General features: G+C 41.5%; 4 protein-coding genes, 2 long non-coding RNA genes and 1 pseudogene across 32 annotated transcripts in view; 5 read left to right on the top strand and 2 right to left on the bottom strand.

Annotated features, from left to right (window-relative positions):
* Positions 1 to 123,127, top strand: part of LOC130290507 (translation initiation factor IF-2-like) — a 163,764-nt gene extending 40,637 nt beyond the window's left edge. The window contains exon 2 of the mRNA XM_056538239.1: positions 123,023 to 123,127. The gene's annotated coding sequence lies outside the window, so the exon portion shown is untranslated. The remainder of the gene's footprint in view (positions 1 to 123,022) is intronic.
* Positions 1 to 493,981, bottom strand: part of FAM172A (family with sequence similarity 172 member A) — a 525,562-nt gene extending 31,581 nt beyond the window's left edge. For 2 of the 9 annotated variants that reach the window (XM_056538163.1, XM_056538226.1), the window contains exons 1-10: positions 493,437 to 493,771; positions 456,498 to 456,624; positions 445,657 to 445,758; positions 440,859 to 440,959; positions 428,279 to 428,344; positions 420,026 to 420,217; positions 264,376 to 264,597; positions 211,764 to 211,883; positions 113,343 to 113,459; positions 98,938 to 99,022 (exon numbers count right to left, since the gene is read on the bottom strand). In XM_056538163.1, coding sequence (XP_056394138.1) covers positions 98,938 to 99,022; positions 113,343 to 113,459; positions 211,764 to 211,883; positions 264,376 to 264,597; positions 420,026 to 420,217; positions 428,279 to 428,344; positions 440,859 to 440,959; positions 445,657 to 445,758; positions 456,498 to 456,606 — 1,114 coding nt within the window. In that variant the 5' untranslated portion in view covers positions 456,607 to 456,624; positions 493,437 to 493,771. The other 7 variants (XR_008847615.1, XR_008847616.1, XM_056538208.1 and 4 more) reach the window with 7 other exon arrangements.
* Positions 432,743 to 451,600, top strand: LOC130290516 (uncharacterized). Of its 2 annotated transcripts, XR_008847621.1 has the most exons (5): positions 432,743 to 432,910; positions 435,239 to 435,300; positions 439,291 to 439,326; positions 451,032 to 451,156; positions 451,221 to 451,600. It is a non-coding gene; the product is annotated as an uncharacterized LOC130290516 (long non-coding RNA). The 2 variants fall into 2 exon arrangements; XR_008847622.1 differs by lacking the exons at positions 451,032 to 451,156; positions 451,221 to 451,600 and adding an exon at positions 440,044 to 440,164.
* An 82,168-nt stretch (positions 493,982 to 576,149) lies between the features above and the next one.
* Positions 576,150 to 982,252, bottom strand: KIAA0825 (KIAA0825 ortholog). Of its 12 annotated transcripts, none has more exons than XM_056538014.1 (21): positions 976,971 to 977,083; positions 969,156 to 969,219; positions 955,346 to 955,484; positions 944,802 to 944,946; positions 941,318 to 941,966; positions 898,156 to 898,332; positions 889,515 to 889,597; positions 887,933 to 888,157; positions 886,630 to 886,886; positions 885,039 to 885,189; positions 870,468 to 870,658; positions 857,567 to 857,746; positions 852,453 to 852,566; positions 839,055 to 839,194; positions 822,641 to 822,829; positions 810,582 to 810,803; positions 807,385 to 807,793; positions 798,638 to 798,797; positions 791,888 to 792,037; positions 785,908 to 786,005; positions 576,151 to 576,504 (listed from the first exon to the last, which is right to left on the bottom strand). In XM_056538014.1, the coding sequence occupies exons 3-21, from the start codon at positions 955,474 to 955,476 to the stop codon at positions 576,399 to 576,401; spliced, it is 3,777 nt and encodes a 1,258-aa protein (XP_056393989.1). In that variant the 5' UTR covers positions 955,477 to 955,484; positions 969,156 to 969,219; positions 976,971 to 977,083; the 3' UTR covers positions 576,151 to 576,398. The 12 variants fall into 12 exon arrangements, with proteins under 12 accessions (XP_056394018.1, XP_056393989.1, XP_056393999.1 ...); XM_056538024.1 differs by lacking the exon at positions 976,971 to 977,083 and adding an exon at positions 966,960 to 967,064 and having other exon boundaries at positions 969,156 to 969,177; XM_056538071.1 differs by lacking the exon at positions 969,156 to 969,219 and adding an exon at positions 605,673 to 605,755 and having other exon boundaries at positions 576,464 to 576,504; positions 976,971 to 977,110.
* Positions 740,365 to 756,911, top strand: LOC130290472 (uncharacterized). Of its 2 annotated transcripts, none has more exons than XR_008847611.1 (3): positions 740,365 to 740,455; positions 746,758 to 746,898; positions 756,361 to 756,911. It is a non-coding gene; the product is annotated as an uncharacterized LOC130290472 (long non-coding RNA). The 2 variants fall into 2 exon arrangements; XR_008847612.1 differs by lacking the exon at positions 740,365 to 740,455 and adding an exon at positions 744,305 to 744,463.
* On the top strand, positions 977,223 to 1,108,077 carry SLF1 (SMC5-SMC6 complex localization factor 1). 6 transcript variants are annotated; one of them, XM_056538130.1, is made up of 19 exons: positions 977,303 to 977,320; positions 991,677 to 991,743; positions 1,009,909 to 1,010,022; positions 1,011,257 to 1,011,332; positions 1,020,956 to 1,021,199; positions 1,040,195 to 1,040,357; positions 1,051,631 to 1,051,720; positions 1,052,513 to 1,052,566; positions 1,061,495 to 1,061,647; positions 1,066,380 to 1,066,546; positions 1,070,239 to 1,070,382; positions 1,072,576 to 1,072,738; positions 1,074,488 to 1,074,635; positions 1,075,240 to 1,075,385; positions 1,079,742 to 1,079,914; positions 1,090,124 to 1,090,215; positions 1,099,429 to 1,099,521; positions 1,099,829 to 1,100,011; positions 1,102,572 to 1,108,077. In XM_056538130.1, the coding sequence occupies exons 3-19, from the start codon at positions 1,009,909 to 1,009,911 to the stop codon at positions 1,103,099 to 1,103,101; spliced, it is 2,733 nt and encodes a 910-aa protein (XP_056394105.1). In that variant the 5' UTR covers positions 977,303 to 977,320; positions 991,677 to 991,743; the 3' UTR covers positions 1,103,102 to 1,108,077. The 6 variants fall into 6 exon arrangements, with proteins under 6 accessions (XP_056394073.1, XP_056394105.1, XP_056394114.1 ...); XM_056538098.1 differs by lacking the exon at positions 991,677 to 991,743 and having other exon boundaries at positions 977,223 to 977,320; XM_056538139.1 differs by lacking the exon at positions 991,677 to 991,743 and having other exon boundaries at positions 977,320 to 977,332.
* On the top strand, positions 1,007,002 to 1,008,956 carry LOC130299668 (RNA-binding protein with multiple splicing 2-like; annotated as a pseudogene).
* Positions 1,108,078 to 1,153,433: the final 45,356 nt, after the last annotated feature.

Genomic DNA, 1,153,433 nt, shown 5'->3' with positions numbered 1-1,153,433 from the left:
ATATATATATATATATATATATATATACACACAATATATATATATATATATATATATATATATATATATATATATACACAACTAGGTTTATCGGTAACAAATAGAACTTCAGTTTGTGTTCTTGGGATGATAACATAAGGTGACACCTCTGACACAGTGTATACTACATACTATAGTTTGTCTGTAATTTTCTGCATTACATTTACTCTTCTACATATTTCAATATAAGCAGATCCCTGCCTGTCAATAGAACACACACAGCATATTTTGGGCAATTTCTTATGTTTTGTTTCTCACCATGCATTAGAATGAAGAGACATCATAGCCTGGCTGATAATCTTTCACAACAATTCTACCACTGTCATTGTGGCCACTGGAGAAACATGCACACACTAAGCCCTGACCCACCAAGCTTTTTATCTCAATGTGTACTCTCAACAGGCCAAGCAAATAAAGGGCAACTGATCATTTACACATGAATCAACCCTCTGCGCAGAGCAGACACTGGAGACAGCTCCTTTTTTCTCTGTTACAGAGTAAAAGGAAGCGAGGTCTGAGCTTGTCTCACTAGAAATCATACAAGTGAAACAGTGATATGTAAAAATGGCAGATCAGCAAAAGCTGTTATGAATGCCTGATAAAAATGGCAGCCACAAAGGACTAGATGAATCTGTGGCTTCAAACAGTCTTGACAGTAGGAATAAGACTTGATCCTATTCAGAAGAGAGGGTGTCACATGCACTTAAAGTCAGATACAATTGTGATAGGAGATTGCTCTGGATACTTATACATGCCATACCATGGCACACAGTGACAAGAAATCCATATACAGAGTTGGTTGTACAAGCCGGGGCAGTCCACTATAACAAAGGATGAAGCACACATGGCTGGTGTGGTTAAAAACCTTTATGGTTGAGTCAATGATTGCTTTTGTTGAACTCTCCCAGCTCATCGACAAGTAGATTAGTTGTCCTTAATGTATTTGCCAATGGGGTCTACAGAACACATCCATGGCATGAGTAAATAGTGACAGTTGCCCACATTTCCCACAATATACAGAACGCATGATTTAGATCCTGTTCAAGCTCAAGTAATATCCCAAAACCTTGTAGGTGCCTGTGATCATTCCAATGACCATCTGAAGTAGAAGCATTATGGCTTGGTATATCAAATACATCTTAGTCTTTGAAGTGTACCTGTCATTTGCAAAAACTTGACGTATAATGTAGATAATTCATTATACGTATATTTGTAATATACAAAAAAAATATAATAATAATAAAATAAAAGGTTAGTACCCCTTTAACCAATGTATATCAACTGGTGCCAGAAAGTTAAATAGATTTGTAAATTATGTAAAGTAGAAAAAGATAGTGGCAGTGGCACCTAACGGTATATAAAAAAATGCAAAATGTCTACTATAGAGGTCCCACAAATAGCAGACTATAGTGGTAGTCCATGTACATTCTAAATGTCCTGCGTGACAGTGGTGCCAGGACAGAACCAATGCAAACGAAACGATAATAGTAATAAAGAAAGAGGGTCCGGCAACACAAGGTTTAGACGCTAGCTGCTAATAGGCTTGAAGTTGATTTAGTGCAAAAGCACTCTGTAGGGCTCTGTACACTGAGGACAAGCAGAGCTCTATGCACTGAGGACAAGCAAGACTGTGCACTGAGGATAAGCAGGGCTCTGTACACTGAGGACAAGCAGGGGTCTGTACACTGAGGACAAGCAGGGCTCTGTTCACTGAGGACAAGCAGGGCTCTGTGCACTGAGGACAAGCAGGGGTCTGTACACTGAGGACAAGCAGGGCTCTGTACACTGAGGACAAGCAGGGCTCTGTGCACTGAGGACAAGCAGGGCTCTGTGTACTGAGGACAAGCAGGCCTCTGTGCAGTGAGGACAAACAGTGATCTGTGCACTGAGGACAAGTAGGGCTCTGTACACTGAGGACAAGCAGAGCTCTATGCACTGAGGACAAGTAAGACTGTGCACTGAGGATAAGCAGGGCTCTGTACACTGAGGACAAGCAAGACTGTGCACTGAGGATAAGCAGGGGTCTGTACACTGAGGACAAGCAGGGGTCGGTACACTGAGGACAAGCAGGGCTCTGTGCACTGAGGACAAGCAGGGCTCTGTTCACTGAGGACAAGCAGGGCTCTGTGCATTGAGGACAAGCAGGGCTCTGTGCACTGAGGACAAGCAGGGCTCTGTGCACTGAGGACAAGCAGGGCTCTATACACTGAGGACAAGCAGGCCTCTGTGCAGTGAGGAAAAACAGTGATCTGTGCACTGAGGACAAGCAGGGTTCTGTACACTGAGGACAAGCATGGCTCTGTACACTGAGGACAAGCAGGGATCTGTGCAGTGAGGACAAGCAGGGCTCTGTGAACTGAGGACAAGCAGGGCTCTGTGCACTGAGGACAAGCAGGGCTCTGTGTACTGAGGACAAGCAGGCCTCTGTGCAGTGAGGACAAGCAAGACTGTGCACTGAGGATAAGCAGGGCTCTGTACACTGAGGACAAGCAAGACTGTGCACTGAGGATAAGCAGGGGTCTGTACACTGAGGACAAGCAGGGGTCTGTACACTGAGGACAAGCAGGGCTCTGTGCACTGTGGACAAGCAGGGCTCTATACACTGTGGACAAGCAGGCCTCTGTGCAGTGAGGACAAGCAGGCCTCTGTGCAGTGAGGACAAACAGTGATCTGTGCACTGAGGACAAGCAGGGATCTGTGCAGTGAGGACAAGCAGGGCTCTGTGAACTGAGGACAAGCAGGGCTCTGTGCAGTGAGATTCTGTGACATACTCGTGGCTCACACATCATGATGTCCTGCCCTCACTTCCTGTATCTTGTCTTTACACACAGGCAATAGCTGCAGGGAAAAGACAACATTTTATCACCCAAAAATATATACATTTTGTAACCAATGTATTTTACAAATATACATATAATGTTATCTACATTATATAAAAAGTTTGTGCAAATGACATTGCAAATTCTACAATGAAGTGGTCATCTCAGCTATATATAATCACAATATAAGCTATGTTTTTTTTGACCTGTTAGCAAATGGCTGAGTAATCTTACATGTTATATTAGATGACAAATTTATATTAACCATTATTGAATGCTTTTACTGAATGAAAACTAATTTCTTGGTCGGCTCCATTGGGGGACAGAGAGACTGTGGGTATATATATCTTTCTGCTACTAGGAGGCTGACACTAGGCAATACTACAGAAAGTCAGCCCCTCCTGGCAGGATATACCCCGCCTACTGACTCTGAGCTAATTTGTTTTAGCTTAGTGTCAGTAGGAGGCAGACACAGGTCTGGAGTTCTCCAGACCTGGTCTTTAACTTTTTTATTTTTTAGTTCAGGGACATGTATTTAGGTTTTTTCTCCCTTTTATTTCCTTTTTTTTAGGTGGAGGTTCAGAAGCATGGCGCTACCTGTTCCCCCATATGCGATGAAGGGGCACAAGAACAGAGTATGCACTGTTTACCCCTTCTCGCCACCGGCCAGCACCTGGGGTTGTGCCTTGGGTCCCTGCTCGTCCCGCTGTCTCAGCCCAATATGATGCAGGCGTTCAATGGCTGGCTGAATACTTCGCTAGGTAAGTTTTTTTTCCACGACAGGGCGAGTATTTTTACCCCCCTACCGACCCCCTCCCTAAAGATCACCTTTCCTTCTGGGCTCTCAACCTCTGGAGTCTCAGTATTTTGGGCCCACGCTTCTGAAATCTTGTCTCTAAACAGAAACCAGGTTCCCCTGCTCGGCCATCCTGAAGGTCCGGGGTGCACTGTCAGTTACCGGAGCCAGCTAATTTCTGCCGGCAGTCCTGCAGCTCCGCATTTCCCTGCTGGTACAGTGGGCGGTGCGCTGGCCACCGCTACCATTCGGGCGCTACCCCCAGCCCTCCCGATTCTTCCACCCAGGATGTTCCACCGGAACATGCGTGTACTGTTTCTCCCCCGAAATGGGTCTCCTCCCTTTCTCAGTTGACCTGGCGAGGGTTCCCTCTCTGTAATTACTACCTTGGAATGATCTTCCTTGTGCCCGTTCTCCAGGGAGGCTCTCTCCCTCTCCCCTGATCATCCTTTCAGGCAATGTCACAAGCCTAAGGTGTTGTCCTCTGGCTCTTCACCGGAGTCCCGAGCTTGGGACAGGCACTTTCCCCCTGGTCACCGTCCGAGGTCTCCAGCTCTACGTACCAGGTCCGCCTCGCCTTCACCTAAGGCTGCTTCCACCCGCTGCCATTCTCCTGGGGAGTTGGTGTAAGAGGCGTCGGGTTCTGCCTCTGATCCAAAGGACCATACCAGTGTGTCTGACATGATGGACAACTTGGTGTCAGCCATCAGGAAGACTTTTTGCCTAGAGGACCCCTGAACTTCGGACCCAGCTCCAGAAGTTTCCTTCCGCCGCTTCCGTCGATCTCCAAAGGTATTCAGTTCACAAGCTGAATTTGACACCTTACTAGAAGCGACAGGGAAGCATCCAGACAAACGCTTTCAAGGGACTAAGAAGATTCAGGCGCAGTTTTCATTTTGCTCGAACTTGATTGCGAAATAGATAACACCGCCTGCTGTGGATCCTCCGGTTTCCCGTCTATCAAAATCGACTACCCTACCATTGGCGGATGCAGCCTCCTTTAAGGATCCGGCGGACAAGAGGATTGAGAATCTGGCCAAGTTTACCTTTGAAGCAGCGGGTTCATCTTTGCTTCCTGCCTTCGCTTCTGCTCAGGTGTCCAAAGCCCTATCTGTTTGGGCTTCCCAACTCCACCAGCGCATTTTGTCTGGTGCACCTTTGGAAGATTGGGCGGATCTTGCATTTCAACTCTCCAATGATGGAGACTACCTGTGCTTCCTTGGAGTCCGCCCATTGTACGGCTTTTGCTACAGGTAACCTTGATCGCTCCATATGGCTGAAGACTTTGGACGCCGATGCCACTTCTAAGAAGTCTCTCACAGAACTTTCTTTCTCTGCGACCCGGCTCTTCGGAAAATTCCTGGACGAGATTATCTCAGAGTCTAATGGGGGTAAGAGCTCCCTACTGCCGCAGAACAGGTCCCGCCGTACCGATTCCGGACGGAAGTCAACTTCCTTTCGGTCCTTTACCTCGGGTTGGGCAGCCAGGTTGGCGTCCTCACAGGATACTAAGGCTCCTTCCTTCAAGGCGCGCCTTTCCTGGAAGTCGGATAACCGTTCCGGCTGCTTTGCAGCTAAGTCAAGCACCCCTAAGCCTCCCTCCGCCTGAAGGGATGCCCCCACCTGGGAATTCTTTTCGGGTGGGAGGTAATTTGTCCCTGTTCTGGGACGTTTGGGTAGCTCAGGTGCAGGACACTCTTGGGTCTGAGATGTCGTTTCCGACAGCTATCAGATCGAGTTTGCTTCTTTTCCCGGGGGACTGCTTTTTTCAATCCCACCCTCCTCGTTCTCCTTCCTTGGTGGCGGCCTTTTGGGTCGCACTTCAGACCCTTCTCACTCAGGAAGTGATCATCCTGGTTCCTCCTGAGGAGCGTTTTTCGGGATTCTACTCTAATCTTTTCATCGTCCCGAAGAAAAGGTGCTCTGTCCGCCCTATCCTGGATCTAAAGCTTCTCAATTGCCACCTACTCCTGTGACATTTCCGTATGGAGTATCTCCATTCTGTGATGGTATCCATGGATCAAGGAGAGTTTCTTTCATCATTGGAAATCCGGGACGCAAATCTTCACATCCCAATTTTTCCGGCTCATCAACGGTATTTCCGCTTCGCCATCCTGGAGGGCCATTTTCAGTTTGTGACCCTTCCCTTTGGCCCCAAGGGTCTTCACCAAGTGATTGCCATCCTTCGAGCCCTGGGGTGTGTCCGTGATACCTTACCTGGAAGATCTCCTGATCAAGGCTCCAACCAGGGACCAGAATCAGGAGAGTCTCCTTCTCACACTACAGACCTTGTCCCATTTCGGCTGGGTTATCAACAAGGAAAAGTCCAACCTGGCTCCCACCCAGTCCCTGATCTTCTTGGGAATCCAGTTCGACACGATGGCCACCTGGGTTCGGCTCCTGCCGGACAAGCACCGCTCTCAGTCAGCAGGCGTTTGTTTTCTCCATCGTCCTGTTCCAGTTTCCATTAGTTTCTGCATGGAAGTCCTGGGTCGGATGGTGGCGGCCATGGAAGCCATCCCCTTCGCCCAGTTTCATTGCGCCCTCTTCAACTGGCCCTTCTGTCCCGGTGGGACAACTCTCCGCTTTCCCTCCATCCATCCATTTAGTCTTCTGGTATCGGACGGTCCAGGGACGTTGGTTCTCTCAATCAACATCCTGGAACTCCGGGCAATTTACCTTTAGCTCCTCCATTGGGAGCAGTTTCTCCAGGACCGTCCTGTTCGTGTCCAGTCGGACAATGCCATGTCTGTGCCATGTCAATCGTCAGGGCGGCACTCGCAGCTCCGCCATGATGACAGAGGTCTCCAGGATCCTGCTCTGGGCAGAACTCCAAGTTCCCTCCATCTCTGCGATTCACATCACGGGGATGGACAATTGGGAGACGGACTTCCTCAGCCGCTCCTCTGCTGACCCCGATGAGTGGTCTCTTCATCCGGAGGTGTTTGCGGAAATCTGCAACCTCTGGGGGATTCCGGACATGGACTTCTTCGCGTCATGCCACAACCAAAAAGTTCCTTGCTTCATCGCAGGTGATCCGCACAATGATCAAGGGTCGTAAGCCTTACTCTGTGAAGATTTATCACCTTATTGGCAGTCTTACTTTCGATAGTGTGAGTCTCAATCTCTCTCACCAGTCGTCTTCTCCCTTCTGTGCCTTCTTTCCTTTTTACAGTCTGGACTGGAGCAACGCTTGGCCCACAGTTCTCTTAAGGGTCAGGTGTCGGCTCTCTCAACTCTCTTTCAACGCCCCCGGCATCCAATCCTCACATCCACACCTTTCTGCAGGGCATAGCTCATGCGGCTCTGCCGTACAAATCCCCCACTCCTCCGTGGGATCTGAATATGGTTCTCAGTGCATTACAAGGTGCTCCCTTTGAACCTCTCTGGGACGTTTCTTTTCACGTCCTTTCCTGGAAGGTGGCCTTCCTCTTTGCGGTCACTTTCATCTGGAGGGTTTCAGAGTTGGTGGCTCTATCCTGCCATTCCCCCTACCTGGTCCTGCACCAGGACAAAGTCATTTTCCGGCTGATCTCCACCTTTTTACCTAAAGTGGTCTCCTGCTTTCCCCTGAATGAGGATATCGTCCTCTTGTCCTTCTGCCCAGCTTCATCCCTTCCCAGGGAACGCTTGCTTCATTGTCTTGACGTGGTTCGGGCTGTTCCGATCTACTTTCTGGTCATTTTATCTTTCCGTCAGTGTGACTCTTTCTTTGTGCTTCCGGAGGGTCGTCGTAAGGTACTTCCTGCTTCGGAGGCGACCATTTCACGGTGGATCCGTACTGCCATCTAGGAAGCCTACCACAAAGCGAAGACTTAACCTTTCCAGGTCACAGCTTATTCCACACGTTCCGTCAGGGCCTCCTGGGCTCTCCACAACAGGGCTTCGGCCTTGCAAGTCTGTAAGGCGGCCACCTTTTACCAAATTTAATCAGGTGCACACTTTTGCATCTGCTTACGCTGGCTTGGATCGCAAGGTGTTGCAGGCGGCTTTGGCCAGCCTTCCACCTGAGTTGCTTGGGTTCTCTCCCACCCCGGGGACTGCTTTGGCACATCCCACGGTCTCTGTTTCCCCCAATGGAGCCAACCAAGAAAAGTTGATTTTTTATGCTTACCATAAAATCTCTTTCTCGGAGGATCCATTGGGGGACACAGCACCCACCCATTTGTTCTGGTGTCTTTGGTTTGGTTGTCTGTCCGGGGGTTGGTTCGGATATTTTTTGTCTGTGGTTTCCCTCAGACAGTTGCTGTTTTTTCTTTCTCTGTCGGTCCTCTCCTACTGCTTTGGGCCTAAACTGATTAGCTCAGAGTCAGTAGGCAGGGTATATCCTGCAAGGAGGACTTATGCAAAGTCCAAATCAGGTCAGCACTGCTTAATGTAGGTGCTCGTGGACCAAATGCAGACATAGGTAAAGAAAGAAGGGATCCCGGCACTCAAGATTTTTGCGAATCTTATCGATTTATTTAGGCAGTTAGCATAGCATACTTTACAGACAGTACGCGTTACGGCTCAGCAGCCTTTTTCAACTGGCAGTTGAAAAATGCTGCTGAGCCATAACGCGTACTGTCTGTAAAGTATGCTATGCTAACTGCATAAATAAATCGATAAGATTCGCAAAAATCTTGAGTGCCGGGACCCCTTCTTTCTTTACCTATATCCTGCCAGGAGGGGCAGACTTTCTTTTTGTATTGCCTAGTGGTACCCACGGTCTCTGTGTCTCCCAATGGATCCTCTGAGAAAGAGATTTTACGGTAATCATAAAAATCTACTTATTTCAATAGCAGAACATGTGTATGTAATATAACACATTTAACACTTTATACATATGAATAAAAATGCCCAGTATATAAAATTTATATTAGGGCTATATGCTGCACAATGTATCAAATGCATGTTTATTTTACCTATGGATAGTACCAGGGTTGGGTTATAGGAAGGGTATAGGAGGCAGATGTCTTCAGTCTATACATCCAGGGTTATGACCACCATTTTAAGGTCTACACCTTGTTCCATATAAATGACTCTCTTGAGATGGCTTGTCAGATCTCTATACCTTGGAAGACCATCACCTTACCAGTTAGCCTGCATGAACTTACCAGCATGATGGAGAATTTTCTCTAGCAGTAGTAGAGAGCCTAATACACCATACAACAGAATAACTGATAAAGATTAAACACTTTACACCAAACATCTGCAAAGTCCATCCCTATCATAAACAACAGGTCTGCATGTTCTTCTGAACACATGGGACATTTATGTCTGAATATAAACCCATTTTTTGTAAAGGAGTTGGAGATCTGCGGTGTGCCATGTTTAATGAGATTTTGCACATTTCTTAATATGTATATACAGTATTTTTTTTTCTGCAAAAGTAGGAGTGAATGCTGAATATTACAAAGTGAATGAGGAGAATGCTGGAAGGATTCCTACTGCTCCTGAGATAAAATCAAGAATACAGAAACAGCATCCCGATTGCACCATGTGAAGAAGGCCGTATTCCTACATGGAGGTGTTTTAATACAATACCACCTGTCATCTCAGATTTCATTTGAAATATGTAAAGGTTTTAAGGCAGGTCTGTATATCTTATTTTCTCTGCATTGTATACATTGGTTAAAACCCTGCATTCAAAGCACAATATCTTCAGAATATATTTGCTCTCTCCTGGGAGAATTGGGTTCCTTATTTATTTTTTCATTCATTCACTCACAGAGAGAATAAGAAATGTTCAGATAGGTCCTCATTAACTATTGAGGTGATGGACATGTACATATGAGCATACAATCCATGCTGTGAGTGCTGTTCCTGCTTATCTAAAAGCTTTAATGGCCAGCTATCCATAAGATGTTCTCCTTCCTACTATGTTCTACATTATGTTATTTCCTACCTGGCTTCTACAAAACAAAAATCATTAAACTGTGTTATTAAACAATGAAGGCTCAATAGATCTATACTTTGCACACTAACAGTTACTCAACATCATTGTTCTCAACAAGTGTGTCTGGATCCATATATAGCAGGTAAATCCAAGCTGTGAGGCACATAATAAGTATTGCCTTATCCACATATGCACTAGCTAAAATACAACATCCACAATGACAATATAGCAGACAGGTCCAATCCTAAGTAGTACACCTATCTGAATGGCATGATAGGAGTGTTAACTTTTACAATTTCTCATCTTGTAAAGTTATCCCCAACTATCTGATCATAGGAGGTATATCCCCAGCGGCCCAACGATCCTGAGAACAGGGAATGGAACCTCCAGGTAGAAATGGAGCAGTAGGTTGTGCATGTGCACCGTTGCTCCAATGTATTCACTGCGTTGTTCTTGTAACCACAATAGAGAATGGATGGAGTTATGGGGAAAACCTCTTTAATTCCTTGACGACGCAGGACGTATATTTATGTCCTGCGCCGGCTCCCGCGATAGAACGTGGGGTCTCATCAAGACCCCATGTCATATAGGGGCCGTCCTGGTGGCCATCAATGGCTGGGACCTGCGGCTAATCCTGGACATCACCGATCACAGTGATGCCCGGTATTAACTCTTCAGACAAGGCAATCAACTTTGAAGTAAAAGTGAAACCTTCCCAGCAGCTCAGTCATGCTGTTTGGGACCGCCGTGGTGAAATTGCAGCGTTCCGAACAGCTTGCAGGACGCGAGAAGGATCCCTACCTGCCTCTTCGCTGTCTGATTGCCGAATTACTGCTCTGTGCCTGAGATCCAGGCAGGAGCAGTCGAGCGGCGATAACACTGATCAACGCCATGCTATTGCATGGCAGTGATCAGTGTAGGACATATTTTTTGGTTTCGCCAAAGATTTTTGGGGAAATTGAATGATGTCATTACAAAGTGGAATTGGTGGTGCAAAAAATAAGCCATCGCTGGAATTTTAGGTGGAAAATTGAAAGGGTTATGATTTTTAAAAGGTAAGGAGGACAAAACGAAAATGCAAAAAAATGAAAAACGCTGAGTCTTTAAGAGGTTAAATGTATAAAATTTTAATCTGAGCTATGAGGTACAATAGTTTGGGGACTTCTGATATACAGTACAGCTCTGGACAAATATTACAATTAGTAGACAGGTTTCCTGCGATATTCAACGGTGAAGGACTTTTTTCTATACAGAGGACAGTGTGAAGACTGAAGGACCCTGGAGGTCTGGAGATTATGAATATATTTACCTGCAGTAGATTTCACTGCTGAAAATTTGCCTGCAGATTTCCACACCAAAAATGTGGCAAAGGTTTTTTTACATGCAGATTTTTTGATGCAGATCTGCCATGGATTTAACCCTAAAGGGAGGAAATAGTGCTGAAAGTACATGCAGGTTTAAAAGTAATAACATTCTTTTTCTTGTTTAGTTATTTAAAAATGTTAGTATTTTTTATGTAATACATGGGGCTTTATTCTTATTTTGCATTTTATTTATTTTCTGTTACCAGGGGAAAATGCAAACAGCAATCCAGGCTGTTTTTTTCAGGATATATTTATTTTATAGCAGCTTTATATAGACCATTTATAGTTTTAGATTACCAAGGGCAGGACTACATGTGATTGGTTGGCTAGCATTGCTTTAATGCAGTTTATTTCTTTTATTGTCTTTATTTCTACATTTTTACTCTTTAAATATTATCCCTATTGCAGGGAAAACAAAGGATCATGAGTTGGGCCGTACAAGTGATGAGTCTCCAAAGACTTAATGGCCTTTTTAACACGGGCCAATTATTGTCCAAATAAACATTCATAGGATCAGCGATAAGAAAACGCTTGTTTGCCGGCTGATCGTATTGTTTATGCAGGCCTATAACTCATTGACTCAGCGATGTGCAGCCGGCAATGATAAAAGTAAATGGCCACAAGAATGATCTAGTAATCATTTAGGTGGCCCTGTCTGCACGATTGAGCCACAAATGGGCACAACTGTGATCGACAGTTACAAGAAATCCATGCGATAAGAATGTACTGCGACCATCAGGTCGCAGCCACTTGTGGGTCACATCAATATGACAATATTCTCTGACCTTAGGTGGAAAGAAGTGCTATCACTGCAGTGCGACATGGTGAATTTTTTGTCGCACAATCCCTGCTGCGGTCAAAACCCTTGTATAGCCCTAGTCTGGGCTACATGTCAACTGGCATGAAGTTTAAAGAAAAATTTGTAGAAAAATCCACAAGCAGTTAACTTGCATTTCCTTTACAAACATATAAGTAGAAATTTCTTGCCACACCATATAAATGATCAGACTTTGTTGAAATGCTGAGCTCTCAGAAAGTAAAAACGTATAAAAGAAAATCACATAACAGCAAAACTGTAACGTCCGAGCTTAAATAACCTCTAAAATGTCTGTGTTCTATATAATGGTCCAGCAGCTGTGCTGTGTTCTCTAAGCAATCTCCATATGACCTTAAACTCTTGGCCATGAACCAAGGAAATGTCAGAAGGCATATACCTTAACACATCTGAAAGTACAACAATGTGGAGGTATGTATATGTACATTCCATTTCAACTTCAACTATTTTAATAAAAACCATGAAAAAAATCCCTGTCCAGAGACACATTATAATGGCAACCTGATGTAGTCAGTCAGCACCTTTCCAATGTTATTCTGAAGGGGTCAAAGTCAAGAATGTCAATTGAGTAATAGAAGAGCATGTGGTCAGTGACTTGGGTATACGCAGCGCAACAGAGCGAGTGTAGGTTATTTAATAAGTAAATAATATATATAGAAAGCAGCTTCTAAATCAGAATACATTGTCTCCCAGCCTTCCATTTGTGCTTTCTTATTAGGGTTTTATTACTGTCATACAACATTATTACACTGAAATAACACAGAATACCTTACAAATAGAAAGCAGCACTGTTATCTGCGAATAGCTGCTTTTAATCTATGCGTACCTTGTTATATATACAGGTATGGGTTCTATTATGGAAATTCTTATGTTAATTCTTGTTCTTGGAAGTTTCACATGAGCTTTTCTGTAACTGAGAATATAAAGAATAAAGTTGAGGAAAAGATATATATACATATATATATATATATATATATATATATATATATGTGTGTGTGTGTGTGTGTGTGTGTGTGTGTGTGTGTGTGTGTGAAATTCCCAGCTCCTTATGTCTTAGCAAAGATAAAAGTTTCTTTAATAGTAACAAGGCATTCCGATAAGTTCCCTATTTTCTCTATGGACAACTAGGTGAGTACCCAGCATTGCCCAGTCTTCTTACCTACACCTTGTGGTAGAGGAAAAGCAATAATGTTGCTCTCATCCTTAAAGTCCATCCCCTGCACTAAGGGCTCATTCACAATACTGAATCTCTGCCTGAAGATATTCTGGGCAGCAATTTCATCTGTAGCAGGCACCAGCAGGACAATACAACGCTAGGACCGCTCTGAAATGTGCAGTCTCCATAGATGGCAATGCATCACTGAGTCTAGGGTCTGGAACTTCTGCAGCAGATTCCCTATGGTGAAGAACCCTTGCATAATGGGGTGGGTTAGGGTAAATTAAGTGGACAGTTATACCAAAATTAAGGAACTCGCAGACCTATTCGCATATTGTATGTCCTTATGTTACAGAGCAGGTTCAATTGTAGGGGAGGCAGCAGAGGTAGCTGACCAGGGTCTCCACCACATAGGGGACACCAACTTTGTAGCCACTCCCCGAAGTAAGTAATAGAAATGAGATAAATTGTGTACCTCCAATTCGTATTTGAGTATGTGAGGTGAATATGCAGGTTGTTTTTAAATATATATCTTACCAAGTGTCTCTTTGTTTGGAGCGCTGGTGTGCCATCTGCCTCTATGCAGATAAAGGAACTCTAGCAGCTAAGCAGATGTTTATTGCCATAAGGAAAAAGGAACAAGTGGCTGCCAGATACTTGTAAATATGAAAAAGACAACATGATATGAATGCAATAGAGGCACCATATAGGAAAATACAGTATTTGACATACTTGAGTCCACCCCTCACATTTTTGTAAATATTTTATTATATATTTTCATGGAACAACATGAAGAAATGACCCTCTGCTACAATGTAAAGTAGTGAGTGCACAGTCTGTACAACAGGGTATAATGTTGTGCCCCCTCAAAATTACTCAACACACAGCCATTAATGTCTAAACCTTGGCAACAAAAGTGAGTACACCTCTAAGTGGAAATGTGAAATTTGGGCCCAAAGTGTCAATATTTTATGTGGCCACCCTTATTTTCCAGCACTGCCAGGTTGCACTTAAGGGTGCACTTACTTTTGTTGCCAAGGATTAGACATTAATGGCTGGTTGTTTAGTTATTTGGAGGGGACACAACATTATACACTGTTGTACAGGCTGTGGACTCAGTACTTTACATTGTAGAAGAGGGTCATTTCTTCAGTGTTGTCACATGAAAAGATATAGGGGGAGATTTATCAAAACCCTTACAGAGGAAGAGTGAGGCAGCTGCCAATAGCAACCAATCAGATCGCTTCTTTCATTTAAAAAAAGGCCTCTGATAAATGAATGGAGCAATCTGATTGGTTGCTATGGGCAAATGCCCCACTCTTCCTTTACACAGATTTTGATAAATCTCCTGCATAATATTCACTAAAATGTGAGGGGTGTACTCAAATAGGAACTATTGTTTTCTAACATTCCCAGAGACATTGGATTATATGTGTGATAACTAAAGTTAATGTATAAGAATCTTACATGTCCATACAAGCTTTGAAATGGCTAAAAACGTGTGATCGTCCCTTCTCCCCCACGTTTGCATCTATTTGACGTCTTTACCTGAATAAATGGCTAAGCATCCATTAGACTACATGAGAAGCATCAGCTTAATGCCAAAAGATTATGACCTCCCCAGCAGGACAATAAAGTAATCTGGGCCATTCATGCCTGTGTGCTTACAACTAGTGACAACATAAGTATATACTGTGTCTGAATTTAATAAGTTCAAATGAAATTCTGTGTCAAACAGCAAGCATTGTTGTTAGATGTTTCTGGGAGGCTTTTTCCTTAAACACTGCAATAAAGTGCTTGATTTACATGTCCAAATGCTAAAATCCCAATTTCCCATCCTTCATTTCCTTGTCACGAGTGATAACCATGCTTTTATCTAGGCATGAGAAGAATTTCTGGATTAAGGTGACACAGTGCAGAGCATGTAGTGTTGTCTGCGGCAACCAATTGGGGGTCAACATAGATTACTACAACTCCAGTAGCTTATATCCTTTGGATAGCCAAGGTATCCGACCTGCCACCACTGAATTTGTAGTAGGTTATGAAAATGCAATTTCATCTGGGATAATGCATACATTGCCATACCATGCAACGGCTGTCAACTGTAACAGGTTTTAGAGCATGTATTCATTTTCTGAGGTCTTCTCCATAGACCTGAAAAATTTACTTTGACATTTCTGGTAACATCACACCAATATACCAGTCCTCTTAAATGGGCACTGTCATTATCAAAAACATTTTATATAATCTAGATAACATTTTACGTATATTTGTAATATTCATTGGTTAAAAATTTGTATATTTTTGGCTGAAATAAATGTGTATATTTTTGTGCCAAATTTTTTTTCCATACTTCTTACCATTAGGGGTCCCTCCACTGTCCAAAAAGCTGTCCTACTCCTGCAGCTAGTGCCTGTGTGTTTTGGTTGGCAGCTGTGCCTAGACAAAGTACAGAAAGTGTTCATGGGACAAGCAGGTTTCCGTGCAGGCTCCTGGCTTGTTAATCAGCCTGCTGTGTGATCTGGAGGCGTGTCTCAGTGCACAGAGCAGCCAATTGTCAGCTTTGAGAAGTGAGGGAGGAAGTTCACATATGAGATGTGAGGGCAAGTGTTATTTTTGCCCAAGGAAATTCCCCTTCCTCCTCAGTGAGCTGCATGTCTTGTGAGTATACACGGGAATAAGGAGGCATAAAGTAATGAAAAACTGAATTTAAACACAAGGACAGGATCAGCACCAATAATAGTGTAAGCCTGGAGTATTTTTTTTTTAATCATTGGCTCAATAAAAGACCACAGGTTCAGTGAATAATCAAAAGAAATAAAACGTACACCAAGGAAAACTACTGAGAATTATTGTATGACAAATAAGTACATCATACACAAAACGAGTGGCATAAAACATCTTTGAAATATCACATCATACAAACAGTGAAAATTATTTACTGGGGGTGAAATCCCCTCGTAAGCATGCGTCAGCACCCTTGTGGAAGTCACATTTTAGTGATGTAACATGTGGGGATTCAGTGAGGCAATCGTCCCCTGGATTTTGCCTAATACCATCTGGCCTCTGTCCTTGCTTATCTTCTAGTTTTTTCTTCATATTTGTTAGATTGATGGGCTTGGGTCACTTGGCCATTATACCAGGATATCACCATTTGTTAATAACTATTTGTATGTTTGTACTACTATCTCCAGTTTTATAATTTCTTTATGTTGCCCGATATTATCCTGATATGCTGTAGGGAGGCTAGGTACATTATTGTATTTTGGGCCCCTCTGGCTGTAAATATATGTGTGGGTGTGTGTGTGTGTCGGGGGAAGGGGGGGGGGGGGTTATTTCTGGGGGATTTTCTCCTGACTCTCCATCCTGTGCTTGTATTTAAGTGATTTTAACAGTGTATATGCTATTTTGCATACTTGTGTATATAACATTATTTGATATCTTAATAAAGATTTTGTTACTTTTTCTATTTACTCTATATGGTGTGCTTTTTGTGGTGTTATATATTTTCTTTTTTTGGACTACATTCTATGAATTAACACTGGCAGCAACCAATTGTTGTATTTTGGGACAGAGCCCATGAATATAGTGTTTGGGTATGCTCACATGCAACACATAAAATGGGGGGGGTGGCAACAATACAAGAGGAGTATACATGACTTAGCATGTAGATGGTAATGTAAAGGTGAAATGTTACAGCAAACCCCACATTTAAAGTGCAATGTATACTGACGCCCAGGTGTTGCAGCAGTTTATGGAGTACATACAAGAGTGGGTATGACACCCCAGTTACCAACTAATCCTCAGACACATTCTTTTGGATAGGCTTTGTCTAGTATTTCTTTTCAGTGTTTCTTTGTTTTCTTTTATGTGGGTATGTTTAATCAAGATGTACTTATTTTTCATACACAGTTCTCCTTGCTAATATTTGAAACTTCTTAAAGGACATCTGCAGTACTGGGCATTTTTTTTTTAGTTTACCTCATTTAATAGGTACTTGAAAGACCTTTCCAACTAGGTCTCGCCCGTCAAAATTGGCCCAGCTGTTCTCCCGTTATCAGCACACGAATTCTTGAGGAGAAGTGAAAGTAAAACTACATCTCCCATCATGCCTTGTGCTTACTTCCGCCGGCCAATAGGAATGTCACGTGCCGCACGGGGGAAGATAAATCCTATTGACAGACGGAGAACATGGGTGATCACGTGTTTGGCCGGGGAATGCCGTGTGTGCCGGACCTTACAGATAGGAGGCGCGCATGGGGCTTACAGATGCCTATGGCATATGCATAAGTAGGGAGAACCCGGTGGAGGCTAGGGGGAGGAAAAGAAAAGCGCAAAGGCTGCTGGGAGGATGACATCTCCATCTCAAAGATGGCGGCTGCAATGAAAAGAATAGGGGACGGATGCAGGACAACTGGGCTATGCTGGCAAGTACAATATCTCAGAAACGGCTGCATATAGGTAAATATAACTAATAGACAGAATGGTATAACTTTTGTATGGGGAACATTTAGGCAGGAATTTTTTACCACTACAGTTGTCCTTTAAATGCTTCAACCCAGAATTATTTGCCATAAGAAGCAGATATATATTAGTTAGCGCTGAATTATAGTGATGTTATATATATTATAGGGAAAGTGGTTAAACTATGTTGAAAAGAGACGACCAATTTTTTAAAGTTGTTTTCAGAGCAGTTGTCACTGCTCATACTCTATTCCTCTACACAGTATATATACATATATATACACATATGCACTGCTCAAGAAGGGCCAGAAATAATCACTAGTGAGACTAAACAGTAAGAACTTTGTGGTCTGTTCTGAGGCAAAGAATGTCTCTAGAGGGGTTTTCTCGGACTTGATGTTGATGGCCAGCAGGTGCGAACTTCAGTACCAGAAGCAGCCAAAACTCTACATCTTCATGTCAGAGTATACAATTAAAGGACATGGCACTGACTAGAATGCATCAGTTCCTTCACCCAGCTGACTGTAGAGTTGGCAGAAGTTACTAGGCTATCCTACATATAGGTTATCAATATTAAAGTACACGTACACTAGGTTAACTCAACGTGTAAAGCAGACAAATGTACATACACACACACAATGTAAAAAGTTGTACAAAAAGTATTTTCTCATTTTTTCCCCATACGATGGCAGAAACACTTTTTATACAGCAATTAACAGTTTTTTTTCCAAGAGACCTCACAGAATCACAGCACACTACGCAAGCCTGAAATGTGCTAAGCAAAACAGAAGGAATAATGAGGACAACTGTGTAACTCAAGAGAATGAACACAACTTTACAGACCTCAATGTGCTCATTTCCATTTGGTATTGGTATAAAGAGACTAGATGCCAGAGATTATAGAACGATCTAATGTTCTGAAGAAGCCAAATTAGCCCTAAGAAATAAACGGATACCACAATCTCTAGTGTCATACCAACTGTTAATCCTTTTGTTGCTCGGAAAGATTTTGCTATGAGCTACAATCACTACAAAGACTGTGTTTTTTAATCAACCAACAAAATGTACATGAATAATCATTAATAGCAGCTCAAAGTTGCAAATTATTCCATCTGAGACCATTTCTAAAGTCATTAACAGGATTCGAAAGTAAAGATGAAAAAAAAAAAGTCGCATGAAGGAGTGGATTCCTTTGTATCACTATGAAGCAAGAGAGATGAAGTCACTTACACAAAGAAACAAATAAAAGCTACACTGAACACAGCACTCTTAAAATAAATCAGTCCAAAGAGATTGGTTTAGAGGTATACCGTACCTCAGCCTCCTCTACAACTCTTATAAGTTACTAAAGTTTTTGTTACTTTTCTTACATCATGAAGGAAACTTGCTTTACCCTTAGGCAATATTAATAGCGAGCAACAGTGGGCATCATATTTAATGTATCTCCCTGGATAAACTATGGTGCTTCTAATTTATTTCTAGTTTTATATTAACCTGTTAAGGAGGACCCAGGGCGGAAACTTACGCCCTGAGTCCCGGTCCTGCGATATAATGCGGGGTCACACAGTGACCCAGCATCATATCGCGGCGGGCCCGGCGTCATAGTGAAGCCGGGACCCGCCGCTAATAACACGCAGCACTGATCGCGGTTCGCGGCTAAAAACGGCACTGATCGGCACTGATCGCGGTTCGAGGCTAAAAACGATAGTAAAAGTGCCCGGCTTGCTCAGGGAGCTGTTCGGGATGCCGCGACACAGGAGGAAGGTCTCTTACCTTCCTTCCTGCAGGCTGAGCTCCAGGCTGGGCTCCAGGCTTGAGCATTCAATCGCCGAAAACACTGATTGATCCATTCCTATGGGGATCAATCAGTATTAAAGATCAGTAAATGCAATGTTATAGCCCCTCATGGGAGCTATAATATTGCATAAGAAAAGTGTAAAAAAAATCATTAACCCTTTCAATTATCCCTTCCCCTAATAAAAGTTTGAATCACCCGGCATTTCCAAGAATAAAAAAAACAGTGTAAATAAAAATAAACATATGTGGTATCGTCGGGTGCGGAAATGTCCGAATTATAAAAATATACCGCTTTCTAAACCGCACGTTCAATGGCGTACGCGCAAAAAATTCCAAAGTCCAAAATAGCGCATTTTTGATCACTTTTTATACCACAAAAAAGTGAATAAAAAGTGATCAAAAAGTCTGATCAGAACAAAAATGGTACCGCTAAAAACTTCAGATCACGGCGCAAAAAATGAGCCCTCATAGCGCCCTGAACACAGAAAAATAAAAAAGTTATAGGGCTCAGAAAATGACAATTTTAAACATATACATTTTCCTGCATGTATTCATTATTAAAGAATATACTATACTATAAAGGCGTGGGAAGCACATCAATATCAGTCATACAATTTTGGATCTAGTGGGGTCAATATATTTTATCATCTAGATCTTCAATACCTTCCATATTATTTTGGTAGGTCTCCACGGTTCCAAGTTTGCCTAGTCCAGGATATAGTTTATACTTTGTCAGAGTATTGTGCGAGAGCTTCAATATCCATATTCTTTGTAGCTGCTTTATTTTAGTATTATTAATTTATATTAGCTATTCGATATATTTATGGGGTAAATAAGGGTTTTGTGAGATTGTTATTGCAAAGAAACCTATCGTGGAACCAATGAGCAACATAGTGATTTCAAGAACATGGAAATATTGTACTGGTACTATTTCCATAATACTACAGAAAAACTCCCATGATGCCCAGACAGAAGTGTAGGCTGTCCATGCCTGCAGCACGCTGAAGCTGTAAGGATTAAATTGGCAATTATGTGTGAGGGTTTTTTAATTTAGGATAAGAGTGGCTGCATTCGTGAGTTAGCGGGTGATCTTAAAAGGAATTAGAGTATAGATGTAGAGACATACAATAAATTAGGAGTTTCAGAGTAGTTTTATAATTATTTAATTCCTATTGTCTCTTTTTATCTATTTGACTAATGATGACAGCATAATTATTCTGCAGAAAATAGGGAGAAAAAGTGTTGGATAATAAAGTGCCTGTGTATGAAAGATTACAAATAGTCTTATCACTAAAGGGATTAAGTAATGAGTGTAAAACCCCTTCAGAGCATGTGCTTACCATCGAAACATATACAGCTAATGGAAAAAAAATATACAAAATAATCAAAAAAAGATTAGTACTCTTCTATGGAGAACTGGGAAACTCTCCCGTAGGATTAAACCGAATTTATATTAGATGCATATGTAACACGATAGGAGTGGTATTTTAAATGGAAGAATACCAATATACTTCCAATAAGAAATTAAGGAAGTCCACACCTTTAGTATAGCTAACCTTTTGGAATAGTGACTGGCACAAATAACAGAAAAGTAAGTCTGGGCTCACACTGTAGTTACCCATAGACAAGTGCAGAAGTCTCATTGTCTAGAAATGAATGGAGGGGGCGTGGTGTTACATTACGGGGTGAGGGGGGGGGGGGTTGGCTAGACATCACGTCTCTGTCTCGGAAGCAGCGTCCGGCACAGAATACCGGGTGCTGCACGGAGATCACGGATAGGGGATAAAATGTCTAAAGGCGAAATACCCCTTTAATTTTCAGTAATTTTTTATTTATTATTGCTTTTGTCAGTTTCAAGTTATTTCAGGAGCATTGTATTTTTTTCTGGCTTCAACGGAAGAGGACCAACAATTTTGTCCATGTTTGCTAATATGTAAACATACATTGGCCCTTATTTACTAAGAGTGGAGTGTAGGTTTCTTTGTGGGTTTTAATTCCCTACAATTTATTTTCCACAGTATTTACTAAGCCTTCCCTACAGTTTCCACTTTCCCTACACTTTGCTTTTTTTACACACATCCACCACATTTTCTGTGGAAACTTTAGTAAATATGTTGTGATGTTGTGAAAATGTCGGGAACACGCCCCTTTTCTGTGACCACGCCCCCATTGCACCAGCGGTCACGCCCCTTTTCCGGGTTTTCCGAGCAAAATAGAGAGTTAGTTGGGGTTTTTTAAATTCAGGCGCAATTTCAGGCGCAAATTCAGGTGCAGACAGAATTTCAGGCGCAATGCGACAGAAACTGGCGCACAACCCGACAAAACATGTCGGGTTTGCAATAGTAAATGAGGGCCAATGTATATGATAAATATGACAGTTCATACTGGAGTAAGTTGGAAAAACATCAATTGTTCTAGATGACTTGGTATAACTGGACAGTATAGGAATTATGAAAACTGTGTGAGGCTAGGAACACATGTTGCAGTTGTGATGAAGATTTTTTTGTAGCCAAAAATATACCAAAGGCAGAAGTCTATCCAGCTGGGAGGACTAATATAAAGGAAGGTGTTATACGTCCCCTTTCTAGCTTGATTCACTTCTGCCTTTGCAGATATGCTGCATTTTTTTGTAGTAGAAAATATTCCAAAGTGTGTTCCTACCTAAATGTACTATGAATGCCCTTGTTCTAAAGGTTGTAGGTCTAAGCAGCCAGGCTCCCCACCACCATAATAACATCTATCATCTATTATGTACAGAAATCCTATGTGACTTGGTTAACCTAAAATGTGCTTTAAGGACTACCAAATGGTTCAACATGGGAAGCTAATAGATGAGTATTTAATTTCTTAAAGGGGTATTCCAGGCAAAAACTTTTTTTTATATATCAACTGGCTCCGGAAAGTTAAACAGATTTGTAAATTACTTCTATTAAAAAATCTTAATCCTTCCAATAGTTATTAGCTTCTGAAGTTTTCTGTCTAACTGCTCATTGATGATGTCACGTCCCGGGAGCTGTGCATGATGGGAAAATATCCCAATAGGAACTGCACAGCTCCTGGGATGTGAGTCATCAGAAAGCAGTTAGACAGAAAACAACAACTCAACTTCAGAAGCTAATAACTATTGGAAGGATTAAGATTTTTTAATCAAAGTAATTTACAAATCTGTTTAGCTTTCCGGAGCCAGTTGATATATATAAAAAAAAGTTTTGGCCTGGAATACCCCTTTAAGTAATGCACACAGACTTGTTGTAGCATGTAAATGCTTTCCCATATACAAAGGAAATAATCACCTGTGCAGTGTAATCTTTTGTCCATTTCTTTGTATTTCACTACTGAACAAGTCAATAAACACATACATGATAAGTATTTGGGTGTCTATCTATACACAGAACTTGAAATGATATAGTATTTTTCATCTTATTAGCAAATAAAAAATATATACCCAAGAAGGTTGTGTTGACCACAGCTGTATTTTTACATATTTATCCTTTGAAAAATCCTACAAACAGCAAATTAACAAAATAGCTGTTACTGGCCCTTTAATAATACATAACTATTTTAACTTTTGTTTTTAGAAAATCCTCTTCAACAACTCAAGATCACTAGCTAACTTAATACAGATTGCCTGAACCTCAAGTACCCGACTGATCACATAATATACCGTATTTTTTGCCCTATAGGACGCACTGGCGTATAAGACGCACCCAATTTATAGGTGCAAAATCTGAAAAAAATTAAGATTCTGAACCCAATAGTGGTCTTCAACCTGCGGACCTCCAGATGTTGCAAAACTACAACTCCCAGCATGCCCAGACAGCCAACGGCCAGTCACCGCTGCCCTGGATGTCGCTCCATCGCTGTCGCCGCGTCCCCGTCGCTCCGGAACGTCTCTGCTGCCGGCCGGGTATCCTCGCTCTCTGTCGCCGCCATCACGCCGTTACGCACGCCGACGCACGTATGCGACGACTTGATGACGAGGAAGGAGAGCGCCGGCCATATAGGGGATCCCGGCATGGAGCAGACACCGAGGAGGCAGGTAAGGTCCCTCCCGGTGTCCTGTAAGCACTAACCCGGCTGTTCAGTCGGGCTGTTCGGGACCGCCGCGGTGAAAGCCGGGTTAGTGTTATTTTTGCTTCAGACGCGGCGGTCAGCTTTGATCGCCCCGTCTGAAGGGTTAATACAGGGCATCACCGCGATCAGTGATGTCCTGTATTAGCCGCGGGTCCCGGCCGTTGATGGCCACAGGGACCGCCGCGATAGGGGTGTATTCACCGTATAAGACGCACCGACTTTTCCCCCCCAGCTTTGGGGAAGAAAAAGTGCGTCTTATACGGCGAAAAATAGGGTAAGTAGAATTTGTTGAACACTGGTCCGGAATCATAATTTTTATATCGTAGACAGTAAGACTTTTCGTTACACTTCTTTGCAATTTACATTGCATATATATATACTTTGAAATGCTTCTGATGCATACATGGAATGTGTTCATAGGGCATTCTTGCCTACGCTATTTAACCACTTTCCGCTTTGAAAGGTATGGGCAAGTCCTTGCAGCTGGCAAGTTCTTGTAACAGGATGTATCCATACTTCTTACCTATTTCTTCTTCTATGGGATGCGTCAAAGAAGATCAGCAGTGGGAGCCGGCAGTTAATAAGACCACGCCTCCCTCGTGACGTCATACCACGCCCCCTACATTCATGTCTATGGGAGGGGGCGTAACAGCCATTACGTCCCCTCCCATAGGCATGAATGGAGGGGGCGTGACGTGAAGTCCCCAGGGGGCGTGGTACTACATCACGTCTTCAGTCCCGGAAACCCCAAGGTTTCCGAAGCCGGAGATGCAGCTCCGCATAGAATGCGGGTTCTCAGGGAGATTGCTGGGGGTCCAAGTGGCGGGCCCCCGCAATCAGACATATTATCCTCTATCCTTTGGATAGTGGATAAAATATTTTATCCCAGAATACCCCTTTAACTCAATAGACGCAATGGTCAGTACAGATGGATAGGTAATCAATAGGAAAAAAAATTCTGGTCAACCCCTTTAAACAACATTGGAAATAAAGCATGATTGGAAGAAAGGTTTTTTGATGACCGCTTTTTCAAAGGGTCAACTGGGGATCCTCCTCTCAAAGTACAATAGAGAGTTGCTAATAATGAATAGCTGCCCCTATTAAACGGTCGGCTATTCATTTTAATGGGCTGACATTACGTTTCTCCAATAAGTTCCATGTATACGGCAGTAGCCTGTCAAAATGGGATGCCAACGTCAATGTGTGTGTACTGGCACAAGCCCCTTTGACTTTGATGGCCAAAATGTATTCAGTTGACTATGGTCAGGCCTGTAAAGTCAGATGGGCCCATGCCAGTATGTGGCATATACATCAGCATCCCACAGCATTGACAGGTTGTCGAAATATACATGGAACATATTGCAGAGTCATAACATGAACCAAGCCTAAAACTAAATGTATGGCTAAATGCAACTTACAACTTTTAAATTAAGAACTCAACTCTTTAACTTCCGTTACACTAACCAATATGTTAGCCTGTATCTACTAAGGAAAGATGAATAAAATAAGTGTTGTGTTTACCAGTCAGCATGTCATAGTCTTATATAACTAAAAGAAGCATGTGAAGAAAGATTGCACTGAACGTAAAATATTAAAGATGGCTCATTTTCATGAGATCTGGTGGGAGTTCTGCACGGATGTGTTTTTTTCAGGTGCATGATGTTGGTACCATCATAATAACTCATTACATGTGAGTAACGAAAGTGTAAGCTTTACTAAAGGAAGGCAAGGATTATGTTAGGATGATAGGACAACTTATAGGGGAGAAGATTTATTATGTCTTTTAGGTAGATAACAAGTGCACATAGTCTGCAGAGACTTTATTTATTTATGCACTACCATATGACACAGGGTTTTGCCTTTAGCACTACAAAACAGAGACAGATTTTCTGTGTTTTTTGTAGGTATTACTGTATACAGTCTTATTATTATTGCCTTCTGCTCCGACAACCTCCAGTGGGCTTGTCTCCGAGTCTCACACATATCACCTGCTTAAAGAATGAGATGATACTTGTAAAAATAAACCTTATCCTGTCATCACGTTCACAAATGTCAAAGTTTCTCTGTTCCAAAACTTAGAGATAATGGAGAAAATGCCTTTTTTTCCACACTCATTAGAAGTCATTGTATTACTCTTTTGCTAGGCATTGGGCTACTTGGGAAATTTGTGGAAGAGTTTGGGTGTACTGTTTATCCATCAAACCAGAAAATACTGGAGATAATGGCTATAATAGAAAACCTGTAGTAAAAAATATTCTCTATGTTATAATCCACAATGGCTGTTATGGATATTTTATAGCAATAATCCGGGTGATTCAGTCATCTACCTAAAGTCCTTATACCACATGCACCTCAGTGTGTAAATTAAAGTTTAGAATCTTAATCTCCCTAATAGAGTGCTCCAAATCCTTATCTCTCTAATCAAGTACTTTGAACCATAATCTCTCTAACACTGTGCTCCTAATCCTAATCTCTCTAACAGAGTGCTCCAAATCCTTATGTCTCTAATAGAGTGCTGGAACACTCATCTCTCTAATCGAGTGCTCTATGCAATTTAATAGCTTCATTTACTTGCAAGCTGCACACTCCATTCACTTCAATACAGGACAGAGTAGAAGGAGGCTTTACTTCCTCCTTGCTAAGAGAGAAATAATTATAGTTAAAGGGGATATCCACCATAAGGTGATTTTAGTACGTACCTGCCAGACAGTAATAGCCATGCTTAGGAAGGATCTGCACTTCTATTAGGGCTAAATGCTATTTTGTGAGACTACAATGATGCTGAGGCTATCTTTTTCCTGTTGGCTATTTCCTGTTGGAGATTCCTTCTTTAAACTACCCATTGTTTGTAAGTTTGAGGTCATTTTCCTCCCTCCCACACATCAGCCACCCCACCCACTGAAAAAAAATTAGCTGAATTCCATTCAAAAGACCAGTGTTTTCTAACCAGTGTGCCTTGCCTCCAGCTGTTGCAAAAATACAACTAGTTACAGAATGATCTCTCTCCCACCCAGCGGTCGCTCCACCCATTGAAGCAGACAGGCTCCCTGTCATCACCTAGCTAGCGATTAAATGTCTCGGCCGCACTGCAACCTAGAAAAACCTGAGACAACAGTAATTTTGAATGCTCTGTTCGTGTCAAGAACTGTCCAGAGTAGGAGCAAATCCCCATAGCAAACCTCTCCTGCTCTTGACAGTTCCTGACACGGACAGAGATGTCAGCAGAGAGCACTGTGGTCAGACTGAAAATCACTTCACAACTTCCTCTGGAGCATACAACAGTCGATAAGTACTGGATGGATTAAGGTTTTTTTAAATAAGTAATTTACAAATCTGTTTAACTTTCTAGCACCAGTTGTTTTGAAAAAAAAAAAAAAAAATCCAGAATTTTCCTCTGGAGTACTCCTTAAAATTACATAAATACATGCAACATATTATCCAAACAAGAAATTTACAAGTGTGTGTATGTAGAGCAGGGTTTTCTGCAGAGCCCCTAGAAAATAATCTTCTCAGGAAACCAATACCAATAATTATTTAAAAAAAATAATCTACTGTTCATAACCTACTAACTGCTTATCAGTCAGAATATTTTTTATTTATTTGTAAACAGATTAATGAATCAATAAGGAAGCATGCTACAAATCCTGAATTCTGTACCTCTGTCAAATAAAAAAAGTTTCAGGCTTGATGCTTAAAGGGGTACTCTGGTGGAAAACAATTATTTTTAAATCAACTGGTGCTACAAAGTTATACATATTTGTAAATTACTTCTATTTACCAATCTTCATCCTTCCAGTACTTATCAGCTTCTGTATGTTCCACAGGAAGTTCTTTTCTTTTTGAATTTCTTTTCTACCTGACCACAGTGCTCTCTGCTGACACCTCTGTCTATATCAGGAACTGTCCAAAGCAGGAGAGGTTTTCTATGGGGATTTGCTACTATTCTGGACAGTTCCTGACATGGACAGAGGTGTCAACAGAGAGCACTGTGGTCGGACAGAAAATAAATTCAAAAAGTAAAGAACTTCCTGTGTCTGTATCAGAAACTGTCCTAAGCAGGAGAGGTTTTCTATGGGGATTTGCTACTATTCTGGACAGTTCCTGACATGGACAGAGGTGTCAACAGAGAGCAACGTGGTCAGACAGAAAAGAAATTCAAAAAGTAAAGAACTTCATGTGGAGCATACAGCAGCTGATAAGTACTGAAAGGAGTAGAATTTTTAAATAGAAGTAATTTACAAATCAGTTGAAATTTCTGGCACCAGATGATTTAAAAAAAAAAGTAGTATACCACGGAGTACCCCTTTAAATTATATACTAGCATTAAGCTGAACACATTTATTTTAATTTTTTTTACTTAAAGGGAACCTATCCCCATGAGAAGCTGAGCAAACGGATACAGATTATTGTTGGAAAAAGATTGAATATAACTTGTAACTTTAATTGAATTCCCTCCTCTTTCTATTCTTAGGAGTTCAGTGGGTGGTCCTATGATTGAGTGACACTGTCCACAGGACTCCTAAGAATATAAAGAGCCGGAAATCAGTCAATGAGATACAAGTTATACTGAATATTTTACCACAAAGATATATCTATCTATCTATACATACATACAGAAGGTGGAGAAAGATCTACTGGAAATGGTGTATTCAACGGCGCTCTCCTCTGGATGCTCGGAAGCAGTTTAGCAAATAACTGTCAGGAAGTGGACTTGATATAAAAAATAAAAAATGATTTATTGGAGGCATAAAAATGAACCACGCATTTGACTTACTTTTAGAAGCACTAATTTTTATCATCATAAAAGAAGATTTTAGATCACCACAAAAACAGCAAGAGACTTTTTGAACATCATCTGCATGACTTATAACTGCTTTTACTGAATGTATTTCATGTTATGGGACACTTATGCATGATTTTCGCGGGCTTGGATGGATATAAAAGGAGCGTTACATCCAACCGCCAATCAGAGAACCCGACGAAGAGGTGATCCTTGCTTAGGAAGGACCTGTGCTTGTCTTGGAGCTAAATGGCTCAGTTGTGTGTCAACCATAACACTATGGCTTTCTTTTTTGAAAAATTTCATGTTGGAGTTCCTTCCCTTTAACTACAAGTCCCAGGATCCCTTGTTAGTGAGGTCACCTTTCTCCCTCCCACACATCAGCCACCCCACCCACTGAAGCACACCAGAGCTGCCTTTCATGTGGTGCTGTAAACATTAGATCAGTGTTTTCTAATCGGGATGCCTCCAGCTGTTGCATAACTACAATTTCCTATAGAATGATCTCCCTCCCACCAAGCCAATGCTCCACCTATTGAAGCAAAGAGGCTCCTTTTGAACACCTGACTAGTGATGTAATGTCTCGGACTGCACGGCAACCTGGGAAAACGTGAGACAACACGCATTTTGTATGCTGTTAAAAATAAACATTGGGGCAAAGATCACATAAGAATTTCGAGGCCACCATGAAACACAGGTACAGACACTATATTATGAACTACACTAACTTTACAGCCCCTGTAGTATAGTCAAATAAAAAAAATTCTTTAATGCATTGGAGTGCAACTACTTTGGGCTGCGAAGTTTCAAATATAAATTATTTCAAACCCCAAATTAATTTAGACAGTAGAGTAACAGAGTAATTAAGACTAGACTCCTAAATCAGGACTGCTTAAACAATATTCCAAAATTAATCACACAAAAATAAATTATTTATGAATAATTTTTTATAAATTATTTATAAATAAATATAACATTTATCTATCTCTCCTCACTCGGGGTTTCCCTTCTTTTCAAGGATTTGGCAGCCATTGCTGGGATGTTGTATGTTCTGATACCAGGCTTCTTTGCTGGTTTGAAACCACCAATTGCGGCACCGTACCCATGTTATGGTCCCAAAGAACATGCTAGTCAATAAAGTGCTGTAACTACTGTAGACTCTCTGCAGTGAGAGAGGGGTATGAAAAATATACAAACAGGGAGGAGTCATGAGTGGAAGCAGTAACCTGAACTAGCAGGCTTGTAAAAAAACAGTGACCAGCTGTAACTTTACAATTAGGAATGAGGTCAGGGCTGCAGTACAAATGACTGAGATTTCATGGAAAAGATTTCAAAATACCTACATAAATAAATGTGACATGTGTTCCCTTGAGTTACACTTCAAAGTGGATATTCCAGGACTTTTTTTCTTCAGCCTTTGAGCCCATGATGCCAAGTTCTAATACTGTGTAATAAGCTTCTATTACCTCTGTGCACTGCTTTGTCCAGTTTGCAGGAAAAGGGCCCCCACCCAGAAGTACTGTAGACCTTTCCAGCATTCCATGCATCAAAGAAAATACCCCATAAGTCATATGGTCTCCAGGGGGCTTGGCTTTGCTGCAGTGGATAGCAGGGTGGAAAGGATTTACTAAAGTAATGCTATCCACCCACCCACTGCAGCATAGCCACGCCCCCCTGAAGACCATGTGACTTATGACACACTGGCCCTCATTTACTTAGAAAATCGGGTTGTAAGTCTATCTTGCTTTCTTACCCGACTGCTTTTTTCCCCTGGTATTTATTATTATGTCGCATCCTGTTTGTCGCACGTGGGTTTTGTTGGTTTTGGTTTCCAACTCCTCTGAGTTGTCGGGAAAAAAATCCACAACAATACAACAAATTCGGGTTGGAAACCTTTATAAATACGTGGGAAAGCTCAGAAATGTCGGGTTACGCCCCTTTTTCGGGTTTGGGAGAATCCACATCGGGTCCGTCGGGAAAAAATGTTGCATAGTGTCGCAGACTGGTGCACGATGTCTGCGACATGGCGCAGACAAAGATGCGCCAAAAAAACCCGACAAAACAAGTCGGGTTTACAATAGTAAATGAGGGCCATTGTCTCTGGCCACATGGAATGCTGGGAAAGGTCAGAAAAAATAGTAAAACAAAGATTTGCACTACAGAACTTCCGGGTATGAGTCCTCTGCATAAATATGGGATAAAGCGGTGAAAGGAGGTCATAGAAGCATAATACACAGAATTAAAACTTGGCATTGTGGGTTCAAAGGCAGAAAAAATATATCATGGAATACTAAGTCTCACAATAACATAATGGTATTTTCTCCATTCTATTCTCTAACCGATAAAAGCACAGATGGTACTGCCCCTCCTCCAAACTATACTCTACAATTAAACCAGGGGCTGCTTCCTTATAGAGACAGCCAGTGAGCAAAAATGTGGCTTTTGGCCCTAAAATAAAGAAATTAATTTTGAGAAACAATTGTAATATATATCAACATGTGACTGCTAAGTAGTAGAATTGTGGTATGAATGTAAGCTCTCCTATATGCAGGTAATAACTACCAGGTATTGGGAATTTAGGGTACCATCATTTACACTATGTATATCAGTAATACTGCAGCAATTTGTGAGAAATGTAGCTTTAAGTTAGAGGGGAATTCCAGGAAAAAAAAATGTTTTTATTTTTTATATATCACCTGGCTCCAGAAAGTTAAACAGATTTGTAAATTACTTCTATTAAAACATCTTAATCCTTTCAGTACATATGAGCTGTTGAAGTTGAGTTGTTCTTTTCTGTCTAAGTGCTCTCTGATGACACCTGTCTCGGGAACTGTCCAAAGTAGAAGCAAATCTTCTACTCTGTGCAGTTCCCAAGACAAGCAGAGATGTCAGCAGAGAGCACTGTTGCCAGACAGAAAAGAACAACTCAACTTCAGCAGCTGATAATCATTGGAAGGATTAAGATTTTTTATTAAAATCATTTTTTTATTAAAGAATTTTTTAAATTTAAATCTGTTTAACTTTCTGGAGCCAGTTGATCTGAAAATTTTTTATTTCCTGGAATTCCTTTTTAAGTTATTTTCACTTTAGAATATTTTCTATTGGCAGTCCACAGTCAGTCTGTAAAAATCACTTTTATAACCAGTGTATTAAAACACAAGTTAATGTGTTCGTCCAATGCCTCCACTCAGAGACATTACCAGCGCTGCCTTCCGCTGACCCCTCCGCTCACCTCACTACTAGACATTCACATGGCATACACACTGTTTTCCTCTGAGTTCCATGTATTTGAAAATCAATAACACAATCTCTGCAGTAGTCCGACACATTCTACATTCCACAACAAAGAAAATACAAATTAATGAAGGTCAAATAGATGTGCGCTGGTAAAGCAGTGAGGGTTTCCAGAGGTTTAGTGGTAATTTCCCCATCATTACAACATGGCTGATACTTGTCTGGCAGATCCTACTGTTTTTGAGACTCTTATTCTAGACATGTTTATCATTCCTTGATAGTTATTTAGGAACTGAACACTTTACGTTTTTCCAGAAAACTACCTAAAAATGAGTAATGAGCTGAAAAACAAAATCCGCACATGTACTAATATACAGGTTATTTTGGGTAAAAAAACTAATTCAGTTTTTTTTGCGGCTTTTTTTTTCCAAAGGAAAATATTATGTGTTACAGGGGTACTCCGGTGGAAAAGATTTTTTTTTTTTTTTTTTTTTTTTTTTTTTTTTAAATCAACTGGTGCCATAAAGTTAAACAGATTTGTAAATTACTTCTATTAAAAAAACCTTAACCAGTACTTATTAGCTGCTGTATGCTCCAGAGGAGGTTGAGTAGTTATTTTCAGTCTGACCACAGTGCTCTCTGCTGACACCTCTTTCCATGTCAGGAACTGTCTAGAGCAGGAGAGGTTTGCTATGGGGATTTTCTCCTACTCTGGACAGTTCCTGACATGGACAGAGGTGTCAGCAGAGAGCACTGTAGTCAGACAGAACAACTCAACTTTCTGTGTAGTATACAACAGCTGATAAGTACTGGAAGGGTTAACATTTTTAATAGTAATAATAATAGTAATTTACAAATCTGTTTAACTTTCTGGAGCCAGTTGATATGAAAAAAAATGTTTTCCGCTGGAGTATCCCTTAAAGTATCTTCTGCAAGTTTCCCACTACAGGTTTAAGCCACACTAGATTTTTTGCTGTGGAAAATCTGCTGCAGCTTAAAGGGGTACTCTGCCCCTAGACATCTTATCAACTATCCAAAGGATAGGGGATAAGATGTCAGATCGCCGGGGGCCCGCTGCTGGGGACCCCCAGGATCGCTGCTGCGGCACCGCGCTATCATTACTGCACAGAGCGAGTTCGCTCTGTGCGTAATGACGGGCGATACAGGGGCCGGAGCATAGTTACCTCATGGCTCCGCCCCTCGTGATGTCACGGCCCTCCCCCCAAGACAAGTCTATGGGAGGGGGTGTGGCGGTCGTCACACCCCCTGCCATAGACTTGCATTAAGGGGGCGGGCCGTGACGTCATGAGGGGCGGAGCCATGACATCACGCTGCTCCGTCCCCTGTATCGCTCTGTGCAGTAATGATAGCGCGGTGCCGCAGTAGCGATCCCGGGGGTCCCCAGCAGTGGGACCCCGATGATCTGACATCTTATCCCCTATCCTTTGAATAGGGGATAAGATGTCTAGGGGCGCAGTACCCCTTTAAACCCACAGCGAGAAACTTGCAAAAGATTTGAATGTGTGAACGTACTATACAGGTGGTTTCTTGCAATCACAGCAGGCTTTAAAGTTACATAATAAATGTGAAAAGCTTTTTGGTGCTACATTTTGCTTCTTATTATAATTCTTACTTTACACTCCTTCACTGTATTTGCAGCGACCACTTCTGCAGGAAGGCTATTCCATGCATCCACTACTCTCTCAGTAAAGTAATACTTCCTGATATTACTTTTAAACCTTTGCCTCTCTAATTTAAAACTATGTCCTCTTGTCGTAGTTTTTCTTCTTTTAAATATGCTCTCCTCCTTTACCGTGTCGATTCCCTATATGTATTTAAAAGTCTCTATCATATCCCCTCTGTCTCTTCTTTCTTCCAAGCTATACAAGTTAAGGTCCTTTAATCTTTCCTGGTAAGTTTTGTCCTGCAATCCATGTACTAGTTTAGTAGCTCTTCTCTGAACTCTCTCTAGAGTATCTATATCCTTCTGGAGATACGGCCTCCAGTACTGCGCACAATACTCCAAATGAGGTCTCACCAGTGTTCTGTACAGCGGTATGAACACTTCCCTCTTTCTACTGCTTATACCTCTCCCTATATATCCAAGCATTCTGCTAGCATTTCCTGCTGCTCTATTACATTGTCTTCCTACCTTTAAGTCTTCTGAAATAATTACTCCTAAATCCCTCTCCTCAGACACTGAGGTCAGGACTGTGTCAAATATTCTATATTCTGCCCAAGGGTTTTTATACCCCAGGTGTATTATCTTGCACTTATCCACATTAAATTTCAGTTGCCAGAGTTCTGACCATTCTTCTAGTTTGCCTAAATCCTTTTCCATTTGGCGTATCCCTTAAGATCTTCTGGTGGAGAGTTCACTTTTTGCCTTTCAAGATTTTCGTGGTGGGCTCCACCATACTTACAGCTGGCCTGGATTTTCAGTTGTCAAAAGGTATTATATTAAGCCTGGATGTGATTGATATGGAGTGGATGTTATAAGCTCAGTAAGAATGTGTAGGTGGTGGAAAGGAAGCCAATGAAAAGGAAGCCAATGAAAAGAAGACACATGTATTTAAAGGGGTAGGCAAGGTCAGCTGTTTTGGCTCTCTCTCTTTCAATTTCACATGTAATGAATGATGTGCATTTTCTTTTAAAGCATGATAGAACAAAGCCTCCGCAGCATACATAGTAATGAGTATTGATTAATTATGCCAATAATGCTCTCATTTAAAAGGTTTAGATTAAAATGTGTAAACTTAATAACTTCTTACATCTTTGTGAAGACACAAGTGGCAAGGTCAGCCCTTTTGGTGTGGAACCTTTTAGTTGCCTCTAGCAGGGCTGTTATCTTCCTCAACAAGGAGAGACATTTGGCAAAGCCTGGAGCTGTGGCATGAACCCTGGCTGAGCTTAAGATATTTATCTGACAGCCTCAGCTGACACTCCACAAACACATTTGCTCTCTGTGACCCTAGGAGCATTTGTGATTAATCAAAATTGTATCTTGAGAGTGAACTACAAGACTGAATACAAAAAAAGGTATGCTCTTGATCTTGCTTATCGACTGGCGAGAAACAGAATAAAAATAGTAAATAGGCAAATCAATAGGTTCACACTTGTCAGTCGAGGCAAAAAATAAATAAAAAATCTCCTAAAGCAGCAGATATTGATCATGTAAATGTTTTAGACTTCTGGTCAAGCAAAGAAGTAAATAAGAGATGATCTTACGAAAGATATGGCACGATTTATCAGTGTTTTTTCACTTAAACTGAAATGTCTCCCGTATATATCATAGAGACTGTACACCACTTAAAGATAAGATCACGTTACCAAAAGGGTTACACCCATAACCTGTCCATTGATTCCCTATGTGGTCGGCAAACATTTTTGGAAATGTTCGGTGGCCCCATAGAGAATGAATGGAGCAGAAGCCATGCAGGCATGATACAGTAGGTTCATTCTGGGGACACTTATGTCCCTGTTCTCAGCATCAGAGAAAGGTCCCAGTGGTTGGACCCCTGCCGATCAGCTTCTTATCCCCTATCCTAGTGTTTCCCAAGTGAGTATTTAATTTACTAGTAACCTCCTTTCATTGAGGTGTATAAGAGAATGGCATTACTTAAAGGTCTACTCATGCCCTAAACATCTTATCCCCTATCCAAAGGATAGGAGACAAGATATCTGATTACAGGGGTCTGGCCGCTAGGACCCCCTGCGATCTTCGCTGCGACACCCCAGTCATCCGGTACACGGAGCAAACTCTACTCTGTGTCGGATGACGGGCGACCACAGCTGTCCCGCCCCCTCCATTCATATCTATGGGAGGAGGTGTGACAGCTATATACTATGCCCCTCCCATAGACATGAATTAAGGGTGTGTGGCATGATGCCAGGAACACAGAAGCTCCAAGCTTTCATGTTCAGAACGCCATGGTGCCAGCCCAGAGATCGCCGGAGGTCCCAGCGGCTGGACGCCCTGCGATAAGACATCTTATACCCTATCCTTTGGCAGAGTACCCCTTTAACTTGTGAATGAAAACTTTCATGTTTAATTCTGCCTTGTAATTCCTTTACAATTAGGGTTACAAATTAAATCCTAGCGCCACAGTAGACATTTTGTAATGCAACAGTTGGACAGTGAAACGGCACCTAGTACAATTGCAGATTACATTTTTCTTGTCCCTATGGAGGAGTTGTCAAGAGATTTTAATAAAACATTATAAAGGCGATTTTAAAACTTAATGAAGGCACATAATCTTTTCGAGGAGCAAAATCCCCAACTTAATTGAAATGAGGCTCAGTTATAACATATCCCCCACACACTGTTTACAATCTATAATTTATGTCAGTCACTTTAAATCCACTATTCTCCATTATCCACTCAGCGCTATCATTAGCATCTGTACTTCTGTATACTTATTCTCCTTTGTTCCAAATTACTTAAACTTCCTTTAAGAATGCGCTTCATTTAAAGAAGATTGCTAGAAAATTATTGTAAAAGAAAGACGTGTTTTTTCACAAGTGTAGAGACTTTTCTGTGTTCACAAATAGTATTATTGGTCTGGTTACGTTCCGTGCAGCTTTAACAAAGCTAAAGATAATTATGCATTACACACAGATGGATGGTTAGTTCTACGACAAGGAATATACCAGGGGCTAGGGGAATAAGGAGTTAAACAACTGATATAGAACTCTTGAACAACGTTCAGATCAGATTCATCTCTCTATAAAGCTGTCCATACAAGTTAGATTAAAATTGATTAAAACAGACAATTTCTACCAAAATGATTATTTGCTGAGTAAACGTTAATGCCAAATGACCATTTAAGGCGGCTGATAACATGTTCATTGTCTGGAAAAAAGACGGCTGTGTTTGCAATTTTCGGCTGATCACACAATCATTCATTAACGGATCAACCATGAGAACCAGATACTGTAACATTCTATTTTTATTTTCTGTACTGTATTATGAGAACAGTCATATTGCCTCAACTTACTACACAGCATTGTGAGATGCTTTACAACAAGCGCCGTGGACATTAGAATAAGCTGACCCGATTGACTTCTATAGGAGAGTTTTCTAGGCCTGCTCTATGATCTGTGTAGGGAGAGGGGAAGTTGAGCTGTGACCATTTCCCATTGTGAATGGTCCGATCCAGTCATATCTATATTGTAGTGTGATCATTTACTGTAATTCTGTATGTGAATATTGTGTCTCTTTACAACAAAAAATGCCGGTTTGCCATTAGGCTTAGTGGCCAGCTAACAAGATTTCAGGATTATTTGAAAATATAGACAGAAAATGGGAAACTTCTTAAAATTTGAGTTCTTAAATATGCTTAATATAAAAACTTGATTTAAGACATGCTCATAGACTTTCTATAGAATCCATCAGCCATTAGTAGGGGTCTCAGTACCAAGATCAATATAAACTTTTGACATGTCTTTTTTATTTTTTATTTAAATAACAGTTACACTTTCAATTGCTAAGTAGGCTAAAACTAAATACTGATCTGTTAAATAGCTTTGGATTCAGTGACAAAATTAGAGAAAAGGAAAAAGCACCACTCTTGTCCATAGGCTGTGTTTGGTATTGCAATCCCATTTCACTGAACAAACAGACCTGTAAAACCAGACACTCAGTTTGATTTTCGTATGATGACTACAGGTTTATGGTATCATTATTACAAGTAGCAAAGTCATTCTTAGTTTTTAAAGCTGGCAAAAGTTTACCTTCAACCACTCAACTAACCAAACCCCAAACTGTGAATAGAGATCTCTTAATGTTACAGCAAACAAACATTCCTGGTATGTTCTCTTGTAAGGAAGAGGATTCCGTAATTAGATGATAAAAAGTCACACTGAGATGTGATATGAGTTTGTTTACGATACCGACCACGCTCACAGCACTGCCGACTGCACACTATCCTACTGTCCCTATAGGCAGCTGATGGATAACTTTTTTCATTCATTTTATTCCTCTCATCACAACAGAACTAAATATATTTCAGTATAGGACAATATGAAGATATTAAAATATCAGAAAAAGATAAATCGTGGCACTCACCCACAGAGACTTTTCATTGTTCTACTTGGATACAGAAAATGATCCATTAGGTAACCATGAGTGTAATTGGTGTCAGTATTTAACTCCAGGGCTGTCCACTACAGTTAATGGGATATGCATTAATATTAGACATTTGGTGTTGTAGAATAAACTTTCTAGTTTGTGTGATGACCTGCCCCTGTGGGTGTTTTAAAGGGCAACTCGGGTGAAAAAAAAATGTTTTCAAATCAACTGGTGCAAGAAAGTTAAACAGATTTGTAAATCATAAGCCGCTAGAGGAGGAGAGAGCACACCGTATAGCTTAAGCATGCAAATATATGATACCACTGGTAAACACTGGCAGCGTCCGGGCCCGATGTATAACATATGCAGCACCTACGGGGTGCACACACTCGATAAAGTATCAAGCAATACAATGGAAAAGGGTAGCGTGCACTCACCGCGGGTAAACTGCTGCAAGCCCGAGGTCCGGGATCACCACGGCATAGACGAGGACGGTAAGGGGTGCTCAGAGGCTACGCCAGCAGTTTCGGACGTAGGAACGTCCTTCTTCCGGCCTTGAGGCCGGAAGAAGGACGTTCCTACGTCCGAAACTGCCGGCGTAGCCTCTGAGCGCCCCTTACCGTCCTCGTCTATGCCGTGGTGATCCCGGACCTCGGGCTTGCAGCAGTTTACCCGCGGTGAGTGCACGCTACCCTTTTCCATTAGATTTGTAAATCACTTCTATTTAAAAATCTTAACCCTTCTAGTACTTATCAGCTGCTGTATACTACAGATATACTACAGAGAAATTTGTGAAGTTCTTTCCAGCCTGACCACAGTGCTCTCTGCTGACACCTCTGTCTGTGTCAGGAACTGTACAGAGCAGGAGAGGTTTTCTATGAGGTTAGGATTCTAATCTGGACAGTTTCTTACACGGACAGAGGTGTCAGCAGAGAGCACTATTGTCAGACAGAAAAGAAAACAAATTTCTCTTTTTTATACAGCAGCTGATAAGTACTGGAAGGATTAAGATTTTTTTTTAATAGAAGTAATTTACAAATCTGTTTAACTTTCATGCACCAATTGATTTGAAAATATTTGTTTTCTGCTTGTTTCCACCGGAGTTCCCCTTTAATTTAAAGAAAACCATTTGTGCCCTTAATATCAGATTTAGAGAACATTTATTTTTCTATAAAAACAGGAATAGGAGCACAGAGAATGATACAACTCATACAAAGGGTTATAAAAAATGACCAAACAGTCCTATGGTTTGCTGGCATTTAGCTGGTTAACACTACAGAAGGAACTGATAAATTACTGCTGTCGAGGCAGATACTAAAAACTAATGCTCAGGGAGCCGGAAGCCTAAATGACAGAGTTGATCTTAGTGTTTTTCTCAAAATTTTTCAGATTCATTGTTTTTAAATTGATGTTTTTAATCTTTGTAGTGTGCTCCCTTATTGGATGTATTATAATATTGCTGAGGGTGTATTTATACAGGGTGTATTTATACAGAGTCCAGAAGTGGGTGGGGTCTAAAGAAACGCAGACGCTGCAAAATGGCTGTTACTATTGATCCCTTGTTGGTGTCTGCCCTTGCTTGTTCTGTTGAAATGTTGACTTTGAAAAACACAAAGAAATACAAAGGCATGAAAAACTTTCAGTAAAATCTTACACTGATAAAAATACATAGGCTTTGTAGGTGGGTGCCACAGTTTCTCTACTTCTGCCATTACGGACTTTAAAGGGGTTATCCAGGAAAAAACTTTTTATATATATATCAACTGGCTCCAGAAAACTAAACAGATTTGTAAATTACTTCTATTAAAAAATCTTAATCCTTTAAGTACTTATGAGATTCTGAAGTTACAGTTGTTCTGTTGTGTCTAAATCCTCTCTGATGACACCTGTCTCGGGAAACGCCCAGTTTAGAAGGGGTTTGCTATGGGGATTTGCTTCTAAACTGGGCGTTTCCCGAGACAGGTGTCATCAGTGAGGATTTAGACACAAAATAACAACCTAAACTTCAGAAGCTCATAAGTACTGAAAGGATTAAGATTTTTTAATAGAAGTAATTTACAAATCTGTTTAACTTTCTGGAGCCAGTTGATATTTAAAAAACAAGTTTTTTTCCTGGTATACCCCTTTAAATCTTGTCCATTTATGCGGAAAGTACAGTGCTGAATGCTACTATCTCTACTGAATATGTAAAGATATTTTAATATTAGCAAAGAACTTAGAGGTGAAACTACTTTTTCAACACTACAGGTCTTTGTTTTTTGCTGATATTGTGCTCACTCATTAGTCCTACAATGCCATTAGACCATTATTCCAGCACAGCTTTGTCTATGCGTTTCATTACTGTAATTTGGGCAAGTGATCACCAGTCTGACCAACAGAAAACCATAGTGCTTTATGTGCCAAAGGAAATGTTTTTTTTTTTTTCTGGGTCAATTGACTTCCTGTGAACTACAGAATCATCATCACCTACCAGATCCTTCTAGCAACTCACCTTCCCACCCAATGCTTTCTGTACACTGCTGCTGTTATCTCTATGGAATCAGGTGCATAGTAGTTTTACAACTCTCCCTAGGTTGTGTTCACACTTTGCATTTTTCTAAAAAATGAATTTTAAATTATTTTTTCCAAAATCACTGGAACATTGTCTAAATTGTGATTATAGGCCAAATCACTTTAATCTCATGGAAGTATAAAAAAAAATGAGCCTGAAATGAGATTTTTTGATTGCCTCTTGTTCATTTTTTTCATCCTTTTTTTTTTAATCCTGCAATGAACCATTAGATTGCTGCCCTATTGGTACAGTCTGCCATAGCACCTGGCAGCTTGCTATGAAAACAGATCAATACCACTAAGTTCCGCCATTGAGGTCAATACCTGACCATACACTTATATTATTTTTTTTTAAATCAACTGGTGCCAAAAAGTTAAACAGATTTGTAAATTACTTCTAAAAAAAAAATCTTCATCCTTCCAGTACTTATCAGCTGCTGTATACTACAGATGAAATTATTTTCTATTTGGATTTCTTTTCTGTCTGTCTACAGTGCTCTCTGCTGACACCTCAGTCCATTTTAGGAACTGTCCAGAGCAGCATATGTTTTTTTTTTCTCCTGCTCTGGACAGTTCCTGACATGGACAGAGGTGTCAGCAGAGAGCACTGTGGTCAGACAGAAAATAAATCCAAAATGAAAATAATTTCCTCTGTAGTATTCAGCAGCTAATAAGTACTGGAAGGATTAAGATCTTTTAATAGAAGTAGTTTACAAATCTGTTTGACTTTCTGGCACCAGTTGATTTAAAAAAAAGAAAAAAACGGAGTATCCCTTTAACATCCTATTTTCTCATTTTGCACAATCGGAATGTGAACAAGCTCTTAGGAGTCATGCATTTATGTGATTGGGGCAAAGTTTCAGCCTCTGAACCTAAACAATCAATGTTATCTAACAAACAAAACAACAAATGAGTATGTTGAAAACTGTGAGAGGCTAAAACACAAAGCATATTAGAAAGTTGTAGCTTTGTGTATATAAATCTGGAAACCCCTCCAATGATAATTTTGAAGTTGACTGTTCTTGACATCTCTGTGTGTTCTATAGAAGGATGTTGACTTTCGGCTGTCAATTCTGTCAACACAAGAGATGGCTGGAGAACTGAAACTCTAAACCTCCTGTCCATTGAGGATTTTAGGGGGGAAAAATAATAATATGTGGCTTAACATCCATTAAAGATAAACATAAGTGATAGGATATATATCTATATATCAGAAATATGGAACCATATAACTAGACTGAAATATAGGCAAAGGTCTATAGCAGTGTTTCATGGCTCCTGTTATAACAGAAACGAAGATGCCGATGTGAGGAGAGCCTTACTCTGTATTTGCCTTTGCCTATAGACCAATGTTTCCCAACCACGGTGCCTCCAACTGTTGCAAAACTACAACTCCCAACATGCCTGGACAGCCTTCGGCTGTCCAGGCATGCTGGGAGTTGTAGTTTTGCAATAACTCGTGGCACTCTGGTTGGGAAACATTGGTCTATAGGCAATAGGCAAATACAGAGTAAGGCTCTCCTCACATCGGCATCTTCGTTTCTGTTATAACAGGAGCCATGATCACAGTGCCGAACCTGTCAAACAATGTAAATCAACAGCTGCCAATTCACCCAATTGACTTATAATGGGGTCCGTTGGATCCTGCAGTGGTGTCTGTAGTTCATGCTGTACAATTTTTCCCACCAAATCTAAAAGAACTACCGATGGAAACTTCAAATGGAGCTTTTGATGATGATGTGAACCTAGCTCTAGTCTTCCCTAGAGTACAAAGAACTGTAATGTACTAGGCGTTAAGAGGACACAGAATGGAAATCTCTAGGACATGCTCCTGCAGACATTAAATACTGGGAGATCTGAGCTGTGAAGTCTGGTCCTTTCGCATGGGCAGAATAAGAGATGAGCGAACTTACAGTAAATTCGATTTGTCACGAACTTCTCGGCTCGGCAGTTGATGACTTATCCTGCGTAAATTAGTTCAGCCTTCAGGTGCTCCGGTGAGCTGGAAAAGGTGGATACATTCCTAGGAAAGAGTCTCCTAGGACTGTATCCACCTTTTCCAGCCCACCGGAGCACCTGAAAGCTGAACTAATTTATGCTGGAAAAGTCATCAACTGCCGAGTCGAGAAGTTCGTGACTAATCGAATTTACTGTAAATTCGCTCATCTCTAGGCAGAATGTTGGGAGTGAGCATTCCTAGTAACACTCATTTAGCCAATAAACTGGCCTCTGTAAATAGGCCTTTAGAGTCAATAAAACATAAGTAATGAGACGTGTTGTAATGTATGATGTGCAAAAGAACTGAAATGTTACATACAGTACAGACCAAAAGTTTGGACACCTTCTCATTCAGAGTTTTCTTTATTTTCATGACTATGTAAATTGTAGATTCACACTGAAGGCATCAAAACTATGAATTAACACACGTGGCATTATATACATAACAAAAAAGTGTGAAACAACTGAAAATATGTCATATTCTAGGTTCTTCAAAGTAGCCACCTTTTGCTTTGATTACAGCTTTGTACACTCTTGGCATTCTCCTGTTGAGCTTCAAGAGGTAGTCACCTGAAATGGTTTTCACTTCACGGGTGTGCTGGTGGAGGTGTGATGGTGTGGGGGTGCTTTGCTGGTGACACTGTTGGGGATTTATTCAAGAATTGAAGGCATACTGAACCAGCATGACTACCACAGCATCTTGCAGCGGCATGCTATTCCATCCAGTTTGCGTTTAGTTGGACCATCATTTATTTTTCAACAGGACAATGACCCCAAACATATCTCCAGGCTGTGTAAGGGCTATTTGACCAAGAAGGAGAGTGATGGGGTGCTGTGCCAGATGACCTGGCCTCCACAGTCACCAGACCTGAACCCAATCGAGATGGTTTGGGGTGAGCTGGACCACAGAGTGAAGGCAAAAGGACCAACAAGTGCTAAGCATCTCTGGGAACTCCTTCAAGACTGTTGGAAGACCATTTCAGGTGACTACCTCTTGAAGCTCATCAAGAGAATGAGTGTGTAAAGCAGTAATCAAAGCAAAAGGTGGCTACTTTGAAGAATCTAGAATATGACATATTTTAAGTTGTTTCACACTTTTTTGTTATGTCTATTATTCCACTACTAAATGTGTTAATTCATAGTTTTGATGCCTTCAGTGTGAATCTACAATTTTCATAGTCATGAAAATAAATAAAACTTTGAATGAGAAGGTGTGTCCAAACTTTTGGTCAGTACTGTATATCTATATGATCACAACTAACCTTCAAAGCATTACCACTTGCCAATATATACCACTTCACTAAACTATTCCTTATTAATCTGAAAAGATTATGGTTTAGATCAGTGAATCCTCAACCAGTGGCTTGGGAGTCAGATGGCGCTTGCAACCTCATGCTCTATGGTTTGCCTTAGGGGTCCTGGGTTACGACCATATGCACTGGCAAATTACACTGCTCAAAAAAATAAAATAAAGGGAACACTTAAACAACACAATGTAACTCCAAGTCAATCACACTTCTGTGAAATCACACTGTCCACTCAGGAAGCAACACTGATTGACAATCAATTTCACATCATGTTGTGCAAATGGAACAGACAACAGGTGGAAATGATAGGTAATTATCAAGACACCCCAATAAAGGAGTGGTTGTGCTGGTGGTTACCAAAGACCACTTCTCAGTTCCTATGCTTCCTGGCTGATGTTTTGGATACTTTTTAATGCTGGCGGTGCTTTCACTCTAGTGGTAGCATGAGACGGAGTCTACAACCAACACAAGTGGCTCAGGTAGTGCAGCTCATCCAGGATGGCACATCAATGCAAGCTGTGGCAAGAAGGTTTGCTGTGTCTGTCAGCGTAGTGTCCAGAGCAAGGAGGCGCTACCAGGAGACAGGCCAGTACATCAAGAGACGTGGAGGAGGCTGTAGAAGGGCAACATCCCAGCAGCAGGACCGCTACCTCCGCCGTTGTGCAAGGAGGAACACTGCCAGAGCCATGCAAAATGACCTCCAGCAGGCCACAAATGTGCAAATGTCCACTCAAACGGTCAGAAACAGACTCCATGAGGGTGGTATGGGGGCCCAACGTCCACAGATGGGGGTTTCGCTTACAGCCCAACACTGTGCAGGACATTTGGCATTTGCCAGAAAACACCAAGATCGGCAAATTTGCCACTGGCGCCCTATGATCTTCACAGATAAAAGCAGGTTCACACTGAGCACATGTGACAGACATGATAGAGTCTGGAGACATCGTGGAGAACGTTCTGCTGCCTGCAACATCCTCCAGCATGACCAATTTGGCGGTGGGTCAGTAATGGTGTGAGGTGGCATTTCTTTGAGGGGGGGGGGGGGGGGCACATAGCCCTCCATTTGCTTGCCAGAGGCAGCCTGACTGCCATTAGGTACTGAGATGAGATCCTCAGACCCCTTGTGAGACCATATGCTGGTGGGGTTGGCTCTGGGTTCCTCCTAATGCAAGACAATGCTAGACCTCATGTGGTTGGAGTGTGTCAGCAGTTCCTGCAAGAGGAAGGCATTGATGCTATGGACTGGCCCGCCTGTTCCCCAGACCTTAATCAGATTGAGCTCATCTGTGACATCATGTCTCGCTCCATCCACCAACGCCACGTTGCACCACAGATTGTCCAGCAGTCACCTCATCAGGAGCATGCCCAGGCGTTGTAGGGAGGTCATACGGGTACGTGGAGGCCACTCACACTACTGAGCCTCATTTTGACTTGTTTTAAGGACATTACATCAAAGTTGGATCAGCCTGTAGTGTGGTTTTCCACTTTGATTTTGAGTGTGACTCCATATCCAGACATATTGATAAATTTGATTTCCATTGATAATATTTGTGTGATTTTGTTGTCAGCACATTCAACTATGTAAACACGAAAGTATTTCATACGCTTAGTTCATTCATTCAGATCTAGGATGTGTTATCTTAGTGTTCCCTTTATAATTTTGAGCAGTGTACATAATTTCATACACATTCTATCTAAACATTGGCAATTTGGATAGTATAATCCTAGTGTTAATTTTCGACTAACAAATGTTTGCAAACTTAATTTCTTGTTTCTCTACATTTGTTACATATCTTTGTTTTTTAACTGTATGTGGCTCTGTCCTGACCATTAGTGTAAACTGAGGAGAGGATAACAAGGTACAAAAGGTTGGGGTCCTCTAGACTACTGCTGGACATAGTGGGGAGTCACACCTCCTGGTATTGATAAGGCACATTAAAGTATGTACAACATTTTTACCTTTTCCATTGACTTTGATCACTGATGAAGCTCCATAGGAAAAAGGTTGTGAAGCCCTGGTCTAGAGAAATTAAGACTTTAAAGGGGTATTCCACCCCTAGATATCTTATCCCCTATACAAAGGCTAGGGGATAAGATGTCTGATCAAGGGGTGATCCGGCCACTGGGGACCCCCACGATCTTGGCTGCGGCACAAGACATTAGGTGCACGGAGTGAACTTTGCTCTGTGTCGGATGACTGGCGATGCCAGCAGAGGCTCGTGATGTCATGGCTATGCCCCCTCAATGCAAGTCAATGGGAGGGGGCATGACGTCCGTCACGCCCCCTCCCATAGACTTGCATTGAGGGGACGTGGTCCTGATGTCATAAGCGCGGGGTGCAGCAGGGAGATTGCGGGGGTCCCCAGCCCCAGGACCCATGCAATCAGACATCTTATCCCCTATGCTTTGGATAGGGGATAAGATGTCTAGGGGAGGAGTACCCATGTAATATAATGGAATAAGAGCTTAGTAATATTTCAGCCAGCTATCTCCTACGCTCATGATTCCATGCTGAAATGTAAGTAATAAACAGACAGCGGGCAGAGCGTCTGGGCAAATTATGCCTGCTCACCGGATTCACCTTGGTCAATTTTGCTGAACAAGACTTGCACAGCCCTGACTAACCAACAGCTGTATGTTTTGACATCAGTAGTGAAAATGAGCAGAAAATCTAACTGTTCCATATCAAGAAGTATTTTTACTACTGCTAATGTGCCTTAAATACCTTGTTCCACAGATGAGTGGCCTGGCACCTGCTGCATGAGAAATAGCCAATTACTACTCAGTGTCTCTAATTTTCTGATTCAATTAGCATGCTTCAGAGCTTTCCAGTTTAATTGCAAACTACTTCACAGTTAGCTCTCTGATTAATCATTGCCCATCTGCAAGCCATCGCAAAACTTGGTGGAACAAATTTGTGTACTTTGGAATGCTGGGAGATTAGCAAATCAAACTTGTTTTGGTATATAAAGCCTTAATTTTGTTTGCCCTTTTCAGCTGCACTTGTAAGAAGCTCTGTACTGATTAAACAGGAAATCCGGACAATAATATGCTACATTATGCATATAATTACTGTAAATACAGCCGAGACTACAGAAACATACAGTCTGTGCACCAACATACATGGAGAAGGGGTCAGGGAAGCACATTTGGAATGGAGTTTACTATGTTACCACAGACGAGTGTGTCTAAAGCAGAGGTCTGCCTTTCTGTGATGTCACCAGAGCAGGATTTGGCATTTTCCCCTATTAGCTACGCAAATTACATGGGTGAAAATGCTTGTTTACACATGAGGTCATACACAACAACAAACATTTGTAATGCATTTTTCTAACTAGGGAATTACTGGTTACTATTAGATACTCAAACATGATTCCCTTTTCTGATTGTATCTTTTTCATTTCAGTTTGGTACATTATTATAGGGGCAGCCATCTTGCCTAAGCAATTTAAGGTGCATCTGTCACACAAATATCGTTTGTAAACGGCCACACAGTGTACAAGGTGTTAACTTGCTTATCCCAGTCTCCTTTTCTAGCAAAATTGTTTACTTTAAAGTGAATCTGGTTACCCACAATATAGTCATAAGACAGGGTTATAGTGCAGGTGAACCTGAGTAAGATGATGTATCACTCACTCTGATCCGTGGTCCCGTCGGAGACTTAGAGCCTCTGTTGCTAATATACAAATATGCTTCTTTGCGCAATGGACGCGGAAATAAAATTTCTAAGCTTCCCTGCCTTGTCCCCTCTGCTGCCATATGCCCACCCATCTCTGAATATGCATATCCTCTTCAAAGCACTCACGTGGGCATCAGCTCTCACATCATTAGGACGTGACAGACTTGAAGAGGATATGCATATTCAGAGATGGGTGGGCATAAGGCAGCAGAGGGGATGGAGGCTCAGAAAGCCATCTCCCGCCTCCATTGCACAAAGGAACATATTTGCATATTAGCAACAGAGGCTCTAAGGCTACAACGGGACCACGGATCAGATTACGTATTAGATCATTTTACTAGGGTTCACCCACACTATAACTCTGTGTATTGGGTTCAGTGCTGGTGAACCAGCTGTCTGCTTCCCTTCAAAAACAGTTTTTTCATTGTCCAGGACAGTCAGAGAGGTGTGCCCCGGGGTCCACTATGCCCTGGGGCTGCAACACCTCTCTCCATTTATATCTCAACTTCCCTTGCATGTGGCTGATACACAGGACGTGGGCGGATGTGCCATAAATGTGAAATATGGCACATGTGCAAGTGAATCTGTGAGCAATTCCAAAGATCTGTAACTCACTGCTGGTGTGTATAACACATGGACTGCCTAAGCCCCTGTCTGTCAGCTTCAATTAGGGGATGTTGTGACATAAGTAGATAGAGGCATTTTGGCCTCTTGGCATAGTGGATCCTGGGCCACTCCTCACCAACTGTCCTGGAAGATAGATATGGTTTTTTAAAGAAAATTAAGGAAGAAGTTGTACTAGGAAAGGTATGACTGGGAAATAATTGTTAACACCATGTACTCTGTATGGTCCGGTTACAAATTTCATGGGACAGATGCCCTTAAAGGGGTACTCCGGTGGAAAATTAAGGAAGCAGTTCTACTAGGAAAGGTATGACTGGGAAATACATGTTAACACCATCTACACTGTATGGTCTGTCCAGAGAAGGAGAGGTTTGCTATGGGGATTTGCTCCTGCTCTGGACAGTTCCTGACATGGACAGAGATGTCAGCAGAGAGCACTGTGGTCAGACAGAAAATAAATTCAAAAAGAAAAGAATACAGCAGCTGAAAAGTACTGGAAGGATTAAGATTTTTAAATAGAAGCAATTTATTAATCTGTTTAACTTTCTGGTACCAGTTGTTTTAAAAAAAATATATTTTTTTTCCCACCGGAGTACCCCTTTAAACAGCATTTAGAGATAGGCACAATAGTCTGGAGCATATCCTGTTCACTTCTATGGGAGAGTTTTCTAGGCATTTTCTGAGACCTATGAAGAGGTAAACCTGCCTGTGATGACACAAAGGTTCACTCTTTGTAGCTCTTAGAATGTCTGTGTCAATCAGTATAGACTATTAGCAGGGACTCTCAGCATGGGTGGGGGATATGAAGGGTTTATGAGTGAAGTTGTGCAGCCTTAGATATCGGAAGGCCTGTTGATCACATTTAATGTCTAGTTGACTCTTTCAACATATTCTGCATATACTGCACATTGATCAAAAAGTTTTCTACATTATGCTTTATCAGCTCAATTACACTAGAGCATCATTGTTAACCTTTTACCATGCTGGCATGGCAGTGCACAGGTCTATACTGTCATAACAGGTTACTTTTAAATGTTCCTATGCTTTTGGTTGAAAAAAAAAAAACACCACCGAGTGAACATACAAATAAAAATAAAAAGTAAATTATAAACAGTGGGGCAAAAAAGTATTTAGTCAGCCACCACTTGTGCAAGTTCTCCTACTTAAAAATATGAGAGAGGCCTGTAATTTTCATCATAGGTATACCTCAACTATGAGAGACATAATGAGAAAAAAAATCCATAAAATCACATTTTCTGTCTGATCTTTAAAGAATGTATTTGCAAATTATTGTGGAAAATAAGTATTTGGTCAATAACAAAAGTTCATCTCAATACTTTGTTATATACCCTTTGTTGGCAATGACAGAGGTCAAACATTTTCTGTAAGTCTTCACAAGGTTTTCACACACTGTTGCTGGTATTTTGGCCCATTCTTCCATGCAGATCTCCTCTAGAGCAGTTATGTTTTGGGGGCTGTCACCCGGCAACACAGACTTTCAACTCCCTCCAAAGGTTTTCTATGGGGTTGAGATCTGGAGACTGGCTAGGCCACTCCAGGACATTGAAATGCTTCTTACGAAGCCACTCCTTCGTTGCCCGGGCAGTGTGTTTGGGATCATTGTCATGCTGAAAGACCCAGCCACGTTTCATCTTCAATGCCCTTGCTGATGGAAGGAGGTTTTCACTCAAAATCTCATGATACATGGCCCCATTCATTCTTTCCTTTACATGGATCAGTCATCCTGGTCCCTTAGCAGAAAAACAGCCCCAAAGCATGATGTTTCCACCCCCATGCTTCACAGTAGGTATGGTGTTCTTTGGATGCAACTCAAATTCTTTCTCCTCCAAACACGACGAGTTGAGTTTTTACCAAAAAGTTCTACTTTGGTTTCATCTGACCATACGACATTCTCCCAATACACTTCTGGATCCTCCAAATGCTCTCTAGCAAACTTCAGATTGGCCAGGACATGTACTGGCTTAAGCAGGGGGACACGTCAGGCACTGCATGATTTGAGTCACTGGTAGCGTAGTGTGTTACTGATGGTAGCCTTTGTTGCTTTGGTCCCAGCTCTCTGCAGTCATTCACTAGGTCCCCAAGTGTGGTTCTGGGATTTTTGCTCACCGTTCTTTTTGACACCACGGGGTGAGATCTTGCGTGGAGCCCCAGATGGAGGGAGATTATCAGTGGTCTTGTATGTGTTGCTCCCACAGTTCATTACTTCACACCAAGATGCTTGCCTATTGCAGATTCAGCCTTCCCAGCCTTGCGCAGGTCTACAATTTTGTTTCTGGTGTCCTTTGACAGCTCTTTGGTCTTGGCCATAGTGAAGTTTGGAGTGTGACTGTTTGAGGTTGTCGACAGGTGTCTTTTATACTGATAACAAGTTCAAACAGGTGCCATTAATACAGGTAACAAGTGGAGGACAGAGGAGACTCTTAATGAAGAAGTTACAGGTCTGTGAGAGTCAGAAATCTTGCTTGTTTGTAGGTGACCAAATACTTATTTTCCACCATAATTTGCAAATAAATTCATAAAAAATCAGTCAATGTAATTTAATGGATTTTTTCTTATGTCTCTCATAGTTGAGGTATACCTATGATGAAAATTACAGGCCTCTCTCATCTTTTTTAAGTGGGAGAACTTGCACAACTGGAGGATGACTAAATATTTTTTTTCCCCATTGTAACTATAATGTGTTATTTATGGTTTTGTGCTAAACTAACTAAAAATAATAGTGAATAGTGCTATTTGTCATTCTCTATAAAATTGTAGTTTCCATAAAATATCCAGTTGGTTTAAGGTTTTAAACTTGTCAGTGTCTAGCAGTGTATTGGATTATACTGAAAAGTTTACTGACTAGATCATCTATTAGATGTCTGTAAGAGTGTCCAATAGATGCCGTTTCGGTCAACCTGCTAGATCTATTTACGCAGCATAGCTTTAGTAAAGTTCTATCAGAATCTGGGCCAATCAGCAGTGACTAAGGAATAATATTGAAGGATAGTAGACACCGATGACCAAGCAGATTCAATGAAAAAAAAAACCATGTCCAACACCAACTTCTCTGTTCAGATGATAAGACAAATGTGCGCTGGTGATGGGTCTATTCTCTCTGATGGAGCCAAGAAGCTTGGTTAATTCTATTTTCTGGGATATCTATTAAGCAGCAGGACAATGTGCACCATATCTTTAGATGTCATTACGAATATTTACATTTTCCTCTTATGGATCATGAATACACTGACAGAATAGGGATTTTCTGCTCCAGTGATCCAGCCTTAAGTCCCATTTATACATAATTTATACATCCAGCAGATGAATGCACAAGCAATGAGTCCTATCCATTTAAATTCCTTAATAAAAGAACACGGAAAGATTTTAACTTCTGGAAAAAGAGAAAAAGAAAAATTTAAGTCTTGTTTTTAAATGAAATGTAATCACAAAAAAAATAAATAAATAAATAAATAAAAACCACTTTGCACATCTTGTTAATTGTAAAGTAATGACTTTTGTTTATAATGGAGCCGTGACAACTATGCCAGATCTGTTTTCAAACATATACCGGCAAATCCTTATGGACTTTTGTCATTAAAGGGGTATTCCAGGAATAAAAAAACAGGCATTTTTTTTTTCTATCAAAGACAGTGCCCTCCTTGTCTCCACTTTCGGTGTGGTATTACAACTTGGCTCCATTTACTTAAATGGGACTGAGCTTCAGAACCCAAAGAAGATGCAAACAGCAAGAGGTCTTTGAAAGAAAAAAGGCCTGTTTTTTGATTCCTGGAATACCCCTTTTTGGCTGGGTTCACACCACGTTTTGTTAAATACGGCTCCCGTATACGGTTGGGAGGAGGGGGGGCGGGGCTTAATCGCGGCGCCCGCACTCAGCCGTATTGGGGAACCGTATTTAATGTATGTCTATGAGCCGACCGGAGTGAACCGCAGCCTCCGGTCGGCTTCGTTTTCGGCCGTATGCGGTTTCCCGACCTCAGGCAAAAACATGGTATACGGGAGCCGTATACGGGAGCCGTATTTAACAAAACGTGGTGTGAACCCAGCCTAACTGGGTTCGCCAAGGTCCTGGTATTTTCCATGGCAAAGAAAAGTGGAGCAGAGAGCAGGAACTGGAGTTTACAGCATACATGTGACAGTTCAGACCAGAAACCAAAGCCATACAGTTTTTAGTACACCGCAAGTAATAGTTGTACGAATTATCTGCTCTTAACTAGACATTGAAAGGAAGAATGGACAAGCCACTTATCACACTGGTTGAGATTCACACAGGAAGAGCAACACGTCAAATTTCAGGAGTTCGGTAGTGCACGCATTTCATATGGCCCTGGTCAGAGGCCCAAATGCAAATCCAAGAACAAAAGATAGGGGATAAGATGTCCAATCACAGGCTGCTGGGGCCCCCGCTGTCTCCCGCAGCACCTATTCTAAACAAATGTTGGGTTCTAGCAGCAGTGGTTGTGTCATCAAGGCCATGCCCCTTGTTACATCTTGCCACCCCTAGCAGTGGAGTACCCCTTTAAAGGGGTACTCTGGTGGAAAACAGAAAGTTAAACAGATTTGTAAATTACTTCTATTAAAAAATATTAATCCTTCCAGTACTTATTAGCTGCTGAATACTACAGAGGAAATTATTTTGTTTTTGGAACACAGTGCTCTTTGCTGACATCTCTGTCCATTTTAGGAACTGTCCAGAGTAGGAGAAAATGCACATAGCAAACATATGCTGCTCTGGACAGTTCCTAAAATGGACAGAGATGGTCAGCAGAGAGCACTGTGGTCATGATGTCAGCAGAGAGCACTGTGTTCCAAGAAGAAAATAATTTCCTATGCAGTATTCAGCAGCTAATAAGTACTGGAAGGATTAAGATTTTTTAATAGAAGTAATTTACAAATCTGTTTAACTTTCTTGCACCAGTTGATTTAAAAAAAAAAGTTTTCCACTGGAGTACCCCTTTAAGTTCAAACAGAGCATCCGAATGGGGATGAAAGGGTATTTAAGTGACTTTGAATGTGGCATGGTTGTTGGTGCCGGATGGGCTGGTATTTCAGAAACTGCTGATCTACTGGGATTTTAATGCACAACCATCTCTAGGGTTAACAAAGAATGGTCTGAAAAAGAGAAAGTATCCAATGAACGTCAATTGTGTAGACAAAAATGCCTTGTTGATTTTGGAGGAGAATAGGCAGACTAGATGGAGATGGCAGAAAGACAAGAGTGACTTGAATAACCACTCATTACAACCAAGGTAAAAAGAACGCCATCTCTGAATGCACAAGTCAAACATTGAAGCAGATGGGCTACAGTAGCAGAAGACCACATCAGGTGCCACTCTTGTCAGCTAAGAACAGGAAACTGAGGCTACAATGCACAGGCTCACCAAAATTGGACAATGGAAGATTGGAAGAACATCGCCTGGTCTGATGGGTCTCAATTCCAGCTGTGATATTTAAATGGTAGGGTCAGAATGTGGCATACACAACATGAAAACATGGATCCAACCTTCTGTTTCCAGGACCTTGTGGAAAGTATGCCAGAAAGAATGAAAGTATGAAGGTTGGTGTGTAGGCAAAAGGGGTCCGATCAGGTACTAGCAAGGTGTACCCAACGAAGTAGCCACTGACTGTGTATATACATATATATATATATATATATATATATATATATACACACAATCAGGCTGTCAACTCAAATAATGCACACTGTTTTTCATGTTCTTACTTATGATGAGAACTTGAGAAGCAAGCATTTTCCCCCTATTACACTATTACAGATAATTTCAACTTTTTTGTTCTCTCAACCACTCTGCAGTCATTTATCATTCACAGTCAGTGTGACATATCTGCCCAGCTAGGAAAGTATGAGAGAGGACAAAGTACATGATTTCTGTCCTTTCCACCAGCTGTTGACCTGCATTAAGTTATAAATGTAACCAGTCTATTGCTGATGTATTCCTGAAATGCTCTATATCTGTGCTGTGAAGGAGCATTGCACCTGGTGCTGCACTGTGACGGTGTTTGGCTGCTTTGCCATCTCAGTACAAGGACGACTTTCATGGAAATTGGAGGGTATTAAATCATTTCAAAAAATGATTTTGAAGAATATCCAGCCTTTTGCCAATACCTTACACCAAGACAGAGAAAATACTGTGACATGACCTAAAATTATTTTAGTTTATGCAAAAAAAAGGGTAAATAACAATGACAAATATTGATGCCGAATTATAGATTGCAGATTTCTACTGGGGACATTTCCGTACGCAGATTTTCTGCTGCAGAACTCAATGCAAACTAAATGGCTGAGCACAGCTACTAATCGGCAGTTACAAATCCTGCGCATCAAATCTGTGCAGGATCCTGCCACTGCAGTTTTTGAGCCAAAGCCAGAAGTGTATACATAAGGAATAGGACATATAAAGGAAGGACTGACACTTCTCCTCCCTTATGGATCCACTTCTGACTTTGGCTCAAAAACAGCAGTGGGAGTTTTCCAAAAACTGCCAGAAATAAAAACAAGTGGAAACTTAGCCCAACACAGGTATTATAGTTGCTCTTAACACATTACCTTCATTTATTTAAAACAGAAGAATAACATGTTGTGTCTTTCACGATCTTACCAAAGCTCCAGTCATGCTGAAAAAAAAAAAAAAAATCTACCTTTTTTACAGTACAGTGGTCCCTCAACATACGATGGTAATCCGTTCCAAATGGACCATCGTTTGTTGAAACCATCGTATGTTGAGGGATCCGTGCAATGTAAAGTATAGGAGAGTGATCTACAACCTGCGGACCTCCAGATGTTGCAAAACTACAACACCCAGCATGCCCGGACAGCCAACGGCTGTCCGGGCATGCTGGGAGTTGTAGTTTTGCAACATCTGGAGGTCCGCAGGTTGAAGACCACTGGCATTGGAGGTTATACTCACGTGTCCCCGCCGCTCCGGACCGTCACCGCTGCCTGGGATGTCGGCGTCCATTGCTGTCGCTGCGTCTCCGAGGTGTCCCCGACGCTGTGGCAAGGCCTCTGCTCCCCCGGCATCCTCACTCTCCGTCGCCGCCATTACGTCGCTACGCACGCCGCTCCTATTGGATGACGGGACGACGTGCAGAGCGACGTGATGACGACGATGAAGAGCGCCGACGATGCAGGGGATCCCGAAGAGGACGCTCCGGAGCCCCGAGGACAGGTGAGTGACCATCACCGGAGCTCACGGGGCACCATAAACGGCTATCCGGTGGGAGCTGAAGCAGTTTGCACTGCCGGATAGCCGTTTATGCAATGGCCCCGACATACAAAAGCATGGTATGTTGAAATGATCGTATGTCGGGGCCATTGTAGGTCGGGGGGGGGGGGGGTCACTGTATATGCTCATGGGCCCAAAGAAATATCAGAATATGGATATACATATGCCAGAAAAGAGTTTATTCTGCATTTATTCCTGGAGGATATATCTATATCCCGCAGCCCCAACTGTACTGGAAAGCAGAGTCAGCTGCATTTTTCAATTCAACTGTATTCCATTGCAAACATCGGTCCAGCAACTCAATGAGGCAGTTCCATTGCTCTAACCAAACGTAAACACTAAGGCTAGGTTCACACTATGGAATTTCCGCTTGCAATTCCGCGTTGAAATTGCAGGCAGAAATTCTTGTTACTAAAATGTATATTATAGTAAATGGGTTTTCATTCACAAATTCACACTTCGGAATTTGTGAAGCGGAATTTGTGAACGGAAAATCCGCTTGACGGAAATACTCGCGGAACACACTGCAGTCTATTGGAGACTGATTCAGTCGCCGCTGGCCGCACTCGGAATCTCTGTGCGGAAATTTTCTACCTGGAGATTCCGTAGTGTGAACCTAGCCTAAGGGGGAGATTATTAAAACCTGTGCAGAGAAAAAGTTGCCCATAGCAACAATCAGATCGCTTCTTTCATTTTTTAGAGGCCCTCTTAAAAATGAAAGAAGTGATCCGATTGGCCGATATGGGCAACTGGGCAACTTTTCCTCTGCACAGGTCTTGATGCATTTCCCCCTAAAAGTTGTATACATTTTGCCTATGTTACCATGTAAGGAGGGTAAGTACTTTTCGGGTAAGTACTTTTCCTACATATGCCATTCATATGTATGATAAAGGGGGCAGTTCCTTTATTATTTCACTTAAAGGATTAGTGATTATCACTGATCTTAAGCCCAATAGAAAATTAAGCATTAGCTGGGCATCTGTGGTGTACTCTGTTCATTAGGGAGCAAGGTTTACCTGGGTTTAACAATTGGCAGGAGTCCCAATGGTTAGACCCCCCACCCTGCTAACCTATGGATAGGGGATAACTTACAAAAATGAGAATACCCCTTTAAGGAGATATAGATAGTTATGTAACAGTAGTTGCATTACAGAACTGAAGGAATTAAGGAAAAAAAAAAAAGGTGTCCGTGTTCATGTAAATTTGCCCTCTAAAGCATCCAGGGGACTACCTAACATCCAACTCATTCTCTATTTTCCCAGATATCTATTTCTATGCACCATGTCATATGACCATTAGGCAAACCTGTCGTGTGGATACATACATGTAACCCTACACATATATGTATATATAATACTTTCGCACAGACACACAAAGCAGATGCTTTGTCTGTAGGGAAATAATGTTTGCAAAATGAAAAAGCAGCGTGGCCGTTTGGATACGCTTGCTATAGGGATTGCAGAAAGCACTTTCTGCTGTAAAGAAGTCGTTTAACAGCTTGCAATATTATGTGATTTCTATGGCGGATAGAATCATGTGACCCAGCCAGAGCCCGAGCCAGCGCAAAGAAGATGGCTTCATAAACAGCACTCAGAGGGAGACAATGACAAATAGATTTCGTCCATAGAGGAGTTTTAATGAGTCCATGCCGTTTTCAAACTGATAAATCAGACAAGCCGACATCCAGAAACATCAGACAAAGTAAGCTTTATCTAACCTATTAGGAGTTTTTCACCATAAGGGTAATTAGAAGGTAGAATTAGTTTCCTGCAGAGTCACTACTGGCAGCTCCAATTAGTACTTATACATACTCACTGAGCAATGGGATTAGTTTATAAACAGACTTGGGGAGGCTCAGACAAATTGGTGTGGAGTCAAGCACAGCCTCTATTAGAATTCTGCGAGGTTAAAGAAAGAATTTCTAGCAGGGGAAGAAAAAAGAAAGACTGGGGCTTTTTGATCAATGGCTTGAGAAGGTAGACGTTCAACGAGGCTTTACTTTCAACTATTTTGACAAATTTTATGTTTTACTAAGGGAGTAGCTATAATTTTGATGAAATTTGTTGGATTATATAAAGGGTAACATTTAACAACAATCGTTTTGCCGACCAATGACAGACTGTTAGTGTCTCAAAAGAAGTCTGAAGTGTTTGAAATTTTCAGGCGACAGTCAGACGAAAGATCGTTCGTGAAAAAGTTGAAGCTATTGGGAGGTATGCATCCAGGTTTATCTAGCGTAAAAGTAACACAGCATTTCAGAAAAAAAACTGTTAAATATGTTGGTGGTAGTGCGATGGCTTTCAGGACCTGGATGACTTACTGTGATTGATGGAACTATGAATCCTACTCTCTACCAAAAAATCCTGAAGGAGAATGCCAAGCCATCAGTTCATGACCTGAAGTGCAAACAAACAAAAGCAAGGTCTTGGAGGGGGGCCTAAATTTCCAGACTTGAATCAGATTAAGATGCCATGCCATGTCAAGGTGGTTCATGCTTGAAAATGTGTCTGAAATAAAACAATTCTTCAAAGAGTGGGCCACAATTCCTCCACAGCGAAGTTTTCACATAGGGCCATGAAGGTTCGGATAGCTTTTTCCCATAATAAATAAAATGGGTTATCTTTGTGCAATATTAAAATTTGATGATCTGAAACATTTAGATGGACTCATGTTAAAAAGCTCTTAAAGGGGTAGTACTGTGAAAAATCAACAGGACATGGAATATGTGTCTGATTACAGGGGGGTCTGATCACTGGGACCCCCGCGATCTGCTGCCTGGTGCCCAGACTCTCTGAATATAGGGCATGTATAATAAGGGCTCCTTCCCTTCCTCCAACTGATGATTTACTGAAACAGTAAAACACCTAGTTATAGCAAGCCAGACTGTAGAACCCCCCCCCCCCCCCCCCTTATTGGCATCACGGAGGGTCATTTATCAGGCACCCACTACTAAAAGATCTGAATAGAGGAAGGTTTATCAGGTTCTAGAATATGCGCCCAAAAATAAATAAAACAAAGAGCCCTTAAATGAAGTTCTCAATTTTAGATGACATGTTATGTAACTTCTATCACAATTTGTAGAATATGCTTTCATAGCTTCGGAATGGAATTGGTAGCATCAAGTGGAAAATAATAATAAACACCCAAATGCAAAGAGGAAATAAGTCTATTTTATGCTTTTGTTGTGCAGTACAAATATCACATGTAAATAGGCCGGAATCACTCCGGTATTGACAGCCTGTTCTTTTTTTATATGCACGGCATGGCATTTTCACCACAATTTGCATTGTTGTAATAGCTTATTGACTGTTTTAGGTTGAAGGGGCCGAGGTGCTACTCAGTATGAATCAGTTTACTGCATGTGACCAAAGTTCATTCACCCCAAGCAATTTAGTCAATAACCAATTTTTATACTTCTATCTTCTTTAAGATTCCACACCAATAATCTGTCCTTTTTTTTCTGTTTTAATTATTTTAGTACTAGTCTAACATTTCCCATGGAAATCAATATGGGTGCGATCTATTAGCCAAAAAATCTGCAGCACTGCAATGCACACATATTAAAAATATTGATCCTTTAGGCCACTGATGTTTTCATTGAATTTAATGTTATCAAGCAGCCATAACAGAATTTCAATGACTCATACACACTTTTGATTAAAATTATAGATTACGGATGGAAGGAAATTAGCCATTTTACTTTGGGATAACAAAGTGCATTGTTTCATTTTCTTAAATAAGGTCAGCATTCTATGGTTATTCACCGCTACACAATACTTGGCAAATGACAACGAAACACCATTTCACTCTCGTCATTGACATTTGAACCTGATTTCCCATCGAGTGATTTGCAGGAAGCTTACGGCTAGGCCTTTTTTTTTATCGAATTCATTTAACGGAAAAGAAGCCACCATGACCAGCACTTCAAACCGGGAAGTTATATACTGCCACCCAAAAATATTTACTATATCTATCAATTTAATTATAGCACATATGTATTTGCTACTTACTGCAACAGAATTTGCTATGATGTGCAATAGAAGCTCTCTAAATTTATGTATAATCTTTTTGCATTAGAAATAGCATAAAAAACTACATGTCTATGCAAATTTATAGCAAAAAGACATATAAAAGACAATGGCCCAGATTTATCAAACTGTGTGGGAGAATAAGTGGAGAGATTTTTCCACAGCAGCCAATCACAGCTAAGCTAACGAGCTCTGCTAAAGTGAAAGCTGAGCTGTGACTGGTTGTTATGGGAAAATCACTTCACTATTCCTCTAACACAGTTAAATCTGGTCCAATATGTAAAGATGCGACATCAATTATTACATTAAGAAAAAACAAACACAAGCAATAATGCACTACAGGGGTATTCAGGAGGAGTAAAAAAAAAAATTCTAATCAAATGGTGCCAGAAAATTTATACAGATTTGTAAATAGCTTCTGTTTAAAAATCGTAATCCTTCCAGTATCAGCTGCTGTTCCTGACACCAACAGAGGCGGCAGCAGGGAGCACTGTGTTCAGACTGGAAAGAACTACACAACTTCCTCTGCAGCACACAGCAGATGAAAGACTTAAAGGTGTTATCCACCATAAGGTGATTTTAGATGAGCTGCATCCATTCAAAAGACCTGTGGTTTTCAATCAGGGTGCCTACAGCTGTTGCATTAATTGCAGATTGATCTCTCTCCCACCAAGCGATCGCTCCACCCATTGAAGCAGACAGGCTCCCTGTCATCAGCTGACTAGTGAGGTCAGGTCTCTGCCGCATTGCAACCTGGGAAAAATCTGAGACAACAGTCATTTTGTATGCTGTTAAAAATAAATATTGGGGTGAAAATCACAGAAGAATTGTGAGAAAACCGTCACACACAGGTACAGACACTATATTATGAACTACACTAACTTTACAGCCCCTGTAGCATAGTCAAATAAAAAAAAAAATTTCCTCCAGTTACCCTTTAAAAGGTAAACACCAATAAGCATGGTATATTGCTGAAGAAACGGCTGAGAAGCCACCGGTAAAAATTTGCAACTATTACACACATATATACACACATATATATATATACACACATAGTATATATCTATTGCAACATATAAATAAGAAAAGTAAAAAATAAATAAATAATTGGAACAAGAAAGTAGTGAGAAAGAAGTAAGCAAGGGAAAAGAAGAAAGGGAGGACAACAGGGGAGGTGTCAGGAATGCAAACCAAGACGCTCTCTTTTCTTCTAAGAAAGTCATTAAAAATGCCCTTCACTTAAAAAAATAAATTATTATCCATATTAATTATAATAAATTCTTAGTTTGTCACAAGCTGTGCTATAAACTCACAAAGGCGATGTCAATAGTCTAACACTGTCAGAATTGGCAAGACCAGTGTTTTCAACCCAGGGTGCCTGCAACTGTTGCAAAACTACAACCCCCAGCATACCCAGACAGTAAGAACACATGTACATTTGACTGTTCCAGTTGTCCATGTAAAAAGGGAAACCAGGACAGAAGAAACAGCTGTTGGTTGAACAATTATTTGCCAACAGCTTTCTAATGTGTATGGTCCAATTTAGGCACTGCCAGAGGTGTCTAGCAGCAACTTTCCCCCCTTTTCCTATTGATAACACATACACTTGACTGATCCGATTGTGCTTGTGAATAAGGAAGTTGGGACAGGAGACACAGCTGTTGGCTGAAGGAATATTTGGCCAACATTTATTTAAGGTACACAGTCCGAGAAAGTTGTCTGGCTCTGCACCTCTCCACAACAGGTAAATGACAGATTATACAATTATAGTGCTTTGATCCTGCCAGAGCTGTTTAATCTGGAGGGGCAGTGAGTGCTATCTCCTATATTGCACAAGGCGCTTAAATTCCAATGCAGGTACTAAAAATTAATGGATAGCACTCACCAATCAGCTGGTGTGACAGCTGTTTCGTAGGACGTACTACTTCTTCTTGGTCTGAAGAAGTAGGTACGCCCTCCGAAACAGCTGTCACACCAGTCATGGGATTATCACAGCGTCCGCACCCGCTGCAGAAAACTCTACCTGCTGCATAATGTCATTTTAAGATGCATTAAGAAATAAAGAAGAAGAGAGCAGTGAGTGCATTCATTCATGTTTTGTACCTGCATTTATCTAAGGTGTATGGCCACATATAGGCTCTGTCAGGTGTCTAGCAGCAACTTTTCCCCCTTTCTTCCTATTGAGAACACATGTTCACTTGACTGATCGGAGTGTGCATGTGAGTAGGGATCAGGAGAAACAGATGTTGGCTGATCAAGTATTTGGCAAACAGCTATCTAAGGTGTATGGCCCCATTTAGGCTCTGCTTACTTTAACATCATGGTTTCTGTCCTTTATGGAGTCATGGCAGATATGGTTGAAATTAACATAAACTACTTGATGGGTCAGATCATTTCTGACAGGTTTCTATTTTTAGTTGCAAGAATAGCATGACACACTATAAGGGGCATTTATCATTGTCTTTAGAGTTGTTTTTGTGTGTAAATTTGTCGCACATTTGGCGCAGCGCTGCACCTCAGGCTATTTTATGCGACTTTTTGGTTCACACTTAAAAAAAAAAAAAAAAAAGAAAGTGTGTATAGATCACCTGTTAAGTTTAGTCTATGTGAATTTATCAACTGGGACTTTTTTTTTTTTTTTTTTAAAGTCTCAAAAAAGTTGCGAAAAAACACAAAAAAGTCGCAAAAGTACACAAGCCCAGACTTAGCTTAGCATTTTGGTGTATGTGAAGACTGGCATTTCAGAAAATGTGTACCTGCACAAAATTTATCAACAATTACTAGCACACACACAAAAAAAAAGGTGAAGAAAAATGCTTCACTTACATCTACAATGATGAATGCCCCCTTATGTTTCTCCTGTGGTCAGAAACACTGGAAAACTAAAGGAATGGAAGCCAGCACCATTGAGACTCCATAGTAGTATCCACATAGTGTTTTCTACAATGCCATTTCTTTTACACGCATACCTAAATATCTTCATGAAGTGGAGGGAGATAAAAAATTATAATATTACACTTTAAAGGACCTGGCAGCTCCTTTTTGATATAAAGTGAGCCTGGAGATCAGTTGCTGCCAGGATAAGCTAGGGCCAACCATACAGTTTTCAATGCAGTGACCACTACAGGAGAAATGTAGTATTGCATGCCATTAAATGGCAGGGCCATTCATGTAATACATGTACAGGCTACAGCCATCTAACTGTATGTTTCCCTGCTCAGACTCATAATACCAGGGATCCCTTTATAGGGCGTCCATAACAGGAAAATGGACAAGGCTTATGTTAGATTGAAGTTTTCTATTCACGCTGGATCAAGCTTTAATGGCAGTAGTTTTTCCACTGGGTCACACACAGAGACATTACTTTTACAAAGGCTACAGGTCTGTGCAAAACAATTAATTTGTTTCCAAAGAAGTTTATTTTAAGGGGCCTCTATGTGGCCTAAAAATGTGGAAATAGTTCATTACATGTAAGAGGAGATGAGATAAAAGTGGCTGTAATCCACTCTAGTAAGCTTGTTAAATTGTGTCACAACATGTGTTAGTTGCACACTCTTCCCTTTGCACTTTCTATATTTCGGGCAGCGTAATTAACCAGTTGTGAGGAGTGTTTACGTTACTTCTCAAAAGGTTAAGAAGCTGATTATCGTTAAAATCAGCTTTGCCGGAGGCTTCACTGGCTGTGGGTAATCACATTAGACAAGCAGGGCAGAGTGTCACCCTACACTAACCAGTGGCACTTTCTTATGTTATGACCTTTTCCATTAGATGAGACAGCTACCTAAACTTATTCACCGTGGTTTAAGATTATCTTCCAGTGACAAAAACAATGGGCAAGCAATTCAGCTACGGCATGTAATAAAAAATGTCAGACAACAGATCACGTACCTGCCAGTTTGCTGACCTTTTATCTAATGACAATGTACATGACTCTCACAGAGGAACGATAAAAACTTGTCTTCTCTGAACTCCTTTTAGGTCCCTAAAATGTCTTCTGAAGACTTAGCTTGCTGCATCAGTTGAAACTGTAAGCCAAATATGTAGTACAGACAATGGAAATATGGATGAATGGGATGCTACCAAAATTATTACATTTTTAATTGCACATATTGGTTTAACTGTGGTCCCACAAAGAAGTGCAAGTCCTGCAATAGTGGATAGTCAACAAGGGAGATTAGGTCGGCATATGATCTCATCGTGGTGGGGCTGGTATTAACTAGACACTAAATTTTATGGTCAATCATTTCTTAAGCTGGTCACAAACATTAGTCAAAGGGGCATTCTGGGCTAATATGAATAATGGATAGACCCTCAATTGCTGATCGGCATGGTGCCAATCAGCTGTTCAGCACTCGATCTACACAGTGAAGGGGCTGGAATGGTTGGCTCCATTTACTGTGTAGTGGTAGGCTTGGCTATTGCAGCTTAGCTCCAATTTATTAATAATATGGTTACTAATCACAACCTATACTCTTCTATTAGAATACAATTCCACTACTGAGGTAACTGAAATATAACCTAGATTTTGCCACCAATCTTTAAAGATTACACTACAATATCCAAATAAATAATTTAATTAAAATATCACAATATATCATAACATAAAAAACAAAATATCCAAACCCATAAAAACATATAAACTCAAAACTGAGAGTTGGGAGCAAATTGTAGGTTATATACATCAATAATATTGCCCTGGAAAGCCTCTTTAAAAGGGTACTCCACTGGAAATTTTTTTTTTTTTTTAAATCAACTGGTGCCAGAAAGTTAAACATATTTGTAAATTACTTCTATTAATAAATCTTAATCCTTCCAGTACTTATCAGCTGCTGTATGATCCACAGGAAGTTCTTTTCTTTTGAAATTTCCTTTCTGCTGACATCTCTGCCCATTTTAGGAATTGTCCAGAGCAGGAGAGGTTTTCTATGGGGATTTGCTCCTACTCTGGACAGTTCCTAATATGGACAGAGGTGTCAGCAGAGAGACCTGTGGTCAAACAGAAAGAACATTCAAAAAGAAAAGAACTTCCTGTGGATCATACAGCAGCTGATAAGTACTGGAAGGATTAAGATTTCTTAATAGAAGTAATTTACAAATCTGTTTAACTTTCTGGCATCAGTTCATTAAAAAAAAAAGTTTCCCAGTGGAGTACCCCTTTAACCCCTTAAGGATGCAGGGTTTTTCCGTTTTTGCATTTTCATTTTTTCCTCATCACCTTCTAAAAATCATACCGCTTTCAATTTTGCACATAAAATTCCATATTGTGGCTTATTTTTTGCGCCACCAATTCTACTTTGCAGTGACATTAGTCATTTTACCCAAAAATCCATGGCGAAATGGAAAAAAAAAATTCATTGTGCGACAAAATTGAAGAAAAAATTTAATTTTGTAACTTTTGGGGGCTTCCGTTTCTACGCAGTTCATTTTTCGGTAAAAATAACACATTATCTTCATTCTGTAGGTCTAAACAGTTAAAAGGATACCCTACTTATATAGGTTGGATATTGTCGTACTTCGGAAAAAAACTCATAACTACATGCAGGAAAATTTATATGTTAAAAATTCTCATCTTCTAACACCTATAACTTTTTTAATTTTCTGTGTACGGGCCGGTATGAGGACTCATTTTTTGCGCCGTGTTCTGAAGTTTTTATCGGTACCATATTTGTATTGATTGGACTTTTTGATAGCTTTTTATACATTTTTTCATGATATAAAAAGTGACCAAAAATATGCTATTTTGGACTTTGGAATTTTTTTGCGCGTACGCCATTGACCGTGCGATTTAATTAACAATATATTTTTATAGTTCGGACATTTCCGCACGTGGCGATACCCCATATGTTTATTTTTATTTACACAGTTGTTTTTTTTATGGGAAAAGGGGGGTGATTCAAACTTTTATTAGGGAAGGGGTTAAATGACCTTTGTTAACTTTTTATTCCACTTTTTTTTGCAGTGATATAGCTCCCATAGGGACCTATAACACTGCACACACTGATCTCTTATGCTGATCTCTGCAAAGCCATAGCTTTGCATGGATCAGCGAGATAGGGGCTCGATTGCTCAAGTCTGTAGCTCAGGCTTGGAGCAATCAAACCCAGATCGGACACGGCAGAGACAGGTAAGGGGACCTCCGCTCGCGTCTTAGCTGATCCGGACATCGCTATTTTATCGCGATGTCCCGATCAGCCTGACTGAGCTGCCGGGAAGCGTTTACTTTCACTTTCAAAGTTGACCGCAGCGTCTCAAGGGTTAATAGCGTGCGGCACAACGATCGCTGCCGCGTGCTGTTAGCCCAGGGTCCCGGCTAAGAATAGCAGCTGGGACCAACCCGGTGTGACCCCGTTTTAAACACCGGGACCGGGCATAGGGCGTACAGGTATGCCCTACATCCTTAAGAGGTTAACACCTTAAGGACCAGGCCCATTTTGGCCTTAAGGACTAGACCAATTTTATTTTTGCATTTTCGTTTTTTCCTCCTCGCCTTCAGTTTTTTGCGTCACCAATTGTACTTTGTAATTACATCACTTATTTTCCCATAAAATGTACGGCGCAACCAAACAAATATTATTTATGTGGAAAAATTGAAAAGAAAACCGCAATTTAGCAAATTTTTTAAGGTTTTGTTTACACGCTGTACACTTTCCGGTAAAAATGATATGTTTTCTTTATTCTGTGAGTCAATACGATTAACCCATGTTATATTCTTTTCTATAATTGTACCATTTTAACAAAATTAGTATGTTTGAAATTGCCCTATTTTAACCACCTATAACTTTCTCATTTTTCCGTGTATGTAGTGTTTTTTTTTAACACTTTTTATGTCCCCATAGGGGACTATTCATAGCAATTAGTTGATTGCTAATACTGTTCAGTGCTATGAACCAAATTTGTAAATGAGTACCAATCTCATAGATCTCTGTGTTGTTTGTACAGTGATTTATTTTTATTATTGTTGACTGGACATCCCCTGTTCACGCAAGGCGATGTGTGGCGACTAACAATGATACACTCAGGTGGAGTACAATCGCTATTACCTATTACCCAAGGTGATATTGACCTATATGGTCACTGATCATCCCGTGTGATAGTAGCAGTTGGATTTCAACTGCTCAATCTTTCTATTATTGGGGGCATAAGCATCCAAGAGAGGCATCTAAGAGCAGCTCATTCTCCGCCCGCTTGAAGACACATGTATAGTCAGGCATACACGTGTACGGTGGGAAATCGGGAGAGATAACTGATAACTGAATATTCGGCAGACATCTTATTTGCAGAGGCAGCTTAATTCCTTTTTTTTTTAAAGAACTATCCATTTTCTAAAGGTATGGGTCGGAGTATAAATATAAATATATATATATATATAGCAGCAGTAAATGAATAATGACATATAGTGTTAAATGTCAAGGATTGGAAACACTGTCCAAATGGTAAACTGTTAAAAAGTTAATGCAGAAGACTCAACTCTGTGGATCAGATGCATCAGGACACAAAATAATTCAAATACAGATGCATGTTTGATGGGTTTTCAGTAAGTTTACTTAACTTTTCTAGGGACATTTCAATCTATTGTTGTTTCTTTGTTTGTCATAGAACACTTATTACAACAGAGATTCCGAGACTCATGAAAGCTATAATGAAGGTGGAACAGAACATACAATCAGACTGACAATTTTATTAGAACACAACAAGAAAACATCCAGTATCCAAACTGGCACGACAACATAAAAGAAACAATGCAGGAACCTGTAAAAAGGCGAAAATAAATGACATAATAAACAATGAACATTTCACATAGAAAGACTTTTCCTTACAAAACACTTTCAGAATTGAAGTAGATTCTGAGATGTGACAGTAAAGAATTTGCAATAAATAAGCTGAAAATGTACATATATTTAAAGGGGTACTGGGATCTGAACAGCTTAATTTTGCCATTCACCAGGGATTTCAGGCAGCAGTTTCCTGAGTGCCTTGCCTTTACAGTTGGTCAGTGAAAGATGTTGTTCTGGATGACAATGCCATACGTTGGAGAAAAAAAACAACAACAAAAAACAATAAACCTCTGCTTTGATATTTGACCTTCTTTATTCATCACATAGTTGAAAAGTAATAATGAATATAATAATATAAATACACACACATATTTTTCTTGCCATTGGGAGTCTACTGGCAACGTATGTCACAACATGCACATACAGAGGGGAACACCTCTGCCTTACATAAGTCAGGAGCATTCTCCAGCGCATATGCCAAGAGGGCCATAACATAATTTGAAAAGGGACTTGCAATGACAGCAAGCTTAATAACACATCACCATATGATGCATGTTACATTTATTTAAAATCTATAGTGCTGCTTTTTTATTTGGGTCTGGCATCTGAGCACTCCCATATATGCCCAAACAAATATTTCACAGTCTAAAAAGTGCCAGCAGTGTCCATTAAAGTGTACCTGTCATCAACAAAAACGTTTTATATAATGTAGATAATACCATTATATGTATATTTGCAATATGTATATTTTTGTCCCTGCAGCTATTGCCTGTGTGTCACTATGAGGAGTCCAAATACAGTGGGGGTGGACAAGCAGGGCTCTGTGCACTGAGGACAAGCAGGGCTCTGTGCACTGAGGACAAGCAGGGCTCTGTACACTGAGGACAAGCAGGGCTCTATACACTGAGGACAAGCAGGGCTCAGTGCACTGAGGACAAGCAGGGCTCTGTACACTGAGGACAAGCAGGGCTCTGTACACTGAGGACAAGCAGGGCTCTGTACACTGAGGACAAGCAGGGCTCTGTGCATTGAGGACAAGCAGGGCTCTGTCCACTGAGGACAAGCAGGGCTCTGTCCACTGAGGACAAGCAGGGCTCTGTGCACTGAGGACAAGCAAGGCTCTGTCCACTGAGGACAAGCAGGGCTCTGTCCACTGAGGACAAGCAGGGCTCTGTGCACTGAGGACAATCAGGGCTCTGTACGTTGAGGACAAGCAGGGCTCTGTACGTTGAGGACAAGCAGGGCTCTGTACGTTGAGGACAAGCAGGGCTCTGTACATTGAGGACAAGCAGGGCTCTGTACAGTGAGGACAAGCAGGGATCTGTACAGAGAGGACAAGCAGGGATCTGTACAGTGAGGACAAGCAGGGCTCTGTACAGTGAGGACAAGCAGGGCTCTGTACAGTGAGGACAAGCAGGGCTCTGTACAGTGAGGACAAGCAGGGCTCTGTGCATTGAGGACAAGCAGGGCTCTGTCCACTGAGGACAACCAGGGCTCTGTGCACTGAGGACAAGCAGGGCTCTGTACAGTGAGGACAAGCAGGGCTCTGTACACTGAGGAAAAGCAAGGCTCTGTACACTGAGGACAAGCAGGGCTCTGTGCACTGAGGACAAGCAGGGCTCTGTACACTGAGGACAAGCAGGGCTCTGTACACTGAGGACAAGCAGGGCTCTATGCACTGAGGACAAGCAGGGCTTTATGCACTGAGGACAAGCAGGGCTCTGTACACTGAGGACAAGCAGGGCTCTGTACACTGAGGACAAGCAGGGCTCTGCACACTGAGGACAAGCAGGGCTCTGTACACTGAGGACAAGCAGGGCTCTGTACACTGAGGACAAGCAGGGCTCTGTACACTGAGGACAAGCAGGGCTCTGTACAGTGAGGACAAGCAGGGCTCTGTACACTGAGGACAAGCAGGGCTCTGTACACTGAGGACAAGCAGGGCTCAGTGCACTGAGGACAAGCAGGGCTCTGTGCATGGAGGACAAGCAGGGCTCTGTACAGTAAGGACAAGCAGGGCTCTCTACACTGAGCACAAGCAGAGCTCTGTACACTGAGGACAAGCAGGACTCTGTACACTGAGGACAAGCAGGACTCTGTACACTGAGGCTCTATAACATGCTACGGGCTCACACATGAGGATTATTGACAAGCCAGGAGCCTGCACAGAACCCTGCTTGTCCTGTCCTCACTTCCTGTATTTGGACACCTCATAGGCAATAGCTGCAGGGATAGCACCTTTTCACCCATAAATATACACATTTTTTAACCAATGTATATTACAAATATACATATAATTGTATTATCTACATTATATAAAAAGTGTTTCTTGACGACAGGTACAATTTAACTGGTTAACAACCATGGACGTGTATACACGTTCTTGTGCCATTAACTGGGTATGGCGCAGGCTCCCGACTCGAGCCCACGTCATACCGGCCGGCACTCAGCTAATTCTTGTAGCTGAGGGCTGGCGTTAATAGCAGACATGTGGCGATCACCGCGGGCGGCTATTAACCTTTCAGATCGCCGCTGTCAAAGCTGACAGTGGAATCGAAAGGTAGCTGTAATGTTTCCGTTAAACTGCCACTAAAGTTTTTGAGCTAAAACCAGGTGGATTCAAAAGAATATAGAAATATTAAGGAAAGACTAAGAGCCAGTTCACAATGAAAATTTCCGAGATTTCTACTTGAAAATTCCAGGCAGAATCTGCTTTGCAGCCTCTGTTGCATACCTTCTGCCAAAGAATGAACATGTTCATTCTTTCAGCAGAATTCCACGTTGACAACATTGCTGTCAATGTGGACGGTGCATGTCCACGAAGTCATAGCGCCGGTGGCATCTGCTGTATCAGAACCTCTACATTTGTCAGGGAGGAAAATGTCAGGGGGAACTTCTAATTCTTCCTGCTGGATCCACTTTTGTCTGGCTCCAAAAATAAAGTAAAAGTAAAAAAAAAAAAAAACTGTCGTGTGATGGCAGCCAAAATGTGTATGTTATCTTCTTGTTTCAGGAGTTTCTTCCAACACTCCAAAAACATACTGAAAGGTTAATCAGAAATTCAGACTATGATCCTCAGTGAGGAGGACTGGTATGAGTGGTGACCATTTCTCAGCACTGCAGCACTGTAGATTTATGTTGGTGCTATATAAACAAATAAAATAAATGTTTGCAAATGTCCACAACCTGTTGCCCAAGCATTATTTCTGGTTATGTGATAAGGTGTCTATGTGACTTGATAGGGACTTATAGTCCAATAGTAGAGTGCTTAACCCCTTGGGTACCGAGCCCATTTTGACCCTAAGGACCAGAGCATTTTTTGAAATTCTGACCACTGTAACTTTAAGCAATAATAACTCTGGGATGCTTGTACTTATGAATTTGATTCCGAGAATGTTTTTTCGTGACATATTCTACTTTATGTTAGTGGTAAATTTTCGTCGATACTTGCATCATTTCTTGGTGAAAAATTCAAAAATGTCATGAAAAATTTGAAAATTTTGCATTTTTATAACTTTTAAGCTCTCTGCTTCTAAGGAAAATAGACATACCAAATAATTTATATATTGATTCACAAATACAATATGTCTACTTTATGTTGACATTATAAAGTTGACATGTTTTTACTTTTTGAAGACATCAGAGGGCTTCAAATTTCAGCAGCAATTTTCCCAGTAAATTGCAAAATCTGAATTTTTCAGGGACCAGTTCAGTTTTGAATTGAATTTGAGGGTCTTTATTTAGAAATACCCCATAATGGACCCCATTATGAAAACAGCACCCCCCCCCCCCCCCCAAAGTATTCAAAATGACATTCAGAAAGTTTGTTAACCCTTTAGGTGTTTCACAGGGATAGCAGCAAAGTGGAGGCTAAAATTCAAAATCTTCATTTTTTACACTAACATATTCTTGTAGACCCATTTTTGTATTTTTACTAGGGGTAAAAGGAGAAAAAGCCCCCAAAATATATAACCCAATTTCTCTTGAGTAAGGAAAACTGTGGAATTACCAGCCATATCTGCTGAATGTTGGTTTTAAGCATCTACTACTCTTCAGTAAAATTATATCTTGTAACAATTCAATCATGCCCCCATGTTCTTGTGTTAAACTTCCATCCTGAACCTTAGTTAAGTCCGTAACATATTTAAAGGTTTTGATAATGTCCCCATATTGTGGGGATGTCTGGTATAACTGTACATATGTAACTATTTGTGAGTATGAAGGTCATAAGGAGAATTAATGTAAAGAAACGGAATGGAAATGTAAGTCGACTAGTCCCCATGAAAAATGCATTTTTTGGGAGGTATTTCTTCAGAGAGGGATCTAGTACTGGAGAGTGATTTGTCACATTACAACACTTTGAAACAACAACTTGCTTTTAGCTGTTCTGCCATATAAGCCTCCTCATATTTAAAGTGACAGTTTTATGGTATTTCTAGGAGTGTGGCGCTCTCCTTTAGCGATGTTTAAACTCTGAATATTACGGAAACACACCACAGGTGTCCCATTTGCTTTAGGAATTTATAACAAGTCTTATATATTTTCCCTAAACTTTGAAGTACTACAGGCAGCGCAAGGCCTTGTAAAGCTTCTGGCTAAGCCTTGTTGTTACATCAGGGTGAATATTTAAGTAGGTGCTGAAAAAAGAAATGTAATCGTGTTTTGGTAGAAATCGTAAAACTAGACTGACTGGATATGAAGTTGTGGATTATACCTAAAGTTATGCAATGAAGACTATTCCTCTTTCCTTCCTAAACACCATATTCACAATTGTGATGCAGTGCCATGGAATGTAATCCACTTGGTAGAAGCCATATGCTTACAGCTGGGATTAGCACATCTGATCTCGAAAACTGGCAACATATAACAATGAAAGCCCCTTATGAAATGACACTACAGCCATAAAACAGAATGTATGCATGGTGCAGCATGAAATATGCCAGGGCATTGCCATGCAAAAAACAGCTATTCTAGCCTGAGTTTAAGAAATATAGCAGAATATAGAAGGTATGATGCCCACACCCATGTGATATGGCTTTCAGACAATGAAGGACAATAGCCTAACAAAGCGTTATAGGGCTTTTGAACCCATTAAAAATTTAATTATTATTTTAATTTCCGTACCAGGGTCCCAAACCAAATCTTGTTGTCCTCACTGTTGGGGTGACATAAAAACATCACATAATCCCCTTAAACCAGTCAATGGCAGTAGTGGCTACATGTCGATTGATGAGAAACACTGATCAATAAAGCCTTGTGGCAAAAATGTACAGCAGAGCTGGTGGATCAGTCTCAAAAACCATCATAAATGTATAGGACTGGGATGGAGAGGCCTCAGGAGATAGGCATGTGCCATCAGCAGTAGGTATCAGCTGTAACATAAGGCTGGCATCTTGCTGCAACAGCAGGGACAGAGATAGCTCCATTCCTGGTCATTAAACTGCTTAGATTCCTTGGGCAAAAGTTGTTATCTATGATATCATGATATCTAAACAGTTAAAAAGAGCAACTGGGCTCCCACTCCTCTGGCACCCTCACAAGACTCTCTTTTGATTTAAAAATGCATCATTATGTAAAAAAACTAAAAGTAGCCATAATTGGTATCATAATTTCTGCACTATAAAACTAATGCTATGTTTATTGTGCAAAGTGAATTCTGCAAAAAATAAAAAAAAATAAAAAAACAGTGCTGTTTGTTCATTCCCACTTTCAAAAAAAAGTGGTATAAAAAATAGTAAGTTATATGAACGTCATAATGGTGCCAAAAGTAAACTGCCAAATGAAAAATTAAAATGGGTTTAAGGATGTGATGTAAGTAAAATCCGAAGTGTTTTCATTGTGCAAAAGTAGTAAAACAGTAGCAGCGTCCTTGATCCTGTCACAGGTTCACAGTTAGTAGGTACTTACAAAAAGTGGTCCAAGGATGGAATAACAACTGTAAACCAGGAACTGCCAAAAATCTGCCATTATAGACATAGTCTGGCCCAGTCGTCTAGTCTTTACATTTGGCCTTTGTAAAGGTCACCCATACCCTTGTCCATTTTTGCCAACTTCAAAAACATTAACATCAAGAACTGTGACCAGAAAGAATGTTATTCCCTTCACCTGTCAATGGTTTTAAAGTTATGGATGATTGGTGTAATTAATAAAAAAAAAAAAAACACACTTATTTTAATATGTGAACAGACTTCTATGTAAATAAAATGTATAGAATTGAGTTACTTAAAGAAACATTTAGACTGGAGACACCTAGAGATTTTTATGCCCTTACACATATTACTCCACAATTTTAGTATATTATCCCTTCTATTCATCTCCCCACCATCCACTACACGGATCCGTCTTTCAAAGTGTATACTGACAATTATCTCAATGCTTAAAAACCCAGCAATAACCGAGCGGAATGTGAATTTCACCATGTATTTATGAAGTCAAATGCTCAATTTAATGAGAGTCATCTAAAATGAACAGACACCTTGCTTGTGATACAGTGTTTAGCTCAGCTAACAAAGGAACGGCTCTCGATTTTTTGCTGCAATGATTCAATCTCTCTGGATTCTGATGGGGATGAAAACCTTGAGAATGAGGTGGGAGTGTCGCGGGCAATAGGTCAATAAAGAGCTAGGCCATTTTTGCCGTCTAGAGCCAGCCATGTGGAACTAAGTGTGGCCAAACAACCAGCAAGTTGGATTCTGGCCAAGAAGCTCAGAACCAAGGAGCATTGCCAAACTAACCCCCTATTTTAAGAAAAATAAAAAGGCTGACTTTAAGCCTTTGCAAATTCTTCTCACTTAACATTTAAAAGCCGAACAATGCTAGAGAGTGTAAATTCTCTACAACATCTGATAAATTCTTTAACTGGTAATTTTGGCTCTTTGCAGCTAGCAGCTGTAAATGGATTAATGGCACTTAACTGTAGAGTACATGTCACAGATCGGGTCTGAACATATAAACTGTTATGTAAGGAAAACATTCAGGAGATTTAGACTTGTTCCCGACTTTATATTAACGTGTCATTTCAGCGAGGCGTTTTAGGCTGTGATTAATATACCATTTCAACAGATCTTAGACTTAGAACTGCGATCGAGAACTAACAATCGAACATGCCGAGTAATAATAATATTACAGTAAATCTCGGCTAATTTTCAAGGGGGAAAATGAAGCATGAGGGGAAATGGCCCAGCTGCTTTCAGAGTGCTCATAAAGTTTATCAGTGCAGGTTTATGAAAGCAAAAAAAAAAAAGAAGAAAAAATTACTACTTTTTAATAAGTAGCCACTGATTTGTAAACCTGGAACTGCTGCTTTAAATTACCACTACATAGATTCTATTGATACCGATCAGGACCACAGTGAAATGGGGCCACAGGGGAGATTCTCTCAGCGCTTACTTCTACTGAGAACAACTCTGAGCTCCGTTCTGGCAAGTAAATCCTTGGTTATTTTTGTAAAAGCACCCATTCATGTACCTTAAAGGGGTACTCCGCCCCTAGACATCTTATCCCCTATACAAAGGATAGGGGATAAGAGGTCAGATCGCCGGGGTGCCGCTGTTGGGGACCCCGGGGATTGCTGCTGCTGCACCCCGCTATCATTACTGCGCAGAGCGAGTTCGCTCTGTGCGTAATGACGGGCCATACAGGGGCCAGAGCATCGTTATGTCACAGCTCCGCCCCTCGTGACGTCACGGCCCGCCCCCGTCAATACAAGTCTATGGGAGGGGGCGTGCCAGTCGTCACGCCCCCTGCCATAGACTTGCATTAAGGGGATGGGCTGTGATGTCATGAGGGGCGGAGCCATGACGTCACGCTGCTCCGGCCCCTGTATCGCCCGTCATTACGCACAGAGCGAACTCGCTCTGTGCAGTAATGATAGCGCGGTGCCGCAGCGGCGATCCCCGGGGTCCCCAGCAGCGGGACCATGGCGATCTAACATCTTATCCCCTATCCTTTGGATAGGGGATAAGATGCCAGGGGCAGAGTACCCCTTTAAGCTACAGAGTACCCCTTTAATGCCTCTCTTTTGGATCTATTGTCCATAATTTATAGTACTTACCTGTTATGTATTTTTGTGAAGTAAAATATCTCAAATCTACTAGATTATTTAGCCTTTATCACTTTTAGAAGAGATATGTGCCAGGTCACAGCACCCAAGAAGTACATCTGTACATTTGGCATAATGAATGAATCACATCAAAATAAAATATCTTTCCATTTTGGGTGGTTTCCCTCTCATTTTTTAACAAACAGTCCATGTAGATCCATATACAAATACATGAATGCCATATAAGCAGCTCCAGTAGGCTGCAGTGAAAAGGATTATCCCATCACTTCTATAAAAAAATCTATAGGGAATTACACGCTTTCTACAGACATCACAATATAAGCAAAAATGAGACGATGAAGTTGTGATACCCGTCACTCCCCCAAGGAAGAGGAAGAAGTATTACTGGCTGGCTGTAGGAAAGTTATGGTGTCATCATACATTGGGTAAAAGGCCCACTTGTCTAGGGTAACTCAGGGTATAACCCAGAGACAGCTAGACAATCAACACTACGCACCTAGACAACCTATAATAGACCAAACAGATTAGTATATAGAAAGATACCAACAATTAAAGTTGTCAGTATTGCTCCTAATAAAGCAAGTTTTAATAGTTTAAAGAGTTTTTGCAGGCAACATTTATTTTAGGATAGGCAATCAATATCAGATTGGTTCGACGACTGGCAACCCCCCCCCCCCCCCAACCATTCAGCTACTTGACAAAGCTCTGTTGTCACCATAGTGACTTAAACATAGAAGGAAGCAAACACCTTTATACAATCTGTGGTGGCCAAGCTGGGTTGCTGCAGCTCAACTCCCACCAATTTAATATTGAGGACCTAGCCTGGGGAAAGGTCACTAATACATTTTGCCAGAATGAAGTATTGATGTATTTATGTATATCTACTTACTACAGATTTGAGCCATCACACCTATAGTATTATGATGTAAATTCATGTAAAAGTTAAATTGTATTGAACCTTGAGTAAGACTATATGACTAGGCCACCAGGTGTCAACTAACCCATAAGTTCCTTAGGGGTGTATGTTGACTTTCAAAAACAGTGCCTATACGGAATCAGAACATACTGTAGCTCAAGATCATGTCTGAAGAATTAAATACAAGGTAGTTAACTGTGTTGCAATGGCTACTCTGGATCAAGAAAGTTAGAAAGTTATGAGTCAAAGATGTATTAGCATAGATATATAGAATGACACACTCCGAACGCAACATCATCTTTGTGAGTATAGAGATCAAAAGCAATTCCCTTTGGGGTGATTAGACTAAGCATCTATTGGATGGAGAATCTTTTTAATAAATAAACTGTATCATAAAACTGTGCAGGTATATACAAAAGCTACCCTATTTCCGTGCCCATAGTATGTAATGGGCAGGACAGCAGAACTGCCTGGAAGCTTCTGTGGAGGCTAGAAATGAAGTTTTACTCCAGCTAAGGGCAGCAAGAGATTTAAGTCAGACCATTTGTGCATGAACTCTAGCAAAGAAGCTGCTATTCCCAGAGTCCCAAGCACATCTAAACAGATGGGAATAAAGAACATGACATGTGACCGGTACACTCCGAGAGAGCAACACCTTAGGGTTGGAGGTCACTGAAGATTTCAACAAATCTCACCAGATATGGCAACAGATTAAGCAAGGGTAGAGATTGCCCTCCAACCCTAACCTGTTAAGACCTTTGAAGTCTTATGACGACCTTTACTCTACTCTTTCATATTAGCTGTTAGTTACACTAATTACTGCCTAATAGTAAGCTGGTGCCAGACACTGTTTCTAAAGACTTCCAGGGATGTAAAGACAGTAATACAGTCACTAGTATGCCAAAATCAGTGTGCATTAAAAAGACATTCCTGTCCTTAAGACATCTTGACGTTTCTAGTACACAGTCATGAACTTTGATGAAAAATGTACTCTGTTTCTACATGAGTACTTAACAATATTCATATAAGCCTCGACTTTGTGTCAAATGAAGACATAATCCCAGAAGGGCCAAATAATGATTAAAGCAGGTTACCTTTTTATGGAATATGCAGGTAATGTTTGCTAGTTGTTCAACTATAAGGCTATAGGAGTCAAAACAAAACAAAATGGGCTAAGAAACAAAACACTACACCAAGAGTGGCTAGACTGCGACTTGTGAGCCATTTGCTGCTTGCGGCTGACCTCCAGCCCCCAATCTGTTAGGCCACTGCTTGAATGAAGCAGCCCTCTGCTCTGGTCACATTAACAGAGCAGGGACTGCTGGTAACTGATGTGTTCTGCACAGGCAATTCTGTTTAAAGGGGTACTCCCGTGGAAACCTTTTTTTTTTTTTTTTTTCAACTAATGCCAGAAAGTTAAACAGATTTGTAAATCACTTCAGATCACCACAGTGATCTCTGCTGACCTCTGCTGTCCATTTTAGGAACTGTCCAGGGCAGCATATGTTTGCTATGGGTATTTTCTCCTGCTCTGGACAGTTCCTAAAATGGACAGCAGAGGTCAGCAGAGAGCACTGTGGTCATGACATCAGAGGAAATGCATTTCTTTTTTGGATTTCTCTTTAGTATACAGCCCCTAAAAAGTACTGGAAGGATTAAGATTTGTTTTTTATAGAAGTGACTTACAAATCTGTTTAACTTTCTGGCACCAGTTGATTAAAAAAAAAAAAAGGTTTCCACGGGAGTACCCCTTTAAAAGGTGCTAACGGCAATGACCCTCTCCCTACCTGCCAAAGAAGAGCAGCAGCAGAAGCTAGGTAACTCTGGTAGGAACTATACAGGAGGGCTAATACTAGTGCATTATTGTGGGGGAGGGAAATTAAGATGATGATAATACTTTAGGTGGGGCTGCTGCTACAACTACAGGGGGAGGGGAGCTGCTGCTACTAATAACACTACTACTACAGGGGGAATGATGTTACTACTACAGCGGGGGCTGCTGCTACATAAAGGTGATGTTGTTGCTACTAAAACATGGGGGCTGCTGTTACTAATACAGGGGGACTGCTGCTACTACTACAGGGGGCAGGCTGTTGCTACTACAGGGGGACTGCTACAACATACAGAGAGGTGGCTGCTACATGCATTTCATAATTTTTCTTGCATGTGTTGCAGCACTGAAGTCTATCAAATCTGTCTATCAAGTCTCTTATGTTGAGCAGTTTTGGCCACCCCTGCACTACAACATCATTACACATGTCAAGAGCATACCTAGCTACAACTAAAACATGAGGGTCAGCATGACCAGTCATAAGTTAACTGACCTGTACAGCACTATACAGTTTAAATTTGGTACCTAAATCCCTGCACAGGGGCACCTCGCTCCCTGTCACTCTTCTATGCAATAGGAGACGATTCCGAAGCTTTCTACTCTTTCTCCAGAGCACCCATCTCCAGCATGAGACCCAGTTTAATGTTAATCCATGGCACTGGGTATCAGGCTGGAGACAGAGCCGTAATCTTTGTCTCCTACTGGATAGAAATATACAGAGGAGTGGTGGGGAGCGAGGAGAATGGTGCCCTGTTCAGGAATGTGGGTGCAAAATTTGCTGTACAATAGTCATTTGTCTAAAGAGTATTAGAAGTATCACAATACATACACTACTGCTGATTATTCACTATCCACTGGTGCCCAATGTGACAGAAAATTAGCAAAGAAAATTCATATGGGGGAGGTCTGAATTTTAAAAAGTTAAATTGTAAAATAATTTTTTTTAGGAATCAGTCATTTCACCCATTTGGGACAGCACAGACATTATAATAGCAGCCAATGTCCACTCTATAGGAGTACAGAATAAAGTAGCGGCGGTAGCTAATAAGTGTCGTGCCACTTTGTTTGCTGTTGATGTCATTCAGCTTTCTTCGACTGAGTTGGATTTAAAATATTTTGTTTTTATTTTTTTACAGGGTATTCCACTTTTAGTCATACTAAGTATATGAACTTGGAAAGTATCACTTTTTAACTTTGCTGTATCGTATGGCATACCTATGGCAGTGTCTCCAAACCAGGGAGCCTCCGGCTGTCTTGTGGAATGCTGGGAGTTGTAGTTTTGCAACAGCTTAAAGCACCCTGTTGGGAAACACTGGTCTATGAAAAAAAGAATTGAAGATGTTATCTATCACAGCGCTGTACTTTTCTATGTTTGCTGGTTATATACTCAGTGTTGTCCTACACTGTCCCTTTGCGAACAAATATACCAGGAAAGCTGAAATTTTTGTTTCTATTTTAGAATCTTACAAACAACCCCTCCATATTGTTTTTGTGTGATATCCTGATATATCATGCTATAAATGCTAGGTTTCCCTGAACACTACTAGAACAGGTGTGATGAGTCCTATAGAGATCCATGATATGAACGTCACCATGCACACTAGATAATGCTGACATTCTGTTATAAACTATCTCCTGCAATACTTGTCAAACCTGACGTGGAGCTGAAATAGAGGCTATAGAACTGCTGGCCCACTCTATTATCACTGATTTATCAACATTAATATTAATACCAGGCTAGCACTGTCTAGAAATGGTTTGTATAGAGCATCTTTAATGGTAAAACACCATCTGCCATGATGCAGTAAATCAGACGCTAACACTTTGCTTTAAGACACCTATTAAATCAGGCACTGGAAGAAAAGAGGACAGATATTTAGAGCAAAGGAGTTATTTTGGAATAAATCTTTCTCATTCTTCTTCCACATACAGGCTGAGGATGACCTGTAGGCTTAAGCAGCAGATTCACCTTGGAAAGTTTTATCCACCTACTAAATAGACCTATCACTTTGGGGATTTCGTGAAAACTTAATTATGGTAAATTATTGTGAAAAATGAAAATACTTAAAGGGGTACTCCACCCTAGACATCTTATCCCCTATCCAAAGGATAGGGGATAAGATGTCAGATTGCCGCGGTCCCGCTGCTGGGGAGCCCGGGGATCGCCACTGCGGCACTGCGCTATCATTACAGCACAGAGCGAATTCGCTCTGCATGTAATGACGGGCAATACAGGGGCCGGAGCATCGTTACGTCACGGCTCCGCCCCTTGTGACGTCACAATCCGCCCCTTTCAATACAAGTCTATGGGAAAGGGCGTGGTGGTCGTCACGCCCCCTGCCATAGACTTGCATTAAGGGGACGGGCCGTGATGTCATGAGGGGCGGAGCCATGACGTCACGCTGCTCCGTCCTCTGTATTGCCAGTCATTACGCACAGAGCGAACTCGCTCTGTGCTGTAATGATAGCGCGGTGCCGCAGCGGGGATCCCCGGGCTCCCCAGCAGCGGGAGGGGATAAGATGTCTTGGGGCGGAGTACCCCTTTAAGATCACTAAAGTAGAAATGTATTGACTGAAGCTTCTATTTGTATAAGCATGTTGCTAAGTGAAGTAATGTAGCATATCATTTTCTTTGCATTGTGTATTAGATGATAATAAGGTCACTATCACAATCTATAGTCATCATATGTTGTTACTGATGAAAAATAAAGATCTTTTGTAATATAGTTGTTTACATTTTTTAAATATTTAATTAAAAAAAATGTTCTTGAAAATCCCACCCCTAGGGGTCCCCATACCTACTGGGACATGAACCAGTCTTGCATCAGGATCAGCTTGTCCATGAGCCATGGACAAGAGATAACACATGGACAAGTCTACATGAGCAGACATCAATCACCTCCCACAACAAGAGAGGGACATTCTCCTTCACCTGAGGGATTACCTAACATTGTGAGCTAATGAAAAGAGGGATTATTATAATAAATACAGATGATAGCGGCATAAAAATGCTGAGTAACATATTACCTATTTTTGGTGGGATCTGAGAGGTACATTTTAACAAAATTTTTCCATAACATATTTATAGCATTTCAGTTATAAATGCAATGGGGTCCCTCAGTTCCAGCCTGATTCTTTTAAGTAAAAGAAAGACCTCATGTACATGACCATATTAATAATTTGTGTGGTACAGGTCTACACTACAATATCTATAGAACTTTATGATAGATATTTGATACCTAAAATTTCTATATATTACAAACTATACAAATCTGCCAACCCTGACTGCAGAGAAAAGTTATGCCAGGTCAGCTCACGTGAATGGCAAAAGAAAATGAAAAAAAAAATGAAAATAAGTTTTCACTCACCTTCCTGCGTTCCCCCGAAGCGCTGCTACAGTTGATTGGTCCTCCAGTCCCTATCAATGGCTGAGGCGGGACATTGCTGCGGCCGGTGATAGGCTGAGCACCGTGTAACAATCCGTGCACATGGAAGAAGACGGGACTGGAGGACCGATCCGCTGTAGCAGCGCTCCGAGGGAGTGAAAGTTTATTTTCATTTTTTTTTCAGCCCGGGCACAACGGAGGAGTAATAGTCGGCACTAGAGTACTCCTTTAAAGGGGTACTCCACTGGAAAACATTTTCTTTTAAATCAACTGGTGCCAGAAAGTTACACAGATTTGTAAATTACTTCTACTTAAAAATCTTAATCCTTCTAGTACTTCTCAGCTGCTGTATGCACTACAGGAAGTTCTTTTATTTTTGGATTTCCTTTCAAGTCTGACCACCGTGCTCTCTGCTGACACCTCTGTCCATGTCAGGAACTGTCCAGAGCAGGAGAGGTTTGTTGTGGGGATTTGCTCCTACTATGGACAGTTCCTAAAATGGACAGAGGTGTCAGCAGAGAGCACTGTGGTCAGACAGTGGAGCATACAGCAGCTGTTAAGTACTGGATGGATTAAGATTTTTAAATAGAAGTAATTCACAAATCTGTTTAACTTTCTGGCAACAGGTGATTAAAAGAAAATTCTTATAAAATCTACAGAAAAGCTTAGCGTTAAATTCATTTGAACGTAAAACCAGTGGTACGGCCATTTCTTTAAAGTGTCCCAGGAGACTGTATTCAACACAACAAAGTTGCTTATGCAAGCAGTCTGTGTCGCCTAAATGTGCTAATATGGCCAGCTGCCTCAGGACTTCTCTCCCACTGAGCCCATCTGGGACCTCACAGGTCAACAACTGCAAAGTGTATTCAGTGTGGCAGAATATTCCTCCGACCACCATTAATAACCTCACTTATAGCATGCCAAGGTGTGCAAGTGCTTTTATATCTACAAATCACCACTCAATATTGAATAAATTGAGCAACCATGTCTATTAATCCTGTCACTTCCATAATTCCACAACTTTTTCTTCTTGGTGTTGTAATTTCAAAGTTTGGGAAGTGTATAGCCTAGTGCAACCTTTTTTTATTTTATTACCGTCTATGATGATAAGAAAGAGGCTGCAGAAAAGTTCTCTCTATAGAACAGGAAATGTCAACTTATCTTTAAGCTCTGTACTCAAAATGAAAAGTTGTAGGGTATGTTCCCACATGCGTATTTTCTGCTGCAGATCTGCTGCAGATTTGCTTTAGCTGATTTTGCTAATTATTGAAGTCAATGGGCAGCAAAATCTGCAGCAGCAAATCTGCAGCAAAAATACGCACGTGTGAACGCACCATAAGAATTCAGAAATAAAAAAAGAAGCAAACAAAAAATACAGCCACTGACATGAAAAAGAACACCGCCAAAAATTCTTTAAAAAAATATGTTTAAAGGGGTTATCCACCATAAGGTGATTTTAGTACGTACCTGGCAGACAGTAATGGACATGCTTAGGAAGGATCTGCGCTTGTCTTGGGGCTAAATGGCTATGTCATGAGATTACCATAATATTGTGGCTATCTTTTCAGGAACTTGTATTTCCTGTTTTACTTTTCTTTTTTTTTACTACAAATTCCATAATTCCATTTTCCTCCCTCCCACACATCAGCCACCCAACCCACTGAAACATAAATGAGCTGCGTCCATTCAAAAGACCTGTGGTTTTCAATCAGGGTGCCTAGAGCTGTTGCATTAGTTGCAGATTGATCTCTCTCCCACCAAGCGATCACTCCACCCATTGAAGCAGACAGGCTCCATGTCATCAGCTGACTAGTGATGTCAGGACTCGCAACCTGGGAAAAATCTGAGACAACAGTCATTTTGTATACTGGTAAAAATAAATATTGGGGTGAAAATCACATAAGAATTGTGAGAAAACCGTCACACACAGGTACAGACACAATATTATGAACCACACTAACTTTACAGCCCCTGTAGCATAGTCAAATAAAAAAAAATTCCTGAAATACCCCTTTAATATAAAAACTTGGCCTCAGCATTTATGGCTTGGAGGTATTCGCTCCTGGAAGAATTGCTGTGTTGATCATATAGTGAGAGGCAAACACACCGGGGTATATAAAGATCAGCTCCGGTATCTTCATAAAGCAGAGAAACACAGTAGACAGTGGCAGAAGACAGTACATCACAGATAATAGAATCCTTCCTGATGATTTATTTGTGGTAAACACTGTAAATGGATATTATCACAAGCAATTCTCCAAACCACTTATTACAATACTCTAACCTCAACTGCTGCCTCACATGCCATAGATCATTCATTTCTCTGACACAGAAGTGTAATGTAGGCAGCACAAGTGGTGAGTCGTCGAAATCTATAACGCTCAATAAAAAAAGTCTTGTGATGTTGATGGGATTTCATTTAAATGCGTTACGTGTATATGAAGCCCTTTAAAAAACAAAATATTCCCCCCCATTATATGCATTATTTTTATATCTGTGAGCTGCTACAGGATCCTATGCATTCATACTGCTATATAAGACAAAAGCCTAAAGCAGTCCAACACATGATAAATATAAACGCTCTGTGGTAGAAGAAACAAGGTCCAGACAGTATGGATCATAGCTGAGGGTGGAATAATCACCTTTAGGTTGCTGAAGGCCCAGCAGAAAAGTTTTCCTGGTAAGGCTATAAAAACATTCAGAAATATACAATGTGGGATTCACAGGTTATAGTAAGGGGTATGCAAATGTATTCTTTTTTTTTTTCTTTTTTTAGTTTTTCAGGTCCCAAAAAAGGTAATTAGATGCAACAGATGTCAATGAACTTGAAGTCAATGGGTGATGGGTGCAAATATATGTCCCAAAACATGCATGGTGCTAAGCTACAATACCATGCACAAATGCGGCGCTGTTTCTGGAATAAAGATGACCAGAAAAAACCCAGAAATCCCAGAAAAAACTTTTTAAACAGATTAAAGAAAACCTGCCCAGCAGAAGGACATGTCTTAAACTGCCGGCAATCTTGTAGCCCAAGACTTGACAGTAGCATTGAGATGAAGGGATCATGAGACTTGCATGGGAATTCCGAACATACATCTCCTAGTTGGGTCCTTTCAGGGCAAGTCTCAGGCTATGAGATTGACATATCCTGCCCCCCGAAATCATGACAGGTACTCTTCAAGGAATGGGAAAATCCTTAGAATTTTGTCTTTAAGTAGGAGCTTGGCATCATGGTACTGACATGACTTCTTAGACATTTCTGTTTTTAGATATTGTCATGTACCCTAAAAAATGAAGATGTAATGGTCATTAGTCCTGTGACAATTTAAAGGGGTATTCTTATATGGGACTTTTATAGCATTATGCAATAAATGTCGGATACATGAAGGTCCCACCTCTGGGACCTGTATCTATCTCAAAATCATGGGCCACAGTCCACTTTGGTTTTTTTGTGGCTGCTGAAGGTGAAAAACCTGAAAAATCCAAGTCAGCTGTTTTATGAAGTACGTGGAATTGAAGTTAATGGGACTTCTATAAAGTGGCCGCAAGTCACCCTGTTTCTGTAAGTCTAGAATTACGGGCACAATGCCGCATGCAGTATTTAACTATTTCACAACTCCCATTACCCTTAGAGAGTCACATATACTGTGTAAAATAGCCATTCGATTGTTTTTGGGTTCATTACCACTTTCAGTAGCCTCAACCAAGCCAGAGGGAGATCCTCAATCCCTAGGTCCCCTGCATATGCCATAATTGTTTCATATGGAAATACCCCTTCAATGAAAAGTATCCAACTACGTTCAATTTAAAGAGGTACTTCGGTAGAAAAACAAATGTTTTAAAATCAACTGGCTCCAGAAAGTCATTCAGATTTGTAAATTACTTCTATATAAAAATCGTAATCCTTCCACCTCTTATGAGTCTCTGTATGCTCCAGAGGAAGTTGTGTAGTTCTTTTCAATCTGACCACAGTGCTCTCTGCTGCCACCTCTGTCCATGTCAGGAACTGTTGAGAGTAGGAGAGGGTTGCTATGGGAATTTTCTTCTACTATGGTAATTTCCTGACATGGACAGAGGTGACAGCAGAGAGCCCCAAGGTCAGACTGAAAAGAACTACACAACTTCCTCTGTAGTATACAGCAGCTGATAAGTACTGTAAGCATTAAGATTTTTAAATAGAAATACTTTACAAATCTATCAAAATTTCTATCACCAGTTGATTTGAAAACATTTGTTTTCCACCGGAGTACCCCTTTGTTTCATAAAAACAGAATTGCTCCGCCAACAGTATTGATAAATCAGCTGCATGTTGCACAGTGGGGCAACAGATAATCTTGCAGACATAAAAACAGACTCCACACCAGTTACCAGCTCGGACCTGTTGATGCTCCAATTATGTAAGACAAAGTTCTGCCATTAGACTATAATAATTGTTCTATGGAGACTGGCAGGCTGCGCCTTCACCCAATAGTGGTCACAAACCTTCTAAAAGACCAAACAAAAGTGTCTCCGCTGAAGTGTCTCCGACAAATATATATAAAAAAAAGTATTTCAAAACCTGTTGTAGAATCAATCTGTACTTGTACATAGTGGGTTAATAAGAAATGAGTTTATGAATGATCACAGGCCATCTCTCATTCTAAGGAGATGAATTAAGACGAGGTAGCGCCATGAAACTTTTCTAGAGATTTCTTGGTCTCCAGAGCACTGGGATAATTGTTGCAACGCAGGGAGAGGTGCCACAGGCTGGAAATAGGACTGGCGCAGCACTTCTATTATTAGAGTTAGAAATTAGTAATCTACCTATTCCACATGGAAACATACCAGCCAATGGGCTGTAAACACCCCCCTCTACCACTTGGCCAAAGGAAAAATAAAGAGCATTAATTGTATTCTATTATTAAAGAAGAACTCCGCATGGAATCCATTTCCTCTGATCAAAGGTGAACTTGCATTATCTCATAAAGGAGCTGATGCTGCATATAGAGCAATGGGGGAGGAGGTCTTTTTTAAACGTTAGGTCCCATAAAACTTCACCATCCTTTGTAATTGTATCATTTCTTAGGTTGCTGAATGTTACAAGTAGCTTATCCAGTATGTAAAATTTTAGAGCAGAGTAAAAGATGTAATTTCATGTTACTAGACCATTAGGCTACATTATGTTTTTATCCGCATCTAGAAAACACAAACAGCGAGTACAAATATGGCCGCCTTTCCTGTTTTCACAACTGCAAAAATGTCACAACAAACATACCACCTGTTTGATCATTATTCAACCTTATTGTTTTAATATGTGGAATGAGATGCCTGGCTACCAACGACTGATTACGTCCAGAAGAAAATAATAAAGGATTAAAACGGTTAAGGTCCCCACAAGGCCTGTCAGACTGCCATGAATACATATGGGATATTTTTATATAGTTATTGGTAACAGCTGAGATTCTCGTTGACAGGCACACTCAGCTCATATAATTAGTCAAAAGGGAATGCTGGGAAATTTCCGCACTGAATTGTGAATGCTGCTCGGAAATAACAAGACACATTCCTATCACCATAAATATGTCTTCAAAGGCAATGTGACACGTTGAACAAGCATACTGACCATCTCAGAGTAGGAGGAGCTAAACAATATATGTATTGTGTTGTGGGAAATGATTTAGGAGATTGGGTGTTATTCATTCACATCTCAGTTTTTCATGGGTTTAGGAGTCCAGGGGGACAGACCCAATCAGTGATTTTTAGTAGTGTATGCTCCTTCAGAGATAGCTGTCAAGCATTGAGTAGGTCTGACCACCGGAATCCAAATGCCAAAGGGTTCACTCAGCGTTTTTGTTTTCTATGAAAAGCAGGGAGTGCCATTTATTACAATCACCTAGTTAGTCATTAAGGACCCCATAGGCTAATTTAACAGGACTCTATAGTGCTGCTGACCACACTATAAAGTCTGTGCGGGCCATTGATATGAATAGCACATGCTGCTCTCCGCCACTTGTTCTCTGCGGGATGCCAACAGATACCAGTGATGACAAGCATAAACGCAGTGTGAACCCACCGTAACCAATAAGGCACAAAACTTTATAAAAACTTGCTCTAAAATATGATGATGGTAGACTTAACTGTGTTTTCATGATGGCAAGTTCCCTTTTAACATATCCATGTGGACAATCCCTAAAGTCTAGTTCTCTCTTCACATCATGCTGTCTAAGAGAGATGCTCTGTGTGACCAGATCTGTGTGCGGCACCATCACAAACCAGATGTGATTATTAACTCTTTACTTGGGGCTTCCTAGGTAGGTTTCCAGGTTTGCTTATTAAATATTCGCAGAACTTACATGCTAGGCACACAGCTCAACCATAATATATTCAATGAAAAACTGACATAGAATCCAACACTAATGACACCTAAAGGCCAATTTAAATAGAGTGATACCTAATATTTGACCCATGTTAAATAATCATGATTATCGGCCAAACATCACTCTGTGTATTCATGATCCAGCGATGTGCATGAGGACCAGTCACACAATTGAGCGAGCCTTTTGAAGTTTTAGCAAACTATCCCCGATGACAAAGATCGGCGCTCATCTTCTGCAGCCTGTGGGCCTGTGTAAAAGGTCCCTAATAAGTCTACTTATCCAGCACTCTTAAATACCAGCCGATAAAATATTATTGAAATGAACGGAGAACACTGGAAACTAAATGGCAGTACAATTTAGGTATTTTTCTATATATCAGACAATCTATCACAATTATCTGTATAAAAGTATATTGCTTTGCTTACCTGTATTCAATTTGCACTTTTATTTTATTGTTTTTTCGTTACTGTCTTGTTTTGTTGTTGTAATGTTGTATGCATTATCTTACACTGAAACACCTCCAGATTTCAGAGACATGGAACTCCAGGATGTAACCAGTATCACAACACAAAGGCTGCCACTACTTATTTTTCTGATAGGTGCCAGAGTCATCCCCAGACTAGCAACCTCACAAAAACGATTTTGTGTATACTGACAGCGTGAACAAGTATCCAGATAACATATTCATGTCTGTAAGAAAACAAGCTCCCAACTGACTCAAAAGGGACTGGGGCTTTCCGAATGCACACATGTTGCCCTTTGGGACACAGAGAAAGGGGGGTTCTACATTCTATTATGCTTGTGCCACCGCAGTTTTTTTTATTGAGATTTCTACCATAAAAGAACATACTTATGATGTTGAGCCTTGCAATGGTTTTATGATAATGCTAAAAATATCTGTGTGATTGTAAGCCTTGCAAAAAAAAAACACCTGTACGTTATAGTGACAATCTTTGTACAATCTGTAGAAAGGAAAAAAAGTGAAGACCGGCAAAAGGAGCCTAGTGTGATACCGCAAAGGAAAAGAGGCAAAGTGAAACAATGCACTAGTGGGCATACAGAGCCCGTAGGTAGTGGATGCTCACCTTAGGTGAGCATAAAACTCGTATATCAACCCATAGCAGGGGTTATGAGCTGGACACCAGCAGCGCCGTCTACAAAGGTTTTTTTTTTTCTTCTATCTTCCAAATCTTTGTACAATTCTTCCAAGGTAAAAACTTATACCAAGGCACCTCATATTACATGTACTGATTTTTTAATACAATGCTAATTTAAAAATTATAATAATGTTTACAAATTTCTTAAAAAGTGAATTATATATAAAAAAAATAAAAAAAACAACAGATTTGATCTATTTCGATTTTTAGCTACTTGCATTTTCTAACCAAAGTAAAAATCCATAATCTGCTGTACAGATTCCAGGGCCACCTATATGGTCTCACCATGAGTAAAACTCATTTTGTGAGTCCAATACAAAGAAGTTACAATTAACAAATAATTAATTGGATAAATAAATCCCTCACAACATTTTAATTATTGAAGCTTAATGGACCACTTAGTGGAAACCCCATGCAGCCTGTGGCTGGGCTTCCCGTGATTGGCTTTCTGCTATTAGCCCAGGGACTCTACTAATATCCCTTGTAATTGAAGTACTAATATTTACTATCATTTTTCATGTATGCGTTTTATTTGATCACTCAGAACTGTGGCTGCTCTTTTTATCTGGGGTCTCTTAACATAGTTGTTGAAGCTAATTCATTTCCAGCCTGAATTTGATTGACTCTCCACTACTACCAGCTGCTTGTCTTATTATCTTCCCTTTCATAGAAGGATACAATGTACACCAGACTGGCGCAGCACATTATAATTATAGACTGCCTGCTATCTCTTGTGTACGTTTTTTTTTCTTCCCCCCGTAGTGCTTGCTGTGGCCATTATACCATTATTCATCTCAGTCACAGTGCTGGCCACATGTGGAGGGTTCAGGAACTTCTCCAACCCTTCTGAACAAGCCGAGAGGGCAATCTTAAAATAGACGTAATCCCACAGTGGAAAGGCCCCACTAAGAAAACATGCATCCCGTCACCGGGATGCATGTTAACGTACAAAGCATACTAGTGAAATGTTTCATTCACAGACACAACTCCTCCCCTAAAGAAAGATATAATTTCAGTTTAAATAACTTCCTTTTGTCTTTTACCCCCCCCCAAGCAACAGCAATCAACAAAATAACTACAATTTTACTCTGAACAAGCCTCACTCGTTCTGCAAGCCTTTACAACAGCTGGCGCCCCTTATTTATAGCAAGCTTCTCGCGGCTTTCTGCAAATATCACCAGCACGTCCTCACTGCGAAGACAGACTCTTCTTAATGGGAAGAGTACCCAAAAAGGTTACAGAACGTCACCCATCAATGGGTTATTAATTTGTTTGTAGGGCGAAGAGAACAAGAAAACGCTATTAAAATCAGCCTCACAGATCTGTGTCTAACATGCTGTGAGCTAGCTTTCCCTAGCCCATAGAGCTGAGCCTTAAGCATTGATGTACTGTGTATACTTTCCCTACTTTGATTCTGCCAAAGCGTTAACAGCATGCTACCTAGAGAGTGTTTACACGCAGGACTCGGCACCAGTATTATAGCTGGCTAGATGTATTTGCTTGCCTGTAATTTTGGATTTCTCCCTGCCTATTTTTACAGATTAACATCCTGGCAGTGTGATAATAAAAGAGCAATTTAATATAACTAAGGGAGGTTTTTAAAGTGTAGTTTTATTAATAAAGTGCTTGTATTTCACAAAGACACTGGCTACAGGTTTGAATGGCTTATTAGAGGGATGTGGCTGTGCCGTGACAGTCTTATTGTTATACGGCTTTTAAAGTCTTCCCTATCCTAAACCGCTGGTAATGAAATGATTAGATAGCTCAACTCAATGAACAAAACTATATTTTCAATGCTACTGTAAGGTAGGGGAGCCAAGCTGCACAATGCAATCGAGAGATGAAGGCACTTTACCGCCAAAAGACAAAGACAGCCTTGATTTTAATTAATATTATCCAAATGGTGGATGCCATTTACTAGGTGGACTGGATGACCTTTATCTGCATACTGGATGAGCAGGGGCCCCACTGTACCAAATCAAAATTGGGGAGGGTACAAAGCCCACAACTTCTCTAACTGGTTAGACCATATAGAGGAAGCTGAAAAAATTAAGAGTATTTAGAGGAACACTAGGATATAAATGTACACCTTCCAAAAAGCATTAAATCTCAAACACACATTCAGAACTGGAGATATGTAAGTGTAAGAACAATACAATATGTTCAACTGCACAGAAAATGACAATAAAATCAACTCTACTACAATACAATATTTACACACTATATATATTGTGAGAATGTGAAAGGCATCGTGGTGGATGGGCGATATGTGTCACCAAGGCTCCTGGCTTTGGTGAAGTAAGAGCCTGTATTTATTCAGTGCCTGTGCTGCGATGCAGACTGACACTATGGCCGTAGTATGGCTGGAAGGCCAATCCAGGACGGCTCTTACTGGGAATGATCAAGTGTAAGGTGGGGATCATTCCCCACAATCCAGGCCGCTTTTTGTTGGCCTTAAAGGCAGCCTGTTTCACCAACTGAAGGGGATTTGCTAGTTGCAGCTCACACTGCCAGAGAGAGCTGAAAGTGGAGTTCTCCCCTGCATTTGCTCTAAGGTTGCAAGCTGGTGAACAGCCTGCCTGGAAAAGACTTGCTTGGTGCCGCACGGCACAAACTCCGGTGTGAACAAACACCTAAGAAATAAATACAGGTGGACTTTTGTTAAGTTTTCCTTTGTTCTGTGTTTAAAGTCTGCTTGCTGTGTGCCTTGTGTGAATAAAACACTGAACTTTGATTTGAAAAGTACTGTTTCCTTGCCTCTATACTGCAAGAGTCATCACAATATATATATATATATATATATATATATATATATATGAATACATACAGTGGGCCAAAAAAGTATTTAGTCAGCCACTAATTGTGCAAGTTCTCCCACTTAAAAAGATGAGAGAGGCCTGTAATTTTCATCATAGGTATACCTCAACTATGAGAGACATAATGAGAAAAAAAATAAATCCATAAAATCACATTGTCTTATTTTTAAGAATTTATTAGCAAATTATGGTGGAAAATAAGTATTTGGTCAATAACAAAAGTCAATCTCAATACTTTGTTATATACCCTTTGTTAGCAATGACCGATGTCAAACTCACACACTGTTGCTGGTATTTTGGCCCATTCCTCCATGCAGATCTCCTCTAGAGCAGTGATGTTTTGGCGCTGTCGCTGGGCAACACGGACTTTCAACTCCCTCAAAAGGTTTTCTATGGGGTTGAGATCTGGAGACTGGCTAGGTCACTCCGGGACCTTGAAATGCTTCTTACGAAGCCACTCCTTCATTGCCCGGGCGGTGTGTTTGGGATCATTGTCATGCTGAAAGACCCTACCACATTTCATCTTCAATGCCCTTGCTGATGGAAGGAGGTTTTAACTCAAAATCTCACGATACATGGCCCCATTCATTCTTTCCTTTACACGGATCACTTGTCCTGGTCGCTTTGCAGAAAAACAGCCCCAAAGCATGATGTTTTCACCCCCATGCTTCACAGTAGGTATGGTGTTCTTTGGATGCAATTCAGCATTCTTTCTCCTCCAAACACGACAAGTTGCATTTTTACCAAAAAGTTCTACTTTCATCTGATCTAGGGCTGCAGCTGATGATTATTTTAATAATCGATTAGTTGTTGATTATTTAATTGATTAATCGGAAAAAAAGTCAAAATGCCAAAAAAAGGGGTTCAGCTCATTCTACTTGAAAAATGATGTACAATGGCCATATTAACAGTTTCTAGCATGTGATGTGACCAAACAGCAGCAGTTGTTTTTTTTTTACGTTTACGCCGGTTGCTGTACAGGATCGTTATTAATGATCCTGTACAGAAACCAGCGTAAATTTGATACTGCCGCATGGGTAACTGTCTGAACTATTAAAATTTAAAGTTAAAAGGGTTATCCACCATAAGGTGATTTTAGTACGTACCTGGCAGGCAGTAATGGACATGCTTAGGAAGGATATGTGCTTGTTTTGGGGCTAAATGGCTATGTTGTGAGATTACCATAACACTGTGGCTTTTTGTGAACTGGTATTTCCTCTTTGAGTTTATGCCTACAAATCCCATAATTCCATTTTCCTCCTTCCCACACATCAGCCACCCCACCCATTGAAACATAAATGAGCTGCATCCATTCAAAAGACCTGTGGTTTTCAATCAGGGTGCCTACAGCTGTTGCATTAGTTGCAGATTGATCTCTCTCCCACCAAGCGATTGATCCACACAGTGAAGCAGACAGGCTCCCTGTCATCTGCTGACTAGTGAGGTCAGGTCTCTGAAACATTGCAACCTGGGCAGACTGCAGAGCATTGCACCCGGCCCATGTCTGTAGTACCACAAATACTAGGGTGCAAATGCTCTGCACCCCCCCCCCCATGTGCATAGCAGTGTAAATGTACTACATGCACACTGCTATACCCATGGGGGTATGTGCAGAGCATTGCACCCTTGTCTATAGTACAGACACAAGGGTGCAATGCTCTGCACATACCCCATGGGTAAAGCGGAATGCACTGTACTACAGACACAAGGGTGCAATGCTCTGCATATACTGCTATACAGATAGGGGTATATGCAGAGCATTGCACCCTTGTGTCTGTAGTACAGACACTATGATGCAATGCTCTGCACATACCCCCATGTGTATAGCAGTGTGTATGTACTACATACACACTGCTATACAAATGGTAGTATGTGCAGAGCATTGCATCCTAGTGTCTGTACTACAGACACAAGGGTGCAATGCTCTGCATATACCCCCTACTTGTATAGCAGTGTGTGCAGAGCATTGCACCTTGTGTCTTTAGTACAGTGTGCAGTGCACACCGTTTTACCCATGGGGGTATGTGCAGAGCATTGAACCCTTGTGTCTGTAGTACAGAAACTAGGATGCAATGCTCTGCACATAACCCCCCATGTGTATAGCAGTGTGTGTGTGTACTACAAACACACTGCTATACAAATGTTTGTAGTACAGACATTAGGATGCAATGCTCTGCACATACTGACACAAGGGTGCAGTGCTCTGCATATACCCCTATGTGTATAGCAGTATGTGCAGAGCATTGCACCCTTGGGTCTGTAGGTGACACAAGGGTGTAATGCTCTGCAGATACATTGGTGTGTATACATATTTACACAATTAATTCCCCCTCCCCCCTTACATACAGGGCTGCTGATGCACTTACAGGGAGCTGTCTTGCCGAGTGCCTAGAGGAAGCCTTGGTGCGGAAACATAGTAGCGGGACAGAACTGTAGGGAGGCGGCGGGATGGAACTGTAGGGAGGCGGCGGGGCAGTGTTTAATGTGCGCCGCTAACACAGTGCATGGAGTGGGAAGGGGTTTGTATGGGGATTGTGCGCGCCGTTAAGACTGTAGACCGGGGGTGGGGTGGAAATGTTTACACGTCACTTACACTGTGGGACTGTGCAGGAGGGGGGATATTTGCTTACACTGTGGGCCACTGATGGAGTGCTCCGTGTCCAGGGGGGTGCTGCTGGCAGTGTGAGCGGTGGGCATGCCTGTGACTGCGCATCCGAGGGGGGCCATTCAGCAGTCGAGATTTCCGTCCCTATGAAAAGTGAAGAATCGACCCTGCATGTGTGATTGGTAAGCAGTGGGTCAGCGGAGGGTGGGACAGAGACTTGATGAACAGAGGATGCGGCGGTGCGGCCTAGCATCTGACCGCCCGCCCCACCCGCAGGAGCCTTATGACCGCCAGCGCCAATGAATTGGCCGATTACTCGATAACGGGATTTGTAGACAATGAATCCCGTTATCGAATTTTATTGATTTTATCGAATAATCGTTGCAGCACTAATCTGACCATATGACATTCTCCCAATCCTCTTCTGGATCATCCAAATGCTCTCTAGCAAACTTCAGACGGCCCGATCATGTACTGGCTGAAGCAGGGGGACACTCTGGTACTGCATGATTTGAGTCCCTATCAGTATAGTGTGTTACTAATGGTAGCCTTTGTTACTTTGTTCCCAGCTCTCTGCAGATCATTCACTAGGTCCCCTCGTGTTGTTCTGGGATTTTTGCTCACCGTTCTTGTGATCATTTTGACACAACAGGGTGAGATCTTGCATGGAGCCCCAGATCGAGGGAGATTATCAGTGGTCTTGTATGTCTTCCATTTTCTAATAATTGCTCCCACAGTTGATTTCTTCACACCAGGCTGCTTGCCTATTGCAGATTCAGTCTTCCCAGCCTGGTGCAGGTCTACAATTTTGTTTCTGGTGTCCTTCGACAGCTCTTTGGTCTTGGCCATAGTGGAGTTTGGAGTGTGACAGTTTGAGGTTGTGGACAGGTGTCTTTTATACAGATAACAAGTTCAAAAAGGTGCCAGTAATACAGGTAATGAGTGGAGGACAGAGGAGACTTTTAAAGAAGATGTTACTGGTCTGTGAGAGCCAGAAATGCTTGTTTGTAGGTGACCAAATACTTATTTTCCACCATTATTTGCAAATAAATTCTTTACGAAATCAGACAATGTGATTTTATAGATTTTCTTTCTCACTATGTCTCTCATAGTTGAGGTATACCTATGATGAAAATTATGTTTTTAAGAGGGAGAACTTGCACAATTGGTGGCTGACTAAATACTTTTTTGCCCCACTGTGTGTGTCTGTGTATACACACACACACACACACACACACAGACACAGACACAAAGATAGTAAAAAAAAAAAAAACATTTAGAACAACTTTTGAAATGTTTTCCAGACATGTCAAAAGTTTCAATGACATTGAGTCTCAATCCTGAGAAATGATGCAATTGTAATGTACAGCCAGGGGATGCATGTGCCTCATTCTCAAGCTGTCACTCAAATTTGGTTGGATTTACAGACAAGGGAGTGAAGCGCACTGTAGCTTATTTCTCAGGAGTGAGACCAGATGCAATCTAAACTTTTGATGTCTGGGTAACGTCAGAAGTTGTTCTAAATTACAGTAACGCTTTAGCATGTATAAAGGTTTCAATCATGCCCCTCGACACACACACACACACACACACACACACACACACACATCTTTTCAGTTATTTTCTCTAGGATACACAAATTAGTACCAAAACTTTAACAAAGGTAATGCCATATGTGCAGAAGACTGTACCCATCTCTGATGATACCTGGAAGGAGGATGAAGACTCCTTCTTTACGTTGATGATAAAGGCCTGGGACTTTTCACTCCAACTTAATTTTTACTTAAGACATATTACACCTAGGTTGAAATGTAAACTAGTGTCCTCCTTGGACCTTAAATGCCAATTTTATGGTGGACCCATTATCCATTTATTGTTGTCCTATCCCCAAAGTGGTTCCCTTCCGGTCAGATATCCCTCAGTTCCCACATGGACACTTTGAATTTCCCAGAATGTTTTCCCTGCAGCTGTATCTCTTTGTGATAATTGTAACATGGTATAGGAAATTTCTTACAGATTTGTTTTTTTATTTTATGTTCAACTGTGCCAGAAATTACAAATTCCTTAGTATATGTCCACTGGCTGCGACTATTAAATAACAATGTCCCACTTTACATGATTCTATAGGTTATTAATAGAAAATGTCTACGAAAATTGTAGACATATGGTCCAATCAGCTGATAGGTTGAAGCTCTGAAGAAGTGGTAGCTTGCGTGGTGGGGTAGGACATATCAGTGTGAGAGTGTATGGGTGTAGTTGACTACTAATTGTGTGGTATTTGCTTTGGCAATAAAACAGTGACAACGTTAACAATATACTCTACTTTTAACTATACTAATGTTTCTGATGCTTCTGCTGTGTTAATGGATTGCTTCTGGTCATTCTATGTTTTCTGATGAACATTATTTTTACATAGGGAGACCTTGCCTCTATGTCATGTTTATTGTTACTTAAATTTTTTTTTTTTTAATCTAAAAACCTGCATTTTGAAGGAGTTCTCTAGGAAAAATTTTTGTTTTTACACAGGCAAGGATAGGTAATAATAATAATAATACCATTATAATAATAATAATGAACAATGCATTATTCACCTACTAGATCCTCACACAGCTGTAGATCCCCACTGATCCCTACTACCAGCCAGATCCCTGCCACAGTCCCCACTGATCACTCTGCGTAACCAATCACTGGCCACAATTTGGGTGGCATTTCTTTTTGTTGGTTATGATCAGCAGAGACACAGAGAGAACGGAAACAGCTTTGGCGGGTGATCAGGCAGGTAAGTAATGTTTGTTTTTTAATCCAGCCTTGATAACTGTTATTATTATATGAATATTATAGCATATTGTTATCATATAGTATATTGTTATTTCAGTATTTATTATAATTACATATTTATGTGTCATTTGCTATAAGTGCCTTGGAGACTTAAAACAGTATTGAAATTATTTAACTGAAAAGTTTAATGCTATTGAATACTGGGGAAACCTCCACCTAAATTATTCAATTAATAAAATGAAAAGAAAACAGAATAGTTTATATATTTGCCTACAGTTACTTAAATATGTGAAATTGCTGTGAAATGTCAGTTCTCCACTAATATATTAAAATCACGATGCGTGACGTACACCGTTTGTTGTCAATTGTCTTGTATGCTATTCCAAGCATACCTCCCATATGCACCCTCCCGCCATACAGACCCCGTGCTGTTTCTGCCCCACACAATGAACATATGGTGAATATCTTATCATATAGCTCCCTCATTCATACATTAGAAGCTGTCAGAATGTCTCTGTATTTCTCTCGCTGGACTGCAGGGAGTAAAAGGCTTTTATTTACTCAAGCTAGCAATTCACAAGAGAGAATAACTGTACAATGATGAGTGAGGGGCAGCAACATCTCTTCTATACCCACCTGGGTTTGGACATTAAACAGTCATTTCTACCTTAGTAAAATAAATGAGCAGATTTCATACAATAAACACATAAAGACGAAGAATTACTGTTGAAATAAAAGAACTGTAAATGTAAAACAGAACAATACATTTCAGGAATAAGAGTAAACCTATAAAAGTTATTTCAGATGAGCGCTATCTTCCCACTGATGTAACAGAATTATTTTTCTAATTACATTTAACACATGCGTGAGATTGTTTTTACTTGATATCATTTCAAGATAATGCAAGCGACTAAACCATGAAAGATGTATTATCTTTCATCTATATTTTAATTAAACACATTGTCTGACATCTCCAGCAAATTACTCTGCATATTTCAATATTTTATGTACCAGTAGTGTGTTAACAAATGAGCCACATGCAAATATATATGGGAACACTGTATGTATGCACGTGTGTGTGGTCTATGCACATACAATTACATTGTTTTAATGGTTTTAAATGATGTGTTTAAGAAGCAGGAGATATGGAACAATATGCATTATTTGGGGGGTGTGGTAAAAAGAAAAAAGTGATACTCACTTACCCTGTTCCCCTGCTATGCCAGCAGACTTGGCCCACAGTCTTCTTGGCTACTTCCTAGTAGTAAATGATGCCTCGTTCCTACAGGAACTTCCTTGCTTAGTAAATCACTGAGTAAGACAGAACACTGCTGCTGTCAGTGATTGGCTGAGCAGGAATAGTACCTGCAGGAATTAGGCTTCATCAGCAACCAGGAAGTAGCAAGAGGATCAGAGACCTGGGCCATCAATGCAGCAGTAGTGAAGGATCAGTGTAGACAAGTACCACTTCTTTATGATTTCTACCACACTTCCAGCATATAAGAAACAAGTATGATTCAGCATTTGGCGTAAATTTCTGTAGGATTTATTTTGATATATAAAAACATTTGTGCACTATCACACACGTTCCAGGTGCATGCATGCATGATTTTTTTTTTTTTTTTTATCCCCAGATAACCCACAAGACTCGAACAGTGTAATATTTGTATTATGTGTTTTAGGTTACAAAGATGTATATATAAACATACAATGGATAATGTGCTTTGGCAAGTCATATTTACTGAAAAGCAGTACTTCAGTACTAAGGCACAGTATTTTCCAACCTGTGGCTTGCCAGCTGTTGCAAAACTACCATACCATCATGCCCTAAGGGAAGCTGCAGTTTTGCATCAGCTGGTGATACACAGGCTGGGGAACACAGCTATAGGACACTAGTCGATATAGCACCTAATGTATAAACTTTTATAAACTTTGCATTTTGCTCAAATATGTGTAACGGCCAACTAGTGTTGGCCTTCTGAGTCACCCAACCAGTTAGGCATTGGGTCACTCTCGAGGGTGTTGTCTAAGTAGCCCACCTAGTTTTGAGACTTTAACACCCATATGGGGATCTGTACTTCGCTGCTGATCGCTACTAGGTGACTTATTCTAAAAATTGTCCAGGACCAGTGTGAAGTGTTGATAGGTCATGAAGAGACAATGCTGGGTACTGGTCAAGGTGTTGGGTTGGCAGCAGAAATGTGCCATCAGGAACAGACAAACAGCTCAGGCAAGGTAGCACAGGGGGCAGGTTTCCATGGCAGCCTGAGGCCTTTTACAAGCCTTTGTACATGTCACTCATAGAGGCTGCCTCATGTAGACTGTACTAACAAAGTGACAATGTTGCATAGCAATGCTATGCAATAGCATAGCACTGTTCAGTATGTGATCTAATGATTAAAAAAAAATTTGAAGTAACAAAACTGTCCCTTGCTTTTTCCAAACTATGTTTGTGTGTGAACAAAAAGCACTGCGGTATCTTAAAAGCATCAGAATAATACCTGCAGAAACGCGGGGGCAGTCTGGCAGCATTGATTCCACCGAAGTGTCTAATGGTTCACTGCTGGATACCCAATTACAACAATTCTGCAAAGACACAGACAAAACATAAATAGTAGGGGGAAAAAAAAAATACATACCATTAAATTAAGTATACATATTATACACATGATAAAGCATGAGTTTTTTTTTATATATATAAATTAGCACTCTGAGGATATGGTGAAAGACAGAGATTCAAAGAATCCCAAAAAACAGATATTATCCTCCGCCCCTCAGGCCTTGCACTAGACCTGATACAGTCACGTATTCCTTATGTGTAATTCTGGGTGTAAGCTGCATTAACAGTGTCTGTCTGACGTATGCACTGGGGGGAGGGTCAACATATATGTCCTATGACGGATGCCAGATTGTTCGTGGCACCCAGCATACTGTACATAAGACCCTATATTAAAGAACAAAAATGAAAAAGTATACCACAGAGTATACTTTTTTTTATGGGATCCACCTTGATAGAATAGCCCAGAAGTCTGTGATATCAACATGGAACAGATCTGACATCCTGAAGGAAGACCAAAACTACACACTTTTCTCCTAAATTAGTGTTAGTCTCACTCAGCTTTGGTGGCAGAATAAAATAAAATTTCCCAGGCAATCTCCTAGCCCAAGAATTGCCCTCAGACTCACATAGTAAGACAGATTCCTGGAACTCCGATGCCAAAGTTCCCATAGTCTTGCATGGGACCTCCAGCATCAGAGTTCTTGGAATTTGTCTGATCACATGAGTCTTGAGGCAATTCTCACACTATGAGGTTACCTGAAAAGATTAAAGGGTAGGGGATAGGATGTCTGATCACAGGGTCCCGCCACTGGGGACCCCCGCAATCTCTCCTGCAGACACCCACCTGTTTCAGCGGCACAGAGCGATGTTCGCTCCATGTCTGAAGGGTCATGACTATGGGGCCGGAGTTTCATGACGACTCCCTCCCTTGCGACGTCACGTCCCGCCCCCTCAGTCTATAGAAGCGTTTTTTGAAAGAAAGTGGTTCTGTTTTTCTATTCCTGGATAACTCCTTTAAATTATATATATATATATATATATATATATATATATAAATAAACATAGTAGCGTATAGAATGGCCTTTCTGGTCTGATTTCCACAAAGCAGCTTTCAATTTACCAACAACAAGCAGAGCTGGGCATGAACTTTGAGCAAAGGCTGCCAAGAGTGGGCAGACCTTGGTTAAGATCTTGCGTGGAGACCCAGATCGAGGGAGATTATCAGTGGTCTTGTATGTCTTCCATTTTCTAATAATGCTCCCACAGTTGATTTCTTCCCACCAAGCTGCTTGCCTATTGCAGATTCAGTCTTTCCAGCCTGGTGCAGGTCTACAATTTTGTTTCTGGTGTCCTTCAACAGCTCTTTGGTCTTGGCCATGGTGGAGTTTGGAGTGTGACTGTTTGAGGTTGTGGACAGGTGTCTTTTATACTGATAAGTTCCAACAGGGGCCATTAAAAGAGGTAATGAGTGGAGGACAGAGGAGACTCATAAAGAAGTTACAGGTCTGTGAGAGCTAGAAATCTTACTTTGCAGGTGACCAAATACTTATTTTCCACATAATTTGCAAATAAATTCTTTAAAAATCAGACAATGTAATTTTATAGATTTTTTTTTCCTAATTATGTCTCTCATAGTTGAGGTATACCTATGATGAAAATTACAGGCCTCTCTTATCTTTTTAAGTGGGACAACTTGCACAATTGGTGGCTGACTAAATACTTTTTTGCCCCACTGTATACAATATCCAACTCAACAACTCAGCCAAATCTGTGCAAGACCAGACTTCTTGAATTTTCAGGACTCCTAAGCCTTCTTATGTAAGGACACTATATACACTATATATATATATATATATATATATATATATATATATATATATATATATATATATATAAAACATAGTAGCATATAGAATGGCCTTTCTGGTCTGATTTCCACAAAGCAGCGTTCAATTTACCAACAACAAGCAGAGCTGGGCATGAACTTTGAGCAAAGGCTGCCAAGAGTGGGCAGACCTTGGTTAAGATATTTAGGCAATATAAATATAGCCAAGATAAAATCTGTAACAAGTGGCCTGTTTTCTTTTTTATGTATTATACATGTTTGTTTCCACATGTTTTACACATCATTTTGACTAAGAATAAGAAATCTTTATTATTTTCCCTGTTTCTTTCTTCTATTCTCCCACTTGTGTAGCTAAAACTCTGCATACACTGTCAAGTTTATAAATGACACTTTACAAACAATGACAGAAATTGAACTTTAAATGTTGATGCATGTCAATAACACTCTATGCAAAGAAGAGGCCTGCAATGAATAATTCTTTTACTAACGTGAAAGGGATTCTAAGGCCATGTGAACGCGACATCCTTGATTGATTGCTAAACATCTATCATAAAGTCTTTACAACAGAAGAGTACATTCTACAAATGTCGCTGTCTATGACACCAGCACATTCAATTGCTTTGAAGCTGAAAGGTCTCCTAAAAAACAAACACAAAAAAATTTCTAAATATAAGACGTTGCCTCTGTACTTTCATTCTGGACATCCTTTTTTGTACTATCAGGATAGATTTCACCCATCAATCAGGTTTGCCAAAAAAGAGGGGAAAGAAGTTGATTGCTAGTCTGGTAAACAAGACGGTATTGTGTATTTTTAGATGCCTGCTACCCTGCTTGTGCACCATGGAATCTATCCGCGACATGGAAAGATCCTTTACTGGTAGATCAAGTGTCTTATTGTATTTCTTTAATTCATTCTGTCTGGAAGAAGATGTCAGCTGTATAGCAGTGAGGAGAAATGTGAAAGCCTTGAATCCCCACCAATAAAGGCCAAGGAAAAAGAGTTTTCAATAGATTTGTCAAGGCAACCTACTGTTTTGAGTCCAGAAAGTGCAGCAAGGAGATAAAGAGAAGGTTGCTATGTCAGATTAGGTAGGGGGTGAGGATCACCAAACTCTTTATTTTATTGTATTTATTTATTTAAAATAAATAAAAAATCCTGAAAAAAAATGAATAAAAAAAAAATATATATATATACCGGTATGTATATTTATATAAAAAGCTCTCAAAAATCATAGAAGGATTATGTGACTATTCCATCATTTTTTAAATACTTAAATTAGTATTGCCACTGACAGAATACTGTATCAGAGTCTTGTAAAACGCTATACATTAGCACACAATTAACACATCTTTTATGTGAACTGGGGCTGGGGAGGAAAATACTACGAGGAGTACTGTCAAGATATGCAAATCAGTGACTGCCTTTATCATTCATCTCAGCTCCGCATACATTGAAAATCCATGACTTGTATGCTTGCTAAAAATAGGCCGACAATGTTACAACAGAAAAGGTCTAAAATGGCTCCCTTCCCCCGTCTCTGTAATGACAGCAATTAGAGAGTCAGACAAGCCGCTATTAGTTATATATTTTAAATATCATTCAATCTTTTCACACACCCCACCCTGCTCACGGTAAGACTAAAGGAAGATCTGGCTGCTTGGCCTCACTTAAATAGAGTCAATTATAACTTTATTATTATATCGTTGTAATGTAGCCTTTACCAGGCATGCAACACCTTAATGTAAATGCAATTAGAAATATGCAGAAAGAATGGAATCTGGGGATAAAAGTGGTGCATAGAAAAATTTACATATGAAGGCTATCCCTGAAGACCTAAATAAGCTAAATAATGTGTTTAATGTGTTTGATTGCAGCATGATTTAGTCTTGTTCAACCTTTATTTCAGACTACTCCCCGGAATGGATTAACATATGAAAATCATTACTTTAGAGACTATCAGGGTCCTTAATATGAAAATATTTAATTGTAAAAATTATTCCTTGAGCACTTAATTGCTTGTGTACTCTCAAGTGACACTAGGAGGGAGCGGAAATTCCCAATAATTGGTATGGGTTATGACCCAACAGAGCCACTATGCAAAATGTAAGAGGCATTGGAGGCCAGGCCTAGCAAGACCTAACGCCATAACAATATAGACTTGGTGGAACATTATATAGTGTCCATTACTCATCATAATTGGGAAAGCAATTTATAATAATAACATGGGAAAAAGAAACGGTGACTGGTTCTATGAAGTAGGTCTTTAGAAAGAATAGTGTGGTATATGGATAAATATATAAAAGGGAATTGGACTATGTAGCTCAGGTATTGTGGCAATAAGATGTGTACAGGTGGTATGTCTTAGTAGGGGTTTATTGCCCATTTAAAAGGCCCAGATGACTTGAAGGATGAACATATGCTTGTTCATCAGCTGATTGCACAGATAAAGCAGGCCTTTAAATCACTTGTCTGTAGAATAAAATGCCTTCAAAAACAGCTGGATTCTTTCCACTGGATTCTATTGAATCCAATCAAAAAATTGGTTATCGTGCACACATTGTTCAAAATTAGTGCTGTAATTATTATGGCCAAAAAAATAAGCACCAGGGCCTTTATTCCCAGATGAGTGTGACCAGTAAATGTCCCAACTGAAAACAAAGCAAATGTTTTATAGGAAAAAATGAGCAAAAAAGAGACAACAATGGTCCAAATGAAAAAAATAAAAAGGCAAAAAAAAGTCAGAAATTTTCAAATGTTTTACCTGTATTTTTTGAGACTCAAAATGGGCCACTAAAACTGTGTGCAAACATAACCATAATGTTTATTCATATCCAATGATAAACAATACATATATAGATCCCGGTCATCCTAGAGATGACCTCTAGTCCAAACTCTAAAATAAAAATTATTCCATATTTAGAAAAGTGAGCATATCCTGTGATCTGGTACTGCAACATTGTGGGGGGGGGACTGTCCGTACACAGTGGGGCAAAAAATTATTTAGTCAGCCACCAATTGTGCAAGTTCTCCCACTTAAAAACATGAGAGAGGCCTGTAATTTTCACAATAGGTATACCTCAACTATGAGAGACATGATGAGGAAAAAAAAACCATGAAATCACACTGTCTGATTTTTAAATACTTTATTTGCAAATTATGGTGGAAAATAAGTATTTGGTCAATAAAGAACGTTCATCTAAATACTCTGTTATATACCCTTTGTTGGAAATGACAGAGGTCAAACGTTTTCTGTAAGTCTTCACAAGGTTTTCACACACTGTTGCTGGTATTTTGGCCCATTCCTCCATGCAGATCTCCTCTAGAGCAGTGATGTTTTGGGGATGTCGCGGGCAACACAGACTTTCAACTCCCTCCAAATGTTTTCTATGGGGTTGAGATCTGGAGACTGGCTATGCCACTCCAGGACCTTGAAATGATTCTTAAAAAGCCACTCCTGGGTTGCCAGGGTGGTGTGTTTGGGATCATTGCCATTCTGAAAGACCCAGCCACATTCATCTTCAATCCCCTTGCTGATGGAAAGAGGTTTTCACTCAAAAGCTCAAGATACATGACCCCATTCATTCTTTCCTTTACACGGATCAGTCGTCCTGGTCCCTTAGCAGAAAAACAGCCCCAAAGCATGATGTTTCCAACCCCATGCTTCACAGTAGGTATGGTGTTCTTTGGATGCAACTCGGCATTCTTTCTCCTCCAAATACGACAAGTTGAGTTTTTTTTACCAAAAAGTTCTACTTTGGTTTCATCTGACCATATAGTATTCTCCCAATACTCTTCTGGATCATCCAAATGCACTCTAGCAAACTTTAGACGGGCCTGGACATGTACTGGCTTAAGCAGGGGGACACGTCTGGCACTGCATGATTTGAGTCCCTGGTGGCAGTGTGTTACTAATGTTAGCCTTTGTTACTTTGGTCCTAGCCCTCTGCAGATCATTCACTAGGTCCCCCCGTGTGGTTTTGGTATTTTTGCTCATCGTTCTTGTGATCATTTTGACACCACGGGGCGAGATCTTGCGTGGAGACCCAGATCGAGGGAGATTATCAGTGGTCTTGTATGTCTTCCGTTTTCTAATAATGCTCCCACAGTTGATTTCTTCCCACCAAGCTGCTTGCCTATTGCAGATTCAGTCTTTCCAGCCTGGTGCAGGTCTATAATTTTGTTTCTGGTGTCCTTCGACAGCTCTTTGGTCTTGGCCATAGTGGAGTTTGGAGTGTGACTGTTTGAGGTTGTGGACATGTGTCTTTTATACTGATAACAAGTTCCAACAGGGGCCATTAATACAGGTAATGAGTGGAGGACAGAGGAGACTCATAAAGAAGTTACAGGTCTGTGAGAGCTAGAAATCTTACTTTGCAGGTGACCAAATACTTATTTTCCACATAATTTGCAAATAAATTCTTTAAAAATCAGACAATGTAATTTTATAGATTTTTTTTCCTCATTATGTCTCTCATAGTTGAGGTATACCTATGATGAAAATGACAGGCCTCTCTTATCTTTTTAAGTGGGACAACTTGCACAATTGGTGGCTAAATACTTTTTTGCCCCACTGTACAATATCCAACTCAACAACTCAGCCAAATCTGTGCAAGACCAGACTTCTTAAATTTTCAGGACTCCTAAGCCTTCTTATGTAAGGACACTAAAGAATTAAAAGGTAGGGATGGATATGTAGTTTTTTATTTGATTCAGTAATTTTTTTTGTAAAGAAGCTATTTAAATGTGAACAGGAAGCCTGCAAGTCTTGTACTCTTCCCTCAAAGAGTAAGAGAAACATTTTTTTAAATCCCTTAACACTCCTTCAACCTTCCCCTCAACTCATTATACTCTCAGAAAAGAGAGCATAACAGACCCCCCCGAATTGCTCAACCCCTTAAGGACTCAGCCCATTTGGGCCTTAAGGACGCAGACAATTTTATTTTTACGTTTTCATTTTTTCCTCCTCGCCTTCAAAAAATCATAACTCTTTTATATTTTCATCCACAGACTAGTATGAGGGATTGTTTTTTGCGCGACCAGTTTTCCGTTGTAATGCCATCACTCACTTTACCATAAAATGTATGGTGCAACCAACAAAATACTATTTGTGTGGGGAAATTAAAAAGAAAACCGCAATTTTGCTAATTTTGGAAGGTTTCGGTTTCACGCCGTACAATTTATGGTAAAAATGACATATGTTTCTTATTCTTTGGGTCAATACGATTAAAATGATACCCATGATAACATACTTTTCTATTACTGTTGCGCTTAAAAAAAAATCACAAACTTTTTAACCAAATTAGTGCGTTTAAAATCCCCCTATTTTGCAGACCTATAACTTTTTCATTTTTCCGTATTAGTGGCGGTATGAAGGCTAATTTTTTGCGCCATGATCTGTACTTTTTATTGATACCATATTTGCTTATATTAAACTTTGAATACATTTTTTATACATTTTTTGGGGAATAAAATGTTATAAAAAAGCAGCTTTTTTGGACTTTTTTTTTTTTTACGTTCACGCCGTTCACCGTACGGTACCATTAACATTTTATTTTAATAGTTCAGATATTTACGCACGCGGTGATACCAAATATGTATATAAAATATTTTTTTAACACTTTTTGGGGGGGGAAATAGGGAAAATGGGACAATTACGCTTTTATTGGGAGAGGGGTTTTTTCACATTTTTTTTACTTTATTTTTTTACCTTTATTTTTACACTTTACTAGTCCCCATAGGGGACTATTTATAGCAATCATTCGATTGCTAATCCTGTTCAGTCCTATGTATAGGACACAGCACTGATCAGGGTTATCGGTCATCTTTCGCTCTGGTCTGCGGGAAGGCAGATCAGAGCAGAAGACTCCCGGGAGACAGCGGAGGCAGGTGAGGGGACCTCCGATCATCCATTTTAGTGACCGCGATGCTGCAGATGCCATGATCTGTATTGATCACGTTATCTGAGGGGTTAATGGCGGACATCCGCGGGATCGCGGGTGTCCGCCATTACCGGCGGGTCCCTGGCTGCGATCAACAGCCGGGACCTGCCGGGCACGATCCGGGCATCGCTCCGATGCCCGCGGTTATGCTTACAACGTAAATATACGTCCTGGTGCGTTAAGTACCACGTCACCAGGACGTACATTTACGTCCTTCGTCGTTAAGGGGTTAAAGTGACAGAACCGACAAAGGCTAAAGATGTGTGTGCTAAAGCAATAAATTGGATTCCAGCACTGTACTACCAATGCCACAATTTAATAGCGTACAGAAGAAACAAGAAAAAAGAAGAAAAAGGTGCAAGCTATCGTAGTACAAATCTCAGCTGGCCCCAACATTGCACAGAAAGACTGTGGCCGACATTTATCAAATCAGTTTACACCTTTTTTTCTCTCTACAAAAGGCGCTATTTTGGCGCACTGTGTGTTATTTTGCGCCTTTTGGTGTTAGAATATTTTAGTGATTCCAGATGTTTTGGAGTAGCAGTACACGCTTTTCAATTCAGCGTATGCCGTGGACTGAAATTTATGAACTGCGCCTTTTTGTAAAAAGGCGAAAAAAAGGCGCAAAGCCACTGAAAAGTGTCTAAAACGACACCATCCCAGAGTGTAAAAAATAGTGTAAAAAATGCTTCATTTACACCTACAATGAGAAATGTGGGTCTATGTCTTTCACTATGGTCTTTGCCATAGTGGAGTTTGGAGTGTGACTGTTTGAGGTTGATCTGATATAGTGATATAGTTGATCTGATATAGTGAAAAGCCCTATGGCAGTATTTGTTTCTGTTATAGAGGCTGGGTAGGGATGTTGCCAAGGGGTAAAAAGGAGAATTCTGACAAGCATTAGGAAAAAAATATCCATACAAAACCATTATAGTTTTAGCATCACATCTCAGTTTGAGAATCCGGTTACTGGATACGGCAGGAGAATATTAAAACCGCCTCCTGTCATATCTCGGTTTGCGAATCTGGCAGCCGGATCCAGCAGTAGTATTTCAATACCGCCTCCTGCCGGATCCATGCAGTTAGTCTATTTTTTAACTGTATCTGGTTTCTGAAGCGGGACTGAAAATCGCTTCAGACCATGGTTTTTAGTCTGGTTTTAAAAACGATATGGTCAGAAAATGAGCCGACTGGAGACACTAGCTGACACTGGCCGGCTCATTGAAATCAATTGGGTACAGCATGGACCCAGCAGATGGCAGTTTTGAAATTCTCCCGCCGTATCTAGCAGACGGATTTGGAGGCTGGTGCACAGTATATTTTTTGGCAACAAATAAAGCCTAAAAACGGTTTTAGAGCTTTACTTATTGTTGAAAACTTTGGATACAAACTGTGCATCTGTGGTTTTATAATAATGAAGAAATTAAACAAATTGGATCAAAAAACCAATGACACTAAAACGATTTAGTTCAAAGACAAAATCATACTGGGAAACTCAACACTGGGCATTTCAGAGCAACTCAATATTGGTCCATGAAACAACTCACCATGACAATAACTCATGGGACAACTCGCCTCTATAGTATCACATGGAACATCTCAATTATACATGAAAAATTATTATGCATAAAAAAAATAAAAAAAAACAAGTTTCTTTATTGAAATTGACGGAGGGTGAAATTCAATGAACAAACATTTTAGACGACTGGAGATAGATTGGTATTGTCGGTCTATGTCTAACATCAGAGTTTAAAATTTTGGGACGGCAAAAGATCTTTCACCCACAAATGATCTTACTAGAAACAATATTCTTAGAATGTTCTCAGAACCATTGTCTGTCCTTCGCACAGTGTTGCCGATCATATATGGTCAGTAAGAGAGGACTAAAATGTGTGTGGCTGTGTCTTGCAAAACAATCGTTCTTTCAACAGTTCAACAATCAACCTACTTCTATGTAATGTGTATGGCCCCTTTAAAAATAATATCTATTGATAATGTATGCTTATCTACACTTAACTACCAGAGGTTAACCTAGCAACATAGAATATGAACCATCCGACCGATCTAGTCTTCCCAATATTCTGATTACTATGAATAGTCCCTGGCCCTATCTTATATGAAGGATAGCCTTATGTCTATCCCCTGCATGCTTACACTCCTTCACTGTATCTGCAGCTACCACTTCTGCAGGAAGGCTATTCCATGCATCCACTACTCTCTCAGTAAAGTAATACTTCCTCAAATTACTCTATAAACCTTTGTCCTTATAATATAAAACTATGTCCTCTTGTGGTAGTTTTTCCTCTTTTAATTATACTCTCCTCCTTTACGGTGTTGCTTTCGAACTTTATAAACAAACGTTTCTATCATATCCCCTCTGTCTAGATTTAGGTTGTTCAGTCATCAAGCAATCTAAACCAACAACCAACATTGTTTTAGAAGGTTCTTAAGAAAAATGAACCAATGATGACCAATTCTGAAAATTCTTTTTTTGAGTTCCTTGCAGGTTATAAGACTTAAAATTGAATAAATATGGTGCTTGCATGTGAAAATGGATCCAAAGTCACCAAACCCTGACAGAAAGCTCTAGGTTGACTGGAATTTTAACTTTATGTGGTTTAGGCAGACACAACTATCATATCAATGGAGTCTTACACCGAGCTAATTCACAGCACATGGCTGCAAACCCAAAACCCATGCATCTTCTTTCTTTTCAACAAAATAGAAAATCGAACACACATGCAAAATCAGAAACACATCTCACATTTGCATAAATGAATTAACTCTATATCAAAGAAAAGTTGTGGATTTTAGGTATATAAAAATGAAGGTATAATCCAAAGTTTTCATAAAATTTACCAACTGCTAAGGCATGGGTGGCCAGATGGCGCATATGACAAATACATTTAACATTTCCCAACAATATTAAAAGTCTCTGGTCTTTAATAAATGTGTCCAAAAACAATGACAAAAATAATGTTGTTATGCAAAGCTGTTTTATAAATGGCATTAGGGAGCTTTCACACTATAAAAATGCACCCGTTATGAATGCCCGTTATAAAAAGAGGGGAAATTGGCAGTTATACGGCCGGTACAAAATCAGTAACGGCTATTCGAAAATCCCAATTTAGTCTATGGGATTTTTCTAATAGTCGTTTTAACCCGTTATCGCCCGTTATTAATAACAGCCGTTATTTTGTGACGGGCGATAGTAACAAGAGAATTAGTGCATACATTATTTCTCCCGTTCATTCGCCCGTTACAAAATAACGGTCATTATTAATAACGAGCAATAACGGGTAAAAATGGCTATTAGAAAAATCCCATAGACTGGGATTTTCTAATAGCCGTTAGTGATTTTGTACCGGCCGTATAACTGCCAATTTCCCCTCTTTTTATAACGGGCATTCATAACGGGTGCATTTTTATAGTGTGAAAGCGCCCTTATAGACCGGTAAAGAAAACTGCATGAGCATATTGGGAAATGTAAGATGGTCAATGGTCTGTAATGGGAATATAGATAGTGGACTACCACAAAGTACGTATATACAACAATGTAATGTAACAGAGATGAACTTTTCATTTATGTTTTAAGCTTTGGATGTAATGTAACCAATTTTTTATCATTTTAAGCATGAAGTCACTGGAGGACATAATAAGAAATGCCCGCTCTAAAAATCTGGTGAAATCTCCACCCGAAAACTAGGTCACATGACTTTTCACTGAGTTTTTGAACAAGGGTCAGCGCCTAAAGTGGTCTACAGCTAGGCATGAGCAAATGAAACATAAGGACCCCTTATAGAGGACACTATTCACAGGTGCCCTGAGTCTGCATTTCAGTTATTTGCAGGTCTGCAGTGAATGTAAGGTACAATGGCAACAACAAGCTATACAACATTATCTATGTATACTAAGATAGTCGGCCAGGGGCAGAGCTGCTAATAAAAACTATTGGCAAGACATCAAAAAAGGTAAAACACTAATCAAAATCACAAAAGTACAAAATTAAATATAAGCTGCCAACAAACCTGGCATTCTTGCTTTTGAACTGAATTGATAACATGCAAATAACTTCTACTATGAGAAGGAATTACTTTAATTCTGTAAACTGTGTTTAATAAAAAAAAGGACGATCAGTATGTATCTCTGTAGCCAGAAGCTAGACTCCTTCAAGTGTACAACAATTCTTGAAGAAATCTCAAGAAATGACTGAATTATGTAGGAGACAAATAAAAAAAATGGAGTGTGTTTACAATCCACCCCAAGGAATGTATTACATGGGGGTTAGTGTTGCTTCAAAATACTGTAGGAATATTATGTGATGTACACTGATCAGCCATAAACGACAATGGCTCCTGTCAAGGATTGGCATATATTAGGCAGCAAGTTAACCAGTCAGTTCTTGAAGTTTTTGTGTGTCGGAAGCAGGAAAAAAAGTGTAAGAATTAAAGCAGCTTTGAAAAGAGCCAAACCAGCATAAACCAGACTAGTCAGAGTGCCCTATCCATTGTTGAAAGTTCTGACAATGGACATGTGAGCATTAAAGGGGTACTCCTGTGGAAAACTTTTTTTTAGATCAACTGGTGCCAGAAAATTAAACAGATTTGTAAATTACTTCTATTAGAAAATCTTAATCCTTACAGTACTTATCAGCTGCTGTATGCTCCACAGGAAGTTCTTTTCTTTAAAAAAAAAAAAATTCTGTCTGACCACAGTGCTCTCTGCTGACACCTCTGTCTGTCTCAGGAACTGTCAAGAGCAGGATAGGTTAGCTATTGGGATTTTCTCCTGCTCTTGACAGTTCCTGAGAAAGACAGATGTGTCAGCAGGGAGCACTGTGGTCAGACAGAAAATCATTTTTAAAAGAAAATAACTTTCTCTGTAGTATACAGCAGCTGATAAGTACTGGAAGGATTACGATTTTTTTTATAGAAGTAATTTACAAATATGTTAAACTTTCTGGCACCAGTTTAAAAAACACTTTTTCACCAGAGTTTCTCTTTAAAACCTGACAATAGAGCAACTGAAAAAGAAGACCTGGTCTGTTAAAGGGGTTATCCAGAAAAACAGAGCTGATATATTTTGCACCACATTTACCCCCAGGTTAGGTGTGGATTTGCAGCTCGGTTCCATTGAAATATAGGGAGCCAAGTTGTAATACCCCATACAACCTGAGGACAGGTGTGGTGTTGTATTTGGAAGGAATTAACACTGTTTTTCTGTTGCTGGATAACCTCTTAAAATCAACTTTCAACAAAAGGCACAAGGATAGTCTAAGGAAAGGATGATGTCAGCTGGAACAGGCATTGTGATATTTTAGGTAATGTTATGTTGGGAAACTGGCTTTCATGTGGATGTTGCCTTTACACATACTACCTATGTAACCACTATTACATGCTTTCATGATAGCTGGATTCCCTAAGGATCCATGAACACCGATCCTCTAATATTACAGGACCTGCTGTTAAAGTCCATGGGAGACCTATAGAGGTTTTGTGGAGTCCATGCCTCAATAGGTCAAAGCTGTTTTGACACTACAAGGTGAATCACACAATATTAGGATGATATTTTATAGGGGATTATCCACCATAAGATGATTTTAGTACGTAATGCCAGACAGTAATGGACATGCTTAGGGAGGGTCTGTGCTTGTCTTGGGGCTAAATGGCTATGTGGCTTTCTTTTTGTGAACTGGGTATTTCCTGTTGAAGTTTGTTCTCGCAAACTACGTGTCCCATAATTGTTTGTTTATAAGTGGGAGGACACTTTACTCCCTCCCACACATCAGTCACCTCACCCACTGAAACACAAATGAATTGCTTTCCATTCAAAAGACCAGTGTTTTTTAACCAGGAAGCCTACAGCTGTTGCAAAACAATAATTTGTTGCAGAAGGATCTCTCTCCCACCCAGCAGTCACTCCACGCATTGAAGCAGGGCAAGCTCCCTTTGCACACCTGACTAGTGATGTCATGTCTTGGCTGCAGTGCAACCTGGGAAAACCGGAGACCTGAATAATTTTGATGTTAAAAATAAATATTGGGGTGAAAATCACATAAGAATTGCGAGACTACCATCACACTCAGGTATAGACACTATATTACTAACTTTACAACCCCTGTAGCATTGTTAAAGAAAAAAATTCCTGGAATACCCTTTAATGTTAAGGCTAACTGATGTTCATAACGTTTAAAAAAAAAAAAAAAAAAAAAAACTTGCACCAAAAACCATAGCCAGCACTATAAGCTTTTTTCTTTAGCACTTGTAAATAGAGATTACACTCAGAGTTTCACACCATAAATATATTTGATAAATTCCCTAGTGCATCTTATAACAGGAAAAACAAGAGCCACCAATTGCGCTACAGTTTAGGATTAAGCTGCCAAAACAAAAAGAAGCATCATTTGTAAATACATTTAGTGCAATACAGTGTGGGAACACAGGATGAAAATTGAGGTTTCATTAGGAAAAACTGTTACTTTGTGCTTTAGAACATTGTATTATTTATTTCTTTTTATTTTGTTAGCTTTGCTCAACAAAAGACACAAAGAAAATTATTACCTCGCGCATCCACTCTCGAATCGTTTTATTGGCATCCTGATGCCACACATTGTGAACGGAATCTGTCAGTGCTACAGCGGTGACCTTACTTTTCACATCAGCTTCACGCTGAATCATCTGTTGGGGAAAGAACAAAAACAGGTCTGAGAAACATATGCAAAATGTAGGATTTTAATCCAGCTGTGTTATAGATTGAGCAATTACTCAAACGTAGACTTCCTGTGTTTGAGCCAACTTTGATGGGATGCCTTTAAAGCTTTTAAAAGTTTAGCAGTAAACTATTTATTACCACGTTGTTGTAGGCCTTTTCTACATTAACCACTCTCGAGTGCAGAACTCCCAATATGCAATGTTATTTAAAGTGGAACATTTGCAATGGGAAAGTTACAGGAGAAATCAACGATGCACAAGCTAGACAAGATGCAGAGTATGAGACATCATTCAAGGTGCATGAAAAGGAGGAAGCAAATAAATAAGAACATTGATGTTCACTAAAGGAAAAGCTCCCTGTTTGAGCTTTGTGGTCATTTTAAGGCTTGAAGATTAAAGGGGTTCTCCACTGCCTTAACCCACTTTTGGCAGTTAGTTAGCTCTGTGGCTATATGTTATTATGGCTTTTTTCATGTTGCTAACGGTTCTGTATGTGGTGTTTTACTTACCTTTTTTCCAGACCCGGAAGCTGGTTTCTTCATTTGCTTCCAGCCTAGCCTCGACCACTTTTTTTCTTTTCTTCCGCCGCCATCTTGCCACCGGGACATCACCGTAGTGGGTGGTGTGTTGGAGGCCGGCCTGCCCCTTGCTCCGTATGTGCCCGCCTCCTGCGCGACGGAATGCTCTGTCGTCATCAGCGCGCACCCTGCTTACTTTCAGCTTCTTCTAAGCTGAATGCGGATTGGGCTGCTTTCGGCGAATCGGATGCCATGATGGGCGCATGCGCAGTTGGTCCTCGCTCCGGAGGATCATCTGTGCATGTGCCATAGTGATGTCAGCATCGGGCCTGACGCGCTGGAGGATTGTTAACCCTAACCTGGCCATAGGTGAGTCCCGAAGCGCTGGACAGCTCCTGAAGGTTTGCTATGGCAGTGTTTCCCAACCAGGGTGCCTCCAGCGGTTGCGAAACTACAACTCCCAGCATGCCCAGACACCCGAAGGCTGTGGGGATACAACATGAAAAAGCTATAATAACATATAGCCACAGAGCTAACTAACTGCCAAAAGTAGGTTAAGGCAGGTTAAAGTAGGTTAAAGTAGGTTAAACCCCTTTAAGCTTATTGTTGTAACCAATTTGTATTGCTTCAATGTATCTAACAATCTAACAATAAATAAAATAAATAAAATATTCAGCCATACAGCTTAATTAAAAATGTTCAGCCATACTGTGTCTAAAGCTCCCTTACAGATCTATGCATCTCCATGGTAACAAGTAAAAAAAAAAAAAAAAAAGAACAAGTGTAGTGTGACCCGGCAGTCATACTCCCTGCCATCTATCACATATATTTCACCATTTATTAAGGGTTGCTTTTACCATTTTTTATTCCATTGTCTGTGTTTATAGGTTTCACTTTGTTACCAATAAAGTTCTATTATTCTTATATTAATAGGGTTTGCGCTATTTAGTTGATGTCCCTTGTTGCTGCTGTTTTCTCATTCCATAATATGTAATGACAATAAATGGACATTGTCATTTCAAACATCTTTTTGAGAGTCTATGTGATTCCTATTATATGACTCATACTCCAGTAACAAACAGCTCTATTGTCTTTGCCACTAGGTGTCTCCCTCTCCTGCAAACCTATGTCCACTGTTTGTTGTACGGGGAAATCCATCTCTACCAACAGCCTCAGCAAGACAGATTAAAGAAAGTAGGGTTGGGAGTTAGTTACAGCTATGTGTGGGAGAGATAAAGAGAAAGTATAGACTAGGTAGTTAATGTAAGCCTTTCCTTGCTTTGCTGTTAATTTTATTTCTGCTCACAGCTACTTGCAAAGCCCAAGCATCAGTAACCTCTTCTGCCTCCAATTATAAAAGATTGTAGTTTACTGTGTAATTCATCCCCCTGTTCAGTACTGGAACCTGTTTAGTACACTTTTACCAGCACAATGCCACGGCATAACAGAGGGAGTAAGTGATGCGTTGTGATTGGCCAGAGTAAGAAAATAGCTATGGAGGAGATTTACCAAGACATGTACTGAGGAAAAGTTGACCAGTTTCCCATATCAACCAATCAAATTGCCTCTCTAATTTTTCTGAGGCCTGGAAAACAGCCCTGCTTTGGCCCTGCCCCCTTAATTGGAGTTAATGAATAATAGCAGAGCACCGTTGGAGGAAGCTCTCATAAGCTCAATAGCAACAAGGAGAACACTAAAATCCCCTTCTCAGGACATTGAAGTTAAACCTAATAAAACCATTTATGTTTATTTTATTTTTTATTTTTTTTATAGGTACACCCTAAAGCCTTCCTCATCCAGGGTATTTGTCTGATGTATTAAACAACATATAAAAAACATCATGCATTTCTAAAGTATGACGTGTACTTTTATGTCATTTTCCATGTGTTTTTACGTACTGCATCTGTGTACATGCATTTTTTGTTTTGTTTCTCGAGTCCAAGAGGAAGGAAAAATGCCAGAAAAATGGCACACCTACAGCATGAAACATTTTGGGGAAAAAATGACAAAAACAAAACCCGTGGCAAACCAAATAGTTATGTATAAAACGAGCCTAACACTGAGTCAGGAGAACAACATAATCCTGTCGTTATAGCACATCCCTGGCATTATACTATTAGCTGCATATGTTTTTTGGCAGGATTTGGCACATATGCTAAACCATTTACAGCAAATGCTAATAATATTCCCTATAAAGCTAATTAATATAGCAAAACCCAAAAATAACTAAGTACACCGCACAGTACAGAAAAGAAGTGAAGCTGTAAGAAAATGAAAATGTAGATTTGCTAGAACAAAGATACTGAATAAAACACCTAAACTTTATTAGAAAGTCACATCAGCTATGACAGAAACAAAATGGCAGCCTGAACTGTGGTTTCATTATTAGCAGTCTGAAGAAACGTTCTGTGCTTGTTTACTACAGTTTACTACCACTACAATCTAGACACTGGTAGAGAACATGCAGTAAAAATTGCACGAAAGGGTAACATTACTTTTTTAAGACGTTTTTCATTTTTATGTACTGTGCATCAAACTCAAGGGGTAACGCCAACATCCAAAGTTAGAGCATAACTATTATAGGTTATAATTACTAGTGTCTGCAGAACGGTCATTGATCTAGGAAAGCTGAACTTAATAGATGGCTATATCTGTTAGACTAAGTTTCCAAAGAGGTTTTTTTTCTGGTGTTTTTTTTGTAAAACTGCCACTGCAGTTTTTGAGCCAAAATCAGAAGTGGATCCAGCAGGAAGGAGAAGTATAAGTCCTTCCTATAAATTTCCCATTCCTTTTTAATACACTTCTGGCTTTGGATCAAAAAGTTTTACAAAAAACGCCAGAAAAAAACCTGTGTGGAAACCTAGCCTTATTGTAGCAGATTTTGCAAGAGCAGGGACACCTGTCTTTAAAGGGGTTATCCAGGAAATAACTTTTTTATATATATCAACTGGCTCCAGAAAGTTAAACAGATTTGTAAATTACTTCTATTAAAAAAAACTTTCAGTACTTATGAGCTGCTGAAGTTGAGTTTTTCATTTCAGTCTAAGTGCTCTCTGATGACACTTGTCTTGGGAGCTGTCCAGAGTAGAAGCAAATTCCCATAGCAAACCTATTCTGCTCTGTGCAGTTCCTGAGACAAGCAGAGATGTCAGCAGAGAGCACTGTTTCCAGATAGATAAGAACAACTCAACTTCAGTAGCTGATAATTATTGGAAGGATTAAGATTTTTTTTATAGAAGTGATTTACAAATCTGTTTAACTTTCTGGAGCCAGTTGATCTAAAAAAAAAAAAAAAAGTTTTTTCCTGGAATAGGTTGTTGGCTTACTGAACATCTGAGTGGTAGCCCAGATTTTCTGGGGCAGAAGCAAAGCACCTGGTCCAGCGAATCCACTAATAATAAGTAAGGGATGCATAAAGCATTTCTGGCTTACTGTTCTGTAAGGGGACTTCTTTGAGATGTTTCCATTTCAAATAAGATGCCACACAAAAAATGCAAACCTGAATGTAGATATTAAAATTGATTTTTTACAAAAGGCCATATAAAAGTAATACCATTAAAAACCAAGAACTTGGGCTAAGGCTAATACCTGTAGCTCACCAATAGTAATTAACAACCGTAATATATTGCATAGCAAAAAGTGCATGCAAAAAGATGCATACAAAAAACACACCCAACACACCCAAAAAAAATTATGCAACGAGTCAGAATAAAAACACAAAAGTGGACAATGCCGAAGGGTTGGTTACCACTGTAAGGGGGTTATGTTTATCAGTCTAAGCCCAAGTACTTGAATTTTATTGTAGTTATATGGCCTTTGAAATTATATCATTTTTAAGAGCTATACACAGGTGTGCATTTTTTTTGTAATATATAATATATGTAAATTTTTTGCGTGATCTTAATACAAGTGGGGTTTTTTGTGTGAGCTATATACAGGTGTGCATTTTTGTGTGAGCTATATACAGGTGTACATTTTTGTGTGAGCTATATACAGGTGTCCATTTTTGTGTGAGCTATATACAGGTGTAGAAATTGGAAATATCCGCAGCACACTGAGTAGTAAAATTCAAAAAAGTTTTATTCCATCACAGTGGGGGTGTCCAGAACAACGTTTCAACCAGCTCCCTGGTCTTTTTCAAGCTCAGTATACAATGTGCACAACACAAAATTTATAGGGGTACTAATCAAGTACCAAGATAAGTGTCAATCAAAACATAACGTCAAATACAGTATAGAAAAGAATCACTCTCAAAATTATGATCAAATACATAATACAAAAATAGTGAAAATATGCAAATCAATCCATCATTATTTCAAAAGTGTACATAAATACTGTGCTATGTGCACCAATACCTTAATAGGTATCTGATTATATAAATCAGACACCTGTGTAAAAATTAAAAACAAAGCAGTTGCTAAGGGAAGCTCACTCACCCGGACAAACTCTGGCTTGTAAACAAAAAAACTGCGCGTGCGCGGCGGCCCAAGTCATCGCGCATGGCGCCACATTAAAAGTAACTTCCTGTTGTTGTCTATGGGCGGGTTCAGAACACGTCCACTTAACAACATCCGTTTACATGGGCGTAATCAGAGCCCGTTCGTTAGCATGGCAACATGTCACTGGTCCCCAGCGCATGCGCAACGGACACCAACCTCCGAGACCAAGTCCCGAAAGAAGGCATCAGCCACGCAGGCGCAAACGGTCCAGTCTATCACATGTGTGAACAGGTATGGGAACCTAATAGCCTTATTAAAATAACAGAATCCCTCATAGGGACTAGCACAAAAATAAAAAATTCGAAAAATAGAAAAAAAGAAGGAAAAAGTATGTATAGTATATAAAACAATAAAGGAAGTAAAATAAAAAATAAAGAATAAAAATAAAAAAATAAAAAATACACAAATAAATAATAAAAAGTAAAGATAATAAAAAATAAAATAATAAAAATAAAATAATGTGCAGACTGATAAATGGCATATTCAATAGTCCGAGGGTGTCATAGATACATTAAGAGTGGTGATACCACAGCCTGGCAAAAACCTGGGTTCGATATTGGCGTATGCCAAACAGCACATTGTGACGGATGGCATACACCATTGGGTTCGCGTCCCATCTCACCCAATTCCTTGGTTGATGATATGGACGCAACACCTCTATATCTCCCAGTGGACCCTCCAGTCACATTATGCCCAGGTACCCACACACTCAAGGTCCAATAGCAATGGACCAAAATAAGTAAAACCCTTCTGAGGACTGATAGCACCCAGTACTTCATAAAGAGTTATGGGAATAGAAATAAAATAAATAATTATAAAAATAAAAGAAAAAAGAAAAAAGTAAAAAATAATATTGAAAAATAATAAATTGAAAAAACAAATAAATAAAGGAAAAAAAGAAAATTTTAAAATTAAAAACAAATAAAAAATAGAAAATAAATGGAATGTTTAGATAAGGTGAGTAATACTTTAGGCTCCCCCCACAACACACTGTCCAACACGTAAATAGCTGCCCATGCTCAAATTGCGATCACAGATTACTCCATGATATAATTAAATAAAGGTTTATTGAATCCAAAAAAAAAGAAAAAAGAAAATATATAAACATCTTCTTCAATTCTTGAAATAGTCCGGTGAGTTGAGCATATCCTCCCAATCGCATACTGCAAAAGGAGCAAGAAATAAAATTCATTAATAAATCATTAAAGATATCTTAAACAATGTGTATACTGAGTATACAGATGCAGATAATACAAGGGCAGAGGGAGAAGACCCGTGTCAAGACCACCTACCTACCCACAACCCTTGATGACACTTTAAATTCAACATTAAGGCCACCTGGCTTGAGTGTGCCCAATGTGAAGATCCATTTTAACTCTCTTCTTTTAAGTAATCCCTGTCTGTCACCACCTCTTGTCAGAGGGGGGACATGGTCGATGACCATAAATCTCAGGTCACCCTCACCATGCCCCGCCTCCGAGAAGTGTTTTGGCACAGGTAAATCATCCTTATGTTTTCTGATGGTATATCTATGCTGATTTAGTCGCGTTTTCATGTCGCGACTAAATCAACATAGATATACATCAGAAAACATAAGGATGATTTACCTGTGCCAAAACACTTCTCGGAGGCGGGGCATGGTGAGGGTGACCTGAGATTTATGGTCATCGACCATGTCCCCCCTCTGACAAGAGGTGGTGACAGACAGGGATTACTTAAAAGAAGAGAGTTAAAATGGATCTTCACATTGGGCACACTCAAGCCAGGTGGCCTTAATGTTGAATTTAAAGTGTCATCAAGGGTTGTGGGTAGGTAGGTGGTCTTGACACGGGTCTTCTCCCTCTGCCCTTGTATTATCTGCATCTGTATACTCAGTATACACATTGTTTAAGATATCTTTAATGATTTATTAATGAATTTTATTTCTTGCTCCTTTTGCAGTATGCGATTGGGAGGATATGCTCAACTCACCGGACTATTTCAAGAATTGAAGAAGATGTTTATATATTTTCTTTTTTCTTTTTTTTGGATTCAATAAACCTTTATTTAATTATATCATGGAGTAATCTGTGATCGCAATTTGAGCATGGGCAGCTATTTACGTGTTGGACAGTGTGTTGTGGGGGGAGCCTAAAGTATTACTCACCTTATCTAAACATTCCATTTATTTTCTATTTTTTATTTGTTTTTAATTTTAAAATTTTCTTTTTTTCCTTTATTTATTTGTTTTTTCAATTTATTATTTTTCAATATTATTTTTTACTTTTTTCTTTTATTTTTATAATTATTTATTTTATTTCTATTCCCATAACTCTTTATGAAGTACTGGGTGCTATCAGTCCTCAGAAGGGTTTTACTTATTTTGGTCCATCTGATTACGCCCATGTAAACGGATGTTGTCGAGTGGACGTGTTCTGAACCCGCCCATAGACAACAACAGGAAGTTACTTTTAATGTGGCGCCATGCGCGATGACTTGGGCCGCCGCGCACGCGCAGTTTTTTTGTTTACAAGCCAGAGTTTGTCCGGGTGAGTGAGCTTCCCTTAGCAACTGCTTTGTTTTTAATTTTTACACAGGTGTCTGATTTATATAATCAGATACCTATTAAGGTATTGGTGCACATAGCACAGTATTTATGTACACTTTTGAAATAATGATGGATTGATTTGCATATTTTCACTATTTTTGTATTATGTATTTGATCATAATTTTGAGAGTGATTCTTTTCTATACTGTATTTGACGTTATGTTTTGATTGACACTTATCTTGGTACTTGATTAGTACCCCTATAAATTTTGTGTTGTGCACATTGTATACTGAGCTTGAAAAAGACCAGGGAGCTGGTTGAAACGTTGTTCTGGACACCCCCACTGTGATGGAATAAAACTTTTTTGAATTTTACTACTCAGTGTGCTGCGGATATTTCCAATTTCTGCTTATACATGGATCCCTGACCCGGGTCTGGACTCTGCGTGCACCGAATTTCTCCTTTTTTTTTTTTTTTGGGTGCTGCTCTCCTTCTACTATATATACAGGTGTACATTTTTGTGTGAGCTATATACAGGTGTCTATTCAAAGTAAGAAGAAAACGGATCCGGCACTATCAGAAATAAAGGCTACTGGCACTATTAGCATCCGAGGGGGCTGCGGGGCTAGCTAGAGGGTTGCCTGTAGTGGTGCGTCTCCATAAACAGGAGGAAGAAAGTTAATGCATAAACAAAGAAGAAGGATCGCACTCACCAGGAATTCAACTCTTTATTCCGTCACCAGTACCAAGGCAATGACATAAGTGGAGACGGGGGGGACAGGAGCTCCGGAACAAGTTGTTTCACGCCTGTTTGGCGCTTCCTCAAGCCAGCTTGAGGAAGCGCCAAACAGGCGTGAAACAACTTGTTCCGGAGCTCCTGTCCCCCCCGCCTCCACTTATGTCATTGCCTTGCGTACTGGTGACGAAATAAAGAGTTGAATTCCTGGTGAGTGCGATCCTTCTTCTATGTTTATGCTATATACAGGTGTGCATTTTTGTGTCAGCTATATACAGGTGTGCATTTTTGTGCGTTACCTTGTTCTTTAATATGGTCTATGTTCAGACACTTCTATTGCCCCCCGATTGTTATTTATGTTTTACTATTTAGTGGTGCCCTCCTCTTTTTTTTTATGTATTCTATCTGATTTTAACAGATGTCCCTACTCAGCTCACATATTCTCCATGGCACACTACAGTGTTTGCATGAGGCCCCACCGAAACACGTACACAGCTTCCTGTGAAGCAGATATGCTGCACCTACGCAATAGCATTTGCACTGGCTATATCTTTATGTCTTTTTTTAACCTTACAAACCAGGTTACTATGTAATAAGAGTGTGACTTCTGAGACCTATGCTGATCAGCACAACAAATTGGTTCCCAGTGATCCAAACAATGGTACAATCTGCAGTACTAGACATGATCGCCTGGACTATTCCCTGGAAACACCTTTAAATTAACTTGACAAAAAAAATTAAAATAAATGAAAACCAAAAAACACCTGTTTCAGCTGCACTGTCCGCCAAGCTAATAATGTGGTGCTATATACATGATATACCTATATAAGCCTGCGTTATGATTTCAGTAAAGAATCTGAAGGCATAAGGATTAATAAAAAATAAAGCATAGACGATAAATAATAGTGGGATGTTTATCCTCCCAGATTTATTTTCATTGCCAATAATCAATTTAAGTGGAAACATTTAAAACTCTCGGCACTGAAAGAAAAAAAAAAACTTCCTTTGCCAAAGGCTTTGAGGAAGCTTCAAGTAAAATGAAATGAAGCAGCAAAGACTGACAGCCGGACTCCTGGGGATAATGAAGGTTTTGCTGTCAAGTTACAAAGTTATTTTTTCTTATTTCAGTAGCAGAGTTAACAGCCTATTACCGGCTTTCCTATGCAGTAACATTTCTACACAATGTTATCAATGTCTCTGCCTATAAGACTGGATGACATGTGTGTGATTTGATAATTGTTATCCACAGGAAGTTCAGCCAATGACTTCCTGCAACTGAAAGACTTCTGCTCAGATAAGATACAAACATGAAATCTTTGGAAGAGGAGATAGATCATCAATCCCTGGATGGATACAGCTCTTAAAGAGGTTATAACTGTACATAGCCTACCCAATGCCCTCTCTAGGTCAAAGCCGCGAACTGCACATTCAGCAAGTCATCAATGAGGTATGGCACACACTTAAATTCCAAGTATGAATATAAAATAAGTCATAGACATATACCGTATTTTTCACCCTATAGGACGCACCGGCGTATAAGACGCACCCAATTTATAGGTGCAAAATCTAAAAAAATAAAGATTCTAAACCTGAACTGGTATAGGAGGTAGTACTCACGTGTCCCCGCCGCTCCGGATGCGTCACCGGTGCCCTGGATGTCGCTCGATCGCTGTCGCCGCATCCCTATGGTGTCCCTGACGCTCCGGACTTCTTCTTACCCGGGATCCATGCTCTCCGTCACTGTCATCACGCCGCTACGCACGCCGCTCCTATTGGAAGACGGCGTGCTCGACGACGTGATGACGTCGAAGGGGAGCGCAGGGGATCCCGGCACGGAGAAGACACCGAGGAGGCAGGTAAGGTCCCTCCCGGTGTCCTGTAAGCTGTTTGGGACACCGCGATTTCACCGCGGCGGTCCCGAACAGCACGACTGAGCAGCTGGGTTAGTGTTATTTTCGCTTCAGACGCGGCGGTCAGCTTTGATCGCCGCGTCTGAAGGGTTAATACAGGGCATCACCGCGATCGGGTGTTAGCGGCAGGTCCCGGCCATTGATGGCCGCAGGTATTCGCCGTATAAGACGCAGCAACTTTTCCCCCCCAGTTTTGGGGAAGAAAAAGTGCGTCTTATACGGCGAAAACTACGGTAATGCAAGTAAAATACTTTACACTGATGATCATCTTTAAAGATTTGGCACCTCTTGCCGTTTTCAAAACCTTAGAGATCTAGATGTGGTAGGTAAAGATTCAATGAAAGTTCTGTAAGCTTGCACCATACTACTCAAAGGTAAGATGGTGTATCATGAAAACTGAATACTCCAAACAAATATTAGGTCTCCCAGTAAATAATACAAAAAATATTGACCAATCGGAAACCTCTAAAAATTAACTTTTATCATACTTCAAAAAATAAATGTGAAAAAGTAGCAAAAACGATAAAATGTGTAACGCCAAAAGATCACAAAAATAGTCCAGAGCCGTATTCAAAAAGAGTCCATGAACCCAAACAAATTTTTTGTGATTCTTTGGCGTTACACATTTTACTATTTTTGCTACTTTTTCACATTTATTTTTTGAAGTACCATGTTTTTCGCCGTATAAGACGCACTTTTTCTTCCCCAAAACTGGGGGGGAAAAGTCAGTGTGTCTTATACGGCGAATACACCCCTATCGCGGCGGTCCCTGCGGCCATCAACGGCCGGGACCCGCGGCTAATACAGGACATCACCGATCACGGTGATGCCATGTATTAACCCTTCAGACGCGGCGATCAAAGCGGACCGCCGCATCTGAAGGGAAAGTGACACTAACCCGGCTGTTCAGTCGGGCTGTTCGGGACCGCTGCGATTTCACAGCGGCAGTCCCGAACAGCCCGACTGAATAGCCGGGTTAGTGCTTACAGGACACCGGGAGGGACCTTACCTGCCTCCTTGGTGTCTTCTCCGTTCAGGGATCCCCTGTATGGCCGGCGCTCTCCTTCCTCGTCATCACGTCATCGCATACGTGCGTCAGCGTGCGTAACAACGTGATGGTGGCGACGGAGAGCGAGGATACCCGGACGGCAGCAGAGACGTTCCGGAGTGACGGGGACACGGCGACAGCGATGGAGCGACATCCAGGGCAACGGTGACGGGTCCGGAGCGGCGGGGACACATGAGTATTACCTCCTATGCAGTGGTCTTCAATCTGCTGACCTCCAAATGTTGCAAAACTAAAACTCCCAGCATGCCCGGACAGCCAACGGCTGTACAGGCATGCTGGGAGTTGTAGTTTTGCAACATCTGGAGGTCCGCAGGTTGAAGACCACTATTGGGTTCAAAATCTTTATTTTTTTTAGATTTTGCACCTATAAATTGTGTGCTTCTTATACGCCAGTGCATCATATAGGGCGAAAAATACGGTATAATAAAAGTTACACTTTAGAGGTTCCCGATTGGTCAATATTTTTTGTGAGACGGTGTATCCCACATGAGTACCAGCATTAAAAAAAACTGAATATGGTGTGACAGGGGCCTCATATGACTGGCTATTGCTAAAACAAAGGCACCAGATTGTTCATAAGATGACTTTAGCAAGATATATGGAAATATAAAGGAAGATGTTAAAGAAAAACATTTTCAGAAAAGGTATCATCAGGCATTTTCACCCTTTTCTACTAGAAAAATTTTTGGAATTTTGAGAAAAAATCTGAAAAACACATATTTGGCGCCTGGACCAGTTGAGCATTTCAACTGACACACCAGATGCCAGGAACAATGGAATTGGTTCTGGCATCAGTTTCCCACTAGCGATTTACTACCACATCAGAAGGAAACTGAGCTTTATAATCAAATATATAGATAGGAGTCTTTAAAGGCGTTATCCAGTAGGAGTTTATTTTATCTTTTAGAACTATGTCTATACTTCAGTATATGAAAATATAAAAAAATAAATAAACAAAAAAATAAACCTCATCTTACCTCCAGCGCTCCCTCAGTGCCTCTGGTCTCCTGCTCCGGTCCCCAGCTATGATCCTCTTCCTGAGCTGCAGCTTGACGCTTGGGCCTGGAGCAACATCAGGGCCCAGTGTGCAATACTGTCTCTCAGGCAATCACTTGCCGCATTGATTTCCTATCATGGCCAGTGATTGGCTGAACGGCAGTAGGATACACTGGGCCCTGACATCATGCTGCAGCTCAGGAAGAGGATTGCAGCCGGTGATCGGACTAGGACATCTGAGGCACCGCGGGAGCACTGGAGGTGAGTAGAGAATTATTTTCTTTATATACTGTAGTATGGCCATTGTTCGAAAAAAATAAATAAACCCTCCCCCCTAATAACCCTTTTAACTTCTATTAAAACCATGCACATTAGGTTGGATGCAATTTATGTATTCCTGTTCTCTGTTTGTCCCCAACTGAGCTACATGATATCATGCTCTTTTGGGTTTGAGTATAGAAACTGCAGACTTCTGCAGTATAATTGCAAAGGAAAAAAATCTGCAGAAAAAAGATTTTTGAAAGCCCAATTCACCTGTATTGTATTGTGCCCAAAAAATTAAAAAAAAATGGCAACAAATTAATATGGCCTTATAAAAAACGTACTTTTTAAAACTGTTGTAATAATTTTTTTTCGCAATCTTACGCCACCCTGGACCAAACTTGGAAACTTGTCTACATCTAAGCTACTTTGATATTTATGAAGAATGTGTCCCTCTTTGATAAATGTGGGGGAAGTACACATGATGTACGCCCAGGAAAATGGGGGTAAATAGAACTTGATTTACAAGACAATGAGACATTCCCCCTCATTACCTGACCAGATACAGCTATACTACTATTAACTTTTAATGGAGAATCTGAATGATGGAACATACAAGGGAACAATATAAGTAACCCTTTTCTCTCATTTTAAGATACCTAAAAAAAAAAAAAAAAAAGAAAAAAAGTGTCCCGCAATGTGTAGATCAATATTACTGCTGCAGATTTCAAGACATATTATTTTCATTTTATCCCTGAGCTAAGTAAAGAAGACTTTTAGGCAGGGGCGTACCTAGAGCATTTGGCACCCGGGGTGGACCCTTTGTTTGGCACCCCCCCACCCGCACCTCCCCTAATTACACCCCCCTCCCTCCCCCCCCTTTATTTACCCCCTCCCACTGACAGTTCTCTCCCTGTAATGTCAGCACTCCGGCCAGACATGCTGGCTGTGAGCGCTCTCTTGTCATGTCCCCCGTTGCCGACGGGGCTGGGATTCGCATCACAGGACGCACCCGCATGCAGGTCCCAGCCAGCCATTCACCTCCCTGGGCTACCGTGTTCTCAGGCCGGTGTGCGTGCCCCCGCCTCCTAGGGCGTACCCGCGCGTGCTGGAGCTCTTACATTTAAAGGGCCAGTATGCCTTTAAATTGTGAATTAACCTGCATCTTCTCCTATAAGTATCAGTTCCTCCCATGACTCCCTGCCAGATCTTTGTTGCCCTAGTGCCTGAGAGAAAGCTCCTGTGTTCCACTGTTCATGTTATCTGTGTACCTGACCCTTGTTCCGTGTCCTTACCCTGCTACTGTGCCACCTGTCCTGTCCAGCAGTTATGCTGACCACATCTTGTCTGTATCCTTCTGTGCCATGCTTCATCCCAGCAACCTGTGTGGACGGGTCGTGCCAGGGGTGGCGATCTGGGTGGCGCCTGCCACAGCAAGACCATCCCGCTTTGTGGTGGGCTCTGGTAAAAACCAGAGGCCCAGGGGATCCACCACCTGCCGTGACCCTTACAGTAAGATCCGGCCATGGATCCTGCTGGGGTGCCTCTGCCAGATGTTTCGGATCTTTCCACCGCCGTGGCTCAACAGTCGCAGCAGTTAGCTCGTCAAGCGAAACAACTAAATCAACTTTCTGCCATGGTGCAACAGCTTCTTGCCGCTCAGCAGCAACAACAGCAACAGAAACTTCGCCTTCCAGTGACTCGTCTTGCCAAGCCCTTGTACATTTCCTCTGTTAATGGACAAAATCTGAACTGTAAGGAGCTATACCACACTGAACCTCTCATCCTGCAAGTAGGAGATTTGCATAAGGAAAAAATGTAGTTCTATGTGTTGCCACATTGTACTTTGGAGCTTCTTCTTGGTCTTGCTTGGCTTCAACATCAATCTCCTCAACTAGAATGGAATTCTGGTGAAATCACATGCTGGGGACAGTTTTGGCAAAATCATTGTCTTGTGCCGATCCAGTCTAAAACTCTTTCTTCACCTCCTCCTAGGCCTGCTAACAAAAACTTCAGAGCTGACACTCTTTCCTCCAATGTTGCAGGTTTGAATTCCACACCAAGGCATAATATTCCTCCAGAGCGACTGTTTCCTGTAGCTCCTGTCTATCTTCAACAAGTTCCACCTGGAAAATCTTTTGTGCCTGGTAAACTGAGACATAAAGTGGACAGTCTTCTTTGCTGCCTGGTCACCCTGGTAAATGGAATACTTTTTAACTTATCACCCGGCATTACTGGTGGCCGCACTTTGAATGCGATGTCACAGATTTTGTTCGTTCCTGCTTCACCTGTGACAAAATTCTTCTACAGAAACCTGCGGGCCTCTAACAGCCTTTGCCCACTCCAGAAACCCCTTGGTCTCATAGTGCTAAGAACTTTATTACCGATCTGTCACCCTCCTATACTCCGGAACCTTCTAAATTCCAAGAAGAGGGGGGGGGGGGGGGGGGACCATAGGGGGGGGGGGGGGTACTGTAATTTCAGCTCTCTGGCCAGACATACTGGCTATGAGCGCTCTCCTGTCATGTCCCCGCAGACGACGGGGCTGGGATTCGCATCGTGGGATGCGCCCGCTTGCGGGTCCCAGACCGTCACTCATCTCCCTGGTCTTCAGTGTTCTCAGCCCCGGCACGTGCCCCCACCTCCTAGGGCACGTGCACGCCGGAGCTCTTACATTTAAAGGGCCAGTACACCCTTAATTAGTGAATTCACCTGCCCCTTTTCCTATAAGTATCAGTTCCTCCCATGACTCCCTTCCGGATCTTTGTTGCCCTAGTGCCTGAGAGAAAGCTTCTGTGTTCCATTGTTCCTGTTATCCGTGTACCTGACCCTTGTTCCGTGTTCTTACCCTACTACTGTGCAACCTGTCCTGTCCATTAGTTATCCTGACCACATCTTGTCTGCATCCTTCTGTGCCACGTTTCATCCCAGCCACCTGTGTGGACGGGTTGTGCCAGGAGTAGTGATCTGGGTGCCGCCTGCCGCGGCAAGACCATCCCGCTTTGCGGTGGGCTCTTGGACTCCACTCCCTGGCATGGCTCACGTCATCATCCACAAAGGCCAGGGGATCCACCAACTGCCGTGACCCTTACACTCCCTAAGCACAATAATTAAGAGAAAACTGTCAGTGAGCAGCTGCAGGGTAGGAGAAGTATGCATATAATGAATATAATGGACTCCTTGCTTTCCATAAGAATACAGTTAAGACTATTGAGCTATCTTAACCAGAATGATGGGTCATCATAGTGCATTGAAGAATCAGTTAAAGAACAAATAAAATTTACATTTTTAGGTTTAAATGTTCTCTCCATTAAGAACAAATTTGAGTGGGTTTATTTTGACACATTACCTGTATTCCTCAGGTTGGTGTGATTACAACAATATCCAATTTGTATAGTTTCAATCATATTTTATTACTTAGAGAAAAAAGCACAAACAAAAAAGACAAGAAAATGTAAATATGACAAATTTCAGAATTACAAATAATTTTAAAATATCATTTTCTGGCCCTTTTCTATGAAGAGGTTCTAACCCCTGACAACTTTTTTTTTCTTTATATGATGCTATAGGAGTGCAATTTTTTTGCAGTATAATTTGTAGTTTCTATTGGTACAAATTTTGTATATACTCGAGTATAAGCCGAGTTTTTCAGCACGATTTTTCGTGCTGAAAACACCCCCCTCAGCTTATACTCGAGTGAACTCTCCACCCGCAGTGGTCTTCAACCTGCGGACCTCCAGAGGTTTCAAAACTACAACTCCCAGCAAGCCCGGGCAGCCATCGGCTGTCCGGGCTTGCTGGGAGTTGTAGTTTTGAAACCTCCGGAGGTCCGCAGGTTGAAGACCACTGCGGCCTTCGACATCATCCAGCCCCCTCTCACCCCCCTTTAGTTCTGTACAGTACTCACCTCTGCTCGGCGCTGGTCCGGTGCTGCAGGACTGTCCGGTGAGGAGGTCGTCGGGTGGGATAGTGGTTCCGGGCTGCTATCTTCACCGAGGAGGCCTCTTCTAAGCGCTTCGGGCCCGGCCCCAGAATAGTCACGTTGCCTTGACAACGACGCAGAGGTACGTTCATTGCCAACGTACTTCTGCGTCATTGTCAAGGCAACGCCTCTATTCCGGGCCGGAAGCGCGGAGAAGAGGCGCCCGCGGTGAAGATAGCAGCCCGGAACCACTATCCCACCGGACCACCTCCTCTCCGGACAGCCCTGCAGCACCGGACCAGTGCTGAGCGGAGGTGAGTACTGTACAGAACTAAAGGGGGTGAGAGGGGGCTGGATGATGTCGAAGTCCGCAGTGGTCTTCAACCTGCGGACCTCCGGAGGTTTCAAAACTACACCTCCCAGCAAGCCCGGACAGCCGATGGCTGCCCGGGCTTGCTGGAAGTTGTAGTTTTGAAACCTCTGGAGGTCCGCAGGTTGAAGACCACTGAGGGCGGATGATGAGAAGAGGATGATGAAGGGGGGGGTGTGGGATGATGACAAGAGGATGATGAAGGGGGGGGATGATGAAGGGGGGTGGGGACGATGACAAGGGGATGATGAAGGGGGGTGTGTGGGATGATTACAAGGGGATGATGAAGGGGGGTGTGTGGGATGATTACAAGGGGATGATGAAGGGGGGTGGGGATGATGACAAGGGGATGATGAAGGGGGGTGGGGATGATGACAAGGGGATGATGAAGGGGGGTGGGGATGATGACAAGGGGATGATGAAGGGGGGTGGGGATGATGGCAAGGGGATGATGAAGGGGGGATGTGTGGGATGATGACAAGGGGATGATGACAGGTGATGATGATGAGAGTCTGGATGATGACAGGCGGTGATGATGATGAGGATGTTAATGACGGGTCTGGATGATGACAGGGGGGGATGATGTATTTCCCACCCTAGGCTTATACTCGAGTCAATAACTTTTCCTGGGATTTTGGGTTGAAATTAGGGGTCTCGGCTTATACTCGGGTCGGCTTATACTCGAGTATATACGGTATCTAACTTTATGATCACTTTTTTATTCCATTATTGTGGGATGTGAGGTGACCAGAAAATGACAATGAAAGTGACAATTCTTGCATTTGGTGTTTTACTATGTGTATGTCATGGAGTTATTTAACTAAATACTGTAATAGCTTGAGCATTTTTCACACACAGCAATACCAAATGTTTTTTTTCTATTTACATTTTTACATTTCATGGATCTATCACGACAGCCTTTAGAAGACAATTCTACTACCAGCGTGCATGTGCAGCCTTAAGGTTTAAATGGAAATTGAAATACATTAAAATAACAGTTAAAATAACCCGCAGCGAAGTTTACTACATGTAGGCTATTATTGGCCGGGAGACGTCGAGTATGGAGTGGGCTTGAGTTTACTCATATTGGTTCTCCAATTAGTTAAAAGGTATCTGTCAACTCTGCCAAGTGTCAAGGAGATGCTCAAGTGCCGCAGCCTGGCATGCCTCCTCGCTTGCCTCATCTCCCAGCTCTTCCTTGACTCATGCACAAGACTAAGCTTACAATCTAGGAAGGTGGGAGGTGCAAGTGACCATGTTGATGTGTCAGGCTGTGGCACTTAACAGCTCAGTCCCCCCTCCTTGACACTTGGCTGAGAAATAAAAATGCGATTTCATAAATCTGGCAACAACAATCATCTCCAGGAAAGGCCCAGTTTACTTTTATATCCATACATCTATCTAACACTCATTAACCCTGCTACATGTCTATCAACAAAAATAAATAACCTGCTGCATCCAAGACATTCAACAGACTATTACGAAAAAGGCTGGTTTAGAAGTCACTCCTTTATTGAAAGACATATAGCTCATCAGTACTAGACAGTATCTTCTACACTTTACAAGCACAAGCTTAACTACAGTTGGGTTTAGTGTTTCTTCGGCATTTCAGGTGATCCACATATCAATATCCCAGCATCTTTTTTCCATGTCTATCAAACCTGATACTGTTCTGTAATATCACTTTATTTACTTTGCCTGAAGCAAGGTTGGAATAGATAATCAGACTTCCAGGTTAGATGACTGCACTAGGTAAGGCTCAAGCCACACAGTAATGTGCGAACATCAATCTTCCCGCTGCTCAAAAACAAAATCGGACTGAGAATTTTCAGGTCAGCAAGACTTAGAGTCATGTTTAACACCAACAAAAAAGGCAAGTGATGAGTAAAGATGACAAGGGAAGGTATGAGGGCTGCTCTCCGTGCATCACAGATGGATATGAGGCTTTACAGCGAGGTTATTTAAACAGAGCCAGCTGGATTTCCACTGCCTCAACAGGATAACACAACATTCACTTTCCTGCCCTTTGAAGATTCAACCTCAGTTCTTGAAACCTTTGTCAGAGCAGAGGAAGGAAAAGTCACAAAACAAGCAATTGTAAGGGATAAATGCAGTCAAAAGACACTTTCTGGCTTCTTTGTATTCCTGCCCCTTACAGTAGGGCAACAGGCCTTTATAGTTTTTGTTTTGTTTTTTGTTAGTTTTTTTATTAGATCAAATTACTCGAAAAAAGGGGCACAAACAAAAAATTACAGAAAAAAAAGGAATATGACAGTGACAATTTTAGAATAACAAATATGAAGATTGGGGAAAGGGTACTTTATGCTTCTATATATTTGATACTAGTTTTGAGTATTTTAGTAGATTTTATCAATAAGTAGGCAATGTTCATGTTGCTATTAATTAGTGGAACTATTTAATTTGATAACATACAGTACAGACCAAAAGTTTGGACACACCTTCTCATTCAGAGTTTTCTTTATTTTCATGACTATGAAAATTGTAGATTCACAGTAAAGGCATCAAAACTATGAATTAACACGTGGGATTATATACATAACAAAAAAGTGTAAAAATATGTCATATTCTAGGTTCTAGCCACCTTTTGCTTTGATTATTGCTTTGTACACTCTTGGCATTCTCTTGTTGAGCTTCAAGAGGTAGTCACCCGAAATGGTCTTCCAACAGTCTTGAAGGAGTTCCCAGAGATGCTTAGCCCTTGTTAGCCCTTTTTGCCTTCACTCTGTGGTCCAGCTCTCCCCAAACCATCTCGATTGGGTTCAGGTCCGGTGACTGTGGAGGCCAGGTCATCTGGCGCAGCACCCCATCACTCTCCTTCTTGGTCAAATAGCCCTTACACAGCCTGGAGGTGTGTTTGGGGTCATTGTCCTGTTGAAAAATAAATGATGGTCCAACTAAACGCAAACCGGATGGAATAGCATGCCGCTGCAAGATGCTGTGGTAGTCATGCTGGTTCAGTATGCCTTCAATTTTGAATAAATCCCCAACAGTGTCACCAGCAAAGCACCCCCACACCATCACACCTCCTCCTCCACACCAGAACACCCGTGAAGTGAAAACCATTTCAGGTGACTACATCTTGAATCTCAACAAGAGAATGCCAAGAGTGTGCAAAGCAGTAATCAAAGCAAAAGGTGGCTACTTTGAAGAACCTAGAATATGATATATTTTCAGTTGTTTCACACTTTTTTGTTATGTATATAATTCCACATGTGTTGATTCATAGTTTTAATGCCTTCAATGTGAATCTACAATTTTCATATCATATCATGAAAATAAAGAAAACTCTGAATGAGAAGGTGAGTCCAAACTTTTGGTCTGAACTGTATATAGCCTAAATTACAGAATTTGGACTAATAAGGCACCTTCAAGGTCATGTTTTGGGACAGCATTAAACTGAAAGAATACATAGTGTTTCTATTCACGGTGTTTTAGTAATTTAGTGGGAGTGAAAAAAAAATGATTGCTACTGGACTGGTCTATTCATAAGATATATCGTCACTGACGAAGGACTGATTTTTTATAATTTTTAAAATTATTGATTTTCCTCTAAAAAACTGGCATTCACACATGACATATTTGTTGCAGAAATGAGTGCACCAAAATATCAGATCCATTCATCTGAATTGGAGGTTGCTCTGTGAACATGCCCCTCGATTTCTACATTTCCCAATTATAAGTTTCTACAAATATGTGACTAGAGCTACAGTATATTACTGACTTTAAATTTCTCGATGTAACAGTATGGAGAGATGTTTGCTTTTCTGTTAAGTAAAAGTGGCAGGATGGTGTTCCTAAACCAATCTTCTTAATCCATGTGAATTTACAGAATGTATTTAGAAAACAACTGTAAAACATTTTTCTTGAAAATTTGAGAATTAAATAATTAAGTAGCAGATGTCCAAAAAGTATGTGGGTTAAGTTTTATGTAAAGCTTTGGGGTATTATTAACCTTTTCTCCTAATTCATCCACTGGCCTAAAGCTATATGCCGCATTTCTAGCTATATCTTTGTTCATAACCCATGACTACATCTCAGCACTGTTGCTTGTATTTACTATGGCTAAGGGCAATATTTTTGGAATACCATCAGTCATTTCAGTGTTTTTGACAGAAAGAATATGGTCATCTAGATATACCATGATGCTACTGTGAGCAAAACTTAAAGGGGTACTACGGTGGAAAACTTTTTTTTTTTTTTTTAATTAACTGGTGCCAGAAAGTTAAACAGATTAGTAAATTACTTCTATTAAAAAATCTTTACCCTTCCAGTACTTTTTAGCAGCTGTATGACACAGAGGAATTTCTTTTCTTTTTGAATTTCTTTATTGTCTTGTCCACAGTGCTTTGTGCTAACACCTCTGTCCGTGTCAGGAACTGTCCAGAGCAGCATATGTTTCATATGTGGATTTTCTCCTGCTCTAGACAGTTTATGATACGGGTATCAGGTGTCAGCAGAGAGCACTGTGGACAAGACAAAAAAGAAATTCAAAAAGAAAATAATTTCCTCTGTAGCATACAGCTGCTAAAAAGCACTGGAAGGGTAAAGATTTTTTATTAGAAGTCATTTACAAATCTGTTTAACTTTCTGGTACCAGTTGATTTAAAAAAAAAAAAAAAATCCACCTTTAACTCTGGTGAAAATTTTTTTTTTCAAATCGAGTGCCAGAAAGTTATACAACTTTTTAAATTACTTCTATTTAAAATCTTAACTATTCCAGTACTTATCAGATGCTGTATACTACAGATTAACTACAAAGGAAGTTGTATAGGTCTTTCTAGTCTGACCACAGTGCTCTCTGCTGACACCTCTGTCTGTGTCAGGAACTGTCCAGAGAAGGAGAGGTTTTCTATGGGTATTTTCTTCTAATCTGGACAGTTTCTGACACGGACAGAGGTGTCAGCAGAGAGCACTGTTGTCAGACTGGAAAGAACGACACAATGTTATCTATAGTATACAGCAGCTGCTAACTTTCTGACACCAACTGATTTAAAAACATTTGTTTCCCACTTGTTTTCCACTGGAGTTCCCCTTTAACCATTGGCATGTTGTGTGGCAAAGCGAACTCTGAAAAAAACATGGAGAACCTTTTTCCCGAAAGGTACAGAGCCCTTTCGTTCTGCACATCCTGGTACCATAGGCTAAACTTTAAATGACTGTCTGAATATAAATCCCATGATGTGGATATGCAGTTGGGAGATTTATCAGTATTGCTTTAGGAATCTGTTTGGTGCTGTGCCTGCAAAGTCTGCAGCACCTCTGCTTCTGAAATGCCCACACTATGTTACGTTTTAGAGACTTCCTTGAAGATATAATTATCGTCAGTGCATCAAGAATGACTACAGGTGTTCTCTCTATGGGATAGCTCTATATAATGACTTAGTAAGGGTACCTGAGGACTGGAGCGGAAAAACACTTTTTTTTTTTTTTTTAGGACACAGCACGGCTTATTATAAAATGTCTTCTGACCTGTCCTATATTACTGTGCTTCTGTGAGACACAATTCTGTCACAAGACATTGATAAAGATGTCACACAGTTGTGACTAACAAGCCACTCCGCTGCCAATGACTTGTCATCTTGGAAGCCAAAAATTTTCTCTAATATTGTAAAAACAAAACAAATAAAAAACTAAAAATGGCGTAGGTATTTGAAAATAATACACACACCTCTGTGCCCGTTTTTAGGACTTTTTTTTATTTAACTTCTTTGAACTTACAAATGGGAATATACATGTATCTACCTCCTATGGTTTCACACACTTTATAGACCACAGAGACAAAGGATAACCTCCTTATATAGGGGATCATCAGAATATGACCACTTGTTTAAATCAAGTTGAAAAACATTTGAAGAATTTTCCATTGGTTTGTTTTCTAATGTTCAATTTTTTTTTAAATCAGATAATTTTTATTGAAGTTTTTAAACACAAAAAGATATAACAAACATACAAACAACCCAGCCACCCCTCCCCCCACCCCATCAGCACCCTCCCACCAAACATACATTCTATCTCAACCCCCGCTCCGAAATCAGCAGGCATGTATAGAACAATGAAACAGTTAAAGTGTAGCTCCCACCATCCATTTTTTCTTTTTTTTCTGTCCCTGCCTATTGCCCATCTATCCCTAACCCCCTCCCTCCCTTTACATTTTTTTTTTACTATATTAAAATCCCTTTTTGTCTGCCTGGTAGCGTGCTCACTACCAGGCAGACTTCCCCAGCAGGCACCACGTCACTGATGCCTGCTGGGGCCGGCACTTCTGCCCTTAGCTCACTATACAGGGTGCCTCCAGCTGTTTCACCACTACAACTCCCAGCTTGCCCTGACATCTACTGGCTGTCAGGGCATTCTGGGAGTTGTAGTGGTGAAACAGCTGGAGGCACCCTGTGGTGAAAATAATATCTTTATTAGCGCAGCAGTGCTACTTCGGGAGCAGCAGCAGCGGCGGCGCTCTCCCGAAATCCGCTCCCCACCCCCATATCTCTAGTGCTGAGCAGCAGCGCTCCCCCCAACCCCGCTTCCCCCACCCCATTCCTCCAGTAGTGAAGACTTACCGGAGGATCAATGAGCTGCCTCCGGACAGGGTAACGGCCTCCGGACAGGGTAACGGGGGCGGGCGGGCAGGGCCGCGCGCGAGGCCAGTGGAGCTGGCCAATGCACGCAGCCCCAGCTATCAGCGTGCTCGCTCTCATCTGTCTGATTGACAGGCGGGAGCGAGCACCGCAGTGACTGGATTTCGACTCATTGCCAGGCTGAAATGAGTCGAAATCCAGTAGTGACATCACTGCAGAATGCATTCGGCCACTAGGAGGGCGACCCCTAGTGGCCGAATTTAAAAGTGATTTTAAACTTGTTTAAAATCACTTTTTTAAATTAAAGTATATTAGAGATATGTTGTAGTACTTAAGTACTACAACATATCAATTTTTAGATTTCATGACAGTGCCCATTTAAGTATAGGATCCTAACAAGGAAAATGGGCATGCAGGACATGGCCTCCAAGAGGTAGATCGCCGTGGAATATGACACACACACATAAGTACGGCAGGCACCACAGCAGAAATCATCCAGGAGAGAGACCAAATAGAGAGTACACACACAGACATGCCCCACCCCTTACAAAGCATCACCATTCACACATGATTTTAATCTTCCATTTTTGTATATAAATTATACAATAATTCTGAAATCCTGCCGTTTCAGTCTGGCCATTAAAATAAATAATAGCCTGACACTTTCTGTACTGACACTTTCTAATGTTTACGCTGTTTTCTCCTTAGCATCAAAAGCAGGATTGATAAAAGGTGGCACCAGTATATAGATAAGGTAGTAACAAGTTATTTACAATAAGTGATGGTCACAGCTCACCTCCTCCCCCTTCCTGCACTGATCACAAACCATGTCTAGAAAGAGTCTACCATAAAAGTAAATAGGGTCTGCTCCAGTCTTTTGTTTCTTATATCAATACAGCTAATATAAAGTATATCTGTAAAAACTGATAACAGAGCAGGAGCTCCAGCAATATGGCTTTCCCTATAGCAATGTAGAAAACATGCAATAAAGCAGAAAATAGAACAGGTGAGATAAAAGATTTTTTTCATTATCCGGCTATAAGCATAATAATAATAATAATAATAAAACCTTTAGGTGACACATTCCCTTTAAACCTTCCTAGCACCCTATAGATTTCATTATGTAATTTATGTATTATACTTAATTTATTAAGTATATGGCATACCGTATGTGACACATAATATTGAGGGCAATGTATAACTATAAAGATTCCGGCACAGTATAATATTAAAGCAGATTATTATTCTGACCAATACATATAAAATAGGTCTAAGCTCCCAGGTTGCTTATCGCCACTGATCCCATTGTAATGTTAATATAAAAATATATAGAATCATGACTCAATACATAAGCTGCAATAATATGATGGCAAACACCTGAATAGAGGGTTATCCTTTACTCAATGTCACCAGATACATAATATAGCTATTTACACGCTATTTGACAACTTTTTACAAAATTCCAGATGGAGAAACGTTGCTGGGTCCCTGCAGTGAATATAGTAATAACACTCTAAAGCGCTTAATAAGAATGCCTGGAAAAACCTGTCTACCTTTCACCAGTTCTCAGTGCGTTTCTTTCTATATGGTGACAGGCTGGAGAATATTCTGCTTTTTTTTGCGCTCATAACTCGTTCCATGAATGCTCCCAAATGTTAGTGACTTATCCGATGAATAGAAACTGCAGTGTCAGAAAAAGCCTGCAGACATTTCCAGTAAATGAGATACAAACGCTTGTGTATTTTTAGCTGCTCTTAATTCCAGTGTGATACGGCAATCAAACTTCTGGTTCAGACACAAAGGCAGACAATTTGGGATTGAAATGCAGGAAAACACATTTGTGGTGGTTATACACTCCATCAGCTTCCACAGATAAATCCCGAATTATTACCAGCTAAATTACAGCTTGATGCAAATTAAAGTGTACCTGTTACTTACAGACACTGGAGCCGGCCATACTAAGGGATTAAATAATAACACTCAGTTAACCGAGGTTTTCCAGGCATATCAGTGCTCATTTTATACACTAGATTCTTGCACATGACACACGATGGCTACATGCAGGACTATTATGTTCTAAATGCTAGACATTTCAGAAACGGTCAATAAAAATTTCAGTGTAAATACCTATACAGCATCTTGGGGGGAGACTGTGTTTACCAAAATTTTAAAAAATTGTTAAGATTTATTTTTTTTCTCTCTACATAACATAATGAAGTCTAGAAAAATATAGTTAAAAAAATGTAAATTGAATTCATTTTCTGGTCTGTTTATAACTTCAATGTTTAGTTTTTTTTTCCCAATAATTTTTGAAATCAGAAAAGCTCAAGGTCATTTATGTTGTGTTTAGGTTTGCACAATATCATTTCCCTACTATTTACTTCTACTATGTTTGAACTCACAACTTGGTTCACCAACATATTACCTAACTTAGCGAAAATCCTAAACATAAAAAAACAAACATATTTTATATAATGTTATCCACAAATAACCAAGTACCCAATAGAACAAAAAATAACCCTATAGAATAATTTGTACCCAAATAAAATAAAAAGTACCCATTTGAATAAAAAGTACCCAATAAAACAATACAACACAAAACAATTACAAAAATACAGTGTGTAACCAGCGTAAAGAACAAATACGATACACAAGCAACAAGGCCCGCACTTTATGATGTCAATTTGTAAGCGGTGTCCACATATTGCAACAAGGAGAGACAAGTACTTAGCATACTGTACTTTTTTAGCGCTCGCCCACTGTGTTCAGGGTTCACAGATTCTGAAGTGTAATACTGTTCTCACCACTAATGAAGAATCTCAATATTATTGTTCACATACTTTAAAGCTGCCCTCGGAGTCATCCTTTAAAGAACATAGTGGAAACTATCTGAGATACTACCCAAAGGAGTTCAGTACAGCCCAAAGATCACAGTTCATGGCAAGCAGATATGAGGATCACCACACACGTACTATAGCAGGAGACTGACAGATCACTTGCTATGAGCAGTGTGTGTACGAGATTACTCTGAAACACTGGAAATCAGCTCACACACCATTTATTTATTTTTTTCTTGCATTGTGATAAAATGGAAGAACTGACAGCCGTGTAAAACATACCAGAGACAGAAGAGTGCTGCAGGAATTTAGTTTACCACTGATTTATCAAGGGGCATGGAAATGGTTTATGACTTCTGCAAAGTTGTAAGTGACCCCCCAGAAAAAAGTTAAATGCAACACACACAAGTTATCTTATAGGGTCTTTTTTCATTCTACTGACTAGAAACAAAGTTTTGAGGACGTTTGCAGCGATACTTACTGTAAAACCCCTATGAAATATTTGCCAGCACTCGCTGAAACAGGTAAAAACCAGGTGATCAAAACAACCTAAAATGTATAAAAACTTATTTAAAGTTAATAACAATAGTTAATTCCTAATATTTTTATTCCAATATTTAGGAAAATAGACCTTTTTTTTTTAACTTGAAAAAATGTGAAAGATAATAATAATAAATAACAAAAACAATAAAAATAAATAATATCATTTCCTGGATCAATTCTAAATTCATTCAAACATTTAACAAATAAATTTAACTTTGCTGCTAAGCAGTTTTTCGGTGTAAAGATAAATGTACTGGCTAAATAAACACAAAGACACAGCAGCAGATAGAGAATCAACAAAATCCACGCCTAGGTGATTTTATCATCACATTTATAGTTCGATTCACTGTGGGAACCTTTATGAGAAAGAAAAGAATGCTTATGACAAAGTAACATATTGAAGAGTTGAAGCTATTACCCAAGTTGAGTCAATTACAAGAGGCCTAATATACGAGAGATAATTAAAAAATAGATAATGTATCGTCATAAAATGGGAAAAATTACATCCAGAACAATGCAGAAAATTAACATTTACTGCATTTAGATATAGAAAAAGATGACTATTTCCCCTTTTATATCTTTATGGAGATTCTAGTGATAACTGAATAATCAAGTAAGATGTGAATTAAAGAAAATAAATGTAACTCATGAAAATAATAAGGTAATTTTGGAGAAAGAAATTAACCTTAATAATGTGTCTTTTTCTTTGTTATAAAAAGATGATTAATGATTATATTTATCTACTGCTCAAAAATATGGAAAAACTTACAACACTTTAAATAAAAACTTTATAAAAAATACAAAACTTTAAATAAAAAATTAATAAAATAATAATTTTTTATTTAGCATTTTAGCCTTTTTACAGATTGTATGCTATATAAAATTCACTATACAACCACCAACGGAGACTAAAAGGACTTTGCTCTATCCCTACTAATAGTGGAAACCCAAATGGAGTCACTGAGAGTACAGGGAACGTATAGCATTATATTACAATTGCTATAGGCAGTGTGGAATGGAGGGGTAATTGTGGGCAGGCTTGATGAAATCCAGCTGTGTGCCATAGCTTATTAACCCTTACATGCGAAGACCACCATTTACTTATACAGTCTGTCTCCAGCCAAATTCTACATCGCATGGTTCATAAGCAGCCCAGATTTCTATTTCACATCTTACAGAAACATATTTACTATATTTTATTAGCTGTGATGGAAGTTTATACCTAATAAAGTAGTTTGCAGTATTACCAGGCAGTCAGTACACTTTATAATTACAAATTTACAGTCTCCCTATTAAGAAAAGCGTCCAATTATTCTTTACGCTGCATGAAGCGACCTTCTCCTATTCCTGGGCAAATCTGCCATTTCAAAGAATAAAATATTCCAAGCCTTAACTTTCCATAACTCCCCCTCCTCTCATCCTTGCAAACAGATGTTGTGTCCACTGACATTAGTACTATTCCCTTTAGCTGGAGGTAAAAAACGATTAGCTACAGAGCCGTGGTGTAAAGTTCATGTTATTCTTTTCTGTTCTACACCCAGAAAATGTCTCGAAAATTAATGCAACTATATCGGGATTTGAAATTAACTTTTGATAGCTAAGAGCAATAAACTGCTAGGGGGAGGAAAACCTATTATAACTGTGCTGCCATCTGACTGCTTGTAGACAGTTCGGGCCGCTACGTAACATTTCATGTGATGAAACGTAGGATATACTATAATCTGCCTCTGATTGATTAATCAGTAATTTGCTTATATAGTGATAAGGCATAACTGTAATAGATCTGTCATTTATTCACAGCTGGCAGTGCCTAAAAAGATACAAGAAAACCTAAACGGTCTTTGAATCAAAGCGATAATAGTCTACGCTCAAATTAACAAAAGAAAATACATATATATTTTATATTGCACTGGATACATTCCCAACACAATACATCACAAGTTTATCTAACATAAAAGTATACTGACATCTGAAGTCTTGGGAAAAAGGTAGAAGAATATAACCTATGGCTGCACATGGACGGCTCTTTGAGAATTACCAATTAAATCTATTTAGTGTGTAGAAGTAACAGCGAGGTATCCAGGCTTACCCCCAAAGGCTTTCTCAAGTAATACACATTTAGACTGGGATCACACTGAATGCTTTCAATATTGTAGCATTAGCTGTGTAATTTGTCCACTGCCAAGGACTCTGCACAACAAAGAGGAATTTCACATTGAAACAATTAAGAATTCCTCCTTGACCACTTCCTTGCTGGTGGAACTTGTGCTACTCTAATAAAGAATACCTTCCTGCTTCTCCAGCAGTGAAAAGGTCCATGAAATTTTCCAGGCTGAACACGCCACAACTGTACTGGGCATCAAGTACAGGCCTGACAGATTACGGTACTTTATGCTGAAAGCCTGTCTCTTTCAATCTACCGTTTTGCATAAATGTCTTAATCACGACTTAAAAAAACCCAATTATACATCTCAAAGCACTGCTTCTTCATCTCACACCAGCCTCCTCTCTGCTACTGTCTAAATGCACAATCATGGCCAGTACACTGGGTCTGTAACATATACACACATATATATATATATATATATATATATATATATATATATATATACTTATTATTTTTTTTTTCATCGCACATATATTCAAACTGACTAGCCATAACATTAAAACCACCTGCCTAATACTGTGTAGGACGGCCTTGTGCCTCCATGAGTCAGACTTGTTTTTCTAGCACATCCGGGAAGCTTAATCAGATTGAGATCTTAAGAATTTAAAGTCAACACCTTGAACTCAATGGGGGACATTTATCAAAGCATTTAGTAGATTTTTTTTGCTTAAAATTGTCGCAAAAAAGTCGCAAGTGCGACTACTCTCTTTTTTTGGCGACTTTTTGATGCAGTGCAGTGTCCTAAGCTAAAAATAAAAATCTTGCTTACCAAAGCAAAAAGTGATTTTTGACTTGCAGTGGTCAGAGATTTATCAAGTGCGAAAGTCTCAAAAAAGTCGCATGGCATGAAAAAACTTACTAAATTTACTCCAGCTCAGACATGGAGCAGAAAAAGCCACTACCAAAGCAAAAAAAATGCTTATGTGAAAGAAATTTATCAACAGGCTGAAATCAGTTGATAAATAAGTCGCATATAAGCAAAAAAATTGTAATAAAAAAATAACTAAAAAAAGGAATACATAAGCAAACATTGATAAATGTCCCCCCTATATCATGTTCCTCACACCATTTCTGCCCAATTTCTGCAATATTACAGGGTGTATTATCCTGCTGAAAAAGACCACTGCCATACTGCTGCCACGAAAGGGGTGTCCTTGGTCTGCAACACTTTTTTTTGGCTTGTCTCCTACCCAATGTGCATCCTGGTACCATCGCTTTCCCAGTGATGCAACATGCATCCAGCCATCCAGATGATAAAGAAAACATGATTCATTAGGCCAGGTCCAGTTCTGATGCTTTGGTGCTCTTAGCAAGTGCTTTTGGCAGTGGACAGGGGTCAGCATGGGCACTCTGATCAGTCTGCTGCCACACAACCCCATATGCTGCAAGCTGTGATGAACTATGTTCTGACAACCACCTAATATCAGAGCCAGCACTAACTTCTTCAGTATTTTTTGTATAGTAGCTCTCTCCTATGGGGCTGGACCAAAAAGACTAGCCTTTGGTCTCAAGTGACTCAAACATTGTGCGCCCATGACTCTCTCACTAGTTCACTGTTTGTCCTTCTTTGGGTCACTTTTGGCACTGCAAACCATAAAACACTCTACAAAACCTGCTGATTTGAGGATGTTCTAACCAAGTTGCAAAGCCAACCCCAAATTGATAATCCTGAGATATTTAAGAGAATTAAAAATATCCAAAAAATGGTATGGATCATGTGGCTGGTCCTTTGGAGATGTTCTACTATGTGTGCCTGTGTAAAATAAGATACATAATAATTCACTACAATTTGCAAACAGTTTGCTGGAAGTGTTATTGAGTGCTATCTGTTTACATGACTTCATATTAAATATAATACCACCCAAACACTTGATATGTCCACAGTGTTTCCATTTAACACTATGCATGCAAACATTGCTTTTACACAATGCTCTGAATGCCCACAGTGCTACATTACACTTACTCTCTATACCAACAGTCCAGCATCTAACATTTCATTTGCCTACAGCATAACTATACAATATTCTGTATACATATACTGCTAATATTAAACATTCTGTATTGAGTAAAATACTCTAAGTGCACCATCATACACTGTACCCAAAAAATTCTGCATATGCCCAAAAAAATGGACATAAAGCAAAAAATGGCTGATTTTATGGTGTATGAGTGAACCAGGCCTAAGTCAAATGACCAACCCAAAGAGCAGCCATTATAGGGGCTAAAGTCAATGGCAAAGTCTTAAAGGGGTGCTCTGCTGCTCAGCGTTCGGAACAAAATGTTCCAAACGCTTAGAGTCAGCTCTGGGGGCTCTTGACATCATGGCCCCACCCCATCATCCTGTGGGGGAGGGGCCGTGATGTCAGAAGCCCCCATCGCCAGATCTAAAGGTTTGGAACATTTCTCTGAGTACCCCTTTAACTATTTTCCTATATTTGATTATATATGTATATATATATATATATATATATATATATATATATATGAGAGAGAGAGAGAGAGATTTGTTTCTTCAAAGCCACATTGACCTATAACTGGAGCACCCCAATTAAAAAGGGAACACTTATTTTTAAGAATGCTTCATGTATCCTGTGGACATACAGTTAGAGATTCACACATATATACCTACATATAATGGGTGTCTCACACACACACGCCAGTAAGTATACATGTATAGAGTCATACTGGTAATTATCATATTGTGTGCAAATATGCAATAAAGCAATAATACTGTACTAATAATTTGTGGACCACGCCTCTGAATATAGAGAATAAATACTGAGATTTCCTATGTGTGCTGTAAATGACTGCAGCCAAGTATTCGCCAGTAAGTGTACATGGTAACTGTGCATGCACCTAGTTGGTGAGCTCTGAATATTCATGCACTTCTACGTTTCGCTTTTTTCCCACTACTTTTGAGGAGTTGGCTGATCTTCATGTGACCTGTGTTAAGTAAATCTCTATAACTCTTTAATTCCAGCTCCTACTTCCTCCCTAAAGATGTTCAGCCCACATGCTGGCTGGAAGTGCGGCTGGCAAGGAACACAAACCTCATGACAGGACAAACTTGGGCTCCTGGCTTTGATGGGGATGACATTTCTAGTGCATGCAGGAGGGCTCTGCTGCTCTGGTGCTCTAGTTACACTATCTTCTCTATGACAGTAACACTTGCCGGCTGCTCAGCTGAACATGTTGCTCTATGTTTTCCGTAAATTTTATGCACATATATATTTTAATAAAACAATGATAGAACAAGTCTGAGATTTTTTACTGAACATTCATGTGTAGAGCTAAAACAGAGGATCAGCAGTGCCCTCTAGTGTCAGATGGAGAAGTAGAAAGCGTGTAGCCACTGTGCAGAAATAACCCTTGTAATAACTCATCAAACCTACAGCACACAAGCCTTATTCAATGGAATGCCTATAAGAAAAAATTTAAATATACAGTCATGGCCATAAATGTTGGCACCCCTAAAACTTTTCTAGACAATGAAGTATTTCTCACAGAAAAGGATTGCAGTAACACATGTTTTGCTATACACGTTTATTCCCTTTGTGTGTATTGAAACTAAACCAAAAAAGGGAGGAAAAAAAGCTAATTGGACATAATGTCACACCAAACTCCAAAAATGGTCTGGACAAAGTTATTGGCACCCTTTCAAAATTGTGGATAAATAAGATTGTTTCAAGCATGTGATGCTCCTTTAAACTCACCTGAGGCAAGTAACAGGTGAGTGCAATATAAAAATCACACCTGAACGTAGGAAAAAAAGGAGAGAAGTTCACTTAGTATTTGCATTGTGTGTCTGTGTGTGCCCCACTAAGCATGGGCAACAGAAAGAGGAGAAGAGAACTGTCTGAGGACTTGAGAACCAAAATTGTGGAAAAATATCAACAATCTCAAGGATACAAGTTCATCTCCAGAGATCTAGATTTGCCTTTGTCCACAGTGCGCAACATTATCAAGAAGTTTGCAACCCATGGCACTGTAGCTAATCTCCCTGGGCGTGGACGGAAGAGAAAAATTGATGAAAGGTGTCAATGCAGGATAGTCCGGATGGTGGATAAGCAGCCCCAAACAAGTTCCAAAGATATTCAAACTGTCCAGCAGGCTCAGGGAGCATCAGTGTCAGCGCAAACTTTCCATTGACATTTAAATTAAATGAAACGCTATGTCAGGAGACCCAGGAGGACCCCACTGCTGACACAGACACAAAAAAACAAGACTACCTTTTGCCAAAATGAACTTGAGTAAGCCAAAATCCTTCTGGGAAATAGTCTTGTGGATAGATGAGACCAAGATAGAGCTTTTTGGTAAAGCACATCATTCTACTGTTTACCGAAAATGGAATGAGGCCTACAAAGAAAAGAACACAGTACCTACAGTGAAATATGGCGGAGGTTCAATGATGTTTTAGGGTTCTTTTGCTGCCTCTGGCACTGGGTGTCTTGAATGTGTGCAGGGCATCATGAAATCTGAGGATTACCAGCGGATTTTGGGTCGCACTGTACAGCCCAATGTCAGAAAGCTGGGTTTCCGTAGGACAATGACCCCAAACATATGTCAAAAAGCACAAATGACCCTAAATATACATCAAAAAGCACAAAGAAAAGGATGGCAACAAAGCGCTGGAGAGTTCTGAAGTGGCCAGCAATGAGTTCAGATCTAAATCCCATTGAACACCTGTGGAGAGATCTTAAAATTGCTGTTGGGAAAAGGCGCCCTTCCAATAAGAGACACCTGGAGCAGTTTGCAAAGGAAGAGTGGTCCAACATTCCGGCTGGTTATTGGAAGCGACTGATTTCAGTTGTTTTTTCCAAAGGGTGTGCAACTAAATATTAATTTTGTCCAGCCAATTTTTGGAGTTTGGTGTGACATTATGTCCAATTTGCTTTTTTCCTCCCTTTTTTGGTTTAATTCCAATACACACAAAGGGAATAAAAATGTGTTACTGCAATCATTTTCTGTGAGAGATACTTCATTTTCTGGGGTGCAAACATTTACAGCCATGACTGTAGAATGTGTGGTAGGCACCCCATAGTGTAAAGTAGTTATCATACCCGACCTATGACAAATGACTTCAACAAGTACTAGAAGTGCTCAATGATGATCTCACAACTTTTAATAAGTAGCATTAAGAAAGCTGGGGATTACAGTGGTTGTCATAGGAAGGCCACTTCTGTCCATGTGGACATCAGAATCCTCGTCTATGAGCAACTCCCTTTCTGGAGGTCTGGAACCATATTATATTACACACATCTGAAAGGCCACCATGTAATACTGTGGGAACCATTGCAAGGGATATGCCTGGCTGGCCACAGCTTCCCTCCACCTCTTTTTTATACAGGGTTCCTGCAATAGGACGCTGGGCAGGTGGCCAGCGGTTGTCTAACCCCTATCCCAGAGGTATGGTGTCTCTTATATAGGAGTTCTTCTTATATAAACTGTAGGCAGAAATATATAAATAATTGATAGGAAGATTGCTATCATACTGCATTTTAGACTTTAGACACATCTGAAAATAGCTGATGTCTGTGGTATATATTGGCAAACCACCAGAATGATATGCTGACGTATACTGCGGCATACCAAGACCAGATCTGTTCATTTCACCAGACTTAATGGAATTTAGTAGTTACCACATTTGTCCATTTCTGAGCATACATGGGACTAAAAAAATGGTCTTCTGCACTCTGGATTTCCCAAAATAGCTATACAGGTTGGAAAATGGACTGAAAGTAGTCACTAGGTTCAGTCCATTGTCAATGGGTCTGGCATGGGTACACTGTGCTATATTAGCATACCATTCTGCTGGTTTGCCAATGCATACCACTAAGGTGGGCTACTTTAGAGCGGTAAGGAATAGTGGTGCAACTAGGGTGCATGGCATAGCAACTGCTTAGGAACCAAGTGCCTTAAAGGAGAACTCCAGCCACAATTAACTTATCCCCTATCCACAGGATAGAGGATAAGTAGCTGAGCGCAGGAGCTCAGACCGCTGGGACCCCCTTCGATCTCGGAAACGGGACCCTGGATATCTTAGTGAGGACAGTGCTGTAATCCGGTCTTTTCAGCGCTCCCATAGAAATGAATTGAGCACATGCAATCTGCAGCACATGCTTCTCACTGACAGCTGGGATCCGCATGTGAACCTGCCCTTAAATGGTAAGTAGCCTCTTGAAGTGCAACCTGTGCATAAGGTAGTTTGATACGGATTAGCCCCATAAAGAAGGGGATATGTGTCTGTATCGGCGGCAACACAAATCTGCTGAAGAAAGTGCAATTAAAGTACATTGGGGGGGGGGGGGGAGATTTATCAATGGTGGGAAATAGTCGCAGAAATGTCTCTATTGCACAAAAGTTTGTGCAACCTTTTGTGTGATTTTGACTAAAATGACTTTGGTGCAGACTTTTGGTTTTCTACTTTGCAGTGGTTGCTGATTTATCAATTCTATCACAATAGCCCTCACTTTGTCGCAAATCTTCGGCTGTCCGGGCATGCTAGGAATTGTAGTTTTGCAATAGCTGGAGACACATTGGTTGGGAAGCAAGCACGGTCTTACACATTGAAGGCTCCCTAACTTCTTGAAATCCCTACTAAGCCTCGTTTTATCATACCCCTGCATAGACCTGTATTAAAGGCAAACACAGTTGCAAGCACAGTGTAGAAAAATTCCCAGAGTATTTGCTTGAACTAGCGGCTATGCATGACCACGGGAGCCAGCAGAACCCGTGGAGCCCCCGGCTGTGAAGATGTCTGATACAAGCTGGTGACTGCACAATATAGGCAGCATGGGCTGAATGACTAAATTGGAATTTCTGGAGAACAGTCAGGAGGACTGTGGATTATAATACTACGTAATAACAGGTTTTGAAGGGTAGGGGACCAAAAAATAAATAAATAAATAAAAAAAAAGCTTGTGGACTCATTACTTTTAACCCCTCCTTTGCTCAAAGTGGCGGTAATGGATTGTGACATGCTGCTTTGAAGCCCTGCTGAATGTCAAATAATACAGGTGCCGCCTTCCTAAGATTAAAGTCACCTTTTTTCTTGATTTGTTACTGTGTGGCTGGAAATGGTAGTTTGTGTAAATGTAGCAGAAGCCCCGTCCGCAAAACAGCAGTCGTCACAACTCAGGGGGCAAAGAGCAAAATGGACTTTTTTTTTAAAGAACTTGCTGTAAAGAAACAGATTAAAGGGTGGGGGGTGGGGTCATAAATAACAAACATATCTACTGCATATATATTGGGCAACAAAATACAGGCAGCTGATGTATTTCCATCAGATATAGTTAGTTATGAGGCACGCAACTATTACATATATGATCTATTTTATCACTTTGTTGGCTTGGTATAAGTAATTGGATTTATAGATATAACATACAACTAAACAAACTGGGTGGGGGGGCTAACAGTAAAAGAGGTAGAAGGAGGGGTGGTAAGCAACATTTTACTATTTTCATGTATATTCCATGGGGGAGATTTATCAAAACCTGTGCAGAGGAAGAGTGGTGCAGTTGCCCATAGCAACCAATCAGATTGCTTCTTTCATTTTCCACAGGCCTCTAAAGAGGCCTGTGGAAAATGAAAGAAGCAATCTGATTGGTTGCTATGGGCAACTGCACCACTCTTCCTCTGCACAGGTTTTGATAAATCTCCCCCCATGTGTATTGCACTGGGCGTAATGTGAATACAAAAAAATTACAAAAAACAGTGCCAGGAGTTTCAACCTGAACATACATACCCTAAAATAGAATGACAATATTTACCACCACAAACACTTTGTAGACAGCATTGAAATATATACAAGGGAATGTGTGTGTTTATGTGTGTATGTATGTGTATATATATATATATATATGTATATATATATATATATATATATATATATATATATATATATATATAAATTAAACAGTATATACACACATAGGGGGAGATTTATCAAAACCTGGCCAGAGGAAAAGTTGCTGAGTTGCCCGTAGCAACCAATCAGCTCGCTTCTTTCATTTTTAACAAGGGCTCTGGAAAATGAAAGAAGCAATCTGATTGGTTGCTATGGGCAACTTAGCAACTTTTCCTCTTAACAGGTTTTGATCAATCTCCCCCATAATGTATACAAAGCAAATAGAACTTGCAAACTGTGAGAATTCTGTTTTGTAGAATGAAGTAAAGTTGCAATTTTCATATCTTGTTCTCCCGAATCTCAATTTTGCATTAATATTTCTCAGAGAGTTCTACAATATTCAGGAATAGCTATTTGGTTGTGAAAATTAACCCTTAAGATCTGGGCAGAAAAAATGATGTTCTAATATGCTTATTGTTTCATAGTTATCGTTTTTTTTGTTGTCTGTGCAGTAAGACTTGTCTTTCTAAAAAGTCATCCATATCTTAAAGGAGCATTCCACATTTTGAAAAAGAGAATATGTTTCTGGGACCATGAAAAAAAAAAAAAAATAGAAAAAAAGAGCTATAGTTACCTATACCCGATCCCATGCTTTCGGCTATTTCAGGTACCTTCTTCTCCTCTCTTCTTCCTGCTTACGAGACGCGAGCTCGGTGCAGTAACCGCAGCGGTGTCCTGTCCAGTGATTGGCTAAGGGGGCAGGTCCTGCTCCAAAGCTTTTGTCTCGGAAGCAGGAAAAATGTGAAGAGATTGGGGTTGAGGGACCAAAAAGCACTGAATGAGGGATGTGGGAGGACTGTTGATAGGTAAGCTAGCTTTTTTTTTCAATTTTTTCAAGGTCGCAGCAACACATTCATTTTTTTTTTATTGATTTATTTATTTTAAATGCCAGGTATTTTCATATGGAGGTATTTTGGTGCTTAAATCAGTGTATTCCAAACAGTGTAACTCCAGCTGTTGTAAAACTACAAATCCCAGCATGCCCGGACAGCCTTTGGCTGTCCGGGCCTGCTGGGAGTTGTAGTTTTGCAACAGCTGGAGTCCCACAATTTGGAAAACGCTGGCCTAAAATGACTTGAATTAACAGCATCATAGGGATCTATAGTGATGTTTGTTCAGGTAATAGGACCTGCAGTCGAACTTAGATATTAATCTGTATTTACCGGCGCACAAATGCACTTATTATAATACTAGAACAAAATGAACCACTGGATGAGAACATTGAATGTTTCTATTCACAGATAGCAATCAAAACTCTAGAAAAGATAAGGAATTTCTACATAAAAAGTATATCACTGGGGCAGCACAACTTTCCATTATATACATAAAACTGCCACTTATTGCCGGCCCTAGTAAGAAATACCTCACCACCAGCAAATCTTCAAAAGCTTCAAAAAGCTTTATTTCTCACCAAACAATACAATGTTTCTAAAGGACCACACTGTCTTTGCACTGGGTGCACCAAGCTACATGTGGTAAGTACTTACATGTTAGGCTATGTGCAAATGTCCAAATGGAAAATCTGTGTGTGGACATCCTGCTGACAGCGGCACAACATGCCTCCGCTAGGACCGCTCGGGAATGCCCAGTCTCACAGACGACAATGTATTCCATGCAGATTCCTAAGAAAGATTTTGTAATTTTTTCTGCGGACGCTGGGATTTGAATTTCCACACCAGATCAATGGGACTCTGCTGCTATGGAATATCTGTGCGGAATTTCAATGCGGAATTCCGCACGGAAACTTTGGTGAGTGAACATAGCCTTAAGGTCTGGATGGGTGGTACTGCTTTTCACTACATTGGCCTTGATTTACTAAGAGTGGAGTGTAGGTTTCTTTGTGGGTTTTAATTTCCTACCAATTTTTTTTTCCACGATATTTCCTAAGGTTTTCGTACATTTTGCACTTTCCCTACATTCTGCTTTTTTACACCTGTTCTGATCTGTCGGGTTTTCCTCAGCTCAAATTCACCACATTTTCTATGAAAACCTAAGTAAATATGTTGTTTATTTGTGAAAATTTTGGGAACACGCCTTTTTTCTGTGACCATGCCCCCTTTTTTAACAAAAGGTCATGCCCCTTTTTGGGTTTTCTCAGTAAAATGGAGAGTTAATTGGGTATTTCTCAATTCTGGAGCAGACAGAATTTCTGGCGCCATGCACCAGAATCTGGCGAACAACCTGACAAAACATGTCGGGTTTGCAATAGTAAATTAGGGCCAATGTCTTTAATTGATTTTGGTTGCCTAACCCTTTGACCGTGCCGCGGTCATATCAAAAGGGCCTCCATGCTCTGATTTGGTCATCAGGATGCCCAGTGTCCCAACTGGACAATCTGTAAAAACTCTGCAGTCAGTCCTGGGGAACCAGAAAGAATTTGAGGCCTGTCTATTCATTGAGCCCCCAGATGTTTTTGGAAATATTACCATGTGCACTGTGCAGCAGAATCCTATTGAAAGAAATGGGACTCTGCTGCAATGTAATTTCTGTGCTGTATTCTTCTGCTGTATTCAGCTTGGAAATTCCTCCGTGTGAAAGAGGCCTAAATGTTGTCAAAACAGTAGCCAATGTCCAAGTGACACTGGATATAAACGTATTACCAAACAGGAGTATGCTCATCTGTTACTATAAAAAGTTATAACATAGAAAGCCCTTTTATTACAAAAAAATTATCTATAATACAAACATCTATAATCATAAAAATAAGAAACTACATATAAGCATCCATAACTTAAAATTTAAAGATTGCCAGATGTGAAACAAATGAAAAAGTAAACAAAATCCTTTTTTCCACATTTATGCTTTAAAAAACAAAACAAAAAAAAAAAAACATATTATATAAAAGACATATCAATTTATGTGTCCCAAACTGAGCCAAAAAAAGGAAATGTTTGCAAATAAAGCAAGGTCTCATCCATCCTTATCAATGAAAATAGATTTTTTTTTATTAACTGGTGCCAAAAGGTTTAACAGATTTGTAAATGACTTCTATATAAAAATCTTAATTCTTCCAGTACTTATCAGCTGCTGTGTGCTGCAGAGGGAGTTGTATGGTTATTTTCTGTCTGACCACTGTGTTCTCTGCAATATCAAGAGAAAGAGACTGCACTCACCATAGGCAACGGAGCTTTATTGCAGCATACCAGGTAACAAACACAGGTGGATGGAGGGAGGCAGGGGACGTACACCACTGTGTTCTCTGCTCTCACCTCTGTCCATGTCAGGAACTGTCCAGAGCAACATATGTTTGTTATGGAGATTTGTTCCACTCTGGACAGTTCCTGACATGGACAGAGGTGTCAGCAGAGAGCACTGTGGTCAGACTGGAAAGACCTATACAACTTTCTCTGGAACATACAGCATTTGGTAAGTACTGGAAGGATTAAGATTTTTAACTAGAAGTAATTTACAAAACTGTTTAACTTTTTGGCACCAGTTAATAAAAAAAAAAAAAATAATTCCACCGGAGTACCCCTTTAAAAACGGCAAACATTTTAATGTTTAGCTGGTCACTAAGGGGGTAAAAAACATCGAACTTATATATTATATCAAATGAAATCAAATTTATCAATCAAAATAAATGAATGCAAACAGAGTAAATCCAAAAAGGATAGCAAGATGTCCAATGAGATTCATGATAAGTATGTACCACCCGCCCTTCATCCTCTTTGACAGTTTTCTCCCCATGCACAGAAATAGGGAGAAAATTGTCATTGGGGACTGGAGGGTGGCAGGAAAAAGCATATCATAAATATCATTGGATGTTGCAAAAATAAATTCTCTTCTACATCATATTCGCACATAAGACAGGTTCCCTTTAAAGGGGTTATCCAGGAAAAAACTTATTTATATATATCAACTGGCTCCAGAAAGTTAAACAGATTTGTAAATTACTTCTATTAAAAAAAATCTTAATCCTTTCAGTACTTATGAGCTGCTGAAGTTGAGTTGTTCTTTTCTGTCTAAGTGCTCTCTGATGACACCTGTCTCGGGAACCGCCCAGTTTAGAAGCAAATCCCCATAGCAAACCTCTTCTACTCTGTGCAGTTCCCGAGACAAGCAGAGATGTCAGCAGAGAGCACTGTTGCCAGACAGAAAACAACAACTCAACCTCAGCAGCTGATAATTATTCAAAGGATTAAGATTATTTTAATAGACGTAATTTAGAAATCTGTTTAACTTTCTGGAGCCAGTTGATATATATATATATATATATATATATATATATATAAAAAAAAGTTTTTTCCTGGAATATCCCTTTAATTTTAAACATGTACAAGAATGATACCATAGAACAGCGATCTCTAAACTGTGGCAAAACTACAACTCTCAGCATGCCCGGACAGCCAACGGCTGTCCGGGTATGCTGGGAGTTGTAGTTTTGCCCCAGCTGGAGGTTTACCGCTTGGGGAATGCTAGCATAGAATTAATCATGCTTTTCAACAATAGTTTATATTATTTACAATATTTTATATAAATTAATTTATTTATTTATTTAAATCCTACCAACAAGTTACAATTACGTGCAGTAACAAAGCTATCAGACCAATGTTCTAAGAAGCCAGCAGTCAATAAGGACGGAGAGTATGAGAGACTGTAGCATAAAAGTACGTGAACACATTATAGCTGCCTGGTCAGAACCCCCCGGGAGTACAGAAGTATCTAACATGATGATATGATGTGAACAACAGGAACAAAGATTGCTAAATTTCGATAATGTAGTAAGGTTAGGCCGTTCACCAGCATCCAGCAGCATTATGGGATAGTGCTAAACATCTGATGAATGGAGAAAGCTCACAGATACAAAGAGAGCACGAGAGGAGTGAAGTGGGCAAGTTCCCAGGCCCTCCTTTTGTGAGCGCTGCGAATAAAGAGAGCGAGAAGTGTGTTCTGTGCACCATAATCAAGTAAACACCGACTAACAAGTGGATAGGACTCAGTGATACATATGAATAGAATTTCTTACACATTTTGTACAATGGGCTGCCACATGATCTTGAAATTGCAGCTTGTGAAACAGGTTAGAACCAAGACAAAAAAATAAAATTAAAATAAAAGGTTTTATATATATATATATATATATATATATATATATATATATATATATAAAACATCAAAAATGGTACGGCACTCCAAATATCCAAAAAAAAAAGAACTATTAATTCCACATGTCAAACAGTGCGACTTTTCAGCCCCTCAATGGAGCTTTTTTCAAGTATAGACAGGCATTTATCAAGCGAATTAGTAACATTTTTTTTAACTAAAAATGTCGCACCTGCGACTACGCGATTTTTCGTGCAACATTTTGACTGGAAAGCGAGAAAAGCAAGTTTTCCAAAACTTAACTAAGTAGTAATAATTTTAAAATGGACTACGGGTAGTCAGGTATTTATCAACTGCGACAGTCGCAACTGCGCAGAAAAAAGTCGCAACAAGGTTAAAAATTGACTAAATTTACTCCAGCTCAAACATGGAGCAGAAAAAGCTACTACCAAAGTAAAAAAGGAAAAATTGCTTACGTGAAAGAAAATTATCAACAGGCTGAAACCAGTTGATAAATAAGTCGCACGTAAGCAAAAAAAAAGTAAGGAAAAAATTACTAAAAAAAGAGAATACATAAGCAAACATTGATAAATGTCCCTCATAGTGTAGAAGTGTAATAATGAAAAAGAAAGCTGTCCAGCACCATCGATGTGTAGAAAAAACAATTCCGGCTTTATTGAAGGTTACAACAAAGGTTGAGAAATACAAGATAAAAGTCTCTAATGCGTTTCACGCCATCGGTGCTTGATCATGTACATGGAGTACAAACATGTGCACAAAAACTCTCTAAAATAAGCGAGATACGTGTAATAATGGTTTAAGACTAGTCATATGGTTGATCTTGAAAATGCAGCTTATGAAACAGGTTAAAGGGGTTATCCAGGAAAAAAAAAAAAAATTATATATCAGGTGGCTCCAGAAAGTTAAACAGATTTGTAAATTACTTCTAATATTTTTTTTTAATCCTTTCTGTACTTATGAGCTGCTGAAGTTGAGTTGTTCTTTTCTGTCTAAGTGCTCTCTGATGACACCTGTCTCGGGAACTGTCAAGAGTAGAAGCAAATCCCCATAGCAAACCTCTTCTACTATGTGCAGTTCCCGAGACAAGCAGAGATGCCAGCAAAGACCACTGTTGTCAGACAGAAAATAACAACTCAACTTCAGCAGCTGATAATTATTAGAAGGATTAAGATTTTTTAATAGAAGTAATTTATAAATCTGTTTAACTTTCTGGAGCCAGTTGATCTATAAAAAAAAGTTTTTTCCTGGAATACCCCTTTAAGTCCCTAAAACCATGGCATATTTATTTATTAATACATTTAACAAGAACAGTTAAAACAGAGAAGTTACTGCCTAGTAGGTGAATACAGAGAACCAAAATTAGGATCAGCCGGCAAGGATCATTTCAGAAGTGACATGTAGAAATTAATTCTTCAAACAATAAGTGCATGATAAGATGTGTTTATAAATATGCAACTGATCCAGTGTTTCTCAACCATTGTATCTACACATGTCGCCAAACTCTCAGCTACTGGGAGTTGCATGCTTGGAGTGGTAGTTTTGCAACAGCTGGTGGAAAGCACTAAAATAAAGAAAGCCAAGCTGCAAGATAACTACCAGTTAAAGTGTTTTGCATTTCGATTTTAGGCTATGTTTACAACACGGCGTAGCAGATTTTATTTCACGTGCACATTTTGGCCGTCATGTGGACCAATAATTTTTTTTTTTTGTGGGCGCATTTTTTTTGCAGAATAATGACAAAAGTGCCAATGTGACCGTAGCTTTAGGCCAAAGTCGGAGTGGATAAAATAAAATAAATTATATATATATATTTTGGTGACATATAAAGAGTGCATTTCTCTTTATAGATTTAATGCAGTTCTGTTTTTTAGCAGGGCCTTTTACAAATTGTGAATTATGTTTAGACATATTAGAAAGGAATCACCTTCATCCTTTCATTACCTTTCACTGTAATCCTGGCTGTAACAATAAGAAGGAGACTGCTGAGAAGTTTTCACTACAGAAGAGGACGTCTCAGCCGATTATTAGGCTCGGTGGCTGGAGTTATATGAAAATAGATAATGATGTTAAAAAAATTACCAAAAATTATTTTAGAACACCTGTAACAGAAAAATTAGATTCAAACAGTAGAAGATTTCTGATGACACATCCCCTTTAATGGGAGGTATAACACACTGCAGTTTTTTATATTTCGTTTTTGGAGTCAACACAAGTTGACTCAAGCAGAATAAGAAATATTAAAGAAGGGATTATACTTCTCCTTACCACTTGACCCATGTCAGGCTTTGGCTACATCAAAAACTAGGATATGCAGTTATGCCACCTCATCCTGATCTATGAAATTGCTGTGGGTCCCCCCCGATTTTCAGAATAAGGAGTCTGTAGTGCTAGGTAAGCACAGCAGCTCCTTCCCTGATTTCCTCTCCATAGAGGGGAGAAGCCCCATGTCACAAGCTGTGCAGGGAACTACAGCACAGTCCCATTCACATTAAACAAGTACTTTTAATGTTATACAGATCTGTAAAGGACTTCTATTTAAAAACCTTAAAGGAGTACTCCGCTGCTCAGCGATTGGAACAAACTGTTCCGAACGCTGGAGCCGGGAGCTCGTGATGTCAACGCCCCCTCCCATAGACTTGCATCGAGGGGGTGGGGCGTGAAGTATCGAGGGGCTATGACATCACAAGCTCCCGGTGCCAGCTCCAGCGTTCGGAACATTTAGCACCCCTTTAAGCCTTCCAGTACAGCTGCTGTATGCCCCAGAGGAAGTTATGTAGTTCTTTCCAGTCTGATCACAGTGCTCTATGCTGACACCTCTGTGTCAGGATGTGTCCAGAGCAGGAGCAAACCTTTCTTGCTTCAGCTTATAAATTCTAGAAGGATTAAGATTTTTAAATAGAAGTACTGTATTTCACAAATCTGTATAACTTTCTGGCACCAGTTGACTTGAATTTTTTTTTTATCATTCTACTTTCCGGATTGATCAGGACTGAAGGGGGCCACAGATCTCAGACCTTACTTGTTCAAAATGTTATGGCATATTCTAGAGAAGCTTAACACATGGTGGTTATTGAAAGTTTCAGTGTATTGTTTTTTGAGTGGATGGATTTTTTTTATTGGACAGGAGTGTACAGCATTTAAAAAAATGTAATGCTTTAGTTGCATTCTGCTGTCAGACATAACAACATAGCTTTTACATTGAAGCCTATATTCAAGTTCTTACTGTATTTGCGATCTGACAAGCAGCCGAAATCTGAATTTAGCTTTATGTCTAAACAAGTCATTGCATATGTAATAAAATGCAATTCAAACTGTATGACATCATATGTGTGGCTTTCATAAACTTTGAAAATCGTTTACAGGAAAACGATTACAGGAAAACAATCACCAATATCACCCGCACTAAGTAAAATAACAGAGTGATGGATCTGCTCGTGGTAGGCATCATTTTAATCAATGTCACCCACACTACCAGCCAGTACCACTGGTTAGTGCGGGTGACACTGGTGACAGTTTTCTTTTAGGCATTATGATATGACAACATCAGCAACTGTACCAGCCAGCATGCTACTATATTAATGTTTGATGTAGTGTGAAAATCTATATATATTGCCCTATTTACCATGCCAAGCTTGTTCACATGGTTTAACGGGCTCATTATTTAGCTGCATGTTGCCTTGTATAAACAGGGGACATGCGGCCATCATTGATTAAAGTGCACAATAACAGAACTGTGTTTATACCAGTGATGATCTAACAGATCGGCACTCATAATGTGCTGCAGTGGGCGGGTCTAAAAGGGTCCAAGTCATGCCTTCTCAGTCAACACCAGTGTCCAACATGTTAAAATCTTTCCGTTCTGTAGAAGCTTTTCAAAACAAAAGAATAAATGATTGCTATACAGGGCTTAACACCACTGATCTTCCACCTGTTGGGAAACTACAACTCCAAGCTTGGCCTGAGGTCTGCAAGACTGAGACTGTAGTTTACCTATAGCTGGTGAGTCCCTTTTAGACTACTGCTTTCCACCACCATTCATAGTGATATATGCACGACTTTACAAGCCTATTAAATCATTAAATTTTAAGACTCTTTTTATAACCACTTACCATGTACCACTTGCAGGTACAGTCTGTTGAAGAATTCTTTACTTTTATCAATGAAAAGAGCAATGAGTGCTTGTGACCCTAGCATTATAAGTAGCGCATATCAGGTGCTCAACAGCTCTCCATAGTCACATCGCATTATAAACCAACAAGGACAGCATTAATTATGAATAATAAACCTATTATAGTTATATTTGTGTAGATATAGATTTACGCTATTAAACAATGTGTATACCTAGTAACTGGCACTATGGTGCATCATAAGTAGTACCCACTAGCTAGAAGCTATATTGCTTGACTTCAGAGGTTCTGGACTAGTCATCCCATCCATTCCCTTATTATCATGTCAGAACTAAAAGTTGGGTGCAGAGTAACCACAGCCCCTTAAGGTGAAGGCATGTCTTTAGACATATGTGGATGCAATAGATGTGTTCCACCTTGATTATATATTAGAGCCATGCCAGTTTTGTCAGTAAAAAGGCATAAATAAAATCTGTTGCCTGTTTGATTTCTAACAATGCATGCCCCGCACAAATACACCATACCTCTGATTCAGCCGCACAGTGGTTAGGTATTGAGCACTGTTAAATATTATAAATTGTTTAAAGACAACACAAGTGTTGCCAAAGCCTGGGAACAAATATTTGGACAGCTATCAAAATCCTGTGTGAGCAGCTATGAGTGAGAAAATACATCAGGAATATTCATATGACTCGAACCTGAGCATTTCTCAACAGAAACAAGCTCCTATATATTAAACACATCACCCCAGAGGCTACATATGACCACAATAGACAACAATGACCACTGGCCCGGTATAGTGTCAAGAGTCCACCATTGTAGCCAACTGCCATGTAGATATTTAAAAAAAGAAGTGTGGCAGGATAGAGTCTATTCAGACAAGGTATCACTGGTACCAAAGTATTTCTAAGGAAGCTGCTATTGGGTTAAATTCCTATCCATTACAGCATGAACTAGATGGACTACTGGCACTAGTCAAGTAGCTTAAACACAGCTTTTGAAGCAGAGAAAAGTCAACTAACACACTAGGCAACAGTCACATCATTTACTCAAGGTAAAGTTTAGTTTAGTGAGGAGGTTATGGTTCTTAAAGTGGTACTCCACCCCTAGACATCTTATCCCCTACCCAAAGGAAAGGATAGGGGATATGATGTCTGATCGCAGGGGTCCCGTCGCTGGGTACCCCCACGATCTCAGCTGTGGCACCCCAGACATCTGGTGCATGGAGCAAACTTTGCTCCGTGCCGGATGACTGGTGATGAGGGCAGAGGCACATGACATCACTGTCACGCCCTGCTTGTGAAGTCATGGCCATGCCCCCTCAATGCAAGTAGGGAGCGTAGCTGTGACGTCACAAGCAGGGCATGACTGTGATGTCAAGAGCCCCCGGCTGCTCTGTGCACTGAGGCTCTGTTGCCAGGCTGATTGACAAGCCAGGCGTCTGCACAGAGCCCTGCTTGTCCTGCCCACACTTCTTGTATTTTGTTTTGGCACAGCTGCTGGCCATGACACACAGGCAATAGCTGCATGAACAGGACTGCTTTGGAGGGACCACTAGTGGTAAGAAGTATTTTTTTCACCCAAAATATACACCTATGTATAAAACAAATATACATATAACGTTATCTACATTGTGTAAAAAGTTTTTACAAACAACAGAGCCCATTTAAGGTGTCAGGCTGCTGTCTTTTTAAATAGATACCACACTTTTAATAGCAAATAGGATAACGTTTGTAACCTGCTGCTCATAGAGGTGTATGAAAAGGGAAGAGGAGAAAAAAGGTGCTGGAGAGAGAAAGAGTGAGAGACACAGAAGCGGCTAAGGGGAAAGTAGTAAAATAGCAATATAATGACCAAAGATAGTACAGTACTTTGTTATGTACACAAACATATTCTATTTTTAAAAGTTCCCTGAAAGTACAGGTACACTTTAAGAAATACAATTATATACAATAGGGCATGAAGGTAAAAAAAAAAAAGGGCGGTACTGTCAGTTATTTGAAGCAAGTACTTCACTTCATGTGGCACCTTTACCTCACAAGAGCCAACAGCCACTACAAAGAAGATAAAGAGGATCACTGGTGTTCATGTATTTAGACACCTCTTTGTTCTACTACGTGCTATATACAGCTTTACAATTTATCTAGATAAAAGAAATAAACGGGTTATCTCAAGATTCAACGTTATCCCCATCTACAGAATAGGGTATAACTAGTATGATAGGTAAGGGTTCAATCACTGGGACCAACAATTCTGAGATTAGGGGACAATTGTCCCCTTAATGAATGAAGCTGCAGTGCACATACATGGTCTGTGCTCCATTCATTCTCTATGGTGCCTTAGCACCTTGTTGAGCTTGAGCCAAGTGTTAAGCTAGGAAGACAGATGCAAAAATAACCCTTATTTCAGGCGCTCGGAGATACATCACATTGAGGAAGAGGTTTTAGCCCAAAAACCAGTCATTGCTTTACATGGAATAAAGTTCACTTGTTTCCATATATTAATGCTACCTGAAATCTTCTTTGGGATCTTGGAGTACCTGACAATAAGGGTAATTTTTGCATCCTACTTTCATTACTACTACAGGACATCCAGTGGTTGTTTCCGGGACCATTGGGCTTTAGCGGAATATTTTCTACATCTTTAGCTCTTAATGGGGTTGTTATGCATATGCTCCAGGTGAACGGGTTATTATTAGATTTCCATGGCAGAGAATGAAAAAAAACGGCACTCACCCATTTTGGCAATCTCTTTTAGACTTTATTTATCTTTGGTACATTACAAACTTGCAGCATAGTTCTGCATATGGACAGGGGATTAAACATCACCAACAGTTGTTTCCTCTGTAGGCACGTACTTACTCAAGCTGACTGACATCAGAGTCCTATTCAGGTAGTGCCAGGCGGAGTTTCTTTGCTATAGGGTTATTATTAGAGCCTGTACATAATATTAGCAAGGTGGGAGGTGCCCTATGTATAGGGTAAAGCATGACAGGTAAGACATGTGTATAGGGCAATTAAACAGGGCTGCACGCCAACTAAGCTTTACCGCAAAGGTGAGTTCACATTCATGACATAACTCACTGTTTATGTAGAAGTATTCTTCATGTTTCAGGGACGGACCCCCTTATTCATGCACAAGAAAAAGAAGGTCCGCTCCTGAAACCTTGTGCCATGACGGGGAAGCTACAGTGAATGTCTAACATCGTGCTGCTACATTGCTGCTATATCCACGTCCTGTGCGATGATTTCATGTAAAAAATGAAACAAAAGTGAATAAAAACATGAAAAATACTTCTACATAAACCGTGAGTTATGTCATGAATGTGAACTCACCTTTGCAGTAAAGCTTAGTTGGCGTGAAGCCATGTTTAATTGCCCTATACACGCGTCTTACCTATTGTGCACAGTGGAGTTTGGTGGAGCTCCGACAGTATGGGCACAGATCCATATCTGAAAGCCATAGGAACGCTATTGTATTTGTATCTAGGGTAAAGCATGAGCGATCCTTTGGTTTTTCTTTTCTCCTCTACAGAATTGTGTGCTAAGCTTGGCATTGTTCGGAAGCCCCATAAAGAATGATTATAGCGCTATTCTCTTTGGATAATAATAATAATAATATACTCCAAAAATAAAACTAAGTACCCAGAGGAGACTATAAATGGTGTATTCAGCATGCAAATATTCCCTGCAAAGGTTTACACTTGGTTCCACTTATTTTTGTTTAGTATATCTGTGTACAAAGAACATCATGAAGTATCCTGGAGGAACAGTTTGAAGCCGATACCGAGAGGCAACTACTAAACTGTCAATGTCCCTTTCTACAATGAATATTTACCTATATAGCAATATTATTTTTAGATGTATTATTTAAACAGGACACTATGACTCATTTCCCTTTAGAGAAAATGATAACACAGAATTATAGGTTTGGAACTCAAAACTAAAAGATATTACTAAAGAAAATGCATATTGGCCCTGAGTGAACAGCATGCAATATATTAGTGGTGAACACAGTTTCTAACTGTAAAAGTTTAGACTTCTTAGTAGTTACTAGCTTTTAATAGTTAAAGGAGTATTCTCATTTGAGCAACTTGATAACTTTCTGAACGGTGGAGGGTTCCACTTCTGGGACCCTGCTGATACCAGAAATGCTGAGAACTAACTATGAATGAATTGAGTCAGCAGTCAGACCCCAACCAATCCACAAGTTATTCCCTATGCTTTACATATGGGATAACTGGCTCAAATGAAAATACTCCTTTAACTAAAAAGATTAACACAAATAAATAAATATTTATGTACCTTAACTAATCCTATTTATAAACATAAGACAAAATATTAAAATGTTGTGGTTAACCCATTGAAGGGGTATTCTGGGCAAAAACATTTTATCCCCTATCCAAAGGATAGGGGATAAGATGTCTGATCGCGATGTCTGACCTGCGATCTCCCTGCAGCACCCGCATTCTATGCGGGTGCTGAATCTCCAGTTTACGAAACCTCCGGGTTTCCGGGACTGGGGACGTGACGTCACGCCCCGGCCCCTCCATTCATGTTTATGCCACGCCCCCTCCCACAGACATGAATGGAGGGGGCGTGGCGTGATGTCACGTCCCCAGTCCCGAAAACCTGGAGGTTTCCGAAACTGGAGATTCAGTACCTGTATAGAATGCGGGTGCTACAGGGAGATCGCGGGGGGTCTCAGCAGCGGCCCCCCCGCGATCAGACATCTTATCCCCTATCCTTTGTATAGGGGATAAAAAATTTTTTGCCCAGAATACCCCTTTAAAGGTGTCACCTACTGAGGGCTCTGACATGGTACAAAGCTATTTTACCTTTAACAACCATAGAAGCTTAAGTTCACCTAAATGTTAAAATAAAGTATTTACATAGACAAGGGGTATACAGCTCTGCAGAATATTCATAATATATCAACATATCTTGTTTTAGGCAATAGTTATTTTGTGCTTGCAGAGAATTTACTGGGGAGAGTGCAGGACACCTGAGAACATGCAGATGAGTGTATTACAGATAGCTTCTGCTACCGCCAAGAAGCCTGGCGATATTAAATCTCAGTCAAATCACATATTGTAACAAAGAAAAATTGCTACTTAATTTACAGAAATCTGTACATTTTACCACTAACAGCACATGTTCACTCTGGTTATGTTCCCGAAAAAAGAAAGTTCTAGTGCTGTTTATATAAAACACATGTCGTTTTTACACTACATGTTTACCCTTTTGTAAAACAAAAATACCTCAAAATGGCCTACAAAAGAGCATGCAGCAAGAAGAGAGCGGCCTATCACCACCAGAAGTCACTTCCCGGCTACGTTTTCCTGGGTACAGAGCATGACCACTGATTGGCTGCGGCGATCACCTGATGTCCGCTGCTCTTTAACAACAGAGCACTGACTGGAGGCAGAATTGGCTTGGGAATGAAGGCGGATTGGCTTGGGAATGAAGGCGTTAGTAAATAAAACAGTTTTTTGTTTCTTTTTTCCCCAACATAGAAAGGGCTGACAAGCTCCTAGGTGCCACCACGAAATTTTAAGTTTTAGGCGACCTGGAACCTGGGATTTTTTGTGCCCTGTGTTATCAAATAAAAAAAAACTAACAAAAAACTGTTGCATAGCTGCTAAACCCCCTGTCAGTCTATCATCAATGTACATTGGTCCCTGCTGGCCACCTCCATGATACTACCATGTGTGGCACGAGACCCCTGAGGCTAAAATTGGTTACAGAAATCACTTGGATGTACATCACATAATCGCTGCAGGAAATAAAAACAAAAACTGGCTCTGGGCCACCAGTGCATCGATGCTGGAGCGATGGGGGAATTTAACAAGTCAGTAATCTGTTTTATTTTAGAACATTTCTGCTGTAAGCTTAATTTGTAAAACTCTCAGACATTTAACCCCTTAACGAAGAGGTGGGAAATTATTTTTTCCATGGGGCCGCATTAGAAACTAAAAAATTGTGAAGGGCCAGGTAGTTTTCCCCAGATTAGGAGCATAGTTTCCCCCCAGATTAGGATCATAGTTTTCCCCCATATTAGGATCATAGTTTTCCCCCAGATTAGGCAGCAAAGTTGTCCCCCAGATTAGGCAGCATAGTTGTCCCCCAGATTAGGCAGCATAGTTGTCCCCCAGATTAGGCAGCAGTTGTCCCCCTGATTAGGCAGCATAGTTGTCCCCAGATTAGGCAGCATAGTTGTCCCCCTGATTAGGCAGCATAGTTGTCCCCCTGATTAGGCAGCATAGTTTTCCCCCTGATTAGGAGCATAGTTGTCCCCCAGATTAGGCAGCATAGTTGTTCCCCAGATTAGGCAGCATAGTTGTCCCCCAGATTAGGCAGCATAGTTGTCCCCCTGATTAGGCAGCATAGTTTTCCCCCTGATTAGGAGCATAGTGGTCCCCCAGATTAGGCAGCATAGTTGTCCCCCAGATTAGGAGCATAGTTGTCCCCCAGATTAGCAGCATAGTTGTCCCCCTGATTAGGCAGCATAGTTGTCCCCCTGATTAGGCAGCAGTTGTCCCCCAGATTAGGATCATAGTTTCCCCCAGATTAGCATAGTTGTCCCCCAGATTAGACAGCATAGTTGTCCCCCAGATTAGGCAGCATAGTTGTCCCCCAGATTAGGCAGCATAGTTGTCCCCCTGATTAGGCAGCAGTTGTCCCCCAGATTAGGCAGCAGTTGTCCCCCAGATTAGGCAGCAGTTGTCCCCCAGATTAGGCAGCATAGTTGTCCCCAGATTAGGCAGCATAGTTGTCCCCCTGATTAGGCAGCATAGTTGTCCCCCTGATTAGGCAGCATAGTTTTCCCCCTGATTAGGAACATAGTTGTCCCCCAGATTAGGCAGCATAGTTGTCCCCCAGATTAGGCAGCATAGTTGTCCCCCAGATTAGGCAGCATAGTTGTCCCCCTGATTAGGCAGCATAATTTTCCCCCTGATTAGGAGCATAGTGGTCCCCCAGATTAGGCAGCATAGTTGTCCCCCAGATTAGTAGCATAGTTGTCCCCCAGATTAGCAGCATAGTTGTCCCCCTGATTAGGCAGCATAGTTGTCCCCCTGATTAGGCAGCAGTTGTCCCCCACATTAGGATCATAGTTTCCCCCAGATTAGCATAGTTGTCCCCCAGATTAGGCAGCATAGTTGTCCCCCAGATTAGGCAGCATAGTTGTCCACCCAGATTAGGCAGCATAGTTGTCCCCCAGATTAGGCAGCATAGTTGTCCCCCTGATTAGGCAGCAGTTGTCCCCCAGATTAGGCAGCAGTTGTCCCCCAGATTAGGCAGCAGTTGTCCCCCAGATTAGGCAGCAGTTGTCCCCCAGATTAGGCAGCATAGTTGTCCCTCAGATTAGGCAGCATAGTTGTCCCTCAGATTAGGCAGCATAGTTGTCCCCCAGATTAGGCAGCATAGTGTTCCCCCAGATTAGGAGCATAGTTGTCCCCCAGATTAGCAGCATAGTTGTCCCCCAGATTAGGAGCATAGTTGTCCACCAGATTAGGCAGCATAGTTGTCCCCCAGATTAGGCAGCATAGTTGTCCCCCAGATTAGGCAGCATAGTTGTCCCCCAGATTAGGCAGCTCAACCCCCCTACACACACACCTCCCCCCCCCCCCACGCACGGGAGCTCAGTGCACAGGCTGGTGGAGACCTGGGCATTGTACGGCTGACAGTGAGTGCGGGCCAGTCAGAGCCAATCAAAGGGCCGTATGTGGCCCGCGGGCCGTACAATGCCCAGGTCTGCCTTAAGGACTCAGCCCATTTTGGCCTTAAGAACGATTTTATTTTTACGTTTTTGTTTTTTCCTCCTCGCCTTCAAAAAATCATAACTCTTTTATATTTTCATCCACAGACTAGTATGTTTCTTGCGTGACCAGTTGTCCGTTGTAATGCCATCACTCACTTTAACATAAAATGTATGGCGCAACCAATAAAATACTATTTCTGTGGGAAAATTAAAAAGAATACGGCAATTTAGCAAATTTTGGAAGGTTTCGTTTTCACGCCGTACAATTTATAGTAAAAATTACATATGTTCTTTATTCTTTGGGTCAATACGATTAAAATGATACCATGATTACATAATTCTCTATTACTATTGAGCTTAAGAAAAAATTGCAAACTTTTTAACCAAATTAGTACATTTAATATCCCTCTATTTTGAAGACCTATAACTTTTTCATTTTTCCGTACAAGCGTCGGTATGAGGGCTCATTTTTTGCGCCGTGATCTGTACTTTTTATTGATACCATATTTGCATATTTAAAACTTTTAATACAATTTTTATCAATTTTTTGGGGAATAAAATGTTATAAAACAAAACAGCAATTTTGGACTTTTTTCACGTTCTCGCCATTCACTGTACGATATCATTAACATTATATTTTAATAGTTCGGATATTTATGCACATGGCGATACCAATTATGTTTATTAAAAAAAAAATTCTTTACAATTTTTGGGGGTGAAATGGGGAAAATGGGACAGTTTATGTTTTTATTGGGGGAGGAGATTTTTCACATTTCTTTTCCTTTTTTTTTTTTTTTTTTTTACACTTTAATAGTCCCCATAGGGACTATTCGGTTGCTAATACTGTTCAGTGCTATGCATAGGGCATAGCACTGATCAGTGTTATCGGTCATCTTCTGCTCTGGTCTACTCGATCTCAGACCAGAGCAGAAGACCCAGGGAAGGCAGCGGAGGCAGGTGAGGGGTCCTCAGTCTGCCGTTCTTGATGATCAGATCAAGGTCTGTATTGATCACAGCATCTGAGGGGTTAATGGCTGACATACGCACGATCGCGGGTGTCCGCCATTACCGGCAGGTCCCTGGCTGCTATTAGCAGCCGGGACCTCCTTCACATGAGGCGTGCATCGCTCCGATGCTCGCGGTTATGTATAGGACGTAAATGTACGTCCTGGTGCGTTAAGTACCACCTCACCAGGAAGTACATTTACATCCTGCGTCGTTAAGGGGTTAAGGACCAAGTCCATTTTCACCTTAAGGACCAGAGCGTTTTTTGCAAATCTGACCCTCTGTCACTTTAAGCGTTAATAACTCTTAAATGCTTTTACTTTTTATTCTGATTCCGAGGTTGCTTTTCCATGACACATTCTACTTTATGTCAGGGGTAAATTTTTGTCGATACTTGCATAATTTCTTGGTGAAAAATTAGGAGTAGTAGTTTCACAACAGTTGGAGGCACCCTGCTAGAAAAACACTCAGCTAACGGTGCAGCCAGAAAAAAAAAAGAACCTTCTGCTCACGTATTCCCATTCCCTGCAGATTCTGCACCGTGCGGTCCGGAGTTTCCTCTCTTCTTAGGACCTTTCCCTTTTCAGCCAATCACTGGCCGCAGTGGTGTCACGTGTCAAGCCAGTGATTGGCTGATGGGGAAAGGTCTTGTACTGCAGCAATACACTAGGATTCCTGGGTCCTGCGGAAGATTTGAAATCCGCCCGGGAAACCCAGTGTAATGCTGCAGTACAAGAATACAAGAAAGTGACAGGAGGGGGGAAGGGGAATGTGACAGGGGGGATGTGATAGAAGGGGGGGGAGGTGAATGTGACAAGGGGGGGAATGTGACAAGGGGGAAATGTGACAAGGGGGAAATGCGACAAGGGGGGGGGAATGTGACAAGGGGGTGAAAATGTGACAAAGGGGGGAGAGAATGTGACAAGGGGGGAGAGAATGTGACAAGGGGGGGAGAGAATGTGACAAGGGGGAGGAGAATGTGACAAGGGGGAGGGGCAATGTGACAAGGGGGCGGAATGTGATGGGGGGATGTGACAAGGGGGGGGAGAATGTGACAAGGGGGAGGAAAATGTGACAAGGAGGAGAAAAATGTGACAAGGGGGGAATGTGACAAGGGGGGAATGTGACAGTGGGGGGAATGTGACAGTGGGGGGAATGTGACAGTGGGGGGAATGTGACAAGGAGGGATGTGACAAGAGGGGGATGTGACAAGGTGGGGGGAATGTAACAAAGTGGGGGGAATGTGACAATGTGAGGGGAATGTGACAAGTTGGGGGGAATGTTGCAAGGTGGGGGAATGTGGCAAGGTGGGGGGAATGTGACAAGGGGGAGGAGAATGTGACAAGGGGGAGGAGAATGTGACAAGGGGGGATGTGACAGGGAAGGAGAATGTGACAAGGGGGGGGGGGGGGGGAATGTGACAAGGGGGGGGGGGGGGAGACTGGTGCCAGAAATTTAAACAGATTTGTAAATCACTTCTATTAAAAAATCGTAATCCTTCCAGTACTTTTTAGGGGCTTTGTACTAAAGAGAAATCTAAAAAAAGAAATGCATTTCCTCTGATGTCATGACCACAGTGCTCTCTGCTGAACTCTGCAGTCCATTTGAGGAACTGTCCAGAGCAGCATATGTTTGCTATGGGGATTTTCTCCTAGTCTGGATAGTTCCTAAAATGGACAGCAGAGGTCAGCAGAGAGCACTGTGGTCATAGCATCAGAGGAAATGCATTTCTTTTATGTATTTCTCTTTATACTGGAAGGATTAAGATTTTTTTTATAGAAGAGATTTACAAATATGTTTAACTTTCTGGCACCAGCTGATTTAAAAAACAAAAAGTTTTCCACGGGAGTACCCCTTTAAAGTTGATGTGCAAATGATTTTTTTTTTGTTTCACTAAAATGCTGGTTTTCCCCCAAATTTGTAACCTCATCTCTTCTGAGTATGAAAATACCCCATGTGTGGATGTCAAGTGCACTGCAGGCGCACTACAATGCTCAGAAGAGAAGAAGTCACATTTGGCTTTTGGAGAGCAAATTTTGGTAAAATGGTTTTTGGTGGGCATGTTGCATTTAGGAAGCCCCTATGGTGCCAGAACAGCAAAAAAAAAAGGCCCCACATGGCACATGAATTTGGAAACTACACCCTTCAAGGAACGTAACAATGGGTACAGTGAGCCTTAACAACCCACAGTTTTTTTTTTTACAAATTTCCGCTAAAATTGGATGTGAACATGAAAAATTAGATTTTTTTCACTATAATGTTGGTGTGACCCCAAATTTTTCCTTTTCACAAGGAGTAATAGGAGATAAAGCCTCCCAAAATTTGTAACCCCATTTCTTCTGAGTATGGAAATACCCTATATATGGATGTAAAGTGCTCTGCGGACGAACTACAATGCTCAGAAGAGAAGGAGCGCCATTGAGCTTTTGGAAAGAGAATTTGGTTGGAAAAGAAGTCAGGGGCCATGTGCATATACAAAGCCCCCATGGTGCCAGAACAGTGGACCCCCCACGTGACCCCATTTTGGAAACTACACCCCTCACAGAATTTAATAAGTTGTGTAGTGAGCATGTACACTGCACTGGCGTTTGACAGATATTTGGAACTGTGCAAATGAAAAATGTATTTTTGCATTTTCACGGACCAATGTTCCAAAAATCTGTTAGACACCTGTGGGGTGTAAATGCTCACTGCACCCCTTAATACATTACGTGAGGGTGTAGTTTCCAAAATTGGGTCGCATGTGGGAGGGGTCCACTGTTCTGGCACTATGGGGGCTTTGTAAACACATTTCACAGCATGTACAGTCTCTCAGTGCATGATGAGAGTTGTAGTTTTGCAACAGCTGGAGGCACACTGCTACATCTCCCAGCATGCCCTTCAGCTGTCCGTGTATGCTGGGATTTGTAGTTATGCAACAGCTGGATGCACACTTTTTCATAGAAAAAATGTGCATCCAGCTGTTACATGACTACAAACCCCAGCATGCACAGACTTCCAAAGGGCATGCTGGGAGTTGTAGTTGGAACTCCAGCTGTTGCAAAACTACAACTCCCAGCATGCCCTTTGGCTGTGCATGCTGAGAGTTGTTGCTATGCAATTGCAGGAGGTGAACAGGCCTCACCTCCTGCTGTATCCTGCCGCCTGCACTGCCGAGACCGCTGGTCCTGTCTGCCACCTCTGCTCCTGAGTGGACCCCCTCAGGACCAGGGAAAGTTAGGTGACCCCCGATCTGATTGCTACCCCGATCACTGCCCAGCAGGGTAGTGATTGGTCGGTCTTTCCGACCGATCAATCACGTGATCGTGAGATGGCCTTGGACAGTCCCATTCACCCTTTTTTCCGGGTCACCAGAGACCAGATTGACCCGGAATCGCCATAAATCGCCGGACTAATTGACCTACGATTTGGGGCGATCGGCAACATTGGGGGGGGGGGGGGGGTTCCTTGACTGTAATTCCCACGATGGTACAGGTACATCCTGTTTCCTTAACTACCAGGACATCAGGGTGTACCCGTACGCCCTGTATCCTTAACGGGTTTATTCCAGCCTTAAAGGCCCCATGCATTTGTTTTTGTATTGAAAATGCTATTTGAAGGGGTACTCCACTGGAACAAAAATGTTTAAATCAACTGGGGCCAGAAAGTTAAACAGATTTGTAAATTACTTCTATTAAAAAATCTTAATCCTTCCAGTACTTATCAGCTGCTGTATGCTCCACAGGAAGTTCTTTTCCTTTTTAATTTATTTTCTGTCTCACCACAGTGCTCTCTACTGACACCTCTATCCATGTCAGGAACTGTTCAGAGCAGGATAGGTTTTCTATGGGGATTTGCTTCTACTCTGGACAGTTCCTAAAATGTACAGAGGTGTCAGCAGAGAGCACTGTGTAAGGCAGAAAGGAAATTCAAAAAGAAGAGAACTTCCTGTGGAGCATATAGCAACAGATAAATACTGGAAGGTGTCACGATGCCGGCTGGCAGGTAGTGGATCCTCTGTGCCAGAGAGGGATTGGCGTGGACCGTGCTAGTGGATCGGTTCTAAGTCACTACTGGTTTTCACCAGAGCCCGCCGCAAAGCGGGATGGACTTGCTGCGGCGGTAGTGACCAGGTCGTATCCACTAGCAACGGCTCAACCTCTCTGACTGCTGAAGATAGGCGCGGTACAAGGGAGTAGGCAGAAGCAAGGTCGGACGTAGCAGAAGGTCGGGGCAGGCAGCAAGGATCGTAGTCAGGGGCAACGGCAGGAGGTCTGGAACACAGGCTAGGAACACACAAGGAAACGCTTTCACTGGCACAATGGCAACAAGATCCGGCGAGGGAGTGAAGGGGAAGTGAAGTATAAATAGGGAGTGCACAGGTGAACACACTAATTGGAACCACTGCGCCAATCAGCGGCGCAGTGGCCCTTTAAATCGCAGAGACCCGGCGCGCGCGCGCCCTAGGGAGCGGGGCCGCGCGCGCCGGGACAGGACAGACGGAGAGCGAGTCAGGTACGGGAGCCGGGGTGCGCATCGCGAGCGGGCGCTACCCGCATCGCGAATCGCATCCCGGCTGGAGACGGTATCGCAGCGCACCGGGTCAGTGGAGCTGCCCGGAGCGCTGCGGTAGCGAGAGAGAAGCGAGCGCTCCGGGGAGGAGCGGGGACCCGGAGCGCTTGGCGTAACAGTACCCCCCCCCTTGGGTCTCCCCCTCTTCTTAGAGCCTGAGAACCTGAGGAGCAGACTTTTGTCTAGGATGTTGTCCTCAGGTTCCCAGGATCTCTCTTCAGGTCCACAGCCCTCCCAATCCACCAAAAATAACTTTTTTCCTCTGATCGTCTTGGAGGCCAGTATCTCTTTCACCGAGAAGACGTCAGAAGAACCGGAGACAGGAGTGGGAGAAACTAACTTGGGAGAGAAACGGTTGATGATGAGTGGTTTAAGAAGAGAGTCATGAAAGGCATTAGGAATACGGAGAGAAGGAGGAAGAAGAAGTTTGTAAGAGACAGGATTAATTTGGCACAAGACTTTGAAAGGACCAAGATAGCGTGGACCCAGTTTGTAACTGGGGACACGAAAGCGGACATATTTAGCGGAGAGCCATACCTTGTCTCCGGGAGCAAAAATGGGGGGAGCTCTTCTTTTCTTATCGGCAAACTTTTTCATGCGAGATGAAGCCTGTAAAAGAGAATCTTGGGTCTCTTTCCATATGATGGAAAGATCACGAGTCACTTCATCTACAGCGGGCAAACCAGAGGGCAAGGGAGTAGGGAGGGGGGGAAGAGGGTGACAGCCGTACACCACGAAAAATGGGGATTTGGAGGAAGATTCAGAGACTCTAAAGTTATACGAGAATTCGGCCCATGGTAGAAGATCTGCCCAATCATCCTGGCGGGAGGAAACAAAATGTCGTAAATAATCACCCAAGACCTGGTTAATTCTTTCCACTTGTCCATTGGATTGAGGATGATATGCAGAAGAAAAGTTTAATTTAATCTTGAGTTGTTTACAGAGAGCCCTCCAGAATTTTGACACGAATTGGACGCCTCTATCCGAGACTATCTGTGTGGGCAACCCGTGAAGACGAAAAATGTGTACAAAAAATTGTTTTGCCAACTGAGGCGCTGAAGGAAGACCAGGAAGAGGGATGAAATGTGCCATCTTGGAGAATCGATCAACGACCACCCAAACAACAGTGTTGCCACGGGATGGGGGTAGGTCTGTAATAAAATCCATACCAATCAGAGACCAAGGTTGTTCGGGGACAGGCAGAGGATGAAGAAAACCAGCGGGCTTCTGGCGAGGAGTCTTATCCCGGGCACAGACAGTGCAGGCTCGCACAAAGTCCACGACATCCGTCTCCAGAGTCGGCCACCAATAGAAGCGAGAGATGAGTTGCACAGATTTCTTGATGCCTACATGACCTGCGAGATGGGAGGAGTGACCCCATTTGAGGATTCCGAGGCGTTGGCGTGGAGAGACGAAGGTCTTTCCTGGAGGAGTTTGCCTGATGGAGGCTGGAGAAGTGGAAATCAGGCAGTCAGGAGGAATGATGTGTTGTGGAGAGAGTTCAACTTCCGAGGCATCCGAGGAACGAGAGAGAGCATCGGCCCTAATGTTCTTATCGGCAGGCCGAAAGTGAATTTCAAAATTAAATCGGGCAAAGAACAGAGACCACCTGGCCTGGCGAGGATTCAGCCGTTGGGCAGACTGGAGATAGGAGAGGTTCTTGTGATCGGTGTAAATAATAACTGGAAATCTTGATCCCTCCAGCAGATGCCTCCATTCCTCAAGTGCTAATTTAATGGCTAGAAGCTCTCGATCCCCGATGGAGTAGTTTCTCTCCGCCGGAGAGAAGGTCCTAGAAAAAAAAACACAAGTAACAGCATGCCCGGAAGAATTTTTTTGTAGAAGGACCGCTCCAGCTCCTACAGAGGAGGCATCAACCTCCAATAGGAAGGGTTTAGAAGGGTCAGGTCTGGAGAGCACGGGAGCCGAAGAAAAGGCAGACTTGAGCCGTTTAAAGGCGTCTTCCGCTTGAGGAGGCCAAGACTTGGGATTGGCATTTTTTTTGGTTAAAGCCACGATAGGGGCCACAACGGTAGAAAAATGTGGAATAAATTGCCTGTAATAATTGGCGAACCCCAAAAAACGTTGGATAGCACGGAGTTCGGAGGGGCGTGGCCAATCTAAGACGGCAGAGAGTTTGTCTGGATCCATTTGTAGTCCCTGGCCAGAGACCAAGTATCCTAGGAAAGGAAGAGATTGGCATTCAAACAGACATTTCTCTATCTTGGCATAAAGTTGATTGTCACGAAGTCTCTGAAGAACCATACGGACATGCTGGCGGTGTTCTTCTAGATTGGCAGAAAAAATCTGGATATCGTCCAGATATACAACAACACAGGAGTATAAGAGATCACGAAAAATTTCATTAACAAAGTCTTGGAAGACGGCAGGGGCGTTGCACAGGCCAAAGGGCATGACCAGATACTCAAAGTGTCCATCTCTAGTGTTAAATGCCGTTTTCCATTCATCCCCCTCTCTGATGCGGATGAGATTATAAGCACCTCTTAAGTCCAGTTTAGTAAAGATGTGGGCACCTTGGAGGCGATCAAAGAGTTCAGAGATGAGGGGTAGGGGGTAGCGGTTCTTTACCGTGATTTTATTAAGACCGCGGTAGTCAATGCAAGGACGTAGAGAGCCATCTTTTTTGGACACAAAGAAAAATCCGGCTCCGGCAGGAGAGGAGGATTTACGGATAAAGCCTTTTTTTAAATTTTCCTGGATGTACTCCGACATAGCAAGAGTCTCTGGGGCGGACAGAGGATAGATTCTGCCCCGGGGTGGAGTAGTGCCCGGGAGGAGGTCAATAGGACAATCATAAGGCCTGTGAGGAGGTAGAGTCTCAGCTTGTTTTTTGCAAAAAACATCCGCAAAGTCCATATAGGCCTTAGGGAGACCGGTTACAGGGGGAACCACAGAGTCACGGCAAGGGGTACTGGGAACCGGCTTTAGGCAGTCCTTGAAACAAGAGGGCCCCCAACTCTTGATCTCCCCAGTGGACCAATCCAGGGTTGGGGAATGGAGTTGAAGCCAGGGTAGTCCAAGGAGGATTTCGGAAGTGCAATTGGGGAGGACCAAAAATTCAATCTTCTCGTGATGAGGTCCGATGCACATTAGAAGGGGCTCCGTGCGGAAACGTATGGTACAGTCCAATCTTTCATTGTTTACACAATTGATGTAGAGGGGTCTGGCGAGACTGGTCACTGGGATGTTGAACCTGTTGACGAGAGAGGCCAAAATAAAATTTCCTGCAGATCCGGAATCCAAGAAGGCCATAGTAGAGAAGGATAAGGCAGAGGCAGATATCCGCACAGGCACAGTAAGACGTGGAGAAGCAGAGTAGACATCAAGGACTGTCTCACCTTTGTGCGGAGTCAGCGTACGTCTTTCCAGGCGGGGAGGACGGATAGGACAATCCTTCAGGAAGTGTTCGGTACTGGCACAGTACAGGCAGAGATTCTCCATGCGGCGTCGTGTCCTCTCTTGAGGTGTCAGGCGAGACCGGTCGACCTGCATAGCCTCCACGGCGGGAGGCACAGGAACGGATTGCAGGGGACCAGAGGAGAGAGGAGCCGGGGAGAAAAAACGCCTTGTGCGAACAAAGTCCATATCCTGGCGGAGCTCCTGACGCCTTTCGGAAAAACGCATGTCAATGCGAGTGGCAAGATGGATGAGTTCATGTAGGTTAGCAGGGATTTCTCGTGCGGCCAGAACATCTTTAATGTTGCTGGATAGGCCTTTTTTAAAGGTCGCGCAGAGGGCCTCATTATTCCAGGATAATTCTGAAGCAAGAGTACGGAATTGTACGGCGTACTCGCCAACGGAAGAATTACCCTGGACCAGGTTCAACAGGGCAGTCTCAGCAGAAGAGGCTCGGGCAGGTTCCTCAAAGACACTTCGAATTTCCGAGAAGAAGGAGTGTATAGAGGCAGTGACGGGGTCATTGCGGTCCCAGAGCGGTGTGGCCCATGACAGAGCTTTTCCAGACAGAAGGCTGACTACGAAAGCCACCTTAGACCTTTCAGTAGGAAACTGGTCCGACATCATCTCCAAGTGCAGGGAACATTGGGAAAGAAAGCCACGGCAGAATTTAGAGTCCCCATCAAATTTATCCGGCAAGGATAGTCGTAGACCAGAAGCGGCCACTCGCTGCGGAGGAGGTGCAGGAGCAGGCGGAGGAGATGATTGCTGAAGCTGTGGTAGTAGCTGCTGTAGCATCACGGTCAGTTGAGACAGCTGTTGGCCTTGTTGCGCTATCTGTTGTGACTGCTGGGCGACCACCGTGGTGAGGTCGGCGACAACTGGCAGAGGAACTTCAGCGGGATCCATGGCCGGATCTACTGTCACGATGCCGGCTGGCAGGTAGTGGATCCTCTGTGCCAGAGAGGGATTTGCGTGGACCGTGCTAGTGGATCGGTTCTAAGTCACTACTGGTTTTCACCAGAGCCCGCCGCAAAGCGGGATGGTCTTGCTGCGGCGGTAGTGACCAGGTCGTATCCACTAGCAACGGCTCAACCTCTCTGACTGCTGAAGATAGGCGCGGTACAAGGGAGTAGACAGAAGCAAGGTCGGACGTAGCAGAAGGTCGGGGCAGGCAGCAAGGATCGTAGTCGGGGGCAACGGCAGGAGGTCTGGAACACAGGCTAGGAACACACAAGGAAACGCTTTCACTGGCACAATGGCAACAAGATCCGGCGAGGGAGTGAAGGGGAAGTGAAGTATAAATAGGGAGTGCACAGGTGAACACACTAATTGGAACCACTGCGCCAATCAGCGGCGCAGTGGCCCTTTAAATCGCAGAGACCCGGCGCACGCGCGCCCTAGGGAGCGGGGCCGCGCGCGCCGGGACAGGACAGACGGAGAGCGAGTCAGGTACGGGAGCCGGGGTGCGCATCGCGAGCGGGCGCTACCCGCATCGCGAATCGCATCCCGGCTGGAGACGGTATCGCAGCGCACCGGGTCAGTGGAGCTGCCCGGAGCGCTGCGGTAGCGAGAGAGAAGCGAGCGCTCCGGGGAGGAGCGGGGACCCGGAGCGCTCGGCGTAACAGAAGGATTATGACTTTTCATTAGAATTAATTTACAAATCTGTTTAACTTTCTAGTACCAGTCGATTTAAAAGAAAAAAAAATCCAGTAGAGTACCCTATTGATGTGATGGTGACAATTGATGCTGGAAATCTGTGGGACCAACTCCAAATGTGTAATCTTCAGAAAACCAGTGAGAGCTGACAGGTCCGCCCCTCGTGATTCCAGACCATTCTATATTAAAAATATCCTGCTGAGAACTTTTCTTCAATTCATTTCCATATTGTAAACATAATGAGACCACTCATGTTTATTTGTGGGCAAAAGATCCCTCGGGGGCCCTCACAGCTGCATTCTGAGCGTAACGTATACCTACTCTATGCCACCTTCACTTCACATGACTGCTTCTTTAATCACAACTTCAGCAATGGCTCACAGCAGGAACACATGGATATCTGAGCAGGTACACTCTATTCATAAAGCACTTAAGTCAATTAAAATTCAGTACCCTGCAAGCTTCTTTTGGATTTTCTTTTCTAAATACATTATGTTTTCTGATGCTTCTGTTTTTTCACGCTTGGCAAATAAAGGAGAAAAATGTTTTTATTTTCATGATAATTGTCCAGGACTACATTTAATAAGACGTGAATCCCTCAATGCTCGGCAATGTTTGCATACCTTCCATGTTACATTTACCACCAGCATTTCTATCTACTATGCAGAAATCTTTTATTTCTTACATTACATTTATTTCTTAGATATTTTGGATAAGATACACTGCTCAAAAAAATTAAGGGAACACTAAGATAACACATCCTAGAGCTGAATGAATGAACTAATCGTATGAAATACTTTCATCTTTACAAAGTTGAATGTGGTGACAACAAAATCACACAAAAATTATCAATGGGAATCAAATTTATCAACCCATGGAGGTCTGGATATGGAGTCACACTCAAAATCGAAGTGGAAAACCACACTACAGGCTGATCCAACTTTGATGTAGTGTCCTTAAAGGGGTACTCTGGTGGAAAACTTTTTTTTAAATCAACTGGTGCCAGAAAGTTAAACAGATTTGTAATTTATTTTGATGCAGAAGAAAAAGTGAAAAAAAGTCGGCAGACTCACCATGGACTTCTTTTTCAGGGTTGTTTCTTTATTGCATACTCACATATAAAAACTGGTACAAAAAGAAGGGAGAGAGGGATCACAGTGTGGGGGGGGGTATTCACTGTCTGGCGACAGAATCTGTTTCGCTCGGTGCTCGAGCTTCTTCTGGCCAGAAGAAGCTCGAACAGCGAGCGAAACAGATTCTGTCGCCAGACAGTGAATACCCCCCACTGTGATCCCTCTCTCCCTCCTTTTGTACCAGTTTTTATATGTGAGTATGCAATAAAGAAACAACCCTGAAAAAGAAGTCAATGGTGAGTCTGCCGACTTTTTTTCACTTTTTCGTCTGCATCAAGATATGTTATTTGCTATCACTAGTCAGAGCACCACCATTACTTCGGGGAACACTCCTACACGTCCCATAGTCCAAGCCCGTGTGAATATAAGCAGCAGTGCCGGACATAACACTTTCCCTTTGAAGATTTGTAAATTACTTCTATTAAAAAAATCTTAATCCTTTCAGTACTTTTTAGCAGCTGTTTGCTACAGAGGAAAATCTTTTTTTTATTTTATTTCTTTTTTGTCTTGTTCACAGTGCTCTCTGCTGACACCTGATGCCCGTGTAAGAAACTGTCCAGAGCAGGAGAAAATCCCCATAGCAAACCTATGATACTCTGGACAGTTCCTGACACGGACAGAGGTGTCAGCAGAGAGCAATGTGAACAACACAAAAAAGAAATTCAAAAAGTAAAGAATTTCCTCTGTAGCATACAGCTGCTAAAAAGTAATAAAAGGATTAAGATTTTTTAATAGAAGTAATTTAAAAATCTGTTTAACTTTCTGGCACCAGTTCATTTAAAAAAAAGAAAAGTTTTCCACCGGAGTACCCCTTTAGAACAAGTCAAAATGAGGCTCAGTAGTGTGTGTGGCCTCCACGTGCCAGTATGACCTCCCTACAATGCCTGGGCATGCCTGAGGAGGTGGCAGATGGTCTCCTGAAGGATGTCCTCCCAGACCTGGACTAAAGCATCCGCCAACTCCTGGACAGTCTGTGGTGCAACGTGGCGTACGTGGATGGAGCGAGACATGTCCCAGATGTGCTCAATCGGATTCAGGTCTAGGGAACGGGCGGGCCAGTCTGTAGCACCAATGCCTTCCTCTTGCAGGAGCTGCTGACATACTCCAGCCACATGAGGTCTAGCATTGTCTTGCATTAGGAGGAACCCAGGGCCAAACACACCAGAATATGGTGTCAACAAGGGGTCTGAGGATCTCATCTCGGTACCTAATGGCAGTCAGGCTACCTCTGGCAAGCACATGGAGGTCTGTGCGGCCCCCAAAGAAAAGCCACCCCCCACCATTACTGACCCACCGCCAAACCGGTCATGCTGGAGGATGTTGTAGGCAGCAGAACGTTCTCCACTGTGTTTCCAGACCCTGTCACGTCTGTCACATGTGCTCAGTGTGAACCTGCTTTCATCTGTGAAGAGAAAAGAAAGCCAGTGGCGAATTTGCCAATCTTGGTGTTCTCTGTCAAATGCCAATTGTCCTGCACGGTGTTGGGCTGTAAGCACAACCCCAACCTGTGGACGTCGGGCCCTCATACCACCTTCATGGAGTCTGTTTCTGATCATCTGAGTGGACACATGCACATTTGTGGCCTGCTGGAGGTCATTTTGCAGGGCTCTGGCAGTGCTCCTCCTGCTTGCACAGAGGCGGAGGTAGCAGTCCTGCTGCTGGGTTACTGTCCTCCTATGGCCTCCTCCTCCACGTCTCCTGATGTACTGGCCTGTCTCCTGGTAGTGCCTCCATGCTCTGGACACTACGCTGACAGACACAGCAAACCTTCTTGCCACAGCTCGAATTGATGAGCCATCCTGGATGAGCTGCACTACCTGAGCCACTTATGTGGGTTGTAGACTCCGTCTCATGCTACCACTAGAGTGAAAGCACTGCCAGTATTCAAAAGTGACCAAAACATTAGCCAGGAAGCATAGGAACTGAGAAGTGGTCTGTTATCACCACTTGCAGAACCACTCCTTTATTGGGGGTGTCTTGCTAATTGCCTATAATTTCCATCCGTTGTCTGTTCCATTTGCACAACAGCATGTGAAACTGATTGTCAATCAGTGTTGATATGTTCCTGAGTAGACAGTGTGTCAATTGTGATTGACTTGGAGTTACATTGTGTTGTTTAAGTGTTCCCTTTATGTTTTTTTGAGCAGTGTATACTTAGAAAGTCTGCAGCAGAGCCTACTGAGGTCAATGTAATCGATTGTGGATTTTGCGCTGTGGAAACTCCACCACATAACATATGTACATTTGTATAAAGGGGTGTTGAAAAACCTTAAAAGGGTTATCCAGCAATAGAAAAACAGACCTAATTTCTTTCAAAGACCGTTCCCTGTCTGTCTCCCCTTTAGGTGTTGTATTACAACTTGGCTCCAATCACTTCAACAGAACTGAGCTGCAGAGCCACACCCAAACCGGAGACAGACAGGGAGCGGTCTTTGAAAGAAATTATCTGTGTCTTTCGATTCCTGGAAAACCCCTTTAAACTGCTGTGGAAGGACATAAAGAACTTTGATCACGGGATTTATTCTGATTGCCATATTTGAAGTCGGGAAGGAATATTTTCCCCTGGTGTGGGGCAATTAGCATCAGCCTCATAAGGGTTATATTTTGCCTTCCTCTGGATCAACACAGTAGGCACACAGTAAAGATATAGGTTGAACTTGATGGACTCCTTACAGAGGGGAGTGGAGGACTCTTTAACTCCAGGTAAAAGAGGAGGATGCTGTGCTGTGTTTCTTAAATGGCAGGGGATTTGGATTTTTCCACCAACCCCCTTTATCTCGGCTGCCTAAGACAGCTGCCTAAACTGCCTTATGGTAGCGCAAGCCCTGTCTGCAACAATGCTTAACAATAGTAGTATGTTCAGCACTATTAATCTTTAGTTTTTTTTAACATGGAATGGATATGAGATCCTTTTTATGGCACTCAATATTTCTGCATACATCAAATGACCCTGACGCTGCTTGCTGGTTGTCCTTCTTTGGAATACTTTCAGTTTTTAGTAACCAAAGCATACCATGCCTATACCTTTTCACACTGATTTATTTTTATTAATATTTCTTTATTAAACAATAATTCACAGATACATCAATACTTTTCTTCATATACGGTATGTATACAGTATGTAAATCTATGTTACATGCACATATGTTTAATCCAAGAGTGTACGCAAGTGGGTGGTTTAACAGTTTTAATCCTCAGGATGTTCATACAGTAAAATACTGTTGTAGATGTGGGTGAGTGGTACTTTTATCTGTAAGCACTAATGTTATAATAGGTAAAATAGCCATTAGTTTTATAGGCCATCAACAGATACGTAATACTATATGAGCACTGTTTAAGGAAAGGGTTATCGGTCTGTGTGTGATTTTTTTTGTTTTTTTTTTAAGTAACAGAATGGTGATATGTGGTCATGGCGTGGTGGAAAGATTTTTTTTTATAATCCCCAATATATCAATGTCTCAAAGATTATATCAGTGTTGGAGTGTTATAAGAGAAGCAGCTGATATTAATTATATATTATGTAAATGTTTCTAAAGGTTATAACAATGTTGGAGCATTATAAGAGGAGCCGCTGATTTCAGTCACAAATAATGTAATGTCTCTGGAAGTTAAGTTGTGTTGCCCACGAGGAGTATGGGAGTAGTAGTGAAGGTCCAGCTGTTGGTAGTAGCACAGCTAGCTAAGTCTATGATATCATGGTAGCCTTGTGGGTCTAAATATTCTTCTGCGGTTTCCGTAACTTTTGTAATAAGAGGTCTGCACAATAACGTTAGTTCTTGACCACAGGCAGGGGCCAACTGAGCGCTGAGGCACTTCAGACACGGTCCGAGTCTTACAGGGGGCCCTTGCTTTATTTGGTCTGAAGACCTTGAGCATTTTTAGTCTGCCCCTGCCCAGATAGAAATGTCAGACTGCTGCAAAATTCTGCATGCATTTTTATTTCAGGCAGATATGTAAATGGTTAAATGTGTGGTCTGTTAAGACACTGGGTCTTGCCACAAGAGGATGAGTACTTTCCATGCTGCCTTATAAAAAGGTTCTCCGATGTATACTTTGTGATGAAAAATCTCTTTTACTTCTAGACATGCCCCAACAACACACAATAAGAAAAATTGCCCAGTTGAAAGACTTTGAGAGGGGGCACCAAGCAATATGGTCATTTCTATGAATTGATAAACATATATGCTTTTTTGACCACGCCATTGGGAGATGTTGGGAATAGTATGTGATAGCATGCATATACATTAAACAGGCTCTGGATAGCCCAAATAGACCACCAGTAGAGAGAATTTTTTTTATCCATTGATAAGTATTAGCAGCTCCCAGAGTTTGCTTGTTCAAATCCAGACACAGGTGGCATCTTCACTAACATCCCTGTCTTAGTCTGAACCATTAGCAAAAGAAAATTTGGTGTCAGAGCGCCCGTTACGTGCCCCACCAATGAAAGCCAGTAACAGTCTGGACTGCTGCAGTCTCAACCATCTTAAGCGATAAATCTAGGTTCTAGCTGGAATCTGGCGACGGATGGGATTTGAGTACTTCAGACAGGTTCCGAGTCTTACAGGGGGCCCAGGGACCTTTTTATAGGGCAGCATAGAAATGTTTAAATTCTTCATTTGCTGTAAAGCAACATACAGACTCAACTGCTGGTGTAATTATCTGGGGAGACATCGCATATGACAGTTAGTCACCCTTAGAAGTGAACCACGAAACAATAACAGCTTAGTGATTTATCTTTCGTGGACAGACTTCAATCTGGCATTTTTCAGCAAGATAATGCTCACCCACACAAAGTAAGGGATTCCCAGAAATGTCTTTGACAGATTGCAAGACTTCCTTGGCCTGCCTGGTCGGCGATTTATTGTCAGTCAAGCATTTATTGGACAAGCTGGGATACCAGCTTCGGCAATGTATGAGCTGCAGCACCAATGTGCAGCACAAATGTGCTGAAGGTTGTGTGCTCAAGAACCTGTATGCATCCATGCCCAAATGTATCTCATCTTGTATCCAGGCAAAAGGCTACCCAACAGAGTACTAGAATTTCAATTTAACTGAACGGTTTTCCACAACAGATGTATCTTCTTGCGCTCCAGTATTGTAATCACTATTGTAATATTTCAATCGATTCCAACAATCGATTCTTGGTGTGTTTTCTCTTTTGCCAAATAGTGTATATCCCACTCCTACACTTGAGCCATTGTTATAAGAAAATGAATGATATTTTTTCTTTCCCAAGGAAGTGATAATAAAGGAAACCAACCCAGCATTGAAATGAAGAAAGTATGAAGTGGCAGGTTGTGATCTGGGAATGCATCATCCATAGTGCTCCAAAATCCAGCAAACACAAAAATAATAAAATAAACATAAATTGTTGCTGCTGTGGGAATATCACATACATAGATTCATCCTCAAGTGTTTTACTTTACAGTCACTGTGAGTTATACAGCTAAACGGTTTAATGACAAGGAAAAAGAGCGTGGCGGGGGAAAGCCACAGGCAAGGTATACAAGTTATTTATAACAATGTGGACATGGCGCTGACAAGAAAAAACAGAATCTACACTTCCGGTCTTTCAAGATAGTCAGGGCGTTTGTACCAGGAGAGATGGACTCAGATGTGATGGATCAAAGGATTATTTATATATATTTTATGGATAATATCCAACAAAGTTAAAACAAAAGACTGTTGGAATAATAGAAAATTGTCTGTTATGTCACATTCTAAGGGACTTTTTTTTTATACGATGGCTTTAAGGGAAGTACCATGGAGCTGAGAGATGCAACAAATGTATAAAGAGTTGCTGACTTAATACATGCATTATTTATGACTAGCTGTTTGTGTGTCACCAATAAAATCTACACCAGCAAGGAATCGCCATAGATTTCAGCCTCAATATATGTCAAACTATCAGACAGATGGAGGACATGCCCAATTTGCTAAGGTCCACCCACTTTTTTTAAAAGGTGTCAAAAAAGGAGTAAAACCAGCAAAAAAGGTTTGCACAAATAGTTCTATACAGGCAGTCCATGTGGCTGCTATGGGTCCCCTGGACATTTTAATAGGTAGTGAGAACCTGGGCCAAGAGTTCTATATGGGCCCGCTATATAAGCCAACAAGTATGTGGGGAATTAACCCATTGAGATAGGGGTGAAAACATGCAACAAGTCCTAGCAGCAAAGACCCCAATCTTTACTGGGCTGTCTTATAAATAGTTTAACACTTTTTGTCATTGAGGTGTGGCCGTAGGTACAATGATGAGCATTAAGCAACACAGTACTTGTAACCAAAGAGCCTCAGGCTGAAGACCACTGGTCTACACCATATACTCAACACCTACAACATGCTGGACGTACTTCTGTAGGTTAACAGAACCAAGTACAATATGTGACTCCTACATGAAATTGTAATGTATGATAAGATATTGATGATGAGGCCTACTTAAATGGGCACTGTCAGATACAGTGGGGATCAAACAGTTTGGGCACCCCGGGTAAAAATTTATATTAATGTGCATAAATAAGCCAAGGAAAGATGGAAAAATCTCCAAAAGGCATCAAATTACAGATTAGACATTCTTATAATATGTCAACAAAAGTTAGATTTTATTTCCATCATTTACACTTTCAAAATAACAGGAAAAAAAAATGGCATCTGCAAAAGTTTGGGCACCCCGCAGAGTTAATATCTTGTACTGCCCCCTTTGGCAAGTATCACAGCTTGTAAACACTTTTTGTAGCCAGCCAAGAGTCATTCAATTCTTGTTTGAGGTATCTTTGCCCAATCTTCCTTACAAAAGTCTTCCAGTTCTTTGAGATTTCTGGGCTGTCTGTCACGCACTGCTCTTTTAAGGTCTATCCATAGATTTTCAATTATGTTGAGGTCAGGAGATTTTGAAGGCCATGGCAAAACCTTCAGTTTATGCCTCATGGATTTTGAGATGTGTTTAGGATCATTATCCATTTGTAGAAGCCATCCTCTCTTTAACTTCAGCCTTTTCACAAATGGCATCAAGTTAGCATCCAAAATTTGCTGAAATTTTATTAAATCCATTTTTCCTTCTACTCGTGAGATGTTCCCTGTGCCACTGGCTGCACTACAACCCTAAAGCATGATTGATCCACCCCTATGCTTAACAGTTGGACAGAGATTCTTTACATTAAATTCTGTTCCCCTTCTTCTCTAAACGTACCTTTGCTCATTCTGGCCAAAAAGTTCAATTTTAACCTCATTGGTCCACAGAACTTGTTTCCAAAATGCATCAGGCTTGTCTATATGTTAATTTGCAAAGTTCATACGCTGATTTTTGTGGTGCGGATGTAGAAGAGGTTTTCTTCTGATGACTCTTCCATGATGACCATATTTGTACAAGTATCTCTTTATAGTAGAGTAGTGTACCACATTCTGGAGGGATTGTGCAGTCAAACGTGGGTTTTAAATTGTTTTTCTCACAATCCTGCGAGCTGTTCTGTTTGATATTTTTCTTAGTCTTCCAGATCTTGCTTTAACTTCCACTGTTCCTGATGACTGCCATTTCGTAATTACATTCCGAACAGAGGATATTGACATCTGAAAACGTTTTGCGATCATCTTATAGCCTTCTCCAGCTTTGTGAGCATCAACTATTTTTAGTTTCAGATTTCTAGACAACTGCTTAGAAGAACCCATGGTGCTGATTGTTGGGGCAAGGTCAGATAAGTCTGGGCATTTAAAACCTTTGAGATTGACATCACCTGGTCTTCCCAGATGATGATTAAGAACAATCCATGACACTGGCAGGTCTCAGCTTTGCAAAGGGGGCAGTGCATGCTATAAATTCAGCAGGGTGCCCAAACTTTTGTAGATGCCATTTTTTTGTTTTCTGTTATTTTGAAAGTGTAAATGATGGAAATAAAATCTAACTTTTGTTGACATATTATAAGAATGTCTAATCAGTAATTTGATGCCTTTTGGAGACTTTTCCATCTTTCCTTGGCTTCTTTATGCACATAAATACAAATTTTTACTTGGGGTGCCCAAACTTTTGATCCCCACTGTACAAAAACTTTTTATATGTTGTATATCTTGGCAAAACATTAACCTTTCTAATATACATCTTAAGAAAAATGTATTTACTTTTTATAGAAAGCATGGCTTATAAAATCATGGCTTTGTCAAAGCTGAAACACAGGCATGGACAAAGTCCAGTAAGTGAGGGTGGGCTAGCACTCCTCTGTGCTCTCTCCTGTCTGATAGTACTCCTCTGTGTTCTCTCCGGTCTGATAGCACCCGTCTGTGCTCTCTCCTGTCTGATAGCAATCCTCTGTGCTCTAGGAGAGAGGTCTGATAGGACTTCTCTGTGCTCTCTCCTGTTCTATTAGACACATAGGAGTGCTATCAGACAGGAGAGAGCACAGACGAGTATTATCAGGCAGGGGAGAGCACAGAGGACTATTATCAGACAGGAGAGAACACAGAGGAGTACTATCAGACAGGAGAGAGCACAGAGGAGTACTATCAGACAGGAGAGAGCACAGATGAATACTGGGTGGACCATTTATATGGATACACCTTAATAAAATGGGAATGGTTGGTGATATTAACTTCCTGTTTGTGGCACATTAGTATATGTGAGAGGGAAACTTTTCAAGATGGGTGGTGACCATGGCGGCCATTTTGAAGTCAGAAATTTTGAATCCAACTTTTGTTTTTTCAATAGGAAGAGGGTCATGTGACACATCAAACTTATAGGGAATTTCACAAGAAAAACAATGATGTGCTTGGTTTTAACGTAACTTTATTCTTTCATGAGCTATTTACAAGTTTCTGACCACTTATAAAATGTGTTCAATGTGCTGCCCATTGTGTTGGATTGTCAATGCAACCCTTTTCTCCCACTCTTCACACACTGATAGCAACATCGCAGGAGAAATGCTAGCACAGGCTTCCAGTATCCGTAGTTTCACGTGCTGCACATCTCGTATCTTCACAGCATAGACAATTGCCTTCAGATGACCCCAAAGATAAAAGTCTAAAGGGGTCAGATCGGGAGACCTTGGGGGCCATTCAACTGGCCAACCACGACCAATCCACTTTCCAGGAAACTGTTCATCTAGGAATGCTCGGACCTGACACCCATAATGTGGTGGTCCACCATCTTGCAGGAAAAACTCAGGGAACATGCCAGCTTCAGTGCATAAAAAGGGAAACATCATCATGTAGCAATTTTGCATATCCAGTGGCCTTGAGGTTTCCATTGATGAAGAATGGCCCCACTATCTTTGTACCGGATATACCACACCATACCATCAATTTTTGTGTTCCTATAGTCTTGGAGGGATCTATCCAATGTGGGTTAGTGTCAGACCAATAGCAGTGGTTTTGTTTGTTAACTTCACCATTCACATAAAAGTTTGCGTCATCACTGAACAAAATCTTCCAAGTAAACTGAGGGTCCTGTTCCAATTTTTGTTTTGCCCATTCTGCAGCACCTGAAACTACAGATACTGGTAGCCTGTGCTAGCATTTTTCCTGCGGTGTTGCTATCAGTGTGTGAAGAGTGGGAGAAGAGGGTTGCATTGACAATCCAACACAATGGTCAGCACATTGAACACATTTTGGTCAGAAACACACAAGTGGTCAGAAACTTGTAAATAACTCATGAAAGAATAAAGTTACGTTACAACCAACCACATCATTGTTTTTCTTGTGAAATTCCCAATAAGTTTCATGTGTTACATGACCCTCTTCCTATTGAAAAAACTAGAGTTGGATTCAAAATGTCAGACTTCAAAATTGCCGCCATGGTCACCACCCATCTTGAAAAGTTTCCCCCCTCACATATACTAATGTGCCACAAACAGGAAGTTAATATCACCAACCATTCCCATTTTATTAAGGTGTATCCATATAAATGGCCCACCCTGTACTATCAGACAGGAGAGAGCACAGAGGAGTCCTATCAGACAGGAGAGAGCACAGAGGAGTACTATCAGACAGGAGAGAGCACAGAGGAGTGCTATAAGACAGGAGAGAGCACAAAGGAGTACTATCAGACAGGAGAGAGCACAGAGGAGTACTATCAGACAGGAGAGAGCACAGAGGAGTACTATCAGACAGGAGAGAGCAAAGAGGAGTACTATCAGACAGGTGAGAGCACAGAGGAGTCCTATCAGACAGGAGAGAACACAGAGGAGTACTATCAGACAGGAGAGAGCACAGAGGAGTACTATCAGACAGGAGAGAGCACAGAGGAGTACTATCAGACAGGAGAGAGCACAGAGGAGTCCTATCAGACAGGAGAGAGCACAGAGGAGTACTATCAGACAGGAGAGAGAACAGAGGAGTACTAGCCGACCCTCACTTACTGGACTTTGTCAATGCCTATGCTTCAGCTTGGACAAAGCCATGATTTAATAAGCCATGATTTCTATAAAAAGGAAATAACATTTTCTTATGAAGTATATTAGAAAAGTTAGTGTTTTGCCAAGATATAAAACATATAAAAAGTTTCTGAATCTGACAATGCCCATTTAAAATCATAAGGCTCACAGTAGTTATGGGTTATTCCTAAAAAAAAAATTATTATGATGAATTAAATCAACAAATCATTTTTTTTCATCTGTTTTGCCTATTAGATACTTCTAATTGAATAAGCTCTAGATCTTAATTTTATGGGTAGTCATGCAATTCTGGTTCACAGAAATGATAAATATTGAAAACAGTTTTTCAATGGTATGATGATGGAAAGCTTTAATAACCCATGTACCATTATCATTAGATGGTTTCTAGTTGACCATACAGGGTATAAATTTGCAAAAAAAAAAAAAGTTTGTGACCCGAAATATACAAGATCAGAAGAAATAGCTGAGGACAAGAAAAAGACATCAGCTGTATTTTTTCTTACACCTGTTTCTACAGTAGAACTAACCATTGCACTGAGAGATAGAAACTTCATTGTGTGGTCTTGTTGAGACAAAGACTTGTGCATGGATATATTTCAACTCCCCAGAGAAATGGGGGAAACTTTGCTGCGTTTAGCTCTGTACTCCATAATTTCATTGTGAGAAGGGGACTAATTGGCTTGTACTCTGAAGACTTGTCTATTGTATTTTTAATGGATATGCCAGCAAGAGGTGGTAGATTTGGAGCAAATATATCCAAATTGCATAAATAAACAAAGCTAACTGTTCTGGGGAAAGAGAGTGTATTCTCCAAGGAGCATCTGACAAAATTGAGACATCTGCAGTAAAGTTTTACCTTCTCCCTGGAATGTTTGAGATGAACTCCCTGTAACACTGTCTTCCAAGAAAAGACAAAGTGATCAATGCGAGAACACATCAGGCTCCCTTGGACAGGCCAATCAATGCAAGAAAGAACCTTGCCCAGGGCCTTATGCAAATAGAAGCACGTTCTGCAACCTGGGGAGGGAACATGCGCAATAGATCAATGGGATCTGATAAAACCTTACAGCTATATCAGCCTCAGACAGTAAATATATAATGATGAATCCCTCATGTTTTCAGTGAACTCTTAAACTAGGTTATTTTCAGCAGCAGGAGGGTAAGGGAAGCTCACCAGCCGGAATACAGCGCGAGGAGAGATTAAAAAAAAACTCTGTGGCTGCAATTAATAGTTAATTAAGCTGAGCTCATTTTTCTTATGGTTAGGCTTGTTATTTCTTCTGTCTATGTAACACAGGTCAGAATACTGTTCATCCCTGCCATTTAGACACGCAAATGAAACAACTCACGTGTTGCTACATAAGGAACAGTAATGCACTACATGGAGTTCTATGCTATGAGTGACCTAATAGTAGTGTGTAATGCATGACATCAGGTTAAAGGGGTATTCCAATCTCAAACTTACTAATATAGAGTAATCACAAACTGTACTGGCTGTAGCAAGCTTTTCTGTAATTCACTCCTGACAGGAAGTTGTGTAGTTCTTTCATTTTCATTGTGGTCTTGTCTCCAGCTCCCTGACTCCTAGCTCTCTCTCAAAACCACACATCATCCTCTGCTGTTTCAGGAGGCTTGGCTGGATCTTATCTCTGAGCTCAAATCACTGCACCCCCTGAGTGATAGAATGTGGTGTGTTTACAGAATGCTGCCTTGTGCTTAAAAAATAATGGTCACAAAATAAACTTTTCTAAACTAACTCAGGCTTTGTTCCCTAACTAGTCCTAACACTCCTCCCACCCTTAAAAAAATTTCAGAGCTTTGAAAAGCTGTGTATTACACCTTTATTCTTGCTCAAAAGTGGGCATTTCCCAGTAGGCATGACATAACTGAAGCCTGCTGGGGGACCACTTCCGCTCTCTCATCTTTGCAGTGCTTTGATGAATAGAAGACCTCAGGCTCTTTACATTTTTCAATTAGGCTTTTTGCAGCTTTTAGTGAGGCTCTGTGCAGCTGTCAATCAAGCTCAGTGCAGAGATACACTTCCTGAGTTTGGTCTCCTGCCAGGCCAGGAGGAGACTAAACTCACTGTATTAATTGCAGTAGGGAACAGAACAGAGCTGCCTAGTGCTAATTTTTTCTATTACATTTTAAACATATTTATGTTGATAATTTTGAAAGCAAGTAAGTGACTGCTAATTACACAAGGAACACTATATTTAAAGTTTTATTTGGTGACAAGTACTCTTTAACAGGGTAGATAGGGAGTGAATGCAGCAGCCATTAATTGTATGATAGTAAATTGTGAAAAGAGATGTTTTGCAGCAACTCTAAGTGGGAACTAACAGGATTGCTGTGGGAAGGGTTGGAGGACTGTGAAGAGCTGAGAGAAAACAATGCATTCTGGGAATTGTAGTACTGATCAACCAGGAATGCCAACACCCAGCAAAGCCAACTATTACCAATGAAGGCTGGTATCTTCAGAACTAAACCGCGGATTTGGGTAAGTGATACCTCATTGTTATTAGTTTACCCGCACAATAACAAGGTGTATTTGCCGTCAGTTCCCTTTAATATAATTAACTGTAATAACATTACCCTTTAATGCAATTATTCGGTGGAACTCCTGAACAACATTTCTATAATTTCTTACTGAAATTATAAGTAGGCATATTTGCTGTTAACAGGAACATGTACTGTAGGAGCTTTGGTGGCAGCTATGCATTGCCAGAAACATATAAAAATAGTAAAAAGACTGTTTTACAAGCTAAAAAGAGCACTTCTCAATTTGGAGTAGATCTTTGCATGTCTGGAGCAAAGCGAGTGCAGCCTTCCCTGGTTAAGTATTGTCCAGCTCCACACTAAAAACCGCACTGAGCAGAGATCGAAACAGCCAACACACACTAGTGAAAGTGTGCAAAGGGATATATCTTGGCAAAAGTAGTAACAACACATCAGTGAACAATTTCACTTACTAGTAGTGAGGAAGGTCTAAAAACAATCACAATAGTTATATTCATGGGCATCATTATCAAATGAGCATTCCTTTACAGGAATAAACATTGTCCAGTCTAAAGTCTCATAAGCAGTGAAAGACTGGTGGCCATATTTGCCCGCTCACATATTGATCAAACAGGAGACTTAATAAACTGGAACAACTATTTACAAACCAAGTAAATGCTGTTACACAATAAATAGCAAGAACACATTGAGGAGAATAGACTTACAAGCCTAGAATACATACAAGGAGCTAAGTATGGCAAGTATAATAGGAAGACTTTTTTTTAAATGACAAAGCTCAGAATTACACAAACAATTCCCTTTTGATGAATACTGTAGGAAACTGTATTTCTATGGACATCATTATCAAACTGGCTGCCATTTTTTTTTTTTTTTTGCATCAGTTTCTTCTGTATAAAACTGTTAAAATAAATATCTTTTGTTGAACCATTTTCGATGGAATGCTTTTCAATGTTTTTGATTTCCCGCAACATGCATGATTTTTGCAACTGTATCTAAAGCTGATGCCATGTTTCCACAGGAATGAATAAAAAATGCAGGATTGTGCTTGTTGACAATAGGATCTTATAAAAGAAGTATTGCCCTCTTCATTCGCGAAATGACTATGGCAGTGGCAGAAACACATTATAGAGCTGATATACCAAGAGCCAAGTGCTGATCATTGAGCACGTTCATAATACACTGAACGGCCACTTTATTACAAACCCCTTATTTTACACAATTGGAGCTTTCCTAGACACACGTGACTGTGGACGTGCAGCATTAAATCAAGTGAGCAGGATTTCAGTGCATCTGTTTCAGTGTGAATCCCTTTTATTATAGGAATATCCAGAGACCTGAGTAGCTCTGAATAAGGTCTGGTCATTAGTGACTAAAACACGAGGGTGGATGTCAAGAATAGTTCCGATAAACAGGCAGCTAATTGTAGCCAAATGAACGGTGATGCTCCAACTAACGTGTCAAACATACAACTCTTCATTCATCAGCTGAAACAGCAGACGACCAGTTCAAATGCCATTGCTGTCTAAGGAAAAAAGAAAGGAAAAGACTCCAGTGGACAAAAAAGCACAAAAATTGGATGATTGAGCAGTGGAAAAGTATACCTGGACAGCTGAAGCCAGATTTCTGTTGGACCATGAAGACGGCAGTGGTCAGTGTCCTCAAACATGCAGCACATGCAATATGTCTGCCCAAGATTTAGGTCTATGTATGTTCACAAAAAGTACAACTATTTTCCCATCATCTTTTTCAATGGTTTCTAACTGTGCTTGAGAACCTCCATTGTTAACATCTTTATTTTAAGGAGGATCTGCTGAATCTTTTTAAAATGTCAGCTGTTTCACTCACTCTCTCTTTTTAGTGTATCAATTGAGTGGCCACCACTCGGTTCTCAATGAAAGTGGTCGGGTTCACATCCCAGTCACAACTGAGCAGTAGTGACAGACCGCCCTATTGATAGACTATGGAACTCAATGAATTATCAAGGGGGAGGTCAGCAATGCTCAGTTCTTAATGGTAGGGACAGTCTATATTAAATGGTAGGGACAGTCTATATACACCTCAGCGATTTCTGGCAAATATATTGGGTAGGTGGGGGGTCTAGATTACAAAAAATTATAGAAGCCATATAATTGACATGGCGAGTAAGCATGGATGATGAGAGCTGAGAAGTCACAAGTCTTTTAAATCTTTAATATTCAAAAATAATTGTCAGGTAAGATCTAGCACAGGACTTTTACTGAGGTAACAAGTCCTAAAGGTATTACTTACCGTATTTTTCACCCTATAGGACGCACCGGCATATAAGACGCACCCAATTTTAAAGGTGCAAAATCTAGAAAAAAAAGATTCTAAACCCAACAGTGATCTTCAACCTGCGGACCTCCAGATGTTGCAAAACTACAATTCCCAGCATGCCCGGACAGCGCATGCTGGGAGTTGTAGTTTTGCAACATCTGGAGGTCTGCAGGTTGAAGACCACTGGTATAGGAGGTAATACTCACGTGTCCCCGCCGCTCCGGACCTGTCACCACTGCCCTGGATGTCGCACCATCGCTGTCGCCGCATCCCCGTGGTGTCCCCGACGCTCCGGACGTCTTCTTCCCCGGGATCCACACTCTCCGTCGCCATCATCACGTCGCTACGCACGCCGCTCCTATTAGATGACGGGACGTAGTGCGCGTCGAAGTGATGACGTCGAAGGAGAGCGCCGACCATGCAGGGGATCCCGGCACGGAGCAGACCAAGAGGAGGCAGGTAAGGTCCCTCCCGGTGTCCTGTAAGCTGTTCGGGACGCCGCGATTTCACCGCGGCGGTCCCGAACAGCCCGACTGAGCAGCGGGGTTAGTGTCACTTTCCCTTCAGATGCGGCGGTCAGCTTTGATCGCTGAGTCTGAAGGGTTAATACAGGGCATCTGATCGGTGATGTCCTGTATTAGCCGCGGGTCCCGGCCGTTGATGGCCGCAGGGACCGCCGCGATAGGTGTGTGTATTCGCCATATAAGACGCACCAACTTTTCCCCCCCAGTTTTGGGGAAGAAAAAGTGCGTCTTATATGGCAAAAAATACGGTCATTTTGCATATATATATAGTCCACAACTCTAGTATCTCACTAGATCCACTAATGTCAGGGTAGTTACGCAAACGAGTTAACAAAACATTCAATAGTAAGATGTTGTTGACATTGTGAGGATTCAAATTGATGTGCAAGTAATGCAGCAATATTCAACACGAAGGTCTCAATCTGACATACATCTGTAGTGAACCCAGCACTTTTCAGCAATTTATTATCATCCAATAAAGTGATGTCACACAATCATTCCCATCAGTACATGGAGCTGTAATGAGGGTCAGCATTTTCCCAAGTGCAGGCTGATCGGAAAACCAAGATGCTGAGAATACTTGCCACATTAAAATGGATCTCTATTAACTTTATGAGTTCACTTCTACTGTTTCATGCACAAGGTGTTTGGGCAGTTTTAATTTACTCCCAAGGGTTTTACTTTATTCACATATTTACAAATGATTTTTAATGGCAGTAACTTTAGTAAGTCTCCAGTATATCCGTCTCAAATTCAATTATAACAAAACAAAATTAAATAAATACATAAAAAAACTGTCCCCATGCACTTAACTGAAATTACACAATGTAAACAGTTAACCCCTTTCCACCACAGCAAGTTTTAATTAAAGTATTTTCGTTTTACCCACTAAGAACCGATAAGTCATACTTTTAATTGCATTATTTTTTTTTACTATAAAATATGTTACAGAGGGAATCAAAATGATATGTTGGGTTTAATAGAAAAATAACACAATTCTGGCCTTTTTTTTCTGGAGGGGAGGAGTTCCTTTATGGCATTTAGTCTGTGGTACAAATGACACTAAGTTTATTCTGGAAGTCAGTGCATAGCAAATGTATACAGTTTTAATAATATTTTACTAAATTAAATAAAAACTTAAGTGCAGTAAATTGTGTTGTGCTAGGAGTATTAAGATGGCAGCCCTATGGCTACCAGTAGGGCATAATTAAACTTTTTAATAAAACTATAATATAATGTGACCAAGAAAGTTTCCTAATCTTTGATCTTAAAAATTAAGTACAGTGAAACCTCTTTGAGAAGACCACCAACTGCATTTAGAAAGTAGTTTTCTATGGAGGTGATCTTCTCAAAGAAAATGGCCACAATTCAAAATGTACGGCAAACTGAAAATGTGTTATACAAAATCTGGTCTAGATAAGGGGTAGTGCTATATTAGCCATTGGCTGAAAGTTAAGCTGATGTTTTCTCTAGTGTTTGCTGCTTTTTTAACTTAGCTTCCTTAGTGATGATAAAGATTAGAAAAACATGGCCACTGCCTCTATCACAAACAGGGTCACATTTGTCCACAGGTTTTACGTAGTATTGCTACATGGCCAGTAAACTACTGGCTCAGTTGGTAATTACTGTACATCAGGGGGCCTGTGCTGGATATGTTATTGCCGACAATAATAGTTATTGCTATTGAATGTACGCAGATATTGCTTGGACTGTCGCTGGTGGAAAGGATATTGCCCATCCATTTCCAAATACTATGTTCTCATATCCCTGTTTCTCAAAAGATTGAACACATATACAATACAAGTACCTGAATTAAACAACACACACTATGTGTTGCCAGCCTACCTGTTTGAATTCCGAGAAGTCTGCCAATGGTATTGCTTGTGGGCCAAGTGGAAGTGTTTCTAAGATACAGAATCAGGAACTGCTACATAGAGTCTCAGGTAAGAAGCTTGGCTGGTACGTATGGGCTCTGGGCTGCATGGGTAATGTAAAAAATATAACTGGACTTCTCAAAATTAGTGGGACCCTCTGAATGCCATAATTGTGCTATATGGCTCATGACCTGGCGATAGTGGTATTTGTAAATGAAAACCTTCATTGTTAGTTTCTTTCTTTCATGATGTCCAGTCATATTCCTCCTGATTCCCTTTAGATCCCATACACGAGGCATGGTATACCTTACATTTATGTGATGTTTTGCATACAAAACTCATAGGCAAGAAATGGTACAGGAATGTGATCTGTGGATCAACATACGATGCTTTTGTATGTCGGGGCCATCGCATAAACGGATATCCGGCAGCGCAGACTTCTTCAGCTGCCACCGGATAGCCGTTTACCGTGCCCTGTGTGGTCCGCTGACAATCACTTACCTGTCCTGGGGCTCCGGCACGTCCTCTTCGGGATCCCCTGCATCGTTGTCGCTCTCCATAGCTGTCATTACATTGCTGCGCACGCCATCCAGTCATCCAATAGGAGCAGCGTGCGTATCGACATGATGGCGGCAAAGGAGAGCGAGGATGCCGGGGAAGCAGAGGCCTTGCCGGAGCGTTGGGGACACCCCGGGGACGCGGCGACAGAGATGGAGGGCGACATCCCGGGCAGCGGTGACGAGTAGTGAAGGTCCGGAGCGGCGGGGACAGGCGAGTACAACTTCCTCTACCAGTGGTCTTCAACCTGCGGACCTCCAGGTGTTGCAAAACTACAACTCCCAGCATGCCAGGACAGCCGTTGGCTGTCCGGGCATGCTGGGAGTTGAAGTTTTGCAACATCTGGAGGTCCGCAGGTTGTAGACAACAGTCCCATACTTTACATTGCACGGATCCCTCAACATACGATGGTTTCAACAAACGATGGTCCGTTTGGAACGGATTACCATCGTATGTTGAGGGACCACTGTATGTGCAGGATACTGTATGTGGGAATAGACCCTAAGGGTAGGGTCACACGTGCCGTATTATCTGCAATTGAAATAGCTACTCACTGACTTCAATGGGTAGGAAAATATGCAGCAAAATATGACACGTGTGACCCTACCCTCAAAGGTATTTTAAGTTTACTGTAAATAAAGTCCAACTGCAAAATCAAAGTGTTTGGCACTAAAACATTATGGGCAGAGTTATTAAAGACTGGTGTTTTACTTGATGTTCTTTCGCTAATCTGTGGTGGAATAATCTGCTCCCTATTTACCAAGAGGAGTGGGTCTTTAATTGTATTGTTGACTAGGATTTTGAGGGGGTCTTATAACATGCAGATCACATCACTGCAGAGGTTCTGTCTTATCTTTATACTTTACACTGCAGCTCTATTTTTTTTCATTGACTGCTGTATATATATATATATATATATATATATATATATATGTGCAAGTCCATCACAAGCTAACCAGGAAGTCAATGACTAGCACTGATTTCTAATACAACAAGAAAAGGTGCTCCAAACAATTATCAAGCAAAGTGGAGAAGCAGCTAATAGATCTGAGCCTTCCCAGTTAAGAAGCCTGTGCTATCCGTAGCCTGGTGATTACTCTTTTACTTGGTCCCATTTTTCTGACAGCACTGTATATTCGTTTTCTCTCAATTGTCTGGAGATGAGCAGAATGCTGCCCTGTTCCATCTGCTCCTCGTCTAGACAGATAACGTACATTTAACTACTCAGAAACTAGTATTAATCCCAAGAGCATATTGATTTCTTGTTTAACATATTTAAGTGTTAAGAAAGGCTGTTCCTGCACACAATCCTTCACACTCCTCACTTCTGCAGCCCGTACCAGCAACACCATCTTAATATAATTAGCATTTACATATTTTAAAGCCGCTTAAAAAATAAAATAAAATAAAAGCACATGGGAAATAATATACATGGGAGCAGTCTGGTGTATCCACAGAATTAGCGCTTCTGCATATTAAAGTTAATTTGAAGAGTAATTGAAATAAAACTTACTGTGATAAAACATAACTAAATCAATTACCCCCACAATGTTGTTTAATGGTTCCATATTCAGGACCTAAGCTGCCATAGACATTCCCCATTTCCCCGACCCCTCCAATTTGATCTAAATGGACATGCTAGTTCTAGGGACAGAATGGGTTAAAAAAGACACACCTGGCACTGCTTATATTGGTCAGAAAACAAGATTGAAGGGGAGGGGGGTTCAGATGGAAATGCAACAAGTCTCACCTCTGTTCCCCTTCACATTAGACTTCAAGGGATGTTCTACCAGACACCACAGACATGACATTGTGTGTAGATATGAACGTATCCCATGGGTTGCGACCCTCATGTCTACGGCTAGCTTTACATGAATCCAAACTTGTCTCAACCATGCCTATATCCACTGGCAGTGTGTTATAGACCAAGATTTGAAGGGACTGACTGATGGATCAACCCCACTAACTTTACCCCTTAAAGACCACGGACGTATATTTACGTCCGTGGCCGGCACCCGTGATATAATGCGCGATCACGCGGTGACCCCGTGTCATATAGGGTCGGTCTCGGTATGTATCTGAAGCCGGGACTCGGGGCTAATAGCACGTGGCAGCGATCGCGGTGCCACGCGCTATGAACCCTTTAGACGCGGCGTCCAAAGTTGAACGCCGCATCTAAAACGGAAGTAAAACCTTCCCGGCTGCTCAGTGGGGCTGATCGGGACCACTGCAGTGAAAATATGGTGTCCCGATTAGCTAGGACACGAGCGGAGGGTCACGCACCTTCCTCTGGTGTGTCCGATCGGCGATTGATTGCTCGAAGCCAGAGATTCAGGCTTGAGCAATTGATCGCCGATAACACTGATCAATATGTAGAACAATCTTTTTTATTTCCATTTAAGACATGTTTCACATATCTAAAGGATATGCCATAAGTTGCTGATATGTTTGGGTCCCAGAGGTGGGACATGCATCTATATCCAGATTTAAGACCCTTCTGTCCACTCATTCATGGTCGAGGTGGCCAGGACAGTTTTTTGCTGTTTCCTTAAAGGGGTATTCCGGACTTAGACATCTTATCCCCTATCCAAAGGATAGGGGATAAGATGTCTGCCCGTGGGGGTCCCCAAGCAATCTCCGTGCAGCACCCGGCATTCTAAGCCGGGCGCTGCTCCAGAGACGGAGACGGAGACGAGACGTCACGCCATGCCCCATCCATTCATGTCTATGAATAGACACGTCGGGATAGGGGATACGATATCTAAGGCTGGAATACCCCTTTGACTCCAAAGTGTTTTTATTACTTCTTATGAATAGAGACATGTTTTATTGCAATATATATATATATATATATATATATATATATATATATATATTGTGTTGTTGCATTTCTACAAAATTATACATCAATGAGCTTTTGCCCACTTGCTTTATAGCATAGTGCATGCAATGAAATAGGTTCACATTAAATATCCATCGCCCTATAAGATAGCCATAAAAGTTGGGAACATGCTGTTCATGCTTTCAGTAATCCTTTACAAAATTACACGCAGACCTTGCATTCAAGTCTGGTGATTGAGAAAATTGCTTAACCTGTATCTGCACCGAGCTGTATATTTACAGTGCAGGTGGGACTCAATAAACTCAATGGTAGGAGGTAATGAACAATGTCATACATATAGACTGCTGTGCGATTACCAGGCACTGTCCTGATGGAACAGCAGGACTGCTGCTAGCCAAAGGTACTGTGTCATTATCAAAAAGGTTTCCCTTTCATCTGTAATCGGGTGTCTATACAGTCAAAGTAGGAATCCAAAAACTTTCTCTGATGCGCAAGAAAAAAATAATTCATATAAATTAAATGTTTATATACACAGGCCCTAAAACTTGTCATAAAAAAACACCAGTCCAAGTGTTCCAGTGGCTTTTTTGTTTGTCATGCTATTTGTCAGCAGCATTTAGATTGGCCATTTTTGAGATCCTAGAAAGAAGCCTATGAAAAAAACTGAAAAAATTCCATATCAAGTGCATGCTGCCTATGAAAATAATGCTGACACAACAGGACCTTATAGATGCCACCAGAATGTCACAAGTGAAAAGTAGTGAATTTAATAACTACATAAACAAACATGGAAGAGAGTCTTTAAAAGAAAAAAAATGTTTCTACTAGGTATCAGAGCAGTCATTATCAAAAAGGTTTCCCTTTCATCTGTAATCGGGTGTCTATACAGTCAAAGTAGGAATCCAAAAACTTTCTCTGATGCGCAAGAAAAAAATAATTCATATAAATTAAATGTTTATATACACAGGCCCTAAAACTTGTCATAAAAAAACACCAGTCCAAGTGTTCCAGTGGCTTTTTTGTTTGTCATGCTATTTGTCAGCAGCATTTAGATTGGCCATTTTTGAGATCCTAGAAAGAAGCCTATGAAAAAAACTGAAAAAATTCCATATCAAGTGCATGCTGCCTATGAAAATAATGCTGACACAACAGGACCTTATAGATGCCACCAGAATGTCACAAGTGAAAAGTAGTGAATTTAATAACTACATAAACAAACATGGAAGAGAGTCTTTAAAAGAAAAAAAATGTTTCTACTAGGTATCAGAGCAGTATACATTTGAAAGACCAATATAGGAAAACATCAGGAACCGTTTAGGTAAGTAACAAGTTGTATATTGTGAGTTTACTTTACTTACCTCTAATTTTTTTCTGTTCTTTATCTTAAGTAACTGGCCTGGCTGGTACATACAGATTTACATTTTTTCAACTTCCTGTATAGGATAGTGTATCGTGCTTATGCTACATTTAAGATATTTAGGTGTCCGCCATATAAAATATACTGTACAGATGGATGACAGGTTGGATGGGGACTTTCAGTGGAAGCCATTTTCAGGTTTTTCCAGAGAAGTTTGAGTGGGTTAAAGTCAGAGCTCTGGCTGGAAGACATCCAAAGAGTTGTCTCTAAGTTGCTCCCATGTTGTCTTGTTTATGTGCTTATAGTAATGTTTTTTTGTTAGAAGGTAAATATTTGGCCCAGTTTGAGGTCCAGAGCACTGTGGATCAGGTTTACATTAAAATGATATCTGTATCCTACCCTGACGACCCCAAGGTACTTCTCCTGTCTATACTCCCTGTGTCTAGGAGGTCCCCCTCGAGGATACTGGCTCACTTCCTCCTCATGGCAGCAAGGACAGTTATTCCCAGACGCTGAAGGGATTCGTCGCCTCCAACAGTTTCGGAGTGGTACAAGGAAGTCCTTTTTCTCTGCCATATGGAGGAACTGACGGCTGACTCGATGGGTCGCCTGGAGAGGTATCTGCGGATATGGCAACCCTGGTTAGCCTTTGTAGAGTCCCCGCTATACAGAACTGACTAAACTTTGTCGAGATGTGGGCCTTCTGTTCTCCGGTCTATTGGGTATCTGGACCTCCCGTGGTAATGTGTATGGGCTGGACGCGGTGGCTGCGGTTCGATCGGAGGGAGACTGACGGTGAGCGGGCTCAGAACGGTTCATGTTTCTTTTTTTACCTGTACTTGTTGCCTCTATCCTCTTTCCCCCTACTTTACCTTCTCTGCCCTGAATGCCTTTGTTGGGTGTTTTCTCTCTTCCCTTCTGCTCCCCGAGTTTCCCTCTTCCTTGCTCCTCACCTCCTCCCACCCCTTCTGATTTTTTTCCCTTCTTTGCTCTACCCCTTGGTTCTCTCTCAATTTTCTCCCTTTCTTCTAGTCTTTGACCCACCTATCTCCTTTCCCTTTGTTTTATTTTTTACTGGAATGGAAAATGGTAGAGATGTACAAATTATTCTATGCCCTTCGGCTATAGGTGTTCGCTGTTCATGTCTTGCCATTTGAGACCCAGATCCTTGCAGGGTGTGTTCAGATGTACTTTGCCACCTTGATGTTATGTGATGTCACTACAAATACAGTAATGTTTATTTTCTGCTTTTGTTTTGCAATAACAAATAAAAAAGTTCTTTGAAATAATTTCTGTAGCTTTCTTTAGATCTGTGTCTCCACACAATTCTGTGTCAGAGCTCTACAGACATTTATTTCCCCCTCATGGTTTGTTTTTTGTTCTGATATACATTGTCAGCTAAGAGACCTTATATATAGTGCTGTGTCTTTCCAGATCATGTCCAATCAACTGAATTTACCACAGGTGACTCCAATTAAGGTGTAGAGGCATCTCAGAGATGATTAAGAGAAATGGGAGGAGCCAGAGCTAAATTTCAAGTTTCATAGCAAAGGGTCTGAATACTTATGTTGATGTGAATATTTAGTTTTTCCTTTTTAATTTTTAAATTAGCAAGAATTTATGAAAATTCTGATTTTACTTTGTCATTATGGGGTATTGAGTCAAGAGTGATGTGGAAAAACTATAAACGGGCACTGTCAGATACAAAAACTTTTTATATGTTGTACATCTTTTTAATATACTTCATAAGCAAATGTATTTCCTTTTTAAAAAAAAGTCATGGCTTATAAAATCATGGCTTTGTCCAAGCTGAAGCACACGCACTGACAAAGTCCAGTAAGTGAGAGTGGGCTAGCACTCCACTGTGCTCTCTCCTGTCTGATAGTACTCCTCTTTGCTCTCTCATGTCTGATAGTACTCCTCTGTGTATGATAGGACAGGAGAGAGCACAGAGGAGTACTATCAGACATGAGAGAGCACAGAGAAGTACTATCAGACAGGAGAGAGCACAGGGGAGTACTATAAGACAGGAGAGAGAACAGAGGAGTACTATCAGACAGGAGAGAGCACAGATGAGTACTATCAGACAGGAGAGAGTACAGGGAAGTACTATCAGACAGGAGAGAGCACAGAGGAGTACTATCAGACAGGAGAGAGCACAGAGGAGTACTATCAGACAGGAGAGAGCACAGAGGAGTACTATCAGACAGGAGAGAGCACAGAGGAGTACTATCAGACAGGAGAGAGCACAGAGGAGTACTATCAGACAGGAGAAAGCACAGAGGAGTACTATCAGACAGGAGAGAGTACAGGGAAGTACTATCAGACAGGAGAGAGCACAGAGGAGTACTATCAGACAGGAGAAAGCACAGAGGAGTACTATCAGACAGGAGAGAGCACAGAGGAGTACTATCAGACAGGAGAGAGCACAGAGGAGTACTATCAGACAGGAGAGAGCACAGAGGAGTACTATCAGACAGGAGAGAGCACAGAGGAGTCCTATCAGACAGGAGAGAGCACAGAGAAGTACTATCAGACAGGAGAGAGCAAAGAGGAGTACTATCAGACAGGAGAGAGCAAAGAGGAGTACTATCAGACAGGAGAGAGCACAGATGAGTACTATCAGATAGAAGAGAGTATAGGGGAGTACTATCAGACAGGAGAGAGCACAGAGAAGTACTATCAGACAGGAGAAAGCACAGAGGAGTACTATCAGATAGGATAGAGCACAGAGGAGTACTATCAGACAGGAGAGAGTACAGGGGAGTACTATCAGACAGGAGAGAGCACGGTGGAGTACTATCAGACAGGAGAGCACGGTGGAGTACTATCAGACAGGAGAAAGCACAGTGGAGTACTATCAGACAGGAGAGAGCACCGTGGAGTTCTATCAGACAGGTGAGAGCACAGAGGAGTGCTAGCCCACCCTCACTTACTGGACTATACTCCATGCCTGTGCTTCAGCATTACATTGTTGTGAGTTGCATATTTTGTTTTCTCTTTTGACTGTTAAGAATAAAATCTTCCAAGTGCAATAAAAATGTTAAATCCAAAACTGACAAGGTATCTGGAAGGCATTAAGTGAGGCCTGTCCTACTGCTTTTACAATTACATACTGAGGACTGAATCAGGTATACATTCCCCAAAATGAGAATCTCTACTCAATGCTCATGAATGGATCATCATAACCGCTCTTCCGTGAAAAAAGGAGATGTTTCCCTGTGATAGGTTCTTCTCAGCCACTGACACTAGATCTAAAAACAACATATTTATAATCTGGCATCCCACACCGGACCAGCAGTGTGTGAAAAGTGAACAAGTTAACAAGAAACTCAAGTGTATAATAGAGGAGTCACACATGGCCAGTTCTAAGGGCAGATATTTACAAGGTGATTTTTAGCCCTGGAGCCCCATTTAAGAGTCTATATAAACACATACGTTCTACTCCTATTACATTCTGACAAAAGGCATATTAAGTAAATATACTACTCAGATCTTGGTTCGCATGACAGATATGTGATGTGCCTGTGGTTATATTATATTCTTCCTTCCAAGCATGCACCTCCTGCAGTGTATGCGCTCTACAGAAGCCAACCCTGACTGAGACCATCTTGTCTCCTTGACAAAGCTCCTTTTCTACTTCTTACTTACTGGCCACTTCATGCGATGGGGAAAAACTTTAACTCAGCTTGTGATAATTTCACAGGCCCTGAGCAGCATGACCTCCGCAACCTTAAGGTCAGAAGTCAAGGCTTGTTTTGAAACATCTGTGTGGCTTATTATGAAAGAGGAACAAAAGTGGAGACATGTCCACCAGTGTGATGAGAGAGACAAGCAAAGACGTGGTGACACTTTGGTCATCTGTTGTGCCTGTAAGTCCTGACTTTTAAATCTTTTAAGTGGTAGTTAGTTATTTGAGCTCTTTGTCTTGGCAAGCATTGGGTTAATAGAAAGTCTGAGGGAAAGGTCTACATGTGATCAATCAGTATACTTCAAGTGTGAGATTTCTTATGGGCCGGAAAAGATACATGACGTACTGTACAATACATTCACATGATCCAATGTGCAGTTATAACAAAAGAAAATTACTACTTTTACCAAGTAGTATATTCACGGAACATCAACTACTTTTTCATAGCTATTCTATACTAAATCTCACCACTCAATAAAATCTGCTGGCTTTCTATGCTGTGAGCTAAACCTAAAGACTAAAACTGAAAAAAATATTAGTGTTTTTAATCAAAATGTATTAATATCATATTGTTAACCGCTAGAGTACATTTTTTTTCCCACAATTTGATTGGAATGGCTTTAAAGAAGTACTTCAGTGAAAAAGTTCATACTTCTATAAGATCTGTTACAAAAATATATTTAGTGACATTAGTTTTACTTTAGCTTCCTATTGCTCTATGTCTGAACATTTAGTCCCTTCTCGTTGGGTTCCGTGAAAACATGGTGACCACTTGGTGAGTTCCTTAGTCTCCATCAATCAGGATAACTCCCTTCCTGCTGCCTAACACACACCACTCTCCATACACGATGTTCCAAAGATGGCTGCTTGGTCCCTGACAAACCCTATAATCAAAGTGCATATTTTTTTCACTATTCAAGTTCTAAGCTTTAAAGGGGTACTCCTCTACTTAGTGTTTGGAACAAACTGTTCCGAACTCTGGAGCCGCCGCCAGGAGCTCGTGAGCAGCGGAGTACCCCTTTAATATGACTGCTTCTTATGAGGCCTTAAGCTGCACTGTTACCACTTGCAACTTCACTGTCTGCTTTTTAACCGATGCTTTAAAGTTACATAAATGTTAAAATGTTAAGTAAAAGAAAGCTGCCATTGCAAAGAAAAATAAAAGACATACTTACCTAAGCCCAGTCCCTAGTTGGTCCCAGTGACTGGAGTGAATAGGTCCTGCACAGAGTGCTCATCTTAGAAACAAGAAGAAGGCAGAAGCTTTGAAGGACCAGAAGAAGAACAATGGAAGCTGCTGGGGATGGAGTTAGGCAAGTATGGCTTTATTATTATTTTTTATGTCCCCAGTAACATGATTTTATATGTAAATGCCGGAATACTCCTTTAAGATGCATCAGATTTATTAATAAGCGCAAGTCTAGTAATAAATTTGGTGCATCTCATGCACAGTCCATGCACCTGTCTTGAGCTGTAGTAGATTTCTGACATAACATATGCCAATATCTTGTGCAAGTTATGATAAATCTGCTAGGCTGTGAAAAAGCAGTGTTCCTGTCTACTAAGGCTCATCCACTTTTTCTAAAAAGTTGTGCGGAAATGCAAAAAGTCACAAACTGTGTGTAAAAATGAGGCCTCAGAACTTTTCAGTTAGGCCTTGAATGCACGTTCTGGGTTTCATGTGCATTTTGGCTTGTATCCTACAGTACAGTAGATTCTGAATGAGATCCACTGACCATCTACACTCCATGCATATGAATGGGCTTCCTGTAATCTTGTTTTAATGCAATGGACATTTTTTATGCAGATTTTCATTTCCACAGAAAATAATCCACTGCGTAAATAAGTAGAATGCTACAGATTTCACATGTAAAATCCTAAAATTTGTCCGCATTAAATGACAATGGGGATAATTTTCATGTGGATCAACGACACTTCAAACTGCATGTGCATGGCAGAAATCTGAGGAATAAATGTAGATCTCTGACAGAAAAATTCACGTCAGATTTTAATCCGACACGTGAACAGTCCATAATGCAGCCTATGATTTCAGAAAAATATTTTAACAAAAATTTGAAAATGCATTTGTTACACACTGCTCCAGCCTCAAGCACCAGTCGTGAGCGCAGTGTCCCTGCGGGGCCGGGATTCGCTTCGCGGTACGTGCCCACATGCGAATCCCGGCCCTTCTCTTACCTCACTCTGCTCCTCCTGTCTCTCAGCTCCGGCACGCACGTCTCCGTCCCTTAGGGCGCGTGCGTGCCGGAGCTCTGAAATTTGAAGGCCCAGAATGCCCATAATTAGTGAATACACCTGATAAGTCGTCTGCACCTCCCACATTTCCCTGCCAGATCTTCAGTGCCTATTGCCTGAGAGAAAGCATTCCTATTGCCTGTTTTGTCATACCCGTGTATCCAGACCTTCCTGCTATGTTTTTGACTACGAACCTTTGCCGCCTGCCTTGACCTTCTGCTACATTGACTACGTTACTGCTTCTTCCTTCGTTAACTCGCCTTGCCCAGTAACCTGTGTGGTCGAGCTGTGTCGGGGGTAGCGACCTGGGTGTTGCCTGCCGTGGCAAGCCCATCCTGCCTTGTGGCGGGCTCTGGTGAAGACCGGCGGCACCTTAGACTCCGCTCCCCGATACGGTCCGAGTCATCAGCTACACAGGTGGAGGATCCACATCCAGCTTTGTTACAGAATTACTTTATGTAGACAAAAGAGAGTGGTATTGTTTATGTAGATCTTACAAAAAACAGGCTCCCCCATCCCAACAACATCCTTCAGATCAAAGCTATTTCAGCGACCTGATGATGACCGCAGGTCAAAATGTAGCAAACATGGAGGTCAATGGATATAGGTGGCTAAACATTTTCCCTGTAGTACGGGTCTTGTTCTTTCCAGGATTTTTTTTTTTTTTTCATACTCCTTGAACAATAATAAAAGGCAAAAAGATTTTCTGTTTGACATCTTTCGCAAGCTTTTCTTTTTTATTATTCAGCATTTAACTGACAACACTTGACAGCCATGTGATGAAGTCATGTGGATGGTGGATGCCAGCATTCTTCTTTGCCCGCTGTTACGATTTCCTCCAACAAAAACCTAACTTTACACAGTTTTTAACATGATACAACAATTGAGTGCATCCTTATCCATTCCAGCATTCAAAGCCTCCAGCACATGTACTGTGCATTGTGGAAAGGATTATTAACAGCTGCCTTCAGTTCCCAAATGGCATTAATGTTTTTCTTGCACTCACCAGCTTTTTGCTGATATTAAGAAGTTTATCTCTTCCTTCTCGGAGAATTCCAAAGGGAATGGAACCATTAAATTACAAAACATAATAAAAAATAAAAATAAAAAAAACTTCTGTAACGCCCATGGAACCAACACTGTTTCTGTACTTCTAACCTCAAAAATGAGTGTTCTGAAAGGACAGCTTTATCTCACTACCCTAAGCACAATGTTGGGATGCTTGTGCAGCTCAGTCTGTGCAAGCACAGAAATATATCAATTATAAATAGCTCTATATAAATAAGTAATTCAGTCGTTCTCCATATATAAGCAGCACACAAACATCACCAATACATAGGCAATAGGAAGCAGGCTAATGATGAGATCATATTACTCGACTGCAGAGGAATAAGTAACCCCCTAAAAAAAATTTAAGTTTTATGTTTAGAAAAATACTTTTTTTTTGTTTTTTTTAAATAAAAGGCAGCACTACATAAGTTCACTTTTTGCCACAGGACTTTTAATCCCAGGTAGATCATAATAAATCCGGAATTTCCAGAGCAAAAGTTCTGGTGTAGAAATTCTGTAGTATGCACAGTACAGCAGAATCACAACAAAAACAATGGGAGGTTGTTGCACTGGAATATATGAGCAGAATTTCTCCAACTGGAAATTCTGTAGTGTGTCTGGGCCCTAACTTATATGTCTGTCATGTGAGAACCATCTTTAAGGGGTTGTCCAGAACTAGAGGGAGATACAGGTTGTATGTGGTATTGGTATTTGCTTCAAAAGATGCAATACCAGACATAACTCATCAACAGGTGTGGAGCAGTTTTGGGTGAAAAGCAACCTTGTTTGTTCTAATGCCAGGCAATTTCTTCAGTACAGACCACCTTAAAAATTGTGTATTTTGGAAACCCAGGTTACCAAATTTACCAAGGAAGCAGGAAAAATTTGGTGTTGTTGTACTGCACGCAAATACCCCCAGTTATAGTGACCACGTAACAGAAAGGACTGCATTCTCCAAAAGAAAGCCATGGGAGATTGCATCCTGGGATTTCTGTAAATTACACCACAGCACACATGATAGCATCCACTGGAGGATATGATCATGTAAAGCAGTGCAGCTGTGGTAGCAAAGATTACAAAATGACATGTTTTTTTCTGCCTGTAGCATCCTTGACTTATTCTGGTAACCATGAGGTCCGAGAGTGCCCCTTTGATGCCGAGCACTAACCTATTCCCTTGCATATTCATGTTCTGTACTCAGCTCTAATTCTAAGAGATGTTACAATCTATTTCATGTTCTTGTCCACAGTCTTTATAGAATGTCAGCTGGAGCATTGTTCCTCCATGGACAACTGTCCATTCTTTTTAATCATAAAGAAGATGAAAAAAAAAAATCGTAAACTGAAAGCAAGTTAAAAGAATTTTGTTTAGCGTTTTAGAACAATGAAGAGAAGAAACACTGTAAGCCTACGGTAATACTCTGCATCCCGCTAGCAACTAAGCAACAATTAAACAACATAATAAAGTTAGGTACAAAAAATAAAGTTGATTCAGCGAGAAGTATGGTTGAAAGAGATAAGATATTTATTTTCCCTGCAGTTTAAGGGAATAATACTTGCTGCAGGTTAAAGATAATTGCTTAGTGGCACCAAATACTCCAGGAGTCTCGCCTGTCCTGTCTCTTTGTTATCAGCTGTCCGTATCCAGAATACCATTATTACTAAAGATTTCATTGTCAGCGGCAATATCTTATGAACAGTCCCTTGTCTCAATCACATCACATAGGACATGCATAAAGGAGATATTAATAGCATCTTCTTTTTATATTTACTGTTGTCCTTGCTAATGTGGAGGTACTTTGACACCAGGTTACATTTTCAAATTTCTTGCTACTTTGGTGTTCCCAAAAGCTGAAGACCGTAATAACATTCATTGAATCTGATGTTTGCTCCTTACGTACCCAATAAGCTGAAAAAGTAACTATTCTATGCTGTAGGGGGTCTATTAGGTCAGTATTTAAAAACACTAATTTATATTGATATTGAACATTTAAAAGCAAAGATTAACAGTGAAATTACAGCATGTTTATGGTGTGAGCTATTGAATTAACAGTACATTTTTAGCTGATTCTCTAGAGCCGTCTTTCCTGATCAGCTGATCACCCTATCTATGTGTTCCTTCATAGATCGTGTCTTTAAACATCAGGTTTTTGTCCTATGCCTGAAACTGCAGCTGCATCCCCCTAGTCCCTGTCATCAATTGTAATTTGACTTTTGGTACTAGAGAAAGTTTTTAAATTTCTTATAGTCACAGGTATTACTAGACCTAATCACGATGTACTTTCATGTCATAAGAACTTAGAATTTTACAGGAGTTACCATAACAGTATGATATAGTAATATCATGGGAATAGCAGTTGCACCTTCACCATCAATTGCAGGCATGCTAAGCTCGATGGTCCCTGAGCTAAAGTGGATCTAGTCTTAAAGGAGAATGGTGGGATACAAAAACATATCCCCTCCCCTATGGATAGGGGCTAATTGTCAGATTGTGGGGTGTCCAGGTTCTGGAACCCCCCGCAATCTCCTGCCCTGCACGGGCCCCAGCTTTCCTTCTGAATGGGGCGTAACAACCACCACACAAAGTGCTGAAGCGCTGCACTTGGCAATCTCTGGCTCTCCATAGGGCTGCATTGCGGGGGCGTGATGGCCGCCGTTTTGTGTGGTGGTTGACACCCTTATTTTAGAAGGAGAGTCGTAGCACTGTATAGGAGATAGGCCTGACCAAGGATAGGGGATACGTTTTTGTATCCCTGAGTACCTCTTTAACAATGATACAGTCACTGTGTCTCTGTGGCTGGCTGTGTCAAGTCATCTTGCCACTTGCAGCCTGCGTTAGCATAGCGGTATGCCCATCTTCTAAACTTGCAGTGATTCCAGGCACGTCCTCCTCACCCTGTCAGCCTGCAGCTTCTTGCCGCAGGCATATTTTTCCATTTAAATATACCACAATACATTATATGGTAAAATGAAATATGACACTCAACATTACAACTGGTCCCGCAAAAAACAAGCTCCCATATGGCTCTGTTGACAGAAAAATAAAAGAGTACTGGCTCGGCTCTTAGAATGTGAAAAAAACTAAAACTGGCTGCAACTTTAAAGGGTTAGATAGTAGGTGCACCATGACTTACTTTTACTATGGTGATCGTATGGTTATTGCCACTGTGGCCACTGAATTGTCCTGCGTAACAGAACCAGCAATCAGCAAATAAACAGGAAAATGCTTGTTTATCGGCTAACCATATAATTTTGACATGTCAATAAAAACATTGCTCAACAGCTGTGTAATAGAGGATATGTGGCCAACGAATCATGGTAGCAAAGGGCCACCAAATTGTAAATATATCTTACCAGCTCCACAAAAGCGAGTCCCCCGTAGCTGTGTGCAACAAAAAACACATTTTCAGCAGGTGCTTTAGAAATGAAGTTGTCCCATACATATAATGCATGCTCCTCAGGGCTGCCATTCTCCTGCAAGAAAAGTACAAAAAAAAGTGGTAAACCCCAAACAATAAATAACTTTTTTTTTATTTTGCACTTTGACAGTTGCTTGACAGCCACAACACTACCTCGGAGCAGGGCCATGAACCCCCACTACCGAGGTATAACCCCGTCCTGCTATATGATGGTAAATGATACACAAGGCTCCCAATTGCTATGCTGCATAAATGTAAAACAGTGTTTATAATAAGGTTATGGATGCTCTACATATTGCTAATGTATTAAACAAGATATAAAAAATCAAATATATTCAAGGCTGTAATATGAATAAGATTATCAAAAGATAATATTAATTTACACATAGTCTAGCCCAGAATCAAAATGATGAACATAAGCATCCCATAATCTAATCATAGCAAACCAAGCAGGAGCCAGCGATAAGGATGATGGAGCAGGAACGGGGCCACAGGAATCCCACGCGTTCCGTTGCAAGCGACACTACTGAGGAAGTCGCTTGCGATGGAACGCGTTGGGGTTCCTGTGGCCTCGTTCCTGCTCCATCATCTGTATCGCTGGCTCCTGCTTGGTCTGTTATGCTTGTAGTATGGGATGCTTATGTTTATCCTTTTGAATCTGGGCTAGACTATGTGTAAATTGATATAATTTTTTGATAAGCTTATTCATATGCCTTGAATATATTTGATTTTTTATATCTTGTTTAATACATTAGCAATATGCAGAGCATCCATAACCTTATTATACACACTGTTTTACATGGCCCTGCTCCGAGGTAGTGTTGTGGCTCTTAGTGAGCAATTTTAATGTTTTTAATTGTCCTTGCGACCATTTATGTATGTCGTTTTTGATATGGAATAAAAATGTGTTCTAATTGTCAATTAAGTGGTGTGCACTTTATATTCAGTGGTTGCTTTTCTGGGATAGGTTGTACATACTTTCACTGAAAGTAGAACCCCATTTCCAATATTGTGGTTGAGCCCCTTTTTTCTTTGTAGGCAATTAATAATTAAATGACCACTGCATGTTGAAAAGGATAAATGGTGTAGTGCAAGACAACACTGTGAAGAATGTCTATTTGAGAATTAGCACAAAATGCGCAAAAAAATTAAAACAAAACAAAAGTGGCCATGTGCCAACTAGATAGATGTATGCAACAAACAGAAAAGAGATGCAGAAGTTCATCACAGGTGTATTATAACCAAAGGACTAAAACATTTCACAGCAACTTGCAGTGCCAACATGTAGGGGTCTGATCTGCATCAATTTCATATTAAGCCTATGGACATTAAACAAAACATTTTCTAAACCAGAAAAGTCCCTTTACTTATGCCACAGCAAAGGAGAACTTACAGAGATGTAATGTGCATAGTAATGAAGGTCTGAATACTGCTTATGGGGCCTACAAATTGAGAAGTATACACAAATGCAAGAACAATGCTCCTTTTTGTTGATAAGTTGGTTTGGGTTTTTATACTTCATGGGCTCTCTATTATATGGTGCTATTACTGTATGTGTACACTTATTGCTATCTGTGCTGCTGAATCCAGTTAGTAGGTGGCGATGGTCCATCTGATTTTGGTATGGGGCCTATGAATTCTAGTTATGCCCCTGAACCTGGATGAGTATAAACAAAGAAGACTATCTATACATAATGGAGGAATTCTGAGATGGGCTATGTACTGGGTATTGGGGTTAAACCTTATTTTGTTATGGGGCCCTATGAACTCTAGTTAAGCACCTAAACTTTGAGGAGAACTTCTGAAACATGCCATCTACTAGGTGGTGAGGGCCAATCTCATTTTGTTATGGGGCCCTACGAATTCTAGCTTAGACTCAGAACCAGAAGGAGAAATAATGAGACATGCCAGCAACTGGGCAGTGATGACCCATCTCATTTTGTTATGGGGTCCTATGAATTCTAGTTATGCCCATGAACCTGCATAAGTATAAACAAGGAAGACTATCTTTACATAAGAGAAGAATACTAAGATGTGCTACCCACTAGGTAGTGAGGGTAAAACCAATTTTGTTATGGGGCCCTGTGAATTCTAGTTAAGTCCCTGACCCTGCAGAATGAATTCAATAGAAGTAAGAAAAGCAACAGAAAAGCAACATCCAACAGAAAATGCTTTCCTCCACAGAAACGATAACAGAAACTCTTTCAGCCCCATGAATCATGTACAATCCCGCTTTACCAAACCAGTGTATCATCATGAAGATCCATTTATTAATGGATGTTTGGGGAGAGAAAAATAACATGGCTTTCTGCATAAATAACATATTTGGAATTAAATATTTGCAAGCCACAAGTCTACAGACGGCCACATTTTACACTAGAAAAATGAAGTTATTAAAGACATTGTTCGATAATTCTTAAATGTTTATATGTTTTTCTTTAAAGGCTGTAAAAAATGCAAGAAGTTATTACATTGCTGACATTACTGCACCTAGATTAGCAGGGAGAATATATTATTATGTTCTGCTGCCTCTAAAGGACAACCATTAGAATTTACTAACGCAATATTACAGTCATTAATTGTTAAATACCAAGTTAAAGTAATGCAATAGACAAAGCCTTATCGACCAGTGCAGCTTCTAACATCTAGGCACTCCAAGGTCTGCATTTATGATGGACTACCTGCGCTGATAACACATGGAATTATCTAAACAACATTTGCATATTTGTGTAATTATTTCCTAAGGTTAATTAGCTGCTGCAAAGCAGTCGCCCTTTGAGACTGCTTGCTGTGACAGGTTCACATACTTCCTGTACTATTGCCAAATGTGACCGATTCTCTTCTGCAGACCGGATGCACGAAACTTTGGGAAGGGATAATCCTTGTAATTGTACAAGTGTGATGCTAGGTAGTGGGAAGAAAGGAAGAAATCTGTACAGATGCCTCTCAATGTTTAAAAAACAGAAGACAAAGTTAATATTTTACCTTGCTCAGATTTTTCCTATTTTTTCCTGATTTTAAATATACATTGTGATTTTGTAAAAATTTGTCTTATTAGGTTTCAGTTATTGAAAGCTTTTCTTGAGACAATATGAATGTGTCTATGAAAGTGTTCAACAGATGGGGGTTAGCTGCAGTAACAGGCACAACCACGTTAGTATGGAGGTGGATGTGAATGGGCACTCTGACTGGTCTGTAGCTACACACTACACTGTTATGCATTGTGTGTTCTGATATTCTGTCATAGCCAGCATTAACTTTTTCAGCAGTTTATAGAAACCTTGAGCTGGGACTCTTCTCAGCTCTCCGGACAAAAACAAAACCATAAAGGCACTGGCAATGCCTACAGATAAACACATTGTTAGTGTCATCTAACAGTCTGGTCACCAATTACTCCACTGGTGAATATAAACACATACTGCTTGATTGGAATAAAACACATTTTGAAGGCAATTCTGATTTCTTCATTATGTATATCTGATGAAGAAGGCAGGTGCACCTTCGCAATGTATTACTAGAGTATAGCCTGGTGAGTGGAGTAACTGGTGACCAGATGGTTTAAGTCATACTACCATTGCAGCCATCTTTGTGGTCTAATTTTTGTCCAGTGGGCAGAGTAGAGTCCCAAGCTGATGTTCATATGTTGCTGTGAGCAGGACAGCTACGTCATGCTGAGAAGAAAAAAAAAAAAGACCTGGCTGCGTCTGGCTGGTTTTGCCACAAGGCTTCTACAGTGGTTGTGCTTCAGCTGTTTAAGTTATAGTCATACAGTGGGGCAAAAAAAAAGTATTTAGTCAGCCACCAATTGTGCAAGTTCTCCCACTTTAAAAGATTAGAAAGGCCTGTCATTTTCATCATAGGAATACCTCAACTATAAGAGACATAATGAGAAAAAAAATACATAAAATCACATTGTCTTATTTTTAAAGAATTTATTTGCAAATTATGGTGTAAAATAAGTATTCGGTCAATAACAGAAGTTCATCTCAATACCCTTTGTTGGCAATGACCGAGATCAAAAGTTTTCTGTAAGTCTTCACAAGGTTTTCCCACACTGTTGCTGGTATTTTGGCACATTACCCCATGCAGATCTCCTCTAGAGCAGCAATGTTTTGGGGCTGTTGGGGGGCAACACGGACTTTCAACTCCCTCCAAAGATTTTCTATGGGGTTGAGATCTGGAGACTGGCTAGGCCACTCCAGAACTTTGAAATGCTTCTGACAAAGCCACTCCTTCGTTGCCCGGGCGGTGCGTTTGGGAGCATTGTCATGTTGACAGACCCAGCAACATTTCATCTTCAATGCATTTGATGATGGAAGGAGGTTTTCACTTTTCCCTTAGAAAAACAGCCCCAAAGCATGATGTTTCCACCCCCATGCTTCACAGTAGGTATGATGTTCTTTGGATACAACTCAGCATTCTTTCTCCTCCAAACACGACGAGTTGAGTTTAAAAAAAAAAGTTCTACTTTGGTTTTATCTGACCATATGACGTTCTCCCAATACTCTTTGGATCATCCAAATGGTCTCTAGCAAACTTCAGACAGGCCCAGACATGTACTGGCTAAAGCAGGGGTACATGTCTGGCACTGTATGATTTGAGTCCCTGGCGGCATAGTGTGTTACTGATTGTAGCCTTTGGTCCCAGCTCTCTCTCTGCAGGTCATTGACTAGTCCCCCCCCCCCCCCTGTGTGGTTCTGGGATTTTTGCTCACCGTTCTTGTGATCATTTTGACACCATGGATTCCCAGACTGAGGGAGATTATCAGTGGTCTTGTATTTCTTCCATTTTCTAATAATTGCTCCCAAGCTGCTTGCCTATTACAGATTCAGTCTTTCCAGCCTGGTGCAGGTCTACAATTTTGTTTCTGGCATCGACAGCTCTTTGGTCTTGGCCATAGTGGAGTTTGGAGTGTGACTGATGAGGTTGTGGACAGGTGCCTTTTATATTGATAAGTTAAAATAGGTGCCATTAACACAGGTAATGAGTGGTGCGCAGAGGAGACTCAAAGGAAAACTGTCAGATATTTTCTCCCACACTATCCAAAGGTACTGATGGATAGTGCGGAAGACGCTAATTCCAATGAGCCCTACCTTGCCCGGATCCGCCCGGCCATTCACCAGAAATTGTAGTTTTATTCTATGTGGAAAACTTGCTGTAACTGGCACGGACGGGGCTTCTGCAGCTAACTGGCACTGACGTCAGTGCCGCTTATGAAAATTCATCCCGCTGACGTCCGCGCCAGTTAGCTGCAAGGTAGGGCTCATTGGAATCAGCGTCTCCCGCACTATCCATCAGTATCTTTAGATAGTGCAGGAGAAAATATCTGACAGTTTTCCTTTAAAGAAGAAGTTACAGGTCTGTGAGAGCCAGAAATCTTGCTTCCCTAGCGTCCCTCAGCAGCACAATGTGGGGTGTCTCCACCCCTGTGAACCAATAGGACCTGGGATTTTTTAATGAATTTAAATAAAAAGTATAAGGACCTCCCCTAAAAACTATATAAACACCCTGCTCAAATCAGGACAGTGAGTTTTTTGTCCTTATGTCAGCACGGATGCTCCTAAGCTCCCCTTTTCTCACTTTATTTTTCTTTTTCTTAGGTACATCTCTCTCTCGGTTCCGTTGCGCACCGCCATTGTTCTGAAGACCCGAAGCCGCGGGCCAGAGCTCTAGGGCCTCAGATTCGCTTCCGGTGAGGCACCATCTTGCCGGAGACCAGAGGCAGTGTTAGATGAAGCACGTTTCTCCTTCTATGTGGCCGTGGCGATGGGAATTGGGGGGCTATTTCTGCAGGCTATAGTTTTATAATTACCTGCATTCAGGAGCCTTACTTACCTACTCCTTACATTTCTAGTATGTTTTAGCTTTTTCATAGTTGGGTCCGTGACAGGAAATTTGCGCCTATTTTAACCCCCTCTTGGTTTGGCTCAGTATCTTGGAGCCATACTAGGTGGTATTGGGTCATTGTATTCTGTGTACTACTATTGCCTGAGAGTTTACTATTTCTTAATTGTAGGTGTTTTCTTCCAGGGGAGTTTTTCTTATAGTTTCTTTGTGCTTGATATTGATTTTTTTCTTTATATATGTTATTTGCCTTAGATGTCATCTATGGAATCTGGAGGGTCTGGAGGGCATAGAGAGCCTCGTGGGAAATCTTCCCATAAGCACAGACACCTGGAATGCAGTTCCTGTAAGGTTACTCTACCTGATGGGTATGATTACCCCATCTGTCCTTTTTGTCATCCCAGACTACCACCAAACCAGGAACCATCCATGCAGGATATGATTGTTTGGGTCAAAGAATTTGTCTTTGGTTCCATTAAGGAATTGAAAGACTCCCTAGCGGTTGCCCCTCCTGCAAGCAAGAGACCTAGAGGAAGCGATATTCCTATCATCATGCATTCTGATGAAGAAATCAGGATAGTGTATAAGACTAAATAATCCAGTTCTGAAGATGAGGAGTGCAGGGAAAGACGTATTTTCCTGATGAAAAATTCCCTAGGTTCATTAAGGCTGTGCAGACAGAAGGTGCACCGGCAGATCAAGGGGAGGCTCCTTCTACATCTAAAGGACCTAGAGTTTTTTCCGTGGACGATACAGTGTCGGAACTCATGAAGTCCAAATGGGTTAATCCATAGAAGGCGCCGGTTCTTAATAGCTGATTCAAGACTCTCTACCCTCTGGACCAGTCCAAATCCAAGGAGTGGATAAATCTGCCTAAAGTTGATTTTGCTATAGCAAAGATTTAAAAAAGAACCATCATTCCTTCAGACGACGGATCATGTCTAAAGGACCCTATGGATCGGCGCATGGAAGTAACCCATAGACGATCCTATACTGCATCCTCCAGTCAGTGTAATGCCTCCTTTGATGTAATCCGGGCCCTGAAGTCTTGCCTCTCCAAGGTCCAGGACGATATAGATTCTGGCGTTAGTAGAGAGGATATACTTAGATCCTTCAAGTACATCAACTTGGGGATGGATTACCTGTATGATGCCAACTGTTAACAGGTGAAGTTGGCGGCCCGTAATATGGCTTCATCTTCTGCTTCTAGAAGAGCCCTCTATTTAAGACCCTGGCCTGGACACAGCCACTCCAAATATATTCTTTGCAACTTGGAATTTAATCCGGGCAAGTTATTTGGTCCTGAATTGGATACCATCATGGAGGAGCTCTCCAACAAGAAGGGAAAGAACCTCCCGTTATCTAACAGATCCTTTCATGGTCGCTACAGTCAGTCAAGACGTGACCGTTCTCCACAGAGAGCTAGACAGAACAGGAACCCTGGACATGGCAGAGGATCTAGTTCAGCGAGAAGAGGTTCTTCTAGAGCCAGAAGCTCAAAGAAACCACAGTTCTGACTCAGACAGCATGCCAGTAGGTGGCCGTCTCCACCCATTTTGGCCCAAGAGATCCTGGTTCTCCCAACTCAATAAGATGAGCAGAGGTATTTATTGGAGACTTCCCCCAAAGCAGAACCTGGTGTCTCAGGGCACTCAGCTCTGCCACAACCTCAGAATGCTCAGACTGACTGCATGGAGATTGATAGGTCCTTGCTGAAAGCCAGAGAGTTTTCTTGAGACATTACCTCCCTCTAGGAGTGAGGCGACTAACAAGACCTATGCTAGAATTAGGAAGATCTTCCTTAGATGGTGTACTACCAAGAATATTGACTCATCTTCTGCTTCTATTCCATCAATTCTAGAATTTTTGCAAGATGGGTTTGATAAAGGACTATCTCCAATCTCAATTAAGGTACAGTTAGCAACCATATCTGTATCTCTACAAAGATAGCTCACTCAAGAGCCAGTAATAAAGTCTTTCATCAAGGCCATCACTAGGATCCGTTCTAGATACGTGAAACCAGAAGCTCCATGGGATCTGGCGTTGGTCTTGTAACAATTTTGTGCTCAACCCCAGTGAGCCCTTAGAGGAAGTGGAACTTCGGTTCCTCACTCTATTGTTGGCTGTTACTACCGCTAAAAGGGTTAGTAAACTCCAGGCTCTAGCTTCGGTCGAACCTTATACCATTTTCTTATCTGGAAAGGTCCTTTTGAGATTTCTTCCATCTTTTCTACCAAAAGTTGCCTCTTTTGCAAATATTAATCAGGTCATTTCTCTCCCACAGTTCTCTCTTGAGTCTGGATCTTCTCAAAAGGACCTTGTTACCCTAGATCTGGTAAGATGCTTAAGAATTTATCTAAAAAGAACCAAATCCTTCAGAAAGTCTGATAACCTTCTTGTCTTACATCAAGGGTCAAAGAAAGGTGCTAAGGCATCTAAACCTTCCATTTTTAGATGGATTTGCGAATGCATAAACTTATGCTACACTTCCAAAGGGTTGGCCGCACCAGAGTTTACTAGGGCACACTCCACAAGATCGATTTCTACCTCTTGGGCTGAATGTAATTCTGTTCCGCTGGAACACATACGCCAGTCTGCAACTTGGAGCTCTCCTTTAACTTTTTTAAAGCATTATAGAGTGGATACCTTTTTGTCTAGTGAAACCACTTTCGCTAAGACAATTCTAAGTTCTGCAAGGCAGGAGAGCCCTCCCTAGGGGTTATTCTTGCTAAATCCCCACATTGTGCTGCTGAGGGATGCTAGGGAAGACTAAATTTAGTAAGTTAATTTGTTTTTTCTTAGTCTCCTCAGCAGCACAAGCTTCCCTCCCTTATTAGTTTTATTTGTACTTTATAATTTACTCACTGTCCTGATGTGAGCAGGGCATTTACATAGTCTTTAGGGGAAGTCCTTATACTTTTTATGTAAATTCATAAAAAAAATCCCAGGTCCTATTGGCCCACAGGGGCGGAAACACCCCACATTGTGCTGCTGAGGAGACTAAGGGAAAACAAATTAACTTACTAAATTTAGTCTTGTTTGTAGGTGACCAAATACTTATTTTAAACCATAATTTGCTAATTCTTTAAAAATCAGACAATATGATTTTATGGATTTTTGTTTCTCTTAGCTGAGGTATACCTATGATGAAACTTAAAGGCATCTCTCATCTTTTTAAGTGGGAGAACTTGCACAATTGATGGCTGACTAAATACTTTTTTGCCCCACTGTATATAGTTTATGCCAATTTATTGGTTCCCCTCCCTTGGTAGGTACTAACTCCAGCATATAGGGAACACCATACAAGCCCTGCATTTTTAGAGATGTTATGACCTAGTCCTCCAACCATCACAATTTTGAATATGTCAACGTTGCTCAGAATCTTACACTTGCCCATTTTATCTGTTTGTTTCAGAACTGACTGTTCACTTGCTGCCTTATATATCCCACTCCTTAGGAGGTATCACTGTCACAAGGTATTGATATTCTCTTTACCTGTCAATGGTTTTAATGTTATGGTTGATTGTCCTGTATATAAAAATTATACCACTTGGACTCTGTTAGTTTCTGTTAGTACTTCCTGTTTAAATATGTTTCACATGTTCGATTGCTAGCTGGAAAAAACACATCATTTCTTTTTTATGATCTCACATAGAGAAAATTTGCAGACCAGAAATCAAACATAGATGGAAGTTGGCAGATGCTCATTTGAAGAAAAAAAAAAAAGACACTTACAAAACACAGTCCGCACTATTCCAGTAAGTGGGGATAACAGAATCAGAGAGGTGAAATGGCGACCATTGTGCCAACTTTTTTGATTTCATTGGCACTGGGAGCAAATGTTTACACATGCAGAATACTGTATCTACATCGGGTCTGTTGTGAATCAGTGGTTGCCCATCCAAACACAGGCATTTGATGGTAAACACATGTGTGTACACAGCTGCATCCACCTTTCCCCTTGTCCACATTTCAAGTAATTACATCAATGCAATAGTCATTGCTTCAAGATCAATGTGGTTAACCTAACGATTGCATTATACTATGGAACATTAGTCGGGATTGAGCCGTTTGTCATTAGATTTAATTACACATTCATGACACTGTTTTTTTTTTCTCTTACAATATCCCCTGAACCAATGAGTTTATCAAACGGGATTTTTACTGTTTTGTTTTCACTGTCCTTCCAAGAAATTATTAGAATTATAATTAAAAGGATACAAAAAGTCACAGGGAAAAAGTGCAGGATCAGATCTTATATTTATTAATAGCTAGAAATGCTACTTAAATGACCACCGCATGATGGGCAGTGCTCTGACTTACAACTTCTTCTCGTAGCCCTATAAATAGTTTATTATTTCTTTCACTTTTTTTTATACATTACTGACATATTCTAGTGCACCGTAAAAAAATCTAACCATATTTAACAGTAAATAAACAGAAAATAACTAGAGATTAGTGAATTTCTGAAAAATTTGATTTGGCCAAATTGATGAATTTTCACTATTAAAAACGGCTATTTCTGGCCTACAGAGAGGCCCAGTAGGGGTGAAGAACACTTTGCCTTGTCCTTACATGCATAGTGAGTGTGCTATATTAGTGAAATAATACTGTTATTCAGTATGACATGCAGATTACAGGCATCGCTATTAGAATAACTGCCGCAAAGCGTCTGGATGTGGCAGATTTTTTAATGTAATTTTTATTTAATTGAATTTGAATTTATTAAAAAATTTTGATTACCCATTTACCACCTGTTCCAGCCCCTGCCTCTCAGCACCCCCCCTGAATGTGAAAGTGCGAATGTTTCATTTAATCAGTTTTGGTTCATTGTTATCGCTCAAAGCTGTTTCATTGGATTCTTGTAATAATTCCACAGGTAATATGACGTTGACGACCATAGAGCCTCAGTCTTGAAAAGATTTTTTTTAATTTAAATTTAAGATTTATATTAGATTCTCAAGTTTAATGTCCCAGTGTTTACTTTGAACTAATACTGTATGACCACAAAACCCAATCTAACAAGGAGTCACATGGTGGCACAATGACAGAGCCTAGAGCTGGCAGCAGCATGAGGATACCATAATCTGGCAGAATGACACAGCCTGGAATTGGTGGTAGCAAGAGGAGACCATATAAAGGCTGGATGACACAGCCTGGAGTTGGAAACAGCATGAGGTGACCATAGGGCCTCACAATGCCTAAGATTAAAAGATGAATTTTCAAATTTAAATTGAAGATTTGTGGTAGCTAGTGCTACCATAAAAATGTTTAGGTAATGTCCCAGCAGCATGAGGAGACCATAGGGCTTCACAATCCCTAAGATTAAAAGATGAATTAAAATATAAAAAATTGAGCTCTCCTGGGTGCTGGTCTCCGGTAAGGCAGTAGGACACGTTTACAGGTCCAAAATGTATTTTATTGCACTAAAAACAACATGTTTCTGGTCCGAATAGGACCCTTCCTCAGGTAGGCACCTTACCTGAGGAAGGGTTCTTTTCGGACCAGAAACATGTTTTTAGTGCAATAAAATACATTTTGGACATGGAAACGTGTCCTACTGCCTTACCGGAGACCAGCGCCAAGGAGAGCTCCATTTTTTATATTTTAATTGTTCCTTTACCGGATCAGCGAACCTACACCCGGACGAGCTGAGGCTGCAGGCTCCAATTACTATATTGATGTCATCTCAGGTGTTGTGCTCTTAGCGCAACATCTTCTGGTAAGTGAGTTTCCACCTACCTTTTGCCAACCATTTCATACATACTTCACCAGGGGCGCATATCGCTCTTTTCTCTTTTTTCTTTGGTTAAGATTAAAAGATGAATTTTCTAATTTAAATTGAAGATTTATGGTAGCTAGTGCTACCATAATTTTTTTATGTAATGTCCCAGCAGCATGAGTAGACCATATAGTGGCTGAATGACACAACCTGGAGCTGGCGGGCGCATGAGGAGACCATACAGTGGCTGAATGGCACAGCCCGGAGTTGGTGGCAGCATGAGAACATATAGTGGCTGAATGACATAGCATAGAGGTGGCGGCTGCATGAAGAGACCATATAGTGGCTGAATGGCAGAGCCTGTAGTTGGTGGCAGCACGAGGAGAACATATATAGTGTCTGAATGACACAGCCTGGAGTTTGCTGCAGCAAGAGGAGACCATATAGTGGCTGAATGACTGAGCCTGGAGGTTGCGGAAGCATGAGGAGATGATACTGTGGCTAAATGGCACAGCCTGGAGTTGGCAGCAGCATGAGAACATATAGTGGCTGAATGACACAGTGTGGCGGTGGAGGCAGCATGAGGAGACCATATAGTGCTGAATGGCACAGCCTGGAGTTGGCGGCAGCATGAGGAGACCATATAGTGGCTGAATGACACAGCCTGGAGGTGGCGGAAAGATGAGGAGACCAAACAGTGGCTGAATAGCACAGCCTGGAGTTGGCGGCAGCATGAGAAGAACATATAGTGGCTGAATGACACAGCGTGGAGGTGGCGGCAGCATGAGGAGACCATATAGTGGATGAATGGCATAGCCTGGAGTTGGCAGCAGCATGAGAGAACATATAGTAGCTGAATGGCACAGCCTGAAGTTGGCGGCAGTAAGAAGAGACCATATAGTCGATGAATGACACAGTCTGAAGATGGCGGCAGCATGAGGAGACCATATAGTGGATGAATGGCACAGCCTGGAGGTAGCTGCAGAATGAGGAGAACATATGGTGGCAGATTGAGACAGCCTGGAGGTAGCAGCAGGCACTTCAGGAGTCATGAAAGTGGTGTGGTGGGTGGCAATACCAGTACCCGGTGATGAAGGTGGGTGAAAAAAGGTCTGATGCGGAGGAATGTTTCTAATTGGGGTGCAGCGCCTTAAATCTGTTTGGCACTATCCATATTTGTGAAGTGTTGGTGTGGCACCATGGTCCGAGCATTCCTAGATGAACAGTTTCCTGGAAAGTGGATTGGTCGTGGTGGGCCAGTTGAATGGCCCCCAAGGTCTCCCGATCTGACCCCCTTAGACTTTTATCTTTGGGGTCATCTGAAGGCATTTGTCTATGCTGTGAAGATACAAGATGTGCAGCACCTGATACTACGGATACTGGAAGCCTGTGCTAGCATTTCTCCTGCGGTGTTGCTATCAGTGTGTGAAGATTGGGAGAAGAGGGTTGCATTGGCAATCCAACACAATGGGCAGCACATTGAACACATTTTATAAGTGGTCAGAAACTTGTAAATAACTCATGAAATAATAAAATTACGTTAAAACCAAGCACATCATTGTTTTTCTTGTGAAATTCCCAATAAGTTTGTTGTGTCACATGACCCTCTTCCTATTGAAAAAAAACAAAAGTTGGATTCAAAATGGCCACCATGGTCACCACCCATCTTGAAAAGTTTCCCTTCTCACATATACTAATGTGCCACAAACAGGAAGTTAATATCACCAACCATTCCCATTTTATTAAGGTGTATCCATATAAATGGCCCACCGTGTACTCTGATGCATTAGGCATTGGTGGGTGGAAATTCTGGCTGATCCATGCATGATTCATCTTCACAAAGGTCAGTTTCTCCACATTTTTTGTGTACAGGCGAGTTCTAATCAGGGTTACTATGACCCCTGCCACACTAAACACCCGCTCTGATGGCACACTACTGGCCGGGCAGAACAGCTTTTCCAGGGCAAACTCTAGTTGCGGCCACAAATCAAGTTTTGCTTCCCAGAAGTCCAACGGAACTTCAAGGTGTGTTGGCATGGGCATGCCAAGGTATGCCATCCCCTGCTGCTCCAGGTCTACCTGCTGCTGATGAGTTGCTTCACTATGCGGGTGAAGAAAGGTACTTATCAGCAACTGTAGACTCAGGCTGCTGCTAGTGGAGCTAGTACTGTTCCTGCCACCCCCCCCCCAGCAGCAATGGCAGTGGAAAGTGAGAGCAGAGGGCCCCACAAGTCAGACCTGCGAGAGGATGGACGATGGTGCCGATAGGCAATGGCCAACTGACTATGTAGGATGTCTCTGTAGTAGGTCAGTTTGTCCTCCCTCTCAGTGGGTGTGAAATTTTGTGCCGGAAGCGAGGGTCCAATAAGGTGGAGAGCCAGAAGTCATCCCGCTGCAGAATGGTGACAATTCGGTGGTCACTACGCAAGCAACTGAGCATGCATCGTGCCATTTGTGCACGTGACTCGGAGGGACACCATGCCTCCATCTCTACTGCATACTGCCACGGCGTGTCTGTGTCCTCTGTCTCGCCTTCCTCATAACCCTCTAGCTCCTCTGGCTGCTCCTTCTCCTCCTCTCCTGTCAGATGACTAGAAAAAATGCCCATTTCGTGAAACCTAAACTGTGCCCCTCCCCCTCCTCCAATTCAGACCCCCCCACCCCCCCGATATGAGATGTAGGCGCCACGTCTCCAGTGCCCTGAACAGCCATCGTTTCCAACATGTGTTGTAGGAAATGAAGCAGTGGAATCACACCGTTCATCCCATAATCCTGGCGACTGACTAATAATGTAGCTTCCTCAAAGGGCCTGAGCAAACGGCAGGTGTCACGTATGAGCTGCCACTGGTTGACATTGAAGTTACACGGGGGAGTACCCCTATCAGCTTGGATCATCAACAAATCGGTGATGCCTTTCTCTGTTCGTATAGTCGGTCCAACATATGGAGGGTGGAATTCCAACGTGTGGCAACGTCGCAAATCAGACTATGTTGGGGGATACTGTTCTGATGCTGCAGCTCAAGGAGGGTGTATTTTGTGGTGTACCAGTGGCTGAAGTGCATGCAAAGTTTCCTTCCCATTGTTAGGATGTCTTGCAAATGGGGGTAACACTTCAGGAACCGCTTGACAAACAGATTGAACACGTTTGTCTGTGCAGTGGAGGCTGAGGACATGGTGGAGGATGAGGAGGCAGAGTCGCACACTGTCACAGGAGCAACGGCCTGAGAGCGTGGAGGAGGAAGCAGGGCGACCTGTCCAAGTTGCTGTTGTGGCTATGCAGGAACCACATTCACCCAGTGGGCCATAAAGGACATGTATTGTCGCTTACCATAGTTACAGCTCCAGACATCAGCACTGCCGCGCACTTTGGTACACACCGACAGGCTCAAGGACTAGTTCAACTTCTCTTCCACAAAATTGTGCAGGGCTGGTACTGCCTACTTCACAAAGAAATGACGGCTTGGGACTCTCCACCTCGGCTCGGCACAAGCCATCAGTTCTCTGAAAGGTGCAGAGTCCTCCACTTGAAAAGGGAGGGACTGCAGCACCAGTAACTTGGACAGGAGCACTTCTGCGCCATTGAATGAGTGGGCGCATACTGTTATCTCTTGGACATAGCTTTCCCGATGGATTGACTCAAAGTAGGAGGAGTAGGAGCATCTGGAGCGACAGAAGGAGGGTATGACACACAGCTCCCTTCGGCTGAGGTGGTGGAGCCTTGGCTGGCTAAAAGAGGGAGCAATGTTCCACTGGGTGATGCAGCAGGCTGGACAACCACATTGGAGCCACAGTTCTCCCAGGCCACTTTATGATGGCACAGCATATGCTAACGCAGGGCCGTGGAGCCACCATTGGGACCCTGGCAACGCTTCACCTTCTGCCGACAACTTCTACCACACAACGCCAAGTAGCCGATTTTCCCACCAACAGTCCGCACTAATTGACTGCTACTGCTGCCGTCTCAGGGAATTCCTGTTCCACTACCTCGCGGGAAGGTAGGCTGCCACGAAGCAGGTGGTCTCCACTGGACACGTTTGGGTCCAGAATTACTACTTCTTCCACCTTCCTGACTCCCAACATGCTACCACCGTGCTGGCTCAGCTGCTGCCTCACAGGCAACCTGCAACCCTCTTCTCCTGATGATGATAAAGCACCTTCTGCACCCAGCTCCCAATTGCGATCGGCTTCATCATTATCAACAAGTGTCTGCACATCACTGATGTTCTCCTCAGGTTCCTCAATAGTGTCTGCCTAAGGACCCTGAACACTGGCAAGACCACCTCCCACGTCACTCTCCTCATTACTACTTGCCCGCCTAGCAGAGGAAGCGGCGGATGTCTCCTCCAGTTCTTGGCTGCGCAGTAGCTGCTGACTCTCCTCTATTAGATTGTCCTCACTGAATAGTGGAGCTGAACCCACAGCATAAGATACTTCTGTAGGGAAGTGAACAGCATAGGACAGAGGCAATGGGAGGACAGGGACTGCTCCCGGGCCATGCCAACTGAGGCTTGTGTCTGAAGAACCCACTGACTGTTAACTGGGGCTATCAGATGTCACTTGTGATGAAGTGGATGACTGTGTTAACCAATCGATGACGGCAGATGGGTTGCTGGTCGAGACACGACAGCTAGCTGATACCTGGAGAGCAGGCCTCTCTCTGCGACTCCTGCTGCTACCTCTGCCTGCGCCTGATGAATTTAGGCATCTGCCACTCCTCTGTGCACGTCCTGGCACTTCTCTGCCTGACTTACTCAGTGCATATATGAGGGGAGTACAAAAGGCTTCACTACGCCTAAAACAGTATTCGTCTAGAACAGCAGCAGGTGTGTACTTTTGGCTGGCCTTTTCACAGCAATTAGGCCTTAAGACTTTATCAGGAACAAAATGATACATCACTTAAATGTTGTATGTGGCATGCAATTATAAGGGCCGAAAAATGCGCTACAGTACGCTTAAAAAAGTTTTTGTGTACAACACAAGCCAGTGAGTACTTTTGGCTGTCCTTTCACAGTATTTAGGCCCTTGAGAATTTATCAGGAACAAAATGGTACAAAACTTAGATGTACGTATGTGGTATGCACTTATGAGGGCAGAAAAATGCCCTACAGTACGCTTAAAAATTTTTTTGTACACAACACCAGCAGTAGACACCAGTGCTGCAGCACACTGTCGCTGTGTACTTAAGCCAAAATTGCACTCTCAATCTCACTCCCTTCCCTATCAGTGCTTCTAGGTAGGATTTGTGCTTGAGTTGAATCGCTGCTGTGCAACACACTGCTCTCTGATCCTCTCTATAATAGAACGCTGTAGACAGTGACTGAGAGGTTATTCGCTGCAGTAAGAATGCTTATCTGGGAAAAACAAACCGCTCTCTGTCCAAAAGGACGCTGACTTGACTAGGAGGTAAATCGCTGCTGGAAAAAAGCTTTTCTGTGTAACACACAGGGCTGTCTGTCCATATCTATCTCTGCAGTGAAAGGATGAAGTGACTGGCCGATTATATAGGGCTGTGACATCACAGGGGTGGCTGGCTGCTGACAGGCTGCATCCTGCATGTGTTTCAGGGTCATCCCGCCTACAAGTGCAGGTTCACCAGAGTTGGACTTATTAAGCTAAAGTTCCCTTCAGGTCTCCATACACATCTGCCATATTAGTTTATTAATATATTTACCCAATGGAGTTAATTTAGTTTTTCAGTTTTGGCGTTACACCGGATGGATGAATGTGGATCTCCGGTTATTATCCGTAGTATATGAGATATTCTAGAGAGCTATAACCTGAGATGTCACATCACTAGAAACATGCCACAACCGTTTCAAAGGCGAGCAGTACAAAAGACACATATCACAGAACAATGGGTTTGGGGAGAATGAATTCTTGTGCAGGAGAAAGATTATCGAGACCAGACTGTCACTGTGTGACCTTGCTGGCGTCTGGTTAATCTGACAATATTTTGTAGTGCATTGTTTCAAATCAATAACTAATTAACAAAAGTACAAAAGGAGTTGCACTCTTTTTCCGAGGTCCCTTGTTAAAATGGCTCCTGGACAAATTTGGGCAGAAAGGTCACACTTATGACATCTTCACAAGTCTTTCAGCATCTTTTCACTGTCAGATAACATTAACTTTAGAAATTAATTGTTATAACTTAAACCAAAAGCCTATTTGCTACAGCAGCCAGTCATAATGACATGGTGAATAGGTGTTTTGATAGAAGCCTCTACTTCCAGTACTCGATCATATCTTAATTTTTGCACTTGACCTAGCTGGAAGATTGGGAGCAGTCTTTGTGCTTTGGAAGCGCCGGTCAAACCTTGGGGACCCACACTAGGTTTAGCTACTGAGGTATAATTAAGGGGAATTCCACAGACACCCTTAGAAAATGAGCATTTTAAAATAAGTAGAACACTTAAATTTTTCTAGGTGTTAGACAAAATGGAATTTTGATATGAATCCGTCATTTGTAAAGACTGTCATTAAGAACATAAAAAATGACTTCCAGCATTGGGATATTTTATCCCAGGCTTCTTAAAACCACAATGATGACATTTAATAAATAGTGGATTCTTCTCCATGAATATACGCTGTGAAAAAAATACAATCATTGAGGTTCTCTGGTCTTTACTTATAGCGAGGAGAACTGCTAAGCAATATACTAAAGTGGTGAATGCTGAATGCTGTCGTAGTAAGCATTAAGCAATTTAACAAAAGTAACATAACTAAACATGTTGGTAAAAAAATATTATAACAAATACTAACAATAACTTATTAGAAAATTACAGTTCATTACAGAAAATGTTCCACGGCCTAAGCAATATTTTAAATACGCAAAGAAAGATACCAACAGAAGTAATGAAAACTGTAACACAAATATCAGCGTTAATAAAATATTTATGAATCCGTTATATTCGTGGAGAGTGGAAATTTCCATAAACCTTAGAAATGTTCTATATATTTTACATAACTTGTGTTAATAGGGTCTGGTGTTTTCAATGGCAAGAAAAGTGTAAACTGCAGAACTACTGCAGAACTACTGCAGAAAACAAGGGTGAATTCAGACGTCACTGATATTCTGTGTGGATTCCACACTGAACATATGCATACGCAACATATGCAATGCTGAAAACCCCAGACACGAGTAGTGATAGAAATCTGCATAAAACTCAGGGCATGTTACTTATTTATAGTTGGAAAAAATAAAATCCATTGCAAATTTTGTATGGAATCCACGCACATTCTGCTGCACATCTGTAGGGGAAAATCTTCCCTATATCTTCATATACCCCAAGACTGGAATGGAGTTTATCCAAAACATTACTCCACCACCGCCTTGCTCATGTCACAGCCTTGTTGGAACAGGGTGGCCTCCACCAAAGATCCAATACTCCATCAATCTGAACCATCCAGGGTTGCACGGCACTGATCAGTGAACAGGACTGTTTGAAAATTAGTCTTCATTTATTTTTCTGCACAATGCAGCCATTTCTGCTTGTGAGCATTGGTTAGTGCTGGACAAATAGAAGGTTTATGCACAGTTGCAAGACTCTGGAGGACTCTACACTTAGATGTCCATGGGACTCCAGAGGCACCAGCAGCTTCAAATATCTGTTTGCTGCTATGTAACAGTATTTTAGCAGCTGTTCTCCTGATCTGATCAGGCTGAAATCTTCCTCAATGTGCCTTTATCTGCACAAACCCTTCTGTGCTCTGAATCAGGCAAAAAACTCTTAATAGTGTGATGATCATGCTTAACCTCTTAAGGACGCAGGGCGTATGGATACGCCCTGCATCCCGAGTCCTTAAGGACGCAGGGCGTATCCATACGCCCGTGGGAATTCCGGTCCCCACCGCTAGCCGGTTGGGGACCGGAGCCGGATGCCTGCTGAAATCTTTCAGCAGGCATCCCGGCATATCGCCCAGGGGGGTCATTATGCCCCCCCATGTCGGCGATCGCCGCAGATCGCTGGACAATTCAGTCCAGCGATCTGCGGCGATTCCGGGTCAATCGGGTCTCCAGTGACCCGGTGACCCGGAATAACTGGCTGTTCGGGGCCGTCTCTGACGGCCCCGAACAGCCAGAGCCTGCAGGGGTGAGGTGGCACTGGTGCCACTTCACGATCGCCCTGATTCGTCGGCCGGATTACCGGCCGACCAATCAGGGCGCCTGCTGCGGGTGTCGCTCCCGCACCCGCTCCGCCCCTCTTCCGGAGGACGTGAGCGGGTGCGGGAAGACGACCCCGGGTGCTGGGGACCCCGATCCCCGGCGTCCATGTTGGGATCGGGGCCCCAGGAGCGATGGCCGCGGCGAGGGACTGACCTGTGATGAAGCAGCAGCAGGAGGTGAGTGACAGCCTCCTGTTGTTGCTTAGCAACAGCTCCCAGCATGCAAAAAGGGCATGCTGGGAGCTGTAGTTATGCAACAGCAGGAGGCAGACCACCACAACTCCCAGCATTCCCTTATGGGCATGCTGGGACTTATGGTTTTGCAACAGCTGGAGGCACATTTTTTCTATGGAAAAGTGTACCTTCAGCTGTTGTATAACTACAACTCCCAGCTTGCACAAACAGCTAAAGTGCATGCTGGGAGTTGTAGTGGTGCATCTGCTGGTTGCATAACTACAACTCCCAGCATGCCCGTTGGCTGTCGGTGACTGCTGAAGAGTTGTAGTTTTGCAACAGCTGAAGGCACACTGGTTGTGAAACTTAGTTTTTTTTTTACCTAACTCATTGTTTCACGGCCGGTGTGCCTCCAGCTGTTGCAAACTACAACTCCCAGCAGTCACCTTACACCATGCACCGTACATGCTGGGAGTTGTAGTTTTGCAACAGCTGGAGGCACACTGGTTTTGAAACACTGAGTAAGGTCACAAACTCCGTGATACACAACCAGTGTGCCTACAGCTGTTGCAAAACTAATACTCTCAGCATGTACAGTCTCTCAGCGCATGCTGGGAGTTGTAGTTTTGCAACAGCTGGATGTTCCCCCCCCCCCCAATGTGAACGTACAGGGTACACTCACATGGGCGGAGGATTACAGTAAGTATCGGGCTGCAAGTTTGAGCTGCAGCAAATTTTCTGCAACAGCTCAAACTGCCAGCGAGAAACTACTGTGAACCCCCGCCCGTGCGACTGTACCCTAAAAACACTACACTACACTAACACAAAATAAAATAAAAAGTAAAAAACACTACATATACACATACCCCTACACAGCCCCCCTCCCCTCCCCAATAAAAATGAAAAACGTCTGGTACGCCACGGTTTCCAAAACGGAGCCTCCAGCTGTTGCAAAACAACAACTCCCAGTATTGTCGGACAGCCGTTGACTGTCCAGGCATGCTGGGAGTTTTGCAACAGCTGGAGGCACCCTGTTTGGGAATCACTGGCGTAGAATACCCCTATGTCCACCCCTATGCAATCCCTAATTTAGGCCTCAAATGCGCATGGCGCTCTCACTTTGGAGCCCTGTCGTATTTCAAGGCAACAGTTAAGGGTCACATATGGGGTATCGCCGTACTCGGGAGAAATTGGGCTTCAAATTTTGGGGGGTATTTTCTGCTTTAACCCTTTGTATAAATGTAAATTTTTTGGGAAACCAAGCATTTTAGGTAAATTTTTTTATTTTTTTTTACATATGCAAAAGTCGTGAAACACCTGTAGGGTATTAAGGTTCACTTAACCCCTTGTTACATTCCCCGAGGGCTCTAGTTTCCAAAATGGTATGCCATGTGGGGGTTTTTTGCGGTCCTGGCACCATAGGGGCTTCCTAAATGCGGCATGCCCCCAGAGCAAAATTTGCTTTCAAAAAGCCAAATGTGACTCCTTCTCTTCTGAGACCTGTAGTGCGCCAACAGAGCACTTTTCACCCCCATATGGGGTGTTTTCTGAATCGGGAGAAATTGGGCTTCAAATTTTGGGGGGTATTTTCTGCTTTAACCCTTTGTATAAATGTAAATTTTTTGGGAAACCAAGCATTTTAGGTAAATTTTTTTTTTTTTTTTTACATATGCAAAAGTCGTGAAACACCTGTAGGGTATTAAGGTTCACTTTACCCCTTGTTACGTTCCCCGAGGGGTCTTGTTTCCAAAATGGTATGCCATGTGGTTTTTTTTTGCTGTCCTGGCACCATAGGGGCTTCCTAAATGCGGCATGCCCCCAGAGCAAAATTTCCTTCAAAAAAGCCAAATGTGACTCCTTCTCTTCTGAGACCTGTAGTGCGCCAGCAGAGCATTTTTCACCCCCATATGGGGTGTTTTCTGAATCGGGAGAAATTGGGCTTATAATTTTGGGGGGTATTTTCTGCTATTACCCTTTTTAAAAATGTAAAACTTTAGGGAAACCAAGCATTTTAGGTAAAAAAAATATATATATTTTTTACATATGCAAAAGTCGTGAATCACCTGTGGGGTATTAAGGTTCACATTACCCCTTGTTACATTCCCCGAGGGGTCTAGTTTCCAAAATGGTATGCCATGTGTTTTTTTTTTGCTGTTCTGGCACCATAGGGGCTTCCTAAAGGTGACATGCCCCCCAAAAACCATTTGACGCTCCTTCCCTTCTGAGCCCTCTTCTGCGCAAGCCGAACAATTAACATAGACATATGAGGTATGTGCTTACTCGAGAGAAATTGGGTTTCAAATACAAGTAAAAATTTTCTCCTTTTTACCCCTTGCAAAAATTCAAAAATTGGGTCTACAAGAACATGCGAGTGTAAAAAATGAAGATTGTGAATTTTCTCCTTCACTTTGCTGCTATTCCTGTGAAACCCGTAAAGGGTTAAAACGCTGACTGAATGTAATTTTGAATACTTTCGGGGGTGCAGTTTTTATAATGGGGTCATTTATGGGGTATTTCTAATATGAAGACCCTTCAAATCCACTTCAAACCTGAACTGGTCCCTGAAAAAAAGCGAGTTTCAAAATTTTGTGAAAAATTGGAAAATTGCTGCGGAACTTTGAAGCCCTCTGGTGTCTCCAAAAGTAAAAACTCATCAATTTTATGATGCAAATATAAAGTAGACATATTGTATATGTGAATTAAAAAAAAAATTATTTGGAATATCCATTTTCCTTACAAGCAGAGAGCTTCAAAGTTAGAAAAATGCAAAATTTTCAAATTTTTCATCAAATTTGGGGATTTTTCACCAAGAAAGGGTGCAAGTTACCAAAAAATTTTACCACTACGTTAAAGTAGAATATGTCACGAAAAAACAATCTCGGAATCAGAATGATAACTAAAAGCATTCCAGAGTTATTAATGTTTAAAGTGACAGTGGTCAGAATTGCAAAAAATGGCCGAGTCCTTAAGGTGAAAAAGGGCTCAGTCCTTAAGGGGTTAAAGGGGTATTCCAGGCCAAAACTTTTTTTTATATATCAACTGGCTCCGGAAAGTTAAACAGATTTGTAAATTACTTCTATTAAAAAATCTTAATCCTTCCAATAATTATTAGCTTCTGAAGTTGAGTTGTTGTTTTCTGTCTAACTGCTCTCTGATCACTCACGTCCCGGGAGCTGTGCAATTCCTATGGGGATATTCTCCCATCATGCACAGCTCCCAGGACATGACATCCTCATTGAGCAGTTAGACAAAAAACTTCAGAAGCTAATAACTATTGGAAGGATTAAGATTTTTTAATAGAAGTAAATTACAAATCTGTTTAACTTTCCGGAGCCAGTTGAAATATATAAAAAAAAGGTTTTGCCTGGAATACCACTTTAATTTTTCGTGAAATATCGAATGTTTTTGTTAGGAATCACGGCAGGTGGACAGCAGGTGGTGGATCCTCTGGGCCTGTGTGGATGGAGACTTGAGCCGTTCAAGGGAGTGGGGTCTAAGGTGCCACTGGTTTTCACCAGAGCCCGCCGCAAAGCGGGATGGTCTTGCTGTGGCAGGTGGCACCCAGGTCGCTACCCCTATACAGACCAATATATGGAGGGATCAATCAATATTTTCCCATAGATTCCTGATTGGAATCCAAAAATCCCTATGTTCCCATATATTAATATTGTCAGTGATCCCACAAGCTTTATTAAAAAGGTGCTCAAATGTAAGAAAATAAAGAAAAATGAAGAAAATTCACTCTCTTAAAAATACACTCAGCTCGGGCCAGTTATATAGATTTTCAAACTATGATTGTGGGGAGTTATACTCCTCTCTTGTTAATGTTTTTGAAGAAGCATGCCTGCAGTTACATGCTCTTTCATTTACTGGCCTCTGCTCTGTCCCCCTCGACATGTTTCGCTACAGATAGCTTTATCAAGAGGTAGCGGGCACGACTCGTCCACACAGGTAGCTGGGGGGGTGGCGTGACACAGACAGAGACTGGCAGGACGTGGCTGGCAGGACGTGGCGGGATGGCAGAAGGTCAGGCAGGTACACAGATACAGGGAAGGTAGGGCAACAAGCAACAAGACACAGTTTCAGAGATACAGGACTTCACTATGGCATAGACTACCAAAGATCTGGCAGGGAAGCAAGGGAGGAGCAGGAATATATGGACCAGGGGACAGGTGTAATCACTTTAATTAATTGGGCACTGGCCCTTTAAGAAACAGAGTTCCGGCACGCGCGTGCCCTAGAAGGCGGAGGCACGCGCACAGGAGCTGCGAATACAGGGACACAGTGAGGCAGTGGCTGAGGGAGGTGAGTGACTGGCTGGGATTTGCATGCGGGCGCATCCCGTGATGCAGATCCCAGCCCCGCCGGTAACAGAGACATGACACAGCGCACTCGGCCAGCGTGTCTGGCTGGAGCGCAGTTGTTACAGTTTTCATACCTCGTCCAAGGCATTGAACTATTTCCCTCTTTTCGGAAGCAGAGAGATTCTTTTTCTTCCGCATATTGCTTGAAAATGGTCCTCTGCTTAATAATGTGGAACACCCACCTTTAGTAGTTTTTCCTTAAATTGGGCTCACCTGGCAATCTAATTATCACAGGTGTCCGAGATTGTTTTCAGTGATCAAGAGTGCCCTGAGACACAATGCCATCCATGAGTTAAACTGAGGAACAAAATATTTAATCTTTGAGACACTTAAATAGAACTTGCATAATAATTTGGAACAGGTTGTAATATGATCTAGAAAAGAGGTCACAAAAAACTTTTTTATTTCACCATAAATTATGTTTCAGCTATGTTGCCTTTATTCAAGTATTCAAGCAATGTTTCATATGGGCTACGCAGCCAAAGCATTGCACTTTATGGTGGAATAAAAGAAGCACAGTTAAAAAAAAAAAAAAGAATTGGGCCTCCTGCCTCTGCTGTGAAGCTTTTCTATATTGTGTTTGTATATCTGGATTGGCAATCCAGTGAATCACCTGCATAACGTGGTGTCTACCTTCATGGTGGCTTCCTTCACCTTGACTGCAGAACCTAAACAGTTTTTAGATGCTTTGCTGGTGGTTAAGTGGCATGGTCGACACCCCAAATGGTAGGCTGTACTAGTAGAGCACCAATCAAAGAGTAAAACAGTTTAAAAACAAAACACGTTTTTAAATATATTTATTTTTTTCTAAATTTCTCCCCTAAAAATGTTCATATTAAAGGACTAGTAGAGTCCTGAAAAACATATCCCCTATCCTAAGGATAGGGGATACGTTTCAGATCACGGGGGGTCAGACTGCTGGGGCCCCCCGCAATCTCCTCTACGGGGCCCTGGCAGCCCATGGGAAGGGGGCATGTTGACCACCGCACGAAGCGGAGGCTGACATGCCCCCTCAATACAACTCTATGGCAGAGCCGGAGCACTGGCTTTGGCAATCTTGAGGGGGTTGTGTCGGCCGCCGCTTTGTGCGGTGGTCAACACGCCCCCTTCCCGCGGGCTGCCGGGACCCCGTACAGGAGATCGTAAGGGGCCCCAGCTTTCGGACCCCTTACGACCTGAAACTTATCCCCTATCCTTAGGATAGGGGATACGTTTTTCAGGACTGGACTACTCCTTTAACTCTAACAAACCGTAATTTTTGGTCACATTCCAGAAAAATATATATATATTAAAAAAGTTGAATCATTTAACAAAAAAAAGCATGGTGAGATGACTCACACAGGTTGACAACTAAAAAAGTTATAGAGGTCAGAACATGAAGATACACAGATTATTTTTTTTATAGTACAACAAAACAAAGTGTACAGCTTTCCTTCCTCCATCCCCTGCATGTATCTGCCCAGCTCTGAAGATGCATGCCATCTTCAGAGCGCTCGCATGGATATGCATATTCAAACATGGCAGGCCGCATGGCAGGAAAGTTCTGTGCAGTGAGTTTGATGCAGGTAAACAACATGACAGATTCCCTTTAAACAATTATGCCCTACAAAATCATTTTTTTAAACCCTCATATGTTAGTGGAAAAAAACATTATGAATGCACAAAGGTGAAGAGGAAGAAAATATAAGTGAAAAATCTAATTTTGGGGGTTTGGAAAGGGTTAACTGTAGCTCCAAGCTCCAGAGACTCCTTAGAGAACTTATCTACTGTTTTAAATCTGAACAGCAACAACAAAAATAAACTTCAACCTTTGGATTTCATTGTTTTCAAACTGAAGTTGACAGCAGAAATGCCAATTATTTGCAAAGGGCATTACATTCTCTACATAGTTTTAATTATTGATTATTCAACACTGCAACACTTGTTAAAATATGTTATAGATTTAGATAAAAAGAGAATATTTGTATATCTAAACATACACTGAAGGTTTTGAGAGAAGAAACCCCCTAAAAGAAATAACATATAAAAAGTATTATACAAAAAGTTGTGTGGACTTTTTGAACACTGTCTAGGCATTTATCATTGTGTACCTAGACAGTACTGTGACATGCGCTGAAGATGAATCCAATTTACAGGATGCACTCACTAAACCTATGAATGTGTCAGAAAAAGAAACATTTGCCTCGAAGAAATTTGTTATATTTATCCTATAAATGTCACAGTTGCCTCAAGAAAAGCAGGAACATTTTCCAAATATGGTGAAACAAACTTACAGTGTAAACAAGAATAAGCACACAAATGAGAGCAAGGCAAGGGTTGGGCACATGGAGGGCATCCTGTCAGATATTGAAAACTTCACCCGCTAATTTCAGGTGCAGAATAAAAACATCTTTTAATCACCTAACCACTTAAGTCAAAGAATAGACACAGAATAGACAAAAAGGGCTTCACAACAAGGGGACAGCCACACATTGCTTGACGTGGGACCACTGTTGTTACCCATCCACCAATGATTGACAGGATGCATCAGGTATAATAGTATAACCCATAAGTGGGCGGGGGTGGGGGGGGTGGGGGGGGGGCAGAGACAGCAGATTCACAGAGCAATAGAAACAGCCTGTCCGTATGTTATGCTGCCCTCAGCTTGGGCAGAATAGAATGCATGAAAGGTTTCCTTTCTAATCTCAGCTATTTGCATAAAATACTTTTTTAATGGAATTTATCTTAAAGGGGTACTCCAGCTCTAGACATCTTATCCCCTATCTAAAGAATAGGGGATAAGATGTATGTTTGTGGCTCCGACCGGTGGGACCCGCTGCGATCTATGTGAACAATATGCTCAAAATGCTGGGTTCGGGCGGCCGTGGTCGTGATGTCACCCCATTCCCACTTCATTCATGTCTATGGGAGGGGGTCACGCACAGCCACTCGAGACCAGCGTTTTAAACATAATGCTTAGAATGTGGTGCAGGGTGCAGGCACGGAGATCCCAGGAGTTTCAGCGGCCAGACCCTTGCGACATCTTATCCCCTTATCCACTGGATAAGATGACTAGGGGAGGAGTACCCCTTTAAGAAGGTTATGAGGGATTATATAAATATGGCTGCTTTCTTCCAAAAACAGTGTCACAGTGAATTCTATCCACAGGGTGTTGCATAGTCCTAACCACTTCAATTGAACCAAGCTACAATACCAGACCATGACCAGATTGGCGCTAATTTTGGAAGAAAGTAACCATGTTTTTCTAATCCTTGTACAATCCCGGTAAATCCCTGTACAATCCCTTGTGTCTTCTTTAATATGAGGCGGGAGCTGCAGGGAACACCGCAAACTATAACTTAACTTAAACTTAAAGTTTAACTTAAAGTACTCTGCCCAGACAACCCCTTTAACAGTTCTTTCTATCATTCTTTTATAAGCCAGTGTTAGAACAAAACCTAGTACCATAGAGTTTAAAAACAACAAACAGGCCTAGATAAACATGGTTCTAAATTTGACAATTTATAATAACACAATGTAAAGAAAACTAAATTATGTATTGCTCTCTCGCTCTTATTTAAGGGCAATATTAACTACCAGCCCTTCCACAACGACACTGTGAACCATAGCACCACGCTTAAAGGCGACAAGAAAAGAAGCATATTCAGAACAACACCCAAGAATATTTTTGCAAAAACAGAGATAAATTGTGTTACAAAAAGCATTAGGATGAGAGTGCCAACATTACAGGCTTGTACCTCTTAAAATCACATTTACATCTATTCTGAAAAATGAAGATTAGGACACCCATTATTTCAATTCTGAACCAGCTCAATACCTTTATTTGAAACAACTATTATAAATAGCACCCGTATTCCCAGGTGACAAACAGTTATCAAGTAAATAGGCTGTCATTGCATGAAAATAATTAACAGTGGCTCGCAAACCATGTTCTCTTAGGTATTTCCTTGTCTGCATCCAGCAGCAATTTAGTGAGCTTATTCCTGCCATTTCCAGAGCGTCCCTCACAATCTTATCTTACAATATCATTTAGTCTAATTAATTTTTTTTGTATCCTAAACAATTGTCCTGTTGATGAATACCACAGCTAGTGTTTAATTTTAAGGGAACGTCTTAGAAGCAAAAGAGGTCTTGTACATCTACTGTCTCAAAGGTGTCCAATGACGTGTGTATTTTATGTGTTTGATGGCCGTCAAGGCATGCAGGCTTTCATAATTTCAATACAATGAAGATGTGGTGGGACCACATGGATTAAAGACATTTCAGATTATACTTGACAATTTACAGGAATGATTTGATTTAACTCAAGTGATTCACCCAGGAGAAGGACAAATCTAAAATGCTAATACAAAAGGGACACTCAAATAGCTAAAAATAAGGTTTAATCCTGATAGTGCCTACCTATTCACTTAGCTCACATCAAGATGCATGATGACTCTTAGTTCAAAGTCCTAAAGGCTGGTTCACATATACCAGCTGTGTCTGGCCAAACATTTTATGCCTCTGCTGGGCACAACTGATGCAGAAAATTGTGCGCTTATATAACACTTATAGCTGCATAGAGCAACTTGAGTAAACTATATATGACGTGATAAACCACTTATTTAAATAAAGCTTCCACCTGGGATATCACTCACGAAGCATAATGGTGACAGGCTGATAACTGGGTCAGTTTTCTTTGGTAAAGAAGAAGTGCTATACTGGGGTTTTTGGGTTAAAGGGGTATTCCAGGATTTTTTTTTATTTGACTATGCTACAGGGGCTGTAAAGTTAGTGTAGTTCATAATATAGTGTCTGTACCGGTCTCTAATGGCTGGTCGCGCATTCTTATGTGATCTGTGCTCTGGATGTTCATTTTTAACATAATACTAAATGACTCCTGTCTCGGGTCCTTCCCAGGATGCAGTGCGGCCGAGACCTGACATCACTAATCAGGTGATGACAAGGAGCCTGTTCTGCTTCTGTGAGTGGAGTGACCACAGGGAATTTGCAACAGCTGGAGAAACCGTGGTTAGAAAGCACTGCTCTTTTACATGGACTTAAGCTTGTTTGTGGTTCAATGGGTGGGGTGGCTGATGTGTAGGAGGGAGAATAGTGGAATTATGGGTTTTGTAGTAAAAGAGAAAACTTCAACAGGAAATCGCCAGTTCACAAAAAGATAGCCACAGCTTTATGGTAATCTCACAACATAGCCATTTAACCCAAAGACAAGCGCGGATCCTTCCTAAGCATGTCCATTACTGTCTGGCAGGTATGTACTAAAATCACCTTATGGTGGATAACCCCTTTAAAGGGATCGTCTTGCAATTTATTGTAATAGTGGACAGGCTAAAATTTTCACTTTACCACATGGTTTGGAGTCGTCATTCAGAGAAGCACATAAGGGTCCCACATCTGGGAGACTCAACCCACAATTTCACAATATGGTATATAAAAATAAAGTTGTTAAACCAGACAACCCATTTATAGAAAGTTTTAAAGGGAAAACTTTGTTTCTTTATGTAAATCAGAATATATACTTACCAGCATCTCTACAGAGTTTCCAAATGGCCTCTAAAATGGCATACAGACAAGGACTGTGTGTACCAACCTCTATATGTATAAAAGTATAGGTTGACAATGATCTATAGTGGGATGATCTCCTGACATATACCTCTGACTGAATCCAATATTTCAAACCATATAGTAATATAAAGTGGAATAAGTCTCCCATCAGCACCCACTAGGAAAAAATATGCAGATGCACACTAGCCAAACTAATGTCTAAAAGACTGTTGTTTAAGCATAAATTGGGTTGGATGTATACATTGGGAAGTACTATTAAAGTATACCTCTGAGCCTTACACAATAATATATTAGTAAACTGCAAAAGCATTGCATAATATGTAGTTGGACTCCAATTGCTTTTGGAGTAGAATATTACAATTAACAAAGACATGAAATAGTTAAACAATATTCCATGCATTGATGAGTAACATAGCCAAAATATGACTATAAGTGATAAACAATAAATCTTTAATAATACAGGATTTAGACACTAATGTATTATGGCAGTAATGTAGGTGTGGAGATTTGGGTGCAAATTTTAGGATTACTAGGCCATCTGTATAAACAGAACACTTTAACAATTAATAGTAATCGAAAGCGGATTAAAAATATATATACGGAATATGGAATTATAACACATACAAGGGGATTTTGCATTTTGTTCTTTCACTTTAGATGAAAAGTAAAGTTTCCCAGCACACAATTGTTCTGGTATCACTTCTGGCACTTGACAGGGTATAGGGAGGAAAAAAAAAAAACGTAGGAGGAGCTGCTCAAGGTAGCTCACAGAACACACACACAGGCCAGCACAGGACAACAATAATTTTATTTCGGGAAATACGGACAACATGTTTCTGCACGCTTACGGCGCCTTCCTCAGGTCCAGCAATATGTAGCTACAAGAACAAGTAAAAGAATATTCAAATTGTCAGTAGTCAATTCAACCTCTTAAGGACGCAGGGCGTACCTGTACACTCTGCGCCCAGTCCCGGTATTTAAAACTGGGTCATGCTGTGACCCCGCATCATACCGGGTCGGTCCCGGTGGCTAATGATAGCCGGGACCCTGGGCTAATGCGGCACTGATCGTTGTGCCGTGCACTATTAATGCATCGTTGTGCTGTGCACTATTACCCTTCAGACGCAGCGATCAAAGTTGATAGCCGCGTCTAAAACGAAAGTAAAAGCTTCCCGGCAGCTCAGTCGGGCTGATCGGGACGATCGCGACTGTCCCAATCAGCTAGAATGCGAGCGGAGGTCCCCTTACCTTGCTCCGTCACATCCGATTGGCGTTTGATTGCTACAGGCTACAGGCTTGTGCAATCAACCCCCTATTACGCTGATCCATGCAAAGCTATGGCTTTGCAGGGATCAGTGTAAAAGATCAGTGTGTGCAGTGTTATAGCCCCGTATAAGAGCTATAACACTGCAAAAAAAGTGAAGTTAATAAAGGTCATTTAACCCCTTCCCTAATAAAAGTTTGAATCACCCCCCTTTTCCCATAAAAAAAAAACCTGTGTAAATAAAAATAAACATATGTGGTATCGCCACGTGCGGAAATGTCCGAACTATAAAAATATATCATTAATTAAACTGCACAGTCAATGGCGTATGCGCAAAAAAATTCCAAAGTCCAAAATAGCGTATTTTTGGTCACTTATTATATCATGAAAAAAATTAATTAAAAGTGATCAAAAAGCCTGATCAATACAAAAATGTTACCGATAAAAGCCTCATACCAGCCTGTACACAGAAAAATTAAAAAGTTATAGGGGTCAGAAGATGAGAATTTTTTTACAAATAAATTTTCCTGCATGTAGTTATGATTTTTTTCAGAAGTCAACAAATTCAAACCTATATAAGTAGGGTATCATTGTAACCGTATAGACCTACAGAATAAAGATAAGGTGTCATTTTTACCATAAAATGCACTGCCTAGAAATGGAAGCCCCCAGAAGTTACAAAATGAAATTTTTTCTTCAATTTTGTCGAACAATAAATTTTTTTCCCGTTTCGGCGTAGATTTGCTGGCAAAAATAACTAATGTCACTGCAAAGTAGAATTGGTAGCGCAAAAAATAAGCCATGATATTGAATTTTATGTGCAAAATTGAAAGAGTTATGATTTTTAGAAGGTGATGAGGAAAAAATGAAAATGCAAAAACCGAAAGACGCTTAGTCCTTAAGGGGTTAAGAACATATAGCTATAGACATAAAAAAAATGCATATACGTACATATAAAAATAAAGATAAAAGCAGCACTAAGAAGAATAAAATATGTTATAGAAGCATGATTGACATAAAAACATACAAATGTATATATCTGCGTACAATTGGATGCTAATGTGTATGTAGCAAATGTCAGAACAAAGTTGATCGTGTTGCACAAAATTAGTATTATATAAAATATATGATCACATGACCACAAGTTTTATATTTGGGTCCAAAAAAGTTAGTAAGTGCGATATGTAACTGTTTGTATACAGTTGGATAAGCGCAATTCAGGGTTAAGTATACATTTATGCAGCTATATTCATGTAGGTTAGGTAAAGTATACTTAAGTACAGGTATTGCGATTTAGGGTAAATATACAGTGGCAGATAAACAAAATTTAGCCCACTGTGTTAGTAGAAGGAAAGCAGATTTGTATATGCAGACAGAGTGCAGAGTTTGACACTTACCAATCCAATGTAGATCTTTAGAATAGGAGTGCTGAAATAAGAGGTTGTGGAAAGATGAAATTGCGAGAGGCAACACGGGGATAAAGACACTCCGAGGGTAAAAAGCATGAGGTGGATAGGAATACCTGGTAGGGAATCCTGTGAGAGCGGTGTTCTGGCAGCATGCGCATAAGTCATACAATATGCCGATACGACACTTGTGGTTGGGGGAGCGTTGCCAGGAAGTCGGGGATGCTGAGCTGCAATTGCGAAATGGGGCATAATAGAAGTGATGTGCACATAGAATGCGAAAGATAGCACATGTAGAACAGTAATGCGCACATGTAATGCGTATATACTAGAATTTATGTGATGTTAAGTAAGAAGGCTGGACCAAGTGATATGGTACAGTGCTCTAGTGTATGTTAAATCGAGCAAGTTGGGGCTAGGATAAAAGGGGTACTCTGGCTCTAAGACAGCTTATCCCCTATCCAAAGAATAGGGGATAAGATGTCTCACCGCGGGGGTCCCGCCGCTGGGGGCCCCGCAATCTTGTATTCGCCACCCACCTGTTTGAGCTGCACGCCGCGGTGCCAGCTCACAAACAGCCGGGCGGCGACCACGGGGCCGGAGTATCATGATGTCACGACTTCGCCCCCGTGTGACGTCGGCCAAACATCACTACCAGTAGCCTAGATAGATAGGGTCTCTAGTGTAGATACTCACCTGCACGCATTTTCCCTATCCCATAACAATTTTACTGTGTATATCACTGTATATTGATATTAATTGAGTCTTAATATATCTAGAGCCTAATTGGTGATTTTCTTAGATTATATACAGTACCTACACTGAAATATGGTAGAGGTTCAATGATGTTTTGGGGTTGTTTTGCTGCCTCTGGCACTGGGTACCTCGAATGTGTGCAAAGCATCATGAAATCTGAGGATTACCAACAAATTTTTGGTCACACTGTACAGCCCAGTGTCAGAAAGCTGGGTTTGCGTCCGAGATCTTGGGTCTTCCAGCAGAACAATGACCCCAAACATACGTCAAAAAGCACCCAGAAATGGATGGCAACAAAGCACTGGAGAGTTCTGAAGTGGCCAGCAATGAGTCCAGATCTAAATCCCATTGAACACCTGTGGAGAGATCTTAACTTTGCTGTTGGGAAAAGGCGCCCTTCCAATAAGAGAGACCTTGAGCATTTTGCAAAGTAAGAGTGGTCCAACATTCCGGCTGAGAGGTGTAAGAAGCTCATTGATGGTTATAGGAAGCGACTGATTTCAGTTATTTTTTCCAAAGGGTGTGCAACCAAATATTAAGTTAAGGGTGCCAATAACTTACAGTTATATGTACATATGTGCATTTTTTACATCTATAGCTATATGTTCTTAAATTGATTACTGGCAATTTGCATATTCTTTTATTTGTTCTTGTAGTTACATATTGTTGGACCTGAGGAAGGCACTGTAAGCGTGCCAAAACGCGTTGCCCGTATTTCCAGAAATAAAATTGTTGTCCTGTGCTGGCCTTTGTCTTCGTTTTGTGAGCTACCTTGAGCAGCGCCTCCTAGACCAGTTTTTTCCTTCCTATACCCTGTGCATTTCTACTGGTTCCCAAGGGAGTCCAGTACTGGCCTGAGTGCAGCAGCTCATTATCATTCCTACCTCATCCTACCACCAACTACCGGGCTATTTGGACTTACAAGAGCCGAATGTCAGGGTATCCGAGAAGTTAGTATATCACTTAGGTGTGAGGAGGGCTCACACCAGATAGATATACAATACAAACGAGAGCACCCCCTTGTTTTCTGCTTTTCTCTCCCTCACAAGATTTCTGGCACTTCAGTATTTCCATCACAATTCAATTCCTTACCCAACATAACAGAGAGAACAAGACAGAAGCCACCAGAGATCACAAACAACAAACCAGTGATTATCCACATGTTTATGACTATGGAAAATGACCACATCCCAAGAGCATATGACAGTAATAAGCCGAGGGGAGCAGGTGACCAGCAGACGATGGCATTACATCTAAAAGGAAGAGCGCAAGCCACATATCATACCAACAACACATACCATAAAAGAGTATAAACCACCAACTTAATTGGACATCAATAGTATGGCACTTATCAATTCATATATACACCTAGGTACAAACAAAAAAGAGTCCGGCATTTTTTTTTTTTTTAAATCAACTGGTGCCAGAAAGTTAAACAGATTTGTAAATTACTTCTATTAAAAAAATCTTAATACTTATTAGCTGCTGAATACTACAGAGGAATTTATTTTCTTTTTGGAACACAGAGCTCTCTGGTGAATCACGAGCACAGTGCTCTCTGGACAGTTCTTAAAATGGACAGAGATGTCAGCAGAGTAGGAGAAAATCCCCATAGCAAACATATGCTGCTCTGGACAGAGATGTCAGCAGAGAGCACTGTGCTCGTGATGTCAGCAGAGAGCACTTTGTTCCAAAAAGAAAATAATTTCTTCTGTAGTATTGTTACGCCGAGCGCTCCGGGTACCTGCTCATCCCCGGAGCGCTTGCGGCATTCTCCTCTCTGCAGCGCCCCGGTCGCAGATCGCATCCCAATCTACTTACCTGTCCCGGATCCCGGCTGTCACATCCTGGCGCACGCGGCTCCGCTCTCTAGGGCGCGCGCGCGCCAGCTCTCTAAGATTTAAAGGGCTAGTGCACCGCTAATTGGTGCCTGGCCCAATTAGTGTAATTAGCTCACCTGCTTCAGGCCTATATTACCTCACTTCCCTTTCCCTGCATTGCCGGATCTTGTTGCCTTGTGCCTAGTGAAAGCGTTCCTGTGATTGCCTTACCAGTGTTACCAGACCTTCTGCCGTTACCCTTGACTACGAACCTTGCCGCCTGCCTTGACCTTCTGCTACGTCTGACCTCGCCTCTGTCTAGTCCTCCTGTCCCACGCCACTCTCAGCAGTCAGCGAGGTTGAACCGTTACCGGTGGATACGACCTGGTTGCTACCGCTGCAGCAAGACCATCCCGCTTTGCGGTGCGGGCTCTGGTGAATGCCAGTAGCAACTTAGAACCGGTCCACCGGTGCGGTCCACGCCAATTCCTCGCTGACACAGAGGATCCACCTCCTGCCTGCCGAATCATAACAGTAGATCCGGCCCCTCCCAAGGCTTACCAGGATATTTTCAGCAAAAAGCAAGCTGAGATTTTGCCTCCTCATAGCCCCCTTCCTGGTAACACTCTGCCCCGTGGCAAGCTTCACCCTCTGCCCCCCCCTCCCCATTCCCAATTTTTCTGGATTGCCTGCCGTTGATGAAGTTATCCAGGACTTCTCTATCATCCAGAAGGAAACTCAAGAGTCGCTCCCAATGGCCTTGTCTCGTATGAAGGGACAAGCAGACAAAAAGAGGGGGAGACCTAAGGGGGGGGGGGGGTACTGTTACGCCGAGCACTCCGCTCCGGCTTTGCAGCGGGCTCTGGTGAATACCAGTAGCAACTTAGAACCGGTCCTCCGGTACGGTCCACGCCAATCCCTCGCTGACACAGAGGATCCACCTCCTGCCTGCCGAATCATAACAAGTATTCAGCAGCTAATAAGTACTGGAAGAATTAAGATTTTTTAATAGAAGTAATTTACAAATCTGTTTAACTTTCTGGCACCAGTTGATTTAAAAAAAAAAGAAAAAAAAAAGTTTTCCACCGGAGTACCCCTTTAATATAGAAAAAAAAAGACAAAAGGGACACACACACACACATATATGTATGTATATATACACACACACGTTTATATATTTAGTAAATGTTCTTGTCTACTGAGCGCACTCCTCCCATGGTTCACACATTATGCCCTATTACTACGTAAAGGTACATAAAGTTCCAGTAATATGCATGCTTTTAGTTTTAGCTGAGGACGTATCTCCAAAATTCTAACATCTTCAAAATTCATCCATTTATTAGTACTAAGGAGGTAAGGAAGGTTTCCTTTGTGTGTTCATTCTGTATGAAAGCAACCAGATGTTTTAACCATCTGCACTCTTTGTGAGAGGAGTTGGTGGTCTCCATCCAGTTTTCATTGGACAGGTGTGCACATAACAAAATCACCACCATAATGTGTACACAGTTTGGCAGTCAGCGGAGATGACAAAAAATGAGATCTGTGGGGAAATGAAACAGCTCCCTCGCCAACAGAGCGGCAGAATTCAGCGTATATTCCACAATGCAGGTACAATAAACTTTAATCATTGCTTTCATTCACTTTCTTACAAATATGTTTCAGAAAATAGAACTCTTTAAATAGTCTTGTAATTTTTAGAAAAGTGTTATTTTACATGAAAATACCACCTGGAGTTAATCTTTTGATCTTTCCAAGTGATATGTTAGATGATAACATTGACATGCATAAGCTCACGTAGCTGTAAGTTAAATTAAGGACTTGTACATCTGGGGTAATAATAAAAAAAAGGTACACTGCTCAAAAAAATTTAAGGGAACACTAACACATCCTAGATCTGAATTAATGAACTAAACGTATGAAATACTTTTGTTTTTACATAGCTGAATGTGCGGACAACAAAATCAAACAAAAATTATCAATGGAAATCAAATTTATCAACCCGTGGAGGTCTGGATATGGAGTCACACTCAAAATCAAAGTGGAAAACCACACTACAGGCTGATCCAATTTTGATGTAATGTCGTTAAGTCAAAATGAGGCTCAGTAGTGTGTGTGGCCTCCACGTGCCTGTATGACCTCCCTACAACACCTGGGCATGCACCTGATGAGGTGGCAGATGGTCTCCGGAGCCTCCCAGACCTGGATTAAAGCATCCGCCAACCCCTGGCCATTCTGGGGTGCAACATGGTGTTGGTGGCTGAAACGAGACATGATGTCCCAGAGGTGCATAATCGGATTCAGGTCTGGGGAACGGGCGGGCCAGTCCACAGCACCAATGCCTTCATCTTGCAGGAACTGCTGACACACTCCAGCCACATGAGGTCTAGCATTGTCATGCATTAGGAGGAACCCAGGGCCAACCGCACCAGCATATGGTCTCACAAGGGGTCTGAGGATGTCATCTTGGTACCTAATGGCAGTCAGGCTACCTCTGGCAAGCACATGGAGGGCTGTGCGGCCCCCCAAAGAAATGCTATCCCACACCATTACTGACCCACCACCAAACTGGTAATGCGGGAGGATGTTGCAGGCAGCCGAACGTTCTCCACAGCATCTCCAGACTCTGTCACGTTTGTCACATGTGCTCAGTGTGAATCTGCTTTCAACTGTGAAGAGCACAGGGCATCAGTTACGAATTTGCCAATCTTGGTGTTCTCTGGCAAATGCCAAACATACTGCACGGAGTTGGGCTGTAAGCACAACCCCCACCTGTGGATGTCGGGCCCTCATACCACCCTCATGGAGTCTGTTTCTGACTGTTTGAGTGGACACATGCACATTTTGTGGCATGCTGAAGGTCATTTTGCAGGGCTCTGGCAGTGCTCTTCCTACTTCTCCTTGCACAAAGGCGGAGGTAGCGTTCCTGCTTCCTACGGCCTCCTCCATGTCTCCTGATGTACTGGCCTGTCTCCTGGTAGCGCTTCCATGCTCTGGACAATATGCTGACAGATATAGCAAACCTTCTTGCCACAGCTCGCATTGATGTGCCATTCTGGATGGGCTGCACTACCTGAGCCACTTGTGTGGGATGTAGACTCAGTTTCATGCTACCACTAGAGTGAAAGCACCGCCAGCATTCAAAAGTGACCAAAACATTAGCCAGGAAGCATAGGAACTGAGAAGTGGTCTGTGGTCACCACCTGCAGAACCACTGCTTTATTGGTGGTGTCTTGCTAATTTCCACCTGTTGTCTGTTCCATTTGCACAACAGCATGTGAAATTGATTGCCAATCAGTGTTGCTTCCTGAGTGGACAGTGTGATTTCACAGAAGTGTGATTGACTTGGAGTTACATTGCGTTGTTTAAGTGTTCCCTTTATTTTTTTGAGCAGTGTAGTTTCTCATCTTTTGTCAGCCACAGATACAATTGTGCACTAGATATACAGTCATGGCCATAAATGTTGGCATCCCTGAAATTTTTCTATAAAATGAAGTATTTCTCACAGAAAAGGATTGCAGTAATACATGTTTTGCTATACACATGTTTATTCCCTTTGTGTGTATTGGAACTACACAAAAAATGGGAGGAAAAGAAGCAAATTGGACATAATGTCACACCAAACTCCAAAAATGGGCTGGACAAAATTATTGGCACCTCTCAGAAGGAATGTTGGGCCACTCTCCCTTTGCAAACTGCTCCAGGTCTCTCTTATTGGAAGGGCGCCTTTTCCCAACAGCAATTTTAAGATCTCTCCACAGGTGTTCAAAGGGATTTAGATCTGGACTCATTGTTGCCACTTCAGAACTCTCCAGCGCTTTGTTGCCCTCCATTTCTGGGTGCTTTTTGACATATGTTTGTCCTGCTGGAAGACCCAAGATCTCAGACACAAACCCAGCTTTCTGACACTGGGCTGTGCAGTGCAATCCAAAATCCGTTGGTAATCCTCAGATTTCATGATGCCTTGCACACATTCAAGGCACCCTGTTCCAGAGGCAGCAAAACAACCCCAAAACATCATTGAACCTCCACCATATTTCACTGTAGGTACTGTGTTCTTTTCTTTGTAGGCCTCATTCCATTTTCAGTAAACAGTAGAATGATGTGCTTAACCAAAAAGCCTTATCGCGGGTCTCTTCTGTCAACAAGACATCTTCCCAGAAGAACTGTGGCTAACTCAAGTTCATTTTGGCAAAATATAGTCTTGCTTTTTTTATGTCTCTTTGTCAGCAGTGGGGTCCTCCTGGGTCACCTGCTATAGTGTTTAATTTCATTTAAATGTAGATAGATAGTTCGCGCTGACACTGATACTCCCCGAGCCTGCAGGACAGCTTGAATATCTTTGGAACTTGTTTGGGGCTGCTTATCCCCCATCCGGATTATCCTGCTTTGAAACCTTTCATCAATTTTTCTCTTCTGTCCACGCCCAGGGAGATTTGCTACAGTGCCATGGGTTGCAAACGTCTTGATAATGTTGCGCACTGTGGACAAAGACAAATCTAGATCTCTGGATATGGACTTGTAACCTTGAGATTTTTGATATTTTTCGAAAATTTTGGTTCTCAAGTCCTCAGACAGTTCTCTTCTCCTCTTTCTGTTGTCCATGCTTAGTGTGGCACACAGGCACACAACGTAAAGAATATTTTTATATTGCCCACACCTGTTACTTGCCCCAGGTGAGTTCAAAGGAGCATCACATGCTTGAAACAATCTTATTTTTCCACAATTTTAAAAGGGTGCTGATAATTTTGTCCAGCCCATTTTTGGAGTTTGGTGTGACATTATGTCCAATTTGCTTTTTGTCCTCCTTTTTTGGTTTAGTTCCAATACACACAAAGGGAATGAACATATGTATCGCAAAACATGTTTTACTGCAATCCTTTTTTTTGAGAAACACTTCATTTTCTTGAAATATTTCAGGGGTGCCAAAATCTACGGCCATGACTGTAGCAGGGATGTCATAGAATGGTTAAAACCTGTATCACTGGCTAATAAAACAAGATAAGAAGATTTTATACCCTTCTTCACTTTAATAGTCAGTGTTCGTTCCATCAGTTAAATATGTAAGTAGCTTACAAGCTATAAATAGTTGGGGACCTCTACTCTGGAACATTTATCTCAATCTGAGATTGGGAAATAATTCACTCCTTTACAGACTAAGAGTCTGCTTTGCTTTTCAGGGCAATTTGGCTTGTTAAATAACAAAATATGTCTTTATAAGATTGTCAATGGCAAACAAACATTGACAGATATGACTAGGGCAGCAGTCATCTTGTTGGCCTTCCTCAATACTGCCCTCCCTGAAGAGTACTCTGTCTTGGAAGAATAGCCCGCTTTAGCAAAATGTAATGCTGTGCAATTTTAGCAAATGACTAAAGAACTGTCAAATACTTTTTGGCGAGTATTAGTGTGTTTTTTTCAGCTAAACCTGTCAGTATCGGGGGCACTTGTCGACTGTGTAACTCCATGGTGGCCTCCCGTCACGAAAAGAGAAATAGGTAGAGCATGCTGACTTAACTGCCTGATCTTTCTGTTCTTGAGAAGAACTTACTTATTAGCTGCTGAATACTATAGAGGAAATTCTTTTATTTTTATAACACAGTGCTGACATCTCTGTCCATTTTAGAAACTGTCCAGAGCAGCATATATTTTCTATAAGGATTTTCTCCTACTCTGGACAGTTCTTAAAATGGACAGAGATGTCAGCAGAGAGCTCTGTGTTCCAAAATGAAAATAATTCCCTCTGTAGTATTTAGCAGTTAATAAGTACTGGAAGGATTACGATTTTTTAATAGAAGTAATTTACAAATCTGTTTATTTTTCTGGCACCAGTTGATTTAAAAAAAAAAAAAGTTTTTCACCAGAGTAAAGACACTTTTATAATTTTATTTTTTACGTTTTCGTTTTTTCCTCATTGCTATCTAAAAATCATCTTTTATATTTCGTTTTCATGCTGTACACTTTATGGTAAAATAGACCTGTTTTCTTTATTCTGTGGGTCAATACGATGATACCCATGATTAATTAGTATTATTATACAGCTTAAAAAAATCACAAACTTTTTAACCAAATTAGTGCGTTTAAAATCCCTCTATTTTGCTGACCTAGAACTTTTTCATTTTTCTGTATAAGCAGAGCTATGAGGGCTCATTTTTTCCGCCTTGAACTGTAATTTTTTTATTCCCCATTTGCATATATTAAACTTTTAATACATTTTTATTAATTTTATTTGGAATAAAATGTTATAAAAAAAACAGCAATTTAAAATTTTTTCTTTTCTTATGTTCACGTCGTTCACCATATGGGATAATTAACATTATATTTTAATAATTCGGATATTTACACATGCGTCGATACCAAATATGTTCATAAAAAAAATACACTTTTTGGGGGTAAAATGGGGAAAAACTGACAATTTACGTTTTTATTGGGGGAGGAGATTTTTCACATTTCTCTTACTTTTTTTTTTTTTTTTTTTTACACTTTAATAGTCCCCTATGTGGACTATTTATAACAATCATTCGATTGCTAATACTGTTCAGTGCTATGTATAGGACATAGCACTGATCAGTATTATCGGTCATCTTCTTCTCTGGTCTGCTCGATCTCAGACCAGAGGAGACGACCCATAGAAGGCAGCAGAGCCAGGTGAGGGGAACTCAGTCTGCCGTTCTGGATGATCGGATCGCCAAGGCAGCGCTGCAGGCGATCCTACCATCCATTTTAGTGACCGCACTGCCGCAGCTGCCGTGATCTGTATTGATCATGGCATCTGAGGGGTTAATGGTGGACATCTGCCCAATCGCGGATGTCGGCCATTACCGGAGGGTCCCTGGCTGCTATCAGCAGCCGGGACCTGCCGTGCATGACCCAAGCATTGCTCCGATGCTTGCGGTTATGTATAGGACATAAATGTACGTCCTGGTGCCTTAAGTACCACCTACCCATTGTGTGCATTTACGTCCTGCGTCGTTAACATTACAAGGCACACGATTGTGTTGTGCCCAGAGCATGGCACCAAAAGGTGAGTGTGCTATCTGGCTGCTCACCTTTTCTTCATCACTGAAATAACGGTACATAGAGTGCTCCTGGTGTGTTTCTTTTTGCATATCACCCTATGTATACACATTCAGCTGACAGCTATCAGATATGTATAGACATCTTTATCTGTCCAGAAACAAGTGTATATTTTATTTAATCAAAAGAAAAACAATGGTGGGGATAATCAAAAACTGTGTAATAGTTGCACAATGTCAACTAGACAGTTGAAGAATGCACCAGATTTTTAACACTGACTCAGTCTCTTTGAAAATACTCTCTTTGAGTGTAAGATCACACCGTGCTCAGAGCTTATACAAATGTATACAACATTGCTATTTAGAGGGGGGGGGGGGGGGGGAAACATACTGCAGACAAATGCTACTGTATTATTTTTTCAGATGCTTAAACTGACCCATCACATAATGTATACTACTGTATAGCTATATCATTGCATAACATCATTTTAGATGTAGGTTTTCCCTTTGGCTCAATATTTCCTGCTTACATTTGGATACATTTGCCACTAGATTTCAATATAACAAATACACAAAAATATAAAACAGTACATTTTTTAGGTTTTTTTTTCACGTCATCTGTTCTTTAGGTAAACATAAGCTACTACAATTTATAAAACCAGATGGAATCCTTCCAGACGTATGCCAAAAGGACACACATGTCATACCTCTGCCCCATAAAAGACTTTGCATATACATTCACTGGCTACTTTATTAGTTACATCTGTTTGATTGCTTGTCTTTTTAAACACAAATAGCTAATCAGCCAATCACATGGCAGCAACTCAATGCATTTAGGCATGTAGATGGGGTCAGAACAACTTGCTGAACTTCAACAAAAGCATTACAATTTTAAAGAAAGGAGATTTAGAAACTGCAAATCAACTGAGATTTTCAGGCACAACTAGCTCTACAGAGATTAACAGAGAATGCCCCCCCCCCCCCCCCCCCCAAAAAAAAAAGGAAAGATTCAATAAGCAGCACAGGAAACTAAGGCTACAATTTACTCTTGGACAGTGAAAAACTGGAAGAACTTTGCCTGGTCTCATGAGTCTAAGTTTTACCTGTGGCATTAAGATGGCAGGGTCAAAATTTGGCTTAAAATATACCTGTCATACTGTAAAAAATAAAAAATCAGGTACATATAATTTGTAAGTGTCTAGGATCCACATTGCCTTATGGAGGAGGCGTGTCCATCTCTCTCCCTCACTGTGGTCATCTGCACTGAGTTTGGGAGCAGCCTGGCAGTCTGCAAATCACTGCACATTAGTTTTTATACATACATTTTCTATCTGTTCCTAGTAAAGCTGGATGCTTATCAACATAGCTCTCAGTATGTGTGTCATTAAGCTTTCACAGACTTCTGAATGTCTTATCTTCTTTGTCATTCAAGAGTCAGAGAAAACTTTGGCTGTTTGAGCATGCTGGAAGTTGTAGTTTTGCAAGAGCTGGAGAGTTTGTAAAGCAATGTGTTGCCTTTAGCTGTTGCAAAACTACAACTCCTAGCATGCTCACACAGCCTGGCGTGAGGAAGGTTTCCAGTACAGTGTAGAAAGTATGCCAAGAAGAATGGGGGCAGAAAGGGGTCCAAACCCAGTACTTATATATATTTACACATACACTGCAAATATTTTTTAACTGCACATAAGGATTTAATAGTATGAATAGTGTCTACTAGCAGTGAATGGTTCTGCATACAATATTATGTAGGCGTAACTAATCATTCTGCTGATTTTTTTTTATTGGGCAGCCTAGATGGGCCAAATGGTTCTTATTTGCCAACACATTCTATGTTTCTATGTTTTTTTTTCACTTTCACTTTCCAGAACCTACATTATCTGTCTAAAATTTTTTTCTATTGAAATGATAACTTAAAGGGGTTATCCAGCATAAGGTGATTTTAGTATGTACCTGGCAGGCAGTAATGGACATACTTAGGAAGGATCTGCGCTTGTCTTGGGGCTAAATGGCTATATTGTGAGATTACCATAACACTGTGGCTAGCTTTTTGTGAACTTGTATTTCCTCTGACTTTTCTCCTTGTATTTCCTCTTTGACTACAAATCCCACAATTCCATTTTCCTCCCTCCCACACATCAGCCACCCCACCCATTGAAACATAAATGAGCTGCATCCATTCAAAGACCTGAGGTTTTCAATCAGGGTGCCTATAGCTGTTGCATTAGTTGCAGATTGATCTCTCTCCCACCAAGCGATCGCTCCACCCATTGAAGCAGACAGGTTCCCAGTCATCAGCTGACTAGTGAGTCAGGTCTCAGCCACATTGCAAGCTGGGAAAAATCTGAGACAGCAGTCATTTTGTATGCTGTTAAAAATAAATATTGGGGTGAAAATCACAGAAGAATTGTGAGAAAACCGTCACACTCAGGTACAGACACCATATTATGAACTACACTAACTTTACAGCCCCTGTAGCATAGTCAAATAAAAATAATTCCTGGAATACCCCTTTAAGTGCAAAGTTATGTATGCATGTATGATGTTATATGTACAAACAATTGCTCTCTATCCAAAAGTACAATCCTACTATCTGACCAGGTGGTAGAATAGTTGAAAGTAATGGACTGAATCTCATCTGTTGATAAGCAATAACTAAAGAATTCCAGTCACCCGGCTGTGCAAAAGTAAAAAAGACAGGGATATGAAAACTGCTTATCGTAAACTGTAAGTTACATGTTATCACCTTAAGTACTGCAGGTAAATGTGGCCGCTTTATTGGACCTGTATATATTTTTGTTGTAAATCTGTTAAAGTGGAAGCACAGGGAGGGGGGAAATGTGGAGAAATGCCTAGTAAATGAAAGGTCAGAGTTGTGATTTTAGTCAGCTTCCCATGGCAAAGAAAAAGAAACTTTATGACTGAAGTTTATTGCTCAGATTAGCAGAGTTTTGAGAGCGCTGAAGGAGAAAATAATTTAGGCCAGGAATATGCATCCTGTGGTCAATTACACTTAACTCCAACCACAGCCACATTAGTCAAACACACGTCCTCCACCGCTTCAGCCTAACAACTTACAGGGCTGAAAATCAATCAATCTACCGGGGTGGGGAGGGGATAATATTAATAGTCACTTCATCCGGTTGTAACAGGAAGGTTAGTGTGGAAATGTGTTTTTTATTTGCTAAACATATATTTTTATTGCTTTTCGTTTCAGCAAACTAGGTTCAAATAATGATTCAATGATCCCTTTTTAGCTTTGCATCCTAAAACCTGAGGTGATAAAGAAGGCCGTTTATTCAAGGCTCAATAACGGTGTCGGAGCTCAGTTTCACTGATAAACTCTTCCTACCAGATCAGCTACGAGCATTACTTTGCCCTGTGTTTTTTCCCCCATATATCTTTTATGATCCATGACTAGTTATGCTGAATATACTTGTATTATGCTTAATCCCTGTGCTGCCTTAGGGTCTCACACCACACTGCACTTTATGTGTTCAAGATATTTTCTTTTCTTTCTTTAAACATAATTTTTTTTTTACAGATGGTGCAAAGCCAGGCAGCTTAGAAAAAGAAAAAAAAATCTAAAGTATGAACTAGGAAACAAAAAATAACTGCAGAGAGAAAGGCGAGATGGGCAATCAGATGGTATGGAAGGAACAGGTGCAGGTATATGTACATTGTATCTGGGGAAGCATCAGCTCGTGGGGGGTAATACACTAAACAGCAAAGGTGGAATTAGGCCTTTTGTAAGTGGCTCTCCCAGGTGCATTGAAATGCTGGTGGCATAGATCATTAATCCGCTGTAATTTTGGTTCATTGAATGAATGGCTGAATAGTGCGGCTGTGAAAATATAATTATATTTTGCTTAAGCATATTGCCAGGCCCTGAGATCATTTTGCACTTGCTGCTCATTATAACTGGGTGTATGTGCTTTGTGCTGGGTTTTCTTTTGTCAAGATTAACAGACGAGCACAGTGTGAAGATGTGGTGAAGGAGTTCAGATGCTTTCAATAGAAGGACTGAAATCTTCTCTATCAGAGGGAGGAGAGCTTCCCTTCAGTCTGGGAGAAGAGACAAATAGTTATGTCAAACAACGAAACCATATAGTGCCAGACAAATTGCCCATGGAGTTGGCCACATATATAAATCCTAAATGCCTGAGGATTAAGGACCAGAACAGACATACATTGCTTGCCATATAAAACTGTACAAAACGTAAGTTACACTAAAATAATGACAAGCTCTGCATAGACTGGAGTGCTTGGAGTCATCACTTCTAATTGGTGAGTTCATTAGGAAACGTATATTATAAAAGATGGGTAGGACCGTCCACTAGGGACAAGATAAAATAAATGTAGAAATGTGAATACATATCATGTACAGTATTACAAGACTGTATCAGACCCACACACATAAGAATTTGAATAATAAAATTACATCAAAATCTGCAAAGTATTACAAATATAACAGCCTCAGGGGGCACCCAAGGCTACAAAATGATATAATAACTTACCAATGAAAATTTTTAAACGGACCACAGGACACTTTTGAAACATATTTTATTCTTGTTTTGCCCCATTTCTATAGGTCTTTATTAAAATTCATCTCCACACTTGTACATAGTCTATGTAAATCTTACCTGCAAACTGATTTGTGTCTGATCTCCTCCCTACCTACAGCCTGTGGTAGCTACCCTCTCACTTTTCTCCATACTGCTGCTGTGTAACCTTACTCCATCTCCCTGCTGCTATATCTAACAATGAGAGAGCAGACAGACTGACAGACTTCTTTTTCTCTAAGTAGTAGCTAAACAGTAGGGCATTTTTAGTGCAGATTATTTAGGAAATTGCTTCATTTTGCATTTAGGAAATAAATAAATAAAAAATATGTGCAAATGCATTGCAATTAGCTTTTAAACATAGCCAGGCTGGGATAAGAAAAAATGGTGCCCAATCCCCTTTACTGAGCACTTCCTAGTCTCGGTCTTGTCTCAAAAAATTGCCCCTTCAATTCATTGGCTAATTCAAATCAGCGAATACACCTAAACACTTTACCTTTTATTATACAAAAGAATAACTTTTATTTCTAAAATCTGAATAAAACTTAAAAAAATAAATAAAATAACCAGAATGCTTCATTAAAGTTAGTTAGGGTCACAAAGTTATGATTTTATGCTAGTAAGATAAATTCTTATATAAAGCATTTTCTATGTCAGGAGATCATTTCGGAAATCATACTTATTTTACATATTATTATTATTATCACATGTGTTTATAAGAATCATATTACAGGCTAAAGTGAAGAGCATGAACAAACAGGTCACATGTCGTGTCACAATGTGCGTGCCCACTGCTGTACTATAGCTCCTGGAGTAGAAGGTCTACTACAATCCCATGGTGCTAGCGTTACAAAGGTGCAAAGGTTCACAGAGCTACAGCAGGACAAAGCAAAGGCAGGGTACCCGTATAATATCATAGGTGGGGATGGTGTTTCACAAACCAAAGTTTTCTGTTCTCTCCTGAGAAAGCATTTACAGTCTCTATAAAAAAAAAGTGATACTAATACTGTATCGTAGCTTCATATTTCTGTAGACCATTCACAATAAAATATCATCCAATACATATACATTCTCTGTCCACCGATTAAATTGTCTAACACCCCATGTAACACTAGTGTATTACCCTCTTCTGCAACCTCTCTTTTGGTTTTCCAAATAAATGTGCTGAAATAAACCGATGTGATATGTTTCAGACACATGGAAAGCACTGGGTGGCTGAACCTCAATAGGGTCAGAGGTGATACTTTTGTTACCAGGTCCAGATGTTGAACTTTTTCCATACCACCTTCCACACCGCTAAAACATGATAAATTGGGAAATTTGCTACTTTAGATTAGAAAACAGTATAGTTCCTATGTCCACAAAAATTTTACAAGTGTATACAAAATATATTTACTGCCGCTCTTCAAAGAATTGTCTAACTAACGCTATAGTAAATGTAAAAAAACATTAAAAGTTGAAAGCAAACAATGTGGTTTTAGATATGGAGCCATTTTTACATTAACACACCTAATTATTGAGAATTAATCATTTCAATTACAGGTTAACTACCCTATTAGTGGCTATGGGCTAACCTGCTGAGAATCCTGTTGTGGTATTTTGATCATAAAATGAATCGCCTGAATAAAATCAGTAGTTTCAATGTGTTTGTCAATGTAAGGCCATGGCAAATACAGATGAAAGCTGACAATTTATAGCCATTCACTTAACCTACATAAGACTTTCTGAAACAATGGGGCCTACATATCATGTGTCAGAAAGGCAATGTTTTTCAGTTAATTGGTGCAAGGTGTACACTGTGGCGGTCTGAGCTGGGATTTTAACCTTGATCTTTGTGAAAACAACTCTGAACACACTTAATCCTATGCATTCACAAAACTATTTGCACTGTACATGCATTCAAATTAGAACAGGATTCTTTCATCAACAGAAAATACACTAAGATCATAAAAATATTTTACTCATGCAACTAAAATCATTTCAAATGAAACATTGTTTACAGTTGCCCTCACTGTTCAAAATGTGCCCAGGCTTTATTACTGACTGTCATATACCAAACCATCACCATCTTTCTCAGTGCCCCCATAATTTTGCTCCCGTGGATGTACCAGGTTTATTTTAATATAAGAAGGGAGCTCCCAGAAACCGTAAAATAACAAATACGGTACATTACAGAGGTATTTCAGCCCTTAAAAATGTATCCCCTACCCATAGGATAGGGGAAAAGTGCGTTATCACAAGGGGTCCAGCCTGTGAGACCCCAGGCAATCATGAAAACAGGATCCACAATCTCCCCCACTAAATGGAGCAGTGGGTCAGCAGGCGCTTCATTCATTGTCTATGGTAGCGTCAAGGATACCAGAGTAGAGCGCTCTGGCATCTCAGCACTTCCATCCTTTTGGCTAAGATCAAGTGTAGTATCTGTTCTTATCAGTTTCATGCTGGTGGCAGCCGACACCAGTGTGGGACTGGTGGGGTGGGTGCTGCATGGTAGGGAGCAGGTGTACCGGGGCGTTCCGGGGCTGGTTCTGAGGAATCAGCCTGACGGCTGCCCCCATGTGACCTGCTTCCTCCGGGTCTCGCCATGAGGCTGAGAGGGTCTAGAGCCGAGGTACTTTTGTGCCTCGGGGAGTGGTGACCCCGAGGTGCCGAAACTCACTGGGTGTACTGGCTCACTGAGTGGAAGCACGGGCACCATAATCTCTTCACCTTGTGGCACTCACCTCTTGATTCCCGGCCTTCTGGCTAGGATCAGAGAAATTTTTATAGATCCGGCCGGATGTCTGGGCAGTATATCTGCACACATTCACTTATTTATTTATTTTTGTCTCACTGTGTCACTTTTTGCGTGTTGTGTGTTCACAGGATTTGTCAGGATGCGGTAGCCCTTCTGGGTGTCCCTCCTGGTGGTCTAGGGGAGGTGTGTGTGGCCATTAGGTTCCGCACCTCCCTGCAAATACCCTGGGTACTCTTGCTTTGGCAGGGTACCAACCGTTATCGGCTCTGCGGGCAGATACCTTGGCTAATGCCAAGGGGGATGCCAGGAGCTTTTGTGGTCCCTTAGTAGCTTCGACGAAAAGGGACATCGAACCTGGAACCTTGCAGGTACCTTTTGGTCCGGAGGCGAAGGGTAAGGTTTGTTGGGGGGCCTCTCTCCTATCGGAGAAAGGCTTGCGATAGACCACATCCTTTGTGCACGTTTTTTTTAGTGTAACACATTTGCACTCTTTCTTGCACTCTGGGTGATTCTAGAGCACGTTCCTTGGCTCTTATAAAAAAAAATAATATCTCAGCACTTCCGTAGAGAAGGAATAGCACGCATGACTGAGATAGGGGATCTGTTCTCGACATCTTAGGGAGTCTCAGAGGTCAATTTTTAAGAGCTGGAATATCCCTATAAAACCCAGCAAGGCCAACTTTTCTTTCCCACAATTGTAGATGTTGTCTAAATGGCCGCCCCACTTTTTAGACTCAACTATGCTAGCCAACAATTATTAACTCTCTCTTATGCAAATTGTCCATCTATAAAAAGTTTAGTTCCCCAAGACAAATTGGTCTTAATTACAGATTTTTTGTAAAGTCAAATCAGCAGCCAGGACCCCTAGGTTATGCTGGACATCGCTGATCGGGCTGCCTGGAATTAACCCTTTAGACGCCGTGATCAAAGTTGATTACGGTGTCTAAATGTGGGAGTTAACACTGTCGGTTAGCTCAGCGAAGCTGATCAGGACATCCGCTGCAAAATCGCGGGTCCTAATCAGTTGATTGGACGGTGGAAGGGCCCTTACCTGCCTCCTTGCCATCTGTTCGGTGATCTGAAACTCTGGCCAGACTCTGCAGGCTAGAGCAGCAGAGCGCCTATAACACCATTCACGCTGCATGATTTATGTACCACTCTATTTTCTCTAAAATAAATATAAAAAATCGGGTTGCTCTGCCTGCCCCTTTAATGCACTTTATATCTGCACCCTTTCAGCTATTTCTACTTTCTAGTCCAAATGCAGGCAGAAGCAACTACATTTTAAAGGGGTTATCCAGGAAAAAACTTTTTTTGATATATATCAACTGGCTCCACAAAATTAAGCAAGTTCCCAAGACAAGCAGAGATGTCAGCGGGGGGCACTGTTGCCAGAAAGAAAAGAACAACTCAATTTCAGCAGCTGATAATTATTGGAAGGATTAATATTTTTTTAATAGAAGTAATTTACAAATCTGTTTAACTTTCTGGAGCCACTTTTAACTTCTCACATGTCATGAGATGTGATCAGTAAAGGTCTGGACACAATAGGAATCAAAAAGTTTTCAAATCAACTGGTACCAGAGATTTATACAGATTTGTAAATTAATTCTATTTAAAAATCTTAATCCTCCCAGGACAGCTGTATGCTCCAGAGGAAGTTGTGTAGGTATTTCAAGTCTGACCACAGTGCTCTCTGCTGCCACTTATGTCTGTGTCAAGAACTGTTCAGAGCATGAGCAAATCTTCATAGCAAACCTCTCCTGCTCCAGACAGTTCCTGACACAAACAGAGGTGTCAGCAGAGAGCACTGTGATCAGACTGGAAAGAACTACACAACGTTCTCTGGAACATACAGCAGCTGAAGTTTAAGATTTTCTTTAAAGAAGCAATTTACAAATCTGTAATTTACAAAAACTTTCTGGCATCAATTGATTTGAAAACATTTTTCTCTCCAGAGTATCCCTTTAAAGGGGTACTCTAGTGGAAAAATTATAAAAAAAAAATTTTAATCAACTGGTGCCAGTAAGTTAAACAGATTTGTAACTTACTTCTATTTAAAAAATCTTAATCCTTCCAGTACTTTTGAGCTGCTGTATGCTCCACATGAAGTAATTTTCTCTGTAGCATACAGGTGGAGATTTATTAAAACCTGTCCAGAGTTAAAGTTGCTAAGTTGCCCATAGCAACCAATCAGATCACTTTTCCAGAGGCCTTTCCAAAAATGAAAGAAGCGATATGAGTGGTTGTTATGGGCAATTCAGCAACTATTTCTCTGGACAGGTTTTGATAAATCTCCCCCACAGGAATATTTGCCATTGTATGCGTACCTTGGAGGTACGAATCGTGATGTGAACCCGGCCTTAGCTGTAAGAAGTATGTATTTATGAGGTCTGGTGTCTTCATTTATTAGGGTCCAGTCTGGGGCATGATTTTATTTAGGGGGTAGTCTAGTCTATGGTCTGAATTAAATTTTGTGGTATTATCTGGGGTCTGAATATCTTTATGGCCTAGTCTAGGGAATCTACCAAACCTTGTGTCACCAGCTGTTGCAAAACTCCCAGAATGCCCAGACAGTCAAAGGCATGTTGAGAGTTGTAGTTTGCAACAGCTGGAGACACACTGTTTAACAAAAACTAGGGTATCAATTTATTTTAGGGTTTAGTCAGGGGTCTGAATTTATTTAGGGTCCAGTTTGGGGTGTAAATTTAATTCAGAGGCTTTGTCAGAGATCTGGACTTCTATAAGGGGTCTGTGTTAATTTTGTGTTCTTGTCCAGTTCTGAATTCATTTGAGGGTCCGGTCTGGGGGGTTAAATATATATATAGAGGTCAAAGAAGTATGAGAGCGAACTCAGCTGATATTGGGAGGATTACGGACGTATGCATTTTCACTTAACCTAATTTTTTTCACTGTAGTGAGTTTATGAGGGTGGCATTTCGGAGTTGTCCTCGAGTCTTGGGTCACCCCATGCATACAATGCATAGAAGAAAGCATAATAGCGCCTGGTAAAAACTAAGGGGCTATTTGTGGCGATTCCCACAGACATGCCTGCACCGATCATATACTGCCGTCATAGCCTATTGATGAATATTATTTGTGATTATTTATTATTTGTATGGAAACACTAAGCAAAAGTTATTGGTATCATATTACTTACTCTTATATACAATTGCATAGTCTCCTTTTCTTTTTGGGGGTTTCTGTATTTCTCATAAAAGTCTCTCCTCTTCTTGTTATCTTTTAGGATCCTTTCTTTCCGCTCCCTCTTCTCTGCAGGCTCATCAGTGCTGTCTGGAGACTGTTGCTGTGCCAGGGGTTTGCTTTTCTCCACTTCTATGTAGTTTTCGTTTGGATTGAGCACAATTACTGCATAGCCCTCCTGTAATGAAATGAGAAAGTGGGTTATATAAGCTATGTGATCTGCTCACCACCATGCAGTCTAATATATCGAACCATAAATTCAGTATTACAATTGCTCAGTCCATTCCATTCTCAGTTGGGTAAAAACACATGCATAAGCATTTGACTGCAGAATACTACATGCTTACACTTTCCGAAATGATTACAATCATTTCAATATGTCTGTATGGACACTTGCAATTTGCTACCCATAGGGCCCATTTACTAATCCAAATGTGCCAGAAGTCTGTCTCAAATTGTGCCAAATATTGGGCCTATGTGACTTGCAACACATTTATTGTGTGTTTTAGACACTTTTTGTTCTTTCCTGAACTGGGGCACATGGTTTACCATAAAAGAAGTGTGACTCAGCAGAAGAGGATTGAAATCGGTCACTGGATAGGGAATAGGCACCCAAGCTGGACCTCGGAATGAAGATGTAAGTGAAAATGTGTGCCACCACTCCATTCATTGTCCATGGAGCTGACAGAAAAAAGTACAACACTTGAGTATTATAAACGACTCCATAGAAAGTGAATGATGTGACAGCGAGGATGCACAATTTATGTCTCCTTTGAGACTCTGATGCCGGATTTCAAGATTTTAAGGGGTCCCAGAGGCCAGACCCCTGCGATTAGACTCTTCCCCTATGCTGTAGATATGAATACATGAGTTCTTAACTAACAAAAAAGGAGGTGTGGAAAAGAAGCCAGAATAATATTGAGATTCTGTACATTGTAGAGCAAATGTCAAAAAGTACTTCAATGGTGGTCATGCGGAGATGTGGCTGGAACCTGTAGGCAAACTGCTGTTATCCTTCTTGTAATCTCACGCCCCCCCCCCCCCCCCCCCCCCCCCGCACACTGCAAACATATTAAGCTACAACAAGCAATTCTCAAAAATATGCAGTTAAGACATTTCTGTTCTTTTACATAGAAATTGGAATTTTTCAGTTTTTCTGTGTCAGCTATTTTTGTAGCCATGTGGGCTGCCATGTTACAATTAATTTTTCAGAAATTATTCAATTTTACAAAAGGACAACTTCAGCTTACATCAAGTTTCCATCAATTTCTGAGAATTCTTTTCAAGACTGATAACAATATAGGCTTCTTTCAGTTAGTTTTCGATAAATGACAATAAAACAGACACGATAAATGACAATAAAACAGACACAGAGGGGGGGATTTATTAACTGACGTGCACCTGTAAAATTGTTGGGCTATTTTTTTTTTTGTGCATTGACTTGTACAGAAATTATCATCTACAGTGGTCCCTTAAGTTACAATATTAATCGGTTCCAGGACAAACATAGTATGTTGAAACCATTGTATGTTGCGACCATAACATAATATGGAAACTTGGTAATTGGTTCTGAAGTCCCAAAATGTAATCCAAAAATAGGTAAAAGTGAGGATTAAAGACGACTAAGTAGATAACTAATACAGATAAAGCTGGTCCTTACATATAAAAGTAAGAAAGATCTGCTGGGAGCTGTAATCACTGTCTATGTAAAGGACAGGAGCTTCTTCAGGGTCCTGCACAGTACACAAAAGTGTCCCAAAAAAAGTAAAATGGAGCTGACCCCACCTGGTGTCCAAAGGAGCAGCTATCCATGGCACAGGTATAGAGTAGTACAGAATATGTAGTAACTACCTGTACTGCAGGGGGCGCTACCAGACAGCCAGTCAGTGCATGCACTTTAGGAATGGTTTTACCAGTAAAATGCCCACTCTGATTGGTCAGTTCTTCCTGACAGATCTGGACTGTCCATAGCATTGTATGTTGAGTCTGGTTTCAGGTTACAATGGTCCAGAAAAGACCATTGTATGTTGAGTCTACTGTAAGTGGAGTACTTTTGTTGTTGCATGCGCTGGCTTCTTCACTTTTCTTGTTGATCACTTGCAGGGAACGTGGTTAGCAGGTGAACTGGATGGCGTGATAAAAATTATCACTTTTGCAAAAATTAATTTTGCACAAATATACACCAGTGACCAAGCTGGTGTAGGAATGTGTGTGAGCTATTCTGCATTTTTTGCACTATCCAGGGGGTTCTTGTGATTTGTTTTCAATTTCCAAAAAGTGATGTGCGCAACAAACATTGCGCAGAAATCTGTGCAAATAATAAATTTCTCCTAAATGTATACAAAAAGTAGTAAAGTAAAGAACGAAGAATCAGTCTCTAGTTTTTCTTTTTAGTAATAACTTCTGGTAACAAAGTGCAATTGGCTGTATTCATTTCAACAGCTTTATTAATTGTGTATGTATGCATGGAGTCAGACATGGGTGGAACACCGCAAAATCAATGTTCCTTAGAGCCAGAGTCATGTGACATCTATTATAGAAGACATAAATAATCAGAATCCGTACTGCATGTGAAAATTGCTTCTCCAGCACAACTCATGAAAGGTGTCACCCACAGGGACCTGCTCTTCCTTGTAGTTTGTTTAAACAACAACATGAAGCATTCTCAAGAGGACTCTGCCGATCTGTAACAGTGTCATCGGAGAGCGGAAGACACCTCATTAAAACGCATCAATGGAAAAACCCATGTAAATAGCAAATCACTGATTTCTGTGTCATGGGTTTACACGAACATTGTGCACATCCTCATTTCCTAGTTAAATACAAGATTTATAGGGAAAGTATATGCTATTTATAGGATATATATATATATATATATATGTATATATATATTTATGCTGCTTCTTTTACTTTTACACTGCTAATCAATAAGCATTCATTACGAACCTGAATATCTGAAAACAAGGGAGCTCAACATACTTACAATACTGTGGTAGTCTGGTTTTAACAAATAAATGTTTCATTTTGTACAATTAAAAGTTATAGAATTCTCCAATTCATTCTGTCAATTCATTTTGGTTTCCTGGATCTCCACTATTTACATCCAGTGGATAAAAATCTATCCCAGTCATGTGATGACCACAAAGGTGTGTTTCTTGTTATCTATATGTATAAAACTCAACGTGTGTGTGTATGTATGTATATATGTGTGTATGTATGTATATATGTGTGTATGTATGTATATATGTGTGTATGTATGTTCCAGCATCACGTTCAAATGGCTAAAGATATTAACATGAAACTTAGCTTATATGAAACATGTTACTTATATGTCAGCAACAAACATAGGATAGGTGATTTAACCCTTACTCACCCCCATTTGCCAGGGGCGGGGTTTATGTTTAGTTCCATACAATTCAATGGGAAATATATGCATAACTTCCAAACAGCTGGAGATATTTCGATAATACTTGGTCACATGTTACTTATATGTCCACTTAAAATATAGGATAGTTAATCCTGAATGGGAAATGTATGTTCCCACATAACTTCCGTACGGCTGGAGATATTTCAATACCTGGTACTAGAGATGAGCGAATTTACAGTAAATTCGACTCGTCGCAAACTTCTCGGCTCGGCAGTTGCTGACTTATCCTGCATAAATTAGTTCACCTTTCAGGTGCTCCCGTGGGCTGGAAATGTGGATATAGTCCTAGGAGACTCTTTCCTAGGACTGTATCCACCTTTTCCAGCCCACCGGAGCACCTGAAAGCTGAACTAATTTATGCAGGATAAGTCAGCAACTGCCGAGCCGAGAAGTTTCGAATCGAATTTACTGTAAGTTCGCTCATCTCTACCTGGTACACATATTACGGGTCGGGATAGGACGGCGGTATACAAGGACGGGATACGAGGACGGGAAAGGAAGTAGTGATAGGAGGTCGAGATAGGAGGACGGGCTAGGAGGTCAAGATAGGAGGTCAGGGTAGGAGGTCGAGATAGGAGGACGGGATAGGAAGTCGAGATATGAGGATGGGATAGGAGGTCGGGATAAGAGGTCGAGATAGGAAGTAGGGATAGATGGACTGGATAGGAGGATAGGATAGGAGGTCGGGATAGGAGGTCGGGATAGGAGGTCGGGATAGGAGGTCGGGATAGGAGGTCGGGATAGGAGGACGATATAGGAGGACAGGATAGGAGGACGGGATAGGAGGACGGGATAGGAGGTCGTGATAGGAGGTCGTGATAGGAGGATAGGATAGGAGGACTGGATAGGACGATGGGATAGGAGGACGAGATAAGAGGTCGGGATAGAAGGTCGAGATAGAAGGACGGGATAGGAGGACGGGATAGGAGGACGGGATAGGAGGACGGGATAGGAGGATGGGATAAGAGGTCGGGATATGAGGACAAGATGTAAGGATGGCATATGAGGTTGAGATAGGATGACGGGATAGGAGGTCGGGATAGGAGGTCGGGATATGGGGTTGGGATAGGACAACAATATGAAGGACGGGATGTGAAGTTAAAAGCTTCCTCCTTTGTTTATTTTCCTCCCCAACAAGGATTAGGAAGGAAAATCGGGCAACGCTGGGTACTCAGCTAGTAAGACATAGGACAAAGTTGTATCTACTGGAATTAAAAGGGTCTTCCTTTAGATGGTCCTCCAACAGCTGCACACAGCACCCCCGTGGATCAGCTGTTAAGCACAGTTGCACCAATCAGTTCTACACAATGTACAGAACTGCAATATATAATATACACATGCAGTGATATCTATAATCTTGGTGGGGCTTTACAACTCGTGTAGCTACCACTAAGCTAAAAAGATGAAACCATCACCTCATCTTGGCATCTTGGTAGTCCTAGGGTTAGGACTGACGTCAATTCCAACGACCTGTAGACTTTAAATGCTCAGATAGTCAGCAATTAACTCTGCATGGGCGTTCTAAAATGGCTGTGCAGAGTGTGCCAGCAGCAAGGAAATCTTGCCACTGCTAGAGCGGAGTATCAGCTGTCGGTAACAACCAAGTGCAGGGATGGTGTATTACTGTCCCTCCCTACCCAATTGCTGTATACATAGTGCTCAATCAGCAGAAAGCATTAGTGCTTCCGGACTAGGCTGTCACATGTTTGCCAATGGAGGCTATTGGCAAGGAGCTACTGGATCTCAGCAAACTCATACCAGCTCTGCAGACAAGAGGCTGTATTTACATGTAACTGGGGATATTATATAAGCCACAGTTACAGGGAAAACGAGCAATAAAAAAATATATATATTTTTGTGAAAAAATTTCCCCAAAGGCCTTTTATGACCTTAATACATAAAAATGTTAATAAATTAAATAAAAAATAAATAAACACAAGAAAAAATGTCCCATACTACACCCAAGGAAACTGGATCAAGCACACTGGATTTTTCTGGGATTGTTCCTGCGCTGCCAATTCTCAATAAATTTTGGAAACGAACATACCTTTGGCTTCTACTTTATCCTGTTGGGAGAACTGGCAGCGCAGGAACAATCACAGAAAAAAAAAGTGTGCTTGATCCAGTTTCCTTGACACGCCAGTCTGGCGTGGGATACCTGCAGCAGTCAGCCAGCATTTGAATAGTGCGATTCCCTATTATACCCGCTTGAGTGTTGTGCCTCGGTTTGCACAACCACACAAGGTGAGCGTAATACTCCTCTTTTGATTTTTCCTTGTGCTTAATGATCCTACACATAGAAGCGCTCATGTTTCTTTATGTTTTTTACATACTACACCCAAGGCCTTGCCCTTTTATACAACCCCAAAATACACTGCTCAAAAAAATAAAGGGATCACTAAGATAACACATCCTAGATCTGAATAAATAAACTAATTGTCTGATATAATTTTGTCTTTACATAGTTTAATGTGCTGACAACAAAATCACAAAAAAATTATTAATGGAAATCAAATTTATCAACCCATGGAGGTCTGGATATGGAGTCACACTCAAAATCAAAGTGAAAAACCACACTACAGGCTGATCCAACTTTGATGTTATGTCCTTGAAACAAGTCAAAATGAGGCTCAGTACTGTGTGTGGCCTCCACGTGCCCGTATGACCTCCCTATAATGCCTGGGCATGCTCCTGATGAGGTGACTGCTGGACAATCTGTGGTGCAACGTGGCGTTGGTGGATGGAGCGAGACATGATGTCTCAGATGTGCTCAAATCAGATTCAGGTCTGGGGAACGGGCGGGCCAGTCCATAGCAATCAATGCCTTCCTCTTGCAGGAACTGCTGACACACTCCAGCCGCATGAGGTCTAGCATTGTCTTGGATTAGGAGGAACCCAGGGCCAACCGAACCAGCATATGGTCTCACAAGGGGTCTGAGGATCTCGGTGGTAAGGCTACCTCTGGCAAGCACATGGAGGGCTGTGCGCCCCCCCCCCCCCCCAAAGAAATGCCATCCCACACCATTACAGACCCACTGCCAAGCAGGTCATGCTGGAGGATGTTGCAGGCAGCAAAACGTTCTCCATGTCATCTACAGACTCTGTCATGTCTGTCACATGTGCTCAGTGTGAACCTGCTTTCATCTGTGAAGAGCACAGGGTGTCAGTAGCGTATTTGCCAATCTTGGTGTTCGCTGGCAAATGACAAATGTCCTGCACAGTGTTGGCTGTAAGCACAACCTCACCTGTGGATGTCGGCCCCTCATACCACCCTCACGGAGTCTGCTTCTGACCATTTGAGTGGACACATGCACATTTGTGGCCTGCTGGAGGTCATTTTGCAGGGCTCTGGCAGTGCTCCTCATGCTCTTGCACAAAGGTGGAAGTAGCGATCTTGCTGCTGGGTTGTTTCCCTCCTACGGCCTCCTCCACGTCTCCTGATGTACTGGCCTGTCTCCTGGTAGCGCCTCCATGCGCTGACAGACACAGCAAACCATCTTGCCACAGCTAGCATTGATGTGCCATCCAGTATGAGCTGCACTACCTGAGCCACTTGTGTGGGTTGTAGACTCCGTCTCATGCTACCACTAGAGTGAAAGCACCGCCAGCATTCAAAAGTGACCAAAACATCATCCAGGAAGCATAGGAACTGTAAAGTGGTCTATGGTCACCACCTGCCGAACCACTCCTTTATTGGGGGTGTCTTGCTAATTTGCCTATAATTTCCACCTGTTGTCTGTCCCATTTGCACAACAGCATGTGAAATTGATTGTCAATCAGTGTTGCTTCCTGAGTGGACAGTGTGATTTCACAGAAGTGTGATTGACTTGGAGTTACATTGTGTTGTTTAAGTGTTCCCTTTATTTTTTTGAGCAGTGTAGTAATGACAGTAACAGAAAGAGGACATAATTTGAAATATTTTTGCATCGTTTTGTGCTAGTAATAGAAATAAAAAACTTATTAAAAATTTAAAACAGACGCTTTCCTTCACATAAAAACTTTTCTTCTAAATGTTGGAGCATTCATAAGGATGATAATACGATTTTACTTACTTACAGGTCATAACACTACATTGGCCTAGATTTATCAGTTAGCCCTTATTTTTAGCCTCAAAATACACTGCGTGAACGTAAATTTAAGTGGTGCTAATGGGTAAATGTAGTGCTTCCCTTTCAGTGATTCCTTTAATTACAGTGACTCAAATTTTCAGAGGGTCAAATTCCCATATAAGGTGGTAGTTTGTTTGAAATTCCAAATCAACTGGACCAAAAGGAACTAATAAAATGACTGTATGCCCCTTCAAGAGATATCCTCAATTTGGCAAGAATATGGCAAATAAATCACAAGCTCAACACAACTGTGCCACAACTGCATACAGCAAGTGGTTACTTATACACACTAGAGGCGTCTAGACATTAAATTCAAAAAGTCAAATTCACACCCTAAGCAAAAAAGTCTTGACTTAAGAAAAATTATTGTTATAGTATACCATATTCCAAGGCGTTTCAGCACCAAGTGATAGCAGTGTTCATCACAGGGGAAAAAACAGGATCATAATAACAAAAAACATAAAGGAGATAACATGATATCATAAGCAGACTCATCAATCACCATGCCATTAATAAGTAAATACCACTGTTCAATACTGGACCACTCACTCAGGTACCCCTTGGATGTAGGCTGTGAGGGCTTTATATCACAGTCCTGTCATATGGGTTTTGATGCCACAGACTTAGCTGTATTTCTTTTCATTGAACACTTGTACTGTGATACCATTTCCCTTCAACACACTGATTTAAATGCTTCTACTGCAAAAGGGCCTACTACAAGGGGCAATGAGATGATGCAAAAACAGCCAGCCATCAGCTGACAAAAGTGCAGACAGTGAACCATCTTTGTCGGCCACACATATCCCTCTCTAAACAGTGGATGTGTGGTTGATGATGTTGGGATTGAATGGCCACATAGATGACTGAGCTTTGAAAAGGGTCCGCAAACAGGTGCCGAACAGCACTCGATTGCTGCTCCCCACTGGCCTGTGTTGAAGGGCCCATACTACTGATCTTGAATTATAGCCCAGAACTGCAACCACAATTCTGCTGGACACTACAAAAAATACATCTTAGTTCACGGACATACCTCCTTAACAGAGCAAGAAAATTATCCACTATAGTCTTGCTTTCCCTAAATGAAACAGGGACTGCTGGGAGATTTTGTCTTAGCAGCCAGTAGAATTCTAAATGAAGCAGTGGAAGAACTGTGCTTTAATATCACGCACTGTAACTCAAGGAGATGTCATAATATCACCCAGTGTATTTAGTAAAAAAAAAGTATTTTCACTGTGCCTAGCACATATGAAAAATGAAACAGACAAACACAAATGTATAACTTCTAAATGAGGAAATTTATCATCTGGTCACTGATCATTACCTAACTCATTTGTCCAATTTTACAATGATGCAATGTCAATACTTTTTTATCTATGGTTTAAGAAATACAGCATTCTGATTTCCAAATAATTGCAGTAAAAAATCAATATAAAACGGTTCCTTTTCTATGGGATTTTAAGCAGTGTAGAGGTCTTGCTGTGCAAGGAGTAAATAGAGAAGTCGTAACGATTTCCTGTGATTATTTACACTGCACATTATTGGCACGCAAATATTTTATAACAGACATTGGACTTCTTGCGGTGCGGCTGCTGGCTTTGGTCTGAAGTAGAAGAAATCATCTATAAAACTAAAGCAGCTTTTGCTCAATATGATCTCACGTCTGCTAAAAGCAACTATAGCGTAAGCTTTTTTTCTTCTTCCCTACAAAGCATAAAATCTCTGGAGGAGATTGTAAAATTTTTGCTAAAATCTCTTTGGCAGTCCTTAACAGAGTCATGAATACTTTCTGTGAACCAAGTCACAAAAAAATGCTTTACAAGTTTTCATTTCTCAGAAATGTCTCCTTTTATTGTGCTTTATAAGAAATACGACTGCAAAGAAATTCCCAACACACTTTTAAATTATTTTAACTTCTTTTTCTGTCCTAGTCATATTTCTCTACATTATACTTCTGTAACGTGTCTATGTACCCCTATAAAAGTCATTTTAAGCTAATTATGGACCTCCTACAAATCACTTCTTGTAGGTGACACAGGACAGATCAAGTGTTGACAAAAAAGACAATACTTGTAGACTCATATAAGCTACTTTTAGATGGATAACCAAGGGTATATAGATGAAAGGATGACAACCCCCCCCCCCCCCCCCACAAAAAAGGACTGGATCACAAACATTTAAGGCATTAATAGGATTGTTCAACAACAAGATAAGCCAGTTTCCCAACCTACAGGTCAAGAGAGACACATAATAAAGCTGAAGAATAGCTACCAGAAGTGGTAAATTATATTTTATGTTAAGCTGAACCTGGTACTATCTTACTTCTCAGTAGTAGGTAGTATATAGACACATAGAAAATGTGTAAAGTATCTTATTTTAGAAAGTGAAACATGAGAAGAGAAAAAGGTTGCGCTTTGTCTTGTATTATCACCATACACCAGAATAAAACTACAAAAAGACCAATAAGGCCCCCCTTGGAGTACACTCACCTTGCGATTTTGTGCAAAGAATAGGCAAAACTCCACAAAAAAAATGTTTATCACAGTGTAGTCCATGCAGCACCATGTACTTGTCTGTTTGTCTGATGAAGGCTCTGACGGTACATTGTCAATAACGTGTTGCACATTTCCTTGGATGGACATTGCACATTAAAGCCTGACAATCCAAATACTTTAATCTTTTTTTACTTAAATGGGCACTGTCAGATACAAAAACATTTGACATGTTGTTAAGCATACAAAACCAATAGGTTTTGCAATTGTTTCATTAGAAATACTGAAAAAGCCAGTCAAACAACTGCCCCCCTGCCTGCTTGGACACATACTAGTCCTACTGTGTCCATGCGTCATCATCTATGTCATGGACACACTTCCTTGATTGACAGCTGTAAGCACAGGGCTCACAGCTGGAGGAAAAATCCTCCCACTGTCAGCTTGTGTCCTGCTACTGTCAGTGAGGACAAGCTGGGACTTGTAGTTTTGCTAATGCTAGGGGAGATGTGAGCAGACAGCAAACTGAGGGAGGGGGCGGAGACCTGCACAGTGAGGCCACGCCCCTCCCTTTGAGAGGAATTCAGACTAGTGAGCTAAATTAAAAGTGTAATAAAATAAATAAATTAAAAATAAATAAAATAAAAATTTGGTGTACATGGTCAGGATTAGGTACTAAGTGATATATATATATAAAAAAGTTTTTTGTTGGATCTGACGGGTACGCTTTAAGTGACCTTCTGTGATTTTTGGGAGGTCGAGTGCACCCTTATACTGTGAAAACTATTCAGATTAGTCCAAGTGTTGAGTGATTATTTCTAAAAGTGGCATCTCCCCACTATCCTTGCATGCAGGTGCTCTATAGTTTGTTCAGAATCCTCCTCAGTTACCACAAAATCCTTCTGGTATAAAAAAAGTCAGTAAAAGACAGAGGAGGATCAGATTTAGTTGCTCATGCACCCAAAGTACAAAGTTAAACAGTATGATGGGGAAATGCAAAGAATAACATATGACTGGCTCAAATGTTACATAGTATCATAGTTTATAAGGTTGAAAAAAGACAAGAGTCCACCGAGTTCAACCTAAAACCTACTGTTGATCCAGCGAAAGGCAAAAACCTGCCATGAGGCTGATGCCAACTGCCCCATGACAAATTATTTCCCGATCCCAATATGGCAATCACTGGATCAAGGTTCTATCCCCATAAATCAAGTATCCATAACCTCTAATGTTATTACTCTCTAGAAAAACATCCAGGTCCCCCTTGAACTTGTTTATTAAGTCAGATACAGTGGGGCAAAAAAGTATTTAGTCAGCCAACAACTGTACAGGTTCTCCCACTTAAAAAGATGAGAGAGACCTGTAATTTTCATCATAGGGATACCTCAACAATGAAAGACATAATGAGAAAAAAAAATAAGTATTTGGTCAGCAAGTTTTCTGGCTCTCACAGACCTGTAACTTCTTCTTTAAAGGGGTATTCCTCCCCTAGACATTTTATCCCCTATCCAAAGGATAGGGGATAAGATGTCAGATCGCCACGGTGCCGCTGCTGGGGACCCCTGGGATCCCCGCTGCGGCACCGCGCTATCATTACAGCACAGAGCGAGTTTGCTCTGCACGTAATGATGGGCGGTACAGGGGCCGGAGCATCGTTACGTCACGGCTCCGCCCCTCGTGATGTCACGGCCCGCACCTTTCAATACAAGTCTATGGGAGGGGGCGTGGCGGTCGTCACGCCCCCTCCCATAGACTTGCATTAAGGGGACGGGCCGTGATGTCACGAGGGGCGGCGCCATGACGTCACGCGGCTCCGTCCCCTGTATCGCCCGTCATTACGCACAGAGCGAACTTGCTCTGTGCTGTAATGATAGCGCGGTGCCGCAGCGAGGATCCCGGGGGTCCCCAGCAGCGGGACCGCGGCAATCTGACATCTTATCCCCTATCCTTTGGATAGGGGATAAAATGTCTAGGGGCAGAATACCACTTTAACCCCTTAATGTCGCAGGACGTAAATGTACGTCCTGGTGAGGTGGTACTTAACGCACCAGGATGTACATTTACATCCTATACATAACCGCGTCATGCGTGGCAGGTACCGGCTGCTGATAGCAGCCAGGGACCTGCTGGTAATGGCCAACATCCGCGATCACGCGGATGTCCGCCATTAACCCCTCAAATGCCATGATCAATACAGATCACGGCATCTGCAAAAGTGCGGTACTTACCGTGGACAATCCGATCATCTGTAATGGCGGACAGAGGTCCCCTCACCTGCCTCCGTCCGTCTCCTGGCGTCTTCAGCTCTAGTCTGAGATCGAGCAGACCAGAGCGGAAGATAGCTGATAACACTGATCAGTGCTATGCCCTATGCATAGCACTGAACAGTATAAGCAATCAAATAGTCCCCTATGGGGACTATTAAAGTGTAAAAATAAAAGTTAAAAAATTAAAAAATAAAAGTAAAAAATAATTGAAAAATCCCCTCCCCCAATAAAAATTTTCATTGACCATTTTTCCCCATTTTACCCCCCAAAAAGTGTAAAACATTTATTTTAATAAACATTTTTGTTATCGCCGCGTGCATAAATATCCGATCTATTAAAATATAATGTCAATTATCCCATATGGTGAAGTCCAAAATTGGTGCTTTTTTATAACATTTTATTCCTCCAAAAATTGATAAAAAATGTATTAAATAATAATAATATTTTATATATTCAAATGTAGTATCAAAAAAAATTACAGCTCACGGCACAAAAAATTAGCCCTCATACTGCCGCTTATACGCAAAAATGAAAAAGTTATAGGCAAGCAAAATAGAGGGATTTTAAACGCACTAATTTGGTTAAAAAGAGTTTTTATAAGTGGTATAATATTAGAAAAATATGTAATCATGGCTATCATTTTAATCGTACTGACCCACAGAATAAAGAAAACATGTCTATTTTACCGTAAAGTGTACAGCATGAAAATGAAACAATTTGCTAAATTGCGGTTTTCTTATCAATTTCCCCGCACAAATTTTTTTTCTTGCTGTGCCATACATTTTATGGAAAATGAGCAATGTCATTACAAAGGACAACTGTTCACACAAAAAACAAGCCCTCATACTAGTCTGTGGATGAAAATTTAAAAGAGTTATGCTTTTTAGAAGGCAAGGAGGAAAAAAACAAAAACGTAAAAAGAAAAAGGAGGTACTCCAGTGGAAAACTTTTTTTTTTTTTTTTAAATCAACTGGTGCCAGAAAGTTAAACAGATTTGTAAATGAAAATATTTGCCCTTCCAGTACCTTTTAGCAGTTGTATGCTACAAGGGACATTCTATACTTTTTGAATTTCTTTTTTGTCTTGTCCACAGTGCTCTCTGCTGACACCTGATGCCCGTATCAGGAACTATTCAGAGCAGGAGAAAACCCCCATTGCAAACCTATGCTGCTCTGGACAGTTCCTGACACGGACAGGGGTGTCAGCGGAGAGCACTGTGGACAAGAAAAGGAAGAAATTAAAAAAATATAGAATTTTCTCTGTAGCATACAGCTGCTAAAAAGTACTGGAAGGGTAAAAATGTTTTTATAGAAGTGAATTACAAATCTGTTTAACTTTCTGGCACCAGTTGATTAAAAAAAAATTCCACTGGAGTACCCCTTTAAGGCCCAAATTGAGTCCTTAACCCCTTAAGGACTCAGCCAATTTTGGCCTTAACCCCTTAAGGACGCAGGACGTAAATGTACGTCCTGGTGAGGTGGTACTTAACGCACCAGGACGTACATTTACGTCCTGTGCATAACCGCGGGCATCGGAGCGATGCCCGTGTCATGCGCGGCTGATCCCGGCTGCTGATCGCAGCCAGGGACCCGCCGGCAATGGCCGACGCCCGCAATCTCGCGGGCGTCCGCCATTAACCCCTCAGGTGATGATCAATACAGATCGCGGCATCTGTGGCAGTTCGCGATTTAAATGAACGATCGGATCGCCCGCAGCGCTGCTGCGGGGATCCGATCATTCAGAACGCCGGACGGAGGTCCCCTCTCCTTCCTCCGTACGGCTCCCGGCGTCTCCTGCTCTGGTCTGTGATCGAGCAGACCAGAGCAGGAGATGACCGATAATACTGATCTGTTCTATGTCCTATACATAGAACAGATCAGTATTAGCAATCATGGTATTGCTATGAATAGTCCCCTATGGAGACTATTCAAGTTAAAAAAAAAATTTTTAAAAAATGTAAAAGTAAAAAAAAAGTGAAAAATCCCCTCCCCCAATAAAAAAGTTAAACGTCCGTTTTTTCCTATTTTACCCCCAAAAAGCGTAAAAAACATTTTTTATAGACATATTTGGTATCGCCGCGTGGGTAAATGTCCGAACTATTAAAATAAAATGTTAATGATCCCGTACGGTGAACGGTGTGAACGAAAAAAAAAAAAAAGTCCAAAATTCCTACTTTTTTAATACATTTTATTAAAAAAAAAATTATAAAAAATGTATTAAAAGTTTTTTATATGCAAATGTGGTATCAAAAAAAAGTACAGATCATGGCGCAAAAAATGAGCCCTCATACCGCCACTTTTACGGAAAAATAAAAAAGTTAGAGGTCATCAAAATAAAGGGATTATAAACGTACTAATTTGGTTAAAAAGTTTGTGATTTTTTTTAAGCGCAACAATAATATAAAAATATATAATAATGGGTATCATTTTAATCGTATTGACCCTCAGAATAAAGAACACATGTCATTTTTACCATAAATTGTACGGCGTGAAAACAAAACCTTCCAAAATTAGCAAAATTGCGTTTTTCGTTTTAATTTCCCCACAAAAAGTGTTTTTTGGTTGCGCCATACATTTTACGATATAATGAGTGATGTCATTACAAAGGACAACTGGTCGCGCAAAAAACAAGCCCTCATACTAGTCTGTGGATGAAAATATAAAAGAGTTATGATTTTTAGAAGGCGAGGAGGAAAAAATGAAAACGTAAAAATTAAATTGTCTGAGTCCTTAAAGGAGTAGTCCAGTGGTGATTCAGTGGTGAGCAACTTATCCCCTATCCTAAGGATAGGGGATAAGTTGCAGATCGCGGGGGGTCCGACCGCTGGGGCCCCCTGCGATCTCCTGTACGGATCCCCGACAGCCCGCTGGAAGGGGGCGTGTCGACCTCCGCACGAGGCGGCGGCCGACACGCCCCCTCAATACAACTCTATGGCAGAGCCGAAGCGCTGCCTTCGGCAATCTCCGGCTCTGCCATAGAGATGTATTGAGGGGGCGTGTCGGCCGCCGCCTCGTGCGGGGGTCGACACCCGCTATCTCGGCGGAGAGCCGGGGCCCCGTACAGAGAGATCGCAGGGGGCCCCAGCGGTCGGACCCCCCGCGATCTCAAACTTATCCCCTATCCTTAGGATAGGGGATAAGTTTTTCACCACTGGACTACCCCTTTAAGGGTTTTTTTTTTTTCGTTCACGCCGTTCACCGTACGGGATCATTAACATTTTATTTTAATAGTTCGGACATTTACGCACGCGGCGATACCAAATATGTCTATATAAAAAAAAAATTGACGCTTTTTGGGGGTAAAATAGGGGGGAGGGGATTTTTCACTTTTTTTTTACTTTTACATTTTTTTTTTACACTTGAATAGTCCCCATAGGGGACTATTCATAGCAATACCATGATTGCTAATACTGATCTGTTCTATGTATAGGACATAGAACAGATCAGTGTTTTCGGTCATCTTCTGCTCTGGTCTGCTCGATCTCAGACCAGAGCAGGAGACGCCGGGAGCCGGACGGAGGCAGGTGAGGGGACCTCCGTGCGGCATTATGAATGATCGGATCCCCGCAGCAGCGCTGCGGGCGATCCGATCATTCATTCAAATCGCGCACTGCCGCAGATGCCGGGATCTGTATTGATCCCGGCACCTGAGGGGTTAATGGCGGATGCCCGCGAGATCGCGGGCGTCGGCCATTGCCGGCGGGTCCCTGGCTGCGATCAGCAGCCGGGATCAGCCGCGCATGACACGGGCATCGCTCCGATGCCCGCAGTTATGCACAGGACGTAAATGTACGTCCTGGTGCGTTAAGTACCACCTCACCAGGACGTACATTTACGTCCTGCGTCCTTAAGGGGTTAAGAGTTTCCTCTGTCCTCCACTCATTACCTTTATTAATGGCACCTGTTTGAACTTGTTATCTGTATAAAAGACACCTGTCCACAACCAACTCCACTATGGCCAAGACCCAAGAGCTGTCGAAGGACAGCAGAAACAAAATTGTAGACCTGCACCAGGCTGGGAAGATTGAACCTGCAATAGGCAAGCAGCTTGGTGTTAAGAAATCAACTGTGGGAGCAATTATTAGAAAATGGAAGACATTAAAGACCACTGATAATCTCGCTCAATCGGGGCAAGATGCAAGATTTCGACATGATCACAAGAACGGTAAGCAAAAATCCCAGAACCACACGGAGGGAATGACCTAGTGAATGACCTGCAGAGAGCTGGGACCAAAGTAACAAAGGCTTCAAATCATGCAGTGCCACACGTGTCCTCCTGCTTAAACCAGTACATATCTGGGCCCATTTGAAGTTTGCTAAAGAGCATTTGGATGATCCAGAAGATTATTGGGAGAATGTCATATGGTCAGATGAAACCAAAGTAGAAAGTTTTGGTAAAAACTCAACTTGTCCTGTTTGGAGGAGAAAGAATGCTGAGTTGCATCCAAAGAACACCACACCTACTGTGAAGCATGGGGGTGGAAACATTATGCTTTTGGGCTGGTTTTCTGCTAAGGGACAAGGGCGACTGATCTGTGTAAAGGAAAGAGTGAATGGGGCCATGTATCGTCAGATTTTGAGTGATAACCTCCTTCCATCAGCAAGGGCATTGAAGATGAAACGTGGCTGGGTCTTTTAGCATGACAATGATCTCAAACACAATGCCCGGGCAACGAAGGAGTGGCTTCGTAAGAAGCATTTTAACCTCTTAAGGACCCAAGACGTATGGGTACGTCCTGGGTCCCGGTCCTGCGATATAACGCGGGGTCACACGGTGACCCCGCATCATATCGCGGCAAGCCCGGCGTCATAGTGAAGCCGGGACCCGCCTCTAATAGAGCACGGCACTGATCGCGGTGCTGCGCGCTATTAACCCTTTAGCCACGCGCTCAAAGCTGAGCAGCGCGGCTAAAAACGAAAGTAAAAGTGCCTGGCTAGCTCAGGGAGCTGTTCGGGATCACCGCGGTATAATCGCAGCATCCCGAACAGTTGTATCACAGGAGGAGGTCTTCTTACCTTCTCCTGCGCTGTCCAATCGCTGAATGAATGCTTCAAGCCTGAGATCCAGGCTTGAGCATTCAATCGCCGAAAACACTGATTGATCCATTCCTAAGATCAGTTAATGCAATATTATAGCCCCCTATAGGAGCTATAATATTGCATAAGAAAAGTGTAAAAAAAAATCATTAACCCTTTCAATTATCCCTTCCCCTAATAAAAGTTTGAACCACCCGGCATTTCCAAGAATAAAAAAAAACACAGTGTAAATAAACATATGTGGTATCGCCGCGTGCGGAAATGTCCGAATTATAAAAATATACCACTTTTTAAACCGCACGTTCAATGGCGTACGCGCAAAAAAATTCCAAAGTCCAAAATAGAGCATTTTTGATCACTTTTTATACCACAAAAAAGTGAATAAAAAGTGATCAAAAAGTCTGATCAGAACAAAAATGGTACCGCTAAAAACTTCACATCATGGCGCAAAAAATGAGCCCTCATAGCGCCCTGAAAACAGAAAAATAAAAAAGTTATAGTGGTCAGAAGACGACCATTTTAAACGTATAAATTTCCCTGCATGTATTCATGATTTTTTTCTGAAGTAATACAAAATTAAACCTATACAAGTAGGGTATCATTTTAACTGTATGGACCTACAGAATAAAGATAAGGTATAATTTTTGCCGAAAAATGTACTGCATAAAAACGGAAGCCCCTAAAACTTACAAAATAGTGCTTTTTCATCAATTTTGTTGCACATTGATTTTTTTTCTCGCTTCACCGTAGATTTTTCGGTAAAATGACTAATGTCATTACAAAGTAGAATTAGTGACGCAAAAAATAAGCCATCATATAGAATTTTAGGTGAAAATTTTAAAGAGTTATGATTTTTTAAAGTTAAGGAGGAAAAATTGAAAATGAAAAAACGGAAAAAGCCCGGGTCCTTAAGGGGTTAAGGTCCTGGAGTGGCCTAGCCAGTCTCCAGATCTCAACCCCATAGAAAACCTTTGGAGGGAGTTGAAAGTCCATGTTGCCCAGCGACAGCCCCAAAACATCATTGCTTTAGAGGAGATCTGCATGGAGGAATGGGCCAAAATACCAGCAACAGCGTGTGAAAACCTTGTGAAAACTTACAGAAAACGTTTGACCTCTGTCATTGCCAACAAAGGGTATATAACAAAGTATTGAGATTAACTTTAGTTATTGACCAAATACTTATTTTCCACCATAATTTGCAAATAAATTCTTTAAAAATCAATGTGATTTTTTTTTTTTCTCATTATTTCTCTCATAGTTGAGGTATACCTATGATAAAAAGTACAGGCCTCTCTCATATTTTCAAGTGGGAGAACTTGCACAATTGGTGGCTGACTATATTCTTTTTTAGCCAACTGTATCACAATATCATGTCGCAGAGAGTTCCACAGTCTTACTGCTCTTACAGTAAATAATCTCTGTCACCACCAATAATAAGCCACCAAACATAATGAGCCAAACATAAGAGCCAGAAGATCAATTATTGAGGCAAATAAACAAGGCAGCAAATCAAAATGACATGATAATAATGGGGGACTTTAACTATCCTGATATAAACTGGGAGACTGAGACCTGTGAATCTCATAAAGGAAAAACAGGTTTCTGACTATAGCTTAAGACAATTATCTGTTCCAAATGGTGCAGGGCCCTACCAGAGGGGGTGCCCTACTAGGCTTGATATTAACCAACGTACCTGACAGAGTAATTAAAGGGGTATTCCAGGCAAAACCTTTTTTATATATATATCAACTGGCTCTAGAAGTTAAACAGATTTGTAAATTACTTCTATTAAAAATATCTTAATCCTTCCAATAGTTATTAGCTTCTGAAGCTTTCTGTCTAACTGTTCAATGATGATGTCACGTCCCGGGACGTGAGTCATCAGAGAGCAGTTAGACAGAAAACAACAACTCAACTTCAGAAGCTAATAACTATTGGAAGGATTAAGATTTTTTAATAGAAGTAATTTACAAATCTTATAGAAATTTAATATAAATAGGGATATTTATATGGACCAGTCCTCGAAAGTACAAAGTAAAAGGAAGAAAAACTTTCGAGGACTGGTCCATATAAATATCCCTATTTATATTAAATTTCTATAATATTTTTAGGCCTTTTGGGTGAAGGCAACACCTTTAACTTCAAGTACATCTCTATATCCAAAGTGAGCTACACAATGATATTATATTTCCTAATTTACAAATCTGTTTAACTTTCCCGAGCCAGTTGATATATAAAAAAAAGTTTTGGCCTGGAATACCCCTTTAATGTGCAAGTAGATGGACACCTAGGAAATAGTGATCATAATATAATACATTATAACTTGTTCTTCAATAAAGGAATCTCTCGAAGGGCCACAAAAACAATGACATTTTGGAAGACAAAGTTCGAACAACTCAGAGAAGCCCTTAAAGGGGTACTCTGCCCCCAAACATCTTATCCCCTATCCAAAGGATAGGGGATAAGATGTCAGATCGCCACGGTCCCGCTGCTGGGAACCCCCAGGATTGCCGCTGCGGCACCCCGCTATCATTACTGTACAGAGCGAGTTCGCGCTGTGCTTAATGACGGGCGATACAGGGGACTGAGCAGCGTGATGTCATGGCTCCGCCCCTCGTGACATCACGGCCCGCCCCCTTAATACAAGCCTATGGCAGGGGCGTGATGACCGCCACGCCCCCTCCCATAGACTCGTATTGAGGGGGGCGGGCGTTACATCACGAGGGGCTGACCCTTGATATAACGATGCTCCGGCCCCTGTACTGCCCGTCATTACGTGCAGAGCGGACCCGCTCTGTGCAGTAATGACAGCGGGCTGCCACAGCGGCAATCCAGGGGGTCCCCAGCAGCGGGACCGCGGCGATCTGACATCTTATCCCCTATCCTTTGCATAGGGGATAAGATGTCTAGGGGCGGAGTACCCCTTTAACAATATAAAATGGGATAATGTCCTCAAAAAGAACAATACTGACACTAAATGGGAGACTTTTAAAAATATCTTACATTTTCACTGTAAGATGTATATACCTTATGGGAATAAAAGGGTCAGAAATAAAAGAAAACCAATATGGATAAATAAAATGTTAAGGGGGCAATAAATGACAAAAATAAAGCATTTAAATTACTAAAACAGGACAGCAGAGAAGAAGCATTAAAAAGCTATAGAGAAAAATGTAAAATATGTAAAAAAAAACAGATAAAAGCCGCAAAAATAGAGACAGAAAGACTCATTGCCAAAGAGAGTAAAACTAACCCCAAAATGTTCTTTAACTATATAAATAGCAAAAAGGTCAAAAATGAAAGTGTAGGCCCTTTAAAAAATGATGAGGAATAATTATAAAAGGGGATCAGGAAAAAGCAAATATATTAAACAAATTCTTCTCCACTGTATTCACTGTGGAAAATGAAATGCCAGGTGAAATACAGTGTGATAAGGTAAACTCCCCAGTACAGGTCACCTGTCTAACCCAGGAAGAAGTACAGTGCCACCTACAAAAAATCAAAATAGACAAATCACCAGGTCCAGATGGCATTCACCACCGTGTTCTAAAGGAATTAAGTAATGTAATAGACAGACCCCTATTTTTAATATTCAGGGACTCTATAGTGACAGGGACTGTTCCCCAGGACTGGCGCATGGCAAATGTGGTGCCAATATTTAAGAAGGGGTCAAAAGGTGACCCTTGGAATTATAGACCTGTTAGTTTAACCTCGGTTGTATGTAAATTGTTTCAGGGTTTCCTAAGATATGTGATTTTGGAATATCTTGATAAAAATAAATGTATGACCCCGTATCAGCATGGACTTATGAGGGATCGATCCTGTCAAACTAACCTGATCAGCTTTTACGAGGAGGTGAGCTCCAGACTGGACCAGGGGCAATCGCTGGATGTTGTATATCTGGATTTTTCCAAAGCATTTGATACGGTTCCACATAAAAGGATGTTGCATAAAATGAGAAGGTTTGGGCTGGGGGAGAATGTGTGCGAGTGGGTAAGTAACTGGCTCAATGATAGGAAACAGAAGGTGGTTATTAATGGTACTTATTCTGATTGGGTGACTTATTAGTGGGGTACCACAGGGGTCAGTATTGGGTCCTGTCCTATTTAATATATTCATTAATGACCTTGTAGAGGGGTTGAATAGAAAAGTAGCAATCTTTGCAGATGACAATAAACTCTGTAAAGCGGTAAACACATTAGAGGACAGTGAACTGTTACAAATGGATCTGGATAGGTTGGAGGTTTGGGCTGGGAAGTGGCAGATGAGGTTCAACACTGATAAATGTAAGGTAATGGACATGGGGAAGAAAAATCCTCCGGGCTGGGATTATGTATTAAATGGGAGAACACTTGGGACGACTGACATGGAAAAGGACTTAGGAGTCTTAGTTAACAGTAAATTTAGCTGTAGTGACCAGTGTCGGGCTGCTGCTGCCAATTCTAATAAAATCATGGGGTGCATCAATAGGGGCATAGATGCCCACGACAAGGAAATAATTCTACCACTGTGCTATCACTAGTCAGACCACACATAGAATACTGTGTACAGTACTGGGCACCAGTGTACAAAAAAGATATAGTGGAGCTGGACAGGGTTCAAAGACGGGCAACCAGAGTAATTGAAGAAAGGTAGTCCAGCAGTCCCTTAAAAACGTAGGTCCTTTATTGCAATTATCTTTGAAAATACAGAGCACACACCATGCACCTTCACCTGGTCAGCAAACTACTCCTATGGACGCCTTTCGAACGCATGCGCGTTCTTGATCACCACATCACCTGTGTGTTCCTCACCTCTTAAATGCTAAGTTCAAGAGGGAGGAGCACTTACTTCAAGAAGACTTGTATAAACACCCTTCGTGTACCTTAAAACTTCTTACAAGAACAGGTTATATTTAAAACTTACTATTGCATGAAAAAAGTCTTTATTGTCTGTTTCCGCTCAGTATGTTTGTGAATCAAACTGTTGGGTTGCACATATTCTACACCGACAGCGGAATCAGCAATAAACGCATAATGTGTACTGGTTCTGAGAAATCATTGTGATTACATTCTTGAAAGTTCCACATTAGATGTTAAAGAGATGAATGATCAAGACAGTGTTGTAGACACATTAACCACTGGAACACAACATGGCAACTCAAAGTAAGTCAAAAAGAAAATATTTTCAGTAATGTAACATTAATTCCTTCCGTATGTTCAAACCGTGCGGTATTCTGGTGCGCAGAGTGTACTGCCAGAAGGCTTCACGGTTGAACAATGTTCTTTGTATGTCACCACCTCTTTTAGGCTTCTTCACTTTCTCAATGCCATATGCTACAAAAATTTTTATGTTTCCATTATGAGCCTGTGCAAAATGTATGGATGCACCCGATTTATTTCTATTACTTTCTACTTTGACCTCGTCATATAAATGCTCGCGGATCCTAATCTTTAATGGACATGAAGTGCATCCCACATATTTTAGGCTACAAGCAGTACATTCAATTGCATATACGACATTTGTCGCATTGCAATTGATGCAATTAATGTCATATCTATGGCTTTCTGTGCTATCAGCAAAATCTTTGCACACCTTGGCAACATCACATAATTTGCAACGATTTGCTCCACACTTAAAAAAACCTTTGTTACTTAGCCACATATTCACACATTGAGTTTCTGAGATAACTAGTCTGGGGGATAAATTATCTTTTAGAGTACTAGCCTTTTTTGGGACCACTGCCACTCCAGAGTAATACAGGGAATGGGAGGACTACAGTACCCAGAAAGATTATCAGAATTAGGGTTATTTAGTTTAGAAAAAAGAAGGCTTAGGGGAGACCTTATAACTATGTATAAATATATCAGGGGACCTTACAGAGATCTCTCCCATGATCTATTTATACCCAGGACTGTATCTATAACAAGGGGGCATCCTCTACATCTAGAGGAAAGAAGGTTTCTACAACAGCACAGGCGGGGATTCTTTACTGTAAGAGCAGTGAGACTGTGGAATTCTCTCCCAGAGGAGGTGGTCATGGTGAACTCTGTAATAGAGTTCAAAAAGGGGCTGGATGCATTTTTGGAGAGTAATAACATTGCTGGTTATATATACTAGATTTATAGGGACAGAAGAGTGATCCAGGGATTTATTCTGACTGCCATATTTGGAGTCGGGAAGGAATTTTTACCTCTAGTATGAGGATTTTTTGCCTTCCTCTGGATCAACTCAACTCAATAGGGACTTATTAGGGTTATAGGTTGAACTTGATGGACTCTGGTCTTTTTTCAACCTTATGAACTATGTTACTATGATGGTGAAACCTTCTTTCTCCTAGACATAGAGGATGCCCCCTTGTCATGGTTACCGGCCTAAGTATAAAAAGATCACTAAAAAGATCTCTATACTGTCCATTCATATATTTGTACATTGTGATCAGATCACCCCTAAGACATCTTTTCTCTAAACTAAATAACCCCAAGCTTGATAACCTGTCTTGGTCCTGTAATCCTCCAATACCATTAATAATCTTTGTCGCCCTCCTTTGCGCCCTCTCCAGTCTAGCCATGTCCTTTTTATATATAGGTGGCCAGAATTGTACACAATACTCCATATGAGGTCAGACTAATGATTTATGCAGAGGCAAAACAATGTCCTTGTCACAAGCCTCTATGCCTCTCTTGATATATCTCATGACTTTGTTAGCATTGGCCGCTGCCTGGCACTGATCACTAAAGTTGAGTTTACTTTCCACCAGTAGCCCCAAGTCTTTTTCGGTAGACATTTTACCTAATGTATTATTATTTAGCACACAATTGTACTTTTTATTTTTTTTTGGCCCAAGTGCATAACACCTTACATTTATCAACATTAAACTTAATTTGCCATGTCTGTGCCCATGCATCCAGCTTCCCCAGATCCCTCTGTAATATTATGTTATCATCCCCTGTTGGTGATCACCCTACCCAGTTTGGTGTCCTCTGCAAATATAAAAATTATACATTGTAATCCCTCTACAAGGTCTTTAATAAACATATTAAAATGAAGTTGACCCAGAACCCCACTAGTAACTGTCACCCAACCAGAGTAAGTTCCATTGAACCTCACCCTCTGCTTCCTGTCACTGAGCCAGTTGATTACCCATTTACATATATGCTCCCCTAGTCAAAGCATCCTCATTTTTTTTGTACTAACCTTATATCACACCAATACATTCTGGAGCAAATTATATTAGAAAAGTCCCTTAATTAAATATTGTACATACTTTTTAGTTATTGTCCAACAATTCATCAGATCCCACTGATGGTGTATCAAAGGTATTGTAACAAACAATATATGAAAACAATGACTGAAATGAACCATACCTGAAAGACAGATACATACTGATGTCTTTCCACAGATATCTGAAAATACTACTTAAAAAAAGCAATATGCATTAACTGGCTTTTTAACCAAAAACATGCTTGCCTTACATTAGTTGAGTCTTTATTTCTCTGGGAGGACAAGTTTCAGCTGGACAGCTTGGACAGCTTATTAAAGGGGTTGGCAGACTTCTTCAAAAATTTAGCCAGTACTTAAGATTGTTCTAAAATAAAAAAAAGATAACCTATTCTCACCACTGTATACCCACGCCATGTCTGTTGACAATTACTGGTCTAAGTGGCCTTGTGCCCTGCACTGTTGAGTCCAGGCTGCAGAGTAGACATTAGTATGCGGGCATGTTATCACTGCAGCAATATAAACAAAACTGGAGTGTTGGTGCTCGACAAGGATAAAACTGGTGAGTATAGTTTCTTCTTAATTTTAATACAATCCCAAGCACTGGGCAAATTTAAGTTTAAATGTTAAAGTTTAAACAAGTCAGACATCCACTTTAAACAGGTTACAAGTCCTCATCAATTCCTCAGTTCTAAGTAGAGATGAGCAAACTTACAGTGATTCGATTTGTCACAAACTTCTCGGCTCGGCGGTTGCTGACTTTAGCTTACATAAATTAGTTCAGCTTTTGGGTGCTCCGGTGTGTTGGAAAAGGTGGATACAGGCCTAGGAGAGAGTCTCCAGCCCACCGGAGCACCTGAAAGCTGAACTAATTTATACAGGCTAATGTCAGCAACCGCAGAGCTGGGAAGTTTGTGACGAATCAGATCACTGTAACTTCGCTCATCTCTAGTTCTAAGCACATAGTAGTTCAGTGAGACAAATGTACGTCAGCTTATGAGCACTGTTGCTTTACAAACTATAATGGTTTTATTAACTGTCCTTGTGTTTTCTACATAGAAATTCTAAGCTTTAGTTCTTTAGAAAGTCTTAATGGCCATCAAGACTTCAGCATTTACCTTTTATCGAGCCTCAGAAACAAACGCCTACATCAAATGTAACAAAATAAATATGTTTACCAAGCTTTTCGTATCAATCACAGGCATCTTTTTTTTTTCTCCTGCATTAAAAGTCTCTAGCGGTCAATAGGCCTATGCATTGCTATTATGACTATGCGCCAGACAACTGAACAGTGTACAGCATTCTCTCCTTAAATCCATAGAATAATGCCCTATACATCCCATGGATGAATCAGAATGTCCTATGACCGCTAAGCTGAGCCCCTAGCAACCAATCAGAACCTCTGAAAGCAAACATAGCTGCAAAGACAAGCAGTTAAGCCCTTTTTATTTGGCCAAATTTCTGAAGACGTGACCTGGGATGGGAATGAAAGAAAAATGCCAGTGGCCTGTGTTTTGTGTACATTTTTGGCAACTGTTCTCCACACAGCGTTTTCAAGCCAAGCTGCATCTCAGCTCCCTCCATGAATTCCACTGCTACAAGAATCCTTCCTTTTGCTGCCAATCCCACATTGTCCTAGCAAATTCCCATCTTCAAACACTTGCAGAAGGAAGAAGAAAAAAAAAATTATCGAGCTAAGAAAATATGGCACAAAACGTTTTTAAAGGACCACCTGTTGTCTATTATTTTTGCATAGCACTTACTCATAAATCATAACACAAGGTAATTAATCAAGCTGTCAAGTAGAGGGTCAGAGGTTATGTCACTGTGTCAGGAGGTTAGGCCCGGGCTGATGGAGGTCAGGGTCACACTGCATTCCTCATTATCAAGTTGGGATGAGAGACCGGCTCAAGCAAACAAAAGTGAAAGCAGATGGACAAGTGAGTGGATTGAAAGAAGAAGGGGGGGAAAATGAATACGAAAAATTTTGCAGACAAAAAGCAAAGTGAAGAACGTGTCAGCTGCCTTCAAAGAAAGGGGTGAATAGAAGGGGAATACATTGACATGGGCTCAAAAGACATCACATACGACAGGGAAAATATGGTTCTTGCTATGCAAATAACAAGAGACAGGAAAATTTGCTAGTCTGATTTGCAAGGGGGGTAAAGTAATACAAGAAATTGCTGTCATTTACTCAGTTTTCAGGCAGAATGAAGCACTTTTATAGAAAACAGCTAAATACGGCCTCCTTTAACTTAACACTATTTGATTATATTTGTGTGATGAATAGGCTTTCCAACAATCTAGAGTAATTTGCTTGACAGTAAAACCCTATAGTTTTAAAGAGGCAATGTCTTTTTATTGGTAAATCAATCATGGAACAATCATGTGTATTTTAGATTTCACATATTCTGATGTAGCAGAGGGAGGTTTCTAAGATACGGTAAAGAAGAGTTTGTCGTTTGGCACAGCTCACATTGTGTTAACCAAGGCTTTACACAAGACTACGGGCAAACCAAGTACATTACAGCAAGTTCAGCTTGAAGTTCAAATTCACATCTGCTACATCAGTACATAAATCATTTTAATACCATGTTTGCACTAAGCATATCCCAGCTATCTATGTAAGGTAGACAGGACTCTGTCTGATCAGAGCAGGTGATCAGATATTCTGAATTATTAGCAGGACATAAAAAAAGTATATGTTTTCTCAGCCCAAATGCCACATCCTACAATTGCTTTTGGCTTTACCAAATTCTTGTGGTTCTGGTCCCACAAACTTTTGTAGTTTGATGGAAACTACAGGAATTTTCATTAGATTTCATGATTTCTAACAATGGATTAAAAAAATTAATCGTACATTTCTTACTTGTTATTTATTTTTTAAATAAATCTTTATATTTTTTATATTATTTTAATTTTACATATATAAAATATGTTGAAAAGAAAACGAGTGCACTCCCTGATACTAGTTATTAATTAGCAAATTATGACGTACAGGAGATTTATTAAAAATGTGTATGAATACTGCCCCACATTGCACAAGAAAAAAAAAAAAAAGTAGTAGTAGTGTTTTGGACACTTTTTTAGGGCAACCGCCACTTAAAAAAAAAACTAGAAGAAGGGGCACAGCTAACTGGTCATAAAATGGAACATGTTTTTAAGTCAATTTGAGCCAAGTCTTTGGCTGAAAATCTCAGTGTAAAGGTATAGTGTAAGAAAAATAAAAGTATCAATATAGACAAGTGGTGACCACTTTTTCTACCATGTTCCTTTGATATTATATGCTTCATTTTCACGGACTCATAAATGAATGAGTCTTATAAAAACATCAATGATTGATCGCTCCATAAAAAGTATTAATAGCACAAAAATACATAAATAGTCTCAATAAAACACTTGTGCATATGTATTTGGTTGCCCTATGATTTCCATATGCCTACTAAGCCAGAACACTCAGTCACAGCAGCTGTGAAAAACCTGTCCACTCATATTACATGGTTGGCCAGCATGTAATACCACATTTTTCCTCTAGTGGCCTCTGCAAGAGAAATGTATTGCTAACTTCCCATAGTCATAACAGCCGATCACCAGGGATTTTTACAGCTGAACCTGCAGCGATCAGCAGATCCCCAGTTCGGCTTCAATATAAAACTGGGTTGTCCCCAAAAGAAGTCTTAAGAAATAAAATGTTTTCACCCATTGGTTAAACAGAATTAAGTGCATTAAGGTTAAACCTGAATTAGCTTCCTCAACAGGTTAGCAAACTTATTGAGACTGCACCAGCTCTGGTTCTTTACATTTTGCCTCATTAAATCACAGACCGATAAACATGGTTGGAGGAAATTCACAACAATGACTAAATATTAAAAGAATTTCAAAATGCTGTACTAATTTGTGTTTTATGCATGCAGGCATAAGAGGCAGAAAACACTGTTAATTTCCCTTAGGATGAAAAACATTATAAATATTAGATCAATATATTGGTCGGAATTAGATGCAGAACACTGAGCAAAATTAGCTGTCACCCCTTCTTCAAAATCTTTGTTAATCTCATTTTGAATGTTTGCAGCTTTATCAACACATGCATCAATGTCAGCTCCTTGGTTACTGAACCGCTGTACTTGGAAGGAGATATAATTAAAATGTTTTGGCACAGAAAAGGTGAAATTGTATCTTCCTCTATTCCCAAAGGAATCTGTAAAACATGTTAGATATAATGACAAACACACAACCTTATCTAGAGCTTTGACACTTCAGGTCAACCAAGTGCTATTTATTTGAAAACATTCACTTTGCACTTGCCCAATGCTGTCAACTGCAGTGTTAACAACTTTTAATGGGTATTTTAGCATCCAGCTTTAAAAAATATGATGTTTTCAGCCAGGGTAATGAATTCTCTCCTTAGAAAGCTTTCCTGATATTAAACATTAAGTTATACTTTATCAATAGATTCTGATCCTGACTGTATTAGGTTGAATCACAACTGTTACTTTAAACATTATATACATGAATGTCTTTGTCAAGAGCCCCTATAAGAGGTTAAATCATGCTAAGTGCTAAGATTAAATCATAAGTGCTAAATTTTAGAAGCCTTCAAGACATGACCTACTGGGACTATTCACGGACTGAAGCGAAGCAACCTACTGAAAATGATTCAAGTGGTATGTATCCACTATGTTTCCAAAAGTAATGTCTTGTTTTCTCAAATTTTTTTGACCAGTGAAAAAAATAACTGATTCTGGTCCCCCTTTTTTTTGGTGGCATAAAATGAACAAACCAGTCAGAACTCCACTGCCACCATTCTGATGGTGCTTGGTTCTTCCCCGCTCAGCTGGGTCACTGTTCTTAATGGTAACCCGCTTCAGGCCATCATAGCCTCAGTGGAAATTACCTTTGTGTTGAGGTGAAAGCAGGTAGCACTTAAATGGGGGAACAGAGAATGTTTGTTTCCAGAATGTTTGTTCTTGTGTATTAATATGTCCCGATGAAAGATTTGGAGATATTACCTTCAGCAGTCATACTAAAGATTCTCAGAAAAGTAAAATTTAGATCCCATCCTCTACCACACTGCATGTTTAATCTTAAAGTGTCCCTGCCATTTCCTAAAACTTTTGACACACCCCAGACAAAGCTATAGTAGTAAGTGTATCATTGGGATAAATGTAAGTGGCATTCAGCAGTCTACATTTATCAAAAATACAGAAAAGGCGTAACAAACGAATTAGTAAAAAAAACGAGGAAGATAGCTTACAATATTTCAGTGCTCTGTCATGATGCAACCTCATACTGCTGTATGCTAGGTTAGGTTTTTTCGATAGTAAAGGGAATAAAGTATACATAACCCCCGATAAGATGAGCAGGTTTAAAAAAAGGTATTTTAGTAAATATATTGGCAATGTAAATGAACATGTTAAGGATACAGGGCATAGGTAGCTGCGACAGCTTCATAGCAGAGAGTATCGCTACTATCAGTAGTCGCACACTCAAAGCTATTCACAGGCAGTGGCGATGCTGTTATTAGCACTTTAGATGCACTGGGGTGAAGGAGAGTCCCTTTACCTGCCACCAATCGCCAAAATTACTGATGCAGGCTGGCTTAACCAGGCTGTATCAGTGGAGTACCAATCACACGGTACAATGCTATACAATAGGCATAGCATTGTACCATGTATGCAAGCTAGTGATTGCACATAAAAGTCCCCTAAGGGAGCTTAAAAAAATGAAAAAAATATGTGAAAATAAAAAATTTTATCAGCCATTTTCTATTTTACCCACTCACCAAAAAATAATAAACATACTTGATATTACCATGTGCATAATTGTCTGAGCTATTAAAATAGAATTTTTATGATCTTGCACAGTAAATGGTGTAAACATAAAAAAGTACCAAACGCCAAAATAGATTTTGTTAAAGAGTGAAACTATATAAATTGGGTATTGTTCTTTTCTTTTCTGTCTGACAAAGTGTTCTCTTCTGACACCTCTGTCTGTATCAGGAACTGTCCAGAGCAGGATAGGTTTGCTATGGGGATTTGCTCCTGCTCTGGACAGAGTTGTCAGCAGAGAGCACTGTGGTCAGACAGAAAAGAAATTCAAAAAGAAAATAACTTCCTCTGGAACATACAGCAGCTGATAAGTACTGGAAGGATTAAGATTTTTTTTTAAATAGAAGTAATTACAAATCTGCTTAACCTTCTGGCACCAGTTGGTATTAAAAAAATAGTTTTCCACCTTTAACCCCTTAAGGACCAAGCCCATTTTCACCTTAAGGACCAGGCAAATTTTATTTTTGTTATTTTCGTTTTTCCTCCTCGTCTTCTAAAATCCAAAACTCCTTTATATTTTCATCTACAGACCCATATAAGGGCTTTTTTTTTTTGCGTGACCAATTGTACTCTGTAATGAAACCTCTCATTTTACCATAAAGTATACGGCGAACCCATTAAAATTTAAATGAAAACCACAATTTTGCACATTTTGCAGGGTTTTGTTTTCACACTATGCACTTTATGGTAAAAATGTGTTCTTTATTCTGTGGGTTAATACGATTAAAATGATACCCATGGCTAGATACTTTTATATTTTTGTACCGCTTATAAAAAATCTAAAACTTTTTGTACAAAATCAGTAATCTAAAATCGCCCTATTTTGACCACCTATAACTTTTTCATTTTTCCATATATAGGGCGGTATGAGGGCTCATTTTTTGCGCCGTCATCTGTACTTTTTATCGATCCCACATTTGCATATATAAAACTTTTAGATCATTTTTGAATAATTTTTTTAAATAAAATGTGACAAAAAAGCAGCATTTTTGGACTTTTTACATTTTTTACGTATACGCCATTCACCGCACGGGATAATTAACATTATATTTTGATAGCATATTTTTGGGGGGCATTCAGGTAACTGTAAATAGAGGTCATGTCTGTGAAAGAGGAAAGTTATCAAAGGAACTGTGGTCATTCACATTGGTAATACCACCCAGGCAGACCCTGGCAGGCTAATCAAAAGTGGTCAAGAAAATGACAAAAAAAATAATTATATTAAAGCTTTGATGACATCATCTGGAGAGCATTCAGATTAAGTTAGTTTTAGATGCTCTGAAAACCACTTTAAAGCCCAGGATTGTAATTTCTTTTTGTATTTGTTTAATCTATTAAAAAACATTCAAAATCCTAACCCCTAATCATTGGTAGTATTAAAAGACATTTAAAATATAAGTAAAAATTGACTCTCAAAAGATGCTTAGACCCTTTCTAATTATCTATGTTACAAGTATTCACACAACACCACTGTAGGCCCTATCTAATAAACTGATTAAAGGGGTATTCCAGTAGTGCTGGGCGGTATGACCAAAAATGTATATCACAGTATTTTTCTAAATTATGGCAGTTTCACAGTATTTAATGGTATTTCGGGGGGGTCCTCAGTATAGTGTCAGGTGGTTGGGGGTCCTCACCATCGTACCAAGGGTCTCGATCAGGCCGCCCGGTAACTCTCCTCTATGTCTCCACAGTTCTGCTCGAGTCTCCCACGCCTGCCCGGAAGTCACGAGCCCGCCGGGAGTTGTAGTCCCCTTCCAGCTCCTCAGTCAGTTCAGTGCGGCTTGGACTACACTTCCCAGAGACACTGTGTGGCCAGACGTTTTTCTACGCCATCATGCATTGGAGTTGGATGCTATGGAAATGGTATTGCGATATGTGACATATTCATATTGTAAAGGAAAAACACACCGGTATTCGTTATGAACCGGTATACCGCCCAGCACTATATTCCAGCCATGGACATATTATCCCCTATCCTTATCACCTATACTTTGGATGTCTGATCGCATGGGCCCCCTGCTGGGCCCCAAGCCCCGCAATCTCCGGAGGGCCCCTGCCATCAGTCATCTTATCCCCTATCCTTTTGATGAGGGATAAGAAGTCTATGGCAGGAATACCCCTTTAACATTCATAAAATATTAACAGGATAAATGGGGGAATATAATTGGAGGCTAAAGCTCATCTGTATAATATCTTTGTGAAATTCAGAACATCTCCTAAAATATGCAATAGCAGGAGGGATGTATAAAAGAAGAAACCTCTTATGAAACACAAATAGTGTAGGTACTTAGAGTAAAAAACTTTTTAACATATGTAAAGAATCCCATAGAAGTCTACATTTTGGCTTAAATGCCACTCAGGAGTTTAAAAGAAATCAATTAAAGGTTTGTAAAACAGTTCCAAACATCTAAAACTGAAATTTCAATGGCCTTACAATAGGAACTATTTATCTGTTCACAAAAGGAAACTTTTTACACTTTAGAAACTTACATTTACACATCAGCAAAAATTTCAAAAAAACGAAAGTAAAAAGGATCTGCGGTTGGAAATTCCGAGTCCTATTGCTGGCAATGAGATTCCGCTACACAGTGCACACTGTTTAGTCTTAGAGGAGGACTTTCCGCCCAGAAAATCCATTCGAAAAACTCTGCCAGAACATGAAACTTGTTTAATGTTTTGATGGATTTTTGCTCTAGGGATATTAGCGTCTAAGAGAACGGTAATGTCTGCGCGATCTTAATGCCGACTGATTAAGCCGCACTCGAAATCTCCAGACAGATTTTGTCCGGACGGAATTTCCGAGGTGTGAACTAAGCTTAAATAATTTTGTGGAGGACTCAGCAAGTCCTGGAGATTACACCTACTGCCTACTGATTTTAATGGGAACTATGTAATGCTTAATTTCAGCTGTTGGGGCACTGTGGGGAAACTGAACAGTTGCTGCTTGAACTAACAAATCAAAATCTCAAATAGCTAAAAATATCTTCCTTTATTACAAATAGCATATTACAGAATACAGTATATATAAATCCCCATAAAAACAGTGATTCACAATCAATACACAAGGTGCGATATTTGTAGGGACAATCCCCAATATTACACCCTAACCCGACGCGTTTCCCCGTAACTGGGTAATTTACAGTAGCATACGGTTCATCAGGGGTAAAAAGATGGTGGTGGTCGCTTTAGAGCAAAAAATTGTATGTGAGCAGCATATAAAACATATAAGCAACAAATAAAGCAAGTACATAGAAACACATTACTAGACTCTGAGATAATCAAATGGTCTGTTCGGGTTTTGGAGCTACAGATTGCAGTGATGCATCCTCAGACCTTCATTATTGTCTCAATATAGTCACAGTAGTCAAAATATGTTTCTTTCTATAGCTGACCTCAAAGATATATAGAGTGTACTCAACACATATCCTCCAGGGATGCCACTACAGTCGTGTAGACACATAAAGATACAGCCATCCAACTAGAGAGCGGAGCTATAGATCAGAACTGTCATTGATAAAGATTAAGCTATATATGGTATCAACCAGCCACACTCAGGTACCACATCCCTCGGCATCAGGAGCGGTGGTCATGTTCTTAAGTGGTCGCTGTAGTAAGCTTAGGTGACGGTCAGCAGCGGGAATAGGTATGGGGGATTTTGCTATCTGAGTGTGGCTGGTTGATACTAGGGGTGTGAATCGCCAAGAATTTGGCGATTCGATTCGAATCGCGATACCAGTGTGGCGATTCGATATATCCCGATATATCGCGATACCGTCTAGGTGACGATACATCGCGATATATCGCCCACCTGGGAGCATTCATAGATCCCAATAGACGCCGCTGTCAGCTTTGACAGCGGCGATCTAGTACTCCGGTGCTCACTTTTCTCATGTTATCCCGTCCGGGCTGCAAAATAAAATAAAACGCACTTTATCTTACCTGCCAACGAGCCCCCGGAGCTCCGGTACAGTCCGGTACAGGTGTTCGGTCCCCGGGCTGTATTCTTCTTACTTCCTGTTAGTCCGGCACGTCACATGGAGCTTCAGCCTATCACCAGCGGAGGCGGGACATCGCTGCGGCCAGTGATAGGCTGAAGCTCCATGTGACGTGCCGGACTAACAGGAAGTAAGAAGAATACAGCCCGGGGACCGAACACCTGTACCGGAGCTCCGGGGGCTCGTTGGCAGGTAAGATAAAGTGCGTTTTATTAAAAATTCCACATCCCTAAATGAATCGATTCAAAAATATTTTGAATCGATTCTGTATCGGCAAATGAAAAATCGCGATTATCGCGAGAATCGATTTTTTCTTACATCCCTAGTTGATACCATATATCGCTTAATCTTTATCAATGACAGTTCTGATCTATAGCTCCGCTCTCTAGTTGGATGGCTGTATCTTTATGTGTCTACACGACTGTAGTGGCATCCCTGGAGGATATGTGTTGAGTACACTCTATATATCTTTGAGGTCAGCTATAGAAAGAAACATATTTTGACTACTATGACTATATTGAGACAATAATAAAGGTCTGAGGATGCATCACTGCAATCTGTAGCTCCAAAACCCGAACAGACCATTTGATTATCTCAGAGTCTAGTAATGTGTTTCTATGTACTTGCTTTATTTGTTGCTTATATGTTTTATAAGCTGCTCACATACAATTTTTTGCTCTAAAGCGACCACAACCATCTTTTTATCCCTGATGAACCGCATGCTACTGTAAATTACCCAGTTACGGGGAAACGCGTTGGATTAGGATGTAATATTGGGGATTGTCCCTACAAATATCGCACCTTGTGTATTGATTGTGAGTCACTGTTTTTATGGGGATTTATATATACTGTATTCTGTAATATGCTATTTGTAATAAAGGAAGATATTTTTAGCTATTTGAGATTTTGATTTGTTAGTTTGAGGTAGCTATAATTTATCTATATATCAGTGATTTACAGTTGCTGCTTGGTTGTCTTGTAAATTACAGCTGATCATTTGGACTCCCAAAAGAAGGAGACACCCAGTTATCAGCTTATTTTAGGGGCCAATTCTAATCGAAGGAAAATGTCCAAAGTAGACATCTCCCTTAAAAAGGGTTAAATCATAAAAGCAACTTTACTTTAATTGGTAATCTAATGAATCCCTACTCAGCTAGGCAAATGCTGGATTTTTAAAAGGGGGATGTTTCAAGTTTAGTAAAAATGCCACATCATCCCTTTATTTACCTGAACAGCTTTACATTGCTAAAGTTTAGTTTACACACAGTATTTTTTTTATTTGAGTTTTTCTTGCCAGAATCAGGAGTGGGTCCAAAACATAAAATAAAGGTGAAAACCTTTTCATTATAGTTTTTTCAGTATTGGTTCTACTCCTGAAGAACAGCCTTATCGGGATCCAAATCCACTCTGACATTAGGAGCCCACTATACAGGAATTAATTAAAGGGGAACTCCAGTGGAAACCAGAAGAAAACAAATGTTTTCAGATCAACTGGTGAGAGAAAGTTAAAAAGATTTGTAAATCACTTCTATTAAAAAATCTTATTCCTTCCAGTGCTTATCTGCTGCTGTATACTACAGACAAATTTGTGAATTTATTTTTCTGTCGGACCACAATGCTCTCTGCTGACACCTCTGTCCGTGTCAGGAACTGTGCAGATGAGAAGCAAATCCCTATAGAAAACCTCTCCTGCTCTGGACAGTTCCTGAAACGGACAGAGGTGTCAGCAGAGAGCACTGTGGTCAGGCTGGAAAGAACTTCACACATTTCTCTGTAGTATCTCTGTAGCATACAGCAGCTGATAAGTACTAGAAGGGTTAAGATTTTTGAATAGAAGTGATTTACAAATCTGTTTAACATTCTTGCACCAGTTGATTTGAAAAAAATAATAGTAATAAATTCCACCGGAGTTCCCCTTTAACTCAATTGGAATTCCCCAAGTAAAAAAAAAAAGAAAAAAGAAAAATTTCATTTAACATAATGTTTTCTCCTGAGCTACAAGAGGAATTTTGAGGTGCTCGGAAGCCACGTCCCCCTAATTTTGCCTATGCAAACTTGACTTTGATCAACAGTATCTATAAACATGGACTCCTCAAAGTCTTACTATTTACCGCTTTACTAGTTTTAGTTTTTTTTAGCCCAAATAAACATGGACAGCTTTGTTGCAGTAATCATAATTAATCAATAGTTATTAGTAATTATTATAATTCATGTTTAAAACTAAATCAGTGAGGAACTTTGTTATCGATTTCTATAGTTTTTATTTTTGCATGAACCAGACATAAACTTGTGTATACTTGGCCATAAAAATCTATAGTTTCATCTAAACTTTTATTGAGAAGAGAAATTTTTATTTGAATGGACTCTGCTATATAAGTAAAATGACATCTGGAATGGTCAGTAAAATGGTTGAACAATATTACAGATCTCTGCATCAGGGATGGACAAAATGCTGGACAATTTAGGAGCTAGTCTGATCACTGCAGAATCTAATTTGACTTTTTTGTGGCAAGTAATAAGGATTTTCATAGACATCAATAGAAAAGAAAGGTTAGGGCCAGCAGCACATTTCTAGGTTCACTGGTTACCAAGTTTCTAGGATTAGTCCAACCCCGTTCTATATATACGCAAGAGTATGGTGTATCCAAGATGATTACAAAACTACATAGGATCATCTCTTTTAAAGCATTCTGTTTTCAGATTGGACAATTTCTCCTCACTTGAAAGATAGCTCCTGAAATCCCCTTGTGACTAGTTATTCATACTGGATGGAGCTGAAAATAAAGAAAATGTTATAGAGGAAATGTATTTCGTAGCATAATTCAATGGAATGAGTGACCATGTGATACAAAGTCATGCTGACACTTGGAGAGTGGCAGACTCTCTTTGCTATTGCTGTACGATGAGCTAAAAGAGGGCAGTATTTAGTAGTACGGTATTTGCATATACGGACCCGAGTTAAGCAAAGCTAAAAGTTGCTAAAGGAGCACCAAAAAATTATAAACTTGAAGGGGTTAATATTTATGCATTAAAATATTTTGTGGGTAAGGGGTTAATATTTATGCATTAAATTATTTTGTGGGTAAGAATTGTAAGATACCCATCTTCAATTTGGCTTTTTTTTTTAAACCTAAGAACAAAAAACTACTAATGCCTAGCTACACTGAGATTAAATAATAAAACAAAAATATAAAAAGAATTCCTAAAAAGTAGATACTTGGAAAGAAAACAACAAAATGTATATATAGTTTTTGTTTTTGGTTTGTTTGTTTGTTTTAAACACTTTGCATTTGAACTCTTGCACTACCCTTTCTCTCACATTCTAAGTGATCTTAGCCCTCTCTTCTATAATCAGGATTTCATGCTGCTTATTTTATTAAGATTACCCTTACCAAAGCAACTAATGACCTCCTTGTGGTTAAATCCCAAGGTCACTATTTCTGCTTAATCCTTCTCAACCTCACAACTGCTTTTGATACTGATCCTTATTCTTCAAGCTCTTGACACTATTGACAGGGCTCTACTTAGGTTCTCCTCCTACCATTTCCACTCATCCTTAGGCCAATCTTCAGTCTTCAGTCTTCATTCTTTGGAATACTCCACTTAGTTCTGGTTAGTACTTGGTTATAGGAAGACTTACTTAACCTAATCTATTAAATAAAATCTAAATCACACATATAGTCTGTGTCTATAGCCAAAGGTAATAATAAAAAAGGTAGTTTTGTGTATATATGTTTATACACTGAAACAGCTAGTGGCTGTAATTTTTTTCACAAAACAAATTCAGACCAGGAACTTTTACTGTAAGCTACTGATTTTCCCCCTAAACAAATAATGGTTGTTACGGAATCTTACATGGTTACACCCCTCACATTTTTGTAAATACTATATTATATATTTTCATGTAATAACACTGATGAAATGACACTATGCTACAATATTAAGAAGTTGACGCACAGTATAACAATAACGTTCAGTTTCGCTGAATAGATTAATACACAGCCATTAACCCCTTAAGGACTCAGCCCATTTTGGCCTTAAGGACTCAGACAATTTAATTTTTACGTTTTCATTTTTTCCTCCTCGCCTTCTAAAAATCATAACTCTTTTATATTTTCATCCACAGACTAGTATGAGGGCTTATTTTTTGCGTGACCAGTTGTCCTTTGTAATGACATCACTCATTATATCATAAAATGTATGGTGCAACCAAAAAACACTATTTTTGTGGGGAAATTAAAACGAAAAACGCAATTTTGCTAATTTTGGAAGGTTTTGTTTTCACGCCGTACAATTTCTGGTAAAAATGACATGTGTTCTTTATTCTGAGGGTCAATACGATTAAAATGATACCCATTATTATATACTTTTATATTATTGTTGCGCTTAAAAAAAATCACAAACTTTTTAACCAAATTAGTACGTTTATAATCCCTTTATTTTGATGACCTATAACTTTTTTATTTTTCAGTATAAGCGGCGGTATGGGGGCTCATTTTATGCGCCATGATCTGTACTTTTTTTTGATACCACATTTGTATATAAAAAACTTTTAATACATTTTTTATAATTTTTTTTTTAATAAAATGTATTAAAAAAGTAGCAATTTTTGACTTTTTAAAATTTTTTTCGTTTACGCCGTTCACCGTACGGGATCATTAACATTTTATTTTAATAGTTCGGACATTTACGCACGCGGCGATACCAAATATGTCTATAAAAAATGTTTTTTACGCTTTTTGGGGGTAAAATAGGAAAAAACGGACGTTTTACTTTTTTATTGGGGGAGGGGATTTTTCACTTTTTTTTTACTTTTACTTTTACATTTTTTTACATTTTTTTTTACACTTGAATAGTCCCCATAGGGGACTATTCATAGCAATACCATGATTGCTAATACTGATCTGTTCTATGTATAGGACATAGAACAGATCAGTATTATCGGTCATCTCCTGCTCTGGTCTGCTCGATCACAGACCAGAGCAGGAGACGCCGGGAGCCGCACGGAGGAAGGTGAGGGGACCTCCGTCCGGCGTTATGAATGATCGGATCCCCGCAGCAGCGCTGCGGGCGATCCGATCGTTCATTTTAATCGCGAACTCCCGCAGATGCCGGGATCTGTATTGATCCCGGCACCTGAGGGGTTAATGGCGGACGCCCGCGAGATCGCGGGCGTCGGCCATTGCCGGCGGGTCCCTGGCTGCGATTAGCAGCCGGGATCAGCCGCGCATGACACGGGCATCGCTCCGATGCCCGCGGTTATGCTTAGGACGTAAATGTACGTCCTGGTGCGTTAAGTACCACCTCACCAGGACGTACATTTACGTCCTGCGTCCTTAAGGGGTTAATGTACAAACCTTAGCAACAAAACTGAGAAAACCCATAAGTGGAAATGACCAAATTGGGTCTAATTAGCCATTTGCCCTAACTGGTGTCATGTGACTTGTTAGTGTTACAAGGTCCCAGGGGTGAATGGGGAGCAGGTGTCTGAACTTTGGTGTTATCACTCTCACACTCTTGAATACTGGACACTGGAGGTTCAACATGGCATTTCATGGCAAAGAACTTCCTGATATTCTGAAGAAAAGAATTGTTGTTCTACATAAAGATGGCCTAATCTAGGCTATAGGACTTCCAAGAACCTGAAACTGTGCTGCTGCACGGTGGGCAAGATCATACTGTAAATTTGCAGGACAGGTTCCACTAAGAACAGGCCTCACCATGGTTGATCAAAAAAGTTGTGTGCACATGCAGTTTTATTTGCATAGTTTGTTCACTCTGGTAAAAAAAATTGTACAGATTTGTTGTGTGTTTCATCAAGAGCAGAAGTCTTTCAAAGGTTAGATTAAATTTAGCAATTTTTCCCAATCAGGATTATTAGGTGGATATAGCCTCAAAGCCTACTTAATCCAAAAATCAAACAGAATTATTAATTAAATCCAGCCGCTGCTGTTATTACTGTCAGGACAGTATACACATGACAACACAATGCATACATTCCACATACTGTGAGAGCAATCTTTAAGGGATCATTCAATTATTTTGTACACACTATTAAAGACAGTAAAATGACATTCACACACAGAGGTCCTTACATTAAATATGTTTACAAATATCCACTATTTAAAATGGTTTTATTAAGACACAGAAAGACATGCTATGTAGTGCACCCCAATTTGTAGACTATCCTTAAACATTAACATATGACATATAAGTTTATATTGTACAATAAATACTTTGTCAATTTCCCCTGCTGTTTCTTAGGTTGGACTGTGGGGAAGATCATGGTACAGCTGTCTATGGCACAGAGAATAAGTAATAAGATAGAACTCATAATAAGATGAAAGACAGGTGGTAGAATTAGAGGCAGCTATTTTTAAAGAAATAACTAATTGACATATGTTTTGATGCTTTGCTACTTTTGTACAACGAAAACATTTAAGAAAAAAATAGGGAGCTTTATTAAAACCTATGCAAAAGAAAAGTGGATTCCATTTTTATTTCTTAAAAAATAAAATTTGCAATCAAATTGGTTGCTATGGGCAACTGCTCTGCTTTTCTTCGGCACAGGTTTTAATAAACCCCCTCCAAATTCATTGACACATTCTGGGAACAATAAAGTGTTTGCCATGAACCAAGCTATGTGAGTTTTTTGTGGGACAACTTGTAGCTTTCACTTGTACCATTTTGGGGTACATTTCTGTTAGTTTTTTTTTGTTTCTTAAAATGTTATAGTACGAGTCAATCCTACAATGGGACTTAAAGATGCGATCCTTCTATCTGTTAATATTCAACTGAGAGACCGCTGCATAGCCTAAAAGGTTCACCTATTTGGCTACCATTGATCTCATTGGGTATAGGGGTGGGCAAACCTGTTAACTAAGTGGATTTTGTCGCCTCCCTTTGTCAAACTTCTTAGATGCTCTTAAAGGGGGACTCCAGTGGAAATTGTATTTTTTAATCAACTAGTGCCAGATCTTGCTAAAAAGATCTGTAAACTACTTCTATTAAAAAATCGTAACACTTCAAGTACTTATCAGTTGCTGTATTCTCCAGAGGAAGTTGTATAGTTCTTTTCCATCTGACAAGTGCTCTCTGCTGCCACCTATGTCCATGTCTGGAATTGTCCAGAGCAGGAGAGGTTTGCTATGGGGATTTGATCCTACTTTGGAATGTTCCGGACACAGACAGAGGTGGTAGCAGAGAGCACTGTGGTCAGACAGAAAAGAACTCAAATTTCTCTGGAGCATACAGCAGCTGATAAGTGCTGGAGGGATTAAGATTTTTTAACAGAAGTAATTTACAAATCTGTTTAACTTTCTTGAGCCAGTTGATATGAAAAAAAAAATTGTTTTCCACTGGAGTACCCCTTTAAGAGATTAAACAGCCAGAATCTGAGTTTTAAAATCCCAGCTTTTAGAGTACACAGGTGGCTGAATAACATGACCAACACCTGCAAGTGATGGTACAAGCACAACTCCTACACTTGCACTATGAAGTATGATTATGTTGTGGGAACTGTATAGATTTTGTCATGTAGTAGAACGTCATGGCACAGGAAGACGTTAAACTGTGTAAATAGCTAAATCCAGTTGACATAATAATGCTTTTAAACTAGAGTTTAAAGAATACAAAGAAGAAAAGTTAGAAGGATACTTATGCCAAACAAGGAATGACTTCAAAATTCTCCCCTCACACCCAGATAAATAAAGATAGATAGATTGATAGATATAATATAAAATCAAATCTATACTTCAAAACAACTGTCAGTGGACAAAAAATAAATAAATAAAAAAGTTAGGGCACCCAGATTGCAGTGATCAAAAGAATAACAAATAAATTGGTTATCCGGTGGTCCTTAAACAAATTAGTCAGGTCCTTAAGAGCTTATATCAGCCTTTCCCAAGGATCATATTTAGAGATGAGCGAATTTTTTCAAAAATTTGATTCAGCCGATTTGCCAAATTTTCCGAAAAAATTTGGTTTAGTCTGGATTTATTTGCGTTGAATTTCTATTAAAAACAGCTATTTTAGGCCTACAGAGAGGCTCAATAGGGGTGTAGAACACTTTGCCTTGTCCTAACACGCATAGCGAGTGTGCTGTGTTAGTGAAATAATACTGTTATTCAGTATGACATACAGATTACAGGCATCGCTATTAGAATCACTGCCGCAGAGCGTCTGGATATGGCAGATTTTTTATGTAATTTTTATTTTATTTTATATGAATTTATTTTAAATTTTTGATTAATCATTCTGGTGAGCATTGAGCTGGAGGTCCTCCAACAGGTGAGTTACCACCTGTTCCAGCCCCTGCCTCTCAGCGCCCCCCAGACTGTAAAAGTGCGAATGTTTCATTTAATCAGTTAAAGGGGTACTCCACTAGAAACCTTTTTTTTTTTTTTTTAAATCAACTGGTGCCAGAAAGTTAAACAGATTTGCAAATTTCTTCTATTAAAAAATCTTAATCCTTCTAGTACTTATCAGCTGCTGTTATAATCCACAGGAAGTTCTTTTCTTTTTGAATTTCCTTTCTGTCTGACGCCAGAGTAGGAGCAAATCCCCATAGCAAACCTCTCCTGCTCTGGACAGTTTCTAAAATGGACAGAGGTGTCAGCAGAGAGCACTGTAGTCAGGCAGAAAGGAAATTAAAAAAGAAAAGAACTTCCTGTGGATCATAACAGCAGTTGATAAGTACTGGAAGGATTAGGATAATTTTTTTTCAAAGTACATTTTTTATTTTTCAAAATGAAGTAAAAGATAATAAACAGAAAAGCAGGACAATATAACCTGTGCAGGTGAACACAAAAGGAGTTTCAAACTGTGATCCCATCGAACAATTAGTCCGTGACAACAGAGAAAAAGCAAACTCATAGCAGTTGTTGCTGTAGCAATAAAATTAAAGGAGTAAGCAACAATGAATAAGCATGGTATCAGCAACACAGTTGGACCAAGTAATAAAGAGGGGAATAGAGGGTATGAAAGGCCGTTGGGGTAGAGTGGATGTCCTAACATGCACAGCAGGGGCACAGAAAGAAATGAAGGGAAAAAGAGAAAAAGAGAGAAGATGTCCATAGGACCAGGGAAAATTGTAGAAAAAAGAGGAGCAGGAAAGCAGGTAGCAGGGGAAGGAAGCTTACCTCACGAGCTGAGAAGTACCAGCCACCTCCAGATCATTAAACACGGGGATTAGGATTTTTTTAATAGAAGTAATTGACAAATCTGTTTTACTTTCTGGCACCAGTTGATTAAAAAAATAATAAAAAAAAAATTTCCAGTGGAGTATCCCTTTAAGGCTCATTGTTATAGCACCAAGCTTTTTCATTGGATTCTTGTGATAATGCCCCAGGTAATATGACATCGATGACCATAGGGCCTCAGTCTTGAAAAGATTACATCGATTTTTTTAAATTAAACATCTATATTAGATTCCCAAGTTTAATGTCCCGGCATTTAATTTGAGCTAATATTGTATGACCACAAAACCCAACCGAACAAGGAGTCACATGGCGGCACAATGACAGAGCCTAGAGGTGGCAGCAGCATGAGGAGACCATAATCTGACAGAATGACACAGCCTGGAATTGGCGGCAGCAAGAGGAGACCATATAGTTGCTGAATGACACAACCTGGACTTGGCGTCAGCATGAGGAGACCATAGGGCCTCACAATTCCTTAGATAAAAAGAAGAATTTTCAAATTTAATTTGAAGACTTATGGTAGCTAGTGCTACCAGAAAAATGTTTAGGTAATGTCCCTTCAGCATGAGGAGACCATATAGTGGCTGAATGACACGGGCTGTAGGTGGCGGAAGCATGAGGAGAACATATAGAGGCTGAATGGCACAGCCTGGAGTTGGCGGCAGCAAGAGTAGACCATATAGTTGCTGAATAACACAGCATGGAGGTGGCGGCAGCATGAGGAGATCATATGGTGGCAGAATGAGACAGCCTGGAGGTGGCAGCAGCAGCAGCATCAGGAGTCCTGAAAATGGCCCTGTGACAGACTGGTGCGGTAGGTGGCTGTTACGCCGAGCGCTCCGGGTCCCCGCTCCTCCCCGGAGCGCTCACGGCGTCTCTCTCCCTGCAGCGCCCCGGTCAGTCCCGCTGACCGGGAGCGCTGCTCTGACATGGCCGTCGGGGATGCGATTCGCACAGCGGGACGCGCCCGCTCGCGAATCGCATCCCAAGTCACTTACCCGTCCCGGTCCCCTGCTGTCATGTGCTGGCGCGCGCGGCTCCGCTCTCTAGGGCGCGCGCGCGCCAGCTCTCTGAGACTTAAAGGGCCAGTGCACCAATGATTGGTGCCTGGCCCAATTAGCTTAATTGGCTTCCACCTGCTCCCTGGCTATATCTGATCACTGCCCCTGCACTCCCCTGCCGGATCTTGTTGCCTTAGTGCCTAGAGAAAGCGTTTACTGTGTTTGTCCATACTGTGTACTTGACCTCCTGCTATTGCCATATTGACTACGATCCTTGCTGCCTGCCCCGACCTTCTGCTACGTCCGACCTTGCTCCTGTCTACTCCCTTGTACCGCGCCTATCTTCAGCAGTCAGAGAGGTTGAGCCGTTGCTAGTGGATACGACCTGGTTGCTACCGCCGCTGCAAGACCATCCCGCTTTGCGGCGGGCTCTGGTGAAAACCAGTAGCAGCTTAGAACCGGTCCACTAGCACGGTCCACGCCAATCCCTCTCTGGCACAGAGGATCCACCTCCTGCCAGCCGAATCGTGACAGTGGCAATACCAGTACCCGGTGAAAAAAGGACTGATGCTGAGGAATGTTTGTAACCGGGGAGCAGAGCCTTAAATCTGTTTTGTACTATCCATATTTGTGAATTGTTGGTGTAGCACCATGGTCAATCTACTCTGATGCATCAGGCATTGGTGGGAGGGAATCCTGGCTGATCCATTCCTGATTCATCTTCCCAAAGGTCAGTCTCTCCACATTTTTCGTGGACAGACAAGTTCTCCTTGGGGTGACTATGGCCTGCTCCGCACTAAACACCTGCTCTGATGGCACACTACTGAACGGGCAGGACAGCTTTTCCAGGGCAAACTCTGCTAGTTGCAGCCACAAATCAAGTTTGGCTGCCCAGAAGTCCAGCGGATCTTCAAGGTGTGTTGGCATGGGCATGTCAATGTATGCCACCACCTGCTGGTTCAGGTCCTGCTCCAGGTCTACCTGCTGCTGATGAGTTGCTTCACTATGCGAGTGAAGAGAGGTAATTATCAGCAACTGTAGACTCAGGCTGCTGCTGATGGAGCTGGTACTGTTCCTGCCACCCCACCCCTCCTCGGCAGCCATGCAGTGGAAGGTGAGCGCAGAGGGCCCCCGAGTCAGACCTGTGAGAGGATGGACGAAGATACCAATAGGCATCGGCCAACTGACTAAGTAGGATGTCTCTGTAGTAAGTCAGTTTGTCCTGACTTACTACTCCTGCTCCTCCTCTCCTGTCAGATGACTAGAAAAACCACCCATATCGCAAAACCTAAACTGTGTGCCACTGTGACCGTCCCCCTCCTCAAATTCAGCCCCCACAGGGCTCCTGTGGCCATGAGATGTAGGCTTCACATTTCCAGTGCCCTGACCAGCCATCGTTTTCAATACATGTTGTAGGAAATGAAGCAACGTAACAACGTCGTTCAACCCATAATCCTGGCGACTGACTAATAATGTGTCTTCCTCAAAGGCCCTGAGCAAATGGCAGGTGACATGTATGAGCTGCCACTGGTTGACATTGAAGTTACACAGGGGGGTCCCACTATCCGCCTGGATCATCAAGAAATTGGTGATGGCTTTTCTCTGTTCATATAGTCAGTCCAACATATGGAGGGTGGAATTCCAATGTGTGGCAACGTAACAAATCAGACTATGTTGGGGGATACCGTTCTGACACTGTAGCTCATGGAGGGTGTGCTTTGCGGTGTACAAATGGCTGAAGTGCATCCAAATTTCCCTCCCATTGTTAGGATGTCTTGCAAATTGGGGGAACACTTCAGGAACCGTTTAACAACTAGATTGAACACGTGTGCCATGCAGGGCGCATGGCTCAGCCTTCCTTGTTGCAGCGCAGACAAGATGTTCTTCCCATTGTCAGTCACCATGGTTCCCATTTCCAGTTTTTGTGTAGTAAGCCATGCTCCAATTTCTTTATGAAATACTTTTAGCAGTTCTTCCCCTGGGTGACTATGTTCGCCAAGGCAAACCATGTGAAGAACAGCGTGACACCGCCGTGCCCTACACACATAGCATGCTGAAGGGGCACTGAGACTTGTCCGTGCAGTGGAGGTTGAGGACACAGTGGAGGATGAGGAGGTGGAGTCGCACACTGACAAAGGACCAACGGCCTGAGTGTGTGGAGGAGGAAGTGACGTGACCTATCCAAGTTGGTGTTATGGTTGTGCAGGAACAACATTCACCCAGTGGGCCATAAAGGACATGTATTGTCCTTGACCATAGTTACAGCTCCAGACGTCGGCGCTGCGGTGCACTTTGGTACACACCGACACGCTCAAGGACTGGCCAACCTTCTCTTCCACAAAATTGTGCAGGGCTGGTACTGCCTTCTTTGCTAAGAAATGACGGTTTGGGATTCTCCACCACGGCTTGGCAAAAGCTTTCAGTTGTCTGAAAGGTGCAGAGTCCATCACTTGAAAGGGGAAGGACTGCAGCACCAGAAACTTGGACAGGAGAACATTCAGCTCCTGCGCCGTTGGATGAGTAGACACATACTGTTGTCTCTTGGACATGGCTTCGGCGATGGATTGATGGCGGAATGACTGACTTGAAGTAGGAGGAGCAGATGCTTGACGAAAAACTGACACACCGCCAAGTAGCTGATTTTCCCACCAACAGTCCGCACTAACTGACTGCTACTGCCGCTGTCTCCAGGAACCCCTGTTCCGCTACCTCTTGGGAAGGTAGGCTGCCGCGAAGCAGGTGGTCTCCCCTGGGCACGTTTGGCTCCAGACTTTCCACTTCTGCCACCATGCTGACTGCCAACCATGCTTCCACCTTGTTGGCTCAGCTGCTGCCTCATGGGCAACCTTCAACCATCTTCTCCTGATGATGAAGCCCCTTCTGCACCCGGCAAACAACTGCGAGCGGCTTTATCATCATCAAGTGTCTGCACGTCACTGATGTCCTCCTCAGGTTCCACAACAGTGTCTGCTTTAGGACCTGAACGCTGGCAACACCACCTCCCATGTCACTCTCCTTATCACTACTTGCCCGTCTAGGGTAGGAAGCGGCGGATGTCTCCTCCACTTCTTGGCTGGGCAGTAGCTGCTTACTGTCCTCTATTAGATCGTCCTCACTGAATAGTTGAGCTGAACCCACAGCATAAGATACTTCTGTAGGGGAGGGAACAGCATAGGACAGGGGCAATGGTAGGACAGGGACTGCTCCCGGGCGATGCCAACTGAGGGATGTGTCTCAGGAACCCACTGATTGTTGACTGGGGGTATCAGATGTCACTTGTGATGAAGTGGATGACCGTGTTAAAAAAATCGATGACGGCAGATGGGTTGCTGGTCGAGACACGACAGCTGATACCGGGAGATCAGGCCTCTCAATGATGTACATATGTGGTATGCACTTATGAGGGCAGTAGAATGTGCTCCACTACGCTTAAAGGAGTACTCCCGTTGAAAACTTTTTTTTTTTTAAATCAACTGGTGCCAGAAAGTTAAACAGATTTGTAAATCACTTCTATTAACAAATCTTAATCCTTCCTGTACTTTTTAGGGGCTGTAAACTAAAAGAGAAATCCAAAAATAAATGCATTTCCTGTGATGTCCTGATCACAGTGCTCTCTGCTGACCTCTGCTGTCCATCTTAGGTACTGTCCAGAGAAGAAAATCCCTATAGCAAACATATGCTTCTCTGGACAGTTCCTAAAATGGACAGCAGAGGTAAGCAGAGAGCACTATGGTCAGGACATCACAGGAAATGCATTTCTTTTTGGATTTCTCTTTAGTATACAGCCCCTAAAAAGTACTGAAAGGATTAAGATTTTTTAATGGAAGTGATTTACAAATCTGTTTAACTTTCTGGCACCAGTTAATTTAAAAAGAAAAGATTTCCACGGAAGTACCCCTTTAAAGGGGAAGTCCTGTGTTGAAAAATGTATCCCCTGTCCTAAAGGGAAGACCCCGGGAGACTTGCCGGAGCCAGGTGAGGGGACATCCAGCTGCCATGCTAGATGATCGGCTCCCAGCGGCAGCACTGCGGGCGATCCGATCATCCATTTAAAGTTCCACACGGCCGCAGGTGCCGTGATCTGTATTGATCACAGCACCTGAGGGGTTAATGGCGGACATCCAGGCAATCGCAGATGTCCACCATTACCGGCGGCTCCCTGGCTGCTGATAGCAGCCGGGACCTGCTGCGCATGACGGAGCATAAATGTTCGTCATGGTGCGTTATGTACCACGGCACCATGACGTACATTTACGTCCATTGTTGTTAAGGGGTTAATGAAGCGATTCGCATTCATTGCAAATCGAATTTTTCCTGAAATTCATAACGAATTCGGATTCGTCAGATTTGATTGGCTCATCTCTAATCATATTCTATTTTTTTTTTTTGCCATCAAACCAGTGCTGAATGCAGAAGGAAACTTGAGGCTATATTCATAAGTTGGAATTTCCGTGTCAGATTCCGCATTGGTATTCTGCATGGAGACTCTGCTGCAGAAGAGTCCCGTTGAATTCAACAGGATACTGCTGCATAGTGCACACGGCAGAATTTCTGTGTCAGATGTTTCCGGTATGAAATTCTAATTTCCGTGTCTGCAGAAAAAACAATCACGTTCATTCTTTCTGTGGACGGACTCCGCACGAAATGCATAGCAGTCTATGAAACAATACATTCCTGTGCAATTCTAGCATCGGCATGTTTATGCTAGCAACTGCAGTTTGTGGAATGTTTACACTGAGATTCTCCATGCGGACATTCTGTAGTGTGTACATAGCCTTACTCTCTGATGTCTTTTCAACAGGAGACCAGAAATGATAGGCTATACCTCCTATTTTCTGGAAATCCAAAATGGAAGGCAACAGAAAAGGAAACGTACCCCCCAATTTCTTCAAAAATTCTTTAGATTGGTAATTACAGGACTGGAATAAAGTCCTACAAACTGACAAACTCACATTTACTTTTTTTTTTTAATTGAATTCTAAAATTAAGGACGCAACTAATTTTCACCTTAAAGGGGTACTCCGCCCCTGGCATCTTATCCCCTATTAAAAGGATAGGGAATAAGATGTTAGATCGCCGCGGTCCCGCTGCTGGGGACCCCGGGGATCGCCACTGCGGCACCTCGCCATCATTCCTGCGCAGAGCGAGTTCGCTCTGTGCATAATGATGGGCGATGCAGCGTGACGTCATGGCTCCGCCCCTCATGACATCACGGCCCGTCCCCTTAATGCAAGTCTATGGCAGGGGGCATGACGATCACCACGCCCCCTCCCATAGACTTGTATTGACGGGGGCGTGCCGTGACGTCACGAGGGGCGGAGCCGTGATGTAACGATGCTCCGGCCCCTGTATTGCCCGTCATTACGTGCAGAGCGATCTCGCTCTGCGCAGTAATGATAGCGGGGTGCTGCAGCAGCGATCCCCAGGGTCCCCAGCAGCGGGACCCCGGCGATCTGACATCTTATCCCCTATCCTTTGGATAGGGGATAAGATTTCTAGGGGCGGAGTACCCCTTTAAGGACACAGCCCTTTTTTGCAAATCTGACCACTTTCACTTTAAGCATTAATATTTCTGTGATGCTTTTACATTTCATTCTGATTCCGAGATAGTTTTTTCGTGACATATTCTTCTTTATGTTAGTGGTAAATTTTTATCAATACTTGCATCATTTATTGGTGAAAAATTCCCAAATTTGATGAAAAATTTGAAAATTCTGCATCCCAAATAAATTATCTATTGATTCACATGTACAATATGTCTACTTTGTTTGCATCATAAAATTGATGTGTTTTTACTTTTGGAAGACATCAGAGGGCTTCAAAGTTCAGCAGCAATTTTTCACATTTTCAAAATCGGAATTTTTCAGGGACCAGTTCAGGTTTGAAGTGGATTTGAGGGGTCTTCATATTAGAAATACCCCATAAATGACCCCATTATAAAAACTGCTCCCCTCAACGTATTCAAAATGACATTCAGTAAGTGTGTTAACCCTTTAGGTTTTTCACAGGAATAGCAGCAAAGTGAAGGAGAAAATTCAAAATCTTAATTTTTTACATTCGCCTGTTCTGGTAGACACAGTTTTTGAATTTTTACAAGGGGTAAAAGGAGAGAAATCCCCCTAAAATTTGTAACCCAATTTCTCTCGAGTAAGGAAATATCTCATATGTGTATGTCAAGGGCTCTGTGGGTGCACTACAAGGTTCAGAAGAGAAAGAGCGACAATGGGATTTTGGAGAGTGAGTTTTTCTGAAATGGTTTTTGGGGGGCATGTCCAATTTAGGAAGCCCCTATGGTGCCAGAACAGCAAAAAAAAACAACAACGTGGCGGCATACTATTTTGGAAACTACACTTCTCAAGCAACGTAACAAGGGGTACAATGAGCCTTAACACCCCACAGGTGTTTGACGACTTTTCGTTAAAGTCGGATGTGTAAATGACATTTTTTTTTGACTAAAATGCAGTTCTTTCCCCAAATTTTACATTTGTACATGAAAAATTTAGGGTAACAACAGCATTTTAGTAAAAAAAAAATGTTTTTTTAATTTTCCCATCCAACTATAAAGCGTAACCGTCAAATACAACAAAAAACACAATTTTTTTAACCCCTTAAGGACCGGGGGTTTTTCCGTTTTTGCATTTTTGTTTTTTGCTCCTTGCCTTTAAAAAATCATAACTCTCAATTTTGCACCTAAAAATCCATATGATTGCTTATTTTTTGCGCCACCAATTCTACTTTGTAATGACGTCAGTCATTTTGCCCAAAAATCTACGGTGAAACGGAAAAAAAATCATTGTGCGACAAAATTGGAAAAAAAAAACGCTGCTTTGTAACTTTTGGGGGCTTCCGTTTCTACATAGTACATTATTCGGTAAAAATGACACCTTATCTTTATTTTGTAGGTCCATACGATTTAAATGATACCCTACTTATATAGGTTTGATTTTGTCGTACTTCTGGAAAAAATCCTAACTACATGCAGGAAAATTAATATGTTTAAAATTGTCATCTTCTGACCCCTATAACTTTTTTATTTTTCCGTGTATGGGGCGGTATGAGGGCTCATTTTTTGCGCCGTGATCTGAAGTTTTTAATGGTATCATTTTTGCATTGATAGGACTTATTGATCGCTTTTTATTCATTTTTAAATGATATAAAAAGTGAACAAAAATGCACTATTTTGGACTTTGGAATTTTTTTGCGCGTACGCCATTGACCGAGCGGTTTAATTAACGATATATTTTTATAATTCCGCATGCGGTGATACCATATATGTTTATTTTTATTTACACTGTTTTTTTTATGGGAAAAGGGGGGCGATTCAAACTTTTAATAGGGGAGGGGTTAACTGATCTTTATTCACTTTTTTTTTTCACTTTTTTTTTGCAGTGTTATAGCTCCCATAGGGACCTATAACACTGCACACAATGATCTTTCACATTGATCACTGGATTCTCATAGGAAACCAGTGATCAATGATTCTGCCGCTTGACTGCTCATGCCTGGATCTCAGGCACTGAGCAGTCATTCGGCGATCGGACAGCGAGGAGGCAGGTAGGGACCCTCCCGCTGTCCTGTAAGCTGTTCGGGATGCCGCGATTTCGCCGCGGCTATCCCGAACAGCCCACTGAGTTAACCGGCAGTTTTTACTTTCCCTTTTAGCCGCGTGGCTCAGCTCTGAGCGTGCGGCTAAAGGGTTAATAGCGCGCGGCGCTGCGCGCTATTAGCAGCGGGTCCCGGCTTTACTATGACGCCAGGCCCGCCGTGATATGATGCAGGGTTATCGTGTAACCCTGCGTTATATCACGGGAGCAGGACCAAGGTCGTACCTGTACGTCCTTGGTCCTTAAGGGATTAATATATCACTCAGTACCTAATCCTGACCATGTACATCTTATTTTTATGTGTCTAGCACCTTTATTTATTTATTTTTATTACACTTTTAATTTAGCTCACTAGTCTGAATTCCTCTCAAAGGTAGGGGGCGTGGTCTCCACCCCCTCCCTCAGTATGCTGTCTGCTCACATCTCCCCTAGCATTAGCAAAACTACAACTCCCAGCTGTCCTCACTGACAGTAGCGGGACACAAGCTGACTGTGGGAGGATGTTTCCTCCAGCTGTGAGACCTGTGCTCACAGCTGTCAATCAAGGAAGTGTGTCCATGACATAGGTGATGATGCATGGACACAGCAGGACTAGTATGTGTCCAAGCAGGCGGGGGGGGGGCAGTTGTTTGACTGGCTTTTTCAGTATGAAATACTGAAAATTTTCTAATGAAAGCAATTGCAAAACTTATTGGTTTTGCATGCTTTACAACATTTCAAAAGTTTTTGTATCTGGCAGTGCCCATTTAACGAAAAATCGTGAAACACCTGTGGGGTGTTAAGGCTCACTATACCCCTTGTTACGTTGCGTGAGAGGTGTAGTTTCAAAAATGGGGTAACATATGGGTATTTATTATTTTGCGTTTATATCAGAAACTGTGTAAAATCAGCCACCCCTGTGCAAATCACCAATTTAGGCCTCAAATGTGCATAATGCGTCCGCAGAGCATTTTACACCCACATATGGGATATTTCCGTACTCAGGAGAAATTGCGTTTTTGGGGGTCTTTTTTTCCTTTTACCTCTTGTGAAAATAAGTATGGGGCAACACCAGCATATTAGTGTAACATTTTTTATTTTTTCACACTAACAAGCTGGTGAAGAACCCAACTTTTCCTTTTCATAAGGGGTAAAAGGAGAAAAAGCCCCCCAAAATTTTAAAACAATTGCTCGCGAGTACAGGAATACCTCATATGTGGCCCTTAACTATTTCGTTGAAATACGAGAGAGCGCCATGCGCATTTGAGGGCTAAATTAGGGATTGCATAGTGGTGGACATAGGGGTATTCTATGCCAGTGATTCCCACACAGGGTGCCTCCAGCTGTTGTTAAACTCTCAGCATGCCTGTACAGTCAGTGGCTGTCCGGAAATGCTGAGAGTTGTTGTTTTGCAACAACTGGAGGCTCCATTTTGGAAACACTGCTGTACTATACGTTTTTTTTAATCGGGGGGGGGGGGCAGTGTAAGGGGGTGTTCTAGCCTTTTTTTGTGTTAGTGTAGTGTTTTTAGGGTACATTCACATGGGCGGGGGTTTACGGTGCGTTTTCCGCTAGGAGTTTGCCACAGCTCAAACTTGAAGCAGGAAACTCACGGTAAACTTGCCCGTGTGAATGTACCCTGTACATTCACATGAGGGGGGTGGGGCGGCAAACCTCCAGCTGTTGCAAAACTACAACTGCCAGCATGCACAGACAGACCGTGCATGCTGCGAGTTGTACTTTTGCAACACCTGGAGGCACACTGGTTGGAAAATCTTCAGTTAGGTTCTGTTACCTAACTTAGTATTTTCCAACCAGTGTGCCTCCAGCTGTTGCAAAACTACAACTGCCAGCATGTACTGATCGCCGAAGGGCATGCTGGGAGATCTAGTTATACAACAGCTGGAGGTACGCAACTACAACTCCCAGCATGGCGAGACAGCCGTTTGCTGTTCGTGCATGCTGGGAGTTGTAGTTTTGCAAGATTTAGACGGCCACGGGTTAGAAGAGGTTTTCTTCTGATGACTCTTCCACGAAGACCATATTTGTACAAGTATCTCTTTATAGTGGAATAGTGTACCATAACTCCAGTGTCTGCCAGATCTTTCTGGAGGGATTGTGCAGTCAAATGTGGGTTTTGAATTGTTTTTCTCACAATCCTGCTGTTCTGTCTGATATTTTTCTTGGTCTTCCAGAACTTGCTTTAACTTCCACTGTTCCTGATGACTGCCATTTCTTAATTACATTCCGAACAGATGATATTGACATCTGAAAATGTTTTGCTATCTTCTTATAGCCTTCACCAGCTTTGTGAGCGTCAACTATTTTCAGTTTCAGATTTCTAGACAAATGCTTAGAAGAACCCATGGTGCTGATTGTTGGGGCAAGGTCAGATGAGTCTGGGCATTAAAAACCTTTGAGATTGACATCACCTGGTCTTCCGAGATGATGATGATTGAGAACAATCCATGACACTGGCAGGTCTCAGCTTTGCAAAGGGGGCAGTGCATGCTATAAATTCTGCAGGGTGACCAAACTTTTGCAGATTACATTTTTTTGTTTTCTGTTATTTTGAAAATGTAAATGATGGAAATAAAATCTAACTTTTCTTAACATATTATAAGAATGTCTAATCTGTAATTTGATGCCTTTTGGAGATTTTCCATCTTTCCTTGGCTTCTCTATGCACATTAATACAAATTTTTACCTGGGATGCCCAAACTTTGATCCCCACTGTATAAATTCTAAAATTAATTGGAACTTGCTAATGTACTTGGCTATGTTTTGCATGCCATTACAGTACTGGAGATGTTTCTTGAAAGTTTTAAAAAGTGACTAAAGCTACTATTATCTCATTTCCTTCCTTCTGCTGGAGGGAGAGGACAAGCATTTGCTAGGTTTCTCAAGCATTATGTATTTAATGAGTAATTACCAGCTGGTGAGAAAATGCTGGTGTCACACCTAACTTCAACATCACTAAGTATATTATTTAAACCCTGAGAAATCGAAATTATGTAGACGCAATGTACATCTGCTTCTTTTGGTCCTTCAGTAAATTTTAATCTTGGCCTTTTTTAATTTACAGGCAGCACTGCAGCTGTGAGCCAAAATAGTTTTAAATATCAGGTTTAAATGTATTAGGAAAAAAGCCCCATCCAAACAACTTGATAAGTAAAATATAAGTCATATAAGTTTTAAGGGCTAGTAGTTTTGATACAAAACACCTTTTCTGTAGTTTTGATACAAAACACCTTAAGACTGTGTTCACACGTAGCGACTAATTATTGATACTGCTGCCAAATACTCGAATGCATAGTAAAACTGTAGTAAAAAATTGCGGATTTCCCCACAATTTTAATCATTTGCATAATCACTGTAAAATGTGTCATAATTACTGCGATATCGGCCATTCTCAGCAAATGTATAAACACAGCCTGAAGTATAAACAAAGAAACTCTCCAAATTGTCAAATGAAGATACTCTATTAGGTTGTGAATACCGCTCCAGGACCGCTATTTGTTGCATCATTTGTTCTGGTTACTTGTTTCTCCTTCGGTTGCAGATCTGAATGGAATATGTTGGGGCTATATAAATAAATATTATTAATATTCGAACCTACTGAAAGTAGTAAGTAGATGGAGAAGAACCCCACACAACCAAGATCAGACTACACATACGGTCAGGTGGTTTATTAACCCCTTAAGGACGGAGCGTTTTTCAGTGTTTTCACTTTTGTATTTTCCTCCTACCTTTTAAACATCATAACCCTTTCAATTTTGCACCTACAGACCCATATTACGGCTTGTTGTTTGCACCACTAATTGTACTTTGTAATTACATCAGTCATTTTACCAAAACTTTACGGCAAAACAAAAAAATATATTTGTAGGACAAAATTGAAAGAAAAAAAACAATTTTGTAATTTTTGGGGGCTTCCGTTTCTACTATTTCAATTTTTCAGCAAAAATGACCCATTGGCCCTTATTCACTAAGAGTGTTGTGTAGGTTTCTTTGTGGGGTTTAATTCCCTACAATTTATTTTCCACGGTATGTACTAAGGTTTCCCTACATTTTGCTTTTTTTTTTACACCTGCTCTGATCTGTAGTGTTTTCCTCAGCTAAAATCCCCCATATTTTCTGTGGAAACCTTAGTAAATATGTTGGGTTTTTGTGAAAATGTCTGGAACATGCCCCTTTTTCGTTAACCACGCCCCTTTTCCCATCAGCCACTCCCCTTTTTTGGGTTTTCTTAGCAAAATTAAGAGTTAGTCGGAATCTGGGGCACAACCCGACAAAACATGTCGGGTTTGCAATAGTAAACGAGGGCCATTATCTTTATTCTGTAGGTCCATATAATTAAAATTCCCAACTTATATAGGTTTGATTTTGTTGTACTTCTGGAAAAAATCATTACAACATGCAGGAAAATTAATAAGTTTAAAAATGTCCTCTTCTGATCCCTATAACTTTTTTATTTTTCTGCATACAGGGATGTATGAGGGCAAATTTTTTGCACTGTGATCTGAAATTTTTATCGGTATTTGTTTTGATGGGACTTTTTTATTGCCTTTTATACATTTTTTGATGGTATAAAAAGTGACCAGAAATACGCTATTTTGGACTATGGAATTTTTTTTTTACGTGTATGCCATTGACCGTGCGGTTTAATTTACAATTTATTTTTATAATTCGGACACTTACACACGCGGCGATACCACATGTTTATATTTATTTTTATTTACATAGGTTTTTTTATGGGAAAAGGGGGGTGATTCAAACTTTTATTATTAACTTTTTTTTACACTTTTTTTTTCAGTGCTATATCCCCCATACGGAACTATAACATGCAAAACATTGATTGAATACACTCATCAATGCTATGCCATAGCATTGCATTGATCAGTGTTTTCGGCACTCGATTGCTCCAGCCTGGATCTCAGTCATGGAGCAATCAAACGACGATCGGACGCCGATGAGGAAGGTAGGGACCCTCCTCGCATTCGCACAGCTGATCGGGACACCGCAGTTTTACCCCAGTGGTCCCGATCAAGCCGACTGAGCTGCCGGGTTGTATTTTTTTTTTCAGTTTAGATGCTGCAATCAACTTTGATCACTGTGTCTAAGGGGTTAATACCGGAAATCACCACGATCGATGATGTCCGGTATTAGCCACGGGTCCCGGCCATTATTAGGTGCCAGGACCGACCTGATACGACCCGTGGTCAGCCCGTGACCCTGTGTTATATCGCGGGGGCAGGACGTACAGTTATGCCCTTCGTCCTGAACAGGTTAAAGGTTTTATTTTATGTTTTTTTTTTTATATAAAGCAATAAATATTTGCAAAGTTGCATCATTAAATTACTTTTTCACATTGCTTTTTCAATGGTTTGTCCCATATGCCACAATGCCACTGCAGAGTTACTGTTACTCTTTAGCTGAAGTGATAGTGATAGGGAGAAATCTATGGATCACTCACAAGGGCGCTGGGTAAGGGAGGGGTCGGTATTGTTTGGTTAGAAGCAGCAAATAAATAAACATAACGTTCTTACTTCCCCTAACCTTCTGTACATTATGGCATATCTGACAGACCACTGAACACAGAGTCTTTGTTGCTATACAATGCAGGGTTGGCTTATCCTGAAAAGTTTGATAACAATTTGACTGGCAGGTCACTCACCTAACAACCGAGTGCCCACTAATAGTAACGCCTTAAAATACTATATTGGAAAGTATAAACAAAAAAAGGGGAATGTGGGCTCCTCCAGGTTTTACAATAAACATTGATTGATAGAAGCCCTTATTGCAACATATATTCTTTATCCTGAAAAGATATCCTAAAATGACAGGTACACTTAAAAAAATATTTAATACAACAGTATAACACTAACATGTGGCAGTATTTTCAGAAGTATTTTGAAACTGGATTTGTGAGGGAAAACCAAAAGTGGGAATTTGCCCATCTTATGTTTTAGATGCAATCCCAGTTTTAGTTCGCTAAAAAGTGACCTGTAGCAGCCAAGTAAAACTTGAATTGCTATACTGATTTTGCCAATTTGAGGACAGAGAAGAGGACCAATTTTTATTATAGGCAAAAACTTTATTATATACAGTTGCCCAGAATATGTACTTTTCCTACACATTACTAAGGATGCATTCACACCACGTTTTTGCAATACAGTTTCCGTATCAGGTTTTTGAGGAAAAATGGATTCCTCAAAACCTGACTAAACTGTATCAAAATGTGTGTACAAATTTTAACTCGTATACAGTTAAAAACTGTATACGGTTTGAAAACTGACATCCGGTTGCATCTGTTTAAGAAAAAAAACGTATACGTTTTTAACTTTTCACTCCATTTTGAATAAAGTTTTACTTGCTTGATTGAAATTCCAAGAAAAAACTGTGCAAAGTCAAAAACCGTATGGTGAAAACCGGATGGAACTGTATGCACATACAGTTCTGTACGGTTCCCATTGACTCCCATGTTAAAAAAAAAAACGTATACGGTTTAATACAGTTTTTCAACGGGACCTAAAACCGTGGTAGACTAAAAAAAACTGACAAAACCGTAAAGGATGCAAAACGGACACAACCTGATGCATCTTTTGGCATACAGTTTTCAATGGAGAGTCAATGCATACGTTTTCCAATACAGTTTCATACGGTTTTCACATAGAAAACGTATACGGGAACTGTATTGCAAAAACGTGGTGTGAATGCACCCTAAGAAAGAAAATGTTTAAGGTTTGTGATATTACACTAAAATTACACATTTTATTCTATTAAATCCATCAGTATAACAAGAATTATTGTGTTTTAAACTATCTAAATAATAGCAAAAAATGGTCGATTTGACATATTCTCTTTTTTCCAACCTACAGATATCACATAAAAAGGTGTCTGAGGATTGTTATCATCTCTATGGCCTTTGGTTATCTTTTGCCCAAATGCATTGTCTGCCTGATTTCACTGAATATGCAGCACTAGGACATATGTTAACAGAAACTCTCTAAGGGCAAGATGCTAGACACGTCTTGGAATGTTTCCCAAACAGTCCATTTTTTTTTAATGCTTTTTTTTACCCATTGTGTAAGAGCAGCAAAATGGAAGTGGAAAAAAAAACTTACTTCACTACTTACAGGATTTTAAGGATGTGTTTTTTTTTTTTTTTTTAATGGACAGGAAAACTGGTCTTGGAGGAAAATTTTTTGTGAATAATAAAAATCTATCTATAATTCAAGGCTGCATTCTGTTAACACAAAACAGCTAATAGCCATGAGAATTAAGCTATCACTTCCCTTTAGTCAGTAACCTGAGGCTTTGCCTTGATACCTTACGTATGTCACTAGTCCCTAGATGAGCCTCACTTGACACGCACAAGTACAAAGTATAGCAAAATGTGCCTAACAGCCACTAGAGCAGTGTTTCCCAATCAGGGTGATACAGCTGTAGCAAAACTACAACTCCCAGATTGCTTGGACACCCAAAGGCCTTGGTTGGGAAACACTGCACTAGAGGATCAGATAGGTCCACGATTATCCAAACGACTAGATTACTTTATCTTACAAAATCGTAAATTTGATCTTAAAAAATACAAAGTTTAAATATATAAAGGGTAATACCACTACATAAAAGGACTTTAAGGGGTGAAATCCACTGGAAAAAAATAAATAAATATATATATATATATATATATATATATATATATTAACAGTATTTATTTATATTTTTAAATCAACTGGTGTCAGAAAGTTAAACAGATTTGTAAGTTACTTCCATTTTAAAATCTTAATCCTTCTAGTATTTATCAGCTGCTGTATGCTCCACAGGAAGTTCTTTTCTTTTTGAATTTCTTTTCAGTGTGACCAGAGTGCTCTCTGCTGACACCTCTGTCTATGTCAGGAACTGTCCAGAGCAGGGAAGTATGCTATGGGGATTTACTCCTACTCTGGACAGTTCCTGATATGGACAGAGGTGTCAGCAGAGAGCACTGTGGTCAGACAGAAAAGAAATTAAAAAAAAAACAACTTCCTCTGTAGTATATAGCAGCTGATAAGTACTGGAAGGATTAAGGTTTTTATAAAGAAGGGATTTACAAATCTGTAAAATGTTTTCCAGCGGAGTACCCCTTTAAGTATAATGTGAACAAACATATAGGGAGAGATTTATCAAAACCAGAAGAAAAGTTGCTGAGTTGCCCATAGCAACCAATCAGATCGCTTCTTTCATTTCTCAGAGGCCTTTTCAAAAATGAAAGAAGTTATCTGATTGGTTGCTATGGGCAACTCAGCAACTTTTCCCCTGGACAATTTTTGATAAATCTCCCCCCATAGTGTTTTCATTGTTAATTTTTCAACCCTCAATTTTTTTAATAAAGGATACTCCACTACATTAAAATCGTATCGCCTAGACACATATGTATATCCGGTGCTCCCATAGAGAACAGAGACAGTTTTTCTTAGAATCATATAATAAAACAGCTTTCTCCCTTTTGTGAGGAAACTAAAATTTTATATCTAATAAAAAAAAAATGTATTCTAAAATGGTACCAATGAAAACATCTAGTTGTCCTACTTATAAAACCTATATATTAATGGGAAAAAAATGTAAATATGTCTAGGAATGCAGTGAATAAAAATAAATATATATTTTATATTTATTAACATGTTTATTGTAGCAAAACAGAAAACACTATAAATCTGATATCGTAATCACACTGAAACGCAGAATAAAGGTATCCCCATTTCCAGTCTCAACAAACGTTAAAAAATATACCTATAATAGTGACTCAATAGGCTATATGTACCCCAAATTAGTGCCTTAAAAATACAACTCATTCTGCAAGAACAAACTCTTATTAGGCTTGCTCTACAGGCAATATTATAGGATAGCCCAAAATCATGTGTTGAAGGTATAAACAAGTGGTCTTCAACCTGCGGAACTCCAGATGTTGCAAAACTACAACTCCCAGCATGCCCGGACAGCCGTTGGCTTTCCGGGTATGCTGGGAGTTGTAGTTTTGCAACATCTGGAGGTCCACAGGTTGGAGACCACAGGTATAAACCCTCAGCTCTAGCAAGTGAAATGCTGTCCATAATACAAGGGAAACCCTTCATGTTTATGCTATATAGATGCCGCGTGCAGTATGGAAGACAGCATCTTAGGGGTTGAAATTTCTCCATTAGTCCCTGCTGACAACAGTTGTACCAACACAATCACTCTGACATAAATATAAGTCACAGTTTAGAGGGGCCATGACTGAAATTGTCCTCAAAAAGGGCTTAAAGGGGTATGCCAGGAAAAAACTTTTATATATATCAACTGGCTCCAGAAAGTTAAACAGATTTGTAAATTAGTAGTAAATGAAGAAAAAAGGTGTCCTGCACTCACCGCTTCAGTCCAGGTAATCCTGCTCCCATCTCGGGTCACGACTCGAACACGGAGGACATGGGTAGTGGAGCGCTCAGAGGAGCTTCCTCTGAGCGCTCCACTACCCATGTCCTCCGTGTTCGAGTCGTGACCCGAGATGGGAGCAGGATTACCTGGACTGAAGCGGTGAGTGCAGGACACCTTTTTTCTTCATTTACTACTATTTGGTGACTACGGTCTTTATTGTCCTAGCACCTCCGTTGCCAGGGTGGATTTCCAGACTAGCGGGACGCCGTCTCCATCTCGTGGTCTTAGGAGGCCTAAGGTATCGGTGCCACTGTTGTTTCTTGTTTACTTTTAGTAGATTTGTAAATTACTTCTATTAAAAAATCTTAATCCTTCCAGTACTTATGAGCTTCTGAAGTTAAGGTTGTTCTTTTCTGTCTAAATCCTCTCTGATGACACCTGTCTCGGAAAACGCCCAGTTTAGAAGAAGTTTGCTATTGGGGGATTTGCTTCTAAACTGGGCCTTTCCCGAGACAGGTGTCATCAGAGAGGATTTAGACAGAAAAGAACAACCTTAACTTCAGAAGCTCATAAGTACTGAAAGGATTAAGATTTTTTAATAGAAGTAATTTACAAATCTGTTTAACTTTCTGGAGCCAGTTGATCTATAAAAACATTTTTTTTTCCTGGAATACCCCTTTAAAGAGGTTTTCCGGGTCTTTTTCACAAATGGCCTATCCCCATTATAAGCCACCAAAATCTCAGTTTGTCAGAGCTGCAGCCCCCAGATACACAATGAATGGAGCCAGCAGAACCTTTTGCAAAATAAATAGTGGCTGTGCTGGGTCACTGCAGCTTAGCTCCCATTGATTTCAATGGGAGCTGAGCTGAAGTACTCACACACAGGGGCTACACAACATACAGAGTTGGCTGCTTCTGGTTCGGCTCACTGAGTACGCTGGGGAGTATGCTTGATGGCTTATACCAGTATTTCTCAAGTGCGGTCCTCAAGTCCCCCCCAACCGGTCATGTTTTCAGGATTTCCTTAGTCTTTCACAGGTGATAATTATGGTCAGTGAATCAGGCATCACCACAGTTAGGCTGGGTTCACACTACGTTTTCTCCCATACGGGAGCGCATACGGCAGGGGGGAGCTAAAACCTCGCGCTCCCGTATGTCATTCATTTCAATGAGCCGGCCGGAGTGAAACGTTCGGTCCGGTCGGCTCATTTTTGCGCCGTATGCGCTTTTACAACCGGACCTAAAACTGTGGTCAACCACGGTTTTAGGTCCGGTTGCAAAAGCGCATACGGCGCAAAAATGAGCCGACCGGACCGAACGTTTCACTCCGGCCGGCTCATTGAAATGAATGACATACGGGAGCGCATAGAAAGGCATACGGAAGCGCGAGGTTTTAGCTCCCCCCTGCAGTATGCGCTCCCGTATGGGAGAAAACGTAGTGTGAACCCACCCTTATATCACCTGTGAAAGACTAAGGAAACCCTGAAAACATGACCTGCGAGGAAACAAGACCTTGAGGACCGCGCTTGAGAAATACTGGCTTATATTAAGGCTAGGTCATCGACAAACACATCCATAGAAACCTCTATAAGGGTATGTTCACATGTACGCAGATTTGATGTACAGGATTTTCTGCTGCCAATTTCAATGTAAACTAAATGACTGAGCACAGCTTTCGGCAGTTAAAAATCCTGCATATCAAATCTGCACAGGATCCTTTATGTGTGAATGTACCCTAAAGGGAACCTGTCGTCACTTTTATAATGCCTGAACCACGAATCATTGGAGTGGTCCCCAGAGGATCCTGCCTAACCTTCCAGCCTTGATTGATAGATAGATTTCTCCCTGTTTAACATTTTTTTCATATCAACTGGCTCCAGAAAGTTAAACAGATTTGTAAATTACACCTATTAAAAAATATTAATCCTACCAGTACTTATCAGCTGCTGAAGTTGAGTTGCTCTTTCCAGTCTGTTAACAGTTCTCTCTGCTGACACCTCTGTCTGTCTCAGGAACTGTCCAGAGTAGGAGCAAATCCCCATAGCAAACCTCTCCTGCTCTGGACAGTTCCTGAGACAGACCGAGGTGTTAGCAGAGAGCACTGTTATCAGACAGAAAAGAACAACTCAACTTTAGCAGCTAATAAGTACTGGAAGGATTAAGCTTTTTTAATAGAAGTAATTTACAAATCTGTTTAACTTTCTGGAGTCAGTTGATATAAAAAAATAAAAAAAAATGTTTTTTTTTACTGGAATACCCCTTTAAGGATGAGGAACATCTATTAATCAAGGCTGGTGGGGTCGGAAGAAGCCACCAGAGATTGCCCAGATGACTCGTAGTTCAGGCAGCATGACAGGAAGAATATGTTCCCTTTAACCATGAACTGTCATCACTAAATATTGCTAGGATTATGTTGTTCTTCTGGTTTGGAGTGCGTCTCTTGTAGTTCTATTAGAATTTATGTACTACTGGACTTTAAATTAAAGGACATCTGCAGCAAAATAAACGTATCCCCTACCCACAGGATAGGGGATAAGTGTCTGATCGCGGGGAGTCTGACCGCTGGGATCCAATGCATGGGGCCACGGCTCTGCTGTGCCACGAACGCTGTCTCCCCACCTCTCCCATAGAGATACATGGAGGAAGCGTGTCAGCCGCAACGTCACGCTGCGGCCGGCACACCTCCTCCATGTTATCTCTATGGGAGAGGCGAGAAGAAAGCATTTGTGCCTCCCCGCCTCTCCCATAGAACTGTATGGGGAGGGGGTGAACCGTCGACCTCTCTGATACACCCATTAGCCGCTCACATAGAGCGGCAATGCGGAGGGCCCATTTGGGAGATCACGAGGGGTCCCAGCGGTTGGACACAACATGTGGATAGGGGATAAGTTGTCTTTTGCTGCAGATGTCCTTTAACAGTAATTAATGCACTTATTATAGGGAACTGCCAAAAGCAGTTTGGTCATTGGCTTTCTTAGCTATATAGCCTAGAGGGGTTTAATTAGTATAGTATATCTAATAGATAAAATATATGTTATACACCAGTCACCATCACCACAGTTGACGTATTGGGATTTTACTGTTATTTTATTGTTACTGTTTACTGCTTTTTTAACCTTTATTCCCTTTGAAAAAAAATCACAAACATCATAAGATTTCCTCCACTTAAACAAATACAAACATTGATGTGCAGGAACATGATGTCACAAGGGCCTAAATGAGTAAATATACTACATCAAAAACTCAAAATACATAGTACTATGTCCATATCACTGTTGTCCAAACTTTCGTTCCACTTAAGGATCTGTGGCAAACAAAAAATGTTTGAGTATGGGTGGGTGAGTATGTTGTTCTTTGAGAGCTGTGTACACGTAATACACACCCCCTGACTGTATAAACCCACCCATCACCAGATATTCACTCCCAATATTAAAATAAATTCACACCCAATAAAATTAGAACAGTGTCAGTAATGAAGACTAACGCCTTTACACAAGTGAATGAGAAGAATGTCCAAAAACAGAGAAAGGGGGTAAGTTAGAAAATTATATGTAATTGCAGAACTGTATACATGAACTGTTTAAATGAACTACAACTTAGAATGTGAACTGCAGATGAGAACACCTCTTTAGATAATATTTACTTTGCTATCTATCTCATAGATAGACTGCCTGTCATGTTACTCCTCATCTAAATCCATTCACACAATTTAAATATAAGTCATCCATATCACTCCTTTTCATCTTTTATACCATTTATCAGCCTTTATTACAGTCTCATCCCAGTGCTCTCTGCTGACACCTCTGTCCATGTCAGGAACTGTCCAGAGCAGGAGAGGTTTGCTATGGGGATTTGTTACTGCTCTGGACAGTTCCGATACAGACAGAGGTGGCATCAGAGAGCACTGTGGTCAGACTGGAAAGAATTACCCAATTTCCTCTGTAGTATACAGTACCGGATAAGTACTGGAAGGATTTAGAAATTTAAATAGAAGTGATTCACAAATCTGTTTAAGTTTTTGGCACCAGTTAATTAAAAAAAAAAATTTTTCACCGCAGTACCCCTTTAACATCTTGCTATCGTTTGATATAATGGCAGTTTATATGCCCATTCACACTACCCTCATTACTTTCTGACACACACACACTATGTTACATCCCTACATTTTTACATTTGACATACTCTCCCCATTAGCTTAGCCCATACACAAATATCGCTTATACCATCTATATTAGCTTAGCCCACACACCAATTCACAGCACACCCATTGCTACACCTATACTGCCCATCTCCCAAGTCCGATGTTCTTATAATACACTTCACAGATCATCCTTTTACTTGCCCATCATCCCTACCATTCATCCAGTCCCCTTCCATCACACTGCCCACATAATTGCATCATAACTCTGTTCCTCTTAGTCATCCACTTACCAGCCTCAACAAGCACCCCAGTTCATTCTCTAAAACACACATATCCCATATAACAGTCGCCAAGAGTGTGTGAGGTCCTCTCCAGGCGGCCAAGTGAATGCAGCTAGCAGTGGCACACTTCTCAGAGATAGCTATTACTACCATATAACCTGTCTGACAACCTTATCTAGTTCTCACTACTGACAAACACAAGAATGAGAGCACTGCTGAAAAGAGGGACCGACACCTATGCCCAGCTGTATAACAGCATATAATAAGGAACGAACTGTCACTGTGGTCACGCGGAGTCCTGGTGCTCTTGAGTCCCAGGGTGCTGGGGACCAAGAAATCCAAAGTCACTCAACAATATACAAATGAAGACAAACAGGTACCCGCACTCACCGCGAGGAAACAGCAAACCGACTCTCCCAGACTCTAGGAAATTCCCAGCATCAGGCTGGTAGCAGGGCGCTCAGAGTGGAGGCGACTGCCGGCAAAGTTTCGCGCAGGACACGCTTCTTCCGGCATCGAGGCAGTCGCCTCCACTCCGAGCACCCTGCTACCAGCCTGATGCTGGGAATTTCCTAGAGTCCAGGAGAGTCGGTTTGCTGTTTCCTCGCGGTGAGTGCGGGTACCTGTTTGTCTTCATTTTTGTATTATCTAGTTCTCATCTTCACATCTTTTTTCAGCACCTCCTGTTTTTGCCACTTCTTTATACTAGCAGACACCATGTTTGCTATACTTAATAACACAGGTATGAATTGTTTGCTGTGTTTATTATATTACACCCATCTAAACCATCTTGATGATATACACATGCTCTATTCATACACATAGCACCATCGGGTCATGCATTTCCCACATGTGATATAGAATGTCTGCGGTGTCCCACCAGGTTTTCTAGTGTGCGCATATACCAGATATAGACTACCTATGTGACTTCATTGTGTGTATGACTAACCTATGTACCTTTGGACATCCATAATGTTTCTAAGATTTTACATGACCCCAAGGTTGTCTCACCTACATTTTTAATCTTTGTTGCCTTATAAACGGCAAACCTATGGCTTAATGACCCAGGAACTTATCTTAGACAGCCTTCCATGGGCAAGATCCCAACTCACTGACATATAATTACTGGGTGGACATGGTTGCCACACATACAGTATGTATGTTTCCCCTGCAGCAAATAAGCAGCTTATAGAGCTGTATATTATACATTAGAGCTACCTGACCCGGCCTGACTTCCCAGGATGGGGAAACTATATTACGATTGATGTCAATAGATGCCACTTACCAGATTTTTGCCATCTAATCAGGATTGCCCATCTGCCACAATTCTTGTTTGAGAACGCTCTTTATGGGAATGTTCAACTACTAAATTACGATAGATGGGTCAACTACCCCCTTGGGTATCTGAGTGAAATAAGTTAGTTAATACTGTAATTTATTATGAGAATGTCATTTATAAGAAATAAGTTGTCCCCAGTAATCCATAAGGTGTGGGACAGGCAGTAAAACTCCTGACACTTTACAACACAAACTCTGCTCAGTTCTCCGTCTTTTAGGCTCTAGCATAAATGGAGCTTTAAGAATAGTAAAATGGCTTCTAAAATGGCTATGACCCCCCCCCCTCTCCCCCCCTTCTCCATTTTCCTGAGCTGCCTACCCTTGTTTTCACTCCTTCCGAAATGCCTGTGTGTGTTGTATTCAGACTTAGAGATTCAAGAAGACACATTAACATTTTACTAGTTTGTTTATGCAAATTGTTATTATGATTTATTTTGTATGGGTTACAAAAGTTACTGGTGTTCCCTGTTGCTATATTGCTGCTTTTATACGACATTATTGTATCTTGTTCTCATGCTTTATTTTCCCTGTGTTCTTATCAAGTAGCTTGGCTATACAATTGATGCTTATTTTACTCATCCACTACTAGCTCAGCTCTCCATGTGCACTTACTTAGGGGTGCCTGATCTCCTTACTGGTCACCTTATTTTGCTTATGATTGGCTGCAATATTGTGCAAGTAATTTTAATGGTCGTGATGTAACTCTTACACAAGCTGATGTCATGCTATGAAATTACAGAGTGGATGATCAAAGGATAAGACAAACTAATAAAATAAAGCTGTGATTGTTATAACTATTATGTGCTCTGTATCTATTGGTCATATTAAGAGCACATCTAAGTAGTTCAGAACTTCAGCGGGTCAACATCTCTACAGATAGTAATGTCTTGTGTACCTTCTCAACCACTGATCTAACAATTTCTGTCATTCATTACATGGCAGAATCTCTACAAACAGATTTAGGAACAGACTCATTTTATAATCACAAAATGGTAAGCTTTCTCGTGGTAACATCCTACCATCTGTGACCCTATCGCATACATGGAATTTATTCACAGTCTTCTGAGTTTGATTCTGTTTGAAATTCAATAAAATGTACTATATGCAGAATTATAAGGGATGCCTCTCTAAAGCCTACAATGTTAAAGGCCCAAACACTGTATAACGTAAAAGGCCTTATTTTCATATTCAGTCTAGCATAAACTTTTGCAAAATGATTGAATCAACATGACAACACGTTGGAGATGAAGATAATTAGCATTTTTTTATTCTTGCCATCCAACAGGCATACTTTTTATTTATTATTATTTTATTTTTTTAACTATTTCACTGTATTTTTCAGCTGTATGAGGATTTTTTTTGTATATATTTTTATTTGACAATTTTCATAATGCAAAATAAATAGGTTTTACTCAGGTCTGCTAGTACACAACCCATGAGAACTTTAATCTGTGGGTCAGACTCAGTACCATCTATTTCAGATTTTTTGTTTTTTTTTGTTTTGAAGGATGAGATGTATTTCCTATAGACATTATTTTGAGGTAATATTTTAATAACTTGTACATCTTGACACAACCATACCACCGCCTTGGCCAGTGATCTGACTGTCAATATGACGTCCAGGCCCAAGCGTCAGAAACCGGAGGCACTGTAGGAGTGCTGGAGGTAAGTGGGGGTTTATTTTTTTTATATACTGTAGAACGAGCATTCTTCTAAACCCTCCTCCTGTTGGATAACCCCTTTAAATATAGAGGAAGCCCTAGCAAAAATATTTCCTTGCTAGGAAACTCTTACAAATGTAAATGCTTAAAATTATTGTAATGCGAGAATATATGTTTTTTTTTTTAAATGCATGGCACAGATAAAACAACTGCCCCGAATGTACCAGCAGCCTCCACATAGTCATCACGCAGTTTCCCTATATCCTTTATGTTTTCTGCTTATGGCTGAACTAAGTGTTTAGAAAAGGGCCCTGTGTGCAGTCTGATCCTTTGGTCGTGTGTTAGTGACTCCCTTTCATCAACATCCTTTTCTATTGAAAGATGGCAAACCTTTTTTGGTTATGATGACAACTCTCGAAAAGATTGGCTGGAAATATGGTTTCATGGTTACTGAGCTCGAGCCATCAGCACCCAACAAATTCAGTAATTTAGTTAAATATAATGGATTTCAGACCAAAAACTGGTGAGAGAAGTAGGGAAACTACTATACTGTAAAGAACACATTATCTATTAAGATACAGAAGACCTTTTCTACATTTTTCTATACAGTACAATACTGTGGAATATACTTATGATTTACAGTTAAAGTCTAAACTCTATATTAGTTTATATTTTATTATCCAGCTCACTAATAAACAGGATATTCTATGGAATAACGGCTTGACATGTCCTTTATCACTTTTACTACTTTACATAGACCACCAATATCATGTTACAAAATACGATCAGATATTATCAGTGAATTGCTTTTAAGCTTGTGCTGAACCTCTGTGCACTTACAAAGCTTTCCGAACACAAAGGATCTGTGGAGGAAGATATTACCAATACATAGCCAAGTATAACACTGTGTACACATCTGGTTTCATATTGGACTTTTGTTCATTAGGCCTCTAAACAGCTATTTCTCTGCACAAAGAAGCCTGGACTATTTCCGACAGAGCTATGTAAATATGTCACAAATTTTACTCCTAAAAAACAAAGTGGACATCTCATTGTTTAAAACCACTAGAAGTGAATTAAAGATATACCTACATACAAAGATAAACATGAAAAAATATTGCATACAACCTTAGTCACATGAAGGGTAAAAAATGACCCAGGTCATGATGCTAGCAGTGTTGTGGCTACACTTTGCAGTAAGGAATTTAAGCAGGAACTGACATGTATTAATAAAACTGAAAAAACTAAGTGCAGGATAGAGACTTTAAAATGCCACAGGTCTATGTTAGTCTATGGAGACCAGGTGTCAAAGCCAAAGGGCAATGAAAGATTCCTATGCTGCTCCCAGAAGGAATTTGTAAACAGTGGCAAGTAAGAATATTTTATGCAGAGCTGGATGTAGCTATAGTTTATCACTTTAAGGATAGCACGTTTTGAATTTCCAAGCCAAGAATGTCATTTTTATGGAGCGTTTCATTAGGAAACAGTGCATCCAAGTATAATCCGTATGAGGTGTATAGTTCATGGTTCTATACCACTCGACAAGCAACAGGCTATAAAGAATATACCGATTAATGAATGTCGTGATGCAGGAATACAAGAGATGCTTGTGGTTCTAAGTCAACCTTAACATTCTCTAGCAGCGGCTTACATCATACCAAGTCTACCAGAAATGTCAAGAATGTGAAGAGGCATATTAAACCAAAAGGACACAACTTTAAGTGCATAATACTAGCTTATACTATTCCCCACTTCATTAGTGAGAAAAATGGACTCGCATAAATGCTTGTTAAAATCCTTACCCTACACTTCTCTGGTTAATGCGCAAGAACCATCCACGTTCCTCTCTGCCTGACAACATTCACTGGAAGATTAATTGCCCCATGGCCGACTGTAACAACCCACGTCCTTCTCTCATTTCCTTTTGTATATTCTTCCACTATTATATAGAAATTTAAGTGCCAGGCCTTATTTTTTTATTTTATATGCTATATTATTAAGTGAAGTGAAGTGCTCTAATATGTAGTGTTATCTATACCTGACTTATACATTATCTGGTCATTTAATTAAATAGAGTAAAAAAAATTGTAATAATAATCATGATGAGACTTTTTTTAGGCTTAAGAAACAAACCTAGCCAAAAAAAAACTGAATATTTAAGTAGAGAGGAATTCAATTATCTAAGCCCAGCACCACCCAGAGAGGTGACAGAGGGGGTTCATAGTAAAATATCTCTGGATAAGCAATTAAATAAATGGTGGCTGGGATGAGCAGAAATCAATCCCCAGCAAACATACATTCCTTCTCAAATGGGACATGTTTGTTGGAACATTAAAGGATTTTCATCCTATCACAAATCCTCAGAAAATAGCAGGCAGAAAAGAAACCTTATTATGAGTAACTGGCAGTATCTCATTAAATCTTTCAATTGTCCAATCGTCCACAGCAGACCTCCAAGAGACTTGTATATTATACTCATTGCAATTAACCAAACAAAAGATTTTAACCGCCAGAGCGTTCGGGAAATGTTTGGTCGAGGCTGAAGAAGTGAAATTATATTCCAAGGTTGGCCAGATGTCACAAGGGGTGATATGCATGTGTTCATTTCATCTGCAGCTTTGTGCGGGGACCTGTCTATTTACAGCACTACAGCTAAGCACTCGGAGGCCCTATTCACTCATGAATCCTTTCAGAAAGTGCTGAAGCACCCCTTAAGCCCACTTAACTACCATTTTCACACACTCTCCCAGCTCTCCTTTTTGTCCTTGCTTCCATTACATCAAACAGAGGAACAAAGCAAGAGAACAGAAACTCACAGGCAGAGAATAGACCCATCACAAATATTAATTTGAAAAGGTGTTGAAGTGCAGAATCTGCTTTTATACACAAGGACAACTTGCATTTTTTTGTGTGAGATTCTCTTAGCTGCAATAAGCTAGGTTTTCAGCCAAAGAGAGGCAAAGACTCAAAGTGCAATTATATACAGGGAACTGATTCAAATCAAACACTGCTCTGCACTGCTTTAGATCTGGCCTGATAAAGACTTGGCTAGCACTGTTAAATAGAAGCCCTATATGAGATGCAGGTCTCACTCTATGGATAGATACAAAGGCGCAGGCTGAAAGAATACCCCCCTTACAGAAAAGTAACATTACAATTTCACTTTTAATTTGAGTGTAAACAACCCTCCACCAAAAATCCCTCTTTAACCGTTTAGCCCGCCGAACACTATGTCATCTCACAAATGTTCCTGGAAAATGCGGCATTGTCCGGGCTCTTCTTTTTTTCTTTTCCCCCTCAAGTGAGGGATTTGAGGAGTGTTTAGAGAGGAAAAACTTGGCCAGCAGGAAAGGGGTTAAGTGGAGGATCTTTACGGGCACATTAGCCATTCATGTCTGGAAATGTACAGCAGCCCAGCTTGCTGATCACATTTAGACAGGGTGAAGGAACCTGGCCTATTTGTTGAATGGACCCCACGGGGCAGTGACACACACGGCATGTTTGTTTGAACTTCATTAACTTCATTTCCAAAATTAAATTCTCCGTCATGTGTCACGACAACGTAAGGGAGAAAATGGAGGTGCCAGTTTTAGATGCAAAAACCCCCAAGAATTCACATGTGTGTTTTGGGCGCTAGTGACTCATTGCATTGGTAAGCACCATCCTGTGACTAAACTAAAATATGGACTCGCCCTTCAATCCACCCCTAACATTGTACCTTTCTGCAAATATGTTTCCAATCTCCACATTACACATCAATCTGGAATCCATTAATACCTGCCACAGCCTGAAATATTGCTACCTTTCTGACATGGAAAAACCCATGGTTTCTTTTTATCACCACCTTCTGTATGATTACAAAATGTCATAAAACCTCATTTTAATTTAAATCCGGGCTGATTTGCAGGTGTTCCTCAGGGTTACAAATTTATCAGGAACATAACGGCGGCTGCAGAGATCAAAACACTGCACAGCAGGCCAGCAACTTCATGGGCCACAGACACTCAATGGGCAGAGGCCTTCTCACAGGCTTTATGATGAAATACAAAACAGTCAGCAGGAATCTATATCTTATTCAGACCTGAAGAAAATGTTGCCTCCTCCCCTCCCCCAAAATGCATACACACATACAATTACCCATAATCTGCTTACACTGGCAGACTGCGGTGGGTTTGCTAACATTAACTGCAAACAGTCTTTTGACAGAAAATACGACTAGCCACCGGGAGTCCAGTAATAGTTAAATGAATGCCCATGTTATTATCTACCTCACAAGCAAATTAAAGCAGCACTTTACAACCCATTCCCTACCACTCGAAAAATTCACATATTAGGAGAAGCAGTTTCTACAGAACAGACATTTATTTTGTGCTAACGTTTTACTTGAAAAATGATGATAATATATGCACTTTTTAGCTTTATAAATCATTATGCTGAAGAAATAAAAGTTTTTATGTATTTAGAATATTATAAGTGTCCTGTTCAGAAAGTGCAATATAAAATTACTGAAATGACATCATTTTCTATTAGAACAAGACATTTAAAGAAAGTGCTATACATTCACAGCCATTAGGATAAGGCCACAAATATTGTCCTCTAATTCAACTGTTTATTATTTTTTTGTGGGCAAGTTGACTACATATGCCCTCATGTCCGTACACATGCCCACACTAAAAATACTCTACTATTTACTAACTGTGAATTATACAAAAAGTAATGGCAAGATTTTATCTGGACTAGGAGACTCTTTCTTAGGAATGTATCCACCTTTTCCAGCCCACCGGAGCACCTGAAAGCTGAACTAATTTACGCAGGATAAGTCATCAACTGCCGAGCCGAGAAGTTCGTGACGAATCGAATTTACTGTAAGTTCGCTCATCTCTAGATATGACATGTAACATGCATACAGACATTTGCTCATAACCAACATAGAATGCCACCTCTAGAAGACCACAAAAATAATCTAGAAAAGTTTACATACAATACAGCATCTTGGAAAAAATGCAATGGTCTGCAACTAGTTGCTTGACAGTGTTTGTGAGCCGTTAAAGATATGTTGGGATTGGTTCATATTTGAATGGCTGTCATCTATAAGTCATTGACCTCAAGTGATATATGTGGCCAGTCATAGTACAATAAACTAAACTGTTGCATCCGTACAAACCAATCATTCCTTAGTCCGGAGATAACCATTCTACTGTCACCAGAGACATAGATGTATGTAGTAAAATAGGTTTGTCAGGAGAAAAAGATCAACTGGTCCATCTAGTCTCTCCTTATCTTTCTTATTACGTTTTATCCTAGCATAGACATATGTTTATCCATAGCAGGTTTAAAGGGGTACTCCAGTGGAAAGCTTTTATTTTTTATTTTTTTATCAACTGATGCCAGAAAGTTAAACAGATTTGTAAATTATATTTTCAAACAATAACCAACCACTCAAAACTAGTACCAGTTGCCTGATACATGGATGAGAAATAATATAAATAAATAGCTGGATCGTGCTTCAAATATAGGATACAATTTTATTAAAATATATAAAATGTCAATTAATGTAACTTAGCCTCATTGCACAGGGCCCTTGTGCCGAGGAAAAGAAAATAGATTTACTTAGACATACACTTGCAATAAGAAATAAACACCGATATTTAATATTTATATAAAAATATAGTAAAATATGTCACTTTCAATAGTCCGGCAACTGATAATCCAGAGATGTGTTAAAGTCCCGTAACTGATATAGAATCCTGATATCTTGAAAGGAATGGGTGGGTTAATAGTTACCAGCTTGAATAGAGTCCCACTGTAACGTCACCTGAGGAAAACTGGTGAGGTCCGCAAATTTCGGGTGGTGTGAAGACGCTGGCATGCGTCACCGCGGCGGTCTGCCTGCCACAGACCAGTGTTAATAATAGCCGCTCCCGTAATCTTTCGCTGTAGTTGGAATCTTAGCTGTGCAGACCTCGTGGTATCCTGATGACGTGTGACGTCTCAGGCGCTTGGCAACGCCTTCTGGATGTGCAGACTTAGATGGTATTGCTGGTTTAACCCACAGGGTGTCCGACCGCCTGAGACGTCACACGCCATCAGGATACCACGAGGTCTACACCGCTAAGATTCCAACCACCTTACCTCGGCTAGTTAATTGTGAGCTGCACAACCTCTTTGTTTTTTCAGTTTTTTCGATTGAGATTTGTAAATTAATTCTATTAAAAAAATCTTAATCCTTTCAGTACTTATTAGCGGCTGTATACTACATTGGAAATTCTTTTCTTTTTGGATTTATTTTCTGTCACAACCACAGTGCTCTCTGCTGACACCTCTGTCCACGTCAGGAACTGTCCAGAACAAGAGAAAATCCCCATAGCAAACATATGCTGCTCTGGACAGTTCCTAAAATGAACAAAGGTGTCAGTATAGAGCACTGTGGTCGTGACAGGTAAGAAATCCCAAAAGAAAAGAATTTCCTTTGTAGTATACAGTTGCTAATAAGTACTGGAAGGATTAAGAATTTTTAATAGAAGTAATTTACAAATCTAAATAAAGAAATGGGTACCATTCACCTCTAGACCAATACCAGAAAAAACTGATACATGATGATTGAAAAAATAATAATGATAATAATTGGAACTGTGCTTCAAATTTATGATGAAAACAAAATTGTATTTATTCATATAAAACAACCGCTATTGAAATACAATATGTCATATAATATAACAATGTATCAAACAATGCCTCCTTACACAGGGCCCTTGTGGGGAGGAAAAATGTTGTAAAATGACTCCAATAAACCTTAAAAGTTATTTAAAGTGTCTTTCATCCAATAATCCGGCAAATATATAGTGCAGTTTAGCAGATTATAGATATATTATCCAAGTCTGCATTTATATGTTTGTGCAGCATATATTTACCGGCTTGAAAAGATAGATGTGCAGAGTTTTGAAGCTGTTTTCGCTGTCCGTCCTGTAGAGGCTGATGTGTGCTGGCGTGCGCACTGGCGACTGGTCAGTCTGCCACAGACCTAGAGATGCCGCGGGTCACGGAGATAGATGTTAGAGCTCCGGTGATGGAAACAGGCCTCGTGGAGGGAATCTTGGCGTATAACGTCAGCTCTGCAGCACTGAATGTCAGCCCGGTAGATGGTGTTGGTAGGAGCGGTGGCAACCAAATGCAGGCGGCTGGATTGATGGTATGTAGAATTAAAGTTCTGCTATAAACTGCAGTAATAATACAATGGTTTCTCTTGTAGCGGTATTGATGCGGTAAAAAAGCCTCTAGACGCATTTCAGGGTGCTGTGTATATTGACCCTTTCCTCAGTAGAGATAGAGGTTATCTCTACTGAGGAAAGGGTCAATATACACAGCACCCTGAAACGCGTCTAGAGACTTTTTTTTACCGCATCAATACCGCTACAAGAGAAACCAATTAACCCCTTAGGACTGAGGGGTTTTCGGTTTTTGCACTTTCGTTTTTTCCTCCTCACCTTTTAAAAATCATATCCCTTTCAATTTTGCACCAAAAAATCCATATGATGGCTTATTTTTTGTGCCACCAATTCTATTTTGCAGTGACATCAGTCATTTTACCCAAAAATCTACAGCGAAATGGAAAAAATTGAAGAAAAAACGCCATTTTGTAACTTTTGGGGGCTTCCGTTTCTATGCAGTACATTTTTCAGTAAAAATGACACCTGATCTTTATTCTGTAGGTCCATACGATTAAAATGATACCCTACTGATATCTGTTTGATTTTGTTGTACGTCTGGAAAAAATCATAACTACATGCACGGAAATGTATACGTTTAAAATTGTCATCTTCTTACCCCTATAACTTTTTTATTTTTCTGTGTATGGGTTGGTATGAGGGCTCATTTTTTGCGCCGCGATCTGACGTTTTTAGCGGTACAATTCTTGTATTGATCGGACTTTTTGATCGCTTTTTATTCATTTTTTCATGATATAAAAAGCGACCAAAAATATGTTATTTTTTTGCGTGTACGCCATTGACCGTGCGGTTTAATTAATGATATATTTTTATAGTTCGGACATTTACGCATGTGGCGATACCACATATGTTTATTTTTATTTACACAGTTTTTTTTTATGGGAAAAGGGGGGTGATTTGAACTTTTATTAGGTAAGGGGTTAAATGACCTTTGTTAACTTAATTTTTTTTTCCACTTTTTTTTGCAGTGCTATAGCTCCCATAGGGAGCTATAGCACTGCACACACTGATCTCCAATGCTGATCCCTGCAGAGCCATAGCTCTGCACGGATCAGCGATATAGGGGCTCGATTGCTCAAGCTTGTAGTTCAGGCTTGGAGCAATCAAACCCCGATCGGACGCCGCGAACACAGGTAAGGAGATCTCCGCCTGCGTCCCAGCTGATCGGAACATCTGTCCGATCAGCCCGACTGAGCTGCTGGGAAGCATTTACTTTCGTTTTCAGACGCGGCGGTCAACTTTGATCGCCACGTCTGAAGGGTTAACAGCGCGCGGCACAACGATCGGTGCCGCACGCTGTTAGCCCAGGGTCCCGGCTATGATTAGCAACCGGGACCGACCCTATTTTTAACACCGGGAGCGGGCTTAGGATGTACAGGTACGTCCTAAGTCCTTAAGGGGATATACACAGCACCCTGAAACGTGTCTAGAGGCTTTTTTACCGCATCAATACCGCTACAAGAGAAACCATTGCATTATTACTGCAGTTTATAGCAGAACTTTATTTCTACATACCATCAATCCAGCCGCCTACATTTGGTTGCCACCGCTCCTACCAAAACCATCTACCAGGCTGACATTCAGTGCTGCAGAGCTGACGTCACACGCCAAGATTCCCTCCACGAGGCCTGTTTCCATCATAGGAGTTCTAACATCTATCTCCGTGACCGGCGGCATCTCTAGGTCTGTGGCAGACAGACCAATCACCAGTGCGCACGCCAGCACACATCAGCCTCTACAGGACGGACAGCGAAAACAGCTTCAAAACTCTGCACATCTATCTTTTCAAGCCGGTAAATATATGCTGCACAAACATATAAATGCAGACTTGGATAATATATCTATAATCTGCTAAACTGTACTATATCTTTGCCGGATTATTGGATGAAAGACCCTTTGCGATATTGCAACATTTTAAATAACTTTTAAGGTTTATTGGATCATGTATCAGTTTTTTCTGGTATTGGTCTAGAGGTGAATGGTACCCATTTCTTTATTTTGCTTTAACAATTTTTATACTTTGCGGTGTAAGTACTATCCATTCATACCTCGACTAATTTTTTGTGGGCTGCACCCCCATATTTATCAATTTACACATCTGTTTAACTTTCTGGCACCAGTTGATTTAAAAAAAAAAAAAAGTTTCCACTGGAGTACCCCTTTAAATTCAGTTACTATAACAACAGGGATGTGCAGTCTTAATCTTTACCTGACCCTTGCAACTATCTACTTTGAGTATCCACCCTAGAGGATGGCCCCCAGACTGAGAAAGTAAGAATAGTTAGATCGCCAGGTAGAAACTAAATGGGTACATCAGTAACCGAATCAGAATCAAAGCATTAGTCAATAGCCAGAGCCAAGTTCAGAGTAAGCCGGTTACATCAGAAAAATACCAGCATCAGAGGAGGCAACATTAGGGTTAGAACCAGTCTAATACCTACAGTGTTTTATAGCATATCAATCCACCCCATCATCCTGAATTAAAGTGATTTAAAGCTCCATCAGCAATTGAGGCAACTAGAGCGGTGGGAACGGTTATTATAATATGGGCTGTGTTCAACTGTGTGTAGTATGACTACTGTATTACTGGAACAAGGGCAAGGGTGAATATTTAATGTCCAGAGATGTGTATTCAGCGCTGGCCATGCTTTCACAAGATCATGTTCACAGAGTCTGGCCAGTGCTGAATACACCCCCCCTTTTACTGTAACTACACTGAACACAGTCTATAATATAGTAACATACCTGCCCCTCCTGACTGATCACCTCAATCGACAGAAGGGCTACAAAGCACTAAAACACAGGGGGCGGCAAGCAACATGATATAAAAAGGTATGTGATCAGGCATCCCTAAGCTACCTTATGGATACACAAGTACTCATTAAGTAACATCCACCACCCTAACATTATACCCACTCTCTAAGCCAAGTTTAGCTCTATGATGTTTTGCAAATACAATAGAAGAAACGTTTTCAAAATGTAATAACCCATTAGCGACATCATTACAAACCCTAAAGAACCTTGTCAATGGAGTTATACACTAACATGCAAACACCACTACAGTATAAATCCTAGTAATGAAAAATAAAAATGGGCAATCATGGATATAGGTATGATAGAACAGTTATCAGTACCCATGTCTATCCAGGGTCCCAGTAATTCCAGAGCTTTAGGGGAGATTTATGAAGCTGCCTAAGGGTAGGGTCACACTTAATGGATCCGCAGCATATTTGCCGACCAATAGTGTGTCTCCAGCTGTTAAAACAACCCACCCTCGCCCACCCCTAGGCCTGTCTGCAGCAGCAATCACGAAGTGAAATTGAAATTCAAAGCTGCTATGGGACAATACTTACTGTAACACAGCCTGACAAGGTGTCAGGTCTGGTGCACAAAATGCTATTGAGACCCTAGACTCACCACTGGGCACTAACCACCACCAGTTTTAACATGGAGAGCTGTCAGGTTCACAGCATGATAACTGAGCACATGTGACTGTCCAGATGAAAGCAGACTAGAGGCGCCCTCTTTTGCATATCGCATGCCCAAATTAACGCCTCCAATAGTTGGTGAACAGATTGAGCTTTAGAGTTAAGGACAGAATAAAAATGAGATTCTCAACGAGGGACAAGGCCTAATTTAAATCTTAAAGGGAATCTGTCAGGTCTATATTATGCTCAGAGTCTCCTCCCTCCACAACCCCTCTGTCTTGGCTCTCAGCAATGAGCATTCTACAACAAGGGGTGGGGGAAAGAGGAGGTGTGCATCCTGCAGCTCAGAACCGACTCTGACACTTGGGCTTGGAAAGAAAAACCTAACTCTTTATAACTTTGCAAATGGCCATCTGGAAAGGGACAGGAATCATTTGTCTTACCTCCCTATCAGCTATCAGCCCATGTCTGAAGCCCTGTGCAGGATAAAGTGCTGACAGATTCCCTTTAACGTTGCGATTTTGCACTCCAAAATCCAAAATAGCTTATTTAATTTTTCCACAGCTATATAAAGGTATGTTTTTTTTTTTATAGTGGGAAAATTTTTATGTTTACTGACACCATCTTGGCATACATATAATTTATTGAATGCCTTTTTTTAGCCAATGGGAAAAATGGAAATGAAATGGTAACTTTTCCCTGTGTGTGTGGTCATTGGGGGCGATTTATCAAAACCTGGTGGTGCAGTTGACCATAACAACCAATCAGATTGCTTGTTTCATTTTTCAGAGGCCACTTTAAAAATTTAAGAAGGAATCTGATTGGTTGCTATGGGCAACTGCACCACTCTTCCTCTACACAGGTTTGGATAAATCTTCCCCATTATGATTATTGCAATTCTAAATGTATTTATCTTTTATTATGTCTTTGGCTTCATTCACACTATGAAATTCACCCGCTATTAAATGTCTGTTTTCTGTGTAAGACTTGTTTCCATGATGGGAGTAGTAGTAGTCCCTCAGCACTGCAGGAGTCTGCTGATGTCACCTCTACTGAGCATGCTCAGTAAAACTAAGGACGTTATTATAACGGGCATCAACGGGTGTATTTCCTAGCGTATGTCAGCCATAGACTTCAATGTTATAAATAACAGACGTTAATTTACACGTTTCTTGTGAGGGGCAAAAAAATGAGTGCATGTCACGTTATTTCTCCCATCACAAATAACGTCCGTTATTCATGACAGGCTATAACGGGTCATAAAGTGTAATATAAAAACACCATAGACTTGAATGGGGTTGTTTAAAGCACGTTTAAAATGGCTTTTCAAACGGGCATTTATAATGGGTGAACTTCTATAGTGTGAAAGGAGTCTTACTTGTCATTATTTATCTTTTACTATGTCTTACTTGTCTTGCTACTTACTTTTCTTACTACTATGGCTTACATGGTAGCCTGTAATAATGTCAGTTATGTTACTAGTTTTAACTGTCTAGGGGAGGCATAGACAACCGTCAGCACTGCAGATGTTTTGGATTACATCTCCCATGATGTTCTTACATTCAAAATGTTGTCAAAGCATCATGCAAAACATTTGAAGGGCACAAAAGGTTATCAATGCCTGGTCTAGGGTTATGCCACCTTACTAAATTAGAGATCCAAAGCCAAACAGAGACCAACATGTAAGACTTTCAGACTTCAAAAGTAATTTATTTAATAAAAGATGCATTTTATAGTCTAAAAAAATTATTATTACTTGTTTTTCAGTCACTCATCTCAAATTCATGTGACTTGGAATGACTTATTTTTGCCGGAAGATTTAAACTTTTCGGTCCATTGGGGTTTATCTTCGTTATTGATTAAAGGGGTATTCTGGATGTTAGAATTTTTTTTTAGATGTTGCTGGGGCTGCAATGAAAAACAAAAAACATAAACCAACTTACCTGCCTCGCCCCATCGGGGGACCCCTTTGTGAAGTGTTCCGATCTCCTGCTGAATTCTCTGGCTGCTACTTAACAGATGAACTTGTGTGAGCAGTGATGACCCGCTCAGCCAATTACTGGCTTTATGGGGTGTGACTGCTAAGACCCTGCCATCTCAGGGAAAGCAGCCAGGGCATTCAACGGGGGGAAAGCAAGGGGAGTCCCAGAGTACAGAGGTAGGTAAGTATGTGTTTTTCTTTTGTTGTTTTCACTGTGGTCCAAGCAATATAAATAACATCCAAAATAGCCCTTTAACGTAAAAAAAAACATGTTCACTTTGTAAATGCAATAAGAGAGTTCACATCAGCTCATCCGTACTGCATGATTAGCACAAAGGACCGGAGTAGAACACCTTAAATACATGAAAACTTTAAGAAGAGAAAGTCCACGGTATTAGTCATACACTTCACCTTTATACCATAATCAGTATCTCTGTATATGTAATTCAGTAAAGCATCAAGATTTTATTGCACAAGAAAAATGTTTTTTTACATTTTCACTTTGTGGGTTGTTATTGATGCAGAAATACAAGTACAAGTTGTTATAGATCCCAAAATGCCACTCATGTTTGTTTTTTTTCTATTGGTCACCATAATTAAGGACTTTTTACTTTATAGCCATTTATTTTAGTTTTTTATTGTTTTAAAAACATAATTGAATTTTTTATTCACATGTACTAGAAAAAAAATCAGCTTGGAAATCAGAGCATGCTGTGTTTACAAAGTTGCAGCTTGCTTAATTTGTTGGGGAAATGCAGTAAATGTTTACTCCAATTATAAACAAAATTTTTATGTCTTCTTGTTTTTTTGTTTTTTTTTTGTTTCACAAAGCTCCTGAACACAGAGTGCTAATTTACGAGGAAACTGCTAATATTCAAATCTACAGCATGCTTATTATGAAATAGATTTGTCATACATTTTCAATGTGCATTTCACTACTTGGAAGACCTTGTGCCAAAATCTACGGTAAAACCAATCTGTTATCTGAGCAAAACCTATTCTCTCAGAATAAGGAAGTGGTCCAAATTATATTGGTTAGTAAATCCACATAAAACAATAAAAAGAATTAAAGAAGAATATGCCATATTCGCACAAGCCTAAAATAAATGTAAATAAGCTTAGATCAGACTACTTCTTAAGGGTACATTCACATGGGTGGGCTAGCCATGAGTTTCCCGCTGCGGGTTTGAAGCGCTGCAGGCATTCCACAGCAGAAAATCCATAGCAAATTACACAGACCTCAATAAGGTTTCAGTGAGTATCTTTCTCGTAACCCGCCTGCCTTTACAAATGTCTAGCAAAGTTGCTGTCTGAAATGGTTGTGTAAGATTAAAAAAAATAAATAAATAAAAAAAGTTGAATGCAGAATTTTTCCATTAGAATTGTTTTTGTTGGTGAGTGCAATGTGTCAGCATTCTTTTTGTCCTCACACTGTAGTTGAAAATGGTGATATACCTGAATTTATTTGGGATCCTCTTTGGGAAAAAAACCATGATGGTGTCCTCTTAACCAAAAAACAGCATTGAAATAATGTGTTGGCTAATATTAATCAATAGATTGTTTCTTAGTAGAAAAGTAAGGAAATGTATCCCTTATCCAGAGGACCACCGGGACCACCCCAATCTCCTGTACGGGGCCCCGGGTCTGCTCGAGCGAGTTTTGTACCCAACATGTCAGCTAGTTGAAACACACCCCCTCTATTTATCTCAATTGGAGAGATGAATGGAGGGGGCGTGTTTCCACCATCTAACGTGCTGGGTGCGAAAAGTCATTTGCTTGAGCAGAGTTGGGGCCCCATACGGGAGATCATGGAAGGAGGGATTCCATGCAGTCGGACTCCCTGTGATTGGACAGTTATCCCCTTAGGGGATAAATTCCTTACCCCTCGACATCTTCTTTAAGAAATGCCATTAAAGAGTGGTCTTCTATGTAAGTGGTCTCAAAGAAACTAGCCACTATGCATAATGTGTGGTAGACCGAAAATACAGGATATGAAATTTGGTCTGGATAAGGGGGGAATTTTTCTCAAAGAGGTAGTCTTTGGAGATGTTTTGTTGTTCACAAAAACAGTCAGAAAGCACAAACAACTTTGAACAAATTTTCTATAGTGTGACTCACTGAATCTTATCATTTGCATTTTGCCAGAGTAACTGAAAAATCCTAAGCAAAAATTACAATTACTGCTAATGGAAGCTTTTACAAATGAAGAAGATCTGGTACATTATGCTTGCATAATACACATCAGTGAACTTTTTCCATTGACATATGCAAATAAAGTATGTATGAAGGCATGTTCTGCTTACAAGTCACTTTTGCTGAGAGTATCATCTTTTGCACCAGTCACTGACATGAGAAGTTGTAAACAGCATTTTCTAAGTTAACAAAAACAGCCTACAGACAGGAGTCGGCATTAAACAGAAAGCTTGACTCACCTCTGAACTTGCCACTGTTCAAGACCCATAGCTGGAAGTGCTGCAATGAATTCCCGTACATTACACATGTGACACTGGTGCCTATTCACTGGCCTTGGTGATTGCTTCCTGAATGTACTGCTCAGACCAGTGAATGGCTGCAGCAACATAAAAGATGTCATCCCAGTGGTATTAGGCTGGGTTCACACTACGTTTTGTCCCATACGGGAGCGCATACGGCAGGGGGAGCTGAAAACTTGCGCTCCCGTATGCCTTTGTATGCGGTCCCGTATGTAATTCATTTCAATGAGCTGACCAGAGTGAAACGCTGACTCCGGTCGGCTCATTCTTGCCCCGCATGCGGTTTTCCACCGGACCTAAAATCACAGTCGACCACGATTTTAGGTGCGGTGGGAAAACTGCATACGGGGCAAAAATGAGCCGACCAGAGTCATCGTTTCCCTCCGGTCAGCTCATTGAAATGAATTACATACGGGACCGCATACAAAGGCATACGGGAGCGCAAGTTTTCAGCTCCCCCTGCCGTATGCGCTCCCGTATGGGACAAAACGTAGTGTGAACCCAGCCTTAGGGAAGTTTTTATTTGTTTCAGGTTTTTGTCTTTTTCTATTAGGTTTAGTTTTTTTGCTGGTCCCAGTCTCTAGGCAATTTTTGATAACTTTTGGAAAACCCATTTATAGTGCATTCAAAATAGTTTTTTTTCACATTTTGTTATGTTGAAGCCTTGTGCTTAAATAAAAAGAAATTCAGGTTTTCCCCCATCATTCTGCACTCAAGACAGATATGTGGAAATTGGTTTTAATCGGTCTTGGTCTCAGTGCCGAGACCCCACCAATGACTAGACATAGCTGGGAGAATAGTGTGGCTGTGCTGTACTCACTCACTTCAAATCAGTAGAGTCCAACTCCTGCAATAAGTCAGATCAGGCGAATAAATTTCAGCGTGGTACTGTAATAGAATGTCACCATTGCATGCAACAATTCAGTTCATGAAATTTCTTCTACAATCAAATGTAGTTCATATAAGTCGTCAACACAAAAACTGTGTTGGGAGCTTTAATGCATGTGTCATCATTGCCGGACAGCTACATATAAGCATTGAGTTTGGCTTCTTTTCTTTTCCAGCATGACTATGAGTCAGTGCACAAAGCAAGGTTAAAAGGTAAAACACAAGTGAATTTTTTAAATTTATTTATGCCCAGGCTGCTGGAAAAAAAAATAAACATTACCTTCCGCCGCTCCTCAATGCTGCGAATATCACTGTCCTGTCCTCCAACCCCGAACCTCTCCTGGCTTTTAGAACCTGCCTTGGTGTCCCGCCTCAGCCAGTGAAAGGCTGAGCAGCAGTGTCATGTAATCAACCCGAGCCTGGCCTCTTATCTGGTGCCCGGGCACATTACAGGACACTGTGGCTCAGCCTATCACCTGATGAGATGGGAAAATGCTGCGGGCGGTGACTAGCAGAGCCGAAGTGTTACGTGTTGGGCACCAAAAGGCAGAAGAGGCCCGTGGCCGGAGAACAGGACGGCAATATCAGCAGCACAAGGGGAACAGTGTGAAGGGCAAGTTGATGTATTATTATTTTTATTCCAGCATCCTGGGCATAAGGGATAAAAAAAAGTTTTCATTGAAATTCTCCTATAAGGTATGATTGACAGGGACACTTAAGGTTTTATCTAAAGGAAAGAAGCTTATAATGTGCCACTAAACCTTTAAAAAGTCATTGAAATATGTTAAGATGATATTATTTTTTTAAAGTATTTATTTAGTTTTGCAGTTTAACCTCTTCAGGGCGCCGGGCATATGCATACGCCCTGCATCCCGAGTCCTTAAGGACGTGAGGCGTATGCATACACGCGTGGGAATTCCGATCCCCGCTGCTAGCCGGTTGGGGACCGGACCGGGATGCCTGTTGAAATCATTCAGCAGGCATCCCGGCACATCGCCCAGGGGGGTCCTGAGACCCCCCATGTCGATGATCGCAGAAAATCGCATTTCAATTCAGACATACGATTTTCTGTTATTCCAGGCTGATCGGGTCTCTGGTTACCCGATCACCCGGAAAATAGGGATGATCGGAGCAGTCAGTGACAGCCCCAATCATCCTTAGGGCTAGGAGCGAGGTTGCAGTGCTTCGATCTCCTCCTATCCCCTGCCATTGGTCAGACCTGATTCTGACCAATGGCAGCGCAGGACAGTGGGTTGCCATGGCAACCCCCCGTTCTGCCCACCGCTGGATGTCGTGGGGAACGTGGGGAGAAGATGGAGGCCGGTACCTGGAAAAGAAGATGCTTGGGGACCCCCGATCGTCGCTGGAGACAGGCACAGGTACGGAAACGAAGGTGGGGGGGGTGAATGAAAGTGAAAATAAAGTGATCTGTCTGGGCATGCTGGGAGTTGTAGTTTTGCAACATCAGGAGGGTTAAAGTTTGGAGACCACTGTTACAGTGGTGCCCAAACGGTAGCCCTACAGATGTTGCCAAGCTACAACTCTCAGCATGCCTAGACTGCCCAGGCATGCTGGGAGTTGTAGTTCTGTAACATCTGTCCCTTCAGACTTTGCAATTTTCATGAAACTTTTGAAAATTGCTGCTCTACTTTGAAGCCCTCTAATTTTTTCAAAAAGCAAAAATATGTCAACATAAAGTGGACATATTGTATTTGTGAATAAAAATAAAATTTATTGGGAATATCCGTTTTCCTTACAAGTAGAGAGCTTCAAAAGTTAAAAATGCAAAATTTTCTAAATTTTCATGAAATTTTGGGATTTTTCAACAAAAAAGGATGCAAGTAACGCCGAAAATTTACCACCAAAATAAAGTAGAATATGTCACGAAAAAACTATCTCAGAATCAGAATATTCGGTAAAAGCGTTTTCGAGTTATTGATTCGTAAAGCGACAGTGGTCAGAATTGCGAAAAAGGGCTCAGTCCTTAAGGTGAAAAAGGGCTGCGTCCTTAAGGGGTTAAGTAACAAACAACAATAATAAACAACAACAATAACAAACCAACAAGGTGAAACATAAAACAACTGCCTCCATAGGTCCACAGACCGACTCCATCAAAATAACAAAGATATAAAGTATGCAAAAACATTCACCAGCAGGAAGGAAGGGCGCATCTGAGACCCAACCGGAGAAAGCCCAACACTGACAGACAAACACACATCCCGGTAAAAAACATAGGTCAGAAGGGGAAACACCAATACGCTTCAGCTTAGCAGGGGTATAATACAATCTCAAGACATATCTAGACTGAATCAACATATCTCTACTACTAACTACAGTTGAATAATAGGAGCCTTCAACCTCTTTCCACTGGCACTCAGACAAATCCGGGATATCAGCCACCCATTTATGAAAGGCTTCTGAGAATGGGCTAGGTCCCAGTGACTGGAGGAGAGCATAGAACTGAGTAAGGGGTTTACAAAGATCCGTGGTGCCCAGGAGAAGCTCCTCATCAGAAAACACAGGCGTAAACATCAGCGAGCCAGACTGCGCCTGAACCGCATGCCTCAGCTGAAGATACCTATAAAAGGCATTTCCAGGGATGCCATAACATTCCTTTATGTCCGAAAAGGATAAGAAAACCTGCACCTCCCCGAACAAATGGATCACAAACTTGACTCCATGAGAACCCCAGAATCTAGCCTCCTGTAACCCATGCAGGTGAGGAAAATGTACATTTCCCCACCAGAGGCTATGGAAATTTACTTAACACCATGGACCACACTTTAGCTATAGTTTGTAGGGGAATAGGAAAGGATGAGTGAGAGTGATACCTGTACAGCGAGTTAGTGAGAGCTTCATAGGAACCCATAAGTGCTCCAGCCAAGGCAGTTGCTGAGTTTGACAGATCTAGGTCGATCCACCACACTGCATAGACCAGTTGAGAGGCAAGAAAGTAGTTATATACATCAGGAGCAGCTAGGCCACCATGCCGTTTAGGAGCCTGGAGAACAGCCCAACCAAGTCTGGGAGGCTTTTCGCCACCACACAGTTTACTAAAATATTTCCTCGGGGGGGATCACGGGAGCCAAATTAAAAAGGTAAAGGAATTTAGGGAGGTAAATCATTTTAAATATAATGATCCTTGCGGCTAGAAAGAGAGGGAGTGAGAGGGAGTGAGGACGAGGCAGTAAACCTCACCACAGTGGAGCACATGAGCGGCACCAAATTCAGGGACAGATATTCCACCAGGGACGCAGTAACCTCCTGCCCTAGGTATCTAAAACGGGGAACCACTTGCAACCCTGCCAGAAGAGAGGAGGGGGACTCCAGGTGAGAGCGCCATTAGAGAGGACTTAGCCCAGTTGATCCGCAAGCCTGAAATAAAGCTAAAGGCCTTATAAATGTCCAGACTAACCACCACTCCAGTAGGAAAGCGCCCACCCCCCCCCCCCCCCAGCACTGCGATGTTAAGCTGCAGGCACTTCACATTAATATCAGTAGTCCTATCGGCATAAACCCAGTTTGGTCAAGATGAATGATAGAGCTAATGACTCCCTATAGGTGAGAAGCCAACATTCTAGCCAAGATCTTAACAACATTCGAAAGGGAAATAGGTTTATAAGAATCAGACAACGGGTCCTTTACAGGTTTGGGAAGCACAACAATCAATGCCTTCCTCATACAGTCTGGAAGAAAATGTGCGGCAGCTATTGAGTCAAACAGTTTAAGGAGTATAGCTCCCCATTTATCCTATACCAATTGTCCATCATCCGACCTAAACCCTGGGTCTTCCCACGAGGAAGATCCTGAATAGCCTGCTCCACCTCCTCAACCATAAAAAGGGCATCCAATGCCTCCGATTGAGCCCAACTAAGCGTGGGAAGGGATAGCACATGTAGAAAAAACTGAATTTCCCCCTGACAAGGCCTAGAAGGAGCAGAATACAGAGCAGTAAAATTCCCTGAAGACAGAGTTAATCAACTGGGGGTCAGACACATCAGAACCATCCCCACCCCTAATACAAGGGATAGAGGCAGCAGGATGACTAGTCCTTGCCAAATAGGCTAACAACGTTCCATTCTTATCCACAAACACAAAAGATGAAGCTTCCCTATGCGCTAACCGCAATTGGACCCTATCGTTCTGGACAACCAAAAGAGACCTCTGAGGCCCACGCCCTCTCATGATCAGGAGAAGGATCCCTAATATATGCCGCTTCTAAAGCACTGTATTCCTGTAACAACCTGTTCTCCATGGCCAACCTAATTTTCCTCTTCCCCGCTATAAAAACACCCCTGATCATGGCCTTATATGCATGCCATTGAACTGGTCAGGATAAGTAGCATTATGCTCCCAGTATGGGCAACCCCTAATGCCTCCACTACTGCCTCAGCCTGCAGCCAGCCAGGGTGCATGCGCCAAATACAGGAATGGGGACTAGGGCCTAGATTGAGAAATACCAATATAGCAGAGTGGTCTGAGATCCCCCTAGTGGTGTAGGAAACTTCTCTTATGGCCTGGAGGAGATCCTCAGAAGCAAGAGCAAGATCAATGCGGGAGAAGGACCTATGGACTGTAGAGTAGAAGGAAAAAGCAGATGCAGCCGGGTAATTCCACCTCCAGGGGTCGGTCAAGCCCAACTGGTGCTTCACAAGTCCAAGAAAAAGGTACACCATATAGCGCATCAATTACAAAGAATCTTTATTAGAAAATACAAAAACCACTTACAGTATGTCTAATCAGACAACAACCCCCCCCCCCCCCAATAAAAGCATTTAAAAAGGCATTTACATGCCCTACCACAACAGGGGGGAACCCCTCAGACCCTTTTCAGGACACCTGTATATATCTCAAAGTACAGACACTGCCTCTAAGCATAAATCCTAATTACAAAATATCTAAACAAAATACATATGCTTAATAAGAGGAAATATAGATGTACCTACCACAGACTCTGTCAAGTACAAATGTACAATATACGACCTGAACATCAATAATCCCAATGTATCTCAGAAAGGGAGCTGGGAAATGCAAGAACCAGAGGCAGTGAGATAGATGGTCCCTGACCTCCTGAACCCCACGCGTTCCGTCACCTGTGGGTGACTTCTTCAGGGGTGTTAACAATAGGGGAGAACAGCCAAGAGTAGGACAGTCCATGACAGTTCAGTCCGGAGGTCTGATAGGAGGGGCTGCATACACCCAATGAAGAGCCTTCATCGGGGAGTTGAAGAACTCAGTAGATGTTCCATCCACCACTCTCAGGCGAGCAGGATAAAGCCCTTGGCACCCAGCTTCAACCGGACCTCAGTGAACTGCACCCACTGCTTGCGTACCTCCACAGAACAGTCCGTGTAGAAAGACCCTCTGCTCCCCTCACAAATTACCTCTCCCTTAATTTGAACTGCACGTAAAACAGCATCTCTGTCCTGGAAGTGTAGGAGTTTGGACAGGAAGGGATGTGGGGGAACCCCAGGAGGAGGAGGTCTAGCTGGGACTCTATGAGCCCGTTCAACTGAGAAATAAGGAGATATGGTGTCCACCAGAAGAATCTCCTTCAGCCACGTTTCCAGAAACAGCACAGGATCATTCGCTTCCACCTTTTCAGGATGGCCCACCAGGCGGATGTTGTTGTTCCGCAGGCGGTTCTTCATATCATCCATGCGGCTCAGAACTCCCGTCATGTGGCACTGTAGTGAATCAACTCAGTCCGGCAAAGGATGGAGAGTATCCTCCACTGCAGAGACCCTACGCTTCACCTCCTTAGTCACCATTATTGATTGACAGGATGTAAAGGCAGTCAAAAGTTCAGAGAACCAAAGGTCCAGAGCAGCAGCATCGTAGACAGGTCTTTCAGGGGACATTCGCTGCGGAGAAGTCGGAGACCCTTCAAATAAAGTTAGAGTTGGATCAGGAGAATCCCCCCTAGTCTGATCGGGTGGTCTAGAGAATTGGCTCAGCGCATTCGCCACCTGCACAGATACTTTAGTAGCCAGCAGGGGTCTGAGCACCAGGATCTTGGTGAGAAGGGCCACAGGAATGGGAGGACCCATCAACAGAGTAAGCATCCTCATCAGAGGTCAGCCAAGAGGCCTCAGCATTTAGTTTAGATTTCTTATTTCCGTGACTACCACGGGGTCACCCATGGACAGCAGGGCACACTGAGAGAAGGTAAAAAAGGCACTAGTGTTACAGTGCCAGCCACACTGGTCTCCCATAGAGGTATATATAGCAGTCCTCAGCAAATGGGCAAGGCACCACAAGTCCCTGCAATTACAGAGGTCTCCCTCAAGGCTCTCACAGGTGGCAAGGCAGCTGACAGTCCAGGCAATCCACTCCAAGCACTGCTGGGTGTAGACAGGGCAGCAGTAGACAACCTGAGAATGGTGGCAAAAGAGGGGAACCACAGCCACTCCGTCCCAGGGCAATAGGAGCCACCAGCAGGGGTTTTCAGCCAAGGCAGCACGTCACCTCCTCAGCAGCCGCAGCGGGAGTAACCACGTCAACTCCCAGATGCTCCGCCCACAAAGGACTAATATGGCGCCGGTCCCAGGTAATGGCCGAAGACCCAGGATCCAGCAAGGCCTGGAGGGACCGCCCACCCTGCTCACCGCAGCAGCCTGGGACAAGCAGGACAGCACCACCAGACCAGCCGCCCCACCAGATCTCCACAGCGCCGTGCCGCCGGGACTCCACAGGCCACAGGAGCTGGACTCTCCCCACACCTTTAACAGACGCCAAGACCGGACCAAAGGCTGCACCAGAGGTTCCCACCACCCCGTAGACACTGGCCCGAGGAAGACCGGCCATGCAGGGTGAATACACCAGGATTAAACAGGCAGGGGTAGCGGGAGCTCTTATGGTACGTGTCCGCTCACTCCAGCATTCAGGCCATGCCCACATTAAGATGATAGTATAAATAACTCCTGTTAAGTCCTGAAAATGATATTGGCAGAATCACTTGTTATAGCCATAGGAAATTCATATGGCAAACTATGGGGCCACAATTTTATATGCCCTTCCAGCTCTCTACAGATAATGTAGGTACTTGCCAACAGACCAGGGTAAAAAAGTGCAATAAATGTTATTATCTCCATCTTCCTACTATTAAACCCTCTGAGCCAAGGGGATTGCTATTCGTGCTTCCAATACATATAAATTAGCTGTTATTGACTGACAAAAGAGTAAAATCTCTGTGAATCGCTGATAGAGTCTATACAAATTTACATTACATTGTATACACAACTTATTATAAGGCAGGCTGATGCATGTTCTTCAATGGTTTTAATAGCACTTTCCAAGAATGCCATCTCAGGGACACTGTGCCAAGTGGTAAAGTTCTGCAATAGCTGGCGAGATTCAAGGGTTGCTGAAGCTTTAGTCAAACTATGTTTTTTTCTTTACACCAGTAGAATTTAAATTAAAAGCAATTCAGGTCCTGTACTTGTGATCTCCGAAAACCTTCAAAAATCTATCCTTGATCTCAGCAAACATGACAGAGAACAATGTTATTTATGCATTCATTTATCTTTTCATCAAGGGCAGCTTATGTGGTCTTTACTGACTTTGGTATCTCATCACCACTGTCGCATTGTGTGCACTTGTAACAAGGATAATGGATCTCGGCTTACAATGCCTACAGACTCAGCCCAGAGCCTCGTAAAACAAACGGCTATAAGTGCCCCCATCGTGGCCCAAATCTTGATGAATAAAAATGAAGATCTTGTCAAATAATAAAGTGACAGGTTTATTTAGAGAGCAGGAGAGTGCAAATAGAAAAGTGCCGCTTTCTATAGTCTGTAGGAATGCTGCCATCTATCTGCTGCTCGATAGAACGCACAGCTGAATTAAAACCCACAGCTAACACAGGCAATATTGTGCAGTTTAGTAAATATCAGAGCACCAGAATGAGTGATAAAGGTGAATGTGAGATTAGAAGCCAGGGTTTTCTTTCAACCTCCTCACTCCCCAGAAAAATAAAGAAAAAAAAACAAAACAATAATTTCAACAAAGAAAACATTATCAAACTGTAATACAGGGCCCCAAGCAGTTGTCTCTGCTCATACCAGTTGTCATGCTGAAATTCTGTTGCCCTATGGTTCTTTGCTTTGACATTGAGATCCACGCCGCCACCAGAGATAATTATTCCAACCTTCAGGCCATCCGGCGCTCAGTTTTGATCACAGGATGAAATAGTGTTTTTTTTTTTCTTTTTACGGAGAGCTTCCAAAGATTTCACTTAGATGCATAATAAACATGATAAATAAAAATGCACAGGTGTCAATTAAGAAGATTAATATTCAGAACACAAGATATACACAAAATGGTCACACTGAATACAGTGCATTAGTATAATATTTGGGATCTATTCATTACATTAATGGGACATTTTTTTATCTGGTTTTTTTTTTTTTATAAAGATATCAAATAAAATGTAGTTATACAACACAACCCGTACCAGTAACAATAATCTACAGTATAGCAGCACATATTATGTAATAGCAAGTACATATCACTATTGAATCATTTGTCAATACCTCAGATCCATTATTATTGTGACGCTAATCAACTAAAATTCTACATAAGCGACCTTCATATAAAGTTATATGAAAGCAAAAATCTGAAAACAACATAAAACTAAAAACTGATAATATAAATAAAAGAAACACAATGGTGTTTAGTCGCTGTAATATAAAAAAAAAATGGTACTGCACATCCAGGTAAAAGTAAAGACACTAAAAATTTGAGCCATGACATATAATCTGCATACTTTCTCAGGGTTATATATTTTCCTTAAATTTAATAATTGTTGATATATCCTTGAATTGACAGATATTGCTATAAACTTTTCTATAAAAGCAAAAGTTTTCAAACATTTAATACATTATATACACATACACACAGACAGCAGAGAACTAGGATAGATTATATATATAAGCCTGCCCAGCTGTATATATACAGCTGGGCAGGCATGCTGGGAGTTGTATTTTTGCAACAGCTGGTGGTGCCCTGGTTGAAAAACACACACAGATTTTATATATATATATATATATATATATATATATATATATATATATATATATACACATACACACACACTTTATATATGCACAAGCACAAAAATACGGTATAAGCCTGTTCCAATTCATCTTGATCTATTCGTCTGCTCATTTACTAGGGGCATGTAAAAAGTTTGACAAACTATTTACTTGAAGAGTCTTCCACATGCAGAGAATACGCCTGTGTAATGTTTTAGTAAACAACACGTAAAGCCTGAATACATTATATGAAGGCAAACATAGTAAATTCAGCATCTATATCAATCTTCAATGCCAATACCAGGTGTTACTTATGTAGATATGAATTAAACTAACCCCCCAAAAAATTGGTAAATCTAAAGCAAAAAATACATCCCTAACATATAACTGGGAGTATGTGGATTAGGTTTTCTACAAGAGGATGGGGAACCTAGAAGCAAAGTCATAAAATAACAAAAAGACATATAAAAGATAAAAAAAAAAAAAAAAAGGAACAAGTTATGATACTACAGTGAGCTCTGCTACACCTGTTGGAATTTAACTGTCCCTATGTGGATGGAGAAAGCATGTATGTATTATCAATGCTAAGTAAGGGGTTGGTACAATTCCATGACATATTAAGCACTCACTACACCTTAATGCAACATAATATCATTTCTGGGAATTAAAATACACACAGCACCCCCTTCCCTCCCACAGTGCCTGAAAAGTGGAGCAGCGCCATTGGAGGAACACACCTGGGGACTGATGAAGAGCCTGTGGCAAAATACGGTACCTGATCAATACTGCACCACTGTACATGAGGAAAATAAAGTTTATTTAAAAAAATTAAAAAAACATAAACACAACAAAGCCATGGAAAGACAACAAGCAGGAAAAAAAATATTTTAAATGATCTTGTCGGTTCAAATAAGCACACAATAAATATGTATTTACTACATTATTTCATTATCATCAATGACTTTCCCCTTCCTAGAACAAACTAAAATTGTTACGGCCAATTCTTCTTCTTAAGGCATGGTTTGGTGTACAGTAAGTGGAAAGGAAAAGCCACATGCCAGATAGAGCAGGCGCTGAGATATACAGTACAAACAGAAAAATAAATATTGCAAGCAAAAGACTACAAATAAATTATTTATTTCCACTCATTACCGTTGACCTTTCAGAATTTACATGTTGCCTCATTTCCCTTACCCGCATTTGAGATAATCATGCCCTCAGTTACTCGTGTATAAATAATATATATCCAGTCATCCCGTGTGAGCCTTTGTTTGTGCAACATTGTCCTCAGATAAACAATGAGACCAGCCTCGCGCTATCTCCTCCATTGAGTACTCGAAATGTGAAGCCTCCGTCTGTATTACCACACATGCTATAAATAAAAGTTATTCATTACTAGCGCTAGGTTATTACTCTCTGCTAGAAGGAACCCGAAACGGATTCATTAGGAAACATTAAAAAAAAGCTAATGTTTGATGCTACTACACAGGAGGCAAAAGCACCATGGCCGGGATATACCCGCCTGTGTGTTTCAAATGGGACCGAACGGGGTTAATAGGAAACAATATCTGAAGGTGTAGGGTAAAAATCTTAACCATAATACAAGCTCTACATTTAGAAGACAGACCTATAATGTGACGCAAAAAGTACAAGAAAACACTGCAGACTACAAGTGTGTAACACAATGAGGGACATTTATCAATGTTTGCTTATGTATTCTATTTTTTTTAGTAATTTTTTCCTTACTTTTTTGCTTATGTGTGACTTATTTATCAACTGGTTTCAGCCTGTTGATAATTTTCTTTCACGTAAGCAATTTTTCCTTTTTTACTTTGGTAGTAGCTTTTTCTGTTCCATGTTTGAGCTGGAGTAAATTTAGTCAATTTTTAACCCTGTTGCGACTTTCTTTTGCGCAGTTGTGACTGTCGCAGTTAATAAATACCTGACTGCCCGTAGTTCCTTTTAAAATTATTACTACGTAGTTAATTTTTGGAAAACTTGCTTTTCTCGCTTTCCAGTCAAAATGTCGCACGAAAAATCGCGTAGTTGCCAGTGCGACAATTTTGCAACAATTATAGTAAAGAAAACCTGACTAAACCCGTTGATAAATGTCCATAAATATGCTCAAGATCATTATTTTGACCCCAAAAGGCAGCATTTCTCACTAAATAGTTAACGAAGGAAAAGTATGGGGATCAAAACGTCAACCAGATGCATAAAAGTAGTTGAGAGTTCTTGATACTGTTCACACCTAATCCATGAAACTTCTTTTTTTTTTGTAAACTAATGCATGACATATACATACAACATACATTTGTTTTGTGTGCCGTTTATTCCTTAGACCAGTGTTTCCCCAATCAGGTTGCCTCTAGCTGTTTCAAAACTACAACTCCCAGCAGGTCCGGAGAGCCAAAGGCTGTCCGGACCTGCTGGGAGTTGTAGTTATGCAACAGCCGGAGGCACTGTGGTTGGCAAACACTGCCTTATACACAACAGACATTTATTATGTATGTGAAAAACATTTGCACTATCCTATTAATAATAAATAAATTACATAAATAAAGTAAATAAATAATCCATACATCTTTTTTTCTCTTTAAGTTCTCCCAATACGCTAATGACCGTTTCAGAGCAGCATAAAGTAAGGTGGAATATATTGGGGGGGGGGGGGGGGGGGGATTCGTCATGGATATACACTGTGTTTTATGCTTTGAATTGCCACCAAATTTCAAGCAACCAGAAAATTGCGCTAAATTCTGCAACTAGAGATGTACGTGACTCACGCTAATCTTAATTTTTTGACAGTATCTACACTGCATCTACACTGTATCTAAACTCAAAGTTTTCCCATGAAAAAGTTGCATTCTGACACGACACACGGGGGTGCTTTATTTTCAAGTTTAAATCAAGGGATGGTTTATTATACGGTTTACGTACTAACAGGCCCATGAAAAAGACGAGGACTCCAACTATAAATTACACGCTGGTTTTCTGAGGAGATCAATAGCTTTGGCAACATATGCGTAGCGCCAGAAACTGAGCAAGTGATACATTCCCCCACACATGTTAAAAAAACTAAAAATCTACAGGGTCATAATACACTTTGAGGGTAGGGTCACACATGCCTATTTTGCTGCTGCGTATTTTCCTACCCACTGACTTCAAAGGGTAAGAAAATATGCAGCAGTAACTACACAGGGAAATACAGCACGGCATTTTTGGGGATACCTGTACATGTTAATAAGTAAACCTCACACTGGAATCCACCCCAAAGTACATTGATAGTTTATAGGTGGAGATTTATCAAAACCTGTGCAGAGGGAAAACTTGCCCAGTTGCCCATAGCAACCAATCAGATCACTTGTTTCATTATTAAGATGGCCTGTGAAAAATGAAAGAAGCAATTTGATTGGTTGCTATGGGCAACTGGGCAAGTTTTCCCTCTGCACAGGTTTTGATAAATCTCCCTCATATTCCACAAATCATGAGAGTGAAAGTATTAATATCAGTTCATATTTAAATAAAAAAAAAAAAACTGCATAAAAGGAAATTTGTCTTTGTCGTCCATAGCAACCAAGCAAAGTTTCAGTTTCCTTTTAGCAGACAGGTTGAAGAAATTAAAGCTAAGCTGGGATTGGTTGCTATGGGCAACAAAGACAACTCCTTTTAGGCAGTTTTCATTATGTCCCCAAATTATTTTTCTTTTAGAAAGTTTTGATGGTCAATCTGTGTGTAGTAGTAGTAGTCAGTCCAGGACTTGCTGCTGTACTACAGATGCAATAATGCAGCCGTATTACGCATGTGTCAGGCTAAAACAGACTGTTTTTGAATAAATAAGTAAAAGCCATACTTGTCGCTTGTTTTTTGGGGTCCAAAACCACTGCGGCCATATGTTATCTGGGAGTCAATAGGGAATCATGAATTGCTATACCCACATGGTGGTGGGGTTTTATTTTGCCACATTTGTCTCTTTAGTTTTTGGCATTTTAGGGCTCGGTAACAGATTTATTAAAATCGCAGTATGTTTTAGGTATGCTTTTTTTTTTTTAAAGACATTGTGGGGTTTTTCCTCCTATAAACTTCTGTAGGTAAAAAAAAAATGTATTTTTGATTTTTTTCCTTTAAAAAAAAAAAAAAAATCAATGGAGGTCTATAAGAGAAAATGGCACTAACTGCGTAAAAAAAATGGCTACTGCAAAACTGCATAAAAAAAAAAGTTGTAACCTAACTTGAAATTGTAACCCAATAGCATTTATATAAATGCTTTTAAATATATCTGACATACTTAATAAGCATGTGCAGTGCAGCTGTGCCTAAAGGTATGTAATATATGTAAGGAAAAAAGATATAATACATATTATGTGAGTCACATTACCAAAAAATGACTGGATGCATCTAAACTCCCAATACATTGTAATATATTGTTTCTAACATCCTGAACAGTGGAAAGATACACACAAAAGCATAACATACACCTATAGTACAATCTCAATTACAGAACAGTCGCTTTTTCCTCATATAAATCATAATCATTGATATTTGCCAAAATGTCTCTACAGGGGATGGGAGAAACGACTGATCAACAAGTAGGAAACCTAATAGAGATCCAGTACTCCCAAAACTGTTAAATATTTCACCACGAAGAAAGTGAACCCTATAGTATTGTAAAGTGTAAAGATAACTACCTGTAATATAAATAGGATTCCACAAACTGATAACCAATATGTAATAATATGCAATATACATTTATACAAACACATGATAAACACATATATATATATATATATATATATATATATATACATTATTATATATGCAGATACAAAAAGGTCTGCAACAAAGTTTTATGGGGAGAATAAATGTATATAGGAATGTAGCAGAGATGAGGTTGTTTGATGATACAGTGTTGAGTTTGTCATGTAGTGCAATTTATTGCAGTACTCTATTGGGCAGTGTTCCTCCAGCTGTTTCAAAACTACAACTCCCAGCATGCGCGGACAGCCTTTGGCTGGGAAACACTGTTAGACAGATCAATAAATACATAGATGGATGGATAGATCGATAAATAGAAAGATAGATAAAAAGGAGGTTGACTGCAGCACACCAGAGTATTCAGTAAAATGTTGCAGCTTTATTCCATAGATACAATGACTGACTGCGACTGACCTGCACCCACTACTGGAATTTTAATTTTTGGGAGTGCTGCTCTTTTCCAATTTTGCTGCTATCCATAAATAGAAAGATAGCTAGATAGATATGAAGTAGATAGATAGATAAAGATATTAGGTAGATAATAGATAGATATTAGATAGATAGATGAATAGATAATGATATAGATAGATAGATAGATAATGATATAGATAGATAGATAAAAGATAGATGATAGATAGATATGGAGTAGATAGATGATATTAGATAGATATTATATAGATGGATAGATAGATAGATAGATAATGATATAGATAGATATGAGATAGATAGATAATAGATAGATAGAATGAATGGATAGATTATAGATATTAGATAGATAATAGATAGTTATTAGATAAATAGATAGGTAGATAAATAATATAAGATAGATAATAGATAGATATTAGATATTTAGATAGATAGATAGTTATCAGAAATGGGCAGCACAAACAAAGTTAGAGGGGTATTCCAGGCCAAAACTTTTTTTTATATATCAACTGGCTCCAGAAAGTTAAAAAGTTAAACAGATTTGTAAATTACTTCTATAAAAAAAATCTTAATCCTTCCAATAGTTATTAGCTTCTGAAGTTGAGTTGTTGTTTTCTGTCTAACTGCTCTCTGATGACTCATGTCCCGGGAGCTGTGCAGTTCCTATGTGACATCATCATTGAGCAGTTAGACAGAAAACTTCAGAAGCTAATAACTATTGGAAGGATTAAGATTTTTTAATAGAAGTAATTTACAAATCTGTTTACCTTTCCGGAGCCAGTTGATATATATATAAAATTAGGTTTTGCCTGGAATACCCCTTTAAGGTGGTGCAAGCTGGATGACTCGGTCACAAGTCCAATAAATCCACTGTAGAAAGGCAGCAGCACACATGGAGTCTGTGAATAATGTGTGGATTTCTTCAACAAAACATCAAGGATAGCAACGTTTCAGCCATCTCACACGGCCTTTGCGAGACGGCTGAAACGTCGCTATCCTTGATGTTTTGGTGAATATAGCCACATATTATCCATGGACTCCCTGTGTGCTACTGCCTTTCTACAGTAGATAGATATTAGATAGATATATATCAGATAGATAGATATGAAGTAGATAATTAGATAGATAGATAACTTTAAAACGGAAGGCAGCACATCCACATACACAGTAGTAGGTGCAAGCAGGTCTATGGGGTCCAGGTCACAGGGCCCAAAAGCATATCCAGGAATGAAGGTGATCGTAACACACTGAGACATCCAAGAAAATGTGATTTATTCCATTGTATGAATTGCTGCTGATTTCTACTGCATATCTATCTAGGAATGAAGGCGACCGCAGCACACTGAGATATCCAAGAAAAAGGGATTTATTCCATGAACAGAAAGTGCAACTGCGACATTTCAGTGTTCTCACAACACCATTCTTAAGCCTCTTGCAAATGGAGTTTGCACTTTCTGTTCATGGAATAAATCCCTTTTTCTTGGATATCTCAGTGTGCTGCAGTCGCCTTCATTCCTAGATAGATATGCAGTAGAAATCAGCAGCAATTCATACAATGCTCCGGGTAGCATGCAGCTCCAGTTCCAGAGGTAAATAATATATTATTTAGATAGAGAGATAGATAGATAGATAGACAGACAGACAGACAGACAGAGAGATAGATATATATATAGAGAGAGAGAGATAGATAAAGATAGATAGATAGATAGAGAGAGATAGATAGATAGAGAGAGAGATAGAGAGAGAGATAGAGAGAGATAGATAGATAGATAGAGAGAGATAGATAGAGAGATAGATAGATAGATAGAGAGAGATAGAGAGAGATAGATAGATAGATAGATAGAGAGAGATAGATAGAGAGATAGATAGATAGATAGAGAGAGAGAGAGATAGAGAGAGAGATAGAGAGAGATAGATAGAGAGAGATAGATAGAGAGATAGATAGAGAGATAGATAGATAGAGAGAGAGAGAGAGAGAGAGAGAGAGAGAGATAGATAGATAGATAGATAGACAGATAGATAGAGAGATAGATAGAGATAGATAGATAGATAGATAGAGAGATAGAGAGAGAGATTAGTTAGGAGTAGCCGTATTAGTCCAGTGATGCAAAAAGCGAAATCATCGGTAGTTGCAGTATCTTGTAATACCTTTTTACTTTCTCCTCTGTCCAGCGTATTCACCATTCTCACTTCTGCTCTCCAGCCCCCCCCCCCCCCTCCTCATCCTTATCTGTATCTATCATCCTATAGCTATACAATTTATGGCCCAACTTAATGTCCATTCTCTCCACATGTTGTTTTAACCCCTGCATATTGTGAGATAGAACCTGTGTTTTCTCCTTGTGAGCTTAGAAATGCTTATGACTTGATAAAGGGAGGAATCCCGAAAGCTTGTCTCTACATAATCTTGTTAGTCCAATAAAAAAGGTATTACAAGATACTGCAACTACCGATGATTTTGCTATATATATATATATATATATATATATATATATATATATATATATATATATATATATATAAGGTGGTGTGGTTTATTACATCATATGCCACACATTGGGAACACAGAAATCTTAGCTCCAAAAGGATAAAAGGCACATTCAGCTCTGCCACATCTGTAGGGTAATAATGATATATAACAACATAATATAGAATAATATACATAACACTATATAACCCATATACAATACATACACTCAGAAAACCTATGTTTATCCTGGTATTCAATATCACGGCTCTGCAGGTGCAATGGTTTGTACCACTGAATAAATCGGCGGTCTGCTAACACAGATCCATTCGGAATGCTTAACATTCCCAATTACGGAGACCAGATGCATTTAAAAGAGGGAAGAATATATTCAGCTCAACACTTCTCTCAACTGGACTGTAAGGTGTAAATTGAAAATGAAATATGGAGCCGGGCTGAGCCGTACAGGCCTATAGTTAGGTCAACCCTGCTAAAACACTAAATCACAAGTACGAACACTTTATTACAATGCATATAAAAAGGCAAACTTGCTAAAACGAAGTGGTCTTTACAGATGTAGCTAGCGGAGAGCCAGGGGTATTATTAATGTGGAATCCATTAACACTTCCTGGGCTAGGCGAATAGCGAAGAAGAGAACAGCCCAGGCTGGAGGTCGAGCATCCCCCCCCCCCTCATGTAGATCAGATAACAGCCTGCAAAGGGTTCACTGTACTGAATAGAAGTACCATAGCCAGGAAGATAGATGGTATCATGTATAGATATGGCATGATATAGCAGCAACCATTACTGATCCCCTCCTGTCATTATCAAACCTAAATTATTTCTTCCCCCCTATTCATTGTGATACCTAACACTATTATTATTACCATCTAACTGCACTGCATATATTACTTTATACTGATACGAGATCATTATTTCCCAACCAGGGTGCCTCCAGCTGTTGCAAAACTACAACTCCCAGTATGCCCGGACAGCCTTTGGCTGTCCGGGCATGCTGGGAGTAGTAGTTTTGCAACAGCTGGCGGCATCCTGGTTGGAAAACACTGTACTAAATACTATGGATCGACTGATTATCAGATTGGCCGATATTATCGGCCGATATTCACGATTTTGGACGTTATCGGTATCGGCAATTAAATTGCCGATAATCCGATATTGCCCCGCCCCCCGCACCGCCCCGGCCAAAGACAGCGGCCGACGCTGCCCCATTGCCTCTCCCATCCCCGGTTTTATAATTACCTGTTCCCGGGGCCCGAGTACATGCAACTTCTGGCTCCTGCTGCGTCCTGCGTTACGCTGTGCGCTGCGCAATGATGAGTGACGTCCTCAACGCGACGGCACCATCAGTGCGCACAGTGACGGCTCAGGACGCCGCCAAAGCCAGAAGTATCGCAGACCCCGGGAACAGGTAATTATAAAACCGATGCAGTTCATTGATTTAAAGCGCCCGCTTTAAATCATTGATCTGCAGCGGGGCGGGGGGGGGGGGGGGGAGGGGAGGTTTGGCTGCTGAAATAGCCAATAACTTATACCGGAATATCGGTATAAGGTATCGGCTATCAGCCTTAAAGTCCGCAGATTATCGGTATCGGCCCTAAAAAATCGATATCGGTTGATCCCTACTAAATACTGTCACTAAAGGGAACTCTTCTGACACGATAAGGAGAATTTAGGTTGGTGTGAATGGATCAATGGACTAAATTCTTACCCACCCCCACCGCCTTTTTTTGTGTGGTGGTAATGTGAAGAGATGAGCGAACTTACAGTAAATTCGATTCGTCACGAACTTCTCGGCAGTTGATGACTTTTCCTGCGTAAATTAGTTCAGCCTTCAGGTGCTCCGGTCGGCTGGAAAAGGTGGATACAGTCCTAGGAGACTCTTTCCTAGGAATGTATCCACCTTTTCCAGCCCACCGGAGCACCTGAAAGCTGAACTAATTTACGCAGGAAAAGTCATCAACTGCCGAGCCGAGAAGTTTGTGACGAATCGAATTTACTGTAAGTTCGCTCATCTCTAGTAATGTGTACAGGAACCAAATTTATTAATGGCATGAGATAAATATGGTGTTAGTACACATTTTTCTTAAATAACACTTCAGGACACCCTGTTGTTTGGTACCTCCGCCGAGACAAATTTTGTGAATTTTGGCGCAGCAGGTTAAAAAGTCACAAAATTTCACAAAATGTCATCCACGGGCAGTTTTTGTAAGCCAGGTCTCAGCTAGTGTAGAGTTTCAACAAATTGAGGGCTTAGCAAAAAAAAATTATGAAAAGCTTTCCATGATAAATTCATGACCGCACAAAAAATTGCACAATCTATGGCATAGCTGCATAATAAAAAAATAAATAAACAAATAAAAAAAAGTGCATCTAAAGTTTCAATGAAATGTCTCTAAACAGCAACTGCAACAAATCAACACCAGCAACAACAACAACAAAAAACAGTACATCACTTCAGAACATCACATTATAAGATTTCTCTACAACTTTTTCAAGACTTTTTACCTCGTCGCACAAAAAAAAGAATGATTTTTTTATTTATTTTTTTAAATGCTCTCCAGAGTCAGTTTTGTAAACCAGGTATGGGCAGGGGTAGATCTGAAATAAATGGAAGACATTGCCACAAACTTGCGACTTTTTAAAGAAAAGTCGCACTTCATAAATCAGCAAACACTGCTAAGTAAAAAACCAAAAGTGTGTAACAAAGTCATTTTAGTCAAAATTAATTCAGCAAAAAGTTGCACACATTTCTGCAACCTGTCTCCACCGAAAAAAGGGCTCTAAATCCCCCCCCCCCCCCATTAACCAGTTGATAAATTCCCCCCATACTGGGTCTTGTAGTTCCACAACAACTGAGAACTTTAAAATTTATTGTTGCTCCTTTGATCTTTTTGTGTCTAACAAAGCAGCAAATCCAGAAGTAATGTTATCGAAGTGACATTTCTGTATGACAAATGTGATATTCATGGACTGTAAAGTTGTAATACAATTTGTAGAGATGGGTGAAGAGACTGACTGATCTTGCCTGGCCATAAAATGTAACTGACAACTTATTTCTAAAAGAGAACCTCAAACACATAAAATGGTCCCAAAGTCAGCAAAGCACTTGTATGTCTGAACCGTATGGGTAGATTTGTTCTTGTATATACACTTATAGAGCACCTTTATTGACAATTTAACATCTACCAATGAAAAAAAAAAAAAAAAATATATATATATATATATATATATATATATATACATACATATACACACACACACACACACACACACACTGCTCAAAAAAAATAAAGGGAACACTTAAACAACACAATGTGAAATCACACTGTCCACTCAGGAAGCAACACTGATTGACAATCAATTTCACATGCTGATGCTGGAACAGACAACAGGTGGAAATTATAGGCAATTAGTAAGACATCCCCAACAAAGGAGAAGTTCTTCAGGTGGTGACCAGGGACGACTTCTCAGTTCCTATGCTTCCTGGCTGGGCTGATGTTTTGGTCACTTTTGAATGCTGGCAGTGCTTTCACTCTAGTGGTAGCATGAGACGGAGTCTACAACCCAAACAAGTGGCTTAGGTAGTGCAGCTCATCCAGGATGGCCCATCAATGTGAGCAAGAATGTGGCAAGAAGGTTTGCTCTGTCTTTCAGCATGGTATCCAGAGCATGGAGGCACTACCAGGAGACAGGCCAGTACATCAGGAGACATGGAGGAGGCTGTAGGAAGCAACAACCCAGCAGCAGGGAGCACTGCCAGAGTCCTGCAAAATGACCTCCAGCAGGCCACAAATGTGCATGTGTCCACTCAAACGGGGGGTTGTGCTTACAGTTCAACACCATGCAGGACGTTTGGCATTTGCCAGAGAACATCAAGATTTGCAAATTTGCCACTGGCATTCCCACTGAGCACATGTGACAGACATGACAGAGTCTGGGGATGCCGTGGAGAACGTTCTGCTGCCTGCAACATCCTCCAGCATGACAGGTTTGGCGGTGGGTCAATAATGGTGTGGGGTAGCATTTCTTTGGGGGGCCGCATAGCCCTCCATGTGCTTGCCAGAGGTAGCCTGACTGCCATTAGGCACCGAGATGAGATCCTCAGACCCCTTGTGAGACCATATGCAGGTGCGGTTGGCCCTGGGTTCCTCCTAATGCAATACAATGCTAGACCTCATGTGGCTGGAATGTGTCAGCAGTTCCTGCAAGAGGAAGGCATTGGTACTATGGACTGTCCCGCCCGTTCCCCAGACCTGAATCCTATTGAGCACATCTAGGACATCATGTCTCGCTCCATCCACCAATGCCACGTTGCACCACAGGCTGTCCAGGCCACCTCATCAGGAGCATGCCCAGGTGTTCTTGGGAGGTCATATGGGCACGTGGAGGCCACACACACTACTGAGCCTCATTTTGACTTGTTTTAAGGACATTACATCAAAGTTGGATCAGCCTGTAGTGTGGATTTCGACTTTGATTTTGAGTGACCCTTATTTTTTTTTTTTTTTAGCAGTGTATATATATATATATATATATATATATATACACACACACACACATATCTACCGTAAATATGCACACACAAACCTATCTAGTCTCACACACACATATACTGTATATCTACATACACATATATATATACACATACACAGACCTATCTATACACACACACACACACACATATATACACACACAAACCTAGCTACACAAACAAACCTATCCATAAACACACACACACACACACATATATATGTCTACACGTACATATATATGTACATACATGACAAGTCATCGTCTTTCATAGAGTAAAGTAAAGAATGACACAAATACAACTATAAACCTTCTCGACAGTAAAGATATCCTCAGACCATATAAGCTTCCAAGTAAAAAGGACAACAAGAGGGAGTATGTCCTGCACTATGATAGGGCCCCCCCCCCCCCCCCCCCATAGGCCAACTATGATAATTATCTGCTAGGGAGTAATATCCTAATCTCATATGCAATCACCAGCGCTAGGGAGGGCAGCAAATCTATCACTGAGGTGTAATATAATAGGCAATTTCTACTGCCTAGGGCAAAGTTACAATTCTCCATATGTAAAAATAGCCAAATTTACAGTTGCAGATTTCTTAATAGCAGTTCCAGAACTGTTGCGCTGCTCTTCTCACCAGGTTTTAATGGGGTCATCAGATGATGAAATTGTTTTCCCGCCTTCAGTCACAGTGTCACCGGCAAAGTGACCCTAGTTAATGGGAGCTAGATAAATGGAACTTATTCTGGCCAATTCATGGAGAATGTACAAGATGCCATACATAGAAAGTGTCCACCAGTATGTATCAGGAACGACTCCTCTCTGTACTGTATGAAATGAATGCCTTTGCTTAGGCCTACATTACAGTCGCTGCAGTCGAGAAATTCTAATTCTTCATCCATCATGGCCGCCAATTATTGCTATATGTGTCAGACCAGTGTGTCCCAACTAGTGTTCCCCCAGCTGTTGCAAAACTACAACTCCCAGCATGCCCGGACAGCCGTTGGCTGTCCGGGCATGCTGGGAGTTGTAGTTTTGCAACAACTGGGGGAACACTGGTTGGAAAACACTGTGTTCGATCTATACAGATACATGAAAAATAGATTAGACTTAGGGATTTGATAGATAAGACACATAGAAATCAGCAGCACAGCATTTCAAATAATGCTCCAGGTAGCAAGTAATTCCAAATCAATAACATACCAATAATTAATATATATATATATATATATATATATATATATATATAGTATAATAATAATTGCAGTATGTCAGGATTCTTGCAAAAAAATTATAAATAAAAAAATTAATAAAATAAAAAGGTGGTGTGGCTTATTACATCATATGCCATACATTAGGAAGATTTATCACATTTATTTCTTTATTGTTATTTTCTTTTTTTTATAATTTTTTACATAGATAGACTGCTGGACAGAGAGAGAGAGAAAAAGAGAGAAAGAACTAGAGACACAAATAGAGAGGGGAAAAACAGATAGACTGATGGATAGAGGCAAATAGATAAAAAGAAGGATACAGAGAGAAAGATAGGCAGATATTTACAAAAAAAGACATTACGGGCCGGATGTACTATAACTCCCCTCTTTTTTATTCGCTTTTCACATGCGTGAATAGCGTTCCATAGGTCTTCCAACATTGGCGCAGTGGAAATGCACCAAAGTGCATAAGAATATTTAATTCATCTGTTAAAAGTGAAAATAAAAGCCTAAAAAACATGCCAAAAATAGGGTGAGAAATTTCATAAATGATTTTAAAAATAAAAAAAAAATGTCAATGTTCTGGAAAATAAGCAGAGCGTGAAACGGACTGCTTTTTTCATCAAAATGGGGCCTTCTATGTAAAGATAGAAAAAAAAAAAGAAGAGTTGTTAGTCGATACTATTATACAAATATGAGTGCAAGGAATAGTACAAGTCTGGCTACAAGTAATACACATGTTGTTGCCTTGTAATACATGTCTAGATACTTGTCATGTAAAAGGAATGCACAGGACAACTGCACCAAAATGTACGTATGTATAAGTGAGCTGCACCCATAAGTGGATAATCACAAGTTGCAGAAACTGATATGCATACACAGTGGGCAGTAATGCAAAATCCATAAAAGTTTGCTTTAAAAGAGAAAACGGATGAGAAATAAGTCAAAGCACAAAAGTGACCGATAAAAGTGACACATAAATGAAATGATATATAGCATTTCTGCATTAGACTCTACAATAGTATTATTTATCATGACGACCAATGCAAAAATTTGGGTTAAAGAATCCAATTCAATCTGCATAGCGGCTTTCAACTTACCGACTACAATGAGGCATCTAACATAAAACTGGTAGATGAAAGGCATACCCTTTAAACTGCTGCCCTGGTCTGACAGATGAAATGCCGCCACTCACCAGCAATGAGATCTCTTCTATAAAACACATCAGTGTATTTTATTTTATTTTCACATTATCAGAATTGCTGCATATTTCTATTAGTGTCATTAAAGTGGGCTAAATACGGGGTCTCCTTCAGAGAACGGAGCTGGGGGTCTATTAATTACAGCTCGCACTGGATTCTCTCTGTTATCTCTTTAGCATTTCATTTTACTCCTCATTGTCCTTCCCAGCCTTTGATCTCCCTCACTACCGAGTACAATGTTAGGTATTCTGGGTGGTCCAGCATCAGGTCCCAGTGATCTGTCTCTCTCCATTGGTTGCCTTCAAGGGCTTCCTATCATCAGCTTTTTGACAACTTTATTAGCTCAGTCAGATAGTACTAACATCTCCATTGCTCATATACCATTCTCAAACAATCACACTTTTGTAGTTGGCTTAGAACAAATAATGATATGAACTCTTCAGATGTAATGCTCAATAATAAGGTCGAAATGAGGAGAAACTTCACATTATGTGTAAGTCAGGGCTTGGTTTTCATGTTCAGGCTCAAAAAAAAGAGAAAAAAATCAATCTTCCATTGATTTCTGTGTATATATTGTTATTGTCAGAGGATTAATTGATGAATTTTTCATTTGATGAGTCAGGTGGAACAGGCTCCTAGGCACAAAGTGAGAGGAATTCTAATTTACTCAGTATTTCGGATCATGCACTGAAATTGTCTATTCTGATGTTTCATTAAAACTTATGATAGATTTCTACAAAAACAAAAAGGCACATCAACTGTGTGCCTAGGAGAAAGGACAGGATAGAGGAGACGAGCGCACTGGGAGAACAGATGGAATATACTATTTGTTTAATATATACAGAATAAAGAGGGGAAAACAAGCAACCAATAACCCCACAATGTAGTAAGTGTATATATATATATATATATATATATATATATATATATATACACATATATAAAAATTATGTAAATAGATACACTACTCAAAAAAATAAAGGGAACACTAAGATAACACATCCTAGATCTGAATGAATGAATCGTATGAAATACTTTCATCTATACATAGTTGAATGTGCTGACAACAAAATCACACAAAAATTATCAATGGAAATCAAATTTATGAACCCATGGAGGTCTGGATATGGAGTCACACTCAAAATCAAAGTGGAAAACCACAATACAGGCTGATCCAACTTTGATGTAATGTCCTTTAAACAAGTCAAAATGAGGCTCAGTAGTGTGTGTGGCCTCCACGTGCCCGTATGACCTCCCTACAATGCCTGGGGATGTTCCTGATGAGGTGGAGAATGGTCTGCTGAGGGATGTCCTCCCAGACCTAGACTAAAGCATCCGCCAACTCCTGGACAGTCTGTGGTGCAACGTGGCGTTGGTGGATGGAGCGAGACATGATGTCCCAGCCACATGAGGTCTAGCATTGTCTTGCATTAGGAGGAACCCAGGGCCAACCGCACCAGCATATGGTCTCACAAGGGGTCTGAGGATCTCATCTCGGCCTCCCCAAAGAAATGCCATCCCCCACCATTACTGACCCACCGCCAACCCAGTCATTCTGGAGGATGTTTCAGGCAGCAGAACGTTCTCCACAGCATCTCCAGACTCTGTCACATCTGTCACATGTGCTCAGTGTGAACCTCCTTTCATCTGTGAAGAGCACAGGGCGCCAGTGGCGAATTTGCTAATCTTGGTGTTCTCTGGCAAATGCCAAACATCCTGGACGGTGTTGGGCTGTAAGCACAACCTCCATTGGTGGACGTTGGGCCCTCATACCACCCTCATGGAGTCTGTTTATGACCATATGAGTGGATACATGCACATTTGTGGCCTGCTGGTGGTCATTTTGCAGGGCTCTGGCAGTGCTCCTCCTGCTCCTCCTTGAACGAAGGCAGAGGTAGCGGTCCTGCTGCTGGGTTGTTGCCCTCCTACGGCCTCCTCCACTTCTCCTGATGTACTGGCCTGTCTCCTGGTAGCGCCTCCATGCTCTGGACACTACGCTGACAGACACAGCAAACCTTCTTGCTACAGCTAGCATTGATGTGCCATCCTGGATGAGCTGCACTACCTGAGCCACATGTGTGGGTTGTAGACTCCGTCTCATGCTACCACTAGAGTGAAAGCACCGCCAGCATTCAAAAGTGAGCAAAACAATCAGTAAGGAAGCATAGGAACTGAGAAGTTATCTGTGGTCGCCACCTAAAGAACCACTCCTTTATTGGGGGTGTCTTGCTAATTGCATATATTTTCCACCTGTTGTCTGTTTCATTTGCACAACAGCATGTGAAATTGATTGTCAATCAGTGTTGCTTCCTGAGTGGACAGTGTAATTTCACAGAAGTGTGATTGACTTGGAGTTACATTGTGCTGTTTAAGTGTTCCCTTTATTTTTTGAGCAGTGTACATCATAACCCCTTAACGACAAGCACCGTAAATGTACGTCCTGGTGAGGTGGTACTTAACGCACCAGGACGTACATTTATGTCCTAAGCATAACCGTGAGCATCTGAGCGATGCCCGGGTCATGCGCGGCAGGACCCGGCTGCTGATCGCAGCCAGGGACCCGCCCGTAATGGCGGACACCTGCGATCCCGCGGATGTCTGCCATTAACCCCTCAGATGCCGTGATCAATACAGATCACGGCATCTTCAGCATCACGGTCACTATAATGGAGGATCGGATCATCCGCAGTGCTGCCACGGCGATCCTATCATCCAGAAAGGCAGACGGAGGTCACCTCACCTGGCTCTGCTGCCTTCCGGGAGTCTTCTGCTCTGATCTGCCTTCCCGCAGACCAGAGTAGAAGATGACCGATAATGCTGATCAATGCTGTGTACTATACATAGCACTGAACAGGATTAGCAATCGAGTGATTGCTAGAAATAGTCCCCTATGGGGACTATTAAAGTGTAAAAATAAAAGTAAAAAAAGTAAAAAAAACGTGAAAATCCCCCTCCCCCAATAAAAACGTAAATTGTCCCATTTTCGCTATTTTACCACCGCGTGCGTAAATATCTGAACTATTAAAATAAAATGTTAATGATACCGTACGGTGAACGGCGTGAACTTAAAAATAAAAAAGTCCAAAATAGATGCTTTTTTATAACAATTTATTCCCAAAATTTTTTTTATAAAAAATGGATTAAAAGTTCTATATAAGCAAATATGGTATCAATAAAAAGTACAGATCACACCGCTTATACAGAAAAATGAAAAAGTTATAGGTCTTCAAAACAGGGGGATTTAAAACTAATTTGGTTAAAAATTTAGCGATTTTTTTTTTAAGCGCAACAGTAATAGAAAAGTATGTTATCATCGGTATAATTTTAATCGTATTGACCCAAAGAATAAAGCACACGTCATTTTTACAGTAAATTGTACGGCGTGAAAACAAAACCTTCCAAAATTAGCAAAATTGCGGTTTTCTTTTTAATTTCACCACACAAATAGTATTTTTTTGGTTGCACCATACATTTTATGGTAAAGTGAGTGATGGCATTACAACGGACAACTTGTCGCGCAAAAAACAAGCCCTCATACTAGTCTGTGGATGAAAATATAAAAGAGTTATGATTTTTTGAAGGCGAGGAGGAAAAAACAAACGTAAAATTTTAATTGTCTTAAGGCCCAAATGGGCTGCGTCCTTAAGGGGATAAACATATATGGGAAACAACAAAGCTGCTGTACATGAGGTTCTGATTTACAGCTATTCCATGATTCGGTTATGATAGTGTAATGAAAAGCTCCAGTAGAAATCAAGGTTTTTACACAATAATTTAAATCGAGGTGAAGAAGAAATAAAATTCCAGATAGCAGTGATGGCACATGTCTTCAGAAGAATACTGGGGGCAACAGTGTGGATTGTCATGGATGTCCATGAAAAGAGCAGATGAACTAAAGACAATGCAAATCCCTGAATGAATGCAATATTTAATAGAAAAAAATTATATATTTTTTTAATTTAAAATTAATAATAATAAAAAAAAGCTATACTTCCTCTTACCCTGATAGCACTGCAGCTGTTTCTTGGGGGGGAAAAAAAACAAACAAACACCAAAGCATGCTAATATTTAGAAAAACTGCCACTGAACCCAAAAAAAAAAAAATGTCAAAAATAAAAATTACATAGAGTTTTATATTTTACTATTGACTCCCAACTAATATCTGGCAGGGTTTGTTTAAAGTTAAAAGTCTGAGTCTAAAGATACCCCAATGAATCAAGCAAAGCTATAGGAATAGAGAAAACTAGGGATCGACCGATTATCGGTCACGATTTTGGGCATTATCGGTATAGGCAATTACCTTGGCGATAAGCCGATAATGCCCCGCCCCCCACACCGCCACCCACTGCACCGTGACCGCATCTGCGTCGCGTCGCACCCCGCACCGCCCCGGCCCCATTGCCTCCCCCATCCCCGGTTTTATAATTACCTGTTCCCGGGGTCCACGCGACTTCTGGCTCCTGCTGCGTCCTGCGTTACGTTGTGCACAATGACGAGTGACGTGATGCGATGTGAAGTCACCGTCAGTGCGCACAGTGACAGCTCAGGAGGACGCCACCGGAGCCAGATGTAGAGTGGCCCCCGGGAACAGGTAATTATAAAACCGGGGATGGGGAGGCAATGGAGCAGGGGAGGTGCGGTGAGGGGTGCGACGCGGCGCGGTAGGGGGCGCGGAGCGGTGCAGCGGTAGGGGGAGCGGTGCGGCGGTGGGGAGGGGGTGGTGTCGGTGATAGGACTCAGGACCCCCAGACAGGCAGGGGGAGAGAAGCGGGTGGCGGCGGCGGTCTATGGCACCGCAAAAGCCACTGCAGTTCATTGATTTAAAGCGCCTCGCGGGGGATAAATAGCCGATAACTTATACCGGAATATCGGTATAAGTTATCGGCTATGGGCCCTAACCTCCACCGATTATCGGTTGATCCCTAGAGAAAACCCTATAGGAATACAGGGAAAACCAGGAGAGACATGAACAGTGCATTTAGTGACAGGGTATATGGACATCACATAGGAGATTACCCTGCTTGGGACCCCCTCTAGAGCCAGAACATAGACCTACTCAAAATGAGCAGCTCCCATTCTTCTAAACTCAAGCTGTCCCTGTCTAACAAGTATGGACAGTAATCTGAATGGACACCAGGTAAGGGAAAATTGCCCAACTGGCCTTGGCTTCACCTGTCAAAATCAGCCGTATGCCAAGGGCGTCACTCTGAAAGGGTAGTCTCAGTAAACACAACCCCTTTAAACCAACACTCCAGGTATTTATTTTATTTTATTTTTTACTATAACATGCACACTCGCCATCACTAGGCCTACAGCACCATTTCCTTTATTCCAGTGTAGCTGCATCCATATATTTTATTACTCTATTTTATTACTCACACCCCTACCCCTTAATTCCCTGGTTGAACTTGATGGACATATGTCTTTTTTCGACCGTACTAACTATGTAACTATGTAACTATGTAACTATGTAATATGGTCACATGACCACCAGTCTGACTCTCCAAATCTTCTGGTGCCTATTGATCACAACAGGATGTCACACTGACATCCTGGGGACTACGGAATGACATTATCACCTACCAAATCCCCTTCTCCTAGCGCCATCTGCTATCTCTATGGGATCAGTATATCTTGTAGTTACACACCTCCCCCTGAGGCTATGTTCACACACTACAATTTTTGCTGTTTTTTTTTTTCAGTTTTTGCTGTGATTTTTTACAAATCATGGCAATAGTGGAGATATTGTACCCCAGTTGGGCAAAAATATAGTAAAAACATGTAATATATATATATATTCTTTTTTATTTTTATTTTCTTTTAACACATTTTGAGTAAGAATACGCATGAAAACTGCACAGTGTGAACTTAACCAACACTAACACTTATAAATCTAATAAGTTCACATGTGTAACAGCACTTTTGACGTAATACATATGGCAAGGAACCAGTAAGCTCTGCAGGGTGCATCACCTGACTATATCTAAAGATCAGTTGGTGTAGGAGCACTATAACCCCCCAACTATCAAAACTTTTGACTTGTCTTTATGTTCATGACATGTCAACAGTTTTTTTTTTTTGTTTTTTTTCCACCTTTTTCACCTTAGTGGTCAGAAATGCAAAAAAGGGCTGAGTCCTTGTCAATTTATGCATTAATAACTCTGGGAAGCTTTTACTTTTTATTCTGATTCCGAGATTATTTTTTCATGACATATTCTACTTTAACATAGTGGTAAATTTTTGTTGTTACTTGCATCCTTTCTTGGTGAAAAGTCACAAAATGTTATGAAAATTTAGCAGTTTTCTAACTTTGAAACTCTCTGCTTGTAGGGAAAATGGACATTCCAAATAAATTATATATTGATTCACAAATAAAATATGTCTACTTTATGTTGGCATCATAAAGTTGACATGTTTTTACTTTTTGAAGACATTAGAGGGCTTCAAAGTATAGCAGCAATTTTCACAAAAATTTCCCAAAAAATACATTTTTCAGAGAAGTTTGAAGTGGATTTGAGGGGCCTTCACCACAAAATAACGCTCATCAGTAGTACGGGACTGATCAGCAGCAGGTGGGCTTTAGCTAACGGTGGCGGACCGCTCTTTTATAGCTTAGAGAGCCTGGCAACACGTTTAGCAACACAAAAGAAAAAGAAGGTCTGCTCCCCCAAAAAATGCAGGGGGCAGACCGCAGCGACCCTGTAGGGCCGGGGTCACGCAGCTTAAGGTGCTACAGACCCGCACACACCTACAGATGGTGCACCAAAAAAAAAAAAATTTTATTTAATTTTTTACCACCTAAAAACTATCCCTGCCTAACCAAAAGCTGTCCCTAACTGCTAAAATTGCTGAAAAGCCACCTCCCAGTACAGTACGGATGATGATTGGTGGTGTATATTACACCACGGATCATCATCCTTATCCGGGTCACACGTGACCCAGATGACCCAGAATCGCTGCAGATTTCCGGTTTGTATTTGCCGGCAACATGCGGCAATCGCCGATATAGGGGATCCTCAGGATCCCCTCGGCACTGTGACGGGATGCCCCTCCCGGCGAGCAGCGGGAAACGGAATTGCAGCAAATCGCCGGTCAGAATTGACTGGCGATTTGTGGCGATCGCCAATATGGGGGGGGGGGCATCGGGATCTTCCTTCGGATGGGGGATAGGTTATATTGCTCAAAAGATCTCCTTTAAGGACTTGGAAACTGAGGCGTATGGGTACGCCCTGCACCCTTAAGTGGTAAAATGACAGTAACAATTTAAAAACATTGTTTATTCCACATATTCCACAACAACAACAAAAAAAAAGCAAAGAGACACCTGCAAACTTAGGGCCAAACCTTGTCCACACAAATAATCTTCAAAACAATATGCTAGTGGCTTTATAAAACTGCACTACTTATACAACCCTTGTAGTTACAGTTTAAAAAAACTAAGGTAAAGAAGAACTAAAATCTGTTGTGAATTTGTGTAACTTTACATAATTCTCAGATTCACTAGTTGTGTCATGCTCCTGTCTACAAAATAGAATAAAAAAAACCCACATGTTTTGCTCCAACATTGGAAGAGATCAGCTGGCAACTACCGGAGTGATCCTTTTAAGAAGGATTAGCAATGTCTTTCTGCGCTTTATTTCATCTCGCTCATCATTCCAACTGTTCGTAAAATGTCAGCCCCAGTACCTGCTGACGATGAAAAGAGTCTGGAACCAATACAGATGTTTAGTATAAGCAGGAGGGCTGTGGATAACACTTACATCCAATACTGCAATATACACCAGCAGAGGCTTGGAATGATCAGACCCAGTTACTGCATGGAGCGCAGAGGTGTTGGTTTAACCAGCAGGTGACTTTAATGGTACTTATTGTATAAGACAGCTGAAAAACATCAAAACCATAGAGTCAAAGGTGAAAAGGAAAACTATATTTTTATAAACCTTAACCCGTGAGGACACAGCTTTCTTGGGCCTTGAGAGCATGGCAATTTATCTTGTTTATTTTCATCACACTTTGACAGCAACAACTTTGTAGCTTTTCCATTAATTTAGTTGTATAAGGAGCTTGTTTTTTGTGGGAAAAGCTTTTTTTTGCACCATTTTTTTGTATTTATAATTAATAAGTAACTTTTTTTTTTAAGGGGGGGGGTTACGCTGCAAATATTAATTGAATCTCATTTTTATATTGTTCACTAAATGGGATAAATGACAACTACAGCAAAACAAATTTAAATCTCTTAACATCTCTCACAATAAAAAGTTTCACTGGGGATTTTACCATGTGACAGCTTGATCACTGACATACTAATGTAATATTCCTGTCAGTGTAAAACCTCGGCAGGGCCTAAAATAAAAACAAAGATGGCTGACGTGGTGACCTTCATTAGGCCCCTGTCTGCCACGGAAAACCATTAGCACTCAGATTGTGGATCATGGAGACACTGATGTGGGTGATTGATTGAGGGAGGCCCCTTCCTTTGTCAAAATCGTGGGTCACTATAGTTCACAGCATCTGAGAAGTTTAAAAAAGGGGTATTCTGTTACCAGAAATGTGTATTTAAATAACATTAGCACCACAAAAAAAATTGTCATTTTTGCATGACTCACCCCTGATAGGAAGTTGTGTACTTCATTTTCAGTGTGGTGTTGTCTCAGCAGCTTCCCAACTCCTACCATTCTCCCAAGATGATGCACCATCCTCTGCTGTATCACAAGGCTTGCCTGGATCATGTCTATAAGCTCTAGCCCCCCCCCCTTCCCAAAAGCACAGTCATCATCTCTGACAAGCCAGTATAGCCTGGAAGTATACCCCCAATACCCCCACACTGCAGTCATACACACTTATAAATCTTTTACAGGACATTTATGGCAAATGAGGGGTGTTTACAGAATGCTGCCTTGGGCTTATGGATACCACAGGCAGAAGAGTAGACACGCAATAAATTCTGCAGCTGCTGCAGCCCCACGGAGGCGGTGCACAATGAGATGTTCTGTAACAGCACTAGGTGCGGAACTGACAGGATTGTTGTTGGATGGGAATAACCATGGTTGGCGGACTAAGATGAGGAGCTGAGGGAAAGCAATGCATTCAGGGAATTGTATTGAGCAACTTTTCAATCAGGAAGTACAGTACAATACCCCAAAAACAAATGTATTTTTGGTAATTTCAGAAATGGACAGGCTCCCTTTGAAACACAATGACATGCTCCCTGTGTACAATGTATGATTTAATGTTATTGAAATCAACAGGAGAGGGTTAAAGGGGTTATCCATCTGAGGGCTTAAAAAAAAATGTAAAGGAGAATATTCGGTATTTCTTGTTGTCAATATTGGTTTCTTGGTGAAATTTAGGTTTTTTTTGCCCCCCAAAGACCTGCTCTACAGCTATTCTAAAATCATTTTTGTCCTTCTAGGTCAGGGACGTTTAGTCTGCAATATGTTAGGGATGCAGACGATGAGGAAAAAAAGATACTTTGCAATACACTACTTTTGGGAAGTAGACAGGATGTTCAGAATTAGCAATTACAGACAGAATCAATAACACAACTATATTAAAAACTTTGACATCTACATAAAAGGTATGTAACGTGTCTTCATTTATTTTTGCTAGATAGCCCTATAAAGATGCATTTTTCGTGGCAAAAACACTTATTTTGTATGTTATGTGTGAACATACACTGCCGAATATTTTATCCTGTTCACCAATGTATGAAATTGGATTTGATAAGGATTTGAAACAACTGAAGCGGAAGCTTGTTTTGGACTGTCATTACTTACCCTTTTCCAATATTCACTACTGAATTGTTTTAACAGTTTCATTTTCTTTTAGGCTTTTACCTCAACTGGTCTTTATGTAGGAAACAAGCCTATGAACAGATCATTTCTACTAGTGTGCAGAACAATTGTGATTAGTTAGGACAAAGTAGTACAGTTCCAATGAAAAGGTTAAATTATATCTATGCATATAGAACTCTGTATAATGTGTAATTTCTTTGTTCTTAATAAAAATTCCTTGTACAAGTACAGAACCTGATTTCTAGGTCTTTACACGTATCCGAATTTACTGTAATGTCCACAGCACTGATCGGCAGTGCATAGACGTTCAGATTTGTAATGCCTCATTAAGAGAGGAAATGAACGCCCTTCAAATGCAGTTTTCATGTCAGTAACCAGATGTCCCTGTAAAGTCTCTCAACTAAAATCTCCTATTATTACTACACACCAAATGCCTGAAGTGATGTTCAAAGCAATAGTTCCACCTACAGCTGAAAAGGCCGAAAATATAACCCAGCTAAAAATGAGCTTAAACTGAGTGCAGAGACAACCTACCCAAACTAATCAGATCCGCCGCAGTCAGACCTGAGCAGCCTATTATTGTCTAATGATGACATTCATTTTTATTTCAAATAGCACTTCATTTCAATGAAAGAAACACTCTGAGGACAATTTCAAGCAGAAATGGAACCGATATAATATCGCTAAATAAGGTCCTAAAATAAGCTTAAAGAATGCATATATGCTGAAATACCAGGGGAAAAAAACAAAAAATATAAAAACAACAAAAAGAATAAGGCTCAACCACAAAAGTAAAAACACTAATAAGAACTAGTGTCTGTCTAAAAGAGACTGCTGGTACATTCCATGTTTCTGCCAGTCCCTTTTCTTAGTGTCCTAGTTTTCGACTATTGACTTCCATCATACTAATAAACGAACATTAAAAACGTCTAAAAACCTCAAATCATGAAAGAAAAATAATATTCTAAAATACCAAATACACCCATTTACAAAAAAGAAGAAAAAAAAAGAAAAACACAAATAGAAATAGTCGGATTGCTGCAAAACTCGGCACGCAGTACTGCAGATATGGAAATGATTAGAGGTGTGGTCCACTTAGACACTGGGTCATGCCAAAGAAGGGTGTAAAAGTGCTTCCCTGGCTAGACATGCCACATAACACACTGAAAGTCATTTTGCCCAATTTACAGACTTTGAGAGGGGGGACTTAATTGGACAGAGAAGCAAAATGATTGTTTTTTCTGAATTGTCCACCATCTAGGCCATTCTAACAAAGCTGTTAGAAGCAGTGGTTACGGGAGGGCACATATACAAAGCAAACAGGCTCCAGATGTTTACCAGATTACCCATAAAAGAAGATTTTTTTGCGCACGGACAAGTACGAGCAGTTCACACAGATTCCTTGTTCACCATCCAGGTGAAGGTAGAACCCACTATGTGCAATGTTACTGACAGCCAGCCAGTATCGCCTGGACTGCAAAAAATTTGAACTGGATCATCCAATCCAGGTTCTGTTTAGGATCTGACATCGGTGGGGTTAAAGAGTACCTGTCACCAAACTAAACTTTTAATATATTGTTTGTTATGTAATTATAAGACACTTTGCTATTAACTCAAAAATCCTCAACCTTTATATTGTTTTTATGTGATTGAAAAAACGGCCACTAGGTGGCTCTGTTCTGCACAAGTCAAACAATTAGTTTGGTCTCCTCCTGGCCTGGCAGGAGACCAAAGTCAGGAAGTGCATGCGGGCATGGCGAGGCACAGCTCTCGCAGGCTTCAGTGACGTTGTGCCTGCTGGGGAACGCTCACTTTTTCATGCCGTGAGCTCACACAATGTGAGCAAGGATAAATGTATGATACAGAGCTTTTTAACCCCTTAAGGACCAGGCCATTTTACACCTCAAGGACCAGAGCGTTTTTTGCAAATCTGACCAATGTCACTTTAAACATTAATAACTCTGGAATGCTTTTAGTTATCATTCTGATTCCGAGATAGTTTTTTCGTGACATATTCTACTTTAACTTAGTGGTAAAATTTTGTGGTAACTTGCATCCTTTCTTGGTGAAAAATCCCCAAATTTGATGAAAAAAATGAAAATTTTGCATTTTTCTAACTTTGAAGCTTTCTGCTTGTAAGGAAAATGGATATTCAAAAGAAAAAAAAATTTGGGTTCACATATAAAATATGTCTACTTTATGTTTGCATCATAAAATTTATGAGTTTTTACTTTTGGAAGACACCAGAGGGCTTCAAAGTTCAGCAGCAGTTTTGAAGTGGATTTGAAGGGTCTTCATATTAGGAATACCCCATAAAAGACCCCATTATAAAAACTGCACCCCCCAAAGTATTCAAAATGACATTCAGTCAGCGTTTTAACCCTTTAGGTGTTTCACAGGAATAGCAGCAAAGTGAAGGAGAAAATTAAAAATCTTCATTTTTTACACTTGCATGTTCTTGTAGACCCAATTTTTGAATTTTTGCAAGGGGTAAAAAGGAGAAAAGTTTTACTTGTATTTGAAACCCAATTTCTCTCGAGTAAGGACATACCTCATATGTCTATGTTAATTGTTCAGTGGGCGCAGTAGAGGGCTCAGAAGGGAAGGAGCGGCAAATGGTTTTTGGGGGGCATGTCACCTTTAGGAAGCCCCTATGGTGCCAGGACAGCAAAAAAAAAAAAAACACATGGCATACCATTTGGGAAACTAGACCCCTCAGGGAACGTAACAAGGGGTAAAGTGAACCTTAATACCCCACAGGTGATTCACGACTTTTGCATTTGTAAAAAAAAAATATTTTTTTTACCTAAAATGCTTGGTTTCCCAAAAAATTTTCATTTTTAAAAAGGGTAATAGCAGAAAATACCCCCCAAAATTTGAAGCCCAATTTCTCCCGATTCAGAAAACACCCCATATGGGGGTGAAAATTGCTCTGCTGGCGCACTACAGGTCTCAGAAGAGAAGGAGTCACATTTGGCTTTTCGAAAGCAAATTTTGCTCTGGGGGCATGCCGCATTTAGGAAGCCCCTATGGTGCCAGAACAGCAAAAAAAAAACCACATGGCATACCATTTTGGAAACTAGACCCCTCGGGGAACGTAACAAAGGGTAAAGTGAACCTTAATACCCCACAGGTGTTTCATGACTTTTGTATATGTAAAAAATAAAAAAAAATTTTTACCTAAAATGCTTGTTTTCCCAAAAATTACATTTTTAAAAAGGGTAATAGCAGAAAATACCCCCCAAAATTTGTAACACAATTTCTCCCTAGTACGGCGATACCCCATATGTTACCCTAAACTGTTGCCTTGAAATACGACAGGGCTCCAAAGTGAGAGCGCCATGCGCATTTGAGGCCTAAATTAGGGACTTGCATAGGGGTGGACATAGGGGTATTCTACGCCAGTAATTCCCAAACAGGGTGCCTCCAGCTGTTATAAAACTCCCAGCATGCCTAGACAGTCAGTGGCTATCTGGCAATACTGGAAGTAGTTGTTTTGCAACAGCTGGAGGCTCCGTTTTGGAAACAGTGGCGTACCAGACCTTTTTCATTTTTATTGGGGAGGGGGGCTGTGTAGGGGTATGTGTATATGTAGTGTTTTTTACTATTTATTTTATTTTTTGTTAGTGTAGTGTTTTTAGGGTACAGTCGCACGGGCGGGGGTTCACAGTAGTTTCTCGCTGGCAGCTTGAGCTGCGGCAGAAAATTTGCTGCAGCTCAAACTTGCAGCCGGATACTTATTGTAAACCTCCGCCCATGTGAGTGTACCCTGTACGTTCACATTGGGGGGGGGGGGGGGGAACATCCAGCTGTTGCAAAACTACAACTCCCAGCATGTACGGTCTATCAGTGCATGCTGGGAGTTGTAGTTTTGCAACCGCTGGAGGCTCCGTTTTGGAAACAGTGACGTACCAGACGTTTTTCATTTTTATTGGGGAGGGGGGCTGTGTAGGGGTATGTGCATATGTAGTGTTTTTTCCTTTTTATTTTATTGTGTGTTAGTGTAGTGTTTTTATGGTACAGTCGCCCGGGCGGGGGTTCACAGTAGTTTCTCGCTGGCAGTTTGAACTGCGGCAGAAAATTTGCCGCAGCTCAAACTTGCAGCCGGATACTTACTGTAAACCTCCGCCCATGTGAGTGTACCCTGTACGTTCACATTGGGGCGGGGGAACGACATCCAGCTGTTGCAAAACTACAACTCCCAGCATGTACGGTCTATCAGTGCATGCTGGGAGTTGTAGTTTTGCAACAGCTGGAGGCACACTGGTTGTGAAACACCGAGTTTGGTAACAAACTCAGTGTTTTGCAACCAGTGTGCCTTCAGCTGTTGCAAAAGCTAAAACCCCCAGCATGTACGGACAGCGGAAGGGCATGCTGGGTCTTGTAGTTATGCAACAGCCGGAGGCATACTACATTGGCTGGGGATGCTGGGGATTGTAGTTATGCAACAGCTGGAGACACACTGGTTTGCGTTAACTCAGTGTTCCTTCAGCTGTTGCAAAACTACAACTCTCAGCAGTCGCCGACAGCCAACGGGCATGCTGGGAGTTGTAGTTATGCAACCACCAGATGCACCACTACAACTCCCAGCATGCACTTTAGCTGATTGTGCAAGCTGGGAGTTGTAGTTATACAACAGCTGAAGGTACACTTTTCCATAGAATGTGCCTCCAGCTGTTGCAAAACTACAAGTCCCAGCATGCCCATAAGGGAATGCTGGGAGTTGTAGTGGTCTGCCTCCTGCTGTTGCATAACTACAGCTCCCAGCATGCCCTTTTTGCATGCTGGGAGCTGTTGCTAAGAAACAGCAGGAGGCTGTCACTCACCTCCTGCTGCTGCTCCACGCTGCCGCCGCACAGGTCAGTCCCTCGCCGCCGTCGCTCCTGGGGACCCGATCCCAATAGGGACGCCGGGGATCGGGGACCCTAGCACCCGGGGTCTTCTGCCCGCACCCGCTCACGCCCTCCGGAAGAGGGCGGAGCGGGTTGCGGGAGTGACACCCGCAGCAGGCGCCCTGATTGGTCGGCCGGGAAACCGGCTGACGAATCAGGGCGATCGTGAGGTGGCACCAGTGCCACCTCACCCCTGCTGGCAATGGCTGTTCGGGGCCGTCTCTGACGGCCCAGATCAGCCAGTAATTCCGGGTCACCGGGTCACTGGAGACCCGATTGACCCGGAATCCGCCGCAGATTGCTGTACTGAATTGTCCAGCGATTTGCGGCAATCGCCGACATGGGGGGGACATAATGACCCCCCTGGGCGATATGCCGGGATGCCTGCTGAAAGATTTCAGCAGGCATCCGGCACCGCTCCAGCTAGCGGCTGGGGCCGGAAATGCGCAGGGCGTATCCATACGCCCTGTGTCCTTAAGGACTTGGAAACGGGGGCGTATGGATACGTCCAGTGTCCTTAAGGGGTTAAAGCTCGGGAAAATTGCTTAGGAAACTTGAGATGGGTAGAGCAGCCATATATTGTTTATGTTGTGCCTGACAAGAATTGATGAGGGAAACTCTAGAAAAGAGAGCACTGACCCATTAAGTTACAGCCAAAAGGGAAGAGCAGGAACTGCAGCAGTGGTAGAAGCAGCAGGAGTGAATCCATAGGAGGAAGCTCATGGCCCACAGTGGAGAAGTAGAGCAGAGAATATGGCTCAGCTCTAGTGAGTGCCAGGACACACAGGATGCCAACCACCAGTGTTACACAGATTTCCCAGTAGAATGATGCAGCCACATTACAATTACATGTCATTTCCTTAAAGCACTATTTCCTGTACATGTAGAGTCTTCAGTTCTTTTATGATTGTAAGGTCATTTCTAAAAGGTATTTTATGATGATCCTTTAATATGATGATTATAAGTTTCTGCAGCAGTTTGCATTAAGAGGTTGATGGTGGTAAGACTGATGCTGTACACTGTAATGGCTTAACCCTGGTAAGATTTAAATTTATTCTCAGAAAGTTCATCTAATACATTGGTATACTGACATGGACAGTTGAGTGATTCCTGCTATATGGGAAGGGATCAAAAGAACACTAGGGGGCCAATAACTGGTATATTTAAACAGAGGAGCATTTAAAAAAATTACTCAGTTGAAAAATTGTCCAGATTATATTTCATTTTATTTCATTATAAGACAACCCTTTTAAGACAACGGACCTGGCCTAAGGTTTGCTCATGTACAGTACAACTCTACAAAAGAAGCCCCTGCCAACTAATTATGGATGCTAAATATAAAACCTTTCAAAAGTAGTCTTGACACAATGCCCCATGACATCTTCTGACACGGCACATGTTGTTCTATAAATCCTAAAAAATGATAGTACCAAGCTTTCATGCCAGAAACGCTCACCCTTCAAGTGTACAAAGTCCTTCAGATCAAGAGCGAATACCAATCATTTGAAGCATCAGTTACATCAAAATGTTCAATGAAGTTAAACCTTGTGGTGTCAATTTCATAATCTTTTCACTTGTTTTCCCAGGCAATGAAACCTTTGTGAGCTTCCATTCATTTGCAGTCCACGGTTGTACTTAATCACTAAAACACAATTGGTAACACCTGCATAGTTTAAACTTGGCTTGACCATCGGAAGCTTAAACATCAGGAATCATCACAATTACTGGGTTAACCACCTCTCATGTGGATACAGTCTCGTTTTCAACATTGTATAGAGTGTATTAGGGATATAAGACAAGGCATATGATGCAGATTTATGTGTATTAATAAGTGGCAGAATTTGGTTGCAGAGGTGTCTGCCGAAAAAAAAGGCCTCCTTTACACACTTGTTTTCAGCTTTTTACATTGCGTTTCTTGTGATATTTTTGTTACATGCATTTTTCAACTCTTATGATAATGCATATGAGCAGGAGGTGTTTAAAAAAAAGAAACAAATGCATCAAAATACTATAAAAACACTATACTAAATGTTTGTAGACAGTTTAGTATCTCACTACAGATCATGAAACAACTAACTGCATTTTCGGCCAAGACAAAAAGAATACTATAAACCAGATTTGCTATAGCAAATTCCAGAAGGATTCTACATAAAACAAAAACTGGCTAACACAACTTGCTCCCATTTGATATGAATTTTTAAGGGGTGGTCCAGCGAGCAGAAACTGTCCTCTCTCTTCTGCCCCTTGGTGCTCACTTTGATACTCTCCTATTCTCAGTACCATCTTTTTTGAGACCAGAAGGGGCAGGTGGCAGTCTTGATCCTGTGGTGGTTTTGCTTGCGATGTCCAATAGATGAACAATGTCCCTACAACATTGTGCAGCTATTGGTCATCACGTGCTGCCCAACTTTTCTAATTTCATATGGTAGTTTCTAGATGAGGGAAGGCGGAAGTGAGAACTGGGAAGCAGTAGAGATAGGACCTTTTCTGCTCCCTAGACAACAACTTTAAAACTTTTTAGATAATCTGTCACCTCACTTGTTGGTGGTGTGCTTATCAGAAAGTGTGTGACTGTGTGCCAAAATTCACCAAAATTGTGTTATAATATTTTGGTGTAATATAAGCTCACTAATAGCTGGTCTAAACTTAGGGCCCGTTAAATCCGGCCAATAATTGGGTAAATGAGTGTTTCTAGGAATTCTCATTCCTGATAAATCAGCCCTTAGAAAAGGGCCTGATCACATCTATTTGTGCGGCCAATAACATCACTGTTATCGGCTGCCCATCACTGTGTATACAGTTGATTTCCAGCCAGTAATGATGAATTTGAAAGACCACATGATTGACCGAGTACTAAATCACAGACATTGGCACTTGTTTCCTCCAGCCCATGGGCCCAAATCCAGTGCCTTGCAAAAGTAATTCACCCCCTTGACTTTTTTCATATTTTGGTAGATTAAAGCCTTAAGTTCAATGTTTGATTAATCTGAATTTTATGTGATGGATCAGAACACAATAGTCTAAGTTGGTGAAGTAAAATGTGAAAAATACATAAATAAAACTATTGTTTAGAAATAGAAAAGAGAAAATTGGCATGTGCGTATGTATTCACCCCCTTTGTTAGGAAGCCCATAACAAGCTCTGGTGCAACCAATTCCCTTCAGAAGTCACAAAATTATTGAAATTATGTCCACCTGTGTGCAATCTAAGTGTCACATGATCTGTCAATACATATACAGGGTTAGGTTATAAAAAAATATCCAAATCTTTGATGATCCCTAGGAGCACCATCAAATATATCATAACCAAATGGAAAGAACATGGCACAAAAGCAAACCTGCCAAGAGATGGCTGCCCACCAAAACTCACAGACTGGGCAAGGAGGGCATTAATCAGAAAGGCAGCACAGAGACCTAAGGTAACCCTGGAGAGGCTGCAGAGTTCCACAGCAGAGACTGGAGTATCTGTACATAGGACAATGATAAGCTGTATACTCCACACAGTTGGGCTTTATGACAGAGTGGCCAGAAGAAAGCCATTACTTTGAGCTAAAAACAAAAAGGCACGTTGTGAGAGTTTGGGAAAAGGCATGTGGGAGACTCCCAAAATGTATGGAGGAAGGTGTTCTGGTCTGATGAGAATAAAATTGAACTTTTTGGCCAAAGAAAACGCTATGTCTAGTGCAAACCAAACACATCACCCAAAAGATGTTTTTCAGCAGCCGGGACTGGGAAACTCGTCAGAGTTGAGGGAAAGGTGGATGGTGCTAAACACAGGGATATTCTTGAGCAAAACCTGTACCACTCTGTGCATGATTTGCGGCTAGGACAGAGGTTCACCTTCCAGCAGGGCAATGACCCTAAACACACAGATAAAGCAACACTTGAAGTGGTTTAAGGAGAAAGATGTAAATGTGTTGGAATGGCCTAGTCAAAAGCTGCTCACAAGCGCAAACGATCCAACTTGAAGGAGCTGGAGCAGTTTTGCAAGAAGGAATGGGCAAAATCCCAGTGGTACGATGTGGCATGCTGATAGAGATTTATCCAAAGAATCTTGGAGCAGTGATTCCCCCAAAAGGTGGCTCTACAAAGTATTGACTTTAGGGGGGTGAATTGTTATGCACATTGACTCTTTCTGTTATTTTGTCCTCTTTGTGGTTTGCCTCACAATAAATAAATACATTTAAAAAAAACATCTTCAAAGTTGTGGGTATGTTCTGTAAATCTGTAATCTGTAATCTAAATCTGTAATCTAAGGATTACACAGTTTAAGTAAATCTGGGTCATTATCTCAGCCCTAAGAGAGAATTTGTAAGACCAAGGGTTGTCCCCAAGTGCCCTTTCACAGTAATAAATTCCACATACAGCAGCCTCCTCTGGGATTGGCTAAGACAGCGGGCACAGTCCCATTTAATACAGCTCAATTCCGGGGCTTCAACTGAAGATTCCACTGGAAGATTGAACGTCCCTTAATTTAAAAAGCCAGCCCAAGATGATTAAGACATACAAATAACCTTTCTTTGGTGCGATTGCAGGTACAGCGTTTTCTAAGCTGGCCACTCCAGCAAGGGTGCATCTTTTATTCACGGCCATTGTGGTAAATCGCAGTGTTAAGGAGTTGTTAACAAACCTTATGATGAAAGAAATGCCAGATATTACACCTGACCTGTCTGCTCAGTTTTCAGATTAAGGGCGAGTTCCCACAGGGAGTATACGCAGCGTATTTGACGCTGCGCAAATTTTACGGCAGCAGCGGGAAATACGCTGTGTATCCCTTGCTCACTATACGCAAAGGGCTTTCCGGGGGCAGCCCTATGTGTGTAGTGAGTTTTGGAGGCGGGGCCATGTGCCGGCGTGTCTGTGACACACGGCCCCGCCTCCAAAACTCACTACACACATAGGGCTGCTGCCAGAAAGCCCTGTGTGTATAGTGAGCAAGGGATACGCAGCGTATTTCCCGCTGCTGCCGTAAAATTTGCGCAGCGTCAAATACGCTGCGTATACGCCCTGTGGGAACGCACCCTTAGAAAAAGTAAATCCTCACACCAGAATCTATTTACATGTCATTTCACTGTGAGGTTACTATAATATATAGAAATAAATAGAAAATAGGAGAGGCTCCTATCTGCTAGTTACCTTGATCTGAGCAACTCAAATGGCACCTATACCCACGATGTCGGAAAGTAAAGTGATTAAAAGGAAAATTGAGGCTCAGGATCTTGAATACTGGATAGACATTTATTAATTAATTGTTTCAAATATGTAATGTGCTCTGTGACGCACAGGGCCCTTGTGGGTCAGCGGGGACACAAAATACAATTTACTAAATTATAAAATTACATAGGTAGCATAGAATACTGCAAGTATAATTAACATTGCTACTGTTTGCTCATAAACACTGCTAGTATACCAGACATTGCTACATTGTTGCTATGCAATAATTGTTACATTGTTTCCAACGGATACCACTCATTTTACAAACAGCGCATTGAACAGTACTATTTTGCCCTTTACATATTCGTTTCTATTCAAAAGACACGTGCACCACTATTTTATTCTTACAGGCTGGAATATCCACAGACGTGTGGCTTTTATATTGACTGTATTTTATTATATATTTTTATATTATAATGTATTCTATGCTATCTATGTAATTTTATAATTTATTAAATTGTATTTTGTGTCCCCGCTGACCCACAAGGGCCCTGTGCGTCACGGAGCACATTATATATTTGAAACAATTAATTGAGGTTACTACAATAACTTGGCAGCATTAAGAAGAGTTTTTAAAGCCACGTTCAGATATATGTCCTCCAGTACTTGTAACTTAGCCATGTTTTGATAAAAGACAAGATGGTGTTAAGTGAATTGATCCAAATCACAACAGTCCAATCCTTATTGCTTGCTGTGGATTAGAAAGACAGCAAATCAATACTAAGTCCAAGATTTATGCCCAGTCTAGTTGTTTCATTACAACGGTGCAAAAACAACCACTGTAACAGAATTTTTTTTATTTTGAAGACTTACACTACATAATTAGCTCATTCTGTATAGATTCTTAAATACAGCCTTGCTGTTTTCCTCCAGAGCTGCATTCACAACACTGCTTCAGAAGTGAAACGTACTGAAAAGAATCTAATCTTAGCTGAGAAGCTAAGAAAAGTGCCACTCAGCAAGTACATGATCTCGAGAACATGGACCCCAGTCTCCCAGTAGTATGGAAAGGTCACCACTGGTTGTACCTCCAACCATCAACGATTTGTTTAAAGTCACAAATATCTCATGTTGATTTCACAATGATTTGCAAGGACAGAATACATCTAGGTTCACACCACATTTTTGCATCCTGAAACCACTTGATTTTTTTACCCCATTGTAAAAAATTGCAAGAAACAAAAGGGAAGCAAAAGCAATTTTTTTTTACTAAGACTAGGGCTATACAGCACGTTAAGCCGCAACACTAGTAAAGAAGCCAAAGACTGCAGTGTTGCACTTCAGGGACAGTGTTGCATCATAGCTAATGTAAGTTAACAGGGTAGATTTCTTGTGATTTTAGGATTGTGGTTTGTTGTGGGTAGCACTGATCCCTTGCGAGTGGCACAGTGATCTTTAACTACATGCTGGGACCAAAGTTTCCCCATAGCCCTAGCTAATAAAGCATCCTGTTCTTATTGATAAAATACAGCACCATCTAGAACTCAGGAAAACTCCAACTATAACTTTTGCTGACAATCTTATAATGGTAATAATGACAAAATAACTTTTCTGATTTGCATTATCTGTGAAAAGGGGATCAACCAAATTGCAGAAAGGTGTTGAAACATATTCCCACACCTGAATTCTTTACAAAAGGTAGATAAAATGATCTTAAATGCAAATTCAATGAAAGCAGAAGGCATTATTCTCTGAAAGCAGAACTTATTGCCCACACTCACACAGTGACCTTTATGCTGCAGTTGAATTACATGTCCAATTTAAAGATCATTACAATCACTGAGGACATTTTATGAGCGATTAGGACTCCTTAGTTATGTGAGATCATCACTTTGTATCAGAAAAACCCTAAATACAACTCATTTCCAAAACTTTGGAATATGTCCATTCACAGAAAAATCTGGATCTTATCAAAGGTGTAATAATAATGACAAAGGCAGCAGACAAGATAATAAACACCGTATTTTTCGCCCTATAGGACGCACCGGCATATAAGAAGCACCCACTTTTAAAGGTGCAAAATCTAGAAAAAAAAAACTATAAAGATTTTGAACCCAACAGTGATCTTCAACCTGCGGACCTCCAGATGTTGCAAAACTACAACTCTCATGCTGGGAGTTGTAGTTTTGCAACATCTGGAGGTCCGCAGGTTGAAGACCACTGGATAGGAGGATATACTCACGTGTCCACGTCGCTCCGGACCCATCGCCGATGCCCTGGATGATGCTCCATCGCTGTCGCCGTGTCCCCGTGGTGTCCCCGACGCTCCGGACATCATCTTCCCCGGGTTCCTCGCTCTCCGTCGCCGTCATCACGTCTCTACGCACGCCGCTCCTATTGGATGACGGGATGGCGTGCGCGACAACGTGATGACGTCGAAGGAGAGCGCCGGCCATGCAGGGGATCCCGGCACGGAGCAGACACCGAGGAGGCAGGTAAGGGCCCTCCCGGTGTCCTGTAAGCTGTTCGGGAAGCCGCGATTTCACCGCGGCGGTCCCGAACAGCCTGACTGAGCAGCCGTATTAGAGTCACTTCCGCTTCAGACGCGGCGGTCAGCTTTGATCGCCGCGTCTGAAGGGTTAATACAGGGCATCACCGCGATCGGTGATGTCCTGTATTAGCCGCGGGTCCTGGCCGTTGATGGCCGCAGGGACCGCCGCGATAGGTGTGTGTATTCGCCGTATAAGACGCACCAACTTTTTCCCCCCAGTTTTGGGGAAGAACAAGTGCGTCTTATACGGCGAAAAATACGGTAGTTGTACAGCAGTTATAAGACCAAAACATGCAGAGAGGGGAGGAGGAAGAAAAATAGAACCACTAGAACTTAAAAGGAAGGGCCTAAAAGGTGTAATATGTTCTGCATGGAAATAATCTAAAATGATGCAAATTGTTCTGTTCAGAGATGAAGTCAATGGGAGTAAAATTCGCTGACTGTACTCTGTACAAATGGTGGCCTGCATTCTACTTGTAAGACAAGGAAAGTATTTGTCAAGGAAACTGAAACCATTTTGTTGCTCTGATACCACAGGGTTTTTAACATTTCTTATTCCTTAACAGTTCCAGAAAGAGATATTTGTGCAAAGTGTTTTATTTTTTTTTTTATAAAGTATTTGGTATTTGCATTCAGATGAACCTCATATTGGCAAGAGCATGGAATATGCTGCCGACATCTTGTTTTACTTCTAAGTAGCCCATACAAGTTATGAACTCTCATTGGTGGGTGGTCTGGGCACCAAAACGCTCACTAATAGCTAAAATAAGTGGCTGCGGCATGTGCCTTTGGCTAAATCCAAGACAGAATTTCAATACAGTTTTATGCCTGCTTGCACTGATGCGGAGAAAAATCATTGGGAGACGATGGGGCCCAAGACTCTGTAGACCATACCATCTCTATAAAGCATCAAATATAATGGACAGCCTTGCACTAGGACTGTATCTTTTCTATAAAAAGCATTTTATTTGTCCCAGAAATCATGGCCAAAAACTTCTAAATTTAACTGCACAAGAAGTTTTTATTACCTATGAGGCTCCTGTAAGCAGTTAAATGTAATAAATGCATCTACTGATCTGCCCATCTAACTTATTAATTATGTGGAGGACTCTGGGCATTCCCAGACTGTGTTTTTGGCCTAATTGTGAGTATTTCACTGTCTGCCAAGTTTTAACTAGCAAGTAAAGCCAGTCAGACCGCAAGCAATCAGGTTACCTGCGGCTAAAGACTTTACTGATGTCTTCATGAGCCACATACTCCAACTTCATACCGGGCAGCAATACAGGCTGCCAAGTATGGGAGGGACACCCTGCACGCCAATTCTTGGCTGCAGCAAAGGTCATAGAACTACTCTATTAACACACACACATCAAGTCAGGAGAGCTTACTTATTCAGTGTGTACCCTGTGAGAGCGGGAGGGATACACGTGCAAGCATCCAATGCTTGTAATTATAGTAAAATGTGTTATTTTCCCTTCAGGCTGAAGACAACATCCTGTTTCTGCAGAGGTGGAGAAACCCTCACATTCAGATCAATCCTAACCACCAATTAAATCCCCTTGCCTCAAAATGACTGTCACAAGCCCAATCTGGCATCATGTGTTTAACTCTGGGACTTTGCAGTCCTGTTAAAAAGCACAGAATGCTCCGAATCTCCAGTTAACCCTTGGGGCACCAGAGAGGCTTTATTACTAAGGTTTTATAGAGCAACTTGGATTAAGATACATAGCAGCCATTAGCCCCCATATGGTTAAATAGGCCTTTTTATATGGCAAACCAATTATTCTCAGCAGTGTAAGGTTCCCTGCCATGCTTTACTTTGTAGTTATAGAGAGCAATGCTATCTGCATCTTTAACTCTACTTAACAGATGCTGTAAAATTAACTTTACCGCACGTCTAATCCAATACTGCCACTTTGCATGTATAATGCAAAGGCTGCAACTAAAGACTAATAATAAAACAAGACGAGAAAAACATTGTCTTGAAAAATAATTAAATATTCATTACTTTTGCAAACAATTTCTCTAGCACACTACCATTATCACCGTCATGCTCTGCCACAAGTATTACTAGTGCACTCCATATAACGGATAAAAGGTAAAATGGACCTCATTTTCTTTTTCTACCGCACTTTTCCTTTTCCCCAAAACTGGAATTTTCTCATAACCCCCCTATATACAAAATGATTTGCTTTGGCATGACCCCCTGAAATAAAACCTCTCAAATATAAGCTCTTCTGGTTTTCAAACATATATTGTGGGAAACAGGTCTAGGTAGTATACTTTTCACTAACTTAGCTTACCTGCCTTTTTGCACACAAACCCTCCATCTTCAGTCACTATCAGGAGGATGGACACAAGCTATTGTCTGGTTGATTTTTGGCTCTACCAGATCTTTCTCTTGGTCTTTGCTTTCTATTGGCAATGTGGTCTTTAAATAGACACAATTCTGTATATCCTTTGCGACCTTCTGGCCTTCCATGATTTTTGGGAAATAATATCCAAATGCATTGATCTCTCTCATTCTTGTTCCCATTGTCTGTTCCTTCTCCATCTCAGAAATATCTTAAAAACGTCCTGTCATTATGTCATACAACACCTTATTAAAGTTGCTTAGGCTTGTATCCCCCTCCCCTTAAATGGTTCCAAGGTTCACTAGATTGTGATTAAGGAAGAGCTCACAGTGAGTCTACTACACACACCAGATTTACAAATATGTGGCTCCATTGGTAAAGCTTTATGGCTACAGTTGATAATAAGTCTTTTTGTCCAGATATGATGAGTCTTCTGTGCTTTCTTTGCCCAGACATGGATGACCGCCTGATCTAATTTCAACCCCCTTCAAATTCTTTTTTTCCTTTTCTCTATAAATCCCTCTATTATTTTGCTCCTTTCACTCACTTGCTCTTTTATTTTTCTTTATCTTCAGAATGGGAAACGCTAACTAATATATTTTCTGAAAGATTTCTCTCTTATTCTGTAAATGTTGATGTAATTTGTTTGGCTGCTCAAATTTTTCTAAGTTATTGAAATTTTTGTTTTACAACTTTTTTTTTTTTTTTAAATGGAGCCTGGCCTGCTTCTTATTCTCTTGCGTTTGACCTCATTTTAGAATCTGCATTGTACTTTTTACATATACATAAGATGCAATAAATGTCATGTTTTAATCTAGAAAGGTCACTACTTCAATAGGGAAACCACAAGTGTAGTCAATTTTATGTGCGATACTGTAATGTGGTTTTCCAGAGACCATTTCCTTAGGTCCTCTGCTAGTTATTCCTAACAGGCATGGCTATCACAAGTGCTCTTATTATCATGGACATTGCTTCTTTCAGAAAGCTTTCATCTATCCCTATCCTTTTTTTTTTTCTTAAACTAAATCAGAACAAGAGAAAAGGCTGTCCAAGAAACCGTGCCATCATAAAAAGTCGATGCACTTTATCTTACCGCATCACCATGTAGCAGGATTGATAAATTAGCCATGTGGCGGTGGCTGCTGCATGGCTGATATTCCACATGACTAGCTACCATTATTCATTGTTAAACGGCTGGATTTACATGTCTCTATTTCACACAGAACCAAATAGATGCAGTTGAGCTTGTAAAGAGGAGTGCGGATTTGACCACATCATGCAGTTTATAATAATAGTTCTGTCAAACTAACTAAAAGACTAAGGAGTTTTGTTGAAGACATGAACCATGCAGAAAGCCAGTGAAAAATAAAAAGATTAACCAATGCCTCACAGTTCCATCTAGCAACTAAACACTATAGATTTTGTTGAACCTGTGACAAAATGAAAAAAAAAATTTTTTTTATTAAAAACTGAGCTGCCTCAGGCAACAACTACACTCCCTCCAGCTGTGTGATGTGTGGCGCATTCAGCATTCAGGGGTTCGGGATTACACCTAATACTCTAACCCCCATGGAACTTACAGCAGACTAGATTACATATTTATGACCCATTATTACTTGCCCCGTCTTTCTTCCTCGCAGATAGGGAACCTCTTCCTTTCTGACCATTCCCCGGTACACTGCACGATCCAGATCCCCTCCTTAAGCACCCCGCAGTTCTTGTGGCGTCTTAATAAATCCCTCCTCCTCGATGCACTCTGCTTGCCGGATTTGAAAACTGCAATAGCAGTTCTCAACAGAACTCCACTTTAAGGGAGCTCATTAGGACGCGTCACGATATCTGTGCTCTCCTGAATGATAAGTACAAACAGTACAGACAGGCCTTCTATGAGTGGGGCAACAGACCAGGGAAGTACCTAGCCAGGGCTCTCCGGGACCAGCAGACGTCTCAGTACATACCATCCATTGGCAAACAGGGGGTGGGAAATCATTCCTTACTTCTGACATTTTGAAGGCATTCGAGCACTATTATACTGACCTTTATAACCTCCCTCCACCAACACCGACCCCTCAAGCCCCATTGCCCCACATCTCCTTGTCCAAATACATAAAACAGACTGCTCTCCCCTGCTTATCTGTTAGTGACATAGAATCCCTGGAATCCCCCTTTACTGAGGAATAAATAGTACTGGTCATTAATAGTCTACCCTTGGGCAAAAGTCCAGGCCCTGATGGCAATACAGCCAAGTTTTTCAAGTCCTTTAAAGCCAAGGTCCTTCCCATCCTATGTAAAACCTTTAATTGTATATCCCCAGAAAAAGGTTTTCCTACAGCCTCCCTTAGCGCCCATATTGCTGTCATACCCAAAGAGGGTCGGGACCCCAACCTCTGCGCCAGCTATCGCCCCATATCCCTGCTCAACACCAAGCTATTTGCTAGACTTTTGGCGGATCGACTGGCAGCTGTCCTTGGGCCTCTTGTCCACCCCGATCAGTATGACTTCCTCCACTTAAGGGATGCACGAGACAATACTGTGCGGGTATTCTCCGTGGTGCACAAGGCCTCCGTTAGCCACACACCCTTGATGCTTCTTTCACTCAACACAGAAAAGGCTTTTCATCGGGTGGACTGGAGGTTCATGGAGGCTTCACTGAACCAGTTAGGCCTAGGCCCCTCTATGTTAGGTCGCATAACTGCTCTATATCGTGACCCGCAGGCCCATGTGAAGGTAAAGGGCTCCCTTTCCTCACGTATACCTATCCGCAGTGGCACGTGCCAGAGTTGCCTGCTCTCCCCCTTCTCTACATTCTATGCATGGAGCATTTACTGAATGCACTCCGTAGTGACCCTGCAATTGAGGTATTTTCCCTGGGGGGAGACGTGCAACTTTGCTCGGCATTTGCAGATGACCTACTCCTTTACCTTTCATCCCCCCCACACCTCCCTGCCTGCAGTCGCTCGTACCCTTCAACTCTACTCACATTTTAGTAACCACAAAATCAACATGATAAAGAGTGTGGCCTTGAATGTAACTCTCCCAGAGACTGACATCTCCCGTCTTAAACGGGAACATCCCTTCCAGTGGGTTCCGAGGTCTATCAAGTATATGGGTGTTCAGGTCCAGGCTGATCCACTTGATGCCTTCCCTCTTAATTTTCTTCCCCTGACGGAGACATTGGAGAGGGACCTAACGAAGTGGTCCACTGGCACGTTTTTCTGGGTGGGTAGGGCAAACATACTCAAAATGAATGTACTCCCCTGACTGTTATACCTCTTTCTGACAGTCCCTTTAGCCATCCCCCCCCCCCCCCCCATACTTTCGTAAACTCGATAAGCTGATCAGAAAGTTTGTTTGGGCAGGGCGACAATCAAGAATCTCTAGAAAGATCTTGACTAGACGGAAACATGCACGTGGCCTCGCGGTTCCGGACTGCAAGGCCTACTACATCGCGGTTACACTGGCCAGGTTTCTTTCACGGTCGCACCACCAAGCGATGGGTGGGGGTGGAACTCTCTGGTACTAGATCTGAGATCCTATATCTCTACCCCCAGGAACACTCACGACTACAGAGCACACACTGCCCTACTTTTGGTGTCCTAGGGAACTGCACACAGCCTCTGCACAGACGGCCCTCTGGTACCCATCCTGAGTAACAAAGTGACACATGCTAGTTAACCCCTTGAGGACGAAGCCCATTTTTAAGAACCATGCCAATTTTTGTTTATGCATTTTTGGTTTAAAATCCTCCCGCCTACTTTGTAATTTCATCAAATCATTTAAAAGGGGTACTCACCTGGAAAACATTTTTTATTAAATCAGAAAGTTAAACAGGTTTGTAAATTACTTCTATTTAAAAATTTTAATCCTTCCAGTACTTATCAGCTGCTGTATGTTCCAGAGGAAGTTCTTTTCTTTTTGAATTTCCTTTCTGTCTGACCACAGTGCTCTCTGCTGACAACTCTGTCCATTTTAGGAACTTTCTGGAGCAAGAAAGGTTTGCTACGGGGATTTTCTCTGGCTCTGGACAGTTCCTAAAATGGATAGAGGAGTCAGCAGAGAGCACTGTGGTTAGACAGAAAGGAAATGCAAAAAGAAAAGAACTTTCTCTGGAACAGCAGCTGATAAGTACTGGAAGGGTTAAGATTTTTAAATAGAAGTAATTTACAAAAAAAAGTTTTCCAGTGGAGTATCTCTTTAATAAAAAATAAAAAAAATCTAGTGCAAAACCAAAATAAATATATTTGTGGGGTGAAATAAAAAAATAAAAAAGCCATTTTGTAACTTTTGGGGTCTTCTATTTCTACACAGTGCACTTTTTCGCAGAAATTACACCTTAGCTTTATTTTGTAGGTCCATACAGTCACAAAAATGCCCAATTTATGTAGATTTAATTCTATTTTACTACTTTACATGCACCAAAATTAGTGTTTAAAATGTTCATCTTCTGACCCCCATAACTTTTCGATTTTTCCACATACAGGGTTATATGAGGGCTCAATGGTCTGTAGTTTTTATCGGTACCATTTCTGTTTTGATGGGAGTTTTTGATCACTTTTTATGAATATTTTATGCTGTATGAACTGACCAAAAATGCACAATTTTGGACTTTGGTATTTTATTTTACATGTACATGCAACCAGAAAAACTACTGAACTTTCCTCACCGAAAAGAGGTCAGTAAAAAACATATATGCTGTGGACAGATGTATAACATGTGAATTACAAAAGTGCTAAACTCGCTACAAACACGCAAGATAACCATAAAACTGTGGTACCGGAGTACCCCTTTAATATCAAGCATAGGTCCGATCGGCGTGCTCGGCATTAGCTGTGAGTCCTGACTGCCCGCAGCAATCGGGACCCACCGGATTAAAACCGTTCTTCACTCACGAAAACATTTTATACCCTGTTAAGGGGACCAGGGTGTACAGGTATGCCCTCGGTCCTTAAGTCCCAGGACGTGAGGGCGCACCTGTACGCCCTGTGTCCTGGACGGGTTAATGGTGCCCGTACACCTTCAGGGTAGGGTCAAAAATTGCGCATAAAAAATGCTGCATGAAATATGCTGCGCATTTTGCTATGACACACACACACAGGGCTGCAGTGGGGGAAACCTTTGTGTCTGCTCATAGCAAAATGTGCAGCATATTTCCCACAGCAAGAAATATTATACGCATGTGCATTATACACATGTGCTGTATGGTTTTCAAGCGAAATAATCATTCGTTTAAATTTAATATTGTTTAACGATTGTTTATCAGACAGTTGACAAACTTAACTAAAAAAAAAGAAATTGACTATGCTTGAAATTATCAGGTGGCAGTCAGATGAAAGACTGTTTGAGAAGGCCAATATAAACTAAAATGTGTATGACTGCATCTGTGTAATGATTCTTCAATGGTCGTTTAATCATCAACCTACTTTTATCCAATGTGTATGGCCACCTTTAGTCACATATTTGGGGGGGGGGGGAGGGTCACTATGGATTGGACTTAAGGTTGTCATTCTTTAATTTTCTGCATTTGTACATAAACAATGTACAACCAAGCAGAGGCATAGCTTGTAGCTTCTGGGCCCCTGCAACAGGGTCCGTATGCCATTTATAATACTGGTCTCTTGTGGGGAAGATGTGTTTTGGGGCCCCCTTAGGCACCAGGGCACCAGTGTGACTGCTACCTCTAAAGCTTCGCCCCTGCAACCAAGTATGTTGAAGGCAAACACAAGGAAAGTTTCCTAGTTAAACTGATCCATAGACCCCCATATGCCCAACGAAGGCCAAATAGTGTGTAATTTTTGCCTTGGCATAATTTTTTTTTTGCATATATGAGGCAGGGCCTGCTGGATGGAATAGTGCGGACCTGCTATTCCATTGAGCTTTATTCCATAAGTGTGAGTAGTGTGAAAGGACATAACTTTAAATGTTTTAGTGTTTTCATGTTTTTTTTTATTTTTTTCGTTTTTTTGTTCTTGTTTTTTTTTATTATTTTATTGACAAAGCAAAAAAAACGTCGGCAGTACAAATTATGCGTTAGTAAGGAAAGTTGTACAAAGTATAATTGCAGGGATATTGCAATCAATAGAAACGCATAATGATCAGCACTTGTGTCTTCCCTAATAGAGATGAGCATAATCTGGCCAACAGCAAAAGAAATATAGCAAACACAATTGTAATTAGAACAAGAACAGAACTCATCAATTACCTATTCGCCCTAGTATCTATCAATGTTATAAAAAATGGTGGAAGGGAAACCTTGTTGCTTGGCGGGGGTGTCCCACAGGAAGGTGTAGTGAATCTTGTAAAGCACATGCTACGTGGGTCCTGTTCTCTATCCAGTCATACAGAAAATGCCTGTTGGCCCCACTGTTGGCCCGCCACATCCAATGATCAGCTGGGTGAACAATGCCTATGTGTCTGCATAAAGAAGTAAGCAGTGGGGACAGACATAGTGTCAACAGCAGTGGATTGGGGGCAGCCGAGTATGTGTTTTAATTTTTTTCCTCACCACCCTGAGTACTTAAAGGGGTACACCGGTCCTAGACATCTTATCAACTATCCAAAGGATAGGGGATAAGATGTCTGATCGCGAGGGTCCCGCCGCTGGGGATATGGCGATCTCTCCTGCAGCACCAGCTTGTCATCAGCCTCACGGAGCGTAGATCGCTCCATGTCTGATGACTCACTTAAGAGGTGCCGGAGTATCGTGATTTCACATGACAAGTGGGTGCTGCAGGAGAGATTTCTCATGACAGTGGCAGGATGCCCACGATCAGACATCTTATCCCCTCTCCTTTGGATAGGGGATAAGATGTCTAGGGCCAGAGTACCCCTTTAACATAAAAATATTTTCCCTGACAAGCACTTAAAAATAAACAGGCACTGGCTACTTAGGAATAATCTTAAACAAGTGAAAAAAGTAAGCCCATTAGATTGAAAAAAGATATGGTAAACATTGGAAGCTTCAAACTAGCAGGGAGAGTGTACAACCAGCTTCCCACAAATCTGCATTTGTTCATTTGGAAAAATGTAATGCACAGCAAACTCTAGTCGTGGGTGATAATGAAAACGCAACACCATTTATTAATTTTAAAGACTTATACACTGCCCTAGAGACTCCTCGAAGGGGAAGAACATGCCTGAATTTCACCATTCAGTGCCACAGGCAGTAAGTGAGAGAAACTAAACAAGTACATCCCAAAGGGAGATGAAACGCCTGCAGCTTCTAATGACCTTACATACTTTGCTGAAGAATTTTTGATGTTGTAATTTGTTAATATTTTTAAGACAATTCCTGTTTTAGTTTGCTCAATAGTTAAAGACCTCATGTTTTCAAGCAGATCATCAAAATAAATCAGACGCTGCTCAAAAAAATCAGTTCAAAACTGCAACAGTTATAAACACCTGATTTTATTTTTTAACTTACTAAAATTTAAATTATAAATAAAAATATATTTGTTTAGCAGTGAAATAGCAAACAGAATATTAGCTGCAAAAGTAAAAGTAGTTGATCCTGATCTAATGACCAGGATTGTGACCATGGCACCTAAGTGGCTAACATAGAAAAGGGAGATCCCTCTATCAGTATATCGTGGCTTCTGCATGGCAGCTGAGGGGCGCTGATGGGTTACCATGGAAACTAGGGCCTAAGAAAAAAGGCCCCTGGGTTTGACATGGACATGACATAAGTATGCAATGGAAGTATATGCATTTTTTCTTTACCCCCTTAAGTTTTTTTTTTTTTTTTTGCACTTTTTGCACGTTTTTAAATCCTCACTTAAAAATCATAATGCTTTTAATTTTCCACCTACAGACCCATATGAGGGCTAAATCTATGGCAAAACCAGAAAAATATATATATATTTGTGGGGCAAAAACGAAAAAAAGAAGAAAAAAAAATGTCATTTTGTAACTTTTGGGGGCTTCCGTTTCTATGCAGAGCACTTTTCGGTAAAAATGACACCTTGTCTTTATTCTGTAGGTCCATATGATTAAAATGATACCCAACATATATAGGTTTGATTTTGTTTTACTCCTGTTAAAAAAAAGTATAACTTTTTGCACAAAAATTAGCAGGTTAAAAATTTCCTCTTCTGACCCCTAGAACTTTTTTATTTTTCCGTATACGGGAATGTGTGAGGGCTCATTTTTTTGCACCATGATCTGAAGTTTTCATTGGTACCTTTTTTGCTTTGATGAGACTTTTTGATAATTTTTTATAAATTTGTTTAGGGTATACAAAGTGACCAAAAAATTCAAAATTTTTACGTGTACGCCATTGACCGTGCGATTTCATTAATCTTATATTTTTATAGTTTGGACATTTACACACGCGGCGATACCACATATGTTTATTTTTATTATGTTTATATATTTTTATATGGAATTTGGGAAAAGGGGGGTGATTAAAACTTTTAATAAGGAAGGGGTTAATGTGTGTGTTTTTAAGCTTTTTTTTTTTATTTATTTATTTTACACTTTTAGTCCCCTTAGAGGACTTTCAGGAAGAATCATTATGTGGTTCCATAGAACTACATTGATCTGTGTGCTCTGTGCTCGATTGATAAAGCATGCTCCTGCCAAGCTTTATCATTCACAGCACAGCAGCTGACGTGGAAGGAGAGGTAAGCCCTCCAGCTACCTCAGAAGTGGATCGCCCCCTGCGATCGCGCTGTGGGGGGGCAATCCACCCCATTGGACCACCAGGGAGCAGCCGCTGTCAGCTTTGACAGCAGCGATCTAAAGGGCTAATAGCCGGCCACTGCAATCGCTGCATGTCGGCTATTAACGCCAACCCCCAGCAACAGGAATCAGCTGGGGGTCGGCCTGTATGGCATGGGCTTGAGTCGGAAGCCCACGCCATACCTGCTTAACGACACATGGATGTGTATACACGTCCATGATTGTTAAGGGGTTAAGCTGGGCAACCCTTTTAGCCACATGCACATGACATTTGGGGAAGAGCTTGTTCTAAGATTTTTTTTTTTTTTTGGGGTCCCTGTCATTCAATTTAAAGGAGTAGTCTCTTGAAAATTATCTTCAGTCCGTTGTGCCTGGGATGCAAAAAAACCCCCCAAAACTTAAACTCACCTTCCTCTGTTCCACCATAGTACTGCTGTTCGGTCCTCCAGTCCGGTCTCCTACCTTCTTCTGTGTGCATGGACCGTCACACTGCGCTCAGCCTATCACCAGCCGAGGCAGGACATCCCTGCAGCCGGTGCAAGGTTGAGCGCAGTGTGACGATCCGTGCAGAGAGAAGAAGGAAGAAGACCGGATTGAAGGACCAAACAGCTGTAGCGGCACTACGGGAGAACGGAGGAAGGAGAGTTCAAGTTTGTTTTCTTTTTTAAGCCCGGGCACAATGGACTGAAGATAGTTTTTAATAGACTACTCATTTAATAACATGGCCTTGTTTCTTTTCTACAGTTCTAATTTGTTTCTAAGAAAAGATCCTTCAGATTTATTATAGCAAGGGAAACACCATTAACTGATTTCACTTAGATTAGAATATTACTTTAAATAATACTTGCTTACAGATCAGGATAGGAACTTGAATAATTACAACATTCAACCTTTATTTTTTCTATTTTAAAATCATTCTTTTCAGTCAAAACAATCAAGAGTGTTGCCACAAAATTGCAACTCCTGTTAAATGATAATGATCACCATCACATTCATCAAAAAGAATGCATCTGATTTATCTAAGGGTGCCATGTTGTTTGAAAATCACACCAATTTTAAATTGGCTTAAACTGCCCCAGAATCTTGCACTAGAATTCTAGCGCATTATTGGGAGCACAATGTTGTAAACCACATCCATTTTGCCAAGGCCCATCCCCTTTTGTCAGATGCTGGGAAAAGGTGCACAAATCACGTAAAAATTATAGCACATTAACAAAATTAAAGGGGTACTCAGGTGAAAAACTTTTTTTTTTAAATCAACTGGTGCTAGAAAGTTAAAGAGATTTGTAAATTACTTCTATCAAAAAATCTTAATCCTTCCTGTACTTATTAGCTGCTGAATACTACAGTGGAAATTCTTTTCCGTTTGAAACACAGAGCTGTCTGCTGACATCATGAGCACAGTGCTCTCTGCTGCTATCTCTATCAATTTTGGAAACTGTCCAGAACAGCATATGTTTGCTATGGTGATTTCCTTTTACTCTGGACAATTCCTAAAATGGACAGAGATGTCAGCAGAGAGCACTGTGCTCATGATGTCAGCAGACAGCTCTGTGTTTCAAACGGAAAAGAATTTCCACTGTAGTATTCAGCAGCTAATAAGTACAGGAAGGATTAAGATTTTTGAATAGAAGTAATTTCAAATCTGTTTAACTTTCTGGCACCAGTTGATTTAAAAAAAAAAAAAAAAGTTTTTCACCGGAGTACCCCTTTAACCCCTTAAGGATTCATGAGGTACCAGTACGTCATGAGTCCGCTCCCGATCTATAACGCGGGGCCACGTCATAGCGGGTCGGGCCTGGCCTCTAACAACTGACGGGACCCGTGGCTAATAGCACGCGGCATTGATCGCGCTGCCATGCGCTATTAACCCTTTAGACGCGGCGTTCAAAGTTGAACGCCGCGTCTAAAGTGAAAGTATGCCGGTTAGCTCAGGGAGCTGTTCGGGATAGCTGCGGTGAAATTGCAGCATCCCGAACAGCTTACAGGACAGTCGGAGGGTCCCATCCTGCCTCCTCGCTGTCCGATCGCCGAATGACTGCTCAGTGCCTGAGATCCAGGCATGAGCAGTCAAGCGGCAGAATCATCGATCACTGGTTTCCTATGAGAAACCAGTGATCAATGTGAAAGATCAGTGTGTGCAGTGTTATAGGTCCCTATGGGAGCTATAACACTGCAAAAAAAAAAGTGGAAAAAAAAGTGAATAAAGATCAATTAACCCCTTTCCTATTAAAAGTTTGAATCATCCCCCTTTTCCCATTTAAAAAAAAAAAACTGTGTAAATAAAAATAAACATATGTGGTATTGCCGCGTGCGGAAATGTCAGAATTATAAAAATATATAGTTAATTAAACCGCATGGTCAATGGCGTGCGCGCAAAAAAAAAAAAAGTCCAAAATAGTGCATTTTTGGTCACTTTTTATATCAAGAAAAAAATTAATAAAAAGCGATCAATAAGTCCTATCAATGCAAAAATGGTACCGCTAAAAACTTCAGATCACGGCGCAAAGAGAGGACAATTTTCAGAAGAGGACAATTTTAAACGTATAAATTTTCCTGCATGTAGTTTTGATTTTTTCCAGAAGTACGACAAAATCAAACCTATATAAGTAGGGTATCATTTTAATCATATGGACCTACAGAATAAATATAAGGTGAAATTTTTAATAAAAAATCTACTGTGTAGAAACGGAAGCCCCCAAAATTTACAAAATGGCGTTTTTTTTTTTCAATTTTGTCTCACAATGATTTTCTTTTCCGTTTCGCCATAGATTTTGGGGTAAAATGACTGATGTAATTACAAAGTAGAATTGGTGGCGCAAAAAATAAGCCAGCATATGGATTTTTAGGTGCAAAACTGAAAGAGTCATGAATTTTTAAAGGTAAGGAGGAATAAACGAAAATGCAAAAACAGAAAAATGCTGAGTCCTTAAGGGGTTAAAGGGGGAATTCTGGTTAAGGAAAATGTATACTCTATCTATAAGGGATTGCGGGGGTCTGACCACTATGAGAGAGCCTGAGATACAAGAGTACAGCACAAGTGTTTAAGCTCTCTCACAGAGATGCATGGAGCAGACGTGTCGACACCCGGAGATTGAAGGGTGTCCAGTCGGACCCTCTGCAATTAGACACTTATCCCCTATCATTTGAATAAGGGACAAATTTTCCTAAACTGAATTACCCCTTTAAATCTGCCTAGTGTGCTTAAATTTCAATTGCAGAAGCCTTGAGGTTCTTGTTATACACAAAGTCATAAGCCACAGTTTCCAACCACAGCAACTCATATGAAACAGTTGAAGGGAGGTAACAACTATGCATGTGTTTGTCATTTATTTGTGACAGAAGTTGATGTGGTTAAAAAAATTTGGTGCATGACTGTATATATAACAAGAAGATGCAGAATATAAACACATTTTAAACTAGCCTCATCAGTTAGCACATATCACAGGAAATACCACTAGTTCCAGAAAGGGATGCTCTGAAGGAAGACAATCATTTTCAAATCAACTGGTGCCAGAAAATGTATCAGATTTGTAAAATACTTCTATTTAAAAATCTTAATCCTTCCAGTTGTGTAGTACCCCTTTAAATAGAAAGTTGTGTAGTACACCTCTAAAAAGAAAGAAAAATACACACAAACAATAAAAAGGAGGTTTCTTGAGATTTAGGGAGGGACTTAAAAAACTAAATTTTTAGTGCTGTATGGCGATCCAGCGATCATTCTTTTCCTAATGATTTGTGCAGTAGAAAGAGCAAATGTATGATTGAAACTTAGTGAACTTACCGTATTTTTCGCCCTATAAGACGCACCGGCATATAAGACGCACCCAATTTTAAAGGTGCAAAATCTTGAAAAAAAAAGATTCTGAACCCAACAGTGATCTCCAACCTGCGGACCTCAAGATGTTGCAAAACTACAACTCCCAGCATGCCCAGACAGCCGTTGGCTGTCCAGGCATGCTGGGAGTTTTAGTTTTGCAACATCTGGAGGTCCGCAGGTTGAAGACGACTGGTATAGGAGGTAATACTCACGTGTCCCCAACCCGTCACCGCTGCCCTGGATGTCGGGATGCACGCTCTCCGTCATCACGTCGCTACGCGCGCCGCTCCTATTGGATGACGGGACAGCGTGCGCGACGACGTGATGATGTTGAAGGAGAGCGCTGCCATGCAGGGGATCCCGGCACGGAGCAGACACCAAGAAGGAAGGTACGGTCCCTCTCGGTGTCCCGTAAGCTGTTCAGGATGCCGTGATTTCACCGTGGCGTTCCCGAACAGCCCGACTGAGCAGCCGGGTTAGTGTCACTTCCGCTTCAGACACGGTGGTCAGCTTTGATCGCCGCGTCTGAAGGGTTAATACAGGGCATCACCGCGATCGGTGATGTCCTGTATTAGCCGCGGGTCCCGGCCATTGATGGCCGCAGGGACCGCCGTGATAGGCGTGTGTATTCGCCATATAAGACGCACCAACTTTTCCCCCCCAGTTTTGGGAAAGAAAAAGTGCGTCTTATGCGGCAAAAAATACGGTAGTTGCCAAAAAATTATACATTTGTGACTGGAGGCAAAGTTCACAATACCATGAAAATGACCCATCTGCCATTGCACAACACTAAAAATAAAGGTCCTGTCCTCACTGGCACCTTGTGAGAGTGAATTCTGTAAGGATGAAGGATTCAGTGTAAGTTTAGAAATAAATCCTTTTCCAGCATACAGGTTAACTTTTATCGTTATTAATGTTAACGTTTCTTAACATCATTGATATTCTGGTCAGATACAAACCCCAAGGCTTTTGACATACTTTCAGAAACCCACACCTCTTTCTCCAGAAGTTCCCTGGAGCCTCACCAAGGCATCCAGCACAGTGAATGGCACATCAGATGTGTGTAATGGAGAAACGTTAAGTCCGTTTTAGCTTAGCAGAAACTTATTTTTTTTGTGGAGGAGATAGCTTTAATTATTTATGCGTATTTCATTTTTAACACATACATTTGAAGTAGATATTACAAGATAGATCGGCATAAATGTTGGATAAGGTGTGTAGGACTTATTTAAAGATTGCTGTGTGCTCTCGCTGCAAAGCTCCATGACCTCTTCAACCGTGATGTGCTTTTTTCTTTTTTCCTTCACTTCTCAGCTACAATATATTCCCAAATATTCCCTGGTGTACTCATGCAACCAGATAGCACAGAAAAAGATGCTGAAAAATCCAAAAGCACGATCACAGGCAGATTTTTTTTTCCATTGCCTTCATCCTGCATAAGGAGAGGAGCTTACACTTCAAATGAGTAATTGGATTTTCAGAACTGCAAGTGGGCTTTCTGTGCCTGTTTAGTCAAGACGGGGCCACAAGGTAATGATACATCTGCCACGATGCAACAACCTGGCACGTCTACTGTCAAGAGTTGAAATCATAAAGGAATAAGCTGTCGTTAACAGCCTCTTGCTGAACACTGGAGCTGTCAGACTATTGTTTTCCCTCTCCGGTATGGGGGCTGGTGTGGGCTTACAAAACCTGTCAGCTCTGTAAAAATAAGCTTTTAACCTCTGATTTTTCCACTTCTTCATTTTTATTACTTCAGCATCCTTCCATGGGTCTTACCATAAAAAAGCTTATAATTCCACATAGGCAATTAACGGAGCTATTAACAATAGAAGCAAGATGTGTAAAAATAAAGCCTCATAAATGGCTTCCATCCTTAAAGAGCATTAAGACAAAAATAATTATAATTCTTCAACAGCTTAAATGGTATTTACTTGCTAGAAATTATACCTTTGCTTAACTTGATTTTGCAATTTTTTAAATATAATTTTAACATACAGTGAAAATGTATGTAATTAAAATTTCTGCCAGGACAACCCCAGCTATGGGTTCCTGACCTATCTAAGGAGGAAATTCAATTAGAAGGATTGTTAATAATAACGTGACTGTAGTGCTTTAGAATAACTATAGGATAAAAACATTTCTTTTGTCATATGTGAGAAGGCCTTCCATTAAAAAGTTTATTGAAAGGTAAATGTAAGGCCTGCAATAGCTCATAAATAGAGACTAGGTCTTATTTCAGCGTGTACAAATTTTGTCTCACTGTCTGTTGAAATAAAGATTCTGAGGGTTGATTGACAATGCTGTGTCTTACAGAGGGTGGAAGTGACCACTGGAGAGCAGAACAGGTAATGTTTTTTTTTACTCCCTCAACAACCACTTTAAAGGGGTATTCCAGGCCAAAACTTTTTTTTTTAATATCAACTGGCTCCGGAAAGTTAAACAGATTTGTAAATTACTTCTATTATAAAATCTTAATCCTTCCAATAGTTATTAGCTTCTGAAGTTGAGTTGCTGTTTTCTGTCTAACTGCTTTCTGATGACTCACGCCCCAGGAGCTGTGCAGCTCCTATGGGGATATTTTCCCATCATGCACAGCTCCCGGGATGTGACATCATCATTGAGCAGTTAGACAGAAAACTTCAGAAGCTAATAACTATAGGAAGGATTAAGATTTTTTAATAGAAGTAATTTACAAGTCTGTTTAACTTTCCGGAGCCAGTTGATATATATAAAAAAAGGTTTTGCCTGGAATACCCCTTTAATTCTGTTCACATTTATAGGTCTTGCCTACCTAATAGAAAAAGTAATAAAAACCTTTTTGAAAATTAAAAATGTGTACATATTTAGGAAAACCAGTGAGAGTCCATTTCCATAATGCAGAACTTCTCAGTGCTCTCCCTAAAGCATATGTAAGCACTTCAGAACCAAGTTAGATTTGTGGAAAACTGAAGAACCCAACAAGGACACTGAATGGGCACTACACACATAACTGATGGGAGATGCTTCTCATTTAAACTAAAAAGGAACTGTGGCCAACCCAAAGAAATTAGACTGCTTTACCACTAAATAGATTGGTGAGACATAATCAAACACCTTTTCACCCTCATATCTTTGGAACAGAAAAGCATATCTAAAATTGTTAAAAAGGTGTTTGACAGTAAAATCTTCATTTGATTGGGTGGTCCACAGGTCTTCTTTGATATTGAATAAGAAATTTCAGGGAATCATAGTGACAATCCTATGAATGGCATAGCCTTGTATTATTACATGTTCACTGACGTTTTACAGTGTGAATGCCAATAGTTTAATTGTTGATAACAGTGAGGGTTTTCCAGTCAAACCTAAGACAATCAGCTGAATAGCCCTTTAACCATTTATAGGTGTACTCCACCACTTAGACATCTTATCCCCTATCCAAAGAATAGAGGATAAGATGTCTTATCGTGGGGGGACCGGCCTATGGGACCCCCTGTGATCTTCGGGCACATATATTTTCAGAACGTCAGCTTCGGGCTGCCATGCTCGTGACATCACGGCTTGCCCCCTACATTTATATCTATGGGAGGGAGCATGACTGCAGTGGTCTAGTGAGCACTGCCGTCACACCCGCTCCCATAGACATAAATGGAGGGAGCGAGGCATGACGTCACAAACATGGCCACCTGAAGCCAGCGTTCTGAACATAGATGTGCCAGCTCAAAGATCACGATGGGTCCCAACCGCTGCTAGACAGACAGATCAGACATCTCATTCCCTATCCTTTGGATAGGGGATAAGATGTATAAGGGTGGATATCAGGCTATTTGCTACAGATATAATCAGATGTTATAATATGAAAGATATATGAAAGATACAACAAGTGTCCGCCATATTGTATAGAGTCTTGGAAGGCCAAAGTATCTTTCTACAAATGTGTATTCCTTTGTATGTTGGCAAAGGTGTTATCTATTCTAAGAGAAATGTAGACAGAAACCAAGGGGTCTGGCAAACAAGTCAGACTATGGTCTGTTGGCAGTTTTACAAAAACAATGACAAAGTCTTTGAGAGTGAAACTCATTGTCTCCAATGAGGGGTCTGATCTTTACACCAGGATATATGTGTGTGCAGATACACTGGTTTTCATTGATGTATTGTATTCTATTTGTCTTTATCTCTGGCCATTTATTTGAGATGCCTGAGAATTATTAATGACATTGTTTTGTCTTGGATTATGTATATACAAATGATAAGGTGGCCACAATAGTCTTTTGCATCTCTAACACAATTATAGTAAATGAATGTTTAGCTGTGATGTCATGTAACTAGAACATGATTTCCATACACACACACACCAGTCATCATTGGATGACATTATATTTGTTTGGGTGGACCCTTTAGAGAGGAAACTGGTTAAAAAGAATGAGAAATAGGAGGATCTTCAGGAAGGCATTCCAGGGAGGCTCAACACAGTAGGGAACCCCATCCTCATCAGTGAAGGATCACAGAAATTCCTAGAGGCTACCTGAAGGGGCGGAGCCATGTAGAGTCAGGGGGAGAGCTTTATCCTAATAATTTCTGATTCTGAATCTGATTACCGGTTATTGACTATAGGCATTTCCATGGACCCCAGGCAGCTATCTTTCTTTTATCCAGAAGTACTATGCTTACTCTCGGTAAGATACACAGGTTTCTTATTTGATTGAAGTTTCCTCCTTTTTAATGTGGATGGAATTATGTCATGTAGCTGAGCAGACCTGGCTTAGGTATAGTCTCAATTCTGAGATGGTAATAGTAGTTTATAAGCCACACCCCCTTCTACTACAGATGAAAGGGCAGAGTCTTGTGGGTATCAATGCAATCATATTGCATATTAGCATAGTCTAATGGGATCTTCCTCTGCTCCACAACATGATATAATTCCCAAAAGGAAACTTAATGTACGTCTTCCTAATTAGTAGTGTACTATAAATTATATAATTAGTACCGTATCTTACTAGAGATACTTGTGGTTAGAACTGGGCGGGGTTTACTCCCATTTTATATATGTAAAATGCCCATACAATATCATGTAATGTGATGATCTCTATGCAAAGAAATACTGATATCTGAACTAAGCTACTTCTGTGACTAAGTTTATTATTATTAAATTACTTATTAATATCATTGGTTTATATCTGACATGACGTCATTGATATTCTTTATATAATTTCATTGATATTATGGTCTGTTTTTATTACCAGATATGGTGAATTGCATTGTTTGTATACTTTTGGTAATTCATTACCATAATTAATGATTCATTAAATAGTTATTACCCCGACACTGAGTACCCCTTTAAAGACGCAGTGATTTTTTGTTGTTTGCATTTAAATATTTTCCTCCTCGCCTTCTAAAACCCATAAATCTTCCAATTTTACATCTATAGAGCTTGTTGTTTGCCGAACTAAATGTACTTTGTAAAGCCACCATACTACAAAATGTATGGTGAAGCCAAAAAAAAAAAAAAAAATATTTGCAATGCACTTTTTGTTAAGTCTGTACGGTTACAACAATATCATATTGATACAGAATTTTTTTATTTTACTAGTCTAAAAAAAAAAAAAAAAATTTGTAAGAAAATTAGTATGCTTAAAATTGTCCTCTACTGACCTCTATCTGGGACATTTATCATTGTTGCTTTGGTAAGCGAGTTCTGTAGTAATTTTTTTTTTGCTTTGCTTTTGCTTATGTGTGACATATTTATCATACTATCCCAGGGGGTTGATAAATTTGGCTTACATTAGCAAAAACCAATAAATCCCTTTTGAATACCATTTTTTAGCACACATAAGCAAAGACCAATAAATGACTTCAGAACACCAATTTATAACCTCAACTCAAGCTGTAAAAAAATTGTGCGATATTATATATCTATATCTAATATCTATATCTATATATATATGTGTGTGTGTGTTTATTACATTTTAGTTAGCACTTTTTCCCCCCTAAATGTACTAACCTATTTTATTTATTTATTTTTTTCTCCTTTCAGATTCATGTATGCAGAGGACTACTTCGGATTTGGTGGAGTATGATGATCAGCATTATTTGGTTTATTATTAATAAAATGGTTACCAAGGGCTTGTGGGGGGGGGGGTGTTTTTTTGGAATAAAAGCTTTTTAAACGTGTTGTGTTTTTTTTTAATTTACTTTACAGGCTTAGTAGTGGAAGTCGTCTTGTAGACGGAATCCATTACTAAGCTGGGGCTTAGCGTTAGCCTCAAAAACAGATAGCGCTAACCCCTAATTATTACCCTGGTACCCAGCGCCACCAGGGTGTCGGGAAGAGCTGGTACCAACAGGCCCAGAGCATCAAAAATGGCGCGCCTAGGCGGTAACAGGCTGGTGTTATTCAGGCTGGGGAGGGCCAGTAACAATGGTCCTGGCCCACCCTAGTAACGTCAGCCTGTTGCTGCTTGGTTGGTATCTGGCTGAGAATGAAAATATGGGGAACCCCACACTTTTTTTTTTCATAAATAATTAAATCTATATATAAAAAAAAAAACATGCATAGGGTTCCCCGTATTTTCATTCTCAGCCAGATACCAACCAAGCAGCAACAGCCTGATGTTACCAGGGTGGGCGAGGACCATTGTTACTGGCCCTCCCCAGCCTAAATATCGCCAGCCTGTTACCGCCAAGGCTCAGGAGCGCCACTTTTGACGCTCTGGCCCTGTTGGTACCGGTTCTTCTAGGCACCTCTGCGGTTGTGGGAATGGGGTAAAAATTGGGGGTTAGCGCTACTGTTCTTGTGGCTAAGGCTAAGCCCTAGCTCAGTAATGGACTCCGTCTATAGGACAGCTTCCACTAATAAGCCTGTAAAGTAAAAAAAAAATAAAATAACACATTTAATAAAACTTTTATTCCAAAAAACACTCCCCCACAAGCCCTCAATAACCATTTTACGGTAATAACATTAAATTTAAAAAAAAATGCTGGTCATCGACGTAGTCCACAGGATATGCGGCTCTGAAGTGAGTAGAAAAAAAAAAAAAGCACGGAAAATAGGTTAGTACATTTATTATCCCCCACCCCGCATGACTACAACTCCCAGCATGTACTCACTGTAAGAGCATGCTAGGAGTTGTAGTCATGCGACAGTGGGCTTGTGGGAGATGTGCAGGTGGGTCACGCCTGGACACTTGCTCGCACATCTCCTTCCACCTGCATTGCACGACTACAACTCACAGCATTCCCTTTTAGTAAGGAATTGTTGGGAGTTGTAGTCGTGCAGCATGGACGGGAGATGTGCGGGCGGGTGTCAAGCTTGTCACCTGCCCCTGCCGCACGACTAAAACTCCCAGTATACCCTTACAATAAGGATATGCTGGGAGTTGTAGTCGTATCACGAGGGCGGGTTGTCACCTGCCCCGCAGCACAACTAAAACTCCCATCATGCCCTTGCAGTAGGGACATGCTGGGAGTTGTAGTCCTGCAGCACCGACAGGAGATATACGGGCGAGTGACAAGCTTGTTACCTGCCCCACCGCACGACTGCAACTCCCAGCATGCCCGTACTGAAAGGGCATGCTGGGAAATGTAGTCACGCAGCATGTAACAAGTAAGCAAGGGAAGCTGGCGCTAGTGCGCTTCACTTCCTGGCCGGCAGGGAAAGAAAATGACTGTAATTTCATATTAAATTTGAAATTGCAGTAAACTCTGCGGCTCAGTTATATGTTAAAAGGAGCCTGGGCTGGCATAACTCTGCAGCTACCTGGGACTCCCGCAGCCAGTGGTACACGCTGAGGGATGTCAGGGACTGCATCGGCACATCTCCCGGCCCGACTGCAGGAGCCCCAGGCGACTGGAGAGTTATGCCAGCCCGGGCTCCTTTTAACATATAACAGAGTCGCAGAGTTTTTCTAGTCCCAACTAAGATTAAATTTCCCACCAGGTCCTGTGATTGGCTGCTCTGTCCCGGCCAATTACGGGACTCAGCAGGAAATGTGAAATTACAGTAGGGATTAGAAAAATTCTGCGGCACCGAGGTATGTTAAAAGGAGCCCCGGCTGGCATTACTCTGCAGCCGCCCAGGCACCACCTGCTTCTATACCCGCTACCCTAACTTAATGACGGGGACACTGCTTCACATCTGCTTTACGTCTTTCACCAGCCCGCGCGCCACATCTACCGCCAGCTACCTGCTTCAAGATTAAAACTCCCATCATGCCCTGACTGTACGGACATGCTGGAAGTTGCAGTCTTGCAACTAGTGGAAGACAGATGGTAGTATGTAAAGCAGTTTCCCTGTCATTAAGTTAGGGTAGCAGGGATAGAATCAGATGGAGCCTGGGCGGCTGCAGAGTGATGCCAGCCTAGGCTCCTTTGTACAGTTATATCATATTTCCTGCTGGAGCTGTGATCACGGCTGCCAGGCGGAAATAAAAAAATTTGCTCTCCAAAGTTGTTTTGTAAGCCAGGTCCGGGCTGGCCTACATTTACGATGTTTTGGAGGAGTTGTGACTTTTTGTGCGACTTTCGCAGTGAAAAATGTTATTCACTTTGGTAAACTCTTTTGAAGCTTTTTGCCTACAGCCAAAAATTGCACAAAAAGTTGCATAGGCGCTTATGCGACTTTTTGTGTGACTATTATAAGCAAAAAAGAGCTCTAAATCCCTTGATAAATGTCCCCCTATAAGTTAATTTTTTTGGATAATTTTTGTGCTTTGATCTGTAGTTTTTAATGGTACCATTTTAATGGTTTTGTTTTGATGAAACTTTTTATAAATTTTTTTCTGCTATATGAAAAGACCAAAAAAGTGCAGTTCTGGTCTGCACTTTGGTACATATTTACATCTACGCTATTGATCGTGAGGTTTTTAACTTTATATTTTAATAGTTCAGACATTTACACATCCAGCGATACCACGTTTATTTTAATTTTTTTTAATATAATGTTATTTATAAAATGGGAAAAGGGGGTGATTAAAAAAGTTTTATAGGGGGTATACACATTTAATACTTTTTTTTAATACCATTTTTTTTTTTTTTTTTACATAGGGGGCTATTACATGGAATCTTTTGATTCCTAACACTGTTCAATGCTGTGCTGTTGCACAGAATTGATCAGTGTTATCTGCTCTCTGTTGTTCTAGCCTCCCAAAGCAGGCTAGAGCAACACAGAGAAGATTGGATGGCACGGAGACAGGTAGGGACCCTCTGGCCATCATGTAAGGTGATCAGGACCCCATGATGGTCCTGATAACCCTTAGCAACCCTTAGTATTGCTGGCCGATCGACTTTGATTGTAGGATATAAAGGGTTAATATCCTCGCTGAAGGCTATTAGCTGCAGCCCCTAGCTGTTGATTACAGGCGGGGACCATGCGGTAGAGTGCGGGATGACATCACAATCCCACTCCGTACCCATACATACTGGGGAGGGAAGGGGTTGGGCAAAAATAGTGCTGCTTCTCATGTACACATACAGGGCAGCTTAAAAAATTATCTTACAACATTATTATAGGTTTGTTTTTTTAAAAGATATTAAGCATCTCATGGCCAAAAGCCATACATCATCACAAATGTGTGCAGGTTTCTGCGGTTAAGTTGCTAATCTGACTGCAAAGGGTTCAGCTAGTTAGGTGTTAAAAAGCAGCATTGTCTGTCACCCAGTAACCTGCTGCATACTTGCATTTTATTACCAAACTGAACAAAATTCAAAGAATAAAAACCTAAATTTTTAGATCGTATTCACTTACAATAGCGTTTCAGATAAAATATGCACTTACTTCCATTGCTTTCTTGATGTAAGGTATTTGTGTTCCGCTGTTTAGGTCCTCATTTATTATAAGTCTTCTTGCCCACTGTCCTGCACGGACCACTCCACTGCCATGGATTAACACCAGCATTTTATCTGCATTTGTCAGTGCATCCTTGCTCATAAAAATAAAACTCTTCGGTTCAGATTCAGTGGCATCTATCTGAAAAGGAAAGTAACACACATGTATTAAAAAAAAAAAAAAAAAAGCATAATAATATTCTTTACATATTTAATAAAATATGTTATTCCTTATGTGGTAACATAAAATGTATATGCAAATTCTGTGTGACATAATTCAAAGTTTATCTCTACTCAAAAATTGAAATGCTCTAAATAGTGTTACTTCCTTAAATTTTGCCTACATGGATATCAACATTGACAACATTGGCCTTGACAACTAAACCACTGGCATGAAGGACAGAGAACTCCACTGTAACTAACAAAGCAGTTGGCAGATGCAATATTTTCTATTCTGTCTGCCAAATGTCCTATTTCTGTGCTGATCAGTGGTCAAGATGTCAAGACCAATACCATCTCTGAAAGATAAGTATTTAAGGAAGTAACAATTTTTGGGAGATACAGTGTTCCATTTGACCAGTCAAAAGCCAAATTCTCAGTTCTTGAACAGAGTTTCACTTAAACTTAGGGCTGTCCAATGTCCATTAATTTCTTGATCAATTGTTCAACTGAAATGAATTTTGAAAATGGGTAAAGGAACTAGTTGTGCCATATGGCTCCTTCTTCACTTACAGTCACTCACTATGCAGGATATTTTCACACAGCAGTTTAAAAATGATCACATCAACTCAGCTTCATCTTTTGTGTTCTGTAATGCTCTTTAAATAAGTAAAAACATTTTATCTTTGATATTCAAAAGTTCATGCTTACAAGAAACATCCATGGTGAGCAAGTTATCCCTCAGTGTTATCCTCTGCGCTCGTACCAAGGCACTCTGCAACTTTCTGGGGTCTTCCCTCTTAGGGGCATTACTATAAGGGGAGTTGAAGAAACAGTCGTACTTGGATTTGGGCCTGAGGGGGGCCCCAAGGCACTCCTGCCCCATGAGACATTCACTTTAAAGGGGTACTCGCTGCTCAGCGTTTGGAACAAACTGTTCGTAACTCTGGAGCCGGGAGCTTGTGACGCCATAGCCCCGCCCCCCTCAATGCAAGTCTATGGGATGGGGTGTGACAGCTGTCATGCCCCTTCCCATAGACTTGCTTTGAGGGGGTGGGGCTTGATGTCATGAGGGTGTGTGTCTATGACGTCATGAGCTCCCCGCACCGGCTCCAGCATTCGTTACAGTTTGTTCCAACCTGGCAGACAGTAATGGACATGCTTAGGAAGGATCTGGGGGATTGTCTTGGGGATAAATGGCTACATAAAAGGGTTTTTCACCTGTACAACAAAAAACATTATATATTTGCTCAAATGTCCATGCGGACTCACTTATGTTGGCCAGACAGCTAGAATGATTAGAACAAGACTACCTGAACATAAGTTTGTTATCAGAAATTTTTAAGTACTGAGAGAAAAGATGAAACTACGAGTTTTGGAGAGAGTACAGTCGCAAGACACTTTTGTGAATTTAAACATCCTATCACTACTCTTAAATGGCTAATTTTAGAAGAGGTACCAGTGCAGGTTAATGAGAATCTGAACAAAAGACTAGAGATGAGCGAACTTACAGTAAATTCGATTCATCACAAACTTCTCGGCTCGGCAGTTGATGACTTATCCTGCATAAATTAGTTCAGCTTTCAGGTGCTCCCATGGGCTGCAAAAGGTGGATACAGTCCTAGGAGACTCTTTCCTAGGACTGTATCCACCTTTTCCAGCCCACCAGAGCACCTGAAAGCTGAACTCATTTATGCAGGATAAGTCATCAACTGCCGAGCCGAGAAGTTCGTGACAAATCAAATTTACTGTAAGTTCGCTCATCTCTACAAAAGACGTCTGTTACAAAGAGAGTGTTTTTGGATTACTGAATTAAATTCTGTCGTTCCGTACGGCCTTAATGAGATATGTAGTTTTAAAGCATTTCTTTGATATGTTATAACATGTATTTTTGCTACAAAAAGTTTTACATGCGTTTTTTGTAAATTATACTTCTCTATCTGAATGGTAGCTTACTCTGTCTCTATATAATACTCCCTCCCTCTACACCTGGTATACATGCCTAAGGGGGCACGCCCCCGAAACGCAGTCGCGTCCCAGGTGTCGAGCAGACGGAAAATTTGAGCTCTGTGTCCGTTACAAGCTTTGCTCCACTTTGTTATGAAGATTTCTACTTGAAAATGAAAATACATTTCAAAAGATTTGGAAAACGATCAGCCTAATCGTGAGTTACTACCCTGCTGGGTCTTTAAACATGGACATTCTTTCATCTATTGTCTAGCCCACGGTGTGAACTATATGTTGTGAGATTACCATAACACTGTGGCTAGCTTTTTGTGAACTTGTATTTCCTGTGACTTTTCTTTTTTTGACTACAAATCCCACAATTCCATTTTCCTCCCTCCCACACATCAGCTACCCCACCCATTAAAACATAAATGAGCTGATTCCATCAAAAGACCTGTGGTTTTCAATCAAGGTGCCTACAGCTGTTGCAGATTGATCTCTCTCCCACCAAGCGATCCCTCCACCATTGAAGCAGACAGGCTCCCTGTGATCAGCTTATTAGTGGGAAAAATCTGAGACAACAGTCATTTTGTATGTGGATAAAAATAAATATTGGGGTGAAAATCACAGAAGAATTGTGAGAAAACCGTCACACACCGGTACAGACACTATATTATGAACTACACTAACTTTACAGCCCCTGTAGCATAGTCAAATAAAAAAAATCCTAGAATACCCCTTTAATGAAGGCCTTCTGACACTTTACATGTTATTACAATTTATCTTAGATGCCTCTATTAGAAACCTACTCTAGCCTTTGGATTGGTGCACCCTAGCTGTAGCCCATAAGTCCCCCTCTTAGGAAATGAACATCACTGTAAGTGCTACACCAAGTAACCATTAAAGGGGTTCTCCACTGCCCTGTCTTCCAGAGCTCCGCTCGCAGCGTCCGGAAGTTTATTACTCCGGACGCTGTGTGCGGGCTTCCTTGTTCGAGGCCACCCTCTCGTGACGTCACACCCGCCCCCTCAACGAAAGTCTATGGGAAGAGGGCGTGAGTAATAAACTTCCGGACGCTGTGAGCGGAGCTCTGGAAGACAGGGCAGTGGAGAACTCCTTTGATAGAAGCTAAGATTAACTTCTTAAGGACCAGGGTTTTTTTTGTTTTTGCACTTTCATTTTTTCCTCCTTAATATTAAAAAATCATAACTCTTTCAATTTTGCACCTAAAAATCCAAATGATGGCTTATTTTTTGCGCCACTAGTTCTACTTTGTACCCAAAAATCTACGACGAAACAGAAAAAAAAATCATTGTGCGACAAAATTGAAAAAAAAAAACTAAATTTTGTAACTTTTGTGGGCTTCCGTTTCTACGCAGTAAATTTTTTGGTAAAAATTACACCTTCTCTTTATTCTGTAGGTCCATACAATTAAAATGATAACCTACTTATATAGGTTTGATTTTGTCGTACTTCTGGAAAAAATCATAACTACATGCAGGAAAATGTATACGTTTAAAATTTTCATGATCTTTATGAACTTTTTTTTTGCAATGTTATAAGTCCCATAGGGGGCTATAACACTGCACAAACTGATATTTTACATTAATCAATGGTTTCTCATAGGAAACCATTGATCAATTATTCTTTCGCTTGACTGCTCATGCCTGGATCTCAGGCACTGAGCAGTCATTCAGCGATCGGACACCAGGAGGAAAGGTAAGGGGACCCTCCTGCTGTGTCACAGCTGTTTGGGATGCCGCGATTTCCCCGCGGCCATCTCGAACAGCCCCCTGAGCTAACCGGCATTGTTTTACCTTCACTTTAAAGGGCTAATAGCGTGCTGCACCACGATCAATGCCACGTGCTATTAGCCACGGGTCCCGGCCGTTGTTAGACCGGGCCCAACCCGCTATAACGGACGTACCGGTATGTCCTTGGTCCTTAAGGGGTTAAGAACTGAACTTGTCTCTTTCTTTATTTACAACATCCTTCTTCTGTCCCATCAGTCTGTGCGTCAAATGAGAGATGACTGAACCAAAACACACACAGGTGAGCTGGACATGCTTATATCTTTGAGAGCATTAACAGCAGCTGGATCTTGTCTGTACATGTCATTTACTACAACCTTTCCCTGCGTGGCTTATCCACACACATTTATTTAATTAATAATTTTTTCCCCAAAAAAGATTAAGAATAAATATCAGTTTAACTATTTTTCCATCTTTCTTTTACATTTGAATGGTTTTTCAATTTCTCCATGCCGCTAACAAACATAAAGCACTTTTCAGTCCAGTTCGCATACGCACATTCACCTTCACCCTACATCCCTTTGTTTCAGCTGTCAATGCCCCCTGGTTTTGCACTTCCAATGCTCATTGAAGATTACAGCCCAGCTTCTTAACATTATTCTATTCTCTGCACAACAAATTATTTCCTCTGACATTTTAAATTTTTCCATTTAAAAGTCCTAATTAAAACTTCATACAACAGCAATTTGTCTTTTCACTGTGGTAATTCATTAAACAAAGCTTTCACTGAGGAACGTCCATAAAGGTCAGGGCTGAGCACAACCTTGCTTTATCGACAAATCAACCAATAATGCATTTAGTCCTAAGAGCAGCAAGACTACATAAAGCAATTTGTATCTATTAAACCTGCACAGTATGATGTGGGTTAACAAACCCCTTGAACTTTAATCTGCTCTTTAAAACCAATATAGAAAACTTAGAAGATCCAAGGACATTTCAATATAAGGAAGTCACCCCTTAAATGTTGGTTTGGTTATATTGATGACATCTTTTAGAGTAGCGTAAAAACACAAAATAAACACAAAAGTAATTGTATTATCAAAAGAAGTGACAGCATGGTCTCTGCTCAGGTTTGTAGACCTTTCGAAAGATCTTTAGAAAGAAGCATATGAGATCTACTAACCAAATGTAGATATGTGAAAGCCCACCATACAGTTGGGGTTTGCACAACCCTACTTACAAGAACAGCTGCTACCGCAAACTGGTACTCTACAAAGGACCCCTTAGGGAGATGCGGTGAAGCATTGTGCTACTACAAGAAAAAGGGAAAAAGTACTACTAGTGACCACATTATGTCCATCCCAAATGTATACTGTTACTTAGCAGGATTCAAAAATGGATCAAAAATAGTCCCTAGAAGACTACATTCAGTCCATTAAATTGAATAGGCCCGCTAGGAATATATCATGGTACGCAATGGCATACCTTTACTACATAGTATACTGGTGAATTATCAGAAAAACAGCATGTGATTGAGCCTAAAAGCCGCAATAAAGGTGTAATTGGTTTTTTTCTCACGTTCTCAGAATAGTCAGGAAGCCAAGAAGGAGGGAAGGAGGTCTGTAAGGTTTCTAATGTGTTTGATGGCAAAAACAGTGCTGCAGAAACAAGACTAGTTCATACATGTTATCTGCATGTTTAATAAAATGAGGCTAGCTAGTAAGATTATATTTTTACAATAAAATAAATGTAGGTTTGCCAACAATTACTAATGGAGCAAACTAAGACTAGTTTGTTTGCTTACAAAATGTTACCTTGCTACTTTAATTCATGACATGTAACAATGAAAAAGTTCAATCAGGCAAGAATAACAAAAAAAAAAAAAGCAAGTTCTACAGAGCAACACATACAATACACTACATTACTACAAATGCACACTGATCTGAGCCACCCAATTCAATAATTACTCTGCAGTTGAAAAGGCATTAGACTTGTTTTTGCTTTCATCTTCTCCCATTATGAGTATAATGGGTTATAAATCAAGTATCCATCTTTGAATGATGCAGGGTAGGAAGGAAGAGAAAGAGAAAAAATTCATAAAGGGTCGCAGATTACTGGAAACATAAAGAGAAGCTAAAAGGAAAGTCCACAGAGGTGTCCAACCGGGTTATTTGATTACAAAAACTCAATGTTACAAAGAGCACATCGAAATGTTCAGACCCTCGAAAAAGAATTTACATTTATATAGCATCTTCCATTTGTTTGGCTTCTTTACATTGCATTAAAATCTGAAGCCGTATTAAGAAGGATTCTTGTTCTTCATGAAATTAGTCACAAGCACCTGCATGCAGCCCCCACAAAAAATGGGGGTTTCTTTATGCAAGGACTACAAGGCAGGAAATCCTGTTGACCTCATATTTTTTTTACAGTGCCTAGCTTTCTACATCCATCTTACGTCTGTATTGTTATCATAGAGCAACCCTGACCCTGCACCTTAACCCCTTAAGGACCAGGGGGTTTTCCGTTTTTGCACTTTCGTTTTTTCCTCCTTACCTTTAAAAAATCATAACCCTTTCAATTTTGCACCTAAAAATCCATATTATGGCTTATTTTTTGCACCACCAATTCTACTTTGCAGTGACATCAGTCATTTTACCCCAAAATCTACGACGAAATGGAAAAAAAAATCATTGTGAGACAAAATTGAAAAAAAAACAAAACCATTTTGTTACTTTTGGGGGCTTCTGTTTCTACGCATTAAATTTTTCGGTAAAAATGACACATTTTCTTTATTCTGTAGGTCCATACGATTAAAATGATACCCTACTTATATCGGTTTGATTTTGCTGTACTTCTAAAAAAAAATCATAACTACATGCAGGAAAATGTATACGTTTAAAATTGTTATCTTCTGACCCCTATAACTTTTTTATTTTACCGCGTATGGGTCGGTATGAGTGCTTATTTTTTGCGCCGTGATCTGAAGTTTTTAGCAGTATTTTTTGTATTGATCAGACTTGTTGATCACTTTTTATTCATTATTTCACGATATAAAAAGTGACCAAAAATACACAATTTAGGACTTTGGAATTTTTTTGCGCGTACGCCATTGACCGTGCGGTTTAATTAATTATATATTTTCATAATTCGGACATTTCTGCACGCGACTATACCACATATGTTTATTTTTATTTACACAGTTTTTTTTTTTATGGGAAAAAAGGGGGGTGATTCAAACTTTTAATAGGGGAGGAGTTAAATGATCTTCATTAACTTTTTTTTTTACTTTTTTTTTGCAGTGTTATAGCTCCCATAGGGACCTATAACACTGCACACACTGATCTTTTACATTGATCACTGGATTCTCATAGGAAACCAGTGATCAATGATTCTGCCGCTTGACTGCTCATGCCTGGATCTCAGGCACTGAGCAGTCATTCGGCGATCGGACACCAGGAGGCTAGGTAGGAGACCCTGCCCGAGTCTAACAGCTGTTCGGGACGCCGCAATTTCGCCGCGGCAATCCCAAACAGCTCCCTGAGCTAACCAGCATGGTTTCACTTTCACTTTAGACGCAGCGTTCAACTTTGAACGCCCCGTCTTAAGGGTTAATAGCGCGCGGCACCGCGATCACTGCCGCGCGATGTTAGCCACGTCGTGGCCCCACGTTATAGAAAGGGAAAGGACTCAGGACGTACCAGTACGTCCTTGGTCCTTAAGTGGGTAAAGGGGGCACCTTAAAGGGGCATCACTCTTAGATACACTGAAGTGTGGAGGTCCCAAATCAAGTCTACAGAACGATGCCTCGGTCAGGATGGTTCATATTTAAAAATATATATATTAGAAAATATCAGTATAACTACATTTTGTGTTTGCCAGTCACTTTTTTGAATCGCTGTCACATAATTGCACATTATAAACAGAGATTTAGTGTGAAGGAGATTAAACGTTAACATTTAAGTTGGTTCTAGTCCACGGTCGTTAACGGGTTACGCTGGTTCTATCTAAAAATGTACCTACAAAGTTTAACTTAGACTGCACCAGTGTTGCTTTAAAAGGAGTGTTAATTTAGTCCATAGTCTTCACAGATCTCATGTACAAGAAAATTGTGGGCAAACGTCAGGACGGATCTGGCCAAGGTAGGGATCATAGGAATCAGCATCTCCCACACTATGCATCAGTACCTGTGGTTAGTGCGGGAGCAAACATGTGACAGTTTTCCTTTTTTAGTACCACCGCACCATGACGTACATTTATGTCCATTGTTGTTAAGGGGTTAAACAGTAAACATAATGGATGAAATGTAGGTTGGAAGTAGAAATATTTTACCAATAAAACAAACTCACCGGTAAATACACTTTCTGTAGATCACAGTCTTTTTCCAATAATTCATAAATGTGCTTTGTTATGATCTGTCATTAAAAAAACATTGTTAAAATCAGAAATGACAAAAGAACTCATATAAAATAATTATAACAAGTGGCGAACACATAGATTAATGCTCCACATTTAAATTCAAATACTGTTTCTGAAAAATATGCATTTATTACGGTAATTAATTTATTTTTTATAACTAAAAAATAAGCAAGGAGAAAATATATAATAACTGTGGTCAATCTTTATACATATGCAACCATGATGTGGTTTATCATTTCTAACACCTTTGTATAATAAATAAATAAAATTACATGCGTGAGAACATTACAGAATTTAAGAAAAACTCCTTATTTTCTAGGAGCCATAACAGGCTCTGCTTCCACTGTGTCGCTTGTTCCTTTTATACAGGATTCACGACAGATAAAAAGATAGATTTTGGTAAGTCATGTACTGGAGCTACACATATAGGCAGGAATAATTACTTCCTTATGCCTGTTAGAAAAAAAGTCAGGGTACAGTAGACCAATATGTGGAATCTTTGCCATCCAACTTACAGAACAAAACAAGCACTGAACAAGCATGCACAATGATAGCTACTCATAGCACAAATTGCTATTGTACTGCAGAGGGTCTGACAGCGTAGTACCCTGCGATCTTCAGAACTGGGCCCGGCTTTCTTTGTGCATGGAGTGCACTGCCCATGGGAGTGCCAGAGATACACAAGCTTTAAAATAATGCAGTACCCCATTATGTGATGGGAACATTTAAAATGATACTTAAAGGGGTACTCCGCCCCTAGACATATTATCCCCTATCCAAAGGATAGGGGATAAGATGTCAGATCGCCACGGTCCCGCTGCTGGGGAGCCCTGGGTTCGCCGCTGCGACGCGCGCTATCATTACTGCACAGAGCGAGTTCGCTCTGCACGTAATGATGGGCAATACAGGGGCCGGAGCATCGTTACATCACGGCTTCGCCCCTCGTGGCGTCACGGCCTGCCCCCCTCAATACAAGTCTATGGGAGGGGGCGTGGCGGTAGTCACACCCCCTGCCATAGACTTGCATTAAGGGGAAGGGCCGTGATGTCACGAGGGGCGGAGCCATGACGTCACGCTGCTCCGTCCCCTGTATCGCCCGTCATTACGCACAGAGCGAACTCGCTCTGTGCAGCAATGATAGCGCAGTGCCGCAGCGGCGATCCCGGGGCTCCCCAGCAGCAGGACCACGGCGATCTGACATCTTATCCCCTATCCTTTGGATAGGGGATAAGATGTCTATGGAGCGGAGTACCCTTTTAAAGGGGTACTCCGCTGAAAACATCTTATCCCCTATCCATTATGTCTAATCGCAGGGGTCCCGCCGCCGGTGACCCCCGCAATCTCTGGGCCGGCAGCGTGTGGAACGCGGAAGCTTGGAGCTTCCGAATTCGTGACGTCACACCCCCTCCATTTATGTCTATGGGAGGGGGCGTGCAGGTGTGAGGTCAAGAACTGCGCCCCATGCATTTTTATGTTGGCCCCTCCCCTCAGCTGTCCGGAGATTTCTGACCATACAGCAAGGGGAAGGCGGAGCTGTGCAGGACGCAGTTCTGCACCTCCCTCGCCCTGTACACAGAGCACCCTCCTCGCCCCTCCCTCAGGAGGAGGACGTAGATTCTCACAGCCCCGTTCCTGGACGTGGATTTTGACAGCTGTGAGAATCTAGGTCCAGGGGGCTGTGGGAGCGGGGCTGTGAGAATCCCACTCCTCCTGAGGGAGGTGCAGGACATAGATTTGAACAATGGCTCAGTGACACAACCACAAGTAGAGACTGTTACTACTACTGCTCCTGGACGTAGATTTTCACAGCTGTGAAAAACTCTGTCTAGGAGTGGGGCTGTGAAAATCTATGACCCTCCTCTCCTCCGGAGGGAGGGGTGAGGAGGGAGGTGTGTATGGGACGAGGGAGGTGGAGGGAGGGAGGGGCCGATGTAAAAAAAATGCACGGGGCGCAGTTCTGCACCTAACACCAGCTAGTATATAACGGTCACGCCTCCTCCCATAAACATGAATGACGGGGCATGGCGGCTGTATTCGCCAGTCATCGGGAAAGGAGCAAAGTTCACCCCGTGTACCAAAGGAGTACCCCTTTAATACAAAAATCAAAAAGGAGCTCATGTTGCTACTCCAGAGGCCAAGGACTTCTGGGATGACAACATTAGATTATGCATCTCTTTTATTGACGTTCTGATGATTTTCTTTGGAAGGTAAATCTAGTCTTGGGAACAAATTATACTTAAACCCTTAAAGGGGTACTCCGCCCTAGGCATCCTTTGGATAGGGTATAAGAGGTCTGATCACGGGTCCAACCAATGGGGACCCCCACGATCTCTCTGCTGCACCCGCCATTTGTTTAGAGCGTCGGGGGCAGCGCCGGAGGCTCGAGACGTCAAGGCCACACCCAGCTCTTGACTTCACGGCCATGCCCCCTCAAAACCTACATTTTGTATCTTTTGGGGCTTCTGATTCTTCGCAGAGAAATTTTCGGTAAAAATGACACCTTATCTTTATTCTGTAGGTCTATTTCATTACAACGATACCCAAATTATATAGGTTTTCTTTCGTTTTACTTCTTTTAAAAAATTATAACTTTTAGTCGTTCCAAAATTAGCATAATTAGAAATGCCCTCTTCGGACCCCTATAACTTTTTTATTTTTCCCATATACAGGGATGCATTTAGGCTTATTTTTTGCGCCATGATTTGAAAAAGTTATCGGTACCATTTTTGTTTTGATGGGACCTTTAGATCGCTTTTATAAATTTTTTTAGGGTATACAAAGTGACAAAAAATATGCAATTCTGGACTTTGGTATTTTTTTTACATATACGCCATTGACCTTGTGGTTTAATTAACATTATATTTTTATAATTGTGACATTTACACACATGGCGATACCATGTTTATTTTTGTTTACATTTTTAAATGGGGAAAAGGGGGGGGTTAAATAAAATTTAAATAACCATAATTTTTTTTTTTACACAATTTTTTTGTCCCCATAGGGGACTATTAAATGCAATCATTAAATTTCATACACTGTTCAATGCTATGACATAGTATAGATCAGTGTTATCGTTACACCATTGCTCCAGCCTGCTGAGACTGAATGGAGCCTTAAAGAACCGATCAGACAGCGAGGAGGCACTATGACTCCGGTCGGCACATTAAATTGAATGAGAAGCTGCACGGGTCTGGCTGGGAGCAGCCGGTTTTGAAATTTCCCAGCCCGAACCGAAAGCCATAGGCTGCAAACGTAGTGTAAATGCAGCCTTAGCTTAGTTTTAGGCCTTGTGGTAAAAGAGAAACTGCAAGATTTCAGAATTATGAGGGAGCTTTATAAAGGGATTTAAGCAGCTTTTTTTTTACTTAAAAAAGTCACACAAAAAGTCGCACGTGCGCCTAAGCTATTTTTTGTGCGACTTTTGTGGGTAAGCAGAAAATACCATTCAGCCATACCCAACCAATTTTCAGTTTTTACTTTGCAGTGGTCCAGGATTTATCATTGCGAAAGTCACACATAAACAAATAAAAGTCGCAAACCCCCTTCAAACAGTCGCAAGTGTAAGCAAAGTCAGACCTGGCTTACAAACTTGCCTATGACAGCATTTTCAAAAAGTCGCACGTGAGACTTTTGTGCGACTTTTTGCGCGACTTTTTTGCACAGCTCCTCTCCCTGGCACCCACTCACATCTATTACCTGCCTGCAAGGTGTTGGGATAACAACTCCCAGCATGTCCTCACTGTAAGGGCATGTTGGGAGTGGTAGTACTGCAATAGCTAGTGGGTGGGAGGTAGATGTGGGTGGGTGGTCGGGGGCAAGCAGTTGAGACTTTTTGTGCAACATTTTTTATTTTCATTTTCACCGTGACGGTGGGACGAGCGGATAGGAGATGTACAGGTGGGTGACAAGCCTGTCACCCGCCTGCACATCTCCCACCCACGCAACACTACTACAACTCCCAGCATGTCCTTACTGTAAGGACATGCTGGGAATGTAGTTGTGCGGCACAGGGGAAGTGTGTTAGAAGGGCGGGGGCGGATGACAACTCCCAGCATGTCCTCCCAGTTGTAGTCATGCGGTGCGGCCAGTAAATGTGAGGGTGGGTTACAATAAATGTACTAACCTATTTTATTTGGGTTTTTTTTCTTCTCATTTCAGATCAGTGTATCCTGTGGACTACAATGATGGACAGTGTTTTTATTTTCTTTGATTAATGAGATGTTAAAGGGGTACTCCAGTACTTCTATTAAAAAAACCTTAATCCTTCCAGTACTTATTAGCTGCTGAATCCTACAGAGGAAATTATTTTCTTTTTGGAACACAGAGCTCTCTGCTGACATCATGACCACAGTGCTCTCTGCTGACATTTCACATCTTTTTCATGACAGATTCCCTTTAAGTGGCTATTTAGATGGATGGAGCTAGTTTAGGAAGAGAAACTGAATTTGTTTAAATCCCAACTGCTCCAGGTTTGTGTGTGCCCTTGGGTGATTGTGCCCTTTTACGGCTTATCACCACAGTTCCAGCGACTTCTTGTAGAAAAAAAGGTGCAGATCCCAGAGGTGAGACCAGAATCCACCATACATTTATGGCATATTCACTAGATATCCCGATAAAAAAAAAACACGTTCACTGTTCTATTGTGTAAGCATTTACAGCTAATCTAATAACATGTATCAAAATTCTCTGTTTTAGATAAAACTATCTCCCAAAAACCTGTGTCCCACTTATTATTTCTGCCACCCATAAACCACGTTTTGAGCTTGAGTCTCAGCAGATCTAACAAACAAAAAGACAAAATTAAATAAAAAAATAAATAAAAAAATGATAGATATAGATATATATATATAGATATATATATATATATATATATATATATCTATATCTATCTCTGTCTCTAACGGCATCCATCCGAAAGAGAGAGGTGAGCCAGAATCGGGTGAGCCGGTTCTGGCTGTAGATAATGACACTGAATAATGTATTCTTTTTATACAATGTAGACAATTTTTGCTGATATACCACGTATTGTAACAATGCTGTCTGCATGCAAACATAAATATTTATTTTACCATTTATTTATTTGAATTACATAGCCTTGAATCATTCTGTGTCCAAGGTACAAGATCATTTTTCAAAATGTAGAGAGAAAAAAAATGATTTTATGTGGCTATTAGCTCCTCCATGCATTGTAGCAGGTGTTCATGAAGGATTCTTGATTAAAGTTAATCAATTCGTTAATAATTTTGGCTTAAAATCCGTTACATAATTAACTTTTGTTTTTGTTTATTCCTACTCACCCTCTAAAAACCATCAATAGAGGAATGTGAGGACTTTTTTTCTGAGATCAGTTAATGGGACCCTTGATTTTTACCACAAAAGTCATTTTTGTTAGTAGGATTTTGTTCACTTCTTATTCTACGTTTCTTTTTGTTTTGTTTTTTTGTTTTCTTCAACCATCTTTATTGAGAAAAAAGATCATAAAGGACTGACTAGATGCCAAAATTGACCGGCACATGGCTTCTAACCTCCTAGATCTGCAGTTGCCCCCAGATGTTGGATAACCCCTTTATTGAAAATGTAATTTAAAAAAAAAAAAGCCTTGAGTGAGTAATGAAAGATACAGTATAAATGCTGGGTTTAAGCATGTTTTCTGTTTGTACTGTACTGTTTTAGGGAGGAATGTCCCACTTGCCCAATTGGATTAATATATTGGAATATTCAACGATTCTCTCTTTGTGGAGGTGAAAACACATTTGTGAGAAAACTTCATCTACGTATTTGCTTGCAAATAAGCAGTTTTTTTTCCCCACATGCTGGCAATATAATCAGCATTTCAGAAGAGATTAGAGCCTCACTACTACCAATTACAGGTTCTAAAGCAAAGGCACCAAGATGTAAACTATTCATTTGTGGCGACATATAAAAATACTGTTTGCTCAAAAATATGTTGTCTGTTCATAGCCGTAAGATAACAATTAAGACATGTGAAAAGAGAAAAAAAAAAAAAAAGGGGGAGAGGACTGTGCCTCGTATATTATTAAAATGGCCAGTCACCAGATAAATTGTAAAACAGGCATATAACCCCTTAGGAGTACTTAGCATGAAGACTATTTTTTTTTACTATTTATTAGTCCTGTCTGTATACAATTTTCATGTCATTTTAGTTAAATGTTTAACTATGGTAATTCTTCTTGTTAATATATATATATATATATATATATATATATATATATATATATATTCCGTAGTTTTTTATCTCAACCTACCAATGTGCCGGCCTGGCTTACAACTGTATGTAAAAAGTTTTTAATGGATTCTATTCACAAATATCTGGTTTTCTTACAACCACAAATATTACTGCCATTATGCATTTTTAAAAATAACACCGCTATATCTCTCTCTCTCTCTCTCATATATGTATGTGTATATATATATATATATATACACACATACATATATACATATACACACATATATATATATTTTTTTTTTTAGCAAAAAATACACTAAATAATTTCTGTTGAGCTGCCATTACTCATGCTGCTATTTTGCATTTAATTTAGAATATCTAACATATGGTCGATATATATTCATATACCTGTATATTTACCATTTTTCTGCCACCGTTACTGTTATGGGCTGTATACAGTTTTATATACTGAATATACTGTATTGTTAAAGTGCCTCTTTAATACTCATAAGCCACCTATCCTTGATAATGTTATATACCACACAGCCCCTGCAATCACCTATGTCCATATTGTGTTGTCTAATACCCAGTAACTTTTAATTGCTATGATGCCAAGACTGTAACTGTCCAATACATAATAGCTGTCACTTGCTCTGATTCAGCTACTTACCCTGTTTTTATCATTCTCTGTTTCCGCCAGGAGCCTGCGATATCCACAGGACATCCCCACTGACAGCGCGAGTCTGCAGTGAATCTCTATCAGTGAGTTTCCCCGTCAGCACTTGTGATTGTTTTGGTTGTCCGCACGTGGTCTCCAGTCTCAAAACATCAGCCTCGCTATATGCGCTGATACTTCACACCAACGCAGCCAAGCTCTGTTTGTTTATTTATGTTTCATTGAACCTCGCTCTCATATATCAATTCCGGAGCATGAGAGCCGAGGCCATGCTGTGACCTATGGTTACACAACTTTACTTCTGCAAATTGCAAGAATTTACTGTTTTAATTCCATCCTTATATGTCGCCCTCTACAAATATGATTTTTGACAATGATTTAATTTCGTTTTTTATATTATGTTAATTATGAACTATGTGTTTAGTCCCGCCCACCTTAAGTGGGTGTTCATGTTTGTATATAAAGCACCTCTGGTGCCACTACTTGTATGCCAATCTGAGGAAGAGGGAACACCCTCTGAAACGCGTCATTGGAAGTCTTTTAATAAATATAGTGCCTACCGGCACTTTTTTCCTTACACATTTTTATCTGACTATCCTGGATTTGCGAACGGCGCCTAGACAAGGTTCCATTTTTATACGTTTCCAACCTTACTTTAAGGGTAGGGTCACACAGTGTAGCGTATTTCATGCAGTGTGAAAACCGCTGCGTATACTTCTATGAACAGACACAACGTGCTACAGTGGCAGCTCAGTCTGTGCAGTAAGATTTGGAGGCAGACCCAGCGCGTCACAGTCACGCGTGCACACCACCTTACTGCACACACAGGGCTGCCACCAGGTGGCCCTGTGTGTCTGCTCATAGGTGAATTATATGCAGCATATTTCCAATTGCACAGTGTGAAATATGCAGCATTTATGCTATGTATGACCCTACCCTTAAAAATTAGAGGAGGTGTAAGGAGAAACAAAAATAAAAATTAATCACCATTAAAAAACAGTCGGCTGAAAACAAAAAAAAAAGACATTAAGGCACTGTCATTATGACAGACTTTTTACATTTTGTAGTACTACCGATAAGACAACTTTTTTTAAAATATACATTTAAAAAAAAATAAAAAAAAATTTACTAAAAAATAAAAAATGAAAATAGCCACCACTAGGGGTCATCGGTCTTTATGCAGACAGAATACTCTGTATTTTGCAGCATACTGGATACCGGCCATAAAGTGTGTTGGTATCCAGTATAGGAGATCACCATTGCACAGCTACAGCCTCCAGCTGTTCCTAAACTACAACTTACATGATGGGAGTTGTAGTTTCACAAAAGCTGGGGGTACAATCTTTGTAAGACTCTGTTTTAGAGCTGTGTATTCTCCAGCTATGTGCCTCCAGCTCTTGCAAAACTACAGACAAAGGATGTGTGGGCATGCTGGGAGTTGTAGTTTTGCAACAGCTAAAGGCAACACTGCAGCTCCAACTGTTGCAATGCAAAACTACAACTCCCAGCATACTTGAACAGCTAAAGCTTTCTCTGACTCCTGAATGACAAAGAAGCTGATCAGACATTAAGGAGTCTGTGAAAGCTGAATTACACACATAGTCCCAGCTACGTTCATTAGCATCCAGCTTTACTAGGAACAGATAGAAAATGTATGCATAAAACTACTGTGAAGTGATTGGCAGACTGCCAGGCTGCTCCCAGACTCAGAGCAGATGAGTCATCACAGTGAGGGAGAGAGATGACACGTCCCCTCCATAAGGCAAGAACACAAAGCATGTGAGCAACATATAAATGCTATTTGTTAGGGATATTTAGGCCCTAGACACATAAAAATGACATGTACATTATCAGGATTAGGTACTCAGGATGAGTAACATAACTTTTTTCAGCACTATGACAGGTACGCTTTAAGTTTATTTAATTAAGCAGAACATATGCCCATACATTAGCTACAAAAAAAATTATTGCTATCTCAAGTATCTAACAGAGTTGCCTTACCGCAACATAACTACATTTTATTTTGAAAAAGAGGTCGCCCAGCACCCAGTCCTGAGCCCAGTGTTTCTCAACCAAGTGGCATCCAGCTATTGCAAAAATTCAACTTTCAGCATGCCTGGACAGCCTTTAGCTGCCCTGGCATGCTGGGAGTTGTACTTTTGCAACATATGAAGGAACCCTGTATGAAAACACTGTCTTAAAGGGGTACTCCACTGGAAAACATTTTTTGTAAAAAAAAAATCAACTGGTGCCAGAAAGTTATACAGATTTGTACATTACTTCTATTTAAAAATCTTAATCCTTCCAGTAGTTATCAGTTGTTATATGCTCCACAGGAAGTTCTTTTCTTTTTGAATTTCCTTTCTGTCTGACCACAGTGCTCTCTGCTGACACCTCTGTACATATCAGGAACTGTCCAGAGCAGGAGAGGTTTGCTATGGGGATTTGCTTCTACTCTGGACAGTTCCTAAAATGGACAGAGGTGTCAGCAGAGAGCACTGGGGTCAGACAGAAAGGAAATTCAAACATAAAAGAACTTCCTCTGGAGCATACAGAAGTTGATAAGTACTGGAAGGATTAAGATTTTTAAATAGAAGTAATTTACAAACCTGTTTAAAAACTTTCTGGCACAAGTTTATTAAGAAAAATAATGTTTTCCTGTGGAGTACCCCTTCACAATAGACTGACCCTTCCTTTCTGTAGAAAACACTTCTCAGCAGTCCTCTCATTGTGACCAATAATGGGATTCACCACTGACAATTGGTTATGGTCACAACTCTTCTCTTCCCCCCTCTTTGCACAGGTCACAAAGCACGGCTATGGTCACAAAGTTCTTTTCTTTTTGAATTTCCTTTCTGTCAGACCACAGTGCTCTCTGCTGACACCTCTGTCCATTTTAGGAGCTGTCCAGAGTAGGAGCAAATCCCCATACCTCTCCTGCTCTGAACAGTTCCTAAAATGGACAGAGGTGTTGGCAGAGAGCACTGTGGTCAGACAGAAAAGAAATTAAAAAGAAAAGAACTTCCTCTGGAGCATACAGCAGCTGATAAGTACTGGAAGGATTAAGATTTTAAATAGAAGTAAGTTACAAATCTAACAAAAGGAAAAATAGCCAGCACTACAACCTAATACACAGGTGCCCGCTGCTGTGGCAAATACAAAATGTACAAAAAAGAAAGTTGCAACAGCACTCTTGGTCAAAAAATGGAGGCTCTTAGCGCACTCTTTGATCAAAATGTGTCCCCCCATCCACCACGCGGAGGTGGCCTCATATCGGATGGGACCCTAACATGATAACTCCCCTCTGCTGTGCATATAGCCTCTGACTGTGTGACATGTTGGATCAGCCATTGACTAAACCACCTCCAGTCTGAGAGGGGTGTGGTGCACGGCTAAAGAGGGTGCCACACCCCCCCAACTTACAAAGTAAAAACAAAAGGAAAAATAGCCAGCACTACTACCTAATACACAGGTGCCCGCTGCTGTGGCAAATACAAAATGTACAAAAAAGAAAGTTGCAACAGCACTCTTGGTCAAAAAATGGAGACTTAGCGCACTCTTTGATCTTTCTTTTTTGTACAAGTTACAAATCTGTTTAACTTTCGGGCAACAGTTGATTTAAAAAAAAAAAAAATTTCCCTTGGGAGTACCCCTTTAATCCCTCTCACCTCACAGGAACCATCATCACAGATTCCAGCAAAAGCCTTGGACCAATTCTGTCCAATACCATGCTGGAAACCAGACAGAACCCGTAATAGTTAATGGGATCCACCTGGGTTTACCAGTGTCTAGCATGCAGACGATCTAGCATGTCCTTTTTAGAACAATAAAAAGCCTGAAAGGAAATGTGAACAAGGCCTAAGGCTGAGTTCACATCTGCACCAGAGCTCCGTTTACAGAACCTGTTGAAATAACAGGAAAAAAAATAAATAAATACTGCAAGCAGTCATTTTTTGCCGCTTATATCCTGCTAATAAATGGACACCAGATGGACCCTATTAAGGTTTAATGTGATCCGTTTGAACCCATTGGTGACCGCTGTGCAATGGACCAACCGGCTTATCTTTTTCTTTCAGAACGGAGCTTTGACAAAGATGTGAACCTAGTCTAAGGTAATCTGCTCAATTTGCTCACTGTCTGTCTTAAATACTGAACCTTTACTGTTACTTGTGCCCCTTCGGGTTGCTATTCAAGGTATTTACGGTGACAGCATTTCCATTCTCATTTCTATTTGACTTGTATTCTCTTAAATGCCCTATCCCATTTTTCTGTTTACTCTTTTTAACTAGCTTATGGAATGTGCAATTTACACAAAAAGGACTATAAACTGTCTTTATGTCCACAATATACCAAAGGCTTTGCAGGTATGATGTAAGAACTCCCAAAATATATGATCAATTACTTACTTTGTTATACAGAATCGTTGACACACACACACACGTCGGCTATCCTTACACTGGCGGCATACACCCGGATTGGCTGCTCATGGCTGGTCAAATGCCCAACCCTCATACGTTAGACCAAAACAAAAGCCTGTGTGATCTTAAATTTGCAATTCTTTAGAACAACAGAATGTGTTCTATTATGAAAATAATTTTAACCTCAACTTGTTATTCATTTTCTTGGAAGATATATTTAAATAAACACAGAATACAATCTTTGGAGACCATTCAAGCAATCTCTGGCATAGAATGCACTTCATCCTTTAGAAAAGTCTTTTTTTGTGCTTAAGATGTAGAGTGTCATTAATATCTTAAGGTTTTCTTCTTCACTACAATTATTTTATCACACTTTGTATAACATTTTGTTAAATACAATAACGCCTAAAGGACACAGACAGCTAAGCCGCCTTCTAGATTTTTCTTAATAGCCTACAGAGGAACAATTGCAACTGCTTCAAAGAATCCTACAGCTTAGAGTATGAAGGAGTCGAGGGAATGGAAGAAATCTGCTAGCAGGTGGGGGGACTGTTTTGTTCGTGTCCTTAACCAAACAAAATAAAAAGGATTTATTGTCTATAGGGCAGATATTAAAGTCCTACAATTCAACAAGAAAGTTGAATCATATTTAGACTCTAGTGATTTCTCAGCGTACAAATATAGTGCTACATAGAAGAACTGGCCTCCAGAAAACAGCCAGGGCAATAGGTCTCTCCTACGTTCAGCAGACATACGGTATTTGGACAAGACATGTTTGTCAAAAAAAAATAAGTTATAGGCTGAGAAAGTTTGCACTCAAACTCTTATAAATTTCTACTTGTAAATGTATTTGTTGATAAGGTAGTGACTGCCCTATCGTCTTTGCTTTGTTAAAAAAAAAAAAAAACACACAAGATCGTAGTGAACAAATACTTTATTGTGGCTTAATAAACTTATAAGTTTCAGCTTGTCAATTCTATGCCTTTATAACTTACTGACAGAGTACAAAATTGAAAGTTTTCAGTGGTTGATAACTTTTAATTGTCAAACAAAATAGATTATGACAAAAATGTCTTTTTTAACCCCATTCACAACATAATTTGTAATGTTTTATTATGAACACTTGTAACAAAAGTCTACATATGACTATTAAATTATGATTACACTTAATTCACCTGCTTCGTGTAACCCATTAAGTTATGTTGGTTGGCGATATGACAACGTACCTCTCCAAGAGCCTCGTAACGCTTCTGGTTCCATCTATGCAAATCTTCTCGATAGTTAAAGACAAATGGTTCTCCAGTCTTAATATGTCTCAGCTGACCATCTACAGCAAAAAAGACACAACCAAAATGAGTTTAACAGTAAAGCTATTAACCCTTTAATAACCAGTGTTTTGGTCCAAAGGGTAAAAAATTTTTTTTGCAATTTTGCACACAAGGTAGTTAAGGAGTCCTGTAACATTTCTCAAAGGTAGCAAAATAATTTTAAGTATTTTTTTTTTTAGTCTTGCTAGGGGTAATATGTGCAAGGGGAGGGGGGGTATAAAACAAAACAAAACAAAAAAAAACCTCAATGTCTTTAATGTTCGCATATCAAATGTGTATTTACATTTTTTAACCCCTTAAGGACACCTATTTTAATTATTTAGTTATCGTTTTTCCTCCTCGCCTTTTAGCCCGTTCAGGACGCAGGGTGTGTGGGAACGCTCTTGGGTCCTGGTACTTAAAGACGTAGGGTTTACCTGTACGCCCTGGTCCCGTTAACAATGTTTCAAGTGTGTTCACAAGCTGAGCATGCTTTAAATGAGCTTAGCACGCTACATGCTAAAATGCTGGGTTAACATGCCAGTTAGCTCAGCAGAGCTGATGGGGACCATAGTGGTAAAACCGTGACATCCCGATCAGCTGAGAGAACGGAGGGAGGGCTCTTACCTATCTCCTTTGCTGTCCGATCGGTGCTCTGAAGCTCCCAGCCATGGCAGGCTGCAGCAGCAGAGCACCGATAACACTGACCAAAGCTATGCTATGGCATAGCATCTAATAGTGTATGCAATTGTAAGATTGCATGGTATAGCCCCCTATGGGGACTAAAAAAAATAAAAAAAAATAAAGGGTTAAACAAAAAAAAAAAGTTAATAAATGTGAATAAGCCCCTCCCCTAATATAAGTTAGAATCTCCCCGCCCGCCTTCCCATTAAAAATAAACAAACATGAGGTATCTCCTCATGCATTAATGTCTGAACTATCAAAATATAAGGTTAGTTAAACCATATGGTCGATGGCGTACACTTAAAAAAAACAATTATGCATTTTTGGTCACTTCATATACCATTAAAAATGAATAAAAAGCCATCAAAAAGTCCCATCAAAAATGGTACCCATAAAAAACTACAGACTACAGCGCAAAAAGTGAGTCCTCATATAGCGGAAAAATTTAAAAGTTATAGGGGTCAGAAAAGGACAATTTTAGACATACTTTTTAAACATACTAATTTTGGTGCATGCAGTTATATTTTATTTTGAGTCATTAATCCCTTAAAGAACTGGCCATTTTTCATTTTTGTACTTTTGTTTTTTCCTCCTCAACTTCTAAAAATCATAACGCTTTAAATTTTCCACCTAAAGAGGGCTGAGGGCTTGTTTTTTGCGCCACCAACTTTACACTGTAATGACTAGAGATGAGCGAAGTTACAGTAATTTGATCCGTCACGAACTTCTCAGCTCGGCGGTTGCTGCCTTCAGCCTGCATAAATTAGTCCAGCTTTCAGGTGCTCCGGTGAGCTGGAAAAGGTGGATACAGTCCTAGGAGAGAGTCTCCTAGGACTGTATCCACCTTTATCAGCCAACCGGAGCACCTGAATGCTGAACTAATTTATGCAGGCTAAAGTCAGCAAACGTCAAGCCGCAAGGTTCGTGACAAATCAAAGTGAGTAAATTACCAATCTTATTTATTTTACCTGCTGTATCATATGCCAAAAAAATATTTTAATGGCAGTGCCCATTTAAGGGGTTAAGAGACAAGGGATTAAGAGGCATGGAACTTATTTTTCCATCCACATAGGCACATAAGGGCTTGTTTATTGCAGGACCAATTGGACTTTGTAATTACTTCTTTCATTTCACCATAAAATGTACAGTAAATAAAAAAAATATATATTATTTGTGGGAAGAAATTGAAAAAACGGCAATTTTGCAACATTTGGAGGGTTTCGTTTTTACAAAGTGCACTTTAAACGGACATGTTCTCTTTATTCTGTGGGGCAAAACAATTAAAACGATTCCCATATTTACATGTTTGTCTGTTCCTTTACTACTTAAAAAAAAAGGAAAACTTTTATAAGAAAATTTGTATGTTTAAAATTGCTATATTCTGACCCCTATCCCTTTCACAATTTAACTTATACACAGAAGTAGGAGTTCTTATTTTTTTGTGCCATCATCTCTAGTTTTTCTATGTACCACTTCTGCATATATATATATGTTTTAATCACATTTTATTAAAAAGATTCTGGGATGTAATGTGACCAAGCAAATCAGCAACTTTGGACAGCATCTAGAGGGTTAGCCACTTAAAAACGAAGGGCGTACCTATACGCCCTTGTCCTACTCCCTTTCTATAACAGTAACTTAGATTAGAAAACGCTGGCCGGCACTGCCAAGCTTCCCGTGACTCCTATGTGAACCAGGTCAGTCTCATAACAGTTAGTGGTGCTCAATTCCTTATGAAAACGAAGAGTATCCAGAATCCAAATATACAAAGAAAGGAGGAATGGCACTCACCGCTTACTGTAATTTCTTATCTTTTATTCTTCATAAAGTGCAGGTGCTTTAAAAAGGCATTTCACCCAGCCGGGTGTGGACGCCAGTGCGCGTGCTACAGGTAACAATTGTTTCGCTCTGGCTTGAGCTTCAAGGTCTGTTGAAGCTCAAGCCAGAGCGAAACAATTGTTACCTGTAGCACGCGCACTGGCGTCCACACCCGGCTGGGTGAAATGCCTTTTTAAAGCACCTGCACTTTATGAAGAATAAAAGATAAGAAATTACAGTAAGTGGTGAGTGCCATTCCTCCTTTCTTTCTATAACAGTGGCTCAGGAGCTGAGCCCACGTCATAGTAGTAATGTCCAGCATTAACTCCTTAGACAGCGTGATCAAAGTTGATCGCGGTGTCAGAAATGTAAAAAAAAACAAAAAACATTCCAGCTGCTCAGCGGAGCTGATCGAGACCACTGCAGTAAAAATGTGGTGTCCTGATCAGCTGAGGGGACGACAGGAGGGCAATTATCTGCCTCCTCACTGTCCAATTGGTGGCTCGATGCTCCAGGAAGCCTCAGCAGCCTGGAGCAATGGAGTGCCGAAAACACTAATCAATGCTATGGCATAGCATTGAATATTGTACGCAATCTGAAGATTGCATGTAATAGTCCCCTATGGAGACTATAAAAAGCGTAAAAAAAAATTTATAAATAAATAAAGTTAATGGGATTTAATGCCTACCCTAATAAAAGTTTGAATAACTCCCCTTTTACAAAAATAAACATGTGGCATCTCCGCGTGCCTAACTGTTCGAACTATAAAAAGGTAATGTTAATTAAACCACACACTCAATGTCATATTTGTGAAAAAAAAAAACAAAGTATGCAATTGCGTATTTATCGTCACTTTGTATACCCTAAAAAAAATGAAAAGCAATCAAAAAGTCAAAACAAAAATGGTACAGATAAAAACTAGAGATCATGGTGCAAAAAAATTAGCCCTCATACCGCCCCGTATATGAAAAAATTAAAAAAGTTATAGGGGTCGAAAGAGGACATTGCTAATTTTCGTACAAAAAGTAATTTTTTTTTTTTTTAGATAAAACCTATAAAGGTTAAGTATCATTTCAATCATATGGACCTACAGGATAAAGATAAGTTGTCATGTTTACCAAGTGCTCTGCGTAGATTCGGAAGCCCCAAAAGTTAGAAAATGTTTTCAATTTTGCCCCACAAATATTTTTTTGGTTTCGCAGTAGATTTTGTGGTGAAATTATTCATGTCATTACAAAGTAAAATTGGTGGAGCAAAAAACAAGCCCTGATATTGGTCTGGAAGTGGAAAATTGAAAGAGATTTTTAGAAAAAAAACAATGTCCTGAAGGTGTTATCGGCCAGGACCAGCAGTGCATGAAGTAAATTTACATCCTGGTGAGCCAAGTGATTTAAATTTTTATTAGGGAAGTATTTTTGTTTATATCCCAAATTTTTTTTAATTTTTATTATTTTGTTAACAATATTTAAGTATTAATATGGGATTTTTATATGCAATCATTAAATAGCATAGTATTATTCCGTGTTGACAATTGCACAGTGTGATCGGCAATCTACTGGCAGAGTCTGCCTGGGTAGACTATCATCAGATCGCCCCGGGACCCACATGAAGCAGGTCAGGGGACTACTGGTGGACATGTAAACTGATAAGACATATAGAAGGTGCTGATCAGGCAGGGGGCAGTCGCTGAAGCTCTTAAAGGGGTTTTCCAGGGGAAATTTATTTTTTTTTTTTTTTAGATCAACTGGCTCTGGCTCCAGAAAGTTAAACAGATTTGTAAATTACTTATATTAATAAATCTTAATCCTTCCAATGATTATCAGCTGCTTAAGTTGAGTTGTTCTATTCTGTCTGGCAACAGTGCTCTCTGCTGACATCTCTGCTTGTCTCGGGAGTAGAAGAGGTTTGCCATGGGGATTTGCTTCTACTTTGGACAGTTCGAGACAAGTGTCATCAGAGAGCACTTAGACAGAAAAGAACAACTCAACTTCAGCAGCTCATAAGTACTGAAAGGATTAAGATTTTTTAATAAAAGCAATTTACAAATCTGTTTAAACTTTCTGGAGCCAGTTTTTTCCTTCACAACCCCTTTTGTGATCAATCAAACAAAGACTGAAGAACTCCAGGAAACATCCTTCACCTGTGACCTTCGCTTTCAGTGACATTAATTTAATTGCTATTTAATAGAATATTTTCAACTGTGTATAAAACTTACTTTCATTAAAGGCATATTCAAATCCCTCCAAGGTGTCCGGGAATTCTAGAGGTGGCTCATCTTTTTTCATCAGTTCATCCAAGTCTATTCTTGAAAGTAGATCTGGGAAAAAAAAAACAATATGGTAAACCAAATGCTTGCTCTTAAATATTATGCTCCAAGAATTACTTATTTTCTGTTTATAGGCTGGGTTCACAATTTTCAGAGTACAAACTCGGATAGGAGTCTGTCGTATATTTCTGTCTGGCGAGTTGGTTGTTTGAGAGCAGGACCAATGGATTTAAGACATTAAACATTAGCCATGACCTGTCCCAATCAGATGAATTGGAGACACTACTGAAAATTCTCTGTGACCTTTTCAGAGATCATTCTACAAAGAGGTGGGAGGCTGATCTCTGCTCTGAATGGTGGTGGATCCAGTGTTTTCTATATACTGGTGCCCCCTTTTACTGTTCTCCTGTCTGTGCAAAAAAGAAAGACATTACTGGAAAGTGATCTTTAGAGAGCAGGAAGTCTTAGCTAAGTTTTAGCCCTAGTTGCCTTAATGGAAACCACAAGATTTTAAAATTACTATAAAATCTAAATAGTAAAATGAAAATTAGAAAAAAAATAAAAAAAATCAACAAACATTCTTAAAAAAAATGGTTAATATAAAAAACAAACTTAAACAATAGAAATGTTTCTGATGAGACACTCTCTATAAGCATATTCTATACAAGTTCTGAAAGTGACTGTAGTGGGGGATGTGATACAAGGGGCGGGTTATAAGACCTGACGTGATATGGGGGCCTGGCTTGTAAGGAGACTCATAAGCAAGTACAGTGGTGAGCAAAAGTTTGGCACACCAGGTAAAAATTGGTATTAATGTACATAAAGAAGCCAAGGAAAGATGGAAAAATCTCCAAAAGGCATCAAATTACAGATTAGACATTCATTTAATCTGTCAACAAAAGTTAGATTTTATTTCCATCATTTACACTTTCTAAATAACAGAAAACAAAAAATGGCATCTGCAAATGTTTGGCCACCCTGCAGAATTTATAGCATGCACTGCCCCCTTTGCAAAGCTGAGACCTGCCAGTGTCATGGATTGTTCTCAATCATCATCTGGGAAGACCAGGTGATGTCAATCTCAAAGGTTTTAAATGCCCAGACTAATCTGACCTTGCCCCAACAATCAGCACAATGGGTTCTTCTAAGCAGTTGTCTAGAAATCTGAAACTGAAAATAGTTGACACTCACAAAGCTGAAGAAGGCTATAAGAAGATAGCAAAATGTTTTCAGATGTCAATATCCTCTGTTTGGAATGTAATTAAGAAATGGCAGTAATCAGGAACAGTGGAAGTTAAAGCAAGATCTAGAAGACCAAGAAAAATATCAGACAGAACAGCTCGCAGGATTGTGAGAAAAACTATTCAAAATCCACGTTTGACTGCACAATCTGGCAGACACTGGAGTTGTGGTACAATATTTCACTATAAAGAGATACTTGTACAAATATGGTCTTCATGGAAGAGTCATCAGAAGAAAACCTCTTCTACATCCTCCCCACAAAAATCAGCATTAGAACTTTGCAAATGAACATATAGACAAGCCTGATGCATTTTGGAAACAAGTTCTGTGGACCGATGAGGTTAAAATTGAACTTTTTGGCCGGAATTAGCAAAGGTATGTTTGGAGAAGAAGGGGAACAGAATTTAATGAAAATAACCTCTGTCCAACTATTAAGCATGGGGGTGGATCAATCATGCTTTGGGGTTGCATTGCAGCCAGTGGCACAGGGAAGATCTCACGAGTAGAAGGAAAAATGGATTCAATAAAATTTCAGCAAATTTTGAATGCTAACTTGATGCCATCTGTGAAAAAGCTGAAGTTAAAGAGAGGATGGCTTCTACAAATGGATAATGATCCTAAACACACCTCGAAATCCATGGGGCATTACATTAAGTAAGCTGAAGGTTTTTCCAGGGCCTTCACAATCTCCTGACCTCAACATAATTGAAATCTCAAAGAACTGGAAGACTTTTGTAAGGAAGAATGGGCAAAGATACCTAAAACAAGAATTGAAAGACTCTTGGCTGGCTACAAAATGCGTTTACAAGCTGTGATACTTGCCAAAGGGGGCAGTACAAGATATTAACTCTGCAGGGTGCCCAAACTTTTGCAGATGCCATTTTGTTGTTTTCTGTTATTTTGAAAGTGTTAATGATGGAAATAAAATCTAACTTTTGTTGACATATTATAAGAATGTCTAATCTGTAATTTGATGCCTTTTGGAGATTTTTCCCTCTTTCCTTGGCTTCTATTAATTTTACCTGGGGTGCCCAAACTTTTGATCCCAACTGTAAGGTTTGATATTTGTCTCTTTTGGGGGAGTGTGAGCAGGAGATGAAGACAATGGAACAGCCGGTATTTCCACACACTTCCAGCAGGTGAGTGCCTATGTGTGACACCAATGTTACATTTTCAATATAGCATGTATTTAAAGTTATTATCCACCATAAGGCGATTTTAGTATGTACCTACCAGACAAGTAATTTACATGCTTAGGAAGGATCTGTGCTTGTCTTGGGGCTAAATGGCTATGTTGTGAGATGATCATAACATTGTGGCGATCTTTTTGTGAACTGGGTATGGGACTTCCTGTTGGATTTCGTTCTCGAACACTACAAATCCCATAGTTCCTTGTTTGTAAGTTTCAGGTCACTTTCCACCTTCCCACACATCAACCACCCCCCCCCCCCCCCCCATTCAAACACAAATGAGCTGCATTCCATTCAAAACACCAGTGCTTTCTAACCAGGGTGCCTACAGCTATTGCAGAATGATCTCTCTACCACTCAGCGGTCGATCCACCTGTTGATCCACCCATTGAAGCAAGACAGGCTCCCGTTGCACACCTGGCAAAACCTGAGACCTGAGTAATTTTGTACGCTTTTAAAAATAAAAATTAATATAGGGCAGAAATCACAGAAGAATTGTGAGACCACCGTCACACACAGGTACAGACACTATGTTATGAACTAAACTAACTTTAAAGCCCCTGTAGCATAGTCAAATAAAAAAAAATTCCTGGAAAACCCCTTTAAGAGGGTGTTCCGATGTCAGGTAATTTTTTACCTCCCTATCCCAGTTCTGAAATCACAAATGATTGAGAATGAAATCCACTATCCTACCATGCCCGCTCAAATTTCATTACTTCCTGATTGAGCAGTTGCTCAGTACTATAATTCCCAGAATGCAATGCTTTCCCTCAGCTCTCCATCACAGCCTTTTAACCCTGTCTTCTTCCTTACCGCTGCACTCCTGCCACAAAAGAGCTGTTGCAGAACATTTTAGTAAATAGTAGACTATTACTCTGCAGTCTTTATATCTACAGCGCCTGCTGTATTCAATTCACTGTTAAGCACAAGACAGCAAGCTGTAAACACACCACATTCTTCCTGAAATGTCCAAAAAAGATATTGGCCCAGATTTATCAAACTGTGAGAGAAAAAGTGGAGAGATTTTCCCACAGCAACCAATCACAGCACAGCTATCAAGCTCTGGTACAATTTGATAAATCTGAGCCTTTGTCTATTTGGGGGTCTAAGTCTTGTGGTATGAATTAATTTAGGGTAAACCTTAATTATCTATAACACTAAAGAGAAGGTAACTAACATGTTGAAATTCTTTGTAGCTGCAAACATGTTGACATGGCTCAGTAAATGTGACTCCTTAAAGGAGTCAGTCATTTTTGTGGCTCCTAAGAGGAAGGAAGTCGGATCATCTTTGATCAATACATTAGGTACAAGGAAAGAAGGCAACTTTTATCTATCTAGATCCAGTAAGTAGGGTCCTTCAGCCCTTAATGGGTCCCAAAAACAGCTTTGTAATGTAAAATAAGTAAGGTTCTTCAGCATTAGCACACCTTGAGGTAAAGATAAAATGCTCAAGATAGTTTCAGTTCAGAAAAGGCCAATGACTCATTAAAAGAGAAACAAGATTACACCATATTTGTACTGATTAGAATGAGAAAACTACATCAGAACACGAAAGAAATCTGCACTTGACCCACTGAACTGACTAAATCCTACTTAGACTTACAATGGCTGCAATAATAAGTATACCATGGACAGATTAGTTTCCCCAGGTTCATCTGATTGACTTCTATCACAGCGCTGCACATTTTCTCAGTCTTCTGTAATTAAATGCATAGCAGAAACTAAATGAGAAATCATTTCCATAGCACATTTGTGGAGATTTCCCATGTCTCCTCATGCCAGGTATAACCTTGTATTATGTAGCTATGTATGTAACTGAGGTTATAGAGGGAGTTCTACAGTGCAAAGGATTAAGGAACATAATGAAAATATTTTGAAAGCTAAAAGAAAATTTAATTACTTTACAAAACTACATCAACAAGCTATCTACTACATGTGCGTTGAGAAATTTCCGTAAAGCCATCCCACAGGTGCCCATCCCCATCCTTACCGACACAATGCAATGTTCACTAAAGAGGTAACCACTGAAAATTATTGTGCAGAAGATACCATAGGGAGTGGTCCTTGGACTGCGGCAACTGCTCATATTGGTTTATTTCCCATGGTACCTTTTGACAATGACGGTTTACTACATTTTTTTTTATATTACTAGCTGAGCACCAGGTACTGCCCAATATTTCTAAACCTTGTTGGAGAGGAAAAGCAACTAACTATATATCTGCAAAACTAATTGTATATGTCTGTACACGTGTATATGTATGCCCCTGCTTAACTTCTAAATAGTTGGAAATATATACTTTTTTTTATTGAGATCTGCGTTTTTTTTATTTATTTTTTATTTATTTTTATAAAATCGCAGAAATACAAACATTTTTTTAAGATGAGTAAATCTGGAGCGGCCTGTACAACACTAGCATAGAAGTCAGACACCAGTAAGGTTGGAACATGGATATCATAGGTTCTGGACCTGGTGGAGATTATATACCCATATATATATATATTATATATATACATACATATATACACAAACACACACCCCTATACGGGAAACGCATTGAGGTAGAAATAAATGTATTGAATTATATCCTCTATTAGAATTTTTCTGTGCTGTATGGGGTAAACTAAGGGCATATGAAGGGTCAGTCAATAGTTGAAGTGGGGCAGGGCAGCACCTCAGCTATTAGGTAGAAGAGAGTTTTTAAGATAGAGGTTAAGGTCCGATGTAGATAGGTAGATGTTTAGGTACCCCTAACCTCCAATATTATATCTAGACAACAATCTGTGGGCTCACTCGCTAACTTCTGTGTTAGAAGTGTACAAACTAACTATGTGTACAAATAGGAGTAATCTGAAAGGCGGTAATTACTCACCGGTAATTCTATTTCCTCGTAGTCACGACAGCACCAACCGAGAGAGATGGACTCTCCTCCAGGAAAAGGAAACCTAGAGTACAAAAAGGATGCACAACCCTCTCTGCCTCAGAGAATTACCGAGACTTAAGAAGCATCCTACATAAGGTTAGTAAACACTATACGCAAAACAAATATATATATTTTTTTTTTTTTTTTTGCAACACCACAGTGATCACACCACAAGTGAGAAGAACAAGAAAAAGGAGGGGAATAGTATCTGGTGCTGACGTGACTACGAGGAAATAGAATTACCAGTGAGTAATTACCAGCTTTCCACCCCGTCACGACAGCACCACCAGAGAGAATACCGGAGAAGTATTAGGGAGGGACCAACGCCTAAAGAACTTTGCGCCCAAAAGCCAAGGAGGATAGATCGTCAGCCCTGAGCCTACAGTGCCGAAAAAAAGTATGTGGGGATGACCAAGTAGCCGCCCTACTGATTTGAGCAAAAGAAGCACCTCTTTTCTCTGCCCATGATGAGATGACTGCTCTAGTAGAGTAGGCTCTCAAGTTGGCTGGAGGAGACAGACCTGCAGAGGAATAAGCTGCAACAATGGCCTGCCTAACCCATCTATTTCCCCTATTGGGACCTGCAAACTAAATAAAAAATTTATCTGATTTCCTAAAATTTTTGGTCCTTTCTAAATATTCTATAACACATCTACGGACATCAACCATGTGGAACAGATTTCCACCTTCTGAAGATGGATTCGCACAGATGGACAACTTCTTGAGATAAATGGAAATCTGAGACAACCTTAGGTAAAAAAGCAGGGTCAGGTCTTAAAATAATCCTATCATATAAGATTTGAATATAGGGTTCTCTAGTGGATAGGGCCGCTAGCTCCCCTACTCTCCTGGCAGATGTGACAGCTATAAGAAAGGCAGTTTTTTTAACCAAAAGCTTTAGGGGTATAGAAGACAAAGGCTCAAAGAGCTTCTGCAGAGAGAGTTAAGCACCAGAGTAAGATCCCAAGGAGAAACAGCTGGTGGACTGGATAGCAGCATTCTGGTAATGGACTTAAAAAAATCTCACCACCCAGGGATGGTTGGCAATCTTCTGGCCATATAACACCTCTAGAGCAGCTACCTGTTCTTTGAGGGTGGCAGCCCTTAACCCTTTCTCAAGTCCTCTTTGTAAAAAATCAAGGATAAAGGCATAATTTGGCTTATCTAAATCAAATTCGGTCGAATCTGAAAATGACAAAACTTTTTCCAAATTCTAAAATAAAATCTTTGTAGTCACTGGTTTTCTAATGTATTGTAAAGTGGATATGACTGCATTTGACAGACCCTTGGACTTCAAGATTATCATTTCAAGTGCCAAGGCGTCAGATGAAGGTTGCGGATATCTGGATGAAGGACCGGGCCATGGCTGAGAAGGTCCTGGATTTCCGGGAGAACCCAGGGATCTGCTAGAGACATAGTCCTCAGACAGGAGAACCATGCTCTCCGTGGCCAGAATGGGGTGATAAGATGACTGTCGCACGGTCCTCTTTGATTTTTCTTATGACTCTGGGAATAAAAGCCAGGCGAGGAAAGGCGTAGGCCAAGTCCCATTCCCAAGTCTGAGAAAGTGCGTCCACCGTCAAGGGTCTGTCTGCTGGACCTAGGTGAAAAAGTCTCTGACCTGTCTGTTGTGCCTGGAAGTGAAAAGATCCACTTAAGGGGTTCCCTATAAGGCTGTGATCTTGAAGAATATTTTTGGATTCAACCACCATTCGCCTTGAATTAACTGGCGGCTTGGAAAGTCTGCCCTGAAATTGAGATCCCCTTTGATATGCACTGCAGAGATTGTTTTAGATGGGATTATGAAAAGGACAGGACCTGAAAAGACAAATTCATAAACGATGGACATCTCGTAGTTCCCTGTCTAATTAGGACAGACAGTAGTGGTATTATCAAAGAAGATTTTTACATTAGAGCCCCTAATAAAATCACTAGAGCCCTAGACACTGCTAAAAGCTCTAGCTTCTGATCTAGCAATCACCTCATTCTCCCAAAGGTTCTGAAAATTAAGGTTATCCAATTGAGCACCCCATCCCTAAGGACTGGCATTAGTAGTGATGACTACAGGGTCCCGACAAACCCAATCTACACCTTTAGAAAGGTTATCACTCACTAACCACCAGTCTAAAGAAGCCAGCACTTGAGGGGGCAACACAATGCGTGTCTCCAAATCTTGTTGGGAACCATCCAAAGTCCCAAGTTCAAATTGTAAAACTCTGCTGGGATGGCTGCTGTGAACAAACCTAAAACTGACATTCGCTTCATAATAGATATACAGGGAGACCTAATAATCTCACTGACTGCAGAGATAATCTTCTCTATCTTAGCCGGAGGGAAAAAAGATTTTTGCACTGAAGAGTCAAACAAGATGCCCAAAAAAACTTTCTGTTGAGTTGGGGGTAAGGGAGGATTTATCCCAATTAATTAACCAGCCAAACTTATGGAGAATATCAATAGTGCAGGACAAAAAACATTTTCACCTTTATTTCTGATTGTGCTACCAGCAGAAAGTCATCTAGATAGGGAATGAAAATCCCTTCTCCCTCCCGAATATGGGTTGTCATTTCCGCAACTACTTTCGTAAATACTCTAGGAGAAATGGCTATACCAAAGGGCAAGACGCAGAACTGTAGATGAAGGAGTTGAGAATTTACAAGAACTGCAATCCTTAAATATTTCTGATAATCTGAGTGAATAGGGACATGAAGGTATGCATCTTTCAAATCTAGATGACATAAAACAATCCTTAAACAAAAAGGTTTACTGTCTCCATTTTAAATCGATTACAAATCAAATAACAGATTCAGAGATTTAAGATTAATAATAACCCTGAATGTTCAATTTGGCTTTAACACAAGAAAAAGAATTAAAAAAGAATAAAACCCAAAACCCTGTTCTTGTGGAGGTACAGGAACCAAAACGCCTTTCTCTATTAGGGATGATACTTCTCCATGTAAAGAAGACTGACCTGAAGGTCCTGGAGGGGATTTAGTGACCAAGAAACAAGCAGGTGTCAAACTAACAAAATCCAAATGGACACCGTCCCGAATAGTTTGAATTACCCAAGAACTATTAGAATTTTTAGAATCTAGGGGGTTGGGAAGATGGGAACCCCTTCTTCCTATCCCCAGCCTTGTCTAACACATCTGAGAGGACAGAACAAAACTAAAACTCTCCCTCACAGGGGATGGCACTTAACTTACTCTTAGAGCCACTTTCCCCTGACCAATTTTTTATCCAGAGCGCTCTTCTGGCGGAATTGGTAAGTGTTGCTGATCTGGCGGATAACCTAACTGCGTCTGAAGATGAATACGCCAAAAGAGCAGATGTTTTTTTAATTGTAGTCATTAAGGAAAGAGTCTGCTCTTTGTGCACATCATTTTGCATATATGAAGATAACCGGAATGCCGGTGCTGGGGGCACAATACGGAAACCCCCCAACCAGGGGGTTATTGGAGGCCCAGATTACTCTCCCAACTAGGAGAGAGAGGCCTCCTCTGGCACCCCAATAGTCACGATATCCATACCACCAGAGGCATGGACTACTCCAGGCTTCCTGCAGGAACAGGAAACATCTGAGGCAGAGAGGGTTGTGCATCCTTTTTGTACTCTAGGTTTCCTGTTCCTGGAGGAGGAGTCCATCTCTCTCTAGTGGTGCTGTCGAGACGGGGGTGGAAAAAATATTTACATTTCGCATTTGCATATGACGTGTTTTTTTAGACTAGTAAATTAACACATATTGCTTTGTTTATGATAGTTTGGCAACTCCTCAAAGTCCAAATTCGATAGATCCTTATTCTTTAGGACATTCAGATGAGTAAACCTGCAAACCATAAAAATTAGCAAAAATGTGTGCTATTCTTCCAGCCTGTTTCTCCACCAGCTTATTATACAGTACAAAAAAGGTATACTATCACTGCCATCTAACATCCCCTTTAAGTGTTTCCTAAAAGAATGGCAGCGTACATGTCCACTCTGGACAAAATGCCTTTGAAAGGCAGTCATAGATGTAGAAAAGGTGGAGAAAAGGTGGAGCTGTCAGTACTCTCATGGTGGGGAAAGAAGAATCCTCCCAGATCGTAAAGATCATTCCATGAAATCTGATAAAGCACTCTAAGGCTAGGTTGACACTACAAAATTACACATTCACATGTAGCAGAATTCTATTGCTGTCAATGGAATTCCACTGCAGGATACACATTGTAGAATTTCTGCAGTAGAGTTTCTGCTGCTGAAATTCTGCAGAGATAATTCTTTTGGCGGAATCTGTCTAGAATACATTGCCGTCTATGGGGATGGCAATGTATGTGTGGTCCTAGTGCCATACTCGGAATCTCTGGCCAGAAATTTTGCCGTGTGAACCTAGCCTAAAAGTGTGACACATATTATTGCCTCTTATGGCCAGTGTGAATAAAATGTATTTTGTTTTACAAAAAAGCCTTTGAGATCACAAAGTATTCTTGTTTCAGTGTAACACCAGAGCTGACAGCTCTACCTACAACGATGTTAGGCTTCCCTTAGTTGGTAACGCCAAGCACCATCTTCTGCATATCATCAGATGATGTTCATTGGAAGAGTAGAAGCAGCAGGCATCTTCTCTTGATACTTAAAGGGGTACTCTGCTGGAACACTTTTTTTTTATCAGATGGTGCCAGAAAGTTAAACAGACTTGTAGATTACTTCAATTAAAAATTCTTAATCCTTCTAGTACTTATAAGCTTCTGTTTGCTTGATACTTGAACTTTAATACTTATTTAATTATACTTGAAAAAGAATAAAATTATATTTGCAAGCACAGTAACAATTTATTCATAGAAATATTACATCTATTGTTGCAAAATTATTTCCACAATCTGTGAGCGTGATGACCTACCACCTCAAAGTGAAAGGTTGGTAGCATCAATAACAAAGCGTGTATAATCAGCGAGTGATGATTCCAATAACAAGCAGATAAGATTCTTAAAAGGAGTACTCCAGGTAAAGGAAATGTATCCCCTATTGTAAGTGTCAGACCGCAGGGAACCCCCCATGATCTCCCATACGGCACCCCGGCTCTCCTCATGAATGGAGGCGTGTCGATAACCACACAAATCGGTGGCCGACACGTCCCCTCCATGCATCTCTATGGGAAAGCCAGGGATACCCGAATACAGCGCTCAAGCTCTTCCATCGAGACACAACTAGTTTCATGCAGAGAACCAGGGTGCCATATGGGAGACCGTAGTGGATCCCAGAAGCCGGACCCCTACGATCTGACACTTATCCCCTAACCTGTGAATCAGGATTTCCATGACACAAACAGCAGTTACTAGTTATCATTTAATATATATCATTATGGTTTCTTGGAAGTAGATTTATTCTACATCATACTTATCTATATATTTTATTTTAGAAAAAACATCAATAAATAAAAATACAAAAATAGAAAAGCCAATACCTTTTAATGCTGTTGTCTTTTCCTTTTCATCCGGACCTCCTCCTGGTTGGAGTTGTGCCATACTTAAATCAACAAACAAGAAGCTCAGTAGTAGGAAGGAAATGGACATCAACCTTCTTGATCACTCCTGCAGATGTAATAAAAACAAACAGAATGGCATTTTTTAAACATTTTATATAAATCCATTCTTAATCAACATTCATCCATTGTTTCTGTTTGTTTAACTTAAAATTAAAGACTAGGATAAAAAATAATTCTCCTAAAAATGATAAATGGTCTTCAAACTACATTCTGTCCATATGGAGACTGGATCCGGCTGGGGGATGGGAAAACCTGGGCGCTCCTGTATCCCAGCCAGACCCGGCCCTGATCTCATTCATTTGAATCAGCTGACTGGAGTCAGATAGTGATTCTGGTCAGCTCATTTTTGCCCCATTTCCGGCTTTCTAGCCGGACTGAAAACCGCAGCATACCACGGTTTTCAGTCTGGTCAGAAAACCGGATAAGAGGCAAAAAGGAGCCAACCAGAGTCACTATCTGACTCCAGTCAGCTGATTCAAATGAATGAGATCAGGGCCGGGTCTGACTGGGATACAGGAGCGCCCAGGTTTTCCCATCCCCCGGTTGGATCCAGTCCCCATATGGACAAAATGTAGTGTGAAGATCATTTATCATTTTTCAAGTGAATGCGATCAAGGCAGGCTCATTCAAATGAAAGAGATCAGGGCCAGATCAAAACGTGGTGTGAATGCAGCCTAAAACAGTGGAGGTATACATGGTTATCACAAACAACTAATATAAATAGGCTTGAGAAAGGCTGCAATGGCAGCAGAAACGTTGCTCTGTATTAACATGGAATAAAACACCCTCACTGATAAAGATTTGAGTGCTGCAGCATATATATATATATATATATATATATATATATATATACACATACATACATATACACACACACACTACATGGGACATACATATAAGACGTGAGAGAACTATTAGCCAAACAGACCCCCCCCCCCCCCCCCACACTTGGATGAGTATGTATGTGTTCTGAATGAGGAGAGGGGAGTAAACCGATGGCACACAAATTTGGCAGCTGCAAGTCCTCCATCTGGTATGTTGAAATCCAATTGGTTGATCAGTCTCTCCCCCTACATATCAGATGATCGGTTTTCCCATATAAGTCCATACATCATTTTCTGACTTTACCTGATGAAAAGCAGATACCTGGAACTGCTGTTGTGGTAAACTCAGGAAAACATCTGCCTTCATTATAATACAACAAAAATGTAATAATACCAAATATTGAAATCAGAAAAAAAGGCAATTCAAGAAAAAAAAACAACAACACTATGGCCCAGATTTACTATAGCGAGTGTGTTAGAATTCTGGCACAATTTGCACCATAAACCATCTAACATGACTTGTTTCAGACATTTTTTGGCACAGTTCAACAAGAGGACTCTAAAGGGAGCATGGCTTTTGAAGATGGGTTGTGACCTAATTATGGCAAAAATTTGGTGCACCAATGTGGGTTGACGTAAACCAACTAATACTTAGTGTAAACTTAGGCAAGGCAGTATAAAGATATGGCAGATTAATAGTTTGTTAAAGAGGTACTCCGGAAATTTTATTTTTATTTTTATTTTTTAAATCAACTGGTGCCAAAAAGGTAAATAGATTTGTAAATTACTTCTCTTTAAAAATGTTAATACTTCTAGTATTTATCAGCTGCTGTATGCTACAGAGGAAGTTCTTTTCTTTTGAATTTCTTTCCTGTCTGACCACAGTGCTTTCGGCTGACACCTCTTTCCATGCCAGGAACTGTCCAGAGCAGGAACAAATCCCCATAGAAAGCCTCTCCCGCGCTGGACAGTTCCTGACATAGACAGAGGTGTCAGCAGAGAGCACTGTGGTCAGACAGAAAGGTAATTCAAAAAGAAAAGAACTTCCTCGGTAGTATACAGCAGCTGATAAATACTGGAAGGATTAAGATTTTTCAGTATGAGTCATTTACATATCTGTTTAACTTTCTGGCACCAGTTGATTTAAAAATAAATAAATAAATATTCCACCGGAGTACCCCTTTAAGTCAAGAACATTAGAGCTGTTTAAAGGGGTATTCCAGGAAAAAAATATTTTTTTTATATATCAACTGACTCCAGAAAGTTAAACAGATTTGTAAATTACTTCTATTAAAAAATCTTAATCCGTTCAATAATTATCAGCTGCTGAAGTTGAGTTGTTGTTTTCTGTCTGGCAACAGTGCTCTTTGCTGACATCTCTGCTTGTCTCAGGAACTGCACAGAGTAGAAGAGGTTTCTATGGGGATTTGCTTCTAAACTGGGCGGTTCCAAAAACACGTGTCATCAGAGAGCACTTAGACAGAAAAGAACAACTCAACTTCAGCAGCTCATAAGTACCTAAAGGATTAAGATTTTTTAATAGAAGTAATTTACAAATCTGTTTAACTTTCTGGAGCCAGTTGATATATATATATATAAAAAAAAAAGTTTTTTTCCAAGATAAGCCCTTTAAGTCTGCGTTCACACGGCCGTATAGACCCGTCCCGTTCTTCTCCCGTCAAAATAAAAAACGGACTTAAAAAAAAACGGATGCAAACAGAGGTTATCCGTTTGTATCCGTTTTTGTTCAGTTAATAAACCAAAAAAAACATATTTTTTTTTGTTCTGAGCATGCTCAAAAGCATGAGCATGCTCTAAAGGCTCATCCGTTTTCCATAGACTTTAATGTTAAATTTACTGTATCCGTTTTTTCTTCCGTTTTTTGGACAGAAGAAAAAATACTGCATATGCCGTTTTTTCTGCCATAAAAAAAAATAAACGGAAATGAGTGCAGACGGGTGCAAATGGATTGTAAAAGAATCCCATTGACATGAATGGGATTTTTTTTAAACCATTTTGAATCCGTTTACAGCCTGCAAAAAAGGAATCAAAACGGGGATAAAAAAAAAAACGGGGACAGACGGCTGTGTGAAGGCAGCCTAAGTTTGCACCAAAAATTAGGCAGTTTTAGTAAATCTGTATATTTTATATATTTTTTACTGAAAGTGATACATTCTCTTTAAACAATAGGCTGACAAACTATAATGAAACCTTTTACTATACCAGCACTAGCACACTGCATCTGATGGACAAAATCACATTCCTAAATAGGGAGAAGTATATAAGTAGAGTTCTCCCCAACTTCTAGTAAAATAAAAAAATTTAATCCTGGTCAGCAGGCCAGCCTGTTTACATGGGCAATTTTCTGTAGCTCTATTGTGGAAGCGATTAATTTAATATCCTAAAAATAGGGGGGAAAAAAATAATTTTAGTTTAGGACTTACAGGAGTGCATCCTCAAGCAACACTAAATATTCGTGTAATCCTAAATCATCCAAATCATTCAAATCATGCGTATTCAGACATCCAAATCATGCGTATTCCCAAGCAATAATGTAACCAAATAAGAAAAGGCTGAATAGGAAATTCTAAAGGATTTGTATGGTTAACTTTCAAGCACCATTTGTGAGATACATTAAAATCTGAAGTGCTCAACTGCACTCATGAGAAAATTCATATTTCATGCTTGAAATAGAGTATTATCCATCGATTTAATACTCCTTAGTTCGGCAAGAAGAGACGGTAGATTTACCCATACTAAAATATATATAACTGATCTGGTTGGGGTGGTGTAAAGAATAGAGGAGAATGCTTAGTCTGAGACAACTCTCTAAAAAAGTGACTCCAAATTATAGAAATAAGACCCTCCTAAAGATACTCTGAGCTAGCAGGCAAGTGCGGGTTTTATACATTATACGACAGTAATATTTCGTCACAGCAACAATTTACTTTATCACTATAATAAAAAAGCAATGGAAATGCCAAGTGTAAACACAGCCTAAGACATATTTATGATCATAGCAAATACAGCTTGAGAATTCTCTAGGAAAACACTAAGGTGTCAAAGGCGTGAGAAATACCTAGAGCTACCTAGGCCTGCTTGGAGAGCAAATCAACAATCTTAAAGGGCTACTCCGGCGCTTAGACATCTTATCCCCTATCCAAAGGATAGGGGATAAGATGCCTGATTGCGGGGGTCCCACCGCTGTGGACCCCCGTGATCATGCACGCAGCACCCCAGTTAAAATCAGCCCCCGGAGCATGTTCGCTCCGGGTCCGATTACCGGCGACCACAGGGCTGGCGGTGTGTGACGTCACGCTCCGCCCTGACGTCACGTGGGGGCGGAGGCGTGACATCACATGGGGGCGGAGGCGTGATGTCACACGCCGCCGGCCCTGTGGTCGCCGGTAATCAGACCCGGAGCGAACATGCTCCGGGGGCTGATTTTAATTGGGTTGCAAGATCACGGGGGTCCCCAGCGGCAGGACCCTGCGATCAGGCATCTTATCCCCTATCCTTTGGATAGGGGATAAGATGTCTAAGCACCGGAGTACCCCTTTAAAGGGGACAATCTCTTGTTATTAGAAGGATCCCTGCACATTAAAGGTGACTACAGGGTATGCCACTGCTAGGATCCCCAACTATTGGTCATAAAATGTAGGGGAACCCAGCTGCAAGTCTTCAATGCAGTGTCACCATTAGACAAATAAAAAATAAATAAATATGTATATACATATATATATATATATATATATATACACACACACATATATATATATATATATATGCACACACACACATATATATATATATATATATATATATACATACATACACACACACACACACACACACACACACACACACACTGATCTTTTCGGTCTACAATTCCTTCATCACAGCTCAGCCCCCTCTAAGAACAGATATGAGGTCAGGAGGATGTTATATGTAAGTTTGCATTGTGTTTGTCGAGTGAGTGGAGCTTGTAGTGGAGGGGGCATGGTTGCCCCATGCACCTAATATACTATCATTTTCGCCCGCAAGCAGGCCAAACCTTCTAGTGGAACCCTCTGCCATCTCAGAGCTGGTAAAGGTTTCTAAGACCGCCTCCCATGGACCTGAATTTATCCAGTAAACTCTTCAAATGGTGAAGAATTACTTTAGACCAGTGTGTGAAATGCCGATCTTTGTAAATTCCCTCTGTATGTCTCCAAATGTAGTGTGTGAATATAGTCTTGCTGACTTAAAGGGGTACTCCAGTGGAAAACTTTTTTAAATCAACTGGTGCTAGAAAGTTAAATAGATTTGTAAATTACCTCTATTTAAAAATCTTAATCCTTCCAGTACTTATCAAGAAGTACTTTTCTTTTTGAAATTCCTTTCTGTCTGACCACAGTGCTCTCTGCTGTCACCTCTTTCCACGTCAGGAACAGTCCAGAGCAGGAGCAAATCCCCATAGCAAACATATGCTGCTCTGGACAGTTCCTGACATGGACAGAGGTGTCAGCAGAGATCACTGTCATCAGACAGAAAAGAACTCTACAACTTCCGCAGCTGATAAGTACTGGAAGGATTAAGATTTTTTAATAGAAGTAATTTACAAATCTGTTTAACCTTCTGGCGCCAGTTGATTTAAAAAAGAAAAAATACAGAGGAGTACCCCTTTAAAGATAACACCTGGCTGTAGGGCAACAAATTGCAAGTCAAAATGCCCCCCAAAAAAAGTATTTTTGGGGGGCATATGTGACATTCGCCTAATAAAGACGTAATGACTGCCGTTGAAACATTCCTCAACAATCCATATGATAGAACCCACATATTCTCAGAACTAGGTCCTAGAGGTGTTTGGGGGTTTTGTGAGTTCTTTTTTATTCTATCGTATATCTCTGCAACTTTTTAGAACCAGAGCTGATTTACTATTATATATTTTTCAATTATTCGGCAAAGAAAATCATCTAGGAAGGACATGCAGGCTTCATTTCTCACTCTATACAGTCAGTATCTACCAGCTGGAAAGCCTGGCCAGAGGTCATACATGAAAACAGCAGCTTCTTCTTTATGCTTCATTCTTGCCGCTCTATAGAATGTGGAATAAAGTGAAAAGCCAGGCTACGGATCACTAATAGCCAGCTCAGTGTGTCAGAGCAGCGGAAAATCTGTCACATCCCGCTAGACCCCAAAAATACATATGATGATCATCAGTAATCTTTACACTGACTGAGCAGGTCTGTCACCATATAGAATTCAGGCTGTCACTGGGGCAGCGTGCCTGGCTGTCAGGAACCATGTCAGTGCGTTTCCAGCCACATCTCATCCAGCCTGCTGTCTGTCTCCATTGTATCTTATTTTTTCTGCTTGTCAATGATGCCACCGTGAAGGGGGCAGCGGAGCAGAGTGATAGGGCGAGGAGGACAAAGGGATAGGAGATGCTACGAGTAAGGGAGAATCCTCAGGGATAAGTGATTTACTGTACAAGAAAGGATCCCAACGGCTGCTGAAGAATTATTTCAACTGGATGAAATGACCTGAAACGTGTCAGCTGTTTACATAAAGCAGTTCAAGTGTGACGTCCGAGACATGTGGCAGACTGTCCAAAACGCACAAACAAGTCACATAGCCCTCCCACCCCCGAACCAATTCACTTCCAGAAGGAATTATTTAATAGCTATAATAAATATTGGCTATATACATGGTTAGAAATAAATAGGGGGATTTATCATTTAGCAGGTGGGCACATGCACTAAAATTTGCTATTTTTATTTATTTATGTATTTATTTATTTTTTATTGCAGTTGTTAAATACTCAACCACTGCATAAAGCCAACCATGCGACCCTACATTCATGGGGGAGAAATTATAAATGTCGGTGTGGTAGCAATGTGTATGCGCAACATATTTATTAAACGCTCACTTGGCATGTGATAAATATGGTGCTAGTTGTTAGTTTTTTTTTTATTTATTTATTTTTAATAACACTTCATGACAAAATCCTGTATGGTCCCTCTGCCCATTGTGCCATAATGTGGGACTTTTTACAAATACTGCCCACAGCCAATTTTGTAATCCAGGTCTGGGCTGGTGTTGATTTACAATAAAATGTGTGTGACCAAAAGTCCTACATGATAAATTCATGACCCCTGCAGCTACCTACATACCGTATTTTTCGCCGTATAAGACGCACTTTTTCTTCCCCAAAACTGTGGGGAAAAAGTCGGTGCGTCTTATACGGCGAATACACCCCTATCGCGGCGGTTCCTGCGGCCATCAACGGCCGGGACCCGCGGTGACGCCCTGTATTAACCCTTCAGTTGCGGCGATCAAAGCTGACCGCCGCGTCTGAAGGGAAAGTGACACTAACCCGACTGTTCAGTCGGGCTGTTCGGGACCGCCGCGATTTCACTGCGGCTGTCCCGAACAGCCCGACTGAATAGCCGGGTTAGTGCTTACAGGACACCTGGAGGGACCTTACCTGCCTCCTCGGTGTCTTCTCCGTTCAGGGATCCCCTGTATGGCCGGCGCTCTCTTTCCTCGTCATCACATCGTCGCGTACGTGCGTCGGTGTGCGTAACGACGTGATGGCGGCGACGGAGAGCGAGGATACCCGGCCGGCAGCAGAGACGTTCCGGAGCGACGGGGACACGGCGACAGCGATGGAGCGACATCCAGGGCAGCGGTGACGGGTCCGGAGCGGCGGGGACACGTGAGTATTACCTCCTATGCAGTGGTCTTCAATCTGCGGACCTCCAGATGTTGCAAAACTACAACTCCCAGCATGCCCGGACAGCCGTTGGCTGTCCGGGCATGCTGGGAGTTGTAGTTTTGCAACATCTGGAGGTCCGCAGATTGAAGACCACTATTGGGTTCAAAATCTTAATTTTTTTTTAGATTTTGCACCTATAAATTGGGTGCGTCTTATACGCCGGTGCGTCCTATAGGGCGAAAAATACGGTAATCATGACAAAATCATCTACTTAAAAAAGTGTCACATGTACAATGATAAAATCGCCCTCGCCCCATCCAAGTTGTTTTTTCAAGGAGTCTAAATACATTGCGCAAAAAAATGCTACTTTTTGCCACAAAGAAAAAAAAAAGAAAAAGCACAACTGTGTAAAACCAAACATAAATTACCCCAGAGAATACATAGGAAGCTAAAATAAATACTTACATACAGTACATAACTATACCAATAACTAGAAATACATACTTATGTGGCAACTACTGTGAAAATGAGGGTTGTTTTATAGTAGCCACTGTTATGGGGGGTGGGGCAACCCTTTGGCAGCCAATGATGTTCTAGGACAGCAATAGTGTGTGTGTGGGGGGAGGAAGCGATATTCATTGTGACCATGGGAGCATTTACACTACAGAATTTAACATTAGTGTGGAAGGGTTTTTCGTTCATCCTGCAGGATCTTTTACAAAAAATTGTGGATTCTAGACCCGCCTAAAGAATGGCATTTTTTGCTATACACACGTTTATTCCCTTTGTGTGTATTGGGACTAAACAAAAAAGGGAGGAAAAATGCTAATTGGACATAATGTCACACCAATCTCCAAAAATGGTCTGGACAAAATTATTGGCACCCTTAACTTAATATTTGGTTGCACACCATTTGGAAAAAATAACTAAAATCAGTGGCTTCCTATAACCATTAATAAGCTTCTTACACCTCTCAGCCGGAATGTTGGACCACTCTTCCTTTGCAAACTGCTCCAGGTCTCTTATTGGAAGGGCGCCTTTTCCCAACAGCAATTTTAAGATCTCTCCACAGGAGTTCAATGGGATTTAGATCTGGACTCATTGCTGGACACTTCAGAACTCTCCAGCGCTTTGTTGCCATCCATTTCTGGGTGCTTTTTGATGTATGTTTGGGGTCATTGTCCTGCTGGGGTCATTGTCCAAGATCTCGGACGCAAACCGAGCTTTCTGACACTGGACTGTACAGTGCAACCCAAAATCCATTGGTAATCCTTAGATTTCATGATGCCTTGCACACATTCAAGGCACCCAGTGCCAGAGGCAGCAAAACAACCCCAAAACATCATTGAACCTCCACCATATTTCACTGTAGTTACTGTGTTCTTTTCTTTGTAGGCCTCCTTCCGTTTTCGGTAAAAAGTAGAATGATGTGCTTTACCAAAAAGCTCTATCTTGGTCTCATCTGTCCACAAGACATTTTCCAAGAAGGATTTTGGCTTACTCAAGTTTATTTTGGCAATATGTAGTCTTGCTTTTTTATGTCTCTCTGTCAGCAGTGGGGTCCTCCTGGGTCTCCTGCCATAGTGTTTCATTTCATTTAAATGAAACAGCTTGAATATCTTTGGAACTTGTTTGGGGCTGCTTATCCACCATCTGGACTATCCTGTGTTGACACCTTTCATCAACTTTTCCCTTACGTCCACTCCCGGGGAGATTAGCTACAGTGCCATGGGTTGCAAACTTCTTGATAATGTTGCGCACTGTGGACGAAGGCAAATCTAGATCTCTGGAGATGGACTTGAGATTGTTGAGATTTTTCCCCAATTTTGGTTCTCAAGTCCTCAGACAGTTCTCTTCTCCAATTTTTTGAGTTTGATGTGACATTATGTCCAATTAGCTTTTTTTCCTCCCTTTTTGGTTTAGTTCCAATACACACAAAGGGAATAAACATGTGTACAGCAAAACATGTGTTACTGCAATCCTTTTCTGTGAGAAATACTTCGTTTTCTAGAAAAATGTCATTTACGGCCATGACTGTATGTATATATACACTAGAGTATAGTTATATTCACAGTGGCTCCAAAGGTTTAGGGCTCAGCATGATAACATGATATATAGCAGACACCCACTTTGCAATGTATCCACTAAAGAGTTAAATTACTCCTAACCTTCATTATGCAAGCATTTAATACACACCAGAGAAATCAATATGTGCCATATACCCCATGTATCCAGTTGATCCTAGAACGTTAGGGAACTTTTTGAAGCCTCTCCTTTGCTTTCCGCCAGCTTAACCAGTCCCTCTATTAGGAGGCTTGTGCAGCAGGCAGACAATGTATGCAGCACAAGTAGCAGGTGCTAGCCGCCCGAATCCCATTCCTGTCTGGAGTACTATATCATTAGGCAAGTTGATCATTCACACAATCAGGACAATCAGCTAAACTCTGCAAGAAATCCTACATAGAATTCAAAGCTTAGGGATTACATGTTTCCAAATTACTGTCACAGCAGGGCTGCTTTATAAAAATAGGTGCCCGCTCAAAACATACCTCCCACTACGAACCTAAAAACCCAATTACAAAAATAAAGCACAGCATGCGTGAAAATATTCCACTTTCCGAAGATTTAGAAGGCTTTGCAGGGGGCCTTATATTTTGTAAACTGCACAGTACTTAAGTATGGATCTTTCTACCTTTTGTGCATCTAGAAATAAACATAATACAGAGGCACGCTGGCGCGTACGCTACATCATCCGTAAATGGAGCGGGCGCATAAAAAGCACAAAATCAAGGGTTTCATTATCTAAAGAATCCCTTCCAATAGGTGCAGGCTAGAATTACAGAGTCAGGGAGCAGGGCAGCGCAGCACTGCTTAACATTGTCACGTACAGGGGGAGCACACACACACGGTAAAAGGAAACAAACTGTACAAGTTACTTATACAATTTATGGCATTACAGATATGGTACAAACGTATCCGATTTTTAGTGTATGAGAAGAAAATCATAAAATAAGCTAAGATAATAAGTCATAATACACCGCCTTTCTATTAAATGGAAGAGTGGGCTCAACTACAATATCCCTCCAGGACGGCCACTATGTGTATTACAGCACAAACAATACAATAAAGAAAAAGGAAATACACAATACAGCGCGCACCCTAATAGTAGATATACAAAAACTGTTTATTATTCAATTACAAAATTATTACAGCAGACAAGACACTTAAAAACATCTAAAAAGGCCCAAAAAACTGGCTGCAGAAAGTTAAACAGATTTGTAAATCACTTCTATTAAAAAATCTTAATCCTTTCAGTACTTATGAGCTGCTGAAATTGAGTTGTTCTTTTCTGTCTAAGTGCTCTCTGATGACACGTGTCTCGGGAAACGCCCAGTTTAGAAGCAAATCTCCATAGCAAACCTCTTCTACTCTGTGCAGCTCCCGAGGCAAGCAGAGATGTCAGCAGAGAGCACTGTTGCCAGACAGAAAACAACAACTCAACTTCAGCAGCTGATAATTATTGAAAAGATTAAGATTTTTTAATAGAAGTAATTTACAAATCTCTTTAATCCAAGGATAATGAAGAAAAACCGTCACTCACCAATCTTCTCTCTAAAATTCTTTCTTTATTGCAGAATACTCACAACATTTAAAATGTAGAGGGGAGAGAGGGATCGACGTGGGGAGGTACACAAACAAGCGACAGATTCTGTTTCACTCGGCTAACGAGCTTCCTCCGGCCATGAAAGTCAGGGAACTGTGCTGGTTCTTATACAGGTGAAAGGTGGACCCAGAATTAATCTGGACCGCCTACCTGCTCTGACGTGACTTGTGTGAACTCTATAGCTCACACTATTGGCTATAAGTCGCCATTTTTAAACTCGTCAAAAGAACTCAGTACAAGCATATGCTATACAGCCTTTGGCTGTCCGGGCATGCTGGGAGTTGTAGTTTTGCAACAGCTGGAGACACCCTGGTTGGGAAACACTGGTTTATGCCTTTTCTCTGTGTATCCTAATAATAAATTGCGATGATTATAAATCACCAATCATGCACATCATGGCCTTGTCCTTTTATACGGTCACAGAACACTTTAGGCCCAGATTTATCAAACTGTGTGAGAGAAAAAGTGGAGGGATTTTCCCACAGCAACCAATCACAGCTCAGGTTTCACTTTACCACAGCTTGTTAGCTGAGCTGTGATTGGTTGTTGTGGGGAAAAGTCTCATCTTTTTCTCTCACACAGTTTGATAAATCTGGGCCTTAGTATCTTCCGAAATTCTTATGATTTACAGTAGGGGAACATTATGACAATTTGCTTCACTGTCTGACCTCACAGCAGTTTTCAGTGTTTGGGTACATTTACACGAGCGGATTTTTTTGCGGGTTTTCCGCTGCGTATTTGAAAGTGGGCGGGCTCTTCTCGGCTGTCCGTAGCAGATTTTCTGCGGTGGAATTTACGCTGCGGAAAATCCGCCGCAGTCCCTACTGACTTCAATGGGGCTTGCAGCGGATTTTCTGCAGCGTAAATTCCGCCACGGAAAATCTGCTGTGGACAGCCGAGAAGAGCCCGCCCACTTTCAAATACGCAGCGGAAAACCCGCAAAAATAATCCGCCCGTGTGAACGTACACTTAGGCTAAGTTTCCACTTGTTTTTTTTTCTGGCAGTTTTTGGAATTCTGCCACTGCAGTTTTTGAGCCAAAGTCAGAAGTGGATCCATAAGGGAGGAGAAGTGTAAGTCCTTCCTTTATATGTCCTATTCCTTTTAAATACATTTCCGGCTTTCGCACAAAAACTGCAGTGACAGTATTTCAAAAACTGCCAGAAAAAAAAACAAGTGGAAACTTAGCCTTAGGCTCTGTTCACACACAGTATCTTTTATAAAAGTTCCGTTTATGGCTCAAAAAAATTTACCAAAAACTGCTTTTTAAAAATTTAGTTTTATTAAACTCATGGAGAAAACAGATTGTCATATGTCCTTTCAGTAAAATTTTACGACCATCGCAGAATTCCATCAGCAGATCAGCCCGGAATTTGTCATAGAATTTAAATTCAACCACTGCAATTCCAAGTCCGATTGACAATGGGCTTTTCTGGGCAGAATTCCTGATCCACATTGGAAGAGCCTTAAAAGGGGTACTTCGGTGGAAATTCATATATAGATTTATTTATTTATTTATTTTTTTTTTTTAAAGCGTACCCGTCAGATCCAACAAAAAATAATTTTTTTAATATATCACTCAGTACCTAATCCTGACCATGTACATTTTTATGTGTCTAGCACCTTTATTTATTTTTTTAATTACACTTTTAATTTAGCTCACTAGTTTGAATTCCTCTCAAAGTGAGGGGGCGTGGCCTCACTGTGCTGGTCTCCGCCCCCTCCCTCAGTATGCTGTCTGCTCACATCTCCCCTAGCATTAGCAAAACTACAACTCCCAGCTTGTCCTCACTGACAGTAGCGGGACACAAGCTGACAGTGGGAGGATTTTTCCCCTGCGCTCACAGCTGTCAATCAAGGAAGTGTGTCCATGACATGGTGATGATGTATGGACACAGCAGGACTAGTATGTGTCCAAGCACGCAGGGGGGGGCAGTTTGACTGGCTTTTTCAGTATTAAATACTGAAAATTTTCTAATGAAAGCAATTGCAAAACCTATTGGTTTTGCATGCTTTACAACATATCAAAAGTTTTTGTATCTGACAGTGCCATTTAAATCAACTGGTGCCAAAAAGTTGAACAGATTTGTAAATTACTTCTATTAAAAAATCTTAATCATTTCAGTACTTTTTAGCAGCTGTTTGCTACAGAGGAAAATCTTTATTTTTTTGAATTTCTTTTTTGTGTTGTCCACAGTGCTCTCTGCTAACACCTGATGCCCGTATCAGGAACTGTCCAGAGCAGGAGAAAATCCCCATAGCAAACCTATGCTGCTCTGGACAGTTCCTGATACGGGCATCAGGTGTCAGGAGAGAGCACTGTGGACAAGACAAAAAAGAAATTCAAAAAGAATAGAATTTCCTCTGTAGCATACAGCTGCGAATATAAGTACTGAAAGAATTAAGATTTTTAAATAGAAGTAATTTACAAATCTACAAACGCAGCAGAAAAGGGGAGAGCACTCTTAGGAACAATATCACCTTATATCAGTAGAACGGTCCTCGGTGACCTGTGTCAGTGTCTCCTGCGGGGTGCACATACAATAGTATGAAGTATCCAAAGTAAATACAAAAAGGGGCACATACGTGGACTCACCGCAAAGTAGAGACCATCAGATGTGAAGGTCCGTTACCGGACCTTCACATCTATTGTCTCTACTTTGTGGTGAGTGCACGTACGTGACCCTTTTTGTATTTAATTTACAAATCTGTTTAACTTTCTTGCACCAGTCCATTTAAAAAAAAAAGTTTTCCACCGGAGTACCCCTTTAAAATTTTCCACACTTTTTTCGCCACTCATCAACAAAATGTCTGGTTAAGCAATTGGCACACATTGCATCCCTTCTACATTTTCATAACGTTTACTTGCCGCTCCGAACAGGCACATCTAAAGAGTACCCTGTAGCAGTCCTTCAGTGGCAGATCTGCAGCATAAAATACGCTGTGGATCTGCTCGTCTGAATGTACCCTAAGGGTGCGTTCACACGTGTGTATTTTCTGCTGCAGATTTGCTGTACCCATCGTAGTCAAGGGTCAGCAAAATCTGCAGCAGCAAATCTGCAGCAAAAATATGCACGTGTGAGCACACCCTAAGGGTACTTTCAGACGAGCAGATCCACAGTGTATTTTACGCTGCGATCTGCCGGCGAAGGACCCCTACAGGGTGCCTCAAATGTGCCTGTTCAGAGCGGCAATACGCCGCACAGTATACTCACACATCGCTGCAGCTCTCGGCCTAGCTCAGGGAGCAGGGGGAGTGGCCACGATGTGTGCGAGTATGCTGCGCATGCGCGGTGACTTGCACATTGCAGCAGTGTGTCTGCTCATAGCGGCGTATTGCCACTCTGAGCAGGTGCACGTGAGGCACCCTATAGGGGTAATTTTTCAACAGATTGGCAGCATAAAATATGCTGTGGATCCGCTCATCTGAACGTACCCTTAGGGTATGTTTACATGTGTCTATTTTCTGCTGCAGATTTTGGTACCCACTGAAGTCAATAGGCAGCACAATCTGCAGAAGCAAATCTGCAGCAGAAAATATACACATGTGGACGTACCCCTAAGGGTACAGTTATACGTGCATGTTTTCTGCCGCAGATCTAGTGTAGATTTGCTGAAGCAGATTTTGCTACCCATTGAAGTCAATGAGCAGCAAAGCTGCTGTAGCAAATCTTCAGCAGAAAATACTTGTGAATGTACCTTAAAAATCTTAGGAAGCCCAGGGTCATGGCACATTTGGCCATACAATTCAATATTTGTTTGTTTAAAAAAATAAAAGAATAAATAAAATAAAAATTTAAAAAACTGTACGGTGATTGTACTTTGTTTGTTTATTTGTTTTTATTTGAAACTGAATAAAACTTTAATTAGAAAAAAAAACACTGTTAGGGTGGGGTCACAAGTAGCACATCCAAAGTGTATTTCATGCTCAGGTAGCTCTGTGTGTCTACTCATAGCGGATTTCTGCCACAGAAGGGAAGGGATTCACGCAGTTATGTCACAGTAAATAGATACTATGGCCCAGATTTATCAAAGAATGTCTATGGTAGAGATATTTTCCCACGTTTATTTGGGTTGTGGGTTTGACTAGCATGCATCTTATTTATCAAGAAGGTGCAGTAGGATGATGAATGTTGCGCAGCTCTGCTGTGGTGGGAAAAGCTCTACCACATACACTTTTTCTAGACACTTGTGAGGGAGGAAAGTAGACACATTCCGGGCCTGAATTTGGCAGGTTAGGTGTGTTTACTTACTTTCACCGAGCTGCCTGGACATTTTTTTTACTTGCATTTTAGACGCTAGAATCAAATTTGATTGCTGTGTCTAAGGGGTTTAAGCCGGGCAACAACGTGATCGGTGATGTCTGGCATTACAAATTGGTCCTGGTGGCAGATAGCCACCAGGACCACCCAGCTATGAAACGCGCTCAGCTCCTGAGTTCATGTCATCGAAGGGGAGTGGGACGCTGTCGTCCACAAGAGGTTAAAAGGTTGAATTGTGGAAAGTAGAAATTATTCTCACACCTACTGGTAAGGTGGTGTAGCTTTGCACCTAAATAAGTGCCTAAAAAAGTTCTACGGGTAGGCAAAAAGAGTGAAACGGTCTATATCAAAAGACGCATAAAATTTGTTAAATATGCTGCTTGCACCTGAACTGCGCCAAAACATAGACAAAAAAAAATGCTCTAAAAACAATGATAATCTCCCCCCTATGAGTGCAGGACACACTGTGACAGTAATATCACATTATGTAAAGAATGCACAGTTTGCCCACAGAACAGAGGTGCTAAAGTGCAGTCACAAATAAGGACCAAAGTGATGTCACAGCTCAGGAATAAGACACATCTTCCTTATACAAGTGATGTCACAGCTCAGGAATAACACACATCTTCCTTATACAAGTGATGTCACAGCTCAGGAATAACACATCTTCCTTATACAAGTGATGTCACAGCTCAAGAATAACACACATCTTCCTTATACAAGTGATGTCACAGCTCAGGAATAAGACACATCTTCCTTATACAAGTGATGTCACAGCTCAGGAATAACACACATCTTCCTTATACAAGTGATGTCACAGCTCAAGAATAACATACATCTTCCTTATACAAGTGATGTCACAGCTCAGGAATAAGACACATCTTCCTTATACAAGTGATGTCACAGCTCAGGAATAAGACACATCTTCCTTATACAAGTGATGTCACAGCTCAGGAATAAGACACATCTTCCTTATACAAGTGATGTCACAGCTCAGGAATAACACACATATTCCTTATACAAGTGATGTCACTGCTCAGGAATAACACATCTTCCTTATACAAGTGATGTCACAACTCAGGAATAACACACATCTTCCTTATACAAGTGATGTCACAGCTCAGGAATAACACATCTTCCTTATACAAGTGATGTCACAGCTCAGGAATAAGACACATCTTCCTTATACAAGTGATGTCACGGCTCAGGAATAAGACACATCTTCCTCATACAAGTGATGTCACAGCTCAGGAATAACACACATCTTCCTTATACAAGTGATGTCACAGCTCAGGAATAAGACACACATCTTCCTTATACAAGTGATGTCACAGCTCAGGAATAAGACACACATCTTCCTTATACAAGTGATGTCACAGCTCAGGAATAAGACACACATCTTCCTTATACAAGTGATGTCACAGCTCAGGAATAAGACACACATCTTCCTTATACAAGTGATGTCACAGCTCAGGAATAACACACATCTTCCTTATACAAGTGATGTCACTGCTCAAGAATAACACACATCTTCCTTATACAAGTGATGTCACTGCTCAAGAATAAGACACATCTTCCTTATACAAGTGATGTCACAGCTCAGGAATAACACACATCTTCCTTATACAAGTGATGTCACAGCTCAGGAATAACACACATCTTCCTTATACAAGTGATGTCACAGCTCAGGAATAAGACACACATCTTCCTCATACAAGTGATGTCACAGCTCAGGAATAACACACATCTTCCTTATACAAGTGATGTCACAGCTCAGGAATAAGACACACATCTTCCTTATACAAGTGATGTCACAGCTCAGGAATAAAACACATCTTCCTTATACAAGTGATGTCACTGCTCAAGAATAAGACACATCTTCCTTATACAAGTGATGTCACAGCTCAGGAATAACACACATCTTCCTTATACAAGTGATGTCACAGCTCAGGAATAACACACATCTTCCTTATACAAGTGATGTCACAGCTCAGGAATAAGACACACATCTTCCTCATACAAGTGATGTCACAGCTCAGGAATAACACACATCTTCCTTATACAAGTGATGTCACAGCTCAGGAATAAGACACATCTTCCTTATACAAGTGATGTCACAGCTCAGGAATAACACACATCTTCCTTATACAAGTGATGTCACAGCTCAGGAATAAGACACACATCTTCCTCATACAAGTGATGTCACAGCTCAGGAATAACACACATCTTCCTTATACAAGTGATGTCACAGCTCAGGAATAAGACACATCTTCCTTATACAAGTGATGTCACAGCTCAGGAATAAGACACATCTTCCTTATACAAGTGATGTCACAGCTCAGGAATAAGACACATCTTCCTTATACAAGTGATGTCACAGCTCAGGAATAACACACATCTTCCTTATACAAGTGATGTCACTGCTCAAGAATAACACACATATTCCTTATACAAGTGATGTCACAACTCAGGAATAAGACACATCTTCCTCATACAAGTGATGTCACAGCTCAGGAATAACACACATCTTCCTTATACAAGTGATGTCACAACTCAGGAATAACACACTTCTTCCTTATACAAGTGATGTCACAGCTCAGGAATAACACACATCTTCCTTATACAAGTGATGTCCCAACTCAGGAATAAAAAAAGAAACACGCAAAACAGCGCACACCCATAAATATCAAAAAAAGTACTCTTTATTAATACATGAATCAAAAAGACAGACAAGATTCTTAAAAACATTTAAAACAGGCCTAAAGCAGCCAAAGCACACCCCTGAGGAAGTTGCCGACGGGCAACGGAACGCGTGGGGTCTTTAGGGGGGCACTTGCCTGGTAACACCTCCATTAACCGTCCTGTGTCACTTCACCACTACTTGCTACATGAGAATACAGGTTGTATATGGGCTGTTGTGATGAATTTAGTGTTATGCGGTAGCTTATTTGTATGACATAGGGACGATATTGATGTACTGTATTAGGCATGTGCCCTGGGTGGGGATCCCTTTGTTGAGGGAGCTCACCCTGTTTTGTGCTTTGGCTGCTTTAGGCCTGTTTTAAATGTTTTTAAGAATCTTGTCTGTCTTTTTGATTCATGTATTAATAAAGAGTACTTTTTTTGATATTTATGGGTGTGCGCTGTTTTGCGTGTTTCTTTTTCTTTCTGGATACTGTATTACATTGATACGTATAGCAGCACCCCTTTTCTAATTGATGTGGCTGAGCCCGCTCACATTGTAGTGATTACAACTCAGGAATAAGACACATCTTCCTTATACAAGTGATGTCACCGCCCGAATGCCTTAAAGTAAAAGGATAAAAAACAATAATAAAACAATACAGAGAATATAATACCAGTGCTACCCAAGATGGTCTATCACTGCATACACTTCTTTGGCCAAATGGTGGTGCAAACCTTTGCCAGTATGAAGCCCCCATTCTGACATAGGTTCTGTTGTACCAGCAGTATACATACAGTATATAATGAGAAGCATACAGATGTACAGTAAATGCTTTAGAATAAAAGCCCTTTTACGGCTCTATAAAGTTAACAGAAATATATGTGGACAAATACATCTTAACAAGCCCGGGATGCAAACAAAGGAGACTTATAAAAACTTGTACAGATGATCGCTTCTTTTATTTTCAGAGGCCTTTGCAAAAATGATAGAAGAGAGTTTTGATAGATCTAACCCAAAATATTTTCTGTTCACTTCCTGAAACTATACATTTTAAAACTAGAAAACAAAAAGGAGTTAGTAACTTAAATGGGCCCTGTCATTTGAAAAAAAAAAAAAAAAGTTTTATTTAATGTAATAACATTACATATATATTTGTAAAATCCATTTATTTAAAAAAAATACTCCATACCTCTTACCACTAGGGGTCCCTCCACTGTAGGGAACACTGTCTTGTCCCTGCAGCTATGGCCTGTGTGTCTCTGTGCCTCAACAAGGCAGGACAAGCAGAACTCTATCTGATCCTGGCTTGTCAATCACCTGACCTGTGAGTCGGGGACATGTCACAGAGCCTCAGTGCACAGAGCAGCCAGTTGTTAGCTCTGAGGAGTGAGGGAGGAAGTTCCCACATGAGATGTGAGGGCAAGCAAGGGAACACTTCAGGAGCCATAAAAGGATCAAAATGAGGATTTAAAACACAAGAACAGGATCAGCACAAGTTAAAAAGTAAGCCTGTAGCATTTTTTTTTTAAATCTCATGACAGGTACACGTTAATGGTATGGACATGCGCTGTTTTTTTCACAACATTTTCATGCAGAAATGACAGTCCCAGCAATGTGTATGAGATTTTAATGAGACCTCATCCACACAAAACAATCTGCATAAAAAACCACATGGAAACTGACCTGTTGCGCAGATATAAAATACACAAATGGTATATTTATGTCACAGATGCTATAGATAATGTTCTGAGATCAAGTGTCAAGGAGGCAATGCTGAACTGGAGCATGTACATGGCATCCCTTTCCCGCCCTTCCCTGCCTTAAAGGGGTACTCCGCTGCTAGACATCTTATACCCTATCCAAAGCATAGAAGATAAGATGTCTGATCTTGGGGGTCCCAGCGTTTCTCCGCACAGCACCCGGAGGCAATGGTCGTTGAGTGACGCCACTCCCCTTGTGACATCACCCCAGTGGCGTGATGTCATAACCACTGCCAGAGATCTAGAGCTGACAGATTCCCTTTAACCCCTTAAGGACTTATTTTTGCGCTTTCATTTTTTCCACTTTGCCTTACAAAAATCTTGATACTAATAATTTTCCACCTATAAGCCCATATAAGGGCTTGTTTTTATGCACCACCAATTTTATTTTGTAATGACATCAATCATTTCACCACAATATCTACAGCGAAACCAAATAAAAATTCGGCAAAAAGTATTCATTATCTTTATTCTGTAGGTCCATATGTTTACAATAATACCATAATATAGGTTTTATTTTGTTCTTTTAAAAGGTTAAAACTTTTTGCATTAAAAATAGTATGTTTAACCCCTTAACCCCTTAAGGACCAGGGTTTTTTCCATTTTTGCATTTTCGTTTATTCCTCCTTACCTTTAAAAACTCATAACTCTTTCAATCTTTCACCTAAAAATCCATATGATGGCTTATTTTTTGCGCCACCAATTCTACTTTGTAATGACGTCAGTCATTTTCCCCAAAAATCTACGGCGAAACGGAAAAAAATAAATCAATGTGAGACAAAATTGAAAAAAAAAAAAAAAAAGCAATTTTGTAAATTTTGGGGGCTTCCGTTTCTGCACAGTACATTTTTCGGTAAAAATGACACCTTCTTTTGATTCTGTAGGTCCATACGGTTAAAATGATACCCTACTTACCGTATATACTCGAGTATAAGCCGAGTTTTTCAGCACGATTTTTCGTGCTGAAAACACCCCCCTCGGCTTATACTCAAGTGAACTCCCCCACCCGCAGTGGTCTTCAACCTGCGGACCTCCAGAGGTTTCAAAACTACAACTCCCAGCAAGCCCGGGCAGCCATCGGCTGTCCGGGCTTGCTGGGAGTTGTAGTTTTGAAACCTCCGGAGGTCCGCAGGTTGAAGACCACTGCGGCCTTCAACATCATCCAGCCCCCTCTCACCCCCTTTAGTTCTGAGTACTCACCTCCGCTCGGCGCTGGTCCGGTCCTGCAGGGCTGTCCGGAGAGGAGGTGGTCCGGTGGCATAGTGGTTCCGGGCTGCTATCTTCACCGGGGGCGCCTCTTCTAAGCGCTTCGGGCCCGGCCTCAGAATAGTCACGTTGCCGTGACAACGACGCAGAGGTGCGTTCATTGCCAACGTACTTCTGCGTCATTGTCAAGGCAACGCCTCTATTCCGGGCCGGAAGCGCGGAGAAGAGGCGCCCCCGGTGAAGATGGCAGCCCGGACCACCTCCTCACCGGACCACCTCCTCACCGGACAGCCCTGCAGGACCGGACCAGCGCCGAGCGGAGGCGAGTACTCAGAACTAAAGGGGGGGAGAGGGGGCTGGATGATGTTGAAGGCCGCAGTGGTCTTCAACCTGCGGACCTCCGGAGGTTTCAAAACTACAACTCCCAGCAAGCCCGGACAGCCGATGGCTGCCCGGGCTTGCTGGGAGTTGTAGTTTTGAAACCTCTGGAGGTCCGCAGGTTGAAGACCACTGAGGGCGAATGATGAGAAGAGGATGATGAAGGGGGGGGGGTGTGGGGATGATGAAGGGGGGTGGGGATGATGAAGGGGGGGTGTGGGATGATGAAGGGGGGATGATGAAGGGGGGGTGTGGGATGATTACAAGGGGATGATGAAGGGGGGATGTGTGGGATGATAAGGGGATGATGAAGGGGGGATGTGCGGGATGATAAGGGGATGATGAAGGGGGGATGTGTGGGATGATAAGGGGATGATGAAGGGGGGGATGTGTGGGATGATGACAAGGGGATGATGATGAGGATGTTAATGACGGGTCTGGATGATGACAGGGGGGGGATGAGGTATTTCCCACCCTAGGCTTATACTCGAGTCAATAACTTTTCCTGGGATTTTGGGTTGAAATTAGGGGTCTCGGCTTATACTCGGGTCGGCTTATACTCGAGTATATACGGTATGTAAGTTTGATTTTGTCGTACTTCTGGAAAAAATCATTACTTCATGCAGGAAAATGTATACGTTTAAAATTGTCATCTTCTGACCCCTATAACTTTTTTGTTTTTCCGCGTATGGGGTGGTATGAGGGCTCATTTTTTGCGCCGTGATCTGAAGTTTTTAGCGGTACCATTTTTGCATTGATAGGACTTATTGATCGAAAATGCACTATTTTGGACTATTTTGGACTTTTTTGCGCGCACGCCTTTGACCGTGCAGTTTAATTAATTATATATTTTTATAATTCGGACATTTCCGCACGCGGTGATACCACATATGTTTATTTTTATTTACACTTTTTTTTATGGGAAAAGGGGGGTGATTCAAGCTTTTAATAGGGGAGGGGTTAAATAATCTTTATTCACTTTTTTTTCACTTTTTTTTTGCAGTGTTATAGCTCCCATAGGGACCTATAACACTGCACACACTGATCTTCATCATTGATCACTGGTTTCTCATAGGAAACCAGTGATCGATGATTCTGCCGCTTGACTGCTCATGCCTGGATCTCAGGCACTGAGCAGTCATTCGGCGATCGGACAGCGAGGAGGCAGGTAGGGACCCTCTTATTTCACCGCGGCTATCCCAAACAGCTCCCTGAGCTAACCGGCATGGTTTCACTTTCATTTTAGACGCGGCGTTCAACTTTGAACGCCGCGTCTAAAGGGTTAGTAGCGCGCGGCACCGCGATCAATGCCGCACGCTATTAGCCACGGGTTCCGCCCGTTGTCCCGCGCCGTGGCCCCGCGTTATAGATCGGGAGCGGACTCAAAATACCTGTACGCCCTGGGTCCTTAACAGGTTAAGGACCATGCCCATTTTGACCTTAAAGGGGTACTCTGGTGGAAAACATTTATTTTTTATTTATTTTTTTTAAATCAACTGGTGTCAGAAAATTAAACAGATTTGCAAATTGCTTATATTAAAAAATCTTTATCCTTTCAGTATTTATTAGCTGCTATATACTACAGAGAAAGTTAATTAAACATTTTTTTTTTTTTAAAGTGTCTTCCACCGGAGTACCCCTTTAAGGACCAGGCCAATTTTCATTTGTGCACTTTTGTTTTTTCCTCCTCACTCTCTAAAAATCATAATTCTTTCAATTTGGCACCTACAGACCCATATAAGGGCTTGTTTTTTGCTCCAACAATTGTACTTTGTAATGACATCAATAATTTAATAACAAAATCTACTGCAAAACCAATAAATATATATTTGTGAGGTGAAAGTTAAAAAACGCTATTTTGTAACTTTTGGGGGCTTCCGTTTCTACACATTGCAATTTTCGGTAAAATGACACCTTATCTTTATTCTGTAGGTCCATACAGTTACAAGGATACCCAATTTATACAGGTTTTATTTTATTTTTACTAATTTAAAAAAAATCCTAACTACATGCACCAACATTTGTATGTTTAAAATTGTCATCTTCTACCCCTATAACTTTTAAATTTTTTGTGCCGTGGTCTATAGTTTTTACCTATAACATTTTTGTTTTGATGGGACTTTTTGATCACTTTTTATTTATTATTTATGGTATATGGAGTGACCAAAAATGCACAATTTTGGAAATAGATTTTTTTTTTCGTGTACACCATCGACCGTGCAGTTTAGCTAATCTTATATTTTAATTGTTCGGACATTTACACACGCGGCGGTACCACATATGATTATTTTTATTACATTATTTTATTTTAAACTTTTAATAGGGAAGGGGTTAATTCACTTTTATTAACTTTTTACATTCTTTTTATTTATTTTTTATTTTTTTTTAGCCCCCACAGGGGCTATAAGATGCAATCTTTTGATTGCTTACACTAATCAATGCTATGCCATAGCATAGCATTGATCAGTGTTCTAGGAGCTCTGCTGCTCTAGCCTTGGAGCAGCAGATCGCCGATCAGACGACGAAGAGGCAGGTGAGGACCCTCTTGTTGTCCAGTAAGCTGATCGGGACATCGCAATTTTGTTGCGATAGTCCCAATCAGCTCCGCTGAGCTGCCGGGATAGTCTTAGTTTCATTTGATCAACTTTAATGGCTAAAGGGTTAATGCTGGTTATGGTCCAGAATCGGCGGTGCCCGGCATTAGCTGTGGGTCCTGGCTGCCCGTAGCAACCGGGACCCACCGGGTTTAACCCATTCTCTGCCCATGAGAATGGTTTAAACCCTGTTAACGGGACAAGAGCGTACAGGTATACCCTGGGTCCTTAAGTACCAGGACGTCAGGGCGTACCTGTACGCTCTGTGTCCTGGACGGGTTAAAATTTTCCTCTTTTTACTGATGTAACTTTTTTTTTCCCCCCATATATGGGGATGTATGAGGGCAAATTTTTGGCGCCGTGATATGTAGTATTTATTGGTACCATTTTTGTTGTGATGGGACTTTTTGATCGCTTTTTACATTTTTTGTGGTATACGAGGTGACCAAAAATTAAGTACAAGACTACCTAAGAAGTATAAAAATATATCCTGCTGCTGGATCATCATGACAACAACTCTTTAAAGGGGTACTACGTGCTGAAAACTTATCCCCTATCTAGAGGATAGGGGATAAGTTGCCTGATCGCACAGGGTCCCACCGCTGGGGACCCCCGCAATCTTGCACGCAGCACCCCGCCCTCATCAGGCCAGCTGTCTCGCTCCCTGCCATAGACTTACATTGAGGGGCAGAGCGTGAAATCACATGGGGGCGGAGCCGTGATGTCACGATACTCCGGCCCCGTGATCGGCAGACATCAGACCCGGAGCAATGTTCGCTCCGGGTCTGACGACTGCCGATCACGGGGCCGGAGTATCGTGACGTCACGGCTCCGCCCCTCAATGTAAGTCTATGGCAGGGGACGAGACAGCTGTCTCGCCCCTGCCATAGACTTGCATTGAGGGGCGGAGCGTGATGTCACACGGGGGCTGAGCTGTGACGTCACGATCACCGGCCCCATGATCAGACCCGGAGCGGATGTTCACTCCGGGGCCTGATGAGAGCAGGATGCTGTGTGCGAGATTGCGGGGGTCCCCAGTGGCGGGACCCCACGCGATCAGGCAACGTATCCCCTATCCTTTAGGTAGGGGATAAGTTGTCAGCACGGTTGAACCCCTTTAAGGTCTTTTGAGGTGGCATTGAATAGCATTTGACTGTTTCCATTCAGGCTTTTTTTTGGGGATATCTGCCACTGCAATGTTTAAGCCAAAGCCAGAATTAGATCCAGTAGGAAGGAGAAGTATAAGTCCTTCCTTTATATTTCTCATTACTTTTGAATTCTGATTTTGACTCAAAAACTGCAGTGGCAGTTTTCCCCAAAAAACGCCAAGAAAAAAAAAAAAAAAGGGTTTAAACCTAGCCTTACCATTACATATAATCATATGGCAGACGTAATGTTTTCTTATCTACATAAATATGTAGAATTGGGATCATGGTACACTTTACTGCACATCTCTGTATAGTTGGCTATTCAAGACGAGGCTCTAATGGCAGACATACTGGTTTTCACCCAGCTTTTCACTTGAACACATGACAAAAAATAAAAATTGAACAAAATGGTTTTTAACATCTTTGATGATGAATTTACTAGTCATTTTAAGAAGAAAATGTCCTTTAGAGCACCAACAGCAGGAACCACTGCAGCAAAGTTAGCAATTGACATATAACTGGCTATTAAAAGTGGGCATAAAAATAAATACACAAAGAAGTAAGACACAAAAAACATTTGTAACAACACACTAAATCATATTCTCATAGTCTCAAGATGCATTGTGGGCTTCACATTCAGGACTGAGGCCATGTTTCCCTGTCCCAAGGGCTGCCAGGCTATCATCACCTAGAAGAAATGCCAATTTATTCACTTCTGAATCGTAATGCTATCTGACAGAGGAGCGAGCACTGATAACAAAATGCGTGCCTCTTCTATAAACATTGCTGGAACCTAGGGCCATAAAGGGGTCAGAGGGTCTTCGTCGACATAACCTTTTACAGGTGAATCATGTCAATTCTCTGTGATGCTCAATCCAGCTGCCCCCCTCCAAGATCACACTTATCATAAGGTCACCCCAATACGCACAACACAGGCCAGCTCTATACTCATATAGTCAGAGGGCAGCCGAGATGGGAAATTCACAAACAACCTGCATTACTTGGGGTAATGTAATAAACATTTTCAGTGTTCAATGCTAAACAATAAAAATCTAATTCATGACATACTAAGGGAAAATGTAATGTTAGAATACGCTCTTACTGCAGTAGGGTGAAAATGGTGGTCAATTCAAGGAGCGAGTCACAAGATCTCACACTGCACATAAAGGAATGTATGTTCAGGAAAGGATGCCCTAGGGTAGGTATATTTACACACCACAGATTTGTGGCAGAAGGTCTGTGGCTGTAGATCTATATGAGATTTGAAACAACACAATTTGTAGTAAGATTGCACCAAAGGTTTAGAATAAATTAAGCCAATTGATATCAGATCTAAACTTAGACTATCTAAAGCAGGGGTCTCAAACTCCCGGCCCGCGGGCCATTTGCGGCCCGTGGAACGAAAGTTTGTGGCCCGCACTAGGGATGTGCGATTTGTATTGCCCGTCTCCCGGGACATGCAGCTCCGGGCACCGGGCATGTAACTTATTCAAGCATTTAGCCCTGCTTTGGGCAAGCAGTGCTAAATGCCGGAAGGCTTCACTTATCCCACCCTCCTCTGCCCAGTCTTCAGTTGGCCGGCCGGCCAGAGTCTCATGAGGGATGTCGCGCACTCGTCAGGCCACCGCCGGAGAGAAGCGGAGCGCAGGACAGGTAAGTGTGTCTATGCGTGCATGTGTGGGTGCCTGTGTGTGTGTGTGAGAGTCAGGGTGGGGAAACTGCTACTACCTACCTAATGTGGGGAAACTGCTACTACCTACCTAATGTGGGGAACCTGCCACCAACTAATGTGTGTAAACTGCTACTACCTAATGTGGGGAACCTGCTACTACCTAATGTGGGGAACCTGCTACTACCTAATGTGGGGAACCTGCTACTACCTACCTAATGTGGGGAACCTGCTGCCTACCTAATGGGGGGGGGGAACCCCCAGAAATAGCACCCCCATCATACGTCAGCTCATGCTATTACCACACAGGGGTAGGGGTGTCCCCTGCCCCCAGCTGCAGGACTACAACTCCCAGCATGCCCTTACAGTAAGGACATGCTGGGAGTTGTAGTCCTGCAGCTGGGGGCAGGGGACAAGCTTGTCATTCGCCTGAACTGCACAACTACAACTCTCATTGCTGGTGGATGATGAGGGGCATTATATGTGAGGGGTGCATGATGGGGGCATTATATGTAAGGGATGCATGCGGCCCTGCCTCACCCAGCTGCTACCTCCAGTGGCCCCGGATAATTTGAGTTTGAAACCCCTGCTCTAATGTGTATGGGGTCCTCCCAACATATATCAAAGTGGGTGTGTGGCATGTTTGATTTCTTTCTCCTAGAAATAAGCCACTACCAGAGGCTAACCCCTCCTTTCTCTACTCAGAACACAACATTTGGCCACGGCGAACATTTGTGTGTGTTGGAAAATTGTGCCCACTTTAAAGGGGTACTCCAGCACTAATACATCTTATCCCCTATCCAAAGGATAGTGGATAAGATGTATGATTGCGGGGGTCCAGTCGCTGGTGACCCCCACAATCTGTAATTGCGCACCCACCTATGTGAGCTCTCGCAGCGCTGGAGGCTCCGAGTGTGCAGCGAGACTGCCCAGAGTATCGTGACGTCACGACTACACCTCCGTGTGACGTCATGCCCCGCCCCCTAAATGCAGGTCTATGGGAGGGGGCGGTACCCCCGCGATCATACATCCTATCCCCTAAGATGATAAGATGTATTAGGGCCGGAGTACCCCTTTAAAGGGGTTGTTTGGCTCATAACACTTATGTCTAGTCCATAAGATAGTGTATAAGTGCCTGATCATAGGTGGCCTGACTGCAGGGACTCCCACAATCTCCAAAACAGAGCTCACATCTTACCTCCGAGTGCTCCAGCCCTCAGTGTTTAAGACAATATGGTCTCAGAAGTGACGGCCCGCTCCACCAGTCACCGTCTGAGGCAAGACATTGATGCAGCTAGTGTCTGGTGGAGCGGGCCCTTGCTCACGAGATCTGTTTGCTTTAGAAGGTGGGGCCCAGGAGCACTCAGAGGTTAGAAACGGCACCCTTTTTGGAGATTGTGGCGGTCCCAACAAACAGACCCCTTGCGATCATACACATATCTCCTATCCTGTGCAATGAGGATACGTTTTAATAACCGGACAAATCAATTATGTCTAAATTGTCCAAGTATTACACAGTATTAGCAAATTTGTGCCTCTGTTCCAAAACCAGATATTACTTTTAACAAACATTTTCAGAGCAGCCACTGTATCTACCCTGCTATATCATGGAACAACATTGTAAGCAGTTAACTAAAATACACAGCCATAATGTCGTGGAGGTCCCCTCACACATCCAAAGCAACTCTGACCAATTGCGGCATGGAATTCATAAGACCTCTGAAGTGGTCCTGTGGTATCCGCCACCAAGATCTTAGCAGCAACAATTTTTAACACAGCCAGCAGTAACTGGTTGTCCCTTCTTGGAACATTTTTAGTAGGCAATAACGACTGCTTAAGAGGAACACCCCATATCACACCTGCCATTGTGGAGATGTTGTGACCCAGTCATGTAGCCATCACAGTTTGGCCCTCGTAAATGTCACTCAGATCCTTGAATTGCCCATTTCTCCTGATTCCAACACAACAACTATACACTGTGAGTGGGGTGCATTAAAGAGTACCTCTCATAAAAAAAACGTTTGATATATTATAGATTAATGTATGCAGAATAACTTTACAATTGCATGTTATTAAAAAATATGCTTCTTTCTATTTAATTTTCCACTTTGAAGAAATGACCACTAGGGGTCTCCCTACCAGTCCTGGCAGCAAGCATTTCAGACTCCTGCTGGAGTCCTAAACACTACAAGCTGCCAGTCTGCTTTGTTCATAAAGGAGAACACTCAGAGCTGCCAGCCTGCTTTGTTCACAGCCTGTTTGGCTGTGAACAAAGCAGGCTGGCAGCTCTGAGTGTTTAGGACTCCAGCATGAGTCAGAAATGCTTGCTGACAGGACTGATCGGGAAAAATACAATAGAAAGAAGCATATTTTTCATTAACATGCTATTGGAAAGTTATTCAACATTCATTAATCTAAAATATATCAAAAGTTTATTTGAGGAGAGGTACCCTTTAAAGGAGATATGCGGTGGTACAAACTTAACCCTTATATGCAGGATAGGGGTTAAGTGTCTGATCGCATGGGGTCTGACCGCTGAGACCCCCACGTACCCTTTTAAAGTAGCAATGTGATACCAGCATTGCAAGACAGGACTGTAATGATAGCTTTTTCCCTATGCAGACTCCCTTAGGGCATCATGCACACAGCCATATTACAGGTCTGTTTTGAACAAAGCCATAATAGAGCGGTCATAGAAATACAAATGGCCTATACTTTATCCCAGTATATGCCTCAGATTTCATACAATGAATCCAGCAGAAGAGACTTGTACCATGTACCATACACGAGACACTTTATGTAATTAGTTTTTCTGCTGAAAAAGCACTTTTCCCTGCCATGTACATAGGGCCTATTGAAGAAAAGCAGTAGGGACGTCAAGTGTCCTAACACTGCATATCGACAGTCACTACCACAAGACAGATGTCAGCAGCCTCCATCACAGACACTGCTAAGTGCTCACTCCATTTCTATGGCCGATACGCTCGTCTAGTATTCTGGATAGGGGACTTCCAAAAGGTTTTCTTCCTCTATTGCTTAAAAAGTAAATTTCACAACACGCTAATAAAGTGACACACTTCCCCCAGAACCGAAAGCAAATAAGCAACCCTCAGCAAGTTCACTATGGGTGAAGTATTATGTGCAATAATGTGAATTGAAGTATTGCTTTTAGTAAAGAACTCCACCAGACTTTGGAAAATGGCAAATTTGTTTTCCCTTCTGAAAAACTACATGAAACCCTGAGGAAAAAACCTTATTATGGTGTATGGCATCAGAGCTATACTATGGAACTATGGACACGTATTCCTTAAGCTGTGTATTGGGAATAGACTTTTAATTGCTGGAGTAACCCTTTAATATGAAGCTCTAAACAAGTGTTTCCCATCCAGGGTGTCTCCAGCTGTTGCAAAACTACAACTCCCAGCATGCCCAGACAGCCTTTGGCTGTCTGGGCATGCTGGAAGTTGTAGTTTTGCAACAGCTGGAGATACCCTGGTTATGAAACATTGCTCTAAACCATAACATATTTACTATAGGAAAATTCCAGTATTTCCACAGTTTCACAGTTCCAAACTGTGCAGATTTGCTTCTGTGGATTTAAAGGGGTATTCCAGGAACAAACTTTTTTTTATATATCAACTGGCTCCAGAAAAGTTAAACAGATTTGTAAATTACTTCTATTAAAAAAATCTCAATCCTTTCAGTACTTATGAGCTTCTGAATTAAGGTTGTTCTTTTCTGTCTAAGTGCTCTCTGATGACACGCGTCTCGGGAAATGTCCAGTTTAGAAGAGGTTTGCTATGGGGATTTGCTTCTAAACACGTGTAATCAGAGAACACTTAGACATAAAAGAACAACCTTAACTTCAGAAGCTCAAAAGTACTGAAAGGATTAAGATTTTTTAATAGAAGTAATTTACCAATCTGTTTAACTTTCTGTAGCCAGTTGATATATATAAAAAAGTTTTTTCCTGGAATACCCCTTTAAAGGACAAATATGTATTTTAAATTCTGACTGAAGTCATGCACCAAATCGGCATGAGGCACATGGGTCTGGTGTTACCCATAACAACCAATCACAGCTCAGCTTTCAGATGTTATCAAGAGCCGAGCTGTGTGGTTGCTGTGGGCAAATCAGACCAATTTTTTTGTCTTATTCAGATTGATAAATCTTGGGCACTTTTTTGTAAAAACACAAAAAAACTGCAGAAAAAAAAATATGCCTGATGCACAAAATAAAATATAACTTTTTTTTTTTAAAGGCATTTGGCTGTCCGGGCATGCTGGGAGTTGTAGTTTTGCAACATCTGGAGGCCCGCAGGTTGGAGACCACTGATCTAGGGAATGCATACCATTGATAGAGAGGGTGGGGAGATTTATCAAAACCTGTGCAAAGGAAAGGTTGCCTATAGCAACCAATCAGATTGCTTTTTTCATTTTGCAGAGGCTTGTTAGGGTATGTTCACACTGCGGAATTCTGCTAGAGAAATTCCGCACAGTGAACGTTAGCATCTGTGTGAATGTGGCTTCCGCGAGACCCGTTCACACTGCGGAATTTCAGCGGCGGAATTTGTTCCACGCAAAGAAAGAACATGTTCATTGCATAGCTGTTAATGGTGATGGCGCAGTGCCACGCGGCCTTACCGTCGCTGCTGGCTGCCAAGCTGAATCTCCGAGCAGAGAATTCAGAGCAGAGATTCAGCTACAAATCTGTAGTGTGAACATACCCTAAAAAATGAAAGAAGCGAACTGATTGGTTGCTATGGGCAACTGGAGAACTTTCCCTCTGCACAGGTTTTGATAAATCTCCCCCTGGGTGTACTAAAATGTTGGGACCCTCTAGACAGTCCAGTGGCAGGATATCTTAAATTCTGCCAGCTTCATAACCCAGGACAAAAGTAATCAGGATACAGATTTGTCAGGAAGCACCATAGGCTTGTAAAGGACTTCTGACAAATCTGTATCGTGATCGCTCTAGCCTCGGATTAATCTTGAGGGAGATTTAAACTGGTATCCTGCCGCCAGGCTATCATCATCCCTTTAAGGGTCCCTGCACACTGCAGAATTTACATGTAGGTTTCCGTTTGCAGCATCCTCTGGCAGAATCGGCACTTAACGGCAGCAAGCCATCTCTCCGATTGCAGTCTGGGAAAGAATGAACATGTTAATTCTTACATGAAATCTGGATCTGCCTCTGTGCAGTAGAAGCCTATTGGGATGAATGCGAGTTTGCTGCAAGGGCACTAAAGGTACATTTGCATCTACATTATCTGCTGCAGATTTCATGCTGCTAAATCAATACAAGTAAAGAGTTGAACACAGCATGAAATCTGCAGTCAATACTGTATGTGTGAATGTATCTGAGGGAGTTTTTCAATATATATGTTTTTTCTTTTAATCTCTTGTATTCTTGAAGAATAACAAAGCTCTGTAATATAATGTTTGTAAAAAAAACAAAAAATCCTGACAATCTGCTCCCCAGAGAGCTCTATGAAACAGCATGAAAACATGTCAGCTGTGCCCAGTCTGTACAGTGTAGAGGAGGCCATACACAGCTTTCTTGCTGCCGACATGCCACACCACCGCAGTAACAACATCTCTGTACTCAACGGATTCCCTAAACAATGCAATGGCCACACAGAAACAATGCAAAGGCCACACAGAAACAATGCAAAGGTCACACAGAAAAGCTAGGCTGTGTATGGAGCTGAGTGGCACTGTAATCGACACATGCTGTGTTGCTTTGTTTTAGTAGGTGCCATTGGATTTTTCATATATATATATATTTTTTTTTTAAACAAAAATTGCGCTAGAATTGTCTGGTGCACGCACTCACACTGGATCGGCTGTAGATTTTAAAATTGAGTTGCGTATCTGAAACTGCAAATTTTACAATGCAATTCTAATGTATTTCTGATTGTTATGTCAATAAAGGGATTGCCTTGCCACAACTGCAAATCCATAACTTCAAATCCACAGCGGAAACAAAGTGCACGAACGCACCCTTAGGGTCTGTTCACACAACAGTTGTGAAGCGCTCTTTACGACAAGGCACAAAGTGCACCTTAGGGTAGAGTCACACGTGCCGTATTTTTTGCTGCTGCGTATTTTTCTACCCATTGACTTCAAATCATTTGAAGAGAATAAGCAGTAAAATATAGCACGTGACCCAACCTTAAGGGTAGGGTTACACACAGCGCATTCGCAGCGTATTTAACGTCCGGCAATCATGAGCTGATACAGAGCTGCCCAGCCACAGCAGGGAGCTCGCTCTGCAGTCGCTCTGTGACAGTATATCCGCAGCATCAAGTATATTCAGCAGCTAATAAGTACAGGAAGGATTAAGATTCTTTAATAGAAGTAATTTACAAATCTGTTTAACTTTCTGGCACCAGTTTATAAAAAATAAAAGTAAAAAAATAAAAAAAAGTTTTTCACCAGAGTACCCGTTTAATAGACATATAGCGTGTGGCACTTGCCACTTCATTATATATTTATATGTTCGCATCATATACCTGCAGTTTATCCAGGGGATGTCCTGTGGATCAGTTGCTATTCCTCCTTGTCATATATGTATTTAAATTGTGGCTTTTAATAATACATTTGTATTTTGGTTACATCCGTCTGCTACAGCCTTACAGTGAATTGCTGCAACTCTGTGGCTATCCCAGGAGAAGCTCATCAAAATTGCAGCAATTCAGAGTATAGCAACTTACCATTCTAAGATGTACAGCAAGAAACTGCTCTTTAACCACACGGTGTGAACAGACCTATATTCTACAAGAACAAAGGGAATACATTAACACAGACATAACCTGCATGACCCCGTCCACTAGGTCTCAGTCTTCTGGTCACGCTGCTGGGTAATTCAATATCGCCATGCACATCTGTGCTAGAAACAACAGCAAATTACAGGATGCCAGGTTATAGGAATCTCACTGGAAATTGCAAGACAAATTGCACAGATCACTGTATATCATACACCACATATCACACACGACGCATCGCCGATCACTGTATGTCCCACATGACCCAGCGCAGATCACTGCACGTCCCACATGACCCAGCGCAGATCACTGCACGTCCCACATGACCCAGCGCAGATCACTGCACGTCCCACATGACCCAGCGCAGATCACTGCACGTCCCACATGACCCAGCGCAGATCACTGCACGTCCCACATGACGCAGCGCAGATCACTGCACGTCCCACATGACCCAGCGCCGATCACTGCACGTCCCACATGACCCAGCGCAGATCACTGCACGTCCCACATGACCCAGCGCAGATCACTGCACGTCCCACATGACGCAGCGCAGATCACTGCACGTCCCACATGACGCAGCGCAGATCACTGCACGTCCCACATGACGCAGCGCAGATCACTGCACGTCCCACATGACCCAGCGCAGATCACTGCACGTCCCACATGACCCAGCGCAGATCACTGCACGTCCCACATGACCCAGCGCAGATCACTGCACGTCCCACATGACGCAGCGCAGATCACTGCACGTCCCACATGACCCAGCGCCGATCACTGCACGTCCCACATGACCCAGCGCAGATCACTGCACGTCCCACATGACCCAGCGCAGATCACTGCACGTCCCACATGACCCAGCGCAGATCACTGCACGTCCCACATGACGCAGCGCAGATCACTGCACGTCCCACATGACCCAGCGCAGATCACTGCACGTCCCACATGACCCAGCGCAGATCACTGCACGTCCCACATGACCCAGCGCAGATCACTGCACGTCCCACATGACCCAGCGCAGATCACTGCACGTCCCACATGACGCAGCGCAGATCACTGCACGTCCCACATGACGCAGCGCAGATCACTGCACGTCCCACATGACGCAGCGCAGATCACTGCACGTCCCACATGACGCAGCGCAGATCACTGCACGTCCCACATGACGCAGCGCAGATCACTGCACGTCCCACATGACGCAGCGCAGATCACTGCACGTCCCACATGACGCAGCGCAGATCACTGCACGTCCCACATGACGCAGCGCAGATCACTGCACGTCCCACATGACGCAGCGCAGATCACTGCACGTCCCACATGACGCAGCGCAGATCACTGCACGTCCCACATGACGCAGCGCAGATCACTGCACGTCCCACATGGGGCAGCGCAGATCACTGCACGTCCCACATGGGGCAGCGCAGATCACTGCACGTCCCACATGGGGCAGCGCAGATCACTGCACGTCCCACATGGGGCAGCGCAGATCACTGCACGTCCCACATGGGGCAGCGCAGATCACTGCACGTCCCACATGGGGCAGCGCAGATCACTGCACGTCCCACATGGGGCAGCGCAGATCACTGCACGTCCCACATGGGGCAGCGCAGATCACTGCACGTCCCACATGGGGCAGCGCAGATCACTGCACGTCCCACATGGGGCAGCGCAGATCACTGCACGTCCCACATGGGGCAGCGCAGATCACTGCACGTCCCACATGGGGCAGCGCAGATCACTGCACGTCCCACATGGGGCAGCGCAGATCACTGCACGTCCCACATGGGGCAGCGCAGATCACTGCACGTCCCACATGGGGCAGCGCAGATCACTGCACGTCCCACATGGGGCAGCGCAGATCACTGCACGTCCCACATGGGGCAGCGCAGATCACTGCACGTCCCACATGGGGCAGCGCAGATCACTGCACGTCCCACATGGGGCAGCGCAGATCACTGTATGTCACATGACGCAGCTCAGATCACTGTATGTCACATGACGCAGCTCAGATCACTGTATGTCACATGACGCAGCTCAGATCACTGTATGTCACATGACGCAGCTCAGATCACTGTATGTCACATGTCGCAGCTCAGATCACTGTATGTCACATGTCGCAGCTCAGATCACTGTATGTCACATGACGCAGCTCAGATCACTGTATGTCACATGACGCAGCTCAGATCACTGTATGTCACATGACGCAGCGCAGATCACTGTATGTCACATGACGCAGAGCAGATCACTGTATATTTCACTATGTAGCACAGATCACTATTACAGCACATTGTACAGATCACTGTATATTACAGCATATTGTACAGATCACTGTATATTACAGCATATTGTACCACTGTATATTACAGCACATTGTACAGATCACTGTATATTACAGCATATTGTACCACTGTATATTACACCACATTGTACAGATCACTGTGTATTACAGCATATTGTACCACTGTATATTACACCACATTGTACAGATCACTGTGTATTACAGCATATTGTACCACTGTATATTACACCACATTGTACAGATCACTGTGTATTACAGAATATTGTACCACTGTATATTACACCACATTGTACAGATCACTGTATATTACAGCACATTGTACAGATCACTGTATATTACAGCACATTGTACAGATCACTGTATATTACAGCACATTGTACAGATCACTGTATATTACAGCACATTGTACAGATCTCTGTGTATTACACCACATTGTACAGATCACAGAGTATTACAGCATATTGTACAGATCACTGTATATTACACCACATTGTACAGATCACAGTGTATTACAGCATATTGTACAGATCACAGTGTATTACAGCATATTGTACAGATCACTGTATATTACACCACATTGTACAGATCACTGTATATTACACCACATTGTACAGATCACTGTATATTACACCACATTGTACAGATCACTGTATATTACACCACATTGTACAGATCACTGTATATTACACCACATTGTACAGATCACTGTATATTACACCACATTGTACAGATCACTGTATATTACACCATTGTATTTCGCACCAGGTAGCATAGATCACAGTGATCACAATGACATACACTGACATATAGAAGTGTCAGTGAGTTGTGCCCATATGTCGCCATGCAGCGAGTCCTGCGCCCCAGTTGTGCCCCCGCCGTACCCCCATGCTGGCGCTGCACACTCACTTGGCCTTTCTGCACCACATCCACGCGTGATCACCTCCAGAGACACAGGGCCACACGTCTCCGGGATAAAGCAGAGTCTGCAGGACTGTGACTGTACATATACAGCTGAGGGGCAGCACTGAGCCACCAGCCTGATGGGAATGCTGCAGCACTTCCTCCGCACTTCTGATATTCTTTCACCAATTAAAAAACTATATATATAAAAAAATAATGTATACTAAAACCCCCCCCCAAAAAAAACCTGAAAGTAGCCCCTCCAGCTACTGACATACACAGCCCAGCTAGAAAGCTAATTTGAGAGGACCCGGCCGGAAGGAAGAGAAACTGGATGTATGCGTTCCAAGACTCACTCTAGCACGGTCCCGCCTATTCAATGTCATGTGATTAATCTTTCTCTCCAATGTACCTAATACTTACTAAATCCATCACTTCTACAGGACCTTCAATGATGTCATGGACATGTGAGCGGTCATGTGTGTGGGAGGAGTCAGGCTCTAGTCTGTCGTAGTAGCTGGATGTTGTTTGTTGTGTACAGTGTAACCACGTGATGTGGTGACGAGCGGGCTACGTGTAAAAGTCGGCGTGGTTACTGTGCGGCGTATGAAGGGATTAGCGTAACGTCTGTCTGTAGTGGAGTTGTATATGTGAGGAGCCTGTGTTCTGCCGGGCTGTGTGTATAGTGGAGTTGTATATGTGAGGAGCCTGTGTTCTGCAGAGCTGTGTGTATAGTGGAGTTGTATATGTGAGGAGCCTGTGTTCTGCAGAGCTGTGTGTGTATAGTGGAGTTGTATATGTGAGGAGCCTGTGTTCTGCAGAGCTGTGTGTGTAGTGGAGTTGTGTATGTGTGGAGCCTGTGTTCTGCCGGGCTGTGTGTATAGTGCAGTTGTGTATGTGAGAAGCCTGTGTTCTGCCGGGCTGTGTGTGTAGTGGAGTTGTGTATGTGAGGAGCCTGTGTTCTGCAGGACTGTGTGTGTAGTGGAGTTGTATATGTGAGGAGCCTGTGTTCTGCCGGGCTGTGTGTATAGTGGAGTTGTATATGTGAGGAGCCTGTGTTCTGCAGAGCTGTATGTGTAGTGGAGTTGTGTATGTGTGGAGCCTGTGTTCTGCAGAGCTGTGTGTATAGTGGAGTTGTATATGTGAGGAGCCTGTGTTCTGCCGGGCTGTGTGTATAGTGGAGTTGTATATGTGAGGAGCCTGTGTTCTGCAGAGCTGTGTGTGTAGTGGAGTTGTATATGTGAGGAGCCTGTGTTCTGCCGGGCTGTGTGTATAGTGGAGTTGTATATGTGAGGAGCCTGTGTTCTGCAGGGCTGTGTGTATAGTGGAGTTGTATATGTGAGGAGCCTGTGTTCTGCAGAGCTGTATGTGTAGTGGAGTTGTGTATGTGTGGAGCCTGTGTTCTGCCGCGCTGTGTGTGTAGTGGAGTTGTGTATGTGAGGAGCCTGTGTTCTGCAGGTCTGTGTGTGTAGTGGAGTTGTATATGTGAGGAGCCTGTGTTCTGCCGGGCTGTGTGTGTAGTGGAGTTGTGTATGTGAGGAGCCTGTGTTCTGCCGGGCTGTGTGTGTAGTGGAGTTGTGTATGTGAGGAGCCTGTGTTCTGCAGGACTGTGTGTGTAGTGGAGTTGTGTATGTGAGGAGCCTGTGTTCTGTAGGGCTGTGTGTATAGTGGAGTTGTATATGTGAGGAGCCTGTGTTCTGCCGGGCTGTGTGTATAGTGGAGTTGTATATGTGAGGAGCCTGTGTTCTGCAGAGCTGTGTGTATAGTGGAGTTGTATATGTGAGGAGCCTGTGTTCTGCCGGGCTGTGTGTATAGTGGAGTTGTATATGTGAGGAGCCTGTGTTCTGCAGAGCTGTGTGTGTAGTGGAGTTGTGTATGTGTGGAGCCTGTGTTCTGCCGGGCTGTGTGTGTAGTGGAGTTGTGTATGTGAGGAGCCTGTGTTCTGCAGGGCTGTGTGTGTAGTGGAGTTGTGTATGTGAGGAGCCTGTGTTCTGCAGGACTGTGTGTGTAGTGGAGTTGTATATGTGAGGAGCCTGTGTTCTGCAGGGCTGTGTGTGTGTGTATAGTGGAGTTGTGTATGTGAGGAGCCTGTGTTCTGTAGGGCTGTGTGTATAGTGGAGTTGTATATGTGAGGAGCCTGTGTTCTGCAGGGCTGTGTGTGTGTGTATAGTGGAGTTGTGTATGTGAGGAGCCTGTGTTCTGCAGGTCTGTGTGTGTAGTGGAGTTGTATATGTGAGGAGCCTGTGTTCTGCCGGGCTGTGTGTGTAGTGGAGTTGTGTATGTGAGGAGCCTGTGTTCTGCCGGGCTGTGTATGTAGTGGAGTTGTGTATGTGTGGAGCCTGTGTTCTGCAGGTCTGTGTGTATAGTGGAATTGTGTATGTGAGGAGCCTGTGTTCTGCAGGGCTGTGTGTGTGTGTGTAGTGGAGTTGTGTATGTGAGGAGCCTGTGTTCTGCAGATCTGTGTGTGTAGTGGTGTTGTGTATGTGGAGCCTGTGTTCTGCAGGTCTGTGTGTATAGTGGAGCTGTGTATGTGAGGAGCCTGTGTTCTACAGGGCTGTGTGTATAGTGGAGTTGTGTATGTGGAGCCTGTGTTCTGCAGGTCTGTGTGTGTAGTGGAGTTGTGTATGTGAGGAGCCTGTGTTCTGCAGGGCTGTGTGTGTGTGTGTGTGTGTGTGTGTGTGTGTGTGTGTAGTGCAGTTGTGTATGTGTGGAGCCTGTGTTCTGCAGGGCTGTGTGTATAGTGGAGTTGTGTATGTGTGGAGCCTGTGTTCTGCAGGGCTGTGTGTGTGTGTAGTGCAGTTGTGTATGTGTGGAGCCTGTGTTCTGCAGGGCTGTGTGTGTGTGTGTGTGTGTGTGTGGTGGAGTTGTGTATGTGAGAAGCCTGTGTTCTGCTGGGCTGTGTGTGTAGTGGAGTTGTGTATGTGTGGAGCCTGTGTTCTGCAGGTCTGTGTGTGTAGTGGAGTTGTGTATGTGAGGAGCCTGTGTTCTGCAGAGCTGTGTGTATAGTGGAGTTGTGTATGTGTGGAGCCTGTGTTCCGCAGGGCTGTGTGTGTAGTGGAGTTGTGTATGTGAGGAGCCAGTGTTCTGCAGGGTTGTGTATGTGAGGAGCCTGTGTTCTGCAGGGCTGTGTGTGTGTGTGTGTAGTGGAGTTGTGTATGTGGAGCCTGTGTTCTGCAGGTCTGTGTGTATAGTGGAGCTGTGTATGTGAGGAGCCTGTGTTCTACAGGGCTGTGTGTATAGTGGAGTTGTGTATGTGGAGCCTGTGTTCTGCAGGTCTGTGTGTATAGTGGAGTTGTGTATGTGAGGAGCCTGTGTTCAGCCGGGCTGTGTGTGTAGTGGAGTTGTGTATGTGTGGAGCCTGTGTTCTGCAGGACTGTGTGTATAGTGGAGTTGTGTATGTGAGAAGCCTGTGTTCTGCTGGGCTGTGTGTATAGTGGAGTTGTGTATGTGAGGAGCCTGTGTTCTGCAGAGCTGTGTGTGTAGTGGAGTTGTGTATGTGAGGAGCCTGTGTTCTGCAGGTCTGTGAGTATAGTGGAGCTGTGTATGTGTGGAGCCTGTGTTCTGCAGGTCTGTGTGTATAGTGGAGCTGTGTATGTGTGGAGCCTGTGTTCTACAGGGCTGTGTGTATAGTGGAGTTGTATATGTGGAGCCTGTGTTCTGCAGGTCTGTGTGTGTAGTGGAGTTGTGTATGTGAGGAGCCTGTGTTCTGCCGGGCTGTGTGTGTAGTGGAGTTGTGTATGTGAGGAGCCTGTGTTCTGCAGGACTGTGTGTGTAGTGGAGTTGTGTATGTGTGGAGCCTGTGTTCTGCAGGACTGTGTGTATAGTGGAGTTGTGTATGTGAGGAGCCTGTGTTCTGCCGGGCTGTGTGTGTAGTGGAGTTGTGTATGTGAGGAGCCTGTGTTCTGCAGGGCTGTGTGTGTGTGTAGTGCAGTTGTGTATGTGTGGAGCCTGTGTTCTGCAGGGCTGTGTGTGTGTGTGTAGTGCAGTTGTGTATGTGTGGAGACTGTGTTCCGCAGGGCTGTGTGTGTAGTGGAGTTGTGTATGTGAGGAGCCTGTGTTCTGCAGGTCTGTGTGTAGTGGAGTTGTGTATGTGAGGAGCCAGTGTTCTGCAGGGCTGTGTGTGTGTGTGTAGTGCAGTTGTGTATGTGTGGAGCCTGTGTTCTGCAGGGCTGTGTGTGTGTGTGTGTGTGTGTGTAGTGCAGTTGTGTATGTGTGGAGCCTGTGTTCTGCAGGTCTGTGTGTGTGTGTAGTGCAGTTGTGTATGTGTGGAGCCTGTGTTCTGCAGGGCTGTGTGTGTGTGTGTGTGTAGTGCAGTTGTGTATGTGTGGAGCCTGTGTTCCGCAGGGCTGTGTGTGTAGTGGAGTTGTGTATGTGAGGAGCCTGTGTTCTGCAGGGCTGTGTGTGTGTGTAGTGCAGTTGTGTATGTGTGGAGCCTGTGTTCTGCAGGGCTGTGTGTGTGTGTGTGTGTAGTGCAGTTGTGTATGTGTGGAGCCTGTGTTCCGCAGGGCTGTGTGTGTAGTGGAGTTGTGTATGTGAGGAGCCTGTGTTCAGCCGGGCTGTGTGTGTAGTGGAGTTGTGTATGTGTGGAGCCTGTGTTCTGCAGGACTGTGTGTATAGTGGAGTTGTGTATGTGAGAAGCCTGTGTTCTGCTGGGCTGTGTGTATAGTGGAGTTGTGTATGTGAGGAGCCTGTGTTCTGCAGAGCTGTGTGTGTAGTGGAGTTGTGTATGTGAGGAGCCTGTGTTCTGCAGGTCTGTGAGTATAGTGGAGCTGTGTATGTGTGGAGCCTGTGTTCTGCAGGTCTGTGTGTATAGTGGAGCTGTGTATGTGTGGAGCCTGTGTTCTACAGGGCTGTGTGTATAGTGGAGTTGTATATGTGGAGCCTGTGTTCTGCAGGTCTGTGTGTGTAGTGGAGTTGTGTATGTGAGGAGCCTGTGTTCTGCCGGGCTGTGTGTGTAGTGGAGTTGTGTATGTGAGGAGCCTGTGTTCTGCAGGACTGTGTGTGTAGTGGAGTTGTGTATGTGTGGAGCCTGTGTTCTGCAGGACTGTGTGTATAGTGAAGTTGTGTATGTGAGGAGCCTGTGTTCTGCCGGGCTGTGTGTGTAGTGGAGTTGTGTATGTGAGGAGCCTGTGTTCTGCAGGGCTGTGTGTGTGTGTAGTGCAGTTGTGTATGTGTGGAGCCTGTGTTCTGCAGGGCTGTGTGTGTGTGTGTAGTGCAGTTGTGTATGTGTGGAGCCTGTGTTCCGCAGGGCTGTGTGTGTAGTGGAGTTGTGTATGTGAGGAGCCTGTGTTCTGCAGGTCTGTGTGTAGTGGAGTTGTGTATGTGAGGAGCCAGTGTTCTGCAGGGTTGTGTATGTGAGGAGCCTGTGTTCTGCAGGGCTGTGTGTGTGTGTGTAGTGCAGTTGTGTATGTGTGGAGCCTGTGTTCTGCAGGGCTGTGTGTGTGTGTGTGTGTGTGTGTGTGTGTAGTGCAGTTGTGTATGTGTGGAGCCTGTGTTCTGCAGGTCTGTGTGTGTGTGTAGTGCAGTTGTGTATGTGTGGAGCCTGTGTTCTGCAGGGCTGTGTGTGTGTGTGTAGTGCAGTTGTGTATGTGTGGAGCCTGTGTTCCGCAGGGCTGTGTGTGTAGTGGAGTTGTGTATGTGAGGAGCCTGTGTTCTGCAGGGCTGTGTGTGTGTGTAGTGCAGTTGTGTATGTGTGGAGCCTGTGTTCTGCAGGGCTGTGTGTGTGTGTGTGTAGTGCAGTTGTGTATGTGTGGAGCCTGTGTTCCGCAGGGCTGTGTGTGTAGTGGAGTTGTGTATGTGAGGAGCCTGTGTTCTGCAGGTCTGTGTGTAGTGGAGTTGTGTATGTGAGGAGCCAGTGTTCTGCAGGGTTGTGTATGTGAGGAGCCTGTGTTCTGCAGGGCTGTGTGTGTGTGTGTAGTGCAGTTGTGTATGTGAGGAGCCTGTGTTCTGCAGAGCTGTGTGTATAGTGCAGTTGTGTATGTGAGAAGCCTGTGTTCTGCAGGATTGTGGGTGTAGTGGAGTTGTGTGTGTGAGAAGCCTGTGTTCTGCAGGATTCTGTGTGTAGTGGAGTTGTGTATGTGAGGAGCCGGTGTTCTGCAGGGTTGTGTATTTGAGAAGCCTGTGTTCTGCAGGATTGTGTGTGTAGTGGAGTTGTGTATGTGAGGAGCCTGCGTTCTGCAGGTCTGTGTGTATAGTGGAGTTGTGTATGTGAGGAGCCTATGTTCTGCAGGGCTGTGTGTGTGTGTGTGTGTGTGTGTGTAGTGGAGTTGTGTATGTGTGGAGCCTGTGTTCTGCAGGTTTGTGTGTATAGTGGAGTTGTGTATGTGAGGAGCCTGCGTTCTGCAGGGCTGTGTATGTGAGAAGCCTGTGTTCTGCAGGATTGTGTGTATAGTGGAATTGCGTATGTGAGAAGCCTGTGTTCTGCCTGTGTTCTGCCTGTGTTCTGCAGGGCTGTGTGTGTAGTGCAGTTGTGTATGTGTGGAGCCTGTGTTCTGCAGGGCTGTGTGTGTGTGTGTGTAGTGGAGTTGTGTATGTGTGGAGCCTGTGTTCTGCAGGGCTGTGTGTGTGTGTGTGTGTGTAGTGCAGTTGTGTATGTGTGGAGCCTGTGTTCTGCTGGGCTGTGTGTATAGTGGAGTTGTGTATGTGAGGAGCCTGTGTTCTGCTGGGCTATTTGTGTAGTGGAGTTGTGTATGTAAGCAGCCTGTGTTCTGCCGGGCTGTGTGTGTAGTGGAGTTGTGTATGTGAGGAGCCTGTATTCTGCCAGGGTGTGTGTATAGAGGAGCTGTGTGTTTAACCCCTTAAGGACACATGACGTTCTCATACGTCTCCATTTCCGAGTCCTTAAGGACACATGACGTATGAGAACGTCATGTGTTTTACCGGCCCCCCGCAACCATCTGGAGCGGAGCCGGTCCCCGATGCCTGCTGAAATCGTTCAGCAGGCATCGGGGCATATCGCCCAGGGGGGTCATTATGACCCCCCATGTCGGCGATGGCCGCAGATCGCTGGACAATTCAGTCCAGCGATCTGCGGCGGATTCCGGCTCAATCGGGTCTCCAGTGACCCGGTGACCCGGAATTATTGGCTGATCGGGGCCGTCAGAGACGGCCCCGAACAGCCAGAGCCAGCAGGGGTGAGGTGGCACTGGTGCCACCTCACGATCGCCCTGATTCGTCGGCCGGATTACCGGCCGACCAATCAGGGCGCCTGCTGCGGGTGTCACTCCCGCAACCCGCTCCGCCCCTCTTCCAGAGGACGTGAGCGGGTGCGGGACGTGCACCCCGGGTGCTGGGGACCCCGATCCCCGGCGCCCCTGTTGGGATCGGGGCCCCAGAAGCAGCGGCGGAGACGACGAGGGACTGACCTGTGCGGCTGGATCGTTGGAGGTGAGTGACAGCCTCCTGCTGTCGCTTAGCAACAGCTCCCAGCATGCAAAAAGGGCATGCTGGGAGCTGTAGTTATGCAACAGCAGGAGGCAGACCACCACAACTCCCAGCATGCCCTTATGGGCATGCTGGGACTTGTAGTTTTGCAACAGCTGGAGGCACATTCTTTCTATGGAAAAGTGCACCTTCAGCTGTTGTGTAACTACAACTCCCAGCTTGCACAATCAGCTAAAGTGCATGCTGGGAGTTGTAGTGGTGCATCTGGTGGTTGCATAACTACAACTCCCAGCATGCCCGTTGGCTGTCGGTGACCGCTGAGAGTTGTAGTTTTGCAACAGCTGAAGGCACACTGAGTTAAGTAGCAAACCAGTGTGTCTCCAGCTGTTGCATAACTACAATCCCCAGCATCCCCAGCCAAAGTAGTATGCCTCCAGCTGTTGCATAACTACAACACCCAGCATGCCCTTCCGCTGTCCGTACATGCTGGGGGTTGTAGCTTTTGCAACAGCTGAAGGCACACTGGTTGCAAAACACTGAGTTTGTTACCAAACTCGGTGTTTCACAACCTGTGTGTCTCCAGCTGTTGCAAAACTACAACTCCCAGCATCCACTGATAGACCGTACATGCTGGGAGTTGTAGTTTTGCAACAGCTGGATGTCCCCCCCCCCCCCCAATGTGAACGTACAGGGTACACTCACATGGGCGGAGGATTACAGTAAGTATCCGGCTGCAAGTTTGAGGTGCGGCAAAATTTCTGCCGCAGCTCAAACTGCCAGCGAGAAACGACTGTGAACCCCCCGCCCGTGCGACTGTACCCTAAAAACACTACACTACACTAACACAAAATAAAATAAAAAGTAAAAAACACTACATATACACATACCCCTACACAGCCCCCCTCCCCAATAAAAAATGTCTGGTACGCCACTGTTTCCAAAACGGAGCCTCCAGCGGTTGCAAAACTACAACTCCCAGCATGCACTGATAGACCGTACATGCTGGGAGTTGTAGTTTTGCAACAGCTGGATGTTCCCCCCCCCAATGTGAACGTACAGGGTACACTCACATGGGCGGAGGATTAAAGTAAGTATCCGGCTGCAAGTTTGAGCTGCGTCAAATTTTCTGCCGTAGCTCAAACTGCCAGCGAGAAACTACTGTGAACCCCCCGCCCGTGCGACTGTACCCTAAAAACACTACACTACACTAACACAAAATAAAATAAAAAGTAAAAAACACTACATATACACATACCTCTACACAGCTCCCCTCCCCAATAAAAATGAAAAACGTCTGGTACGCCACTGTTTCCAAAACGGAGCCTCCAGCTGTTGCAAAACAACTACTCCCAGTATTGCCAGATAGCCACTGACTGTCCAGGCATGCTGGGAGTTTTACAACAGCTGGAGGCACCCTGTTTGGGAATCACTGGCGTAGAATTCCCCTATGTCCACCCCTATGCAATCCCTAATTTAGGCCTCAAATGCGTATGGCGCTCTCACTTTGGAGCCCTGTCGTATTTCAAGGCAACAGTTTAGGGCCACATATGGGGTATCGCCGTACTCGGGAGAAATTGGGCTTCAAATTTTGGGGGGTATTTTCTGCTATTACCCTTTTAAAAAATGTAAAATTTTTGGGAAAACAAGCATTTTAGGTAAAAAAAAATATATATTTTTTTACATATGCAAAAGTCGTGAAACACCTGTAGGGTATTAAGGTTCAAATTACCCCTTGTTACGTTCCCCGAGGGGTCTAGTTTCCAAAATGGTATGCCATGTGTTTTTTTTTTTGCTGTCCTGGCACCATAGGGGCTTCCTAAATGCGGCATGCCCCCAGAGCAAAATTTGCTTTCAAAAAGCCAAATGTGACTCCTTCTCTTCTGAGACCTGTAGTGCGCCAGCAGAGCAATTTTCACCCCCATATGGGGTGTTTTCTGAATCGGGAGAAATTGGGCTTCAAATTTTGGGGGGTATTTTCCGCTATTACCCTTTTTAAAAATGTAAACATTTTGGGAAAACAAGTATTTTAGGTAAAAAAAAAATTATTTTTTCTTACATATGCAAAAGTCGCGAAACACCTGTAGGGCATTAAGGTTCACGTTACCCCTTGTTACGTTCCCCGAGGGGTCTAGTTTCCAAAATGGTATGCCATGTGGTTTTTTTTTGCTGTTCTGGCACCATAGGGGCTTCCTAAATGCGGCATGCCCCCAGAGCAAAATTTGCTTTCAAAAAGCCAAATGTGACTCCTTCTCTTCTGAGACCTGTAGTGCACCAGCAGAGCACTTTTCACCCCCATGCGAGGTGTTTTCTGTATCGGGAGAAATTGGGCTTCAAATTTTGGGGGGTATTTTCTGCTATTACCCTTTTTAAAAATGTAAAATTTTTGGGAAACCAAGCATTTTAGGTAAAAAAAAAATATATTTTTTTTACATATGCAAAAGTCGTGAATCACCTGTAGGATATTAAGGTTCACTTTACCCCTTGTTACGTTCCCTGAGGGGTCTAGTTTCCAAAATGGTATGCCATGTGTTTTTTTTTTGCTGTCCTGGCACCATAGGGGCTTCCTAAATGCGGCATGCCCCCCAAAAACCATTTGTCGCTCCTTCCCTTCTGAGCCCTCTACTGCGCCCGCTGAACAAATAACATAGACATATGAGGTATGTCCTTACTCGAGAGAAATTGGGTTCCAAATACAAGTAAAAATTTTCTCCTTTTTACCCCTTACAAAAATTCAAAAATTGGGTCTACAAGAACATGCGAGTGTAAAAAATGAAGATTTTGAATTTTCTCCTTCACTTTGCTGCTATTCCTGTGAAACACCTAAAGGGTTAATACACTTACTGAATGTTTTATTGAATACTTTAGGGGGTGTAGTTTTTATAATGGGGTCTTTTATGGGGTATTTCTAATATGAAGACCCTTCAAATCCACTTCAAAACTGAACTGGTCCCTGAAAAATAGTGAGTTTGAAAATTTTGTGAAAAATTTCAAAATTGCTACTGAACTTTGAAGCCCTCTGGTGTCTTCCAAAAGTAAAAACTCATAAATTTTATGATGCAAACATAAAGTAGACATATTGTATATGTGAACCCAAAAAAAATATATTTTGAATATCCATTTTCCTTACAAGCAGAGAGCTTCAAAGTTAGAAAAATGCAAAATTTTCATTTTTTTCATCAAATTTTGGGATTTTTCACCAAGAAAGGATAAGAGTTACCATAAAATTTTACCACTAAGTTAAAGTAGAATATGTCACGAAAAAACAATCTCGGAATCAGAATGATAACTAAAAGCATTCCAGAGTTATTAATGTTTAAAGTGACAGTGGTCAGAATTGCAAAAAACGCTCCGGTCCTTAAGGTATAAAATGGCCTGGTCCTTAAGGGGTTAAAGGGGTACTCCGGTGAAAACCTTTTTTCTTTTTAATCAACTGGTGCCAGAAAGTTAAACATATTTGTAAATTACTTCTATAAAAAAAATCTTAATCCTTCCAGTAATTATTAGCTACTGAATACTACAGAGAAAATTCCTTTCTTTTTGGAACACTGATGACATCACGAGCACAGTGCTCTCTGCTGACATCTCTGTCCATTTTAGCAACCGTGCATAGCAGATGTGTACTAAGTGCAGCATGGTGGCTTAGTGGTTAGCACTACTGCCTTGCAGTGCTGGGGACTTGGGTTCAAATCCCAAAAGGATAACAATAAATAAAGACTTGTTATTATTATTATAATAACGTCAGCAGAGAGCAGTGTGTTCGTGATGTCATCAGAGAGCATTCCAAAAAGAAAAGAATTTTCTCTGTAGTATTCAGCAGCTAATAAGTACAGGAAGGATTAAGATTTTTTAATAGAAGTAATTTACAAATATGTTTAACTTTCTGGCACCAGTTGATTTAAAAAAAAAAAAAAAAAGGTTTTCACCGGAGTACCCCTTTAAGGAGCTTGTGTTCTGCAGGGCTGTTTGTGTAGCAGAGTTGTGTATGTGAGTAGCCTGTGTTCTGCAGGGCTGTGTGTAGCGGAGTTACATAGTAACATAGTTCCTAAGGTTGAAAAAAGACCAGAGTCCATGTAGTTCAACCTATAACCTTAATGAGTCCCTACTGAGTTGATCCAGGGGAAGGCAAAAAACCCTCATACTAGAGGCAAAAATTCCTTCCCAACTCCAAATATGGCATCAGAATAAATCCCTGGATCAACGTTCTGTCCCTATAAATCTAGTCTACATAACCTGTAATGTTATCATTCTCCAAAAATGCATCCAGACCCTTTTTGAGCTCTTTTACAGAGTTCACCATGACCACCTCCTCAGGCAGAGAATTCCATAGTCTCACTGCTCTTACAGTAAAGAATCCCCGTCTGTGCTGGTGTAGAAACCTTCTTTCCTCTAAACGTAGCGGATGCCCCCTTGTTATAGATACAGTCCTGGGTATAAGTAGGTCATGGGAGAGATCTCTATATGCTCCCCTGATATATTTATACATAGTTATTAGGTCTCCCCTAAGCCTTCTTTTTTCTAAACTAAATACCCCTAATTCTGATAATCTTTCTGGGTACTGTAGTCCTCCCATTCCCCGTATTACTCTGGTTGCCCATCTTTGAACCCTCTCCAGGTCCACTATAACTTTCTTGTACACTGGTGCCCAGTACTGTACACAGTATTCCATGTGTGGTCTGACTAGTGATAGTACAGTGGTAGAATTATTTCCTTGTCGTGGGCATCTATGCCCCTATTGATGCACCCCATGATTTTATTAGCCTTGGCAGCAGCTGCCCGACACTGGTCACTACAGCTAAATTTTCTGTTAACTAAGACTCCTAAGTCCTTTTATATACTAAAGAATCTTTCTGCCTGGGCATACTACTTATTAACTAGAGGAGAAGCACTTTGGAAACAAGTCCCAATTTTCTGTGTCCCAGATTATGGGTCACATACCTGGAATCTTACTAAGTCTCTTTTCAAGTCAGTCATCCCAAGTGTTCTCCCATTTAATACATAATCCCAGCCCGGATTTTTCCTCCCCATGTGCATTACCTTACATTTATCAGTGTTGAACCTCATCTGCCACTTCCCATCCCAAACCTCCAACCTAGTCAGATCCATTTGTAACAGTGCACTGTCCTCTATAGTGTTTATCGCTTTACAGAGTTTAGTATCATCTGCAAAAATTGCTACTTTACTATTCAACCCCTCTACAAGGTCATTAATGAATATATTAAATAGAACAGGACCCAAGACTGACCCCTGTGGTACCCCACTAGTAACAGTCACCCAATCAGAATAAGTACCATTAATAACCATCCTCTGTTTCCTATCACTGAACCAGTTACTTACCCACTTGCACACATTCTCCCCCAGCCCAATCCTCATTTTATGCACCAACCTTTTGTGTGGCACCGTATCAAATGATTTGGAAAAATCCAGATATACGACATCCAGCGATTGCCCCTTGGTCCAGTCTGGAGCTCACCTCCTCATAAAAGCTGATCAGGTTAGTCTGACAGGACCGATCCCTCATAAAGCCATGCTGATATGGGGTCATACATTTATTCTTATAAAGATACTCCAAAATAGCATCTCTTAGAAAACCCTCAAACAATTTACATACAACGGAGGTTAAACTATCAGGCCTATAATTCCGGGGGTCAGTCCCTGTTACTATAGAGTCCCTGAATATTAAAAATAGTTTTCTGTCTATTACATTACTTAATTCCTTTAGAAAATGGGGGTGAATGCCATCTGGACCTGGTAATTTGTAATGTGTAGTTGTGTATGTGAGAGGGCTGTGTTCTGCAGGATTGTGTGTGTATAGTGGAATTGTGTATGTGAGGAGCCTGTGTTCTGCTGGGGGGTGTGTGTGTGTGTGAGTGAAGTGGAGTTGTGTATCTGAGGAGCCTGTGTTCTGCAGGGCTGTGTGTATAGTGGAGCTTTGTGTGTGAGGAGTTTGTTCTGTTGGGCTGTGTGTTTTGGTGATTTGCACATATAGTTATAGAATTGTATGATGTGTATGTTGCCAGGGAGTGTGTAGTCAGTATGTAGCAGAGCTGTATGCATTATTTAAAGGGGTATTCCCTACTTGAAAAGTTACATGTATACCAAAGTTGATTGGTGTGGATCTGACACACCTAGCAATCACAAGAACAGAGGAAAGCTGTGCCCCCAAAAAACGGAGTACAGAATACCAGCAGGCGCAACATTCATTCTCTGTTGGGCTCACAAAAAAATCTTAGTGTCCCATTTACTCAGATAACTTTTGACATCATTTTGCATTGTAGAGAGAGTAGTAACATAAATCAAAGTACTCTACAGCCCCTGAACAGTACATTGCAATATAATGATTGTCATATAATTGCCCCTAAAGTTAAAGGGGTACTGTTGGCAACTAAACTCATAGCCCATAATTTTCCTCTCATCAACCTATTTAATTGTCTAAATATCATTCACTAGGTATGTAGGGCAGTTTCCTCTCTTTAGTTGTCACTTACATACATGAAGTGAGGGAATGAAACTGTCCAGTCATCCACTTTGTCTCTGTCCAAATCCCTCTCTGAAAGCAGCCCCCACCCACCTGATAGAGACAGAACATGTGGTTTCTGCCCTGCACTGATGAGTCATGCTTTCTTTAGTGCTGGGATCTGGGAGGTGTGTGCAGCCAATCAGACATTGAACCTTTCTGCTGCTCAGAGCAGGAGTGTGGGGGTAAGCAGAGTTATTATGAAAGAATTATACATTATTGACGGTATGTAAAGCAACATATTGCCAATCACTACTAAAATAGACTTTAACATTTCTGGAATTATTACTGCATGTGTAAAATTGTTATATTCATACTTTGTTATTATATAAATGTAATTTAATTAAACTTTCAATAAAAACGAATGTTAAACAGAGCAGTTCTGCAATGATTGCTGGGACATGTAGGAAGTATGGCAAAGAATATCAAGCAGCCAGAGAAGACAACAAAGTCCACATGAGCCATGCATATCAGGCAGGATTGCTTACAAGGAACATATCCAGGTAGCGTGGTGGCTTTGGAGCTTTTTTATTTTATTTATTTGCTTCCCTGGAGTACCTTTTTAAAATCCAGAGAAAAATTGCAGATTTTTCATCCCATCATATGTCGCAAAAAAAATAAGCGATCAATAAGTCCTAGCAAAACAAATGACAAAAAATACTAATCTATGGATCACAGTGAAAATAAGGGTCCTGCATAAAGCCCCGTATACAAAAAAAAGTCAGAATAGGACAATTTTTAATGGGGATCGACGGACTTGGCCGATATCGAATTGGCCGATATTCATGATTTTGTAAGTTATCGGTATCTAACCTTGCCGATAATGCGTCTTGCCCATGACACCCGGACCCGGAGAACGGTGCTGCTGGCTGCTGTTTTGCATCTCCCACACAGCCATGGCAGCCCTGTAAGAGAACTGCAGCGGCTGCCTGGGAGAGGTGCTTTGAACTCCGGCGTGGCGCTGCTGCGCTTAGACGTGAGGTCACGTCACCGTGGGGGTGACATGACCTCACATCAAAGCGCAGCAGCGCCACGTCGGAGTTCACTGTGCCACCGTTCAGTCCGCTTCAGACCCGCTTGTCCTCAGTGTACAGAGCCCTGCTTGTCCTCAGAACCCTGCTTGTCCTCAGTGTTCAGAGCCCTGCTTGTCCTCAGTGTACAGAGCCCTGCTTATCCTCAGTGTACAGAGCCCTGCTTGTCCTCAGTGTACAGAGCCCTGCTTGTCCTCAGAGCCCTGCTTGTCTTCAGTGAACAGAGCCCCTGCTTGTCCTCAGTGTACAAGGCCCTGCTTGTCCTCAGTGTACAGGGCCCGGCTTGTCCTCAGTGCACAGAGCCCTGCTTGTCCTCAGTGTACAGAGCCCTGTTTGTCCCCAGTGTACAGAGCCCTGCTTGTCCTCAGTGTACAGAGCCCTGTTTGTCCTCAGTGTACAGACTTTGTCCTCAGTGTACAGAACCCTGCTTTTCCTGAGTGTACAGAGCCCTGCTTGTCCTCAGTGTACATGGCCCTGCTTTAAAATGGCCAAAAATTTAAATGCACGGAATATCAGTATAAGTTATTGGCTATTGGCCTGAAAGTTCACAGGTTATCGGTATCGGCTCTAAAAAATCAATATTGGTCAATCCCTAATTTTTAACGTTTTTTTTTTTTTTTTTTTTTTTAAAGCAGTACAATAATAGAAAAAAATATAGGTATAGTTTTAATTTTATTGACCCACAGAATAAACATCATATGTCTGCTTTACCATAAAGTACACTATGTAAAAACAGTTGCAAAATTGTATATATTTTTTTAAATACCCCCCAACCCCCAGAAAAACATGTATTTGTTTTGCCTCACAATACATTTTATGGTAAAATTAAAGATGCCATCGTGAACTACAATCGGCCACGCAAAAAACAAGCCTTTATATGGCCGCACACTCGCTGCTAATGATGGGGAGCAGTGGGATTAAGCTTTTAGACTTAATCACGGCATGTAAAATATTAAATACTAGATGCGGGCTAGTCCAGTGTGTGTGTGGTCATGGGGTCCAACTAGCTAAATGGCTTAGTCAGGCTGTATCAGTGGAGTGCTGAAGACGTGGCACAATATATTAATTAATTAGTTAACCATCGTTTCCCATTTTACCCCCCCCCCCCAAAAAAAAAAAAATAAATATTAATAATAATAAACTTAAAAAAAAATTATTAAATATTTGGTATTGTTCAGTGCAGAAATGTCCAAACTATTAAAATATAATGTTTATGATCCTGCTTGGTAAACAGCATAAACGTAAAAAAAAATACCAAACACCGAAATAGGATTTTGTCACATCATGTATCAGAACATTTTTTACAAAAAGCAATCAAAATTTTTTTTATTTTATTTGTAAAATGGCAAAAGAGAAGGGCGGGGCTTATTCATATTTTTCCTTTTCTGAGCAAAATTCTGCCATTCATTTGCCAACAGCCGTAACTTTTTATTTTTCATCTGACGCCATTGAAGGCTTATTTTTTCCGGGATGAGCTGTACTTTTGATTGATATCATTTTTGCAATACATGCTACCTTTTGATCTTTTTTATTCCGCAATTTGTACCAAAATTGGCAAATGTTGTTGTTTTTTTTTTTACGGCGTTCACCGTGTGGAATAATTTACATTATAGATTTTTTAGTGCACGTCATTACGGACGTGACAATACCTATTGTGTATATGATTTGTGTTTTTGATCTTTTTGGGTGATAATACAGGGCTTTTATTGGGAAAGGGGCATTGTTATTTTTTTTTACACTTCATACTTTTATTTAAGAACTTTTTATTTTATTTTATAAACTTTTTACAGGTTATACTATGCTGCAATACATTTGTACTGCAGAACTGTATGACCCGATCAGCTGCACACAGTACAGCCTGTGCGATCCAGCCTGTGGCTGGATCTCACAGGCTTCAATAGCAGGCAGACACGAGGTCATGATCTGACCTCCTGCTGCCATAGCAACAAACGGTGACCCACGATCGCCATTGGTGAACTGTGAGTGGAAATGGAGGCCGGACATCTCCTTACCTCCTTCATGCCACTCTGCTACGATCTATGTGTATGGTCATTGCTATATCATAAAATAAATGGAATAATAAAAAAAAAACTTCAGACTTCATCCCAGGAAAAAAAATATAAAAAATAAAATATATATAATGTGACCAAAAAATCACAAATATGCAAAAGCAGTAGCGATAAAAACTAAAGATCTAGGAGCAAAAAATGAGCCCTCATACAGCCACATATACAGAAAAATAAGAAAGTTAAAGTGAAGTTTTTAACATACTTATTTTGTTTAAAAAAAAAAAAAAAACAGTACAATAAAAATAAAACAGCATGTAAACATGGGTTTCATTTTAACCCCTTAACCCCTCCCAACCTATGATGTATCGGTATGTCATGGGTCGGGTGAGGAGAACAAGATGACATCTGCCAATATTGACGGACATCGGAGCTGGAGCCGTCATTGAAATGGTTAAATGTTGTGATCAATAGCAATCACGGCATTTAAACATTAAATGCCAGTAATCCCTGGGGTCTAGGGGACCCATCTGCAGCTCCACGATGCAAATGCGGGCTGCACATGGGTTGCGGGGGAAGAACGGGAATTTACCCATCCTTCCCGCTGCTCTGTGGATCAGCGATTGCTTAAAGAGGTACTCCACTGCCCTGCTTCTGGAAGTTTATTGTTCCGAACACTGTGCTTCCGTGTTCAGGGCCGCCCCTCGTGACGTCACGCCCACCCCTTCGTGATGTCACGCCCGCCCCCTCAATGAAAGTCTATGGGAAGGGGGCATGACGGCTGTAGCGCCCCCTTCCCATAGACTTTCGTTGAGGGGGCGGGATGTCACGAGGGGGTGGGCGTGATGTCACGAGGGGCGGCCCTGAACACTGAAGCCAGCGTACAGCGTTCGGAACAATAAACTTCCGGACGCTGGGGAGCGGAGTACCCCTTTATTTGCTGTTGCACTCCTTATGGTAAATAAAAAATATTTCTAATGTACTCAGTTTAAAAAAAATGTAAGTTCTCTGTTTTATTTGTGTTTAAACCCTTAAGGACCAAGACCATTTTGACCTTAAGGACCAGAACAATTTTTTCTACCTCGCCTTCTAAAATAAAAAACTCTTTTATATTTCCATATAGAGACCCATATAAGGGCAATTATGGTAAATACCACAATTTTTGCAGGGATTCTGGGAAAATCATTGCAAAAGCAGTTTGCTATTGAAAAAGAAGTAGATGAGTACCTCGAAACGTGTCTAACCTCTATCACCTGTACCCCAGTATTGGCAAACCCGACGATCTTTACCATCATTCACCGGATTGCAAGAAATTTACCGGAGAACGCTTCCAGGGTTGTACGCATCCCGCCTGCCAGCGGACGTCTCCCCGGTGAAAACCTTTTTCCGGCAACCAGGCTCCAGGACATTGCTGCTAAGAGGCACAGTGTGCCAAATCCCCAAATCCACTCGAAACTTTCCCTGTGCCGCCGGGGTAGAGTGGTCCACATTTGAAGGGCTTACAGCGCTGCAGAACGCAGCCCCATGCACCCACAGGAATACAATTAAGAGACTATCTATATCCCACTCACCAATCTCTATCCCTGTGCCGCCAGGGTAGAGTGGGATACACACAAGGAAACCCCAGCGCCGCAGAGCACATTGATTTTAACCCCTTATGGACACACTACCGCATGCAGTATCCTGACCAGATTCGAGCTATACAGAGACAACGCTACTCAGTCTATTTGTAATCAACCATACAAGGCAAGATCTCCGTGAATACATCCATAAGCGATACAGACTATTTGCCACACTGGGATACCAGCACTTTTTTACCCTGAATATTATATGTCTGTTTTATTTAATTTCATTGTATGAATATTTTATACATTCACTACCTTGCCTATCGTGGTGAGTCCGACGTAAGGGCCCTACAAAGGACACCACAAGCACTATCATTGTAATAATAAATTATTTAAATTAATTCACTGGATCTACATAATTTTTTACATATATTTTATATACACCCATTTATTGGTGATAATTAGGGATGTCCCGATACCGATACTGGTATGGGGGCCGATACTAGTCATTTGCATGGTATCGGGGACTTGTTTAATGTCCCCGATACCATGTCCGATACCTGGTGCTGCTCCGCTGCCCCGTTCTCCCATCCTCCCATCCGCATCATAGTGTTCCATGGAGGAGCATGTGACACACACGTCACTCCACTTCCTCCCCTGCGCCCAGCGGTAACATGCTGTGTCACATGCTCCTCCATAGAAGTCCATCGGGAGAACGGGACAGTGGAGCGGCAGCACCCGACAGAGGACAGCCACAGGTGAGCTGTCTGCAAGGAGGGGGCTGCTACTAATGTCTACAGGGGGGGGGGCTGCTGCTGCTGTCTAAAGGAGGGCCCTGCTGTCTACAGGGGGAGGAAGGGGGGCTTCTGTCTAAATGGGGGGCCCTACTGTTTAAATGGGGGCCCACAGGGGGAGGGGGGGCTGCTGTCTAAAGGGACATTGTAACCTCTTTGTTGCTACCCTGTGCCTCTAACAGGGTGACTTCGACATAAATCTAATATTGGCCAAAAAAAATGGCATCCAACCAAGGTCAAACATATGTCCAGCCCCCAGGATAGAATTGTGACTGAGGCTTCTGTCACAATGGCCCTCATTTACTAAGAAAATCGGGTTGTAAGTCTATCTTGCTTTCTTACCCAACTGCTTTTTTCCCCTGGTATTTATTATTATGTCGCATCCTGTTTGTCGCACGTGGGTTTTGTAGGTTTTGGTTTCCAACTCCTCTGAGCTGTCGGGAAAAAATCCACAACAATTCAACAAATTCGGGTTGGAAACCTTAATAAATACGTGGGAAAGCTCAGAAATGTCGGGATACGCCCCTTTTTCGGGTTTGGGAGAATCCACATCGGGTTCGTCGGGAAAAAATGTTGCATAGTGTCGCAGACTGGCGCACGATGTCTGCGACATGGCGCAGACAAAGATGCAACAAAAAAACCCGACAAAAGAGGTCGGGTTTAGAATAGTAAATGAGGGCCAATATCTTCATCCCATAGAGATAGCAGCAGTATACAGATAGAAATCCAAAAGGAAAGAATTACACTGGCACTACCTGGCTTCTATGCCGTCTTCAATGGGGTTTGGCAGGTACACGGAGGATCGCCGTCCAGGATCCGGACGGTGCTACGAGCGGACCAGCAGCAGCAGAGGTAATTAACACAGGTGTAAGAACTCACGTCCACGGCACTCGTCTTGGATCCAAACTTTATTCCCAGCTACGACAGACAACAGGCAACAATTGTTTCGCTCACAGAGCTTCTTCACAGCCTACTTCCCAGAGGCTATCCCTCCTCCTTAAATAGTTCCCAGATACAAAAAACTTTATTGATCAATACAAGATTGCTAAAGAATTTCTTGGTATTTAAATATACATTAAAAAGACTGTGTAATGAGAACTCACGATACACAGTAAAAAAAGAAAGAAATAGCTAAAAACGCACAGTGAGGTTAATATACCTCCAGTAAGGAAATACCACGACTGCTAATTTAAGAAAATGCATTAATATCCTGTCTTTCGTTCAGACCTAGGGGACCCAAAGCGCCCGTTTTCAGTATCAAGGCAGTCTCACATCGCAGTAGTTCTTGATGGCGATCACCTCCCTGTTGCGGACACGTTTTAAACCCAAATATCTCATACATTTGTGGTCCGAGTCATGAAATTCACACATATGTTTGATTAATCTAGGTGACCCAATCTTAGTACGTAGAGAGCGGACATGTTCATTAAAGCATTTGAACAGCGGCCGAATTGTCTTGCTGATATAAAAATGTTTACAATCACACACTATGGCGTATACTACATAAGAGGTTTGACACGTAACAAAATCCCTAATGAAGATTTCCACACGCCACCCACAGACCCTCGGCACACCTGCTGGGCCGGTGCCATCCATGCCAGCCGCAGACGTCTGGAGGAGGAGACCTACAGTGCTGCCAAACTACTGGAGACCGATACCAGTCATTGCCGGAGGCTGACACCTCCGTGCCATACCGCAGAGTCGGCTGTCAGAATGATCCCAGGAGTGGTGAGTGGTGCTGTGCACCGGACCCTGTGCTTTCACTGCTACCGTGTCACCAACGCACATAAAGACTGTACTCCCAATACTGGAAATGTTGTATTACAAAACTGCTACCCTTGATTAAGGTTGACAGTATATTGAAGTGCTGATCATATCATATTCTACAACCATCAATATCCATTCTGACTATACAGAGAAGCTAACATCGCATTTAGCTATTTGAATGCTATTGAGAGACATTTAATAAGGACTACCTATTCCAACTATTTATTCACCATTTTAGATGCAAGTTGCTGATTTTATCATTTTATTTATCTTACTTATTATTTATACCATCGCTACATTTTACTTTGTTCTATGTCGCATGCAAGGGCCCTGCAGGGACAGCGAACAGTAGCTATTAATATATATAGTATCCAATAAATACTTTTATTACTAATACCTGGATCATCTATTACTGTCTATCTCTTTCTTCTTTATTTATACCTATTTATACCTTGAGGACTGGTATTTTAGCTATTTGTTCAGCTATATCCATAATCAATTTAATAGACCTTTGGGTGAAGGTAACACCAGTTAACCTCAGGTATTTATTCTACTGAGTGAGCTACACTCATTTTTACAAGATTTCAGTTTGGCCTAACCGGATACATTGTCCCACCAGGAGACTACTGCCACAGCGGCAGCTCCCACATTTTTGGTTGCCTTTGGGAACTGCATCACGCAGCCTCCCTCTAGGGGAGGAAGTATCCAACATCCCTTTTATCAACATGTCCCTGATATTTCTACATCTTTTGAACGACACCAACGGATTGAATTGAGTTTTTGCCTTCAACAAAGGATCATCAGTAACTAAATGCCAGTTCCTTCTTATAGCAGCCTTAATGCAATCATTAATTGTGCTATGTTTGAAAATAAAAGAAAAACTATCCATCTTCTGTCTACTGTCTGTTCTGTAAAGTAAATGTTGTCTGTTGGGGTGTTTTGCTTTTTCCCACGCCTTCTTAATCACTGGGGTCGGATACCCCCGTTCTTCTAGCTTTTTGCTGAGTATGTTAGCCTGTGAATCAAAGGATGTATCATCATTATTGATGCGGCGTAACCGGATAAATTGTCCGTACGGTAGTGAATCTTTAATGTAGGAGGGATGGTAACTATCCTAGTGTAGTAATGTGTTTGAGGCAGTAAGTTTAGTGTGGACTGTGGTGTGAATCTCAGTATCCACCAAAGTGATGTCTACATCCAGGAATGTGGCCTTTTTATTTCCAAAATTACTGGTAAGTAAGTCATGTTGTAGGTATTACTGTTCATAAGCAACAAAGGGAGAGAATTCTTCCTCAGACCCCGACCAGACGACAAAAATGTTTTCTATATATCTAAGACATAAATGGATATGACTTAGAAAATGGTTGCTAAGGGAGAAGACCATCCCCTCCTCCAAATCCCCTAAAAAAATATTGGCGAAAGGTGGTGCAGCCAGGGTCCCCATCGCGGTCCCCGACCGCTGGCAATACCACTTCTGACCAAACTGGAAGGCATTGTGACTGAGGACAAAAAATAAAGCTTTGCAAATAAAGTCAGCAAAATCCTTGCTAGACTGCGTGTGACACAACTGGTGTCTCACAGCCTGTACACCCGCATCCTGGGGGAAGCGGGTGTACAGGCTCTCCACATCCAGGGTCGCAAGCTTGTAGTCCTCTTGCCACACCATCTGGTCCAAGTGGCCTAAAAAGTCACCAGTGTCCTTAATGTAGAACGGTAGGTATGGAGGATGGGACATAGCAACCAATCCAAGTAGCGTGACAGGGCCTCCTTGACCGAGCCCCTGCCCGCTACTATAGGTCTACCTGGGGGACTAATCATACTTTTGTGCGTCTTCGGAAGGAAGTACCAGTACGGTTCACACAGTCTTGGAAGGACTTACATGCTGATGCTTTAAAACTAACCCACCTGGTGATGACCCGCACGGAAAAAGAATATGCTATAGTTGCGGATGAACTACTAAGAGCAAAGATGGAATTAAAAACCCGGCTTACAGTGATACAATATCAAAATTTTCAGAAACGGATGAATAAACATATTATACCTATTCAAGAGGAAATAAAGGAAAACAAAAAGGAGAAATTCATAAGAGACAAAATGGATTACGAGGCCGGGAAACTATTCCATTGGGGACGCACTAACCATAAACAATGCCGAATGAGACCTAGGAAGAAACAACCGCAAAGGAAAAATGACTATTGGATCACAGACTCTGGGTCTGATTCCAGCACGGAGCTACCTGCACCGAAAGCCAAGTGGCGAAACAGGGGGAACACCCTTTAGGCGGCGCACCCAAAGACGCAGCAAACACGCAAGTGGGTGTGAAGCGCAAACAGGTCTCCTGGCAGAAGTAGGGGAAGCTGCTGCACGGGACACCACAGGTACCTCCATTTCTGTTATCAATTTAACTGATATTGTTCTCTCTAAAGAGTGTACATCGATATTGTCTAAGGGTTTAAGTCTCTGTATACCTTAACAGTTTGATTTTACTGAATTCCAGTTAGATCTCAATTGGGCTATCCGTAAGTGGAACCTGTTTAAATGCTTTGCTGTCCGTGATAGTACCTCTACCATGCCTATTAACTCTAAATGTATAGGAGAGGAACCCGTTAGATCGGATGTATTGAGGTATAGTTTTTACGGCCCCATTACGAGCCATGAACAAGACGTGATACGTGAGTTATTAGATCTACCACCAGAGGAATCCTTAGTCACATTACCTACTACAGATAATTTTTCAGAAGGTGTCCCTTCCAATTTTAACCCCCCCCCCTTGCCTGCTGATTCATCTATTGAGCAATTTCGTGATCGGGTCTTAGATGATGTCAGAGCACTGATTTACCCGACCCCCTCTGAGAATATCTCGGTGGGGGAAAAAATGGCCCTGAAAGAACTCAGCTCACGCTCTGACATAGTAGTAAAACCGGTGGACAAAGGGGGAAATATAGTCATAATGACTAAGGAATACTATTTACAGGAAGCTGCACGTCAGCTAGGTGACACTGAGACTTATGTCCCCCTTGACTCCGACCCCACTAGGAGGTGCCAGGACGGTTTACGTAGCCTTCTCAGAGAAGGGGTTGAGAGAGGCTTTTTCTCTCCCCACATTGCTGACAAGCTGATTTGGAAATACCTTAAGCGTCCGTACTGGTACTTCCTTCCAAAGAAGAAGGAATGTCCAGCGCAAGTTCCCGTTAAAATCCAATCTTTATTCAAACATGTACACCAGGTACGAAGACAGGGTAGACACAGGTGACGCGTTTCAGCCCGTCAAAGGGCCTTAGTCATGGCCTGGTATAACTAAGGCCTTTTGACGGGCTGAAACGCGTCACCTGTGTCTACCCTGTCTTCGTACCTGGTGTACATGTTTGAATAAAGATTGGATTTTAACGGGAACTTGCGCTGGACATTCCTTCTTCATATTGCTATTACCAGCACAGGGTACGGTCCGTACCATTCCGTGCGCAGCAGGACGCAGGAGGTCAAGCTGAACACGGATTGCACAGCTTCTATTCCTTCCAAAGACATACAAAAGTATGATTAGTGCCCCAAGTAGACCTATAGTAGCTGGCAGGGGCTCGGTCACGGAGCCCCTGTGTCACGATTCGGCTTACAGGTTGTGGATCCACTGTGTCAGCGAGGGATTGGCGTGGACCGTGCTGGTGGACCGGTTTTAAGAGGCTACTGGTGTTCACCAGAGCCCGCCGCAAAGCGGGATGGTCTTGCTGCGGCAGTAGCAACCAGGTTGTATCCACTAGCAACGGCTCAACCTCGCTGACTGCTGAGAAGGCGTGGGACAGAAGGACTAGGCAGAGGCAAGGTCAGACGTAGCAGAAGGTCGGGGCAGGCGGCAAGGTTCGTAGTCAAGATGGATAGCAGGAGTTCTGGTAACACAGGCTTTGGACAACACTAAACGTTTTCACTGGCACAAGGCAACAAGATCCGGCAAGGGAGTGCAGGGGAAGTGATGTGATATAGCCAGGGAGCAGGTGGAAGCCAATTAAGCTAATTGGGCCAGGCACCAATCATTGGTGCACTGGCCCTTTAAGTCTCAGAGAGCTGGCGCGCGCGCGCCCTAGAGAGCGGAGCCGCGCGCGCCAGCACATGACAGCAGGGGACCGGGACGGGTAAGTGACTTGGGATGCGATTCGCGAGCGGGCGCATCCCGCTGTGCGAATCGCATCCCCGACGGCCATGTCAGTGCAGCGCTCCCGGTCAGCGGGACTGACCGGGGCGCTGCAGGGAGAGAGACGCCGTGAGCGCTCCGGAGAGGAGCGGGGACCCGGAGCGCTCGGCGTAACCGGACCCCCCCCCCCTTAGGTCTCCCCCTTTCTTTGTCCGGTAACTGCTTCCCATGGGATGAGGACACCGGGAGTGATTGAAGGGTTTCCTCAAAGGCAGGCTGTACAGCAGGAGTGGGAATGGGGAGGGAGGGCAGAGGGTGAAGCTTGGAACGGGGCAGGGTGACACCAGGACGGGGGCCATGAAGAGACACTGAGGCTTGCCTGACGAGACTGGGAGGGGGGGGAGAGGCATTTCTTGTGACAAGCAGAGTATCAGTTCTTGATCTCCCCGGTGGTCCAGTCAAGGGTGGGAGAATGAAGCTGGAGCCATGGCAGACCGAGGAGGACCTCAGAGGTGCAGTTGGGAAGGACGAAAAATTAAATCCTTTCGTGGTGGGGTCCAATGCACATTAAGAGGGGTCTTGTGCGGTAACGCACGGTGCAATCCAATCTAACTCCGTTGACCGCGGAAATGTAGAGCGGCTTGACGAGACGGGTCACCGGGATGCAGAATTTATTCACCAAAGAATACAAAATGAAATTCCCAGAGGCACCAGAGTCCAAGCAGGCCACGGCTGAGAGGGAGGAGTTGGCTGAAGGAGAAATCCGCACGGGCACCGTGAGACGTGGAGAAGCAGACTTTGAACCAAGAGACGCCACACCCACGTGAGCTGGGTGCGTGCGTGCGTTTCCCAGACGTGGAGGACGAATAGGGCAATCCACCAAGAAATGCTCGGTACTGGCACAGTACAGACAAAGATTTTCTTCCCTACGGCGATTCCTCTCTTCCTGGGTCAGGCGAGACCGATCCACTTGCATGGCCTCCTCGGCGGGAGGCCCAGGCGTAGATTGCAAAGGATACTGTGGGAGAGGTGCCCAGAGATCTAAGTCTTTTTCCTGGCGGAGCTCTTGATGTCTCTCAGAAAAACGCATGTCAATGCGGGTGGCCAAATGGATAAGTTCTTGCAGGTTGGCAGGAATCTCTCGTGCGGCCAGCACATCCTTGATGTTACTGGATAGGCCTTTTTTAAAGGTCGCGCAGAGAGCCTCGTTATTCCAAGATAATTCGGAAGCAAGAGTACGAAATTGGATGGCGTACTCGCCTACTGAAGAATTACCCTGGACCAGGTTCAGCAGGGCAGTCTCGGCAGAAGAAGCTTGGGCTGGTTCCTCGAAGACACTACGGACTTCAGCGAAGAAGGACTGGACTGTGGCTGTGGCAGGATCATTGCGGTCCCAGAGCGGTGTGGCCCAAGACAAGGCCTTTCCTGAAAGAAGGCTCACTACGAACGCCACCTTAGACCTTTCTGTAGGAAACAAGTCCGACAACATCTCCATATGCAGGGAACCTTGAGACAAAAATCCACGGCAGAGTCTAGAGTCCCCATCAAATTTGTCCGGCAGGGACAAGCGGAGGCTAGGAGCGGCCACTCGCTGCGGAGGAGGTGCAGGAGCTGGCGGAGGAGATGGTTGCTGCTGTAGCAGAGGCAGAAGTTGCTGTAACATGGCGGTCAACTGCGACAGCTGCTGTCCTTGTTGGGCAATCTGCTGCGATTGCTGAGCGACCACCGTGGGAAGGTCAGCGAGACTTGGCAGCGGCACCTCAGCGGGATCCATGGCCGGATCTACTGTCACGATTCGGCTTACAGGTTGTGGATCCACTGTGTCAGCAAGGGATTGGCGTGGACCGTGCTGGTGGACCGGTTCTAAGAGGCTACTGGTGTTCACCAGAGCCCGCCGCAAAGCGGGATGGTCTTGCTGCGGGAGTAGCAACCAGGTCGTATCCACTAGCAACGGCTCAACCTCGCTGACTGCTGAGAAGGCGTGGGACAGAAGGACTAGGCAGAGGCAAGGTCAGACGTAGCAGAAGGTCGGGGCAGGCGGCAAGGTTCGTAGTCAAGATGGATAGCAGGAGTTCTGGTAACACAGGCTTTGGACAACACTAAACGCTTTCACTGGCACAAGGCAACAAGATCCGGCAAGGGAGTGCAGGGGAAGTGATGTGATATAGCCAGGGAGCAGGTGGAAGCCAATTAAGCTAATTGGGCCAGGCACCAATCATTGGTGCACTGGCCCTTTAAGTCTCAGAGAGCTGGCGCTCGCGCGCCCTAGAGAGCGGAGCCGCGCGCCAGCACATGACAGCAGGGGATCGGGACGGGTAAGTGACTTGGGATGCGATTCGCGAGCGGGCGCGTCCCGCTGTGCGAATCGCATCCCCGACGGCCATGTCAGTGCAGCGCTCCCGGTCAGCGGGACTGACCGGGGCGCTGCAGGGAGATAGACGCCGTGAGCGCTCCGGGGAGGAGCGGGGACCCGGAGCGCTTGGCGTAACACCCTGTCACGCTACTTGGATTGGTTGCTACGTCCCATCCTCCATACCCTACCGTCCTACATTAAGGACACTTGCGACTTTTTAGGCCACTTGGACCAGATGGTGTGGCAAGAGGACTACAAGCTTGCGACCCTGGATGTGGGGAGCCTGTACACCCGCATCCCCCAGGAGGCAGGTGTACAGGCTGTGAGACACCAGTTGTGTCACACGCAGTCTAGCAAGGATTTTGCTGACTTTATTTGCAAAGCTTTATTTTTTGTCCTCAGCCACAATGCCTTCCAGTTTCGTCAGAAGTGGTATTGGCAGCGGTTGGGGACCGCGATGGGGACCGCGATGGGGACCCCGGCCGCACCAACTTTCACCAATATTTTTATAGGGGATTTGGAGGAGGGGATGGTCTTCTCCCTTAGCAACCATTTTCTACGTCATATTCGTTTATTTCTTAGATATATAGATGACATTTTTGTCGTTTGGTCGTGGTCTGAGGAAGAATTCTCTTCCTTTGTTGCTTACATGAACAGTAATACCTACAACATGACTTTTACCAGTAATTTTGGAAATAAAAAGGCAACATTCCTGGATGTAGATATCACTTTGGTGGATACTGAGATTCAAACCACAGTCCACACTAAACCTACTGCCTCAAACACATTACTACACTAGGATAGTTACCATCCCTCCTACATTAAAGATTCACTACCGTACAGACAATTTGTCCGGTTACGCCGCATCAATAATGATGATACATCCTTTGATTCACAGACTAACATCCTCAGCAAAAAGCTAGAAGAACGGGGGTATCCGACCCCAGTGAATAAGAAGGCGTGGGAAAAAGCAAAACACCGCAACAGACAACATTTACTTTACAGAACAGACAGTAGACAGAAGATGGATAGTTTTTCTTTTATTTTCAAACATAGCAAAATGAATGATTGCATTAAGGCTGATATAAGAAGGAACTGGCATTTAGTTACTGATGATCCTTTGTTGAAGACAAAAACTCAATTCAATCCGTTGGTGTCGTTCAAAAGATGTAGAAATATCAGGGACATGTTGATAAAAGGGAGGTTGGATACTTCCTCCCCTAGAGGTTGGCTGCGTGATGCGGTTCCCAAAGGCAACCAAAAATTTGGGACCTGCCGCTGTGGCAGTAGTTTCCTGGTGGGACAATTTATCCGGTTAGGCCAAACTGAAATCTTCATTAGGGATTTTGTTACGTGTCGAACCTCTTATGTAGTATGCGCCATAGTGTGTGAATGTAAACATTTTTATATCGGCAAGACAATTCGGCCGCTGTTCAAACGCTTTAATGAACATGTCCGCTCTCTATGTACTAAGATTGGGTCACCTAGATTAATCAAACATATGTGGGAATTTCATGACTCGGACCCCAAATGTATGAGATTTATGGGTTTAAAACGTGTTGAGGTTCCGCAACAGGGAGGTGATCGCCATCAAGAACTACTGCGATGTGAGACTGCCTTGATACTGAAAACGAGCGCTTTGGGCCCCCTAGGTCTGAACGAAAGACAGGATATTAATGTATTTTCTTAAATTAGCAGTCGCAGTTTTTCCTTACTGGTGGCATATTAACCTCACAGAGCGTTTTTAGCGATTTCTTTCTTTTTTTACTGTGTATCGTGAGTTCTCATTACACAGTCTTTTTAATGTATATTTAAATACCAAGAAATTCTTTAGCAATTTTGTATTGATCAATAAAGTTTATTTATGGAGGAGGGATAGCCTCTGGGAAGTAGGCTGTGAAGAAGCTCTGTGAGCAAAACAATTGTTGCCTGTTGTCTATTGTAGCTGGTAATAAAGTTTGGATCCAAGACGAGTGCCGCGGATGTGAGTTCTTACACCTGTGAGTATACAGATAGAGCTGGTTGGGGAGTGGAGGGTTCAAGGTGCTTCCAGGAGAGTCAGATAGGTGATGATGTCATCCTGTAGTTCACTGGAAGTCACCTGACCCAGGTCTGACCACTTCCTCTGGCATATTAAAGACTGTACAAAAGAGAAGGAGAGAGGTGCGTATGTAGTGAAGCCTGTAATATACAGTACACAATGATGATGGTAAATTTACTTTTTACCAGTAGACATGTATATATATCATGGGTCAGCAGCCTCTTGATTGGCTGATGAAAATTTCTTTCCGGAATTGAAATGTGTTACATTATTAATAAAACTGTATGAAGACATACTTTAACAAATAAATGTAAATAATTTCTACTAATGGGATATGCCTGATAGAATCCTAAAAAAAAAGAAGAAGAAAAAAGAAATCCTAGTTAGTAATTTGCTGTCCCTCCTTCGCTTTTATAATGCCTGATTTCTTAAAGGGGTATTCCAGAATATTTTTTACAGTGCATCTTCAGTGCAGCTCTTCCTCTCTCTTATGTATTGCCCGAAAGGTGTATTTTCACGCCACTATTTGTAGTGGCTACTCTGAAAGGAGATATAACTATTTGAGTCTACGGATTTGAAGTATGTGGATGTGATTATTGCTCCATTTTTGTGGGAGATCTCCAGGTCGAGGAATTCGATCTTTTCAGAGGAGGAGTTCGGCATTAAAGTGATCCCCCAATCGTTGGCATTCACTTCTTCTACTAGTTGGTTGATTTTTTCCTTGGGCCCCCGCCAGGGGATGAACAGGTCATCTAAGTACCTCTTAAAGAGGAAAGCATGATCTCTGAAGAGGGGATTAATTGTGATTTGGGTGTCCTCAAATCACCCCATAAAAAGGTTGGTGTATGACGGAGCTACTCTCATCCCCATCGCGGTTCCGCGTATCTGGTGGAACATTTGTTCCCTGTAAGTGAAAAAGTTATTCTTAACCTCTTCAGGACACATGTCGTACCGGTACGTCATGGGACCCTGGTACTGAAGGACCCATGACGTACATGTACGGGCGTGGGAATTTCGGTCCCTGCCGCGCAGCGGGCAGGGATCGGACCGGGGTAACTGCTGATAGCGATCAGAAGGCACCACGCACAAATGCCCAGGGGGTTCATCAGACCCCCCCCCCCATGTCGGCAAGTGAATTTACACTTGCGATTTGCGCCTATTTCGGGTCATACGGGTCTATGGTGACCCGGAATATAAGGGGGATCGCGGTTGTCTAAGACACCTACGATCCCCCTGAAGGGATAGGAGTGAGGTGGAAGGGGTGCCACCCCTCCTATCCCTGCTATTGGGCATCAGAAGCGAAGACCAATAGCAGATTGGGGGGGTTAACTTTCGTTTTCCCCGTCCTGCCCCCCCCCCCCCCCACAATAGGCGGGACAGAAAGAGGAACCGAAGGGGACCGGGCGCCGAAGATCCACTTACCCGTCGGTGGAGGTTGCGGGACACGATCGGCTGCAGTGATTGGCGCGGGCAGCATGTCGTGCGGCGGAAGAGGACGGCTCCCTGGATCCGACGGAAGCCGGTATGTTGCCTAGCAACATCTGGAGGGCTACAGTCTGAGACCATTATACAGTGGTCTCTAACCTGTAGCCCTCCAGATGTTGCAAAACTACAACTCCCAGCATGCCCAGACAGCTGTTTGGGCATGCTGAAATATGTAGTTTTGCAACAGCTGGAGGGTTACAGTTTGAGACCACTATACAGTGGTCTCTAAACTATATCCCTCCAGACCTTGCAAAACTACAACTCCTAGCATGCCCACATAGCTGTCCGGGCTTGCTGGGATTTGTAGTTTTGCAACATCTGTAAGTACACAGTTTGAGATCACTATTAAGTGGTCTCTAACTGTAGCCCTCCAGATGTTGCAAAACTGCAAATCACAGCATGCCCAAACAGCTGTCTCGGCATACTGGGAGTTGTAGTTGCGTACCTCCAGCTGTTGCATAACTACATCTCCCAGCATGCCCTTGGGTGATCAGTACATGTTGGGAGTTGTAGTTTTGCAACAGCTGGAGGCACATTGGTTGGAAAATACTAACTGAAGGTTTTCCAACCTGTGTGCCTCCAGCTGTTGCAAAACAACAACTCCCAGCATGCACGGTCTTTCAGTACATGCTGGGAGTTGTAGTTTTGAAACAGCTGGAGGTTTGCCCCCCATGTGAACGTACAGGGTGCAATCACACGGGCAGGTTTACAGTAAATTCCGTGCTTCAAGTATGAGCTGCGGCAAATTTTTCGCTGCAGCGCAAATTTCTAGCAGGAAGCTCACTGTAAATCTCCGCCAGTGCAAACGTACCCTAAAAACACTACACTAACACATAATAAAGAGTAAAACACTACATATACACCTCCTACACGGTCCCCCCCAATAAAAATGAAAAACTTATTGTACAGCAGGGTTTCCAAAACGGAGCCTCCAGCTGTTGCAAAACAACATCTCCCAGCATTTCCAGACCGCCACTGACTGTCCAGGCATGCTGGGAGTTTAGTAACAGCTGGAGGCACCCTGTTTGTGAATCACTGGCGTAGAATACCCCTATGTCCACCCCTATGCAATCCCTAATTTAGTCCTCAAATGCGCATGGCACTCTCTCACTTCGGAGCCCTGACGTATTTCAAGGAAATAGTTTAGTGCCACATATGGGGTATTTCTGTACTCGGGAGAAATTGCACTACAAATTTTGGGTGGCTTTTTCTCCTTTTACCCCTTATGAATAGGAAAAGTTGGGGGCTACACCAGCCGGTTAGTGTAAAAAAATAAAAAATTTACACTAACATGCTGGTGTTGCCCTATAATTTTTATTTTCACAAGAGGTAAAAGGAAAAAAAGACCCCCAAAATTTGTAACGCAATTTCTCCTGAGTACGGAAATACCCCATATGTGGGCGTAAAATGCTCTGTGGGCGCATAACAAGGTTCAGGAGAGAGAGCGCACTATGTACATTTGAGGCCTAAATTGGTGATTTGCATAGGGGTGGCTGATTTTACAGCGGTTCTGACATAAACGCAAAAAAAAGGAATACCCACATGTGACACCATTTTGGAAACTACACCCCTCACGGAACGTAACAAGGGGTATAGTGAGCCTTAACACCCCACAGGTGTTTAATGAAAATTCTTCAAAGTTGGATGGAAAAATTAGAAAAAAAATGTTTTCACTAAAATGCTGGTGTTACCCTAAATTTTTCATTTTCACAAGGGAAAATAGGAAAAAAGCCACACAAAATTTGTAATCCCATTTCTTCTGAGTAAGAACATACCCCATATGTGGATGTAAAGTGCTCTGCTGGCTCACTACAATGCTCAGAAGAGAAGGAGTACCATTGGGATTTTGAAGAGAAAATTTGTCCGGAATTGAAGGCCACGTGTGTTTACAAAGCCCCCATAGAGCCAGAACAATGGACCCCCCCACATGTGACGCCATTTTGGAAACTACACCCCTCATATAATGTAATAAGGGGTACAGTGAGCATTTATGCTCCACAGCTCCACTGTTCTGGCACCACGGGGGCTTTGTAAACGCACATGGCCCGACTTCTATTCCGACCAAATTCTGTCTCCAAAAGCTCAATGGCGCTCCTCTTCTTCTGAGCATTGTAGTGCGCCAGCAGAGCACTTGACATCCACACATTGGGTATTTCCATACTCTGAAGAAAAGTCACTGCAGGAGTGTGGTTTTCAGGGGGTGCGGGTCCCCCACTGCCTGCCCCTGAGTGTTGTTGCCTATGCGGATGATGTGACTGTAGCTGGGGTTACAGATTTTGGGGGTCATTGTCTCCTATTACCCCTTGTAAAAATTTAAAATTTGGGGGAAAACCAGCATTTTAGTGACATTTTTTTTTTCATTTACACATCCGACTTTAACAAAAAGTCATCAAACACCTGTGAGGTGTTAAGGCTCACTGTACCCCTTGTTGCGTTCCTTGAGGGATGTAGTTTCCAAAATAGTATGCCATGTGATTTTTTTTTGCTGTTCTGGCAGCATAGGGGCTTCCTAAATGCGACATGCCCTCCAAAAACCATTTAAAAAAAACTCTCCAAAATCATTTCAGCAAAATTTGCTTTTCAAAAGCCAAATGTGACTCCTTCTCTTCTGAGCATTGTAGTGCACCAGCAGAGCACTTGACATCCACACATGGGGTATTTCCATACTCAGAAGAGATGGGGTTACAAATTTTGGGGGGCATTTTGTCCCATTATCCCTTGTAAAAATTTAAAATTTGGGGGAAAACCCAGCATTTTTGTGAATTCTTTTTTTTCATTTACACGTCCAAATTTAACAAAAAGTCGTGAAACGCCTGTGGGGTGTTGAGGCTCACTGGACCCCTTGTTACGTGCCTTGAGGGATGTAGTTTCCAAAATAGTATGCCATGTGATTTTCTTTTGCTGTTCTGGCACCATAGGGGCTTCCTAAATGCGACATGCCCCACAAAAACAATTTCAGAAAAACTCACTCTCCAAAATCCCACTGTCGCTCCTTCCCTTCTGAGCCCTCTACTGCGCCCGCTGAACACTTGACATACACATATGAGGTATTTTCTTACTCATTTTAGGAAGATTTCTCTCCTTTTACCCCTTGTAAAAATTCAAAAACTGGGTCTACAAGAACATGCCAGTGTAAAAAATGAAGATTTAGAATTTTCTCCATCAATTTGCTGCTATTCCTGTGAAACACCTAAAGGGTTAACAAACCTTTTGAATGTCATTTTGAATACTTTAAGGGGTGCAGTTTTTATAATGGGGTCATTTGTGGGGTATTTCTAATAAGAAGGCCCTTCAAATCCACTTCAAAACAGAACTGGTCCCTGAAATATTTCGATTTTGAAAATTTTGTGAAAAATTGGAAAATTGCTGCTATACTTTGAAAACCTCTGATGTCTTCCAAAAGTAAAAACATGTCAACTTCCTGATGCAATCATAAAGTAGACATGTTGTATATGTGAATCAATATATAATTTATTTGGAATGTTCATTTTCCTTATAAGCAGAGAGCTTCAAAGTTTTAAAAAATGCAACATTTTCAATTTTTTCATCAAATTTTGGAATTTTTCACCAAGAAACAATGCAACTATTGACAAAATTTTACTACTAACATAAAGTAGAATATGTCATGAAAAAACAATCTCGGAATCAGAATGAAAGGTAAAAGCATCCCAGAGTTATTAATGCTTAAAGTGAAAGTGGTCAGATGTTCAAAAAATGGCCGGGTCCTACAGTGAAAATTGGCTGGGTCCTTTAGGGGTTAAGCACTAGTTCAAGGCATGCTATGAGGAATGTGGCTTGTCCTGATGGTATATTGGTGTCCTTCTCTAGGTAATCCTTGGTGCACTCAATCCCAAGATCATAACGTATGTTGATGTAGAGTGCTGTCACGTCCTTCATGACAAGGGTTATGTCTTCTTCCCATGGTATGGGTTTCAGTAGTGATATGAGTTGGTCGGAGTTTTTTAGGTAGCTGGGGAGATTTTGTACGTATTCCTGTAGTAGAAGATCAAGGTATTGTGATATGTTGCAAGTATTACTGTTTATGCCGGAAATTATGGGTCTTCCTGGTGGGCAGGTGGGATCTTTTTGTTTCTTTGGGAGGTGATAGTAATAGGGCACTGACGGATTTGGGATGGACATAAACTTTTTCTCTTGTTTGATGAGACCTTCATTTATTGTAGACAGCATCCTTTTCTGCAATGTTGGGAAGGGGTCGTCTTTTACTGTTATGTAGTAGTTTTCGTCCTTCAAGATTTTGCAGGCTTCATGGTGGTAATCCTCGTAATTTTGGATAACCAAGCTTCCGCCTTTGTCGGCAGGTCTGATGATAATTTCTCTTTTTTCCTTGAGTTCTTTCAGAGCCTGTTTGGGTGCTTTCCTGGTATTGTGGATTCCTCTTTTTCTTGTCTATTTGGATGACATTCTCATCTATTTGCCCAATCTCCACACTCATCGTTCACACCTCCGCCAAGTTTTATAGCGTCTCCAAGAAAACCATCTCTATGCAAAACTTGAGAAGTGTACTGGAAAAGACCAGCCTTCCGTTTCTAGGGTATATTGTTACCAGTCAAGGCCTACAAATGGATCCTAACAAGTTGTCCGCTGTACTGGATTGGCCTCTACCTTCTGGCTTGAAAGCGATTCAGTGTTTCCTCAGCTTTGCCAATTATTATCGGCAATTTATTCCTCACTACTCCACCTTGGTTGCTCCCATCGTTTCTCTTACCAAGAAAACTGCTAATCTGAAGGTCTGGACTCCTGAGGCCGAAGAAGCATTCAAACAGTTAAAGTCCGCCTTCGCTTCTGCTCCTGTGTTGTCAAGACCCGATCCAGGCAAGCCATTTATTTTGGAAGTAGATGCTTCTTCAGTTGGTGCAGGGGCAGTTTTGACATAAAAATCCTCCAAAGGAAAAACTTTAACCTGCGTTTTTTTTTTCTAAGACCTTCTCTCCTGTGGAGAGAAATTATACCATTGGAGATCACGAGCTGTTGGCTATCAAGTTGGCCTTGGAAGAATGGTGTCATCTCTTGGAGGGCTCTGTACATCCACTTACTATTTATACTGACCACAAGAACTTACTCTATCTACAGACTGCCCATTGTCTCAACCCTTGACAGGCTCACTGGCCTCTGTTCTTGTCCAGATTTGACTTCCAGCAGAGAAGAATCTTTGGGCTGATGCTCTATATAGATCCTCTGAAGAGCGAGACCAAGAATCTCACCCTCAACATATTGTTCGTCCTAATCGTCTCATTTCCACAGCACCAGCAAGTCTTTAGCACCTGCATCCTGGGAAGACTTAAATAACTCCCCATCTAAGACTCCGAGTCTTGAAATGGGGTCATTACTCTTTGTTGGCCAGTCATGCCGGTATTCCGAAGTCCTTGCAACTCATCTCCCGACAGTATTGGTGGCCAACTTTAAAACAGGATGTCGTTGACTTCGTTCGTTCCTGTTCGGTCTGTGCCCGGAACAAGACCCGTTGTGCCAAGCCTGCTGGTCTACTACATCCTTTGCCAGTTCCTGAGCTGCCCTGGACCGACATAGAAATGGATTTTATTACTGACCTTCCTTATTCTGGAGGCAATACGGTCATCTGGGTTGTTGTGGACTGATTTTCTAAAATGGCTTGCCAAGCTATTACTTTGTCATATCTTCTGGCTCCATGGGTTGCCTACTCATATTGTCTCCGACCGGGGAGTCCAGTTCGTCTCTAAGTTCTGGAGGGCCCTCTGCTCACGTCTCCAAGTTAAATTGGACTTCTCCTCAGCTTACCACCCTCAATCCAATGGGCAGGTCGAAAGGGTGAACCAGGTACTGGGGCACTATCTCCGCCATTTTATCTCTGCTTGCCAAGAAGACTGGGCCGATATACTACCCTTGGTCGAGTTTTCTTACAACCATAGGGATTCTGAGTCCACTGGGACATCACCCTTCTTTGTGGTCTATGGGCTTCATCCTCGTCCTCCTCTTCCCTTGTCCTCTTCTTCCGGAGTTCCTATGGCTGACGAACTAGTACAGAATTTGGCCTCCATCTGGCAGAAGACTCGTCACTCCCTTCTATATGCCACGACCCGTATGTAGTTGCAAGCAGACAAGAAAAGATGCCCTCCTCATGAATTCTCTCCTGGGGAAAAAGTGTGGTTATCCTCCAAATATATATGCTTTAAGGTACCCTCTTATAAATTGGGTCCACGCTATTTGGGTCCCTATAAAGTAAAAAAAATACTTAATCCCATGGCTTATTCCCTCCTTCTGCCTTCCTCTCTCTGGATCCCAAATTCCTTTCATGTCTCCCTCTTGAAGCCTGCCATCCACAATCGTTTTTCTCAAAAGGACATCTCACCTTCCCCCATCTCTGGTACCTCTGATGTTTTTATGGTAAGGAAACCTTGGACTCCAAGCTGGTCAGAGGAAAAGGCTTCTTTCTTGTGGATTGGGAAGGATTCGGGCAGGAGGAAAGGTCTTGGGAGCCACAAGACAATATCCTGGACCAAGACCTTCTCATGAAATTTCTGAACTGCAAAAGGAGGGGGAGACCAAAGGGGGGGGTACTGTAACACTTTGCGCTCCAGCCGCACGCACTGGCCACGAGCGCATTGTTCCCTTCTCTCATGTTGCCAGCGGGACTGGGATTCACATCGCGGGACGCACTTGCATGCGAATCCCAGCCTGTCACTTACCACTTACCCCTGCTGCCTCTTCTGCTGCTTCTCAGCTCCAGCGCACGCGTCCCCTAGGGAATGCACGCGCCTGAGCTTTGAAATTTAAAGGGACAGTACACCCATAACCGAATCGAATATGATCGTATTTCTGAAGAGTTAAATAAAGCCAAGAATGTATACAGAAAAAGAGTGGAGAACGAAGTTGCAAGTGCGTTTTTTTCTAAAATAGAACCGAAATTGAAGGCTCTACAGGAAGAGACCAAAAGCAATAAAAGAGAGAAATATCTACGAGATATGCAAGATTATGAAAATAATAAAGTCTTCAATTGGCATATAAAAAGTTACAATACTGAATCCTCTGGTTACATGAAGAAAAATTATCGAAAATTTGCTAAAACCGCAACAGCTTCCTATAACGAACAGAAGTCTGAACAGGTCTCTATTCCATCTGCAACTAACATCCCTTTAGAAAAGCCCATACGTGACACTCAAGGAGAAAAAGTTATAAAGGAACAAAAGAAAAGAAAAGTGAACCCATAGAAGATCTAGTAACAGCTACTACTAACAACGTAATCAACTTAACTGAACATGAATTGGATAGCAGCACCATCTCACTACTGTCAAGAGGACTTAACTTTGGACTGTCAGAAGACTTCAATCCCACAACATTTGAAATAGATCTGGAATGAGCAATCAGGAACATTAATCTTAAAAAATATTATGCTAACAGACCATCAACAGAATCTGATCCATACCCAGGAGAATTACCAGTCAGGACTGACAATCTGGGACTTATACCCACGGATTTCTCCGATCATGAAAGGAAATGCATCGAAATGATGGTCACAGAATTTGGGACACTGAGTGATGTACCGAGTTCAGATAATTTAACTTACAGGTTTAATAAAGGAAAAAGGTCGACATTCTCACCCCCTGTGGCACCGGGTGAGTGTGTCGACCTATTCCAAAAAGCAGTCCAAAAAGATGTGAAATCTGTCTTATATCCTCTAATAGTTAATAATTTACCTGTTAAAGAACAAGAAGCTCAAATTAAACTCAAGAAACGGAGTGATATTGTTATAGTTAGAGCGGATAAAGGAGGGAGTGTAGTGGTGGTCTCTAAGACACAGTATAATGAAGAAGCCAAAAGGCAATTGTCAGACCATACCACATACACTCCCTCTTGAGCGATCCAACTAACAAAATATTAGAGAATCTGAAAGGTTTTTTGAGTAAATCTGTGTTTGAAGGCATTATCTCGAAAAAAAAAACGTTGATAAGTTAACTCCTGAATGCCCATGCCCTGCAAAATGGTATAATCTACCAAAAGTGCACAAGTCACTGAGCCGACCCCCTGGGCGACCCATCGTCGCGGGGATCGGCTCAGTGACTGAGCACTTGTCTCAGTACATAGATTTTTTGCTTCGTCCTATTTTGCCCACAATTCCAGCGTACATTAAGGACACTAGTCACCTATTATCTATAGTGAATGATTTACCGTGGGAAGAAGGTTGGAGTTTATGTTCCATTGATGTCACTAGCCTGTACACCCGTATCCCCCACGATACGGGTGCGCAGGCAGTGACTGAAATTTTAAAAATAACAGAGAACTCCGAACAGTATATTAAATTTGTTCAAGACGCCCTCAGATTCGTCCTACAGAACAGTACTTTTGTATATGAAGGTAGGTGGCATAGACAGGACACCGGTACCCCGATGGGGACACCGGTGCCCTGTACATACGCTAATCTGTATTTAGCTAATTTTGAGAATAACATAGTATATACTACCACTAACCCATTCATTAAATACATAAGAACTTATGTTCGATTCGTGGACGATATTCTGTTAGTATGGTCAGGAAATAAAAAACAATTCTATCAGTTTGTAGATTACCTTAACAATGCCAAGGGATATAATATGCCGTTTACACACCAATATGGCGGTGATACGCTGGAATTCCTAGACATCAAATTAATAGTGAAAGAAGGGAAATTAATAAGTGAAGGCTACAGGAAGGAAGTGGCAAAGAATACGATACTTCACTATCAAATTTCCCATACACAAGCAGTCAAAAATGGTATTCCATACGGACAGTTTTTACGTTTAAAAAGAAATAACACACAAGACTCAACATATCAAAAACAGGCAACTGAGTTAGAAAGAAGACTGATAGAACGTAACTACCCAGTAGATCTAATAAAGAAAGGGAGACAAAAAGCAGATGGAAAAAATAGAGAAGAATTGTGTAGAAAAAAACAAAAAAACGCGCCTTTGAATAGGTTCACGTTCATATTTCAGAACTCACCGGTAAATAAAATGATAGAGAGAGCAATTAGGAGGAACTGGTATATATTAGAGACAGATGAAGACCTCAAAGAAATGGCAGGAAAGAAACCTTTAATCTCATATAGGAAAACAAAAACAATAGGTGAAGTATTGAAACAAGCACAGAATACACAAAAAGATAAAGAAAAGAAGAGAAAAACAGACTGGTTAACTAGTAACGTACCAATAGGTAATTTCCAATGCAAAAATTGTAAATTCTGTAAATATCATCTTGGCTTGCAAACATTCAGAATAGGTCCAATCACCCATACGGTTAGCGAACTTATTACGTGTAAGACAAAAAGCGTGGTTTATGCTATATTCTGCCCATGCGGCTTCTACTATATAGGAAAAACAATCAGACAAATGTGCGCTAGAATTAGAGAGCACTTTTACTCTCTACGCACTAAAAAGGGGCTCCCAGATTTATTTCCCACGTAGTAGAAGCCCATGGAGGAAGTCATGAGTCTTTAAGATTTGCAGGAATAGAAAAAGTTACTGCACGGCCGGGGCTAAGATCGGACAAAAACCTTCTTAGAAGAGAGACACAATGGATAATTGCTACTGACGCAACAGGAGTCTTAGGGCTCAATGATAAAGTTGATGTCTCAGTTTGCTTCTAAGAATGTTTTTTACGGTACCAGTCTTGACAGTCTGAACAATGAGCTAGATCTAAGTAGGAACAAGCTTAACAAAGCAATCTCCTCTCCTTCTTTTAACGTCACAAGGTGTGTTTGATGGTGATAGGTCTAATTACTAAACTCACCTGTATAAGAAGATGACACGTTCCGGTAAAGAGTTAGGCCCGTTGAAGCACTACTAAGTGCCTCTCTGTGGTACCCCCCTTGTACCATCCGTCATCTCCCCGAGAACTGTACTCCGGCTGTGAGAAATGTGCAATAAAATCTGCTGAATTGGAAATCCGCTGAGTGCCGACTTTTCTTTGTTTCCTCATGCACTGATATTATATTCTACGTGAGTCTGAGCACCACCGTATCCTCACTCCGCTACAGCGACTTAGTGTCCACCCGCCTTCAGGTACAGAAGCCAGCAGTGCCGAACTACTCTTCCATACGCTACACCCATAATTATGTTTCACACCTGAGACTACTCTATAAGTCCCTGCACCTCCCACACTTCCCTGCTGGATCTTCAGTGCACCTAGCCTGAGATTAAGCATTCCATATTGCCTGTCTGCCTTACCTGTGTATCCAGACCTTCCCGCTCTGTTATTTGACTCCGCACCTCCTGCCTTGACCTTCTGTTACATTTGACTATGCTACTGCCTTATCGTTCGGTACCTTGCCTTGCCCAGCTACCTGTGTGGTCGAGCCGTGTCGGGGGTAGCGACCTGGGTGTTGCATGCTGCAGCAAGTCCATCCTGCCTTGCGGCGGGCTCGGGTGAAGACCAGCAGCACCTTAGACTCCACTCCCCAATACGGTCTGAGTCATCAGCCACACAGGTAAGAGGATCCACATCCAGCGCCGTAACAGGTACTCACCTTGTCCCGTCCCATGGCAGGGATCTTTGGTAATCTCCTCCGTTAGCTCCACCTTGGGCACCAGGCTTTGGGCACGGGCAGAGCTTACTGATGTCACCGCTGCTGCGAGACCCAGCAGAGAGCAGCAGTGGCTTGGGGCATGGGCAGAGCTTAGTGACGTCACCTCTGCTGCTCCCTGCTGGGTCCTGCTGTGAGAGAACTGCAGTGGTTACATCACTGAGGAGACCAAGGATGGGGTGCAGGGGGTGGAACTGAGGAGACCAAGGATGGGGTGCAGGGGGGGGGGCTGAGGAGACCTGAGGAGACAAAGGATGGGGTGCAGTGGGTGGAGTTGAGGAGACCAAGGATGGGGTGCAGGGGGGAACTGAAGAGACCAAGGATGGGGTGCTGGGGGAGCTGAGGAGACCAAGGATGGGGTGCAGGGGGGGGAGCTGAGGAGACCAAGGATGGGGTGCAGGGGGTGGAGTTGAGGAGACCAAGGATGGGGTGCTGGGGGAAGCTGAGGAGACCAAGGATGGGGTGCAGGGGGAGCTGAGGAGACCAAGGATGGGGTTCAGGGGAAGCTGAGGAGACCAAGGATGGGGTGCAGAGGGGGAGCTGAGGAGACCAAGGGTGGGGTGCAGGGGGGGCAGCTGGGGAGACCAAGGATGGGGTGCAGGGGGAGGCAGCTGGGGAGACCAAGGATGGGGTGCAGGCGGGAGCTCTGAGGAGACCAATAATGGGGTACAGGGTCCCCCTCATATTTCTAAGGAAGAGACAAGCAGAGTTTAGGTCAAGAGACAACTGCAGGAGCGGGATGCAGCACTGGAGCAGGAGGAGGCTGAGGCTGTTGCGGCTGTTGTTGAGCAGACTGCTGCATCATGGCAGACAACTGACTTAACTGTTGTGCCTGCTGGGCCAACTGCTGCAACTGAAGGGCCACGATAGAAGCGAGATCCCGATTATCAGGCAGAGGAACCCTAGCGGGATCCTGCTGTTACGGTTCTGGATGTGGATCCTCTAACCTGTGTGACAGATGACTCTGACTGTATCGGGTAGCGGAATCTAAGGTGCGGCTGGTCTTTACCAGAGCCCGCCGCAAGGCAAGATGGGCTTGCTGCGGCAGGTTACATCCAGGTCGCTACCCCTGACACAGCTCGATCCACACAGGTAGCTGGGCAAGACGAGGTACCGGAGGATGAGGCTGAAGTGTAGTCAAACTTAGCAGGAGGTCAAGGCAGGCGGCAAAGGTGATTAGTCAAATAACGTAGAAGGAAAATCTGGATACATGGGTAAGGCAGACAGGTAACAAGAAATGCTTAATCTCAGGCTAGGGGCTCTGAAGATTTGGCAGGGAAGTGGGGGAGGAGCTAACTTAAATAAGGTATGGGATGGACCAGACACCAATTAGTGGTGCGCTTGCCCTTTAAACCTAGAGAAGGTGCCTAGCGCGCAGAAAAGCAAAGAGCCGGGCAGCAGCAAGTAATGATTGGGTCGTGATTCGCATGCAAGCACATCCCGCGATGAGAATCGCGGTCCCGCTGGGAGAACGAGGCAACGAGCGCACACAGTCGGGGTGCGGGACTGGAGCACTCCCTGTGACAATCAGTTGACAGGTTTTACACAAATTAACACCTACAGGCATTGTATACCCCCCCCCCCCCCCCAATAAAATAATAAAATATAAGATAATTGTTTATACTATACATACAGAACAATTTATCAAAACGAATTATTAATAAAACTTCAGCGGAGATTAGGAGATGCAGATAATGTAATGGTTACTATGCCTTTGGCAGTTCATGTACATAACATGTAAAAATACATATAAACTATTCAAAAATTAATTTTTATTGTATACGCATAAAGTACATCACATGGGCAATGACCAACAGTTCACATAGAATTATAGTGCAAGTGCATTATAGAGAGCCATAGCTTAAACAAAAGCTTTTGGTATACTTTATATATGCAACTACATTAGGCCTGCCAGACATGCACATACATTTAACACAGGCATAAAAGAAAGTGCAACAACATTTGCAACTGACTGGTATGTAACCTTCACCCTGTAACACCAAGAATGCACTTTTCAGTGTCCCTTCTTTAGAGATTGGTATTTTACACAACATTGAATGAGAACACCAAACATCTTCTGCCACACTCTGTGTTGGATTTTTATCTGAAGTTTTATAATTCTTTCCAATGTTTTACATGACAACCCTTTATTTAAGGCATTGCTGTCTTGCAGTTATCCCAGTCCACAGCTCTGTAATGACCCATTTAAATGCATTTTGTTTACTTAGCCTGGTATTAGTTTTATAAATTGAAATACAAGGCCATAATGTATTTTTTTTCTAAACTTTGTGATTTCCCTACTTGATATTGAAAACATATGTAATTGATTGAAATATATTAGCTAAGCAAAAACTTGGTGCGTTTTTGCAAAAAGGGAATGGCCCAAATGTACCAAACTTGCACAAATGCCCAATAAACTAAGCCACATTAAAAGTAAAACTAGAGAATCTAAAGATGCACCAGATTTTTAAGCTAGAGCCACTTGTAAAAATCTGGTGCATATGTAGAATGGCTAATCTAATCAGAATCACACTCTTTTATTTATTTATTCCCCCTTCCTGTTGTTTTGTGTCACATCTATCACATCGTACCCGCCCTAGACAGGGGGTCCACAACCACAGTGCCGGTCCCTTCCTAAATAAGTGAGGGACAGTGTCAGATCAAAACAATAAACTACAAAACTTACAAAGGTTGGGAAACAGCTGGAGGCACACAAAACTAACAGAAATAAACATAAACATACACACACACACTGATTGGGAAGTCATTGAGCCGAGTTAAAGACAGGAGGGAACAAAGCACAATAACAGAGTGATCAAAAGCCAAGCCAACAAGTCACAGAACCAGATTAGACAGTATAAGTACAGGGATTGCTAGTTGCAGTTACAAGAACTTTCACAGGTGAAAAATAAATGGGAAAGGCTTCCTTATATATCCCTGTGCAGCTAGCAGGAGGATTCTAATTGGCTAAGTAAGCTGAACCACACCCAGAAGCACAGAGGCATAGTACCAGCAAGAAAATAACAACAGGGCTAGAAAGCATTAACCTTACAGGATCTGGCAGAACCAGTCATCACAATGGCCCTTGTTTACTATCGTAAACCCAAGGGATTTTGTCGAGTTGTTCGCCAGAAATTCTGTCTGCCAGAATAGAGAAAAACCCGACTAACTCTCTATTTTACTGGAAAAAAAATCAAAAAGGGGCGTGGTTATCGGGGAAAGAGCCGTGGACACCGAAAAGGGGCATGTTCCTGACATTAACCCAACAAAAACCAAACATATTTACTAAGGTTTCCACTGAAAATGTGGTGGATTTGAGCTGAGGAAAACCCGACAGATCAGAGCATGAGTAAAAAAAAAAAGCAAAATGTAGGGAAAAGTGCAAAATGTAGGAAAAGCTTCGTAAATACCGTGGAAATTTTTTTAGGGAATTAAAACCCACAAAGAAAACTGCACTCCACTCTTAGTATATCAGGGCCAATATCTGTGATTTATGTGTTAGCTATGAAGGAATAAATCTGAGTATGTATGTTCTGTACAGGCAATAGTAATGGGCAGCTCTTACAGCGCTGGCATTCTAAGCTTAAATCTCACAGAGGACAACGGCCCAAATTTACTAAGAATGTTGGGTTTTTATGAGTGAGAAATGCTGTTTAAGCCTTGCATAGTTTCACAGTTTCCGGGGCACACAGGTCGGGAGAGTTCAAACAGATTTTTCTTGGCAGGAATTTCCAGCCATTTATCACAACATTTTGGCCCTCATTTACTAAGAGTGGGGTGTAGGTTTCTTTGTGGGTTTTCATTCCCTACAATTTATTTTCCACAGTATTTACTAAGGTTTCCCTACATTTTCCACTTTTCATACACTTTGCTTTTTTTACACCTGCTCTGATCTGTAGGGTTTTCCTCAGCTGAAATCCACCACATTTTCTGTGGAAACCTTAGTAAATATGTTGGGTTTTTGTGAAAATGTCGGGGACATGCCCCTTTTCAGAGACCACGCTCCCTTTTCCCAGTGGCCACGCCCCCTTTTGGGTTTTCTTCACAAAATGGAGAGTTAGTCGCGGTTTTTTAAATTCTGGCGCAAATTCTGGCGCAGACAGAATTTCTGGCACAATGTGACAGAATCTGGCGCACAACCTGACAAAACATGTTGGGTTTGCAATAGTAAATGAGGGCCTTTGTGTTAATTCCTTAGTAAATAGGTAGGGTTGTGAAAACATGCCCTTTTTTTGTCAACCACCCTGGTGTCCATATCCCGGGTGTCCATGGCCCTTTTTTGGCTTTGACGAGTAATCTATTTTGGCGCATTGTGGCAGAAATTCTGGCACAGACACAATTTGTGGCATAATGTGCCAAATTGTGGCACACAACACGATAAAAGAAGGTCAGGTCCACAATAGGGAATTTAACTGCAGGGAGTTTGTATGTTCTCCACAATTTTGAAAAAAAAAATTCATTCACTTGATTTACTCATCTCTAGTAAGGTGTGGCCACATGTTCTTTTTAAAGGGGTACTCCGCTGGTAGACATCTTATCCCCTATCAAAAGGACAGGGGATAAGATGTCTGATCGTGTGGGTCCCGCTGCTGGGCCCCCTGCTATCTCCCTCAGCACCCGGCATTATAAACACCAGGTTTCTGCATCACAGACATGCCCCTGCATGACTTCACGCCACTCCCCCTCTATTCATGTCTATGGGGGTGTGTGTTGGCCAACACGCCCCCTCCGTTAGACATGAATGGAGGGGGAGTGGCGTGACATCCCAAAGGGCCATGACATCACAATCATGGCATCCGACTTGAGTCACTCATGTTTTTCTGGATCTGCTTCTTGGTTATTTGTTTGTATTGTTATACAGTGTGAAAATATGAACATTATTTTACAATTTTCTGATGTATTTTGTGTCTCATTTCTTTATCGTTTTCCACACATCTGCTTGCATTTAGTCATTGGAAATATTCTTGGTTATATTCGGGAATGTGCACTGACTTGCAGAAACCTAAATACATGACAATGCACCAGCCTATATGCATTAGGATTTACACATTTGTAAAGTATTATTTATTGTTCTGCTGTACATTTCAGCTACATAAAGCATATGTGATGTAAAACATTCATCTACTGTTTTATGTATTGGCACAGTAAATAAATAAAATGTAAACCATGCCTAACCAAGAGTGCACATGAATATAGATTTTAAAGAAGCACGTTTACACCCTTTCCATAATAAAGTGCACTTTAAACAACATAAAAACATGCTAGGGGGGGGGGGGTTGATAGCAATGTTTACACGGCGCCTGACAAATTTCAATATCAGGTTAAGAATGACACTTGTTATACAGTAATAAATCAATGGCAAGCCACTTAGTAATCTGAATTATATGCTTAGTTGCACTTCATTTTCCTATAATTTAGCTGAATAGATGCTGAACGCTTCTGTAACATCACCTACACGTGATACTTAAGTTTGGTTCTCTCCTTTAGTATTCCTGTTGATGAAGAAGAAGAGCTGTATGCAATATTCAGTATGTATCTTATATAATGGAACGTCTGGGAAGGAACCGGCACTGTGTTCAGGACTCCAGGTCCAGGTGGGTGCTCTGCTGCTGGGGACAGGACTCAACGTCCCATGAACTTCACATCCAAAATGAGAAAGAAGCTGCACTCCGAGATAGCATAAAAATAGCGTGGTTTATTCACCATTGTGATACGGTGCTATGTTTCAGTCTGCACAATGAGACCTTTCTCAAGCCAATTAAACAACCTACATCACTTCCTTTTATATAATACTTGCCAGTGACATCAGTGTTTACAATTTGCATAATATATTCCTTATAAACAAACACCAAAAAATACAATAATATACAGTGTAATATATCCTATCAAGCATAGAATATTCTGATCTTCAACTATATCACAACTTCCAGTGTAAACATATTTCATCATAAAGTGGGTTGTGACTCACCAGATCATTCTCAGTATCCAGTAAATGCCCCCATCATCCCTTCAACATGCTGCCTCAGCTTGTAAACAGAGAGCGCAGGACTGGAACTTATGTCCATACTTGTGTTCTTGCAATGTTTTACATGGGCTGCAGAGGACCAGCCAATGTCACAATTGCTCACGTATGCGTCCTGCACTCACATATCAAAGCATATCAAAGTCAGCGGTCAGACAAAGAGAGAATCCGCACTTCAACAGCAGCACATGCACTGTGTGCGCTCTGCCATGCATACGGCCATCTTGTATATGGGAAAAACACCTCCTAAGCCCACTTCTTAAGAACATATGGAACAGTAACTGGCAACTTCTAAGTAATGTCCCCCAGGTCATTTGGGTACAACATATCATCCCCCATACTAGTAAGAAATCAGATAAATAAGAAATGATTTCTTAATATAATATAATATATCTAATTTCTGACTAGTATGGGGGATGTTATGTTGTACCCAAATGACTTGGGGCCATTACTTAGAAGTTTCCAGTTACCTCTGGCATTCCTCGACCACATAGGCGGCTGAGGAGATTCGAGGTATAGATGGGAAACAGCAACTCGTAGTCTGGATAGCAGAAGGTATGCCAATCTGAGGAAAGAGGAAATACCCTCCGAAACGCGTCATTGGAAGCTCTATTAATAAACGCAGTGCCTCCGGGCACTTTACTTTCCATACATATTCGTGTTTCATTAACCTGGATCTGCGAACAGCGCCTAGACAAGGTTCCGTTTTTTTTCTCTCTCTTCATTTCTTCTTGATCGTACAGGAGAAGATTTCATCCTCTCCTGTTGGACCGTGGGCCGTGCAGTTCGCTTCCACATGCTGAGTAACCCTAAAGGGTGATATGCCTATTTCTACATACTTCTCGTGAACAGCCATTTTATAGACTCGCGGCTCCCCTAGTCCCTGATTGGGACACAGATACCCTGGGTAATAAACGAGGCGCAGCCCTCTCCCCTTTTTTCTTTTTCCACAGGTCTGGATAGCAGAAGGTCAGGGCTGGCATCACAGGTGTGTAGTCAGGAACGAAGCAGGAGGTCAGTAGGCAGACGGCACAGGAGCAAGGTCAGGAACATAGCAGGGGGTCAGTAACAAGGCAAGACAAAACACAGTAATGGTTTCTCAATGGCACAAGGCAACAAAGATCCAGCAGGGATGTGGGGGAGGAGCAGGAACTTATGGAGGAGACACAGGTGTTTCACATAATTATGGGCGTACTGCCCACTTAAATCTTAAAGCTCTGGTGCACGCATGCCCTAGGAGACGGGGACTCGTGCGCTGGTGCTGAGAGGCAGAAGAGGAGGCAGCAGGGGACTGAGGTGAGTGACGGGCTGAGATTCGCATGCGGGCATGTCCCGCGATGCAAACCCCAGCCCCGCCGGTGCACAAACCATAACAGTACCCCCCCCCCCTTTGGTCTCCCCCTCCTTTTGCGGTTCAGAAATTTCCCGAGAAGGTCACGGTCCAGGATATTAGGCCGAGAAATTAGGAGTAAAGTCTTTCATACACCCGGATGACCTGTCAACAGAGAAGAATGACTGGCGGGCACAAAGGATTTTCTAGGAGGAACTTAATGAATATCGGCAGGAGTGACAGAAATCAAGCGATCAGGGGGAATAATATGCATTGGCGTGGAGTCCAAACCTATGATGTCAGAGGACCAGGAAAGAGCATCAGCACTGATGTTCTTGTTAGCTGGACAGAAGTGAATGTAGAAATTGAATCTAGAAAAGAACAAAGACAACCTTGCCTGATGAGGATTCAATCATTGAGCAGACTGAAGGTACAGAAGATTCTTATGATCTGTGTAGATGCTGACCGGATGAGAAGACCCTTCCAATAAATGTCACCATTCCTCCAAGGTAAGCTTAATAGTGAGGAGTTCTCAATCTCGAATGGAGTAGTTCCTTTCAGCAGGGGAAAAAGTCTTGGAAAAGAAAGCACAACTTACAGTCTTACCCTTGGCATTTCTTTGGGTAAGAACGGCCCCAGCTCCAACAGAAGAGGCATCAACCTCCAAAGCGAAGGGCTTCTCCGGATCAGGTCTTGAAAGCACGGGACCAGAGAAAAAGGCAGACTTTAAATGGGAGAAGGCCTGTTCGGCCTCAGGAGGCCATGTCTTGGGATTATAGCCCTTTTTGGTGAGAGCCACAATCGGAGCAGGCCAGAATTACGAGGCCAATCCAATACCGCAGACAGTTTATCTGGATCTATCTGCAGGCCTTGATGAGAAACAATGTAGCCAAGAAACGGGATACCAGACTTCTCAAATAGGCATTTCTCCAGTTTGGCATAGAGATGATTCTTCCAAAGGTGTTGAAGAACCTGACGAACATGAGTACGATGCTCCTCTAAGTTGGTAGAGAAGATGAAGATGTCATCTAAGTACACAACAACACAGGTGTAGAGAAGGTCCCGGAAGATATCATTGACAAATTCTTGGAAAACGGCTGGGGCATTGCAGAGATCGAAAGGCATCACAAGATACTCAAAATGACCATCAAGAGTATTGAAGGCCGTTTTCCATTCATCTCCCTCGCGGATACGAATAAGGTCATATGCACCCCGTAGGTCCAACTTGGAGAAGACCTTGGCTCCTCGAAGACGGTCAGAAAGTTCGTAGATAAGAGGAAGTGGATAACGATTTTTGACCGTAATCTTGTTAAGTCCCCTGTAGTCAATACAAGGTCGGAGAGAACTATTCTTCTTCCCCAGAAAAAAGAATCCTGCTCCGGCAGGAGAAAAGGACTTACAGATAAAACTCTTTTGGAGGTTCTCCTGGATATACTTCACCATGGCTTGGGTCTCAGGAACTGATAACGGGTAAATTCTTCCACGAGGAGGTGTGGTACCCAGCAGTAAATCAATGGGGCAATTGTAAGGACGATGTGGAGGTAGAGACTCGGCCTGCTTCATGCAGAATATGTTAAAAAAAATCTTGGTAAGGTAGAGGTAGACCAGGTAAAGGAGGAGGACGAGCAACAACTTTAGGGTGGACTTGCCCGAGACAAATATTTTGACAATGATGTCCCCAGCGAATAATTTCTCTAGTTCTCCAATCAAGTTGCCGAGAATTATGTTGAAGCCAAGGTAGACCAAGAAGAAGCTCAGAGGTGCAGTAAGGAACCACATAGAACTCAATTTTTTCTTTATGCAAAACTACCATTTGCATGATGAGAGGCTCAGTACCGAAAAGCACTTTATAGTCCAGGTTTTGTCCAATAACAGAAGAGATTAACAAAGGTTTGGCTAGCCGATTAACAGGAAGATGATGTTTATGGACCAAAGAGGCATCAATGAAATCATCTGCGGAACCAGAGTACAAAAATGCAATAGCGCTGAAAGAAAACTTGACAGAAGCGTAGACTTGTAAAGAGATGGTCACGCAAGGAGAGGTAGTATTCACAGTGCGAGCGTTTCCCGGATACTGTGGATGAATTGAACAATCTTTGAGGAAATGTACCAGGCTAGCACAATACAAGCACAAATTCTTACTGCGTCGTCGTAACCTCTCCTGTTGCGTAAGACAGGAACAATCCACTTGCATAGCCTCTTCGGCAAGAGGCGCAGGAAACTGTAGAGGTGGACGTTGGAACACGGGTGCCAGGCAAGGATATCTCCGTGTTCAGGCATGTTCCCTCTCTAAGCGCAGTTCTTCCTGCCTCTCAGCAAAACGCACATCAATACGTGTGGCCAAGTGGATAAGTTCAGTCAAAGACGGAGGATCACATGCAGCGAGGGCATCTTTAATCCTGCTTGACAGTCCTTTTTTGAATGTGGCACACAAGGCCTCATCATTCCATGTTAGTTCTGAGGCTAGTGTGCGAAATTGAACCGCGTAGTTATCAATGGAAGAATTCCCTGGACAGAGGTTCAGCAAAGCGTCTCAGCTGAAGAGGCACGTGTGGGTTCCTTAAAGACACTGCATAATTCTGCTAGAAAAGCCGTGAAGTTTGAAGATACCGTATCACCGAGGTCCCAAACAGTGTAGCCCAGGCCAGGAGTTTTTTTACGGACAGTAGGCCACCTTAGCACGTTCCGTTGGAAACTGTTCAGACATGAGCTCCAAATGCATGGAGCACTGTGTATTGAAGCCTCTGCATAACCTGGAATCACCATCATACTTAGAGGGTAAAGGTAGATGTAGCTGGGAGCCTGAGGACACTGCAGGGACTGGTGGAGAGAGTGGTGCTGCTGCTGTTGTTGCTGCATGGCCAAAAGCTGTTGCATCATAGCAGATAGCTGAATGAGTTGCTGCGCCTGTTGGGCCAACTTCTGCAACTGACGTACCACAATGGAGGGAAGATCTGCAACTTCGAGCAAGGGTGGGATCCATGGGATCCATGGCCGTATTTTACTGTAAAACTCACGGTTCAGTAGAGAGGAACACTGAAGGTAGTAGATCCGCTGGACCTGTGTGGCAGATGACGCGGGCCGTACCAGAGAGCAGAGTCTAAGGTGCCGCTGGTTTTCACCAGAGCCCGCCGCAAAGCGGGATGAACTTGCTGAGGCAGGCGGCACCCAGGTCGCTACCCCTGGCACAACCAAACAGGCGGTTGAGGAGATTCGAGGAACAGATGGGAAATAGCTCATAGTCTGGATAGCAGAAGGTCATGGCTGGCAGCACAGGTGCGTAGACAGGAACGAAGCAGGAGGTCAGTAGGCAGGCGGCAAAGGAGCAAGGTCAGGAATAGAGATGAGCGAATCAAAGCTGACGAACCCGAATTTGTTACGAATTTCATGAAATATTCGATTTGCAACGAATGCGAATATCACTACGATTCTATCGCGCGAATCGCTTCATTAACCCCTTCATTAACACAGCAAATTTTGATTTCTGCCTCATGTTTTTTTCCTCCTTACATTCTAAGACCCATAACTTTTTTTTTTTTCAACTGCCAAAGTTGTATTAGGGCTTATTTTATGCGTGACAAGTTGGGCTTTCAAAATATTCACTTTTTTTCATCATATAATGTATTACAAAGCCAGAAAATAATTATATGCAAAAAATATGGAATTGCTAAATTTTGTAGGGCAATCATTTTTTCTGAGTTCAAAATACGGTAAATCTGACATTCCATATTTATTCTATGGGTCAGTACAATTCCAATGATACCAAACTTGAATCATTTTTGTTTTGTTTTATTGTAAAAATAAAAAAAGAAAGTTTTAACCTTGTAATATAAAAAGAACTTTGTTCATTACCATGTTCTCACATGTTTTTATTTTTCCACCTACAGAGCTCTTTTAGGGTTTGGATTTTTGCGCCATGAGCTGTAGTTTTTAACGGTATCTCTTTTGCATAGTTCTGTTTTTGTATTACTTTTTATTACATTTTTTGGGGATGTAATGTAACCAAAAATCAGCAATTGGCATTTGTAATTTTTTTGCGTTTATACCATTCACTGTGCAGGATCAGAAACAAAATAATTTAATAGTTTGGAAAATTACACATGCGACGATATCAAATATGTGTTTCTTTTTTTGTTTGTACAGTGTTTTGTAAAAAAAAAAATGGGAAAAGGGGTGATTTTAATTATTATTAGGGGAGGTATTTTTATATACTTTTAAAAACATTTTTTTTACTTTTTTTTTAATCATATTTTTGGCCCCCCTAGGGGCTTATCATCAGATGGCTTACATAGATCAATGTAATGCTTTTGCATTACATTGATTTATGAAATCTGTGCTTGATTGCTAAGGGCTGCCTAAGTGAGCCCTAAGCAATCACAGAGTCAGGGAAGAGGCAAAGGAGCAGGTAAGACCTCGAGCTTCCCTAGCGATCCATAGCCCCCCCGCGATTACATCTTGGGGGGGGGGGGGCTATGGCACCAATAGACAACAGGGAATAGAGGCAATTAGTGTGTAAATGCCGTGATCTGTATAGATCACAGTATTTAACTATATAACCACGTAAGGACCAAGGACATACGCATAAGTCCTAGTTCCCTGGTAGTTAAGGACCAAGGACGTATATGTACATCCGTGGGAATTTTGGTCCCCGCCGTGCACCCCGTGTAAATGCCCATGGTGGTCATCAGCCCCCCCCCCCCCCCCCCAAGTCGTCGATCTCCGCAAATCGCCAGTGAATTCACACCGGCAGTTTGCTGTCTGGGCATGCTGGGATTTGTAGTTTTGCAACATCTGGAGGGACACAGTTGGGAGATCACTGTGCAGTGGTCTCTAAACTGTAGACCTCCATATGTTGCAAAACTGCAAATCCCAGCATGCCCAAACAGCAAACAGCTGTCTCGGCATGCTGGGAGTTGTAGTTGCTTGCCTCCAGCTGTTGCATAACTACATCTTCCAGCATGCCCTTCGGTGATCAGTACATGCTGGGATTTGTAGTTTTGCAACAGCTAGAGGTTTTCCCCCGCATGTGAATGTACAGAGTACATTCACATGGGCGAGTTTACAGTAAATTTCCTGCTTCAAGTCTGAGCTGCGGCAAATTTTTCGCCACAGCACAAACTCCTAGCGGGAAACTCACTGTAAACCCCCGCCAGTGTGAATGTATCCTAAAAACACTACACTACACTACCACAAAATAAAGGATAAAACTCTACATATACACCCCCTTACACTGCCCCCCCCCCCCAATAAAAAGGAAAAACGCATTGTACGGCAGTGTTTCCAAAACGGAGCCTCCAGCTGTTGCAAAACAACAACTTCCAGCATTTCCGGACAGCTACTGACTGTCCAGACATGCTGGGAGTTTAGCAACAGCTGGAGTTGTTAGATTTGCGTTAGATTTCATTATACAATAATAAAACTACAATTAGGAGAGAAAGAAATAGTTTTAAAATAATATGGATGCAGTGCTCAAGATTACAGGAACGGTACAAAGCTCAACTGTTCATTTAGACCTGCAGGTGCCATTGTGCCCAAGGTCACAATTCCCATGTTTAATTAAATTATTTTTGCTGTCATTTGTGTTCTCTCGGGTAATATTGCTGCTAATTGGGGATCAGTTTTTAGGATACCCCAATTATTTTGTAAACAAATTCTCATAGTCTCCCACTCACAATTATATTTTGAGATGAATCTGGTATTTTCTGGATACTCGTTTTTAGTACTTTTCTTACCTTTTAAGAGGTCTTCACGACGAGTGTGTTGTGCTCTCTGGTAAGTAGCTTTAACACTTTGTTTACTGTTTCCTCTTTGAAGGAATCTTTCTGTTAGTAATTGGCTTTGTTTTTGAAAATCATCATCGCTGGAACAAATTCTTCTTATACGTAAAAATTGGCCTATCGGTACTGCCTTTATAGTAGAAGCTGTGTGTGCCCAACTTGCATGGAGGAGGGAGTTTGTAGTGGTAGCCTTTCTAAAAATATCTGTTGAGAGATAACCATGTGTGTCTTTTTTAATCCAAATGTCAAGAAAGTCCAAAGATTGCTGGCTGAATGTGTATGTTAGTTTGACATTGATGTTGTAATTATTAAGATGCTCCATAAATTTTAGGCGGCCCTGATTGCAGTCCCTCGTTTCTGTAAATAAAATAGATTTGGAAAATTAAAAAAAATTATGTGTCAAAATAAAATTCTAATAAAAAAAAAAACTGCCAGCTGTCAGTGTCCCACTGGCTGGATTCTAAATAAAACTTTGAGTCCATCCTGATGATGAATACATGTATATAAGGACTCAACATCTGCTTTAACCATGTATATGTCCTCATCCATAAAAATCCCATCGATCCTCCCCAGGACGCTTGTAGTATCTTTAACAAAAGATGGTAAACATTCCACCAAAGGTTGTTAGTAATAATCTATGAATTTACAGATAGGATTACACGACCATCTACCCCCGATACTAAAGGGCGTCCTGGTGGATCGAGGGGATTTTTATGGATTTTGGTAAGTAGTTCATGTTTAACTTTCATACTGATGATGCCCTCTTGGAAAGCTCTCTCCAAAATTTCATCAAGATACCTACATCTAAGTGGTGTACTATTTTGTACCTGTAAATCTGACAAGGGCCTACATACTGTGAAAGGACAGGCAAAGTAATCTCCAGCTGGTGTTTTACTCCAATAGGTTTATTAAGCGTACTGTAGCGCATTTTTCTGCCCTCATAAGTGCATACCACATACCTACATCTAAGTAGTGTACTATTTTAAACCTGTTAATCTGTCAAGAGCCTAGATACTGTGAAAGTCCAGGTAAAAGTACTCACCAGCTGGTGTTTTTCCTCAGATACTTTTTTAAGTGTACTGTAACGCATTTTTCTGCCCTCATAAGTGCATACCACATACATACATCTAAGTAGTGTACTATTTTGTACCTGTTAATCTGTCAAGGGCCTAGATACTGTGAAAGGATAGCCAAAAGTAATCACCGGCTGGTGTTTTACTTGAATACGTTTATTAAGCGTACTGTAGCACATTTTTCTGTCCTCATAAGTGCATACCACATACCTACATCTAAGTAGTGTACTATTTTGTACCTGTTAATCTTTCAAGGGCCTAGATACTGTGAAAGGATAGCCAAAAGTACGCGCCTGCTGCTGTTCTAGACAAATACTGTTTTAAGCGTAGTGAAGTGTTTTGTACTCCCCTCATATACTCACTAAGTATGTCAGCCAGATAAGTGCCAGGATGTGCACAGAGGAGTGGCAGAGGCCTAAATTCATCAGGCAGAAGTCGCAGCAGACTAGGGGCAAGTGACAGCATGAGTCGCAGTGAGAGGCCTGAGCTCCCGGTATCAGCTAGCGGTTGTGTCTCGATTAGTAACCCATCTGCCGTCATCGATTGGTTAACACGGTCATCTACTTCATCACAAGTGACATCTGATAACCCCAGTCAACAGTCGGTGGGTTCCTCAGACACAACTCTCAGTTGGCATGGCCTGGGAGCATTTCCTGTCCTCCCATTGCCTCTGTCCTATGCTGTTCCCTCCCCTAAAGAAGTATCTTATGCTATGGGTTCAGCTCCACTATTCAGTGAGGACGACCTAATAGAGGACAGTCCGCAGCTACTGCCCAGCCAAGAAGTGGAGAGACATCCGCCACTTCCCCCTGCTAGGTGGGCAAGTAGTGATGAGTAGAGTGACGTGGGAGGCGGTGTTGCCAGGGTTAAGGGTTCTGAAGCAGACACTGTTGAGGAACCTGAGGAGGACATCTGTGACGTGCAGACACTTGTTTATGATGATGATCGCAATTGGGAGCCGGGTGCAGAAGGGGCTTCATCATCATCAGGAGAAGAGAGAGGCAGGTTGCTCGTGAGGCAACAGCTGAGCCGGCAAGGTGGTAGCATGGTTGGCAGTCAGCGTGGTGGCAGAAGTGGAAATTCTGGAGCCAAACGTGCCTGGGGGAGATCACCTGCTTCGCGGCTGCCTACCTTCCTGGGAGGTAGTGGAACAGGGGTTCCTGGAGGCGGCGGCAGTAGCTGTCAATTAGTGCAGACTGTTGGTGGGAAAATAAGCTACTCGGTGGTGTGGCAGATTTTCTGAAGTGTGGCCAGGGTCCTAATGTTGGCACCATGGCCCTGCATCAACATATGCTTTGCCACCATAAAGCGGCCTGGGAGAACCATGGCTGCAATGTAGTGGTCCAGCCTGCTGCATCACCCAGTGGCATGCCGCTCCCTCTTTCAGCCAGCCAACGCTCCACCACCTCAGCCGAAGGGAGCTGTGCGTCATACCCTCCTTCTGTCGCTCCAGATGCTCCTGCTCCTCCTACTTTTAGTCAGCCATTCCGCCAACAATCCATTGGCGAAGCCATGTCCAAGAGACAACAGTATGCGCCTACTCATCCAATGGCACAAAAGCTGAATGTGCTCCTGTCCAAGTTGCTGGTGCTGCAGTCCCTCCCTTTTCAAGTGGTGGACTCTGCACCTTTCAGAGAACTGATGGCTTGTGCTGAGCCGGCGAGTGCCAAGCCGTCATTTCTTTGCGAAGAAGGCAGTACCATCACTGCACAATTTTGTGGAAGAGAAGGTGGGCAAGTCCTTGAGCCTGTCGACATGTACCATAGTGCATGGCAGCGCCGACATCTGGAGCTATAACTATGGTCAGGGACAAAACATGTCCTTTACGGCTCACTGGGTGAATGTGGTTCCTGTACAGCCCCAACACCAACTTGGACAGGTCACGCTGCTTCCACCTCCAGGCTCTCAGGCCGTTGGTCCTGTGACAGTGTGCAACTCTGCCTCTTCATCCTCCACGGTGTCCTCAGCCTCCACTGCCCAGACAAGTCTCAGTGGCCCTTCAGCATACTGTCACGATGCCGGCTGGCAGGAGGTGGATCCTCTGTGCCAGAGAGGGATTGGCGTGGACCGTGCTAGTGGACCGGTTCTAAGTCACTACTGGTTTTCACCAGAGCCCGCCGCAAAGCGGGATGGTCTTGCTGCGGCGGTAGTGACCAGGTCGTATCCACTAGCAACGGCTCAACCTCTCTGGCTGCTGAAGATAGGCGCGGTACAAGGGAGTAGACAGAAGCAAGGTCGGACGTAGCAGAAGGTCGGGGCAGGCAGCAAGGATCGTAGTCAGGGGCAACGGCAGAAGGTCTGGAACACAGGCTAGGAACACACAAGGGAACGCTTTCACTGGCACAATGGCAACAAGATCCGGCGAGGGAGTGCAGGGGAAGTGAGGTATAAATAGGGAGTGCACAGGTGCAGTGACCCTTTAAATCGCAGAGACCCGGCGCGCGCGCGCCCTAGGGAGCGGGGCCGCGCGCGCCGGGACAGGACCGACGGAGAGCAAGTCAGGTACGGGAGCCGGGGTGCGCATCGCGAGCGGGCGCCACCCGCATCGCGAATCGCATCCCGGCTGGAGGCGGTATCGCAGCGCACCCGGTCAGTGGATCTGACCGGGGCGCTGCAGAAACGAGAGTGTAGCGAGCGCTGCGGGGAGGAGCGGGGACCCGGAGCGCTCGGCGTAACAGTACCCCCCCCCCTTGGGTCTCCCCCTCTTCTTAGAGCCTGGGAACCTGAGGAGCAGACTTTTGTCTAGGATGTTGTCCTCAGGTTCCCAGGATCTCTCTTCAGGACCACAGCCCTCCCAATCCACCAAAAAGAACCTTTTTCCTCTGACCGTCTTGGAGGCCAGTATCTCTTTCACTGAGAAGACGTCAGAAGAACCGGAGACAGGAGTGGGAGAAACTAACTTGGGAGAGTAACGGTTGATGATGAGTGGTTTAAGAAGAGAGACATGAAAGGCATTAGGAATACGAAGAGAAGGAGGAAGAAGAAGTTTGTAAGAGACAGGATTAATTTGGCACAAGACTTTGAAAGGACCAAGATAGCGTGGTCCCAGTTTGTAACTGGGGACACGAAAGCGGACATATTTAGCGGAGAGCCATACCTTGTCTCCGGGAGCAAAAATGGGGGGAGCTCTTCTTTTCTTATCGGCAAACTTTTTCATGCGAGATGAAGCCTGTAAAAGAGAATTTTGGGTCTCTTTCCATATGGTGGAAAGATCACGAGTCACTTCATCTACAGCGGGCAAACCAGAGGGCAAGGGAGTAGGGAGGGGGGGAAGAGGGTGACGGCCGTACACCACGAAAAATGGAGATTTGGAGGAAGATTCAGAGACTCTGAAGTTATACGAGAATTCGGCCCATGGTAGAAGATCTGCCCAGTCATCCTGGCGGGAGGAAACAAAATGGCGTAAATAATCACCCAGGACCTGGTTAATTCTTTCCACTTGCCCATTGGATTGAGGGTGATATGCAGAGGAAAAGTTTAATTTAATCTTGAGTTGTTTACAGAGAGCCCTCCAGAAATTTGACACGAATTGGACGCCTCTATCCGAGACGATCTGCGTGGGCAAGCCGTGAAGACGAAAAATGTGTACAAAAAATTGTTTTGCCAACTGAGGCGCTGAAGGAAGACCAGGAAGAGGAATGAAATGTGCCATCTTGGAGAATTGATCAACGACCACCCAAACAACAGTGTTGCCACGGGATGGAGGTAAGTCTGTAATAAAGTCCATACCAATCAGAGACCAAGGCTGTTCGGGGACAGGCAGAGGATGAAGAAGGCCAGCGGGCTTCTGGCGAGGAGTCTTATCCCGGGCACAGACAGTGCAGGCTCGCACAAAATCCACAACATCCGTCTCCAGAGTCGGCCACCAATAGAAACGAGAGATGAGTTGCACGGATTTCTTGATACCCGCATGACCTGCGAGATGGGAGGAGTGACCCCATTTGAGGATTCCGAGGCGTTGGCGTGGAGAAACGAAGGTCTTCCCTGGAGGAGTTTGCCTGATGGAGGCTGGAGAAGTGGAGATCAGGCAGACAGGGGGAATGATGTGTTGCGGAGAGAGCTCTACTTCCGAGGCATCCGAGGAACGAGAGAGAGCATCGGCCCTAATGTTTTTATCGGCAGGCCGAAAGTGAATTTCAAAATTAAATCGGGCAAAGAACAGAGACCACCTGGCCTGGCGAGGATTCAGCCGTTGGGCAGACTGGAGATAGGAGAGGTTCTTGTGATCGGTGTAAATAATAACGGGAAATCTTGATCCCTCCAACAGATGCCTCCATTCCTCAAGTGCTAATTTAATGGCTAGAAGCTCTCGGTCCCCGATGGAGTAGTTCCTCTCAGCCGGAGAGAAGGTCCTAGAAAAAAAACCACAAGTAACAGCATGCCCGGAAGAATTTATTTGTAGAAGGACCGCTCCAGCTCCTACAGAGGAGGCATCAACCTCCAATAGGAAGGGTTTAGATGGGTCAGGTCTGGAGAGCACGGGAGCCGAAGAAAAGGCAGACTTGAGCTGTTTAAAAGCGTCTTCCGCTTGAGGAGGCCATGACTTAGGATTGGCATTCTTTTTGGTTAAAGCCACAATAGGAGCCACAATGGTGGAAAAACGTGGAATAAATTGTCTGTAATAATTGGCGAACCCCAAAAAACGTTGGATAGCACGGAGTCCGGAGGGGCGTGGCCAATCTAAGACGGCAGAGAGTTTATCTGGATCCATTTGTAGTCCCTGGCCAGAGACCAAGTATCCTAGGAAAGGAAGAGATTGACATTCAAACAGACATTTCTCCATTTTGGCATAAAGTTGATTGTCACGAAGTCTCTGAAGAACCATGCGGACATGCTGGCGGTGTTCTTCTAAGTTGGCAGAAAAAATCAGGATATCGTCCAGATATACAACAACACAGGAATATAAGAGATCATGAAAAATTTCATTAACAAAGTCTTGGAAGACGGCAGGGGCGTTGCACAGGTCAAAGGGCATGACCAGATACTCAAAGTGTCCATCTCTAGTGTTAAATGCCGTTTTCCATTCATCCCCCTCTCTGATGCGGATGAGATTATAGGCACCTCTTAAGTCCAGTTTGGTAAAGATGTGGGCACCTTGGAGGCGATCAAAGAGTTCAGAGATGAGAGGTAGGGGGTAGCGGTTTTTTACAGTGATTTTATTAAGACCGCGGTAGTCAATGCAAGGACGTAGGGAGCCATCTTTTTTGGACACAAAGAAAAATCCGGCTCCGGCAGGAGAGGAGGATTTGCGGATAAAGCCCTTCTTTAAATTTTCCTGGATATACTCAGACATAGCAAGAGTCTCTGGGACAGAGAGAGGATAAATTCTGCCCCGGGGTGGAGTAGTGCCCGGGAGGAGGTCAATAGGACAGTCATAAGGCCTGTGAGGAGGTAAAGTCTCAGCTTGTTTTTTGCAAAAAACATCCGCAAAGTCCATATAGGCCTTAGGGAGACCGGTTACAGGGGAAACCACAGGGTCACGGCAAGGAGTACTGGGAACCGGTTTAAGGCAGTCCTTGGAACAAGAGGGGCCCCAACTCTTGATCTCCCCAGTGGACCAATCCAGGGTTGGGGAATGGTGTCGAAGCCAGGGTAGTCCAAGGAGAATTTCGGAAGTGCAATTGGAGAGGACCAAAAACTCAATTTTTTCGTGGTGAGGTCCAATGCACATTAGGAGGGGTTCCGTGCGGTAACGCACGGCACAGTCCAATCTTTCATTGTTAACGCCATTGATGTAGAGAGGTCTGGCGAGACTGGTCACTGGGATGTTGAACCTGTTGATGAGAGAGGCCAAAATAAAGTTTCCTGCAGATCCGGAGTCCAAGAAGGCCTTAGTGGAGAAGGAGAAGGTAGAGGCAGATATCCGCACAGGCACAGTAAGACGTGGAGAAGCGGAGTTGACTTCAAGGACTGTTTCACCTTTGTGCGGAGTCAGCGTACGTCTTTCCAGGCGGGGAGGACGGATAGGACAATCCTTCAGGAAGTGTTCGGTACTGGCACAGTACAGGCAGAGATTCTCCATGCGGCGTCGTGTCCTCTCTTGAGGTGTCAGGCGAGACCGGTCAACTTGCATAGCCTCCACGGCGGGAGGCCCAGGAACGGATTGCAGAGGACCAGAGGAGAGAGGAGCCGGGGAGAAAAAACGCCTCGTGCGAACAAAGTCCATATCCTGGCGGAGCTCCTGACGCCTTTCGGAAAAACGCATGTCAATGCGAGTGGCAAGATGAATGAGTTCATGTAGATTAGCAGGGATTTCTCGTGCGGCCAGAACATCTTTAATGTTGCTGGATAGGCCTTTTTTAAAGGTCGCGCGGAGGGCCTCATTATTCCAGGATAGTTCTGAAGCAAGAGTACGGAATTGTACGGCGTACTCGCCAACGGAAGAATTACCCTGGACCAGGTTCAACAGGGCAGTCTCAGCAGAAGAGGCTCGGGCAGGTTCCTCAAAGACACTACGAAATTCCGAGAAGAAGGAGTGTACAGAGGCAGTGACAGGGTCATTGCGGTCCCAGAGCGGTGTGGCCCATGACAGAGCTTTTCCAGACAGAAGGCTGACTACGAAAGCCACCTTAGACCTTTCAGTAGGAAACTGGTCCGACATCATCTCCAAGTGCAGGGAACATTGTGAAAGAAAGCCACGGCAAAACTTAGAGTCCCCATCAAATTTATCCGGCAAGGATAGTCGTAGGCCTGAGGCGGCCACTCGCTGCGGAGGAGGTGCAGGAGCTGGCGGAGGAGATGATTGCTGAAGCTGTGGTAGTAGCTGCTGTAGCATCACGGTCAGTTGAGACAGCTCGTGGCCTTGTTGAGCTATCTGTTGTGAGTGCTGGGCGACCACCGTAGTGAGGTCAGCGACATCTGGCAGAGGTACTTCAGCGAGATCCATGGCCGGATCTACTGTCACGATGCCGGCTGGCAGGAGGTGGATCCTCTGTGCCAGAGAGGGATTGGCGTGGACCGTGCTAGTGGACCGGTTCTAAGTCACTACTGGTTTTCACCAGAGCCCGCCGCAAAGCGGGATGGTCTTGCTGCGGCGGTAGTGACCAGGTAGTATCCACTAGCAACGGCTCAACCTCTCTGGCTGCTGAAGATAGGCGCGGTACAAGGGAGTAGACAGAAGCAAGGTCGGACGTAGCAGAAGGTCGGGGCAGGCAGCAAGGATCGTAGTCAGGGGCAACGGCAGAAGGTCTGGAACACAGGCTAGGAACACACAAGGGAACGCTTTCACTGGCACAATGGCAACAAGATCCGGCGAGGGAGTGCAGGGGAAGTGAGGTATAAATAGGGAGTGCACAGGTGAACACACTGATTAGAACCACTGCGCCAATCAGCGGCGCAGTGGCCCTTTAAATCGCAGAGACCCGGCGCGCGCGCGCCCTAGGGAGCGGGGCCGCGCGCGCCGGGACAGGACCGACGGAGAGCGAGTCAGGTACGGGAGCCGGGGTGCGCATCGCGAGCGGGCGCCACCCGCATCGCGAATCGCATCCCGGCTGGAGGCGGTATCGCAGCGCACCCGGTCAGTGGATCTGACCGGGGCGCTGCAGAAACGAGAGTGTAGCGAGCGCTGCGGGGAGGAGCGGGGACCCGGAGCGCTCGGCGTAACACATACCATGTATGCAGGGCACAGCGGTGTCACGCTTTTCTTCACATGGTTTGCCTTGGCAAACGGAGTCACACAGGGGAGGAACTGCTAAAAGTCATTTGTAAAGAAATCGGAGCATGGCTTACTCCACGAAATCTGGAAATGGGAGCTATGGGAGCATGCGCTGTGACTGGAAAGGCTGAGCAATGCGCCCTGCATGGCACACGTGTTCAATCTGGTTGTGAAGCAGTTCCTGAAGTGTTCCCCCCATTTGCAAGACATCCTAACAATGGGAAGGAAACTTTGCATTCACTTCAGCCACTCATACACCGAAAACCACACCCTCCTTGACTTGCAGCGTCAGAACGGTATCCCCCAACATAGTCTCATTTGTGACGTTGCCACATGTTGGAATTTCACACTCTATATGTTGGACCAACTGTACGAACAGAGAAAAACCATCACTGATTTCTTGATGATCCAAGCGGATAGGGGTACTCCCCTGTGTTACTTTAATGTGAACCAGTGGCAGCTCATACGTGACACCTGCCGTTTGCTCAGGCCCTTTGAGGAAGCCACATTTTAAGTAAATTGCCAGGATTATGGGATGAACGACGCCATTCCACTGCTTCATTTCTTACAACACATGTTGGAAACAATGGCTGGCCAGGGCACTGGAGACGTGGTGTGCCTACATCTCATGGCCACATGAGCCCTGTGTGGGCTGAACTGGAGGAGGAGGAGGAGGGGGAGGGGCACAGAGGAGCACAGTTTAGGTTTTGCCAAATGGGCAGGTGTTCTAGTAATCTAATACGAGATGAGGAGAAGGAGAAGCCAGAGGAGCTAGAGGGTTATGAGAAAGGCAAGACAGAGGACCCAGACACACCATGGCAGTATGCAGGGGAGATGGAGGCAGGGAGTTCCTCCGAGTCACTTGCACAAATGGCACGATGCATGCTCACGTGCTTACGTAGTGACAGCCAAATTGTCACCATTCGGCAGCGGGATGACTTCTGGATCTCCACCTTATTAGACCCTCGCTACTGCCACAAAATAGAGGCCTTTATTACACCCACAGAGAGGGAGGACAAAGTGACCTACTACAGAGGCAACCTATGTAGTCAGTTGACGGATGCCTATTGGCACCATCGTCCATCCTCTCCCAGGCCTGAATCGGGGGGCTTCCTGCGTTGGGGTGGCAGGAGCAGTACCAGCTCCATCAGCAGCAGCCTTAGTCTACAGCCGCTGATGAGTAGCTTTCTTCACCCGCATAGTGAAGCAATTCATCAGCAGCAGGTACACCTGGAGCAGGACCTGAACCAGCATGCCAACACACCTTGAAGATCCGCTGGACTTCTGGGCAGCCAAACTTGATTTGTGGCCACAATTAGCAAAGTTTGCCCTGGAAAAGCTGTCCTGCCCAGCCAGTAGCGTGTCATCAGAGCGGGTGTTTAGTGCAGCGGGGGCCATAGTCACCCCAAGGAGAACTCGTCTGTCCACGAAAAATGTGGAGAGACTGACCTTTAAGAAGATGAATCAGGCATGGATCAGCCATGATTTCCAACCACCAATGCCTGATGCATGAGAGTAGATTGACCATGGTGCCACACCAACGCTTCACAAATATGGATAGTGCCAGATTTAAGGCACTGCTCCCCAGTTACAAACATTCCTCTGCATCAGACCATTTTTCACCCACCTTCTTCACTGGGTACTGGTATTGCCACCCACCTCACCACTCTGTCACCGGGTCACTTTCAGGAGTCCTGATGCTGCTGCCCCCTCCAGGCTGTCTCATTCAGCCACTATATGGTCTCTTCATGCTGCCACAAACTCCAGGCTGTGCCATTCAACCACTAAGTGGTCTCCTCATGCTTCAGCCACATCCAGGCTGTGCCATTCAGACACTATATGGTCTACTCATGCTTTAGCCACCTCCAGGCTGTGTCATTCAGCAAATATATCGTTTACTGATGCTGCTGGACCTGGGCCTAAACACTTTTTTATGGTAGCACTAGCTACCATAAATCTTCAATTTACATTTCAAAATTCCTCTTTTAATCTTAGGGATTGTGAAGCCCTAGTGTCTACTCATGCTGCTACCAACTCCATGTTGTGCTTTTCAGACACTATATGGTCTCATGCTTCAGCCAACTCCAGGCTATGTCATTGTGCTGCCATGCAACTCCTTGTTATATTTGTTCCTTTCTACCCACACGCCTGGGCCCGGGACACTAAAACTTGGGAGTTAAAATTTCTATTTCAAAATCCTCAATTTCAATTTAAAAATCTTACATTTCTATTTCAAAATCTTACATTTCAATGGTCTCCTTATGCTTCAGCCACCTCCAGGCTGTGTCATTCAGCCAATATATGGTTTACTGATGCTGCTGGGCCTGGGCCTAAAATTGTTTTATGGTAGCACTAGCTACCATAAATCTTCAGTTTAAATGTCAAAATTCATCTTTTAATCTTAGGGATTGTGAAGCCCTAGTGCAGCAGTACTCAACTGGCGGACCGTGGTCCAGATCCGGACCACCCGCCGGATCTCCCCTCATTCATTTGTATCTGTGTCTTTAGACACCGATACAAATGAATAGCCACGGCCGAACACTGTGTCCCTGCCCGCCCGGCGCTTCTTTTGTGATGCAGGCTGCGTGATTAGTGCTGTCTGCATCATCTGCTCTGGCCAGGCCACCATTATTGTCACCGCTGCTTGGCACGGCACAGCGCAGTGTAACATGACACGCAGACTGAATACCAGGAGAGCGTGTGGGGAGGTTGCTGGGAACAGACGTGGCCCGCGCAGGCATGCACGTCTTTCCTTAGCCCCGCCTCCATCTTCCATCATGTGCTGAGTGAGGGGAAAAAGTGAATTTCCAGCTCGGTACACCGGTGTCCTGTCATAGTCGGCTATGAGCACTGTAAGGGGCTAAATCCTCGCCACTGAAGCTGCTGAGCAATGTTGATCTCCTGTCAGAATGGTGTGGGGGGTTGAGAAGGGGCACAGCGGCATCATTCATTGTGGGGGCACAGCAACATCATTAATTGTGGGGGCACAGTGATATCATTCATTGTGTGGGAACAGCGGCATCATTCATTGTGGGGACACAGCGACATCATTCATTGTGGGGGCACAGCAACATCATTCATTGTGGGGGCACAGCAACATCATTCATTGTGGGGGCACAGAAGCATCATTTATTGAGAGGACACAGTGATATTATTCATTGTGGGAGCACAGTGGCATCATTCATTGTGGGGGCACAGCGACATCATTCAATGTGGGGGCACAATTATATCATTTATTGAGAGGGCACGCCAGCATAATTCATTGTGGAGGCACAGCGGCATCATTCATTGTGGGGGCACAGTGATATCATTCATTGTGGGGGCACAGCGGCATCATTTATTGAGAGGGCACAATGATATTTATTGAGAGGGCATAGTAAGATCATTCATTGAGAGGGCACAGAGGCATAATTCATTGTGGGGGCACAGCGGCATAATTCATTGTGGGGGCACAGTGATTTCATCCATTGTGGGGGCACAGCAGGAATCATTCATTGTGGGGGTACAGCAGCATCATTTATTGAGAGGGCACAGTTATATCATTCATTGTGGGGGCACAGCGGCATCATTCATTGAGTGGGCACAGTGGCATAATTCATTGTGGAGGACCAGGGATATCATTCATTGAGAGGGCACAACGGCATAATTCATTGTGGGGGCACAGCGGCATCATTTATTGTGGGGGAACAGTGATATCATTCATTGTGTGGGCACAGCGGCATCATTTATTGTGGAGGCACAGCGGCATCATTTATTGAGAGGGCACAGCGGCATAATTCATTGTGGGGGCACAGTGATATCATTCATTGTGGGGGCACAGCGGCATCATTCATTGTGGGGGCACAGCGACATCATTCATTGTGGGGGCACAGCGGCATCATTTATTTAGAGGGCACAGCGGCATCATTTATTTAGAGGGCACAATGATATAATTTATTGAGAGGGCACTGCGGCATAATTCATTGTGGAGGCACAGCGGCATAATTCACTGTGGGGGCACAGTGACATCATTCATTGTGGGGGCACAGCGGCATCATTTATTGAGACGGCACAATGATATAATTTATTGAGAGGGCACAGTTAGATCATTCATTGAGAGGGCACAGTGGCATAATTCATTGTGGGGGCACTGCGGCATAATTCATTGTGGGGGCACAGCGGCATCTTTCATTGAGATGGCACAGTGGCATCATTCATTGCAGGGGTACAGTAGCATCATTTATTGAGAGGGCACAGTGATATCATTCATTGTGGGGGCACAGTGGCATCTTTCATTGAGATGGCACAGTGGCATAATTCATTGTGGGGGCACCACGTCATCATTAATTGTGGGGGCACAGTGATATAATTAATTGTGGGGGCACAGCGACATCATTCATTGAGAGGGCACAGTGGCATAATTCATTGTGGGGACACAGCGGCATAATTTATTGTAGGGGCACAGTGACATCATTCATTGAGATGGCACAGCAGCATCATTTATTGTGGGGGAACAGTGATATCTTTCATTGTGGGGGCACAGCGGCATCATTTATTGTGGGGGCACAGCAACATCATTCATTGAGAGGGCACAGCATCATCATTTATTGTGGGGGAACAGTGATATCATTCATTGTGGGGGCACAGCGGCATAATTTATTGTGGAGGCACAGCAGCATCATTTATTGAGAGGGCACAGCGGCATAATTCATTGTGGGGGCACAGTGATATTATTCATTGTGGGGGCACAGCGACATCATTTTTTGTGGGGGCACAGCAACATCATTCTTTGTGGGGGCACAGCAACATCATTCTTTGTGGGGGCACAGCGGCATCATTTTTTGTGGGGGAACAGTGATATAATAATTGTGGGGGCACAGTGGCATCATTCATTGTTTTATGGTACAATAAGTCGGGACAGGGCACAGTGTTTGTCAAAATTATATTTGGGGACAGTGTGTGGCAGTAATCTAACAGGGATATAGCGTGTGGCAGTACAATACCAGGGGCATACCAATTGGCAGTACTATACCAGGGGCATACAGTGCAGTAGAAATATACCAGGGATACAGCGTGTGGCAGTAATATACCTAGAACACAGCATGTGGCAGTAACATATTAAGGGCATAGCATGTGGCAGCACTATAACCGGGGTATAGCATGTGGCAGTAATATACCAGGGCACAGTGTGAGGCAGTAATATACCAGGACACAGTGTGAGGCAGTAATGTATCCAGGGGCATAGCGTGTGGCAGTAATATACCAGGGCACAGTGTGAGGCAATAATATATCCAGGGGCACAGCGTGCAGGCAGTAATATATGCAGGGGTATAGTACAGGGTGGGCCATTTATATGGATACACCTTAATAAAATGGGAATGGTTGGTGATATTAACTTCCTGTTTGTGGCACATTAGTATATGTGAGGGGGGAAACTTTTCAAGATGGGTGGTGACCATGGCGGCCATTTTGAATCCAACTTTTGTTTTTTCAATAGCAAGAGGGTCATGTGACACATCAAACTTATTGGGAATTATACAAGAAAAACAATGATGTGCTTGGTTTTTATATAACTTTATTCTTTCATGAGTTATTTACAAGTTTCTGACCACTTATAAAATGTGTTCAATGTGCTGCCCATTGTGTTGGACCCTCTTTTCCCATTCTTCACACACTGATAGCAACACCGCAAGAGAAATGCTAGCACAGGCTTCCAGTATCCGTAGTTTCAGGTGCTGCACATCTCGTATCTTCACAGCATAGATAATTGCCTTCAGATGACCCCAAAGATAAAAGTCTAAGGGGGTCAGATAGGGAGACCTTGGGGGCCATTCAACTGGCCCACGACGACCAATCCACTTTCCAGGAAACTGTTCATCTAGGAATGCTCGGACCTGACACCCATAATGTGGTGGTCACCATCTTGCTGGAAAAACTCAGGGAACGTGCCAGCTTCAGTGCATAAAGAGGGAAACACATCATCATGTAGCAATTTCACATATCCAGTGGCCTTGAGGTTTCCATTGATGAAGAATGGCCCCACTATCTTTGTACCCCATATACCACACCATACCATCAATGTTTGTGTTCCAACAGTCTTGGAGGGATCTATCCAATGTGGGTTAGTGTCAGACCAATAGCGGTGGTTTTGTTTGTTAACTTCACCATTCACATAAAAGTTTGCCTCATCATTGAACAAAATCTTCTGCGTAAACTGAGGTTCCTGTTCCAATTTCTGTTTTGCCCATTCTGCAGCACCTGAAACTACGGATACTGGAAGCCTGTGCTAGCATTTCTCCTGTAGTGTTGCTCTCAGTGTGTGAAGAGTGGGAGAAGAGGGTTGCATTGACAATCCAACACAATGGGCAGCACATTGAACACATTTTATAAGTGGAAAAAAAGGGGGTACCAAATGCCTCTAGACTAATACCATAGAATGGTACATGATGATGAAATTACAGAAAAATAAAGTCGGACTGTGCTTCACTTTAAATGATGTACAAATTTAATATAAAATATAATATAAAATAATGCATAAAATGAATAATGCAAATCTAATACATATATGCCTCCTACCACAGGGCCCTTGTGGGGAGGTATGATATTGAAATACAAAAATATTAAAAAAGTGTTTAAAAAAATGGCATGTAAATTGTATTCTACCGCTATCCCAATATTTTGTAAACCGACATAATATATTTTTATAAGGTACACTCCGTTCTCATATGGTTTAGAACAGTTCGCAGAATGGTATAATTACCAACTCCTAAAGATGATTTTTGGCTGGACGTCCGAGAGGTATTGTAGAGGCTGTGTCCAACGCTAGTATGCGTTTACGGTGACGGGCCCGGATGCCACAGGCCAAGGAAAAATCACCGGTCACGGAATAATTCCGGAGATGGATGCAGGCTCGGAGACAGATGTCGTGGAGGCTGTGTCCAGCGCTGGCATGCGCTTGCGGTGACGAGCCCGGTTGCCGCAGGCCGAGGAGAAGTCACCGGTCACGGAGTAGCTCCGGAGATGGAGGTACACTCGGAGATGGATGGATCTTACTCCGGAAACGAAGGAAAGCCTCGTGGAGGATCTCTCGGCGTCTGGTGGAATGGCGGATGGAGTACAGCCAGGTGTGGAAACAGCAGATGACAAAGTTGTATCGGAGGTAAGTGATAGCGGTTTATGGATTGCGGTGGACATGCGGTAAATATTTCTTTCTCTATACGCGTTTCAGGGTACTTTATGTATGACCCTTTCCTCAGTAGAGATATCTTTAACAGTGAAGCTCAGAGTCCTTTTATACACGTTAGCTGTCTAATTGTAACAGGTGTGTTTCTGTTTAGATCATCCGCAAATAGCGGAATGGAACGGGAAACATAGAGTTGTTCATCTTGATAGAACAATGTTCACATTTAGAATCAATATATATGCGTTCTTACTTAAATAATATTATATATATTATAAATATTGAAATAGTACACAATAAGATAATTAGGATGTACAGATAGAGTAAAAAAAGAGTAAAAAAAGAAGAATAGTACAAAAATAATAATGAAGTATAGAAATAATAAAAAAATTATAAAAAATAATAATAAATAACAAAAAATAAATAAAAAATAATAAATATAAACATTCATAAAAGTAAAAGAGACTAAATAAGATTTAAAATTAAAATAAAAAAAAAGAAAAAAAAAAAGAAAAATTAAAAAGTATAAAGTAAAAATAGAAAAAAGGGGGGATATGAAAAAAATATATATATAGAAAAAAATACTAATACACATTTTATAAGTGGTCAGAAACTTGTAAATAACTCATGAAAGAATAAAGTTAAAACCAAGCACATCATTGTTTTTCTTGAGAAATTCCCAATAAGTTTGATGTGTCAAATGACCCTCTTCCTATTGAAAAAACAAAAGTTGGATTCAAAATGTCCGACTTTAAAATGGTCACCACCCATCTTGAAAAGTTTCCCCCTCACATATACTAATGTGCCACAAACAGGAAGGTAATATCACCAACCATTCTCATTTTATTAAGGTGTATCCATATAAATGGCCCACCCTGTATATTGCAGTATTATATTCAGGGGGTACAGTGTGTGGCAGTAATATATTTAGGGGTACAATGGGTGGCAGTATTATATTCAGGGGTTCAGCATGTGGCAGTATTATATTAAGGGTTACAGTATTCAGGGGTACAACATGTGGCAGTATTTTCAGGGGTACAGCATGGAACAGTTATAATAAGGGGTACACAATGCGGTAGTATTTTATTTAGGGGTACAGTGTGGCAGTATTACATTCAGGGGCAGTATTTTATTGTCTGTACCATTATTATTTTCATGGGTACAGTATGCGGTAGTATTTTTAGAGATACAGTCTGCTTCAGTATTATTTTCGGGGGTACAGTATGCAGCAGTATTACTTTCAGGGGTACAGTAGGCAGCAGTATTATTTTTTGGAGTACGGTATGCAGCAGTATTTTCAGAGATACAGTCTGTGGCAGTATTATTTTCAGGGGTACAGTATGCAGTGGAATTATTTTCAGAGGTACAGTAGGCAGCAGTATTATTTTCAGGGGTACAGTATGCAGCAGTATTATTTTCAGGGGTACAGTAGGCAGCAGTATTATTTTTAGGGGTACAGTATGAGGCAGTATTATTTCCAGGGGTACAGTAGGCAGCAGTATTATTTTTAGGTGTACAGTATGCAGCAGCATTATTTTCAGGGGTACAGTATGCAGCAGTATTATTTTCAGGGGTACAGTAGGAAGCAGTATTATTTTTAGGGGTACAATATGCGGCTGTAGTCAGAAAATTCAGGAAACAGTACATTTACATCCTCCAGAGTTCAGTCATTTTACCTATATCCTTCATGGCACTGCGGCCACTAGGTGTGAACCAGGCCTTAGCGCTTAGCTCGGACCTTTACCAGTGACAGACCTGGATGAGCGGACCCTCACTAAAAATAGTTGAGTATCCCTGCCCTAGTGTCTACTCATGTTACTGCCAACTCCAGGCTGTGCCATTCAGCCACTATATGGTCTCTCCATGCTGCCACAAACTCCAGGCTGTGCCATTCAGACACTATATGGTCTCGCCTTGCTGCCACAAACTCCAGGCAGTAATTCAGCCACTATATGGTCTCCTCATACTGATGCCACCTCCAGGCTCTGTCATTGTGCTGCCATGTGACTCCTTGTTATATTTGGTCCTTTGTACCCACACGCCAAGGCCCGGAAACACTAAAACTTGGGAGTTCAAATTTCAGTTTAAAAATCCTCAATTTCAATTTAAAAATCTTAAATTTCTATTTAAAAATCTTACATTTCAATGGTCTCCTCATGCTTCTGCCAACTCCAGGCTGTGCCATTCAGACACTATATGGTCTCCTCATGCTTCAGCCAACTCCAGGCTGTGTCATTCAGCCAATATATGGTTTACTGATACTGCTGGGCCTGGGCCTAAAAATTTTTATGGTAGCTAGCTAGAGATGCCGGATGATTGTGAACTGTCCCATTCAAATGAGTGGGATCAGTTCTTGCTTCATTTTCCCTCCGATGCATTTTCTGCAACTTCGGAGGGAAAAAAAACTGACGCCGCATATATGTAAAAGAGGCCTAATTTTTCTAAATTTGATTTTATGTTTATAGAAATCATGGCTTATAAAATCATGACTTTGTCCAAGCTGAAGAACATGCATGGACAAAGTCCAGTAAGTGAGGGTGGGCACGCACTCCTCTGTGCTCTCTCCTGTCTGATAGTACTCCTCTGTGCTCTCTCCTGTCTAATAGCACTTCTCTGTGCTCTCTCCTGTCTGATAGCACTTCTCTGTGCTCGCTCCTGTCGGATAGCATTCCTCTGTGCTCTCTCCTGTCTGATAGCACTTCTCTGTGCTCTCTCCTGTCTGATAGCACTTCTCTGTGCTCTCTCCTGTCTGATAGCATTCCTCTGTGCTCTCTCCTGTCTGATAGCACTCCTCTGTGCTCTCTCCTGTCTGATAGCACTCCTCTGTGCTCTCTCCTGTCTGATAAGACTCCTCTGTGCTCTCTCCTGTCTGATAGGACTCCTCTGTGCTCTCTCCTGTCTGATAGGACTCCTCTGTGCTATCTCCTGTCTGATAGGACTCCTCTGTGCTCTCTCCTGTCTGATAGGACTCCTCTGTGCTCTCTCCTGTCTGATAGTACTCCTCTGTGCTCTCTCCAGTCTAATAGCACTTCTCTGTGCTCTCTCCTGTCTGATAGCACTTCTCTGTGCTCTCTCCTGTCGGATAGCATTCCTCTGTGCTCTCTCCTGTCTGATAGCACTTCTCTGTGCTCTCTCCTGTCTGGTAGCACTTCTCTGTGCTCTCTCCTGTCTGATAGCATTCCTCTGTGCTCTCTCCTGTCTGATAGCACTCCTCTGTGCTCTCTCCTGTCTGATAGCACTCCTCTGTGCTCTCTCCTGTCTGATAGCACTCCTCTGTGCTCTCTCCTGTCTGATAGAACTCCTCTGTGCTCTCTCCTGTCTGATAGCACTCCTCTGTGCTCTCTCCTGTCTGATAGGACTCCTCTGTGCTCTCTCCTGTCTGATAGGACTCCTCTGTGCTCTCTCCTGTCTGATAGGACTCCTCTGTGCTCTCTCCTGTCTGATAGGACTCCTCTGTGCTCTCTCCTGTCTGATAGGACTCCTCTGTGCTCTCTCCTGTCTGATAGGACTCCTCTGTGCCCTCTCCTGTCTGATAGGACTTCTCTCTGTGCTCTCTCCTGTCTGATAGGACTTCTCTCTGTGCTCTCTCCTGTCTGATAGGACTCCTCTGTGCTCTCACCTGTCTGATAGTATTTCTCTGTGCTTTCTCTTGTCCTTTCAGATACACAGGGGAGTGCTAGCCCACCCTCACTTACTGGACTTTGTGCTGGAGAAAAATAGGCGGTTTACACTTTTATCGGAGGAGGGTCCCAATAGGGAAATATTTATATAAATCAATAGATTGCTAATATTGTTCAGGGCTTTGCATAGCACTGATCAGTATTATCAGCGATCTTCTTTTCTGGTCTGCTCAGTGTCAAACTAGAGACGAAGACCCCGGGAGAACGGCAGAGGCAGGTGAAGGGACCTGCGTCCACCATCTTGGATGATCGGGTTCCCCACGGCCGTGCCGCGGGTGATCTGATCATCCATTCAAAGTACTGCATTGCCTTAGATGCCATGATCTGTATTGATCGCAGCCTCTGAGGGGTTAATAGCGGACATCAGCATGATTGCTGATGTCTGCCATTAACGGCAGGTCCCTGGCAGCCGGGACATGCTGTGCATGATGCGTGCACCATTCCAGTGCTCGCTTCATGTACAGGATGTAAATGTATGTCCTGGTGCGCTAAGCGGATCAGAAAGTACATTTACCTCCAGAGTTCTTAAGGGGTTAAGAAGGACTGAGAAATTTTCGCCGTTTTTCGATACAAGGGTTATGCTTTAACTGCTATGCCACAAGATTTTCCTGTAATGTCCGTTTGTCTTTGATTTGCATTTTTCTGCTTTTGGTCCTGTTCAGACATTAGGTTTGTGTCTGAACAGTTTCTGTGTTTTTTCTCCTTTGTTTGGGAAGAGTTAACCCTTCAGCACTGAGAGGATATATAAGGCCTCTTCAGGTGCTGCTCTGGGCTGGTAATAACACCTGTTCCTCTGACCATGTTTGCATTATGTTCACTATGTCTGTCTGAGCACATGTCCTGAGTTTTAACCATGGTTATCTGTCCTGTCTGATATCTAGATTTTAGCCTGCTTTGTTTTAGTACAGGTTTTAGTATTGTTGTATTGTTCATTCTGCATATGCTTTGTGTTTACGAAGTCCGTATTTACACTGTGTTGTCAGTCTTGTTTTGACGCTTGTTTGATCGTGGATCTCCTAGGATAGAATCCTGTTCTGAGCCTTGTGCTAATCCATCTATCTAGGAGTGAGTTGGTCTTTTGTCTGTTCCCGTTTGCTTGCATTTAGGATTTTTGCTTCCTCCTAGGCTAGTATCCTGTTCAAACACTATGGAGTTTGCCCGCTAGCTAGGAGCCTATTTGGCTTTAGTATTTGTCCCTCCATGATTACTCTAGTGTCTAGTGTATTTCAAATATGCGTGAACAGTGCCCTTAATTTCCAGACTCGTTTAGTGTTCTGAAAGAGTCTCCTAGGACTGTATCCACCTTTTCCAGCCCACGGGAGCACCTGAAAGCTGAACTAATTTAGGTAGGATAAGTCATCAACTGCCGAGCCGAGAAGTTCGTGACGAATCAAATTTACTGTAAGTTCGCTCATCTCTAGTTCTGACATTTAGTTAACCTGTTTATCCCCTGCATCTCTTAATTTTGTCTGCTGTATACTTATCCTCATATCTAGACTTGTTCAGATTATAATTTCTGACGTTAATCTTGATCCTGGTTTTTTAACTGTTTGTAAGTATGCTATATCCCGCCTGGTATATCTGTTTGTAGCTTTGTAGTTTGACTCTTACGCCCATGCACTTTAGCGCAGGAAGGGATCAGCTCCCAGTTGTCATTCACCGCTAGGGTGTCTAGGCAAGTAGGCAGGGAGAGTGGTCTTAGGGACAGTGGTCTTTAGGGCTCACTACTGCCTGTTTTCTGCCCCAAAATCATGACATTTCCATTAACAAAATTGAACGATGGCTTGATTTTGGCAGGAATGTTTTTTAATTGATGCTATTTTCAAGTATGCTATTACATTGATATCATTATTATTATTATGGCGGGATATTTCTGGTGAAACAGCAATTTAGCAATTGTTCACTGCATTGTTTTTTTCAACGCCATGCCTTTCTATTCACACAACTTTATTTTTTCACTGAAGAAGTCCTATGAGGTGTTTATTTTTGTTGGACCAGTTGTAGTTTTTTGTGGCACCATTTTTGTACCATTTTTCTTTATGGTTGTCCGTTTTATTAGATTGTTTTTAAACAGGTTATCCTTTGGATAGGGGATACGTTTTTTTTTTTCAATGGGTAACCCTTATTTTTAATAAACAAAACAGTTTAAAATTTACACAATGCTTTGGAACACTTAGCATTCCAAGCTTTACTGCCAGTGTATAACTGAAAGGTAACCTATTAAACCATGTCTCTTGTATGACCTAACAAGCAGATGCCTGTGGCAAACCTGGGGGCCTTTGTTGGGCTCCTAGCCCATTGGAGCCACATGTGGGTTACTGATGACATAGAGAGCTCCTTCCTTTAGGAAAACACCTGTAGACACCCACACACACTGGGGTGGCAAATTGCTAGAATCTTCACCCATTTTTTTAGGTGAGCTATATACACTATGATATTTCTGGGAGATAATGAGGAAGATTTATCATTGCATTTCAAATTTTTTTCTTTTTATTTTTTGCTTACTCCGCCTCAGCACTTTTTTTTTTTTTGCAATTTTTGTGGGTATGCATAAAGTAGCAAACAGCCGTTCCTAAGCAACTTTCAGTTTTCACTTTGCAGTGGTTGCGAATTTAGTGCAAGTGTCGCATGCAAGCATAAAAATTCACAAACCCCTCCAAAAAGTCACACAGCTAAGCTGGGTCAGGCCTGGTTTAGGCTGGGTTAACATTTGTCTGGCATATGTGAACTCCGCCTAGATCTCATAATTTGTGTGGCATCTGGAGTCCATTGTTTCTGGATGCCGGACAGGGGAATGCAGCAAACATCCAGTGCTAAAGTTGAGACGCTGGATGATTGTGAACTGTCCCCTTTAAAATTAATGGGATCAGTTCTAGCATCCCGGAGGGAAATGATGCCGAATGCCTGATATATGTGGACCCAGCCTTACAAAACTGCCTTTAGGCTAGGTTTCCACTAGTTTTTTGGGGGGCAAAAACGCCAATAAAAACGCCCATTCTGCCGCCTGGCAATTTTTTGGGGGGAAATACGCTGTGGCCAGATGTTAGCTGAAAGTCAATAGGGAACTGCAAAATGCCATATCCACTTGCCGTTTTTCAGTTTGTCATTTTTAAATCCTTTTGGCGTCTTTCAGCAATTTTTGGCTCCTTGGCAGTTTTTCAAAAATGACCTCTTGTTGAGTCATTGGCGTTTTGTAAGGAAAATCTTGCATTTTCCTCCCATATAAGTCTATGAGAGTCAAAAAAAAAATAAATGTGGGTTTTAACTTTGGCATTTTTAAAATTCTTTTTGGAGATACCTTTTTTTAATAAAATGTTGTAGGGTACCATAAAAAAATTATAATAGAAAAGGATACAGTAGTGATATAAAAAAGATACATTTTGTTAAATACAATTTTATTCTAACAACATTTTTATACATTTTTAAACAGGGTTCAATTTATGTGTGCGGGCAGGGCACTAAAAATGTAGCAGACAATAATAAAAATGTAGTGTGTGTTTTTCACTTTTTTCTTTACATTTTTTTAGGTTGTACTACTACTCCCAGCATGGAACCCACTGTTCCATGATGGGAGTAGTAGTACCTGTACTAATTGACAGATCGCCCTGGGTCCCTTGTGATCCTTCTGTATCATTTATAGATGTGGCCGGCTGCTCTTCTATGGTCCCCTGCACTGCCGTATTTATATACACCTATTCATATTTCCCGCAGAGAGAACTGTGATTGGTATGATGGTTCCAGCCAATCACAACTCTCTGTGAGAAATATGAATAGGTGTATATATATACGTCAGTGCAGGGGACCATAGAAGAGCCGCCGGCCACATCTATACATTATACAGGAGGATCACAGCGGGTGTCAGAAGTGACACTTGCTGCGATCTGTCTATTAATGCAGGTACTACAGCTCTTAGCATGGAGCAGTGTGCACTCCATGTGTTGGGAGTAGTAGTATCTGCAGTTAAGGACAGATCACAGCGGGTGTCACTCCTGACACCCAATGCGATCGTCCTATCTATTGCAGAGATGCGGAGCCGCTCTGTACAGTGCTCGCATCTCTGCACTATACTCTGGACGGCCAGTGATATGAATAAAACATCACTGATTCATATTTTCCACTGAGAGCTGTGATTGGCTGCAACCATCCGGCCAGTCCCCACTCTGGGCGGAAAATATGAATGAGTGAGGTGAATATCTATTCACTATCATTGGCCGGCCGGAGTACAGAGCAGAGATGCAAGCGCTGTATAGAGCCGCTCCTCATCTCTGCAATAGATAGGACGATCGCGTCGGGTGTCAGGAGTGACACCCAGGGCGATCTTTCTATTAGTACAAGTACTACTACTCCCATCATGGAACAGTCTGTTCCATGCCGAGAGTAGTAGTACTACCTAAAAAAAATTAAAAATAGAGAAAAAAAGTGAAACACACACACTTTATTAAAAATGTATTAAAATTTTGCTATAAAATATAAAAATTTTGTTAAACCCATTTTTTCCCATCCCTTCTGCATCTTTTTTTTTTTTTATTTATTTATTTTTGGTACCCAACAAATTTTGAAAAAAACGTCAAAGGGGCCAAAAATGCAATTTCCACTCAAAGGCAAAAATGCCAGAAAAACTGCCAAAACTTAAGAAAAACCCTATGGCAGTTTTTCTGGTGTTTTTGCTGGCATTTTTTAAGTGTAAAAAACAAAAAAAGTGCAAACCTAGCCTTAGAGGGCACTTAAAAAGTCCCACAAAAAGTCGCAACTGCGACTTTTTGTGCAAAATGTTGCAGAGGAGAATGGGAATCATACAAAATCTGAAGTCCTAATTTTTTTTATTTTGCTTATGTGCGCTAATTTTATCAACCCCCTAATAGTATGATAAATGTGTCACACATAAGCACAACAGAAGCAAAAAAAAAACTATGGAGGACATTCATTTATCATAGTTTCTTTGGTAAGAAACTTCTGAAGTCATTTTCTTTTGCTTTCGCTTTGCTTATGTGTGACATATTTATCATACTATCACAGGGGGTTGATAAATTTGGCTCACATAAGCAAAAAAAACTATAAATCACTTAAGAATACCACTTTTGTTTTTTAGCACACATAAGCAAAACCAATAAATGACAGAACACCACTTTGTAATACCACCTCCTCTCCTCTGTGACTTTTCTGTTCTAAAGTCGCACTGTGTTAAATATATGTGCTACATATTTTTTTTACCACTTTTTCCCCCCTAAATGTACTAACCTATTTTTTTTTCTCATTTCAGATCCATCTACAGATTCAGACTACATCATTGACCCACATTTTTTGTTAATTATAAATAAAATAGCTAATGAGAGCTTGTTTTTACTAAAAAATTTTAAAACATAATTTTTTTTATTTACTTTACAGGCTTAGTACTGGAAGCTGGGGAAAAATGGAGGAAGTCCAGCATACGGAATGTGCAGCTTTATTGCAGATAAAAGCAGGTACAACACACCAGTGGAAACATCAAATGTACATCTGGATGCGTTTCGGGTGGATATGCCACTCTTTATCACAGACTGTTCCAAACTCTGAATGGCTTCCTTATAAAGGATTAATCCACAGGGTGAAAACTTCCTGTCCAGGGATATACATGTGGTGATTAAAACAGCAATTAAAACAGTCACATAGAAAAACTCAACTAGGCCTACATGTTACAGAGTCCAGCAGTCAAATATTTGCACTTCAAATTAGCACCAGTACACATTGTCAGACATAAGTTGTGGAAGCTGTCTTATAGACAGAGTCCATTACTAAGCCAGGGCTTATCGTTAGCCCCAATTACAACTAGCGATAACTCCCAATTATTACCCCTGGTACCCTCCGTCTAGGCAGTAACAGGCTGGCATTAATTAGGCTGGGGAGTGCCAGTAACAATGGTCCTCGCCCACCCTGGTAACGTCAAACTGTTGCTGCTTGGTTTTTATCTGGCTGATAATGAAAATATGGGTAACCCCACATGTTTTTGCATAAATAAATATATATATAGAAAAGTGTGTGGTTCCCCCCTATTTTCATCCTCAGCAAGATACCAACCAACCAGCAACAGCCTGATGTTACCAGGGTGGGCGAGGACTATTGTTACTTGCTCTCCCCAGCCTAAATAACGCCAGCTTTTTACCGCCTAGGCCCAGGAGTGCCATTTTTTTAAGGTAATAATTGGGGGTTAGTGCTATCTGTTTTTGGGGCTAAAGCTAAACCCTGGCTTATTAATGGACTCCGTCTATAAGATAGCTTCCACTACTAATCCTGTAAAGTAAATAAAAAACAAACAAACACATTTAAAAAATACTTTTATTGCAAAAAACACTCCCCCACAAGCCTTTAACCATTGCATTAAATAGTAAACAAAAAAATGCTGGTCATCGACGTAGTCCACCGAAACCGAAGTAGTCCACAGAATACACTGATCTGAAATGAGAAGGAAAGAAAAACACAACAAAGCAGGGTTTCCAAACAGGGAGTCTTCAGCTGTTGCTAAACTACACCCATAAAAGCAGGGCTTCAACACAGGTAGCCTCCAGCTGTTGCTAAACCACACACCCCCATCATTTCCAGACTGCCTTTGGCTGTTGTAATTGTAATTTAACAGCAAGCCTCCAGTTAAGCACGAGCTGGAGTCTCACTGTTCCTGAACTACAACTCCTGTTATGGGAGTTGTAGTTTAGGAACAGCCTGAGGCACCCTGTTCCAAAACTACAACTCCTGTGATGGGAGTTGTAGTTTACCAACAGCTGGATGCACCCTGTTCCAAAATTACAACTCCCGTGATGAGAGTTGTAGTTTAGCAAAAGCTGGAGGCCCCCTGTTCCAAAACTACAACTCCCGTGATGGGAATTGTAGTTTAGCAACAGCTGGAGGCATTCTGTAGTTAAAATGCAAGCCGGGGAAGAGGACTGCATAGCACCCTGCTCCACGGCCGGCCACTTTCCAGGAATCAGAAACTACAGCACTTTAATTTCATATTTCCCACCTGGAGGCGTGATTGGCCAGGATCAACCGTGATTTCATATTCATGTGAGCCAGCCGGCTCTGCTCCCCGGCCACCCGCCTGCATCTACCACCCGCCTGCTAGCTGTTGGAAGACTGCAACTCCCAGCATGCGCTTACAGTGAGGACATGCTGGGAGTTGTAGTCTTGCAGCTTTACAAAAAGTCACAGTTTGGACTTTTTCTGTGACTTCTTATAAATGTTGTCAAAAAAAAGTTTTGTAAGCCAGGTCGGACCTGGATTTTACTTTTTGAAGGGGGTTTGTGACTTTTTTTTTCCCAGTTGCGAAAATCGCACTTCATAAATTCCTGACCACTGCAAAGTGAAAACTGAAAGTTGCTTAGGTAGGGCTATTTGTAACTTTATGCGTACCTACAAAAGTCGCACAAAAAAGTGCTTAGGTGCATGTGCGACTTTTTATGCACCCAGAGTAATCACAAAAGGCACTAAACACCATGATAAATGTCCCCAATGACTTTAAAGCTCACTTACCAAATACAACAATGATACATTTCCCCCAATATCTCACAGCATTACCATCTCCTGACTTAGATGGGCTTTGCGGCATACCTGCACACACCTAACTTCAGTACAAATCTACTAGCCTCAACCAGCTTTATTTAGATTCTCACATGGACAAAGCAATTCTTATAAACAGATTAAAGAAACTCCTAGGCTGTCTACCCCCTAACTTTACATTAGAGCTTTATCAGTACCATCCATCATGACTTTCACAAGCCAGCATTACTGTAGCTACCTAGAGCAAGGTAGTTAGGGACTTGGGTACTGTTCCCTCAAGGCTTGGCAATACAAAAGCTGCAAATACAGTAAAGGAATTTAAGCATTCATGAGATAGGCATAAGGGTACTTTTTATATAGGATAGGGCCAGGGACTATTTATAGTATTCAGAAATATTGGCCAAACTAGATGGGTCGAATAGTTCTCATCTGCTGACACATTCTATGTTTCTATGTCAAAACAGCATCAAATAAATATTAATGTAGAGCACCATAATATTTAGGCACAATGCAGATATACAGGATGACATAACATCCAAACACACAGTATTATGAAGCATCTAGTTCTAGTATAGTAAAGGTCCGTTGCCACATCACTGATGGTCTTGGACATTCAAGAAGTTAATGTTTGTATGCCTGTAAGGTCTATTGCAGTAAGGCTATGTTCACACAGTGGGTGGCAACCACGCCAGCATTTCTGATCCCATTTTTTTTTGAAGGACTACTCTTCACTAACTAAAAAGAAGTTTGTATTGCATCATACCTGGTGAGGTATGATGAGGTGAGGTATGATTTTTATTAATAGCTCACAGATAGTTTTAATTCTGCTTAATAGGGTTTGCAAGTGCTTGAATCCAGAATAATAAAAATGTCAAGAAAAATATAAAAATATTTTTTATTATGTTTACATCAAACTGGCACATTGCCCATTGTAAAAGATCAAAAATGTTAGTGAAAAGTAAAACATTACGAGTACTGATAGCTCAACTAGAGGCAGCAGGGTTATACCTGCTCTATTGGAATTTCTTTATGGACAACAAAATGAGTTTATTCATTGTTACATATTTATCAGCTCTTCTGTCTTGTGGAGTTTCTTAATCAATCTTCATGTATGAATTTGTTGAGTTCTCCATCAATGTCTTGAGGATGGCTTGTCTCTGCATTGTATCAATTCTTTCAACTGTTCCATCAAGTTCTTTTCCGCTTCTGTAAGACTTCCTACATCTTTGGTTTCCCACCTGGTGAAAAACATGTATATCTGTGATATATACGACATTTATACACATGTATATAAAATAACATGAGCATGTTTACCAACAATACACTTCAAATTTTATAAAATGTCTTCATGCCTTGAGTCACGTAGGGAGCTAAAACCAAATCTAAACTTTAAAAGAGAAATCTTGTGTGTGCTGGGAAATATCTAGCATGCTCAGTAAGGATATGTTCACACGGGAGAACGTCGGCATGGTAAAATTCCATGTGGACATTCCCCTGACAGCAGAGCACTGTCAGAACATGCTCAGAAATGTGCTGTCTCATAGATGGCAATGTATTTCAGTGCGGACAGCCATGTCTATTCTTTCTGCGGACTCTGGAATCGGAATTCCGCCATGTACACAGCGCAGCAGAATCCCATTGATATCATCGTATGGACGTATGAAATTTCATTGTGTGGACATACCCTAATACTCTACTCTAGAAAATGCAGATAAAATAGGTGTTCATAGGCTTCACGATACATTATTGTTTTATGGTGATCCATCTTCCAGAGAAAGTCATTTGGATTATACAAGAGCCTTAGGCTGTGTTCACAAGGTGGAATTTCTGTGCAGAATTTCGACCGGAGTCCCATTGATTTCTATGGGATTCTACTGCACTGTTTACATGGTGGAATTCCCCGTGGCAGCTGTTTACAGTGGTGGAATTCCTGATTCTGGAGTCCGCAAAAAGAAAAGACTAGTCTATTCTTTGTGCGGATGTGGCTCGGGAATGCATTCCCATCTATGAGACGGCGCATTTCTGAGGTGTCCTAGGGCCCGCCGGATTGTTCAAATGTGCGGAATGTCCACCCGTGTTTTCTGAGCAGACATTCTGCACATTTTACGCTGTGTGAACATAGCCTTATACTGAGAGGGGCAGTAACTACCAGGTATATGATCACTTGTTTCCCTACAGCTGGCAGATGATCAAATTATCAGATCACAGATATAGTAAGCTGGCTATACACAATAAAGATAAAATCAGTAGGGCCCCTGTCCACCTAATGTGTATGGTGGCCTTTCACCTCACCCCTGACAACAGATGTTGAGGGAGAAAACAGTCGGGCATGTTTTATTACAACATTCTGGAACTTTTTTGTTCTTCAGGCTACCATAGGATTCTGGATGTGCTTCTGTATCCCCATTAAAAATATATGTATGCTTGGCCAAGCTTGCATGTGTATGTGAGGATTGGGAAATAGAGCTGTTCTGCTAAACAAGTATTTGGCTGACACCAAACCAAAATGTATGGACAGCGATACAGTAGTGTATGAGCATGTGAGACAGAATAGGAAGTCTATATCAGAGCATCAGTGCATTCAGGTTGTGCTCCAGTTCACTTCCCAAAAATCTTTATTATCTGGGATGCTGTGGTGAGCACACTCCAGGTCCTTTGCCTGCTTCATATGGTCTTGATCCACCCTGTTATCTGCCTACATAATAATAGTCAATAATAATGTTTACATAGTGCCTACGTATTCTGCACCACTTTACTTTACAGTAGCATACAAAATAGTCAAAACACAATGTCAGGTCATACCTGGTGTTATTTTAACCCTAAATCTCTCAGCACAATGTTGGTTATGTTGAAAAAACTACAGTAAATTAATGTGCTATGCTGGTGCACTACTTTAGTGAGCCAGTATTACTATGGGGGGGGGGGGGGGGAGTATGCTCCTCCACAGTCTGATTTAGTAAATAGATTTACTATTGAAAAAAGCACCAGATAATTATCTTGCATGACTTACGTCCCGTTTATTATAGAGGAAGTCTGCAAGAATCAGCATCTGCATATTGGCATTGGTAGACACATTTGGCATCTTATAAAATATTTGGTGATGAATTTGATAGCGGACATCAATACATCTAGAGTCAGACGACTTGAGATATTCATGTGGTGTCACAAACTTATGTAGTAAACTGTTCCAGATAACTATTAAAATACCTCCTAAGGGCTCGTTCACACGGACGGATCCGCAGCATATTTTACACTGTGGATCTGCCGATGATAGACCCTACAGTGTTGCCTCCATCTGTGCCTGCTCATAACAGCAATCCGCCGCTACGAGCAGACACGCTGCGATGTGCGCGAGTCACCATGCGCATGCGCAGTATACTCGCACACATCACGGCTGCTCTAAGCCTAGCTCAGGGAGCAGGGGGAACTGCCACGATGTGTGCGAGTATACTTGCGCATGCACGCAGCCACTGGCACATCGCAGCGTGTATGCTCGTAGCGGTGGATTGCTGTTATTAGCAGGCACAGATGGGGGTCAAACCGTAGGGTCCTTCATCTGTGCGAATGAGCCCTAAGGGTGTGTTCACACATGCGTATTTTCTGCTGCAGATTTGCTTTAGCAGATTTTGCAGACCATTGAAGGCAATGGGCCGCAAAATCTGCAACTCACCCTAAAAAGGGACAAGTAAATCCCCTAAAATTACTCTTTGCATCTTGTGTTTCATGATTTAAACATATGGGAGAGCTAAAAAGCAGATGCTCATAGCTCTACAATGCCATACACCATATACAATACATTAAGAACAGGTGTCTACCTCTAACATGATTAGTATGAGAAGAACAGAGCCTTAAAGGTGGTTCTATAATTTCATGCACACTGGGTAAGTGATTTTAAAGCATCCCCCCCCACCCCGTCTATTATGTTGTCCTATGCAACAGCAGTGCTTTATGGTTAAGTAAAGGACAGCTTGTCCTCCTCACATTGCTGAAACGTGAAGTCTAAACTACACGTGTTACAGTCTAAGTGGAAATCTGTTTAAAGTCTTGAGTTTCCTCTGTAAATCACTGTTTCTCCTGAGTATTATGGGGCTGTCAGGAGTTACCTATTGTGTTTAATATCAGCCAGGGATCCCTGAAGGGAACAGGTGCATTGCTGGAGACAACAATGCCTGACTGACCACTAATATAAAGCACTCGGGCTGTAGCTAGATCCTGAGACACTACTAAGGCATTTAAACAGGTCTGTATTCACACTTCATACTGCTGAGTGTACAGGGGGGACCAAAAGTTATTTCCTTGTTACTTTATAGTAATCCAAACTAAAGTATACTGGAACTCTATACGATTTTCCATCTTTCTCCATTATGTTCTCGCTAACATCTATCCTAATATCAGTTACTTTGTGTTATGTTTATTGCTTTGTCCTTGTTGGCCAAACATGCGGTTTAAGTGGTGTTGACCAAAAATAATACTGCATAAGGTGCCTCCTGGTCGATGGGAATGATAGACCGGCAAGGGTCCACAAAATAGCAGAAAAATTGCATCCGTATTTTTACCATTATTGTGCTTTTTGCAAGTCTATGGGAAAGTGGTTGTTTGTACATACAGTATATAAAAAGACATTTTTTCCATCTGCTTTAATAAGTGACATGTCACTTTTTTACGCAGATGGAACAAATACATCTGTTTTTTTTCTGTCTTGTGTGTTTTCGCAGTAGATGTCTATATCATGCTTCATAAAGGCAATCTATAGCTGAAATGTAAACAGTATTCTATGGATCTCTTAATAAATCAAGAGGTTTTACTGAACCCATTGTGCCTTGGATTTTCCATTCACTATAAAGGCATGCCACGCTGTGGCTCTTGAGCAGCTCGGCTACACCTCATAAACACTTGGCTGAGTTTATTTTAAAAGTATGGCAACCACAACCAGTTCCAGCAATGGTGAGGTTTGCTATTACACCCGGTTTCAAATTATTATGCAAATTCTATTTGTGTCACAAAGATTAAATATTTAGTTTTTCAGTTTACCTCATGGATGGCATTGTGTCTCAGGACTCTTTTGATCACTGAAAACAATCTCGGACACCTGTGATAATTAGATTGCCAGGTGAGCCCAATTTAAGGAAAAACTACTAAAGGTGGGTGTTCCACATTATTAAGCAGAGCACCATTTCCAAGCAATATGGTGAAGAAAAAGGATTTCTCTGCTGCCGAAAAGAGTGAAATAGTTCAAATCCTTTGATGAGGTATGAAAACATTAGATATTTCATGAAAACTTAAGCGTGATCATCACTATTAAGATATTTGTGGCCGATTCAGAGCACAGAAGGGTTTGTGCATATAAAGGCACATTGAGGAATATTTCGGCCAGATCCATGCATCGGATCAAGAGAGCAGATGCTAAAATACCATTAAATAGCAGCAAACAGATATTTGAAGCTGCTGGTGCCTCTGGAGTCCCACAGACATCAAGGTGTAGAGTCCTCCAGAGTCTATCAACTGTGCATAAACCTTCTATTCAGCCACCACTAACCAATGCTTACAAGCAGAAATGGCCGGAATCATGGGAAGAGAGCTGGTCAGCTTCTTTTGGGTCCCCGAAAGTGTAAAGATGACCTCTGCAAAGTATGTGGAGTTTCTGACTGACCACTTTCTTCCCTGGTACAGAAGGAAGAACTATGCTTTCTGTAATAAAATCATCTTCATGCATGACAATGCACCATCTCATGCTGCAAAGAATACCTCTGCATCAATGGCTGCTATTGGGTTAAAAGGAGAGAAAGTCATGATGTGGCCTCTCTCCTCCCCTGACCTCAATCCTATTGAAAACCTTTGGAGCATCCTCAAGCAAAAGATCTATGAGGCTGTTCCATCCAAACAGCAGCTCTGGGAGACTATTCTGACATATTGCAAACATATTCAAGCAGAAAACGTCCAAAAACTCCCGAGTTCAATGAATGCAAGACTTGTGAAGATGCTATCAAATAAGGGGTTCTATGTTAAAATGTAACGTGACCTGTTAAAATGTTGTTAAAAGTTTAATTGAAATAGCTTATGATTTCAGTAAATATGCTGCAAACACAACAAATGACAATTTTCAGTTGTTTACAACCTATAAAAGTGCTTTGAAACTCACTGGCCCTTATTTACTAAGAGTGGAGTGTAGGTTTCTTTGTGGGTTTTAATTCCCTACAATTTATTTTCCACTGTATTTACTGAGGTTTCCCTACATTTAGCATTGTTTTTGTTTTTTACACCTGCTCTGATCTGTCTGGTTTTCCTCAGCTCAAATCCACCACATTTTCTGTGGAAACCTTAGTAAATATGTTGGGTTTTTGTGAAAATGTCTGGAACATGCCCATTTTCGGCAACCACCCCCTTTTCCCGGCGACCACGCCCCTTTTTCGGGTTTTCTTAGCAAAATGGAGAGTTAGTCAGGGTTTTTTCAATTCTGGCGCACATTCTGGCGCAAAATCTGGCACAGACAGAATTTCTGGCGCAATGTGACAGAATCTGGCGCACAACCCGACAAAGCAGGGCCACTGTGCGTAATACTTTGGAACAGTGCATTGTAAGTTTTTTTTATGTTTAAAAAAAAATATTGTTATCATGAGGAGGTTTGTTCAATAAATTTGAATTGTACTCTTAATAGTTGATAACATGAGAATTATACTGACTGTTATTTACATAAATTATTTAGGAAAATTTGAAAAATATAATTTGCATAATAATTCGGAACAGGGTGTATACCTTAACAGTTATCCAATGGTGTCTGCAGCTCTTCGCTGCAAAAAGAGCTGTCGGATTCCCTTTAATCAGTATATTTATCTTAAAGGTATTGCTTCAACTCAAGCACATGGATTTCTGCAAATCCTATTTAGATGAGCGAGACAGAACAAGTCTGCCACATTGAACTTACCGTAATGGTGAGTGATTGTGCATGCATGGTAACCCTTTATCCAGGGGCCTGACCACAATGAATAAATTATATTTGTGATAATCTGCTTTAGAAAACTCAGTTTGGGTAGGGTCACATGGCACGGATCTGCAGCGTATATTACTCAATCCGCTGCTTCAAGCAGTCACACAGGGCGAATCGCTGTGCAAGTTGCAGCGCGCATGCGCTGTGTACTCACACATTGCGAGTAGGCTGTGAGCAAGCGCAGCAACTTGCACAGAGATTCACCCTGTGTGACTGCTTGGAGCGGCGGATTGCCGCTGCGAGCAGGGGGGGGGGGGGGAACAGCTGGAGGCACACTAAGGGTCAGGTCACCGGCAGATTCGCAGTGTAAAATACTCTGCGGGTCTGTGTCGTGTGACCTTACCCTTTATGTGTTAAGTGTAAACAAGTGGCTACTGCATAGCTCAGTAATTGTTCGGGGAGGGCTGCACGAATGGTCTCTGGATTGTTTGTGCACCCCTTTCTGGCAATTCGCCGCACATCTCCTGTTACATGAGGAATTGGCAGGCGATGGCTGATCATTATTTAGCAGGTGACCCAATCAGCCAATGAACCATCATTTGCTTTTTCGTCTGCTGATCACTCATCCTATTACACAAGGAGAGACCTAAGCTCTAGACTGTAATTTATTAGGAAAAGCTAAGGTTTGATTCTCACTCTGCTGTGGACAGCCGCGCGTCTTAAAAAAAAAATAATGCATGAGTTTCCACTTAATTTTTCCACTTTTATAGGGTACTCCACAGGAAAACTTTTTTATTATTTTTAAATCAACTGATGCCAGGTGCCAAAAAGTTTAACAGATTTGTAAATTACTTCTATTTAAAAATCTTAATCCTTCTAGTACTTATCAGCTGCTGTATGCTCCACAGGAAGTTCTTTTCTTTTTGAACTTCCTTTCTGTCTCACCACAGTGCTCTCTGCTGACACATATGTCCATGTCAGGAACTGTCTAGAGCAGGATAGGTTTGCTATGGGGATTTGCTCCTACTTTGGACAGTTCCTGACATGGACATAGGTGTCAGCAGAGAGCACTGTGGTCAGACAAAAAGGAAATTAAAAAAGAAAAGTACTTTCTGTGGAGCATACAGCAGCTGATAAGTACTTGAAGAATTAAGATTTTTAAATAGCAATTTACAAATATGTTTACCTTTCTGGTACCAGTTGATTTAAAAAATAAAGTTTTTCAGAGGAATACCCCTTTAATATTTTTCCTTGAAAGCAGAGAACTCTGTGATTATTGAGGCTTCCACCTCTTTGCTTGGCTTAGGGGCTAACTCACCTATTGCCCAGCCTAACTTTCATGTTTATGTTCTGCCACTTTGGTTAGCAAATAAAATTGCTAACTCTACTGTCCCTAGAGTGTAGGTGTTTGAAATAGGGAACAAAGATTGTGAATCCTATTGGGGACAGAGACCATTGTGTCAAGCTCTGCAAAATATGTTGGTTCTATACAAACAATGAGAGATAAATAGCTGTCTCCTTTGGTACAGAGTTGTAGGCATAAGGTATGGATTATAGGGGGGTTCATGTATCCATGTGCTCTAAGAAGAGTGACATAGATACAACCCGCAGGGGTGTGGAAATTGTTTTTAAAACTACTTGTCCAAGGGACTAAAACGGAGCAGAATCTACTTGTCCATCATAACAATCCACTTGTCCTGGTACAAAATAATTGTAACCCAAATAGTATGTACATAAGGTATTTTCTTAATAAAAACTTGATAGGCAGACCAGTATGTCACCCCATTAGGTGGATAGGGTCCCTGATAAGTAAGTCCTGAATACTGCAGTGCAGTGCAAAATAACTTATCCTGACCGCTGGAAAACCCCTCCCCCCCGATCTCTTGTAAGGGGCCCCGGCAGGAATGGGGGCTTGTCCGCATGACGCAGCGGCCGACAGCCATGTCATGCAGGGATGGAACATTCCCTTCATGCCGTCTGCTGGGGCCTCATACAAGAGATGGGGGTTGTCCCAGCGGTCAGACCCCCGCGATCTATCACTTATGGGGATAAGTTATTTTGCACTACAGTATTCCTTTAAGTAGATAGTCCCCCTTCAGGTAGGTATGTCCCTTTATCAGGTAGGGATCAAGTAGGGCCCCCTGCGCCATTATGTTACCCCCCCCCTCTAATGCCCCCTGCGCCATTATATTTCCCCCCTCTGATGCCCCCTGTGTCATTATATTGCCCCCCCTCTGATGCCCCCTGTGTCATTATATTCCCCCCCTCTGATGCCCCCTGTGTCATTATATTCCCCCCCCTCTTATGCCCCCTATGTCATTATATCCCCCCCTCTGATGCCCCCAGTGTCATTAATTCCCCCCCTCTGATGCCCCCTGTGTCATTATATTCCCCCCCCTCTGATGCCCCCTGTGTCATTATATCCCCCCCCTCTGATGCCCCCTGTGTCATTATATTCCCCCCCCTTCTGGTGCCCCCTGTGTCATTATATTCCCCTCCTTTCTGATGCCCCCTCTGTCATACCCCTCCTCCCTTTTGATGCCCCTCGTGTCATTATATTTCAGCCCAACCCCCCTCTCCTCTGCCACATTATTTACCAAACCTCCCCTCCTCTCTGATCCCCTGCTACCTGTACTCCGACCCCGTGTGTGCTCCGGCAGGCTCAGGGGCTTGGCAGTCACTTTTGTTACTGGACAGTTAAGAATATAGTTTTGCCCCTGGTGATCAGGCAAGACTTCCTTGCGGGGATGCGCACGATAGGTGACGTCATCACAGGCGCCGCACGGGACGTCAGCGTCCCGACGTCCTGAGCTGCGTATGTGATGACGTCACCAATCGCGCGCATCCCCGCAAGGAAGTCTCGTTATAGACTGCTGCAGGGAGATGTAAGTACAGTAACAGTGTGAGCGGACCTGTGTGAATTCTTCCGGCATTTAACGCTGCTTGCCCGAAGCAGGGCTAAATGCCTGAAGAAATCACCTGCCCGGCGTCCTGAACAGCTTGTCCCGGGCGTTGGGCGATAGGAATTCCACATCCCTTACCCTACCGATAAATAAACTCTGCTACACCTTGGTCCTACACCAGCCAGCAAAACAGATTTATTCCCTTAATTTTACTACTAGGTTTAGTGGTCCTGTCATTTTATTCATTATCTTGTAATTAAACCCAATGAATGGATTCTCCCCATTCACAAGTGTTATCTTTCTTGTGATTTATATTAAATGCACTGGTTTCTAGTTTTAACGCAGTGCTTTTTAAGCTATTTATCTATATTATCAGGCAGAATTGTTACCGTGCAGCCATGGGATACAACACAGATCCTCTGTGGCCTTTGTTTAGAAGACAATTGTATCTAGCGAGAAGCTTCATTTTGTATCCCAGGGCAATGAAAATAAATAGACCGGCTTTATTATAAAATATGTGCATGGAAAAAGAGAAGGAAGCCATCTGGAGGTGATGCACCTGTTTAAACTAGAATTAAAGTATATCTAAAAATCTTGTATCAGTATTAAGCATGGTGGATAGCAGTGTTATTTATGTTCCTTTTCAATAGAGATATAATAGCTTGTTTATAGATACAAAAGTACGCTGTGCTAATATGTATTTGTAGGGCTGCAGCAAAGGATTTGTGCAGAGCTATAACCTATAGAAGAGAAGGGATTGTGTTCTTTTGTGGTTTGTCAGCAGCAAACACAGATTGTTATTTATATAGAAACATGTTTTCTTCCAGCAGGGCTTTTAAGTGAAGCTATGTACAATGAAATATATACAGAACGTGTAGTATGATTGCGGAATGACTACAAGAAGAATAAAAAATATTTGGAGGATATTCTCTGTGGAAGCAGAAATAAGTGGCATATACAAAAATACATAAATACATTTTTAAGATCTCTGCTGTCAATGGATTGTAAAATTCTTTTTTACTTCCAGAGGCTGAAAACCCATACAGACCTAATATTCACAGTTATGGATATGTTACAACTGTTTCCAATCTGGACAATTCCCTGTGAGTATAAGAAACACATAGGACCCACAAATCTCTCGACTTTCCTGATGATTTGCTACAATGTATCATGGCCAGGCTGTTTACAACACCCAGAAGTGCTGGACTACGGGCAACAGAGCTCCGCTATACTGGCGTTGGCTGAACTACCCCTTTAATGTCAACAAGAATCTTCCTACCATATATTTTGTGCGTCTTTTTTGATAAAGCAAAAAGCAAGTAGTCAGTTTTTTTGTGTACTGTGGAATGCATTCTACAGTGGATACTAATTTATCATGTGCGTTTTTTTGTTTAAAAAAAAAATCGATTTGAGCCCAAAAAATACATCTAAAGCAAAAATACACCACCAAAAAGGACACGTAGGAAAAAGTGTTCTACCGAGACAGCCGGGTAATGCAGGAGCCCTCAACACTGCTAAACTACAACTACTCCCATCATGGGACAGAGTCTGTCCCATGATGGGAGTAGTTGTAGTACCGCAGTGCTGAGAGAAGGCATTTGCACATCCCCCCAGGCTGCCGGATTATTTTGGGACAGTTAGGACTACTACTCCTATCACGGACAGACTCCGTCCATGATGGGAGTTACAGTCCAGGGGCTGAGGTGCAGATTGCAGCAGGTCGTTCTCAAGAGACCCGCTGCGATCCGCATTTATTAACTGTAAAAGCCGGCAGCACATGCGGCTAGTCCAGGGGCTGTAGAATGAACTGCTGCGATCTGCCCCTCAGCCCCTGGACTATAACTCCCATCATGGACAGAGTCTGTCCCATGATGGGAGTAATTGTAGTACCGCAGCGCTGAGAGAAGGCACTTGCACATCCCCCCAGGCTGCCGGATTATTTTGGGACAGTTAGGACTACTACCCCTATCACGGACAGACTCACTCCATGATGGGAGTTACAGTCCAGGGGCTGAGGTGCAGATTGCAGCAGGTCATTCTTCAGAGACCCGCTGCAATCAGCATTTATTAACTGTAAAAGCCGGCGGCACATGCGGCTAGTCCAGGGGCTGTAGAATGACCTGCTGCGATCTGCCCCTCAGCCCCTGGACTACAACTCCCATCATGGACAGAGTCTGTCCCATGATGGGAGTAGCTGTAGTACTGCAGCGCTGAGGGATGGCACTTGAACATCCCCCGTCTGCGGCACTTTTAGGACTACTACTCCCATCATGCACAGACTCTGTCCATGATGGGAGTTAGAGTCCAGGTGCTAAGGTGCAGATCGCACCGGGTCATTCTCCAGAGACCAGCTGCGATCCGCATTTATTAACTGTAAAAGCCAGCGGGAAATGCGGCTACACTGCGCTGCCCGCTGGCTCCTGTATATAGCGGTCACATTTCATAATCCCCGCCCCGGGAGACGGGAGCTCTGATTGGTGAATAGCTATTCACCGATCAGAGCTCTTGTCTCCCAGCGGCGGGGATTATGAATTATCAGTGGTGTATACAGGAGCTGGTGGGCAGCGCAGTGTAGACCGCATGTGCTGCCAGCTTTTACAGTTAATAGATGCAGATCGCAGTGGGTCTCTGGAGAATGACCCAATGCAATCTGCCCCTCAAGTTAACAAGCCGGCAGTACATGCGGCTACACTGTGTTCCCCACCGGCTCCAGGCGGGGAATACTGTATACACTGTCATAATTCATAATCACTGCCGCCGGGAGCTCTGATTGGTGAATAGCTATTCACCAATCAGAGCTCTGGTCTCTCGGTGGTGACGATTATGAATTGTGAGAGAAGTATACAGGAGCCTGAAGCCGGCAGGGAGTGCAGTGTAGCCGCATGTGCCGCCGGCTTGTTAACTTAATAAATGCAGATTGCAGCGGGTCTCAGCAGAATGACCTGCTGCGATCTGCACCTCAGCCCCTGGACTATAACTCCCATCATGGATGGAGTCTGTCCATAATGGGAGTAGTAGTCCTAAAAGTCCTGCAGCCGGGCATGTGCAAGTGCCATCCCTCAGGGCTGCGGTACTACAACCACTCCCATCATGGGACAGACTGTCCCATGATGGGAGTAGTAGTCCAAGGTCAGAGGGACAGATCGAGCTACACAGTCCAGGCCTGACTCTGTTCTCATTATGCGTTTTGCATAATAAGAACAGAGCCTTTCTGGCAGTCAGTTCCCAAACAGGGAGACTCCAGCTGTTGCTTAACTACAGCCCCCATGATGGGAGTTGTAATTTAGCAACAATTGAAGGCTCCCTGTTTATGAACATGCTGCATTATGTGCACTTTCCACAGGGGAGAATGCAAAGAAATGTACTAACCCATATTTCTTATTATTCTTTTCTTCTCATTTCAGATACCTGAATGCAGAGGACTACGTCAGATTCGGTGGACTGCGACGATGACCAGCGGTTTTTTAATTTCAATAAAATGGTTAACGAGGGCTGTAGGGGAGTCTTTTTTTAAATAATTTTTTTTAATGTGTTATGTTTTTTATAATTGAATTTTCAGGCTTAGTAGTGGAAGCAGTCTTATAGACGGACTCCATTACTAAGCTGGGGCTTACCGTTAGCCCTAAGATCAGCTAACGCTAACCTCCGATTATTACTCTAGTACCCACCGCCACAGGGGTGCCAAGAAGAGTCGGTACCAACAGGCCCGGAGCATCAAAAATAGCTCTCCTGAGCCTAGTCGGTAACAGGCTGGCGTTATTTAGGCTGGGGAGGGACAGTAACAATGGTCCTCGCCCACACTGGTAATGTCAGGCTATTGCTGCTTGGTTGGTATCTGGCTCATACTGAAAATAGGGGGAACCCTATGCATTTTTTTTTCATTTTTTTTATAAATAAATAAAAAAAAGTGTGGTTCCCACATTTTTTCATTATCAGCCAGATACCAACCAAGCAGCAACAGCCTGATGTTACTAGGGTGGGCGAGGACCATTGTTACTGGCCCTCCCCAGCCTAAATAACGCCAGCCTGTTTGACGCTCTGGGCCTGTTAGTACCGGCTCTTCCCGACACCCCTGTGGCGGTGGGTACTGGGGAGCAATAATTGGCGGTTAGCGCTAGCTGATTTGGGGGCTAATGCTAAGCCCCGACTTAGTAATGGATTCTGTCTACAAGAAGGCTTCCACTACTAAGTCTGAAAATTCAATTATAAAAAACACAACACATTGGAAAAAAAAATTTATAAAAAAAAAACACTCCCCCACAGCCCTCATTAACCCTTTTATTGACATTTTAAAAAATGCTGTTCATCATTGCAATACGCCCGATCTGACGTAGTCCTCCGCATTCACGTATCTAAAATGAGAAGAAAACAAGAACAATAAAACTACAACCATATGTGATTTCTACACTATCAAAAAGCTGGTGTGAAATTTTTTAAGTAAACTGGACTCTCACCCCTTTGAAAATATCATGTTAAGCAGACAATATACGTGGACACGCCCCCTTTTATAAAACTGACGTGAACAGTGTAAACCGCAGCACAAAGCTCTTTGAAAATGTGGTCGATAATTTTCGCGCCAAAACTTTTTTTTTTGGGCGCAAAATTCTTTGAGAATCTCCCCCCTCTGTGTATTTTATAAAGATTTATTTTACTATTGTGCAGAGTTTTGTTCAGCACACACTGCTGCTCCGGCACTTCTAGCTATGTGAACAGTGTACCGCCGGAAAATGCCATAGTTCTGTGAAGTGTGCAGTAGAGAAGGAGTTCACTGTAGAGCGAGGGGGGGGGGGGGGGCGTTTCTATATTTGCACAAAAAGGACATGCGCAACTTTTGTAAATCTTGAGCAAGAGTGTAAATTAGACAGGCAGTGTAAAGGATTGGATCTGTGTCTACAATAGACACCTAATGATTAATTTTTTCCTGATGAGATCATGTCTATCTCAAGCACTCCCATAGAGAATGATGACCCCTGGGGGGAGATTCTAGCCCCCCTTTCTGGAGATCGCAGAGTGTCTTAGAGGTTGTACCCGCCATAATCGGACACTTATCCCCTATCATGTGTATAGGGGATACATTTGTTAACACTGGAATACCCCTTTAAACCCTTCATAACCATGGGTATTTTAGGCCTTTTGCTCAGAGCAAAATTTACCTTTTGAAATGCTGTATTCTCAGGCCCCATTCATACTGTGTTTTTGCAGTATGTTAGAGGTACCCATGAAAACACGTATGCCGATGTATACTGTAACATACTGCAGTGGGTGAATATCAGATGTAATGACCAACAACCCCACAATATTACTGCGAGATTGCCAACATCGTGCAGTCCTTGGTCACCACATTAAGGTGTGTTTACGCTTAAATCTGATACTGTTCCAGCCATCTTCCATCTTGGAAGTCATATTTCCTAGACAACAAGGAGGCAAGTGGAGTTCGGGAGCAAGAAATAGTATCACTCCTCCTCTTAGATAATCGCTTTAACTCTGTACCTGGGTGACTGATAATCATTGCTGTATTATATTATGTTTCTACTTATGCCATCCGCATTGCTGTATTATATTATGTGTCTCCTTAGTATTCTGATGCATTCCATCGGGATTGCTGCATTATATTGTTGTGGAGCCTTATCCTGTTTTATACCATCATATTTTATTTGGACATTATTTTGTCACCTTATTCACCTTTTATCATAGTTTCTCTTTCATATCCAGTTTGGATATATTATAACAACTTACCATGTACTCCATGTGTTATTATTACGGATATAAGACCTTCACTACCGAACAACTCTGTATATGGATTCATCAATATATACGTAAATGCACATTATTTTACGGTGTACTAGTAATTTCCTTGACCATGCATTACTAGATATCTATTTTCTGATTTTGTTAATTTGTGCACACTGTTTATAGGTTTGAAGAAGGTCCTAAGTGGACCGAAACGTAACATGTATTATGGGATTGCTCAATAATTTTGCACAGATATAACTCTTACGGTGTGCCAAGTATTTTCTCATATGATAATCATCAAGTACAGAATTTTTTTTGTAGAAGTGCAAAAACAGATATGGCCAGGAAAAACATATAAAAATTGGTAGCTGGAGGACATTAGTTTCTTTTGGTGTAATGTACATTCTGACTGATAGGAAAGTGTTAATGCCTGAGCACTTTACACCCATACAAAACAAATTTGTGTCATGCTGGATTTTTAAATTTCTTGTGGGGAGGTTGACTTTATTTATTTATTTACTTTTATTTATTTTTTCCTCATTATTAATTTAAAGGAGTACTATTTTGCGGAGTACTCCTGCTCCATCCTGCCCGGACTGCAAAAAAAAATGAAAATGAACCATCTCTCACCTTCCTGGGTTCCCGTGGAGCGCCGCTACAGCTGATCGGTCCTCCGGTCCATCCTCTTCATACTTCCGTGTGAATGAAGCGTCACATGGCGCTCAGCCTATCGCCGCCGAGGCAAAACATCGCGACTGCCGGCGATAGGCTGAGCACCATGTGACGCTTCGTTCACACGGAAGTATGAAGAGGATGGACCGGAGGACTGATCAGCTGTAGCGGCGCTCCGCGGGAACCCAGGAAGGTGAGAGATGGTTCATTTTCCTATTTTTTTGCAGCCCAGGCAGGGCGGAGCAGGAATACTCTGCACCAGAGTACTCCTTTAAGAATAATTTATTTTACAATATGTATTTTTTCTCAACTTTACTATGGGGGGGGGGGGGGGGGCACAGGTCAGCAAAGAGGACATTTCATCACTGATAGCTCAATAGATCATTGTTCCCAGTAATCTGTATAGGCCGCCTATGCAGATCATGTCTTCTCTGTATACTCCCAGTCAGACTCAGCTGGGGGAAGCCCTGTGATGTCATTACAGATGTCATGGGCTTCCCCAAGCTATTGCCCATTTGGGCACACATCACTGAATAGGAGTGCTGTGCTGGAGGTATTTTAATCACAGGGAACTGATTATTTCTGTCCCCCCTTAAAGTACAGGATTGGGCTGTCAGCATGATTATGTGGAGGTGCATGCCGAGCTGTCAGATTCAACCTTATAAACCAACAGGCTGCAGGCACAAGGGCCAGATCTGCAGACTGTTAATTAACGTGATTTAGTTATTATGGGGTTAAAGGGAATCTATTACCTAAATGATTTATATTTTTTTTTACTAATTAAAACCAGATAGTGATACAAATTTTTTGTTTGTTGTTTGTTCTGGTCAGTGTGCAGGATTTTTTTTTAACATATAGTTTTATGGAAAAATATACCAATAAAGATGTCGATCATAAAAATTTTATATAAACTTTCGATGATTTACTGGTGAAACATTCCTTTTAATGGTGCAGCACACAAGGCTTCGCTATAAACCCACCGCAAAAACAGTAATAAGGAAGTGTCAAAGTTTTAAAGTAACAGGAAACATTTCCTAGAACTTATTATTAAACAGTAACCAACCCCTGAAGACTAGTATCAGTTGCCTCATACATAGATGAATAATTGTAATGAGATGAATAATACTGTAATAATAATGGGACATACCTACTGAGGAAGGGCCGTGTTTGACAAATAAGAGCCCTGAAACGCGTCTAGGTACATTTGAGCTATTTTTATACCACCGATACCTATCCAGAACGTATCTACCTGATGATTCTGATCCAGCCTTTTAAAGTTCTTTGCCAAACCAGCAGCACTATCCGAATCCAGCTTCCAGGTAGCATTGCCAAGCACCTGAGACATCACACGCCATAAGGATACCACGAGGTCTGCAATTATACATCGCTTGATACCATCTACAGCGAAAGATCTTGGGAACGGCTTCTATTCAATCCGGTCTGTGGCAGGCAGACCGCCGCGGTGACGCATGCCCGCGTCTTATACCATCCAACACTTGCGGACCTCACCATCTATCCTCAGGGGACGTTTGTTGGGACACCCACCAGGCTGGTAACTATATTCTAACTATCCATCTTACATTTGCCATATCGGAATCCCATACCATTTGCAAGACTTTAGACCATTTCTGGACTATCAGTTGCCGGATTATTGAAAGTTACATCAATTTCATGTTAATCTACCAGTGTCAGATATTGGTGTATGCTCTTATATAAATTTATGCTTTATACTTTTTTCCTCGGCACAAGGGCCCTGTGCTACGAGGTCAAATTGCATTTAATTTATAATATATTTTAAATAAAAAAGATTTTTAATGATTTGTATCTTATGATTGAAGCACGATCCAGTTTCTCATTACAATTATTCATCTAATTACATATATTCATCTATGTATCAGGCAACTGATACTAGTCTTGAGGGGTTGGTTACTATTAAATAATATATTTTAAATTACCAACACCAGGTGTAGGTGTACAACCCTTCACATCCCTTCTCTTCTGTATTCATTTCCTAGAACTGTTTGTAATACCGTATGGATTGTTTTGTGATACTGCAATACAAACCACTGTTTCCCTTGGCTTTAATTTCATAGGCATTTTCTACATTGAAGTGAATAGGAAGCAAAATGCCATAACACAGGACATGTTGAAGTCTTATAAATTGTGATTTTATAAAATTCTGCTCAGCACTGGATAACAACTGTCTACTAAGGTCATATATCCACTGTCAAAAAAATACAACAAAACCACCATGAGTATTTTAACCATAACATGTATATATTAACAAATAGTATTAAAAGGAAGTCATATTTGTAAAATATCCTGGAGAATGTATCAAAAATATAATAGTGCTATAGATACATTAATATGAATGAATATATAGAACCATTATGTGCAGGTGTAGGTTGCAATAATAGGGAAGGGGGAGGGTGTTTGAACAAAGTGTCATAGCAATAGCCTAAAATGAAAAATAATTCTGGTAGTTGTATCAAAGTAACTAATAAGGGAATGGAAATGGAAGACAAGTTACAGTACATGATTTATTCCATTAGTCTTAAATCCTTCTGACTAAATATTCATTTTAATTATATTTGGAGAAACTACAAATTGTCTTGGATTTTTCAAGGTGACAATGATCGCGCATTGTGTGACTTTTTCTATTTTTTTTTTAGAAATCAATGCAAATGGGCAAATTAAAACCCCCTGTATGCTGGTAGCTTTTATTTTGTGAAGCAGACAATAGGCAGCATATTTAGCCTGTGGCTCCTGTCTCCTGTGCATGCATAGTAAAGATGTGAGGAGCAACAATAGGTCCAATTATCTAGTAGGCTGTACATTTTACTGGATTACTCAGGATTACTCAATGTCATCAGATATCATTCTCGCTGTAATTTGTAAAACAGTGTGATAAATAGTGGGGAATTATAATGTTCAGGTAGAGATAAAACAGCCCGTTAATAGTTCATTTCCCAAGTGTTCCCACCATGCCCTCAAACCATTTAGCAAAGTCAGTTCTTTACATCAAGTCTGTGAAATGCTAAGATGTTACACTTTCATATTGAAATCATAGCCAGATCGCATTTCGGCAAGCTGAGCGCAGAACCTTGTTCACCAACAGAAAATGCAATTTGTAAGGGGAAAACAATCAAAGGACTGGGTAAAGATGATACCTCTGTTAGCCATATGGTATAATCAGATGGAAGCTTTCTAGAGAGTTCATGTCATTTCCTCAGGCATCTATTTATCCGGACGTCTGTGAGAGAGTGCTAGAGAATGCCACCAATGCTTTCTAATCTTACCACACTCTTTGTTATCTGTTCCCTTAACAAAGATAGTAGAATCCAGCATAATTGGGATATGTTCAGTAATTAACTATTGGTTAAAGAGCTAAATTATTGTATCGTTTGAATATATAAATATGTAACTGAAATCTCCATTTGCAGATGTAACAAAGAAAAAATGATAGATGTTTACACAAATGCTCTAAGCCATGTTGTGTACTGTGCCTATATAATAGACACACTGTGTATCTGACCTTATGTTTCAATGGCCCCAGCTAATAATTACAGGTAATTAGCAATTGGACTGGATGAAATTGCTAACGATCGGTCTATGGAGCTCTGCTAAGTGGCATTTGGAGAATCTTACATGTACTAAGATTTATATGTATTACTTGTATCATTCACAGAAACAAATACTTTAGAGAAAGTGACAGCTAGATCACGAGCACTAAATGAATTCTGCCCATTCACATGTTTGTATCTATTGCACTCCTGTGCACAATGGAGGCAGGGAGCAAGCTTGCTGAGCTCCCCCCCCTGCCTCCTCCATTTTCACTACCCAGCCCGCCCCTCTCATAAATATGCTAATTCATTTACTATCCTACATGTGCTGTGCCTGTGCTCTGTGTCCCCAGCAGGATAGTAAATACATTTGCATATTTATGAGAGGGCCGGGCAGAAGTAGGAAGGGAAGCTCAGCGAAAACTCCGGAAATACTTCAAGTAAAAACTTAAATGGGTATTCCAGGAAAAAACTTTATTTTATTTTTTTCATATCAACTGGCTCCAGAAAGTTAAACAGATTAGTAAACTACTTCTATTAAAAAAAATTGTAATCCTTCCAATAATTATCAGCTGCTGAAATTGAGTTGTTGTTTTCTGTCTGGCAACAGTGCTCTCTGCTGACATCTCTGCTTGTCTCAGGAACTGTACAGAGTAGAAGAGGTTTGCTATGGGGATTTTCTTTTACTCTGGACAGTTCCCCAGACAGGTGTCATCAGAGAGCACTTAGACAGAAAAGAACAACTCAACATCAGCAGCTCATAATTACTGAAAGGATTAAGATTTTTCAATAGAAGTAATTTACAAATCTGTTTAACTTTCTGGAGCCAGTTGATATATATAAAAAAGTTTTTTCCTGGATAACCCCTTTAAGAAACCCCCTTTTTTTTTACAGCTATTCACCCACACTATAACCCAGTATATTGGGCGGGTGAACTAACTGTCCGTTTCACTTTAAAGCTATGGACTCCTTTGCACTTTAAGATTTTTACATTGCACTTATTTTGGCTTCCCTTTTCATCTGAAGGCTGCACTTTTTCTCTCATAATGCAGGCTGCTCTGTCCTATTCACAGTGAAATATGTCAGAGGTGCTACCTATAGCTTAGACAGCTCCTCTATCTACTCATCTGAACAATCTTCTAAGATGAATTATGACCAAAACTAACCTTTCATTTGCTGCTATCTGCCATGCAAGCACAGTTATCTTTCTCCCTGCCTGCAGAAAGGGAAGCTGGGCCTGATAGTGTTCAGCCTCCCGACAGGACAACGTGCTGAGGCCTGGAGTAAGTGAACTAGCAGACCAGCTTTACAGCCACACCAGTCGTGCCTTTAGGCATGGGCATCCGAGGCATACATTATTATAAGATCATACAGTATAATAATCATTGTAATACTTCAGTGATCAATATCAGGGGAAGCCAGCAGGGGGATCTTTACTTATATTCCAAATTACAAGTCAAAAGTCTGTGGCACTCACCAACTTCAGATAAATGGTTTTAATTGAAATGTCATGTCAGGATACAGGCAAAATATGGACCTGGTGTTTTAATAAAATCCACAAATTTCAAGTTGGTGTGTGCCACAGACTTTTGTCTTGTACTTTGGAAGATTGAATTGGACTACATACCACCGAGGAACACCACTATTAAGTAAGTCAATACCAGGGGAATCCTAAGAGAGACCCTGGGTAACCTGAGCAGTGCAAATACATTTACTTTATATGCAAGTCTATTAATCTTACAACGCAGAGCAGCTTCCTGATGAGTTTACAGAGAAGTGAAGGGGTATTCCAGGATATTATTTTCTTCAGCCTTTGAGCACATGAGGCCAAGTTATAATACTGTGTAATATGCTTCTTGTCACGATTCGGCTGGCAGGAGGTGGATCCTCTGTGCCAGAGAGGGATTGGCGTGGACCGTGCTGGTGGACCGGTTCTAAGTTGCTACTGGTATTCACCAGAGCCCGCCGCAAAGCGGGATGGTCTTGCAGCGGCGGTAGCCAGGTCGTATCCACCAGCAACGGCTCAACCTCTCTGACTGCTGAAGATAGGCGCGGTACAAGGGAGTAGACAAGAGCAAGGTCGGACGTAGCAGAAGGTCAGGGCAGGTAGCAAGGATCGTAGTCAGGGGCAACGGCAGGAGGTCTGGAACACAGGCTAGGAACACACAAGGGAACGCTTTCACTGGCACAATGGCAACAAGATCCGGCGAGGGAGTGCAGGGGAAGTGAGGTATAAGTAGGGAGTGCACAGGTGAGAATACTGATTAGGCCTGCTGCGCCAATCAGTGGCGCAGCGGCCCTTTAAATGGCAGAGACCCGGCGCGCGCGCGCCCTAAGGAGTGGGGCCGCGCGCGCCGGGACAACACAGACGGGGAACGGGTCAGGTACGGGAGCTGAGATGCGCATCGCGAGCGGGCGCGTCCCACATCGCGAATCGCATCCCGGCTGGGAGTAATATCGCAGCGCACCCGGTCAGCAGGTCTGACCGGGGCGCTGCGAATGAGAGAACGCTGCGAGCGCTCCGGGGAGGAGCGGGGACCCGGAGCGCTCGGCGTAACAGTACCCCCCCCCTTGGGTCTCCCCCTCTTTTTGGAGCCTGAGAACCTGAGGATAAGACTTTTGTCCAGGATGTTGTCCTCAGGTTCCCAGGATCTCTCCTCAGGGCCGCAATTCTCCCAGTCGACCAAGAAGAATCTTTTACCTCTGACCGTCTTGGATGCTAGAATCTCCTTCACAGAAAAGACGTCAGAAGATCCGGAAACTGGAGTGGGAGAAACAACTTTGGGAGAGAAGCGGTTAAGGATGAGTGGTTTAAGGAGAGAGACATGGAAGGCATTGGGAATACGGAGAGAAGGAGGAAGAAGGAGTTTGTAAGAGACAGGGTTGATCTGGCACTTGATTTTGAAAGGACCAAGATAGCGTGGTCCCAGTTTATAACTGGGGACACGAAAGCGGACATATTTAGCGGAGAGCCATACCTTGTCTCCGGGAGCAAAAATGGGGGGAGTTCTTCTTTTTTTATCAGCAAATCTTTTCATCCGGGATGAAGCCTGTAAAAGAGAATTTTGGGTCTCTTTCCATATGGTGGAAAGATCACGAGTCACTTCATCCACAGCGGGCAAACCAGAGGGCAAGGGAGTAGACAAGAGCAAGGTCGGACGTAGCAGAAGGTCAGGGCAGGCAGCAAGGATCGTAGTCAGGGGCAACGGCAGGAGGTCTGGAACACAGGCTAGGAACACACAAGGGAACGCTTTCACTGGCACAATGGCAACAAGATCAGGCGAGGGAGTGCAGGGGAAGTGAGGTATAAGTAGGGAGTGCACAGGTGAGAATACTGATTAGGCCTGCTGCGCCAATCAGTGGCGCAGCGGCCCTTTAAATGGCAGAGACCCGGTGCGCGCGCGCGCGCGCGCGCCCTAAGGAGCGGGGCCGCGCGCGTCGGGACAACACAGACGGGGAATGGGTCAGGTACGGGAGCCGAGATGCGCATCGCGAGCGGGCACGTCCCGCATCGCGAATCGCATCCCGGCTGGGAGTAATATCGCAGCGCACCCGGTCAGCAGGTCTGACCGGGGCGCTGCGAATGAGAGAACGCTGTGAGCGCTCCGGGGAGGAGCGGGGACCTGGAGCGCTCGGCGTAACACTTCTATTACCACTGTACACTGCTTTGTCCTGTTTTTATGTATGGGTCCCACACCTGATGAAGTGATGTAGTCTTTTTAGTTGTGATGAGGGGTGTGATGAAGGGCAGATGTTGTTACCCTCAGGGCAGATGTTATTTACCCTTAGTATTTGTGACGCCAGGGCGTGATTATCCTCTACACCACCCGAGGTATGGCTGCTGGTTCCTGGGCCAGGCGCGGGGAAAATAATCACTCCGATGCTAGGTTACAAAGACAAATGTTAAAGTCTTTATAGCTCAGTTTAGGCCCAAGGAGGTGACCAGTGGACTTTAGGAGACTTGTGGGCTCGCTGGGACTTGTAGTGGACTTGGACTTAATTATGCAGTGACATGCTGACTTTAGACTTGACAGACTTGACTATGCTGACTATGACTTCTCTCCTGTATTTAGACTTACCAGGCTTTGACTTTTACCTGTAAGGGGTTCCAGAGATAGTGGCTGCGTGGTTAGGCCTTGGTCTCCCTCAGGAACACCAGACACTCTCAGGTCTTCACTTGACTGTACCTCAGAAGAGAACTGACTAGGTTAGCTTCTCCCAGCTATATATGGGAGAAATTTGGAGGGGGTCCTATAGGTCACCAACAAGTCACCTGGTCACTGGCACCTTCCTTGGTTACATAGACATGACAACAGGATTTAAACATATATTAACATGAATATAATACATTAACTCTTTATATAACAGACGGTGAGATGAGAGTCCTGAGGAGTGTGGAGGCCAGGGGACTGGGACCGAGTACACTTGATAGGACCAATAGTGTACAGAAGGACCACTTCTGTACTGGGCCACCACAAACTCCCACTCTTAAATAAAGCTTTCCTTGGCATACAGTCCTTGAGGGCAGACGGGGAACAAGGCCACTGGCCCAAGATGAGAGTAAACAGTTCCTGGGGCATTTGATAATGTCCTGCACAGGGCTGGCAACTGGGGAAGAGTTCATAAGGCATAAGATACAATGTCCTTACATACTCAGATAACCAGGGTATTTAACCAGGATGAAATCAATAATAGAATAAACTGTGTGAGATCCTTTTGCTTTGCCACTGCTTTAGTGAGTATTGATGTGGATCGAGCTGCCTGTGCTCACGGGGCCCATTGGCAAATGCTACTTCTCCCCGCAACAATGGACTAGCAGTTATATTGATTTGTTTACCATACATGATGACAATTCAAATACACAATAGCTCTGCCACTTTTGTGTGCTACTTACACTCTCCAGGTGATCTCTCTAGCTACAAGAGAACCCTGTGCACAGTGGACAGGAAAACAGTAGGCATTAGACATGACACATTTTAATAGACTAATATGGGCTGTGCATACATTGACAATAAGGCTACAGTCCTAACTGAATATTGTACATGACTATCTTCTGTACAATAAATGCAATATTTACATTACTCACTAGTGTACATATATACTGTCTCTCTATCTGTATATGAAACTGCAATGGACACCATTTGCTGAAGACTAAACAATAAAAGTACATTTTTGGACTACTTAGTGTATTTCGTTGCAATGAGGTAAATAGATATACTTTTTATGATGGGTTGAGGATACCTTCTGTACATCTGCCATGGCTAGAAGAAAACAATAGACACTATAGACAATTGCGCGAACATTTTATTACACTTTATTACAATGTGGTCCCAGTAAATCAACTCTACCTCAACATTCGGTAGTGCACACATTTGTGCAAAACAGCAAACAATTTATTACACTTTTAGATAACTTATAGTACCGCTCTGCAGTTCTGGTACTCAAGAGTCTGTAGTAAAGGATCACGGCTTAAGCCAGGCACATAAGCTTACGTATTTTGGTTACAGGTAGTTCTTGGCTAGTCCGCCAGGCACATCACTTAAATGTTACAGTGAAACCGGCAAACCAATAGTGGTTCTCCACAAAACAATGTTAGCCTCAGGACTAAATAGTAGGGAAAACAAGATTAGAATATGTGAGTTCATCACGTAAATTTGCCATCCCAGCCTCGCCTATCAGGGTGCTTCCTAGGCTGAGACATGTAGTGGGGACCACGGGACTGTGTCCCCTCCAAGCGATTGATTCGGGTGTTCCATGACACCTGGGATAATTTAGAATCAGTGATGGTGGGGCTTACTGCTGCCACCATCTGTACTGCAGCAGTTTGCACCGCTGGGGGGACAAAGTAGTGGTGCCTGTTGGGCCGGCCAAACCTCCTCCTCAGCAGGAGTAGGCCGAGGCACTTTAGTTGGTGCCTGTTGAGCAGGCCAAACCTCCTCAATGCCAGGAGTAGGCCTGGGCACATCTATAGATGACTTCTTCTTTGTTGCTGTATGGTACTTGGGTGCCATGATGGGCACCTCGGGCAGGATCTCTTCCTCCATGACTTGAACTTTGACTTGTGGAAGTCGTAGGCCAAAAGGATCAAACTCCCAATCCTCCAAGGGGAAGCAAACAAAGGGGAGCTGTGTGGGGTTTTTGGGTCTTGTCAAAGCTGTCACCCATTCACCTCCTGCACTGCAGACTGGGGTGTACTCCACTATCTCCCCACTCTCCAAGGAGTGTAAATGTGTAGGGAGATAGTTTCTCTTGACTGCCCAATGGTTCACAAGGATGGTGCCCCCATGATTGCAGGCCATTACGGTTCCGAACCCCCGGACTCTGTCGAATTTAACTACTGTGGCTCTTCGCCTCTCAAGGGGTGGTTCTCCTGCTCTGGGGTGGTTCAACATGCCAATATACAGGCGCCTCAAATTTTTGGTGTCTGATTGTTGCGCCTGTCGCACCTCATAGGGCATCTCTTTTGGGCCGTTTTCATGCCTCCTCTGTGTCTTCATCTCTTCTACAATTGCAGTTATCTGGGCCTCCTGCCTGACTCTCTTGGACACTGCTGCTGGGTTGGGGGGTGTTCTTTTCTGGGCAGAGGGAGTAAGTACTGGTCCATGTACCTTACAAGTTGAGGCTCATTGCCGAACACCCACTCTGGAAGCGAGGTCTAGGGCGTACAGTAGACTTCAGGGCCTGGACTCTGGGCTGGACCGGCTGGAAGGGGTAGAATGTGCGCCTGAAGTACTCACATCAGACTCCTCTGTAGGTATCTTGGCACAAGACCCCCAGGATCGATGGTGTGGAGACAGTCTCACCGCGACACTCCTCTGGACGACCGCCCTCCGAAGTCGCTGGCCATTGTTTATCATCTTCTAGCAGCGGGACTTTTAAGCATGCCTCTTCAGCCCCGATCGATAACTTCTGAAGCCGGTCCACCAACTCTTGGAATACTTGAGCCGCGGCCGCTGCTACTCTGCGGGTGCTGGGCGCCATCTTGGAACTCACAGACCTCACGCTCTCCTGTGCTTCCGCCATCTTGCTCTGCTCACCAACTTCCTGACGCTGCTCCTTTTATATTGGGCTTCAGTGGACTTAAGGAGACTTGTGGGCTCCCTGGGACTTTTAGAGGACTTGGACTCAATTATGCAGTCCCACGCTGACTTTAGACTTGACCGACTTGACTATGCTGACTAGACGTCTCCCCTGTTATTTAGGCTTACCAGGCTTCGACTTTCACCTGTAGGGGGTTCCATGGATAGTGGCTGCATGGTTAGGCCTTGGTCTCCCTCAGGAACACCAGACACTCTCAGGTCTTCACTTGACTGTACCTCAGCAGAGAACTAACTAGGTATATATGGGAGCAATTTGGAGGGGTCCTTTAGGTCACCAACAAGTCACATGGTCACTGGCACCTTCCTTGGTTACACAGACTTGACAACAGGATTTAAAGATATATTAACATGAATATAATACATGATCTCTTTATAGAACAGATGGTGTGATGAGAGTCCTGAGGAGTGTGGAGGCTAGGGGACTGGAACTGAGTCCCCCTGATAGGACCAATAGTGTACAGAAGGACCACTTCTGTACTGGGCCACCACATATTATACTGTTGTCTCTGAACTTTCCCTGCATTCTATGTGGCCACAGACAATATGTCATATGTCACATGGCCTCCAGGGGACATGGCTATGCTGCAGTGGATGGGGGATAGCAGGGTAGGAGAGGTTTACTGAAGCATTATTATCCACCCATCCACTACAACAAAGCCAGCCCCATGGAGACCATGTGACTGAAATATTGTCTGTGGCCACATGGAATGCTGGGAAAGGTCAGAGACAATTATCGGGTATTGGTCCTATGCATTAAAACATGACAAAGCAGCATATGGAGGTAACAGAAGCACACTACATTGTATTATTATTTGGCCTCATGGGCTCAAAAGCTTAACAAAAAATCTGGAATATCCTTTATTTTTAGTTCAGATTGGTTTTGTTAAAGCAAACCTGTCGCATTGAATATGTAGTCTGATCTATGTTAAGCATGTTATAGAGTAGGAGGAGCTGAGCAGAATCCAGTATTCTTGTAAATCTCTACTGATTCTGGCCTAAGTAGTCGTCAGGTTCCCTTTAATAATCTGAACATGAACTCTAGTGCTGGCATTTGGGTATTTTGTATCTAACATATTTTATGGGAGCTCTTTCACAGATAGAGTAATGGGTAGTTCACTATGGAGTTTCAGTTATGGCTATTCTGTGGCCAGCATAATTATTGGGACTAAAAGCTTCCGTGGCTCAGTGACTGTGAAATAAAATATGGCTATTGTGGGGTGCCTTGGTTGACACTGTATTGGAAACATTGTAGCTTTCACTTTTAGACAGGCTCTCACTTAAAGGGGAGCACCATACTGTCACTGTTATAAAGAATTCTCATTGTTTTGAGGGAACCGACATCGTCATTGTTCTAGCTCTTGATGATCACTGCTGTCTTTACTATACAGATACTGTGACATTCCCTGCCCTGACCCTATTGATATAAAAAAAAAAAAAAAAAACATCCTGGCTGTCACTTGCTGGGATGTTAAAGGGGTATTCCAGGCAAAACCTTTTTTTATCTATATCAACTGGCTCCGGAAAGCTAAACAGATTTGTAAATTACTTCTATTAAAAAATCTTAATCCTTCCAATAGTTATTAGCTTCTGAAGTTTTCTGTTTAACTGCTCAATGATGATGTCACGTCCCGGGAGCTGTGCATGATGGGAGAATATCCCCATAGGAACTGCACAGCTCCCGGGACGTGAGTCATCAGTGAGCAGTTAGAAAGAAAACAACAACTCAACTTCAGAAGCTAATAACTATTGGAAGGATTAAGATTTTTTAATAGAAGTAATTTACAAATCTGTTTAACTTTCCGGAGCCAGTTGATATAGATAAAAAAAAGGTTTTGCTGGAATACCCCTTTAACATCCCAGCAAGTGACAGTCAGGATGTTTTTTTTTTATATATCAGTAGGGTCAGGGCAGTGAATGTCACAGTATCTGTATAGTAAAGACAGCAGTGATCATCAAGAGCCAGTTGATATATAAAAAAAAGTTTTGGCCTGGAATACCCCTTTAACTTACTGTATTCTGTTACCTGTTTTCTACTACACAAGACCATCAACATTTGTGACATTAACCAATCCAGTACTCAGACCAACAGGGAAGTTCCATTTAGTATGAAACATTTTCTTTCTATTTCTGTTGTCTAAACATGGGAGCATCCTATAGTCACATTTCCACAGTGGATAAGTGGTGTTCACAATGCTTTGGAATCTCCACTGAATATGTATAATCTGCCTCGAAAACCCAATACTCTGCCAGAGGTTCCACAATTGGACCTATAACATGTGATCTAAGCAACAGAATCCCATTGAAATCAATGCAAGCTAAATAGCAGTCTTTCTGTAGTTTGAACGAGCCCTAAGGCTTCTTTTACACATAGTATTTTGGTAATTTATAGCCAAAATCAGGAGTGGGTCCAAAACAGAAAAATATGCAATGCTTTCCATTATAGGTTATCTCTGTGTCAGTTCCGCTCCTGGTTTTGGCTACAAATACTGACCAAATACTAATGTGAAAAAAAGCCCTTATAGTCAGAAAGGCACGAGCAGAATGGTTTGGGTATTACAGGTAATATCAGAAGAAATAAGAGATTACTCATCTTACTGTATGTAATGATTTTAGAAGATTTTATTTTTAGACACTGGATTTGCCTCAGTAACTGCTGTCAGATTTCAGCCTATTTTACCTTAGCACATCTTCTCAGATTAATCTCTTCCCACATAACATACAAGAATATTTAACTCCAGCATTCATTATGAGCCATCTGGACTACAGGCACTCACTTCTAATTGGCTTTCCTCTCACTCCAATGGCCTTAGCCAACTAGTCACAACAATCCCTGCCAGATACATCCACCTTACGCAACACACATACATATACACACACACACACACACACACATACATATATACACACACACACACATACACACATACATATATACACACACACACATACACACATACATATATACACACACACACACACACATAGATATATACACACACACATACACATACATATATATACACACACACACACACACACACACATACATATATATACACACACACATACATATATATATACACACACACACACACACACACACACACACACATATATATATATACACACACACACATTTTTTTCCCCTTAAAATAGTGCTAAATGTTTGTTTAACATGCATAGAAAAATATGAAAGGCAGTACTTACATCACACACTCAAGTATTATATGTACACCAGATACATAGACAGTAATAGCTATTGCTCTGCCTTGTTTATTATCACAAAATAAGTTTAAAAACTATTTAAAAATTATTTTCCTTTGTTACACCCAGATGAACCGGTTGTTAAAATAACAGCTGTTGTAAGGAACCTGGAAATTTTTCCCCGACCTTGTTTCCCTGTATTTAGTTGTAACTCTATTCTCACCATCCTATGGGAGAAGGGGAGCTCTTGGCTTCCTCAATTTTGGGGTGTCACTGAAATAAAAACATGATTATTGGCACAGATACCTGGTCAGTAATAGTCTGTTTTGGAATCAGGACCCAGCAGCCTAACTCAAGTCAGCGGCAATTGGAACAGGATCCCCTGCCAACTAAAAAGGACATTTATTAGGAGCATATGCCATGCAACAACCATGGTCCAGATTTGTCAATCTTTCTAAAAACAAAATTATCAGGTTCTGCCCATAGCAACCAATCACAGCTCAGCTTTCATTTTACCAGAGTTCATTAAAGGACATCTGCAGCCTAACAAACACTTATCCCCTATCCTCAAGATAGGGGATAAGTGTTTGATCTCGGGGGGACCGAACGCTGGGGCCCCCGGTGATCTCCTGTACGGGGCCGCGGCTCTCCCGTGCAGGGGGCGTGCCGGCCGCAACGTCATGCTGTGGCTGGCACACCCCCTGTCAGCCGCAGCAGGGGGGTGCCTCCCCGTCTCCCCCATAGAACTGTATGGGGATGGGGAGGAGACGGGGCGTCATCGTCGACCTCTAGGTCGACGCTACGTCACCATGAGCGATCATGGCGGCGCCCCGTTAGGGAGATCGGGGGGGGTCCCAGCGGTCGGCCGCCCGCGATCAAACACTTATCCCCTATCCTGTGGATAGGGGATAAGTGTAATGCCGCTGCAGTTGTCCTTTAAGATATGAAATCTGAACTGTGATTGGTTGCTATGGGAAAACTGGACAGTTTTGGCTCCAGGCAGAAAAATCTCAACCCGTCTTTCCGCTGTTTGCCGCCACAAGGAATTGTTGAGAATGTTTTCATGGATGCTGCTTGGCTAAGAGCAGCTGTGATGGGTTTACCTCATAACACTCCTCCCAAATGTTCTTTTCACTTGCATGGAAACATATTATACAGCCTTGTTTTTAATACCCATTTAACCTAAAATAAAGGATTGGCCATTATTGTGCTCCTGACCCTGAAACTTAAAGAGATTGTCCCCAGGATGCCTAATAAAATAACAAACACTTTAACTTATCTTTCTCCTCTCTCTAGTAGCTCGGGTATCCGCGGTTGTTGACTCTGATCCTCCCCGAGCTGCAGAGTGTAACATCTACAGTCAGGGGAACTGTTACCGCTGCAGCCAGTGATTGTTGGCGCTGTGACAACACGTCTACACCACCGGCCAGATCCGGTGAAGCAAACTGTCAGGGAAGAGCGGCTGGAGACAAGGCATCCTGATTTGGGAGCTACAAGGGAGCAGAGGAAGGAAGGTTTTTATTTTATTTATTAGGTAGCCTGGGAACAACAAGAAAACATTTTATCCCACAGGACCACTTGAAAGGTGTACTCTGAAATCATCTCTTCAGCACACTCCCCCCATCCTGTCTACTTCCTTCCCACAGCACTCCTGCTAATTTCCTGCCCAGAGGTTGCAGAACATCTCACTTCACAGCAGACTGTCGCACAATTATTGCACTACCTGTAGCCATTAATTTCCTGTCTGCTGCTCCTTCTATGGCATCATTCAACACATCTCATTCTTCCTGAATGTTCCAAAATGATATACAGTATATGTATATGACAGGGAGATGGGGAAGTAGATAGGGGTTGCTTAGAGGTTGTGCATCCTTCAGAGGGAGGAGCTGGAGCTCAAAGGCAAGATCTAACCAAGCCTTCTTAGACAGCAGTTGATGATGTGTTGTCTCAGGAGAGAGGGAGGAGCCAGGGAGCTGGAGACAACACCACATTGAATGTGAAAGAACTACTTAACTTCCTGTCAGGTCTAAATCAAGCAGAAGCTTGGTAAAGGCAGCAAAATTTGTATTAACACTATATTTGTAAGTAATATATTTGAAGGTGATATTCTTGTTTAAATAACATTTTCTGAAACTGGAATGCCCCTTAATAAAAATTTGTCAGGTGCTCATTCTGCCCTATCTAAGAGTGGGTTCACACTACATTTGTAGTGTAGGCGAACGGGATACAAACACTGACTCCGTTCGGCTCATTGAAATGCATTACATACGGGCCGGGGCCGGCTGGGACACGGGAGCATCCGGTTTTCTCTCCCCCCGTATCCGGTTCCCGTATTGCCAAATCCTAGTGTGAACCGGCCTTCTATCAGAACAAGAAAGATGGAGAGATTCTGAGTAAATCCTGACAGGACTCCTAGGAGATACAGTGAGTGTCCTGCTTAGTCAGCCCACTTAGGTTGATTGACAGATTTTTTGTACACACGGTGATACAGGGAGATCTTTCTATGTGAAAGGGGTCAGCAGGACTCTCTCTGTCTCTCCTAGGAGTCCAGTCAGGAATTCCTCAACTTTTACTGAGAAATCCTGCTCCAAATCACAAAAAACAATACATCATAGAGCTCTGCTTATGTCCCCCTATCATATCCTGCTCAAAAAGTACAGAATAAATCATTTGGCAAGTTTATTTTAGGCTTGCCAACAGTGACTTATTCTGCAAAATGTGAATAGTAACACATAAACCAATAAGTGATCAGTTTTAGCTGTTACAGTACATGGCTAGACAACAGAACCGTTTTAGACTGGTTTCTGTGACAGTGCTCACTTTTCATATCAGAATGCAGTATTAAGATATGATGCTGTAGGAATTATCCTTGAGTATACTTTTGTCCTATTTACAAAGCTACATGAACAAGACAAGGACCCAGTTAGACATTTTGGAAGTGTCTATGCTTTCTTCACAGACTTGCATTAATTCACCATCTGCTGGCTTCCACTCATTTATTTGCGTTAATTGCTGGTCATTCATCTCTATGGTTTGATGAATCACTGAGAAAAGCGAGCAATATCAAAAGGATTATGTATGAGGTTTAATTTCTGTCTGAAACCATCACAGTCAGCAAGTTAATACCACAACCCATCCCCCTCCCACCCCTTAACCACCACCTATATTAACCCGTTGATCGCTGGATTGAAACTGGTTATTAAGTGTTCTCAGCGCAATAGCTGCCATCTCGCATATACACAGCATTATTCACGAGATATATCCTCCATTTAGCACATAATTCCCCACCTTTGCCACGGTGATCCATGTACTAAAATTAAATATGAAATAAAGAAAGATTGGAGAAAATATCCCTAATGACCATCATTGATTTCACCAAGACAGGTGTCTCAAGTCTGGGAATTAGTGTCAAGCGCCTCATTTTTCATCTTTAGTTGGCTTAATTTGAGAGTGTTCAATGAAAAATCTGTGTATTATATATTATGCATGCTATTACTATACTGGCCAGTAATTCCAAGCCTGACACTTAAAGCGCACCCGAAAATCACAAATGCAGTCCATCATTAATTTTCCCTCCAATGTTTTGTGTAAAGATGTTCTACATGTCCATATAATTAAACTGGAAATAGAATTTTTTAAGCCCATATGACCAGGTATACAGGATCTTCCATAATGTTTAAATGATCTTCGGATATGTCATAGATACATGTAAGAAAGTCACATTGTTGAAGTCAGTTATGTCAGACTACCACTATTTTTCTGAAGGCAAGGTCTGGAAATCTCACAACATGAATTGATAGTAAAGGTACTTTGAAATGAAGGTTGTGTAACATTTTCAGGAACTTTTGGGTAGCCAAAGGGGTTTGAGAAGTTTAAAGAGCCCAAACATTTTGGAATGTAGTGGTGGTCTGCAGGGGTGGGATAACATTTTTGTGTAGCACATCATTGAAAATTATTTCTGCTTTCATAATTGAATATTAAAGGTACTAAGCCAGTTACATGTGATACAAGTATTCCTATATTACAACACTATAGAATATTGTTAGGATAGGCCATAACATTATATTGGTGAGGGTCTAACCTCTGGGACCCCACATTTCCTAGAAATAAGAGCCTTTTTACACAGGATACTTGTTGGCCAAACAAGCCAAAGGACCATGCAAACAATCTACCAATAGTCCATGCAGCCTTCCCCACACACAATGCTCGAGCTTTGCAATAGACTGACCATTGGGACATCTAATAGGACACTAAGGTAACAAAGTCCTTTTCCCTACAGAGTAGCTCTCATGACCACCCATCGTACAGGGAACTGTAAGACCGCTGCTCTATTCACATGAATACACCTGTGCTTCATTTCCCAATACAATAGCAAAAACCTAAGCAACGACGCTAAACATTACTATGGCCACTTCATTCTGATCATCATAGAAGTCATGGCAGTCAATGACATGCTCTTTAGTTTACAAACAAAAAGTGAAGCATTGTTTACATTGTTATCAGAGAACAGGGCTCATATAAGTCGCTGCTTAACCTTAATTTGGTGATGTTTACGAAATATTGAAATGTGCTTTTAACTTTTTAAATGATATCAGATATTAAGAGTGATGTTTGTCTTTTGTAAAGCTGTACCAATATATTTTGGGAATTGAACACCTGCTATGGGGAGGGGAGGTAGGAGTTCCTTTGTTGATTGTTTGCTATTTATTGTTCTACCTTAGATATTTGCTATTATTAGATATGCTATTATTGCTTTTTCTTTTCTATAATTGTGTTTTTTGTTGCAATATCTGAATAAAAGGTCTAGTCCATGGCACACTTAAAGGGGTTATCCACCATAAGGTGATTTTAGTACATACCTGCCAGGCTATCTAGGTATTTCCTGTTGGAATTTGGTCTCTTAAACTACACATCCCATAGTTCCATGCTTGTAAGTGTGAAGTTACATTCCTCCCTCCCACACATCAGCCACCCCACCCATTGCAGCACAAATAAGCTAAAAAAATTAGTGTTTTCTAATCAGGGTGGCTACAGCTGTTGCTAAATATTTCTCTGTCGCTCCACCCATTGCAGCAGGATAGGCTCCCTTTGCACAACTGACTAGTGATGTCAGGCCTCGACGCACTGCAGCCTGGGAAATCCAGAGACATGAGTAATTTAGTATGCTGTTAAAAATAAATATTGGGGCGAGAATAACATAAGAATTGCAAGAAAACCGTCACACACAGGTACAGACACTATATTATGACCTACACTAACTTTACAGCCCCTGTAGCATAGACAAATAAAATAAAAAATCCTGGAATACTCCTTTAAAAGACCCAACCCTGTATAGTGAGTGACCGTAGGCTAAATCTACAAGCTGAAGAAATTGTTGATCCCATTACAAATCCACATACTTCACTATGTGAGAACTGAAAAGTTACTTTTTGGGTTGCTATTATACTATGGAAATAGGATGTTATTAATTTTATCCTTTGCCTTATACCTTACATCACTTCCTGGCTTCAAAGTAATAAAAAATTGCCATAAAAAAAAAAACCAAAAAACCTTAAAGTGGTATTCCAGGAAAAAACTTTTTTTTTAATATATATATCAACTGGCTCCAGAAAGTTAAACAGATTTGTAAATTACTTCTATTAAAAAATCTTAATCCTTTCAATAATTATCAGCTGCTGAAGTTGAGTTGTTGTTTTCTGTCTGGCAACAGTGCTCTCTGCTGACAACTCTGCTTGCACAGAGTAGAAGAGGTTTGCTGTGGGGATTTGCTTCTAAACTGAGCGGTTCCCGAGACACGTGTCATCAGAGAGCACTTAGACAGAAAAGAACAACTCAACTTCATCAGATCATAAGTACTGAAAGGATTAAGATTTTTTAATAGAAGTAATTTACAAATCTGTTTAACTTTCTGGAGCCAGTTGATGTATAAAAAAAAAAAAGGTTTTTCCTGGAATACCCCTTTATTGTTTTCTTCATAAAAACTACCAGAAGAAAAGAGTGTTTCCCACTGACTTTGTAATGCAAGACTATGCCTCTGCAGCAATAATCAACATGGTAAGTCTAGCAGTAACAGATATACTCCCACAGCAAAATTGTACAGTAAGAGTGTACAGTAACCAACTCAGACAGTCCTAATAAATAAAGACTCCCTTCACCTTTCTGCTGTTTCTAGCCACAGTGTCATCAGGGGAAACAATACTACCATCTGCTGTAAGAGTCAAAACATTTATTGGAAATAAAATCTCAATACAAATATCATATTGCAAGTTGTAGCTGTAAACACTTGCAGTAGAGAAACAACAAGAATAAATGGGTGCTATTATAGAAATTAAGGGTGGACCCTACATCTGGAACACTTTTCTCAGTATTCCTCCATTACTAAGGCTCCAGCTTTACATGACTTCTACCTTTCTCTTCTTTTGCATCTCCAACTTTCATGTATGATTTTTTTTTACCAAAGTCATTTGCATTACAGTAACAGATAAGTTGCTCATCATATTATGTATAAAATCCTTTTATTTGACAGTTTCTCTGCATGAACCAGCAGTCACCTCAGAGATGTATTAAAGAAATGTTAGAAATGATTTCTTCAAGTCTATCAAGTACACAGTAGCCTGGGGTGCTCCACAGGGAACAATACAATGCTTTGGTCTTAGTTAGTGTTGCACAATTCTTTAGGCAATGTATGATGTGTGTAGTGGTCAGGTATTATTATTCACAGATAAATACTAATCTAAAAATAGATTAAATGAGTGTACAGGAATCTACTCAGATAGTGCTATTAAATAAAGACTCCAAACGCGTTTCTGCTGTTTATAGCCACAGCGTCATCAGGGGAAACAAAATTACCATCTTCTGTAAAAGTCAAAACATTTATTGGAAATAAAATCTCAACATAATTATCAATAGTATGTCTTATCCACTATCATATTGCAAGTTGTAGCTGTAAACGCTTGTGGTTGAGAAACAACAAGAATAAATGGGGTGTTATTATAGAAATTAAGGGTGGACCCTACATCCGGAACACTTTTCTCAGTATTCCTCTATTACTAAGGCTCCAGCACTATGTGACTTCTACCTTTCTCTTATTTTGCATCTCCAACTTTCATGTATGATTTTTTTTTTTTACCAAAGTCATTTGCATTACAGTAACAGATAAGTTGCTCATCATATTATGTATAAAATCCTTTTATTTCACAGTTTCTATGCATGAACCAGCAGTCACCTCAGAGATGTATTAAAGGAATGATAGAAATGATTTCTTTGAGTCTATCAAGTACACAGTAGCCTGGGGTACTCCGCGGGGAACAGTATCAATCACAACAGAAGCTCAGTGAGTGATTTATATGTTCACATATAGCAAATCAATTAGTATTAAATAATCATATGCCGAGAAGTGACTTATTATGTCTCACATCAGGCTTGAAGATCCTGAGAAAAGAAAGGGTAAAATATGTTTCATTTTTGGAAAACTAGTTTAGATATTCTTATTGTACTGTGTGTAGGAAGATGCTAATCCTTTTTTGGAGCTTTGAATACTGATGTACAAATGTCCTATGGCCAAAAGGTGAAGTCTCAGCACCGGAAAGGTCCATAGAGGTGTATCCTCCCCGAGCGCTCGCGGCGCCCCGGTAAGACCCGTTCACCGGGAGCGCTGCTCTACGATCACCGGTGGGGATGCGATCCGCGTGGTGGGACGCGCTCGCATCCCAGTCCTCTCACCTGCCCCGTTCCCCTGCTATCATGTCCCGGCATGCACGGCCCCGCTCTCTAGGGCGCGCACGCGCCGGCTCTCTGAAATTTAAAGGGCCAGTGCACCACTAATTGGTGCCTGGCCCAATCAGTGCTAATCACTCCTATACATATAAAAACCCACTTCCCCTTCCTGTCCTTGCCGGATCTTGTTGCCTTGTGCCAGTGAAAGCGTTCCAGTGTGTCCATTGCCTGTGTATCCAGACCCTTGCCGTTGCCCTTGACTACGAACCGTTGCCGCCTGCCCTGACCTTCTGCTACGTCTGACCTTGCCTTTTGCCTAGTCCTTCTGTACTGCGCCTGACTCAGCAGTCAGTGAGGTTGAGTCGCTATTGGGTGGAACGACCTGGGGGTTACCTGCCGCAGCAAGTCCATCCCGCCTTGCGGCGGGCTCTGGTGAAAACCAGTAACCCCTTAGATTCCGTTCCCCTGGTACGGCCCACGCCATCACCTCACTGACATGGCGGATCCACTACCTGTGTCAACCCTGCATACCGGTCCGGATCCTGACAGAACTATGTACATTTACTGTAAGAATTAAGTCATTGCTTTGTCTATCGCAGTATATCCCAACCAGTGTGCCTCCAGCTGTTGCAAAACTACCACTCCCAGCATGCTCAGAGGGCCAAAGGCTGTCCAGGCATGCTGAGATTTGTAGTTTTGAAACAGCTTTAGGCACACTGGTTGGAAAACATGTCCTTTCTCCATATTACCCACATGTAACACCACTAGTTTATGGCATATTGCTAGTATGCCTCTATGGAACTTCACAAATGACTATAAAACCAGTGTGCTTCAACATAACCTTATATAACACACGAGTCTGTATGCCTCTATATAACCTCACATATATACCCAATTTATTTCAAAATAACCTCACATCCCAGCATATAACCAGTTTACTACAGTACACCCTCACACATTACCATATTGCCATATCCCCATATATTTTTTGTACAACATCATATAACCAGTACATCTTTATATAAGGCTCTGTTCACATCATGTTTGAGGCTTCTTTCATAGGATTTGCATCTGAAGTATCTCCTGAAATATACCTCAAATGGGAGTCTCCAACATATGACACTGGGTGGGCATAGAATCGGATATGTCACCAAAAACACTAACTAAGCGGAAAAAAAATACATTCTCTTTCACAAAATATGGCGCACCCTGATAAAAATGCTGGATTACTGCAAAACTGAGCATGCAGCTTTGTCTCAGCTAGACATGTAAATGCTTACAGGTGTGGTCTGATTAGACACTGGGTCTTACTTCAAGGGGGCATACCACTGCTTCTACAGAGGGTGTCTGCCCTATAAAAAAAAAAGGCTCTTAGAGGCTACTTTTGGGTAGTGTACCTTTTAGTGAAATATTTTTGACTGGTAGATATGCCTCTATGATGCACTTAACCCCTTAAGGACCAGGCCCATTTTGGCCTTCAGGCCCAGACCAATTTTATTTTTGCATTTTCATTTTTCCTCCTCGCCTTCTAAAAATCCTAACTCTCTTATATTTCCATCCACAGACCCACATGAGGGCTTGTTTTTTGCATCACCAATTGTACTTTGTAATTAGATCCCTTATTTTACCATAAAATATATGGTGCAACCAAACAAATATTAATTATGTGGAAAAATTGAAAAGAAAACCGCAATTCAGCAAATTTTGGAAGGTTTTGTTTTCACGTTGTACACTTTCCGGTAAAAATGACATGTTTTCTTTATTCTGTGGGTCAATACGATTAAAATGATACCCATGTTATATTCTTTTATTTAATTGTACCACTTAAAAAAAATCTCCAACCATTTTAACAAAATTAGCATGTTTGAAATTGCCCTATTTTGGCCACCTATAACTTTCTCATTTTTCCGTATATGGGGCAATATGAGGGCTCATTTTTTGCATCATGATCTGTAGTTTTTATGAGTACCACTTTTGCTTAGGTTTTACTTTTTATAAATTTTTTATACATTTTTGGGGGAATTAAATTTGACAAAAAAGCAGCAATTTTGGACTTTTAAATTTTTTTTTTACGTTTACGCTGTTCACCGTACGGGATAATTAACAATATATTTTAATAATTCAGACTTTTATGCACGCTGCGATACAGGATATGTGTATTAATAATTTTTTTACGCTTTTTTGGGGGTAAAATGGGAAAAACGGACGTTTAACTTTTTTATTGGGGGAGGGGATTTTTCAAATTTTTTTACTTCTTTATTTTAAATTTTTTTACTTTTTTTTTTACACTTTTTATGTCCCCATAGGGGACTATTCATAGCAATCAGTTGATTGCTAATACTGTTCAGTGCTATGTATAGGACATAGCATTGCTCAGTATTATCGGTCATCATCTTCTCTGGTCTGCTCGATCTCAGACCAGAGCAGAAGACCCCGGGAGATGGCCGGAGCCAGGTGAGGGGACCTCCGGCCGCCATGCTGGATGATCGGATCCCCGCGGCAGTGCTGCGGACGATCCGATCATCCATTCAAAGTACCGCACTGCTGCAGATGCCGTGATCTGTACTGATCATGGCATCTGAGGGGTTAATGGCAGACATTTGCTCGATCGCGGATGTCCGCCATTACCGGCGGGTCCCTGGCTGCTGATAGCTGCTGGCAGCACGTAAATGTACGTCATGGTGCGCTAAGTACCACGTTATCATGACGTACATTTACGTCCAATGTCGTTAAGGGGTTAAAGGTGTTGTCAAATAGAAACTATTAATTACTAATGTCCCCAGGCTGCCTACAAAAATAATAAACACTTTAACTCACCTTCCTCTGCTCCCTCGTAGCTCCAGTATCAGGACACTGCTGCGGCCAATGATTGGTGGAGAGGTGCTGTGAAATCACATCTACAGCTCCAGCTGTCTCCGCTGAAGCAGACTTCAGCGGAGAGCAGCTGGAGATGGGGCACCTGATCACTGAGCTATGAGGGATTGGAGGATGGTGAGTTAAAGTGTTTATAATTATTATTGTAGGCAGGCTGGGGATTAATTGTTTCCACTGGACAACTCCTTTAAATATATTTTGCCCATTTAAAAGACTTTGAGGTTGGAAGGGTGGGGAGCATCAATGGACAGAAAGAAGCAGGGTGGTCCTTTTGCCAAACTTCTGTTGCGAGCATGAGGGCACGCACAGACAGTAAGTGGGTTGTAGATGACCCGGACAGACCACAAATAGAGAGGATGCAGCTTTGTCAACCTATGAATGTGCAGGATCTACAGGAGCTACAAAATCTGTGGGTACAACTAATACGGTAACCACTCAATACGTCCCCCAGAGTGATGACAGCGTCCAGTCATAATGCAGATTAAGTGACTTGCTGTGTGTGTTTATAATGCATATGGATTGAAGGTTATGAAAAAAAAAACAGGAACAGAAATGGCGCTAAGTTCCGTACACATTAAATAATAACGATATGTTGATAGAATTTAAGTAGACATATAGATGGACATTTATCAACGGGTTTAGTCAGGTTTTCTTTACTATAATTGTCGCAAAATTGTCGCAACTGCGACTACGTGTGTTTTCGAGCGACAATTTGCATGAAGAACAAGAAAAGCAAGAAAATTCAAACTTGCTTGTGTAGTAAATTTTTCAAAATGAATTTGTTTTAGTCGGGTATTTATCAACTGCAACAGTCGCAACTGCGCAAAAAAGGTCGCAACAAGGTTAAAAATTTACTACATTTACTCCAGCTCAAACATGGAGCAGAAAAAGCTACTACCAAAGTAAAAAAGGAAAAATTGCTAACGTGAAAGAAAAAAAATTAAACAAGCTGAAACCAGTTGATAAATAAGTCACAGATAAGCAAAAAAAAAAGTAAGGAAAAAATTACTAAAAAAAAAAAAAAAAATACATGAGCAAACATTGATAAATGTCCCTCATAGATGGTGGAAGTTGTTGACATATCTATATCCAATAGAACGAGGTGTCAGTGTGGCAATATTGACACAGTTGGAGATATCAGATGTAAAAATCATTAGGTGGGGAATAGTATCTCACTCACCTATTAATGTTGCATTCTGGGTACAACACCATTATGCACATAGTGGAGTGTATTAGCACTCTCAAGTGATCCTATGGCAGCCCAGCATCCACACCCGACCATCAGCGATGTCAGTCTTCGCAATAGAAGAGAGGGTCCTGGGTTCGGCAGCTCCTACGGTTACCAGGGAAAAAAAGACGCCTGAGGATCGGTTTTCGATCAACAGAGAGACAAGTGTCCAATGAATGTGGTAAAGGATACTTATTAACAAATTAAAAGAGAACATTGAATGGAAGCAACGCGTTTTGCGGGGTGACCCCCGCTTTGTCAGGCTGATGAGGTGGGGGTCATCCAGCGAAACGCGTTGCTTCCATTCCATTTTATCTTTTAATTTGTTAATAAGTATACTTTACCACATTGGACACTTGTCTCTCTGTTGAACGAACCCCAATCCTCAGGCACCGCAAGAAGCCTTCCTTTTTTCCCTGGTAACCGCAGGAGCTGCCAAACCCAGCACCCTCTCTTCTATGCTTATAATGCATGTTACGCATATCCATAGAACTAAACATAATAGACTACACGAGACTTGTTTAACTACAGAAACAATAAAGTGTCAGTCAATAGTAATGGAAGATCAGCCTCCCTTTTATTGATAAATCAATCGACTCTCCCTCCAGTCAGCTGTAAATGTTAGCATGTTGTCATTTGTTATTACAAGTGGTGTCTTCATGCTGGGATGCCATTCTGTTCACTGTGAGTGGTCAGACAGCTACAGGAAGCCTTTTATTGGTGATAGATGAAAATCATTTTGGGATTTCCAAAATCAATCATTTGCAGTACAGTCATTCCAGAACTCCAGCTTTCTTTTTTGTTGTATTGATTGGTATCATAGTATCAAGGTATTTTATGTGGTTTCTTCATTAGTGTCAGGCTTACGTTTAGAATAGTACGGGAAGCCTGGGAAACAAGGCATAAATAGAATACAATAGCCAATTAGACTGCACAATAACAGTCACAGAATTATATATCTTTATGTTTATTAAGAAATACTCAGGAAGAAGACTTTATTTTATTTTTTTTCAACTGGTGCCAGAAAATTAAACAGATTAGTAAATTACTTCTATTTAAACATCTTAATCCTTCCAGTACTTATCAGCTGCTGTTTGCTCAACAGGAAGTTATTTTCTGTCTGACCACAGTGCTCTCTGCTGACACCTCTGTGCATGTCAGGAACTGTCCAGAGTAGGAGAGGTTTGCTATGGGGATTTGCTCCTAGTCTGGACAGTTCCAGACATGGACAGAGGGGTAAGCAGAGAGCACTGTGGTCAGACAGAAAAGAACAACTCAATGTCCATTGTAGTATACAGCAGCTGATAATTACTGGAAGGATTGATTTTTTTTAATAGAAGTAATTATCAAAACTGTTTAACTTTCTCGCACCAGTGGATTTAAAAAATAAATAGTTTTCCACAGGAGTACCCCTTTAAACATTTTAATGAGAGGTTCACTCTCAGAAATGTTCAGGGGAGGGTTTCTGTACCTGTGTCCTAGTGATTGGTGGGGGTCTGCGTGGCTGGACACCCACCAATCTCAACTACTGATATGTCTTTTTAATCAGATTCACCAGCACTATAACCCTGTTTATAGGGTTTAGTGTGGGTCAATAAGGTGTCGGTTTCCCTTTAACATAAAAACATAGGGGGAGATTTATCAAAACCTATCCAGAGGAAAAAATGCTGAATTGCCCATAGCAACCAATCAGATCGCTTCTTTCATTTTTTTTTTTTAAAAGGCCTGTGAAAAATGAAAGAAGCAATCTGATTGGTTGCTATGGGCAACCCAGCAAATTTTCCTCTGGACAGGTTTTGATAAATCGCCCCCTTAATTTAACCCCTTAAGGACACATGACGTTCTCATACGTCTCCATTTCCGAGTCCTTAAGGACACATGACGTATGAGAACGTCATGTGTTTTACCGGCCCCCCGCAACCATCTGGAGCGGAGCCGGTCCCCGATGCCTGCTGAAATCGTTCAGCAGGCATCGGGGCATATCGCCCAGGGGGGTCATTATGACCCCCCATGTCGGCGATGGCCGCAGATCGCTGGACAATTCAGTCCAGCGATCTGCGGCGGATTCCGGGTCAATCGGGTCTCCAGTGACCCGGTGACCCGGAATTATTGGCTGATCGGGGCCGTCAGAGACGGCCCCGAACAGCCAGAGCCAGCAGGGGTGAGGTGGCACTGGTGCCACCTCACGATCGCCCTGATTCGTCGGCCGGATTACCGGCCGACCAATCAGGGCGCCTGCTGCGGGTATCACTCCCGCAACCCGCTCCGCCCCTCTTCCGGAGGACGTGAGCGGGTGCGGGACGTGCACCCCGGGTGCTGGGGACCCCGATCCCCGGCGCCCCTGTTGGGATCGGGGCCCCAGGAGCGGCGGCGGCGGCGGAGACGACGAGGGACTGACCTGGTGCAGCGAGGATCGTTGGAGGTGAGTGACAGCCTCCTGCTGTTGCTTAGCAACAGCTCCCAGCATGCAAAAAGGGCATGCTGGGAGCTGTAGTTATGCAACAGCAGGAGGCAGACCACCACAACTCCCAGCATGCCCTTATGGGCATGCTGGGACTTGTAGTTTTGCAACAGCTGGAGGCACATTCTTTCTATGGAAAAGTGTACCTTCAGCTGTTGTGTAACTACAACTCCCAGCTTGCACAATCAGCTAAAGTGCATGCTGGGAGTTGTAGTGGTGCATCTGGTGGTTGCATAACTACAACTCCCAGCATGCCCGTTGGCTGTCGGTGACTGCTGAGAGTTGTAGTTTTGCAACAGCTGAAGGCACACTGAGTTAAGTAGCAAACCAGTGTGTCTCCAGCTGTTGCATAACTACAATCCCCAGCATCCCCAGCCAAAGTAGTATGCCTCCAGCTGTTGCATAACTACAACACCCAGCATGCCCTTCCGCTGTCCGTACATGCTGGGGGTTGTAGCTTTTGCAACAGCTGAAGGCACACTGGTTGCAAAACACTGAGTTTGTTACCAAACTCGGTGTTTCACAACCAGTGTGCCTCCAGCTGTTGCAAAACTACAACTCCCAGCATGCACTGATAGACCGTACATGCTGGGAGTTGTAGTTTTGCAACAGCTGGATGTTCCCCCCCCCAATGTGAACGTACAGGGTACACTCACATGGGCGGAGGATTACAGTAAGTATCCGGCTGCAAGTTTGAGGTGCGGCAAAATTTCTGCCGCAGCTCAAACTGCCAGCGAGAAACTACTGTGAACCCCCCGCCCGTGTGACTGTACCCTAAAAACACTACACTAACACACAATAAAATAAAAAGTAAAAAACACTACATATACACATACCCCTATACAGCCCCCCTCCCCTCCCCAATAAAAATGAAAAACGTCTGGTACGCCACTGTTTCCAAAACGGAGCCTCCAGCGGTTGCAAAACTACAACTCCCAGCATGCACTGATAGACCGTACATGCTGGGAGTTGTAGTTTTGCAACAGCTGGATTTCCCCCCCCCCCCCCCCCCCAATGTGAACGTACAGGGTACACTCACATGGGCGGAGGATTACAGTAAGTATCCGGCTGCAAGTTTGAGCTGCGTCAAATTTTCTGCCATAGCTCAAACTGCCAGCGAGAAACTACTGTGAACCCCCGCCCGTGCGACTGTACCCTAAAAACACTACACTACACTAACACAAAATAAAATAAAAAGTAAAAAACACTACATATACACATACCCCTATACAACGTCTGGTACGCCACCGTTTCCAAAACGGAGCCTCCAGCTGTTGCAAAACAACTACTCCCAGTATTGCCAGATAGCCGTTGACTGTCCAGGCATGCTGGGAGTTTTACAACAGCTGGAGGCACCCTGTTTGGGAATCACTGGCGTAGAATACCCCTATGTCCACCCCTATGCAAGTCCCTAATTTAGGCCTCAAATGCGCATGGCGCTCTCACTTTGGAGCCCTGTCGCATTTCAAGGCAACAGTTTAGGGCCACATATGGGGTATCGCCGTACTCGGGAGAAATTGGGCTTCAAATTTTGGGGGGTATTTTCTGCTATTACCCTTTTAAAAAATTTAAAATTTTTGGGAAAACAAGCATTTTAGGTAAAAAAAATATATATTTTTTTACATATGCAAAAGTCGTGAAACACCTGTAGGGTATTAAGGTTCACATTACCCCTTGTTACGTTCCCCGAGGGGTCTAGTTTCCAAAATGGTATGCCATGTGTTTTTTTTTTTTGCTGTTCTGGCACCATAGGGGCTTCCTAAATGCGGCATGCCCCCAGAGCAAAATTTGCTTTCAAAAAGCCAAATGTTACTCCTTCTCTTCTGAGACCTGTAGTGCGCCAGCAGAGCACTTTTCACCCCCATATGGGGTGTTTTCTGAATCGGGAGAAATTGGGCTTCAAATTTTGGGGGGTATTTTCCACTATTACCCTTTTTAAAAAAATGTAAACATTTTGGGAAAACAAGCATTTTAGGTAAAAAAAAAATTTTTTTTTTTACATATGCAAAAGTCGTGAAACACCTGTAGGGCATTAAGGTTCACGTTACCCCTTGTTACGTTCCCCGAGGGGTCTAGTTTCCAAAATGGTATGCCATGTGTTTTTTTTTTGCTGTTCTGGCACCATAGGGGCTTCCTAAATGCGGCATGCCCCCAGAGCAAAATTTGCTTTCAAAAAGCCAAATGTGACTCCTTCTCTTCTGAGACCTGTAGTGCACCAGCAGAGCACTTTTCACCCCCATGCGAGGTGTTTTCTGTATTGGGAGAAATTGGGCTTCAAATTTTGGGGGGTATTTTCTGCTATTACCCTTTTTAAAAATGTAAAATTTTTGGGAAACCAAGCATTTTAGGTAAAAAAAATATATATATTTTTTTTACATATGCAAAAGTCATGAATCACCTGCAGGGTATTAAGGTTCACTTTACCCCTTGTTACGTTCCCTGAGGGGTCTAGTTTCCAAAATGGTATGCCATGTGTTTTTTTTTGCTGTCCTGGCACCATAGGGGCTTCCTAAATGCGGCATGCCCCCCAAAAACCATTTGTCGCTCCTTCCCTTCTGAGCCCTCTACTGCGCCCGCAGAACAATTAACATAGACAAATGAGGTATGTGCTTACTCGAGAGAAATTGGGTTTCAAATACAAGTAAAAATTTTCTCCTTTTTATCCCTTGCAAAAATTCAAAAATTGGGTTTACAAGAACATGCGAGTGTAAAAAATGAAGATTGTGAATTTTCTCCTTCACTTTGCTGCTATTCCTGTGAAACACCTAAAGGGTTAATACACTTACTGAATGTTTTTTTGAATACTTTAGGGGGTGTAGTTTTTATAATGGGGTCTTTTATGGGGTATTTCTAATATGAAGACCCTTCAAATCCACTTCAAAACTGAACTGGTCCCTGAAAAATAGTGAGTTTGAAAATTTTGTGAAAAATTTCAAAATTGCTACTGAACTTTGAAGCCCTCTGGTGTCTTCCAAAAGTAAAAACTCATAAATTTTATGATGCAAACATAAAGTAGACATATTGTATATGTGAACCCAAAAAAAATATATTTTGAATACCCATTTTCCTTACAAGCAGAGAGCTTCAAAGTTAGAAAAATGCAAAATTTTCATTTTTTTCATAAAATTTGGGGATTTTTCACCAAGAAAGGATGCAAGTTACCATAAAATTTTACCACTAAGTTAAAGTAGAATATGTCACGAAAAAACAATCTCGGAATCAGAATGATAACTAAAAGCATTCCAGAGTTATTAATGTTTAAAGTGACAGTGGTCAGAATTGCAAAAAACGCTCCGGTCCTTAAGGTATAAAATGGCCTGGTCCTTAAGGGGTTAAACAATATGTTATCATTCTGATGACACAGACCCTTTACAGAGATTATCCAGAATTCTAAAATCATTGCTTCATTTTCCCCTGAAAAAGTGGCACACTTGTTCATGGATTGTGTCTGACATTACTGCTCAGCTCCACTGTAATGTATGGGGCTGAAAAATACCACACACAACCTCTGTGTTGCAATGTATTAGAAGGAAGGCATATTTTTATAGTTTCTATACAGACATACAGTATCCTGCGCAGATTTGATGCGCAGGATTTGTAACTGCCGATTAGAAGCTGTGCTCAGTCATCTAGTTTACATTGAAATCTACAGCAGAAAATCCTGCGCATCAAATCTCCACAGGATATTCTCTACATGTGAACGTACTCTTAGGGTACGTTCACACGGGCGGATTTATTTGCGGGTTATCCGCAGCAGATTTTCCCCTGCGGAAAATCCGTTGCAAGCCCCACTGAAGTCAATAGGGTCTGCGGCAGATTTTCCGCAGCGGAAAATCTGCTGCAGACAGCCACAAAGAGCCCACCCCCTTTCAAATACGCAGCATGAAACGCGCAGATAAATCCACCCATGTGAACCTACCCTTATGTGCAGATTTTTTCTGCAGATCTACAGCAGATTTGCTGCTGCCCTTGACTTCAATGGGCTGCAAAATCTGCTAAAACAAATCTGCAGCAGAAAATACACGTTTGAATGCACCCTAAGGGTATGTTCACACGAGCGGATCCCCAGTGTATTTTACGCTGCGGATCCTCCCGTGAAGGATGGCTTTATGGTGCCTTTATATGTGCCTGCTAGGAGCGGCAATACGCCGCTACAAGCAGACACACTGAAGCACACATCACGCCCGCTCCCCCTGCTCTATGTGCTAGGCCGAGAGCTGCCGCCATGTGCAAGTATACTGTGGCAACGTGAACATCGCAGTGTGTCTGCTCGTAGCGGTGTATTGCCGCTCCGAGCAGCACATGTAAAGGCACCATACAACAGTCCTTTGTGGTGAGCCTTGGTGAATGGCGGGACCACAGGGTGTAGCGTTCTAGGTGGATGGGGAAGATGGTATTAACCCCTAATGTTCATGACGCCAGAGTGGTTTTTGGGTATCGGGAACCACCCAAATGATATCTCCACTATCTCAATGGCTAGGCAGTGAAATGAGAGTCCATGACCAAGTTATGGTTTAACGGAGGCTTTACTGAGGTCAGAAAGTAGTTATAGTCTCTACAGCTCGTCCAGAATCCCAGAGAGGTAGCCAGGAACACAGAAGGACCTCGCAACTTGCTGGGACCAATTATACTTGTAATGGACTTTAGATCATTGACTTTAGGCTTCACTGGACTGTAGGTAGCAGGAGACATAGACTTGACTTACTGGAAGTGACAGATTTGAGGCCTTCCAGGTAGCTGGACACTAACACTGAGACTTCTGGTCTTGACTGTACCCCAGTAGAAAGAGCTCTCAGGAAATTGTAATGGTCGCCCCCTTATCAAGGGGGGGCTGAGCCAAAAGCCCATAGGTCAAGCTGCAGGTCATGTGTTAAGCTGGTGACCCTCTGGGTAACATAAACATAACATGTGATATCTCAAAGGTCCTTTAGACAATTGCATTAGTCCTCCAAAGGTTTATATCCTTTATACTGTCTATACATTAGCATGCTTACTATATACCTATTACAATAAATACTTCAGCGTAAAAAGCGCTTGGGATTCGCTCGTGTGAACGTACCCTTAGGTTGCGTTCACACGTGCGTATTTTTGCTACAGATCTGCTGCAGATTTGCTGCTGCAGATTTTGCTGACCATTGACTTCAATGGGTAGAAAAATCTGTAACAGGAAATCTGCAGCAGATCTGCAGAAGAAAATTCGCACTTGTGAACGCACCATAAGGGCTCGTTCGCAAGGATGGATCCACAGCATATTTTACCCTGCGGATCCCGCCAACAATGGACCCTACATTGTGCCTCCATCTGTGCCTGCTCATAGCGGCAATCTTTCGCTATGAGCAGACACGCTGCGATGTGCCGTGCGCATGCACAGTATACTTGCACACATCGAGGCTGCTCACATCGAGGCCTAGCTCAGGGAGCAGTGGGAGTGGCCGTGATGTGTTTGTGTATGAGCGCAGCGACTCGCACATCGCAGCGTGTCTGCTTGTAGTGGTGGATTGCCGCTATGAGCAGGCACAGATGAAGGCACAATGTAGGGGTCCATCGTCGGCGGATCCGCAGAATAAAATCCATCCGTGCAAACGTACCCTTAATGTGTATTTACACATACCTCATGCGCAGGATTTAAAGCTGCAGATTTTATTGTAAACGAATTGACTGAACACAGCATCAGATCTGCAGCTTCAAATCCTTGCATCAAATATGAGGATACTGTACGCTCAGACCCCTCGCTATCTCCTGTAGGGGGCCCCTGCTCTTCCGTTGTTCTCCCATGCAGGAGGTGTGTAGGTCGCAGCATGACGCCGCGGCCGCCAAGTCCCCTCCATGTATCTCTATGAGAAAGGCGGAGAAGCATTGTTTGTGCATACCCGCCTCTCCCATAGAGCTGTAAGGAGGGGTGCGTGTCATCAACCTCAGTGCAGACGACGACACGCGTATTATCCGCGCAGAGCCGCGGTAATGCCGGGTCCCCGTACGGGAGATCGCGGGGGGTCTGACCACAACATTGAACATGACCATATACTGAGCCAGACCTTGTACAGATTTATAGGTCGGGGACGTTTACAGAAGATAATAAAAGATGTGCATGAACATATCATATCTGTAGATATACAGTAGATGATTAACATGTCCATTTTTTTTACCGCAACATCACCGCTATTACCTTGTTACCGCAGTCCAGCAAAGGATTCTGCTATCTATCCAGCCGCCCATGTTGAGCTACCACTGCTCTCACTAATCCAGCTGCCAGCATTTGGTTACCACCGCTCTCACCAACAGCATTCACCGGGCTGACATCCAGCGTTGCAGAGCTGACGTCACACGCTGGGAATTCCTCCACGAGGTCTGTCTTCACCATCGGAGTTTGATCATCTACCTCCGTGTCCGGCGGCATTGCCAGGTCTGCGGCTAGCGGTGCGCACGCCAGCGCATATCAGCCTCTATAGGACGATCAGGAACCACAGCTCCAAAGCTCGGCACGTCTATTACTATAAGCCGGTAAATATATGCTGCACAAATTTATATACCGTATATACTCGAGTATAAGCCGACCCGAGTATAAGCCGAGACCCCTAATTTCAACCCAAAATCCCAGGAAAAGTTATTGACTCGAGTATAAGCCTAGGGTGGGAAATACCTCATCCCCCCCTGTCATCATCCAGACCCGTCATTAACATCCTCATCATCATCCCCTTGTCATCATCCCACACATCCCCCCTTCATCATCCTCTTATCATCCCACACATCCCCCCTTCATCATCCCCTTATCATCCCACACATCCCCCCTTCATCATCCCCTTGTCATCATCCCACACATCCCCCCTTCATCATCCCCTTATCATCCCGCACATCCCCCCTTCATCATCCCCTTATCATCCCGCACATCCCCCCTTCATCATCCCCTTATCATCCCACACATCCCCCCTTCATCATCCCCTTATCATCCCGCACATCCCCCCTTCATCATCCCCTTATCATCCCACACCCCCCCCCCTTCATCATCCCCACCCCCCTTCATCATCCCCACACCCCCCCCTTCATCATCCTCTTCTCATCATTCGCCCTCAGTGGTCTTCAACCTGCGGACCTCCAGAGGTTTCAAAACTACAACTCCCAGCAAGCCCGGGCAGCCATCGGCTGTCCGGGCTTGCTGGGAGTTGTAGTTTTGAAACCTCCGGAGGTCCGCAGGTTGAAGACCACTGCGGCCTTCAACATCATCCAGCCCCCTCTCACCCCCCTTTAGTTCTGAGTACTCACCTCCGCTCGGCGCTGGTCCGGTCCTGCAGGGCTGTCCGGTGAGGAGGTGGTCCGGTGGGGAGGTGGTCCGGGCTGCTATCTTCACCGGGGGCGCCTCTTCTCCGCGCTTCCGGCCCGGAATAGAGGCGTTGCCCTGACAATGACGCAGAAGTACGTTGGCAATGAACGCACCTATGCGTCGTTGTCACGGCAACGTGACTATTCTGAGGCCGGGCCCGAAGCGCTTAGAAGAGGCCTCCCCGGTGAAGATAGCAGCCCGGAACCAGTATCCCACCGGACCACTTCCTCACCGGACAGTCCTGCAGGACCGGACCAGCGCCGAGCGGAGGTGAGTACTCAGAACTAAAGGGGGTGAGAGGGGGCTGGATGATGTTGAAGGCCGCAGTGGTCTTCAACCTGCGGACCTCCGGAGGTTTCAAAACTACAACTCCCAGCAAGCCCGGACAGCCGATGGCTGCCCGGGCTTGCTGGGAGTTGTAGTTTTGAAACCTCTGGAGGTCCGCAGGTTGAAGACCACTGCGGGTGGGGGAGTTCACTCGAGTATAAGCCGAGGGGGGTGTTTTCAGCACGAAAAATCGTGCTGAAAAACTCGGCCTATACTCGAGTATATACGGTAAATGCGGACTTGGATACATGTTTAACCTGCTTAACTGTATCACCTTTATGCTGGATTACTGGATCTAAGACTTTTCTGCGGTATCACATTATTTTATATATTTTTTTAAAACCATTGATATATTTTTAAAATCATTGCTCCTTTTTTCTCCACGCAAGGGCCCTGTGTAAGGAGTTATTGTTACATATTTTGATTGTTATGTTCAAGATACTTTTATTAGCGGTATTTTATATTAATATCTATGAATAAAAACTATTTGTTTTCATCATAAATCTGAAGCACAGTTCCAATCTTTATTTTATTGTATATATATTATCGTCATGTACCAGTTTTTCTGGTATTAGTCTAGAGGTGAATGGGACCCCCCTTATATTTATTTTATTTAATCACATTGTACTTTGCGGTGTAAGTACTATTCATTCATACCTCGACTAATTTTTTGTGAGCTGCACTTCCACGTATATTTTTCTATAGTTTTGTAAATTACTTCTATTAAAAAATCTTAATCCTTTCAGTACTTATGAGCTTCTGAAGTTAAGGATGTTCTTTTCTGTCTAAGTCCTCTCTGATGACACGTGTCTCGGGAAACACCCAGTTTAGAAGCAAATCCCCATAGCAAACCTCTTCTAAACTGGGTGGTTCCCGAGACACGTGTCATCAGAGATTACTTAAACAGAAAAGAACAACCTTAACTTCAGAAGCTCATAAGTACTGAAAGGATTAAGGTTTTTTTTAATAGAAGTAATTTACAAATCTGTTTAACTCTCTGGAGCCAGTTGATATATATAAAAAAGTTTTTTCCTTGAATACCCCTTTAACCCCTTAAGGACCAAGGACGTACCGGTACGTCCTTGGTCCTGCTCTCCTGATATAACGCAGGGTTACACAGTAACCCTGCGTCATATCACGGCGGGCCCGGCGTTATAGTGAAGCCGGGACCCGCCTCTAATAGCGCGCAGCACCGATCCCTATTAACCCTTTAGCCGTATGCTCAGAGCTGAGCGGCTAAAAGCGAAAGTGAAAGTTGCCGGCTAGCTCAGTCGGGCTGTTCGGGATAGCCGCGGCTAATCGCGGCATCCTGAACAGCTGACAGGACAGCGGGAGGGCCCCTATCTGCCTCCTCGCTGTCCGATCGCCGAATGACTGCTCAGTGCCTGAGATCCAGGCCTGAGCAGTCATGCGGCAGAAACGTTGATCACTGGTTTCCTATGAGAAACCAGTGATCAATGATGAAGATCATTGTGTGCAGTGTTATAGGTTCCTATGGGAGCTATAACACTGCAAAAAAAAAGTGGAAAAAAAAAGTGAATAAAGATCATTTAACCCCTCCCCTATTAAAAGTTTGAATCACCCCCCTTTTCCCATCAAAAAAAAAAGCACAGTGTAAATAAAAATAAAAATAAACATATATGGTATCACCGCGTGAGGAAATGTCCGAATTATAAAAATATATCATTAATTAAACCGCTCGGTCAATGGCGTGCGCGCAAAAAATTTCCAAAGTCCAAAATAGTGCATTTTTGGTCACTTTTTATATAATTTAAAATCAATCAGATCAATAAGTCCTATCAATGCAAAAATGGTACCGTTAAAAACTTCAGATCATGGCGCAAAAAATGAGCCCTCATACCGCCCCATACACGGAAAAATAAAAAAGTTATAGGGGTCAGAAGATGACAATTTTAAACGTATAAATTTTCCTGCATGTAGTTATGATTTATTCCAGATGTACAACAAAATCAAACCTATATAAGTAGGGTATCATTTTAATCGTATGGACCTACCGAATAAAGAGAAGGTGTCATTTTTACCCAAAAATTTACTACGTAGAAACGGAAGCCCCCAAAAGTTACAAAACGGCGTTTTTTTTTTCAATTTTGTCGCACAATGATTTTTTTTTTCAGATTTTACACAGCTATGTTGAGGCATTTAGGGGCCAAATTCGAAAGTAGGATAATAAAAAAAAAAGAATATCATCCCGGGTGCTGTCATTTGTCACATGACCACTGGCTGTACGCTTTAAATCTTTATATAGTGAGTTATACTTTTAAGTAGATAAGTAGAGTCTTATTTTATGTTTTCCCTTCTTTTGAATCATATAACTCTGCCTATAAAATACATAAAAAAAAAAAAAAAAACACTGATTCCCCACTGGTAAGATGAGGAGTGACCTTGATTTGTACCAGGGCAGCTTTTTAATGCCTCTTCTAATACATTGACATCTATAAATGCATACATTGTGGTGCGCACTCTTCAGGAAAAAAGAGGAGAATCTACTGCTGAATGCCTGAGTTGGCGATAATAGGTTTTTCCCCGAACATACTGTCACGTCCTCATACATTTCTTTCATCTAGTTCACCAGGCATGAACACTTAAGTGTACTGTAGCAGTTTTATTGTACACGGGGAGTAATCTTTCTTTGAGGAACTGCATCTGTATTCTTTACTAATGCTATTAAAGATCCCATGCCATGCAAGACTTAAAATAAGGTTTATTTAGAAATCTATGTAAGTTAACATTAATGCAAAGCTAACATGACAAAACTAAGGGTATTCATTCAAAAGGGAGAAAATAAAATAAAGTAGAAGCAGACGGCTAGCTGTGGGAAATAGAGATTCCAGGAGAGCATGCTATGAATCCAACAGCTGGGACCCCATTAAACATATGTTAAATTATGAACTAACTTTTCAAAGTGCTTTTTAAAGTGATGCGTGCCTGAGTGCTAGAACATAATGGTTATTCTATACATATTACTAAGATAGAGAGTCATTGCACACACTGCGCTCCTTTGGAAATGATAGACAGAGGGGTATAAAATACATTGGATCCGTGGCATATACATAGCAAACATCTAAACGGGGTACCCCATTATGTTGACTTTGCCATATAGGACAGTATGTCCACTCCCTTTGCTTTACTATCAGGCCATGTTCTCTGCGTAGGTTTCTCCTCCTTATAGTTAAAGGGGTACTCCGGTGGAAAACTTTTTTTTTTTTAATCAACTGGTGCCAGAAAGTTAAAGGGGTAGTCCAGTGGTGAAAAACTTATCCCCAACCCTAAGGATAGGGGATAAGTTTGAGATCACGGGGGGTCCGACCGCTGGAGCCCCCTGCGATCTCTCTGTACGGGGCCCCAACTCTCCGGCCAGATAGCGGGTGTCGACCCCGCCCCCTCAATACATCTCAATGGCAGAGCCGGAGATTGCCGAAGGCAGCGCTTCGGCTCTGCCATAGAGTTGTATTGAGGGGGCGTGTCGGCCGCCGCTTCGTGCGGAGGTCGACGCGCCCCCTTCCCGCGGGCTGTCGGGGCTCCGTACAAGAGATCGCAGGGGGCCCCAGCAGTCGGACCCCCCGCGATCTCAAACTTATCCCCTATCCTTAAGATAGGGGATAAGTTGTTCACCACTGAGTCACCACTGGACTGCTCCTTTAAACAGATTTGTAAATTACTTCTATTAAAAAAATCTTAATCCTTCCAGTACTTATTAGCTGCTGAATACTACAGAAGAAATTATTTTCTTTTTGGAACACATAGCTCTCTGCTGACATCATGACCATAGTGCTCTCTGCTGACACCTCTGTCCATTTTAGGAACTGTCCAGAGCAGCATATCTTCTCTATGGGATTTTCTCCTACTCTGGACAGTTCTTAAAATAGACAGAGGTGTCAGCAGAGAGCTCTGTGTTCCAAAAAGAAAAGAATTTCCTCTGTAGTATTCAGCAGCTAATAAGTACTGGAAGGATTAAGATTTTTTAATAGAAATAATTTATGAATCTGTTTAACTTTCTTGCACCAGTTGATAAAAAAAAAATAAAGTTTTCCACCAGAGTACCCCTTTAAAGGGGATAGGACCAAACACAACTTCTCAGAACACTCCATAGCAGCCACATCTTCTGCTTCTATAGGATGCATGTCTTTGTACTAGAGAGATATATAAGATAAAGGAGGGTAATAGGGGGTGCAATGGTAACATATACACCCAGGCATTTTATGGGGGTGCAATACTGCAATACTGTAATAGAAACCAGGATTATAAATGGAAGATAGTAGGTGGGGGGCACCTTTTGGATTCTGTATTGGAGACCACGAGTGTCAAGATAATTCTCTGGATGGATGCATCTGAATTTTGATGGCTGTAACTTTTACATCTATAGATAAAATGAACTATTTAACATTACAACCCCAGTCCTTCTTGTCTCGTGTCCATAAATCTGAATGGTAAATTACATTACATAAACAATGCAGGGAGAAATACAAGCGTTCAGCCTGTACTGCTGTGTGCAATAAATAAAGTTACGAACAACATACATTATCAGATTAGCTGTTAGCACAAGCAGATCCATTGTATTCAAATGATTTTAGAGATAAAATGGGTTCTGCAGTCTAAGACTGGAAATGGAGGCTTAAATATATTAATGGTGCAAGCCCATGCATGAGAATAGAGGAGCTTATATTATTAACTTCTGCCATTCAGTACTCTGTATCATTATATTACATAAAGCGCTGTGCAAAAACATTTGCAGGACCCTCCTGATCTTTCCAAAGCATCCAAGAGTAAATCAAATAAGGGGGCCGTGTAAAATGATTTTTACACACAGCTATATCCAAGACCAGATTCTGGGCCCCCAATGCAAAATCTGTAATGGAGTCTCTCACTATAATGGTTCCATTATAGTACTGGACTCTTTATAAAGGGTTAAGATACTTTATGGGCCTCCTCAGTCACCCCTCTGCACCCCTTCAGCTCACTAAAGGACCCTAAGGGCTGTCTCTTAATGATGCCTGCTATTAGGGAATACTTAGCTACTTGGGTACTAATACATTTTTAAACTAAAATATAAGGGAGAAACCCTGCGTGTTATACGCCAATAAATCCAAATCTGGGCCCACAGAAGTCACCACGGCCACTTTAAATCAGTGACCAGCAGCGACTGCCAGGACTGAGGAGTGACATCCCTGACGTCGCACTGAAAAGTCACAAAGAGGACATCAGATGTAGCACAGGGGGAAGCAGACGGAGGGGGGGGGGGATGTGGCACAGGGGGAGCAGATGGAGGGGGGGGGGAGATGTGGCACAGGAAGGAGCAGATGGAGGGGGGGGGAGATGTGTGGATCTGTATCATGTGAGACATGTCATCACTAAAATCTAATAATTATTTGTGAACAACCTTGTGAATTAAATGGGGTTGTCTTTCGCTGGACCTCTGGTTCCCTGTTGTATTACAGGATTTGTCTGAGGAAAAACATATTCCTAGAAGGTGCCCCAGATGCTGCCAAAATAAACAATAAAGCAAACTCACCAGCCCCAATTTCCCACCGACACAGTCCTGTCAGCTCCCATTCCACACTGCTCTCAGCTTTTTCCTGCTTCCTGTGACAAGGTGACCATGCAGGAACTGCCCTTTAAGCCAATTACGGCTGAACCAGGTCAGAAGCTGAAGAGAAGATTGGCACGCCAGTGCAGACTTTTTTTTTTATAGATATAATAGGCACTGCCACGGACCAAAGAAGAGGATAATAGGCTGAAAAACTATTTTTAACATTTGATGCGTTTCCGGGCTACACTGGCCCCTTCATCAGACATAAGGATAATTATACAGACAGGTGATTTATAGAGGCACACGTGGATGTAAAAACGGTGACAGTGACATCACAATATAAAAAAAAATCTATATGAAAAAAATTAAAAATGCACAATTAATGCATACATAAATTATATAAAGGTCTTCTCAATTACTTAATTGTCCCTGCTGGTCAAAGGGAGGACTCTCTGTTTATCAGCCTCTGAAGGCAATTTTAACACTGTTCAGAAACACTTTTAATAACACAAGCCAGGACACCATTATGCACTGTGGCAACATGACAAGACATATTGTGTTGGAAAGAAGCTGTGCAGGAAGAGCTTCGAGAGGGAGAGAGAAGGTGTGTAACTTTTTTTTTTTAATCTTGGAAGCACCTTGGGCCTTTTAAAAAATATTTTCATCCCCATACAACTCTTTTAAGAACCTTTTTAGAGACTGATACAATGTTGTGCAGGAATGCCTCTGATGACAAGATGATTAAAGGGGTACTCCGTGGAACTAAAACCATAGCCCATCCTTTCCCTCTCACCAACCTATTTATTTGTCTAAATATCATTCATTACCTGTATAGAGCAGTTTCCCTCTTTCAGCTGTCACTTACATGCAGGGAGTGAGAAAAAGACGTCATTATCAGATCCACCTTGTCTTTGTACAAAGCCCTCACTAAGACTAGCCCCCACCCTCCTGGAAGACAAACACCACATGTTTTCTGTTATGTCTAGGGGTCTGGCTTCACAGAAACCCCTCCCCTCCTCTCCCTGTGTGAGAATTTTGCCAGGAGAGAAACATCCCAGTGTCTCCTGTGAAGATTCTCAGTCACAACTCATCACATAACGCTGCTCTTTGCCTGCTGTAGATCTAATCACTGACTGCTGCCATTCAGAGCATACCATGATTTATTGCTAGGGGGAAGGATAGTGTGAAAGAAAAGACATGTACAGTATATGCTGCTGGCTGTGCTTACAGTCACACATCATGCACACAGATAGTAAAAGCAATTGGCTGGAAGCCATTACACAGAGCTGCACTGACTGCTGGGAGTCTGTGCTTCAAGCAAGGAAATAGAATATTCAGAAGAAAACAGGGGCCACAGAAGATGACAAAATCACAAGGATAACTACAGGGGGATACAGAACAGTTATTGTTGTAGCTTTGCGGCATTTTTATTTTTCTTAACTTCCCCGGAGCACTCCTTTTACTTCACAACCCAACTTAATGGCCTGTGAAAGTCCCATAGTAGGATTCTCTATTACTCTGGGATTCCAGTCTGACTCATGACTGTAAATGTTGTTTTCCAAAAATAATGCAAAATAAATCACCAAAATGTATGGTGAAATGGAAGTGGTTCACTCCTGAAAACCTAGACTAGAAGAAAGAAACTGTTCTATATTGCCAAATATGTAAAACAAAGCCTTATGTATGCTGCACCCTGGCTGTTGTGTCTTATACTCATTGTTTCATTTTTGCATTAATTTACAACTTATTACTAGTGCACAACGTTAGGCAAAATTTCTAATTTAAGCCATGACTATAATTTGTTTTAACCCCAGGTCTCATGTGAGGTAGTATTCTAAATGGCAATTTTCTATAACTTTGCTCCATTAGCCAACACCTTTCTGCTTCATTATTTTGATGGGGAAATTTGCTGGCTAGTAAGAATCAAAGACCAAAACAGAGCAAAGACTGGATGAATGCAATCCAATTGCTGTGCTGCCCCCTACACTGTCCCACTTTAAGCAGGGGACAGGGTTGTAAATGCAGCCCTGGCATTTCTATTGGAAAATTTTAATGGGTGCATGTAGACACAGAACTGAATGCATTTACAGTATTTAATTTTTATATTCAGCTTGAGGGAGTGCAATGTCAGTTTGTATGTATAGAGCAATTTCTAAGTACAATATGATGCCTCAGCCAACTGAGAAGATATCAATATGATTTTCCTTATTTTAATTTTTCTTCCAGAAATATAATATACAATTATTGATGTTAGAGAAAAGGAATGCTAATTTGTGATCAGAAGATAAATACCTTTTATTATAAAAGAACATGGCACAGAGAATGGTTAAGAGTATAATAGAAGAAAACAAATTGAAATCATTCTTTCTACCCAATGTAACCTTCATGAATCCACAGTTAAAAGAAAGGTAAATGATAAAAGTATGCATTTATCCAATCATTTCAATACTATAATTACAGAGACAGTTCATCAAAAGACTCATTAAAAACAAAAAAACAATACTAATTAAACCCCTGTTTAAATAAAGGATGTAAAACCAGGAGCTACAATAAGGACCATGCTGGAAAAAAGATGAGTCTATTAAACTATGTTTTCTTTCATTGGATTCATTAAGCCAACATTTCATCAAATATGTGTATTTTATTCTTTTTAAACCATCCTAAATATAGACTATGATTCATTTATTCAATAGTGTAAAATATTGGTGTAAATTAATGGAAGCTTGGATTCTCTATTGCAGATTAATAGGAAAAGTGAACAGTATAAGAAGGTAAAATGCTCCAATGATTAATTGTACTGTCACAGTAGAGCTGTCTCCACAATGAGATAAGATAGTATGGTCTTATAGTTACTGTGTAATAGACAATGCGAATCAAAGAACTTCTATTATCCTTAGACACTATGCGGATACTATGTAAATGAACAACACACACATGAATAACAGATATTTATGTTCCGTAACTGAATTATTGTGTCCGAGGAACAATAGCCATTTATATGCAAAAATTTAAATGATTCACAATTTCCTACAAGGAGATTATGTCCCATTAATAGGCCATTAAAACATACTATAATTTATCTCTTCTTAAAAATATATCATTATCTGGGGTCAAGAATTAAAGTGAATTAAAAATCCAGCAAAGTATTAATTTCTTTTAAATATAATATTCTCCTGACACTTCACATATTAAACAAGATCATATCATAAAACAACATCACTAGGATTGGGTGGCAGGAATATGAATCCTGCTAATTACTCTAATATGTAGTATATTTGGAATCTGATTTAAAGCATTAAATACTCCTACTGCCCACCAGACATGTTTCACCACATTTACTTGTCATCGTGAGATACATGCAAGAGTGACCTGTGTTACGCATGGAGGATCTACATCCACCATGTCATTGTCTGACTCCCTAGTGTTTTCATTTTAATAGTTGCTGCCAGTAGGTTTGGAGTTTTATCCAGAAAATGTGATCAATGCCAAATATTAGCTGCTATCTGTTGGTATATCTTGTGCCTCCTCAAGTTTATTTAAGGAACTATTACTATTTGCTCCAGCAGGTGATATTGCCTTTGTCATTTAGAGTGGCTGAAATCTCTGCTCTGTTTGGTGGTATAGCCAGAACATACTTTGTTCCTCTTGGTTTGCCACTAGCTTACATTTGTATTTTATGTATGTTTTTGTCTGCCAACAAATATAGTTCCGCCTGTTTGTGGTTTACAATTATCTTAAATGGACACTGTCAGATACAAAACTTTATATATGTTGTACATCTTGGCAAAACATTAACCCTTCTAATATATGGCATAAGAAGATTTGTCCAAGCTGAAGCACACACATGGACAAAGTCCAGTAAGTGAGGGTGGGCTAGCACTCCTCTGTGCTCTCTCCTGTCTGATAGTACTTCTCTGTGCTCTCTCCTGTACTATCAGACAGGAGAGAGCACAGAGGAGTACTATCAGACAGGAGAGAGCACAGAGGAGTGCTATCAGACAGGAGAGAGCACAGAGGAGTCCTATCAGACAGAAGAGAGCACAGAGAAGTGCTACCAGACAGGAGAGAGCACAGAGGAGTGCTATCAGACAGGAGAGAGCACAGTGGAGTGATTTCAGACAGGAGACAGCACAGAGGAGTGCTATCAGTCAGGAGAGAGCACAGATGAGTGCTATCAGTCAGGAGAGAGCAGAGAGGAGTACTATAAGACAGGAAAGAGAACAGAGGAGTACTATCAGACAGGAGAGAGCACAGAGGAGTGCTATCAGACAGGAGAGAGCACAGAGGAGTGCTATCAGACAGGAGAGAGCACAGAGGAGTGCTATCAGACAGGAGAGAGCACAGAGGAGTGCTATCAGACAGGAGAGAGCACAGAGGAGTGCTATCAGACAGGAGAGAGCACAGAGGAGTGCTATCAGACAGGAGAGAGCACGGAGGAGTGCTATCAGACAGGAGAGAGCACGGAGGAGTGCTATCAGACAGGAGAGAGCACAGAGGAGTGCTATCAGACAGGAGAGAGCATAGAGGAGTACTATCAGACAGGAAAGAAAACAGAGGAGTACTATCAGACAGGAGAGAGCACAGAGGAGTACTACCAGACAGGAGAGAGCACAGAGGAGTGATTTCAGACAGAAGACAGCACAGAGGAGTGCTATCAGTCAGGAGAGAGCACAGATGAGTGCTATCAGTCAGGAGAGAGCAGAGAGGAGTACTATCAGACAGGAGAGAGCACAGAGGAGTACTATCAGACAGGAAAGAGAACAGAGGAGTACTATCAAACAGGAGAGAGCACAGAGGAGTACTATCAGACAGGAGAGAGCACAGAGGAGTACTATCAGACAGGAGAGAGAACAGAGGAGTACTATCAGACAGGAGAGAGCACAGAGGAGTACTATCAGACAGCTAGCCCACCCTCACTTACTGGACTTTGTCCATGCCTGTGCTTCAGCTTGGACAAAGCCATGATATTATAAGCCATGATTTCTATAAAAAGTTATTAAAATTTGCTTATGAAGTATATTAGAAAGGTTATTGTTTTGCCAAGATGTACAACATATAAAAAGTTTTTGAATCTGACAATGCCCATTTAAGTTCTGTGTGTGGTCAATTGTCCTGCAGGTACTACTTTTCTTGTTCTGATGCAGTCTTCTTTATTTTGAGATTGAGCTTATATGTATTTAAGCTTATATTGTGAAATTGAGCTTATATGTATTTTCTTGTGCGATTGTGAATCTTTCTATCCTGCTAAACTATTGTTAGGGCCCAATTAAGGGGGCTACCACAGGAAAGGGCTAGTTCTGCCGTCTAGTGACATTATAACCAGTCCCAACATTTACTCCATTTGATGTCAGACACCAAACCTTTCGTCAGATCCAACAGCTCAGGTTCTGGGTTGCCTGCCCTAATGCATGATTTACCAACCTATCTGGTTGCTCAGAAGCATTATACATGGGGACGGCAGACATATGCTGGAAGTGTTTCTGTTGATTCCCCTGATTCTTGTATTATTTTACCTAGGTATTTTTTCTGGGAATCTTCCTCAGTTCAGGAAAATTTGTGTGTAAATTTTCTTTAGTTTGAGATCTAGGTCATTGGGTTCAGATGCTGAAAGTAGGAAATATTATGACTCTTTTGTAAGGGGACCCTCAGTCTTGGACTTGTAGTCTTAAACCAGGAGACCTAGCCCTGCTTTCTGTAGAGACCTTTCTAACTGTTTTAGGACCTCTGTCTGAGAATCCACATATCACCACTTCAGCGGCTGCCATTTTGCGTGATTTGATAAAGCACAATAGGTCTGTGGAGGATTCATTAGCTGAATTTAGAAGGTGGGCTTTTCTATAGCCAGTATCTTTTAGGACTGTCTGAGGGGATTCAAGATATTATGGTACCGTTTCCTCTTTGTAATTCTTTAAACAATTTATTATCTCTGGTTATTAAAACTGATAGGTGCATCAGGAAATGAAAGTCCAAGAAAGAGTCGAATACAATTTATTTGTCTGAGGGGTTACTCCAAAGTAGTATGTCTGGCTGAACCAATGTAGATAGGTCATCTGAGAGTTTAGGGTGTTTGTATTGTGGTAGTATGGGATATTTTCTCCAGAAATGTCCTATGAAACTTGTATACTTTTAAGCTTCGAGGATAGGAGATAGGTTTGCTGAGTGCATTTTATTTCTCTCCTAATAATATTTTGTTGTTGCCATCCAGAATAAAGTAGGAGAGTTGTTCTTTGCAGGCCTTTGTAGACAGTGGTATAGAACCTGAGCAGTCAGCAACCTTAAACTAAACCTGCTGCCAGCAACATCAAATTCAAAACCAAGGTAACAAAATGACGTGTTTGATGTTATTCCACCATGTGTAACAGCATTGAAGCCAGGTACAGCCTCCTCTATATAAAGGTTACGCCATATGATCACAATGCAACCATTTGCACTGCTCAACATGTCGCTGAGGCCAAGGATGCTGAGTGATGATAGTCAGTCTGATATATCCAGTAATGGAACTATGTCCACATCATTACTCAGCATCCTGCCCATTTGTAGTTTGCCTAGCTGTAGGTACTGACACTTGTGTCCATTGTCATTGCTCTTAATCCTGCCTGAATTTATTACATGATTGTTGTAATGTATGCTATTTCCTCATAAAAAGGCACATGTATGATTTTCAAATGTATAATTATTCAATATATAATAAATATACAAAAATAATAAAATACAGTATACAACAACACTATTATCTTTAGACATCAATTGTATTTTATCATTCAGAACTTATTTGTCACCACCGATCTCCTAATTCTGCATTATTTTGTTAGTCTGCAGTTACACACTAAATAGTTTACTATATCACACAGATTTAATATTTGTAATGTCTTATATAACAGTATTTATAAGCAAAATGTTCACACGTCATAAAATGATGACATATCGATAGGATGTTCCTCATATAAATCCACGGGGTAGGTTCATCAAGGCATACTCTTTTTGTGTAGCTTTTTGTAGCCAAAATGCGACAAGTAAATTCTATTTACTCACAGTTCAGACGTTGTCTTCCTTTGGGGGGTGCTTTGCAGAAGAAAAACATTGAAGGGACTACCTCCCTACACCAGTGCTTTAGCCTTCATTTTCTTGATTGGTGGCCCCAGATGGTTGGCCCTCTACTTATATCCTTGTGATATGCCAGAGAGGAATACCCCTTTAAAGCAGATATCCGACCACTATGATTCCACAAGACATCCCAGCTGATTTTTTCAAAATCATACCCCCATAGCCACCCAACCATCCAACAGCTTTTGAAATCCAGGTAACTTCCTGGTTTGTGCAGGGAGTTGAGAGCTGCAGAAAATTAAAATTACCTTCAGCCCCTGTGCTTGTTTTCTGTGTAAGCTGTGGGAGGAGCTGCCTTCAAAGAGCTGAGAAGGTCACATGGTTAGTGAAGCAGAGAATATAGATGAGGGAGGTGTGTGCGCGCCTCAGCCAGTCAGGGACAATAACACACTGATGTGCTCTCAGCTCTGGGAGAGCTGAGGAGAAGGGAGTTTGACATTGCAAAGTGATGTGTTGTCTACACACAGCAAAGTGTAGATGACAGTCATCATGTGCTAAAGGTATACAGGGGGAATCATTTATTACAAACAGCATTTAATATCCTAGTCTTGAGGAGAAGTGCACTGCATCAAGATACATTTATTAGGATATGCAAGACTCCTGATAAATTTGGAGAATCATGCATTGTCCATGTGCCACATGCAGAAACCTAAATAAGCAACAAACTGGAGTAAATTTGTACCATAATGTATCACAACTTCTGGTGTTAGGTATAGTAAATCTGCCATAGCACCCTCTATGTGTAAAAGTTGTAAATCCCCTAAAATTCCCAACTATTCTACACCAAGACAAACCTGCTGTACTTGAATAATGAATTCCATCTACAGAGGGAGCTTTATCAAACTTTGCACAAAAAAACAGTGGAGCGGCTGTCCAGAGCAACCGATCAAGATTTCTACTTTTCTTCACAAAGGCCTCTGAAAAATAAAAGCTGGAATATGACTGTTATGGGAAACTGCTGTTCCTCTGCACAAGGTTTGATAAATCTCCCCTATAGAATTTATAACCTTTACAATTCCATTATGGTTTTTCAAATTGTCCAAAATACATTTTTCAATCTGTGATTTTTTTTTGTTATGTTGTCACAAGAAGAAAAACCAAACACAAAGAAGGTTAACATCTGACCAAAAAAACCACAGTATGTAAAATGAGTTAATAAAATGCAGAACACAATCTATACAGTGTAATATCTTCATTTTGATATATTAATATAACAATGGTATCCATGTTCAGTTTACTAGAAGGATGGTAGGCTAAGATCCTCATTCCTATGAGTATGGGGGTCTGTAGGCTGATTTGATGTGGTTCTCGTGGCACGCTGGTCTTTGTAGGGGACATCATTAAATATGGATAGTAATGATGTTAGTGGAGCTTGTTATCGCAGAAGGGGGGAGGGAAAAGGGTTCTGGTTTGTTGTAAAGTACCAAAAGAAATTGTCCCCCATCTGCTGAGATCTGAGCAGGCATCACACAACCGACCCTATGCAGCAAAACAACCATTGGACGTTCTCTCTCTGAAAGCTCTGTCTATATTAAGGGAACAATGTGATATGCAAAGCACATGTAGAATGCTACTTTCATATTCATGCTATGAAAATCGAGCAATGTGAGTGTAAGCAAGTGGTGCGAGAGGCATTTTGTTCCCCCTTTACATTTCAAATCTAGGTTGTTGAAATCTGTTTTGGAGAGCAGCATGGGGCACCAATACTTTCAGATGCACCACTGTGCCACACAGAAAGCCGACAAAAGAAATTTGAATATGATTTGTATTGTATGAGGCAGCAGAGAAAAACAAGGGGAGTCTTTATTTTATTTCATCCTGACCTCAGAACAGCAGGCTTGAGGAATTGGGAGGGAGGCGATGAGAAGAGTTAAAGGGATGCCCTTGATCCATAAATAACAGAACAATACACAGAACTTAAAGAAGGGGTATGTTTAACTCCTTCATGCTTGAGGAGCGACATTAAGAGCATCCTCCTCCAGGATGGCTGGCCTTGTCATTTTAATTTACTCCAAATTATGATCCCAATTACAAAACTACATTACCAGAAATAACAGTTTTCTTTTTTTATTGTCTTTTCCAAAGCCTGGCGGTGGTGACAGCTCGAACCCGATGGATGAATGTCTTGTGGGATTCCCTATATTGGCCGCCTGTTAGCAAACTCGTGTTTGTGCAGGAATGCCTGGGACGGTATGCTGATCCAATTCACTACCCAGGTGGCTATATTTAGACTAAATGAGCTGTGAAAGGATTTTATCTCCACCCATCACTGCTTTCCTTCATGGAGTCCCAGGGTTTGCAGCCGCTTCCCTGGCTTGATTTGTCACATGCCGTCAATACAAAGTAAATTATTGCCTTTCTCACTTGTCAATGAGCTTATCTTCACCTCGCCTGGCCTAATGATTGGAGACTCAGAGGGAACATTTCCTCCATGGTGGAAGTCATTATGGGCTGGACACATTACTTTATGTGCCCCAGCCAGTTTAAACATGTAGGGTGAGCGGATTAATTGCATCTTTGTGACAATGATAATAGCATTATGCCTGAGCATTACAGAAGCTTACTTTTAGGATCCTGAACATTGGGTCTGTTCTGATAATTATTTGCTTTCAAGGTTGTTCATGTTGTTTATAGATGCCGAGGAAAGTGGTCAAAGAGTCTAGATCAGGGCTCCCTACCGTGTGATAAAGCTGAACATGGGGCTGTAAAAACAAAAAGGGCCCCAACTGGTCGAGCGGCACTACAGCTCGTAACGAGAGCAGCGAGTCCACATTTACAGTTTTGTAGCTTGTTTTCTTTATTTTCTGTACATATTTATAGCAGTTTCTTTCCAAACCCTGCTCTAGTGATGGCAGTCATTTGTAAATAGGGCTCCTTGGGGTTGCATAAACATGTTTGACTTATGGTCTCAATGTACTGTACATTACTGGACTGAGATTTTGCTGTGTACAGATAGCAATACCTTCAAAGCATTTCTGAGCTTATTTCAATTAAGAGTGAACAAATATTGTGCCCGCACTGGCATAGCTAAATCAATTAATTGTTGTAGAATGTTGATTCTTAAGAACCTATTCAGAATAATTATTGATAATATGGGCTTTACACAGTGTTAAGTATCGCAGGTTGTGAAATACAGTATTATCGTAGTAAGAGCAAAACTTTTATTATTATAGCCAAGGGGGAAGCACTTACAAGTCGCCCATCATCCTGTGAACTGTCATTACCCAAACAATGCACATCTACCTTTCTGAAGCAGAAAGAAAACAAGAACTCAGATGCATAAATGCGTTGCTCAACCTACTTATACACAGAGTTAAGCTAGACTGTTTGAGCACAACAGGCTCCTCCAGTGGGCCCTCGATCTGAAACTGTGAACCCCCGCCCGTGCGACTGTACCCTAAAAACACTACACTAACACACAATAAAATAAAAAGTAAAAAACACTACATATACACATAACCCTACACAGCCCCCCTCCCCAATAAAAATGAAAAAAGTCTGGTACGCCACTGTTTCCAAAACGGAGCCTCCAGCTGTTGCAATACAACTACTCCCAGTATTACCAGACAGCCACTGACTGTCCAGGCATGCTAGGAGTTTTACAACAGCTGGAGGCACCCTGTTTGGGAATCACTGGCGTAGAATACCCCTATGTCCACCCCTATGCAAGTCCTTAATTTAGGCCTCAAATGCGCATGGCGCTCTCACTTTGGAGCCCTGTCGTATTTCAAGGCAACAGTTTAGGGCCACATATGGGGTATCGCCGTACTCGGGAGAAATTGTGTTACAAATTTTGGGGGTTATTTTCTGCTTTTACCCTTTTTAAAAATGTAAATTTTTGGGGAAAACAAGCATTTTAGGTAAAATTATTATTATTCTTTTTTACATTTGCAAAAGTCATGAAACACCTGTGGGGTATTAAGGCTCACTTTATCCCATGTTACATTCCCCGAGGGGTCTAGTTTCCAAAATGGTATGCCATGTGTTTTTTTTTTTTTGCTGTCCTGGCACCATAGGGGCTTCCTAAATGCGGCATGCCCCCAGAGCAAAATTTGCTTCCAAAAAGCCAAATGTGACTCCTTCTCTTCTGAGACCTGTAGTGCGCCAGCAGAGCACTTTTCACCCCCATATGGGGTGTTTTCTGAATCGGGAGAAATTGGACTTCAAATTTTGGGGGGGTATTTTATTACCCTTTTTAAAAATGTAAAATTTTTGGGAAAACAAGCATTTTAGGTAAAATTATTATTATTTTTTTTACATTTGCAAAAGTCATGAAACACCTGTGGGGTATTAAGGCTCACTTTATCCCATGTTACATTCCCCGAGGGGTCTAGTTTCCAAAATGGTATGCCATGTGTTTTTTTTTTTGCTGTTTTGACACCCTAGGGGCTTCCTAAAGGTGACATGCCCCCCAAAAACCATTTCAGAAAAATGTTCTCTCCAAAATCCCCTTGTCGCTCCTTCCCTTCTGAGCCCTCTACTGCGCCCGCCGAACACTTTACATAGACATATGAGATATGTGCTTACTCGAGAGAAATTGGGCTACAGATACAAGTAAAAATTTTCTCCTTTTACCACTTGCAAAAATTCAAAAATTGGGTCTACAAGAACATGTGAGTGTAAAAAATGAAGATTTTGAATTTTCTCCTTCACTTTGCTGCTATTCCTGTGAAACACCTAAAGGGTTAAAACGCTGACTGAATGTCATTTTGAATACTTTGGGGGGTGTAGTTTTTATAATGGGGTAATTTATGGGGTATTTCTAATATGAAGACCCTTCAAATCCACTTCAAAACTGAACTGGTCCCTGATAAATATCGAGTTAGAAAATTTTGTGAAAAATTCGAAAATTGCTGCTGAACTTTGAAGCCCTCTGGTGTCTTCCAAAAGTAAAAACATGTCAACTTTATGATGCAAACATAAAGTAGACATATTGTATATGTGAACCAAGAAAAAAATTTTTGAATATCCATTTTCCTTACAAGCAGAGAGCTTCAAAGTTAGAAAAATGCTAAATTTTCATTTTTTTCATCAAATTTTGGGATTTTTCACCAAGAAAGGATGCAAGTTACCATACAATTTTACCACTATGTTAAAGTAGAATATGTCACGAAAAAATAATCTCGGAATCAGAATGATAAGTAAAAGCATTCCAGAGTTATTAATGTTTAAAGTGACAGTGGTCAGAATTGCAAAAAACGTCCGAGTCCTTAAGGTGAAAAAGGGCTAAGTCCTTAAGGGGTTAAAAAATAGCAAAAAAAGTCTCTCAAAAGTCTCAACTGCAACTTTTTTGTTTTGCTTGTGCTCCAAATTTACCAACCCCCTGTGTTAGTATGATAAATATGTAGCACATAAGCAAAACTAAAGCAAAAATAAGCGAACAATGATAAATGTCCCCCAAAGAAAGATATGCATGTCTTCTGTGTGTAGGTTCCACGACTGGTTATAGCTGACAAATACTAATGCAAAACCCTGACCAAAATACTTCAGTGTAAAAGTGGGTTTATGCTAACACAAATAAGTATTTTGAAAGTTCTCTATATTTTAAGGGGTAAAACGTTCGATCCAGATTACTGGGTTTGTTCATATGTGGACCTTGAATATTTCAAATCACGCCAAACCATATAACTTCCTCCCTAACCCAACATACTTGTATAGAATGAACAATTTTCTTCAATATTAAATTGATTTGTTATCTTTCTTTCTGCTTTATTATACGGCTGTGGTCATGTCTCTCTGATAATAAAATATTAAAAACGGATGTCAGGAAGCTACATTTGACTCAAACACAAGTAAGATGTATCAGGAACAGCTGAATACAGTTCAATACCAAGGCCAATCTATAAGGAACAGCTTGTAAATATTCATTTTATAGAAGCAGAATTATTCTGTGGGAGATGAAGAATAATGTATGCTTTAGAAGCTGTTACACAACACGTCAAGACACATCTGGAAATCAAACACATACACTATGTACAGTGACTCTGGGCTTATCCTAATGCCTGGCTCTGAGCCACTGAACATTGAGCTTTGCACAGAGATGTGGCACAGTGTGCCCTGTAGGCTAAAGAGTCAAAACAAGCACATGGGGCTTCTCACTATCTCCGCTATGCAGTTGTCAACCGGCACCGTTTAAGTAATGATTGCTGCATGTGACCTACTGAGCAGAGCTGTACAAAAAGATCAAAGGCAGTAAATAAACCAACAAAATAAAATATTAACTACATTACATAATGCCTAGAGTGGATAAGACATACACAACATCTTACATGCTAACAATTCAATTATCACTAGTCTTGTTAAGCCACAAACATGGTCATAACATACTGTAAAAAGGGTCCTATACTACTCTAAAAAAAGGTTACATAATGTGCACACTTGTAATGCAGATACGCTCTAATAAGAACTCCAAATACCAATTCATTATTGGTGCTTTAACCCTTTGAGGACACAGCCTGTTTTTCAAATTTGCTTTTATTTTTGTTTTGATCCTCAGCTTCTAAGAGCAATAATCTTTTTTCTTATTTTCTTCTCTGCTGCATTGTATTATTTTATCAGTCTTCTGTTACACCCTGCCCCAGGCTCGCCTTAAGGCATTCACTAGGCCTCCTGCTCAGATAACAACCCAATGGCCACCTACTGTTACATAACAGGGGCGGCCTAGATGCTGTAGTTGCTAGTAAACACCTCATCTTAGGTTACTCGGTTGTTGTGAAGACTTTGACCCAGATTTACTTTATAAAAAAAAAAAAAAAAGCTTAATTTTAGACAGAGAAATCTCATCCTGACAGTTTTGAAATGAGCTCGATTTATCACAGTGTATCTGGTGCATCTGAAAACTGTCTAGGTCAGGCTTAAACCAACTGGCTTAAAATATGCCATAATTTAGCACATATTTGGAGCATCTAAAGCCATGCCCCCTTTCTTCAACCCAAACTCAATATACAGAGGGCACACACCATTTTCGGACCCCACGAGAAATGTGTCAAAAATGCATAGTTAAAGGACATCTGTAGTACTCTGAACCTATAGACCCTATCCGGCACGCCCCCTCCATGTATCTCTATGGGAATCATGGAGGGGCGTGCCAGCTGCCGTGTCATGCGGGGACGGAATGCCCCCTTTCCTGTACATTGCCGCGGCCCCATACAGGAGATTACGGGGGGCCCCAGCGCTCGGACCCCCGTGATCTATAATTTATCCCCTAAGTTCAGAGCACTACAGATTTCCTTTAATGTTGCGAAAGTTATAATAGACTGTTTTTGGTGCAAAATACACAAACATTTTTGAAAGTTCTAGGACACTTGCAATGGTAAATCTCCACCTTTGTGCAGATTATCCTACTGCAATGACCAGAATAGGCAACAGTGTCTACTGCTGCTTCTTATACCCACTATTGTTAATAGAAAAAAAAAAATTGGACCCATATTAAAAAGTATGAGCATGCAACATAGAATTTGTATTAGTTAACCTTGTTTTAGATGCTTTAAAAGTGCCATAAAGTACATAAGTACAGTCCTTCAATTTTATGAACCAGCAGGGAGAGCGGTTGGTGGAGGCCCCTAAGTCCTTAAAGTGGCCGGGGCCCAAGGGCATGTGCCCACTGTATCACCAAAAGAGAGACCTACAAGCCATGACCAAACATGTGGTCTAAAAGACTTCCCAATAGAAAATTACAACTGTACATAAAAGTAACAAAACCTGTAAGTAGGTAACAGAAAATGTTGACATTCTAATTAGAATAAATTGTGAATGGTGGTTGTGAACATCTGTAACACTACACATCTTAATCTTTAGAATATGAAACATACAGAGAATAAAGTAAAACATGCTTTTATGCAATTATAACATAGATTTTTATATATAGCCATAAAACAACAACTGCCTAAGATAACTAAAAAATAAAACTCAGTAACTAGCTAAACAATCATTCTGGACTTTTTATGGCTGAAAATCTCAGATAAATGTAACTAGAAAGGAATACAGGCAATGTATACTACTGAGCAATATCAGTGCCCGATTGGTCACTATTAAATATCCTTGTCTATTTTTTATAAACCTAAAATAAAGGCCCACCTTTAAGTAGTATTGGCTATTGGTTTTCATTATTTTCCAGTTTTATTTACATAGAGCACAATATTGTTGCTACCTGGAATCCATAACAAGCAGGTGGTAACTGCAATTTCCCACCCAATAGCTGGTTTTGATAGGTGAAGATTCGTCTGGCAATACATTTCCAATGAAGATGTCACTAGAGGGGAAATGTACTATTACATGGAAACCATTCAAATAAATGGTCTGCAATGTAACAGATGTATGGAGTTAGCTTTAGCTATGGGGCTTTATGACAAGATATTTATATCATGAGACCGACAGCCTATTCCCAAAAGCATTTATTGTTATACTCAAAGTACGAAACAGTAGAGCTGGGTTATACAGAGGGCTCATGCCTTGTGGCCCCAGCCATTTTGGGGACCTAGGGAGCCTCCAACACCCACTCTCCCTGCCCTGACTTGCTCTTTTATCATGTCCCTGATAGTTGCAATGCACTCTGGTTGTCACGATGCCGGCTGGCAGGTAGTGGATCCTCTGTGCCAGAGAGGGATTGGCGTGGACCGTGCTAGTGGATCGGTTCTAAGTCACTACTGGTTTTCACCAGAGCCCGCCGCAAAGCGGGATGGTCTTGCTGCGGCGGTAGTGACCAGGTCGTATCCACTAGCAACGGCTCAACCTCTCTGGCTGCTGAAGATAGGCGAGGTACAAGGGAGTAGACAGAAGCAAGGTCGGACGTAGCAGAAGGTCGGGGGCAGGCGGCAAGGTTCGTAGTCAGGGTGGATAGCAGAAGTACTGGTACACAGGCTTAAAACACACAAAACGCTTTCACTAGGCACTAGGGCAACAAGATCCGGCAAGGGAGTGCAAGGGAGGAGACCAGATATAGCCAGGGAGCAGGTGGAAGCCAATTAAGCTAATTGGGCCAGGCACCAATCATTGGTGCACTGGCCCTTTAAGTCTCAGGGAGCTGGCGCGCGCGCGCCCTAGAGAGCGGAGCCGCGCGCGCCAGCACATGACAGCAGGGGACGGGAACGGGTAAGTGACCTGGGATGCGATTCGCGAGCGGGCGCGTCCCGCTGTGCGAATCGCATCCCCAACGGCCATGACAGAGCAGCGCTCCCGGTCAGCGGGACAGACCGGGGAGCTGCAGGGAGAAAGACGCCGTGAGCGCTCCGGGGAGGAGCGGGGACCCGGAGCGCTAGGCGTAACACTGGTCCTGCATTCATCATTTAGTTCCTTCCTGATACTACTTTTCATGGGTAAGCCCTGTCATGTTGTCTGCAATGCACATGTTTATGGGACTTCTAAACATGGCCAAATGCTTTACTCGGCTATGGGTATAAATCATCTAGGGATAACCTCTGTTTCTGTAATTCTGACATCCACAATAGATTGGTAGATTATTTTTAGTAATGTATAGCATGATTCAAAAGCTCAGTTTTTAAATACATTTTCACTTTAATCATGAAACACGCTTACTATGATTGCCATAGGAAAGATAGATTGGATAAACGAATATATCTTTCCTAGTCAGGGTCAACTCCATATTGCCTATTAAGGCACATTGAAGTGAGGGGACTCCCCTCTCTGAGCCTTAAACTATTTAAACTGCTCTGTAGGAGTGGCTCCCGTTTAGACAGACATGAGTTGCCTTTTCATTACATGGGCAACTATTAATGTGGGTGGGCACCATGTAATGCTACATTTTTCCTTCAGTGATGTATGGTGAAGGGGGCTGTCATAAATGAGGACCATTACTTTCCTATGAACTTATCAATGTCCTTAACTTTACTTGTCATGTAGGAGTTAAGGTGTTAACTAAGGTGTTGTCCAGTGGGAGCAGTTAATTTACTATTGTCCCCAGGCTGCCAACAAAAATAATAAACCCTTTAACTCACCACTCCCATCACTCCGGTATTGTGGCGCCCCATCCAAGGCCTTTTCCCCAAGCTGCAGAGCATAGCGTCTACAGTCAGAGAAACTGTGGCGTCTACAGCTTTGGCCGGCTCCCCTGAAGCAGACTGTCAGCGGAGATGGGACGCTTCAGATCCAGGAGCTACGTGGTTGTGGTGGAAAATGAGTTTAAGTGTTTAGTATTTTTTGCAGGCAGTCTGGGAACAATAGTAAATTAAAGGGGTATTCCAGGCAAAAACATCAACTGGCTCCAGAAAGTTAAACAGATTTGTAAATTACTTCTATTAAAAAATCTTAATCCTTCCAATAGTTATTAGCTTCTGAAGTTTTCTGTCTAACTGCTCAATGACGATGTCACGTCCCGGGAGCTTTGCATGATGGGAGAATATCCCCATATGAACTGCACAGCTCCTGGGACGTGACATCATCATTGAGCAGTTAGACAGAAAACAACAACTCAACTTCAGAAGCTAATAACTATTGGAAGGATTAAGATTTTTTAATAGAAGTAATTTACAAATCTGTTTAACTTTCCAGAGCCAGTTGATATATAAAAAAAAAGTTTCGGCCTGGAATACCCCTTTAACTGTTTCCACTGGATAACCCCTTTAAAGGAGTATTCCGCTCTAAAGATCTTATCCCCTATCCAAAGAATAGGGGATAATATATTAGATCGTGGGGGTCCTGCTGCTGGGGACCCCAGCGATCTCCAGGCTGGCAGCGCCAACGTCCGGAATACAGAAGCTTGCAGCTTCCGCATTTGTGATGCCACGCCACCCCCCCTCCATTCATGTCAATAGGAGGGGGCATGATAGCTAGTACATAGCCGTCACGACTCCTCCCATAGACATGAATGGAGGGGATGTGGTGGATGGCATCACCAGTCATCGGGCATGGAGCGGAGTTCGCCATTGGCGGGACCCCCCGCCATCTAACATCTTATCCCATATCGAAGGATAAGGTGTTTTCAGCAGAGTACCCCTTTAAGTATAATATATTGTATAAGTCAATTTAAGGTCTCGTGTATTTGGTATCGATATTACGTGTCCCAAATAAGATGATCATGCATTTTTAAAGGGGCTGTATATACCACTGTATATAAAGTAGATATGGTGGTATATGGAGGTTTTTGCAAGACAAAACATTGCAGTGTTCTACAGAGCCAGCTTTGCTTCTTGTATGTGCTGAATTTGCACCTTTATTATGGAAAGTGCCCTTTAAACAAGCAGAACCATACATGACAATTTGCATTATTCCATAATCACACAAAGCAATTGTAATTATCTCTTCTTCCAGCTGCAAGTGAACTGTGAGTCTGGGGCTGTACCGAAATAATTCCGTAAAAAAGAAATATCTGATGTGGTAACACTAATAATCGCTGCAATAAAAGTGATAATAAAGCTACATGCAGAGAAGACATTCCTAATATCTCTTCTACAGGCATAACAGTAGAGTACTTTACACTGGTCCTGGCCTAGTAAAAGTGACTCCAGCGCTGCGGGGGTTAATCACGCCTGGCTGAAAATGTTTACTGAGTGCACTCGGCTAAAGAATCGATAACATAAAGGACGCTTTCCTCTTGCGATGCATTTTTCTTCAATTAATAGATTGCCTGTGTGTTGCATATTTTGCATGACAAAGGAGCGGAATATTAAACCGCCATTCATAATGAAAATGCACTTTGCAAATTAAAAGCATCGGAACAGAAATTCTTCACCCTGTTTAGGAAATAAACAGTCCTTAACCAATTAAACTGCATTGTAATAATCCTATGATTTATGGCAAGTTGTTTAACTTTCAAAACTCGGCTAACCCATATTAAGGTCACAATCCATCATGTCTTGCTTGGAAAGGCAGCGAGTAATGGCTGCTGTATTAGCCGCTTTTGATGATAGTATGAAAGAAGTATTAGCGCTTGTCAACAAAACTGCTTACAACATAACATTAGCATGCATGGGCTGCTCTGCCTATTCATTATTCTGGCAGTTTCACACATATTGTTACAAGCTTATAAAACCCTGTGTTGGATAACTTGAAGCTCTGCGCTTACAGTTTGCACTGCTGATAGACTGCAAGCCACAAATGCCTGGACTGCCTGCCTTAAAGGGGTGCTCCCGTAGAAACCTTTTTTTTTATTATTATTTTTTTTTAAATCAACTGGTGCCAGAAAGTTAAACAGATTTGTAAATCACTTCTATTAAAAAATCTTAATCCTTCCAGCACTTTTTAGGGGCTGTATACTAAAGAGAAATTCAAAAAAGAAATGCATTTCCTCTGATGTCCTGACCACAGTGCTCTCTGCTGACCTCTGCTGTCCATAACAGGAGAAAATCCCCATAGCAAACATATGCTGCTCTGGACAGTTCCTAAAATGGACAGCAGAGGTCAACAGAGAGCACTGTGGTCATTACATCAGAGGAAAATGCATTTCTTTTTTGTATTTCTCTTTAGTATACAGCCCCTAAAAAGTACTGGAAGGATTAAGATTTATTTTATAGAAGTGATTTACAAATCTGTTTAACTTCCTGGCACCAGTTGATTTAAAAAAAAAAAAAAAAAAGTTTTCCACGGCAGTACCCCTTTAAGCACCAATGTAAACAGAGACAGACATCCTTTAGCCTGCACTTATTGATAGCGTAAAAGTGCTGAATTATTCAGAATCGGCCTCTACTGTTTGTGTCGATCAACGTTATCAATTGCCCATCAGTCTCCGTGTCAAAACAGAATGGATTGATGTGGCTAAAAATCAGACAAATAAATGGATACTATTACAGGGGTGCTGGCTTGCCAACCTGTCAAAGGGGAATCTAGGCTGTGACATTCTCCATCAAAAATGGGATATCTGTCTTAAGTGAGCAAACGATTCCCCACTGTGAGCCAAGAATGCACTTAGTGTACCGTAAGTAAATTAATCCGCCGACTGCGGCGAGCGCTGCATTATCAGCAGTGATAATAGAAGCTCAGAAGTTATGTTTGCTATGCAGACTGTTGTACCTGGACATATAAAAGATTGAAATATTTGTGTAATTTGGTAGAAAAATAAAGAACTAATGGGGCACATAGGGTAGGGATACATATATTTACTGGATGGTGTAGTAGACACTTCAATGTAGGTTCAACAGATCATAAGATCACAGTCAAAATAATACTATTAAAATATATATATATACCGTATATACTCGAGTGTAAGCTGAGTTTTTCAGCATGATTTTTCGTGCTGAAAACGCCCCCCTCGGCTTATACTCGAGTGAACTCTCCGCCTGTCAACCCCTTCATCAGTGGTCTTCAACCTGCGGACCTCCAGATGTTGCAAAACTACAACTCCTAGCATGCCCGGACAGCCATCGGCTGTCCGGGCATGCTGGGAGTTGTAGTTTTGCAACATCTGGAGGTCCGCAGGTTGAAGACCACTGCACGGGCCTTCGTCACCGTCCAGACCCCCCCCCCTTTTAGTTCACTACTCACCTTCCCTCGGTGGGAAGGAAGAGCATAGATGGCCCGGTCCAGCTCACCCTTCCTTCCCACCGAAGGGAGGTGAGTAGAAAACTAAAGGGGGGGGGGACTGGATGACGACGAAGGCCCGCGCAGTGGTCTTCAACCTGCGGACCTCCAGGTGTTTCAAATCTACAACTCCCAGCATGGCAGTCCGGGCATGCTGGGAGTTGTAGTTTTGCAACATCTGGAGGTCCGCAGGTTGAAGACCACTGAGGTGATTGACAGGCGGTGATGATGAAGGGGGAGATGATGACGGGGGGGGGGGGGGGTGATAATGACAGGGTGATGATGACAGGGGTGTTAATGAGGAGGGGTTAATGACAGGGGTCTGGATGATGACATGGGGGGGGTGATGTATTTCCCCCCCTAGGCTTATAGTCGAGTCAATAACTTTTCCTGGGTTTTTGGGGTGAAATTAGGGGCCTCGGCTTATATTCGGGTCGGTTTATACTCGAGTATATACAGTATATGTGTGTGTGTGTGTGTTTTGAATTAATACTTTGGTCCTGATCTAAACGAAAATGTAAAGTACATGTTGTGGTGGTTTCACACCTAACAATGAGTTAGATCTCAAGTAACATTCTGTATCATCCTTGTTGCTTCAATGAAGCGAGAGCAGAAAGGCAAATGTATCTGTTTTCTGCCCAGTTTTTTCTTTTATAGTACCTGCTATCTATCAGACCATTTCTAAAGCTTTCTCCTATGTCCTAGACAATCTGTCCACCAATCTTATTACTGCCCTCAGTATCCTTCCCTGTTCATTTTGAGCTATTGATTTACATTTCTTAGAGGAAAAGAAACATAAAAGCACACAATGGTGGAAAGTAATAGACAAGTGTATTATAGGAGCATTTTATGGCCATATTTCACCTACAAATCTCTTGGGTCTAAATACCCAAATTACCGTTATCATAGAGATCTATGTCACAGTTGGGCTGGCATTTGTAGACACAAAAATGAATCTGTATTACGCTCTGAGATCAGCCTTAGGTAAGTTTCACGAAAACAGTGTTTTTTTTTTTGTTGCTATTTTGTTTTTTAATTCAGCAGTTTTTATATACAGTTTCTTATCTAGAGCCAGAAGTGGATCCAGCAGAAAAGAGAAGTATAAGTCCTTCCTTTATATTTCCCATTTCTTTTCTCTAGGCTTTGGCTCATCTACTTGAGTGGCAGTTTTCCAAATAGACAGATAAACTTTAAATGCGCCAGATTCATCACCATGGCTCAGGCTGGTTGATGAATCTGGCGCATCTACAGACCGTCTGGTTTAGTTTACACCAAATATTAGTTGGCTTACTGCAGGCAAAGCTAATGCCACAAAATTCCTGCATTATTTTAACCCTTTCTACACATGCCATGCTGCTTTCTCAGCAGGCCACTCTGCTTGTCAAAGGTTTTTTTTGTGCACACAACATAATAAATGTGTCTCAACTGCTACCGTATATACTCGAGTATAAGCCGAGAATTTCAGCACGATTTTTTGTGCTGAAATGCCCCTCTCAGCTTATACTCGAGTGAACTCTCCTCCTGTCAATCCCTTCTCAGTGGTCTTCAACCTGCGGACCTCCAGATGTTGCAAAACTACAACTCCCAGCATGCCCGGACAGCCATCGGCTGTCCAGGCATGCTGGGAGTTGTAATTTTTAAACCTCTGGAGATCCGCAGGTTGAAGACCACTGCAGCCTTTGTCATCATCCAGACCCCCCCCCCCCCCCCCCCTTAGTTTTGTACTCACCTCCCCTCGGCTGGTCCGGGCCATCTATGCTGCAGGGATCGTCCAGTGGGGAGGGCCTGCCCTGGACTAGTGACGTTGCCTTGACGACGCACAGGGATGTTCATGCGCAGGGAGGCATATGTGCGTCGTCGTCAAGGAAACGTCACTAGGCCGGGGCCAGACCAGAGCGGAGAAGAGGGCCTCCCGTGAAAATGGACAGCCCGGAACGACTAACCCTCCCCACTGGACGGTCCCTGCAGCATAGATGGCCCGGACCAGCTCACCCTTCCTTCCCACTGAGGGGAGGTGAGCAGGAAACTAAAGGGGGTGTCTGGATAATGAAGAAGGCCGCAGTGGTCTTGAACCTGCGGACCTCCAGAGGTTTCAAAACTACAACTCCCAGCATGCCCGGACAGCCGAGGGCTGTCCGGGCATGCTGGGAGTTGTAGTTTTGCAACATCTGGAGGTCCGTAGGTTGTAGATCACTGATGAAGAGATTGACAGGCGGTGATGATGAAGGGGGGATGATAACAGGGGTGTGGATGATGACGGGGGTCTGGATGATGACATGGGGGGATGATGTATTTCCAACCCTAGGCTTATAGTCGAGTCACTAACTTTTCCTGGGTTTTTGGGGTGAAATTAGGGGCCTCGGCTTATATTCGGGTCGGCTTATACTTAAGTGTATATGGTAGATGTATGTACAGAGAAATTTCTGGCTCATCAGGCATAGTAGTAAATGTGTGTTTACACTACACTAAGGCTGGGTTTCCACCTTCAGATTGTTGATGCAGTTTTTGAAGCCAAAAACAGATGAAGGTGCATATTAAAAGGAGTAGTGTAGTGTTTCTTTTATTATCACCGGCCAAGGCGGAACATCACTAATCGCAGTTTGACAATCCGTGCACATGTAAGCAGAAAGAAGACCAGAGGACCGAAGAGCTATATTGGCGCAACGGGGGGGGGGGGGGCATCTAAGCGGTGAAAGGTGAGTTATTTTTGTTTTTGTTTTGCAGCCCGGGCACAATGGCACAATAAACCCCTCCCTCATCTTAAATACCCATCTGGCTTCACTCTCACGTCCTATTGATGTGAGAGTTATTGCTTACATAGAATGTAGAGTTTCAACGGCACCTTCGCTCTGGATCCAAACCAGAGCGGTCACATGGCCAATGACTCTTACGTCATGCAGACGTGAGAGTTAAACCAAATATACTGTATATAAATGTGGGAGTGGATATCGTGACACAGCGGGCGGAGGAATGATTTCTTGCAATGCAGCGGACTACCTCCATTGTGCAAATAACCAAATTTGCATATTTGCTAAATTAAGGTTTTAATTAGGTGAACAGTGTTTTACTTAGAATCACCTGCAGTATTAACCTATGTATTAAGGTTAGGGACCCAGCTATAAGATTTCCCTTAAAAAAACAAGAGTTGGAAACTTACTAAGGCTTATGTTTCCAGTGTAGGATTGCGCCGGGTTTGTGTGAAACAACACCCCTCTGTGATAAACCCCACCCACTATACAAGCATTGCACAGATGAGCAATAAAACAATTCATAAACCTGGTGGTTGTGCAAAAGATTGTTACTTTTTCACCCATGTGTGCCAGGCACAGACTATTTATGTTACCTATAAACAGGAAGGGAACCCTGTGAGAGAATAACAAATGTACAAAAAACTACTAAGCAGTCTTTCTAAAATTTTACACAGAAAAAGCCTGGAACCCATTTGTAACCAGAACACAACAATTCAGTAACTGCCATATACAGTACAGACCAAAAGTTTGGACACATCTCATTCAGAGTTTTCTTTATTTTCATGACTAAGTAAATTGTAGATTCACATTGAAGGCATCAAAACTATGAACTAACACATGTGGAATTATATACATAACAAAAAAGTGTGAAACAACTGAAAACATGTCATATTCTAGGTTCTTCAAAGTAGCCACCTTTTGCTTTGATTACTGCTTTACACACTCTTGGCATTGTCTTGATGAGCTTCAAGAGGTAGTCACCTGAAATGGTTTTCACTTCACGGGTGTTCTGGTGTGGAGGAGGAGGTGTGATGGTGTGGGGGTGCTTTGCTGGTGACACTGTTGGGGATTTATTCAAAATTGAAGGCATACTGAACCAGCATGGCTACCACTGCATCTTGCAGGGGCATGCTATTCCATCCGGTTTGCGTTTAGTTGGACCATCATTTATTTTTCAACAGGACAATGACCCCAAACACAACTCCAGACAGTGTAAGGGCTATTTGACCAAGAAGGAGAGTGATGGGGTGCTGTGCCAGATTACCTGGCCTCCACAGTCACCGGACCTGAACCCAATCGAGATGGTTTGGGGTGAGCTGGACCGCAGAGTGAAGGCAAAAAGGGCCAATAAGTGCTAAGCATCTCTGGGAACTCCTTCAAGACTGTTGGAAGACCATTTCAGGTGACTACGTCTTGAAGCTCATCAAGAGAATGCCAAGAGTGTACAAAGCAGTAATCAAAGCAAAAGATGGCTAGAACCTAGAATATGACATATTTTCACACTTTTTTGTTATGTCTATAATTCCACATGTGTTAATTCATAGTTTTAATGCCTTCAGTGTGAATCTACAATTTTCATAGTCATGAAAGTAAAGAAAACTCTGAATGAGACGGTGTTTCCAAACTTTTGGTCTGTACTGTATATATATTAGTAACTCTATGCAAAAATCTAATTATACAATTAAGTGTGCAGATAAATACTGCTACAAAAATAACAGTTTTGGTAACCTTTTTTATTGTTTGTACAATTGGTTCCCAATGAATCTTTATGTTTGCCATGAATGAGTTACTATTATTTGGCCCATTACATTACTCCATGGCACACACTGCAGCTTGCTGGATGGAAATGTTTTTGATTGATAGTCCCATTGGTAAGCGCTGATATATTATGTGTTGGCAAATCAAGAGAGGGTAAAACATACTGGAGAGATAAATGAGATGGCAGACATCCCTCCATTTCACAAATACAATTTATTTTTTGTTGTTGTAGGATATACACAAACTATATGTGTAGCTCATATAGCCTAGTGTACATGTGTCTGATAATTTATTATTAGGATTATAATGTATTTAATAAGGGATATCATTTATTATTATTATCACAGGGCTTTCTTTTGTACATTATCTACAACAGTCATTGCCCGATGCCCTACAACTTTCTAAACAATTATTGCATAAAAAAATGTGAGAACAAACCCTTAGAATGAATGCACACATGCAGTTGGTGTTTGTTGCATTTTATTACATTTATTTTAGCTAGAAACAGGAGTGAACGGATAACAAATAGACTGCTGTAGATAAAAGACTGAAATAGCAAAACAGACAGTCAATTATTTTACGCAGAAAAAGCCTTATTAATTATTAGGAAAAGTATAACACAGGGTTTTCATCTGTAAGTTCTTATTGCTTTATGTTTTCTACCTTACTCTCTACAACAGTCATTGCCTGATGCCCTAAAACAGCAATATGGCTAAGATTACCCCAAACTGTGGGTCCAAGGGGGCTGTTAAATTCCTACCATACCATTGACTATGCAAGCTCCAGGTCACCAATGCAAATCACAGAACTGACCCCAAAACCCTTATTGGCTATAATAGACAAACCATTACAGGCAAATATATACAAGAAATGTCAAAGATAAAATACTACGTAAAATACCTAACCTCGACTAATCAGTACTAAAATCACTATGGAGTAGAGTAAACATAAGGGAAGACAGAGAGAAAAGTAATAAATGTTAATAACTTAATAGACACCAAGAGTAAACCACATATAAACGTAAGTGATCACAATATATGGCATAATATGCCATAACTACTATTCAGAGCATTACGATTTTAGGCAGTATGAAAAATGTCAGAGATCTCAACAGATGGCATCATGAGCCCAAGACAATGAACTGATGATACTTGAATGTTCCAATAGATGTTGATTTGTAAATCATCCAAGTGATACAATGCCTGGCATGATACTTAGCCACATTAATACAAGGAAGGATACAATGCAATATAATAGCAGTCCCCTGATGTACCTTGGTTTTACCACAGGAAAATGCAACAAGACTTGTACACAATTTAACAATAACATATGACTGGTAATGTAGATTTTGTGTTTTTGTTCAGGTTTTGGTGCATCATTTTTTGTCAGACCATCTGTCTATTACCCAAATCTTAGAGATGAGGTTCCTGAGTGGAATCTCCCTTATAAGGGCATTTATTCCACATTAAGCAGTGTTATAGTGTCAGGGATTTGAGCGGGTGGAATTCTTTCCTGTTGTCATCTCTATATACAATACTAGTTCTGACCGCTCACGGCAGGGTTGCCTCTCATGGCAGGGCTTCCAACTGACATTTTTCATCGGGATAATGCTCGCCTGCACACATGTTTTTCCCAGAAATGTGTCTGAAAGATTTTAACACTTTTTTGGCCTTCCTGGTCACCAGATTTATTGGCAATTAAAGGGGTTATCCGGGAAAAAAATTTTTTTTTCATATATCAACTGGCTCAAAAAGTTAAACAGATTTTTAAATGACTTCTATTATAAAATCTTAATCCTTTCAGTACTATGAGCTTCTGAAGTTGAGTTGTTCTTTTCTGTCTAAGTGCTCTCTGATGACACGTGTCTCGGGAACCGCCCAGTTTAGAAGCAAATCCCCATAGCAAACCTCTTCTACTCTGTGCAGTTCCCGAGACAAGCAGAGATTTCAGCAGAGAGCACTGTTGCCAGACAGAAAACAACAACTCAACTTCAGCAGCCGATAATTATTGAAAGGATTAAGATTTTTTAATATAAAAAAACGTTTTTTTTCATGGAATACCCCTTTAAGTATTTATGGTGGACCAACTTCGGCAACATAATCTACGGGCCCAGCTGACACACCTGTGGGCAAATGTTCCACAGGATGCCAAATGGAGCCTGTATACCTCTATGACCAACTGTATCTCTTCTAGTATCTAGACAAAAGGCGGCCCAACAGGGTACTAGAGCCCCCATTCAGTTGTACAGTTTTAACCAGTAAACATATCCTTTCACTTTAATAATATAGTCACATATATAGATCATCATTATATTCACATATAATAAATTTCATTTGATTCCAACAACTTCTAGAAGTGTTATTTTTTTTATTTTTATCAGTGAGAGTATATTATCTAGTCAGTGATAAGTTGCCTATTAGTTGTTCAGTAAAATGACCATTAATATCTTCAGTATTTTTTCAGAACTCCTTAGACTCAGGGTTAATTTAAGGAACCACTTTCTTTTCAATACATTTTCGCAAAGTTTGTATAAACACCAGATAAAGCATAGCAAGTACAGTCAATTACCAAACAAGTTATATACAGAAAGTTATACAGGACTAGAGGTATCATTTGAAAAGGGACCACCGTCCAGGTCTAAGGAGCCACTTTGTTGAAAATGTTTTTTGTAATGGGGAAAAATGTTCCATAAATGACTCGGTGGTCCATACAGTGGTCCCTCAAGTTACAATATTAATTGGTTCCAGGACGACCATTGTATGTTGAAACCATTGTATGTTGAGACCAGAACTCTATGGAAACCTGGTAATTGGTTCTAAAGGCACCAAAATGTCATCCAAAATAGGAAAAAGTTAAAATTAAAGAAAAATAAGTAGATTACTAATATAGATAAAGCAAATCCTTACATATAAAAGTAAGAAAGAGCTGCTAAGAGCTGTAAATCACTGTCTATGTCAGTGTTTCACAAGCAGGGAGCCTCCAGCTCTTGCAAAACTACAACTCCCAGCATGCCCGGACAGCCAAAGGCTGTCCGGGCATGATGTGAGTTGTAGTTTTGCAACAGCTGGGGGCAGCCTGCTTGGGAAACAATGGTCTATGTAGAGGACAGTAGCTTCTTCAGGGTCCTGTACAGTAAACGCAATGTCCTAAAAAAGTAAGATGGAGCCGCCGTCACCTGATGTCCAAAGGAGCAGCTAACCCTGGTACAGGTAAAGTATACAGAACATGTAATACCTCCCTGTACTGTAGGGGGCGCTACCAGACATCAGTCAGTGCATACACTGCAGGAATACAGGGGTTTTACCAGTGAATGCCCATTCTGGTTGATCTGTTCTTCCAGCCATTGACACGTTTCGCAGATCTGGACTGTCTGTACATTGTGGCCCTCATTTACTAAGAAAATCGGGTTGTAAGTCTATGTTGCTTTCTTACCCGACTGCTTTTTTCCCCTGGTATTTATTATTATGTCGCATCCTGTTTGTCGCACGTGGGTTTTGTTGGTTTTGGTTTCCAACTCCTCTGAGCTGTCGGGAAAAAATCCACAACAATACAACAAATTCGGGTTGGAAACCTTTATAAATACGTGGGAAAGCTCAGAAATGTCGGGTTATGCCCCTTTTTCGGGTTTGGGAGAATCCACATCGGGTCCGTCGGGAAAAAATGTTGCATTGTGTCGCAGACTGGCGCACGATGTCTGCGACATGGCGCAGACAAAGATGCGACAAAAAAACCCGACAAAAGAGGTCGGGTTTAGAATAGTAAATGAGGGCCTGTATGTTGAGTCTGGTTTCGACTTACAATGGTCCAGAAAAGACCATTGTATGTTGAAACTATTGTATGTTGAGGCCATTGTAAGTTGAGGGATCACTGTATTCTTAGTTTATCTTTTCATACCATGATTCTTTATTTCCTTCCCCCTTTCATTTTCTGTAAATTTCTTGCATATACATACAAAATAAAAGGTGAGAAGGAGAAATACAGAAACATCACAGCCTGGTTATTTTATGATATCTTACATATTTTTATTTATTAGATCATATTGAAACCATAAAAGAAACCTGTTACCAATTAGGGATCCACAAATACCACTATATCCTAATGGTCAGATAAGAAAGGATGTGATCTAAGCTGTTGACACCTGAACCATGACAGACCAGACTTACAACTAAGCACAAATGAGATCGAAAATCCATGAATTTCACAGACAAGCGAACAAGGCTATCCTCAAAGTAAACAGGATTTAAGGCTTTACACACATAAAATGTCATGACTACCAAGACACGTAAAAATATCCTAGATTTATCAGCGGTGACTCTGCTAGACAGACTAACTGGTACGGTCACATGCTAAAATATTTTCAACGCGAAGAACAGAGAACATACAGGGAGAGAGGCCCAAAAATATGTTGCTACCACTACAGGGATGTGTCGGAATTACTCTTCTGCTCAGGTATCTACTTCTGGTCTTGTCAGATTCTAGATTTTCCTGCAGTTTTTTTTTCACAAGAGACAATTTCTAGGAAGTTCTGGGTTATCAGATGCTAAATTCAATTTATTTACAATTTATTCTAGAAATAGAACACATTGATTTTATCAACATAAAATATTGATATGTTGCAGATACAGTCATTTCATCTCTAATAAATATCTTTTTAAAAATATTGTGGTTTTTAGCCTATATTTGGCTGTTATAATTACGGCCACTAGATGTACCAATACAGGTAAATTTGATATTAAGTTCCTGGCTGAGTCATCTATGTACTTACAGCTTGTCATGTGGATCCCTGCAGCAGGCACTGAGAGACACAGAGTATGGAAGTGAAATCTGACACCGCTTTCTCAGGGACACTCCCCCTGCTGGGGAGAGGAATGCAGGGGAAGTGAGCAGGCTAGGGAGCACATATCTGACCAGAACTAAAGTCAACATAAATAAAAGTGACAGAAACTTGATTATTTTTTTCTTTGTGACAAGTACACTTTAAAGGAGAACTGCATCAGGATGTTTTTTTCCCTTAATTCTGTCCATTGTGTGGGTTATAAAAAAATAAAAACATCTACTTGCCTTCAGCGTTCCCCCGGTGACTCCAGCCAAGTGCTTCATACTGCAGCTCAGCTAATGGCTGGCCAAGGCGGGACATCGCTGAGGCCAGCAATTTGCTGAGTTGCAGTAAAACACACTGGGCCCGGGTGCTTCTATAGACAACAGTCACGCTGCAGGAAGACAATTGCTGCCGCGGACCAGAGCAGGACACCAGAGGCACCAATGGAGCACTAAAAGTAATTGGAGCAAAGAAATAAAATAAAAAAACAGAGTTCTCCTTTAGGCTGAATTATGTGATATTTAACTGTCTCTAGGAAGGTACTAATTCTTCTTGCATAAACCCAGTCAGTTGGGAACTGAAGGTCGTTGGACTAGGAGCACTAGCAAGGGGACCAGGGTAAGTATGGTTTATTTTTTAATCTCAGAATACCCATTTAAACAATAGGTAATCTTCTGACAATACATACCCATTCATTTTATTAATACTAATGTTATCTTCAAACATGTTTCAGTGACAGAAATACACATTAAGTAGTACAGGGGAACAGAAAAAGACCAGTGAGATTTCCTTGAAGCTTGCTTTTTATTTCCAGCAATATTTTAGTTTGTATTTTTTGTTACTTTACACAGCCTCGCGTAGGACAACCAGCAAGCAATATAATATAGGTAAGCCTTGTAAAGTCTATTAACAATGTGAAAAGAGCTCACACTATGGCCACCAACCCAGCCATCAGACAGACTAGACCTAATTTCCAAGTGGCTGACGTAGGTCACAGACAACTTGTTTTATTTTTCGCATTCAGCATAGGCATAATTCAAGAAACTAAGGCCTTGGCAAGCCACTCAGTAACCTCAATAACCCTGTTTCACATGCATACCTCTCAACCTCTTGAACCAAGTGTTGATGCCATCAATCAGTTTCTTCATCATAAGAGGAAAATCTGTTTTATTTTTCAAGTAAATACAAAATGGAGCTGTTAAAATGATTTAAACTGTAAAATTACATTGAACTTTTAAACTCTGCAGGTTTCTCAAGTACAAATCATTTTGCAAGGGGATTGTCAATTGTAGACTTTTTAAGAACAGCTTTAAATGACTACATAATATACTTCCCAGCCCTTCTCACTTTTGCTAAAATCGATAGCCATTATACATGCAGGTATATTTATTTCAATACTGATCCGGATTAGTTTCACCTAAATTAGATTAAATAAAATATTTGTAGTAATTAAAAAAATGAAACTCGGGAGCAGTCATTTATACAAGGTAGAAGTGCCTCCAAGAATGTATGGGGGTAGCAATGTACCTTTAAGCCGCGGGCTCCTGATTAGTTAACTGCCATATTATTGCCAGGCATATTAATGGAACTGAGATATGCATCATTAACTTGTACTCCACTCCATATACCAAATCCCTAAGGCTATAACTAGGAAACATGCAATATATCTAACCATGTTGCCTGAGTCACAGCCAGTGATAATATGCACACGTTATGTGAATGTATACACATATTGGCTAACACATACAGTTAAAGTGCTGTATAGTAAAATTACAGCATAAAGGTATACAAAGCGTCATTTGATTATATTATGAACTACAATTAAATTTGAAAAAACAATGAAATAATGTATAAAGAGGAATCTTATTGTTTATCTGCCATGATGCCAGCATTTGGGTCTGGGAGAAGTGGAGTGCTTATTTTTTTTTCTTAATTATAATGAATGCCTTAAATAACGAAAAAGAGAGATGGTCTCAACTGGCAGGTAGGAGATGCTCAACCCCACATGTGGTTGTGCATATATATTGGGGGAGCAGATCCTACCCTTTTAGTCTGTTGTTAAGGGTGATCCCCAGCATAAAAATGCATACGGTGGGGGATGCCTGCAACAGACTACAAGTGCCACATTAACATCCTACACCAGATAAACGGTGCGGATGTGTAACAATTAGAATAATAACATACAGGGATTAGGTGCACTACTGTGGTAGATGTAACAGTGACATATGGCTAACCCTCAACACTGATGTTAAAATTGAGACATTAGCCAGTATATCCTTATATGAAGGACATACCTGAGCCCGCACACCAACGCCAAGGTTTTTCAAGTGGCACGGGACCTAGCACTAACCTACCTGTGCCTGATAGGCAAAACCAGGGGCCAGTGGGCAATTACGTCAGCATTAGGTCCGACTCACAGCTTGCTCCCAGTTACCTCCAGTGTGGACTGGGCACACATACAATGGGAGGAGGGAGGCAGACTATAAGCCCCACCCAAGTTGGCTGAGTATGTTTGCCGGCCTCACAGGTGAACCTGAAATGCAGCCTAGAAATGGTAATAAAGGTGCAGAAAATGTGAATTTTTACATCTCCAAGTATAAGACTTAAATAGCGAAAAAGAGAGATGGTCTCAACTGGCAGGCAGGAGGTGCTCAAACCCACATGCGGTTGTGCATATATACTGGGGGAGCAGACCCTACCTTTTTTACCACTCTAGGCTGCATTCAGGTTCACCTGTGAGGCCAGCAAACATACTCAGCCAACTTGGGTGGGGCTTATAGTCTGCCTCTCTCCCTCCTCCCATTGTAAGTGTGCCCAGTCCACACTGGAGGTAACTGGGAGCAAGCTATGAGTCGGACTTAATGCTGCCGTAATTGCCCACTGGCCCCTGGTTTTGCTTATCAGGCACAGGTAGGTTAGTGCTAGGTCCCGAGCCACTTGAGAAACCTTGGCGCTGGTGTGTGGGCTCAGGTATGTCCTTCATATAAGGATATACTGGCTAATGTCTCAATTTTAACATCAGTGTTGAGGGTTAGTCAATGTCATTGTTACATCTACCACAGTAGTGCACCTAATCCCTGTATGTTATTATTATAATGAATCCCCTAAGAGGAGACACTGAATACAAGTCAAAGCGCTCATGTACATCCCTACTACATCTCTCTCCATGACCCATATATTTACAGCCAAGGACTTGATGCCACCTCTTAAGATCACAAAAACCTTTCCCAGAGCTAGTGGCGCCTTGGTATGCTTCTTTGCATGGAGCTTTAGGCAAATAATACATAAAAATTAATGAGAGATCAATGGATGTCTCAGTGAATTTTCCAAAAATGGCTGAATTCTTTTGTTACTGAGAAAAAGTGATAGCTGAGTCCGTAGTGAACTACATGGCACTACATGTGGGTCATACATAACACAGACTACTCGGTCCATTATATTCGTTCAATTGTCATTGATCTGACCTCATCATTTAACAATGCTGGAATTACATCTGAATAAAATGTGAATAAGAGTAACATCGGCATTGAGTTTGTACGTTTTTATAGGCATTCCAGTTTCCTTCCAATCTCCAAAACATACTGGCTTTCTATAAAACTTGTCCTTTTATAGGTGTGTCTGAAATTTAGATTGTGATTATAGTCCCTGTACAGTGCTACAAAATAGTTTGGTGCTATATAAGCAACAGCAATTGAAAACAATTTGCATAGTATGAATTGTAACCTTGACAAAAAAGTAAAAGCTGGAAAAAGTCAAAATTGTAACAGTATTAAATGGGCACTGTCAGATCCAAAAACGTTTTCTATGTTGTAACTGAAGAAAAATTAAGAACTTTTGTAATAGGGTTGTTTACATATATATTTTTTTATATTCAATAAAGAAAATGTCTCCTTAAAATCCCACCACTTGGGGTCCCCATACCTACTGGGACACTAACCAGTCCTTCAGCAGCATCAGGTTTGTCCATGAGTCATGGACAAGAGATAACTCATGGTCAAGGCTGCACGAGCAGACACACCAATCACCTCCCACCACCACCACAAGAGAGGGATATGACCCCCTTCCCCTTAGAGGAATTCTAACACTGTGAGCTAATGAAAAGAGGGATTTTTGTAATAATTATAGGTGATGGAGCATACATTTGGTGTACATGGTAAGGATAAGGTACTGAGTAACATATTAATTTTCTATTTTTGTGGGATCTGACATGTGTGCTTTAAATAATGAGTAAGTATGCATGAATCTTAGGGTATGCTCACACAAGTAAACAAAAAAGCAGTATTTATTACATGGAAACATGCCAATTTTCTGTAAAATGTTACTTCATTATGGCCAAAAATGTAATTATGTAACTGAGGCTCTTGGTGCACTCATTCTCCAGGTACGTGCACCCTGTCCTCTGGCCTGCATCTTCTAGTTTAACGTCCTCTTTATTACTATACATCTTTCTTCTTTTTAAGATCTTGCTTGTGAGCAGAGACATCTCATATACTGTCAGCTGACACTGTCAACTACACATGCGCCGCTTCCAGTTTACACCCGGAAGCGGCAGCACTTCTTCACAGCCTTGGCCATCTTTGTTTATGTAAGCAATGCAACTGACAATGTGAGCTGACCGTAAGTGAGATCTCTTTGCTTGCGAAAGGAGAAGAGATTTGTGACCATAAAGGAGGAACAGAGGCACAGACTGAAAAACTGTGGAGACCATTTTAAATAGTGTCAACCTCACTATAAGCCTGAGTCAATTTGAGCCTATACATTAATTTAGAATGTATAGATTACCCATGCAAACACAGGGGGGCGTGCATATTACTGCAGATGTCCCCTTGGTTAGATTTTAACCAAGCCCCCCATGAGTGCAAATTAACAGTGCTAACCACTGAGCCAGTACACTATGTCAGAAGTCCCTTCATAAACATTATGAGATATTACCCCCATACAATAATTGTGTTTTTGTTCAAAAGTAAATCAAATAAGTTGCCTAAGACATAAAAATAAATAGACAGGCAGACATTACAGCCACTCACCTATTAAAGGGGTATTCCGAGCAAAAACATTTTATCCCCTATCCAAAGGATAGGGAATAAGATGTCTGGTCGCTGAGACCCCGCATCTCCCTGCGTTCTATGCGGGTGCTGAATCTCCAGTTTCGGAAACCTCCGGGTTTCCGGGACTGGGGACGTGACGTCATGCCACGCCACCTCCATTCATGTCTATGGGAGGGGGCGTGACATGAAACACAATGGGAAATAGCATTACCATGACCTACATGGAGGCCCATTATGGACATCTTGTCACTTTGCAATAAAGCTTTGTAACAGTGGATCATGGTGTATTATTCACAATAGACTGTAACCTTATTATTCACAATGAGCAACCTTCTAAATTATGTAGCAACAAACAAAAAAAAAACAAATATTTACTATGCAACACAGCCAGCACTATTTAGTGTGATAGATTAACAAAAATTACTTAATTTTGATTGCAAACTTCATTTGTCTCTTTTTTTTTCTAGTAGTAGGCAGCTAAAACACAAACAAACAGACACATAGATACATTAGCAGCGCAAATAATTTGCAAACGCAGGTTGAGATATGCAGTGCAAGCTAAACAGGAGAACATTTGCAATTTAAAGTATAATTCATGATAATGAAAATGTAAAGCAGTAGTTCTGTTTTATTCATTATGGCAGGTTAGGAGTCCCTGTGAAGATACCGGGAAGCAAAGAGTAGATTAATAATTCAATTTAGCTCTGAAATGTGCACGTCGGGCGCCATGAGCTTTTATTCTGTTACCAGCTGCTGACCCTAATATGGATTAACCAATTAGACATCTCTATTTAATTGCTGGATGACCCATCTAAAACTCCCAATGAATGTTTATTATAAACAAGATCACTTGTCTTCAAGAATCCAGGTTCTGCCCCTACTGGAGATGAATGGTTTGATAGCGGCACGCAAAGACTCTTGGAGAAAGCTGGATCATTACAGTCCTTGTTCAGTTACAAGCCCAACTTTTTTTTCCTCCAGTCCCCTTTGGCAGAGTACCAGCTCTCTTCGATAACCCCACATAAAGCAAATACCATTTGTCTGAAGTTACATTTGCTTCTTGTTATCACAACTTACGCCACTTAATTCGTTATTCAACGAATTCACTTTCTTGCTTATTAGATGCAAGGTAGCTGCTCTCCCCTGAAGGCCGTGTATGCAAAAGACTGCTTGTAATCCTGTCACTTCAAACCTCTCTAGGCTCTTACACTGCTCCAGGAATGTGAAATAAAGAAGCAAACAATTTAGATTTATTCATGACAATATTAAATCTACAGATGAAAAAGAAATGAGAGCCACGTAGTTGCTTTCCCAAAAAAAAAAGTTTAAAAATAGTTGAGATAAATGAGCTGCTTAATAGATAAAGATTAAAAAACATATATCGCCTCCAACCAAATAAAAACCAGCTCAAATAAAAATTAATGTCATAAAAATGCTTTTGTTTCGACCTTGTCTTTATTGGACTAGTTAGACCGAATTTGCAAGGGAGTAATATTTCAATGTCAAGTCTAAATCAGTACAGTAATGCTAATGCATCATAATAAGTATCTCCAATTATCTTTACTATAGGTATAGTTACTGGGTATCCAACTATACAGTTTGGTTTTGGCAATGCTTCATTTCAATAGGACAATTAACACATTAAGATAAAGAAGTTAGGATAGTCTGACACATCTGTTCCAATCTGTATAACTAAAGCCCCATTGACATCACATCTTTGAGGTACGTCACTATAAACCACAATGGACCTGCGGTGTAATCATTGACTTAAATGGTCACTGTCAGAATTAAAAACTTTTTATATGTTGTACAATTTGGCAAAACATTATTCTTACGAATATACTTTACTTAAATAAAACAATTGTATCTTCTTTTTATAGAAATCAAGGCTAATTAAAAATAAAAACACTAGGGGTCCCTATACCATCCAAGATTGTTCTGTCCGGCTGCAGCATCATCTTTGTCTCAGCTGAAGCACAGGCATAGACGTGAGGTCCGAAATAGCACTCGTCTGTGTTCACTCCGGTCCTGTCTGAAAACCCACCACCAGTGCACAGGCTTGCAGGATTTATGAAAAAATTATGCAACTTTTCGATTGTTTTCACCCCATTTGGATTAATAAATGCTTCCATTAATTTACACTTCAATTTTTTATGAACTTATTTTAGTGGCCATGTGAACTTAAAGTAAACTCTTATATTATTCATCACAGACTTATAATATGTGTAACCTGGCAGTGATCTTACAGTGACTTGGCAATTGCCTTAGCATATTAGTATGAATATGCCAGAGATACCCAAGACCCTTGAAATATTATTTCATTAATGCCCAGGAATGCGTTTCAGTCTTCAAAGCCCATGTACATTCCCAGCCACCTTCTCTGCTTTATGGTCCAGTTCTGATGTGCCAATTGTGGGTGCCTTCAGGATTTGACAGATGGGTTAATCTTCACTTCCCAAATATATCAATAATTCTTGGACAACAAGTATAATATAATCTTGCAACATTGACCCCTTAAAGGGGTATTCCGGGCAAAATAATTTCATTCCCTATCCAAAGGATAGGGGATAAGATGTCTGATCGCGGGGGGCCTGGTGTGACGTCACGTCCCCAGTCCCGGAAACCCGGAGGTTTCTGAAACTGGAGATTCAGCACCCGCATAGAATGGATAGGGGATAAAATGTTTTTACCCGGAATACCCCTTTAAGGACTGAGCGGTTTTCCATTTTTGTACTTTTGTTTTTTCCTCCTCACCTTTTAAAAATCATAACCCTTTCAATTTTGCACCTACAGACCCATATCATGGCTCATTTCTTGTACCACCAATTGTACTTTGTAATGACAGCAGTCATTTTACAAAAAAATCTACGGTTGAATCATAAAAAAATATTTGTAGGTAAAAAAAAAAAAAAAGCCATTTTGTAACTTTTGGGGGCTTCCGTTTCTACGTAGTGCATTTTTCGGTAAAAATGAAACCTTATCTTTATTCTGTAGATCCATACGATTAAAATGATACCCTACTTTAGCTATAGAATTGATTTGGTTTTACTTCTGGCAAAAATCATAACTACATGCACGAAAATAATATGTTTAAAAAATGTCCTTTTCTGACCCCTATAACTTTTTTATTTTTCCGCATACAGGGATGTATAAGGGCTAATTTTTGGTGCTGTGATTTGAAATTTTTATCGGTAACATTTTTGTTTTGATGGGACTTTTTGATCGCCTTTTATTCATTTTTTATGGAATAAAAAGTGACCAAAAATACGCTATTTTGGATTTTTTTTCCGTGTATGCTATTGACCGTGTGGTTTAATTAACAATATATTTTTATAGTTCGGACATTTACGCACATATTTATTTATATATTTTTTTAAATTTAAATCAGAAAAGGGGGGTGATTCAAACTTTTATTAGGGAAGGGGTTAAATCACATTTATTAACTCTTCTTTACACTTTTATAGCCCCCATAGGGGCTATAAAATGCAATACCTTGATTACACACACTGATCAATGCTATGCCATAGAATATCATTGATCAGTGTTATCGGCGCTCAATTGCTCCAGCCTGGCTATCAGGCATGGAGCAATCAATTGCTGATCGGACGCTGAGGAGGAATGTAGAGACCCTCCTTGTGTGTCGGGACACCGTGGTTTTACCAGTTACTGCTCACCACCAGGCGCGGTTTTACCAGGCACTGCTCATCACCTATCCAGTACCGTCCGTCCCTACAGTGAAGTATGGGGGCGGCATGCCGGCACCCACATTTTGCAGAATGTCCGCTCAGAGATTTTCTTTGTGGACATTTTGACATGTGAACATAGCCTTACATTGGCTATGCACAGCTCCTCCACCTTTCATTAAGCGACATATTCCCTGCCATTGTCACAGGAGGCAACAGTTTCAGGCACACCCCTTAGGGATTGCATCCCTGCAGGTCCCTCTTTCAGGCCCCCCTAAATCCCTGCCAGGCACTACCTATATAAGGACACTCTTTCCTTCCTGTAGTACCTGAGGTACAGTGTAGTTATCTACATGCAAAGGTGTCTGTTTTGTTCCTGACCTGTTCCCATGTTTCACCATAGCCTGCCTTTAAAGGAGAACTATGGGATTTAACATTTTATCCCCTATCATAAGGATAGGGGATAAGTTTCAGATCGCGGGGGGTCCGACCGCTGGGGCCCCCCACGATCTCCCGTATGGGGCCGCGGCTCTCTGCATAGAGAGCACGTGTCGACCACTGCACGAGGCGGGGGCTGACACGCGCCCTCCATTTACTGCTATGGGAGAGCCGAAGCGCTGTCTTCGGCAATTTCCGGCTCTCCCATAGCAGTGTATGGAGGGGGCGTGTCGGCCGCTGCTTCGTGCGGTGGTCAACACGCCCTCTCTAACCAGAGAGCCGGGGCTCCGTACGGGAGATTGCGGGGGCCCCAGCGGTCGGACCCCCCGTGATCTGAAACTTACCCCCTATCCTTAGGATAGGGGATACATTTTTCAATCCCGTTGTTCTTCTTTAAGACTCTGCTTCTGCCTGATCCCTCTGCATCTGTTGGCTTCTCCTGTGTATGGCCCGTATTGGAAAAGGAGTGATTTTCCCACAACAACCAATCACAGCTCAGCTTTCACTTTACCAGAGCTTGTTAGCTGAGCTATGATTGGTTGTTGTGGGAAAATCACTCTATAATTCCTCTCACACCGTTTGATAAATCTGGGCTTTAGACTCCACTCCTAAATTGGCCTTAAGCCAAACCGATAATTGGCACAGCAAGTCCACACCCATTGGGGCATTACACTAAGTACTGAGTAAAGAGTCTTAGCACTTACATTATGGGGAATGCAGAATAATGAGGGGGGGGGGAGTGTACTTTTTTTTCTATTTTAGCACAAGGTCACAACAAAATGCATAAACAGTGAAAGGTTCTGAAGACTTTCCAAATGTATTGTACATCAGGTACTATTCGTAAAACATAGAAACAATGCTTCTAGTATGCCAATTCCTTGTATGCCTCACTATAAAGGTAGAAGGATACAGAGGTATAGAAAGGTCCCTTTATGTTTGCCCTATCATAGTTCTCAAGGCTGTAATGCAGTTATAGGGCACTATTTTTATGATAGAAAATGTAATCATGCTCCAGTTTATTAACAGTTCATCTCTAGCAGTGGTAGAAATGCTACATTGCAATGCTAAAAGTCAGCCTCAGATATCTCCTTGATCATAAACAGAATGGATGCCTTAACAACAAATGTCCAGAGTTAGTGAAGATGTAATTGGGTCACCTTTTCAGGGGAACCTTTGTTCTATAAGCTCCTCTGGGCTCAGAGAACATCAAGGGCTAATTATAAATACAGTCCTCCATATGGTTACTCATAGCACTATGTTCCCATTACCATAAATTGCTATGTATGACAATATCATGAATGATAAATCATATTTCATCCCCTTCTAGCTTGTTAGATTTGACAATTGATTCTGTGTAACCATGAACATCACCTTAGAATATTCTCAGGGGACACAAGATTTTTTCCATACATTTTAAATAAACACACAAAATTATTCAGAATTAAGTACATCCATGCAAAATAGATATATGTAAGTTATCTTCCATGTGAGGTGTCATTTACACAATTTTTATTTCCATATTTATTTTTATCTATTAAACCAATTCTGTTCACAACATGTCACTGGTTTAGGTCACAAAAGACAAACTATAACAGTAAAAAGCATTGTCTCTCTTTGATAAACCCTACAAGGGTCTATGGATTTCCAAGAGGGTTGTTGCATGCTTAGGACTCCCCTCTATACGAGTGGAAGAGACATGAATATAAGCTTGGACACATCAGTTCCTAGTTTTCTTTGTACTATGCAATGCCGCTATTACGTTTGTTTATTTGTTATATACGTACAGTTAGTTATGCAGTTGATTTAGGGTGTGTTCATAAGTGCATATTTTTGCTGCAGATTTTGCTGCCCGTTGACTTCAATGGGTAGCAAAATCTGCTACAGCAGATCTGCAGCAGAAAATACGCATGTGTGAACGCACCTTTAATGTCATGATAGGTTAAACAATATTTCAGCATCTTACAGAAATAACTTAATGCAAATCTGTATGTTACATGGTATTTTCTGTAATGGAGGCATGCTGCTGCTGTATGTTCAATGTCTTCTTCCGCCCGCTTCTTCATCTGATAACCCCACACTTCCGTAAAACTTTATATACTAAAACCTGGCCATAATTTTTCCTAAAAGATGTTGGTTAAGTTTTGTCACTTATTTAGCTATATTTGTCCCATTGCTGCCCTCTCCTTCTCTGGTCCAATGTTTATTCATCCCTATATGATTACCCAGCCTCATAACAGTGTGTCAAAATAATAAGTCCTCATCCGTTTTCTGACCAGTTCTTGCATTTCTTCATCCACTTTGCTTCAGTCCAGCACTAATTCGGATTTATCCTCTTTCCATCCAAACACTCATTCTGAACTTTGAATTCTCCGGTCCAAATTAAATCACATCTCCTCTGCCCATTGACTTTAATGTTTTCTTCCGCTGTCCTGTTCACACTACGGAAATTCTGCTAGCGGAATTCCGACGATGAATTCCGTTCCGCTTCAAGAATGAGCATGTTCATTCTTCAAGCGGAATCCGGTAGCAGAAATCAATAGAAGTGAATGGTAAAAAAAAAATTTGCCAGACATCGTTTTCGCGCGCAATTTGCGCAGAATTCACACGCAATTCACACTGAAAAACCCTTAACTTCTTTCTCCCCCATTTCTGTGTGCAATTCTGCGCAAATTCCGCGCAAATTTTGCACGAAAATTAAATTCTTTTTTCCGTCCGTAAATTTTTCAGCGTGAATTACTCTTGAATTACTCAGTGTGAACATAGCCTTAATAGAAAACACAGTGCCCTTCATAAAAAACTTGTGCATGCTAAAAAGGAAAGCAAGTTATTTGGCTACCAGGCCGACGCTTTGAGGAGCAGAATCATTAGCTGATTTTAGACTTGTTTTTAGTATTTATTCTAGTGTGTGAAAATTGTAGATGCCGCTGCCAGTAGGAAAGGAGACCCCCTGTCCTGGGATCCCTCCAACACTACAGTGTAGCATCATTTTATCACAGGATCTGAGTGAGTGGTCCATATTTGGATATGGCATCAAGCTGTTTGTGGGCATGGCAAAATAAATTGTGCACCCATGCCCATTAATGTTTGTTTAATCCCGTTTTTTTTTTTTGGTCCACTCGATAAACCAAAATATTGTTATTAATCAAACAGTAGGGAAATGCATTGGGACATATAGGACATACATTAAGGGGTACCTCTCATCAAAAAAACTTTTGATATATTATAGCTTAATGTATGCAGAATAACTTTACAATTGCATGTTATTAAAAAATATGCTTCTTTCTATTTATTTTCCACTTTGAAGAAATGACCACTAGGGGTCTCCCTACCAGTCCTGGCAGCAACATTTCAGACTCATGCTGGAGTCCTAAACGCTACGAGCTGCCAGTCTGCTTTGTTCACAAAGGAGAACACTCAGAGCTGCCAGCCTGCTTTGTTCACAGCCTGTTTGGCTGTGAACAAAGCTGGCTGGCAGCTCTGAGTGTTTAGGACTCCAGCATGAGTCAGAAATGCTTGCTGACAGGACTGATCGGGAAAAATACAATAGAAAGAAGCATATTTTTCATTAACATGCTATTGGAAAGTTATTCAACATTCATTAATCTAAAATATATCAAAAGTTTATTTGATGAGAGGTACCCTTTAATGTTTGTGTTTAATATCAGGCATAACTTGATACTGGTCTCAGGTGGTGTTTGAGGTGATTTTGGCCTTGTTTGCTCGGCTCTACACATTTTCATCTCTGCATCTACTGGCCTGGGATAGTTCTTAGTCATTATGCAAGGATTTTGTAAAGTACAACAGTTCAAGTGTAAAAGTACACTCCCTGGAACCTCAGTCGGCATACATTCACTTCTTTATTTTGCCCAAATTATTTGGGGCCAGTGGACAAATGTTTCAGGGGGCAAGCAGTGGCTTAGTGCTAACAATTCACTCTAACGTGAAGCACGATTCAGTGTCCTGCCTCTGGTAGCACAATTGTCAAATTCTGGTATTAAGGACAGTACTCAAGCTCCAGATCAATATGATCAATGTTTTCTGAGAGTCCTACAGTAGCTCTGCTTCTTTCTCAAATACTGAGAATTTACATATAGTGATGTTATCATAGCAGGAATGGTCACACTAAATTACTTTTAGAATTTTATATTATATTTTATATTATATTTTATATTTTATATTTTTTATATTTAAAATTGTAGGTATAGTGCATCATGAAGCAAACAATGACAACATTGAGGCTACTCAAAAGACATGAAATATTTACCTTGTGTCAAGATAGAGCAACACGTAGCCGATACGTGTCTGCAGATAGAACCTCTATCTCCTCCAATGCCGACAGCTTACTTTATTATTGTCCAGTGTTACATAGGTTTTCTTTTTATTAAACAGGAAATTACATTAAGTACCCTAGGCTTTTGTACCAGTTTATTATCTTTGTTTTACATAAAATACCCCGTTTTCCTAATGCGAGCAGCTAATTGACAGAATCACATTATTACCCCTTTTTATGTTACTGCTGATATCTGGGACAGATAAATTTGTTCGTCATTTTACAATTCTTGATTTTTTTTTTTTTGCAAGTGGGAGATTTTAAAAGTCACCTAGTGATTTTTACAGTGCAGCCATATGCTAGATAAAGATATTTAAGCTGTCAGGATAAACCGCTTCTGTTTTCATTTTGCATTTATTTCACTGCCAGACTCAAGGCATAAATTTTTCATCACCTGCAATGCGATGAATAAAAGATTAAAAAAAGAACTGAGAAGAGATTCTAACACATGCAGTGTATGCAGGACATTGAGCAGACACAGTATGCATAACTAGTTGTTTAATTGTCTGTGTTTTTTTGTTTGTTTTTATTTTAAACATAAAGATTATTATTTTTTAGGTTAATATAGAACCAGCCAATTTCTAGACTGATAAAGTCTCTGACCCTACACTGTTCTGGGTCAATAATCTCCTATTTTACTGATAAAAGGCTCTGCGACACTATGAAGAACTGCATTTTGTGATTTTTCATGGCAAATTGAGGTACAGTATAAGTCATCCTGAGGAAGTAAAGTAACATCTTAACAAGTAAAAATATATATTTCTTGTAAGAAGACTAAAGACTCCAAATGCAATTTAGGCTCATGAATGTGTCCCAATACAAGTGTTAGTGTAATGAACAGTGTTTACGAACAAAGATTTTACTTTTCAGTATGGGTTGAGTGTCAAGTGGGTCTAAGTTCTCCTTCATGCTCTAGAGTACAACTAATGCAATAGGGAGCCAAAAGGAGATGTCTGCAACTTTTGCCCAGGATGGCGGTGGAAGTTCCTCTTTTTAGGATATGTTAATGCTACGTAATTCAAACGTAGGATTGCCAGACTGAATCTCCCCTCTTTGAATTCCGTGAGTGGAGATTCCGCTTCAGTTGCCCAGTGTGAACGCACCCTAACAGTATCCACATCCTCAGGAAGCAACTACAGTGGCAATCTATAGCAGCCATAGGCACGGTGGTTAGCCTTTCTTTTTTCTTGTAGGCCACAGACCACTTTAAGTCTGTATCTACAGGATGCCAGAAGCATGCACAGGATGTTAGTGTCCTAGTGCAGACAATGCAATGTCATTGCATTGTACCACCTGTGCATTCTGTGAGGCGTTATTTTCATAGGGGGTAATTATAGTTGTGATACCATTATTTTTGAATAATAGTGATTGAGGACACCGTAACATAGCAGGTACTGTAACTGTGGCAAATAAAGCAGCAAATCTGCAAATACAAGTCAAGTCTGGAAGCATGTTTTATGGCAGTCTGGGCCAGATGGAAAAGTAAGCAAAAGTGAATGACTAGAATCAGAGAAGACACTGTGAGTTAATGAATGTAAGTGCTTGTGAGAATTGATATCTACCACTGTATGGTGACTGAATGGCGCTAATGCAAGTTTATGTATAGTAGTTTAAATTTAGTAATAGTATAATAATTTTGTATAATAATATTGTAATAGTAGAACAATTGACACAATATGTTGTGGCAACGGTGGTAGTCATGGTATTGTAGCAGTGTAATTGGTAATATTGGTCTTTGTATTTTTTTCACTAACAGTATAGATGAAATATTTTTTTAGGGCCAGATTATGACTGGAGCTACTGGAGCTTCAGCTCCAAGCCCCGCACTCCTTGTCAAACAAGGAGGCCCCCACTGACTACTGAGGACCCGCTGCTTTTTAAGATCCATACACAGATCTGTCTGTTCTGTGCAGCTATGTGCAGGAACTCTTCCCTCCACCATTCTATACAGTACAGTGATTAAGAACCTGCCAATGAAAAGCACAGACACATGTGATGTCTGTGTGTGTTGTAAGACCGTGGCAGACATGGTGGTCAGGGATCACTTTATTTCCCCAAGGTACCTGTCATATGTGGACACTGTGTCCTATTATTGTTTAGTTTTTTTGGTTCAAGGCAAGTTTGGTAGTGGGGCAAGTCATCCCTCTTCCTGTGCCCTTCAAGATTTTCAGGTTGGACTTACAGGGGCTAAGGATGATAACCAATTGTGCACTGGGAGGCTGTAAGGAACCTCTGATAAGAGTTGGGTCTTAAGGTGCAACCACAAAAAGTGGACCCTTACTATTTTTTGTGACTGTTTTGTCGAGTGGATGTTAGTAAGCCACCTGTGCAGAGAGGGAATATTTTGTGCGGGAGGATTTATTTTGTATTTGCTCTGTACCTGAAGTTGAAGGCTTGTTTTGTTACTGAAATATAAAAAAGGAGAAGCCCTGTTTAAACATTCTGTGTTCCTGTCTTGACTGTTATTATGCTGCTATTTGACTGGTTCTATATAGCTAATATCTCACAGTGTATATAAGTGATGTGTGTGGAAGTGTGTGTATAAATTATATCTGTGTGTTAGTGTCTGTGTGTGTGTGTATGTGATATCTGTGTGTAGCATCTCTACTACTCTACTACTCCAGTGCCCTCAAGATCCGCAGTCACTATTCTGCTACTACTTAATGTCTTATACTTCAGTCACATTCACTGTATGCTAGGAATAATCTTAAAACTTGTCCAGTATGCTGGGAATACATGGATTTTGCACACTATAAAAACAAGACCCTAAACTGCAGAATTGCATTTATTTTTCTTTCCCTCTTCCCCCAAAAACAAGATAAAAAAAAAAAACGATACCACATGTACCCCAATGTGGCTCATCCCACAAAAAAAAAAAAAAAAAAAAAAATATGGCTATAGAAAAATGTAAACCTCTGGGAATGCAGTGTTAAAACAAAACAAATTGACAAACTGCTGTGTTCTTAAAGGGGTACTCCGCTGAAAAACATTTTATCCCCTCTCCAAAGGAGAGGGGATAAGATGTCTGAACGCGGGGGTCCCACCGCTGGGTACCCCTACGATCTCTGGCGTAGCACCCCAGTCATCCGTGCATGGAGCGAACTCCACTTCGTGCCTGATGACTACAGCCACCATGCCCCCTCCATTCATGTCTATGGGAGGAGGTGTGACAGTAACATAGTAGCCGTCACCCCTCCCTCCCATAGAAAAGAATGGAGGAGGCATGGCATGACATCACAAACACAGTAGCTCCAAGCTTCCGTATTCCGGATGGCGCCACTGCTGGCCGAGATCACGGGGGTCCTTTGGATAGGGGATAAGATGTTTTTGGTGGAGTACCCCTTTAAGTCCCCCAAAAAAGCTGCGTTCACAAGTTTTATTATATGGTGGTGGGTTAATAGCAAATGGAATGAATGCATTGCTGTCATTTAAGTAAACTTTTGACAAGTCGCACAGACTTGTCAAAGGTTTAGATCAGTTGGAGTCTACATATATATATGTATATAAATTTAAAGTCATTAAACCCCCTCTGATCATTTATATATAGCTTTACTCCATGGCTTGCATCTCGATCCAGGGATTAAGCCAAATTCAAGCTTTGCCCTGGGTGCAGGAAAACCTAGGTACATGAAAACCTCCTCCCCTTCAGTCATTTTTCTTTTTTATATAAGAACATAAATGATCACCCAAAGGACAATGTTGGAATGTAAATCCAAATTGCTTGTCTGTATGCTCATACTTGTGTACTCACTACCACAGATCAACGTATGTCTTTATCAAGCTCATGCCTTCATCCATGCACTCCATGGATGAGATTGTGATGTCGGTGCAGGCAGCTATACATCGCCTGAGCTTGTTGTTAAAGGGACTCATCAGTATTACTAATAAGTCTCAATCTAACAAATGTTTTATACATGAATGATTCCTTTACATAACAAGGGCTGTAGCTATTATAAAGAAGTCATTAATTATATCTTATACAGTTTTTCAAATTCATGGTTTTTATTAGTTTTCAAGTCCCAAGACATATTGCAACAACATCATGGTAATAAATATAAGAGCACCATAAATAGACAACTAACAGTAACTGAGATGTACAACAAGAAGTGAGTGGGTATGGCAAAAAGAGAAATAGCCGGCTGACAAGAAGTCTACCAATACAATTCTAGTCAGATGGCAGAACCGCCGATCAGTTCACTGGGTGATTACATTGTTACCTAATAGCAAAGTATAGCATATATTTGTGAGACTGGACAACGAAAGGCTAATAAGTAAAAATGGCAATTGTACAAATAAGAGTGTACAAATAAAGAGTAAGGGGGAAAAAGGAAGGAGGGATTAGCATAAAAATAAGAATAATGGTCAAGGAGGACACTAGAACAAGAAGGATGACAAAGCTGGAACTGTGGAACATGCCCAGAGTGAGCAAAGGCACCCTTATCCACTTGTTAGAAGGCGAAGGGGTTTCAACTATGCAGGGTCAAAAATGTTATAAAAATGTAATCGCTTCACCCATTTGGCCCAGGCATGTTTATTTGCAGATGACTGCATAGGATTTATACCTAGCTTCTTAAAGTCAGCTCACAAGGTAAGGTGAGCTAAGTGATCTGTTCTCACTGGTGTGGGGTTGTGTGGTGGCCATTGTTGCTGTGGCACCATGTCTGTAGGGTGGTATGGCCCTGAGCCAGGTCTGGCAGAAGGGGAAATGTTGGACCACTGTGTTATTCCTCCTATGGGAACAGGTGTTGCAGTATGGGTGGTCACCACCCAGTGCCCTGCCATTTAAGCTAGGGACCCACTTAATTAGGTGGTCGTGAAGTGGCAAGAAGGCTTATACAGTTTCAACTAAGTGTATTCTAACTACCATATATACTCGAGTATAAGCCGACCCGAATATAAGCCGAGGCCCCTAATTTCACCCCAAAAACCCAGCAAAAGTTATTGACTCAACTATAAGCCTAGGGCGGGAAAAACATCATCCCCCCCATGTCATCATCCCCCCCTGTCATCATCCAGACCCCCGTCATCATCACCCTCGTCATCATCACCCCCGTCAGCCGATGGCTGTCCGGGCATGCCGGGAGTTGTAGTTTTGAAACATCTGGAGGTCCGCAGGTTGAAGACCACTGCGGCCTTCGTCATCAGCCAGACCCCCCTTTAGTTTTCTACTCCCCTCAGTGGCAAGGAAGGGTGAGCTGATCCGGGCCATCTATGCTGCAGGGACCGTCCGGTGGGGAGGGTTAGTGGTTCCAGGCTGTCCATTTTCACCGGTAGGCCCTCTTCTTCACTCCGTACCCGGACCCGGACCAGTGACGTTACCTTGACGACGATGCACAGGGACGTCCCTGCGCATGAACATCCCTGTGCGTCATTATCAAGGCAATGTCACTAGTCCGGGGCCGGGCCTGGAGTGGAGAAGAGGGCCCTCCCGCTGAAGATGGAAAGCCCGGAACGACTAACCCTCCCCACCGGACAGTCCCTGCAGCATAGATGGCCCGGACCAGCTCACCCTTCCTTCCCACCGAGGGGAGGTGAGTAGAAAACGAAAGGGGGGTCTGGATGATGACGAAGGCCGCAGTGGTCTTCAACCTGCGGATCTCCAGATGTTTCAAAACTACAACTCCCAGCATGCCCGGACAGCCGATGGCTTTCCGGGCATGCTGGGAGTTGTAGTTTTGCAACATCTGGACGTCCGCAGGTTGAAGACTACTGAAAGGGATTGACAGGCGGAGAGTACACTCGAGTATGAGCCGAGGGGGGAGTTTTCAGAACGTAAAATAATGCTGAAAAACTCGGCTTATACTCGAGTATATACGGTATCTGATGTTAGTAATTGAAATTGTGCTAAAAAGGTATAATATGGTGAAAGCAATGTCTTTCAGCATATGCCACTAAAGGATTTTTTTAAGCACTTCTTACTGGCAGACAATGCACAAGTGGTAACTAATGCACTTACCTACTGGGTTTTGCATTGGATGCAACTACCACAATAGCATGGTGCATACACCCTCCAGTATTCTCTCGAGGAAAACTTGTGCATGGCCTATGGTCCTAAAAAAAACATGAGAAAAAAACAGTACAACTTCCAAAATATCCACACTGGTGCAGGGGCAGTTGAAATATCTGCTTCCTATGTGATTGAATTCATCATAATGGATTGTGCTAGAAAACCAATTCATCAATCCATACTACATCAATAACAATTATGTATCAATATTAAATGACCATACCTCCTGAAAATGTATAATACAAATTCTGACACATTCAACAGGGAACAGGTTAAGATTCTCCTTGAAGTTTAAAGCACATAAAATAAGTTTATAAAAAAAAAAATGAAACTTAATTTAATTCCTAATTAAAGCTCAATTTGTGTTTAAAGCCGAAGGATGCGCACAATCCCGTGAGACCAATGAGCTCACACTTAAGGCATTACTTAATTTCACTCCTATGAGTCCTCATTTTTAACAGCATTTCACATTTCCATCCTTTCAGATTAACCCCTGAGAGGTCCATGGATAAGCATTCTTGTTATCTCCTACATGCAGACGCTATCAGTGTAGCATTAATGGGATGGTATGGGATGCAACTAGTGTCTTCTCCCTGTGTCCTTAGATTTCTCAGCCCTGCACTAGTGTTAATTGACTGCGTTCAAGAAGGTAGTTGGCTCAAAATGCTTGGAAATTATTCAACACTTAGAATTAATCGAAGATAAATTTTATGCCCATTAACTCCGGATATTAACTTTTCATTAACTCTTTTAATTGAAACAGTACCAAATGTTGTCTTTAACATTTGATATAGTGGTTAAAACTGACAACAAACTAACAATGATCCCACACAGGACATAAAAAGCAGAGGGTTCTATATAAAAATGAGTCCATAAAAATAGTTTAAAATACAGACAATCATTTAAAAGTATGCAGCTTTATTTCAAGTAAGCAGAAGGTACACAAAGTCACACCTGCATAGACCACCTGTTCACAGCTTGATACATTTCGGGTGCATGTCCTATGTGGGATCACTCCCAGATGATGGTGTGACGCGCTGAAATGCGCATTGGGGAGTTGCTATCCTGGTCTCTGCACTCAATACTTGGTCTATTGGTCTGTATGGTTTGCATTAGTTTTTCTTTTTACACTTAGTACTTTCTTGCCTTGTCTTTATCAATAGATTTGTGCAATTTTTTTTGTGGGATTTGTGAAATATACAGGTCTCCCATGATTGTTAACCTATAATTGTCATGTGTAATACATGTGTGCGCTGCAATAACCTGACCTATTATTGTGTAAGTCACTTTCATTACCCTTGTGCAGATCCTGTGATTTCGTCTTTTGTTGATGTCTGATTTTTTCCTTGCAATACAATTTTTTTTATCTTAAATGAGCAATGTCAGATTCTAAAAAAAAAATTTTGTTGTACATCTTGGCAAAACATTAACCTTTCCAATATACTTCATAAGAAAATGTTATTTCATTTTTATAGAAATCATGGCTTATAAAATCATGGCTTTGTCCAAGCTGAAGCACAGGCATGGACAAAGTCCAGTAAGTGAGGGTGGGCTAGCACTCTTCTGTGCTCTCTCCAGGTTGATAGGACAGAAGAGAGTACAGAGGAGTCCTATCAGACAGGAGAGAGCACAGAGGAGTACTATCAGACAGGAGAGAGCACAGAGGATTACTATCAAACAGGAGAGAGAACAGATGAGTCCTATCAGACAGGAGACAACACAGAGGATTAATATCAGACAGGAGAGAGCACAGAGGAGTACTATCAGACAGGAGAGAGCACAGAGGAGTACTATCATACAGGAGAGAGCACAGAGGAGTACTATCAGACAGGAGAGAGCACAGAGGAGTACTATCAGACAGGAGAGAGCACAGATGAGTACTATCAGACACTAGAAAGCACACAGGAGTACTATCAGACAGGAGAGAGCACAGAGGAGTAATATCAGCGAGGAGAGAGCACAGAGGAGTACTATCAGACAGGAGAGACCACAGAGGAGTCTTATCATACAGGAGAGAGCACAGAGGAGTCCTATCAGACAGGAGAGAGCACAGAGGAGTCCTATCAGACACTAGAGAGCACAGAGGAGTGCTATCAGAAAGGAGAGAGCATAGAGTAGTGCTATCAGACAGGAGAGAGCGCAGAGGAGTGCTATCAGACAGGAGAGAGCACAGAGGATTACTATCAGACAGGAGAGAGCACAGAGGAGTCCTATCAGACAGGAGAGAGCACAGATGAGTACTATCAGACACTAGAAAGCACAGAGGAGTACAATCATACAGGAGAGAGCACAGAGGAGTAATATCAGCGAGGAGAGAGCACAGAGGAGTACTATCAGACAGGAGAGAGCACAGAGGAGTCCTATCAGACAGGAGAGACCACAGAGGAGTCTTATTAGACAGGAAAGAGCACGGAGGAGTCCTATCAGACAAGTGAGAGCACAGAGCAGTACTATCAGACAGTAGAGAGCACAGAGGAGTACTGTCAGACAGGAGATAGCACATAGGAATGCTTTCAGACAGAGGAGAGCACAGTGGAGTGCTATCAGACACTAGAGAGCACAGAGGGGTCCTATCAGACAGGAGAGAGCACAGGGGAGTCCTATTAGACAGGAGAGAGCACAGAGGAGTACTATCAGAAAGGGGAGAGTACAGAGGAGTACTAGCAGACAGGAGAGAGCACAGAGGAGTACTATCAGACAGGAGAGAGCACAGAGGAGAGCTATCAGACAGGTGAGAGCACAGAGGAGTGCCATCAGACAGGAGAGAGCACAGAGGAGTGCCATCAGACAGGAGAGAGCACAGAGAAATGCCATCAGACAGGAGAGAGCACAGAGGAGTACTATCAGACAGGAGAGAGCACAGAGGAGTACTATTAGACAGGAGAGAGCACAGAGGAGTACTATCAGACCGAAGAGAGCACAGAGGAGTGCTATAAGACAGGAGAGGGCACAGAGGAGTCCTAACAGACAGGAGAGAGTGCAGAGGAGTCCTATCAGACAGGAGAGAGCGCACAGGAGTCCTATCAGACAGGATAGAGCACAAATGAGGGCTGCCTACCCTCACTTACTGGACTTTGTCCATGCCTGTGCTTCAGCTTGGACAAAGCCATGATTTTATAAGCCATGATTTATATAAAAAGGAAATGACATGTTCTTATGAAGTATATTAGAAAGGTTAATGTTTTGCCAAGATGTACAACATATAAAAAGTTTTCGCATTTAACAGTGCCCATTTAATGTTCATGTAATTTTTATCTTGTGTTCAATAAAGTATTTATGTACTTTAGTAAGTTACTAAATTTTACTTCATGTTGTTATATTCATAGTTTGGGCGGTCACCAGTATTTGCCATATTACTGATCAAGGGGTCACTTTTCTTAATGGTACTGTACACTTTACCCCATGTGTAGCTTGTATAATCTTTTGCTTTATTCCAAGTTAGTAAATGGTACACAAAATCACCCTTGCACTGACCACCCGTTCACACCTTGAAGCGTTTTAGGCGCATGTGCCCAAAACGCTTCAAGATGTGAAAGGGTGGTCTGTGCAGGTGTGATTTTGTGTACCATTTACTAACTTGGAATAAAGTTGCATACCATTCAAGTGCTGGATTGTCCGTATTTTTTACAAGTATCCATAGAATCTGTGCACTGAGTTGAAAGGAGGTAAGTTGGTTTTACTCTGCTTAGGTAATGGACAACAAAGACTTTCATAAGTTAAAATTTTTTTACTACTACAGGTCCCAGAATAGCGCTACTTAAACCCACAATTAAATGCAGCTCAGACTCAGCCCTTTAATATTCAGTAGTCATTTGTGATTCGTACAGTGGTGCACATTAGAAAACAAGAATGCATCTTCCATCCAAATAGTAGCTCAACCCAGCTTCCACAACTCTTAAGCTTAGAAGAAAAACACAATTTTATAACTTTGCAAACAGCCTTAGGTAAGAAACAGGTATCATTTGTTTTATCTCCCTATCAGCTATCTGCCCATGTCTGCAGCTCTGAGTATGATATAGAGCTGACAGATTCCCATTAAGAAATTATTGTGCATGCAAATCTTTATGCAAAAGAAGGAGGTATGATATAGTAATATATACATTACATCCCATACACAGAAATTTCTTAAAACAAAATATACTGATTATACATAAAATATCTATGTTACTTTATTGAATCCCATCCTTTTAGATAACACAGCAATTTAGATGCACAGCAATTCATAGTAACATGTCTGCCATTAACCCCTTAAGGATGGACCCATTTTTTACCCTACTGACCAGGCTCTTTTTAATTTTTTATTTCACTGGGTCTCTTTAAATGGTAATAACTTTAGAAGCTTTTTCTGAGCGGAGCGATTCTGAGATTGTATTTTTGTGACATATTGTACTTTATATAAGTGGTACATTTTTGTTGACACATGCAGCATTTTTTGTGAAAAACACCAAAATATGGTGAAAAACTGGAACATTTCTAGCCTTTAAAAATTTTTTTTTTTTATGGTTTACACTGTGCGGTAAAAGTGATGTTATATTTATTCTGTGGGTCAGTACGATTATGACGATACCCATTTTATATACCTTTCTATGTTCTGTTCATCATCTGACCTCCTGCTGCCATAGCAACCAATGGAGACCCACGATGGTATCGCGCCGCCGCCGTAGGTGAACAGGAGGAGCGTGCCCGATACCATTGTGGGTCTCCATTGGTTGCTATGGCAGCAGGAGGTCAGATGATGAACAGAACATAGAAAGCTATACAAAATGGGTATCGTCATAATCGTACTGAGCCAAAGAATAAATATAACATCAATTTTACCGCACAGTGTAAACTGCCCGGGGCAGTGCAGAACATCGCTAGGACGTAGGACATTTTTTTTTTTTTTTTTTATCAACTGGTGCCAGAAAGTTAAACACATTTGTAAATTACTTCTAGTTAAAAGATCTTAAAGGGGTATTCCAGGAAAAAACGTTTTTTTTATATATCAACTGGCTCCAGAAAGTTAAACAGATTTGTAAAATACTTCTATTAAAAATCTTAATCCTTTCAGTACTTATGAGCTTCTGAAGTTAAGGTTGTTCTTTTCTGTCTAAATCCTCTCTGATGACACCTGTTTCCGGAAAAGCTCAGTTTAGAAGCAAATCCCCATAGCAAACCTCTTCTAAACTGGGCGTTTCCTAAGACGGGTGTCATCAGAGAGGATTTAGACAGAAAAGAACAACCTTAACTTCAGAAGCTCATAAGTACTGAAAGGATTCAGATTTTTTTATAGAAGCAATTTACAAATCTGTTTAACTTTCTGGAGCCAGTTGATATATATAAAAAAGTATTTTCCTGGAATACCCCTTTAATCCTTCCGGTACTAATCAGCTGCTGTATACTACAGAGGAAGTTCTCTTCTTTTTGAATTTCTTTTCTGTCTGACTGCATTGCTCTCAGTTCATGTCAGGAACTGTTTAGAGCAGGATAGGTTTGCTATGGGGATTTGTTCCTGCTCCGGACAGTTCCTGACATGGACAGAGGTGTCAGCAGAGAGCACTGTGGTTAGACAGAAAATAAATTAAAAAAGAAAAGAACTTCCTGTGGAGCATACAACAGATGATAAGTACTGGAAGGATTAAGATTTTCAAATAGAAGTAATGTAGAAATCTGTTTAACTTTCTGGCACCACTGGAGTATTGCTTTGATAAAATGATGTCCTACCTTCACTTAAAAGGTCTAGCCCGAGATTAAAATTTATCCTCCAATCATAGTATTAAGGCTTCCTATGATCAAGCAAAAGAAGGCCAATTGTCCCCTACCTCTAGTAAAAGCAGTGGCAGCACTGTCTATGGAACTTCCTAACATAGCAGAGTTCAGCCCTCTGCAATATTCATTAGTAACATAGAAAATGAATGGAGTGGAGGTAAAGCATGTGTGCTGCTGCTCCATTCACAATTGGCCTCTTTTTTCGTGATCATTGAGGGTCCCAGGGGTTGGTCCACCACTGATCAGCTAGTTTACTGTAAAACCCCTTTTAGGGTAGAGTCAAACACAGCTTATATGCAGCACATGGCAGTCCTCAGTGAGGTTTGGATGCGGGCTCGCATGTCACAGTTATGTCGGTGCGCTGGCCCTGCCTCCAAACCTTTCTGCGCGCACAGGATTGCTGCAAGTGAGCATTGTGTGTTTGCTTATAGGAGAAGTGCAGCGTATTTCCCGCTATGCAGCAGATTATGGACAGCGTGAAATACACTGTGTATACATTACATGTGACAAGGGGTGAAGTCCTGGAAAAAAGTGTGGGAACTCATCTAAGATCAAGACTGGTCCTGCAGGACTCCAGCTATGGGAACGGTGTTTCTGCTGTGGAAAAAGTGTGTTCCTGCAGTACTTGAGCCCTGCAAGTGACCATACCCTAAAAGAAATTTGCTTTCACTGAAGAAAAGGACATTGGAACCCTCCATTATGCATTTATAAACCCACCATGCAGTACTACAAGAGATCAAAAAGGAAGCTGGCAAGATAAAGTCCAATAGAAGTAGAGAATAACATAACATACCACTGGCCAGAATAGCTTACACTACTTCTTCCTTTACCATTGTGACTGATTTAATGATGTTTTACTCTAATACAGCAAGCTCTTTTGGTATACAATAGCATAAACAATAATATAGACCTACCCTGTGTGTAGACTTTTTATAATCTCATTCTACATACTCCTCACTATAAACATTATCACTTGTCTTCCTTGGTATCTATACAGCGCCAAAATTCTAGAAACGTAAAAAAGTTAAACTTTTTCTTTTTATAGAGTTGTTCTTCCACAGACGAGCTGGAGCAGTAACTTTGCTGAGTAGTAAAGGGTCTCTTTCGACCCTTAAGGGTATTTGAGGATAGCATCAGCGGCTCTTTGATTAGTTTAAGTTACTTACAACTGTATTGGAAGAATGAGAATGAGTGAAACTATGAAAACGAATATAATATTATAGGAATAATAATATAATACGAATATAAGTGATAATAGGCAAAAATCAGGTGCTGAGAAGCTGCCTCTCCATATGTCATCCTGACAGCCCACTCATAACAATGAGAAATCCTCTAGTTATGCCAGAGGGTATATTTAACACTCACGGGGTTAAGGCAACTAGCAGTAGAAACAGCTCCTGGAGGATGCTGAAAAATAATTTAAAACTGGGAACCATATGAATAAAATATGATATTAAAACTAACTTCTCTCGCTATCATTTCTAAACTAGCCCTTGTTTTCTTTCCTGTAACCCTTTGCTTTATTTTAATGGCCTAAAGTGCGTGATGAAGGCATCAGTTCAGAGCAGAATAATATTTGAAGGTTACATGTATACTTGAATGCCAAAAACTCAAAAGATGTTCTTTCTTTCATAATCCACTATAATATGGTTACAAGTGCATTGAAATTCATCTTGTTAGAATGGTAGTAATATATCCCACCAGGACTTCTGTTCCTAGTAGCAATTTAAAATAATTATTGTGAGACTTGATGCTAGACATCAGGTTTGTAACAGAATTACAATGAGGGAAGTGTATTAGAGACAAAACATTGCTGCAAGAAAACTTCATAATGGTGCAATTTGAAACCAAGCCTCAATTTTACAGTAATAGATTCTCTTTATGGTGGCACAAAGGAGTAAATGCACTTAGCAAATTTAAATCTATTACTTGCCACACTTTGCGGATTGTGGTGCAAAAAAAGAAGAAAGACATAGAAAGGAAAGAAGGAAATGGCATTACCTCCGAGCATCTTCCTTACATAAGCAGTTCCTTCAGTAAAGAACACCTCATTATAGTGTAGAAATGCACTGCCCATTACCGCAGGAGATGCTACAGGTGAAACAAATATGTACGCGTAGATTACACATTCTAATTAGAGACCGCTGCACAGCCACATATTCTTTACCCACAAGGAAAGTTGGCGATAACCAAAATAGCTATTTTTTTTTTCTCTCAACAATCTATGGATGTCAAAAGGCATTTATAGGTATTAACAGTGTTAATAACCACAGGATGTCGTACACCTGAATGTGCATTTTTTACACATTTTATCTTAACATTTAGGATTCACATTTTTGGCATAGTTTAAACTGCAATTTTACATAGTTTTGCAATGTGCTAATTGGAATTTGATGCGGTTCAAACTGCACCAAAACTGCAAAGTGTGAATGCACTCTAAAATGACCAACATGTAAAGTCCTGCATCATGTTTGGATCCCATTGGTCTGAATAAAAAATTTGCAGGCATAGGGCGGTCACAGAACATACAGCGGGTTCCACAAAATCCTACGAAGTCCCGCAAACTTCTGAAATGCCACAAGGGGGTGATGAAATGGTATGCAGGGTACTATTCCTAAAAGCCTTGATAAAATGTTTGTGGAAGTGGTCCCACATGTTGTGAGTAATGGCCAGAAATCCAGCAGCAGGATTAAGAGAGGCGCAGGGCTCTAGTACATAGCATTAATGGACTCATGACATTGACAACTGTAAAGGGGAAGTATACAGGGTGGGCCATTTATACGGATACACCTTAATAAAATGGGAATTGTTGGTGATATTAACTTCCTGTTTGTGGCACATTACTATATGTGATGGGTGGTGACCATGGTGGCCATTTTGAAGTTGGCCATTTTGAATCCAACTTTTGTTTTTTCAATAGGAAGAGGGTCATGTGACACATCAAACTTATTGGGAATTTCACAAGAAAAACAATGATGTGATTGGTTTTAACATAACTTTATTCTTTCGTGAGTTATTTACAAGTTTCTGACCACTTATAAAATGTGTTCAATGTGCTGCCTATTGTGTTGGATTGTTGCAGGAGAAATGCTAGCACAGGCTTCCAGTATCCGTAGTTTCAGGTGCGGCACATCTCATATCTTCACAGCAGAGACAATTGCCTTCAGATGACCCCAAAAATAAAAGTCTAAGGGGGTGAGATCGGGAGACCTTGGGGGCCATTCAACTGGCCCACGACGGCCAATCCACTTTCCAGGAAACTGTTCATCTAGGAATGCTTGGACCTGACCCCCATAATGTGGTGGTCACCATCTTGCTGGAAAAGCTCAGGGAACGTGCCAGCTTCAGTGCATAAAGAGGGAAACACATCATCATGTAGCAATTTTGCATATCCAGTGGCCTTGAGGTTTCCATTGATGAAGAATGGCCCCACTATCTTTGTACCCCATATTCCACACCATACCATCAATGTTTGTGTTCCAACAGTCTTGGAGGGATCTATCCAATGTGGGTTAGTGTCAGACCAATACCGGTGGTTTTGTTTGTTAACTTCACGATTCACATAAAAGTTTGCCTCATCACTGAACAAAATCTTCTGCGTAAACGGAGGATCCTGTTCCAATTTTTGTGTTGCCCATTATGCAGCACCTGAAACTACGGATACTGGAAGCCTGTGCTAGCATTTCTCCTGCGGGGTTGCTATCAGTGTGTGAAGAGTGGGAGAACAGGGTTGCATTGACAATCCAATACAATGGGCAGCACATTGAACACATTTTATAAGTGGTCAGAAACTTATAAATAACTCATGAAAGAATAAAGTTAAAACCAAGCACATCATTGTTTTTCTAGTGAAATTCCCAATAAGTTTGATGTGTCACATGACCCTCTTCCTATTGAAAAAACAAAAGTTGGATTCAAAATGGGCGACTTCAAAATGGCCGCCATGGTCACCAACTATCTTGAAAAGTTTGCCCCCTCACATATACTAGTGTGCCACAAACAGGAAGTTAATATCACCAACCATTCCCATTTTATTAAGGTATATCCATATAAATGGCCCACTCTGTATATTAGGCAGCAAGTGAACAATCAGTTTGTGAAGCAGATAAGCTGAAAGAATGGGTAAGTTCATGGATCTAAGCAAAACCGTGAGGACTACACAAACGGGTCAAAGAGTTTACAAAATGGCAGGGCTTGTCTGTGTGTTCCTGGTAACCTGCTAAAGTGAATCGTGACAGGGTATTGGGGGCCCAAGGCTCTTCGATGCACATGTGAAGCAAAATACCATCCCGGACACTTTTAAATGTAAAATTTCTCTCGGGAGTAACCCTTTACTTCTTTTTGGAGTGCATAGTAATTGAACAGTTGTTGTTAAGAGGTGATGCAAAAATCCTATCTAATGGTATTGGCGAATCACCTAAGTGGTGTAACAAATACTAGGAAATGATTTGGTCACATACAGTTCAGGGAGAGCCAGGGTGATGGAGCACTCTTCAATTGATGCTGCAGTAGTATTTGACAATGTTGACTAATGTCGGCAGTTTCTAGGGCATTTGTGTCTGGGTTAGTAAGAATAAATTTTAATGGGGAAATGTTCTACACCATTTGCTTTAGAGAAGATTAATGAGATAAAAGTTTAGAAGCCATTTCAATTAGGTACTTTGGAGGAACCAAAAAATATTTACAGCACCCTTTATAAGAGTGAGGAGTTAACTTGCTAAGCTTTAAAATATATTGGCGGAGATTTTCTAATGTTAAAAGCTCACAGTTTCTGGTTACGTTTTTAGACTTTCAAGCAAGACCTCTGAATCACCTGCACCAGTCATAGGACACTATACCACTAGATGAATGAAAACACAACATAGCAACCGGATAATACCGCTATAATGTTATTCAATAAAATCCACTATACACAGACCATTATATCCACATACAGTGACGGGAGGCCACCTCCAGGAAGAAGGTGTGTACCCCAATGAAATGTGCATAGAGATGAGTGCATAGCCGAACCTCTGTTGCTCTATTTATTTGGGTAATGCATTTGCACAGTTTTTTTTTCTTCTTCTGACTGAGCCTAGGGAAGCTGCCTCTTTTGTCCAGCATTAAAGATGACTCAGTATTCCACAAAATAACTAGATAACTAAGGCTGTGACATAAAACTTAGACCAGCAGTTAAAGGGGTACTCCATCCCTAAACATCTTATCCCCTATCCAAAGGACTGGTGATAAGATGTCTGATCGTGGGAGTTCAAGCCGCTGCGCTGCAGCGTCCATTTATGTCTATGAGAGGGGGCATGGCAAATAGTACATAGCAGTCATAAAAACACTAAAATATTACTTTTATTAAATATTCACTAAAAACCTAGGCAAAAAATAACACCAACCAATTCACAAAATTTCCAACAATCAAAATGATGAGATCAATTCCAGCACCGCCCGAATGTATACAAGGATACATCCAGCGTGCATGGAATATTGTATCAGCAATGTGCTGATTAAAAAATTCTCCACCAATCTGGAGACTTACAGTGCAATTGGGTCCAGTATGTATGGTAACAAAAGGAAAGATGAGGGGATAGGTATGGGGGAAGGGAGGGAGGGCCTAGGGGAGCAATGGTTGGCCTATGATTGTGTGGCCGCTACCTGCTAGCCCTTATCACACTACTCCCTATCTCTAACCCTGTTACGCTGAGCGCTCAGGGTCCCTGCTCCTCCCCGGAGCGCTCGCGGCGTTCTCCTCTCTGCAGCGCCCCGGTCAGACCCGCTGACTGGGAGCGCTGCACTGACACTGCCGGTGGGGATGTGATCCGCATAGCGGGACGCGCCCGCTCGCGGGTCGCATCCCAATCTTCTTATCTGTCCCGGTCCCCGGCTGTCACGTCCTGGCGCGCGCGGCTCCGCTCTCCAGGGCGTGCGCGCGCCAGCTCTCTAAGATTTAAAGGGCCAGTGCACCACTAATTGGTGCCTGGCCCAATCAGTGTAATTAGCTCACCTGCTCCAGGCCTATATTACCTCACTTCCCCTTCCCTGCATTGCCAGATCTTGTTGCCTTGTGCCAGTGAAACCGTTTTGTGTAAGTCCCAAGCCTGTGTTCCAGACCTCCTGCTGTTGCCCCTGACTACGACCCTTGCTGCCTGCCCTGACCTGCTGCTACGTCTGACCTTGCTCTTGCCTTGTCCTTCTGTACCACGCCAGTCTCAGCAGTCAGAGAGGTTGAGCCGTTACCGGTGGATACGACCTGGTTGCTACCGCCGCAGCAAGACCATCCCGCTTTGCGGCGGGCTCTGGTGAATACCAGTAGCAACTTAGAACCGGTCCACCGGTACAGTCCACGCCAATCCCTCTCTGACACAGAGGATCCACCTCCAGCCTGCCGAATCCTAACAAACACTATGCCTAGGCGGAGTGGAACTACCTAAAAAAGGATGGCCCCACTCTGGAACCTACCCCTCACTTATCTAAACTCTCCCTTGCTATGTCACAAAGAGGAGACTATTTCACTAAAGGCTACTATCTGCCTATATTTGGATAGGAGAAGAGGAGAAAGACCTAGGTCCAATACTGTCAGTTAGTATAGTCTCATGTGGTGAAGGCTTAAGGAGAGTATGTTGGTCACATCAAACAAAAAAGGAGGTGTGTGTTCAAATGAATTTACATATTGAGCATCTCATTATGAGAGAAAATACGGCCAGAACTATGTGAATATATAAATTGCCATATTGATCCCCTGGGCAGGCAATGAAGCTGGTACATACAAACACAAATCAAATAACAATGGCATATAATCGATAAAAGTAACTATAAATGCAAGCAATAAAGCTGATATATACGCATAAAACATGGATACTTATCAGATAGTAGTGGCCTATATTGAGTGAGGATGATATATGAAAAAGCATCCTCCTAAGAAAACCATAAGTACTTATCTGGACCCAAGACACAGTTAGCAGGTAAGTAGAAAAAACATCCCAGTAGACCATAAGCACTTATCTGGACCCAAGGCACAGTTAGTTGTTAAGTAAAAAAAACGTCCCAACACGTTTGCTACCCCAGTCATCAGGGGACGATGGGGGGCAATTAATGGCTCCTTAAGCCTTCACCACAGGAGACTATACTAACTCACAGTATTGGACCTAGGTCTTTCTCTCCTTCTCCTATCCAAATATAGGCAGATTGTAGCCTTTAGTGAGATAGAGAGTCTCCCCTTTGTGACATAGCAAGGGAGAGTATAGATAAATGAGGGGTAGGTTCCATAGTGGGGCCGTCCTTTTTAGGATGTTCAACTCCGCCTAGGCATAGGGGTAGAGATAGGGAGTAGTGTGATAAGGACTAGCAGGTAGCAGCCACACAATCATAGGCCAACCATTGCTCCCCTAAGCCCTCCCTCTCCCCATACCTATTCCCCTATCTTTCCATTAGTTAGCATACATACTGGACCCGATTGCACTGTAAGTCATGAGATTGGTGGAGCATTTTTTTAAATCAGAACATTGCTGATACAATATTCCATGCACGTTGGATGTATCCTTGTATACATTCGGATGGTGCTGAATTGATATAATCATTTTGACTGTTGGAAATTTTGTGAATTGGTTGGTGTTATTTTTGCCTAGGTTTTTAGTGAATATTTAATAAAAGTTATATTTTTGTGATTTTGGCTTTTGGCTGACACTACAGCAATATAGTTACTTTCTGTGAATTTACATCGCAGTCATGCCTCCTCCCATAGACATTAATGGAGGGCACGTGATAGCTGTGGTCACCCGTCATCTGGAAGGGAGCAGAGTGCACTGGGTGACTGGGGTGTCCCAGTGGCTGGATGCCCGCGATCTCACATATAAGATATTTAGGATATAGGATATTTAAGATGTTTAGGAGTGGAGAACCCCTCAAGTATACTGAAGATAGATGCCCTAGATGTAAAGAATGTTGGAAATAGAAGTATTAAGAGATGCAAGCCTCTTCACAGCTCACACTTCCTCTGTATTCTCACACATGTGCACGGAGAGATTGGCAGCGCCTCCAGACTTCAGCCAGTTCTTCATCCAAGAAAGTAGCTCCAGCTCACGGGCAGTAAAAACGGGATTCTTTACTGAAATTCTCCTTAGAGCAACAAACAGACACATGACAAAAATGTATACATTTGGTGCATCTTTCCCACTGTATCTGTGCCAGATTTAGAAATCTACTGTAGATATGGACTGGAGTCGATTTCTGAAATAACTTGCACCAATTTCTTGTGGACTTTATGGTAACTTCACCAGGCTGTGGGAGAGCACACCTTCTCCTGCTAAGTCTTGACCACTATTTTTAAAATAGGTGAAAAGTCACAGATTTTTTGTAAAACAATTGTTACGCCGAGCGCTCCGGGTCCCCGCTCCTCCCCGGAGCGCTCGCTTCACTCTCCCCGCTGCAGCGCTCCGGTCAGATCCACTGACCCGGGGCGCTGCGATTCCGCTGCCAGCCGGGATGCGATTCGCGATGCGGGTAGCGCCCGCTCGCGATGCGCACCCCGGCTCCCGTACCTGACTCGCTCTCCCTCGGTCCTGTCCCGGCGCGCGCGGCCCCGCTCCCTAGGGCGCGCGCGCGCCGGGTCTTTGCGATTTAAAGGGCCACTGCGCCGCTGATTGGCGCAGTGATTCCAATTAGTGTCTTCACCTGTGCACTTCCCTATATCACCTCACTTCCCCTGCACTTCCTTGCCGGATCTTGTTGCCATTGTGCCAGTGAAAGCGTTCCTTGTGTGTTCCTAGCCTGTGTTCCAGACCTCCTGCCGTTGCCCCTGACTACGATCCTTGCTGCCTGCCCCGACCTTCTGCTACGTCCGACCTTGCTTCTGTCTACTCCCTTGTACCGCGCCTATCTTCAGCAGCCAGAGAGGTTGAGCCGTTGCTAGTGGATACGACCTGGTCACTACCGCCGCAGCAAGACCATCCCGCTTTGCGGCGGGCTCTGGTGAAAACCAGTAGTGGCTTAGAACCGATCCACTAGCACGGTCCACGCCAATCCCTCTCTGGCACAGAGGATCCACTACCTGCCAGCCGGCATCGTGACAGTAGATCCGGCCATGGATCCCGCTGAAGTTCCTCTGCCAGTTGTCGCTGACCTTACCACGGTGGTCGCCCAGCAGTCACAACAGATAGCGCAACAAGGCCAACAGCTGTCTCAACTGACCGTTATGCTACAGCAGTTACTACCACAGCTTCAGCAGTCATCTCCTCCACCGGCTCCTGCACCTCCTCCGCAGCGAGTGGCCGCTCCTGGTCTACGCCTATCCTTGCCGGATAAATTTGATGGGGACTCTAAGTTTTGCCGTGGCTTTCTTTCCCAATGTTCCCTGCATCTGGAGATGATGTCGGACCTGTTTCCCACTGAAAGGTCTAAGGTGGCTTTCGTAGTCAGCCTTCTGTCTGGAAAAGCCCTGTCTTGGGCCACACCGCTCTGGGACCGCAATGACCCCGTCACTGCCTCTGTACACTCCTTCTTCTCGGAAATCCGAAGTGTCTTTGAGGAACCTGCCCGAGCCTCTTCTGCTGAGACTGCCCTGTTGAACCTGGTCCAGGGTAATTCTTCCGTTGGCGAGTATGCCGTACAATTCCGTACTCTTGCTTCAGAATTATCCTGGAATAATGAGGCCCTCTGCGCGACCTTTAAAAAAGGCCTATCCAGCAACATTAAAGATGTTCTGGCCGCACGAGAAATTCCTGCTAATCTACATGAACTTATTCACCTAGCCACTCGCATTGACATGCGTTTTTCCGAAAGGCGTCAGGAACTCCGCCAAGATATGGACTCTGTTCGCACGAGGCGTTTCTTCTCCTCGGCTCCTCTCTCCTCTGGTCCCCTGCAATCTGTTCCTGTGCCTCCCGCCGTGGAGGCTATGCAGGTCGACCGGTCTCGCCTGACACCTCAAGAGAGGACACGACGCCGTATGGAGAACCTCTGCCTGTACTGTGCTAGTACCGAACACTTCCTGAGGGATTGTCCTATCCGTTCTCCCCGCCTGGAAAGACGTACGCTGACTCCGCACAAAGGTGAGACAGTCCTTGATGTCTACTCTGCTTCTCCACGTCTTACTGTGCCTGTGCGGATGTCTGCCTCTGCCTTCTCCTTCTCTACTGTGGCCTTCTTGGACTCTGGATCTGCAGGAAATTTTATTTTGGCCTCTCTCGTCAACAAGTTCAACATCCCAGTGACCAGTCTCGCCAGACCCCTTTACATCAATTGTGTAAACAATGAAAGATTGGACTGTACCATACGTTTCCGCACGGAGCCCCTTCTTATGAGCATCGGATCTCATCACGAGAGGATTGAACTTTTGGTCCTCCCCAATTGCACCTCGGAAATTCTCCTTGGACTTCCCTGGCTTCAACTTCATTCCCCAACCCTGGATTGGTCCACTGGGGAGATCAAGAGTTGGGGGTCCTCTTGTTCCAAGAACTGTCTAAAACCGGTTCCCAGTAACCCTTGCCGTAACTCTGTGGTTCCTCCAGTAACCGGTCTCCCTAAGGCCTATATGGACTTCGCGGATGTTTTCTGCAAAAAACAAGCTGAGACTCTACCTCCTCACAGGCCTTATGATTGTCCTATCGACCTCCTCCCGGGCACTACTCCACCCCGGGGCAGAATTTATCCTCTCTCTGCCCCAGAGACTCTTGCCATGTCTGAATACGTCCAGGAGAATCTAAAAAAGGGCTTTATCCGTAAATCCTCCTCTCCTGCCGGAGCCGGATTTTTCTTTGTGTCCAAAAAAGATGGCTCCCTACGTCCTTGCATTGACTACCGCGGTCTTAATAAAATCACGGTTAAGAACCGCTACCCCTTACCCCTCATCTCTGAACTCTTTGATCGCCTCCAAGGTGCCCACATCTTTACTAAATTGGACTTAAGAGGCGCCTATAACCTCATCCGCATCAGAGAGGGGGATGAGTGGAAAACGGCATTTAACACCAGAGATGGACACTTTGAGTATCTGGTCATGCCCTTTGGCCTGTGCAACGCCCCTGCCGTCTTCCAAGACTTTGTTAATGAAATTTTTCGTGATCTGTTATACTCCTGTGTTGTTGTATATCTGGACGATATCCTAATTTTTTCTGCCAATCTAGAAGAACACCGCCAGCATGTCCGTATGGTTCTTCAGAGACTTCGTGACAATCAACTCTATGCCAAAATTGAGAAATGTCTGTTTGAATGCCAATCTCTTCCTTTTCTAGGATATTTGGTCTCTGGCCAGGGACTACAGATGGATCCAGACAAACTCTCTGCCGTCTTAGATTGGCCACGCCCCTCCGGACTCCGTGCTATCCAACGCTTTTTGGGGTTCGCCAATTATTACAGGCAATTTATTCCACATTTTTCTACCGTTGTGGCTCCTATCGTGGCTTTAACCAAAAAAAATGCTGATCCCAAGTCTTGGCCTCCTCAAGCAGAAGACGCCTTTAAACGACTCAAGTCTGCCTTTTCTTCGGCTCCCGTGCTCTCCAGACCTGACCCTTCCAAACCCTTCCTATTGGAGGTTGATGCCTCCTCAGTGGGAGCTGGAGCTGTTCTTCTACAAAAAAATTCTTCCGGGCATGCTGTCACTTGTGGTTTTTTCTCTAGGACCTTCTCTCCAGCGGAGAGGAACTACTCCATCGGGGATCGAGAGCTTCTAGCCATTAAATTAGCACTTGAGGAATGGAGGCATCTGCTGGAGGGATCAAGTTTTCCTGTTATTATCTACACCGACCACAAGAACCTCTCCTACCTCCAGTCTGCCCAACGGCTGAATCCTCGCCAGGCCCGGTGGTCTCTGTTCTTTGCCCGATTTAATTTTGAGATTCACTTTCGTCCTGCCGATAAGAACATTAGGGCCGATGCTCTCTCTCGTTCCTCGGATGCCTCAGAAGTTGAACTCTCTCCGCAACACATCATTCCACCTGACTGCCTGATCTCCACTTCTCCTGCCTCCATCAGGCAAACTCCTCCAGGAAAGACCTTTGTTTCTCCACGCCGACGCCTCGGAATCCTCAAATGGGGTCACTCCTCCCATCTCGCAGGTCATGCGGGCATCAAGAAATCTGTGCAACTCATCTCCCGCTTCTATTGGTGGCCGACTCTGGAGACGGATGTTGTGGACTTTGTGCGAGCCTGCACTATCTGTGCCCGGGATAAGACTCCTCGCCAGAAGCCCGCTGGTTTTCTTCATCCCCTGCCTGTCCCCGAACAGCCTTGGTCTCTGATTGGTATGGATTTTATTACTGATTTACCCCCTTCCCGTGGCAACACTGTTATTTGGGTGGTCGTTGATCGATTCTCCAAAATGGCACATTTCATCAATCTTCCTGGTCTTCCTTCTGCGCCTCAGTTGGCTAAACAATTTTTTGTACACATTTTTCGTCTTCACGGGTTGCCTACGCAGATTGTCTCGGATAGAGGCGTCCAATTCGTGTCTAAATTCTGGAGGGCTCTCTGTAAACAACTCAAGATTAAATTAAATTTTTCTTCTGCATATCATCCCCAGTCCAATGGACAAGTAGAAAGAATTAACCAGATCTTGGGTGATTATTTGCGACATTTTGTTTCCTCCCGCCAGGATGACTGGGCAGATCTCCTTCCATGGGCCGAATTCTCGTATAACTTCAGGGTCTCTGAATCTTCCTCCAAATCCCCATTTTTCGTGGTGTACGGCCGTCACCCTCTTCCCCCCCTCCCTACCCCCTTGCCCTCTGGTCTGCCCGCTGTGGATGAAATTTCTCGTGACCTTTCCATCATATGGAGAGAGACCCAAAATTCTCTCTTACAGGCTTCATCACGCATGAAGAAGTTCGCGGATAAGAAAAGAAGAGCTCCTCCCGTTTTTTCCCCTGGAGACAAGGTATGGCTCTCCGCTAAATATGTCCGCTTCCGTGTCCCTAGCTACAAGTTGGGACCACGCTATCTTGGTCCTTTCAAAATTTTGTGTCAAATTAATCCTGTCTCTTATAAACTTCTTCTTCCTCCTTCTCTTCGTATCCCTAATGCCTTTCACGTCTCTCTTCTCAAACCACTCATCCTCAACCGTTTTTCTCCCAAATCTGTTCCTCCCACTCCTGTTTCCGGCTCCTCGGACATCTTCTCTGTCAAAGAGATCTTAGCTTCCAAAAAGGTCAGAGGGAAAACTTTTTTTTTAGTGGACTGGGAGGGTTGTGGTCCTGAAGAGAGATCCTGGGAACCTGAGGACAACATCCTAGACAAAAGTCTGCTCCTCAGGTTCTCAGGCTCTAAGAAGAGGGGGAGACCCAAGGGGGGGGGTACTGTTACGCCGAGCGCTCCGGGTCCCCGCTCCTCCCCGGAGCGCTCGCTTCACTCTCCCCGCTGCAGCGCTCCGGTCAGATCCACTGACCCGGGGCGCTGCGATTCCGCTGCCAGCCGGGATGCGATTCGCGATGCGGGTAGCGCCCGCTCGCGATGCGCACCCCGGCTCCCGTACCTGACTCGCTCTCCCTCGGTCCTGTCCCGGCGCGCGCGGCCCCGCTCCCTAGGGCGCGCGCGCGCCGGGTCTTTGCGATTTAAAGGGCCACTGCGCCGCTGATTGGCGCAGTGATTCCAATTAGTGTCTTCACCTGTGCACTTCCCTATATCACCTCACTTCCCCTGCACTTCCTTGCCGGATCTTGTTGCCATTGTGCCAGTGAAAGCGTTCCTTGTGTGTTCCTAGCCTGTGTTCCAGACCTCCTGCCGTTGCCCCTGACTACGATCCTTGCTGCCTGCCCCGACCTTCTGCTACGTCCGACCTTGCTTCTGTCTACTCCCTTGTACCGCGCCTATCTTCAGCAGCCAGAGAGGTTGAGCCGTTGCTAGTGGATACGACCTGGTCACTACCGCCGCAGCAAGACCATCCCGCTTTGCGGCGGGCTCTGGTGAAAACCAGTAGTGGCTTAGAACCGATCCACTAGCACGGTCCATGCCAATCCCTCTCTGGCACAGAGGATCCACTACCTGCCAGCCGGCATCGTGACAACAATGCTTGCAGAAAACTGCCAATTACCACCTATCCTGTGGACTGCAGATTATGTAGAAGAGGACAGCATCCACAAATAGAAATATGTCTTGCTTCTTTAAAGGGGTACTCCCATGGAAAACCCGTGGAAAACTTTTACTCTACTTTTACTTTACATTTTTTAATCAACTGGTGCCAGAAAGTAAAACAGATTTGTAAATTACTTCTGTTATAAAATCTTAATCCTTCCAGTACTTTTTAGGGGCTGTATACTACAGAGGAAATGTTTTTCTTTTTGGATTTCTCTTATGTCACGACCACAGTGCTCTCTGCTGACCTCTGCTGTCCATTTTAGGAACTGTCCAGAGCAGATGTTTGCTATGGGGATTTTCTCCTGCTCTGGACAGTTCCTAAAATGGACAGCAGAGGTCAGCAGAGAGCACCGTGGTCGTGACATAAGAGAAATCCAAAAAGAAAAACATTTTCTCTGTAGTATACAACCCCTAAAAAGTAATGGAAGGATTAAGATTTTTTAATAGAAGTCATTTACAAATCTGTTTAACTTTCTGACATCAGTTGATCTATAAAAAAAAAAGTTTTCCACGGGAGTACCCCTTTAATAGTGCATCCCAAAAAGACCAAGCAACATCTCAGCCAATGTCCGGCTTGGCCTTTTTGTAACTAATAAAAAAGCACAATATTTTTTTTCTATAAAGTGGATTCTGTCCTTGTCTACGTTTCTTCACCACAGAGACTGATGGATTTTGCAATACAATCCTGTGGCTTGTTGGTAATTTTTTCTTATGGTAAAAATATTGTTAGCAAGATTATCTCACCAGAGCTAAAAAGAATATTTCTAAACACAGTAATTATTAGGGATCACAGATGACATTCTATGGCCACATGAATATGTTGTATACATATCTGGCCTTCGGTGAACCCCCCATTTACACATCTTCTATTACACTGAAGGATTCTAGGACATGCAGTTGTCTTTCTGCTGTCACCCAAGTACACATTCCCTCACATAGCCTCCTGATTAAACAAATTAACTGTGATGCTCACTGCAATGTACACAGCCGAGTGCTGGAAATGAACAGATACAATGGCCAAGCCTGTAGTTAATTTTAATTAAATTTCGTTCTCCAGCTCAATTAATCTACGTCTCCAAATGTCAGCAGGACTTAGGCAAATGGAGTGACATCTGCTGTACTGTACACTAACTCTGAAAGCTGACTGTATGCTGAAAGTTTACAAGTGCCTCAGTAAATATTAGCTGTCTTTAAAAAACAAAATCTATGGAAATTCAAATATAGGGACAGATCCATTAAAGCGAATAAACACAAACTCCATATGATACCAGTGTTATATGACAAACAATTATCCGTCACATAGGGTTTTGATAAAAACATGGTATAACATGTAGGAAACTAAAGACTATATTATTTTAAGAAAAGTGATGAATCCTGAATCTTGGTGTTATTGTGGTGCCTGCCGGGCCCAGGTTCTAAAGACATTCCAAGACCAATTCCAAAAAAGTCGTTTGCTCCGGGACGTGTACACATTATGTAGAGAGGGTGCTTCAGCCCCTGCCCTTTTGATGCCTCCTCTTTCAGGTGCCCTTTCTCTGCAGGTTCAATATAGGGATATGTTGGCACTTCTGTAGAATCTGCGGTGGTGCACGAGGTAGGGTAAAGCCACAGGTAGAAGAAAGCTGATACCCAGCACTCACCAGTAATGCACAGTGAAGTTTTATTATGCCATAGTGTAGTACAAGGACGTGTTTCGGTGTGGGGGCCTTCCTCAGCTATCTGCTTAGGCAGACAGCCGAGGAAGGCTCCCATGCCAAAATACGTCCTTGTACTACACTACGACATAATAAATCTTCACTGTGCATTACTGGTGCGTGCTGGGTATCACCTTTCTTCTTTCTCTGCAGGTATCAGGAACAATGACCTGCTGGTGCACAAGGACAGGAGTGTATGGCGGCATAGCTGGTACAGATCTGAGATTTGAATTCGCCTTGGCTATCTTCCCCCATTGCCACTTCCCTTTGTCTCCCCCTGCCATTGCTCCCTAAGGGTACGCAGATCCACCGCTGAAGAACTGCTACATGCTGCCTTTAGATGTGCCTGCTCGGAGTGGCAATACGCTGCTACGAGCAGACACACTGCAATGTGCGATTCGCAGCAAGCATGCACAGTGCAGTCACACATCGCGGTCGCTCTCCGCTTATCTCATGGAGCAGGGGGAGCGGCCCCGATGTGCAAGTACACCGATCATGCACAGCGACTTGCACATCACTTCAGTGTGTCTGCTCGTAGCGGTGTATTGCCACTCCAAGCAGGCACATCTAAAGGCAGCATGTAGCGGTCCTTCTGTGGCGGATCCGCAGCATAAAATACGCTGTGGATCCGCCCGTGTGAACTAACCCTTAGGCTGGATTCACACACAACAGATCTGCTAAGATTTTAAGTTGCAGATTCTATAAGACATTGCCTTGTAAAATCCACAGTTGCAGTTCCGCAACTTCAGACAACTTCAACTTCATATCATTTTTACTTTTGCTTTTTTTTTTCTCCTCGCCCTCTAAGAGCCATAACACTTTTTTATTTGTACGACCAGTTGTACTTTGCAATTAAATCTTTTATTTTACCATAAAAGTTACGGCACAATCAAAAAAATATTACTTATGGTGGGAAGTTGATAAGAAACCACAATTTTGCAATTTTTGGGGGATTTGGTTTTTACGCAGTGCACTTTATAGTATAACTGATATGTTCTCTTTATTCTGTGGGTCAATACAACCAAAATGATACCCATTTTACATGCTTTTCTATTATAGTACTACTTTAAAAAAAATTAACTTTTAAAATTTTTTTGTATGTTTAACCCCTTAAGGACTCAGCCCATTTTGGCCTTAAGGACTCAGACAATTTAATTTTTACGTTTTCATTTTTTCCTCCTCGCCTTCTAAAAATCATAACTCTTTTATATTTTCATCCACAGACTAGTATGAGGGCTTATTTTTTGTGTGACCAGTTGTCCTTTGTAATGACATCACTCATTATATCATAAAATGTATGGCGCAACCAAAAAACACTATTTTTGTGGGGAAATTAAAACGAAAAACGCAATTTTGCTAATTTTGGAAGGTTTTGTTTTTACGCCGTACAATTTATGGTAAAAATGACGTGTGTTCTTTATTCTTAGGGTCAATACGATTAAAATGATACCCATTATTATATACTTTTATATTATTGTTGCGCTTAAAAAAAATCACAAACTTTTTAACCAAATTAGTACGTTTATAATCCCTTTATTTTGATGACCTCTAACTTTTTTATTTTTCCGTATAAGTGGCGGTATGGGGGCTCATTTTTGCGCCATGATCTGTACTTTTTTTTGATACCACATTTGCATATAAAAAACTTTTAATACACTTTTTATAATTTTTTTTAATAAAATGTATTAAAAAAGTAGGAATTTTGGACTTTTTTTATTTTTTTTCGTTCACGCCGTTCACCGTACGGGATCATTAACATTTTATTTTAATAGTTCGGACATTTACGCACGCGGCGATACCAAATATGTCTATAAAAAATGTTTTTTACGCTTTTTGGGGGTAAAATAGGAAAAAACGGACGTTTTACTTTTTTATTGGGGGAGGGGATTTTTCACTTTTTTTTTACTTTTACTTTTACATTTTTTTTTACACTTGAATAGTCCCCATAGGGGACTATTCATAGCAATACCATGATTGCTAATACTGATCTGTTCTATGTATAGGACATAGAACAGATCAGTATTATCGGTCATCTCCTGCTCTGGTCTGCTCGATCACAGACCAGAGCAGGAGACGCCGGGAGCCGCACGGGGGAAGGAGAGGGGACCTCCGTGCGGCGTTATGAATGATCGGATCCCCGCAGCAGCGCTGCGGGCGATCCGATCGTTCATTTAAATCGCGAACTCCCGCAGATGCCGGGATCTGTATTGATCCCGGCACCTGAGGGGTTAATGGCGGACGCCCGCGAGATCGCGGGCGTCGGCCATTGCCGGCGGGTCCCTGGCTGCGATCAGCAGCCGGGATCAGCCGCGCATGACACGGGCATCGCTCCGATGCCCGCGGTTATGCTTAGGACGTAAATGTACGTCCTGGTGCGTTAAGTACCACCTCACCAGGACGTACATTTACGTCCTGCGTCCTTAAGGGGTTAAAATTGCCCTGTTCTGACCCTCTATAACTTTTTGTTAGTTTTCTGTATACAGGACTGTATGAGGCTAATTTTTTGCACCATGATCTGTAGTTTTCATCTGTACCACTTTTGCGTATATCTGACTTTTTGATAATTTTTTATAAATATTTTCTGGGATGTCATATAATCGAAAAATCACCAATTTTTTTATTTGGTATTTCTCATGTTTATGGCATGTACCATTTTACATAATATTTTATTAGATCGGACATTTTTACAAGCTGCGATACAAAGTATGTTGATTTACTTTTATTCTTGGCCCAAAGTAGTATGCAATGTGCTGGTTCTCACTGGCCTGTAACTCGCAGGGAAGTGTTTCCCATGAGTGGTCCTTAAGACCCCCCAACAGGTCATGTTTTCAGGATTTCCTTTGTCTTCCACTGGTGATATAATTGTAATCAGTGCATCAGACATGACCTCAATGATATCACCTGTGAAAGACTAAAGAAACCCTGAAAACATGACCTGTTGGGGGACTTGAGGACTGCACTTGGGAAATACTGCACTAGGGAGTCACATGTGGATTGGGTATGCCCTTTATTTCTGCTTGAGCCCCTGCCCCCCATAATGTCTGTGCACGTCACCACTTTTGCTGTTTAGAAGATAAAAAAAAAAAATCTAAAGCAGTGGAATAGATCACTTGCTGTTGATTTCTAAAATCTTTTGGGCTCATTCATATAATATTTCCAGGCATATATCAGGTTATACGTTGTTAACTTGTCAAAAAAAGGATTAGTGATGTACCTCTCAACATGGCCATTGACTGACTTAGTGTGACTATGCTCGGTCCATTTATTGATCATATCACATTCCTCTTAAAGACATGTTGGAATATTTTTAGGTGGACAGATAAAGTTTGAAGTTTTAACAGGTTGATGGGCTGACCGTTACCTAATGATTGGATTGCCTTAGATGCAGAGCGAGGAGTCTATTTGGCCTACCCATTCAATGTCAAAAACGTGAGTCCCACCCAAAAACAGCATACAGTTGGGAAATGGATTGAATGTGGTCACAAGTCAAGTTGTATGTTGGCATCCCTTTTTCATAGTTTGCTGATGTATAGACCGATGTATGTCCCGAAATGGGATGTGAATGGGGTCATGCAATGTTTTAAAGCGTAATGGATTTTGTCCCAGCTTGTGCTTCAGCTAGGACAAAGATGATGCTGCAGCCTGGCAGGATTATGTTCTGGATGGTATGAGGACCCTTTGTGGTCTTTTCTTTTAATAAGTCATTATTTTTTGCAAAGATGTACAATGTATAAAATGTTTTCGATTCGGAGAGTGCTCTTTTAAGGATATGGTTTGTTATATATTGCTAAAAGATGGAAATCTGAAACTCCAGTAAATGCCTAAGTTAAACATTATGAATGGTAAATTTGTTGCACCACAGTGGCAGAAGAACAGATAAAAAGAATCAATACAGACAGCTTAAATACAGACATAGTGAAATCCTCCCTGAACTATGCAAGATGGTAATCTCAAGGTATAAATGTGTGTGTTAAAGGGGTACTCCAGTGGAAAACTTTTTTTTTTTAAGTCAACTGGTGCCAGAAAGTTAAACAGATTTGTAAATTACTTCTATTAAAAAATCTTAATCCTTCCAGTACTTATTAGCTGCTGAATACTACAGAGGAAAGTCTTTTCTTTTTGGAACACAGTGCTCTCTGCTGACATCACAAGCACAGTGCTCTCTGCTGACATCTCTGTCCATTTTAGGAACTGACTAGAGCAGCATATGTTTGCTATGGGGATTTTCTCCTACTCTGGACAGTTCTTAAAATGGACAGAGATGTCAGCAGAGAGTACTGTGCTCCTGATGTCAGCAGAGAGCTCTGTGTTCCAAAAAGAAAAGAATTTCCTCTGTGGTATTCAGCAGCTATTAAGTACTGAAAGGATTAAGATTTTTTAATAGAAGTAATTTACAAATCTGTTTAACTTTCTGGCTCTAGTTGATTTAACCCCTTAAGATCGCAGGGTTTTTCCGTTTTTGCACTTTAGTTTTTCCCACCTTACTTATAAAAATCATAACCCTTTCAATTTTGCACCTAAAAATCCATATGATGGCTTATTTTTTGCGCCACCAATTCTATTTTGTAATGACATCAGTCATTTTACCCAAAAATCTATGGCGAAACAAAAAAAAAAAATCATTGTGCGAAAAAATTTAAGAAAAAACACAATTTTGTAAGTTTGGGGGGCTTCTGTTTTACTTTCTCTTTATTCTGTAGGACCATACAATTAAAATGGTACCCTACTTATATAGGTTTGATTTTGTCTTACTTCTGGAAAAAATCATAACTACATGCACGAAAAATAATACGTTTTAAATTGTCATCTTCTGACCCCTATAACGTTTTTATTTGTACTTGTACAGGGGGGTATGAGGGCTCATTTTTTTGCGCCATGATCTGAAGTTTTTAGCGGTACCATTTTTGTATTGATCTAACTTTTTGATTGCTTTTTATAAATTTTTTCATGATCTAAAAAGTGACCAAAAATACACTATTTTGGACTTTGGAATTTTTTGCACGTACTCCATTGACCGTGCAGTTTAATTAATGATATATTTCTATAGTTTGGACATTTACGCACGCGGCAATACCACATATGTTTATTTTATTATGATTACATATTTTTTATATGGAATTTGGGAAAAGGGGGTGATTTAAACTATTAATAAGGAAGGGGATGATGTGTGTGTTTAAATTTTTTTTTATTTTTTTCATTTTTTTTTTTTACACTTTTAGTCCCCTTAGGGGACTTTTAAGAGGAATAACTAGATTCCTCATACAGTTCAATGTGGTTTCATGCAACCACACTGATCTGTGTGCTCTGCGCTCGATTGATAAAGCCTGGTCCTGCCAGGCTTTATAATTCAGAGGGCAGGAGCCGCCGCAGCAGGAGAGGTAAGCCCTCCGGCTATTGGAATCAGTTGGAGGCGGCACGGAATGATGCGGGCTCGAGTCGGGAGCCCGCATCATACAACGGTTGCCGTCTCAGGACGAGCCAGCTCGTACTTCGTCGTACTTAACCGGTTAAAAAAAAAAAGTTTTCCACCGGAGTACCCCTTTAAGTACTTATGTTCTTCTCCACTAGCTATATATAACACTTCTACTTGAATAGGATATAGCACCCAGAGATTACCTACAGTGATGGTTCACAGAGTCTAAATTTGGAAAAGAATATACAAGAAATTCACTTCAAAGCAGGGGTAAAAATGAGATGGAATAACAACCTGCATAACAATGATCCTGAAGTCCCAATCAATAGCAGACCATTAGCTCTACTCAGATCAAAAGTAAACACAAGATTAGAAGTGGCATAGCGGCTAGAAGAGGTCACACAGAGGCTACTAGAAACTTCATCTACACTATAGAATAATTACGACTTGCTTCTGGAAGAGGTGCTAGACTTCTCAATGAGTTAATATACAGTACCTTTTTCCAAACAGATCCATATTTGCCACTGAGCATTTTGTTTAAAATAAAAATACTTATATATATATATATATATATACACACACACAGTTGGGCAAAAAAGTACTTAGTCAGCCACCATTTGTTCAAGTTCTCCCACTTAAAAAGATGAGAGAGGCCTGTAATTGTCATCATAGGTATACCTCAACTATGAGAGAAATAATGAGAAAAAAAACCCCATAAAATCACATTGCCTGATTTTTAAAGAATTTATTTGCAAATTATGGTGGAAAATAAGTATTCACAAGGTTTTCATACACTGTTGGCCCATTCCTCCATGCAGATCTCCTCTAGAGAAGTGATGTTTTGGGGGTGTCGCTGGGCAATATGGACTTTCAACTCCCTCCAAAGGTTTTCTATGGGGTTGAGATGTGGAGACTGGCTAGACCACTCCAGGACCTTGAAATGCTTCTTACAAAGCCATTCCTTCGTTGCCCAGGCAGTGTGTTTGGTATAATTTCCATACTGAAAGACCCAGCCACCTTGCATCTTCAATGTCCTAGCTGATGGAAGGAGGTTTTCACTCAAAATCTCACGATACATGGCCCCATTCATGGTTTCCTTTACACAGATCGGTCGTCCTGGTCCCTTTTCAGATAAACAGCCCCAAAGCATGATGTTTCTACCCCCATGCTTCACAGTAGGTATGGTGTTCTTTGGATGCAACTCAGCATTCTTTCTCCTTCAAACACGACGAGTTGAGTTTTTACCAAAAAGTTCTACTTTGGTTTAATCTGACCATATGACATTCTCCCCGTCCTCCTCTGGATCATCCAAATACTCTCTAGAAAACGTCAGATGGGCCCAGACATGTACTGGCATAAGCAGGGGTACACGTCTGGCACTGCATGATTTGAGTCTCTGGCAGCATAGTGTGTTACTGATGGTAGCCTTTGTTACTTTGGTCCCAGCTTAGGTCATTGACTAGGTTCCCCCTGTGTGGTTCTGGGATTTTTGCTCACCGCTCTTGTGATGATTTTGACACCACAGGGTGAGATCTTGCGTGGAGCCCCAGATCGAGGGAGATTATCAGTGGTCTTGTATGTCTTCCATTTTCTAATAATTTCTCCCACAGTTGATTTCTTCACACCAAGCTGCTTGCCTATTGCAGATTCAGTCTTTCCAGCCTGGTTCAAGTCTATAATTTTGTTTCTGATGTCCTTCAACAGCTCTTTGGTCTTGGCCATAGTGGAGTTTGGACAGTGACTGTTTCAGGTTGTGAACAGATGTCTTTTATACTAATAAGTTCAAACAGGTGCCATTAATACAGGTAACGAGTGGAGGACAGAGGAGACTCTTAAAGAAGAAGTTACAGGTCTGTGAGAGCCATATAACTTGCTGGTTTGTAGGTGACAAAATACTTATTTTACCGAGGAAGTTACCAATTAATTCATTAGAAATCCTACAATGTGATTTCCTGTATTCTTTCCCCCCATTCTGTCTCTCATAGCTGAGGTATACCTATGATGAAACTTAAAGGCCTCTCTTATTAAGTGGGAGAACTTGCACAATTGGTGGCTGACTAAATACTTTTTCCTCCCATTGTATACATATATATATATATATATATATATATATATATATATACACACACACACACATAATTTTTTCCTGCAATCCTGCCTTTTGTTGCTCCTTCCAGACAATTAATTATACTTGGAAACATTTTTCCAAAATAGGCTTGTAAGAAGGTAGTTCCACAGCAACTCATGAGTGTAAGTTATCTTCATTGCTCCAGTGGTGTAACAGAATAAAACTATAGATATAGAACATCTGTCTTGTCCGTTGTTACACCTGTGGAGCAATAAAGAAAACCTGGACTCACGAGTTTTGGTGGAACTACCTTCTTACAAGTCTGTCAAGACAACTACATTTATAAACATTAAGCGCCGAGTATCACACTTTTTCTGCCAATTTGGCTTTTTCACATACTGCAACCTGGTAAGTGAGACATATGCACCCAGCTGTCCTCATAATATAAAAGAAAAAAAGTAAAGGTGAATTTGCTTCCATTGCTCCATTTCTAAAGTTCACATGCTAATTGTAGTTGCTTTTGGTAGTGGACGGCGGTAAGCATACGCACTTTGGCCAGTCTGCATCTATACAGACCCATATGCAAAAGCTGCGATACACTAAGTGCCCTGACACCTTGTGCTATAGAAGATTTTCTGGAAACAAAACAAGTAGGCTAGCCTTGGCTCTCATATGAGCCTTGGGTGCTCATAACGGTGCTGCAGCTTCATCTGTTATTTTTCTTGGGACAATTCTGGTAGGTACTAACATTTCATACTGAAAACACATAAGACCTGCCAGTTTGGAGAGGTTTTGACCCAGTCATCACTCAGATCCTTGCGCTTCTTAATTTTTCCTGCTTCCTACACATCAACTAAGAACTGACTGTTTAATTGCTGCCTTATATATCTCACTCCTTCATTGGTGCCATTGTCACATGGTCTATGTTTACTTTACCAGTTAGTGAATGTTATGGTTGATATGTAAATATACACTATTAGTAAAGTATTAGCATAGGCTTTTGCTAGACCTGTCTCCAGACATGGATGAAGCCTCATGGAGAGGGCAAACTTCTTCCCGATAATCGTTCTGGAGAGAAATGTGCCTTGAGTGTGTAAACCAATTTATAATACGCAATGCATAGATGGAATGATAGAAAGATCCTTGGAAGTTTTGCATGCAAAGACATTTGAAAGTAGTGTTAAAAGGGAAAAAGTGTGCCAGTTACATATTGGCTGCGTGAAAGGTGAAAGCAAGGAGACAAGCAGTTGGAAATGACAATGATAAATGACTTGAGAAATAAAAGTACGGATTTGAGAGAAAACATCTATAAGGGAATCCTACATGGAATATCAGCGAGCAGAATTATATTATTATATGGTCTCCAAGTTCCAGAATATATATTTTCTGTATTCTTGTGTATATCCGCCACCGATACCATTGTTAGTGTTAAAGTACTCCTTTAAAATGCATTGTAAAATTTTATAGGTAATAGGTTTAAAATAGGTAATGTGTAACCTAGAAATATAGTCTGTCTCTTGTAAATCAAATAGCTTTTTCAGATCTCCATCAATTTTAGGACTAAGACTGGGCTCACATTGCGTAAAATACAATATGTGCAAATTTTCTACAAAAATGTGGCAGTAATCTGTAAAAATGCATCCCCAAACAAAATGCGGCAGTGAGATTCTTGCGTAAAATACAGTATGAGCCGAATATTTTATGTTGTGTGAAGCCAGCCTTACAATTACAGTGAAACTCCAACATGAAGCCACAGATTATATGCATGATCAGCATGTCTTAAAATGAAAAACCAATAAGAAGAAATTCAGGTGGCACTCACATGCATAGCATCTATTTCATTTATTTCAGACAGTCAGGTCACAGATGCAGGAATGGCGTGCATGCTGCAGCTCTGCAAGTCCTCTACGACACTTGAGCTTAGAAGTAAAATATAATTCTATAACTTCTACAAACAGCCATCAACTAAGAGACAGGTATCTTTAGTTTTATCTTTGTATCAGATATCAACCCATGTCAGCAGCTCTGAGCATGGAGCTACAGATTCCTTTTAAAGAGGACCTGTGGTTGCTCTGAAACTATTCTAACTATTGTATAGCTTAAAGGAGCACAATTTTGTAGCATATCAAATGCAACCCTTTTAGCTCCTCTGCTGGTTCAGGTAATCTGTCAGAGGGAAAGGAACCATGATTATAATATGTAGTGTGTTTAGTGCAGTGACTGTGATGGGGTACATGCATATTTAATATCTAGGGGCGTGTATTAAGCGCTGGCCATGCTCAGACAGCAGGATCAGACATTTTAGAGTAGGTAAAACTATTTACTTAGAATCAAGTATACAACTAATATGTCACAAATAGGAATGAGCAAATCGAATCTGACGAATCCGAATTTGTTACGAATTTCAGGAAAAATTTGCTCTGCATTGAATATTGCTTTGCATTGAATATACCCACGATTCGATCGCACAAATCACTTCATTAAACTCCATTTAGTGCGGTCCTGACTCCAGGGTATCTAAGATGGCGGCTCCACATGTCAGGACATGGGGCAACAAATGCTGGGAAGGTGGGAACAAGGGTAGGCAGGATGACCCTGAATCACATGCAGGATGCACCCTATCAGCAGCCAGCAACCCCCATGTCACAGCCCTATATAATGAGCAGCCATCTTGTGGCCACTCACATCAGTGTTCTATTGCAGAAAGAGAGAGGGACAGAGAGCAGTGTGTGTTGCACAGAAAAGCATTTTTACAGCAGCGCTTCACCTCAAGCCCAAATCCAGCCTAGAATCACTGATAGGGAAGGGAGAGAGATTGAAAGTTTAATTTTGGGTGCAGTACACAGCGACTGGGTGCTGCAGCACTGGTGTGTACAACAACTGAAAAGCTAATAGTAGCCAGCCAGTCGGGGTGAGCAGAGCACTAAAAGCCACAATCCCCTGCTATTGGGGCCTAATACTGGTTAAGTAGCAGAGCTTATTGTCCTCTATTAAGTGTAACCTGTGCGTACATAGGTGGTGTACCATTGTCATACTTATTGTAGGCCCAAAAATGAATCACTATGTTTAATAGATTAGAATGTGTACGCCATGTTGTATGAATTCTCAGAAGGCCCAAGTAATAGGCATAAACGGAGTTCATTGAAAGATCACAGACCTTTGAATGTTTGTAAAGGTCTTATCTTTCTAAAACAAGTCTCCAAGGAAAGTCCTGGAGAGTGAAACTCATCGTCTGTCATTTGGACTCCAATGGGGGGTCTGCTTTGTAAACCTGGATACATTGTGTTTAACAATGAGTTGTATTTGCATTCTATTTGTCTATAGCCCTGTGAAGTATCAATGGCATTGTCTTGTCTTGGATTATGTGCATACAGGTGATAAGGTGGCCACAATATTCTTTTGCATCTCTAACAAAATTATAGTAAATTATTGTTTAGCTGTGATGTCATGTAACTAGACTCTGAACCTACATAGTTAACACCCACCAGTCATTATTGGATGACATTATATTTGATGGGTGGATCTTTAAGAAAGAAAACAAGCTAAAAGCAGGTGTAAGGAGGACAGAGGGGAGAACTAGAAAAAAAAATACAGGGAACACAGAAAGAGGGACCCCATCCTCATCACAGACGTTCCTAGAGGCTACCTGAAGGGGTGGAACCATGAAGAGTCAGGGAGAAAACTTGATCCAATAAGTCATTTCTTCTCTGATAACCGGTTATGACTACAGGCATTTCCATGGACCCCGGGCAGCCATCTTTCTTTCATCCAGAAGTACTCTTGGTAAGATACACAGGTTTCTTATTTGATTAATTTACCTCCTTTTAATGTGGATGGAAATTATGTTATGGGGAGGAGCAGACCCGGCTTATATATATTCTCAATTATGAGATGGTAATAGTAGTTTATTAGCCATACCTCCTTCTACTGCAGATGAACGGGGCACGTCTTATGGGGATCAATGCAATCATATTGCATATTAGCATAGTCTGATGGGATTTTCCTCTGCTCCTCCTCCATTAAGGAAACTTAATTTAAGTCTTCCTAATTGGCAACATACTATAAATTAGATATTTAGTGCTGTATCTTACTAGAGATAGTTGTGGTTAGAACTGGGCAGGGTTTACTCCCATTTTATGCATGTAAAATGCCCATTAGATATAATGTAATGTAATGATCTCTACACAAAGTAATCTATTGATAGCTGAACTAACCTACTTCTGTGACTAAGCTTAATATTATTGAATAACTTAATAATATATCATTGGTTTATAGCTGACATGACGTCATTGATATATTTTATATAATTTCATATATATTGTGGTCTGTTTTTATTATTATTTAATGTTAATTAATTGTAACCAATAAATGTTCATATCATTTTTATAATAACTGCGTTATTATTTTATTATATTGCAAAATTTACTTCTACCACTACTTCAAAGAACTAATATCTGGGAAAATAGTCGGGGCCAGATATGGTAAATTGCATTGTTGGTATATTTATGGCAATTCATAATGTCCATGAATTTTTTTTATATTTTTGTTGACCATAATTAATAATTCATAAATGAGTTATTAACCCCAACACCATTTTGTTCCTGTTAAAGTCTTAAGGGCCTAATTACTGTGAAAGGCAAGCCAAAAGTACACACTTGATGCTGTTCTAGACAAATATTATTTTAAGCATATGGGAGCTCATTGTACTCCCTTCATAAGTGCATACCACGTACGTACATCTAAGTGGTGTACCATTTTGTTCTTGTTAAAGTCCTAAGGGCCTAGTTACTGTGAAAGGCCAGCCAAAAGTACACACCAGCTGGTGTTATAGACAAATACTGTTTTAAGCGTACTGAAGCATATTGTACTCCCCTCATAAACTAAGTATGTCAGCAGAGAACTGCCGGGACATGCACAGAGGAGTGGCAGAGGCCTAAACTCATCAGGCTCTGGCAGAGGTTGCAGCAGACTAGGGGCGATTGGCAGAAGGAGTTGCAGCGAGAGGCCTGAGCTCCCGGTAGGGTTGCAGGATGCCCGTGAGGCAGCAGCTGAGCCAGCAAGGTGGTAGCATGGTTGGCAGTCAGCATGGTGGCAGAAGTGGAAAGTCTGGAGCCAAACATGCCCAGGGTAGACCATCTGCTTCGTGGCAGCATACCTTCCGGGAGATAGTGTAACAGGGGTTCCTGAAGTCGGCGGCAGTAGCAGTCAATCAGTGCGGACTGTTGGTGGGAAAATCAGCCACTCAGCGGTCCGGAGGAGGTTAACATGGCCACATGCAAGATGTGTCGGTAGAAGGTGAAGCGTGGCCAGGGTCCCAATGTTGGCACCACAGCCTGCGTCAACATATGCAGCCTCACCATAAAGCGTTCTGGGAGAACGGTGGCTCCGATGTAGTGGTCCAGCCTGCTGCATCACCCCGTGGCATGCCGGTCCCTGTTTAAGCCAACCAAGGCTCCACCATCTAAACCAAAGGGAGCTGTGTGTCATACCCATCTTATGTTGCTCCAGATGCTCCTGCTCCTCCTACTTCGAGTCAGTCATTCCGCCAGCAATCCACCGGCAAAGCCATGTCCAAGAGACAACAGTATGCGCCAACTCATCCAACAGCGCAGAAGCTGAATATGCTCCTTTCCAAGTTGCTGGTGCTGCAGTCCCTCCCTTTTCAAGTAGTGGACTCTGCACCTTTCCGAGAACTGATGGCTTGTGCCAAGCCGAGGTGGAGAGTCCCAAGCCATCATTTCTTTGCAAAAAAAGGCAGTACCAGCCCTGCACAATTTTGTGGAATGGAAGTTGGGCCAGTCCTTGAGCATGTTGGTGGGTACCAAAGTGCACGGCAGCGCCGATATGTGGAGCTGTAACTACAGTCAGGGACAATACATGTCCTTTACAGCCCACTGGGTGAATGTGGTTCCTGCACAGCCACAACAGCAACTTGGACAGGTCATGCCGCATCCTCTGTTTCGCTCTCAGGCCATTGGTCCTGTGACAGTGTGCGACTCCGCCTCCTCATCCTCCACTGCACGGACAAGTCTCAGTGCCCCTCCATCATACCATGTGTGCAGGGCACGGCGGCGTCACGCTGTTCTTCACATGTTTTGCCTTAGCGAACGGTGTCACACAGGGGAGGAACTGCTAAAAGTCATTCATCAAGAAATCAAATCATGTCTTACTCCACGAAAACTGGAAATGGGAACCATGGTGACCGACAACGGGAAGAACATCTTGTCTGCAACAAGGAAGCCTGAGCCATGCGCCCTGCATGGCACACGTGTTCAATCTGGTTGTCAAGCGGTTCCTGAAGTGTTACCCCCATCTGAAAGACATCCTAACAATGGGAAGGAAACTTTGCATGCACTCATACACCGCAAAGCACAACCTCCTTAAGCTGCAGTGTCAGAACTGTATTGCCCAACATTTGAATGAGCTCTGTGGCTTCATTAATCCCTCCCGGTGTGAGAGTTCCCAAGCGATATATCCAATACATTTCTCGCTTGACCAATTGTTCAAATCTGTTGGTAGCCTTCTCGCTTATCTGATCAATCGGATACATGGAGATAGGATTTTTGAGGGCAGTATGTTTCTTCTTACAGTGTCGGGATACACTATGTAATGAATATTATTTTTTTGATGTTCATCCTTGAGTCTGAGGTGGAGTTCTTGGGTTGTGCGACCCACATACTGTAGACCGCAGTGGCATTCAATAACGTAGATAACAAATTTTGATCTACAGTTCAGATGTTACTTGATAGTGAATGAATCTCCAGAGGAATTACTTTTGTGTACTTTCATGTTTGTTTTGATTATTTGGCAGCATAGGCATCTGTTTCTGCCACATTTGTAGACACCAGGGACAGTAGTGTATTTTTCGTATTTTTATTGATATTGTGTTGCCTTAATTTGCTAGGGGCTAAAATAGATTTAAGTGTTGGTGCCCTCTTGAAGGTGAGACAGGGTCTTGGAGTTAGATTCTTGCTTATTATTTGATTGTTTTGAAGGATGTGTCAGTGTCTTTGCAGAATGATTTTGATTTGATGATGGGCACAATTATAAGTAGTTATAAAGTTAAGGTGGGGTGCAGTGGAGTTGGATTCGCATATTTTCACACCTGCTAAATAATTGTCTTGGGATAGGAGTTCGGTCCTTTCCAAGGCGTTCTTGATTAATTCATGGGGGTACCCTTTTGCTTTAAATCTGCTATTTTCCTGGCTTGTTAATTGTATGTTTTGATTTTTGCACAGTTTTTCCTTATTCTCCTTAGATGACTGTAAGGGGTGTTTGTCTTCCATTTTTTCAGATGGCCACTGTTAAGCAGGAGGTAACTGTTAGCGTTGACTTTCTTGAAGAAGGTCGTTGAGGTCCGAGAATTAGATTTTTTTGCTGGAATATTGTGAGGAGAGTGATATTCCCCATGTATTCTGATTGATTGTCTTTACAAGTTGTTTGATGTACTGCTGGGGTCCTTTCCATAAGAAAAACAGGTAATCCATATATCGTTTATATATAATGACATGTTTTCTGAACAGCTCGTTAGAGGTGATGAAATGGTCCTCAAAACGGCCGATTACGAGATTGGCGTACGATGTAGCCACTTAAGTACCCATTGCGGTACCGCGTGTTTGATGGTGACACCGTCATAGCAAAGGAAGTTGTGGGTGAGGATGGTCTCGAGGTAGTCCAGGAGAAATTGTTTTTGTGGATCAGTTATGGAACTGTCATTATTTAAAATTTCACTGATGCAGATTAAACCAATATGATGCCGGATATTACTATAAAGCACTGTGACTTCCGTAGTTATAAATGTGTAATTTTATTCCCATTTTATGTCCTTCAAGAGTAGAATTCAATTGTCTGAGTTTTTAAGGAAGCTCGGAAGAGCCTGCATGTGCTCTTCTAAAATTAGTTCCAAGTATTGGGAAATGTTTGATGCAGGACTATTAATTCCAGATATTATAGGACGCCCGGGTGGGTTATTGGGATTTTTATGTATTTTTGGGAGATGATAATAATAGGGCTGTGATGGATTGGTAATGATGAGCAATTTATTTTCTTCTTTTGTGATGATTTTCTTTCTTTTTCTACCATATTCCGGATTTTCTCTTACAGTTGACGGTAAGGGTCTGTATGTATTTGACTGTAGTAGTTGGTATCCTGCAGAAATGTCATAATTCGTAATCCGATAATCTGTGTAATTCCGTATGTCAATTAAACCACCTTTGTCGGCCGATCAGATAACAATTTGAGTATTTTCTTTTATAGTTTTCAAGGCATGTACTTGTTTTTTGCTCAGTTTTCCCTCTTCATTACCTTGGGTTTTGGTGAAGAGTTGTTCCAAATCTGCAGTCACCAAATCATGGAATGTCTTCACCATATGTCCTTGATTATAAATCTCATTCAAAAGACCATTTATCAGACAATTAAAAAACCTTCAAATGCATACATAATCCATCTCACAGTACCACCTAGGTGAACCACACATATCCACTCCCCAGTGTACATAATACAAATACGATTAACAATTACATCATCATATATGCAAATGTTTTTAAATGTTTTAAACACCGTAATCTCCTCTTAAACAACAACAGTGTAAAACCAACATAAATGCATCAGATCAATGTGATCAATCATCCCGGTGTCCTAAACAATACCACCTTAATTATCCCCTCTCGGCGCAGTTCACTAACTGCACACCAAGCGTACTTTCCAGCTCTGTATACCCACGCTACCATCTGTGCACTAACTATACCAAGTGTATATCCCAGTTCAATATATATATTATGAAATAAACCAAGAAATAATAACAAGAAATAACTAACAACTGAATAAATGTGCTAACCTTATGCAAATCATCACTATGAGTACTATTACTAATATCAACTATTTTTAACAATCCTTGAACATAATATCTACCATTCCAATTACGGCATAAATAACACAAGAATATAACATCCATTCCAACGTCGGTATGAACACTCAGAATCTACAGCTCAAATCCCGAGGAAGGTCTAATGCACAAACACCGTGTGGTTACAATGCCCCGCACCATTGGCAGCGGATACTTCCCCTTCCCTTCTGATACAATAGCACATTCTGATACCATAGCACAAACCCCAAAGAAAACCTGGGGTACAAATAACCAATGAGGTCGGCATCCTGCACCACTAATAGAGGAAACTATAAATATATATTTCAATATTAAACTAATATAAAATCAACAACAATGAATGCCTTTCACAGTATCTGACCACGGCATATATTTCAAGTGTGGCCCCGATACCTTTAAAAACTGGTCTTACAAGGAAATAAAATCTAGAAAATAATTAAAATAAAATATAATAAATACCTGATCACCATACTAGTGTAACTAGATAATTACCAATCGACAGATCTCCAGCACAACCATCACCCAGAGGCAGCGGTCCCAACTCTATATAAGTCCCTTACTTCTAGTTCCATTTATAACTATTGCGGAACAGGTTCATTCTATATGTATTTTTCCATATATTTTTTTCAATTTTTATTATGCACTTGTCACTTGTTTTATAATGTTTCTCAGCATTTTGTAACATTGTAATATTTTATACATGTTTTTATACACTGTATTTATATCCTAAAGTTAAAAAGGTCCATATGCCTTTTTTGCTCCACAATCCTGGCATCACTTTTACCACTAGCTATTAATCCTTACCTCGAGTTACAACTAAGTGTTGCTCCCACATCACAGTGATTACGCATCCCATTCATACAATTTCCCCGCTGATGCCACTTCCAACCATGCCATCCATGGGAGGTATTGGAACACATCACTACCAGCATGTGGTGACGTCACCGAGATTCTCGCGCTCATTTGAAATTGTAAACGTTGCTTCTCTGTGTATAAATACAAGCTGTTTGTTCTTTAATGTATAAACCTGACGAAGCGAGGGCTCCCTCGCAAAACGCATCGTTTTACCTGCCATATCGCAAAGTAAAGAAGTGTTTTACTACAAGTGGTACACTTGCATCCTTGCTATTACGCTCGCAGCAAATCCTACTCCCAGGCACTGTTGGAAGCTGCCATTTTCTTCACACCTGGAAGACGTGCACGTCACCTATCCCAGGACCTCAATCTTCATTTGCCATTCCGGCATCACAGATGACCAAGCTCGGAAGCTAGGCTGCCGGAGGAATATGAGTGGACACATAATTCCACACATGCGCTCCACAGTGTTGTGCCTGAAGGTGTGTGGGATACCATTAATCACTTGCCGCACTCTGCATTTACTCTACTGGTCTCTGTCTAGTCTTATGTAGCAGTTTCCAATGTAGTATAAATTTCACTACTGTCATCCACATTTTTATTGGATTAAACGGCACTTAGTGCCTATTGTTACTGTTCCCTCTCTTTTCCTCATTTTCTTGCAATAGCTCATATTTAGCATAGTAAACATACTGTATGTGAGATTCCCACTCAACTACAACTTGTTACACAGGCCCTACTTTCCCATAGCCCCATTCATTCCATCTGATCACACAGATCAGAGCTGACTCTCAATTACATAAAATCTTTCTCAGAAGATGACAGTACAAATACAGTAGAGATAAAATATATCAGGCTGTGGAATAGGTTCGTTCAGCCCGAGTGCAGCTTCATCATGAAATGATATAATTCACTGCTGCCTCTGCCTGCTCTAACATATGTTCTATTCACAGCCCGCGTCACTCTTTATTTATAATTATATCTCATCCCTTTCCTCCATCCCCTCTTGTAATATACATTACTTGGCTGAAGACACATAGTAAGAGTTTTATCACATGATGACCTGTTCCAGGGTGTTAAACCCCTGTCAAGGTTTGATTTGAACATGGGGCACAGATGACAGTACATCAATCCAAGCATCATGTTGTGAAATAGGCCGTATTAATTATTACTTGGGTGCACAACGCATGAAAATGCTGTGTCACTGAATGCAGGAATGTAAATGCAATAACTAAAAAAAAACTCATTAAAAAAAATTCTTACAATTTTTGTATGTTCTTATAGATAATGTTGCATTCTCCTCTTCATTGTAGCTCAGGGGGGTTTTCTGGGACTAAAAACTAAATAAAATTATAGCATATAGTTAGGATAGGTAGGGGTCTGAACCTGGGTCCTCCCTCATCAAAGTGAAGGCAATGCAGTACTCCCTTCAATAGTGCTGATCTAATCCATTATGTACAGCCACACATATAGACAAGCCTTTGTGAGTAAATGAAGGGAACAATCCACGACAAAATCTTTATTTATAGGTCTCCCAACTTGCAATGGTCTATTTATAATGCGGATGTCTATGAGGCAAAGGGGTTTTTGTGTCTCCTCAGGTACTAGGTCCGAGTGGGACTGCTACCTTAGTAAACCTTTAAGCTGGTCATAAACTTGAGAAAAAGGTTGGGTGAAATGGGCAAGTTTGGCTATTTTCTGCAGTTTAACCATAGTTTGTAAATTCTACACAATCATTCATGATGGCTAATGTCAGACAAAAATGTGATTGGACATGTTGGAAGTTTCTAGCCATGGTTGGCTAAATAAATGTTGTATGGCATGATCTCCTATTTTAATCTGTTATATAGCTGGATGGATCATTTATGAGCCACACTGGGGCACATAAGAGTCCCATGTGATTGGCTAGATTTTTACTGATTGTTTAACTTACCATATTCCAGAGTCTAAGACGTGGGATTTATGGTATTGTAAATTCAATTCAGAAGGGGGTATCTAGTTGCTACATCAGGAATATGGATTGATGAGTTTCATACACTTAACCCCTTCATGACCCAGCCCATTTTCACCTTCATGACCTGGGCATTTTTTGAAAATCTGACCACTGTCACTTTAAACATTAATAACTCTGGGATGCTTTTACTTATCATTCTGATTCCGGGAATGTTTTTTCGTGACATATTCTACTTTATGTTATTGGTAAAGTTTCACTGATATTTGTATCCTTTCTTGGTAAAAAATCTAAAAATGTCATGAAAATTTTGAAAATTTAGCATTTTTCGAACTTTGAAAGTCTCTGCTTGAAAGGAAAATGGATATTCCAAATAAATTACATATTGATTCACATATACAATATGTCTACTTTATGTTTGCATAAAAAAATTGACAAGTTTTTACTTTTGGAAGACACCAGAGGGCTTCAAAGTTCCGCAGCAATTTTCCAATTTTTCACCAGATTTTCAAAATCGTAATTTTTCAGTGCCCAGTTCAGGTTGGAAGTGGATTTTAAGGGACTTCATATTAGAAATACCCCATAAATGACCCCATTATAAAAACTGCACCCCCCCAAAGTATTCAAAATGACATTCAGTAAGTGTTTTAACCCTTTAGGTGTTTCACAGGAATAGCAGCAAAGTGAAGGAGAAAATTCTAAATCTTCATTTTTTACACTCGCATTTTCTTGTAGACCCAATTTTTGAATTTTTACAAGGGGTAAAAGGAGAGAAATCACCCTAAAATTTGTAACCCAATTTCTCTCGAGTAAGGAAATACCTCATATGCGTATGTAAAGTGTTCGGCGGGCGCAGTAGAGGGCTCAGAAGGGAAGGAGCGACAATGGGATTTTGGAGAGTGAGTTTTTCTGAAAGGGTTTTTGGGGGGCATGTCCCATTTAGGAAGCCCCTATGGTGCCAGAACAGTGGACCCCCCCCCCCACATGTGACCCCATTTTGGAAACTATACCCCTCATGGAATTTAATAAGGGGTGCAGTGAGCATTTACACCCCACTGGCGTTTGACAGATATTTGAAACAGTGGACTGTGCAAATCAAAAATTGTATTTTTCATTTTCACAGACCACTGTTTCAAAAATCTGTCATACACCAGTGGGGTGTAAATGCTCACTGCACCCCTTATTACATTCCGTGAGGGGTGTAGTTTCCAAAATGGGGTCACATATGGATATTTATTGTTTTGCGTTTATCAGAACTGCTGTAACAATCAGCCACCCCTGTGCAAATCGCCTCAAATGTACATGGTGCACTCTCCCTTCTGAGCCTTGTTGTGCGCCCCCAGAGCACTTTGCGCCCACATATGGGGTATCTCCGTACTCAGGAGAAATTGCGTAACAAATTTAGAGGGTCTTTTTTCCCTTTTACCTCTTGTGAAAATGAAAAGTATAGGGCAACACCAGCATGTGAGTGTAAAACATTTCTTTTTTTACACTAACATGCTGGTGTAGACCCCAACTTCACCTTTTCATAAGGGGTTAAAGAAGAAAAAGCCCCCCAAAATTTGTAAGGCAATTTCTCCCGAGTACGGCGATACCCCATATGTGTCCCAAAACTGTTGCCCTGAAATACGACAGGGCTCCAAAGTGAGAGAGCGCCATGCGCATTTGAGGCCTGAATTAGGGATTTGCATAGGGGTGGACATAGGGGTATTCTATGCCAATGATTCCCAAACAGGGTGCCTCCAGCTGTTGCAAAACTCCCAGCATGCCTGGACAGTCAATGGCTGTCCGGCAATACTGGGAGTTATTATTTTGCAACAGCTGGAGGCTCCGTTTTGGAAACAGTAGCGTACCAGACGTTTTTCATTTTTGGGGGGGAGGGGGGCTGTGTAGGGGTATGTGTATATGTAGTGTTTTTTACTTTTTATTTTAGGTTAGTGTTAGTGTAGTGTTCTTAGGGTACAGTCACATGGGCAGAGGTTCACAGCAAGTTTGCCGCTGAAAGTTTGAGATGCAGCGCAAAATTTGCGCCATCTCAAACTTGCAGCACTCACTGTAAACCTCCGCCCATGTGAGTGTACCCTGTACATTCACATTGGAGGGGGGGGGGGGGGGGGGGGGGCAAACATCCGGCTGTTGCAAACTCCGAGCATGCCCTTTGGCTGTCCGTGCATGCTGGGAGTTGTAGTTTTGCAACAGCTGGAGGAACACTGGTTTGGAAACACTAAGTTAAGTAATAAACTTTAAAATGTTTTGCAACCAAACTTAGTGTTTCCAAACCAGTGTGCCTCCAGCTGTTGCAAAACTACAACTCCCAGCATGCATGGTCTGTCAGTGCATGCTGGGAGTTATAGTTTTGCAACAATTGCAACAGCTGGAGGCACTGAGGTAGGAAACGGACAATGTTTCCCAACTAGTGTGCCTCCAGTTGTTGCAAAACTACAACTCCCAGCATGCCCAGACTGCCCAGACATGCTGGAAGTTGTAGTTTGGCAATATCTGAAGGATCAGATGTTGCCGAACTACAACTTCCAGCATGCTTGGGCAGTCTGGGCATGCTGGGAGTTGTAGTTCTGCAACATCTGGAGGTCCACAGTTTGGAGACCACTGTATAATGGTCTCCAATCTGTGCTCTTCCAGATGTTAGAGAACTACAACTCCCAGCATGCCTGGACAGACTGAGCATGCTGAGATTTGTAGTTTTGCAACATCTGGAAGAGCACAGATTGGAGACCATTATACAGTGGTCTCCAAACTGTGGACCTCCAGATGTTGCAAAACTACAACTCCCAGCATGCCCAGAAAGCCAAAGGCTGTCTGGGCATGCTGGGAGTTGCAGTTTTGAAACTCTCAGAGGCAGCAGTGAGATCGCTTTACGGCGATCTCACTGCTGCCAATGAAGATGCCGCCCTGCTGCCGGAAACTCACCTCCGGGACGCAGCGCAGCCGGGACCGCATGGAGGACGCCGGGACCGCTCGGGACATCGCTCGGACGGGTAAGTGACGCCGGGGGACGGGTCAGGGACACTTAGCAGAGCGGTGTGTGTCCCGATCCCCGTGATCCGGACTCACACACCGCGCTGCTAAGTATTTTCATAGCGAAACGCTGCTATCAGCTAGTCAGATTTGACCAGCTGATAGCAGCGATCGCTGGGGGGGGGGGGGGGGGATGAAACCCCCCGTGGTCACATGGTAAGATGGCTGGCTGTCAGTGATAGCCACCATCTTACCGGGTGCTGCGGGATGCCGCGAGTAGCGGCAGTAATGTTCATGACGTACCTGTATGTCATGGGTCGGGAACACCTTGCCACCCATGACGTACAGGTATGTCATAGGTCGGGAAGGGGTTAAAGGAGTATTCCACTGGAAAAAAAATAAAAAAATTTAATCAAATGATGCCAGAAAGTTAAACAGATTTGTAAATTACTTCTATTTAAAAATCTCAATCCTTCTAGTACGTATCAGCTGCTGTATACTACAAAGGAAGTCTATTTATTTTTTAACTTCCTTTCTGTCTGACCACAGTGCTCTCTGCTGACACCTCTGTCCATTTTAGGAACTGTCCGGAGCAGGATAGGTTTGCTATGGAGATTTGTTCCTATTCTGGACAGTTTCACTGTGGTCAGACAGAAAGGAAATTCAAAAAGAAAATAACTTCCTGTGAAGCATACAGCAGCTGATAAGTACTGGAAGAATTATGATTTTTAAATCTGTTTAACTTTCTGGCACCAGTTGCTAAAAAAAAAAAAAAAAATTTTTCCAGCAGAGTACCCCTTTAAGTGCTCCTTTAGACTGGGAGACCCATACCCATAAATGAGCAGAGCAAGATCGGCTCTCCTTTAAGAAGCCTTAACATGGCTTAATAATCATGCAGGCTACGATGAATAAATGATTTCTAGAACATTTGTGAGACATCATCGTTGGCCGTACATCCTCCAATTGCATTTGGTGATATGTGGCCAAATAACAAAGCATAGGCCTGCATAAACTATACAACCAACCAATGAGTGTTTTCTAATTCCTCTGCTCATTGCTGGTCCTTTCAAATAAGCCAATTATTTGGTAACAACTGTTAATTAGGCCACTTCGGCCTGCGTAAAGAGTTCAAAGTGTGTTACCCAGTCCTTCGTAGTTGTCAAAAAAGTTGAAAGGATGGCATGACATACATCAGTATGCCTTTTGGACAGGATACCTGTAACACTCACGGTTCAGTAGACAGGAACACTGGAGGTAGTAGATCTGCTGGACCGTTGTGGCAAATGACGTGGGCCATACCAGGAAGCAGAGTATAAGGTGCCGCTGGTTTTCACCAGAGCCCGCTGCAAAGTGGGATGGACTTGCTGCGGCAGGCGGAACTCCTGACACGACTCGACCACACAGGCAGCTGAGGAGATTCGAGGTACAGATTGGAAACAGCAACTTGTAGTCTGGATAGCAGAAGGTCAGGGCTGGCAGCATAGGTGCGTAGTCAGGAATGAAGCAGGAGGTCAGTAGGCAGGTGGCACAGGAGCAAGGTCAGGAAAGTAGCAGGAGGTCAGTAACAAGGCAAGGCAAAACAAACACAGTAACGTTTTCTCAATGGTACAAGGCAACAAACATCCGGCAGGGATGTGGGGGAGGAGCAGGAACTTATAGAGGAGACAAATAATTATGGGCTCACGGCCAGCACTGGCGGCCGGAGCGCAAACCTTAACAGTACCCCCCCCCCCCTTTGGTCTCCCCTCCTTTTGCGGTTCAGAAATTTCCTGAGAAGGTCACAGTCCAGGATATTCTCCTCCGGCTCCCAAGATCTTTAACCTTCCCAGTCAACCAAGAAGAATTGTTTACCTCTCACGGCCTTTGTGGCAAGAACCTCTTTGACATTAAAGACATCAGAAGAGCCGGAGACTGTTGTGGGGACAAGATTCTTTTGTGAAAACCGGTTTATGACAAGGGGCTTGAGGAGAGAAACATGAAATGAATTAGGAATACGTAAAGTAGCAGGCAAACAGAGTTTGTAAGAGACAGGATACATTTTTTGCAAGACTTGGAAAGGACCAAGATAGCGAGGACCAAGCTTGTAGGGTATCTTGAACCGCAAATATTTGGAGGAGAGTCAAACCTTGTCACCAGGAGGGAAGGAAGGAGGAGATGATCTACTCCTATTAGCTTGTGCTTTCATGTGTGAGGAGGCATGAGACAGAGACTGACGAGTTTGTTGCCAAATGGAAGTGAAGTCCCGGACAAGCTCATCAACAACTGGCACACCGGAAGAAACTGGAAGTTAAAGAGGTGAACCATAAACAACAAAAATGGGAGAAGACCTTGTAGAGTCCTGCTGGTTTCTGCTGAGGAGTTTTATCACAAGCACAAGTATCACAGGAATGGACAAAATCAGAAACGTCATGTTCTAGATGCGGCCACCAGTAGTGCCAAGAAATTAGGAGGAAAGTCTTGCGTACACCAGGATGACCTGCCACCAGAGAAGAATGACCCCACTTCAGTACCTTGCGTCTCAATCTGGCAGGTACAAAGGATTTTCATGGAGGAACTTGCCTTGGCGTGGAGTCCAAACCTATGACGGACCTGGAAAGAGCATCAGCTCTGATGTTTTTGTTAGCTGGACGGAAGTGAATGTAGAAATTGTATCTAGAAAAGAACAAAGACCACCTTGCCAGATGAGGATTTAATCGCTGTGCAGACTGAAGGTACAGAAGATTTTTATGATCTGTGTAGATGCTGACTGGATGAGAAGACCCTTCCAATAAATGTCGCCATTCCTCCAAGGCAAGCTTAATAGAATTCTCAATCTCCAATGGAGTGGTTCCCTTCAGCAGGTGAGAAAGTCTTGGAAAAGAAACCACAAGTTACAGTCTGACCTTTGGCATTTCTCTGGTAAGAACAGAACCGGCTCCAACAGAAGAGGCATCAACCTTCAAAGCGAAGGGCTTCTCCGGATCAGGTCTTGAAAGCACGAGAGCAGAGGAAAATGTAGACTTTAAACTGGAGAAGGCCTGTTCGACCTCAGGAGGCCATGTCTTGGGATTAAAGCCCTTTTTGGTGAGAGCCACAATCGGAGCAACCAAGGAAGCGAAATGTGGGATAAATTGACAATAATATTTTACGAATCCCAGAAAGTGCTGAAGAGTTGGATAGCCCGTAGACCAGAAGGACGAGGCCAATCCAATACTGTAGACAGTTTATCTGGATCCATCTGCTGGCCTTGATGAGAAACAATGTAGCCAAGAAACAGGAGACTAGACTTCTCGAAAAGGCATTCCTCCAGTTTGGCATAGAGATGATTCTTCCGAAGGAGTTGAAGAACCTGACGAACATGAGTACGATGCTCCTCTAAGTTGGTAGAGAAGATCAAGATGTCATCTAGGTACATGACAACACAGGTGTAGAGAAGGCCCCGGAAGATATCATTGACAAATTCTTGGAAAACGGCAGGAGCGTTGCAGAGACCAAAACGCATCACGAGATACTCAAAATGTCCATCACGAGTATTTAAGGTCGTTTTCTATTCATCTCCCTCGCGGATACGAATATGGTTATATGGACCCCGTAGGTCCAACTTGGAGAAGACCTTGGCTCCTCGGAGACGCTCAAAAAGTTGATAATGATTTTTGACCGTAATCTTGTTAGGTCCCCTGAAGTCAATGCAAGGTCGGAGAGAACCCTCCTTCTTCCCCACATAGAAGGAACCTCCTTTGGCAGGAGAAGAGGACTTACGGATAAAACCCTTTTGGAGGTTCTCCTGGATATACTTTGCCATGGCTTGGGTCTCTGGAACCGATAACGGGTAAATTCCTCCATGAGGAGGTGTGGTACCCGGCAGTAAATCAATGGGGCAATCGTATGTATGATGTGGAGGTAGAGACTCGCCCTGCTTCATGCAGAATACGTCCGAAAAATCTTGGTAAGGTAGACCAGGTAAAGGAGGAGGACAGGCAACAACTTTAGGCTGGACTGGCCTGAGACAAAGATTTTGACAGTGCTGTCCCCAGTGAATAATTTCTCCAGTTCTCCAATCAAGTTGCGGAAAATGACGTTGAAGCCAAGGTAGACCAAGAAGAAGTTCAGAGGTACAGTGAGGAAGCACATAGAACTCAATCTTTTTTTCATGCAAAACTTCCACTTGCATGATGAGAGGCTCAGTACGGAAAAGTACTTTACAGTACAGATTTTGTCCGTTAACAGAAGAGATGAACAAAGGCTTGGAAAGCCGAGTAACAGGAAGATGATATTTATGTACCAAAGAGGCATCAATGAAATTCCCTGTGGAACCAGAGTCCAAAAATGCAGTAGCGCTGAAAGAAAACTTGAGAGAAGCGTAGACTTGTACATGGATGGTCAAGTGAGGAGAGGTAGTATTCACACCTAGGGACGCCTCTCCCATGTGTCCTAGGTGCGAGCATTTCCCGGATACTGTGGACTAACTGAACCGTCTTTGAGTTAGTGTGCCAGGCTAGCACAATACAAGCACAAATTCTCACTGCATCATCATGACCTCTCCTGTTGCGTAAGATGAGAACGATCTACTTGCATAGCCTCTTTGGCAAGAGGCGCAGGAAACTGTAGAGGTGGACGTTGGAACACGGGTGCAAGGCGAGGATATCCCTGTGTTCGGGCAGCTTCCCTCTCTAAGCGCAGTTCTTCCTGCCTCTCAGCAAAACGCAAATCAATACGTGTGGCCAAGTGCTGCCGCAGGCGGCACCCAGGTCGCTACCCCTGGCACGACTCTACCACACAGGTGGCTGAGGAGACTCGTGGTCCAGATGGGAAACAGCAACTCGTAGTCTGGATAGCTGAATGTCAGGGCTGGCAGCACAGGTGCGTAGTCAGGAACAAAGCAGGAGTTCAGTAGGCAGGCGGCACAGGAGCAAGGTCAGGAACGTAGCAGGAGGTCAGTAACAAGGCAAGGAAAAACACAATAACGCTTTCTCAATGGCACAAGGTAACAAAGATCCGGCAGGGATGTGGGGGAGGAGCAGCAACTTATAGAGGAGACACAGGTGTTGCACATAATTATGGGTGTACTGGCCCTTTAAATCTTAAAGCCCTGACGTGCGCGCCCTAGAAGATGGGGATGCCGGAGCGGAGAGGCAGAAGAGGAGGCAGCAGGGGACCGAGGTGAGTGACGGACTGGGATTTGCATGCGGGCACGTCCCGCAATGCGAAGCCCAGCCCCGCCGGCAGCAGGGGAGAGCAGGGAATACTGGGTTTGTATACATATATATATATATATATATATATACACACATACACAACATATTGAGTGAATGAAGTGTGAACTCAGCCTGAATGGCAATGCAATTCCGAGCGGAAACATCTGCCCAGGAAATTCTGCTGTGTTCTCAGTGGAATTCTGCATGGACATTCCGCTGTGTAAGCATAGCCTCAAAAATGGCCAAAATGGATAATATTTTTTAATGAAACCAAATAATGTTATTATTTGGTTAATTTTTGGTTTAAAAACAAATTTTGCAAAAAAAAAAAGGGGGGGGGGATGTCTGGCTTGCTTAAAATAAAGTTCAGTGTAATGATTTAAAAAAACAATATTGAAATGTATATTCTACAAAATTTGACAAAAAGAATAAAAAGTATAAAAATTAAAAACATATATAAATAAATGTAATTAAATTATAATTACATTTAATTTAAAATTGTATTTATTTTCAGATTGGATAAAATAAACGTATGAAACATTTGTTTAACTAATATAAAACAGCATAGGACATGTTTTGCCACATAAACCCTGTATTTTTACTTTTTTCCCAACTGCCCAGAGCTGTAGGGTTTTCTTCTTCACAAACTCAAATTTTTTGGGGAGTATTTTCTCACATACTCTGAGTGTTTTGGGAGTTTTGTCAAGAACACACCCTTTTTTTCAATAACCACGCCCCATTTGTAGGGTTTTCAAAACTCTCTGAGTGATGTTGGGTCATGATACTAGAATCTGTCTCAGAAAGTGTCGCACGGGTTGTGTGACACAATTTGAGTCGCAGAACCCGACAAAAATTGACGGGATTATCTTAGTAAATGAGGGCTAATATGTGGGCTTCAAATGATGGTATTTAATGAAGCAGTGTGAACACTGTATTTCTACTCAGTTGTGATGCTGAAATATCCTGTTAAAATGGATTGTGTGAGTATAATGATTAACGTATTAACATGTTTTACAGAACGTTGGGGTGGGGGTGAATCACAAAAACCGCTAGAATAAAAGATGAGCTAATGAATTTACCTTTACACTTCAGTGCTACAATATTATACACGTAATAAACACCCTGGAAAAAACACAACAATACAAAGATGTATATGATAAATCCCTACAGCCCTAAACATCCAAATCATTATTTGGTGTTAATTTGCTCTTTGACTACAAACTGAATATTTATTGCTGCATGACTATCTGAAGTATAAGTCAGTCTGCAAAGGTTAGAACTTCTACTATGGCATGCCCGAATATGTTTGAACAGTGACAAGCACTGACATATTCCTTACCCCCAGCTGTTGCAGTCAGCCGTTTTGACTTTGGATTCTTATGGATTCTATGCAGCTTGTGAAATGATCTGTAATATGCTGTGTTCCTGCTTCCCTAGTCAGTGTTATGTATCTCACTCAGGGATGTCATGCGGAGAAGAAGACTCAATTTTGAGACATATTTTATACAGACATCAAATTGAAACAGGTTTGACGCAGGAAGAACTTCCGAATAGATGACTGGACTGAATGTCAGGCATCTATACATCCAAAGCCTGTACATTCCGTAGGCCTCTCCAGTTTTATTTGCAACTTCAGTGAAACAATTAAAAGGTACTATTTATTTAAAGCCAACTCCCAATGGACTTACAAGTAGTGGGCCGGTCTGGGATTAAGATCTGTTTAACATAAGTTTCCATTGACTATTCTAATTATTTCAATATACGTGTGATGATAAGCGTCACTGTGGCTAAACTTAGAGGAGGTGAGCAGTGTGGATTGTGGCAATCAGGTTCTCTGCAAACCAACAATGAAATAAGCCTCAAAACACATTTATAACTAAAGCCCTGTATAACACTTCTAGGGTCCTATGAGTGCATTCAAATAGATTTAACCCCTTAAGGACCGGAGGTTTTTCCGTTTTTGCATTTTCGTTTTTTGCTCCTTGCCTTTAAAAAATCATAACTCTTTCAAATTTACACCTAAAAATCCATATGATGGCTTATTTTTTGCGCCACCAATTCTACTTTGTAATGACGTCAGTCATTTTGCCCAAAAATCTATGGTGAAGCGGGAAAAAAAATCATTGTGCGACAAAATTGAAAAAAAAACGCTGTTTTGTAACTTTTGGGGGCTTCCGTTTCTACGTAGTACATTTTTCGGTAAAAATGGCACCTTATCTTTATTCTGTAGGTCCATACGATTAAAATGATCCCCTACTTATATAGGTTTGATTTTGTCGGACTTCTGGAAAAAATCATAACTACATGCAGGAAAATTAATACGTTTAAAATTGTCATCTTCTGACCCCTATAACTTTTTTATTTTTCCGTGTATGGGGCGGTATGAGGGCTCATTTTTTGCGCCGTGATCTGAAGTTTTTAACGGTACCATTTTTGCATTGATAGGACTTATTGATCACTTTTTATTCATTTTTAAATGATATAAAAAGTGACCAAAAATGCACTATTTTGGACTTTGGAATTTTTTTGCGCGCACGCCATTGACCGAGCGGTTTAATTAATGATATATTTTTATAATTCGGACATTTCCGCATGCGGTGATACCCCATATGTTTATTTTTATTTTTATTTACACTGTGTTTTTTTTTTTTATTGGAAAAGGGGGGTGATTCAAACTTTTAATAGGGGAGGAGTTAAATGATCTTTATTCACTTTTTTTTTTCACTTTTTTTTTGCAGTGTTATAGGTCACATAGGGACCTATAACACTGCACACACTGATCTTCTATGTTGATCACTGGTTTCTCATAAGAAACCAGTGATCAACGATTCTGCCGGATGACTGCTCATGCCTGGATCTCAGGCACTGAGCAGTCATTCGGCGATCGGACAGCGAGGAGGCAGGAAGGGGCCCTCCCGCTGTCCTGTCAGCTGTTCGGGATGCCGCGATTAGCCGCGGCTATCCCGAACAGCCCGACTGAGCTAGCCGGGAACTTTCACTTTCACTTTTAGCCGCGCGGCTCAGCTTTGAGCGCGCGGCTAAAGGGTTAATAGCGCGCGGCGCCGCGATCGGCGCTGCGCGCTATTAGAGGCGGGTCCCGGCTTCACTATGACGCCGGGCCCGCCATGATATGACGCGGGGTTACTGTGTAACCCCGCGTTATATCAGAAGAGCAGGACCAAGGACATACCGGTACGTCCTTGGTCCTTAAGGGGTTAAAGTGGTTTTAAGGCTGAGTTAATGTTACAGTGACATGTAGTAACCCGTGGTAACTAACAGCTTGTCAAAAAACACACTGCACTAGCAGATTTTGTATGCTTTTGAACAATAAAATAAAGGTGCATAAAGTATTCCTGGTTGTTGGCAGATGCCTGATGGTGTTAAAATGCAAACAGAGGTATCAGAAGATGCAATGGCTTTTTTCATGGATTGGTGTCCTAAAATAGTGATGACGAAATAGCTTTTGTATGAAAAGAAGAAGAAAAAAAAAGATCCCTTTTTATTGGGATCAAGGGTTGTGTATGATTAGACCTGGCTGGTAGTAGCAGTAGCAGCAAGGGTGGTGGACTGATGGGAGTTGTAGTAGCCAGCGGCAGCAGGGGTGGTGGTAGTACTGTTTAAATCAGTGGCAACTAGCACAAAAGTTTAAAATTCCTCACTGATCCATGCTTGAGTTTTTCCACGTTGCTGGCAGACAATCTTGGGTAGGAGTTTATTGCTGAAAAGTCGCAACAAGATGACTGCATAGCCCTTCCCTATAAAAATCAAATTTATTCTAATTTTTAGAAAATAAATCCCCCCATTTTGGCTTTAACCTCTTAAGGATAAAGGGTGTATAGATAGACCCTGGTCCCAGTACCGCAGTTTGAAGCATGCTCACAAGCTATGCACACTTCATACCGGGTGGGTCCGGGTTGCTATTAGCTATTGTTAATGCCGGACATCGCGAATTGGGCAGATGCCCGGCATTAACCCTTTAGATGCTGTAGTCAAAGTTGATTGCAGCATCTAAATGCCATATCTATTGGTGCCGGTAGCTCAGGGGAGCTAAGTGTAAAAGAGTTACTAAAAGTGAATTAGCCCCCTTCCCTAATAAAAGTTTGAATCACCCCCCTTTTTCATTTTTTTAAATAAAATAATGTAATCAAAAATAAACATAAACCATAAAAAATTTATAAAAATCGATCAAAAAGTCCCATGAGAAGAAAAATTGTAACAATACAAACTACAGCCCACAGTGCAAAAAATGAGCCCTAAAACAGCCCCGTATGCGGAATAATAAAAAAGTTATGTAGGTCAGAAGGTTACACTTTTAGCATGTAGTTAAAATTATTTTGCGAAAAGTGCACTGTGTAGAAACGGAAGCCACCAAAAGTTATAAAATGGCTTCAAAAAATTTACCCCACAAATATATATATATTTTTTGTTTTACCACATATTTTGTTATAAAATAAGTGATTTCACTACAAAAAACCCTACATGGGTCTGTAGGGGCAAAATTGAAAGCATTATGGTTTTTAGAAGGGGAGGAGGAAAAAACGAAAGTGCAAAAATGAAAATTGGCCTGGTCTTTAAGAGGTTAAGGGTGTGGCTATTCAGTTCTCATCTTTTCCTTTAAGTGCACAATATGCTTGTCAGTGCGCAAGTAAGAAAACATACAGCTCACAAGCCTTGACAGTTTTTCAAAGGCCCAGCTTGTTCTACCTCTGTCCTATACTGCCAAGGTTGGTCATCATGGTCCTCGTCATCTTGTGTAGGTTCCTTGTCCCCTTCGACACATTCCTTCTCCAAATCTTCCTCCTCAGGTCCCACTTCCTCACCCTCCTCATCCAACTCCTCCTCGCAAAGAACATCCATACTGCTGCCAGCTTCTTACATCCCTCCTTCATTAAAGGGGTTATCCACCATAAGGTGATTTTAGTACGTACCTGCCAGACAGTAATGGACATGCTTAGGAAGGATCTATGCTTGTCTTGGGGATAAATGGCTATGTTGTGAGATTACCATAACACTGTGGCTTTCTTATTGTCACCCCTTAAGGACTCAGCCCATTTGGGCCTTAAGGACAATTTTATTTTTACGTTTTAGTTCTTTCCTCCTCGTCTTCAAAAAATCATAACTATTTTATATTTCCATCCACAGACTAGTATGAGGGCTTGTTTTTTGCACGCCCAGTTGTCCGTTGTAATGCCATCACTCACTTTACCATAAAATGTATGGTGCAACAAAAAAAAATACTATTTGTGTGGGGAAATTAAAAAGAAAACCGCAATTTAGCAAATTTTGGAAGGTTTTGTTTTCACGCTGTACCATTTACTGTAAAAATTACATGTGTTCTTTATTCTTTGGGTCAATGAGATTAAAATGATACCCATGAAAACATGCTTTTCTATTACTGTTGCGCTTAAACAATATTGCAAACTATTTAACCAAATTAGCACGTTTAAAATCCCCTATTTTGAAAACCTATAACTTTTTCATTTTTCCGTATAAGTGGCGTTATGAGAGTTCATTTTTTGCGCTGTGATCTGTACTTTTTATTGATACCATATTTGCTTATATAAAACGTTTAATACATTTTTTATAAATTTTTCGGGGAATAAAATGTTTTGTTTTTTTTTACGTTCACCATACAGTATCATTAACATTATATTTTAATATTTTGGATATTTGGATATTTACGCACGCAGCGTATATATATTTTAAAAAATTTACACTTTTGGGGGGTGAAATAGGGAAAATGGGACAATTTACGTTTTTATTGGGGGAGGGGATTTTTCAAAAAATGTTTACTTTTTTTTATTTTTACACTTTAATAGTCCCCATAGGGCATAGCACTGCTGACTCCCAGCATGTAACTCCTAAAAAGCAAAACACTACATGTACACACATCCCTACACAGTCCCCCCCCCCCCCCCCCCCCCCAAATAAAAACGTCTTGTATGGCAGTTTTTCCAAAACAGAGCCTCCAGCTGTTGAAAACAACAACTCCCAGTATTTCTGGACAGCCATTGACTGTCAGGGGATGCTGGGAGCTTTCCAACAGCTGAAGACACCCTGTTTGGGAATCACTGCCGTCGAGTATCTTGGTGGCGGAAGCATTTCAAGGCAACGGTTTAGGGCCACATATGGGGTATTTCCGTACTTAGGAGAAATTGCGTTACAAATTTTGGGGGGCTTTTTCTCCTTTTACCCCTTATGAAAAGGTAAAGTTGGGGTCTACACCAGCATGTTAGTGTAAATTTTTTTTTATTTTTTTACACTAACATGCTGGTGTTGCCCCATACTTTTAATTTTAACAAGCGGTAAAAGGAAAAAAATTGTAACGCAATTTTACCTGAGTACAGAAATATCCCATATGTGGATGCAAAATGCTCTACGGCGCACAACATGGCTCAGAAGTGAGAGCGCAGCATTTATATTTGAGGTCTAAAGTGGTGATTTGCACAGGGGTTGCTGATTTTACAGTGGTTCTGACATAAACGCAAAACAATAAATACCCACATGTGACCCCTATTTGGAAACTACACCCCTCACAGAACGTAAAAATGGGTATAGTGAGCCGTAACACCCCACAGGTGTTTGACAAATGTTTATTTTAGTTGGATGTGAAAATAAAAAATAAAAAAAATTCACCAAAATGCTGGTGTTACCCTACATTTTTCATTTTCACAAGAGAAAATAGGAATTATTTGTAACCCCATTTCTTCTGAGTATGGAAATACCCCATATGTGGATGTAAAGTGCTCTGCGGGCAAACTACAATGATCAGAAGAGAAGGCGCGCCATTGGGCTTTTGGAGAGAGAATGTGTCCGACATTGAAGGCCATGTGTGTTTACAAAGCCCCCATAGTGCCAGAACAGTGGAACCCCCCCCCCCCCACATGTGACCCCATTTTGGAAACTTCCCCCCTCAGATAATGTAATAAGGGGTGCAGTGAGCATTTAAGCCCCACAGGTGTCTGACAGATTTTTGAACAGTGGTCTGTGAAAATGAAAAATGACAGATCTTTGCAACAGTGGGCTGTGCTAATGAAATTAAATTAAATTTTTCATTTTCACGGACCACTGTTCGAAAGATCTGTCAAACACCAGTGGGGTGTAAATGCTCACTGGACCACTCATTAAATTCTCTGAGGGGTGTAGTTTCCAAAATGGGGTCACATGTGGAGGAGGGGGTCCACGGTTCTGGCACCACGGGGGGCTTTGTAAACGCACATTGCCCCCGACTTCTATTACAACCAAATTCTCTCTCCAAACGCTCAATGGCGCTCCTTCCCTTCTGAGCAATGTAGTTCACCCGCAGAGTACTTTACATCCACATATGGGGTATTTCCATATGTGGGTTACACATTTTGGGAGGCTTTTTCTCCAATTACCCCTTGTGAAAATGAAAAATTTGGGGTAAAACCAGCATTTTAGTGAAAAAAAATCTAACTTTTCATTTTCATGTCCAACTTTAGCGGAAATTTGTCAAACACCTGTGGGGTGTTTAGGCTCACTGTACCCCTTGTTACGTTCCTTGAGGGGTGTAGTTTCCAAAATAGTATGCCATGTGTTGTTTTTTTTTGTGTGCTGTTCTAGCACCATAGGTGCTTTCTAAATGTGAAAACCATTTCAGCAAAATGTGCTTTCCAAAAGCCTCCTTCTCTTCTGAGCATTGTAGTGCGCCCACAGTGCACTTGACGTCCACATATGGGGTATTTCCATTCTTGTAAAAATGTTAAAATTGGGATTTAAAAAAAAATTTCATTTACACATCTGATTTTAACGAATAGTCGTCAAACACCTGTGGGGTTTTAAGGCTCACTGTACCCCTTGTTGCATTCCTTGAGTGCTGGAGTGCTGAGTGTGGTGTATCCAACCTCATCCAATCATAGCTCCTCTCACACTTAACTGCCATTATGCTGTTGGTTGGACACCACCTCCTCAGCACTCCAGGCTGCACTTCCTGTGTTTGGGCTTCGGTCCTAAGTCTGTGTATAAGATGGGGGGAAATGTGCTCTTGAGCTTTTTTTAAGCACAAATAAAACATAGAAAACTTCATTTTTTTAACCAAAGTATATTAGAAATATTTTTTATTTACCAGTGTGCAATAGCAAAAAAAATTCATGAGAGTTACCAATTAAGGGGTTAAAGAACATGATAAAGAGCTTAAGCGTTGACTTGGCCTTCATATTGCTTAAAATCTCACTGTGGGATGTGCTGCAATAATCAAGAATGATCCATGGAGGCCTTACCTCAAAATTTATATCACTCCAAAAATCCTCTGGATGCCAAATATCACAAGACACAGTCAGAGGTCTTATGTCCATGTTAGATGGGTCACAGCTGTTTGGACAGCACCAGAGAACCTACACAGTATTATGCATGAGGTGTTAATGTTATGGCAGATCAGTATAACACCACTTACATAAAAGTAATGGCAATGAATAGCAGGCACCCATTTTCAATATGTATACGATTCTGTTTCTTCTTGAAACAAAAAAATCATTCACCAAAAAATCATTAAAAGCAAGTGAAAAAGATGCTGGGTATTATTCTTAATATCCATCTGATGTTTAGCCAATAAGACCTCCTGGCTGAATAAAAAAAACAAAGTAACTTTGCAACTTTGTCCTATTCACCCTTCAGTAATGCTGCCCACATACACAGGGAATTGTCATGATAAGGTCAGCAAACATGAAAGCATGCAATGTGTAAGCAACGTTGTGCCTTGGAGATTACACACATAAATATATACTGTATTTCATGCTACCAAATCAAATATTTGAGCTTTAAAGGGGTTTTCACACAAAGCGAGCCCCTCTACAAAGATTTCTGCACAGGGCATTATGTCTGCGTACAAGTCATTCATTCCTCCTGGCTTCAATCCTTTTCTCTAGTAAAGCTAGCTTTTTTTTATCTCTCAGAGCAACAACTTGCTATGTGGTTGGATACCGATACTAGCGTTTTTTTATTTTTTTTTATGAATTGGGTGTAAACTCTACAGGCACTTCAGCACATGTAAGAAGTCCTCATAAATCATACATGGTGTACCTTATTCTTTAAGTCTCAGAATAACTTCAATAAGAAGCAGCTCAAATCAAAGTGGAAACTGCAGAAGGGGTACAAGAGAGTTTCTATATCTAAGCAGCATTCAACAGTCACCAGGATGGAGTTCTACAACAATATGTCAAAGCACATGCGATAGAATACATTGTTTACAAGCCGTGCACCCTTCAAAAGGAACACAGCCATGTAGGACAGGGCTTGAAGACTCTGCACTCTTGTATTTGTTGACAAGGAGTCTTAGTGTTGTCGCCTAGCTGCCTGCCTCTAGAGCCGGGGTAGATTACGGATCTCTTCCATATTACATGAAGGGTTCCAAATTACCACCCAATACAGAGTTCACGGTAGGTTCTCTGTCTTAAGTTTATTTTAATAATTGTTCTTATGGTTTTATATGGATCATATAGTATGCATAGTGGTTGAACTCCTGTATAAGACACTGCCCAATTTGAATCTTAAGACTGACCTCCAGTGTGCAGAATATTTTTGGGAAAATAATTGCAAGGAAAAAGAAAAAAGTCACACTAAAGCCAATACATTTCCTGAGTTTAATGCTTCTTAGTAAGATGAGATAGTTTGCATCTCCGTGAAGATGACTAGTGCACTTCAGTTTTACACTAGAAAGTTAATATGTTACCCTGTTCCTTGCACCTGACAAAAAAACTACCAATTAATTATAAATGGCGTCACGGTTTGTACATCAAAAAAAAAAAAATAAGAAAAAAAAAGAAAAAAGACAATTACTCAGATATTGTCTTGGCAGCCAACAATTATTCATCAAGAGCCTTTCAAACATTGATTTTTTTTTCTAGACTGGCAGATTAAAGAAAATAAAGGAAACTTTTGTTTTAGAGAAAAGCCAGTGCTTGAGCAAAATTTAGAATAAGAATTAAGTTATTGTAAATGTGCTTGTGTGAGGAACCGGCTTCTCCTCAGATACACAGGTTAACATTCCAACATATTAAGTCAGTTGTCTTTGACTTGCCAAATGACAGAATGGCTGCTAATTGTAAGCAGACAATTGTAGATGCAAATGTGTACGCAAAGTGCTGGGGAGAAAAGTACTATATCAATAACTGGGACTATTGCTATCACTATGCGAAATAAGGGCTATTTATTGAATAAGAATGGAACGCTGCAGTAATGAAGATAAGAGCGGCTATATTCTTCAGACTGATTCCTATTTCCAAATTCAGGCAATTTATGTTTAAAAATAAATGTGTGTGTGTGAGAGTGTGTGTGAGAGTGTGTGTGTGTGAGAGTGTGTGTGAGAGTGTGTGAGAGTGTGTGTGTGTGTGAGAGTGTGTGAGAGTGTGTGTGAGAGTGTGTGAGAGTGTGAGTGTGTGAGAGTGTGTGTGAGAGTGTGAGAGTGTGTGTGAGTGAGTGAGTGAGTGAGAGTGTGTGAGAGTGTGTGTGTGTGTGTGTGTGAGTGAGTGAGAGTGAGTGAGTGTTTGTGAGAGTGTGTGAGAGTGTGAGAGTGTGTGAGAGTGTGTGAGAGTGTGAGAGTGTGTGAGAGTGTGTGAGTGTGTGCGTGAGAGTGTGCGTGAGAGTGTGTGTGTGTGTGTGTATAAAAGCATATAAAAAAGGTGTTTGTATGTTAAGTTGTTGTGTGTATATATAAAAATAAAGTGTATGTTTATGTAAAAGTTAATGTGTGTTTATAATAAAGTGTGTGTATATAAAAAAAGTATATGTATGTAAATAAAGTGTGTGAGTGTAAAAGTGTATGTCAATAAAGTGTGTGTATGTACATAAGGTATGTGCATGTGTGTAAAGTGTGTGTATATATATATATATATATATTTATAGATACATTCTGTGCATATTTGTAAAAATAAATGTGTGTATGTGTGTAAAGTGTTATGTGTCTGTAAATAAAGTATGTGTGTGTGCGTGTCAGGTAAATGTAGTAAAAGTATACACGTTGGGTCAAGAAATTGTCTCGGACAATAAATTCATCACTGCTACACATGAATCTAAAATGAGTCAACTAAAACATACCCATACCCATATATATTTAAAAATATATCATTTTAATATATTATATTAATAAAACTATATATATACATACATTTATATAGGCCCATTTACCTTCAGGACTAATGCAATATAAAATGACACAGTGTGGTTAGGAAGCCAAATGAAATTCAATTTCCACACACATACACACTCTATACACATAGGAAAACGTAATTTCATACCTAAAGCTATATACAATGTGGTAAATTGTTCACAAATATGAATGGTTGAGAAATATCAAATAAATAAATTATATTTTATATATAAATATATATATATATATATATATATATATATATATATATATATATATATATACACATACACGCAAAATTATGTAAGTCATTTTGTTGCAGAAAAGATCCCAAATGGCAGGCTCAAGAATCCCTGGTTACAACTGAGAATACAGAAAACTGCTCATCATAGCTGCTACCATGGTAAACACAAAGTACGACACATCCAAGCTGCTCCATTATAACTGTAGGCTCCAGCGCCGTGTTAAGCGCTCACCTGCACGGGCAAAGTGCTTTAGAGTGACACTTTAGCAAACTCTGCAAGTTGTTTAAATAAAAGGTCTGTCCCTCTTCACTCCCACCCCCTTTCATCTGCTACCAGGAGACCATTTTAATTCACTCGCTAAAATAATTTCACTGAATATAGAAACATAGGAAGCAATATCCCATCTATCAGTTTTCATACCGCCAAGCTGGACCTTTTCCATTATTGCTGCCCTACATTCATTGCTCTTTCATTGCATCTGTCAGCATTTCCTGACAGCGCATTATGGAGCACATGGCTACAAAGTCACTATCAATCAGCTGGCGACCATGTAGATAGAAGTAACAGACTATTGATAATGGATCCTAAATCAGATCATCATAGCTTTAGCCCAGAACTCTTAAAAGGCAGCAGCCCGCTGGGAATCTGCGCTCGCTTTCATCTGTGTCCCTTTTGTGAGATAAAATATACAACAATGTCGGTAATTTTTCCACCTTTACCAGCGTCGAGCACAAAGAAAAATGTGACCACTGCGGGTCAGGAATACAGCATGTCACCTGCGCAGCAAACTGCGCACACCTTTCTATTCCTGCCATGTGCCAGTCACAGGAGGACGGCTGGCATCTGCCAACAGGAGATATTTAATAAAGAATTGAACGTCTACAATACATGTATCCCTCGTTGTAGTCTGTAAAACTTGGGGAAAAAATAAACACACATTCCCTATATCAGTGTTTCCCAACCAGTGTGCCTTCAGCTGTTGCAAAACTACAACTCCCAGCATGCCCTGACAGCCTATTTCTGCCATATGCCAATCAATGGAGGACAGCTAGAATCTGCCAATGGGAGATTTTAAATAAAGAACTGGATGTCTACAATACATGTATCCCTCATTGTAGTCAGCAAAACCTCATTTACATGTAGTGGGGGAAAAAATACACACATTACCTATATCAGTGTTTCTTAACCAGTGTGCCTCCAGCTGTTGCAAATCTACAACTACCAGCATGCTCATTGTAGACTGCAAAACCCCATTCACCTGAATGGGGAAAAATAGTGGGAAAGATACATGCACAATTGCTTTGTAAGGGTTTTCCAACTCGTGTGCCTCCAGCTGTTTCAAAACTACAACTCCCAGGAGTTTTTTTTTAAATAAAGAACTGAATGTCTAATTTGCACGTATCCCTCGTTGTAGTTTGCGAAACCCCATTTACACGTACTGGGAACAAATAAATGCACTTTCCCTTTATTAGTGTTTCCAAAAGGTGTGTCTCCAGCTGTTGAAAAACTACAAATCCCAGCATGCCTGGAGAGCCCATTCATGCTATGTGCCAGTCACTGGAGGACGGCTAGCATTTGCCAGCAGGAGTTGTTTAATAAAGAACTTGCCCAGTTGCCCATAGAAACCAATCAGATCGCTTCTTTCATTTTGTTAAAAAGAAAGAAGCAATCTGATTGGTTGCTATAGGCAACTGGGCACCTTTTCCTCTGGACAGGTTTTGACAAATCTCCCCCTGAATGTCTACAATACATGTATCCCCCCGTTGTAGCTTGCAAAAACCCCATTTACACGTAGTGGGAAAAAATTGACGCATATTTTTTATATCAGTGTTTACTCTACAGTGTGCCTCCAGCTGTTGCAGAACTACGACTCCCAGCATGCTGGGAGTCGTAGTTTTGCAACAGATGGAAGCACACTGGTTGGAGAAACACTGCCCTTTAGGTTTCAATTGTTTCCCCATGCAATGGATGACATCTGTAACACTTTATAAAAGATTGGTGTCCAAAATCCCTGCAGAAATTTTTCACGTCGTCGTCAGCCATAGGCTGTCCAGGTATGCTGGGAGTTGTAGTTTTGCAACAGCTGGAAGCCCACCGGTTGGGAAAACACTGCCCTATAGGTTTCCAAATTTTTGCCATGCAATGGATGACATGTGTAACACTTTGCGTCCAAATTCACGGCAGAAATTTTTCACGTCGTCTGCACGTTTAGACACCTGCCAGTTCAACTAGCTGCCTTATCCATGGCTCAACATTTTATTTATTTATTTTTTATATATACTACGTCAAATATCCTAATTTGTTTACAGTTATTTTGTCCTTAATTAAAAGTAAAAAAAAATAAAGTGAGCTCCTTGGAGATATCTAAAAATCTAACTGAACCTGAAATGCTAATTTTTCTTAAAAGAAAAAATTAAGGTGATAAATAGATATAAAAAAAATTTGAAAAAAAAAAGGTTGACTTGGCTTTTAGTATTCCTCCGTTATCACCATAATTGCCGCATGTCTGTCATCACTAGGAAAAGGGAAAAAAACGTGTCTTTCTCAGCTGCTCCCCTGCTTGTTTTGTTCCCATATTCTTGTAAAGTGGGAGAAAATATGTGTCATTTAATGAATAGTGCTATTCTTTGTCTGACAGCTTCATATCTGTTAGGTGTAGGAGGCCTAGTACTTTCCTTTTCTGATAATGTTTTTGACAGTGTGCTAAAATCCTCCCTCCAAAAGGCCGGCATAGAGATTCTGCTAAAAGGGGACTTCATCTATTTTTTTTTCCCTGAATGGGTGCCCTCTTTTAACCCCCTTCAGCTTCTCTTTTTCCATTAATTGAGCTGATCAGATTGAGCATATGAATTTGCCTTTGATGTATTCACGTGTTTAGTCGACGTCGCTGTCTCTCTCATTGGCAGCGGACGAAGCTCTCAGACAAATAGGACTGTTGCCTTGGTAACAGGCAATAGCAAGGGATTGCTTGAAAAATATTTTTATTTCAAAATTCAAAACTGGAAAATTCTCACTGGATACGACGCCGGGTTTTCAACATGTCATATCTAATGATGAATGCAATTAGGAATCTCACTTGTGTTTTAAATAATAAATTAGGCTAATTTCCTAGACCTTTTTATGATGGCATACAAATATGCCATTTTTTTTTAAATTATTAATATTATTCGAAACTAAGAATTTATCCCTTTTGTTCTTGGGATTTATTAGGATGACTGTGGTCAACCTTCTAAAATGTTAAAGCCATAGGCCTAAAGGTAATCAGATTTTTTTTTAATACTCAAAGCTGCTCAGCTGTTTGGTAATTCCTTTCAAAAGCAGGTATAGAAATCGCTGTCTAAGTGCCCATAGCTATACTAGTGAGTGAATCTCATAGGATACAACGATGCCCACAGCCATTTTTAATTACTGTGCTGAAAAAGTGGCTTGATGCAGAACATAAGTTTGTGAGGACCGCAATCTTGGAACGCTAGTTTTGTTGTTACTGGAAAATCGCTTGACATATTGAATGTAATCCAGCTAAAAGGTGACACCGGTTTAACGAGAATACAAAGTGGCAGTGGTTATAACAGTAAAGGCTCTGTCTCATTGGAAAATAACTCAATGTTTGAAGGATTACCCAGTGTTTCAGAAAAAAATAATATGGATCTGGGCAGGGGGTCCGGAGAAATAGAAAAAAAAAGTCATACAGTGACACGTACCTAGCCCTGGTCCTCCTGCAGCTCCTCTTTAGCCTCGTCCGGCCTCCCAATCTGTTTTCTTCTTCCAAGGAGAACGCGTGCTTCTGGGCAAAGCTGAACATTTGACCAGGGCTAGGTAAGAATGCCTTTTTTTTCTACATTCCTTCTTCCTAGGCACCATTTAATATTTGTTATAAAACACTAGAAAACCCCTTAAAATCAAGTTTTAGTGTGAAATTTAAAAAAAAAAAATTTTTTTTAAATTATCACTGCACACATTGCAGGGATTACACTGATCTATGTTATCTGCATTCGACTGCTACAGCCTGCCATAGAAATTGCGTTGGGGGGGGGGGGGGGGTGAACGGACCCATAGACACCAGGGATTACCAGCATTTAATGTTTAAATGCCGTGATCACTATAGATCATGGAATTTATTAATTTAAATGGTGCAATCTCTAATGCTCCTTATTACCGCCAAATGTCTGCTGCTGATAGGGCCTGACAAGCGCGTGTCATGTTTCCCTCATGTATATCATGGTCGGAATGGTTTAATTAGCAAAAAAAGGATATATTGCCTTTAAATGATCATTGTTATTTAAAAAAAAAAAATTAAATGTTGTAATAAAGTTAATCAGAGATAAAAGCATCTTTTTCCTCTTTTCAGGCTCCTTTTGTGCCCTTCCACCTCCTAAACTTTCATTAAAGGGGTACTCCGGCCCTATGCATCTTATCCCCTACCCAAAGGATTGGAGATAAGGAAGGGAATTCATCAAGCTTTTTAGATCATCCTCACCTGTATAGTTAGGTATGTAAAATGTTTCACTTCTTCCCTTACACCATTTTGTAATTTTGGGGGTTTCCGTTTCTACGCAGTGCATTTTTCAGTAAGAATTACACCTTCTCTTTATTCTGTAGGTCCATACGATTAAAAGGATACCCTACTTATATAGGTTTGATTTTGTTGTATTTCTGGATAAAATTATAACTACATGCAGAAAAATTAATACATTTAAAAATGGCCTCTTCTGACCTCTATAACTTTTTCATTTATCCACATATGGGTATGTATGAGGGCAAATTTTTTTGCGCCATCATCTGAAGTTTTTATCAGTACCATTTTTGTTTTGCTTGGACTTTTTGATCACTTTTTATTCATTTCTTTATGGTATATGTTTATTTTTATTTACAGTTTTTTTTAATGGGGAAAAGGGGGGTGGCAAGGGATGAAATCATCTATATTAACTTTTTTTCCACTTTTTTTTTGGCAATGTTAGAGCCCCATATGGGACTATAACATGCATTACACTAATTGCCCACACTGATCAATGCTATGCCAAAGCATAGCATTGATAAGTGTTTTTGGCACTCGACTGCTCCTGCCTGGATCTCAGGCACGGAGCAGTCATTCGACGATCGGACACCGAGGAGGCAGGTAGGGGCCCTCCTCGTGTCCGTATAGCTGATCAGGACACCGCAGTAAAACCGTGGTAGTCCCGATCAGCCCGACTGATCTGCCAGGAATGTTTTTTTTTTACTTTAGACATGGTGATCACCTCTGATCGCTGCGTCTAAAGGGTTAATACCGGACATCACCACGATCGGGTACGCCCTGAGTCTCCAAGAGGTTAAAGCCCCATTAAACCCCATTTGAAATCTTAGAAATTATCACATTATTAAACGTTAAGGATATGTTCTGAAACAACTCTATTAAAACAATAAGCAGTGGTGCTGACTGTAGGTGCACTGTTTTTTGACTAGCTAATCCCATAAGGTTCTGGTTTCAATTCCTGCCTGAAAAGGTGGGAAATGTAGGAGGTAAATCTTCAGTTATGTTCCCGCACGCCAAATTCATCATGGGGCATGCAACTTTTCATGAATTTGGCACAGGGAGTTAAAAAACAAGGCGACGTTTCATGACTAAAATAGTAAAAAGTAGATGAGTATTGATGAATTCCCCTAAAGATGTCTGATCCCCCGGTGATCTCTGTGCATGCACCGCAGCATTCTGAACACAGAAGCTTGGGACTTCTGTGTTCAGGATGTCATGCCACACTCCCTCCATTCATGTCTATGGGAGGGGGCGTGGCTACTGTGTACTAGCAGTCATGCCCCCTTCCATAGACATGAATGGAGGGACGGTGGCGTAACATCACGAACACTGAAGCCCAAAGCTTCCTTGTTCAGAATGCCACGGTGCTGGCCCTGAGATAGTAGGAAATCCCAGCCACTGGACCCCAGCGATCAGACATCTCATTCCCTATCCTTTGCATTGTGTTTACCAGATGGACTAGAGGCTTACTAAGGGATCAGTTTCATGCTGCCCATGAGAAAATATGGAGAGGGGAGTGGTGAGGAGGTACATAGAAGGGGGAGTAATTCGAGAGAGCCAGAAGCAAACAGAGGCTACAAAGAGAATAAACAAGCTTACCCCCAGTACTTGATTTCAAAACTCAGTACCACTCTATATTGTCCTTCATGCTGCTCTTCCCTGTATGCAGTGTATGGGAGCTATTATAGAGGTATAGAGATCAGAAATATGATGAAAAATGGCTTATATGAGTTACATAATCGCTGTATATAGTGCTACTCGTCATGTACACACGACAGCTAATCCTGAAAAGTTACTTAACACATTAGGTATGCCTTATTAGTTCAATTATAATAATTAACATCCCATATTATACCCTTATCACATCAGCATGAAAAATAATAGCCTGATCCTCCCTGTCATTTTCCTTGTTCACTTTATTTTCTTTGTATATTAAAAGGAATAGTGTAAAGACAAAATCATATCTTCCTAAATTGTGAGGAATTTCTACTACATATACAGAGGTTCAAAGGTGTGATGGTTCACTTTAGTGGGCAAAAATGCAATGGGCACCACGTGTGGGCATTGAGATTGATAGATCACATATTGGAATTTCAAAGTCTTATCTTGAAAAAAAAACTGACTGCTGAGACCCCAGTTCCTTACTAAACCTGTGCTTGGTGTTTTCTTTTCCCATAATTTCATGTTCAACTAACCACTTATTTATCACTTTGACCTCGTGACATGGAGTTTTATAGTGGTGGAAAAAAGCATTGTTCACCACCAAATTGCCACTGGATCGTTGAGTGATGGAGGATGTTTAGATACCAACAAGTGCCAGGACCGTCTCCTACAGATTACAGTTACAGGATTGGTTCAACACCAGTGCAGAGCTTGTTCATGAATGGCAGCAGGCAGGTGTAAAGTGCATCTGCACGAATAGTGATGTGAAGGCTAGCTTGGTGTCAAAAAGGGCAGAAAAAAGACCTTATTTTCTAAGAAACACATCAAGGACAGAGTGACATTCTGCAGAAAGTACAGGGACTGGACTGCAGAATGGAAAAAAGATTGTCCAAAGAAATAAATGTGAGCGCTACTATGAGTCCTACCATCCTCTAATAGTAACTTCCCCAACGATTCTGGAGCAAGTTGGAGATAAACAATACTTTTTTACAGCATGGTGAAACAAAATATCACAAGGCCAAAATGATATCTAAATGGCTCAGTGAACAAAACATTAAAGGGGTATTCCAGGAAAAAACTTTTTTTTTTATTTATCAACTGGTTCCAGAAAGTTAAACAGATTTGTAAATTACTTCTATTAAAAAATCTTAATCCTTTCAGTACTTATGAGCTTCTGAAGTTAAGGTTGTTCTTTTCTGTCTAAGTAATCTCTGATGACACGTGTCTAAGGAAACGCCCAGTTTAGAAGTAAATTTCCATAGCAAACCTCTTCTAAACTGGGCGGTTCCCGAGACACGTGTCATCAGAGATTACTTAGACAGAAAAGAACAACCTAAACTTCAGAAGCTCATAAGTACTGAAAGGATTAAGATTTTTTAATAGAAGTAATTTACAAATCTGTTTAACTTTCTGGAGCCAGTTGATATATATATAAAAAAAGTTTTTTCCTGGATAACCCCTTTAATATTTTAGGTCTGTGGCCGACTCACCAAATCTTAAACCAATTGAGAACCTGTGGTCAATCCTTAAAAGCAGGTGGACAAAAAAAAATAAATACAGAAAGTGTGATAAACACTCATAGCACTGATTTAGGCAAGAACTGGGTTGTCATTAGTCAGTATTTGGCCCAGATGTGGATATCCTGCATGCCAGGGCAAATTGCAAAAGTTTTGAAAAAGAAGGGTCAAAAGATGTGGTCCCGCGAATACACTCAGTTTGTATATTAAAGGAAAACGGTGACCCGTTCACCCACACTAAATCCGATACACTGGGTTAAAATGCGGGTGAACAGGAGACCAATGCGGGGTTTCTGATCTATGTACGTACCTGAAGTCCAGCGCCTGGTCCCTCTTAAGTTCAGCTTCTTCCAGCTCTGAATTGCTCGCTGGAGACAGCCCCAACGGCTGGACGTGAATATTCATCGGCGCTGATCACGTGAGCGCTCAGTAGGCACAAGTAGACATATAGGTCAGAAACCCCACATCGGTTTCCTATTCACCCGCACTATAACCAGGTGTATTGGGTTTAGTGTGGGTTTAGAACATAAGCAAAGACTGGAACAGAAGCAGGCCTAGTTTGATAGCAGAGGTACAGGCAAATACATTTACATGTACAAGCCAGGACACAAAGCAAGCCACAAGAACAAGATCAGGAACCAGGAAGGTACCACATGAACAAAAAAAGGGAAGCACAACATGCACAACCAAGCAAGGAAGGAAATGAGTTGATCACCAGGCAGCATTATTCAACTGAGAACCTTTACAAATACACTACCTGGCCTAACATCATGTAAAATAGTTGTTTTCTATGGCAACCCAATGCACACTGGCCGAAGTTGAGCTGTTGTGTGGACAAGTGATAATGCCTGGCAACTGGATGAGATTGATAACCAGAGACGTGGCCAGGAGTCAGGCTGGGTTCACACATATCTGGTGTCTGGCTCAGTGAGCGCAGCCTAAAACTGGCCACAAATGATACCACAACTGAAGATCAAGTGCAGTTGTTTAGCATCTGGCATTCATAAACTGTTCAGGCGAGGCAGGGAAACGCAGCAAGATGTATTCTATCAGGTGACCATCCAAATGAATGGGATCAGTTCTATCATCTGTTTTCCTCTGGTGCTTTTTCTACAAGACTGGAGGGAAATGCAGCTGAATAAATGTTAAGGAGGCCTATTGTGTCTGCTCTATTTCAAGATAATTTTTGTGGATAAAACCACAAAAAAGTCTAAGTATACTGCACAAAAAAGGCACCCAAATAAAAAAAATTATAATAAAATGAATATTGTCATATATTGCCATATACTGTCACTACTTAAAAAGTCTACAAGCATAACTTAACCAATATACAATTTACAATGTAAGGTAGCTGTCACACAAGGTTTCAGGAAGCACATATCTCATGCAGAGAAAGCTGGGTGAGATACAAGAAATAAAAAAAATAGCTTTGAAATAAAAGACTATAGCTGCTAAGGGACTTTAATAAAGTTCAGTTTTTTTTTTGTTTAGTTTTTTTTGACAGGCAGGTTGGTAGTGGGTCCTTTCATTCCCTTCCTGGTCCTTTCAGGTCTTCACTGTTGCCCAAGGCAGACACAGCCTATTACTGGCCTTACAAAAGCCTTCAGGAGAGGCTGTGAGGAAACTTGATCTCTGCTGCAATAGTGAAAGACTGAGGTCTGCTAGTCTGTTGTGGAACACTAATACTATGCAACACATTTTGATGCGTACAGTTTAATCGAAGAGCGGTTCCATATGTGATAATTGGTGCATCACAATTTTCAGGTGCTGACAAGTTTTCCACCGGAGTACCTGTTAAAGGGATACTCCGGTGGAATTATTATTTTTTTAAATCAACTGGTGCCAGAAAGTTAAACAGATTTGTAAATTACTTCTATTAAAAAATCTTAATCCTTCCAGTACTTAATAGCTGCTGAATAAAACAGAGGAAAATATTTTTCTTTTTGAAACACAGTGCTCTCTGCTGACATCATGACCACAGTGCTCTCTGCTGACATCTCTGTCCATTTTAGGAACTGTCCAGAGCAGCATTTGTTTTCTATGGGGATTTTCTCCTACTCTGGACAGCTCTTAAAATGGACAGAGGTGTCAGCAGAGAGCACTGTGGTCATGATGTTAGCAGAGAGCACTGTGTTCCAAAAAAGAAAAGAATCTCCTCTGTAGTATTCATCAGCTAAAAAGTACTGGAAGGATTAAGGTTTTTTAATAGAAGTCATTTACAAATCTGTTTAACTTTCTGGCACCAGTTGAAAAAAAAAAAAAAAGTTTTCCACTAGAGTACCCCTTTAACCAGGATCTATGGTACAGAGTAGACAAATACATTTGGAAATTTTTGAGCAGCTCATGGTACCCCAACTATACTGCTGAGTAGTCTTAGATCTAGCAAACAAACATGTGCTAGGTGAATACCTTGGAGTGTGGGGGGGGGGGGGGGGGGGCGGGGGTTAATAGATCATATCCTGCAGCATTTTAATGACCTGGGGTTCATAAGGAAGTGCAGAAGTACTGTGTACCAGAATCCAGAATATCAGTGAACTACTTGTGTGTCACACTTTAGGAGTCATTTAATACGGGTATATTCTGGTGGTGTTAGATTATGCCGCCTATTATTCAGAGGCAGTAGCTCTGAGAAACACCTTAGGGAATAGTTAATTATAAAGTGTACCAGCTGGGTGGGAAAAAGTCAGAACAGTTGAACCACATAAATTTACTTAAGCCATGGAAGGGCAGAGAGTCTCTGTCAGCAGTGAGCTTCCCTAGTAAGACTGTTTTAGAAATACCTGTGTCGGCAGTAAGCACTCCTTGTAGAAATAGTCCAGAACTGCATATATTAACCTCTTAAGGACGCAGGGTCTACCTGTACCCCCTGCGCCAGGTCTCGATATATAACGCGGGGTCACACCATGGGTCGGTTCCAGCAGCTAGTGAAAGCCGGGACCCTGGCCTAATAGCATGCCGCACCAAAGGTTTGTGCCGCGCGCTATTAACCCTTTAGATGCGGTGTTCAAAGTTGATCACCGCATCTAAAGTAACAAAAATACACTCCCGGCAGTTCAGTCTGGCTGATCAGGACCATGGCGGTGAAATCGATCAGCTAGAACGCGAGCAGAGGGTGCCTTACCTGCCTCCATCGCGTCCGATCGGCGATTGCTCCAAGCCTGAAATCTCAGCTTGAGCAATCGACCTCCGATAACACTGATCATTGCCATGTTAATGATCTGTGTAGCAGATCAGTGTGTGCACTGTTATAGCCACTAGAGGGGGCTATAACACTGCAAAAAAAAAAAGTGTGAAAAAAAGTTAATAAAGATCATTTAACCCCTTCCCTAAAAAAAGTTAGAATCATCTTTTCCCATTTAAAAAAAACAAAAAATAAAAATAAAAACAAACATTTGTGGTATCGCCATGTGCGGAAATATTCGAACTATAACCGCACGGTCAAAGTCCAAAATAGCGTATTTTTGGTTACTTTTTATATCACAAAAAAATAAATAGCGATCGAAAATTCATATCAATACAAAAATGGTACAAATAAAAACTTCAGATCACGGCACAAAAAATTAGCCCTCATACGCGGAAAAATTACAAAGTTATAGGGGTCAGAAAATGACAATGTTAAATGTATAAATTTTCTTGCATGTAGTTAGGATTTTTTTCAGAAGTAATACAAAATCAAACCTATATAAGTAGGGTATCATTTTAACCATATGGACCTACAGAATAAAGATACAGTGTAATTTTTAAGAAAAAATGTACTGTGTAGAAACGGAAGCCCCCAAAATTTACAAAATGGCATTTTTTCTTAAATTTTGTCGCACAATGAATTTTTTTCCCATTTCGCCGTGGATATTTTGGTAAAATGACTAATGTCACTGCAAAGTAGAATTGGTGGCACAAAAAATAAGCCATAATATGGAATTTTAGGTGCAAAATTGAAAGCGTTATAATTTTTAGAAGGTGATGAGGAAAAAATGAAAATGCAAAAACAGAAAAACCTTGCATTAAGGGGTTAAAGATCCAATTCCAGGGTCCAAAAGCATGAGTCCTATTGTCCTATGAAATACAAACATGTAAACATCTCAGAGTTCCCTGGGTGTACCTTAGTGACCAAAACAGGACATTGTCACCGAGTTACAGACATGACTTCATTTGAAACATACAGAAGCTTGAAGACAAGATATATATAAAGAGGTAAAACACATGTTGCACCTCAGGGTTATTGAGCAATCAAAAAAGTCAATGGTCAGGTCTCATTGTCCTGATTCCAAAACCAGATGAACCAATGAAGAGTCAATGATAATAACGATGTGTAAAACCTCTCCACACTCTGGCAGCAGCCACTGCTGCCAGAGAGTGGAGAGGTCTTACACATCGTTATTATCATTGACTCTTCATTGGTCCAGTACTTACCACCAGAATCTGAGTGAGTGGTCCTATAGTGGACCGGGTTATTATAGCTACTGGCTGAGTTCTACCTATATTTATTTGCAGCCATATCTGCTTCTTTCCTTTCAAATCCTGCATTTTTATCCCCCCCGATGAACCCCACAATTATGTATAATTGTGTACCATTTTTGCTGGGGGAAACGCGTTGGAAAATTTGAACATTTACTGAATTTGATGTTTCATTGGTAGGAATTGTTAACAGTACTTCTATATTCGTGAACCTGGGTGTTACTTTTAGGCATATTAGCTCGACTTCAATCCCTGGCATTATTATTTTGCTTCACTTAAGTACTGTGTAGTGTGTAGCATGTTAATGCTTGTATTGTTAGTACACTTTGTGGCATTGGAGGACCATTATATTTTAATGTGATCTAAGTAAAAGTTACGTTTTAATTGAGCTATATTCTCTTCTGTGATATGTTTTTCGAGCTCATACATCTATGACAAACATGTAAATAAAATATAATTACAAAATTTATAGTACTGCAATATGGAAAGTTCGAGATTTTTCCAAATTCGAAGCCTTACTGGCCAAAAAAAACACATACAGTTTAGCAGTTTCTTCACTTTGTGAATAGTTACCAAAAAACGATTCTTTAAAAACTTATGTGTTGTATTCCTAAGAACTGGATTGTATAATTTCAACAATTTTTGGATATTCAATAAAGTAACAATACAGCCAGAGTAAAAGCAAGACAAATATTTAAAGAACAGATATGCATGGCATCTAGGGTCAATATTTTCCCAAATGGAGAGTGGCAGCACTTTGTACGGTTATATTAGAATATACTAGTCTGTTAATACTGTAGATGTGCAGTAAACACCATTATACATTCAGGGCTATTGCAGTTTACCTCTGTACAGTACATAGTTACATTATTTTTTCATTGCGTTTAAGAAGTTTTAGTACATGAAATCTTAGGCTGCTTTCACACTATAAAATTCATCTGTTTTAAAGATCCATTTGATGTTCCGTTATGGAAACCCTGAAAATCGGCCATTAAACTTCTTTAGGATTATAGTCTATGGGATTTTTACATTATCCGTTTTAATCCATTATAGTCCGTTATTAATAATGGACGTTATTTTGTGACGGGAGAATGAACGGAAGAAATAGTGCATGCATTATTTCTCCTGTTACCATCTTCCGTCACAAAATAACGTCCGTTATAAATAACAGACTATAACGGATTAAAACGGATATTGTAAAAATCCCATAAACTATAATGGGATTTTCTAACGGACGTATGGGATTTTCTAACGGATGTTTAAAGGCAGATTTTCAGGGTTTTCATAACGGAACATCAAACGGATCTTTAAAACTGATGAATTTTATAGTGTGAAAGCAGCCTTAGCTGTTTTCAAGATGGCACCGTTCAAAAGAGGCAGATGTCATCAGTACACCATTTGTGCTTTTACCTACTACTTATGACAAGATTATTATAACATTCAGCAGGCTGTACAGGATTAGACTTATTCCCCCTGAAATAAAAAAAAAAGTGCCTCGTGTCCATGGGCTTCGAGTCATACTAAAGTTTATCCTTATATAAATCAATTGGCCTGAGCTACATGCCAGACATAGCCAAAGGGCAAGAGTGGCACCATTTCTAGGATGGAAATCGTTTCATTCTAACCCTAAATAACCTCCTTAAATGCCTTGCAGTCACTACTAGCAATAATAAAATTAGAAAAGTAATCAAGAACAATAAAAAGGTATTTGAAAACTTTCTTATTCTCATAACTGAGTGATATTCCTGCATGTGTTTGGTCTTGTTAGCTTTTTTCTCATTTCCATTCTCATTGATCCTTTTAGTGAAGTGACCTGTATAGTTGACTTGCATTCTGCTACTGCTCATTAAAATCCCTTTGCCTGTGTTTGCCAAGACAAGGATTTTCTCATCTTTCCAACTTCTCTGCATATAACACAAAGTTGACCACAGGAATCAAGCTGAAGTCGTGATGCAGATGGCTGGCAAAGCAACAGAGATCCCTTGGGTACTGCTCCATCCACAGCACTGTCTACACTAGAGGAATGCTAACAAGACAGTGTGAGAAATACTACAGTATGAATTTTTGGAAAAAGCCTTCAATAGGAATAAACTATATTACCAGAAGATCATTTTTGTTTCCTTTCAGGCTGAAATAAACTAGGTAATATGTGTGCAATAAGATTATAGGAACAACCTACAAATTATCAGGCTATTATGAAGCAAATCTAAACACAGCTATAATTTACAGAATTAATGGATATAAATTTTAGCATCATTTGTGTAATACAGCTGCATTGTTTGCTACCAAGTCACTACAGCTGTAGATGTAACAATTCAGATACTCTAATTCTCTTAATATTTAAATAATGTATTAAAATTTAATTTACAGCACCTGGAAGAGTCTGTTTATGTGCCAGAAATGAGGTACTTGGGCCTGGAGCTTCGATACATATGGGACTAAAAACAACCTATCACAAATAATTGCTAAGATGTAGCAGCTGTAGCCACCACACTAGTCATTTGGAAAGCAGGTCAAAGTTCCCAACTGCAAGGCTTCACACAGTATATATGTATATTGTGTGTTCTCGCTAACACTGTTTTCGGGTCCATTAATTAAATGAACAAATTATGTGTTATTTTTTAGGAAAAAAATGTGCACATTTGTTGTTTTTCTATTCAAAAATTATTTTCTAGATATTATCGTGTATTTATTGGTGTGTTATTTGGTTCATTTTAATGCATTTAAGTATAACCAAATAGAATATTAAAATATGCAAATATTTACCATTCCACATTTTGGTTTATAAAGGCTAGCATTAGAGCAGGTCACACCGCTTTCTTACTTCGAAAGCCTAGCTATGCCCTATTAAAACTCATTATAGGGTGGTTTTACGCATGGTGTTTTTGTTTTGTTTTTAGAAAAAAAGTAAAAAACAAACTACATTGTGTTTTTATGGTTAAAAACCACTGTGGTCAGATGGTAGCTGGAAATTTAAAATCCTCTACAGTAATGATTTTTAGCTTGTGACTTTTTATCTCATCAGTGGAAGTGATCATAGACGACCTGCAAAATGTGTGCTGTGGTTTGTTTGTTTTGGTGTCTTTTTTAAAATTCTTTAATAGAAATTACATTGTTAAAGAATCACATGACAGGAAATGCAATAGAAAAAACAGCATGTACTAAAATGGGGAAAAAAGCCACAAAACTGCATTATAAATCATTTTAAATTGTGACGGAGGCCGAATGGGTCTAGTTTAAGTAGAATTACTATTCTAAACTACGGTCATAAATTGATTGTTGATATTGAAATTCACTAATATGGAAACACTTAAAGGGGTTATCCAGGAAAAAACTTTTTTTTATATATATATATATATCAACTGGCTCCAGAAAGTTAAACAGATTTGTAAATTACTTCTATTAAAAAATCTTAATCCTTTCAGTACTTATGAGCTTCTGAAGTTAAGGTTGTTCTTTTCTGTGCTCTCTGATGACACCTGTCTCGGCAAATGGACAGTTTAGAAGAGGTTTGCTATGGGGATTTGCTTCTAAACTGGGTGTTTCCCGAGACAGGTGTCATCAGAGAGGACTTAGACAGAAAAGCTCATAAGTACTGAAAGGATTAAGATTTTTTAATAGAAGTAATTTACAAATCTGTTTAACTTTCTGAAGCCAGTTGATTATATATATATATATATATATATATATATATATATATATATATATAAACATTTTTTCCTGGAATACCCCTTTAATGTTCTCAATAGTAAAAATTTACATAGAAGTTAAACCTCTCACTATAAAACAGAGGCCATATTAATGCAAAGAAAATATAACAGGAAATATAGATTTTTTTTTTTCATGCCAATCAAAAGCAGTTATTTTCTTATATTTAATAAATAAATAACCAAGCTAACTTTTTAAGCTTTTCATTTGTAATATTTTTGTAAATATGGGTTTAACTTTTAAATGATTATTTTATTATTTATTCATAAATTGACATTTATTATTTACTCATAAATTGAAACTCATCCTCAAATGTATAATAATGGGTCAAATAAACTCAAATGGATAATGAGTCCAATAAACAATACATTATAGTTGAAAATAAATAAATAAATTATAAATATATATATATATATATATATATATATATATATATATATATACACACACACACACACACACACACCTCACTGCGAGGTAAGCTCTACAATTAAAGTGTGTTAATGATCACAGCCTTCAAAGGATGATTTAGGAGGCGCTGATTAGATTGCCTCTAACTTTATGTTTTGACACCTTTATTTTTCGAGGCATTATATTGTCTGTTCCCATTTTACAAAGGAGGTATTTTACAAGGCCCACACATGAACAGGAGACAGCACTGCTTCTGAAAGGGGCTGTCAAGGCGCACAGCCAAAATGGGACTCATTTGGATTTCAACAGAAGAAAACTCCTAAATGCATTTCATTACAATGTATGTGAACCACTCAAAGGAGGAATAGATTGGGAATCTCGTCCTTCCTAATTTATTGAAACTGATTCAGTTTTTCCTTATGCATATTAGGAACAACCATGTGTTTTAAACAAGGTAACAATGTTATAATCCTAAGAACTACATATGATATGATGGTTCACACTTTTTGTAAAAGGATAAACTAATCCCATGATAACTAGAGTCAGACATTTTTTTTTTATAAAAAAAAATAGTTATGAAAAGAACCCCAGAGGGCACCTTTTTATGATGATTCATTAAACTTTAACACCCAAATAAAACAGACATTAAAAAGAAAATGCCCAATAGAAGATCTATTTTCTAGTGCAATTTTGGGTGGTCTTCTCAAAGGGGTTTTATACCGTAGTCTTACTGTATTGCTATGGGGACTATTCCAAATCTAACCTGAAAACAAATAACATTTTAATTTATTAATAAAAAAATGAAAATTCGATACAATTTATTGGTCACATCCTTTTAAGATCATGAGGGAATTTGCTTTCTTTTCTGTCCCATTGGGTATGTAGAAGTAAGTAGCAGTACAATTAGTTTTCTTAATAGCAGTTTCATTTCAGGATTATGAGATCCATTCTACTGCATTGGTTTGAACACATGACTTGTACTCGGACTGTTACACCGTGTCTTCTAGAAGTCAGTCTCTTTATAGAATAGTAATAGAGATGCTGTTAACAAAATCACAGTAATACCCATCTACAATAACAATGGGGTAGACAAAGTACTTATATAATAAAAATGATTCTTTTTTTAGTGAGAGGTGTAGCTCTATTTTTGCAAGGGCATTTAAACAAAGACTTGATCTCAGTCCACGGTGTCAGAAAATCTTACTACAAATGCCCCCACTAGTCTTATACTTTTTAATACTTGTTAATTTACAACTTGTTTATTTTTACTTATGACTCTGTTTTATGTCCTTCTGCTGTCATTCCTACACAGTATGAAACGGTCAGCATCGACTCAGTATATCAAATCATAATTAGAGGTAACTTCAATATCGGTTTTTGCTGCCCGATGTCGGCTGTATTTCCCTGTTGGCTCTCAATGGTTATGCCAAGGGCTAGCTCCTGTATCCATGCCAACAACTACATGTAATTGTATGTTCACCCCAGTAAGAACCCCTCAGTTTGAACATAGTTATATCTATATAAGGGATTAAAGGTACAACATTTATTATAAACACTATATTTCTCTTGGCTGACTATTTTAGTTTCTGTAGCTGGTGTGGGGTTTGATCCTTTTTAAAGCAACTTTGCGATTAAATAAGGTAGATGGGAGGTTAGGCCACAAGGAAAATTGATCTATTAAAAAAAAAAAACAACACTCAATAAAACTGTAAATAGCCGATATATTTTCTGTGAAAACAACATGTTATCTGTCACTGAGTTTTTCTAAAATGACATTTCTTTTTTTCATGTACAAATATAACCCCATCCAATAGATAACAGGTGTTACAATTCATAACTATCAAGTAACACTTGTGTAAGAAACATATCTCTAACTGAATAGTAAAATAGCTGAAATTCTGAATTGTGTGTGTGTGTGTGTGAGGGGGGGGGGGGTGTCAGCTGTATAAACCTGAATATTGAGTTTACATGATTTTTTTTGCCAACACAAATGAAAAAGTTCACAACTGTTGCACCATGAGCAGAACAAAAGTGCTCTCTACGGCTTCTGTGATCAAGGACAGCAATGGGACTGCTGCAGAATATCTAGGATAGGATATATAATAACATGAAAAACGTATCCATTCTCTAGGCGCAATGTTAACGTATACACACTTTTCAATATAAATAAGATACATTTCTCTTTAATATGTAGTAAAATATATCTTAATAAACTTGTTTTTTCTAGAATGCCATGTTTTCCCCACCAGATGGATATAGTGTCTTATTTTTGGCTTTGGTTAGGCATAATTGGCCAGCAGTTCCGGGGAATGAGAGAAGCCTTAAGGGTGTCTAAGGTTATGGGGTCGACCTGCCATTGTTCATGCTGTTTGTCTACAGTAATGTAACAAAATATTTTTCAAATATCTCGAACACAGTTTTTCCTTGTGAGAAAACGTTAACGTATATTAATGTATAGCTCAAATTTTACAGAAAGGCATTTTGCCAATTTATATCAATATATATCTTTATATATAAACTGCTCATAAAAAATTAAGAAAACACAGAGATAACAAATCCTAGATATGAATGAATGAACTAATCGTATTAAATAATTTCGTCTTTACATAGTTGAATGTGCTGACAACAAAATCACACAAAAATGATCAATGGAAATCAAATGTATCAACCCATGGAGGTCTGGATATGGAGTCACACTCAAAATCAAAGTGGAAAACCACACTACAGATTGATCCAACTTTGACATAATGTCCTTAACCCGTTGGGGGCAGAGGGCGTACCTGTACGCCCTCAGCCCGCTCCCTGTCTATAACACGGGGCCGCGCCATGGCCCGCATCATAGCGGGTCGGGCCCGGCACCTAGCAACAGCTGGGACCCGTGGCTAATACCACGCGGCACTGATCGCGGTGCTGCGTGCTATTAACCCTTTAGACATGACATTCAAAGTTGAACGCCGCGTCTAAAGTGAAAGTAAACCATTGCCGGTTACCTCAGGGGGCTGTTCGGGATCGCCTCCACGCTGTGCGATCGCCGAATGACTGCTCACTGCCCGAGATCCAGGCATGAGCAGTCAAGCGGCGGAATCATTGATTAATGGTTTCCTATGAGAAACCATTGATCAATGTAAAAGATCAGTGTGCGCAGTGTTATAGCCCCCTATGGTAGAACATTGCAAAAAAGAGAGAAAAAAAGTTAATAAAGATCATTTAACCCCTTCCCTAATAAAAGTCTGAATCACCCCCCATTTTCCCATTTAAAAAAAAGAAACCGTGTAAATAAAAATAAACATATGTGGTATCGCTGCATGCGGAAATGTCCGAATAGTAAAAATATATAGTTAATTATACCGCACGGTCAATGGCGTACGTGCAAAAAAAAATACAAAATAGTGTATTTTTGGTCACTTTTTATATAATGAAAAAATGAATAAAAAGTTATCAAAAGTCCGATCAATACATATATGAAACCACTAAAAACTCCAGATCACAGCTCAAAAAATGAGCCCATATACCACCCCGTACGTGGAAAAATAAAAAAGTTATAGGGGTTAGACGATGACAATTTTAAACGTATACATTTTCCTGCATGTAGTTATGATTTTTTCCAGAAGTGCGACAAAATCAAACCTATGTAAGTAGGGAATCATTTTAATCATATGGACCTACAGAATAAAGATAAGGTGTCATTTTTACCGAAAAATTTACTACATAGAAACGGAAGCCCCCAAAATTTATAAAATGGCATTTTCTTCAATTTTGTCGCAAAATGATTTTTTTTCCCCGTTTCGCCATAGATTTGTGGGTAAAATGACTGATGTCATTACAAAGTAGAATTGGTGGCACAAAAAATAAGCCATCATATGGATTTTTAGGTGCAAAATTGAAAGGGTCATGATTTTTAAAAGGTAAGGAGGAAAAAATGAAAGTGCAAAAACTGAAAAAACCCTCCATCCCCAAGGGGTTAAAACAAGTCAAAATGAGGTTCAGTAGTGTATGTGGCCTCCACGTGCCCGTATGACCTCCCTACAACGCCTGGGCATGTTCATGATGAGGTGGCAGATGGTCACCTAATGGGTGTCCTCCCAGACCTGGACTAAAGCATCCGCCAACTCCTGGATAGTCTGTGGTGTAATGTGGCGTTGGTGGCTGGAGCGAGACATGATGTTCCAGATGTGCTCAATTGGGTTCAGGTCTGGGGAACGGGCGGGCCAGTCCATAGCATCAATGCCTTCCTCTTGCAGGAACTGCTGACACACTCCAGCCACATGAGATCTAGCATTGTATTGCATTAGGAGGAACCCAGGGCCAACCGTACCAGCATATGGTCTCACAAGGGGTCTGAGGATCTCCTCTTGGTACCTAATGGCAGTCAGGCTACCTCTGGTAAGCACATGGAAGGCTGTAGGGCCTCTCAAAGACAGGTATTTTTTGAGATCTGAGTACATACACATGCACAAGTAAAAGGGGGAGTTAACAAGCACTATTTTTCAAAAATGTAAACAATATGTTTTTAAATTATCTTCCTATATCTTTATAGGAAAGAAATACATATATGGCAGATCATCTAGATCAACTGGGGGCTGCTGAGGTGTTTCTAGAAAAATTGCACCTCCGAAGCAGATGTAAACATTGCCAAAAAGAATAAATAAAATGTTCTTTAAAAAGTTTACATATTTTTGGCATATTGAATTATGTCACTATAATTACAACACAACAAAGTATTCAACTGAGAAGCAAAACAAACTGAGAAGCATTTTAAACTGTCTTTATTTCTTTCTTTCTGCTTAATGCGCTTCAGGACAGCTATGGATGCGCTGGGTAATCATAAAGTTTTGATACAAGAATAAAAAAAAAGTTCTTTACATCTTTACCAGGCTAACAAGAAGCTGATATCCTGCTGTACTGCTCCAGGCCCAGCATTAAGGCTCGAACGGCAGAGGGAATTAGCGGCCAACATTTGCCTGGGCATTTTTAAGAAAAGCTATGCTTCTCCCTAGTGCTCATGACTGTGAACTATTATTAGCCGAGACACACTCTGGATCTTTTTGGAGTTCCAGAGGAGTAGGAAAACCATTTAACAAACTACAAAGAAATAGTTGGATGATAAATTATAATTAACCGCAAAAAAGTTAACCTTGTTAGATTTCATTCGTACAGGCATACTGTATATAAAATATCAAACATATGCTCTCAGTGCTCTTTAACACCATTAACATTTAAAAATGATTGATTGTGTTATACCAATACCATTTACAGAGTTACAGGCAGATCTGTTTTTATGTTAATCATGCAACCTGGTACTTAAAGTAAAGGTTAAATAGACATAAAATCTTACTCTGCAGAAGTTAACAGCATATATTGCATTAGACGTCAAGTTACACTTTCCCTTCACAAAAAAATAAAAATTAATGCATGGCTTTAAAGGGGGTGTTTAGACCTTTTATAAATAACGCTGTTTAGTTCTGAACTGAAAAAAAGTCACTTTGTAAAATAAGCTTTGTTTGTGTTTTGCAATGTTTTTCAAGTCTTCAAATACGACTAAAGGATGTACAGTAGATGCCACTGTTGTGACCAGCGGCATTCTGTAGACCGCTACAGTGATAGCATTTATTTTTACCGTCTATACTTTACCAGGGAAACTTCAAATTGCATATTGGCCCAATAAAAAGTAATGTTATATACAGTAAAACTTCTCCGAGAGGACGACAAAAAATGCATAACATATAGGGAAGCTGAAAATATGTCACAGGATTCTGGTTCTGGATAAGGGCATGGTCTTCTCAAAGAGGTGGCATCTGAAGACATGATCATTTTTATGTGCATGCACTATTTCTCCCGTTACTATCTTCCGTCACAAAATAACGGCCGTTATTAATAACGGGCTATAAAGGGTTAAAATGGCTATTAGAAAAATCCCATATACTATAATGGGATCTTCTAATGACCGTATAGGATTTTGTAACTGCCGTTTTACAGCCTATTTTTAGATGGAACTTTCAACGGATCTTTAAAACGGAGTAATTTTGTAGTGTGAAAGGGGCCTAAGGGGGTGGTCTTCTCCAGAAGAGGTCTTTTGGAGAAGTGTTATTGTATCTGTAGACATGACCATTTTATATGCATCCATGACTGCTTTCATATCCTCTTTAATACAGAGGCACCCAACTAATTGTTCAAGAGCCCTTATAGAACTAAAAGCATCAAACATGAGAATGACAAAAAAGTTGTCAAAGGGTTGTTATACAGTAACATATTAGTCCCTATCCATGTGATATCAGAACATTAAATATTTGTATCACGTAAAAATACAGTTTTTAGAAGATCAGTCAGTTTGCCGTTTTTTTTTACTGCAAATGGAGTAAACAAAAAACATCAGTCATTTGATGAAAACAATCTTTCTTTAAAGCTGTGATTTTAATATATACCTTAACCCCTTAGGGCACAGCCAATTTTGATTTTTTGCATCTTTATATTTTCCTCCTCACTTTATAAGAGCCATAACTCTTATTTTTCCATCCACAGAGCCATGTGAGGGCTTGTTTTTTGCAGGAACAATTGTACTTTGTAAGGACCTCTTTTATTTTACCATAAAATATAGGGTGCAACAACAAAAAAATATTTGTCGGGGGAAATTCTGGGATGAGATGTGACCAAAATCAGCAATTTTGGACTTGGTATTTATTTACGTTTATGCCATTCACAGTATGGGATCATAAACATTATGTTTTAATAGTACGGACATTTCTGCATGCAGCAAAACAAAATGTGTGTTGGGGGGTTTAATTTGAAAAATTTGGAATTTTTTATTTTAATTAGGGGAGGAGCTTCTTTGTATAATAAAAACAAAACATTATTATTCAATTATTTTACTTACACTTTTCGTGTTCCCATAGGGGATTGATTATACTGAGTAATGGTATGCTATTGTGGAGGTGCCGATCGGTTAGGGACACTGTCATTGTGGATTTTAAGTGTCATGGTCACTACTAATTATGGTACTTATGGGGTTAATTACGAAAAACGGCAGGATGGACGTTCTCAGTCATTGACTGTAAGTGCACAGTTGCTGTTATTTCCTGCCCTTGCTTCATAGTCGGAAAGCTGCTCAAGACATTAATGTATGTCCTGGTGCGTTAAGTACATTTATGTCCATTGGCTTTAAGGGGTAAGAAAAATATTGGTGTAAATACAAAATACACAATTTCATCAAATATTCTCTGTCCCTGAGTCTTTTGAAATCATAATTTAATTAGAATGATGTATGTCTCCTGTTTTATCTCTGTCGGATTCTGTACAGCATATCCTAGGACTGCCCCAATATGCAACTATTTCTACTACTTAATATTACGACTGTACTAAGATCTGTACATTAAGACATAATGCTTAACATATATGCAGCTTGACCCCTAAGTGAATTCTATTTTATATGCAGAACTCCCTAATCCTTTTAGAATTGCAACTATATTCCCATAACAGAGATTAACTAACATATACCATGGGAGTCTATATTAAAATACATATTTATATTACATAAGTATATTATTAGATCTATAAAAGATGAGGAGCGGGGGGATATAAATGAACATAAATCAGAGATGTATATATATATATATATATATATATATATATATATGGTGCTGTTACACAACAATACTGTAAGCAGTATTTTAAATTGTGATGCTGAACTTTCCTTCTCTGAAGCCATGAGGAGAATCCCTTCTGGATTGAGGCATTTTAGTCAATAATTTGGCATACAGTTTCAAAGGGATACTTCTCCAACATTCAATTACAGTCTTAATGTGGAGAACAAAGCAGGAGACTTTTTTCACTCTATATGGCATTAGAGATATGATTGATTCCACTGACTAAGGCAATTGCATCGGTTGTCTTAATGGTGGAGCTGTCAATGCCAAATATGTGTTTATCTTTTCATTCTGCTCATTCTGGAACACACAAATCAAATGTTTGAAGGACATTTCACTGACCTGTTACGGCCCTTCAAACACAATACTGGTATTACTCATATAAGTGGCACATTTTGGAGGAAAGAAGCTTTATCAGTGACTGTTTTGCGACATCTGGCGGTTCCTAGACTTTCTGAAAATTAAATTACAAATAGAAAAAAACATGGTATGTCTTTTGAAGCTCTTCATATTTGTATATCTTTGTCCAAAAGGCTTTGGTACCCCCTAGCGGGGGGACAAACGTAGCCCTGTCTCTAGAAACACCACTTGGACTGCCATGAATCTACATGGTGCAAAGGTCACAAATCTTGAGATGCCATGACGTGGTGACAATAGGACACTTTCCAGACAGAAGCTGACCCAGCTTGAATATAAAAAGGGCCACAATCACATGTTCCCACACATTTAAGTCTGTAGATATAAAGCGACGTGCAAAGCATTCAATTCACTTGCTAGGGCTTGGAATTTAACCCTGTATAATCCTACGCTGGGTATAAAGCACAACAAGAGGAGCAAATTTTTTTTATACAATATATGTATAATTAAGTTAAGATTAGAAAAGCTTAAGTTACAGACCGAGCTAACTGCAAAAGATGGGTTTATTCTCATTTTCAGACCAGTTAATAAAGATATATCAGTCCAAGTGTTTCTAGAAATCATAGAACATGGCCAATGGGTAGTTTTCAATTTAAAAGTATTACTCATTTCTCTACATTTCCCCAGTCAACTTTGTATTTAAAATATTAATGTTCACAAAATTGTAATGAAATTGAAACAAAAGTATCTTTAGAATCATGGAGGAAAATAAAAGAAAACAAAAGAGCCATAGACAGACAGACAGATGAGTGGATAAATGGACAGACAGATAAAAGCTGGTCTGAGTATGCATTGAATACATTATTTTCACATGCTATTTCACGTTCCATCCTTTTTCTGCAGGTTTATTTCATAAGGGATCTCTTCAGCCAGGGAATTCCTCTAATAATAAGCCTACACTGCAAATCCTTATTAAGGAAGACCTTAAATTATTATAGGTTAATGATACATACTGCTGAATACAATAAGGGAATATTATTCAGCATGCAGAACAAAGTGAAATGTGCAGGTGGCAAAATGCAGCTGCTAATTTCTTTAGGTAGTTAGCATTGATGAAAAGGTATGTATTAAAAGGCAATTCAACTCATCTCGCCTCTATGAAACATTAATACTGATGCCATAGTGACACTACGATGATACGTAATGCAGGATATACTCTATGCCTAACACATTATGAAATAAAAAATAAATAAAAAACGCTAATTAAAAATAATTTGGTTGTAAGTAAGCATGAACGTTTTTCCCTTTATCATAGATAGTATAAATGTCTAATAGGTGGGGGCCCTACATCTGGCAAGCTAGCTTATCTGTTCAAGAACATGTATAGAATTGAACAAACACGAATAAGGCCGTTTCACCTTTCACGTGCTGCTTAGATGTGGCAGTCACCTAGCCTGGCACAATAAAGGTCAAAATAGTCTAATTCTTCCAATTGGAATGAGAAGGGATACCAGAAATGGAAGCTAGCTGGTAAATGTAACACACTATATCTCTTATTATATGTAAATCAACCATTGAAAAACATTGACGACCTTGCGACAATAGCACTTGTCAAGAGATCGGACATATTATGCAGTACGTGAACAGTCAATTCTTAAAATTGATGTGATGAAAGCAACTTTGTCAAGAGCCAGATTGTGATGGCTAGATGATTAGGTCATAGAAGTTCCAAATGGGTAGATCTTGTAGGGGTTTCCAGCATGCAGTGTTTACCATCTACTAAAAGTGATCTAAGAAGGAATTATCAGTGAACAAGTGACAGGGTCGAGTATGTGCTGAAGGCTCACCGATTCGACAGAAGAGGTACTGTAGCTCAAATTACTAATAATGTTAAAGTCTGCAACAACAGAAAGATGCCAGAACCCATAGTGCATTGTAGTTTGCTATGTATGGGGGCTGCAATAGCCATAGATGGGTCCAAGTGCCCATGCTGACCCCTATTCATTGGCAGAGATGCATACAATGGGCATGTGAGCATTAGAATGGTGCAATATAGCAATGGAAAAAGGTGGCCTGGTGTGAGGAATCATATTTTCTCTTACATGATGTAGACAGCAGGGTGCATGTAAGCCACATAAGATGGTACCCATGTGATCTACAAAAAGAAAGCATGTCACTGGATGCAGTTAAATGCTCTGGACAATGATCTGTTGGGAAACTTTGGGTCATTCATATTGAGGTTACCTTGACACATACACCTACCTAAACATTGCTACAGATCAAGTATACCCCTTAATGGCAATGGCATTCCCTAATGGCAATGGCTTCTTTTCACAGGATAATGTGCCCTACAACAGTAACAAATTGGTTAAGGAATAGATGAGGATGAGGGTGATATGTTAACTTGGTCTCCAAAGTCTGAAGATCTCAAACTTATCAAACATCTGTGACATGTGCTGGAAAGTCCAATTCATGGATTCCTAATGCTGCAACTAGCAGGACTTAAAGGACCGGCTGCTAAGTCCTTGTGCCAGATATCCCAGGACACATACAGAGATCTTGTGGTATCCCATGCCTTTAAAGCGTACCTATCATATCACATGCTTATATATGTTACTCACTAGGTCATGCAGATGCTTTACATGTCTTTTTAATGATTCTAGCCTCCGTATTTGGCTCACAAATCCCTCTGACATCCACTGCTCAAAAAGGAGTGTGTTCCAGGCAAGCACTGAGACCACCCTCACTCACTATGCAGTCACTTCCTCAAGGAGTCTGCTGTGCAGTGCTGGGTCTCTTTATCCAAACCCCACCCTCAGCAGGACAGGATTATATTCTGGATGGTATGGGGACCCCTAGTGACCCTTTTTTTAAGCCATGATTTAAAAAAAAATTGTTGTTATGAAGTACATTAGTAAGGTCAATATTTTGTCATGATGTACAACATATAAACCGTTTTTGATTCTGACAGTGCCCAGAAGATGTAGACTTACACAATATTATGCAAGCGTTTGTAATGTCATAGCTGGTCAGTTTATCTCTTTGTTGTGTGAAACCTTTTCATGGTTAAAGTGTGAAAGGCTTGGTCTGACCCAGCAGATTTCATGTAACTATTTTTTTCTTATTTGTTGGGACAATTTACTCTAGGACTATTTTGTTGTTAGAGAAGAACATAAAATGACTGCTGACTACAGAGCGAAATGATGCTTTGAAATAAACAAGACCTTAGAGAAGAGCTGAAGTAGAGAAACATTTCCCAGAAGCTACAAACTTGGGAGATCACGGTTCATGATACATTTTGTGAATGTGAAAGGATAAGCCTAGAGAATGACTCTAACCCAACATTTATATATACAGAAACCACATATACTATTCCATATTATACAGTACATACTAAGGTTATACCACCTGTATTCTTTCTTATGAAAACATTTCTACATATTCCTGGCTCAGAGGACATAACACATAACTCTGGTGTTTTGGTGGTTGATAACACTTAATAACGTGCTGCCATCACTTGCATCAGGTTGTCACTATAACAACTCAATTCTAATAATGTGGCAAGGGACTGACATAATCCCTGTCATCAAACTGGCAAAACACAGCACTCCACTGGAACTTTGGGCTTGAAATTGCAGAAGTAACAGGTTCCCCACTGGTAAAGTTCCATGGAAACCTCTGAAGTCAAAAATATTGGCAAACAGAATAAGCAACTTATATGATTAATCCTTGCAATATATGCATTGTCCACATTCTGTCCATGGGAACTGATCCGGGGACAATTGTAAAGGATGGGGCAATGAATTCTAAATTGTTGTGTCACTAAGTGCATTCAGCTAAGAGCATTTAAATGTAAGCTTTGCATTATGAAGTTTAAATACTATCCCAGGAGATCCCCTCTATAGTAAGAATATGAGGAGAATTCTTATGTTCTATGGCTTTTCCAACAGCCCATCAATAAATTACAGGTGCTCAGTTTTAAGATAGTCAGTAGACAGTATCCTTGTTCTAGACTGTAGGATAAACAAGAACCTGTAGTCTGTAGCTGAGAATGTATGTTTCTTATATATTCTTTATAGATTCAGATAGATGCATCTGTATTTCATTGCTTTTTCCCAATTGGAACTTTTGTATACCTCAGCCTTTTGTGCACAACAAGACATAGCCATATAGACATAATTCTGCCCGATGCATGTTGCCACATACAAGGATTAAGTACACACTATGTAAAGAAGTAATTGTGATGACAATATTGGAGCAGAGAGTCTTCTTTTTTATTTTATTTTATAATTAACCAGTACGGACATGTAAAACAGTCTAAATAGGATCTTTATATGACAATGGCCATTAGAGAAAAAATACACATCTGCTTCAAACAAGACCCCTTACTGTGCTGCCTCCTACTAACACTACTTCAAAGCTGTCAGCAGATGGAAAAACTGTATATTCATGACTAGTCTAAAAACTAGGATATCTGAACATTAATGCAGCAGATGATATGATATCTTTATATTAATGCAGCAGATCTGACACTCGCTTAGATGATTTAATCATTACATATGTGCTGTTAACTTGCAGTTTCCTTTAAAGGGGTATTACGGTATCAGAAAATTCGATTTAAATAAAATTATCACCCCAAGATACAGGTATAGAACTTTTTAATATTGTGTTGTCACAAATTGTGCTTTTGGTTGAAATACCCCTTACAGGAAATTGTGTAGTTCTTTTATTTTCCGTGTGGTGTTGTCCCAGCAGTTCCCCAGCTCTTCCCTCTCTCCCAAGACAATGCATCATCCTCTGCTGGATCTGGTCTCTGAGCGCAAGCACTGCCCTAAGTGAGGTCATGACTTCTGACTAGTCCCAACAGCCTACCTAGCCTCTTTACACATATAGGGGGAGATTTATCAAAACCTAGGCAGAAAAAAGTTGACCAGTTTCCTATAGCAACCATTCAGATAGTTTTTTTTAAAGGCCTCTGAAAAGTGAAAGAAACAATCTGATTGGTTGCACAGGTTTTGATAAATCTCCCCCATAATCTCTTCAATGGGAAACTAAGTGAAAAAATATCTGAGTAGCAGACAAATAAATGAATGCAGATCGTTCTGCAGATTGTTCTGCTCTGTACAGCAGTGTTCTGCAGAAACTCTGGGCAGTTAACTGGTTGATGTGCAGTTAGAGGGGAGTAAGCAGGGTGGGAAGGATGTGATGGAAAGCTAAGGCAACAATGTATAACAATAACAATGTATAACAATGTATTTTGGGAATTTTAATACTGAGGACTGACTAACCTTGAAGTACTGAGAGGTCATAGTAGGGAAGAGGACCACAGATGTACAAAACAAATGGATTTTTGGTGGTTTCAGAAATAGAGGGTAAGCAATGCTATATGCTTCTCTAGCATAAGGCTGGGATTATAGATAACTTTATTTATTTTTTTGACAAGTTGTGATTTGAGGAATCGGGGGGGGGGGGGGGGGAATGACAGAAAAATTTCAATATTATATTGGCGGAAAAATTTTCTGTTTCACATAGTAACCAATCACAGCGCAGCTTTCATTTTATCTTGTGCTGTAAAAAATTTATTTGAGTTCTGATTGGTTGCTATGGACAACTGAGACAGTTTTTAGACATTTCTGGCTACCTACCTAGCTAGCTAACCACCTACCTGCATATTTACCTACCTAGCTACATACCTACTTATCTACAAAGCTACCTACACAGCAACAAGCTAAGCTCTGATTGGTTGCAATGGACAACAGAGACAGTTTCATAAAATCTCCCCCAATGCACCCTACCTACATAGTTACCTACCTGGCTACCTACCTACGTAGTTATCTACCTGGCTAACTACTTACCTGTTTTTTTTTAACCTAGCCAGCCACACACCTACAAAGCTAGCTAGCTGCTTACCAACATAATTACGTACTTAGGGGAGGGATCGATCTACCTACCAAAGATGTATTAACCTACCTGCCTATGGGGGTATTACCCAATAAGGGAACTAATTGCTGTAGGACATACCAACCTGTCTACTTTGAATTTTGACAGGAAAAAACCATCACGGCAGTCTAAGCCAGGCAGGGAAGAAAAGAAAAGAGGACGATGCTGGCGTTCGGAAGTAAAGGTTTCGAACGCTGTTTTCAAGATGCGGGGGTCACGCCCCCTCCCATGGACTTGCATTGAGGGGGCATGGCCGTGATGTCAAGAGGGGTGTGGCCTAACCCACAGCGCAAAAACAGCATTTGGAACATTTACTTCCGAATGCTGGCCAGTTGAGTACCCCTTTAATTTAACTGAAAGGGAATAGGATATTGATATACATCTCTTGGGGAGGTTTAAAAAACCTGTTTAGCAAAGACGTACATACTACTGTCGGGAAAAGCTGTGACTTTAATTCTAAGGACTAGGTGTCACGATCACACCCTATCGGTCCAGCCAAGACATTAGAGAGAGTGTGATGGTGCAAGGGTTAAAGCCGCCAGACCTCTGGGTATACACTACTAGTCCCAGCAAGTCATCAAATTAACCCTTAGATAAACGTGTTTCCACCAGAGCTGCCTTCAGAAAGGTGAGCTCATATATTTAGAGATCTGATAAAAGGTATCACAGTGCTAAATATATAAAAATACAGGAACAAATGACATACAGGTATAACAATATATAAAAGAGTTTAGCAAGACAAGTTCAGAAAACAAAAATGAAGTTCTTACAGCATGATGGTATAGCAGTCCATGAGAGTGAGTTCCAGCTGTTCTTAGGATGGTCTTGTCAGCTTTTGGCACAGCCTTGAACACACTGAGTCCAGCATTTTAAGTCTTATCTGCTTCTTTGGAGGGAAACTCCATTCCCCCCCTCCCCTCTGATCCCACCAGGTGGGGCATCTCTCTTCCTGACCCCTTATCTCTTTGATTATATGATGAGACCAGAGTGCATGACTTCAAAGGAGATACAAACAAACAGCCAGACCCCCGATAAAATGCAATACACAAAAAAAATAAGGATACACCGTCTGAATGACCCCTCACCCATGTCTTAGTTTATACACAGATATCATTTATAATACCACCCCCCTCTCCCTTTGCTACTTTTATGTGAGTATGCTTCAATAAAAGAAGAACATACCAGCTGAATGGTGAGTTGCCTATTTCTTTCTTTTCTCTTGGATCATTTATAATACACATATAGGATTTTAATAATCAGGCCTTGGGCCTGACACACGGGTTCTATGTGGCAGTAATTCAAGTTTGCTGAGGCTGGTTGAGGCTTAGCAGATTCATGATTCTGCTGACAGTGTAGGAGTGGGGTGAAACACCAAAAATGCTGACAGTGAGGTCACTAGTTATTATTCTTCTAATTCAGCCCATGAGTAAACATACAAACATTTTTCATAACAACATAATTTGGAAACATCATTTTGTAATACAGTATTTCAATTCACAGGCAACAGGTTTATCTGAATAGAGTAGATAGCGCTGCTCTCCAATATTTCCAATCTACGGTTAAATTGCCCATATAATTATCACCAGAGAAATCATTGTGCTTCCTTTATTGCTAATTTGATTAGCTCTCTAATACTGTGAGTTTGCCTAAATTTAATTTGAGTTAGTCGACTTTATCTGAGTTTAATACACACTTAGGAGACATTCTACACGCACATAACGTGTTAGACATTTCCATTCTAACCATGCTCTGTAAACTTTCGGATTTACAAGGGAGACCAGTAAGTTTCAAAACATGGAATACTGTATATTCAAAGAAGATGTGACTCTGGCTACATTAAAAGCCGTTTACCTCTTTTACTATGCTAAGCATCTATACCTAAATTATTAGCATCTATACCTAAATTATTTACCCTTTATTTATACCTCCCAGGGCAGTCTTTAACATGGTGCAAAAGGGGCAGCTGCCCTGGGTCCAGTGATTTTTGTGGGGCCAAAGGAGCTGTCCCTAGAGCCCTCTGCACCTGCAGTATGGTCACTATACAAATGTATGGATGTGTCTGCTCCACAGATGTGAATGGAGCTGGGTGGTCTCCCTAACCTCTCCCTGGCTGGTTTAGCTTGACTGACTTGTCTTTCTATTTATATATAAGAAGATACCTGTCAATTCAGCCAAGATGGACAGGAAGAAGCTGGGGTGACAACCCAGATAGCACTTCACATGGTGCTATGCTTGTAGTTCAGAAAGCATTATTTTTGTTACTAACGAAAACTAAAGACCTTTTGTAATATGATTGTTTAAAAATTCTTCAATATTTAATAAAGAAAACAGCTGAAGAAAATCCCACCACTAGGGGTCCCCAAACCTACTGGGACACTAAAAAGTCCTGCAGCAGCATCTGGCTTGTCCACGAGTCATGGACAAGAGATTATTCATGGACACGGCTGCATGAGCAGACACACCAATCACCTCCCACCACCACCAAAAGGAAGGGACAGGCCCCCCTGAGAGAATTTCTAACCCTGTGAGCTAATGAAAAGAGGTATTTTTATAATAAATATAGGTTATAGAGGCAAAAAAAAAAAATTAGATGGTTATTTAACCCCTTAAGGACCAAGGACGTACCGGTACGTCCTTGGTCCTGCTCTTCTGATATAACCCCGCGTCATATCATGGCGGGCCCAGCGTCATAGTGAAGCCGGGACCCGCCTCTAATAGCGCGCAGCGCCGATCGCGGCGCCGCGCGCTATTAACCCTTTAGCCGCGCGCTCAAAGCTGAGCCGCGCGGTTAAAAGTGAAAGTGAAAGTTCCCGGCTAGCTCAGTCGGGCTGTTCGGGATAGCCGCGGCTAATCGCGGCATCCCGAACAGCTGACAGGACAGCGGGAGGGCCCCTTCCTGCCTCCTCGCTGTCCGATCGCCGAATGACTGCTCAGTGCCTGAGATCCAGGCATGAGCAGTCATCCGGCAGAATCGTTGATCACTGGTTTCTTATGAGAAACCAGTGATCAACATAGAAGATCAGTGTGTGCAGTGTTATAGGTCCCTATGGGACCTATAACACTGCACAAAAAAAGTGAAAAAAAAAAGTGAATAAAGATCATTTAACTCCTCCCCTATTAAAAGTTTGAATCACCCCCCTTTTCCAATAAAAAAAAAAAACACAGTGTAAATAAAAATTAAAATAAACATATGTGGTATCACCGCGTGCTGAAATGTCCGAATTATAAAAATATATCATTAATTAAACCGCTCGGTCAATGGCGTGCGCGCAAAAAAATTCCAAAGTCCAAAATAGTGCATTTTTGGTCACTTTTTATATCATTTAAAAATGAATAAAAAGTGATCAATAAGTCCTATCAATGCAAAAATGGTACCGTTAAAAACTTCAGATCACGGCGCAAAAAATGAGCCCTCATACCGCCCCATACACGGAAAAATAAAAAAGTTATAGGGGTCAGAAGATGACAATTTTAAACGTATTAATTTTCCTGCATGTAGTTATGATTTTTTCCAGAAGTCCGACAAAATCAAACCTATATAAGTAGGGTATCATTTTAATCGTATGGACCTACAGAATACATATCAGGTGTCATTTTTACCGAAAAATGTACTACGTAGAAACGGAAGCCCCCAAAAGTTACAAAACAGCGTTTTTTTTTCAATTTTGTCGCACAATGATTTTTTTTCCCGCTTCACCATAGATTTTTGGGCAAAATGACTGACGTCATTACAAAGTAGAATTGGTGGCGCAAAAAATAAGCCATCATATGGATTTTTAGGTGTAAATTTGAAAGAGTTATGATTTTTTAAAGGCAAGGAGCAAAAAACGAAAATGCAAAAACGGAAAAACCTCCGGTCCTTAAGGGGTTAAAAAAGAGAAATTACATGTTCTCTTTAGTCTGTAGGTCAATACCCAATGTATGTAGCTTTTCTTTATTTTTAACACATTCAGTATTGTCCTTTTCCGACCCCTATAAATCGTTTATTTTCCATATATGGGGCTATATGAGGTACAATTTTTGTTTTAATGGGCATCTTATAGTTTGAAAAATTATACACTTGGCGACTACAGATATGTTTAGAATTTTTTATGTATTTGGGGAGGGGGGGGGCTTGGAGAGTAAATGGGAAAATGTGATTTTTTTTAGGGGAGGGGCTTTTCTATAATTTAAAAAAAATATATTTTTTATTTTAAAATTTGTAAGTCCATAGGGGACTTTTAAATGCAATCACTAGACTGCATTTACTGTACAGTGCTATGCCTATTGCATAGCATTGTGCAGTGTGATCGGCACTCCACTGATACAGCCTGCTACAAGCTGCATAAGTGAATCAGCGATGGGGTGGCAGGTAAGGTGACCCTCCGCCTAATACTTTAAACATCCCGATCGGCATTGATCGGGGCGTTTAAATGGTAAATGACGGGGATCGGCAGGATCGGCACTCCTCGTCATTAGCAGCAAGTGTCAAGCTACTGATAATAGTCATCACTCACTGCTATAAAGCGAGTGCAGCTCCTGTGTCTGCTTTAAAGTAACGTAATACTCCAGGGCCTGACTATAGAGTTCTACTGACCAAATATATGTCAAAAAGTGTTATTTCCCCATATTTTTTGTAGAAAATACAGTTTGAAAAATGGTATAAGTTATCTATGCTTTCCAATACAAAAGGGATCCCTAATAGCATATGTTTTTCACATTGCAAGTCATTGGCAATTTCATACATGTAGCAGACACCTTTTGTAGTGTTGTTCATACATGTACATCAAAACAATAATGTATGGTGTGAACAGAGGTGTTCAGATACAAATAATTATGCTGTGCACCTGTGACACACATAAGTAAGGGGGCGGACCTCAAAACGTGACATGTCAGAATTTAGGTTATTTAATTACACAACGACATCAGCCATTGAAACACTTTTGTATTATGTATTGCACATTACTAGAATTGAAAAATAAAAAAGGAAGTTGCAAGAAAAAATACAACTTTCTTATGAAATTGAAATTAAAATGTACCTGCCTACTGGTAAAACATTTTTTTTTGTGGATTTACAAGTGTGGCAAACAGAGGTGTTAACAGAGCCCAAATCTAACACAATATACTAGGAAGACCACAGAAATCAATGGCAATGTTTTTATGATCTTGTGTCAAATATTTCAAAAAACTTAAAGGGGTACTCCACCCCTAGACATCTTATCCCCTATCCAAAGGATTGGGGATAAGACGTCTAATCGCGAGGATCCAGCAGATGGGAACCCCCACGATCTCGGTTGCGGCAGCTCAGAAATCAGGTGCACGGAGTGACCTTCACTCTGTGCCGGATGACTAGTGATCCTTTGGATAGGGGATCCTTTGGATAGGGGATAAGATGTCTAGGGGTGGAGTACCCCTTTAAGTAAGTAGTAGAACTGTAGAGAACCATACCTTCTTATTTGTGGAAAGGTCTGCACCAGTGTTATCTACTATGTTTATTCATCATTTTTGTTTATTGATGCTCCCCTTTAAAAGGGTATTCCAGTTAAACATATTTGCAAATTACCTCTATTAAAAAATCCTAATCTTGCCAGTATTTATCAGCTGCTGAAGTTGAGTTGTTCTTTTCTGTCTGACAACAGTGCTCTCTGCTGACACCTGTCTGTCTCAGGAACTGTCCAGAGCAGGAGAGGTTTGTTATGGGGATTTGCTCCTACTGTGGACAGTTCCTGAGACAGACAGAGATGTCAGCAGAGAGCACTGTTGTCAGACAGAAAAGAAAACTCAACTTCAGCAGCTAATAAGTATTGGAAGATTAAGATTTTGTAATAGAAGTAATTTACAAATCTGTTTAACTTTCTGGAGCCAGTTGGTATGAACAGCATAGTTTTTAACTGGAATATCCTTTTAAAGGGGAGCTCCAGTAAAAAAAAATGAAGGATAAACATAGTAGATAACACTGGTGCAGACCTTTCCACAAATAAGAAGGTATGGTTCTTTACTTTACTACTCCTTACTTAAAGGGGTACTCCACCCCTAGACATCTTATCCCCTATCCACAGCTGGGGACCCCCGTGATCTCCTTGCTGCCCCCGACGCCCATTAAGAGCATCGGGTGCAGCGTTTAACTTTCTGGAGCCAGTTGATATGAAAAAAAAAAGTTTTTTACTGGAATTTTTTTTTAAAGTTATGTAAATCTTCTATCTTCTTTATGAGTCAAATTAAATTTGTTTTACTAAATAACATGTTTTACTTGAAATGAGGTACGGAACATAATCCAGAGCACTAGATTGGATGTGACTTTCACAGTCTGTTGGCCGTCGTGAAGAAATCTCTACACCTGTGACTGTCATTGATAAATGAGTTCTTCAAAACCTTGTCCAGCCTTTTTCTAAGCTTTCATGGTTTCACTGTGTCAACTGTAGCATTTCCAGGCTTGCTGCATGAAAAATATTAATTTTACCCTACTGGTACAACCACTGATGACAATACAAGGAGAGCCCTTCAGCATCTCTGGATTTACAGACAGTGCACAAGCTCAATATGTCATTTTTCCAGACAAGTCACAATGTATGCAAAGGTAGACAAAAGACTTATTAAAGCACCATGAATTCAGCTTTGTCATAACCCGTCAATCTCATGACTCTCATAAAAGTTCATCCCCCATTACATACTGCATAGTGTCACCTTGCAGAGTGACAGTCTCAAAACCATACTTTACAGATGGAGCGTCCCTGCCTATTATTTTGGAGATTTTCCAATACAATCTTTCCTTGTTGGAGGACTGAAATGTCTCTTTTGTCCTAAATGACTTTTCTTGTCTTTACTGACATTCTGTCATTTACAATGGAAGAAAATGGACAATGATATTTTTCTAGTTCTGAACTCCTAAGATTGTTCTACAATGTTCTTATTAGAAGAACAATTACATAACCTTCTTATATTTATAAGAATTATAACATTCTTTTATATAAAATGTATTAGATTACTGAATATGTTATGAAATTTGTTTAGAGATGTAGCAGTGCACAGTCTATCAATACACCAAAGTTTCGTATACTGACATTGTGTTACCTTGCATAGTAAAAATACAACATTCTCTTGTCCTGGCGAATTACAGTATCAGTATGAACAAAAGGACCAATGACGCCTGCTACAAACATACCCAGTGAAGAATGTTAGTGTTTTGCATGTTCATCATTAGATCGCAAAATGTAATTCTACATCCGCAATAGTAGCTGGAAGACAATACTCATGTATCACAGGTGAAGAACCATACTTTATCTGAATGTCAACCGTTCTTCAGTGATATGAAAGGTAGGTTGATCACGCATTAATGATGCTCTTAAGACAATAATTCCACCTTAAGGTTATAGAACATAGATACTCAAATTTTAAGCGGAAATAGCACTGTAATAGATACTCTTTATTAAAAATGACTTATCTCTAGTGAGAAATAACCATCCTTATAGAGAAAACATTTTGTTCATCCAGAACAGCACAATGTCCTCTTAACAGGCTGGTCCTCCTATACAACATACAGAACAAGAAGCCTTAAAGGGGTAGTCCAGTGGTGAAAAACATATCCCCTATCCTAAGGATAGGGGATAAGTTTGAGATCGCGGTGGGTCCGACCGCTGGGGCCCCCTGTGATCTCTCTGTACGGGGGCCAGGCTCTCCGGCCAGATAGCGGGTGTCGACCTCTGCACAAAGCAGCAGCCGCCACGCCCCCTCAATACATCTCTATGGCAGAGCCGGAGATTGCCGAAGGCAACGCTTCGGCTCTGCCATAGAGTTGTATTGAGGGGGCGTGTCGGCCGCCGCTTCGTGCGGAGGTCGACACGCCCCCTTCCCCCGGGCTGTCGGGGCTCCGTACAGGAGATCGCAGGGGGCCCCAGTGGTCGGACCCCCAGCGATCTCAAACTTATCCCCTATCCTTAGGATCGGGAATAAGTTGTTCACCACTGGACTACTCCTTTAAACGTTAAAGGGGTTATCCAGTAAAAAAAAAAGTTTTTATATATCAACTGGCTCCAGAAAGTTAAACAGATTTGTAAATTACTTCTATTAAAAAATCTTAATCCTTTCAGTACTTATGAGCTGCTGAAGTTGAGTTGTTCTTTTCTGTCTAAGTGCTCTCTGATGACATGTGTCTCGGGAACTGCCCAGTTTAGAAGCAAATCCCCATAGCAAACCTCTTCTACTCTGTGCAGTTCCCGAGACAAGCAGAGTTGTCAGCAGAGGGCAGAAAACAACAACTCAACTTCAGCAGCTGATAATTATTGAAAGGATTAAGATTTTTTAATAGAAGTCATTTACAAATCTGTTTAACTTTCTGGAGCCAGTTGAGATATATATATATATATATATATATATATAAAGTTTTTTCCTGGAATACCCCTTTAATCTGGAAGGAAGATGGGAAGATGTCTACTCCCTGTGTGCTGAGTAGAAAGCTTGGAGGGAGGCAGAGCTCACAGAGATATTGGCCCACATTTACTTTTTTTTTTTAGTAAGTGCAGATTTAAAAACTATAAAGTTTCTAATCATTTATATCGTTTCGTAATAGCATACTTTTTTCTGTTATACATTGGCTTTATTTTTATGCATTTTTATATTAGTAAATTGTTATTATTATACACATATTATAGATTTCATGCGAGCTGTACTCTCTGCAACATTGCAGAATGTTTATTACTAAAGTTATACAATATTTAGTACCCGAGAAGCAAATCATTAGAAATGGTCTAAGCAGCTAAACACATACACAGATACAGCTTATCTGGATTCGGATGTTACTGAAAAAGGTTCCTAAAATGAAAATGTCATTAATATTCACATAAACAAATCGTATATGCAAATAACTGTGACAAGAAGCAGGAGAGGATAGGACCCAGTAGTTTTATACTGCAACTAGATCAGATATCATGACTTATCTCCAGCTGTGGAAAGATCAAATTCATAAGAGTTCTAGCCAGGAGCAACTTAAACTGATGACATACCAGGTTTGCAAATTGCAACCACAAAACAGTTGGCAGCAATAGGAGACTCCCTGCAGATATTAAGATAGCTTGGCAATGATCTTAATACTAGTCAACATGGAGCAGTTCTATGGTAAATTATATTTCTACATACTTTTAGTAGTCTCACTGTTAAGATTAAACAACTTTAATCCACTACGCAATATATATGTTTTTGCAAAAGCTGAGCATATTGGGAGCAAATGCATAATGCATTCCAAGCAACAAAATTGGATCAACTGTAGTTTCTTAATAAAAGAAATGAAAAACAGTATCTACTTATAATTTCAATGGAATGCATGTTCGTCAAGCATAAACATGGCTGTAACTTATTGATGGCCTATTCTCAGGACAGTCCACAGATATGTCAGTGATGGGTGAATTAGTAAAATTCAAGCACAAGAGGCGGTTCACCTTGTGGTGCTGGGAGCACAACACCCAGACAGGCCTGTAGAAAGCGATGATGTCAGGTGTCTGTCTTGGATATTAGTGCCAAGAATGTACAAGCTTTCAAAACTGAGAGGGGACCTTTAATTGGCGCTGTTCTTTTCTAAGAATCCATAGTCTTGAGGCAATAGGTGATCTAAAATATATTTATTATAGTGTATATCGGACAAGACATTGTTGAGGTGGACAGCCTCCTTTCTCAGGTCATATACATTGCAATATGTGCTGATCGCTCAGGAGAAGGCTGGACGTTCATGCAGTGGTTTTTCCAGTTGAGGAATGATACCTTAGACCCACATGGTCAGCAAATCTGGCACAGAAATGTTTATGTGGTCACTCATGTTATACAAAATACAATATGAAAACCTTTTTATTGCAGAATTAGAAGAAGATTCCTATCCATTCCTATCCACCAGTGGGACAGCTCCATCCATGCATCCATGTATCGCAAACCAATTGACAGACCAACCTACCTTAAGAACAATAGCTTCCACCCCAAACATACAAAGAACTCCATCATGTACAGCCAGGCAATAAGGCAATTATGATTCGGCAGACCGTAACATACACCTCCAGAAATTGAGGAAAGACTATATACACCAGGGCTACAGTGCCAGGATTATTGACAACCAGATCGCAAAGCCACCAACATTCCCAGAAAAGAACTCTTGAGGTATAAAGAACATCATACAGGAAATCGTGTGCCACTGGGGGTCACTTACCACCCCCAAGTTCTACGAAAAGAACTTCAAACTGCATATCGATGACAGACTAGGGAAATTTCCACACAGACCCCCATAATGGCTTTCAGACAGTCCCTCAACTTGATGGTAAAGAGCGCCCTGAACAAAAACGCACAAAATGAAATCTCACCCTGCCTTCAAAAAAAGGTGCAAAACATTAAAAACATCCACACTACAGAAAGAGTGCCCATACCAAACAATTAGAGGACAGTGACACCAGTTGGAGAACAGTTTTGCCAGGTTGGACACAGTGTCAGAGATATTAATGGGATTTTTTCCAACGCAGAGGGAAAGAAAAATATGGGTGATCAAATTTAGGTATAAAGTCAGTTCTTTAAGTGCTGGCCTCAAAATAGATAGAGAACTTATGTCCCATATGCTGCAGTATGCAAACGGACTGTGGGGGGGGGGGCACTGACTAAAGCTACACAAAAAATTACTTAAAGGGGTACTCTGGCCCTAATACATCCAAAGGAAAGGGGATAAGATGTCTGATCGCGGGGGGACCCCCGCAACCAGACATCTTATCCCCTAACCTTTGGATAGGGGATAAGATGTATTAGTGCCAGAATACCTCTTTAAAATACCTGTTATTTATTAGCAGGGTGTCCAATTCAGAGTTCAAAGAGATGTTCCCAACTTATAGATAGAGGAGGGACATCTATCTTTAGAACAGCAGAAGCAAAACCCCCTCCCCCCAATTCATGGAAAAAATAAAGATAAAAAATAGCCTGTACTGCCTGGTTGCAGCAGGCAAATTTGACCAGGATTACAGAACAAACATCGGAGTGGGATGTTTTATGCTGTTTTGCAATTTCTGCACCCCCTACAGAAATGAATGGAAGTTACAGAAACAGCAGGAATTCATGTCTATAGGAATTATGGCGAATGCAAAGAATAGCTCGTCTGTTTCCATACTGGAGGGTATTAACATCTCAGCCATGATTCTCTGGATTGGGAATACCCTTTAAGCTTTTATGTGGCAGAAGGTAGACTTGGTAATAGCTTTTCACTCACAGGCCTCAAGCCACTTGACAAATCTAGTGCAAAAAAAGAATGGGGAATTGCAACCAATGTGCAAAACTGACACCTATCCATGCAAACCGAATGATATAATTGCTGTTAAATATATCTCTAGTGAATAGTGAAGTGGCTGAATAGTTACGCTTTCAATTATTGTGTGTATAATACCTGTAATGAACGTAGATCACATTGTAGACATTTGTTTGCACATTGACGTGCCTTTTTCTGATTAGTGTCAAAAACTCCTAATTAAATGAACTGAGTTGTTAAAGAAGAAAACACTAAAAGTCCACAGGGGTAAATACCTCTTACTGTCACTGTAACGCCTGTAATATGGGATGTCTCTTGTAGACATACATTGCATCAGCACAATACACTATCATATGCTTAGCTACCCTTTGGTTACTAATATAAGTAGTAAATCACATCATCTATACTTAGCTGGTACCTGCAGCTGGCTGCCCTCATTGCAAAAAGCAATGATACAAGGAAGGTGACCTCTTTACTTACCGATGTTGCTGAGCTGAATTTGTCATCCAACATTTATTTTGTGCAACGTGACCATTCAGTGATTTAAGGTAATTCTGAAGTTTTACATGAAATATGGAAACACACAGATAACATATGTTGATGTTCATAAGCTATGGAAAATGAAATACTTTTCACTGATGTATGTAATCTGTGTGCCCTTAAAGGGGGATCTGTCTGCAGTTTTGAGCCCTTACATGGGTACTCCGGTGGAAAAAATTTTTTCATATCAACTGGCTCCAGAAAGTTAAACAGGCTTTTAAATTATGTCTATTAAAAATTCTTAATCCTTCCAGTACTTATCAGCTGCTGTATGCTCCACAGGAAGTTAATTTCTTTTTGAATTTCTTCTCAGTCTGACCACAGTGCTCTCTGCTGACACCTTTGTCCATGTCAGGAACTGTCCAGAATAGGAGCAAATCCCCATAGCAAACCTCTCCTGCTCCGGACAGTTCCTGACATGGACAGAGGTGTCAGCAGAGAGCACTGTGGTCAGACAGAAAAGAACAACTCAACTTCCTCTGAATAATACAGCAGCTGATGAGTACTGGAAGGATTAAGATTTAAAAAAAAAAGTAATTTACAAATCTGTTCAACTTTCTGGAACCAGTTGATTTAAGAAAAAAAACATTTTAAAACTGCTGTTAGCCCATGAAAAAGCCATGTAATGGATACTTTGTGTTTGGGTCATGCACGCCTAATAAAAACATCATTTGACGGCAAAACTATGAAAAGTGCCCAGAAGGCGTGCTCTTCTACATTAAAGTATTTTCTTGGCAAAAAAGGCAAATAAAAGCTTTACAATGAAAACAGATGATTAGGGAATCACAATCCACTATTTACAGATTGTTCATAGCAACATATTTTTCTCAAAATATTTTGTTCCTATTCACATATATATACTTTTGATGAGATAAACAACATATGTATTTATTGTTAAAATCCAGCCTCAGTTAACAACATGTGACATGTTTCAGGTGTGGTATATACCCTTAAAGAAGAACTCCAGCCAAAACTAACTTAGGGGATAGGTAGCTAATTGTGAGGGGTCTGACAGCTGGGGCCTTTCACAATCTCCAAAACAGGACTCCAGCTGTCAGTAAAGGAGCATGTGTCGTCTACTGGTAGATGGCATACACTCCATTAATTTCCACGATCAGCCACTTAGAAAATAATGAAGTGGGTGCCGTCTGCAGCATGCACTCTTCACTGAGAGCCAGGTCCCCGAAGTTGGATTCCCCATGATCAGCTACTTATACCCTATTCTGTCGATAGGGGATAAGTTAGTTATGGCTGGAGTTCCCCTTTAATTCGGTGTATACCACACCTGAACCACATCACATGTTGTTTTCTGATGTTTTATTTTAAACAATTAAGTCTTGTTTTTGTACAATTCTGCACTGGACGATTCCAATTGTTCCAAGATGCATGTGGGTGCTGCCCTGTACCATCTGATACAAGTTGGTGTGTTTGAAAAAACATATGTAGGTTTATGGTAGTTATGATCTTCTAAACCCTCCAGAAATGTAACTCTAAGCAAAGAGGTGTAACATTGTACCTGTGCAGCAGAAGTTCTCCCAAGGTCACAGGATTCACCCCCAAACAGAACGGTAACAACTTTGACCAATCCCAGCTCTCTTCCATTGGTTTAGCCTGCTAATATAAATGAAGGTGGATCGGTTATTAATCATAACTAACCCCACCGGTAATTTATTTATTATAAACTATGTGGGAAAGGCGGACACGGCCTGTTAGAATAAATCAAGTTCAGACAGCCTAGTTTTTATTCCAATAAGACAACAATTAATTTACAAATCCACTAAGTGGTGTAGTCATTATTTATTAAAAGATAAATCAATTTTTGTACCACATTCCAACTGTTCGTGGCAATTTGCCCAACTACTTTGTCTGAGAGCAGAAGTCTTTGTTTGAAAGGAGAAATAAATGGATGCCTTGAATGCTCAGTAACAATTTACAATTTCCTACTGTCAGCAAGAAGTTTACCAGGAAATAAACAGAGGGGGGGCTAGGATTTATACGGCATGATGTATCTTAATTATAAGCCATTTTATGGTTCTAATCTAAAATGGTACCACGGATTTAAATAAACAGATGGTACACATACATATTTGGGAGCGTGCGAATTACAAACCCTTGTTATGTATGACCGATTACACAATAAATAAAAAACTATTTATGATTGAATACTTGGTGTCTACTGGAAATGAATGTCAGATTTAAAGGGAAGACTCCCATATATTGCTTTAGAAAAAAATAAACATAAAAAGTATGTAGAGGTCACAAACAAATAGAAATTCTGTTAAATAAACACTGTAACATTAAAATGCTAGTACATAGAACTGCTGTTTCACAAAATTTGTGAGCTGTCATTGTGGCGTGTCAGAAGAGGTATGGGGAATGTGTCATCAGAAAATGGCCTATTTATCAAGCTTTTATGTTAAACTTATTTATTAAGAGTTTTCGGTAATGTTCGCGGTGTTCGTTCTTGCTACTAAGTCTAATAATAAGCTAATCCATACTGTTCTGTTGAAAAATCTTTTCAGCAGCCTCCTTCTCCAGGGAGAATGAATGGGAAAAGTGACACCAATAAATAGACAAGACAGAACCTGGCTATAAGGTGATTATATACCTCTGTACAGGTCACAGAGAATGCCTAGAAAACGCTTCTAGGCATATTAATCCCAGATCAAAAGTGAATACATAACTGCCATCTCAGTAATAACAAATCGCTTGTACCTATGACCAGCTTTAACCCCTGACTCAGGGTTTTTTCTTTTTTTGCACTTTCGTTTTTATCTCCCTACTATCTAATACTATAACTAGTTTTAGTGCCACCAATTGGTAACATCTACAATAAAAACAAAAAAAATTTATTTTTGGGGCCAAATTGAAAGAAAAAAAAAACATCATTATGTAACTTTTGGGGGCTTCCCCTTTTACACAGTGCACTTTTCAGTAAAATTTACACCTAATCTTCCATACGGTTCCAATGTTACCCAAATTATACAGGTTTGATTTGGTTTTACTTTTTTTTAATTACTTTGTACTTTACTTTGTACGGAAATTTGTATTTCTAAAATTATCCTTTTCTGGCACCTATAACTTTTTTTTATTCTTCTGTATATGGGGATGTATGAGGGTCATTTTTTGCACTGTGATCTGTAGTTTTTATTGGTACCATTTTTGCTTTGATAGGACTTTTTAATTGCTTTTTATACATTTTTTTTTAGGTCATACAAAGTGATCGTACGTTTTAATTAACGTTATATTTTTATAGTTCGGGCATTTAGCCACAAGGCAATACCCCATATGTTTAGGTTTATTTTTGTTCACTTAATTTTTTTCTTTTAAATAGGGAGGGGGTAATTCAAACTTTTATTAGGGAAGGAGTTAATTCACATTTATTAACTTTTCTTTTTTATTTACATTACACTATTTTTTAGTCCTCATAGGAGACTATTACATGCAATCCTTAGATTGCATACACTGAACAATGCTATGTCATAGCATAGCATTGATCAGAGTTTTCGGCACTTCATTGCTCCAGCCTGGAGCCTTGGAGTGCCGATTGGACAGCGAAGAGGCAGGTAAGGGCCTTCTGTCATCCTCTCAGCTGAACAATGGTTTCACCATGGTGGTCACGATCAGCTCCACAGATTTTTATTGCAGCATCTAAAGGATTAATGCCGGGCATCACCGCGATTGGTGATGTCCGGCATTAGCAACGAATTAGCTGCTGGGACCATCCCGCTATGACACGTGCTCAGCTCCTGAGCATGCATCATAGAAGGGGAGCAGGCGCAGGGCGTACATTTATGCCCTGTGTCCTTAAGGGGTTAACAGTGTCCTTTTTAAAAAATTAGGGAAGCTGCAACCAGGAGTCAATACCCAACTTTTCCTCAGTCCTACATAGCAAATATTAACTGAGCCACATGAATTCACAATGACGCCAGCAGCTAAATAGTGAGTGCAGCTCTAGAGTATGATACGGACTCTAACTTGGTATCTGTGCAGTATACATTACTTTTTAATGATTGTACTTAGATTATATATTTTACATTGATTATTCAAATTGCAGTAAAAATGCCTTGCTCTTTTACCATGAATGGCATAATCACGGTAAAATATTTGCCATGATTTCAGGAAAATAGCAGTAAAACTGCAACATGTGGATACTCCCTTGGGAGTCAGGAGAGCATTAAAGATCAAAATATGAATTTGGATACATCTTAATATGGCAGCCTACCTGGCTACCTACCTACATAGCTACTTAGCTACCTGGCTACTTACCTACATAGCTAACTACCTTGCTATCTACCTACTTAGCTACCTACCTACTTAGTTACCTGCCTACCTACCTACATAGCTACCTGCCTACCTAATTAGCTTCCTGGCTACTGACCTACATAGCTACCTACCAATCTACCTAAATAGCAACCTACTTATCTACCTGGCTAAATACCTGGGATCCCCATACAGGGTGCCCTCTAGGCTAGGCTCCACTAATTATCTTTAAAACCATTAAAACCCCCACTTACAGAGGAGCCAATCAGACTAACAGCCTGTTAGTGATGACCATAGCTACACATGACATTGTGGACAACACATTGTTACGATGTACAGCAGTGTTTCCCAACCAGTGTGTCTCCAGCTGTTGCAAACTACAACTCCCAGCATGCCTGGACAGCCAAAGACCAAAGGATGTCCAGGCATGCTGGGAGTTGTAGTCTTGCAACAATTGAAGACACACTGGTTGGGAAACACTGCTGTAGAGCATACATATGTGTTGCCCATAATGTCACATGTTGCTATGGTCATGTGACATGGGGTGGGATGTCAGGTAAAGGGGTTATCAAAGATTACAAAAACAAATAAAAAACAGCACCACACCCCTATAGTGCTGTTCCTCTCATATAGCCATTTCTCTCTCCTTTCATATAGCCATCCCCCATAGCCTAAGGGGGAAAATGCTATATAAAATTAGATGAAATGGGGATACTTCACCATTTGTTTATTATATAGCAATCACATATCGAAATCCCAATATGTACCTCCATAACTGCAGTCGCACACTTTCCCCAAATCGTGCAACTCTACCTACCTGCCTACTGTGGAGGGAGGGGGGGAATATACCTACTCAATGGGGGACCTACTATTCTACCCAGGACACCAAGGAGTACATTATTACAGTTTGGGCTTATAGAGGAGGGGGGGGGGGTGGAAAATCTGGAGTCTAACATGTTTGTTTTGCAGATGCTGAATAGATGAAGTTTTGGCTGGAAAAGCCATCCTGGTGGTCTAAGCCGAAGAAAAGGAAAGAGGACGACGCCAATCAGAGAAGACAACAGTTGTGAATCACTTACTTTAACTGTACGTACAATACTGTGTAAAGTGACTTTATTTTTTTTGGGGGGGGGGAATATAGCACTCCACCAAGGGAGCAAGGGCACTAGGTACGCCTCTGCACATCCTTACGACATCTGCGCAAAATGACGATTGCACAGGTCATTGTTAGAAAACTCTCCTTTAAAGGCCAGTAAGGTCAGCACAAGCCTGTTGTTTTCTATTTCTATGGGGTTTGTGCAGAAAGCTCAGGATATATGGCTGCCCTCATAATATAGTACACAAAATAAAATATACAAACTTAAAATCTGAAAAACAAAACAGATTAGAAAAAAGAACATGCATCAGAATCTAGTTCTAATAAGTAAAACTAATAATATTGAGGTCCCTTATAGGCTGCGTTCCCACACTGTGTTTTGAATGTATTTTGAACATGTGATGAACATGTTATCTGATAAATTGGTGGACTCTCAAGGACTTCACCAAAACATGTTAAAAACAGAACCTAAAGGTAGTGTGGAAGCACAGCCTCATGTTTGGCAGTCTGGATGCTCAGGCTCTTAACAACTGTAGATACAAAGGGAGAGAAATGCTTTGCTGAATGCTGTGCCCCTTCAGCTCTGACCAGCCATCTCACCTGTAAGAGAAGGGGTCTAAGCACCCAGAAAACAATCAACCCAAATTGCTAAAATGTTTGGCAAAACAACAAACAGCGATTTACAGAACTAAATAATAACAGAAAAAAAAAACTGAATAAATTAATTAATTAATTAATTAACAATGTGATATTCCAAAGGAGATATATATTAAGCCAGTTTTATATGACTTAATATAATACTTAATACTTAATAATATATGTTGTTGTTTTTTTTTTTTATCAAAAATGGTATCAGAGGTGTATCTTGAAGCAAAAATTTTAATACAGCCCCCCCACCTTATATGCGCTAATTATAATATTGGTTTCTTCTTTTGTGGACATGGAGCTTTTGGGCTCCCTCAGGCACTTGGCCCCAGGTACAACTATCTGCTTTGCACCCCCTATAGCTATGCCCTGACTGGTATGTTTTATATTGTGACTTTGAATGTGCTACAACTGGGTTGGTACCATACCCCAGAGCTAATGAATAGGCTGAATCCCGATATCCCCCCCCCCCCCCCAGTGCTGGCGTTGTGGGTTTGGATACCCTGTTTCATGTTTTTTGGTCCTGCCCTCTTATCACGGGGTATTGGGAGTTAGTGAGTCGCTTTCTCTCTGATGTTCTTGGAGTATCGGTCCCTCCTGAACCTCAGGTCTACCTTTTGCACCTCTCACACTCTGGTCTACCCAAGACGTTGTTTAAACTGGCTATGCACATATTCTTGGCAGCTAAGACACTTGTTGCTAAATGCTGGAAGAGGACTCTTCCTCCCTCTGAATCAGACCTGCTCTCCCGAACACGTGAAATACGCTCTTTAGAATATCTCACCGCCTCTTTGAATAATACCATCCCTGCCTTCCTTTCAGTTTGGGAACTGTGGGACCGTTTCTCTGACGGCAACCTCCTTGAGGTGATACTGCAATCTTCTCCCACCCCCCTCTCCTTCCCCTTCTTCCTTACTTTCCCCCTATTGTGTTTGTGATTTGTTGTCTTGTCTCTTTTCTGTCTTTGTCTTGTCTCAGTCCTTCATGTTGGAGAGCTTTCCAGTTCTCTCCTTTGAGTACTTGGCTGTATAACTCCTTTTTTTATATATGTTTGCTCCAGTTTGATGGTTTATCTGGAATCAGGGCTAGTCGTTCTAATCTACAACTGTTTTTGCATGCCCTATCTTGGCTTGTCATTTGCCCCTGATGTGATTGTACTGGGCTGCGTCCCGGATTATGCTTTGATTGAGTTTTGGTGAACTCTTGTTTTCTTTTGTGAAAAACTTTAATAAAAATTACAGTTAAAAAAAAAAAAAAAAAAAAGAATGCTACAACAATAATTTCAAATTTCAGTTAACGTGTTGAGACTTAACAATTATGCCGGACACATACATACTCAATATAGCCATGATTATGTGGATTTCATGTTAATATCCATGGTTTTGCAGTGAAATTTTCAACAAGCATTTGGATGTTTACATACTTCTGGATAAAAATCTGCATTACAAGATGAGAATTCTAGCATTGTTAGATAGTACTATTAGCTTCTTACCTCACTCAGTATATTTGCACTGGGTAATAAAAACTTTTGCAGAGGGTTGAAAGGTGAAAGCTGGTCTTCAGTGGTGGAGGTCAGCTGAAATGCCTTTAAGCAGGTTGTACTTTCAGACTGTTGAGAAGACAGCATTTCAAATAGGTAATCCTACAAGGAAAAGAACGGTTGTGTATATAAATGGTACAACGGCACATTTCTATTAGGTATAAAAGGTGCACTTGGGGAGATTTATCAAAACCTGTCCAGAGGAAATGTTGCTGAGTTGCCCATAGCAACCAATCAGATCGCTTCCTTCATTTTTCAGAGGCCTTTTCAAAAATTTAAAAGAAGCAATCTGATTGGTTGCTATGGACAATTCAGCAACTTTTCCTCTGGATTTTGATAATCTCCCTCAATGTCTTTATAATTTACAAAAATATAGAACCCTTAAAGGGGTTCTCCGCTGCCCTGCCTTCCGGAGCTCTGCTCGCAACATCCGGAAGTTTATTACTCCGAACACTGTGTGCGGGCTTCCGTGTTCGAGGCCGCCCCCTCGTGACATCACGCCCGCACCCTCAACGAAAGTCTATGGGAAGGGGGTGTGGCCCATATTTATCAAACACAAATATGAAAGCAGAGCTGTGATTGGTTAATATGGTAAAAAAACAGACAATTAGGGTTTCAGGCTGATGGGCAAATCTGGGCAAGTAAGCTTATGTTTATTGTATTGCTTGTTTTTATATGTTATAGACATGTGTTATGTAATTTATTTGTACGCATAAAAAAATTTATGGTGGTAGAAAAATAAATAAATAGGATCGTCAGCAACAATACAAAGGTCATTGTGAATAAGCTGTATTAATAAAATATATTTATAAATCCTTGTCCCTGCTACTAAGCATAAAGAATATGAATAAATAAAAAAATAAAGTATTGATTTAATCTTTTTTGTCCATTGTAAATTGTATCACCAACTGGGCATTGCACACCGGATAATAAGGTGTACTTTGTGAGTTTAAAGTGATACTCCCCCTAGAGCCTATTTTAAACCCAACATGGGCCTCAGAGGTTAGCACTATTGCAGCACTAGAATTTTAGATTTAAATCCAGCCATGGGCAACATCTGCATGAAGTCTGAACATTCTCCTTGTTTTTGCGTTTGTTTCCTCAGGTACTCCAATTTCCTCCACACACTAGAAATATACAGATGGAATAAAGGAATAGGTACTTAAAAGAAATGCTATGTTTACCTTCTTCGCTCTCTGGCTACGGCCATGGAACTCTATTCCCAATAAGCAGCACTCCAAGGAGCAGGGTTGGCACTTGGAGCCGATCAGTAGCTGAGGTGGGACACTACTGCTCCCTGAAGAACCCCTTTAGTGTAGGGTCAAACGTGCCGTTTTTTTGCTGCACATTTTGCTATTTATTGACTTCAATGAGTAGGAAAATATGCAGCAGCAAATACACAGCAAAATATGGCACACTGCTTATCCCTCGCTCACACAAGGCTTTCCGGCGGCAGACCTATGTGTGCAGTGAGTTTTGGAGACGTGCAGCTCCGCCTCCAATACTCACTACACACATAGGGCTGCCGCCAGAAAGCCTTGTGTGTATGGTGAGCGAGGGATACGAGGGTATTTCCTGCTGCTGCTGAAGATTTTGCGCATCGTGAAATACGTTGCATATACGCCAGGTGGGAACGTACCCTTAGTGTGTATTGACAAATAAAGTATCCTGCGCATATTTGATGCCGGCGTGACTGTGACGCGCGGGTCTGCCTTCAAAACTCACTACATACATAGGGCTGCCATCGTAAAGCCTTGTGTGTGTGGTGAGCGAGGGATACGCAGCGTATTTCCCGCTGCTGCTGATTTTGCGCAGTGTGAAATACACTGCATATATGCCAGGTGGGAACGTGCCCTTAGGGTACATTCACACGTGCATATATTTTGTGTACATCTGTTGAAGATTTACTGCAGCAGATTTTGCTGCCCATTGACATCAATAGGTAACAAAATGTGCTACAGCAAATCTGCAACAGAAAACATGCACCCGTGAACGTACCCTTTAAGTAGTTTTCTATGGAATTGACCCTGGACTCTATGGGGGGAGATTTATCATTAGGTGTCTATTGTAGACACAGATCTACCCCTTTACACTGCTTGTCTAATTAACACTCTTGATGAAAATTTACAAAGCTTGTGCACTCCTTTGATAACGTGCTCTACCGTGCACTCCATCTCTACCTCCCACGGTACACTGCTCACATAGGTAGAAGTGCCGGAGCAGCAGTGTGTGCAGAACAAAACTCTGCACAATAGTAAAATCATAAATCTTTATAAAGTACACAGAGGGCGAGATTCGCAATGAATTTTGTACCAAAAAAAAATCTATTTCACTCCAAAATTTTGATGCGAAAATTATCGACCACATTTTCAAAGAGCTTTGTGTGGTGGTTTACACTGTTCACGTCAGTTTTGTAAAAGTGGGCGTGTCCACGTATATTGTCTGCTTTACATGATATTTTAAAAGCGGTGAGAGTCCAGTTTACATCAAAAATTTCACACCAGCTTTTTGATCACAGAAATTGTGTTGTATTTTTATTGTTTTTTTTTTTCTTCTAATGTTAGATACATGAATGCGGCGAATTACGTCAAATTCGGTGGATTGCGATGATGAACAGCGTTTTTTTTTAAATGTCAATAAAATTGTTACTGAGGGCTGTGGGGGAGTGTTTTTTTAAATAAAATAATGTTTTCAATGTGTTGTGTTTTTTATAAGTGTATTTTCAGGCTTAGCAGTGGAAGCCGTCTTGTAGACGGAATCCAATACTAAGCCAGGGCTTAGTGTTAGCCCCAAAATCAGTTAGCGCTAACCCCCAATTATTACCCCAGTACCCACCGCCACAGGTACCAACAGGCCCGGAGTGTCAAAAATGGTGCTCCTGGGCCTAAGCGGTAACAAGCTGGCGTTATTTAGACTGGGGAGGGCCAGTAACAATAGTCCTCACCCACCCTAGTAACGTCAGGCTGTTGCTGCTTGGTTGGTATCTGGCTGATACTGAAATAATGGGGGAATCACACACCCTTTTTTTTTTTTTTTAATAAAAAAAAAAAAAAAAAAAAAAAAAAAAAACAAACGCATAGGGTTCCCCCTATTTTCAGTATCAGCCAGATACCAACCAAGCAGCAACAACCTGACGTTATCAGGGTGGGCGAGGGCCATTGATACTGGCCCTCCCCAACCTAAATAACACCAGCCTGTTACCGCCTAGGCCCAGGAGCTCCATTTTTGATGCTCCGGTCCTCCCGACACCCCTGGGGCGGTGGGTACTGGGGTAATAATTGGAGGTTACCGCTAGCCGATTTTGGGGCTAACGCTAAGCCCCGGCTTTGTAATGGATTCCATCTATAAAGACAGCTTCCACTACTAAGCCTGAAAATTCTATTATAAAAAACACGACACATTGAAAACATTTATTTAAAAAACTCACTCCCCCACAGCCCTTGTTAACCATTTAATTAAATAAAAAAAACGCTGGTCATCATCGCAGTCCACCGAATCTGACGTAGTCCTCTGCATTCACATATCTGAATTGAGAAGAAAAGAAAAACATAAAAAATGGGTCAATACATTTTTTGCGCTCTCCCCTGGGGAGAGCACACATATTGCAGCTTGTTCCTAAACAGGGAGACTCCAATTGTTGCTAAACTACAACTCCCATCATGAGGGGCTGTAGTTAAGCAACAGCTGGAGACTCCCTGTTTGGGAACACACTGCCAGAAAGGCTCTGTTCTCATTATGCAAAACGCATAATGTAAACAGAGTCAGGCCTGGACTGTGTAGCTCCGCCCCCTAATGATGTTAACACTAGGGGCAGAGCAGTAACAGTCACAGGGGGTCTCAGGAGTAAGACCCCTTTTGCCCCTCTTCCCTTGGGCCACTAATCCCATCATGGGATAAAGTCTGTCCCATGATCGGAATAGTTATAGTACCGCAGCGCTGAGGGATGGCACTTGCAAATCCCCCGGCTGCGAGACTTTTCGGACTACTACTCCCATCATGGACAGGCTCTGTCCATGATGGGAGTTATAGTCCAGGGACTGTGGTGCAGATCACAGCAGGTAATTCTCCAGAGACCTGCTGCGATCCGCATTTATCAAATTAACAAGCCGGCGGCACATGCGGCTCCACTGCGCCCCCCACCGGCTCCAGGCTCCGGTGTCATAATTCATAATCCCCGCCGGCAGGAGACGGGAGCTCTGATTGGTGAATAGCTATTCACCAATGAGAACTCCCGTCTCCCAGCCGGGATTAGGAATTATAAGAGCTGTATATAGGACCCTGGAGCCGGCGGGGAGCTTAGTGTATCTGCATGTGCCACCTGCTTGTTAACTTAATAAATGCGGATTGCAGCAGGTCTCTGGAGAATGACCTGCTGCGATCTACACCTAAGTCTGTCCATGATGGGAGTAGTAGTCCTAAAAGTCCCGCAGCCGGGGGAGTGCCATCCCTAAGCGCTGCGGTACTACAACTACTCCCATCATGGGACAGATTCGGTCCCATGATGGGAGTAGTAGTCCAAGGGCAGAGGGGCAGATCGCAGCAGGTCATTCTCCAGAGACCTGCTGCAATCCGCATTTATTAAGTTAACAAGCCGGTGTCACATGCGGCTACACTGCACTCCCCACCGGTACCTATATACAGCTTTTATAATGGGGATTATGAATTATGACACCGTATACAGGTGTACAGTGAGCCGGCAGGGAGTGCAGTCTATGGCACTTGCACATCCCACGGCTGTAGGAGTTTTAGAACTATTACTTTCATCATGGACAGACCCCCTGCGATCCGCATTTATTAAGTTAACAAGTCGGTGGCACATGTGGCTACACTGCACTCCCCGCCGGCTCCTGTATACGGTGTCATAATTCATAATATCTGCCGCCGGGAGACTGGAGCTCTGATTGGTGTACAGCTTTTCACCAATCAGAGCTCCCATCTCCCGGCGGCGGGGATTATGAAATGCGTCCCTCTGATTAATAAAAAGCTTTTCACCAATCAGAGCTCCTGTCTCCCGGCGGCGGGGATTATGAATTATTACAGCATATACAGGAGCCCGCGGGCAGCACAGTGTAGCTGAATGTACCGTCGGCTTGTACAGTTAATAAATGCGGATCACAGCGGGTCTCTGGTGAATGACCCGGTGCGATCTGCACCTCAGCCCCTGGACTATAACTACCATGATGGGCAGTCTGTCCATGATGGGAGTAGTAGTCCTAACTGTCCTAAAATCGTCCTGCAGCCAGATGGATGTGCAAGTGCCGTCTCTCAGTGTTGCGGTACAACTACTCCCATCATGGGACAGACTCTGTCCCATGATGGGAGTAGTTGTAGTTTAGCAGTGTTCAGGGCTCCTGCATCCCCTGGCTGTCTCGGTAGAACACTTTCCTACGTGTCCTTTTTGATGGTGTATTTTTGCATTAAAAACAATTTAAGTGCACAAAAAAATTTGTCTAAACAAAAAAAGCGCACATGATAAATTAATATCCACTGTAGAATGCATTCCACAATACACAAAAAAATAGAAAGTGAAAATGAAAATCACTGCGCAAATTGTTGCGCAAAATAATACACAAGAAAAAGGGGTAAACTCATTGATAAATTGCCCCCTATGTGTAAATTGAAGATAGGCAACTGATATGAGTGAGGACATTTTTCTGTACAGTACTGAACCCCATTTCTGACCATATATGATTTGTTTGCAAGACGCACATATGGTCATGCTTTGACTCTAACAAAAAAAAACACAAAACAACAGAATACAGTCAGAAATGGACCAAACGTAGTAACTAGTAGACTATGTTCGATGCACTCAACTCAATGCATCCAGCACACATATGCCATGGTATAAATTCTGCAGGTATGCTGACATATACCCAGATTTAGGCTACATTTCAGATTTATATATTGTAAGAAACAAAATGAAATAAATATACTTGTTTTTTTAACTAACATTTTAAAACTTAGAATGAGGGCCACAGGCCGACATTTAGCATTGTCTTTAGACTGTTTTCCGTGTCTAGAAAGGCGCATAAAAGGCACAAGCAGGGTTTATTTGCGCCTTTTGGTTTACACATTTCTGCAGATTTTGAGTTGCAATCCACTGATTTTGGCAATACACATAATATAGAAGGGTTTTATGAACTGCGCCTTTTTGTGAAAAGGCGCAATGCCACTGAAAAGTCTCTAAAACTACACCAGCCCAGACTTTGCTTAGCTTTTTGGTCAAGTCAAAGAGAAATTTCAGAAAATGTGACCAGCACAAAATTTATCAAATGCTCTGTGACCATTTCATAAATTTGGTGCTCCTACACATTACTGGCACACGAAAAAAAAAGAGGTAGAAAAATGCTTCACTTACACCTACAATGATAAATGTCGGCCACAGTGCATAAAAAATTACTAAAATCATTGTACTTTGTGAGATCTTGACCATTATAATATAGGCCTTTTATGTGTGATAATATTGTTATATAGTAAATGTGCCTTGTGTATATCCTTTATAACAATAATAATATTGTAAATGTTGTAAAATTGTAAATAAAAAAATCCTGAAGTGATAAAGAGATCTGATTCCGTGTAATGCCTAATCTGCTATTGACTTTTAAAAGTATTACCAGGTCTTTGACGAATGCTTAGCTGCCAGCACATTCTGCCGCAACCCAATACACACCTAATTGCTCGGCAAAAAGGCAGTTTCCCTACCTCATTGAGCTGGATGATGTGATGAATTTGCCTCAGGTACTCGCTGCCACCTGGTTTGTGGCAGATATCCAGTACCATCATGTTTATTTTCTGCTCAGTCAGATCGAGCCTGCTGCCTTGGTCTTTTAATACTGAACTGTCTTCTTGCATCGCAAAGTCACTGGAAAAAGAGAAAATGTATAATGCTGCCTGACAGAACTGCAAGGAAAATATAAGCATGTCTGCATCATAGTGTACACACTACGGTGTCTACAATGTTACACATGCTACAGTCAACACAATGAAATGACGAATCATATGTTATCACAGCGGTTCAATCTACAGAATTCTTGACATTTTCTACATGAAGAAATATCTACTAACATAATTATATCTAGTACATAATAGTTGTCCTTGTACATATGCACATGTTTATGGACATAGTCATGCCAACCAGAATGAAAGCATCAATTGAGCGCGCTGCTGGATATATTCAGGGAACTGAAAAATGGTTCAAAACGTGAATAAAAGGTGGAACACATCATGCATTATGACTATAACTGGTACAGCATGATTTTCTACAGTCCCTAGAACAAGGAAGGTGACCGACTACAGCTACCTTGTGCCAGAAACATGCTTAGAACAGCTGTCACCTCCATTTTCTCTCCATTCTTAAAGTTCTCCTTCCATGAACAGAAATTGTGCCCCAATACACAATATCACAGAACTACAGTGCTTTGGGGACTCTCAAAAATGAAAAGGGGTTGATTAACATATTTAGAAATGTGACCAGTGCTACAGATTGTGCTAAGAAAATTAAAAAAATTAAAAATTAACTGAGCTTCATTGAAAGAACAGTGTGGCACTAACCGGTCTGCAGTAATTCTTCTTTAAATGGAGGACAGTACAGACAGAGACCTCACGGAGTATTGTGAAGACACAAGACAGCTGTCGCCTTGTGACTCCCCTACTCTGTCCATACTGTGCCCCACTTGACTTGTTTGTTACAAACAAAATAAAGAAGAATAACTGCATACCGGTGAGTGCCATATTGTTATTTCTATGAAGCTTGGCTGTTACTGTTCTGTGACTGTTGGCGCAACACCGTATAGCTGTATTCACAAAGGAATCCGTAGTCGCTGAAGCACTTCCTACAGCGTGTACTATATTATAGCAGCTGTCCAGTGCCAGGTACTGTTCTCGTTAGATAAAAATTAATTATACCTAACCCTCTAGTTCTTAACATGTCCTACACTTATCCCTGTAGTCTTCACCTTGCCCAATGCCACCATCCCACTACTCAAGCATTATTTATAGGGTTGCAGCAATGACAAACCTACATAACCAAGTCACCACTGCAGTCAATCACTGGCCTCAGAAGAATACACAAGGTCAGTAATTGACTGCAGCAGTGATGTTGGTATATCAGTGCAAATCAAGCTGGCAGGAGTAAATAGTTTTAAGCACAATTCTAAGTGTGAAAAAATTATTTTAGAAATTTTTACAGAAATTTATAATAAAAGGGAAAATTTAAAATTTAGATGGAACTTTGCTATGATCATCTCGGAGATGTTTCTACACCTTGATTGGAGTCACTTGTGGTAAATTCGGCGGATTGGACATGAATTGGAAAGACACAGCCCTGTCTATATAAGGTCTCACAGCTGACAATGTATATCTGAGTAAAGACAAAGCCTTGAGGTGGAAAGAACTGCCTGTAGAGCTCAAAGAAAGGACTGTGTGGATATACAGATCTGAAGAAGAATACAAAGCCCTGACTTGAACCTAAATTAACATGTTTGGAGAGACCTACACATTACTGTCCACTGACTGTTCCCATTCAAACTGACAGAGCTTGAGAGGATCTTCAGAGAAGAAAGGCAGAAAAAACCCTAATCCAGGTATGGAAACCTTGTTGCAGGGAAGTTAAGAAAAACAAAAATGCCCCAAAGCCACCACAATACCTGTTTTGTGTCCCATGAAGTTATCCTTGTGATTTTGCCAGCTCCCGTGGCCCCTGTTATCATCTGAATATTCTTCTTTCTTGCTGGCAGCCCAGACTTCAACTCCCAGCAGTCAGTGCGGCTCTGTGTAATGGCTGCCTGCCACTTGCTATTACTATCTGTGCGCATGCTGTGTTGTTGTAAACACACAGTGAGCAGCACACACTGTACATGTCTTTTCTTTCAAACTATCCTTCCTCACAGCAATAAATCATGCTATGCTCTGAATGGCAGCAGTCAGTGATTAGATCTACAGCAGGCAAAGAGCAGCGTTATGTGCTGAGGAGACGCTGGACTGTTTTTCTCCCAGCAAGATCCTCACACAGGGAGGGGAGGGGGAAAGGAGGTGTGGCTGTGAAGCCAGACAAGACAGAAATAACGTCTTGTTTGTCTTCCAGGAGGTTGGGGGGGGGGGGGGGGGGGTGTTGAGCTAGTCTCAGTGAGGGTTTTGCACAGAGACAAGGTGGATCTGATAATGACGTCTTTCTCTCACTTCCTGCATGTAAGTGACTGCTGAAATATATATAATTTATACATATATATATATATATATATATATATATATATTTATTAATAAAGCCTGGATAATCCCTTCAAGGAGCAAATGATGACTGATAGCCGCACATGAGTAGAACCAGCCAATATAAACACAGGAGATGAAAACAAAAACCAGTAGCCATAGCCGAGGAAAGTATTTCTGAAGAAGTAGGTTTAATATAATTTGTGCAGAGGAAGCTAAATATGTCCATCTACTCCTGTGGTATATGGAGAAGGAGCCGCTACACCAGATATGGAGGAAAACACTCAACACTTTATTTCAAAGAAAGACAGATAATTGTAGCTGAACAATCCAGGTACCCACAATGCAAATTATACTAAGATTTTGTGAAAAATGATATGGATGCAACAAGCAGTCCCATGAAAACTGTACCAGCCAACTGTTACTAATGCTTTTATTAACATAAAATAAAATAATTTGTAATGAAATAAATATGGTAGAATGTTTGTATTAGTTTTTACATTCCAAGAATATATCATCTAAATTTAATTACCTATTTTTTCTTTCTTTTGCTACAAACAGAAATTGGTGTTTCATTTACAAGAATCACTAGGAAAGTTATTTTTATCTGTTCACCCTATGACTAATCTCAGTCACACATGCGTTTTAATTCTTAATTTTTCTGCTATCTGTTAGACAAGAGAATAAAAGAAAACTTTTTTTTTTAACTTCTAGATTTAAATTCTGCATACCAAATATTAAAATAATTGCTACATTCAAAACCCCATCACCCCTGACAGATGACTGCAAGAAGTTCTATGACAGGGTGAAAGAAAAGTCTGTTTAACCGTCTGCTAGTTATTGTGTCAAATACACTGGATTTATGACGCTATCTAAAAGAAAAACAGATGTTGTTGTTCATAGCAACCAATAAGAACACAGCTCTGATTTTTCAAGAGCAGAATAGGAAGTGAGGAACTGTGCTCCAATTGGTTCTTAGGGGCAACAAAGATAAAACAAAAGTTTTGTTTTAGACAGTTTTATAAATCTCCTCCATTGGCCCTAAACACTAATGCTGCAGGAAGGAGGGATACTGATCTGGGAGGATCCGGGCAACAGAGGGTTAATATGATTTCAGAGACTGGAGCTAAAGTGATGATGACTGTGTCTTACATATTTTTGACTACACAATTTTTCCTGGCTAAAAGCATAGGCTAAGGGTGCATGCACACCACGTTTTTGCTATAAAGTTCCCGTATATGGTTTCAAGTTAAAAACCGTATGGAACCGTATAGAAAACCGTATGCATTGACTTAACATTGTAAACCATATGTCAAACGCATCATCCGGTTTAGTACGTTTTGAGTCTTATACGGTTTTGTCTGTTTCTTTTTTTTACCCATACCCAAAATCTTAGTCTACTACGTTTTTTTGTCTGGGTGAAAAACTGTCAATGGGAGTCAATGGGAACCGTACAGAACCGTATGTGCGTACTTTCCATCCGGTTTTCACTATGCGGTTTTTGACTTTGCACATTTTTTTTCTTGGAATTTCAATCAAACTAGTGAAACTTTAATTAAAATCGAGTGAAAAGTTAAAAACTTATACTTTTTTTTAAAAAACAGAGGCAACCGGAGATCATTTTTCTAACCGTATACGGGTTGAAATTTGTACACACGTTTTGATACAGTTTAGTCAGGTTTTGAGGAATCCATTTTTCATCAAAAACCTGATACAGGAATGGCATTGCAAAAATGTGGTGTGCATGCACCCTAAGGCTGGGTTCACATGTTGTTGTAAAATGAGTATGTTCAAGTATCAATTAGGATTCGGGCAAAAGGAATGTCAGCAATCAGCATATACTTTGTCATATTAAGCCCACTGAGTTTAAAGGGTAAGTCCAGCATTGGTCTTCTGCCTGTTTTTTTTAAAGATCGGTGTGGAAAGACGCAGCTCACGCTGGGTGGTACAGTTGCAAAGGCAACGCCCAGCGAGTTCCCTGCACAAACCCTGTTCTGATGAATGGGACTCATATAAAGGACTTCCTCTGCATTGTACGGTTGCTTTGGCAACTGTACTGCCCTGCATGAGCTGTGTCTCTCCACACAAATATTTGCAGAATGATCAGTAAACCATTGCTGGACTTACACTTCAATAGACTGAAGTTTACTATGTTTGGTCCATTGCTGAAATGGATAGTCCTATAGACATAATTTGTAAATTTGTCTCACTTAGCACACTCTTCCCCCAGCTATTTCTAGCTATTGGTCGCTGTCTGAACACTCAGAACCCGACCTATAAACTGTTGACATGTTTTTCATCCTTAAAGGGGTACTATCTAAAGGATAGGGGATAAGATGTCTGATTGCGGGGGTCCCGCCGCTGGGGACCCCCGCGATCTTCTTGCTGCACCCGGCATTCGTTTAGAGTGTCACGGCTGTCTGGTGACGTCCCAGCCATGCCCCCTCAAAGCAGGTCTATGGGAGGGGGCTTACATCGACGGGGCATGACCGTGACATCACGAGCCTCTGCCCTGCCAGTCATCCGGCACGGAGCGAAGTTCGCTCCGTGCAGTGGACGTCTGGGTTGCAACAGTCTAGATCGTGGGGTTCCCCTTTGGATAGAGGATAAGATGTCTAGGGGCGGAGTACCCCTTTAAGGTTTCTGGCAGGGCTTCTATGATTTCAACTTTAAATGGGCACTGTCAGTTTAGAAATAGCTGGGAGAAGAGTGCGCTAAGTGAGACAAGCTTACAATGTAAGTCTATGGGACTATCCATTTGAGCTGCACTTTTCTCCCTGCTCTTTCTTACAATTGGTTGGGGTCTGAACACTCAGACCTCGACTAATCAAATTGTTTGACACGTCTCTGGGACATGTAGATTTTTTTTTTTTTTTTAAGCAACATGATAGGTATAAAACTAAAAGAATAGAACTGCAGACTACACTATTCTTCCCGTCAAAATTGGAGCATGTGAGTACATCTTTTTTTCTTATATTGAATGGATCTTCATTCCAAATGTCAAAACGTTGGTTTGAATTTGTCATATGGAGGAATAAAAACTATTTTTTACTGAACCCACTAGGACGCTGCGAAGTGAAGCCAGATAGGTCCCTGAATGATGCGTCTTTTATTGGTAACATTACTTTTTTACAGAAATACGCTAAATGTTATGCGATACGTATTTTCTCCTGTGTAGATTTAACTACTAATACACAATGGTCCTTGCAGAAGTTAGGAATTCTGGTGCCAGTAACTATTAAGACATGGGTACCATGTGTTCTACAGCCCCTGATTGATATTTATAGCAGGTAGATTATTGCACATCTGCTCCAATGACCTCAATATAAATGGTTTTACTGCAGTCAGAAATGTTGTAATAAGGGGCACTCATAGGTGCATTGTAAAGCTTTTCCTACGGTGCTAATAGCAGAGAATATTATCAAGTGTAATTGTACCTTTTGGATACTAAACACCACCGCTCTGTCCTAAATGATGTGCTATGTAATGAAAGGCTTCTGCAAATACGCAAGCCTTTCTATGGCATTAGGAGGACAATTCGACGAGACTCTTTTCATGGCAGGTACAAACCACCTTATTTTATCCAAGGATTTTGTATGTTTGTACGTGAAGATGACATTGAAAAAGTTGAGGGCCCTCTGACAAAGGATTGTATCACCCGAATTGTATCCTTTCCTGTCCATCACTTTGCAGGTGAAGCAGATGATTGGATTCAGTCAGTGCTATGATTAATGAGTTCCTCTCTGTATTTGGTATAGCCTATCAATCATGTCATTAGGGAGAATGTGCCCTGAAAGAGGCAGACCTCAGCCAAGGAATAACTGCATTCATCTTAATCTGTATATGCACCCAGCCAGCCAAGTCAGGGTCACCATGATGAAAAACAATAATCTTCAACGCCACAAATTACTTTGCAAAGACGGACGTTTCCTCACTTTTTTTGGGCAGCATGTTCTCTAAAATACAAGATGACTGTTTACAGCCTGGGTGTTACTTTGTAGTGAAGGTTATTTTAATGAATAGTAATGTTTTCAGACAGTGTACAAGACAGGCGGTACATACAGCTGCCACTTTATACAGGGGGAAGGGTTTTTTTCCTGTACAAGTCAAAGTCATATCTAAACTAAACTACTTAAAATTCACAGTACTGCAGAGGTCATCACTTTATTAAGTCTGTCTGTGTTCCTATCTATCCGAAAACATTTTATCATATCCTACTATATTATATAGCATATTACTGCCTATAATAACTGATGCACTCATCAGATGCTGTTCTAGCACATGTCCTTTATCTGTATGTGGCATAAAAAGAATAATTTACAAATGTAATGTGCTGCACCACAATTCAGGCAAAGTACTCCGAATAAGGAAAATACTCATCAGAACCCTACAGCTTGACAAACATGTAAGGATTTTGCATTACTGGCCATCTAGAAGGATCTGCTGTTTTATAAATGAAGAGCAATTCTGCACGATTCACATTAGAGTTCCCCAAAAATGGAAAAGAGTAATTTTAAATGTGAAAAAGAAGAAATCATGAATTTGCAAACATTGGCTATTTCACTGACAAATTTCATAGACACTAGCATTACACCCTCCATACCAGAACTATTTGGTAGTTGTGTATAAACTTGAGACTTGAAGATATTCCACGCTGACTAAGGTTCTGACAAGGTCCAATTACTAACACCGCCAGGATATGACTCACCAACTGTACGGGGAAACACTTGCAGAATTGTGGGGCTGATTTTATGAAGAGCTTTTCTTCAGGCTTCTTCCCTCATCATTGCCATGCACACTTCTTCCACCTCCTCTCCACACTGCAGCTCACATTGAGCTCTGCATTCTACAGTGACTGGGACTAGTCCAGAACTAGACTGGGGCAACTCCTCCGGCCTACACTATAAACAGGGCAATTTGGGGGTTCCCATTGGGTAACAGGGGTCACCTAGTCACTCTGCATCTCCTTCTTAAAGGTACAGTACATAAATTATACAGAAATACAATAAATATAATAAAGTGCATAACCATAGTAAACATTATAACAGTGGACCCAACACAGGAGCATCAGGCATGCCCGAGGAGATCCACAGCCAACAGGACAGACAGCCTTTGGTGCTGGGACACCACATTTGGGATATACCCTTTTTTTTTTTTGTAAATTCCTTACTTCTAGAAGGTGGTTGCAATGCCTGGGTTCTACCCTACAAGTCACAGCAAAGCACGAAACATGAAGAAAAACAATTGTACATGAGGTTGGGATATGTCTGCAATAATGTCAGTTAATACAGTCATAGTACAAGACTGAAAAGGTGAGACACACAGCAAGGAGGATGCAAGCCACATGTGACTCCCAAGCCCCACTGGTTGCTGACCACTGCCCTACATACTTTAATGTTACTCAGTGTAAAAAAAAAATGCACCGTGGAACCAGCCTATAGATCTGTACCAAATGTGCAAAAAAAATCTGCATGTGTCACATACGGCTTACATTGTTGATTTTGGTGAGGAATTTTAATGCATTTCTGCGACACATAGGGAATGCGGTGGAATTAAAAACATATATAGCATTTGGACATTGATCATTCCAGGCCTGTAATACTCCCGGCCATTAATACATTTATTGACAATCCCACTCAATCCAACAGGACCAGTAGACATGAAGAAATAAAGAAACTATGATAAATAAACAGTTATAAATAAATAAAAAAGAAACTTTGAGAATAGATGTTAGAACATTTTTTCTTTCTCTTGCCTCTTTACACACTAGATGAAGCCTTTCATTATCCTTATTTTATTCATAAAGTACTGTACCGCAATGTCACTGTAACCTTCATACAATACGTATGTCAAGATATACTATGACTGGTTACTACTGATATCGTTTTACCCTACTGACCGAAAAGTCAACCCAATGCCCAGATGGCATCACATTCCTTACAGTCTCCATAGCACTTCAATAGAAATCTAACTCGTTGGAGGGTCAAGCAAAATCCAATCTAACATTCTGATATCCCAATGCAAGTTTCAAGCTGTCAGCATTTAAGAGATAATAAAAGTGACATCCTAAAGGCATACTACATGGTTGAGAGGTTGAAGAATACATTGTAAAATGTTCCAGTATGTCTGTAAACCCTTTTAGAAATGACATTATAAAACAGAGGCATGACTGCTGGGAGTACTTCCAGTAGAGACATACACAGATATAGATGTATACATGTATATGCACAATAATAGTCTCTTACCTGACCGAGCTTAGAACTTTGGCTTTTCTTAACTGGTTTTCAATCCACTTTGGTTGGTGTCTTTCAATGTCTTCAAATATACTTTGTGTATCATCCTTGCTGTCCTTGGCCTTTAATCCAATGGTCTTTTCTAAGCATCGACACACAGTAGCAAGCCTCTCATTGCTCCAGCGAGACAACGTGGTACCTGTCATTTGTTCTATGGCATTTCCATCTTCTAGTATATGGCAAATAATACTAATTAAGTTCCATACGACCATACCTGTATCTTTACATACAGAGGACTGCTCTGATAATTTTCTCTCGGAGAATGAGTAGAAATACTTTATTGGGGGAGGCAGGCACGCAATTACTGAAGGTAGCTTGCTGATCACAATGGAGACTGCTTCAGCTGTCAATCTTGTAACGTCTTTAACAGGAAAAAGAAAAAAATAATTAAATACTTTTCTGCCATTTTCTGGTAACTCAAGAACATACACTTCACTACAATTCCCAGTATCAGGGTCTACTTTTCAACTACATTCAACTCCGAATGACTTATAGTGGGGTTACTTAAGTGCTATGATTTTGAATGAGGTCTGTATGCTGTCCTTTTGGTTGCAAATTTTAGAAAAGTATACTTAAAGGCCTGTTGACTTTTCATGGGAACTAACATTAGTTTGTGTATCTGACATTCTCCCTACTGGTAATAGCTAATGTGTATGGGCTTCTAACTATGTCAATATGCATGGTTACAGTAATAAAATAAGAGTTTTCCACTAAAGCTGGCCATTTACTTTCAATAGCTGCCAGCAGAGAGCTTTCTGGCCCATTTCTCCCATACATGTGCACAACTTGGCTTTGCATGTCTTTTCATTGGGGAAATGGAGGAAAGCCACAGACTGACACCTCCAACAGTGGCTTATCTCTATGGCAAGAAAAGGATCGCGTGTTGGAATCCAACTTGCCCAATCCTTCTCTTTCAAGATATCATCTGCTGAAGGAGAATCAGGAGGCCTTTATACACATTAGGCAGTCAGCTGGGTCTGCCGAAAACAGTGAAGTAGGGTGACTCTTCTATATGTTTGGGGGTCCTAAGTACCTGTGTGCCATCATATATAAATCTTGTGTACACATTTTGAAAAGGATAAAGTATTTTCTGTATGTTAAGGTTAAAGGGGTACTCCGGTGAAAACCTTTTTTCTTTTAAATCAACTGGTGGCAGAAAGTTAAACATATTTGTAAATTACTTCTATTAAAACATCTTAATCCTTCCAGTACTTATTAGCTGCTGAATGCTACAGAGGAAATTCCTTTCTTTTTGGAACACTGATGACATCACGAGTACAGTGCTCTCTGCTGACATCTCTGTCCATTTTAGCAACCAAGCATAGCAGATGCATGCTAAGGGCAGCATGGTGGCTCAGTGGTTACCACTGCTGCCTTGCAGTGCTGGGGGCTTGGGTTCAAATCCCACTAAGGACAACAATAAATAAAGTATTATTATTATAATAACGTCAGCAGAGAGAACTGTGTTCGTGATGTCATCAGAGAGCATTCCAAAAAGAAAAGAATTTCCTCTGTAGTATTCAGCAGCTAATAAGTACAGGAAGGATTAAGATTTTTTAATAGAAGTAATTTACAAATATGTTTAACTTTCTGCCACCAGTTAATTTCAAAGAAAAAAAGTTTTCACCGGAATACCCCTTTAAGAATAGTATTTGTTATAGACAATATTACCAAGCTGTGACTTTTAGACTTCTCCCCTTCTTAATATGAGTTCTCTGTTGAGCCCCACTTTATTCTGTGTTGGTTAGAGTTCAATACTTGGTGGAACATGGTATTAAGCAGATGCAAAAGTGTAAAGCAAGCATTGTTAAGAGCTAAGAGACCCAGTGCTATTTATTTAATTAATTTATTCATGTATTTCATTAATTTAATATACTCATTAAAGAAAATGAAAACAAAGTCATATCTCAATTATTCTTAAACAGAGATAATAAAAATGCCAGTAACAACATCTTATTCCGTGTGTGATAATGGAATAGTCACAGCTCCCCATTCACTTTATGAAGCAGAACTTCAATACCAGACAAGCTCTATGGTCAAGGGTGGTTCTGTTTCCTGAAAAAGCGAAACTTTTTTCTAACCTTACACAACCTTTTTAGGGAAGGGCAAATAAATAATCTGCGATCAATTATGTTGATAAAAGTTTGGTAAACAAACTAAGCCCACTGGGGTACAGGGACAAAATGCCTACTTTTATTCATAGAGTGATAATATATTCCAGCAACAAGTTGTACCAACCTTTATTTTCTTTTGATTGGCTGGACATTGTAATTATCTGTTGGCTTTTCTGGATAAACCTGTGAATCTTCCTTCCATCCAGCTCAAAAATGGGTATCTAAGGCAAGGAGTGCACTCATGTTTGGGCCAATTCTGCTTAAAGGTGTAGTCCACTGGAAAACCAGTTTTTTATTCAATCAACTGGTGCCAGAAAGTTAAACAGATTTGTAAATGACTTATATTTAAAAATATTAATCCTTCCAATACTTATTAGCTGCTATATGCTCCACAGGAAGTTCTTTTCTTATTGAATTTATTTTCTGTCTGACCACAGTGCTCTCTGCTGACACCTCTGTCCATTTTAGGACCTATCCAGAGAAGGACAGGTTTGCTATGGGGATTTGTTCCTACTCTGGACAATTCCTAAAGTAGACAGAGGTGTCAGCAGAGAGCACTGTGGTCAGACAGAAAGGAAATTCAAAAAGAAAATAACTTCCTCTGTAGTATACAGCAGCTGATAAGTACTGGAAGGATTGAGGTTTTTAAATAGAAGTAATTTACAAATCTGTGTAACTTTCTGGCACCAGTTGATTTTAAAACATTTTTTTTCCAGTGGAGTACCCCTTTAAAGAGAACTTTTATGTTGCCTGAACCACATGTCATTGGGACGGCTCTGTGGCCTTTCTACACACCACCAGCCTTGATTGAATTAATTCATCGATGTTTGGGCATAAGGAGATATCTAGTGATCACAACCAAAGGGCAGAGAGAAGCCTCCGGGAACCACTCCAATGACTCATGGCTTAGGCAAAATAAAAGTGATGACAGATTCCCTTCAAAAAGGTCATAATTCGTAACTTTAAGTAGCAACAAGAGAAAGACCAGTGTAACTACTATGAAATATATTGTAAAAAAAAAAAACAGACACTTACTTTTGTGCAATTTTTTGGACTTTTTTTGGTTGGTAAAATTCCATTTTTCCGGTAAGGCTTTAAGCAAGTCATCCGGAAAATGATGATGATGTGAACTGGAGAAAGAATGATTGGTGGGCTCACTGGAGCTGATGAATGACGTAACCTGGTTCACCAAGCCTCTCAATGATCGTATTAAGGTTCTTCGCAGATATATGAGCACTGTATTTCTGCTGCTATGCACTAGCAAGAAAATTAAAATAAAACATGAATCCCAAAAAAATCTCACAGACTCCATTTATACAATATTTATCTGAAATACATGGGAAGCATTGGAGGGATATTCAATTATCTGTATTTTCATGGATACACAGAGATTAGTGCTAGATATAACTCCCAGACAAAGCACAGTAGTTTAAAAATATAGAGATGACAAAAGAAAAAGTTTTTGAACAATGTTAAAATATTACCAATAATGTAGAACCTGAAAAATAAGCATATATTAGTCAAATGAGTACTCGGGATAGCAGTTATGTCCAGGTTACAGTAGTAAAAATGTTATTAACCAGTTCAAGGATTCACTTAGGAGCACTGGTGGTAGAATGCAATCGTAGGATCAGAAGGCTAACCATGAGAAACTGATAGGTATTTGGGTTTTTATCCAAAAAGTAAAAGTTTGTTACAATTGTATGGTATTTAATAGGACTGCCTGTTAGGCTAGATTCCACTAGTATGTCAGAACAGCCTCAGCATAGTGATACATTAGCAGTTGACACAATGGTATATCCCAGCTCCTATATGTATTGTAACCATACTCTAAGCAGCCACTCAGCCTCATGACAAAATTCTTATTTAAATTATTATTTGGGCATCATGCTGGCTAGCGGTACATATTATCAAAGAAATTGCTTTATGATTACATGAACCATGGCTGAATCTGCCATGGGAATTTGGAAAAATGTTGGCCACACTGTTACACATATCTTTTCTGTGAATTTTCAGAGAGGATTTCACCAATGCATAGAGAAAAGCCTGCAACCCAAAAAAAATCCACAAATTTGCTTTGGCATTTGCTGTAAGATTCACAACTGATTCTTTCTGTCCCATGTGAAAGAATAGTTTGCGTATGGTCTGCAACAATATTTCTAAAACCTGTGCTGTTTTAAGTTGTACTATTTAGTATCAAAGGATAAGAGAAACAGTTTCCATACCATCCCTGTACTAGGCTAACTAGAAATGTTAAAGGGGTACTCCTGTAGAAAACTTTTCTTTTTTTAAATCAACTGGTGCCAGAAAGTTAAACAGATATGTAAATCACTTCTATTAAAAAAATCTTAATCCTTCCAGTACTTTTTAGGGGCTGTATACTAAAGAGAAATCCAAAAAGAAAGCCATTTCCTGTGATGTCCTGACCACAGTGCTCTCTGCTGACCTCTGCTGTCCATTTTAGGAACTGGAGAAAATCCCCATAGCAAACATATGCTTCTCTGGACAGTTCCTAAAATATACAGCAGAGAGCACTGTGGTCAGGACTTCACAGGAAATGCATTTCTTTTTGGATTTCTCTTTAGTATACAGCCCCTAAAAAGTACTGGAAGGAGTAAGATTTTATAATAGAAGTGATTTACAAATCTGTTTAACTTTCTGGCACCAGTTGATTTAAAATAAAAAGTTTTCTCCGGGAGTACCCCTTTAACACCAGTCTGGATGATGACTGGATGGATTCATGCTGCTTGCATTAGATCAATCAATGCGATTCAGAAAAAACCAAAATGTATCAGACAAGCAGATCTCATGCAACCATCAGTGCTGTACTTCTGTTTTTTTCTTTACCCATTGAAGATTTGATCTCTTATTTCAGTTGAATCCACCATTGCCAAAGGCCCAACTGTGCAAATAGTTTAGATGACACTGTAAGGACGGAGTTTATCTCTTGCTTACTAGAGTGTGACCCACTTGCTTTTCCTTCATGTTTTTTGACAATCCCCTGAGGGCTATCATGTCAACAAGCAATTGTAGTACACTGTAGTGATATTCACTGCTTTTTCTTCTTGCTAAAATACTGGGCCTAAACCCAACCTTCATAATGATAAAACAAAATCTTGCATTACATGAAATAAGACCTAGACAATTTTTCCTGCAACTCTTTCTTGGAGTAAAAGACCTTATAAATCTTTACTGTATCTAGCTAAGCTTCCCATCTGTCTCTCATTGGCTTCAACAACTCAATAACATTTAATACATGGAAAATGGAAAAACTAAAAAACACTCTTTATACCAAGAGAAAAGGTACACGTTTTCTGGAACCATCACTAAACCACTGCTGAATTTACCATTATGGAAAACACCTGAATTGAGACAAACTCTATCCCTGTTAAAGTATATAATAAGATGTTCATTTGACCCAAATAATATGGTTCTGCACATAAGAAAAAATAAATAAATAAGAGCAAACAAAAAAGTGCATTCATATAAACAACACATTTTAAAAACATTGTATCCCTAAAGGAAAGTTAATTATAACACTAATTGCATGAACAAATTTTCTATTATTCAATCACATAGAAGAAGGATAGCGGAGCGCTCACCATGTTCGATAACAGGCAGTTCACTCGGACACGTTCATCCACGGCATCCGATCGATCCTAGCAGGGAGGCGGCGGATGGATCCGGGGGGGAGGAGCTCAGACGTCGGGCCACGGAGCGCGATACGGTCCATGGCCCGACATCTGAGCTCCCCCCCGGATCCATCCACCGCCTCCCTGCTAGGATCGATCGGATGCCGTGGATGAATGCGCCCGAGTGAACTGCCTGTTATCGAACACGGTGAGTGCTCCGCTATCCTTCTTCTATGTGAATGTGCATTGAACTCTGCTGTTTCTAGCGTGTAGCGCCGTCCAATTAGTTATGCCTGTCTCCTGTATGCTTGTTAGGACCTTATTGTTGGTTCATCGTCTATGATGGTTGCTAGTGGTAACGGCAGTGCGGGCTCACACTGCTTTTTTCTTTGAGATTGCAATTTTCTGTTATTATTACTACTTATAAAAAAACGCTATTAGTATTCAGCAAATCACAGTTTCCAGTTTCAATTAATTTTAAAACTGCAGTGGAATTGCTACATCCGAGCTGAAAATATGTCCATGAAGTTATCTTGTTATCTTCCATAAATAACTAGTCTCTCCCAACTGTGGAAAGTGCAACCTAATTGCTATGTTTTCGTCATATATATATATAAATATATATATATATATATATATATATATATATATATGAATTTATATGTATATATATATATGTATATGCACACCTATAGATTATGCACCACAGCACAGCTGACAACATACACTGTATAAATGCCAATTAAAATACGGAGTTGAAGGACTGACATGTAACAGCATGCTTTCTGCTAAAGTTAACACACTGCAAGCCATCTGGGTTTGCATCTCTTGTAAATTAGACTGTGTTTTATGTTCTCCCATCTCATCCAGCCCCATGTTTGACTCGTAGTAAACTGGAGTTGTGCCGTTTTGCATTTTCTAGTTCTGTGACAGCTGTTGTATCTCAACTCTACATCGCTGACGGACTTGTTTCTGGCATGTGTACGGCATGCAGATGGAAATGCTGGTCATTTTTACAGATCCTTTCACTCACACTACTACACTCTTATGTGCCGTTGGAGAATGACAAAGTTGTGCCACTTGACAAAATTTCAAGAGGTGCATTATCACTGCTCGGATACCAAACAGCTAACAAGAAAATGTATGCAGAACATTAAAAGTGAGCATGGAATGTTCTTTCTAAGTGAATTAAAAAAAAAAAATATATATATATTCACAGAAGAAAAAAAAAAACACATGAAGTTTTGTTACAAAATAGCGTGCAACTTTCAGACCATTTGACAAGTCAAAGCCATAGTCAGACACTACCCCTGTACACAAGGTACACATGTAGAAAGTGTCATCCTTATTTTACTATGTATTAAAATATACTTATGTGTTAGTTCTATAGGATCTGAAAGGCATTCAGCCATAAGAAAGGATGCAACAGATAGAGGTTTCCCCTCTGATATTTTTGTTTCCTCTAATGTGATGGTATGGGGGTCCATAACCTGGAAAAGTGTATGTTCAGCTGACATTTACTGTATGTCCATGGCCAGATTTAGGTATTAAAGGGATGTTTTCATACACAGCATATTGGTTTGTAGGCAGGTATTCCAGTTTACCAGTAATCCCTCTGCATCACGGACGGTGTGGGACAGCACCCACCCAAATAAAAAACAGGAAAGCAGAAGTCCAGCGCAAGTAGAGTGCAAACACGAAACATGGAATAAAGTGACGCGTTTCAGGTGCCTAAGACATGTGCACCCTTAGTCATACCATAAAAGGGGTATTCCACTGCTCCAGTATTAGGAACATTTTGATCCAAACGCTGGGTGCTGGCTGCGGGGGTTGTGGTGTCATCACGCCACACCACGCCCTCATTCAAGTCTATGGCAGCCGCCACGCCCCCTCCCATGGAATTGCATTGAGGGGGGCGTGGCGTGATATCATCAGGGCATGCCAGTGACTTCATGACCCCCCGCAGCCCGCCTCCAGCATTAGGAACAAAATGTTCCGAATGCTGGGGCAGTGGAGTACCCCCTTAAGAATGTATATTTTGCTCCTGAAAAGGGGACATGGCTAAGGAGAGGTATGTATTCCCAACTGGCACAAGTGTTGTCACAAGCTGCACAAACAAAGATGAGGCATAAATTACTCAAATCTGGACATGTTAATGCATGAGGAAAGGCCCACATTTTCTAATAAGCGTACGCCAAAATAGTAACTAGCCCAATGCTGCTGGCATGTCTGGCTTGTTGAGATGTTTTGTTTTTTAACAAGTATTTTTTTTTTATTCAGATAGTTCTCAGCATGCATTTTTATCTGGCTGAGCTTTTGGAAAAAGCACATTTGTAATGTGTTTTAGATTATACTAATACTATATAAAAAGGTTAAAAAAAACTAAACACAGTCCCTAAAAACGCTATTAAAGCATCCTTGTGGTCGGATTCTTATATGTACCGTAAGTAGGGTACCACTTGCATGAATAATTAGGCCTGGGGTGTGCCTGGGTGGCCGTGAAGGGTATCCTAGAGAAGAGGGATACCCCAAGAGTGACTGTAGAAAAAAAAGGGGAAGGGAGGGTGGGGACATCTTGCATGCTGGCGACAGCACCTGTGTGGATCAGGTGGGTATATAAAGACCAGACTCCTCTCACAAATTAGGTTAACTATTTCAGTTAACCTCCACTTGTGGTCAGATTCTTATATGTACCATAAGTAGGGTACCACTTGCATGAATAATTAGGCCTGGGGTGTGCCTGGGTGGCCGTGAAGGGTATCCTAGAGAAGGGGGAAAAAATACCTCAGTTAGGTAATACATGAATTAATGGTTAAGCATAACCTACGTCATATGAACCCAAGATAACAGACAAAATACTCCAGTTAACAGCCGGAGGTTGGAACGTGTCAATGGAACAGAGCGATAACAGTGCCCTCAACTTACTTAACATCTAAGTGATAACTGACAAAGAGAAGCCCCTACCCAGAAGCTGGTGCAGCTGTTATGGAGCCGAAGCCAAGATACATTTCTAGATATACCACTTGGCACTACTAGACCCATAGCACCTACCAGAATGGTACTACCAGGGTGCGCATGGATAGAGGTAACCCAAGTGTCAAATATAGAAAATGTCGAAGTGCTAGATAGACAGAAGGTACAATGAGTCGGTTAGAAAAGTGGTCAAAACACAAATGTCAGTAGGTATTTAGATAGGTAGTGTCAGAAGAAGAAGATTTGAAAAGTGTCCCGAGCTACACATATAGGTAATCCTATTGAACCATGCCATACATAAAGTGACAACAATAGACCCGCATAGAAAAAACATAAAAGTATATAACATACTTAACCTGAGGTTTCGTGTACCAGTAAGGTAGTCTCCACATACTTGCAGGTGTAAAGAAGATTATTACTGCTACGCCCTGAGGCTTATTGCAAAAGAAAATATACATGACCAGCAGGTTACAAAGACCGTTAAGGGCAAATTTCCCAACAGGTACACACGACAAGACATGAACAAGCTGAACCCACATCAAAGAACTTAACACTAAGACGTGTACAACTAAGACCACAATCAGACACATAGTAACAAACATAAGAGCAAGATAGAGATAGCAACATGAGGCTCGTGGACTGAATCTGCCTCAGACAGAAACGTATAAAACGCAGAAACGGAAACAACATGAGGCTCGTGGACTGACAGTGCAATCTGCCTCGGACAGAATCGTATGAAACGCAGAAATGGAAAAAACATGAGGCTTGTGGACTGACAGTGCAATCTGCCTCGGAAAAATCACATGAAACATAGAAACGGAAACCACATGAGGCTCGCTGATTGTCAAGCAATCTGCTTCCAACAGGGGCAATCTGCTTCTAACAGAGGCTCGTGGATTGATGATACACTCTGCCCCAAACAAGAACGTTTGTAATGTACAAAGGAATAACAATACAAAGGCTCGAGGATTGTCGGGCAGTCTCTCTCTCCCAGGGACATGTGACGTACGAAAGGCATGCAAAGAGACAGCTTAACAATTACCTGGAATGGCAAGGTCGAACTGACTGTAACAAGGCGTATGTAATGACCAAAAAGGAAACTATAAAGATGAAGCTTTACGGATTGACGACAGCAATCAGCCTCCAACCACACCGAATGCATAGCGCTAAGCGGTAAAACAACCTAGAGTACATAACGTAAGCTGAAATAAAAGAGCTGAAATAGAAGGGGACAACAAACTATGAAACTTACACTGTAAGGAACTGTATGCGTATTAATTACCCTGTAGGGAACCATATGTATATCACACTGTAGGGAACCATTAACGTTGAAACATGGTATATCACTTGAAGTAACATAAGCACTGTATAACATAAGCTATTTGCCTCTAACAGGGCATAAGTAACGTACAAAACAAAAGACGACAAGAGGCTCGTGGATTAATGATACAATCTGCCCCCAATGAGAACATTTCTAATGTACAAAGGAATGACAACGATATGAGGCTCGAGGATTGTCGGGCAGCCTCTCTCTCACGGGAGTGTGTGACGTACGAAAGGCATTTAAAGTGACGACTTAAAGCTTACCTGGAATGGCGATGTCAAACTTGCTGTAATAAGGTGTATGTAATGACCAAAAAGGAAACTATAAAGATGAAGCTTTACGGATTCACGACAGCATTTAGCCTCCAACCACATCGAACACATAGTGCTAAGACTTAAAGCAACCTAGCGTACATAAAGTAAGATGAAACAAAAGAGCTGAAACAACAGAAGGGGACAATAAACTAGGAGACGTACACTGTAAGGAACTGCATGCGTATTACCCTGTAGGGAACCATATATATGTCCCACTGTAGGGAACCGTTAACGTTGACGCATGGTTTATCCCTTGAAGTAACGTAAGCACCGTATAACATGAGCTATCCGCCTCTAACAGGGGCGTGTGTAACGTACGGACAAAAGACAACAAGAGGCTCGTGGATTGACGATACAATCTGCCCCAAATGAGAACATTTATAATATACAAAGGAATGACAACGATATGAGGCTTCTCTCTCAAGGGAGAGTGTGACGTACAAAAGGCATGTAAAGTGACGACTTAAAGCTTACCTGGAACGGCGAGGTCAACCTGGCTGTAACAAGGCATGTATAATGACCAGAAACTAAACTATAAAGATGAGGCTTTACGGATTGACGATAGCAATCAGCCTTCAACCACACTGAACGTATGGCGCTAAGAGGTAAAACAACCAAGCGTACATAACGTGAAACAAAAAAACGGGAGAATAACTATGAAACGTATACTGTAAGGAACTGTATGCGTATTACCCTGTAGGGAAATGTATGCATGTCACAATGTAGGTAACCGTATGTATGTGACACTGAAGGTAACCGTATGTATGTGACACTGAAGGTAACCATATGTATGTGACTCTGAAGAGAACCGTTAACGTTGAAGCATGGTATATCACTTGAAGTAATGTAAGCACCGTATAACATCTCCGAAAACAACAAAGCCCTGTATATAAGCTTACAGTAGTGTAAACCCTGAACAACATTAATGTTCAGCAGAACAGCTAAATTAACCACTAATACACAGTATATATAAGCCACAGTAAAACGCAATTACCAGCAATAGAACATAGGCCCATATGTCAGCTAAAATAATGTTAAATGCCCAGTATATCTGCTACAGTAACATAAGCCCCAAGTAACATTAATGTACCGTATATCAGTTAATTAACACTAACGCAAAGCATATAGACACTTGTTATGTAATGCAAATTATCAGCTATAGTAACATAAGCACCGTATGACCACAATAGGGACATTAATCCACCACATGACAGCTATGGAAACGTAACACAGCATCGGCTATATTAACATAAAGCCCAGTAAATCAACTATACCAAACAAGCACAGTACATACGCTATGGTATCAACGTCTGGTACTGCAAACCAATAGAACGGGAAGCTCAGGTAACACATTCCACCGGAACTATTGTAGCATAAATGTCACAGTCATGTATGTACAATGTGACAGCTCCAGAAAGGTATACATAATTTTATGCGTAATGTGCCTGCTATAGGAATATTTGCGTAGTGTGAACGTTATGGGGTAGAATGAATCATGTTCAATGAGAAACATAAGAGTAGCATGACAGCGCTGAACATGAAAAACGTAACCACAAGCCATGAAAACAATACTGTAAGAAACATGCAGGTCACATTGAAGGAAGATGTACATGTTACACCGCTAGGGAAACATAAGCACGTACACCGAGTAGGAACCTGAGTAATACACTGTTGAATGCAGGCGTGGTATACTGTGTGGGATATCAGCAAGAAACACTATGTGGAAGGTAGGTGTGGTATACTGTGTGGGAACGTATGGCAGTACGCGGTTTTGCTTGTTACCTGCTGTTGCAACCGAGTGGAAACGCAATCATGGTGGTGTAGTTGTGTAGAATGTAGCCGTGACACAGGAAGCCAAGTGATGTCAGTACCTGGTTGAAATGAATACGTGTTATCTTGTGTGAACCGTATGCGTGATAAATGCAGGAAAACATGGTGTGTATGGTAACGAAACACAGAACGCTGTAAGGAAACATAAGTGTGGAGAACCATGTGGTAATGTCAGCAAGGACATCCTATCACACCTGACCTCCCACATGAGTAAATGTAAAAGCAATGCCATGATAACAGCCTAACATACTAGACCTGAGAACCATGAGAGTCATGCTGTGACAGCTTGAAATACCTGACCTGCATACATTAATGAAAGCCTAACGTGGCAGAACTAAAAACCAAGAGAAATGTGACAATAAAGCTATGAAACATCTGCTGACGTAGCAGGTGGGCGCACAGTATATTCTATGGTGACATAACCCATATATGACTACGTGTATGTACCGTATTTATCGGGGTATACCACGCACCGGCCTATAACACGCACCCTCATTTTACCAAGGATATTTGGGTAAAAAAGTTTTTTACCCAAATATCCATGGTAAAATGAGGCTGTGTGTGTGCGCGTGTATACCCCGATACACCCCCAGGAAAGGTAGGGGGAGAGAGGCCGTCGCTGCCCGCTTCTCTCCTCCTGCCTTTCCTGGGGTCTAGAGTCCTGCTGCCGGCCCTTCTCTCCCCCTGGCTATCAGCGCCGCTGCCCGTTCTATCCCCCTGACTATCGGTACCGGCGCCCCATTGCCGGCGCCGATAGCCAGGGGGAGAGAAGCGGCGCTGACAGCCAGGGGGAGAGAAGGGGCAGCGGCACCCATTGCCGGCGCCGCTGCCCTGTTGCCTCCCCCCATCCCCGGTGGCATAATTACCTGGGTCGGGTCCGCGCTGCTGCAGGCCTCCGGCGCGCGTCCCCTGCGTCGTTGCTATGCACGGCGCGGCGCACTGACATCATGTGCCGCGCCGTGCAGCGCATAGCAACGACACCGGGGACGCACGCCGGAGGCCTGCAGCAGCGCGGACCCGACCCAAGTAATTATGCCACCGGGGATGGGAGGAGGCAACGGGGCAGTGGCGCCGGCAATGGGTGCCGCTGCCCCTTCTCTCCCCCTGGCTGTCGGCGCCGCTTCTCTCCCCCTGGCTATCGGCGCCGGCAATGGGGCGCCGGTACCGATAGTCAGGGGGACAGAACGGGCAGCGGCGCCGATAGCCAGGGGGAGAGAAGGGCCGGCAGCAGCGCTCTAGACCCCAGGAAAGGCAGGGGGAGAGAAGCGGGCAGCGACGGCCTCTCTCCCCCTGCCTTTCCTGGGGGTGTATCGGCGTATAACACGCACATAGACTTTAGGCTAAAAATTTTAGCCTAAAAAGTGCGTGTTATACGCCGATAAATACGGTAATTATAAACTATACAAGTTATATGAATGGTAACATAAAACAGTATAATAGAGACATATGATGTATCTACGATAAGTGACATAACTAAGGTGACGTATAACAGTATACTGATGGCAACTTACATGGTATATATTAAGGGATGTATACGTGGTGTACATATAACTGACAAACACAGTAAATAAATGCACTGGTGATGTATAACAGTACAATGTATAATGACAATTTATACATGGCCTAAAATCGATGACATGTCTGAGATAGAGATTGGTCCTGGGCTGCAGTATAAAAGAGCGTACAGATGGGGAGACGCAGCAGGAGACACTCCAGCGAGGGGACAGAATGGAAAGCGGTTGTGAGCATGAAACTGGATTGCACCAGGTCACATATGAAGGAAAAGTAATCTCGTAAATGTAAGAACAGTCAAAACAACACCGAAATATGGAGGCCCCACAACACCTGGAGATTCAGCAGCCTGTGCTGCTCTGTCAGCCCAAACACATCCTCCTGCTGTAGTCAATTATTTGTATAAGCCACAGCTGTGACCTCCTATGAGTGATCTTTGCAGACTAAGAGACTGAGGCAGGAAAGTGTTAACCTCAAGCTGAAATATGCAAATTACCTCATGGCCAGCAGGCCAGGGCTGGAGCCTGCACAGCTACATGTGCTTACTGCATGTTTACTGCATATTGTAGGAGCGAGATGTAGCTACTTCACAGCCTGCAGCGTGAAAGGTACCTTAACACATTACCGTATTCCTTGCATCATAGTTAGGCTAGCAAACAGTGCCTCTCTGCGACATATGCAATCAAACCTCCCGCCAAAACCACAGCATCCGATGCAAAGACATCTTGCATGCTGGCGACAGCACCTGTGTGGATCAGGTGGGTATATAAAGACCAGACTCCTCCCACAAATTAGGTTAACTGTTTCAGCTAACCTCCACATAAACACCAGATTATTGTGGGTTGAATCAGTCGATTCGGGTGAAAACAAACTATTGTGTTTACAGGCCTCACAATCCTCTCTGGCAAATAATGTTTGGAGAGAGAAGGATTGGGCAGTTGGATATCAACATGTCTAGGATCCTTAGGTTCTCAGGAGACAGGCTGTCACCAGAGATCAGCAGCAGTTTACCCCCCCCCCCCCTCCTCCTCTCTACTAAAACCACATGCATGCTCAGCTTTCCCAAACATGTATATAGGGGGTGGGAATCGCGAGAGACAGTTGTCGTCAAACAAGCTATGAATAGCCAGTACAAGGGTAAACGTACCATCATATACCATATTAAACAGATTCCGCCAGCATTGCACTGTAGTGAGCTAAGAAAAAAAAAAAGAATTGCTAGTTCTATAGGTCCCTCCTAGATATAGATGGCATGTACAGCACTGTAAAGTTTAGCTAAAGTGCTCTTCAACCTATGTTTGTTTTCTTCAACGTGACCTTGATCTCTCTGCTTACCAATGCGGTCATAAAGCATGAAAATCTGGGGTTGATAACAGATGGACAAGTTTGGAAAATATCACAAGAAATTTCAATAGCCTAATGTGTGAACAGAGACCTTTTGCTGATATACCCCTTGGTGTGAGCCCCTTTGTTCTGTGTATGGTTTTAGAAACCCAATAATTCTTGTACCTGTTTGGCTACATAGGGAATCCCAAAGTTGCTCCTGGTCCATATAATTCTCCAGCAGGTTAGTAAAAGAGTGAAGTGATAAAGAACAATAAGAGAACACCCACAGGATGATTTCTGATACGCTAATGTCCTTGCTATCGTCATCTTCCAGCATTAACAAGTTGAAATCTTGTGTTTTCTGAGCCTCCACTAGTAAAAAAAAAATAAAAAAGAACAACATTAACTGCAATGAAAACAAAACTTCCAGTTATTCACAGCATACATTAAACACATACAGACCCTAAAGTCTTTCTCAAGAGTTGATACATTTACACATTGCTATTTTCAGGTCATAAAATAAAATAAGCCAGCGGATGTCAAGATAATATGCTGCCTGAAACACACGTCATTGGGGCAGGCCCAGTAGCTTCTCCCAACCTCTTCAGCCTTGATTGATAGATCTTCCTGTTTGGGAAGAGGAAGAGATTTATCAGTTGAGGCTGGCGGGGCAGGGAGAAGTCACTGGGGACCAACTGATGGCTTGTGGTTTAGCAGCATGAAAGTGATGACGGGTTCCCTTTAAAAAGTGTTTTCAAATCATTTTTTTTTTTTTATTTAAAAATCATAATCCTTCCTGTACTAATCAGCTGCTGTATGTTCGAGAGGAAGTTGTGTAGTTCTTTCCAGTCTGACCACAGTGCTCTCTGCTGACACCTCTGTCCGTGTCAGGAACTGTCCCGAGTATGAGCGAACCCCCATAGCAAACCTGTTATTGTCATAGGCAGAAGTGGCAGCAGAGAGCACTGTGGTCAGACTGGAAAGAACTACACTACCTTCTCTGTAGTATACAGCAGCTGATTAGTACTATAAGGTTTAAGATTTTAAATTAGAACTAATTTACAAATCTGTGTAACTTTCTGGCATCAGTTGATTTGAATTTTGCTCCTTCGGAGTAACCCTTTAAATAGGATGGCATATTCTAGTGACAAACCGGCTATAAAAGCAATTCAATTCAATCCTTAGAAAACTTTTCTAGCACTTAATACAATCCTAGCTTCATTATTCATCAGATAACAGCTTCTATCTATGCTCATTGTCCCTGATGTGGGGCCTTCCCTGGATACTCACAGAGCCGACCTAGGAAAATCTGGATTTTATAACATCTTGACAGCCGAATCTATGCAGATTTCCATATTGTAACCTGGTCTCGTTAATATGTAATGACCGTTGTTTATTATTCTACGTACTTATATTTTCTTTACTGTCAAATATCTGTTTTAACCTCTTGGGGACGCAGGGCATATGCATACGCCCTGAATCCCCGATCCTTAAGGACTCAGGGCGTACATGTACGCCCTGAGCATTGAGCATTTCCGGTCCCCAACGCTCACCGGGTGGGGACCGGACCGGGATGCCTGCTGAAATCATTCAGCAGGCATCCCGGCACATCGCTGAGGGGAGTCCTGAGACCCCACCATGTCAGCGATTGCAGGAAATCGTATGTCAATTCAGACATGCGATTTTCTGCTTTTCCGGGCTGATCGGGTCTCTGGTGACCCGATCGCCCAGAAAAGAGGAATGATCGGAGCTATCAGTGACAGCTCCGATCATCCTAAGGGATAGGAGCGAGGTTGCTGTGCTGCAACCTCCTCCTATCCCCTGCCATTAGTCAGCACTGATTACTGACCAATGGCAGTTAAAGACAGGGGGTTGCCATGGAAACCCCCTGCTCTACCCGCCCCTGGATGTTGGGCAGAACGGGGGGAGAAGATGGCGGCCGGTACCTGTGGATAAGATTCCGTGGGGACCGCCGATCACATCAGAGGAGATCAGCAGCTCAGGTAGGGAGGCGACGGCACGGAGCATGAAGGGAGGTGGCAGTAAAGCGATCTTTACTGCTGCCTTCCTAGTGGAAGCCAAACAGCAACTCCCAGCATGCCCAGACAGCCAAAGGCTGTCCGAGCATGCTGGGAGTTGTAGTTTTGCAACATCTGGAGGGTCACAGTTTGGAGACCACTATTACAGTGGTGCTCAAACAGTAGCCCTCCAGATGTTGCAAAACTACAACTCTCAGCATGCCTAGACTGCCCAGGCATGCTGGGAGTTGTAGTTCTGTAACATCTGTCCCTTCAGATTTAGCAATTTTCATGAAAATTTTGAAAACTGCTGCTATAATTTGAAGCCCTCTAATGTTTTCAAAAAGTAAAAATATGTCCACTTTAGGATGCCAACCTAAAGTAGACATATTGTATTAGTGAATCAATATAAAATGTATTTGGAATATCCATTTTCCTTACAAGCAGAGAGTTTCAAAGTTAGAAAAATGCAAAATTTTCAAAATTTTCATGAAATTTTGGGATTTTTCACCAAGAAAGGATGAGTGATGCCGAAAATTTACCATTAAAATAAAGTAGAATATGTCACGAAAAACTGTCTTAGAATCAGAATAATCGGTAAAAGAATCCGAGTTATTAATGCATAAAGTGACAGTGGTCAGAATTGCAAAAAAAAGGGCTGAGTCCTTAAAGGGGTATTCCAGGAAAAAACTTTTTTTATATATATATATCAACTGGCTCCAGAAAGTTAAACAGATTTGTAAATTACTTCTATTAAAAAATCTTAATCCTTTCAGTACTTATGAGCTTCTGAAGTTAAGGTTGTTCTTTTCTGTCTAAATCCTCTCTGATGACACCTGTCTCCGGAAACGCCCAGTTTAGAAGAGGTTTGCTATGGGGATTTGCTTCTAAACTGGGCGTTTCCCGAGACAGGTGTCATCAGAGAGGATTTAGACAGAAAAGAACAACCTTAACTTCAGAAGCTCATAAGTGCTGAAAGGATTAAGATTTTTTAATAGAAGTAATTTACAAATCTGTTTAACTTTCTGGAGCCAGTTGATATATATAAAAAAAAGTTATTCCTGGAATACCCCTTTAAGGTGAAAAAGGGGTCAGTCTTAAGGGGTTAAAGACAAATGATTTAATAAAAAAAACTGGTGAACAAAATAAAAAAGAAAACTTTACTACTACAAGAGGAATCAAACTCGCATAAGTAGTGCTCAATCTAACATTGTTGAGGCCTCATATGCAGCCATTAAATGCATCTATAAGCTGTACATCAGAGTTGGGTCAGGGTAAACCTGCGGAGAGCTGTTGTACCACAAGTACAAGCCTCTTGGAGAGCTGCATAAAGTGCACATGAGGGCCATACGCAGCCATGAAATGCATCTATAAGCTGTACATCAGAGTTGGGCCAGGGTAAACCTGCGGAGAGCTGTTGTACCACAAGTACAAGCCTCTTGGAGAGCTGCATAAAGTGCACGAGGGCCATACGCAGCCTTTAAATGCATCTATAAGCTGTACATCAGAGTTGGTTCAGGGTAAACCTGCGGAGAGCTGCTGTACCACAAGTACAAGCCTCTTGGAGAGCTGCATAAAGTGCACATGAGGGCCATACGCAGCCATGAAATGCATCTATAAGCTGTACATCAGAGTTGGTTCAGGGTAAACCTGCGGAGAGCTGCTGTACCACAAGTACAAGCCTCTTGGAGAGCTGCATAAAGTGCACATGAGGGCCATACGCAGCCATGAAATGCATCTATAAGCTGTACATCAGAGTTGGTTCAGGGTAAACCTGCGGAGAGCTGCTGTACCACAAGTACAAGCCTCTTGGAGAGCTGCATAAAGTGCACATGAGGGCCATACGCAGCCTCAGGCTACTGGTTGGGTATCATTGGCAGAAACATAAGAAACACTGTAGAAAAGTAACCTTAGAGCTCCCCGTCTTTGTACAATCATTTGTACAGGGGTATCTCTAACAGTTGGTAGCACATAATTCCATATATATACATTACCAAAAGTATTCACACATCTGTAAATTCGGTTACAAAACACCTAATAAGCACAGAGCTAAAATGGTCTCCAGGAACAAGTGTATCAGATTTCTTACGGGCACACTGTTCTCATAAGTACACAATGTCATTTGAAGGCACATATTCTGCTTCAGCTCAAGGACCTGGCCAGTCAATAGATTTATGCTTTCTGTCATTTTATCCATGTGATAATTAAAGCAGCGAGCAGAATTCAATACCGGAGAGCACCGGGGTAGTAATGTGATCTTGATCAAACATTTGTCAGTCTTTGTAGAAGATGACAGGTATTTGAATAGGTAAGTGAATGGAGTACAGTTGTGAATATGAGGTAAGACAGAATTTGACGCAGTGTTGTACTTCTGACAAATGTTCAGCTCTTTTACAATGACAGAACCAAATTACTTTATATATAACAGGCTTTGGAGCCATTCCATTGTGCTAAACCCTATAGAAAGTTATAAATCCGGTACATGAATGCACAGATTTCCCTTGTTGTTAGACATCAGTACATGCATTGTGCTGGCTTTGGAACTGATAACAATTGTTTCATTTTTTACATAACACATGGTTTTAACCGTATCTGTCACCAACACAAGGTGAAGGCATATATTTTGGGTGGGCCAAGCCGACATTCCTAAGATTGTGGTATTGATCCAGTCAGAACAACAGTACAGGATTCATGAGGCCCCACACATGAACAATTGCGTTAGTACAAATCATATAAGAAAAAGGATATGTTTTACTCTTCTACATTATATGGACAAAAGTCCCAGGACACCTACATGATACCTACAGACAAGCCAATCTATATCCATAAGCTTGAATATGGAGCTAGTACCCTCTTTCTTGGTTTTACCAGATTTTACCCTGCTGAGAAGACTTTCTAGATTTTGAAGTGTCTCTGAGAATTTTTGCACAATCATTTAAAGAGCAGTTATACAGTTAGACATGAATGTTGGATGAGAGAGACTGGATCACAATCTCCATTCTAATTCTAAAGGTGTTCCAAATCAGACTCCACCAACCATGTCTTTATTGGTCTTGCTTTGTCCACTGGGTCACAGCCATGCTGGAACAGAAAAGGGCCAAACCCAAACTGTTCCCACAAAGTAGGAAGCATATATTTATCCAAAAGGTCTTGGTAAGATGAAGAATTAAGATTTCCTTTTACTACAACCAAGGGCATTGGACAACTCCTGAAAAACAACCCCAATGCATTTACCAAACCCAGACTTCATGGAATCCATTGCAACAGAGCCCCCATTGAACCATGCAGTTATTGAATCAGCACTTGAGTACTGGTAACTTTTATGCACTATGCGTTTCAGTACTTTGTGTAATCTCCACTTGACTTGCTGTGGTAATGTATGTCCTTAAAGTGGACATTCATTTTCAATAACTGTTGACCGAACGTTCATTCAGCTGACAGTTATCTCTTCTGACCTCCCCACACACATGAACATTTGGCCCAGCCAAACATTCACACATTTCTTAGTAATACCACTCCCAGATTACTCACATCCCATCCCATATCTCGTACTCATATCCCGACCTTAAATCCCTTCCTCATATCCTTACCTCTTATGTCACCGTTATATCCCATCCTCAGGTGTGGCTGAGCGATGATGAAGAGATTGTGGTTGAAGGACCTGTGATGTGAGTGTATCGGGTGAAAATTGTGTTTTCAGCCTGAAACAACAAAAGGTCTGAAAATAGAAGTGGCATGGCTTTCATGCTGGACTGACACACTGAACCAGATGAGGAGATGCAGAGAAGAGCTTGTGGAGTAAGGTACCAAAAGACTTGCATGGGCTTTAGACAAAAACCAACACCCTTGCAAATGAGAGGTGGGTTAGGGTTAATTTTACTATCCTATATTTTAAATTGATATAAGTAACGTGTATCAATTTTTATCAAAATATCTTCAGCCGTTTGGTAGTAATGTGGAACATACAAATTGAGTTATTTTACTATATATATATATATATATATATATATATATATATATATATATATACACACACACACACACACACACACACAAAATGAGAATTAGAGGAAGTGTAATGAACTGGGCTCCTTTTGCTATCAGTGTAACACTACATTTGTTAGAAAAATAGCCATCTCTTCAGGATAGTAATAAATAGCAGATGCTGTAAAACAATGAGGTCATTCCTAACAGTCATTACTCACATTTTGTAATATCAGAAAAAATTACAACATCTGTTCCATTGATATAATGTCCTGAACGTGGTGAGCTGATGTAACCTTATTAAATTTTATCATTTTGAACACAGAATGAAAGTTAACTATCATAACAGTTTAAACACTTTGTTCCATTCTAGCGGCCGTGCCTCAGCAACAAGGAGAGTAGTCACTGGAGCTGGAGGCACACTGGTGATGAGTAGAGGGCATCAGTGTTGGCATGACAGAAAAAGACATGCGTGAGAAAGGAAAATGCCATGGGAATGTAGAAAGAGAGGAAGAATAGAAAGAGGAGAGGATCAGTCAATATGGAGAACATCTGTCTGATTTATTAGGTGGGAGGGAAATGCTTTCCTTTTGTCATAAGGAAGAGTGGCTGGTATTGGAGATCAGTTCGCAAATAGGGAAGCTCTGTATATTAAAGGGTTTTGCTATCATTGGGAGTCCCATAGTGAGTGAATGAAGCAGAGGCCAAGCATGTGCATTGTCGCTTTATTGACCTCCATCCTTTTGATGGTTGGACCCCCAATGATCAGCTAGTCTATCCTGCAGATAGCTGATAGTTTTTAATATTCAAATAACTCCTTTAAATACATAGAAATCCACTTTCAATACACTGTTGTTTTTAGGTTCTGAATTTCATACTTTTTTATTTCGTACTATATCTTTGTATCGGTGGGGGTGCTCCAAAAAGGTGTCTCCAGACAGACAGAAAGATAGAAATAATAATGTTCTGGTTGACACCAAATACCAGTGGGGGGAGGGGGGGAGGACTTAAAGCATTTGTGTCATTTGTAAAAACTTTTAAGATATTGTCAAGACATGCAAAAAGTTTAGATCGCACTGGGTCTCAGTCCTGAGACCTGCTGCGATTGTGAGTGATAGCAATCTGAAGTGCGGTGCAGTGCGTCTCACTGCCTGACCAGCCGCCTGATCCCACTCTTCCACTCCATAGACTAGTGAAACAGTCTGATTTGATTGACAGACGGTAAGTACACCACGCACTTCCCTCAGCTATTATCACAGCGGGTCTCAGGACTTATATCCAGTGTGATCTAAACTTTTGACATATGTGGGCAAAACATACAGTGTTTATAAAAGACACATATTATAGTTACCAGAGGAAATGTATAATGAGAATATAAGCACAGACTAATTAGGAACAATTGGTGGTATTATCATTAAATAGCCTAGAAATAGTATGTTTAAAGGGGTTATCCAGGAATAAAAAAAAACAGGCCTAATTTCTTTCTAAGACCGCCCCCTGTCTGTCCCCAGGTTGGGTGTGGTATTACAACTTGGCTCCATTGACTTCAATAGAACCGAGCTGCAGAACCACACCCAACCTAGAGACAGAAAGGGAGCGGTCTTTGAAAGAAATGATCTCAGTTTTTTTAATTTCTGGATAACCCCTTTAAGCATATAGAGGATCATATGAGGTTCAACCTATTGTTACCCTTTTGTTCACTGCTGAACGCTTACTTAAAAGGGGTAATCCACTGACCAGTGTTCGGAACATTTAGTTCTGAACGCTGTGTGAACGCTGCGGGGGTTGTCCACGCCCCTCCCACAGACTTGCATTGAGGGGGCGTGACATGGCGTCACGAGGGGGCATGGCCGACCCCCACAGCGCGCACACAGTGTTCAGAAATAAATGTTCCGGAGGCTGGTAAGTGGAGTACCCCTTTAAGTCATCTAAATACCTATATCTCTCCCAAGAGTGGATTTACTTCCATTCAACTTTTAGAAATCAGGTTATTGTGGGGCAACCAAATCTTCTATGATTATGGTAAGTATGCAATAAATAGGACTGTCCCTCTATAAATTGCTAATCAGAAAAGGTATTTACTAACTGCTCAGCAATTGTATATTCACCACTGTGCACATTTCAGGAGGTAGTTATTAATGGTAAACCTAAAACAGAGCAGACAAAGTGCGCTTTAATTATATTAATGTGCAGATGGCATGCTAACACTTTTTTGCATTGAAATGTCAACTTTAAATTATCTTCTTGGCCTGGTCGATGTAAGGCGAGAAGTTACTTGGTGAGATCAAATCAAGAACAGATTGTTCCTTCTCTTTATGCAGAACAGCCAAGCATCTTCTTAATAGGATTATTTAGTTAAATGAAAAATATTCCTTTTATTAGACCTCTGCCTTGTAAGTGGTCATTAGTTCTTAGATTCCATGCCTCTTATTCATATATACTTACACCATTTTAGGCTGGGTGGAGCAGGACAGCAAGTCACTAAGATATCACAAAGTATTTAAAGAGGTATTTCCATATCAGAAAGTGATAGCATATTGCTAAGAAATGCCATCACTTTATGACCGAGGAGGTGTAAACTCCTGCTGCGTATTTTTCTATACATTGAAATCAATGAGTAGCAAAATCAGCTGCATATTGTTACCTATTGTCTTTAATGAGCAGAAAAATATGCCACATGTGACCCTGCCCTTAAAGGGGTACTCCGGTGGATAAGATTTTTGGCTATATTGCATCTTCTTTCAATGTTCATGTTTTTTTGCAATTGCCATGTATTATATGTTTGTGTAGCAGGTGTCTTTTTTTCTTATCTGTTTGTGGGCCAGGAAGTTCTGTAGTTCTGTGTTGGATCTCTGACTGTTGTCCACAGGTTAGGATTAGGCTGTGGACAAGATGTCATGGCTTTTTTTTTTCTCTGTTCTTCCAGAACTGCATGACAGAGATAGGCCACACCCCCTCATCTCCCCCTCCAGGTGGTCACAGGTGTGCATGACAGAGATAGGCCACACCCCCTCATCTCCCCCTCCAGGTGGTCACAGGTGTGCATGACAGAGATAGGCCACACCCCCTAATCTCCCCCTCCAGGTGGTCACAGGTGTGCATGACAGAGCTAGGCCACGCCCCCTCATCTCCCCCTCCAGGTGGTCACAGGTGTGCATGACAGAGCTAGGCCACACCCCCTCATCTCCCCCTCCAGGTGGTCACAGGTGTGCATGACAGAGCTAGGCCACGCCCCCTCATCTCCCCCTCCAGGTGGTCACAGGTGTGCATGACAGAGCTAGGCCACGCCCCCTCATCTCCCCCTCCAGGTGGTCACAGGTGTGCATGACAGAGAAATGCCACACCCCCTCATCTCCCCCTCCAGGTGGTCACAGGTGTGCATGACAGAGATAGGCCACGCCCCCTCATCTCCCCCTCCAGGTGGTCACAGGTGTGCATGACAGAGCTAGGCCACGCCCCCTCATCTCCCCCTCCAGGTGGTCACAGGTGTGCATGACAGAGATAGGCCACGCCTCCTCATCTCCCCCTCCAGGTGGTCACAGGTGTGCATGAGAGCAAGAAGCTCCTACACAGCTCCTCATCTCCCCTCCCCCTGCTTTGTCTTCTGAGGACGCAGGTCTGCACTGAAAGAAGACAGAGAAGATGTATGTGAAGGGGAGGATAACAAGGTGCACGGGCTGTGGATGATTTCTCTGTGTGAAGGGGGGGGGGAGACTCCTGAATGACACATGCTGGGAGTTGTAGTCTCTGTTATGTGTGTGTATGCTAGTGTTTACAAACCAGTGTGCCTCCAGCTGTTGCAAAACTACAACTCCCAGCATGCCTGGACAGACTTTGGGCATGCTGGGAGTTGTAGTTTTGCAACAGCTGGAGGCACACTGGTTGGGAAACACTGTCCTAGCCTATTCAGCATACACATCATGTTACATAAGTGTTTCCAAACCAGTGTGCCTCCAGCTGTTTTAAAACTACAACTCCCAGCATTCCCTGACAGCCTTTGAGCATGCTGGGAGTTGTAGCCTTGCAAACAGCTGGTGCCACACTGATTGGGAAACACTGGCCTAGCCTATTCAGTATATTACAAACAAAGTGCATTGTTTCCCAACCAGGGTGTCTTCAGCTGTATCAAAACTACAACTCCCAGCATGCCCGGACAGCTTTTGGCTGTCCGGGCATGCTGGTAGTAGTAGTTTTGCAACACCTGGAGGCACCCTGGTTGGGAAATACTGGTGTATGCCCTACAGAGGTCTGGTGAACTACAACCCCCAGGAGACTACAGAGGCAGCATGCTGGTGTTATACCACAGACTGAAGACTCCTGAATGATACATGCTGGGAGTTGTAGTCCCTTTTGTGTGTGTATGCCAGTGTATCCCAACCAGGGCTGATTATATTAGTGTGCTGTGTATAAGGGGGCCGACCCGGGAAAATAGTAGGGTGGGTAAAGGGCGGAACAAGCAAACAAAAAAAAAGGAGCCGCCCAAAACCAGAAAGGCATGTGGCATGCTGGGATTTGTAGTTTTCAGCACAGCAAGAAACAGGAAATAGAAGCAAAGATAGGAAAACAAAGTGGGTGATAAAAAGACAACAAAGAACGGAAATAGAGTAGGCTAAACAACAAGAATAGAAATGAAACAAAACAAATAGGGTAAGTCAAAAACGGAAAAAGACGTTGACCACAGGAGTACCCCTTTAAGGAGATGACTTTACTGTTGTTCAGTTAATATAGCAAGACCATGTAAAAAAGGTCTGGATTTTGTTGATGCCAAAACTGGTCATATAATGTTAAACAAAAGTCAGCTGAGCAAGAGGATCAAGTAATGATCCAATGTGCATGGGGCCTCCTGACTGTCCCCAAGGGGCAGATGTAATAGGAAAAGGAGATCAGACTTATTGTATTTCACCGTGTCTAACAAGAGATTGAAATAAACATGCATGTTCAGAGGCACCTTAGAGAATGAACATAGTGCTGGCTGCAAACATTTGCACAATTTTTTTCCCATTTTCGGGAACAGTTGGGTGTCCCCACTAATCAGCTTGTTAACCCCTATCGTAATGTTGGGGGATACGTTTTTCAGATGGGAATACGCCTAGCATGTGGAATCTAAGGAGTTAAACAGACAGAATTTGTGTTATCTCCAAAGCCAGCAGTTGTAACAGAGTGTCTGCTGCACTATAAGTGCCCATTCTCACTAAGGCGATTCTGTGTGCAGCATGCACCAGCCTGTCAAAATCAATCTGTACTATGAACACGCTGACATGCTCCATCCCCATTGATGGCAATGCTGCCAAGCAGAACATGTTCATTCTTTTGGTGGAGCCTGTAATCCGGAATTTCCACTATGAAAATTCTGTAGTAAACCCAGTGCAGCAGAATCCTATTGAAAACAATGGGAGGCTGCTGCACAAGTATTTCTAAGTGGAATGTTCCAGCAGAATTCTGCAGTGTAAGACTAGGTTCACACTGCGGAATCTCCGGTCAGAATTTCTGCCAGAGTTTGTGCGGGCGGCACTAGGACCACGCGGCTGCATTGCAGTCCCCATCAACGGCAATGCATTTCTGGGTGGATCTTTTGAGAGATCTGCTCAGAGATGCATTGCCATCTACAAGGACGGCGATGCAGACCACGTGGTCCTAGCGCCGCCGGTGCGATCTCCGGCAGAAATTCTGCCCGGAGATTCCGCAGTGTGAACCTAGCCTAAATGGCTAACCTGCTGCTGATGGCACCGACACAGATTCTGTGTGCCTTTCATTCCCGTGCCATACATATCAATTTATAGTCCTAGTTATAATTATTCTTAACTACATATGTCTAGTTTTTCTTAAATATACTATGCTTGTCGCATTACATGGGCTGTATCATTAGAGACAATCCCTTTTAAAATGGAGCCATCCTGTGATATAAACTTGATTTTATATCAAGTGAGGAAGGGTTAAGACAACCTGAAACGCGTCTGGTAAGCGTTGGAACGATCATACAAGTCATTACTACTAGAAAAACTTTCAACTGGACAACTGTACTGAAGCTTGCCAGCTTCCATCACTGAATACACATCGCATCAAGTTTCTTGTTTTTCATCTTTGCCGACTGCTGTGCCATGCCACACTAACTGTACAGGACAAACGTCCCTCAGTGGGCGCAGTATCCAGAGGCTCCAGTGCTTCTCTATATACTTTGAACATTCTTACAGCTGTCTATGAACTATTAAACTTTATGACTATATCCCATATGTTTACATATGATTGTGTTTGCACTTGTTTACTCATTTAACCCCTTTTTTAACCACACCAGAGCAGATAGCCGGTAGAGATGAGCGAACTTACAGTAAATTCGATTCGTCACGAACTTCTCCGCTTGGCAGTTGATGACTTTTCCTGCATAAATTATTTCAGCCTTCAGGTGCTCCGGTGGGCTGGAAAAGGTGGATACAGTCCTAGGAGACTCTTTCCTAGGACTGTATCCACCTTTTCCAGCCCACCGGAGCACCTGAAGGCTGAACTAATTTACGCACGATAAGTCATCAACTGCCGAGCCGAGAAGTTCGTGACTAATCAAATTTACTGTAAGTTCGCTCATCTCTAATAGCTGGCATCCACTTCTGGATATTTTAAATGTTATAATTTTTCAAATACATTTATTTTTTATAACTCTGCATAAGTGTGCTTTTGGGTATTTTAGGCTAAATCTTTTACCATCCCCTCCCCCATTTTCTCTACACATATGGTTCCCCTTTTCTCAGTCCTTGAGAACCAGTACTATTTTATTCGTCATTGTAAGCATTTTTGCACATTTGGATGTAACCATAAGGGGTCTACATTACACTGGAATTCTCGGACTAACCACAGATTGAGTACACCCAAAAAACTTTGTAAATATAAACTTGATTTTGTCAGGGGAAAAAATGTGGCCAGGGAGGAATTTTCCCACCAGCAGAGGAAACACATATAGCGGTCCACATAATACAAAGACAGATCAAGTCCACCAGAATGGCAGCCACTCGTGAAGAATGGCTCTTCACTCTCGTATATAGAATGGGATCCTCCCAACCTCCCTGACTTGTACTCCCCTGATCGGACCTCTTCTCTTACCACCTTTCATTACTGTTACCTCTTCTTCTCTCTCTTCTCTGTGTTCTTTTCCTTTTGTGTTTCCCGTCATTGTGGTCTATTGTGTGTTGTCCTTGATTGCTGTTATTGTTTTTCACCATTGGTGTTTGAACTGTGTTCAAAATTGAACTGGCTTGTCTGGTCTGCTCTCTTATTATTATTATTTTTGCTTTCTGTTATTCTGACCTTTTGGGGATAATTATTCCCATGACGTTTCTTATTTGTATGGTTTCCTATGTCAAAATTTTATAAAAATTTACAGTTTAAAAAAAAAAAATAATAAATAATGAATGGGATCCTCCGGGAGAGATTTATCAAACCTTGAGCAAAACTGAAAAATGTTTTGTTTTCTTTTCTAATAGTTATTAGTACACATGAATGCACCTTAAAGGGATTTTCAGATAGAAGTTTATGGTATATCTACTTACTGAGCAATTGGGTCCGAAGACCTCTATACTGTCCTCTATACTGCAGGCCGTGCAGGGGACCTAATCGCTCAGTAAGTAAATATGCCATAAACGTCTGTCTTAAAATCCCTTTAAAGTGCATTTATGTGTACTAATAACTATCAGGAAAGAAACTTTGGCTGGGCCATAGATAATAGGGTCCCCTTGTCCATTCATCCATGCCGTGCAGTGCACGGCATGGTTGAATGGACGAGGTGACCGTATTATCTATGGCCCAGCCAAGGTTTATCACAATTTTACTTTCACTGTAAAACCCAAAATAAGTTATCTTCCTGGGTAGGTATAGTGTCTGTCAGTGTAGGTTAGTTTACTGGCCCTGTGTTACCATAAAGGAGATTACGGCACAATGCATTAAAGCCAGTCATTTTCTTTTCCCTTACTATACATGCATGCCCAGTGCCATGCCTGGATAATTTGTTGCCTGTGTAAATAATTTAGATAAAACAAAGAAGGTTTGCTGTGCAGATAAAAGGGAAGATGTTAATTAACCAGGTATTAAAATAACAACTAGCACCAGGGCTTTGAAGGTCATGTAACTCTAATTAGAAAAAAATATTTGGATATCACAATCTAGTAAAGAAGAAACTTTGTACAGACTGAGCTATCAGCATATATTTCTAACCCTGTCCTGCCCCTGTCATGCTAAGTATTCCTTCATCTGCCCAATTTCTATTAAAATGTGTACATAACATAAATAGAGAAATATTGGAATACGGCATCTGTAATATCGGGTGTGACAAGCTCCACTGACACCTCCAGGCAATGGAAGGTTCGTAATGGGGCAAACAGTGTTTTGGCAGTCAGACAAAATTTATGCGATTTTTTTTTTTTTAACAGTTTGGTTCATTGTTACACATGTACTGAGTGATTTGCTCTCTTTACTGGCCTAAAAGTGAATAATTGTTTGTAACATCTGTTTTTATTAAAGCATAGTAATTTATAATGAAAATGCATATAGAGCACAGGATATAATCCAAATAAAACATATTAGTCGAAACAGGTGAGAAAATGACAAAATTGGATGAAACAGGGTACAGAAAAATAAATATATGTTATTTACACTCCTTTTTCACGTATTGGCCCCAGTTATCAGAATAACTGAAATGTCGACGTACTTGCTAACCACCATTTCTTTAACACTTTGAATTATGTTTGTAATGAAGAAGCCAACGCAGCTTGATACAAACATTTCTCATTATATGCCCTAATGACTTGTAATAATGGTTCTGATTAATTCTACTATAGAAAATTATTCCCATACAACAGGATAACGGTTGTGATGGGCTACAATACAAGGGACCAAAAAAGGCTCGCACTGAAATATAGCATACCGTGCAGTTTCTCAGGCCACCAGCTATATGTGAGTAAACAACAGCCTGCTTTATCAATACAGGCATGCCTTGAAAGGTATGCCTAGAATAAGCTTGTGGAGACTTGTGTGTGCAGCTTCATAAGCATAATCTAGGTGACAGTTGCACTTTAAATGGAAGAAGTTTGGAACAACCAGGACTCTTCCTAGAACTGGACGCCCCAACAAGTAAGTAATTAAGGGAAGATCCTATGTGCAAATGGAAGGAACTTCCAGAAGGTTAACCTTTATTGCCGCACTCCACCAATATGGGCTTTATGGAAGTGTGCCCAGACAGAAGCCTCTCCAGAAGCCACATGAAAGCCTACTTGAAAGTTGACTCTAACACTGTGAAAAACAAGATTCTCTGGTTTGGTGAAACCAAAATTGAACTTTCTTGTCTCTGTCTCAATTCTAAGCATCAAGTCTGTAGAAAACGCACATGTCCAATGCCATCCCTATAGTAAAGCATGGTAGGGGCAACATTATGCTGTAGGGCTATTCTTCAGCTGCTGGGACAGGAAGACTGGTCAGGGTTAAGGGAAAGCTGAATGGAGTCAAGTACAGACATATTGTTAATGAAAACCTGAGTGCTCTGGACCTAGGCTAGGTCATATGTTCACCTTTCAACAAGACATTTACCCTAAGCACACAGCCAAGATAACACAGGAGTGACTGAGGAACAACTACGTGAATGTCCTTGGGTGGCCCAGCCAGAACCTAGACTTGAACCAATTGAACTTCTTTGGAGAGACCAGCAAATGACCATGTGAAAAAGTGAGTCTTCAAAGACTACCTTGGTCAATTGCTAAGAAACTAACGTAAAGCAGTTTTATTTATCAACATAAGTGGTAAACATTTTGGATTTAGTTTTCTTAGCAACACAACAAGCCAAACACTTCACTTGATTTCCAATGGTTTCAAATATCTGGGGTTGGATTTGACCATTGAATTACAACTATGTTACTGTCTTATCATGAACTGGGCAACTTATAGCTAAATATTTCAAAAATACACGTCCTCCCACACTCTGATAACATACTGACAGAATCTAGTTTGTGAGCCCCAGTGAGGACAACAAGCTTACTATAGTGCTGCACAAAAAGTCGGTGCAACAAAAAAACCAATTACTATGATTGCATTGTATACATATATCAGCTATAAAACATAAATGTACTGTCTATCATGATCAAACATTTTCTTTATATTGCCATGTACAAGCTCCAATTTTCTAGATATATCAAACTTCTAGCATATTACTGAGCACCTGGAATTTCTCAAAAAAAACTATTTTACAAATTTAAGCAACTACTAGAACAAAAAGGTTAAACACATGGTGGATTGGTTGTTACATTAAGTATATATATATTTTGAAACTTTAGTACTGGGTGTTTTATCTTATTAATATACAAACTATTAGCAAATCATTTACTAGGGCCAAATACTAACAGTAAAACCCCTTCTACTTTGCAGCACCACTACCCATAATAGACTTGTCTGCCTAATCAGCCTTTCAGAAACGGCCATATACTGCACATCTGTAAGAAGCCTTGAGGTTTATAGCATTACATACATTTACGCCCTATGTATACCTTGCATGCACACAGGTCCATACTGCATAAACTGTATATGCGCATACTGTAAGACAGATATGAAATAGAAGATGTACTTACTTGAGCAAGTCAGCAAAGTTCTAGCAATGAGACAATCAGGATGCAGCAGTGTTTCGAGGAGCAAGTTCCAATTACAGCATGGTTGGGATAAGAGCAGTTTGAGCTGACCCTGGACTGCCATTTCTCCTGCTGATGGAGTTCTTTCAAAACGTAAGATAAAGAGAGAATAATGTAGTTAATTTATCTATGAAATGAATAGCCTTAAAGTGCAGATGTAATGCTAACTCATTTAAATGTCAATTCCTCCCAGATTACTCCGAAAATGCTTTCATGCTTGCTTACTTTAAAACTGCTCAGGGAAGGAATTACATTTAATCTCAAGTAGCTAAGAGCAAATTAACATTTGGTACGCTGCCAGATATGTTACTGACACAAAGTAACTTCACTTATCCATTGTGTAGAGCCATGTATGTTCTTGTTGTAGAAGGTAAAAACTGTAACTTTTTGTGCATGAATAAATCTGCCTACACTAAGCTTTACCCCGGAGGTGCAGGGAAATTAATTCAGGAGTTTTGACAAGCAAGAAGCTAATCTAAAAACTAACATACAGTGATTTATGGCCATACATTGCCAAAATAATACTATAGTGCTTTAGAAAAAACAATGGTGCCTGTCAGGGTGTCCCATTCAGTGTGCTAGGAGATGACGGACACAGAAATTTAGCTACAGTAGGTGCAAAGCCTTAAATGGTTCTTACAGGATTACATTTTCCTGCAGAAAAACATTACTTATCCATATATCTCCCACTGCAATTTTGCTCCTGTTGGCCGTATTTGGTATAATAATACTTATGCTATGTTGTAAGGGACAAAGCAGCGACATGACCAAGTTATGCAACTGCATACATGGCTTCCAAGTCAATAGCAACTAGCAGAAGAAATATTTTGTCCACATCTGCATTGGAAGTTCCATTAGAAGCCTCCATTGTAGCTTTCATAAGAAAATACAGAACAAAATTACACAGAATGCTGCATTATTTTGTCTGGTAAAATACCCCATACCATAACAGATCATTGAAACCATGATGGAGTTTCCCTAATTAATGAATCTAGTATTGCCATTTATTTTATTGTTCTGCTCCTATGACAGAGCAAATGAATGGAAACTATTATGTTGATATATATCTCATCTATCAGCAAATGGAAGTTGTAATACCAGGAAAAACCTCTCCTGTAAATACAGTGGATGGTCTCTTAATTAGTTCCTAGGCCTGGGCAGGGCCATATTTGCTATTGGGCCTATGGGCCTGTGCCTAGGGCAGCAGTCTTGAGGGAGGCACTTTTTTTTCCATAGTAACTGAACAGTCTCCTTTCTTTGTACTCTAAACCACCAATTCCTGTCTTTGGAACCATGCCAGCTCTGCTAGGTCTATTTTGTACAAGGTGAAACTATGTTTTAATGGTGTGTGACTAGGCGCCTATATTATGGATCCCATGAACTTATTGCCTTGGCATCAGCTGCAATACTTATACTAAAATGGTTTTCACATGCTAGGATATGCCATCACTTTATAATTGGTTACAACTGATCGCTAGAATTAAAGGAACAAGGCTGGTGTATTGCTGGCTCCCCTACATAGCAGCCCCCAAACACTTGACTATGCAGGAAACTGTAGTGTAGCCTTATTCAAGTGAATGGGGCTGGCTGCAGTTCCGTACACAGCCAGGTGGCTAGGGGTGTCACTCTACAGGGAGAATTTTAGAAAGAACACAACACTAAACCAGCACTGACTACCCTTCATTCTCACAATCGGAAGGTGTCCCAGAGGTTGGACCCCACAGATCTTGAAGTGTTGGCACTAGCAATATGCTATTCATTTATGACATATGAAAACCCTTTGTTTTTTGTTTTTTTTATATTTTTGCTTGAAAACATACCAGCATAAATGGCTGTGTACTAGTCCTAACTTTCACCAAAGAAATTCTGAAGTTCTGTAAGTATTCTTAGCAAACACGTCACTAAGTGGTTTTCGGCAATCAAACCTCACAGATTTGATGCTTATACAAATATTGCATTGTCTGTAGGTGAAGGAAGATTAAGATTAGAGAAAGCCCCTACGCAAAAATGTATAGAGAGAGGGATAAAAAAGAAAGAGGGAGGACAGCGCCTCGTGTAATCCTGTGGGTACAGTGAATGTATGGTGAGCTTCGGGATTAAGAACTCTAGATAGGTCTAGGAAATAGGCATATCCCCCCTGCATTTGGGGTATTCCTGGGATTGCAAAAAATGGACCAAGACCTCACTTGACCCCCTATCGCACCTACATATAGGAAAGGTGGCCACAGCTGTTCGTCTGTGGTAAATATGGAGATCGCCGAGCCAGTAACTATCTTCAATGGAGATAACAAGCCCTGGTGTACTTGTGTGCCCTCCCTATAATCTGGCTCTTTTGAAAGACTGAATAACTAATCCCCTGTGTACAGTTTGAATTTCCTTAACTTTCTGGCTCCAGAAAGTTAAACAGATTTGTAAATTACTTCTATTATAAAATCTTAATCCTTCCAGTAGTTATCAGCTGCTGAAGTTGAGTTGTTCTTTTCTGTCTGACAACAGTGCTTTCTGCTGACACCTCTGCTTGTCTCAGCAACTGTCCAGAGTAGGAGCAAACCTCTACTGCTTCAGACAGTTCCTGAGACAAGCAGAGGTGTCAGCAGAGAACACTGTTGTCAGAAAGAAAAGAACAACTCAACTTCAGCAGTTGATAACTACTGGAAGGATTAAGATTTTTTAATAGAAGTAATTTACAAATTAACCTTCTGGAGCCGGTTGATATATAAAAAAAATAATAATAATTTTTTCCTGGATAACCCCTTTCAATGTGTTTCCTTTCTATTTAAAATGGTGCTTTTGGAATATTCAGGTAGAATATATGTCATAAAGATATAAAGTATACAGTATTACAAAAAATACAATAAGAAATCAGAATATAAATCAGATTAGTAATACTTAGAATAGTTTACAGGCATACAGTCACTAATACACATAAACTAAATGTGAAATAAAGGGTTGCTTGCTCTCCCTATGCTTTACTTACAAAATATGAAATATGAATTAAAAAAAAGTCTGAAGCACAAAAATAACTAAAATGAAAAAGGTTACACACGCTGAATATTATTCTCTCTCTTTGAAGCACAAGTCATGTATAATCATTATGATGCTGACAGCAGACTCAAGTGAATGACATTTTACTTTTGTCTGATATGTACACAAAGCTCCTGACGCCAGCAAAAAAAATCATGTATATTATTAAGTGGATCCATTGTATTACTTATTGGCATAATTACATTTCATATGCACATGAAGTCCAGGTCAGATTAAGTCTATAAAATATAGAGGAATTTCAGAAGCACAGATTTAATTTTTTCTAATGGAGTCTGAGTCTAGAGCAAATTTCAGGCCTTTCATTTATTTGTTATTGGCCTTTGAATTGAAGCAAATAACATATCAGTGCTTTGATATTCCAGCATCAGCATTTCACACAGCTACAGAATATTTATATATTTTCTATACCAAGGATAGAATTGTGTAGATAGACACAAATTTCCCTGTGTACGCCTCTGTTTTTTCTACTTACATAACAGCACACAAAAAAAAAAAAAAGAAAGTGAAACAGATTACTAGATAAAAAGAAGTATAAACCGGGCAACCTTAAACATAATACAAGAAATACGTTGTATTTTTAACAATACAGAAATGCTAAAAAAAATGTATTTCATAATTGAACAATTGCAGTGCATGGACCATACGATAAATATGCCAAGAATTCATTTACAAGACATAAAGCGTTAAAATGGTATAAGGTTACAAGACTACAGATAGGCATGGTTTTTATTACAATATAAACCATGCAACTGTACAATGCCCAGAGAGTTTTGTTCATGGATCCTATCAATTAGAAATGGACTCGTGGTTGAGCCAAAAAAGCAAATAGTCCAATGCACTACTATCCCAACACCGTGCTTGGAGCAACTCCCCACCAAACTGCACATGTATCTAATATAGTAAAGTCCAGGGCAGTAGTCCCTCAGACAAAGTCTATGAATATGTCACAAAAGGCTTTTTGGCTGGTTAAGTCTTTAGATCCCCTCTCTTGACCAATGCAACTTTTTTTTAAATGGGGGCATCTGCACAATATACAAAGTCCTTAAATAGGCACTCTCATTAAAAGTAATTTTTGCTATTGGTAAATAAAAAATATTTCTAATGTACTTTGTTTACAGAAAATTAAGTTTTCTATGTTTTATTAGCGTTTAAAAAAGCTGCCCCTTCCCAGTTTGTGCATCTGGCTGAGACTGAGCAGAAAATACAGAGCAATATCAAGGTAGAAAACTAAAAATAAAGGCAGGGGTGGTTTATCATGGGGGCAGTGAAATTATGAGAGGTACTCTTTAACCCAGAGGTGTCTTAGAAATAAACTTAAATAGTACCTCTCACCAAATAAACTTTACTAAGCTAACTCAGGCTATGTTCCCTAACTACACCTAACACCCTCCCTCATGCCCTTAAAAAAATGTTTTAAGAGCTTTAAAAAGCTCTGTATCATACCTTATCTTCTTGCTTACAGAGTGAGCCTCTGGCAGGGGGATGTGGGCATGCCCCAGCAGGCGCTACGTCACTGAAGCCTGCTGGGGGGACCGCTACTTTCCTCAGTTCACGCTGGTTCACTGGGAGACAGCATCAGAGGTAGGCAGCGCTAAGCCACTGGCAGCTAGGCTGCACGGCCTCTGAGCTAGACTGAAGGCCCGTGCCACAGCAGCGCGACGCGTGTGTGTTCCTAGGGTGGATGTGCATGTCTGCCTGGGGAGGGGGGGGGTCACAGCAGCACCGCCCGAGTACAGCACACAGGAGCGGGATTCAGATTCCCCGCTACTGTACAGTACTGGTTGGTGCAATGAACATCAGCATCGCCACTCATTTTATCTTCTGGGGGGGGGGGTTACTTGTCTGCCTTAGGCTGCCGCCAGCCCTGCACCGCTGCTGGGTGCCCCTACCCAGACGCCACTGGGTTCACGGGGTCTGAAGCAGCAGAGAAGATGCGGAGAAGCTGCAGGCTGGCTAGGAGAAGGTGAGAACTTCTATAGCTCTGTCACCTGTCTCCAGACAGCCTGCTGGCCACGTCCGCAGATGCTGCAAGCAGAGTGCTCGCTCCCACCGGTCTGATTGACAAGCAGGGAGCAGCGCTGTGCTGGTCACGTGTCTTGGCTGCAGTCAGATTTTGGACTCATGCCAGGCCAACATGAGTCCGAAATCAAGCGGCCAGGACATGTAGGGAGACCCCTAGTAGTGGGTCTTCCCCAAGTTAAAATAAACATAAAAATAAACATATATTTAGAAACTTAGAAATTGCTTCCTTAGCAACATATATATATATATATATTTTATAAGAGGTACCCTTTAACTTAGAATTCAAAAATATGTTATCTTTACAGCACGGGATTGAATGCGTGGAAATGTGGTCATTGTTGCCCTAAGATGCTTTGAAGCAGTTATACAGGTGAAACTCGAAAAATTTGAATATCGTGAAAATGTCCATTGTATTTCATTAATGCAACTTAAAAGGAAAAGAAGCATGAAGTGCTCCAAAATCTCCTGGTAGATGGATGCGTTGACCTTGGATTTAATGAAGCACAGTGGACCAACACCAGCAGATGACATGGCTCCCCAAATCATAGCAATTGGGGGGGCTTTGGGGTTTTCATGAGCTGTAAGCCATAATCATCACAATTATGACACATCATGGCTTGAACTATCTTGCTTTGTATGTAATGAGTCTCTCATATATTAGTTTCACCTTTTAAGTTGCATTACTGAAATAAATGAACTTTGAATGATATTATAATTTTTCGGGTTTCACCTGTACTATGTGGCAGTTGCCATATGCCTTATAAGGTTTTTTTTTCCCTTCCTCTGGATCGACATGGTAGGGTCACAGTAGGAATATACAATAAGTTGAACTTGATGGACCCTTGTCTTTTTTCAACCCAATGAACTATATAAAATAGTGTCTATATATTTATATACTTTTGTTGCTAGTAGTGATGTAAAGGCAAAGTTCAACTAAATTACACTCAGCTGTTGTTGAGGGGCCTCACAGATTGGCTAACTGTGGTGCAAATACCTGATGTCTTTACTCATGGTTTGCAGCATGATCCTCTATCGCAGGGCATACAGTACAGACAGTTGTGAGGCAACAGCTATGCAGCACTCCAGCTATAATCCCACAAAGAGATTATTGTAAGCAGAAGGGTCCTTGCTCAGCTATTTCTAATTTCTTATTAGTCAAGTCTTTTTTATGAAGCAGAAAACAGGATACTTGAGGATGATTGCCATGATCACCACAATTCGAGCCAGATCTGTGGCAGGGTAGAAGACTCTAGCAACTGGAACCAGTTCTCTGGTGCATAAAGGGCTTAGATATCAGGCTTGGTGTCTAGGCCTAAACTTTTCTCTAAGCAAGATAAACTCTAACAAGATGTTCACACTTCTCTGACCTAAACTAGACTAATCTGGGTTCTTTGATCCCAATCCTCTAGTAAGAGAAGGTTGGACTTTGGTTTGCAGTGATTGGTTCTAACCCAGGATAAGGGTTGGACCAGGAAAATACTCCTCCAACAGAGGAAAGGAATTGTTTCAGTGAGAAAAAATTTAGGAAAATCATGTGACTAATGCTCCAGTTATCTTTTACAAATACAATCCACCAGTTGTGGCAGTAAAGAGTGAAATTGTTATCCCTCACACTTTCATAATACCTCAGTGTACATACAAAATGATAACCTATACATATTAAACTCACAATACCCAGTAATAAATCCTGACACTTCACACTACCGAATTTCCGCCCAGAGATATTCCGCAGCGGGCAACAGCAGAACTAGCCGGCACTAGGACCACACTTAAACTTTGCAAGAGAAAAATAAATTAAGCAATGCAACAATTTGGCCACAAAAGTGGCCTTTTCAAGCCATACAGGGAAAATACAGAAATCTCAAATAGATATATGTTTCGGTCCACTCTCCCTCATGTTTCGTAACGTTATCATGTTGTAACGCAATAAATAAGTACGTTGTTCTCAAGGACCGGGTCAGTGCTCCATTCTTTGTATATTTCTTGTTGGATGCATATGAATTGTTCTGTTGCCACTTTTTAAGAAGATGGAATAAAGGCAAAATTTTTATAAATCTATCTAGTGCCTTTGTTTTTTTACACCCAGTCTGAAGAATGCAAAAGTTAGCAGTACAAGTACATCTTAAGAAAAATTATTTATTAATATTGTAACTTATAAATATTCTAGCAAATAAGCGGGTGGGTGTGTCTATCATGCTAAAATACATGAATGAATACATAAAAAAATTAAATGTTAAACTTTACAAAGTAAATTATAAGAGTATGTATAGATATTTGCAAAAACTAATCTAAAATAGCAGCCTGTACATTATTATACAGCTATTTAAGAATTATATAATAATCATATTTGCTAGTTCTAATGCCAAAATTCTGCTGCAAAGAGCAAGAGATAAAATTCAGAAGCTGTAAATGACGTGATGTGTTATGCAACACTTAGTTAAAAACTTCCCATATGCATCTGTTTAAATAGATTTAATAAAAAAGTAATTTATAGAATATTCTGTTACAAATATAGCTTTTTTCCATAACCAGATGGAGAATGATCAAGTTGCAATATATACAAATTTCTGGCACTAAAAGTACAGTAGATGCAGATTGAAATATTCACAGGAAAGTGATTCGCTCTAAGGGGAGAAATAACATGCTGTAGGAAAAACCTTGGCCACCGAACGACCACCGATAGCTGTATGGAGTGGTTCTATGTTGGACATATGGAGAGGCATATGCTAGCTCATTCTCATAACTAACAAGACGCAGCCTCATAAATGGAAGAAAAAAAATCTCATGAAACAGAACAAGGTCATAATTTTAACTAAAGCGAATATTAACCAGAGAGAGAAAAAGCATTTACATTTTTCACAGAATTTTACAACAGATGTAGGAAGAAAATCTTTTACTCATAACTGTGCAATAAAGCAAATTAAGGTAGTTTAGGAACAATCAGATAGGTCAGAGAAAAAAATGAAAGATTGACTCTGGATGGGAAGATGAAAATTAGACATTTATATATTAGACATTTATATAGAGTTACATTTATTGGTGTTATTTATATACAACTAATTGTTGCTATCAAATTAAATTAAACACAGGCATTAAATGTCCCTAATCTATATATATAAAACTCAACGTGTGTGTGTGTGTGTGATCCAGCATGAAAACTTGGCACACGTTACTTTTATGTCAACAACAAACATAGGATAGGTAATTTAACCCTTACTCACCCCCATTTGCCAGGGGTGGGGTTTTTGTTTAAAGTCCCATACAAGTCTATGGGAAATATATGTTACTGCATAACTTCCAAACGGCTGGAGATATTTCGATAATACTTGGTCACATGTTACTTATATGTCCACTTAAAATATAGAATAGTTAATTTAATCCTTAACTACCCCCATTTGTGAGGGTCAGGGTTTTTGTTTAAAGTCCCATGCAAATCAATGGGAAATGTATGTTCTCACACAACTTCCGTACGGCTGGAGATATTTCAATACCTGGTACACATCTTACAGTTTGTGATATGAGGTTGGGATAGATGGTCGAGATAGTAGGTCAAGATTGGAGGTCGGGATAGGAGGTCGGGATAGGAGGTGGAGATAGGAGGTGGAGATAGGAGGACAAGATAGGAGGACGGGTTAGGAGGTCGGGATAGGAGGTCGGGATAGGAGGTCGGGATAGGAGGTCGGGATAGGAGGTCGGGATAGGAGGTCGGGATAGGAGGACTGGATAGGAGGTCGGGATAGGAGGTCGGGATAGGAGGTCGAGATAGGAGGTCGAGATAGGAGGTCGAGATAGGAGGTCGAGATAGGAGGTCGAGATAGGAGGTCGAGATAGGAGGTCGAGATAGGAGGTCGAGATAGGAGGTCGAGATAGGAGGTCGGGGTAGGAGGTCGGGATAGGAGGTCGAGTTAGCAGGTTGAGTTAGGAGGTCGGGATAGGAGGATGGGATAGGAGGACGAGATAGGAGGACAAGATAGGAGGACGGGATAGGAGGACGGGATAGGAGGTCGGGATAGGAGGTCGGGATAGGAGGTCGGGATAGGAGGTCGGGATAGGAGGTCGGGATAGGAGGTCGGGATAGGAGGTCGGGATAGGAGGTCGGGATAGGAGGTCGGGATATGAGGACGGGATATGGGGTTGGGATATGACAACAATATATGGGAATAGGATATGAAGTCAAAAGCTTCCTCCTTTGTTGATTTTCCTCCCCAACAAGGATTAGGAAGGAAAAAACGGGCATTGCCGGGTACTCAGCTAGTCTATATTTAAAAACTCATTGTGTGAATGTATGTTCCAGCATCACTTCCAAATGGCTAGAGATATTTTGATGAAACTTGGTACACAGGCTGCTTATATGTTAAAGCTAAATTAACCCTAATTCACCACTTTACTTAAAGGTTTTTCTCTGATGTCCAATGCAAGTCTAAGGGACTTCCCATACATCTCCTGACTGCTCCTCTCAGACTGCAGAGATTGCCTGGGACTTTTAAACATCCTGGTGTAGAGAATAGTAAGCACGGGGACAGCGATAAGTGGATGGGATACGAGGACCAGAGTGTTAGTTTTGCTTTTCCTCTCCCACAAGGTTTAGGAAGGAAGACTGGGCAACACCAGGTACTTTGCTAGTCTTCTATAAATGCTGCAGCACCATATCACAATTAATGCATTACAGGTTTGATCATGACATGGTCAGACTATGTAACATTGTTCAAATGAATGCTAAAAAATAAAAGTAAATTAAACCAGAGTTTACAACCAGACAGCTGGAGTTAAGGGTGGGTGAGACTATACAGTCACACTGTTGGTAAAGAGGAAGGGCCAGTCTACTCACTTTCACTACCTTTTAGTGTGTGTGTGTGGGGGGGGGGGGCAAAGCACTCTATACAACCACACTACTGTTACAGGGGCAACGTAAACTACACAACTAGACCATTATTATAGGAGTGGACCAGACTAAACTGCAGCATTACCAGTGTAAAGTGTGGACCACACTACACAAACTGACTGCTGAGCAGCAATTCATTTTGTATTAAAAGGGTTAGTCCCCATTTTTATGAATGTAAAGTAGCAAATGTAAAGTAGCACATGACCAGAACAGTTTTCGGTCTCTGGATACAAAGAAGAATAAATCCATTCAACACAACATCCTGACAACCGTGTTCGGACCCAGTAAGCAGCAGTATATGGCGCTGGAGTAGTGCCTGGAGAAATGGGTAAGTAGAGCTTGACGAGTCCACTGAATTAAATGAGCCAAATGTAGTCTAATGTGATTAAATTTGGTCCATTTTTCAAATGTATCTGGTGTCTGAAATGTGGTTGATCATGTCCCATCCAGAGAGAGACTACCTTCTGAGAATCAAAGTAGGCACAGTCACAATTAGACTATCTTCGGCCCATTAAATTCATGTCAGGATCTACATTCCATTTTGTCAGGTTGCCCGATGTGTCACCAACAAACAGCCTTCCGGCCGAGGCCAAGAAAAGCAGTGCGAATGTAGCATATTATAATCATTTTGATGTCTTTCATTAAAACTGAATGAAAGCGGCCAACCCCTTTAAGGCCTTCTTCACACATTTTTACGGTGTTTTTCCCCACAAATATTTCTCATTGTAGTTTTTAGAAGTGGCTTTTTTATTTTATTTACAGTCATGTCCGTAAATGTTGGCACCCCTGAAGTTTTTCAAGAAAATTAAGTATTTCTCACAGAAAAGGATTGCAGTAACACATGTTTTGCTATACACATGTTTATTCCCTTTGTGTGTATTGAAACTAAACCAAAAAAGGGAGGAAAAAAAGCTAATTGGACATAATGTCACATCAAACTCAAAAAACGGGCTGGACAAAATGGGCTGGACCCTTTAAAAATTGTGGAAAAATAAGATTGTTTCAAGCATGTGATGCTCCTTTGAACTCACCTGGGGCAAGTAAGGACTTGAGAACCAAAATTATGGAAAAATATCAACAATCTCAAGGTTACAAGTCCATCTCCAGAAATCTAGATTTGCCTGTAACACTCACGTTTCTGAAGACAGGAACTCTGGTGTATGTGGTTCCACTGGACCTGTGTGGCAGATGACTCGGACCGTACCAGGGAGCGGAGTCTTAGGTGCCGCTGGTTTTCACCAGAGTCCGCCGCAAAGCGGGATGGACTTGCAGCTGCAGGTGACATCCAGGTCGCTACCCCTGGCACGGCTCGACCACACAGGCGGCTGAGCAGATGCGAGGCACAAGAGGGATAAGGCAACTCGTAGTCTGGATAGCAGAAGGTCAGGGCAGGCGGCACAGTAGCATAGTCAGGACGTAGCAGGAGTTCAGTAGGCAGGCGGCAGAGGAGCAAGGTCAAGTCACAAAAGCAGGAGATCTGGTACACGGCAAGGCAATACAAATGGAACGCTTTCTCTAGGGCACAAGGCAACAAAGATCCGGCAGAGAACTGAGGAGGGTGGAGGAATTTATAAACAAGCCACGGGTGGATTACACTAATGAGCATACTGGCCCTTTAAATCTTAAAGCTCTGGTGCACGCATGCCCTAAGGGACAGGGAAGCGCGCCGGAGCAGAGAGGTGGAGGCAGGGGAAACACCCAGAGAATAATGGACTGGGGCTCGCATGCGGGCAGGTCCCGCGATGTGAGTCCCAGCCCCGTCGGCAGCAGAAGGTAAGGGGACCATGCGCTCACGGCCAGCGTGTGTGGCCGGATCGCAAAGCGTAACATTGCCTTTGTCCACCGTGTGCAACATTATCAAGAAGTTTGCAACCCATGGCACTAGAGCCAATCTCCCTAGGCGTGGACGGAAGAGAAAAATTGATGAAAGGTATCAACGCAGGATAGTCCGGATGGTGGATAAGCAACCCCAAACAAGTTCCAAAGATATTCAAGCTGTCCTGCGCAAACTATCCATCAACATTTAAATGAAATGAAATGCTATGGCAGGAGACCCAGGAGGACCCCACTACTGACACAGAGGCATAAAAAAGCAAGACTACATTTTGCAAAAATGAACTTGAGTAAGCCAAAATCCTTCTGGGAAAACATCTTGTGGACAGATGAGACCAAGATAGAGCTTTTTGGTAAAGCACATCATTCTACTGTTTACTGAAAATGGAGTGAGGCCTACAAAGAAAAGAACACAGTACCTACAGTGAAATATGGTGGAGGTTCAATGATGTTTTGGGGTTGTTTTGCTGCCTCTGGCACTGGATGCCATGAATGTGTGCAAGGCATCATGAAATCTGAGGATTACAAACGGATTTTGAGTTGCACTGTACAGCCCAGTGTCAGAAAGCTGGGTTTGCGTCCGAGATCTTGGGTCTTCCAGCAGGACAATGACCCCAAACAAACGTTAAAAAGCACCCAGAAATGGATGGCAACAAAGCGCTGGAGAGTTCTGAAGTGGCCAGCAATGAGTCCAGATCTAAGTACCATTGAACACCTGTGGAGAGATCTTAAAATTGCTGCTGGGAAAAGGCACCCTTCCAATAAGAGACACCTGGAGCAGTTTACAAAGGAAGAGTGGCCCAATATTCCGGCTGAGAGGTGTAAGAAGCTTATTGATGGTTATAGGAAGTGACTGATTGCAGTTATTTTTTCCAAAAGGTGTGCAACCAAATATTAAGTTAAGGGTGCCAATAATTTTGTCCAGCCCATTTTTAAAAGTTTGGTGTGACATTATGTCCAATTTGCTTTTTTTCCCTCCCTTTTTTTGTTAAGTTCCAATACACACAAAGGGAATAACCAAGTTTATAGCAAAACATGTGTTACTGCAATCCTTTTCTGTGAGAAATACTTCATTTTCTTGAAAAATATCAGGGTGCCAACATTTATGGCCATGACTATATTTGTATGCAGCATCCTGTGGATCATATCCTTGCTAAGTACAGGAGTTTCCCTTTAAGGAGCCTAGCCTTCAGCAGAAGGCACCAGTTTTATCCTAGTGACTAGTGAGGGTCTCAGCACCCAGACCCCACAATAACATTATCTGACATTACTTTTTACCCTTTAAGAATATAAAAGAGCTGGCTGTACTGAAATGTTGGTCTGGTTTCATAAAAATGATTTTAATTGGTTACTGATATGCGTTTTTTTCTGTAAAATACATATCTTTGAATATATTCATACGTGAATAATCATGCATTCAGCATCATAGTCCAAATCTCTGCAACTATAATGAGATAAAATAAATTATCTCCAACATGAAAAAAACACCAAAGATAAAACAGCACATGATATTTGAAATATACATCAAAGTAAGCAGTAATAAAACAAAAGATACTTACTTAGACAAAGAAGGGAAACAGTTTGGATTAAGAAAACTGAGAAAGCATAAAAAGTCTTCTGATGCTGGTTCTGAAGAATGTGAATGAAACTCTGCCAAATTCTTCTTGATAGTCCTAGAATGACATTACTTGCAATGAGAAATTAAAACAATGCCATTGTCTTATTAAAGTGGTAATGCTCATCCAAACAGTGGCAAATATTATGTTTTGTTTTTTATTTTGTTCCTTTTTTTTTTTTGCTCCTTATTTTTTCATCCTTCTATTTTTTTTATATGCTTTTGTGCTTTTATTTTTACATTATATCTTGTTATATTCTATTCTATATATTTATAATAAATATAATTATTATAATTTCTATATTTATAGTCTTTAATTATTTTAAAAAACTTTTTACAACTTATTTTTTTGAAGTGCTTCTGATCCATATATGTTTCTTTTTATCTATTTAGCCACATGAATAGTGCATTTTATAGAAATTTAGATTTTATTTTAAATTTGGATATATATTTTTTTTGTAGATCCTTTCCCACTAAAATACAGTGACAGTAAAAGGAACACAACCTAAATGCTGGCATGATTGTCCGCTACTGTTGGAAATTTGGGGGAAACAATATATGTTGTGGCAGTATGGCTGCTGAAGTGCTCTGGACTTCAGACTGGGCTGGAGGTTTTACCTTATACCAAGACCCTAAGCCCACATCCAAGACCACACAGGCTTAGAGACAACGCTGTCCTTGAAAGATCTTGTCGTGGCCCTGACACATCTCAGGAAAGACCTAAGAATTAATTCCACCAATGGTTCCCATCCAACCTGAGAGAGCTTGAGAGGATCTGAAGAGATCTGCATTATACCCAAGAAGATAGGATGATGTCATCTCTGCCAAAGGTGCATCAACTATGTACTGAGTAAAGGGTTTGAATACTTCTGACTTTAGTTTTTCCTTTTAATTAAGTTAGCAAAGATTTTGAACAATCCGATTTCACATTGTCATTGTGGGGTATTAAAGGGATACTCCAGGATTTTTTTCTTTCTTTCATCCTATGAGCCCACAATGCCAAGTTATATTACTGTAGTCTCCAGACAGCATGGTTATGCTGAAAACAGTTTTACTTCAGTAAATCCCTTCCACTCTGATATCCGCCCATCCACTGCAGCATAGCCATGCCCCCTGGAGACCATGTGACTTATGACATACTGTCTCTGGCTGCATGGAATGCTGGGAAAGGACAGAGACGACAGTGAAAAAAAAACAAAAAACTTGCAGTACATCACTTCCGGGTGTGGGTCCTGTGCATAAAAAAAACAGGACAAATAGTGGCATAGGTGTAACATATACAGACGTTACAGATCTAAGATGGTATGGGAAATAGTTTAAACTAAATATAAAGTTAAGAAGAACATATTTCCATAGTGATTATTTATTGTAAGTGACAAACCATTGGACAGAAAAACATAGCAAGCAAAACAAGTCAGAAAGAGGGAGCCCTGGTCTGGCCCTCTCTAAATTTCCCTACCTATAAATGGTAGGTCTCCCGTCCTTGTTCCTGGGAGCCTACTCCGGAACCTCCTGCCTGGTCCTACACTAAGATGAATGTCATGATTAATTGTACAACAGCTTAGCAACATCCAGTACAGGGAGTACAGTTTGATAAATAGTATATTCAGACACGTTTAGGCACAGACAATTATGATGGCATATAAGTCTGTATTACCCCATACGTGCCAGATGGCACTATTGTGAAACAGAGTGAGGCTAATTATTAACACATACTGTATAATAGTAACAGACTAACAGACAATATTAATAATGTTACAATAATGTATGCCCCGGGGTGTAGCCCTGCGGGTACAGAGGAGTATTCTGTATACAAAGACAATAATACCCAGATACAGGGGAGTATTCACTGTGTATAAGTAATCAATCCAAATAATCCAACGCGTTTCGCTGTATTGTGGCAAAGTAATCAGCTCTTCAGGGATTATATATAAATACTTCCAGGGTTTGTGTTGACCCATGCACAGGATATTGTGCAGAAAATTGTGAAGATTATACAGGATGTAAAACTGAGTTGCCTATTGACCAACAGCTTCCAAAAAGGATATGCATGCGACCCGATAGTCCGGATAAGATGCCTGGTTGGTGGGCAGTGTTCAACAGAGTGGTAGATATATGGAAGGATAAATATATTCCATTTATGATAAATGCCTGATGAATACAGTCCCCACTGTTAGGTGTGTGCAGAGTGATCTCCAAGGTCAATAGCCAGAGAACTATATAATCCTGTTGATGAAGTTTAAGGGACATGGATGTAACAGAAGCATATAACACTGTATTATAACTTGGCATTGCAAATGCACATTTTGGAATACCCCTCTAAGTGCAGAATGTTGGGAGAAAACTTGATTTATTTAATAAATGTATATTTTAGCACAAGCCTGCAACATAAAATCTGAATTTTTTTTTTGAAGACTCCGAATGTATTTATATGAAAATACTGCTAATTTGCAGAAGCTCCTATGATGCTTTTTTGTCTTTATTTATTTGACTTATATGGTGAATTCATATTCTTTATAAAACAGTGTTATTGTTTCCATGGGAATATAGCCCAAACCTTGAGAATATTTAGTTAAAAATAATTTTCAGTAATGCACTTACGGTATGTCATAAAAATAAGACTGCATACTGCTCGAGGCCCCCAATATAACCTTCACTATGTGTAAATAATAGGCATTAGGCACAGTTATATTTGTAAACAGAACTGAATCCCGCACTAACCCATTCTGGGTCATGTGTCAATGAAGTTAAGCTATTTATCTGGCATAACTGAAATGTATGAAGGTCCCCTGCAACTTTTGGAGGCACAAACTTATTTTCTGTTTGTGTCAGCAAACCAGTCACACAGGTCTGAATGATTTACTAAATGTTCTCTGACACTTTTCCTCTCACACAGGTGGTGGCGGACAGTGTCAGGTCTCACCAGGATATTCGGTAGTGAAGGCTATATTAACAAAAGTGTACACAGTGTTAGAAAAGCTCTCGGTACCCTGCTTTTCAGACTTTTAGACTGCTCAGCGAGAAGCTGCAGTACCTCTCTAGTGTCTTCATTTTGCATCAATTTACACCAGCTGCTGAAAGATGGAAAAACTTTACACCCTGAATATTAATTACAGGAGAACCCATACTAAGATGCTACGCTAAAAAAGAACACGTCATAAAAGGAGCCAAAACACAGTCCAGATGAGATGAATACAAATTACCTAGTCTCAAGTTTTATTTCTATTAAGGTTAAAAAGCCATAGTGACATGCAACCCTTAAAGTGGTACTCCTCCCCTAAACATTTTATCCCCTATCCGAAGGCTTAGCTTAACGCGTTTCGTGGTAACCCACTTCATCAAAAGCAACTTTTGATAAAGTTTTGATAAAGTGGGTTACCACAAAATGTGTCAAGCTAGCTATGCATGGTACCTGTATTCATGATGAAAATCTTAATGGATTTACAATAAAATGTAGACTTTTATCCACTATCTGAGGAGCACTGGACTATTTGTTTTACATGGACTTCAATGGGTAGGAAAATATGCATGAAGAATTTTTGGAGAAGAGTTCTCAGGATTTGCTCATAAAACGTAACTTTTACTATTATATATATCTTAAAAGGTATATTCATAGTGTAGGTAAATGATATTTGCACGGTGGCAAAGCAAGAATAATGGAGTTTACGCTGACTCAGTGTGGCTGGGCCCAGCCACACACGGTACCGCAATTAACTGCTAAAAAAGAACAGTATCAAAGCTCATGGAATTATACCACCAACGCGTTTCCACCACCAATCTCGGTGGTGTCATCAGGGAGGCATATATAGTGTACACAGTCGTAACTCATAAAGTAGCCCAAATGTCGTACAATGGAACCACAATATATAGAAATAAGCAACAGCACTACCAACATATTATTCAACAATATTGGGAAGCCTGATTAATATTGCTTCCAATGGTTGCTTTATATATCATTGCCCAAGGACCTAAAAAAACAGAAACATGTATCATGCCAATAGTAAGGCTAAGTCTGCACTGTAACGGTCCTGTAGAGAAAAAAACAATAAAGGCACATGGGCATTTTCTCCTTGGGCTGATTTGTTCAGGCGCCACTGGTATAAGTCACCTAAAAAAGGAAATAAAGAAAGTCCACTCGCAATGTTTCCTGTGAAGAAAAGACATCTATAGGTCTGTACAGTAACAGCCCTAGTACTCACGGTTACTGCAGTTATACAGCAGAGCGACATGCCTTACTATTGGCATGATACATGTTTCTGTTTTTTTAGGTCCTTGGGCAATGATATATAAAGCAACCATTGGAAGCAATATTAATCAGGCTTCCCAATATTGTTGAATAATATGTTGGTAGTGCTGTTGCTTATTTCTATATATTGTGGTTCCATTGTACGACATTTGGGCTACTTTATGAGTTACGACTGTGTACACTATATATGCCTCCCTGATGACACCACCGAGATTGGTGGTAGAAACGCGTTGGTGGTATAATTCCATAAGCTTTGATACTGTTCTTTTTTAGCAGTCAATTGCGGTACCGTGTGTGGCTGGGCCCAGCCAGCCACACTGAGTCAGCGTATACTCCATTATTCTTGCTTTGCCACCATGCAAATATCATTTACCTACACTATGAATATACCTTTTAAGATATATATAATAGTAAAAGTTACGTTTTATGTGCACATCCTGAGAACTCTTCTCCAAAAATTCTTCATTTATATTGCTGGATGATTGTGGCATTAATCTGGTGGCCCACGTAAGACCGCCTATACCTATTCTTACCTTATTGATATAGGAAAATATGCAGTAGCAAATACACAGCAAAAATACGGCAAGTGTGACCCTACCCTTAGGGTCTATTCACAGATATTTTCCGCACAGGACTTAAAGGTAGAAATTTTATGTTGCAGATTTCAATGTAAAAAAATTGACTAAACACAGCATCAAATCTGCAGCTGTATGTGTACATGTGAATACACCCTTAGGAACATGGTAGGGAAGACAAAGCAGTCTGGGGTTGTCATTTTTATAAAGGATGACCACACAATAACAAATACTTACTGCATCAACTGATCCAGAGGAGCGGATAATACGACCATGGTTGTGAGTAGGCTGTTACAGTGATTGTGTATCTTAAAGACCACGCTGTTAGGATTATGTGTTGGTACAAGTTCTTGAGCACTGGTACATACTGACCACAGAAAGTTTTCTACACAAGATAGGACAGCCAGGACATCAGTTCTGTAATGAAGATAAAAGTTAATTTCCTTTAACTGGTACAAAAAGAATAGTAATCATTTTTTAATATTGTTTTTGAAATAATATACAGTAGTAATCACATAAAATTGTCTGCTAAAGCTAAGACCACACTACAAAATGATATAAATACCAATAACACAAACAAACGGCCCTACCTATAGGGGGAGGTGGAGAGGTAAAAAAAACTAACACCCTTGAGTACTCCCAGGGCATAAGTAATTAGACCATGTAATGTCCGCTATAACAGCAAAACTATGCAAAAACCGAAATAGAAAGAAAGGGCTGTAGCAGACTTCTGTGACAATCAATATCAACTTTGAATTATTTAAATTATTTGTTAAAAACAAGGAAGACATTATAAAAAAACATGTAAACAAAGAGGAATGGCAGCTGAAACAGAGGACCTCTCCTGAATAGAGTGCATGCTGGCTGCTACACCGGCATGTGCCACAATTTTGTTTTTCCAATACATGTTATGGTAAAATGAAGAGTGTCATTAATGGAGTATTCAGGATACCTTGTCTCCTGTGCTACCCCTGTGAAAATTTCTGGCTTCCCACATTGTTTCCTACTTCCAAGACAGACTCAACTTCCGAGACAGTAAAGGCCCACTCAGCCAAATACTAGCGGCAGCGGTGTCCTGCCTTAGTCAGTGATTATGATTGGCTAAGAGGGTTGTCACTGCTGGTTGTCAAAAGTAGGAAGAAGGAGGACGAGCAGGGAGCCAGAAGAAGACACGGGGGGGGGGGGGGGGGGGGAACCCTGGAGGAATGAGGTTGGTGAGTATGCTTTTTCTTTTTCTTTTATTTATTTATAGCAGCCCCAGTAACATGCAGAAAAATGTGTGTCCAGAACATCCCTTTTAGGGTACGTTCACACGAGCGGATCCCCAGCGCGTATTATGCTGCGGATCTGCCGCTGAAGAACCGTTGTATACAGGCGCCTGCTCAGAGCGGCAATACGCTGCTACGAGCAGACACACTGCGATGTGCGAGACGCCACGCACATGCGCAGTATACTTGCACATCGCCACTGCTCTTGGCATAGCTCAAGGAGCAGGGGGAGCGGCCGCAATGTGTGCGAGTACATCACGCATGCGCAGCAACTCGCACATCGCAGCAGTGTATCTGCTTGCAGCGGTGTATTACCGATCCAAGCAGGCACATCTAAAGGCACCCTGTGGGGGTCCTTTAGCGGCGGATCTGCAGCATAAAATACGGTAAGGATCCGCTCGTCTGAACTTACCCTAAAACTAGAACTTGTCACACACTCAAGAATGCCTCATAAGGATCAGTCAGTCAAAAATAACTTATAGCTTTCAGAAAGCAAAGAGATTTAAACAAAATTTTAACATAACAAAAATAGAACATAGGCTAGGAATTCAAACACCAATGTGACATTATCAAAATAATCTAACACCTATAAATGTTGATCTAATCTATTGTAACATCATCATAATAGAACAGAGATTACAAATATAAAATCACAAGAGAATAGTGTATAAAAAAAAGCAATCCTGTGAGAAATCAGTGACAAAGGCATAATCAAAAGTCATTGTGACATCATCATAACGGACATAGAAGCCTATGAACAATAAATTGAAGTTTATATTGCAAAACGGAGGCCATCGTGTCATTACAATTCAGCACAGTTTTATAAATATAGACAACGACTACTGTATTCTCATCACAATAGATCAAAACCAATAAATAAACAACCACAGCCTAGAGAAAAAGGAATCTAAGATATAATAGTAATAATAATTATAGTACATAATAAAAATGATAGGTATTATTGCAGTTAAAAAACACATTACTTAAAAAGTGCATCTTTGGGCACCACCAAAAGATTTTTAAAACCAAGTAACCATAATAATAGTAACCATGGAGATGGAGGAAAGGCCCATGGAGCCTTACAGCTTTGACAGTACTGCCATAGGCACTCCCTGTGCTGCTGTATTGTGTTTTAGTAAAACAGTATCTGATATCATACCAGGAACCTCACAGAATCTGAGAGGAAGAACCTATAGAATAATAAAAAGACACTTGGTGGTAGAGTAGAACCCCATAGTCTTCTTTAGGTAGGTTTCAGATGCCTGTAAGCGTCTGTAATACAGAGAGTAAAGCCCTCAGCAATCACATGTTTTCGCATTTCTACTGGATATTTTATAGAAGCTCTACAGTCTTCACTGTGATTCTCATTGTCATGTACTGTCAGATCTCTAAAACTACATCTTTGAAAAACAAAAAACGGAAAATGAACAAAAAGCAGAAGGATATCGAATGCAAATGAATGAATAATTAGAAGTGCCTGACCACGGAGTGTGGTGTGTCTAGTGTATGTATAAATAAGCTGCACAGCAATCCCAATACATTATTATGTACTGTACATCAAAATGTCAGCAAGAATTTGTAACACATCAATGCTTGATTTATGAAGAACGTTTTATTCACTTCTCTACAGGAAATATAAACACTGCATTACTAAATGATGAAGCATGACAACTCCATTCTATTTTACATATTCAACATAAATACAGTAAATATACAAAATGCAGACACAAACACTATTCTGCCTCCAGTATCGGCAGCGTATGTGGTTTGGATATGTTTATACAGCATGCATTTCCTTTCAAAGTGGTTATTGTGGACGGACCTTTATGCTCACCTGTTAACCAAAGAGCCTGACTTTCTCTACTGAAATGAGTACATGGTAGCAGTAAAATTCTGACACTTTAATCACAAAATGATATCCAGACTGCACAAGAAAGAGAGAGATTAGGACAGCTGTCTATTGTGTAAAAAGCAGCGAACTTATTGCTGTAGGTGCACTCCCCTCCACATTCTAGGCTGTCCAGTTCACTTCACCAGCAATATGTCATGGCATAGTAGAAGGGTGCATGTGCTGTGCTGTGATTGGTCAGAGATGTTAGGGAAAGGAAGCAACTGTCTGTGCGCTGTAAGCAAACAGCTGAATTCTGGCCCTCTGAAATGGAAAGAATGAGAAATAGCTGTGCTCCATGGAGGGGCTTTCAGGGGCTCAATAAAAGTGTAACCTTGCTACCAGTCTAAAGGGTTAACCAAACAGAAAATGATAGGTACTGTCTCTGCCCGTACAACTGTGTCAAAACTCAAGCCCGGCATGTCTACAGAACACTTGTCTTTACAAGCTCATAGGTCATTTCCAGACTTTATGGGTTATTACTATCACACCGCTAGAATAGGCCACCACTTTGTAGGACTTACAATCATGAGAATAAAGGGACACAAGGCTGAATCAATTCTAACCTCTGGGACCCCACTTTGTTTTCTAGCAGTATGCCATCTCTATATGAGCTAGGAACAACCCCCTAAAGTCCAGGTTATTGCAAATGAAGATGGCTTAATGCACAATCATGTAAAGAAAGGAGAATCTAGCAACGGGGAAACTTCTTTAGTAGAATTACATGGAAGCCATGTTTACTTTTAAATGGACACTGAACATAATTCCAGCAGTTCCCTATTTAGTTCCCTTCTCTACTTTTATTATAATTTATCTCACACAACAATTTCAAGTGGGAAATTTATGAAAAGAAAACTTTACTATGAGTCTCAGAAAACCAGCTATTTCGCTGTAAGACAGCTGGCTGCAGCAGGAGCCTCCCCTCTGTCCTTTCTGCAGTACAACATGGAGATTCATAAGTCACAAATCCAGGCCCCTCAGATTCTTCCCAAAATAAATCAGCAGAGAAATTAAAATTTAACTTTGGTGTTCTTAGCAGGACTTCCTCAAGACTGCTTTGTCGTACCCTTTTAATAGGTTTAATGTTCTCTTCAAATACATTACAGTAAATAAAGGACATTCACATTATGGGCCTTATGGGTCTTCTGGACCACAGACAAGCAGTCCAAAAATGAGTGATCATATTGGCTTCTTATAATATGAAAGTGGTTTCAAATAAAAACTATGATTCAATGGGTTTTTCCTGCCCCACAAAATGTGTGTGCCTGCATTAATTATTTAAGAAAAATAAGTCCGCACACCACTTGAAGTGTCTCAGACTGGTGCAGGTGTTGGGTATAAGTGCTTTGGGCTCTGTATCACCTTATCAATAGGTTCTTTGCAGTGGAGGTCTTTTTTTGCATAGGCAGGGCATAGCTTGACCAGGTCTCCAAAAGATAGGACCTCCGCTGCAAAGAATCATGTTCTTCAGCCACGACTTAAAGGGACATAAAGGAAATAAAGCCAATTTCTGCAGCCTTTAAAGGACATGTCCGGTGCTCACTTTTCTTATTGTATCCGTTCCGGGCTGCAAAAAAAAAAAAAAGGAAATAAGCTTTCTCTTGCCTGCCTAGGCTCCTCCGGTGCTCCGGTACAGGCGTTCGGTCCCCGGGCTGTCTACTTCTTACTTCCTGTTAGCCCGGCACGTCACGCGGAGCTTCATCCTATCACCGGCCGAGGCGGGACATCGCTGCGGCCGGTTAGGTTGAAGCTCCGTGTGACGTGTCGGGAAAATAGGAAAAAGTGAGGATTAAAGAAAAATAAGTAGATAGCTTATATAGATAAAGCAAGTCCTTACATATAAAAATAAGAAAGATCTGCTGGGAGCTGTAAATCACTGTCTATGTCAGTGTTTTCCAACCAGGGTGCCTCCAGCTGTTGCAAAACTACAACTCCCAGTATGCCCGGACAGCCAAAGGCTGTCCGGGCATGCTGGGAGTTGTAGTTTTGCAACAGCTGGGGGCACCCTGCTTGGGAAACAATGGTCTATGTAGAGGAAAGGAGCTTCTTCGTGTCCCAAATGGAGCCGCCCTCACCTGGTGTCCAAAGGAGCAGCTAACCCTGGTACAGGTAAAGTGTACAGAACATGTAATACCTCCCTGTACTTTAGGGGGCGCTATCCGACAGCCAGTCAGTGCATACGCTTCAGTAATACAGGTGTTTTACCAGTGAATGTCCTTTGTGATTGGACAGTTCTTTCAGCCATTGACACATTTCACAGATCTGGACTGTCTGTAGCATTGTATGTACTGTCTGGTTTCAACTTACAATGGTCCAGAAAAGACCATTGTATGTTGAAACTATTGCATGTTGAGGCCATTGTAAGTTGAGGGATCACTGTATAGTATTTATATACAGTAATTGGCAAGTATGTATTAGAGATCTCACTTCCTCAATTGTAAGCCCCCACCTGCTTAAGTATATTATTAATAAAACTTGATAAAGAACAAAATGTTACAATAAAATGGCAAAAGGAGACCTGCATAAATGTGCTAGGAGACAAATGTGTGAGTATAATGAACTTCAAGCACAAGTCTTCGTCCATAATGGAAAATGCTGCTTTAATAAGTCTACAAAGACGTTTTCTCCCTATCACGGTCACTCTATGCTAAGAGCAGGAGGATAGGTAGATATAGTTAACAGTTTACAGGATTTTTTTTATTCATATGGAAATTCAATACCAAGATTATGTGGTCTGCTTTATACAAATGTCCCAGACAAGTACAATACATGACATCTCACAATAACACCACTTTTCCACATAAGACTTATCAAATTAATAACACTTGTTACTTTGCTTTTTACATGTGGCATGCCCTGATCCCCAGGAAAAAACTTTGTATTCAGTTACTAAGAGCTGAAGATAGCAGAGCATTGTTCCCAATGTTTATTGGAGCATAGCACCTGGAAGAGGAGATATTGGCGTTGGGACCAAGCACTGCACTTTACGATTCCATGTACAATTCATGTGTGCTCCATATGTAGAGCGTAAAGTTACCATTATGTCATATATATCTGTGCCTACTTAGATTGGGCAGTGGGGAAAGTATCAGGTAAATAACACCAGGTAACCCAGTTAACATTTAAAGGGGTTCTAGTCCTCTTTTATACAAATGTATGCTTTTTTAGACATAAGTTTTTAAAGGGGTACTCTGCTGCTCAGCGTTTGGAACAAACTGTCCCGAACGCTTATGCTGGAGCCGGGGGCTTGTGACGTCATAGCCCTGCACCCCTGTTGTTGTCACGTCCCGCCCCCTCAATGGAAGTTTATGGGAGGGGCGTGACGGCTGTCACGTCTCCTCCCATAGATTTGCATTGAGGGGGCGGGGTGTGATGCCATGAGGGGGCGGGGCAATGACATCACGAGCTCCCGTCGTCGGCTCCAGCCTTCGGAACAGTTTGTTCCAAACGCTGAGCAGCAGAGTACCCTTTTAAGGATCTCATGAAACAGGTCTATGGTTTATTTTTTTTACTGTTATTTATTTTAAATAAATAAATACATTTCCATCCAAAAGGTATTTTATTGTGTACATATTCAAAGAGAAGGTATACTGTAATCTTCTCAAACGTGATTTCTATGGGACCTATATAGAGTAGGCTGCAGCATATTTGCAAACAAAGCCTCTCGAACAGTTTTAAGAACAGTTACTGACCTGCTTCCCTTAATATACAGAATACCATCCCCCTTCATCCACCCGTACCCCTTTCCTTCGTACATCTCCTCCCCTCCTTGGTTGAACTTGACAGACATGTCTCTTTTTTAAACCAAACTATGTAACTATGACTAAGCGCGAAAGCGTGAAACCCGTCAGGGTGTTTTAAACGTGTATATGCAAGTTTCTCAATAAAGATATACCCTGTTGGATTTCACCTGGATGCTGAACATTTTTCTTTGTTGGAATTTAACTATGTAACTATGACCAATCCTCAAGATAGACCATCGATTTCTCATTGGTGGGGTGCCAAGCACTCCCCTATCACCTGTTTGCCAGAGGCATGGTGTTTGCATGTACAAAAGACAGAGCTGAAAGAAGACAGTTTCGCACATTGTACCATACTGGGTTTACATCTGCTTCAATGGGATCTGAGCTGCAGTAATCCAACATGGCCACTACACAATGTATGGCACTGTTTGCTTTCAACTTTGTCCTCTGTATATGGAACCGAGCCACTGACAAACAACTAATCACTGGGGTGCCGATTGTCAGCACCCCATTAATGTGACATTGATGACCTATCCTGAGACCGCACTAGGGAGATCTTATGGCATACAATATATACAGAGAACTCAATAATGACGTCCCACAGGCTGAAAAATGTACCTGCAGTTTCCAACACGTAAATGAAGTGTTGAAAAGTCAAACATATATGGCCTAATCTATACATTCTTACCTATTACATACCTAAATGGGCATATTGAGAAATTTAGGATTTAACTGTTCTTGGTATTTTAAGTATAGTAAAAAATCAGTATAAAATTACAGGGATTCACATCAGTTATGAGTTTTTATGTGTCCCATAAATATACAGCTGTTTGGCATATTAGGGGGAATTCAAGGAATTACCAAGCAGAACGTGAAACGCAAACAAATGAAATAAACTCCTTTTCTGATGATCAAAGAGGCTAATAAATGAGTGATAGAGTGAAGAGAATCATGCAAAAGAACAAGCAGACCACAGCTAGTCACACAGCGCAGTGCCATAGCGATGTGCAAACACTAAATCCAGGCCATAAAATGCAGTCCTGGGATCAATGGTAACAAATAAAATGCAGATACTAGTACAATAAAAATAATCTGGAAGCTTAGAATACTTTCTGCCCAATCTATAATGCAAACTTTAGAACACCTGTATCATATGGGCAACAGTCTTAGAAGAACGCGCACTCTCATTGTGGATGATCACAGTCCTGTCTGCGGTCATACTGGCAAATATGGAAACGCACGGAGCAACTACATATGGAAGTGCTGTAACCGATGTGACATCGATCAATTACATTAGCAATCTGCCGAGTGTACACAGTTACACTGTAACACAGGATTTGCTTCCCAGTATTTGTGAATGAGGCTCAGCGGTGGCAGATGCTGCACATGCAGGGTTTGAATGAACAGATATCTTGTGCAAAAAGGTAAATATTTATTCTGATTCTGTACAAGACTTGGCATCAGATTTCACTCTGCAAATTAGATTTGGCACTAGATTTGGCTCTGTAAAACATTTCTGTTCCTACGTAAGGGTGTGCGTATTAGACTTCATGCCAGGCTCTGCAAGCAGCTGTGTAATAAAGCAAGAATTTCCATGTGCATTGGTGCTGCTGCTCCCTATGAATATTTATAAAGGGAGCGTTATTTAAGGACCAGCCGGGAAGGAGTATAAGTGCGCGAAGGGGCTAGGGAACGCCCCCAGTGCAAAAGTGGATCTCATTTGCATATTACTATTTTGCTTGTATCTCAACAACAGCGCAACGTACAGATCTACTGCAAACACCCGTGGGATCAGTGCCAGGCAGTCTTAGCGGCTTATTGCAGGTGATGCTGTTGTCAGTTTCCCTTTAAACTGCATCACAATCTTTCGCCAGACTACTGATGCATTTTTGACACACTGTACAGTTTATTGAAGTGTCTAAAAACTGTCTAACACTCATAAAAAGTATTGCGCAATTCTGTAAGACAAGTTTTTGATGCATTAATATACCAGAATTCTAATCCTAGTAAAGCAGCTCCTTTTTGTACTTCCCATTGTGACCAGATTTATATATTTTTTCATTTACATCAATGGAGGAGATAAATAAAACAGTTTGTGCCAAAAAAAAAAGGTACAATTTGGACCAAAAAAACTGCTTACATGATTTGCACCACATTGCAATGTGTTTTAGACTCTTCTAACACCCCCCAACCCCAGGCCTTAGTTGACAGGGTCGAAGCTTTGTTTACGTGCATTGCGCATATTTGGCTTAAAACTAAGCCAATTAATAAATGGTGTGAAATTAGACTAAACAGTGTACAGATGTGCCAGATTTCATTCTGACATTTTTAGACGGTCTAGTCTTACAGATTTTATTTATCTCCCCCAATGTTTTCTCTCGAACTGTTCTAAACAGAGTTCCATGTACTAAGGAGTGTTTGTCCATAAACTTACTATATGGATATAATTAAAAAAAACGTGGCTTCTTCGAAAAAATTTTACATTATGATACGTTAGCAAAACTAAAAAACGGAAGTCAGAGTACAGTATTAATTTATAACACACTGATAAATGCTGAATTACCATGTCAACAATTCCTTACCAGATTATACAGCCAGTCAAATTGATTTTAGCGAGTATTTAGACTACTATACACGTGCCATCCTATTAAAGTTGTACACTTAATCCTTTTTGCTGTCCCCTGACAGCCAATATACATTAATCCAAAACCTAATTCTATGTAACAATTTAGATAGTCTGAATGGTAGAAATCTGCTGAAGAATTGCTCAGCTACAGAACACTATGAGAAATGAACCAGCTAAATCCTCATTAAGTGCAAAATCCTTCTTAAAGATAGTGTGCATTAAAGCAACATTGTCACCTAACAAGAGTAGAATCCATATTACCCTGAGGATGTATTTCTAGACTTGTCAGTCATGAGCATCACAAATAAGCAGCAAACATGAGCATAAGCACGATAGAAAAAAACCTCCATGAGTTTATACACTGCTCAAAAAAAGTAGCGAACACTTAAACAACACAATGTAACTCCAATTCAATCACACTTCTGTGAAATCACGCTGCCCAATCAGGAAGCAACACTGATTGACAATCAATTTCACATGCTGTTGTGCAAATGGAACAGACAACAGGTGAAAATTATAGGCAATTAGCAAGACACCCCAATAAAGGAGTGGTTCTGGAGGTGGTGACCACAGACCACTTCTCAGTTCCTAAGCTTCCTGGCTGATGTTTTGGTCACTTTTGAATGCTGGCGGTGCTTTCACTCTAGTGGTAGCATGAGACAGAGTCTACAACCCACACAAGTTGCTCAGGTAGTGCAGCTCATTCAGGATGGCACATCAATGCGAGCTGTGGCAAGAAGGTTTGCTGTGTCTGTCAGCGTGGTGTCCAGAACATGGAGGCGCTACCAGGAGACAGGCCAGTACATCAGGAGATATGAAGGAGGCCGTAGGAGGGCAACAATCCAGTAGCAGGACCGCTACCTCCGTCTTTGTGCAAGGAGGAGCAGGAGGAGCACTGCCAGATCCCTGCAAAATGACCCTCCAGCAGGCCCCAAATGTGCATGTGTCCACCCAAACGGTCAGAAAAAGACTCCATGAGGGTGGTAAGAGGGCCCGACGTCCACAGGTGGGGGTTGTGCTTACAAGCCCAACACCGTGCAGGATGTTTGGCATTTGCCAGAGAACACCAAGACTGGCAAATTTGCTACTTGCCCCCTGGCGCTCTTCAGAGATGAAAGCAGTTTCACACTGAGCACATGTGACAGATGTGACAGAGTCTGGAGACACAGTGGAGAACGTTCTGCTGCCTGCAACATCCTCCAGCATGACGGGTTTGGCGGTGGGTCGGTAAAGGTGTGGGTTGGCATTTCTTTGGGGGCCGCACAGCCCTCCATGTGCTTGCCAGAGGTAGCCTGACTGTCCTTAGGTACCAAGTTGAGATCCTCAGACCCCTTGTGAGACCATATGCTGGTGTGGTTGGCCCTGGGTTCCTCCTAATGCTAGTGCTCATGTGGCTTGAGTGTGTCAGTAGTTCCTGCAAGAGGAAGGCATTGATGCTATGGAATGGCCTGCCCGTTCCCCAGACCTGAATCCGGTTGAGCACATCTGGGACATCATGTCTCGCTTCATCCTCCAACGCCACGTTGCACCACAGACTGTCCAGAGCCACCTCATCAGGAGCATGCCCAACCATTGTAGGGAGGTCATACAGGCACGTCAAGGCCACACACACTACTGAGCCTCATTTTGACTTGTTTTAAGGACATTACATCAAAGTTGGATGAGCCTGTAGTGTGGTTTTCCACTTTGATTTTGAGTGTGACTCCATATCCAGACCTCCATGGGTTGATATGATTTCCATTGATAATTTTTGTGTGATTTTGTTGTCAGCACATTCAACTATGTAAAGACGAAAGTATTTCATACGACTAGTTCATTCATTCAGAACTAGGATGTGTTATCTTAGTGTTACCTTTATTTTTTGAGCAGTGTACAATCAGTAGTATATTATATAGCATTGTAGCAATATATTTTTGCAAACAATATTGTAAAATTTCAGCTCCAGTGTTCTTGGAGACCGATTTTTAAGGAGAACTTGCACATTACACTTAAACAAAGCAATGGTCCAGATGCAGTCCACCTCAAAGTTTTTCACAGGACTCCAAAGTAAGATTGCTGCAACACCCCCCTCCCCCCCCCCTATATCTATATATCCAATCCCATCTAACAGGAAATACTCCTGAACATTGGAGAATGACCAGTGTTGTAGCCAGAGAAGAGGTAGAGGACAGCACTGGATCCCTTTTCGCTGTGCTCGTGGTCACCTGGACTGCTAATACGGGTATCCATACAAAGAGAGCGAAGGCCACAGCATCGGTCTGGAAGCTCTGGTTCATGCGCAAAAGAGCCAAGCTTTACCAGCTACATACATCAACGCTTCGACACCATGACAGCCTTCATCAAGCATGAACCAGAACTTCCAGACTGGTGCTGTGCCCTACGCTTTCAGTGTTGTAGCCATACACAAGGTAGTAGAGAAGAAGGGTAGATAAAGGGTAGATCTCATCTGTTTATGGCCACAGAGTATACAATGCCCCTGGGGGTTAGCAGAAAATCATAAACATATTGATTTTTTTTATGCTTTATGCATTTGAACAAAACAAAAAACTTTATGCAATTGTGGACCCTTCCTTTAAATACTATGAATTTATCACACTCTCCTTATGGCGACAAGTTCGTTTCCGCTTTTCTCTTACGTCTACAGCATCTTCTTTTTTGTTTCGCCTTGCACAAGTCTATTCTTATCTACACTCCCTGGTTCCTGGAGGTGTGGTGGTCTCCCCCACAATGATGAAGTCTACAGCCTGACACACCCCTGAATCAATGTCTCCTGTCCCTAGTATATACTCCTCTCAATTCACCCCCTCGGGACCAGAAATTGCAGTTCACGTCATAGTGGGAAACCGATTTCAGTATTAACATGGCTCTACTCAGGTGGCGAGACACATTGTGAGGTACTAAGCGAAGGAAGTTGGCAGGTCTCCCTTACAGATAATCCATATTGCATATATTGTGCCCTCTCGCTTACATACTATGTTCCCGTCCTCCTCACTCTTTTGTTTTCGGGGATGCTCACAAATTGGGAACATGTACCATACCTGGTGGGGTTGTGTTGTTGAGCTCATACAGGAACTTGCCGGATACTCTTGCCGATTTACTCCATCCTTATGTCTCCCCCCCACATGTACTTTAGACAGTTTAAACTAGCTAACTATATACTTCTGGCAGCCAGAATCCATGTGACCTCTAAAAGAAAGCAATCTTTCCTATACTTTCATGCTGTTGTGGTTAGGGTGAATGAGATAGCTCTCTCGGAAAAGCACTCTTCCATGAGGGAGGATTGTGTAGAGTGCTTTCCTCTTCATATTGTCCTGACCTGAGGTACTGCATGTCTCTATATTGATTTGTCTATTTTTCTGTCTTTTTATTTTTTCCAAGACATGATGGCTTGTTTATTATGTTCTGTTTTCTCTCTTCATTTTTCTGTTCTTTACCTGGAGTGCTCTTGGTTATTACTGCCTGGGTGACCCCCAGGTCATTGTTATACTCTTAGCTTGTATCTTGGATTGCATATTTTCAATAAACAGTTTTTTAGTTGGATACTAAATACTATACATTGCTTCTTTCCATAAAAAAAGTGAATCTATTATGAAAATATATAGACATATCATACCGTATTTGTGATGCCCGTTTGTAGTTAGGGTGAACTTGGGAGTATCTGAAGGTCAGTAGAGCTAATGTTTGCTCCAGAACTTCAGAAAAAATCTTGTGTCCATGAAATGGTGGTACAATGGTCCAAAGATCATGGCGGAGGCCACTGCAGAAGTAATGCCACATCTGGATGGAAAATGAACAACGTTCCTCCTTTATAAATAAATAAAAAAGTGATTAAATCTTTCGATGTACAACTATACTTTACTATATTCAACACAACCCTTAAAAGCAGAGAAAGTACAACAAAAGTGATGTTGGCTTTCATATATATTTAATGATCTTTCATGTTAGGTCTTGGATCCATTGTTGTTTTCGTTTTCTAGTCTGCCTCAGATAAATGAAAGCTGTAATCTGACTGGTTATTGTGTCTCTACTATAGCTTTCTATCACTCCTTATGACTCGCTGTTTTGCACTTCGCAGCACTCAAATGTTACATGTTCGTGAATGGGATTTGAAAGATTAGTTATAAATCTTACCATGTTTTCTTCTTCTTTTCCCTCTGAGACCTCTGCATTGATTGAGACTTGGTGGCCATGCCCCAGACTTGATTCTAATGTATATGAACCCTATACTTGCTAATGTTGATGTCTTTAGGGTGGCTTATTTGTCATATTATAAGCTACATGAGTCAAGTAGACTGGGACTCCTCTCAATATGTAACAACATCTGTATGGGATTGGTATGTTCTCTTTGTGGTTGTGTGCCCCTAGTGAGATTATCAGACCCTAGTTGGGAAGGAGACCAATGTGATGCAGAATAGATCAGTACTATGTAAATTAATAAAATATAATAGAGCTTCCCTAACAGTATTTCCCAAGGTCATGAGTTCTATGCAATGAAATGTAGATTCAGTTCACAAAGTACACCTACAGTGCCCTCATAAAATTACTATTTTGACTCCTCTTCATAAGACTATCCCTTTATCCAGACTAGATTTCATATGATGGATTTTTAGTCCACCATACATAATGCATTGTGACCATTGTCTTTGGGAAGACTTTCTTCTCAAAGAGGTTTTAGTGTGTCATTGTGATGCATATTTTTTCCCCCTAGAACAGCAGAAAGTGTCTTTGAGCAGAAGAATTATCCAACTGAGTTTGAAACACAAGGTGGAGCCACACACTTTGAGAAGTATATTAAGAAGAAGCCACTTTAAATACAGAATGTTGTACTAAGCCACGAAGTAAAAGGTAAAGAAGCCTACTAAAGATTTGACCAATTCACATGGCCTTCACCCCAGTATTAACTCTAACATTATTTGGTTTTGATAAGGCTTAAGTGATTGTCTTGACCCCACTGGTGAAACCAGTTACATCTAAAAGTCCCCATACACAGACAAAAGGTTGTCAGAACCTAGCGATTTTTGGTGTATTCAGTCAAGTGTCTATGGCAACCTCCCGACATACACCTGAAGATGATTTTGAGGTAGAGAAGGTTCCGGCATTAAGGTTTCCTCTGCCTAACCTTATTGTTCTGGAAGAGATAAGCTACTGCCAGAGCTATTTGGTTGCGTCTTACCCCTCCGCTATTCATGGAGGACACAGGCCATGCCAAATCAAGCTCGTGTATTGAGAGGCCAGGAGAGATAGCGGTGTGCCAAATGAACATTCAACCAACAACTATTAAAAGACTATGGCTTCCTTAACAAAAAATTTTGTGATTCTTAGCTTAGACTAGGCATGTGAAATTAACAAGATATTTAAACTAGTGTAGGTTGTCTAAATATCTGGTGCATCTTTAGACTGTGTAGTGTTATTTGCACATCTTTAATATGGCTTACTTATTGGTGAATATCTGGCACAATTGGTGCATTTAGCCACTCTCCAAACCCCCGATCAATCTTAAGAAAGGTAAGATGGAGGGCTAGGTCAGCAATCTGAATATTTGCTCTATGTGAATGAAAGCCTAAATATGCCTATGCTAGGAGCCACATGCAAGGGGCCTTAGAGCCTCATGTGGCTCCCAAGCCACTGGTTGTGACACAGTCATCTAGATTTGTCTTTACACTCTACTATGCTTTTTCATTGGGAAAACACAAGTCCTCTTTAGGCATTCACATTACCCGGCAGTTCTTTGTGAGTAATATATTCTTGCTTCATTGTACATTTCCAGCTCTATCCTAATTTTATTGTTCCTGATTTATTAAACTCCTGAAGTTGTTCTGTTTCTTATCTTTTGTATCTTGAGCCTCATAAAAGAGAAAGCTAACAAGATAATGGTACACAACTGTTAGGCATGACCTGATGATGCCTTTTTAACTGAAACATTATTTGAGTTGTTCAGGCAACCACATTTGTGTAGATTCATTAGCATTACTAATGGACTTTTATGAACTTCTTCCAGTGTATTATGAAAGGGCAGAGGAATAAAATTAACCACACAACTCCACTCACATAAATATGTATTCATGTGAGAGCATAGGCCATGGAACATTTTTAAGATGTGTCAAGACGTTTCACCTATTACATGCACTAAAACTGATTTTTATGACTTTATGAGGAATTGGCAGATGTTCTAATAGATTAAGATGACCTCATTTCTTCCTGACCAGATCAGAAGATTAGTGTAATTTCCGGGACTTCTTAAATAAAATCAGCCCATGCTATTATGCGGAGAATAATGCATTCTAATATGAACAGAGATTCATCAATATAGATTTTATTCAGTGCTAGGTTTACTCAGCAGCTCATGATCAAACATGCAAAGCCTATTACCGAGGTAGTTATTTCCTTACAATTTATCCATCTCAGACTGCTTATGAAATTTGTTCGGTTACATTATGTCAGGTCACATTGACCTGCATTCATTATAAGACATGTGGTTTCCAGGTCCTGCATGACTGTATAGAGTCAGCCTTGCATATCATTAATTACACATGTGGCCATGAATTTGTCTTGTGTTTTCTTTAAATATACACGTCATTATTACTGATGGCGTGCTGCATAATGACCATATGGTATTCAGTGCATTGCAGAATGCAGCCAAACTATACCTAGCACTGATCAAAACAGTGCTGCACCTCACCTCCAAAGATTAAAATGCAAAATCAATATGGTCTGTAACTGAAGAGAATCCATTATTCTGTACATACAAAAGTATTAATGACAAATATTTAACTCATTGAGTCAAACATAGGACATATGAACAGCAATACATTAGTTATATTTCTTAGTATAAATTCTTTACACCAGGTTGCAAGTCCTTACCTAGACCGAAACACTATAAATAGAATCAGGTTAAGACGTGGTTTCCCCACTAATATTAAAGGGGTACTCGGGTGGACCACAGTGCTCTCTGCTGACACCTCTGTCCACGCCAGGAACAGTCCAGATCAGGAGCACATCCCCATAGCAAACCTATCCTGCTCTGGACAGTTCCTGACATGGACAGAGGTGTCAGCAGAGAGCACTGTGGTCAGACTGAAAAGAAATTTAAAAAAGAAAAGAACTTTCTGTGGAGCATACAGCAGCTGATAAGTACTGGAAGGATTAAGATTTTTAAATAGAAGTCATATGCAAACCTGTATAAGCTGTTGATTTAAAAAACATTGTTTTCCACTGGAGTATCCCTTTAATATGCCTACATTTTTATGTATCTCACGAAAATAATTATAAATAAAAAAAAAATACATTTTGGGAAATGCCAAATTATTTATTTACCTGTGTCCCATATCCCTAGGTCATTGAGGCTGTGTTCACAATTTTTTTCTACAGTTTTCTGAAATCTAAGTAAAATTAGCCCTATTTTACTACGATCAGAGTAACTACTCTATTTTTAACCGGATTTAGAAAAATAGAGGTGAAACTACAGCACTACAATGATGCGGTACCATTGTTTATACGGCACATGTGATCACAGCCCTAATAAAGCAGCTGCCTAAAGTAATGTCCACCCGCAGCAATGCCATTGTGCAGTACACATCTTCTACATCACGGCTGTGGAAGCCGCACGTATGACTCAAATCTCTATTTTTCTACACTCTGACTCCAGCCCAGACTCCATTATAAATTGCTCATATTTCACAATGAGTTTTAAAAATGTACTTAAGTAGAATGGTAGCATTGAGCTTTTAATCATCTTTGAAAGTAAATACTCAGAAAGCTATGCATTAAGGGGGTACTCTGCCCCTAGACATCTTATCCCCTATACAAAGGATAGAGGATAAGATGTCTGATTGTGGGGGTCCCGCCATTGGGGACCCCCGCAATCTACCTGCTGCACCCGGTGTTTGTTTAGAGCGTCGGGTGCAGCACTGGAGGTTCGTGACATCACAAGCGGGACGTGACTGACATCATGAGCCTCCACCCCACATCTCCAGTCATTCGGCAGGGAGCGAAGTTAGCTCCGTGCACCGGATGTCTGGGGTGCCGCAGCCAAGCTCATTTGGATAGTGGATAAGATGTCTAGGGGCGGAGTACCCCTTTAAATAAAGTATACAATATCAATAATGCATGATACAATTTAAGCCGGAGGTCAAGCGGTTACATTGCTACTGACTTCAACTTCACCTAAAACTGACTGTGAAACCCCTTTAAATATTAATAATAAATTCCATCAAGCAGAGATCCTAAAAATTGTGAGGAAATGTTATTCCTTATTATTGTTCGTTTTTCAAATTCATGAAGGCTGGGAAAAATGTATATGAAGCACATGTTATTGCAACTATACTAACTTTACCAGTGGTGACTAGTCTGTAATTTGTGTATGCAAAAGAAAAAAGAAATAAATAAATGATGCATAATTGGAACCTTATTGTAACTTTTTCATAGTGTTTAGTACACAATCACTTAATTTTATTTCAGAAGACAGCAAAATCAATTTTAAAGGGGTATTCTTATCACAGATGTGCTGCTTCCATGCAGTTTTCCAAATGTGGAGCGAGACACTGATTCCTGATTGACAGTTCAGGTGAGCGTTGTTCTGATAAAGTCAGCCTGACACTTACCTGAATAAGCTCAGCTTAACCCTCATCCCTACAATTAAAGTCTATGGAGGAAGGGGACGGACGGGGCTGTAGGATTCTGACCCCAGTGTCAAGTTCAGTAATGATATGAGGTCCCTGAAGTTATTGATATACCAACATATTTAAAGAGGTAAACAGCTTACAACATGCTTGTAGGGATTTGTCATCCAAGCCATATAAAACTCCTTAACCCGTGGAAGCAATGATCCTTAAAGCGTACCTCTAATCATGGCCCCAGGGGCAGGATATGTGCTTAAAATTACGCATGCACTTCTCATCCCATGAAATGCTCTGAGACTAGACTTGAATGGGATTTACGGCAAATACGTCCACAGATTGCTATAGTCTTAGGGCAAGTCACTGAATCGAAAGCGGACAGGAAATTTAAGCACATATCCTGCCACCAGAACCAGGATTAGAGGCACGCTTTAAGTAAGATATATACAGGGTGGGCCAGTTATCTGGATACACCTTAATAAAATGGGAATGGTTGGTGATATTAACTTCCTGTTTGTTGCACATTAGTATATGTGAGGGGGGAAACTTTTCAAGATGGGTGATGACCATGGCGGCCATTTTGTAGTCGGACATTTTGAATCCAACTTTTGTTTTTTCAATAGGAAGAGGGTCATGTGACACATCAATCTTATTGGGAATTTCACAAGAAAAACAATCATGTGCTTGGTTTTAACATAACTTTATTCTTTCATGAGTTATTTAAGAGTTTCTGACCACTTATAAAATGTGTTCAATGTGCATTGACAATTGTGTTGGATTGTCAATGCAACCCTCTTCTCCCACTCTTCACACACTGATAGCAACACCGAAGGAGAAATGCTAGCACAGGCTTCCAGTATCCGTAGTTTCAGGTGCTGCACATCTCGTATCTTCACAGCATAGACAATTGCCTTCAGATGACTCCAAAGATAAAAGTCTAAGGGGGTCAGATCGGGAGACCTTGGGGGCCATTCAACTGGCCCACGACGACCAATCCACTTTCCAGGAAACTATTCATCTAGGAATGTTTGGACCTGACACCCATAATGTGGTGGTGCACCATCTTGCTGGAAAAACTCAGGGAACGTGCCAGCTTCAGTGCATAAAGAGGGAGACACATCTTCATGTAGTAATTTCGGATATCCAGTGGTCTACATGATGATGTGTTTCCCTCTTTATGCACTGAAGCTGGCACGTTCCCTGAGTTTTTCCAGCAAGATGGTGCACCACCACATTATGGGTGTCAGGTCCGAGCATTCCTAGATGAACAGTTTCCTGGAAAGTGGATTGGAAGTGGTCAGTAACTTGTAAATAACTCATGAAAGAATAAAAGTTATGTTAAAACCAAGCACATCACTGTTTTTCTTGTGAAATTCCCAATAAGTTTGATGTGTCACATGACCCTCTTCCTATTGAAAAAACAAAAGTTGGATTCAAAATGGCCAACTTCAAAATGGCCGCCATGGTCACCACCCATCTTGAAAAGTTTCCCCCCTCACATATACTAATGTGCCACAAACAGGAAGTTAATATCACCAAGCATTCCCATTTTATTAAGGTGTATCCATATAAATGGCCCACTCTGTAGATTAGACATCTCCTCCGGACTCTCATCTGACAGATGATGTTGAGGAAGAGATGAACTGAGTATATGTGGAATGTCCCATTGCACTTGACATTCCCATAAAATTATGGTAGCCACAAACAGAGTTCAAAAGACCTAACAGTGGCCACAAAGTGGTTACCATTATAACCAGGGCTGTGGAGTCAGAGTCGGAGTCGAGGAGTCGGACAAATTTTGGGTACCTGGAGTCGGAGTCGGCAAACAATGCACCGACTCCGACTCCTACTAAATTTAGATTGGAATAAAAATTAAAAAAAGCAAGTTTAAATGTCCCAATTCACAAAAAGTTATAATTAATGAATTCTCTACTATGAAAATAAAGATCAATGCATGCAGTGCCTCATGTAACCGCAAAACGAACACGTTAAGTGACTGTGAAGAAGCATGCTTTTCATGTGCTTTACTATTTGGCACACAACGCACAATTAGGAGCGGCAATACTTATACTTTCCATAGTGTTGTGTCCTGCTGTTACAGGGAACCCATGGGTAACCTAGCCTCTCACTGATAAGGGATTAAGGAAATATGATTTTTGCAGGACTAGAGACACTTGCATAAGTGAAGGGAATGGAGGGTCAATAGTTCAAGACTGAAGCTGTAAACCATTGGAAAAACTGCTGCCATTCAGCTAAGGCTATAAAAACTTGTAAACTCGATTGTTAGCTTAAAGGGGTACTCCGCCCCTAGACATCACGAGGGGCGGAGCCGTGATGTAGTGATGCCCTGGCCCCTGTATCGCCCGTCATTACGCACAGAGCGAACTCGCTCTGCGCAGTAATGATAGCGCGGTGCCGCATCGGCGATCACAGGGGTCCCCAGCAGCGGGACCCCGGCGATCTGACATCTTATCCCCTATCCTTTGGAAAGGGGATAAGATGTCAGATCGCCGGGGTCCCGCTGCTGGGGACCCCCGGGATCGCCACTGCGGCACCGCGCGCTCATTACTGCACAGAGCGAGCGAGTAATGACGGGCGAAACAGGGGCCGGAGCATCGTTACATCCCGGCTCCGCCCATCATGATGTCATGGCCCGCCCCCTCAATACAAGTCTATGGGAAGGGGCGTGGGGGTCGTCACGCCCCCTGCCATAGACTTGCATTAAGGGGGCGGGCCGTGATGTCACGAGGGGCGGAACCATGATGTCACGCTGCTCCATCCCCTGTATAGCCCATCATTACGCACAGAGCGAACTCTCTCTGTGTAGTAATGAAAGCGCGTGCCGCAGTGGCGATCCCGGGGGTCCCCAGCAGCAGGACCCTGGCGATCTGACATCTTAGGGGATAAGATGTCTAGGGGCGGAGTACCCCTTTAAACTTGACTATGGGATTCTACTAGGGAAATCATGTTTTATAATAAATGCCCCTTCCTGGATCCTCCCACTGCCCTATCTTCAGCAGCAGATCAGCACACAAACTGTTCAATACAGTAGACTGTTGGCTTCCCAGCCAGTAGTCCTGTGGTAATGACATGTATGTTGCCTTTCTTTCCTTCAAGGAATGTATAAAATACATTCACATATTAATACAGAGGAGTCGGAGTCGGGGAGTTGGAAGCACAGAAAACTCCGGCGTTGGAGTTGGAGTCGGAACATTTATCTACCGACTCCACAGCCCTGATTATAACAGTGCTTAAACGAATGTACTAGCCACAGTACCCTATAAAGCAGTACTTCATCAATGACCTTGAATTGATGCCTACTTCTCTAAGTTCACACTTATATTCTGCTTATTGAGCTAAAGATAGCTCCGTCGCTAAACACATTTAAAGGGTGGGAGTTGAGAGGAGAGAAAAAAACACTGCATGTCCTTTTTTTTCTCCATGAAACTCCTCTACAATACCAGGCACCTGATCGACCCATTCAAGTCAAATAATCTGTTCAGCGCTAAACACGACGGTACCCGGGGTTGGGGGGGGGGGGCGTCGGCTGTGAGAATGAGCCCTAACATAAACTTACATTCAGCAAGTGAGCAGTAACTCCAATGTAGCTACCCCTTCTATCATTGATTCTATTCTAGATGCTTGTTTATGAATAAGTTTGGGAACATTGGTTGATAATACATGAGGCCTGTCATTAAAGCAACTAATCTGCTTTCAGAATATAGCCTGACATAGATGGTGCCTAATGGTCTTCTCTATAAGCTTAGGACGACAAGAGTTATAAATGCCACAAAATGTATCTGTTGATAAGTTAAATCCACAGCAGAATACAGTACCAGGCAGCATATCCCATTTGCATGCAGTGAAAATTTTCCATAAAGAAATAGAAGATTATAAGTTCTGCACCAAGTCAATTTCTGCTGCGGATTTTGACAATGGAATTTACCTCTTTAACGTTTACCTGTCGTTAGACAAAATCTTTTATATTATGTAGATAATACCGTTATATGTATATTTGTATATGCTTGTCCTCAGTGTACAGAGCCCTGCTTGTCCTCAGTGCACAGAGCCCTGCTTTTCCCCAGTGCACAGAGCCCTGCTTGTCCTCAGTTGTACAGAGCCCTGCTTGTCCTCAGTGCACAGAGCCCTGCTTGTCCTTAGTGCACAGAGCCCTGTTTGTCCTCAGTGCACAGAGCCCTGCTTGTCCTCAGTGTACAGAGCCCTGCTTGTCCTCCGTGTACAGAGCCCTGCTTGTCCTCAGTACACAGAGCCCTGCTTGTCCTCAGTACACAGAGCCCTGCTTGTCCTCAGTACACAGAGCCCTGCTTGTCCTCAGTACACAGAGCCCTGCTTGTCCTCAGTACACAGAGCCCTGCTTGTCCTCAGTACACAGAGCCCTGCTTGTCCTCAGTACACAGAGCCCTGCTTGTCCTCAGTACACAGAGCCCTGCTTGTCCTCAGTACACAGAGCCCTGCTTGTCCTCAGTACACAGAGCCCTGCTTGTCCTCAGTGTACAGAGCCATGCTTGTCCCCAGTTGTACAGAGCCCTGCTTGTCCTCAGTGCACAGAGCCCTGCTTGTTCTTAGTGCACAGAGCCCTGTTTGTCCTCAGTGCACAGAGCCCTGCTTGTCCTCGGTGTACAGAGCCCTGCTTGTCCTCCATGTACAGAGCCCTGCTTGTCCTCAGTACACAGAGCCCTGCTTGTCCTCAGTACACAGAGCCCTGCTTGTCCTCAGTACACAGAGCCCTGCTTGTCCTCAGTACACAGAGCCCTGCTTGTCCTCAGTACACAGAGCCCTGCTTGTCCTCAGTTCACATAGCCCTGCTTGTCCTCAGTACACAGAGCCCTGCTTGTCCTCAGTACACAGAGCCCTGCTTGTCCTCAGTACACAGAGCCCTGCTTGTCCTCAGTACACAGAGCCCTGCTTGTCCTCAGTGTACAGAGCCATGCTTGTCCTCAGTGTACAGAGCCCTGCTTGTCCTCAGTGCACAGAGCCCTGCTTGTCCCCAGTGCACAGAGCCCTGCTTGTCCCCAGTGCACAGAGCCATGCTTGTCCTCAGTGCACAGAGCCCTGCTTGTCCTCAGTGCACAGAACCCTGCTTGTCCTCAGTGCAAAGAGCCCTGCTTGTCCTCAGTGCACAGAGCCCTGCTTGTCCTCAGTGCACAGAGCCCTGCTTGTCCTCAGTGTACAGAACCCTGCTTGTCCTCAGTGTACAGAACCCTGCTTGTCCTCAGTGTACAGAACCCTGCTTGTCCTCAGTGTACAGAACCCTGCTTGTCCTCAGTGCACAGAGCCCTGCTTGTCCTCAATCTAATGTAAACAAGCTTATATTGCAACAAATCTAATGTAAAAAATCTAATGTGAACAAACTAATAAATAAGGAGGCATGGGTTAAGTATTTGAATACTTTTTAAAATCTTGTTAAAAAATATGTTTCTTACTCTTCAAGGTTTTACACATTTTTTGTATACTTATGATAAGTACCATTGGTAAATACAGTATTACACCAGGTTGTTACACATGACAACAACCACATAAACCTTTGTTTATTAGACAGTATTGCTGTTTTTACCATGATCACTTGTCTACACTCATTCACTTCTTTTGACCTTTTTGTTATTCTAAACTACTTTCTCCCAGCAAACATCTGCTCTTTTTGTAAGCTAGTACAACATAAACAGATGTGAGGTTTTACTTTGCTTGTACACCAGGAAACTAACATCTGGGCTTTATCACATAAAACTCCAAAATATTATCTTTACACAGGCAATTATTTATCCTTTTGACTAAAGCAAAGCTACAGTAATTGCAGGAAGGGACCTAGTAGAACAAAATCATTTGGGAATGGAGTTAGATCAGTGTTCTTATATGGTAAAGACTACACAATCCAGGCAATATGTCGTTGATGCTAAGTAATTTGTTCACTTGTCCAAAAGCGAATAACAAAGCAAAACAACTCACGGATGTAAAACAGTTTACAAAACTACACTAAGTGGTGAACGCAGGAATCTATTTATAATATAGCATGTCCAAAGGTGGAAGTTCAAGTGTGAAAAGTGGTGACTCCTAACTGGTCAAAAAACATGTGACACCTTAAAAATCCTCCTGCAAGAAGACAGTGGGACTTTATATCAAAGCTGTCTTAAAGGAGAACCTTTCAGTTTCAAAATTCTTAAAGTCATTATTACTCATCTCAAGCATTTTTTTAGTATAGCAATATAAACAAATCATCTATTCTGCACTATATTAATTCCCTATGTGCTCAAACCAACATGGTACTAAACAGTGGTGGGTTGAACTTGGTTCTTTGTTAAATTTCTGACAGTTACTGTCACGTATGGGCAGGGAAGGAGTGCCCTCTGACCTCGCCCGCTCCCCTATCCCTGCCTACTTACGTACCTGCCCTAACCGACAGGTCCGTAACCACGAAGACAGTCCCTTCCTGAATACATGAGGGGAGTAGATGTCAACACAATAAAATACAAAGAAACTGTCAAAGTCCGGGACAGTTTGATACAGGCAACTAACAAAAATAAAACTAAACACACAAAGTCAGAGTCAGCAAACCGTGTCTAAGCCAGGAGAGGACAGAAGTAGCGAATCGCTATAACCAGAGGGAAGTCGAATAGGAAGCAAAAAGTCAAGGATGCCAGGTAATACAGAAGATACAGGATACACACGCTAGTTACTTAGGTCAGAAGACTGTTTCACAGGCGTTGGCTGGGAGCCAACTGATGAGATAGGCTGGGTTCACGCTACGTTTTCTCCCATACGGGAGCGCATACGGCAGGGGGGAGCTAAAACCTCGCGCTCCCGTATGCCTTTGTATGTGCTCCCATATGTCATTCATTTCAATGAGCCGGCCAGAGTGAAACGTTCGGTCCGGTCGGCTCATTTTTGCGCTGTATGCGCTTTTTCCCCAGACCTTAAACTGTGGTCAACCACGGTTTTAGGTCCGGTTGTAAAAGCGCATACGGCGCAAAAATGAGCCGACCGGACCGAACGTTTCACTCTGGCCGGCTCATTGAAATGAATGACATATGGGAGCACATACAAAGGCATACGGGAGCGCGAGGTTTTAGCTCCCCCCTGCCGTATGCGCTCCCATATGGGAGAAAACATAGTGTGAACCCAGCCTTAAATAGTTAGGTCACAGGTGCTCAATTAGTCAGCTGACCAGCCAGATAGCAGGGTGTAACCCAGCAACCAAAGAACCTGTCAGAACTTATTAACCCTGCAGGTTCTGACAGCTACATCCTCTTTCCCCATCATAAACAAAAAAATAAATTAATTAAAATCGGGACAAAGATTTTTTTTTTTTTTTTTACCAAAAACAGACAGACATAACAACAATTCTGGAGAATCTTTTCTCATAGCTCGGTGTTGTGCCATTCTTTTCTTATTGTTAATAGAAACATATGACTATATAGCAACAGATGGGCATGGCAAGGAAGTAAAAACACTGCATCCAAAGTGATATGACAACTAAAATTTTTTGGGACTGACTACAGATTCTCTGTCTGAACCTTATGTTAGCTAAGCTGTCTCAGTAGAATCATGGATGATCTAAGGCAGTGTTTCCCAACCAGGGTGCCTCCAGGTGTTGCAAAACTACAACTTCCAGAATACCTGGACAGCCAAAGGCTGTCCAGGCATGCTGGGAGTTGTAGTCTTGCAACATCTGGAGGCTCCCTGGTTGGGAAACACTGATCTAAGGTCTTGTATTGATCATATTTTGGACATTTGAAACTGGTTTATATAGAGACATGTAATATATATATATATATATATATATATATATATCTATATATCTATATGTAAAAATTTACTCTACCCCCCCCCCCCCCCATTTGTGAGGGTGGGGTTTTATGTCTGAAGTCCCATAAAAGTCTATGGGGCTTCCAAGGGACGGAAACAGACAGCAGAGGGCCCCTGTGTAAAGAATGTGCCTGTGCTCCACAAAAAGGGGGGGGGGGGGGAAAGAGAAGTAATCTGCAGCATTAGGTAGGCAGCACTTCCCCCACATTAGGTAGCATAGTTTCCCCACAATTAGGTAGCAGTTATCCGACATTAGGTAGAATAGACTCCCCGCATTAGGTAGCAGTTTCCCCACATTAGGTAGCATAGATTCCCCACATTAGGTAGCACAGTTTCCCCACATTAGGTATCACAGTTTACCCACATTAGGTAGCACAGTTTCCCCACATTAGGTAGCATAGATTCCCCACATTAGGTAGCATAGCACCCCCCCCCCCCCCCCCAACACAAAGAGACAGACTTACCTGGCCCGCACAGCAGCCCGCACAGCACTTCTCCTCTCCAGGAGCAGCCTAACGACGTCACTGTGTGGGTCTGCATAGGGACGTCACTTGCACAACGTCCCTTGTCAGACCCAGGTCGGCCAGCTGCAGACTCACTGTCTAAAGTGCCTGCTGCGCTATTATGCGCTGAGTCAGATTTAGAACAGTGAGCAGCGGCGGCGCAGCAGGCCCCCTCACACGCTGGGCCCCTGTGCAGCTGAACCGGCAGCACAGGCGATACGTCCGCCACTGGGGCTTTAGTTGCATCTCCTGATCGCATTACTCTAAGGCTGCAGAGAATGCCCAGGACTTTAAAACATCCTGCTGATGTCTGGTAGGCAGGTGTAGATAATAGTTAGTGCAAGGGACTGGATTTAAATACGGGATATGAGGACAGGATATAAGGTTGGAATAGGAGGTTGAGATATCAGGTATTCTGCTACTCTATAAATATATATATATATTATTTTTAAACTCAATATGGTACCTTGGTACACATGTTACTTGTATGTCAACTAAAAATATTGTAGCATTAAATTAATCCTAACCTATCCCCATTTGCAAGGGTGTAAAATGCATGTTTCAGCATAGCTTCAAAATGGCTGGAGATATTTCAATAAAACATGGAACACATGTTACTTGTATGTCAGCTAAAATAGGCCACTGTTAAATTAACCCTAAACCACCCTTTTATGCAAGGGTTTTCTCTGAAGTATCATGCAAGTCTATGAGGCTTCCAGTACATGTCCTGATTAAATTACTCTTGGGCAGCAGAGATTTCCCTGGGCTTTTAAACAACCCGCAGGCAGGTGTAGAGAATAGTTAGTGGGGGCTGGGATATGAGGAGAAGATATGAGGTTGGAATATGAGGATAGGGTATGAGGTATGGATATGAGAACGAGAGCATCACCTCTCCTATAAAGTTTCAGTACAAAGACCGGGCAGCATGGGTACTCTGCTAGTAATACTTATAAACTAAAAATGTTATAAATTAATAAAAAATGTAAGTAACCTATAATATAGAGACCTTGCTGACCTTTTTTTAATACGCTAACCACAATATATAGATTCTCATAAAAATATGATGTTCATAATATTCATATTTAAAGTGAGGAGTCAAGCGTTCGATATGTCTACAGAATAAATGTGTGTTTTGAGTTTTGGGAGAGGCAGGGCTATACGAGAGTTTATATTCTAAATTCCCTTTACCATGGCTGATAAAATATAACAAAATACAATAGGAGAATGTATTCTTTACACTCCCACCTCATAAAAAGCTTTGTTGTCGTCCCAGTGGTGACTCTCTGCATCCAGGAAAAGGCTTGTAGCACAGACATTGACACAGTAATTTGTCACTTGAATTTGGAGATCGCTGATAAATTCCTGATATCGCTGGACAACTGCTAGAAACAAGGGTCTACGGAAAAAAAGAGATGATGAACAGAATGGGATTAGTAAGCGGTTGTGAGGAACATGGTGATAAAGTGAAACCTATCAGTATGAAATACCGTATATACTCGAGTATAAGCCGACCCGAATATAAGCCGAGGCCCCTAATTTCCCCCCCAAAACCCAGTAAAAGTTATTGACTCGACTATAAGCCTAGGGTGGGAAATACATCATCCCCCCCCTGTCATCATCCAGACCCCCGTCATTAACAACCTCATCATCATCCCCCCTTCATCATTTCCCTGTCATCATTCCCCCCTTCATCATTCCCCCTTCATCATCACCGCCTGTCATCATCCCACTGTCATCATCCCACACCCCCCTTCATCATCACCGCCTGTCATCATCCAACAACCCCCCCTTCATCATCACCACCTGTCATCATCCCACCCCCCCTTCATCATCACCACCTGTCATCATCCCCCCCCCCCCCTTCATCATCACCACCTGTCAATGTCTGAACAGTGGTCTTCAACCTGCGGACCTCCAGATGTTTCAAAACTACAACTCCCAGCATGCCCGGACAGCCGATGGCTGTCCGGGCATGCTGGGAGTTGTAGTTTTGAAACATCTGCAGGTCTGCAGGTTGAAGACCACTGAGGGCGGAGAGTTCACTCGAGTATAAGCCAAGGGGGGGGGTTTTCAGCACGAAAAATTATGCTGAAAAACTCGGCTTATACTCGAGTATATATGGTAACTTCCCGTTTTATCCTAAGTCATAGATTGCAAGCTCTGGTGGGCAGGGCCCTCACTGTTCTTAAATAATTAGTGTGTAATATTGTAATGTCTGATATGTGTCTCTGTTTGTACCAACATCAAGTGCTGTGGGAATTGTTGTCGCTATATAGAGAAATATTATTATTATTTAATATCATTTCATTAAATATTTTTAAAAACTTAACATTAACACTAACCATAGTGGAAAATATTTTAATGTACATGTCATATAACAACATTTTTTTTAGCAAAATAAACTGCTGTTATTACTCCCAATACAGATCTGACTAGGTGTGACACCAGGTATGGTGTGGATCATGTCACAGAGATTAAAATAACATGGTAACACCCAGGTAAAGGCAGTTTAGCAGTATAGATATTTTTTGAAAAATGTCCTTACTTTTTCCCTAAGCTTTAGCAAAAGTTTGAATATCTATCTAAGTATAGAAGGATGTCTGTTTTACTCCTATGTACTGCTAGAGTTTGTCAGCCAGGCCGTTGTTTTGCATGCAGAATACCACACCTTCTTCCATCAAGAGCTATAGATGCCTACGCTGGTGAACATCAACCAGATGATATATATCTTATTCACTATATTTCTTTTTTTTTTTTTTTTTTTTTTTATACAAAAAAATAACTAAATTCTCCCTATAGAGATACCATGAATACAATGTACTAAGTGCAAACTTACCTCTTGCTTATCTGCTCATTATAGTGTGATGCATGATACAAGACGTGGGCCGCAGAGGACAGGGCAACAAGGGCTGTCTTTACAGGAGCTTTGTCTGGTATTTGTGAACTCCATTCTTCGAGTTTAGAAAGAATGGAAGATGCAGCTTTGCTAAACACATCTACAAAGCAAGTTCGTACGCTCTGTAGTGAATCAGATGAGCACGCCAAAGCCAGTGGGAACAGTCCGTCAAATTTTTCCATTATGTCAAAGCAAAACTAGGAAAAAGTATATTTATGTTATTGTTATTTTATATATTTGCGCTACAAAACACAGTAGGTTACAATAATTCATGATGGATAAACATGTTACATTGACTTTAATATAGGAGATTGCTGCGCTGTGCTACATGAACAGGGCACTGCAGATATCACTGTCTCCTCCTTTACCCCCCCCCCCCCCCCTGTGTCCATAGCTGCTTAGAAAACTTTTTTTTTTAAACTTGAATATCATGAAGAATAAGCAGATGAGGTCCTCACATAGTTTAGATTCAAGTATTATGTGCACACAAGCTTTTCAAAAATTCAATCTGTCATTACTTTCCTCCTATGGATTAAACATGGAAGTACTATACATATTATTAATCCTACCCTGTTTAATTTTACAACTTGTTCTGTTAGGGAAAAATCGAAAGCATAAACTGAACTTCTAATTTTCATGTAGTCCTATAGGAACCAACCAAAACAAGAAGAAAAAACTAAAATGTTCCTAAATGCTACAGCAAACAAATGGCCCTTTGCTGTTTAACAAGAAAAAAATATTCTTGGGGTCTTAAAGGGGTACTCCACTGGCCAGCGTTTGGAAGTAAATGTTCCGAATGCTGTTTTGGCGCTGCAGGGCCGGCCACGCCCTTCATGACATCACGGCCGCGCACCCACAATGCAAGTCTATGGGAGGGGGAGTGACAACGTCACGCCCCCTCCCATAGACTTGCATTGTGGGGGCGTGGTTGTGATGTCACGGGGGTGTGGCCGACCCACGCAGCTGCAAAACAGCATTTGGATCATTTACTTCCGACTGCTGGCCAGTAGAGTACCCCTTTAAAGCCATTATGTTTATTGCAGAGAAACGTGCATATGTTTTAAACAGGAAAAAAACGGAATCATGTAGAGTTTAATCAGCTTATGTACTGTTCGGAATGAAGGAACAGATTGGATTCTGCCTGGAGTACACAGAGCCGACATAAGCAGTAATCCATCAATGGAATCTAAAATCCAAACCACAGGTTCAAAACTTATCCTTGCCTACCTTTTCCAGGTCTTACCTTTGCAACCCTTTTTGGCCTCTGTTTTTCCAATATGCATCCATAGTGCTCATAGGTCTTGGAAACGTAGGCAAGGTCCATTTGGGACCTTATTGTAGAAAATAGTTCTGCATGATCTCTGTGCAGAACAGAAGTGGTCACCATTTCCAATTCAACACTCATACTAGGCAACAGGGAAACAGACAGTTCTTTAAGGTTGTCCCTCCAACCAAATTTCAAGGTAGGCTATAACACAAATGGTACAAATTAATCAAAGGATTATTTCAATGAACATTTTGAACCATCTTATGATCAAAACCTATGAATACACTTTATGTGCAGGTGCATATTCATAATAAAGCATGTAATTGGCCGGTGATGGCCATCCAGACCTACCCAGCTCAGACACTGCTGCTGTCCTATTCTTTAGCTGAATTGCTTTAGGTTATACACAGAGTGGTGCCCAATATATAGCTACCCACTATGCAACCAAACACACAATAGCTTATGGCTTACCAAAGACAAAGATACACTATGTGCCCTACATATTCCAGTGCTAAGTCTGGCAATCTTGTTCCCTAGCCTAGTAAACAGGATCAACAGGCAACAATGATTTACAAAAATATTTCTGCTCTAAAAGATCTTTTAATGAATAAAAGCTGGAAGAACCATTTATATGAATATCTGTGTTTACACATGTTTTGCCCATTCTTAACATATAGGGAAACAACCTTGATTTTTCTTATTACAGTATTAAATCAGTTAGACTTTAAGGACATATTTCATAAACTAGGGGGTAGCATGTAAAAAATTTGAATTATTGGCACAGAAGCTTTTGGCTATGTTTTATTGAGATCTATATTTAGCCACAAGTCTACTATTAGCATAGCACAGTGGCTCAGTGGTAAGCACTGTTGCCTTGCAGTCCTGGGTTCAAATCCAACCAGGCACAATATGGAGTTTGTATATTCTGAGATTGGGCGGGTTTCCTCCAGGTATTCCAGTTTCCTCCCACACTCTAAAACATACTAAGGGTAGGTTCACACGGATAGATCTGCAGCGTATTTTATGCTATGGATCTGCCAACGATGGACCCTACCCCTACATTGTGCCTCCAGCTGGGCAAGCTTGTAGCAGCAATCTGCCGATACGAGCAGACACGCTGCAATGTGCGAGTCACCGCGCGCATGCACAGTATACTCGCACACATCGTGGCTGCTCTCGGCCTAGCTCAGGGAGCAGGGGGAGCGGCCGCAATGTGTGCGAATACACTGCGCATGCGCGTGTTGACTCGCACATCGCAGTGTGTCTGTTCGTAGTAGCAGATTGCTGCTATGAGCAGGCACAGATGGAGGCACACTGTAGGGTCCATCGTCAGCAGATCCGCAGCGTAAAATGCTTATCTGTCCATGTGAACCTACCCTAATAGGGGAATTCAGATTATGAGCCCCAATGGGGACAGGGATCAGTCTGAGTGATGACAAGCTATGTACAGTGCTGCATGATATGTAGGTGCTAAACAAAAAAAGGGGAATTATTATAATTGTTGTTATTATTAGTGTGATCCAGCTAGCTTTGGAAGTCTACAGTACATTGCCATTACCATTTCTTTCATTAGTAAGGAACTCTCATCCAGAATAATGTTTTCTCTAGTACTGTCATCATTGGAATCCATCCTCCGATTTCCTAAATGCATAAAATAAAAAATATAGGTGATTTGAAGATACTGCAGTTGTAGTAATTTGGTATTTACAGTATTTTGTCATTTAAAGGGAACCAAGCATTCGATTTTACCATATATAATGCCTGGCAACGCGTTATATGTGGTAAATTCTTCATCTTCACCATCCCTGGGGACCTTTCTGCCCACAGGGATGGGGAGGATATAACATTTGTAAGTCTCCCCTACCGCCCTGTAAGGGTGCGTTCACACTACGTAGTTCCCGCGGAACTCCGCTAGCGGAATTATGCGCAGTGAACTTTTACATCACTGTGAATGGGTTTCCGCGAGACCCGTTCACACTGAGAAATTTCAGCGGGAAAATTCCACCGCTGAAAAATTGCTCCGCACAGAGAATGAACATGTGCGGTATTCCGCTAGCACTGCATAGCCGTCAATGGAGATGGCGCAATGCCACGGAGACTTACTGCCAACGACGGCTGCCAGGCTGAATCTCCGCTCGCTGAATTCCGAGAGCAGAGATTCAGCATTCATTCCGCAGTGTGAACGCACCCTAAGTAGTCCCCTGGGTGGGGAGCAATGCTTACCTAGTCTCGACGCTCTAGCAGGAGTGACGCCCCCTGGGTGTGATTGACAGCCTGTGTCTCCGCCTGCTTCCAGTGATGGTGAGAATGAAGATTTTACCATATTTATAAAGTGTTGCTAAGCATTATATATGGTAAAATTTAACAGTATTCTATCTTTTACATGAAGGACACCAACAGCACCAAAATGGATCTTTTTGATGGGGTCTATCACAGTTCCAATTTAGTTTGTCACTGTGTTTGAAAAACCGTGCAGCATGCTGCAATATTCCTTCTGGAAAAACCAGACAAAATTTGTGACAGTTGCCCCTAACAGAGCCTTCGCGGCTATGCAAATAGAGCGTGAAGTATAGATCTCTAAGTAATACTACATATATTATACTATGCACTCTTTTGTGGGGTTGTCTGTGGCATGGTCTATGCTTTGTGAAAGTTTGAATAGAATAATGTTTTTATACACTTGTATTTTCATTACTTAGCAGAGGATATTTGGGGGCATTTATCATTGTCTTTAGAACTGTGTGTAGATTTGTCTCTATTTAGGCGCAGCGCTGCGCCACAGGCTATTTTTTGCATCTTTTCGATTTGCACCTTTTTTTTTAAAAGAGCATACAGGCCATATGTTAAAGGGGTACTCCGCCCCTAGACATCTTATCCCCTATTCAAAGGATAGGGGATAAGATGTCAGATCGCTAGGGTCCCGCTGCTGGGGACCCCGGGGATCGCTGCTGCACGTAATGACGGGCAATACAGGGGCCGGAGCAGCCTTACATCACGGCTCCACCCCTCTTGACGTCACGGCCCGCCCCGTCAATACAAGTCTATGGGAGGGGGCGTGGCGGTCGTCACGCCCCCTGCCATAGACTTGCATTAAGGGGACGGTCCGTGATGTCACGAGGGGCGGAGCCATGATGTCACGCTGCTCCGGCCCCTGTATCGCCCGTCATTACGCACAGAGCGAACTCGCTCTGTGCAGTAATGATAGCGGGGTGCCACAGCGGCGATCCCCGGGGTCCCCAGCAGCGGGACCACGGCGATCTAACATCTTATCCCCTATCCTTTGGATAGGGGATAAGATGCCAGGGGCGGAGTACCCCTTTAAGGGTTAGTCTTGTGCAGTGGTAATAAATTTATCAACTGCGACTTTCGCAAAAAAAGCCGCAAAACCCCCCAATAAGATGCAATTCTACACCAGCCCAGACCTAGCGTAGCTTTTTGGTGTATGTGAAGAGTGAAACTTCAGAAAATGTGTATCATCCACAAAATTTACCACATGCCCTGCGACCATGTAATAAATTTGGCATTTGGCAAAAAAAAAACACGAAAAAAAAAAAAACGGTAAAAATGAACTAAATCACGCACAATTTATTAAAGGCCCCCCATTGTCCTTATCGCTAGATTAACATCAGTAGATGTGCTGAAATTTCAGTAATAAGCTGTACTGATAAAATTATTGCTTAAAATAGGTCATATAGGATTCAGCAATCATGTGTCCCCGCAGCCCCCTTTTCTACCAGGCTTCTGATCACACCTACTATGGCAGCTAACACAAATAGAAAACTTCTAATCCCTTATCAAATCCTTAGTGAAAATTTAAGATGCTGGCAGGCAAGAAGTACCTGGATTTTTATCTCTCCAAGCAGTATGAGATTATTCTCAAAATTCATTTGTAGGACAAAGATACAGAGACCTTTCTGTCTTGACAATGTGAAAGCAGCAATAACACTTTTTTCCCCTTTTTCTTATCATTAGAGGTTATCTCTTGGGAAGCAATTGCCTTCTTAACAGGTTCTTTTAATCCAACCTCAGTGGAGACCTTTATTAAGTTTTTAAAGAACACTGAAAGCTCTAAACAGGCAATATGACTGCCATGATTCTATATTCTCTGTTCATTTGTGATGACTTTTTACAATAGGAAAATGTTACCACTGATAAAAGGGCAGAAAGAGCAAGGCTGCCTCCGCCTGTCCCATGGTACCCCTTTAGAAAGAAAAAAAATCCTTCTATTATGTAACAATCCTTTCACCTAAGGAAGATTAGGAAAAGCAGGTTCTACTTAAAACATCCTGCCTACATTTTCTGTTATAAAACAAGATAAAGGTGAACATACGTCTTTACTTCAGTGCCTAGAACAATGTAATACAAAAATGAACAAAAATCCATTGTTCACATTGATTCAGCTAACAAAAGTAAAAATAATTCTTCATGATCGCATTTGACATTTTATTTCTTTTCCCAGCCGTGTTCCCAAAACTCACTATTTGAGGTCTATTCTGATCTATATAACACATGGTTTGACAGTAATGCTTCAAATTACAAAATTAAACAAACTTTCATATTTGCTAGAGGTTATCTAAGTTTTTTTTTGTAAATAGTTTTTATTCAAAATTTGTCAATACAAAAGAGGGAAAAAAAAGGAAGAACTTTGGAAACATACATGTTATGTGACATACAATACCACAATGTACAACATAGGTCGGTAGGACTGATGTTAATGTATCCTGGAGAACCAAGGAACAAAACCAGAAGGAAAACATATATGGCAAATTAAGATTAATCAATATCTAGAGTAGGTGAGATCATAAGTCCCAGGAAGCTAATCAAATAATTAGCAAAAGAAGAATACAGCAGCACACTGCTAGCACAAAGATATAGATGAAACATGAGTATATAGATAAAACATGAGTATATAGATAGAACATGAAAAGTTATACAGCTGTAATGCAATAAATGAAGATATGAAACTATGAAAATATGAGGTACTTAGCTTGCAAATTTGGCACCAAATAGCGTGGACCGTCCCACCACGGTAAGGTGACCTCATTCTGGGACGGACCCTACACTGTGTATATGCCTCTGTGTGAACAGTACAACAGGCATTGCAAGGTCTGAAACATCCAAGGTACCTTATATACACCTAATCAAATAATTAGACAGAAGTCACATTAACCACTGCTATGTATTAGCATGCTGTCGGCCTTTAAAGGCAGTGAATAAGGCTTATTATAGCATCAGCAAGGTGAATGAGTTTAACTGTAGATAAAAACTATTCATGTCAATACAAGGATCAATTATAGCGTGCATAAAGTGTACCCATTAAATATCAGTGCAATGAGACGTGGTAGTCCATCGTTCCCATCTCTTTTTAAAGGAAGGAAATCTCCCAGAGCCCAGGGATATAATTTTTTCATATGAATGGGTTATGTTAAGTTTATTAAGCAATTCCTCCCTAGTTGGAATCGACGAAGATTTCCAATAGCTGACTAAAAGCACTTTAGCTAGTATACAGATTATGCAAAATAGTTCTCGGAATGCCGAGAAATTAACATATAATAATTTTAGACCTTTAGGAGGTGTGGACAATTGTTTGAGGGCCGCTTCGTCCTTCTCAGAGGACACTAGAAAATGCCTAATTTGTAGGTATTTGTACAAGTCGTGTTTAGGAAGGTTGTGAGAAGATTGCAGTGTTTGGAAAGATGCCAGTTCTGTTCCTTCATGTAACTGGCGGACGTGTGTGAGGTCTCTAGTTATCCAGAGGCTTAAGTCTAAGTTAGGTATTAGAGACTGTAGAAGAGTGAGAGGTATATCTCCTCCTCTAACAGTCGCATACGTGTTTGATTTGGAGATGTATAATGAGCAAGCATGCAATGATTCTTTAACTATCGGGTTTTGAAAAGTCAGAGTGGGGAGGTTCCAATAAGGCAAATAAAAGAGATCACATATTCTGTAGGGGGAGACCGATAAGCTTGCCGTCACATGGACACTAATGTAGCTATGTAATAGCTTTTTATGTCTGGCACGCCCAGACCACCGGTGAGTCTCGTTCTAGTCATCAATGCTGATGATAAGCGCGGGTGTTTTTTTGCCCAGATGAAAGAGGTGTAAAGAGGTGTGAAAGACGTAAGGTGTTGGGCAGCTATGAAAAAAGAATTGGGGAGGAAGATAGGTAGGGTATGGAATAGGTAAAGATAGCGTGGTAGAAGAAACATTTTAAAACGTGGCTATCCTTCCCATCCAGTGTAACCGTCGTAAGGAGTCGCTGATAGTGGTATAAAGTGTTTTGTGTGGATATGAGAGGTGGATACCTAACTATTGTATGGAGGAGGTGCACCAGTCAAAAGGGTACGATAGCTGTAGGGAACTCAGCAAAGAGGGGGTTAAGTTGAAAGGCAGTGCTTGTGTCTTGGTTTCATTCAAATGATAGTAGGAAAGGGTACCGAAAAAAGGACATAGTGTCCATAATGGATGGCAGGGAGAGCTCAGGTTGCATGAGGGTCAGTATGACATCATCCGCATAGAGCGAGATAACAAGTTGTTTTTCTCCTAAAGTGATACCCTTAATCCTAGGATGTGTCCTAAGCGCCTGCGCCAAAGGTTCCATGGACAATATGTAGATCAATGGAGAGAGGGGACAGCCTTGGCGTGAGCCATTTGATAAGAAAAGGGTTTGAGAGAGACCCATTTGCCAGTACTTTAGCAGACAGGCACGAGTAGAGGGAAGAATGCTGAGAGTATCGGTCCAGTGAAGCCCATATGCTCAAGAACCGAGAAGGCATATGACCACCGGAGGCGGTCGAACACCTTCTCAGCATCCAATGCAAGCGTCGCGTATTATCAGACGCTTGGCGGCCTGCCACAAACCCCGATTGGTCAGAATTTATAAGAGATGGTAGAATCAGGAAGATCCAAGTTGCTAACACTTTTGCAAATTTTTTAACATCTTGGTTCAATAGCGAGATCGGACGGAAGTTCGGCATTTGGCGATGGCGATCGGGTGTTTTACTCGGTTTCGGCAGTGCTGTGATAGTATCTATAAGGTTTTCCCTAGGGAATGACCCTAGGGACCCTAGGCAAAGGCAGCTAAATAAGGGGATAGGGTGGAATGACATTTTTTATAGTAAGAGTTGATAAAACCGTCCCGTCCAGGAGCTTTATCTGGAAGCAGAGTGTGGATGGTTTTACTGACCTCCTCCAGACCAACACTCTCATTAAGCTTAGACAGTTGAGCTGAAGTTAAAGGGGTACTCCGCCCCTAGACATCTTATCCCCTATCCAAAGGATAGGGGATAAGATGTCAGATCGCCGGGGTCCCACTGCTGGGGACCCCGGGGATCGCTGCTGCAGCACCCCTCTATCATTACTGCGCAGAGCGAGATCGCTCTGCACGTAATGACGGGCAATACAGGGGCCGGAGCATCGTTACGTCACGGCTCCGCCCCTCGTGACGTCACAGTCCGTCCCCTCAATACATGTCTATGGGAGGGGGCGTGGCGGTCATCACGCCCCCTGCCATAGACTTGCATTAAGGGGACGGGCCGTGATGTCATGAGGGACGGAGCCATGACGTCACGCTGCTCCGGCCCCTGTATCGCCCGTCATTACGCACAGAGCGAACTTGCTCTGTGCAGTAATGATGGCGGGGTGCTGCCCCAGCAGCGGGACCCCGGCGATCTGACATCTTATCCCCTATCCTTTGGAGGGGAGATTGAGACAAGATAAGAATTCAGTGGTAAGAGTGGATAGATTTGGAGGGGAGGAGGTGGAATTTTGAAGGTTGTAGAGATCTTCATAGAACGCTTGAACGTTATTAGCAATGTCGGTAGGAGAGTACTTCTTAGCGTTTGTTCACAGGAGAAACAGGTGCAGTATACGGGCCTTGAGTTGACTTTTTTTAGTCTGTTGGCAAGAAGCTTGCCTGCTTTATTGTTTTGCAAATAGTAGGTAGCTCGTAGCTTACGGTAAGATTTCTCATAATTATGTAACCGGAGGCGGCGCAAGTCTCCTATGGGCAGCGACCCGTTCCACCGTGATCGGGGATGGTTGAAGTTGGCTAGCCTGTTCAGCGAGATGCAATTGTGCCAACACATCATTAATTTCCTCGCATTGTTTTTTAAGATAGAGCCATATTTTATGCAGGAACCCCATATAACCACTTTATGGCAAGTCCATAGTGTTATGGGGTCGGCAACAGAGCCACTATTATTCACAAAATAATCAGCAATATCACGCTCTAGGTAATGAGCATACAGTGGGTGGGACCATAGAAAAGGGTTGCTGCGTCAGGAGTAAGTCGGAGGGGATAGACCCTATCTGAAAGGTGTAAAGTGACGGCAGCATGGTCAGACCAATTAATGGTCTCAATAGTGGTGTCACTAACTGCAGTCAATAGGGATCTGTTTGTTAAAAATAAGTCTCAGGGACTCCGCGAATCTTGACATTATTACGGCGGCTTCAGTCTTCCAAATCAGCTACTTTAGCTTTAAGAGTGGTGAGTCCATCCTCTGCCTCATAGTGTAAATCAATAAGTTCATTGTGAGATGAGGCGAACTCCCCAAATTTTCGCTCCATATTGTCTACCCTGTCCCCCAGGTCTTGCACCGTATTTTGCAATGGGCGCACCATCAGGTGCATTTGCTGCAGGAAGGTAGTGCGCAATAACAGTAGCATGTCCTTCATAGCAGTGTCCATGAGAGATTGTCTAGTGACTGGCATAGTTGCTAAAGGGTCAATTTCTGCCTCACTACTTGTAGATTGTGTAATAAGTGGGCTTACCTCTGAGACCGCTGCAGGAGCCGAGAGCAGGAAGCTCTGGGGTGACAGGGTGGAAGCTGCCAACTCCATCAGCAGAGTAATGTGTCCTCCCGGGGACGAGCTGGCACTGCGTGGTGCCGATTGGGCTGTTTGTGAGCCAGCCGTAGGGGAGGAGTGGTGAGCTATCACCTCCGGTGTTTATATGGCCAGGCCTGAGGAAAATCTGCGGCACCGTGAAGTATTAGGTGTGTAATTCTGCGCCGGCGAGGAAAGTGCCCGCTGGGGGTGGAGCGAGTCAGCGCAGGCTTCGGCAGCGCCATCTTGCTTGCATGCCGCTCTTGGAGTGAAGCTAAATTTCGCCAGGGCCCCTTGGCGTTTCACCCTTTTCTTGGTTGCCGGCATGTTCAGGGAGTATGGGGTACTTAAAGATCCAGTGAGAGAGCAAGTAGTCGCTGAAAATCAGTTGCTTTCACAGGCTGAGGCACGGAGCTCTTTCAGCGTGCGTCCATGCGCCTAAAAAGCCAGGCCACACCCCCTCAAGGTTATCTAAGTTAGCGCACAATTAAAAGGAGATATCTGGACAAATTATTTTTCTTTTATTTTGGCTTGGGTTTATAAAAAAGAAAAAAAAGGCATACCCACCTACCCTACCTTGGTCCCCACAGTTCCTGGTGAAGTGAAGAAATCTGTGACCCAAAGCCAAATGTGATCTGAGTGGCAGTACGCTGATCAGCTCACCAGCCACTATATGTCAGTGGACACATTCCTCTACAATTAGGGGGTTAGGGTGTAAGGATGTGTGCGGCACAGGCGGGTGGAAGAAACTTTGTCCCCGACCCCCTAAGACAGGGTGGCAGGGATGGAGTGAGAGGGAGCGGGCTGTAAAGCTAAGAACTGTGTCCTTGTGTGGCTGAGTGGTCAGTTTCTGCTGAGGCAAGAAGAAAATAGTGCGAATGAAAACCCGCCAAAAGCTGCGGGGAACAGGGGAAGTAATTTATTTTTAGTCCTTAAAATAAACCACCAGGTGCCAATGGTGTTATATAACAGATCAGATGGCACACGTGTACATCGCCTTTGCCTTTAAATATATATAAAATATGATTCACATCTTGAAAATGGTAAAGAACTGAAACAAAAGCATGATAGAAAGATGTTTACCTTTAATGGAATGACTTGGAATTAATCACCTAAAAACTACTGTAATGTTTCAGAGAAATTAGTTTATAAACATGTCATGACTGGGATGAAGAGTCATCTGGGTGGTCCCCTGTGGCTTCTAGCACCCCCTCAGACCGCCCACCTGCTAGACTGGATAGCCAAGTCCCTCCCTATATGTGTACAGCAGAACCTAGGAATAGCCCTTATAAATAAAGCCCTGTTAAAGACATAATACCACAATTCATTTATATTGTGACACATTTCTAATAGAGATCAGTGCAGCACATTACCTTGTACATTCCCCTTTATTTCTGGGTAACAGGAAAGAAACAGGATTTCAGAAGTTGTCTTCTCTACTTTATTTTCAAGCCACAAAAAAAGGCTAATGAAGGTTGACAAGGATCTGAGCTGACTCAGCTGTAGGGGGGTATCAAAAGCTTTTTTCTGCCGATCCTCTGTATTCAGAACTAAAAACAAAAAAAGTTATTTTTTTAATAAAGGGTATTTAGTTTGATACAAATAATTCTTTATCAAAATACACAAACCTAATTTCACAAGGTATTGCTTATAGCAACAATCTTAATTTCCACCCCTTATTGATGCTGCTTTGGCTTAGTACATCTGTCACAATTACATTGATAATCTTTTTCTCACTGGTGCTTTAGTTGTAGATTATAATCATTCTACCCTTGCTGTGAAGGGATTTGTCTCAACATGCACTGATGAGCCTGTAAAGCTTGTACACAGCAGCACCTGAACATAAAGCATGCAGTGTAAAGCATGATGGCGGGAGCCACAGCATGATCATGATCACTGGTTAGACAAAAGGATTATCTTAAAAGGGGTACTCCGCCCCTAGACATCTTGTCCCGTATACAAAGGATAGAGGGTAAGATGTCTGATCACGGGGGTTCTGCAGCTTGGACCCCCGCGATCTCTGTACAGTACCCAGCATTTGTTTAGAACGCTGAGTGCTGGTGGTGGGGGCGTGACATCATGTCCACGCCCCTTGTGACACCACACCCCCTCAATGCAAGTCCATGGGAGGGGGCGTGGCGACTACCACTCCCCCTCCCATAAACTTGCATTGAGGGGGCATGGCATGATGCCACATGGAGTGTGGCCATGACGTCACGACCCCCACCGGCCGCTCCAAGCGTTCGGAACAAAATGTTCCGAACGCTGGGGCACCGGAGTACCTTTTTAAAGGGAACTTGTCACTAGTTTCAAACATGGTCGGCATTAAACACAGGCGGGCTCCATTATCACAATAGTATATCATTCATTAAGCTAGATCATAGTTATGACTTGTGAATGAGTCTTTTAAGTTATCAGGGTGGTCCCTGGCAGTTCGATTGATGGATCTTTTCCTATATGTATATTGGGTAATCAGGACAGACCACCCTGATGACTGACAGATGCAGTTTCCACCTCTGAGACCTGCACATAACTCTAGAACAAGGGCCCCTGACTTCGACCAGGTTAGCGTGCTGTTTTACCCAGTTTGTCCTCATATGGACAGTAATGGAAAAAGTGGAAACAGCTCAGCAAGGCTACTATTTCTCTATACATTAAAGGTACAATGTCTTATTAACACCATTTTAGTACATGAAATAATACAAAAAAAGGAAGTTTCATCTCTAGTAATAAAACACAACAGCTCTGTTCTATAAAACATTGTTTCAATAACCTCCTATAGCAGAAAGTATGAGAAAATAGAAAGTCTAGATATTCAGGAATATAAAAATCTTATCTGTGTTAAAGGGAACCTGTCATTGGAACTCGCTCAGTCTGATCTGTCAGGAACATGTAACAGAACAGGAGTATACAATGCAAGGCATTGTAATTTATGATGTAAATCAATGGAAAATATGTCAATTGTATACAGCAAAATCCGTTTAATGTATACGCTTTTATCCCTCCGAAGAGTATAAATAGAATACATTAAATATAAGCACAAATGCAGTGTGAACCTAGCCTTATTTTTTAGGTACTGTATAATTTATTTAAATTGCTGCTCAAACTGAGATTAAGAGTCCAGTGGGCAGACCTACTAAGGGTTTGAAAGCTATCTCTGTATGCACACTTACACAGAGAAGGCTCTCAATGACTGTTGGGACTGTCCAATGGCCTCATGACATAGAAATAGAAATAGACGGAACTTCAATAAATAATAGAAATTTAAGGAACTTCAATTCAATATATTACATGTTAAACTGAGACATATAGTTAACTGCTCAGATCAGGAGATTGTACATAACTGCTCAGCTCCTCCTGCTCTATTACTACCCAGCTAAGTACCAGAGGATCCTTCAGTGGGCATAGCCTCTGGCATAATAATAAGACCCAAAGGTCTGGCAGAAGACAACCCATTTGGAGGCAGTCGCTAACCTCTAGGATATATTTTTCATGGGTTGAATTATAAAATAAAACCTATTAGACCTTACTGATGATATGTCATCTTTGTGCATCAATAGCAAACAAGGTTTACGATACAATTAGGAGCAGACTGCACATTGTACAGAGATGGAGGGTGGGCTCGGACTGAAAAAGTTGATTTTATTGTTATTGTAAATTTCCAAGTTTATTAATCATCTGTCATGCAGGAAATAAAAACAATCGCACAAGCTTCCCTCAGAAACTGGTAAGAGAATTTTATTATCTGGATGACAAGGCTTCCTGCACCAGAGGAGTCATGTATAGGAGCAGAATTTTTTGATGGAAAACACTGGCATAATCAAAAGGCTTCAGCACGCCTTAAGGAATCCAATTTAAGATTAAATTCTCTGAGTACATTTGTAGACACTACTTCATCTTGAAGCAAATTCCAAAGTCTGATTACTTTTTTGGGAGAGGAAAAGCTTTCTTGTTAGAAAGTTGAACCTTTGCTTGACCCACAATACGTTAGATATCTTCCTTTTCTTAGATTTCAGTTCTGCTCTAACAAGACCTCATTTGTTTTCCTGTATTCACAATTTATATTTATACGCTAAAACCATGCACTGTCTCCGTAATTTTTTTTTCTAAACTACACCTGGTTATTCAGGTTAAAAACAATTCAGGGGTCATCTGTTCCTTGGACCTATACAATTATAATTTGTCCAGAACGGTGTTCGATATAATTTGCAGTGGCAACTAGTAATAACACAAAATACATTTACACAACACTGGTATATTCACTTTACTGGCATTGCCCATAACAACTGCAACATACAATAAAATGATTGCAAGACCACAGAGGGCAAAAAGGAAAGTACAGTGATGGAATTGAATTCACCGGCAATGCAACTAATACTATTTTATGGCTATTGCTGGATTATCATCCCGATAATGACTTGAAGTTCAACAACAGCCCGAGGGCAAAATGTGTTCATCCGTTCATTAAATACTACACGATTTGGGCCAAATAGAAACTATGATGATATCTGTTTTATTATTTGGTAATGTAGTCTAAATGTTGGTGATGAGAACAATGTAATCTTCATTGTATATACACTGCTCAAAAAATAAAGGGAACACTAAAGTTAACACATCCTAGATCTGAGTGAACTAATTGTATGAAATAGTTTCGTCTTTACATAGTTGAATGTGCTGACAACAAAATCACACAAAAATTATCAATGGAAATCAAACGTTATCAACCCATGGAGGTCTGGATATGGAGTCACACTCAAAATCAAAGTGGAAAACCCCACTACAGGCTGATCCAACTTTGATGTAATGTCCTTAAAACAAGTCAAAATGAGACTCAGTAGTGGGCATTCTCCTGATGAGGTGGCAGATGGTCTGCTGAGGTATGTCCTCCCAGACCTGGACAGTCTGTGGTGCAACATGGCATTGGTGGATGGAGCGCGACAAGATGTCCCAGATGTGCTCAATCGGATTCAGGTCTGGGGAAGGGGCGGGCCAGTGCTGACACACTGCAGCCACATGAGGTCTAGCATTGTCTTGCATTAGGAGGAACCCAGGGCCAACCGCACCAGCATATGGTCTCACAAGGGGTCTGAGGATCTCATCTCGGTGCCTAATGGCAGTCAGGCTACCTCTGGCAAGCACATGGAGGGCTGTGCGGCCACCCCAAAGAAATGCCACCACACACCATTACTGACCCATCGCCAAACTGGTCATGCTGGAAAATGTTGCAGGCAACAGAATGTCCTCCACGGCATCTCCAGACTCTGTCATGTCTATCACATGTGCTCAGTGTGAACCTGCTTTCATCTGTGAAGAGCACAGGGTGCCAGTGGCAAATTTGCCAATCTTTGTGTTCCCTGGCAAAGTGTTGGGCTGTAAGCACAACCCCCACCTGTGGACGTCGGATACTCATACCACCCTCGTGGAGTCTGTTTCTGACCGTTTGAGTGGACACATGCACATTTGTGGCCTGCTGGAGGTCATTTCACAGGGCTCTGGCAGTGCTCCTCCTGCTCCTTCTTGCACAGAGGTGGAGGCAGCGGCCCTGCTACCGGTTGCTGCCCTTCTATGGCCTCCTCCATGTCTCTGGATGTACTGGCCTTTCTCCTGGTAGCGCCTCCATGCTCTGGACACTACGTTGACAGACACAGCAAGCCTTCTTGCCACAGCTCGCATTGATGTGCCATCCTGGATGAGCTGCACTACCTGAGCCACTTTTGTGGGTTGTAGACTCCGTCTCATGCTACCACTAGAGTGAAAGCACTGCCAGCATTAAAAGGTGACCAAAACATCAGCCAGAAAGCATAGGAACTGAGAAGTGGTCACCACCTGCAGAACCACTCCTTTATTGGGGGGTGTCTTGCTAACTGCCTATAATTTCCACCTGTTGTCTGTTCCATTTGTACAACAGCATGTGTTGTCAATCAGTGTTGCTTCCTGAGTGGACAGTGTGAGTTATCAGAAGGGTGAATGGCTTGGAGTTACATTGTGTTGTTTAAGTGCTCCCTTTATTTTTTTGGGAAGTGTAGTTTAAGAGCAAAAGTTACAAGCAACCCAAATAAATGGAACATACAAAGTGCTTCAGATTTACAGACTTTTGAAACTGGATACAATCCTATCGAATGATGGAGGCAGTTGAGTGCAAATAGCTGCCAATGTATACATATGTATGCATACTAATAATAAATATTTAAAGGGGTACTCTGCCAAAAAACATCTGATCCCCTATCCAAAGGATAGAGGATAAGATGTCCGATCTCAGGCACGGCACCCCAGTCATCCGTGCACGAAGCGAACTCCGCTCCGTGTCATTTGACTGGCGACTAAAGCCACCATGCCCCGTCCATACATGTCTATGGGAGGAGGCATGATGGCTCTAAGCTTCCGTGTTCCGGACGCCGCAGAGATTGCAGGGGTTCCCAGTGGGGGAACTGCCGCGATCAGACATCTTATCCCCTATCCTTTGGATAGAGGATAAGATGTTTTTCGGCAGAGTACCCCTTCAAGTTATCATTAAAAGAAACCTGTCATCACTTTCATGCTGCTTAAACCACGGGTCAACAGGACGCTCCCAGGTGGCTTTTGCCTGCCCCACCAGCTTACCTCTATACCTATACAGGGAGAAATCATTAAAGGCTGGTGAAGAGGACAGAAGCTACTGAGGACCGCCCCCCATGACTCAAAGTTTAGGTAGCATGAAAGTGATGACCCAGCAATATTTAGAGCAACACTTTTACTTAAATGGGCACTGTCAGATTCAAAAACAACCTTAGTGGCAAAACATTAACCTTTCTAATACTGTATACTTTTAGAATAAATGTTATTTCCTTTTTATAGAAATCATGGCTTATGAAAAAATCACACCCTATACCATCCAGAACATAATCCTGTCAGGCTGCAGCATCATCCTTGTCCAAACTGAAGCACAGGTTTGGACATAGTCCAGTAAGAGAGGGTGGGACTAGCACTCTTCTGTGCCCACTACTGTCCTATCAGACTGTAGCATGCAAATAAGAGAGGAGGGGGTTACAGAGCAGCCATGAAGTGATTGGATAGAGAGACCCAGCACTCGGGGAGGACAATGAGTCATGCAGAGTGAGTACACATTTCCCCTAGATAGCACAGAATGGCAAAGCAAGTGAGCAACAGATAAATGGTATCAAATATGTGCTAGACACATAGAAATTATACAAATATGATCAGGATTAGGTACTAAGTAACATATAACGTTTTTGTTGGATATGAACACTTGTCCAAAAACATGTTAGAACCTTAAGTTGTGCCCATTGTTAGACATCTTGAAACATGGAACAGTCTTCTGGTTAAACACTAATTTGCATACAAATAAACAGAAATATAAAGATGTTTCTCCTCTCTTTATGTCTGGAAGTCTACTCCCATCAGTACACCACTTACAGGCCTGATAAAGACTCAGCTAACCTTTGTGGGGGGTCGAAATGTTGCCATGCTCTTATGTAAGCAGATGCAATAAAATGAAAACAGTTTTTTAAAGGGAACCGGTAAGCTAATTTTGGGACACTAAACCACTAGCATGTGTTTAACTAGCTGAGATTTAGTGTCCCAAAAGTGCCACCTTCTAAAAATGTACTTTCTACCTATTGGGATCAGAGCTCCAGACTTCCCCCGGCTTGGGGAATGCACCAGTGAGGCTGAGCATGGTAGACCTTGGCCTCACCAGCATATGGCACACATTCAGAGGATTGGGGGAGTCCTGGACTCCAATCTAAGTAAATAGAAAGCAAATTATTAGAGTAAGGAGTGGGCCAGGTAGACCATTTTAAAACCCAAGCTTTGTAAACACATGCTGGTGAATTTAGTGGTCTGAAACTGCCAGGCAGGTTCCTGTTATGGATGCTGGAGCATTTCTTCTTCTCTGCTGATTTGTTAATGTGTCATAGGTACATGTCAGATGACTTTTATCCCATGCTAGGGAATCTTTTGAAGCAACTAATGATGAGTAACACCTTTATTTCATGAAATATTAACTGGATTTGAAACAGGAATACCAAACAAAGAAAATGTATCTTTCTGCCATACATTATATGGTTGTCTCTTCTTTATTGCATGTGCTACAACACAGTAGCTATTCTTGAAAGGTTTTAATGTCTTCTTCTTTGGTGTGTGGCTATGTTTTTTTAACACCAATTTTTTTTGTTATCTGTGCTCTCATGCGTATTCAAAAAAATCTGAACTGCTCGACACATCACCATTTTAGCCAAGTGCCCTGAAGATTGTATTTGTGGTGCAAAAATATTTACATTTTGGATCTCTTCTGTAATGGTTTCAATTTCAGATTTGAACACCATCAATCAATTGAAAAGACGCTGCCAATTAATTTAGAAACCACTTAAGAGAAAAGTGATGATATAGAATTTTATAGAAACTAATGCTGTAGGATCATCCATTTCCAACCACTTTATAAGGACTAGTATTAAATCCGCAAGCCAGTGAATTCAAATCAGGTTAACCACTGTGCCATATCGCCTTTTCTTGCAATTAAGAGACAAGAATGTGCGTTTCCATGGAGAACAGTCCATTTTCCAGAGTTCAGCATTGCATGTGCACTCAGCAAATAAGGTGTTAAGTATGTAATATGTTTGACCCCTTCGAAATAGAAGTGGGCTGCAAAGCATTACCCCTGAACTCAAGTGGATAATGGCTTTCTAGTGGTTGTAATACACCACATGACATGCCGTGACAGCAGAAATCAAACTAGTTAATTTAGGAAGTACAAGAATCCCCCCCACCCCACCCCACAATTGCAATTTCTAATGTTCTATGCCTCATATGCAACTTGGCAGTATCTGAAATCACCATTGTGCATGTAAATGTACTTGGAGGCAAGAAAAAAAAGAAATAAAGGTTAATTAATCGAATAAAAACAACCATAAATGCCAAGTTGCGAACAATAAAATGTTACGGAAAAAATGTAACTTCGGTCGGACTACAATTGAAAAGGAGGCTGTTTAATAAAAGAAAAGCAATTTAACGGGCCTATTTTGAATTTCAAGACATTAAGGGGTACATTTTCCAAGCAGTGCATGGGGAGTTACGTGCACAAATCCCATTAACATTAATGTGTTCCTTTGCTCTCAATGATATTAAGTTTTAAGTGATGCTATAACTATTATAACAATCCTTTGTGACAGCATTCATCTGTACAGTGTATATCCTGCCTATGCCTGGTTACACAAGATACTATCTCACATCTAATGATACGTTGGCTTCTAAAGGAGATAATAACTAACAGGCTCACGCAGTCTCAAACATATTTCTCTGCCCCCTCCTTTCTCCTTCGGATTCCATATTTCACATAATCTGCATAGTTCGGTATAATCGCCAAATTTCCCAAAAACTATAAAAATACACCTTAATATTGCAGTACACCAGCTGTAATACGACAAACTAAATTATTACCGAAGGTGCCAGCAGTTTTCTATACACAGTACTTAAGATAATTATAAAAAATCATCTTCATTACCGCGTGCAAGCAATTTTTAACAGTTTAATTTGGACAGGCTACAAAATACATTCAAATTGCGTCGATATAATTACTGCGAGTCTTCGAAGCCATAAAATCTTACCAACCAAATCCCTTTGACCCTGTTAATGTCTGTTCCTTGTTAATCTAAGGCAAACATTGTTTGTAGCGAGCATTTTTTTCCAGAATATGATAAAAAGAAAAGAATTCCCTTAGCTGTTGTTATTGATTCCAGCGTTTACCGGCTGAGCGTTAAGTGCCGTTTACAAAACAGAACAGATGCAGATGCTGACAGAAAGGTAAACAATTGTTGTGTGGCTCGCTGCCAGACATGGAGGCGATATATTAAACTCCAAGTGAAGCACATTTCCCCTATGGATTACACTTATTGCCACTTCATTTCCTATGTGCTCCGTCTCTCTAGTGCTGTGCCTAGTGCTAAGCTATTTCCAGTCCTTTGCTGACCCCCGAGGCCCGGTGCTACCTCACACAGCCATTAGTGAAGGGAATTGCATGTGTCTGACACAGGCTGAAACCAATTATTAGATATTTTCTTCAGAATGATGCCCAACTCTGTAGGGAATGAGCAATCATGAAATAATTTACCTCCTGATTTAATTTTTTCCTGCACAAATTAGTTGTAGTGAGAGGCAAAGCCGTACACAGCTGCTTTTGACACGGTGTATCTCTGTCTTATCAAGCTTATACTTGAGACTAAAAGAAGGAGGGGGAAAGAAGGACTGAATAGGTTGGGGAATCCTGCTTAAAAGAAAAAATGTGGAGAAGTTTATCAGATATACTGATCACAAGTGCTCCTGGATGATTAGAAATGACAAGGCCAAAAAGAGATATGGAAGAGGGGGGAGTCGAGACTTTTCCAGGATCTTATGGTTTATACACCTTTCCGCTGCTACTGCTGAATAAGGCTTTTAAACCCCTGAGTGTCTCGGTGAAAGAACAGATGTGCATAGCAAAGATTTAAGGAAAAAGAAATTATTATTTTGTTGGGTTGATTACTTACATATTTGCTATATAATGCTTACCTATTATTGTTCTTAGTAGGTTAAGTATGGAAAGATCCCATAAAGGCACAATCCACCTTGGATTTTCCATTTGTAATTACTCATTAGCGAATCCTTCAGAACCTCTGGGGAGTTGCTTTGTAGGCAGCACTCAAATATAGTCAAGTATTTGCCTAGATGGCACCACCATCAACACCTCCTACGCAGTCTGTAGTCAGAAGCACATTTACAGAATATAGGCTGGCACAAATGCACAGAGATTGATGCAGTCATCTTGCCTTAATATGAAAACAAAGCTTCTGCAATGCTTGAAGTGCATTAGGGAATTCTAGGCAACCCGGAGGCCAGGAGTACATTTCAGTCGAGTGGTATAATCATCTGCTAATGCCCCAAGCACAAAACCTGCTTCTGAAGATATAGCAATACAGCATTTTTAAAACACTGAAATAATTCCTTCTTTAATTTTACATTTAACTTAGAGCTATTCTCATCCATTAGAAACCAAGGTAGGGAATTAGAAAACTTTTTTTCGCCAGATGTCTGGCAAAAAGGCTTTCGCTATACCCTATAGTGTACTAAAAGCCTAGAGGGCACCAGCATACAACTACAAAGTAGCTCCAGGTTGTACCCTGTCCTGGATTTGATTATTAGATCAATATCGCAAAGGGTCCTTTTACACACGTCGGATAATCTGAATAGCATATGATAAAAATATCCTTTAAAGGGGTACTCCACTAGAAAACATTTTTTTAAATCAACTGGTGTCAGAAAGTTAAACAGATTTGTAAATGACTTCAATAAAAAAATGTAATCCTTCCATTACTTATCAGCTGCTGTTATGATCCACATAAAGTTCTTTTCTTTTTGAATTTCCTTTCTGCCTGACCACAGTGCTCTCTGCTGACACCACTGTGCATTTTTGACTGTCCAGAGCAGGATAGGTTTGCTATGGGGATTTGCTCCTGCTCTGGACAGTTCCTGACATGGATAGAGGTGTCAGCCGTGGTTAGACTGAAAATAAATTCAAAATACAGCAGCTGGAATGATTAACCCCTTAAGGACCACAGGTTTTTCTATTTTTGCACTTTCATTTTTTCCTCATCCCTTCTAAAAATCATAACGCTTTCAATTTTGCACCTACAGACTCATATGATGGCTTATGTTTTGCGCCACCAATTGTACTTTGTAATGACATCAATAATTTCACCGCAAAATTTATGGCGAACCCAGAAATAAATATTTTTGGGTCAAAATTTGAAAAACAACGCAATTTTGTAACTTTTAGGGGTTTCCACTTCTACGCAGTGCACGTTTCAGTAAAAATAACACCATATAATACCTATATTCTGTAGGTCCATACGGTTACAATGATACCCAATTTATATAGGTTTTCCTTATTTTATAACTTAAAAAAAAAATTATAACTACATGCAATAAAATTAGTATGTTTAAAATTGTCCACTTCTGACCCCTATAACTTTTTTATTTTTCCGTATTCGGGGCGGTATGAGGGCTCTTTTTTGTACCATGATCTGAAGTTTTTATTGGTACCATGATTGTTTTGATCTGCCTTTTTTTTTTATAAATTTTTTTGGGTATACAAAGAGACCAAAAATACACAATTTTGGACTTTGGAATTTTTTTACGTGTACGCCATTGACTGTGCGGTTTAATTACCGTATATACTCGAGTATAGGCCGAGTTTTTCAGCACGATTTTTCGTGCTGAAAACACCCCCCTCGGCTTATACTCGAGTGAACTCCCCCACCCGCAGTGGTCTTCAACCTGCGGACCTCCAGAGGTTTCAAAACTACAACTCCCAGCAAGCCCGGGCAGCCATCGGCTGTCCGGGCTTGCTGGGAGTTGTAGTTTTGAAACCTCCGGAGGTCCGCAGGTTGAAGACCACTGCGGCCTTCAACATCATCCAGCCCCCTCTCACCCCCTTTAGTTCTGAGTACTCACCTCCGCTCGGCGCTGGTCCGGTCCTGCAGGGCTGTCCGGTGAGGAGGTGGTCCGGTGAGGAGGTGGTCCGGTGAGGAGGTGGTCCGGGCTGCTATCTTCACCGGGGAGGCCTCTTCTAAGCGCTTCGGGCCCGGCCTCAGAATAGTCACGTTGCCTTAACAACGACGCAGATGCGTCGTTGTCTAGGCAACGGCTCTATTCCGGGCCGGAAGCGCGGAGAAGAGGCGCCCCCGGTGAAGATAGCAGCCCGGACCACCTCCTCACCGGACCACCTCCTCACCGGACAGCCCTGCAGGACCGGACCAGCGCCGAGCGGAGGTGAGTACTCAGAACTAAAGGGGGTGAGAGGGGGCTGGATGATGTTGAAGGCCGCAGTGGTCTTCAACCTGCGGACCTCCGGAGGTTTCAAAACTACAACTCCCAGCAAGCCCGGACAGCCGATGGCTGCCCGGGCTTGCTGGGAGTTGTAGTTTTGAAACCTCTGGAGGTCCGCATGTTGAAGGCCGCAGTGGTCTTCAACCTGCGGACCTCCGGAGGTTTCAAAACTACAACTCCCAGCAAGCCCGGACAGCCGATGGCTGCCCGGGCTTGCTGGGAGTTGTAGTTTTGAAACCTCTGGAGGTCCGCAGGTTGAAGGCCGCAGTGGTCTTCAACCTGCGGACCTCCGGAGGTTTCAAAACTACAACTCCCAGCAAGCCCGGACAGCCGATGGCTGCCCGGGCTTGCTGGGAGTTGTAGTTTTGAAACCTCTGGAGGTCCGCAGGTTGAAGACCACTGAGGGCGAATGATGAGAAGAGGATGATGAAAGGGGGGGGGGTGTGGGGATGATGAAGGGGGGTGGGGATGATGAAGGGGGGGGGTGTGGGATGATTACAAGGGGATGATGAAGGGGGGATGTGTGGGATGATAAGGGGATGTGTGGGATGATGACAAGGGGATGATGAAGGGGGGATGTGTGGGATGATGACAAGGGGATGATGAAGGGGGGATGTGTGGGATAAGGGGATGTGTGGGATGATGACAAGGGGATGATGAAGGGGGGATGTGTGGGATAAGGGGATGTGTGGGATGATGACAAGGGGATGATGAAGGGGGGATGTGTGGGATGATGACAAGGGGATGATGAAGGGGGGATGTGTGGGATGATAAGGGGATGTGTGGGATGATGACAAGGGGATGATGAAGGGGGGATGTGTGGGATGATGACAAGGGGATGATGAGGATGTTAATGACGGGTCTGGATGATGACAGGGGGGGATGAGGTATTTCCCACCCTAGGCTTATACTCGAGTCAATAACTTTTCCTGGGATTTTGGGTTGAAATTAGGGGTCTCGGCTTATACTCGGGTCGGCTTATACTCGAGTATATACGGTAACCTTATATTTTTATAGTTCAGACATTTACACACGTGGCGATGCCACATATGTTTATTTTTATTATGTTTATATCTTTTTTTATATGGAATTTGGAAAAAAGGGGGGGATTTCAACTTTTAATAAGGAAGGGGTTAATGTGTGTGTTTTTAACTTTTTTTTTTTTTTTTTACACATTTAGTCCACTTAGGGGACTTTTAGGAGGAATCATTTGATTCCTCATACATATCAATGTGGCTACCTCAGAAGTGGATCGCCCCCCGCGATTGCGCTGCGGGAGGAGGGCTGGCGATCCATCCCACTGGACCACAAGGGAGCAGTTAAAGGTCCCTTTAGACGTCGCTGTCATCTTTGACAGGGGCGATCTAAAGGGTTAATAGCTGGCCACGGCGATCGCAGCTAGTTAATGGCACAAAGACGTGTATACACGTCCTTAGTCGTTAACCAGTTAAGATTTTTGAATAGAAGTAATTTACAAATCTGTAACTTTGTGGCACCAGTTGATTAAAACATTTTTTTTTTACCACCGGAGTACCCCTTTAAGTGTTGTGATTCATTTAGACAATCCACACGTGATGCTTTGGTCCAGAAGACCTATATCAGGCACTGATTCCTGTTGGAAGAAAGAAAGATATAAAGACAAATAGAGTCAGTATGGAACCTGGAAAGAAAGAATGTAACTGAATTACCATAATGAATAAGATTGCATTCATTCTTCTCAGTACTCTACGCTCACCTTCTTTTTCTTCTTTTCTTGGATAACCTTAACCCCTTAAGGACCCAGCCAATTTTCACTGTAGGACCCGGCCATTTTTTGCACATCTGACCACTGTCACTTTAAGCATTAATAACTCTGAAATGCTTTTACCTTTCATTCTGATTCCGAGATTATTTTTTCGTGACATATTCTACTTTACGTTAGTGGTAAAATTTTGTCGATACTTGCATCATTTCTTGGTGAATAATTCCAAAATTTTATGAAAAAATTGAAAATGTTGCATTTTTTTTTTTACTTTGAAGCTCTCTGCTTAAAAGGAAAATGAATATTCCAAATAAATTATAAATTGATTCACATATACAACATGTCTACTTTATGATTGCATCATAACGTTGACATGTTTTTACTTTTGGAAGACATCAGAGGGCTTCAAAGTTCAGCAGCAATTTTCCAATTTTTCACAAAATTTTCAAAATCAAAATTTTTCAGGGACCAGTTCTGTTTTGAAGTGGATTTGAAGGGCTTTCATATTAGAAATGCCCCACAAATGACCCCATTATAAAAACTGCACCCTCCAAAGTCTTCAAAATGACATTCAAAAGGTTTGTTAACCCTTTAGGTGTTTCACAGGAATAGCAGCAAATTGAAGGAGAAAATTGAAAATCTTCATTTTTTACACTGGCATGTTCTTGTAGACCCAGTTTTTGAATTTTTACAAGGGGTAAAAGGAGAGATATCTTCCTAAAATGTGTAGCCCAATTTCTCTCGAGTAAGGAAATACCTCATATGTGTCTGTCAAGTGTACGGCGGGCGCAGTATAGGGCTCAGAAGGGAAGGAGCGACAATGGGATTTTGGAGAGTGAGTTTTTCTGAAATGGTTTTTGTGGGGCATGTCGCATTTAGAAAGCCCCTATGGTGCCAGAACAGCAAAAAAAAAAACCCACATGGCATACTATTTTGGAAACAACACCCCTCAAGGCATGTAACAAGGGGTCCAGTGAGCCTTAACACCCCACAGGTGTTTGACGACTTTTTGTTATAGTTTGATGAGTAAATTATTTATTTATTTTTTTCCACTAAAATGCTAGTTTTCCCCAAAATTATAAATTTTTACAAGGGATAATAGGACAAAATGCCCCTATGCTCAGAAGAGAAGGAGTCACATTTGGCTTTTGAAAAGCGAATTTTGCTGAAATGGTTTTTGGAGGGCATATCGCATTTAGGAAGCCCCTATGGTGCCAGAACAGCAAAAAAAAAACACATGGCATACTATTTTAGAAACTACACCCCTCAAGGAACACATCAAGGGGTACAGTGAGCCTTAAAACCTCACAGGTGTTTGACAACTTTTTTGCTAAAGTCGGATGTGTAAATAAAAAAAATAAAAAAATGTTCACTAAATTGCTGGTTTCCCCCCACATTTTATATTTTTACAAGGGGTAATAGGGGAAAATGACCCACAAAATTTGTAACCCCATTTCTTCTGAGTATGGAAATACACCATGTGTGGACATCAAGTGATCTGCTGGCGCACTACAATGCTCAGAAGAGAAGGAGCACCATTGAGCTTTTGAAGACAGAATTTGGTTGGAATAGAAGTCGGGGGCCATGTGCGTTTACAAAGCCCCCCTGTGGTGCCAGAACAGTGTACACCCCCCCCCCCCCCCCACGTGACCCCATTTTGGAAACTACACCATCCACAGAATTGAATAAGGGGTGCAGTGAGTATTTACACCCCACTGGCGTTTGACAGATCTTTGGAACAGTGGGCTGTGCAAATGAAAAATAAAATTTTTCATTTTCACGGATCACTGTTCCAAAAATCTGTCAGACACCTGTGGGGCGTAAATGCTCACTGTACCCCTTACTACATTACGTGAGGGGTGTAGTTTCCAAAATTGGGTCATATGCGGGGGGGGGGGGTCCATTGTTCTGGCTCTATGGGGGCTTTGTAAACACACGTAGCCTTCAATTCCGGACAAATTTTATCTTCAAAATCCCAATGGTGCTCCTTCTCTTCTGAGCATTGTAGTTCGCCCGCCGAGCACTTTACATCCACATATGGGGTATTTTCTTACTCAGAAAAAATGGGGTTACAAATTTTGGGGGCTTTTTTTTCCTATGTTTCCTTGTGAAAATGAAAAATTTTGGGTAACACCAGCATTTTTGAGAAATTTTTTTTTTTTCATTTTTCCATCCAATTTTAATGAAAATTCGTCAAACACCTGTGGGGTGTAAAGGCTTACTATACCCCTTGTCACTTTCCGTGAGGGGTGTAGTTTCCAAAATGGGGTCACATGTGGGTATTTATTTTTTTGCGTTTATGTCAGAACCGCTGTAAAATCAGCCACCCCTGTGCAAATCACCAATTTAGGCCTCAAATGTACATAGTGCGCTCTCACTCTTGAGCCTTGTTATGCGCCCGCAGAGCATTTTACGCCCACATATGGGGTATTTCCGTACTCAGGAGAAATTGCGTTACAAATTTTGGGGGTCTTTTTTTCCTTTTAACACTTGTGAAAATAAAAAGTAAAGGACAACACCAGTATGTTAGTGTAAACATTTTTTACACTGACAGGCTGGTGTAGCCCCAACTTTTCCTTTTCATAAGGGGTAAAAGGAGAAAAAGCCCCCAAAATTTGTAACGCAATTTCTCCCGATTACGGAGATACCCCAAATGTGGCCCTAAACTGTTTCCTTGAAATACGACAGGGCTCTGAAGTGAGAGAGCACCATACGCATTTGAGGACTAAATTAGGGATTGCACAGGGGTGGACATAGGGGTATTCTACGCCAGTGATTCCCAAACAGGGTGTCTCCAGCTGTTGCTAAACTCCCAGCATGCCTGGACAGTCAGTGGCTGTCCGGAAATGCTGGGAGTTGTTGTTTTGCAACAGCTGGAGGCTCCGCTTTGGAAACACTGCCGTACAATAAATTTTTCATTTTTATGTATTTTACTCTTTATTATGTGTTAGTGTAGTGTAGTGTTTTTAGGGTACATTCACACGGCGCAGGTTTACAGTGAGCTTCCCGCTAGAAATTTGCGCTGCGGCGAAAAATTTGCCGCAGCTCATACTTGAAGCAGGAAACTTACTGTAAACCCGCCCGTGTGAATGTACCCTGTACGTTCACATGGGGGGGGGCAAACCTCCAGCTGTTTCAAAACTACAACTCCCAGCATGTACTGACAGACCGTGTATGCTGGGAGTTGTAGTTTTGCAACAGCTGGAGGCACACTGGTTGGAAAACCTTCAGTTAGGTTCTGTTACCTAACTCAGTATTTTCCAACCAGTGTGCCTATAGCTGTTGCAAAACTACAACTCCCAGCATGTAATGATCGCCGAAGGGCATGCTGGGAGATCTAGTTATGCAACAGCTGGAGGGATCGCAACTACAACTCCCAGCATGCCGAGACAGCTGTTTCGGTATGCTGGGATTTGCAGTTTTGCAACATCTGGAGGGCTACAGATAGAGACCACTGCACTGTGATCTCCAAACTGTGGACCTCCAGATGTTGCAAAACTACAAATCCCAGCATGCACAGACAGCAAACAGCTATGTGGGCATGCTAGGAGTTGCAGTTTTGCAAGATCTAGAGTGCTACAGTATAGAGATCACTGTGCAGTGGTCTCTAAACTGTAGACCTCCAGCTGTTGCAAAACTGCATCTCCCACCATGCCCAGCAGCTGTCTGGGCATGCTGGGAGTTGTAGTTTTGCAACATCTGGAGGGCTACAGTCTCAGACTGTAGCCCTCTAGATGTTGCTAGGCAACTTACCGGCTTCCGTCGGATCCAGAGAGCCGTCCTCTTCTGCTACACGACATGCTGCCCGCGCTTATCACCGCCGCCGATCCCGTCCCGCAGCTTCCACCGACGGGTAAGTGGATCTTCGGCATTCGATCCCCGTCGTTTCCCCGTCCTGCCCCGCCTATTGTGGGTGGGCAGAACGGGGAAAACTAAAGTAAACCCCCCGCCCCTGATCTGCTATTGGTGGTCGCGTCGGGGACCGAAATTCCCACGGGCGTACAGGTACGCCCTGGGTCCTTAAGACCCAGGTACAGAAGGCGTATCCATACGACCTAGGTCCTGTACGGGTTAAAGGGGGGGCACTGAGGTCAGACAGAAAGGAAATTCAAAAAGAAAAGAACTTCCTGTGGATCATACTGCAGCTGATAAGTACTGGAAGGATTAAGATTTTTAAATATAAGTAATTTACAAATCTGTTAAACTTTCTGGCACCAGTTGATTTAAACAAAATGTTTTCCAATGGAGTACCCCTTTAACCCCTTAAGGACTCAGGGTTTTTCCGTTTTTGCACTTTCGTTTTTTCCTCCTTACCTTTTAAAAATCATAACCCTTTCAATTTTCCACCTAAAAATCCATATTATGGCTTATTTTTTGTTTGCGTCGCCAATTCTACTTTGCAGTGACATTAGTCATTTTACCCAAAAATGCACAACGAAACAGAAAAAAAAATCATTGTGCGACAAAATCGAAAAAAAAAAACGCCATTTTGTAACTTTTGGGGGCTTCCGTTTCTATGCAGTGCATATTCTGTAGGTCCATACGGTTAAAATGATCCCCTACTTATATAGGTTTGATTTTGTCGCACTTCTGGAAAAAATCATAACTACATGAAAGAAAATGTATACGTTTAAAAATGTCATCTTCTGACCCCTATAACTTTTTTATTTTTCCACGTACAGGGCGGTATGAGGACTCATTTTTTGCGCCGTGATCTGAAGTTTTTATCGGTATGATTTTTGTTTTGATCTGACTTTTTGATCACTTTTTATTCATTTTTTTAATGGTATAAAAAGTGACCAAAATACGCTTTTTTGGACTTTGGAATTTTTTTGCGCGTACGCCATTGACCGTGCGGTTTAATTCATGATATATTTTTATAGTTCGGACATTTACGCACGCGGCAATACCACATATGATAATTTTTTTTTTTTTTTACACTGTTTTATTTTTTTTATGGGAAAAGGGGGGTGATTCAAACTTTTATTAGGGAAGGGGTTAAATGACCTTTATTAACACTTTATTTTTAATTTTTTTTGCAGTGTTATAGGTCCCATAGGGACCTATACACTGCACACACTGATCTCCTATGCTGACCACTGGCGTGTATTAACACGCCTGTGATCAGCATTATCGGCGCTTGACTGCTCCTGCCTGGATCTCAGGCACGGAGCAGTCATTCGTCGATCGGACACCGAGGAGGCAGGTAAGGGCCCTCCCAATGTCCGGTCAGCTGTTCGGGACGCCGCGGTGAAATTCACCGCGGCGGTCCCGAACAGCCCGACTGAGCAGCCGGGTCACTTTCAGTTTCATTTTAGAAGCGGCGGTCAGCTTTGACCGCCACTTCTAAAGGGTTAATACCGCACATCGCCGCGATCGGCGATGTGTGGTATTAGCTGCGGGTCCCGGCTGTTGATGAGCGCCGGGACCGACGCGATATGATGCAGGATCGCGGCGCGATCCCGCTTCATATCGCGGGAGCCGGCGCAGGACGTAAATATACGTCCTGCGTCGTTAAGGGGTTAATAACAGCATTGTCATAAGAAGTCAATAGGTGTCCACATGCAATTTGGTGTCTTGAATTTTGTGGTTTTTCTTAAAGGGGTATTCCAGGAAAAAACTTTTTTATATATATATCAAATTTACAGATTTGTAAATTACTTCTATTAAAAAAATCTTAATCATTTCAGTACTTATGAGCTGCTGAAGTTGAGTTGTTCTTTTCTGTCTAAGTGCTCTCTGATGACACCTGTCTCGGGAACTGTCCAGAGTAGAAGCAAATCCCCACAGCAAACCTCTTCTACTCTGTGCATTTCCCGAGACAAGCAGAGATGTCAGCAGAGAGCACTGTTTTCAGACAGAAAAGAACAACTCAACTTCAGCAGCTGATAATTATGGAAAGGAATAAGATTTTTTTTAATAGAAGTCATTTACAAATCTGTTTAACTTTCTGGATCCAGTTAATATATTTAAAAAAAATTATGCTGGGTATCAAAATTGCCTCGGCTTCCTTACCACCCAGTGTGACCTGCTTCTCTCAGCACAGATATTTGTAGAGGGGGCCGGAGACTAATGCTGCACTTACACATGAACCTTTATTTATATAATTTACAGGATTTATAATTTAATTATCTCTTGTATCCACAAAGGTAAAGTAATTGTGACCCCCCAGTAATTTCATTACTGACTATATAGTGTGTAATAATTAATGCTGTTATCCTCTCACACAGATGTTTCTTGTTGAAGTAAAGTTCAGCACATATGCAAACTTTTTTTTTTTTTTTTTTTTTTTTTTTTTATTAACCTGGTCAAAGTTTTATTCTGTATGTTTGTGGAACCCAAATATTCATTGCGTAAAGTTTCATTTTTATTAATATTAATCAGTTTAATAATTCCTTTTTTAAATACAGTAGTTTTCTTTCTACAGGTAACATTACTGAAGTCAACTGAGAAATTCAAGAAGTTGCATGTTAAACGGCAGATACCGCCCCAAAATTATTACCAGTATAAAGGGTGGGTTCACACATGGCATATTTGATGCACTTGTCATAACCGACTGGGGGACAGGGAGAGTGAGCCCTAAACAACACTCTCCCTGCCTACTTGCCCATACACCCTAAGCAGTGAATCGACAACTTGGAGCAGGTGCCTGCCTGCGCTAAAGTGCAGTGGCGTAAAATAAAATAATAAACATAGTCGGTCATAGGCCAGAAACAGGAGTACTACCAGACAACCAGATATACCAGACAAGATACAAATACTAATAAAACAGTTCATAAACCAGGTATCAGATGTCAGACATGAAAAAATGAACAAGACTAGGAATGGAACAGGAATATTGCAGAATCCAGGAAATGCAGGGGATGGACTGAAGAACTGAGAGCTAAAACACAAAACTGATACTGATCAGGTAACATAAGACACTGTTCACACTGGAACACAATAAACAAACAGGACACTCCACTCCACAAAAGGAGAAGCCATTATAATAAAGCCAAATAAGACTACTGGCCAGTGGACACACTCCACAGTGTGATCAGGATGCTGACCCAGTAGGAAACAGAAATATAATACATTAAACTTCATAAACACGGATACAAGAAACCAAACTCTACAACGTAGAGGGACTCAGGTCAAGATACTAAGACAGGATATTACTCAAGAAACAAAAACAGGATTTATTTTAAAACCAAACTCTACAAAGAGGAGGAACAGGACAGGATTCTACAGTGTGAACACAAACCAAGCAGAACAGACATACATCCTAAAACCGACAAATGTAACAGACTAAAAACTACAATAAGCATGCTATTTAACCAAATCACAATCACTATTTAAAATCACAAGATAAATACAAGGTAAATACAAGGTAAATGCTCAAGCAGAATTAGTAGCCTTATTGCAAACAGACAAAGAGTATTGCACTAACAAGTTCATGACAGCATGTCTGCACAAACATAATAGTAGACATTATAGTAGCAACAGGTCAATCACCAGCTCAGAACCTAGACTGAGCTGGAGATATATAGACACACCCGCATTGCCATTGGATGAATGGATTAACTAATCCACGCCTGGAAAGGAAAGCACAGAAACAGAAAATGTATGAAAAACAAGGTCTGAACAGGGTCTAAAACGGAAAAAATGCAAAAAACAGAAAAATGGACATTACAGCACTGAAACTGTGCGTAAATACAGGAGATAAGGAAAGAGACTAAGTTCGATCAGGTGCGATCCACCGAAACTTGCAACTTGCATCAGGCAATTTATATGCCAATAACATGCACAAATGCTACATCTTTCTCAATGTGAACATGGCATGTGGATATACAGAAATGCTACCTATTTAAAACAAAAAAGGCACCAAACTCAGTGGTGACGTCAGTGGGACGGCATGTCGGATGAACATAGATAATAAACCTCACCTGTGGATTAAGGAGAGTAAATAAAAAACTGAAATAAAACAAATTAAACAGATCATAAAACACAAGACACATGAATCAAATCAATCTTACATAAAACATGTAAAAAATAAATTAAAGCAGGGCTATGCCGTTATGTGCCTTCCCTATGCTGATGTCGGGCAGTACTAAAATTCAGAAGCATATGTAAATATAATGCAATATGTAAATATAATTAACAGCAGTGTCAAGAGGACTAGAATGTACACTTGCCCTGTGAATGCTCCATTAGAAGTGCCAGTGTCTGATAACAGCTAATTCGTACATGGGCATAATAAGTGTGCTTGGTTCGGCACATATCTCGTTCTTCGCAATGAAAGCGAGTCATGCAGTATTTTGTGATGCTGTTACTTTTGAGAGAGAGAGAATCTTGCATCCAGACAGGCAGACAGAAGAAGTCAGTCTCTGGGGATAGCAGGTGGAACCCGGGGTGCAGTGTACCTGCGCATGCCCGATACTCCTGGCAACATCATAATGGAGTTTCTTAGGCTCCTATGGACACACTTATAGGCCTAACAACCAGAAAACTGTAGGACTAGCAGAGAGGAACTGAAAGGTAAGTATAGTATAATGTGAAGGTCCTATTGGTATGTTTATTATTTGTGACAGTACAGAGTGCTCTTAAAGGGATCTCAAAAGATATGAATTGAACAAATATGTGTGTGTTTTTGTGTTTTTCTGTCTTTGACTCTGGTCAGACATTGGTTTTTACATCTGAGCAGTTTCTATGCGATTTCTTTCTAGGCTTGGACGAGTTAAAGGGGTATTCCAGGAATTATTTTTATTTGACTATGCTACAGGGGGCTGCAAAGTTAGTGTAGTTCATAATATAGTGTCTGTACCTGTGTGTGACGGTTTTCTCACAATTCTTATGTGATTTTCACCCCAATATTTATTTTTACCAGCATACAAAATGACTGTTGTCTCAGATTTTTCCCAGTTTGCAAAGCAGCCGAGACATGACATCCCTAGTCAGCTGATGAAAGGGAGCCTGTCTGCTTCAATGGGTGGAGGGATCACTTGGTGGGAGAGAGATCAATCTGCAACTAATGCAACAGCTGTAGGCACCCCGATTGAAAACTACAGGTCTTTTGAATGGATGCAGCTCATTTATGTTGGGCGGGGTGGCTGATGGGTGGGAGGAAAATTGAATTATGGGATTTGTAGGCAAAAAAGAAAACTCAAACAGGAAATACCAGTTCACAAAAAGCTAGCCACAGTGTTATGGTAATCTCATGACATAGCCATTTAGCCCCAAAACAAGCGCAGATCCTTCCTAAGCATGTCCATTACTGCCTGCCAGGTACGTAATAAAATCACATTATGGTGGATAACCCCTTTAAAAGTAAAAATAAATGCATTAAACAATAGTTACAATTTATAGAAAGAATGTTAAACTAGTAAAGCGTGGTGAGCTCTATGTACAACTGAGCATCATATATGTGTGTGTGGAAGATGGCAGCTAAGCATATATTCATGGTACATTCTTTACTGTAAGAGCAGTGAGACTGTGGAATTCTCTGCCTGAGGAGGTGGTCATGGGGAACTCAGTAAGAGAGTTCAAAAGGGGTCTGGATGCATTTTTTGAGAGTAATAACTACAGGTTATGGTTACAGGTTACGGATACTAGATTTATAGGGACAGAACGTTGATCCAGGGATTTATTCTGATGCCATATTTGGAGTCGGGAAGGAATTTTTACCTCTAGTATGAGGGTGTTTTGCCTTCCTCTGGATCAACTCAGTAGGGACTCATTAGGGTTATAGGTTGAACTTTGTGGACTTCGGTCTTTTTTCAACCTTATGAACTATGTTACTATGTTACATCAATAAAACACAATAAGGTACCATTGCCCTCGACCTGACACATCAATACACTAAATAAAGTCCTTCTGAATCACAGGTCCCTTCAGCTCTCTATGACTTATCGTCGATTATCAAAAGACTTGTCTTCCTCTTGTTTAGGTTAGGATTCTTAGACAGCTGTCGATATGTTTTCTGTCTGTTAGGTTTATCTAGTATAATAATACATTTTCATTTGATAGGACTCCGATCCGCTACAGAAAGGTATAAATATTATGTGACACGAGGACTGTGAAACCTATTAGTTCCTCCAGCGAAGGGAAAAAAAATAATAATTTGCTGCTGCTGCATTCAATATAGATTGAGTTGTATGTAGGCTACAATGAATTACTCAGAAATTATTTTGTCAGGTGGTTCAGTGACATTATAAAACATAAAAGTGATGCTCAAGTGGTTTGAGCGCTGTCAAAAAAACAAACAAGATGGAATTATTTCCTGCCAATCCACTTGTGTCCTATTTATTATTCGGAATGATATACAGTATGTTTATTAATCCGGATTTTTTATTAACTCATTTCTCTTTCCAGCTTGTATTTCAGACTAATTGGGTTCATATAAAAAGTCAAATAAAAGAAGGTTTCCAGCTAACAGGAAAGCAGAGTGAAAGTTCTAGAGAGACAGAAATATTTCTACAAGTGTGAATTATGAAGTGGCGCTATCACCCCAGGGCAAAAGGATTTATAACTTGAGCATCTCTGTGAAATTATAATATTGTAATAAGGTATGAATCTCCTTGCTGGGTTCTCAAATAGGTTTATCTTTATTGCAAAAAATACATCAAAATAATGGGTTAGAAACAAAGTAAATGACCCACAATAGGATCCCAAATTTCTACTTCTACCAATACTATGCTGGAAATGGATTTTCTGTCTGGTTGAGGGTAATAAGAAGGTCACTGTCCAGGCCAGAACTGCTGAATATGGAGAAAAATAAATATAATTATAATCAGCTTAGAAGATGCTTATTCAGTGCATTTTAACCTACTGCAGTTACAGCGTTTCTATATTAAATTATTTAAACTGGGCGGAATCATTTCTTGTATCTGCAGAGTAATTTTGGAGGTTTTATTTTTATAAATTTTTACTATTTACATGTTTACGTTTTCCATTCCTTTCTCATTTTGTTGAATTAGGTGATAATGTTTATTTGCATATATATGATTTTACTGACAGACTATTGCTTCTTTCTACACCACTTCTTAACATAGGGCTCCCATTAACATCCTGGAAAAATAAACATATTCCTGACCATACAAACATCTAAATCGCACATTTTAGAAGCATTTATATAACAAGAAAGGTCAACAAGAACAATTAGTAATGTGGGGCAAGGCCATTTTGTCCCAAATATGGCATAATATTAATTAAAATCTACAATGAATCAAATATACACTGCTCAAAAAAACTAGGGAACACTTAAACAACACAATGTAACTCCAGGTCAATCACACTTCTGTGAAATCACACTGTCCACTCAGGAAGCAAGACTGATTGACAATCAATTGCACATGCTGTTGTGCAAATGGAACAGACAACCGGTGGAAATTATAAGCAATTAGCAAGACACCCCTAATAAAGGAGTGGTTCTGCAGGTGGTGACCACAGACCACTTCTCAGTTCCTATGCTTCCTGGCTGCTGTTTTGGTCACTTTTGAATGCTGGTGGTGCTCTCACTCTAGTGGTAGCATAAGACTGAGTCTATAACCCACACAAGTGGCTCAGGTAGTTCAGCTCATCCAGGATGGCAGATCTATGCGAGCTGTGGCAATAAGGTTTGCTGTGTCTGTCTGCGTAGTGTCCAGAGCATGGAAGTGCTACCAGGAGACAGGCCAGTACATCAGGAGACCATAGGAGGGGGCCATAGGAGGGCAACAACCCTGCAGCAGGACCGCCACCTCCACCTTTGTGCAAGGAGGAGCAGGAGGAGCACTGCCAGAACCATGCAAAATGACCTTCAGCAGGCCACAAATGTACATTTGTCCACTCAAACAGTCAGAAACTGACTCCATGAGGCTGGTATGAGGGCCCAATGTCCACAGGTGGGAGTTGTGCTTACAGCCCAACACTGTGCAGGACGTTTGGCATTTCCCAGAGAACACCAAGACTGGCAAATTTGCGACTGGCGCCCTGTGCTCTTCACAGATGAAAGCAGGTTCACACTGAGCACATGCAAGCGACGTAAGAGTCTGGAGACATCGTGGAGAATGCTCTGCTGCCTGCAACATCCTCCAGCATGACCAGTTTGGCAGTGGGTCAGTAATGGTGTGGGGTAGCATTTCTTTGAGGGCCGCACAGCCATCCATGTGGTTGCCAGTGGTTGCCTGACTGCCATTAGGTACAGAGATGAGATCCTCAGACCCCTTTTGAGACCATATGCTGGTGCAGTTGGCCCTGGGTTCCTCCTAATGCAAGACAATTCTAGACCTTATGTGGCTGGAGTGTGTCAGCAGTTCCTGCAAGAGGAAGGCATTGATGCTATGGACTGGCCCGCCCGATTCCCATACCTGAATGTGATTGAGCACATCTGAGACATAATGTCTAGCTCCATCCACCAACGCCACGTTGCACCACAGACTATCCAGGAGTTGGCGGATGCCTTAGTCCGGTTCTGGGAAGACATTCTCATCAGGAGCATGCTTAGGCATTGTAAGGAGGTCATCCGGGCACGTGGAGGCCACACACACTACTGAGCCTCATGTTGTTGACTTTTTTGAGGTTTATTTGACTTGTTATAAGGACATTACATCAAAAGTTGGATCAGCCTTTAGTATAGATTTCCCCTTTGATTTTGAGTGTGACTCCATATCCAGACCTCCATGGGTTGATAAATTTGATTTCCATTTATAATTTTTGTGCAATTTTGTTGTCAGCAAATTCAACTATGTAAAGACGCACGTATTTCATATGATTAGTTCATTAATTCAGATCTACGATGTGTTGCCTTAATGTTCCCTTTATTTTTTTGAGCAGTATATAACAGAAAATCCAAATACAACCAACTAAGTGTGTGTATTTGTATGTGGGGGTGAGAGAGGTAGCTTATGTGTAAACGTGGTGAATTTCTCATAAACTTTAAGCAACTATAACAAGAGATTAAATGGCTTTTCCATTTTGTTACTGGCTTTCAGGGCATGCTGGGTGTTGTTGTTAAAGGCACCCAGCTAAGGAAACACTGGCCTTTCCTAAGGACAGGATTAATAATGCTATTTTAGTAGTTCAAACAATTTGGACAATTATGTTTATCTTTTCTATTTATAGTGTATTATATTATAAAACAGGGCATATTTAGAATTTTTGACGTTGTTTGTGTTTTTTTGTTTGTTACACTTTTAGTTTCCCTAAGGGACTTAAAGGAAAATAAGTAGATAATTAATACCATTAATGTAAGTCCTTAAGAAAGAGTTGCTGGAAGATGGAAATCACTGTCTTTGTAGAGGACAGGAGCTTCTTCCCGGTCCTGTACAGTACACAGTGTCCCAAACAAGAAAAATTGAGTTGCCCTTACATGGTGTTGTGGCACAGGTAAAAAAAAAAGTGTAGTACAGAACATGTAGTACCTCCCTGTACTATAGGAGGCGCTACCAGACAGCCAGTCAGTACATACACTTTAGTAATACAGGTGTTTTACCAGTGAAATGCCCATTCTGATTGGTCAGATCTTCCAGCCATTAAAATGTTTGCAGATCCAGACTGGCCTTAGCATTGTATGTTAAGTCTGGTTTCAAGTAAGAATGGTTCAGAAAAGACCATTGTATGTTGTAAATATTGTAACCTGTGGCCATTGTAAGTTGATGGATCACTGTACAGTGGTTAACTGTCATTTTACCTTTCACCTTTTACTATTATATATATATATATATATATATATATATATATATATTTATTTTTTTTTTTTTACTTGTTTAACAAAAAGTAACCCCTTTTATGCCTATGTAGACAGAAATAAAAGTAATAGTTATTGGAAGGTGGGGATGAAGTCAACACAAAGGCTATTTCCGAAAATAGTTATGGTGGGAATTGGTTAAAGTGTACAACTGTCTTTAGTAAAAACTTTTATATAATGCAGATAACAACATTATATGCATATTTGTATTATAGAATGGTAAAAAAAAAAAAAAAATTTTTAGGTTAAAAAAAATGCTGTCACAGCTATTGAAGACACAGTTATTGCCCGTGGGTCTCTGTGCAGGGACAAAATACAGGAAGTGAGGGCAGGACAAGCAGGGCTCTGTGCAGTCGCCTGGCTTGTCAATAATTCTGCTGTGTGAGCTGGGGGCATGTCACAGAGCCTCACTGCACAGAGCCATGCTTGTCATCAGTATACAAATCCCTGCTTGTCTTTAGTATAATAAGCCCTGCTTGTCCTCAGTGTACAAAGCCCTGCTTGTCCTCAGTGTACAAAGCTCTGCTTGTCCTTAGTATACAGAGCCCTCCCTGTTTGTCCTCAGTACACAGAGCCCTACTTGTCCTCACTGCACACAGAGCCCTGCTTGTCCTCACTGCACACAGAGCCCCGCTTGTCCTCAGTGTACAGAGCCCTGCTTGTCCTCAGTGCACAGAGCCCTGCTTGTCCTCAGTGCACAGAGCCCTGCTTGTCCTCAGTGCACAGAGCCCTGCTTGTCCTCAGTGCACAGAGCCCTGCTTGTCCTCAGTGCACAGAGCCCTGCTTGTCCTCAGTGCACAGAGCCCTGCTTGTCCTCAGTGCACAGAGCCCTGCTTGTCCTCAGTGCATAGAGCCCTGCTTGTCCTCAGTGCACAGAGCCCTGCTTGTCCTCAGTGTACAGAGCCCTGCTTATCCTTACTGCACAGAGCCCTGCTTGTCCTCACTGCACAGAGCCCTGCTTGTCCTCACTGCACAGAGCCCTGCTTGTCCTCACTGCACAGAGCCCTGCTTGTCCTCACTGCACAGAGCCCTGCTTGTCCCCACTGCAGAGAGCCCTGCTTGTTCACCCACACTTCCTGTATTTTGTCTTTACCCTGCAGGGACAAGGCAGCATTTTTTTCAGCCAAAAATATACACATTTTAACCAGAGGATATTACCGATATACATATTATGGTATTATCTAAACTAAATAAAAAGTTGTTTTGCTAATGAAAGGTACACTTTAAAAATAAAAAAGGCCAATATATCCTAAAATTAAGAAAAACAAAACATGTTGGCAAACTTTAAAAAAAAAATCTATGTAGAAAGAACGAATGTCTCCAGCACACAATATTCAGGTAAAAGGTTTCTCTTCATTAATCCGAAGTAAAATCTTTACAGTGTAGACAGGATAAAAATCTGATACGTTTCGGACAGTTACATAGCCTTAGTCATGGATAGGTATAACAGTGAAGATACATACATTTAAAATAAGTTGGTTCCTTCAGGTTCCACTGTTTAATCATGGAGGTACAATGCAGCTGACAATTAACCATCAATGGGAAAGCCTGCATAGACACTTGTTAACACTGATTGCAGGAAAAAGGACTTAGAACAATCATCCATAGAATTAATTCCTTCTGGCATGATGGAAGACAAATGTCACGATTCGGCTGGCTGGAGGTGGATCCTCTGTGCCAGAGAGGGATTGGCGTGGACCGTGTCTGTGGACCGGTTCTAAGTTGCTACTGGTATTCACCAGAGCCCGCCGCAAAGCGGGATAGTCTTGCAGCGGCGGTAGCAACCAGGTCGTATCCACCGGCAACGGCTCAACCTCTCTGACTGCTGAGATAAGCGCGGTACAAGGGAGTAGACAAGAGCAAGGTCGGACGTAGCAGAAGGCCAGGGCAGGCAGCAAGGATCGTAGTCAGGGGCAACGGCAGGAGGTCTGGAACACAGGCTAGGAACACACAAGGAAACGCTTTCACTGGCACAATGGCAACAAGATCCGGCAAGGGAGTGCAGGGGAAGTGAGGTATAAGTATGGAAGTGCACAGGTGAAGGTACTGATTAAAACCTCATGCGCCAATCAGTGGCGCACCGGCCCTTTAAATTGCAAAGACCCGGCGCGCGCGCCCTAAGGAGCGGGGCCGCGCGCGCCGAGACAGCACAGACGGGGAACGGGTCTGGTAAGCGAGTCGGGATGCGCATCGCGAGCGGGCGCGTCCCGCATCGCATCCCGGCTGGGAACATTATCGCAGCGCACCCGGTCGGCAGGTCTGACCGGGGCGCTGCGAATAGGAGAACGGTGTGAGTGCTCCGGGGAGGAGCTGGGACCCGGAGCGCTCGGCGTAACAACAAAGTCAACACCTAATATCCTCAACACAGGAAAATAATATGCAGACCTCCTGTTGCAAAGATGGTATTAACAAAGACACTCACTTGAATATCGAACAGTCTGACTTTCAATGTGTGTAGCTTTACTGTCATACCTTTCTATGACAAAGGCTATGGACTGGCCGAAACGCGTAATTTTTTTTTCTTGTCTACAATAATGTCCTGTAAAGATTTTACTTTGGATTAATAAAGAGAAACATTTTACCTGAATATTGGTGCTAGAGACATCCATTCTTTCTACAAGCATTACAAGGTGGAGTGGCTCACCCCGATCTGTGCACCAAACCAGGTACAGCTGCAAGAGGGCTGGTTTGGTTGCACCTTTCACCTAAGGGTGTACTCTGCTAAATGAAAATCAGTATTATCTATCAGAATACATTATCCCCAAACATTACTGCAAATTGCTCCTGGGAGAGTTAAAGGGGTTATTCCAAGAAAAACATTTATCACCTATCCACAGAAGGAGTTTGAATGGAGCAGTGATCACATGTACCCTGTCAATCTTTGCAATGTGTATTGGAAATAGCCGAGTGCTGTACTTGGCTACTTCAGTCAGTCCATAGGTTTAAATGGTAAACGTCCAAATGCAATGGTGTCCGCTCACCTCCGGAGGCAGATCCCCAACACACCTGTGCTGCCACGGACCCGCCGGTCCCGCCCCGGCTTCAACACCATATGAAAAGGAAGGATTGTCCGGCACCAGGTATGCTCTAAAAGATCACTTTTTATTCATGCCATAGCAAGGAAACAGACATCACAGGACTGTAGTAATCTGACGCGTTTCGCGAAACGCGTCAGTTTACTACAGTCCTGTGATGTCTGTTTCCTTGCTATGGCATGAATAAAAAGTGATCTTTTAGAGCATACCTGGTGCCGGACAATCCTTCCTTTTCATAGGTTTAAATGGGGTGACACTGCAAATATAGGATCACTGCTCTATTCAAACTGATGTAGAATAGGGGCTCAGGACCCTGCCTCTACTGATCGCTGGAGATCACTAAACTTATCAACTATCCTGTGGAAAGGTGACACACATATCATGGGATAACACCTTAAAATATAAAGCAGAGAGTTGAAAGGCAGAAATTGTGCACAGGGGGCAGAAAGATTATTGTGTCGAAAAAAAAAGTAGCTGCAGCTCATTGAGCGATGAAAACAGGATTCTTTTTTGAAATTTTCCTTAGAGCAACATAGAGACAGGGCATGTTTCGGTTCTCAAGGAACCTTAAACATGATGCCATTTTTTAAAGGGGTACTCCTCCTCTAGACATCGTATCCCCTATCCACCGGATGTCTGGGGTGCCGCAGCAGAGGTCGTGGGGGTTCCCAGTGGTGGGACCCCCGCGATCAGACATCTTATTCCCTGTCCTTTGGATAGGGGATAAGATGTTTAGGGGCGGAGTACCCCTTTAAGGTTCCTTGAGAACCAAAATGCATTGGTTCTGAAAATGTCCTGTGTCTGTGTGTTGCTCTACAGAGAATTTCATATAATATACATATAATACATTCACTAAAATGTATACTTCACAAGATATTTGATTCAAACTACCATTTATAACTAGATAAGGTTCCTAGTGGTATTAGTACAAAGTACTGAGATTAATCTTTCTGGTTGCATTACTGTTTTCACCTCCAGTACCAGCCCTGTAGCCATGTTCTGCAGAGTCTTACACTATATGTTATTTTGTGTAGCTCTGTATCCTAGGCCATAAACAACCGGTTGAAGCAGAGTAATAACGTGAAGGTTAAAATATTGTATATCATGATTATCTGCTACATCCACAACTGTGATGATGCAACTGAATACGACTGCAGTTTTGACAGTATTACAGCTCCCATGAATAATGTTATGGCTGGAAAATGTCTAATAAATATCGTAGAGCGTATGTTCTACCTTAGCTGCAGCCCTAGACAGCAGTCATACATCTGTATTAAATTTACATGGGTCACCGTTACATTATTCCACTTTATTCATCCACTAGGATCAGTTATTGTGGTTGTTTCCCTGCAAGCTATTTAGCAAGACAAACATTAAAACAACCACGTCCTTCACTGAATCACTGCCTGGACTTTTTTTTTTACACTAAAACGTAAATTTTGATGTAATTAATTTTAAGATATGTGGAAAAGTGATGCATAATAACTATTTAAGGTACAGTGTTTATGTAAATAATTCTTTCCTTGTCAAGCATCTTGATGGGCTTCGGGAGAAATGAAAACTGTGGGAAGGAGAAAGTGTGAGAGCGATAATACCAAATTTAAGACAACTGCTCCCCATTTGCACCTGAGACATTGTAACACAAACGAGACACCGAAGTGGAAAAATGGCAAATTGGTCCCAATTTGGACATTTTCACTTAAGGGTCTACTCAATTTTGGTGCCAAGGTTTAGACATTAATGGCTGGGTGTTGACCAATTTTAAGGGGACACAACATTAAACACTGTTATACAGGCTGTACACTCACTCGCAAAATATACCATATATTTACAAAAATGTGTGGAGTGTACTTACTAATGTGAGATACTATATTTAGATAGATATGTTTACCACGTGTTAAAGGTTATTTTTAAAGTGGACAAAGCAACTAGAACACCCCAATTTGAAACACCTCCAAACACCAGTTATGCTTCGTTTTTCCACATTGGTTATATCTATGATATATTTACCTGCCTGTCGTTCTGTTACCATTGCAGTCAGCCTTGTTGTTAGCAGAAGGCAGGGATGCCGGGCTAATAATTGTCAGCTCTAGCATTTCATGCTCCCTCAGCCCAGGCTATTTGAATGAGAATTATTTTTTTTTTTTTACCTTTGTTGTATTTTTTGTCAAGATTACAGCAATTTTGTGCAAAATTGTGGCAAAACTAACTAATGTTCCTGTGATCAGATAGCTGTTCAGGGCCTAATCCCCCACCTCCAATGTAGAGGTCTATTGTATGTGTTAAGTGTGTTCAGAAATGCTCTTCTCTACCTCACGTCAAGCTTTTACGCAGAAAGTAAAATGGTTCTATACACTGATTCCAAAATAATCCTGCAAAATTCAAAATGGTCATGTCTGATTTATCCATTCACAGTAAATCAAAAAGTAATGTTTTAAGGATTTGGTTCTGTATAATAAGCTTTACCAAAAATTAAGAAGTTTTTGTGAACAAATCACTCGGAAATCTGTTTTAGATTGTGTTCACACAATCAGGTTTCAAATTGCAATTATTGAATAAAAAACAGTAACAAATCATAAATAGAAGGCTGTCTGGAGTTTGTTCTTGGCTAAAAAAAAAAATCTTGTTATGACTCCCCATATATTTATATAGTTCTCTTTAGAATCTATTGTTAATGCTATAAAAATAAATAAATTAAATAAATAAATAATGTATGAAAGAGGTGACAACAGGACTTATAGAAGAGGTTTTAGAGTTTTAGGCATTAAACAAAGGGTCTACTTGTATTCAGAAAGTGTTGAGCACACTAAAGGTCTTCTTCTGGGAGGTTTTATAAAAAAAATTATTAAAAAAATTTGCACATCATTGGAAGAAGATTAGAGAACGGGAAGAACTCAAAAAGCAAAGGTATCCGAAGCTTTGCATGTGCAAAATTGAAATGAAAACTATTTCTCCTAGTTAAAAAAAAAAAGGTTATGGAGTAGTCTAAAAAAATTTGAAAGATAAATCACAACAAACTTTTTTTTAAAGAGCAAAAATATTCACTGAAGAGGGCAAACCAAATAAACTGCTTTGGGGTATTTTGGACATATTGCCTTTTGAAATCTATAGGAAATTCGGTCAAATTTTACAATTTTAAAACTTTGGAATACAGATTTTAAAATATTTTCTGAGGTTATTGCTATATGTTTAACAAGAGTGGTTAAAGTGAATCTGTCACAAAATAAAACAAAATATAAAACTGTCCACAGAAAGTACAAACTGAAGACACATATACTGCAGCCACACCTTTCTCCCTTTATTCAGTGGCTTTATTTCTATAAAAAAAAAAAAAAACAACAGTCAGTCAGAAACAGTTGGAGAGGCATTGGCTCTCTCACCCTACGTAACTTGATCGCCCCTGTGTAATTGACACATAAGTAAGCCGCATGTGCGCCATCGCTTTGCTTTCTATTTTTCTCTACTGGCCCTAAAATTGCTAAATAAATTACACCGAACTACCTTTCCCTCTTAGAATCATTTATCTTTTCTCTCTTCTAGACAGAGCTGAGATTTTAATTTTAATTTTCAAAGTGTATTTATCCATTTTGGTTTAATTTCAGTTATTGAATACAAAGCCAGGAATAGATTATAAATGGAGGACACATTTAAAGGAGTACTCCCGTGGAAAACATTTTTAAATCAACTGGTGCCAGAAAGTTAAACAGATTTGTAAATTACTTCTATAACATTTTTTTTAATCCTTCCAGTACTTTTTAGGGTCTGTACACTACAGAGGAAAAGCTTTTCTTTGTGGATTTCTCGTCTGTCACGACCATGGTGCTCTCTGCTGACCTCTGCTGTCCATTTTAGGAACTGTCCAGAGCAGCATATGTTTGCTATGGGAATTTTCTCCTGCTCTTGACAGTTCCTAAAATGGACAGCAGAGGTCAGCAGAGAGCACTGTAGTCGTGACAGAAGAGAAATCCAAAAAAAAAAAAGCATTTCCTGATTTCTGGCACCAGTTGATTAAAAAAAAAAAGTTTTCCACAGGAGTACCCCTTTAAGAAAAGAGATGCACAGGCAAAGAAGAAAAACCTGAAGGGGCGCTCCTAGTGTAGTAACGTCAGAAGAAAAGTCAACCTTGATTCCAATAAATAGGTCACTCACCTTTCATTGTTGTGTAAGATTATGGGAGCAACTCAAACAATTTATGTCAGAATCCAGAACTGCTACACCAACCCTCATAAAACTCTGTTGGATCTAAAAGCCCAGAATCTTATCACAGTATTCACGCTAAACAAATGAAATCAGAGTTGCAATAGGCGAGGCTTCCTCAGTATCAAGGAAGTTCCAAATTTTTTTTTTTTTTTTTTCTTATTCAAAACTAATTTTATTAAAGAAACAGGAGTACAGAAAATAAAAAGGAGTCCAGGTGGGATCACGGATCAGGGCATGAAAGGAATAAACCATATGAATACATCCATAAGACATAATCTTTTAAATAAACAGGTATGCAATGAGGTCAAAGGGGTAAAAGCACTCAGGTCCTTTCAGGCCCCAGAATGATTAAATGGGAGACACTTTCTGAGGGGAAGGGTCCTCAATAGCATTACCCCCCAAAAGCAAAAACTGTATCAACAGAAACTAACAGGGAGGCTCACAAATAGAAAATCAAACAGAAAAAGGCCAAACACTGAAAGACAAAAGGAACAAGGAGTAAACAGAAACAGCTGGGAGTCAAAACAACAAAACACAAAGAGAGGACACAAAAAAGAGGGAAGGGAGGGGGGACCGTCACCAGTGTGCCTAGGGTAAGTTAAAAGAAAAGAAAAGGGATAAGGCCAGATAGGAGGGGACAGATGCAGGAGGCACACATCAAGGAGACAGAGAGAGTGCACGGTACTCTGGAGAGTCTGCAAACTGTGACCTGTAACTAGCAGACAAGAGAACGCTCAGCACTGCCGGCCGACTCAGCCACGCACTCCTCCATGCTATGAACAAAAAGTGCACCTCTCTGAACTAGTCAGTGACCGTCTGGGGGTAAGCACCAACTTCCATCCTCTGGGGATCACTCTAAGAGCAGCTGCTAGCAGAATACATAGCAAACCCATCTTCAAGGCCTTGACTGAGCCATGTAACATAGAGAGCAAGAGTACCTGAGAGCTACGAGGTAGAGAGACGCCTGTTATCTTCTTAATGACTTCCAGGACCCCTGTCCAAAATGAAAGCAGGACCAGGCAATCCAACCGTATATGGGACATGGTCCCAGGAGCAGCACCACACCTCCAACAAGCCTCCGGGATTGTCGGAAAAAAAATAATCAATGCAGCAAGACCGGCACCCGGTACTACCCCGATAGAATTTTAAAATTTGTCTCCTGTAATTTTGCAGAGTCTGATGGCATAATACAGAGGCCTTCTCCCAGTCCCGCTATCCGAGGGTGCAGCCCAGCTCCCGAGACCACCCCAATCAATAGGCCAGAGGGGATGAATGATCTCCACAGAGGTGGAGAGGATAAAGCTCTGAAATCCGACGGTCAGGGGGAGCCGAGGCTAAACAAAGACTCTCAAAGGGGAGGGGGTCCCTATCGAGGGCTAAAGATTGGTTCCAAGTATGGTAGAAGTGGGACAATTGAGTATTTTGCCAAAATTGTGTTGCCGTCGGGGCCGAGCCTCCCAATATCTCCACTACAGACTTGAGAGCAGGAGAGTGGAGGACATGAGAAAATACAAAAGTCGCCCCCCCAAGGTCTCCCTAGAAAAGAGCTGGAAAGGCAGCCCGGTGAAAAGACAAGGTTGTCACGAATCGGGGCCCACCCAATCCCGAAAGGCCTGCTTTAAGAAGATAACGGTGACACACCTGTAGCACAATCCGAGCACCCCAGGAAAGACACAGCCAATGTGCAGCTGTTCAGTAAGACTGCCTAGTCCAGGGAAGGGCTGTAAGGGGGAATGGGGACAAAAGATTCTCGAGGCGGACCCACAGACTGGGAATGGTGAAAACAATCCAATATCAGGGAAGATACAGCGGCTAGATAATATAGATAGGGATTCGGCATTGCCAGACCACCATCTTTCTTGGATCTAATAAGAGTCAAGCGTGCAAGCCTGTGTCCCAAGGATCCCCAGACATATTTAGTGAACAGTATGGTCAATGCTTGAAAGAATCTGGGAAGAAATATGGGGAGAGCAAGTGGGGCAGTAAGTTCGTCTTTAAGATATTCACCCGTCCTATCCAGGAGAAATTCCTACGGTCCTATTTATTGAGCTGGGCTAGTGACATAGAGGAGGAGGTCATCTGCAAAAGCGGGACATTTCACATGCATATCTCCAATCTACACCCCCCTCACAGAGTCTGATCGCTTGCAACAAGTGTTCCATAGCTAAAGCATACAAAAGGGGGGACAATGGACAGCCCTGTCTAGTTTCATTGTGAATAGTCCCAGAAGATGACAGGGCACCATTCACTCAGACACGGGCACATGGGTTGTCATACAGTGCAAAGATGCGCTGCAGCATAATGGGGCATAGTCCCAGCTGGGAGAGGACCCCCCTCAGGAAGACCCAGCTCACCCAGTCAAAAGCCTTTTTAGGCGTCGTGAGATAGCAGTATACAAGGCTCTCGGGTCGACTGTACATAGTAAATGAGAGAAAAGGTCTTGAGAGTATTATCCCTAGCCTCTCTGGTGGGAACAAAGCCCACCTGGTCTGAAGGGGGGTCAGTCTCAGAGCAAGCAGCTTGGCATATATCTTAGCATCAACATTGATCAAGAAGATAGGACGACAACTCTGACACAAATTTGTGTCGCTACCCTCCTTTGGGATAACCGTTATGGTGGCCTGAAGAAAGGAAGGGGGGGAAGGGTGAGGCCACAGATACTGCGTTAAAGGCCCGTAAGAGGCATGGGGACAGTTCCGAAGCTAGTGACTTATAACATTTGGAGGTATAACCATCAGGCCCAGGTGATTTGCCCAAGGGGAAAGAGGAAAGTACAAGAGACAATTCCTCCATTGTGAAGGGGGATTCCAGGGCCTGTAGTGTAAGGGGAGAGAGAGTCGGCAATGTTGTCTCACGCAGATAAGCTAAGAGGTCCTCGGGTGTCCCCCCCCCCCCGATCCCAGGGTCAGAGGGGGATAGTCCATAAAGACTGGAGTAATAAGCTCAAAAACTATCCAGAATTTGGAACGTAAGGTGAACGAGCTCCCCCTGCAGACTTAATAGAGAGGACATGTAATGAGGCCCGCCGATCCAAAAGAGTACTTGCCAACAATTTACCCACCTTATTCCCCCACTCACAATGTACCCCTGAACAGATCTGATGGTACCTATTGTATTTTCTATCAATCAGTACCTGGACTTCCTAGTGCACTTTCAAGAGGTCTCTGAGGACTGTTTCTGACAAGGATGATTTATAGAGAGTCTCCAAGGAGTGCAATCGATGGAGCAAAACTTGTAGTTTGTGAGCTGACGCTCTCTTAAGGCGCACACCATGTTTAATCAAAGTACCACAAAGCACGCATTTCCATGCCTCCCACTGACATTGAGGAGAGGTGGGATCACTTGACAAATGACAATGTCAATGACAAAATTAGACATAGTTTCCCTAAGGTCCACCGCACACAAAGCATCAGAAAGGAGCGATTCCTTTACTCTCCAAGCAAACTCCCTCCTTGCACCACTCGGGAGCGACAGCTCTCAAAAGACCGGGGCACAATCTGAAAGTAAAATTGACCCAATAGAGGTTGAAAATACGCTAGAAAGAAACCAGTGACTGACAAAAACATAATCTAACCTCGTGTACACTTTGCGAGCATAGGAATAAAAGGTATAGTCAGGTATGTCCAGGTGGGTCAGTCTCCAGGGGTCAGACAGTTGCAGGGAAAAGAGTAGGCGTCTAATCCTGTTCAGCTGCAAGAAGGATAAGGCAGAAGCTCCCGAGGAGCTATCTTATGAAGGAAGCAAAGTCAAATTAAAGTCACCAACCACCAAGAGAAGTCTCTGGGAGAACACAGTCAAAGCATCAATTACATCCCTCAGAAAAGTCAGCTGGCCGTGGTTAGGGGAATAGATGTTAGCAATAGTATACACCCCCCTTGTATAACACATTTAATAAACACATAGTGACCCTCCTCATCCTGTAAAGAATATAGGACCTGAACAGGCAGGGATTTGTGAAAGAGGATTGCTACGCCCTTCACCTTCTGAGATTGCAGCTACTATGGTACCAGACGGGATAGTATCTGTTACGGAGTACTGAGACCTGGTCTTGGAGAAGATGTGTCTCCTATAGGCAAACTACAAAACACAGCTGTTTGTGCATAAAATAGAGGACCTTTGCTCTCTTCTTAGGGATATTAAAGCCCTGAACATTCAGGGACACAATTTTAAAGGGAAGCCATGAGGCAGAGACTGCACACAGCACGGTAAGGAGCAGCACTGCAGGAGAGAGCAAAAAGACCTGTTAGGAGGGGCAACACTGGTGGAAGGTTGAGGAAAGGGGTGGTAAGAGGAGAAAGGTAAGGGGCAGAGAAAAGGGAAGGAGAAACACACAAAAGAAAGGAACAGAAACAACCAACACCAAAAAAAGAGAGAAAAAAATGTAAAGAAAAAAAAAGTGGGGGGGGGGGGGAGAAAGACACAAAAGAGAGGATTTATTTATTTTAAATAAAGAAAAGTGAAACAGCAGAAGCAAGAACCACTCTGCTAAAGAAGTAAACCAATTAGCACTAGGCTAAGTAACTTGCAGGAGAAATCCTAAACCGAAACCCTATTGGGGCAGAAAAAGAAGAGGTGAAATGAACACCACTATACAATAAATAGGAACAATACAACAAGAGCAGTGGCAGATACTCCGCCACCAGAAGCCGAGGGAAAGTTAAAAACAGAAAAATAAAAAAGCACAATGGGGAAAGAGGGGACCAGAGGTGGGCAGCCACGCAGAAGAAGAGAGAGGCACACAACAGGGATACCAGAGTAAACGCAAGGCACAAGAAAAAGGAAAAAGAAAAGAAAAAGGGAGGGGGAGAAGAGGACAAAAGGTAGAAGAGTACTGAGGGAATGAGAAAAACAAAAACAATGCCAAACCCACAAGGCACTACAACCCCAAAAGGGTATTAACTAAAGGTGAAGGGCCCAGGGAAACTAACTGAGGGCCAAATTAAAACAACCCCCCCCCCCACACTTCCACCCCAAGGGACCACCACAACCCACTAACAAGTGGGAGGGAAGGTGTTTCCTTGCGGACACGTTGCAGGGGCATGGAACATCACTCTAATCAAAAATAGGGGGTCACTGTAAGACTGAGAGTCATTAATGTTCCATGGAGTTATGAGGATCATCACCAGAACCTGAAACACTGCGTGGTCTGCATTGGGATCGCTGGGGACGAGGAGAAGTACGATCCAGGGGAAGCGGTCTCTATCAGGTCGTTAACATCTGTGGGGAAGAGAACTGGTCCACTAACAGTTCTTCCCAGCCGGGGAGAGGATGCGGGTCTAGACCAAACGTCTGCAGGAACCGAGGAAGATCTTTCAAGGATGTAGCGCAAATGGAATCCCCAGCGGTATTTGATCTGGCGAGACTGGAGTACAGCAAGGAGTGGTTTCAGTGACGCCCTAAGATGTAGAGTGTGTCTGGATAAATCAGGGAACAGCTGCAACTTTGCCCTGTCAAAGTCAATTTCCTGAAGAAGGCAAGCTTTTTTCATAATGTTCTCCTTGAGGGAGTAGTAATGTATGCGGCATATCACATCCCTTGGTCTTGTAGGGTCAGAGCTGGGGGGGTCTCATAGCCCTGTGAGCTCTGTCAATTTCAATCGGAGATTGGGCTGCCCGGCCCAGGATGGAGTTGAAAATATCGGTGAGGGTGGGCAGGAGGTCCTCAGCACAGGTGGCCTCTGGGAGACCCCTGATACTGAAATTGTTCCTATGGTTTTCCTGGTCATCCATCTGGGAATGTAAGAGTTGTTGATGGGAGGCATGCAGCACCACCGTGGAAAGAAGGTCACCATTGATTTCTGCACAGAGGAACGGAAGGATTCAAGGGAGGTCACCTTAGATGAGAGTGACTCCACCTCTGATTGCACCACTTGAATATCTTGACGCCAAGCAGAACGGAGATCCTCTGTAAGGGACGACAAATCTTGTTTCGTAGGGAGAAAAGTCAGTAAACGCCTGTAACTCAGGATGAGATTGCAGAATTTGATCAGCATCAGCATGGGGGAGAGGGGTGCTGGGAGGATTGTGCTTCAAGTCCTGACAGGGACCAGGGTGACAAGGAGGCTGCTGGAATGAAGTTGCCCGCATCTGGGATGCTAGAGCATGGTTGCCCCGTGCAGGCAGAGTTAGGTGCCAGGGGCTATCTGCTGAAGAGCCCCAGGAAGAAGCCGGGGAGTGTGGGGGAAGAGGCTCACATGGGGCCGGTGAGTGGGGGGCCCACTGAGGAGATGGTGGGGCCTCCCAGGAAGGGTATAATAAGGGGGAGCCAGATGCCTGATGGTGGGTCATGGCTGCATATACAAGTCCCGTGCTTTCAGGTGCAGGCTGGAAGGAGGAGAGCTCGGCGGCCTACGGTGTCCCTGGTGAAGAGCCCAGAGGGGAGGGGACCCCACAATATGGCTGTGGCTGCAGAGGGGCTGGGAGTACTCCCACCGGCGGTCTCAGGGGGGAAAAATGTAAAGTGGCGTTGGGCAGCTGGTGCCCTATCTCACCTCCGTGTAGGTCCTCCTGTGTCTCAGTACCGAAGAGCTGGCCCGCAGTCTTCAGCCGACTCATCCGCATGCCTCACTGCAGGGGGCGGAGTCACAGGCCATGGGGAAGGAGCTGAAGAAGATGGCACCGGTCTAGGGGAACCAGACTCCGGAGGCTCCGACACCCCCGACAGAGGCATGAAGAAGTTTGAGAAGGGCACTCTGGGTGCCTGGGAGCAGGAGGGGCGCTTTGAACCCTTTTTTGAGTGGCGGATCCCCATTGTGGCAGCGGAAGCAGTCCCGTTCAGCTATCTGGCGGCAGAGCTCTGGGGTTCAAAATAGTTTTTATAGTTTTTTTGCGAATATAAAAGAAAGACTGAGACTCCTCAACTCTTCATATCAATTCCTGGCTTTGTATTCAATAATTATAACCCTTAAAAACCTGAACATGTAAACACATCCCAAGAAATTTAGTTCACATGATAATATAACAGCTAATAGAGTACTTTGTTGGGCTACCCAAATTTCATTTCTACACCCTTTTTTTTATCCTAATATTTTTCCTCTTTAGTTTTATTGAAGGGGTACTCCAGCCCTAGACATCTTATCCACTATCCAAAGGATAGGGGATAAGATGTCTGATCGCGGGGGTCCCGCCGCAATCTCTCATGCAGCACCCTCCATCAGCCTCATGGAGTGAAGATCATGTTGCAATAGGCACTAGGAGCTGCCACACCCCCACCCATAGACTTCAATTGAGGGGGTGGAGCCGTGACGTCACGATACTCTGGCCCTGTGATCGTGAGTCATCAGACACGGAGTGATCTTCCCTCTGTGAGGCTGATGATAGAGGGTGCTGCATGAGAGATTGCAGGGGTCTCCAGCGGCGAGACCCCCATGATCAGACATCTTATTCCTTATCCTTAGGATAGCGGATAAGATGTCTAGGGCCGCAGTATGCCTTCAATGGTTAGGTTTCTATTTAAGTATAAGGCTATGTTCACAATGCCGAATTTCTGCATGGAATTCTGCATGAATTTATAACCAATTCACTTTAAAAAGTGAAGTGTATTGGCTAAAAATTAATGCAGAATTTTCCTGCAGAATTCCATGCAGAAATTCTTCCGTGTGAACATAGCCTTATACTTTAATTTTATTTATTTTTATTATTGTTTTTTCAAAATATTTTCACATGATTTTATCTTTTTTTCTATGATATTTACCCCAAGAAATCTTAAAAGAACTTAAGATATTATATGTCAATATTGCAAGAACCCAGTACCGTATATACTCTAGTATAAGCCGAGTTTTTCAGCATGATTTTTCGTGCTGAAAACGCCCCCCCTTGGCTTATACTCAAGTGAACTCTCCACCTGTCAATCCCTTCTCAGTGGTCTTCAGACTGCGGACATCCAGATGTTGCAAAACTACAACTCCCAGCATGCCGGACAGCCATCGGCTGTCCGGGCATGCTGGGAGTTGTAGTTTTGAAACCTCTCGAGGTCCGAAGGTTGAAGACCACAGAGGCCTTCGTCATCATCCAGACCCCCCTTTTAGTTTTCTACTCACCTCCCCTCAGTGGGAAGAGGGGTGAGCTGGTCCGGGCCATCTATGCTGCAGGTACCGTCCGGTGGGGAGGGTTAGTCATTCTGGGCTGTCCATTTTCACTGGGGGGGCCCTCTTCTCCGCGCTCCAGGCCTGCCCCGGACTAGTGACATTGCCTTGACGATGACACACAGGGACGCGCATGAATGTCCCTGTGCGGAGTCCTCAAGGCAACATCACTAGTCTGGGGCGGGCCCGGAGTGCGGAGAAGAGGGCCCCCCGGTGAAAATGGACAGCCCGGAATGACTAACCCTCCCCACCGGACGGTCCCTGCAGCATAGATGGCCTGGACCAGCTCACCCTTCCTTCCCACAACTCCCAGCATGCCCGGACAGCTGATGGCTGAAGGTATTGACAGGCGGTGATGATGAAGGAGGGGGAATGATGACGGGGGTCTGGATGATGACGGGGGTTTGGATGATGACATGGGGGGATGATGTATTTCCCACCCTAGGCTTATAGTCGAGTCAATAACTTTTCCTGGGTTTTGGGGGTGAAATTAGGGGCCTCGGCTTATACACTAGTATATATGGTACATAGTTTTCTTCTTCATGACATCATAATGTCTCCTGTGGTAACAGTTGTCACAGGAAGAGCAGATCTGAATTTGGGGTGTGCCATCATGTCAGGTCAGCGGCACTGTAGTACATTTATCTGAAACTTATGGACTCCAATCATAAAATCTGAGAAAAGAAGGCTAAGGCTACAACATATCTCTTGGTCATGCAATTGTCCTAGTTAAGTTATTTGTTGCAGCCTTAAAGTCCTCCCATAGTGTGAAGTTATACAACAATCATACAGTTTCTGATATTACCGCAGCCACTGTGAGACCAAAACTGTACTAAGTGCAAAAGATATAAAGATATGAAAGAAGAACAATTTATCAATAGGGTTTCCAAAGATATGTATTGTAATCACTTACCAAGGGCATGCACCCTCTGTTTGTGCTTTTTCTTGTTTAGCTTTGCTGGCTGGAGACCCTGCTCTTCTGTGCCGGATTCATAAAGTATATCAAAGAATGTTTTCATCTCCTCAATGATAGCTTCAAAGAAAGTCTCATTGATAAACTTAATTATTGATGAAGAGTCTATAACATGGCTTAACACAAACAAATCTTCTTTTATCAAGGTGTACACCCTGGGAATAGCTGCCTGGTATGCCCCAAGTACACTTTCTATCTTCCTTTCACTAAAGTCATGGAGAAGTTCAACAACAAAACTCTGTTGGATATTTTGATATTTGACAAGGACATCTGATTCAGGATACAAAAAAAGAAGGCGCTTCAAGCATTGGGCTTTAAAATTTATCCTTGCTTGACTATTAGAGGTGTCAAAACCGTTCTGCAATTTTCCAACTAGATGGCGTCGTAAATGCAATCTTATATCATCCCACAAAGCCTGAAGATCCATGGAGGAATCATCGTCAATGGCATGTAGCGAGGTCTGAGAGGTGCACTGAAAAGAGCTGCCACTTGGAGATGAAGGAAAGGTTATGCCACACTGACTGTGAAGGTCCATTAGAAACTGAAGAATCAAGTCTTCCTGATTTTCAAAGTTCTTTAGAAAATGTTGCTAAAAAGAACAGAGACAAGTTTAAACAATTGTTTGCAATCACATTTTACAATATTATTAGCTGATGAAAATGGGATATATTGCTGGATGATTTGGATGAACCATAAAGGACACTGGTTTCTACAAAAGACAAATACAAAAGTGCTCCATAGCGTAGCAACCCGTAATAGGAAGTGCCTTGAACAATACAGGAAGCACTTTCCCACTTCGTTGTGCAAAGGCAGGCACAACATTGATCAAGGAGTAATATAATGATATCTAATTGCAGCTGATCCCTTAGTCTACAGGGTCGTAATACCAGTCCTCGAAACCTCCACAACTTCCAGGGATTTCCAGGCAGCGCATATGGACCATGGTGAGAAGGTAAAACACTTTGAGATCTCACAATGCTGTAAAGTGTTTTATTATTATTTATAGAATAACACGTTTCAGGGCCTGAACCTGCCTCTTTGTCAACTTCCTCTTCTTCGACAAGGTCAGCCCAGGCCTTGAAACGCGTTATTCTACAAGTAATAATAAAACACTTTACAGCCTTGTGAGATCTCGAAGTGTATTACCTTCTCACTGTGATTCATCTGCCCTGTGATGTAATCAAAACTTTAGCAGCGTAAAACTATTATTCATATATGTGAATTCAAATGGAGAAAACAGACATGGTTGCACATCCACAACATGCACCTTGGTCTAATGCTTCTCAGCAACATTTATTAAACCAACAGGTCATTAGTGTATTTAATGATCATGAAGTGCAAGCCCGCTAGCCACATCACGGCCAATATTATTCATAAATGTATATTAAACCTCGGCTGCTCTATGGTGGTCCATCATTGGCATATAAAATTTCTGATACTGAAATTGGAAAAATTTGGATAAACATTCACCATATCAATAAAACATGTGAATAGCAATATACACTAACTGAATTGTGCTTTTAAATAACTATTTTCCACTACTTGTGTTATTTTGCAATCTACTAATAAAAAATGAGTTTTATATAATAGCTACATGGGAATTTAGGCACATATGGCTCCTCTGGCCTGTTGTGCAGAAGCAAAAGTGTGCAGAGACCCTTAGTTTCAGACTGGCTCTACAGTGTAGACTCATAGGGGTTGATTTATCCAAACTTTTAGAAAGAAACAGTTGAGTAGATGTCCATAGCAACCAATGGGATTACTTTTATTTTTAAAAAGGATTCAGCTGGAATTTGATTGGTTGCTATAGGCAACTGTTCCACTGTTCTTTTGCACAAGTTTTAATAAATCTCCTCCATAGACCCTTTATGGATCTGTACACAACATTCAGCACTCCAAGGAAAGAAGAGCAGGTCAGAAAAAGGGGGGGGGGGGGGCACTGCACAACCAAATGCTCCATCTTAGAGCTTGATACTAAGTTTTTAAAAATAATACTAACTCAGAACAGATCATCTCTTGCTTTCAACATCATCCAGCATTTTCATACAGTGTAAAAGGCATCTGCACAAAATTAGTAAGTATGTTGAATTCTATATATTGCACCAAGATCAGTTTTGGCCAGCATTATACTCCTGACTGGCACTAAGAATTTTTTGCTATTTAGTATAGGAAACAGTCAGCAAGCCTGTTGTCAAATCTATTGGACTGGGAACTGTCTCACCATCTTATATAAGCTCAGCTAACACAAGCTTCGTTCTGTCCTTATCTGACATAGAAGCAAAACTCCCGCTAAACTCCCGTAGTTCCAGCCTTATCTGTCGTAGAAACAAATGTCTCACTGCATTTTATAGGTTCAGCTGACGTGTCTTTATGCACTATATTTTTCTCTGTCAAACTACCAGATCCTGTCGGGACCTGGCAGTGTACGTTGTGTTCCAACCCGTTTCAGGGTCCATTCTGCTTAAAGCGTACCTGTCATAAAGTAATCTTTCCCTAAATCACTTCTACATCTGTCCCTAACTCATGGTGAGCAGCATACAATTTTTTCCTTTTTTTACCCCCCCCCCCCTTTTTTTTTTACCTTAAAGCAGGCCTATCAACCTGCTCACAGCCTGGAGCATCTGTCAGGGAGTAAAGGGGCATGGCCCAGCAGGTGTGACATCATCTGAAGCCTGCAGGACTCACTCCCGCCCTTCCTGATCTATGCTGCGCTCTGCCTCGGGAGCGTGCATTAATGAGTCATCCCCCAGCAGGGCAGGCTGCTACTGAGTCTCCTCCTCTCTGTTTAGCACTGCACGTGGTCTGCCCTGTGCCAACAGGGGATGGGGCTATGCAAATTAGCCATGCGGACGGCTCTGTACAGAGAGGGGGCAGGGTTATGCAAATTAGCCATGCACCCTGCTCAGTAGAGAGAGGGGGCAGGGTCATTCAAATTAGCATGTGAGAGCGCAACCATGTAGAGCAGAGCGCTCCCTCTCCCCTGTATTATACACAGGCAGAGAGGGAGTGCTATGCACTGCCTATGGCCAGACTTCATTTCCGGACTTTGGTCTCCTGCCAGTACAAGCAGGAGACCAAAATCTGAGATTTTCACCAGATGGAATGTGTTCTGGCCAAGGAGGGAGACCCCTGGAGGCCAGATGTAGCCAATTACAAAAGTTATTTATTTAACAAAAATAATCAAATATTAAAAATTATGTTTAATGACAGTGCCCACTTAAGTTTACATGTGTAGTTGTGTATTCATTCTTATGGAGGCTGTAAAAATGTATAAAGAATTGACAAAAATTTTGTCTTCATCGCTTACCTACACTGTGTTTTATTTCTAAGTTTACTTGTTTGTATAAGTTTGTCACATTTCTTGATATAGGACATCAACTGATGCTAACAGATTTTAAATACACTACTAGACTTTGCCACTTACCAAAGTCTTGAGGAATATCATCACTTCAGGATGAGGAGTATCACGCAATCTCCAGGATGATGTGTTATTCTGCCAATGAAAGCAGTCCACACTGTTTTGTAGTGTATCACCAGGGCTATTTTGGCCTTCCAAACACTTTTCAATACTAAACAAAAAAAGAGAGTAAGAAAAAAATTCTGAATTAAACAAAAACAAAACAATTGAACTAATAACATAAACTTAAATAGAAACGGTATCGAGTTGAGTCCCTGTGCCGAGGCTGGTACTAGTATCTGTCTACATTGGCTGTCTGAGCATGCTGGGAGTTGAAGTTTTGCAAGATCTGAAGGGTCACAGTTTAAGACCACTGGTCTACATGCAAAGTCTGTGCACATAGGAAGAATATTACAGTTTATAATACAGTAAATCCACTATATACCACAAAGGTTCTTAATGGAGTTATCTCATGAAGGCAACACCTATCTTTATTAACACTAACAATTGAGCACATAAACAATACAGAGAGAGAACGGACGTCCACATTTGGTGCGTGAGAACAGCGTTTGTTCTGGTGAACTCTGGAGCCAGTCGTGTAATAGGATGCATTCCCACACCACGTCTTCTTCATACGGTCACTGGATCCCGGCCCACATCTCATTCATTTCAATGAGCCGACCAGAGTCAGATATAGACTCCGGTCGGCTTATTTTTATACCGTAGTATACCACGGTTTTTAGTCCGGCCACAAAACCTGGATACAGGGTAAAAATGAGCCGACCGGAGTCATTATCTGACTCCGATCCGCTTATTCAAATCAATGAGATGTGGGCAGGGTCTGGTTGGGATAAGGGAGCACTTGGTTTTGACATCTCCCAGCCGGATCCGGTGACATTATGAAGAGAATGTGGAGTAAAAGCAGCCTTACATGGACGTACATTCAGCTGATATCCAAAATGGAATACAATATTTTCCCTATAGGGGAAAAGGAGGGTCCTGGGATCGGGATGATCAGCGATCAGCTGATTTCTGCAGCAGCCACATTCTGAAAGGGTTGTTTCCTTTGATTTAGTAAACTAGTTATTCTATTCTATGTATCTTAATATGGAAATGTCATGAATGAGATTGTGCTTGTAAACTTGTCTTATCTCTAACAACTACAAGAATGAAAAACTAAGAAGAGCAATTACCAAACCCTATAACCCCAATGAGTTGCAGACTAAAAAAAATTATGGTTGAAAATCACATTTAGATTTGCCAGGCTCGCCTTTGCCAGTAATTAGCGCTGAGTGCCTGGCTACTAATAGTAGTCCTTACTCATTGTCTATGAAGCAAGCATAGCTGCTGTGCTTTCTTTATAGCCAATTAAAGATCCAGGTTGTACAGGTATGTCCTTGGTTGAAAAGTCCCAGACGGCAAGGGCGTGCAGGTACCCCCTTTGTGGTCTAGGAGTTAAAGGAAAATGCCAGCAAAAGTAAAATCATCCCCTATCCTGTAGCTGATCGTGGGGGAATCTGACCACTGAGACCACCCGTGATCTCTAGGATGGGACCCTGGCTTCCTCAGTGAGGAGCATGTGTCGTCTGCTGGTAGACGGCACGTCCTCCATTCATTTCTATGAGAGGACCAATGATGCCAGAGAGTCTTTTCCGCGCTCTCATAGAAATGAATGGAGTGTGTGCCGCCTGTAGCATGTGCCCCTCAATGAGCACCAAATCCCGTCCCAGTGATTGTGGAGGGTCCCAGCGGTCGGACCCCCGCAATTAACTACTTATCCCCTATCCTGTGGATAGGGGATATGTTTATTTTTGCCAGATTTCTCCTTTAAGGAGTTTTGGTAAAACAAAAGATGAGCTGTGATTGGCTGCTGTGAGTAACCCCTTCCCTCCCCAGGACATATGTCCTGGAAAGGGGAGGGCAGCTACGGAGCGGGATTGTGATGTCAAGCCACTGAAAGGCTATTAACCCTTTAGATCCTGTGATCTAAGCTGATCGCAGGACCTAAAGCCAGCCACTCAATGCTGCAGGTTGGTTGCTATGGGTGATCGGGACCACCTTAACTGACGGCTAGAGGGACAGGATAGAGCAACAGACAGCAGATAACACTGATCAATGCTGTGTAATAGCCCAGCATTGATCAGTGTCAAGAATCAAGAGATTTCATGTAATAGTCCCCTATAGGGACTAAAAAATGTTTAAAAAAAATAGTAATCAATGTGTATAACCCCTCCCCCTAATAAAAATTTTAATCACCCCCTTTTCCCCATTTTAGGGTACGTTCACATGTACGCAGATTTGATGCGCAAGATTTGATGCACAGCTTCTATTCTTCAGTTACAAATCCTGCGCATCAAATCTGCACATGATCCTTTATGTCTGAACATACCCTTAAAAGACTAAATATATGAGATATCGCCACATGCAGCGTGCATAAATGTCTGAATTGTTAAAATATAAATGTTAATTAAACTGCACGGTCAATAGCATAAAAGGGAAAAAATGCCAAAGTCCAGAACTGCGCATTGTGGTCCCTTCATATAGCAGACAAAAATTCATAAAAAGTGATCAATACAAACAAAAATGGTACCATTAGAAACTACAGATCACAGCACAAAAAATGAGCCCTATATACATCCCTGTATATAGAAAAATAACAAAATGTATAGGGGTAAGAGGACCATTTTAAGCCTACCAATTTTCTTACAAAAAGTTATATATTTTTTTTAAAAGCAAAATAAAACAAAACCTGTATAAATTGAGTATCGCTGGAATTGAATGGACCTACAGAATAATGATAATGTGTCAATTTAACCAAGAAGTGCACTACGTAAAAATGCAACCTCCTAAAAGTTGCATAAAGGCGTTTTATTTGTTTTCAAATTTGTCCCACAAATAATAATTTTTGGCTTCACTGTACATTTTGTGGTAAATTGATCGATGTCATTACAAAGTACAATAAGTCCCACAAACAATAAGCCCTATAGATGGAAAATTAATGAAACATTAGAAGTGTTATGGATCTAAAAAAAACAAACGCAAAAAAATTACGAAAAATCGCTGCGTCATTAAGGGGTTAAAAAAACAGCACACACTTTTTTTTATATAGCTACAGCATGCTTTGAAAAACACAAAATACCCCAAAAATTTAACAAAGCTCCAAGAAGAAAAAAATAAAACACCACAAACAAAAAACACTGTAGCTATTGCATTTTATATTTGCCTATTAACATTTTTTTCACTAAATGTTATACTTTCTCTGTAAAAATGTTATATTACAGTAAATAAAGAATGCAATTGAGGAGAAAAAATGCCACCCAATAATTAAGTGAGAATTTAACAATGCAACAGCAAAAAAATTAATAAATTCAACAAAAACTTTCAGATATGATTGACTAAGACACACTTTAACATCAGCGTGAAGGCCTCTTCAAAATAAATTAAGGCTGGGTGGGCTGAGAAACACTATAGAGAGAGGTAAAGAAAAGACCTTTTCAAGAAAACTCCAAGCATGAGTGAGTTTAAAATGAAGTGTAGTGAAACGAATATCTTCTCATTATCAAACAGGCTTTTCATGAAGCCTGAGCACTTTCATGAGAAAGAATACCTCCCTGCCTGTGGCCCATTCACATCTCTGATGGGACAACCCCAATTGTGAACACTGGTTCTAAGAATGACAAAAGATTGGCATGTATCTTCTTAACTTGTGTAAACTCTTCTCCGGACTGCGAAATGCGATGCTCCATCCATACACCTTGGCTCTAGGGATTCTGAATGAAAAGGCTTCTATTGTGGTATCGTGGAGTGTCTCAATCAGTGAAACCTAAGCGATTACAGTGCACTGCATTGTACGGGCTCTTCTGTGAGTAGCCTACATAAGTCTGCCTCAATTACGAATGGACTAAAACTAATCTCTGACATCGAAATCTGGATAGGGGCCAAAGGCAACACTGAGAAAAGTAAAACATAAAAAATAAAAAGAACAATAACAAATACCTTACACAAAAACATACACAGAATAAAAAGCTGGATTGTAAAAAAAACTAACTGGTGTATAACATTTTGAAGATGACGGCAGAAGTTTTTAATATATAAAACAGAACTGTATGCATCTATTTTCTTAAAGTGGTACTCCGGTGGAAAACGTTTTTTTTTTTATAAACTGGTGCCAGAAAGTTAAACAGATTTGTAAATGACTTCTATTAAAAAAATCTTAATCCTTCCAGTACTTGTTAGCTACTGAATACCACAGAGGAAATTATTTTCTTATTGGAACACAGAGCTCTCTGCTGACATCATGACCACAGTGCTTTCTGCTGACATCTCCATTTTAGGAAATGTCCAGAGCAGCATATGTTTGCTATGGGGATTTTCTTCTATGCTGGACAGTTCTTAAAATAGACAGCAGACGTCAGCAGAGAGTACTGTGTTCCAAAAAGAAAAGAATTTCCTCTGTAGTATTCAGCAGCTAAAAAGTACTAGAAGGATTAAGACTTTTTAATAATTTTTTATATAAATCATTAGAAAATTCTTAGTTAACTGGGAGTTGACCTCTACAGGATTCTCAACTCCCTAACGCTTAGGCAGAGTGGACAGCGGATTCAAATAGAATCACTGGGAAGTGTGTAATCGGGGGGATGATGGGTGGTAGCGCTGCTGGAAAATCGAGCAAAACAAGATTTTTTTTTTAAACAAATTAAAAATAATTTGAGTGAAACTCAGAATTTGGAACCTGGGCTGGTGCTAAATACTGTATTAAAATCATGTATTACTCACCTGGATCGGTGCCACCATTCCGGACATATACAATGTATTAGCCTCAATTGCTTATATGTTAACCGCCCGTCTTTGCACAATGGAAGCGGGACCGGGCATACCTAGAATCCCTGCCTCCTTCATCTCGATATGCATGTCCACCATGAGCTCACATTGGAGAAGGGGGTCTAATGAATATTTAATAGATTGGGGGGGGTGTATTGACAAAGAGGCAAAGGAGGCTGGGGTGGGGCGTGATTACAGCTGAGAAGACTGGGACTAGGTAAGTATTGTTTACTGCCCAGGGAACTATTTACAGGGCAACTACTTATATCCTGACCATCCCTGAGGAAAAGAACGTCTCCCAGGGATGGTAAGGATGAAGATTTTACCACAATAAAACGCATTGCTGTGCGTTACATAGGGTAAAATCTCTTGATTGGTTCCCTTTAATAATAAAAAAAAAAAACAGCACACCTCGGGTTGTATGTAACATTGTAATTCAGTTCCATAGAAGTTAAAAGGAAAATGGTCATCTATTCACCCACACTAAACCCAATACACTCGGTTATAGTGTGGGTGAACAGGAGACCAATGAGGGGTAAATAGGTTAAATATGTACCTGCACTCTGGATCTGTCCCTCTGAAGATCGGCATCCATCTTCAGAGAATTGTGCGCTGAAGGTGGGCCCGACCGGCTCAATATGAATATTCATTGCCGCGGGTCATGTGAGTGCTGCACCGACTGAGTGTCCCACGTGACTCAAGACAATGAATATTCAAATTGAGCTGGTGGGCCCGCCTCCAGCGCACAATTCACTGAAGATGGATGCTGATCTTCAGAGGGACATATCTCCGGAGTGCAGATATATTTTTAACCCATTAACCTCTCATCCGTCTCCTGTTCACCCACACTATAACCCAGATGACTGTTTTCCTTTAACAGAGTCAAGTTGTAATACTACACACAACTTGAGGACAGATGTGGAGCTATTTTGAAAGTAATTAGCTCTGCTTTTCAATTCCTTCGATAAGAGGTTGCCAAAGAAATAGAACTGTAAATGACAGTTTTTGAGTAGATTGAGCCATGTAACTGACCTCCCCCTTTTTCATCTGCAGTAATGCCAAAAGATGGCACTAATAACTTGGGACCTTAGTCTTTAAGGAGTTAAGGCCCATAATTACCGTTTGTTAGGATATGGGATGGTAGCTTTAATAACCTACAAGTAGCATATATGATCCATCCGAATAGGAATTTGTATTCCTTTGCAAAATGTATAAGTAACTGTCAATTCAAACAACTCTCCTCCTTTTTATGGCCTATATGATTCCTAACATTTGTAAATTACTTCATTTAAAGTGTACCTGTCAGATGCCACAAAAAAAATTAAATAAAAAAAATTGTATGTTACTCAGTACCCAATCCTAACCATGTAAATGTAATTTTTATAAAAATACCTCTTTTAATTCGCTCACAGTGTTAGTAATACTCTCAGGAGAAAGGGGGTGTGTCCCTCTTTGGTGGTGGTGGGAGGTGATTGGTGTCTGCTCATGCAGTCTTATCCATGAGTCATCTCTTGTCCATGACTCATGGACAAGCTGATGCTGTTGCAGGACTGGTTAGTGTCACAGTAGGTATATGAGCTGTTTTCTTTATTAAATATTAAAAACTAAATTTAAAACAACCATATTACAAAAGGTCTTTAATTTCCATCAGGAACAACTTATAAAAAGTTTTTGGACCTGACAGTACCCCTTTAACAAAAATGACTCCCTACCCCAGAAAAGCTACACATTTTTGGCCACTATGGGTGAGTTTTATCAAAACCTGTCCAGAGGAAAATTTGCTGAGTTGTCCATAGCAACCAATCAGATTGTTTCTTTCATTTTTCAGAGACCTTTTCCATAATGAAAGATGCGATCTGATTGGTTGCTATGGGCAACTCAAACTTTTTCTCTGGACAGGTTTTGATAAATCTTTCGCTATGTGTCTGAATTTCTGGCAATCTGTTGTCCACTCCCTGTTAGGTGAATTCCTCTAGCAGCAGGGAAACAAAGTCAGAAGACAGGAAGTGGAGATTGGGCTAAGCGTGTACTATGTGTAGAAGGAAACCTGGACGCTGTGCATGGAATCTGAGCCTGTCTGCCTTCTCAAGAAGTTCCACCTAAAACCTAAAAAAATCTGGGCAACTAACCCTTGAGTAGCTTGTCATCATTATCAGCAGCAGCATTTGACAGCTTAGAACAGGGCAGCTTTTCAGATATCACATTTTCCTTACTGTAATCCTTTCTTATCCTCCCTTTAGCTTATCAGCAGTAGTTCACTGCTTAGACCAGGGCTGCTTTTGTGATGTAACTCCTGCCTTGCTGTGATGCTGTTGCAGTTATCCTTTCTGCTCACATAGCACATTGCCAGCCCAATGCATCAATAAACTCTTTGTCCCCCACATTCCATCTATAGTAATGTTAGCATGTTCAGTCTGCTTTTTCAGCAGCACTGGCATAGAGATGAGTAGGTGCTGTCCTGTGATTGGCTAGAGAAGTAAAAAGTGCCTGTGTGTGTACTGCTGACAAACACCCCAGCTGTGGCCAGCCCCATAAAGGAATGAGAAATAGCTGGACACTATGGAGGGGGCATTTAAGGGCACAATAACAGCAATGAGAAAACTAAAATCACTCTATATGGTTAATATAACAAAATGATTTACTAAATTTCTTTGAAAGTACAGGTACGTTTTAAGTTTATATTTTGTATCAACAAGGCTTCTGTCTGTAGGTGAGGAGAATAGTACTACAGGGTGCCATGTAAGGAAAAGCTGAATGAGGAAATGGAGAGGATAATGCAAAAAAAAAATCTTGTGAAACATCATATAATAGCAACAGCCTCTTAAAATCAAACTATATAAAGCATTACTTCTGTATAACAATACATAAAGGACTTGTAATAAATTGCAAAGGACTAGCCAGGCTTCCGTGTTATTATAATGCCAGATTCTGGGGAGGCTCATTACTCATTCTATTTACAGTAAACTACAATGAGAAAATAACCATTTACGCTCTAAACACAGAGATTGCTATTCAATTGCTGCTATCGAATGCTTTTGACAACAAGCCTCTTTTAATACAGATTATTGAGCTCCTTAGTTATAAAAAATGATATGTATAACCTACAGGGAAAAGATAAAGCTGAATTACTGAATTGTTGGGCAGAGTAAAAAATATGCCTTTGGAATGGATATACCGGTACTATTTTCCTGTTATTTTTTTTCTTTATTCAGAACCAAATGTGAAAATTCACCTTCACTCAGCTCTCACTTTGCTGTTTTATTGACTGGGGAATTGAAATGTAAACCAATGTATTTCTTTATATAGATATTTGGTTTTGGCAGGTGATCTAATTGTTTCCTATGGAAAACACTGACACTGTGTGTCCAGTCTGAGCATTCAGAAATAAAGCTGTACATTATGCATCTGAACTGTGACGAATGTCAGTGCTGCACCGAGATGGTCAGACACATACTAAGGTCAGATATTCTAGGAGGCCAATCATTTTTTTTAGTGTGCAGGAAATTATCATCACTATACATGATCTGCCGCTACTCAATTACCGTAACTCGCTATGGGACTGCTGAAGATAGCTGAATATACTGCTTGGCTATTTTCAAATGTTCCATAGCAACCAAATGGAGCAGTGGCCAAGCAAGTGTGTTCTTGCTTCATTCTCATTATCAGTTAAGATTGCACTGATTGAGCCCCCACTGATCAGTATGTTTAAATGGGCACTGTCACCAACCTTTTTTTTTTGGATATGTTGTAGTACTTATGTACTACAACATATCTCTAATATACTTTAATTTATTTATTTTTGAATTAAAATAGTTTATTTTATATTTGAAAACCGGCCACTAGGAGTCTCCCTCCTAGTGGCCAGCTGCAGCCTGCCGTGAAGTCACGACTGAATTAGGACCGATGCCGGCTGGGCAATCGAGCCTAATTTAGTCAGCCAATCAGCCTGCGCTCGCTCCCTGCCTGTCAATCAGACAGGCAGGGAGTGAGCTGAGAGCCCAGAGGATGTGTGCCCATTGGCTCTCTGGCTCCGCACGCCGGCCCTGTCTCCCGGCAGATGCTGCGGCTGCCTCATGAATGTCCTGCACCCCTGCATTTTGGTAATAGATTTTTGGGGTGGGGTGGGCAAAGTGGCTTGAGCGGCAGTGACGGGGGGGGGGTGCTTCGTGGGTAGAGCAGGATGTGCGGCGGGGTTCGGGGTAACGGCCATAATAAAAGGTATTGGTTTCAACACAGGGTGCCTCCAGTTGTTTCACCACTACAACTCCCAGCATGCTCTGACAGCCAATAGATGTCAGGGCAAGTTGGGAGTTGTAGTGGTGAAACAGCTGGAGGCACCCTGTATAGATGAACTAAGGGCAGGAGTGTCGGCCCCAGCAGGCATCAGTGACGTAGCGCTTGCTGGGAAAGTCTGCCTGGTAGTGAGCACTCTACCAGGCAGACAAAAAGGCTTTTTTAATATATTAAAAAAAATGTATTTAAAGGCAGGGAGGGGGTTAGGGATAGATGGGCAATAGGCAGGGATAGAAAAGAAAAGGGGGATGGTGGGAGCTACTCTTTAAGGACCTTATTAGATGTGCAGATCCGGCACTGATCTTGTAGACTGGAGCTAATTTACAGAGCTTATTACAAGGAGATAGACCTGGTATTAGCCTCTGTTGCTAGTATTGAAATAGCTGTCTTTGCACAATAGAGATGGGACCCGGTATACCCAACATCCGTGCCTCCTTCCCTTCTGCTCCCATATGCCTGCCCGCCTCAAGAATATTCATAGAACCCCCTTCGCCAATGTAAGCGAAAGGTGGGCAGACATATTGCAGCAGAAGGGAAGGAGGCAGAGATCCTGGGTATCCCGGGTCCCGCCTCCATTGTGCAAAGCTGGCTATTTCTTTATTAGGAACAACAACAGAGGCTTATACCGGATCTATCTCCTAAAAAGCGTACCGATCTGGATGAATAATACATGATTTTACTCCTGTTTACTTGCACTATAGCCCTTTGTATTGGGTTAAGTGTGGGTGAACCAGCTGTTAGTCTCCCTGTAACAACTGATGATAACTGATGCATTTTTGTTATCAGTTGCAGTGAGTTTTAGGCTGGGTTTACTGAGCCGTACGCCGGACATATGTGAACCTAAGTTACAGCTTGACACTGATATCTCCTACCTCCTAATTTTAAGAACTGAACAAGGATCCTGGCTAAAGTGGCATCACATAGAAATACAAAGAGCAAGTGCAGTGATAAGACTCCACACTCCACCCCTCTAACAAGCCTATCCTTAGAATAGGCTATCAATATAAATATTGTGGAGCACTGACTGCCAACACCCTACTGACCAGCTGACTGAAAGAGCGGTAGTATGGCGAATCCCTCTTCATTGTTTACCAAACTCTGTTCCCTATATTGAGCAGTGGTTGTTCTTGGTATTGCAGCTTACTGTACCTCAAGAACAAAAGATGGAGGACATCACATGAATTATCCATGTGGTTACTTCCTCGACATTCCCTTGCTGCAATCACTTCCGCAAGTCGCTAAAAATTAAGCTAAATGCTTTCAGAGAATGGGCAGATACAGGCAGCAGAATCAGCAATCAAAAGTATGTATATATGTATATATACACACACACACACACACACACACTTTGATGCCTAGGACAAAGTTACAAATTTTGAAACATTCCCCATCCTTCTCCTACATAAAAATTGGTCATAACAGATCTAATATTTAGTGTAAACATAACTGTACTTTACCTTTGGGCATTTTCTTTTAGCTTTTTATCTATGTCATTAATAATCTGTTGACATTCTGAATGTCCTGGGAACATATCCAAAACACAATCCAGTAAAGCAAAGCTAAGCTGGTCTTCTCCTGCACACTCCATTGTGGTTTCTGCAAAAACAAAACACATGATACTATCAGCATAACAGAAGTCAGATTAGCGTAATGTAAGTTATGATAAGCATACTGTATAGATCCATAGGCAGTGTTAGGTGTAAATCCACGTTCTTATTTTACATCTTATTCAATGTATAGAAACAAATGCAGCATTCACTGGTCCGTGGAAAACTTCAAGCTTTATTACATCAGTGAAACAGCTTCTCATGCAGTTAAGAGATTCGGACATACAGCGGGAGGAATACCTAGGCACGAAACGGCTGTCACCAGGTATCACCCCAGCTGTATTGTCGACTATCCTTACTGAATATGAAGCCATTTAACTAAGGCTGACCAGATACAATCCTGACAATGATACTCCATCACCAATGATTGATACCTGCTATGTTTATATAAGCAGATGTAGATGTATGTGTATATACACACACACACACTGCTCAAAAAAATAAAGGGACCACTTAAACAACACATTGTAACTCCAAGTCAATCACACTTCTGTGAAATCACACTGTCCACTCAGGAAGCAACACTTATTGACAATCAATTTCACATTGTGCAAATGGAACAGAAAACAGGTGGAAATTATAGGCAATTAGCAAGACAGACCCAATAAAGGAGTGTTTCTGCAGGTGGTGACCACAGACCACTTCCCAGTTCCTATGCTTCCTGGCTGATGTTTTGGTCACTTTTGAATGCTGGCGGTGCTTTCACTCTAGTGGTAGCATGCATGAGACTGAGTCTACAACCCACAGTGGCTCATGTAGTGCAGCTCATCCAGGATGGAACATCAATGCGAGCTGCGGCAAGAAGGTTTGCTGTGTTTGTCAGCGTAGTGTTCAGAGCATGGAGGCACTACCAGGAGACAGGCCAGAACATCAGGAGATGTGGAGAAAGCCGTAGGATGGCAACAGCCCAGCAGCAGGACCGCTACCTCCGCCTTTGTGCAAAGAGGAGCAGGAGGAGCACTGCCAGAGCCCTGCAAAATGACCTCCAGCAGGCCACAAATGAGCATGTGTCCACTCAAATGGTCAGAAACAGATTCCATGAGGTTGGTATGAGGGCCTGACGTCCACAGGTGAGGGTTGTGCTTACAGCCCAACATTGTGCAGGACGTTTGGCATTTGCCAGAGAACACCAAGATTGGGAAATTCGCCACTGGCACCCTGTGCTCTTCACAGATGAAAGCAGGTTCACACTGAGCACATGTGACAGAGTCTGGAGATGCCATGGAGAACGTTCTGCTGCCTGCAACATCCTGCAGCATGACCGGTTTGGTGGTGGGTCAGTAATGGTGTGGGGTGGTATTTCTTTGGGGGGCCACACAGCCCTCCATGTGCTTGCTAGAGGTAGCCTGACTGCCATATGAGATCCTCAAGATTAAACAACATTTAAGCTCCTAGGCGCTGATCAAATGAAGTAGGTAGATGCGGACACAGAAATATTGTCCAAAAAACGGATTTATTAGCACAAAAAAACACGTTTCCGGTCCGTAATGGACCCTTCGTCAGGTAGGTGCGACCTACCTGACGAAGGGTCCATTACGGACCGGAAACGCGTTGTTTTGTGCTAATAAATCAATTTTTTGGACAATATTTCTGTGTCCGCATCTACCCACTTCATTTGATCAGCGCCTAGGAGCTTAAATTTTGTTTCATCTTGAGCATCTTTCCACTGGACCAGCGTTGCTGATTCCGGATAAGCTACAGCTGCAGATCCAAGCACCATATTTAACCAGATGTCTACTGAGGTGTTGTGCTCTTAGCACAACCCCACATGGTGAGTGTAAACCCGCTAATCATTTCATTAATATTGTTTGACATATTACACTAGGGGCGCGTATCCCTTTTTCTTGTGTGTATATGAGATCCTCAGACCCCTTGTGAGACCATATGCTGGTGCGGTTGGCCCTGGGTTCCTCCTAATGCAAGACAATGCTAGACCTCATGTGGCTGAAGTGTGTCAGCAGTTCCTGCATGAGGAAGGCATTGATGCTATGGACTGGCCCACCCGTTCCCCAAAACTGAATCAGATTTAGCACATCTGGAACATCATATCTTGCTCCATCCACCAACGCCACGTTGCACCACAGACTGTCCAGGAGTTGGTGGATGCTTTAGTACAGGTCTGGAAGGACATTCCCTTTTTGTTTGAGCAGAGTGTGTGTGTGTGTGTGTGTATAACAGTTAAAACTAGTTTTCAGTTAAAACTAGTTTTGACTAAATGCTTTTGTAAAAACTAGTATGGACTGCTTTTACCCAGTGAAAACTAGTTTTAACTGAATGTCTTTGTGAAAATTAGAATTGACTGTTTTTTCCTAGTTAAAACAACTTTTTACTGAACACCATTGTTGAAACACCAGTTTTTATTAAAACCTTCTTACAAACTAGAATATTTACTGAACGCCTTCGTACAAATTAGAATTTACCGCTAATCAAAAACCGAATGTAAACTGAAACTAGTTTAAAGTAGAGAAGACTAGTTTTAACAAAATTACTCAGTTCAAACTGTTTCCACGGAGGTCAAAGTTCATCTAGATAACATGTGGCGCTTGAGATCAAAGTTTATCTAGCTCACACGTGGTGTTTGAGAATGATTCTTATTGGTTGTGCGACGTCGCCTGACTCATGGTCGGTTGACCACGCCGCTTCCGTATACCCCTCTGCTAAGCAAGCTCATGCGGGTTGCCCACGCTGCCTCCAGATAACCACGTCGCCCTTGTATAGCCGTGTACCCCTCCGCTAAGCACCAAAACAAAACTTTTGATATGCTGTACATCTTGGCAAAACAATAGTTTTCTAAAAGAACAAATATCCAGTGCGGAAGCTCAGATGCAGGTGCAATCTTTATTAGTAGACAACAGTTCACATGGACAGGCAGTGACGCATTTTGATCATCTCGGCAATCTTAATTGTACTGCTATCAAAATGATTACGATCGCAGAGACGATCGAAACGCGTCACTGCCTGCCCATGTGAACTGTTGTCTACTAATAAAGATCACACCTGCATCAGAGGTTCTGCGCTGGACATTTATTCTTTTTGCATACAGTATGCGGTGAGGTCCACGACGCGGGTGCTAACGGGGGTGAGCTGGACTTTTTCCTCTATCTTCAATAATTTTTCTAATATACTTCTTTAAAAAAAAAAAATCACATTTTATTTAAGAAAACTGTCTTTGAAAAATCACATTTTATTTAAGAAAACTGTCTTTGAAAATCGCATCACTAAGGGTCCCCATACCTCCTGGGACAATGACGAGTCCCGAAGCAGCATCAGCTTGTCATGGACAAGTATTGGCTGATGGACAAAGCTGCGGATAGGACAAGTTTTCTGCTGTGCTCGCTCCTGGCCTGTCACTCTTCCTGGGGGAACGCGGCTGCCAGGAGCGAGCATGCATGAATTTACAGCATCAGTGCTAGGAGCCTCTGAGGATCGCAGCACAAGACCGGAGTTCATAAACTTTTATGGAGCTTCACTTCAAGGGACACTATTATATTTTCTGTAAATATTTCTACTTTGCTACTGTTTTTTTTTTTCTTCCTTCGGCACAGAGGGAAAACAGCTGATGGGATGTGGGATGTAAAGGAGCTACAAGCAGTGCAGGACTTTACAAGATATGTGACTTTGAATTCTGTAATATGCTGACAGCCAGGGGGTCACTAGATTAAAACATTCGGGGCCTGTTCCCCAAATAAAAAGACAAGTGGCCCAAATGTCAGCTTCTGAGTGAGTCCATATATCACCAAAGGCTGTCCGGGCATGCTGGGAGTTGTAGTTTTGAAATCTGCTTGGGAAACACTTCCATCCACTCAGTAATCTTGGCCTGTCTGCTCAGCTCCACCCCCTTCTCTGCCCCACCCCCTGTTGTGCATGTGATCTCAGACTCACACAGAGGCCTGCTAGTGTCAGAGGAAAGATTTGAAACTGCAAGAGAACAGAAGATTAGCAAGTTACAAAGGTATGAGTATAAATACTGTGCCCTGGCCCCGGCCATTTTATACTACCCCACCCCAACACAGTGACATCACTGCATATTTACTCTATACTATAACATCCCTGTAATATCTTAGTACTGTGACATCATTGGGGTTATCCCTATAATGTGACATCACTCATCACTGTGTATTATCCATGTACTGTGTGCCTTATCCTTGTACTGTGACATCACTGTATTATCCCTGTACTGTGACATCATTGGGGTTATTATCCCTGTAATGTGACATTACTCACACAGAGACCTGCTGGGGTCAGAGGAAAGATTTGAGACATTTCACTCAAAACAGGTCTACCTAGTTAAAACTAGTTTTAACCCCTTCCCGACGCATGACATACAGTGGTCCCTCAACATACGATGGTAATTCGTTCCAAACGACCCATCGTTTGTCGAATCCATCGTATGTTGAGGGATTCGTGTAATGTAAAAAGTGCATTTAATACTCACCTGTCCCCGCCGCTCCGGACCACGTCCTCACCGCTCCTGATGCTGTCCCAGGGGCTCCCGATGCTGTCTCGCTGCTCCGGTGTCTTCCGCATCTTCTCCGGTGTCCGGGCCTCGCTTTCTGGTGACGTTATTACGCATGGCGTGCGCAGCGGCATAGTAACGACGCCGGAAAGCGAGGCCCGGACCCCGGAGAAGATACAGAAGACACCGGAGGATCGCGAAGTGGACCCTGAGCAGCGGTGATAGGTAAGTGAACCTGTTCGGGATGCTTAAACTGCTATCCGACAGCAGCTTAAGCATTTTGCGCTGTCGGATAGCAGTTAATGCAATGGCCCCGACATATAAAAGCATCGTATGTCAATGCTGACATCCTCTGAGAGGCCATCGCATGTCGGGGGGTTACTGTACATGTACATTATGCAAATAATGGCAGCCGCTGAAGGTGTAGCACTGCGCCTGGTAAGATGGTGACTGATAGGAGAGGGGGGGGGGGGGGAATTGCTGCCTGCTATGGAGGAACTGTTGCCTACAATGGGGGGAACTCTGCTGCCTACCTAATGTGGGAGACATCTGCTAGATACCTAATGTGGGAGACATCTGCTAGATACCGTATTTATCGGGGTATACCACGCACCGGCCTATAACACGCACCCTCATTTTACCAAGGATATTTGGGTAAAAAAAGTTTTTTACCCAAATATCCATGGTAAAATGAGGGTGCGTGTGTGGGCGTGCGTATACCCCGATACACCCCCAGGAAAGGCAGGGGGAGAGAGGCCGTCACTGCCGGCTTCTCTCCCCCTGCCTTTCCTGGGGTCTAGAGCCCTGCTGCCGGCCCTTCTCTCCCCCTGGCTATCGGCGCCGCTGCCCGTTCTGTCCCCCTGGCGCGCATCCCCTGCGTCGTTGCTATGCACGGCGCGGCGCACTGACGTCATGCACCGCGCCGTGCAGCGCATAGCAATGACGCCGGGGACGCACGCCGGAGGCCTGCAGCAGCGCGGACCCGACCCAGGTAATTATACCACCCGGATGGGGGGAGGCACCGGTGCCGCTGCCCTTTCTCTCCCCCTGGCTGTCGGCGCCGCTTCTCTCCCCCTGGCTATCGGCGCCGGCAATGGGGCGCCGGCACCGATAGTCAGGGGGACAGAACGGACAGCGGCGCCGATAGCCAGGGGGAGAGAAGGCCCGGCAGCAGCGCTCTAGACCCCAGGAAAGGCAGGAGGAGAGAAGCGGGCAGCGACGGCCTCTCTCCCCCTGCCTTTCCTGGGGGTGTATCGGCGTATTACACGCACATAGACTTTAGGCTAAAAATTTTAGCCTAAAAAGTGCGTGTTATGCGCCGATAAATACGGTACCTAATGTGGGGGACATCTGCTGCCTACCTAATGTGGGGAGCTATCTACTACCTACAAGCTATTATGGAGACTAACTACCAAACTAACAGGGGGCTACCTACTACCTACATAGCTTATATGAGGGTTTTCATTTATGGGACAGCTATATGGGGGATTTACTTTTACATTCATTATGTTTTTTTTTTTTTTTTTATTTAAAAGCCCTTCCCTAATAAAAACTGAAAATACCCCTTCCCATAAACAAAAAAAACATAACATGACATTTAAAATAATCAGTGAGTACTTAAAGGGGTACTCCCGTGGAAAACTTTTTTTTTTTTTAAATCAACTGGTGCCAGAAAGTAAAACAGATTTGTAAATCACTTCTATTAAAAAATCTTAATCCTTCCAGTACTTTTTAGGGGCTGTATACTAAAGAGAAATCCAAAAAAGAAATGCATTTCCTCTGATGTCATGACCACAGTGCTCTCTGCTGACCATTTCAGGAACTGTCCAGAGCAGAAGAATATCCCCATTGCAAACATATGCTGCTCTGGACAGTTCCTAAAATGGACAGCAGAGGTCAGCAGAGAGCACTGTGGTCATGACATCAGAGGAAATGCATTTCTTTTTTGGATTTCTCTTTAGTATACAGCCCCTAAAAAGTACTGGAAGGATTAAGATTTTCTAATAGAAGTGATTTACAAATCTGTTTAACTTTCTGGCACCAGTTGATTTAAAATAAAAAGTTTTTCACGGGAGTACCCCTTTAAAAAAAAAGTATCAGTACTTGTACTCGGTCTTAAAAAAATGGTATCGGACATCCCTAATAATTGATTATTTGGCAGGAATATCTCCCTTACAAGTAGAGAATTTCAAATCTAGAAAAATGCACAAAAAACACTGCATGTATCAACAACATTTACTACTAATATAAAGTACAATATGTCACAAAATAAAAAAGTAAATTCTAGTTTTTACAAAAGGCATAAATTCTATAAATTCTAGTTTGTGTGAAGGCATTCAGTAAATATTCTAGTTTGTGCAAAGGCGTTTAGTAAAAACTGGTGTTTCAACAAAGGCATTGAGTAAAAACTGGTTTTAACTAGAAAAAAGCTGTCAATTCTAGTTTTCACAAAGTTCTGGAGGCAAGGCAGGAAAAAACCCTTGAAGAAGGTGCTGCCGACTCTTATAGGAAGAAATGCAGAGGTAATGAGAAAGTCCTCAGAAGACATTTTATTTATTTTTAGACAGGATTATGCATTTCAGGAGGATCCCTCCCTTCCTCAGATGAGGGTAGTAACAACAGTAGCAGGTTTATATAGCCCAGAAAATGGGCGCCAAAACAAAGGGGAGGGGTGTACAATAAGAGGTTAAAAATAGGCAGAGTGTAAAAAAACTGTAAAATCATATCATACATGGTGTACATATACATTATTAGACATATCCGATACAAATTTGCAGCAAAACTGTATTAAATCCTTATGTGCATGTGTCATTTGCAACTGCTGGAGAACCCGGAAGGCCGGAAGTGACCCGCTGCGGTGTGTGAACAGTGTAAACAAACGTAGTCCATGTGTGAAGAGGAGGGCGCTGTACGCGCATGCCGCATCGGGCTGGTTGCGCAGAACGCGTTGCTATGCTGTGTGGCCATGTGATCAGCACTCGTCCAATCAGTTGATCGCAAGCTCCGTGCTTGCTTGTCAGTGCAAGCTGCTTAACAGATAGCGACGTCTGTATAATGATCGTGCTATACTCTATTTATTGGAATGTATAAGCAGTGGGACAATGATGTAATAGAGATAGTTTATAGGTATGACACAAGGGGAGAACAGCCACAGGTAGTTAAAATATATTATAGTAGGACAGAGTTATAGATAGAGCTGTAATATATATTAGATAGAGCTATAATTTATATATATATATATATATATATATATATATATATATATATATATATGAGTGGAGTAGAGCCATCTAATGGGGAACCTAGGATAAGGTAGAGGTTGTTCTTAAGGGATATGTGTGTACTGCAGCTTGTAATGGGTAATATAAATTGAACAATTTATATGATATTTGTAGCAGATATATGTACTAATTCTTATTAGAGATGGTATGGAAATAATACCAACACACAAGTAATCCTATATAGCACAACATAGGAATATGGAAGGTAGATATATAGCAGAGAGGTCTGAGAATTTATGTTAACATGAGTCTAGTAGGTACCATGAGCCCACAGAATAGATGTGGGTAGCTAGGGTTATATATAGTGCCAGTGTGACTATATAATCAAAAAGGTTAATAGGGTAATACAAGAAAAAGCGTATCAGAAATTGAACATAATGAAAACAGGATAAAACAAAATATAAATAGTATAATAGTTATAATAATAATAAAAATATTGGTAAAGAAAGTCCAGATAACCAGTAAAATAATAGACGTGACTAAAGGGAGCATTCAATCATCTCATTGAGGCCTGAGGGAACCAGGGTTTGTAGCTTGTATATCCAATAATATCTAACAATGTGGATTGTCTTTGGATATACTTTCTACAGGGGTAATGAAAAAATCGTTAAAATTTTGGTCATGGTGCTGAGTTATGTGCTTGGAGACACTATGAAGGAGAAAACCATTGGTAGACGTTGTTTTTGTGCTTCTTGATTCTCTCCCGTAGGCACCTAATGGTTCTCCCCACATATTGTACACCACATTGGCATTCGAGAACGTATATGACATATTGAGAAGAACAATTTAGCAGTGTTTTTTTTTATTTATTTTTAAACATCTCTTTATTGGGTTTTTACATATTACAATTAAATCCGACAGGGCATTCCCCATACAACAGGACACTGTCAAAGAGTTCATACATGCAACTGAGAATCTGCAGTACCGCAAAATAAACGACCCCAGAAAACCCCCTCCCTCCCCCACCCCTCCACAAAAGTTCCCCCAATAACCCCGCAACACAAATCAAACACCTAGGACCCAGAAGGCATAAAACGGACAATCACCCAAGTATAAATCCTCAGCATCTCAGAACTAGAAACACGTGGCAGTAGGTCTAAGGTTTCCCCCTCAAGCGCAATGAAAAATGGAGGGTCACCTGGATCGAGAAGGCAGTCTCAATCGCCCCAATGATCCCGACAGTTCCCTAATCAAATACCAGGTCATAGAAGCAAAAGGCCCCATGAGCTGAATAATTTCGTCATCCCTAAGGAAGACTTGTATAAAAGTTCTCCATTTCTTAAAAAAGGGCTTGGCCGATTTATCTTTGGAACGCAAGATCTCCAGCCTATCCAAATGCATGTATCTCTTCACCTGGTCAATCATGTCCCTGGGTGAGGGTATCTCCGCCCGCATCCAGTGAGCGAGAAAACAACGCTTGGCCACAAAAAGAAACACATGCAACAGCAAGGTAGATGGACACCCTCAGGAGCAATGTGCAGTATCACCAATTCGGGGACAATAGGAAGGGTCACCCTCAATTTAGCCGCCAGCAGTGTTTTCTCATTGGAAAACTCTCTCCCGTGGTTCTAGATGTGAAGGTTCTAGCACAGTGCTTCAAGTTGGCACAACACTTGCAACAGACATGCCCACATCTATAGGAACCTGTGGTCGAGAGGAAGCTTACGGGTTGGGGATTGTGAGTTTTTAATCCTCTGGGGGCTACAATATTACGGAGTGTATTGCTTCTCCTGTATGTGACAACAGGTTGCTGGGGGAGTGTGTCTCATAAAAAAGGGTCGTTCCTCAGGATTGGCCAGTGTTTCTCCAGGATGTCTTCTAGGGAGCTGGAGGCACCCTGGTTGGGAAACACTAAGATAGATAGAAAGGACACAGATCAGTGTTTCCTGAACAGGGTGCCTCCAGCTGTTGAAAAACTGGAGTCATCCTGATTAGGAAACATTGATCTATGTCCTATATCTATTCCCTATCTATGTCAGTGTTTTCCAACCAGGGTGCCTCCAGCTGTTGCAAAACTACAACTTCCAGCATACCCTAACCACAGCTTAGATCATACTGGGAGCTTTAATTCACATGGTAAAAACTTAACCCTTACGTGGCAATTGATCTATTTGACACAATTTTCTAGCGCACTGGGTAACATCAACCCTAGCAACACCACTGCATGCCTTTTATACACATCAAAGTTTTCCTTATTCAGAATCTGGGATTTTAGACCCCCACTGATCAATAGAACAAGCTTGACGAAGCACTCGGCTTAGCGCTTTTGTCCCTGTTTTGAAGCTCTCCTCGGCAGTAGACAGACTCCATAGACTTAGGGCCCATATCTGCCTGAACTTCTGGGTGGACATTCCATGTGCAGCAGGCGCCACTGGAATCAATCGGTGCATTTACAAGCAGATTCTGCTAAAAGAGTAAACTTGTTCATTGTTTTTATGGAGTCTGGAATTCAAGTGTTTTCACCTGTTCACACATACAGTATGTGCTGCATATTTTCTGCTGCTGATTTTGACTTCAATGGGTAGGAAAGTCAGAAAAATGCATAGCAAATACTGTATGTGTGTACTAACCCTCCAGGGTGTTTTCTGGCTGGGCATGCATGCTATCCACAGGATAGGTGATAACTTGCAGATTGGGGGGGGGGGGGGGGGTCTGATTGCTGGCACCCCTAAATAATTGGAGCAGGCTGCATGCATGGCACAGCTGCATTCATTCTCTATAGGTTCTTTAGATTTTTTGCTGAGAGCTGCACTTGGCAATGTTCAGGAGGTCCATAAAGGATGAACAGAGTAGCTGCCGTGTATGCTTAGCCTGCTCCATTCACTTAGGTTTTACTTTGTTATAGGGATCAGCTGGGGTCCCAGTGGTCAGACCCCCACTGATCTGCAAGGATCCTTTGGATAGGGGATATGGTGCCCAGATGGGAAAACCCCTTTAATGGGGCCAGAATTGTGGCACACAGTGTTGCATTCTATGTCATGCCCCTTTATCAGAAGCCATACCTTTTTTGCTGGAGGAAGTACACAGCATATGGGCCCAATTTCTGGAGCAATTTTAATAATACATCTGTTCAATATTAGTTTTTTTACTGGAAGTCAAATCATGCTGAATATCTCTGGAACATATATTTGGCGATACCACATTCCACTTCATACAACATAAACCTAGCCTAAAGCCTCGTGCAAATGGTTGTATTATTGCTGGCCGGGAACCCCTTACTGCCCTTTTGCTATTCTCTCTTAACCCCTTAGGCACACAATGATTTTTTTTATATTTTCCCCCTACTCTTCTAATAGACAGAACTTTAAATTTTCCCCCCATATGAGAGAATATAATTGTGGGACAGAATTTAAACAACCCCGCTATTATGTAAATTTTGAGGGTTTTGGTTTCCACGCAGAGTACTTTTTGGTAAAAATGACACGTTCATTGTTGTATACGGTGTCATCAGGAGCCTTGCAGAATCGTTCGTATTCAAGAGCAAGGTTCGAGGTAAAATAGAGACCTATTCAGCATAAAGCTACAAATTACTGTGTCAAATAGACCTTTTTTAAGCATATAACTGCGATTACATCACATAGACTGTGTTATTCTGCTCAGCACTCTTCCAGCGGAAGAAAAAAAAAAACATTTTGTAAACATGACAGCTTAGTTTGCATATATGTATTCCTCTTAGACATCTATGTCATTTTTCCAGTTAACTTGTCAAAACAATTTATTTGCTTGCCTCAGATTTGCATGATCTAGTTAGCCTATGAAAATCAAACCGTATTCCTTCTGTTTGGCAAATCATCACTTCAAATGGCCAATAATCGGAGCTCTGGAATCCCAACTAGATAAGGCGTGTGACCGGGATATGAAGTAGTTAGAGGAGAATTACAAAGAAACATGGCATAGCAATACACAGTACTAACGGGAAATTATTTGCTGTAAGTCAGGTTGTTTTCTTACATCCAATTCTCTCAACCTGGTTCCCCTATAGAGAACAAAAAATAAAAAACAAAAAATTACAGCTATAAAAAGTTCATGCTTTTGTGTGTGTGCCTTTTTTTAAAATTATTTTTCTATTACAAATCAACCTATTTGGCACATGTTGGATTCTAAAATGCCCCAATACCTTTATGTACTTTGGCCAGTTGGGACCATAGGATCTCCAGATTTACACTGAAGTTCTTGTTTGTCACCATCTGTTCTGCTATCCAGCGGCTGATTTATGAAGTGCTTCTCTGCAAAAGCTATACCCAAGGTGATAGCCTCTCCGCGAGGATAGGGACCTTAGAATAACAAATCTACCGTACTAAAACTACAATTGTTACAGAAACTAATGAAAAAAATGGACTGGGATTCTGGCAACATCATTCAGCATGAAAAAGCTAAACAAGGATTGGAACATGGAACGCATTGATGCTTGCAAAGGGAGGAAAGGTTGCACAACTTCCTAAGGAGGGAGGACACCTGAAACAAGAGATCCTGGGCCTCAGCAATGGCCAAACTGGCTGCCTTGGAGCAATTGCTGTTTACCTTGGCTTATAAGGAGAAATCGCTTTCTATGAACATGGTGTTGGATTCCAGTTGAGCCCACAGGCTTACATAGATCCCATTAGTTATGACTTAGTTAATATGAGAAAAATCATAGCCAGATTGAAAACACTGGTATGAAACGTTCCTATGATCCAATAATAAGTGCCCACAGATGCTGCCAACTTACAAGACAAGGAGAACTTCTACAGTGAGCTGAATTATGTTGTTGGGGAAACTCTAAAGGGTGATATCCACATCCATTCTAGGTGACGACTGTCTTTGACAACACCAGGCTTAAACACATTATGAGGTGTCATGGTCTCAGCCGATGCTATGGGAATCACATTGTCCCGCTCCCTATTATTATGGAACAGATCAACAAATTCCAGATTGGGAAAATGCTTAAACAAACAACCAGAATATTCTGTGGAATCCACTTAGACGTAGAGGTGTCCATGAGGAAATTGTTCATCTCATTGAAGCACGGCAAAAGCAATTCACTGTGTGTGAATATGGTCAAGACAGTGAACGCATGCATTTAAAACCATGCCCACCATGTGGAAACACAGCCTAATTCCTTCCGAAAATACTCAGATTGTTCTAAAAATTGATTCAACTCTGCAAACCTGTTTTTATGTTAGGCAATAAAAAGATGCATACATTTTCTCAATACCTCAATAACAAAAAAAAAAAAACTTAAAGGGGTACTCCGGTGGAAAACTTTATCAACTAGTGCCAGAAAGTAAAACAATTTAAATAACAATGTAAATTACTTCTATAAAAAAAATCTTAATCTTTCCAGTACTTATTAGCTGCTGAATACTACAGAGGAAATTATTTTCTTATTGGAACACAGAGCTCTCTGCTGACATCATGACCACAGTGCTCTCTGCTGACACCTCTGTCCATTTTAAGAACTGTCCAGAGTAGGAGAAAATCCCCATAGAAAACATATGCTGCTCTGGACAGTTCCTAAAATGGACAGAGATGTCAGCAGAAAGCACTGTGTTCCAAAAAGAAAAGAATTACCTCTGTAGTATTCAGCAGCTAATAAGTACTGGAAAGATTAAGATTTTTTTAATAGAAGTAATTTAAAAATCTGTTTAACTTTCTGGCACCAGTTGATTTAAAAAATAAATAAATAAAAAAGGTTTTCCACCGGAGTACACCGCAGCTGAAAAGTACTGGAAGGATTAAAGATTCAATTTTTAAATAGAAGTCATTTACAAATCTGTATAACTTTCTAGCACCATTAGATTTAAATAAAAAAAAAAAATGTTTCCTGCCGGAGTACCCCTTTAATTAAGCACTCCTACCAATATTAGTATCTTCTGGCCAGTTACTCAAATATATAATGTAAATAGAAGTGTTCTGATTTTTTACTTTTTCTTATTACAATTACCTTTATTGCCGAGACATCTGCATTATTTTGTTCCCTAGCTTGTGATCAGTCAGTCTCTCTATTCCTATGAGATGCAAATCAAGCCTGATGAACATAGAAACCGACTTCTTTAGCACACTTGAGATCCTGTAAGATTCACTAAATCTCCAAAACTATCACAAGGTACAGTTTGGGACCAGAAAACAGCAGATAAGTCACACACAGGGGTCCTAAAGTCTCATAAGCATTAAATGGGTCCTTCATATTTATATATCTAAATATGTTGAGGGTGGGGAGGGGAGAAAATAAATACACTTGTACTCACCTGCCGCAAATTCCCCACTGATGCTGCCCCGCTGTTCTACTTGTGTCCCAACACATAGGCAAACCCTTCTTAGCCATTCTCTGGCCAACGTAGGTCAAGGATGAGGCCAGTGGGCTTTCCTAGTGTGGCAAAACTAAAGCAGGAAGCTCAGTTGGGATTGGGCAACCTCAGGGCGGACATGTTTAGGGATGGGGCTGGTGACTAAAAGTTGTTAGTTTTCGGACACACATTTTATTTTGTCGGCCGACCCACTTAATCTCTGCAATGTTTACCTGTGATAAGCAACTAATCTGTACTCGCTTAATATGTGGCTCCTGGCCCTCCCCCACTGTACAGTGTTGTAAAACATATCTTCTGAGCTGTTTAAAATGCTACAAAAAGGTGTGTGTGAATCCAGCCTGAGGTTAAGTTCACATGGGCGGATTACCCACATGATTCCTGCTGCCTTTTTTTAATGGAAAATCTACAACAGATTAAACTGACCTCAACAGCGGGAAACACGAAGATTATCCACCCATGTGAACGCATCCTAATGGTTTTCGATTGGTAGTCACCTAGCTTTCATAGAGTTAAATAAGATGTAAAATTATTATATTTTTTTAAAGTAAAAGGTTTATCAACTATTTTCTTTTAAGCTAACTGTTTATTAAATAGTTTTCCAAAATAACAATTTTGAACAATGGCTGTCCAGAGGGTGAAAACACAGAAACAGTCACATAAAACAGTAAAATGTTTAACCCCTTAAGGACCCAGCCATTTTAAACCTCAGGACCCGGCCATTTTTTGCAATTCTGACCACTGTCACTTTAAACATTAATAACTCTGGAATGCTTTTAGTTATCATTCTGATTCCGAGATTGTTTTTTCGTGACATATTCTACTTTAACATAGTGGTAAAATTTGGTGGTAACTTGCATCCTTTCTTGGTGAAAAATCCCAACATTTTATGAAAAATTTGAAAATTTTGCATTTTTTTAACTTTGAAGCTCTCTGCTTGTAAGGAAAATGGATATTCCAAATTTTTTTTTTTTATTCACATATACAATATGTCTATTTTATGTTTGCATCATAAAATTTACGTGTTTTTACTTTTGGAAGTCACCAGAGGGCTTCAAAGTTCAGCAGCAATTTTCCAATTTTTCACAAAATTTCCAAACTCACAATTTTTCATGGACCAGTTCAGGTTTGAAGTGGATTTGAAGGGTCTTCATATTAGAAATACCCCACAAATTACCCCATTATAAAAACTGCACCCCCCAGAGTATTCAAAATGACATTCAGTCCGCGTTTTAACCCTTTAGGTGTTTCACAGGAATAACAGCAAAGTGAAGGAGAAAATTCACAATCTCCATTTTTTACACTCGCATGTTCTTGTAGACCCAATTTTTGAATTTTTACAAGGGGAAAAAGGAGAAAATGTATACTTATATTTGTAGCCCAATTTCTCTCGAGTAAGCACATACCTCATATGTCTATGTAAAGTGTTCGGCGGGCGCAGTAGAGGGCTCAGAAGCGAAGGAGCGACAAGGGGATTTTGGAGAGTACGTTTTTTTGAAATGGTTTTTGGGAGGCATGTTGCATTTAGGAAGACCCTGTGGTGCCAGAACAGCAAAAATCCCCCACATGGCATACCATTTTGGAAACTAGACCCCTTGAGGTACGCAACAAGGAATAAAGTGAGCCTTAATACCCCACAGGGGTTTCACGACTTTTGCATATGTAAAAAAATAAAAATAAAATTTCACTAAAATGTGTGTTTCCCCCCAAATTTCACATTTTTGCAAGGGTTAATAGCAGAAAATACCCCCCAAACATTGTAACCCCATCTCTTCTGAGTATGGAGGTACCCCATAAGTTGACCTGAGGTGTACTATGAGTGAACTACAATGCTCAGAAGAGAAGGAGTCATATTTGGCTTTTTGAGAGCAAATTTTGCTCGGGGGCATGTCGCATTTAGGAAGCCCCTATGGTGCCAGGACAGCAAAAAAAAAAACACATGGCATACCATTTTGGAAACTAGACCCCTTGTGGAACGTAAAAAGAAATAAAGTGAGCCTTAATACCCCACAGGGGTTTCACGACTTTTGCATACGTAAAAAAAAAAAAAAAAAAAATCACTAAAATGTGTGTTTCCCCCAAATTTCACATTTTTACAAGGGTTAATAGCAGAAAATACCCCCCAAAATTTGTAACCACATCTCTTCTGAGTATGGAGGTACCCCATAAGTTGACCTGAAGTGCACTACGGGCGAACTACAATGCTCAGAAGATAAGGAGTCATATTTGGCTTTTTGAGAGCAAATTTTGCTCGGGGGGCATGTCGCATTTAGGAAGCCCATATGGTGCCAGGACAGCAAAATAACCCCCACATGGCATACCATTTTGGAAACTAGACCCCTTGAGGAACGTAACAAGGCATAAAATGAGCATTTACCCCCCACTGGTGTCTGTCAAATCTTTGGAACAGTGGGCTGTACAACATTTTTAATTTGCACAGCCCACTGTTCCAAAGATCTGTCAGACACCAGTGGGGTGTAAATTCTCACTGCACCCCTCATTACATTCCGTGAGGGGTCTAGTTTCCGAAATGGGGTCACATGTGGGGTTTTTTTTTTTTTTGCATTTGTCAAAACCGCTGTAACAGCCACCCCTGTGCAAATCACCTCAAATGTACATGGTGCACTCTCCCTTCTGGGCCTTGTTGTGCGCCCCCAGAGCACTTTGTGCCCACATATGGGGTATCTCTGTAGTCGGGAGAAATTGTCTCTCACATATGGGGTATCTCTGTAGTCGGGAGAAATTGTGTTACAAATTTTGTGGGGCTTTTTTCCCCTTTACCTCTTGTCAAAATGAAAAGTATAGGGCAACACCAGCATGTTAGTGTAAAAAGTTTATTTTTTTTACACTAACATGCTGGTGTAGACCCCAACTTCACCTTTTCATAAGGGGTGAAAGGAGAAAAAGACCCCCAAGATTTGTAAGGCAATTTCTCCCGAGTACGGCGATACCCCATATGTGGCCCTAAACTGTTGCCCTGAAATACGACAGGGCTCCAAAGTGAGAGCGCCATGTGCATTTGAGGCCTGAATTAGGGATTTGCATAGGGGTGGACATAGGGGTATTCTACGCCAGTGATTCCCAAACAGGGTGCCTCCAGCTGTTATAAAACTCCCAGCATGCCTGGACAGTCAACGGCTGTCTGGCAATACTGGGAGTTGTTGTTTTGCAACAGCTGGAGGCTCCATTTTGGAAAGAGTGGCGTACCAGACGTTTTTCATTTTTATTGGGGAGGGAGGGGGGCTGTGTAGGGGTATGTGTATATGTAGTGTTTTTTACTTTTTATTTTATTTTGTGTTAGTGTAGTGTAGTGTTTTTAGGGTACAGTCACACGGGCGGGGGGATTACAGCGAGTTTGAGCTGCCGCGCAAAATTTGCTGCATCGCAAACTTGCAGCCCGATACTCACTGTAAGCCCCCTGCCCATGTGAATGTACCCTGTACATTCACAGGGGGGGGACCTCCAGCTGTTGCAAAACTACTACTCCCAGCATGCCTGAGAATGTTTGGGAGTTGTGGTTTTGCAACAGCTGGAGGCACACGGGTTGGGAAACACTGAGTTAGGAAACAATGTTTCCCAACCAGTGTGCCTCCAGCTGTTGCAAAACCACAACTCCCAAACATTCTCAGGCATGCTGGGAGTAGTAGTTCGGCAACATCTTTAGAGCCAGATGTTGCCGAACTACAACTCCCAGCATGCTTGGAGTTGTAGTTTTGCAACATCTGGAGGACTAGTTTGCAGACCACTAATACAGTGGTTCCCAATCTGTGCCCTTCCAGATGTTGCAAAACTACAACTCACAGTATGCCAAAACTGTCCAGGCATGCTGGGAGTTGTAGTTCTGCAACATCTGAAGGGCCAGATGTTACAGAACTACAACTCCCAGCATGCCTGGACAGTAAGGGCATGCTGAGGATGTGTAGTTTTGCAACATCTGGAAGGGCACAGTGGTCCAAAAACTGTGGACCTCCAGATGTTGCAAAACTGCAACTCCCAGCATGCCCAGACGCCAAGGGCTGTCTGGGCATGCTGGGAGTTGTAGTTTACAGGGTCCTATTACAGCAATGCATGTCGCTTTACGGCGACGTGCATTGCTGTAAAGGGCCCGACCGCGGCTGAAGATCTACTCACCTGTCGCCGCCGCCGCCGTCTTCATCGTCTGGATCCGGGTCTTCAGGGACGAGGTAAGTACCGGGGCCGGTCCCCAGCACTCCCCCGTCCCCCGCCGCGTCCTCCGGTCTTCCTCCCGTCCTCTCCGGACTTTCAGTAACCGCCCCCCCTCCTGCGATTGGTCGGTTAACTAACCGACAGATCGCAGGGGATCGGAGGAGGTGGCCGGCTTGCCACCTCGCTCCGATACTCCAGCATGGTCCTGGCTGTCTGCGACAGCCGGGATCATGCGAAATTACCGGGCGGTCGGGTCCCAGAGACCCGATCAGCCCGGTATCGCCGCAGATCGCAAGGGCGATTTCCCTTGCGATTTGCGGCGATCACCGACATGGGGGGCCTACATGGCCCCCGTCGGCGTTTGCCCTGGATGCCTGCTGAAGGATTTCAGCAGGCATCCAGTTCCGATCTCTGCCCGGCGAGCGCCAGAGACCGGAAAACGCCATGACGTATGCATACGTCATGGGTCCTTAAGACCCAGGGTGTGAAGACGTATGCATACGTCATGGGTCCTGAACAGGTTAAAGGGTACCTATTATGATCTAAACTCTCCCTAATACCCTCCCCCCCTCCTCATCTGTCCCTGACTGACACTATCCCTGTGTTTCTTTTCATTCAAAACCCCCTCGTTCTACCCGATTTATTGTCTTATTGGCTGCTCATTCAGCCGTCCTAGTGTGAGGGAGGAAGGGGGTGTGGCCCGGAATAGAGGCTGGCAGCTCTGAATCTTCTCCTTTCTGTTTACAACTGCATGTGCAGAGAGAAGAAAGATCGGAGCTCAGATAGTAAAATGAATGAGGGCATGCAGTAAGGCAGAATCAGGAGTATGCCCTGCTGTGCTATGAACAGGCAGGGAGCAGTGCTGAGACTGTCCGTGTACCAGCTGCAGTCTGATATTTAGGATGAGTCTGAAATCTATAAAAAAGGGCTTGCGGCCAGGACTGGTAGGGAGACCGCTAGCGGTCATTTTTTTCAAAGTGGAAAATTAAATAGAAAGAAGCAGATTTTTTAATAACATGCAATTGGAAAATTATTCTGCACACATTAATCTTTAATATATAAAAAAATAATTTTGTTGAAAGGTACCCTTTAAATTAACCTCTTAAGGACACAGGGCGTACCTGTACGCCCTGTGCCCGGTCGCGGTAATTAAAACGTCATACAGGGTCGGTTCCGGCGGCTAATGACAGCTGAGACCCTGGGCTAATATCGTGCAGCACCGATCGTTGTGCCGTGCGCTATTAACCCTTTAGACGTGGCGATCAAAGTTGATAGCCACATCTAAAATGAAAGTAAAAGCATCCCGGCAGCTCAGTCGGGCTGATTGGGACAATCGTGATGAAATCGCGATGTCCCGATCAGCTAGGATGCGAGCGGAGGTCCCCTTACCTTGCTCAGTTGTGTCCGACAGGCTTGACCAATCAACCCCCTATAACGTTGATCCATGCAAAGCTATGGCTTTGCAGGGATCAGTGTAAAAGATCAGTGTGTGCAGCGTTATAGCCCCCTATGGGAGCTATAACACTGCAAAAAAAAGTGAAAAAAAAATAAGTTAATAAAAGGTCATTTAACCCCTTCCCTAATAAAAGTTTGAATCACCCCCCTTTTCCCATAAAAAAAAAAACTGTGTAAATAAAAATAAACATATGTGGTATCGCCACGTGCGGAAATGTCGGAACTATAAAAATATATCGTTAATTAAACCGCAAGCTCAATGGTGTACGTGCAAAAAAAAATCAAAGTCCAAAATAGCATATTTTTGCCCACTTTTTATATCATGAAAAAAAATGAATAAAAAGCGATCAAAAAGTCCGATCAATACAAAAATAGTACCGATAAAAACTTCAGATCACGGCACAAAAAATTTGCCCTCATACCACCCTGTACGTAGAAAAATAAAAAAGTTATAGGGGGCAGAAGATGATAATTTTAAAAGTATTAATTTTCCTGCATGTAGTTATGATTTGTTTTCAGAAGTGCGACAAAATCCAACCTATATAAGTAGGGTATCATTTTAACCATATGGACCTACAGAATAATGATAAGGTGTAATTTTTACCGAAATATGCACTGAGTAGAAACGGAAGCCCCCAAAATTACAAAATGAAATTTTCTTCAATTTTATCGCACAATGAATTTTTTCTCCGTTTCGCCGTGGATATTTTGGTAAAATGACTAGAGATGAGCAAACTTACAGTAAATTCGATTCGTCACGAACTTCTCGGCTCGGCAGTTGATGACTTATCCTGCATAAATTAGTTCAGCTTTCAGGTGCTCCGGTGGGCTGGAAAAGGTGGATACAGTCCTAGGAGACTCTTTCTTAGGAATGTATGCACCTTTTCCAGCCCACTGGAGCACCTGAAAGCTGAACTAATTTATGCAGGATAAGTCATCAACTGCCGAGCCGAGAAGGTTGTGACGAATCTAATTTACTGTAGGTTCGCTCATCTCTAAAAATGACTAATGTCACTGCAAAGTAGAATTGGTGGCGCAAAAAATAAGCCATAATATGGAATTTTATGTGCAAAATTTTAAGCGTTATGATTTTTAAAAGGTGATGAGGAAAAAAAAAATGAAAATGGAAAAATGCTGAGTCCTTAAGGGGTTAAAGTGTCACTGTCATTTGTAAAAACGTTTCACATGTTGTCCAGACATCTCAAAAGTTTAGATTATGTACATACACTAGAGGAGATCTAACATTTGAAAACACTAGAGGAGATAAAACATGTATATACACTAGAATATAGGACATGTACATAGACACTAAAGGAGAAAGCACAAGTATGTAGACCAGTGTTTCCCAACCAGGGCGCCTCCAGCTGTTGCAAAACTACAACTCCCAGCATGCCCGGACAGCCGAAGGCTGTCCGGGCATGTTGGGAGTTGTAGTTTTGCAACAGCTGGAGGCACCCTGGTTGGGAAACAATGATATAGAGAAGATATAACATGTTTATACACTAGTACAGATAACTCCCAGGATGCCCTACAAGCCTTTCACTGCGAAGGAATCCTGGGAAATGTAGTTTTACAAAACTACTCTATACAAGCAACCTCCACTACAACTCCCATCAGAGCCCTACAACACATAACAAATCACTTGTAACAACCATAATCTAAAGCAGAAGCTCACAGCTAATACATGCATCTATACAATATGTAGAAGCTGTGACCCCATACACCAGACAGCAGCATTCCCCCACACTATACAGGGGTGCACACAGCAGCTGTACAGACCAACATAGGATCCCCAAAACAATCACCCAGCCTGGGTGCTCACATGTACTCACAGTCTATCAACAGTCTGTTCTTCCAACTGAGCATGCGCAGTTAACGGCACACGCCCCCCCAGTGCAGGGGCTGCCGTCTGTGATTGGCTGTGTGGATGAGACCGCTGCGGCCATATTTAACAAGGGCACCTAGTAGATTACTAATACAAATCTGCCCATAAGCGATACTGCAGCCTAAAAAGGCAGCGAAATTGTATAATAAAGTAATATGTAACAGTTCCTTCCTATCACATATACAGAAATGACATGTAAGCTCAGCAAGCGGATGATAATGTGGGCAGGTTACCATGGTAACTACTGTACACAAATCACCCTCCACATACACTGAGAGCTGGCTGTCAAATATCAGGGTATGTTCTAAGGTTAGAGGGGAGGAACAGTGGAGCAGTTGCCCATAGCAACCAACCAATTCCAGTTTAAATTTTTCCGAGGCCTAGTTAACCTCTTAGTAACCACGGTTCCGCCTTTTTGTGGTGATCATTAAATGTCTTTATTCTAGCCCGCCATAAAAAGCTTTAATGGCTCTCCCATGCAGGATTGAAAAAGCTTGACTGTCAGTATAATAGCTGGGCTGCAGCTGTAACTACTACAGCAGTGTTTCCCAACCAGTGTGCCTCCAGCTGTTCCAAAACTACAACTCCCAGCATGCCCAGACAGCCTTCGGCTGTCCGGGCATGCTGGGAGTTGTGGTTTTGCAACAGCTGGAGGCACACTGGTTGGGAAACACTGTACTAGAGAAACCTCCGAGCAGAGTAGTTTAACCCTTCTTATGGAATAAGTAAATCATGACTGCTGCATGTGGCCAGTGCCACTACCCTCCGGCAATACCCGTCAGTACATTGCCTGTCAGTGTTACAGCTTATTCCCACTACGTATTTTTTGAACGGAACTCTGTTTCAGAGATCCGCTGCGAAAAATACAGTGCAGCAGTCTCCCATTGTTCTCAATGGGATTCTGCTGCACCATTCACACTACAGAATTTCCAAACCCCAGACTCTGCAGAAAGAAAGGACATGTTCATTCTTTCGGTGGAATGCGCTCGGAAATGCATTGCCGTCTATGGAGATAGCGCAATTCCAAGTGGTCCTAGCACCGATTTGCCTGCTACAGATGGAATCTCCGCTTGGAATTTCTCAAAAACTCTATGACTGCAGAATTTTTAGCAATCCGCCTCCCAAAAAAACATAAAGGAAAACAATCAAAAAGTGATATACAGTCATGGCTGTAAATGTTGGCACCCCTGAAATTTTTCTAGAAAATGAAGTATTTCTCACAGAAAAGGCTTGCATTAACATGTTTTGCTATACACATGTTTATTCCCTTTGTGTGTATTGGAACTAAACGAAAAAAGGGAGAAAAAGAAAAGCTAATTGGACATAATGTCACACCAAACTCCAAAAATGGTCTGGACAAAATTATTGGCACTCCCTTTGGAAAAAATAACTGAAATCAGTCGCTTCCTATAACCATCAATAAGCTTCTTACACCTCTCAGCCAGAATGTTGGACCACTCTTCCTTTGCAAACTGCTCCAGGTCTCTCTTATTGGAAGGGCGTCTTTTCCTAACAGCAATTTTAAGATCTCTTCACAGGTGTTCAATGGGATTTAGATCTGGACTCATTGCTGGCCCCTTCAGCGCTTTGTTGCCATCCATTTCTGGGTGCTTTTTGACATTGTCCTGCTGGAAGACCCAAGATCTTGGGCACAAACCCAGCTTTCTGACACTGGGCTGTACAGTGCGACCCAAAATCCGTTGGTAATCCTCAAATTTCATGATGCCTTGCATACATTCAAGGCACCCAGTGCCAGAGGCAGCAAAACAACCCCAAACCATCATTGAACCTTCACCATATTTCACTGTAGGTACTGTGTTCTTTTCTTTGTAGGCCTCATTCTGTTTTCGGTAAACAATAGAATGATGTGCTTGTGCTCTATCTTGGTCTCATATGTCCACAAGATGTTTTCCCAGAAGGATTTTGTCTTACTCAAGTTCATTTTGGCAAAATGTAGTCTTGCTTTTTTATGTCTGTGTCAGCAGTGGGGTCCTCCTGGGTCTCCTGCCATAGTGTTTCATTTAATTTAAATGTCGACAGATAGTTTGCGCTGACACTGATGCCCCCTGAGCTTGCAGGACAGCTTGAATATCTTTGGAACTTGTTTGGGGCTGCTTATCCACCATCCGGACTATCCTGCGTTAACAACTTTCATAAATTTTTCCCTTCCTTCCACACCTACGGAGATTAGCTACAGTGCCATGGGTTGTAAACTTCTTGATAATGTTGTGAACTGTGGACAAAGGCAAATCTAGATCTCTGGAGATGGACTTGTAACCTTGAGATTGTTGATATTTTTCCACAATGTTGGTTCTCAATTCCTCAGACAGTTCTCTTCTCCTCTTTCTGTTGTCCATGCTTAGTGTGGCACACACAGACACACAATGCAAAGACTAAGTGAACCTCTCTCCTCTTTATCTGTTTTTATATTGCCAACACCTGTTACTTGCCCCAGGTGAGTTTAAAGGAGCATCACATGCTTGAAACTATTTATTTTTCCACAATTTTGAAAGGGTGCCAATAATTTTGTCCAGCCCATTTTTGGAGTTTGGTGTGACATTATATCCAATTTGCTTTTTTTCCTCCCTTTTTTGGTTTAGTTCCAATATGCACAAAGTGAATAAACATGTGTATAGCAAAACATGCGTTACTGCAATCCTTTTCTGTGAGAAATACTTCATTTTCTTGAAAAATTTCAGGGGTGCCAACATTTATGGCCGTGACTGTATATTCCAAAATGGTACAAATAAAAACAAGTTTTTCCATAAAAAATAAGCACTAACACAGCGCTGTCAGGTGAAAAATAAAAAAATAAAATTGATCTTGTAATATGGCTTAAAGGGGTACTCTGGTGGAAAACTTTTTCTTTTAAAATCAACTGGTGCCAGAAAGTTTTAAGATTTTTTTAATAGAAGTAATTTACAAGTTCGTTTTACTTACTGGCACCAGCTGATTTTAAAAAAAAGTTTTCCATCGGAGTACCCCTTTAACAATTTTATTTTTTTTTTATGTTTCTGTTATGGCAATGTAGTAAAAAAAAAATCCTATATCAATTTGGTATTGCTGTAATTGTAGTGACCTACAGATTTAAGCTATAATGTTATTTTTACGATATGGTGAATGGCGTAAACTGTAAAACAAATGAAGGACAAAATTTATTTTTTTCTGATTTGACCAGCAAAAAATAAAATAAAAAGGTTAGCAAAAATTACGAAATAAGATATATGAATACCAAAATGGTGGCATTAACGAATAGATGACACTTACGGACGTACATGTACACCGTGGTTGTGGTCAGGGTGTATGGAGCGAGTTCACAAGCTTACCACACTTCATACCCGGTAAGTCCCGGCTGCTACCGCAAATGCTGGGCATCGTTGAACTCCCCAAAGTCCAACATTAAAGGGGCATTCCAGGCAAAAACTTTTTTTTTATATATCAACTGGCTCCGGAAAGTTAAACAGATTTGTAAATTACTTCTATTAAAAAATCTTAATCCTTCCAATAGTTATTAGCTTCTGAAGTTTTGTGTCTAACTGCTCAATGATGATGTCACGTCACGGGAGCTGTGCATGATGGGAGAATATCCCTTGCATGATGGGAGAATATCCCCATAGGAGCTGGACAGCTCCCGGGACGTGAGTCATCAGAAAGCAGTTAGACAGAAAACAGCAACTCAACTTCAGAAGCTAATAACTATTGGAAGGATTAAGATTTTTTAATAGAAATAATTTACAAATCTGTTTAACTTTCCGGAGCCAGTTGATATATAAAAAAAGTTTTTGCCTGGAATACCCCTTTAACCCTTCAGGTGCCCCGATGAAAGTTAATTGCAGCACCTAAAGTGGTTAAAATACAGTTGCCGGTCCTCTGGTTTGACAGATCAGGACCTCCGTGGCACTTTTGCGGGGGTCCTGATCAGCCTGCATGATGGCCAGAGAGTTATTTCTATTATTTTCTTACAAAAAGTTATATATTTTTTAAAGTAGTAAAATAAAATAAAAAACCTATATAAGGCTTCTTTCACACTGCCGTTAGCACATGGCAGTGTGACGGCCGTCAGGGGGGCGGGAAATAGCTGGAGGAAAAATTACTGCTTGTGCCGTCTTTTTCTCCCGCTATTCCTGTTATAAAAAACACAGCGCCTGACAGCCTCCATAAGTTTCCACTTGTTTTTTTTTGTGGCAGTTTTTGAGCCAAAGTCAGAAGTGGATCCATAAGGGAGGAGAAGTATAAGTCCTTCCTTTATATGTCCTGTTCCTTTTGAATATTTGAATACACTTCTGGCTTTGGCTCAAAAACTGCAGCAGCAGATATCCAGAAACTGCCTGAAAAAACCAAGTGGAAACTTAGCCTTAATGTAAATGGGAGCTGCCAGGACCCGTTGTTGCCCGTTGCTCCCGTCACAAGAACGGCCGTAAAAGTCACACACACAAGAAGAAAAAAAAAGAGACTTTTACCCACAGAACCAGATAACATTTTCTTTTAACAGTAAAGTGCACTGCGCACAAACGTTAACCCCCATAAGTTGCATAATTGCGATTTTATTTCAAATTTTATTTTGCCCCACAAGTATTTTTTAATCACGGTAAATTTGTGGAAAAATGAGTGACGTCATTACAAAGTAGAATTGATGGCGCAAAACACAAGCCCTTATATGGGTCTGTAGGTGAAAAAATATAAGGACTTAAAGAGGAGGAAAAACTAAAACGCAAAAAAAAAAATGAAAAATTGCTGTGTCCTCTTAGAGTTAAAAAGTACAACTTGTCCCGCAAAAAACAAGCCCTGTGGACAGAAAAATAAAAATAAAAGTTACGGCAATAGTAATGCCAGGGGGAGGGTCTATGTCAGTCTTTCCTAACCAGGGTGCCTCAAGTTTTTGCAAAACACAACTCCCAGCATGCCCGGACAGCCTTTGGCTGTCCGGGCATGCTGGGAGTTGTAGTTCTGCAACAGATGGAGGCACCCTGGTTGGCAAACCAGGTTTGGAGAGCGATCGATTTACAAGATTAATAATAATAATATAACATTTATACATTTATTCCTATGTTCTTCTTACATTTTATGTTTGGCCTGTACAATGTGAACACGTACCTGTAATAGTCTCTGGACCTGTCCTGCTCTTTACTGTATAGCATTAGATATGACAGCCAGCTCTCTCTGTACAATATGGGGAGGGTGATTTGTGTATAGTAGTTACCATGGTAACCTGCCCACATTGCGATCAGCTTACATAGTACTTCGGTATATGTGATAGAAAGGCTCTCTTTTATTACTTTATTATAATATCTCGCTGTGATTTCAGGCAGCATTTCCGCTTATGGGCAGTTTTGCATTAGTTGTCTATCAGATGCCCTTGGTAAAGATGGCAGCATCAGCTTCTTTTCTATACACCCAATAACAGCTCACAACTCCTGCAATGGGGAGGGGCTGCGCATGCTCAGTTGGAGAAGCAGGATGTAGGCACTGGCAGACAGTGAGTACATGTTAGCGCCCAGTCTGGGCAATTGATTGGGGATCCTGTGTAGGTACGTGCACCCCCTGTACAGTGTGGGGGGCAGTGCTGCTTACTGCCTGTTATAAGGGATGAAGTGGTGAGGTTGATATGTACATGGGAGGACATTTTTTACGTTTTCTTTTTTCTCTTTATTGATCAGTTATCATTTATCAATTATTATTTGCTGTGTTCAGAAGGGCTCTGATGAGAGTTGTAGTGCTCATGTATAACTTTTATTTGTGCATATGGGGCAGCCTTGCTCCAACTATTACTTTACTGAATTGCTGTTATTATAGAGCAGTGGTTTCCAAAATGTGGACCTCCAGATGTTGCAAAACTACAACTCCGAGCATGATGGATTCCACTTGCAGCAGCCAATGATCTCAGTGGGAGGCTGCTGCACAGTTCACATTCATGTCTATGGGAGGGTAAGTGATGGTTGTGTATGAGCTTCCGTGTTCAGTGCGTCCGCGTCCCAGCCCCCCGGACCCTCCATGATCAGACATCTTATCCCCTATCATTTGGATATGGGATAAGATTTTTAGGGATGGAGTACTCCTTTAATTTCCTCAGCAAATTGATTATGAGCAGTGTGGATCCACTGATGGTATTCAGCTTGATATTGATAGGATCTCCTTAGGATGCTCCTTCTCCCCTCTATTGTTTACAGGGCACAGCACCATACTTATTTTAGTGATTGGTATTACAGCTGATTCCTAAATGCTGCCCCTGGTAAAGAAGGGAAAGCTGTGACCTCCTCACCTTCAGCACTGTCAGGCACCTGTGTTTAGAGTGACCGTTAGTGGGGGAGATTTATCAAATCCTGTCCAGAGGAAAAGTTGCTGAGTTGCCCATAGCAACCAATCAGATTGCTTCTTTCATTTTGCAGAGACCTTGTTAAAATTAAAGAAGCAATCTGATTGGTTGCTATTGGCAACTGGGCAACTTTTCCTCTGGACAGGTTTATATAAATCTCCCTTTTAGAACACACTTGCCTACTCACCTGCTAGTCTCTTTACAGACAGGTAAGCCTTCCTGCCGCTGCTACATGGTTGGGATGGGAGGTGTGAAATGTGTTTATATGGCTCCCATATAGGCACTTTGCAAATCTGTATGCAGAGGGCTCCCCCTAGTGCCAGCTACAGGCTGCCAGTTGCTAATCATATATCTTTATAGTTGCCTGCAGGAAAGCAAAATGTTAGCACTGATAATGGAAGGTACTCTTTTATTTGGGGTACTTTGAGCATACTTACGTGATGCACTCTTATTTTTTGGTGTACTTTAGAACTATTTTTTGGAGGGCACTACTCTTAGCACAGTTTTTGCTGTTTATCTGTGTAATTTACAGACACTATTAATGGAAACACTTTAGCTGCCATTAGGCTGTCCTCACACATAAGGCTTCATTTATCAAAGGTGTCTGAGGCGAGTGCACATGGGTGAAAACCTCATCCGACTGCATTGCTGCGGTGATCTGAACTGCAGCCAGTGTGGCGGGATCCTGTCATGAACTTAAAAGGGTACTCCACTGGCCAGCGTTCGGAAAAAAATGCTCTGAATGCTGTTTTCGCACTGCAGGGGTTGGCCATGCCCCCATGACATCACGGCAGTCGCCCCCTCCTTGCATTGAGGGGGAGTGACCATGACGTCACGAGGGATGCTGGCAGGTGGAGTACCCCTTCATCGCTGACTTTAGTAGGAGCTTCAAAGCGGGACCACGTGGAAAATGTGCCATGTCATTCTTTTTTTTTCCACATTAAAAACCATGTGCTTTTTGCCTGTGTTCACATTCATCATTTCTGGTGGCATTTGCACCTGCAAATTTTTATTTTTGCCCGAAAAATTAAGTCTGTATGTTAGCTGGAAGTCAATAGGTAAATATAAAGCGATCTACCTACCTTGTTTGTGCCCCCCCACCCCTCGTTAAAGGGGTTATCCGAGTTTCAAAAACTTTATTTAATAAGGGGAAGGGCAGACAAGCAGCTTGCTAATTAGGAGTGTGTCACAGTTTTGCCTGGTGGCTCTGGTTCAGTGTTGTGTTGGGAGACGGGGGTTTCTGTCTTCTTATTCATCTTCTCAGCTGTGCAGAGCAGAGTACGACACAGATCATGTGACATTTCTTTCTAGGCTCCACAAACCCCCCCGCCCCCCATAGAGTCACATGACCACTCAGTCACACTCACACTGAGTCTGTCTTGTCCCTGCACAGCCAGCCCTGGCTTCGGAGCATGTACTGAAAGACCTACAGCACAGCTCGGCATCCTGGGACCCTGGGGACCTACAGTGGGGATCAAAAGTTTGGGCACCCCAGGTAAAAATTTGTATTAATGTGCATAAAGAAGCCAAGGAAAGATGGAAAAATCTCCAAAAGGCATCACATTACAAATTAGACATTCTTAAAATATGTCAACAAAAGTTAGATTTTATTTCCATCATTTACACTTTCAAAATAACAGAAAACAAAAAAATGGCGTTTGCAAAAGTTTGGACACCCCGCAGAGTTAATATCTTGTACTGCCCCCTTTGGCAAGTATCACAACTTGTAAACACATTTTGTAGCCAGCCAAGAGTCTTTCAATTCTTGTTTGAGGTATATTTGCCCATTCTTCCTTACAAAAGTCTTCCAGTTCTTTGAGATTTCTGGGCTGTTTGTTACACACTGCTCTTTTAAGATCTATCCATAGATTTTCAATTATGTTGAGGTCAGGAGATTGTGAAGGCCATGGCAAAACCTTCAGTTTATGCCTCTTGATGTAATCCTCTGTGGATTTCGAGGTGTGTTTAGGATCATTATCCATTTGTAGAAGCCATCCTCTTTTTAACTTCAGCTTTTTCACAGATGGCATCAAGTTAATATCCAAAATTTGCTGAAATTTTATTGAATCCATTTTTCCTTCTACTCGTGAGATGTTCCCTGTGACACTGGCTGCAATACAACCCCAAAGCATGATTGAGCCACCCCCATGCTTAACAGTTGGACAGAGGTTCTTTTCATTAAATTCTGTTCCCCTTCTTCTCCAAACGTACCTTTGCTCATTCCGGTCAAAAAGTTACATTTTAACCTCATCGGTCCACAGAACTTGTTTCTAAAATGCATCAGGCTTGTCTATATGTTCATTTGCAAAGTTCAAACGCTGATTTTTATGGTGAGGATGTAGAAGAGGTTTTCTTCTGATGACTCTTCCATGATGACCATATTTGTACAAGTATCTCTTTATAGTGGAAGTGTGTGCTGACCTCCTTCCCTCCGGGCAAAAGCCCTGGCCCTGATGGCCTTCCCCCTCCTGTACTATAAAAAATATCAGGACGTACTGCTCCCCCATCTGGCTGAATGGTGCACATCACTGTTTGGCGGATCCAAATTGCCCAAACAGTCCTTTAGAAGCACACATAACCCTTCTGGCTAAAGAGGATAAGGACCCCAATGAATGTGGCAGCTTCCGTCCAATCTCGCTTTTAAATATGTATCTCAAGCTGTGGGCTAAACTCCTCTCCCTCCCATATTAAAAAACTGCTCCCTCACTTGGTGGGCGAAGAACAAGCCGGCTTTGTGCCTGGCAGAGAAGGGTGCACCAACACAGAGAAACTCCTGCAAGCTATATCTCAGGCACACTCGTCCAAACAGTCATTGGTCCTTCTCGGAGTAGATGCCGAGAAGGCCTTTGACAGAGTTGACTGGCAATTCATGGTGGCGGCTCTCAGGAAATTTAACTTCCCAGAACAGTTTATCTCTGCTGTCATTTCCCTATATTCATCCCCCTCTGCTTCCCTCCTGGTAAATGATTCCATTTCACCTCCCTTCCAAATCCAGAACGGCACGAGACAGGGGTGCCCCCTGTCTCCTACATTGTTCATCTTGGTGATGGAGACACTGTTGCAGAGGGTGCGCCAGTGGTCACTGCTCAGGGGATTCCCTACACCGAGAGGCGAGCTAAAGGTACTGGCATTTCCCGACGACCTCTTGTTTCTGCTGGCGAACCCTCTGGACGACTTTCCCCCCTTGGTACAACTATTCAAGGACTTCGGCATTCTCTAACTTTAAGGTGAATGTGTCGAAGTCGGAGCTGCTAAACATCACTCTCCCTCCTCGGGCTTCCCAGTTGCTCTGCACCCGGTCTGCCTTTAAATGGTCGGATACCTACATTAAATACCTGGGGGTCCACATCACCGCACAAACTGCCTCTCTATACAATGCCAACTTTGCACCGCTGTTGACTGATATCAAAACCCTTTTGGAAGAATATGACCTTCCCCTGATTTCATGGCTAGGCAGACGTAACGTCATCCAATGCTATGTCCTTCCCAAAGTCACCTACAAACTCTCAATGGTGCCCATAGCACTTGCAGATCGATTTTTTTTTTACCGATATCAGGAGGTTGTTCTCTGGGTTCATATGGAAACAGAAAAGACCTTGCATGTCGCACACACTTCTTACCCGTTCACGGTCCGAGGGTGGCATTGGGCTGCCAGACGTCCGCAACCTCTATAGGGAAATTCAAATTCAGCGATAGGTGCATCTCACCCAATCGTTACGTACATCCTGTAGTTTGACCCTACCCCACATGCCTGCTAGTGAAGACTCATGTGCGGGGGTCTGGCTGCCCTCTGCGTCCCGTGCCAAATTCAACGCGAACAGTAAACACTTACTACTAGACGGTATCATCTCCTCTTGGTCCTATCTCTCTCCCTTTCTTTCCCCTGGCATCTCCCCTCTTTTCCTTCATATCTTATACCCGTGGTCGTGGGGAGGGAGACACCGACCTTTGCCCCCATGTGGAAAAGGCTGTCGCATATCCCAGTTTCGCACCTGTTCTCTGATGGTGGGGTTCCGGCTGAAGCAGACATTCGTCAACTGCTCCCTGAGGTAAACCTTAATTTCCTGCAACTGAACCATTTTGTTACTTGCTGTGCTGCCTTTGCCAAACAATACTTGCCCCTCCGAGCACTCACTGATTTCGAAGACTCGCTGCTTTCGAGGGGTGATAATCCCTGGAGACTCTCTGACTCAATCGGCTTGCAAAAGGGCGATGCCAAGGGGGAGACCAGGTTACCTAGCTTCATGGGAGATTGAATTAAAGCGCCCCCTGAGTGACATAGAGGTAAACCGCATTCTCTCCTTCACGCAAGGTCCATCTAGATGTGTCCGCCTACAAGAAAATCACTTCAAGATCCTGTCCCGCTGGTATAAGGTGCCCGAGTTTCTACATGCACATGGTCTCACGCCCTCTAACTTATGCTGGAGATGTAAATCACAAATAGGCACACACTCGCACATCTGGTGGCATTGCCCCAATATTACTTTGTTTTGGAAAGAAGTAGAATCCAAGCTAGCCACAATCACTGGGAACACTATCCAACTCACACCGGAAGCAGTCTTATTAGGCTGTCCCTGCATCCGACACTCTGGTTTCACAACTCCTGGCGGCTGCCAAATCGCTAATCCCCCCCCCCCCTACATTGGTTACAAACCTCACTCCCCTCAATGCAGGACTGGTATGCGAAAATCTCCCAGATCTGCAGGTTTGAGGAAATGTCAAGTCGTGTGAATAGATCTCATGACTACTTCCTCAAGGTCTGGCAGCCCTCCTTGTAGGACCACCTGGCTGCGTTCCCCCCCCCCCCCAGCCCCCATCTTTTGATCTAACTTTATCATATGAGTCCTTTTTGCTAAAGTCGTGTGACCAGTGCCTCACCTCCTCTTCTCATACCTCTTTTCTCCCCGTCTTCTCCTTTACCTTTCCCCCACCCTCTCTTCTCCCTTCCATCTTGTGCCTCCCCGGACTCTCCTCTCCACTTAGTCTTTTCTCACCCCACCTTCAACCCCTCTGCACCTCCCTTCCCCGCCCGTGGGTCTACCTTGAGACTATTACAAACCCCCACCATTCCCACCACACCCTCCCCCCCCCTTTCCCCTTCTCCCAACTATGTACCTTAGATGTACTAGCGTGGTACCTAGACAAACCCATCCCACCTCACTGATTTACCCCTAGTTTAGAAGACCTGTGTTGTCTGATACGACAATTGTTTTTGTGTATTTCATGTGATAAGAGTTTTGTGTTACATTTATTGTCAATTTTTGACCTACACTTTATCTGTGTAATGTTATTGAAAAACATAAGCACTTTTCGCCGCTTTGTCTGCGTGTGAAGCTGCGCACAGCTTGTATTGTTGGATTACTTGCAATGTGCTTAATAAAAACTGAGTTGGGAAAAAAAAAAGTATCTCTTTATAGTGGAATAGTGTACCACAACTCCAGTGTCTGCCAGATCTTTCTGGAGGGATTGTACAGTCAAATGTGGGTTTTGAATTGTTTTTCTCACAATCCTGCGAGCTGTTCTGTCTGATATTTTTCTTGGTCTTCCAGATCTTGCTTTAACTTCCACTGTTCCTGATGACTGCCATTTCTTAATTACATTCCGAACAGAGGATATTGACATCTGAAAACTTTTTGCTATCTTCTTAGAGCCTTCTCCAGCTTTGTGAGCGTCAACTATTTTCAGTTTCAGATTTCTAGACAACTGCTTAGAAGAACCCATGGTGCTTATTGTTGGGGCAAGGTCAGATTAGTCTGGGCATTTAAAACCTTTGAGATTGACATCACCTGGTCTTCCCAGATGATGATTGAGAACAATCCATGACACTGGCAGGTCTCGGCTTTGCAAAGGGGGCAGTGCAAGCTATAAATTCTGCAGGGTGCCCAAACTTTTGCAGACGCCATTTTTTTGTTTTCTGTTATTTTGAAAGTGTGCATGATGGAAATAAAATCTAACTTTTGTTGACATATTATAAGAATGTCTAATCTGTAATTTGATGCCTTTTGGAGATTTTTTCCATCTTTCCTTGGCTTCTTTATGCACATTAATACAAATTTTTACCTGGGGTGCCCAAACTTTTGATCCCCACTGTACATCACAGCCTTAGGGTACGTTTACACTGCAGAAACTCCACTCGCGAAATCCCGCGAGCGGAGTTTCCGTCAGTCGCCGAAAATACTCTGCGGCAGGACCGAGGGGCACTGCTCCGTCACCATTGACAGCTATGCAGTACTCGCGGAATTCCACGCAAAGAATAAACATGTTCTTTCTTTGCGCGGAACAATTGTCCGTCATTAAAATTTCACAGTGTGAACGGGTCTTGTGGAAGACCCATTCACACTGATGATAATGTTCACAGCGCAGAATTCTACTTGCGGAATTCCACGGTAATTCTGCAGTGTGAACTTGCCCTTATGGAGGCTCCTCTCTACTGCTTCACAGGACTTGCCTGACCCTGACTCTGACCCCCTGCACAGTTATTTTGTAAAGTGAGGAGCATCACTGTAGATCACTGTAGATGTCATTAGATGCATGTTTATACCGGTAGCTTTGTTCAGTGAAGTAAGTTGTATGAATTTATGTATATAATGTTTATTTGTTCATATATGTGACTGTTCTATGCAATGTTTTTATGGTAATACCACAGCTTTACTTCTTCATGAGGGGAATTTATCAAAGCCGGTAAGGGACTTTTTTTTTCTTATTCTATGCGCATATATTGTCGCATGTGCACCAAAGTAACTTTCGTGCGACTTTTTAAAGGCAGTGGCTTTTAAGCAAATTTTTTTCAAACCCCTAGGTAAGCAAGTTTTCAATATTTCACTTTGCAGTAGTAGTGAATTTATTATAGCGACATTCGCAAAAAAAAAAAATCACACGGAAGTAAAAAGTACCACAGAGCAAAGCATATAAAATCCTGTCTTTTGCATACCACTTATGTACGCAATATCAATGGGCCTGGTAAGGTATGTGAGTTGATTTTCAAAGTTTGACTTTCGTGCACAAAATTTACCAATGCCGTGCGACATTTTGATAAATTTTGCGCACGAAAGAAAAACCAAAGCAAAAAAGAAACTAATTATATAATGACTTTCTGAAGTAACCTTTGATAAATTCCTCTCCATGTTCACATATTATGAACACAGCCTCTGTTCATCTGCTGGTTTTATTGTGTGAGCAGCTTGAAAGTGTTGATATAGCAGAGCTGACTGTGTACACAGAAATGATCATGTTTGCACATTCAGTTCTGATACATTTGCTCCATATACCTACACCAGTTAGGGACATTCCCTCTTGTCCTTGTTTATCATATATTACAATTACATAAAGAAATATCCCTAAAAGGGCATGTATATGAGACAGATGTAGTAGGGCTGACTGTGTACACAGAAATTTTCCTGCACAAGCGAGGCACAGTCCTTTAGGTATTTATAATATATTATGAGCAAGGACTAGAAGCAATGTACCTTACTAGTGCTGGAATATGAGGCAAATGTAGCAGAGCTGACTGGGTACACAGAAAAGTTTCTGTTTGCAGATTCAGCTCTGCTACATTCACCTCCTATATGATAAGCAAGGACAAGAATGAATGTATCTAATTGGTTCAGGTATATGAAGCAAATGTAGGCAAGCTGAACATTTCTTTGTACACAGTCAGCTCTGCTACATCTGTCTCATATACATGCCCCTTTTAGGGATATTCTTTTAGGTAATTGTAATATATTATACGCAATGACCTGGATTGACCCTAACTGGGGCAGGTATATGAGGCAGATGTAGCAGAACTGACAGTGTACACAGTAAAGATTATTTGTGTTTGCACATTCAGCTCTGCTGCGTTTGCCTCATATATTGGTACCAGTTAGGGACATTCCATGACATGCAGGGCAGAGCTTACAGCACAGCAACATCAGCTCTGCTTTAAAGGGGTACTCCACCCCTAGACATGTTATCCCCTATCCAATCTCCAGGCCAGCATCACGGACACAGAAGCCTGGGGCTTCAGTGATTGTGACATCACGCCACACCCCGTCAATTCATGTCCTAAGATCAGACATGTTTTCCCCTATCCTTTGGATATTGGATAACATGTCTAGCGGTGTAGTAACCCTTTAAGCTTTGCCATGATGGGAGTTGTGTGTGTGTGTGTGTGTGTGTGTGTATATATATATATATATATATATATATAATATAAATTTTTATTTTTTTTTAGTTTTCAAAACCCTATTTGCAAGCATCCTATCATTACAGAAATCTTTGCTGTCTTTTATGTAGAACATAGCATGTTTATAGAGAATTCTTTAATAAACTATTTGTTGTAATCTATTCTTATGTTGTTAGTTATTCACGTCATTCCTGTTTGAAAATAAAATCGACATAATTATTGCTTCATCATAGCCTTTACCAGGTAAATATTATCTATATTTTTGTTAGGTATATAATGTAGTCTTAGTAACAATTGTTTATTTTAAAGAAAAACTTTAAAACGAGCCCTACCTTACCCGGATCCGCCCGGACGTTCGCCCGCAATTGTGGGTTTATTCTATGTGTATATCTTGCTGTAACTGGCACGGGCAGGGCTTCTGCAGCTAACTGGCACTGACATCAGCGCCGCTTATGAATATTCATCCCCCCCTTCCTCCAGTTAGGAGCGGCAAAGAGAGGGAGAGCTGGAGGGAGGGGGGATGAATATTCATAAGCGGTGCTGACATCAGTGCCAGTTAACCTGCAGAAGCCCCGCCCGTGCCAGTTACAGACAGATATACACATAGAATAAAACCACAATTGCGGGCGAACAGCCGTGCCGATCTGGGTAAGGTAGGGATCATAGGAATCAGCGTCTCCTGCACTATCCACCAGTACATGTGGTTAGTGCGGGAGAAAATATCTGACAGTTTTCCTTTAAGTTTTTTCAAACCCTTTCAGTACTGGTGACACCCTTTGTGCCCCCGTGCAGCACTGTTGCCCCCTTAGCGACACCATCTCAGTAGTGTTGCCTCATTTTGTGACCCCAGTCTCATTAATGTTGGCTCATTCATTCCCTTTTCAAAGTACTAGTGTCCATTTTTTTTTTGCCTATGATATGAAAGTGGGTCTAAGTCTGCACCTTAGTGTTCTCAATCAATAAAAATCTTTAATTCTTTAATCCCACCCTCTGAGTAAAGTTGCCTTTGTAAGTGCCCCAGTGCAGTAATATTTTCTCCTTAGTGACCACCTCTCAGTATTGTTGTTCCCATTTCTCAGAACTAGTGCCAAAGTGTGTTACTATTACTGACATGGGCCTGAAGTGTCTAATGCAGTGGTTCTTAACCTTGTTGGAGGTACTGAACCCCACCAGTTTCATATGCGCATTCACCGAACCCCTCTTAATTGGGAAAAATAACGTATGATTTTTTTCATATTCAAAACATAGGAGGTATATATTTAAAGGGGTAGTCCAGTGGTGAAAAACTTATCTCCTATCCTAAGGATAGGGGATAAGTTTGAGATCGCGGGGGGTCCGACCGCTGGGGCCCCCTGCGATCTCTCTGTACGGGGCCCCGGCTCTCCGCCGAGATAGCGGGTGTCGACCCCCGCACGAGGCGGCGGCCGACACGCCCCCTCAATACATCTCAATGGCAGAGCCGGAGATTGCCGAAGGCAGCGCTTCGGCTCTGCCATAGAGTTGTATTGAGGGGGCGTGTCGGCCGCCGCTTCGTGCGGAGGTCGACACGCCCCCTTCCCACGGGCTGTCGGGTCTCCGTACAGGAGATCGCGGGGGGGCCCAGGGGTCGGACCCCCCGCGATCTGCAACTTATCCCCTATCCTTAAGATAGGGGATAAGTTGTAAACCACTGAATCACCACTGGACTACTCCTTTAAGTATATATGTATACATAGGTGCACAAAATGAACAAAACCATTAAGAACAAAGAACAAAACCATGAAAACATGATTTTCACACAAAAACATTATGAATATTTACTGCAAATCAGTGTGACTTCTGCTGTTTTTCAGAGACCAGTTCAGAAATGCGCGGCTTTACCTTGGCAAGTGCCACTCTCATGTCATTTTCGCAACAATGGCAGTGTTCCCCCACATTAGGCAGGCAATGTTCCCCCACCATTAGGCAGGCAATGTTCCCCCACATTAGGCAGGCAGTGTTCCCCCACATTAAGCTGGCAGTATGTTCCCCCACATTAGGTGCAATATAGTCCCCCACATTAGGTCGGCAGTATGTTCCCCCCACATTAGGTGCAATAAAGTCCCCCACATTAGGCTGGCAGTATGTTCCCCCACATTAGGCTGGCAGTATGTTCCCCCACATTAGGCTGGCAGTATGTTCCCCCACATTAGGCTGGCAGTATGTTCCCCCACATTAGGCTGGCAGTATGTTCCCCCACATTAGGCTGGCAGTATGTTCCCCCACATTAGGCTGGCAGTATGTTCCCCCACATTAGGCTGGCAGTATGTTCCCCCACATTAGGTGCAATATAGTCCCCCACATTAGGTGCAATATAGTCCCCCACATTAAGCTGGCAGTATATTCCCCCACATTAGGTGCAATATAGTCCCCCACATTAGGCCGGCAGTATAGTCCCCCCACATTATTTGCAATATAGTCCCCCCACATTAAGCTGGCAGTATGTTCCCCCACATTAAGCTGGCAATATGTTCCCCCACATTAGGTGCAATATAGTCCCCCACATTAAGCTGGCAGTATGTTCCCCCACATTAGTTGCAATATAGTCCCCCCACATTAAGCTGGCAGTATGTTCCCCCACATTAAGCTGGCAGTATGTTCCCCCACATTAGGTGCAATATAGTCCCCCACATTAAGCTGGAAGTATGTTCCCCCACATCAGGTGCAATATAGTCCCCCACATTAAGCTGGCAGTATGTTCCCCCACATTAAGTTGGCAGTATGTTCCCCCACATTAGGCCGGCAGTATATTCCCCCACATTAGGTGCAATATAGTCCCCCATATTAGGTGCGATATAGTCCCCCACATTAGGCCGGCAGTATAGTCCCCTCCACATTAGTTGCAATATAGTCCCCCCACATAAGGTGCAATATAGTCCCCCACATTAAGCTGGCAGTATGTTCCCCCACATTAGGTGCAATATAGTCCCCCACATTAGGTGCAATATAGTCCCCCACATTAAGCTGGCAGCATGTTCCCCCACATTAGGCCGGCAGTATGTTCCCCCACATTACATTGGCAGTATATATATTCCCCCCACATTTTGGTGCAGTATATTCCCCCACAGACATACAGCCTCCAGCCATACAGTATGGCTGGAGGCTGTATGCCTGTGTACTGCCCCACTTCAGTGTTCCGATCACCACTCCTCTGGTCCGGCCATAGCAGGACCGGAGGATCGGTGGTCGGAACACCGAAGCTGACGCGCCGCTGGTAAACACTTACCAACTGCCAGCGTGCGTCCTTCTTGCTTCTTCTCCGCGCTCCGTTGCCATGTGCGCACGCATGGGACGGGACGTCCCTGCGTGCCCTAGTTCCCGGCGATCCCCGTGTTTTTAAAGTAAATGCGGGGCCGCAGGGACTTAACAGAGGCATCCCTGTGTTCCGTTCTTTCGGAACACAGGGATGTCCCGAGGCAAAAACATCCGGCGGGCCTCCCCGCCGAACCCCGGAGACTGCCTGATCGAACCCTGGTTCAGAACCACTGGTCTAGAGCGTATATGTGTGTCGGGTGGAGCAGTAAGGCGGCAGCTCTCTATTCTGCTATAATATTCAATTGCATCATTGTTCATTTGACTCAGATGCAGTTTGCTGTGGTGTTCAGCTCAATTAAGGCTGGGCTCACATATTTCCGGCATTGGTGAACTCAGCCTAGATCTGAACACAACTGATACCACAACTGATACCACAACTGATGACAACTTGTCATCAGTTGTTTGGCATCCGGCGTCCATTGTTTCTGCACGCTGCGTTCCCTTGTCCGGTGCCCTCCGGCGTGTCCAACCATCCGGCATCAAAATTTAGATTCTGGATGATTGTGAACTGTCCCATTCAAATGAATGGGATCAGTTCTAGCATCAGTTTCAGGCTTGCATCGGAGGGCAACTATGCCGGACGCCTGATATATGTGAACCCAGCCTAACAGGGCACCGTTACACTCATTTGGGGAGATTCATCAAAACCTGTGTAGAAAAAAGTGTTGCAGTTGTCCAAAGCAACTATTTAGATTGCTTCTTTTATTTTTAAAAATACCACAGAAAATTTTAAAAAAGCAATCTGATTGGTTGCGATGGGTAACTGGTCGACTTTGAATCTCCCTCTATATACCGTACATATATAGATCTGTCACTTGAAATTCAGGTCTGGATATGGGGGTGATTTGTCTGTGTGTATATCTATGTATGCCCATACTCAAACACACCTATTTACGTCTTTTACAGATAGATATAACTAGAGATGAGCGAACTTACAGTAAATTCGATTCGTCACAAACTTCTCGGCTCAGCAGTTGATAACTTATCCTCCATAAATTAGTTCAGCTTTCAGGTGCTCCCGTGGGCTGGAAAAGTGGATACAGTCCTAGGAGACTCTTTCTTAGGAATGTATCCACCTTTTCCAGCCCACTGGAGCACCTGAAAGCTGAACTAATTTATGCAGGATAAGTTATCAACTGCCGAGCCGAGAAGTTCATGATGAATCGAATTTACTGTAAGTTCGCTCATCTCTAGATATAACATACGTTGGTTACTTTTATTACAAATGTTATAGAATGAAAAAATCCCAGTATGCTGTCTTCAATGGTTGGCACAGTTGAAAGACAAGGGTGTGGGACGTGTAGGATTTCCAGCCGAGAGCTACAGGAGATGCGACACGATAGGTTGGCAGTTTAGAATGGAGGCAGTTAGAGAAGGGGAGGGGGGAGTGATGAAGAAAGACTAAAGACTCATGGGAAATGTAGTCTTCAGTTGATAAGCCACGAATGCTGTGGCAGCAAGGTGGCATAGTTTACCCGGGTATCCTTCTCAAAAATCAATAAAAAATGGATTCAGTAGGCACAGTAACTATATATTTAGGTACCACATGCCTTAACTCAGGAATGGTGAAAGTCGGATATCCCTTTAACCTCTTAAAGGGGTACTCCGGCGCTTTGGATAGGGGATAAGATGCCTGATCGCTGGGGGTCCCGCCGCTGGGGACCCCGGTGATCTTGCACGCAGCACCCCGTTACAATCAGTCCCCGAAGCACGTTCGCTCCGGGTCTGATTACTGGCGATCACGGGGGCCAGAGCATTGTGACAGCTGTCACGCTCCCTCCCATAGGCTGGCATTGAGGGGGCAGAGCTTGATGTAACACGGGGGCGGGGCCGTGACATCACAATGCTCCCGCCCCTGTGATCACCAGTAATCAGACCCGCGATCAGGCATCTTCTCCCCTATACTTTGGATAGGGGATAAGATGTCTTAGCGCCGGAGTGCCCCTTTAAGGAACAAGCCCATTTTAACCTTAAAGGGATACTCCGGTGGTTAATTTTTTTCACTATATGGCATCTTCTTTGTAAGTTTAGTTTTTTTGCAATATACATGTGTTATGGCAGCATGTGCGTGTTTGCTTACCTGTTTGTTGGGCAGGAAGTTCTGTAGTTCAGAGGATTTTCTTTTACTGTTGTACCAATTGTACTTTGTAATGAAACCTCTCATTTTACCATAAAATGTACGGCGAACCCATAAAATAATTTTTTTAGGGTGGAAATTTAAATGAAAACCACAATTTTGCACATTTTGGAGGGTTTTGTTTTCACACTGTACACTTTATGGTAAAAATGACGTGTTCTTTATTCTGTCGGTCAATGCGATTAAAATGATACCCATGGCTAGATACTTTTATATTTTTGTATCACTTAAATGGGTACTCCGCCCCTAGACATCTTATCCCCTATCCAAAGGATAGGGGATAAGATGTCAGATCGCCGCGGTGCCGCTGCTGGGGAGCCCCGGGATCCCCGCTGCGGCACTGCGCTATCATTACAGCACAGAGCGAGTTCGCTCTGTGCCTAATGACGGGCGATACAGGGGACGGAGCCGCGTGACGTCATGGCTCCGCCCCTCGTGACATCAAGGCCTGTCCCCTTAAAGCAAGTCTATGGCAGGGGGCGTGATGTCCGCCGCGCCCCCTCCCATACACTTGTATTGAAAGGGGCGGGCCGTGACGTCACGAGGGGCGGAGCCGTGACGTAACAATGCTCCGGCCCGTGTAGTGCATTTTTTATGTCCCCATAGGGGACTATTTATAGAAATCATTTGATTGCTAATATTGTTCAGTGCTATGCATAGAGCATAGAACTGATCAGTATTATCGGTCATTTTCTGCTCAATCTCAGACCAGAGCAGGAGATGCCGGGAGACGGACGGAGGCAGGTGAGGGGACCTCCGTCCGCCATTACAGATTACCGGATCTCCGCGGCAGCGCAGCCGGCGATCCGATCATCTATTTTAACATGCGCATTGCCACAGATGCTGTAATATGTACTGATCACAGCATCTGAGGGGTTAATGGCGGACATCCGTGTGATTGCGGATGTTGGCCATTACCGGCTGGTCCCTGGCTGCTGCTAGCAGCCGGAACTTGCCGTGTATGACTCGAGCACCGCTCCGATGCTCACGGTCATACACGGGATGTAAATGTACATCCTGGTGTGCTAAGTACTGTCAACCAGGATATTCATTTATGTCCGTGGTCGTTAAGGGGTTAAGTTACATGATTTGTAATGGTAAAATATGTCAAGTTTATTGGGACACTTATGATAAAGTGAACATTGTGTAAATGCTGCGTCCTTTCTTAGTGTCATAGATGTCTCAGTGACACTGTGTGGATGAACAGACTGTGGACTGTCTGGGATAAATATGGAGAGAGCCTGGGAGATCAGGAGCTGTACGTGGGGGGGCAACCATGTGTGTGGGGGAAAAAAACACGTTAGGGAGCATCCACATCACGTTTTTCACATACGGTTGCAGTATACGTTTTCAACGTGAAAAACATATGCAACCATAGGGAAAAACAGTCATTAACATCCCATACAAAAACATATACAACTAGATATATCCGGTTGTGCACCTTTTTGTACTTGTGCATTTTTTTTTTTTCTATGTGAAAATCTTAGTCAACTACGTTTTTGGCCATGGTTCTGTACTGTTTTTTAAATTTTACTCTGCAGCTGCCCGGGACTCCTGCAGTGCTGCAGGACTACTACTCTTTTCCATGATGGAAGTAGTAGTTCCCAAATAGGTCTAAACTGATGTGTTCTGTGAAATTTAACATTTCAATAAAATAAACAAAAAAAATGTATTTGGTATTTACCGAATACCAGAGTTGCTGCTTTTTGGTCACATCACAGTCCAGAAAAAAATTAAATGAAAGAAATCAAAAAGTCCATGCTACACCAAAATGGTACATGGTGCAAAAAATGAGCTACACAGACAGATATAGGACGATTAAAAGAATCAGAATAGGGTGATTCAAAGCAATTTAAAACATTTTTTAAGTACCGTAGTAAAACATAATATAGACTGTATGTATTGGATATCGTTGTAACCGTACTTACCAAAATAAAGATAACATTCCAGTCTTACCACATGGTGAGCGGCATAAAAATACCCATTTATTCTATATGGGGACAATATGGAGGCCAGAGGCCTAATACAATATGGGCAGGGAGGCTACCACTATATGGGAGCCTAATACAATATGGGGAAGTATGGTGGGTCTACTACTATATGGGGCTGTATAGAGGCCTACTGCTATATTGGTGTTGTATGAAGGCCTACTACTTTATGGGGTCATTTTGGAGGCCTACTACTGTATGGGGGTAGTATGGAGGCCTATTACTATATAGGTGCAGTATAAAGTTCTATTACTGGATGAGGGCAAAATCTTGGCCTACTATTATATGGGGGGGGGGGGGCAGTATGGATTCCTGTATACTGTATTTGGGTGCAGTATGGAGGCTTAACTACTAAATATTGGCACAGATGGGGCCTAACTACATTATGGGGGAACAGAAGGGACCAAACTGGTATATGAGGGCACAGAGAGGGGCCTAACTACTATATGGGGGCACTAACTTACTATATTTATTTTTTACTCCTAATTAAAGGGATACTCCGGTGCAAAACATTTTTTTTATCAACTGGTGCCAGAAAGTTAAACAGATTTGTAAATTACTTCTATTAAAAAAATCTTTATCCTTCCAGTACTACTTAGCGCCTGTATATTACAGAAAAAGTTCCGTTCTTTTTGGACTTCTTTTTTTTTTCTGTCCATGGTGCTCTCTGCTGACACCTCTGTCCGTATCAGGAACTGTTGAGAGCAGGAGCAAATCTTCATAGCAAACATATGCTGCTCTGGACAGTTCCTGATATAGACAGAAGTTGTCAGCAGAGAGCACTGTGGACAGAAAAAAAAAGAAATCCAAAAAGAAAGGAACGTTCTCTGTAATATACAGCCACTAATTTACAAATCTGTTTAACTTTCTGGCACCAGTTGATAAAATTTTTTTTTCTACCGGAGTACTCCTTTAATAGAAATTTATAGAAAAAGATCTTTTAGATGGGTAATATGTCAATACAGCTGCCAAATTAACACTGTATTAACATGCATCACACAGCTAAAAGACCTATTATATAATTTAGCGGCAGACTAGATGGGCCAGGTGGTCTTTTTCCGCCACCAGTGTTATATATATATTTCTTCTATGAGAGCAGAGATCATCACACATGTATTTTTAGTCTTACATGCATGTGTCTTTTTAGTTGTGGATTTTTGCATCCAGTCTGTTTTTCTTCCTCCTTTAGCCTTTTCCTTCTTTACAATCAGACTACCGTATATATGTCCTAATATCAGGATATAATAGGGAAAGACTAACTCTATATGAAAAGAATCGGTTAGTACAGAATTGATCTCTGAAATCATAAAGAACGTTAGGGGAAAATAAATTTGACTTTGTTTGCTGGTTAACAATTCTTAACAGGAAATCTAACATTTAGAAGCCATCATATCAAAAAAGTCATCATGATCCTAGCTCCGAATAATGGAGAGTGTCACTGTCAATTTTGCCTTCTCACGTTCGCTTCCCTTCACTTCATCTGATTTTAATAATCCCTGTCAAACCACAAACAGTCCACGTTACGTTCCTGACACCGAAGCTTTCAAAAAGACGGAATCTCAACATTCATTTAGACACTACAAAAGAAAGCTGTCCAGCTGGACAAATATTATTTCCACACTTGACAGTCTCCACTGTTTAGTATGCCTTTTAATTTTAACTTGAGCTGCCAAGGGCTTGATATGAGCTTCTTGTTCACTGTAGATTGACTTGCAGGATTAGAAGAGTAACAACTGTAATTGTGTTAGACTAGTATTTCTTTTTTTCCTTTGGAGACTAACAAAAGCATGAGCATGATATGAAGCTTCCGGATTCCTTTACCTCACAGGTTAACTATTACCATTTATTTGTGCAAATATACTGTGTGTGTGTGTGTGTGTGTATATATATATATATATATGTGTGTGTACAGTGATCCCTCAACTTAAAATGGCCTCAACATTCAATGATTTCATACGAGGAGAAGTAAAGAGACTGCACTCACCATTGGCAACGGAGCTTTAATGCAGCATACCGGGTAACAAGCAGGTGGAGGGAGGGAGGCGGGGAGCGTACACCAGGACAGACTGTTTCACGCCGTTTCCGGCGTGAAACAATCTGTCCTGGTGTACGCTCCCCGCCTCCCTCCCTCCACCTGCTTGTTACCTGGTATGCTACATTAAAGCTCCGTTGCCAATGGTGAGTGCAGTCTCTTTACTTCTCGTATTCATCTTGCTTCATTTGGACTTTGCACCTCTGTTACTGGCATATCTACAGGGACTACACGCGCACTCCACCACAGCCTCATATCACTGACGCTCCAGCCTTAATCCTGCAGTATCGGGCCACATTTTTGTTTTGCATTATATACAATGGTTTCAACATACAATGGTCTTTTCTGGACCATTGTAACCTGAAACCAGACTCAACATACAATGTACAGACAGTCCAGATCTGTGCAACATGTGACAACCGGAGGAACTGACCAGAATAGGCATTTTAACTGGTAAATTACCTGTATTATTGAAGTACATGCACTGACTGGCTGTCTGGTAGCGCCCCTTACAGTACAGGGAGGAACTACAAGTTCTGTACTACTCCTTACCTGTGCCAGGATTAGCTTCTCCTTTGGACAGCAGGTGAAGGCGGCTCCATTTGGGACACTGTGTGTACTGTATAGGACTGTCCTCTACATAAACCATTGTTTCCCAACCAGGGTGCCTCCAGCTGTTGCAACTCCCAGCATGCCCGGACAGCCAACGGCTTCAGAACTAATTACCAGGTTTCCATAGAGTTATGGTCTCAACATACAATGGTCGTCCTGGGATCGATTAATATTGTAACTTGAGGGACCACTGTGTGTGTGTGTGTGTGTGTGTATATATATATATATATATATATATATATATATATATATATATCACAAGGCATTGACCGCAGCACACAGGAGTATTAAGAGAATGGTGCTGTGAGAGCACCGAAACGTTGCACTCTTTGTTCATGGAATAAACCACATTTTTTTGCTTTAATACTCCTGTGTGCTGCGGTCAACTCCTTGTGAATTACTCTACTTGGACCCTGGGACCGGGGCCCCTTGGACTAGCCTGCACCTACTTTTACTTTGGATGTGCTGCCTTCTTCTTCGTTTTATATATATATATATATATATATATATATATATATATACACACACGCATATCAGCCATAGCATAGATACGTCATGCCTAATGTTGTGTAAGTCCCCTTTTTCCACCTTAGTAGCTCTGACACATCAAGGCATGGCCTCAACAAGGTCTCTGAAACTCTGTGGTATTTTGCTCCAAGACATTAGCAGCAAATCCTTAAAATTGGAAGATAAGGCTTCCCTGGATTGGAACTGTTTTCTCTAGTGCCGGCTTCCACTGGTGCTCAATCTGAGATGCAGAAAAAATGGAGGCCAAGTCAACACCTTTAAATTATGTTCCCCAAAGCATTCCTGAACTCTTTTTTTGCAATGTGAGAGGGACATTTATCCCACAGAAAGAAGCCTTTGCCATTAGCAAGTATCTTAGGCCACAGCAATGTATAGGTGTAAGGCTGGGTATAGGTGTAAGGCCGGGTTCACACCACGTTTTTGCAATACAGTTCCCGTAGACCTTTTCAATTTGAAAACCGTACGGAACCGTATTGAAAATGTATTGACTTTCACCATACGGTTTTTGACTTTGCACAGTTTTTCTCCTGAAATTTCAATCGAAAGTGAAACTTTATTCATAATGGAGTGAAAAGTTAAAATTGTATATGTTTTTTTTTCTTAAAAAACGGATGTAACTGGACATCATTTTTCAAATCGTATACGGTTTTTAACCGTATACGGATTAAAATTTGTACACGTTTTAATACACTTTAGTCAGGTTTTGAGGAATCCGGTTTTTTAAATCAAAAACCTGATGCAAGAACTGTATTGCAAAAATGTGGTGTGAACCCAGCCTCAAGTAACATGCACATAGATGCCAAAACCCAAGTTTTTCCATCAGAACATTGGCCAGAGCATCACACTGCTGTTTTGCCATCTTCCTATAGTTTATTCTGTTGACTTCTCTTTCCCAAGTAAGTAATGCACAAGCACCTGGAAATTCAGATAATATTAAAAAGACATGATTTATCAGACCAGGTCACGCTCTTCCATTTTCCATGCGTCAGTTCTGATGCACATGTGCCGGTTGCTAGCATTAGTGACTGTGGATAGGGGTCAGCATGGGCTCTCTGACCAGACTGTGCTTGTGCAGCCTCATATGTAACAAGCTGATATACACTCTGTTCACTTTTATAGGCAGCATTCCATTTATAGAAATGTATGCAATTTTATCTCTTATGTGGGATCTGAGAAGCCACATTTTTGCTCCCCACATTCATTAGTGAGCCGTTGCTGGTCCACCAGTTGTCCTTCCTTACATCACTTTTGTGAGGGGGAAAAAAAAACAATGCAAAAGATTTTTCTATAAATTTTTATTTTTTACATTTTCTTTTGCTGAACAACCCCTTTTAACTTGCTTAAAGAGTAGCTATCACTAACTTAAATTTCCCTGACCCCCCTCCCCATCTGTCCCTGACACTAACTGCATCTATCCCTGTATTTATTTTTATCAAAATCCCCACAAAAATTCCTTTTTTTACATCAGCTTCGGTAGCTCAGAGTTGAGCTCTCTGCGGAGGGCAGGAAGCGGGCGGCGCCGGCAGGCGCGACATCATCTGAAGCCTGGACGGGGCTCGCTTCCGCCCGTCTCCTCTCTCCAGCTGCTCGAGCGTTGCAATGAATGAGGAGAGGGAGATGCAGGGGGGCGGGGATACTTAAATTTTGCGCACAAGCACTGTGCTTGCTCTACCTGTATAGGAAACAGAGAGCGAGCACAGCGCTCATGCGTGCGCGGCGCACAAAATTTAAATATCCCCGCCCCCCTGCACCTCCCTCTCCTCATTCATGTGAACACGCATTCCGGACCACGCTGGTCCACGCTGCCCGGCCAGCGTTGGTCCGAACGTGTTCAAAGTCGGGGGGGGGGAAGTAATCCTGAGCCAAATAGGGTGACACCTAGTGGCCAGGTTTTCAAATGTAAAAAAAACATGTATAGCATGATTTTTATTTTAATAAAATATATTACAAACCTTTTTCTTTTTACATAATCTATTTAATATTATTATTATAATTTTTTTTTTTTATGACAGTACCCATTTAAACATACATAACAACTTGAAGACCTCAATTTATTCAGGAGGCGCAGCTGATTGTACACCATAAGTAATCAGACAGTAGTAAAGAGATTGTTATCCGTTCAGATTAGAAGCTCACAAAAGGATATCATCATGATTAACCCCTCAGTAACCAAGCCAATTTAGGCCTTAATGCCCAAACATTTTTTATCATTTTTTTTTCATTGTCTGATTTTAAAGTGTACCTGTCGTCCACAAAATCTTTTTATGTAATGTAGATAATACCATTATATGTATATTTGTATATGCTGTCCCTGCAGCTATTGTCTGTGTGTCTCTGTGAGGAGTACAAAAACAAGAAGCGGGGTTAGGACAAACCGGCCTCTGTGCAGACTCCTGGCTTGTCAATCATCCTGATGTATGAGCCAGCAGCATGTTATAGAGCCTCAGTGCACACCGTCCTGATTTTTCTTAGTGCACAGAGCCCTGCTTGTCCTACCCTCACTTCCTGTATTTGGACTCTTCATAGAGACATATATGCAATAGCTGCAGGGACAAAAATATAAAAAAAATTTAACCATTGTATATTACAAATATTCATATAATGATGTGCCCAAAAATGCCAATAAATGGTGAAAAAACACCAAAAATAAAAACTCCTTGTGTGTATTTCATATCAGCTAACAACTTATCGCAACGATTTTATCCCCAAAAATACCATGTGGTGCGTATGGATATAGATTTTGGAGTATTTGTTTATTAACAAAAACACTTTGTCTGGTTTCTGTCTTAGATGAAGTTGCAGAAATTTCTCTCCATGGTCTCAATAGTCATTGTGCAATGATCATTGAGGCTTAGGGGTCGTGCACACTGATGGTGTGCTCCACTGGTCAGTTCAGACACCCAACGGACCTTATTCAAGTCAATAAGATCTGTCGGTATCTGGTCATGTCAGTTTTTTTCCGATCCGGTCAGGGTCCATTTAACGCAAAAAGAAAAACCACCCTGAATGGGTCGGAGCACAACGGCAGTGTAAACTTGGCCTTACTGGGGATGACACCTATCTTAACCAAGTATTTATTATGAGTCAACTCAAGGTATTTACCACATGCAGCTTACAGTGATTTTGGGGAAATTGCGGTTTAAAAAAAATAAATAAATAAAAAAAGTGGCATGACTTCACTGTGTAAATGTACTTATAGTTTTTTTTAGCTTTTTTGTGTAGACGTCCACAATTGAGTAGATGCCAGTGAGGTATCTGTATGTTTGTGGGTAATCATAATGATCTGACAATGAAGATGGACATCAGGATAAAACAGGAGCCTATTGTTATTACTCTAACAATTTTAACAGAATCGAGAACATTTGGCACATTCCAATTAGGAACATGACATCTTATCTCTAATAAGCCATTGTTAAAAGCTTTATTCTCATCTTTCCTTTCCAATCTGCAATGTCGTCTTCAAAGTGAACTTTCTAGCACAGTTCACAGTTTCACATAAATCACTTTAAAAGTAATTGATTTTTCTGATGAACTTGACAGTCGTTGAATAATTAGCGCTTTATTTAAAGCTTGCATATGCCAATCAAATACCTTAGATTACTTAAAAAGGAAGATATTAACTCTTAAGCTGCTTTTTAGAACCACCGTCAATGAATCAGATGAGCATTCACAATTCCATTTTGGGAAGTTAATAAAATGTAAGGCTGGTTAATACTGATTAATCATAATCAGTTACCTAGGTATTACATATAGTACTATGGAATTCTGCTTGTTTGACAAGCCTGTTTGTTTCAATGGTCCATATTTGTTTAAATGGGCACTGTCATTTGCTAAAATGTTTTTTATAAAATGTAGAGAAAACATTTAGATATATTTGTAATATACATTGGTAAAAAATGTGTACATTTCTGAGTCAAAAACTGCTTGTGTTTCTCTGTGCAGAGACTGTAATTGTAGGCAGGAAAAGCAGGGCTCTGTGTATGTAGGCTGGGAGCAGGGCGAACAAGCAGGGCTCTGTGACATGCCACTGGCTCACACAGCAGACTGACCAGCCAGGAGCCTGCATAGAGCACTGCTTGTTTGCCCACACTTCTGTAATTTATCTTCGCACAGAGAATAGCTGCAGGGACAAGACAGCATTTTATCACCTTTTTTTTTAATCACATTTTAATCAATGTATATTACAAATACACATATGTATTGGTATCTACTTTATTTAAAAAGTTATTACAAGTGACATTTACACTTTAAGGTACCGTAATACCCTACTTTGATATTACATACTTTAAGTAATCCAATGGTATCACTGCCTATAGGGTAAAGAGGCAATGATACCATTGGATTACTTGTGGGCCCCAAAGCAGTATAGAGCCATCTGTATTGTATGCTTAGACAATTTGCTATCCTCTCCCCAGGAGTCAAAACAGGCCCTTGTTTCTATAGTACTCCATAGTAGTCATAGCTTCTGTATTGTGTGTCATTATTTTGAACAGCCCTGTAATCAGTTATCTGAATATATCAGTATAAATTGCCCATCTAAAATTGGTAACATGGACGGGGAATCATCAAAGTTTGTATTTTCTGTTAATTCACCATCACATTAAAACCAAAGAGGTGCTGCGCTCTCCCACCTAAGCACTCACAGATACACCTCTTCCACTGCCTACATCACCAGCACTGGGCACCTACACACCTCATCAAACTTCTACTTCCCGGGAGTAAGGCACAAGCTCTTCCAACTTAGGCTCCACAAGTTCACCACAAGTTCTGCAGCACAGGGGAAAGAAGAGGCACATTCTCTAGTGTAAAAGGGGAACCCACCATTAGCAACCGTGGACTCTGCCGAGGAATCAGCTGTTGGTCTATACAACATGAGTACTTTAAAGCCTGACACTGAGCACAATAACAACATAGAGGAAGAGGTCAATAGACCTAAAACCCAGGGAACTCTACTTACTGTTCTGTCCATTTAAGGGTTATGAAGGATCGCTGATCAACCTAACCTCACAACAGCCCGTAGGCTTTGTCACCTTTGATAATAGGGCTGGTGCAGAAGCTGCAAAGAATGCCTTAAATGGTATCTGTTTTGATCCAGAGAACCCACAGACCCTAAGACTAGAGTTTGCAAAAGCCAACACAAAGATGGCATAGAACAAATTAATAGCTACACCTAACCCCACAAACCTCCAACCTTCACTTGGAGCACACTTTATTGCACAAGATCCATATGACCTAACATGTGCCGCACTTATTCCAGCCTCACCAGAAGCTTGGTCTCCCTATCCACTGTACAATACAGAACTGGCACCAGTAATCCCTCACGCTGCATTTATATACCCAGCGGCAGCTGCCGCAGCAGCACTCCATGCGCAGATGCGTTGGTATCCACCGTCTGAAGCTACTCAGCAAGGTTGGAAATCTCGCCAGTTCTTCAACACCTTGGTTTTTTTTTTTATTCTGCATGAAGTGATGTACCAGGCATGAACATGTAGTGTTTTCTGAATATTGTATTTCTCTATATGCTTTCGAATGTTTGGTTCAGCTCTACCATCATGGCATTTTCAAGCCAATTCCTTGCAATAATTCTCTGTGGAATATTAATCTGCTGGGTACACTTAACTTGGTCTAAAATAAGCAACCCAATGTCCCTGAAACTGGTAGAACATGGTATGGTTGAAAAAAGGCCATGCCCTGTTCCTCTCTGTAGCAATCAAATTATTTTTTTTTTTGTTTTCTTTGTTGCATGCATTTTTCCCCCCCTTTTTTCTCTGGCATGGAATTTACTATTTAAGTGTGGTATAGATCTACTTCTTGTGTCAGTTTAAGAATGTCTGCCTTGTGATCTTTTTGATCTAGTCATGTGTCTACTATGCTGCTCTTTCCACCTCCTCAAATGCAGTCTAGAAGTCTTCTAACCTGGTCTTTAACTTTACACTGTTTTTGCCAAATAATGCAACCTTATGGGGAAATGGAGCAAAAGTACCACTATTTTTGTAACTTGTTAAAAGAGTACATATCATCCTAACTCTACCTAATTCCCCATCCCTGTGTGTCCCTGACTCTAACACTATCCCTGTCCTTTATTTTTATAAAAACCCCTAGAAATACTTCTTTTGAGCTATGTTTGGTTGTTCAGTAGCCTGGTGTTTGTGTGGGGCGGAAGTGGGCGTGGCCCGGCAGGCACGACATCATCTGATGCCTGCCGGGGCACACATGCCCGATATGTACAATAAAAAGAGCAGCGCTCCACTGACTCAGGGCCTTGTCGGGGTTTGAAGCCTGAGGATGCGGCTGGCCGACCGAGTCAGGATCCCGCCCCTCTGAAGTGCAAGTGTAGTGCTCGCTCCCACCTGTCTGACAGGCGGGGAGCTGCGCCGAGTCCTGGCTGCAGTGACTTCGGGCTCTGAGTCCAAAATGCTTGTGGCCAGGACTGCTATGGAGACCCCTAGTGGAGGAATTTACAAAGTAAAAATACACATAATAAAGGAATTTTTTTTAAATAAAACCAATTAGAAAAGTGTTCATTAGGGTTTCATCTGTCATATATAAAACATGTTTTTCATGAGCGGTGCATAAGGAAATATTCATGCATCTTTTTTTTTTTTTTGGGGGGATTAATTATTGAAAGAATATATTAATCAATAAATCATAGTCCTAATCATAAATTAATGTTCAGTTAAAGAGCTCAGATTATGGTTTGTATACTTTACTCTATGAATAGAGCAATCGAGTATCCAGCTCACCAATCCGCCACGTGTGCGGAAGCAAGGAATATCCAGCAGCACGGACTCGGATTAAGAACGTTGCTTTATTGGATCATCATTGACAGGAACATGAAACACAGCACGGACCAAGGAGTGACTCGTTTCGGCGGACGTAGCAAGGAGGCATGCCAGGCTGTGGCACTTGAGCAGTTTGGCCCAGCCTCATTGACACTAAGATGAGAAATAAAAGGGTGATTTTTAATAAGTTTAAAAAAAAAAAAAAAAACACTATTACCAGTTTAGTTGTATACCCCAACATCTATTCATTGGTATCTGGAGCTCTTAGCAGCAAAAATAACTGACAGATTCCCTTTTAAAATGTGTAGGCCTAGATTAACTAGTTAACTGGTTAATACATGCTGTTGTTCTTGTATGTTGAGCTACTCTTCAAACTCAATCAGAAGGAGCAAACAATAGAGTTGTGGTCATCAAACTGGGAATCACCAGTTGTTGCAAAACTACAACTCCCAGTTTGCCCGGACAGCCATTGGCTGTCTAGGCATGCTGGGGGTTGTAGTTTTGCAACATCTAGCGTTCCATAGTTTGGAGACCACTGCAATGAAGTCTCTGACTGAAGCCTCTGATGATAGTCCGAACACTACAGGCAGTTCTCGCAAGACAATAAAATGTTGACGCATACCTATAATGGTGTAGTCTATTTTTTTGAAAAATGACTGTGCAGCGCGCTTCCCGCTCTTTCCCTCACTCTACCTCATCCGTAAAGGGTCTTGTGCTGGAGATGGGTGTGAGGAGCTAAAGTGGCTATCTCTGCCTCATAGCGCATAGAAATATACAATATACACTAGAATACATTGGAGAATGGGGAAAATTCCACTCTGTTCAGGGATTTAGGTGCTGTAAGTCATTTGTCTAAAGAACATTATAGGTACTCCTAATTGAAATTGAGTACCTACATTGTAAAAAGCAGACAATGGTGAAGCTATGCATGGCTGTTGTTTTATTCTCTATTATTGTCATTTATGTTAAATATATCTTTTCCATTCTTTCTTTCAGATGGCAGAGGCACTGAGTCAGCGAATTGTCCAGCTAACTGGTTTTAGGGCGACAGAGAGAGAAACACTGATCCAACTACTGGGAAAACTTCCCTGTGTTTTTATTAATTCTGAGGTGAGATAACTGATGTGTATTTTCTACTTATCTATAATATTTTATGTAATAATGGAATATAATCTATTATGTTTGATAATAAGACAAAATATCAATTGGGAATACTGTAGGGTAGGTATTTTATTACCATTTGCTTTTATTTTATTTTTTTTCCTTTGCTTATACCTGATCCCACATTGCACACAATTTATGTCCCATGAAACTTACTGAGGAAGCAGTTTTTATGTACAATTTGACTTTGTATTCAAATATCATTCAATATGTGGTTCTTATAAAGTCTATACCTGTAGTTTAATAGTAATGTGACTGAAATGGTGGTTGTTATAATGGTGATAGCATGTTACTAAAATGATCATTTCTTATAAAAACTTGTGTCATCACAATCACTGTCACACTGAGGACTTTTTCCCTAGCTTTTTTATTTATTTATTTATTTATTTATTTTTTTTAAATCAGTGACTACAGGTTTAACTCTATAGGTGTAGTTTTTTTTGCAATCATTTAAAACAATTCTTACACAAAAATTGCATTAAAATGTGGTTGTCTATGGGGCTGTTCTTCTCATAGAAGACAACCACTATGTATGATGTATGTTGGGCTGAAAATCTGTCATCTGTGTCATCTGCGCTACCTGTCTGTACCGGCAGGTTAGTGCAGGTGACACTGATGACAGATTTCCTTTTAAAGGGTTAACCAGAAACTACTCCACCCTTGTGCTCCTGTTGTTTGTGGTATTACAACTCATCTTGGCTCTATTCACTTCAATGGAAATAATCTGAGGACAAAACTGAGGACAACAGTGGAATTGTTTCGGGAAAAAATCAGCTATGCTTGTCTAATGCTGGATAAACCCTTTAAAGTATAGCTGTCACTTTAATAAACTTTTTCCAAGTTCTAGAGACATGTCTTGATTGGTAGAAAGAGTTGGGAGAGAAACGTGCTGCTGAGCGCTCTTTTTCTTGCTCTCTGTCCATTGGACTAAAATGTAAGATTTATTGGACAGCATGTAACCTGATTCCTTAGTGAGCTGATAATATTTCTTGTCTCTTAAGACAGATTTTGAAATGAATTGAGAGTGCTGAAGGAATGAGAATTTTTTTTTATAGGTGGAGAAAAAGGCATTTTATTCTGATATGTTTTATTACAAGCTTTCTTTTATTCAGTTCTACTATTGATGTTTTCAAAGTTGAAAGTGTGGTTGCCATGTAAAATAGTTATTTAACTTGTCTTTCAGAAGTTTGAAAACTGTTCACACCTGATTGCAAAAAGTCCAAGCAGAAGTGAGAAGTGGCTAGCGGCCTGTGCAGCAGGTCAGTTCTATTTTATTTACCTGGGTACCTCATTATGAGCTGTGCTTCTCAAAATCTATAGAAAAGATGTATGGGCCTCAGGTATCACGCACCCATGTGAAGGCTTCTACATGTTACTGCCATTGTGTCAGACTAAAGCATTCTATAAAATGACCAGCATTATTTGGAATTTTTGACATGGTATGAAATAATTCTGACCTTATATGACAATTTGTATTGACATTTGACAATATTGCAGATCTATCCTATACATGAAACTGCACACTGACAATGATGTTGAGTGAGGTTTTTAGATTAGAATTTCTTTCATGCACAGGAAGGCACATGCAAAAGTAGTAATTTTGGCTGTAAAAATAATTTTAGGAAATTGAATCTGCGCTGTAATTAATCGCTATACGCAACAAAGTCATTTTTCCCTTTTACAAAGTTTTGATAAATCTCCCTACCTTGTTCCTTACTATATTCAAAAGTATTTGCCCCTGTGCCAATTTCGGGTTCCTTCGCATATACTACATTCACTACAGATTTAAAGGGGTACTCTACTGGAAAACATTTTGCCAGAAAGTTAAACAGATTTGTAAGTTACTTCTATTTAAAAACCACTCCTGCAGCAGCATCAGGCTTGTCCATGAGTCATGGACAAGAGATGACTCCTGGACAAGGCTGCATGAGCAGATACACCTATCACCTTCCACCACCAAAAGGGAGGGACACGGATTTTTAACACTGTGAGCTAGTTAACTTCACAAATATTTTTATTAGAGGTGCACCGAAATGGAAATTTCAGAACACAAACAAACGCAAAATAAAAAAAAATGTCTGCCCGAAACCGAAAATGACTTCTCCCCGTCTTCTGGTAAAATGCAGCGCTCCGCTCATTAGATTAGATTCCCCCACATTAGATTGCCAGCTCCCCCACATTAGGTCGGGAGTTCCCCCACAATAGTAGGCAGCTCCCCCACAATAGTAGGCAGCTCCCCCACAATAGTAGGCAGCTCCCCCACAATAGTAGGCAGCTCCCCCACAATAGTAGGCAGCTCCCCCACAATAGTAGGCAGCTCCCCCACAATAGTAGGCAGCTCCCCCACAATAGTAGGCAGCTCCCCCACAATAGTAGGCAGCTCCCCCACATTAGGTCAGCATTTCCCCCACATTAGGTCAGCATTTCCCCCACAATAGTTGGCAGTTCCCCCACAATATTAGGCAGCTCCCCCCAACAATATTAGGCAGCTCCCCCCACATTTGTAGGCAGCTCCCCCCCACAATAGTAGGCAGTTCCTCCACAATATTAGGCAGCTCCCCCCAACAATATTAGGCAGCTCCCCACAATAATATTAGGCAGCTCCCCCCCCACAATATTAGGCAGTTCCCCCACAATATTAGGCAGCTCCCCCCCACAATATTAGGCAGCTCCCCCCCACATTAGGTCAACAGTTCCCCCACAATAGTAGGCAGCTTCCCCCCACCCCACAGACATACAGCTTCCAGCCATATACAGTGTATGGCTGGAGGCTGTATGTCTGTACTGCTGCCCCCACAGTGTTCCGGTCACCGCTCCTCTGGCCCGGGGTCACATCTACTGCTATGGCCTATGGACCATAGCAGTAGGTGCCGGGACCGGGGAGCGGTGACCGGAACACTGAAGAAGATGACGCGCCGCCAGTCACTTACCAGGCACCGGCCAGCACGCGTTCTCCTGCGACGATCCTGAGGTCCTCCTGCGTCTCTATGGTTGTACGCACGGGACGTCAGTGACGTCCCGTGCGTACAACCATAGAGGCGGAGAAGCGAAGGACCATCGCAGGAGGACGCCGGGAAATGGTGAGTGACCGGCAGACATCCTTATGTCCCGAAAAGATTTTTCGGGACACAGGGATGTCCGGGATAGGAATACTTCTTTTTATGTGCCCGGGCCGGCTCCCGTGTGTGGCTGCAGGCGGGGGCCGGCCAGAGCATATAAAACCTAATACTGTATACTAAAAACCAGGGGGCCTCCAGCTGTTGTGAAACTACAACTCCCAGCATGCCCGGACAGCCTTTGCCGGTCCGGGCATGCTGGGAGTTGTAGTTTCACAACAGCTGGAGGCCCCCTGGTTTTTAGTATACAGTATTAGGTTTTATATGCTCTGGCCGGCCCCCCGCCTGCAGCCACACACGGGAGCCGGCCCGGGCACATAAAAAGAAATATTCCTATCCCGGAGTGCGCGCCCCCCTCAGATGTTGCGCCCGGTGCGGCCGGCCCCCCCTGCACCCCCCACGCTACGCCTCTGGCACTGGCAGTGTTTGTAACTTGTGCTGTGGGCGGGCAGGGGAGGTGGGTCATTATTGGCAAATTTTTGTTGTTTCGGCATTTCCCCAAAATAGCTATTTTCGGCCGATATGTATCGTCCGCCGATATATCGGTGCATCCCTAATTTTTATAGTAAATATTTGCAATAGGCGCAACAAAATCAGATGTGCATGGTCAGGATTTTTTTTTTGTGGGATCTGACAGGTACGCTTTAAGGGAAAGAAAAGGTGTGTGCAGCTCACAAGGGGTTGGGGTAAGAGACTGAGGTTAACTGTGACACTGAAAACCCAAAGTGTTGAAAAAGTGTAATAGAACTATAAGGCAAAAAGCTACAGCCCTCAAGTACTTCCTATGTTGGAGTGATCAGGAAATAAATGAATTTGTAGAAAATAGGAAAATGGAAAAAGGGGTTACGGTAGAGAATCGACAAAAGGGAGGAGAGAGGAAGAATAAGGGGAGGGGAAGGAGGAGAAACAGGAGGAGACAGACACAATGTGCAGGTAAAAAAAAGTTAGACCATAAGTTAGACCAAGAAAAACTAATTTATTGAAAAATTAACATTACAATTCAGATACTGTGGGAACAGAGAGATGCCGCAGGGCCCTTGCGGATCCTCTATCGGTGGTGACACAGTGAAGACTAACAAATGATAAAAATAATAATAATAATAAAAAAATAAACTCCCCTTAAAATGTCAATATAAAATGTGGCAAACAGTAGCTGTTAAAGCAAGATATATTGTGTCTCTAGGTATTTAGCCTGAAAGTTGTAGATCCTATATACAGGAGTAAAACAGTAGTTGATACGTGCAAGTAATGTGCAGCTATTCACCGGTTCTACAGCGCTATATGCTGTATATTTGGGGATTGTGTTCCTGTTAGGGAAAAATCACTACTATGTAGCTACAAGTTCATATTCTGCAAAGTAAATATGCATTGGCTTGTAGAAGAGAAATGACACGGCACCCAATCACTTGCTGCTTTATTGCTTGGAGCAGGGTATACACGAGGATACACTAGACCAACAACGCGCTTCTTTCACATCATTATGATGCTTTATCAAGGTAAGATGGGAAGGAGAGCGCTATAACCCCTTAATCCTTTTCCATTTACCAATACATAAAAAAAAAAAAAAAAAAAAGCCAAAAATGACACATTATAAATACAAAGTGCAAAAAAAACTATATTAATCATAAAAACATACAGAATCACAGGAAGCCTGACAGGTCATTCCTGTCATTCAAGCCTAAACGGCCAGTGGCTCCCGTCCGGATAATCCAACAATCTTGTATGCCTGTCCAAACTGCTGTCTAAATTATCAATTTGCTGCAAACCTAGGAAACGAACTCCAGTTATGTGCCCATCATGTTTGACCTTCATATGTGAAATGGGAGTATGGTTTTTCCAATATAAGATAACATACAGGGACAGATGATGGCATAAATGATGAAATCTGATCTACATGTCATGATGTCATTAATCATATGGCTAACAGGACCTGTTGCTAACAGGACCTGTATGCAACTACATGTCTCAAAATATTTGCAAAAAGAACAATGTTTGCAGCGGAAATTACCTTTTCGGCAATTCTCGCTGCAACCAGTTCACATTGGGTGTAGAGATGCGGTTTTTACCAATTCGTCCCGCAGGTTCCTGGTCCTGCGTAACGAAATGAAAGGACATTGATCACATGTTTAACTAAATTCGCCACTGGGTTAAATTCGAATTAGAAAATTGCTTGTTTTAGTTGTTTTTTTCTTATTGCGTTTCCGAGCACCAAACATTAGATTTCTGCATTCGTGTGTTTTCGCTCTATCGAAAGCCTGCTGTATTATAGATTCAGGATACCCCCTCACTCTCAGCTTGTCCATCAAAGCACAAGATTGTTCCATGAATGTGGCATAGTCGGAGTTGTTCCTGCGCAGCCTAAGGAATTGGCCATATGTCAAAGCTCTCGCCACATGAGGTGGATGGTAACTTGTAGACGCTAGCAGGAAATTTGTTGCTGTTGGTTTTTGGTAACCCTTTACACTAACAGTACCATGTTCTAACATTAATTCTATGTCCAGGATTTGGATCCTGTTCTCACCAAAGATTGCCGTAAACTGCATGTTAATATCATTCTATTATGTCAGAGATGACACTATTATAGAAATGGTCAAGACAAATGGGGAAAATACTTAGATTTTTCTCCTCCCAAGAATGTATCACCCTCATTTAGAGCCTCTTTCTCATCCTTCAAATCTAAATATTTTCCCCTTTTGTCACTCCAGTCTTGACCATTTGTATAATAGTGTCATCTCTGACATAAAAAGCTTGATTTATCCTGTGGCAGGGGATAATTTGTTAGCTGATGAAAGAGAGGCACTGAAATTGTTGAAGAATAATAGTCAGTTAATAATAAAGCCTGCTGACAAAGGGGGAAATATAGTTATTATGGATAAGGACACCTACACGCAGGAAGCCATGCGGCAATTGTGTGATACATTTACTTATATCAAACTGAATAAGGACCCCACATTGTCATACCAGAATTGCCTGCAGACAATTCTATGTAAGGGTGTAGAACAGGGTGCCATCTCCGAGGACATGGCGAAAAAGCTTCCCTTTGAGGCCTTTGATTCGGTTGAGTGGTGCTTTATTTGGTGCCTGATGCGAATCCTCTGCTTCGGACCTGTTTTTAGGAAATGGGTTTGTTTGCTGTACGACTCCCCTAGGGCCCGAGTGTGCACCAATTTGGAGATCTCTGGATCGTTTCAGCTGGGCAGGGGCACTAGGCAAGGGTGCCCCCTATCTCCCATTGTTTGCTTTAGCTGTAGAACCCCTGGTGGCGGCAGTTAGCTCCTCTACCTCTATTAAGGGAATCACTAGGGGTTCCCTGACTGAGAAGATATCTCTGTATGCCGACGATACCTTAGTCTATTTAGCTGATGTGGAGGGCTCCCTAAATGCCCTGTTTGGTCTTTTGCAGAGCTTTGGGGAGGTCTCTGATCTGAAGGTTAATTGGGCCAAATCATCCATAATGTCCTTGTCCCAGGTAGGGGTTTTACCTTCTGTATTACCTAGTGGGTTGCAGGTGGTGTCCTGCTTTATATATTTGGGAGTGGAGGTGTCGCCTAATAACTCTGAGTTTATGGCCCTTAATTTAGATCCTTTTCTTAGTAATACACTTCTGCGTTTGCAGGCATGGGACTCCTTATCCTTAGCAGGTAGGGTTAACATTTTCAAAATGATTTTTCATCCCAAGTTCTTGTACCTTTTTCATTTGTCACCTATTATTCCTCCCAAGGTTTTTTTTGTTAAACTTAACCAGGCTCTGAGATCCTTCTACTGGTAGAATAAACCTCCAAGGTTGGGACAGGCACTGCTCCAGGTGCCTAAGCAACGGGGGGGACTAGCCGCTTCTTATATGCATAATTACTTTTTAGCTTCACAGCTGGTGTACGCGGCCTGGTGGATTGACCTGGACCTCTCCAATGCCTTCAAGGCCTTGGCGGGTGCTCTCATGGGTTCTTATGAGACGCTGACTAATGCATTATACAGGTATGTTCCCTCTCTGTCTTTGCCAGCTCCTATTAAGACGGTGGCTGCGGTCTGGTCGGTGATTTCTGGGCGCTTCCCTCAGCTGGTGGTTTCTCCTAAAGCACCCCTGTGGAGTAACCCGCATTTGGAACACCTACAGGAGTTGGAGGTGGCCGGATTTTGGAGCTCCCAGGGAATCAAATTTGCCATGCAGTTTGGAGATGACTGTGTCTTTCCTTTATTTGCTGAAGTTAGAGAATGTTTTCATGTCTCTCAGAATGCCCACTTTTGGTAGCTTCAGTTGTGACATGCGGTCTCTGCACAGTTTGGTTCAATGGAGGTTACCCCTGTGTTTACTGAATTGGAGCAGCTTCTGGGGACCACCGACCTGGCTAGACCACTTACCCAAAGTTATGCTTTATTACAATCAGTGGGTGCTGACCAGTTTGCTGTGGCACAGCTGAAGTGGGTTGAGGATATTCCCAGTCTTTGTGGAAGGAGTTAGTTAAGACATATTACCCTACGGTAGTTAGCGCCCGAGATTTGCTCATTCAATCCAGGTTTTTCCTTTGTCGGTATTATACTCGTGTTGGACTACTTCGGATGGGGGTCTCGGGGTCAGATGTCTGTTTTAGGTGTGGGAGGTAGAGGGGCATCTTTCTACATGCGGTTTGGACTTGCTTTTGTGTTGTGCCCTTTTGGAGAGAAGTGATGACATTCTTGTCTGATCACTTAGAATTCCCTTTTATTTTGACACCAGAAGTGTGTTTGCTGGGAGTTATTAATGGGTTAGAGACGGGCTCTTATAGACACATTGATCCGTTTCCTTTTGGTTTGTGCGCACAAGGTTCTAGTGATGGCCTGGAAGGACGTATCCTCCGCCCTCTATCCCGTGGATAGCCTTAGTTAACAAATATGTTCCCTTATATCATGCCCTTTATGGAAGTCGGAAATGCCCGAAAAATTTGATAAGGTCTGGGTACTATGGTTGTTGTTGGATGTTTCTACTGATCCTCCTCTTTGTGGGCCCTCTCAGACTTAGGGTGGTTGTATGGGAAACTGGGGAGCTCCTAGGGTATGTTTGGATGTGTGTGTGTGTGAATTGTATTGTCTGTAGTGTGGTCTTACTGTGTTGATGTTCTGGGTGGGATTACCCTTCCCTCTTGTACTTATATCCATTTAATTCTTTGTACATCTGATCCTTTGGAGTGAAAGTATTGGGGTGCGGGTGGGGAGGGTCTACCGGAACTGTATATGTGTGTGTGTGTGTGTGTGTATATATGTATATATATATATATATATATATATATATATATATATATATATATATATAAATAAAAATATGATAAATAAAAATTTGCATCTGCTACAAGCTGATCTGCTGGATCTCACAAATCAACATCATTTAATCTCTACACCAAATGTGAACTGGTTGCAGCGAGAATTGCTGAAAGGTAATTTCCGCTGCAAACAATGTTCTTTTTGCAAATATTTAGAGACGTCCCTTTGCATACAGTTAGGTATAGCCATATGATTAATGACTTTATGACATGTAGATCAGATTTAATCATTTATGCCAACATCTGTCCCTGTATGTTATTTTATATTGGAAAAACCATACTCCCTCTTTCTCATAGGGTACGGGAGCACTTTTACTCCATATGCACGGGGAATGGATCCCCTCCCTTTATTTTACATATGAAGGACAAACCTGATGGGGACATAACTGGAGTTCGGTTCCTAGGATTGCAGCAAATTGATAATTTAGACTGCAGTTTGGACAGGCACACAAGATTATTGGATTATCGGGATGGGAGCCACTGGCCGTTTAGGCTTGAATATCAGGAATGACCTGTCAGCCTTCCTGTGAATCTGTATGTTTTTATGATCAATTATGTTTTTTTTTTGCATTTTGTATTTATTATATGTCACTTTTGGCTCTTTTTTCATGTATTTGTAAATGGACTACCTTGTATGTGTGCACTAAGGGTTACAGGGTTGTACTGCCCTCCTTCCCATCTTACCTTGATAAAGCGTCATAGTGACGTGAGACAAGTGCCCTGTTGGTCTAGTGCATCCTCGTGTATACCCCCCTCCAAGCAATAAAGCAGCAAGTGATTACAAGAAGCGTCCTGGGTGCCGTGCCATTTCTCTTCTACAAGGCAATGTTCATACACCTTACTATCGGACGCTGGCACCAGACAGTCTGCTGAGCGACTCTCATCTGTGGCCATTTTCTGTAGAAGAGCCAGTTCATATTACAACTGGTGGAGTGGTGCTGACTCTAATTCTTATTGATTGTAAATAGGCATTGGAGTATATACAGTAGTGCGATCCTCCTGTGAAAAATAGTATGCAGAAGCTGCCGATGATGGAGAAAGTTAGTTCCGTATATTCCTGCAAAGGGAAATGTTAGGGGACTGTGTCTCTGCTCACCCAGTGGCAATCTTCTTTTGTCCGGTCTGTTTCTCTGACTCCTGTGCTCTATGCGTCCCGTCGGTAAGGCAAGCTGTCTCTAGCTGTGAATGTATGGGGATGTGCGGCATCCTGGGATCTTCTGCGGCCACCCGAGTGTGTTAAATGGTGTGCATCGGGTGAGCTGGTGATATGTAAGCTGTCTGCGCTGAGAAGTGTGATCATGGAAGAGCCTCTGGAAGTGTGTGCCACAATGTAAGAGCAAATAGTGGGGTTCAAGTCTGGGCTAGACGCGTTTCAGGAGGGCTCCTCCTTTCCTCAGTAGCTTCCTCTCTCCTCCCTTTTGTCAATTCTCAACTGTAACCCCTTTTTCCATTTTCCTATTTTCTACAAATTAATTTTTTTCCTGATCATCCCAACATAGGAAGTACTTGAGGATATTTTTGCCTTGCATTTCTAATATGCTTAAAGGAGATGTCCGGCGCAGACTTTTTCTATTCTGTCCGGCCCGGGCTGCAAAAAAAGACAAAACAAACTTTCACTTACCTCCCATATGTTTTCCTGGAGCTCCGCAACAGCTGATCGGTCGGCCAGGCTGTTTACTTCCTACTTCATTTAGCCCGGTACGTCACACGGCGCTTCAGCCTATCACTGGGCGCAGCGATGTCCTGCATCGGCCGGTGATAGGCTGAAGCGCCATGTGACGTACCAGGCTAAAGGAAGTAGGAAGTAAACAGCCTGGCCGACTAATCAGCTGTTGCGGAGCTTTGAGAGAACATATGGAGGCAAGTGAAAGTTTGTTTTGTCTTTTTTTGCAGCCCGGGCAGGACAGAATAGAAAAAGTCTGCGCCGGACATCTCCAGTGCGCCATTCAGACTCCAAAATAGGGGGCTCTGGACTCCTATTCTAGTAGACGTTGTGGGTCTCATCGGTCACACATCTGTTATACACCCTTTGGATAGTGGTTCAATATTTTCCATGACATAAAAATGTAGGCTCAGTTTTATATTAGAAAACTGCATATACAATATTTTACTGATGTATAAACATGTGATGAGAATTGGTATCTATATGAGCCATAGTAATCTGATAATGAAGAAGTTTAAGTTCTCCATGGCTTCCCTGCAGTCAGCGTAAGACTTACAAATTGGCTACTTACCAAGAAGATATATTGATCTAAAAACTTATTTCGCCCTGAGTTTTTTATTTTTATTTGAATGGTATTTTTGGTGTTTATTTTAATTCTTAATTAACTTCTTCTCTAAGGTCAACCCCAAATAAACAAGAGATGCCCATGTTCTGTAATTGCCGAGATTTAATTGGTGTTTTGATCGTCCCTTTTATTAACTATGTGCACCCACTTTTTTTTCTTGGCTCACAATTCATTTACTTTCCAGGAAAGTGGGTACTGACTAAAGAGTACGTAATTAACAGTGCAGAAAGCGGCAGATGGCTGGATGAGATGACTTTCGAATGGGGATATAAAATGGAAAAAGACACCCATTATTCACCTCAGATGCAATCTGCACCGAAAAGATGGCGCGAACACCTGACACACACTGGTGCTCTAGGGGCTTTCAGCAGATGGAAAGTGACCCTTCTTATTGAGGAAGCTGATAAAGAAAGGGAGGCTATTTTAAGGTAGGACATAATGCTGTTTTTTTTTTTTTTTAAACCAGATGATAAAAGATCTCTTCCACTCATTTCTTAAAGCAGCCTTTACTTTTTCTTTAAATCTTTTATGTTTTTTTTTATTTTAATTTCTCTCTATCTATAAATGCTACATCAGCTGTCTGATTATTCATTGTCTGGTTTGTAATATGACATAGGCTGTGAATGAGAAAGTGATTCTAGAATACAAAGAAAAATACTCTTGCTGTAACTAATAAGCAATGTAGCAAACATAATGTTGAAAACCTATAGACAGAAGCCATTTACAGTATCTTACATAAGTAAGTACACCCCTCACATTTTTGTAAATATTTTATTATATCTTTTCATGTGACAACACTGAAGAAATTACATTCTGGTACAATGTAAAGTAGTTAGTGCACAGCCTGTATAACAGTGTTCAATATTTTCATGTGCATCATCTTTAAAAGAGGCTTCTAATGCAGTATGCAATGTATGGTCTAAGCACTGACAAGCTGATCCTTTCAAACTTCTGCAGCAAGGCTGGCAGCACTCATTTGTCTATTTCCCAAAGACCACCTCTGGATATGATGCTGAGCATGTGCACTCAGTTTCTTTGGTCGACTATGGCGAGCCTGTTCTGAGTGGAACTTGTCCTGTGAATCCGCTTTATGGTCTTTGCAATCTTCTTATAGCCTAGGCCATCATTATGTACACCTATAATTGTTTTTTTTTCTTCAGATCATCAGAGAGTTCTTCGCAATATGCCATATTAAAACTTTCAGTGACCAGTATTAGAGAGTGTGAGAGCAATAACATGAAATTAAGACACCTTCTCCCCATTCACACCTGAGTCATTGTATCACTGGTGAGTCACATGACGCAGTGGAGGGAAAATGGATCATTAGGCCCAATTTGGACATTTTCACTTAGAAGTGTACTCTCTTTTGTTGCTAAGGTTTAGACATTAATGACTGTGTTGTTATTTTAACGGGAAACACGCACTGACGTGAGAAACAGCTGTCGCTGATTAGCCTCCTCCCGTTTGCTCTGAGCAGCTCCCTGCTGCGTGTATGTTTTTACTGCAAGACTCGGAATTATGTTTGAAGACTTATCTACAGTGGAGAGTTGCCGTTTGCTTTTTCCTTCTCTTGGACACAACATTGAACATTGCTATAAAGGCTATGTACTCACTACTTTACATTGAATCAGAGTGATAAGTGAGGGGTGTACTCACTTATGTAAAATACTATATATAATATTCAACAAATGGAACTTTAAGTTGAATATATAATTTAAAAAACAGTTTTTGATGTGATAATAGCAAATCACTGAAAGTTTTCAGGGAAAGTTAACTTGGGATGCGAGCTTGTGTATTTTGGCCACAATTTAAAATATCACGTCATGTTTAAGATGACGGAGGACCGCCATTTGTTTATTCAGGGAATGTAACCCTGGGAGGTAACATTCCAGGGAGGTTTGGAATGAAGAAAAAGGGCAGGGTCCAGCTCCCAGGAAAAAACGAATAAAATCCAAAAATTTTAATTCAAGCCATTAAAAAGTGAGTGAACAAAAAAAGGGGGGAATAAAATCGTAGCAGAAACGCTGACGCGTTTCGGACTATATAGTCCTTAATCATGGCATGTTACAGTGGGCTACATGCATCCTAGGATGCATGTAGCCCACTGTAACATGCCATGATTAAAGGGGTACTCCGGTGAAAACCTTTTTTCTTTTAAATCAACTGGTGCCAGAAAGTTAAACATATTTGTAAATGACTTCTATTAAAAAATCTTAATCCTTCCTTTACTTATTAGCTGCTGAATACTACAGAGGAAATTCTTTTCTTTTTGGAATTCTCTCTGATGACATCACAAGCACAGTTCTCTCTGCTGATGTCATTATAATAATAATAACAATAACTCTTTATTTATTGTTGTCCTTAGTGGGATTTGAACCCAAGGCCCCAGCACTGCAAGGCACCAGTGCTAACCCCTGAGCCACCATGCTGCCCTCAGCATACATCTGCTATGCATGGTTGCTAAAATGGACAGAGATGTCAGCAGAGAACACTGTGGTCGTGATGTCATCAGTGTTCCAAAAAGAAAGGAATTTCTTCTGTAGCATTCAGCAGCTACTAAGTACTGGAAGGATTAAGATTTTTTAATAGAAGTAATTTACAAATATGTTTAACTTTCTGGCACCAGTTGATTTAAAAGAAAAAAGGTTTTCACCGGAGTACCCCTTTAACCCCTTAAGGACTCAGCCCATTTTGGCCTTAAGGACTCAGACAATTTAATTTTTACGTTTTCATTTTTTCCTCCTCGCCTTCTAAAAATCATAACTCTTTTATATTTTCATCCACAGACTAGTATGAGGGCTTGTTTTTTGCGCGACCAGTTGTCCTTTGTAATGACATCACTCATTATATCATAAAATGTATGGCGCAACCAAAAAACACTATTTTTGTGCGGAAACGAAAAACGCAATTTTGCTAATTTTGGAAGGTTTTGTTTTCACGCCGTACAATTTCTGGTAAAAATGACATGTGTTCTTTATTCTGAGGGTCAATACGATTAAAATGATACCCATTATTATATACTTTTATATTATTGTTGCGCTTAAAAAAAATCACAAACTTTTTAACCAAATTAGTACGTTTATAATCCCTTTATTTTGATGACCTATAACTTTTTTATTTTTCCGTATAAGCGGCGGTATGGGGGCTCATTTTTTGCGCCATGATCTGTACTTTTTTTTGATACCACATTTGCATAAAAAAAACTTTTAATACATTTTTTATAATTTTTTTTTTAATAAAATGTATTAAAAAAAGTAGGAATTTTGGACTTTTTAAATTTTTTTTCGTTCACGCCGTTCACCATACGGGATCATTAACATTTTATTTTAATAGTTCGGACATTTACGCATGCGGCGATACCAAATATGTCTATAAAAAATGTTTTTTACGCTTTTTGGGGGTAAAATAGGAAAAAACGGAAGTTTTACTTTTTTATTGGGGGAGGGGATTTTTCACTTTTTTTTTACTTTTACTTTTACATTTTTTTACATTTTTTTTTACACTTGAATAGTCCCCATAGGGGACTATTCATAGCAATACCATGATTGCTAATACTGATCTGTTCTATGTATAGGACATAGAACAGATCAGTATTATCGGTCATCTCCTGCTCTGGTCTGCTCGATCACAGACCAGAGCAGGAGACGCCGGGAGCCGCACGGAGGAAGGAGAGGGGACCTCCGTGCGGCGTTATGAATGATCGGATCCCCGCAGCAGCGCTGCGGGCGATCCGATCGTTCATTTTAATCGCGAACTGCCGCAGATGCCGGGATCTGTATTGATCCCGGCACCTGAGGGGTTAATGGCGGACGCCCGCGAGATCGCGGGCGTCGGCCATTGCCGGCGGGTCCCTGGCTGCAATCAGCAGCCGGGATCAGCCGCGCATGACACGCGCATCGCTCCGATGCCCGCGGTTATGCTTAGGACGTAAATGTACGTCCTGGTGCGTTACGTACCACCTCACCAGGACGTACATTTACGTCCTGCGTCCTTAAGGGGTTAAGGACTATATAGTCCGAAACGCGTCGGCGTTTCTGCTACGATTTTATTCCCCCCCCTTTTTTTGTTCACTCACTTTTTAATGGCTTGAATTAAAATTTTTGGATTTTATTTGTTTTTCCTGGGAGCTGGACCCTGCCCTTTTTCTTCATTCCAAGTCTTCACTCCAAGGATGCGGTTGGATGTGGTCTGTGTGTCCTACCTATACTTGAAAACCTCCTCTTCCTAAGAACTTACATGGTGGTGAGCTGGTTTTCCTCTTTCATAGACTTTTTGTTATATTCCAGGGAGGTATATTTATAGTCAGATGACATAGGAAATGGTGGTGAAGTCAGGCCCTTGTTGTCCACTGTGATGTATGACAAGTCAATAAGGCTGGGTTAACCTATTTCCATCTCAGTGAACCCAGCCTACAACTCACCAAAAGTTATGCATGACAAAAGTGCATCAGTTGGCATCAATTCTTTAGGCTCCTGCACCCATTAGTTGTGCATACCAGACAGGGGAACGCAGCAAGATGCATGGGATCAGCTCTACCCTCAGTTTTCGTCCAGTACTTTTTCTACTGCGCCGGAGTGAAACGCTGCTCGGCGTATGTGAAGGCGGCCTATGAACAGCAAACATTTCCACGCACAAAAATAGCAACAATGAACATAAAAAACAAAGGCCCATAAAGCCAAAGAGGTCATCAAAAGTAAGGAGTAACATAAATGATGTGAAACACCATAATACAGACTCCTTTTCACACATTTGGTGGAGGCTCGCCGTCTTTGCCCACTATTATGGACATTTATCAACAGGTTTAGTCAGGTTTTCTTTACTATAATTGTCGCAAAATTGTCGCAACTGCGACTGCGTGATTTTTCGTGCAACATTTTGACTGGAAAGCGAGAAAAGCAAGTTTTCCAAAAATTAACTACGTAGTAATAATTTTAAAATGGACTACGGGTAGTCAGGTATTTATTAACTGCGACAGTCGCAACTGCGCAAAAAAAAATCGCAACAGGGTTAAAAATTGACTAAATTTACTCCAGCTCAAACATGGAGCAGAAAAAGCTACTACCAAAGTAAAAAAGGAAAAATTGCTTACGTGAAATAAAATTATCAACAGGCTGAAACCAGTTGATAAATCAGTCACACATAAGCAAAAAAAAAGTAAGGAAAAAATGACAAAAAAAAAAGAATACATAAGCAAACATTGATAAATGTCCCTCTATGAGAATACCGATAAAGCATAAGCTAGGTTACATCCATGCCTGCATCTAGAGCCCCACCTAGACCCAACATAACATCCATGTATTCCAGGTACATGGATTATTTAGACAAGTAGCTATGGATACTGACTAAAAGGTGAAGGGGGGGAAAAGGGTGAGAACATGAGTTAGGGAGGGAAGGTGAGAATGGAAGATGGTAGGAGAGGGGGAAAACAAGCAAAGGAAAAGAGCAGATTTAATGCAGGTCAGTATTACTATTCCATCATAGTAACAGGGAAAAAAATAAAATCAGGCAGTAAGATAAGTGGTTAAGCCCGCAGGGCTGTGTTTGTGGGAGGGGCATGGGCCTATATGATACCCACAATCCCCTTCCTCGGGGCGTGTCTTGCGTTCATGATGTTCTGTTAACAGAAGCACTGCTACTAGCTCAGATGACAGGAGGTCTTCGCGTTCGTTGTTTGGTACAAAATTGTCGAGTCAGCAAGGATACGTGAGTGCCGGTACCCTGTTAAAACGGGTTAACGGCTTGGTTAATTTCAGCCTTCCCTGGCATTTGTCTGCCTGCCGTGGCATTACTGTATACGGTCATGTTTAAGTGCGGTGATCGGTGGTGTTAAACTGCTTACACGGCCAATTCAGCGCTGGCTAGCCACTGCACTGGAAAACGTTACATCATCGTTCATACTTCTGTTATGTTTGTTGCCATATTACTTTCAACTGTGGCACCGGATCCGCCCTCTTTCAGCTCCGCTCTGGTCTGGGTTGCAGCGGACCGTAGCTGCAGTCGGATTGGAGCTTGATGTGTGCCGGAGGCAGTGGGCGGAGGTTTCACTGTCTTGCGCCTGCAGGTTGGGGGGGGTCTGGCCGCAGGTACGCTGTGAGTGCAGGTCAGCCTGCTCTTGCTGCGTACCTGAGGCATAACATGTCACTGTGTGATGTATTTCCTTTCTCTTATGCAGTGGCAGAGCAGAGGGAATTTCAAACGGGTTGTTAGTCAGAGCTGGCTATGTGCAGAGCTTGCTGGGCGCAGCTGAGGTATTCATCCCAGGGGATAGGGCTCATCAGAATGCAGCACTGGGCCAGCATGCAGGAAACAACTGAGTAATTGGTGCTAGTTGGAAATCACAGGTGTTGGGCGTACATCATTCTCCCATTACTGCTGGCTTTTCAGTTTCTCTGTTTGCAATTCTGGGGTCACAAGGGGTCAGTTTGTCACAAGAAGTTTTTAGATTATATTGGTAGTCATATCTCAGCTCCAGCAGATGATGAGCTCCATGCTGTCTCCTATGGCAGAATTTAAGAGCAGATTTGAATCTCTGGAAAGGGATAAGTCTGCCCTCATACTGTGCCTTTGGTGTCTGAAGAAAACAAACAAAAAAATAACAATAGTTTCTGTGCCAGCAGTCCAGGAGGTTGTGAGTCCACCCTGTGTGCCTGCAGCTTCCACTTCAAGTGCTCCAATCACAGGTACGGTTGCAGAGCATTTGAGCGTTGCACCTGCATTCTTTGTGCCTTCTAGTATATGGAAGGATATCAAAGTTCAAACGCTGATTTTTGTGGTGAGGACGTAGAAGAGGTTTTCTTCTGATGACTCTTCCATGAAAACCATATTTGTACAAGTATCTCTTTATAGTGGAATAGTGTACCACAACTCCAGTGTCTGCTAGATCTTTCTGGAGGGATTGTGCAGTCAAATGTGGGTTTTGAATAGTTTTTCTCACAATCCTGTGAGCTGTTCAGTCTGATATTTTTCTTGGTCTTCCAGATCTTGCTTTAACTTCCACTGTTCCTGATGACTGCCATTTCTTAATTAAATTCCAAACAGAGGATATTGACATCTGAAAACGTTTTGCTATCTTCTTATAGCCTTCTCCAGCTTTGTGAGCGTCAACTATTTTCAGTTTCAGATTTCTAGACAACTGCTTAGAAGAACCCATGGTGCTGATTGTTGGGGCAAGGTCAGATGAGTCTGGGCATTTAAAACCTTTTAGATTGACATCTCCTGGTCTTCCGAGATGATGATGATTCCATGACACTGGCAGGTCTCAGCTTTGCAAAGGGGGCAGTGCATGCTATAAATTCTGCAGGATGCCCAAAATTTTGCAGATGCCATTTTTTTGCTTTCTGTTATTTTGAAAGTGTAAATGATGGAATCTAACTTTTGTTGACATATTCTAAGAATGTCTAATCTGTAATTTGATGCCTTTTGGAGATTTTTTTCCATCTTTCCATGGCATCTTTATGCACATTGATATACATTTTTACCTGGGGTGCCCAAACTTTTGATCCCCACTGTATAGTCATGGCCGTAAATGTTGGCACCCCTCAAATATTTCCAGAAAATGAAGTATTTCTCACAGAAAAGGATTGCAGTAACACATATTTTGCTATATACATGTTTATTCCCGTTTGTGTGTATTGGAACAAAACCAAAAAAGGAGGAAAAAAATCAAATTGGACATAACTCCAAAAATGGGCTGGACAAAATTATTGGCGCTATTGAAGTCATAGCCCCGCACCCTCATGATGCCACGCCCCGCCCCCTCAATGCAAGTTTATGGGAGGGGGTTTGACGGCCGTCATGCCCCCTCCCATAGACTTGCATTGAGGGGGTGAGGGGTGACATCATGAGGGGGTGGGGCTATGATGTCACAAGCTCCCCGCGCCGGTTCCAGCATTCGGAACAGTTTGTTCCAAATGCTGAACAGCGGAGTACCCCTTTAACTTAATATTTGGTTGCACACCCTTTGGAAAAAATAACTGAAATCAGTCGCTTCCTAAAACCATCAATAAGCTTCTTAAACCTCTCAGCTGGAATGTTTGACCGCTCTTCCTTTGCAAACTGCTTCAGGTTTCTCTTATTGCAAGAGTGCCTTTTTCCCCAACAGCAATTTTAAGATCTCTCCACAGGTGTTCAATGGGATTTAGATCTTGACTCATTGCTGGCCACTTCAGAACTCTCCAGCGCTTTGTTGCCATCCATTTCTGGGTGCTTTTTGACCAAGATATCGGACACAAACCCAGCTTTCTGACACTGGGCTCTACAGTGCGACCCAATATTCATTGGTAATCCTCAGATTTTATGAGGCAGCAAAACAACCCCAAAAACATAATTGAACCTTCACCATGTTTCACTCTAGGTACTGGGTTCTTTTCTTTGTAGGCATCATTCCATTTTCGGTGTACAGTAGAATGATGTGCTTTACCAAAAAGCTCTCTTGGTCTCATCTGTCCACAAGATGTTTTCCCAGAAGGATTTTGGCTTACTCAAGTTCAAAATGTAGTCTTGCTTTTTTATGTCTCTATGTCAGCAGTGGGGTCCTCCTGGGTCTCATGCCATAGCGTTTAATTTCATTTAAATGTTCGCACTGAGCCTGCAGGACAGCTTGAATATCTTTGGAATTTGTTTGGGGCTGCTTATTTACCATCCGGACTACCTGCATTGACACCTTTCATCAATTTTTCTCTTCCGTTTACACCCAGGGAGATTAGCTACAGTGCCATGGGTTGCAAACTTCTTGATAATGTTGCGCACTGTGGACAAATGCAAATCTAGATCTCTGGAGATGGACTTGTAACCTTGAGATTGTTGATATTTTTCCACAAGTCCTCAGACAGTTCTCTTCTCCCCTTTCTGTTGTCCATGCTTAGTGTGGCACACAGACACAGAATGCAAAGACTAAGTGAACTTCTCTGCTTTCAGGTGTGAGTTTTATATTGCCCACACCAGTTACTTGCACCAGGTGAGTTTAAAGGAGCATCACATGCTTGAAACAATCTTATTTTTCCACAATTTTGAAAGAGTGACAATAATTCTGTCCAGCCCATTTTTGGAGTTTGGTGGGACATTATGTCCAATTAGCTTTTTTTTTTCCTCCTTTTTTTTTTTTTGGTTTAGTTCCAATATACAAAGGGAATAAATATATGTATAGCAAAACGTGTTAATGCAATATATATATATATATATATATATATATATATATATAATTAGTGTGTTGTTGCTATGCACAAAGTCGATAAAAAAAAATATATATATATATATATACATACATACATACACACACAATTAGTGTGTTGTTGCTATGCACCAAGTCATCCATTGTCATCAGGTATCATCTCATTTATCAATGTTCACCGCAGTCGATAAATATAGATCGTTCCATCGGCAGCGTTAATATCCCTCATCATATCGGACAAGTTTCAGAGCAATAACACATACTCATTGGTGGTATACGTTTTTAAAACTTTCATACCAAGCATGCATTCAGGTGGGAGTCATTTGCACCATTTTGCACCTATCGTTCACATAGTAGTATAGGTAACTTACTCATCATACCTGACACATCTTCAGGTGGAACTTGCATCATATTGTTACTTACACGTCCTCAGAGCAATATCGCTCATGCAATTGTAAGTGACTTGCCCATCATACCTGACGGGTCTTCAGGAGGAAGTTAATTGCATCATATTGTTACTGACACGTCTTCAGAGCAATATCGCTTATGCAGTTGTAGCAGAAGTGACTTGCCCATCATACCTGACTCCTCTTCAGGTGGAAGTTACTTGCACCATATTGTTACTGACACATCATCAGAGCAATATCTCATAGGTTTTGACACATTCATTGCTTTTGCATAGTCATTAAAAATAAATTAATTAATAATAATAATTAAAAAACCTATTTCTACTCAACACTCATTCCAGGCAAACATTACTTGTTTCACTCTTACGTTCCTAGAATGGCACTCTCAACTTCAGTCTCAGCCCTGTTTTAATCTCATTTCTGACGAGGGTAGTTTCTTTACACAACAATAATTTGTACATAAGTTCACAATATTTTATATTTTAGTAATCTTCAGTTCAATTTTTTCAGGGCATAGCTCTTGGTGACGTTGCTTTTCAGTAAAGTCAGTAACAGGTTGTCGGTCAGCAAGTCTCATGCTTCAGATATGGATGAGGCTCTATCGATTCCGGAGACTCCGTCAAGGGCTTCGGACAGAGGCAGTGCCTCTTCATAGCACATATGGAAAATTCCTAAAATCATGGAGGAGTTGCGCAGAAGGGGAGTTCCTTTTGCGGCAACAGCTGGGAAGGCCAAGCTATACAAATTACTGATGGAACAACCTCTTTTTGGCCCCAGTGGGATTACCAAGCCCGTGGGTGGAGAGTGTACACAGCTTGGTTATAGGAGTCATCATAGCTCATACACGATGTACACTTAAAATAGCATAGATACCATCACTTCCCTTACTATAGCTTCATTCCATATACATGTCACTATAAGTACACATGCTAAGCATATTTCACTATAGGAGAGACAACACTGCATACGGTTCTCTAGTTGTTAACATGTACACTTTACCATATATGTACATGTTTCTGGATCACATGCAGGCAAAGTACACAATGTCATCACTAATGTAGGTATATATTTGCGTCATGCCATCATATAGATGCAATGTATGCATTTCTATTGTGTATGCTGGATAGATGTCATTATCATATATATCTATTTTTATATAGCAGCACAGGGCAGGTGGCACTGATATGTGTCATATGTTTAGGTTGCCATGTTTCAGGCTGTCGTCATTACTACGGTCATGTTTCCCCATGTATTCAGTGTTATCATGTTTTCCTAGGCTGTCACGATACTAGCACTATCACGTTTCGTGTACTCTGGTCTGGTGGGGTCTGCTAGGGTTAGGCTCTGCCATGTTTTTCAGGTTTCTATGGTAATATGTCCGCTATTTTTTATGTACTCAGGTTGTGTTTTCAGATGAAGATCATCACTAGTAAGTTTTGCATGCTTTAGGTCTGTCACGCCTTTCAAGCTGTCACCATAGTCAGTTCGGTTCGTTGCTCATTATCAGGTAATGTCTTGAACACTATGTCATAAGGAATGTAAGGACCAGGTATCGGTAAGTAAGTAGCTTGTTGTTTATATAGGTTTTGTGTGTGTTCTTTGTACACAGAGTAAAGCATGATCACCCCTTTCTAGGTCCTCAGTCAGGTTATTGCAGTTACACATTGTACTATGTCTGTCTAATCACGATAGTCTCCTGATCATATGCTTACACAAACACCGTCACATCTACAGGCACGATGATTATGCCAAGTCCTGTCGCGTCTACAGGTCATTAGATTCCTTCTGTAGTCATGTTGCAACTAGGGACAAGCTGCAATCCTCTGAGTTCCATATTACGGAATATGTTCAGAATGCATGGGTGATGTAATACTTTCGGCTCCCGCCATTTTGGTTCATATGGGAGCATGTCAGTATCACTTAAGAACTTGTCATAGGTAGACAAGGGTTCATGGTGCAGGTTCTAATCTTTCTTTTTACAATGCTTTTCTAAGGACCAGTAATTTTGTAAAAAAACATACTTATCTTAGCTAAAACATTGGGTTATAATCCTACTTCTCTTGCGGGGCATTCATTTCGATTTGGTGTCGCCTCAGCAACTTCACTGCACAAGGTTCCAGCGCATATCATCAAATAAATGGGTAGATGAAACTTGTCTTGTTATGTGAGATATGTTCCAAATCCTCGGCTTAAAATGTTGCAGGTGTTTAAGTTTTGGCAATGTAATTGTGGTATATCAAATAAATGTTTGTTATACCTACTTGTCTTGCTTTTTTCCCTCTATAGGCGTGCCCTTGTTCGCGGTTATGGCACACTTTAGCCACTTATTATGTATATGGTATTTATGTCTTATTGTAAGGTGGTTACAGGTAAGCAGTCACATTTTAAGCCCTGAGCACAAGTGTTTAACCCCTTAACGACGCAGGACGTATATTTACGTCCTGCGCCGGCTCCCGCGATATGAAGCGGGGTCGCGCTGCGACCCCGCATCACATCGCGTCGGTCCCAGTGCTCATGAATTGCCGGGACCCGCGGCTAATACCACACATCGCCGATTGCGGCAATGTGCAGTATTAACCCTTTAGAAGCGGCGGTCAAAGCTGACCGCCGCTGTGAAAGTGAAACTATTCAGCTAGTCAGTCGGGCTGTTCGGGACCGCCGCGGTGAAATCACGGTGTCCCGAACAGCTTACAGGACACCGGGAGGGCCCTTACCTGTCTCCTCGGTGTCCGATCGACGAATGACTGCTCCGTGCCTGAGATCCAGGCAGGAGCAGTCAAGCGCCGATAACACTGATCACAGGCGTGTTAATACACACCAGTGATCTGTGTAAGAGATCAGTGTGTGCAGTGTTATAGGTCCCTATGGGACCTATAACACTGCAAGAAAAAAAAAGTGTTAATAAAGGTCATTTAACCCCTTCCCTAATAAAAGTTTTAATCACCCCCCTTTCCCATAAAAAAAAAATAAAAGTGTAAATAAAAATAAACATATGTGGTATCACCGTGATTTCTGCGTGCGTAAATGTCCGAACTATAAAAATATATAATTAATTAAACTGCACGGTCAATGGCGTACACGTAAAAAAATTCCAAAGTCCAAAAAAGCGTATTTTGGTCACTTTTTATACCATTAAAAAATGAATAAAAAGTGACAATATCCAACCTATGTAAGTAGGGTATCACTTTAACTGTATGGACCTACAGAATAATAAGGTGTAATTTTTACTGAAATATGCACTGCGTAGAAACGGAAGCCCCCAAAAGTTACAAAATGGCGTTTTTTCTTCGATTTTTGTCGCACAATGATTTTTTTTTATTCCGTTTCGCCGTGAATTTTTGGGTAAAATGACTAATGTCACTGCAAAGTAGAATTGGCTACGCAAAAAATAAGCCATAATATGGATTGTTAGGTGGAAAATTGAAAGGGTTATGATTTTTAAAAGGTAAGGAGGAATAAACGAAAGTGCAAAAACTGAAAAACCCTGAGTCCTTAACCCCTTAAAGACCAAGGACGTACCGGTACGTCCTTGGTCCTGCTCTTCTGATATAACGCGGGGTTACACAGTAACCCCGCGTCATATCGCGGCGGGCCCGGTGTCATAGTGAAGCCGGGACCCGCCTCTAATAGCGCGCAGCGCCGATCGCGGCGCCGCGCGCTATTAACCCTTTAGCCGCGCGCTCAGAGCTGAGCCGCGCTGCTAAAAGTGAAAGTTCCCGGCTAGCTCAGTCGGGCTGTTCGGGATAGCCGCGGCTAATCGCGGCATCCCGAACAGCTGACAGGACAGCGGGAGGGCCCCTTCCTGCCTCCTCGCTGTCCGATCGCCGAATGACTGCTCAGTGCCTGAGATCCAGGCCTGAGCAGTCATGCGGCAGAATCGTTGATCACTGGTTTCTTATGAGAAACCAGTGATCAACATAGAAGATCAGTGTGTGCAGTGTTATAGGTCCCTATGGGACCTATAACACTGCAAAAAAAAAAGTGAATAAAGATCATTTAACTCCTCCCTTATTAAAAGTTTGAATCACCCCCCTTTTCCAATAAAAAAAAAAAAACTGTGTAAATAAAAATAAAAATAAACATATATGATATCACCGCGTGCGGAAATGTCCGAATTATAAAAATATATCATTAATTAAACCGCTAGGTCAATGGCGTGCGCGCAAAAAAATTCCAAATTCCAAAATAGTGCATTTTTGGTCACTTTTTATATCATTTAAAAATGAATAAAAAGCGATTAATAAGTCCTATCAATGCAAAAATGGTACCGTTAAAAACTTCAGATCACGGCGCAAAAAATGAGCCCTCATACCGCCTCATACACGGAAAAATAAAAAAGTTATAGGGGTCAGAAGATGACAATTTTAAACTTATTAATTTTCCTGCATGTAGTTATGATTTTTTCCAGAAGTCCGACAAAATCAAACCTATATAAGGCTGGGTCCACACTACGTTTTGTCCCATACGGGAGCGCATACGGCAGGGGGGAGCTAAAAGCTCGCGCTCCCATATGTGACCGTATGCGCTCCCGTATGCCATTCACTTCAATGAGCCGACCGGAGTGAAACGTTCGGTCCGGTCGGCTCATTTTTGCGCCGTATGCGCTTTTACAACCGGACCTAAAACCGTGGTTGACCACAGTTTTAGGTCCGGTTGTAAAAGCGCATACGGCGCAAAAATGAGCCGACCGGACCGAACGTTTCACTCCGGTCGGCTCATTGAAGTGAATGGCATACGGGAGCGCATACGGTCACATACGGGAGCACGAGCTTTTAGCTCCCCCCTGCCGTATGCGCTCCCGTATGGGACAAAACGTAGTGTGGACCCAGCCTAAGTAGGGTATCATTTTAATCGTATGGACCTACAGAATACATATCAGGTGTCATTTTTACCGAAAAATGTACTATGTAGAAACGGAAGCCCCCAAAAGTTACAAAACAGCGTTTTTTTTTTTCAATTTTGTCACACAATGATTTTTTTTCCCGCTTCACCGTAGATTTTTGGGCAAAATGACTGATGTCATTACAAAGTAGAATTGGTGGCGCAAAAAATAAGCCATCATATGGATTTTTAGGTGCAAATTTGAAAGAGTTATGATTTTTTAAAGGCAAGGAGCAAAAAACGAAAATGCAAAAACGGAAAAACCCCCGGTCCTTAAGGGGTTAAGCCCGTAGGGCTGTGTTTGTGGGAGGGGCGTGGGCCTATATAATGCCCACAATCCCCTTCCTCTGGGCGTGTCTTGCGTTCGTGCACCCATCCAACCTTCCCTTTTTCTTTTCCATTTCCACTATAGGTTATGCCCTCTATAGGCGTGCCCTCGTTCACGGTTATGGAACACTTCAGCCACTTATTAGGTGTATGGTATTTGTGTGTTATTGTAAGGTGGTTACAGATAAGTAGTCACATTTTAAGCCCTAAGTACAAACATACATATGAACGTCTATAGCAACATGTCAAAGGATACCCGCAGTGGAAATCTTATAGTCCTAAAACCATTTCAGCAAGTAGGGTAACAAGCAGGAACAGTCCTCACTCCATCTGATCTAGTTGATCTCTTGGACTGCCCATGGAATCCCATGGAGAGGATGAAGTATCTGGGCACCAAGCCGCTTCCACAAACTGGAGAGCAGCAAAAGGATCTGTGAAAGTCTCAGGAGATCCATTTTAAGATCTGCAAAGTTGTGGGGTATTGAAGAAAGAATCTCACTTGACATTGAAAGAGGCGAGTGCACCCAGGTAAAAGCCTTCCTGCTCTTCACTTTTTCATGTGGTACTAGAGTAGTCACCAAATAAAAGGAGTATGTTACCGTGCAGAGTGACATCTCCCGTTAAAAGAACAAACAGGATCCAGCTCAGCAGTTGCATAAAATCTCAGGGTTTATTCCCAACTGGTAACACACATAAAGGTATAGGTGGGCCAAGAGTGCACCTGCGCTTGAAACGCGTCACTTCCGTCCACATGTATCTTTGTGTGTTACCAGTTGGGAATAAACCCTGAGATTTTATGCATCTGCCAAGCTGGATCCTGTTTGTTCTTTTTGTTCTTGTGCCTTGATTCTGTCCTGCATTGATCTGTGCTACAGTCACCCCGTGGTGAGTCAGCTGGACTACACTACCTGTTTGCTTTTCTCCCGTTAATCTCTTAAAACGCTTGTTGAAGAAGGGTCTTGACAGCATATTTGAGGAATTTCATGATGATCTAAAGTTTATTATGCATGGGTCTCGCTCTTAGAGGACTGTCACGACATCGTCCTATGCGCCATAAAGGTCCCTTGCAGGCCCAATTTTTATGCAATTGAGTAAAGTAAATGGGAGGCTGTAGGCCTGCACGATATATCGCTATTCCATTGCAAAAAACAATGTTTATTTTTTATTTTTAATATGTTGATTTAGCTCTTGGAAAATTATGATTACCTGCTCCAGAGGCCAGGCTATGTAATGTACATTAAATGGAGGAGTAATTAAGTTAATTTCGCCCCATTTCATTTTCATTCTCCTTCATTTCATGTTCACTTAATGAACATGAAATGCCCATTTCCGTTATTTCATATAACCATTTCCCCCATATGCCCATTTCCCTTATTTCATATAGCCATTCCCCTTATTTCATATAACCATTTTCCCCATATGCCCATTTCCCTTAATTCATATAGCCATTCCCCTTATTTCATATAACCATTTCCCCCATATGCCCATTTCCCTTAATTCATATAGCCATTCCCCTGGCTATGATGTAATGGGGGGATTGAACATGAAATAAAGGGCATTGGACATGAAATGGGGGAATTTCAACAATTCTTTATGATATCACAATCACAATTTACTTACATAATTGCAATAGCACATTTTCCTAAAGCTGCAACCACTTAAGGTAGGTCCACTATTCTCAAAATCTTGGGAGTGGCTTTCTAAGTCCACTGTTTACTTTTTAAAAACTTGGCGCAGGTAACGATTAGTCTCTAAGGCTTCCCCCTCTTCCTTGCTGGCTCTTCCCTCGAGCTCTGCTATCTGGGCTGTGTGGAGGCTTTTTTTTTTTTTTTTTTTGCAGCTGCTTTAGAGAAACTGTCACAGTAAGAGCAAGAGTAGTATTCAGCCCAGGGGACAATAGTTTTGGATTCCTCCATGGTTAGTTGCTGGCATGTGAACAGCAGTGCCTCAGGATCCCCCCAAAGTTCCTGCTGCCGTGCTCGGAACGGAGTGGAATTGTTGCAAATCCATGATGTCATGAGGCCCAAGGCAGTGAAGGGGCCGGCTCCTCACCATGCGGCAGAAATCTCTTCATGTGCTGTCTGCACGAGGAGAGGGTAAGTACAAGGGTACTTAACCCCTTAACGACGCAGGACATAAATGAACGTCCTGGTGAGGTGGTACTTAACGCACCAGGACGTACATTTGCGTCCTATACATGACCGCAAGCATTGGAGCGATGCTCGGGTCATGCGCGGCAGGTTCCACCTGATGATAGCAACCAGGGACCCGCCGTTAATGGCCGACATCCGCGATCGCACGGCATCTGCAGTGCTGCGGTCACTAAAATGGATGATCGGATCGCCCACAGCGCTGCCGCAGAGATCAGAACATCCAGAACGGCAGATCATCCAGATCCGATCATCCCTCACCTGTCTCCGTCCATTTCCACGGGTCTTCTGCTCTGGTCTGAGATCGAGCAGACCAGAGCAGAAGATGACTGATACCACTGATCAGTGCTATGCCCTATGAAAAGCACTGAACAGTATTAGCAATCGAATGATTGCTATAAATAGTCCCCTATGGGGACTATTAAAGTGTAAAAATAAAAGTGAAAAAATGTCAAAAAAAAATTTAAAAATCCCCTCCCCAATAAAAATGTAAATTGTCCCATTTACCCCATTTCACCCCCAAAAAGTGTTAGAAAAAAATTAAAAAATAAATGTAGTAAACATATTTGGTATCGCCACGTGCGTAAATATCCGAACTATTACAATACAATGTAAATGATACCGTATGGTGAATGGCGTGAATGTAAAAAAACAAAGTCCAAAATTGCAGCTTTTTTATAACATATCCAAAAAATTTTTATAAAAAATGTATTATAAGTTTTATATATGCAAATATCGTATCAATAAAAAGTACAGATCAAGGCGCAAAAAATGAGCCCTCATATTGCCGCTTGTACGGAAAAATGAAAAAGTTATATGTCTTCAAAATAGAGGGATGTACTAATTTGGTAAAAAGTTTGCGTTTTTTTATTGTATTAACCCATGTCATTTTAACTGTAAATTGTACCGCCTGAAAACGAAACCCTCCAAAATTTGCGGTTTTCTTTTAAATTTTTCCACACAAATAGTATTTTTTGGGTTGCACCATACGTTTTATGGTAAAGTGAGTGATGGCATTACAACGGACAACTGGTCGCGGAAAAAACAAACCCTCATACTAGTTTGTGGATGAAAATATAAGAGCGTTATGATTTTTTGAAGGCGAGGAGGAAAAAAAGAAAACGTAATAATAAAAATGTCCTTAAAAGGGTACTCCGGTGAAAAACTTTTTTTTTTTTTTTTTTTTTTTTTTAAATCAACCGGTGGCAGAAAGTTAAACAGATTTGTAAATTACTTCTATTAAAAAATCGTAATCCTTCCTGTACTTATTAGCTGCTGAATACTACAGAGGAAATTATTTTCTTTTTGAAACAGAGCTGACTGCTTACATCATGAGCACAGTGCTCTCTGCTGACATCTCTGTCCATTTTAGGAATTGTCCAGAACAGCATATGTTTGCTATGGGGATTTCCTTTTACTCTGGACAGTTCCTAAAATGGACAGAGATGTCAGCAGAGAGCACTGTGCTCATGATGTCAGCAGACAGCTCTGGGTTTTAAATGGAAAATAATTTCCACTGTAGTATTCAGCAGCTAATAAGTACATGAAGGATTAAGATTTTTTAATAGAAGTAATTTACAAATCTGTTTAACTTTCTGGCACCAGTTGATAAAAAAAAAAAAAAAGTTTTTCACCGGAGTACCCCTTTAAGGTCAAAATGGGCTAAGTCCTTAAAGGAGTAGTCCAGTGGGTAAAAACGTATCCCCTATCCTAAGGATAAGGGATACGTTTCAGATTGCAGGGGGTCCGACCGCTGGGGGCCTCCCGCGATCTCCTGTACGGGGCCCCCGCTTGCTGGCCAGATAGCGCGTGTTGACCACTGCACGAAGCAGCGGCCGACACGCCCCCTCAATACAACTCTATGGTAGAGCCGGAGAGTGCCGAAGGCAGCGCTCCGGCACTGCCATAGTTTTGTATTGAGGGGGCGTGTCAGCAGCCGCCGCTTTGTGCGGTGGTCAACACGCCCCCTTCCCGTGGCCTGTCGGGGCCCTGTACAGGTGATCGCGGGGGGCCCCAGCGATCGGAAACTTATCCCCTATCCCTAGGATATGGGATAAGTTTTTCACCACTGGATATCTCCTTTAAGGGGTTAAAAGCATGACTTTTTTTTTTAGAATAGTGACACAAAACTAAACTGCATAAATGGGAAGTATTGATAAGGTGTTTGGACTCTCACAACCCCAATATTGTAGTCCAGCTATAGTAAACTACACGTGGTTTATTTTTCTTTGTTGTAGACCGTTTGGTGCTTTGTGATGGGACTGTGTAGAACTTGCAGGGAATCATTAAAATAGTCTTTTTAATATACAGGGCATCCAGTCAGTGGTTTGGATTAGCTTCCCAGCACCCACTACCATTTAGTATATATTTAGTTCTTGGTTTACGTCAAAAAACCTAATCAAGTGTTCTCGAACAAGAATAGTAAAGTCCACAATTATATCATGCATCTGCTGTGTTAATATTTCCTTATTTTAATATATTCTTTTCAGGGTTCTTACAGCTGGACAGGCCACCCTATACAATCCACACCAACCAGATGGGGAGATAACACACGTGTTTACTAATAACAAAAGCTTTTTGGAAGATAAACAAGAAAGAGTCTATAATGCTCCATATCACTCTGTTCTGTATATTGGGACTTATCTTTTAGAGGTACAGTTATTACATATTTGTGAATTACTTTTCAGTTGTTTTTGTATTTGTCCAACATTAACTGCATGACAATACTACACTGCTCAAAAAAATAAAGGGACCACTTAAACAACACAATATAACTCCAAGTCAATCACACTTCTGTGAAATCACACTGTCCACTCAGGAAGCAACACTGACAATCAATTTCACATTCTGTTGTGCAAATGGAACAGACAACATGTGGAAATTATAGGCAATTAACAAGAAAGTGGTAATGAAATGGTTCTGCAGGTGGTGACCACAGACCACTTCTCAGTTCCTATGCTTCCTGTCGGATGTTTTGGTCACTTTTGAATGCTGACGGTGCTTTCACTCTAGTGGTAGCATGAGATGGAGTCTACAAATCACACAAGTGGCTCAGGTAGTGCAGCTCATCCAGGATGGCACATCAGTGCGAGCTGTGGCAAGATGATTTGCTGTGTCTGTCAGTGTAGTATCCAGAGCATGGAGGTACTACCAGGAGACGTGGAGGTGGCCGTAGGAAGGCAACAACCCAGCAGCAGGACCGCTACCTCTGCCTTTGTGCAAGGTGGAGCAGGAGGAGCACTGCCAGAGCCCTGCAAAATGACCTCCAGCAGGCCACAAATGTGCATGTGTCCACTCAAATGGTCAGAAACAGACTCCATGAGGGTGGTATGAGGGCCCGACGTCCACCAGTGAGGGTTGTGCTTACAGCCCAAGACGTTTGGCATTTGCCAGAGAACACCAAGATTGGCAAATTTGCAACTAGCGTTCCTGTGCTCTTCACAGATGAAAGCAGATTCACACTGAGCAGATGTGACGGTTTGATGGTGGGTCAGTAATGGTTTGCAGTGGCATTGGCGGGCCTCACAGCCCTCCATGTGCTTGCCAGAGGTAGCCTGACTACCATTAGGTACCGAGATGAGATCCTCAGACCCCTTGTGAGACCATATGCTGGTGCGGTTGGCCCTGGGTTTCTCCTAATGCAAGACAATGCTAGACCTCATATGGCTGGAGTGTGTCAGCAGTTCCTGCAAGAGGAAGGAATTGATGTATTGGACTGGCCCGCCCGTTCCCAAGACCTGAATCCGATTGAGCACATCTGGGACATCATGTCTCGCTCCATCCACCAACACCACGTTGCACCACAGACTGCCCAGGAGTTGGCGGATGCTTTAGTCCAGGTTTGGGAGGACATCCCTAGTGGAAACCATCCTCCACCTCATCAGGAGCATGCCCAGGCATTGTAGGGAGGTCATACGGGCACGTGGAGGCTACACACACTACTGAGCCTCATTTTGACTTGTTTTAAGGACATAACATCAAAGTTGGATCAGCCTGTAGTGTGGTTTTTCACTTTGATTCTGAGTGTGATTCTGTTGACAGCACATTCAACTATGTAAAGACGAAAGTATTTCAGACGATTAGTTCATTCATTCAGATCTAGGATGTGTTATCTTAGTGTTCCGTTTATGTTTTTTTGAGCAGTGTACTTTGACTAGGCCATGGGTCCCCATCAGGAGCCCTATAACTCCCCCTTAAAAAAAAAGTTATACTTTAGTACTTTATAAATTACAAAGTTATTGCTCCAAATGGTACTGCAGTTCCTGTTTTTGCATCCCCCACTATTGTTTCATAAGGTTTATACTAAACCTTCCCTGTCACGCACTTTCTCTCAGAGCTGGAACCCCATGCTGGAGATTATGGGAGGAATGCCAGCGTTTCCGCCACAACTTTACTCCATTTGAAAGCTTATGTGATTCATAACTTTTTTGTAAATCTCTTTATTTACCAAAAATGTTTCCTTACCCAAAAAACAGCTCTAAGGTCTTGGCCACTAAATATCTCCCTTTTTTGCAGTCTGCTGTCCACTGCCTATTGTTAGGGTCATTTTATCTCTAGTAACAGTCACAGAAAGGTGGGATGCGGGAAGTGGAAGATGGGGCTTAGCTATGTACTGGAGAGAGAGAGAAATATTTTACCTTCATTTTTGAGTGTCTAGAGGATCTGCTTTGTCCTAGCAAGGTAGCTCAAGGCTTTGCTCTCATCTGAGCAGCAGCAGGGCTTAGTGTAACCCTTTCATTGCTATGCTGTTGCTGTTTCTTTACTTACTACTGTACTTATAGCACCTTGCACAGGTGCAGCAGTAACCTATTTTCCTCCACATGCCATCTATAGTAGTGTACTGTATAAATCATCGCTTAAAGGGGTACACCGGTGGAAAAAAAATATTTTAAATCAACTGTCGCCAGAAAGTTAAACAGATTTGTTAATGATTTCTATTAAAAAAATCTTAATGCTTCCAATACATTTTAGCAGCTGTATGCTACAGAGGAAATTCTTTTCTTTTTTAATTTCTTTTTTTTTTTGTCTTGTCCACAGTGCTCTCTGCTGACACCTGATGCCCGTATCAGGAACTGTCCAGAGCAGGAGAAAATCCCCATAGCAAACCAATGCTGCTCTGGACAGTTCCTGACAGCAGAGAGCACTGTGGACAAGACAAAAAATAATTTCCTCTGTAGCATACAGCTGCTAAAAGTACTGGAAGGGTAAAGATTTTTAAATAGAAGTCAGTTACAAATCTGTTTCTTTCTGGCACCCTTTAACAGAGTCCCAGCAGATTCAGTGCATAGGGCAAACTTTTCTTGCTTTACTGCTGCTGTTTATTCCCTTTCTCCCCATAGCACTTTGCAAAGCCAGTGCATCAGTAACCCCTTCTCCTCCACATGCCAACTATAGTAGTGTAATGAGTAAACAATCAGTACAGCTCAGTACAAGCCTGTTCAGTGCACTTCCACCATCACTATGTTGTGGCATAGCAGAGAGAAATATGTAATGTGTTTTGCTGTGCTCTGATTGGCTACAGAAGTAAGGGAGGAAGTTAACATGTGTGTACTACTGGCAAATATCCCAGCTCTGGTCCGCTCTCCGGAAATTCAGGTTTTTAAGTCTTTTGAAATAATTGGTACGCTTTAACTTTTTGCATAGAAAAGTGCTATAAAATGATTGTCAAAGGTGAAAAGGAGTTTTTAAAAATATGCTATGCATTTTTTGCTATGCAGAATGGTGATAGTTGTAGAGGAAAGCCATGCAGAATGAGACTCTTCTTCAAAATGTATCTTTTCTTGTCACTCCACACATTCTCTAGAGTTCAGTCTGCTTTGAAAGGTTCATGGCATATTATATGCTGGATTTAGTAAGAGTTGTGTTTTTTTTTAAATTAAAATATATCCTGCCTTATTGTTCTAGGTCGCCCTTAGTCCTGGATGGGCTTCTGCCCTTTCTGGAAGGTTTGCCCCTCACTCCTTTGCCCCCTATGCCGACCTTTGCCTTAGAAAAGCCCTTCACGGCCAAGGAAGTTGTGCAGGCTATCCCCGATTTGCTGCCGGGGAAGACCTGGATGGAATGGTGGGGGATTGGTATAGGATGAATGAGGAGAGGCTGGTCCCTATTCTCCTGAAATTATCACTTGTGAACTGGGTGCCCTCCCTGATTCACTAAGGGAGGCTTAGATAGTTGTTCTTCTTAAACCGGGCTAGGTTCAGACCCTGCCGGATTCACACCGTCCTATATGTTACTTAACATGACCATTAAATTCCTGGCCAAGATTCTGGCGAATAGACTTAACTGGATCGTAGCCTCTGTCATTCACCCTGACCAGACTGGGTTCATGCCAAATAAGGCCACTTACTATAACCCCTTTACTCCTTAGCCTGTTTTGACCTCAAAGGGGTATTCCGGTGGAAAACTTTTTTATTTTTTTTTAAATCAACTGGTGCCAGAAAGTTAAACAGATTTATAAATTACTTCTATTAAAAAATCTTAATCCTTCCAGTACTTATTATCTGCTGAATACTACAGAGGAAATTATTTTCTTTTTGGAACACAGAGCTCTCTGCTGAATCACATGCACAGTGCTCTCTGCTGACATCTCTGTCCATTTTAGGAACTGACCATTGCAGCATATGTTTGCTATGGGGATTTTCTCCTACTCTGGACAGTTCTTAAAATGGACAGAGATATTAGCAGAGAGCACTGTGGTCATGTCAGCAGAGAGCTCGGTGTTCCAAAAAGAATAGAATTTCTTCTATAATATTCAGCAGCTAAGTACTGGAAGGATTAAGATTTTTTAATAGAACTAATTTACAAATCTGTTTAACTTTCTGGCACCAGTTGATTTAAAAAAAATAATAATAATAATTTTAATGACCAAGGCAAATTTTCTAAATCTGACATGTGTCCACTTATTCAGTAATAACTTTGGAACACTTTTACTTATGAAAGCAATTCTGAAACTGTTTTTTCGTGACATATTGTACTTTACATTAGTGGATTTTGATTGATATATTTAGAGTTTTTTGTAAAAAAAAAAAATCTAAAATTTTGCGAAAAAATATTAGCATTTTTCTAGATTTTACATTTTCTGCTCATTCAATAAATAGTAATGCCGCACCCAATTAATGATTAATTCACATCTACAATATGTCTACTTTATGTTCCCATAATTTCATAAACACTCTTTTACTTTTTTTTTTAGAATGTTAGAGGGTTTATAAGCTTAGCAGCAATTTTCCAGATTTTCAAGAAAAATTTTAAATCTGATTTTTCAGGGACCAGTTCAATTCTGAAGTGGGATTAAGGGGCCTGTATGTTAGATACCCCCTTAAATCACCCTGTTTTAAAAACTGCACCCCTTAAAGTAATCAGAATGACATTAAAGGAGTACTCTGGTGCAGAGTACTCCTACTCCGTCCTGCCCGGGCTGCAAAAAAAATGAAAATAAACAATCTCTCACCTACCTGGGTTCCCGCGGAGCGCCACTACAGCTGATCGGTCCTCCGGTCCATCTTATTCATACTTTCTTGTGAACGAAGTGTCACATGGCGCTCAGCCTATTATGGGCCGAGGCAGAACATCGCGGCGGCTGGTGATAGGCTGAGCGCCATGTGACGCTTCGTTCACACGGAAGTATGAAAAGGGGTGCTTTAAGGAAGTTTATTAACCCTTAAGGCGTTTCACAGAAATGAAAGCAAAGGGGAGGCAGAATATTAACGTCCTTTTTTTTGGCCGATTTTTTATTTTTTATTTTAATCCATTTATTTTTCAATAACAGTGGGTATTGACAACTCAAGATTTATTCCCCAAATTCTGACATACTTAGAAATATCCCATATGTGGCCTATGTGCGCTAAGTGTTTCTCACACAGGCCTTCTTTTAGTTTAGGATATTTTGTTGGCGTCATATAAAGTTGCTAAGACCTTGAGGTGCAAAAACACTTTTGGGAGACAAATTGACGCTTTCATTGGTACCATTCTGGGGTACATGTGACACTGATCGTTTTTTATTTTATTTTTTTAATAGGTGATATACATGAAAAAAATCTTTTCTGCGGTTGTTTTTTATAAAAAAAATTTAGGTAGTTGTGCATGCAGTATAAATAACATGTTAACTTCACTCTGCAGGTTGATATGATTATGGCGATACCAAATATATATACTTTTCTTAATATTTTAGTTCATAAAATTGCATAAAATATTTTTGTAAAAAAAAATAAAAATGTTTGTTCGTCGCCGTATTCTGTGAGCCTTAACTTTTTTATGTTTTCACTGATGCAATTGTGTGAGGACTCCTTTTTTTTTTTTTTTTGCGGGACATGTTGAAGTTTTTGCGGAGACTATTTTTGGGTGTGTTTTGGGGTATATTTTATTCTTTTGTTGGGTGTGTTTATAATTTTTTATAGTTTTTTTCACATGGGGTGTATTTTATTGTGTTTGTTAATTTTATTATGTTTAATTCTTTTCTTTTCACATTTAAATATTTTTTTTTTTTTTACTATTATACACATAATTCAATGGAACACATATCTGTACTCCATTGAATTATATCTATGACTGTCAGTTTTACACTGACTGACATAGGATAGATCAGTCTCTACCTTAGGTAGAGGTAGGATGTGGAGTGGACATATTATTCCACAGTGGTTAGTGCCAGGGACTTGCTGATTCAATCACTGTTCATTCTGCTTTTATACTATACCCCTGTGAAATTGAAACAGATTGGTGTTTCCCCATCAGATATCTGTTTTTGTTGCTTGGTGATAGTTCATGCACGCAGTGTGGAGTTGCCCGTGTGTTCTACCGTTTTGGAGATAAGTGGTGTGTTTTTTTTGGCGCACCTTTTAGACTTTTCATATCTTCTGATACCCATGGTTTGTTTGCTGGGTCCTATTAATGAGAGGAATTAGGGTTTTGACAGACGTATTTTGGTCCGTTTCTTACTTTTCTGTGCCCTTAAGGTAGTGATCACTGCCTGGAATAACACTACTTCCCCTCCCATTTTCGAATGGTTCAGTCTGGTCAACAAATATTTCTTGCTGGTGGCCCTTTTCCTGTCCCTGTATTGAAGCGGCTGCTGTGAGAAGGGGTTGTTTTTTAGTTTGGTTTGTTTGTTTTGCTGCTCGTGTATACCTCTGTGTTGCTATGCATATTGTCCTCATCTGCGTGTTCCTGCTGTTCCTACCTGGAGTGTTGTTGTTTTTGTTTTAGATTACCTTAAAATGCCAAAAAAATTGCTATACCAGTCCCTGTACCCTAGTAAGAAGTGCCTAAAATTTTTTTTTTATAAAGTTTGGATGCCCTGGTTTGTTTTAGAGTCCTTGACTGATTTTTATAGCAGGTTGTCCTAAGCTGTATAGTGCTTCTTGGATGTCTCCTTTATTGGTGGTGGGGAATTAGGGTGACTCCGAGGTGTTGTCGCCATCATGTCTGCAAGACTTGAATAAAGACCTGACTGGTGAGTGCGGCCTTCTTCTGTGTTCTTTATTCTCCGTGCTATATGCTACTTGCTTGGCTTTGCACCTCCGTTACAGGCTTGCTGTGAGTCACTCCTATGGGCTGTCCTCATATGTGCTGGCTTTCTCCTCTTGTCTGTCGACTGTTTGTGTAAATGGTTTGTGAATGTGTCTGTTTGTCTACCTGTTTTGGGGCTAGTTCCTATAAGCAGTAAAACTGTGATTGTAATGGACAGTGGTTGGTATTGTGTGCAGTACTGGAGGCCGTATCTCCAAAAGGATATAGATACTCTAGAGAGAGTTCAGAGAATATCTACTAAACTAGTACATGGATTGCAGGATAAAACTTACCAGGAAAGGTTGAAGGACCTTAACATGTATAGCTTGGAAGAAAGAAGAGACAGAGGTGATATGATATTTAAATACATAATGGGAATCAACACGGTAAAGGAGGAGAGCATATTTAATAGAAGAAAAACTACCACAAGAGGACATAGTTTTATATTAGATGGGCAAAGGTTTATACAGTAATATCAGGAAGTATTACTTTACTGAGAGAGTAGTGGATGGATGGAATAGCCTTCCTGCAGAAGTGGTCGCTGCAAATACAGTGAAGAAGTTTAAACATTCATGGGATAAGCATAAGGCTATCCTTCATATAAGATAGGGCCAGGGACTATTGATAGGATTCCGATTATTGGGCAGACTAGATTGGCACACATTTTATGTTTCTAATAACAAAGATTCCACTTTGTATTTCTCTCCCTGGGCTAGTGCTGCGGAGACGGCCTGGAGTATTGTTATGTTTTGTATTTTTTTTAAAGAAAAATTGCAAAAATAAATACAATGCATAAAAAATATGTATATATCCTGCCTTACCCATATACAGAAATGTCATAGCCTTATAATACAAGAGACTATAACAATCACAAACTCCACTAGCAGAAAGATGATTTAATAAACTAAAGAGAGACAAAAGAGATAAGGGCATTTATGTTAGACATGTTTCTTGGTAATGTCATCACATTTATTTGACCACTGCAGCCTCCGATACGCTGGAGCAGTGGCATTCTACAACAAGTCTTCACTATAGGCTGGATGTGCAGAGATTGGGGGGGGGGCACAGTAATGCATTGCTCCAGGTGCAGCAGGGAAGATAAGTAAATTGTTTTGGTTTTGGAATTTCAGAATTCCCTCTTTCCTAAGATCACCCTTACTCCATGGGACAGGTAACAGGAAATCAGATTTGCATAAAAGGTTAGACCCTAATTCCTTCACTAGTTCTGTTTTCTTTCCCAGGAGCAGGAGGCAGTTGATAGTGGATAAGTGTTTGATCACAGGTGTTCCATATGCAGGGAATCCCCCTCCACCAATCTCCTGTACCAACCCTCGGGGACACACTCCTGCTAAACAGAATGATGGCGTTTCTGAGGGTGGGGGCCATAGTGCACTGTGAAGAAGTGCCAGCTATACGATGCCCCACATAGCAGTTCCAGCCAACAGCAGGGGTGTGTTATCCAGTATTGCCCGACGCCTGGGACATACAGCTCTAGGCACCGGGCAGGTGAATTTTCAGGCCCTTAGCCCTGCTTCGGGCAAGCAGGGCCGGACCTGAAAGTCCCTGAAAATCGGTAAATTTTTTCTTTCACGCAGTTTAATTTATCTGGGCCTATGTTTTGATGTTCTGTGTGTATGTTAATGGATTCTAGCTGACTCTTTATGAATGTTAGTTTTGCATCCTTCCGTGTAAGTAAAACAAGTTCCGGATGTATATTACAAAATAGTGTAAATATGGTATTAAAAGAAAGATCAGTATTCACAAACCATAATCATTGATTTTATATCAAAGTTAAAATGTACATCCATTGATCCAGCCTCAGAATGTGCACCCAGATTCAAGGTTTTAATCTTGAATAAAAATAAGCACACTATGCTGCTTATTAGCTTCATTGACTTGAAGACTGCACACTCCATTCATTTCAGTACGGGGAAGACTAGGAAGGACAAATTACGGTAGCTCTTTATTTTCCGATATATTACCTGCAGAAGCAGATAGCTAGAGTGAGAAAGATAGCTAAAGAAACAAGAATATCTTGCCAGCTAATAGTCATGTTGCTACTGTATATCAAACGTATCCATAGTCGGACTTTTGTGTAAAAGAGGCCGAAACAGTGAGTTTCATCTGGCCAGTATATGTTAGTATACATTTTTATTTATTTTTCTGTGTGGAATAGTGCAGACCACTGTGCTAATTTATTGAAAATTAAAACCTAAAATATTGCATTGACATAAGTATCCAAACCCTTCATTCAGTACTTAAAGGAGTATTCCGGTGGAAAACTTTTTTTTCTAAATCGACTGGTGCCAGAAAGTTAAACAGATTTGTAAATTACGGTACTATTAAAAAATCTTAATCTTCCCAGTACTTTTTTGGGTCTTTATGCTGAAGAGGAAATGGTTTTCTTTTTGGAACACAGAACTCTCTGGTGATATCATGAGCACAGTGCTCTCTGCTGACATCTGTCCATTTTAGGAACTGTCCAGAGCAGCATATGTTTGCTATGGGGATTTTCTCCTACTCTGGACAGTTCTTAAAATGGACAGAGATGTCAGCAGAGGGCACTGTGCTAGTGATATCAGCAGAGAACTCTGTGTTCCAAAAATAAAATAATTTCCTCTGTAGTATTCAGCAGCTAATAAGTACTGGAAGGATTAAAGTTTTTTTAATAGAAGTAATTTACAAATTTGTTTAACTTTCTGGCACCAGTTGATATAAAAAATAAAAATAAAAAATTCCACCGGACTACCCCTTTAATTGAAGTATTTTTGACAGCAAATACAGCCTCCATTCTTGGGTATGATGCACAAGGTGTACACATCTGGATTTTGGGATTTCTACCCTTCTTCCCTGCAGATACTCCTTTCTGTTATGCCATGTCATAGGGCTGGTGAAAGTGCACTGGACTGTGGCTGGCACTGTGTTGGACTGATGATTTACATATTACAGTACTATAGATGTCATGGAGGGATAGAAGGGGTTACTTGTGCACTGGCTTTGCAAGGTGCAACTTGAGCCAAAATGAAATATAAGCAGCAGCACAGCAAGAAAGGGCTTGAGAAGTAATGGGGAGAATACACTATAGTACTGTGGACATACAGCAGTAATTACACTGGTATTTACACAAGGGACAGCTGCCCTAAGCTTTATTGGTGGTGTCTTACCCTTAATTTACCTTTACAGCGTTGATCACCTTGGGTAAGCAGACAAGCTCAGCTTGCAGGTACAGAGCCCAGGCCTTCTCTGACTTTCTCTTTCTCTCTCATGTGCACATAGCACATGCTAAGCCACGCCTCCCACTTCCTGTGTTCCCTTCTAATTTAACTGTTAGAGACAGATTTGCCTTAACACCAGGCAATGGACAGCAAATTGGAGGGAAGGGAGACATCTAGTGGCCAATATTCTAGGGTCAAGAGATCAATTATTGTAGAAGTAGAGATCTACAAATATTTTAGGAATGGATGGATGGAATAACTAAACCAAACTTTGTATTTTCATCGTGGTCGATGTATGACTAATAAAAAAGAAAAAAAACTTTTGTTCTCAAGGTTGCTTTCTTTTCTTACACAGCATAGTAAGGGAATGTACTTAAAGGTGTACTCTACTGGAAAACCTTTTTTTATCAACTGATGACAGAAAGTTAAACAGATTTGTAAATAGCTTCTATTAAAAAATCTTAATCCTTCTAGTACTTCTAAGCTTCTGTATGCTCCACAGAAAGTTCTTTTCTTTTATAAATTTCCTTTTTCCGACCACAGTGCTCTCTGCGGACACCTCTGTCCATGTCAGGAATTGTCCAGAGCAGGATAAGTTTGCTATGGGGATTTGCTTCTACAGTTCCTAAAATGGACAGAGGTGTCAGCAGAGAGCAGAAAGGAAATTCAAAAAGAAACAAACTTCCTGTGGAGCATACAGGAGCTTATAAGTAATAGAAGGATACATTTTTTTTAATAGAAGTAATTTAAAAATCTGTTTAACTTTCTGGCACCAGTTGATTTTAAAAAATGTTTTCCAGCGGAGTACCCCTTTAACAGTCTGCAAATTGAGAATGTGTGGCAAAACAAGTGACTTCAATTTGAGTTTTTACCTATGCAGGCCATTATTATGGTGAAGCAGCTTTTACAATCCAATCAATCCTCTGTTATATGATCACTGTGCCACATTCTTATAGCTGCCTGCACAATACATATATATATATATATATATATATATATATATATATATATACGGCCGGAAGGGTTTAAAGGGTATGTACAGTCATATCCACTTCTGGAAGTCCCCTACTTTTTCTTGCTAACCTACTGAATGCATGTGAGAAAGAAGAGGGCAGATGGGTGTGTAGTTTTTTTTTAATTAACTAAATTTTTTGGCTATGATTTGTAATTTACATTTTTAATAAAGTTTTATTAAATATTCCACAGGACCCAATAAATGACACACCAGAGGATATGTCAGAGGAACAGATTAAAGAATTAAAGAGTTCCATATGGAAACGTTTTTGTGTGGCACAGGTTGGTTATTTTAGGCTTTTATATGCTTTCAAAAATGATGTACACTTGTGGACTTCCAGATGCACTCTGTTGATGGTGCATTGGTATGTAGAGGAAGACTTGTTTGCGCTTTGCCAGTACAGTAGTTTGGGAATAGCTTGCATCATCATCTGTGTCCATGCATGTTTTGTGTGAAGGGAAGATGAACTTTGTTACGCAAAAAGGAATGAAAATATTAGGGGCAAATTATTTTCATGTCTAAGACAAGTTGAAATATCAGTCAGGCTGGGTTCACATCACGTTTTCAGCCATACGGGACCGCATACGGCCGGGGGGAGCTAAAACCGGGCGCTCCCGTATCCATGCTGAATGCCGCCGGTAAACGCTGACTCCGGTCGGCTCCTTTTTGCCTTGTATGCGGTTTTCCACCTGACCGAAAATAAGCCGACAGGAGTAAGGGTTTCACTCCGGTTGGCTCATTGAAATGAATTACATACGGGCGGCATATGGAAGTGATACGAGAGTGCTCGGTTTTAGCTCCCACCAGCCGTATGCGGTCCTGTATGGCTGAAAACGTGATGTGAACTCAGCCTCACTAGGAAGATTTATTAAAACCTGTGTAGAGTAAATGTTAACCAGTTGTCCATAGCAACCAATCAGATCGCTTTTTTTTTTTTTCAATTTTAAAAAGGCCTCTCGGAAATGAAAGAAGCAATCTGATTGGTTACTATAGGCAACTGGTCAACTTTTCCACCCTGTAAATGTCTATTGAAATACCTGTCCAAAATTCATCAGCAGGATTTCCTTTTCCAGGCATGTCACCACAGATGTACAGAAAAGTATAATGGACCTTCTGAAAAACATAAGGTAAGAGTGAGTGCTAGTGCTAGACAGATTTGCTGACTTTTTAACCACCAATACTTCAAAAAGAGTTGTAAGAGGGTTTTATGCACTTTACACCATTGTTCCGATAGCAATGGAGAATTGGAGTGTTGTCTGTAGTCAATAGATGCCACATTTTTATACCAGACATTCAGTTTCCTCTACAGTTCAAGAAAAAGTAGCTTACATTTACATTAATCGAATAATAATAGAACATTAGTAGATGGTCATAGAAAAGTAAACAATATTATGGTATTATAACATTGTCCCAGATTTAAAAGGGAGTAATTTGACCACAACAACCAATCACATTAAACGTTTATATCTTATAAAGCTCTGATAAAGGGAAAGCTGAGCTGTAATTAGTTGCTCTGAGCAAATCACTCTGGGTAATTGTATTAAAAATATTCAAATTTTCTTTCTTTACTTAGTACTCTGGTCTCGTGAAACTAGGGTTTCTATGTTTATAATTTTTTTTTTTGTGCTTAAAACTTGACTTCTGATAATCCAAAAACACTATTGAAGAAATCTCAAAATATCAGTAGCAGGAACAACTGGCATCATTTGATGGCTGAGGCATCTGCTTTGCTAGAAGTGGTTGTCTGGCTTTTCCTCTTTGATACATTAAAGGGTTATTCCAGGCAAAAACTTTTTATCATATATATCAACTGGCTCCGGAAAGTTAAACAGATTTGTAAATGACTTCTATTAAAAAATCTTAAACCTTCCAATAGTTATTGGCTTCTGAAGTTGAGTTGTTATTTTCTGTCTAACTGCTCAATGATGACTCACGTCCCGGGAGCTGTGCAGTTCCTATGGGGATATTTTCCAATCATGCACAGCTCCCGGGATGTGACATCATAGAGCAGTAAGACAGAAAACTTCAGAAGCTAATAACTATTGGAAGGATTAAGATTTTTTAATAGAAGTAATTTACAAATCTGTTTAACTTTCTGGAGCCAGTTGATATATATAAAAAAGTTTTTGCCTGGAATTCCCCTTTATATAAGTGAATGATAAATGCCTTCCAAATGCACTAAATAACACTATAACCTAGTAGTATGCACGTTTTCAATAGGCCATCTTAACCTCACCAGTGACATTTACATCACTGCTGTGCCTACAATGAGGCCGCACTCAAGTGTTGTGTTTGTCATGCCATCACTCTCTTTTAAGATGTAAACAAGATGCAGTTGGGGGACTGTGGTACTGGCCACACAAGAACAAAGTGAAATTTTAACTTTATTTCTTACTGTTTATATTTTTTCTGCCATTTGGTCTTTTCACCAATTATTCAGCAAATGCTATTCTGCTGTTTGCATAGCAGCTGATTTAAGGATGAAAACAACCTAAAAACTTTTTTTTATTTTTTAAACTAAAAATAATTTTATGGCTGTGAAGTTTTACTGAATGTAAAATCACCAGATGTTTTTCTATGGAGTTCAGTAGAATATTTTGAGCCATGAAATTGCACCAAAATTGCCCAAAATACTGTGCATAAACCTAGCCTCAGATATAGGCCATTGTTTGAATTGGGACATCATTTGTTTGTCTTTAACCATAATCAGTGTCCCTCTACCCCCTGCAAAATATAGTCTTGTTGTTGCATCTTCATGAAACTCCCCGACAAACTTTGGCAGTTTTAAACAATTCTGGAGAAGTGATTTAAGTAACACGTCAATACCAGACCTGTGACCCTGCCAGTCACTTTCATCATTTTAATATGAAATTACATGTCCCGTGACTTAAAACAATGCACACAATAATGGAATATATAATGAAAATCTGCTACCACGCTAACATGCTCAATATGTAAATGAGCAAAACAAAAGATTAATACTCCTTACTATGGAGATTCTGCCAGAAGCTCATAAACACCTCACAAGAACATCAAAGGGTTTCTGTGAACAAAAACTAAATATCAAAGGAATCAGTCCCAAATAGGCTGCTACCCTTAAATTCATGCATAGTATACACGAGCTGTAAGTAACAGGATTTCATGGGAACCAAAGGAGCTATAAGAAACATTGATTATTTACTCTGACTTCCTTTGAGGGCTGATAACAGATGTTCTTATGAACACATATTTAAGATTATCTTGTGTTGTGGAGTTTTCCATTACCTTATATATAGAATTGATAGAATTCTGTGTTTGTTTTTGTATTATCAACTGACTGCAACTTTGTTCCTCAAGTACAAATAAAAAAGGGGATAATGCTTTTCGGGTTTAAATAAATGCAGGCACAAATTTCTTAAAGGGATAGGCCCATCTTGGGCATTTGTGACATATACATATGTGACATATAATGCTGCAGAGCATTAGTCCTAGTAATATAAATTGACAGTAGGCAGAGCTTGGGAAGCTCATATGGACTTTAAAAAGAGCGGAATAAGCAGTGCTCAGTTGTTTCTATAACTCAAATTGTGCATGTTCAGTTCAGTGCACCATTCATTCTCTTAGGGGATTTCCAAACATTGTCGAGCTCAGCAATCCCTGGGGTGGGGGGTTTGGGTTTGGTGCAGGGGATAACATCTAGAGATGTCACAAAATGTTCTCTACTTTTCCATGCAAAAACCATGGCACACAAGTAATTTGAAGCAGTTTTTAGCAGAATTTCCAATTTCTGGTTTTATGGCCGAATTGAAAATCGTGGTATGCTGCAGTTTTCAGTCCAGCCATGAAAACCAGATATGGGGCAAAAATTAGCCGACTTGAGTCACTATCTGACTGTTCGGCACATTTAAATGAAAGAGATTCTGCGTCGGTCTGGCTAGGATACTGGAGCGCCCGGTTTTTAAATTTCCCGGGTCTCTGAAACGGGGTGTGAATGCACCCTAACTAAGGGAATGGGTGGAATGTAGTATTAAGATACATTATTAGTCTTGCAGTTAGTTTGCAATTAGTTTGGGGAAAAATATGTCAAATATATGAATGGGATCTTTCTAGTGATCTTTTTGTACCTAGGCCGGTAACCATGACAAGGGGGCATCCTCTACGTCTAGGAGAGAAAATTTTACCATCATCATAGACTGGAATTCTTTACTGTAAGAGCAGTGAGACTGTGGAACCAGGCCATTCAGGTTCATCCACATCAGACTCGCACAACCATGCCTTTATTAACCTTGCTTTGTGCACATACTTTGTGTCATACTTTGTTACAAAATGTTCCTGCCTTTAATTCCTTCTAATAAAGTCAATTTACGATTTTTCTTCACTGGAACCAAAGGGCCTTTGTCTTAAAAAAATAAATAAAAAAATAAAAAATAAAAAAGTGTTTATTTAAATTTTTGCAATACTAAGTAACATACAACATCAACACGGTAAAACAGAGATACAACAGCCTCCATAGGCCCCAGGGCCCAATAGCATAACATATACAGAGGTACACAGTAGGCTAAAATATTCACTCACTATATAGATAAAAGCCACATCTGAGACCCCGCTGGAGGAAGGCCCATCACAAACAAACAGAAACAAGCACACCTCACATACACACATCCCGGCAACCTCAACCCCCACCCCGGCCTCCCCCATAAAACAGCACCATATCATAGGAAACCTATTGGGACAATCTGGCCGGAGGGTCAGCTGATACATCAAGTAAAAGCCAGGGGGTCCACACCTTATCAAATTTCTAAGGACACTTGCATACAATGCCTTGTATAACAGGACATATTTATTAACTAAACTAATCCATCGGGACAGAGGAGGAGGGGAGGTATCATTCCAGGTCATCACCACCACCTTTCGAGCACAGAAGAGAAGGAAGCGGATCAGTAGACGTCTATGCGAACCAGAAACAACCCCATTAATAACTCCCAACAGGCACACCGCAGGCATGAGTATAATTCCAAGTAGTCAGCTGAAAACCCCATCACTTCCCTCCAGAATGAGGCGATAACAGGACAGTCCCAAACAGCATGCAAAAAGGTACCTATCACCAAAGAGCAATGAAAATAAAGATCCGACAGGGAAAAACCTATACGCTTCAATTTGGCAGGTGTATAATATAGCCTAAGTACATATCTAGATTGGATCAACATATACCCTCGACCTCCTTCCACTGACACTCATGAAATGCTTGCAAGAAAGGACTAGGCCCCACCGACTGAAGAAGAGCATAGGACTGAGTAAGGGGTTTAGAAAGATCCGTGGTGCCCAGGAGAAGCTCCACTTCAGAAAAAACAGGAGTAAATGTCAAGGAGCCAAATTGTGCCTGAACTGCATGCCTAAGCTGAAGATACCTATAAAAGGCATTTCCGGGATGCCGTAATGTTCCTTCATGTCCGGAAAGGATAAGAAAACTTGATTCTCCCCAAACAAGTGGATCACAAATTTGACTCCTTGAGTTCCCCAAAAGCCAGCCTCCTGTAACCCATGCAGGTGAAGAAAATGCACATTCCCCCCACGAGGGTGCCTTAAGAGATACCAGCGGCTGCGAAAATTTAGTCGACACCACGGACCAAGCTTTAGCTATCATCTGAGGGCAATAAGAAAAGAGGAGTAAGTATGGTAGCGGTAGACTGAGTTAGTAAGAGCTTTGTAGGAACCCATTAGCGCAGTAGCAGAATTGGAAAGAACCAGGTCGATCCACTACACTGCATAAACCAATTGGTTTATGGGGCCTGGAGAAGAGCTGCCATGCCGTTTAGGGGCCTCGAGAAGATCCTGACCAAGTCTGGGAGGCTTGCCCTGCCAATAGAAGGATCCCAGAGCACCACACAGTTTACTAAAATATTTTCTAGGGGGAATAAAGGGAGCTAAATGGAAGAGATAAAGAAACTTAAGAAGCTAAATCATTTTAGATATGTTAATCGTGCCAGCTAGGGACAAAGGAAGCGAGGACCATTCCACAGTGGAGCACAAAAGTGGTTCCAAATTCAGGGAGAGATAATCTGCCAGGGATGCAGTAACCTCCACCCCCAGATATCTAAAACAAGGGACTACCTGCAGGAAGAGTAGAGGAAAGAAGCGCCATCAGGGAGGACTTAGCCCAGTTGCCCCGCAAGCCCTAAATTGAACCAAACTGGTCAAGTAGGTCAATTAGAGGCAGGAGAGAACCCTCTGCATCCGCCAAGTACACTAACATATCATCTGCATAAAGGGAAACCTTTTCTACAATAGAACCCCTGGGGATACTGCAGATAGTGGGATCCTTACAGATGGCCACTGATAAAGGCTCCACCACTAGGGCAAAAATGAAAGGGGGCAGCGGACACCCCTGCCTCATCCCATGACCTAAGGGAAAGGTTGCAGAGACATCTAAATTAGTGCGAATGCGGGCCCTAGGGCTATCATATAACAGGCGGATCCAAACACAAAAATGAGGACCAAACCCAAACACCATATTACAGAATCAAAGGCCTTGTAAACATCAAGACTAACTTCCACTCCGGTAGGAAAACCTTCCCCCACCGCCGCAATATTGAGTGGCAGGCGCTTAACATTAACATCAGTAGCTCTACCTGGCATAAACCCAGTTTGGTAAGGATGAATGATGGAGGCAATGACATCGTGAAGGCGAGTAGCCAATACTCTAGCCAAAATCTCGATGTCCATATTTAGAAGGGAGATAAGTCTATAAGAATCAGGTAGCAACAGGTCCTTTCCAGGCTTGGGAGCACAACAATCAACGCCTCCCTCATAGAGCCTGAAAGAGAATCTGCAACAGCCACCGAGTAAAACAGTCTGAGGAGTATAGTGGCCAGCCTCTCCTCATTCATCCCATACCAATCATCCCATCAATAACTGGATCCTATCCCTCTGAACAACCGAAAGAGACCTCTGAGCCCTAGCACACACCCTCTCATCTGGGGAGAGATCTGAAATGCCGTCCCTAAAGCACGTGCCTCCATCTGCAACCCAGTCTCCACAGCTGACCTAATTTTCCTCTGACCCACCACAGCCGCTGTAAATGCACCCCTTATCGTGGCTTTATACGCATCGCGTTGAACTAAGGGGTCAGGATGAGAAGCATTGTGCTCCCAGTACCAAAGGGCCTTTTTCAACTACTCCTCCACCAAACTTTACAGTCGGCACAATGCAGTCTGTCAGTCTGCAAACTCAGACTCAATCAGACTGCCAGATAAAGAAGTGTAAACGTGTTTCAACTGCTCCATAGTTCAGTGACTGTATGCTCCACTCTATTCGGTGCTTGGCGTTATGGTTTTTTTTGTTTGCCAAGTAAGGTTTGGTACACTGCAGTTATTGATTAATAACGGCGATGGTGACTCTGCTATTTAACTTTATATTTTCTACCATTTTGTGGCTGAGTTTCTGTGGTTCCTTAACGTTTTGAACTTTTCAGTTATACCACTGACAGTTGATTGTGGAATATTTAGGAGGGAAGACCTTTCACAAATGGACTTGTTGCAGCAGGAGCATCCTATTAAAGGTGCTGGATTTTATACAACTGTGGCAATGTTAATGAGTAATCCATGTGAATTCAATGATTAAGAGGTGTCCCAGTCCTTGTCCATATAGTGTATGTTACAGTCTTCATATCACTAAAAGAATTCCCTTTAGAAAATGAAAAACATAATTCAAGCAAGCGGTACAAACAGTGGCACATTTTTGCACAATGCTCTAAAATTTTTGCGCAAAACCCTTAAAAAGTCAAAAATTTTGAGCAAAATGAGGCTTGTGCATAATTTTGCAGCTTTTTTTTACTCAAAGTAATTAGCATGCAAGCCTTGATAATTTTTTTCCCGCAGTGTGGTGTTTTTGTTTATGAAAGTAGTACGTATTGAGTGGGATCGGTTTTCACTTATTACCCGGTGTTCACGGACTACCGGGAATTATTTTTTTTACAGTCACCACCTTTGACTATGGTGCAGACTTTTAGAAAGTTTCATAGTCAAATAGGTAGCTCAGATCTTTAAATGACATGTGGATATATTTTGTGCCCCTTTTTAATAGTAATTGACTGATGGCTAGATAGCTTTTACTGGAAGTGATTTACAGTTTCCTGCTGTACAAGGAAGAATAATTTGCCTTTAAACCTTTGATTGTCTCCTGTACGAGTTGGACCATTATGTAGTCTGAGCATTGATCATTGACTTTATTAGAAGGAATTAAAGGTAGGAAGATAGTCCTCAGAGCTGTTGGAAAGTGTATTCATAGATGAGCTAAGTCTTGCAAAAAGCTCTTGCTTTGGCTTTCCTTTATTCCGTATGTTAAAATCCATGAGTTTAAGCATTACATGGTCACCTGACACCCTTTTTTCTTTATGCACAAGTTTGCATTATATTTTGATATGGACAATTATCAGTAGCTGTAGTTCATGTGTAAGATGTTTCTACAAAATTCTAGTTTGGGTTGTAAAGTATTCTCTTTTAAAGTACAACATTTTTGGACGGAAGCCTCACTGAAAACCACACTTCCATTCTCCAAACAACACTGCATGTAAGCACAATACTGGAGTATCCCACCGCCTCTCCAATCTCATAGAAGAAAAACATAATTTGTCCCAGCAGCTTTCAAGTGTGTGTGTGTGTGTGTATGTACAGACAAAACAGGCATTGTATACACCCATGGTATAGTGAGGGCTTTGTCAAGGCTGTACCATGGGTCAAAATGTTGCCTGTTTAGCCTGTATATACATGGAATAAATAAATGAAGATACACGCTTGAGGTTACTGGAGCAATTTTTTTTAAAGCACAATTTTTGGAGACCTTTACAATTTCATTGCTGAAAATGTAAAGATCCTTTTAAAGCGGTCATATCATGAAAACAAGCCCTGTCCATATGCCCTGTTTATGCCCTGTTGGGGCAACAATTTTTTCACTGTAGAGGGAGGGCCCCCTCTCAGGAACCCACAATCCCATTCCCATTAAAAAAAACTTTTTTATTTTAAAATTCGCTCACAGTTTTAGAAATCCTTTCAGGAGAAGGGGGCGTATCCCTCCCTTGTGGTGGTGAGAGGTGATTGGTGTGTCTGCTCATGCAGCCTTGTCCATAAGCCATGTCTTGTCCATGACTCATGGACAAGACTGATGCTGCTGCAGGACTGGTTAGTGTCCCTGAAGGTGACCCCTAGTGGTGGGATTTTCAGGGGCCATTTTCTTTTTTAAATATTAACAAAGTTTTTAAACAACCACATTACAAAAAATCTTTAATTTTCATCAGTAACAACATATAAAACGTTTTTGGATCTGACAGTGCCCATTTAAAAGTGTGCGGGTAAGTCACCCTATACATTTTCCAGTCACAGCTTTATTCAGAATATGTTGTGATCCAGCACCTACAGTATCTATCCCATTGATGCTAGATTTAAGACATGTTACTTTATTTTGCTCCTTTAAAGGGGTACTCCGGTGCTTACACATCTTATCCCCTATCCAAAGGATAGGGGATAAGACGCCTGATCGCGGGAGTCCCGCAGCTGGGGACACCCTCGATCATGCACGCGGCACCCCATTTGTAATCAGTCCCCGTAACACGCTCCGGGGACTGATTACAAACGGGGTGCCGCGTGCATGATCGCGGGCGTCCCCAGCTGCGGGACTCCCGCAATCAGGCATCTTATCCCTTATCCTTTGGATAGGGGATAAGATGTGTAAGCACCGGAGTACCCCTTTAACTTCCAAATAGAAGCAATATAGACTTAAAAAAAACTACATTTTTTATTAAACTTTCATTATATAGCTAAGGATTCTCTGATCACACAACATTTTTATGTTAATCCCTCCCATTTCCAAAATGCTGTAATGTAAAAATATCAGTGCGTGGAGTCCATGCATACACTGGTATATGTGGTCTCCATGTAGAAATTGTCATGGTCTAATATGGCGCACAGACTGCCATAACCACTGCTTCTTCCTTTTTGTCATGTTCTCACTTAATGTAGCTTTGCCAAGTACTGGTTTTATTTTATTTTAATGTTTTTCATTAAACCCTTTGATATTTGTAGTTGAAAGCTGAAATGGGCCGAACAAGTTTGAACAGAATTGAAGAACTCATTGAAGGACAATTCTGTACTGAAGCATTTGAGGAGATTGGACGCGTTATTCATTTTGTCTTTCCTCAGCGTTTTTTTGAGTCGCTTCTCAGGCACTTTATGCAGGTAAAATGATTTAGATTTGCCTACATTGATAAAGCAGACATATTGTATCTTATTTATTTATTGTTTACATAAATAAGGAGTAGACATGAATATTTGGAAGGCGATGGGCATTTTCCTTACCTTTTTAGTAGTCTGTAGTTAATCTTTCCCCTGCTGGCTCTCTAGTGGATTACCATTTAAACAGACACATGTCAAAAATAAAAATAAAAAAAGAACCTGGTCATTAAGGTAAAAAAAAATAGGTCCGTCCTTAAAGGGTTAACCCCTTAAGGACTGAGCCCTTTTTCGCAAACCTGACCACCGTCGCTTGATGAATTAATAACGCGAAAACGCTTTTACCGAATATTCTGATTCTGAGAGAGTTTTTTCGTGACATATTCTACTTTATTTTGGTGGCAAATTTTCGGCGTTACTTGCATCCTTTTTTGGTGAAAAATCCCAAAATTTCATGAAAATTTTGAAAATTAAGCATTTTTCTAACTTTGAAGCTCTCTACTTGTAAGGAAAATGGATATTCCCAATAAATTTTATTTTTATTCACAAACACAATATGTCCACTTTATGTTGGCATCATAAAATGGACATATTTTTGCTTTTTGAAAAATTTAGAGGGCTTCAAAGTAGAGCAGCAATTTTCAAAAATGTCATGAAAATTGCTAAATCTGAAGGGACAGATGTTACAGAACTACAACTCCCAGCATGCCTGGGCAGTCCAGGCATGCTGAGAGTTGTAGTTTGGCAACATCTGGAGGGCTACCGTTTGGGCACCACTGTAACAGTGGTCTCCAAACTGTTACCCTCCAGATGTTGCAAAACTACAACTCCCAGCATGCCCAGACAGGGAGTTGCAGTTTGGCCTTCCTAGTGGTTGCCACAGTAAAGATCACTTTACTTTCACTTTCAATCCCCCCCCCCCAGCCTCCATCTTCTGTCCATGTTCCCCTCGACATCCAGGGGTGGGCAGAACCCACTGTCCTGCTCTGCCATTGGTCAGAATCAGTTCTGACCAATGGCAGGGGATAGGAGGAGATCGCAGCACTGCGACCTCACTCCTAGCCCTCAGGATGATCGGGGCTGTCCCTGACAGCTCCGATCATCGCTATTTTCCGGGTGATCGGGTCACCAGAGACCCGATCAGCCCGGAATAGCAGAAAATCGCATGTCTCAATTGACATGCGATTTTCTGCGATCGCCGACATGGGGGGGGGTCTCGGGACCCCCCTGGGCGATGTGCCGGGGTGCCTGCTGAATTATTTCAGCAGGCATCCCGGTCCGGTTTCCAACCGGCATCCTGAACAGGTTAAAGGATCGCATAGTTTTTTAGAACGCTTTTTCTGAATGGAGCGATTCTGAGATAGTTTTTTTTCGTGACATATTGTACTTTATATAAGTGGTGCTCTTTTGTTAACACATGAAGCATTTTTTTGTGAAAAACTGGAATATTTCTGGGGTTTTTATTTTTTTATGGTGTTTACTGTGCGGTAAAAGGGATGTTATATTTATTCTGTGGGTTAGTGCGATTATATCGATACCCATTTTATATAGCTTTTTATGTTCTTTTTCTGAGCAAAATTCTTTTTTTCTCTTTTTTGTGTTCTGTTCCGACAGCCGTAACTTCTTTACTTTTCGTCCGACGCCATTGAGTAAGGGCTTATTTTTTGCGGGACAAGCTGTACTTTTTATTGGTATCATTTTTGCGATACATGATCTTTTGATCTTCTTTATTCCACTATTTGCACCAAAATTGCCGAATGGGCTTTTAGTGGTAAAGGGCATCTTAATTTTTGTTTTTACTTTTTACAGGGTATACTATGCTGCAGTAAATTTGTACTGCAGCACAGTATAGCCTGATCGGCTGCACATGGTGGAGCCTGTGCGATGCCATAGCAACCAACGGCAACCCGCAATCGTATCGAGTCGCTGCTGTTGGTGAACAGGGGAAGCACCCTTCCACAGTCAACACCATAGATGCCATGATTAGGATTGAACACAGCATCTATGAGGTTAATGCTGCCGGGACCGGCGCGATCGCGGACGGGCAGCTGCGGCGGGTCCCCCTCTGTGATTGACAGCCGGGTCCTGCCATCGATCTCCTGATCAGGAGCAGCAGCAACACAGGAGATCGCGGGGACGTATGCATACATCACAGAAATACACAGGGTAGGGGAAAGCACAACTGCATTCACATCTCTACTACTCACACACACACACAGCTTAGCCCTGCTAACTCAACTCTGCTGAACACACACAAAACTCTGCTGAACACATATACACACAAAGCTCTGCTGAACACACACACAAGACTCTGCACACACACACAGCTCTGCTGAATACACACACACAAAGCTCTGCTGAACACACACACACAAAGCAAAGCTCTGCTGAACACACACACACACACACACACAAAGCTCTGCTGAACACACACACACAAAACGCTCTGCTAAACACACACAGGTCAGTACATGGCTCCTACACACAAAGCCCTACATACTCCGCTCTGCTGAACACACCACACAACTTTAGTACACTGCTCCATCTATCCCCCCTCACTCTTACCCTACAGCATTATGAAGAGTTGTCTGTGTAGGAGATGGCAGACACTGCTGACAGCCCCTGCCTCTGGATCTGCTCTTCCACCTTTGTCAGTGAGAACAGAGCCAGCAGCCTTGCCTCCTCTCACACTGTGCCCTGCAGTATGATTGGCAGGCCAGCATAGTGCTATGCCCGCCCCACTTCCTGGGTTTAGACTGGGCAGAAAATGTACCAGTCAGGTTACATATATAGAGAAAGGGAGATCAGTGTGGGAGAAAATATGGGCACCCTTAGTGACCACTGTTTTAGGGGGCATTTTTAGAGTAAAATGGCCAACACTATAATATTTTATTTTGGTCTTTGCTCCTGAAATGATATGGGTGGAATTTATCAAAGGTGTTAAGAAGTTTTGTGCAAACATTTTTACATTTTTATGCCACCCCTGCAACTTTTAGAAAGTTGGTGGGGCTTGGCATATACGATTCTTGTGAAGGGTGGGCAGCTCTTCTAGGAACCCAGACGTTCTAGACTCAGCTACTGAAGGGATGCAGAATGGGGAGCTAAGGGCACATAATATTCCTCTGACCTCACACTGAAATTATGTAGGGATGGAAAAAGGCCCAAAGTACCGGTATGCAGTTTACACTCAGTGGGACAGATATACTTTTGCTAATGTGGCAGAATTCTGACATCATTTGTACCACATTTATTAGGAGTTTTGCCACATTTATGAGTTTTAGACATTTTTTTTTACACTTTTACAACTCACTAAGAGATTTGATGTAAGAGGAATGGCACATTGCTTCAACAAAAAAGGATGTGGCCTAAATGCACCAAACACAAAAAAAAAAAAAATCACATTATGGAGCCCAATTCTGGTTTAAACTAAGCCAACTACTATCTAAGCTTGGTCTATGCTTGGACTAGACATTGATGAGCCAGAACATGTAAACACAGCAAAACAAAAGGGAAATATAGTCCAAAAGAAATATTACGTTTTAGTAGTAAAAAAATAAATGTTTCCATGGCATGTATCCATGTCTAATACATGTGGTTAAATACCATAGCAAATCCTAATATTTAAAGAAATAATATTTTAAGATTAAAGCCTTTAGGAACACTTGCTAGCTAGCTCTGTTTTTGTGAAATTTACATGTATTGGATTTATTCCTTCCCTTCATATTGGCTGCAGCTTCGCACTGTGATTTCAGCCTGGACTTCTACTGTATTTATCTACAATTAAAGAGCCAGACTTATGAAACAGCCTGACCTGCCTGCTTAAGCAGTCACTGGCTTAGATGGAACACAACTGGGGCCAGTGATTGGCTGAGCAGGAAGGTCCTACACCAGACCAGACGCAGCCAAACATGAGCTGTGGTGTACCAGCAGGGAACCGGCATTACTATGCTTATTTTTTTTTTTTTTTTACAACGAAATATTCTTTTAAGTGTCAGGGTATTTGTCTTAGTCTCTAAGGCCCCATTCACACGTTGGCATTTCCAAGCAGAAACCAGTAGTAAAATCAGCTTAGAAATTCTGCTGCAAGAAGTTAACATTGTGGTACTTGGGATTTCCGCTGTTCCATTCACACAGCAGATTTTCCGCTCTTGATCATAATGCTATTTTATATGCAATTCAAGGTCTATTAAAATGTAGGTGACATTCTATGTTCCAATAAACAGTGGCTATAGTTGGTGGCCACCCAGAATTCATTACTTGTGTAGGAGAGCATGACCACTTAGTAACAACTAAACGTAATGGATTTTACACGACTTATAGTACAGTGAGGTAATTCTGATTGTAGGAAACATGTGATGTAGCAATAGTCATTCACCTAGTTGTTGGTGCTGTTATTCTGTATTAGGGTACATTCACATATACAATATCTTCTGCATATTTTCTGCAGCTGATTTGCTACCTATTGAAGTCAATGGGTAGCAAAATCCGCACCAGAAAATATGCAGCAGATCCTGTATGTGTGAACATACCCTTAGGGTCTAATCACACGTACAGTATCTTGCGTATGTTCAGGATTTTATGCTGCAGATTAAAATGTAAACTAAATCCTACACATCAAATCCTGCACAGTATACCGTCCGCAGCCGGGAACATGCTCTGCAGTCTCCCTGCGCCCCATGTGACCCTGCCCTTTGTACTGTATTTTTAAACTTTTATTTATGATTCTTTTCTCTTTTAGGGGAATGTAGACATCAAAAACTTTGGTCAGTTTATAGATATATTTTCTAACCTTGTGCGTTATCATCCTCCTTGGGAATCCACATATATGGTACAGTACTACCTTAATGTTCTTCAATGTCCAGTTTGTAAGAAGGGGACATGGTCCTTCATCGAAACTCTTATAAGGTAAGTAACATTTGTACTATTAAAAAATGTATTTAAAGTGTTAGTGTCATTAGAAAAAACTTTTTTCCCATTTAATACTTTCTTATAACTAAGCATTTTCCTAATATACTTCATTAAAAAAATTGATTACTAAACCTGTGATAAAATTGTTTAAAAATGGCCACTATGAGTCTCTATCTTTTTAATTTTGTAAATGAACCCTGAAAATGCAGCCTTTTTGGTCCATCAAAAAAAGGACCAAAATATCTGAGGGGTGGTTATCTCTTTTCTGTGCCTCAGAGCACAGACAAGATGCAGACAGCTTGCAGTCTTTAAGAAGAGAAGTATGTGCATGCACAGTGACAAGCAATAAAATGTGCTAAACTATTATTTATATGCAAAATGGTTTCTCTTTGGTCATTTTATGAACTTTTTTTCTTGTATTTGCACCATATAAGTTCCACAAGGCTGCTGTTGGGTTATAAAAAGCATTCACTTTGGTCACAAAGCTGTGAAACTGTAAAACTCTTTATTTTTTTTTGGTACAAAATGCAGGTTTTTATTTTGTCCTTGCACCATATAGTTTAGTATGGCTGCATTAGAGTTATATAGAGCAGGAATTTAGGTAGAAAGTTTTGCAAATGTAAAAATGTTTGTGCAGACCTCATGACATGGGAGAGGGGAGGGGGTAGGAGAGGAGCTCATCATACTCCAGGGGAAATGCCCCCAGCCTCTCAGAGAAATTCAAAAAGACTATAGATCAAAAGGTATTTTACATACTGTATTAACACATGCATATTATTATGCATAAAGGTCTTACGGCAAATTACAACGCTAATATTAGCTTTTTATTTTTTTTTTTTACTAATGACTGTAATGCTTTAAAGGGGTAATCCAGCACTTGAAACCTTATCCGCAGGAGAACACAATTTTCAGAATGGGAACCTGGCTCCCTGCTGCACGGAGTGACATGTAGAATAGAGGATACATTTTCAAGTGCTGGAATATCCCTATAAATTCTTTGATGCATTAAAGCCATCTCTCTAAAATATGTACATTTGCAGGTGCTATTATTACTCCTGAAATGGTTGCAAATCAGAGAGAAACTTCTTAGTTTAGGGTCTTGTCCAGTCATTGCCCATTTACAGTGGCAAAGATGGATATTGCTAAATTTTAAATGGAGCCTATGTAGAGCAGCAATAGTAAAGCATAGCTTTATGAGGGCAGGTGATGTTAAGTAAACTCAAGTGTAAGCATGGGCATATAGTTGCAGAAAGATCTCTTTTGCTGATTCCATAAGCTGGAGAAAGAGGCAACGAATGTATTAAAAGGCACAAGCCAATAATTTGACATTTCAGATTATTAGCCTTTCAATTGGGCTCACTCTCTTTTTTTTTTTTTTTTTTTTTTTTTTTTTTTTTTTTATAGTTTATCATGTTGATGTATTGACAAATAACTGAGTAATAATATATTGGGTATGCCTAATATCTTTTTCTGTTTACACTAGTTTCATGGCTTCAGTTTCTAAAGGAGTTATGACAGCTTTGCCTGATTTATTTTCATACTAATATTGATGAAACCTGACAGACCTTCGGTTCATCAGATTTTCCTTGTACTTAAAGGGGTACTCCGGTGAAAACCTTTTTTCTTTTAAATCAACTGGTGGCAGAAAGTTAAACATATTTGTAAATTACTTCTATTAAAAAATCTTAATCCTTTGTGTACTTATTAGCTTCTGAATACCTGAATACTACAGAGGAAATTCTTTTCTTTTTGGAATGCTCTCTGATGACCTCACGAGCACAGTTCTCTCTGCTGACGTTATTATAATAATAACGCTTTATTTATTGTTGTCCTTAGTGGGATTTGAACCCAGCGCTGCAAGGCAGCAGTGCTAACCACTGAGTCACCATGCTGCCCTTAGCATACATCTGCTATGCATGGTTGCTAAAATGGACAGAGATGTCAGCAGAGAGCACTGTGCACATGATGTCATCAGTGTTCCAAAAAGAAAGGAATTTCCTCTGTAGCATTCAGCAGCTAATAAGTACTGGAAGGATTAAGATTTTTTAATAGAAGTAATTTACAAATATGTTTAGCTTTCTGCCACCAGTTGATTTAAAAGAAAAAAGGTTTTCACCGGAGTACCCCTTTAAAGGAGTACTCTGGTTTACCAAACATTTTCCCCTATACAAAAGATAGGGGATATGTGTCTATTCACGAGGGGTCCGCTCTCTGCTTGAAAACAGCCGGACATACACAAACACAGATACATTTTAGTAAACCGGAGTACTACATTAACCTGGGGGGCTTTAATGCTGTAGAATATTTTTATTTATTTTTTCCCATTGTCGCCTTCCAAATGCCGTCACTTTTTTATTTTTCTGTCGACAAAGTCATATGAGGGCTTGTTGTTGTAACAGGACAAGTTGTACTTTTAATGGCACTTATTTTGGGGTTCATATATATCAGTTATCAGTTAATTTTTATCAACACTTTTTTTGCTGGTCAAATGAAAAAAATTAGATTTTATTCATTTTTTTGTATTTTAAATTTAGGCCGTTCACCATATGGTAAAAAATTTTAAACATAAAAGCTTTGTTCTATGGGTCAGTACAATTACAGTGGTCCTAAATTTATATAGTTTTTATTTTAAACTACGGTACATTGCCATATTAGAAACATGTAAAAAAAAAAAATATATATATATATATATATATATATATATATAATCAGTGTTGTCCCATTACAAGCTCCATAACTTTATTTTTGGGGCAAATGTTTTACGTGAAAACTTGATGTTTTCATTGGTACTATTTTGGACTGTGTATCACTTTTTGATCAAAATACCGTAATTATTGTGTGTAAAATTTTTTTTTTTTTTTTACAGTGTTCAATTTGCTGAATAATATAGGATAAATATTAAAATAATTTTATTGGTCAGGTTGTAATTTTTATTTTATGTTCTATGTATTATTTTTTTATTTTTTTTTTGTATGGTGGGTGGGGATCCTTTTTTTTTTTAATTATACTTTATTAGGCTTCTTTCACACAGCCGTTATGACCTGGCAGTGTGACGACCGTCAGGGGAGCCCGGGGGAATAGCGAGAGAGAAATTACTGCTGTCTTTTTCTCCCACTACAAAATAACGGCGCCCGAAGGACCCCATTATTGTAAATGGGATCCATCGGGACCCATTGTTGCCCATTGTGCTTCGTCCCGATAACGGACGTTAATGGCTGAGAAAAAAAAAAATTTTTTTTTTTTTTTACTTTTCTAGTCCCACTAGGGGACTGACAGCAATCACTAGACACAGACCAGACACAGTTTTCATCATTACACCGGCCATGCTGCACATCACGACTGATATTATCCAAATACTTTGCCTTACTAACCCATTGATAGTGGCAATACAATTGATACACAAGCCTAGATATATCAATCTGCCTGAAATGAGAACTGTTTGGTTTTTCCAAGAGCAACCAATCGCAGTTCATCGTTCATTGAAACCAAAACTCTTTACGATATGAAAGCTGATCTGTGATTTGTTGCTAAGGTCAGGACAGTTTTGGTTTAGGCAGATTGACCAATTTAATTGATTATGTTTTGTATAGGTGACAAAAAGCTACACAATACCTCAAGCATGATTTGGTGGTCCACCAGTAACTGTACACTGTGTAGTACATAATTGAAGTTTCCCTTCCTCTTTGTAGGTGTTTTCTGGAGGACAGGTTCTGCTTATGCCATGACACATCTGATATGGAAATTGATCATCACAAAAGTAGGAGAATTGTTGCAACAATACTAAAATTACTATCAATTGTGATACAAGAAGAAGCAAAAGCACTGAGTAAAAAGTATGTTTATAATCCTGCATTGTAAATAAGATCATTACACTGTTTTTGTTTTAATGATGTTTTTTGGTTTAACGTTATTGTAATAAATCACGAACATGTTTTGTTTAGTTTGTAAATTGTACACTTTTCCTGTATATTTTTTGTCCTTCATTTAAAGGGGTACTCCGGTGGAAAACTTTTATTTTTTATTTTTTAAATCAACTGGTGCCAGAAAGCTAAACAGATTTGTAAATTACTTCTAGAGCAGCATATGGATTAGGAGACAGTGTTCTAATGGTTTATGACACTTGTATTGTGCACAGGTCGGCTCCTCCACCTTCTGCCATATTTATCAGAGCAGCATATGTTTGCTACGAGGATTTTTTCCTGCTATGGACAGTTCCTGACATGGACAGAGGTGTCAGCAGAGAGCACTGTGGTCGTGAAAGAAAAAAAATCGCAAAAGAAAATAATGTCCTTTACAGTATACAGCCGCTAATAAGTACTGGAAAGATTAAGAATTTTTAATAGAAGTAATTTACAAATCTGCTTAACTTTCTGGCACCAGTTGATAAAAAAAAAAAAAAAAAAAAAAGGTTTTCCACTGAAGTACCCCTTTAAAGGAAAACTGAAAGTGGCATCATCTGCAATAACCTGCTGGTACAGGCTAGTAGTGTAGGTAAAATTGATTGCAATGTCCGTTTTATGCTTTAAGGACAGATATATTAATATTTACTAAGGAGTGTTTTTCACAGACCAGTCGCCAGGCATACCAGTGCTCCAAGGGGCTGGGAATGCCCTGCGTGCACCAAAGGAACTCCTTTACATATTAGGATTTTTGTTCCGCTTATCTTGGAAACGGCACCACGTAAGAAAAACGGTAGACTCTTGTAATCAGTGTCATCTACACTATTAGCCTATACCTGCTGACCTCTTTATCATTGCCCCCCTACTTGTATCTGCCTACTTCTTTTGACTGACAGCTACGAGATAAAGGGGAGCACTGGACGTGGGCTCATGCTGTGCTGAGGAACACCACCTGAGAACTTGTGCCTCATTTACAAAGCTAGGAGAGGGAGGGAGGAAATGGAAGAAAATAGATAAGGGTACAATGGAGACCTAGATCTCCTTACCAGGAAGCACATTTTACTGTCAGGCAAGAGAAACCTGTAAGAAATGGCTGTTTCACTTGAGACTTTCAGCAGTTTTGCAGTGGATTAGACCCTTTGCTATGATGCTGTGATGTTTAAGCCAAAAGTTGTGGCAGATCCACAAAATACTAGGCAGGCTACAAATGAGAATATCCACCACTTATATTTTACAGCTATGTACAGATGACCCTTGCAAGGTTTTGCATTTCCGAAAAAAGGAAAGCAGTGCTCCAGAGCAAACAAATATTTGGCCACATATATTGTGAATAGTGGCTAAGGTTAAGATCATGTCACATTTGGTTGGTATGCCACTGACATATATCCAGTCTGTTGAAGTGGTATTCCCAGATCGAAATGTTATCTCCTCTTCACGGGATAGCAAACTGATTGATGGGAGTCCAACCACTGGGACCCCACCAATAAGGGGATTGAGGGAAAATTGTCCCCCGAATGAATTGATCACTATGCAAGGCAAGCGCCTTATTCATTTTCAATAGACCTCCTGTACATTGCTAAACCTAAAAGAAATACAACAGGAGATGCTTTTTTTATTTTGAGATATACCTATAGCACTTTGCATAATATGAAAAATAAGATGACTTAAAGGGGATATCCAGGAAAAAAAACTTATTTTTATAAATCAACTGGCTCCAGAAAGTTAAACAGATTAGTAAATCACTTCTATTAAAAAAAATCTTAATCCTTTCAGTATTTATGATCTGCTGAAGTTAAGTTGTTCTTTTCTGTCTAAGTGCTCTCTGATGACACTTGTCTTGGGAACCACCCAGTTTAGAAGCAAATCCCCATAGCAAACCTCTTCTACTCTGTGCAGTTCCCAAGACAAGCAGAGGTGTCAGCAGAGAGCACTGTTGAAAGACAGAAAAAAACAACTCCACTTCAGCAGCTGATAATTATTGAAAGGATTAAGATTTTTTAATAGAAGTAATTTACTTATCTGTTTAACTTTCTGGAGCCAGTTGATATAAAAAAAAACTTAAAAAAATTCTTGGAATACCCCTTTAATACAGTTCACAGCTTTCACTCTTACTTTTTATTATTTTAGGCTATGTCAACAGGTGGATTTTTCTCGCAAAACTCTGTTTCCATCCTTTATTGTTGGGATATTTTGGCCTGAAACCAGAACAATGGTCTTCTTAACCAAGAATATTAATGCGTTGACAGATCTTGTAGTAATGTGTCATAAGAAGATGCATCATGTAGATTATGTAAGTATTACCATAGTTTGATAATCTTTGAATTGTCATACACCATAAAGTTCCTAGTTAGTAGCATATAGTGTTAACTCTCTTGGCTTTTGTGGTCATTGTTGAGCATAGGGGTCCAAGGTTTTGCTTCAAAATAATAATAGGCAGCAGAGGTAATATCCACTTTGCAGCCAGATCATTGCCAGATTGTCAGAACAATGGCCAAATTTATAGGCCATGTGGGACTGTCAGAGGTTATCATTCCAGCAGTCTCTATAATGATCCTGTCAATTTCAATTGAGTTATTAATCGTATTGGCATCAGCATTGTTTTTAGCAAGACATGCGGTGATATCTTGCCAGATGCCTAATGTCAGCTGCTCCACTATTTTACATTTTGATCTCCTATGTAAGGGTTGAAAGATCAAATGTCACAGGGATAAATAATGTGAACATGGATGAGACAGTCACAGTAAATAGCAATAGGAATAGAGTCAAGGCATATGAGACAAGCTGAAAGCATGATGTAATGTATGCAAACTTTAGCTCAAGTTCCAGGGCCAGGACCTTTATAAATCAAGAGCTTCTAGTAAAATTTACGTTTCTATGTGTTAAATCAAGAGCTTCTAGTAAAATTTACGTTTCTATGTGTTACATGTTATTGTCTCGAATCATTGACAAGTAATGTTAGACATCAGCATAATAAAATCATTAAAGGGGTTTTCTTGGCTATATAATTGGTGGCCTATTCACAGGATAACCCATCAATTGCTGATCTTCACACTGCTTCTGGCCCAGTTCACAGTTTAGTGCATGGCGCCGATCAGTAATTAATGGCCCGGAAAGCCCCTCTAACAAATTAACAATTCTCCTGGAGGCCGTGCTCCTGTACATTCAATACATACAGTACACTGTATGCATCACCTTTAGGTTAACAATTGCTGAACCAGCTATAAAGCGCATTGCCCAGCAAATGTGAGTCGAAATGCACACAGCATTGCAGCTTCCCTCCAGGCAGCCTGACATACTTTGTGGACCATTTGCACTTCGCCCAGCCCAGTGAATGCAACCTTTTTGGCTGATTAGTGTACAGGAGCAGGGACTCCTGTCTTTAACAGGAGTCCCTGCTGCTGTAGTGGTTTTATCCAAAGCAACCCCCCCCCCCACCCCCCCCAAAAAAAAAAAAAAAAAAAAAAAAAAAAACAGATCTGATTTTGTTTAATTTAATTTGTTCTGAATCTATTCAGTCATCGTTATTTATCAGTAAATTTACACTATAAGCCATTGTGTGTGCAGGCAGTCTTTGGGTGATTTTACACATGCTGTTTTGATGCAGTTTTTAAAGTCAAAGCAAGAAAATGTGTATGTGTGTATACATATATATATATATATATATATATATATATATATATATATATACATATAAAAAAAATTCTACCTCTCCATTTTTTATCTACTCCTAATTTTGGCTTTAAAAATGACAATTACTTGAATTAGCCGCATTAAAATGGCACATGTAGTGTACACTCCAATCTCCCCTTGATTAGTATACAGTGGCCAGAGTGTAAAAGATTGTGTCACTTTCCAAATACCGTACTTCCGGATCTGACTGTAGGCAGTCTGGAATAGATGGCAGTGGGGTATAGTAGGTTTATAAAGCTGTCTAATTTCAGCCTAGGTGGCACAAGTACATTTTGCTAGTTGTCATTCCACTTGAATGTGTATGTTCATGTAGTTGTGAATTCACCTGTATGTTTTATATTTGTAAAAGGCATTATCCCAAGAGATGATGGCACACGTAAATGGGCTGCTCACCGGCGTTGTGGAATATTGGATCCTACTTGGTTTTTATCTGAACAAAAACTTGCTGCATCAAGTGGCAAGTGACTATGTATTCTACATCTGTGTTTCATGCGAAGGTATTTAGAACATAGACATTAATGTAGAAATAGAATAGCATCTTGTCATTTCTGTCCCTAAAATAAGCTTTTGCTCATACACTTGTGCCTCACTGAGCCTCATTTGTCAAAATTGCCTAACAAGCTAGCCCTGTGACTCATAGCGGCCAATCAAAATGTTTTTATTCTTGATTGGTTGCCATGGGCAACAATACATAATTATAATTTTTTTTATTAATACATTAGGGCAACAGTGTAGACAAAGTGGTGAGATTACAGGCCCTGTTTTTACTAACTTATTCAATTATTTGTGGATAAAAACCCTTCTAATTATTTACTGAACGTGAGTAAAAATTCTTCCATAGGATGCATTGTGTGTTTGGATTTTGCCTAGTTAAAGGTACTTAATCAGCAAATTAGAGCATGATAACCTGATAGGCTAATAGGGCATGTTACACAAATCATTCAGCTACCTTTAATATTCATGTCCTGTAAAATGTTATCAAGTTGTTACAGGAGCTGAAAGATCTGTGGTATTTATAAAACTTCAGTTTACAAGAAAGCAGCGCAAACGAAATTCATAGTAAAGGTTTTTATTTTAATTTTTTGCTATTTTTTGTTACAGAGTTTACAGTAGAAGAGAAAAAACAGTTTGTTTCTTCCATTGCTTCTCCATGGCTTCAGATGTTGCTTGCAGATGTGATTTTTAAGAACCTTTACTCAGAAAGCAGCATCAAAATGTCAACTGAACCTTTATCTTTGCAGAAACTGGTACGTGTTAATCACCTTTCTCCATTTAGTGGTTACTCTCCATTTCCCTTCACACTATGTATTTCTTTGAGATGCCCAAGCATTTCAGAGTAATCCATAGTTTAAAATTTTCACTGGGTAACTAGTTCTCGGAGTGGTTCCCGGTGCTGCTCCCTCCCTAATTGACTTGTACGACGCTTCTCTCCCTAGCATTGTATAGAAAGAAATGCATCACTGAAGCTGGCTGTCCTGAAGACTAGTTACCCTGCCCCTGGGGCATTTTTAAACTATAATTAATTACTTTAAAAGTGTCTCAAAGTAATACATAGTGTGCAGGAATCATGATGTCTGTACCGGTTTTATGCTCCCTGCGGTTTTCATTAAGGCTGATAATTTTTGCTTATGCTACTAGGTATTTACTGTAGAAAGCAGTCAGCCTTCAATGAAATTGGCAGAAATAATGTACTGTAAAAAGTGTGGCAGGTGTTGCTATGTATCACCTAGATTTTTTTTTTTTTTTTACTGATTGGAGCCAGATACTGAAACATGCTCTTTTTTTCTTATTGGTTTCTATTTTCTGATTGCAGCTGTTTTAATTAAAATGTTAGTACATTATTACGGTCAGCCATCTTGTCTGAGCTGCATTTTCAGATACACTTTACAGCAAGTCCAATGTTCATAGGCACAATAAACTGGAGGGAACCCTATACTCTGAAGGGGATATATGTATACAATAAACTACCTGAAGGCCAGGCTGCATACCTCACCAAGGTGGAATCCAAGTCTGTGTAGCCAATCAGGTATGGAATGGAGGCAGCAGCCCTAAAAAGTAGTTGTCTGTTCACACAACATTTAAAGGAGTACTCCAGGACTGGAAAACGTATCCCCTATCCTAAGTATAGGGGATAAGTTTCAGATCGTGGGGGGTCCGACCACCGGGACCTCCCACGATCTCGCATACGGGGCCCTGACAGTCCATGGGAAGGGGGCGTGTTGACCACCACACGAAGCGGCAGCTGACACGCCCCCTAGTTAGAACTCTATGGGAGAACTGGAACCGCTTTGTGCGGTGGTCGACACGCGCTATATGGCCGGAGAGCCGGGGCCCCGTAAGGGAGATCGCGGGGGTCCTTAGGATAGGGGATAAGTTTTCCTATACTGGACTACTCCTTTAATGTTTCAACTTACAAAAGTTCTCGCATTCTTTTGAAACAATGCATCTGGTGTGAATAAATAACCAATTTTTTGACCTGCTGCCTTCATTTTGTACTGTGATTGACTTCTAAAGGGACAGTTTTCTAGGCATGCTCTGTAATAGATGTGGGCTGTGATTGGCCTGACCTTCTATATCTGTATGCCAGTGCCACCTTTCATTTTAAGCCTGTCTGTGATGATAAGGAGGGCACTGCTGGAAAAAAAGACTACATAGTACAGGTAGAATGGTTTATTATTAGATTTATAATGTAGAAAATTAGAAAAAATAAAATTTGTTAAAATAAAAACTGATTTTCTACTGACACATTTCTTTATAACAGGTATTTTATAGTATAGGACATGTAAGGACATGGCTGTATAGGGCTTTTGATGCTGAATCTGTACATGCCCCTCATTTATTAATCAACCTCTCCAGCATCAAGATATCAGAGTTTAAAAAGATAGGCAATACGGTTTTCTTGTTTGTATTGTCTTTTTACTTAAAAAAATAAAAATAAAAAAAAGAGTACATGTAATTCACTATGGGGTATCCAAATGTTTGCATAAGACTATAAATAGAAATTAATATGCCGGCATTATTCCTAAAGCTTTAGCGGCATAGTTGATTCTGTATCAGTGAATGTAGGCCAAGAACAATAATTATCTATGAAAATGATAGGATCATTATGAGGAATTCTTATATTATTGACACTACAGAAAGAGGAGTGGAGATGGCCTCTGTGACACCGGTGCTCAGACCAGAGGTCTTGTCTGGACATTAATCCTGTTGCCTAACATTTGAGTCAATTCGGGGGATCGGGTCCACTGTGGCCAGCCAAACTGTCTCCAACCCCCTAATCACCTCTAAATGCTGAGATCCATTTACCATAGCGGAGCATGGCGAGCAGGCATTTATTATCACTCAAGCTGTCCTGGCATCTTCACAGTTCACTTCACATAGTTAACCTTTAGTGCTGGGAGAAAGTGATTCATTTTTAAATGCTGGATATTTTCAGATCATTGAAACATTTATAACACATACATATCTTATCATCATGTTATCAACTTTGTAGATGTAAAAATATATCAAAAGTGGCTCCTTTATCATTCTTTACTCCACGTCCCCCTCCTTTACACTGATCATGTTTGTATATTTATTGGGGCTCTGACGAGGGCTCTAGTATTACATTTTAAAGGGGTTTTCTGTCTTTATGTAAATAAAAAATTATTCCTTGTATAGTGAAACAGAGTATCAAGACCTTGGTCAGCGAATGAGAAGATTCTTGTTGACATCCATCTATAAACTCTTACAAATCTAATTCTACCTACAATGGAATATTTTCCACAATTTTACGTAGCCAACAAACTTTTACTCTGAGCTAAATACATCAGCAGTACAAATCCTGTCTATTAAAATTTGCAGTACTTTTAATTTTACAATGAATCCTTTTAACAATACTTTACAATTAGTAGTATGTACTTTATATGGTAAGGGGAAAATAGGCTATTTACATTCAAAGCTTAAATATGTATTATTGTCATAAAGTGAAGGTATTTTGTTATAACATTACTGCTAAATGGAACTATTGTATACCCAAGATGCTTAAAGGGGTATTCCGGCTTTAGACCCGGGCCCCCCGCGATCTCCCTGTAGCACCCGCATTATGTGCGGAGCTGCGTCTCCAGGCTCGGAAACTGGAAGTTTTCGGGACTGGAGACATGACTTAACGCCACACCCTCCTCGTGAAGTTATGCCACGCCCCCTCCCATAGACACGAATGGAGGGGGTGTGATATGACGTTTTTCAACAGGTTTCCGAGCCTGGAGACGCAGCTCCGCACATAATGGATAGGGGATAAAATTTCAAAAGCCGGAATACCCCTTTAAAGTCTCCTAAACTCTGGATCCACACAAAGTATTTTGGTCAGTTTTTTGGCCAAAATCAGAATTTTAACCAACACAGAAAAAATACAATGGAAAGATTTGCTAATGTGTTTTTTGTGTTTCGTACAAGCTTTCAGTTTGGCTAAAAATACTGACCAACATGAGGACCCAATACTTACCAAACTAATTCTTAAAAGGTTTGTCCAACTTATTTAAAAATGTGTTTACTGCAGAAGACTGTGTTGAAATAAATAGAAGCTATACTCCCCAGTTTAATCCTCACCCCATCCATCGTCTCTGTTCCTCTCTACCCCACCATCTTTGCTGATTTTGCTGTAGCTGTATACCCACACCACTGCTGCAGTCAGTCACTGGCCTTGATGTATGACGCGAGACCGAGTATACAGGCACGTCATCACTGCACCCAAGTAAGCAGATTGAAAGGGCAGCTCAGAGTAGTTGAACTGGACATGGTGAGGATTAAACAGGTGAGTATAGCTGCTTTATTATTCAAACAGAACCCTGATTCTAATTTTTAAATAAATTGGGCAACCCCTGTAACGTTTTATCAGCATACGGAAATATAACTGGAGTAACAGGTCGGTCCGCCATTGTTCCTCTTTGTTTTGAATGGGATTATTGAAAGAAGGCTCAGAAAGCCCCATTTGACCTGAATATTGCCTGTGTATCCCATGTCTGAATCCATGAATCATGAAATTCTTTGTTTTCGGCAATGCCGCAAATCTGATCTGTTATTCGCCTTCCTTAAAGAGTCTGAAAAAAAATGAATGTTTAAAAAAAGTGAACGAGGATAGTAAAAAGTAAAATCATGGAAACAATGGATACAGAAAGATACATACATACTGACTAGCTACTGAGTGGCTATAGCTGCTGCAGTGATCGAAAAATAAATCTCCAAATGGGTCACTGGTCTTTTTCCCAAAATAAAAGGTGACAGGCAAATGCTTTAGGGCCCCTGCTTTGTGGCATGAATTAGTTCCTTTAATACCCCTGGGGTTGTCCAGGCTCGTGTTCCATTTTACCATGAAACTATTATAGATCTTTTTTTATTTTCTGTGTGAAATTCACAGCGCTCCCTGATGTCTGTTAAAGTGATGTTTGAGGTTTTGTGTAATGGTAGGTGCAGTTATAAATGATTCATATCAGTCACAGCCCGGTATACATTGAACTCCCTTTGATGTGTCTTAGGTTCTGTATACTAATTGAATGCATTGTGCTATCCATACATTTTGCTTTTGTTCTAGTCCATTTGTCTTCATATAATATTTCTGCCATCAGATCTCTACATACATGCCAGCGTTATGGAAGGAGGTAGCATGTGGCAATGAAAAAGTCCAGAAACTCGGAAGAAAAAGAAAAATAGGGCAGCGGCCTTGCCTGGAGTCTCAAAGGGCTTTACTGATGCTAAATGGTGAAAATCAAAACCAAGGCGATATGCTGCTTGATCTGCCGTAAGTAATACCTATAACATCACCATTTTTCTGCTTTGGGGGACAGCTTCTGACCTGACACATATCTTGAACTTTGTCTGACCTTTGTTGCTGTCTGGAAATGAATCTGACTGTCAGAAAGCCTTTTTGTGTTTAACCTACAACACGTCTCAGTAGTCTCTGATGAATTGCTCCGGAGTCAGCAAATCTAGTGAGGGCATGCTGGAACGTTCACTTACAGAAGTGTACTCTGCAGATGACATTGTTTCCTAGGAATATGTCACTTTGTGGACTAATTGCAAGAAACATGATCGTAATGTGTGTGTGTGTGTATAAGTATATATTGTTATAGTATCGTGTATTATTATGTATAGTTAACTATACAGAGTGTCAAACATTATCTTCTGCTTTAAAGGAGTTCAGCTAACAATAAAAGTTATCTGAACCGCATGCCGAAGCTGAAAATACCTAAACAAGGCAGTCCCAGGGATGCCATAGCGTTCCTTCATCTCCAGAAAGGATAAGATCCTCATGGAGCAAGTGGGTCACAAATTTAACTCCATGAGCGCCCCAAAAACTGGCCTCCTGTAACCCATGCAGGTGGGGTAAATGTAAATTCCCCCACAAGGGTGCTCTAGGAGATACCAGAGGCTGCGGAAATGTACCCGACACCACGGACCAAACTTTAGCCACAGTTAACAGAGGGGTAGGGAGTGAAAAGTTAGAGTGATACCTGTAGAGTGTATTGGTCAGAGCTTCATATGATCCCATAAGTGCACCAGCTAGGGCTGTCGCCGAGTTCGACAAATCGAGGTCGATCCACCACGCTGCATAGACCAACTGTGAATCAAGAAAATAGTTATATACATCAGGGGCAGCTAAGCCACCCCGCCGCTTGGGGCCCTGGAGAAGACCCCCGACCGAGACTGGGAGGCTTTCCCTGCCAATAGAAGGATCCCAGAGCACCACAGAGTGCAGCAATACCTCTTGGGGGGAATGACAGGGGACAGGTGAAATAGATACAGAAATTTTAAAGCTATTGATCCTGCCAGCCAGAGAAAGAGGGAGTGTAGATTATGCGAGCAGTCGCTCCACAATAGAGCGTAGAAATGGTTCCAGGTTAAGAGGCATATAATCTACCAGGGACGGAGTAACCTCCACTCCCAAGTATTAAACACCATTCTTGATATGCTTTGTGTGTAGTGCCAATGGTAAATATTATACTGCAATTAAAAAAGGACTCTCGTGTTCTCTGTATAGCTGTAATATGTGCCCTAGAATAATTTTGTTGAAAGTTGTCCTCTACCTTTGTATTAAGTCACTGGTAAAAAAGTTGCACAGCCCAGTCAGGAGCTGGTCTAAAAGCTTGCGTCCTGCTTTGTGGGGCATTTATCATTCCATGCGAGGGGCACACAGAAAGAGAAATGCCCTATGTGCTGTATAGAATCGTACATAGTGCACAGCTGTATGCAGCACAGGAGCGTCGCTCCCGTCACTAATGAGGGATATTTTTTTGCATGGTGATATGTAGCTTTTCTTGGTACCTTTTTTGTTTTAATAGGACTTTTTGATCACTTTTTATAATTTTTTTCTAGTATATGGAGTGACCAAAATCAGCACTTCTTGACTTTGGTATTTTATTAAGTTTACACCATTCATCGTGTGGTTTTATTAACATTATATTTTAACTCCCTCCTTTTCCAAGTAGATAAGTACGTCCTTGCAGCGGTTATGATCCCGTGTCCTATCTATTTTCTTCTCTTCAGGTTGGCAGCAGGAGATCAGTTGCTGATCAACTGCTGAGACTGAGATTACGCCGTCTTGGCAGTTTTAACCCCTGAGATGCCGTGGTCAGTACTAACCACTGCATCTGTAGAATTCACAATAAAGGGGGTGTGGCTTGGCACCGACAGTGATGGCCGCACATTGAGACGGCTCCCGTGGCCGCAAACTAGCCTGCACACCCCGGTGACCCTGCTTTAAATAGATGGAGAAGACCTCCCGTCGTTACAAGAAGCCCACCTCCACTGCCCAGATGGCAAACATCTCGCCTGGAGACATCCGCCATTACTTTGGGATGCCTCCGGCCTCTGCACCAGACTGCCCGCCTGGCATTACATGCTCTGCTCATGGCTTGCGCTCCAGATCTAGAGGGCTCACCTCTCCCCAGGATGCAGACCCTCCTGTGCTCCAGTCACCAGCTCTGGACCTCCTGGTGCTGCCTGGTTGACGACTGCTGCCAAATCCAGCTGCCTTGGCTGGGCTCCACGGGGCTCTCCAGCCTCCTGTGTCCAGCGCTGCAGCACAGACCCTGCAGCTTCAGGGCCCAGGCGCCGCTCCTGCTGCGGTACCTGCAGCATCTTTAGAGTCGCCGGCCGTGGCGGTGAGTGACTTCCCCAGCCTGCCAGCTGGGAGTCCCTGTCCTCAGGGTGCAGCTCAGCTGCTCTTGCTTGAGGGGGCTCCCATTCCCCTCCTCCTATCTGAACGCAGGGCCGCCATCTTGGGCCTCCTTGGTGAGGGGACCACCTCCATCTCCCTCCTGCCCAAGGGTGCCACAAGCTAACAAGTTACCCACTTTGCAGGGCACAGCACCTGGGTCTCCAGCACCTCTTTTTCTCTCACCCCTGGAACCCAGTTCAGCCTGCAGTGTGCCCCCTGTCTCTCCTAAGCCACAGAGGGCCCGGTCCACCAACAAGATGGCCGCCAGTTTACCACCCCCCCCTCCCGGGACTCTGTCTTCATCTTGGGACCCCAGAACCTGACCTCACCTGTTCCGGCCTTCCTGCGCCCTCACCTTCTCTGCCGGATTTGAGCTTGCTCCTTTCCCAAATTCCAACCAAAGAGGACTTAAAGTCACTCATTGCGGAAGGGTCTGGCTGAGGGTCTTGAGGATGCTCACGATACCACTAGGGCATACATTGCCCAACTTCATGCTACAATTAAATCTCAAACAGGCTTTCTCTGTGATCTACATGCCCATGTTGAGGATTTGGACAATAGTGGAAGACGTAACAATATAAGGGTGAGGGGGCTGCCGGAGGCTACCCGCGAGTAAGATCTCCACGTCACTCTAGAAGCCATCTTTAACCTTCTTCTGGGAGAGCCTCCCTCTCACAAGATCAAACTGGATAGAGTTCATAGGACCCTCCGCCTTAAGTCTAACACAGGCACTCCTAGAGATGTTATCTGCTGTCTGCACAATTTCGAGATCAAGGAGGCCAATATGGCCAAGGCTCGCTCTCTTAAAAACTTTGACTTTGATGGGACTCCCATTCAACTATTTCAAGATATGTCCTGGCTGATGCTTAGGAAGCGAAGGATGCTCCAGTCCCTCCTTGCTGGTCTGTGCTCTCACCAGGTGCCCTATAGGTGGAACTTTATGTTTGCTCTTCATGCCCGCAGGGACGGACGCTCTGCTGTTCTACGCTCCTTCTCTGATATTTCAGCCTTCTGCTCCACCTTGGAATTGCCGATGCCTCAAGTGGTGGATTGGGATCTAACCTCCCCTCCTCCTCCTCTACCTCCTGTGTGGCAGCCTGTCCGGTCCCGACGGTCTGGGACTAAGATGAGGTCTCCTCCACGGGACTCTGGGGGGCCCCCAGCGGGCTTCCCCTTGAGATGGCATCTGCGGCCTAGTGACTTCTCCATACTGCTCCTGGGCGGGACTTTGTTTGATTTCTGGTCTTCTTGCAAAGGCGTATAGAGTTCCAGTTTAACGCTGAGTTGTCATATTTTTGCATTTTTCTACTGCTATTGTATTTTTGAATTTTTTGGTCACCTATGGTATACTTTAATTAAGTTTATTGTCTTGCTTATGCTCTTTTGCTATGGCCTCGGAGTGGCGTGCTTGTCTCTTTGGGTGTCACTCTTGATTGGTGTTCTCCCATATCCCCTCTAGAGACTATAGCAATGGACTGCCCATGCCTTAGTTTCTTGTCCACCCTGGTGGTCTTGGCCTCCGCATTGGCTGATTGGTCAATGGTTCCCTTTATTGCTTTGTACTGTTTTTGTTTTGTCTTGTGTGATCTCGTCTGTTTGATGTTGGTCTGTTAGTCCTTTTGTTGCCCTGTTTTCTTCCCTTCCTTGTCTGTCTTCTCTCCTAGGTTCAGATTTCCCCACTTGTCTCTTCCAGGGTCCGGGTTTCACAGGCTCTTTCGGTTGGTATCCTCTGGTCCATCCAACAGTTCCTGTAAGTATGTTCCGTCATTGGCTCCGCCTCCCTCTACACATCCATCCTGGTCAAGTGTGTTTCCCTGAACGTTAAGGGCCTCAACTCCCCATCTAAGAGGCGTTTATTGCAACGGGAGTTGGTCTCGCTCCCAGCTGATGTTGTTTTCCATCAGGAGACACACTTTGACTGTACTGGATCTTTCCAATTCCTGCACCATCTCTATCCTCAAGCTTACTCTGCTGTTTCTAATAGGAAAGTGGCTGGGGTTGCTATTCTCATCTCTCGCTCCTGCCCGCTTCAAGTCTCTTCTACCTTTCTCGACCCACAGGGGCGCTTCGTGGTATTGGAGGGTGTCCTGGGTGGGGTCCTGCTGCTGCTTTGTAATATCTATGCCCCCAACACCTCGCAAATACAGTTCTTGCATAGAGTCCTTGCTAAGCTCCATAAGTACCCCTCCTCTGCATGGTTACACGGGAGCGATTTTAATCTTATTTTCTCTCCTTCCCTGGACCGTCACTCGGTCACTGCAGCCCCTCATACTCCTGCCCAATTCCACTTGGCTTCTATTTTTTGTCGATTGACACTGGCTTCCTTGTTATACAATTTGTGGAGGATCAACCACCCGACGGAGCTCTCTTTTAACACGTAGATTACTTCTTTGGTAACCTTCCCATGGTGCGCCTGCTTTCTGACGCTTCTCTTGAGCCCATCTCCTGGCCTGATTACTGTCCTGTCCGCCTTTCTTTGTCTTCCTCCCCTTCTTCTCTCCGGAGCTGTCTCTAGCATCTTAATGATTCCCTTCTTAAATCACTGCCTTCCCAGGAGTTGATCCAGAAGGGCCTGACTGACTACTTTATTACTAATTAGGGTTCGGTCTCTTCACAGGCTGTTCTCTGGGAAGCTCACAAGTCGGTTGTATGAAGGGCATTGTATTGCTCTGGGTGCACGACTTAAGCGAGGCGCCCTGGCTCACTCCCGGGAATGCCGAACACAGATTGCACACCTTGAGACTCTCTTACTGTCCTCTCCTTCTTTAACGTTCCTGAGGCGATTGGTGGTTGTTCGTGCTCAGTTGGGTGACCTGGCTCTCCATAGAGTTGAGCAACAGTTGCTGTATGCCAGACAACGTTTTTATGAAAAGGGTAATAAAGCCCATACTATGTTAGCCAGGCGCCTACGTGACCGCGTAGTTGCCCAATCTCCCTCGGCCCTCAAGGATGCCTCAGGTGTTCATTACTATCACCCTGCTGATATTTCTTGCTTTTTTGTTGACTACTACTCTGGTCTCTACTCCCTTCCTTCCCAGCTTCCGCCTGACCCGGGGGAGCGTGCTGCTGCTCTTGATTCTTATCTATCCCGATGCGGCTTGCCTACTCTGTCGGGAGTTGATTGTGAGGTTCTTAATGCTCCTATAACAGAGGAAGAACTCTTGGAAGTTCTCAAATCCCTTCCTGCCAGTCGCTCCCCAGGCCTGGATGGATTCAAGTATTTATACTATAAGATCTACTCTTCTGCACTTATTCCCAAGCTTGTTCCTCTTTTTAATTCTTTTATGGAGGGGGAGGGGATTCTGCAGTCTTTCTTGCACTCTTTAATTACCTTAATACCTAAACCTGGTAAGGATCCTCACGATTGCTCTTGTTGCCCTCCTTAACTCTGATTTGAAGCTTTTCTCAAAGGTTTTGGCGGTCCGTCTTTGGTCATTTCTCCTCTCTCTGATCCATAAGGATCAGGTCGGGCTTATCCATTGCCGCCAAGGCGGTGACAACACCAGGAGGGTATTGGATCTTGTTGACTTAATCAATTGGAGGTCCGAACAGGCCTTAATTCTGAGTTTAAATGCCGAGAATGCCTTTGATAGGCTGGGGTGGCCATTTCTCTTTGCTACCCTCCAGAAATTTGGAATAACGAGTAACTTTCTTACATCTCTGCGGGGTCCCTATTCTTCTCCTATTGCCTCTCTCAAACACCCTCACGCTTCTACTCCTACCTTTCCACTGCCTAATGGTACTCGTCAGGGCTGTCTGCTTTCCCCCCTGGTCTTCACTTTATGCATTGAACCTTTGGCAGCAATGATTAGGGGGGGACCCGGACATCACTGGCATTTCCCTACATGATAGGGAATTCAAGATTTGCTTATTTGCTGACGATTTACTTCTTACTCTCTCCCGCCCCTTGCTTTCCCAACATAATGTCAACAAAGCTCTTCATGCCTATGGTGTGGTTACTGGCTATAAAGTTTATCTTTTGAAAATGGAAGTGCTCCCTCTGAACTTACTCCTGTCCCTGTCTACCCTCCTCCGCTCTAATTACTCTTTTAAATTGTCTTCTTCCGTTATTAAGTATTTAGGAGTCCACATCACTTCTCGCTATTCCTCTCTCTATTCCACTAATTACCTCCCACTTTTTAGGAAACTTAGATCTCTCTTGAAGAAATGGTGGTGGCAATATATCTCCTTTTTTGGCCGAATTGCGGTGGTAAAAAAGGACTACCCGTGTACCCGACTACTTGGGTGCCATTATCGTCCCTTCGCTCTTTTCAATCAGCTGTTTTTCATTTTATTTGGGACGGGAAAGTACACAGTCTCCCGATGTCTGTCATGATGGGTGGCAGGACTATGGGGGGCCTAACAGTTCCTGATGTGACTAAATATTACTGGGCTGCCCACCTGCGCCATCTTGCGGCTTGGTTTATGTACCAGGCATATAGCTGCTGGATGGAGCTGGAAAAGCTATGGCTAGCCTCTATTCACCCTCATTTTCTCTTATGGTATCCTCCAGCATTGGCTTATTCTCTCTCCCCTGTCCTGGGCCCCATGTGTTTCTCTAGATATGTGATGAGGTATTGCTCCAGGAAGTTTTAAACTGTTTTCTTCTTTCTCCCCTTTGTGGTCATTCCTCTATCATCCTGATTTTCCCTCCAGTAGGTCCTCTGTCATGGTGCGGGAGTGGGTTTCTCGGGGCCTCTTCTGCTGGGCTGATAAAGTTGACCTTATCTCTCGTTCCCTTCTGCCTTTTGAGCAACTGGCCTCTCGTTGGGATCTCCCTTGAGCGTTTCCACTATCTACACTTAAGGCACTTTATGTCCTCCACGAATGGCTCTACAACGGTCTCTCAGCCTACTGGCTTTGAACGGTTATGCCATGGGGGACCTCATGCGAGGGGCCTTCTCTCCAATAGTTACTCATTACTCATACAACCCCAGGTGGCGATCACCCATCACAGCGTTATATGGCCCGTTGGGAGGAGGTCTTAAACACTGTTATTACATTGCCTCAGTGGCGGGTAATTTGGGAGAGGGCTTCTAAGGCCTCTATTTGCACCTATTTGAAACCCAGTATAAGCTGATTATGGGCTGGTATCACAACCCAAAACTCCTGAATAGACTCAACCCTACTATCCCTCCTCAGTGCTGGGGGTGGGGTTGGGAATGGTATTTCATATTTTCTGTTCCTGTCCTCTCCTAGGCGATTACTGGAAAATGGTACAGCGCTTAATGTCTGAGGCCCTGGGCGTTTTAATGCACGTTGTCCTGGCTGCTAAGACCCTTATCGCCAAGTGTTGGAAGAGAACTTTCCCTCCCTCAGTAACTGATCTTCTAACCCGTCTTGGTGAGATTCATTCCCTGGAATTTCTTATAGCTTCTTTAAATAACTCTCTCCCCTCTTTCCTCTCCATTTGGGAACCGTGGGACCTCCCTTTCTTTCCCTCTCTTCTTCCTTTCTTTTCTTTCCCTTCTTCTCTTCCTCGTTGGTCTTGTCTTGTGCCCCACCCCCCTCTCGTTCCTCCTGCCCCTCTTCCCCCCTCTTTTTTTTTTCTTTTTGTTGTTGTTTGTGGCCCAGAGGGCTTGGCTGACTTTTGATGCAGACCTGCAGATTTTCGCTTCTCTAAACTGCCCTCACAGTCAGCATTATGGTTTCTAGTTTTGCAGGTATCTTAAAACTTAGGGGCTCTAGTTTCGGCTTGATTGCCCTCATTGGCCTATATGGGCCCTCTCATATGTTTTTCCTTTTCAAGACCACATTATTGCTACAGGGTCTTGGCCCTTCGTGATGCTAGTTTTTTCTTGTGTTGTTATGGGATGTATCTATGTAAAATCTCTTAATAAAAAAAATCACAGTTAAAAAAAAAAAAAAGAATTTACAATAAAGCCCTATATTATCATTACATTTTTTTTTACATAATAACGAATTGTACTATAAAAACAACAAAAAAGTGCTAGAAGCTGAAGTAGCCTGGAGAAACAGAGCAACAAGCGGACGGCATGGGGGCCAGTGAGGGCCCTCCAACAGTCATGTCAGCAGATCAGGACCCTCACAATCATGTCACCGAGGTAGCTGGCACATTTATTTTTAGATTTTAGTTAAAGGGGGTTAATGCTGAGAATCGGCGTGCTCACTGATATATGGCCATTTGCGGTTACCTTCTGGTACTTACTGGGTATAAAGTATGTTCAGCTTGTGAGCTCATTTCATACACCCATACCGCGAACAGGGCGTACATGTACGCCCTGTGTCATTAAGGTGTTAATGATGCTTACACAGGCTGTAGAGAGCCCCCCTCTCCTGAACTCAAACACAGCCTGCCTCCAACAGTCCTGATGGATTCCTGTCTCCTGAATTCACTGCTTTCTGATGTACATGTAATGAGGAGCCTGAAGCTTAATTTTATAGCGTAATTCAACATTTAGTGGTTCTGCCCCTTCTGGTCCCTCACCCTTTTGCCCTACTCCTTTTACTGCTTCGTCCTCCCATAGCTACACCCAGTTAAAATGCCATCCCCACCTAGATTATTGAGGGTTCCTACACCCCTGCCTGACCTTAATCCCATAGAAAATATACAGCAGAACTGTAAAAGCGTGTGCGAGCAAGGAGGCCTAAAAACCTGATTTGGTTAGATAAGTTCTGTTTGGAGGAATGGGCCACAAATTCAGCAACCAATGGTGTAAAGCTTTTGGAAGGCCCCAAAATGTTTGACCCAAGTCAGACCATTTAAAGACAAGGATGCCAAATAATAACCACTTGTGTATATACTATATACTTCACTTCCGAGCCACTGGAAATGTGATGAAAGAAATAAAGGCTGAAATAAATTATTGTCTCCAGTATTATGATATTTCACATAGTTAAAATATTTATTGATCCTAACTGACCTATCAGAGGGAATTGATACTAGGAATAAATGTCAGGCCCTGTGGAAAGCTTAGTTTTAGTGAATGCGGATAAGGTGTATTTTATGGTTGAGTGGCTGTAGATGTAGCTATATGGCGGTAGATGGATATATGGCGGAATATATGGTCTCAGCTGCCCTCTGCAGATGTCTTTCACATGTTTGCATTCTTTTCTAATTAAGATCTTCAGGCAAGACGTGTAATAGAATAAATCATGGCTTATCCATCAGACAGGAGGCAGGCTGGAAGGTGGCGTCATAGCTTACAGGTGTGGAACTATTCAGATGTAAGACTTGTACTCAGGAAAAGGAGTATTCTTCCCAGGATATATAACCTGTCTCCGAACCCTTCATGACCCCAAACTAATATCCATGCCTGCAGGTGTGTGTTTGTGTGAGAACAATCCTACAGAAATTTTACACAGCTTTCAGTAGTGAATTGAATGCAGGGTCCCAGGTTATGTGTCAAACTTGTTAATTTATTGTTTAACCCCCTCCGGTCTACATACTTTTTACCCATGACATTACAATATATTTTATATGTTTTCCTTAGGCTAGGTTCACATATTGAGAAGTATAACAATTGTTGCAAAGGAGAACGATAGTAGTTAACAACCAGATTCCAGTTCTCACTTTTCAAAGGCGGGTTATATCAAAAATAAAAACATGGTCGACTGCTTTGGGCAATTGTTGCAGTTTTCTTTTGCATAGGTTTTATATATTTTTACATTGTTAACAAGCACAGAAGCTTTGTAGTAGACCTCTGTGTACAACCACTTAGCTTGTTCTTTTTTATTTGCATTGATGTATCTATAAAAATGCTTTTATATGCTTGCTTTATTTGAATATGTTTAATACGACATGGTTATTATTATACTTCAATTGAACAGAGTTGTTGCAAAGTTAAGACGGAAATCACTTGGGAGTTGTACCAAAGATTCTCAAGTTAGTAGACAATCATCCAGCGTACAAGACAGAAAAGGTATGATATAATGTTCTAAATAGTAATTTATTTTTACTATGTTGTGAATACACTGTATTTGCTTTTGATAAAAAAATTTTATGAAACGAGTTGTCTGGATTAGACAGTTTTGTATATACCTTAAATGGAATACTGGGCTGTGAGATCCTCAATCTTGTGATTTGTTCCATATAACTAGAGCAAAGAGCAAAATAAGATTAATGCTTTTTGGATACTGTGATTCTGCTGACAATATCATTTGTTTCGTAAACTTTGGGTGGGAAGCTGGGAGAAGCTACTACTGTTATGTATTATTACATGGTGGTCTTTTGCAGTTGTTTTAAACTTCATAAGTTATAAAAACTGTACCTTATTTTAACATAATTTTTTTGTGTTTTTTTAAATATAATAGTTACTATTAAATAAAATCCTTTATATGTGTCTAAAACCTGAAGAATGTTAAAACGTAGGTGTTTCCTAGGCTGGGGCTACACAACCTTTCTGGCCGTGACAGGTGTCGTGCGACCAAAAGTCACTGTCACACTGTGTGGATCGTGCTGTTTTGCACTCAAGGTAATGCTGGTTTCACAGGGTCCTATTACAGGTGCATTTTTTTAATCCATATTATGACTGCAAGCCCCAACCAGATCACGGGTCTGATGAGCCAGACTGTCCATAGGTCTGATGAGCCAGATAAGCCGGACTGTCAGTTAAGCCCCACCGTCAGGCCTTAAAGAAATACTCCAGTGCAGAAAGGGGATAAGTGTCTGATTGTGAGGGGTATGACCTATGGGATCCCTGCAATCTCCTGCACAGCACCCTGGCAGTCCGTCGGAAGGGGGCGCGTCGACCCCTACACGAAGAAGCGGCCGACACTCCCCCTTCATATATCTCTATGGGAGAGACGGAGATACAGCGTTCGGGTATCTCTGTCACTCCCATAGAGATACATGGAGGGGGCGTGTCAGCCACCTCTTCCTGTGGAGAACGACACGCTCCCCTCGTGGGGACTGCCAGGGTGCCATGCAGGAGATCGTGGAGGGTCCTTGGATAGGGGATAACTATTCCTGCACTGGCGTACTCCAGTAACACACCCATGGAAACCAGCATTGGTAAATGTGATTGTACTACATTCCACAAGTACTCACAACTGTGTGGCTATTGGGTCATGATTGCAGCCACTTGTGGGTTGCAGTGCAACCCAATTAACATACCTCAGGTGCAACACAACGCGATTCACACAATGCAACGTGGCAATTTTTTTTTCTGTTTTATGACTATTGCGGACAAATGTGTGTGGCTTTGTGACTAATGCAGCATTTATTAGGTGTGAATATAAATACTGTTAAAAAAATATACAGTAATTAAAACTTGTTGACCATCCTGTTAGCTGAGGACACATGATCTTGTTATTAAATCTATGCTTCCACATTGCAACACCACATTGCGATCATGCATAAACTTCTGTCCAGTATACATTTGTTGGGAACACATACTAAAAACCATTGTCATAGAATATTTATTACATACCATGGACAGACCTTCTAATAACCCGACCTTCTAACAGACCTGATAATGAATTTCAGTTTCTGGCTAAATGTGGCCTACACTTGGCTGTATATTTTCAGCCTGATGAGGGCACGTGTAACTCAAAATGATGCTGAAAATAAATCAGGGCCTAATATATGAATGAATCAGACCTAGTATTCAGAGCATTTCCTGTAGACAGTCATTTTTTGAAAGGGGACCAAAAACCCCTTTAATTTTTCTGTATTGTTTGCTGAGATAATTCCTTACTTCCACAGTTTTTTCCCATTATCTCTAAATCCATTTATGATGCATGCTCTGTTTCTTTTATTACATATTTCATCTTTAAATCAAAGTAAATGGTACAATCATAGTTTTACATATATATGTATTTTGGTAGGTCAATTGATTTTTGCCTTTCTTAAAATCATTCAAATGCAAAACAATCCCATTGAATGCGTGTAGATTCCCCCCAGAAAAGCAGTTTGATAACTTCCTATTAATTTGAAACTTATGGGCACCTTTGCACTGATGTGCTTTACTGAATATAACTGGAAACCATTTTCGATATGATCTTCATTCAAAAAATGTTGATGATTCACTTAGAGAAAGATTAGTTAATCAGAAAGACATTCTGCTCTCTGTGTTAACGAGAACAGTAAGGAGAGCAAGTTACAGACTAGCCCAAAGAGTGGACAGTGGGGAAAGAAACTTTGGAGGATAGCTCACACAGGCTGAAGAAAGAAAGGAGACACAATAGAGCTTACGTTTGAAGCTGTAAAAGCAAAAGTTTTTATAAAAAATATTTTCATCACCATTAGCACTCTTCATAAATTATTACTCAGGTACTACTAGTATTGAGATTAACAATTAGTCCTATTTTTTTTAATTCTGTTATTGAAGCCATAACTTCTTCCTGTGGTAGGCTGTTCCAAAATTAGACTACTCTTTAAGGTAACCTATCACTATTGTTGCCTATAAGACTGTGTTACAGCAAGTGCTGTGAAGAGATATGTTAGATGGGCCCCTGTTCTGCTTTCCCTGCACACCTACACATATTTCCCTATTTACAGAAATGGCCACTATTTAGCCTACAGTACTAATTTCTGATTTACTAATATATTCCATTTTTTTTTTTTGTTAGGAAGGGGGGTGGGGTGGAATACACCTGTCAACACTATTTTATAGCTTATGTTTAAAAATCATCTTCATAAAAAGTTAAGTAACTGTGCGAATACATTGCATTACTTGTCGTGTACTGATCTTTTACTATACTCCAGAGCCATATTTACAGTTCTGCTTGTTGTCACTGGAAACATTCAACAAGCTCAGTTTCTTGAGCTTGTTGAAACTCAAGTTTCTCATCCTTAACCCCCAGTTTCTCATCCTTAACCCCTTCTATTGTCATATAGTACGGTCAGCAGTGACCTGTTCTGTCAGAGATTCAGTCTGTTGACTTTGTTTCCAGCCCTTATGGCTGCTCTTCTGAATGATATTTCCAGCTGATTTATGATCCTAGCAACATTCAATGTTACTCTGGACATGAATAAACTTAACAGAGAGATAAGGGCTGGAAACTGTTTTGACATGTAGGGCTATTGGTTGTGTCTTATTCCTTCAGAGACGCAAAAAAGCTGTAGTAGAGAAACTAAGCAAAATGCTAAGAAAAACCTTTGGAGAATGGCTATGTGCACACACAGTATTCTAGGACATTCTTAGGACGTAAAACATCCCAAAACATCGGATTTATATCAGAAAAAAACTAAAAACCTGCCTTTTTATAACAATTAAATTACATTGAATTTAATGGTAAAACATCTGTCAGTTTACAATAAATAAAATTTTATTTCTGTGATTATCATAGATAGCAGACCAAAAAATGGCATATTTGCAAACTGCATAATAGCATTTCCTGTAGCTAAATAAATACATAAGAAAATATACTATAAACAGTTTAAAAAACATCTAAAAAAAAGTCTAACAAAATTTCAATGTAAAAAAAAACCTCCCCAAAAAAAAATTAACATAAAAAAATAAATAAAAATAAATTAAGACTAATTTTGCATATAAATAAAGATTTGTCATTGATGTTTCAAAATAGGTGCACATATTCTTATGAGGGTATAATTCAGGATCAGCAGTTTTTATGTACTACTGTATGTAAAATGATTTATATCAGTGGACATTCACTTTAAAGAGGACCTATGGTCGATCCCCAAAAATGTAGCTTTGGTAGCCCTGGTCACACACCTTTTACAGTTTCTTGATACATCCTTCCGTTCCTGACATATTAGAGTTTATGTTTTGTCTGATAATTCAGAGGTCAGATGGGAGTGAACTTAATTTTAGTAATGGGAGTGACTATCTGGTGTTGTGTGGGATTTTATAGTCAGGGCGTGTGAATGTTGTACATTGAGGGGAGTGTATGCAGAATACATTCCTCTGACAGTATAATCCCACTCATTACTTGATAGTCACTCCTATTGTTAAAATTAAGTTCACGCCCATCTGACTTATTCCCTGAATTGCCAGACAAATGATAAACCCTCATATCTCAAAAACAGGAAAGCGTATCAGGTAACTATACAAAGATGTGTGATCAGGACACCCTAAGCTATTTAGTGATAATGTGATCTGATTTTTTAGGTTGCAACAGTTCTTCCTTAAAGGGGTTATCCAGGAAAAAACTTTTTTCTATCTATCAACTGGCTCCAGAAAGGTAAACAGATTTGTAAATTACTTCTATTAAAAAAATCTTAATCCTTTCAGTATTTATGAGCTGCTGAAGTTGAGTTGTTCTTTTCTGTCTAAGTGCTCTCTGATGACACCTGTCTCAGGAACTGTCCAGAGTAGAAGCAAACCCCCATAGCAAACTTCTTCTACTCTGGGCAGTTCCCGAGACAAGCAGTGGTGTCAGCAGAGAGCACTGTTGCCAGACAGAAAAGAACAACTCAACTTCAGCAGCTGATAATTATTGGAAGTAATAAGATTTTTTTAATAGAAGTAATTTAAAAATCTGTTTAATTTTCTGGAGCCAGTTGATATATATAAAAAAAAAAAAAAAAGTTTTTTCCTGGAATACCCCTTTAAGGCCACAAAAAGCAAGTAACATACTTCCAACTAGTGCCAATGTTCAGGTACTTCTTGAAATATGTTATAGGTTGTTATATTCGTGTTGTTTTCCCACTGCAACTTTGATTCTGCATCTGTTCTGCTAACATTGTAGCCATCATCTGATTTGGTAGTCTAATGCTGCCTGTCTATTTGTGTCAGGCCTAGACATTTTGTGAACAAAGGCCGTGTCTTGTTAGACTGCAGAGATTTCACATATGGACTGTTTTACTCCAGGCACTGAGCCCAGATTGCTTCACCATTGGCTTAATTTACAACTCTATTTAAGTCCCAGTATTTAAGCTAAAAGGTACTGCCTTGTCCAAAACATACGTAAGACAGTAAAATCGGGAGCTTTCACAGTACCAGTTGAATGTTGTGTTTTTATTTAAAATATTGTGTAATTGTACAATTAATGACATGGACTTATGAACAATATGATGGTTTTCAAACCATTTATTCTGAAATAGAAAAATATTTATGAAAGAAGCGTAGGGTGTTGTAGCTGGACTTTAAAAGTTGATACATAGTCAAGTTTATGTGTATACAATAGGAAAGTGTCTTTGTACCCCTAAAGGCCAAAAGTTACAAAATGAAAAGAGAGATACACTGCTCCTCTATTTTAAGTAACTGTTTGTTACAAATTTATTACATTAATAGGTAGAAAAAGAAAGATTCTGGCACTTTATGATCTGAATTTTTTCCCTTTATTTTAGCATAAAATAAAATGCATATACATCTGATGCAACACGTATGCAGTCAGACCTGTTTCGGCAATAGTCATGGACATACCAAGAATATAAAACTCTTAATTTAAAAAGCTCTCTAAGGTCACATTATTGTACAAGTTTACTATATAAAAAACGTGCATAATCCATGTTAGTAAACACACAGTCTCATGACATTGTTGCCAAAACTCCTCTAAGTGCCACACAGCTTGGACAGTCAGAACTCACAACGTCATGATCATGTGACCCTTGGAAGGCTTTTTAAATGAAGAGTTGGATATTTCTATATCTTTGTATGTCTAGGAGTATGGTTATTACCGAAACCTGTCTGACTAAATATGTATCAATGGTTAGCACTGTTGCCTTGCTACGCTGGGGTCCTGTTTTATAATCCCACCAAGGACAACTTCTGCAATGAGTTTGTATGGTCTCCCCATGATTGCGTGCGTTTAGTTTATGAGCCTTATTGGGGACAGGGAACAAATTTGAGTGTACAGCGCTTCAGAATATGTGCATGCTATATAAATAAAGAATTATCATACAGTGCCAAAACTTTTTTTTTTTGGCTTAACTCATCCAGCTTTCCGTGCACGTTCAGATCTCATAAAGGGTAAGAGCTGGTTGCATTATTTTTTCATTCTCAAGCCATCAGAGATGTGAAAATCCTTACACCTTTTTTTTATTGTGTAAAGTTTTAACACAAATGTTGTTAAAAAAAATTCATTTTTTTTCTATTTGATTTTTTCTGAATTTATACTCCTTGGTATACAAAACAGTTCATTTTTTTAAGATCAGTAATTTGTGTTTCTCAACTATGAAACATTCCTGAGCGGATCAGAGAAATCAGATTATTTTTTATTGTTTTAAAGCTGTGGACAGCTTTTTGTCCTTTTTCACACTGGCATTGTGACCTCCATTTTACCAAAGCCATGATATACTTTGTGACAAATCCATTGTGATCTGTTTTGTTGAAGTCCTATTGACTTCTTTTGGACCCATCAGATTTCCATTTTTAGAAGTGTGAATAGCGGGATCACAGCAGGAATTTAAATATAATGTAAATCTACATACAAAGTTAAGTAAATCCATAAATGCTTTGCCTTACTGTTTTAAGGAGATTATGAATTATGTTCTTTCCAAAGCATAGCTTTAACTGTAATAAGCTCAGGCACACATTCCCATTACAGATCAGTGTTGTATGAATCCATAATAGCGCTGGCTGGGGACTGCTGTGGACCCTTACTGTACAGGTTTCTTATAATCCATTTTATAATGCAAGAGAGAAAAAAACATATTACAGAGTTATTCTCCCTTAAAATCGTTGCCCCTACATGGGGTACAATGCTGCACAGAGGCACCACATGACAAGACTATAAGTTCCTTCAGCTCGTTAGTATGGGTAGGAATTCTGTTTGCCTCTTTATAGGCGCTGATGTCATCTGAGCTCCCACAATGCTCTGCTCACTGGTAACAGCCTTGTAGGAGAATTCCGACTTTTGTAATTTATACAATGAGGAATCAGCAAAGTATAAGTAATAAAAAACGTATTTAGAAACTCTAATATGTGATGTGCACTTTATCAGTAAAATATTGTCTGTGTTGCTTTAAGGGTATGTTCACACTGTTGAGATTCCATCTGGCGGCCGCCACCGAACATACTTTGGCAGCAGGACAGTGCGGCACTGCGCAGTCACCATTGACAGCTATGCAGTGCTTGCGAACTTCCCCATAATGAATGAACATGTTCTTTCTTTGTGCGGAATAATTTCAGTGGCGGAATTGCGGAAGACCCATTCACATTGATGCTAATTTTCACAGTGCGTAATTCCATGGGAATTACGCAGTGTGATCATACCCTAAAGAGGAGAACTCCTTAACCTTTTAAGGACGCAGGGCGTGCCTGTACGCCTTGTGCCCGCTCCCCTTTTATGACGCGGGGTCACAAGTTGACCTGGTATCATAGCGGGTCAGTCCCAGCAGCTATCAATGACCGGGACCTGTGGCTAATTCCGGACATCACCGATCACTGTGATGTCAGGTATTAACCCCTTAGACGCAGTTATCAAAGTTGATCTCCGCATCTAAAATGAAAAAAAAAAAAAGCTTCCCAGCAGTTCAGCGGTGTCCCGATGAGCTGAGAGGACGGGAGGAGGATCCCTACCTTCCTTCTCGCCATCCGATTGTCGGTCTATTGCTCCATGCCTGAGATCCAGGCTGGAGCAGCAGAGCGCCGATAACGCTGATCATTGTTATGCTATGAACAGTGTATGCAATCAGAAGATTGCATGGTATATCCCCCTATGGGGCTATAAATGTGCTATAAATGTGTAAAAAAAAAAAAAAAGTTAATATTAACCCCTTCCCTAATAAAAGTTTGAATCACCCCCCTTTTCCCATTAAAAAAATTATATATGTATGTAAACAATAATAAATATAAACGTATATGGTATCGCCGCTTGCGTAAATGTCCGAACTATAAAAATATAATGTTAATTAAACCGCCCGTTTAATGGCGTACACATAAAAAAATCCAAAGTCCAAAATTGCGTATTTTTTGTCGCTTTGTATAACCTAAAAAAAACCGCCCCATATGTGGAAAAATAAAAAAGTTATAGGGGTCAGAATATGATATTTTTAAATGTACTAAAAAAGTTGTAATTTTTTAACAGTAGTAAAACAAAATCAAACCTATAGAAGTTGGGTATCCTTTTAATCACATGGACCTACAGAATAAATATAAAGTGCACTTTGTACAAACAGAAGCCCCCAAAAGTTACAAAATAGCGTTTTTTTTTTCCAATTTTGTCCCACAAATAATTTTTTTCTTGTTTCGTCATAGATTTTTTTGTAAAATGACTGATGTCACTACAAAGTAAAATTGGTAGCACATAAAACAAGCCCTCGTATGGGTCTGTAGGTGGAAAACTGAAAGTGTTAAGAAAAAACCAAAGTTGAAAAACGTGGAGTCCATAAGGGGTCAAAATGAAATTTGACCCATCCATTCATTGATTCTTCAGTATATTTGTTACATTATCTTTGCATTTTTTTTTTTTTTACCATTAACCCGTAAAAAAATAAGAAAAATAAAGCACATGGCCTTGCTGGGTCCTCTACTCTAACAATCACATATAGGTTACACGGGGCAATGAAAATCTATTGTATACGTTGCTTATCCATAGTAGCTTCAGTGGTATAGTGCTTTCCAGTTTTCTTCTAGCAGATATTGGCTGAACACAGAAAACAACTGTAAATTCTACAGGGCTTGTCATTTCAGCTTTCATTTTAAATGTCTAGATTTATATTGTCCCCTTCTCTGCACATTATTCGCTGTGTGTCTCTGTAGTCAAGGCAGCTTACCGAGGAGCAGCAAACCATCTGCTAAAGGATTTGAAATTGTGAATTATCCTTTACTATGTGGAGGCACTCGTGCTTGGCCAGAGACATTCATTTGAATTAAGCTATAAATGCTGTATAAAAGGACGACTCGTGTAATGGAGGTTCATGAATAATTTTAAGGGAAGGGCAACTGCACACTCTAAACTTTTATGGCCTCCAAACCGAGTGTTTTTGGAGTTCACTGTTCATTTTGAGTTTTTATTGTAAGTCATGGAAGCTTTAAAAGCTAAAGGAGGAGGATTAGGGGAGCGAATTCGGCAGCTAGACAGCCACTGGGCTGCAGAAACAGACTGCTCACTTTCCTCTACATTGGCAATGAGTTTGGGCTGTAATTTTTTTTATGTGTAAAATTTGCCTTTATCTTACAAAATGATTATTTGATTAAAAAAATAAAAAATAAAAAAACAACAACTTTCCACGTGTTCTAATAGGCCACTTTCACATCTTTCTATCCTTATATGTACCAATGCAGGAGAAACAGCCATGCATAAAGCTTGCAGAAACAACAATGTCAAGAAGCTGCACCTACAGCTCTCCCTCGCTGGATTTGACATTAATGCAAAAGGTAGGTTTTTTTGTTTTTTTTTTCATGTTAAATTCCCACACATTTTCTGTATTCTAGTATTGACTTTAAGCTGGTGGGAGTCATATTAGCTTTTAGAGTGTGTGCCATGTGCTAAGATGAACAGTGATACTGACAGTATTGATTTTCTTCCTCTATCCTTGGCTTCTCTTATGATTGTTTAACACAGACAGTGCACACAGCGTTGTTCTGCTGGCTTTTTTTTTCCCATTTCCTTTTCTTCATAATGTGGGATGTGTACAGTGTTCTAGATGGATTCTCTTTTAATTGTTGCTGATTTATAACTCAGACAATGCAGGCTGGACGCCTTTACATGAGGCTTGTAACCATGGCAGCACAGAATGTGTCCGTGAAATTTTGCAGCGCTGCCCAGAAGTAGACTTGCTCAGTCATGTGGATGGTGTGACTCCCTTACATGATGCTCTACAAAACGGACACATTGAAATTGGCAAAATGCTACTTCAACATGGGGGTAAGGAAACAGAAATTTGAATTGAGAAACTTTTATTTCTATAAAATCATTGTATTGTCACAATGCTTAAAACAATGTTTACATTCTGCTTTCTTGCTCGATTTACAAACGTATTTCCATGTCAGCTAAAATCTAATTCCATAATAAATCAATGTTAAGGAGTATTGTTTTTCATAAAATTCTTCACATACCGTATTTCTTTTTTTTTCTATACCCTTATTGTTGTCGTATTGTCTGGCTCTACAGCATTGTTTTATTATGAAAACAAATTGTTCTCATTTATAAAACAAAATATATTTTGTGAATGAAAAGTTGGGAGGGTTTAATAGGATATTAGCGTGGCAGGATCGACATTGCAGGATTGAATTTTTTTTTTCATATCTTTTTTTTTTTTTTTAAGTTCAAAATGATGTAATATTTTTTTAAACCTATTATATGGCTGTAGAGATTAAATCTTTCATAGATTACAACACAACACATTTTATGGCACTTAAATCACCATTGTTGGTTCCTGCCACCCTTTTTTTAATTTTTCTTGTAGGCTTCTCCTGCCCTCTAAAGGCCGCTCTGTGTTTCTATTGGAAATGCTAGATCAGTGTCTGTCTCACTCAGTCTTCATCGTTCCTCGTGGCTGCTGTTTATTGAAGTGTATGTGTCTTGTCTCCTAGGTGTTTTATTTATCAACCGAGGCAACTCAAGCCAATACCTGGCTGCACTTCAATCAGTCTAAGTGATGCCGCTACCAATATTAGATCAGACACTGCCCCTGTAGGAAATAGCTGTGGTGCAAGTTTTTTTTTATTTTTTTTTTATTTTTCTGGACTGATGTGAAAAATTTGTAGAGGATGATCCTCTTGTCCTATGGGAGGAGATCTAGTTGAACTTGCATTCATCAAGTTTTTCACAGACCAGTGCTGGCAGTATGCATACTCCTCTCTGCCACTGTCACAATCTGGGGATTGGCCTGTCAACTAAGCTAACACCAGGTGTAGAGAACTGCATAAGACGTCTAAGATGGATTTGTGCTGTTTCTAGAACATATTTTTTTTCTACTGTGCATTCTAGGTGCAGCAATCCTAATTATTTAAATGTATTCTTATGATGTCGTTGTTGCAATTAGACTTATTTGGTATGGTGTCATTATCATCATTATTATAATTTTTTTAATTTTTTTTTATTTTTGGACTGTAACTTGACTTGCTTTGCAATAGTTAATTGCTCCATTTGTCCTTCCATTGTATAGTCAATGCACTATGGCTTTAAGAACACCTCTTTCACTAAATATAATAGTTTCTAAAGATATTTAAAAAATATTTATTTATTTACATATCTCTCTCTCTCTACATACACACACACACATATATATATATATATATACAGTGATCCCTCAACTTACAATGGCCTCAACATACAATAGTTTCAACATACAATGGTCTTTTCTGGACCATTGTAACTTGAAACCAGACTCAACATACAATGCTCCGGACAGTCCAGATCTGTGAAACGTGTCACAACTGGAGGAACTGACCAATCAGAATGGGCATTTTACTGGTAAATCACCTCTAATACTGAAGTGCATGCACTGACTGACTGGCTGTCTGGTAGCGCCCCCTACAGTAAAAGGGAGGAACTACAAGTTCCGTATTACTCCTTACTTGTGCCAGGGTTAGTGGCTCCATTTAGGACACTCTGTGTACTGTATAGGACCCTGAAGAAGCTCCTGTCCTCTACATAAACCATTGTTTCCCAACCAGGGTGCCTCCAGCTGTTGCAAAACTACAACTCTCAGCATGCCCGGACAGCCGTTGGCTGTCCGGGCATGCTGGGAGTTGCAGTTTTGCAACAGCTGGATGCACCTTGGTTGGGAAACACTGACATAGACAGTGATTATAGCTCCCAGCAGATCTTTCTTACTTTTATATATGTAAGGATTTGCTTTATCTATATTAGTTATTTACTTATTTTTCTTTAATCCTCACTTTTTCCTATTTTTGGATGACATTTTGGTGGCTTCAGAACCAATTACCAGGTTTCCATAGAGTTCTGGTCTCAACATAAAATGGTTTCAACATACAATGGTCGTCCTGGAACCAATTAATATTGTAACTTGAGGGGCCACTGTGTATATATATATATATATATGTATAATGTATGTGTGTGTAAGAAAAAAATTATTTTTGAATGGATACTCCAGGGAACTGAACTATCTACAGGATAGGGGTTAACTATGACAACCAAAATTATCGATTGTTTACACCAGTGTTTCCTAACCCCTGTGCGTCCAGCTGTTGCAAAACTACAACTCCCAGTATACCTGGACAGCCAATTTTGGTTGTCATAGTTACCTACGTAGAGATCTATAGATCTTTGTCCTAATATGTATGACAAACAATTGGCTGCCACCCCAGCTTTTAAAGTTATCATCACCAACCTCTTCCAACATCCCAAATGAAAAATCTGTTTATATATGCAGAGGTATAATAGGGCTGTGTGGTTTAGATTTGCTTTCATCCCATAAAGTGGTGTGTCCATTCTGCATTAACTCCCTGTGTCTTTTCAGGACCAATCCTTTTGCAGCAACAGGATTCTGATGGGAAGTTTCCGCTGGATCATGTCCTTTCTCCAAAGCAAAAAAATGAACTTTTTGCAATTGTCCAGGTGGAAGAAACAATTGAGGATTTTCACAAATGTGCCGTTCAAATATCCGATCAACATAAACTAGAATTTAGCGCATTTCTCCTCTGCAAAATGGTGGTTAATTTGATTTCTGTGTATGGTTTGCCTTCAGATACAGTTACTGCCAAAACGCTATATCCCAATTCTGCTTTTTTAGTTAACAATGTAAAAAATAAACACACTACCTTCAGAAATTCGGTAGTGGAATCCTACCTGAAAGCTTTAGCCACAATGCAAAATCTGAGTAACTTTTTACAGTCTATTCCAGAGTCTATTCTTGAGAACCCTGGATTTAATATGCAGGTTCTTCTCTCTGTCCTTCATAATTTGGCATCTTCTTCACCAGTTCTTAAAATATTAAAAAGAAGCAGTTATGAAGCGCCGCTCAGTAACAGCCAGCTTCGAATGTCTTAAGGTAGCGCTATGGGAAAAGCTGATACTCTGCTATGCCTCTTGCAGGGCCTGAGGGGTGGAGCATGACTGTCTTTGGTGGTCTATGAATCCCTGTGTCACACATTGACCCCCAAGGTCTTGCATTAGTCATAGCAGTGTATCAATTTTTCCTGAAATGTTACTTTAAAATATCTGACCAGCACTATTGTCTCATAAACACTTCCACTTTTAGTATACGTTGTTACTGACCAAACCATATTTTCAGTATTTTATATTCTATATTTTAATATTGACACCCTTCTTGCACATATTATACATAATGTACAAAAGAATGGCTTTATAGAGCAAGGAATATGTCTGCCTTTTCAGCTTTTAAAGAGGTTGGCATTAAGCTTAAAGTGTGCCTGCCATTTACAAAAAAAGTTTTAAATAATGTAGATAATATATTTGTAATATACATTGGTTTAAAAAATGTGTATATTTTTAGGTGAAAATAAAATGCTGTCTTGTCGCTGCAGATATTGCTTGTGTGTCTATGTGCAGAGACAAAATACAGGAAGTGTGGGCAGGACAAGCAGGACTCTGTGACACGCCCCAGGCTCACACAACAGGATGATTGACAAGCCAGAAGCCTGCACAGAGTCCTGATTGTCCTTAATGCACAGAGCCCTGCTTGTCCTGCCCACACTTCCTGTATTTGGTCTCCTCACAGAGACACACAGGCAATAGCTGCAGGGACAGCATTTTTCACCCAAAAATATACACATTTTTTTTTATCCAATGTATATTAAAAAATATACATATAATGCTGGAGGTTTACACAAACCTGTGCAAAGGAAAAGTTACCCAGTTGCCCATAGCAACCAATCAGATGGCCTTGTTAAAAATGAAAGAAGTGATCTGATTGGTTGCTATGGCCAATTGGGCAACTTTTCCTCTGGACAGGTTTTGATAAATCTTCCCCAATGATCTTATCTACATAATATAAAAAGTTTTTGCAAATGACAGGTACACTTTAAATGTCTTATGTTAAAAAATAAAAAAAAAATAAAAAAGTGACTACTAAATAAACAATTATAATAAAAAAAGTCAGTTCTACCAAGTTCTACAGCAATATTGTTATGCAAAAATGTCTCCCTGTATACGTAAGCATATTTGCTGTTCAAGACAGCTTCTGGAGGATTTGTCATGAAACTCTTCAAGGAACAAATAGAACAAAAAGTTTAACAAAAAAAAAAAAGATCATTTATATAAATGTTTCTGGGAAATAATCTTTGTTATGTGGGTTTCTAAACCCCATTAGTTCAATAATTATTAGAGTATAATATTTACATATGTTGTGTCATAATGTGTTCAGATTTTTATAGAAATTTTATATGTTTAAAGGGAATCTAACAGCTGGGTCGCCCATATCAACCTGTTGGGTAATAGTGCAGGTGGCACTGATCAAAGTTTTTTTTTAATTTTTTGCCTAGGTCGCGCCATTTAGGTGATTTGGACAAGTGACAGTGATAACGCCTCTTCTGCTAGGGAAGGTTACGCATATTTATAAGGGGGCGTTCTTATTGGACCTGCCAGGTGGGAGTAGCAAAATACTTCAGTGCGCTAAGCATACTCATTTGTATGTCTTGTGTTGCCTAAACTGTGTGACATAGGCGACAAAATAAAAACACAGCTGTGATTAGTGTCACACGCACTATCCCCTAGTACCAGTAGGTTAGTATGGGCGAACCTGCTGTCAGATTCTCTTTAAAGGATTTTTGTAAATTAAGCAGATTATATAGTATTAGAGTAGAATAAATAATAATATAGGTACCATACAATGTTGTAAACCTTGTGAACACTGAAGTTGACTGCAGTATATGTCTATTGCCAAATGATCAAAATTTCTGTTCTTGAAAAATGTAAGCACACTAAAAGGAAACAAAACTACTAACATATCCATCAACGGTCAATGCGGGAAAATTCTGTTTTGCTGCTGTGAAACACAATCTTCCACCCCCACTCACTAAGTCATTCTCACACGGGTTTAGGAAGTTGAGCTCTGCGCTGCTGCTTGTCGCCACCTTCAATCTGCAATGTCTCTTTTGGAGGTTAGTCAGCAAAAGATTTAGTGACCTTGCAGAGCCACAGTCTCATTAAAATTTGGCTTTAGACTTTGACAAGTGTCCAAAAGGTAAAACGGAATATGTTGGCGAGAGTGTGTTTTCATATTCATTGGCAAGCTATTGTTTTAGTACAGTGATAAAGAGAATGTAAAAGCTTTCAGAGTGTTTTCATGCCTCCTATAGAAATTTAGAGGCTTTGGGTACCTTGGGGGCGTTTTTATTTTTTTTATTTTATTTTTTTAAATGCATGTATTTTGGAATAAAAATAAATAGATTTAATCATACTCAAGCTTATTTGATAGATTGAAAGAATATTTAGCTATCAATTGGGGTCTTTAACAGAGATCCTGTAGAAGCCAAACAATTTAATAAATAAAAAGAATACTATAAAAAAATTTTTTATCCTAAAATACATTCATTTTGTAACAAATCCAAAAAAGTCACCCCAAAGGCGTCCATAGCCTTTAATATCTAGTGTAGTCAATACACAATATAGCATTATTTATATTTTAGAACTTTCTAATTAGTTTACTGTTCAGAAGCATGTATATGCTATTAGGAGTTAAGAAAGAAACAGCAGCGTTTTCTTGACACACTTTAACCATTCATAAATGTATATTTTGTGTTGCTTTACATCATCGCTCTTGGACAGCTTTTCGTATTTCCAGACTGCAGTGATTCATAAAAATCTGTTGCTCTTGCCTAGTGACAGCACCCAATTAATGCTAGTAAAACACATTTGGGTTTCATATCCTGAAAGTCTTAGTATGTTCTGTAATACTGCACCAAATATTCTTTCACAACAGAAGCCCACTCAAGCATCTGTGCACCAGAATGTCTGAGAGGACGGCTGAATTGTTTTTGATGAGCAGAACGTCTGACACAGATTCTTTCTGAGTAAAGAGTTTTCTGTGAAAGACTGTGAAAGGAGTCATCCGAATGTCATAATACTCGGCATCTGCCTGCATGTGCTAACTCATCCAGGATTCCCTGGAAATCACATCATAGACCAACACATGAGGTAACTCTGTGGTCTCACTATGTGATCACAGGCTGCACAAAGATGGCCCCCAAATTAACACAATTCCTCTTTTATTGTTGATATAAAATACTAAGATCTTATATAGCATGGTGTTCTCGAACACCCCCCCCCCCCCCCCCCCCCTTACCCCGATGCACACAAAATCTTGTGTGGGATTGTTTGTGTACTCTTTTTTTATTTTTATTTTTTATGAACCAGGGTGATGCAAATGTAAGTCTTAAATAAGCTCCCAGTCCCAAGTGCTCTCTGCTTCTTTTTGCTTCTAATGACATGCAAAAAATACCCGCTCGGTAAATCACTGACCTGAGATTGATTAAGCAGACAATTTCAGAAGACAGCACGTTTCACATGTCAACAGAAGCAGGAAAAAAACAGAGTGTGGGGACTGGGAGCCATCAGAACTGCAGCAGCAGGGGGATCAGAACAGGCAAGTATTCCTTGTTTTGTTTTGTTTTTAAACACCTGGGGGGATTTCTCAAAATAAAAACAACAAAGACCTTTATCCCTGGACAACCCCTTTAACCTACAGCAGCTACAGTCAGAACACAATACATGTCAAAATTTTACGCCTGTTCTTTAGGAGTTGATGGTCTATGCTGATGAGTTAGGTTATCGAGGCAACCATATGATAGCCAGCGAGTTCTGTGCACAAGTCCATTTCTAATTAAGAGGACTTATAACTTACTGGACATCATACAATTGCTTCATTAACCAGACCACGAGTGTAGATCTGGGTCTCTCCGTGCCTGATCTGAAGAACTGGTGGATCTTAGCTTTACAGGTACACTTTAAGTTGCATAGATCTTAAACTAAATAGTTTTAGATAAGACTGTCCAACACCTGCCTGGTGTTAATATTCTGTATGACTGTAACATTATTTCTTTTAATAATTTTTTTTGCCACCTTATATTTTAATCACAAGCTCATCTTGTATTTTCACTAGTGCACAGGCAGTGCACAGAAAACAAATACAGTCTAATTGAAAAGGCTTTCTTCTATTACTCACTAATTCTGTGTCCTGGAGAGAGTAGTCTGTAGGTGCTTCATTGCATGGATTAAAGAAAAATGTTTATGCTTCCATGGAAACACCTTTACTGAGTATTGTTTTTGCTTGTTTTTATCAATTCAGATTTACAGGATCCATGCACTGCTCCTTTCACTCCAGCAAAATATTAAGCCTTCGAAAAGTTGTCCAAAAATTGCTGCTCATCATTCCTAACATGCCAGATGTGTTTCAGTATTGCTCTTTGTTTATTTTCATGTTGATGCTATTGTCTGCTAGGATAAGATGGAAGGTAATCGTACGTTATGTCATTGACTGTGCTACAGAAAACAGTGTTAATGACGTTCCCTTGAATGTTCCAAAAAGTATTACCAAAGTATTAAAATTATTAGGCTTCTTTAAAGTGTCCCTGTCATTTAGAAAATCATTTAACATATCACAGAGACATGTTAAAGTTTTGATCAGTTGGGGTCTTAGTGCCAAGAGCCTCACTGATCAGGAGATCAAGGATCATGGAGGAAGGAGAGGCTTGCAGTGATCTCCGTCCATCTCCTTCTTATCTGGACGGCCCCATAGACCTATTTTAAAGCCACAGGATGGAGATCTATGGGAGTGAAACGTGCTAATGCATGCTTCTCCCTGCTCATTGTTTTGATTGTTGAGGGTGTCAGCATTAAGACCCCGACTGATAAAAAGTTTTGATATGTCTCTGTGACATGTGAATTTTTTTTTTCTAAAAGACATGAACACTTAAATTGTCAATAGCTTTGTAATATATTTGATTATTAAATGTTCTTTTAATGTTTAAATGTTTTGTACAGTTATTAAAAACTTTATTCTACCAGTTGTGTCACTGTATTATCATTTTAGAGTATTTCATGAAAGCACATATGCTGAAATCATTAGCTTTATAACCAAGATATAACAAGGTTTTAGGCACGCTCTCTGTCTCTCTCTTTTTGCCAGTAACTTTTAGGCTAAGTTTCCACTTGGTTTTTTTCTGGCAGTTTTTTGGAAAACTGCCACTGCAGTTTTTGAGCCAAAGTCAGAAGTGGATCCATAACGGAGGAGAAGTGTAAGTCCTTCCTTTATATTTCATATTCCTTATGGATCCACTTCTGGCTTTGGCTCAAAAACTGCAGTGGCAGTTTTCCAAAAACTGCCAGAGAAAAAACCAAGTGGAAACTTAGCCTTAAAGGGAATTTGTCAGGTATCTTAGGGCAGCATAGACCAAAGGGAGAAACACTGAGCTATAGTTTTCTATGATATTATTAACCCCTTAAGGACGCAGGGTTTTTTCGTTTTTGCATTTTCATTTTTTTCCTCATCAGCTTCTAAAAATCATAACACTTTACATTTTGCACCTAAAATTCCATATGATGGCTTATTATTTGCGCCACCAATTCTACTTTGCAGTGACATTAGTCATTTTACCAAAATATCCACGGCGAAACGGAAAAAAAGATTCATTGTGCGACAAAATTGAAGAAAAAAATTCAATTTGTAAATTTTGGGGGCTTGCGTTTCTACGCAGTGCATTTTTTTGGTAAAAATTACATCTTATCTTTATTCTGTTGGTCCATACGGTTAAAATGATCCCCTACTTATATAGGTTTGATTTTGTTGTACTTCTAAAAAAAATCATAACTACATGCAGGAAAATTTATACGTTTAAAATTGTCATTTTCTGACCCCTATAACTTTTTTATTTTTCCGTGTACGGGCCGGTATGAGGACTCATTTTTTGCACCGTGATCTGAAGTTTTTGCCAGTACGATTTTTATATTGATCAGACTTTTTAATCGCTTTTTATTAATTTTTTCATGATATAAAAAGTGACCAAAAATACGCTATTTTGGACTTTTTTAATTTTTTTGTGCATACGCCATTGGCTGTGCAGTTTAATTAACGATATATTTTTATAGTTTGGACAATTCCACATGCGGCGATACCACATATGTTTATTTTTATTTACACAGTTGTTTTTTTTTTAAATGGGAAAAGGGGGGGGGGGGTGATTCTTACTTTTATTAGGGAAGGTGTTAAAGATCTTTATTAACTTATTTTTTACACTTTTTTTTTGCAGTGTTATAGCCCCCCTGGTGACTTTTTCACTGAACATACCGATCTCATACACAGATCATCGGCGGTCGATTGCTCAAGCCTGGATTTCAGGCTTGGAGATATCAATCAATGATTTGACACGATGGAGGCAAGTGAGGGGACCTTAGCACGCTATTAGCCCAGGGTCCCGGGGTGACCTAGCATTTTATACCGGGACCGGGCGTACAGGTACGCCCTGCGTCCTTAAGAGGTTAAGTAAAAAGCTGTTTAACCCCTAAAGGACACAGCTTATTTTAGATTTAATGGTGTTCTGTATAGACATTTTTTTAGACATTTTCTTTAAATATTATATTAATATAAAAAGTGCAGCCTTCAAAATATTTGCATGTTGACTGTTCAGTATTTCACAGTGAATTTGAGGTAAAATTTTACTTATAATTTCTTTTTGTAATTATGCCGATACCATTCAACTCAGTGGCCCTCATTTACTAATCTAAAACCGACTAGTTTGGGTCAGGTTATTCTGGCGCAATGAGTCTGCGACATGTCTGCGGCAGTCTGCGCAAGTGTGCGACCGGAAAATCTGACAAACCTGACATTGCATTGTGAGAAGGTAAAAGGGGTGTGGTCTGCCTCAATGAGGGCGTGGTCAATCAGAAAGGGGCGTGATTTCACAACCCAACCTATTTACTATTGAATTCACAGAAAATCTTGTGAATAAATGGCTGGAAATTTCCACCTAGAAATAGCTGGTCATCAAATGTTCCCGACTTGTAAATCTGTCAATCCCCATAGTAAATAGAGAGGAATCCTGCAAGTAGAAACCCAACACTCTTAGTAAATGAGGGCCATTATATCTTACCCATTTCTGAAGCTTTAAAAAATAGATTTGGGGGCCAACTTTTTATTAGGCACCATTGCAGGTTTACAAAACAGTTAAAGTGCCAAAACATAAAAAAAACACTCCCAAAATCTAAATGATCAAATTTTGGTAACTATGCCCCATGGGGATGGATATGTAAGCATTTTGATCTCACAGATATTTCATAGCATTTATAAGCTTTAGGTCATAAACAATTTTTTTTCTTTATTTCACATGGAATATAGAAATGGAACCCCAAAATCTGTTATGCAGTTTCTCTTGAGTACCCATATATGATCATAAACCACTTTTGGGCACACAGCAGGACTCAGACAGGAAGCAGAGGTATTTGGCTTTGTATAGCTGAGATTTATTGCTAGAATGTTTTTTTCAGGTCACATTTAAAGAGTTCCTGTAGGCACAGTACAGAGGAAACATCAGTGAAAACAATTGATCCAATTTTGGAAATTACACCCCCACAAGGAATTTTTTTGTTTTTTTAGTGAGTTTTATGACCTCAAAGCTGTTCCAACAACCTGTGCTTTTGATTGGTACCATATTGGGACACATACAAAATTTTGTTCTCTTATTATTTTATATTTTCCGGATTTGAGACAAATACTTTTTTTTTTTTTTAAATGATTATAGTGAATAAATTTTATTGTTACCATTTTGGGGTACACTAGGCTGTCACAATTATCTTCACACATTGTAGCACCCATATATTGAAGGTGCCGACATCATCATATACAGTGGGGCAAAAAAGTATTTAGTCAGCCACCAATTGTGCAAATTCCCCCACTTTAAAAGATGAGAGGCCTGTAATTTTCATCATAGGTATATATCAACTATGAGAGACATAATGAGAAGAAAAAAGCCATAAGATCACATTTAGAGATGAGCGAACTTACAGTAAATTTGATTCGTCACGAACTTCTCGGCTCGGCAGTAGATGACTTTTCCTGCATAAATTAGTTCAGCTTTCAGGTGCTCCTGTGGGCTGGAAAAGGTGGATACAGTCCTAGGAGACTCTTTCCTAGGACTGTATCCACCTTTTCCAACCCACCGGAGCACCGGAAGGCTGAACTAATTTATGCAGGAAAAGTCAGTAACCGCCGAGCCGAGAAATTCGTGACGAATTGAATTTACTGTAAGTTCACTCATCTCTAATCACATTGTCTGATTTTTTAAAGAATTAATTTGCAAATTATGGTGGAAAATAAGTATTTGGTCAATAACAAATGTTCATCTCAATACTTTGTTATATACCCTTTGGTGACAATGACAGAGGTCAAATGTTTTCTGTAAGTCTTCACAAGGTTTTCACACACTGTTGCTGGTATTTTGGCCCATTCCTCCATGCAGATTTCCTCTAGAGCAGTGATGTTTTGGGGCTGTTGCTGGGCAACACAGACTTTCAACTCCCTCCAAAAGGTTTTCTATGGGGTTGAGATCTGGAGACTGGCTAAGCCACTCCAGGACCTTGAAATGCTTCTTATGAAGCCACTCCTTCGTTGCCCGGGCAGTGTGTTTGGGATCATTGTCATGCTGAAAGACTCAGCCACGTTTCATCTTTAATGCCCTTGCTGATGGAAGGAGGTTTTCACTCAAAATCTCACGGTACATGGCCCCATTCATTCTTTCCTTTACACGGATCAGTCGTCCTGATCCCTTAGCAGAAAAATAGCCCCAAAGCATGATGTTTTCACCCCCATGCTTCACAGTAGGTATGGTGTTCTTTGGATGCAACTTAGCATTCTTTCTCCTCCAAACCCAAGTTGAGTTTTTACCAAAAAGTTCTACTTTGGTTTCATCTGACATATGACATTCCCCCCAATACTCTTCCGGATCATCCAATTGCTCTCTACCAAACTTCAGATGGGCCCGGACATGTACTGGCTTAAGCAGGGGGACACGTCTGACACTGCATGATTTGAGTCCCTGGCTTCGTAGTGTGTTACTGATGGTAGCTTTTGTTACTTTGGTCTCAGCTATCTGCAAGTCATTCACTGGGTTCCCCCCATGTGGTTCTGGGATTTTTGCTCACCCTTCTTGTGATTATTTTGACACCATTGGTTGAGATCTTGCGTGGAGGCCCAGATCCAGGGAGATTATCAGTGGTCTTGTATGTGTTCCATTTTCTAATAATTGCTCCCACAGTTAATTTCTTCACACCAGGCTGCTTATCTATTGCAGATTCAGTCTTCCCAGCCTGGTGCAGGTCTACAGTTTAGTTTCTGGTGTCCTTCGACAGCGCTTTGGTCTTGGCCATAGTGGAGTTTGGAGTGTGACTGTTTGAGGTTTTGGACAGGTGTCTTTTATACTGATAACAAGTTCAAACAGGTGCCATTAATACAGGTAACGAGTGGAGGACAGAGGAGACTCTTAACCCCTTAATGACCAAGGACGTTTATTCACGTCCTTGGCTGGCTCCCGCGATATAACGCGGGGCACGCAGTGACCCCGCGTCATATCGGGTCGGTCCCGGCATGTATCTGATGCCGGGACCCGGGGCTAATAGCGCGCGGCAGCGATCGCGGTGCCGCGCGCTATTAACCCTTTAGATGCGGCATCTAAAACGAAAGTGAAAGCTGCCCGGCTGTGTAAAATAAAAAAGTTAAAAAATTAGAAAAATCCCCTCCCCAATAAAAAGTAAAACGTCCGTTTTTACCCCCCAAAAAGCGTAAAAAAAATAATTAATACACATATTTGGTATTTCTGCGTGCGTAAAAGTATGAACTATTAAAATATATTGTTAATCATCCCGTACGGTGAATGGCGTAAATGTAAAAAAAAATTTAAAAGTCTAAAATTGCTGCTTTTTTTGTCACATTTTATTCAAAACATTTTTTATAAAAAATTAATAAAAAGTAAAACCTAAGCAAAAGTGGTACTGATAAAACTACAGACCATGGCGCAAAAAATGAGCCCTCATATCGCCCCATATACGGAAAAATTAGAAAGTTATAGGTGGTCAAAATAGGGCAATTTCAAACATACAAATTTTGTTAAAATGGTTTGAGATTTTTTTTAAAAGAATATATCATGGGTATCATTTTAATCATATTGACCCACAGAATAAAGAAAACATGTAATTTTTACCGGAAAGTGTACAGCGTGAAAACAAAACCTTCCAAAATTTGCTAAATTGCGGTTTTCTTTTCAATTTTCCCACATAAATAATATTTGTTTGGTTGCGCCGTACATTTTATGGTAAAATAAATGATGTAAGTACAATTGGTGATGCAAAAAACAAGCCCTCATATGGGTCTGTGGATGGAAATATAAGAGAGTTATGATTTTTAGAAAGCGAGGAGGAAAAAACGAAAATGCAAAAATAAAATTGGTCTGGTCCTTAAGGCCAAAATGGGCTTGGTCCTTAAGGGGTTAAAACTTATTTGTTTTTATCCCTGATGAACTATTGTCGATTTGAAAAGGCCATAGAGAAATGCGTTGGATAGGATAGACACATCATTGTGTTTCAATTAAGATAATACTATTGAACTAGATATATTCTCTGAACATCCAAGTAACCTATATACATTTTTATATTTGTGTTCTAAAGTGCACTATCTCTTAGTTTTGAATATCGGGCATATGCGCTTTTTCATAATAAATACACTTTTGTTCCCACCCCTGCATCCCTGGGTGAGCATAGGGTCTAGGATGGTTAACAACCTAGGGTGCAGCAAAAGATTGACCCTTTGTAGGGCAGTCATTGTAAATGTAGCCAGGCTTAACCTGTTACCTTGAGGGACAGTTTAGGTTTGGTTTTTCTTTGTCTGGTATATCTATTTATTGATTGTATGTATGTAGGAATAATTTTAGAGTATCTATTGAAGATTACATTTTATAGGATTTTTTTATATTGTGTACATTTTCTGGTTGTTACCTATTTGGATACAATAAACTTCTGAAGATAAACTAATATTATGTATATAAAGGACCTGGAGGTAATTTTTAGGACTCCAGCTGCCTTTAAAGCCATTAGTATCAGGACTGTGTTGCAAGAAACTTGATAGAGTACGAGGAGCACACCCTCCTTGTGTCAGCTACTTAGATGCAGTCACTGTTGACTGTGGCATCTGTGGGGTTAAACATCAGTGATCTGGAGTTGACAGACCTACCTCAGGTCAGTACGAATCTGTTTTTATTCTTTGACAGATATGATCAAATTACACTGCTCAAAAAAAATTAAGGAAACACTTAAACAACACAATGTGACTCCAAGTCAATCACACTTCTGTGAAATCACACTGTCCACTCAGGAAGCAACACTGATTGACAATCAATTTCACATGCTGTTGTGCAAATGGAACAGACAACAGGTGGAAATTATAGGCAATTAGCAAGACACCCCTAATAAAGGAGTGGTTCTGCAGGGGTGACCACAGACCACTTCTCAGTTCCTATGCTTCCTGGCTGGGGTTTTGGTCACTTTTGAATGCTAGTGGTGCTTTCACTCTAGTGGTAGCATGAGACAGAGTCTACAACCCACACAAGTGGCTCAGGTAGTGCAGCTCATTCAGGATGGCACATCAATGCGAGCTGTGGCAAGAAGGTTTGCTGTGTCTGTCAGCACAGTGTCCAGAGCATGAAGGCACTACCAGGAGACAGGCCAGTACATCAGGAGACATGGAGGAAGCCGTAGGAGGGCAATAACCCAGCAGCAGGACCGCTACCTCCGCCTTTGTGCAAGGAGGAGCACTGCCAGAGCCCTGCAAAATGACCTCCAGCAGGCCACAAATATGTCCACTCAACCAGTCAGAAACAGACTCCATGAGGGTGGTATGAGGGCCTGACGTCCACAGGTGAGGGTTGTGCTTACAGCCCAACACTGTGCAGGATGTTTGGCATTTGCCAGAGAACGCCAAGATTTGCAAATTTGCCACTGGCACCCTTTGCTCTTCACAGATGAAAGCAGGTTCACACTGAACACGTGACGGAGTATGGAGACACCGTGGAGAACGTTCTGCTGTCTACAACATCCTCCAGCATGACCGGTTTGGTGGTGGGTCAGTAATGGTGTGGGGTGGCATTTGTTTGGGGGGTCGCACAGCCCTCCATGTGCTTGCCAGAGGTAGCCTGACTACCATTAGGTACCGAGATGAGATCCTCAGACCCCTCGTGAGACCATATGCTGGTGCGGTTGGCCCTGGGTTCCTCATAATGCTATACTAGGCTAGACCTCATATGGCTGGAGTGTGTCAGCAGTTCCTGCAAGAGAAAGGCATTGATGCTATGGACTGGCCCGCCCGTTCCCCAGACCTGAATCCGATTGAGCACATCTGGGACATCGTATCTCGTTCCATCAACCAACGCAGTCTGCATCACAGACTGTCCAGGAGTTGGTGTATGCTTTAGTCCAGGTGTGGGAGGACATCCCTCAGGAGACCATCCTCCACCTCATCAGGAGCATGCCCAGGCATTGTAGGGAGGTCATACGGGCACGTGGAGGCCACACACACTACTGAGACTCATTTTGACTTGTTTTAAGGACGTAAAATCAAAGTGGAGAACCACACTACAGGCTGATCCAACTTTGATGTAGAGTGTGACTCCATATCCAGATTTGATTTCCATTGATAATTTTTGTGTGATTTTGTTGTCAGCACATTCAACTATATAAAGACAAAAGTATTTCATACGATTATTTCATTCATTCAGATATAGGATGTGTTCTCTTAGTGTTCCCTTTATTTTTTGAGCAGTATAAGACATCTTTTGTCATAGTAAATGATTACAATGTTTATGTAAAACATTGACCTGTGTACAGTGGTCCCTCAACATACGATGGTAATTCGTTCCAAACGACCCATCGTTTGTCGAATCCATCGTATGTTGAGGGATCCGTGCAATGTAAAGTATAGGTAGCTGTACTCACCTGTCCCCGCCGCTCCGCACCAGGTCCTCACCACTCCCGCTGCTGTTCCAGGTGCTCCCGATGCTGTCCCGCTGCTCCGGTGTCTTCTTCGCGATCCTCCGGTGTCTTGCGCATCTTCTGCAGGGTCCGGGCCTCGCTTTCTGGTGACGTTATTACGCTGCTGCGCTGGCGCGGCGTGCGTAGTGACGTAATAACGACGCCGGAAAGCAAGGCCCGGACCCTGGAGAAGATGCGCAAGACACCGAAGGATCGCGAAGTGGACCCGGAGCAGCGGGAATAGGTAAGTGAACCTGCTGGGGCACATTACACTGCTATCCGACAGCAGCTTAAGCATTTTGCGCTGTCGGATAGCAGTTAATGCGATGGCCCCGACATATAAAAGCATCGTATGTCGATTTTATCATATGTCGGGGCCATCGTAGGTCGGGGAGGTTACTGTATATGTTATTGAGGGACATAATAAAGATTAGAAATAAAAACTTTTTCACGAGGACATCTTCTGCAAATGTGTTTTTTTTTTTTTTTTTGTTAAATGTTGACCAGTCTCATGTACAATTAAATAATATATACCGTAACTTTTTTATTTATTTTGGGATATACTCTGGGATATGCTGTTTGAATTGGGACAGAAATCCAGTGTTGGCTAAACACAGCAGCAAGAGGTTGGGTCCACACTGCGTTTTGTGTTTACACATTTTACTGTTTTTGCTTTATTACATTTTATTTTTCTGTATGCAAAAGCATAGTTAACTTCACTATTGCATACAGCAAAAAAAAAGTGTCAGTGGTATACAGCAGAATGCTTTTTTAGCATCTCTTTATAGGATGTATTTTATTCTTTCAGGAGTATAAAACGATAAGAGTTAGCGTAAATACAAATGCAGTGCAAACCTAGCCTTACAGATAGCCATGTCCTAAACACCAGGCTATTTCTTACAGTGATACATTGTAACAAAAACAATGCTATTTTCTATCCTCTATCACCTAGCTGAGATCTAACACGCTGTGAACAATAGAACCACAAGAGAGTCTATAGTAAGTCTCATAACTCCTAGTTACATAAGGATCAAAATATTCACAAGTTAGGTTGTGTTTACATGTTCGGGTTTTTATTTGCAATTATTGAATACAAAGTCAGGAATGGATCTGAAATAGGTCTGAGGTCTCCAACTCTCCTTTATATGTCTCAATAGGGTAAGAAATATTCACCAATCAGGAATCTGCTTTAATTTTTGATGTTGACTTTTCTAAACAATTGAAACTCTAATTAGTTACATTACCATGTATTTACTATTGACTCCCAAGCAATAAAAGGGAAAACTTTTTCTTCAGAAAATATAGAACAGTAAAATTACTTTTTGTGATTTGCAATATGACAATACTGGGCTATTCATGGCCTGGTCACAACAATTTTCATAATACAGTATGTATGAGGTTTGAAATGCCTTAGGTGTTTATAAGTCCAAATGCTGCAATACCAGCGGCAGTGCCTAAGGAGCTCTGACCACTGGACTCAGCAAAGAGTGCCTAAGGTGTATTTCAGAGCAGTATACATTAGTTGATATTGAAGTATGGTGTGCAGGAAAAACCCAAGGTTAAAATAAGAAATCACTTTAAAGTGATGTAATGGTGACGACTACAAACTACGGTGTCTTTTACATACCGCATAATACTGTCATTACAATCACTATACATGCATATATGTTAGGCTGCTTTCACACTGTGAAATAGTTCCGTTTAGGAACTTCCGCCAGAAGTTCCGTCACTATATCGGCAAAATCCGGCCGTTACATGCAGTAATTTTTCCGCCACGATGTCCCGTCACTATATAACGCCCGTAATGAATTACGGGCATATACGGGCAGTTACAAAACCCCCATAGGCTGCAATGCAATTTAGTCACGGCCGTCAGGGGTTTTGTAACGGCCGGGTTTCGCCGATATAGTGACGGAACTTCTGGCGGAAGTTCCTAAACGAAACTATTTCACAGTGTGAAAGCAGCCTTAACTGTTTGCTGGTGCAGCACATTTCTGCACACATTGCATATTTTAAATAGATGAAACGTTTTTATAGTTAACTGGGTATGAATAGAGCTTATAGAAATATGGTCCCCATGTACTGTTCTTATTTCTTTTTGGGGCAGGATCTAAAGTAGTAATAAATATAATTTTGTTAATATTGTTTGCTTTGTTTGTAAGTACTTGTGTTATGATCTCGCTATGATCACTAATAAAAAGATGAATAGTTCCTTCCCTTCTGCCAACTACTTTGTTCACGTGACCATTTCAGCCAGTTGGTATGATCAGCAGTCACATGTCATACATGAAATCTGCAGTGTCAGAAAAACAATGTACGTGCCATCATCGCAGCAAGCGCGGCAGAGGGACATTCAAGCAGGAGATATTTAAAGAGTCCTGTCATCAACTAAACTCTCCCTGATCCCCCTCCCCATCTGTCCCTTACTCTAACTATGCCTATCCCTGTGTTTATTTAGGTTTAAAACGCTATGGAAATACCTTTTTTTATCCCTCTTCATTAGCTCAGGAGCACTGTCTTTCTGAGGGGTGGAAGGAGGCGGGTCCCGGCAGGCATGATGTCACATGAAGCCTGGCCGGGACTCTGCTTCTGCCAGTCTTCCTGTATGCTGCTCTCCCTCTGCAGCAGTGTTTCCCAACCAGGGTACCTCCAGCTGTTGCAAAACTACAACTCCCAGCATGCCCAGACAGCCTTGTAGGCTTGTAGCTCACAGTGCTGCTCCAAGCTGGGAGCGAGTCCTGAGCTGAGAGTACTGAACTTGCTGTGGAAGGACCAGAGCCCTTTCAGCATTAGTCCTAAAAGCTGTACACTTACTATGAAAAGCATAGGAAGCTGCCTGCAGACCAGGCATAGAAGAGAGACCCCCTAGTGGCCAAAGTATAAAATGAAAAAACTGGTATAAATATTAATATTTTTTTATGAAGATATATTACAATATCTCTTCATTAATGATTATGAACAACATATTAAAAGTTTTTGTTGATGACAGGTACTCTTTAAGGGTGAGTATTAATTCTTTTTTTATTTATTTTTTTATTACTGTATGCTGTATATTACTGTATCCACCTAAAAATTCTGGAAAACCCCTTCAAAACTTTTACCTTCAAAACATTAACTCATTAGGTCCTCAAATCTGGCCTGTTTTTGGTCAGGTGTTTTTTTTTTATTTATTTTTTTATTATTTTTTTTATTGTTTTAGGAATATTTAATCTTCAATAGAAAAAACTGTGTTAACAAATGTAAGTTACAACTGTACAACATTTATAAAGGCAAAAAAGGAGGGTAACGCATTGCCCAAAGGCTAAGTGGGTACGATAAGCAAACTAGCAGGTTGAAGATGTTTGAACCAAGCAGACTTCATTAAAAAGAGAAGGATAGACTTTGAAAGAAAATCATTAATTGGGAAGGGAGGAGAGAGAGGAAATAAAAAAATAAAAATTATTTTAGGGATTAGGGACTGGTCAGTTGTTTTCATGTCTCTGTTCACATGTATTATGCTGAGGTAGCCCATTTTTGTCCAAGGTGATGCACCAGTGAGAATATTCTTAACATACAGCACCACTCCACAGAGCCTCTTCAAATGTTTTTAATACTTTTTTTAAATTTAATTTTTCCTTTTTCATTCACCATTTACCTGAATCCTGTGTGCAGATTTCAACATGGTGCTTGAAAGTTCCACTTGTGTCACTGCGCATGCGTCAGATGAGTTGTATGGGCAAGTGAGAACACAGCAATGCTAAACTTCTGCCCATGTGTACTGACTTTGTTTATATGCCGAACAGCTTGTGCTGACGTTCCTTCATTATGGCCAACGATTGGGTTGAGCTACAGTTTTTAATACACACTACACAAAATGTTATGTACAGTGGATTTTGCCTGTTCTATAATATATACACAGTTATTGTACTTACCTTATTATGCGCCCCCCCCCCCCCCAAGTAGTCATAGCGCCCCCTTTAGATCCCCCACCAAAGTCAGGTTCCCCATTTGTGCCCTTTCACACTGTGCTCCTACATAGTAGTTACCTCTCTTTATACCCACAGATATTAATAATGACCCCTTTGTGCCCACACACGATATCATGGCTCCTTTTGTTCCATCACACAGTGATTTGACCTCCTTTGTGTCACCACATGTTAGCCCCCTCCTTACTTATTTATAGTGCCCCTTATGCTCCAACAAATATAGTTCTCATGCCAAGCACTGGATCCTCTTCCCAAAGCAGTATGATACTGTGGTGTGATGCAGTGACACCTAACCTCTTAAGGACACAGCCCATTTTGGTCTTGAGGACACAGTTTTGATTTTTAATTTAAAGGAGATGTCTGGTGCACTCTTTTCTTATTGTATCCGTTCCAGGCTGCAAAATAAAAGAAAACAAACTTTCTCTTACCTGCCTACGCACCCACGGTATTCCGGTACAGGTGTTCGGTCCCTGGGCTGTATTCTTCTTACTTCCTATTAGCCCGGCACGTCACACGGAGCTTCAGCCTATCACCAGCCGCAGCGATGTCCAGACTCGGCCAGTGATAGGCTGAAGTTCCGTGTGACGTGCCGGGCTAACCGGAAGTAAGAAGAATACAGTCCGGGGACCGAATGCCTGTACCGGAGCATCGGGGAGCGTAGGCAGGCAAGAGAAAGCTTATTTTCTTTTTTGCAACCCGGAACGGATACAATAAGAAAAGTGAGCACCGGACATGTCCTTTAAATTTTTTCCTCCTCTTCTTTTAATAGTCCTAACTCTTTTATTTTTCCATCTTCAGACCCATATGAGGGATTGTTTTTTTTTGCTAAACCAATTGTACTTAGCAATGACACCTTTATATTTACCCTAAACTAAATTGCACAACCCAAAAAGTATTATTTATGGCAGGAAGTTGAAAAGAAATCCTTTTTTTTTCCCCCTTTGTTGTTCTGTTCTGGTTTTGTTTTGTTCTCGTTTGGTTTTTTGTTGCTGTGGTTTGCTGTATTGTTGTATGGGCCTCATTAACTTGAAAGCCTCCATAATATAGGTCGGTAGGAAAACATTTATATATCTCTGTAAAATCCGGACTGGACATGTTTTTTTCTGTTTTCTTTTAATGCTCTTCCTTTTCTGTGTATTCTGTTGATGTGATACTCTGTAAATGTTTCTAAGGTTTGAGAACAACAATAAAAAAAAGAAAACCTCAATTTTGCAACACACTTGGGGTGTTCATTTTTACGCAGAGCACTTTATGGTAAAACGGACATGTTCTCTTTATTCAATGGGTCAATATGAGTAAAATGGTTACATACTTTTATATTATTGTACTGCTTTTTTAAATAAGGCAAACTTTTTAACAAAATAAGTAGGTGGCCATGTGCTGACCTGCACTATATTTCACTCCCACTCCTAGATTGGTTTGTACCTGTTTACATTGTGAGATTGCCATCGTTTTTTGTTCTTTATCTAGATACACAGGCTAGTTGTATTTTTAGAGCACTATTGGACTTATGAGCTGGTGCAATTTTTTCAGTGGCTTTGCGCCTTTTTTGCATCTTTTCACAAAAAGGCGCAGTTTATAAAACCCTTCGAAATCATGTGTATTGCCAAAATCAGTGGATTGCAACTCAAAATCAGCAGAAATGTGTAAACCAAAAGGCGTAAAAAAAAAGGCGCAAATAAACCCTGATTGCGCTTTTTTGCACCTTTTGTAAACACAAAAAACGTCTAAAGACAATGATAAATGTCAGCCATTGTGTTTAAGTATTATTCATGTCCTTATTATGCATGTGACTCCTAATGCCTCTTCTATGATAATTTTTTATCTCAAATGTTACTACTATATGTTTACTATCTAATATGGAGTATATATATATATATATTTGTCACATGTCCTGGTGGTGACCAGTTACCATTGTTGTAGTGTTTTTTTTTTTCTTTTATGTTTTTGACCTTTGTGTCTCATGTTGTTGTATTTGTGTTCAAAATTTATTTTTTTTTATATATTCTATACTTTCCTTGTGGGTGAGCATCATAGCAGTGTATGTTTTGTGTTTATTGGTCATAGTCCAGTAGAGACTTAGGACATGCATTTTGTCCTGGTGTACCAAGCAGCAAGGGTGAACAGGTATGTCCTGTGCCCTCTAGGGGTTCAATTTATGGAGGTCACACTCACTTGTAGGCTACAGGCTTAGTACAGCCTACAAAAGTAAGTGGTTAGACAGGATTCTGTTGGTTCTTTGCCCTGCTAGTTTTTAACAGGATCTGCATTCTCAGGACAGGAAGGGGCCTGGATGGTATGGGCCCCATGGTTCCATGGCAGATACGCCACTGGTAGTATGTATTGAAGAAATATACAGGTAAGTGCCGGCAGGACTTACATTCTTGCTATAGTGCATTCTAGTGTCATCCCTTAGCCAAGAAAGTGATGCACGTGGCTGTGATGTAAAAGCAATGTGGTTTGTAAGATGAGGCACCTTCTTCCATTGCACCCTGGTTCAGTTTTTTGAAGTACTGGTTTACTGATTGTTCTTTCTTAGACCAATTTTGGTAGGTACTAACCACTGCAAACCAGTGACACCTTAGAAGACCAGCCATTTTGTGGATTATCTGATCATATTGTTCTACACATCACAGTTGGCCCTTGTCACTCCGATCACTGATTATTCAGTGCATCAACTTCAAGAACTCCCACCCCCTGGCAGGTGCTAGTCATACACCCCCTGGCAGGTGCTAGTATGCACTGACCTTTCATCTGTCAGTGCATGCTGGGAGTTGTAGTCTTGCAACAGCTGTAGGCACACTGGATGGGAAACACTGAGCTAGAGTCTGTTTCCTAACTCAGTGATTCCAAACTGTGAGCCTCCAGCTGTTGCAAAACTACAACTCCCAGAATGCACTGACAGACCCTACATGCTGGGAGTTGTAGTTTTGCAACAGCTGGAGGCACACAGGTTGGAATCACTGAGCTAGAGTCCGTTTCCTCACTCAGTGGTTCCCCACCAGTGTATCTACAGCTGTTGCAAAACTACAACTCCCAGCATGTACGGTCTGTCAGTGCATTCTGGGAGTTGTAGTTTCACAACAGCTGAAGGTTTGCCCCCCCCCCCCCCATGTGAATGTATAGGGTACATTCACACGGGCTTGTTTACAGTTGGTTTCCTTCTACAAATTTGAGCTGCGGCAAATTTTCCGACGCAGTTCAAACTCCAGGCTGAAAACTCACTGTGAAGCCCCGCCTGTGTGAGTATACCCTAAAAACACTACACTACACTAACACAAAATAAAGAGTTAGACACTACATATACACAGTCACCCCCACCCAATAAAAATGAAAAACTTCTCATACGGCAGTGTTTCCTAAATGGAGCCTCCAGCTGTTGCAAAACTACAACTCCCAGTATTGCCGGACAGCCATTGACTGTCCAGGCATGCTGGGAGTTTTGCAACTGCTGGAGGCACCCTGTTTGGGAAACACTGCGGTAGGGTTTTGGTGGAGAGAAGCCCCATCCTTGTATCCGGGTCCGCCCCTATTGCAAATAACTAATTTAGGCCTCAAATGCGCATGGCACTCTCTCACTTCAGAGCCCTGTCGTATTTCAAGACAACAGTTTAGGGCCACATATGGGGTATTTCCATACTCAGGAGAAATTGTGTTACAAATTTTAGGGGGATTTTTCTCCTTTTACCCCTTATGAAAAGGAAAAGTTAGGGGCTACACCAGCATGTTAGTGTAAAAAATAAAAAAAAATTACACTAAGATGCTGGTGTAGACCCATTCCTTTAAATTTTCATAGGAAATAAAAGGAGAAAAAGACCCCCAAAATTTGTAACAAAATTTCTTCCGAGTACGGCAATACCCCATATGTGGATGTAAAATGCTCTGCGGACGCACAACAGGGCTCAGGAGTGAGAGTGCGCCATGTACATTTGAGGCCCAAATTGGTGATTTGCACACAGGTGGCTGAAAGTTACAGCAGTTCTGACATGAACGCAAAGAAAAACTCCCACATGTGACCCCATTTTGGAAACTACACCCCTTAAGGAACATAACAAGGGGTATAATGAGCCTTAACACCCCACAGGTCTTCAACAAATTTTTGTTTGAGTTGGACTTGAAAATTAAAAATGTGTAGTTTTTTTCCCCCTGAAATGCTGGTGTTACCCCAAATTTTTCATTTTTACAAGGGGTAATAGGAAAAAAGCCTCCAAAAATTTGTAGCCCCATTTCTTCTGAGTAAGGAAATACCCCATATCTGGATGTAAAGTGCTCTACGGGCGATGCTCAGAAGAGACGGAGCGCCATTGGGCTTTTGGAGAGAGAATTAGGTCGGAATTGAAGGCCTTGTGCGTTTACAAAGCTCCTATGGTGCTGGAACAGTGGACCCCCCCCACATGTGGCCCCATTTTGGAAACTACACCCCTCACAGAATGTAACAAGGGGTACAGTGAGCATTTACACCCCACAGGTGTCTGACAGATTTTTTGAACAGTCGTCCGTAAAAATGAAATTTAATTTTTAATTTGCACAGCCCACTGTTCCAAAGATCTGTCAAATGCCAGTGGGTTGTAAATGCTCACTGTACCCCTTGTTACATTCTGTGAGAGGTGGTTTTCAAAATGGAGTCACATGTGGGGCGTCCACTGTTCTGGCACCATGGGGGCTTTGTTAAACGCACATGGCCCCCGACTTCTATTCCAAACAAATTCTCTCTCTAAAAGCCCAATGGCGCTCCTTCTCTTCTAGGCATTGTAGTTCGCCCGCAGAGCACTTTATATCCACATATGGGGTATTGCCATACTCAGAAGAAATGGGGTTACAAATCCTTGGGGGCTTTTTCTCCTGTTACCTCTTCTGAAAATGAAAAAATTTGGGTAACACCAGCATTTATAAAAAAAAAAATATATATATATTTTTACGTCCCACTTTAACAAAAGTTTGCTGTTCAGGCACCATGGGGGCTTCCTAAATGCAACATTTCAGCAAAATTGGCTTTCCAAAAGCCCAATGTCGCTCCTTCCCTTCTGAGCCCTCTAGTGCACCCACAGAGCACTTTACATCCACATATGAAGTATTTCTTTACGCGAGAGAAATGGGTTTACAAATTTTGGGGGGCATTTTCTCCTATTACTCCTTGTGAAAATGAAAAGTTTGGGGTAACACGGGCATTTTAGTGCTAAAAATACAATTTTTCATTTTCATGTCCCACTTTAACAAGAAGACTCCTTACCCCTTGTTACGCTCCTTGGGGGGGGGGGGGGGGGTGTAGATTCCAAAATTGTATGCACCCACAGAGCACTTTACATCCACATATGAGGTATTTCCTTACTCGAGAGAAATTGAATTACAAGTTTTGGGGGGGGCTTTTTACATTTTACCCCTTGTAAAAATGAAAAAAATGGGGCTACAATAACATTAAAAAAAACTTTTATATTGTGCTGACTAAATATCATGACTTTTTAATGTTTTTTTTTTTGTTTTTTTACCAAAAAAAATCTTAAAAATATCCACTACTAAGGGTTATCTATCTTCATTCACACCAATGATTGTATTTTATAGCACACTAGCTGAGTACCCGGCATTGCCCGGTTTTTCCTTCCTAATCCTTGTTGTTGAGGAAAATAAACAAGGGAGGAAGCTTTTGACTTCATATCCTGTCCTCATTTATTGTTGTCATATCTCAACCCCATATCCCGTCCTCCTATCCCAACCCCCCTATCCCGACCCCCTATTCCATCCTCATATCTCGACCGCCTATCCCGACCTGTAATTGGTATACCAGGTATTGAAATATCTCCAGCCGTACGGAAGTTATGAGGGAACATACATTTCCCATTGATTTGCATGGGACTTTAAACAAAAACCCTGACCCTCATTTATGGGAGTAGTTAAGGGTTAAATTAACTATCCTATATTTTAAGTGAACTTATAAGTAACATGTGACCAAGTATTATCGAAATATCTCCAGCCGTTTGGAAGTAATGCAGTAACATATATTTTCCATAGACTTGTATGGGACCTTAAACAAAAACCCTGCCCGCAGTGTGTGATTGTCCCTGATTGGATGAGGCTGCACACACCTCCCTCACCTATATTCACTGCTCCCTAACTATGTGACCTGCTCATGTCTGCTGGCAGCTCAGATCAGCAGCTAAAGGAGCATGAAGTTACAGTTCTCAGCTGAGCATAATGGAGGAGATTTATCAAAACCTGGCCAGAGGAAAAGTTGCCTAGTTGCCCACAGCAACCAATCAGTTTGCTTCTTTCATTTTTAACAAGGCCTTTGCAAAATTAAAGACGCAATCTGATTGGTTGCTATGGGCAACTGAACAACTTTTATCACTAAATCTTTGTACTATTTTAGGAAGATCTATTTTTATTTTTGCATGTTTTACCCTGTTATACACTCACTCTTTGGTATACTGCAGGAAAGCACCAATAATACTTTTCTCTATGTAACATGCACAGCATAAAAACAGGGAGGAGGGGGGTTACAGAGCAGCCTGCATTGATTGGATGAAGAGACCCAGCACAGCACAGCAGACTCATGGAGGAAATAAGATCAGGTAGAGGACAAGCCCCCTCCACAAGGGAAGATTAAAACCAAGTGAGCAAGAGATATAGGGTATTTATGAGTGAAATCTAGGTCCTAAGCACATAAAAGTTATACGTACATGATTAAGATTAGGTAACAAGTAACACATAACTTTGTTTTGTGGTATATGACAGGTACGCTTTAAGGGGGAGATGTATCAATGTTGTTTTTGGTAGACGTTTTTTGTAGATCATTTTGGTTGGTCTAAATTTGGAGCAATTTCTCCAAATTTATCAAACTTGTGCAAGCCCCATGATAAATTTCGTGCAATGGTCTAAATCTCCACACAGTTCTATTTGTAGACCTGTTCTACACCTCACAGGAATAGTGGTGTTTCCTGGACGTTGGGCTTTTGTTCTATTGTTTTTCAGGATTCCACTGAGGTTTTTTTTTTGTCCACCAGCAAAAACGCCTGAAAAACGGTCCCAGCTTTTCCTGCATTTTGGTAATTTTTCTTGGGGGAGATTTATCAAAAACTGTACAGAGGAAGAGTAGTGCAGTTGCCCATGGCAACCAATCAGATTGCTTCTTTACAAAAATGAAAGGAGCAATCTTTCATTGCTCTACATAGGTTTTGATTAATCTCCCCCCCCCCTTGTGTTTTTTCTTGCATTTTTGCTGGTGTGCGGAAACAAACATTTTTGTAGCCTGTGTGCATTTTTTTCACTGCAGGTACTACTCCATGGGTCGGATGCAGAGCGCCCGCCCCACGGAGTGTAAGGAGGTAAGGAGTGATGTATAGCATATACATATACAGGGTGCAGAGCATCACTACTTACCTCCGCCCGCTGTATAGTATACAGGGGGCATAGTGTATCCATGTATACTATACAGGAGCCCAGCAAGGAAAGAGTTAACCCACACTGCAGTTCTGAGTTAAATCTTTGTGCGCTCTCCTGTTTATACAGCCATCTATAGATGACTGTATATACAGGATACAGTAGGCAGACAAGAACAATTGGAGGCCCCCTGTTACATACTGCAGTATGGGCGCACTCACCAGGTGAGATCGCAAATGATGTCCTCAACTTTTTTTTCTCTCATTTCAGATACGTGAATGGGGAGGAGTAGGTCAGATTCAGTGTATTGCGATGATGACCAGCTTTTTTTTAATGTCAATAAAAGGTTTAATGAGGGCTGTGTGGGGAGTGTTTTTTTTTTTTTTAAATACATTTTTTTTTCAATGCCGGGCTTAGCGTTAGCCACAAAAACAGCTAGCGCTAACCCCCAATTATTACCCCGTTACCCACCGCCACAGGGTTGCCGGGAAGAGCCAGTACCAACAGGCCTGGAGTGTCAAAAATAGCGCTCCTGGCTGGGGTTATTTAGGCTGGGGAGAGCCAGTAACAATGGTCCTCGCCCACCCTGGTAACGTCAGGCTGTTGCTGATTGGTTGGTATCTAACTGACACTGAAAATATGGGGAACCACACACTTTTTTTTATTACAAAAAAAAACAACACATAGGCTTCCCCATATTTTCAGTGTCAATCAGACACCAACCAATCAGCAGCAGCCTGACATTACCAGGATGGGCGAGGACCATTGTTACTGGCCCTCCCCAGCCTAAATAACCCCAGCCTGTTACCGCCTAGGCCAAGGAGCGCTATTTTTGATGCTCCGGGCCTGTTAGTAACGGCTCTTCCCGGCACCCCTGTGGCGGTGAGTACCGGGGTAATAATTGGGGGTTAGCGCTAGCTGTTTTCGGGGCTAACGCTAAGCCCAGCTTAGTAAAAGATTCCGTCTACAAGACGGCTTCCACTACTAAGCCTGAAATTTCAATTATAAAAAACACAACACATGAAATAAAAAATGGATTTAAAAAAACACTCCCCCCACAGCCCTCGTTAACCCTTTTATTGAAATTAAAAAAATGCTAGTCATCGTCACACTCCACCGAATCTCAGGTAGTCCTCTGCATTCACTTATCTGAAATGACAAGAAAATAAAAACACGAAAAATGGGTCAGTACATTTTTGGCGCTTTCCCCTGGGTAGAGCGCACATAATGCAGTGTGTTCCTAAAGAGGGAGCCTCCAATTGTTTCTAAACTACAACTCCCATCATGGGGGCTGTAGGTAAACAACAGCTGGAGTCTACCTGTTTGGGAACACACTGCCAAAAAGGCTCTGTTCCCATTATGCAAAACGCATAATGAGAACAGAGCCATACTTACCACCCTGGCTTCAGCCCTGGACTGTGAAGCTCCGCCCCCTAATGCTGTCATCACTAGGGGGCAGGGGCGGAGAAGTTGCAAGGGGTCTCAAGAGTGAGACCCCTGAGATCCGTCAGTCTGCCCTTGGACTACTACTCCCATCATGGGAAATTTTGTGTCCCATGATGGGAGTAGTTGTAGTACTGCAGTGCTGAGGGATGGCTCTTACACATCCCCCAGCTGTGAAACTGTATTGTGACTGTTAGGACTACTACTCCCATCATGGACAGACTCTGTCCATGATGGGAGTTGTAGTCCTCGGGCTGAAGGACAGATCGCAGCAGGTCATTCTTCAGAGACCCGCTGCGATCTGCATTTATTAACTTAAAAAGCCTGCGGCAACACTGCACTCCCCTCCCCCCCTCCTCCTGTATACAGATGTCACGATTCATAATCCCCGCCGCCGGGAGACAGGAGCTCTGATTGGTGGAAAGCTATTCACCACTATACACCAATCCGAGCTCCTGTCTTCTGGTGGGGATTATGAATTGTGACAGGTCTATACAGGGGAGCGAGTGGAGCCGCTTCTACAGTATATAATTATGTGTACTGTACCCCCCCCCCAGACTAATACTGACCCCTTCTATAGTGAGCGCTGGGACCGCTGTGTGATTGACAGGTCCCCAGCGCAAGTGTCCGGCCCCACTGACCTTTACATGTTGTAAATCTTTATGATACACACTGCCCGTCCTCCTCTTCATTCTTCTGATGCCGGAGACGTGCGGCTTCTGTATCATAGTCTATAGACAGAGCGCCCCCTCCCTGCCTCCACACTGCACGGGGCTGGGGTCAGACAACGGCAGGGGGCGCTCTGACTATAGTGAAAGCAGAAGCCGCACGTTTCCGGTATCAGAAGAATGAAGAGGAGGACGGGCAGTGTGTATCATAAAGATTTATAACATATAAAGGTCAGTGGGGCCGGACACTTGCGCTGGGGACCTGTCAATCACACAGCGGTCCCAGCGCTCACTATAGAAGGGGTCAGTATTAGTCTGGGGGGGGGGGGGTACAGTACACATAACAATTATATACTGTAGAAGCGGCTCCACCCGCTCCCCTGCATAGACCTGTCACAATTCATAATCCCCGCCAGAAGACAGGAGCTCTGATTGGCTAATAGTGGTGAATAGCTTTCCACCAATCAGAGCTCCCCTCTCCCGGAGGCGGGGATTATGAATCGTGACATCTGTATACGGGAGCCGGCGGCAGCGCAGTGGAGCCGCATGTACCGCCGACTTTTTAAGTTAATAAATGCAGATCGCAGCGGGTCTCTGGAGAATGACCTGCTGCGATCTGTCCTTCAGCCCCAGGACTACAACTCCCATCATAGACAGAGTCTGTCCATGATTGGAGTAGTAGTCCTAACAGTCACAATAAAGTCCCGCAGACAGGGGATGTGCGTCTCTCAGCGCTCCGGTACTACAACTACTCCTATTATGGGACAGATTCTGTCCCATGATGGGAGTAGTTGTAGTACTGCAGTGCTGAGAGACGGCTCCTGCATCCCCCACCTGCATCTTCCACCGTCTGCCATTTTCTACGAGTCCTTGCTAGCACTCTTAGGTTTAGACTACTTTACTTGCAAAAAAGCGCAATTGCGCAAAAAAAACCATCTACTTTTTTTTTGCGCAATTGATAAATACCAGTCCACTGGATTAGGTGGTGTACTGTAGACCAAACTGGTGACAACTTTAGAAAACTGTCCACCAAGAAAAACGCAGCTCTATGCAAAAAAAGCGCAATTGCGCAAAATTTGTAGATGTGAAAAATGGTCTAAATGCAATGATACATGTCCCCCTAAGACCCTAGCCATGTCTGGCTGCTAGTGTTGTCTCAGTGGTTAATGTTAAAAAACAACAACAATTCGGCTGAAAGTTGAAAACATGCAAGTGTGGCTGTGAAGAGAAGTTGCTTGAGAAGGAAGAATGTCCGAGCTGAACTTTTGCACCATGACCCCTGAGCCTTTAACTACACTCCTGATCATATAAGTGAAATAACTGCTTTATAACACAGCTTGTAAAAAGCAGATTTGTCAGTTTAGACATTTTGTACAAAAGTCCTCGGAAAAATAAGCTAATTGCTCAATTCTTGATGGTAGGTAGCAGTTAAGCCTGTTAGTAGCAATAAGCTGGTAAGATACTGAGGTGAACAATAAAGTTTATAGACTATCAAAAGTTATTGTTAGTGCTCCTATTTTATGACTGTAGTTATAACAACTTTCAATTTGTCCAGATGGTGAGTATATCCAGACAGATATTAATAGATAAGGTCTCTCTTGACAGGTACAAAAATAGACATTTCTCCATTGACAAATTTTCACTTCAATCATTGCCAATGTTTGTTCATAGGAACATAAGAAGAGACTATAAAACAAAATATTTTTTCAGCCTTTCAAGGGTCCTGTTAAGGAAGGTTAGCTTTAGTCTGACAGTTTTCTTGGAAAGAGCTGAATGTCACATTCCGTATTTTCAACATTGCATAGCACTAGCCTGGTTCTTTGACAGTCACTGGCCTTTTTATCTTACAGTATTGTTACTGGAGACAAATTTACAAGGAACTTAGGGGGACATGTATCATTGCCTTTAGACTACTTTTCACTTCTACAATTTTTGCGCAATTGCACTTTGTTTTGCATTTGTGCTGCGTTTTTTTTCGTGGATGATTTTCTAAAGTTGTCACCTGTTTTGTGTACCATACACCATTTTATCCAGTGGACTGGTATGTATCATTTGCGCAAAAAAAAAAATCTACGAGTGGTAGCAAGGACACGAAGAAAAGTGTTGAACGCTGGACCAGGCAGGAGCCAGCCCTCAGCACTGCAAAACTACAACTACTCCCATAATGGGACAGAATATGTCCCATGATGGGAGTAGTTGATGTACCGCAGTGCTGAGGGACGGCTCTTGCACTTCTCCGTGCTGAGGGACTCTATTGGGACTGTTAGGAATACTAACAGTCAGAGTCTGTCCAGACGGAGTCTGTCCATGATGGGAGTTATAGTCCAGGGGCTGAGGTGCAGATCGCAGCAGGTCAATCTCCAGAGACCCGCTGTGATCCGCATCTACTAACTTGAAAAGCCGGCATCACATGCAGCTTCACTGCGCTGCCGCCGGCTCATAATTCATAATAGAGCCTTTCTGGCAAGGTGTTCCCAAACAGGGAGACTCCAGCTGTTGTTTAACTACAGCCCCCATGATGGGAGTTGTAGTTTAGCAACAATTAGAGGATCCCTGTTTAGGCACACTTCATTATGTGCGCTCTCCCCAGGGGAGAGTGCAAAAGATGTACTAACCCATTTCTTGTGTTTTTCTTTTTTTCTCATTTCCGATACATGAATGCGGAGGACTATGTCAGATTTGGTGGACTACGACGATGACCAGAATTTTTTATATGTCAATAAATGGGTTAACGAGGGCTGTGGAGGAGTGTCTTTTAAATACATTTTTTATTCAATGTGTCGTCTTTTTTATAATTGAATTTTCAGGCTTAGTAGTGGAAGTCATCTTGTAGACAGAATCCATTACTAAGCCGGGGCTTAGCGTTAGCACCAAAAACAGCTAACGCATACGGCCAATTATTACCCCGGTACCCACCACCACAGGGGTGCCGGTCAGAGCCGGTACCAACAGGCCTGAAGCGTCAAATATGGCGCTCCTGGGCCTAGGTGATAACAGGCTGGCATTATTTAGGCTGGGGAGGACCAGTAACAATGGTCCTCGCCCACCCTGGTAACGTCAGGCTGTTGCTGCTTTGTTGGTATCTGGCTGAGAATGAAAATACAAGGAACCCTGTGTGTTTGTTTTTTTTAAATAAATAACATTTTAAAAAAATGCATAGGGTTCCCCATATTTTGAGTATCAGCCAGATACCAACCAAGCAGCAACAGCCTGATGTTACCAGGGTGGGCAAGGACCATTGTTACTGGCCCTCCTCAGCCTAAATAACGCCATTCTGTTACCGCCTAGGCCCATGAGCGCTATTTTTTACGCTCTGAGCCTGTTGGTAGGGCTCTTCTTTGCACTCCTGGGGCGGTGGGCACCAGGGTAATAATTGGGGGTTAGCACTAGCTGGTTTGTGGCTAACGCTAAGCCCTGGCTTAGTAATGGATTCCATCTACAAGATGGCTTCCACTACTAAGCCTGGAAATTCAATTATAAAAAATACGACACATTGAAAAAAATGAAAAAAAAACACAGCCCCACAGCCCTCATTAACTCTTTTATTGAGATTAAACCCGCTGGTGATTGTCTCAATTCACCGAATCTGACGTAGTCCTCCACATTCACGTATCTGAAATGAGAAGAAAAGGGAAAAAAAAGGTTAGTACATTATTGTCGCTCTACCCTGGGGAGTACACCCATACTGCAGTGCAACAGGGAGCCTCCAATTGTTGACGTCTGCCAACTGTATCCTGTATACACAGTCATCTATAGATGGGTGTATATACAGGATAGCGCACAAAGACTTAACCCAGAACTGCTCAGCAGCAACGTGGGTTAACCCTTTCCTTGCTGGGCTCCTGTATGTATACATGGGTACACTATGCACCCCTGTATACTATACAGCCAACGGAGGTAAATAGTGATGCTCTGCTCTCTGTATATCTATATGGGTGGTTTCACACCACGTTTTGTACTTACGGTTCCCGTATACGTCTGGGAGGAGGGGGGCGGGGATTAATCGCGGCGTCCGCACTCAGCCGTATAAGGGAACCGTATTTAATGCATGTCTATGAGCCGACCGGAGTGAACCGCAGCCTCCGGTTGGCTGCTTTTTCGGCCGTGTGCGGTTTCCCGACCGCAGGCAAAAACGTGGTCGATTGCGTTTTTGCATACGGTCGGGAAACCGCATACGGCCTAAAACGCAGCCGACCGGAGGCTGCGGTTCACTCCGGTCGGCTCATAGACATGCATTAAATACGGTTCCCCTATACGGCTGAGTGCGGGTACTGCGATTAAGCCCCGCCCCCTCCTAGCCGCATACGGAAACCGTAAGTACAAAACGTGGTGTGAAACCACCCTATGCTATGCATCACTCATTACGTCCTTACACTGTGTGGGCCAGGCGCTAGCCATTGCGACTACAATTCCCAGCATGTCCTCACTGTTAGGGCATGCTGGCAGTTGTAGTCTTGCAACAGCTAGCGGGTGGGTTGTAGTTGCGGGGGGGTGGGTGGCCGGTGAGTGGCTGGTGCCTCCAGCTGTTGCTAAGCTACAACTCCCATGACAAGAGTTGTAGTTTAGAATTAAGGTGCCTCCAGCTGTTGCCAAATTACAAGTTATATCCTTCCCAGACAGCCAGAGGCTGTCTGGAAATTATGGGAGTTGTGGTTTAGCAACAGCTGGAGGCTCCCTGTTTGGAAACGCTGGTTTATGGGTGTTTTCCCTAAAGGAGGGCACCATAAGTGTACTAACCAATTTTCTGTGTTTTTTCTTCTCATTACAGATCCGTGTATGCAGAGGACTTCTTCAGAATCGGTGGACTACGTCGATGATCAGCATTTTTTTTTGTTTAAAATTAATAAAATTGTTGACGAGGGTTTGTGGGGGAGTGTTTTTTGGAATAAAAGTGTTTAAAAAGTGTTTTTTTTATTTACTACAGGCTTAGTAGTGGAAGCTGTTTGATAGACAGAGTCCTTTACTAAGCCAGGCTTAGTGTTAGCCACAAAAACAGCTAGCGCTAACCCCCAATTATTACCCCAGTATCCACTGCCACAGGGGTATCAGGAAGAGCTGGTACCAACAGGCTGGGAGCCTCAAAAATGACGCTCCTGGGCCTAGGCTGTAATAGGCTGGGGAGGGACAGTAGCAATGGTCCTCGCCCACCCTGGTAACGTCAGGCTGTTGTTGCTTGGTTGGAATTTGGCTAAGAATAAAAATAGGGTGAACTTTGAGTTTTTTTTATTATTTATGCAAAATATGTGTGGTGGTTCCCCATATTTTCATTCTCAGCCAGATACCAACCAAGCAGCAACAGCCTGACGTTACCAGGGTGGGCGAGGACCATTGTTACTGGCCCTCCCCAGCCTAAGTAATGCCAGCCTGTTATCGCCTAGGCCCAGGAGTGCCATTTTTTATGCTTCAGGCCTGTTGGTACTGGCTCTTCCCGGCACCCCTGTCGTGGTGGGTACCGGGGTAATATTTGGGGGTCAACGCTAAGCCCCCGCTTAGTAATGGATTCCGTCTATAAGACAGCTTCCACTACTAAGCCTGTAAAGTAAATTAAAAAAACACAACACTTTTTAAAAACTTTTATTCCAAAAAACACTCCCTCACAAGCCCTCGTTAACCATTTTATTAATATTAAATAAAAATTTAAAAAAGCTGGTCATCGACATAGTCTACCGTATCCGAAGAAGTCCTCTGCATACTCTGATCTGAAATTATAAGAAGAAAAAAAACCCTGGAAAATTGGTTAGTACATTTATGGTGCCCTCCCTTAGGGAAAACGCCCATAAACCAGCGTTTAACAGCCTTTGGTTGTCTGGGAAAGATATATTGTAATTTAACTACAGCTGGAGTCTCGCTGGAGTCATCACTCCCGTGATATCCCCATATAGGGAAAAATAAAAAAATTAGAGGGGTCAGAAGAGGACAATTTTAAAGGTGCTTATTTTCATAGAAATAGTTATATACATGGTGCTGCAAACTCATAGATGGAAGAAACCAAGTCCAGGTAGTAGTTAAAAGGTCCTCAGCAGGACCATTTATTAGTAAAAAACAAAACAATAAATCAGGTGATTACGCGTTTCGGGAGGAGCCCTCCCTTCCTCAGATCAGGGTACAGTAGCAATGACATACAGGGTTTATATAAGGCCCAAGATGGGTGCCAAGGTCAAGGGGAGTGGTTTACAGGTGATTGTAAGATAAACACTCTCATTCATAGAAACACTATTTCATACATCTGTATACAAAAATATTCACAATATATAAGGTTGTGCACAGTAATGCATAGAAATAAAATATATAACTCAACATAATACAGTGAGTGATGTTTTCAACACAGCTGGAGTCCCGGAAGCGGACTGCAGCAATGTTTATAAACATCCTCACATGTGGAAGGCTGTGGGCGCGCTGAGCATGATGCGATCGCACCTGTAAGAGGAAACTGACAGTACGTGATTGAGCATACTAGATGCGGCACATACAGTGTCCCCGCTTGGTAACCGGGGACGTGTTATTATACGACCACAGTAATTAATGGGAATGTGGGACAACAGAATATAATGCTGGACCATAGAAAGTGAAACATGCAATAAAAACTGCAACAACAATTTGCTTGACCACAGCATATGATAATCTTACTGCGTAATAAATAAATTCATAAAAAAATTAAAAAATATATATGTAGTATGTACACATATAAACATCCATAGATATGGTTTATAAAAAAGGGCATGATATATAATATATAGATAAAATACACACAGGCAAGATAAAATCACTATTACCAATATACAGTAGATAAATATATATAGTACATAGGGGCATGATAAAATCACTATTACCAATATACAATATATAAATATATATAGTACATAGGGGCATGATAAAATCACTATTACCAATATACAACCAAAGAATAAGTTGGCCAGCACCCCACCCACCTCTATTAGGTGTATATAAGGTGCCTTGGATGTTTCAGACCTTGCAATGCCTGCTGTACTGTTCACACAGAGGCATTTTCACAGTGTAGGGTCCGTCCCAGAATGAGGTCACCTTACTGTGGCGGGACGGTCCACGCTATTCGGCGCCAAATTTGCAAGCTAAGTACCTCATAATTTCATAGTTTCATATCTTCATTTATTGCATTACAGCTGTATAGCTTTTCATGTTCTATCTATATACTCATGTTTTATCTATATACTCATGTTTCATCTATATCTTTGTGCTAGCAGTGTGCTGCTGTATTCTCCTGTTGCTGTATTACCAATATACAATATATAAATATATATAGTACATAGGGGCATGATAAAATCACTATTACCAATATACAATATATAAATATATATAATACATAGGGGCATGATAAAATCACTATAGCCATCAGAGACCACACATAAATAGTACATAATCACATATATATGCTAAAAATCATTATCAAAAAACTGTTATATAAATATATCAGAGAGAAAGAGGGGGGGGGGGGGGGCGTTAATCCCATATGGTCGGGTCCTGGAGGTAAGCAGACAGTTATAATGAACATTCGATCATTTCATTGAGACCAGATGGGACTAGCGTTTGTAGTTTATAAATCCAATAGTTTTCACGTCTGTGGAGGGTATTAAACCTCTGGATTTTCTCTGGTTGTATTTCTGTAACCCCCATTGAAAGCATACCCAAAGTCATTGTTATGGTACTGGGTGATATGTCGAGACACACTATGTAATAAAAAACCATTAGAGTTGTTTCTGTGTTTAATAATCCTTTCACGGAGACACCTAATCGTTCTACCCACATATTGGACCCCACACTCACATTCAAGTAGGTATACCACATATTGGGTAGAACAATTTAGCACCATTTTGATAGGAAAGGTGTCTCCTGTGGTATTGGAAGTGAAAGTATTGGCCTGGTGTTTTATATTGGCGCAACACTTACATATGGAATGCCCACACTTAAAAGCCCCGGTAGTGGAGAGAAAGTTCTCAATGGTGGATTTCTTTGTTGCTTTGAGCCGACTCGGGGCAATAATGTTTCGAAGGGTTCTGCCCCTTCTAAAACACTCCTGGTAACTTGGGGAGGGAGTTACGTAGGAAAGGGTCATTCATGAGAATGGGCCAATGTTTACATAAAATGTTCTTGATGAGTCTGTGTTCTCTGGTGAAAGTAGTAATAAAATTTATGGACCAATCCTTCTTAGTATCAGCACTGACCGTACATTTGGTTAAACATTTAAATTGTGACAGATTGCTCGCCCTTTTAAAAGACGATTCCACAATATCCTTGGGATATTCCTTGGCTATAAAATGTTTCTTTAAAATAGAACTTTGTTCTTTAAAATCATTAAAAGTAGAACACTTACGTCTAATATGTTTAAATTGGCCATATGGCACATTAATAAGCCATTTTTTGTAGTGAGAGCTTGTAAAATCAAGATAGCTGTTACTAGGTGTATCTACTAAAACAAAATAGTCTTAGTATTTAGTGTATCATGGCCATTGTGGAATACGATCATATCTACTTGATAATCTTTCTACTTCCAAACAGGTAATTCGCTATTATGGGCTCTCTGTAGGGCGTCATTGTTTTTTGACGGGAGTAACGGGAGAAAAAAACGTTATTGTATTTTTCCTCCTGCTATTCTCCCCAGGTTCTGCCACGGACGTTACACTGTTGTACAGAATACTTAGAATGTGTCATTTTTACCGAAAAGTGCACTGGGTAGAAATGGAAGGTCCCAAAAGTTACAAAATGGCGTTTTTTTTTCTTCGATTTTTGTCCCACAAATATATATATATTTTGTTTTGTCATAGATCTTGTGGTGAAATTATTGATGTCTTAACAAAGTAAAATTGGTGTTGCAAAAAACAATGCCTTATATGTAAGGTAGAAAATTGAAAGCGTTATGATTTTTAGAAGGTGAGGAGAGAAAAAGACGAAATTTCATAAATAAAAAACCCTGTGTCCAAAAGGGGTTAAAAAAATAAATACAGTCATGGCCATAAATGTTGACATCCCTGAATTTTTTCTAGAAAATGAATTATTTCTCACAGAAAAGGATTGCAGTAACACATGTTTTGCTATACACATGTTTATTTCCTTTGTGCGTATTGGAACTAAACCAAAAAAGAGAGGAAAAAAGCAAATTGGACATAAAGTCACATCAAACTCCAAAAATGGGCTGGACAAAATTATTGGCACTCTTTCAAAATTGTGGAAAAATAAGATTGTTTTAACCCCTTCCCGCAAATGGACATGTATACACGTCCATTTTTTCTGTGATTTAACGCAAATGGATGTGTATACACGTCCAATACATTTTATATCACCATGTCCGTTGACATGGTGATAGAAACCTTATCTCAGCTGTCCTGGACAGCTGACCGATGACACTATGCAGCAGGGGACCAATCAGACTGGTCCCCTGCTGCAGATCGTTGTCATTAGTCAGTCAGTTAGTCACTGACTAATGACAATGACTTGCGGGGTTCCGGGCTGATCGGGTCTCTGGTGACCCGATCGTCCGGAAAATAGGGATGATCGGAGCAGTCAGAGACCGCTCCCATCCATCCTGAGTGACAGGAGCGAGGTGGCCGCTGCCACCTCGCTCCTAAACCCCTGCCATTGGTCGTTAGGACAACCGACCAATGGCAGGAGGGGGGCGGGAGATTAGAGGTGAAATCCCCGCTCTGCCCCGCCACTGGATGCCGTGGTAGAGCGGGGGAAGATGGCGGATGGTCCCGGGACCAGCGATCATGTCCCGGGACTGGCGATCATGTCGGGACCCGCGGCGGTATCCGGACAGACAGCGCGGGACCGGCGAAGGCAGCGGCGGACGCAGCAGTGAAGATCAGCGGTAAGTGATCTTCACTGCTGCATACCAGGAGTTGCCAACCTACAACTCCCAGCAAGCCCAGACAGCCAAAGGCTTTCTGGCCATGCTGGGAGTTGTAGTTTTGCAACATCTGGAGGCCCACAGTTTGGAGACCACTGTGCAGTGGTGTCCAAACTGTGCTCTTACAGATGTTGCAAAACTACAACTCACAGCATGCCCAGACTGTCCAGGCATGCTGGGAGTTGTAGTTCTGTAACATGTGGCCCTTCAGATGTTGCAGAACTACAACTCCAAGCATGCCTGGACAGTCTGGGCATGCTTGGAGTTGAAGTTTTGCAACATCTGGAGGGCTACAGCTTGGACACCAATGCACAGTGGTCACCAAACTGTGACCCTCCAGATATTACAAAACTAACTCCCAAAATGTATTTCGGCGGTATGGGCATGTAGGGAGTTGTAGTTTTTCAACAGCTGGAGGCACCCTTTTTGGGGAACACTGAGTTAAGTAACAAACTCAGTGTTTTGCAACCAGTGTGCCTCCAGCTGTTGCATAACTACAACCCCCAGCATGCATGGACAGCCAAAGGGCAGGCTGGGAGTGTTAGTAGTATGCCTCCAGCTGTTGCATAACTACAAGTCCCAGCATGCCCTCAGTTGTCACTGCATGCTGAGAGTTGTAGTTTTTGCAACGGCTGAAGGCACACTGGTTGTGAAGTTTGTTACCTAACACAGTGTTTCGCAAGCAGTGAGCCTCCAGCTGTTGCAAACTACAACTCCCAGCATGCACTGATAGACCGTACATGCAGGAAGTTGTAGTTTTGCAACAGCTGGAGGCACACTGGTTGCGAAACACTGAGTTAAGTAACAAACTCTGTGTTTTGCAACCAGTGTGCCTCCAGCTGTTGCATAACTTCAAACCCCAGAATGCACGGACAGCAAAAGGGCATGCTGGTAGTGGTAGTTTTGCAACAGCTGGAGGTTTGCGCCCCTCCCCCCGATGTGAATGTACAGGGTAAATTCAGACGGCCGGGGTCTACATCGAGCTTCTTGCTACAAGTTTGATATGCAGCAAGTTTTCCGCCGCAGCACAAACTCCCAGCGGGAAGCTCGCTGTAGACCCCAGCCGTGTGAATGTACACTAAAAACACTACACTATACTACATTACACAAAATAAAAAGTAAAACGCTACATACACATAAAAAGTAAAACGCTACATACACATACCCATTTGCAACAGCTGGAGGCACCCTGTTTGGGAAACACTGCCATAGGGTATTTTTGGTATCGGAGGCAAGTGTCATTCTTGCATCCGGTTCCGTCCTTATGCAAATCCCTTATTTAGTCCTCAAATGCGCATGGCGCTCTCTCACTTCAGAGCCCTGTCGTATTTCAAGGCAACAGTTTAGGGCCACATATGGGGTATTTTCGTACTCAGGAGAAATTGCCTAACACATTTTTTGGGGGGCTTTTTCTCCTATTACCCCTTCTAAAAATGTAAAATTTGGGGGAAAACCAGCATTTTAGTGAAAAAAAAAATAATTTACACATCCGACTTTAACGAAAAGTCATCAAAAACCTGTGCGGTGTTAAGGCTCACTGTACCCCTTGTTACCTTCCTTGAGGGGTGTAGTTTCCATAATAGTATGCCACATGGATTTTTTTTTTGCTGTTCTGGCACCATAGGGGCTTCCTAAATGTGACATGCCCCCAAAAACCATTTCAGAAAAATTCACTCTACAAAATCCCATTGTCGCTCCTTCCCTTCTGAGCCCTCTACTGCGCCCACCGAACACTTTACATACACATATGAGGTATTTCCTTACTCGAGAGAAATTGGGTTACAAATTTTGGGGGGGATTTCTCTCCTTTTACCCCTTATAAAAAGACAAAAACTGAACATGCGAGTGTAAAAAATGCTGATTTAGAATTTTCTCCTTCACTTTCCTACTATTCCTGTGAAACACCTAAAGGGTTAACACACTTACTGAATGTCATTTTGAATACGTTGAGGGGTGCAGTTTTTATAATGGGGTCATTTGTGTGGTATTTCTAATAAGAAGGCCCTTCAAATCCACTTCAAACCTGAACTGGTCCCTGAAAAATTCAGATTTAGAAAATGTTGTGAAAAATTAGAAAATTGCTGCTGAACTTTGAAGCCCTCAACTTTATGATACAAATATAAAGTAGACATGTTGTATATGTGAATCAGTATATCATTTATTTGGTATGTCTATGTTCCTTACAAGCAGAGAGTTTCAAAGTTAGAAAATTGCAAAATTTTCTAATTTTTCATGAAATTTTGGAATTTTTAACCAAGAAATGATGCAAGTATCGTCGAAATTTTACTGCTATGTTAAAGTAGAATATGTCACGAAAAAACATTCTCGGAATCAAATTCATAAGTAAAAGCATCCCTGAGTTATTAATGCTTAAAGTGACAGTGGTCAGATGTGCAAAAAACGCTCTGGTCCTTAAGGTGAAAATGGGCTTGGTCCTTAAGGGGTTAATGATGTGATGCTCCTTTAAACTCACCTGGGGCAATAAAAAAAAATCACACCTGAAATCTGATAGAAAGGAGAGAAGTTCACTTAGTCTTTGCATTGTGTGTCTGTGTGTGCCAGACTAAGCATAGACAACAGAAAGAGGAAAAGAGAACGATCTGAGGACTTGAGAACCAAAATTGTGGAAAAATATCAACAATCTCAAGGTTACAAGTCCATCTCCAGAGATCTAGATTTCCTTTTGTCCACAGTGAGCAACATTATCAAGAAGTTTGCAACTCATGGCACTTTAGCTAATCTTTCTGGGCGTGGACAGAAGAGAAACATTTATGTCAACACAGGATAATCTGGATGGTGGATAAGCAGCCCCAAACAAGTGCCAAAACTATTCAAGCTGTCCTGCAGGCTCAGGGAGCATCAGTGTCAGCATGGACTATCAGTCAACATTTAACCCCTTAAGGACCCGGGTTTTTCCATTTTTGCACTTTAATTTTTTCCTCCTTACCTTTAAAAAATCATAACTCTTTCAATTTTGCACCTAAAAATCCATATTATGGCTTATTGTTTGCACCACCAATTCTACATTGTAATGACATCAGTCATTTTACCCAAAAATCTATGGCGAAATGAAAGAACAATAATTGTGTGACAAAATGTAAGAAAAAACGCCATTTTGTAAATTTTGGGGCTTCCGTTTCTACACAGTAAATTTTTCGGTAAAAATTACACCTTATGTTTATTCTGTAGGTCCATACGATTAAAATGATACCCTACTTATGTAGGTTTTATTTTGTCGTACCTCTGAAAAAAAATCATAACTACATGCAGGCAACTGCATACGTTTAAAATTGTCCTCTTCTGACCCCTATAACTTTTAATTTTTCCGGGTATAGGCGGTATGAGGGCTCATTTTTTGCAGTGATCTTAAGTTTTTAGCGGTACTATTTTTGTATTGATCGCCATTGACCGCGCGGTTAAATTATTGATATATTTTTATCATTCGGACATTTCCACACACGGCGATACCACATATGTTTAATTTTCTTTTCATTTACACTGTTTTTCTTTTTAAATGGGAAAAGGGGATTCAAACTTTTATTAGGGAAGGGGTTAAATGATCTTCATTAACTTTATTTATTATTATTTTTTGCAATGTTATATTTCCCATAGGGGCTATAACACTGCACACACTGATCTTTTACATTGATCAATGGTTTCTCATAGGAAACCATTGATCGCTGGTTCTGCCGCTTGACTGCTCATGCCTGGATCTCAGGCACTGAGCAGTCATTCGTCGATCGGACACCAGGAGGCAGGTAAGGGGATCCTCCTCGTGTCCTACAGCTGTTCGGGATGCGTCTAAATGGTTAATAGTGCGTGGCACCGCGATCAGTGCCGCACGCTATTAGCCACGGGCCCCAGCCGTGGCCCCGTGTTATAGAATGGGAGGGGACTCATGACATACCGGTATGTCATGGGTCCTTAAGAGGTTAAATGAAATTAAATGCTATGGCAGGAGACCCAGGAGGATCCCACTGCTGACACAGAGACATAAAAAAGCAAGACTACATTTTGCCAAAATGAACTTGAGTAAGCCAAAATCCTTCTGGGAAAACTTCTTGTGGACAGATGAGACCAAGATAGAGCTTTTTGGTAAAGCACATCATTCTACTGTACACCGAAAAAAAACAGTACCTACAGTGAAATATGGTGGCGGTTCAATTATGTTTTGGGGTTGTTTTGCACCCAGAAATGGATGTCAACAATGCGCTGGAGAGTTCTGAAGTGGCCAGCAATGAGTCCAGATCTAATTACCATTGAACACCTGTGGAGAGATCTTAAAATTGCTGTTGGAAAAAGGCGCCTTCCAATAAGAGAGACCTGGAGCAGTTTGCAAAGGAAGAGTGGTCCAACATTCTGGCTGAGAGGTGTAAGAAGCTTATTGATGGTTATAGAAAGCGACTGATTTCAGTAATTTTTTCCAAAGGGTGTGCAACCAAATATTAAGTTAAGAGTTTCTAATAATTTTGTCCAGACCATTTTTGGAGTTTGGTGTGACATTATGTCCAATTTGCTTTTTTTCCTCCCTTTTTCGGTTTAGTTCCAATATATACAAAGGGAATAAACATGTGCATAGCAAAACATGTGTTACTGCAATCATTTTCTGTGAGAAATACTTCATTTTCTAGAAAAATTTCAGGGGTGACAACATTTATGGCCATGCCATTTTTTTTTTTACAAACGAGAGGAAGTGGGGTTACAAAGTGGTGTTCTGGAGCCATTTAATGGTTTTTACTTATGTGTGCTAAAAAAAAATGGTATTCAAAAGTAATTTATTGGTTTTTGCTTATGTGAGCCAAATTTATCAACCCCCCCCCCCTGTGATAGTTTGAAAAATATGTCTCACATAAGCAAAAATCAAAGCAAGAATAAAATGCCTACAGAACTTGCTTACCAGAGCTACGATGATAAATGTCCCCGCATAACCTCTAATGTTATTACTGCGCTCGCTTCATAGGCAATGAGGGACGGCTAACAGTAGCTGTGACCTCAGGTTAATGGTGGGCAGCGGGAGACCCAGGCTGTATAAGTATAGAACTGATCTCACTGTGCTATAGCTCACCTATAATAAAATCAACCTTTTTTTATTTTACATAATGAATAAATAAAATATAATAAACTTATTTGGTATTGCCAAGCATTAATATATAATGTTTATGATCCTGTACGTTGATCCTAAATAGCTGAGCCGCCTTGTTGTGTCTGAGTGAACTAAAGGTAACAATAATTATTGGAAATACATTTTGAATTAAAAAAGTTCTGACTCCTGAGTAATGAAAAAACATATAATCCTGTCCTCTATATTTTGAATAAAATAAATAAGATACAGGCTGTATTGCAGTTATATTGCCTCTGTCTTGTGTTTCTGAATCATATGTTGCATTCATTAGCGTTAACATAAATACATTTTAGAGACTGCAACACTCAATTAGTAAAATGCAGCTTGATTCTTCTGACAAATGAACAAATGAAATATGGTGATCCTATTAATTAATTCATGATACACAGTAACCCCACTGTATCTTTACATTTAAAAAGTACCTGTCACATTTGATAGAGCTTTAAAAAGCTGTGTACCTTACCTTTCTTCTTGCTCACATACCAATATTTCCCAGAAGGAGAAAGTGGGCGTTTCCCAGCAGGCCTGCTGGAGGACCACTTCCGCCCTCACATGGTTGCAGTGCTGTGATGAATAGAAGACCTAAAGCTCTGTGCATGTTTCAGTCTGTGTTGCTATCAGTGAGGCTCTCCTGCAGGTTTGACTGTGCAGCTTTCTGTGAGAATCTGTGGAGCTTTCACTTTCTGTGCAGCTGCCAATTAAGCTCAGTGCAGAGAAACACTTCCTGAATTTGGTCTCCTGCCAGGCCGGGAGGAGACCAAACTCACTGTATTAATTGTGGCAGGGAACAGGACAGAACCACCTAGTGGCCGTATTTTATATTACCTTTTAAACATATTTATGTTCATAATTTTAAAAGCAAGTGAATAGGAAAGTTTCTGCTAATTACACAAGGAACACTATATTAAAAAGTTTTATTTGATGACAGGTACTCTTTAATGTGCAACTGTCACATGCAATAAGGCTATTAAACAGTTAAATTGTGTGAGTACTGGTAAATTGTAGCCATACTTTTCTCTGTTTATTCTAATCTCCATAAAAACAGTGTAATTAAGAAGTCAGACCCATTTTGGAGAGGCTTGGGCAGGGGTTTACAATGCACCCAGGGCCACTACACCTCTCTCCTCCTAGGTCACTATATCGCCCGTGTAAGTAACACACCGCTTAACTGCACATGTTCATGAATTATTATAGAGGCGGAGAGCTCAATCCCGGCCTCTAGTGTTGGGACTTCCCAGTTGAACTTTAATGTACTCACCTATCAGGCCTGGCACCTAGATTGCTAAATCCAGCAGGAATTGCAGAGCGGTGATACCTGAGGCCTTGGGCTCCCATACACTGCACTGATAATTCATCTGTAAGCATGTCCTGAGGCTAGACTAACCTCTCGTTGAGATGTGTTAGGGAACGTTTACACGCGCGGATTTTCGCAGCGTATTAAGCTGCGGATCCGCTGGTGAAGGCCCTGCTGTATGTTGGCTTAACATGTGCCTGCTAGTAGCAGACACAGTGCAGCGATGTGTGCGGCTTACTCGCACATCGCGGCCGCTCTCCCTGCTCTAAGCTTGGCAGAGAGCTCCTGCGATGTGCGAGTATACTGCGACTCGCACATCGCAGTGTGTCTGCTGGTAGCAGCGTATTGCCGCTACGAGCAGGCACATGTAAAGCCAGCATAGAGCGGGGCCCTACACCAGCGGATCCGCATCGTAAATCCGTGCGTGTGAACGTACCCTTAAGCTGTTGTGCCGCCTTCTACAGTAGGGCAGTATTCAGCATGTGATTATTAATTACGTAGTGCAAATAGACAAGCAGACGGCACTCACCATCGGGATAAATGCTTTATTCAGTCCGATGAAGTCCGTATACGCACAAAACGGTCAGTTCCGGTTACCTCCGCCCAAGACTGCCATACCCGTCTGCACCTGTCTTGCTTTATCGGACTGAGTAAAGCATTTATCCGGATGGTAAGTGCCGTATGCTTCTCTTCTGTGTATTTGCATTATGTTCCCTCTTGTTTGGATTGAGTACCACATGTACCAGTTTGTATGGGTCGGTATTGTACTCATACTCCACGTGTGCATCCCAGCTCCTATTGCCGTTACTGCCAGATCCAAAATCTTCTCATGGCTATTAATGGCATAGTTCTGCCCAAATTTAAGGCTAAGTTCACACATGTAAAATGAAAAAAAAAAATGTATGACTTATATTGTGTTCTAGGAAAGTCTATGGAAAAATGACCAATTTTAAAATACAGCAATATATTTATTTTATAACAAACTAGTTTACCAAATTATAGTTAGTAATATGCAGAGCAGTTACCATTAGCAACAGAATCTGGCAAGACCATTGCACAATTCTATGCAGTGATGAATGAATCCTCATCTGATATTTCAGCATTTCTGTCAATAATTCATTTTAACGATACGTTGAAACTTTAGTGTCGGCTTGGCCTTAGGCTGTGTCTATTATTTATCAGCCCGATATTGTTTTACTTTATAATGATAAAATGGAATGCTAACCACTTCCTTTCATTGTCATTTTCTAAAGAGGATAAAAGCAGTAATTCAATTTATTAGCAGCATGTGTACCTAAGCTCTTCAAAGAAGACTTCTATGTATGAGGTGTATGATCTGAGCAATGGTAATTTCAGGTTTCACTAAAAGTGAATGTTAATTTTTTTTTTCTTTTTTTTTTGTTTCAAGGAGATTTTAACTGTATTATTGTATTATTGATATAGTAGGGTTTTAGATTCTATGAAATTTGCAATAGTTATAACAAGAATTGTTTAGTTTACATATCCTAAATACTACAAAGAGTTATCCAGGATTAGAAAAACATAGCTGATTTCTTCTAGAAACAGTGCCACTCTAGTCCTCAGATTGAATATGGTATTGCAGCTCAATTCCATTGAAGTAAATGGAGGCAAGCTGTAATACTACACACAACCTGGGGACTGGTGTGGCGTTGTTTTTAGAAGAAAGCTGTTATATCTTTATAATCCTGGTTATCCCCCTTTAAACAGATGGCCTACCCAGTTTGTTCACTGAGTAAGGAAAGATGAAATGGCGGAAGAAGGATGAAATAACAGAAGGAAATCATACAAAACATATTTTACTTCTAAAGCGATCATTTCTGCAGCAGGTGCTGCCCTATTTGGACAAAATTTGGCTACATCACCTCTCAATTTAGAAGTCACATAGCTTCTGCAGGTATGTTCTAATAAAGTATACTGTACATATAGCATCACTTTTGCAGAGATATATTCTCATTTTCTACAAAACTTGGGCTACATTCACATGGTGAAATTTCCGCAATTTCGCACAAATTCTGTTCAGCAAAGCTTGCAGAACAAAATTGCGAAATTCCGCCAGAATTGCGGTGGAATTTCTGTGTTCCGAGTATATAGAATTCAGATGAAATTCAAGTTCGATTGACTTTAATGGGATTCCACCATGGAATTCTGCAAAATATAAGGTTGGGCTCACACTACATTTGTAGTGTATGGGAACCGGATACGGCTGGTGGAAACGAAAACCGGGCACTCCCGTATCTCAGCTGCATCTCAGCTCAGTCAAACGCTGACTCCGGTCGGCTCATTTTTATCTCGGTTTTAGGTCCGGTTAGAGAACTGTATACGGGGCAAAAATGAGCCGACCGGAGTCAGCATTTGACTCCGGTCTGCTCATTGAAATGCATTACATACAGGCCGGATACGGTAGCGCACGGTTTTCGCTCTCCCCCCCCCCACCCCCGGCCGTATCCGGTTCCCGTACAGTGTGAACTTAGACTGGTTTTGCAGAATTTTACTGTCAGCAATGGACTGTGGAATCCCATTGAAATCAATGGGCAGTAAATTTTGGCGGAATTCTTCAGTGGAATTCCGTGTTGAAGTTTCACTGTGTGAACATAGCCATATATAGACTTCAGATATTGCCATGCGGTCAATATTCACTGCTCAAAAAAAATAAAGGGAACACTTAAAGAACACAATGTAACTCCAAGTCAATCACACTTCTGGGAAATCACACTGTCCACTCAGTAAGCAACACTGATTGACAATCAATTTCACATGCTGTTGTGCCAATGGAACAGACAACTGGTGGAAATTATAGGCAATTAGCAAAACTCCAGTAAAGGAGTGGTTCTGCAGGTGGTGACCACAGACCACTTCTCAGTGCCTATGCTTCCTGGCTGATGTTTTGGTCACTTTTGAATGCTGGCGGTGCTTTCACTCTAGTGGTAGCATGAGACAAAGTCTACAACCCACATAAGTGGCTCAGGTAGTGCAGCTTATCCAGGATGGCACATCAATGCGAGCTGTGGCAAGGTTTGCTGTGTCTGTCAGCGTAGTCTCCAGAGAATGAAGGCGCTACCAGGAGACAGGCCAGTACATCAGGGGACGTGGAGGAAGCCGTAGGAGGGCAACAACCCAGCAGCAGGACCGCTACCTCCGCCTTTGTGCAAGGAGGAGCAGGAGGGGCACTGACAGAGTCCTGCAAAATGACCTCCAGCAGGCCACAAATGTGCATGTGTCCACTCAAACGGTCAGAAACAGACTCCATGAGGGTGGTATGAGAGTCAGACGTCCACAGGTGGGGGTTGTGCTTACAGCCCAACACCGTGCAGGACGTTTGGCATTGGACAGAGAACACCAAGATTGGCAAATTCGCCACTGGCTCCCTGGGCTCTTCACAGATAAAAGCACATGTGACAGGCGTGACAGGGTCTGGAGACGCTGTGGAGAATGTTCTGCTGCCTGCAACATCCTTTAGCATGACCTGTTTGGCAGTGGGTCAGTAAAGGTGTAACGTAGCATCTCTTTGGGGGGCTGCACAGCCCTCCATGTGCTTGCCAGAGGTAGCCTTACTGCCATTAGGTACTGAGATGAGATCCTCAGATCCCTTGTGAGACCATATGCTGGTATGGTTGGCCCTGGGTTCCTCCTAATGCAAGACAACACTAGACCTCATGTGGCTGGAGTGTGTCAGCAGTTCCTGCAAGAGGAAGGCATTGATGCTATGGACTGGCCCGCCCGTTCCCCAGACCTGAATACGATTGAGCTTATCTGGAACATCATGTCTCGCTCCATCCACCAACCACGTTGCACCACAGACTGTCCAAGAGTTGGCGGATGCTTTAGTCCAGGTCTGGGAGGACATCCCTCAGGAGACCATCCACCACCTCATCAGAAGCATGCACAAGCATTGTAGGGAGGTCATACGGAAACGTAGTGTGGTTTTCCACTTTGATTTTGAGTGTGACTCCATACCCAGACCTCCATGGGTTAATAAATTTGATTTCCATTGATAATTTTTGTGTGATTTTGTTGTCAGCACATTCAACTATGTAAAGACGAAAGTATTTCATACGATTATTTCATTCATTCAGATCTAGGATGTGTTTTCTTAGTGTTCCCTTTATTTTTTTGTGCAGTTTATCAATGTCCATGTCATGTCCATTTTAAACTCGACCAGATTCAGATTACAATATAAGTGAGTGTTTTACAGCCTGGTCCTAGATTTTATTTACTCTATCGAACATAATACCAAATAATCCGCTCCCTCTAAATAATATAAATGTGTTCCATTTTCTTATTTATGAAGATATATGCCAGGCTGAAATGTGTTCTGGATACACTACTGGATGCCAATTGAACTTCAGACTGGTAAAATAAAAAATAACTTGATGTCACCAGCACGGAATCTTTCAAGTACCTATGTCACATTCCATCAACTTTATATCCAGGATAAAGGAAGTGGGTGCAGATGTCGCTCTGTTTGATGGCCCTGATAAAAGTTATTAATCCAAACACTCTGAGTAATCTGATTTTACATTATAATTCTCATAAAAGACAAGAACCACTGTATAACTCAAAAGAAATGTGGCATTTATAATGCATCCTTTGATAGTCTGGTAATTGTACGCATCTACGTATGACATAAATCTGCTAGGTAATATTTCTGCAGTACGCTGTCTTTCTGGTGATCAGGCTTTCTCTGTAATAGTTAAAGAGGTGGAGGATAGCTTTTTAGACTAATTTATAATGGTCAGAAATAGGTGAGAGGTGCCCCTGTAAAAATGTTGACTGGGAATTGTTTTTGTTTTTTGAACTTAAGTAGGAGTACATGCAATTTATAATGTTTAGAAATACCAGACTAGCCTGTTATCATTTCTATTGATATCCTTCAACTAGTGTTTCCCAAACAGGGTGCCTAAAGCTGTTGCAAAACATTTTCGCAACATTTTGAGGCAGCCTGGTTGGGAAACGCTGCCTTAGACTATCAAAACGATTCCTTTCTGTTTACCAGTCATCTGGATTTTCAAAAGAAAACAAAAGTTATATGTTGCTCAGTACCTTATCCTGATCACATATATATATATATATATATATATATATATAATTTTTAGGTTTCCAGCACCTATATGTCTTTTCAAAATCCTTCTTTCTGTTACTCACTGGCTTTGTCATCCTGTGCTTTGGAGGGGTGTGTCCTCACTTTGCATGACTCATCTTCCTCCCTGAGTTTGTTGTGCTGTGCTGTATCTCTTCATCCAATCACTGCAGGCTGCTCTGTAACTCCCTTTCTCTGTTTTCATGCTGCAGTCTGATTGGACAGGAGTGAGCGCAGAGGAGTGCTAGTCCCACCCTCACTTGGACCAAGATGATGCTGCAGCCTGACAGGATTATGTTCTGGATGGTATGGGGTGGTTTTTATAAGCCATGATTTCTATAATAAGGAAATAAAATTTCCTTATGAAGTATATTAGAAAGGTTAATGTTTTGCCAAGATGTGCAACATATAACAAGTTTTTGACTCTGATTGTGCCCAGTTAAATGAAGCATGGTTATGTGGCATTTAGTATTGGCTAAGTTGAATTTCCTTTATTTAGAAATTAGAAGTTAGAAACATGAACTTTTTTTTTCTCTTATGGATCTATTCACACATACAGTATCCTGCGCATATTTCATGCTGTATATTTGAAACTGCATTGAAACAAGATACTGTATGTCTGAATATACCCTAACGCTGTTTTGTTTTTGCAGTTTGTTAACACTTGCAGACTGAGTAGTGAAAAGCAATTTTGGTTGTATCTGACAACCTGTGAACGTTGCATATCCTAAAAACAATTTAGTGAGCAAGTTGTTAAAAGGAAACTGACACTCACTCAGACTAAACCCAACACACGGGTTATAGATCAGGTGAACCAGATTAAAACGGGGTATCACTTACCTGTATTAACCTCCATTGCTAACAGCCGGCTTTGCATAATGGAGTAGGGACCTGGAATGCTGGGTATGCCATTTACTGCTTCCATTACGCAAAGCTAGCTATTAGCAATGGAGGCTAATACAATGGGTATCTCCGGAACCGTATTCAGTTAAGTGATACCTCATTGTAATCTGATTCACTCGCACTATACCCACGTGTTGGGTTTTAGTGCGGGTGAACCAGCTGTGCATTATTCTTTAATTGTTTGGTTTACATGAATTAGTTTAAGGACTAATAGGTGGTAGGTGAAGGCAAAGGGCTGTTTTTACACAATTGTAAACCTATTCTTGCTCTTTAATAGAAGCTTGTATCATGGCGTAGTTTCAGATCCCTTTTTTCTTTTCTTTTTTTAAATTTAAAAACAATGTTCTAATTTTTGGGTCTGATTTTCAAATTTTAACAGGATTTTACTAATGTTAGCGCCAAGCACCAAGGTCAGTGCTCATATACTGCAGCTAATAGGCCCATGTAATAGGGCCCTAAGGAGGTGCTAAATGTGTTACTGTGGCTCTAGCTGTCCAATACATTTGTCTCATATTTAGACTTGTCCAACTTTTTGCCAACCGGAGGTTAACAAATCTGCAAACACCTTAGAGCAGTATGTTGCACTTTAGACTATGTTCCTTCCAGTGATGTCTGACCCCTTTCTTGTTAATCCACTCCCTTTCTCTAGTGAGCCACAAGAGTGTCTATAACACAATAAATGTTTTAAATAAAAAAGCACCAAGATGTGCCACATTTGGGTACAATGTACACCAAAGTCTAAGAAATCCACAATGACAAATCTGCCCTCCTGTTTTTCTGATATGCAAGATACTGAATTTATTATAAGTCAAACATATTTAATATTTAAATGTGCACTGTCACCAACTTTTTTTTGATATGTTGTAGTACTTATGTACTACAACATATCTCTAATATAGTTAAAAAAAAATGTTTTTATTAACATAGTGTATTTTACATTTGAAAAATGGCCACTAGGGGTCTCCCTCCTAGTGGCCAGCTGCAGCCTGGCATGGCATGGCGGGGGGGAGGGGGGCGTCTATTATCGAACTGTCCTGCATTTTTGTATGAGGGGGGCCATGGAAGGATATTGTTTTGAATACAGGGTGCCTCCAGTTCTTTCACCACTACAACTCCCAGCATGCCCTGACAGCCAATAGATGTCAGGGCAAGCTGGGAGTTGTAGTGGTGAAACAGCTGGAGACACCCTGTGTAGAAGAACTAAGGGTGGAAGTGTCGGCCCCAGCAGGCATCAGTGACGTCGCACCTGCTGGGGAAGTCTGCCTGGTACCTGCACATTACCAGGCAGACAAAAAAAGCATTTTTAATATAGTAAAAAATAAATTAGGCAGGGAGGGGGTTAGGGATAGATGGGCAATAGGCAAGGACAGAAAAAATAAATAAAAGGATGGTGGAAGCTACCCTTTAAATGTGTTACTCTATTGTCTATCCTAGTTGATCATAATAACACCCATACATTTTTTTTTAAAACAACGCAAATATGAGAAAAATAAAAGATAAATGGAGAGGATACCATAAAAATAAATATACTCACTCATTTGCTCACGGACTGCTCTGATCCTTTCCTCTGCTTCTGTGCCTGGACTGTCGGGGGCATTCCCCTCCAC

This window comes from Hyla sarda, chromosome 1 (genome assembly GCF_029499605.1).
Source record: "Hyla sarda isolate aHylSar1 chromosome 1, aHylSar1.hap1, whole genome shotgun sequence".
Lineage (NCBI taxonomy): Eukaryota > Metazoa > Chordata > Amphibia > Anura > Hylidae > Hyla > Hyla sarda.
The sequence above is the reverse complement of the archived record's forward strand: the minus strand, read 5'-3'. Positions and strand labels throughout refer to the sequence as shown.

Excerpts from the sequence above, each read along its gene's own strand:
- SLF1 (XM_056538098.1), top strand. The coding sequence starts at position 977,258 with ATGGTAACTACTGTACACAAATCACCCTCCACATACACTGAGAGCTGG. Across the intron at positions 1,011,333-1,020,955 it reads GCTAGCGGCCTGTGCAGCAG|GAAAGTGGGTACTGACTAAA; the intron begins GTCAGTTCTATT and ends TTTACTTTCCAG. Across the intron at positions 1,100,012-1,102,571 it reads AATGCTACTTCAACATGGGG|GACCAATCCTTTTGCAGCAA; the intron begins GTAAGGAAACAG and ends GTGTCTTTTCAG.
- KIAA0825 (XM_056538004.1), bottom strand. The coding sequence starts at position 955,476 with ATGGAGTGTGCAGGAGAAGACCAGCTTAGCTTTGCTTTACTGGATTGT. Across the intron at positions 885,190-886,629 it reads AATGAGCAGATAAGCAAGAG|ACCCTTGTTTCTAGCAGTTG; the intron begins GTAAGTTTGCAC and ends TTTTTTCCGTAG. Across the intron at positions 786,006-791,887 it reads GTGCAAATATACTGAGTGAG|CAGGCTAAACCAATGGAAGA; the intron begins GTAAGAAGCTAA and ends CATTTATATTAG.